Source organism: Homo sapiens, chromosome 12, assembly GCF_000001405.40.
Source record: "Homo sapiens chromosome 12, GRCh38.p14 Primary Assembly".
Classification (NCBI taxonomy): domain Eukaryota; kingdom Metazoa; phylum Chordata; class Mammalia; order Primates; family Hominidae; genus Homo; species Homo sapiens.
This window is the reverse complement of record NC_000012.12, coordinates 14,343,084-15,254,120: the sequence shown is the minus strand read 5'-3', so window position 1 is coordinate 15,254,120 and position 911,037 is coordinate 14,343,084. Positions and strand designations below refer to the sequence as shown.

The window sequence follows — 911,037 nt, the reverse complement described above, 5'->3', positions numbered from 1 at the left end:
GCCTACCAAATTCCATCCTTTTCTCACCCTGTTGCTAGGTTCTTTTTTTTCTCTCTGTCTTTTTCTGTCCACAAAGATCTTCTCCTTTTCCTCTCCACATCGTGGAAGCATATAATAATTTCTTTAATGAGTCTAGGCTTTTATAAGACACAAACGATTGGCTTCATACAGTTTCTACCATACATCAGTTCAATTACAAACTACCAGCTTGGGTGGAAGTGGAAGAAGATAAACAGCCACGGTTGCAAAGGAGAGAAAGAGAGAGTATTGCATGTCCAGTATGTTAAACGGTCCAGAAATCCTTGTGAGGACAGGAGAAACAAATGGGCTAACCCGTAGGTTAGTCTAGGCTCTCTCTGACAATAATATTTGACCTGAAGTTTGGGTATTTTTATGAATCTCCTAACAATAACATTTACCTTAACTTTAACTTGGGGAGAAGGAGAAAAGGAAGAATTCTGGGGAGATCACAAGCGAGCACAGAAGGAGTGGAAAGGTTGCAGAAAGTTGGTGTGTTCAGTTACTTGCTACTGAAATTCCAGGCAGCAGCTGCTGCTGCTATGGAAATGAGATTGGAAAACTTGCTTGGATCTCTTCTTTAGCAATGCCCTTTCAGGTGGTAAATAGTAAGGAGCAAGGAGGTTGTACAGAAAACGGAAAACATTGTAAAATTGGAGGACTAGGAGATAAAGAATGTTCCAGCTTCTCTAAATCTTGTGAAAAAAAAAATTGCGAGCTGTCTTTCTGTGTAGCTTTCCTCTTTGTCCTCACAGTTTTCTTCTTCCTTTTCTTCTTCTTTGTTCTCCTCCTCCTCTGAAACACAGACACATAGACACAGACACAGACATACAGACACACACACACACACACACACAATCTCTCTTTGCCATTATCTTTCCTGTTGCACTGTTAGCTTCCTCTAGTTTCCCTCATTTCTAGGATCTTTTAACTGCATTAGGTATTTGTAGTTTTTGTTGATACATAATAGATGTACATATTTTGGGGATACATGTGATAACTTCATACAGTAATATAATTTGTAAATATCAAATCAGGGTAATTGAGATATCCATCATTTTAAATATTCATCTTTTCTTTATGCTAGAACATTCAGATTATTCTCTTTTAGTTATTTTGAAATGTACAGTAGATTAATATTGACTATAATCATCCTACTGATCTATTGAACACTTGGTCTTATTTTTTCTATCAAACCATATAATTATACCCATTAATCAACATCTCCTCATGGACCCCCAAACTTCCTGGCCTCTGGTAACCACCATTTCATTCTCTATCTTCATGAGATCCATTTTTTAAGCTCCCACATACGAGTGAGAACATGTGATATTTGTCTTTCTATGTCTGGCTTATTTCACTTAACATAATGACCTCCAGTTTTATCCATGTTGCTGCAGTGTATTTGTCTGTTCCCATGCTGCTATGAAGAAATATCCAAGACTGGGTAATTTATAAAGAGAAGAGGTTTATTAAATTGACTCACAGTATGCATGGCTGGGAAGTCCTCAGGAAACTAACAATCATGGTCTTCACAGGGTGACAGGAGAGAGAATGCCAGGTGAAAGGGGAAGCCCCTTATAAAACCATCAGATCTCATGAGAACTCACTAACCATCATGAGAATAGCATAGGGAAAACCAATCTCATGATTCAATTATCTCCACCTGGTCCTGCCCTTGACATGTGGGAATTATTACAATTCAAGGTGAGATTGTGTTGGGGACTCAGAATGAAACCATATCAGACAAGATCTCATTTTTTGTGGTTGAATAACATTCCATTTTTTATAAATATCACATTTTCTTCATCCATTCATCCATTGATGGACACTTAATTTGATTCCATATCTTTGCTACTGCAAATAGTGCTGCAATAAATATAGGAGTACAGATATCTCTTTGATATACTGATTTCCTTTCTTTGGGGTGTATACCTAGGGGTTATTGTGGGATAACTGGCTCATTTGGTGGGATTGCTGGCTCATATGGTAGTTCTATTTTCAGCTTTTTGAGAAACTTTCATACTGTTCTCCATAATGACTGTACTAATGTATGTTCTCACCAACAGTGTACAAGGGTTCCTCTGACTCCCCATCCTTTCCAGCATCCATTATGCCCAGTCTTTTTGATACAAGCCATTTTAACTGAAATGAGGGAATATGATAGTTTTTATTTGTATTTCTCTGATGATTAATAATGTTGAGCATTTTTGAAATATACTTGTTGGCCATTAGTATGTCTTCTTTTGAGAAATGTTTGTTCAGATCTTTTGCCCATTTTAAAATCTGATTGTTTTTTGCTATTGAATTGTTTGAGCACATTATATATTCTTGTTATTAATCTCTTGTTAAATGGATGGTTTGCAAATATTTTATACCATTCTGTTGGTTATCTCTTCACTTTGTTGTTTTTTGGTTATTTGTTTTATATTGTTGTTTGTTTTTTTGCTGTGCAGAAGCTTTTTAGCTTGATGTAATCCCATTTGTCTACTTTTTGCTTTGGTTGCCTGTGCTTTTGAAGGCTTACACAAAATATCTTTGCCAAGAACAATATCCTGGAGAGTTTTCCTGATGTTTTCTTATAGTAGCGTCAGAGTTTTAGGTCTCAGATTTAAGTCTTTAACCTATTTTGACTTTTAGGTATGGTAAGAGATAGGGACCCAGTTTCATTCTTCTGCATATGGTTATCTAGTTTTCCCAGAACGATTTATTGAAAAGACTGCCTTTCCTCATTGTATGTTCTTGGCACCTTTGTTAAAGATGAGTTGGCTGTAAATGTGGGGATTTATATCTGGGTTCTCTATTTGGTTCCATTGGTCATGTGTCTGTTTCTATGCCATGTTGTTTTGGTTACTATAGATTTGCAGTAGATTTTGAAGTCAATTAGTCCTTGAGCTTTGTTCTTCTTGCTCAGGATAGGTTTGGCCATTTGAGGTCTTTTGTGGTTCGCTATAAGTTTTAGGATTTTTTTTTCTATTTATTTGAAGAATGTTACTGGTACTTTGATAGAGATTGCATTGAATCTGTAAATTGCTTTGGGTAGAATTGTCATTTTAACAATAACAGTTCTTCCAATCCATGAGCATGGAATATATTTCCATTTTTGTGTCCTCTTTAATTTCTTTTATCAGAGTTTTATAGTTTTTCTTGAATAGGTCTTTTACTCTGATTAGATTGATTCCTAGATATTTAATATTTTTGTACCTATTGGAACTAGGATGGCTTTCTTGATTTCTTTTTCAGCTTATGTGCCATTGGCATATATAAATGCTACTAATTTTTGTATGTTGATTTTGTATCCTGAAACTTTACTGAATTAATTTGTTTTTATAATTTTTTGGTGGAATCTTTAGGCTTTTCTAAGTATAAAATCTTGTTGTCTGTAAACAAGGCTAATTTGACTTCTTCCTTTTCAGTTTGGATGCCCTTTATTGCTTTGTCTTGCCTAACTGCTTTGGCCAGGACTTCCAGTGTTATACTGAATAAAAGTAGTAAAAGTGGGCATTTTTGTCTTGTTCCAACCCTTAAAGAAAACCTTCAATTTTTTCTCATTCAATAAAATGTGGGTTTGTCATATATGGCCTTTGTTATTTCGAGATGTGTTCCTTCTATATAGTTTGATGAGGATTTTTATCATAAAGAGATGTTAATTTGATCAATGCTTTATTAGAATTTATTGAAATGTTTATATGCTTTTTGTTCTGGTTATTTTAATGTGATGTATCACATTTATTGATTTGCATAAGTTGAACTATCCTTGCATCCCTGGGACAAATTCTACCTGGTCATAGTGAGTGACTTTTTTTTTTAGTATGTGTTGATTTTGATTTGTTAGAATTTTGTTGAGAATTTTGTATATATGTTCATCAGTGATACTGGCCTATAGGCTTCTTTTATCATTGTGTCCTTGTCTTGTTTTGGTATCAGTGTAATTCTGGTATGGTGCAGTGAGTTTGGATGTATTCCTTCCTCTTCCATTTTTTTTTTTTTTTTTGAAGAGTTTGAGAGGGATTGGCATCTTCTTTAAATGTTTAGTAGAATTCAGTAGTGAAGCCCTCAGGTCCTGGGCTATGTACTACAGCTTCCATCTTATTATTAATTATTGGTTTGTTAGGTTTCTTATTTCTTCATGGTTCAATCTTGGTAGGTTGTGTATATATAGGAATTTATCACTTTCTTCTAGGTTTTCCAATTTCTTCGCATATAGTTGTTTATAATAGCCTCTAATGTATAGTTAGTCTCTTCTTTGAATTCCTAAGTTGTCTATAGCTATGCTTCCTTTTTTGTTTCTAATGTTATTTATTTGGGTGTTCTCTCTTTTGTTGTTAGTCTAGCTAAACTTTTGTCAATTTCAATTATCTTCTCAAAAAACCTTGGCCAGATCTGGTGGCTCACGCCTATAATACCAGCACTTTGGGAGCCAAGGCAGGAGGATCACCTGAGGTCAGGAGTTTGAGACCAGTCTGGCCAACATGGTGAAACCACATCTCTACTAAAAAATACAAAAAATTAGCCAGGTGTGGTGGCAGGCACCTGTAATCCCAGCTACTCAGGAGGCTGAGGCAGGAGAATCACTTGAACCCAGGAGGCGGAGGTTGCAGTGAGCTGAGGTCATGCTGTTACACTTCAGCCTGGGCAAAAAGAGCAAAACTCCATCTCAAAACAAAAACAAAAACAAAAACCCAACATTTTATTTTGTTGATCTTCTTTATTGTTTTTTAATCCCAGTTTCATTTATTTCTGCTCCAATCCTTATTATTTGTTCCTTGCTATTAATTTTTGTTTTGGTTTGTTCCTGATTTTATACTTCCTTGAGGGTAGGTTATTTGATGCTTTTCTACTTTTTTGATATAGGTATTTATTGTGATAAACTTCTCTTAGTGTTGCTTTTTCCATTTCCCACATATTTTGCTATGTAATATTTCCATTATCATTTGTTTCAAGAAATGTTTCTGTTTCATTCTTTTTTTTTTAATTAACCTACTGGTCCTTCAGGAGCATGCTGTTTAATTTCTATGTGTTTGTGTGTTTTCTGAAACTCCTCATTATTGATTTCTAGTTTTATTTCACCGTGGTCAGAAAAAATACTTGATATGATTTCTATTTTTTTTAATTTGCTTTGAGTGTTCTGTAGCCTAAGATATGCTGTATTCTGGAGAATGTTCTAGGTGCTGAGAAAAAACATGTATTCTGAAGTAGTTGGGTGAAATGTTCTGTAAATGTTAGTTAGGCCTATTCAAACTCCTGTATGGTTTAACTCTGCTGTTTCTTTGTTGATTTTCTGTCTGGATGATCTGTCCATTGCTTAGAGTGGGGTGTTAAAGTCCCCTACTATTACTGTATTGCAGTCTATCTCTCCCTTTAAATCTATTAGTGTTTGCTTTATATACTTGGGAGTTCCAGTGTTGGATGCACAGATATTTTTATAATTGTTATATTCTCTTGCTGAATTGACCCCTGTATCATTATATGGTGACCATTTTATCTCTTTTTACAATTTTAGATTTGTAATCTATTTTATCTAAGTATAAGTATAGCTACTTTTCTTTTTTAGTTTCCAGTTTTATAAAATATCTTTTCCCACCTCTTCAATTTCAGTCTCTGTGTGCCTTATTAGTGAAGTGGGTTTCTTGAAAGCAGCATATAGTTGGGTCTTTTTTTTTTTTAATCCATTCACTCACTCTGTGCCATTTAATTTGAAAATCGAGACCATTTACATCTAGTGTTATTATTGATAAGTAAAGGGACTTACTACTGCCATTTTGTTGCCTGTTTTCTCATTGTTCTGGAACTCTTTCTTCCTTTCTTACTGTCTTCCTTTGAGATTAAGTGATTTTCTTTGGTAGTATATTTTAGTTTGTTGCTTTTTATATGTAGTATATATTGTAGGATTTTGCATTGTGGTTATTATGAGGCTTACAAAAAATATTAGAAATATAAGAAGTTACTTCAAAGAGATGACAACTTATCTTAGATCACAAAAAAAGATAATAGAAATAAGCAAACAAAGGAACAACTAAAAACACTTCTCTACACTTCAGCTCCATCTCCCCCACACTTTGATGTTTAGTTGCTCCAATTTACATATTTTCATATTGCCTGTCTCTTACAGCTTGCTGTAGCTATTTTTGTTTTAGATACATTTGTCTTTTAGGCTTCATATTAGAGCTATGAATGGACTGCACACCACAATTGTAGTATTTGAATATTCTGGGGTTGTCAGTGCACTTATGTTTACCAGTAAGTTTTAACCTTCAAATGTTTTCTTTTCTGCATGTTAGTGTATTTTTTTCTTTCAGATTAAATAACTTATTATAGTATTTCTTCTAAGACCAGTCTGATGGTGGTTAATTCTCTCAGATTTTGTCTGGCAAAGACTTTATCTCTCCTTCACATTTGAAAAATAGCTTTGCCGGGTACAATATTCTTGGATTGCAGGGTTTTTTTCTTTGAGCACTTTGGAAATGTCATCCTACTTCTTCCTGGCCTTTATGGTTTCTGTTGACAAGTCTGTTGCCAGATGAATTGGCATTCCTCTATGAGTTATTTTCTTCTTTTCTCTTGCTGCTTTTAAAATCTTCTCTTTGTCCTTGACCTACGAAAATTTGAATATTTTATGATTTGAGGTAGTCTTATTTGAGTCGAATCTGCTTGGTGTTCTCTGACCTCCCTGTACCTGAATATTTATATCTTTCTCAAATTTTAGGAAGCTTTCTGTTATTATTTCTTTGGATAATCTTTCTATCCATTGCTCTTGTTCAGCTCCCTCCTGAATACCAATAATCCTGAATTTTGGTCTTTTGAGGTAATTTTCCATATCTTGTAGATGATTATAGTTCCTTTTATTCTTTCTTTTCTTTTTTCTCCTCACAGTATATTTTCAAATAGCCTGTCTTTGAGCTTTTAGATTCTTTCCTCTGCTTGATGCAGTCTACTGTTGAAAACCTGTAATTAATTTTTCAGTTCAGTAAATGTATTTCTCAGTTTCAAGATTTGTTTTTTTAAATTACTTCAATGTCTTTGTTTAACTTCTCTGATAACTTTCTGAATTGCTTTTTGTTGCTATCTTGGGGATTGCTTCATTTCCCGAAGATGCTACTTCGAAATCTTGGTCAGGTAGCTCACAGTTCACCATCTCATTAAGGACAATCACTGGTTCCTTGCTTTGTCCTTTGGGGAGGTCATGGTTCCCTGTTTGCTCATTTCTCTTGTGTATGTATGTCTATGTTTTTGCACTGAAGGACTAGCCATTTATTCCAGTCTTCTCTCTCTGGCTTATTTTGTTTTTTTTTTTATTGGATATATTTGCTTAGAGGTTCTTTACCATTAGGTAACTGCCTCCTTTTAGGTTCTAGGTGGCACTTTATGTCTAGGTTTGCCTCAGCTCTAATAAATGATTTGAGGTCCCAAAGGGGATACCTCTTCAGTGTGTCAAGTCTGGGTAGCGATTTGTGCCCAGGGGATCCATAGAACTTACCTTCCACAGTGTAGTGGTGCTGAGCAGCTATTCTGATTTTGTCTCCTTTGGCTGAGTTACAGAGCAGTTTTCAGAGCTGGTAATGGTAGTCCTGCATCCTCCCTATGTCTCTGGCTCTTCTCAGGGATCTGTCTCCTTCAGGCACTCAAGATGCTTCCAAATGTGTTGGCAGGAACAGGTCTACTGCCAAAAAACCCAAGATGGTGGTAAGCTGGTCATTCACCTATATCTCAGCTATTCCAGTGGAGAAGCTGTGAGTTAGGAGGAAATTTTTGCATGGTTGGTGCCAGGCAGATTGTGGGGAAAGGCAGCATGGATATGGAAATTTCATCTGCTCAGAGGTTTTTTACATCTCTGTAGCCCCAGGAACTGTTTCATCCTCATATCTGAGTTCTGGGATATCACAAATGATAATCCTGGCACTATGCATTTGCTTTTGGTTTTTTGTAAGATGGGGGAGTGATGTCAGGTTGCTTCTATGCCACCATTTTGGAACAGGAAGTCAGTATTTATAGTTTTACTGTAATATATTTTAAAACACTTAAATTATTAAATAAAATACACTTTTTCTTAACTTGTAGAATTCCAGATACATTCTACATTTTCTATGGTTTTGTTTTAACAAAATATTTAACCAAGTGAAATATTTATAAGAACCCAATATTTCCCAATATTTCTTCATTTTGTTTTATTATCTCACAGATAGATAATATCTTTGGCATATTTACTCCACATGGAAGAGAAAAATAACCTTGAACTAACACTGACACAAAGCCAAATGTGATTGAGGGAAAGGCAATCCTTCAGTTGATCCTTAACAAAATGTTTTATTGTTGATAAATACTGAACCACAATAATCATATTGAGATAAACTCAACAGATATTAATTTATCTTATTTTTTAATTAGAGTTTCAAACAGACTGCATTCAGAAAAATGTGTAATATCATCATTACATAAACATTTTTTAATGTTCTTCTTAATACTTGCTTTTCCTAATGCAAATTGATACATTAATCTCCTTAAACTTTTTTTTTAAAGAAAGAGGTCTTACATAAACTGTGAAATATTTGACTCAAAAAAAGTGAGCATTAAATTTTCTTATAAATGCTAAGGAAATTTAGGCAAAAGTTAACAGGACATGAAAAGTTATTGAAGATCACGACCCCTTTTGGGTCACAAGACCATTTTCATTTAGGCACTATGATATTTGTTCATTTCATTTTAAACAGTATTTCAAGCAACATCAAAATTGAAGAAAACTGTAGTGGTTGGCAGTATGGTGACGAGGAAATTGGCTGGGTAGGTGGGGAAATGAATAGGTGCATATAGTTGCATGGGGTGGGAAAAAGAACATCAGTGGGAAGGCGGGTAAATTATCGGCTCAGAGAACTAAAGTTGTGGAGTTGGGCGTTTATGTATTTATTTTTTTACTTACTACTTTGTACAAGGAATCGTAGGCAGTTTACAGAAAATATATGAGTGCAGTAATACTTAAACTATTTGTGGTAAAGGCCAGCCTTTTCCCTTCCCTTCCCTCTCCTCTCCTCTCCTGTCCTCTCCCCTCCCCTCCCCTCCCCTCCCCTTCTCTCTCCTCCCCCCAGTCCCCTCTCCTCCCCTCCTCTTCCCTCCCCTACCCTCTCCTTCTTTGCTCCCCTCCTCTCTCCCCCTCTACCCCCTTTTCCTCCCTCCCTCTTCCTTTCCCTTTTCCCCTTCCTTTCCCCTTCTCTTCCCCTTCCCCTCCCCTCCCTTTCCCCTCCCCTCCCCTCTCTTTCCTCTCCCCTCGCCTTCCCTTCCTATTCTCCTCTCCTCTCCTTTCCTTTCTTTTTCCCTCCTTCTCTCCTTCTTTCCTTATCTTCCCTCTGCCCCTCTTCACCTTTTTCTCCTTACTTTCCAACTTCATCAAAGAATTCGACCTTTGACAAAACAGTAAGAATGGATTACTAGAAAATGAAATAAAAAGAAAACACTCAAACCAGTCAACTTCTTTTTCAGCAAGATGAGTTCACTGATCACATGCTTGGATGTCATGACAGTGCCAAATTGCTCTCAATTCTGTGTGCTTTCTCTGTTTATTCTGTCATGGGCTGTGCTTTTAGTAGTACTGTCCTATTTAAACATGGATTCAAATAAAAGAAAAAAAGGCAACCAAACAAAAAATCAGCCAGAGATCCTGGAAAGCCATGACTTAGACTAGAAAATAGTCCTGCTGAATTTGCTCCAGTGCTTGGTGCTTGGCTCTGTTCGCATTGACATAAACCCCAGTGCTTTATCTGTTGTGGTAGTCACTATTTTTTTGGTTTGTAAGTGATATAAATCTAACTAAACTGACAGAAGTTGAAATGTATTAGTTTACATAAATTCTAGGAAGGACAGAGTTAGAACAAATTTCAGAGATCCTCGGAAACCTGGAAATGTGGTTATTACATAATCTACGTTTTCTTTTCCACATCCTTTCTAAACAAGGCTTGGCATTTATTCAGGGAGAGGAAGCAGGTGCAAGAAGGCAGAGTTGGACAATTAGAACTCGATAAGATTAGGTCCTAGTCTGAATCCTACCAGCCTCTGTGTGATAGTGTAGAGGTGTTGTCAGTTTTGGAGGATGACTTGTAGGCCTGTTAGGGACATGATGTTGAACAAGAAGTGCAGATGCCATAAAACTACAGCATGAGGCTGCCATGGCAAGGACTCAGCCAGAGACATTTCTGAGTTTTACAAGTGACAGCTAATGTCCAGGAGGGTGTTGCCACCTATCCACTGCAGGTCATGGACAAGGAAGCTAGAACAACTGTTCCCAAGCAAACGAGGAGAAGGCTATGGTCTTGCAAAGAAATCACAAAGGATATCACTCTGTCACTCTGACCTCTTCTTCATCCCCAGATCTAGAAAGGTTAGAGCCAATAAGAAACAGAGCCCTTCTGTTCAGGGCCATGTGAACTACAAGAGTCACCTGGGCAGAGCAGATGCGGAAAAGATCTGAAATGGATACAGAGTTAAAGTGTTCAAATAAACTGGTCTGTCTCAGAAGCTGCATGAGACCAACTTGTGAGAAGTGACTGAAAACTTAGGAAATCAGGCTGAGATATTGCTCAGGAAGACATTCCCCAGTGGGAAACAATGGCTCAGCAACAATTAGAAAAAGAAAACCGCTTATGTTTGTACAAGTTGAAACACCTTAATAAAATGGTTGCTTAATTAATATTGTGTCTGCTATGTTGAAAGACTGAAAAAAGGCAACCATAGATGTGGAGAGACTAGTTAGAGGACTTTTTGCTGTGCGGTTTGGGTGAAAGGTGACTGTGACCTTGATGAGAGCTATGATAATGGTTATGGATAGATGTAGATGGATTTGTTATGTATTTTGCAGAGAAAATAAACAGGACCTGTTAAAATACTAGACACATATGGTGGGTAGAGGGAGTAATCACTCTCTGTTTACTGGTTGGGAGAGTGAGTGGGTGATAATGCCTTGTAAAGAGACGAGAAAGGCTGAAAGAAGGAGGAAGAATTGGATCAGCATTGAAAGGGGCTGGAATCAAGTTTTGGACTTGCTAAAGTAGAGATGCCTACAAAGCATCTAAATGTAGACATCAAGTGTTCGGTTACATATTTAATTTAGAGCTTAGAGGTTAAGTCTGGGTGTGATATAAAATGGCAACCATTATTTGGAAGGACTTGTACACAGTAGGTTGCAAACAGAAAGCAGGTTTATATTTTCTCCAACTGGTCCTTTTAATTCCTTTCTGTTGAGTTGCTCTTTCGCTCCCGATGAATGGCAAAATGGCATGGCTTTTAAGATAGTATCAGGCAACATAAAAATCCATTGTAGTTTCCAAACTATAAAAATTTCAGATCCTCATCCAATTTGAAACTTTTCCTCTCCCCCAAGCTGTTTTGTATTTGGACTCTTGAACCCCATAGTGGGACATGTCCTCACACTTTCAGTAGCTTATGATTGTTCTGAGCCTCTGCAGATTCCAAGGGGGTTGGGGGATAAAGGATAAATAACTGGTATGATTAAAACATGGGATTGGTGCCCTGTGGGTAGGGCAAAAATAAACAGCTGGTATACCCCTAGTCAATTCCCTGGTAGGAAACTTTCCTCAGCAGGACTATTTTCAAGGTAGCTCATGAAGTCCATATCTGGCACCTGGAAAACGTGTACTGTTGTCCTGAGTCTGTGAACTGGCAACACACCTCAACACAACCTTCTCTTAGAGTAAGTCTGGTACTAGTTCCAGTGTTCTTCCAAACGTGTGTGCTTTGGCCCCATGTGGTGGTTCATGTTTGCAATCCCAGCATTTTGGGAGGCCAAGGTGGAAGGATTGCTTGAATCCAGGAGTTTGTCACCAGCTCAGGCAACATAGCATGACCCTGTCTACACACAAAAAAATATTTTTGAAAGAAACTAGCTGGGTGGGGTGGCATGTGTCTGTGGTCCCAGCTACTCAGAAGGCTGAGGTGGAAAGATTGCTTGAGCCAAGGAGGTTGAGGCTTCAGTGAGCCAAGATTGCACCACTGCCCTCCAGCCTGAGCAACAGCGTGAGACCTCATCTCAAAACAAAAGTGTGTGCTAAACTCTAAATACTTCTCACAAACTCCAACTCACATGGTTGAAGATGAGAGGGGAGTACCTCTCCCCTCCTTCATAGCTGTGTGGAAAACTTGGGGGAAATGGATAGCACACTGACAATTCCCTTTAAAGAAATTATTTTGAAAGTGGCTGCTTCAACCTCCTTTGGATCTGCCACCTTCCTTCACAGATTCAGAAGGCAGGCAACAGACCAATGCTGGCAGTACCAGTTTTATAATCCCTTAGCATGACCACCCCATCTGGTTTAGTATCTTCTCTAGGACGTAAGATACTTGCCTCGTATTGTGTTGCTCTCAGCCTTTGTGGCCTCTGCTCAAGACAGGAAAGCTCACAGATATCATAATGTTATATAAACATAGGATTCATCTGGACAGAGATAGCATTCGAACTATAGGTCTGCCTAAGAACATTGAGGAAGAGAGAGAGAGAAGAAAAGGAATCTCATCTAGGGGATTCAAAGAACTCCGATATTTAGAGTTAAGGTACAGAAAGAATTTTACAATAAAGTTTAAGAGAGATGAGGGGAAAAATACATGGTTGGTATCACAGCATTTTGAAAGGTAAAAGGCAAAGCAATATCGTGATAGATTTTCTTCTACCAGAGAAGAAGTTTGTTTCTGTCACTGTTGATACTTGATAGATATAAGTCCATAAGTTAATGTCGGAATGGGCTGTAGCATTATGAGAAGATTGAAAGCATTGACGAACCAAAATATAAGCTGATTTTTTAAATACAAGTAAGTTGCTTTTAATTCATTAAATCAATAACAAAGTCTTACAAAAGAAAATTACATTTCAATCTTCAAGTTTTGTGGGTCAAGGAGGAGAAGTGAAATAAAAAAGCAAAAAGGAAAACAAAAACAAAAGCAGAAAACGATTAGGAGGGCGGCCAGTATTCATTTTCACTCTCAGATCTAAATGTTAGAACGTAATTGCTGACTCTTCTATTTGGTTTTAAAAGTTGACATTTGAGCTGAGACAACCGTTTCTAAGCTGAAGTAGAATTAAGCATATTGTATACTGACATTTTTCACTGTCCAAATAAGCTTAAAACAAATAATCTTAGAAATGTTTGTTTGGCATCAGTGAATATATAAATGAATTAAGGAATGTATGTAATATGTCCATACCTCAAACAACATGAAATATTTGAGAATGTATGAAAGGTCAAATTTATGTTTTTCCCCCTGCATTCCAAATAACAGCATCATGTTCTAGTTAAGAAATATAGTATAACTTAGTTTAATGTATTTTATGCCCTAAAATGCTTTCATTATAAATTTTGTTTTAACTTTGTAGTTGTTCAAATTATTTTAACTTCTAGTGGAGACAACTATTGTGTATATAGTTTTAAATGGAGATTTAACTATTAGGATTAAGGATTAATTTCTACATTTGTTTAGTTGCATTCTGTTCCTTTAAAAACAAGGGCTTCAACATAAGACAAAAGTGCTTGAGCAATACTTTGTGCATCATTGGAACAATTACTGTCTGTGAAGCCATTTTGGACCAAAAGATAATTTTTAGCATTTTCTAAACTCTAGGGAAAAAAAAGTTGAACTTTGGAACCCAGGAATTTCGACTAAGGCATCAACACTCTTCTCGTAAACAGTGGTAATTAGGGCTTTGCCAAGTAGGAATGGGGCTTTCTGCCACAAAGATATGCTTTTGTGATAATATAAAGTGGTAATTATTTCCATTCAAGGCTATTTTTAAGTTGTTTCCACCTGCTTGCATGTTTATGAAAATCATTTCTGGCCATGGTAAAGCTTGACCTAACTAGATAGCTGGCATAAACATCACTAATGATTTGCTCTGATAAACATGAAGAGAAAAATGTGATTTCCATTTTCTTTCAAATCCTTAATTGTAGGAATTCACATTTGAAATGTTATTATCCTTTGTTCTCAAATCACTCATTCGCCAATCATATATCTTGGTTTATTTCTGCAGATTTCCTACATGTGTGCTGCACTGGGACCAGTCACGCAGAAAGACTGGCTAGACTTTCAGTCTCGGGAGAATAGATCCAAGCATAAGTGGTAAATTTGAAGGTGGCTTGGTTAATGCTAAGTCAACCTGGATAGTTTAATTGCCAGGAAATAGGGAGGTAAAACCAAGTCGAAGAGTTGTCTATTGACAATGGGACCAGGATCAACGACCCCTGAGATTTCCAGGAGTCAATATAGTTTCACATCAACAGGAGTTAAGAATCGTATCCTTGGAGATTACGTGGCGCCAAAAGAGCGAAGGTGGGAAGTTCAGCGTTAAAGAGTCTCTCCAGCCTGGAGAATGAGCAGCAGTTCCTAAAGGATTATGCTATCTTCTGATCAACTTTTGACATTTGACTTAAAATTTTAAACTTGCATAAGTAATTGCATGCACACAATAAAATATTCAAAAGGTTCAAACAGGTGTATAATGAAAGGGAAGTCCTTCTCCAAGCCCTCAGTTATCTTCCTCAGAAGAAACCACTGTCCCAGCAGCTCTGAATCCCCCTTCCAGAGATATTCCCTGTGCCTGAGCACAGTGCCTGTGTATAATTACAACTGTTTAATATACAAATTGTATCTTACTGGTTTGCTCTTTCTTTTCTATTTAACAGTGTGTCTTTGAGTTCATTTTTTATCCCCATTCATTTTAATGGCTTCTGTTACCTTTTTATCTGGTGGTTGGGGCTGTCAGTTTAACTCTATTTCATCTAACTCATTTCACTTAAATAAGCTTTACCTTACATTTAAATTAGATCATATGTAGTTAGCATCTAAAAAATATCTGGCATGGATCAGGCTCTTCCACTTCTATTTGTGTGATATTGAGGAAGTTACTCAATTTTCCTAAGTCTCCTTTTTCTCATGTATATAATGGGGATACTATCTGCCTGACTGACATGGCCAATATGACTGCTATCTATCAAATGTGTGCTCTCTCTTTTACACTAGAGAGTTATATCTGGGAAGAAATAGTACAGCTGGAGGCTCTATTTGCTGGTGCCCATTATAGTGTTATCATGTGACTAAGTTTTGCCAATGGAAGATGAGAAGTAATGATATAGGTCAGTTCAAGCCAAGGCAATTAAAACCACAACTACACACTAAATCATATAATTGGGGTAAAGGGCAAATAAGACAACATAAGGAAAACATTTAGGGCATAGTAATGCTAAGTAAGTGGTATTTATTATTATGAGTATTATAACCCACATTTGGCACTCCATATGAATAACCTGTAGTTTTTCCTGTATCAACTTCAATAAGAACACAATACTTGGTCACATGCTTCAAGGTCAAATGCAAGTCACAATGTAGATTTTAATTGCAGAAATAAAAGAGCAAATTTACATTGCACACATCATAGCAAAGAACTTAGTAACAATCTCCATTAGACCTTTTTTCTCCCAGAGAGTAATTCTTCAGCTGCCAGCCTAGAGATGTTTTTCTTTCTTGATATTTTCCCCATAAATCTCTAAGTTATACTCTATTGTCCCAACAAATTCAGATTCCACTTAAAAAATAATCTCACTTGAAGAACTTCTGAGGTCAACTGGACCCGCCTTCCTTAAAAGGCAAATTGTCAATAACCCATTGTTATTCAACCTGATTTTTGATGGTCTCCATTCTTAGCTAATCATAATATCCAAATATCCAAATATTTACCCAACATTACTAGAGCCTATACCTAGAAGGGGATTTTTTTTTTCTAAGAGAAATATTCTCCCTCCTCACCCAATTTTCGTGGAATTTTAAATGAGTTTCTCATTTGACTCCTGGTTGCATTAAGGAAATGGACCATATTTGGAGATTCTCTCCCCTTTCTGACTAAAATAGCCCTAGAGAAGCCTTGAGTTGCCTCATTAAAGATAGCATCTGCCCACCAAGCTATTTTTTTTAGAGTAACTCTGGCCTTTGCTTGTGTTTGGTCCATTCTTTATCCTCTTCAAAAAAATATAGCTTATGGACATTGTCCCTGCATATGTTGAATTTGGTCTCAACAACGTACTCCTTCCTTCCCTGTCCTGGGAAATTCCTGTCTTTGTATTCTTGATGATGTTCACCTAAGTCTCTTCATTGAAATTCAGCCTCACAGTCTACCCATTTCACTAAACCTCTGGAAGACATGATTCCTACTCCTGTCCCCTGAACAGCACCAGCCCTCTTTACGTATACTTAATGAGTCTTAGTTCTTTCAAAGGAGTTATCATCCAACTAACATCCAGTGTGGCTAAGTCTACCAGTCTGTGGCACAATAAAGATACCACACTATACCTGTGACTAACCATGAGGCAAGTGTGGAAAACACCGAAATTGTTTTATAATATTCATCCCTTGTTTAATAACTGTCTTCATCAATATACTGTAAATTATGCATGGGATGAACCGTGTCTGAATCATTCCTTGAAGTATCCTCAGAATCTAGCACAGTACCTCAGGTATATCAGGGGCTCTGTAATGTTTATTAAAGGAATAAACAATATAGATAACCTATAAGTGAAAGATTAAATCGTCAAATATGTGTTTATCAAAACAAAATCCATACTACATTTAAAAAAATCTAACTCATACTTAATAATTACTACCTTTGTAAATTTAGACAAACTGCTCTTTGGTTCTCAGCGTCCTTTTCTCTAAAATGATGCAGTGAAAAGTAGAGTAAAAGAAATTAGAACATCACAAAAATGCTATCTCAATGTTAGAGATTGTTGTTTTCATTTTTATTGGCAATAGGAGGCTGACAGATTAATTATTACAGTCTAGGATATTAATCACTTCCACTCATGTCTACTGCATTATATGAGAAGTAATGTGTCTCAGAGACAACTTTATAGGAGCTCATTGCCTAGCTCATTGCCCCTGACTTGCTGGACACAGAGGAAAATCACATATTTCCATTCTTTGTCTTTAAAATGAGAAAAATGCATGTCTGCTTCCTGGTTAGATTACATATATCTAATCAAGTACTCCTAATTTAGTGTTTTTCAGTTCCTCCATCCTAAGATTTTCCTTGCCCAGTTTCCTCTGTGGTTAAAAGAAACTGTCAATTATTTTAGTCTCATTTTAATCTGTGTTTCATATTTTAAACCTGCTGTTTTATATTAAAATATAGAAACAAATAACTGTTAAAAATTTATGGAATTAATCTAATGCAGGGGTAAAAATTCTGTTCTTGTTGTTAACAAATTCTTACTATTAAACTCCTAAATGAACTATTCCTTGAACCAAAAGTAACATAAGTATGTTGTCACAAAATATTAAAAACAAAATCCTGTAAAGCAGCCAGTGATGGGTTTCCATCCACATAGGGTACCGAGGAAACTTCCATCATTTATTAAATACCTATAAAGTGAGGGTCACTTCACTATAAAGTGGAGGTTTAGATACATAATAGGCAATGTCTTCAAGGGAGTACCCAAATCTCAGACTCTTCTTATCCTATCAAGGTTGCTAGAGAGTTTTACGTCAGTAGAAAGCCTCCCTCACTGTAGCAATGGAATGGGCAATGGAAAACCTCCCTCAAAATCACAGTGGGGCTGGGTGTGGTGGCTCATGCCCATAATCCCAGCACTTTGAGAGCCCAAGGCAGGCAGATCACTTGGGGCCAGGAGTTTTACACCAATCTGGCCAATAGACTGATGAAACCCCATCTCTACTGAAAATACAAAAATTAGCTGGACATGGTGGCACGTGCCTGTAGTTCCAGCTACTCCAGAGGCTGAGGGAGGAGAATCGCTTGAACCTGGGAGGCAGAGATTGCAATGAGCCAAGATCCTGCCACTGCACTCCAGCCTGGCGACAGAGCAGGACTCCATCAAAAAAAAAAAAAAAATTACAGTAAACACTTTGTGGAAAGGAACACCCTGGTCTCTTAAGACTAAAGGTCATTCCTAGTGGAATGCTTTAAGGTAATGGAGGATGATGAAAGCTAAAACATCAAATGTGTTACTTGAAAGCTGGAGATCCAGGAGCACAGTTATGTGACAGCTGGAGACGGCAAGGTAGGCAGTGCTCTGGACAGGAGCCAGAAGCACCAGAGTCCTTGACTCCAACATAAGGGAGCTCAAACAAATCAGTAAGAAAAAACAAACAAACAAACAAAAACCAGTCCCACCAAAAAGTGGGCTCAGGACATGAATATACAATTCTCCAAAGAAGATATACAAATGGACAACAAACATATGAAAAAATGCTCAACATCACTAATGATCAGGAAAATGCAAATCAAAACCACAATGTAATGCCACCTTATTCCTACAAGAATGGCCATAATCAAAAAATAACAAAACAGCAGATGTTGGCATGAATGCAGTGATCAGGGATCACGTCTACACTGCTGGTGGGAATGTATACTAGTACAGCCACTGCGGAAAACAGTGTGGAGATTCCTTAAAGAACTAGAAAGAACTCCTTAAAGAGCTATTGTTTGATCCAGCAATCCCACTACTGGGTATCTACTCTTAGGAAAATAAGTCATTATACAAAAAAGATACTTGCACACTCATATTTATAACAGCACAATTCACAACTGAAAAATCTTGGAACCAACCCAAATGCTCATCAATTGAGTGGATAAAGCAACTGTGGTATGTATATACCATGGAATATTACTCAACCATAAAAAGGAATGAACTAAGAGCATTTGCAGTGATCTGGGTGAAATTGGAGACTATTATTCTAAGTGAAGTAACCCAGGAATGGAAAACCAAACACAGTATGTCCTCACTGATATGTGGAAGCTAAGCTGTTAGGACTCAAATGATACAATGGATTTTGGGGACTTGGAGGGAAGGGTGGGAGGGGGACAAGGGATAAAAGACTACAAATAGGGTGCAGTGTATATTTCTCAGGTGATAGATGCACCAAAATCTCACAAATCACAACTAAAGAACTTACTCATGTAACCAAATACCACCTGTACCTTAATAACTTTTGGAAAAAATAAGAAGTTGATAGCGGGAGGGTGAGTGGTCAGAATCCCATTGGGGCCTTTGAGTAGGTCTTATGAAAGGAAGGAGCCTAGTTGATGGAGCCTTGAAGAAGTGACCTAACTTCCTTGGGGACAGACCTCAACAGAACTTAGAATTCTGGTAACTAGGCACCCACATTCTAGGGATAGCCCCATATCCAGCCATTGGTGGGGATGCTCAAGACAGCAAGATGTTCTCCTGCTGTATCTCAGTTTGTCTATGTCCTTGTCTCAACAAAGGCCAAAGTGAGAATCTTTCCAGAGACTGCGGACATTGGCTGAACCCTCACCATCGACGCCTCTGGCCATTTGGCAGAAGGCACCCACAGGTAACACAGGGCAGCCCAGTGGCAGGCCCTTCCAGTCCAGGCCTCAGCTGTGATCCAATCAGGGCTGTCCCATATCCTTCCCCATCACCATGTGTTTTAGGGAAGCAAGAGATGAGGGGCCCTCCCTGGACAGGGGCAGGTTGTCAGGGGTTGGGAGCGAGGTGGGTCTGTCAGATTCATACTCTGGTCATGGCTGGCAGGATGGGAAAGGGAGTGTTGGGGACAAAGCTTTTCTTTTCACATGTTCATCCTGAGACCAATCTCTCATCTAGTTTCCTCTCTGACTGGAGATGCTCTGCAGATGCTCCTATGTGCCTGATCTTGGAAGGAAAGTTCTAATCTGGGTGACTGCCTGGGGAAACAGCAAGGCTGGCCATTGATGCCTCTTGGCCTGGCTTTTGGACACTCTCTTTTCAGAGTTCCATGCAGCATATTAAGCAGGAGTTGTTGGATGGATTCACCTTCTCCATCTCCTTCAAAGAAGGGCAGGTGTACCATGTCACCAACCATGACCAGTGGTGCTCTAGGGTGAGAGTAGGCACCGAGTGGTCCCCACAGACAGCCACCAGAGAAGACCAGGGTGGACCCAGGACATATAAATGAATATGGAAATTCCCTGGGCTCTCTCCTAGGGCTTTCCCAATTGAGTAACCCACTGTCTCCTCCCAGAGGAATCTGCCTGACATTATTCCCCAGTGGCAACTTGATTACATGCAAAATCCCTTTCACCACCTTGTAGGAAGATCAGAGAAAACACCATGAGTATCTCTGCTTGTTGCCACAGTTTTGTTTTAACTCCCCACCCTAGATATCTCATATAGCACACAGCTCCATGGCCCTGCTAGACGTCCTCCAAGACTCACAATCCAACATTTACTGGGGAGGTTTTTACACAAAAGTAGGGGGGTTACACAAAAAAGGAGGTGAAGCTACTCCATGCATTTGTCTGTAAAGGGTCATCCCACAGAATTCATCCCTCTAGCCCCATCAGGGAGGAGCCCCATCAGGAAGTGCCCTCACATGGCATCATACTATTCCTTAAGGGAAGCCATTTCCCATAGCGGGTCAGCCTCTCAATGCTGTTGGATCCTGTCATAATAAGATTCCATTTCCATGTAGCCATTCTGCAGGGAGCATCCTATGTGTGTCCTAATAGGCTGGGATAGTTTCCTAGGGCTGCCATAATATGGCACACAGACTGAAGAGCTTAACCACAGAAGTTTAGTTTCTCACAATTTTGTAGGATAGAAGTCCAACAACAAGCTGTCAGTCTGGGGTGGTTTCTCTGAGCCCTCTCTTCTTAGCTTGGAGATGGCTGTCTTCTGTCTCTGTATTCAGAGGGTCTACTTTTGAGCTTTTTTGTGTCCTAACCACCCCTCCTTATAAGACCTGCAGTCATATTAGATTAGGGTACACATCAACAAACTCACTTCACCTTAAAAAAAAGAACCTATATCACAGACACACAATTTAATAGAGGCAGAGTCTGGATTCCAACCTATGCTGTTCCTGATCTTATCCATGATGTTATTGCCCCAGTTAACATCTGGCAGGAATTAATGTATCAGACTGCTTCTGTCACCCAGCCAGAATCTAAGAGAATAAGACATCAGACAGGTTTATTTGATGGAGGTATAAAGTGAAGAAAGAAGGGAAAATGGAGATGTATCATATGGGTATGCTACACAGAAAGTGCAGATAATTGTCAAATAGATTATTCATTTAGCTCCTACCAGTTTTTGCTTCTACTTGTCTCCTGGTCTAAGATTTTGACGTTGATAAACCTGCCTCTCTTCCTTTCTGCCTTTCTGCCATTTGACAGCTCCCTGGGCTTTCATATCTGCATGTTTTCAACTTGGCTTGTCCTGTTGAGCCTGTGTAACCCAGTCCCTCCCAATGTTCTCTGGGTGGGGTGGCAGAGCAGCTAATATTAGGCAAATATTTCTATAACTCTTTGTAGTGTGCTGTAAGAGTAGATACATGTGAGAACTTCTTTTCAGGCATGCATTCTTCTTTTCCTCCATCAGCCAGGATCAACACACTTGAAAGACTCGAATTTGTGCTCTTCTGCTGTGCATTCATCAGTTTATGTGATGCACAACACATACATTTTAAATGTTCTTAAAATTTTAAAATATAATTTTGATAAGAGGTCTGCTTACTTGATTTGCAGAATCTTAACAAAATGGCTAGATGGGGTCTTTCAAGGCTACATCTTCTGAGGAGTTTCATTAACTTAAGACATTATGTTAAAAACAAAAATATAGAATCTAAGAATGGCTGCATTATGTTGTGGACTCAGGAATAATTATGTACATTTGCATGTGTTGCAGAGTAGTCTTTTGATATCATTGTCCTTTGCTATTCAATCCTGTTGAAGGATTAGTAAGAGCTCTAGAGGCAGCAGCTAAGGCAACCATCTCTCTGCTTACTGGTTTCCAGATCTATTTTCATACACAATCCAGATTCTACTGACGTTCTTCTATTAGTCCTAGGTTATTATTTCATTCTCAGCTGTAACATTCACTTGTTTTGTATCAGTATTGAAGAATCCTCAGTTCTTGTTTTAGTTAAAAGTTCACTTTAATTACAGATCTTTAAACTACTAACATAGAAAGGAAATTGCTTTCTTCCAGTGTTTTTGGGAAACACCTAGATATAGCTTTATATTTGTTTGTTTATTTTGCTCACCTCTGAAATTCTGAGCCATGGATATATTTAAAAAGTAAATTGTAAATTTTGGTTTTTGTGTTTCAATAAGCTCCAGTAACTCTATCTTTCAATATTATCATCCAGCTAAAGGTAAGGGGAAAGACATAAGGGCAAACGATATGCGTAATGGAGAAAAAGGCACTGATAACAAGGCAACTGAAAGGTGACTGCACTGGAATCCAGCTTTCATAAAAGTGAGCCCCTGTGCAGCCAGCCTTGCAGGGACACTAATATGCAAAGGACCAGCATGATTGACAGTAGCATGACTCTCATACTCAGTCCCAGAGTTTGACATAAATGGCAGCATCTTTTAATTGACTTCCATGCCTTTCTGTCATCATCCTTCATGAACAAGCTGGCTAAAATAATATTCACAGCCACCAGGGAAAAGCACATGAGGTATCATCTTGACAGTGTTCATTTAAGAGATGTAACTGTAAAATCCAACCATTTTACATTTCTGCATTGATGATCTTGCTGCTGATGGACCAATTTCCCTTGACAAGGTTTTCCAACCATCTCTAGAATACACGTATTCATTTTCCAGTTTATATACTTTTTATTACTTAAAATATGATATAATTTTTATTTTGCCAGCTAATACAATACATATATCTTCATTACAAGATAAGCTAAATAAAACAGATTAAAACATTACAGATAAGCCTAACACCCCCTTATCTACCCACACCAACCCCAGATACTTCTCCAAAGGGACTTTCATCTGTTAGCTTTCTATCCTTCATACATTTACTATGAAGTCATGTGTGTCTCTACATAGAAATTATGTAGACTTCTTTTTTTACAGGAATGGCATCAGATTTTATGTATTGCCCCTTGTTTTGTGTTGGAGATATTTTATGTCAGTATATACGGATTTACCTCATTAAAATGATGAATAATATTTCTAATATAAAAATGTACTTTTAGATGGTTAAAAAATTACATAAATGGTGTTTGGTACATAGTTCCTGAGTACCATGACAACACTGTTGAAATCAGTGAGGTACATCTGTATGTAGTGAAATGAAAAGATCTCTAAAGCACAGTGCATGAGAAAAAGAACAATTTGTACATTATGATTCAATATGTAAGAATTTTTAAAAATGCATGTTTATGGGTGTGTGTGTGTGTGTGTGAGTGAGTACACAGACAAAGGAGGAAGAATATATCCTAAACTGTTAAAGTGGTTTGTTTTGTTTGAGTGTTGGCTTTAGATTTTGGCATGTGTTTTCATCTTTATCAATGTCTTATTTGATGTATATTGGCAGCATTTTGGAAACACTTAGCTGGGGATAGCTAGCCTGATGAAATATTAAACCAGAAATTACTATGTATTTGTTTCATGCTCAATCATCCACAGATCATGCATATTTTATTGTATTTATTTTATTCAACAATAATGAAAATGAATCAAGCTCTATCTCCATGCCAGCTACTATGTAAATAAGTAAATAAGTAAAACTGTAATGTTTTTCACCTTCTACAGTTTTCCCTGAGTTAGCTGCTTATTGGCATCAGTTGGTGGCTGTTATTAAACATTAGGATTTCTGTATCAACTAGATTCATTAAATGATGATTTCATGTAAAAAGAGTTTCTATTTTCAACCCTATATAAGAGACAGAACAGAGGGAAAATTATCCTAGCTCATGTGGCTTCTTAACCTTTTGTAACCATAGATGATAAGTTGGAATTTGTGAGGTTCAAAAAATGTTCCAGTTTGGAATTGTTTTTATGTATCATTAAAAGCAAAGTTAGGAAGTACAAAACCATGTGGACTTTCTTATATAAGTAAATGTGGCTTTTCACATTGACCCTGTGGTAAGCTAAATTTTGCTTTTATTATGTTATTCCAGGTCCCACAAATTGTCAGAACTTTGCAAATGTGTTTCTAATTCCCTGACAGTTTATTAGGTAAAGATCATCCGATATCATCTGAGCAGCATTAACCTCCAGTGGAATATATTATTCTATTTGAATTTATTAATTTCTTCAAGATTCCAACTTACATAGCTGCAATACTTATATAACTAGGATAACTAAAGTGCATTTACTGTTAGCAGATAGTCTCTCTCTCTCTTTCTCTATTGCACAGTACTAACAAGGAGGCATAGGCAACTAATCTTAGAACTGTTCTACTGCCCACTTAAAAGTCAGTAAAAGTGATAGCAATAAGAATTCAAAAAGAAATCCAATTCTTTTAGGAGAATCTAATCTCCAATAGTCTGGAAAAATAGTTTAAACAGAGATGGACTAATAAGAACTAAATTTGGTTCAGAGTATGGTTCAAAGATCTGCTCAGATATGGGCAACTCACTGTCTTCTCCCTTTCCTAAACAAAGTGGGCTGTCATTCCAGCAATCCTGCCCACCATAGGGTATGGCCAGGTGAGTAGGAAGATTCAGAGTGAGGATCTGCAGAAGAGACACAGAATATTGACTACAGCTTACTTTTCTCTAAGCGTGCTCATTTCTAGTATTCCTGTTGTCATGCTCAGAACAACACCAAATGAACTGAGAATGGGAAAGAAGAACGGAGGCCATCAACCTTGGCCAAGACAAAGAAATATTACAAAGGGAGATGAACTTCGCTGTGTTATAAAAGTAGTGAAGCATTATGATTCAGAACACAGGCTTTGGGCTAACTTTCATGTATGGAATGACATGGAAGGAAGGTCAGTTGCAAATTGCCTTTTTCCTTTGGCTAGTGTTTGCATGGAACATCTTTTTCCTTTTTTTTTTTTCTTTTTTACTTTCAATCTATCTGTGCCTTTTTATTTAAGAAGTGATTTTTGTAAAAAGCATACAGTTGCATCAGTTTTAATCCAATCTGAAATATTCTGTCTTTTAACTGGAGTGTTCAGTACATGTACATTTAATGTAATTATTGAGATAGTTGGACGTAAGTCTATTATCTTCTTATTTGTTGACAAATTTTTCCATCTATTTGTTCCTTTATTTCTCTTTTCTTGCCTTCTTTTGTATTAATGGAATATTTATATTTTATTTTATCTTCTCTATTAGCTTTTTTGGTTATACTTTGGGATTCCTTTAGTGTTTTCCTAGAAATTGCAAGTGCATTGTTACATTATTGGTCTAAGTTAGTAATTTTGCCAAATCCCTCAATATGTAAGAAATTTATAACAGCATAACTTAATTTCTACCTCTTACTTTGTTTCCTACTGTCATATATTTTACTTCCAGAAATTATAAACCCACAAGACTTTTTTTTTTTTTTTTTTTTTTTTTTGAGACGGAGTTTCACTCTTGTTGCCCAAGCTGGAATGCAATGGCGTGATCTCGGCTCACTGCAACCTCCGCCTCCCGGGTTCAAGTGATTCTCCTGCCTCGGCCTCCGAAGTGGCTGGGATTACAGGCATGTGCCACTACGCCCAGCTAGTTTTGTATTTTTAGTAGAAACGGGTTTTCTCCATGTCGGTCAGGCTGGTCTCGAACTTCCAACCTCAGGTGATCTGCCCGCCTCGGCCTCCCAAAGTGCTGGGATTACAGGCATGAGCCACCACGCCTGGTAAAGACATTTTTATACTTGTGGTTTTCATTGGTTAATATTCATTTATTTTTACCCATTTATTTACCCTATCAGGAGTTGCTGCCACTACTAGAATTTTTTGGTTTTGCTTCCATCTGAAATCATTTTTTTCATTGTTCTGCTGACAATCAATAAACTATCTCAAATTTTGTCTGAGAATGACTTATTTCAACAAATACAGAATTCTAGCTCAGCACTTTGAAGACGCCTTTTCATTGTCCTAGGTTTTCCACAGTTTCTATTGAGAGGCTATAATCCATTTTTACTGTATTTTTTTCTTAAAAACTGTGTGTCTTTTTTGTTTTTTTTCTGTAGGTGTTTTTAGTATTTTCTCTGTATTTTGCTGATCAGTAAGTTGATGTATGCATGTAGGTTTAGCTTTCTTTTTATTTACCTTGCCTGGGGTTCATGAAACATCTTGAATTGAGGGATTACTACCTTTCATTAGATTTGCAAAATTTTCAGCTATTATTTCTTCAACTATTGCTTTTATCTCATCCTTTCATTCTTCTCTTTCTAGAACTCCAATTACATGTGTGTTATGACTTTTGATCATGTTCTACATTTTTCATTCTCTGTTTTGATCTTTCCATTGTTTATTTTTCCTCTGTGGTCCATTTTGGACATTTTCTAATGACAGATCGTTGGATTTACTATTCTGTCTTCCAATCTTTCAATCTACTGTTAAACCCTTCAAATGGGTTCTTAATTTTAAGTATTTATTTATAGTTCTAAAGTTTTTATTTGATCCTTTTCATAGTTTCTATTTCTCTGTGAAATATCCCCAAATGGATAAAAATATGATAAATACTTTATATTTTTATCTGTCTTTGTCCATTATTTCCTCTGTTGGTTTTAACATAATAATCCTAGCGATTTTGAAGTCTTCATCTAATTACTTCAATATATAGACATCTATCTTGTATTTTTATCTCTTGAGTATTGATAAATTTTATGTGCTTCTTGCCTATCTGGAAATGTTTATTGTCTATGTTATGAACTGAATGTTTGTGTGCCCTCAAAATGCATATGTTGAAGCCATATTCTTAGTGTGATTTTATTTGGAGATAGAACCTTTCCAAAAAAGAATTAAGGTTAAATGAGGTCATAAGGATGGATCAGATCCAATAAGACGAATGTCCTTATAAAGAGAAACACTGGAAAGCTCTCTTTGTCTCTCCACACACTCATACAGAGGAAGTCGTGTGAGCACATAAAGAGGGCCGCCTGCTGGCCAAAAGAAGAGGCTTCAGAATGAAACTTTCTTGGACTTCTTAACCTCCATAAATGTGAGAAATATATTTCTGTTGTTTAAGTTACCCATTCCGGGGTACTTTGTCATGGCAGCCTGAGCAGACTAATTCAGTAGGTTTGACATTGTAGATGATGGTTATACAGGCTCTGGATCCTGTTAACTTTTTCAAGAGTGTTGTATTTTGTTTTGGCAGGCTGTTAATTTGCTGGTGGATTAGATTGCTCCTGTAAAGGTCTCATTTTAGTCTCTGTTGTAGGGGGTTGTCTTTCAGATCCACCCTTAGTCCCAGGTTACAGCCCTTCTGCCTAAGGCATTAATGGTCCTCACTCCTACTTCACAAAGATTTCTGAACGCTGACTGGGCTGAAACTCGGATGTCTTCTCAGCACTCAGAGAACTCTGTAATTCACATCTTGGGATTCAGGAGCTTTCAGACTTTAGGCAGCTGTTCTTTTTTTTTTCAGTCCTTTTTTTTTTTATTACACTTTAAGTTTTAGGGTACATGTGCACATTGTGCAGGTTAGTTACATATGTATACATGTGCCATGCTGGTGCGCTGCACCCACTAACTCGTCATCTAGCATTAGGTATATCTCCCAATGCTATCCCTCCCCCCTCCCCCCACCCCACCACAGTCCCCAGAGTGTGATATTCCCCTTCCTGTGTCCATGTGATCTCATTGTTCAATTCCCACCTATGAGTGGGAATATGCGGTGTTTGGTTTTTCGTTCTTGCGATAGTTCACTGAGAATGATGATTTCCAATTCCATCCATGTCCCTACAAAGGACATGAACTCATCATTTTTTATGGCTGCATAGTATTCCATGGTGTATATGTGCCACATTTTCTTAATCCAGTCTATCATTGTCGGACATTTGGGTTGGTTCCAAGTCTTTGCTATTGTGAATAATGCCACAATGAACATACGTGTGCATGTGTCTTTATAGCAGCAAGATTTATAGTCCTTTGGGTATATACCCAGTAATGGGATGGCTGGGTCAAATGGTATTTCTAGTTCTAGATCCCTGAGGAATCGCCACACTGACTTCCACAATGGTTGAACTAGTTTACTGTCCAACCAACAGTGTAAAAGTGTTCCTATTTCTCCACATCCTCTCCAGCACCTGTTGTTTCCTGACTTTTTAATGATTGCCATTCTAAGTGGTGTGAGATGGTATCTCATTGTGGTTTTGTGTGAGATGTTATCTCATTGTGGTTTTGATTTGCATTTCTCTGATGGCCAGTGATGATGTTTACCAGATGTCTCAGAGACTCACCACGCAATGTGCAGCCCTGAAATTAGCCAAGATCCTAGGGACATTTCCATGCAAATATCTGAGCTTCTGTCTCCGTGGCTGCTGCCCTTTCTGATAGCCTTCTGAACCCAGTTGCTTTAGTAGCCCTGAACCCTAATCTCTCACTGATGTTTGGGCTTCACTTTCATGGATATGGGCCCTTAAAATGCCCCCAACAAGAAAATTTGTGTGCCTGTGAGGCTAAACTCCAGTACATCCCCTCTGTCAGATGTGCAGCCCTGCCTTGGTTGTTTGCCAATGCTTCCAAACAGCTATTTTGTATATTTTGGTTAGCCTTTATAGTTGTTCCCAGTAAACAGGAAAGTTCAATCTCAGCTAAAATCAGTCTTGCCTTTGCCTAATATTTAACTAAATAAATGGTAACAGCAATTAAATACTCATCCCAAAGTCAAAAGATAATCATTAGTAGCAACAAAATAAGGAAATGAGTATAATTTCTTGCCATGTAACTTCAAAATGAAATAAAGAAAATAAACGATCATGATATAGAAAGTCCTGGCTTTCCAGAAGCAGTACTGATGAGTGATCAAATCGTAAGTATTATTTCTCACCAGTTAAGAATGTCTGCAAATTTGGAGTGAAATGAACTGAGCAACTACACTTACCCTTTTCTGATGGGAGGAGAGGGCAGAGTGAGTAGTCATAGTAGAAATGGCTTGGGAGAGAGAGTAGAGGGCTCCAAGAATGAATGAAGAGTGCAATCTCAGGCTTAAGGGAATCTTTCTGAAACAGTATGTGATCCTGATGGCCTGCATTAAATCCTGAGACAGAGTCTTTAGTAAAACCTGAGAACAAAAGCAGAGCATGTAACCTCTCTCAGAGGCTGCACAGAGACTCAGAAGCCCTCACCTTCTCATCTCGGGATGGTAGACAGAATGCAATGCTCACCTTCAAACCATTGCTTTATAGAAAAAACAAACAGGCCTCAGACAAGGTAGGAATGAAGTCAAGCACAATTAACTGAATTTGTATCATAGCAAATATGAGTCTTGATCTAAAAAAGAAACCAATAATAAATATAAAAACACACTACACAGGAAAAAAAAGGAGGAGAAGGTCATTGTAAGCAAAAGTAGGCTAATAACAAATTTAAAAACAACAAGAAAAGGAAGAAACAGGTATTCTCAATTATACAATACAGCACCTGCAAGACCTTCTTGAAAACATTGCTTAATGAAGATATCAAGGGATGAATCAAAATAATCAATAATAGAAAAAACATGATAAAAGAATCAATGAAAGAAATTTATTCTATTTAAATATAGAACTAAGTTTAAACCACTTTGGGAATGAGAGTTATAAGTGGAAAGTGAATGTTACAAATCTTGACAATGAACAAACGAAACCTGTGTAAAAATATAGAAGGAGGGAAGAAAAAAAGAGACATAATAAAAGAGCTATTTTCTTCTTTTTAAATAGCAAACAGTCAGTTGATATTGACTAAAACAAATATATGTTTAAGCATAATGAATTCAGATCTGGTTTTATGTAATAATTCAAACTGTAAAGGAATCTTTAGGGTGAATATCTCATGAAGTAAGTGACTATCTCATGAAGTGAGTAAATATCTAAAGTTTGGTCAGCCTTTAATGTTCACTTTAATTTTGTTATCTTCTGCTTCATTAAGTGTACTTTTAAATTAAAAATAGCATCTACAGGATGATGACACTTAGCATATCTGTGCCATTTCACATACCTGTCCATCAGGATGTCTGTTTTCTACAATATCTGGAATGATGATGGTCCCCTTATGTTAACAATGGTTATTATTTCTGGATAGTGTGATTCTGGGGATGATTTTCTACATCTTTGTATTTTTCTACTGTTTGAATTATTTATAACAAACATGATTAACAGCTACACAGACATACACACACACAATTCCAGTTTCTAACATGCTTTGTGGTTATATCAACACTTCGTCTACTTGTTTTGTGTTAGAGGTTTTAGCTGAAGCCTAAGGCCAGGCTAAGAGACTTGAATGTGACAAGGACTTCCCCTTTCCCCAGGAGAATTCTTGCCCAGCAAACATATGTCATGGAACCGTAAGTACAAAGTGTCCTCTGCCCTTCTTACTGATCCATGAGGCAGGCAGCACAAGAGAGCGTGCCTCTTTTTGCTGCTTTAGAGACAAAGGAAGCAGCCCGCAGAATATAGGATACATACGGAAGATGTAACACAGTGGGAGTCAGGCTCCAAGATAGCTACTTCATCTATCTTAGAGCAGCACATCAAGAACTGCAGATGTGTATGCAAATGCCTCCCTAGTTGAGGGAGGAATGCTGTTGTTATATGGGCTAAGCAGGAAAATGGAGAGAATCAGGTTCCATAGGCAAGTTCCAAAAGAACTACTACAAATGGGACCTGGCTTGGGCCCTCTTCGAAAACTTACTATTATTATTTTTTTCTTGAGACAGAGTCTCTTTTTGTCACCTAGGCTGGAGTGCAATGGCACGATCTTGGCTTGTTACAACCACCGCCTCTGGGGTTCAAGTGATTCTCTTGCCTCAGCCTCTGGAGTAGCTGGGATTACAGGCTCCTTCCACAACGCCTGGCTAATTTTTATATTTTTAGTAGAGATGGGGTTTCACCACGTTGGCCAGGCTGGTCTCGAACTTCTGACCTCAGGTGATCCGCCCATCTCAGCCTCCCAAAGTGTTGGGATTACAGATGCGTGCCACCACGCCTGGCTAATTTTTTGTATTTTTAGTAGAGACGCTGTCTCTACCCATGTTGCCCAGGCTGGTCAATAACTCTTATTAAATAAGAGTGGCAAAGTGGGAATTCCAACTCAAGTCTCTGTAAATAGTATATTTACAGATATAGGGTCACAGATTTTTTTTTTTTTATTAAATCTTGCCCTGAGTATAAGATTTAATGGGGGAAACAAGGTAACATGTGAAACCTGAACACCTTAATGCCACACGATTCCATGTAATTGGAATTCTGTAAGATTCTATATAATGAATCTGGGTAATTATTATCCCATCCCAGACTTCAAAGATCTTCTGCATGCTAAGACACCAAAGTCTCTCTCTTTTCCAGGCCTCTTTCTTAAATGTCGCAGCCCCATACATTCAATTTCTTACTGGATGGTCTATCCTAAATCCAGTATGTAAAAAAGCTCAAACATATCCTATCACAACTTCTTCTTTATCTTAATTCATTCAATTCAGTAGGTATTCTTTAACTACCTACTATATGCCAGGCTGTAGGTATACACACTGTATGGATGATGCTGGGAATACAGAAGTCACACATGGTACATTCCTGGCTTCTGGGAGCTCACAGATTAATGGAGAGGACTAAGGGGCAGAAATGAGTACAACACAAACACAATGATAAGATCACAGGGTCCTGTGAGATACAGAGGGAGGCATCTAATCCAGATGTATGTGGTGTGGAGGGAGGGGTACATTAGTGATCAGGAAACTCATAAACCATACAATGTTTGAGCTTTCTCAAAGAACCAGCAGGGCAGCTCCTGCTCAGCTAGGCAACTCCTCTTTTTGCCATAGATCTAGCTGTTCCATTCAGCCATTCACTCGTGGCTGCAGTGACCTTCCAGGTCAGTCTGGACTCTGGAAATTGCCTCCATGGTTACCTCCCTTCCCATTGATGACATTCTACAGATCGTTCAGTTTGCCCTAGGCCCCTGTCTGTTCTATATAACACTGGTTTTCTGGAAGCCGTTTGGTATCTTGGTAAGAATACCCAGATTTATAAGGGAAAAACAATAACATAAGTGCCTCCTGCTTCTTTGCTCAGATGTTTCAGTTTTTGGGAGATCATTTAGCCTCTCTGAAGCTCACCTCCTCATCTGTGAAAGGCTAGTAATTATAATACTAGTTCTTACATGAAGAGAGGGTGTAAAAATCAAATCAGATGAGGGATATGAAAGCAGGTCCAGCACAGCTCGCATATTAATTGTCTTTGTTAGGGTCTGAGCATAATGGAGTATGACTCCAATGCAAATCCTATAAATGCTGATCCTGTAAGGAGGACGAGAAGCTTTTGGAACTTTCTCAAATATATGAATAGAATTTCAATTGAATTCCTTGTTTGTTTTTCCTAGCATCTCTCAGTTCCCAATCCAGTCTGGATTTCATTCCAGCCATTTACTAGCCTTGCGTTACCTTCTCCTTCAGTTTCCTCTTGGGTATCATGGAGATAATTAAAGATACTTCAAAGAGATATTGCGAGGATCATTTGAAATAAGGAATAGAAAACACCACGTAGTGATGCTTTCTTAGGCAAGGTTTTGACCGAGGAAAGCCGCCCTTCGGTGGGAGCCTGGAGGCTTGGAAATAACCAGTGAAAAAGGGAAGCCCGTCTTGGGTGCAGCACGTTAAAGACCCAAGCTCGCAAGCCTGGGAGGCAGCGCGGCGGGAGGAGCCTGCCCCTGCCCCCAGTAGGGGGCGCCGAAGCGCCGCACTGCAGCATCCTGGCCGCTGAGCGCAGCGGCCTTGGCCGGGCTCAGCTCGCGTCCTGCCGCAGTCCCTCCGCCGCTAGTCGGAGCGAGCGCGAGTGAGGAGACCCCCGCCGGGCCACTGGCACTTGCTTCTGCGGCGAGTCCCACCCACGACCGCAGCCCAGCAACTCGCAAACGCAACCTGAAGCCTGGGCTGCGCAGTGTGGGAGGGCTTCGCGATCTTGGGGGACCCATTCCGAACTTGCAGAGGACCGTAGCTCTCCTGGCCTGGAGAGTGTGAACAGGTGAGTGTCACGCACGTGTCCAGGCAGCTCTTTCGGGACGACTTCCTGCAGACCCATTCCGAGCCCTGAGCGCGCTCGGCCTCTGAGTCGGTCCTCTTGGTCACCGGGTTCTCCTCCCAGGGCGGCTTTGGGGTTCGCTGCGAGGGAGATGTGAACACCAGCAGCCTATCTTGACAGGGCTCTCCTAGCTGAGAGGGAAAATGCCCTTTTGACTTAAGGCTGCATTTTCTCCCTAGCCTGAAAGCAAGTGACTTGCAGTCCACAATGGATTTGTTTATTCTTGCAAGATACCTGTTGAGTTCAGAGCAACATTAAATAGCCAAGGGGCTTATACAATTATCCTGGTTTGCTGTGGGTACTGCGTAGTGATAAGAAGAGGAAGAATTCCTAGTAATGAGACCAGGAAAACTTGATTTCAGAACCAGAGAAGGGGAGGCCAAAAAAGAAGAGAATCTCATTTCCAGGCCTAGACTAGGGTCTTTGCTTCCCTAAATAGCTACACTTGATTTTGATGAGCGCATGCAAACAGAAGTTCCAAGCATGATTACCTTATAAAGACGCTTGCTTGCCCCACCCCCAAGAGGAAGTAGAAAGCATGAACCTTGATAAATATAGCCTTGAGAATGATTTATTAGGAATGAAAACTTTCTTTAAATAAGTAAGTAAATAAGGTTACAGTTATCTAAATATCATAGGTCTAACAGAGTGTAAGCTCTTCGAAGGGAACTACTTTTATTTGTATGTGCATAGCGTGAAAGTGTGGAATAAATCAATGAATGCATCACTAATAATACAGGATTTTAGCTAGCGTTTTTCCTTTTTCCTTTAATTTATGTTTAGGGAAAAAAAAACCTACACCTTCAAACTAAATAGGTATGATTTTACCTTTAGAGTGATAGCAGCTGAGATGTTTTTGTCCTAATAAGCACCATCCACATAAAAAGTGAATGGCAAATTTCAGCCCTACTCAGAATATTTCAGCAGAACATTAGGACAAATGGATTTTCTTAGATCCACGTATGGAAGCTCTCAGATTATGAATTATTTGGAACATCAGAAACTTGGCAACAGTTTACTTATTACAACAATTTACATATTTATTTTTGTTTTCTATCTTGTCAAATGTAACTTTTCACATTTTCATGTGAGAAATAAAATGTTGAAGAACTCCTGTCAGTTTTGTGTCTTCCTTTAAGTGATTTTTCTAAACATAAAATTAGGTTGACAATAACCAGCTGTATCTTTATTAGGTTATAAATGGAAAAAATAGCCCACACAATTTCTCTTTCTTATGTGAAATTCCTATGCCTCTGGGGCCATTTGGGAGTTACTAAAAAATGTGACTTGTCATTTTTTTAAAATCACATTTGATGGCTACTTTCATGAAACATTAATCAGACAGATAATTACTTGCATTTTATATCCATGTATATGAACAGTTTTGCATGAAACAAAATTATTGTTTATACTAGCTGCAGACACTTGCGTGTTCAATGTTTCAAAGAAATACTTGCCAGCACCTCTTCTCATTTATAATTTAAATAGTTAATATATCTCCACATATTATGTTTCTGTGATGAAGCCCTGAACCTTAAAAACATAGGGCCTTTTCTTAATGAATGCATCTAAAGTGACAAATAAGGAAATCTTTTTATCTTTAGCCAAAAATATGGGACTGGACAAATTGCAGATGTTTAAGCTTCTGGTTTTTGCTAATAATGATTACTTAGACACTTTGTCATTATTGAGGATGAAGTAAACAATAGCTAATGTTAATGTTGATTTTTCCTTCCTTCAGAGGAAGCTCTGGCACTTTGAAAATCAGCAAATACAAAACCTTATTAGGTACAGGATGATAGCTTAAATACCTAAGGAAGAAAACAATTACATGATAATGTCTTTGTAGAAATACTTTTTCAGGCGGATTTTCACTTTTTAATTTCTCTCTCAAGAAGCTCTTTGTAAAAATTTATAGATGGAAAAATCTGGCAGGAACATTTAACACATTTAGATAACATATTTGTGTTTAAAACATCTTTACTGCCTTGAAAATGGAATGAATTATGCAGACTGGTGTGATTAAGATTAACACGGGTAAAAGTGCTGTGCTGTATTTAGGTTTAAGCCATTGATTGCAAATGTTCGGAATGAGGGGGTCTGCAGTCCGTGTAAAAGATGTGAGGCTTAATGTGATTGGCTGTGCTACAGTATAACCATGGTGGGCAGATTAACGATAGTGAAAATCTCAGGGAATTTACACCGGGTCAGTTTGTCAGGTCATATCTCAAAGTGGAATGCAGTGGACACCATGCTTTTAGAGTGATTAAGATGTTGAGGAGGCAATGCACATGATGAAAAAGGGAGTGAAGGTCAAAAAAACATAAACGAGAGTGTACATTCCGGGAAGAACAAGTGGACAGGCTGGGCCTCATGTTCCTAGAAAAAAGAAGCCTAGGATGGAGCAAAGGGTCCTACTAGATGCTAGGATCCTTGAACGGTTCTGAGTGAAAGAAAAAGTTGACTTGTTTTGAGTTATTTCATAGAGAGAAATGAGGACAAATGAGTAGAAGCCGCAGGGAGACAGTTTAGAGCTCAATATTAGAAAGATAGTTCCTCCTAATTGGAGAAATGAAGCAGCTTTCAGAAGTAATGAGCCCACCTTTCATACCTGGAAGTGGTAAGTCAGGCATGGAATATGGAATGATTGTTATGTCCTAAGGAAAGATTCTTGCTAGAAGAATGGCTAGAAGATTTCTTCAGATGACCCCCACTCCAGCCCCCACCACCACCAAAGCTCTTTCCAAATTTACGTTTCCATGATCCTAAGAACCTAGATGTCACTCCTAAAGCACCAAACTAAATAAGATGTGCTTACTTTGTACATAATGTTATTTCCCAAGCTTTAAGACAGCACTATAAACAAATTTACTTGAAGTCATCATAGAAAAGGAATAACTTGGAGCATGGCATTTATCGTTTTTGTACCAGGGCATTGTGTCCAGCAAAATATAGAAATGTAATCTATGTATTATATATTGATTCCTAGAACATGTGTATCTGTATCTGTCACAGGAATTCATCATGTGATCAAGTGTGAATTGAGAAAAAATTTAACTTTGAGATGCAAAATTGAATTGTGTTGCATTGGAGTTGACTAATATGAATGTATGTTATTCAACCCAAAGAGACATGAAGAGGCCCAAAAGTGACTCTCTCCATTGCCCCACTGCATGTGTTTGTACACTGAATGCTTACAGATAGATGGTAAATGTGTGTATTCACTTTTACTTTCAGTTACTATCAAGAATCAATACCTTCATAAGAAAATTTCTTGAGGAAGTACTTTAGAAATGCTATTGTGTGTGATAATGCACGTTTTAGTACCAACCAGATCCAAATCCAAGTCCTGAATCTACCATTTATTAGTTAAATCATTTACAGTAAGTTACCATAGACTTCTCACAGGATAGTGGTAAAGATCAAACCAGAAAATGTTGAAAAAGTGAATGGTGGCTGGCATATAGTAGATGCTCAATAAATATTAATTCATTTTCCAGTCACTTATGAATTCCCAAATTTCTTTTGTTTAAGGATTGTGGACTCTTCCAAGATTCACAATGATATGGTGAATCCAAAGACTGGAACCAAAAAGATTTACTCAGTGCTTTAGTTTTAACAACAGTAAATTGTCTACCAACACCCATCATGGCTAAAAGTGCGGAGGTCAAACTGGCAATATTTGGGAGAGCAGGCGTGGGCAAGTCAGGTAAGATTTTCGTTGTGGTTGTTATAGTGTGTGTGTGTGGGTGAGTGTGTTTCTTTATTACTGTTTCTTGGGATTGGGCAGGTGAGTAGTTGGTATTCCTCCTATTTTCATTTCTTACTCTTTTAGATAAAGTCTCTTCATCTAGAACTTTTATTTTGCGTAATCGACTGTTACGTATCCTTTTGCTTATTTATGCTGAAGTAGCTTTGCTGATAACACACAAGATAAAGGATATATCAGAGGTCTTGGCATTCTGATTTTTAACAACCTCCAAAGAAATCAGATGATGGAAATTAAAAAATATATATTTGTTCTTTTCTCTATGTATGAGATCTTGAGGGACTGATTTTACATCTCATTCATTTTGATATTCTCAGCAAACAGTCCAGTGTCAAGCATGTGTTAGGTGCTTTAAAAATGCTTAAGTGAATCTAGCTTTATCAGAAACAGAATTGCATTATTGCCAAACACTCAAAAATCCTGAGAGGATTCCTGAAACTTTAGGAGTGCATGCTCTCAAGCAAGATAGCTATTGCGAATGCCTCTGCAGTGAATTTAAATTAGCAAGTTCTGGCTAACATCAGTAATTCAGAGACTTTGTTCACTATCTGAGAAATCGCTAGCAGACCTTTAAGATTAAGGGTGAAATGGTGGAAGTGAAAAATGTACCTGCTATCTAATTTGAAAAATACATCTTCGATCTTATAATTAAAGAATTCCAAAGTCAACGTTGCTGAAACATTAGGGCAGCATGACCTTTCAGGGTAACCTCTTGCCTTAGTCTCTTACTGGAGGAAGGAACCATAATTAACTGTACACAGAGCTTTTGGTTCTCAGGAAAGGACTCAAACAGATATCTGGTAGGTGCATGTTTGTAGAGGGAAACCTGTTTGGAAATAAACTGTATAATCCAATACATTAGGTAATCCACAAAATCTTAGACAAATACACATAATTGCTTTTTAATTCTGTGACCAACCTTTCTTTTCTAACCTGCTGTCTGGTTTAATTTCAGCAGTAATCTTCCCTCTTCTAAGTCTTTGTCTCTCGTTTTTCTTTTAATTTTCTCAAGAGTACTCTTTCCTGCTACCACCATTTTCTTCTGTTTGGTTTGCTCTTGCCTCTGGCAGAAACCACACAAGGAAAATAGATAGTTGGCAAGGCTAAGAAACTGCCAGCCTTCACAAGATTGAAGATAGTTAAACTCCTCCCTGTTAATCTCCTCAGTGTTTCCTAATGGCGTGAGAACCTAATTTCTGTAGCTGGTAGAAGGATCTGGAGAATGAGGAAATGATTCCTGTGAGTGGAGGATGGAGGGAAGGCAGTGTGGGAGAAGATGTGCACTGCCAGCAAGAGCTTGTCTAACTCCTTGTGAGTGCAGGGTCTAGGCTTGAGGCTGACCATTTATTCCTTCATTCCAGACTTCCAAAGGCAATAAGGGAAGGAGATTTTTTAAAACCTTGTATCATTTGTTAAAATAACCTACATGCGATTTAAGAAGTCAAACATAAAAATGAAAACTCAGCTGAGAGAACCACGTAGCTGTACGTGCGTCCATCCGTTTCCCATCTTCATGATCTCGGAGCAAGCTGGGTGTCTCCTCCTGTCAAGGCTCATGCATCAGCCTGAGCTGGGATGCCTGTTTTCGTTGCCTTTCCCCACATTGTTTCAATTATTCCTCTCATTCTCACCTGACCATTTTTCCTCACGCATGTCTTCGTCCACTGCTTCATCTTTTTCTTTTCTTCAAGCTTATTGAATATGGGTTCTTCCCTTACTGTCTTATCTTTTTTTAACTCTCCCATTCATTGCTTAAAACATAGCCATCTTCTGTTACAACCATGCTACTGAAACTGCTTTTGCTAAGGTCACTACCAAACAATGACCAACACATCTAATGATCATTTTCCAGTTCTGATCTTCTTAGACTTCTTTCTATCATCACACAGCTGCTTATTCTTTCCTGAAATTCCTTCCTTCCCAGGCTCCCATGACATCACACTCTTTGGCTTTGCTGCTCTCTCTCCGTAGCTCCTAACTAGCTGTTTTCATGGGTTTGCTCTTCGTCTGCGCACTTCTCAAAGTTGAAGCTTCCAGGGTTCTATATATCATCCTCTTGCGTCCTTACTCCATACACTGCCCCTAGAAGTGCTACTCACACCCAAAGCTGAAGATAACACCTGCACAGAGAGATCAAATTCTGCTGACCTGAATTTTATTTTATGTAAAATGCACAGGTTGAAATTGCTCACTAAGTTTCTTTCCAACTCTAACATTCAAATCTTCTTTGGACTGTTTTCTCTATTTGCCTTGAATACATTCCACCATTTGTGTTTGTTTTCATTTAGGTGAAAATGACAATGACAGACTACATATCTTTAACAATTGCCTTTTTGTCTGTCATCTATAAACAGACAGTGTTTTCCTATGTCAACATTAAATTATTTTTCTGAGACCTGTAACTGCACCTCACATTTTAAAAGTAGCACTCGTTTGATGCATGGGTGAAAATTGTGAAACCTTTTTCCATAGTTCAGTGAAAACGACCACAAACTACTTCATATCTACCAATTTTATTTTAAGACACTGGGTCTCCCTCTGTCGCTCAGGCTGGAGTGCAGTGGCATGATCATAGCTCACTGCAGCCACCAACTCCTGGGCTCAAGAGATCCTCCCACCTTGATCTCCCCAGTAACTAGGACTACGAGTGTGTCCTACCACACCTGGCTCATATGCAACAATTTTGAAAATAGACTGCAACAATATTGAATTTATGTTGATTCTGATTCTTTGTGAATATGGCTATTTGATGTCTCTGCCTCATCATTGTATCACACATTTATCTTTCTACTGCAGAGACTTTATCAGTCTTATAGGTAACTTTTGCTTGTTTAAGTCTGCAAGAAATTATACCTGCTGGAATGTAATTCGGTAGCTCCTCACTGAATTGTTTCAGAGGCTTAAGTCTTACCTGTCCCCTCTACTTTCCCCACACTTAATACCAGTAGGAATTGGGGGTAAATAAGACCATATTGCCCATTTGCTAACGAGGAGTCGTATAGCTTGGAGTTAAAGAGTGTGAGCTTTTGTTTGCCCTGTGAACTTGGCAACTTTGGCAAGTTACTTAACCAGTCGATTTCTTCAACTATGAAGAACATATAATAGCATCTCAGTTGTTACTAGGATTGAATGAGTTGTTACATGCAAGTGTTCCTGGCACATTGCAAATGCTCAAAATTAGCTTATATTATTATAATTTGTTAAGGTATGCTTTTTTAATTTGTAAGTTCCACAGTGAAAACATACAATTAAAGATATACTTGCATTCAAGTGAGTATTTTGGTTTTCACTAAGTCAGACAGCTTATAAGGTAAAAACTCCACACACGCGCACACACACACACACACACACACACACACACACACACACACATACTTTCTCTGTTTTTCTCTTTCTTGAACCTAAAATCTGGTTAATGTCAATTATAGCTTGACCACAGATGATCATAACAATACTTCGTATGGCTTATATTTAATCTTGTAAAAAGCCAGAAATATATTAGTGTCACCAATAAATTAACACTTTTAAATTTGAAAGTGCTTCTGGTATGTGGCAGATGGCTTCCTAAGCCCAGGTGATAGATAGGCCGTCTATATTTAAAACAGAATTTAACATTTACCAGAACTTTTTCATTGACAGTTTGACCACAGACATGTCAGCAAAGGCAAAAATTTAATAATGTGCTGATTACTAAGGAGCACTGATAAAACATGTGAGGGATGTGTGTATGTGCACGCACATGTGTGTAATATATAAGTGTTTACATGGTCTGCTGTATTGGGGGAATTCTTGTTCCTTCTAAGTTTATCTTGCAGTTCTGTCTTCAAGTGAGCTTGCTGGCATAGGGATAGTACAGTGAACTCTGTGGGGACGCTGCAAAGTGTAGGGTCATGATTTCCCAGCCCTTTCTATCTTTTCTTGCCCCAGCCGGGTAAACATTTACTTTCATTGGCTAAGGGTGAAGCACTAATAATGTGGCATGCAAGGCACAGATTTCCTTACTTGTGTGCATCAGCCTATATTTTGACAAGCTCCAAGTAATTAAAGTGATAAGACTTGCCAATAAGCCTAGAATGCACACATTTTTATTTAAATGCTTCTTGTAGTCGTATTATTCAGATTTGTAGTAAGTGTGGGAGGGGGCTGATAGAGAAACAACTGAAATTGTAAATTTAGCTTCACAGTTGACATTCTCATTTTAGAACTGAAATATTGTGTGCCACAGCTAACTATATTGCTTGAAAGGGCTAGTCTTAAAGTTAATTGAGTAATGCTATCCTGTAATTCAAAAGCCAATTGGTGCACTCATCCATGAAGGCTTAAGTTCATAGACTCAGATTGCCAAGCTATAAACTGGATGCCAAACACAAACAAGCTTGTGATATTTTTTTCCGTGGCACAAAGAGAAGTGATTTTTCATCCTATTTTTTGTTCTTTTTCTTGTCTGCTTTTTTCTCTGTCAATTATAAAGAAGTTTTTAAAAGCTTTTTTCATCTTATTTTTAAGTGGGACAGGGACTATTCTAATTTTAAATGTGACTTTTAAGATAACCGTCAAAACCTGCTTTAAAATATATGTATACTTCAGGCTGAGATATATTTATGAGATCTCACATATATATAATAAAAAAACAGAAACCTCAGTCGCATCTTGGGTAGGTCAGTTTTCTTATGCTATAGAACTACATTTTGTGTTTTAGAACTTCTTCTCTATTTAAGTAGCTATATACCAATTTTTCCCCTTCCTCAGACTAAGTGGCATAGTAGGATGCTTTCTGAATATTGTTTTCAAAGTACTTTTAATAGGAGAAAGAAAAATCTAGGGGGTTTGGGATGTGTAAGCATCTCATAATCATGTAAGTATTTTGCATGTTTTATAGTTATATAAAATATATGCAAAACTTACTATTAATCCCTAATATATCTATGTTTGCTTAAACATAAAAACAATCTGCCCTAAAACTCAGTGACTAAAATGGACTTTTCAGGAAGATATAAAAAGTTTATTCGTGGCCGGGCGCGGTGGCTCACGCCTGTAATCCCAGCACTTTGGGAGGCCGAGGCGGGTGGATCATGAGGTCAGGAGATCGAGACCATCCTGGCTAACAAGGTGAAACCCCGTCTCTACTAAAAATACAAAAAATTAGCCGGGCGCGGTGGCGGGCGCCTGTAGTCCCAGCTACTCGGGAGGCTGAGGCAGGAGAATGGCGTGAACCCGGGAAGCGGAGCTTGCAGTGAGCCGAGATTCCGCCACTGCAGTCCGCAGTCCGGCCTGGGCGACAGAGCGAGACTCCGTCTCAAAAAAAAAAAAAAAAAAAAAAAAAAAAGTTTATTCGTGGCTCTAATATCACATAGGTTTCAGGTCCACTTGAGGACCACAGATATAAGAAGTAGCCTCGGCTGTGCATACCACGTGAATGTGAGCACTGACAACAACCCTGTATCTCAGTTTCTACCTCCTTGAGGACCCAACTAGCCATTAAACTTTTGGAGCATTATTTTCTAAGATTCTATATATTTTTCACCATCACTCAAGGATTTTGTTTTATTTTTAGTTGACAGAGTAACTATAAATGTTTATAGAGTATAATTTGATGTTTTGATACATATATGCATTACGGAATGATCAAACCAGGTGAATTAGCATGTCCATCCCCTCAAGTGTCATTTCTTTGTAGTTAGAATATTTAAAATCCTCTCTGTTAGCAATTTTGAAGTGCACAATACATTATTGTGAACTATAGTCACCATTCTGTGCAATAGATCACCAGAACATCTTCCTCCTGTGTAACTGAAACTTTGTACCCTATGACCAATGCCTTGGTTTTGCCCACTGATACCCCTCCCAGTGACGTTAACCACTGTTCCACTCTCTGTGTCTATGAGTTTGACTTTTTTAGATTCCACATATCAGTGAGATCATATGGTATTTGTCTCTCTGTGCCAGACTTATTTCACTTAGCATCATTTCCTCTATGTTCATCCATGTGGTTAGAAATTATAGAATTTTCTGCCTTTTTAAGGCCGAATAGCATTCCATAGTGTGTGTGTGTGTGTGTGTGTGTGTGTGTGTGTGTGTGTGTGTATAAAATGACATTCTAAAATCCATTTATCCATTGATGGGCATTAAGTTGTTTTCATGTCTTGGCTATTGTGAAAAATTCTGCAGTGAACATGGGAGTGTGGACATAAGATTATATAATCTTTGTGGTAAATTTGCTAAAAACATTAATCAAGGTAAGAAGAGGGGCAGATTATGCTTCCCTCTGCCCATGTGGATGCAGAGCTTGCATGGCCCCTTAACACATGTGTGTATGTAAAGAAGCTTTTCCTAGTTGGTTTATGAAATTGAAGGACTACCAGAAATCCTATTGATTTCTTGTGTAGTTGGTGGTTAGAGGAATAATTGTTTTTTAAATAATTGGACCAAAGGGAGGGAGGTGGTTTTGAGACAAATTTGGGTGTAGTTAGAAAAAAGGAGCCTTTTTGTTGTCCTAAAATATAGTGCTCTGGTTACCTGTGGCTTTACAGGGTTTGTATCTTCCTTTACCTGCAAAGACAGAAAAGCAAAAGGAGGCAAACAGCCTAGATGAGTCCATTGTAATTTGTTTTTTCTACCCCAAGACCAATTAAACCATGTTTTCAAATTGCAGGTATATGCCTACGTATATGTATAAAAGGCAGACCTCTGTGCAATTTTTAAGTCATCACTGACCTTTCTTGTATGCCCAGGAAGAAAAAAGAGAAATGGTGCTTAAGAGGGCATAGGAAAATAAAAGTAAACAAAAATCTAGAAAAAAAAATGAAAGTGAATTGTTACTGGTAGGTGGCTAAGTACTTTGCAGGTTGACAATGATCATTTCTTAGTTAAGGCTTTTCTCTTAAGAAAAATATGATTGGGGGGGAAACAATACTGGAAAACAAAACAAAACAAAATTAAGAATTATTTCTCAAAGCCAAAAGGACATATCTCTGTTCTTGCTTTTTTATTGGAATATATTATTAAAATTCAATTGTCCTTTATTTTAAACTAATGGCTAATTTATTCATTGCAATGTTTCTGTAGTTAAATACCAGCTATCTATTAATTCCATTTTGATCTTGACTTGTTTTCTTGGCAACTTGAAAAGACTAACTTTAAGTGGAGGGAAGAACATTTTAAATCATCCTTGTAATTCCCCTTTTTATTCCTGGTATTTCTCCAACTTATGGGTTTGGGGAAATCAGCCAGATTTTCAAGGTGGTACTGGCCTTGAAGCCAAAATTCCAGTGCAAATGCATGTCTGTTGCTACAGCTGCTTTTGAAAATTGATGTGGTTTCAGAAAAACACATAATTTCTTCCATCCCATGAAAAATGAGTTGCTATATTGTAAAGGCAGGGCAGTCTGAAATAGATAATTTCAGCATGAATAAACAAATATGTAAAGCTTATCCATACATATGAGAGATACATGTGAGAGAGAGATCCTTAGCGAGATCACCCAGCTTGTTGGTGCTAGAGCCAAGTCTAGCATTCCAGTCTATGACTCAATGCAAGGCTTTTGCAACTTTGCTATCAAAGGTTTTCATTTTGTATCATTCAGTTATTTTCCACATCTTCTCAGATATTTTATATTAGAAAATGAAATGACCATTAGAATTTTATCATACAAACTTTGTAAAACCTGATGGATTTTGTTTTTATAAGAAATTCACAGTAACCAATAAATAACCAATGCATGGCAAAGCCCTCTGGGAGTACCAGGTGTGTTATCAACCAAAATAGCCAAAATTCTCAGCAACTTTTATATAAAAGAGCGTTCTCCTGTAATGCAGTATTCTATTTCTTATAGCCTCGGATCAAGTGTTAAAAAAAAAAACTGATGAATCATCTTTTGCTAAAGAATATGTTTCTCATTGTTATATAAATAGCCTACATTACACTGTGTCCTGTCCTTATGATCTAATAATGAAGACGCACACAATTGACTGTAGGATTAGAACCTTATTTTAATTTCATCCTTATCTCCTTTTATTCATCTGCCCAATGATGGATTCAATTGTTCTTTTTTCAATTTTTACAGAATGCAGGTAGGACAAAATGAAATTATGGCACTGAAGGTACTTTGAAAAATTACAAGTCTGATACAAATGTCGGCTTAATAGTAAGGTTCTGTTATTATTGATCTTCATCCATTTTTTCCCCTTATGTTCCTTAACATTTGTCTTTGGAGAAGCAGCATGGTGAATTCTCTGGCTGTCCGCTACTGAAGGCCAGATGAATACACTCAGTCCAGCAGTTGGCTGTTTGTGTTCCTCCATGGACTGCCTAGCAGGGAGGAATGTGACAGCATATCCGGAGGTTGTAGTTTCAATGCCTTAGGAATTTTTGGTTTCAAATATGTCACATGAAGAGACATTGAGTTGATTTTTTTTTTTTTAAGTATCAGTATGTAAAGTGGGCAGTCAAAAAGGAGAGGAGGGTTTAGGACAATAACTTAGACTTACGCCTTATCAGAGAAGGACACATGGTGTGTTTATATAATGTTTTAATAATCAAATCTTATCGTTATAAAAATTAAAGCTTTAAAACCTTCTAATATTTTTGCCAGATTTCTCAATTAACATGTATGTACATGTATGTATATATGTGTGTATTTATATATTTCCCTACAATCTTAAAATATATTTTTATTCATTCATTCAGTTGTTCATTCAACAAGTATCTGTTGAGCACCAATTTTGAGTTCTAGAAGAGCTGATCTGGTATCCCTGCATATCGTACAGGATCCATGTACCTTCCAAAAAGGCAAAGCAGTAGCTGTTTCTGTTCATTATACCTCTAGAGCCTCACACAATATTTGACACATACTAGGACTTAATAAATAAATGAAAAATTTGAATTAGACTATGTTGTCTAGTTTGCCACACGTGCTTTAAAATTATATCAAGGGTCATATATTTTAAATAGTCTCCTTATTATGACCAAAGTGGTTTCCTTGCCTGAACTTGACTGTCTCCAGTGACAGGAATGCAACATGACCGGAAGTAGATCATTCTTGCACATCCACCTTTGCACAACTGTATTAGTCAGGGTTCCCCAGGGAAATACAACCAATAGAATACACACACACACACATTCATTCATTCATTCAAAGCAATTGTCTCTTTTGATTGTGGCAGCTGGCAAGACTGAAATCTGTAAGGTTGGCAGGGTGGAAACTCAGGCAGGAGATAATGTTGCAATCTTAAGGCAGGATTTCTTCTGCTCTAGGAAACCTCAGTTTTTTCACTTAAGGCCGTCCAAGAATTGGATGAGGCCCATCCATATTATCAGGGGTAGTCTCCTTTACTACCACTAGTCTACTGATATTAACTACATCGACAAAACCCTTACATTAGTGTTTGATTGAATCAATGGATACTATAGCCCAGCCAGATTCACACATTAAATTATCCCAACAGTTCTTCCTGTTTGTTGCTTTTCCTTCTTTGGAACCAAAGGTTTTTCTGTAGCTTCTAGGCATTGACTTTAACTTTATCCCCTCAGTGTCACGTAGAGCATGATAAATCCCTCTCCTTATGACAGCCCTTCACAAAATTGAACATAGCCAGCATGCCTTGACTCATGCCTGAGTCTCTTCTTCTATAGTCTAGCTACAAAAAGTCTCTTGGTTTACCCCTGTGAGGTTTTCAAAGCATCATCCTCTCTCTTTCGCTCTACAATGCACTCCATGAAATGTGGACCTGGAATCAAAGAGACATTTCAGATGTGGTGTACCCAGAACAGATCAGAGCACAACTGTGATTTTGCTTCTAGATCCTTTGCTTCTGCTGAGGCATCCTGAGGTCACTGTTGGTTTCAGGATAAGAGACAACATAATGTTGGCTCATGGGGAGTTTATTGCAAATGGAGATGGTTGTTTTTGTTTGTTTGTTTGTTTGTTTGTTTTTAACGTATGCCATTGCTGAGCCAAACCTTCCCAAATCTGTACCTGAGCAATGTGTGTGTGTTTAACCCAGGTATAGATGTTCATTTTCATCCTCTTAAGCATTATTTTATTAGATTTAATCAATTCTCCTGGTGCATCGGGAGCCTTTTGGATCCAGCATGTCTCTTATCCCTCCCCACTTTCTATCATCTGGAAATGTTTGTTTTGGAACTAATGTTTTGGAACTAATGGACCCTTGTGGCACTTGAATCACAGAATTTTCCACTCAATGAGCTATTATTTAGTTCTCGAAACGATGAGAAATTCTAGTGAAATTATGTCACTTTTTGGGTAACTTACAACTGGTTAACAAAAGCATAGGTCTTTGGTTCTTGGTGCAGGCACGTTAACACTGTATCACATTACTTCTGTGGTCAGTAAATAACTTCTGTTTAGGAGATTTGCCATAACAAAGGTGAGCTGGGGAGAAGCTTCACAGTTACAATCTCCTGCTTAATATTGTATTTTATGTCTCTTGTTTCTCTCTCCCATGCTTTTCTTAGGAATCAAGACACATTGCTACAGAAAGTGCCTAACAGTGATCAACCATTATTGGCCCAAATATCTATCCTATGCAGAAACTCATTTCCCAGGCATTTATTCCAAGATATGAATGAATACTTTTGTACTAAAATGGCTGAATTTATGTGATTTAGCACTGCTGCTGCAAACCAGAGCTGAGTTTGGAAATGTGTTTTTTTATTGGGTTATAGCAGTTGATATCAAACTTTACCATGCCTCGGGATCACCAGCAGAGCTTGTTAAAATGTATGTTTCAGGACCCCACCTCCACAGGTTCTGACTCAGTAGGTCTGCACCGAAGCCAGAGAATTTGTATTTCTAACAAGTTCTTCAGTGATGCTGATGCTGCTAGTCTAGGACCCACATTCCGGGAATCACTGTGTTAAGTTTGCTGAGTACTCAATTTCCATTTGAGGTATGTGTTTTCAGCTTCAGAAAAGCATATAGCTTTTTGTGAGCTGCACATTCAGCGCATTGAGTGCCATGCCCTGTTGGGTGTACTGACACTATAGTAATAAAACAAGGAGCTCTCTGCCTTTATGGAGTTAACATTTTAGTGAGAAGAGACAAAGTGAGTAAAAAAATATTCTGTGGGCCAGAGCACATGTGAAGCCTTCCTGTGGTTCCTTAAAACTAGAACTTTTTCTTTACATCATAGAAGGGTGAATTTTGTTTAAAAAATAAAATGTAAGCCTCAACAATTGTGACAGGATGAACTTTGATTTTAAGATGATACTTTGTGCTATATGATAATAGTGGGAAGGGATTGAGCTAGATTGCATGGTAAGTGTTTGGGGATTAAATATATAGTCTATGACCCTGTTACAAATTTTCTGCTGATAGAATCTCAGTAGCTGTATAGGAGTTGAACCCATAACCTTGAGTTATTGACACCTCGCTCCATATAGTTAAGTCTTAGATAAAACCAAATTAAAGTCAGATCGTTTTTCTTTCCCCAGTATTTGGAAAAATGATATTAAATTGCTCTTTGACAGTGGTATTTATAAAACTTATGCAATGGTAGATAGAAAGAACAGCAGTGTTGAGAAAAGTTCCTAAGTTTCCACTGTTTTAGGTACAAAGATAACGTCTTTTCCTCAATGATGCATTTCCTGTTTTTTAAATCTTTTAAAAAGTTCTTTCTTGTTTTGTGCCATTGGACAGTAATTTAAGAGGTGAAGTCAAAAAGAAAAAGTACAAATAAAAAATTGTGACTTTGTCTGAAAAGTAATTGAGTTATTTTTGCACTAAGAACCCCATAAATTACAACTGAATCTAACAACTGAGCCAGCTTCCTAGTCATTTGGCAACACATGTTGAGTTTGACGGTTTAAAGGAAGACTCAGCCATACATGGTAGTATGAATAACAGTGATCTGTTCCAAAGTCTGGGACTTTCTTTTCCATTCAAATATTTCGTATCTTGAATCTACTTCTTAGCGGTTCTCCAAAAGAGGTAAAATCAGGAACACAGTACATGTGAATCTTCAGGTCCCAAAATTTAACCCACGATTTCTTAGGTCTCCCACTTATCGGTTTACAAATATTTGTGAAAATCCTACTGTGTTCCTAATTCTTCCACCCTTTCTTCAGTCCTCCCTCTATAAGCCCAATAAAATGCTAATATTTGTGGGAGAAGTCCAAAGAACTATGTAAATTTTTTCTTGTCCTCAGGGACCATAGTGTTTTCCTGAGCGTGTATAACTTACAATTCAAAATCAGCCAGTGATAGTATGTATTCAGCAGAATAAATGATTTTTACAACTTTTTATATTGAAATAATATTAGATAATTATACAGAGTTGCAAAAATAATAGAGAGTTCCTGTGTACCCTACACCTAATTCCCCTCAATGATGATATCTTACATGACCACAATGCATTAGCAAAACAAGGAAATTGATGTAGATACACAATTAAGCTACAGATCCTAGAATTATTGTTTTTTAACTCAATTCAGGCCCAAGGCCTGTTTGAAAATATAACTAGGGAAGGACAGAGAAGGAGAGACTTTAAGAAATGACAGAGCTCATTATGAGTTTTTAAAAAGTGAAATTTGGTAAGCTATTTATTATCAGAAATGTACATCTTGTGTTATGTGCAATTTAGCTATTTAAATTGTATATAACAAAGTTTTAGCCATTTTTTTCAGGCCATAAATGCTATAGGAGTCAATGGGAAGAACAGAAATCAGTGAGAAATATTTGGGGAGGCCTTTAGGGAGGCAGTAAGTTTGAAATACTGTAAATTCAGTGGGATTTTTATGGTAAGAAGTGGAAAAGCTTTTCCTCTTATTTATTGTATTTCAAAATTGTATTATCTTCATAGCAATTCACATGTTATTAATGTTGGAATTAGAAGGAGAAAAAGACCAGTGTCATGAAGCTTTTCCTCTATCTTTTTTCTAGGGGTTTTACACTTCCAAGTTTTACATTTAAGTCTTTAATCCATTTTAGTTGATTTTTGTGTATGGTATAAGATAGAGGTCCAGTTTCATTATTTTGCACACGAATACTGAATATTCAGTTTTCTCAACATCATTTGTTGCAGAGACTATCCTTTTTATAATGTGTATTCTTAGTGCCTTTGTTGAAGATCAGTTGACCATATGTGTGGGTTTATTTCTGGGCTCTCTATTCTGTTCTGTTGGTCTATGTGCCTGTTTTTATGCCAATATGATACTGTTTTGATTACTATAGCATTGTAATATAGTTTGAAATCAGGAAATGTGATGCCTCCAAGTTTGTTCTTACTTGAAATTGTGTTGGCTATTCTGGGTCTTTTATTGTTCCATATAAACTTTAGAATTACGTTTTCTATTTCTGTAAGAAATAGAAACTTGTATTTTGGTGGGAATAGCAGTGAATATGTAGGTTTCTTTGTGTAGGATGAACATTTTAACATTATAAGTCTTCCAATTCATTAACACAAAATGTCTTTCTATTTATTTGTAGATTCCTTAATGTCTTTCATCAATGTATTATAGTTCTCAATTTATAAGTCTTCAACTCCTTGGTTAAGTTTTTAAGTTTTCCCCAAGTTTTTTATTCTTTTTGATACTGTTGTAAATAGGATTGTTTCTTAATTTATTTTTGAATAATTTGTTTAGTATATGTGCAATCGTTTTTTGTTTGTTGATTTTGTAAATAGTATTCTACAGCTTTACTGAATTCATTTATTAGTTCTAAGAGTGTTTTTGGTGGAGTCTTTAGGGTTTGCTACTTATAAGATCATGTCATTTGCAGAGGTAATTTTACTTCTTTCTACTTATTTGGATGCCTTTTATTCCTTTTTCTTGATTAGTTACTCTGGTTAGGACTTCCAGTACTGTGTTGAATAGAAGTCATAAGCATGGTCATCATTGTCTTGTTCCTAATCTTAGAAAAATAGCTTTGATTTTCAACATTGAGTATAATGTTAGCTTTGGATTTGCCATATGGAGTATTACACTGAGGCACATTCCTTCTATACCTAGTTTGTTGAGTGTTTAATGATTTCATGAATTTGCCACCAGAAGCACAGATGACAAAGCAAAAATAGACAAGTGGGACTACATCAAACTCAAAAGCTTCTTCAGCAAAGAAAACAAACAAGCAGTGAAAAGGAAACCCAAAAATGGGGGAGAATATTTGCAAACCATATGTTTGATAAAGGGTTAATTTTAAAAATAGATAAGGCACTCCTACAGCTCAGCAAAAACAAAAACAAAAGTCTAAATCTAAAAATTTAAAACTGAGAATAGTGTTTAAATTGACATTTCTCCAAAGAAGACATAGATATGGCCAGCAGGTATTTGAAAAGGTGCTCAACATCACTAGTCATCAGGGCAATGCAAATCAAAACTGCAATGAGATATCACCTCATAACTGTTAAAATGGCTGTTATAAAAACAGCAACAGCAACAGCAAAAAGACAAGAAGTGTTGATGAGGATATGGAGAAATTAGAATCCTTGTATACTGTTGATGGGAATATAAAATGGTGCAACCACTATGGAAAACAGTATGGATGTTCTTCAGAAATTTAAAATTAGAACTACCATATGATCCAGCAATTCCACTCCTGGATATATGCCCAAAAGAAATGAAATCAGGGTCTCAAAGAGAAATCTATACTTCAGTGTGCATTGGAGCATTATTCAGAATAGCCAAGCTATGGGAATGATTCACATGTCCCTACTGACCTACAAATGAATAAAGAAAATGTGGAGTGGATATATGTAATGAAACATTATTCATCCTTAAAATGAATAAAATCCTACCATTTGCAACAACATGGATGGGCCTGGAAAACATTATGCTAAGTGAAATAAGTCAGCCACAGAAGGACAAATACTTCATGATTCCTCTTATATAAGGCAAATACAATAGTCAAACTTACAGAATTAGAAAATAGAATGGTGATTGGCAAGCATGGCAGTAAGGTGAAAGAGGGAGTTGTTATTCAATGTGCATAAAGTTACAGTTATTCTTGATGAGTAAGTTCTGGATATCTGCTTTACAACAAAGTGCCTTTAATTAACAATATGGTGTTGTGCGCTTAAAAATTTGTTAAGAGGTTAGATCTCATATCACGTGTTCTTAACATACACACAGACATATAAAATAGACACAAAAGGCAAAGGAACACAAGGAAACTTTTGAAGGTGATGGATACTTTTATTACCCTTAATTGTGGTGATGGTATCATGGATATATGTATATGTCCAAACACATCAAATTGTAAACATTAAATATATACAGTTTTTTCACCTATTAATTATATTCCAATGAAACTGTAAAAAAGAATGTTTAAAAGGACAACAAAGTAATGAAAGAACGGGATAGGAACTAAATGTTGATTAGGAAGGAAGAAGGGCTTTTGAGATCTTACTGATTCAGTCATAGGAAAGGTCCTTTTAATACCTTACAGAGCTTACTCATTAGCCCTCTTTCCCTTCGTTGGCAGGACCATGTGTTTGGAATAAGACAGACCACTTATTAACTGTGTGAGTGATCAGCTTATTTAACTTTGGTGAACCCTAGTCTCCTCTGCTGTAACATGCTGATGAAAACAGCCATCTTATATTAGGGCTTTTATGGACCAAAATCAAGTGAGATAGAACAATAATAATAGTAATTAACAATTACTAATAATTAATATTAGCTAATTACTAACACTAATTATTACTAATAATTAATATTAGCTAATTATTATGATTGTTAATTACTATTATTACTAATAATTATTACTATACTAACAATTACTAATAATTAATATTAGCTAATTATTATTATTGTTAATTACTAATAATTAATATTAGCTAATTATTATTATTAATTACTATTATTAGCTAATATTAATTAGGTAATGATATTAGCATATCATTTACCATAAGCCAGCCATTGCCATGGTACTTCACACAGATGAACTCATAAATTCATCAGAACTACTTTATGTATTCACCTTGTTCTTATATATGAGAAGATTGAGGTGCAAAGTAAGTAAATTGCCCAAGATCTTACAGGCAGTGATGGGATTTCAGCAGAGCTAGTATTCAGCTCAGGCAATTTGGCTCTGGTGTCTGAGTTGATTTACAGAACTAAAAATTTCTAACAAAATGCCAAGTACATTGTAGACACTCGACAAATATTTTCTTCCCTTCTCCCTCCCTTGTCCTCTCTTCCATGTTACTTAGAATACTCATTTAGATTAATCAGTATCCATGAAAAGTACTTAACCTGAGCCATTGCTAGAAAAAAAGTGAGGAACCAGAATGGAGGAAACTGTGATTAAACTACTAAAAGATCTTATGGCCTTACCTTATATTGTTAGTCAACTCAGTTTTAAAAATAATATTTTTGTTCCAAATTCTGCCTATGATTTCATGTTAAAACCTCTTATTTGGCTTTTAGGGCCCAGCAGTATGTGAAGGAAGTGTTAAGGGAGGAGGATGGAAATTGTAAAGGAAGATAGAAGAGCATAATATTTAATATGTAAAAAATGCGAAGCGTGTCAAATATCCTCAGTGGAAAGGGAGGATACATTAATAATTTGACCTGGCATAGCCCCAGAAGCAAAACTCAGAAGCCTTTTAAAAACACAAAAGTCCTAACATGTCAACATTAAGGAAAATATATAGTCAAGTTGGAATTTTTAAATGATGATATGTGTTCAAAATATTGGATTGAAGACATTTTCTTCATTATTCATCACAATAGGAGGGTGTTTTATTCTTCACTAAAATACAAGATGTTCTTGTGAATCAAATAACTGGAAGAATCAAGCCCCTACAAAGGGCAAAATGCCAGGAAGCTTCAAACATTTTATGAGGGCAGGTTGGGTAGAATTGGATCCCATCAGATAACTAGAGATCTTTTATCTGCCATGAATAATTCATGACTTCTAAGTCAATAAATATTGTTAAAAACGATGATGCTTTTCATAAATGCAAAAGACCACTGTCATTTATGGTTGCTATGTTTTCATTCTGTAACTGATTATTCAGAATTACATGATGATGGTGCTTTTTGGATGAATGATTGGCACACATAGCTTTGATGAAGAACTGGAAACTTTACCATACAGTTTTCTCAGGTCATTTTTTCAGGTTCATTAGAAAGGAAGTTTTGTTCACTACAAATTAAAAAATTCCTCAAGCCAAGCATCACTAAGAAAACACGAGCTCTTGTAAATGTGTTTTATTCAAAGTATGATGAAACAAGATTTTAAAAATTATCTTTAATTATGCAATGTAGCATTGCCATAGTTTTCAGTAAATAAACATTTCTTTCTTGGTCATCTACAGAGTATTCATTATAGTCTACCAAATGCCTTTGTCTACTCAGCCAAGTTTATTCTAAGTTTGTGCACTTCGTGTGGAGTTACAATATTGTTCCCAGTATTAATATGTTTTATTTCTAATGTGTATTAGTTTGAATGGCCCAAAAGTTACTGTAAAATAATTTTTTTACAATGAAGGAGTTTCATTTTATAGAGGAGCAAATGCAAACGTACTAAAAGAAAGGAATTGCCAAGAAATCTGAAATTTATTTTAATCTTAGAATGCTTTCTCTATGAAGGTGCATTGGTACAGGTAGAAATAAAACGAAACTTCTAAGGCACTAAAGACACTGCATTAACTGCTATATTAAATTGTATAATTTTCAAATCCCCGCTGTTATTTGATGAATGTGTGTATATGAGTGAGTGTGTGTGTGTGTCTGTATCTATATGTATGTTGGCTAAAACTACTATCCTAGAAAATCAGAACCTAAATCATCTATGGATTTTGATGTTTTTTAGATTTAAAAGATGGAAAACATTGAGATACCAAGGGGTTCAATATTTAGTCTTATGTTTAGCTTTTTCCTCCATATGTGGTAAATACCAGTCTAGAATATAGGAATGTAAGGAAAACAAGTGTCTACCTCCAACGTAGACTCAGAGTTGGACTAAGAATACGAAGATTGAAATGACATACAGTAGACATATGGGAACTTGCAGAAAACAAAAAACAAAAAATAAAAGCCACTCATGGCACTTTTGATAAAAGTGCCTCAGAATGCCATAATCAAATGGAAACATTTGATAAAATGTGTAAACCAATAGAAATGATAGCAACTAAATTATTTCAGAACATTTACATTGAAAAAGAGTACCTCACGTTGCCAATTTGAGCTTCACCCATGCCTGATTTATATAAGGTAGATGATGAGATATAGGATTTTTGAGCTGATGAGATTTTGGACTTTGAGTAGACACTATTATGGGTTGAGAATATTGAGGACCTTGAGATGAATATATTTTGCATGTGAAACAGATGTGAATCTTTAGGGACCAGAGAGAAGACTGTGATAGGCAGAATAATGACCTCCAGAGATGTTCATGCTCTAATCTGTAGCACCTATAAATATGTTTCTTTACATGGCAAGAGGGACTTTGCAGATGTGATTGAAGTAATGGACCTTTAGACAGGGAAGTGACCCTAGATTATTGGGTGAGCCCAACCTAGTCACATGATTCGCTAAAGGCGAAGAACCTTCCCAGGCTGAGGTCAGAGGCTGAAGTCGGGGGAGATGTGACAAAGGAAGAATGGTCGCAGAAATATAAGGTTACTGGCTTTGAGGATAGGGGAAAGGGATAATTAGCCATGAAATGTTAAGTGGCTTCTAGAAGGTGAAGGAGGCAGGAAAATGGAACCTGTTTCAGAGCCTCCAGAGAGACCTTCATGACCTGTGTCATACTTCTAATCTACAGAACTCTATGATAGTAAATTTGATTGTTGTAGGCCACTAAGTTTGTGATAACTTGGATTCTTATACATAAAAATTGAATGTGGCTCCCAGATGCTTTGATTTCATATGTATACTGAAATTAAACAAGAAGATATTGCTGAGTATCAACATATTCTATACAGAGTGAAGTTTCTGAGCCTATGCACACATATTCCCCCTTGCTCTGAGGTTCAAAATAGCATTTGGAAACTCAGGAATGGAGCCCCAATCAGATGGGAACACCAAATGGATGGAGCTGACCAACATCCTGAAGAGTCATAGCTGGTTAATTTCCAAATTTAAAGGATCACATTGAGTGATCACTTGGGTTAGGCATGGCCTGAATGGAGTTGAGTTCTGCACCCCTTTCGACCAAGAAAGGGGTGCATTGAGAGCGGTACACAAAACAGAGGAGCTCATAACAGTAAGTTGAACCATCTAGATTTATAAGTGAATGCCTCCTCACCAAGAGACAAGATAGGAAAATGGAGAGAAAAGGAAATAGAGCCAGAGGTTGAGAACTAAAAAGAACCAATGCATCAAGCGTAGAGTGGCCAGGCCAGGTGATGTCCTTATAGACAAATCAGTTTGTGATTCTCAGGCATCTTTGCTTTATATGAGTCCTGGATGACACAGTTATTCTGAGGGCAAGACCTACAGGAAGCAAAGCTGGTGACACAGGAGGAAAGAGCCAGTCTCCTTGGGCAAAAGGGACTCAGCAACCAAGACAGGCTGAGCTGAATGGTGCTCCTGGGTAATACAGGCCCAGCCCGTCCTTTTTCTCTGCACCGCCCACCACTGTGCACACACATACTGAAGACAGGTGGGCTATAGACCAGTTCTGCTTCCTTCCGTATAGTCAGGAATTTATAAAGTGCAAGGCTCACATTCCTAAAATGACTTAAATTAGGTTCTTATATTTTATTGTCTAGGTTTGAGGGCCCATAAAGGCAAATAATAAAAATGGCTTACTTTATACAATATCAGGCACTCTACCGACTATTTTATTTGATCTGTCGCCTTTAATAGCTTACCAACATGCAATGAATTAAGTTCTGTTATTTTAAGTCCCCTATTTTATTGATGAGGAAATTGAGGCTCACATAGGTTTAACAACTTTCCCAAAGCATGTATCTACTAAGTGGCAGAGCTGGTACCTGAACTCATATGTGCTCACTCCAAATGCCAGATCTTTTCAGTTTCTGGCCTTGCTCAGACTATTCCAGTCAAGAATAGCTCAGTCTTAGGAATCCAGTAATATCAGGCCTAGGACACAAACATCTCCCAATTGTTTCACATTGAATTGTTTATGATTTATGAGATTCTCATTGGTCTCCAAGAGAGACTGCATTTTATGATGCCTGCTAACTATAATAGTTTTATAATCCAATAGTCAGACTTCTTGGATTCAAATCTTGGCTTCTCTGCTTCCTGGTTGCACTACAATCTAAGTTACAGAAAACAGGCATTTTTGTGTGTTTGTCTGACATATTCTAGTTGCTCAGTAAATATTTGGAGAATAAAATACTGCTTCAGATTGTCATTGTAAGTATTAAGCAGAATAATTCATGAAAATGCTTTAGAACATTGCCTGACACGTAATAAATACTCAAAGTTAGCTCTCATTATACATGAAACTGAAGCCCAGGACCTGTGATTGAATAGACCTGTGGTCTCATGAGATACTAACAATTAGGAGGTTTGGTTATTTTATGATTAGAATTCTCACTTCTCTTCTCATTCTCACCTACGACTGTTTCGTTTCAGTGTCAGCAGTCAAGAAGGATTGCACAACATTTGTAAAAATATAAACTGCTATGAATGCTTAAGAATAGCCTTTCCTCTCTAGTACAGTATAATTATGTACAAAATACCTACCTCAATGAATTACTGACAGTAATTGTAGAATCACCACTTCTAAAGTTCTTTAGAAATGATTTCTCATCCCAGAGAGCGGCAGTATGTGTTTCATTTTTAGTGTAAACTAAATGCTCACCAATCGCTAAAAGCTTTTCTCTCATTCATGTGTTTGAGTTGACCCCAAGCATATTTTTGGTGCAAGGTCTACAGTCTTGGGAGCTGAGGACCTGATTGACCTTCATACCAGGGCTTAGACGTTGAACACGGTTGTTAATATGAAGCCCTAGCTTGAGGTTGCATCTGTTTGAGAAATACTTCCTCAGGGGAAAAGAATGATTAAGACAAGGTGTCAATTTCCAGCATGTTTATGCCAGCCTTGTAATAAGCTGACAGTGTTAATTATCTCAGTTCAGGAAGCTGAAGCCACAGTCATTTCTTCAGTCAGAAGAGATGGTAAAGTGAAATGATTTTTCTTTCCTTTTCCATAGAGCTGCATCCATACTGTTAAACAGGGATGGGCAATGTGCTCACTCCTACGTATCTATAGATATTACCTGACTGCTTTCTCATTTGACTTAACATGAATCCAGTTCAACAAATTGTTGACCAGGCAGAGCTTACCCATGGAAACTTGAAGAGGAATAGAAATGCCTTTCTCAGATTTTAAATGGCCTGAAAGAGGGAGAGAAGTCATTGAATCATACTCTTTAGGCAGTCAAAGTTCCCACACCTAGCTTTGGGGTATTGTTTTGGATGGGGCACATATGCAAACCATTGAGCATTATGCTGGACACCTATGTCCCTTCCACGTATGTTTGTCCATATGGCTTGAAAAACTTTCCCAAGACACACAAAAGCAGCTGGTGGAGTGGCTTTTCACCTTAAGTTATTCATGCATTTGATTTAAGTCATGAATTGGAGATATTAATAGGGAGCAGGATGAGAACCAAAGCTGTGAGCCTTCCAGGAAGGTGGGTGGCATATTAGCAATGTAATTATTATTAGTGATGCAACTTCTAGGTATCTGCATGTCTCAGTTTGGTGCCATATGGCAGCAGTTACTGATTTCCTCCCATCCTTTGACCGCAGTTCAATTTGAGACGAATAGATGCTGAATGGATTTGGGTAATTAACTAAACCAACAGAATACAACACACACATGCACACACACACACACACACACACACACACACACACACACACACACACACAGCCAAGCTTGCTGTGCCTTAAGAAGTTAAGTGGAAATTTTCCATGGGAAGTTATGGAACTGGAATACATAATCTTTTGTGGAATAGGGTGAAGGCCACCTACTTAGCAAGAGGAAAATGAGTGGGCAAGAAAGCAAAGATTAACAATGGCCTCTCTGTTGCTCCAACTCTTCGTTCCCTAATCAGGCACCCTTGGCATTCTGAGCAGTGCCACTTGTGTGAGAGGTGGAAAGGGGAGGCAGGATGGTCTTATAGGGTTTGTATGTCATTCCATTTGTGACAGCTTGGGCTCATCCCAGTCGTTTTGGACCTTACCCAAGGCAGTATTCCTGGAGGCATTTTGGAAATCTCCTCAACTCTGCCATCATATCTCGTGGGCTATCTAGAATCTTCCCATGTCAGCAGTTATTTATTCATTAGCCATGACTATAATGATGTTCAGAAGGGCTTTATTCAAGCCACTTTGCAAGCATTAATTTGACAAGCTCTCTAGCTTTCTGGGTAGTAGATTAAACCTTTCCACAAAGTGTTTGCTGGAAGGTAATGTATATAGACATTTAGAAAACAAAACAAATGGAAAAAAACTATCAATTTTTGATGGCTATAAAGGACTGAATCCTTGGCATCAGTTACCATGTGCCATCTGGCAGCCTGGAAATTGGTCTTATAGAGATAGTGGATATTGACGTGGTTGTGGAAATTGCACCTAGAGAACCCATTGCCCCGTGTAAGATTTCCTCTGTGAATTTCATTAAGTTCTCAGTGGTCAGACACATTCAGCCCAACATCCTGCAGCAACCAGAGGGTGAAAAATGGACACAGCAAGAGATCCTGCTGTTGTTAACCAATAAAGCAAAATAGAACTCCTTTCTTGGCATCTGAACGCTGAACATCATGTTAAGCATTCTTGGAAGAGATGGGCTCCAAGATTTTAAGCAACACCAAGGCTCTATATACAGTGTATGAATCTGAGATGATGGAATGGCAGGAAGAGTGTGGCATTCATAATAGAGATTTCATTGAACACCAAGCTTTTTTTTTTTAGGGAGATCGGGCTCCTTCTTCCTCTTCTTTGTTTTTTAAGTTAAAAACATTCAGTCTAATAAAACTGATTTTCAAAAGCACATGTTCTGAGGGGAGAGTGTATATATTTTGAGAACCGAGGAGTAGCAGACAATATGTGAGAGAATAGGAAAAGAGTGTTTCAAGAGGCCATTCAGTGACTTCTGAATGATCATTCACGATTATACTTAAATATGTCTTGCCTTTGCTCCCTAACAGCAAGGCCTGGAATGTGCTGTTGAAGGAAACCAGTGTTTGTTATTTAGAGCGCAGCCTGAACCCTGCAAAAGTTTTTCATGCAAACATAGATGTCCCCCAGCTGCGCACTCTCTCCTTTTCACCTGTCAGCATATGATTTAGCACAATCCCCTGAAGGTTCTCAAAACAGGGAAATAATCTTAAATTCTTGCACAGAGTTCATGAGTCATTGTTTTGATTGTTCTTGTAAAGGTACTTACTTTTTTTTCCTGCTGTCAATGTGAAATCTCACATTCAAATCCTTTTGGAGGGAGGGATGGGAAAGTAAGAATAAAAAGAAGCAAGCCTCTTTTCACCAATTTGCTCCTTTCTATAGGATTAATAATAACCTGAATCGTTTACCTACCACTGAAACTTAGGAAATAACACATCCAGGGGAAATGATAGCCAAAGCGTTCTAAGGCAGATTTCTCTCATTTGCAATTATACTTGTACTTTCTCTTACTTACAATATTTTTCCATCCAAACCAGACCCAGAGTGAAAATACCAGATGATCAGGAATATCTTCCAGCTCTAAGTACAGCACTCTTGTTCCTATATTATATGGTCATGTGTTCATTATTATATTGTGGACCCATAAAAGTTTCTAAAGCTGTCATCTTGAGTTTATCTTTCTTTGAGGGAACCAAAAGTGAGACAGAGAGCCCCAGTGTGGGCAGCATGGGATGAGTGTAGAGTTAAAGCCATCACAGTGTTCTCAGACACAGATATAAATTCTCCAATAGAAGGCAGATGGAGTTTTTGGAGAAGTGATTAGATTCAAGGTTGGGGCATGGGATGAAGATTGGTATGGAACATCTTGTGGTGTCTGAAAGTAAGGAAGTGCTGAAAAATGAAAGGGTGGAGGCATGTCTACCAACCTCAAATAAAAACAGTTCCCCATGGCAGGAGTTATACAGTTTAAGCAAAATAAATAACAGCGTAAAGCCAAAAATATTACTGAATATAACTCAAGGGATAAAATGGATATCCCTGAGGCCATACCGAAACAAATAACTGAATAAAGGCAGTAGAAACAGCAAGTCATCCTTAGAACACAATTCCAATTAACAAATTATAGAATGCATGAGTGGAATAGAACATTAGAATACCAGAGGAATAATCACTAAAAGCAGCCATCAATAGATTTAGTGGGTAGAAATTTAAGCAGAAACAGGATATTTGCATAATCCCATAGTTCTCCCCTTAAATAAATATTTATTCATTACAAAGAGAAAAGTGGTAACTTTATGGTGAAAAAAATCCGGCAGACACTATGTTAAGCAATACTAAAGGTTAGCATAGCTAGGAATGAGACATACTGACATGATTATATGATGCACTGAGAAGGGCACGTCACTTCTCTGGCATTCTTTCCAATAATGCTTATCCTCATTATGGGTTAACATCAGACATACCTGAAATCAAAGACACTCTGCAAAATGGCTGGCCAGTACTCTTTAAAAGTGTTAAGGTCACGAAAGACAAGGAAAGACTGAGGAACTGTCACAGATTACAGAAAGCCAAGGAAACATGACAAGTAAATACAGTGTGGGGTGTTGAATCATATACTGGAAAGAGAAAAAAACAGCATTATTGGAAAAAACTGGTGAAATCCAGTTGAATCAGTTGTTTAGTTAATAGTATTGCACCAATATTAATTTCTTAGTCTTGATAATTGCATTTTGGTTAAGTGAAGGAATACATAATTCTCTGTTCTGTGCTATTTTCATAACTTTTATATGTCTAAAATTATCTCAAAATAAAAAGGTATTGCATATGCAATATTTAGGGTTTTTTAAAATACATTTTAACCCTGTAAAAAAATAACTGTAAGGTGTTGTGTTAGGCTATTATTGTATTGATATAAATAGCTGAGACTGGGTAATTTATAAAGAGGTTTAATTGGCTGATGATTCTATAGGCTATACAAGAATCGTAGCAGCACCTGCTTCTGGGGAGACCTCAGGAAGCTTCCAATCATCGCAGAAGGCAGAAGGCAAGCAGGCATATCGCATAGCAGGAGCAGGAGCAAGAGAGACAGCGAAATGCCGCACACTTGTAAACAGTCAGCTTTCATGAGAAGTCACTTACTATCGCGAGGCCAGCACCAAGGAGATGGTGCTAAACCATTCATGAGAAATCTGCCCCATGATCCAAACACCTCCCACCAGGCTCCACCTCTAACACTGGGGATTACAATTCAACATGAGATTTGGGTGAGGACACAGATCCAAACTATATTAGGCATCCAGGACAATGACAAGATAGTGCTTACCATGATACTTGGCATTTGTTCATTCAACAGCAGCTCAGCAATCACTAGGTCAGGTCACCATTAGCCTTAGGGATTTGTGGCTAACAAGTCAGGCAGATCCTGATAAAGCAGTAAGTGCCAGGATAAGAGAAGTGCATGGATCTATGAGAACGTATAGAAGCAACACTGAATTCAGGCTTGCAGGCATCAGAGGTCACAGAGCTGAAGATGAGTAGGAATGGGCCAAGTTGGAATTGACTGAGGAGAGAGGGGATAAATGATAGGGATGTCTTTAGAGTGGAAGAAATAGCATAGCAGAAGTGGAGACAAGGGAAAACAAGGAACCTTTGTAAAATGAAGAAACAGTTAACTTGGCTGGATCATGGAGTTCAAGGGGAGGCTGGAGAGAGATGAAGCTGGAAAGTTAAGTAGAGTGCACATTGTGTTAAGAAGTTTGGGATTTAACCTAAATACGATGGCAGCTAGTAAAGAGCTTGAATCAAGAGTGATGTTATTAAATTTACAATTTGAAAAAAAATTCTCTGGCTTCCCTATGAGGAATAGATTATACTGGGAGGATGAGGCCCTGACACTATAGTGAGTGGCTTGGAGAGAAAGTGGACAGATTTCAGAGGTCTCAGAAAGGCATAATTAACAAAAGCTAATGCTTGATTGCATAGAGATGATAAGGGAGAGAAAGGATTTACTGTTTAGAATGTTCAATTCTACATCTAGAATTAGTAAATCATTTTAGTCTACACAGAAGTCCATGCTACCATGTATGGCAGCAGCCTGTGACTGAAATATGATTGTCTGAAGATCTATGATCCTTGTGTGGGTGTGACAGGCACCCCTAATGAGTCCTGTCCTCTCTCCTTGAGTGTGGGTAGAATCCGTAACTGTCTTCTAACCTATAGGAAATGGCAAGGGTGATAGGATGCCACTTACATAATTAAAAGTTACATTCCATAAGACTGTTAGCTGAGAGTGGCCCCAGCTGACAGCCAGCAAAACAGTGAAACCTTAATCTCACAACTTTGAGGAATTGAAGTCTACTGACAACCTGGGGAGGCTTGGAAGTAAATCTTTTCCAAGTCAAGCCTCTGAAGAGGCTGCAATCCCAACTGGGACCTTGAATGTCGCCTGGCAAGATGCTGAGCAAAGGACTTCTGACCACAGAAACTATGGGATGATAAAGGGTTCTGTTCAGACCCACTAAGCTCATGGCAATTTGTTATGCAGCAACAGAAAATGAATATACTTACTCCAGATACTGTGTTCTTCCTTCTTTTGTATTTCCCATCTTTGGCTCCGTCCATTATCAGGGTCTTAAACTGGGCTTTCTTCTTGTTTTTGCCTATCATTTATGTTTTCAGCTACTTAACCTGTATATTCTAAATGTTGAAAACTCTCTTTGGCTCTATCAGAACTGGGTTGACCTACAAATCAAGGAGCATCTTTGCCATCTTTGGGTCAACCTAGAACTATGTTGTGTACATAACCCATTACCAATGACATTTGCTTTGGGGTGTCTGAGCACCCCAAGACATTCCCACTATTTACCAAACTTGTCCGACCTGCGGCCTGTGCACAGCATATAGCCCAGGACAGCTTTGAATGCAGCCCAAAACAAATTCTTAAACTTTCTTAAAATGTTATGAGATTCTTTTGTGATTTTTTTAAAGTTTATCAGCTATCATTAATGTTAGTGTATTCTGTGTGTGGCCCAAGACAATTCTTCTTCCAATGTGGTGCAGGGAAGCCAAAAGATTGGACACCCCTGGAACCCTGAGGACCTGTTGTAGGCCCAAACTGGCTTCCCATGCTTTCTTATGTCCCTTACCACAGAAGCAACAGGCCTAAGCTGCTTTAAGCCTTTAAGCTATCCTCATCTACTTTAATTCTTACAGAATTGAACTCCCACACCTGTAATCTTATTTTTAAACTGGACTTCATATACTGTACCCTTCTCTCTTATCTTACTGTTACTGAGAAGTGTAACATTGTAAACTACTACCTAGAAATGGATAGAGAATTATGAAAATAGCATATTTGGGAATGTGTAGAGTTTAAGAAATCATGCAGGTTTCTTAACGTCAAGCTCCCTGGTTTGTAACCTTGCTGACATAAGTGATAACCAGGAGGCTGTGGCCTTCTGCCTTTTCCATGAATTTTTGAGAACAGATTCAGTGAGCCCTCCATTTCTTAGTCCTCATGTTTGGTTAAGGTAATGCAAAGTCCTTTCTCAGAAGACACTTCTTTCTAATCCTCTAGCTGTAGAACCATCTATTCAACAAATGTTTATTTACCACCTACTATATGTAAGTCACTGTTTAAGGCTATGGGAATATAGCAATGAACAAAAGAGCTTTAAAAACAAAATTTGCATTCTAAAGGGAAAGAGACATAATAAGAAAATTAATACTTCAATACACAGTGTGTCAGTAATAGCTATAATGGGGAAAACTGATGAGACTAAAAATAATATTAAGAGTTGCAATTTTTAACAGAATAACCAGAATATTTCAGCGAGAAGATTGCATTTAAGCAAAGATCTGAAAAGAGTGAGAGAGTGAATCATGTGGATATATGGACAAATGTATTTTAGGAAAAGGAAACAGCAAGTGAAAGGGCCTATTTCTGCAAAAAGAAGGCCAGTTTAGGTGGAGTAGAGTGGAATGGAAGAGAAGAAAGAGGTCAGAGAGATTCTTGGGGAGGTGAAACTATGTAGCTTCTTGCAGGTCACTATAAAGACTTTGACTATTACTGGAATAAGATGAAAAACCATTGGAATATTTTAAGCAAAGAAATGACATGTGACACATTTAACAGTCTATAATTTCTATGCTAAGAAAACAATATGATGTGTGTTTACAGGAGAGAGGTTGAAAACAAGGGTAGGAACCTAGAAACCAGTTAGGAGGCTACTGCAATAATCCAAGTAAGGCAGGGCAAACATAGAACATTACCATCACTACACAACATCGTAGTGGACTTATGGGGAGAAGAGACAATATGGGACACCTTGTGTTTTTTGGTGACTGATCAAGAAATCAAGAAATCTGATAAAAAGAACAAGTGATCTCTCATCATACTCTGAGAGTGCGTGGGCGTCTGAGGCATTCCCATAACTACTGCCCATAGAGAACAGAAAGCCATGGAAAGGACAGTTGATTTCATCCTTTCTCCAAGTAGCATATTTACTTATCTCTAAGGACTATAATTTCAGCTGAAAAACCCTTTTAAGGAAGAGCAAATAATCTCATACTATTGAGCACCTATTACATGCTAAATACAATTTTAATATGTTTTTGGTATAAGCACACATCATGTCCACCTGTTATGTGCTAGATACACTTAATTTTTTTAAAAAAGTTCATCTTTACATTAAATATGAAAAATATATTACATCTTTATTTCTGGAGTTCAGGGAAGATGAATGCCATGCCCAGGGCAGGAGTCAGAGTTGGAGCATGAAATAATCCACAAGATCATCACTTTTTGTTGATGTACTTGATGCTGCCTCCTCTTTGGGGATTTCTTCATGCATGACGATCCAAAGAGAATGTTAATAGATTAGAAAGCTTTGTGTGTTTGTGTAACTTTCTGAATATATCTGTAGAGACACTGTGACCTTCTCCAAGTAACAGTGGTTACCCAAGCTTGGGTCTCTGGACAGAGCGTTCTGTCTTGTCCTTTGTCAAAAACCTATTCTATTAGAGCATGCAAGATAAATATCTCTTCACCAAGGAGGCATTAAAGGCAACCATGTGAGAAAGAAACAAAACACTGCTGGAAATACATGAACATTGGACTGGTGAACAAGGAACAGGAGTTAAGGCCTTGGCTTTCTCACTAATTAGCCACGTGGCCTTGCAAACCTAGTAATTCATCTCTCTGGATATCTATTTCTCATCCTTAAGATACAAGTATTTCCTGTTGAAGGACCCATTCTAGCTCTGGAACTCTATAACCCAGTTTGGTGTTCTCTATAATTTACTCCACTGGGAAAAAATTCTCCATGTCCTCCTATGTTCAGTATTTATTTCCTGATAATAAAAGGGAGAACAATATGTAGTCTCATAAAATTATAATAAAGTCTGTAATTCATCTAGTATAACTCAAGAAAAAGTTCTCAGCCAGGCACGGTGGTTCACACCTGTAATCCCAGCACTTTGGGAGGCCGAGGCGGGTGGATCACTTGAGGTCAGGAGTTCAAGACCAGCCTGGCCAACATGGCAAAACCCTGTCTCTACTTAAAGTACAAAAAATAGCTGGGTGTGGTGGCGGGTGCCTGTAATTCCAGCTACTCGGGAGGCCGAGGCAGGAGAATTGCTTGAATAAGGCAGGAAAATGTTGCAGTGAGCCAAGATTGCGCCGTTGCCCTACAGCCTGGGTGACAACAGCAAAACTCCATCTCAAAAAAAAAAAAGGTTCTCAGAGCATTTATTTTTGCTATTAAGAATAGCTAAATGACTAAGAAAATGTAGTAAATATGTTTGGCCTTAATTCATGTTTGTAGCTGACATTGTCAAACTTAAGACCCATCAGTGTTATGGCTGGTCACCAAATAAAGTGTGAACAAGTAAGCAATTGTGCTAAGACCCCAGACTTAAGGAGTTTGCTGGCTTCTAGTCAAATCACATTTAGTTTGTATTAATATAGTTAGACTTTGGATGTGCTAAGTACTGCATTTACTCTTGGGCACATTTTAAGCTTTGCTTTCCAACAAGAGTAGTGTGTTTTACTAGTATTCAGCATTGTGCCTTACTCCTACTTGTTGCCTTGAGAGCTGGTTCTACCCCTCTGCTCTTGAAAGGTCAATTTTCAGAGTCTATTTCCTCCCACCATCTCCTCAAAGATTATCTTGGTCGTAACTTCCAGTTTAGCCTGAAATAGTGGAAAAGTTTTATCCATCGTTAAGATAGTTGAATAGTGAGTGTGATGAACTAGATAGTCTAATTATCTCTGTAGGAATCTTAATTGAAATCAAATTATCCCCATGTTAATTTTTTTCTAATAAGAAGAAAAAGAGGAAAACAAGCCAAGCACCCAAGTTCTCCTCCATTTTCTGCTTAATAGTGAAGTTAACAAGAAGCTTTTCCTGAGTATTATTCATTGACTGGGATCATATTGGCTGTCCCCAGGGCCATCGACTCTTCCCAGCTGCTCCATTAATCTCTGGGAAATCCCCAGTGCTGCAACTGTCACTGTATAATTAAATGCTTTGTTATTTTCTGCATGGTCCTGTACTTTGGCAGCTTATTTTCATTAAATAGCAAGGCCTGTTCTTTGTCATTTATCCCATATGGCTGTGAAGAAGTGGCCTCCAAATCTTTCTTTGTTTGATTCCTTCTTCTAAATTAATGTTTTCTCCTCCTCCTTTTTCACTTCCTCCTTCTCTTCTTCCACCTTCTCTTCTTCCTCCTCCTCTTCTCTTCCTCTCCTCCTTGCTCTTCTTCTTTTCTTCCTGGTCTCTTTGACTCAAAGCCAGACTATCTAAATAATATATCAGATTGATATAAACTATTTTTTATCTTCCTTTTAACCTCTTCTGAGTAGAGAAAATTTAAAACATTAGAATTAAATGTACATTTTTAATTTTTTAAATTTTTCCTGCAAAGGTTAATCTTTGACTGGAGCACATGGCCCAGCAAACATCCAGACAAAATGAATTGCTATAAATGCTGAACAGGAAAAAAATAAATAATTTCACTTCCTGATGTCATCATGCTACTGATTTATATATAATATAAAATATAATGTATTTTTAAATATAATTTGTATAGCTATTTGGGTATCCTCTGAAATAATGTATATAAGAGAAAGCTTATCTATTCCTCTAAGATTTGGTAAAACATGACTAAAACATTTTTCTAAGTCTTGTTTGTTCAACTTTTTAATGGTCATTGGTCATTGAAAAACAGTTTTCCAGGCTTTCTCAGTTCAATTTTTGATGTTATATTTTTCTAAAATATTGTCCATTTTTATATCTTAATATATGTTGGCATAATTTGCTTCATAGTATTCTCAAATATTTTTATAAATATCTACTCTATCTGTAGTCATTCCTCAAATTTTTAATTTTTTTCTTCTGTTCTTTTTTCTAATCAGTCTTATTAGTGTTTTATCAAATTTATGTTTTGTATTTTTTTTTCTTTTCAACTTTTGTTTTTGTTTAGGGGATACACGTGCAGGTTTGTTATATGGGTAAATTGCATGTCACTGAGGTTTGGTGTACAAATGGTCTCGTCACCCAGGTAGTGAGCATAGTTTTTGACCCTCACCCTCACCCTCCTCTTACCTTTCCCCCTCTAGTAGACCCTGGTGTCTAGGGCCATAACCTGATAATATGGGAAGGAGTTTAAAATAATTATTTTCCCCCAGAGAGCCCAACTTCAGAATTTTCCCTTAAAATACCGTACTGTTGCTAAAAAATGACGCAATTACTTTCATACAGGTTGGAGTGTTTCTTGACACTAACTGAGGTGTCTTCACCTAGCGGGAGGTAGGGGCATTCCAGGAGATCCAGGGGAGTGAGGGATTCTAAGAGCAGGTAGCCACTCTGCTCTGAATCACATTGCAAGCTCCCTAAAGAGCTTCTCTGTGAGTTTCTGAGTCCCCTGTCCATTGATTCTCAGTTTTGGGGTGTACATTACAATTATGTGAGAGCTTTAAAAATCTTGATGTCTAGGCCACGGTTAAGAATATTGTGAAAGAGGATTGATATGAGATTGATATCACAGGAGCAAAGGAACTAAATATTTCATGTTCTATATTCTAGTTGTTGAAACATGGCAGAATTTGGGTCCGATTTATGTGTATTCTGACAATTGTGGCAATTAATCTAAGATTAAATATTTCAGGGGAATGAGCATTATTTAATATAAACATAGCCATCAGAAAAAATAATTGGGGGTCTGCACCTGTCCCTGAGATCTTGCCTGCATAGGAATGAAGTGAATACTGGGGGAATCATATTGAGGCTATTTATGCAGTGCTTAGTCTGCGTTTGACAAATTACTGGAGCTGCTTTTTTGTCACTTTCCATTGGAATGTTTTATTAGGTTAAGGGAAAATAAAATTACAGGAAAATAGAATGTCCTTCTCTATGCCTGCCCCCATTCTTTCTTGTGGTGTTTCAAGTTATGCAATCTATGAGAGACCTCCTAAGTGCCTCAGTTCAGATTCTGAAAGGACTCCTGAAGGCTGACCTTCTTAAAATGTTAGAAATACAGGGAAAATCACATAATTTCCCACAAGCTGACTTGGCAATATTCATGTTTCACAACTCGTCTCTGACTGATTTTATGACACACCTTCTGTCATTATGATTTGCTGTCATCGGACGCTATTAAATTCATCACTTCAAACACACTGTGTTCCCAGGTTTACAGCCTGTAATAATGATCCGGATCTCAGTGCATTCCTGATAAATAAGACCCATCCTGATCATGTAGTGTAAGTGGGGGGAAAAGTTTACTGGATTTAGAAATTTCAGACATTCTGGTTTATCACATATTCTCTAGAAAATTTTTCACTCATCATATTTCTTTTTTTTTCTTTCTGTAAGAAGCAAGCCAGTTTAGAAAAGCAGAATACATCCACTTGAGCATAAAAAAGTCCTTCTTCCCTGCAAGACTGCTCTCATATACAAAGGAATATTTTTCCCTCTTGTTTAAACTAGGTTCGTTTGGAATTACTACCTGTCACTACTGTATTAATATATTATTCACATTATGAGAAATATAAAATGTAGACATTTTGGAAGAATGAGATTAACATAATAGAAATAGAAGTTTGAATATTTTCTTCTTCTATATCTTTGGAGACTAGTGGTGTAGACGAGGATATGGACATAAAGACATTAAGTGATTGATTTCTTCCCTTATCTGATTTGCGTTCACCATCACATTCTGACTCATGAGTGTCACTGGGTTTGATGTGTCCTGGAGAGTGACAGGGATGTAGAATGCATTTCCATAAATTCGCATCACACGTTTTACTTTTAGAAAGATTATCTGGCTTCCTGCAAAACTTTGATAGGCAAACAGAGATATTAAGTGTTTGTTTATAGGCTCCTCATTCTACTCTTTATGGAAGATGAAGAGATACATAGTTCTGATGAGACTGGGGACTACTCCCAGCTGGGTTCGTGACAGGTTAACCCTGAAACAAGTAAGTTTAGGGTAAATCTGGATGACCCTTTGCTTTCCACACTATTCATGGGTCTGTGTAAAAGCTGTGCTTTTTCTGGATTTGGGACAAACTACAATAAAATTATTTTTCTAAAATAATATATGGGGATCATTTATTTAAAGAAAATATCCTAATAGCTTTCTAATATCTCAGAATGACAGATAGTAAAATAACATGTTGTAAGCATAAAACTTTACATAACTTGAGGGAAAATATTCGTCCTGGGTTAAAAATTGTATACCTGAACTAGAAACTTCGATTGAATACTGTATTTCATGTCTCCATTGATTTTCTTTCACTAAAAATTGAGATAAATGCCTTTTTTATCTAAAAAAGAGATACTTTATTAATATATATTTCAGGAAGATTACAAAGTTTTGAATTTATATACAAAATTATTTTAATTTTGCATTTACTTTTTAAAATTGAAACTAAATTGATTACTCAATTTCAATATTCTGGAGCTTTCTTGATTACAGATTATTATATGTTTGCCCACGTATCTCAGAGATTTGTGTTGAAATTTAAATGATATCATGCATGGGAAGATATATTCTAAACCATTAAAGACAATATAATAATGAGTTATTATTACATTTCAAAGATTTATCATTAATTTAGATCTTACATCCCCATATTTTCTACTCCAACTTTTTATAATATTTGCATAGAAATCTCCCATTAATACTTTCTTTTCTGTTTTTGTTTTTGTTTTTCGGCCAGGGTCTCTCTCTGTTGCCCAGGCTGGAGTGCAGTGGTGCAATCATGGCTCACTGCAGCCTCAACCTCCTGGGCTTAAAGGATCCTCTCACTTTTAGCCTTTCAGGAGCTGGGACCAATCACAGGCACACACCACCATGCCCAGCTAATGTTTTAATTTTTTTTGTAGAAACAAGGTCTCCCTATTCTGCCCATGCTGGTTTCAAACTCCTGGCCTCAAGCGATCCACCTGCCTCAGCCTCCCCAAGTGCTGGGATTATAGTCTTAAGCCACCACACAAGGCTTAATACCTTCTTAGTTAGATAATGTCTGTTAAGTATTTTGAGATCATCAGGGAGTAAAAATTATTATTGTTAAGTCAGAATATAAAGATGAACAGTTTATATCACTTTACTTTGATGTCATTCTAGAATCAACATGAATATGTAGAAAGCATATGTTTTGCAATTTAACAATTGCTATTGCATCACAATTGGCTCATCTTTTTTAGAATTATAGAAATGTTTAATTGTTTTAGATGAGAAAAAATAAGATCTGTACTTTATAATGTGATATTATATCTTTGAGTCAATATTCGATTATTTTTAACCTTTGAAACTCTTCCTAGCTAACAGTTGCCCCTTGGTGCCATTATGGCTAAGACTTGGGAGGAGGTATTTGGTGAGGATGGAGAGTTCTTTTAGCAAGAATCCAGGAAACCTTTTAAAAGTTAATTATAGGGCCGGGCACGGTGGCTAACACCAGTAATCCCAACACTTTGGGAGGCTGAGACAGGCGGATCACCTAAGGCCGGGAGTTTGAGACCAGCCTGACCAACATGGAGAAATCCCGTCTCTACTAAAAACACAATATTAGCCAGGCATGGTGGCACATGCCTGTAATCCCAGCTACTGAAGAGGCTGAGGCAGGGGAATTGCTTGATCCTAAGAGACAGAGGCTGCAGTGAGCCAAGATCGCGCCATTGCACTCCAGCCTGGGCAACAACAGCGAAACTCCATCTCAAAAAAAAAAAAAAAAAAGTTAAAAGTTAATTAGTTTAGTGTTACTTTCTGCTTCTGAGATAGGATTGTCTGGTGAACAGTAATTTAATTCTTCAAAGTACAAGAGAGAGAAAATGACTGAATTTTCAAATGGCTCCTGCCAGTGGTCAGTGGTTGTAATGACATTCTCCCAGAGTTTGCTCTATGAATAGCGAAGCCCTGCAGCCACACCTTTGCAATGCCCTGCAGGTATTTTCCACTTGGTTCTATGTGTGACCTCACTTCTCACTTTCTTTTCTCCATTCTTTACTCTCTCCTCATCAATATAAACGTAACCACCCCAGCAGGCTTTAGTCGTTTGCCTTCTTCCTCTGTAAATGGAGAAAAGATTCACCCAGACATAATAGTATCTCACATTTATTGAACTCCTATGATGTCCAGGGATTATTCTAAACAATTTACATATAGTAATTAATTCTCATAACAATCCTATGAAATAACTAACATTATCCCCACTTACAGACGGAGAAATGGAGGAGAGGGAGGTTAAGCATGATATCCAAGGTTATGTAACTAGTAAGTGGCAGGGCCAGGATTTGAAACCTAGCAGCCCAGGCTGCCAACACCCTACACTGTCATCTTACAATATCTCATTTCTCACATTTTAAGTCTGCAAAGCCCAGCCATTAGCAATCTTGATGAATGGGGTATTTGTGAACACAAACAAAGAAAGAAATTTCATGCCAGTTTCTGAATTGATATGGAATTTCATAAAAGTGCTCTAGCTTAATATTTCACATATTGTTTGGATTATTAAGATTTTTCAAGATGAAGAAGACTAGCTTGCTGGCTGTTGGGTTTCTGGGTTAAATCCACATGACTCAGTCATTATCAGTCTCTCCAAGGGCCTCCACTATCCAGGGCTGGTTGAGGACTTTCTTTGGACTACTGCAATGTTATGTGCTGTGCTTACTAGAGTCTCAGCGGCAGAAGGTGAACCAAAAACAGAGTTTTAAAGCTATTGATGTCTGTGTTTGGTTTCTTAGTGGCTAAATGACATTTCCCCAGCGAGGGGAGGGGGTGGGAAACAATTGGAAAAATGAATGTCTGGATGCAATAGAATTGCTGCTATTAATCATTTGTACATGCTAGAAGAATTGAGTCTGAGAGCGTTTGAAGTATCTTTACAACTCATGGGGCTGCCTAACTAGAAGCCACCTGGCTGTGTGGTCTTACTCCCCAGTTTGGAGCAAGAGTATTGGAAAAATTCTGCTTCCTACTCACAAAGCTGGGAGATACAAACCCATGGAGTCAGAAGTGAGGCTTTTAGCCTGTGAGTGGGGCTGACAGATCCACTTCAGAGATCTCTTTATTGGTAGTGCATGGGACAAATGAGCATTCAGGATCACGTAGTTTCTAGCAGATAGAAGGGCTCTACCTCGTCCCTATTTACTTCAGCCAGTGCACTTCCATCTCAAAGTCTGTGCCTCCAGTTAGAGGGTGCTGTGGATGATATATTAGATTTGTCTCATGGGTGTGGGGTTTTGCTTTTGATCATTCTTGGCTACAGTCTCCAGAGCTACTGCTTGCTGGAAGCTTGGCTGTGGGGCCTGTACAGAGAGATAGGGCTTGTTTTCATGTCAGAGCCATTGCCAGTAGCTCAAGCCTTTCAACTCAGGACCCCAGCTCTCCCCACCTCTCCAAGATGAGAAGGAAACTGTCTACTGGTTTGTGGACAGTTCTGGGAGACTGAATGACCCAAGACAGGGACCCCCAGGCACATAGTGGATGTGGCTTGTCAGCTCACTTCAGCCTGGAAATAGGGCTACATTTTTATTTTTGATTTTATAATTCTGATCTTTGTTCACTACATATGTCAGCCCTTTGCAGTAAAATTCCAAGGCCTTGCTTATGGAGTCATATTCTTCTCTGTTTAAAAAGACACTATTATATTGTATTTCTTGGTTTTCCTTGTTTAAAAAAAGTTAAATTTCTAACTAGGAATGCTCTTGTTCCATCTTTTTTTCTTTCATTTTCCTCCATCAGGTTTCTCCCAAATAAGTTCATATGTGTGAATTTTATATCTCTTCTTCGTCTTTCTTCTGAAAACTTCTAAACTTGTTGTAATGCTTTTCATTACAACTTTGGCCTGGCCCCTGACCCAGATGATGTGGGACCCAGCTTGTGATGTCCTGTAACATGTGCTTCATGGAAAGTCCAGCTGTGATCTTTTGAAGCTCCCATTGTGCAGTGTGCAAGCTGTGATAATGAATGACTATAACTAGAGCTGCCCACACTATATCCCTCAGTGTCTCCTTTTTTTTTCTCTGTTGATTGGTAGTTTTCTCCATGAAAAACAGTGAATCACTCTGTTGTGGCTTTCAGGGATGGCAATTGGAATACAAAAACCCGTAGGCATTTTCTCACATCTCTTAATGTCTTTATATTTTTAGATGTTACATGGCAGTAAGCAAATGTTTCCTAACAATTTTTGGGGGAAAGATATAACCTAAACATGGAAGATAATACAATCAGGGGCATAAGCCAGATACTGTAGAAAGTTTTGGTGGAAATTCACAAAAATTATACATTTGATTGCAGCACTGTGGGGTGGGAGATTGCCTTCCAGCAGGTACAGATCTTTTATCCTGGGTTTGAACAGTGATTGATGGCAACAGCCTTAATGCACTTCTGCACTTCAATTTAGAAAGAGACAAGCAGTGCAGAGCCCTGGGTTTCAGACTTTCTCCAAACTGCATTGGCTTTTGATATCCTTTGGTTTTGAACTGCTTTTGAGATTGCAGAAAGTGACTCTGATAACATAAGGAAAGAAAAATGCATCTGTCTTCAGAAGGGATTGTATGAATTAAAAGACAATAGAGAGATTTAGTTTCATCCTCAGATAGCTGAGAAGTAGCCACTCTTATCAGCACCTCTGCTACACACATATACACACATTGCTACTACCCATTTCTCTTCCCTACCCCCAAAACATACATTCTCTCTTGCGCTTCTCCTTCCCTTCCCTTCTTTCTTTAATTTCTATATTTCTGATGCCTGAAATCTTTAACTGGGGCATGGGGAAACAACCTTGTTCTAGGCAGAACAGCTGGAGAAAGTAATAGGTTAGGATTTCAATACAAAGTATTGACAATTAAGAAACTTTTACTTTAAATGCTCACTTCCTACAACAGATAAAAGAGTTGATGTAATTTTTAACACAGTTGTAACTCCAGAAAATAAAATAATTTTATATTGACAGGGGTAATCTCTTCAGGAAAACATTTTTTCACATCTCTAACGAGATGGTCTTTTATTGAATCTCCACATACATTGAGGAACTTGGAGGTTGTTCCTGTACAATGAATGTCTTAGAGGTTCGTAGGAGTCAAACTCTCCTTTCAGTGCAGTCATTTAATTTATGATTTGGTCCTGCCAACAGGTTTTATTATCCGTATTTTACAGATGAGGAAATTGAGACTCAGTATATTTTAGTATATGTAAGTAACTCGCATAAGTTCTCACAGTTAGTAAAGAGATAAACCTGAAACTCAAATCTAGGCCACTCTGAACCCAAAGAATCTTCTCTCACCAAATAAAATAAGTCTACAAAATTAAGGAAGAAAACCAAATGGATATTGTCTTGGACTTCTCCCTAGATAGTGTACTGATTATTTCTGATACCTTTTGCATAGTGTAGATCAAGCTCATTTATTAGTGCCAAGGTTCCATATTCATATTTTTAACAGAGGCTCAAAGACATATATAATAATGAATATTGTAGAAAAACTCAATGCTGCCATTTTAAGTGGGGGTGAAGAGGTCGCATGTTTTATTTAGAAGGTTGAAATGAATAAGAAGAATATAGTTAGCCATTTTGTAGAGAGCTTAGAGCTACTCTTGAAGTTATTCCATTATAGAATCAAGTTGTTAATATACATTTAAAATGAGAGGATTGCAAAGTACGCCTCCATTATAGCACATGGCTTTCTACTTTCTTATTCCCCTTTAGCAATAAAACTCCAATCTGTTCCATCAGTCATCCAGGGAAGGGTTTCAATCTATTTGAGAAAGAAGCTAAAAAGTAGAGATCTAGGGATTATAAAATTTAAATATGTAAATATATGCATCCAGCTCCCCATTTCTGTGTGCTCTGTGCCTCTGGTTAACACCACAAATAGAAAAGTATAATATCCTTGTTATAAATGGCAACAATTATCTAATAAGTCATACAGCTAAAAAAAAAAAAAAAAAAAACAAACAGAGGGAGCCAGAGAGATATCAATTTTAGTTTTTCATGTTTTCTCTTGCTTCTTTGTTCCTCACATTCTTCTTAGACTCTGTCAAAACAATGTTTTGGTCTTTGCTCTAGATTTTTAGGTGGAGCCTAAATGTTTGTAAGATAGAAGTTTGATAACAAGTGTTCCTTTAAACTGACAGTTTAGTTGTCTTCAGTTTTAAAATATACTTTGATTATTTCTGCTGCTTTTCATGCTCAAATGTGGAGCCACTGAATTTATCAGAAAGAGATTTTGAGGTATTCTATTAAGCAATGGTATGAATTTCAGATGAACATCATAAATAAGAAGGCTAAATTATAGTGGGAGAATTGCTCTGTATGAATTGTAAATTTTTTTTTTCTTTGAGGCAGAGTCTCATTCTTTCACCCAGGCTGGCGTGCAATGGTGTGATCTTGGCTCACTGCAACCTCCACCTCCTGGGTTCGAGTGATTTTCCTGCCTCACCCTCCCATGTAGCTGGGATTACAGGCATGTACCACCACATCCGGTGAATTTTTGTATTTTTAGTAGAGACAGGGTTTTGCCATGTTGGCCAGGCTGGTCTCGAACTCTTGACCTCAGGTGATCTGACCTCCTCAGCCTCCCAGAGTGCTAGGATTACAGGTGTGAGCCACAGCGTCCAGCCATGAATTGTACAAGTTTTAAGAAACTAGAACTTATCATGCCAAAATATGGTCTTAAATTTATTTGAATGTTGACAAAGGATTATGCATACTGCATATCACTTAGATATAGATGAACTGAATGAGGACATCTTCAATAAAATCAATTATTTTCATGTCTTATGATAAGATTTTAATAAGATGCCAGAAAGGTTTAATGGCCAAATAAGTGTATTTTCCCTTTTTGTATTCTTGATATTTAAAATATTTAAAAAAGTGTATGTGTGTGGCTAGTTAATAGGAAAGAATGAGCTCTTTTACCAAATGATCAGATATCAGAAAGATATTTGAAAATAACGCATTTCACAATGGAAGAAGAAATCTTTTGTTAATCTACTTTAAATAAATTTTATAAAATAGTTTTAAAGAATAACAAAATAAAATAACAAGTAAATTTGTGTGCTTTGGTATTTTGCTAGCTTTTTTGGGTATTTTCAGATCTCACTGGACCCAAGTCCCCAAAGTCCAAAAGAGAAAAACCAACCTGTTCAGCATTTATCTTGCAATTTCTATTATCTCGTGTCTTGCTTCAAGTTGATTTGAATCTGGGTAGGTTTATATACTCAGTCAAGTGTGTTTGCTAATAAACAACAGCAATAAAAACATAATACCCTTAACAGGAGAAATGTGAAAGCCCTCGTATGTCCTGCAAAGATCTGATTACATAAAAAATAATATGTCTGGCTCTGGGTACCACATGTTAAAAAAAGCATAACTAAATTAAGGGGAATAAAAAGGAGAGTTACTTGGGAGATTCAGCCCTCTATATAACACGAGGAAATATGTGATATGAAGAAGGTGCTGAAAGAAACTAGGAAAATGTAGGCTTCTGTCACACTCTGTAAATTAATATTGAATTTTGAACTACAATATGCAATTGCCTAAATAAAACAGTTGAAAATAAAGATGAAGAATCATTTATAATGCACAAAAATCTTCAATTAAACTTTGTTTTCCTTTAAAAATAATACTAGTAGGAAACTTCTGGAATGGCAGTATGAGGACCTCTACCTCTATAATTTGCCCTGCCATAAAAGCCATGAAAACACTGGCACACTAAGCCATGAAAACACTAATAACGTTTTAGACTTCTAGAAATTAACAAAGTCTTGTAACAATCTGAAAACTGCTTATTCAGGAAAAACTGCTGAACCTCATTAAGAACTGCAGAGTTTGTGGTACTTTATCTCCTGTTATCACTCTTTCCCCATCTCTGCAGTAGCCTGGAAAATCAGCAGCCTCACAATCATAGTAGCTATGAAAAACAGCAGCCATGCAGCCACTGGCGGGGTAGATGGGGTTTGTAACTCCACAGAATGTTCTATCTGCAGAGCACTGTCACTGTTTGACCTATCTCACAGCCTCTGGAAAAGCCCACTCAAAAGGAGCAGTTGTTATTTGATCTGATTCACAACATATGTTAAAGGAAAAGCCCTATCCCCAGGGAATTTTTCAAAAACAATTAGTGGTAATTACTTAACATGAGAGATAAACAAGAGCCTGGCCAGAAACTTAAAACGTAGATAAGGGAAATGAGATGTCCCTGGGGCTTTTCAAGAGCTCTAAGATATTCCTGGGGATCTAGATGGCTGCACTTACATGCAAGGTTGTGTGTATGCCCAGTAAAGACCTGAGACGGCCCCAGTCTCTAGTCTTTGGCTGATCTTGAAGCCCTGTGCAAGCAGGAAATGAAGTCTAGGGTAGAGTTTGTAAACTGGCTGCCTGAACATGGAAAGCATGCCCCAACACACACACACACACACACACACACACACACACACACACACACACACACACACAGAGCCTGAGAGTAAAGGTTGAAAGATTTAATTTTTGGAGGCATTTAAGAAATCTCTGACCAAGCATTAGCTGATTAACAACGTAACTGAACAGAACCGTGGTTACACACTATGAAGAATATAGACTTTACAGGATTAGCTTAGGAAAGTTACAAAACAAAAAAAAAAACAACAAATACAACAAAATGATAGCAACCTTTCTCACACACACCCACACACCTTGGTTGGGAGGTGTTGATCTGATTTCCAGAGTTGCCACATTATATTATTTAAAATGTCCAATTTTCAACAAGAAATTATGAGACACATAAAAAAGCAAGAAAGAATTATCCATACACAGGAAAATAGGAGTCAATGGAAACTGGCCCTGAGGGATCCCAAATCTTAGAGTTATTAGACAAAGATTTTAAATCAGCTTTTATGAAGTGTTTAAAGAACTAATAGAAAACATGAAAATAAATCAAGGAAAGTATGACAACAATATCTCACCAAATAGAGAATATCAATAAAGAGATAAAATTATAAAAAACAAAATAGAAATTCTGGTATTGAAAAGTATTAAGCTAAAATGAAAAATGCACCAGAGAGGCCCAAGAGCAGATTTTAGCTGACAGAAGAAAAAAAATGGTGAACTTTAATGTAGATCAATTGATATTATCCATTGTGAGAAACAGAAAGGAAAAATAAACAGAGATTCAAAGATCTGTGGGACCATCAAGTATACAAATGTATATGTGTAATTGGAATGTGAGAATAGAGGAAAGAAAGAAGCAGAATGATTACTTGAAAAAATTATGGCCCAAAACTGCCTAAGTTTGATTTTAAATATATATATATACACACACACACACACACACACTCAACAAACTCCAAGTAGAATAAATTCAAGGAGATCCATACCTATACATTATTATAGTCAAATTTTCAACAGACAAAGGCAGAGAGAGAATCTTAAAAGCAACAAGGGAAAAATGATCTATCATGTGTAAAGAATCTTCATTAAGATTAATAATTAGCTTCTCATCAGAAACTACATAGGCCAGAAGGCAGTGGATAACATATCTATTTTTTTTCCTCAAATTACTTTTTACCGGGGCTGATGTATCTAAAGTGCTGAAAGAAAAAGACTGTAATAGAAGAATTTCACATCCAGCAAAACTACATGTCAAAAATGAAGGAAAAATTAAACACTACCAGACAAACAGAAACTGAGAGAATTTGTCTCTATCAAGACTGCCTTACAAAACGTATTAAAAGGAATCCTTCATACAGAATTGAAAGGATGAAAGGACAATAGGGAGTGCTTGACTCCACGGGAATAAATAAAGAGCATTAGTAAAGGTAACTGCATAAGTAAATATAAAAGGCAGAATAAAAGTATTTTTAAATAAAAGGTATCCATATTAGAAAGGAAAAAGTAAAACAACTATTTGCAGACAACATCATCATGTATATAGAAAATATTCAGGAATTCAATTAAAAATTATAAATGAGTTTATCAGGGTTTCAAGATGCAAGATATTTACAAAACTCTATTATATTTCTATATACTAACAATGCAAAATTAAAAATGAAATTAAGAAAACAATTTTATTAACAATAGAATAAAAAGAATAAAATACTTAAGTATAAATTTAACAAGTGTCATACTTGTACAATGAAAAGTATAAAATATTACTGAAAGAAATTTTAAAGGACTGAAATAAGGGAAAAGCCCATATTTATTTATGAATTGGAGGAATTAATATTGTTAAGATGACAAGATGGGAGTATTCTCCAAACTGATCTACAGATTCATTGCAATCCCTATAAAAATTTTTTTATCTGGAATTTTTGCTGAAATTCACAAGCCGATCTTAAAATTTATACGGAAATGCAATAGACCCAGAATAGGTAAACAATCTTGAAAAAGAGGAACAAACTTGGACACTCATATTTCCTGATTTCAAAACTCATTATAAAAGCTACATTAATCAAAACAGTGTGGTACTGGCACAAGGATAGGTATATAGATCAACAGAATAGAATTGACAGCCCAGAAATAAACCCATATATTTATGAAGAATTGATCCTTGGCAGAGGTACCAACACAGTTTTGTAGAGAAAGAATAGTACTTCCAACAAATGGTTCTGGGATAACTGAATGCAAAAGAATGAAGTTGGACCTGTACCTCACACTATCTGCAAAATTTAACTCAAAATGGATTATAGACCTAAAAATAAGAGCTACAATGATAAATTTTTAGAATAAAACCTAAGAGTGTTTGTGACTTTGGGTTAGGCAGTGATTTTTATAGATATAACACAAAAAGCATAAGTGACAAAAGAAAAAATTGATAAATTGAACTTTATGAAAACTGGAAACTTTTTATGCATTAAAGGACATTATCAAAGGAAGTAAAAGAAAAACTCACTGAATGGAAGAAAACACTTTCAAATCAAATATATGAGAAGGGATTTGTAGCCAGAATTTATAAAGAACCCTCATACTCATAATGAAAAGATGAATAACCAAATTAAAAATGGACAAGGGATTTGAATAGATATTTATCCACAGAAGATATACAATGAATAATAAGCACATAAAAAGATGTTCACATTGATTAGCCATTAGGGAAATGCAAATCAAAACCACAATGTGATCCACAATGTGATACCACCTGCACCCACTAGGATAGCTTTAATTAAAAATAGTAACAAACATTGGCAAGGATGTGGTAAACTGCGACTCTCAAATAATGTTGATAGGAATGTAAAATAGTGTAGCTATTTTGGAAAACCGTTTGGCAGCTCCTAAAAATGTAAAACATGGAGTTACCAGATGACCAAGCAATTCTGCTTCTAGATACATATCCAATAGAAAGAAAAAATATGCCTACATAAAATCTTGTGCATGGAAGTTCCTAGGAGAATTATTCATAATAGCCCAAAATAAAAACAACCCAAATGTCCATAAATGAATGTATGGATTAAAAAATAGCATATTCATATAATGGAATATTATTCAGTATAAAAAGAAATACTTACTCAAACATGCTATAACATGGATGAATCTTGAAAACATTATGCTAAGTGAAACAAACTAGTCATAAAAGACCACATATTGTATGATACCATTTTAATGAAATGTCCAGCATAAGAAAATCTATAGACACAGAAAGATTAAGTTACCTAGGGCTGGGGATGGATGGGCGTGGAGTGAGAATTGACTGCTAATGCATATGGGGTTTCTTTTTGTTGATGAAAATATTCTAAAATTAGACTGTGTTGATGGTTGTACAACTCTGCAAATTTACTAAAACCATTGAATTGTACACTTAAATGGCTGAGTTTTGTGATATGTTAATTATCTCTTTAATAAAGCTATTTTTAAAAAGCTGTATGTAGCTTTAAAGAATAAGTAAAAATGTTAGGTCTTAACACATGTTTAAATTATTTCAAAAAAGTCGGAGAACTACACATAAGCTTATTAACTATTAGTATGATTCTCGTTATTAATATATTTAACCAATAACCTCTATTATTTTAGGTAGCATGTAGTCAGAGTATGTCAATGTTCTTTTCCTTGGAAATACATCACTTATGAAATATTCTTTTGCATGAGCTCTGGGAAATGGAATGTTTTAATTTTATTGAAATTTCAAGACCTTTTCAGGTTAACTTAAAACCCACTTAAAAATAATTCATTAACAACATGAAAAATAAGAAGAGAAAATTGTTTTTTAGGTATGTCTCTCAGATATTTACTTTGACTCATGACTTCTAATCACAGTCATACTAAGCATGCTTTGATTGTGCTCCCGCCCCACTCAGAAACCTCTGGAGGCTCCTCTCCTCCCACCTCCTCAGCTGGCATTCAGGATATCCTACACTCTATCTCCAATCCACAGTCCAGCCTTATCTGCTGTTCTTTCATGAACCTTGTAAATCATCCAAATTATTTGGTCCCTGAACTCACCTTGTGTTAATTAAATCATTTATTCAATTAGTCATTCAGTTAAAATATTTGTTCAAAGTCTACTAATCGTACTGTAAATTCAAGGTTCTGATATGTGGGGAAAAATCAGAAGACCACAAGGCGGAGTAAAAATTCACGCTATTAATCAACTCATACTTGGCAGTAGGAAGGTCCAACACCAGCTCTGACCGCCAGCTTTGATTATAGCCTCCTAAGTGGGTGAATGCACACATCCCTCAGCACATGGGTGCATCCTGAAGGAAGACAGTGGCATCGCATTGCAGTGATCCTTCTAAGCCAGACAGAGACCTGAAAATTTTCATTCATGTTACTACAGTGATAAACACAATAAATGCACCAATTAAATTCTCCCTATTGGTAAATCAAAGAGAACAATAACCTCTGTAGATACCTGGGATTTTCTAAAGCTCCCTTGAATTGTCTGCAGAGTTTTATTTATGCACACAGTCATGTAGTAGAAGAGGAAGTATTAGTAGTTGGTTTTATATTAACTGTGATTTTTATTTCCTCTGGTTTTTAGGAAAGTGATTTAGACTTTTAAAAGTGGTTGTTTAGGGTGATTTTACCTTTTGGGAACTTAAGTTGGAAGGAGATACAGTATATGCAAGAGCTGTGGCATCTTCTGTGAAAACTGGAAATGCCATCTCTGCTCAGTGTGCCTTCACACTGCAGAACTCTGCAGGCTTCCTCGAGCTCGGCTGCCCTTTGCATGTTCTATAAAATATGTTCATTCAGAACCAAAGTCTGGATCCAAAAGGTAAACAGAGTCTATCCTCCAGACCAACATATTATACTCAGAGATTGGAAGCCACTGGCCTCTGCATGTTTGTAAAATGCAATTGCTAGCAGTAATCCTGAAGATCACAACTCCAGAAAATGTGCTTTTAAAAAAATAATTTTTCTTTTTTTTAAAAAAGCACTCTATTTTTAGGACAGTTTTAGGTTCAGGGCTAAACTGGGCAGAAAGTACAGAGTTCCTATATGCCCTCTGTCCTCCCACTCCCTTCCCCCTACACACACCCAGACTACCCCACCATCCGCCTCCTGTGCCAGAGTGGTAAATATCTTACAATTATTTATGAACCTACAGTGCACATCATTATCACCCAAGTCCATAGTTAACATTTGGGTTCGCTCTTCTAATATTTATTTTAAAATAACTCAAAGCATTTATTTTATTTAAATAAAATTGCACTTTTATTTTAAAATAGTCTTAAGTTTTATTCACTTTGGAGTTGAATTCATTTATGAGTGCCATTTCTATATCTGTATTTCTCACTTACTTTGAATCTGGCGGGTTTTATAACAATTAGAAATACAAAATACCTTGTAAGCTGGGTCTCATCATCTGGTCTTCCCAAACTCATGCATTGTTGATCCCTGATGTTACACACACACACACACACACACACACACACACACACACACACACACATTTTTAGCAGATGACGTGTGTCCTTCTTGTTTCATTGCTTGTGTGGTGTTTGGCTTCTGTTAATGTGTCCCCACATTGTGGTCTCCCTAAAGAGTGTGGTTTAATCATTAAGAGTCAAAGTTTAGTACTGGCCAAGAATTGGTATCACATGAATGCCTGGCTAGAAACTCATAAAAATAAATTTCTATACATATCTGAGAGGGAATCCTTTGTATTAGGGTTCTCTAGGGAAACAGAACCAATAAGATATATACATTCATGTAAATAGATTTATTATAAGGAACTGGCTCACATGATGGCAGAGGCTGTGTGGTTCCACAGATCTGCTGATCTGATTTTGCAGACCTGCTGTCTGCAAGCTGGAGGCCCAGGAAAGGTCCACAGATGGTGTAGATTCCAGTCTGTGTCTGAGGCCTGAGAACCAGAAGTGCCAAGAGGAGGAGGAGATCAATGTTCAGCTCAAGCAATCAGGCAGAGGGGACAAATTCTCCCTTCCTTCTTCTTGGCTTCTGGTCCGGGCCTCAAAGGATTGGATGATACCCAACTGCATTGGTCAGGGCAATCTTGACTCAGTCTATCAATTCAAATGCTAATCTCTCTGGAAACAGCCTCACAGACACACCCAAAATAATGTTTAGCTAAACATCTGGGCATCCTGTGATCCAGTTAAGTTAATGCATAAAATTAACCATCACACCCCTGTATAGTCAGAAGGAACACTACAGATCTGTTTTTATAGGTTGGCTCTTATAGAACTTACTATTTAAACTTCACCTCCTCGATCTTGTAGGTTTAAGTTTGCACTTATCATTCATTTCACTGGCAAACCAATGAGAACGTGTTTTATTTTCTTACCTTGGGATTCCCTTGATTTACAACCTTTCATCTCCAGAGTCATTAAAACAGAAAAACAAAACAAAACAACAACAACAAAAAAAAACCTTTAGTGTATCAGCAGACCATACCCTTGAGTTGCCTATGTACTTATTTCTTTAAATCTGGTTTTCCAGAAGAAAAGGTTCTGCTCCTCACTATGTACTTGAGAAGACAATAAGAATCTGCATCTTTGTTTCCTCATCTGCGAATTGAGAGAAATAATATTAACTGCACAGGGTTATAAAGGTTAAGAAACATCATGTGCTTGAAAATGATTTTATTACCTTTACAGTGGCAGAGAAATGTTAGGATTATCATGGCGAGTTGATATGGGGCTGTCATCATTTCTCATCAGTCTTCAAGTAGGAACCAGCAGCACACATTTGAGAAACTGCTTGCTGGGAGCAGGAATGAAACCTGCGGACACAGTCCAGGGCAAACTAACAATCCATCACAGAGAATACACTGTACCCACAACATGACACCAGGAAGAAGGAGATCTTGACTCTTTTAAGACTTATGAATTTCCAAAGTGCTCTCACTTGTGTTATCTCATTTTGATTTTGATCATCAAAACAACCCTCTGAAGTAGTCCAGGCACAGATTATTGGCCCCATTTCAAAACTGAAAAACCTCTGGGGAGTCAAAGGGTTTCCTCAAGGTCCTGGAACCAGTAAACGTTTGAGCTGGAATGGAAATTGAGTCTTTAGGCTCAGTGCAGAACTCTCTCGCTGTTGTGTTGCTCTCCTGCTAATAAGGCAGACCGCAACGAAGAAGCTAAATGATGCTTATATTTCACCTCTTATTTGTGGTGAGTGATTAAAGCTGCAGGGGACCACATCCAAATCATTAATACTGAACTTGAAAACAGCACATAAATCTCAAGAAATGCAATCTTCTTTGGAAAGTAGGGAATTGCACACATTTTTATGATGATGGAATGTACTATTAAAGCAGAGCCTTGGACATTTGAGTGTCCCAACAAAAAGGTGAAAAGCCTAATTGGTTAATTAGATGAGAGGCAATCATAAGCCAGACTTGTAGGCATAATGAAAGGAAAAACTGAGGTGTACAGTTGACATTACCTTCTCTCAGGGCCATAGTTCCCAATTGTTATTCAACTTTCAAAGGGCAATTTGTAACTGTGTCACCAACCTGAAAGCCTTTTGCCTCAATTTGAGCAAAAAACCAATTAAAACTGTTCACTTTTAATAGCCAGAGATGGGAAAAATGACTCATCCAAAAAAGTATGATTTTTTTGTCTTTATTAGAAATGTTAAACAGGGAAGTCTATGCAAAAAAAGGAATGCTTTATTTGGATGTAATTTATATAACTAGATTATCTATTTTTAAAGTTAACACCCACTACTACTATCTTTTTTAAAGTATCTCCATTCCAGCTTCCATCAAAAACAGCTCACAAAACTGCCTGTCTTTTTGGCATATTTAAAGGGTCAATTTAGATACCAGAATATATGATGGTTTCTCCCAAACATTGCTTCTCAACACATGGTCCTAAGAGCAGCAGCACCAGCACCGTCTTAGAAATGCAGTTACCCATGCCCCACCCTAGACCGACTGAATCAGAAACCCCGGGGCCGGGGTCCAGCAATCTGGGTGTTAACAAGCCCCTCCCCAGGTGATTCTGCTGATGCTGAACTTTGAGAACCACTTCTCCAGAAGAGGCAGGCATTGACTTAGAGCTGGGGTGGAGTCTTTCTGATGCAGAACCTAAATCCCCTTTAAATTCACTACAGAACAAAGAGGGAGGGCCAGTCTAGAGCCTGGACTCCTCTCAGGGCAACCCAGCAGATAGTCACATTCAACCCAGGCCAAGTCTAGTGTCTGGGACATTCTGGTTTGCTCAGGCCTCCAGGCAGGCTTAATTGGGAAGGCCAAGTCAGATTAACCCTCAGTAATTTTTATACATGCCCTATACTTGGTAAGAAAATGTACCCTCTGCACCAAGGCTTGCCTATGCATTGTCGGCTTAATAAGACCTGCCTTGCTTGTAAGACATTATATTTTCATTGATGTTTTGACCTTAGAACATGAGAAAGCACATGAACATATAGCAAAACTGAATCTTAGGGTCAGGAAAGTTCTTCCAGCATGGCACATGTATACATATGTAACTAACCTGCACAATGTGCACATGTACCCTAAAACTTAAAGTATAATAAAAAAAAAACAAAAAACAATAATGTGTCAGACATGATACAAGATGATTTAAATAAAAGACCTCTTTAAATATCGAAAAAAAAAAAAGTGATCTAGTCCATCCGTTTGTCAGGCAGTATAGTGGTTGACACAACATTCTGAATAACAACAACAATGAAAGCAACAACAATAAATACTTTCAAAGCACCATATCTTACCATAAAGTCATTTCATATATGCTGATGTGAATTTCACATAATGTTTGCATTAGGGAAGGTAAGTAGCTGCAGTGGCACCACCCCTACCACCACCACCACCACCAACACCACCACCAACACCACTACCACCACCACCACCACCATCACCACCATCACCACCATCCCCATCATCATCATCATCATCATCATCATCAATTATCATGAGACTGAAGCTCAGAGTGCCTTGGTGACTTGTCCAGAGTCCCAAAATTAAAAAGGAGACACTGAAATTCTTATTTTCCCATTCTTTTTGCATAACACCTACATAGGATTAAGGAATTTGATTCAATTGGATGAATTGTGTGAATATTATGTTCTAGTTCTAAAGAATCTTGCAAGCCCATGAGGTTGGCTATTTATTTTCAATACCTTTCAATCTAGAAGAAACCCTGGGCTTACTCTCTAGGCCTCCTTGCTACTCTGCCCTTGGCAGCCACATCCTGGCCAAGGCAGACAGCAGGGCTATCTCATGCTTTTAAGAAGTTGATAACAATAAAAATATCTTTGGAATTTCTTCTCAAATTAGAAATGAGGGTTCTCATGGAGTTAAGTCTTTTACCCTGTGCATATGGAAATGAGGGTTTTGAATTATCTCTAGTAGTGATAATGATTATACATAACCTGCACAACCTCTCCCAGTCTCTTATACTAGTGACCTAGGTGTACCTAGGAAATGGTCAGGGGAGCTTACAGTCATGGAGCCAATTGTGATCGAAGCACATCCATGCTCAGCCCATCTTCCATCTCTAAAAGGTTGACAGGGAGAGTTGGAGAGGATAAGATCCTAGGATTGGCAGGTTTCAAAATTAAGAGTGAGGCCGTTAGTTGATCTCAGAAAGTATTTAACTTTCAGGGAATTTAAAAATGTGCCATAATTGGAGTGTTATAGTTATTAATATGATTGTTTAACCTCTTTGGCTCTCCCTGGTACTTACTCCAGGGCATCATAACCCCATTTTAAAACTTCATTCTGCTAACCTACCAGGCTCATCTGGGGAGAGTTGTTAGTTAAGGCTACTCCAGTCCCTACATGCTGTAAATGAAGGTAAATTTCTCATGGTGAGTCTTACCACCACCCATACCACCTAAACAACTTGCCCAAGGGCAGGCAGTACATGAAATGAAGGAGCTGAGAATCCCACATCACCCATTTGTGAGTTCCCTTAGGGAAGCATAAAGTGTATATTTTCTGGAAGTACAATTTATTATGTTGTTTGAAAATGTTACTCTGAGCAACAGATGTTATTTTTGGAGCTTGAGCAACTTTATTTTAGTTAAAAAAAAAAGTCTTGGCAGAAGTTAAAAGATTGTTGGCTAGAAGAAGTGTTTGGTACATGAGTTCCAATCTAGTTTCCTTAGTTGTACGGAGACAGTTTACATGCAGAGGCAGAAATCCGTAATTTGCTGTCTTTGAGTGGTCGCCGCTCAAAGACATGCTGCTATGACTAATGCAGCCAGGGCTCAGCAGGAGTCCTTCCCTTAACCTTCAGCTTTAAAGTGCCACACGGACAAGGCAAATGACTGAGAATCTGATCGTGTCCTCAGAATCAATTTGGGTTTTGGTACATTTTGTTCCTACTCTTCATTTAGCTCTGAGTCTGCTCTGGAGGAGCTGTTTGAGACCTCAAAGAGAGAGCACAACCTTTAGTGCCAAGAGGATTATTGACAATTTGCTCTTACATTAAAATTTCCAGAGCGGCACCCTGGCTTAATGAAGAGAGTGCTCCACTGGAAAACTTCAATAATACCCTTTGGATTCTCTCCAGGTGCAAAAGGTCAATTTTCCAAAGGAAATTTTGTTTTAACTCTATCTTATTCTCATACACCTTTGACTATTTTGTGCTAGTTAACACCTTTTGTGGGTGGCAAATTTCTGAGGGAGAGATAAAGAAGGAAAATTCAATGTGACTGCTTAGTGGACCATGGGTAATCCAAGCCCAGCAAAGTAAACAGTGGTTCTGTTGGCCCCCTAAGACAAAGTCTATACAGCTCAGGGTATGGCAACTAATAGAAAATTCTGCTGTTGACTATATCAAGGCGGTCCAATGGGTGGGTGGAAACACAGAGCCTGGAGAAACTTGCTAGTGGTGATACAGGACGTCTAATAGGTGGCTGCACTGAAGCCCCAGATGATCAATCCTTTTCGGATCAATATTCTAGCCCAAAGTTGGGGGTGCAAGCCTTGTTCATGTCCCTTGGAAGTGGGAATTAATGAGCTTCACAGGCTGTCAAAGTCTCAAAAGAAGGGAGTAGGTTCAGAGAAGGCTCATGTGGTAAGCTGGACATTAGCTTTATGGATGTCCCAAATACTTAGATTGTTTAGGAGAAGTCTAAAGTTTGGTGAATAGGCAGTGAGTTTTGAGCTTACTTCAGAAGCTCTAGAAAGGAGGATGGATGAATCTAGGCCCCACAAATGGTAATGGAGCCCCTATGTAAAACTTGCTCCAGTCAGGACTGGCTCAGAGATCAGTGAGTCTTCTGGAGTCAGACCTTATTAACTGTGCCTTGTGCTAGTCAATTAACTGAGTAACCTCATCCATTCTTGCTCTTTCCCTGCTTTGCTCTGTTTTAAATAGAACTGCATTTCCTTGTCTCTCTTCTCCTCTTCATTTCTGGCACATTTGGCCAATGTGAGGTAGTAGCAGAAGACTGCAATATGGAAAGGAAAAACCACAATGTTTCTCTCTCTCTCCTCTCTCCACTCTCCTCTCTCTCTCCGCCCTACCCCTTCCTGTAGTATTTCCTGTGATGTTTCCATTCCTGTGGAGTAATTGGGTCCCATCTAGAGTTCTAATTACCTTAAGAAAGCTCCTCCTTCAATGATCGTCTTTCCCACTAGGCAGTCTTCACTGACTCCAGCTTCTCCTGGACAGCTCCAGATGCTGGGCTCTGGTTACCCATTTCCTCCTGTTGTTTCATCACCTCTAGTTGTGGTTACAGTTTTCTCCTGTTGCCTTCCATCTCCTAATGGCTTCTCAGGTTTTTCATCATTTTGGATAATAATTTCCCTTGATTAAATGCATCGGTTTGAAAGACGTAGAGTGGTTTCTGTTTTCCTGGCTAGACCCTATGATACACTCTCACTGAGCAGATCTGGATTCGCAGCAGAGACCATCTGACTATTAAATTACTTTCTTTCCTCTATTCCACATGTATGTCTTATCCGCTACTGGAAACACTTCCCCTATGTAACCCAATTCTTCACATTCATGTCGAATCTTAGTTCTTTTGGGTCATTGTTCCTTTGCTTTCAAATCTGTATATTCATTGGAAAATTAACAAGGGCAACGTTTGAAATATGATCCAGGAAAAATGACTCTGAGTCACAAAATGATGTTATCAATTTTAATCTTCATCTCTTCTTCTTCCCTGCTCCCTGAGTCATCCAATTTTTCTAGCATATTATTTATTTCTCTTTTTTCAATATCAGGCCACCTGGCAGGGATAACGTCTGCTTGGCTTTTGTGTAGTGCTTCTGGCATTGTTGACTCACTGCAAAAGAAAGTGCTATAGTCTCCACCTACATTTTGTGATGTTTCAACAAAAGGTTGAAACTAGGGATCCTCGTTAACACAACCGGGGGCTCAAGGGCAAATAATACTCATATTGCTTCAGCAAAGTTCATCAAAATTCTTAGCAAAAATCTAGGCTTAACCTGAACATCTCCATAAAACCTATTGCTAATAGGAAGAATGGAAACTCTTCATAATATAAACGTATGTTATAGGACTCTAAGGTCTAGAGCAATATTGTAAGGAGGTCTAGGTTCCATTTTTCACAGTGGCAGGAATTAGCTGTGTGATGATAGGCAAGTTTACCTTTCTGAGATAATTTTCACATTTGTGAAATAAGGGAATTGGACTAGGTCATCTTTAAGAGCCCAGAAAAATAAAGCTGAAACCACACCGTAAATTTATTTGGTTGTGTTTTTAAAAAATTCTTCATGTTATATTTTCCTTCCTTGAGAACAAAAGAGCTCTTCATGTATGTAGAAGAAAGGCTTCTCTGCTGCCTTTTCTCACTTCAATACTCCCACCCATTGTAGTACCATTTATGTTTTGACCAATGGATGTATAATGCTTATGTATAATGGGACATGTATGATAATTAGGGATCTTAATTATTCCTTCATCATAAAAACAATGCTATAGGACCTGTCTCTAAGAATGAGAGAAAACTCTAATGGGGTTCTTAATTATGGATTTTAAGCCTGTATAGTTAATATTTATATGCCCAAGCTCTCCCCAGTCCTCTTAGCTGGAGGATTTATCTGATACATTGGAATATTTGAACTCCTGATTTCTTTTTTTATTCTGATTGATGTAAGACATACTTTCTCCTGGAGGCAGTCCTTGGCCAGGGCTGTGCCTGGACCTTGTTTCACTCAGTGCATAACCAGAGTAGTCTGCCATTTCAGCAATGAGATTTAGGTCCTTCGGCCCTCAAACATTCCTCTTCCCATTGCTTTGCTCTTGTTCTGTGTAAGTATTCTGAAATTCATAAGAGATTCATTTTGATTAAGGCAGTAGTCTCATTTTTCAAGTCTTTCTTTAGACAGCACTTCCTCAGGGAAAATTTCCGTTCCTACCACTAGTCTAAGTTACAATGTATTTCTACAATGCTCTCGAATCTCCTTACCAGGTAAGGATACTGGGTTTAAATTTTGCCTCCACCTCTTAGTAACTTTATGAAAATTATTTAAGCTTCATAAGACTTAATTTTTAAACCTGTGAAATGGGAATAATAACAGAATATACTTTGTATGTTTTGGGAAGAGGATTTTTAATGCAAAATACTTAGAACAGTGCTTGGCACATGGTAAATGGTCAACAATATGTTTTATTATTATTATTATTATTGTTATTGGTAGTATTGATTCCTTAGTTATATATCTTTACCACCAGATAGTAAGCTGCATGAAGGCAGAGACTGTAGGTCTTGTGTATGGTTCAAGTCCAGGCTCCTAACATAGGTTCTGATTCAAAATAGGTGCTTGATAAATAATCAATCAAGTGAATGAGTGAGTCTCTAAAATCGTTTTCTAAAATGCATGTGCTTCCAGGAGAATTAATTGAGTGCACCAGCTACTCATGGTGAGTGAAGGGGATCTGGCTGGTTCCTGAACAGGCAAAATGTAAATGGGAAGAAGGAGGAAGGAAGGTCCAGAGTGTTTGGTGAACAGGTCTGTGCACTGTACAAGGGGCTTTCAGGAACTAGCTTATTATTCCTGAGACTGGAGAGGACCTAAGGAGAAGATAAACATTCTCCAAAGAATACACTTGTTGACTGATGTTTTCCTTGGGATGGTCCATATGTACAGATTATACTGTGTGACACAGTGGCCTACTTTATTACTTTATTTGTACTAGATAGAGCAAAACACTAAGTGATGCCCCTGTTTCTTTCTTTCTTTCTTTCTTTCTTTCTTTCTTTCTTTCTTTCTTTCTTTCTTTCTTTCTTTCTTTCTTTCTTTCTTTCTTTCTTTCTTTTTCTGAGATGGAGTCTCACTCTGTTGCCTAGGCTGCAGTGCAATGGCGTGATCTCAGCTCACTGCAGCCTCCGCCTCCTGGGTTCAAGCAATTCTCATGCCTCAACCTCCCGGGTAGCTGTGACTACAAGCATGTGCCGCCACACCTGAGTAATTTTTGTATTTTTAGTAGAGACGGGGTTTCACCATGTTGGCCAGGAAGATCTTGATCTCCTAACCTGATGATCTGCCTGCCTCGGCCTCCCGAAGTGCTGGGATTACAGGTGGGAGCCATTGCGCCCAGACGATGCCCCTGTTTCTAAGGAGTATTATTCCCTAAGGCTTTAATGCTTATTGAGCAAACCCTGATGTATTTTTCCAATTCAATTCTTACATCTCCGTCTCCACTATGCTGCCATCCAAGCTGTGGGGCTGCGTTAATTCTTGACTTCCAGCATTCTGTGTAATGCCTTCAAATGTCTTTGGACAAAGCATGATCATAATTAATATAATTATTTTTCATATGCAAAGTATTTTATTGTGGCAGTATCTCTTTTGATCACTAAAATTATCCTGTGGGATAAATAATTTAAATATTACTGTGATTTCTATTTTAGACATGAAGAAACTGAGATTGAAAGGTTAACAAATCTAAGGCTACACTCCAAATTCTGCATACCTTTTGCGGTGTGATTTCTTCTTGTTTCCTTTATAGATGGAGCCCTTAACAAAAGTTTTGAAAAGCCCTTAACAAAAGTTTTCTAAAAAGCCATGTTTCAGCGGCACCTGAGATGCTTTGCACCTGCTGCAATCCCTGTGTGCCTCATTTCAGCTTGTCAAGTGGTCGGTACCCGCGCATGGTTACTGTGCTGCCCAGCGAGGGTCACAGTGCTTTGTACTTAGAATTCGTGAAATATACACAATCTAACACTACTGTTTTCAGTACAATATCAAGACAAGGATTCAAAACAAAAAAAAATGACCAAAATGTGCACATATATATATGCACATATATAGAAGTGTACAAATAAAAACTGCTCAACTGTGGAGAACTGTACTTAGCCATTATAATGAAACAGATTTGCTGTTTTATACAAGTAGAAATTTGTTATAGATACTAAATATTCGTGTTCATTTTTCCCTCTATTTTCCAAAATGTATGATAATCTCTACTGCTTTCTTCCTTCTTATATCAACTATGGAATATCAAAATTTTCTTAATTGTCTTAGGCCAAGATGCATTAAATCTCACCCTTTTCCATTGTTTGGAAGATAAATTTGGTTGGGATTTTTTGTTGTTGTTTTGTTTCCATTAAGATTTTTTTGTTTGTTTGTTTGAGACGGAGTCCTGCTCTGTCGCCCAGGCTGGAGTGCAGTGGCACAATCTCGGCTCACTGCAAGCTACGCCTCCCGGGTTCACACCATTCTCCTGCCTCAGCCTCACAAGCAGCTGGCACTACAGGCGCCCGCCACCACGCCCAGCTAAGTTTTTGGTATTTTTAGTAGAGACGGGGTTTCACTGTGTTAGCCAGGATGGTCTCGATCTCCTGACCTCGTGATCTGCCTGCCTCGGCCTCCCAAAGTGCTGGGATTACAGGCGTGAGCCACCGTGCCCAGCCCTCCATTAAGATTTTTTAAATTGTATCAATAGATATAAATATGTCCAAATCAATAACTTTTATTTGAAAACTAAAAATCCTGAGAGGCCAAATACAATGTTTAAAATATATAGTTAAATCAATAATAATTCTCCCTTCTGTAAAAGTAAATAATTATCTTTATGTGAGAACGAAAAAGGTATTTCTGTACTAGTAAGGCAGCAAATTATGCAAAAGCATGAACTACTATTGTGGTTGTAGGCCACAAATGGTAGGGACCTATCAAGAGGACACAAGAACCAGCTTGAAAGGACTCTCCCTGGTGACTTCTGAGACAAAGTAATGTCAGTAATGGATTACAATCCATTGAACAAAAAAAGAATACATGGTTCCCTGTTGATATAAACAGTAAGTGTATAAAAAAATCAACAGGGAGAAAGACAAGTTCTTTCTTACAATAGAATATCAACCAATAAATGTAGAAGAAATGACAAGTTAGAAAACTATCATTCGGAAATTATCAAAATAATTGATTCAGGCAGGAGTCACCAGTGGAGGCTGAAACTAATGAGTGAAAGTGTGGTGAGGATCAGGATATTTACATAGTTTCAGAATATCTTCCACAAATTGCTCATTAATTGTCAGATAGAAAAATAATAACTTTACATTGGAAAATTCTAAAAAAATGCCACCTTAATAAAATAAAATAAAATAATGCCACCTTAATAAAATAAAGTTCATGTCACCAATGATGGGACATGAACCAACAACATATGCCTCCTGATATGAAGCACTAAGAAGGACACACATCGTTCTGTAGCATTTCTGCCCCAAAATACCTAATCCGAATCTAATTATGAGGAAGTATTAGACAACTGAGGGACATTTTAGTCTATCTCTCTTGAAAAACTGTGTACTCTTCAAAATTCCTTATACTCTGCAAAAATGTCAAAGATGAAATATCATTAAAAAATGCTGAGAGGCCAGGCACAATGGTTCACACTTGTAATCCCAGCACTTTGGGAGGCCGAGGTAGGTGGATCGCTTGAGCCCAGGAGTTTGATCCCAGCCTGGGCAACACAGTGAGACCCCATCTCTTAAAAAAATGCAAAAATTAGCCAGGTGTGGTGATGTGTGCCTGTAATCCTAGCTACTTGGGAAGCTGAAGTGGGAAGATCACATGAGCCCAGGAGGTCGAGGCTGCAGCGAGCCAAGATCATAACACTGTGTTCCAGCCTGGATGACAGAGCGAGATTCTATCTAAAAAAAAACAAAAAAACAAAAAAACTGAGGAACTGTTCCAATTTAAAAGAGTGTAAAGAGTTATAACAACTAAATGCTATGTTCAGTCCTAGATTAGATTCTGGACCAAGGAGAGGAAAGTAACTAGAAAGGGCATGATTGGGACAATTGAAGAAATTCAAATATAGACTGTGGATTAGATAATGTCATTGCATCATGTTAAATTTTCTGATATTGATAATTATACTTTTGTTATCCTACAAAATGTATTTATTATGAAGTATAGATATTGAAACACTTAAATGTAAGGAGGCAAAATGTTTCCAACTTATTCTCAGGTACAGAAAAATATGAATGTGTGTATATATATTTATTTATACATAAATATTTATGTATAGAGAGAAGGGAGAGTGAATGATAAAACAAATGGGAAAAATGTAAACAGTTTGTGGATCTGGATAAACAGAATATGAGAGTTATGTAATCTTTTCTCATAGCTTTTTTCTAAGTTTGAAAATATATACAAAAGAGTGACAAAAAAATGTTGAAAAGCAAAATTTTCTCATCAGTAAAGGCAGTCATTTACATTGTACTGTGATGAAAAAGAAAAGCCTGGCTTATTCAAATAAGCAGCCAAAGCTCTTATTTCCTAGTCATCAGTTATCTTTGCGTGCTTTGAAGTTGGAGTTCTCTTTCATGTTTGTATTGTTTTTATTTGTTTGTAAGTATAATGTGGGAACCAAAAAGAGTGAAAATGGGACACTCTGGTAAGTTATCTCTACCACTTTAGGGGACAGGAAGCAGCTGACAAGCTTTAGCACTACATTTTCATGGTTGTTTCCCAAGAATGGCCATAAATTACATCCTTCAAGTCAGTCCCAACTAGTGGGAATTCATATGAAAAATTACTTGCTGGTTCTCAAGCTTCTTGCACGTCCCTCTTGACATTTTGTCATAGGAAAACTGGGGGTGGATGGATTGTAAAATATTTCTCAACATTACAAAACATTTTAAAGCTGATACCAGACCTACACTCATATCTGCTGATTACAAATAATTCTAAGCTATTCTGGTATGCCCTGAGCATCTGTCTTATATGCAAAATAAGTGGCCTCTTCTGTTTTCCCCTGTCTTCTTGAACTGTCTGTCTCTTTTCAAAAACTGTGTATTCTTCAAAATTCCTGCAATGCCGAATGAAAAACGGAGGCCATCCACTACAGTGGAAAATGTAGAGCAACTCCAAGAAAAGAGGCTGGAAGAAAAGACAGGCTTAGAGATGTCTGACAGACTTGAAGATGGTTTCCATTTTCCCATTTTGCAAGAGGGGCAATGGATCCTCTAACAACAGAGCCTGAGTTAGTATGTTATCATGTATTACCTCGTTTAATCCCCTCAATATCTCTATGAGATAGGCACTATTTTTATCCCTATTTTGTAGCTCAGATACAGGCTTAGAGGTTTAGAGAAGTAAATAACTTGTCAAATGTGAGTAGTAGGGTTGAGATTTGCACGAAAATGCGCCTGACTTCAGGGTCTGACTTAAGCTTAAACTGCCTTGTTTTATTGATCATATTGATCACTCTATTTCTTTCTCCTGAGGACTCGCAAAGCAATGATAATACCATTCTGCTCTTGCATCATTTGTTGCACATTCTTGTTTAGAAAGAAAATACTAACAACTATTAGAGATTTTCTGAACCTAGTAATTTCATTAACAAGCATTCCCCAAGTCTACAGGGCAAATTTTTTGATACTCACAATGTTACTTCTTGTGAAAATTTTGAAGTGATTTCTGAATCATCAGAGAGATAGAGATTAAAGTGACACTGTTTTAAAAGTTGGTAATTATCATACAATTGCATGAAAGCTGATGTGGTATTTGTGGTAAACTTCCGTATTAGGATGGGTAAGCCTGTATGGCAGGGTTCTTAACCTGAACTCCAGATCCAGCAAAGGGTCCACAGGTAGATTTCAGGGGGTCTGTGAACTTGTATGGGAAAACATTTCATCTACATTTTCATGCACCCTTAAATGACATTTGGCACTGCCTTCCATGATGAATGTAGAAACAAATCACAGTGTTAGCAATACCTGTGACTTTGTCCCTAATAGAAATGATGGATATTTCCATTCGTATCAGTTGTTGCTGATATCTCAAAATGTTATTTTTCGTCATCATTAATGTGAAATCATAATTAATAAGCTCAAGACCAGATTATATTGAACATATTAATAAAGAATGTAATTACTATATCACCTATTTATTTTAAAAAATGTTTTTCTAACAGTATATCAATATTTATAAATATATATATATATTTTTTTATTATACTTTAAGTTTTAGGGTACATGTGCACTTTGTGCAGGTTAGTTACATATGTATACATGTGCCATATTTCATCATAGTTGATTTTATTTGTAATGACATATATTTTATATATATTTAAAAAGTATTATTATGAGAAATAGTTCAAAGGCTGTGCACAAATGGTTTACAGCACAAAAGGGGTGAAAGATCCAGCTCTATAATATAAACTTCATGGTAGCCCTAGTGGAGAATACCCTTGCTTAACAACTGGCTGTTTTCAGAGTCCCCTGGGGGCCCTGCAGTGACTCCAGGAGTAGAGAAAGGCTGTAAATGCTAGAACAAGATAATTGTCAGGTACTACCAAGAAGCCCTACCCAGCCTTCCCAATTAGAAGACAGGAGTCCCCCAATCCCAACCACTTTCAGGTCCTAGTTTCTGCCCAACCCCATTACCTGTTCTTCTTACTCAATTTTAATGAAAGCAGCTCTACTGGCAGCAACTTCATTGTGACCCCAGTGCTCTGGCAAGCTGGGCCTGTGTCAGCAGGCCACAGGGGTGGATGAGAGCCAAGACTTTTGTGATTGCCTCTACCCTCATTTTCCTGTGGAAACACAGCTCAGAAGGACTATGCTGGAGGGTTGATCAGCTTGGTTATGTATTTGCTTTGCGGAAACCTTAAGTTGTCCTTTTATGTGTCACTTTCTCTCATTTCATTTTTTTAATCCTTTATTTTCCAACAGGCAGGTTCTGGTCACACCTACCCAGGTGGCACCAGGTGTGTGCATGTTTTTCCAAAAGTTACAATGCAGCATAGACACTGGAAAATGAAGATGAAAAAACACAGTGGTGTTAGATTACTTCATATACTTCAACACCATGCCTGCTTTTTCCTTTTTTTAATTGCTTGTTTTATATTCTTTATTTAGTTTTTTCCAGTCTGAATATCTCTTAGCTGAGTTTCTTATCCCAATTAATCATTTTATACATACACTGGTTTCTTTTCCAAGTCTCTTTGTAAAGCAAGAATCAATATGAGGTGTCAGTGTCTAAAGCCTTCACACTTAGCAACTTAACATTTTAAAAAATGAAAATATATAATACTACAATTTCATTTAAATTAACTATTCTGAAGCTCCTCCATCAAATATTAGGAAAGACCCTTTTAAAGTTTAATACATTTTTAAAATTCTAGGTATGAAAATTCTGTTTACATAATAGTCTTTAAGTTGCTGTCTCACCTAAATAAGACACAGAGGCAGTGTTTATGAATATGATTGCCGAGTGAGATTGAGACAAATTTCAACCTACATTGATTGTCCTATTTGGCAGGAGACCAACGAGCTGCCACATAATGTACGCACCAGAAGACTGGCTATGTTCTTTGGCCATCAGCGGATGTCCATGGTTGCTGCCTATAATTGCAGTGTTTTTCCCATTCTGCAAATTTCTCATTAATCAGGTTACTTTAGCTATTTGGCCAAATTTTCCTCGAAGAAAATGAAATACAATCAATCCCTGATTCTTTTCTGATTATTAGAGACACTGCTCTCCTTCATAAGGAACAATAATCAAAGTAGAATTTATATTTGGCTTCATAATGCAATATGTGAGTTTTTCCAACAGATTTGCCCTCTTAATTGCTTTGGTCTGGCAAACTTTAAAAGGAACTTGCCTTACGTGGATGGCAGTATGAGGTTGTCCAGAACTGAACCGGGTGGTTGGCAATCTGAACAAAGCTTCTGTGCTTTATTGATTGCCAGGGAGACTCGGGGGCTAAATGGCAAGCCAAAAGACAAGGATTCAGAATATATAACTGTACTAGTTTGCTAGCACTGCCTCAACAAAGTACCACAAGCTGGGGGGCTTAAACAACAGAAATTTACTGCCTCATGCTTCTGGAGGCTAGAACTCCAAAATCAAGGCGTCAGAAGGATTGGTTCCTTCCAAAGTCTGTAAGGGAGGATCTGTTCCCTGCCTCTGTCCTAGCTTCTGGTAACCTCAGGCCGTCCTTGGCTTGCAGATGGTGTTCTCCTTATGTTTCCATATCATCTCTCTGTGTGTGTCTGTCTCTGTGTCCAAATTTCCCCATTTCATAAGAACATAGTCATATTTAATCACTTAGGGCTTACTCCAATGAAATCATCTTAGCTTGATCATCAACAAAGATCTTATTTTTAAATAAGGTCACATTCACAGATACTAAGATTAGGACTTCAGTGTCCTTTGAGGGGACACAATTCAACCCATAACACTATCTATCTTGAAAAATCACCAGAGAGGATAATTTATAGCCATTGGTAAAATTTATGCAAATCATACAATTTCCCTTCAGTCAATGCATTTATTCTGGGTGCCATATTTAGATGATAGGCTGCCAAAAGTAATGCACCGTGAATATTCTTTTTCTTTATATTATAAAAGCTATTCAATTACTCCTGGATTTTCCAGGAACTATGGTTCTCTAGTTCCTTATAAATCTCAATGGTATTTTTCTGAATCTTACTGCTTTCCTTTTATTTATAAATACTAGACTCTCCCACTTTAAGCAAATTTCTAAAGACTGGGGTAAAAGATCTCTTTTGTGAGCAAAGTGCATGTCTAGGGCCCTGTTATTTAAGAAATTTAAGATCATCAATTTCAAACATTCAAAGCCTATACTGCTGGTTCATATTTTTCACTATCCAGAACAGTAATCTTCACAATGGTTAGCTGTGTTCTCTAAAAGTCGCAGATAATTGTTATCACATTTAAAATCAAGCACCCATCACAACTCCCCAGTTCTTTCTTTTAGGAAAACCTAAAGAAACCTTGGATGACCTTAAGACTCTATGGAAAAGCTGGAAAAACACTGACCCAGAAAACAAATGTGTAACAAGTCACATTTTTTCCATTACTTAAGGGAAATTGTGGTGCGAATTTTTTTCTTAATCTCTCTGCTAAGTGTAAATATGTGACTCACCCGAACTACCTCATTCTTAGACCATAAATATTAGGAGTGATGACTTATAAGGGGCTCATGTTCATGTGTGGTAAGTAAATACTTGTCTGCACATATTAATTTAACAAGAAAATGGCATTTTCCTAAGTAGCATAACATCAGAAACAGTAGAGAATTTAATATAAGTAAAAAGCAGTGTTATATTTTAAGAAAATTACTATGATGAAAGAATTCATTTTTTTCAAAGAGTAATATAATAATATTAGGCTTTAATACCTAAGAACATGCATGCTAGATCTGGTTCCAATCCAAAAAAGTTCTATGAAACTTCAAATACCATGTGAAGGTTAACTTTTAAAAATACATTTCTTCAGAGCAAATTTCTATTCCTAGTCCATGCGAAACCACAGGGTGGTGCTCCAGCTGGACTGGTTTCCTCAATTCAAGTTATCCTTGTCCAGTTTCCTTCTTAGGGCACTGCTACATGAAAACCTGATGTGTTCTGTGTTCTTGCAGCAAACTCCTACTGTGTCCTATCTTGGCTCAGGCAGGACAAAATGAAGCTCTCCATCTCTAGGAGGTGGCTTGCTTCAGAGCCTTCTCTGTCCAAAACAAGAGTTTTTTCCATATTGTTTCTCTCTAGGCTTTTGAAATTAGAGGGGAAACACTATGGATAATAGCTTCAGAAAATATGAAAAGCTCACCTATTACAGCAGATGGGACTGAAGTATCAGTCCATATCTAAGGCAGGTGAATTGGTGCATTTGAAGCATTCCAAGTCAGTAGGACAGCCAGAAATATGAAATGAAAAGCACTAGTTTTCCTTAGCAATGAAATTTTGACTCCTATGACTTTGCTAATGCTGTGTTCTGCTTTCCTTTCTGCCTATTCTATTTGTACAACCTTCTGTGCCTTCCTCAGATGGCTTTCCAAAACATCTGTGGGCAATATTCCCTTCACTGAACAGCAATGGTACTTTAAGTGCAAAACAAAACAGCATTTACCTTTTGCAATTTATAGTTCCTGGGTTATTTCATGTGCCTTGTGGTTATCTCAGGAGCCCTTTATTAATCTCCGAACTGTAGGCAAGAAGGTGGTCTTGTTGTCATGGTAATAACTTCAGTACTTAGCACATGGAACGCAGCATTTATTGTAAAATACTTTTCCAATCAAATGGTTGCAGCAGTTTTAGAAGTCATAACAGTAAGGGTAGCATGCAGTTCATGAATTCCTTCATCAGGAGGAAAAGACTGACCTGATTTATAAAGGAAAAGGAAGCATAATAAAAGTGGAATTCTGTTAACCTAACCATATTAGTTCTCTTTGCTTAGAGTTAGGGGGTGTCCAATCTTTTCCAAGAAAACTTTGTATATTCTGGCAGTGCCCTCTGGTGGATGATTTACTATGATCCACTACCATTCAGTTCCTGGACATTACATTTCACCTGAAAGATTTCTACCTTTTGTTACCACTTAGCATTTTTCCCCCCATCTCAAGATGAATAGTGTTTTCTTTCAAAGTTTCTTGAATATCTACATCTACAATCTACAACAAATGCCACTGGATTGTGGTTTGTAAGGAATATCTAAGGTGAATTCCAGCAAAGTGAATATCAGTTTCTACCACTTATTACTTTCAAAGTCATTAAATTGCTAATATGGGTGCAATTTGGCTGTTGCGTGGAAACACTTGGCTTGGGTATGTTTATGTAAATGGTTCAAAGCTGTGGACTGTGTATCTGGCAAGCTGCTTCTAAGAAACAAAGGAGAAATAGGCATGTTTTCCATTTAAAAGACATGTGGTTCTTATTGACTTACCGAGATTGGTTTTTGTTTTTGCTTTGTTTTATTTTCAAAGTCAGTTTTCCACTCTAAGATTAAGTGTGTTCATTATAGAAAACGTAGAAAATACAGAGGAAAAAAATCACCCATAGTCACAACAAAACCAAGACTGATTTTGGATGTAGCCTACGGAGGTAGAATGCTCCCCTGGGGTAGATTTTAGAAACAGGCTGTAGTGGACCAAAGGGGAGCATGGCATTAAGTTTCCACAAGCTGTTTTCTGTATTTATAAAGTACAATAACAATATTGCATGTATTATGTACTTTCATTTTCTGTCTCAAATTAGGTATGGAGATTGCATAATAATAATAGCAGCCATTTATTTAGCACAGAATTTCAAAGCCTAACCCTAGAGTTGCCCTTTGCCTCCTGGTGAACAGCAGTTCAGCCCACACTCAATTCTTCCCTATAACCTCCCACATCTCTGCCAGGATTTATTCTTGTAATAGTAATAACTGTTGTTTAACAGGTCCTCATTACACAAGAGAATGCAGCGATTAATATGCAGCCTGTTTGAATTCCAATTCTGGCTTTTCCACCTAATAGCTGAGAGATCTTGGATGAGTAATTAAAGTCTCTGCTTCAGTCTCCTTCTTTGTAAAATAAAGGCCCTGCCACACAAGGTTTTTTGGAGAAAACTAAGTCCCTAGAACAGATCTGGGAACATAAATGTTAGTTATCATTGTTAACATATTACGATGATATATTAGACATGATACTAAGTTCCTTATTACGCCATTTACTCCTCATAACAATCCTATGAGTTAGATATTCTTTATCCCTGTTTCAGGTAATGAAAATGAAACAGAGAGCTCCAATGACTTGCCCAAATCACACGGCAAGTTACAATGTTGAGCCTAGATATGAGCCTACATTTGACGGTCTATAAAGTTTCAGCTCGCCATCTTGTTTTGGCTCTGATAGGTTAGCTATTATTTTGCTTGTTTGTTTAATTTGTATTGAAGTATAAAATATATTTAATATATAAAAATGCATATTACACAGTTTACACTGTGTAAATATTCCCAAATGAAAAACTCCTGAGATATCATCACTGCATCTTTACCAGATCCCATCCAAAGGTGACTACTAAGCTCCCTTCTAATATCATAGCTGTGGTCCAAAAGTGAGCAGTCTTGGCCTTGTACCTACTCTCCCTCCCCGTCCTTTCCCCCAGTAGCCTTCAGGGGGGTTCACAGACCAAAGTAGCATAGTAGGAGAACCACTGTCTATACCCTGCATATGCAAATGCATTCATCTCAGTGGGTTGTAACTCTCAGGAAGGAAGGATTCTAAGGCCATAGAGCGCAAAGGAAAGTATGACATGATCGATTAGTAATGTCTATCATAGTCACGAAACGAGGATGGTGGAGATCTGTAGGCTGGTCCTAGACACCATTTATGAACAGAAACAACTTTTCTTTAAAGTATTTTATTTTCTACCATTTCTAAATCCAGTATCCATGTGAATTGGCATGTTGGCATAATCATGCTGTTGGCTATTTAGTACAAATAGGCTAAATATTAACCTAAGAATCATCTATGTGCATGTAACTTTCTGCATTTGTCCAATAGATCTTTTGAGAGAAATTACTGGAAGTGGAATTCCTTTCATTAAAGTCTCCACCCTCTTCTATAGAAGTAGCACTTTTCCCCTCCAGTATGCAACACAGGTCACATTCTGCCATGAACTAGTATTGTTAATGAACATCTTTCTCCCCATCAGAACTGCAAAGCCCTTGAGTACTAATTCTGTCTTGTGCTTTCATGTATCATCCACCTCCCCTCCCACCAGTGCCTAGCACTGGTGTTTTCTTTGTTCATAGTAGATGTGGATACATTTTTTTGGCTTTAAATATAAAGATACATTTTACTATTAATATTTTAAAATATGTTAAGAATTAAGTATCAGAATTCAGTCTATATAAGGAAAGCCTGAGATGAAGTGATAAAAAATAGATGAAAAAGTCTTGATTTTTCAGAAAGAACAAATAAGCAAATAAACACAGCCCTGTTTTTCTCAGTCACTATTAGATATTGAACATTAAGAGTTAAAGGACTGCAGGCTGGGCGCGGTGGCTCACGCCTGTAATCCCAGCACTTTGGGAAACCGAGGCGGGCGGATTACGAGGTCAGGAGATTGAGACCATCCTTGCTAATACAGTGAAACCCCGTCTCTACTAAAGAATACAAAAAATTAGCCGGGCGTGGTGGCGGGCGCCTGTAGTCCCAGCTACTCGGGAGGCTGAGGCAGGAGAATGGCATGAACCCAGGAGGCGGAGGTTGCAGTGAGCCGAGACGGCGCCACTGCAGTCCAGCCTGGGTGACAGAGCTAGACTCTGTCTAAAAAAAAAAAAAAAAAAAAAAAAAAAAAAAAAAAAAAAACAGAGTTAAAGGACTGCAAATGAATTTAATGAAACTATTGCCCAAATGATTGATGTTCATGTACAGACCAAAATTTCAGTGCTAAATAGACATGTTAATAATGATGCTGGAATATACGAGTATTTAAAAATCTCCAAATTCCTGGGGAATTAGTAGTTGTAATAAAAGTGACTTCTTCTCATTCACTTCATGACTCCTTAATGTCTCTGCACTTGCTTGGTATCAGCGGCTTATTTAACAAGTCACTGCACATAACTTGTATTCCTTAATAATTAATACACTTAAAGTTTCCTATGCTTACATGGATAGAAATGTTTTCCCAGTGTCTTAAGTTTGATTCTTGCAACACTCATCTCTGTGTTCTTTCAGAAACAGGAGGCTCACTGTAGCTGACCAGCACTGGCATGGTCCTTCATTTGCTGTTTGTTTTTTAGGTCATTTCCCCCCCGCATTTCTACCTTCTTTATTCGCACCTTCTTTATTCACACCTTCTTGTTTTATTCCAATTAACATTCCCAATCTTCCTTTTGAAAATCCCAGAAGTCCCCATCATGGCCAGTCTGCCTAGCCTTCTGGGTGTCTTCTGACTTTATTACTTATAGTTCACTTGTAATTTGTTTTGTTTTGAATCCACCTACATACAGCCTTGTATTTTGGATGTTTTCTCTCTCTGGCTTTTTTCTCTCAGGTCACGTTATCTAAGAATATATTCCACTCACTCCCTGGGCTATAAGGATATAATTACACTGGTCAGAAAGACTCCCTGGCTTTGGTTTGCAGAATATGACCTTACATAAATATTATATATCAAAATGATTAAAATCTAGGTCTGCAAATGAACATCATTTCAAATTTGCAGTGTTTTCTTGCGTCTAACCACTCTGTAAGTGGAGATTCGAGATTTGGACACTCTTCCATGTTATTCTGGGAGAATCTGATATATGTTTTACATGTTTCATGTACATGGATTAATATTATCCATTAAGACTCACAGATGTGCTGTCCAATTCCTGAGACTTATTTTTGATTGTATAGAACTGGTAGGATTCCTTTGAATTTTAAATAAACATACATTTTCCCAAGTAGTAAACAACTCCATGGTCTCTCTCTTTTTGGTTCAACATCTAAATACATAAATTTCTTATAATCTACCTTTTAGTTTGCTCAGCTCTGATCCTTAATTGAACATTCTGGGTTAATATTGTGTTTGTTGTTGAATGTTCCTAAACAAGTTGTCACATTTTGAAACAAGTGTTCTAGATTAGTGGGCATAATTTCAGATACATGTTCTCTATGTATATGTATTTTAAAACAAAGTTTCAATTTCCTTGCTGCCCTCGGTATTCTTAAAAATAAATATACTTATGTAGAACTACAGTTAGAAAGTGATTCCAGTTTTTCTCTATCTTTATTCAGATTGTTTTGTACTGAATTAAGTAAAAATTTTTCCCCCAAATACCCATCTCATTTGGCTTGTAAAGACTGTTTTAGTGAAAGAATGTTACAAAATGTTTTTTTGCTGAAAGCAAATTTTACAACAGAAATGATGTTCATTTGCAAACCTGGATTTTAATCATTTAGATTTCTAATATTAATGTAAGGTCATATAATTCTGCAAACCAAGGCCAAGGAGTCTTTCTGGTCACCAGTATAATTATCAGTTTCATCCAATGTTTACTAGGGGTTGGTGAATTCATTTTGTTAAAATGAGATCTGGCATGAACCTTTACTCCAGGCTTAACTGAAATAAACATAGCCTTAAATTTTTTTTTTTTTTTTTGGCTTCACTGAATTAGATTTAGAAGCTGGACACAATCAAAAGCTTTAGAATGTCAAAGAGAAGGCGTTTTTGAAGGAGATGTAGGCTTTCCTTTTAAGAATATTTGAATAAAACCTAAATAAAAATGAAACCAAAGAGAGGGATTGTTAATGTAATATTTCCAAGTTGATGTGCTTAAGGCTAATCTGCATGCGTTTGTACTGCTCTCCAATCCAATGCAAAGGCCAAATCGCTGAAAGTAAACAGGACTTGGGAAGCTGCCTGCTCAGGAATTCAAAGACTAGCTTTCATTCTGCGCTTAACTCACAGTTGTCAGTTTAGATGGGTCCCATGCTCTGTGCCTGGGAGAGAGTGATTCACTTTACATGCTTTGGTTCTAATGCAAATGCAAAGAGTCATATTGCACCTTACACTATAGTACAGTAAATTGAATAGCCTGACCTTTCAAATTGACAGTCCCAGATTTGATTTCCAATAGGGCAGCATGACTAGCTGTGAGAGCATAGGTTAGCTACTCAAGCCATGTAAACCTCAGTTTCCTCATCTGTGAAAAGGGAATAAAATACCGACCTTATTTTGCAAGGACATTGTATGGAAAGAATGTATAGAGTGACTATGTAATTTATCATGCAAATCAGAAGTTTTGAGAGTGAAAAGGGCATTATTAAAAATTATGCTGGGATGATGTCTGTAAAATATGGCTATCCCAGACCAGCCAGGAATATAATATAAAATAACATAATACAGTATTACTATAAATTATTACATTAAATGTAAAATACATATCATGTTTACCATAAGATAAGGAGCCTGGCATATTGTAGCACTTGGTTTCAGTTCCTTCATTTTTTATTTTGAAACATTTAAAGTTTATTTATCACTTTTGTGTATTATGGCATTTGATAATCACAACAGTCTTGTAAGGCATTTCATTTTATCAAGTGTTAAGACTCAAAAAGCGTTACTACTTTTCTTGAGATTCTAAAGAGAATAACAGAGCTAGGAGAAATCTAGTTTTATCTTTCCAAGCATAGTGTTTTGCTTTTCCCTGTACCACACATTTCTCCCAAAGGGCTTGTAAACACATTATCTATGCAATTATGGGTTCATGTGTCTGGTGCAAATTTCTCAATCAACCACCGTAGGCATGGAAAGCAACTGTAACTGTACTTTTTCTTAAAATGAACTAATTTCTATCTTAATTTTTATTCTGTGTTCTGATATGAAAGTTGAAATAGTCCATTTTACGTGAATTCAGCCTAAAACTTCAGATTTTTGTTAGTGGGTTTACGGCCAATTCAGCCACCGTGGGGTTCTGCTGTTGCTTCTTTACTCCCTGGTGTGAAATCTAAGATACAAGGGCTTACGCCTAGCACTGGAAGTCTTCATCATTTGGTCAGGCACAGCTGCCCCTCTGTGCTGCCATCCACTGAGGCACCTGAGCACACCTGCTGTTGAAATCCCCTTGTCAGATTGCAGCACGTGCACAGGTCCCGTGACTGATGGCACACCTGCGACACTCTCAGAGCCAGGGAGCTAGCATCGGACACACCCCGGGCCCCATTTGCAGAGTGGCTCTGCCACCCTGTTTGAGATCCATCTGCCTGGCCATCCCATGAGTGGTCCTTATTGTTCCTCCTTAATCAAAGGGGATTTGGTGAGATCTCTCATGGCCCTGACAGGCTGTGAAGGAGAAGTTCCCCTTGTTCCAACTTCTTCACAGCTAACCAGGGATTGCTCTGTCTCTCTCTTCTTCTTTAATTCCAGGTCACTGGCTCAGCCTAAGAGGGAGGGGGTATAAGTCCACACCAAAATTTATCTCCCTTGCTTTTCTAACTGTCCTCTCTTCCTAGTCCAGAAAGAGTGTTTATCTCAGGCCTCTGAGAATGGGGTTGTTTGGGAACTGGGGGAGCAGAGGGTTCTTGTTAGACTCCAATTGTTAATGCCAAGACATTGGTCTGTTAAAACGTAGGAATGGCTATCTGTGATTTCTCTTTGCATCTGTGCTCTGGTTTACCTTCCCTGTGGGGAGTGGAGATCAAGGTCTAATAGAAAGAGAAGGAATGGAAAAAAGAAAAGAAAATTTTTCTGTTAAAAAAGACTTAAGTAAATGCTTCTCCACATTATTGCTCCCACTCATTTCACAACCTTCTGTCATTTTGTTCTAGTTCTGTTTCTCACAGCATTGTGCATGTAAACCATATTTGGTACACTACTAAATAGTAGCTGGATATATCATTAGATTTGTGTGATTCACAGTGTTATCTTCAGACCAAATGATGACTGATAAATGTTCATAATGGGCCTGTCTCCATGAATTGTATGTGATTCAGAACCATTTGATAATAGCTTGAAAGCCTAGATTGACTCTCTGCATTGCCACCCCTCCCTATTCTCTTAAGCCCACTCCATTCACGCTGTCATCCACACCACTCGGCCACCAATTTCACACTGCCAAATCCAGTTCCCAGTTCTCATCGTGTTTATTTGCAACATTTGAAACAAGTGATCAATCCCTTTTCCATGAAAAACCTTCTTTGCACAGTTTCCAGAATTCTAAACTTTCCTGGTTTTCCTCCTACTTCAACTTTCCAATTACCGTCCCTCATTTTTACCTCATCAGCCCAACTGTTTAAAGTGCCTCAGAGTTCAGGGTACTCCTATAGCTATGCTGCCTTCAAGTGACCTCATCCAATCTTGTGGCTTTAAATAGCATCTTTATACTGACAAATTTGCAAATTTGTATCTCTTTCCTGAATTTCTGCCCTCAACACCAGACTCTTGCACTCCATGGTCACTGAGCATCTCCATTGCATGTTTAAAAGATATTACCAAGTTATCTTGCACAAAACTGGCTTTCAATCCCTACCCTCCAACCTGCTTTTCCTGCAGTCTTTCTTTATCTCAGGAAATGGAACTTCATTCTTCCAATTTCTTGGCCCACAAACCTTGGAGTCATCCTTCACTCCTCTTTTCCTCTCATACTCCACACCCTTCTTCACCTCCTCACTCACCTCTTCTTCTTCCACTTGCCCTACTTTGTGCTCTCCATTCCAGCCACACTGGTGGCCTCCTGTTCCTTAAACAGGCCAAGTGCATGCCTGCCTCAGAACCTCTACACTTGCCCTTTCTTCTGCCTGGAACATTCTGTCCCCAGATACATGGATGGCTCACTTCGTCACCTGCTTTGGGTCTTTGCCTAGATGACATCTTGTTAGTGAAACCTTCTTTGGTCACCTTCCTTAAAATAAGATACCAATCAAATCCCTCCAACTCCTCTTTCTTCTCCCTGCTTTACTTTTCTTCATAGCACTTACCACCATATAACATACTATTTATTTATTTGGTTTTTGTTTTAGTATCTGTTTGCCTGTACTAAAATCTAAGGACCATGAAGCTTGAGGGAAGAGATTTCATCTGTTTACATCTCTAGGACCTACAGGAGCCTGCCACATTGTAGCTGCTCAATCAATATTGAACAAAATGAATGAACTCAGGGCCAGTAGTTACTCAACAACCAGCTCATTGCCATGCACATAGTAGGTATTAGTTAATATTTGTTTCATGAATGAATACAATGGCTTAAATCTATGAGCAGTTGTCTTGAACTCTAAAACTCACAGAAAATAATATGTATGTATTATTACATATGTGTGTTTATATAATATATACATTATATAAACACACATGTGTGTATATATTATATGTACATACACACATGTGTGTATGTATATATTTACATACACACGTGTGTGTGTATATTATATGTACATATATGAATGTGTATATGTATATTTTAATTTATATTATCCACAGTTTTTGTCTTTGTTCTGAGGTTTTCTAGGGAAAATCTCATTAATTACCGTCGAATTTTCTTTTAGTGTGCTTAAGCAAAAGCCTGGTACCTGTACAGGGTAGATGTGTTTGGTAATAGTTACTAACACTAACCTATTACATTAACCTACACAACCAGCCCCCATCCTCCAGCAGAGCTTCAGACAGCATGTACCAAAGATCACTAAGCCAAATCCTTTGGACTTGAAAGAAGGGTTCTGGAAAGTCACTTTTATTCTTTTTGTCTCCAAATGTACTCCTCCCTGTGGTGCGATTTGCTTTTCTACCTCACGCTGTGAAGAAATGGGTTTGGAACAGCTAGAAGAAAGCTGGCTAAGTTGTGTGCTTTTGCCAGTATATGTATCAAGACTTGTGCCAGTTATTTCAAAGTGAGAATATAACAGATGATGATAGTTTCAGAAAGTATGTATAAAGATATTTCAGGGGTTTTTTTTAGGTGGTTTAACTACCTAAAATATCTTATGAGGGAGACTGGTGTTACATTTTTATTTCTTCTCTCCTACCCCCCCTCTCTCTTCTCTTTCTTGAGACCCAAAGTATTATTATTATCCAGATAAATGCTAGAAAAATCAAAAGCAAAATAAAGAAGAGGCCAATTGATAAGTCGCCACCAAACAATCCAAAATTGATGCTTAAATTACAGTGCATGAGCCATATCAACCATGTAGCTATATTAGGATCATGTGTATAATAAATAAGCAAAACAATCTTTGATGAGCTTTTAAAATTAGTTTATTTCCAAACAGAGAGAACAAAATAAATGAGGTATAAAGTGAAATTTTCCTATAAAATACTCCAGTGTGCTACATGGAAACATTGACCTGTACCCATGTTTGTATAGCTGTTAGATTTTGGTTTTGTCTGACAATTTACTAAGAAATTTACTCTTAGAGTTGCTAGCAAGAGAATATTCCTGTGGCATTTGTGTTGAAATGAACATAAGATTGGCAAAGTGAATCTGAAGTGGAATCTTCTAATTTGAATAAGGTAATGACTCTTGGATTATTAAGGCTAAAAGATAAAATATGTAAATATTTGAGCCTGTGAAATAATTTTTAACACATTTATTAATGGAGAATAATCAATATTTTGTGATTAAATATATATGTATTAATCAGATATGTGTTCTTGCACATTCTTTAAAGTTAAGCGAATATGAGTAACTTGAAGAAGTTAGAAACAAACCAAATAAAACTAATAGTAAAATGTTAAATGCTTGTCAATTGAGTTCTACTTCTAGACCTACAGTGTCAATGATGGTAAGATAAATTCCTCTTTGTATCACACACTTTAAAATGCTGAAATATATATAACACATGGCTGAGCCAAAATAAATGTGAAAAAATATTGAAGACGCAAGAATAATAGCTGGATAAGGGAGCTCTAGAACATTACTGGAACAGTAAGCTGGAACAGACTTCTAATTTCAGCCTTGAAATGGAACGAGCTTGTAAGTCATCACTTCCATTCTTACAAAAAGAAAAAGCTAAATAAACTGAATAACAATCACTTTTCTTGGACCAGTCAGAATATTAAAGTTCCCAGGGAATCTATCATACTTTGAAACCTGGAAAGAGACAGACAAATACAGAAAATCATAGGCAAGATCAGTTCACCTGAACAGAAGCTGATGGGACTGTGAAATGTTCTCTAATATTAAAAATAGGCAACATTCAAGAACAGACGGGTAATATAAGCAGAAAGATAGAAACTTTAAAAAATCAAAATCAAAAGGATATTATGCTAGAAATAAGAAATAAACAAAACTAACAGAAAGGAAGAATGTGTTTCATGGCCTTATCAGTAGCTTGGACACAGCTGAGGAAGGAATCAGTGAGCTTTAAGGTATGCCAATAGGTAAAAACCCATCTCTACTAAAAATACAAAAAATTAGCTGGGCGTGGTGGCAGGCACCTGTAGTCCCAACTACTCAGGAGGCTGAGGCAGGAGAATAGCTTGAACTTGGGAGGTGGAGGTTGCAGTGAGCCGAGACTGCTCCACTGCACTGCAGCCTGGGTGACAGAGTGAGAATCCATCTCAAAATAGAAAAAAAAAAAAAAGACACATCAATAGGAACCTCCCAAAATAAAATGTGAAGGGAAAAAAGAATGAAAAATATAAAAATGAACACTCTCCACACTGGGTATCTAAGAACTGTAGGATAGTGTCAAAAGATGTACACATAGTTGGAATACCATAAAAAGAAAGAGAAAGAAGCAAAATAAATATTTGAAATAATAACTTAGAATATTCCAAAACTAATGGCAACTACCAAATCACACATCTAAAAGCTCAGAGAACACCAAGTAGAGTAAATACCAAAAAAGCTACACGTACACATAGGAAAATCATAGAAAACTCCAAAACAAAACAAAGACTAAAAACATATTGAAAGCAGCTGGCATGGGGGGAAGATCTTTCTTATAGAGAAGCAAGTATAAGAATTACATAGCAGACTCATCAGAACCCAAGCAAGAAGAGAGTGGAGCGAAATATTTTAAGTTCTGAAAGAAAAAAAAATTACCTAGAATTATGTATCCAGTGAAATTATCCTTTAAAAGTAAAGAAGAAATGAAGATTTTTCTCAGGCAAACAAAAATTGACAGAATTCATCGGTAGCAGAGCTGCCCTACAAGAAATGTTAAAAAATTATTCATGGAGAAAAAAACATTACATAGGCCAGAAACTCAGATTTACATAAAAAGGGAAAAAACAATAGAGAAAGAATAAATAACGTAAAATAAAATCTTTTGTTTCTTATTTTTTAAATGATTTAATTATAACTGTTATTCAAATGATAATAGTAATGATGTATTGGGTGATTATAGCATATGGATAAGGAATATGAATGACAGTAATGTAAGAGATGAGAGAGAAGAGTTGGGAGTATCTGTGAGGGCCCTCTTCCTGGTTTCCGGGTAGCTGTCTTTTTGCTAACCCCCAAATGGGAGAAAAAGAGTGAGAGAACTCTCAGGGGTGCCTTTTATAAGGGCATTAATCCCAGTCATGAGGGTTTCATCCTCATGATCTATTGTCTCCGAAAGGCTCCACCTCCTAATATTATCAACTTAGGGGTTAGGATTTTCATATATTAGTTTTGGAGAGACACAAACATTCAGTTCATAACACCTTTTAAAAAAGAAAGCAGACAGAAGTTCCATTAGAGAATTCTACCAAACATTTAAGAAAGATTGAGACAATTTTCTACAGAAATAAAAGCAGTGAACACTTTGTATAAGGCCAGCATTAGCCTAGAAGCAGAACCAGATGAACATAGTATACTTGAGGGGTGAAAAACTGGATTTTTCTCCTAGTAAGGTCATAAACAAGGCAAGGATATCCCCTCTTTCCACTTCTATACAACATTTCACCAGAAGACCTAACTAGTGTAATCAGACAGGAAAAGGAAATAAAGATACGCAGATTGGGAAGGAAGAAATGCAACTGTCTTTGTTCACAAATGATATGATTTTCTATGTAGAAAATCCCCCCAAATTTGCACAAAACCCCTGGAATTAATAAGTAATTATATCAAATAACAGTATACAAGTTTAATGTATAAAAGTTAATTGCTTTTCTATATACTAGCAATGAACAGATGGAATTTGACATTAAAAACACTGTACCATTTAAAACAGCACAAAGAAAATTAAATGCTTATGTATAAATCTAACAAAATATGTACCAGATCTATGCGAGAAGCATTATAAAACTCTGATCTAATAAAGAAGATCTAAATAAATGGAGAGATACTGCATGTTCACAGATTGGAAGACTCAATATTGTTAAGATGCCTGTTCTTCCCAACTTAACCTATAGATTCAATCCAATTCAAGTAAAATCCCAGCAACTGATTTTGTAGATATCAACAATCTGTTTCTAAAATTTATATGGAAAGGTAAAAAAACCTAGAGTAGCCAACACAATATTAAAGAGGAAGAATGAGTTCCATCACTAACACTACCAGACTTCAAGGCTTATTTATAAGGCTGTAGGACAGCATGGTATTCATGAACAAATAGACAGATAGTTCGATGAAACAGAATAAAGAGCTCAGAGGTAGACCTACACAAATAAAGTCAACTGATATTTTACCAAGGAGCAAAGGCAAGTAAATGTAGAAAGAATAGCTTTTTAAAAACAAATTTATGTTGTAAAAAGCAAGCGCCCACAGGCAAAAAAAAAAAAAAAAAAAAAAGTCTAGACACAGGTGAACAACTTTCACAAAAATTAATCAAAATGGATCATATACCTAAATGTAAAATGCAAAACTGTAAGGTTTCTAGATTATAGTATAGGAGAAAATCTAGGTAAGCTTCAGTTTCATGAAGACCTTTTAGAAGTGACAGCAAATGAAAGATCCATGAAAATAAAAAAAGGTTGATAATTGGACTTTATTAAAATTTAAAACTTCTGTTACGTTAAAGACACTGTGAATAGAATGAAAAGATGAGCCACAGAGTTAGAAAGTTATTCACAAAGCAAATAACACATATGTGCAAAAGGACTTACATCCCAAGTATACAAAGAAGTATTAAAACAACAATAAGAAAAAAATAAACTAATTTAAAAATGGGTAGAGTATGCCAAAGTCTCTACTGGAAAAAAGTAGACAATATGCAAAAGCTCATGGTTAATGTAAATAGAAATTCTAAGAAAGACCTCTAAAGAAATGCTAGATATTAAAATGTCTATAAAAGAAATGAAGAATGCCTTTAAATGCCTTTTTCCTCAGTCTCTTTGCTAATGAGTCTGGGCACAGCCAAAGGAAAAAAATCTCTGAGCTCAAGGATATGTCAATAGAAACTGGTAAAACTGAAAAGCAAAGAGAAAAGACACTGAAAAATATAGGACAGAATATCCAAGAACTGTGGTACAACTGTGGTACAAATGTATGTTATTTTCCATGCAACATACATGGAGAGGCAATACCAGAAGGAGAGGAAATAGGAAATAAGAGAAGTATTTGAAAAAATAATGGCTGAGAATTTCCCCCAATGTCAGACACCAGACCACACATTCAGGAAGCACAGAGAACACAAGCAGGATAAATGCGAAAGAATGACAGCCAGGTATATCATATTCAAACTTCTCCTCAGAAATTATGCAAGCAAGAAAAGAGTGAAATGAAATATCTGAAGCATTTTGACAAAAAGAAAATCCACCGACCTAGAATTCTATACCCTGAAAAATTACTCTTCAAAAGTGAAGGATAAATTAAGACTTTCTTGGGCAACAAAAATTGAAGGAATTTGCTGCCAATAAACCTGCCTTGAAAAAAAAATGATACGATACATTCTTCAGAGAAGGAGAATGATACATCTCAGAAACTGGATTGTACTTAAAGAAAGGAAGAGCATTACAGAAAAAGGTAATTTTAAAGGTAAAATTAAAACTTTAATTTTTCTTACTCTTAATTTATCTAACAAATAACAGTTTGTTCAATGTAGTAAAGGAAACAATGTATTTATAATTGCTCATGTATAAGTTGAATGAATGACAACGAAGATACAATGGACAGGAGGGAGGAATTAGGATTATTTTATTATTATAAGGTATTACTCTACCCATAAACTGGCGTAGTGTTATTTGCAAGTGGACTTGGATTAGTTGTAAATTCATATTTTTTTGCAAACTCCAGGGCAAGTACTAAACGAAGTAAAAAAAGAAGTAAAATCGATATAATAAAAAAGGAGAGAAAATAGAATCAAATAAAATGCGCAGGTAAAACCAAAAAAGGTAGAAAAAAGTAAAAGACAAAAAATAGAAACAAAGAAGAAAGGCAATGAATAGAAAACATAACAAATATGATAGATATTAATTTCATATATCAGTAATCATTTTAAATATCAATGATCTAAATACATCAATTAAAAGAGACTGTCAGATGCATCCAATATAAAATATATTTTAAATATAAAGACACATATAGATTAAAAGTAAAGGGATAGACAAATGTGATAATGTCAATAAAAAGAAAACTGGAATAGCTATATTAATATCAGACAGAACAAACTTCAGAGAAAGGAAAATTATAATGGATTAAAAGGAACATTACATGATGATAAAAGGGTTAATTATCCAAGAAGTCTTAGTAATATTTAATATATATGGGCCTAAAAAGAGAGGCCCATATATTAAAATGTGTGAGGTAAAACCTGATGGAACTTTAAGGAGAAATAGACGAATCCGCCATTATAGTTGGAGACTTCAACACCTTGCTATCAGAAATGGAGAGATCCAGCAGGTAGAAAATCAGTAAGGACATAGTTCAACTCAATAGCACCATAAATAAACTAGATATAACTGACATCTATAGGCTACTTCATCCAATGACAGCAAAATACACATTTTTTCTTCTTCAGCTTACACAGAACATTCATAAGATAGACCACGTTCTAGGTCATAAAAAACACCTCAAAAATTTAACAGAATACAAATCATAGAAAGCATGTTCTCAGACCACAATGGAATTAAGCTAGAAATCAACAACAGAAAGATTGTTGGAAAAATCCCAACATACTTGAAGACTCAACAACACACTTCTAAATAACATATGGGTGAAAGAAAAACTCTTGAGAAATTTAAAATAATTTGAACTAAATGAAAGTAAAAATACAACTTATCAAAATTTGTGTCATACAGCAAAAGCAGTGATTAAATAAAAATTTGTAGCATTGAATTCATGTATTAAAAGGGAATAAAGATCTAAAATCAATAAAATAAGCTTCCACCTATTTCTAGGAAACTAGAAATAGAAGAGTGAATTAAACACAAAATAAACAGAAGATAAGAAATAATAAAAACTAGAACAGAAATCAATGTAACTGAAAATAGAATATCTATAGAAAAATTAACAAAACTAAACATTAATTATTTGAAAAGATCAATAAAATTGACAAGCCTTTAGCCAGGCCAAGAAAAAGAAGATGCAAATTACTAACAGCAGAAATGACAGAGGGGATAGATATCACGACAGAGCCCATGGACATTGAAAGGATAATAAAGGAATACTATATGGGCAAATATTTCAGCCCACAAATTTTAGAACCTAGATGAAATAAACAAATTCCCTGAAAGACACAATCTACCAAACTCACACAAGAAGAAATAGACAACGAGAACAGGCATATACCTATTAAAGAAGTTAAATCAATAATCAATAACCTCCCAAAACAGAAAGTTCCATGCCCAGATGGGTTCACTAGTGAGTTCTATCATTTAAGCAAAAAATCTTAGAACTCTCTGTAATTTCTTCCAGAAAATAGAAGCAAAGGGAATACGTCCTAACTCATTCTATGAGGCCAGTATTATCCTAATACCAAAAGCAGGCAAAGGTATTACAGGGAAAGGAAACTATAGACCAATAAGGCACATGAACATAAATGCAAAAATCTTCAATAAAATATTCACAAATTGAATCCAACAATGTATAAAAAGGTGTATATGCCATGACCAAGTGGAATTTATTCCAAATATGCAAGACCGGTTGACATTCAAAAATTAACTAATTTATCAAATCAAGGCTGAAGAATGAAAAATCACATGATCATACCAGCTCACACAGAAAAAGCATTTGACAAAATCTTAACACCCTAATGGGTGATAAAAACTTTCAGCAAACTAGGGATAGAGGAGAACTTTCTCAACTTGATAAGGAACATTTTACAAGAAACTTATAGCTAACCTTACACTTAATGGTGAGAAAGCAAGTGCTTTCTCTCTAAGGTCAGTAACAAAGCAAGAATGACTCCTTTGACCAGTCCTTTTTGACATCATAATGCTTGTCTTAGCTTATGGAATAAGACAAAAAAGGAAAATACAAATTGGGAAGAAAAAAATATAACTGTCTTTGTTCACAAATTATGTGATCGTCTATGTAGAAAATTTTAAAGGAATAGACAAAAAACTCCCAGATCAGATAAGCAATTACGGAAAGATTACAGGATACAGGTCAATCACTTTCCTATATATCAACAATGAACAAGTGGAACAAATGTTGAAATTTAAAACATTCTACCATTTATGTTAGCACAAGATGAAATATTTAGCCACAAATCTAACAATATGTGCGAGACCTATGTGCAAGACCTCTATGGGGAAAACTACAAAATTCTGATAAGAGAAATTAGAGAAAAACTAAGTAAATGGTGAAATATTTCATGTTCATGTATAGAAAGAATCAGTATTGTCAAGATGTCAGTTCTTCCCAATTTGGTCTACAGATTCAATACAATTGAAATAAAAATTTCAGCAAATTGTATCGTGGATATCAACAAATTGATTCTAAAGTTTATATGGAGGCTGGGCATGGTGACTCATGCCTGTAATCCCAGCATTTTGGGCAGCTGAGGTGGGCAGATCACTTGAGATCAGGAGTTTCAAACCATCCTGGCCAACATGGTGAAACTCCATCTCTACCAAAATACAAAAATTAGGGCATGGTGGTGCATGCTTATAATCCCAGCTACTTGGGAGGCTGAGGCAGGAGGATTGCTTGAACCCAGGAGGTGGAGGTTGCAATGAGTCAAGATCACACCACTGCACTCCAGCCTGGGCAACAGAGCAAGACTCCATCTAAAAATATATATAATAAAAGAAAAATAAAAAGTTTATATGGAAAGGCAAAAGATCCAGAATAGATAACACAATATTAAGTGAGAAGGACATTCAGAGGACTGACTTCAAGTTTTATAAAGCTACAGTAATCAGAAGACTGTATAATATCGGTGAAAAAATAGATAAATAGACCAATGGAACAGAATAGAGAAATCAGAAATCGACCCACACAAATAATGTCAGCTTTGGTAAAGAAGCAAAGATAATAGAGTGGAGAAAATATAGTCTTTTTAACAAATGATGTTGGAACAACTGGGCATCCACATGCAAAAAGAAGAAAAGAAAAAGAAAAAAATGAACCTGGATATAGATATTATGCCAGTCACAAAAATTAACTCAAAATGAGACACAGAACTACATGTAAATGGTAAAACTATGAAACTCCTGGAAGGTAACATAGGAGAAAATCTGTGTGACCTTGGGTATGGTGGTGACTTTTTTATACAACACAAAGTAATGATGCATGAAAGAAATAATTTCTAAACAAATTATTAAAATTAAGAACTTCTCTGTGAAAAAAACACTGTCTAGAGAATCATAAGACAAGCCACAGACTGGGAGAAAATATTGGCCAAAGACATAATTGATAAAGGACTGTGATCTAAAATATGCAAAGAACTTCTAAAACTCAACAATGAAAAAAAGTCAACTAAAAAAATGGGTAAAACATCTGAAAAGACACCTCACCATAAAAGATATACAGATGTCAAATAAACATATGGAAAGATTCTCAACATCATGTATCATTTAGGAATTGCAAATGAAAACAACAGTGGGATACAACTACACATTATTAGAATGTGCAAAATCCAAAACACTGACAACACCAAATGCTGGTGAGGATGTGGAGCAAAAAAAAAAAAAAAAACCTCTCAGTCATTGCTGGTGGGGATCAAAAGTGGTGTAGCTACTTTGGAAGACAGTTTGGCAGTTTCTTACTAAAAGCTAAAGGTACTCTTGCTGTATGATTCAGGAATCAAATTCCTTGATGTTTACCCAAATAGTCTGAAAATGTATGTCCCTACAAAAACCTGCCCGTGGATATTTGTAGAACTTTTATTCATAATTGCCAAATCTTGGAAGCAACTAAGTTTTTCTTCAGTAAATGAATGGATAAACAAACTGTGGTACATCAGACGATGGAATGTTATTCAGCACTAAACAGAAAGGAGCTCTCAAGCCATGAAAAAACGTGCAGGAAACTTAAATGCATATTACTAAGTGAAAGAAGGCAATCTGAAAAGGCTTCACACTACATGATCCAACTATATGACATTCTGGAAAAGGCAGCACTATGGTGACAGTAAAACGATCAGAGATTGTTAAGATTTAGGGGGAAGAGAGGGATGAATAGGCAGAACACAGAGAACTTTTAGACAGTGAAACTGTTCTACATGATACTATAATAGTTACATGTACATATATATATATATATATATATATATATCTCCACAGGATATACAACCCCAAGAGTGAACCATAGTAAAAACTATGGACTTTGGTAATAATAATGTATCAATGTAGATTCATCATTGTTAAAAAAAAAAAAAAAGTTACCACACTAGTGTGGGATATGAATAATGGGGGAGGCTGTGTGTTGGGGGGCAGGGCGGGGGCAGGGAGGGCAGGGAGTATATGGAAACTCTGTGTGCTTTCTGATCAATTTTGCTATGAACTTAAAATTGCTGTAAAAAATCACGTCTCATTTATAAAATATGGGCCAAAGATCTAACAGACACCCCATCAAAGAAGATACACGGATAGCAAATAATCACATGAAAATATTCCCAATATCATGTGTAATTAGAGAATTACAAGTTAAAACAACAAGACACCAATACACCTATTAGAATGACTAAAATCCAAAGCCAAAAACCTGACAAAGCTATATTCTAATGCTGAGAAGGATGTAGAACAACAGGAGCTCTCACACGTTACTGATGGGAATGCAAAATGGTACAGCCAGTTTGGAAAACAGTTTGGCAGTTTCTTACAAAGCTAAACAAAGTCTTACCATAATCCAGCCATCACACATCTAAATCTTTACCCAACTGATTTGATGACTTATGTCTACACAGTTACCTGCATGCACATCTTTATTGCCAAAACATAATTGCCAAAAACTGGGAGCAACCATGATGTTCTTCATTTAGTTACTGGGTAAGCAAACTGTGGTATATCTATACAATAGAATATTCAGCAATAAAAGGAAATAAGTGATCAATCCAGGCAATGGCATGGATGAACCTTAAATGTGCATTGCAAAGTAAAAGAAGCTAATTTAAATAGGTCACATACTGTATATTTCCAATTATTATTGGACACATTTAGTAATGGTAGGAGTGAAAGGGAAACCTTTCAGTGCTACTTTCTTTCCCTTTGTAGTACTGGAAATGATTCCTAAATAAGCCTTTTGTTTCCAGTCTTACCTTCATCCTCCTAGTTCATCTTGGCAATGAAACAGCAGTGACCTTTATAAAACAAAAAGATGTTCATGTCATATTTTGGTTTATAACACTTTAATGGCTTCCCAGCATCCTAAACATAATTGGAAATTTCTTAGGCTGGCTTATAAGCTTTTCATAATGGGGGTGCTTTTCCAGCTCAAACACCCATAATTCCTTCCACTGACACCCTTATTTCACCAGGCCCTGGTTCTCCATATGTTTAAGGCTTCCTGTCTTCTTATGGGGTGTAAAGGTAGCCATAGGAGTGGTGTTTGGTCTGCAAATGGAGACACCCTACTGTTAGAGGTTTTCCCCCTGGACTAGAATCCGTGGGCACAGCCTATTTAGGAATTGCAAATGAACTGTATGTGTCCATATGGACAGGAAACCAGATCAGTCTAGAGAAAAGGACATGATGAAGAGAGTAACTTGTAAGATCCTAGGATCTGTATAAGGAGGTCATCCAGCGAGGTTTATGCCAGATGGCATAAACCTCTGCTTCTCTGGGATACTTAGTCACTCTGAGTCACTTTTATGTCCACAATAAAGTCCAAATGTTTTCGGTTGTCAATTTCTTATGTGCCCTAGTAACATAAGTGTAGGAAAAAAATTTAGGCATTAACATCATAAGTATTTCTTTCTCCAAGAAAAAGTAAAAATTGAAAATCTAAATTTTATATCCAAATCCCTTGGCAACTTAACAAAATGCTTAATACCTTACAAATAATTCTGTTTAAGCATGATGACTTGGAATGAAATATAAGTTATTAAATTAAAAACACTGACTTGGGAAATTTAGTAATTTATTTATTAACAATCACTTTTAAAATTAACATAAATAATATTTTTCAACTTATATAAAACTGGTTTGAAATCTTGGACACAAAACCCTTTTGATTTATTAACCTTCAAGACTGAAACAAAAAGATAAAGCCAAATTAGTTGATTACCATATTCCAAATTTATTTTCTCTTGTTTTTACTTTCAATTTAAATTCTTCAGCAAAATAGTGTCATTTAGTTATACAAGTTAATTTTCTATAGAAAATTAAGATTTTTCTTGATTTTGCATTATTTTTAAGCATTCCAATATCTCTACTGCTTTTCAAACATGTTAGGAATTAAAAGCAATGATTCTGCCATTTTTCCCCTCATCGTGTGTCAGCCTAAAACCAAATTACCAGGATCAGATTAACCTTTACCTTACCATTTCCAAGTTAAAAAAAAAAGTCAATTTTCCAGACTTGAGATGCACTGAAGCTAGACTCCCAGGCTAGATTTTCAAAAACAAAAGTGTTTCCCTAATAATTCTTGGAGATTACACCACTTAGCCTTAAAAAATGATTTGTACAGAGAACTGATGTGTTCTCAATGATATTTTTGTGAGAATGCAAGACTGGTCAAAATTTTCAGGCTTAAGCAAACACAGTAATTTAAAAGCAATCCCTAGACCCCCATCTGGAACTAATTTACTTCTCATTTTAACTTCTGGCATTACAAAGCATGCATTTTATATAGCATTCATTTTAAATTTCCATTAAATTGCTCAATTTTATTTTTTATAAAGCCAAATGGTTTTTTTTTTCAATGTCAATTTATTTTGACCTTCACAGGGAATAGAAAAAGAGGACAGGTGAAATAAGGGGTAAGAGAAAGGGTTCCTTCAGAAATAATCACTATATGAAGAGATATTTGTCCCCTGGCTTCATCTGTTAACTTTTTTAGTTTAGCTAAAACATCTGAGGAGTTTAGGTGGAGGAGAACATAAAAAGCAAGAGATGCCACCATGAGATGAATCTGAAAATAGAATTATAAGTTAAGTCCTCTTCTACTTAAACTATCTACCTGGACCATGTTAACCATGCCCACTGCATGCCACCACCCACCAGAAAGTGGCACTCTGGCAAGGATCACTCCCTACAGCTTCAGGCTTTGATGTCCACTGCTTATGGGGCAGTGCCTAGCACAGTACCTGGAGCATGATAAACATTCAATAATTGTGTATGTATGATAGATAGGCAGATGAATGGCAGGATAAAGGATGGATGAATGGATGGATGGCAATTCTCTACATTATGTTTTCATTAATGTCTTATGTTCAACATGTTCAAGTCCAACATCATTTTTAATTTGTTTTCCCATTATATTCCCCATTATATTCTCAAAGAATAATGCTACCCCCAGACTTTTATTTCATGTGGAGTCTTTGCACTAATCCCTCTCCCTCACTGTCCATTTATAATCAATGAATGGTCCCCAAGATGATCAGATCAAATTGAGCCATTCTCCTACCCAGAACCCCTGTATGCTCAAAAACTTCAGAGTAAAATCCAAGCTCCTTAGTGTGACATAGGAGCTACTTTATAGTCTGGGCTCTAAAGAACCTCACAACCTGACCCCCTACCAACATAGCTCCCCCTACATGCCACTCTACCCACCCTGAACCACATGTGATTCCTAACTGAACTAGCTCTCTTGTGTCTTGGCCCCTTCTCTCTGCTTGAAATGCTCTTCCTAAAATAGTGAGCTTCAATCTTCTAAGACTCAGCTTATGGCTTAGCTTTAATATAAAGTCATTTCTAATATCATGCCTAGGCATCCTCTCAGTCGTGCTTTCTTTGGTGCTTTGCACAGTGGTCAATAAATATTTATTGACTAAATGAATGTGTGTGAAAGTCACATGTGTGGAGAAAGAGAGATAGATTTGATAGGAGATCAAAATGGATAAGCATTTGAAAATTATTGCATTCAGTTATCAGCAAATATATCTGAAATCTAGTTTTTGTGTACACATCTTTGCTCTGAGCCCCCCTTTTTTAAAGATCTGACATTTCAAATCACATAATTTTCTGAGGGTTTTTTTTTTTTTGACATCTTATTTCCAATCCAGCTCATTTCCATTCCCTTCCAGAACAGCTCTTCAGTACAGAAATAGTTTTTCATCTCCTTTGACTAAGGGCTCCAATATTCCAAACTGGCATAATCTTGGTCTCAGCCATCACCAACAGCTGTGAAAGCGAAGCTTCAACTAGCTGTCATGGTCCCCATGTGGCTTTCTAGGCCGGGACTCACTCGGTCCTGGGATCTCATACTTCACATCTCCTTCTGAGGCACAATGACCCATATTTCTTGGAGGAGACCAGAACGGTCACAGAAAAGAGAGTAAGGACTGCTGTAAAAAAGAACATGAACTTGAGGGTTGGTGATAGAAGACCCAGGAACAAGGTATGAAGAACTAAAAGTGTTGGACCCAGGGGACGAGGAATTGGAAAATTCGATTTGGAGGCTTGATTTGACAGGAGGTTGCTCGAGGTGCAGGTGAGGGAGGGAAGAAGAAGGAGCTGAATTGCCTCTTATTTAGGGAGACCCACTGCGTTGTTGTCCCTAAGCTGGAAGACAAACCATTATAAGGCTGACACACCATACACATTACTCCTATTTTATCTGCTAGAGTTTTTCCAGAAAACACAAGCTTTGCTCCCTGTGAGGCACTTGAGTGAGTCCAGCTCACCTCAATCTGGCCTCCCTTTTACCCAGTCCTTGCAGTAAGAATTCTAGACATCATAACAGGACTTCAATTGGATACTATTCAAAATTACCCACATATCTTTATATTTTTCCTGGGACATGCAAAGGTGCAAACTTACAACACTTTATGAATAGAAACTGTATCTTATTTTCTTTGCTGACTTCCTCACTGCCTAAAAATGGTTCCTGGTATGCTAATTTTTATTGTTAATGACTGAGGAAACTCATAAGAAAACATTTGCTTTTAGCATACTGCTTCATCGCCTACATCTTCAGATACTTGTTTTCCTCATCTACAGCATTCTTAAAGACGTTTTCAAGAAAAAAACAAAAATCTTCTTTATCTAAAAGTTTTCTTCTTGCTTCACGAAATTCATGTTCTCTTTCTGTGTTGCCATGGTTTCTGGTCATGGATATTTTCTCCACTAAGGAAGAATAAATCTAATCACAAGCAAAATATTCCCTTCTCAAAGCATGCTTCTCCATAAGATGTACGCTCACGTTAAAAAAAATCAAACATGTAGAATTATATCGTATACATAGAAATATTAAAATACAGTGGAAAAGTATTGTATATTGGAAAAATTACGGGTTTTAAGGTAAACAGAGTTGGGTTCATATCAGTTTTATCACTTAACTGCTTTGTAAATTAGACAAGTTTATTCACTTTTCTGCTTTGGTTTCTTATCTGTATAGTGGGAACATTAATTTCTACTTTTAAGGGTTTTTATGAAAATTAAATTAGCTTAAAGTCAGTATTTAATATATACTTAAGCTTCCTTTTGATATTTAACCTTCAAGAAATCCCAGTAGTGTTTTTATTTAAGATACAGCTAAAACTTACCTAATGGCATTTTCTAAAAGCATATACACTTTAATCCAACAACTAATATAATTAATAAATGGATATTTAGTTCCACAAAATTAATTCATTCAGTAATAAACTATCTCCACAAATCTAGGGTAGAGTCTTCTCTATTTTTGTGAATAATGCTCATTTTTACTTCTCTGAAGTCTTTTGACCACTTAAGAGTTGGAGTTAAATTTAGGGCTGATAGTGGTGTGAGGTCAGGGGTAGCAATTCCTCTGGCCTAGGAGAGTAAGAGTGATGGGTCTTGCCTTTCTCAATCAGGTTTGCAATATAGATTGACCAGACTGGCATCCGACCAGAGAAGTAGTCAATATATTTTCAAGAAATGAAAGTTCCACTTTAAAGAACATGTCTTTCAAGTAACAAAAACATACTAGAGTACAGGCCCAAGCACAATAGCAATAGTGGAGCCACATAGCTTAAAGAAATTTTCATTGTTTTCTCATTCATTTCTCAAATACCTATTGGGCACATATGTGTCAAGTGCTATGCCAGCCATGGGACATAAAGATGAACAAGGCTTAATCTCTGACTTCAGATCATTCACCATTTCTAAGACATACAAGAATATAAATAAATGTTTACAAGGTAATTGTACACATTATATAACAGAGAAGACACAAAAGACAATTTCATGTCACAGATGAGTGATTAATGGCTTGGAAAGGCCAAGAAAGACTTTAAAGAGGAGGTGATGCTTCTTTAGATACCGCAGGTAGAAATGCTATCTGGGCCGGGCGCGGTGGCTCATGCCTGTAATCCCAGCACTTTGGGAGGCTGAAGCGGGCGGATCACAAGGTCAGGAGATCAAGACCGTCCTGGCTAACACGGTGAAACTCTGTCTCTACTAAAAATACAAAAAAATTAGCCGGGTGTGGCGGGTTGCGCCTGTAGTCCCAGCTACTGGGGAGGCTGAGGCAGGAGAATGGCATGAACCCGGGAGGCAGAGCTTGCAGTGAGCCGAGATTGCGCCACTCCAGCCTGGGCGACAGAGCGAGACTCTGTCTCAAAAAAAAAAAAAAAAGAAAGAAAAAGAAAAAGAAATGCTATCTGGATATGAGTTAGTACATTTTAAATATGTGTTTCTTTTCCCCTTTCTTTGACTTAGTTCCATTCTGGGTTACCAGCTTAAAATACTGACAAGCTATTAGTTTATTTGGGCTTTTAAGGGCGCTATGCTAAACTAACATCAGCTTGCAAGTATTTATGGAACACTCCAAATATGTAATGATCCCTGCACTATATTTAAAATAATAGCAATAAACCCTGTAAGAAATGTACAGTCAAGTAAATTAAGATGGTGAAGCAAAATGGTATCATGAGGATAATTACATTGTCTATGTATGTGTGTTAGCACATCACGTGTGTTAGAATTAAGGGAATAGTGTTGGTGCTCCACACCTAGGCAATAAAAGAGGATAATAAATGTTCAGAAGTTTATGTCTAAAATATCAGATTTTAATAGACATTTCAGGTTTCATTTTCACCAGGGTTTTTAGTCTTTTCTTTTGTAACAAAAGAAGGTTGAGACTAGACGATGCATTTTTTTCAAATGGAAGAATGTTTATATATGTAAAAATGTATGTGTGTAAATACATATATATATATATATATATATATGGTATATACAACATTCTCCATGGAATTTTTCAAATTAAGGGTTTAGACAATAGAGGAATACATTAGTAAGACTCTTAAGCTCCCTGGTAGCAAAGCCCTCATCTGTAAAAAGAGAATGTAGATCCTGAGGCTAGGAAAGAGTAGGCTCACATTTTAGGAAGAAATGTAAACAACTTGAGCTTCAGTTTCTTCACCAATATACATACATTGTATTCATATCCGTATCCATATATTCCACACTATAAGGAAGTGAAGAGTAAAGATACATGTGTAAATATTTACTGTAATGCCTAACTGAATAGAGCATACACTAAATGAAGATGAATAATTATAACACTACTGCATTACTTTTAAACTTTTTCCATTATAATTTTTAAAATATTATTTAAATTGAGGTCATGCTTAATGAAATGAGAAAACAGTTCCCATGTTGTATTAAATCCTCTCATTCTTCTCTTTTCCATTATTTTTTAAACACTTGCTTTATTTATTATGACATTTTAACTATAGATCATAAAAACCAAACTGAAAACAATTTAGTGTTGATTTTACAACCTTTCTGGGCTTGGTAATGTATGTCATTGCCTCCTGAATTTTGCTGGTCAAGGTAAGATCAAGTAGTTAAACTGTAAGTACTATAATGAAATGAAAATGGAGGAGAAATGAAGAGAGCTACTCTATCTCCTGGAGGCATCTCAACCTTGAAAAGCTTCATACTTAGGATACTACGTAAGTTTATTATAATTTATTCATGTAGTTTTTAAGCTTTAACATTTCTAACTTTTTTATTATAAATAAACATAGGAAAAATAATTCAGATAACAAGTGGTAAATATACATATCACAACCCATAACGGACTAAAGTTGTGCTAGTATTACCCACATTTACCTTCTCTTTATATAACATAGATTTTTGTTTTTCACAAAATATTTGAAACCGTTTGTGACAGAATTGTCCCAAAGTTGGCAAACTTTTGTAGAAGTCCCTTGAAAAGTATTTTAAAGTTACGTGATTATACAACTTATAGGTAACTATGTATTTTTTTGTGAAGGTACTGCAGGTTACAGAATGAAAATGATATAAATCACTTAATATACATCCATAGTAAGTTTTCATTATTATATGAATGTTGTACTGTTGTAGAGTATATATTAAATATCAAGGGTCTTTATAGGGTATGTTACTAGGATTATAGACAAAATTCAAAAGGCATTCATGATGTGAAGGTTATGAGTAATATTCCTTGAAGCACTTTTAATTGGAGCAGAAATTCTTTTCCTAACCAAAAAAAAATCTGTCCTGGCCATTTTAAACACTTTTAGTTACATTTTTCCAATGCAATCAACTCACCACAGTCCCATAAATACATAATACTTTTTCCAGCTGGAAAAAAAATTTCCAGCATTTTTCCATAATAAATACTTATTGTTGTATGCTACAAAGTTTTGGAGCGGATTTGTTATATAGCAATAGCTGTATGCCTGGGGACCTATAGAAAAGAACAATCACAACTGTGTAGGAGGTTACATATGCTTAAGTATCTTAGAAAAAAATTGCATTATATACATTGTTAATCAAGTTACTTCATGAATTCTATAAAGAAAAGTAATGACATATTTTTCAAGTATGATACTGAAAGGTAGCATTTGAAAGTTTTGCCTGAATCTCTCTTGAATATGACTCTTAAATAAGGAATAGCATGTGTGTTAGTTTACATTTACCTTGAAGAGTTCATTTCTTGCTGAAGCTGATTTATTGTACAGATCATACCTAATTAATTTTCATTTTAAAATATTATTCTGAAACTAAATCTGGCACTCCTGATGCCTGCTTCTTCTTGATAATGATGTCAGGAATTATTTTGAGTAACCAGCATAGATTGGTTAATTTTTAGAAATAACGTGACTATTTTAATGTAGTGGTTTTACCTTTTAGCTCTTACTTATGAATGGAATATCATGCCACTGAATGATTACATTAAGTGACTTTTAAAAATATTTTATTGGATTAAATGTTTCTTTACCAAATTTTCCATTTTGTTAGAAACCAATTTTCATTAATAATCATAAAATTCATACTACCAGTAATACTAAAACAGAACCACAGATGATGAAGAATTAGCCAAGTAGGTTGTAAATTAGGCAAAAGGAGGAAAACAGTCTTCCCTACATTAGCCATTGGACATGTTTGGCTTGTTTAATGGAAAGGCAGGGGTTGTTCAGGCAATGGGAAGAAAATAAAATATTTCAGAAGGCAGAGACTCAACAGTAACTACTAATCAAATATGTCAAACCTTAAAACTTCTGGAGCAACAAGGCCTTAAATCAATACCACCATTTTACTTCAAAAGACAAACTTTGCTCAAGATAGTTGGGATGGAGAGGGAAGGGAGTCAAAAGGAAATTAGGTCAATCTTTATAGTACCCATTTTCATTAATTATAGTTAAATTAGATTATTAATGTATTAATAATGTAATAAACTTAAAAATTAATAAGTTTTAATATTTATTATATAAATTTAATAAATTATACAACTGGGATAAAATTTTATTATTTAAATTTAATAAATTAACTATTTTGAATATATATTTATTATTTAAATTTAATACATTAAACAACTGTTTTGAATATATATATATTTATATAATAATATATATAACTTTTTTGAGTTTTTGAGCATTCATACACATATATATGCTCAAAAACTCTAGCACTCTAGAGTTCTTTTGCCTCTTCCACTCTACAGCTTCAGAAAGTATTGCTGCATAACTGCACAGGCACTAACCAAGGTTCTTAACTGACATCCAGGCATTTACAAATGATTCAATTATGTTCAGTATACTTGGTTTTGAAAGCTGATGGACTGTCTAATACATTTTTTAAATATTTTGAGAAATGATTCAAATTTAAATGGTTTTGGAATTGAAGAACTGTAAACTTCGCTCATGTAAAAAATTAAGCTCATTTTTTCATCATGGCAGATAATTAAGTTTTCTAGGTTGCAGCCTTTAGTGTTAAAACTACATAGTCTGGCCGGGCGCGGTGGCTCACGCCTGTAATTCCAGCACTTTGGGAGGCCGAGGTGGGCAGATCACGAGGTCAGGAGATTGAGACCACCCTGGCCAACATGGTGAAATCCCGTCTCTACTAAAAATACAAAAATTAGCTTGGTGTGGTGGCACGCGCCTGCAATCCCAGCTACTCGGGAGGCTGTGGCAGGAGAATTGCTTGAACCCGAAAGGTGGAGATTGCAGTGAGCCGAGATCATACCACTGCACTCCAGCCTGGGCAACAGAGGGAGAGTGTCAAAAAAACGAAAACAAAAAACAAAAAAAAAAACAACTACGTAGTCTAACAAAAGATGGAACTCTTTAAATCGTGCAAGCTGTTAGGTGTTTATTAATGTTGCTAATTGTACAAAAGAAAAAATATGTTTACTGCTTACTGCTTCCTGTATGTAAAAATAAAAGTTTCAGTCTCAAGAGAATGACAATGACAGACTCTGAAGACTGCAGATAAAACCACAAGTACAGTCACTGTGGGAAGTATTACAGGGTCAGTGGCCTTGCTACTTTAGGCACTGCAAATATTTTGGCTCGAATTCAGCCTCACACTCTGTAATTACAAAGAACATTGGTAGTTTCCATCTCCGGCCCCTGGTCAAGAAGCCACGTTGTGCTCTGTTTTGCGAAGTCCTCATGCAATTTACACTGCCATCTCCCATATAAAACTGTACAGGAGGAAGGTTATACCTCTGTTTTTCCTAAAAGTGAGACTAGGCAAAGACTGACAGTGACCTTCCACTAACTAGTTTTATTTCTTCAAGGAGTATCCTTTGGCTGCTACATTCAGGGCATTTCAGTAAAAATAAAAATACACATTATAATGGGTATTTTAAAACTGTAAAATATGATAGACAATGAATCTTTCATTAAGGTCAGTGGGATCCCTGGGAGGCCATCAGGGGTCTATGGAGGGCTCATGAGCCTGCTAAATTATATGCCAAATGTGTGTATGTATATTTTTTCAGGAAAAGGATCCAATGCTTTCATTCCATTTTTTAAGTGCCTGTGACATCCCGCTCCAATTTTTTTTTTTAATTTAAAACCACTGTTTTCAACTATACTACAAGTGTAAGAAAATGTTTGGCATATGTCTTATCAATTTATAAGGACAATAGAGTCCACATATTTCCATGCTTTTCTCCAGCCCATCTTCCAGTTAAATATTATCCAGATGGCCTAGGACTTAAATTCAGTTTGATACAATGGATAAGTTACAGACTTCCTGGATTCAGATCCTTAGCAGGCCACTAACTAACTAGATAAGCTTAATTAAATGAGTTAACCCCACAGTGCCTCAGTTTCCTCATCTGAAAAATGGGAATTAACATCGTACCTGCCTCATAAAGATGACGTGAGGATTGAGGAGATCATGCAAGCAAACTGCGTAGCATCGTTCCAGAACCTGACTCTGACTGTATTCTATCAGTGCTACTTTTGATGAGTTTTCACAGATCTCTAATAAAAATCCTTAATTTTGAATATCTACTTTTTTAAAATGCAAATGACCTGCTAGTGAGCTTTCATTACACTAAAAATTATCACATTTCAAACTTGCCTTTGCCAATCCTTATCAATATTCAAACTTCGGATACCTGTATTTTGACCTTTTATATCTAAATTCATCATTTTACTAAAAATTTTATATATAAGCATTTTCACATTATACTTTTGTTTGTTTTGTTTTTAACCTTGTGACTAAAGCAACAAATCTAATTGTTGACTAATGCACAATAAACCCATTCAAATATTACAATGGTTTTTTGGCCATAATATGAAATTGGAAAATTACTTGAATAAACATAAAAAAATTTATTTGTTTTATATATCAAGGAAATATAAAGCATTTATAGGGTTGTGTGGAGCATTTCGCTTTCCTTAAAAAGATAGGTGTGCTAAGCAAATTAACAAATTATTTTTTGAAATGTTGCTCTTTTCTTCCACAGCTCTTGTAGTGAGATTTCTGACCAAACGGTTCATCTGGGAATATGATCCCACCCTCGGTAGGTCAAATTTTGTTTCCTTCTCCTCTTCAATAAAAATTTATGGCCCCAAAGAAAGAATAATGTTTTCTGTTGCAACATTTTTAAGCTCCTTTTAGCTGATGTGGAAGTGCTTTTCAAATCATGCAAAGAAGCCCTCTATGAGGCTAGATGTGTGTTTCATGCTGTCTGTGCTTAGAACCCTGCAGGATTTTAATGCATAGATGAAGAAATTAGGTCAAGCCTCAGCCATGAGGAAAGGAAGTGGGTACAACACACTTCCCTCACATAAGAAAAATGCAGTATCATTCTAATGGGAGAGAGAGGATAAAACGGACATGGAAAATTTGGTGCGTAATAGAATGGTATCCTGAGAAGAGTAACAGAAAAATAAAACTACTGAATATGGATTTTAGGGAAAAATAAAATATGTTTCTCTCTTTTCTTCTCTCCAATACATCCGACTAAAGCCTGTTACAGAGAGAGAAGGAGAGAAGAAGCAGCAAAATATGATGTCTGTGGATCTTAAAAATAGTAATAATGTTGATGTATAAAATGTAGGCAAACACTCTTCCTGGTTTTTTTTTTAATTTCTTTGTTTTGTTTTATTTTTGTCACTCCAAGATTTTCAGTTTAAAAGGGATAAAGACTTCTTTCATTGTTTTTATTCATTCATTCTACAAATGTTTATCAAGCGCCTTCTGTGTGTCAAAGTGTTCTGGGTGCTAAAGATAAATCAGTATACAGAAAGAGAAGGCCTTGGCTTTTTTGAGTGCACAGTCTAGGAAAGAGAGAAGAGTCAATAAACAAGCAAATATATGTGAGATAGCGATAAGTTCTGTGAAGGAAAACAATAAGGAAGGGAATAGAGAATGATCTTATGGTTTACTTAGTATTTGACTAATAGTTCTGAAATTTATTTTAGTAAGAAGTACAAGGTGAAAACCCAACATTTTTGTCTAAATCGTTGACCAATTTTCCTCCTGTTATTTATTAAATACTCTCTACCTTTCTCCACTACTTCCAATGCAATCTTTTCATATGTTGAATTGTTTACACCAGGACACCATTCTAGATTTGCTTTTCACACCAAACAGAAGCAGCACACTTTTTCGTTAATTGTATGCTGTACAGAACATTTTGATACTTTGTAGAGAACATCTTTCCTCATTACTTTTTTACAGAATTATTTTGGCTACTCTGTTCAGTTGATTTTTCCAGATCAAGTTTAGAAACTCTGTAATAATATGACATGATTTTGATTAGAATTGTACTAGAACTATAAATTACTTTGAGAAGATCCACATCTTTATGTTATTCCACCTTTTAATCTAGGAGAATAGCATGTTTCTACATTTATTATTTATTCTTCTGTTTTTGCTTTTAAATAGGTCAGAGTTTTCACATCCAAATTTTTCAACATATTTTTAAATGTAGCCACACTAATTTTAAGATGATATATTTGGATCTAAAAATGCACCCGATTTTTTAAAAAAATTATTCTTTATTATTTTACCCACCAAAGTGAATACTTATTCTTCTCTTATATTTTTATTACTTACATAAGTTTTACATAGATTATCTGAGAATCTTAATGATTAATGGGAGTTTAATTTTAAAAATACAAATTTTTTATTGCTGTATCCATATATCTCAATGAAAGATGAAGCTTATAAAAAATGGTCTCATAAAATGAACTCTCCCTGAATGTGTTCCAGTACCTAATCTTATTATTCTTAATTAGTCTTAGTTTAACCATTTTCTCTTTTGTTTTATTCATCTGAAAAAAAAACTGCTATTAATAGTAATCTGCCTGCATCAGTTATGTATAGTGCGGGCTTCCTTCAGTAAGAATAATGAAACTTTATTGAGTGACCTTGTACAGTACTTCTCAAAGAGGATGGCAGCTGCTAAGCAACAAGCACTTTCATCAGACTTCAGGAGTAATGGATACATGACTCATTCCCAGGTGAGGGCTTCATTAATTCTCTCACACTGGAGGCTGGATTTGTGTGTCTATATGAGTGTGTGCAAGAGGTCACTTTTGTTCCAGCATAGAGGGGTTCTCCATCCATTTGATTCAAGGGAAATGAGCATTTCCTGAGTTTAACTTCATAATACCTTGGGGAAGACAGGATTCTTTGTTGAATACATGGCTACTGCATTAGTCCATTCTCACAATGCTATAAAGAAATACCTGAGACTGAGTAGTTTATAAAGAAAAGAGGTTTAATTGGCTCATGGTTCTGCAGGCTGTACAGGAAGCGTGGAAGCATTGGCTTCTGGGGAGGCCTCAAGGAGATTTTACTCACGGCAGAAGGGAAAGTGGGAGCAGGCATCTTACGTGGCATGACCATGACTGAGGGTGGGGGGGGGCATGCCAGACACTTTAAAACAACCAGATCCCACTAGAACTCACTATTGTGATGACAGCACCACGAAGGAAGGTGTTAAACCATGAGAAACCACCTCATGCTCCAATCCCCTCCCACCAGGCCTCACCTCTAACATTTGGGATGACAAATGAACATGAGATTTGGGTGGAGACACAGATCCAAACCATATCAGCTACTTTGACTAAAAGTTTCAAAACCACCACCAAAAGAGATAACTACATTAAAAAGCCAAGTAGCTTATATACAAGAAGCAGTCTTGAATTCTGAAGTCAGTGCTTTCCTGAGAAACATGGGGCAGTTTTTTTTTAAACCTGGAACAGAATTGTTACTCCACGAGAAGCTGAAGACTATGAACATCATTCTACATATTAACTCAATTAGAATATTTACTGCTTTGAAATAATTCAATGAAGAAAATGCTTGCTACTATAGTAGCAAGTGACTCCTAAACTTTTCGGTTTCAGACTCACTTTTTTAAATTTGATTTTTATGGAGAAAGCCTATCCTAATAATTCAATTAGGGATGCAGGCAAGGGAAGGAAATGGGGGAGGGGGAACTAAACCTACGCTCCACTTGCACTTCATAAAAGAAAGAAATTGCTTTAACATCCGAGTGTTTCGAAGGATACAATGTAAAAAAAATCAGTTCCTTACATTGAACAATTTTAGTTTTATTTTAATTTTCCTTATTATACTGTGGATCGGTGAAATCTTTGTGGGTGGCCAGCACACAGATGTCTATGAACCACATTTGAAAACCACCACTGAAGCTCATAAGATGTGCGAGTTGGACCATCTAACCATGAAAACCCCCTGATGGTGGTGGCAGCAATTATCTGATTGTAGAACAACAGGATCCATGTTCTGAATGGATCCCAACCAAGAATTGAATCCCTATCTCCAAGAGTCATATTACCCTCTAAGAATGCTGGTCACCACAGAGAATATAGATAGAGGCTTAGAATGTGTGTGCCTGTGACTGTGTGTGTGTGTGTGTGTGTGTGTGTGTGTGCGCGTGTGTGATGGAGGCATTTGGAGAGGAAGAGAGAGACTGTATTTCAGCCTCTATCACTACTGCGACTGTTACCTTGGAGGCACTGTGTTTGAATCTGCTTAGTTTTCTAAGCAGATGAGGATGGGAATGAGGAGACGTTAGACCCACTAGTTCTTTGGTTCTGTGATTGGTTCTTCTTGCCTGCCTTACAACTCCTGCTGCTTGGAATCGTTCATACGAAAATAGATACACCCAGAACAAATTATCTTAACCAGATTCTAAAGCAGAAGTGCTTAGCCAACTCATAGAATTATTTAATTATTTAATATTGGCACTGCAAGGAGCTTAGAGATTGTCATTTGACAAATAAGGAAACAGGTACCAAGAAGTAAATTTAATCAAAATTACATGTCCAGTTGTGGTTAGACTAGGAGTAGAACTCAACTCAGTACAATTTCCATTGTGGCATAAATCAACATAACTAACTGCTGCTGTTACTGTGCTGGCTAAGTGTCCATACTAAAGTGTTGAAATTCGCAAAAAAAAAAAAAGCTAAATCAGTAAAAAGATTAACCACATGCAATATCCCTTTGAGCACCAACTCCTCTTTGACTACATAAAATATGCTTCTAGTTATTAAACTACTAGTGAGTGCAGATTTTAAATTATACATCTCTCACAGTGAAATTGAAGTGTAACTTTTAATGCCTCATTCCATTTTGAAACTCATATTTTTCTTACAGTATACTATATTTTGGTTCACTTGGAACTATCTCCTAAATAATCATCCCCCCACCCTTCACCAAAAAAGGCTCAATTTATTATTTTTGTTTAGTATGAACGAAATCAAAAGCAAATCCACCAAACAAACACATACACATTTTCTTTTATGTATTAAGATGCATAGTGGAGTCTAATTTCAAAAACTACTTAGTACATTTTTTTAGAGTTAACTCTGGAAAAGTTAGCACGTAGATGCACAACACTTTACCTTTTCGGGCAATACTTCCATTGTTTTACACGTAGAGAAAATGGGCTTCTAATGAGAGAGAGAAGCTTAAAGAAAAAAAAATGCTTAAAATGGTATGAACCCAGTATTCACCTTAGACAAAATCACGCTACCACACGCTGCTATGTCTGGGGCAGACATTCTCTCATTTCCTGCATTTTATCCTTTTTGTTTCAGTTAACAAATAGCCAAAGAATCACACAACTTCATATAATTTTTATTATATTCCATTTCCCTCCTACTGTGGCATTCTGTAATTGAAATACATACCCTATTTATCATGGAAGCAACACAGAAAAATGTCCCTGTCTCTCAGACAACTTTTAGTGCAAAGAGATGGAATAGAGCCCAGAACTCTGTTTTCCAGTCTCTGGGGCTGATGCCAGTCTTTTCAAAAGGGAAGTCGGTACAAAGGACACTAAAGAACAGCAGAGGGAGAAGCCAAAGGGCATGGCTCCCCAGCATGCGTGATGCAGAATGGGCTGCTCTTCCTCACGCTGCAGCACTGAAGATGAAAAAAGAAAATCGTTGGGAGAACACTTGGAGACAAGTGGCTGCTGTAAATAGTATTTTAGAGCATTAAATCATACAAAACTATAATCTCCAATTTAACATAAAAGAGTAGGGGGATGGAATATTCTGAAATTGCGAATCACTGTGCATACACCATGTATAGATTACATATTCTAGGAGAATGACAATAACATAAAATACACTTATTAAAATATTGAACATAATCTAATTTTTAAATTTTACTTTTTGGAAAATACTTGAGCAATGTGCCGTGCTTATGGCAATGATCACTACACAGTACTGATGGAAGTAGAAGGCAAGGATATGGCTGGCGAAGCTGCATTCTACAGTTTGTATTTTGGACAGGAGATTATATTTACAGTAAAGTAACAGAAAACAGCGGTCAAAAAAGGACTGCAAAATAGTTGATGAAATGAAAGTCAGAAACATGAGGTAGATAGAAAAAATAATTACAAAACCACCGGCTTACAGGCTACCCCCATGACAACAGAAACTTCTGAGTTTATTGTGTTGGTTGGTTGGTTGGTTGGTTGGTTAATGATTTGGGTAGTTTGGGTACAAAGAATTGAGTTAATAATCATATTAATCATACCGCTCTGTTTCATGGTGTTATGCTATTATTAGTGTGTGGGAGGCCTTATATTATTCCTCTTTCTTTTCCCTTTCATCCCTTATTTTGACACCCACTGCCTTCCTCTTTCCTTTAAGTGCAGAGTCTAATGTGTTTGAAACTAAGCATGGTATTTACAAGCCTGAACTCCAAAGCTGGTCTTCCCTGACTCAAATCTCGCCTCTACCATTTATTATCTGTGTGACCTTGGGCAAGTTATTTAATCTTGTTACAGCTCAGTTTCCTCTTGTAAAATGGAGCTAATAGCAATATATACTTCATTGGATATTTGTGAGGATTAATGAGTTAACATAAGTGTTTAGAACAGTTGTTCAAATAGAAGCAGTATGCGCTAGCTATTATTATATATTTACTTAGGAAAAATAGTGTTCTGTGTATATATATTTTAAATTTAAATAACTTTTATATATTTATATATATACACTTCTAATCATTATAACCAAATCTGGTATTTTTAAGATCCATGCATTTTTCCATATTTACTTCTAGTCTTCTACACGGTATTCTTTACTATGCCACATTTAACTAATCTCCCCAATGATAAACACCTAAGTTGCCTCTAATATGAGCTACTGCTAACATCACTGGGGAAAACATACCTTTAAATTGGTGGTTCTCAAACTTTAGCATGCACCGTAATCACCTGGGGGACTTGTGAGAACACAGATTGCCCATAGGTCTGGGGTGGAGCCTGAGAATTTGCATTTCTAACAAGTTCCTAGGTGAGCCAGATGTTACTGGTTCAGGCACTACACTTTGAGACCCAGTGCTGTAAGAACCTGGACCAGGTTTTTTCTAGTGCATGTACCTGAGAGGGAGATTGCTGAATCATAAGGTACGCCCACACCGAACACTAGTGAATTGCTCTTCAAAATGATGTACCACAGTCTACACTCTCATTGTCGGTGTAGAGAAGCTGCCTGTAACCTAGTCAGGCATTATATTACCTAGCTTTATAACTTTATAATTTTTGCCAATCTTATGGTCATAAAATCATCTTATAAGCTTCTCTCTGGTAAGTAAGCAGGTAGAACATCATTTGATATATGTTTTTGCTAATTGGGCATCCTCCTATGTGAATTTCTTCTTTGTATACTTTGGCCGTATTTCTTTCCTGTTCACTTATCTTTTTAATTTCTAAAATTTCTTTCATACTTTAGATATTAATCAACTTTTTGCTTATCATGTTTCAAATATGTTCTCCAGTCTTTAGCCTATTTAATATTGCACAAAATTCTTAATTTTAATGTAGTCAACCCTTTTATTTTTTATCTCATTTTTTTTGGTCTGTGCATGAGCTTTTATATTTTCTTACTTTTAATTTTTTTAACTTCAGGTTTCACTCTTCAAATCTAGATGAGTTTAGATCTCTAATTCATCCAGATTTACTTTTAATATATGCCCTAGAAGCCCAACTTTATTTTGTGCATTTAGTGGCCAATTCTTTTCTTATTGGTTCTAATCCAAATGCTACTGATTGAACCATTCATTATTTCCCTAAGTGACTTGTGGTGCCACCTCAGTCATATACTAAGTTCCTATATAAATATGAGTCTATTGTTAAGGCCTTGGTAAATTTGTGCATTCTGATATTAGTACCACACTGTTTGGAGTAATGTTATATAGTATTATATAATTTTAAATAAGTTTCTTGAGCGTCTCAAAAAGTCCAGCTGGACATTTCATTTGAATTGCATTAAATTCTAGATTGATTTTGTGGAAAACTGACATGTTTTTAAAGATGTTGTTTCTCCATTTTCCTAGGATTTTCTTATGTATTCAAGTCTTCATTTTCTGTTACAAACTTCTAAAATTTTCTATTCTAGAAAATTTTTGTTTTTGTTTTTGGAGGGTTTTGAATGGTTTTGTTCATTTTTATTACTTCCTAAATATTATTTATTTTACTACTATTGGAAGTAGTTTCCTGTTTTCTCTTACCTTTCCTACATGGCTTTTGCTGATACAGAAGAATGCTAGTGATACTGTATTTTTCTGCAGAACTTATGAGTTTGAAATTATTGCTTATAAACTTCGTATTATTTTATTTTTATTTCAGCAGAATGTACAATTTCTTCTTTTAATGCCAAGTTTTAATTGCATTGTCTCTCTTAATTTAATGGCAGTATTGTCAGATCTTTATAGCTCTGCCCTCTTTTTATATCTTTTCAAACACCATGCTTTGGTTTTGTTTTCTTTTTCATGATGTTTTTTCTTTTATTTCTTTTCTTATATTATCTTGAATTTATTCTGTTTCTTCTCTTCTAATTTATTGAGTTGAATACCTAGTTCACTTTTTCTAGATTTTTAAGAGTTATAACATCTTCTGGAATCAGACAAGTACATTAGTTCACATAAACTTGCTTCTGGCCTTTTCCCCCATCTTCACCCTGATATACTGATAGAATCATCTAGAATTGTAATGCCAGGATTGATGTTGATGTAGTGTTATTGTTTTGATGGACGTCTTGAATTCAGTTTCACTGGCAAAAAGTCCTACATCAGTCTGAGTCATATCTTTTTGTAGGTGATGTGCTTTATTCTCTAAATCCCTTTAGACTTCTTCCTCATTGATATCCTTAAATTTTGTCATAATAGGTTTAGATATAGAGCTTTTTCCTCATGCGTCCTGCTAGTTCCTTTGATCTTAAATCTTTCATTGTTCCCTCACGTTGAGAAATTCTCAGTCATTACAACCTCAATAATTTCCACTCCTCTATGTATTTTATTCTCTCCTTTGAGGCTCATTTTATAAAGGATACTAAGATTTCTTGTTCTATTATCCATACCTTTTATTAAATTTTACTTTTACATGTTCCTTTGTTTTACTTACTTACACTTACTGACACTTCTGGGAGAGTTCCTCAACCTAACTCTCATCAGGTCAATCATTCATTCATTCGGTTCTTTATTTCTGTTGTTCTAGTTTTCATACAGAGAAGCACCAGTTGGCACTTATTTTTGACCCGTGGTTTCCATTTTATGTGAAGAGGGGCATACTCAGGGCCACCCAGTCTTCTTGCACCTGCTAACTTCTCCTTCCCCTCACATAGCTTGGTGACCACTCTGCTGTTGATCCACCAACCTCCAGCTGGTACTGAGCATCTGCCATTTTTCTGCTTTGAAGAGGCAGCATAAGCAAGAGGACTCCATATAGTTCCACCTCCCCTCCATGCTGCCCAGCCCTCCCCTACTTTGGATTACTGTTCCTCACCAACCAGCCAGTACTGGGGTCTGACCACCTTTTACTACCCCTAGAGTTTCTCGTAGTTTTACATCATTTGGCAAGAACCATTCACTTCCTGGTAATATCTCTTACATTTCCAGAGCTGAGGTTTGAAAGGAAATTAGTAGCTTCTGTTGGTATGTTATCTTGTTAGAAACAGCAGTTTCCAAAAACTCGATTTTTAGAAGGACCAAGGCAGAATGCATTTTGTGAAAATCACCTTCTCAATTTACATTGTTGAGGTCTCATTATAGAAGGAAAAGAGCACCAGGGAGCTGGCTTTTCAGAAAAATAAAATGGAATCTTCAGAGGAAAGGATAGGGCCAGGCACGGTGGCTGAGGCCTGTAATCTCAGCACTTTGGGAGGCCAAGGCAGGCGGATCACTTAAGGTCAGGAGTTCAAGTCCAGCCTGGCCAACATGGTGAAACCTTGTCTCCACTAAAAATACAAAAATTAGCTGGGTGTTGTGGAAGGCACCTGTAATCCCAGCTACTTGGGAGGCTGAGACAAGAGAATCACTTGAAACCCGGGTTTCAGTGAGCTGATATTGCACCACTGCACTCCAGCCTGTGCAACAGAGCTAGACCCTGTCAAAAAAAAAAAAAAAAAGGAAAGTATAGGGTAGCAAAGATGCAAAGAGATTCCCCCTATTCTACATTCTGAAAGTCGGTGACACCCATGTTAGAACTTGGTATGTCCAGGAGCTAAGAATGAAGATTCTACATTTTTGCACATCTCTCCTCTCTTTCCTAGACTACACAGTTCCTTATGCTGTAAAATCAGGAATACTTCTCCCATGCCCATTTTCAGTTTTAAGGATCAAATTAAATCTTGCATTTATTTATCTTTTTGTCTTTTTTATTTGCTCATTCCCTTAGAATCAACCTACCGACACCAAGCAACCATCGATGATGAAGTTGTTTCCATGGAGATACTAGACACTGCTGGTCAGGTGAATAAAGAGTTCAGCTAAAATATTTTTCTGGATCAAATAAAACTGAGAAATCTATGCTATGAACAAAAATAAGGCACTTTTCTTCAACTAACTTTTGCATGCCTAAAACCTTTTTCTCTAATTAACTAGCCATTTTATATATTAACATATTTGTAAATATCTGTATATTCATCCTTATATAAACTGCCCAGTGTTTCAAGGGGGTTTTGAAAATACTATAATATTCACATATCATCTAGGTTAGACTCTCTCACCTATATTTTGTGGCATAGCAAGATATTAATAAGTTTTCATGGTCAAATGTGTTTTGAAATGCTCAAATGAAGTTAAACAGGTGTCTTTACTGAAAGAATTCTCAGAGCCTCTAACAGGCTTGTGTGTGAGTCTTTAAGAAAGAGATTTAGTATATATTGTATTCTAAACTCACATGATGTCATATAAGTTTGTTTCAGAATACTTCATTTTAGATGTCTTTCTTGTAATATTTGGTATTAGGTCGGTCACTTCTGAGATTAAAAAGGGTTCATAGATAGGTTTAGTTTCCAGGTACAGAAATGACCACTGGCTGGGCACGGTGGCTCACACCTGTAATCCCAGCACTTTGGGAGGCCAAGGCTGGCAGATCACAAGGACAGGAGATCGAGACCATCCTGGCTAACATGGTGAAATCCCGTCTCTACTAAAAATACAAAAAATTAGCCAGGCATGGTGGTGGGCGCCTGTAGTCCCAGCTGCTGGGGAGGCTGAGGCAGGAGAACGGTGTGAACCCGGGAGGCGGAGCTTGCAGCGAGCCAAGATCGCGCCACTGCACTCCAGCCTGGGCGACAGAGTGAGACTCCGTCTCAGTAAAAAAAAAAAAAAAAAAAAAAAAAAAAAAGAAAAAAATGGCCACTGGAATGACAGAAAGCTAAAGTTTTCCATGGTACTTTATCAATTACCTGTGACCCCCAAAAAGACTTGAATCAAAGTGTTTAAACCCAGAAAGGTTCTTGAAATGAATTACCCACTTTTCCACTTTTCCATCTCATCACCACCTACTTATTCTCTGACCTTCACAGAGCACTGATTCCGAAGAGAGGCAGCAGGGAGGTGCATGCCTCCAGAAGTCATTTGAACCCGGGAAAGCAATGTTTTTTCAAATCATGCTTGCCACTTTGCTATGAAGGAGTGATAACCCACTTTGAGAATCCCTTCAATAGAGTTTCTGTCATTGGTACTACACGACATTTTGGGGGCTCTGAGATAGGAAAAGAAAAAAAAAGCCAAATCCTTTAGCATAGAGTTGGATTCTCTAAATAGTTTGTCACAGTTTTTCTGGAGTCTAATTGTCTATAATCTGAAGAAAGAGAAAATTAAAACAAACAACAAACCAAAAAAATAATAAATAAACCAAAATGCATCTTGCTAAATTTTGACTCTAATTCTGATACTTAAAAGGTGGAATAGGGGCTACTTGTCTGTTAGAAAATTGCTAAGTCCTTAATTGTGATGAAAAGTCTCAAAAGTGATGTGCTCAACTAAGATTATAATTTCTTTTTAGTTTTTATGATTACAGATTTAATGATATGGCAAGAAAAAAATTAAAAGCAGAAATTTAAAATCTATTAAATTAGAAAATATTCAGTTCCCTGAAATATGTTGAGATGGATAAGTCATGACTGTATTTAAAATTATTTAGAAAGTTTGTACAATTAGAGTACCACGACATTTTAATGACTTTGGATATAAAGAATAGTAATTAAGGCATTACTGTCAGCATTACCAGCATCCATATATTTTGATTATTTCCAGGTCTCTTGACGGCCATTTTTCTTTGCCAACAGGAAGATACCATTCAGAGGGAGGGGCACATGCGATGGGGGGAAGGCTTTGTGCTGGTCTACGACATTACTGACCGAGGAAGTTTTGAGGAAGTGCTGCCACTTAAGAACATCCTAGATGAGATCAAAAAGCCCAAGAATGTGACTCTCATCTTGGTTGGAAACAAAGCTGACTTGGACCACTCCAGGCAGGTTAGCACAGAAGAAGGAGAGAAGCTGGCCACAGAATTGGCTTGTGCTTTTTACGAGTGCTCTGCCTGCACTGGAGAAGGGAACATCACAGAGATATTCTATGAATTGTGTCGAGAGGTGCGTCGCCGGAGGATGGTGCAGGGCAAGACGAGGCGACGCAGCTCCACCACGCATGTCAAGCAAGCCATTAACAAGATGCTCACCAAAATCAGTAGTTAGGCAGCCCAGCTGAGGTGGACCAACTAATTGGAAACACTCTTCCCCTTCTGTTCCCCTTTCAAAAATAAAACAAAATATTGCATTCTTTGTTTGGATTCTGAGAAATGTCTGGGCTTCCCATTGTTTCTGGCCTCTAATAGGTTGGGAAGTTTTAGCGTGTTTTATGCAATTTCAGTGCTAACAATTTCTTCCTTTCCTGCTTGAATAAGATACACTCTAATGGCATTTGAACATGTAATCACCAGAGATTCTGAAATGACTGGTTTATGTTAAGCTATTTTTAGGCATCTTCACCTTGCTTTAAGTAGGTTGAAGTTTTTGCAAAGGCATTTAAAAATTCAATTTCTTGTCAGATACTACAAATAATTTTCTTAAAAGTCTAAGATAGCAGAAAATACAGTAAAAACACAGGAGAAGAAGCTGAGCTATTGGAACAGGAAATAGAAGGAACTCTAGTTTCTGTTTGAAGTGAGGATTTTCTGAATTATCTAATATCATCTAGGTTTTCTTTAAAATTTTATTTTGTTCTTCAGTTCAAGCATCTTCTCACTAATGTTTTTCACTATAACAGAGAATTCATTTCAATTTGAGTTGGTTCTCTCAATGATCTATTGATCATTACACCCTAACTCTCCTTCCTTGGCTCAAACAATATTTTCCCTATAACAAAGGCAATAGGACACAAAATTCACATCCTGCTGGGCCTTTTTTCATCAAGTCAGGGTGATATAAAAACATTGGAAGTCTTTTCACCAAACCCTGACTTTATTGAATGCTAGTAGAAGATGTAGAATTAGAGACATCTGATTTGTTTATCACCTTAGCAGAAAAACCACAGTCCAAAAGACAAGCAAATTAAGAATGGAGCTTAACCATGCCTCCATTGGGAAGTCTAGACTTTGAGCCAGGTACAGTAAGAAAAATTAGCCTCTGATTCATTAAGTTTGCCACATGACTTATTTTGATATTTTGGATACATTAACTCACTTAGGAGAATTCAGAAAAGAATGGGTGATTAAAGTTCATTACAGCTGAATAAATGTGTCTAAAACAGACTCTTGTATTCTGAAAGTACAGTCTACAACTGATAAAACCTTATGATTCTTTTCTCCCCCATTATGCCCCTATATATATCAAGATTTGGGTACTTTATTTTAGTAGAAAATATATATCTTTTACATATGTATGTATTTATAAATGCATAGATATATGTATAAAAATTTGTAAGCGTTAGCGGCATTAATTCACCAATGCATTTGGACAACTTGATGTAACTGACTTTATTTTATGTGACTATAATAAAAAGCATAATTTTCTCATTCTGTCATATTTGGGTAATCTTTCTTGTGATAACATGAAACATTTATAATTTGAAGGGAGACTCAAGGGGACAACTGAATTGCAAAATTGACAAATCAGTGAGCCTGATATAAAAAAATTAGCTCCTGTTGATTAAACTAGCTGCTTTTGGAGTCTTTAGGTGCTATTTTAGGTACTTTATGTATTATCAAATCTTCACAATCACTCTGTGCAAGACTAGTACTGTAAGCACAATTGTAGAGATAAATATATTGAGTCACAAGGGGGAAAATGTAGTAAAGCCAATTTTGCATAGCTATTTAGTGTGTAGAACCAGGATTTGAACCCAAAGAGTCAAAAAGTTGGATTCCAGACCTCGCATTTTTAACCATTATATACTTCTTATCCTTGAGCTGTAGTGGGGAAGATACTGAAGCAGATAATTCACTTTAACTATGTTTTTGTTCACTCACTACAAATCTTTATACATGTTGGACAAGTAACTTGATACAAATTAGTCTATTTGATGGTGTCTGATCTGAGCCTTAAAGTATACACGAGAGTTATCCAAGAAAGAAATATGGTAAAGATATTCTAGGCAAAGGAAATAGCATGGAATCAAAATATAGAGACATGAACAGTGATATTAAGTGTGGTCATGTAAAGGAGTTTAGACGGGCAGGAGGGAAGAAAGAAAGTCAAAAATTCCTATTCCTGCAAGCAACTACCTACTAAAGAATCAAATTGGTAAACTTAGCTATGATTCATTTTCAATAAAGTCTTTTTAGACAATGTAGGGGACATGGAAGCAGATAAAAATTATTTTTGAAATTTTGTTATCTTCTAGAATTAGTCACTTTGATTCTCTCATATCTATACTTGGAAATATAGTTCAACCAATTCCTATTAAAAGTAAGCTAATAAGGAAGCATAATGAAATACGTGGATGTCATTCTTGAGTCAAAAAACTAAGTTAAACACAGAGTCACCAACACCAGAAACTACCCTAGATATGTGAATACAAATCCAGACATTAAAAACCAAACAACCACTGGCATAAGTTTCAACCACTAATTACAGAAGAGCATGAGACTGTATAAATATAAATTGGTGATTTCTCTCATGCCCCAGGCTTCTCCTCAAATATAAGATTATAAATAAGTTAATACTATTAGTTGTTTAGAAGCTGAGCTTCATTTTTATGAATGCCGAGGAAGAAAGGTTCACTTTGTAAAAAGTAGAGACAGTGTTTTATTTTCTGTATTAAAAGCATAACATCACTTGGCCATTATGGAGTAACAGGGACCAGATTTACTCTTACATATTAAACAACCAGAAAAAACGTCAGATAAAATATGCAGAACAATGGTTTTCAGATATTGAACAACAAGCAATACAGTGCATTGATCCCTAAAAGGAGGGAAAGAAATGATGTAAACCCTATGAATGCTTCAGCTTACTGCCAAGTGACAGGTTCCAAGAAGCAATACAGTTAAAAATAAAAAGGAAAGAAAGAGAGAGAAAGAAATGAAAGAAAGAGAAAAAAAGAAGAAAGAAAGAGGAAGGAAAGAAGGAAGGAAGGAGAAAGAAAAAAAGAAAAAAGAAAGAAAAGAGAAAGAAGAAAGAAAGAAAAGAGAAAGAGAGAAAGGAAGGAAAGAGAAAAAGAAAGAAAAGAAAGAAAAACAAGAAAGAAAAAGAAAGAAAAGAAAGAAAGGAAAGCCTGGGCATGGTGGCTCATGCCTGTAATCCCAGCGCTTTGGGAGGACAAGGCAGGTGAATCACTTGAGCCCAAGAGTTCAAGACTAGCCTAGGCAACATGACAAAACCCCGTCTCTACTAGAAACACAAAAATTAGCTGGGCATGGTGGTGCATACCTGTAATCCCAGCTACTGCTGAGGCTGAGGCAGGAGAATCGCTTGAGCCCAGGAGGCTGAGATTGCAGTTAGCCCAGATCATGCCACTACACTCCAGCCTGGGTGACAGAGTGAGACTCTGTCAAACAAACAAACAACAACAACAACAACAAAACACCGCAGAACTTGGTTGTCTCATTGAGTTGAATAGACAAAAATCAGAACTGGGGGAGGTCAAGTTTATAAGAATCTGTGGGAAAGAATGTCTGAAAAAAGGAAACTTAACAGAGAGAAAATTCCGCAGATGTACAAAAGAGTTCCTTTCAGTGTTTGGCTTAGTATGGATCACATGGTAAGAGGATGCTACCCATGGATGAAGCAAGAAGTGCAGAAAAGCAGTAGGTCAAATTTTGGGGGGATCATAAATAAGGCTGAGAATAGTTTGTACTATTGAAAATACCATGTAATATAGAAGTAATAAACAGGATCTTAGACACTGTGTTTATACACAGGACATTAGGACATTGTGTGAATTGTGAGTCTAAATTAGCGCCAGACCAGGATGCTAAGTAACTGCTCTAACACAGCATAAAAGGCAGCCTGAAATTGATCGAATTGAGTCCAAGTAACTTGATTTTGGGCTGGAAAAAAATCCAACACACTATACAAAAACAGTAAAATCTTGTGCCCGATAAGATAAAAAGTACAGTGGCTGGCATCCAGTCAAAAATTACTATGCCAAAGAAGCAGGAAAATATAATCCATAAATAGAATAAAAATCAATCAATCAATAGAAACAGACAAAAACATGACAAATGCTAGCATTAGCAAACAAAAAAATTAATACGGCCATTATATGTATATGCTCCATATGTTCAAGAAGGTAGGGAAAGATACAAACATAGTGAGTGAAGACAGAAATAAAAGTTATAAACAAGACCCAAATGTAATCTCTAGAGATAGAAAATACAATATCTGAAATAATAATACACTGTGTAGCATTTACATCAGATTAGACTCTGAAAAATTGACCAGCTTGATGACATAGTGATAGAAATAATCCAAATGAAGAAAAGAGAGGAAAAAAGACTAAAGAGATAAAAATGAACACATCATCAGTGATTTCTGGGATAAAACCAAGCAGTCTAACACTTATGTATATAACTGGACTCCCAGAAGTAGTGAAGAGGATGGTGGGACCAAAAAAAAATGAACAAATAATAGCTGAAAAAATCCATATTATAAACTCTCAAATCCAAGAAACTCAAAAGAACCTAAGGAGTAAAAAACAAAAACAATATCATGATACATCAAAATCAAGTTGCTACAAAACTATGATAAAGAGAAAATATTAAAAGTAGCCAGTGGGGGCCGGGCACAATGGCTCATGCCTGTAATCCCAGCCCTTTGGGATGCCAATGTGGGAAGACTACCTGAGATCAGGAGTTTGAGACTAGCCTGACCAACATGGTGAAACCCTGTCTCTACTAAAAACACAAAAAAGTAGCCAGACATGATGGTGGGCATCTCTAATCCCAGCTACTCGGGAGGCTGAGGCAGGAGAATCACTTGGACCTGGGAGGCAGAGGCTGCAGGGAGCTAAGACCACACCACTGCACTCCAACCTGGGTGACAGAGTGAGACTCCATCTCAAAGAAAAAAAAGAAAAGAAAAAAAAAAAAGCAGACAATGGGGAAAATAGACACATTAAGTACAGCAAAACAAAGACAAGAATGACAGCCAACTTTACTTTCAAAACTAGGCAAGCCGGAAGTCATTGGAATGAAATATTTAAAATAGAAGGAAAAGAAATGTCAACTTACTATTCTATTCCAAGTGAAAAGATATTTCAATAATAAAGGTAAAATAATGATAAAAGATCTGGGAGAATTTATCACCAGCCAGTCTGTAATGCCAGAAAGGTTAAAGAAGGACATTTTTAGGGCAAAATATATAATAACATTAACACCAAGGAAGGGTGGGAATAGATTTTAAGTTTCTGAAACTATATGTAAAATATCATAATATTATTTTGAGATAGGCAGTGATAATAAGTTAAATGCATATGTTGTAAAGTTTAGGGCAGCCACTTAAAACTAAAACAAAGAGATGTATCTAAAAAGCCAATAGTGTATATAAAATGGAATCATAAGAAATACTCAATTATTCTAATAAAAAAATCAGGAAAAGATAAAGAAAAAAGAACAGATTGGATTAAAAGAAGAGAATTCAATTACATCTTTGAATTTACTAAATATGAGTTGTCTAAAAACTCTAATTAAAAATCATAGATTTTCTAATTGGATAAAGAGAGAACAACCTACATTCTGTCCACAAGAAATTCTTATTAAACAAAAAGATACAATACATTAAAAATACAACAGTCTGAAATATATACTAAACAAACACTACTTAAAGAAAGTCAGAGTAGCCATATTAATATTGGACAAGATAGATGTCAGAGCAAGGAAATTAACAGGAACCAAAAGAAACCTTTCCTAAAGATAAAGAGGTCAACTGAAAAAGACATAACACTTCTAAATGTATGCACCTATAACACAGCTTTAAAACACATAAAGAAAATGATAGAAATGAAATTGTAAATAAACAAATATATAATTATAATTGAATATTTCAAGTCTTCTCTCAGTAATTGATAGAACAAATAGATTTTAAGAAATAGTAAAGCTATAGAACACATAAACAAAACTATCAATCAAACTGATGTGATATTTACAGAACATTCCACTGAACAAAAACAGAGTACATTTTTTTCAGGTGTACACATTTATCAAGCCAGATCATGCTGGACAATAAGTTTAAATAAAGTTAAAATAATTTATATCTTAAAGAATGTTCTCTGACTTTAAAAGAATTAAAGTACCTGTAGTCAACAAAATGATAATTGGGAAATAACCAAATGTTGAGAAATTAAATAACGTATAAATAATTCATGAATCACAGAAGAAATCAATTGGGAACTCAGAAAATTTTTTGAACAAAATGAATGTAGAAACACCAAATATCAAAATTTGTGGGACCCAGCCAAAGCTGTGCTAGAATAAAATTAATTACACTAACATCTTATATTAGAGAAGAAAAAAAGTCCAGTACAAATCAACATATTATACTGATATCAGCATTACTCTAACACCAAAGCAAGAAAAGCCATATTATTTTTAAAAAACTGCAGGCTGATATTTCTCTTGAACATGAACACAAAAATCTTTATCAAAGTTTTAGCAGATGAATGCACACACACACACACACACACACACACACATTCACACACATATCATAACATATCATGACCAAGAGAGTTTATACCAGGAATTGCAAGATTAATTCAATATTCAAAAATTAATCAATGTAACTCACAATTCTAACAGATTAAAATATAACAAATATATAATAATCTCAATTGATTCATAAAAATAATTTGATGAATTCAATACCAATTCCTGATCTTAAAACTCAAAAAACAAAAAAATCTCTCAGCAAACTGAAAATAGAAGAGATCTCCCTGACTCCAAAAAAGTGTATCTTCAAAATTCCTACATCATACTTACAGATAAAAGACTAAAAACTTTCCCCCTAAGAAAGGGAACAAGGATATAAGCTCTCACCACTTCTATTCAACATTATTCAGAGGTTCTAGACAGCACAACAAATCAAGGGAATGGAGAAGTAAATTGTCTTATTTGCAGAAGACATGATCATCTATACAGATAATGCCTAAGGGATCTTTAAAGAAAAACTACTAGAACTAATAAATGAGTTTAGCAAAATTAGTTGTATAAAGGTAGTACCCCAAAATCAATTGCATTTCTACATACTAGCAGCATACAATTATAAAATTATTTTAAAAATCTATTTACAATAATACCCATATACATATACTATTTAGGAATAAATTTTACAAAATATGTACAAGATCTGTACCCTGGAAACTATGAAACATTGTCTAGAGAAATTAAAGTTCTAAATCCATGGAGAGACATATCATGCCCATGGTTAGGATGATTCAACATTGTTAAGATATCAGCTCTCCCCATTTTGATTTTTACATTCAATAAACCCCAAGTTAAAATCCCAGCAGGCTATTTTGTAAAAGTAACAAACTAATTCTAAAACAAATATTTAAATTCAAAGGATCTAGAATAGATAAAACAATTTTGAAAAGGATTAAAAAATTAGAGAGCTTATACTACCTGGTTTTCATACTTATTATAAAGCTACACTAGTCAAGATAGCCTGTTATTGGTATAAGGTTAGATATATAGGTCTATAGGACAGAATAGAAAGACAAAAAAAATAGAACTGTACTTAGATGGCCCATTGATTTTTGACAAATGTACCAGGGTAATTCCATGGGGAAAGGATATTCTTTTCAACAAATTATGCTGTAATAATTGAATAGCCATATGCAAAATAAACAAATAAATAAACCTCAACCCATACCTCAAACCATATACAAAAGTTAATTCTGAGTGGATCATTTACCTACATGTAACAACTAAACTAAAACACTTTCACAAGAAAATAGGGAAAAAATCCTTAGGACCTTGGCTTAGGTATAAATTTTTAACATCAAACACAAAGAACACATCTTAAAAGAAAAATTAAAAGTGTATTACTCTAAAGGACATTAAGAATATGCAGCATTAGGCCTGACTAGGAAAAACTACATGGAAAACATTTATCTTACGAAGGATCTATTTCTAGAATACATAAATAATTCTTAAAACCCAATAATAGGAAAATTAAACTGAGTTAAAAGTTTAAAAATGACAAGTTTAAAATTTGAGCAAAAGTTTTGAATATATAATTCACTAAAAATATATGCAAAAGATAAATAATTACATGAAAAGGTGCTCAATGTCATTAGCCATTAATGTAATGCTAATTAAAAACCACAATATATTATCAGTATGCAACGGTTATAATGTCTAAAATTCAAAAAGATGCAGTACACCTCTGTGACGATGTCTGCATCCTGGAACTCTCATACGTTGCCAGTATGAATATGAAACGGAACAACCATTTAGGAAAGCAGTTTGGCAGTTAATTCTAAAGTTAAGCATATAAACTTCACATACGATCCAGCAATTCTATTCCTAAATATCTTCCAAGAGAAATAAAAATCTATGTCCACATAAAGATGTGTCTGTTGACGTTTACAGCAGCTTTATTCATAATCACCAAAAACTAGCCACAACTCAGTTTTCCATCATGGGTGAATGAATTAACAAATTATGGTATATCTCCTTCAAGAAATACTACTAAACAATTTTTTTAAAAAAGATCAAACTACTGGATGAATCTCAATGCATTATGCTAAGTAAAAGAAGTCAAACGCAAGTTACTACGTAAGTATTATAAGATTTCGTTTGTACAAAACTCTGGAAAAGGCAAAACTACAGTAAAAGCAGATCTGTGTTTGCCAGAGGCTGCAGATAATGGGCAGGAATGGACTACAGAGGAATCCAAAGGTATGACTGTAGCGGTGGTTAAATGACCATATATATCTGTTAAGACTCACCGAAAAGTGGTTTACTTACTGTACATAAATCATTATCTCTGTAATGCAAATTAGAAAACAAAACATATCTTTCATTTGCACATTCAGCAAAGAAGGCAGGTCAAAGAGAAACTTTCTGAAACCATTTAAAACAAATGTTCCACATCTCAGCATGGGTTTATATTTAATATATTTTCCAGTTTTAATAAAGTATAAATATTTTATTTTAAAATAATAGTTTCATTTAAATTCTCCTTGCTTTTGCCCCGTTTCAGGCTCCCTGACCTGAAGTAGGTCCAATCAATAAACACCCACTGCCAGTCAATGTGTAATTTAATGCCTTGTGAATCCAATAAATGTATTTTTCCTTAAAAACTGCAGATGGATGTTTGAGGCTTTGTAAGTTTGGGCTGCTCGCATGTGTGTATGTCTACCTACTCTTATATATTCTATGAGAAAAAATAACTTGGTTTATTTTATGAAGGAGTATCTTTAAGAATAAAACCTTGGCCGGACGCAGTGGCTCACGCCTGTAATCCCAGGACTTTAGGAGGCCGAGGCAGGTAGATCACCTGAGGTCAGGAGTTTGAGACGGGACTGGCTGACATGGCGAAACCTCATCTCTACTAAAACTACAGAAAAATATGAGCCGGGCGTGGTGGCAGGCGCCTGTAATCCCAGTTACTTGGGAGGCTGAGGCAGGAGAATCGCTTGAACCTGGGAGACGGAGATTGCAGTGAGCTGAGATCGCACCACTGCACTCCAGCCTGGGCAACAAGAGCGCAACTCCATCTCAAAAAAAGAAAAGAATAAAACCTCATTGTTTGTAATCCAGGGAAATTCTTGATGAGGGCTTCTTGATTGTTGATGTTACTTTACAATTTATGAGATCCTGCAGATACCGTTATAAAAACTTTTGTTCTGTCTTTCTGTCCATCTTCTTGCTGTTTGAAGAAGCAAAGAGCTTATTGCAAAAAGCAAGATTGTGCATTGAAGCAATGCACAGGATATTGATTGCTTCTATTCCCTGAGGTTCTGAGTCAATCTATATACACACCAGTAGTGTCTAACTTACAATTTATGCTCCCAACATTTGCTTGTAAATTGGCTTTTTGGAATGCTGAATGCAATTTCCCTGGAAAACAAAGTTATAAATCATATTTGGGCTCCCCAGCGAGTCCACAGCAACCTATTTAACCCATAACACAGCACTTTTCCTGATAGGGAATGCACTAACCATAACATTTCAGAAAGGGCAGGTGTCTTTTTAGCATCCCCTCGCCTATACTTCTATATATCTCTCACACATTGCAGTACCTCTCCTTGAACTCTTGATTTTATACCTTCTTTGAAGAGTAGGGCAAGTTAGGAATTTTTTCAAGAGGGTTGTTGATAACACAAATACATCCAACTGATGATATTTCAAGTAGCTTAGAAAAGTGAAGGAAAACATTTTACATAGAATAGGGGAAAGATTCTTTAGAATAGAAGCATGTATACACAGAAGCAGTTACACCTAATTCCTAGAATGAGTTCTTACAAATTGCCTACAAACATACAACAGACAAAAGGGACTTAGTAATTATCTAATTTACCAGCATTTTTCAAAGTGACTTTCTTGATTCTACAGGCAGCTATTAGGTATCATTAATATATTTTTAAAAGGATTTTTTTTCCAACGAATTTGGAAAAAAAAAGTGGATTAACTCAAGGAAAGTAAGTTTCACTACAGTGTAACTTCTTTGAGCTTTCACTATGCTAATGAGTGTTGGGAATCAGAAGGAGGAGGTTAGTAGCACAGTGTTGCCTAAACTTGCTTGACTGTGGTGGTGTATCTCACAGGACTAGTGTTCTGTGAACTGTACTTTGAGAAATAATGCTTTCATCTTACCTTCAAAGAATCTCTTCTACATCATCAAGGCTTTTCTTGAACAACACCAGTAATGAAAAGTTCTCTGCTCTTTAGGAGAGGTCCTTTGCGGGATGTGCTGTCCCTTTAGAGTAGCACTGCCCAATAAAAATATCATGTAAGCCATAAGTAAGTTTAAATTTTCTATTTATTAGATTGTTTACCAGATTCTTATTAATTGCTTAAATTTAAATTATTTAAATGTAAAATGTTTACACACTGGGCACACATAGACATAAATATGGGAACCATAGACACTGAAGAATACAAGAATGGGGAGGGTGGGAGGGGGACAAGGTTTGAAAAGCTACCTGTTTGGTACTATGCTCACTACCTGGGTGATGGGTTCCATTGTACCTCAAATCTCAGCATCACACAACATACCTTTGTAACAAGCCTGCACATATGTATGCCCTAAATCTAAAAATAAAAGTTAAATAAAATAAAACGTTTACATTTAAAATAAGAAAGAAATGCATGGCATTCACTTTGATATGTTTTCTTGAATCCAGTATATCCAAGATAATATTGAGAGACAGGACTAGCTAGATTTCCGAGGCCAACTAAGAATCCCTAAGCCTAGCTGGGAAGGTGACTGCTTCCACCTTTAGACATAGGGCTTGCAACTTAGCTCACACCTGACCAATCAGATAGTAAGGAGAGCTCACTAAAATGCTAATTAGGCAAAAACAGGAGGTAAAGAAATAGCCAATCATCCTATCCATGAGCATGGAATGTTCTTCCATTTGTTTGTATCCTCTTTTATTTCATTGAGCAGTAGTTTGTAGTTCTCCTTGAAGAGGTCCTTCACATCCCTTGTAAGTTGGATTCCTAGGTATTTTTTTCTCTTTGAAGCAATTGTGAATGGAAATTCACTCATGATTTGGCTCTCTGTTTGTCTGTTATTGGTTTATAAGAATGCTTGTGATTTTTGTACATTGATTTTGTATCCTGAGACTTTGCTGAAGTTGCTTATCAGCTTAAGGAGATTTTGGGTTGAGACGATGGGGTTTTCTAAATATACAATCATATCATCTGCAGACAGGGACAATTTGACTTCCTCTTTTCCTAATTGAATACCCTTAATTTCTTTCCCCTGCCTGATTGCCCTGGCCAGAACTTCCAACACTGTGTTGAATAGGAGTGGTGAGAGAGGGCATCCCTGTCTTGTGCCAGTTTTCAAAGGGAATGCTTCCAGTTTTTGCCCATTCAGTATGATATTGGCTGTGGGTTTGTCATAAATAGCTCTACTGCCCAAGGTAATTTATAGATTCAATGCCATCTCCATCAAGCTACCAATGACTTTCTTCACAGAATTGGAAAAAAGTACTTTAAAGTTCGTATGGAACCAAAAAAGAGCCCGCATTGCCAAGTCAATCCTAAGCCAAAAGAACAAAGCTGGAGGCATCATGCTACCTGACTTCAAACTATACTGCAAGGCTACAGTAACCAAAACAGCATGGTACTGGTACCAAAACAGAGATATAGACCAATGGAAAAGAACAGAGCACTCAGAAATAATACCACACGTTTACATCTGTCTGATTTTTGACAAACCTGACAAAAACAAGAAATGAGGAAAGGATTCCCTATTTAACAAATGGTGCTGGGAAAACTGGCTAGCCATATGTAGAAAGCTGAAACTGGATCCCTTCCTTACACCTTATACAAAAATGAATTCAAGATGGATTAAAGACTTACATGTTAGACCTAAAACCATAAAAACCCTAGAAGAAAACCAAGGCAATGCCATTCAGGCCATAGGCATGGGCAAGGGCTTCATGTCTAAAACACCAAAAGCAATGGCAACAAAAGCCAAAATTGACAAATGGGATCTAATTAAACTAAAGAGCTCCTGCACAGCAAAAGAAACTACCATCAGAGTGAACGGGCAACCTATAGAATGGGAGAAAATTTTTGCAATCTACTCATCTGACAAAGGGCTAATATCCAGAATCTGCAAAGAACTCAAACAAATTTCCAAGGAAAAAACAAACCAACTCCATCAAAAAGTGGGCAAAGGATATGAACAGCCACTTCTCAAAAGAAGACGTTTATGCAGCCAAAAAACACATGAAAAAATGCTCATCATCACTGGCCATCAGAGAAATGCAAATCAAAACCGCAATGAGATACCATCTCACACCAGTTAGAATGGCTATCACTAAAAAGTCAAGAAACAACAGGTGCTGGAGAAGATGTGGAGAAATAGGAACACTTTTACACTGTTGGTGGGACTGTAAACTAGTTCAACCACTGTGGAAGACAGTGTGGTGATTCCTCAAGGATCTAGAACTAGAAATAGCGTTTGACCCAGCCATCCCATTACTGGGTATATACCCAAAGGATTATAAATCATGCTGCTATAAAGGCGCATGCACATGTATGTTTATTGTGGCACTATTCACGATAGCAAAGACTTGAAACCAACCCAAATGTCCATTAATGATAGAGTGGATAAAGAAAATGTGGCATATATACACCATGGAATACTCTGCAGCCATAAAAAAGATGAGTTCATGTCCTTTGTAGGGACATGGATGAAGCTAGAAACCATCATTCTCAGCAAACTATTGCAAGAACAAAAAACCAAACACCGCATGTTGTCACTCATAGGTGGGAATTGAACAACGAGAACGCTTGGACACAGAAAGGGGAACATCACACACCAGAGCCTGTCGTGGGCTGGGGGGAAGGGGGGAGGGAAGGCATTAGGAGATATACCTAATGTAAATGATGAGTTAATGGGTGTAGCACACCAACATGGCATATATATACATATGTAACAAAGCTGCCCGTTGTGCACATGTACCCTAGAACTTAAAGTATAAAAAAAAAAAAAAGAAATAGCCAATCATCTGTTGCCTGAGAGCACAGTAGGAGGGACAATGATCGGGATATAAACCCAGGCATTCGAGCAGGCAATGGCTACCCTCTTTGGGTCCCCTCCGTTTTTATAAGAGCTCTGTTTTCACTCTATTAAATCTTGCAACTGCACTCTTCTGGTCCGTGTTTGTTACAGCTCGAGCTGAGCTTTCACTAGCCGTCCACCACTGCTGTTTGCCACCGTCGCAGACCCGCCACTGACTTCCATCCCTCTGGATCCGGCAGGGTGTCTGCTGTGCTCCTGATCCAGTAAGGCGCCCATTGCTGCTCCCTATCCGGCTAAAGGCTTCCCATTGTTCCTGCAAGGCTAAGTGCCTGGGTCGTCCTAACCGAGCTGAACACTAGTCACTGGGTTCCATGGTTCTCTTCTGTGACCCACGGCTTCTGATAGAGCTATAACACTCACTGCATGGTCCAAGATTCCATTCCTTGGAATCTGTGAGGCCAAGAACCCCAGGTCAGAGAACGTGAGGCTTGCCACCATCTTGGAAGTGGCCCGCCACCATCTTGGGAGCTCTGGGAGCAAAGACCCCCTGGTAACAATATCACAGTAACATAATCAATATAAAAATTATTAATTCATGAGATATTTCACAATTTGTTATCAAACATTTGAAATCTAGTGTGCACTTCACACTTACAGCACTTCTCAGTTTAGACCAGCCATATTTCAAGTGCTCAATTGCCACATGTGGCTAGTGGCTGCTGTATTGGATGGTGCAGCTTCAGGATATGTTGCCATCTATTGAGTGTTAATGCTTTATTTTGAACAAAGCCAGTCACCAAAAATTTGAAATTGAAATCCTGGAATTTTAAAAGTAAAAGTATCCTCAAAGATCCTCTAATGCCATCTCTCAACTCTAGAGCAAAATAATGGAAGAGCAACAGGACTGGAATGCAGGTCTCTTGATAGCTAGATTACATTCTCTTCTCCCTTATATACCATAACATAGCAACCAATAATATTCTTAAAAGGAAACATTACAATTTGAATTTATAAAGAAATTTCTGGCTTCACCTTTAAAAAGATCACCACAGAATTATTCTTAAAAATTGCCGGCTGGGTGCCGTGGCTTATGCCTGTAATCCCAGGACTTTGGGAGGCCGAGGTGGGCAGATCACGAGGTCAGGAGATGGAGACCATCCTGGCTAACACGGTGAAACCCCATTTCTACTAAAAATACAAAACATTAGCCGGGAGTGGTGGCGGGCGCCTGTGGTCTCAGCTATTCCGGAGGCTGAGGCGGGAGAATGGCGGGCATGAACCGGGGAGGTGGAGCTTGCAGTGAGCCCAGATCGTGCCACTGCACTCCAGCCTGGGTGATAGAGCGAGACTTCATCGCAAAAAAAAAAAAAAAAAAAAAATTGCCTATCTTCAGAAAATGAGTGATTTCTTTTTAAAAAATTCAATTTGCAAACACATTTTCCAGACTATATCCACTGTGCAGTAATGCTACTTGCCAAGTTGAAAACAGAGCACATACAGTAGACTAAAGAGCAACTCGTTATTGCTACATTTTCGTTGTATGAAGTACTTAAGTCAGCAGCATAAACATATAATAAACTCAGATACCATAGCAAAGTTAGTAATGTACTAGCCCTTCTCCATTTCTCTCTAGAGAAGGGGTATCCAGCTTCAATTTATCTGCTCAGCTTTCACGTCTAAGCCAAATGATATTACTTACAACTTGAATTTTAAAATTCACTTTGCTAATTTTTTTTCCAGCCAACTGATTCTATGGGACCTTGGAAAAAAATAAAAATACAAAATAATTGAGGTGCTAAATAGGCAAATTGAGATTTAATTAGCTACACGACCTTTATCAAGCTATTTTTCTAAGGAAAATTGGGACATTTTACATTCACTTTGACTTTTTGAAAAAAAGTAGGTCTTGAGTTTGCTAGCTTAGCTCAATTACTCTAACTTTTAGTGATAATAAATATTATGTTCCAAGTTAACTAGTGTACCAAATGAAAGCTTTTATGGAAGAAAAGTCAGACAATCAAAGGACAGGTGAGAACAAGGCAGGGAAAGCTCCATCTATCCAGGTTGCTCACAATGACAAAAAACAAACAAGAGTATATTAGTTCATTTTCATGCTGGTAATAAAGACATACCTGAGACTGGGTAATTTATAAAGGAAGGAAGTTTAATGGACTCACAGTTCCAGATGGCTAGGGAGGCCTCACAATCATGGCAGAAGATGAAGGAAGGACAAAGAGATGTATTACATGGCAGCAGGCAAGAGGTCATGCGTCATGCGCAGGGGAACTTACCTTTATAAAACCATCAGATCCCATGAAACTTATTCATTATTGCAGGGGAAAAGCCGCCCCTGTGATTCAATTACCTCTTAATGGGTTTCTCCCACAACACATGAGGAATATTATCATTCAAGGTGAGATACGGGTGGGGACAGAGCCAAACCATATCAAAGAGATATGCTGCTTTGGTAATCTTCCTAGCTGAAATAAATTAACAGTGAATCAACATCCTGTATCTTGCTACCATGTTGGCTATAAACAATCCATTAAAATGTCAACTCAGAGTGGAGAAGAGAAATTATGCTGGACAAATGTATGATGCTGATAAACGATCTGATTGTGACCACAAAACATGAGCAAGTAAAACAGAGTGGAACTCTTCTCACCAACTGTAACTACTGGGCACCAGCCCACAAATCCTTACTGCTGCATCTGAGTTCTGCTTAGCCTAAAACTAGATTACACACTGGAATGCCAACCTGCCAGATGTTTTTTCTATGTTGCAAATCATGTTCTTGCTAAGGAGTCAAAGGTAAAACATGGGTGGAAATCTGAATCCATAAGTAATTGGCCCTTTCTGTTGGGATGATCTTGGTCAAGTCTGTTGGAAGCACACTAATAGGAAAGTATGATATCCCATCTCCAACCTGAGCTTGGCAGGGAATACAAGAATCCCCATGCTTTCCTGGCACAGCTTGGTGCTCTACTCCCTGTGGAAATGTTTTTCAAAATATAACTTTTCTGGGAAGTGTGTTAAGAATTTAAATCCTAGACCTACTTCAGACCCACTGATGTAGAATGTATGGCAGGGGAGCTCAGAAATCTGCATCGTAACAAGCTCCCTAGGTGATGATTTTATCTTCAAAGAATTTATTTTCCATCAAAGTGTGACAATTTCTGCAGTAGGGCCAAAGAGACAGGCAGAACGAGAAACTATATCAAATATATCAAATATCAAATATCTATTTTCTGAAGGATCTGTGAATTTCAAGGGGAAGGGAATGAGCTCTATATTGTTTCAGTTTTCTGCCACCATACAGAGGGCTATGCCAGATCTTCACATTACTGCACCAGAGCTAAGGTTCTTCAAGGTTCTTAGAGTTTTGAGAGCCTTGACAAAAGCACCTGGGTAATTTGTGTAGCTCCTGGAGACGGGGTGAAACCAAATTTAAAATGAAGCTTCTTGACACCAATTTTATAATAATGTCTGTTTCATTAAAATGGTACAAAGAACTCAGGCCGCCATCATTCACCTGAATACCAAAATCTCCCTAATTAACTTAATGTTTTGTATTCCAGAACAGAGATTCCCTTTAAGTAACCTTGACATCAATTTGTCCAGATTCCTTTTATAGAGAGTCTCATGTAAACCAGGCAAAACGCATCTAAGGCATGAGGGGAAGGAGGTAGATATATTAATTTCTGATGCCTTCAAGGCAGCACCCCAAGAAATCAGCTCCTCCGAGCAGCCCGTAGATAGCTAAACTGCCAAACAACCTCAGTGATGTCAGAACAAGAATAGAAATAGAAGCGAGAGAAAACAAAGAAGCACTCTAGAGCTTATGAGAAGGGCAATCATGCCCAGAAATCTTGGTAATTTGAGCTATGGTCTGAGGATGTCAGGGGAAGAGTGAAGATTGTTGAAACCAGTATTGGGGAAGACATGGGGAAATAATTGCAAAGGTTATCTGAAGCTTTTTCCATCTCAAGTGTCCAGATTGTTCTGCATAATTGGAGAGATCTTGGATCTAGGCATGGATGAGTGACTCAAAGTCATTAAACCTAGAAAGTGATGAACATTTGGAAAGAGGTTTAGATTCAATGCTTACTAGTATGCAATAATGCAAAAAAAAAAATTACAACCACTTTATGGAAGTTCAAGGGACACAGAAATCTAAAAATTTTCAGCAAGCAAGTAATAGTATACATACATTAATTGTATATCCATTGCATATAGGATATTGTATGTAAAATATTATACTAAAGCTTGCTTTAAAAATCAACAAGAATATCTTTACTCAGTTTTAAATTTGTTTGATTTTTACAAACTTAATAAATACATATATTTGATCATCCAGTCTTATTGTTGTTACATAACGTCCTGAACTCGTTCAGGGAAAGCTCTTCTATCAGGAGAATTTTCAGGTACTTGAGCATCCTTCATGAGTCAAGAGGGAGTATACTTTATTTTCTCCCTTCACTACAGAGTCTTCTAAATATGTACTGCCTCTTCTTTGACAAACTCTTTTCTGTGGCACACAAGAAAACACAACATGTATTAGTCAGTACATTTTCAGTCGTAGCTGGCAGAAACTATCCGATCTGGCTTAAATGACTGGGAAGATCAAAGATAACGGCTTCAGGCGTGAATAGATGCAGGGATTTTTAAAGCACATCAGGATTTTCTCTTCTTTCTCAGGCCACAAAATAGAAAACAAACAAAACAAAACAAAACAAAAAAAACAGCTACTGGTCAACCTGGGGATAAGAGTTTTTGATGATATTTTCTACTGAAAAAAAACCTTCACAGACCTTGACTGTCCTGATGTGGGTATTAAGCCCATCCTTAAATCATTCACTGTGGCCAGAAGGTTGGATACTCTAGTTACTCAAGACCATGCTTGCTGCTAACCCCTCTGGCTGGAGGAAAAGTTCAGTCCCACCTAGAATGTGCAGTGGTTTCCCTGCAAGAAAGAGCAGTTCTAGTTCCAGGAAAATGCCGATCTAGCACTATTTGTTTTCTTTTGTTTAAATCATTGAAACAAACCAAATGGAGCTCCATGTGTAACTCCTAGTGTGCTGGCAGATGTGTTTCCCTTTGCTGCTATTATCCGAAGGTAAAAAGGGGATCATTTCTGGCTGAAGAACACAGCCTAGCCTAGTATTTTCCTCTCATTGCTGCTATTACCAGCTGATAGTAAGGACTTTCAGCTATCCATTCTTTGTGAATAGATTGGGGCACACTGGTATTTCCTGACCTGGAAAGAGATATCCCTATTGTATTTTTAGGGTTTCATGTCATTCAATAGCCAAGCTCAGCTGCCTTTAAATCTCTCCAGAGATTCATCCCAGGGTTCTTATGAACTCTCCTTTCTAACCTAAAGAAACCGCCTCAAGGGCTCATTCCTGGGTTACTCCAGTTCATAGCTCCTCTTCCATTTCCATTATTTCACCTCTAGAGAAATAAGCTTCTTTTAAGATCCTCTGTATGAATTTTCTTTGTTATCATTGGGTCTTTCTTTTTGTTTTTTGTCATTGTTGTTGTTGTTTTGTTTTTTGTTTTTTTTAATCAAAGCCGACTGTGTTTAGCTATCTGAATATTCTCTATGAGGAAATGATGCACAGCAGCTTTCCCATCCCACTCACTCTTGTCTTAAAATCACTTTTTACTTATAATTCACAACTCTGCACAAGCAGACTAGCTGTAAATTTTCTCTTTCTCCCATTCTAAGACATCTTATATCTGTCCAATGCTATAGTCAGGGATTCACAGTGTCATTTATAATTTAAAACATGCAGAGGTCAGGACCAGCCGGGGCAAAATGGTCAAATCCCATCTTTACCAAAAAACACAATAAATTAGCCACGTGTGGTGGTGTGCACCAGTAGTCCCAGCTATCTGGGAGGCTGAGGTGGGAAGATGGCTTGAGCTCAGCAGGAAGTCAAGGCTGCAGTAATCTGTGATCTTGCTACTGCCCTCCAGCCTGGGTGACCACAGAGTAAGACCCTTTCTAAACAAAAACAAAGACAAAAAAAATCCAGGCCTTTTGTTTTTGCTTTTTCATAAATAGAAGACTCTATATTCACATGTTAACCTAGGACCTATGTGGAAAATCGTTTCTACAAAGTTTATTTTTTCACAACTATTTTCATAACCAGTGAAATAGCCTGCTTTTGACTGTGCTATTACCTGTGCCAAGAACACTATGCACTTCATATCTGTCCCTTTATAGCCTTAAGTTTTTCTACTCAAGAGTCCATTTCCAGAAAACTATTTTAAGGAAACAAAATAATGCAGCAAATTCTTAACATCAAAGGTATTAATTGCACTGTTACTTCTCATAACAACAATAACAAAAATCAACTAAACCAAAAAGGAAGCCATTTATGTATTCGATAATAAGGGATGTTAAAAATTATACATAAATTTTATAGAGACTTTGCAATATTATCGACAAAGTTTCTAAAAACATGGGGAAGTGTTTATGACATTTTTTAAAAAGACAAGTGAGATACAAATTACACAGCTAAATCTCAAGTAAAACTATAAGAGGACAAAAATTGAAAGAGAATAAAATGGCAGAGTAGTTATCTTTTAGCAGATTATGGAGGACTAATTTTGGTGTTTGCTCAATAATCTGCACATACATAATCTCTTAGGATAAGAAAAAATAAGCTATAGAATTAAAAATAAACTACCTAATCAGTGGCCTTTTCTTTTTTTTCTTCTTTGTACTCAGAGATTACTTAGTTTATAATGATCACTTTCTGACTTGCACGGTGATGATTTATGATTTTGCTGGTCTTATGCACCAGATCATCATTCACTGAATTGTAGGAGTCCTGCCTTGTTTTGATTTTGGTTTCTGCGGCCCTGAGTAGAGTCTTCTAAAACCCTGGTACTCATCTGCACTTTATTGTATTAATTTGAAAGTGTAAGAGTTATAGTTCCAATTTTTAGTTATTATAACTTCTACTTTCTCTATAATGAGCTTCTGAGGACATGGCTAGAGACTAAACAAACAAAAAAATCAAACCAGCATCTAACTCATAAATGTGAAACATCAGCTACCTGGTCGTAAGATCAGTCTCTGCATGAAAATTGCTACTGTTTCCAGAAAAGGATGAGCAAAAACGAAACGATACACCAGAGGTAGAATTATCATCTAATGACAAAGCCAAAATTTGAAATTTGAGAACCTGTAATCTGTAATCTTTGTCTAAGATGAAAATGTCACTTGTTATTGAACATCTCTGCATCTGCTTAGTCATGATTGAGGCTCGGTTTTGGTCCCTGATTCTAGCTGTGACTACACCTAGCCAAAACCACCAGCTTAAAAGTGTCTGGTTAGTAAAGCCAGTTATTTGTTTCCATGGCACCCAAAATAAACTAGTGGTTAAGACTTTTAAAATGTAAGGTTAGCAAATTGATCTGTGGTCTTGCCTTGCCTAAAATGTGACTTTAAATGTGACTCTGAGTAGTTGAATCTGGATACAAACAACTCAGATTGCAGGGTTCTACTTTAGTCAGAATGTTGAAATAAGTAGTTTATCTTACGTCTTCCTCCCTTTTTTTTATTCATATCCATCCTTTTTCCCCCTCCTGCTTTCTCTTTTCCTTCTCCTTTTCTCTCACTTATTTCTTTCTCTCTCCCATAATATCTGTTATTTTGTGGCCCTATCCTTTCAAAACATGCATACCTTTTTGTTAAATTTAGCTCAAAGCTGTCTCCTTATATATTCAAAGCTTGGCCTCGTGGTTTCTCTGTGCACGGTAACTGTAACCTAACTGGATATATAAACAGACTGTAATCTGTTCTTGTTCCAATCACTGAGTTTTGGCCAATCAAAGACAGCCAACTATTCAAATTGCGTTCAAATAAGGCAAACCCAGAGCTATAACCAATCTGGCTGTTTCCATATCTCACATACTTGTTTTCCATAGGTTGCTTCCCTTTTTCTCTCCATAAATGTTCTTCCACCACGTGGCTCTGCTGGAGTCTCTCTGCCTCTACTCTGGCCTGAGAGGCTGCCCAATGCAACAATCCTCCTCTGCTCAATTAAACTCTGTTATATTTAATTTGTCTAAGGTTTTTCTTTTAACACTCTGTGTAACCCTATTGAGGCTGTGATTCCCATGGTCCAATTAAAGAACTACAGAGCAAATAAATTGAAACATAACTAAAACCTAAGTTCAAGATAATCACCTGCTTATGGTATTTCTTTAACATCTCAAAGTAAACACGCAGTCCACAGCAATAACTTTTAGAATCCCCTTTCTTCTTTTTCCTATGATAAAATTTATGGAATCCATTGCTTTAGACTAGTGTCCTGCCTAGGCCCCCGCAGCCCAAAACAAATAAAAATGGGGTCAGTGCCTGCTAAATGCCACACCATCAAACTGTACTTTAAGCCAGTTTCTCCTGGAAACAGGAGATTCACAGAACTCTATCAGAAAGAGCACAGTCGATCTAAGTCAGCATCATTTAAGGAAGTCCTCTTTGCTTCAACACTTACAAGAAAGGGAACCTGTAGTGACTTGATGTTAACCAGTCACTTTTTTTTAATTTTTCTGTTTTCATGTCCCCACCTTACAAAAACCAGCCATTCTATCATGCCCAACTCATTCTATTTTATAAAATGACGTTTTGCTCTATTCCAGAATCACAAATAAAAGCCAATTCAATTTTTAAGTTTATTGTAATTTTGTCTTTTGACAACTCCTACTATAACTCCTGCAGCGCATTTCTGCTCAAATCCTCCAGGAAATATTTTCCCATTTTCTTCTCCCATTCATTCACTCACATCTCCAGATTCTGCACTATGTGAATTAAGTCCTTTGTATTGAGGTGACTATGTCACCTTACTTGGCAGAGGACTTTATAGATGTAATTAAGATGAGGACCTTGAAATGGAAAAATTATCCTGGATTGTTGAGATGGCTCACATGGGTCCTTAAAAGCAGAGAAACTTCCCTGACTAGAATCAGAGAAAGAGATGTGACAACAACAAAAGCAGGGTAACAAAAATGAAGACTCAACCCACTCTTGCTGACTTTGAAGAAGGAGGAAGGCAATCATAAGCCAAGAAATGGCTTTAAGAAAACGTATTCTCTCCCAGATCCTCGAGAAAAAAAAAAACACAGCCTCACCAACACCTTGATTTTAACCTAAAGGACAAATATAAAAGGGATAGAACTTTTTTCAGTGGATAGTAAAGAGGAAGGAACTGATGGAGAAAAGCTGATACCCACTTTGATGGGGAAGATAAGTTCCTACCTGGAAAGTGTTTACATTTTAAAATTTGCTCACCATTTTTGCTTCCTATAAGTGTCCTGGGTCTTCCCATAGGAAAGGAAAAACGCATTTACACTCATTTTTATAAATCTAAATTGCTCCCCTTTCCCATTTCCTTCATAGCAGCCATTTGGAAAGCTGAAGACAAAATATAATAATTAAAGTTAATAAATGTTGTGCTTCTTGTGTGCTAGACATTGTGAAATATGTATTTTAAGCATTATTTTATTTAATTCCCAAATCAAGCCTATACATTTGATATTACTATATTCAATAGATGAGGAAATAAAGGTCTAAATAAGGTAAAACTTTTCCAAGTTCAGTCAGCTAGAAAAATGGCAGACCAAAGGTTAAACCCTGGTATCTTTGCCTATAAAACTCTAATTCTGAAGTACTGTTTTATAGTCAATCAATATAACAGATGAAAGTATAATATGTGTTGGCTACCCTTTAATTCCCCATGCACTGAAAACGACTAGCCTCTACAAACAAATTGGAGGCAGTAACATTCCAAGGAAAAACATCAGGTACTTCCAAATTATATCATCAGTTTATCTTGGAACCAGCTCAATAAATAATGGCTTTCAGGAATCTTAGAATATAGCACTGACCAGGTGCAGTAGTTCATGCCTGTAATCCTAGCACTTTGGAAAGCCAAGGTAGGACGACTGCTTGAGCTGAGGAGTTCAAGACCAGCCTGGGCAACATAGTAAAACCTCATCTCTACAAAAAGAAATTTTTAATAAATTTTTAAAAGAATATAGCATTAAGCTCAGTATCACGCTAAGTATCCAATAGAGAAGAACTATGTCCAAATTTCAATTTTTTGTTTCTATAATGGTTGGTAAATGAGATATTTTGATTAATTAAATTATACAGTATCCTTTTTGTTATAGTTCCAAAGTAAGAACAGGGAATTGAACTCAAAGATAAGCAAGAGCTATCACTAAAGTACAAGAGGATCAGTGGGATGGGGGTCAAGTACAGAAGAAAAAAAAAAGAAAAGGTAAGAAATTTACCACAGTGTAAGGAGAATTGATAGAATTTCTGTTTATGGCTTTGATAATAAGTCTTCATTTCTCATATGGCTATAGAATAAAGATGAGAAACTTTATTCACTACAGAATTGTTATTCTCAAATAGAAAATAATGTTTTAACTTTCCAAAATAAACCTCTCAATGTGGGCAGTTACAGCAGTATCTCCCTGTTAGTGTCAAAGAATTGGCTCGGTGGAAGTAGGACTTCTAACACACACATGATGTTATAGGCTGATTATCTCCACCCAGAATTAATGTGTTAAAGCCCTAACGTTGAATACCAAGGAATGTGACCTTTAAAGAAATAATTAAGATAAAATAAGGTCATATGGATAGATCTTAATCCAATCTGACTGATATCTTTATGAAAAGAGTGGATCAGGACACGGACAACACAGAGTGCCAACCATTTGAAGACACAGTAAGAAGGCGGCCATCTGCAAGCCAAGGAAAGAGGCCTCTGAAAAAAATCAAACCTGCTGACACCTTGATCTTGTATTTCTAGCCTCCAGAACTATGAGAAAAAGAAAAAGTATATTGCTTGAGCCAAACAGTTTGTCGTACTTTGATATGGCAGCTCTAAAAAACTAATAAACATGCCCTTCCAGTAATAAGACCTCATCCCCACTTTCCAGTGATGGATTTAATTGGTCTGGGTGAGGTTTGCTTTCCAGGTTTTGTTTATGGTTTAATTTAGTTCAATTATGTTTGTGAAGAATACAGAGTTGTTCCTATATAAATGAACAATATTTTAACAGATGTAATTTTTTAATTTTACATTTTTTAATAATTTTACAATATTTTAAACAATGTCCAACAATTTTAAACAATTTTAAACAATGTCCAACAATTCAGAAATATTCACAAAATGCTCATCTAAAAAATATATAGAGTAATATTACCAATTGAGACAGTTGGAAACTCACTTTACTTAATTTCCATGCAAATATTCCTACTGAAAATGTTTATATACCTGAGTTATAGAAAAATCTGATGTTGAGGGAATGTGCTAGCTTAATACTTGAGAGTCCAGGTTGAATTCTGACTTTTCTCCCATCTGGATGAGCTTTAGTCTACTTAACTTTCTGGCTATTTCCTCTAGTGTTTTACCTTTTTCTTAGAGTTCAGACAAAAAGAGATTTAGTTATAGTTTTCTAAAATCATTGAACATCAATCTCAAGTTTTCCTCTCTTGAATTTCTCAACAAGGACAACTTGCTTCCTTTGCTGAGGAAATGAAAAGTTTCTAGTTTCCCTTCTTGCCTAAATTCTACATGTAGGAATCACTTGTTATAGGGACTATATTCTGAATGCTTCAGTAAAAATGATAATTTTCATAGCTTTTATGACAATTATATGTATGAAAAGTGCTACTTACTACTCTGGACTGGGTAAATGGGGAAAAGAACTACTACTATTCGTTTCATAGCCATTGTACTTTCAGTGTGTCTATCAGAGATTCTTTTTGAATCAAAGCTTAATTATATGATGAAGTAAATTACTGTTTTTGCCCCGATGTTTTAGAAACTGTATATGTACTAGTAATCGGAAAATGTTTACAGCTTACCTCTTTAATAAACATACAAAACAGTAGTTTTTTGAGTGTGGCTTACACTTGCTAATAAATAATGTGACCATGTTTATCATCCACACTAAAGCATGTGGTAACAAAAGAGAGCATTATTAGTAAGTTTCCTGAGTAAATAGGCATAAACCAGGACTGTCCCTGGACAAACGGCATCTATGGTTGATTGTCACCCCTGTAATACATAAACCACTTTCGACATAATATTAAGAAAAGGTGATTGTTGTCTAAAAGTATGTTATTGCTCTAAAAGTACCATGATTTTCATAAAATTTTACATCCTAGTGTTGCCTGTATCATTTTTCTTCTTTCTGCTAGAATCGAAACATCAGTCTAATACATGGTGCTGACAGGGATACAGAGCAGACAACTAAAAATTAGAGATGTTTGACAGTGGAATGTGACTCCCTGATGCCGCACGAGTCTCTTCTACAGAGCATGTGGTAGCTCACAGATAAAGGGTACCACTTGGAACGCAACTTGTTTCAATGTTCTATCAAACAAAAGATTAAACGAAAGGATGAGAAATATAATCATTGCTTTGTTTAGATGGTGTCAACCTATGTCAACCATTAAAAAATGAATAAGCATGAACAAGTAATGAACTGGCAAGTAAATGAACGATGACAATTACCAATGACACGTAAATGAACTGGCAATGCTTCACTATTAACTACATTGGGTACCTATCACCATATATAGAAGTTCAAAACTAATGTTAGGTTTTGCCTATTTCTTCAAATTATGTGACTATTCTAAATCCCTGTACATACAAGACCAACCCCTATGCATACGCAACTCCAAAAAGGCATTCTGGTTATGAATGGTTATGAAGAATCAAATCTTTTTTGGAAAAGGGAGAGAATAAAAGTATATTTATCCTATGTGGCTGATTTTAAAATATGGATATTGTTTGTAACAGAAAAAGATACTGAGTTTGAAATGCTTTTCCTTTAAGACTTTGTTCATTTGGAGTGGTTGTTCTATTGAAATTACTGTGCACCTACTCAAGAGCTAAAGTACCCCTGGGACATAGTCAAAGAAGGCAACTTCTCCATTCTCCTATCTCTGCAGACTTTACATGATATAGAAGGAGAAAAACTAGACCCCAGTCCAAATCGGGTACATTCAATATCTTTGTATTAGAGAAAGCATAAAAGAATGAACAAGGTCAATTTCTGGTTTTAGTTATAACCAATATTAATATGTTACTTTTCCAGGGTCTGGCTAATGACAGAATCTCATAACCAAAGCTTCTGGAGAACCACTAGAGCTGAGTTAATATTCTTCATAAAAGGCTAATGTACTTTCAATTCTGTAGTCAGAGTTTACATTCTAGAAAGAGCTTGCAGAATATAAAAGTTTCTGTTAACCTCTTTATAAGAAGCTGAAGTACGAAGGCATGATGTGGCTTTCCTAAGGTCATCCTGAGTGGGTGTCAGAGCTGAGGCTGTACAACACAGGTACCTTCCACCTTGTTATGCCACAGGGCAGTGAAGGAGATTTTTAAGCATTTCAAGAACAGTCTTCCTACAATGTTTTCCATGGAGAGAATTCTGTGTGTTTGAATAATGTCACCTTCATGAGTGGTTTGCAAAGTATGGTCTCCAAATCAGTAGCATCAGCTTCACCTGGGAACTTGTTAGAAATACAAAATCTTGAGACCCACCTCAGATCTACAGAATCAAAAACTCTGTGCGAAGCTCCCAAAATTGTTTGAGCAAATCTTCCAGCTTGTTTTGAAGCATATTAATGTATAAGAACTACTAACCTTGTAGTTTCCTTGAATCTATATAATTGCTAACACATTTGGAAGACTCCCCATCTTGGAAATCAAGGTAATCTGGTTGTTTATTGGCTGTAAACAGTGAGGAATTAGCTTAAATTCATTAACTTACTCATTTCATTCATTTAAATTGATCAACTATATAATTCATCCTGTAATTCACTGGTCTGTATTTTAGGGATAGGAAAGGAAGAAACAACAAAAAATGAATAAGGTATGATTCTGTCCTTGAGGAACTTAGGTATATCAAGAAAAATAAGAAATTACATTTGATGGTATTTTTTTCTCTTTTTTTTCTTTTTGAGATGGAGTCTTGCTCTGTTACCCAGGCTGGAATGCCATGGCTTGATCTTGGCTCACTGCAACCTCCAACTCCTGGGTTCAGGCAATTCTCCTGCCTCAGCCTCCCAAGCAGCTGGGATTACAGGCGCCCGCTACCATGCCCGGCTAATTTTTTTTTTTTTTTTTTTTTTGTATTTTTAGTAGAGACGAGGTGTCACCATGTCGGCCAGGCTGGTCTCAAACTCCTGACCTCAAGTGATCCACATGCCTCCGCCTCCCAAAGTGCTGGGATTACAGGCATGAGCCACCGCACCCAGCCTTTATGATATTTTTTAAATGGTGCATTGTAAATGTTACTATTATTTAGAAATCGACTGAGACATCAAGACCCAGATAGAAACTTCATAGCCTATGGAAGTCTACAGATGTTTCCAAAATTTCTATAAATTTTCTTGTTGTCACATCTGTCTCCAAATATCTGATCTCTCTGGTCCTCAATCAATTGGTCTAGCTGTGGAACGCAATCTTCTTCTAATTCTAAGGATCGAAGGAAAAAGAAAAAGAAAAAAACACTTGCCAAAATTATTCATGAATGTAGTCATTTTCACTGGAGAATTGAGAGTGTTGGAAAAGGGTTCTATACTAAAGAAGGTGAACAGATTCCAATCATGGAATGGATTTCCTGTACCTAAAATGCCCTTGTGATTTCCCTCTGACTTTACCCCTCTCAGAATCAATCCATCCAGTCTTCCATTCCCTGACTCCTCTCGTCACATCCTTCCATCCTTCTTTTGCAGAGTATTTAGGCCCTGTTTGTTGTTTAAAAAATTCACCTTTTATGGCTGCTGTAAAAAAGGGCACACTCAAAATCTAGTTGGTGACTAGCAGGACAATTATCCTTGGAATATTAATAGAGCCTTCAAACATATATGATGGTAAACATTTGCTCTGCAAAATGTTTATCAACTGTTTCCAAAGCACTGCAAAATCTACACAGACAAATAAGTTTCTGTCTTTGCCTTTATGGGGCTTAGGAACTAGTAAGGATTTGGGAAGAAGACAGGGATCCCCACAAATGTGGAGTAAATTACTGTCAATTTTCTACAAAGTAATCAGAAGTGCTCAATCCAGTGCTATTTCATTAATTCCACAGTTTCAAAAAAAAAGTAGGTATATGAGCCCTGAGAGAAAGTTTAGGGCTACAGTCAAGAAAATCAGTTGCTTAATGGTGATGGTTGAAGCCACAGGAGTCAATTAGAATGACTAAAAGAAAATACAGAAAGAATATGTGTTGAGGGCGGATATTTTCTAGATACCTACAGAGAACATAGAATCAAGATGACAATGAAGTATTGTCAACATCGTAATCTGTTTGGACTGCTATAACAAAAATAAACTTGGTGGCTTATAAACTACACAAAGATATTTCTCAGTGTTCTTGGGGCCAAAAAGCCCAAGGTTAAGGCTCAGGCGGATTCGGTGTCTGGTGAGGACCCACTTCCACATAGGCAGCAGGCTTCTCCTTATAAACTCACATGACAGACAGAATGAAAGTGTTCTCTGGGGTCTCATTTATAAGAACACTAATCTCATTTACGAGGCTCCACACATCCCAATACCATCATTTTAGGGGTTAGGATTTTGACATATGAATTTTGGGGGAACATAAGCATTCAGTTTATTGCAGTTAGTGATACAAAAACAGAGTAATATAAGAAGGATTTTAAGAAAAGCATGATTGTTACTAATGACAAATGCTGCACAGGTCAAGCAGGTAGAAAAGCAAGATAAATCTATTGTCTCAGATAAACTAAAAGTCATTGAACTTGTACAGAACATTCCACAAAGCAAAGACATCAAAAATCATATTGACATGGGACGATGGGTTGGAGATAAAAATTCAAAGGCAATAAATTTGGACTATTCTCCCTACCCCCAACTTTAACATTCTTGGAAGAGAAGGTAGTAATTTGATTGACTAGTAACTTAAAGACAATGGATTTCACATGAAAAGAATTAATTTGATTTAAAAAATTTGAAAGAATTTATATTATCTGAAGCCAAGAGGAATTATTTGGTGCTGAACTTATTCTCCTGTCATAAATAGTTAAGAGATAGACAAGACATAGAAATCACTTTTTCTAGGCCCTGAACAGTACCTAGAGCGTATCTATAATCCTTGAAAGAAGGAGAAGACAAGATGAGCCTTACATTATTCCTTGCTCTCACTGACGGCATCTTCCAAACCTCAGTGCAGGAAAATAAGAGTTCAAGAAAAGAATGATGGCCTTGTTGTCAAGAAGATATATCACTGTGTGGGGCTGCTAAAGCAGGTGGGATTTGAGGGAAAGTCCTGGAGATGAGAACAACAGAATAGGAATTCAAATCTCTGGGTTAAAAACTCCCTTCAGGGATAAGATCTAGTGTTCAGTAGCACAATAGGGTGACTGTAACAATAATCCATTGCATATCTTAAAATAACTAAAAGAGTGGAATTGGAATGTTTCTAACACAAAGAAATGCTAAATACTTGATGTGATGGATCCCCTAATTACCCTTTTTTTTTTTTTTTTTTGAGACGGAGTTTTGCTCTCCTTGCCAGGCTAGAGTGCAACGGTGCCATCTCGGCTCACCGCAACCTCTGCCCCCCCCGGGTTCAAGCGATTCTCCTGCCTCAGCCTCCCGAGTAGCTGGGACTACAGGCATGCACCATCATGCCAGGATAATTTTGTGTTTTTTTTTTTTTGTAGAGACGGGGTTTCTCCACATTGGTCAGGCTGGTCTCAAACTCCCGACTTCAGGTGATCTGCCTGCCTCAGCCTCCCAAAGTGCTGGGATTACAGTACCCTTATTTAATCATTACACATTGTATACAGGAATCAAAATATCACATGTATAACGATTAAGTGCCAATAATAATTAAATTTTTTTTAATTAAATTTACTTCAGGTCCTTGGCTGACCCCTAAGTCACATGTGATTAGCAGGAAAAGGTGATAAAAGAGATTAATTAATGAGAGCCAGAGATGAGTCACATGTAGAAGTTATTATGTAACATTAATTAACGTGATAAAAAATAGAGAAGCAGGTAGACAAATTAGATTTTAAAAAGGAATATTTAAATGTAGACAGAGTCTAAAAAGAAATTAAATAGATGTTCTAGAACTGCAACTTGAAATATATCTGAAATTAACTCATCGGATAAATTTAACAGTAGACTAGCACAGGAGACAGGATTAGTGAATGCAAATTTTGCTGTGAATCTGTCCAGTCTTGGACTTTTTTTGTTGGTAAATTTTTATTACCATTTCGATCTCACTGCTTGTTATTGGTCTATTCAGAGTATCTAATTCTTCCTGATTTAAGCTAGGAAGGATGTATCTTTCCAGGAATTTATCCATCTCCTCTAGGTTTTCTACTTTATGGACACAGAGGTGTTCACAGTAGATTTGAATGATCTTTTATATTTCTGTGGTGTCAGTTGTAATATCCCCCTTTTCATTTCTAATTGAGCTTCTTTGGATTTTCTCTCTTCTTGGTTAATCTTGCTAATGCTCTATCAATTTTATTTATCTTTTCAAAGAACCAGGTTTTTGTTTCATTTATCTTTTGTATTTTTTTGTTTCACTTTCATTTAATTCTGCTCTGTTCTTACTTCCTTTCTTCTCCTGGGTTTGGGTTTGGTTGGTTCTTGTTTCTCTAGTTCCTTGAGGTGTGACTTTAGATTGCCTGTTTGTGCTCTTTCAGACTTTCTGATGTAGGCGTTTAGGGCTATGCACTTTCCTCTTAGCACCGCCTTTGCTGTCTCCCAGAGGCTTTGATAGGTTGTGACACTATAGTAGTTCAGTTCAAAGAATTTTCTAATCTTCATCTTGATTTCATTTTTGACCCAATGTTCATTCAGGAGCAGGTTATTTAATTTCCATGTATTTGCATGGTTTTAAAGGTTCCTTTTGGAGTTGATTCCCAGTTTTATTCCACTGTTGTCTGAGAGAGTGGTTGATATAATTTCAATTTTCTTAAATTTATTGAGGCTCATTTTGTGGCCTATCATATGGTCTATCTTGGAGAAAGTTCCATGTGCTATTGAATAAAATGTATATTCTGCAGTTGTTGGGTAGAATGTTCTGTATATATCTGTTGAGTCCATTTGATCCAGGGTGTAGTTTAAATCCATTGTTTCTTTGCTGACTTTCTGTCTCAATGACCTATGTAGTGCTGCCAGTGGAGTATTAAAGTCCCCACTATTATTGTTTGCTTTCTAGCTGATTTCGTAGATCTGTTAGTCACTGTTTTATAAATATGGGACCTGTAATGTTAGATGCATATATATTTAGGATTTTGATATTTTCCTGTTGGATTATCCCTTTCATCATTATATAATGTCCCTCTTTGTCTTCTTTAACTGCTGTGGTTTTAAAGTTTCATTCGTCTGATATAAGAATAGCTACTCCTGCTCTCTTTTGGTTTCCATTTGCATGAAATGTCTTTTTCCACCCCTTTACTTCAAGTCTGTGTGAGTCCTTATGTGTTAAGTGTGTCTCTCGAAGGCAGAAGATAGTTGATTAGTGAATTCTTTTTTTTTTTCATTATACTTTAAGTTTTAGGGTACATGTGCACAACGTGCTGGTTAGTTACATACATATACATGTGCCATGTTTGTGTGCTGCACCCATTAACTCGTCATTTAACATTAGGTATATCTCCTAATGCTATCCCTCCCCCCTCCCCCCACCCCACAACAGGCCCCGGTGTGTGATGTTCCCCTTCCTGTGTCCATGTGTTCTCATTGTTCAATTCCCACCTATGAGTGAGAAGATGTGGTGTTTGGTTTTTGTCCTTGTGATAGTTTGCTGAGAATGATGGTTTCCAGCTTCATCCATGTCCCTATAAAGGACATGAACTCATCACTTTTTGTGGCTGCATAGTATTCCATGTTGTATATGTGCCACATTTTCTTAATCTAGTCTATCATTGTTGGACATTTGGGTTGGTTACAAGTCTTTGCTATTGTGAATAGTGCTGCAATAAACATACATGTGCATGTGTCTTTATAGCAGCATGTTTTATAATCCTTTGGGTATATATCCAGTAATGGGATGGCTGGGTCAAATGGTATTTCTAGTTCTAGATCCCAGAGGAATCACCACACTGACTTCCACAATGGTTGAACTAAAGATTAGTGAATTCTTATCCATTCTACAATTCTGTATCTTTGAAGTGGAGCATTTAGGCCATTTACATTTAACGTTATTATTGAGATGTGAGGTGCTATTTCATTCATCATGCTATTTGTTGCCTGTATACCTTGATTTTTTGTTTTTGTCTTTTTAATTGTATTTTTGTTTTATAGGTCCTGTATGATTTATGCTTTAAACAAGTTCTATTTTGATATGTTTCTAGGATCTGTTTCAAGACTTACAGTGCCTTTTAGCAGTTTTAGCAGTTTTGTAGCTTGGTAGTGGTGAATTCTCTCAGCATTTGTTTGTCTGAAAAAGACTGCATCTTTCCTTCATTTATGAAGCTTAGTTTCAGTAGGTACAAAATTCTTGGCTGGTAATTGTTTTGTTTGAGGAGGCTAAAGATAGGTCCCAAACCCCATCTAGCTTGTGGGATTTCTGCTGAGAAATCTGCTGTTAATTTGATACGTTTTCTTCTATAGGTTACCTGGTGTTTTTGCCTCATAGCTCTTAAGATCCTTTAGTTCATCTGAACTTTAGATAACCTGATGACAATGTGCCTAGGCAATGATCTTTTTGCTATGAATTTCCCAGGTGTTCTTTGAGCTTCTTATATTTGGATGTCTAGTACTCTAGCAAGGATGGGTAAGTTTTCCTCAATTATTCCCTCAGATATATTTTCCAAACTTTTAGATTTCTCTCCTTCCTCAGGAACACCAATTATTCTTTGGTTTGGTCGCTTAACATAATCCCAGACTTCTTGGAGGCTTTGTTAATATTTTCTCAGTCTTTTTTCTTTGTCTTTGTTGGATTGGGTTAATTTGAAAACCTTGTCTTTGAGCTCTGAAGTTTTTCTTCTGCTTGTTCAATTGTATTGCTGAGACTTTCCAGAGCATTTTGCATTTCTATAAGTGCTTCCATTTTTTCCTGAAGTTTTGACTGTTTTTATTTATGCTATTTTGTTGAATATTTCTCACTTCACTTCTTGTATAATTTTTTTAAATTTCCTAACATTGGGCTTCACCTTTCCCTTGTACCTCCCTTATTAGCTTAATAATTAACCTTCTGAATTCCTTTTGAGGTAAATCAGGGATTTCTATTTGGTTTGGATTCATTGCTGGTGCGCTAGTGTAATTTTGGGGGGTGTCAAAGAACCTTGTTTTGTCATATCACCAGAGTTGGTTTTCTGGTTCCTTCTCATTTGGGTAGGCTCTGTCAGAGGGAAGGTCTAGGGCTCAAGGCTGTTGTTGAGATTTTTTTGTCCCACAGGGTGTTTCCTTGATGTAGTACTCTCCTCCTTTTCCAAGGAAAGTGGCTTTCTCAGAGCCAGGCCTGTAGTGACTGTTATCTCTCTTCTGGATCTAGCCACCCAGCAAGTCTACCAGGTTCTGAGGTGGTTCTGGGGGTTTTCTGCACAGAGCCCTGTGATCTGAACTGTCTGTGGATCTCTCAGCCATGAATACCAGCACCTGCTCTGGTGGAGGTGGCAGGGAGATGAAATGGACTCTGTGAGGGTCCTTAGCTTTGGTTGATGAGTGCACTATTTTTGTGCTATTTGGCCTTGTGCTGGGAGGTGGCGCTTTCAAGAGAGCATCAGCTGTGGTAGTACTGAGAGTGGCTTTTATTATGTTGGCCAAGCTGGTCTCAAACTCCTAACCGTAAATGATCCGCCTGCCTCGCCCTCCCCCGCAAAGTGCTGGGATTACGGGCATCAGCCACCGTGACTGGCCAATAATTTTAAATCAAAATTTTACCCACAGTGTTATAATTCTCTTTTATCTTATCCTTAAACAGTAGAGGTTGAAACAGTATCTCCAGAAAACACAATCAGGAAGCTCAATCTTAAAACATAGTTGGACATAAATGGCATGCACATATGAGAAGAGAAGATAGTTCACTGTCTCATGCTACTAGTATGTAGTAGCAATAGTATGACTAATAGTCACAGGGTCTCTCTCAAGCACAGCAATCCCAATTATATATACAAATGCTCAGGCTGCTAAAGAAAGTAAACTGATCCAAACTTCTGAAGGTGACTGTTTATCAGATGTTTCTGTCTGAAGACACTTAAGTTACCTCTGTCATAACAGAGCTATATACGTAAACAAGGGGTATAAAAATTTTTGACATTTCCCACAATGTCCCCATTCTGATGTTCCATCTGAGCCAAAGTGTTATTTCTGGTATTTTTATTCATTTTGTTTACAGACTTCTTATTAGGCTAAGTTGACCACAATGCTGCGTAAGATACAAAGGTAAGTATGAAAAATTTCTGTCCTCAGAGTTCTGAGTCTACTGGGGAAGATGGATGAATTAAAACATTGTATTGACATTGGTGTAATATTGTGCTCTGAAAGAGATGGTGATAGATAAAGCACCTGATCCAGAAAGCAGGGTGACTGTGGGAGGGACTCAGAGCTTTGTGGCAGAGAATAAACTCTGGAACTGCATCTTCAAGGCTGAGCCAAATCTAGTGCAGTGTGAGAGTTTGCAGGATGAAAGGAGGGCAACTGATTCAAGAAGAATCATGCAAAAAAGAACAGAATGAGAAAAGCAGGCCAATTATCATACTGTACAGACTGGGAGTAAATAATAGGTATAGATAAGCAAAGCTGGTTTGGTGTTGAATTTTGTCATTGTTGAATATAAATAGATATTCACAAAATGATATAGATACATACACCTATGCTGGAAAACAAAACCATAAGTCCAACATAAGATGATTGCAACATAGTATGTTAAGATTAATAAAAACTAGGATGCTTTGGAAATTTGCTTTAATCTACCTTCTTTCAGAAACCTGTGATGGAGTTTTTGTTCTTAAATAATGTTAAATACTTCTTTCATCTGTTTATAAATAATAACATTTGTTTTGTGGTAGGCAGGTCTATGCAAACCTACTCCCAAAGTTCAAGGAAGCTGAGAGGCCAAAAAAGAGGCTAACATATCCAGTTTCTTAGAAAGAAATATTTAATAAGAACTTACAAACAGAAGCCACGTCTGTGTCTCCTGCCACACAAGACAAGATGGTGGATCCCCATCCAATTATCTCCCAGACCCAGGGCGTATATACCATAGGGAAAGTGTGATTCAGAAGGGAGAGTAGGACATCTGAATTACGATAACATCAAGGTCGTTTGACTTAAGGGTAGGATTTGTGGTAAGTAAATCTTCTTAAATGAGGAACAATAGATAAATGGAAATCTTAGAGGCTTCCTGAAACTAGTTAATCGTAAGTCAATACAGCAGATTAACATCCAAGATGGAGTTTTTTTGACCTCTACAACATTATAATTACACCTCTTCATTAAGTAAGAGGACTATGGGTCCTATTGACCATTATAAACCATGATACAAATATTGAAGATTATAAGTGTATGGAAAAGACTCAGCATGATCATCTCAACATTCACTAGAATTGTAACTCTTGGGAGCCTATGAAACATCAATTTCCCCTGTAGTTTTCCTGAATGGTAATATAGTTCCATTTGTGTTTGGCTAGTAACAGTAGAGTACACAACTATCACAGACTCATCCCATGGCCCAAACCATCCTATGTGCGGTTTGTATTTGGGTTACATATGTATGTCTATAGTTGATAGAAAGCTGTTTTATTCCTAAACATTGTGGAGAAGATAACATTTCTTTCTTGAAATAGTAAGAAACAGTACAACCTACAAGTTATTTTTATTCATGATGACTTAAATACGAGTCCCCACACATACCTATTTCAATCTCAACTTAGTCATTAGTCAAGTAAAAAAAGTTAACACGCCAGCACAGATAAATAACTCCAGGAGCACTGGAGTGAGAGGCATTTTATACTTTAAGATGATCAAGCACCTTTCTTTAGGGAGGAGAAATGCAGTTCTGCTCTGGGTAATTTTTTTCATCGAAGAGTGAGACATCACTGTTAGGGTTTAGGATGATGATTTATTTAGCTTGTTTCCTTTTTCTGTAAGTTTCACTGCCATATTCAGCAGTTTTATACAGAACGGGGCTCTGACTTTTATCACATTTATAATTAACTGCATCTAATATAAAAATGAAAATTCCGCTTTTGGGCTTGGTAAATGTTGCCTTTGTAGCTTGAAAAAAATTGTAAACAAAATTAGAAAAGTTACAAGATAGATTTCAAGTCTAAAATATTTAACTTACTCAAATGTTCTTAGAATTTCTAAAGTCAATTCTCATGAAAACCTTTGTACATTCAAATGATCACAGAGCCATGGCCAGAAGGAAATATATAGCTTTTTGGTGAAAACGAGAATATAATATTAAATACCAGAAAGAATCATAGATCATCTATTTCAACATCCTTGGATTATAAGTAAGGAAACTGAGGCCAGAAGGAATATATGACTTTCTTAAATGTCACAGTGGCTGAGACATAATGCAGGATGATTCTTTTATTATTATTATTTTACTTTAAGTTCTGAGGGTACATGTGCAGAAGACGCAGGTTTGTTACATAGGTATCCATGTGCCATGGTGGTTTGCTGCACCCATCAACCCGTCATCTACATTAGGTATTTCTCTTAATGCTATTCCTCCCCTAGCCCCCCACACCCCGATAGACCACAGTGTGTGATGTTCCCCTCCCTGTGTCTGTGTGTTCTCATTGTTCAACTCCTACTTATGAGTGAGAACCTGCGATGTTTCATTCTCCGTTCTTGTGTTAGTTTGCTGAGAATTATGGTTTCTGGCTTCATCCATGACCCTGCAAAGGACGTGAACTCATCCTTTTTTATGGCTGCATAGTATTCCATGGCATATATGTGCCACAATTTATTTATTCTGTCTATCATTGATGGGCATTTGGGTTGGTTCCAAGTCTTTGCTATTGTGAATAGTGCCGCAATAAACATACGTATGCATGTGTCTTTATAGCTGAATGATTTATAATTCTTTGGATATATACCCAGTAATGAGATTGCTGGGTCAAATGGTATTTCTGGTATTAGATCCTTGAGGAATTGCCACACTGTCTTCCACAATGATTGAACTAATTTACACTCCCACCAACAGTGTAAAAGTGTTCCTATTTCTCCACATCGTCTCCAGCACCTGTTGTTTCCTGACTTTTTAATGATCACCATCCTAAATGGCATGAGATGGTATCTCATTGTGGTTTTGATTTGAATTTCTCTAATGACCAGTAATGATGAGCTTTTTTTCATGTTTGTTGGCTGCATAAATGTCTTCTTTTGAGAAGTGTTTGTTCATATCCTTTGCCCACTTTTTGATGGGGTCGTTTGTTTTTTTCTTGTAAATTTAAGTTCTTTGTAGATTCTGGATATTAGCCCTTTGTCAGATGGGCAAAGTGCAAAAATTTTCTCCCATTCTGTAGGTTGCCTGTTCACTCTGATGGTAGTTTCTTTTACTGTGCAGAAGCTCTTTAGTTTAATTAGATCCCATTTGTCAATTTTGGCTTTTGTTGCGATTGCTTTTGGTGTTTTAGTCATGAAGTCTTTGCCCATGCCTATGTTCTGAATGGCATTGCCTAGGTTTTCTTCAAGGGTTTTTATGGCTTTAGGTCTTACATTTAAGTCTCTAATCCATCTTGAGTTAATTTTTGTATAAGGTGTAAGGAAAGGGTCCAGTTTCAGTTTTCTGCATATAGCTAGCCAGTTTTCCCAACACCATTTATTAAATAGGGAATCCTTTCCCCATTGCTTGTTTTTGTCAGGTTTGTCAAAGATCAGATGGTTGTAGATGTGTGGTGTTATTTCTGAGGCCTCTGTTCTGGTCCATTGGTCTATATATCTGTTTGGAACCAGTACCATGCTGTTTTGGTTATCATTCTATAACCTAATCTTTGAGCCAGTGTGCTCTGATATGTACATAGTAGAATAGCAGTAGATCACAAATATTGGTGATGAACTGTAAAGTTTAGCACTATATTGATTCATTCATCATTTCCTTCTCAATTCTTCAGAAAGATCCAAAGACACGCACAGGCATTTTGCAAAAGAGGAGATCAACATACACTGAAAGGAAAAGCCTTAACCTAAATAAAGGCAACCAATTCACTTCTTTTGATGCCAATCTCTCCTGAGTCAACTCTCTTCCACTTGTTCCCTCAGTATTTATAAGGGCTAGCATGCATTACAATATGTCTCATTTCAGTGAATTAATTTTATATCTTCCTCCAGAGGCTTGAAAGTTGCCAATGCCTTACCCAAGACTCCTTACAGGAAAGTTGAAGTAGAAAGAAATCAAAATAAAGTGAAAATTTTTACACACATCTCTTATTTCTAAAGCATATCTTGTAATATAACACTTTTAAGACATCAGAGTAAAAATAAACAGCTAATATGATCCCATCTCAAACTTAATTTAGGAAGTTTCCTTTTGGCAATGAGTAGAATGTTCCTGGTTATTGCCAGCTGACCTTATTGAATTCATTTCAAGAAATATACAAAATCCCATATGTAGGCAGTAGTAATATCAGTATCAGATACTTATCAGCATGCTATAATTTTCATAGAAAAGAAACTTAACTTCCCATTGTAGGAAGTCAATTATATTTTATGAATGATACCAATAAAACTTATATAACTCCACCCTGAGAGTTCATATAACAGGACTGAGTAGAATTAATCCAGAAAAATTAATCTTGATAGCCAAGGAAACACAAAAACCTGTCTTCTCAAATAGGAAAATGAGAACATGAATTCATAATTTTACTTAGCAATTCAAAATGAAAGGTCAGATCGTGTATCTGGACCAGGAAGTAGGAATGACTATTAGACAGTAATTTAATAAGTGAATGAATGGGAAACTAACCTTGTAGTCATGGTAACTGAGTTCTCTGTGACTCTACTGAAAACAGGCTTGCCTGAAAAAGTAAAAGCTCTCATTTTATTCATAATGACCTGGATTTCATATCAGAGAACATTGAGGCATAAACAAGCATTTGCTGTTAACATTTGCAATATTTGCTGTTAATAGAATGATACTTGGGATGTTTATGGCAATTGTGAATGTTTGACCAAATATTTGTTATATACTGCAGGTTTTTGTCTCCCTACAATTTATATGTTGAAACCTCAACCCCAATGGGATGGTATAAAGAGGTGAGCCTTCAGGAGTAATTAGGTTTAGATGAAATTATGAGGGTGGAGCTTCCATGATGGGATTAGTGTCCTTATAAAAAGAAAAGGAAACCAGAGATCCATTTTTCTGCCATGATAGGAGAAATCAAGAAGGCAGCTGTCTACAAGCCACAAAGCAGTTCCTCACCAGACAGCAGATCTCCCAGCATTGTAATATTGGATTTCCCAGCCTCTAGAACTGGGAGAAATAAATGTTTGAGCCATTGGTCCCCAACCTTTTTGGCACCAGGGACTGGTTTCATGAAAGACAATTTTTCCACAGACCAGGGGGTGAGGGATGGTTTTGGGATAATTCAAGCACATTACATTTATTGTGTACTTTATTTCTATCATTATTACATTGTAATATACAATGAGATAATTATACAACTCACCATAATGTAGAATCAGTGGGAGCCCTGAGCTTGTTTTCCTGCAACTAGACAGTCCCATCTGGGGGTGATGGGAGACAGTGACAGATCATCAGGCATTGGATTCTCATAAGTGTGCAACCTAGATCCCTTGCATGTGCAGTTCACAATAGGGTTTGTGCTCCTATGAAACTCTAATGCAGCCATTGATCTCACAGGAGGCAGAGTTCAGATGGTAATGCAAGTGATGGTGAACAGCCGTAAATACAGATGAAGCATCACTCACTTGCCTGCCACTCACCTCCTGCTCTGCGGCCCATTTCCTAATAGGCCATAAACCAGTACCGATCTGTGGCCCAGGGGTTGGGGACCCCAGGTTTAAGCCATACAGTCTATGGTATTTTTGTAATAGCAGCCTGAGCTGACTAAGACAATGTTTTATACTCTGGTTAGTTTTTCAAAGCAGTAGATAGGCATGTATTATGTAAAAAAAACTATAAAACATTTAAATAAGGATCTCAAGCTATGTTTCTTAATCCACTGATATTAGAAGAAAATTTGTATGAATATGTGTATAAATTAAAAGTTTCTGAGTATATTTAAAAAGACAAAAGATGAAAGATAAATTTGAACATTCAGATAGGCTACACAGAAATGGCACCAGACTTCCTACATTTGAATGGCATCTAAACATATACTACATTTTTAGGAAATTGAGCATGCTTATAATTTAAGAGTAGATATATGGACCCTCAGGGGGAAAAATGCATCATGTAATGACAGGGATATGTTTTGAGAAATGCAGCTTTGGGTGATTTTGTCATTGTATGAACAGCATAGGATGTCATTATGCAAATCCAGATGGTACAACCTACTACACACCTAGACTATATGGCATAGCTTATTGCTCCTAATCTACAAATCTGTATGGCATGTTACTGTACTGAATACTGTAGACAACTGTAACACAAGTCAGTAGGTGATAGGAACATTTCAGTTCCATTATAATCTTATGGGACCACAGTCATAAATTCTGTCAGTCATTGACCGAAAGATCATTACGTGGCACATGACTACATGTGTGTGTTCCTTACTGGCAGTAAAGGTGAAAATTAATAAATACCATAGCAATACATGCATTTCTAAGGCTGTGAGGTTAGTAGAGGTACATTAAATGCTACTACTGAGAACTAATTTACAATTCATGATAGGATTTATAACATAGATTTAAAGACTTTCATCTTCTCTTTTAAGCAAATTTCAGCAGAATGCCTGGTAGAACAAAGATTAAGTAAAAGACTAGCTATTTCTTGGGGTGGTGGGGAGATATGGGATTAAAAAGAGGTATAAAAAATCAGATATATTGCAAAATATGTAAACTCACGGAAACATTCCAGTCAAGAAGAAGAAATGTATGATGCAGAAGAGATAGTGAAGCTGTAAACTGAGAGTAAACAGTCTTTGCATCGAAGAAAATCCTGTATATTTCACAGATAATAAAACTGATGTTAAAAGGTTCTATAATTTCCTCATAGTAATTTACCTTAGTGTCCAAAATAGACATAGAATCTTTACCACACAATCTTTATTTGAATGTGTTTTCTATCATACTAATCAAAAAGGTCTTATATTTTCCATCCCTGGGACACTATGATATCATGATCCTACTTCTGGGGCAGGAAGACAAATAACTGTATCCTGAAGCATTCCTTACTCCACCAGGCCCTGGTCTAACTAAAATACTCAACTGATAGGACTACTGAAAGCAGAATTTCATTGAATGGGAATTATCTCCCATGTCTACTTCAACCTAAAAGCATTCATTAAACTGAAAACTACAAAGATATGCTTCTTTGGACAAGTTTACTCCACAAAAAAATTTTCAGGTATCTAAGTAAACTTGTGAATTTTTCTTCTCCAAAAGAAAAAGTATAATAATACCATGAAATGAAACCAATTAAAGTCATTTAAAAAATATAATCTTTCCATATCCAAAAAACTTTGGGAGAAGATTTATGAACCATTTAGAGTGTAAGGAGAAAAATTGTGCTAAGAAAGGAAGGCAAAAGCAATAGCACAGATAGTCAAATTTTTTATCAATCATAAATTTGGGAATCAGGTGACTATGAGACACATTTTCTCTTTACAAAGAACTTAGAGAGAAGCTACACAACCAACCAAGTAATTACAACAAACACGCTGTAGAGACAGCAGGACACCTGATGGGATAGGAGCTAAGCTTCACTGCCCATCAGAATCACTGGAAGCTTATTCAACAACAACAGCTACAACAACACACAGCTGGTCCCCAAACACACTTTTTGATTCATCAGGTCTTGGGTGAGGCCAGTAAATTTTTATTTCTAAAAGTTTTGCTGATGATGCCAGTTCTAGGGAAACAGGGAAACCCTCTTAGTAGCTTATGTTGATGTGGGAAAGATGAGTAGAAAGTATGTGTAAACACTTATTTTAAACTATTGATATCTAGTAGGGACAAAGTAGCTAAAAAATAATCAATAATTAAGACTTCTGTTTCTGCCCATGAGATTTCCACTCTTGCCTACAGTGAAGTAACTGGTATCCAACTAATGCTTTCGAGATTAAAAAAAAAAATTGTAACCTGGGACAAAATACATGAGGGGTTTATTATCAGATGATAAACAGCAGACAGTCTAGAACTGTGATCCCTCAGAGAGGAGAATACATGAGATTAGCCCAACAATGACCTATACTTTTTGCCTGGGAGCACTTTTCTGATTGGGACAAAGAAACAGGGGACCTCAAGAAAGCTGAGGGGCAAGCTACTGACAATGGCCCTACTGCCCCCAGTTATAAAGGCACTGTGCATTAAAAAATTCCCTGAGGGGAGGCTGCTCCACCCATAGCTGCCACCTGGAGCTGAAGTGCATTCTCCTCAGTCCCCTGCCTATGGTTGCTCCTACTGAAAGCAACTTTGGCCACCCCAGTATTAGGTCCACAGTACAGTTACTGATAACCCCACCCAAGCATTTTGTCTCTGACAACCCCTGCTTACTACAGCCAGTGCCTGCAAACAGCAATGGGGGTCCTGAGGACAGGCCTTCCCTGTCTAACTCTGCTCCCTCAGGGCCTGAGCATGTCATCTAGGAGTCTGGAGATCACCCAGCCCCATTCATCATCATTGTACCTGGGTACTCCTCCCAGGAACCTGATGTGAAGCCCAACCAACCTTCCACTACCACGACAGACAGCACCTACCTTCACTTGCCACCTGTGGACCAGGGACTTCCCTGCTGAGCCTCAGCAGCAACCACCAACATCAGTGCAGACCACTTGGGAGACAGGGATGTTCTGCCACTGCTATGGCCATCACCCCTGCCATGCCTAATGTCCAGAGGCTGGAGGACTTGCTCACCTGCCTGGCTCACCACTGCCACTACTGGCACCTGAGCAAGCTCCCTGAATGCCCGAGAATCAGCATGCAAGGACCTGCTAATCCAGTGTCAGCATACACCACTTCAGGTACAATTGGCCCATTACTGCTACCAATGGGGCACAAGGATTGGTCCACCTGACATCCCCATCCCCAGCAAAACCTCACCACAGCCTCCACTACAAATGCAACCTAAACCACTGAGAACATCACAGACACCATATATGCTGTTTAAAGCCAAAGAAATTGTACAGGAACTGCACTACTGCCTGCATGCAGAATCTAAGCCAAAGTGCCCTATCCAACCAACAACATAGATTCATCTTCAGGAAAATGTCCTCACCTATGAAAACAAAGTCAAAAAAATTAGAAGTGACTGTTACATCAGATGTGCAGATAGCAATGTAAAGGCAAAAAAAGACATGAAAAAGCAAGGAAATATGACATCTCTAAAGGAACACAATAATTCTCCAGCAACAGATACCAATAAAAAAGAAATTTATAAAATCCCAGAAGAATTCAAAATAATGATATTAAAGAAGCTCAGTGAGATATAAGACAACACAAACAAACAATAAAAAGAAATCAGAAAAACAATTCAGGATATGAATTTTAAAATTACAAAAAGATATCATTAAAAAGAATGGAATAGAAATTCTGGAACTAAAAACTTTATTTAATTACATACAAAATACATTCAAAAGCTTCAACAAGAAACCAGATCAAACAGAAAGAATTTCAGAACACAAAGACATGTCTTTTGAAATAACCCAGTCAGACAAAAATAAAGAAAAAAGAATCAAAAAGAATGAACAGATTCTATGTGATATATGGGACACCATAAAGAAACCAAATAGTCAAATGTTTGGTGTCCCAGAAGGAGAAGAGAAAACAAAGGGGATAGAAATGCTATTTAATAAAATAATGGCAAAATACTTCCTAAGTCTAGGAAGAGACTGACACATCAGACATAGGAAGCTCAGGAATTCCCCAAATAGATATAATTCAAAAACACCTTCTCTACAGCATATTAGAGTGAAACTGTCCAAAGTCAAAGACAAAGAGAACATTTCAAAATTAGCAAGAGAAAACTGTCCAGTCACTTATAAGGGAACCCTCATCAGAATAACAGCAGATTTCTCAGTAGAAACTTACAGGCCAGGAGAGAATTGCATAATATATTCAAGGTGCTGAAAGAAAAAGAAACTGCTGGCGAAGGATACTATACAGAGCAAAGTTATCATTCATAAATGAATGAGAAATAAACTCTTTCCTAGACAAGCAAAAGCTATAAAAACTCATCACCATTACAAATTCATACCACTGTGATTGCTCCTACAAGAAATGCTTAGGGGAGTCCTATACCTGGAATTGAAAGGACAATATCTCTTGTTATAAAATTGCATGAAAGTGTTAAACCCACTGGCAGAGCAAATGGGTTGAGAAATAAGAAAGAGTAAGGACTCAAATTTTACTGCTACAAAAAAACACCACATCACAATGATAAATAAGGGAGAAAGAAAAATGACCAGAAATCAATCGATAAAATGACAGGAATGAACCCTCACATAAAAATAATAACCTTGAATATAAAATGATTTAACTTTCTACTTAAAAGATATAAACTGGCTAAATAAAAGAAATATGACCCAACTATGTGCTGCCTATAAGAAATGCACCTCATCTGTAAAGATACATATAAACTGAAAGTAAATGGATGGAAAAAGATATTCCATGCAAACAAAAACCAAATGTGAGCAAAAGTAACTATACCTAATTAAAATAAACTTTAAGACGAAGACAGTCAAAAAGAGACAATGTTTATTCTATAATAATAAAGGGATCAATTCAGCAAGGGGATATAATAATTATAAAGACATATGCAACCAACATTGGAGAACTCTGATATATAACGCAAATATTAGACCTAAAGAGAGAAATAGACTCCAATACAACAATAGTTGGGGACCTCAACAATCCACTCTCGGCATTAGGCAGATAATCTAGACAGAAAATTTACAAACAAACATAGAGTTTAAACTGTACTTTAAATTAAATGGACCTAACAGACATTTACAGAATATTTCATTCAGCAGCTACAGAATACACATTTTTCTCATCAACACATGAAACATTCTCCAAAACTGACCATATGTTAGGAAACAAAACAAGTCTCAAAAAATTTTTAAAAATTGAAGTCATTTCAAATATCTTCTCTAACCACAATGTAATAAAAGTAGAAATCAATAAGAAAAGGAACTTTAGAAACTGTAAAAATACATGAAAATTAAACAACATGATCCCGAATTATCATTGAGTTAGGGTAGAAATTATAAAGGCATCAAAAAATGTCTAGAAACAAATGAAAATAGAAACACAACATACCAAAGCCTATAGGATACAGCAAAAAAACATGCTAAGAGGGAAGTCTATAGCAATAAACACCTACATCAAAATGTAGAAAGAGTTCAAATGAACAATCTAACAATTTACCTCAAGAAACTAGAAAGAAAAGAACAAACCAAACTCAAAATTAGTAGAAGAAAAAAAGGATCAGAACAAAACTAAATGAAATAGGGACTTAAAAAACAATAAAAAGGATCAACAAAATGAAAAGTTGATTTTTTGAAAAGATAAATACCACTGATAAACAACTAGCTAGGCTAACCAAAAAAAAAAGGAAAAAAAGACCCAAATAAAATCAGAAACAAAAAAGGAGACATACTCACTGATACCGAAGAAATATTATACAAATACTCATCAGAGGATATTATGAACAACTGTACACTAACAAACTGAGAAACTTATAGGAAATAGATAAATTCCTGGACACACACAACTTACCAACATTAAATCAGGAAGAAATAGAACACCTGAACAGACCAATAATCAGTAATTAGATGGATTCAGTAATAAAACATCTCCCAACAAAGAAATGTTCCAAATCAGATGACTTCGCTGCTGAATTCTATCAAACTTACAAAACACTAACACCAATTCTCCTCAAGCTGTCCCAAAAATTGAAGAGAATGTAATTTTTCCTGACTCATTCCATAAGGCCAGCATTATCCTAATACCAAAACCAAAGATGCGACAAAAAAAAGAAAACTACAGACCAATATCCCTGATGAATAAAGATACAAAAATCCTCAATAAAATACTAGCAAATTGAATCCAACAGCATATCAAAAAGATAACACACAGTTATCAAGTGGGATTTATCCTAAGGAGGTAAGGACAGTTCAACATATGCAAATTAGTAAACGTGATGTATCACTTCAGCAGAATGAATGACAATCATATGATCATCTCAATAAATGCAGAAAAAGCACTTGATAATAGTCAACATTCCTTTATGATACAAACTCTCAACAAATTAGACATAAACGGAACATACCTCAACATAATAAAGGCCATGTATGACAAACCCACAGTTAATATCATACTGAATGGGGGAAAGCCAAAAGTCTTTCCTCTGAGAATTGAAACAAGACCAGGATTCCCACTTTCACTACTCCTATTCAACATAGTACTGGAAGTCCTAGCTAGAGTAATCAGGCGAAAGAAATAAATAAAAGGCAGCTACATTTGAAAAGAGAAAATTATAGGTTCAGCACACCAACATGGCACATGTATACATATGTAACAAACCTGCACGTTGTGCACATGTACCCTAGAAGTTAAAGTATAATAAAATATATATATAAGTTTAAAAAATTAAAAAAATATAAAAAAGTGTCTCTCTTAGCAAGTGACATGATCTTATAGTCTCTCTTAGCAAATGACATGATCTTATATCTAGAAAAACCTAAAGACACCACTAAAATTCTCTAAGAACTTATAAATAATTTCAGTAATGTTACAGGATATAAAATCGGCATACAAAAATCTGTAGCATTTCTACACACAAATAATGAACTAGCTGAGAAATCAAGAAGACAATCACATTTACAATTGCTGCCAAAAAAAATCTAAAAATAAATTTGATCAGAGACATAAATGACCTCTACAAGGAAAATTACAAAACACTGATGAAAGAAATTGAAGAGGACAAAACCAAATGGGAACACATCCAATTCTCACTGATTAGAAGAATGAATGTTATTAAAATGATTGTGTTGCCCAAAGCAATCTACAGATTCAATGGAATCCTTATCAAAGTACCAAGGTCATTTTTGACAGAAATAGAAAACAGCAATTCTAAAATTTGTATGGAACCAAAAAAATTCCCAAATAGCCAAGGCGATCCTGAACAAAAATAATAAAGCCAAAGGCATCACACTACCTAAATTCAAAACATATTACAAGGCTATAGTAACCAGAACATGAGTATTGGTATAAAATCAGAATCATAAACTAATAGAATAGAGAACACAGAAATAATCCATGTATTTAAACGATTTTCAACAAAGGTGCCAAGAATATGCATTAGCAGAAAGAATACCCTCTTTAAAGAATGCTGCTTGGAAAACTGGACATCCATATGCAGAAGAATGAAACTGGATTCCTATCTCTCACTATATGCAAAGATCAATTCAAGATGGATTAAAGACTTAAAGGTAAGACCGACACTATAAAAATCCTAGAATAAAACATAGGGGAAGCACTTCAGGACATTGGCTAGGCAAAGATTTTTAACTAACTCCTCAAAAGCGCAGGCAACAAAAGCAAAAACAGACAAATGGGACTATGTTAAACTAAAAAGCTTCTGCACAGCAAAGGAAACAATCAACAGGGTGAAGAGACAACCTGTTGAATGGGAGATAATTATAAAGTTCATCCAACGAGGAACTAATAACAAGAATATGCAAGGAACTCAACAGAAAAACAACAACAACATCAACAACAACAACAAAGAGTCCCATTAAAAATGGGCAAAAAAACATGAATAGACATTTTTCAAAAGACAACATACAGTCCAGGCACGGTGGCTCACGCCTGTAATCCCAGCACCTTGGGAGGCCGAGGTGGGTGGATCGCGAGGTCAGGAGATCGAGACCATCCTGGACAACATGGTGAAACCCCGTCTCTACTAAAAATACAAAAATTAGCGGGGTGTGGTGGCACATGCCTGTAATCCCAGCTACTCGGGAGGCTGAGGCAGGAGAATCGCTTGAACCAGGGAGTCGGAGGTTGCAGTGACCTGAGATCGCACCACTGCACTCCAGCCTGGCGACAGAGTGAGACTCCATCTCAGAAAACAACAACAACAACATACAAATGGCCAACAGGTATATAAAAATATGCTAAACATCACTAATCACTAGGAAAACGCAAATCAAAACTACAATGAGATATCATTTTACTCCAGTTAGAATGGCTATCATTAAAAAGTCCAAAAACAATTCTGGTGAGGATGCAGAGAAAAGGGAACTTTTAATACACTGTTGGTAGGACTGTAAATTAGTATAGCCACCATGGAAAATAGTATGGCAATTTCTCAGAAAACAAAAATATCGAACCACCACATGGTCCAGCCATCCCACTGAGTATTTATCCATTGGAAAAGAAGTCAGTATATCAAAGGGATACCTGTAACCTAATTTTAATTACAGCACTATTCACAATACTAAAGATATAGAATAAACCTAAGTGTCCATCAATGAATCAGTTGATAAAGAAAATATGGAATATATATATAATAAAATAACACTTGGCCATAAAAAATAATAATAACATCATGTCACTTTCATCAACATTGGTGGAATTGGAGGTCATTATGTTAAGTAAAATAAACCAAGCACAGAAACATAAATAATGCAGATTGTCAAGGTGGGAGCTAAAATATCATGGAGGTAGAGAATAGAATAATAGAAACCAGAGGCTAGGAAGCATGTGTTTGTGGGGTTTATGAAGAGAGGTTGGTTAATGGGTACAAACATGCAGTAATACAGGAAGAATACATTCTAATATTCTATAGCAGAACAAGGCGACTATGTTAACAATGTATTGTATATTTCAAAATAGCTAGAAAAGAGGACTTAAAATGTTCTCAACACATAGAAATGATAAATACTTAACGGAATGAATACTCCAAATACACTGACTTGGTCATTACACATCCTATGCACGTAACAAAATAACACATGTACCCCATAAATATGTGTGACTATTATGTATCAATAAAAATTTTTAAGGAAGGCTTAACTACATGCAGTGTATAGGAAACACACATTAAATATAATGACCCTGAAAAATTGAATGTAAGTAGATGGAAAGCATGCACCATGAAAAGTGTCAGCAGAAGTCTAGAGTACCTACATTAATAGCAGTTGAAGTAAACTAAAAAAGAATATTACGCAAGACAAAGTTATTTCATAATGATAAAATGGTCAATTCATCTGAAATCATAACAGTTATAAATATGTGTGTGCATAACAGCAGATCTTCTAAATACATGAAGCAATAAATTGACAGAATTAAAGAATATCTACAAAAATAAAATACACAATTTTTTTTCCTGGGAACCAGTCCTCATTTTATTTTACAGCACATTCATATAAGTTCCAGCATTTCTAAGGTAACCAAGTCACATTCAGGTTAGCACTGCTAGTAACAAAATCATACAACTACCCTGGCTTCCAAAACAAGTTAGGGTGATGCACATTAATACTTCTTTCCCTTTAATACAGCATAAGACAGTACATCCCAAAATAAAATCTCTAAAATCACATGCCTTTTACAATCCAGTATAAAAGCACATTATTTATGTTAAAATTAGAAATACGGAACATGAGAATAAAAAGAGTTTGAAAGCTCTCTAAAATTTCCCTCAATGCCATCTTTCTCATCTAACTGCCAGTTGGCACATTCCGCTCCGATGCCATGGGAAGGGAGGGGCAGACAAAAATAGCCCGATGTCAATATCTCTTCCTCAGCAATTAATAAAACAATTGTACACAATCAAGTAGTAGGGAGAGAGAAAATTTAAACACCATAACCATCCTGACCTAGTTCATATTTATTGTTCACTGTGTGAAACAACTGAACTATATTATAATTATGTATAATTATATTATATTCTTTAAGTGCATTAAAGTATTTACCAATATGGACCACACATATCGTAGAATAAATTTAAGTAAATTTTAAAAGGAATTCTCATGGAGTGCATTCTCTGAACACAACAGAATTAAATTAGAATAAAAAACAAGATCTCTCAAAGTCCTTTGGGTTTAATTTGCTCATCTAGGAAGTAGAAGGAAGAAAATAAAAAGCTTAAATCAATAAAATAAAAAAGACAGATAATATAAAAATTAAAGCTAAAATTGTTTCTTTGGAAAGATCAATAAAATTAAAAACCCTCTACTAAATCTTATCAAGGTAGCTTTCTATTCATCAAGACATTATTAAGAAAACAAATTGAAAAGTTGCCAACTCAGAGAGCATATTCACAATAAACATATCTGACAAAAATGTATATCCAGGATATATGAAGAATGCCCATGACTCAAAAACAAAAAGAAAATCTTAAATAAATGTGGGGAAAATTTTGGACCCTTCACTAACAATAATACATGAATGGCATATAAGAACAGGAAAAAAAAGGTCAGCACATTAACCAAGAAATACAAATTAAACCAATGAAATCTACTGTATATCCAATACAATTGCTAAAATGAAGAAGACTAACAACAGTAAATATTAACTAGGATGTGGAACAAATAAAATACTTACATGTTATTGGTAGGAGTGTAAAATGGTACAACCACTTTAGAAAAAGCCTTGATAGTTTCATTATGTTCTCCATCAACTACCTTGTAATCTAGTAAGTCTCCAATAAAAATAAACATTTATATTCACAAAGAAACTTGTACACAAATGTTTATAGCAGTTTTATTTATGATAGCTAAAAAAATAAATAACCAAAATGCTCATCAACAGAACAGATGAACAAATTGTGGTATATTCATATAATAAATGTTATTCGGCAATAAAAAGGAATAAACAACTTATACACACAACAATGTGGATGTATCTCAGCCATTACGCCAGGTGAAATAACTGGGACATAAAAGAGTATCTTCTATATGATTTCATTTATAAGAAATTTTAGACCAGGCAAAACTAACATATGGCAGGAAAAAAAGTCAGAAAAGTGATTGCCTGGGGTAAAGTTTATGGGAAGGATCTCTAGGGGCATTGGGAAGATGGAAATATTTGATACCTTCGTTGGCGTCTTCATTGTACAGATAAATGTACTTCTCAACACTCAAATTGTACAATAATATCTGAACATTTCAATCTATGTAAATTTTACCTTAAAAACAACCGCAGAAACTGAAACCTCAAATATGATCAGTGTGATATAGCATAATAGAAAAAACCTAGTCCTATGATCTAGAACAGCTGAAAATGAGCCCAGACTCTACCCAATGACCTTAGAAAATGATTTCAGCTTCTCATAGCTTCAAATACCTGTTTTTAGAATAAGACACTAATATCTACACTTCATTCAGTTAATCTTTTTTTCTGTTGTTGTTGTTGAGACGGAGTTTCTCTCTTGTTGCCCAGGCTGGAGTGCAATGGCGCAATCTTGGCTCACTGCAACCTCCACCTCCCAGGTTCAAGCGATTCTCCTGCCTCAGCCTCCTAAGTAGCTTGGATTACAGGCATGTGCCACCACACCCAGGTAATTTTTGTATTTTTAGTAGAGACGTAGTTTCTCCATGTTGGTCAGGCTGGTCTTGAACTCCTGACCTCAGGTGATCCACCCCCTCAGCCTCCCAAAGTGCTGGGATTACAGGCATGAGCCACTGCACCCGGCCCATTCAGTTAATCTTTAACAACCTACTATATGCCAAGGGTTCAATAAATGACTCTGTTACTTCACAGGCTTATTACAAAGTTCATATGAGAATATTAAATTGGTTTATAAATTATAAGGCAGAATACAAATGGTATGATTTGTTACTGAGTCAAGTAACAGAAACAAACTCACAGGGAAAAAAAACCAAACATTTTATGCTTGGGGCTTCAAAATAGAGAGACAGCTTATATGACAGCATCTACTCCTGCTTTTATTACATGAAAGAATATGAGAGATCTTAGATGAGAGGAAATAATTTAAAAGGCAAATTACAAACAGCCTTTTAGTTTATGATCACAGAAAGGACTCTTATTTGTTCAATTAAACTGGTTGCCAAGGGAAATAGCAAACCTGAAAGCCTTTAATATCAAAAGCCTAAAGATCAAGAATTTAAATTCCTGCAGTAGAACAGCCAACCCAGAATGAATCAGAAGGAAACATGCCAAATAAAAACTGGAGATAAAACCAGAATTAGAAAAGATCCATCCGATTCTAACTGGATGAGATCAGTCCTCATCAAACCTGCTCATTTTAAATTTATATCTTATGTATTATACAACAAAGTATAACAATTTCTAAATAGAAATAATTGTTTTATTTTTAAAATTGTTTGAAAGTTAAAAATCCGTGGTTCAAATCTATAGCTCATAGAAGATAGTTCATTATGGTAGCATCGTAGCTACTTCCAATTAGCTCTGAAACTTAATTGGAATATCAACTTATATACTTAAACGCCAGTGACGAGCCCCACACCATTCTAAAAATGTTTTAATAAATTCCCCCAAACTTGGCTTATTGGAACCTAAATTAAATTTGTCAAATAGTTTCATCACTCAAATTAATTTAGTCAATTTTATTTTAATGAAGAATTTTCCTTTTGAATTCAAATTCTGACAAATACATTGAATAATTTTGATAGGACCTGAGGCAGTGGTAGAGACAGAATCTATTTCAGACTGGAAAGAGTGGATTTATTGAAGCACTGCTCCCTTCCCTGGCCTTCCCTTGCTTTCTTACAGTAAATATTTCTAAAGTAAATGCAAGTGATAAACCCCATGATTACAGCTAACTGATGCTTACGTCTTATTTCCAAAATAATGGCAGTGCCAGTCATGGGACATCCTGTGAATTTAGAAAATCAAAGCCACCTAAGATTCCAACAGAAATATTAGCCAACTTGTTAAATTAAGCACAAGATAAAGGATCAAAAAATGCCCCAAATAGATGGGACAACGCCTTCAATGAATGTCTTACAAGGCAAGGTGTTTTGGAGAATTCTATTTGGAGATTAAATACCTTTGTGTTGGCAATATAGCACAACGTAAAAAAAAGGTTACAAAATTAGTTTGAATCTGCAGTATGTGGTCAGGTAATTAAAAAGTGAGTATAGGCTTTTCTCCCAAACAAAAAAGGGCTGAAAACATCTTCATAGCATAAGAGGTTAGTTATATTCACAGACAGTCTTAAGGGATATTGATTTGCTTTATGGGCTAATTAAGACCCACTCACATTGTGTGGTATCAACTATTATTAGGCTACAAAAAAATCTGATCCATCAAGTACATGGATAAAAACAAGTAGGCAACGTATAGACTCATCATGATGGTGCTGTGATCTGAGAGACCAAAATAGATGCATGCCCCTTTATCAACTAAGAGGGACCCTAAGATTAAGGAAACAAAAGTTACCTGCAGATAAAGAGTTCAGGGCTCGACTGGCATGGCAACTTTTTAAACTCCTATGGCTACCAGAAAAACCACACTCTTGCTAAACTCTCTAACAATAGGAGCTATCAGGCAAATTGTCAGACACTTCCTAACTCTGATTATTAACCCAGATCACTACAACTCTTGATTGGACAAAGAATTGGCCCTACAGACATTATTTCCTGATGATGTTTTTAGACCTCAATCCAGTTTCAGCCAGCTTACAGAAACTGTGCACAAACTGTCTTTGTATATTATAGTTTATCTTTGACAAAAGGAGCCAAATTCCACCTTATTTTAATGCTATTAGGTTGGTGGAAAAGTAATTGCAGTTTTTGCCATTACTTTTACTGGCAAAAATTCTAATTACTTTTGCACCAACCATAAAACCCCGCCCCAAGGTGAACATGGAATGCATGTTACCTATATATTTATCCATTCCACATGCTCTCAGCTCCCCTCATAAATATGCATGGCTTTCCACCCTAAACTTGCTGAATATGTATGATTCTATTGTATAATGCAGACCCTGCGAGGCATAAAAATCAACCTACCCTTTTGTTCTTCAAAGAGAGAGCACCTTCGATACATGCAGGAGACAGTCTCTTCCCGGTTTGCAAACTGGTATTACCAATAAAGCTCTCCTTTCTACTATTTAGCCTTCCTGGCAGTCTTTTGGATGACATTGATATTAAGTGGATTAAAGAAAATTTAGAAATCTCTCATGTTAATATTAGCAACTACTATTTGTTGATGATCAACAACACATCCACCTTTCATGTGTTTTATTTTGTTACCTTCTTATACTAGCCCTCTAGGAATATTTTCAAATCTTCATTTAAAGAAAAGAAACTAGCATTCCAAGTTTAAATAACTTGCTCAAAGTCATATAACAAGTAATGAGGCAAGATCTGAATTGAGGTCAAACTTCAAGACCCATGATTTGCTATTTTCATGTTTTATCACATCCACAACTGAATTAAATTTTTAACCTATAGTGTTTATGGTCTACACTTGCTGTATTCCACAAACAATTCATAGCCCCAAAAGCAAAGCCAGCCCTAATGGATTCAGTCATCTATATAAGGTAGCATTTCCCAGTGTGGCTGAAGGATCATATGTAGCCAGGTGGCTAAAAAGCTATGATCTGCATATGGGTATAATGACTCAAAAAGTATATATTACTCGATCTTGCTAATCAGGCCAGCTTTAGTTTAAAGCTTTAAAAAAAAAAAATCCTAAGGTCCAAAAAAAGGAGTTAGTATTAAAGGTAAGACTACTGAATACATTGGAAACTAACAGTTATACAAAAATATAGATGGTTTCCAAAGGTAAAATTGAAACAAGAAAAGTTTTAGTCTGTTACCATTTTTATTATTGGCAATGAGAATAAGTGAAATCAGTGGAAATAAAATTTTCTGAATAATGATATTTGGGTGAGTCAGTGTCTCATAGCTAGATTTCAGATGGGGCCTCACAGGGTTTGCAGATATTTTGTTAATTTCCTTCTATACTTGTACTTATTGGCAACAACAAGGGATATAAACTAACAGAATCACTTTTGAAGAAATACATTTAAGACTAAACAGTGGGTAGTTACTCTGCTCTTGCTTTCCACTAAGTGAATATTGTTTACATGTCACATCACGACCATCGGGTATTAGACCATCTCTCAAAGTCAAATATCTCTATCCTTACTTAAATTAAAATAGCCTTTGGTTCTAGCTAATGCTTTTGATGGTCTTGATGGTTCTATTTTATAAGAGGTAACCATTACTTACCTGATAACATAGGGAGGCCTAGACGGAACCAATCTGCCTTCAAAGAATTTTAGAAGTAAGTAAAACAGAAACTCTTTCAGCAAGAGAATCATGTGGGTAAAGTTTAATTAAGGGCCCTATCTTTTTTCCCCATGTTTTCCTCTTACTCAACTGAGTATTCCAATATACTGGCTAGTTTCATACTTCCTAATCCTCCCTGGACAGAAAGTAATCTAACTTGCATTAGCCTACAAGACTTCATCATTTTCCCCAAAAATCCTTTAGTAAAAGAGACACAGGGTAAAGAAGGATATTCTTTGGATGGAAAAAGAAGGCTGTCAGGTTCCCTTTAAATCATACAACATTAAAACTCCACTGTGTAGCCCAACTCTGAACAAAAAGGGAATTTTGTACTGTAGTTCTAAACTCTGCAGCTTACGTTTGGATATTAGACATCTAATGACTTGGCTGACTTTTAAACATGTGGCTAACATATGACAAATTTGTTTAAACTTGTGTCCAAAAGGTTCTAATGTGGAAGACTAGAAATCCTTATTCATGTTTTCTTATTCTAGTCTCCCGAAGAAGAATTAGTGCCAATATGTCTGTGTTGAGGGGGGTAAAGGGGAGTGAAAGGGAGCTAAAGGGAGTAGAGAAAATTGTTTTCCTTCTCCCTTCTTAGCAACTGGGGAAGCAAGGTAGAACATTTCTTGCTGAAAAGTCTTTGAGATAGTTGAGTATACATTTACATGATAGCTGACGATAAGGGCACAGTTTATCCAGAGAAATGTGAAACTTCCACCAGTACATAGAGGGGTGAATATAACAGGGTGATTTTTTTTAAATGAGGAAATACGTAAAAGCCTGTCATGGTTCATTTGAAGCTTTGACCATTGTATTTAGCCTATGTAGTAGGAAATATTCAGTGACAGAAAAAATATTAGTAAACAAAAATATGTAATTATAACTACAATTATACAATGCTTTGAGTTCTTACTTTGTGCCTGGAACTTTTTAAAGGCATATATTAAATATTTAAATATCTCAGAACAATCCAAGAAAGTAGACATTTATTATCATTTCCATTTTACAGAAAAAAATTACCAATGCACTAAGAAACTAAATATGTTGGCCAAGTCAACAGCGCTAGAAACTGGGGAGCCAGGATTCAAACAGAGCAATTTGGCTCCAGAATTTATACCCTTAACCATAATGTCATATTGGTGCTTTGGTTTGGAAGAAAGGGCTGTACTGATCAAGCCTCTGCTACTATTACTTAGAGGGAGTAGAAAACAACGCCCATCCATAGAAATCTAAGGATTATTTTAAGTCCTTCTATCCATCCATCTTCACCGCATTATTAGATGTAGAAGGAGCTAGAAATCAAGATGCTATATATGACTTCCTACAAGAGAACTTAGCTTATCAGCAAAGGCGCAAGTGGTGCTGAGTGGAGAATGAGCTCTCTGACATCATGATGGCATCTACAACAGTAGGTTGGTGGTGAACAAGCAGTGAACCAGTGAACAGGTAATCCTCAACCTTCTGCCATTGCCAGGAAAGGGTGATCCCAGAGATCAGTACTACCTAGTTCTCTCAACATTCTATGACAAAAGTCAGAATAAGGCATATGTTCTAGAAGTACACTACAGAAGCTACTTCAAAAATGGCTTTTGTAACAGTGAAAAAGATTAATCAGAAGGGCAAGCAAAATTCTAAATGTACATTTTCTAAAAGGGATATGATACTGAACACAAACCTTTCCTTCCTGTTTGTGATCATACCTAACTTATTCTTGTGGCAATACCTTTGTTCATGTCATTCCCACATGACAATAATCTCACTAACCCTATTCTTCAAAGCTTTTCTTTCAAGCCATTACTTTTCCTTGAAGTCTTGTCTGACCACGTGTCTTGTGTTTGTAATTTACAGCATTGAATACCTATACTACTTATATGTTGTCTATATTTTATGTGCTATCTTGCAATCTAAACAGTAAACTCATATTGACCATATTTTTGTCTTCTTAAACACGGATATCATAAATGTATAAATAAGAGATATTCAGCATACTTGAATGATTTTCTATTTCTATAATTACTATGAAATCTTTAAAAGGTTGACACAAGATATAAAGATTGATTCTAAACTAACACTTAGGAACCCAAGTAATGATGTTTTTGCATCAAAGTAGGTAAGAAGAAGAATTTTACATACTGCAGATACACATTGGTACTCTTGCCAAAGTTCTCTCTCACCATGGTCCAGGTTCAAAGGTAATTAACAACATTCTGTGTGACAAGTTTTAAACTCACACATTTACTTTGTAAATCAGCAGAACAAGCAGACTACAGTACTTGTAACTAGCACAGCATGTTAGCCACTTATTTACTTATTCTCAAGCTATTGGAGAATAAAACTGGCCAACAGAGCTTCTGCAGAGACTCTCAAAGTCTCTAACTCAAAGGATTGGCATGCAGCCATCTTTACAGGTTTCCAGCATATGAAACCACAATCCTACCCAAGGCGCAGAGTCACGAACATTCAACTTGTTCCACATGCAGCTAAAATTTGTTAATTCTGCCAAGTTCCATGAGTTTTAACACCTGCAGTCAAATTAGGTTTGATTTGTGTTCTGCTGTAAAGTAAAAATATTTGGGTAGCCTGCAATACATTAAGCCTTGGAAACTTTAGGCTAATAGGCTAGAAGGGCTGTTGGCTGGATGATAAAAATAAATAATGGGGGTAAAGCAAAAGATAGGAGCATAGGAAGATTAGAGGGAAAACCTTAGTATGCAATACCTTAAGCCGATAATTCAGAATTAATTAATAACATTAACACTTAAACATAATGTGGAAACAATTGAGGCATAGAGGTGTCAGGTAAACTCAAGGTTGGACAGACTATAGAGGTGAGATTTGAACTGATGTGGTCTGGCTCCAAGTCCAATACTCTTTTAACTGCTAAGCAACCTATGCCACCTCTGACATTTGGGAAGTTACTGGTAATAATAAATTTGGAGTTGTACTTTGACTTACAACTAAAGATAGTGGAGTAAAGGCAAATTGACTCTACTCCTTTCTCTTAAAACAGTTGCAAATACAATGAATTTCAATAAATAAAGATATACCAGTGTTAAAATGTAAACTTGTAAAACTATTTACCAAATAAGTTTGAAATAAGATAATGGATTAATTCAAACAGCCCAGTATTCTAATCCGATTTTTCCACTTACCAGTGTGACCGTGGGGAAGTTATTTTACCATTAGCCTTGGATTTTTCCATAAGATGAAAATATAGCTGCTGTGAAGAGGATTAACACCAGAGATGTTACCCTTTACAGCCTTTGGAACAAAGTCTGTAAATTATTAATGATAGTTCTTTGCTTCTTCCCTGAGGAAACTAGGGTTGAAGGAATGGGGGAAAATAAGCCTTAATGAAAGTAGTGTCGTGTTACCTGGAAGCCGAATTTCTTGCTTGTTTCAGGAGAAGTGTACTCGCTGTTCAGCTTCTAATCATATTTAGGTCTCAACTCTGACTGCGTATTAGAAACTCCTAGGACCATTATAAAAACATCAACCCTGGGAGTGCAACTCAGACCAGTTAAATGAAATCTCTTGGGAGTAGAGCCAGATGGTATAATTTTTTAAGTGCCTCAGATGATTCCAATCCAGGATTGAGACCCACTTTGCCAGATGCTCATCAGCTTGGCCTACCAAAGTATCTACCAATGGGGTCATACGGTTGGCTGATGTAAGTGTGACAGTTCAAGTTACTTCATAGTCACCCGACACACTGGGAAGCTTTGCAAAAGGAAGAAATGGAAGAATCACCCTTCCAGAAGTAATAGAGAATAGGCACAAGGAGTTGATAGCTAATGAGACTCAGGTGTCAGGTTTATTCATCAAGTGCCAATCAAGTGCTTATTTTTGTCTTAAAGGGCAGCGTTCTTTGACAACACTGACTTTAACAACAGGATGGGCCATTTTTTCCCGCACCAACAAATTGAAGAAATTTTCAAAATTGGGCAAGGCTGATTTGATTTACTCACCCAATTGCAACTAAGAAGCTGTAATTGAGAGAGCTGACTTAGCTGGGCCTTCTGGGAAAAGCCTTTATTTTTCTCTTTCCTCATGGAGACTTAAAGAACAAGGTAAGGCAACTAAATTTCTGACTAGATGGTGCCATTTTTCTAGTCTTAAATCAAAGTAACCCTATTCACTAGCAAAAAGCCATGACTCAAAGAATGTTCAGACTGTACTCATGATCCCCTGAAGGAAGGAGTAAGTAAGGATGTGACATATGAGACTATTTCCCAGGTAGGATGGAAAACAAAAATACCCTTGTCTCTGGACCAAAACAGTAACGTAGGGTCATGCGGTCTCATCAATATTCCACAAATTTTTGTTCTGTCATAGTCCATAGACTTTACAGCCAAGCCTCTTGTCAACTGTAAGTATGAATGGAAGAATGAATTGTCCTTCAGGATGCCAGGCAACACTACCACCAGGGGCCCTGATACATCCTCCTGAAATTTGTGAAATGGCCCCTTTAATGGTTGACCTTCAAATGCTTTGGTGTGGATCAGAACATTCGTTAAGTCAGTGATGCTGTCTACATAAAAAGTCAACTTTATTTCACACTTCGACTTATGCCCAGTAACCTTATTCACCATAATTCATCTGAGATTATAAGAGATACCCAAACAACAACATAATATAGCAAATGGTACAATGCCCAGAAAATTAATAATATATACATCCTCCAAAGATGAAATTACCAGAAAGAATTAAATCCCTTGATAAAATATCCTTCTTGTGCATTAAAGAATGTATGTTCAAAATCAATTTTCTCTTTAGCCCAACTCAGTTAAAGGATATTACCTTAATCTGGGTTTCTTTAGCAGCTGTTTCATCTTGTGCTGTCTTCCACTGGCACCTCCGAAGTTGTTTCAGCTTTTAAAATTTGTGTATCTCTTTTCCAGTCAGATGAAATAGGATATGAGGTTATCACATCACTGGCCTCATAGGCATAAAACAAATCCTTGGTATCTATAGCAAAATTCCTAGGTAAAATTAATGATCCAGACCTCAAGACAACCCATACCTACAAAAGTATACCAAAGTCAAAGCTCAGTATTAGCTTGGAAAGAGGAGTAGACATAAAATATGAGAGATAAGTGGGGAAAATGCCTTGGCATCAGGGCAGCAGGAGGCCATTAAGTCTGTGAGCAGTAGTCTGAAACTCACAATCTGGGAGCTGAAATTCCTTTCCAACAGTGGTCACACTGAGAGTTAAATTGTCATCGTCACAAGTGTCCCCTATCCTTGGAGGAAAACACTTACCTCTATGCAATCCCCTTATCTCTTAAAGCATTTAAGGCATTGCAGTCTCCCTGAGCCATTTTTATTTTTATTTTTTTGCTCCTTGATTCCACATATTTACAAGGTCTTAGTTTCAACTTACCCTTTAAGCTCTGCATACTTGGCACCCTAGGCATAAATTTAGTAAAAATATTTCTCATGTCACTGGGAGGCTTCTTGTAAGTAGATTTCCTTTCATTTTTAGCATGCAACCTCTCCAAGCAACATATATTGCCTTTCTTTCTCTGCAGTCTTATCTATGTCTGTACCCTAGTAAGATCTCAAGGTCTTTTAGCACTACGGCACACACTGCTCCTAGGCCTCCTGTCTCCTAGGAGCAGTTTCCCCATCGACCCCAGATGCATGCCAGCTAGAGAACTACTCTCAGCCAATTCCTGAGAGGCATAGTGATGTTCAGTGCTCCTCCTCGCCTTCTGAATTTTCTAGATACATAGAAAACTATGCAAATAAAAAAAGATTATGAAGTCCAGGAGAAATGAAAAGTTATGCAAGAAAAAAAATGTAATCATAGTATACCAAGTGCCTAATAGTGATTTAGCCAAAATTTATTAAATAAATGTACCGGAATAAAGGGGAAGTTCATTGGAGTGGAGTATAATGTAAAAGGGTTAAATCTTCAGAATAGAAAGCCATTAGATATCCTAATTTGAAAAAAAAAAATTTAGTGGCCAATAAGCATACTGTTTGGATATATGGAAGTAAATACTAGAATAGTAGCTGAAAATGTTGAAAAATAATATTCCTTAAGCAGTAGGACTCAGAGGTGAGAAGGCGGGACATGTAACTTCTGTGTGTAGGGGCTGGGAGTTGGTGGGGGTGTGTTTAAAATGAGACTTTAGTGCTATCTAAATTTCTAAACCATATGCAGGTACTGAAATAAAAATTAAAAATTAGTGTACAATATTACACAAGCCAAACTAAGGCATCCATTTTTCTAATATTTTGTTTTTCCAAACTACATCACATCAGTTGCATAAACACATGATAAATGGAGCGCTGAGGGTTTAATGGCTAAGCACACACCCACATATATTTAACATAGCATATATTTTCATTCTAAACAAAATAAGAACAGTGGAATTATTTGGTTCCCCCTCTAATTTTTATTCTCTTTGATATGTAATTTCTCATCCTTAAGCAGAAGAAATGTATATACAACTTCCAATTTCCATTAAACAAAAAATAAATCACCTAGAAAATTGTCTCTCAACCTAAACACTTCATGGAATCTTTACTTGATTGGGCATCATAGCATGTTGAAGTTAAAAAGGAGTCAGGAAAAGAAATCAAGACAGGTAACTGAATACCCCAAGGAAGACGGGAAGACAACGTTTTTGGACTTGAGACAATAAAATGATAAAAAAAATGATGTCTTGGAGAGAGAGAGACAGAAGACCTATATTTGGAAGGAGTAGGTCTCATACACAAATCTACTTGGCAACCTGCTGATACTTATGAGAATTTTACACACACACACAAACTCTTCTTTAGTCTTCTGACTGTGTTATAGAATAAAGAAAGGAAGAAGGGAAAAGGAAAGAGGGAAAGAGAGGAAGGAAAGAAGGAAGGAGAAGGGAAGGGAAGGGAAGGGAAAGGAAGGGAAACAAAGGGAAAAGAAGGGAGGGAAGGAAGGAAAGAAGGAAGGAAGGAATCATTTCCATCTCTGGATGCAGGATATTATATCTACTTTAAGGGGAGCTTGCTTTGTTGAAAATGCCAGTGTAATTTGAGCCACTATCTATTTGCAGGTCAATTTTCTGCCCCATCAGTCCATGCAACTCCTATGATTACTGTTTAATGTGCAGAAGTCTTGCTCTTCGTTGAGTCCCTACATCTTTCCTTTAAAGTTTACTGATATTTCTATAGTATGTTGATGTACTCTGCAATTACAGTGTAGATTTTGAGATTTCCAAATGAGAAGAAAAATAATAAAGGGACTGGGAAAAAATAAGAAGGCTAAACTGATTCTAACTTTTTAATCTCAGTAGAAAGTCAAGAAGTACATTTATCATGTATTTCAATGTATAAGAAATTATTACAAGGGAAGAGCAATCATAAACTTTTTTGCCTCATTGAATAAATGCCAGAACCAATTGTAACTTGCCTCACTTACGAACTGAGTACATAACTACATGTTGATTTTATTTTTATTCTGAAATGGTCAAACAAGAACCAAACTTCATACTGGATTTGGCAACATTTTCTTCCTGTAGCTAATTATCTGGTCTGTTGAGGCCAGCTTTGGCCTGATTTCCACAGATTATTTTTGCCTGGAACATTGGCAGCCTGAGTTGCACTGCCTCTCATGCAGCTGGTCCCCTTCAACCTGCTCCTGGTTGCTGGGCTGTTTTTGTGATAGGTAGCCTGCATGGTCAGTGGTCACCTGCACAGGCAGCATCCTAGACCTGAGGTCAAGACTCTGTTTCTACTCTCCAGCTTCCCTGCCACCTTTATTCCTCCCCATGTTCTGGCCAGGTCATACTGTGTGATAACTATTTTAAAGAAAATTTCAAACATGAAAATATAGAGTATAACAAAAATAAAGAGTCCAAGCACCCCGGTTTGACATTTATCAACACTTTGCCATATTTGTTCCCCTCCCTCACATTAACCCCTTTTTTTACAAGTTTTTTTTTAAGTAATCCTAGATCCCATGAAATTTGATTTTTATCTACTTTAGAAAGAATCTCAAAATAATAAGAGTGTTAGTAACATAAATGACATTTTCCTAAAACATACTATTACCATACCTAACAAAAAATACCAATAATTTCTTAATATGTATTATATGATACCCTATTATCATAATTCCCTGGCTATTTTCTTTCTTTCTTTTTTTCTTTTTGAGACGGAGTCTTGCTCTGTCGCCCAGCTGGAGTGCTGTGGTGCGATTTTGGCTCACTGCAACCTCCGCTTCCCAGGTTCAAGAGATTCTCCTGCCTCAGCCTCCTGAGTAGCTGGGACTACTTCATTTTCATTGGAATCTTTGTCTTCATGGCTTGTGTCACTTACAAATGAATTGTATTTACATATTCAATATGTTTTAATTAGGTGCAGTCTTTTCGTGGGGGGAAGACGTTGGGGGGAGTTGCTAAAATGCTTTTCTATATTGGCAAGTGAGAACTTCTTCCAGTTGGTTTCTATATCCTTTTTATGCAAACCCATAAGAATTTGATAGCTTTCTTGTCTTCTGGCATAAGATAGACAGGTTTATTTTGTGTATTTTTTGCCCCAGAGCTGGAATCGGTCATTTCTCTAAAGAATCCAAAGCTCTTTTAGTGGGAAATATTTCTTAGAAACCACAATCTGGGCATTATGCCTGCTCCCTGCACTGGGGTTATCATTGCTTTTAGGCCTTTTTAACAACCAGAATTAAGAAATACATATTTTTAAAGAATAAAATATGAATTCCACTGATATTTCCCATTCAGATTTAGTATTTCTTAACCTCTTTGATTTTATAATTGTATCTTTTCTCTCTTATTCTAAATATCTAACAATATTAACATAATTCTGTGCTTTATTCCATGGTAAAAATGTAATACTTTTAAACTAGTAATAGTTTACTTTAAATTTTACTAACAATAAAATGGCTAAATGAAATTTAAGATTCTTTCGCAGTTTTTAGTCCTTAAGTTGCATATGGCTAGGGATTTACAGTCATTATTGTTCTAAGGTCATGTAGAGTAAATCTTTTATCTGTAAGGTTTTTCTAGCAGCCTACTATATAGTAATATTCACTGGTTACAGTTGGTTTTCAATTTTTAACATTCTCTCTTCTTTCACTTTTTTGTTCTATTTGGACCCTCAATGAATTGGATGATGCCTGCTCATATTAGTGAGGGTAGATTTTCTTTACTCAGTCTACTGATTCAAACGAATGATCTCTTCTAGAAATACCCAGAAAGAATGTTTTACCAGATACCTAGGTATCTCTTAACCCAGTCAAGTTGATACCTAAAATTAGCCATCACAAGCTTTTATTAAAAAGTCTGTCTTTTCATTTATGATTATGAGTTTTAAAATTTATTATATACAGAATTACTATATTTATGATTGATTTCTAATTTCTTTATTCCATTAGTTTGCATATTCATTCATTATATTACATCTTTTGATTGTAGTGAATTTATATTATGTTTTAACATATTATGGAACTAATTCCCCTCATTCTTTTCTACTATAATATTTTTCTGGTTACTCTTAATTTACTTTTCCATACAAACTTTAGAACCAATTTGTATGGCTCAAAAAAAAAAGTATCAGTATGGTTATTAGAACATTAAATATTTAAACTAGAAAGAGTTTAATATCTTTATGACATTACATCTCTGGTTTGTACTCAAGCTATATTACAAAGTCATATAATTAAAATAGTATGGTACTAGAACAGATCAGATAAACCGACCAGTAGAGCAAAAAGGGAATTCACAAGTGGACTTCTGTAGCCACGTGACTTAGTATATGATATTTTGGTAACTTCAATTTGGAAGAGAATGAAGTAATTATATAAATGCTGTCAGGATAATTGGTCATTATATGAAGAAAAAATAAGGTCAGATATCTATCTCTTACCATATATTAAAATAAATTTTAGATAAGTAAAAATGTAAATGTAAAATAATGAAGAAAAAGACACAAGATGATATCTCTGTGATTGTAATCAGGGAAAAAATCCTTTTTTAAAAATTGATGCATAGTAGATGTATCTGGTTTGGGGAGACGTGTGATAATGTAATACATTCATATATTTGTAAAGATTGAATTGGTATACCCAACACCTTAAAGATTTGTTTTTCTTTATAATAGTATCACTCAAATTCTTCTTCTCTAGCTAATTTGAAATATACAATAGATTATTGTAAACCATACTCACCCTAAAAAGGCAAGCCATGAGAAGAAATATGCACATTTGACTACATCAAAATTTAGTTGTTTTTCAATGAAAGACCCCCTAGACAAAACAAATAAATAGAAGACAGGCTGAGAAAAGTATTTGCAATTTTTATAACTGACAAGAGTTAATATTGCGAATACACAAAAAACTCCTAAAATGAGCAAGAAAAATACTGGAAACCTAATAGAAAATGTTAAATGCATGTATATATGTTTTAATCTAGCAATTTCACTCTTGAATATAGACACCAGGAAGTTCTATCAAAAGATTGAGTGTGCCATATGCTCACATAGTATAGCTTGTGGTAGCAAGGTAGAAATAACTCACATGATCATTGCTAGTGGAATGGCTACCTCACATGTAATATACACACAGAGTGGAACTACTGTTGTAAAAGTCAGAAGTTTTGAACTAGACTTTCTAACATTAATGGTCATCAAGAACAGAATGTTGCACACAAATTGTAAGAAAGAGAATGCAATTATAACTTTTATTTTTGGCATAAAATGTATATGTATATAAAACTGTCAAAATCACATCTTACATTTTTCAAAGCTCAGTACACATATGGAAAGTGGACTGGAATAACATACATTACAAATACTGGAGTGTGTGCCTATTAAAGAGATGGGGAAATGGAAATGGGCACAGGAGCTGGTGGAAAAATAATAATAAAATATCACCAAATAAACATGAAGTCTTAGAATGACCTGATTTAGCCACAATTTGAAGAGGATGATTAATTCTATTCTATTGTCCCAAAGGGAAGAAAAAAGTAGCATTCAGTGTGTGTTTAGAAAGAGAGGCTGTGGTGGTCAAGAAAAAAGCATAGAATAAAAACAATGACTCCATCATTTGCTGTGTAAGGATGAGCGTATCCTGACAGATTGACCCAAGTGTCCCATCTCCCTTGCAGATTGGGCTGGTATTCAGCAGTTATGTACCATTTTGGTAATTATAGACAGAATCCTGAACAATGGTGGCATCTGTTCATACAGATTGGGGCATGCACTTTCCCCTTGCAGAGGCATCTCCATTATGGAGACTGAAACATCAAATTGTCAGGATTTGATGATATTGAGCTTTTAGATCATACAGTGAATTCCTCTGTCCTGAGACCATGTCTCCCTTATAACATCATTACTGGTTTGCCTGCATGAAGATATATATTGATTAGAAGTAAAAAACAACTGTTGTAATGGACAGTTTTGTTTTTTAGTGTAAATTAACAACATTGATATTATGGTTAACCTTTTATAATACAATGTCTTGAACATACAAAGTTAAGAATGAGATCCTGGATCCTAATAAATTCATTAAAATTAGTTTGCTTTTTATGTAAACTAATTTTTAAAAATTAGAAGTTTCTTTTTATTTTTTATTGATGCATAATAATACATTCCTACCATTTGTATACTTGGGATATTCATGACCTTAAATATTTGGTTTTGTCTGTTTGTTTGTTTGTTTTTGAGACCGAGTCTCGCACTGTCGCCTGGCCTGGAGTGCAATGGGGCGATCTCAACTCACTGCCACCTCTACCTCCCAGGTTCACTTGATTCTTCTGCCCTAGCCTCCCAAGTAGCTGGGACTACAGGCGCACCCCACCACACCTGGCTAATTTTTTTGTATTTTTAGTAGAGATGGGGTTTCACTATGTTGGCCAGACTGGTCTCAAACTGCTGACCTCATGATGCTGGGATTACAGGCATGAGCCACCACAGCCGGCCCAATATTTGTCTTTTCTTTATGCTAAAACCATTCTGATTCTTTCATTCTAGCTATTGTGAAAGATTATTATTGTGAATAGAGTACTGTAAACTATAGTTCCCCTGCTGATCTATATAACATGAAGTCTTATTTTCTCTGTCAAACCATATATTTGTACCCATTAATCAATTTCTCTTTATGCCCTCTCCCCCTACATTAAGAAATATTTCCTACCGGATGCGGTGGTGGCTCATGCTTATAATCCCAGCACTTTGGGAGGCCGAGGCAGGCAGATCACCTGAGGTCGGGAGTTCGAGACCAGCCTGACCAACATGGAGAAACCCCATCTCTACTAAAATTAAAAAAATTTAGCCAGGCGTGGTGGCACATGCCTGTAATTACAGTTACTTGGGAGGCTGAGGCAGGAGAATCACTTGAACCTGGAAGGCAGATGTTGCAGTGAGCCGAGATTGCGCCATTGCACTCCAGCCTGGGCAACAAGAGCGAAACTCCATCTCAAAAAAAAAAAAAAAAAATTTCCTAGTCCAATTTCCATATTTATGAGAAGTACAAATTTGAATGATTAAAAATGGAAGTTTTCATTGCTGAGGAAACCTTCCAATAAAAAAAGAATTTTATTAACCCAACCATTGTCTGAAATGATTCTCAATTATTACAAGATAATAATCAAGTTGCCCTTTGCATAGATGCACAAAACAAACCATGACCTCTGCCTTTACCTCCCAGCATATCTCACTAAAAATAAGGAATGGTATTTGATCAACTGCCTTCATTCTTTTAGTGCCTTCTTAGAGTTGACATTTTAATTACAAATTCAACCATTTATATTTTAATCCTGCCCAAAATAATGTATGTGCTTCTTTTGCCATTTGAAATAAAAACTAAGTCTCCAAGCTGACATTTTCTTTCCCTTTCCCTAGAAAGAACATTCTTAACAGTGTCTGTGACTTGATCTCTCCAAGAGGAAGATGCACAGGAAGTCTAAATGCTTACCATCTGAAGAGTGGTGCTTGAACCCACAGCATCCCCATTGCCTGGAAGCTCCTTAGAAATGTGGAGTCTCCATCCCCACCCTAGGTCTGCTGAATTAGTCTTCATTTTAATAAGATCCTTGGGGGATTCACATGCACTATCTATCATGTATAAATTCTATCAGGTGTAAATAGCAGTTTAGTTACATACAGGAAATTGCTCTCCTCTAACATGACAGATGCAGATGTATCTTTGAAGCACCTAAAAATGTGCCCTTTTGAGGAAAATATTAGCTCTGTTCTACAGAAAATTGTGGCTAGAGATATGAAGTTATTTTTTCAAAATTACATTGTTCATAATTCCAGGACCACAGATAGAAGATAAACATCCTGCCTCAATATAGGATTCTTTCTACTGTGCCATAACTGGTCTTTCATTGTTGTGTTCTCTCTGGAGCAAATTAGGCTAACTGAAACACCAGTTACATTTTTTTCTATCAAGGCTATAGAATATACAGTTTACTAAACTCTAAATTTGAATACTGTCTAAATTCATGGAAAAATAAAACCCCATAACCCCAGCACCTTAACACAACTTCTATTTTTAATATGGTCAGTTCTAGTTTTTGGTCTTACATATCACATATATTTATGTAGAGACAAGTACTAAAACTTTAACTCCAACCCCTCAAAATATATTCTTCAAAAGATAGTGGTAGCGTGAAAAGTTCACTGGATTCACATTGGGACAGATGGACAACAATGCTAGGAAAAGAGAGAGTCTTTAGGCCCACAGAGTAAACATCCTGTCTGCAGCCAAAACTTAGATTGAGAGTTTATCTTTGATCACTGTGTTATCTACATCATATCCACATAGACATTCTCCTTCTTCAGTCTTGCACATCATTTCATTTTACTTTGGTTCTAAAGGTAATAAGAGAGGGTAATGTTTGCAATAACTTTGATTAGCCTTTCATCTCCAGACTTTACAAAACTATGTGATATTAACAAAACAGAAATTGGCTTACTTGAAGATTTCCTCTCCCCTCAAGCAATCGTCCTACATATTTTCCAGGGGAACATGGATTAGAAGAGTGGTTTTTAAACTGTTGGCAAGAAAAAATGAGTTGGGCTTGAGTCTCTTTACCAACTATTTTGCTTCTATCAAAACAACTCAGATCTATACATTTTATTATATGTTACCACATCTATGTTAAAATCTTAAAAATTTTTTTGGAATTTTAAACATTTTTATGATTGTTTTGGTAATGGAGATTTGATGTGGTATGTGTTAAGAAAGAGAAGGAATGGGGAGCTAAGATGGCTGACTAGATGCACCTCAGAAGAGCTTCTCCCACCAACAGACCAGACCAAGAAGATTGGCACACTCCAAACAGATCTTTGGAAGGAAGGAATTGAGAGTGGATAGAGGGAGGATACAGACCCTGGGCTGAAGGGAGAGGAAGCTGGAATCCTGCATAGAGCTGCTAAGCATGAAGACTCATTCCTGGGCCCCAGAGGCTTAAAGTTAAATAGGTGAGAAGTGGCCCAGTCTTACCATAGACTTCTGGAATTCTAGCTGCAGGAGACCCCACTACTGTCATGGACATTGGAGCTGAGAGGGAGAGCTCTTTGTATAGGTGGCAGGGACAGGACTCCAGCTTGTGCAGAGCTCAGAGGGTTTGGTGTGGGGACAGCTGTGGTGGAGTATGGCCAGGGAGGCCCATACCCAAAGGCTCACCACACTCCTCTAGATGACTCTAGCCTTTGCTGACTGTCAAACCTTGACAGAGCAGGGCACTCTTGCCCATTGGACAGGACCAGTCTGATATGAGCACCTCCCTCTCTGCACCCTCTTCTGGGGTCCCTGCCTGGTTGCATCTGCTTGCAGCCCAGTCTCAGATGCCCACTGGGGTGCTTCCTGGTGGCTGCTGCCATAGGTCTTTTACTACCAGACCTCACCTAACTGTTGGTAAGATCCAGCAGATGTGTACCAGCCAATGCCTACCCATGCACCCACAGCCTCCTCCCACTGCAGCCTGTCTGCAGGCTTCCCTGACACGCACCCACGGCCTCACCACCTGGCTGGCACTTGCATGTGTGAACATTTGTCACCACCCTGCCCTGATCAGTGCACATGTGTACGAGTGCAGAGCCCTCTGCCACCACCTGATGAAGTGCTTTGGCCGGTATCCTCCATTACAGTGTTATTGCCAACACTCTGGAAACACCTCAGCACCTCCAGTACTGTAGCAGGTGCTTAACCTTGAGGGGCCAGAAAGCAAAGCCGTGGGCCTGGTACTAGCCACCCAGGGTTATAGAATGCAGCCAGGGTGCTTAACTGAGCCCTTGCTCCCTGAATTCTTCCAGAAGCAAAGCCAGTCAAATGAACCTGAAACTGCCTTTGCAAAATTATAACTGAGGAAATTATGACAGCGAAAGAAATCAGACCCCACTGACTCTATCTTGTTTCTAACCCTTAAGCTGTCCTTGTTGATTCCCGGGCATAGGCCAAACTAACTTTGGGAAGGAATTCAGTTCATGGTTTGACTCTGAAACAAAATTGATAATAGCCCTTTCCCAAAAAGACTCCCTTCTTGCCTGGGGTCCAGTCTGCCTTTACAGGACTCACAAATTAGCTACAAGATTAAAAATTACAATTTAGGGGTCATGCAGCCTCTGGCTCCAAGAGTCTGAACCCCCAAGTTGCTCCTGGGGATAACATCGCTATTGTAAGACCTAAGATCAGTGCTTGAGATATTTTGCAGACCCTGCACTCGATGAATCAGCTGACATCACCCAGAGCAGTAATCTGGCCCAACCAGTTCTGCCATCACACCCACCCGGGAATAGAAGACATTAACAAAACCTAACTTCGACCCCCTGTGATTCCATCTCCAACCTGACCAATCAGCACTCCCCACTTCTCAAGTCCCTACCTGCCAAATTAGCTTTAAAAACTCTGATCCCCGAATGCTCAGGGAGACTGATTTGAGTAATAATAAGACTGGTGTCCCACACAGCTGACTCTGCATGAATCACTCTTTCACCATTGCAATTCCGCTGTCTTGATAAATGGGCTCTGTCTGGGCAGCAGGCAAGGTGAACGCACTGGGTGGTTACAAATTTGGCGTGTCAGCCGGGAAAGCTCTTGTGGCTACCTGCCTGTTGTTCGGTGGCCCCCGACTCCAGCGATGGATCCAGAAGCCAGCCCAAGTGGCTGCCTAGTTCTCTTGGACTGGGGGCTGGCTCTGGTACTCTCTCTACTGGCTGGGCACTGCTAACTCAATGCCCATGGATTTAATTGCAATGGAGAAATAATCGTGGGGAGACATCCCCTAACTATAGCCCTATCATAGAGTGTCTGCCTGTAGCCCTATTGTGGGGTATCTGTCTGTCTGTAGCCCCATTGCCAGGTGTCTGGATTGATGAGTATCCTAGCCACTGCCAACGCCTCCTTCCTTCTCCTGACCGGTTCTGTAGCCCTGTGGTGGGGTGTCTGTAGCTCCGTTGCGGGGTGTCTGTTTGTAGCTCCACCATGAGGTATCTGTGTCTGTAATCCCACTGTGGGTTGTCTGGCTCCTGGGCGGTCTCAGTTGGCTCTTTCTAACTAGTAGAAAGAGTCTTGGTTTCAGAGACTTCTCAATCAGGAACACTTCGAGGAGGTTTCTTAAGTGGAGAATAGGAGGATAGTTTGGAAGGGATACTCTTGGAGTTCTTGGTTAGGGATCATTTGATTTGGAAGGCCTTCTGTCTCATCTTTGTGTGTGTTTGCACATGTGGAGGGGTCTGAGAAGGAATTGCTGAAGTCCAGCAGGCCTAACTCAGAGAACCCTCCTTCCCTCCTTGTTTGTCTGGTTACATTCAGTGAGCCCTGAAGAAAGCTCAAAGGCCTATCTCGGGATGACTGCTCTTCGCCTTGCCCAGAGACCCCATTGTGAATTACCATTCCAAGGTTGTCTCTCCCCACCTTGAGTGGATCAAAGACAATGGGGACCAACGGGAAAAAGTTTGAGCTTTGCCAGGCTGATACTGCATGCTGAATGAGGTGACTAGTGTCTGTTTTGTTATGTGTATTTTGCTGGGATGGAAAATATTAATTCGGTTCCCCAGGCAGCCCATTGGGCAACATCTTGCAAATTAAGAATCTTGCCTGTGGTTCCATAAAACAAAAAAAGGGTGATTTTTCTCTCGTAAAGTGGCTTGAACCCCACAGCTGTGGCACAAGCGATCAGGGTCATCAGAAGCCACTCCGTTCTTCTGGAAGCTGCAGAGAAAAGAGAACTGGAAACCTGGTATGCCAGCAAAAAGGGTAAGAAATTCTTACCAGCTGAGTTTCTGGTCTTTCTCTCTCTTACTCCATCTGTGTGAAGAGTAAACGTCACTATTCATCTCTCTGCAAGGGTTTGATTAATAGAAAAAAGGATTTGTGATACTAGTCTCAGGCTGTAGCAAATCTGGTGTATTTTGTGCTAGGAATTTGTCTTTCTGTGTTCTGTAATGGAGAGAGGGGTGTCACAGGATAGAACATGGGTTTAGGACCCCTATAAGCCTGCGTTTCAAGCCAGCTTAGCAGGCTGGTCAGTTATAAACTTTGCTAGGAGTCTCTGAAATCAGTACTGTATGAAATTTCTCTGTCTTGTTTGTGTCCTTAAGAGCTTAAACTTGTGACCATGTGGGGATACTTTCTCTTGGTTTCCACCATCCAGAGGACAGGAATTTTCAGATTCATGTCATACTTAGCCCTAAAAAATATCTTGAGCAGTTAAAAGCCTTTTCAAGCTTGAAATTGGCTTCTCTAGGCTCCTTCTGGGAAAAGCAATAGAAACTGCTCAATGCTCTAACTCAGTAGCTAAGGCTTTGCCCTTTGACAATAGTGGCCTGGGTTCTATTCTTGGCTTCCAGAATAATTCCTTTCTGGTTTGTTATTTGCATAACTTTGCCATTTATTGAGGTTCCCCACCCCGCAATGGATAGCTTCTGATTTCCTCCTTTGAACTGTCCTTTCTCTGAACTACCTTGGGGAAATTCTAAATCTTGTAAAAAGAAACTGTTTACCATGTTTTTGAAGCACCTGGGACATTACCGTTGGTAAAGTTCAAAAGCCAGAAATATTTGCAGCGTGGCTAAATTTGGCTAATAAGAAATTTAAAAGGTTTTTTAAAGAGCACTATGGTTAAAAGTCAGCTTAATTAAAAGTGAATAAACAAGCTATGGATACATTTAAAAGACCTTTATGTTTTTCTCTTCTTGGATCTTGTTTTTCTAAAAACGGTTTTTTTCTTCTCAGTCGACTGAATTATTTTTCTCCATTTTTCATCTTGCCACTCTTAATGCACATATGAGAGGCCCTAAGATCACTTCTGGTAGCCTGGGATTTCTTGAGAAAAACAGAGGAGGCGTGACAGACCCAGTTTGGGAAAAAAAACAAAAAAACACAAAACAAACAAACAAACAAAACCATCTGTTTTATTCATGAAACCCCAGGAATTAAAAGTGGATAGATCCTTTTCAAAATCAAAGACTCTGTTCCGTTTTGCATTGTGTTATCTGATGGTTTGAGTTTTGGGGGTATCAGAAATTACTTGGCATCATGACAGCACTTTGGTGTGTAATAACTAGGTAGGAAATATACTTTAAGGGATGGCTAAAAGTATTTTTGGAGGGATACTTGACTCTTTGCACACTTGGATCAGAGAAGCATGCTCTTGGCCACCTGGAAGATATGGAAACATCCCCACCCCCACTGAGAGATGAGATTCCCATGGGGGATGGGCTGATTACAAAATGGACTGATTGGCTTTGGGTTACCTTGCAATAAAATGTGGGTTAGAATTGTGGCAGGCCAATTCTCCCTGACAATCATGCAAACAGGCCTGCATGACAGTCACACAGACAGGCCTGCATAGCACTCCAGTTACACAGACAGATTTCCACAGCACTGCCTTAACATTGAGCAAATGGTTAAACTGAGGGAAATCAGTGGCCAGACATCAGAGCTAGAAATGAAACATATGGTCAGCAGGAGCCTTGCATAGGCTTCTCCCTAACCTGGAGCAAACAAAATAGTAGAGACAGTCTTACATTCCTAGTTCCAGGACACATTTCAGGTCGACAGAATCTGAGACAAGTCAAGGTAACAGAGGCAGCTGTTTGAATAGATTCGTTGGAGAGTCTAAGGCAGCTCTCCCCACCAAGCCGTAAAGGAGATGAGGTAGAGATAATCACTCCGGTACCACAGTAGACAGGCCTTGAAGGTACTGGGGCCCTTTTAATCAGACTTAGCAAGCACTTTTTGCCTCTGACCTTGCAGTTGAAACAAAATTAGTTACCAATAGACTTAGGCAAATGCTATATTGCATGTAGACACATAACACCAACCTATATGAGCACTAAGAAAATTATAACACTTTGAGTTGGTCTGGTGGAATTATCTCCAGCCTTCTCCCTGTATCTGGTTACAGCAATAAATTCCCTTCTTTCTTAGTTTGTCTGCTTCTCGTTATTGGGTCTCAAGAAAATGCAGCCGGACCTGGCTTGGTTCCAGGAACAGAAGTGCTGCACTCTCTTCTCCCATAGTATTTCCCTCCTTTTGGGGATCCAGGATCCAATATAAAATGGCATCCTCAATTTTGGGGATCTGTCTTTGCCTTCAGCTCTGCATGCTTATTTGACCTCCCAAAAGGAACGCATGCTTTCCTGCCCCTGTTCCTCCAAGGGTTCTACCCTGAAGCCAGTAATGCAATTAAAAACCTGGCAAATCAAAAATCTTACAGGTGCTGAATTTTCTCTCTGTCTGTGTATTTATATATGTTATGTGTTGTATGTTTATATAAAAAGCTCTGATTAATTGGCTTAGAAAAATAAGTGCTTAAATCAAACATTTTGCCAGAAAAAATAGAAACTTTAATGCCTTTAGTTCACATGACATCAGTAATCTTTTAGAAATAAAGATAGCTTTAAAGATTATTGGTAAAATAAAATATCTTGAAAATGTAGATATTTGGTCTAAATTAAGGTCAGATATCAGATTTGCTAAATGCTTTAAGGTCAAACTGTTTTGTTGACTTTTGGATATTGCTCAATTTACCTGCTGAAAAAAGTCAGACCTTATCTTCATTTCTGTCTAATGTCCTAGGCTCCACCCCTAGTATATAATTAAAATTGCTTACTGTTCAGGTTTTTCACTAAAAATAGCAGTTGCTAAGAGCTAACAGTGTAACATGTAATTAAGACCACTGGAGAAACAGTTTTACATACAATGTGTGTAGGGAATGTGTTTTTGGTAAAAGATTATCAGAAGGCATGGGAATATGGCTTTCGTTAAAGGAAATGTAATTTTGTCTAGTTCAGAGGGTTTTAAAAATTGTCTTAATCTAAAAGAGTAATGGGACAAAACTGAAGGTTTAAGCAAAGTGAGAAGGGTTTGTAAAGGGTTGATCTTGTAAAGATTCTGTGGGTATAAAAAAGTTGTCTAAGATTTGAAATAAATTACTTAGCTTTTTTTCCATAGATTAAAATATTAAAATCATACTCATGTGGGGCCAAAATCTGGGCCCATGTGTCCGAACGACAGGGTTTTCTTAGAAAATTAATCTGCTGCTTGATGGAAAAATTGTAAAGGTTTCTAAAAAGTTTATAAAAGTCTTACCTTGTGGTCAAACTAATTAAAACTGGGTACATTTATAATTTTTTTTAAACCAGACTTAGCATGAAACATGCACTAATGCAAACATGAAATTTGGTTTTGTCTTTTGAAGATATTTTTATGTAATATTAAAAAATAATAGAAAGTTTTTGTTTGCCCCTTTGGGTAAATGGCAGGAAAAAAAGGGGGAGGAGAGAGAAGAGGCAAATTCGGTTAGCCTCATACTGTCTTTATTGGGTCTTGTTTGGAAAGCTAAGTGCTCTATCAGAGTAAAGGTTTTCTTTTTTTTTAATTTTAGAGTTATCATTTTGGCCAAATGAATGACTTATGGTGACCTGGGATTTTATTTTGTGATATCCAGTGTTTTAAACCTTTGATATTTGACAAACTTTCCAAAATCAAATTGTAAATTATGTCTCTTCCTAACCTAATATTTTAGACATTAGTTCCCCTAAAGTCCAAAAATGGTATTTGGCTTATTTGGCATAGAAGTTATACAGGAAGCATTGTCAAATATGAAATGGTGTTTGGCTTTCTTTGGGCTAGATGGTATATGTTGCAAAATTATTTAAAACTCATAATTCTAATATGACTTAGTATATGTTATCAAAAATAATTATAATTATTATGTTAAATGACTGTGTGCTATAGAGGTAACACATTTCTTTGTCAATTGTGTCTTTAACTGCAGCTACCCTAAGATGCTTTTGTCATCCACAGACAATTGTTGTATAATTTTGGTCCTCTTTAATAGATGGTTTTGTAATCAGCTATAAAATTAAACAGGTGCTCTTAAATGCAAGTGTCTGATTAATAACTCTGGAGATTGTGACATTAGAATAGAGGAAAAACTTTCAAATAGAAGAGTGAATGGTGTTTGGTTTCTTTGGGCTGTATTTGTATTAATATGTTATGAACATGTGTTCCAGAAATTATGGGAAACTTCTATAATTCTGATATGATTTAGTGTGCATTATTAATAATTATAATTGTTATGTAAAATTGTTGTATGCCACAGAAATAGCCAAAATTCCTAGTCAATTGCAGCTTTAATAGTGGCTATACACTTCTGTCATCCACAGACATTTTGTCTTGCTTTTGGTTCTTTTCAAAAGGCAGTTTATAATCAGATATAAGATTCTGAGTGCAGGTCTCAGATAACTTTAAAAATTGTGCTATTGGAATAGAGGGAAAAACGAAACTTCTAGGACTCTCATGGAAAGCTGATGTGTTAAACATTGCTAATCATTTTATCTTCAGAGTCAAGACAATTTATTTCTTTACAGCTATTTGCAACTTTTAACACATGAGTAAAATATACTCCTGTGAAAAAATTTTGGAGCACATTTGTTTCTCTCTACCTGATTTCTCCAGAATTTGGAAAACATTTGTAAGTATTCTCAATTTATGGCAGTATAGTTAATTGCATAAGGGCAGTAAAAATCTGTTTTCTTTTGACCAGGGCACAATTGGAAAAATTGGTTATTTTACCAAGGCTTTGACTGGAATGGCATGCTTCCTTTGAAGAATCAAAGTTGACTTATAGAGGCAATAAAAGCCCCTTGGAGACTCTGGCCCCATACCTTGTCTACACAGAGTCCCTATACAAGGTTCCTGACCTGTGGTAAGTAAATAATGTCACTTTCTAACAGGTTCAGGAGCTCCAAGTTATCTTGGGACCTTGAGAGGAGAGGAATTTACCCAACTTATAGGTATTTGAGGGGACGAACCCGTGGCTGGGCTCGACTTTTAAAAAGTCTTCTCTGAGATTCCTCATGGAACAAAGTTCCATCAAAGCCAATTTAAACAGCAAAAAAAAGAGCCTAAGTGAAAAATAAGTATTCTTGCTATACTTTATGCAAATAATCAGGCAAGTACAGTAAAACTAAAGTTTATTTTTGTAAACAAATCAGTTCTATCATGATTTGTTCTTTATACAAATGGGGTCTAAAGAGAGAAAAAATATGCTTCAAAAGAAAACCTATAATACACCTCTTCTTAGCCATCCTTAAGTTTTGTCTACAGTTTGGACTAAATCCTAAATTATTTGTGGGTTAAAAGTCCCCAAACGAATTCTCTCCAATCTTTGCTTTTAAAGTTCAGAATTGTACCCCTCATCCTAGGACTTATTATTTATCTTATAGTAGGTGATTCACTTAAATATTGTAGTAAATCTACAGATGAGAATACTAATACTTTTGCCATGCAAGCCTTGGAAGCACAGCCAGGCCTGCATGAGTACACTCAGACAGTTGCAAAGCAGTTCCACTCTTCCCACCTTGGAGTTCACTTCCATTCCCATTACGTCCCATGTCAGCAGGAAGAAGCGAGAGCGATCGATAGGCTTTTCTCATCTTTGTAGCCTACACTTTAAGATTAAGGTATAGATTAAGGTGTAGATTAAGATTAAGATTATAAAACCCAAAGGGATGGTTTGAAACTGTCTTTGCAAAATTATAACTGAGGAAATTATGACAGTGAAAGAAATCAAACCTAACCGACTCTATCTTGCTTCTAACACTTAAGCTGTCCTTGTTCATTTCTGGGCACAGGCTGAACTAACTTTGGGAAGGAATTTAGTTCATGGTTTGACTCTGAAACAAAATTGATAATAGCCCTTTCCCAAAAAGACTCCCTTCTTGCCTGGGGTCCAGTCTGCCTTTGCAGGGCTAACAAATTAGCTATAAGATCAGAAATTACAATTTAGGGGTAATGCAGCCTCTGGCTCCAAGAATCTGAACCTCCCCAAATTGCTCTGGGGGATAACGTCACTATTGTAAAACCTAAGATCAGTGCTTGAGATATTCTGCAGACCCTGCACTCAGTGGATCAGCTGACATCACCCAGAGCAGTAATATGGCCCAACCAGTTCTGCCATAGCACCCACCCAGGAACAGAAGACATTAAGAAAACATAACTTTGACCCCCTATGACTCCACCTTCAACCTGACCAGTCATCACTCCCCACTTCCCAAACCACTACCAACCAAATTATCTTTAAAAACTCTGATCCCCGAATGCTCTGGGAGACTGATTTAAGTAATAATAAAACTCCAGTCTCCCACACAGCCAGCTCTGTGTGAATTACTCTTTCACCATTGCAATTCCCTTGTCTTGATAAATGGGCTCTGTCTAGGCAGTAGGCAAAGTGAACCCACTGGGCAGTTACAAACCCACCTAATATCACGGTGAAATCCTCAAGGGCATCAAAGAGCATAAAAGCAAAAAACTCCAAAGGATAGGAACTTCAAAGATTAAAGAAATATCAACTCACACAGATGAGAAAGAACCAATGCAAGAATCTAATAACTCAAAAAGCCATAGTGTCTTCTTACCACCAAATGACCACACTAGTTTCCCACCAATGGTTCATAACCAGGTTGAAATGACTAAGTGACAGAAATGACAGACATAGAATTCAGAATCTGGATAAAAATGAAGATCATTGAAACTCAGGAGAATGTCATAACCCAATCCAAGGAATCTCAGGAATCCAATAAAACAATACAACAGCTGAACATTGAAATAGCCATTTTAAGAAAGAACCACACTGATAGATACAGCTGGAAAACTTACTAAAAGAATTTCATAATAATCAGAAGTATTAATAGCAGAATAGGCCAAGCTATGGAAAGAATTCCACAACTCGAATACGGGTTCTTTAAATCAACTTAGACAAAAATAAAAATGAATGAAACCTCTAAGAAATATGCGATTATATAAAGAGACCAAACCTATGACACATTGGCATTCCTGAAAGAAAAGGAGAGAGAACAAGCAACTTGGAAAACATATTACAGGATGTTGTTCACAAGAATTTTCCCAACCTCATTAGAGAGATGAACATTCAAATTCAGGAAATGCAGATAACCCCTGTGTGATATTATAAAAGATAACCATCTCCAAGACACAGTCATCAGATTTTCCAAGATCAATGTAAAAGAAAAAAAATATTAAAGGCAGCTAACAAGAAGGGGCAAATCACCTACAAGGGAACCTCATCAGATTAGCAGCAAAGCTTTCTGCAAAAAACCTATAAGCCAGAAGACAATGAGGTCCTCTATTCAGTATTCTTAAAGAAGAGAAATTCCAACCAAGAATTTCATATCCAGCCAAACTAAGCTTCATAAGCAAATAAGAAATAAGATCTTTTTCAGACAAGTAAATGCTAAGGGAAACTGTTACCACCAGACCTGCCTTACAAGAGATCATTAAGGGAGTGTTAAACATGGAAACAAAAGACCATTACCAGCTACCACAAAAACATATTTAAGTAAAAAGATCATTAACACTATAAAGCAACTACACAATCAAGTCTGCATAGCAACCAGCTAACAACATGATAATAGGATCAGAGCTACACATATCACTATAAACCATGAATGTCAATGGGCTAAATGCCCCTACTTAAAAGGCACAGAGTAGCAAGTTGGATAAAGGTGCAAGATCCAACTGTAAGCTGTCTTCAAGAGACCCATCTCACATTCAATGACACCAATATCCTTAAAGTAAAGGGATGAAGAAAAGAGTCTACCAAGTAAACAGAAAACAAAACAAAAACACGAGAGTTTCCGTTTCTAATTACAGACAAACTTTAAACCAGTAAAGATCAGAAAAGACAAAGAAAGGCATTATATAATGATATAGGGCTCAATTCAAAAAGAAAACCTATTATAGGGCTCAATTCAAAAAGAAAACCTAACTATCCTAAATATATATGCACCCAACACTGGAGCACCCTGATATATAAAACAAATTCTTAGAGACCTATGAAGAGACTTAGATAACCACACAGTAAAAGTGGGGCACTTCAACACCCCACTGACAGTAGTAGACAAAGGCAGAAAATTCACAAAGATATTTGGGAGCTAAACTCAACACTTGACCAAATGAACATAACAGACATTTAAAAAACACTCCATCTAGCAACAGAATATACATTCTTCCCATTCCCATCTGCACATGGCATATACACTAAAATCAACCACATGATCAGCCATAAAACCATTCTCAACAAATTCAAAAAAATCGAAATCATACCAACCACACTCTTGGACCATAGCACAATGAAAATGGAAATCAATACTAAGAAGATCACTCAAAACTATACAATTACGTGCAAATTAAACAACGTGTTTCTGAATGACTTTTGGGTAAACAATGAAATTAAGGCAGAAATCAAGAAATTCTTTGAAACTCATAAAAACAAAGACACAACATACCAGAATCTCTGGGACACAGCTAAAGCAACGTTAAAAGGAAAGTTTATAGCACCAAATGACCACATCAAAAAGTTATAAAGATCTCAAATTAACAACTTAACATCACCTAGAGGAACCAGAAAAACAAGAGCAAACCAACTCCAAAGCTAGCAGAAGAAAAGAAATAATCAAAATCAGTGCTGAACTGAATGAAACTGAGACATATAAAACCATACAAAAGATCAACAAAAGTTGGTTCCTTGAAACAGTACATAAGACTGATAGACTGCTAGACAGACTAATAAAGAAAAAGAGAAGATCCAAATAAACACAATCAGAAATGACAAAGGGAACATTACCAATGACCCCACAAAAATACAAAAAAAATACCCCTCAGAGACTATTATGAACACCTCTATGCACACAAACTAGAAAATCTAGATGAAATGAATAAATTCCTGGAAACATACAACCTCCCAAGATTGAAACAGGAAGAAATAGAAACCCTGAATAGATCAATAATGGGTTTCAAGATTGAATCAGTAATAAAAAGCCTACCAACCATAAAAATCACTGGACCAGATGAATTCACAGCTGAATTCTGCCATGCATATAAAGAAGAGCTGATACGAATCCTACTGAAACTATTACAAAAATTGAGGAGGAGGGACTTCTCCCCAATTCATTCTATGAGGCCAGCATCATTCCGATATCAGAACATGGCAGACACACACACACACAAAGAAAACTTTAGGCCAATATCCCTAATGAACACATATGCAAAAATCCTCAACAAAATACTAGCAAACCAAATCCAGCAGCACATCAAAAAGCTAATCTGCCATGATCAATTAAGCTTTAATCCTGAGATGAAAGGTTGGTTCAGTATACACAAATCAATAAATGTGATTCACCACATAAACAGAACTAAAAACAGAAACCATATGATCATCTCAATAGACACAGAAAAGGCTTTTGATAAAATTCAACATCCCTTCATGTTAAAAAAAAAAAAAACCTCAGCAAACTAGATACTGAAGGAACATAACTCAAAATAATAAGAGGCATGTGTAACAAACCCACAACCAACATCATACTGAATGGGCAAAAGCAGGAAGCATTCCCCTTGAAAACCGGAACAAGACAAGGATAACCTCTCTTACCACTCCTGTTCAACATAGTACTGCAAGTCCTAGCCAGAGCAATTGGGCAAGAAAAAGAAATTAAAGGCATCCACCTGGGAGGAGAGGAAGTCAAACTATCTCTGTTGCACACAATATAATTTTGTATCTAGAAAACCCCATAGTCTCAGCCCAAAGCTCATATGTCTCATAAACAACTTCAGCAAAGTTTCAGGATAAAAAATCAATGTACAAAAATCAATAGCATTTTTGTATACCCACATGCAAGCTGACAGCCAAATTAAGAATGCAATCCCCACAATAGCCACACAAAAAAATAACAAAACACCTAGGAATATAGCTAGCCAGGGAGGTGAATTCTACAATAAGAATTATGAAACACTGCTGAAAAAAATCACAGATGACACAAACAAATGGAAAAAACATGTCATGCCCGTGGACAGGAATAATCAATATTGTTAAAATGGCCATACTCCTCAACAATTTACAGATTCACTGTTATTTCTATCAAACTACCAGTGACGTTTTTTCACAGAATTAAAAAAAACTATTCTAAAATTCATTTGAAACCACAAAAGAGTCTGAATAGGCAAAGCAATCCTAAACAAAATGAACAAAGCCAGAGGCATCACATTACCCAACTTCGAACTATATTATGAGGCTACAGTAACCAAAACAGTATGGTACTAGTACAAAAACAAACACATAGACCAATGGAACAGAATAAAAAGCCCAGAAATAAAGTCACATACCTACAACCATCTGATCTTTGATAAACTTGACAAAAACGATCAATGGGGAGAGGACTCCCTATTCAATAAATGGTGCTGGGATAACTGGCTAGCCATATGCAGAAGATTAGAACTGGACCCCTTCCTTTCAACATATAGAAAAATCAACTCAAGATGGATTAAGACTTAAATGTAAAACCCCAAATTTTAAAAACCCTAGAAGAAAACCTGGAAAATATCATTCTGGAGATAGGCCCTAGTGAAGATTTCATGATAGGTGCCAAAAGAAATTGCAACTAAAACCAAAATTGACAAATTGGATCTAATTAAACTAAAGAGCTTCTGCACAGCAAAAGAAACTAGCAACAGAGTAAACAGAGAACCTACAGAATGGGAGAAAATATTCACAAACTGTGCATCTGACAAAGGTCTAATATCAGGAATCTACAAGGAACTTACACAAATTAACAAGCAAAAAACAAACAACTCCATTAAAAAATGATCATAGGACATCAAAGGATGCTTTTCAAAAGAAAACATACATGCAGTCAACAAACATATGAAAAAAGCTTAATATCACTGATTATTAGAGAATGCAAATCAAAACCACAATGAGATACCATCTCACATCAGTCAGAATGGCTATTATTAAAAAGTCAAAAAATAACAGGTGCTGGCAAGTTGTGGAGAAACAATTATACACTGCTGGTGGGAATATAAATTAGTTCAGCCACTGTGGAAAGCGGTTTGGAGATTTCTCAAATAACTTAGAACTACTATTCAACCCAGCAATCCCATTACTGGGTATATACCCAAAGGAATATAGTTTTACCATAAAAACACATTCACATATATGTTCATTGAAGCAATATTCACAATAGCAAAGACATGGAATCAACCTAAATGCTCATCAATGGTGGACTGAATAAAGAAAATATGTTACACATATGTCATGGAATACCATGCAGCCATGAAAAAGAACTAGATCATGTTCTTGGAAGCAACATGGATGCAGCTGCAGGCCATTATCCTAAGTGAATTAATGCAGGACCGGAAAACCAAATATCGCATGTTCTCACTTATAATTGGGAGCTAATTATTTAGTATACGTGGACACAAAGCAGGGAACAATAAACACCAGGGCCTGCAAAGTAGCAAACAATAAATGGCAGGGTGGAGGGTTGGAGGTGGGTGAGGAATGAAAAGCTATCCATCAGATAGTGGATTACCTGGCTGATGAAATAACCTGTTAATACCTGGGTGATGAAATAATCTGTACATCAAGCCCCCATGACTCTCAATTTACCCATGTAACAAACCTCCACATGTACCCCCTGAACCTAAACCTAAAATAAAAGAAAAATGAAAGAAAGAGTCAGAGAAGAGAAATGGAGGGATAATGGGTGACAAGGGGGAGTGGCAAATAGCCAACATTTCTACACATTGCTGTTCACGGTAGCCAAAGTTGGAGATGTCTATCACTACTTCCCCCAGGGTTAAATAAAACGTGCCAATATACTATTTTGCCCATAGATTTTTAAAATTCAAGTTGTTTATTTCTGACTGTGGAATAAAATAATTTATTCCTTCTTAAAATTTTTTAGTCATCAGAAAGCATGAGAACATTATGGTAAGACCCTTTCCAGTACCCCTAAAATCACTTTTACCTTTACACAATTAGGGCAGTCCACACCTGACAGGAAAAATGAAATCTGTTGGTCATAGCTTCCACATATCTGTAACCCATATCCTAGTCAAAAGCAGAATTCAATAAAATCTTAACAAATTTAACCAAATGTCATAATACATCATGGCCAAGTGGACTTTATTCCACATATGCAAATATGTTCAATATTCAAAAATCAACCAACATAATTTATCGAAACAACTGACTAAAGAAGAAAAATTACATAATCATATCAATTGACACAGAAAAGAGCATTAAACGACATTTAACTTCTATATATGATAAAAACTCTCAGTATACTAGAAATAAAGGGCAACTATTCCAACCTTATAAAGAGTATCTACAAATAATCTACAGCAAAAATCATGCTTAATGGTTAAAGGTTGAATCCTTTCCCTCTAAGATCAGAAACAAGGCAAGGATATCTATTTCCATCACTATTATTTAACATGGTACTATAAATTTTAGCCTTTGCAGTAACAAAGCATGAAAAAGAAACAAAAATAATACAAATTGGGAAATAAATGAATCTATGTCTATGTGCAAATGACATCATGTCTATATACAAAGTTCCAAGAAATCTCCAAAAAACCACCCCCACCAGAGCAGTTTAATAGGGTCACAGAATCTATGATAAATGATTAGTGCACAAAACTCAATGTATTTCTGTATATTGACAAAGAACAAGTGGAAACTAAAATATGTAATACTATTAACAATTTCTTAAAAGAAAATGAAATATTTTGGTATAAATGTAACAAAACATGTATGGGATCTGTAGTGAAAATTATAAAATATTGAGGAAAAAATCAAAGAAAACTTAAATACTTGGTGAGAACATACCATTTTCATGGACTGGAAAACTCCACATAATTAAGATATCAATTTCCCTAAATTTATCTATATGTTTATCATAATTTCCGTCAAAATATCAGCAAGTTTCATGTAGACAATTTAGAATATGACAAGCCTATTCTAAAATTTATATGAAAAGGGAAAGGCCCTAGACCTTTATTTTTCAAAATAATTTGAAAAATAAAAGTGGAGTGGGATAAATTACTCTTCTTGATATTCAGACTTACTATATAGCTGAGGTAATCAACAGAGTATGACACTGACAGAGAGATAGACACAAAGATTAATGGACTAGAATAGGGAATCCAGAAGTCGGCCCACACAAATATATCCAAATTAGTTCTTGACAAAGGAGAAAATGTTCAATGGAGGAAAAATTGCCTTTTCAATAAATGGTGCTGAAGAAACCGGGCATCCGTTGATGATAAAGAAAACCTGACCTATATCTCACACCTTATATAAAGTTAACTTATACAAAAACGAAGCATAAACTTGAATGTAAAATGTGAAATTTTAACATTTACTTGTTTATTTTTAGAAACAGGGTCTTGCTCTCTCACCCAGGTTGGAGTACAGTGGCTTGATCACAGCTCACTGTAACCTCAAACTCCTAGGCTCAAGCCATCCTTCTGCCTCAGCCTCTCGAGTAGCTAGGACTACAGGTATGTGCCACCACTCCCAGCTAAAATGTTTTGTAAAGGTAAGTTCTTGTTGTCTTGCCCAGGCTGGTCTTGAACTCCTGGCCTCAAGTGATTCTCCCACCTTAGTCTCCCAAAGCTGTAGGATACAGGCATGAGCCACTGCAGCTGGCTGAAATTTTAACATTTATAGAAAGAACGTAAGAGAAAGTACGTGGAACCTGGGACTAGTCAAGTTTCTTCTTAGACTCAACACCAAAAGTATAATTTGTAAGAGGAAAAACTGATAAATTAGCCCTCATCAAAATTAAGATCTTTGATCCTCCGAATATCCTGTAAAATGACAGAAGGGACAAGTTACAGACTCAGAGAAAATATTTGCAAGTCACATATCTGGCAAAGGCCTCTGAAAAACAGTTTGCAGTTAAATAAAAAACTAAACGTGATACTATCATATAGCCCAGCATTTGTACTCCTTGATATCTATCACAGAGAGATGAAAACTTATGTTCACACAGAAACCTGCACAGAAATGGTCATATTAGCTCTATTTGTAACAGCAAGAAGGGAGAAAAATCCCAGATGTCTTTTGATGTAACAAACTCTATTATACCATAGAATGTTTCTTAACCATGAAAATAAATGAACTACTGGTACATGCAACAACTTGAATTAATTTCCAGAGAATTATACTGATTTTAAAAATTCAATCTTAATAAGTTCATACTATGCAACATTCTTAAAATAACAAAATAACAGAGATATAGAACAGATCAATGGTTTTTTCAACTGTTGAAGAGGATAAAGGTAGGGGACAGTATGAGGGAAGGAGGTGTGGCTGTAAACAGGCAACACGAGAGGTCTCTGTGGTGATTAAAATGTACTATATATTGGTATATTGGTGTCAATATTGTACTATAGTTTTAGAAGATATTACCATTGGGAAAATTTGATTAAAGTGTATATAGGATCTCTCTTTATTATTGCATATGAATCTATAATAATCTCCAAATTAAAAAGTTAATTAAAAGTAAAAAATCAAATGGTATCTATGTTGCCATGTAATTTACGTAAACACAAAAACACAGAAATTAATACTACCCTATACCTCATGTTACCGAAAATTTTATATATACATACATAGTACACATATAGATAATACATGTATTATGTTATATATACATATCTATCATATATCTGTGTGGGTATATGAAGTGTGTATATATATGAATGTGTGTTTATACATACAGACAGAGATTTTATATATATTTATACACACATGCATATATACACATATTTACATATACATATCATGGTCTGGAAGCCAAAAGTCTTTGCATATGGGATGGGAATTGGTACGGGGAGAAGTGCCATTACCTGAAAATAAATATTTTCAACTTTCTGTCTCCAGCATCCTTAACCTGCACCTCTTGGATGAGCTACCTATAAAGCGTATTTTCAACACTGACTCTCAGAGTTCCCCTGTAGAATTAAGCTCTGGTTGGTCATGCACCCTTTATTAACTGACTTTCCTTTCTTTTCTCAGTTTCCCACTTCGCAACTGTTTCTTCCTGAAATCATCACCTCCCAATCAAACTTCTTGCACTGAAATCCTTATATGAGGGTCTATTTCTGAGAAACCCAAAATAGAGCATTTCTTCTATGAATCTAGGGGTTAAGTCTGGTAGGTTTGGAATAGTCTCTTCTCCTTCTGCTTGTTTCTGCACTTCATGTATCCTTATTAGACCTTGAGATTATGAGCTGTGAGGTCCCGTTCTGTTTCTCCATTTGCTTCGACCTAACAAGTAATGGGTAAAGTACCAGTCTAAGCATTCAGAGTTCTAGTCTAATTCCCCATGCCCATCCCCCTTATTAACTCCCTGAATTTAGCCCGAACAACCTTGTTGGGTCTGTTTTTTTCTTGGTTAAATGTGAATAACATAATCTGTCTTACCATCACTGCAGATTTGTTATGAGGATAAAATACAAAAGTGTTTGAGGAAGAATAAAACATGGTGAAATGTTAAGTCAGAACATTTTTATCTTTATTCAAAGGGAAAATTCACTGAAACTCCACTGCCCTGGTGTGACTGGCTGCAAAAAGGAAAGAGGCTCTGAGTCATCCATTTAACTTTCCCTTCAAGGTTTGTTCTGCAATCTAGCAGCGCCAAATGGCTTTTGTAAGCGGTGTTAGTCTGGTTGTGCTCTATCATGTTAGGAACATCAAGATATTGAATTCCCTGTTCACAAACCCTGCCCCAGCATCATCTTGGATTTAGTCTAAGCCGGCAAAGAAGCTTCAGTTCTGCAAAAAGCAGTCCCATGTTTATTCGATGGCTTTGTGTGAATCTCTAACAAAGCGATCTGAGGTTTAGATATTTCCTCCTTCTTACATTCACTGAGAGATATATATTATTTTCCCTCTCTTTAAATTCAAGGAGAAAATGTTACACAAGGCCAAGAATGCTTATCAGATATCTATTTTTCACGTAGCTTTCTCCTTGCTGTGATTTCATATAGAAATGATGAAGCAAAAGATCTGGCATTTAAATAACTATAACAAAGCTCTCCCTTTTTGGCTGAAATGGCATAAATTCCTTGAAATAAGGAAAAGCTTTAGGAGTAAAGAAATGACAGATGTTTGGTGTGTCAAGTAAGAAATTAGAACTGTAAAGCATCTTCCTACTCTTCCAAATTCTCTGTTTCGACATTTGCTAAGAGGCAGTAGTAAGGATACTCCCAAAGGCTTTTAGATGCTACTCTTTTTTTGCGTTGGTTTTTTTTTCTTCTTCTTTTTTTTTGAGACAAAGTCTTGTTCTGTTGCTTAGGCTGGAGTGCAGTGGTGCCATCATGGCTCACTGCAGCCTCAACCTCCCAGGCTCAAACTATCCTCCCGCCTCAGCCTCCCAAGTTGCTGGAATTAAAGGTGTATGCCACAACACCTGGATAATTACATTATACCCTTATTAAATGGCTCTGTGGTCTTCAACAAGAGACATAACCCTTGTGAGCCTTCATCTGGAAAATCGGAATCATACAGATGATACCTACCTCATGAGTAAAAATGCTTAGTTCCTGGCACATAGTAGGCTTTAAACAAATGCTGACTACTGTGATCATTATCATCATCATCATTATTATAATTAATATTGTTTTTTCAAAAGTAATGTTATGATCATTAGTGTTTTCTTCTTAGAAGATGTGCAGATATTAATTAATACTTTTCCTTTCTTTAAACAGCAGATGATTTCTTTGCTTCCAGTGGTATGGCAGTGCTGGTTCATTTAAGAATCTATCCCACTCCATAGAAAGATAAAATTTCCATAAATATCCTCTGAATCACCAATTATTTCCCTGTAATGCTTGACACTAACAATCAATACCAAGAAAAAATGTCTGTGTATGTTTCACTAACATCATTTTTATTTTCTTAGAATCTGTGTTTAGTACATAAGAGAAGATTCATAATAAAGCAGCCATATATGGTTAAGTACACTAATTTCTTGCCAGTTTTCAGGATTTGAAGTATACTCTTAAAATATATCATTAATAAAACTTACTTTTTAATAGGTTTAAGGGTCACAGAAAAATTGAGCCTAAAGTTTAGAGCATTCACATGACCTATCAGCCCTCCCACCCCTTAATTTCCCCTATTATCAACATCTTGCATTTGTATAGTACACTTGTTACAGTTGATGAGCCAGTATTCATAACTTATTATTAACTAAAGCTTACAGTTTGTATTAGGGTTCACTCTTTGTTTTGTACATTCTGTGGAATTTGACACATGTAAAATTACATGTATCCAGCATTAAAGCATCATACAAAATAGTTTCACTGCCCTAAAGTTCTCCTGTGTTCTACCTATTCATCTCTCTTCTCCTCCCTCTCTCTCCCAAAACCCTGGCAACCACTGATCATTTTACTGTCTCCAAAGTTTGGCCTTGTTCAGAATATCATATAAGTGGATTCACACAGTATGTAGCTTTTTTCTGATTAGCTTTTTCCACATAACAATATGCATTTAAGTTTCCCCATGTCTTTTCATAGCTTGATATCTTGTTTCTTTTTATCACTGAATAATATTCAACTATGTGAATGTACCATAGTTTATCTACACACCTTTATAAAGATATCTGAGTTGCTTCCAAGTTTTGCCAATTATGAGTGTATTAGGCCATTCTTGCATTGCTATAGAGAAATACCTGAGACTGGGTAATTTATAAAGAAAAGAGGATTTATTGGCTCACAGTTCCTTAGGCTTTACAGCAAGCATGGTGCCAGCATCTGTTTAGCTTCTAGTGAAGCCTCAGGGAACTTTCAATCATGTAGCAGGAGAGAGAGAGAGAGAGAGTAGAGGGGAAGGTCTCAAACACTTTTAAATGACCAGGTGCTGTGGGAACTCACTCACTATTATAAAGATACCACCAAGCCATAGGGAATCCGCCCCCATGACCCAAACACCTCCCACCGGCCACCACCATTAGCATTACAATTCAACAGAGATTTGGATAGGGACAAGCATCCAACTATAGTAATGAATAAAGCTGCTATAAACACTCATATGCAGGTTTTTGTGTGGACATAAGTTTACAACCCAATTGGGTAAATAGCTGTGAGTGTGATTGATGGATTACTCTTACATATGGTAAGAGTAAGGTTAGCTTTGGGAGAAACCGCCAAACTGTCTACCAAAGTGGCTGTGCTATTTTTCAGACCCGCCAACAATGAATGAGAGTGGCTATTACTTCACATCCTCATCCAGCATTTTATGTTTAGGATTTTAGCCATTCTAAAGTGATATGTAGTGGTATCTCATCGTTATTTTAATTTGCAATTACCTAATGAGCTATGATGTTGAGCATCTTTTTATATGCTTATTTCCCATCTGTACATCTTCTTTGGTGAGATGTCTGTCCAGACCATGTGTACTTTTAAAATCAACAAAATAATAAAACCATAGTCATGAACCACCTACAAAAAAAGACTATGCTCTGAAAAGTACATTCTCTTTTATAAAAGGGCTCACAGGACAGTTTGCAGGAAAATACTCCAATCAAAGGAAATAGTACAGAAACAAAAGCAAGCCTGTGTGTTCTCACACTAAGGAGTTGAATTTTGCTTAAGAATAGGATGCAAAGGTAATATAAGTAGGAGATGGTGCTTGAAAAGAGGGACAAGGGAAAATCCAAGACACTGAAAAAGTGTGAAGAGTTTATCTTACAGGTAACCAGGAGCCACTAAAGAATTTTGCACAAAGAAAACAATAGAATCATATTTGCGTGTTAAGACTATTCTGATAGCAATGTATCAGATGCATTAAGGGAAGGCAAAGCTAGTTGTACAGAAACTAATAAGGAGTCTATTGAAATAACTTAAATGAGGCCATCAAACGAGAACTCAAGAAGGGACAGAAAGGATGAAGGAGAGGCGGGGTCATTTTTAAGAAGTGTTAAGGAAATAAAATGAACAGGCCATGTTGACTCATTCTAGATGAGGATAGGGTAGAGGAAGAAATACAGAACAACTTCCAGTTTCTGACTTGGGCAATTAATTTAATGACAATGTCCTTTTCTAATATAGTGTGTTTAAAATAGAAGAACATCAGGAAAAGAGAATTAGTTGAGTCTTAAACATGTTGCATTTGGAACATTCAAACAAAGCTATCTAGTAATTTATAAGATATAGCATTCTGGGGCCCAGAAAAAGAAGTTTGAGCTAAAGATAAGATTTGGGGCCATTAGCTCATTGATAGGATTTACTATGTGTTGAGAAAAAGGGGACCTAAGATGAAACCCTGAAAAATACCAACCAGTATTTATGGATAAGGCAGAGTAAGCAGCTTAAGTAGGAAAATAAACATCAGGGAGAGTGATATGTAAGCCAATAAAGAAGAAAGTTTTAAGTGGAGGAAATAATCAGTGTGGCTCTGTAAAACACGCTTCTAGTGAATTTAGTAACTAGAAGGTTGCTGAAAGCCTCAGCAGGGGAATTTACAATAGACTGAGGTGTGAAATGCATTCATTGCTGAATCCCCACCTAGCATAATTATTGGCCCCTTCCTACATGTTCCGTAAATATCTATTGGATTATTGCATGATAAATCTTTTTCTAGGTCACGTCACAGAAAATGAGCAGAGGAAGTGCTGTTCTTTCTCCTCAATGTGATTCTTAGTGATTCTCATTCTCCGATCTGTGAGGTTGCGTGGAAGACTAACAGTCTACTAATTACAATCACACTCACTCAGCTATACCCTCTGTGTTCCATGATTCTACTCAGTTCGTCTTGCCAGGGTTTTTAAACAAAGTTCTTTTATTTAGCAAATAGTATACACTTTAAAATACTTTAAAAATTTTTAATTGTGTTGAAAATCACAAACATAAAATTTACCATCTTAACCATTTGTACGTGCACCGCTGATTGGCATTAAGTTTATTCCTATTATTGTACAATAGATATCCAGAACGTTTTCATCTTGCAAAACTCAAACTCTATACCCATTGAGCAGCAGCTCATTTGACCCTTCACCCAGCCCCTGGCAACCACCATTCTACTTTATGTTTCTATGAGTTTGATACCTCATTTAAGTGGGTTTATACAGTGTTTGTCTTTTTGTGACTAGCTTATTTCATTTAGCATAATGTCCTCAAGATTCATCCATGTTGTAGCCTATAAAATGAACCTACCTGTTTTTAAAACATGGTTTCAGTGTTTTTCTCAAAAAGTTCTAATAATCCAACAACACATATAAATCATATAATTTCCAGGTAAGTAGGAGTTGTGAGGGCTTACCCATCTATTTTGCAAGTTTCCTTAACATGGCAGAAATCATTCTTCTCATTAGAAATTATTTTGTGGTAAGGAACCCACTAACTTTGAGAGTGGATAGCCCATTTTGCAATAAGACCCATCATCAGATGCTACCACAGCTCTACTCTCTGAACTGTTCTGGGGATGCATTGATTGAGATCCTAGCATTTGACAGAAACAAAGCAAATATATAACGTCTGTTTAGAGCCCTTATTTTCCTCAAAATCTTCTGATGTTCTCCAGGTCACCTTTGTCTTTCTGGCAACTAGCTATTTTATTCCTTGTATCATTTAACCATGGTTACTTATTAATCATCCCCCATGAGATGCCTGAAGTAACAATGTTTTGCAAATAGGTTCAGCTCTCTGGTTTTAGGGAATGAAGAGAGGGAGAACTGTAAAAGGGGAGTGTTAGACTTCATCCCCAAAGGCCAGGAACAATGTCAAAAAACTCTGGTATCTCTGCAGTTGATAGTTCCCTCTCACTTGACTAGATTTTAAAATAATTAAGTTCTCAATTTCCAACTTAGTACAATTGCAATCTCCAACAGCATTTCAGAAATAGGAAACCTGAAGCATATCTCTGCACACTTTTATTTGTAGTTTAGTAAACAGAAAGTCTGCAAATGAGAAAGAATAATGCCTAACTTCTTAAATAAGCAGAAGATGGGAATAATCCAGTCATTGTGCTTATACCTGCACTTCTCAGTTCTGCCGCAAGTATTCCAGTAAAAACTGGGTTGATCTGAGCTGAAGTGTTTCTTCCTTTTGGCCAGGTGCAAAAGTCTGGAGTCTACTTCAGAGGACGAATGTGTTTAGTCATTTTTATAAGAGTTGAAAAAAATAAGCACTAAATCTTTCTTTCAAACTTGAACTGATCCTCAAAACAGTTTTAGGAATTTCCAAAGGATCTTTTTGCTTTAGTTTCCAAACTGGTATTTTCACTTGTTTCCATCTTGTTTGCTAGATAACCTGAGTCTTAAATTTAAAAGAAAAATGCTTTGAGGATGATTTTATCAGCTCTCCATATGGAATATGAGAAAAAAAATCCATAATTATTCTGTATCCAGTTTACCTAAAATATTTTTCTAAGTTTTTGGTAGGCAGGTATTCTCCTTTCCACCGTAGAACTCAAGCAGTACAGACTATACCATGGCCTATTGCTAAGATTTACTGAGATCTCCACTTTTGGAAACCCCACAAGTGTAAATTGAGATTAATAAAAATTCCTTGGTATGAAAAATGCTAACAGTTGAATTTCACTCTCCCATCTACTCAGATATTACTTTATACTCCTGGATACCCCTCATAACTGCTCCTGATGCCCAGGCATCCAGGGTTAGGTGAGGAAGCATGACCTGGGTTTTCAACAAACTGCATGAGGCCACTCTGGCCACGAGCAGACTCTCTATCCTCAGGCCCCCAGTAATTTTGAGTTACTTCCTCTCAGCCATCTGACTTATATGTGAGGCACAACTGCACAAAAATAGCAATTCTTGACGCTTTTATAAACACATCTACAGAGAATGTTCCCATTATTGCCTTAATATAGCAATCTGAGATAATCAGGTCTGGAAACATAGCCACGTTTTATAGGTAAGGAAACCAAGCATAAGTGATCTAAAAACTAACAGGAGAGTGAAATTGAAACCAGAACCTTGGTTTTCTGACTGCCCGTTATGGATTCCCCCTCTGGTTTTCTAGGAAAGCCCTATAGTGAAGGCCATATTGCTCTCAATATTTCTTCTTCTTTTCAGTTGCCTTTCTTTATGCCCCTCATCCCTGTCTGTCTTTTCCTCATCCAATCTCCTTGTGACTCTCTGAAAGTCCCTGCCCTGTGACAGTCAGTTCAGACCTACCCTTTCTAGCCATTTTCTGATGCTCTCTGAGCTGCAGATTTTCCTGAGCTTCAGACACCTCTCGTTCTCTCAATGCCTTGCTAGACTGCTGCAAGTTCAATTTATAAGGAGCTGATGGGAGATAATAGTTTACTGCAGTGGTTCTCAATCAGGGCAGTTTTTCTCCCTGGGGGACATTTGGCAGTGTCTGGAGACATTTTATGCTACTGGCACATATTGGGTGGAAGCCAGAGATGCTGGCTGCCATCCTGCAATGCACAGGACAGCCCCCCAAATACTAAGTAGAAATACTTCGTGCCTAATGTCGATAGTGCCTCCAATGTCAAGGTTGAGAAACCTTGGCTTAGAACAATAATCCATCCTACAATGTTTATTACCAGCATTTCCCGAAAGGAGTAACCAATGCCAAGACTTTCTATCATCATGGTGGTTGAAGAAGATAGTAGGTTTCAAACTGGCATGTACGAAAGTGTGGGGTGGGCCCATTAGTCAGGTCACAGAGACAATAGCCTACTTTGAGTGTGTTAACTGATCATTCTTGACACAGTAAAGTCACGTAAACTGCTTTGTGGCAATATAACTAAGACTTGCTGTGAGAGGAAGGCAGAAAAGAGAACGTGAGCACAGAGTTCTTCTCAGAATCACTGAAGGTTTGGTATGAGTATGCCCCACAATGGGACTCCTGCTTCGAGACGTGAGCTCGGAGCAAATGTGTCCCAAGCAATAACATAAGATCATTATGTGTGGAAAACAGACTTAAGAATAAAATACACTAAATATTTTTGATGTAGTATCCCATGGTGGGTAACACATGTCAGAGATGTGAGTGCAAATGTGAGACGCCTGATCTGCTCTATCTAGTTCAATTGGAGTCGTGGACCTTCTAATTCCATTCCTTCTGTCAAAAACATTTTTACATTCATTCTGGGATGTGTGTCATGTAAATTTTTAACCAGTAGAGCAAATTTTCATTTTATCTCAAGGACAAAGAACAATTTGCTCTCAGCTACAAACTTCCTTCCTTCCATCTGTAACATCATCAATTCTGTTCTTGGTTCCTCCTCTTCAATCATGTGGGACCCACTCAAAGAACAAAGAAGTCCTTTGACCCTTTGTCCTCCCAACCACTTCCATGTTCATGACATATATTTGTGATATTTTGAGTGAGTTATAATCACTTAATTCTAACATGTTTTTTGAAAGAACATTTTCCTTAGACTTCTTACTTTCCAACTCCAATTCTCTCAACCTAAAGAAATCCTTTCTGTCCCACTTAGCTGAATCCAAGCACCCCTCTTCATTTACTTTCTGGTCCCTTGTTTTTCACTGGACACTTTTCTACACTCCACTTGGGCACTTTCCAGCTGCTGAGGCACTATATTTTTATCTTTTCTCTCTTACTGCTTTTTTATGTTAACAAGAACATTACGTGTACTTACATCACTTCTTTTCCTTCCTTTTAGTACTGCAGGACCAGAACTATATGAAGTTCTGAGGACATAATAGCAGTTACAATCTTGTTCATCTACTGAGATAAATGGGCCTGAGCTCTCCTAGCATTTCTTCTTTCCATAATCAATTGTGATTTTTTCCATAATCAATTGTGGTAAAGCTCTCTCTTTCTGTCTCTCTGTCTCTCTGTCTCTCGCTCTCTCTCTCTCTCTCTCTCTGTGTGTGTGTGTGTGTGTGTGTGTGTGTGTGTGTGTCTGTGTGTGTCTGTGTTTATGACTATCAGAGGAAGAGAGACAGCTGGAAATTATTTTCAAGTATTTAAAGGTGATAGAAGTTCTTTTTCTTAGATAACATGCTATCCGGACCAGTAGTTATATATGAAACATATAACTAGTGTAGTATATAAAACATAAAACAATTTCCCCTTGGTCTTTCATTCAAAGTCCAAAACTTAAAGATCACGCTGAGAAAAGAGGGGTTCGGTGCTATATTAGCTGTAACTTAGTCTTGGGGTCTCTTCCAATGGTTGGCCTTGTTTTCCTTTGGCAAGGAAAAATTTATTGTTATGCTTGGAAAATATTTTGCTGTTAGCAGAAGAATAGTCGATATTTCAAAGAAAGATAAAGGGAGTAGAGAGAACTATGTGACAGGACATTTTTCTTGATTGTTTTCAAAATGGAAGGTTGAGGGAGGGGTATTCAAGAAAAATAAAGTACAATTTTGACCTCCACAAAGCAGAAGCTACATCTATTTTACCTTCCCACAGATCCCAGTAAAATATTCTAGACCTGGTGAGTGTGAAATAAGTATTGTGACCTGTTTTGTCCTGAAAGTCTAATTAACATAATCAAATAAGAACTTCATGTGAAAGTATGCAAGTTGCCTTTGTAATAAATTACTATTTAGAGATTAGATGAGTCTACCTAGTAGAAATGTACACAGTGGCTTTAAACCTTTCAGAGTACTGCCCCTAGTGAACATTTGTTAAAAAGACAGCATGGCCTGAGCACTCTAAAGCACAAGCCAATGTCAGGGCCAGAGCCTGTGGGCTAGGCTAGTGGTGATGGTGGTGTTCTTCATGTGTGGCCAAGAACAGGAGAGGCAAGAGATCTACCAAGGAGCCTATAACAGAAGACCAGAGACCTGAACTACAGAAACCAAAACTGGGTGTGGAATAACTATTTAGCAGAAGTTTCTCTGATGCTGTACTAGATTTTTGTGGACTTAGCCAGGCCCAGACCTAAGCTATGGCAAATTCCAATGATGACCCAGGTCCTCTAGTTTGGAAGCCAGGGACTAAGATAAGTGACTGAGAGGCACTGAGCAAGAAGCTGACCTAACATCTGGTGGTAAAAAACCAACCAACCAACCTGACGGTCAGATCCTACCCAGCTGGGTTGGATGGCTACTTAGAAATTTTCTACCTTCCACACATCATCTTATTCTTCTAAGTAGCAATTTCTCATTTCCTTTGAACTTTTATGATTATCCTGCCTACAAATCAAAATTGTTGTGGGAAAAGAGAGGGCCAGAGTGTGGGATCTGTGCCATGTGAGGGCAAAGCTAGGCCTGGTCCAGGAACTGGCAGGCTCAACACCACACTTTGCCACAGCTAGGATGAAGGTCTGCTGAATCACAGCTTACAGGGGATGAGGAGTCTGGGGGGTTTGCCACCTCAGTGAATACTGACATCTTGTTTCAGCATCCAAAGGTAGTCCACCATCCGCCACCTTGAATTCAGAGTATGGGATCAAATTTCTTCAAAAATATGTAAAGATAGAAATGTATTTTAGATGCCATCTCTTTTTGCAGCCCTCTTACTCTTTTTTTGCAGCTGTATTATTATCGTTATTAATGTAGATGTTTTTTGAATATCGACTGTGTCTTTCTTTAATCCTAAAAATAACCTTTGATGTAGATTTAATTACCCTGAAACTGCTGCTGAGAGAGCATGAGTAACAATCCTATGATTAGTAAACTAGTACATGGCAGCACTATTAGATGAGTCTACCTAGTAGACTCATTATTATTTAAGTATATATTGAACTTAGTTTTGTCTGACGCTATAGACCCAAGTCTTTTCCCGATGCTCAATTTGCTTTCTGTTCTTCTTTTTGGCAGTTTTTTTTTCAAGACATGCTTAATACTGTCTGCTCTTTAGGAAGATGATTAGTGAAGTTGATGAATTCACCTGACCAATGGTAATACTCCATCTTGTATCAAGTAAAATGGGCATCTGTCAGCATGGCTTTTTAGAGATAGAGTCAGACCTAAGGAAGTCACTGGACTTTTCCAATCAGCTATAAAGTAAGGCTAAAACTATGGCAAAATAGAAGATGTAGTAATTCTAGCCACATGGAACCATACAACTTCTCTTAAAATAAACCAACATTTGTTCAAATGATCAAGCTTTCCCTCCTGCCTTCTCTTATTAACACATTGTACTGGGCTGAAGAGTATCTCCCCAAATTCCTGTTCTCCAGGAACCTCTGAATGTGATCTTTTTTGGCAGCTGGGTCTTTGCAGAGGTAATTAGTTAAGATGAGGTTTTGCTGGATTAAAATGGGCCCTAAATCCAATGACTAGTGTTTTTATAAGAGAAGGGAGAGGGAGATGCAGACACAGAGACATACGGGAGTTAGAGGGGAGAAAGCCCTGTGATGACAGAGACAAAGATTGGAGTGATGCAGTTACAAGCTAAGAAATGCAAACAATTGCCAAGAGCCACTAGAAGCTGAAATAGGCAAGGAAGTATTCTTCCCCTAGAGCCATCAGAGGAGCACAGCCCTGCTGACACCTTGACTTTGGACTTCCACCTTCCTGGACTGTGAGAGAATAAATATATTTCTGTTGTCGAAACCACCCAGTTTTGGGTACTTCGTTATGGCATTTCTAGGAAACTAACACACCCATTATTCCTGGTGCATTTATGTAGTTATCTCCTCAAACACTCTAACAGACATATAATTTAAGAAAATAAGACAGAAAATAGTGAACTTTCAGTGGCTGCTAAAGGCATAGGAGAAGGCATTTCAAGCGGTTAGAGGACAAAAGTAGTAATCCAGGGACTGAGGGAAAAACAGACAAGGTGAAGAGAAAAGGTCACAAGTATTGAAGAGACCATCCACTTTTGTCTAAGGGCTCAGGTAATAAGCCTCGCTGATTTCCTAAAAAGCATTTGGAAAATTAACATACTTGGAGGAGTTTTTAAAAATTAGCTTAATATTTCTCTTAAATTACATGTTAGATATTTTATATAAATAAAACCAATTTTCATAATAAAAACTTTAATGAACTTTGATTCTGATATATTAATACAAAACATACACTTTAGATAAATGAATGAATTTTTAAAAATAAACTTCAAAAAGTGATATTCATATGAAAGCCTTCCTAAAGTCAACAATAAATGTACATTTATATCAGCTCCAGTCAGAAAATTATTTTAAAATGGTATTTGTACAAACAATTCTTTGCTTAAAGTTTCATAAAACTCTTAGTGAATACTTTCAAGGCTCTTTAAAAAAAACAAAGTTTGACTTGAAGTTGATTACTTTCTCAGAACAAGCAAGTAGGAGTCTTACATGAAGTGCTGAAATCACTCCTAGTCCCATTCATTATTAAGGAAAAAACAAAAAAATACTTCACAATTTAATAAACAGAGCCTTGTGCTGGGAGTCAGGAGACTTCAACTGAATTATAGCCGAGGCTGACTTTGATTTACTCTACGACTTTAAGTCAAATAGTTCGCCTCCCACTGTCTCGATTTTCAACTTATTTATAGCATGTAACATTTGCCAAGTTATATAATATTGCTCACCTCAATTTCTTCATCTATTAAATGAAAATAATGATGACATCGTCTTGCAGAGTTACTATGAGGGTTAGGTGAGTTAGTATAGCCAACGCATTGAGAGTAACGCCTGGTATAGAGTAGCTAGTATTGGTACTTGCAGTATTACATATCTTCTCTCACCTTCTAAATCTTGTGCCTCTTAAGGGCAGGGATCACATCTTATTTATCTTGGTATCTCTCAAAATACGTAGTAAAGTATCTTGTATACAGTAGCTGCTCAATAAATATTTACAGACCCAAATTTGCTCTTAAAGGACAAAGGCTGTATATTATCTAGTTGTTTGGGATAACGGTCATTACATTTTTTTAAAAAACCCAGTGATGTGGGAAAATAAGAGAAAAGATCTTTTGGGAAAATATCAGTGAGCAAACCATTCCCATGAGAAAGTTTCCATCGGGTTGGAAACAACTTTTAAAAATCTTCCATAGTAGAAGCAGAGACTTGGTCTCCCCGGGCACTAGTCTCTGCCTTCTTAGAACAGCCTGGAATATAACTACTGTTTAGAAGAGCTGAGCCTCTCCTGTGATCCCATTCTCTTCCTTCTTTTTTCGCCTTCCCAGCTCTATACCTCACCCCAACCTCTTTCCCATTCCACTGGAGCCCTCTTTGTCCCAGGAGAGCTAATAGTAAATTCTTTATTGCTGTAGCTTTATTGCCTTTAGCTCTGGAAACTGTGTGCTTCCAGGCTGTAATTACGTTCCATTTATAAATATTATCTCTAAGAGAATAGCTAATAGCTTTTTTGTAACGCTATCTGTAATTCTGTTGCTGCTAAATTAATGTGTCAGCCAGAATCTTGAAGTAAACAAAGTTTATAAATTGATTCCTGTAGAATGATGTAAGATCTTACTAAACCCTAATACTGCTCAGATGAGAACAGCTCAGTTAATCAGCTAATAAGCCAGCAGTGAAATTAAAAATATAATTGAACATTCAGAGCAGTCTCCAAGAACCATGACAAATTAAAAATAAAACCCAACATGCGAATATCAGTTGCTTTGTGAAAAAGTCAGGTTACCCAGCCTCCAGAGGTTCATGTAGTTAGGTTCAAGCTAGCTTTTCCCATAAAACAGTTCAGATAGAAACAGTCTTTAACCTGCACATCAAAGTTTCAGGAAATGAAATGAAGAACATAAAGCATAGTTAGCTCTTTGACTTCCACATAGAGTCAGTAGACAAAAATGTTTCTTGAAAAGAGGGGAATGTCCACTCTGATGTCTTAGTTGTAATGACAGTGTCATGATGAGGATAGGATGGTGGCTGGATTCTATCTTCATACAAAGGAGTTCTGACAAAATTATGTGGAATCGCCTTCCCAAAACGAACAAGCACAGTAGCAAATATTAGCAAATATCTGCATAGTTTAACTGAAGAGATTCACTTTTTCTCAAGAGGCAGGTAGTCTTAGGTAATGATAAACTGTACGAGCTCTGAGGACAGAACTTCTTGGGTTTATATTAAAAAAAAAACTATTTCATTTGGACAATTTGTGCCAGTTTTTTTATTTATAAAATGGATGGAAGTTATAAAGATTAAGCAAGTTAATACAATTAAAGTGACTAAAACAGGACGTAGGACATCATAAGAGATCAATAAATATTTGCTATTATTATGTTACTACACTTATTATTTAGAATTATTTTATTTAGAATAATTATTAGGATTGTTTAGTTTTGAATTCTTACATCATTTAGAATTATGAGTCAGCTCTCCTCTAATTTTTGCTACCTTCTTTTATTCTTTTTCCCTTTGGTCAGGGGTTAAAGGGTTCACAGACTTTTTCTTTTTATTTTTACTTCAACTTTAATTTTAAGTTCAGGGGTACCTGTGCAGGCTGTACAGGTTTGTTACATAGGTGAATGTGTGCCCTGGTGGTTTGCTGCATAGATCAACCCATCACCTAGGTTTTAAGCGCAGAATCCATTAGCTATTATTCCTGATGCTCTTCCTCCTCCCATGCCCCAACAGGCCCCAGTGTGTCTTGTTCCCCCTGATGCATCCATATGTTCTCATCATTCAGCTCCCACTTATAAGTGAGAACATGCAGTGGTTGGTTTTCTGTTCTTGCATGAGTTTCCTGAGGATAATGGCTTCCAAGTCCATCCATGTCCCTGCAAAAGACATGATTTCATTCCTTTTTACGGCTGCACAGTATTCTACGGTGTATATCCACACCATTTTCTTTATCCAGTCTATCACTGATAAGCATTTAGGCTGATTCCGTGTCTTTGCTATTGTGAATAGTGCTGTTCTTGCTACCTTTATATCTAGCTCAGGAATTGCCAAGCTGTGGTCACTGACACTATTGTCTTGAAGAGATATTCTGACAACCTTGTCTCTATGACCCCAGAAAGACAATTCCATTAGTCCTATGTGGGAAATATTTTTTTTTAACTGAGGACCAAGCAAACATAAAGATGATTAAAATCTGAAAAGACAGATAATGCATAACATTCTGAAGTGACTTGCTACTACTTCTGAAGAAACTGAGGTCCCTGGGGATTCTTTGTAGTCCCTGGGGCCCCTCTATTCCTGGAGGCACAAGGAACACAGGCAGTGTGCCCCCTCCTCTGAGCCGTGACTTCCCTTTTCATCTGTGGAGATTCCTATTTCTCAAGGCTGGCTTCAAAGTGGATTGCAGTTCTCCCCAGCCTTTTCCTCTTTATGCTATCTCCCCACACTAACTAACAATTTTTCATTCAACAATTTTACTATTAATCACTGTAGAAGAAAAGATTGGTGCTAAAGAATAAAACTGGGAAGTTACAGAGTTCCCAAAGTTGTAGTGGAAATGTGAGATTTTGAAGCCAAATGCTTTTCTCTGATGGAACAAAGACCCCAGCATCCTCCAGTTTCTCTCTGACAGTCTTAAAGGTAAAATTTAATAAATATCATATATTACTAAACCTCCTCCAAATCCATTTCTTTTTGAAGATCTCTCAAAATAGGGATAAGAGTATAATTAAGGTAGATTAATTAGGCACTCAAGTGAGTGCCTTGCATGTCAGAGGAATTCCAAACACATATAATCCCTCATTTTGAGCTATTAATGTCTCCCATGTTCTTCTACTTCTGTACATGAAAGCCACTTGATGAAGCCCATTTATTTGAGGACTCAATTCCTACCCTTAGTCAAGCAGGTCTCAAATTGTAGTGTACACAACAACCACCTGGAAGGCTTATGAAAACACAGAGTCCTAGTTCCTAGTGTCAGAGTTTCTGATTCAGTAGGTCTTGGATAGGGCTCAAGAATTTGCATTCTCACCCAGCTTCCAGGTGATTCTGATTCTGCTGGCAGCACACTAAAGAAAACCATTGACTTATGGTCCTTCTGTCCTGGTCCTCCCTTTTGGTCAAATGGTGACAGCCTTTCTGCAAAATGAACCCAGTATGAAACACATGTAAATAAAGAGAGAAGGAGGGACACACAAAGAGAGACCAAAACAAGGTTGTTTGGCTCTGGGATACATTAGGATCTGAAGCCGGCTCTATATTCCATCTTGCAAAGTTACAACTATACATTTTGCTAAGCTAGTGTGAGTTGGGTTTATGCCATTTGCAACAAAATAAGACAGCCAATAAAATCCCAGTAAAATGTAAAATTATAAAAGTATCCACTCAAGAGCATTTCTCTTTGCTCCTATACATCATCAGAGAAGTTATTTCTCTACCTCAGTTTATCACCTTAATCAACAACAAATATCCATTACCAACTTGACAACCACCATTTGCTTGTTTAGAGAGATTTGTTGGTAGTTGAAGCAGACAGAAATTCCTCCAGGTAGTTGTAGGCACAGAAGGCAAAGTTGAGCATATGTTTGGCAAGCCCAGAATCATGCATCCATTTCCTTAACAAATATTTGTTAAACACCAACGTGCTACTCACTGTGCCAAGTGCTGGAATGAAACAGTGAAAAGCCCCTGTCTAGTTGGAGTGACAGAAATAAGCACTTACAAAAGAGTTAGATCAGATATGTGAGGTCATCAAGATGGTACCACCGGCCCTGGAGTGAACAAACAGGGGACACCAGGGCACCAGGCATGTGCTCTGCAAGCCATCACTCTGAGACAAGTTTTGAGTGATGGTGAGAAAACAGTGGATGTGAGGGGCAGACAGATGTTAGTGTTTAGGGGACAGGCTTTGGGCCTTGAATAGACTTTGATTGGAGGCACGGCTCTACTACCCGTTAGTCTACTTAATTACATTGAACAGTTAACTCCCTAAGCTTCAATTTCTCTTATTTATAAATTAGACTCTTTATGTTAGCTATTTTAGGTAACACTGTGATAAGAATTGCACATTGTTCACAAACATATAAATATTCTATCCATGTTTGCCAAATAAAGTACCCCCAAATTACATAATTTTAGAAATACAGTAAAGAAAGCCCTGTCTTCCACTGGAAAGCTACATACAGAGGAAATGTGAAACCTAAAGTTTCAAAGACTGAAGTGACATGAAAATTAAATAAAGGAGGAACTTTTGAATGATCAATAGCTTCAGAGCTGAACCTCTAAAGGACTTCTTTAAGAATCAATACTGATACCATAACATTGATCCAAAAAGATAAGAAACGGCATCCTATCTTTTTATGAAAATGGAAAAGTCATATAAATTTAAAAGAAGCTGTGAGAACCGTGGGAGATTAGACACAGTAAAAGACACAAATCGTATTTGTCCCTCATTAATGTAAAGCAGGGGAATTGCCCTGCAGGTTTCCATGTGAGAATATGTTATGCTTTATGGTGGAAGGAGGGTAAAAAAGTCAAAACAACCAGACTTTACCCCTAGATTTAACTAAGGACTAGCTCGACCACATTCTAGTTGTGGGGCATTTAATTATGAGCTCAAGACTGGTGATCAGTGCTCTTATTATAATACCTACTCCACAAGTGTGTGAAGAATCAAGTGCCTAGCATCCTGTCTTGCGCCTCGGAGGCACTCAATAGACAGGAGTTTAAGTCATTGCTGAGAGGAAGATAAATGAACTTATGACTTCTCTGCAGGTCAAGCAACTCACTATACCGATGGCTTCAACCTTCCCACTGCATCATTTCTTCATGTTTTGCAGATCATGAGAAAATGCTGTCATTAGCCAAGTCAGATTGTCTTCTGAACCTTAGGTCAACAACTCTGCCACAGAAAGCCTGCTATGGGCATAATTGTGAAATTAAAGAGAATTTCTGCAATCTCAGATGGCACTTTCTGTCCTCCTTCTGGTCCCACCCCAGGTGTTCTTAATGAACAATCAGCTGTCGGAAAGCTGCCCTAATTCTGCCCCACAGGAAAGAACAACTTCTTAAAGTGTGGTTCTCAAACTCCATGTGTCAGCATCCCCTCAGACGCCACAGGGACAAGCGAGTGGGCTGTCGAGATTGGAACATCCTGAAAACTGCTCAAAATATTCCACATGAAAAAACAAAGAAGTATTTTACCTGTGCGGGGATAGGATTGCAGACCCACAGGAAGTTTTTCTCCACTCTATTATCACAGAAAGGGATGCTCTGAGAATTCATGAACGATTGGGGTTTCTGTTCTGCATTTTTAAAAAGAGGGAGTTTGAAAGTAAGAGAACATTAATCCGATGGAAATGTGTTAAAAATTGATAAGTAAGACTGGAGCATTTGTATTTTGTGTAAATCTCTATTTGTTTTATGTGTTTAAATACCCACCAACAGAAAAACATTTTTAAATTAAAAGAAACCCCACTATCATTTTAAATTAAATTAAAAGAAGTCCTGCAAGTTTGTGAATTGTTAAGAGCTTTGAAATATAGAATTTGCAGAAACACACATAGCTGTAGGATAAAGAACATGATCCATCAGAGTCCGGGTCAGGAAACTAGAAAGCATATTATAACAGATGGAATGTATTATAAATTAATTATAATCAGTTATAAGGAATTGGCTAAGCTAAATAGAGAAGGTAGAATAAAGGGAAGAAATTGCGGTTCCGTCCCAGGTGTTCCTAATGAGCAATCAGCTGTCTGAAAGCTGCCCTAATCAGAGAAGATGCCCGGCAGAGCCATTGTCAGACTCGGACCAGATCTCTGAGGAGAGGGCACTGCCTGGCTGCTATGGGTAACTTTGCAGAAAAAGTGTAGAAAGAAGGTGGAGACTAGAACCAGACCAATTGCTGCTGCCAAGAGAGGGCGGTTGTTGCTGGCGGATGCCGCTGCCAGGAACAGGGACTTCTCCTTCCCTCCCTCCCTTTCTAGCCTTCCAGCAAGCATCCAGTGCCTCCCTCTCAGAGAAGCCTCACAGGCAGCCAAAACTCTATTTCCTATCATCCCAGCCCCAGTGCCATAAAGCTGAGTAAGGAAAGGTGGGTTTGAAGTAGAGAGACAATAGCTTCATAAACCAGCACACTGTCTTCTTAGGAAACCCTTCAAGTAAACTGAAGTAGATTAAAAAAAAAAATCACAGCAGATGCTTCAGCTGGTAACTGCAGTTTGCAAACAAAGAACCGCACTGCTGTAACCCGAGTGGGGAAGCCTCTGCTTATGCCATAGTGATCTTTGCAACTATCCATGCACACAAATAATTTTCTCATGTATTTACTCACCCAGGAAGTATTTACTGAGTTCCTTCTATTTCTAGGCATTTCCTAGGAAGTGGAGTGGGTATAACAGTGAACAACACAGGCAAATTCCCTGTCCTTGTGGAGGTGATGTTGTAACAGGATAGGCAGACAACAAGCATGCTAAAAATAGCCGGTAGTGCTAAGTGTAAAAAGACTGAAGATATGTGGGAACAAAGGGGTATCCAATCCACTTCCTTTTCCTAATGCAACAAACACATAACATTTTAATAAAAACAACTGATTATGCTAGCTCACATGGGCTAATATTTTACATTAACTTTCTTTCATAAGCCATCATTTCATCTGTCGGTGGTTCATACTAAGCAGCCTGGCTCACATCATATCTCTTAAAACAATAAGACCCAGAACCCTAAGATTCACCACTTCTGGTGAGAGCCAAAGTACATATACATGAGCTCCAGCCCTGCACACTGAGGTGGATGAGCTTCAGGACATTCTCTTTAAGACTGTTCTTGTGTCCCAGACATAGCATGTAGGGGTCTGAAATAATCCTCAAAGAGCTTTAATGATGAACTTTGCAAGAGAAGATATTTGGGAGAAGTAGAAAACCAGAGGACATGTTTCAGAGACTGGTCCTTCTTTTCAAACTTCAGGGGAAAATCACCTACTTGTATCTTAGCGTATAGTTGGTTGCCTGAATGAAATAATTTCAAATGATGGTTATTCTAATTCTGTCATATTTTTTACTTTAGGCAAAATAAATATTACAAATGTCTTGACTCCAATTTGTTTTGCTTCTTCAAGGCACCATAACTACTGAAATATTGAGGATATAAATCAAACCTGTTGTGTACATATTTCTTGTGGTGACCTATGTTAGAAAAATAACTGAGGCTGTAGCATGCATTTACTAATCCTTCATTTAAATGCCATGCAGCAGCTGCAGATTATGTATACTGAAATGATGATCATGCTGTGGATAGAAGCTTTAATTATTTGGGGATGGGGATTTTTTAAAACCACACTTCTCAGTATGTTCCTTCTTATACCTAACATTAAAACATTTTTCACTCCTTTTCTGAAAATCTAATAATACTGGCCACTGTATGTAAATGACCTCTAAAGTGACGCATGCTTTCCCAAGTGTGGCACAATCTCTGGTTTCACATAGCTGGCTTCACTCAGTTCCATCACCTACTTGCCTTTGGAGGCATTTGAGTTTTGCAAACTCTGTACTTAGTGAATAGCTCAGAAGAGATATTAAATATGTTTAATAATCAATAAGGCATGGGCAATAAATAGGTGAGGTCCTAGAAGTCCGATGCAGTGTTAGGCATTAGCCCATTAACTTCTAATTGTGAGAAGAGGCTAAGTTGAAGGGATATGGGGGATGCCTAGGGGGATCATGACAGGAGTTATTAACCCGTCATTTAAATATCAATATCTGAACTACCTATATGGCCGTATCAACTGAATATCAGATCTAGGTGTGTATTCATTAGGTGAAGAAGTCGTGAAACTCCTTCGTGAGTTTAAAATATGAAAGATAATTTTGACATAAGGAAATATATTGAAAAAATCTGAGAGGTGAAGTGAAGAAAGAAGGGATGGTGCCTTCAGATACACAGAACTAGAGGTAGAGGAAAGAGTATGTGTGCGTGTGTGTGTGTGTGTGTGTGTGTGTGTGTGTACCAAAGCCTAAGGAAAGCCTGAAGAGATAACAAATAATATTGTTTCTGAAGGCCTGAGCTTTGAACTTTGAGCTGCTTAAGATGCTACATGTACAAAACAGCTGATTTCTCCTTTAAAATGGATAAGAAAAGCAATGATTCCCTCAACCTGGTTCATAGTCCTGAAGTAGTAATAGAAGAACTAGGACAACAGGTACCTCTATCAGATCCCTTATCCCACTTATCTGTCTCTTTCCACTGGACTAAGAGTTTCTTTCATCTTTGTTTCCCAAAACCTAAGACAGTGCCTGGCAGATAATGTGCCTTCTCTGGCTCCCTTCCAACCTCAGAATGATTCAGGCTTTCTTTGTGCCAGTTTATCTGGCTCAACTGGAAGGTCTTTAAGGGAATGGGCCATGTTTTCATTACTTAACATTGTGCATAGTGCCTGACTCAGAGTAAGGCTTAATATATTTGTTGAATAAATAAGCGAATGAATATCAATCAATGAACTACCTTGGCAAACACTTGTGAGAAAAATCTGTAAGACTAAGAATTTATTTGCTCAAAGTATGCTGCCAATTTATGAAATAATAGGGCAGACATTAGTGATTGGCTACCCAAAAGTCATTCCTGATCCCTTCATTCTTGTGGTCTTCTTGTACAGCACTTAATAAGTGCATATTACATTCCAGAGCAGATGGAGGTCCTCAGTTAGCCCTTGATTTATTGATTGGAAGGAGCAGAAACTGTCTCCAACTTCCTTTGTAAATTCCTACTCTAAAAAGTAGATGTACAATAATTTCCATTACATGAAACCAACATCATAAAGAACATGAAGGAAAGAGCATTTTGTGAGAATCGGAAAACCATATGAGCACTAATGAAATAGAACAATTTAACATCAAAAGAAAGCTGTCAAGTTGTTCAAGATGCTGGATTGGGTGCAGACATTTATGTCCTGTGCTTCCCAGAACACAATGCAATAGTTCAGAAACACACACATAAAGTCAAGAAAACAGCAGGGATGGGGGGAAGAGTAACCAGTAGAGGAGAGATTTCAATAAATCACTGCAAGACAGAAAACAGATGGGAGTACGGTGATGGACCACAGCAAAGAAGTTATAGCCTGGAATATTCCATGAGGGGGCTGAGTGGGGACTGGAATGCCATGATCTGCCAACTAGAATATTCTAGAGGGGCTCTGGGCTCAGGAGGGAGGAATTGGTCTGGAGCCTGGAAACAGGAGGATTTATTGAATATATAAACAGAGAAGAGGTATGCCAGTTAAATTCCTCTCTCTCCACCTCCCTCACTGCTTACAATTGTAAGCCATCTGGGGAATTAAGACTTCAAATGGGATGTTGGCCTACTCCAGAGTGAAGTCACCTCATTCTGACTTTTGGGGGAACCCCATCTGACAGCCACCTCCACATTTTCTCATTTTAAAGCTAAACTTGCCATTCCACAAACTCCCCCCTTGTAAACAAAGCTCCCTACCAGAATTTCCGCTTGGTGGAATAGCCTATCTGGACATCAGTACTGGACACCAGTATATCAGAGGAGATGCCTATACCAGATCCCCATCCTTCATTCTTAAATAGGAAGAGACAAACCCGAAGACGATTAGACATGTGAGAAAAACCAGCAGCATTAAGAAAAAAAGAAGATAAAAAGAAACAATGACTGGAGGAGAAAAAAAGAGAACTCAAGCACTGAGAAATATTTTACATTCATAAACTTTCTGGGTGCTAAGAAAATGGGGCAAGCAGAGAACTGTAAAGAGACTAAAAACAGGACACAAAAAAATCAATGGAATGATAGGAAAATACAGTCATAAAAATATCCCCAAATATGAGCAAAATGATAAGGAGAAATAGAACATGAGAGAAAACACAAGAGAACTAGAGAAACCATCACTTGACTTAGAATCTCAGACAGAAAAAAAAACAGAAAAAATTGGAGGAGAGGATATTATTAAAGAAACAGCAGGGGAAAAAAATCCCTAAACTGAGAAAAACAAAAGTTTTCACCAGAAAAGAGACCACTTATTGCTGAGTAGGATGAATTTAAAAAACTATAAATTTTAGAGCGCCAGTGATAAAAGATGATTATAAACAATTCCAGAAAGAAAAACACAAATACGATCCAGAAAAGAGCGTGTCTAGGATGACATTGCTATTCTACAAGCTTGGAAAAAAACAATCCAGAGTAGGCCAGTGAGACAGAGGCTCTAATAGGGATGTCTCCCCAAGAACAGTTGGGGGATTTGGTGCAATAGACCAAATAATTGTAAAAGTTGAAAAACTTGAAAATATGATAAAGGCATATTATTCTTTTGGTAAAAGATTTTTAAAAGAATCAAAAAAATCAGGAAGGAATAAAACAACAAATTTGACAAGACTTTATATAATTGATGAGGTGTAAGGAAAAATATTTCATTTGATCTTGGTATTGAAAAGATGTTCCACTGAGTAGCCCGAAAGTGCAGATATTGAATGAATAGAGAAGGGTCCTGCTTTATTTAAAAAAAAAAAAGAATGCATACATCATAACAATGTAACTGCTATTGATTAGTTTTGCTTTTATTATAGAATCTAACTATAGGAAAACCATGGGAGGTTTATGTATGGCTAGTGTACAGAATGTTAGTACCAATAACCTGGAGAAGGTGGAAGAAAAGTGATTGACAGAATGGGGAGTATAGAGGTTTAGAATGAGGAAAGTTAGAAAGAAGGGTTAGGGGTAAAGGCACTCATCCTAAATAAGCAAAGATTCAGGATAATGGAAGAAGAAAAATCAGCTAAAATTATAACCCATAGGAGATCTAAAAGTAAAAATAAATAAGTATCAAATTTAGGAAATGAGAATATATAGGGAAAGTAGCCAGGGAATAAGTTAATATCTCATCTTTTATATTAAGATATAAATATTGTTTAAATAAAGGCATAAGCCTATTATTTAAATTTATAGTGGTAACTATGAGAGGGTTAAAAATAGAAACAGAGTTGCCCTCAGGAGGTGGAGAGAATAGTAAAGGTATAATGGAGACTTTTGCTGTTTATAAGCTCTTCTTTAGTTTTATTAAGAAAGTATTTTTACACTGCCTTTGAAACACTAATTTTGTTATAAAATAATTACTAAGAACCATCCCTCATCCCATTTCTGAGTCTCATCCTATTCTCACTCCAAATCTTATGTCTGTCCAATCTATGTCTTACCCCTTCTTACTCCATTACTGAGCTCAAAAGGAAAGCATAGCTGATGTATCACAATGGCCCATCAAATTGACCAACTCATTTTATTTCATGGGTGACCAGTCATTTTATCCTCTCAGCCTCAAGTGTTTTTTTCTTTTATAAAATCAGGGCATATGGTGAATAATATAAAGTCTTTTCTAGTTTTAATATTTTTTAAGAATATACGTGCACCTCTTGGGGAGAATGTAAATTATCACAACCATGTGGAAAACAATATGGCGGTTTCACAAAAAGTTACAAAGAGAACACCATATGATTCAGCAATTCCACTTCTGGGTATATATCAAAGGATATGAAATCAGTATGTCAAAGAAGTATCTGCACTCCCATGCTCATTGCAGCATTATTCACAATAGCCAAGATATAGAATCAACCTAAGCAACCATCAATGGATGAATGGGTGAAGAAAATATGCTATATATACATAATGGAATACTATGCAGCCTTAAAAAAGAAGGAAATCCTATCATTTGCAACCACATGGATGAACTTAAAGGACATTATGTTAAGTGAAGTAAGCCAGGCACGGGAGGACAAATACTACATGATCTCACCTCACCTATACATGAAGTGCGAAAAAACTGAACGCATGAAAACAGAGAATAAAATGATGTTTTCTGAAAACCAGGGGATGGGAAGAATTGGGGAGATGTTGGTCAAAGGACACAAAATTTCAGGTGGACATGATAAATCAGTTTAAGAGATCTATGGTAAATCACGATGACTTCAATTAATAACAATATATTGTATGTTTGAAAATTGCTTTCAGAGTAGATTTTCAGTCTTCACCACAAAAAATAAGTATGTGAGGTAATGTATAATTAAGTTACTTGATTTGGCTGTTCCACAATGTACACATATATCAAAACATCACATTGTACACCAAAAATATGTACAATTTCTGCTTGTCAATTTAAAAAACAATGTGTACACTTACTTTTACCTGTTTTTGTCAGCACTAGAATATGAAGCTAAATATCCACAAGATGGCAGTCTAAGCCCAGTTCTAAGAAGAATCCATTTTGTTGTTTTTTTTTTTTTTTTAATTCTCCTAGTCTTGCTGGTAGAAATTATTACACAGCATAAAGAACTAAGAGAAATATTTTCAGGAAAATTTGAGTAAAGCCATAAGCAACACTCAAGAAACCAGGCTTACTTCCTCACCTCCAACCTTTAAGCAGTAGCTAAGCCTCTCCTATAGCATATGAATTGCCTTGCCACAAGTCACAGCAACCAAGATTTTTGCACACTTTCAAAATAACAGTCACAAAACCTTATTTCTGGGGTTTGGACCTCCATCCAAAGTATTGGTGAAAGCTATATCTTATGGACCCTCCCAGTTGGGGTGAGCAGGTTTTAAGTGACAAATCCACTCCAGCCTTCCCATCTCCCTAAGCCTTTGAATCCCTTCCTCTATGGTAAACCAAGGAAGAGCATCTCCAGCTCCCTCACAGTGGGCCACCTTTTTATCCGTGTTTCAACCAACCAACCAAACAGATTGTTAGCGCCTTTCCTAACTCCCCAAGCTGCAACATTAAATGCAGAATCTCTGCTTAGTGGGCCCAAGTCAATAAATTCAGCTAGATCCAACTTTATGTTCTTTCTACCATTATCCCACACCCATAATATCCATTCCACACGTGTTCCCTGGATTTCTGCTTGTGTAAATTAGAAAACTCAAGTCTTTCTTTTGGAGTGTAGCATACCTCCTCGTGGATCACACTTTCTATCTCACCTTTAGGGGTCTGCTGGGACTTGAGTCTGGTTATGCGGCTAGAAGCAAAGAGAGGAGGTGAAGGTGGGTCCTGAGGAGAATCAGCCTTGTCTTGCTTGGAAGCTCCCTCAGGGGAGGCCATTACTGTTTATTCAGACAATGAAGGGTTAATCCCCTCAGACACAGGTGGAAAGGCCAATATCACTGGGGGTGGGGCTTGAGATGGGGGTGCTACTGCCACTAGGGATGAGGGTTCATCAGAATTTAGGAGCCCGATGTCTCCAGCCTCATCAGGGTTCTCCCACACATCTCCATCCCAACTTAAAAAAAAAAACAAAAACAGTCTTTCCCAATCAATGTCCTCACTTTAATAGTCGACACCTGAGAGGCTGAGAGTTTGTGTTTATTGTACATCAGACCATTGCATGATGAAGGCTTGTTTGATTTTCAGCAATTTCAACAATTTCCTGTGTTTACAGGAGAGAAGGTTCTTCTTCGGGGCACACTTAGAAGCTCTTAGGCTGTTTATGAGCACCTAGAGCCAAGAATTCAAATCCATGGGCTCATCACTTTCTTCTCTCTTTTTTTGGTATAAATTTAAGGGGTACGAGTGTAGTTTTGTTATATGGATAAATTGCCAAATGGTGAAGTCTGGACTTTTAGAGTAACTGTCATCTGAATAATGTACATTGTACCCACTCAGTAATTTTTTCTCCCTCACCCCTCTTCCACTTTCCTCCCATTTTCTTTCATCACTTTGTCCAGTGGTGTTAGGAACAACCAACTAGCATTATTATATTCCTTGGTTTTTCACAAATGTTTGAAAGTATCAGTCACAGGGTTACCAAGTGTCTTGCTTCATGTATGTGGTGAATTAGGAGTATCAAATATATTTATTTTCTGTACAACAGTTCATGCCATGGACTATCTGTGCTCTCTGTACTGTTAGAAGCAGAGTCTTTAGCATTTTTATATCTAATCAGATTAGACAGCCCATTTCAAAAACCCTAAAACCAGTTAAGAAAATTTATCCTTAAAATTCTGTTTATCAAGAACCACTCCTGGTACCAAAATCTGTATTATTCAGGGTTCTCTAGAGAGACAGAACCAACAGGCTATACAAAAGGGGATATATATGGGGAGAACTGGCTTACACTATCACAGTGGTGAAGTTTCAGTTAGACTGACTTCGAGCTGGAGAGCCAGAGAAGCCAATGGCGTGACTCACAGCCAGTAGCATGGTCAGTCCATGTCCTAAGCATCAGATGCAGGAAAGCCCATAGTGCAGCAGTGAGGACTGAAACCACCCCCTACCCCAACCCCGGAGGCTGCTGGTGCAAGTCCTAGAGTCCAAAAGCTGAAGAAGAACCTAGAGTCTGATGTCCAAAGGCAGGAAAAGAAAAAGCATCCTGCTGTAGAAGGGAGAGAAGGAGATAATTTTTCTGCTCATTTTCATGAGCAGGGTCCCCAGATGACTGGATGGTGCCCACCCACACCGAGGGTGGGTCTTCCTCTTTCAGGCCACTGAATCACTCACCAATCTCCTGTGGAAGCACCCTCACAGACACACCCAGAAACAATGCATCACCAGCCATCTGGCATCTCTCAAGCCAGTCAAAGTGACATCTAAAATTAACCATCACAATGTCTTTAACTGACATCTCTTGTGTAAGTTTGGTGACTTTCAGAAAGAGAAATAGAATATATGAAAATTTCAGCTTAACTTACAAATGCTACATTTACAGATGTCCACATCAGCATAGTATTTTACCAATTTTGCCAAGTCAGTGTCCATGAAGACATGGTCAATGTGCAGGAGGGTGACTTTAGGCCAAGATAGGCATGCCGGGGCAGAGTCTTTTAAATCATCACTTATTAATTCAGTCAACATATATATTAATATATTGAGTGCTTGCTATCTGCCAGACTCCATGCCAGACACTGACTACACAGTCAAGAATGATATAACGAGGTCACTGTTTCTTGCTGTTTACATTCTTACGGCTGGGGGAACAGACACGATGGCTACAATTTGAAGGATGAGTTGGGGAACAGGTGTGAGAACAGGAAGATTATTTGGAGGCTGTGGTAATAGTTCACCCAAGAGATGATGGAAATGGAGAACAGTAGAAAGATTCGCCTAAATTACTACTCTTCCTGACTGCATTGCTCACAGCTACACACATACACACGCAACAACCTCTACCAGTGCTGTCGCATAGCTAATGGTTCCCTTCAATGTGATCTCATAACAAACTATATCTCCGTGCTAGGCTATCGTCATGCAGAAAGCAAGAAATTCATAATTATAACAATGGCAAAGAATATAGCAATCATAATATGATCATTGGACATTTACCATGAGCCAAGCATTACACACTTATTTCATGTAACTTTCAAAAGGCATTCTTATGAAATAGATGGTATTTCCTCAACATTATAGATGAGAAAGTGCATTTGGAGCATTTCAACTTATTCATCTCTGGAGTCCATTTGTTTCTTTTTACTTTTGTTGCCTGTGCTTTTAGTGTCCTATCCAAAAAGTTATTGCCAAGACCAATGTTAAGGAGAGTTTCCCCTGTGTTTTCTCCTAGTTTTATGGTTCAAGTCTTTAATCCATTTTGAGTTGATTTTTGTGTATGGTATAAGATAAGGATCCAATTTTATTATTTTTTATTTTTTGGTAAATATAGAGATGGGGGTCTCACTATGTTGCCCAAGCTCATTTATTCCTGGGCTCAAGTAATCCTCCTGCCTCGACCTCCCAAAGTGCTGGGATTACAGGCATGAGCCACCACACTTGGCTGAATTTCATTTTTTTACATGTGAATATCCAGTTTCTCCAACACCATTTATTGAAGAGACTATCCTTTCCCCATTGTGTATTCTTGGCAACTTTATTAAAGATTAGTTAACCATATATGTGTGGGTTTATTTTTGAGCTCTCAATTCTGTTTCATTGGTCCATGTGTCTGTTTTTATGCCAGTATCATACTGTTTTGATTGCTGCAGTTTTATAATATAATTTGAGACCAAGAAGTGTGATGCCTCAAGTTTGGTTCTTCTTTCTCAAGATTGCCTTGGCTACTCAGGGTCTTTGTGGTTCCATGCAAAATTTAAATTTTTTTTCTATTTCTGCTAAAAATGCCATTGGAATTTTGACAGTAACTGCATTGAGTCTGGAGATAACTTTGGGTAGTATGGAAATTTTAGCAATTGTAATTTTTCAAATCCACAGATACATAATATCTTTCCATTAATGTTTGTCTTCTTCAATTTCTTTCATCAATGTTTCAGTTACAGTTTTCAGTGTACAGATCTTCCATTTCCTTGATTAAATTTATTTCTAAGTATCTTATTTTTTGAACATTTTTATTTTAGGTTTGGGGGTACATGTGAAGGTTTGTTACGTAGATAAACACATGTCACAGGGGTTTGTTGTACATATTATTACATCACCCAGGTAATAAGCCCAGTACCCAATAGTGATCTTTTCTGCTCCTCTCCTTCCTCCCACCCTCCACCTTCAAGTAGACCCCAGTGTCTGCTGTTTCCTTCCTTGTGTTCATAAATTCTTATCATTTAGCTCCCATTTATAAGTGAGAACATGTGGTATTTGGTTTTCTGTTCCTGCCTTAGTTTGCTAAAGATAATGACCTCCAGGTCCATCCATGTTCTGGCACAAGACATGATCACATTTTTTATGGCTGCATAATATTCCATGGTGTATATGTACATTTTCTTTATTCAGTCTATCACTGATGGTAATTTAGGTTGCTTCCACGTTTTCACTATTGTGAACAGTGCTGCAATGAACATTCACATGCATGTGTCTTTATGGTAGAATGCTTTATCTTCTTCTGGGTATATACTCAGTAATGGAATTGCTGGGTTGAATGGTAGTTCTGCTTTTGGCTCTTTTGAGAAATTGTTGTACTGCTTTCCACAATGGTTGAACTCATTCACACTCCCACCAACAGTGTATGAGGGTTACCTTTTCTGTGCAACCTCATCAGCATATGTTACTTTTTCACTTTTTAATAATAGTCATTCTGACTGGTGTGAGATGATATCTTACTGTGGTTTTGATTTTCACTTCTCTAATGATCAGTGATATTGAGCTTTTTTCATATGCTTATTGGCCACTTGTATGTGTTCTTTTGAAAAGTGTCTGTTCATGTCCTTTGCCCACTTTTTAATGGGGTTGTTTGTTTTTCTGTTGTACATTTAAGTTCCTTATAGATGCTAGATATTAGACCTTTGTCAGATGCATAGTTTGCAAATATTTTCTCCCATTCTGTAGGTTGTCTGTTTACTCTGTTGATAGTTTCTTTTGCTGTACAGAAGCTCTAAAGTTTAATTAGATCCCATTTATCAATTTTTGCTTTCGTTGCAGTTACTTTTGGGGTCTTCATTATGAAATCTTTGCCCATTCCTATGTCCAGGATGGTATTGCCTAGGTTGCCTTCCAGGTGTTTCTAGTTTTGGGTTTTATATCTAAGTCTTTCGTCCATCTTGAGTTGATTTTTCTATATGGTATAAGGAAGGGGTCCTGCTTCAATCTTATGCATACGGCTAGCCAGTTATCCCAGCACCATTTATTAAATAGGGAGTCTTTTCCCCATTGCTTGTTTTTGTCAGCTTTGTCAAAGGTCAGATGGTCATAGATGTGTGTCCTTATTTTTAGGCTCACTATTCTGTTTCATTGGTCTATATGTCTGTTTTTGTACCAATACCATACTGTTTCGTCATTGTAGCCTTGTAGTATAGTTTGAAGTTGGGTAATGTGATTCCTCTAGCTTTGTTCTTTTTGCTTAGGATTGCCTTGACTATTCAGGCTCTTTTTTGGTCCTATATAAATTTTTAAATAATTTTTTCTAGTTCTGTGAAGAATGTTATTGGTAGTTTGATAGGAATAGCATTGAATCTGTAAATTGCTTTGGGCATTATAGCCATTTTAATGATATTGATTCTTCCTATCCATGAGCATGGGATGTTTTTCCATTTGTTTGTGTCTTCTCTGATTTTTTTGAGCAGTATTTTGTAATTCTCATTGTAGAGGTCTTTCAACTCCCTGGTTAGCTGTATTCCTAGGTATTTTATTTTTTGTGTGTGGCAATTTTGAATGGGGTTGCCTTTCTGATTTGGCTCTTAGTTTGGTTATTGCTGGTGTATGAGAATGCTAGTGGTTTTTGTACATTAATTTTATATACTGAAACTTTGCTGAAGTTGTTTATCAGCTGAAGGAGTGTTTGGGCCAAGACCGTGGGGTTTTCTAAATATAGACTCCTGTTGTCTGCAAACAGAGATAGTTTGACTTCCTCTTTTCCTATTTGGATGCACTTGATTTATTTCTCATGCCTGATTTCTCTGGCTAGGTCTTCCAATACTATGTAGCTGGCTGGAATTCCAGGCCAATGGGTCTTACCTTGTGAGGTGCCATGGACATGGGGCCTGTGGGCTGTTGCTGCTCAGCCCCCCTGGATTCAGCCTCTTTTCTAGGAGTATGTGAAGGAACTCAACCTTCCACTTTGCCAGAGCTGCAGCTACTTTTGCCAGAAAGCCCAAGTATCTAAGGCTCCAGGGTCTCCATACATGTACAAGCAGCTGCTCTGCCATGACTCCACGTAGCTCTGTCTGTCAGACTGAAGACTGAATGCCCTGGTGGAGTGGGTTCACAAGGAGATCACCTGACCTGAGGGTTGCAAAGATCTATGGGAGAAGTGTGGTTTTGTCACTCATTCACTCGCCACTTCCCTGGGCAGAGAAGGATCCCCAGGCTCCATGATGCTCCCAGGTGGGCCATTGTCCTGTCTTGCTTTTCTTCATTCTGTGTGGGTCAGTTTGTTTCCTTGATTAATTCCAATGCAAGTACCTGGATGTTTCCATTGAAGGTGTTGTATTTATTCATCCCTTCTTTTCCTCTCCATGAGAGCCGTGCACACTAGTTGCTTATAATCGGCCATCTATCATCTTATTCTTTTGATGCTATTATCAACAACTTTGTTTTCTTAATTTATTTTTCAGATAGTTGATTATTAATGTATAGAAGCATAACTGATTTTCATAGGTTGATTTTGTATCCTGCAACTTTACTGAATTTGTTGGTTAGTTCCAAGTCTTTAGGCTTTCCTATCTATATGAATATGTCATCTGCAAACAGAAACAGTTTTATTCTTCCCTTCCAATTTGGATGCATTTTACTTCTTTTTATTGCCTAATTGCTCTGGCTAGAACTTCCAATATTATTTTGTTTTAGTTTGAGTATATGTGTGCAGATTTGTTACACAGGTATATTGAGTAATGCTGAGATTTGGGATATGAATGATCCCATCATCCAGGTAGTGAGCATAGTACCCAATAGCTTTTCATCCATTTCCCTCCTCCTTCCCTCCCCGTTTAGTAGTCCCCGGTATCTATTGTTGCAATCTTTATGTCCATGTGTACCCAATGTTTAGCTCCTATTTATAAATAAGAACACATGGTATTTGGTTTTCTGTTCCTGTGTTAATTAGCTTAGGATAACGGCCTCCAACCTGCATCCATGTTGCTACAAAGGACGTAATTTTGTTCTTTTCTATGACTGTGTATTATTCTATGGAATATATGTGCCATGTGTTGTTTTTTTAATCCAATCCAGCATTGATTGGTACCTAGGTTGATTCCAAGTCTTTGCTATTATGAATAGTGCTGTGACGAACATGGAGGAGCATGTGTCTTTTTTGGTAGAATGTTTTGCTTTCTTTTGGGTATATACCCAGTAATGGAATTGCTGGGTCAAATGGTAGTTTGGTTTTAAGTTATTTGAGAAATCTCCAAACTGCTTTCCATAGAGGCTGAACGAATTTACTTGCCCACTAACAATGTATGAGCATTCCCTTTTTCCTGAAGCCTCACTAGCAACTGCTGTTCTTTGACTTTTTAATAATGGCCATTCTGACTGGTGCGAGATGGTGTTTCATTGTGGTTTTGGTTTGCATTTCTCTGATGATTAGTGACGTTGAGCAATTTTTCATGTTTGTTGGCCACTTGTATGTCTTTTTTCGAGAAGTGTCTGTTCATGTCTTTTCCCCACTTTTAAATGAGGTTATTTGTTTTTTGCTTATGTAATTGTTTCAGTTCCTTGCAGATTCTGGGTATTAGACCTTTTTTGGATGTAAAGTTTGCAAATACCTTCTTGCATTCTGTAGGTTGTCTCTTCATTCTGTTGATAGTTTCTTTTGCTGTGCAGGAACTTTTTAGTTTAATTAGGTCCCACTTATCAATTTTTGTTTTTGTTGCCATTGCTTTTAAGGGCTTAGTCATAAATCCTTTCCCATGGTCAGTATCCAGAATGATGTTCTCTAAATTGTCTTCTAAGATCCTTATGGTTTGAGATCTTACATTTAAATATTTAATCCGTTTTGAGTTAATTTTTGTATAGGTAAAGATAAGAATCCAGTTTCATTCTTCTGCATATGCAGCTATCCCAGCACCATTTATTGAATAGGGACTCCTTTCTCCATTGTTTATTTTTGTCAACTCTGTAAAAGATAAGATGGCTGTAGATGTGCAGCTTTATTTCTGCGTTCCCTATTCTGTTCCACCGGTCTATATGTCTGTTTTTGTACCATGCTGTTTTGGTTACTGTAGCCATATAGTATAGTTTTAAGTTGGGTAATGTGATGCCTCTGGCTTTGTTCTTTCTTGCTTAGGTTTGCTTTGGCTATTTGTACCACAGATATAAGACAAACCAATACTTCCTTTTATACAGATGACACTGATGGGGGAGAGATCTTATAATTCAAAGATTCGCTGTTTCATAGGAAAACAGACAAAGCACAAGAGCAGACAATTCACTGACAAGAACATAACAGTGACTTTTAAACTTATGAAACATTGTTCAGTTTCAGGCAAAATAAAAATTTAATAATATTATGTAAAGGTATGAGTGTTTGGAAAAGTATGCATGAGTTGTATATGTTGTGTTAATGATTACAAATTTTTCAGAGGCGAATGTAGCAATATCCTTCAAAGCCTGTCCATTCTACTCCTAGGAATTGGTCCTAGAGATAAACCTGCACAACTCTGGCATAAATATGGAGGCATTTGAGAAAATATGTAGAAGTCTAAAAATATCCAAAACGTCCATCAATATGACGCTGGATAAATGAATTAGACCTCAATTATACAAATGAAACATATGCTGCTACTTTAAAAAATGAGGTATATCAAAATGTACAGACATAGAGTTATCTTCAAGAAAAAATAAGTCAAAAATAGTATAGAATAGCGAATATAGTATGTTATTACTGTGCAAAAAAAGTGTATACATATAAGTGTGTCTATGCACAGAATGTCTCTGGCAGGATTCACAAAAAGCATAACAGGGATTGACTGAGAATGAGAGAGGGATGTAGGGCACTGGGTGGAAACGACTTATCTTGTACTGTGTTCACTTTTATACCCTTTTAATGTTCATCCTTTTTATGGATCACTTTTCCTTAGCCAAGCAATGCAACAGTTTAAATTGGTGAATGATTGGATGGGAAGAAATTCAGAACTAGCTATGTGGATTGAAAAGTCTAATAGAAATGGTTGTCTCCAAGTGTTGAAGTGCTTATTTGTTGCAGCAGGTGACAGTACTAACACACGATTCGACTTTATTACTGGACCCTGGAGAAATGTGAAAAAAAAAAAAAAAAAAGGCGGGGGATATTAAACAAGCACTCTGGAAATAATTGGAAACTGAGGCTCTGTGCTTTAGGTCTTCTGGTCTAAAGGGAACAACTGAAATATATTTAGATGTATTACTCGTTTTTTGGAATTTTTTGCTGAAAGGAAACTTGGCAATCATTATGTCTAAGATCCTGTTTTATTGTCAAATATTTGAGGCCAAAGAAGAAAAGTGAATTAATTAGCTGACTGTCTAGCAGGTACTTTGCAGCAGATCCAGGCAGAACCCAGGCCTCTCAATTGTTTTTGCCAAAAAAAAGATACTGTGACTGATGTTGCCAATCAACTTGATTGTTGCTTTTTTGAATTTCGGTTTTAATCAATCAGACTCTGCCCTCATATTGCAAAAAGCATCATGCTAGTTTATATATATATACACAATTTTGTGGCCTGTACAAGCCTTTCCCTGTAGCCTTTTATAAAACATAGTTCCTTTCCTATTTTCCCCTTTAAAATAATTCAGTGTCACACTTGCATGGTTCTCATTATATTAGTTTTATAGTGCTCAATCTTGTGTGATCTTTTTTTCTCTTGTGCTGAATATTGGTCTAATTGATTATTCTTCTGTGCGTGTGTTTTCCCTCCACTTCTTTAGTTGTTGAGAAACTCCTCCTCCTTTGTTTTATAAAATTGTTTTTGGCGATTTTTGCTTTCTCACAGCACAGGTCAACTGCACAGTGGCAATTGTTTGGACCACTGTGCCTATTCAGGTAGGGTGGAGACTCAAGAGGAACATTTTCTCCTTATGCACTGCTTTTTCTGTCTGGCTGTAGTGTGGCTGAGGTCTGTGGAGAACAGGAATCAGTGCCTAGCTCACTGGCACCATTAATCTCAACTTCTACCCAGTGCTGAAACAAACAGGGAAGAGGTGGAGGATTAGCCAGCTCCTGCCTCCACCTGCCTCTCACCCTCCCTGGCTTCCTCCTACTCCAGTTAGAGGAGGCAGCAGAGGCCAGGGAGTGACACAGGCTACGGAGGGAGGGTGGCTGTGTGAGGCAGTGGTCATAATTGTGGTACTTGTCCAGCCCTATATTCTTGGAATTGCTTCAGTCCAACCCTTGTCTCCTGAGCTCTCTGACATCTTCTGGGTTAGGTCTAGAGTAGTGAGGCACATCTATTTTATCAGCCAGCAAAACTATGTAACAGTCAGAACACATACACGTTAGCCTCTGTTCTCCCACTGACTACATGTGTTATTGGGGGCAAGAAGAATGGGTTAAGTTGGCCACTGGATCACTGGGTGGTAACAAGTTAAGAATTAGCTAATTCCTAATGTGTAAAATGTAGGCTTGGATTACATCAGAGTTTTTAAACTGGCACAAATGTAAGAATCACCTAGGGCCCTCATTTAATAACATAGATTTCAATATCTCTCCCTTGGAAATTCTTATTCAGAAAATCTGGAGTGAGGCCCAAATTTTATGTGCTTTTAAGAAGAGACTCTCAATGTTTCTTATTATCAGAAAACTGTCTGAAGATTTTTTTTAATTCCCCAAACTCTTAAACTTTATGATAAATTATTTCTGCTATTGTTCTCTTTTGCCTATTGGGTTCTTCCTATTCAACACTGCTCTTCCTCCACTCTAGCGTTTTGCATCAGAATCAGCTGTGTAGGCTATAGACATATGCATGCTATTTCCCAACTCCAACTAAAAATCACTGGCTGACAAATACTATCTGCTCTTCAATACTGTTGCTATGATGGATATATATTTTCTTAGCCCCTTCACATTCACTCTCCACTTGCTCTTTGCTGAAGAAGGTGAACTTTTTAAAAAATTTTAAGTTGCAGGATACATGTGCAGGATGTGCTGGTTTGTTACACAGGTAAACGTGTGCCATTGTGGTTTGCTGCACCCATCAACCTATCACTTAGGTATTAAGCCCCACATGCATTAGCTATTTATCCTGATGCTCTATCTTCCCACCGTCCCCCTTAGAAGCCCCAGTGTGAGTTGTTCCCCTCCCTGTGTCTATGTGTTACTGGAGAAGGTGAACTTTAATGACTGCATTAAAGAGATTCTTTGCCCTCTGATTTCCAGTTGGGTTTAGCCAATGGGAGGCATCAACAGGGAAGTAGAGAAGGGGAGAAGGATGACATTGGAAGGAGGAACAACCCCTTTACCTCCTGATTACTTACAGCATCACTGTATGTTAACTATGTCCCTCTGCCACATCCTACAGCCTTGTCAAGGGCCCCTCCTTTATTATTAGAGATGTTATTTCTGGATTGCTTCAGGCCCAGGTTTGGCAATGGCTCCTATGCTGTTGCTAGCCCGAAGTTACTGTACTGGCCTTTGTAGATTGCCACTAACTCTTCCCCAGCCTGTGTAAATAGTCCCTTTGTTAAACCTTTCCTCAATTACCCAGCTTGGGGTTGTCATCTCTTTGCTGCCAGGACTCAGATGAGGACAATGACTTACTTTATCTCTTTCATATGTGTTGTCTATACATTGAGAGGTTTCTTATTTAAAATAATAAAATGATAGGAATAGCAATAATAGGATTCTAGATACTGGAAGGGCTTTAAATTATGTCTACTCCAGCTTACCCCCAAATGCCAGACTGTGGCGTGAAAGATATTTGCTTCTTCCTCCTTCATGATTACTTTTTTTTCCTTTTTTTTTTTTTTTTTTTTTTTAGATGGGGTCTCGCTCTGTCACCAGGCTGGAGTGCAGTGGCACGATCTCAGCTCACTGCAAGCTCCACTTCCCTGGTTCAAGTGATTCTCCTGCCTCAGCCTCTTGTGTAGCTGGGACTACAGGCTCATGCCACCACACCCAGCTAATATTTTTTTTTTTTTGTATTTTTAGTAGAAACGGGGTTTCACCATGTTAGCCAGGCTGGTCTTGATCTCATGACCTTGTGATCTGCCCACCTCAGCCTCCCAAAGTGCTGGGATTAGAGGCGTGAGTCACCACACTCGGCCTTCCCCATTACTTTTTTAAAAGATCCGGTGTATTCAGGTTGTTACAGCTGTGGACCATTACAACTTTTCAAATATTTGCTGGCAATGAATGTTTTCTTCTCTCAGCTAAATGTTATCAGTTCGTTCAACAATTCCCCATGTAGCATAGTTTCTAGATACTTCTTTAGGTAGCCTTTGGATACATTCTTTTGAGTGCATTCTGTTTTGTCAATGTCATTGCTTCATTTTTAAAGAAATATTTGAAAAGTAAGCCAAATGTGAACCAGAGTCTCTCCCAGCTGGAGAAGAAGCAAATCCTCCCTAATTGGGATGAACTGAAGGCACTGGCTGTCAAATGGAGCAGCTGACTTGAAAGGCAAGGGTTAGCTTTGGCAGGAGAGAAAGCAGGTGCCTGGGTGGAGGCAGGAGTTCCTGCTGAAGGAGGAAACACACATTTCCACTGGGCGTCTTTGCATGTCATGGTTCCACTTTTGAATCTATACCTCAGCTTTTCTTTTGTACTTCTAATTTTCTGGCCAGAAGGTAACCTGATCATTCGTGCAAAATGGTTAACACAGGCCTTGTAGCAGCCACAAGTCTCAGTGCTGCACTCCTCTAAGACCACAAAGTCACAAAATTTATCACTACCATGAACCTTAGATTATCTGATTCAGGAAAACTTGAAGGTACAAAGGGTGAGATCTTTGCCCAAAATTATATTGCAATTTACTGGTAGAGACAGGATTAGAACCTGAATCTCTTACTTCTCTATCATCCTGTCTCTCTCTTCGGTTAATTTACTCCATTCTTTTACCACAGATTTCAAAACTGAAATGAAGAAATTCATACTGTTAGTTCCAAAGCATCCAAGTCACATAGAGGCAGCATTTGAGTTGCACAATTGCCTTGAAAGTATTGAGAAAAGATAAGTATGAGCACATTACATTGACACAACTTCAGGGGTGAGGCAAACCATCCATTTTATTTAGAGGGTCAACTGCCTATCCTTTGCATATGAGTCTAAACCTTACAGCATATAAATCTTTTCAATTGACAGTTTAAAGATTAGATTTACTACAGATGTACACAAAGCAGTCAATGTATGTAACTCCTGTGACTCTCATTTTAAGTCATTGGACAAAATAATTTCACTGAAGGGATGCCGTGGAAGGAAACCTTCCTCAACCAGAGTACCGAAAAGAAGGCTCACATTGTCAGAATTCTGAGTTTAAATCCCAGTTCCTCACCAACTTAGAACTATACAACTTAGAGCTGCATGAGACTTCTGGAATAACCTAGTTCAATAAAATTTAGACCCAGTGGCCGGGCGCAGTGGCTCACGCCTGTAATCCCAGCACTTAGGAAGGCCCAGGGGGGGTGGATCACGAGATCAAGAGATCGAGACCATCCTGGCCAACATGGTGAAACCCCATCTCTACTAAATATACAAAAAATTAGCCAGGCATGGTGGCAGGCGCCTGTAGTCCCAGTTACTCGGGAGGCTGAGGCAGGAGAATGGCATGAACCCGGGAGGCGGAGCTTGCAGTGAGCCGAGATCGTGCCACTGCACTCCAGCCTGGGCGACAGAGTGAGACTCCGTCGCAAAAAAAAAAAAAAAAAAATTTAGACCCGGAAATTATACAATTTACAAACTTACAGAATTCAAATCTTAATGCTATGCTGTTTTGTAAGCACTGCACTTATTTCCTGTATGACTGTGCCTTCTTTGTTTAATTGGTTCTCAGAACACAGCATCAGATATTTCTACGTAGCATTTAATACAACTTCACCAACATTCAAGGTAAATATCTCCTTTATTAAATATGAGGAGGTGGGGAGTGACATAAATGTTGTCTTAAAAGTCTACTATTAATCATAATGAATGCCTAGCAAAAATAGATTTAAAGGACTTACAGATAAACAAAATGTAGAGAAATATTGATGACTTCTAACTAGCTGGTAGGAAAAGGTGGTCAAGTTTGAAATGCATCCACTATTTTGAGCTGTACTGCAAGAGAGATTCTGACAGTAAGAGAACTCTTAGTAGTAACTGATAGGGAATGACCTTGAAAGTCAAAGAAACCACTTCCAATCAGCTGAATTTCAAGACTCCGGCAGATCAACAGGGCAAAAGCAACCAAAATTACAGCAGATGTCATTGAGAGTGGCAGAACCTCTGGCACTTCAGATAATCCCAAACTGAGCGAGCTCATGCAATTCCAGGTGGCTGAATGCCTCCCATGGACAAATCACTGTGATATCTGCAAGAGATGGAAGAAGAGCACGTAAGCCAACCTCACCCCAAGAGAGCTTCTTCACAGAAAGACACCCTTCAGGCAGAGACACTTCACTCCTCTCTCCTGCTCATTGTCCCCTGACTGGGAAGTTCCCTAGCGTGGCCCTGTGGCCCAGGAAGGATCAGACCAATTGCTTAATTGTTGCACCAGGCATCTCTGTTGGTTTCATTCTGCTTCCTCTTTGGGGAGGTGATCCACAGCTGTTGACTGGGGGGTTCCCTGTGGGGTACAGCCCACTGATTACACAGAGTCTCCCCAAACCACAACCACTAAGGAGGAGGCAGAAGTGGAATTCTAGTCAGGCCAAGGGTTAAAATGAAAAAGAGGAGCACTTTGAATCTCCCTGGTCTAGGTATCCATAGTCTTCCCTACCAATCTAGATCGGTTTCTTCTCTAATTGTTCTTCTATTCCTTTACATTTTGAATTGCCTATATCCAATCACATATTGAGAAACGATCACAAAGCATCTTTTAATCCAGCTTCTTGTTTTAGACAATAAGATGTTATTATCCCTGAGTTACAAAGAAGCTTGCTGACACACAGAAAGATGAAATAATTAGCAAAAACCACATAGTTGTAGAGCTGAGACTAGAGCCAGGTCAAAGACCTCAGACCTTCACTCCCTATAAACCTCTTTACATTATTCCAAATACACTGTCAGAGTCAAGCATATCTTCCAGATCCCAAAGCAAATTTGCTGGTCTTGTATGCACCTTGCCAAAATACGGAAGCAGTTGATCTAAAAGAATAGAAAATTTGCTTTATAACATGGCTGGAAAATTCATTCAAGATCCCAGGATTGGTATTTGCCTGCAGAAAGAGACACTGAGGATTGCCTGGGAAGGACACTGATTACTACAAGTGCTACTGTTTATCAAAGGTGTGTTGGATGAGTTGAAAATATGTCCACACAAAAGCCTGCACATAAATATTTAGGGGCATTTTATTCATTATTGGCAAAACTTGGAAGAAACCAAGGTATCTTTCAATAGGATAAAAAACTGTGTATATCCCTACAATGGAGTATCATTCCGTGATTTTAAAAAATGAGCTATCAAGCCACATAAAAACATGGAGAAACCTTAAATGAATATGGTTAAATGAAAGAAGCTAGTCCAGAAAAGCTGTATACTGTATGAGTCTAACTATATGACATTCTGGAAAAGGCAAAACTATAGAGACAGTAAGAACATTAGTGGATGTCTGGGGTTTAGAGAGAGAGAGAAGGATGACCGGGTGGAGCATAGGGCAGCGAAACTATTCTGTATGATACTATATGTACTGCAATATGTACTATAATGGTGGGTACATGGTATTTATCAAAACCCTTAGAACTTTACAACACAAGGGATAAAAACTCTAATTCAAGCTATGGAGTTTAATTAACATACTGCATCGACATTGGCTCATCAAATATAATCACACTAATACAAGATGTTAATAATAGAGGAAACTGTGTAAAAGGGGAGAGAGATGGTAGAGAGGACATATAGGAACTCTACTTTCTGCTGAACTTTTCTGTAAGTCTTAAACTCCTCTAAGAAATAAAGTCTATTAATTTAAAAAATATGCAGTGATTGCATTCATTGTATGATACATAAAAATCTGGTAACCAATTTTTAAAATTATATTGCAGGCATTCAGTATGTAAGATCCTCCTCTGGGTGCTAGAGGATGTGTAAAAAGAGGAAATTGGTAAGGAAGTGGTTTGCCAGGTAGAGTGGAGAGATCTCCAGACCTCACCCTTATTTCCAATAGTTCACTTGGTAGCCTCAGACAAAAGACTGCCAATTCCTGTATGTCTCAGATTTCTCCCTTGAAAAATGAAGTTTGGGGAGATGAATTATGAAAATCTTTCTACCATAAAAGTCTATAATTTATCATTGTATGCCCTCAAAGGTTGTTTGACAAAACAAGAAGGTTTATGAAATTTTGGGCCTACCCTGATTTCTTTTAGGGCTTTTGTATCTGGGCACACATGTACTTATTTCGAGGGTAAATTAAATCCCCACATTTCTATGTCTTCACAGATCTTCTGCCTTGGGTATTTCTCATAACTTTCAACTGCCCCTTGAGGCCTGAAGTATATAAAAAGGCAGAACTCCAAGTGCGAAGTTCTCACTTAAATCAGTGGATGGCTTACCTGTTCCTAGCCCCTCCATTCCTGGAATGTCATCTCCAAATCTATGGAAAAGAATAAAGGAGAAATTAGCTGAGATTAGAGCAAAAGAATTTTGGAGTCACTCACATGGAGAGTTTCTTGATTCAAGGGGGAAGAAGGAGAGGTTTAAGTGTTTGTATGTGAGAAACTCCTTTAGTTTGCCCTGAACTGGAGCAAAGAAAATGTCACTCAGGCAGGTTTTGGTGTATCCCACTGGAGAGATATTTCTCTCCTGTAGGAACTTAACCTAAAACAATTAAGAGTCAGAAAGAACCATCAGTGGGACAACTTAGTCAAGTTTCACTTTTTATAATAAAAATTGAAATGAGAAAGCAATACAAAAGGCATTAAAAATGATGAATTCATCCATTTGTTTACTTATTCAAAATCATTAACTAAGCATCTATTATATACCAGGCATTTTATTAAGCACAGAGAGTTAAGAAGAAAACAGACAAATTTTCTGAGTGGTCTTAGCCTCGGAGAATAGATACAAATAAATAAATATAAGATATAATGTAAGTTATGATAGCTGAATGTACAAAATGCAAACATGAAAGTAATGATAGTTTGTTAAAGAGAGTCAGGAGTAGCTTCAAAAAGAAATTAGCATATGATCTGTGTGTTGAAAAATCAATAGGATTTTGCCAAGGAGAGGAAGAGGAAAATAAAGAACTGAGGATACAAAATTGGAAGACATAAATATAAGCTATATTTTCTGGAAATGGTCAGTGGTTCAGTGTTACAGATTAACGTAGAGGTTGTCTCAGTAAAGAGGAGTGGTCATCAAAAGCCTGCAAGGCAAAGTCAAAGTTTATTGTAAAAAGCCTCTATTTGCCATGTTAAATTCGGCCACAGACCTGGAAGTTGAGAAGGAAAGAATTCCAGGGATAAAGACACAATTCATCAAAGATGGAGTTACAGAGGAAAAGAGAGGATGGAGTGGAAATTTTTGTAAGTCTGTTTAATATTGTGAGCACCAATTTCCCAAAACAAAAGCAGTCTTGTGGGAAAAAGAAAGTAATAGAAAGTTTTTCTTTTCATTTTGGTCTTACCCTTTCACACCTTTCTTTGGAGGTTTACTCTTGAATTGGCGAGTCTGCCTCTGCTTGAACTTGGGAGGGCCTTTGCGTGGGGTGGTAGGACCCTGGTTTGAAGCTGGAGCAGGCAGAGTAGTGTTGTCACTCATTTTAACTCCCCCCGGGCGGCTGATGTTTCCCTTTCAGCCTCCTTAGACAGTGAAAGATAAAAAAAAGAAGATCTTTCAAGTCATGGGGACCATTGGTTATTAGATCTTTATTTCAGGCTGGAGAAGAAAAGTACTTCAACAAGAAAGCTCAGTATTTTGTGTTGACACAAAAGGGGAGAAGTTATCATCTTTAAAAGGGATCTTTAAGAAAACAGAGTATAAATCAATGCAGGCACTTAATGGAATGGAATGGAAACTTACCTTCTGCTACATTACTTACACAATCTATCAGTTGTGTAAACGGACAATTGATAGATTTTAAAACTCAGAAATCTAGGTAGCTATGCTGTTCCCATGGATCTGCCACTGAAAACAATTTTTAAATAAATAAATTAAATTAAAGCTTCACATTAGGTATAACAAATTAAAATTTAAAAATAAATAAATAAAATAGATTTGCCACAAGCATTCTACGTGAATTTATTATGATGCTGTACTTCTCTGTGACTACCAGTTCTGTCAGTTACGAAGAGAGGAAAATGGACTCAGTGATATCTATAGTCTTTTACAGCATCTGCAATTTCTTTAAGCTTTACATATTCTTCCATCCAGCTGTAAAATAACCTGACTCTAAATGTTTATTGAGCATTTTTTATGGCCTCTGTTTTTTTATAGTCCTTCATGTCCTTATAGTTTAAGATAGGATTATTTTGTTTAATCCTCACATGAACCAGAAACTTCTCTCTTAGTTCTGGGAGATGACAGTGTAGTTGTCTGGACAGGAGGACCTCTGAAGCAGGAATACCAACACCCATGAATATATTCAACACATCTTAATACACACGCACATACAGAAGTTAATGAAGGATAATTAAGTAATACGTTTGTGCTTCAACTCTACGTCGAGACATAAGGTTCTTCAGCCCCCACTTTTCACAAATCTTCAATGCCTTCTTCTATCCACACCACGGACCTATCCAATATGGTGTTCTCAGACTTTAATTTGGCTACAGAAATGCACATTGCCATTCTTCAAATACAAATCAAAGAAAATTATTGAAAAAGATAAATTTAAGCAATTAATGTGTCATTTTGGATGACGTTATTTTCTTTCTTCCTTTCTTTCGTAAGAGTTAACAAAACTTGCTCTTGGAAGGAAGATCCTGAAAAGCCCCAGAGAACTCCAAATTGCTTTTGCCTCTTACCCTGAGACAGTCTCCTCTATAAAAACTAGTGTGTGGGGGCTTTGTCTCCATAAGATTCCTTATTTCACCCATTGCAGATTTATGCTAATATTCTTTTTTCTTTTTTTTTAAGAGAGACAAGTTCTTGCTCCATCAGCCAGGCTGTAGTGCAGTGGTGCAATTGCAATCATAGCTCACTACAGCCTCAAACTCCTGGGCTCAAGTGACCCTCCCGCCTCAGCCTCCCGAAGTGCTAGGTTTACAGGCATGACCCATCACACCAGCCTATGCTAATACTGTTAACTGCAAACCTCCCTGACAGTCTTTGGCTCGTGCTAACAATGACTCTCTTTACTGGCCACACTGCATATTCCTGAAACCTCATATTCTATAACTTCCAGTCCATACTGTTTTCTTATTTCCTTGACAATTGGGTTGCAATTATTATCCTCGCCTCCAAGATTTTTCTCTTATTTAAATTCTGATTATTACTAAATTATTACCCTTGCCAGTACCAGGGATGGTGAGATTGGCCAGGACCCTGGACCACCTGCTCATGCTGTGATTCCTTCCTTTATCCCCTACTGGACTAGCTTCATGAGGCTGTCCTTCCAGTCTCAGAACCTACAACAGTGCATGGTGTACAGTAATCATGCCATATATATTATATTTGTCAAATGAGTTAATAAATTAATTTAGAAATTGAACAGGCCAGGCACGGTGGCTCACGCCTGTAATCCCAGCACTTTGGGAGGCCGAGGCGGGCGGATCACGAGGTCAGGAGATCAAGACCATCCTGGCTAACACGGTGAAACCCCATCTCTACTAAAAATACAAAAGATTAGCCAGGTGTGGTGGCGGGCACCTGTAGTCCCAGCTACTTGGGAGGCTGAGGCAGGAGAATGGTGTGAACCCAGGAGGTGGAGTTTGCAGTGAGCTGAGATTGTGCCACTGCACTCCAGCCTGGGCGACAGGGCAAGACCCCGTCTCCAAAAAAAAAAAACAAAAAAAAAAAACAAAAGAAATTGAACAAATACTGTAAACCTTGGTCATGAGATCCTGACCCTTTGACTTCTCCATCAGAGCACAGAGAAGTCATTAGCTTTCAGGCTTTAGGAAATGCACTGCCAGTTCCTCTGCTCACTAAATTCAGTTCCCGTTCTGTGGGCCCTCTCTACCCCCGGTAGACAGGCAAACCTTGTGTCTGTCCCAAGTGTGGTTGGGACCCTGGGAATAGCTGGTGAGCAGCCAAGATCTGCGCTGTGCTCAGAGTGGACCACCAGTAACTGACACATCCCAGCCCTGCCAGAGTCACAGAGGGCAGCTAGAGAATTGCTCTCAGATCAAGGTTTTTGAACTGCCCAGGATTTTCAAGGTAGAAGAAATCAAAAAGTTTCTTTTCTCTCATCTAAAGAATCTATTAGGGTTAGAATTGCCAGATTAAGCCAAAAAAAAAAAAATTACAAGACACCCAGTTCAATTTGAATTACAAAGAAATAATTTTTTTTAGTAAAGTATATCTCAGCTGTTTCATGGTACATATTTATACTTTAAAAAGTCATTTTTTTTCTGGAATTCAAATTGAACTGGCATCCTTCATTTTTATCTGGCAGCCCTAATAAGATCCAATTGAGTTGGATCCAGAGTTCTATAATGTAAGGGCCTAAAGTGACCCTCATTTGTCAAATTGTCCTTTGATGGTAACACGGTAGAGAGTACACTCTTTAGAATCAAACTGATATAGTTTTAAGTTCCTACTCCACAGAACTGGCTACGTGACTTAGGATAAATTTCATAATCCTCTGTGGGTCTTATTCCATCTATAAAATGAATCAAACAAGACCTTCCTTTTAGAGTTATGGGGAAATTTTAGGAAGACAATATAAGTAGAGTGGTACAAAGTGTTCAAAAAGGGCAAATATATGCTAGACCTTCTGAGAGAAAAGAAAGCCATGCAAACAAATCTGTGGTTATGACACTTGTTCACCTGGACTCTGCACCTCCTTCCTCTGGGCCAACTGCTGAAGGGCCCTTGCCATACACCAGAGGGGCAATTATCATCTGCCCTCGCTGGGTAATTCTCTGCTTCCTTCAAACACCCCGACTGTTAACTTATTTCTGGTCTTAAAATTCTGTCTTAAGAAGCTTTCCTTGAATTCCTTTGACACCCCAACAGCAACCCCGAAGAATTTAAAAATCACACGTGACATCCATATTCCCCAATGATACATCCCCTTTTTTCTTGCAAGTTTCTTTTGCATTTTTACATAATTTTGAAGTTACACCTCTAGGCTTAGAAAGTGTTCATGTCTGAGTATGATGCATTATATGAAAGAAGCCTCCTCAGAAAGAGTTACATAACAGTTGCCAGGTTAATCCCTTGATCCTAATGGTGCTCAGGATTTGCACTAGGTAACCGGAACAGTCGACTAATCCCTATGCAGTTTCTGTCATAGATTTACCCTCCAATTCTCTCTGCAAAACCTTTAGGAAGGGTAGAACACCTCTGACCTTTTCCTGCATTGGAAGCCAGTCCTGTTGTCCATAAACATCACCAAAGGCTAACCTCATGCTGACCACACCTTTCTAGAAATTCTAAGGGCATCTGGAGCTGAGTAACCTTAAATGTATTATCAGACTTGATTTTAGCTGAAAGAAGTTTCATATTTTTTCCTCCAAAAGCATTAGGCAATTTATTCTTTTGTGAGCCAGAACATTTTCCTGTATTTAAAGCAATGTTAGCCCTTCCCCTTTTGAAGATTACAAACTGTTTTTCTGCAGAAATAAGTGGATGCAGCAAAGTAATATTTCAAGGCATACTTTTTTAGGGGACTGGGATTAGGGTCAACTTAACAAAGTTAAAGATTTGTATAAAGCAAAAAATCATCTTCTGTTTCTTTATACAGCAAAGCCCAGCTCTATATAGTGACAGAGGATGATCCTCTGAAAAGCAGTTTTAGGAGGTTCCTGAGACAGCTCTCTGATGCTGCTGTTATCACCTTACACTTCCAGTTCTCTTTTTCTCAGCAAAGCTATAGACAGGTAGACCAGTCCATTGTTGGTGGACAAAGAAAGAGGCAGGAAGGAGCTGGGAAGGGAAGTACTGCTGGGGTTGAGCCCATAAATATCACCCAGGGTCCTGCTGAGGCAGAGAAAATCAATAATTTGAAAAGCAAAGCAAGACCCAAACCAAAGCCATAAAAAAAAAATTACCAAAATTCCAGCCAGCACCCTGCTTCAGAATGGAACAAACACTTGACCTCAAAGGGAGAAGGCTCAGCCACCTGCCCTGCCCTGTGGTCATTCTCATGCTCTCAGCTCCCCTTCTCCTTTTCCTCACACTCACACCATCCTGGGCCAAGTTTGCAGGCACATCCTGGGAGTAAAGAACTGTTTTCTCTGTGGTTATTTAGTGCCACAGATTCCTCCTTCTTCAGAAAACTGTTTACTATGAAGCTGCAAACAGGGAGGTCACTATTGGGCTCCTTCTAAATGAATTCAGTAATCAAGTTTTGCAGTGACCTTGTAATAATCAAGTTTCACTTATTTGCTTGTCCCATGGCATAACAAGAAGGTCTGCATGTATCTCCTTCATGTTCTTTCCCATTTTCATCCCCAGCCACAGCCCAGGCCCACAGGTCCAACATGTTTTCTTCTGCAATTTTTCTTTTGGAACCTGATCAACCCCCCAAAGCCCTTCAATTATCCTGCTCAAATTCACCAGAAGTTCAGAAGTACTCACGGAGCTGAATGTTGTTCCTATCAGCTGCCCAGCTGCCTTCTTTGCAAAAGACAAAAGGATCTTTGCATCCTGACTTATCTCTCTGTAATACCCTCATGCTGCCTAATCTCACCGTCATAAGCTCAGAACAGCAACCCAGGTGCAAAGAAGTTAGGAGAACATGGGTTGATGCTGGGACAGGCTTAGGAGTTTTCCAATAATTAGAGGCCCTTTCAAAACTGACTTGGGTTCATTCCAGTCAATAAATAGGTATTGTATTCACAAAAACACAAAAAGTGTTGATATCCAAGGGTAAATTTCAGTTTGTGATTCAATATCTTCTGTCTTTTTTTTATTCTTACCTTTAGATTTCAATACCCCCATTTCTTCCCTTTCTCTGACAAACACACACCTATGTGCGCAATCACACACACACATATACACAGTGACATAATTCTTATGGGGCTCTAGATAACTGGAGAGAAGAGAGGGAGCCACAGTGCCTCCTGCTATACAGGGACATTGAACATGCGGGCAGTGACATTGGGAAACACACAGTATGTCTCCCTAACTGGTATTGTGCGAATTTCCTCAGAGAGATGGAACCTCAGAGTCAAAACTGATATCTGACACAGAAAGGGCCCAAATGACAGCTAGGAATTGTTAACTGAGGACACTTATTTGAGAATCGATTGCTGGATCTTCCGTACCTAAATGTTTCAGGGTGTAGGGTCTAGGGTACAATCCAATTTACTGAGACTCCTTGACTCAGTCTTCCTATTTTATTGATCCACTAGTATTAATTATTAATAGATTAATACTTTTTGTATTTTAAATAGATCTCAACCCATATGGTAGTTATCAGTAAGCTCTTTTGATAAATTTATCATAGAAAGATTAAGTGACCTATTCAAGACTGCAAATAAAATTAATAGTGGAGCCAGGAACAGGGCCCAAATCTGGAAGTACCTTGCATATTCAATTGTCTTTGTGCTGCACTACATCAAAGCAGACAGAGACCAAGATGTCTGTTTGCTGGTCACTTCCATGCCTTGCCAGTGAATTTCAATGTTCTTTCCCCAGTTGTTACCTATTAGAAAATTACACTCCATAACATTACAGAGAAAGAAGGTCAATTTATCCTTTCTAGACAGGGAGAGGTTCTTAACCTGCAGCCCTAAGCAGATTACATGAGCAACTAGACAGCTTGAGAGTCATTCATATGCTCTCCACTGGTCTTTACCAAAATTCCTCTGAGTTTTGAAAGCAATGATTACCTTGCAAAGCCAGGAAAGTGTTTGGTCTCTGGATGAGTCCCTCTGCTCCCTCCTCTGTATCTCCATTACCATTCACATCTTCCTTTACTATTACATACCAGGCACGTTAATGTTCAGATGCTTATCTGTCAAACTTTTACATATTCTCCATTTTCTTGATGAAAGAATACAAATTTTAAGGACAGTGGAAAGTGCCAAAAGCTGAGTGAATGTTCTAGAATGTTGTTACTCAAAGTGCAGCAGCAGCAACACCATCTGTGCACTTGTTAAAAATGCAGGATTTCAGCCCTGCTCCATACTTACCGAATCAGAATCTGCTTTTTAACAAGGTCCAAGGTGATGTGTTTGCATATTAATGTTTGAAAAGTACTGTTCTAGACCCATATGCAAGCTTGGGTTTACCACTTATCTGCTATATGTCACCTCTCTGAGTCTCAGTTTCCTCATATGTAAAATGAATGATTTAGAGTGTTGGGGTTCTCAATTTTTTTCCATCCCAGTACACTTGAGAAAGATAATCTTGCAATTCTCAGATTCTCAATTTTTGAATATGGGGGTGGTTGTGCCATAAGTCTTCTTCCTCCAAAGGAAATCCAGGAGAGAGAAGAGGGAGAGATTAGGAGTGTGGAGAAAGTCTAGGTGTATAGTTTGAAAAATTCTCCTAAAGCCACTCTAATATGGTTCTCAGGGGTTTAGAATTAGAAAATTCTTAAATTACTCTACAGTCTTAAAAATCTATGTTCCTTCTTGTTTTGGACCAAGTAAAGTAGACACATTTCCTCTCATGCCTCTTGCTAAGTACAGCTAAAAATCCTGGATACTATATATGACAGAAATATGGAATATTTCAAAATATTTGAGAGAAGAAAAACCAAAGACAGGCTTTAGATGCGAGGAACAATATGGCAGGAAGTTTCCTGAATTTTCTTTTTGTATATCCGGATGTTGATGCAGGAAAAGACAGTAACCCAAAAACACCAAGAGGAGTGAAAAAACAAAAAACCTCCCCAAAAGCCTGTTTTTTCTAGACAAGTGACCAAGAGAGTAGCAAACTAGCAAGAACAAAAACATTTAAACAAAAACCGCCCTACTCCAGTCAAATACCATGGAAAAAAAACATGACATGACTCAGCAAAGTCTGAGTGGAGAGCCAAGACTTTCATCTTGATTCAGCTACAACGGGGTGACCTTCTTTCTCCCACCCTAGCTGAGTAGCATCAGAGAAAGCCACATTGGGATCTTGGACTTTCACCTCCAACCAGTCATAACGAGGCCACCTTCTTCTCCCTACCAGAGCGGTATCAAAGAAGCCCAAGTGGGAAATTTCATCTCCATTCAGAAATAACACAGCATGTAAAAAAGCATGAAATAAAGATTTTAGAACTGAAAAATAGAATAACCAACATAAAAAACTTAATGGATAGGCTCAAAAACAGAATGGAGAATAAAGAAGAAAGAATCAGTGAACTTGAAGACAGAAAAATAGAAATTACCCAATCTGAACAAAAGACAGAAAATAAACCCACCCCCCCACAAAAAAAATGAATAGAACCTTACAGATCTGTGAGACTAAAGGACCTAATATTTATGTCATCAGCATCTCAGAAGGAAAGGAGAAAAGAGATGAAGCTTAAAAAGTACTTGAAGAAATAATGGCTAAAAATGTTCCAAATGTAGTGCAGGACGTAATTGTGTAACATCAAGAAGGTGGGAAAACCCAGTGGGATAAACTCAAAGAAATCTACACCAAAATACACCATGGCTAAACTTCAGAAAACTAAAGACAAAGAAAAAAAGTAGAAAGCAGTGAAAGAGAAGCAACACCTTATCTGTAAGAAAAATAACTCAACTGACAGCAGATTTCCCATTAGAAACCAGGGGGACTAGAAGGATATGGCACATTTTTCATGTCCTGAGAAAAAGAACTGTCAACCCTCACTTCTATGTCATGTGAATTTATCCTTCTTCGGAATAAGGGGAAATAATGACATCCTCAAACAAAGGAAGACTAAGAGAATCTATAATCAGAAGACCTACTCTAAAAAGATGGCTAAGGAAACTTTTTGAAACAAAAAATAAATGATAAAAGAAAGAATTTTAGTCTATCTGAAAAGAAAAATGGAAGATAAGAAACTCAACCACCTTCAGCAAGGCTTGGTGGAGAACGAAACATCGTTCAAGGCACTATGAGGTTCTAAGGGTCTGGTCATCATCTTGGATCAAGGATTCACCCACTGTTCCCTGTTTGAAGTGGCTGCTCTTCCTGTCTCTGCTACTCTGACTCCTACTGACTCTCAGGGGATTGGTGTAGGCTGGGCAAGCAACAATCAATACACATCACCTCTGTTGGATGGAGTAGTTTTACCAGATCCCTTCATAGTTCATTGCCTAGTCTAGTGATGGCTGATTTCTGGTCAGTTTGTCTCTCATCTTATCAACCAGGTAATCGGGCTATATGGCTATAAGCAAAATGACCAATCTCAAAGGAATTCCTCCAAAATAACTTTGGCGTATTGAACACTCTAAGCTTTCACAGAAACAAGAAATAAAGCTAATGGGAACCTCGCTATTGATACATTCAATAACATAAATAAATCACAGAAACATTTTGCTAAATGAAAAAATCCACAGTCAAAAGGCAGTGTACTGTTTGACTTCATTTTTGACATTCTGGCAAGGCAAAACTGTAGGATTGGAGAATAGATCACTGGGTGCTTGGGACCGTGATTGAGTGGAGAAGTTGACTCCAAAGAGAAAATCCAAGAAATTTTAGGAGCGGTGATGGAATTATTTGGAATCCTGATCATAGTGGTAGATATACAACTCGATGCATTTGTCAAAACCCATATGTCCATCACAAGGAGTAAGCTCTACTGTATGCAAATTTTATGACTAAATATAATAAAATTATTTTCTTAAATCTGTATTCCATAGCTCTATAACTTCTGGTTCTTGATCCCTTCTGACAGATGGAAAAGTGTTATTAATTATATATTGGAAAGTAGAGTGCAGGTACTAAGTAATTAGAAAGTAATTAAAAATTTAGCTGTCCTTTAGCTGCTTATGCAAGCGCTAATCTCTAATCTTTCTTTAGTGCTTCTTAAAATACCAGTGAGTGGGAAGACACATTAAAGTCACATTTCCTCCACATTTGGAATCTCCTAGACTGAACTTTCCACTCTGACTAATGCATAGTGGACTCCAGAGGGGAACACACTAAACGTGAAAAAGGAATGTACAAGCCTGGCCCCTCTTTCCCTAAATACCCTACGTTTGATTCTCCAGAACAACATTAATCTTGGAAAAAAACTTATGAATTAAAAACACAATATTCTTTTCCAGAAAACAGATAAGAGGAAACACTTCCCAACTCATTTCGTGAGGCCTATTTTATCCTGACACCAAAACCACACAAAGAAATTTAAAAAGGAAATTACAGACCAGTATCTCTCATAAATTTAGATGCAAAAATTCTTAACAAAATATTATCAAATTAAATACAGCAATGTATAAAAAGAATAATACACTACAGTCAAGTGGGATTTATTCCAGCTTGCAAGGCTTATTAAATATTCAAAAATTAATCAACATAATCCATTATATTAACAAGCTAAAAAAGAAAATCATATGATCACATCAATTGATGAAAATATGATTAACAAAATCCAAAACCCATTAATGATAAAAACTCTCAGCAAACTAGGAATAGAACTAGGAATTCTACTAGAATAGGATTCTCATAAAGAAGCTATGAAAACCTACACATCAGTGAAACAGAGTAGAAAACTCAGATATAGACCTACACAAATATGCCCAATTAATTTTTGACCAAAGAGACAAAAGCAATTCAATGGGAGAGGGATGGTCTGTTCAACAAGTGGTGCTGGAAAGCATGGACACTTTGTCTATGGGTATCCATAAACCAAGAGGAGAAGGAGAAAGAGAAGGAGGAGAAGGAAGAGGAGAGAAAGAATCTTAAACCTCACATATTATGCACCCCAAAAACCTCACACCTAGTACGGAAATTAACTCAAATGAATCACAGACTAAAATATAACATGTAAAACTATGAAACTTTAATTTAAAAATATGAGAGAAAATCTCCAGGCCCTTGGACTAAGTGAAAAGTTCTTACACTTGCCAGTGAAAACACAATCCATAACAGTAAAAATGGATAAATTTGACCTCATTAAAATTAAAAATATTTGCTCTGTGAGAAACTCTGATGGGGGAATTGAAAGACAAATTACAAATTGGAAGATGGTATTTGAAAATCCTATACCCAACAAGGGATTTGTACCTCAAAAATGTAAAGAACTCTCAAAACTTGAGATTAAAAAGGCAACCAATTCAATTAGAAAATGAACAAGAAATACGTGTAAACATTTCACTGACGAGGATATGTAGATTACAAGCACACAAAAATATATTCACCATAATCATCCATTAGGGAAATGCAAATTAAAACCACAATGAGAAATCACCACACACCTATGATAATGATTAAAAAAAAACATAGTGTAACACTAAATGATTGCACAGATATAGGAGAAGCTGGATCACTTGTGCATTGTGAGTGGGAGTGTAAAATGGAACAGCCACTGTGGAAAACCATTTGGCCAGTTTTCCTAAAAATAAACATGGATTTACCATGCAACCTAGCAATTGCACTTTTGGGTGTTCATCCAGTGAAGTGAAAACTTGTGTCCACAAGTGTTTATAGCAGCTTTATTCATACTAGCCCCAAACTGGAAACTATCCAAATTTCCTATAATGAGTGAATAGTTACACAAACTGTGGTACTTTTATACCATGAAAATACTGCTCAGCCGTAAAAGGAAATGAAGTTATTGATACCTACAACAACTGGTATGAACCTCAAGGAAATTATGCTAAAGGAAAAAAGCCAATTACAAATGTACGTATGATTCCGTTTACATAATATTCTTTTTAAAATTTTTTATTTTAAGTTCAGGGGTACGTGTGCAGGTTTGTTACATAGGTAGACGGGGGTTTGTTGTACACATTATTTCATCACCCAGGTATAAAGCCTAATATCCATGAGTAATTTTTCCTGATCTTCTCCCTCTTCCCACCCTCCATTCTCCAATAGGCCTCAGTGCGTGTTGTTTCCCTCTGTGCATCCATGTGTTCTCATCACTGAGCTCCCACTTATAAGTGAGAATATACAGTATTTGGTTTTCTGTTTCTGCATTAGTTTGCTAAGGATAAGGGCCTCCAGCTCCATCTATGTCCCTGCAAAGGACATGATCTCCTTTTTTAAGGCTTTTTTATGTTCTTTGTTATGGCTTCATAGTATTCCATGGTGTATATGTACCACATTTTGTTTATCTAGTCTATCATCCATTTATTTAATATTTTTAAAATTAAAAAATTTATAGAGAGGGTGAACAATTTAGTGGTCACCAGGTGTTAGGGATGGGTGTGAGGAGGTGGGTGTGGCTACAGAAGGGTAGAACAAGTAAGCCTCACAGAGATGGCAGAGTTCTGTAACTTCATTGTGGTGGTAGTTAGAAGAAGCTTCACATGCAATAAAATTGCATAGAATTACACACACACACACAGACACACACACACACACACACACACGAGTGCATATGTAACTGGAGAAATAGGAGCAGGCTCTGTGAATTGTATCAATGTCAGTTTCCTGGGTTGATATTATACATATTTATGCAAGATGGTGACATTGGCGGAGAGAGAGTGAACATTTCAATTTTCTGTAAACCTATAAGTATTTCAAAGTGTAAATTTAAATAAATTTGTTATTCAAAAATTCATAAGAAGGATGCATAGCAACTTCAACATAGTGGCAATCAGATAAATATTTCTTCAAAGCTGCAATATAGGTGACTTGACTCAGCAGGCAGAGCTGTTTCCCCTTTTCCTATACTCCCCTCTCAAGCCATTCCTCCTTTTCTTCCTTTGTAGGCATCTCTCACTTCATCTTTTCTAAATACTGAGGTTTCCTAGTATGTGGGCCTTTCTCATTAATTCTGCTGGTATTTATTGACAGTATACTATGTTTTCAGTCAGTGCTCTAGTCTCTGGGATACAGCAGTGAATAAGACAAGGTCCCTGACCTTATAGAGCTCACAGTCTTGTGGAGACGTGGATAACAAACAGAAAAAATAATACATGGGAAATATGTCAAGGGATGTTACATGCTAGAAATAAAGCAAAATGATGAAATAGAGGCACTATTTTAAATATAATGGTTAAAAAAGACCTCTCTGAGAAATTGACATATGAGCAGAGATCTGAATAAAGAAAGAAATGAATCAGGTATGATTATTTAAAGGAAGAACATTTCTGCAAAGAGAATGATCCCTAAAATGGGAACCTGTTTCTCATTAAAAGATTAGCAAGAGGGGCATGATCTGGAATGGAGGAAACAAGGGCTAAGCGTTACCAGATGAGTCTGGAGGATCTAGCAAGTGGCTAGATCATGAGTATGTTAGAATTATAGTGCTACATGACAAATTACCCCAAAATTTAGTAGCCCATAACAATAGATATTTCTTATCTCCCACAGTTTCTATGGGTCAATCAGGAGCGGCATAGCTGGGTGGTTCCTGCTCACATCTTCCATGAGGTTACAGTCATGCTGTCAGCCAGAGCTGTCATCATCTGGAGCTGAAACCTTCATTTCCAGGATGGTCCACTCAGACAGCTTTTGGTCCTCACCACATGGACCACTCCACAGGGGGCTTGAGTGTCCTTATGACATGGTGCCCTGCTTCCCACAGAATGAATGATCTAAGAGAAATCAAGAGAAAAGACACAATGTCTAACAACCTTGGAAGCGACATGCCATCATTTCTGCCATATTCTATTGGCCACACAGAACAATCTTGATACAATGTGATCAGGGTTGAATACCAGAATCACTGGAGGCTGTCTTGGAAGATGGCTACTACAATAAGCCAATTTGCAGATATAGGTGAAAATAGAATTCTATTTTATTTTAAGTGGATGAAAGATCCCTAGAGGTCTGAAAACGAAGGAAAGATGTGATTATGAGTATGCTTTTTAGTCTGTTATGAGAATAAAGGTTAAATCAGACTATTATGGAAATAGAAAACATATAAAGAGAATGCTATGAAAGTCCAGCAGAGGCACAATGATGGTAGGCTAGGGTGCTAAACAAGGAGGAGGTAAGAAGCTGTCAGCAGGTTATTCACCGAAAGTGGAGCTAACAGGATTGCCCCATGCTTGGCCAACTTCTCTTTCTCCATTCCTTCTGGGTGAATCCATCCACTTACATAGTTTAAACCAGTGTTTCTAAAACCTCAAAGTTTACCTGCAGAGCTTTTTAAAACATAGATTTCCAGGTCCAACCTCCGGGAGAGATTCTGATGTAGGAGGTTTGGCCTGAGACTTTGCATTTATTTCTAAGGAGTTCCTGGGTGATGGTAGTCTGCTGGTACACAGGCCACACTTTGGGTGTCCTGGTTTAAATTACTATCCATAGTCTGATGATATGTAAATTCAGGCTTATATATTTCACTATCTTTCAGAAATCATCTCCAACAAACGACACCATTTTTTTTCAAACTCAGGACTAGACACGTCCAAACGTATGTCCTTATTTCTCCTAATACATCTATTTCTTCTTTTGTATTCTCTATCTCACTTGGGGGTACCCCCAAGGACCCAATCATTCTAGCAAAAAAATCCAGAAGTCATTCCTGATTCCACAGTCCTCCTCATCCTCATCCTTCACATCCCACCAATTACCAGGGCATGCCAATTTCACCTAAATATTTCTCAAATCTGACCATTTCTGTCTATCTCATTATGAGTGTTCAAGCCTAAACAGTCTCCTAATAGATTTTATTCACATCAAATCCAACCACATCAGTTTGCCAGAGTAAACTAAGTGAAATGCAAAACAATCATGTCCATCCTTTACTTTCAACAGTTCCCCATCACTGATAGGATCTAGGCCGAGTTCGTTATTAACATGGCATAAGAGGTCCGTGGTGATCTGAACACTGTGCCTGCCCTGCTCTAGGTATATTTCTCATTCACATGTAACTTCCACTTTACATTCCAACAATCTTGAGCTGCTTGCTTATAATACCCTGCATATCCCACATCATTTTGGGAGGCCAGGGCCGTGTTGCTGCTCATGTTTCTCCTCTACCTCGAGTGCCTTCTCTTTCACTCCCAACCCTTCGCTCATCAACTACTCAAAACCTACTCTCCCTCTTAACTGAGCGCAGTGGTCACTTCCTCCAAAAAGCCTTCCTTGATGTCCTTACATGTACTCTCAAAACACACCATGTATTTTTTCTTTTCCTATGCTGACAAAAAAAAAATTAAATTTGTCTGCTTCTGTCTTCCCCATTACATCTTTTAGCTACTTGAGGTCTAGGACTGTGTCTTGTTTATTTCTGTACCTTTCCGTGGCTCCTTGCATATGACCAGGAATTAAGTATATTTTGATAATTGGAGTCCTTTTAGAACTTTCTAAAATTATGAATGCTCTCTCATCCCCCAATAAATACATTAATCTATAATACAAATCTGTAAAATATGTATTGATTTTACAGATTTTTCTGGGAAGGGGTGCTCCCATACCCTCCGATATACACTGGGCTCTGGAGGGAAAAAAAAAGCCAGGTTTGCCTAGTGAGGTGTTCCCTAATAACATGAGAAATGAGTGGTGGAATAGAGACCATGCATTTACCATTTTTCATTTTTAAATATTTCTTGTTACAATTAATGTATTCTGCCTGTGTTATTTTAATTGTCTCCTAGGTACAACATAAGTTCCACAGGGCAGCAGAGATGTCGCCTGCGGTCTATTGCTGCACAAGGGAACTAGAACAGTACTTGAAAGAAAAGAGGTGCTCGATAAATGTTATGGAATGAATAAATGTATCCCCTCTTGAGGGTGCAGAGCTATAGAATGTGTAAGTTACTGCCTTCTGTGTAAATTAGGGTTTGCTTTGTTTTTACAATAAAGTTATGTACATTGTTTCAAGGGCTGTATTCTGTCTATGCTATTTTAAAATTTATAGAATAAAGTGGTATTAGGCTTTTAGTATTTTTGCTCATTTTAATTATATACTATTTTCCTTTTCATATTTTTCTAGGCTAATCTCTTCTCACGTGAAATGACTCCCTTGATTATTCCGATTTCATTGACTCTAAGTAGAAGGCAAACCCTGTGGTATCAATTTACAAAGGGAAATGAAGAAGATGCAGTACATTTAGGTGAAAACAAAATAAACGTCAGTTTCTCCAAATTTGTGTGCTTAGTCAGATCTAAATATATTGATGTAGTGTAAATACTGAATATTGAAATATTAACCTAAATAAGCATTTATTATTGGTAACAGCTACGGGAATATACAGCATGAATGTGACTTGGCTGCTTAAAAACTGTTCCTCAGATGGTTTAAACATGGCCTCCGAGACTTGTTCCCATTTAAATTACTTCATAAACCATTTCCTCAAATATGGTACAAAGTCTATTTTGGCACTTGTTAAGTTGTCACAAATTCTGAGTTGGAAGACTATGAATTAATGAAGTTTTACTTCCTTTTGTAATTTCTTTCCTAGGTTTCATCAAAGACAGTACTTTCGCTTGCTTGTTTGTTTCATTTGAAGAAAAATCAGCCAAAACTATTAAAAACAATATTTGACTGTTTGTAGTGCAATACAAAGCTACGTCTTGAAATTATAACCAACAAAACTCCAAAAATCTGTTTAAGGACACATTTTTAAATTTAGGACCGTAGTATATGCAGTTAACAATCATCATTTCTTAGCACTCTACATTCACTGCCAGCAAACTTTCAACGTATCTGGTTGATAATGAAGCTGGCGGGGACCCAGTGGGAACAGAAGTGAGTGGTACAAAGTAAAGCCGATGTGAATTTATTGCTACTGGTTTCAGGCTCCTTACCTCCATAGGCTTATGCACTGCAATGACCTGATTATCAGAAATACCCTCACAATTATTCATAATACCCATAGCTATAGGCTCCACACTCTTGCGTGTACATTCATGCATCTCCACGTCACACGGGCTGTCATGCTCGCACATGTGCCATTAATTGACAAGAATGCTGCTCAAGTTGGCTGATCAAGAGATAGGCAGTGCAAAGGAACAGGATTTGAGACAGCCCAGGGTTTCCTCTTCAAGTAGGTCTAAAACATTTTTTTTTCTCATTGACTTCCTTCCTGTTCTAACTGCCAGTACTCAGAAGTCAGAGTTGAGAGACAGAGGCACCCCGGACAGAGACGTGAAGCACTGAATGTAAGTTCAAATACCTCGGGCTGGGGAGGCTTCAGGTGGGCACAGAGCAAAGTCGGAAACCTCTAGACGGGGCTACCGCCCTCGACAGTTTATTATTTTTTTAGAGGGGCAGTTCTTCTTTAAAACAAACTTTATGATAAGAAATTGCTAAGGAGGCTGCAGAGAAGGGGAAGTTAGAGGAGGGAAGGGTAGCAGTGACTCAGGGGAGGAGGCTTAAAAAAGGAGGGTACAGGGTGCGCTGCAGCCCAGGAAGTGCAATCCTGAATATTCTCAGAAGGGCTCTGAGAACACGCACCGGGAGTGCCTGGAGGGGTTTCCTGCAAAGTAGGAGCAGGCACCTGGCCAGGCTTGGAAGAAAAAGACTGTAGATCCAAAATGATACGGTCTGTGCTGGTGGATGGTGGGTTGTGCTGGGGTGGAGATATGTGGTTTCCTGTTTTTAAGCAGACAATGTAAAAAGACTGGTTGAAAGAGAAAAAAAAATGGTTCAAAGCTGTCAAATATTAAACTGTCTTCCACTAAATAATTTTCTGGTGATATAAGAGAAATGCATAATGAAATCCTCCCTTAGAGTGCAGGGGCTTTATCCCTCAAAGAGGAAGTATGGTATAGCACATTGTTATGTACTCATGAGTCATACAGTGATAGAATTTCTACCACTGACAAAGGCTGTGTATTAAATTCCTGCAGTCGGATGGGCAGATCTTTGCTGTTGTTGTCAAAAATAATAATAGGGCTGGGCGTGGTGGCTCACGCCTGCAATCCCAGCACTTTGGGAGGCCGAGGCGGGTAGATCACCTGAGGTCAGGAGTTCAAGACCGGCTTGACCAACATGGTGAAACCCCATCTCTACTGAAAATACAAAATTAGCTGGGTGTGGTGGTGCATCCCTGTAATCCCAGTTATTTGGGAGGCTGAGGCAGGAGAATCACTTGAACCCAGGAGGCAGGGGTTGCAGTGAGCCAAGATCACGCCATTGCACTCCAGCATGGGCAACAAGAGCGAAACTCTGGCTCAAAAAATAAAAATATTAATAATGATAATAGCCCTTTAGGTATGAGATAACTAACAGCAAACATGGAAAACACCAAATAACGTATTAAGAGACAGGTTTGAGAAAAATTCAAGGGGGCCCAGCTAGGACAGCTGATCAGTGGGCCTTCAAAATGTCAAGGTCTGAATTTCAGCCACCATTAGGAGAAGTGCTTTAGGTATGACCTGAAATACTTTCTTCCCTTTTAGAGGACTTCCCAGCCAGCATGTTTCATAAACATAATCTGTAATTAAACTCTAGACCTATGGTAACTTGAGGTGTGTGTCTGGCAAGCCCTGGGCAGTTCTTCATTCAGAGTGGGGAAAGGCAGACTGCTCTCACCCGGAGGGCTCATGGTCACCACTTCACATGGAGACCTAGAGCCCCTGGAGTCAGGGTTGGCCTGGCCATCTTCACTGCAGGGATGGTCAGGCACAGGAGATCAAGAGGACCATGGCACCTGTTGGTCCGGAGAGACAGGGGGCAGAGGTCCAGTCCCTAGCAGGCATCGTGAATCTTGCCATTGGCTTTGTGTTTTTTTAATTTGTAAGAATATATTCCCTCCCAAAGCAGATATAGCACAAGCTTAGTAACAAGAGCATCTTACTCTTTTGTGAGATGTGTGAAATTCTAAGAGACAGTTCTTTCTCCATCCATGCTTCACAGATGCAAAACCTGAGGACTAACTATGCTGTCACTGAACAGAAACTGGCAAGCATTTTTCAGGCCTCGACTGGAATTTGGTCCTTCCTTGCTTTGGAGAGCATGAGTTTGTCCCCTAGGGAAGTTAGCTCTGAGCAACATTAAGGTTCTGTTTTCAGTAGACACTCAGCACCACAAAGTCATTCTGAGGGAAAGATACGGGTCTGAGCTGATTTGGGAGAGCACAGTACATGACAAACATCAGCTAGCAGGAAAAGAGAAGCCCTGGGGAGTCGAAATTATGCAGATAGAAAAGGAGAACCAACATTCATTGAGTGCCTTCTATGTGTCAGGCCTGGTGATAAAAACTTTCAAATTTTGTTCCTGAGAAGAATGCAGAAGTGTTCAATAATTTGACTAAAATTACATACTGATACAAAAAGGATCAATAGCCACAATGCCTCTGAATTGCAATTCACAGGGCATGGTGGTGCGTGCCTGTGGTCCTACCTACTCAGGAGGCTCACGTGATCCTCCCGCCTCAACCTCCCGAGTAGCTGGGACTATAGGCGCGCATCACCACGCTGGCTAATTTTACCATTTTTAGTAGAGACGGGGTTTCTCCATGTTGCCAGGGCTGGTCTTGAATTCCTGGGCTCAAGCAATCCGCCTGCCTTGGCCTCCCAAAGTCCTGGGATTAAAGGCGTGAGCCACCATGCATGGCCTATTATTATTTTTTTGAGACAAGTCTCACTCTGTCACCCGAGCTGAAGTGCAGGGGCGTGAACGCAGCTCACTGCAGCCTCGACCTCCTGAGGCTCAGGTGATCTCCCACATTCTTTAGGAAGAATCACATGGAAGAAATTTTCTCCAATTCCATATTTTGAGAGTTCTTATTCCTGGTTTGTGTTATTGCTGCCCGGGATCCTGTATTCAAGGCTACACTGGCATACCCAGAGATGAGTCTCATGTTGCCCCTGAAACGTCAGCAACATTTATCTGTGCAATAAGCACATCCTGAATCATCCTGTGTTGTGTTACTCTCTGGTGTCCACAGCCAAAGAGTGAATTTTACCGCTGGTAAAAATTCACTTGGGCTTTCTTAAAGAGCCTAATAATCTTAGCACAAACGGTCATAAAAAAAATTCTCTCTCAATTCTGTCTAACTTTTCATGCTAATTTAAAACTTTTGTGAATATATTGAGATACTGAAGGCAATGGCTTCCTTAATGCACAGTTTTCTTTGAGAATTATTTAAAATAATATTTGTGAAGGTACTTGGTGGCATGACTTCACACGTTGGGCACTCAGCAAAGCTCACGGGATCTCTTTGAGTTCTCTCTCTTTGTGCATATGAATGTGGGTTAGAAAAACACACTAAAAAATGCACAGGCAAGAAATAATAAATTGTTTCTCTCACAAAGACAAATGGTAAGAAATTACGTTTCTAGTAATTTGTGCCCTTCTCTGGATTGATTACAATATTTATTGTCTCTTACAAAATAATCTTGTCTTTGGTTTTTCTCATCCAGTTTTGAAGTTTTCGTAGTCCTTCATGGGGCTGAGGTGGTAGAAAGCAGCACCGCAAAGTGGGGAGTATGGATTCCTCCATGTCACCAGGGACAGGGGCGGTGGGGAGAGGGTGGAATCCCGAACCAAGAAGGCTTCTGGTGTCCTGAGAGACAAATTTGCAATCCCGTAATACACCAAATTGCCAGGCAAGCAGCACAGCACATTCAAATCCTTGACTAGCTCTGAAATGTCAACAGTGTTTTAGAGATGGCCTGACTCTCCAGACCTGCACTAGACCCACAGCCCGATTTGGGGGAAGTCAGACATATCCTAGTCAGCAGGGAAAGTGGAGGTAGCAGGAGTTACAGAGAATGCTGATGCTCACATAGGAACTTCTCTGATAGAAATCCCCTACTTCTGGTATTTCCACTTTTCTCTCTCTCTTCCCTCTCTCTCTTTCTCCCTTCTCCCTCCTCTCTCTCTCCTCTTTCTCTCTCCCTCTTTCCCCTCTTCCTTCTCTCTCTCTCATCGCTATCTCTTCTACCTAATACATTAATATCCATGGCCTGTGTGTCTAGATGCATAATCCAGCACAATTTTGCAGATCCAGCTTTGGGCCGTGAGTTAAGTCTCTGTGGTATTTTGCTCCAGAGCCAGAGGGAATTCTCTTCATTAGCTGTGCCTGTGTTCACTGACATTTCTCATCATTCGCAGAGTGACCTCTGGCTTCAATGAAGACAGGGAGCAATAAATAAAACCTAAAATTAAATTGTTTACATGAAAGTTTTTAAAAGAAATATAATATAGTCTCATTTTAAGGTTGATTCAGTTTTTAAACAATCCTTTCAATTCCCCAGAACTTCTTATCTCTTTAATACTCCTCAAAGACAAAAATCTATTTTTAAGGAGGAAGGAGTGGGGACATAGCTCCCATCCAGGGGAAAGTATTTGGTGTGGAAACAGTTACCTAGCTTCAGTGAAGCTTTGCAACAAAGCAGACCACACTGGGGCAGGGAAGGAAGAAGAGGAAGGGAACAAATATTCACGGAACATCTATTCTTGACCAGTATAGTCCTATAATTTTTCATGTGTTTTCTCCAATCTTTCAACCCCGTAAAAAAGAATATCCCCATTTTAGTGGTGATAAAACTGAGGCTCAGTGAAATTAGCAACTTGATTGAGTCCTGTCATAATGCAGAGCCTGGTTTTGAATCCCTGGTCCATCTGACTCAATCTATGTTCTATGAGACATGAAAGTCACCTTTCTCTGAATTACCCAGGTAATTTGTTTAATCTAAACTCAGGAGTTCTACCTTTTCTTGTCCTCAGTTCATTTAGAGCTGCATTAATGAAACAGATGATGCTCTATCCTGACATGGGTGTAAATTTTTAAGTGTAATTCACTTTCAAAGTCTTGGAAATTTCACTGAATTTGCAAGCAAAAACATTGATGTGTGCTATGTCATATGCATGCTGTGAGTAACCATCCTAATTTAATTCGACATTTTAATTGAGCCTGAGAAGATTAAGTCCCCATCTCAGCACATCTAATGCTTGCCAGTGCTTTGCTGAGTAGCAAACATGAGGATGTGAGGCCTCCAATGTGAAAGTTAATCTGTATGCGCATCTGTGAAGCAGAAAATACAGAAAACTAGAGTAGCAAGCCTGTGTGAAAAAATGATATGTGCTTTGGGGCCTAATAAATGGGGTCCACATTAACCTGGTTAAACATATAACTGTTCATTCTCCATTTCATTTTTCCTGTGCAAAGGACCAAAGTCAAAAATAAGCAAAACTCAGCTCTGCCCTTTGTAGAATAGGGGATGAGCAGCTGAGGAAGGTGAGGAAAGCCCATCCAGAAGATTCTATGCTGATGGGCTGAGTCCTCCCCAATCTCCCTTTTACTTCCTCTTTTCTTTTCTCATTTCACAAGCTTCTTTAAATTAGGGAGCATTTGAGTCATTAAATTAAGAAGGGGCCTCAGAGATCCTCTCATGCCACGGCTTCTTTTTGCAGAGGATGAAACTGGGGCCCAGTGAGGTTAAGCAACTTGCAGGAGGTAACGCAGGAACCGAGTTGCGCTGAAACATCGTTATCTGACACTTCCCTGCTTTGTTAAAGCTGTCTCTGCAGAGCTTGCAAAGAAGCATTTACCTCTGCTTGTGCACCTCCAGGTAGATTCCCAAGATGACTAACAAACTCTAATTTTATTATAACTTCTTAAAGATGACTGAAGCAATAAAGCATAGTGCCTAAAAGTCAGACAACCTGGGCGCAGACATTAATTCTGCCTACCACGTGGTATGTCTTCTTAGGCAAGTTACTTAACGTGAACTTTAGTTTCCTGGTCTGGAAAAGAGAATGATGATGCCAACAAAGTTACTGTAAGAACTAAATGAGATAATCCTCTAGAAAGCACTTAGCACTACATGTGATAACTATTATAATTTGTATTAATAATATCAATATTATCAATAGGAAAATCAGTTGTCCTTTAGATGATGGGATTGGAAAACAGTCTGTAGAATTTTCATAAAATTCCTATTCTCATTTCAACACACATCCATAAAATAGGAGGATAAAAAGAGAAAATTGTTGTTTGTGGTTAAATATGCACACAGATAATTTGAGAAATCATTGTCAAACTGTATATGCCATTTATGGCTGGGGCTTCGGGAGAAACTGAGGTTACCCAGAAATAACGTTAAAAATGCAGTACAATGCTTAATAATATTGTATTGTACTTGAGTTTTGCTGAAGAGTAGATTTTAGGTGCTCTTGCCACACACAAAAAAAAGTGGGTGAGATGATGGATATGTTAATTTGCTTGACTATAGTAACCTTTTCACTATCTATGTATCCCAGACATATTTTACATCTTAAATATATACAATAAATACTTTTTAAGAAATTGATTCATAGGAGGTATTTATGTATTCCCGATATCAATCTCTTGTTAATACATGCATTGCGAATGTCTCATTTTTAGAATCCAGACCATTACTCTTTTCACTGTCTATAGGGTGATATTAGGAAAGGAATTTTAAATGCTTGTGTAATTGAAATATTTAATATTTTCTTCTATGTCTTAGTTTTTGCACTTGTAAAATGTAATTGTGCCTACCTCACAACATTGCGATGACTGAATGAAATAATGCATGCCAAGCACTTATCCCGTACTAACTGAGTTTTTGGCTCACAAGTGTTCAGTAACAATTTGCTATTACTATTATGGTACCCTTTATTATGCAAAGACCTGTTCAGTGAAAGAAAAATAATTTTATGTCTGGGAGAAAAATAAGTAAAATAAAATAAAATAAAATATGCAGCATCTGTTGGGGATTCACATACATTTTATTTTTTAATTTTTAAATTTCCTTTTAAAGATGAATTTTATTGCATATATTTAAGGTATACAACATAATGTTTAGGGACACACATCGATAGTAAAAATGTTAGTGAAGCAAATCAACATATCCATCATCTCACGTAGTTACCCTTTTTTTGTTTCTGTGCCAAGAGCAGCTAATGTCTACTCACTTAGCATGGGGATTCACATACATTTTAAATAACAAAACACAGACAGATATTCTCTCATATTCACAGGTGAAATAAGGTAACTGAATGGTAACTTAGCTGACCCATGACTGCAGGTCAGGAGAAATATGCGGAGGCCTTAGAAAAGTAATCATCTAAAGATGATGTGCTCTAATCCCTCATCCCCCAAGATGAGGAAACTCAGATCCGCAGTGGTTGCAACATTCAGTTAACAGGGGAAAAGCTAGTTAGTAGGAAAGCCAGAACCCAAACCCAGGCATGCATAACAAGGCCTAGTTCAATGAAGAGAGCATTATCCAAAATCAAACGGAATGACCACGGAATTCTCCTAAGGGTCTACTTCCTGCACCCATGTGCACCTGGGCTTCTCTGCCAGGCTTTGTGGTCATGCGCCCTCAGACACAGGTGTCACCTGATATCTTCTGCTTCAATATATTCAACACTTTGAGCAGGTGGACATGACTCTCAGCTTGAGACTAAGTTGTGTCAATGATCTGGTGGAGCTCCAGGAAAAAGCAAGCTTCTGCCCAGGCACCTGTAATCCCAGCACTTTGGGAGGCCAAGGCGGGTGGATCTCTTGAGCTCAGGTGTTCAAGACCAGCCTGGGCAAAATGGGGAAACCCTATCTCAACCATAACTACAAAAAATTAGCCAGGCAGGTGGCATGTGCCCGTAGTCCCAGCTACTCAGAAGGCTGAGGCAAGACAATTGCTTGAGTCCAGGAGGCAGAGGTTGTAGTGAGCCAAGATAGAGCCACTGTACTCCAGCCTGGGTGACAGAGTAAAACTATGCCTCAAAAAAAGAAGGAAAGAAGAAAGGAAGGAAGGAAGGAAGGAAAGAAGAAAGGAAGGAAGGAAGGAAGGAAAGAAGGGAGAGAGAGAGAGAAAGAAAGAAGGGAGAGAGAGAGACAAAGAAAGAAAGGGAGAAAGAGAGAAAGAGAGAGAAAGAGAAAGAGAGAGAGAGAGAGAGAGAGCAAGCAAAAGCAAAAAAGCAACCTTCCTCTGTAACACTCCACTCTCTGCTTCATGCTTCCATAGTTTTGAGGTTATGTTCCTAATCTGGAGATCTTGAACCCAAATAAGTCTATAAAGGACTTCAGGGGTCCACAAACCCCTGGATCATATGCACAATGTCATGGGTTTATCTGTTTTTTTTTTCCTTGAGATAATTACCATAATGTTTATCAGATTTTTAAAAAAGAGACCTGTAATCTCCAAAAAAAATAAGAAATCAACCAAACCAGGTGGGCCCTTTTGGTATAGTTAGATTGCCCAACTTCCAGCCTCTTCTCTACTCTGAAGAGTAATTTAAACATCAGTATGGCTGAAGTACAGTGTCTTGTAAACAGTGGGTGCTCACCAAATAATCATGACCCTAATTTTACTTTAAAAGGCTTTCTCTGAGAACTGCTCTTCCAGTCCTTTATTTGTTGTATTATTACTCTTTCTAATCAGCTTTCTAGAATGAGCTAGTTTGGGATCACCTGGTCTCATATCTCTTTTTCTTATGCTATAATTAAACCAAATGATTTTAATGTGGCCCTGAATTTCCCCCTTTTGACTGCAACAAAATTTTGTACAGAAATCCCACAGTATCCTCCACTCTTTAATGTCTAGGTAAATTTGTGTCTCTTTTTATGAAACAATTGTTATATCTGTTTGCAATGAATCGAGAAAATGTAGAACATAAGCCTCAGATTTACTGATGAGAAGATCAAGACCTATATGTTAGATAAATGGACATGCCAATGGTCATACTGTTAGAAGGTGGCAAATCTTGTCCTATACCTAATCCCTCTCTCGCTCTCTTTCTCTTTCTCTCTCTTTCTCTTTTCAACATTGAGATTTGAGCCTGCATAGTTGCAATTTCCTGGAGGTTATTGAAATCATCTTGAGCCAGTGACTGGATGTAATGTTACCATCTGATGGCCAGGTTTCATTCAATCAGGCGACTTGTTAGAACCAAGTGATACAGTTCAGAAAGGCCTGACCATGGGGGCTGGGATGTCTTCCTCTATGAACCGTTGTTCCGATGCTCGGTCAGCAGGTTTGTTATGTGGCCCCCATCCTCCGGGGATCACCAGGGTTCTGGGTATGCCCCTGTCTCATCTGATTAGTCTTATCTGGCTTGCTCTTCATTTGCCCCTTAATGAATGTCATTAAATTTCCCACAACCTACAACATCTACACGCTGCCTCCTTCATTTTTTTCCAACCAGTTCATTCACTTTCCCTGAGTGTTGTTTGGAATACGAATTGCATTAGTCACTATGTTTATTCTGCTGTGCTCTAGAGTCTCATCTTTGAGTGGTGCTGTTTCTTCTGCTAAAGCAAGAGTTGCCATAGGAACAGGCCTACATGTTTTCTTCCTGTACAGGAAGTGAACCTGGGCATTGCAATGCTGTTTTCAGAGTTGGTCAAGGCTAGCTCATAATGTTTGGCTGCTTATTTAGATGGAAGAGAATTGATGAGCCAAGGGATATTATTTCTTTGTTTCTCTTTTTTTTTTTTTTTTTGGTTCCATTAAAATTGCTCTCATTTGGCTTTACTTCCAAATTATTTTTCTTCCTCTTGCCAATAATAGTGACATTGAAACTCAAAACTAGAACTGATTTTGGCCAGAGATATCTTCACTCCTGGGAGACTTTATTAAGGTTTGCAGAACCACTCAGGATGTGATGTGACAGACATTTTCTTATAGTTGTGTCACTTAGGAGCAATGAAGGCTTTAACCACAGGCAGGGAAAAGAGTTACCCTCAAGATAGAATTAAGGAAATCAGAAAACAATCTCCTTGCCCAAATATCTCCCCGGCAGCCATCTCATGTGGCTGTCAGCCACAGGGCCTGAAATTCTTCCCAGAGGGACTTCTTCCTCTTGGTTAGTATACTGCCTCTCATCCAGCTGTGTGAACCTGGGCAATTCTCTTAACTCTGGATCTCAATATCCTCAATGATTACATGAACCCCAGTGGTTCATTTCAGCTCTGAAAAGCTGTGACTATACATCCTCTAAAAGGAATAATTTTTGAATCTACTATTCAGTCATTAACCCTTAACAGGTAAATAACTTGCCTAGATTTCTCCTCAATGTTTTAACACAAAACAAGTAAATGTAGATAATAAGAGATGAAGGAAGACTCCAGGGTATGCCCAGGTGGGGCCTTATAAGGTCAATGGAAACCTAGGAAGGGGAGAAGGGGAGAGACTGAAAGGGAAGTGGATCCAGAAAAGGGAAATGGATGGACAAATGCTAAGGGCAAATTTGTACTTACGATTTTGTCTGGAGGAATTTAAACTGTCCTTTGCTATTTTTGTGGCATTTAAAAAGAATAGAATATCTTTAGATATAAAACCTTATATATCAATCAAGGAAATTGTATAAAGTGCCAGAACTATGCAAGTGTTTTAGGGGGAATTCAAGAAAAACAGCAAACCTAGTACCCACCCTTGAGGGGTGATTAGCAGTGTTGGGTGTGAACCATGCAGGCACCTGAGGCAGGTATCATAAAGGTCAACGGTTCGTCATGAGTCATCTTTGAGGCATTGCTGGAGTTCAGGGACAGATTCCATTGATGGGGAGGAGCCAACCATTTCTCTGGCAAGTACTCCACCTCTCTCTTCTCTCTCCTGCCTCTCTCCACCATTATCACTCAGACTGTGCATGCTGCAAGCTTTGACGCTAGCCAGGCTGGCTGGATTTGGAGGACTGTGATAACTCCTACAGCTTTTTGACTGGGCTTTTGCTTCATTTGTTCAGGAGTCTTTGTGCCATGTTGCTTCACTCGTAGTACGTTATTCACATATGAGTGATTTCTTTCTTGTCAGTTTTGTTCAGTGAATAGAAGATACTACAATGGTACAGAGAAATTCAGGCAGGTCAGAGAAATTACTAGAATACATTAGATTATTATTTCATAGAATTTAATGAGATTGAATTAGGAAAACAATCAGGAAAGTGACTGATGATCAGAGAAGTCCATGAGGGTAAGGAGGCTGCTAACAGCAGCCCCACTAACATCTTTTATATTCATGACTTGTTGACTAACGGGCTGTCATTCTGTCTCCCAGAAATAGATCAGAATGACTGAAAAAGCCCCAGAGCCACATGTGGAGGAGGATGACGATGATGAGCTGGACAGCAAGCTCAATTATAAGCCTCCACCACAGAAGTCCCTGAAAGAGCTGCAGGAAATGGACAAAGATGATGAGAGTCTAATTAAGTACAAGAAAACGCTGCTGGGAGATGGTCCTGTGGTGACAGGTATGTGTGTACAGAGAACAGGGTGGGTGGAAGATCGCTGAGAGGGAAGAAGACATTTTGGCTGCTCAGGAGCAGCAGCAAAGGGAAGAGGACCAACTGCTTCCAGGAAAAAGTGAGCGAGGCACAATTTATATATGCTGATTAAAGTTATGAACTGTATAATTAAGTCTTCTTAAGAGATAAGATGCAAGTCAGCAGTGAGATAGGCACACATAACACACAGAGGGGATTTAGAAAGAATTCCAGGCTACCACTTAGAATTGTATTTCTCTCTCTCCATTTTCTCTCTTTCTCAGTCCTTACCTAACCGTTCATCTCTTCCACATACACCGCGGCAGAACAAGACATGGCCCAGAGATATAAATGGACAGTGCCCAATTAGCAGAGTACCTGACCCATAGCCATTCAGGAAATGTTGGATGTCAATAATTAGATGGACCTACAAGTGCCTAAAGCAGAAATAACTTTGCTGTAATTTACAAGGCCATCAAGACCAAGCATAGCAAACCTGCCACATCCATTTCTATTTCTACTCCAGATAGAAAGATCACTTTTATTTTCATACTCTCTGTCTCCCACTTGAAATGCACACACCCACTATACACATGTCTCTTCTTGGTACTTACATTCCCTTTCGATCCTGCAGATCCGAAAGCCCCCAATGTCGTTGTCACCCGGCTCACCCTGGTTTGTGAGAGTGCCCCGGGACCAATCACCATGGACCTTACTGGTATGTAGACACATCTGTACTGTTCAAAGGGGGCCTAAGATATCACAAAGAAAACTTGGTCTCTGTCTCCTGTTCCAACAGAAGAAAACTGGTGAATCAGAGAGATATATATGCTAGGACCAGTTAACAAATCATTGCTCTTAGAGTGCACAGTATTTACCATGTTTCATGAAAAGCCCAATCTTTATCTCTATTTAATTGAAGAGAGTGCAGGCATACACATTTGATATATTTACAGATTTTTGTCTCCACATGATAGTAAGAGAATTGTTATTTATGCAATAAAGACTGCTGATGGAAATATTAAGAAACAAATTGTGTGCTTCTGAAGTTATAAGGTTTATACAGTCTAAACATCAAAGTATTGATCTTCTATCCACTACAAAACTTACTGGAAGGTGAGAAGCAATCCGGAATTATACTAGAAATTCCACTGCTATAGATTGAATTGTTTTAGCTTGAAACTCTGATTCTTGTTAAATAAACAACGTCTCCTACTAAAGGCGTACAAATTAAGATGTTATTTTCTTTCACCTTATTGTAACTAAGGGTCAAGCCTTTCCCTGAGACTTAGGGCTTGAGGAGGAGAGAGACTGGGAAGGGGGTTATTGTGGAGGAAATGGGCATCAGAGGGGATATGAGAGGAGAAGCACGGAGCCAGGAGATTGGGGCCTTCAAAGGCAAGTTTTTAGTGGAAAAAAAAAATAGTTACCAAATGAAAAAATTGGACTCTTGTGAGACAGACAAAGCACAAGTCTAGAACAGTTGGCTTAGTTAGCAGCAGAGTAGTTCCCCTCTCACAGGACACAGCCAGTCTTTACCTTATATGGGCTTTTTTGTCAGAGGGAGGAAATCAGAGGCTGAGAAGGCACACTTCCTGTTCAACTGAAATCATTAGAGCAGGCACACACACACATTCAGCTACCCCGACATGCTGACATCTCTCCAGGAGAGAAACTCACGCTCTCTCACCAGAACTCAGAGTCTTCCTAATATTACCAGGTACAGCTGCCAGTTTGCAAGATAAGGTCTGAATTAGCGCTAAAGAAATCTGTTCTCTTCAGCAGGACCTGGTAGTATTGCAAGGAAAACTTGGTCTCTGTCCCCTTTCCCAGCAGAGGAAAACCAAATTGGGTTTTCTGTCACTAACAAGCTGCTATGCATGAAGAAAAGCATAGAGAGTGATTACCTCCTTAATCAGGGTACAGGAATTTGGGACAGATCCTGGTTTTATGGAACCTGAAGCTTTTATAACTTCAGTGATATTCCTTAAGAAAAATAGTATGAAATTGCAAATGAAAATACAAGAGTAAACACAAAGGTGAACATTTTCTTAAAGTGATAAAATGAATAAAAACAAGTAGAATTTTAAAAGCTAGAAAATGCCACAAACATCACCAAATCTATAAAAACAAATAGCTGACACTCCTAAATACTATTTTTCTTATATGTTTTATTTGAGGGGTAAGGGGCATATTCTTTAATAACCTCTTCATTTGACCAGTAATATAATTCTCAATGAGAGAATAAATGGACCAAAAAAAGATTTATCTTCACAACTCATTATTTGTAATGTCTTGTGTATTTTTAGCATTGTCATCAAACTTGGGGGCAGGGAAACTCTCATGTTTTTCATAACAGAGCTGTAAGATTTCAGGCATTAAGTGTGTGTGTGTGTGTGTGTGTGTGTGTGTGTGTGTGCAAGGACTAAACTCAAATACTCTGTGAATTGAGGGCCCTGTGAACCATGTTGCCCTCGTGGGCCCAACAAATTTTTCCGGGACTTAAAAGTCATTTATTAACTTGTGTATCTGCTTTTGAGGATAAACTCTCTCTAAATCTTCTTCTACAGGAGATCTGGAAGCCCTCAAAAAGGAAACCATTGTGTTAAAGGAAGGTTCTGAATATAGAGTCAAAATTCACTTCAAAGTAAGTATCCTGCCTTGTGTGTTTTTGTAAAGTTTAAATCTTTTCTTTAATCAGTGACTACATTTCTTGCATGATCATGTTGAGGTACTTTTTGTTTGTTTCTCCCCTAGTACCCCCAAGCTGGGTCTGGAATGTCCTCTTCCCAGCCCTGAGGGCTACCTGTTGAGACCCACGTTTGCCTCCTGTCTTTTCCTAGCCAGGACTTCTTAAACTCTTCATTATCTCTTAAGCCAATGGGATCCCTCTGTGAACTCCAAACACATCCTCGAGGCACACACTGCTTTGTGTTGTACCACCTGTGTCATTTCTTCTTCATAGAATATAAGCACCTCAATCTAGGGTGAAATTGTACATCTCTCCTTTCCAATATTTCACACAAAACTTTGTAAATAGCATATAGTTCATGAATATATATTGAAAAGTGGACAAACAAGTGAATCAACCAATAGGAAAAGAAAATGGGACAGGGCCTCAGCTCTAATTGCTCAAGGATTATATAAATCCAGGAAGTGTGATCTTTGCTAAAGAACTGGAAATTACAATTATAGTTGTGGAACAGGTAACCAGGAAAGAGGAAACTAAATAAGAAATAAACTGACATCTAATATATCCCAATGAGCCATATATCCCAATGAGCAGCCAAAATCACAAGAAAAATAACTTTGACTTTGAAAACAAATAAGTTAGAAATGCAGTGTTTGCACTTCGTGGTTTATGTTTGCTTTGGTGGCCTCTCATTCCCACTTAGCCTCAGTCTCCAGGGCCTGGGCTCCACCAAGGAAGACTCCATCTGCTCTCTCTATTTGCACACTGGGAACTTTTTTCCCCAAGGTACAGGATATGATTCAGGGTTTATGGATGACCTCCCTACCCCATACAAATATAACTGAAAATAATTTCATCCTGGAAATATTTGTTGATGCCTACTCTATAATGGACACTGAGCTAGGGTTCACTTACTTGTTTCCTGTCATATTATTTATTATTGGAGCACCTGAAGGTTTGGTAAGGCATTATATCAAAATATGCCTAGAATGGGTTGCACATCAGTTTCATTTTTAATCATTGATGCTATTGCATTAATTTGTCTATTTGGTAAACCAGGTTTCCTCAAATGAAATGTGACAGGTAAATTTTGACGTGACTAAGATGCAAAGGAAAGCTCTGGAACAGGGGCTTCTCCTCTGGATGGGGAGGTGGAGGAGGAATGTGGTATGTGGGTCTGTGTGGACAGGTTTACACATTAGGATGATGCAGGAGGAGGCCACAGAAAGGGGCTTTTGAGTACTCTCTAATTCAGAGGTTTGATGGCTCTCTGGGTAACCTACGTAAAGTTGAACCATCCTGTGGCTTGTCCCAGCATGGTGCTACAATTAGAAGAAATGCCAGATCAAAGTCAAAAATCCTTGAAAAACAACTTAAATCTTCACTGAAGTCTCTTGAAAAATGTCCAAGAAAGTTTGCATTTATAACACAAGTAACACATGTTAAGTCCTCTTTCACAATCTCTGTTAGTTGCACTCAATGTTCTTTTTCTCCTCCCAAACTTCTTAGCACTTTCTAAAAACCTGACCTACGATTGTTATTTTAGGTTCTTCCCAACTTTTTTTCTGCCTCCCAAGGAAATGTGGTATCTCTGACTTCCACAGCTCTCACTTTGATTCATAACACCAAGGCTTCTTCCCCCTGGAGTGGGAGACACAATAGGGATGGGGATGTGGGCAGAAGAAGAGGATTCTATGAATATTCATAGTTTTATTTCACCCACCCCAAATGTATTTATATTAAATGGACCCACTGAAGAGCGCTGGTGAGATGGTAGACTCTTTGTCTTGAAGTCCTTATTGCTACACCAATATAATTCTTCTTCTTAGGTCTTTCTCCCACTAGGTGAAAGGGATAAGCTTCGGGACATCTAGAAAGGTGCATTTATTTTCCCTATTCCTATGAGCTACATTTGAGACTCACAGTATTAGAAAGCCTGGGCTTTATCACAGTCTCTTTGATGATGCTAATTTTTTTTCTGACAGCTTTTCATAGGTTTATACTACAGATTTACCCTGTGACAGTCAAGAATCTAAGCTGGCAGAGTTCACTGCTCTGCCACCTCCCTGCCAACAAAACAAAAGATAGCACTGGTTGATTGGTTGAACTATTGTGTCCAACACAAAAGGACAGCCATAATTATTGTTGAAGAAAAATTATTTGAAGATGCTTTAATTCTTCACATTGGTGAACAGATAACCAAGCTCTTCGGCTAATGATGCAATGTCCACTTTAATTTGTTTGTATAGACATAACGACTGTGTAAAATTAACAGACAACCCAGGTCAGTCCCAGGTGAAATGAATCATGGAAAAACAAAGTTCTTGGGCTGTCCACATTTTCATTCTGCGTTACTGAATTTTCTTTGAAAGGCTTGGGAAAATAGCAAGATCTCAGACAACGTCTGAAAATGACAGACATCCAACATACTTGCCAGATACAAGTGAATTTCACCCATTATTTCAGTTATATTGCAGTCACAGCCATCTTCTAGACATGAATTTTCACTTTCCTCCTTGTTGTTTGTTTTTTATATGGTAAGTGGATCATCTCTGAGGTTGTGGTTTTTAGATATTTACATAATGTGCTCTATTGGTATCTTCATAACTTTTCCTAAGACAAGGATGGTCTCTTGGTCAGCAGTATTGGAGAGGGAAAGCTCAAGGCCATTCTTGGGACCATTGAGAAAGGAGAAATACAATGAAGAATATTGGGCCAATGTTTTAATGAACCACTCCTCTCTCCCAAAACGGTAAAAATCAAAATGTTCGATAATTAAACCAGTTTGGCAATGTTGCATTTTATGATTTCCCCTCTCTAATCTTTGCCTCACAGCCATGCTAAATAATTATAGAAACACCAATTCTGAACTAAATCTTTAGTTTTTTCATTGTCAGAGACGATTCAGCTAGGCAGGATCAGCATGAAAGATGAGAAAAAATGAAAGACCCTCTTAATCTGAACATCTTGGTTCCTTCCCACCTGCAGGTGAACAGGGATATTGTGTCAGGCCTGAAATACGTTCAGCACACCTACAGGACTGGGGTGAAAGGTAAGGGAACCCACATTTCCACACTGTCCCAAACTGCTTCTCATTGATACTTTAACTTCTGGTTATTAGCAACTTTTAGCTATAGACTCAGATGAGAATACAATAAAAGCTGTGGATGCCGGCTCTAGGAAAAGGCACAAATACACCTCTGATATAGACATTGACAAGGCCAATGCTCAGGGGACCTCGTTTAGACTGCATCAGCTGCTAACGTTCAGCAGTCAGCTTTTTGGATTCAATATTATCACTCGTAAAGGAGAAGAGTAACCAAGATAAGTTTAAAGGAAATAAAGTATATAAAAATACTCTACAAAGTAAACAACCAAAAAAGGCAGTTCACAGGTACAAAACCCAAGTGTCAGAGAAAACCAAGAAAGAAAAAACTTGCCCAGTGCCATGTGTATCTGGGGTGGGAGTAGGTGGGGGTGGCATTGGAGGGAAGGGGGAGGCAATGCTCAATTTCCTAACAAAGAAATAGAAAAAAAAATATTTTCTAGGATTGAAAAAGCCTGTCTAATTAAAATAACACAACAACATTACTTAATCTGCAATTCTTCTTGTCATGCCTTGGGACCCTGCCTTCAATTTTCTTTCATTAATATAGGCAGGGAGAAATGAGAGGCGGGAAGGTGATGGAGGCACTTTACAGTTCCTTTCTACCTAAGGGTCTGTCCCCTCCAGAGGCAAGAAACAACAAAGCATGTCTCAGTTTCCACCAAATTAATAAGCAAGATAGGGGAGAAATTGTCTGATAAATCTGGATGACATAGAGGACCAGTCAATTTCTCAAATCCCAGAGAAGACCATTGACCTGAAAGATATTGATTGGCCTTTCCGATACCTAGTCTCATGAAAAAAAAGTTTAATTTCCTATTTTCCTTTGGGCATAAAGCCCGTATCACCTCACTTAGACAAAAGGACAGTGACATGTCTGCAACTGTTTTTTCAAACTTATTAGCAACACTTAGCCAACTATATGCCACCTATCTGCCTATGTATACTTTTCAATGCCCAACTATTCTTAATATATATTCCAGTTAACCACCTATAAATAAACTTGATTGGCTATTTTCACCATTTGTCCTAGTTCTTCACTTTTTTTTTTACCAACTTACTGCTGTTGTTGTTCCATCCAGTTATTCTATCCATGAATTCTCATCACCATCTGTTACTTTATCTCCCCCAACTGATATGTTCATAGAATGACAGTTTGTAGATAGAAGATCCTTAAAGTCCATCATATACACAAAGAAATGGAGGCTCAAAAATGTTATATGACTTAGGCCATTGCAGGACTGAGATCAGAACTGAGGTCTCAATTTGTCTGAGTTTTTTAAAATGGTGTAATCTGCTATATCTCCATAAAAAAAACAACAACAACAACAAAAAAAAAAAAAACAGGCTTAATCCCCATTGATTTAGGCCACTGGTTCCCCAACTTTACCTCAGAATCAACTTTGTAGTTTTTTAAAAACACTGATCCCTGGGACCCACAGAAGGTTACTGAACCATAGCCTTTGGAAGTAGGACAAAGGAAACTATATTATTAAAAGGCACTCCAACTTAAAAAATGTTTTAAAGAATAATTTTTTTAAAAAGATGCCTCAGGGCCAGGTGCGGTGGCTCACACCTGTAATCCCAGTACTTTGGGAGGCCGAGGCGGGTGGATCACCTGAGGTTGGTAGTTCGAGACCAGCCTGACCAACATGGAGAAACCCCGTCTCTACTAAAAATACAAAATTAGCCAAGCATGGTGGCGCATGCCTGTAATCCCAGCTGCTCGGGAGGTTGAGGCAGGAGAATCACTGGAACCTGGGAGGTGGAGGTTGTGGTGAGCCGAGATTGTGCTTCCGCACTCCAGCCTGGACAACAAGAGCAAAACTCCATCTTAAAAAAAAAAAAAGATGCCTCAGGTAAATCTAATGTTTATTTAGGCTTGGAAACCATTGCTCTTGACTTTAATCACTGTAGGCTGTAGTCCAGATTCTCCAGTTTGCAGTGTATGTTTTTCCTCTATCAGGCTCTTACCCTAATGAACTCTTCTTTCTTCTTAGTGGATAAAGCAACATTTATGGTTGGCAGCTATGGACCTCGGCCTGAGGAGTATGAGTTCCTCACTCCAGTTGAGGAGGCTCCCAAGGGCATGCTGGCGCGAGGCACGTACCACAACAAGTCCTTCTTCACCGACGATGACAAGCAAGACCACCTCAGCTGGGAGTGGAACCTGTCGATTAAGAAGGAGTGGACAGAATGAATGCATCCACCCCTTTCCCCACCCTTGCCACCTGGAAGAATTCTCTCAGGCGTGTTCAGCACCCTGTCCCTCCTCCCTGTCCACAGCTGGGTCCCTCTTCAACACTGCCACATTTCCTTATTGATGCATCTTTTCCCACCCTGTCACTCAACGTGGTCCCTAGAACAAGAGGCTTAAAACCGGGCTTTCACCCAACCTGCTCCCTCTGATCCTCCATCAGGGCCAGATCTTCCACGTCTCCATCTCAGTACACAATCATTTAATATTTCCCTGTCTTACCCCTATTCAAGCAACTAGAGGCCAGAAAATGGGCAAATTATCACTAACAGGTCTTTGACTCAGGTTCCAGTAGTTCATTCTAATGCCTAGATTCTTTTGTGGTTGTTGCTGGCCCAATGAGTCCCTAGTCACATCCCCTGCCAGAGGGAGTTCTTCTTTTGTGAGAGACACTGTAAACGACACAAGAGAACAAGAATAAAACAATAACTGTGTGTGTTCTGGCTGAGACCTTCATTTCCCTGCTTTCTTGCTTTGAACAAATATGATAACTGGATGGTTCACATTCATGAGTTCCCTCAGAGGGGATGGGGATGAGGAAAACACACTGGAGGAGATATTTACATCTTTGGGAACAAATTGGTCCCCTATTACACTATAATAGGCAATGCACATTCAGAATACAGCCAGTGGGAAATCTACATTTTACTTATTTAGTTAGCTATTTTTAATTTCGACTTTTATATTAGGTATAGAGGGTACATGTGCAGGTTCGTTACATGGGTATATTGCATCCAGGTAGTGAGCCTAGTACTAAATAGATAGTTTTTCAAAAAATGCCCCACTCCCTCCCTTACCCCTCAGGTAGTCCACAGTGTCTACTGTTTCTATGTTCATGTCTATGTGTGTTCAGTGTTTAGCTCCCACTTATAACTGAGAACATATGGAAGTTGGTTTTCTGTTTCTGCATTGCTTTGCTTAGGATTATGGCCTCCAGCTTCATCCATATTGCTGCAAAGGACATGATTTTACTTTTTTATTATGACCATATAGTATATCATGGTATATATGCACCACATATTTTATCCAATCCACCATTAATGGGCAACTACATTAATTCCGTGTCTTTGCTATTGTGAATGGCACAACAATGAACATACATGTGCATGTCTGTTTGGTACAACAATCTACTTTCCTTTGGATATATACATAGTAATGGGGTTGCTGAATCAAATGGTAGCTCTGTTTCAAGTTTTTTGAGAAATCTTCAAACTGGTCACTCTCCATACGTTCGTAAAAATATTATGCCTTGGAATGCTAACGTTACTCCTAAAAATTGGAGTACTCTCCTTGGCCTTACTGTAGAGATAAAAGGTATAGATGTCCTCATTACTTAGAGTTGCTTTCCACAGTGGCTGAACTACGTAACTGCTTAAGCTACATCCCCATGAATAATGTATAAGCATTCCCTTTTCTCTGCAGTCTCACAGTGTCTGTTGTTTTTTGATTTTTTAATAATGGCCATTCTGACTAGTGTGAGATTGTATCTCATTTTGGCTTTGATTTGCATTTCTCTGATAATTAGTAACGTTGAGCATTTTTTGTAGGCTTATTGGCCTCTTGTGTGTCTTCTTTTCAGAAGTATCTGTTTATGCTCTTTGCCCATTTTCTATTGGGGTTATTTGTTTTTTGCTTCTTGATTTGTTTAAGTTTCTTATGGATTCTGAATATTAGACCTTTGTTGGATGCATAGTTTGCATATGCTTTCTCCCATTTTGTAGATTGTCTATCAATAGTTCCTTTTGCTCTGAAGAACCTCTTTAATTAGGTCCCACTTGTCAATTTTTGTTTTTGTTGCAATTGCTTTTGAGGACTTAGCCAAAAATTACTTGTCAAGATTAATGTCAAAAAGAGTATTTCCTAGGTTTTCTTCTAGGACTTTTATGGTTTGAGGTCTTAAATCTTTAATTCATCTTGAGTTAACTTTTTATATGGTGAAAGATGAGGGTGCAGTTTCATTCTTCTGCATATGGCTAGCCAGCTATCACAGCACCATTTATTGAGTAGGGAATCCTTTCCCCATTGATTGGTTTTGTTAACTTTGTCGAAGATCAGATGGTTGTAGGTATATGACTTTATTTCTGGGTTCTCTATTCTGTTCCATTGGTCTATGTGTTTGCTTTTGTACCAGTACCATGCTATTTTGGTTACTGTAGCCTTGTAGTATAGTTTGAAGTTGGGTAATGTGACGCCTCTGTTTTTGTTCTTTTTGATTAGGATTGCTTTAGCTAGTCAGACTCTTTTTTGGTTCCATATAAATTTTAGAATAGTTTCTTTTCTAATTCTGTGAAGAATGACGTTGGTAGTTAGATAGGAATAGCACTGAATCTGTTAATTTCTTTGGGCAGTATGGCCATTTTGAAGATACTGATTCTTCCTACCCATGAGCATGGAGTGTTTTTTCATTTGTGTCACCTCTGATTTCTTTCAAAAGTGTTTTGTATTTCTCCTTGTAGAGATATTTTACCTCCTTGGTTATCTGTATTCCTAGGCATTTCATTTTATTTGTAGCTATTGTAAATGAAATTGTGTTCTTGATTTTACTCTCAGCCTGGACATTATTGCTGTATAGAAATGCCACTAATTTTTGTACACTTATTTTTTTCCTGATACCTTACTGAAATCATTCATCAGTTCCAGTAGCCTTTTGGCAGAGTCTTCAGAGCTTTCTAGGCATACAATCATATTGTCAACAAGGAGAAATAGTTTGACTTTTTCTTTTCCTGTTTAGATGCCTTTTATGTCTTCCTCTTGCCTAATTGCCCTGGCTAGGGCTTCCTAATTTCTTTTGTAATATTTTCACATGAAAATTCTCCTAAGCTTAAAACTACATATCCCAATGCCTGTGGAAATCTCATCTTGGACTTCCTCAGACACTTGTGAGCAAAATCAAACTTCATCTCATTCTTCTGCTTAAGACTTTTCAGTGGTTCCCATCACCTACAGAATAAAATTGATGCTCCCGCGCTTAGTGTATCATATAAAGCCTGCTGTGAGCTGGTCCCAACATGCCTTTCTGTCCACATGTATCACTTCCTTCCTTTTCATCATTCTCAATTACTAGTAATTCTGTCACACATTATATTTGCATATCTGTGCTTTGGTTCTTTTTTTTTTTTTTTTTTTTTTTTGAGACGGAGTCTCGCTCTGTCGCCCAGGCTGGAGTGCAGTGGTGCTATTTCGGCTCACTGCAAGCTCTGCCTCCCGGGTTCAGGCCATCCTCCTGCCTCAGCCTCCCGAGTAGCTGGGACTACAGGCGCCCGCCACCACACCTGGCTAATTTTTTGTATTTTTAGTAGAGATGGGGTTTCACCATGTTAGCCAGGATGGTCTCAATCTCCTGACCTCGTGATCCACCTGCCTCAGCCTCCCAAAGTTCTGGGATTACAGGTATGAGCCACCACGCCCGGCCTGTGCTTTAGTTCTTTACATGAAACTCCCTTTCTACCTTGTGTTGCCTGGCAAAATCTTACTTACCCAGAACTCTGCTCCGGCATCCTCCGCAGGAAGAACACTTTCATTGAACCCTAGCATTGTCCCTAATACCCTTAATATGTATTGTCATAGCACCCTATGAATTTTTCTATATCACTTTCCATCTTATATTTAAATAATCTTTTTACTTGCCCATCTCTCCCACTGATAATCTAAGCTGGCAGAGGCTGGATCAGATCATAATTATCTTTCTATTCTTAGCGCTAGGATCAATGCCTGGCATAGCATATTTACATTTTTTATTTAAATAAACTGACCTGACTTTCTTCTGGTTGGATATGTTCTGAGTCCCTATTACTAACCTTGGTCTTTTATCTCAGAAGTTGAAGGCTCCCCTGGAGCCAGCTGCAAAGTTCCCAAAGCCCTAACAACCCCACAGCCAATCAGCTACAGAGTAGGCTGCCCTGAGTCGGCCTCCCCAACACAAAGTCCAGGGTTGGAGCAGGAGCAGGAGAGGGACAATGGAAGCTGCCCCGTCCAGGTTCATGTTCCTCTTATTTCTCCTCACGTGTGAGCTGGCTGCAGAAGTTGCTGCAGAAGTTGAGAAATCCTCAGGTAAAAGAAAAATGTAGTTGGGTGGCTATAGTGTGAAAGTGTTATTAGGAGAAGGAAAGGGAGCATGGTGGTTCTCTGGGTACTTTTCCTCCACACCTAGAAAGCTTTCCAGGAAATCCTGGATAAGTGCATTTTGCCTGGTAGAGAGTAGGGAAGTCTGGCAGTATCCTTCAGAGACAGACCATCAGTAGGGTCACCTTCCATATGTTAGTAAAAATATTATGCCTTGGAATGCCAACAGTACTCCTATAAATTGTGCTCTTCTTGCCCTTAGTATAGAGATAAAAGGTATAGATGCCCTCATTATTTAGAGCTGCTTCTTCTTGCCTCAGTACCCTGACATCTTCTGCTTCTCTCTCTAGATGGTCCTGGTGCTGCCCAGGAACCCACGTGGCTCACAGATGTCCCAGCTGCCATGGAATTCATTGCTGCCACTGAGGTGGCTGTCATAGGCTTCTTCCAGGTTAGTTCCCTACTTGCAATTCCCCCAAGAGCCAGAAATGTTCTACCTTAAGGGAACCACAGCAGCCACCTGCTGCTGGCAGATGGCACTGCATTAGAAGTGGGGGTAAAGGGAGACAGCCACCCAGTTTGATTTCATCTTGTCCATTGGGACCTCTTATTTTCAAGACATTCCCAGTCTCTAAATTATATCTTTCTCATACTTACTTCAAGAGTTCTGAGCCTGTGGGCTGCATCTCCTCATCTATGGATGCTTTGAAGCTCAAGTCAGTATCTGCAGAAAGAATGCCTTCATGGAACCCCACCATTGTCCTAAACACATTTGGTCTATACTCTCATAGCACCCTATGAATAGGCAGGGGCCAGAGTGAACCCAATTTATATCATCCAGCAACACTGTTTACAGGATGCCAAACATCCTGGACATTAGTCAGTGCACAGCCTTTTAAAGCCTTTCCCCCAAATATGGTAGACTCTCCTTCTTTCTCTTTGCCTTGTCTGAAATGTTGGAAAATGATGGCATTTTGTATATTCAAGGTGTTAACCTCCATCTTCCAGATTAGCTTCTTGACTAAGAAAGGCAGCCATAAATGAGACTGCCTCATTCCAGCATTTTCATCTTTCTCTGGTGGTAGCATCTGGAAATCCTCACAGCTGATCAAGCCCCTACTCTCTCATAGCAGACCTTCTTGTCTGTTTCCATTTCTCAGTTACAACTCCTGATTACCCTGTCAGTTCTGCGTACACAGTTGGAAATCACTGCAATGAGATGCAAGTCAGGGAGAAAGACAGGGACAACATTTTTCAGGAATGAGAAATCTGAGCTGTAGACAAAAACACCGTCAGAAAGATGGGGAAGGGGCAAGAGCATGGAATTGGAGGAGTGTGCAATAACTTAAACAGCCGCCAGATGCCATCATTTTATCCTCCAGCAATTCCATCTGAAGGAGCAGAATAAGAGAGGAGGCCTCAATTAATTATTGTTCATGGCCTCTAGAAGAGTAGATACCAGCTCCCTCTGCTTGACCCCAGATGCAAGACGGGTATGTTAGTTTCTTCTCATGCTGCCAATAAAGACATACCCAAAACTGGATAATTTATAAAGGAAAGAGTTTTAATTGAATCACAGTTCAGCATAGCTTGGAAGGCCTGAGGAAATTTACAATCATGGCAGAAGGAACCTCTTCACAGGATGGCAGGAGAGAGAATGAGCACAAGCAGGGGAATGCCAGACGCTTAAAAAACCATCAGATCTTGTGACTCATGCACTATCACGAGAACAGCATGGGGGAAACTGCCCCCATGATCCCATTACTGCCACCTGGTCCCACCCTTGACATGTGGGGATTATGGGGATTACATTTAAAGATGAGATTTTAGGTAAGGACACAGCCAAACCATATCAACTGGCCATCTTCTTTTCTCCTTGCACATCTCCTCCTTCAGCCTGGGGACTTGCAGGGTAGAACATGTTTGTTCCTGTTAATTTCCTGGAGCTGCTATGGATAAAGGTCCCGTGAGAGCAGGGAAAATGATGCCAGCGTCTATGGAAGGCCTGGAATCACTGTTCGCAAGTGGCTTCTCTGCTGCCTCCTGCAGGCCTGGGCTGCAGAGTTGAATGCGTGAACAGCATCTTCATGTGCAAAGCTCAGGTTTATCTACAGTGGCAAGAGAGGGACTGTCCTTCCATAACCTGCATAAACTTTTGTTAAAACTTCTAAGCTTTCATTTTAATTGTTTTATTTTTCTTCTTTTTTTCTTTTTTGGCCCTTTTGATGGCGTCTATTTCATATTTTTGCATTTTTTCCTTTCATCCACAAATGTAACCAAAGCCAAAACTCAAGAGGAAGAGCCGGTGGGAGGAAAAGCCAGTTTATTTGAAGATCCAGTAAACCAAGAAGACAGCGGACTAGCATCCTAAAGTACATCTTGGCCGGGCACAGTGACTCACACCTGTAATTCTAGCACTTTGGGAGCCTGAGGGAGGTGGATTGCCTGAGCTCAGGAGTTCAAGGCTGGCCTGGGCAACATGGCAAAACCACATCTCTACTAAAAATACAGAAAAAATTAGCCAAGTATGGTGGTGAACACCTGTAGTCCCAGCTACTCAGGAGGCTGTGGCACAAGTATCCGTGAGGCAGAGGTTGCAGTGACCCAAAATTTTGCCACTGCACTCTAGCCTGGGTGACAGAGCAAGACTCTGTGTCAAAATAAATAAACAAAGTACATCTTAAGCCACTACCAATTTTAGGTTCTTTGTATGTTAAGGGCAGGGTGAAGAGGAGGGAGTTGGGATCAAGTGATAACCGGCAACCACAGGCATCTGGGCCCCAGCAAGTGTCTCAGGAAGTTGGGAACTTCTTTGTCCTTGGTCAGGTCACAAGGCACCTATAAATCTGTAGCACTACATAGTTAGTTGTTTACATACTTTTCCTTTAATCCCAGAGTTAGTTTTAAAAACTATATAACTCCTATTTTTGCCTATTATCTCAGTGCTCTAAAATTATTCTAACCTACATGCAGGAATGAGTAAATAAATGCCCTTTAAACAAAAATAGAGTTGGTTATGTTAGTTTGTTTGCTATTTCACCGTTAAACAAATTGTTCCCAGAAGAGTTGCTTCTCATGTGTATCTACAACAGTGCAGCCAAACTAGGCAGGCCTTTATGATTTTGAGGCCTCTCTCAGCCCCTAGTAAACTTCAAGCTCTATGACAAGGCCTGACAGGAGTCTCAGGCTCAGCTACAATTTCGTGGTTACCTATTAACTTACAGAGCCTGGAAAATTCAAGAATGTCACTGCCAGTTAAACCTGAATTGTTAGGGGTAAATCATGTGTTACTGGGCAGTAAATCAAATCTATGATTTCTGGTAAACATCATATCATATTTCTTTTGCCTATCGTTTGTCTCTGCCCTTCGAAATAACCACTGTGGTATTATTTTTTCTCTTGTTTTTAGGATTTAGAAATACCAGCAGTGCCCATACTCCATAGCATGGTGCAAAAATTCCCAGGCGTGTCATTTGGGATCAGCACTGATTCTGAGGTTCTGACACACTACAACATCACTGGGAACACCATCTGCCTCTTTCGCCTGGTAAGTTGGGTGGGTAGCTTGAGCTTTCTCCCAGATTTTCACTGGGTTGTGGACTCATAAACTTGTGAGACTGGAAAGGACTCTATGTCTTTTACACTAATGATGGTACCAAATTCAGGGACATTGTTGACAAGGATGATGACTCAATTCAAGCTTCCCAAACAGGTACTGTAATGAAATGGAAAGAGGACAGGACTGAAAGCCAGGGAATGGAATTTGTGGTACTGCTTTGTCGCTCAACAGCCACATGACTTTGGGCAGTCACTTAACATTTTTTATCTCCAATTCTTTCCTTTATAAAATAAAAGAGTTAGACTGTATTATCTCTAAGGTCACTTTGAGCTCCAAAATTTTTATATTAAATATTTTGAGGAGTTCATTTATGTTCTTCAAACATTTATTAAATACTTCCTGTATGCCCTATGCAAGATACCGATAATAAAAACATATTAAATATATTCTCCAGTCTCATAGATCTTTAAGTATGGTAGGTATTGTATATATAATATGCAAGTATCTATAATAAAAAGAGAATCACTATGGGTAAAGTTTTATCACAGTTCAAAGGATAGAAACAGTGTGGGAATTCTGAAAAAAAAGAAAAGAAAAAGACAACAGAATTGAAACTTGAAGGATAGATAAGTTTAGACAAGCTAAAGAATTCATGGCCAACGGGAAAAAACTCAGGAAACAATAAACAGGCCAATCTCACTGGATCCCAGGGTACACATTGGGGAAAATGAATATAAGAGAAAGAAACTTGATTAAAATCGTATTGTGGGGAAAAAGTAGAATACCACTTTAATGAGTTTGTCCTGAATTTGGCTGTTACTGGAAAGCCCCTAAAGCCTTTACATCAGGGGAGTAACATGAACAGAAATGTGTTTTATTAGATTATTTTGACAGCAAGGTGGAGGATGGATTTTTAGGTTAAAAGGCAAGAGAAGAGGGAGCTTTTGTTAGGCTGACAAAATAGACCATGTGAGAAGTATTAAGAGTCTGTAGTAGAGAGGTAGCAACAGAAATTAAAGAAGAGGAAGATCCTGTGATCATTAGATATCACAGTTATGGAAAGCAGGCAAAGCTTAAAGCCAGGGTGTCTAAGAATAGTGAGGTCATGTGCAGAAATAGGGGTTTCTGATGCTTTCATTGGTCATTGAGTTCTACTTGTTGGTGGAATATCAAGAGTCCACTGAAAAAGAGTAAATTGATGGAAAAGAAAAAGTTTTCAGTATTTCGGGACTGAATGTCGTGCCCCTTCTAGTTTCCATCCTTTCTTTCCCTTTCTTTTCTCATTGAAACTTCTTTAAGTGTATTTTGTACTGTCTTTCTCTAAACTAGACACTACTATCTAGTTTATGCCCCCATCACACCATTAAAACTACATTTATCCAGGTCTGCATGGCTTCCATATTGCCAAACTCAATGAACCCTTTTTAGGTCTTATTTTACTCAACATTTCTGTCATGTATGATGTTAGTGATGACTTCTTTCTTTTTAATGTTCTCTCTTTCCTTGAATTCTAGGAAACTACTTCTCCTGATCCTCCTGCTGCTTTTATAATCTCTTTGAGACCTTCTCTTCCTGTATCTACAATGCTGCCTGACCCAACACTTTTTACAGTCTGGGTCATGGAACCCATGCTATGTGAAGGCAAAGACTGTTCTGTTCAGTGTATCCACAGAGCCTAGAACAGTGCCTGCTGTGCAGTAGGTGCTCACTAAGTATTTGTTTAGAATGAATATATGAAGAATCAATGAATGAATGAATGAATGAATGAATATGTTCTTCTTAAGAAGTACAATTCTTTTGCATATTCCACTATTATGTGCTTGCGGAACATTTAGAATATTTTATCCCTAGTCTGGACTTCTCTCATGATTCAAATGTTTGCTGGGTATATACCCTCATAAGCACTATACTCTTAAAATGTTCAAAACTGAATTTATTGTCTGCACCTGCTAATCATATTCCTCCATCTAAGATACTATTTTATTAAGTGGCTATGCTCATTTGGTCTTACATTTTTGCCAGTTGTATCTTCTATCTTGAATCTATATTCTCCTCCACTCCTTCTACCTCATTCTGTATTTAGGCTCTTAGCCTAAGCATAAGCAATTTCATTAGCTTCTGAACAGATCTCCTTTTACTACTTTATATACAGTTTCTAAAATGGTATCACAATGATGTATTTAAGATAGAAATTTGGCCATAGCACTCTTCTCTTTAAAACTCTTCAACATTTCTCATTTCTTAAAAATCAAAAATGAGATATTTAATGTTACAAATAGGCTTTGCTGGCCTGCCCCACTGCCTGCTTCTCTAGTCCTTTTTCCATCCAGCTTCCACCCTGGGCTTTATCCTCTCAGTAGCCAACTATACACATAATGATCATCCAATTCCATGATTTTGCCTAGACTATTCCTTCTGTCTAGAATGCCACCACCCGCCAAGGGTCCCCTTTCACCTAGCCTCACCCAGATGACTCCTTCTCATACTCCAGTGAATCAGTTCAGGAATGTTACCCTTCAGGAAATATCTCTGGAATCTCCAAATGGGCCTAAGCATTCCTCTATATGTAACTCCTTATCTCTATTTTCATATACCATTTTATAATTCATATCATATATTTACGTATCTGTCTCCTCTATTACCCTCTTAGGCCATGACCTATTCAAGGCTGGAAACGATGACTTATTCATCTTTGTATTCAAAGGGCTATAATACACCTCTGGCACCTTAAAGGCACTCGGAGGGTGCTTGGGGAACTAAACTCACCTCCAAAAGCATGTCTGAAGTTGTGTGAGCTCCCTTCAGCAACCCCTTTCCCACCTGCACAGTGGTTGCTGGTTTGCATTCTCACCAGTGTGAAATAAGATTAAATCAAATTCTTCTGTGAAAAGCTTTGATGAGGAATATATGGAAGGTTAGGCAAATGCCTTTCGTGTTGCCATTGAACCACTGGTAGAAATCCTTCAATACAAAAATTCTAATAAGCTACACTCCACACCTACTTCTTTCTCAGTTTTTCGTTTGTCGGTCTTATAAGGCCTGATTTAAAAGGCTTAGTACCACCAAGATACGCACATGGGGAAGAAAAACAAGTGCCGTTGCTTCCAACATCTCTACAGGTTTAACATCCTCTAACAGGAGCACTGGCGTTGCTTACAATTTATTCCTCATAAAGCTTCACTGATGACTTCTCAGTTTTTCAGTCTTCTTTAACATCTGTTTTTTGTTTACCGCTAGTGACGGACCTAGTCTAAATGAACTCTTGGGACCTCTGTGGGCAAGATTATTTATGTGCCATACCAGAAAACAAACAAAATGGTTCCTGCCCTACTTCACTGGCAGAGCTGGAAGAAGCTCAACTTTTGTCATGCCAGCTTTCAGATAAATATTTTTTTCACAGTTTACACTTTCAAAACTTTAGTACATATTTTAATAGGACCATTATTCAAGAGTTTGGAGCACTTTTTTTTTTTTTTTTTTGAAAAGGGAACATCAACCAAGACTATCCTATTTTACACTGGGAAACGTGAACCTATTGAAAATTTTCTGGATCCAGTTTGTTCGGTTTGCTTGTTTGTTTTCAGAGCCTAATCTATGATAGGCACTATTACAATATTTGACCATTTAATTCACACAAGAATCTGATGAAGTAATTTTTATTATTCCTGCATTTTTAATAAAGAAATTTCCATGAGAGAATGGTTTAGTTGCCCAAAATCTCACAACTGTGAAGTAACAGATGTCTGATTCGTACCCAGCATTGCTGTCTACAAATCATACCCTTTTTACTATATTATAGTGGCTTTCTTAAGCACTTGACCCTGAAGATAAACTTTGTTTTTACACTGAATTCTATCTAATGTCCCTCATTCTAAAGCCTACTTTTTTTCTTTCAACTATTTTCTCTTAATTTATTCCTCTAGCCTCCTAGCATTCCTTAATCAAACTGCAGAATTATTTATCAAGATTTAATCTAGACATTATATATTGTCTAAATTTACAAAATTTTCCATTTTAAGAACATATTTAGAAATAAGCTGAAATAATGATTAACTGAAAAAATAACAATAAATGGATATTACTCATGCTTGAAATGTTGGAGCAATAAAAGGCCAGCCAGTGCTGTATTTATGCAACATAATATTCTCCAAAAATAGTGCAGGCCAACTATATAAATGTAATCAGGAAGAATTTAGGTAAAATTCATGAAACCATAAGTTGCATATAACAGTCTTGCTGTGTGAGGGCACAGCCTGTCTTTTGTGAGTGTAACAGCATATAAACTCTCAAATTTTTCAACAGGACTCTTATTGTTGCCCTAGCAGAGATGTAACTCCCAGGTTAAATAAACTATGAGCCTGTCCTAAAATGGAATTTGAAATATTATTTGAATGTTTACCCTGCTTTGGATTTTTTCAGTCACTACTATTTAAAGAAACATAATTAACCTAACTTTGACCTAATGGGATAGTAATGAAAACACAGTGCAGTCATCCTTTATTCCTTTTACAGTTATTTATTGGGTAACTATTATAAGAAATTTACCTCACCAGACAAAGAGAATCAGAAGAAACTCGTGCATGAGAATAAACTGATAAGAAATGCAAGAAGATATGTCAGATTATAAAACATTTTTTATTTTATTCTATTTTATTTTATTTCATTTTACTTTAAGTTCCAGGATACATGTGCATAACATGAAGGTTTGTTATATCGTGTACGTGTGCCATGGTGGTTTGCTGCACCTATCTACCCGTCACCTAGGTTTTAAGCCCCGCATGCATTAGCTATTTGTCCTGATGCTCTCCCTCCCCCAGCCCCCTATCCCCCTACAGGCCCTGGTGTGTGATGTTCCCCTACCTGTGTCCATGATGAAACTTTTTTTTAAAGTATATATTTATTAAATATATGATAAGCTGAACAGCTTTAAAAAAACAAACCGAGGACGTGAGGACCTTTGTTTAACAAATGATTTCTCAGTGCCACCAAAGACATTTAATACTATAACTGTGGCATAAACTAAGACAATTTTAATACATTTTATAAAAATCTGGGTTGTTAGAAAATTCCATGGGAATTCAAATGAATATAGCTGAAATACTAATGAACAGAAAATGAGTGATTGGTATGATGTAGTGTCTACAACAACAAAAAAAATCTACTTCAGATACTCTTGAGGAAACTCAAAATTATGTTTTAAGGTAGCAATATTTCCAGTTTACTATTTCTGTTTTTCTTCTGCTGCCTCTTTTCTCTGAAATAAAAATATGATATTTTAAGTAAAATTCTTTCCATAAAACTGAAAAAAGACATTTTAAAAGGTTTTTCCAACTCTTGGTTCCTGGGTTGGATTTTCTTTCCAGTGCATTATGCAAATAATTCCCTTTACAGAGGGAGATTTCCTGTTCAAATGTTGCTTCCAGAAACCCTAAACATGAATGTTCCAGAGTTTATTAGTTTAAGAAATAATGAAAGATCGGGCATGTTTTCTTAAAAGAAGTACAACAAACTGGAGAGACTGCAGGAGAGTGGCTTTTATTAAAGCTCTTTTGCTTCTTAGAGAATGTTATCACCACTTAACATCCTCTGCCTCCAATTTAGTGCATTCTTTAAGTCCAGAAACACCCAGAGTAACTGGCTTTTCTTGTTCTCCCTGTTCTGGGAAGTATGAAGGACTGCCCGGAAAAGAGTACAGGGAGGGGGGGATTCTTGATCCATGCACAGCGATGTGAGCTGAGGTGCAGGCACCAGACCTAGGAATTCCTAGAAAAATAGTCAGGAAGCATTTAGACACATCAAATGTTAAACGAGTCCTGATTATGATGATAATGATGATGATTTTGGTGGTTGCAATAGCAAAGCCTTAAGTATGAAGGAGACTTGCCAGCTGGAAATACAGGTCGGTAGCAGCATTAAGTATCTAGAGGAGCTGCAAATATTATTTTTTTGTGTGCTCATTTTATTTCTTTACTCATTCGTCTTGATATGGGCAAGGGAAGGGGAAGGAGGTGGTAGGAGGGTGGGCAAGGATCTACCTAAGACCTTTTCTCTTGCTTTCATGTTTTGTTTTGTTTTTTCCCAAGCTTTCTACTCAAAACTTTGTGAATTTTTAAACAATTAAATATACACAAGGAGTTCATTTTTACCCTGTGGTTTTGATTTGTTTCAAAATTCTTTTTTAGAAATACAAACTTTTCTGTACCTCAACATTTATTTATTTCATAAATTTAAATTGTATAAAGCAGTCCCAAAATAAAGAGTGCTTAAATTGTCATCTGAATGAATGGCTGCAATTTTATGCCTCAGTGCATATAGCAGGCACTCGGCAAATAATTATGAAACAAATGGATTGGAAGAGAATGACTAGATCTATCCAGAATTAAAATTAACCATAAGGGGTGCATTGTGCATCTCCAGAGTTCTTATTGCTTTTAGTTACCCCAATGGGAGACCCTCTTGAAGAAAAGAGGTGAAATAGGAATCATCACCGGGATGACAATAAAGAGCAATCTTAGATTCTTGCTGTTTAGTGACTTTAATTTCCCTTTGCCTGAATTCCCTCCTACCTTAACTAACATGAGATTTGCTTCTGATCTTACTGGGTAGACTAGGAGAAAGTACCTTGGGGAAAAAAGGGTGGTTCTGATCCAAGGCAAGATCTGATTGGGCAGGACCTATACAGATAGCACATGGAGGGGAAAGGGTTAAGGAGATGTCCAAGAGCAGATGGCCTAAGGATCTCAAAAGTGATGCAAACTATTGTAGGAAATGGACAAAATTGTTCAGGAGCTGATACTAATAATTTTATCTATAGGCGTGGATCTATCTATGGATGGTGGAGGCACTATCTTTGTGTCTTTATGGGTATGAGTAGATTGGGGTGAGGAAATAGAAAACTGAGAACAATGATTGGAAGAATGAAGTCCTATCTTTCAATATATCTGAGTGTGGTGGAAAGCTTGTTCTGAAATACAAATCTGGGATAATGGATCATGTAGCTAGACAATCCTTTCCACCAAAGACTATTTTTAAAAGTTAAAATGTGTGTGCATGAATGTGTGTGTAAGTGTGTGTGTGTGTGTGTGTGTGTGTGTGTGTGCCTGAAGGCATTAGAGAGCCAGTAAAAGAGGGAAAATATCTAGGTCAAGATCTGGAAGAAGATGAAAACCAAAAAAGATGAACCCTGCATTGAGGACTGCTTTTTGTCTAGACGGCTTTGGTCAGTTCTAGAAGCAGCCAAGAAGCTAAGAAATAAATTTGCATTTTGAGATCCTCAGGAGTTGAAAATTAAATGTTGGAGTCCAGGCCTCACAAGGGGAAATAGGAGGTGAATCTAGTACAACACCTTTCACATCCCCTTTGAATCCTACAGAGCTGTACCTAAAAACAGGAATGAATCATAGTAGATAAGCCCTCTCAAGGGCTGCAGCACAGATGCAAATCATTTCAGCCCCTGAAATTGAATTAGAGTGATTTTAGATATATATATATATATACACACACACACACATGCACACACGCACACACACACAAATATACACACATACGCCTACACATATGCAAATATATATACATGTGGAATATGCATAATCCACTCTTAGCCATGCCATAGTACATCTAAAACTTAACAAAAGATAAAATGTTAAAAGAAGTCAGAGAAAAGAGAGACTATCATCAAAATACTCTCAAAGGGACAACCATAAGGTTCACAGCTGACTTCTCAATAGCAACAGTGGAATGCAGAATACAAAGCATTATATCTTTCAAATACTGAAAGAAAATCACTGCCAACGTTAGAATTCTACCCCCAGCAAAAACAGCCTTCAAAAATAAAAGGTGAATAAATATATATTAAACAGCCAAACGGGGAGAATTTGTCACTGAACACCTCCATCTCATACTAAGGAAAATAGTAAAAGGTCTTCTCTAAGCAGAGGAAAGAAAACCCACACAGAAGCTAAAAAATACAGGAATAAATAAAGAGAAGCTAAAATGCAAATATGTGCATAAATGTCAGTGTATATTGAAGATATAACAAAAATAATAATATCCTGTGAGATCTGGAACTAATCATGTGTAAGTCTTGAATTAGAGCCAGAAAATTGAATTTAAAAGAGGTAAACTGTATTTGAATATTCTAATGTTTGCATTGTCCAAGAAGAAGCTGAAATTGCCAATTAATATTAGGTTCTGAGAAGTGAAAAAAAATGCATGTTGTATAATGTATTCTGGCAATCCCTGAGAGAATAATTAAAGCCTATGTAACTTCTAAGCCAATAAAGGGAAAGAAGAAAATAATATAAAATACTCAGTCAATTCAAAAGTAGGACAGAAATAAAGAAAAATAGCATTTGGAATACATAGAACCAATGGAAAATGCATAATTAAATACACCAGTAATTTCATTTCGTGGAAATAATCCAATTAAAAGACAAAGATTATCAGGCTGGATTGAAAATTGCAACTATGTGCCTTCTACAAGTGACAAAAGTAAAACACAGGATGGAGCTATACCATGCAAACACTTCCAAAAGAAAGCTGATATGAATATATTAATACCAAACAAAGTAGACTTTTAGGCAACAAGGATTCCTAGAGAGAAAGAATAACAGTTCATAATGACAGTTTCAATTTGCCAGACAGATTTAATAATTCTAAATTTGCATTTATCAAATACATGTACTGATACTATATAAGCAGAAACTGACAAAATTGAATAAAAAGATGGCTAAAGCCACAACATAATAGAAAAATTTAACACCTTTTTTTTTTTTGGAGACAGAGTCTTGCTCTGTTGCCCAGGCTGGAGTGCAGTGGTGCAATCTTTGCTCACTGCAGCCTCTGCCTCCCAGGTTCAAGCGATTCTCCTGCCTCAGCCTCCTGAGTACCTGGGACAACAGGTGCATGCCACCATGCCCGGCTAATTTTTTGTATTTTCAGTAGAGATGGGCTTTCATCATGTTGGCCAGGATGGTCTCGATCTCCTGACCTTGTGGTCTACCCACCTCAGCCTCCCAAAGTGCTGGGATTACAGACGTGAGCCACTGCGCCAGGCCCCAACACTCTTTTAAATAAAATAAGCTGGTTTTAAAAAAAGAAAGATATAGAAAATTTCAACTATAAAATTCACCAAGTGACCTGATAAACATTTATAGAATACTGTATTCAAAAGCTGTAAAATATACTTAATTTTAAAGACACAAATAATACAAATAAAATATAAAAATAAAGCTAGAAATCAATAAGAATATAACCAGAAAATCTTACATTTTAAAATTAAGAAATACACTTCTAAATAACTAATAGTTTAGAGAAGAATTAAGAACAAAAAATTAGGAAACATTTTGAACTGAATGATAAAAATTCTACATATCAAATTTATGAGTGCATTTAGAGCCTTCTAAGGAGGAAATGTATAGATTTCTATGTATTTTTTGCTACTTACAAATTTAAAATTGGCCAGATAATAGGATTTTATATCTTGGAAACATAAAAACATGGAATGACCCTTAATTTATGATATAACTGAACCCCATCACTTACCCAAAGTTAGCCTTTGGGTCAGGGGGTTTCCTCACTATAGTTCCTTCCATGGTTTCCAGAAAGATGTTAGTGAAAAGGGGTCCTGATCCAGACCTCAAGAGAGGGTTATTGGATCTTGCGAAAGAAAGAATTCAGGGTGAGTCCACAGAGTAAAGTGAAAGCAAGTTTATTAAGAAAGTAAAGGAATGAAAGAATGGCTACACCACAGGCAGAACAGCCCCAAGGGCTGCTGGTTGTCCATTTTTTTGGTTATTTCTTGATTATATGCACTAAGCGGTGGATTATCCATGCCTCACCTTTTCAGACCATATAGGGTAACTTCCTGACATTGCCATGGCAGTTGTAAACTGTCATGGGGCTGGTGGGAAGGTAACAGGGACGACGACCAGAGGTCATGCTCCTCACCATCTTGATTTTGGTGGGTTTTGGCCAGCTTCTTCACTGCAACCTGTTTTATCAGCAAGGTCTTTATGACCTGTATCTTGTGCCAACCTGCTATTTCATCCTGTGACTTAGACTGCCTTAACCATCTTGGAATGCAGCCCAGTAGGTCTCAGCTCATTTTTCCTATCCCCTATTCAAGATGGAGTTGCTCTGGCTCAAACATCTCTGACAGCGATAGGCTCATTCTGGGGAGAAAAGGAGCACATAGGTCAAGTCAGGGGTTGCTTTCTACATTTTTTTAATTAAAAACTGGAAAACCACAATAAGATATCACCTCACCCCAATTAGAATGGCTATCATCAAAAAGACAAAAAATAACAAACGCTGGTGTGGATGTGGAGAAAGTATTTTTATACACTGTTAATGGGTATGTAAATTAGTATAGCCATTATGGAAAACAGTATGAACATTCCTCAAAAATTTAAAAATAGAACTACCATATGAACCAGCACTTTCACTATTGGATATACATCCAAAGGAAATGAAATCAATAGTATGTCGAGGAGATATCTGCACTCCCATGTTCATTGCAGCACTATTCACAATAACCAAGAAATGGAATCAACTTACGTGTCCATGAGCAGATGAATGGAGAAAGAAATTGCAGTACATATATACAATGGACACTATTCAGCCATAAAAAAGAGTGAAGTTCTGTCATGTGTAGGAGCACAGATAGACCCAGAGGACATTATGTTAAGTGAAATAAGCCTTGTACAGAAAGACAAATACCACATGATCTCATTCATACAAGCAATCTAAAAAATGGATCTATAGAAGTAGAGAGCACAATACTGGTTATGGAAAGCTGGGGAGCGGAGGGGGAAGTGGTGATGGAAGAGGGAAGAGGGAAGTGGGGACAGGGAGAAATTGGTTAATAAGTTCAAAGTTACAGTTAGATGAAAGGAATAAGTTTAGGTATTCTATTGCACAGTAGGGTGAGTATAGTCAACAATATTGTATTGTAATTTAATAATAGCTACAAGAAAGGATTTTTTAATGTTCTCATCACAAAGAATATTTGAAGCAACGGATATGCTAAATACTATGATTTGATTATTTACACAATGTATACATGTATTGAAACATCACACTATACCCCATAAATATGTACAAAACTGAATAGTAGGTTAAAAGTAAAATATAATAAAATAGGAAAAAGACTTCAAACACTAAGAAAAGTTTTCACCAATCAATTTGTCAATAACAATAATAGCAGTAAAACTAATGGCATGGCAGTATTATTTGCAATATAGTTGGTTCTGTTTTTCTGTTTCTCTGTTCACCAGAAAAAGAGAACCAACAGGAGATAGGTAATATAGATAGATAGATAGATAGATAGATAGATAGATAGATAGATAGATTGATTATAGATAGATAGATATTATATAGTAAAAATTACATTTTTACATTGTATTATTTTTATAACACAAATTATATATATAGTGGTAAATATTATATATATGAATATACATATTAAGAGATTTTTTTAATAAGATAATGGCTCATACAAATATGAAGGCTGAAAAGTCTCACCATCTACTGCCTGTGAGCTGGAGACCTAGATGAGCCAGCGTTTTAGTTTGAAGGCCTGAGGGCCGAAGCACCAATGGTGTAGATTCCAGTCTGAGTCTGAAGGCCTGAGAACCAGAAACACCCAGGACAGTAGAAGACCAATGCCCCAATTAATGCAAGCAATCAGAAAGAAGGAGACTTTAATATTCACTTTAGAGAAGAGTAATACAAAAATCAAGGATCTTAGCATTTTTTTTTTTTTTTTTTTGAGACAGAGTTCCACTCTGCCACCCAGGCCGGAGTGCAATGGCACGTTCTCGGCTCACTGCAACCTCCCCTCCACCTTCTGGGTTCAAGTGATTCTCCTGCCTTAGCCTCCAGAGTAGCTGGCATTACAGGCGTGCACCACCAGCTAATTTTTGTACTTTTAGTAGAGACAGGGTTTCACCATGTTGGCCGGCTAGTCTTGAACTCCTGACCTCAGGTGATCCGCTGGCCTCGGCCTCTCAAAGTGCTGGGATTACAGGCGTGAGCCACCGCACCTGGCCTACCTTAGCGTCCATTTTAAGAAGTAAGAAAAATGAGTTCCAAGTGGATTTTAGATCTATTGTGAAAGACAATGTTTCTAGGAGAAAATATAGGAGAATATCTTCATGACCTTGGTGTAGTCAAAGATTTCTTAAAACAAAACAAAAAAGTACACATTAGCGATAAAGATGATAACTTTAACTATGTTTAAATTACCTTCTTTCATGTGCAGTCACCATTAAAGGAGAAGCCCTAGTAAGAAAATATATATATTATAGAACCAACAAAGGACTCATATCCAGAATGTATAAAAACACGTTCAAATCAGAGAAAAAGATAGACAAAAGAAAAATAGGCAAGCAACATGAATAAACACTTCATAAAGAGGATAATTATCTTTAATTGTCCTCATATCCTTAAATTATTATTAAGTGGTTAATGAGAGAAATGCAATTAAAACCACTGAGACATAACCATATCCACCAAAATCAGTAAAATTAGAAAAACTGACAATAGCAAGTGTTGACAAGGATGTGGAGCAATGGGACCTGTCATACACAGTACTGGTATGTGTAAATTATCCACTTTGGAAGATAGCTTGGCATTTTCTACTAGTTAACTATATACATATCCTATAATCAAAAATCCCAATCTGAGGTATATGCTCAGTGGATACAGAGGCATATATGTACTAAAAGTCAAGAAGTGTTCATTATGGCATTGTCTTAATGACTAGAAACAACCAATGTTCATCAGTAGTAAAATGAATAAATAAATTGTGTTTATTCAGACAATTGAATATTATACAGCAAGGAAGATGAACAAACTACAGCTACATGCAATAACATAAATGACTTATAATCAAAATGTTAAGCCAAAGAAGTTTGTTTACATGTATTTAATGTGAAAAATGAGGTAAAACTAAACTATAGCATTAAAAGAAGCATCTTTAAGTTATAAAGGTATAAAGGAAAGGATGAAAATGGTCAACATAAAAGTCAGCATACCTTTGGCAAAAAAAAAAGGATGAATTATAAACTAGAAGGAAGCACCAGGACTTCAGGGGTTCTAGCAATATTCTATTTCTTGACTTGGGTGGTGGTTCTACAATAGTTTTCTCTGTGATAATTTGCTGAGCTTTACAGCAAATGTTTATACTGTGTTATATTTTTCTCTACATGTGTTTTATTTCACAGTAAAAGGGTACATAAATATAATACAAATCTGACCTTGCCAATGACCCCCCTTGCCCTCAGATAGAATTTAATCTACATGCCTTGGCTTCAGAACACTTCCAAATTTGCTCTTCCTTATCCCTCTAAGCTGATCTCTCTGCAACCCTCACATCACATCTGGTAGGGTCACAGTGAACTAACAGCAGCTTCCAGAACGCAACCTCTCACATCTCACAGTATTTTCATATGCTGTTCTCTATTTAAAGCTCCTTCCTCATCCTCATTTATCTGATCAAGTCTTAGCCACTTTTCAGGAGTAACTTCTTCCTTGAAGCTTTTCTGCTCTTCCATAGGTGACATGCGGGCCTGTGATTCTCCTGTGATGACACCTGCCACATCATGTGGGAAATTTCTCTTCACTTTTTTGGAGTCTACAGGACAGTTTGTCCCCCTAGGGCAGAGAAACTCTCTTACTTATCTTTTGGTCTTCAGAGCTTTAATCAGTGCCTGTCACATGGGGGTCTAAAGACGTTTATCAATACATGAAAAAAAGATGGAATAGTGACTTCATTCTTTTTTGTGTTATCCAGGTAGACAATGAACAACTGAATTTAGAGGACGAAGACATTGAAAGCATTGATGCCACCAAATTGAGCCGTTTCATTGAGATCAACAGCCTCCACATGGTGACAGAGTACAACCCTGTGGTAAACAATACTTCCTGTTCTTAGTCCCTTCAGACCCTGAGTCGGGGAAGGTACTGGTCTTCATAACAGAGGTCTCTTCCTCCCAGAGTTCCAATTCTTCGACCAATACAATACTGTATTGTTTATGTTACTATCCTTCCTACACCTTTTTAAGATTTAACTTGTTCCTGTTAGACAAAAAAACAGAGAAAAGTTAAATGAACTATCACACTGCTAGTAAGAAAGAGAACCAGAATGCACAGTTAAGGTGACTAACTCAAGGCCAGGTGCAGTGGCTCACAAATGTAATCCCAGCACTGTGGGAGGCCAAAGCATGAGGATCACTCGTGTCCAGGAGTTTGAGACCAGCCTGGGCAACATAGCGAGACCTTGTCTCTACCAAAAACTTTTAAAATTAGCCAGGTATGATGGTGTGTGCCTAAAATAAAATAAGAATAAATGAAAGACAAACAAAAAAATTTTAAATGAAGCTCACTGATCACATATTTGGATGTCACAGGAATGTAAAGTTTCTGTAATTGTTTCTAAACAACCATTTCATTTTCTGTATGTACCTCCTTGCAGACCAGTAACAAACAGTTCCTGGTCTGGCAGCAGCTGCAAACCATGCTTTGACTAGCAAGTGCCTACACCCTCACCATGCCTCAGCCTTCTCTCCTGGTGTGTCTTCCTCTGGTGTTGCATGCTGCATGCAATCTGAGTAAAGGTGGTGCTCCACCTGTCCTGATCACCAAATGGACTTCTAACACTTTCTATAGACTATAACAGTCTACAGAATTATCTTATGTGTCCCATCCTTTATTTTCCCTGACATAGATTACAGAACCTTACAGGGTATTAATTTCTAGTGATCTACATCAGCTCAAAATGCTGTACCTTCTATTCTCCAATACCAGTTCTTTACATGCATGGTATGATTTTTGAGAACTTACAGAGCCCTTTCATCCTCATTTTTTCATTCAATCCTCATATTGATTTTTTTTGAGGTAGAAGAGAGGAAATTATTGTGTCCATTTTATAGAGGAGAACATTCAAGATCCAACTGATAACATTATTCAAAGTCACATCATGAGTAAATAGAAAAGGCATAATTTAAGGGACAAAATGTAACTGATGCATTAGCACATTTTGCCAACTTCCATTTTACAGTAGAGTAAATGGGAGTTCAGAAAATTTAAGTAACTTCTTCAAAGCCCTATGGCTAGTAATTCAAGCTTCAGAGACAGCCTATGTAGTTGCCCTTGCTTTTTTATGACTGGTGCCTGTGACTGAATCCTGTGGTTGTCTATTGCCCTACACTGCCTTCAACAGGAAACACCCCTTTTCTTGTGGACTAAAATCTGGCCTACCTCTCACACCATCTTTATCTCTGTGGAGTTGGTGACTCTATTTCCACTTCTGCTAAGGCTCCAAACACATATGCCCCTGGGGTATTGGCAGTAATAATCAAAAAGGTGTTCTTCTGCATGTGGGGCCAGAAAAGATGATCTTATGGTCCCTGGGCTATGGCCTCCGTGTTGTGGCATTTTGCAAGCTAGCTAAGGCAGGGGCATGCACTAACCTTCCTGGTTTCTTATGCCTGATCTGTCTCTCATTTCGCAGAGCAATGACGTATCTTTTTTAAGTTCCATATTATTAGTGAAGGCAGATTATATCAAGAGAAAATTCAGTAAGAATTTCTTTAAAGAAGCAAGTTCAATCTGTATTGTTACTTTTTTTATTTCCTGAAAGTAATATTTTTCTCATTTGGAGAACTGCCCATTCTACTATAGCTGTTTCTCATCTGCTTCTGGTGCAAAGGTTTGCACCAGTAGCAACTGGGCAGAAAATCCCAGCCATGCACCTGACCTGCCACGCACTTTTAATGCACACACTCAGTACTTGGCGTCAAGGTGTCTGTTAGGATTAAATGAATCCATTCGGCTATGGTCAATCCCTTCTGCCAAGATAACTGTACCTTTTGACATCTTAGCTTTTATTTCTTTACTCTTCCCAGGAATTATCCTCCATCTCAGTGTTAGAATAGTGAATGAATGCTCTAAATTTAAGTAGCAGGATTTAGTAAAACAAGAGTAAATCATGTGTCATCCAATCTCCCAAATGAAAAATCTAAAACTTGATTTTAAACTCCACGGAGAAATCTTTAGGAAAGGACCTACTGGGCCCTCCTTGCCTACATATTGTAGGCAGCCAAAAGAGCTGGAGAATCTTTACAAACTTGTGTAAAAAATCAGGAAGAATTCTACCTAGCTGTGCCCTTCCCCATCCTCCTAAGACTCTGACCAAAGATTTGTTAACCCACCATGTTCTCTCTCTTCCTGTGTACACACTAGTTTTGTAGCAATGCTTTCTGAATTTAGGAGAGGTGAAAAGAGATGAGATTGGTTTGAAGTAGACTCGCAGCATTATTTCAGGACAGTGAAATGAAGGGAACCAGTGCCATGGATTCCCCTCTTTTTCTTCTCCTCTGTCTGACTGGTGGCTGTTCCACTCCTCTAAGTCATTGACAACTTCATGGAAAAATCACCATCTCTAATCAGCAAAACAAGGTCAATGCTTCTGGTCTCCTGAAGAGCTCACCTTCTGCTGACCTTTGGTACATTGGTTCAACCACATTTGAGATCGAGTTTGTTTATATGGGGTTTTGCTATCCACTGTGCATGAGGCAGTCCATCCTGATGATCAAGAGCATGGACTCTGGAGCTAGACCACCTGGTGTGAATCCCTGTCTGCCATTTATTTGACTCTTGGAGAATTAGTCTATCTATGCCTCAATTTCCTCATTTGAAAAACTGGGACCTTGAAGATTAAATTACTTATTCTTTGTTAAGAGTTGGAGACAGTGCCTTCCACGTAATGAACACTCAATAAGTACGAACTACTAATATGTACTCAAACAAAGACTACATTTTAAGTGTCTCTGACTAGTCTTGCAACAAGAGAGGGGGCTGAAATAAAGTGACTAATATGTTACATAGTGTATTAGTTGTCTATTGCTGCAAAACAGATTACTCCAAATCTTAGGAGTTTCAAATAAAAAACATTGATAATCTCATGCAGTTTCTGCAGGTCATCCAATTTGGGGTGGCTAGGGCTAGGTGCTTCTGGTTTGAGGTCTCTTGGGAGGTTGCAGTCATTGGTCAGGGCTGCAGTCATCTGAAGGCTCAACTGGAGCTGGGGATCTGCTTCCAAGATGGCTCCCTCACATGAATAGCAAGTCAATGCTGGCTGTTAGTAGAAGGACTTAGTTCCTGGCCATGCGTTTCTCCTCAGAGGACTGCTTGAGTGCCCTACACTGGGGCTGGTATTCCTCAGAGTGAGAGATAGAGAGAAGAGCAGAAACCATAATGTCTTTTAAGACTTCACCTTGGAAGTCACACTCCATCATTTCTGCAACATTGTCTTGGTTACTCAGTTCTGCCCCATTCAGGGTGGGAAGGAAGGATCTACACAGTTGCATGAAAACGAGATGGTAAGACTTAACTGAGAGCCATCTTGGAAGCTAGTTCCATTTGTGTTACCAGTGGCCAGCTCTCATTTAAGTTTCAATCTACCTATTCACTCCTTCCCAGGTACTAATGCATTCTTTCTCGCTTTCACTCTACTGTAACACATTTCGACTTGCCAGACTGTGATTGGGTTATTCAACAGCGTAATTCAGATTCATCTCCTCCTGATAATGAACAAGGCCTCCCCAGAGTATGAAGAGAACATGCACAGATACCAGAAGGCAGCCAAGCTCTTCCAGGGGAAGGTAAGGCAAGAATGGGAATATCCTATTGCATACACACCTCCAGGACACTAGGAAAAGGGAGATGGGGCTAGGAAGCAGAGATAAATAAGGAAAACAACTATGGTTAGGAGATAGCAAAGCAAGAAGTAGGACATAATAAATCACATTATTTGAAATTAGAGATGTTGTATTTTATCATATTAAAGGCATATGTAATTATATCTTCCTGTAGTGATTAAGTGTGGGTTTTTTCCTGCATTGATTAGTAGAGAGAAAATAGAGATCCAAAGAGACTGAAAGCAAAATCACCTCTAAGTCACCATTTGTTTAATCCTTCCCATAATTTCATAGAGATTTAGACCTCAGGGCTCATTTCTCATATAAAACACCTATCAAGTACCTGGTGCCTGCTCAATATACAATGAATATTTCTTTCTTTCCCTCCCCTCCTTTGTGGAGTTCTGCTTGATATTACTGAAATAGTAAAACTTCAACTACTTCAAGGCTACTGTGCCTAACTAGTGACTGTTCTAATGATGAGAACTGTCTGGTAATAAAATAAGCGCCTTTCTGATGGTTGGTTCTCTAACACTGAAAGTATTTAGTGTTACTGAAAGTAGACAATCATCTGATCAGAATATTATAAAGAAGATTTCTACTTTGGGTTGAAGGTTTGATTTAATAATATAAAATAATCTACATTTATCAAGCACTTACTATAGGCCAAAAGCTGAATAAAAATATTAATGCGTTACCTCATTTAATTTCCCCCACCAAAAGCCCATTTTGCCAATGAGAAAACTGAGTCTCGGAGAGGCTGAGTAATGTGCCCAAACTCACGTAACTAGAGAGTACCAGAGGCAGAATTTAAAACGTGCTCTCTGCTCCTAACCATTAGGCTATACTTCCTTTCTTAGGTAATCACTAAAGTAATTTCCAATTCTATGTTCTTAAAATTAAATCAATCTCGTCAAAGGGATAAAACATCAAAGCAACACAAAATAATAGGAAATTCATTTTTTTTAACTTTTAAGTTCAGGGGTACATGTGAAGGCTTATTACGTAGTTGAACTTGTGTTATGGGACTTCGTTGTACAGATGATTTCATCACCCACACATTAAGCCCAGCACCAAATTGTGATCTTTTCTGCTCCTCCCCCTCCTCCCACCCTCCACCCCCCAAGTAGACCACAGTGTCTGTTGTTCCCTTCTTTGTGTTCAGGAGTTCTCATCATTTAGCTCCCACTTAGAAGTGGGAACATGTGATATTTGGTTTTCTCTTCCTGTGTTAGTTTGCTAAGGATAATAGCCTCCAGCCCCATCCACGTTCCCACAAAAGACATGATTTTGTTCTTTGTTACAGCTGCAATAATTTATTTTAACTCAAGATTTCAATTTCATGGTGCAGACCATAAATTCAATCAGTGTGAGCTGCAACAATTACAAGGTATCTCTTTATCCCTGGACGTCACCTCAGATAGAACTTTTTCTTTCAAACTTCCCCAACTGCAGATTCTCTTTATTCTGGTGGACAGTGGTATGAAAGAAAATGGGAAGGTGATATCATTTTTCAAACTAAAGGAGTCTCAACTGCCAGCTTTGGCAATTTACCAGACTCTAGATGACGAGTGGGATACACTGCCCACAGCAGAAGTTTCCGTAGAGCATGTGCAAAACTTTTGTGATGGATTCCTAAGTGGAAAATTGTTGGTAAGTGTGAGACTGCAGGTAAAGCAAATTGTTTTCTTTCTATGTCCCTTTTATTTCCAGTTGAATAAGAATTCTTTGGGCTCAGAGAGGGAGGAGAGCAAAATGTTGGTTAATGGATACCAAGTGCAGATAGATAGGAGGAATGTCTAGTGTTCTGTAGCACTACAGGGTGGCTGTCATTAAGAACAATGTATTATATATTTTCAAATAGCTAGAAGAGTAGATTTTGAATGTTTCCAACACAAAGAAATGATAAATGTTTGAAGCAATGGATATGCTAATTGTCCTGATTTGATCATTACAAGCTGTATACATGTATAGAATATCACTCTGTACCCCATAAAAACGTAACTATTATGTGTCAATTAAAAACAAAGATAAAAGCAAAAAAATTAAAGTTAAAAAAATTATTTGGGCTCTACTAGATTTGATTAAAAGCAAAAGTCTATGAGGATATGGTGGCCGGAGTCAGGATGCTTGTTAGGATATATCGTGAGACTCAAACTAGAAAAGCATGTTTGGAAAGGCCTTGCATATTCAGAGGCTGAATTTTGGATTTCAGCATTTAGTGTAAAGCATTAATGGGCAACAAATCAAACTTCATATAACAGGGTTCATGAGATAAAAATTAAAGAAGGATTTAGGACTTCCAGGAGTAAACAGCTCAGTTTACTAATCTAAATATCATTGTTATAATGTTTTCCAGAAAGAAAATCGTGAATCAGAAGGAAAGACTCCAAAGGTGGAACTCTGACTTCTCCTTGGAACTACATATGGCCAAGTATCTACTTTATGCAAAGTAAAAAGGCACAACTCAAATCTCAGAGACACTAAACAACAGGATCACTAGGCCTGCCAACCACACACACACGCACGTGCACACACGCACGCACGCGTGCACACACACACGCACACACACACACACACACAGAGCTTCATTTCCTGTCTTAAAATCTCGTTTTCTCTTCTTCCTTCTTTTAAATTTCATATCCTCACTCCCTATCCAATTTCCTTCTTATCGTGCATTCATACTCTGTAAGCCCATCTGTAACACACCTAGATCAAGGCTTTAAGAGACTCACTGTGATGCCTCTATGAAAGAGAGGCATTCCTAGAGAAAGATTGTTCCAATTTGTCATTTAATATCAAGTTTGTATACTGCACATGACTTACACACAACATAGTTCCTGCTCTTTTAAGGTTACCTAAGGGTTGAAACTCTACCTTCTTTCATAAGCACATGTCCGTCTCTGACTCAGGATCAAAAACCAAAGGATGGTTTTAAACACCTTTGTGAAATTGTCTTTTTGCCAGAAGTTAAAGGCTGTCTCCAAGTCCCTGAACTCAGCAGAAATAGACCATGTGAAAACTCCATGCTTGGTTAGCATCTCCAACTCCCTATGTAAATCAACAACCTGCATAATAAATAAAAGGCAATCATGTTATAGGAGAAAGGCTGGCATCTCTTTGCAGGCCAAACCTTTTGTAAATACCCAGCTGCCCAACTAAGCAGCATGTTCCTCCCTCTGCAGTGCCCACTGTTTAGTGTCAGACCATAAGCCACTAACATGTTATTGTTCACTCTGTGGGTGGGATGGGTGGAAAATAGAGACCATCCTGCATGAGGATTGGAACAAATGTGGCAACTGAGCTAGGAAGCAAATTAGGTGAAAGGTTGGGGAGCAGATAGGAGAAGCAGGGCACTGGCAGTGGGACGGGCTGAGGCTGACTAAGCCTTGGATTATTGCAGGTAAGGTGTGTGATCCAGCTCCTGTGTGGTGAAAGGAGAGCTTGGCTGAGTGACTCTGGCCCATAGGCTGTTACTATCAACACACAGATGCTGCATTGTTCCCAGGAGGCCCTTGGCTCAGGAGGAAAGTGCCTAAGTGCTGAAGAGCTGAAAAACCACAGATGTACCTAAGGACTGGTCCAAGTGAGGAACAGGGAGTGAAAGGCTCAGTTGTTCTTTCTGTGGGGAAAACTCCACAGCCCCTGGGCGGGAGTCAGCTGCTGGCAACCACACTGTGAAAGCCCCAGTGTAAGGCGTGCCCTTCAGCAACGAGACCAAGGTATTCTGTGGAGGTCACACAGTCCAACCCAGGGCTGCAGAAAACCACCCAAACAGCTTCTCGCTTGAGGCTGAAAAATATTCCTAAGATAGGCACATCCCAGAAGGCTCCTTTGGATCCTGTAAACGAGAGCTCTTGACATTTACGGTCAGGAAATTCTTCCTGATATCCAGCTGAGGTCCTCTGGCCATGGAAGCTATTTCTTCTTGCCCACCCTTTGTGGAAATTCTTAACAGCTTCCAGATGCCCTCCTCAAACCATGCCTTTAACCACTTGCTGGCTGCACTGAAGCCCCTTTATCTAGCCATCTTTCCCCCATACTCACAATCTAACTCTCATCATTTGGTTTTTATCATTTGATTTACTTCATTGTTTTTCTCGCCTCATTCTTTCCCAACTTTTCCTCTTTCTTGCTTAAAATAGTTGGAACCCAAACTATAGTAGGACCCATGAGCTACATTTTGTTTGATATTGTGCTAATTTTTCAATTATTTTTCTTGAAGTGTTCCCCTCAAAAACAATAATCAAAATGGACCACATGGGTCTTAACATCTTTACAATGCATTTTTCTACTTGCTGACATTCAATAACAATTTTATTATATTATTTTATATACTTATTTGTATGTGTATAATATTGAAGTGAATCCTTCCTTCTCATCTTGTAGTTCTTCATAACTGCCAGTTACTTTTGCCGGTCTTCTTCATAGGCAGTCCTGTTCTTTGTAGCTCCGGGGGTCTCATAACCAAAGAATGGGACTTCAGAAAGAAGAAATTTGTAAAGATTCACCCATTTATTAAAGATCAGATCTTTAGAAGGGCACAGTGACTCATGCCTATAATCCCAGCACTTTGGGAGGCCAAGGCGGGCAGATCACAAGGTCAGGAGTTCAAGACCAGCCTGACCCACATGGCGAAACCCTGTCTCTCCTTAAAAAAAAAAAACAAGAAATACAAAAAAAAAAAAAAAAATTGGCCGGGCATGGTGGTGCAGGCTTGTAATCCCAGCTACTCAGCAGGCTGAGGCAGGAGAATCGATTAAACCTGGGAGGTGGAGGTTGCAGTGAGCCGAGATCCTGGATCCTGCCATTGCACTCCAGCCTGGGCAACAGAGAGAGACTCTGTCTCAAAAAAAAAAAAAAAAATCAGATCTTATAAACATCTGCAATTTTTTCTCTGTCTTGAGAATCTTTTGCCAGGTCTACATCCATTTCCCCAGGGCTATGTTATTGTTGAGATGTCTGGATACATCTCAGCTATTTTTCATTGTGGAATCATTCAATGGCCCTCACTGACAAGACTGCCATACTTTTTCTTTAGAGTACGAAGGAAGTGATAATATTATACAATATAAATTTGAAAAAGATGTTAACATATTTGGAAGACTATGATGGAAGGAGCGGGACTGAAGCAGGATTCAAAGGAATGACTGGAAAGTTTGGGTTTGAGTCTCACCTATTCTATGTATGTGCCTCTATGACACTGGAAAAATTACTTTTATCTTTGAACTTTAGTTTATTAAGGTTAATGTAATAATTATTAGGATTGCTTGAGATCCCAGGGTGATAATCCCTATTAAGTAAAGTTTGGCTATTACTTTTCTCTTAAGTTAATACTACATTGCCTTCTCTGGGAAATAATCATTTCTCTAATTGTTAGAACTTACGGGAAGGCAGAGACTTCATTCAGGCTGTTTCTTTGAGGCTGAAAAAGTATTTGAGATAACAGATTTTAAATGTAGCTTTTATTGTTTTCTAGGTATGGGGTGGCCAACAGATCAAAAAAGATAGCCATTTGAAAGATAGTTTATTACTCACAGTTCCCAAGAGGAGGCAGCATGCCATGCTGTGCAGGGCCACATAGGGAAGTATCAGGGTCAGTCAGAAGGCAGAAGGAGTAAAGGTGAAATGACAAGGGCCTTTATTATGGTCTCCATGGGAAGAAATGGGAAAGGGTTAGGAGGGTAAGGAGGCTTAGGATTGGCTGGTTTCGATAATTTCAGCAGGCTCTGGGGCATAGGAGCTTTCCCTTGTTGCCTGGAACCTGGCCCTGGGTGGAGTGGCTGGGTGGTAGCCCAGCATGTGAGAGCCCCATGAGAGTCCAGTAAGGAGATAGTTGGGGTATGGACTCTGGACTGGTTGGTTTGCATATAAAAGCTATACTAGCAGGTGAGTTTATTACTATCTCCAGGAATTGGCTATCTCTAGGAGGGAGGGGCAATCTCTCCAAGGTAAGCAAAGTCCCAGATGTCAAAGCATTAGAAATACATAGTAAAACAGCCCCAACGTCCACTTGTCAGGGGATTCCTGTCCTTCCTCGCCTATTGGGTCATGCCAGAAGGGAAGGCTGCATTCATCAGGCCCATCTTAATACACATATACCTTGAGCAGTCAGGGGTAGGATGAGGGCTATGTAGCGTATTGAGAGAGAGTAGTTTATTTATATACTCATTCACTCATTTAAATATTCATTAAACAACTATGAGTGTGGCAGGCAAAGCTGCCCTCTGAGAGAGAGAGAGCAATTGGTGATGATTGGATGATGAGCTATAGAACAGAGACTTTTCAGTTGTAGTGACAACAGGCAACATGGAAGCCACCAGAATGGTTCTGAGTCACGGACAGAAAGCAGCCAAACAGGGAAAGCAATACACAAAGAAAGAGGTATGTTGTGGAGGGGACTGGGCAGGAGGCTGGCCGTGGGCTGAGGGGGCCCCAGAGCTGGGGGAGGAGGAGCCACAAAGGAAACAGTCCACAACCATCATAAGCTAACTTTATTTCACAATTGAATTTGGAACCAGTCCTATTTATTTCACCTTTCTGAAAATATCTGGTTTTCTAAACAGAGAAAAGTAAGACTGGAAGTGGGATGGATCTGACTCATGGCTCCTAATTGCAGAAACCTTACATGGCGAGACCTAGAGAATTGGAAAAGGAGAAAGTTAAACACGAACACCTTTTGAGTGTTGAACTTTTGGAAAAAAGGTACTCTGGAAATCAAAGAAGCAAGTGAATTTTAAAATCATACCTCTGTAAATTTGAAGGTGATTCACCCTCCTTCGAATCACTTCTAAGATAGGTCTCTCTTTTCTTTCTGTTCTGGAACAAGAAGTCATTGTTTTTGTGGCCTTGACAATGAAATATCTGAGTCATACTAGGGGTGGAAGGATATGTGTGAGTAAAGGATGAGGGTGTTAAGCCACTTCTATAGTTTATGAAAAGTTGTGTGGAATCCAGGCTTTAATGTTTAATTATCCAAACAATTTCACTAAATCTTAATAGCAGGATTTAATTTCTACATTAGCCCACTGGTCTTAAAATGGTAATATGGTGTTAGCATACACTTAAGGAAGAAAAAATAGAGCACGTTTGACATAATTCAAGCTGTGGTGAAGTAACAATTTTAAAATTGTTAATTTTAAAATTAACATTGTATTACGGGTCATGTTTTCCAAGAAGACTCTGCAACTAAATTCCATTGCAAGGAGTTTATTGGGGAGCGTCTGGGGATCTGTGAAGAAATAAAGAAAGTAGGGTTCCACAGAAATATAAGTTAGGCTGCGATGCAGTCACAACAAAGGCTTAGATTATCCCATGTGGATATTTGGTGCTGAGGTTTCCTTGTAGAGTACCCCAAATTGGAGAATGAGACCCAGGCCTCTATACCCCAACATTGAACATCTGATGTTGCAAGCTGCACATAGGAAAGGTGCATGCTCGTGGGCAAGATGGCTCATTTGAGCAGAGGGAGATTTCTGGGCTGGTTGGTGGGTGGGATTCATCTAAGAGCTCTTAGCTGTCAACATACTCAGAGCTGGGAGAAGCTAATGACTTTGGGGTGATCTGTGCGGCTCACCACAGCATCCACTACACATGTCTAGAACTGTATCTCCTTTTATACCATCATAGTTATTGCACCAATGCTATGCAAAAGAATAAGGAAAGGATGGATTCATTTTATCAAATAAAAGATGTAGCACCCTCATTAAGTTTGTGCTGGGGGAGAACACGTCTATGTTGTCTTCACTAAAAGGTAATCCTGCCGGGGCAGTAGAAGTATTCACTTTACAATCACTCACTCATTCATTCCCTCACCAAGCATTTCTTGAGTGCCTACTAAGAGATAAAGATGTATCAGGAAATAGATCTGGCCAGGTGCAGTGGTTCACAACAGTAATCCTAACATTTTGGGAGGCTTAGGTGGAAGGATCACTTGAGGCCAAGAGTTCAAGACTAGCCTGAACAATATAGTGAGACCCTGTCTCTACAAAAAATAAAAAATAACCAGGGTGTCGTGGCATGCACCTGTAGTCCCAGCTACTCAGAAGGCTAAGGTGGGAGGGTTCCTTGAGCCCAGGAGGTCGAGGAAATAGATCAGACTCACGAAGCCTAATGTTGACTTCACATCTTCTCCTCTCCAGCCATCTAGTTCCCTAGTGTAAGATAAACATGAAGTTCACTGGGAACTTGAGGAATGGCCTGAATTTCTAATGTACTTAGTAGATAGTCAAATATTTTAATGATAATAATAATGATGATGATGTATACGCAATAAGAATAAGGCAAAGACTTGTATAGTAACTTGGGAGTGAGCAAAAAACGATGTTAGATTTAACTCCAAATTCTGACCTTAATGCTTATTTATGCCAGCTAAATTTCATGGAGGTGATCTTATCTGTTGTTAAATATCTCTTGTCTTTATGTCCAGAGTTGGTAGTACCTTACCTTCCTGTCTTCATTTCCTGCTCCTCACTCCTGCCACATCCTCCTTTTTGCTAATAATTGCCCACCCTGTGGTCCATCCTTTACTACTTTCCTACCAGTTCATGGCCTCTATCTCTACTTCTCCCTCCATCTCCATCTCTTCAAATAATGTTGCTCTAGGTCACTACATGGGACAAAAGTTCAGGCAGGTTGAGTGATAATATGAGGGCTGAGCACAAAGGGGAATGATCAGGGAAGGAAGTCTCTGAAAGGAGGTGGATACATATTGAACAGTACGTTGAAAGTTCTGGCCCTGTCCTGCAATCTCTACCTGGTACACCATGACCATCAGAATCTTATTGGTTCCAAAGGGCACTCTTTTGAGACCTACATACCCTTTACTCCACCACACTTTGGCAAACACGTCACAGAATGAAAATGGGGAAGAATGACTACTTGTGACCTAACTCCTCAGACCTGCAGCCTCTCTTGGATTGACTCATTCTCTTGACTCCATGCTGTTTTTTCCCATAACACCACTAATAATATACCAAGGCTGAGGAAGGGAAGAGGCTAAGTCAGCCAACAAGTGGTAATGTTAGGTGTTCATGGGAGGGCAGGGTGGTTTGTGGTAGGATATTTACATGATTGTGAAATACAAGAATGGTGGTGGGTGATAATGTGATGTTGACTTGTAAGGTGAGTGCTAATGGGTCAGAGAATCACTGCTCTGTTGAAGCCAGCTGATGTTTAGGAAAGAATGGTAGCCAATATAGTTAAGGCTGGAGATAATTATGCAAGCCAGACAAAGTGTTAAAATGGCAATTTACTAAAGGCTATCTACAGTTTGAGAACTGTCTTATGACCCTCTGGTTCCTCCATTTTCTCATTTTCCAATTTTCTAAGTTGCAAAATATTCAAGTTTCTCAAGGTTTCCTCAAGAAGATTCACCATTTCTGTCTGTGTGATTCTAATTACAACTTTGTATCTTAACATAGCCATTTCTGGAAAGCACAGGTCACAAAACACAATTTCTACATGCCTCTCAAAATGTCTGATTTTAAGTTCAATGTTATCAAATTCTAAGCAGAGATGGAAATTTTAGGAATGAACTTAAAAGGACTTCGTCACTTGATAACTAACGAATGAATGAGGAAAGCTGTGATAACCATCAATCAGGCTCTTAAAAGAAATGTATTTTGAAGAGGCCATTATTAGTTATGATTCTTAGTCATCAAAAACAGAATAGAACCCAAACCACAGCAAAGGCTATTTTGTTCATAGAACTAATATTAATTTCTCATCCTCCTCTACAAATTTCTACGTTTCTGTAAAAGACACACCCCTTAAATAAAGATACTAAAAAATCCTTTGAGATAGAAGGTTTTATTTTATTTTTACTATAGAGAGATTGAGCCTCTAAGATCTGAACAAAGTGGTCACAGTTGTATGAAAGGGAAGAAATCTCAAGGGAATGGAGAAATCTCCTAAGGATAAAGTCACTTTTCCAAGCAGCCATTGTCTTCACCAGTTATGGTGCTCAGCACTCAAAGGACTGTTAGTGTTTGGTTTAGTTGAAACATCTAGTCTTTTGCAGTCTGCCATTGGAAAATGACTGTACATTGGAAGAGTCAAGGAAGGAGTATCATTCATCATGAAGGGGCCTGTGAAAGAAGATGTCTCTTTGGGCATGAAGAGTTAAATTTTAAAACAATGAGTCTTAGAAATGAAATGACTGTTCTGGTTCCAAATGTTGTACATCTCCAAAATTAGCCCAACATGTTGAAGTAAATTAACTAGAAGCACTTTTTGTGAAAATGAACATAGTATTTAGTATTAATTTACTGTACAACTTCACTACATCTCAGTATTCATTTACTGTACAACTTTCCATTGTACATTTCGGGATTCATTTACTGTTACAACTTCTCTAATTCCTATTAATGGAGGGGATTGGGGGGAGATCATGGCCCACTGTAAAGAAAATTAGAGGAGGGATATTTGGGTTCTAATCCTGACCTCCCTGTGAAACTCAGTATGCCATTTTGGGAATATCACTGTATCTCGTTTTCTCCACAGGTGAAATAGAGTTCAAATTAATTTTCTTTTCTTTTTTTTTTTTTTTTTTTTTACAGTTTTTTTCGTGAGATAGGGTCTCACTCTGTCACCCAAGGTGGAGTGCAGTGGTATGATCATAGCTGTAACCTTGAACTCCTGGGCTCAAGCAATCCTCCTGCTTCAGCCTCCTGAGTAGCTGGGACAATAGGCACTTGCCATCACATCCAGCTCAAATTAACTTTCTGTCTCCTTATAAGTATACTGTAGGGATTAAGCGAGATGAGGAATGGAAAGCATTCTGAAATGTAAAAATACACATTGACTTTGGCCTGGACTCAGACATTCCTTAAACGTTGATTAAGTACACACCTACCTGCATCTAAATGCTGAAGCACTACTGAAGGCACCCTAAAATGGCTGAGAAGGAGAGGGAAGAAGCCAGATAATCTCCAAACACAGAGTCTACCAATTACTAAAGAGTTTACTGTGGGCCGGGCACCATGGCTCATGCCTGTAATCCCAGCACTCTAGGAGGCCGAGGCGGGGGGATCACAAGGTCAGGAGTTCGAGACCAGCCTGGCCAATATGGTGAAACCCTGTCTCTACTAAAAGTATAAAAATTAGCTGGGTGTGGTGGTGGGTGCCTGTAGTCCCAGCTACTTGGGAGACTGAGGCAGGAGAATCACTTGAACCCAGGAGGTGGAGTTTGCAGTGAGCCAAGATCGTGCCACTGCACTCTAGCCTGAGTGACAGAGCGAGACTCCTTTTCAAAAAAAAAAAAAAAAAAGAGTTGGCTGTGAATCTATGCTCAACTGTGTGCAAATTGAATTGTTGCCACATTTATGTTCCCAACCGACAGAAGCCAAAATTAAATCTCCCCATTTGTAGGTACTGTCTGGTAATTTAGTGATACATTGCTTTAATCTATGGCTGTGAATGCAGAGGCAAAAACATCTAACTTCTCTGAGACTCAGTTTTCTCCACACAGTTATGAAGAAAATGCCATAAGGGTCCTTCCTAGCTCTAATCTCTTGAGTTTTGAAAACTGAAGGAAAAGGAGGTCAGAATTGATAGACTAACTAGTTCATGTCCCAGGCACCAGGCCAGACATTTTGCCTCTCTATTGTCTCTTCATAATGAAAATAACTTCAGTTCAGTTAAGGCCAGTGCAGCCTTAATCTACTGCTGGTTTGTAAATCAATCACTCACCCCAACTCAAGAGCAGCCGATTCTATTTCTGTATGACTTTCTGTGCCAAAACTCAACCCCCAGTTTGTTTGGTTTTAATAAATGTATTCTGTTGTTACGGACATTGTGTAAAATGGAAAAAACAAGTCTAGACTGGTTTTAGTTCAGGAAGTTAGGGCAGGGTCCCTTTATTAAAAATAAACATCCTCCTGCTTGCTTCCTTTTCACTCTTTTCTCACAAATCTGTTCCCAAAAGCCCTTGGAATCCGGGACTCCAACATGCAATGATTGCCCCAGATCTCTGTACTACACCTGACCACTTTCTGAAATATTTGAAGCCGAGGATACAGGAAGTTCTTAAAGGTAACAATACAGGTTGTATGTGACACAAAATTAATGATCTGATAACTACCCTGATAGGATCTTTTGGCTTCCTATAACGAAAGTTGGCACAATTATCCTAGCGAATGAGACACATTTTTAGTCTGAATCTTGCATTCCTTGTTTTTTGGCACTCACTGCCTTTCTAATTAAAGATGGTGGCCTGTAACACTTCCTGTCCCGTCGAAACAGGAAAAGTTCCCTTGTCCCCCTCGCAGGGTGTGCGATGCAGATGTGGCTCGCTTCTTCATTGTCCCGCTGCTCAGACCTCTAGGGGAGCATGCAGATGGGCAGGTTGTTGGGCTCCGACCCCATGACAGTGTCTAGGGGTGAATGTTTACAGCTCCTGAAGCCCCAGTGGGTGTGTGTTACAGGGTGCTCTTTTAGTTTAGCCATCCGTAGTCGGCTTGCGTAAGCTCAGTTAGACCCTTTATCTTCTGCAAAGACGGAGGGCTTTCTGTACCCTGGGTTCTTGCCTTGATGTACCAGAAGAATCAGATCACACCGAGGCTTGGAGAATGAGTGCAAGGTTTTACTGAATGGGAGTAGCTCTCAGCAGATGGGGGAGCCAGAAGGGAGATGGTTTTCCCCTGAAGTCTGGCTGATCAGCAGCCTGGACTCTCCTCTAACTGTCCCTACCAAATTTGTGTCGTTCTGCTTCTGCCGGTCGGTGGCCTGCAGGTGTGCCAGTGTCAGTGTGTTCCTCTCGACGTCCAGCTCAGCTGCCTCTAGTCTGCCTGCTAGGGTCTTGGGAGTTTTTATAGGCACAAGATGGGGGCATGGCAGGCCAGGGTGGTCTTGGGAAATGCAACAGTTGGGCAGGAAATGCCTGTCCTCACCTAGGTCTGTGGGAGTGGAGCCCTAGGGAGGGACCACGCCCTCCTCTACCCAGCGCTTCCATATCAGCAATAGGGTATTTGATGCTGTAACTCAATCCAGGGTCGAGTTTGTTTTCAGTCCTTGTCTTTTCACCTTTGGGGTTTTCCTTTTTTTGGTGGGTCTGCCTCTTTCTTTTCTTCTCAGGGGATTTTGTGAAGTACCATTAAAATATAAAAGTTTCTGATTAGTGAAGGACACAAGTGGCCTGCAAGAAGAAATACATTAGTAAATATTTATTGTTCTCCAGCAAACACTTGGAAGAGCATAGTGTGGCAGTTAGGCGCAAAGGCTCTGGGGTAGAGAACCTGAGTATTTACCTACCGTGTGAACCTTCACAAGTCTCATTTCTCTGTGCTTCAGTTTCTGCAATGTGAAGTGCGAATAGTAACAGAACTAACCTTATAGCCTTATTGTGAAGATTTAAATAAGCAGCACAAGTTAAGCACTTGGAAGGTGACTTGGCACAGAGCAAGCCTCAGTTATTACAATTGAGGAATATCCCAAAGCACTCAGAAGTCACATACGTCTCAAGCTTTCTGTGTTTTTTCTTTGTTTCTGGTCTGTGCTAAGGCACTAGCTGTTCATTCCACCTAGAATACACTCCCCACCTTCCCTCGCTGGCAGCCTCTCATCAGTCATGAAATGGGTGTCTCTGGAAACTCCCTCATGCTCCTGGGCTCCCCTAACACATGGTGATACACCTGACTAATATAGAATTAATCACATCTTATTACCACCATTAATTTCTATGTTTGCTTATTTAAAAAAAAACATATAACACATATTGGGAACTCAATATATAGTTTAAATATCTCTGGGATACATCCAAACACTAGTTCCCAATAGCTTCTTTCTGCCACCCTGTTCATGTTGATCTGAAAATGTGTGAACACATGACAGTGACCAGCCAGAAAGCACAGAGCTGTCTGAGGCATGAAGAAGGTCTTTGAGCACAGAGCTGGGGGGACAGCAAGTGGGGACTTGAGCCTCAGGACCAGAACTGAGCAATTCAAGAGACTCCACAGAGTTTAACTTTTCAGTTTCCAAACTTAGTTTACTTACCTTCACGAATGAATTTGTCATAACCTATTGGTTTTCTCCCCTAAGAAAGTGTGTGTGTGTGTGTGTGTGTGTGTGTGTGTGTTTCCCTAGGAAGACCATATAAATTAGCCCCCTATGGGCAAATTAACTTTTTGGAATTTAGCTAGTTAACTAAAGAACCTTTGGGAAATTGTAAGCTTAGATTAGACCAAGGCATTTACTCATATAAGTAAACAATAAAAGAAAATTTTTTTTATAAATGGATGTTTTAATAACGAAAAAGAATATAATAATAAATAAGAAATGAATAAGGAATAGGGCCAAGAATTAAAAAGGGAAGACAGATAAAAACAAAAATAAAGAGAGAAACTAAAGCTTTCTTTCCTTGTGAAATGACAAGGCACAAAATGTGGTTTCAATATCTCCCTCTCTCTCTCTTTCCTCTCTTCTTACTGGCTCCTAGCCAGTCTGGCTCTGGGGATGATCGCAGAAACCCTAAGAGGTAAAGGACATAAACTGTGTAACCAACAATTTAGATTAATCAAATCAACAAATATTTAAGGCAGTGTGGAGTCATGAAGAGAGCTGAGATCTAAGTTCTGATTACAACTCCAGCATGTATTGGTTCTATCTCTGAGCAGGTTAGCCTTTCTAAGCCTAAAACGGAAGTAACACCCATACCTGGAAAGGTTTCTGTGAATACTAGAAATAGTATAGGTAACGTAATTAAGCATTTGATAAATAATAGATATTCTCATTTTATTAGCCTAACCAAGTATATAAAGCAATGCAAATAAAACATGGTTCCTAACTTCAAGCAGGTTCACAGGCAATAAATATGTGATGCATTACATTTAAAAATAGGACTAAAACACCTTAGGTAACTGTTTCCTGAAAATCCATTAGAAATTTTTCAAAAGTAAAAGAAGAGAAAGATTCTTTAGACTTTCTGGGGGAAAGGGGCAAAATGCTTAAGGCATGTAAAAGGTGGCAAAATTTGCCTCCTAAAACAAACATGCTATAATGATTTGGCATTTTGTTAGAAAATAGATTTTTACCCAAATATTTCTCAGGCTAATTAAATCCTCTATCAGTGGTCACATGTCCACAGAAAACAGAATTGAATTGGCAGGCAAAGACGGGAAAAGGCATTCCAAAAGAATGGAGTGGTGTAACACAAAGGGACCCAGGTGTCTGAAATGATCCTGAGCTTTTAATCACGTCCCCTACAGCTACCCAGCCCCACTGGAAGAAACTCCTGACACCCTTGTTTATTCGGAGCTACCTTTTGGACTTTTTCCATTTTCTTATAACCTTGCACTAGGCCTAGAGGCCTACTGCTGATCTCAACTCTCGACTTCCTGCCACATTTCCCATCTACAGTCTCACACTCTAAGATCCAACATATAATATCGTTTCCCTGGTTCTATTCCTTGGTCCCCTTCCTTGATAACAATTTTAACTTGCCTCTTACATTGTATCTGTTTCTAGTCCCTCCAGAGGACTCAGCCTGATCCTTTGAGACTATTAAGACTAGAGTTCATGTTGAATCCTTGATCCCTAAAGAGAGAATGGAAAAAGACATGGAAAATACAAGACATTTGTAAATTAATTTGCCCGAAGCAGAGTATTTGGGAAGTTGAGTGGTTAAAAACATTGGCAAAATTTTTTGCAAAATTACAGAGTTCTTTCCACATTGCCTCTCTCATAAAATACTTTGTGTTTGCCAAATTATATTAGCTGAGAAGGCCCATGGCCCACCAAAGGCTCAGTGACAGCCTGAAGCTGTGGATCTGAGGTTATGCCAGGTCACTGAACTGCCTTTGTAGCCAAAGTCAGCCTCCAGGGGGAGAAGGGCTTTCTGTTGTCTGCTTAAAGAGGAGTACAAAAGTATTTATGGCTACAGTCATGTTTCTGACAACAAACCCAATTATAAGCCAACATTAAGGAAGTGATTTAGCAACACTTTTAGTGTGACTTGGTCAAACAACAAATATGTATTGATCGCCTACTCTGTGCAAATCAACCCAATGGGCTTATGTGGTTTAAACTCTGTCTATATAACTCAGTTTTATTGATATTGTGCAACATATTGTTTGGTCTTATTACTGTTACTCATGAAAGAGTCAAAAAATAATAAGCAAAGGGAAATTATGGTCATTTGCTCCTAAAGGCTCATTTCTTTCATCTATCCCTGAGTACCAAATGGTTGGTTCTATGGTGGAAGATAGGTGGGACCCATTTAGGGAAAAGGGTATTGCCATTAATTTTGAAAAAATAAATCGCAGTGTTTTATTTGCATGGGATGATGACTCTCAAGTTTGCATTTCCAGCTAAGATTAAACACGGAACTCCTACTGCTTACTCTATCTTTCCATCTAGATATCACAAAAACATCTCAACTCTTTATACTGGCTTATATTTCTCCCTTCAAACTGTGAACTGCTCTAGATTAGCATCAATTGTGCAATCCAGAACAAAGGACCCATGCTTGACACCAGACCTTTACTCCTGCATTCGTTGGTTCACCACCACCTTCTAAAGAATTTCCATATCCCTCTTCTTCTTTCTTCCTCTTACACTTCATCTTGGTTTAAGTCATGATCACCTCTTACCTGAGCTGCTGCAGTGCCCGACCCCTAGCTGATTTCCCTGCATTAACTCTTACCAGTCTCTAATCTATTCTCCACAGTGCTTCCAGATTCATTTATAAAAAACACAATCTGTTTATGTCTCTCTTGTCCTTCTTAAAGTTCTTAATCATTTCCAATCACTTCAAGATCTTTTTAAAAAATCAGTTCTTTTGCATTTTTACATGGACCTGCCTAAATCCCCGGCCTCATCATGTGTCTTTCAATACTTCAAGCCTTGTTCCACCTTACAACTTACATAATTACTGTTCCTTCAGCCTGTAAGACTCTCTCTTTCTGGTATTACTTCCCCCTTTATCCATTTAACTCTCATTTATACTTCAAATTGCAGATCAAACATTCTTTTTAAGAATTTTTTTCTAACCCCCTAAACTAAGTCTGGATCCTCTGTCATGTACTTTCCTAACTGTCTATACTTTTCCTTCATTAACTTTATCAAATTTCATAATCGCACGTTTTTATGATGATCGCATTCCACAAAACTGTGTGTCCCACCAGGGTCGCAATCTACTCATCTTGTTCGTTAACACAGCACAACACACAGATGAACATCTACTGGGGGTGGGTAGGGTAAGCTAATCCAGACAAACATCCTAATGATAACAAGTGAACTGAAGATTATGTGGAATCAGTGCAGACCCTCAAAGTAATTCCTCTGATGCTTCTGTTTCCTTTTAGCATCTGCCACTACCTCACATAAAATTACTTACTTATTTTACTACTTTAGTGTTTGTCTCCTCTATGAAGCTGACCTCAGATTTTTGAAACAGCATTAGAAGAAACCAGAAAATCATAAAAAAGAATCTTCAAAGTATGAGGGAAACCAAGTTTCAAACTAAAATTGTATTTCTAAGTAAACTATCATTTCAGAGGAAAGACAAAATAAGTCTGTTTTTAGACAATTATTGTGATTGCTTACCACTCACAAACCCCGCTGATAGAAGCTTTACTTCAGAAAAATTGTACAACCATAGAAAAAATTGAATGCAAAGAGATTGTAAGCATGCATGTAAATCAATGCACACGATGACTGTATAAAGAATTAAGGATAATAGTGAGTAATTATGGCAGTGCTTTAATTGTCATTAAAACATTTAAACTTCCTTGCATTGCTCAAGAGGTATACAGAAGTATTGATTAATTTGTTATTGTGTTAAGAAAATATAGATGTTAATAATTCAAAGAAACTCTCTTAAAAAATTAGATAAGCTGGATGTGGTGACATTCACCTGTTATCGCAGATACTCAGGAGGCTAAGGTGGGAGGATCCCCTGAGGCCAGGAGTGCAAAGCTGCAGTGGGCTATGATCACATCATTGTACTCTAGCCTAGAAAACTGAGCAAGACCTTGTCTCCAAAACAAACAAAGAAACAAAAATTTAGATATTATATGTAAAATTTACAAATTAATAAAGGGATACAATTAAATAAAGAAGTGTCACATAAACCAATAGAAGAATGAAATTACTTTTTTAAAAAATAAGCATTAAAGGCTTAGCAAATAAAAGCACAAAATAATATCTTAGAAATAAACCTAAATATTATAATGAGAATAAATGTAAATTACCTTAATTTTAAAATTCTATTGATATGCATTAACAAGACAGCTAAATAAGATATAAGGATCTATAAAAATATAAATAAAAGAGTTAGAAAATAATGATAGCAACCAAATACTTAGCTAAAGAAAAGTGTTATAGTGAAATTTAGTTAATATAAGTTACTATAAACTTTAAGGTAGAAAGCACTGTTATAGACAAGAGATATTGAATGACAACTGAAGGAAAAATTAACTGGGAGTCCATAAAAATTCTCAACTTATATGTAGTACCTAAAACTATATCCTCAAAACATATAAAGCAAAATTGGAAAAATTGCAAGATTTGAAAAATCTATAATTAGAACTACATATTTTAATCATTAATGAACTAATCAAGCACACAAAAATAATTTAATAAAGCCAAGGAAGTTTTGAGTAATACAATTAATTAATAAGCTTGCTAAAATAAGCATTTATACAGCTTTGCATCCAATAATTAAAGAATAAACCTTTATGCAAATATGAAAACTTTATAAAAGTTGACCATTTATTAGGCCATAAAAAGCCTTGAAAAATACCAAAGAATAAATTTAATAATCATCACATTATCTAATATGCAATAATTCTAGGAATCAATATCAAAATATTTTAAAACCCATGCATTTAGCAAGTTGTAAACACTACTAAATAATTTGTAAGTCATAAAGGAAACAATATTTAATATATTTTTAAAATTTAAAGATTTCTCTTTTACATAAACTGTACCAGAGAATAGAAAAAAGAAGAAAGTCTTTGCAACTCATATTATAAGGCTAGCATAATTTTTTATCAAAATAGGACAAGAATAGTATAATAAATGTATTTCAAACCTTGCTGTATCTTAAATGTTTCTCTTAGAGACCACACATTAGACCTCCCCACCTAAATGGCGAGTTTGGCCCATTTACATTAATTAGAATTGCCACTATATTAGGACTACTTTCTGCAGTAAAATACTTTTTACATAATTGATTAAAGATTTTCCCATGTGCTTATAATCATTTGTTTACAAGACTTTTTATCCCTCTATCAAGTGTAATTTTTTTGAGGAAAGATATCAACTCTAACAGTATTTGGCATACAATAGTTTGTGTTTGTAGAATAAATGAGCAAATGAATGAAATATTATGATTATGCTGAGAAATTCCCATCATGGATATGTTAACTTGTTTTTATAAATTCAGTTTAGCAAATAATTATTAAGTGCTTACTATTTGCCAGGCAATGTAGCATGTGTTATATTGGAATACAACTACGAGTTGAACATAATCTTCACTCTTTAGATATCTATAATCTAATATAAACAATATATACACAAACACATAAATATGCACACAGAGAACTATTCTAAGTCAGGTAAAGTCCAAGGCATGAAAGCCCCTAGTGTCCCTCTGGACAAAATCAGTTGACACCTCTGAGCCTCCATTTTCCCATAAGAACTTTATAAAAATAAATTATATTATTTATATCAAGATAATATTTTAAACTATGTTTTATAATCACGTGCATGTGTGAATTTTTATTATGGATTTGCTCAGTTGTTTGCATACATTTTATTCCTGGTCCTCTTCAAAGATGCCTACATGAGTAATAGAAATTGCCTTCTTTTATGCATGTATTTTATTTTTTAAATATCCGTGCATGCTATAAGTAAAATGTTTTTCCTTAAAACATCATTTAGGCCCCAGATAGTTTAAATAATATGCTATGGCCTGTATAAATTTATTTAGAGACTCACTGAAGTGTTTTAATTTCTTTTCCTTTCTTGGTCTTTTCTTTCAGGACTCTTGAAACACCTTAGGGTTCTTTAACTGCCATGTGTTTGAGCAATTAATTCTAATCTTACACCATATGGAAACCATTCCTACTAGTCAGCCTTGCCAAACCTATTCATGGCAGCTTATGTTGTTGCTATCTTTTTGTGCAACAGAAAGACACGCTGGCAAGATGAGCAGTGAGTCAGATATTTTACTTATCTTTAAACCTACACAGCAAAAATCCTAGCCAGATAAACTGTGTCTGGCCCTAGAAAGGGTGAGTTCAGCCACAAAGCATAATTTAGAGATCAAATGTAGGCACTGAGAAATCCAAGCAAAATTGCCAGATTACCTAAGGTCAAAACTGACCTCCAGTTGTTCCAGGAACATTTTTATTTTTGCACCATTGTCCATTTGATTTATTTCTGGCAACAAAATGCTAACTGGTGAAACACTGCTGTTCTCGAGAGTCCATGGTATAGAGATGAGCCAGTATTTGTATCGGAGTTCGTACTCCTTCCCAAGAATCACTGGCTTTGAAACACATATCCCCAGAAATCCTCTTTCGCTGCTGACCCTGTGAGAAACATCATATGGCATCGTCATCTGAGGATCAGATGAAAGTACTGAAATGTATTCCAACAAATACAGCACAACTTCTCGGAAAAGGAAAGATGATACAAAATTGTCTTTCTTTCAGCTATTTGGTAAATGTTCTGCAAACATAAAAAATTTGCAGAGAGAAGTCTTGGGATAGCTATATTCTTTTTCACAAATTAACTTTTTGTTTATTACTTATAGATAATACATTCATACTTTTCTTTTTCAAACTAAAAATTGTGCTTTGTTTTAAGCAGTCTGGCGTAGATAAGAGGCTTGTTTTGATGGACCAGAAAAAAAGTGGAGAAAACAAAGAAATAAAACACTACTTAATAAATATTAGCTATTCCTATTACTGTAATGCAAAATGTATTAAATCAATTAATTCTATCCCTTGGCATTCTTTCAAATATTCTTGTTTTCTTTTCATTGAACTTCTAACATTCATAACTTGTTTGGTGCTCTACCCGGGGTCACCTTCTTTACACAATTTTATATGGCATGCACAAGTCCACTCCTGTTAATCAATATGTGAAAATACAGATGCAAAGAAAAACACATGTTTATATCCAAACACAGTAAGGGACTGTTTCTTACTTTACCCTTCCAGAGGAATTCTTGCTATTCAAGTAGTTTCACTAAGATTTTTCTTTAAAAAGAGTGAATTTTTACATGTATTTATGTCATAATTTAATTTTATAACATTATCTGGAAACTTCTCAGGAATATTGCTATTTCATAAAAAAGATAACCATTTAATTTAGTAGTTGGATTGCTGCATAAGGCAAGGGCAAAAAATAACAGTGAAATAGCATTTTTCTTTTATTTGACATACAGTGTAGTTATTTAGCATTTCAAATTACAGCAATTTCCTATCTTCACAAAAGGCAGAGATGTTTCTGTTAAGGTTCGTAGACCGCTGTAGTGGATTGTTAAGGGTAACTTCACTGAGCTTTTGTGGTGTTTAAACATTGCACTGGGTTTGCAGGATCAGCTCAGTTCCAGAAAAATAAATAAGCACTTACTGTGTTCCAGATGATGTGTAAGAAATAGAGAATACAAAGATGAAAAAGACACAATCCCTGATATCCCTTGTGGAGCTTAACGTTCTGTATTGAAATCCAGTAAGATCAATGAAAAAGTATCATGACTACTATGAGAAAACTGAGGCATCTAACTGGAAATGCAATTCAGCAAGAGAATTCTTTCTTCTTTCAGCAAGAAAGAAGTCTTTCTAGAGACGACAGTTTCCTAGATAATGAGTTGGAATCTTTTGGGTAAATGAGTACGGGGTGAGGAAGAAGAGGAGACAGGTGATTGTACCATGAATAGCTAGGAGGAGTGTGTGCACAAGATGGGGCACAGAAATGCCTGTAATTCAAAAAAGAAAGTATGTACCAGTAAAGAAATAAAAGTGCTAAGGGAGGCTGGGCATGGTGGCTCACGCCTGTAATCCCAGTACTTTGGGAGGCCAAGGCGGGCGGATCATCTGAGGTCAGGAGTTCGAGACCAGCCTGATCAAGATGGTGATCATCTCTACTAAAAATACAAAATTAGCTGGGCGTGGTGGCACATGTCTGTAATTCCAGCTACTCAGGAGGCTGAGGCAAGAGAATCACTTGAACCTGGGAGGTGGAGATTGCAATGAGCCAAGATTGCGCCATTGCACTCCAGCCTGGGAGACAGAGCAAAACTCCGTCTCAAAACAAACAAACAAACAAACAAACAAACCAAAAAACAGTGCTAAGGGAGTTTTTGAAGGGAGGAGAAATTACACCTGGTTGAGAAGCTTAAGTAAGACATCATGTAACAGGTGGTATTTGAGCTAAGCCTTAAAAGATACCCAACGGAAAGTTGGTATAGACAGAGACAGAGAGGCAGAAAAAGAGGATACTATAAAATGAGCAAATGTGTGATAGCAAACACTGAAGGGTGCGTCAGGAACAAGTTGCTCAGTTTGGCTTTAGAATTGGTTACATGAAGGGAAACAGTGAAAGAAATGAATGGGAAAGACAACTGGGAAGTAACAATTAATAAGCACCTACTACATCACAGACACCTGCTGGGTATTTTGCAAAGATTTCCTCATTAAATCTTTACAACAATTTACAAAAGAATTATCACTCACGTTACAGTGAAAAAATGACTTATTGAGGGTCACGTAATTAGTTAGACACTGTGATAATAATAATAATAGCTACTTTCATGGAATATTTACTATATGCCACCACTGGGCCAGCCAGGCCCTCACATGAATTATCTCATTTAATCCTCACTACAACTCTATAAGCTACTTTCCATTATTGCCCATATTTTATTAGATGACGAAAATGAGGATTTGAGAGACAGTAGGGATCATTCAGTGACAAATGGAGTGGGATTCACATGTTCTTTTCCACTCTCTCATTATGGCACCAGAGAATTTAGGATGCATGTGAATTTGAGAAGGATGTCAGCTTAATTCTGTAAGCAATGAGAAGCTGTTGTGTGTATTAATAAAAGATGACTAAGAGCCAGAGGCTAAGCTCAAAGAACTTGCTGTCTGGTAGAGGAGCAAGACAAACGAGCGTTCGTATCAGACTCTCATCCTTCCTAGTCCCTCACCCCAGCCCATATCCATTCCCCTGCCCTCCTATTGCTATCCCAAAACAGAGTAAGACCAAAAATTACATCTTGTTCCCTTCAGCTTATTGTCTCTTCCTTTTGATTCTATTCTTTTTCCCACTGGTTTATGGTTTACCAAAAGACAAAGAACCCCAGTGAAAACCCCTTTTATCCTCTCAACAAAATAAAAGTCTCTTTCAAAATTCCATAAAAGGCATGAAAAAAATTAGCATGGGATTATGAGAAAACAGGAAACACAGAGAGTGATAAATTAGAAGAATTGGAGTCAGAGCAAGGCCCCTGAGATTCAGACAAACTCTGGTTACAGGACCGCTTAAACAAACACCAGCAGGCGGGGTTGAAATAGATTTCCACAGTCAGCCCAGCCAACATTTCACTGCATTTTTTTCCATCAGGGAGAAATCAGATGTGGAAACAATCACTTATTTGACAGCCTGTTCTCTTCTTAGATTGATCAGCAAAGGCATTCCCTGTGATGTTCTCTCTCTCATGTTAACCTGGACATTTTTCCTCTGCGTCCTGTCTAAACTTCCTTTTCTGAATTTCATCCCATTTCCATGGTTTGTAATGACTAGGCGATGGGACAAAGAGGAGTTGCTCAGTTGCTGATCCCTTCCACGAGGAGGAGGGCTTTCTCTCACTGACCAAATCCTGGCTGAAAAGATTGACTTTCTTCTCCTAAGGATTTCAAAGTGTATCAGCATCCAACTCGAATGAATCAAGTTATTTGACTACAACTGGGAAACAACAGCAGACATGGCCTATTGGCAGGCAGTTATTTGAATGAAGCTTTTAAAAGGCATCTTGCTAGTGGTTTGTTGGCTGAGGGATGGACATCCAAACACCAATCAGCCCTAGAAACTCTTGCAAAATTGCATTAAGAACAAAGTGTTCCTTCAAACACTGAATTATATAATTTCTCTATCGTGTTTATTCATTTCAAGGATGAAATAATTTAGAAGCACAAAATTGTACAGGTCTATTCCAGCTCTTCTGTTTAAAAAGGCAAATGGCTTGCTCAACAGTAACGCAGCCATTGGGTGGCAGTGTCAGAACTACACTGAGCATCAGCCAGTTCCACAGTTCCCACTGGACAAGGCCTTGCTGAGTCAATCCCTTCCATGTTTTGCATTCTCTCCTCTGCTTTGGTTTTCAACAATCTATTCCCTCGTTATTGGGAAGAAGTGGAAGTAACACTAGACCAGTGGAGTTGAACCTATTTTTTGAAATAATATTGTGTGTGCATGTACTCCACAGCATTAAAAGTATGTAGGCCATTAAGCTAGGAGCTCGGCAGGTATTGCCTTATTTAATTCATCTAATGGTCCTCTGAGTTAGAGTCCTCTAACACTTAGTGAGCATCTAGTATGTTGCAGACACTTATAATCCCTACCTGTGTCACTGAGGCTCAGGAGCTTAAACAGCGTATCAAATGCCACACACAGAGTAAGCAGTAGAGGCCATGCACAGTGGCTCACATCTGTAATCCCAGCATTTTGGGAGGCCGAGGCAGGCAGATCACTTGAGGCCAGGAGTTTGAGACCAGCCTGGCCAACGTGGTGAAACCCCGTCTCTACTAAAAATAAAAAAAAATTAGCTGGGCATGGTGGCATGAGCCTGTAGTCCCAGCTACTCAGCAGGCTGAAGCAGGAGAATCACTTGAACCTGGGAGGTAGAGGTTGCAAGGAGCTGAGATTGTGCCACTGCACTCCAGCCTTGGCGACAGAGCAAGACTCGATCTCAAAATTTAAAAAAAAAAAAAGAAAAGGAAAAGCAGCAGAGCTAGAAGTCAAATCCAGGCTTTCTTATCCTAAAAACTACATCCTTTGGCCAGCTTCTACAGAGCCTGTCTTTAGAGTCCTATCAAGGTTTTGTAACGATTGTTTGTTAGAGTAGCTACCAAAAGTATGGAGAGAATATCTAGATGAAGTGCAGCTCGGGAATGCTCACTCCCCTCCACCATCTGCTTTTTTGTTGTTGTTATTGTTTTGAGAGAGCGACAGAACAGATGAAATGGGTACGGGCTGGAATATGGAAGGAACATGGTAGATTTGACTCATGCAACTACCAGATATTCTTCTAGTTAATTTATTACCTAAACTTAAAATCACCCTAAAAAAGATTTAAATTTCCATTTCAAGGAAGCACCCTTAGGTTAGACATGGGGTCCATTCAGATGCATACCTCTGACTGAAGGATTGCAAAGACAGCATATTTTCATTTCTCATGTCAACTTTAAAAGTTATCATCGACTAGTTTTAACTTCATTTGGTAACGAATGTTATGTTTACTTAACTTTTAAAAATTATTCTCTGTTGTTTAAAGCTTTACTTCTATCTTCCCTAAAACTACTTCTTTTAACTCATACCAGTGCTATCAAGTTCTTGGGTACTGTGATTTGGTGAATTAAGCTATCTTTCTCCCTACTCCCTTCATGTCTTCACAAGTGGTAAATATAATCCCACTCTGCTTCCATCTCACTCCTAGAGACATCATGTCATTGTTCTTGTATCCCCTCTCCTCACCAATCCTACCTTTAGGATCCTGTTTCTGCCAGTCACCAATAACCCCTGCAATTCTTGCAAGTTACTTGGCTCCATTTCTTGGGGTTGTAAATGTCTTGAATATAAAAAGGAGTGTTTTTACTTTGGTGATTTGGAATAATGAAAGGAGATTACGAGGATATCCCAAAGTGTGGGATGACAGCAGAATAGATATAAAAGGGTGCCTTCTTTTCCAGCTGAGACCATGGTACTGCAGGAGAAATTCCTCGGACTTTGTCTTGATTGCACCTCATCCAGAAAAGGCAGCCAGAGTCTAATGAGTAAATAGCCAGCCTTTAGTCAAGACATCTTCATCTTTAGTCAAGACAGGAGACATAGAACCTGCTCTCTATTTTGCTTTGAGTTGACAGAGCATTCTATAAATTAAGCTGAGATTTCCAGTTTTCTGGGGGTGGGGACGGGGGCGGTGGTCTAAGTAACTATAGAAATTGGCCTTGTGCACTGGGAGACGACATTCTTAATATGTCAGATACACCAAACCAGAGCAAGTGTCAGATGACAGCAAACATCGGCGTTCACAGACTGGATGAGACTTGGTGATTCCTGAAGGAAGCTGAAAGGTTTTGGAAAGTACCATATTTGAGTTGGAGCTTGTTTGGGCAGATGTTTAGTGTGCAGTGTACTGGAGAGAGAAACAGGGGACTTAGGATCCAATATTAAAACTATCCCTCTCTCCATTTTTATAAGTCATTTAACTCACTGGGCTTAAGTGTATGTAGACCTTTAATTTGTATTGCACTATTTTAAAGGATTTTGAGACAATTATCATTTTAAATGTGTATATCTTAATTTTGTGTAATTTTGTCTCTAGCTATGAAATTTGAAATTCAAGGAACCCTGTAAGACGCAATCACAAAATTATTTAAGCAGGTGTCAGAACCTGGAGGGATCTCACATGGTTGTATCATTATTAAAAACACACGATTTGACATCAAACAGTCCTGCGTTTTAATCCTGTCTTTGCCATTTAGTTGTTGTGTGATCTTGGATAAACTATTTTACCTCTTTGAGCTTCCATTTTCTTATATATGAGATGTGGGTCATTATACTTAGCTTATAGGATTATTAAGAGAAGTAAATAAAAAATAAAGAGTGACTATCAGAGCATCTAATATATAGCAAGCATTTGACATATGATAATAGCGCTTGGATAGATGTATAATTTTTATTTGATATTTGCTATCTTATTTAAAAATTGAAGCTTTTCTTAAGAAGGGTGGAGGAAATAATCGATAGGGGAGGAAAAGAAAAATCCCAGCCATTCCCAGCCAAAAGCTCTCCACCTCTCAGACTTCTCCACCTTTATTTTGTTTAATAATCAGGCACCTCCAACTTTCCCTGGAAGTTTCAGCCCATGAGTCCCCAGATGCTCCTCCCATGCCTGAGTTTGACAAACATTTATTCTTACTTAGTTCAACTAAGACAAATTAAGGAAAGGAAAGAAGGATTCTATCTGTGCCTAGGAAGTTATGTCAGTTAAAGAATCTGACACACAGAATCCTCTCAAGGGGCTTCCCTTAAAAGAAAAGAACTAAGAGCATGGCACTGTCCCACGACATTGGCTGGGCTTCTGTCTCCTAGTTCATTGTTCTTTGATGTCCTAGAGAGTGATTTCTGTTTTTGTCTTCAGGGCTGCTTCTTCCTAACTCTTCTTTCATTTGCGTTTTTCCTTTAATGGCAAGGGTAAGGACTTTAGTGCTGCCAGTTTAAAAAAAATTATAAAATCAAAATTCAGTAAATAAAGCTGAATTTCATGGAACAGCAAAAAAGAAAAAGAAATCTGACTGGAGCCAGGAAAATTCCTCAAAGAGACAAAATGCCTAGCCATCTGAAAAAGAGTTAGTTAAAGGATAAGCAAGGACAGAAAGAGAAGGAGGTAGAATTGATAGGGAAATATATTACACTTTCTACCTCTATGCCATTATTTTAGTCACAGAAATACCATGTGAAAGGGATAACTCTTTTGGTATATTCTCTGGCAAATATACTTTTCTGAGAAGCTTCTCCCCACAGTAATTCTCAGAAGCTCTGCCAATGTTCCTCTCCTGCATTCCCTCCCTAAATTCAGAATTATCTGAGCTGGTCACTAGCACCTTTCTTGATGCTTTGGAAACAGAGATGCTCCTGAGTGCCCATAAGAATGGTCAGCCCAGTGAGAAAGCTCATCACTTGGTCTCCTTTAAGGCCAGTTGGCTGCCTAACAATTTTTTAAATAAGAGGAGCCACTATTAAATTTTTGTTCAAAGAGCACACTTGATGCATGAGGACAGGGCCCATATCTGTATTTTTCTCTACTGTATTTCCAGCCTAGAGTTGACAAACAGTAGATGCTCAGTACATTTGTTGGCTAGATAGATAACTTGATGGATGGCTGGCTGGCTGGCTGGCTGGATGGATGGATGGATGGATGGGAGAATTATGAAATCATGAAGCTCCTTCTGGCCCTGACAGGCATGGTCATTCTTCTCTTTTCTGCCTGAGAGTAGGTGGAATAGGAGATCTGTATTACTCCATGGCTTCTCTTGCTTCAGTTCCTACGTTGCCAACCTCACATGAGGAGAATCCTACACATGTTTAAAAACTGGCAATCATATCACTGTCTCATATTTCTGTTATCACTTCTGGGAGTTTCTTCAAATATTCTCTCCTCTGAATAACACTTCTTTTTTGTTAAGGGAAAATGTCTATATAAGTGTCTTTCATAATTATCTAAAATCTAATTAGAATTTAGAGTTTCATGTGGTCTCGTCTTGACAAGATATCCCAATTAAGAAAATGCAAACTAGCTGGCAAAATTAATTTGTTCAAATTTCAATATTTTCTGAAAATTTTCAGACAGTATTCTGCAATCTCAAACAATGCTATTCCTAACCAAAGCAACTTTTATTTCTCTGTTCCCATGTCTCGCTTTTAATATGTCTCACCTTCTACAACTGCCTCCGTTTTTCTCTGTCACTCAGTCTCTACCTAAAACTCACCCAGCAAACCAAATTGGTAAGGCTCTTCTCATTTCCCCTTCTCCGTTTTTTTTTTTTTCCTACTTCCATTCTTTTCTTCTGTCTTCTCTCAGATGAGTCAATCTTGGTCCTTTCTAATGCAAAGCTCCCATCCCTGCTTCATGCGTTAGTCCAAGTCCTCATCATAAAAACATATGACTGGAGTTGGCATTCACAAAGTTGTCTTTGAAATGGGGAGTAAGGTGACAGAGGAGAAAAAGAAGAGCTCTGGATTCTCAGACATGTTAATAATTTTTACATATCATATATAAATGGGATTTTGCAGAGAAGAACCAGAAATAGATGGGAGAGCAATGGACAGGAAAGGCAGATGAGGGACCGAAGAGACACAGCTCCCAAAAGAAAGTTAGCCTTACAAAAACCAAGACGATAAAGAGAAATGCTTAAGTTTAGGGAATCCAGTGGAAGCAGTGATTTAAGGTGAACAAAAGGTGAACCTTAAGTTGAAATGAGAAGTGTAGGATTTTCAAGTTTAGTTTCTGGGAGTGTAAAAATAAAAAAACAATTGTGATGTCAGAGGTTGAAAGATTATAGTTGTCATTTGAACTTGGGGATAAAGGAGACATCTATGACTTGGCTGGAAAAGACAGAGCTAATGTACATTGCAAAGCACATATTTATAGCAGGAAAATGGGAAGATTTCTCTTTAATTCTGGAGATGGAGTGGGGATGGGGAGAGTAGACTACTCATTTTAAGGGTGAAACATTGGAATTCAACTTGTTTGATGTTATATTAATTGGTGGTTAATTACTAAGCTAAGTACGTATAAAACTTTTATCTATGGCTAGCTTGTCCCCCCAAAGTCATGCAATATAGTGAACTGGCTTTCGCACTTTAAATTATTCATTGATCATGTAATGATTCAGATGATTCATCTTCCAAGATGGACACTGAAACTAACACTCATAGTAGGTTGTGGTTTAAAGAGTGGAACAACCGCCAGTCTCATTAGTGGAAATTGTGATGGTTGAATTTATCAAGGATGAACATACACGGTCTTCTTTCTGAGATTTTCTTTAAGATTTTCGCACAGATAATCTATTTCTTAGGTTTTGGAGAGAAAACTTGAATTTTATTGATCCCTCAGAACTCAATCTTTCAGATTTCAAAGGAGCTATTTCTTTTAATGGGGACTCTGTTAATATTTATAAAAGCTCTTCACAGGATGGAGGGTGGGAGGGAAACTCCATCCCAACAAGACAAAAAGAATGAAGCATGAGGCTCCACCTAGTTCATCACTGCTCCTTGAAATACATCAGTATTGAAAGACACATCCACCCCACCCCCAACCCAGCCCTATTGCTGTTCCAGCTCAAGAGTCAGAGGTCCCGAAGCTGTAGCTCTTCTACAATCTGCTGCTCTGTGACTTCAAGTCTGTTGTCTGCAAAGAAAACTATTGGGTTCCCAAGCAAGAGAGGCACATCTGGTAGGACAGATTTTGTGATTGCAAAAGAAGGGGGAAAAAAAGAAAGAAAGAAAAGACCTCTCTATACAAGATAACCAGAGGCATCAAACTGAAATCCTCCTGTGGAAAATAAGCTAGTACTTCTGGGCCTGATGGTGTAGTGAAAACCTGTGCTTGAGGATACATTACAGTGAAAGAGCAAAGTGAATAGTAAGTAGCTATTACTTACCTCCTTAGGGAGGTGTGTTGTTTGTCTGTACATCCCCCACAGCACCTAGCACAGTACCTTGCATCTCACCTGCCACTCACTAAAAAGTCTATCAAGTTAGTTAATTATCGAGACAACGCCCTCAGAAATGAGAGAACAGTACCCTCTTATCCTTGCTGCACTTTCCAGCACTGATACGCTGCCTAAAAGAGGACTAGGGCACAGGTTTGAATTAATGTCACAAAACTGGATGGGCAAGTTACAACGGTGTTGATTAAGGAAACAGAACTCATGGTGCACCGGATATCTCCATCCTGATGAACCCTTGGAAAAATGCCAAAGATGCATATCCCCAGGCAAATGCCTGATTAGTCTGGGATTGATAGATTGGTCTAGGATTCAGCCCTACTGGGAAGATGTCTAAATTATAATCAGTGTAGAAAGCGAAGTTCTCCTAGAAGAAGAGGCAAAGGTTAAAAAGAAGAAAAGAAAAGAAAGTGAAGTCCTTTCTCCCCCAAAACCTCTCATCAATCAATCAGGGTAACAAACAGAACACTAGGGCTCTGTCTGTGGACCAAACCCAAAAGCCCTGCGGTCAGGGCCAGGAGGGTAGATCATGTGTTTGTGGCAACTTCCTCTGTGGGCTTTTGCCCAGGTCTGTCCCCAAGCATACGATGGCCAAAACTTCTGCACCAGAGCAGCATCCTGTGTAACACAGTCAGGTCCAGCAGTTAGGGAAAACTGCCCACTCAGAGTAGATAATATCTGGAAGGAATGACTGTTTGGGAAAAGTTCCAATGCTAGTTCAGTGCCAACCCTTCCCCACCTTCTCCAGCTCTCTCCCACTGGTTCCTCCCCTCTCAACTGCTCTGGTTCTTATAAAAACCTCACAGCCTTCCACTAACATCCCGTAGGAGCCTCTCTCCCTACTGCTGCTACACAAGACCCTGAGACTGACCTGCAGGACGAAACCATGAAGAGCCTGATCCTTCTTGCCATCCTGGCCGCCTTAGCGGTAGTAACTTTGTGTTATGGTGAGAAACTTTTCTCCCATTTCTCTGTGTTTACTTTTCTGCCTCTGACTTTGGCTTACTTCTATTTTTCCTCTCCCTCCTCCTCTTCTTCCCCCTTTCTCTGTTATAATCTTAAAGTACCATTACTTTCACATTTCCCAGTCTCCGCAGAAACTGATCTGTTCTATTAAGTCTTTTTTATATCCTAAATATCCAGAGTCTTATGCAACTTAACAGGCAAACCCGTTCAGTGGTAAGTCTCTGTATATCTAGAAACTCATATTTCAGAAAGAAGATACCAAATTCCCAGCCCCCTGCATCCTCATTTTTAAGGATATTTATTTAGACTTTGGTATCAATGGGTTAAGGGTATTGTTTAAACCACTTGCCTTTGAGAAAATCCATTTTTATGTGAAGTATTAAGTATAGCCCTTTCTAGGGACTGGACAATCTCATGAACTTACTATGTTTGTTCAGTTAATTAATTTTAAAATAAAGTTTTACATCAAAAGAATTTTAGAAAAGAATCATTTTCATAACTCCTGTTGTCAGAAAATAAATTTTGCCTGTTTTCTATATGTCATTAAATATACCTGCATTTGTTCAAAGCTTATAAAAGGAAATCTGAAGCAAAGTTATTTACTTATTTCAGTCTTTTGTTTCAATTACCTAGATATTTTCATTGTTTTAAAATTTAAATTACATTAACAACCATAAAGATTATGCTTCTCACTCTTGTATTCACAAATTTTCTGTATTAGAGGATTTGATTTCTTCACCTCCTTTTTAAGTTTTGAAGAAAATTCACTTGCTGGCAAATATTAATAGAAGCTTCTTATTCCAAAATTTATCTGCTGTGCTCAGGAGAGTGGCAGAAAGAAGAAAACTTCGGCTTTGATATCGTTTCAGTTCTCTCTCTGAACTGGCATCGTGCCCAGGGTGAGCTGTCAGCTGGAGCTAGTGGTTTCTGTGGCTGCCAATTTAACACAGGTTCTTAAGAGGCTTTCGGAACCCTCTTAGAAACCTGCCCTAGTAAGCCCAGCAGAGCAACTGCCCTGTAGTTCTCTTGCCTGGAGAAACCTGGCTGTCTTCTGGATCCTTCTTAATCCTCTTTGACCCTGTTCTCAAACAGGCTCTGAATAAATCAGAGAAGAAGGTTCTCTGGAGACTTCTGTACAGCACTTAAAGTGTCTTATTTTGCTTGTCTGAAGACGTCATAGCCCTTGGGAAATTTTAGCTGAAAATGGCCACTCCCTCCTTCAACATCAGAGAAACTAAAATATAGAGATATCCACAGCAAGGCCAGAGCTAGAGAAAAACCTCATAAATCCTAAATTCCTGAAATTTCTAATAACCACACTGCTAAATATATTCTTCATGTTTTTAGACTCTTTCCTCTTCTTCCATCCCTGTATTTAAACTATCACAGTGTCTAAATTGATAAATAATAACATAATGAATCATGGATAAATATTGATATAATGAATCTTTTTTTTTTAATTTCAGAATCACATGAAAGCATGGAATCTTATGAACTTAGTAAGTGAATATTTAACTTCTTTATTCAAATCCCTTGCATTAAAGAACCTCTTCTTATTTTTAAATAAACAAGATGGAAAGATATATAACAGGGAGGGAAAAGGGGGCCTCTTTTGGAAAACTAAAGTAAATTTTTAAATCTAATGACTATAAAAATTGCCAAAGGAGCAATTTTTTAAGTTTGAAGTAGTGCAATATGGGATTTAAGCTACAGGCGACATATTTAGAAGCCATAAAATCTCATTTGGAAATTTTAAATTGGCACCACGTCAACTGCACAGATGGAAAACGAGGAGTAATGACAAATGGTAAAGCACAGAGCTGGACGCCAAGTCAGCTGGGAGACCACAGGCGCCACGTTAAGCTGAGTGCTGTTTTGGTTTTTTTGTGTTTTTCTTTCTTGTTTTTTTTTTTGAGACAGTGTCTCACTCTGTCGCCCAGGCTAGAGTGCAGTGGTGTGATCTCGGCTCGCCGCAACCTCCACCTCCCAGGTTCAGGCAATTCTCATGCCTCAGCCTCCTGAGTAGCTGGGATTACAGGCCCATGACATCATGCCTGGCTAATTTTTGTATTTTTAGTAGAGATGGGGTTTCACCATGTTGTCCAGGCTGGTCTCGAACTCCTGGCCTCAAGTGATCCACCCACCACAGCCTCCCAAAGTGCCGGGATTACAGGCATGAGCCACCACACCCAGCCAGCTGATTGCTGTTGAATAGCTGGATTTATAAAGACTGAGCATAGGAGGAAATGGCACATCACTCTCATTTTTAATTTATTCATTATTTTTATAGTGTTTAAACTGTTCATGTATCGGCAATCTAGTTATGCTTCATAAATCCTCAGGACAGAGAATTTCTCCTCAAAAGGAATTTAAAATCTACCAAGTAGAAATACAGAAATTAAGAAAGGCAAAGTGATCGTCCAAACTCAAAACCAACAAAGCCTATATGACAAGTCTCTAAGACACATGGATTGATTACTGATTTCATTTGATCAGGAAGTTAATGAAATCTACTTTATACTCTCCTTTAATTTTTGCCAATCTCCGTTTATATGAGTTGCATAAGTTAAGGCACTTTCAAATATATTTGTGTCAAGGAATATTCACGGAAATATTTCCAGCTATGTGTCGCTAAAACTGCATTTATTTATTTTCTGTTCTAAGATCCCTTCATTAACAGGAGAAATGCAAATACCTTCATATCCCCTCAGCAGAGATGGAGAGCTAAAGTCCAAGAGAGGTCAGTAACAAAACTTCATGAGGAGTGGTCATTTTTCCCAGTGTAGATCACAGATCTGAATTGGAGTGGGAAACAGCTTTTTCATCATATACATTATTTCTAATTGTATCTTTAAAATCAAAAAACTTAAAAGCAATATTCAGAAAACAACTGAATTATTAGAAAATTATTTGGGGAAAGATCCGGAAAGGAGAAGGAAGGAGGAGAGAAAGGAGGACAGAAAGAAAACTTCTATTTTCATTAAAAAAAAAAAAAAAATCTCCTGTTCTGCCTTCCCTCCCTGGTTTTTTTTTTGGTTGGTTGGTTGGTTTTTCTGAGACAGAGTCTCACTCTGTTGCCCAGACTGGATTATAGTGGCACTATCTCGTGCCTCAGCCTCCCAAGTAGCTGGGATTACAGGCACGTGCTACCATGTCCAGCTATTTTTGCATTTTTTGTAGAGACGGGGTTTTGTCATGTTGGCCAGGCTAGTCTTGAACTCCTGACCTCAAGTGATCCACCCACCTCAGCCTCCCAAAGTGCTGGGATTACAGGCCTGAGCCACCGCACCCAGCCTCTCCCTGTTCTTTAAATATCTCTTAATATAGGGGGGCATGGAGAGAAAGTCTCTCCAATATTTTCTTCTTCTTTTCCATTTTTGTATTTTTCCACTTTATCCTTCTCAATTTTGGCCTCTTCTTCCACTTTCTAGGATCCGAGAACGCTCTAAGCCTGTCCACGAGCTCAATAGGGAAGCCTGTGATGACTACAGACTTTGCGAACGCTACGCCATGGTTTATGGATACAATGCTGCCTATAATCGCTACTTCAGGAAGCGCCGAGGGACCAAATGAGACTGAGGGAAGAAAAAAAATCTCTTTTTTTCTGGAGGCTGGCACCTGATTTTGTATCCCCCTGTAGCAGCATTACAGAAATACATAGGCTTATATACAATGCTTCTTTCCTGTATATTCTCTTGTCTGGCTGCACCCCTTTTTCCCGCCCCCAGATTGATAAGTAATGAAAGTGCACTGCAGTGAGGGTCAAAGGAGAGTCAACATATGTGATTGTTCCATAATAAACTTCTGGTGTGATACTTTCATCTTGTAAATCTGCTTTCTTTTGGGAAGATATTGAGATATTTAAATCATGGCCCACCTTACCCAAAATAGGAGATTCTGTTCATCTCATATCTAGTATTAATTAGAAAAATAACTACATAAAAAGAAGGAAGCTAAGAAGGCACTCACTCAGCCATAAATTCTCTAAACCCTCTCTACCTTGGAATCCGTGAATGGAATCTGGTATGTTTTTTGCAGGATTTTCCTATTGTAAATTGTGGCAAATACAGGGCTCCCTTCATTTGCTTTTCATCTCTTATGCATCAAAGTCAAAAACATTTCTGAATCAAGATAATCTAGAAGAGAAAAAAGGAGGAAAAGGAAAAGAGAAAGCAGAAGGGACAAATAAAAGCAATTGGCAAAAACTGTCAATAATAGTTTATACACTTAACTATATCAATAATCACATTATATGTAAATAGTCTAAACAATCCAATTATTTTTTACTTCTACTTATGTTATATTTTTACTTCTACATTTGTTAAAGGTTCCACGCTACATTTTTACTATTCTTGCTTTAAATAATTTTAATAATTTCTTTTAAAGTTTAGATAATAAGAAAATATCCCGGGCCAGGCACAGTGGCCACACCTGTAATCTCAGTAGCCATGACCATACCAATGCACTCCAGCCTGTGAAACAGAGTGAGACTCTGTCTCTACAGAAAAATAAAAAAGAAAAGAAAGAAAAGATCTCATATATTTACCCATGTAATTTTCATTTCCTGTTTTCTTCATTCTTCTTTCCATCTGGTGTCACTTCCTTTCTGCCTGACGACTTCCTTTAACGTTTTTTATAGTTCAGGTCTGCAGGATTCTTTAAGTTTTGTATGCTTGTTTTTATTCTTGAAAGATATTTTCACTGTATATTGAATCCCAAGTTGCCACGTTTCTTTTAATTATTTTAAGGTATTCCACTGAATTCTAGCTTGCACAATTTTTCGATATAAAATTTGTTGTAATTCTTACCTTTGTTCCACTGTGTATACTGCATCTTTTATCTCTGGCTGCTTCTAACATTTTTATCTTTATTAGTGCTTTTGACCAAATTGATTCAGACCTATCTTGATTTGATTTTTCTTATTTTTCTTGTTCTTGAGGCTTATTGACCTTCTTGGATTGCATAAAATTAGAAAAATTTTCAGCCATTATTTTTTCAGATACTTTGATCCCTCACTCCTCCTCTCCTTTAGAGGGTCCAATGACATGCACATTTGACCACTTGAAGTAATCCAACTCTCTGATGTTATTTTAATTTTTACAAATTGCTTTTCTCTGTGTGTTTTATTTTTGACACTTTCTATTAATGTGTCATCAGGTTCATTAACCTTTTCTTTGGCAATATCTAATCTACTATTAATTTCATCTAGTGTATTTTTCATGCCAGACATTGTGGTTTTAATCACCAGAAGTTTGATTTGGATGTTTTCATATCTTCCACGCCTCTACTTATCTTTTTAAATGTCTTTGATACATTTAAATTGTTCCAATAACTATTTTAACATAATGTCAGTTATGGGTTGGTTTGATTGGTTGATTATTCTACTTATGAACCACAATTTTCTACTTTTCTGCATTCTTGCTTAATTTTATTTGACGCCAGACATCATTTGATGCCAGACATTTATTTGATGCCAAAATGCAGAAAATTTTATTTTCTGCATTCTTGCTTAATTTTATTTGATGCCAGACTTTTTGTGTACTGGATATTCTTCTATTTCTGTATGTGTTCCTGAGCTCTGCTCTGGGATTCCGTTAAATGATGTGGATAAAATTGATCAGTATTTAATCTAAGGCTAATTATTTCCCCACACTGAGGCAAGACCTTTCTGAGCACTGCGCCCAATGTCCCATGACAATAATCGTAGCCCTGAGTTAACAGCAGCCACTGTTTCCTCTATTCCTCTTGGATGGTAATCTCCCCACACACATATGCCGATCAGTCCAGTGTGTGCACGAGAGTGCCCTCCACTGATATCCAGGGATCCCTCTCACTCTTTCCTTTGCAGTATTTTGCCATGTGAAATATAGTCGCTGTGTTTTTCCAGAACTCTCAACTCCACCTCAACTCAAAATGTCCACTGGACTCCATCTTGGTTCCCTCTCCCTAAGCTATGGCCTAGAAACTCCCTTAAGGCAATAGGCTGGAGAAGTCATAGGACTTACTCTGTTTTCCATCTCATAGCAATCGCCATCTTTAATTGCCTAATGTCCAGGGTCTTGAAAGACATTTTTTCACATGTATTGCCTGTTTCTTTAGTTGTTTCCGAAGGGAAGGTAAATCCCCCTTTCTTAGATGGAGCCTTAGTTCCTTAGACTCCATCTTAGCTAAAAGTCCATTAAAACAGGCAGGGCTATTTAAACGGTGATCCCAGCCTCAGAGTTCCCCAGTAAAATTGGCTCAGACATATACTGCAGTTACATCACAATTCAAATGCTCACTCTGGCTAGCCCTACTTGCCTCACCCCTCTCATGTGTTGTTCCCCAATAAACCACTCACACACAAATCTCTAAATCTTAGAGTCTGCTTCCTAGGGAACCAAATCTGTGACAATCATTCGGGTGGTAAACAGTGAATAGTCAACCAGCATTTTCTAGCTCCAGAATCCTCTCGCTCCAGCTTGTTTTATTCGTTACATAACACTAGTTTTATAGTTTTGGAGTTGTCAAGAGGTTCAGCAATAATCTATTTCAATCCCCTCATTTTTCAGTTGAAGAATTTGAGAGCTTAAAATCTAAGTGACTTAAGTGACTGTCCCAAGGGCAGGTAATTCTATTTTCTTGAGAAATTCAGTTATACTGACCTCATAAAATCTAATTCTTTAAGCCAGTTTCTTAAAGAGTTGTGTACAAATAGCCCATATATTTTTACCAGCCTCCCATTGTGTACAGTTACACTTTCCAAACTGATGAAGCTATTTTTAATGTAGTTTCTACCTCAGTCAAAATTTTATCTACCTACCGTCTCAGCTCTATAATTTCTTTTTTTGATATATCCTTGTTTTTCAGAACTAAGACACATAAAGTAACATATTACAGGTCTTATTCTCTTCCCCTTTGCTCATCTTGGTAAGGTGTTTCTGTAGATTAATTTAGCCTGAGAACCAAAGCGTGTTTCAACATAAGCAGATTACTCTGCCACCACCCATAAAAGCAATTTGCATCTTAGAAGAGTGTCTAAGAATAAGCACTTTGTAGATAGGCCTCCTAGTTTTTAATGCCAGCTCTGCCTCTGAGAATGTGTCAATCTTGGGCAAGTTAAGTAATCTCACTGGGCCTCAACTCCCTTATCTGCAAAATAAGATTATTCTAGTACCTATCTTAGAGTTGCTGTCAACATTAAACAAATTAATATATGTAAAGTGCACAAAACACTGCCTGGCATGTAGTAAGTGCTCAATAGCTGTTAGCTATTTCTATTGTATTGTATTATACTATTACTATGGTCTGGATATTAAAAATGGCAAGACAATGACTCTTTGGAGAGTCACACCTACACCTCAAGCATCTACAATTGCCTATGAAGAGCGGTCTGCAGGATTCATAGCCAAACACTATAAACAGCACTGGCTAGTTTGTACTCACTTCACTCTTCCTCTCCTCCACCAGGCCATGGCTACCTATGCTGAGCAGCATGCAGTTTCAAAAAAGTCTAGAAAATTAGTGATCTTCATTTTTGTACTCAACTGGGTTTGAAATTTTTGCAGCCAAAGTAATTCATACTAGAATGGAACTAAACTTACATTCTTATATAGTAGTACTAGTAGTAGTAGTAGTAGTAAAATATATGCAAGCACCATGTACCCTTATCCTTTGAATGGAGGGAATCTGTAAATAATCTGTTGTTATATGTACCTTAAGTTCTTGATGTCCTTAATTATCTATCATTAGTAGCCTTTCCATCAGTTCTTCAATTTTAATGCTTCCTTGTTATAATACAGAGCTCTAATGAGAGTGAATTCTATCCTAAACTCATGCTGATTTGGAACCCTGAAACTTTGCCTCTATTGCCTCTGCTTTGCCTATATTTGCCTCTATTTATGAACTAGGGTTCTATTTTATCCTAGTTGGCCCTCCTCTGGAACCCAGACATTGCTACCCGTCTGATTATTCCTAGATATACCTTCTGCCATGTCCCTTACACCAGTAAGTATCCCTGGCCATTAATGTCAGTTCAGAACAAAACACTTTAATCTACTCTGCTTCACTGGCAAGAATGAGACACCTTAATCCAGGATGTGTTACATACCCTAAACTACCAAGCATTGCATAGGGCTGTGTCCCCAGTAGGTAGACTATATGTGTCCGACAATAAGGTGTGGAAGCAGGAGTGGCCTTACTTGTCATCATTTGTAAGCCACATGAGGAATTTATACTTTAAATCCCTACAATTCCAATCTATAGGCCTGGAAATTGTGGTTTAGAAAGAGGAAATATTTTCACCATGGAACATAGGAAGAGTCTCATTTATGTTCTAAAGCTTCACAGTAACTTCAGGCCCTTCATGCCAGGCAGCAAATGAAGGAGTCATCTTCCTAACAGGGTAATTGCCATCAGGAGAAGGTAGGGCTTCCTAACAGGGGTAATTGACATCAGGAGAAGGTAATTTCATCAGGAGAAGGTAGAGCTTCTGTTACACAATCTAAGGAGGGAGAGTGAATCTGATACCACTGAAACATCTCTTGATATGTCTGTGCCCAATCATGATAGTAAATGGACAGATATATCAGCCATGGTCTAGAAGAGCATAGTGCAGAAGCTCCCAACTCTCAAGAAAGGAGCTCTAACTCCCTTACCAGTTAGACACCAAGACCACCAGTTACGCTATGAGTGAGCAAAATCTAGAATGGGTAGTTTTTAAGAGGGAAACAATGAGTATTAGCAGTGGCCTTGCAACCATCTGTACCAAGACAGGCTATAGTTAGTCCCACTAACCTTCATACGTGTTCTGGCTTGACCCTACAAGTGAATTAGACTTTAAATATGAGAATATACCAAAGGAGAAATTATAGAGCTGGGAAAGATGAGATAGTTATCACACTAAAACTGGGAAATACATTTGCATAAAACAACCACAGTATCCAGGAAAGTAGGATTAGAACCTCCTATTAGACCAATCAGAATCTTGAAGAAGCTGTTTCTGGAACAGTTTGTATGAAGCAAGCTCAAGCATGATGGGTAGGTGTAATGAATGATGTGGTGCATTGTCCAGATCCTTCAGGACTGAGGCATTCATTTTCTCAGTTGCCTGAGTCTCTTTCCTGAAACCGCTCTTAACTGAAGAAAGTCATCTTGCCCCAATTTTCATCTCTCTCCAGAAGCAGTCTGTATCCAAAAACTGGTCAATGCAGGGATATAAACACCTAGCCCTCTTCCCCTGACACTGACATTTTTCAGTCTTGTGGTTGCATCTTTCTTATCTACCCTTCCCTTGTCAGCTCCATGTTGAAAAGCCAAGATCTATCATGACTTAACTACTCAGTTTATGACTTTACACATTCTGAGTAATGGGAAAGCAGAAGTAGGATATACGAACCTCTCTTGGTGGTCTCTGAATTCATCCTAGGACTGAAATTGGCCCCAATATTTCTGAATTTAAAATGAAACCCCGGCCCATCCTCAAGAACGTTAAAACCAGGGACTACATTATGAGATTCATCTGTTAATTCCTTTAAAGAAATGAGCTGGGTGACCTGTTGGGAGATTTTTCCATCTCTAATTTTTCTGAATTCAGGCATTGAAAGCTAACCAACAATTAAGAAAGCCAGAAACATAAGTCATCTGGGGTTGTTCAAACAGGAGGTTAAGCTTTGAAAAATACTGTTCAAGAAATGTGCTCTTTGCTCATTTGGTTAATACAGTAGGCTTTCATGGTGTTTGCCTAGAAACCCTCTGACTCCTTTACTTTGGGTAGAGCAATACACGAAATTTGTCCCTACCCATTTCATCTAAGGATAATGACTACTTCTTGTGACCACAAACCTATAATAAATAAAGTAGGAAAATAATTTGTGTACATTGATGTTTTCTAAACATTTTGAGAGAGAATTTTCCTCCTTATGAGGAGTCTTGGAAAGGCCTAAAAGATAATAATTTTGTATTATAAAAGTATTCCAAGAAAATCATAAATGTTAGTACTTACTCCTAGGAGTGAATTAGACTTCAAACACAAGAATATACCAAAGAAGAAATTATAGAGCTGAAAAAGAGGAGATAACTTTTTCACTATCCTGGTTAATAAATTTCTATAGAACAGCCACAGGATCCAGAAAGATAGGTCTAGAACTACAAAGTTTACTAGAAGCATATGGGCAATCTGCACCCATCTCTTTGAAAACATAAAAGAGAATTGGAAAAAATATAACGCAAATTTAGTTCAATGTTCCCCAAACAAGTATTCCAGTAATAATACTCCAGTCCAGTGTGCTGCCAAAATTGTTCTATGCCCAGACAAGTTCTATTGTCTTTATATATCTCCTCGTAGATATATATATATATATATATATATATATATATATATATATATATATATATGTTTAATATACTAAATGTAATATATCAAATCTTCTGTGTGGTCCATAAGTAAAGGAATTTGTTTGAGTCTGTTTAGCACAGGGGTTTGCAAGATACTTTGACAATACAATGTTTTTATCAAGGGGCATTGACCAAAATCTTGCAGAACACTATTTAGAACCATTAATCAAGCCCAGCCTCCCACTATTTCTTTCTACAGCATTCCTAGCATTCCACCTACGTGTATGTAACATTTAACAAATATTTATCATATGCCTACTCTATGCCATATGATGTGGCCAATGTAGCAGATGGTCATTCAGTTTGTACTTGCAAACATGTGTTATGAAGCGCTCTAGGCCACATGATGCCCTAGTTTTTGTATATTGAATAAATTTAAACATTTTGGCCTTAATTCTTCTCTCTCAAACGAAACAGAATGAGTCTATTCTACTCACTCATTTCTCTGCTCTTCTTTTCAGTCTTCCACATTGGATATGTTGCTCAGATACCTTCACACTCCCATGCAACTTTTTCTGATTATATCCTAATTTATCAGTGTCTGTCTTGCAGGACCCAATGTGAAGCACAACACATTTTCTGATAGTCTCAGAGTGCAACTAATTATGACTGTTCATGATCCAAGTCTTGTTGCACCTATGAGGAATCTAAGACTGTATTTGCTTTTCTCATAGTTGCTTCTCACCAATGCCTTTGTTAAAATCTTCAGGTATTTTTAACATAAAGCACTAGCAAGTCACATCTTTCCCCATGCTGTACTTGTGAGCACATTTTATCATCTAAATGCAAAGTGTATTTTATCACTATCTAAATGTCATCTTGTTGAATTCAATAGTTGAGATAATTTCATCATTCATTTTATTAGCTATCTGTTGGAGATATGAATCTCCTGAAAATTTGATGGCAATGCCTTTGTGTATGCCTTTGAATAAAATATGTTAACCAATAGGGATTAGAAACAGATATATCAACAGCAAAGGCCAAAAGGGCCAGGTGAGGGAAGGCCTGGGAAGGCAGTGCCAGGGAGAAGTGCTCGGCACTAAAATTCACTTCAAAATTAATTGTATTCACTGCTGTTTCACAGGCGTCCTCATTAGTCTAGTCTGCTATATCAGAAATCCCAATGCAGATTTAGGAAGCCAGTAAATTTGTCACATGCACTATGTATGGTCAGTCAATTGGCCCTGCTAGCTCTGTTCCCTTATTCAAAATGCCTAACAAGTTGCCAGGTGATGCAAAATGATTAGCTAATATATTATCCAGTATAAAACCAGCTAACTGGACCAGAAGGACAGAAGGTAGAGGAAAGCTCATCAAAAGCTTACAGTGAATCAGATGCAGTGTCCTGTATGCAATGCTATTTATAGGACTTCCCAGGCCAGGCTTCCTCACTCTTCCCCACCCTAGAGCTTTGAGTCCATGTTAGGGAGGTTGTATCATGAGCTTTGGCATAGAGGGCCTGACATCAGGTCAGTCTGGTATAGAACTATGACAACCAAAAAAAAAAAAAAAAATCTTGTCTAATCATCCAGACTTTCTCATTCTAGAAAAAAAAAAGTTAGACAAATTAAATTTAGCAGAGTTTATTTGAGCAAAGAAACAGTTCATGAATCAGGCAGCATTCTGAAGCAGTAAAGGTTAAGAAAGCTCCATTCAGCAATATGAGCAGGCAGTATTTATAGACAGAAAAAGGAAGTGACGTGCAGAAATAGCCTGATTGGTGACAGCTCTGCATTTGCCTCATTTGGACATGTCTAAGCAGTTTACAGGCCCTGATTGGCTGAAAGCTCAGCTGCTATGATTGGCCAAAACTCAATCAGTCATGACAAGAATATACTCACTGCAAGTTACATTGCAGTGTATTTACATATTAAGTTACAGTTTGCTACATATGGTTACATATTAGGTTACAGTTTGCTACATATGGAGGCAGCTTTAGGCCAAATTTCATTTAATTTAACACTAGTGTCTCTTTTTCTATCTACTCCCTTCCCACCTACAGACCAAAACAAGCTGCCTTAGTCTTCCCAAGGAAATGTCTGCTTTGTAAAAATGGAATTTGGAGAGAACCATGTTGACCCAAAGAAACTGGCATCAAATAGTGACCCTAAAGCTAGCCCAACAAGCTCTGGAACAAGATTCTTTGGAGCATGGGCCTTCAAGTACCTTTCAAATCATATTATAAAGTAGCAACCTAGGCTACCAACTCGTAAAGACGTTCTTTGCTGGCTGAACAGCAATCCAGGTTTCTCAAGCTGTCAACCAAATGTAAGGGAAAAATAGACCCAGACTGACATGGTTTCTGAGAGATTCCTCAAATGAAAAGAAACGTGTAGTTTATCTGGACCCCTCAGAATTACCAGTTCCTGGAGAACCTGCATTTGTCCAGGACTGGATTGAAGGAGAAGCACACTAGGCCTAACCACTAGAATGTCAGTTGCAGACTTGGACCTAGAATAGAGATGAGGTGTGTGGGTGTACATGTGTGTTTGCAATGAGAGAAAGAGGAGACACAATCTCAGTGAAGTATAACCCTCCTCTGACCCAGCTCAGTAAACACCCAATTCTTCACACAGACTCTACTCATGATTCTGCTCTAGCAGCCCCAGGTGTATAGTGTTAACGTCTCATTTTTAAAAACGTATGTACTTCTAGTGCTGTCACATAGACACTTTATTTCCACTGGTTCTGACTGCATCTATGGGGAGTAGGAACAGTATTGTCTGCAGTCAAGAGGTGTGGGAACAAAGTCAGGTAAGTTAAAGTCACTAAAAGCAAAACAAGCACTGGAACTCAAATGTCAATATCTAAACACACTCTTTGCTACTAAAGGTAAAACGCTTGGAAAGTCTTTTTGCAAAGGGAAGACTAGGGACACAGAGCAATGTGTGCAAACTGATCAGACTTGAAACCATATAGAAAAGAGAAGACCCAACCCTAATGCTAGAAAACATGTTGAGAATGAAAACCTCCTTTGCAATCATCTTTCATTTTCTAATAAGACTTCCATGGAAATCACAAAGTCAAAAGTCACAGAAGTAACATGAAATCAGTCTAAAAAGCATTTTTGAGTGGTAGAGAGTCGGCCTCTTGTCTAGAACAAATTAGTTCCCTTGGATAAAATTAAATAATTCAATTTTAATTTTGCAAGAGGGAAAAATAAACCTGTGCTTCAAAAATATTTACAGGGTTTTTTTTTTTTCCTTTGCACTCAGTGACCTGGAAGATGAAAAGAAGGCCCTGAGCCAAACCAAAATCTGTCCATGGTTTTCCACAAGCTGGACTGGGTTTGTAAATGTTGCAGTGAGAAAACTTCAAAGTCATAATTTAGGTCTGTGCTGCCTGGTATACACATACCTTGCAATTTTAAACATTGCATGATTTATTTCCTTCATGTTAAAAACAGATATTACTTGTAGAGGCTAAAAAAGACCTTGATATGATAAAGTGAGTTTTTAGATATTCAAACTCTAGAATTGGCCCTACAAAGTCTACAATGTTTTTCTAGTATCCATATTCATAAGCCTCTAGGTTTCCAGGATCTTTCATGAGAGGCCACCCTGTAGCACAGTTAGTGTATCTACCAAAGATGCTTTCCTGGCTTTGCTAATGCTGGTACACACAAACCTGGGCTTTCAAAAAGAAATGACAAACTGCCTTCCTTACGGCTTCAACTGCAAAACGACCTGCAGAATAAGTTAGGATGGGTGGATGCACTAAAATGAAGGCTTCTCGATGTTCCCCATTTGATGGTGACACTCTGCTTTTTTTCCACAAGTCATCATTGGCTGATGTTCCACTAAACATGCACTCTTTGAGAAGGATGTATTAGAATGGTTACTCCTTCCTGAAAGGGCATGAAATGTAAATCACCTTCATCTCCACTTGTACTTCTCTAAACCTAATTGGGACTGATTTTCAGTATCTCTTTTCATGTCTTCTCTTTGTGCCCCAGTCACTGGAACCAAAGAGGGCCAAAATTGGAAGAGTAGACCCTTTCATTTGTTTAACATTTTCTCACACCATAATCTCATGTAACCCCACTTCTCCCTTTAGAAAGCTTAGGTGCATGTGTCTCTTAAGTTAGTATGGTCATATATATATCCTGCTCATTTCATGGCTCCATTTTACAGCCCAGAGATGGACTCTGGAGACCAGGGGCACTGTATCTAGAAGAGAATAAATACAAAAAGGAAAGGGGCTTAAAATTAAGCTCCATGACAAATGGTGAAAGAAATGAACTATTTGATCTGAAGCAGACAAGGCATGTGTGCCTCAAGGTACAAACCTACAGAGGTCTAACATGTGGAAAGGAAAAAGGTATACTACCCTAAGAGTAGAACTATGAACAAAGGATAAAAATTACAAGGAGAAAGATTTTGGTTCAACGAATGAAAAATCTAAGACAGAAGTTCCATTTGAAAATGTCTGCTGGAGTAAGCTTATCATCACAGGACACATTTAAACAAGGGGAAACGCCACTTGACAGGGACAAAGAAAAGGGAATTCCTGGAAAGGATGGTCAGGCCAAATGAAACTTCAAACCTTAAAATCCTATAATTGTTACCTATGCCTAAATGAGAGAAATACACAGATCCAATACTTCTGTTCATAAAAACAGTTGTTAGCCCCTTCCACTCAGGACAGGGAGAGGGTTAGACAGTAGGTTAAGATACAGAAACAGGCTGAAGGAATTTAGGCACTCCAGGAAAGACAGAATGGGCATGTGAGAGTAGGCAAATAAGATGATTATAACTGTGTTATTAGATAGGTGAGTAGTCACATAAAAAACTTTAAGTAAGGAGCAACTATCTAGCATTTTAAGCCTCCATCTTGACTCTTCCTTAATATGCACAGATAACATATATTTGAGGTAGGCATATTTAGGGCTTGGAATTTCTTTTTTGGACAACTGATTTAATTCTTTAGGTCTTATCGAAACCATAGCTGTGAATTAAATGTGGTCAGAAGCAGATAGGTAACTAAGAGTTTGACAATAAAGGAAAGAAAGGAGTTTCTATTATTTTCTAAGCGTCTCTGTGACTCATAATCTTAAGTGTAATTAAACTAATACAAGCATGTATTACACATTTTATTTTGCTATGGTTTGTGTGATGTACCGGAAATGAAGCTGATGGGGAGAGGGCAGAGATGGCCAATTAGAAGCAGCTGTGGTACCTGGCTCTCACAAAGAGGAAAGAAAGGAGCAAGTGAATACCACACCTCCAACTGAAATATCCAGGTACTCGCAGTGAGGCTGATCAGGAAAACAGCTTGACCCATGGAGAACATAGAAAAGCAGGGTGGGGCGATAGCCCACCTGAGAGCAACACAGAGCCAAGGGAACCCCCATCCCCAGCCACAGGAAGCAGTGAGTGACTGTGTGACCCCAAGAAACCAGACTTCTCCCACAGATCTTTGCAACTGTCAAATCAAGAGATTCCCTTGTGAGCCCACACCACAGGGCCTTGGGTCCGACACACAGAGCTGTGTAGAGTCTCAGCACAGCAGCTGCTCAGGCACACACAGAGACCCAGGAGCTTTACCTACTCTGGCTTTGGGATCCTCAGCAAGGCAGGAGACCTGTATATACCCCTAGGAAGGGAGCTGAATCCAGGGGGCCAGTGTCAGTCTGTGGGCCTCACTTCCACGGTACCTCACAAGATAAGATCTACTGGCTTGGATTCCAGCCAGCTACTAGCAACAGGGTGGAGCCTGCCTGAGATGGGTCAGAGACCCGGAGGACAGAGGCAGGCCACCATCTCTGCTGTTTGGTCAACTCAGCCATTCCAGCCTGTGAGCTTTGGAAAATCCAAATGGTCTGGACAAGGAAAGATTCCCCCCAACACAGCAGAGCTGCTTTGCCAGAATGTGCCCAGATTGCCTCTTTAAGCAGTATCCCAAAACATTCCTCCTCACTGGGCAGGACCTCCCATCTGGAACCTTCGGCCACTCCTGCCCATTTTCTATGGACAGAGTTCTGATCTCTCCCTGAGGGAGAGGTGTGGGCCACCGCCTTGGTTGTTTGGACAACTAAGCCACTCCAGCCTGCAGGGTGTGGAGAGTGCAAGTTGACCAGCACAGAGGCAGCTCCCCAGCATGGCAGAGCTCTTTTGTCAAGGTGTAGTCAGACTGTTTCTTCAAACAGGAACCCAATCCACTCCTCCTTGCAGGGCAGGTCCTCCCAGTCAGGGCCTCTGGCTACCCTGCTCTAAGGACAGAGGTCTGATTTCTCCCTGGGATGGGTGCCCAGGGGGAGGAGCAGGTCACCATCTTTGCTGTTTGGGTGACTCAGCCATTCCAGCCTGTGGGCTTTGGTGAGTCCAAGCTGACATGGCCGGGGATGGGTCCCCAGGACTCCATGACTGTCTTGTTAAGGTGTGGCCAGACTGCTTCTATAAAAGGGGGCAGGATCCATTCCTCCTTGCTGGGCAGGTCCTCCCAGCTGGGGCCCCAGGCCACCCCTGCCCATGTTCTATGACCAACAGAGTTCTAATTTCTCCCTGGAATGGGGGAGCCCACGAGATGGGGCAGGCCACCACCTTTGCTGTTTGGGCATCTCAGCTAGTCCACCCTGCAGACCTTGGATTGGGGGCTGAAGGGATCCTCAACATAGCACAGCTGCTCTACCAAAAAGCAGCCAGACTGATACTTTAAGCAGGTCCCTGATCTCGTTCCTAGTGACCCCAACCAGGGTCTCCAGCCACCTTGTACAGGCATGTTTAGGCCAGCAACAGGTCAGTAGCCCTCAGGGCAGAGCTCCCAGAGAGAGGGGCAGGCTGCCATCTTTGCTGTTTTGCAGCATTCACTGATGATACCTTCAGGTACTAGAAAAACCGAGGTGACTAGGGTCTGGATTGGACCCCCAGCCAAACACAGCAGCCCTACAGAAGAATGGCCAGGCTGTTAAAAGAAAAACAAACAAAGAAAAAACAACAATAACAACAACAAAAGAAAACACAAAAGAACCCATCCAAAGGTGAGCAACCTTAAAGATCAAAAGTAGATAAGCCCACAAAGATGAGAAAGTATCAATGCAAAAACAATGAAAACTCAAAAAACCAGAGTGCCCCCTTTCCTCCAAATGACCACAACACCTCTCCAGCAAGGGTTCAGAACTGGGCTGAGGCTGAGATGGCTGAAATGACAAAAGTAGTCTTCAGAATGTGGATGAAAACAAGCAAACAAACTTCGCTGAACTAAAGGAGCATGTTGTAACCCAATGCAAAGAAGCTAAGAAACATGATAAAACAATGCAGGAGTAGACAGCCAAAATAACCAGTATAGAGAGAAACATAATCGACCTTATAAAGCCAAAAAACACACTACAAGAACTTCACAATGCAATTCAAAGTATTAATAGCAGAATAGACCAAGCAGAGGAAAGAATCTCAGAGCTTGAAGACTGTCTTTCTGAAATTACAGACAGACAAGAATAGTGAAAAAGGAATGAACGAAACCTCCAATATGGGATTACGTAAAGAGACTAAATCTATGACAGATTTGGGTACCAAAAAGAGATGCAGAGGCTGGAATCAATTTGGAAAACATACTTCAGGGTATCATCCCAGAGAACTTCTGCAATCTAGCTACACAGGCCAACATTCAAATTCAGGAAATGCAGATAACCCTGGTAAGATACTTTACAAGATAATCCCCAAGACACATAATCATCAGATTCTCCAAGGTCAAAATGAAAGAAAAAAATGTTAAGGGCAGCCAGACAGAAAGGCTTGGTCACCTAACGAAAGGAAGCCCATCAGACTAACAGCAGACCTCTCAGTAGAAACCCTACAAGCCAGAAGAGATTAGGGGCCAATATTCCACATTCTTAAAGAAAAGAATTTCCAGATTCTGTTCCAAGATGGCCAAGTAGGAACAGCTCCAGTCTGCAACTCCCAGCGTGATTGATGCAGAAGATGGGTGATTTCTGCATTTCCAACTGAGGTACCTGGTTCATCTCATTGGGACTGGTTGGACAGTGGGTGCAGCCCATGGAGGGTGAGATGAAGCAGGGCCGGTTATCGCCTCACCCAGGAAGTGCAAGGGGTCAGGGGATTTCCCTTTCCTAGCCAAGGGAAGCCACAACAAATAGTATCTGGAAAAACGGGATACTCCTGCCCAAATACTGCGCTTTTCCAATGGTCTTAGCAAATGGCACACCAGGAGATTATATCCCATGCCTGGCTCAGAGGCTCCCACGCCCATGGAGCCTTGCTCACTGCTAGTGCAGCAATCTGAGATCGACCTGCAAGGCAGCAGCCTGGCAGGGGGAGGGGCATCCGCCATTGCTGAGGCTTGAGTAGGTAAACAAGGCGGCCAGGGGAAGCTGGAACTGGGTGGAGCCCTCTGCAGCTCAGCAAGGTAGACGCCACCTCTGGGGGCAGGGCATAGCTGAATAAAAGACAGCAGAAACTTCTGCAGACTTAAACATCCCTGTCTGACAGCTCTGAAGAGAGCAGTGGTTCTCTCAGCACAGTGTTTGAGCTTGGAGAATGGACAGACTGCCTCCTCAAGTGGGTCCCTGACCCTCGTGTAGCCTATCTGGGAGACACCTCCCAGTAGGGGCCGACTGACACCTAATACAGGCAGGTGCCCCTCTGGGACAAAGCTTCCAGAGGAAGGATCAGGCAGCAATATTTGCTGTTCTGCAATATTTGCTGTTCTGCAGCCTCCACTGGTGATACCCAGGCAAACACGGTCTGGAGTGGAACCCCAGCACACTCCGACAGACCTGCAGCTGAGGGGCCTAACTGTTAGAAGAAAAACTAACAAACAGAAAGGACTAGCATCAACATCAACAAAAAGGACATCCACACCAAAACCCCATCTGTAGGTCACCACCATCAAAGACCAAAGGTAGATAAAACCACAAAGATGGGGAGAAACCAGAGCAGAAAAGCTGAAAATTCTAAAAACTGGAGTGCCTCTTCTCCTCCAAAGGATCACAGCTCCTCACCAGCAATGGAACAAAGCAGGACGGAGAATGAATTTGACGAGCTGACAGAAGTAAGCTTCAGAAGGTTGGTAATAACAAACTTCTCCAAGCTAAAGGAGGATGTTTGAACCCATCACATGGAAGCTAAAAACCTTGAAAAAAGATTAGATGAATGGCTAGCTAGAATAAACAGTGCAGAGAAGACCTTAAATGACAAGATGGAGCTGAAAACCATGGCACGAGATCTACGTGACACATGCACAAGCTTCAATAGCTGATTCGATCAAGTGGAAGAAAGGGTATCAGTGATTGAAGATCAAATTAATGAAATAAAGTGAGAAGAGAAGTTTAGAGAAAAAGAGTAAAAAGAAACGAACAAAGCCTCCAAGAAATATGGGACAAAGTGAAAAGACCAAATCTATGTCTGACTGGTGTACCTGAAAGTGACGGGGAAAATGGAACCAAGTTGAAAAACACTCTTCAGGTTATTATCCAGAACTTCCCCAACCTAGCAAGGAAGGCCAACATTCAAATTCAGGAAATACAGAGAACACTACAAAGATACTCCTCAAGAAGAGCAACCCCAAGACACGTAATTGTCAGATTCACCGAGGTTGAAATGAAGGAAAAAATGTTAAGGGCAGCCAGAGAGAAAGGTCAGGTTACCCACAAAGGGAAGCCCATCAGACTAACAGCGGATATCTCGGCAGAAACTCTACAAGCCAGAAGAGAGGAGGGGCCAATATTCAACATTCTTAAAGAAAGAATTTTCAACCCAGAATTTCATATCCAGCCAAACTAAGCTTCATAAGTGAAGGAGAAATAAAATCCTTTACAGACAAGCAAATGCTGAGAGATTTTGTCACCACCAGGCCTGCCTTACAAGAGCCCCTGAAGGAGGCACTAAAAATGGAAAGGAACAACTGGTACCAGCCACTGCAAAAACATGCCAAATTGTAAAGACCATCAATGATAGGACAAAACTGCATCAACTAATGGGCAAAATAACCAGCTAACATCATAATGACAGGATCAAATTCACACATAACAATATTAACCTTATATGTAAATGGACTAAATGCCCCAATTAAAAGACAGAGACTGGCAAATTGGATAAAGAGTTAAGACCCATCAGTGTGCTGTATTCAGGAAATCCATCTCCTGTGCAGAGACACACATAGGCTCAAAATAAAGGGATGGAGGAAGATCTACCAAGCAAATGGAAAGCAAAAATAGCAGGGGTTGCAATCCTAGTCTCTGATAAAGCAGACTTTAAACCAACAAAGATCAAAAGAGACAAGGCCATTACATAATGGTAAAGGGATCAATTCAACAAGAAGAGCTAACTATCCTAAATGTATATGCACCCAATACAGGAGCAGCCAGATTCATAAAGCAAATCTTTAGAGACCTACAAAGAGACTTAGATTCCCACACAATAATAATGGGAGAGTTTAACACCCCACTGTCAATATTAGACAGATCTACGAGACAGAAGGTTAACAAAGATATCCAGGACTTGAACTCAGCTCTGCAACAAGCATACCTAGTAGACATCTACAGAACTTTCCACCCCAAATCAATAGAATATACATTCTTCTCAGCACCACATCGCACTTATTCCAAAATTGACCACACAGTTGGCAGTAAAGCCCTCTTCAGCAAATGTAAAAGAACAGAAATCACAACAAACTGTCTCTCAGACCACAGAGCAATCAAATTAGAACTCGGGATTAAGAAAATCACTCAAAACTGCATAACTACATGGAAACTGAACAACGTGCTCCTGAATGACTACTGGGGAAATAATGAAATGAAGGCAGAAATAAAGATGTTCATTGAAACCAATGAGAACAAAGACACAACATACCAGAATCTCTGGGATACAATGAAAGCAGTGTGTAGAGGGAAATTTATAGCACTAAATGCCCACAAGAGAAAGCAGGAAAGATCTAAAATCGACACCCTAACATCACAATTAAAAGAACTAGAGAAGCAAGAGCAAACACATTCAAAAGCTAGCAGAAGGCAAGAAATTACTAAGATCAGAGCAGAACTGAAGGAGACAGAGACACAAAAAACACTTCAAAAAAATCAATGAATCCAGGGGCTGGTTTTTTGAATAGATCAACAAAATGGACAGACCACTAGCAAGACTAATAAAGAAGAAAAGAGAGAAGAAACAAATAGACACAATAAAAAATGATAAAGGGGATATCACCACAAATCCCACAGAAATACAAACTACCATCAGAGAATACTATAAACACCTCTATACAAATAAACTAGAAAATCTAGAAGTAATGGATAAATTCCTGGACACATACACCCTCCCAAGACTAAACCAGGAAGAAAGTGAATCTCTGAATAGACCAATAACAGGTTCCAATAATTAATAGCCTACCAACCAAAAAAAGTCCAAGACCAGATGGATTCACAACTGAATTCTACCAGAGGTACAAAGAGGAGCTGGTACCATTCCTTCTGAAACTATTCCAATCAATAGAAAAAGAGAGAATCCTCCCTAACTCACTTTAAGAAGCCAGCATCATCCCAATACCAAAGCCTGGCAGAGACACAACAAAAAAGAGAATTTTAGACCAATATCCCTGATGAACATTGATGCGAAAGTCCTCAATAAAATACTGGCAAACCAAATCCAGCAGCACATCAAAAAGCTTATCCACCACGATCAAGTCAGCTTCATCCCTGGGATGCAAGGCTGGTTCAACATACGCAAATCAATAAACGTAATCCATCACATAAACAGAACCAACGACAAAAACCACATGATTATCTCAATAGATGCAGAAAAGGCCTTTGACAAAATTCAACAGCCTTTCATGTTAAAAACTCTCAATAAACTACGAATTGATGGAACGTCTCTCAAAACAATAAGAGCTATTTATGACAAACCCACAGCCAATAACATGCTGAATGGGAAAGAACTGGAAGCATTCCCTTTGAAAACTGGCACAAGACAGGGATGCCCTCTCTCACCATTCCTAATCAACACAGTGTTGGAAGTTCTGGCCAGGGCAATCAGGCAAGAGAAAGAAATAAAACGTATTCAATTAGGAAAAGAGGAAGTCAAATTGTCCCTGTTTGCAGATGACATGACTATATATTTAGAAAACCCCATCGTCTCAGCCCAAAATCTCCTTAAGCTGATAAGGAACTTCAGCAAAATCTTGGGATACAAAATCAATGTGCAAAAATCACAAGCATTCCTATACACCAATAACAGACAGAGAGCCAAATGATGAGCGAACTTCCATTCACAATTGCTTCAAAGAGAATAAAATACCTAGGAATCCAACTTACAAGGGATGTGAAGGACCTCTTCAAGGAGAACTACAAACCACTGCTCAACGAAATAAAAGATGACACAAACAAATGGAAGAACATGGATAGGAAGAATTAACATCATGAAAATGGCCATACTGCCCAAGGTAATTTATAGATTCAATGCTATCTGCATCAAGCTACCAATGACTTTCTTCATAGAATTGGAAAAAACTACTTTAAAGTTCATATGGGACCAAAAAAGAGCCTGTATTGCCAAGACAATCCTAAGCCAAAAGAACAAAGCTGAGGGCATCATGCTACCTGACTTCAAACTATACCGCAAGGCTACAGTAACCAAAACAGCATGGTACTTGTGTCAAAACAGATCTACAGACCAATGGAACAGAACAGAGGCCTCAGAAGTAATACCATACATCTACAACCATCTGATCTTTAACAAACCTGACAAAAACAAGAAATGGGGAAAGGATTCCCTATTTAATAAATGGTGCTGGGGAAACTGGCTAGCCATATGTAGAAAGCTGAAACTGGATCCCTTCCTTACACCTTATACAAAAATGAATTCAAGATGGATTAAAGACTTAAATGTTAGGCCTAAAACCATGAAAACCCTAGAAGAAAACCTAGGCAATACCATTCAGGACATAGGCATGGGCAAGGACTTCATGACTAAAACACCAAAAGCAATGGTAACAAAAGCCAAAATAGACAAATGGGATCTAATTAAACTAAAGAGCTTCTGCACAGCAAAAGAAACTACCATCAGAGTGAACAGGCAACCTACAGAATGGGAGAAAATTTTTGCAATCTACCCACCTGGCAAAGGGCTAATATCCAGACTCTACAAAGAATTTAAACAAATTTAGAACAAAAAAACAAGCAACCCCATCAAAAAGTGGGAAATGGATATGAATAGACACTTCTCAAAAAGAAGACATTTATGTAGCCAATAGACACATGAAAAAATGCTCATCATCACTGATCATCAGAGAAATGCCAGTCAAAACCACAATGAGATATAATCTCACACCACTTAGAATAGCAGTCATTAAAAAGTCAGGAAACAACAGACGCTGGAGAGGATGTGGAGAAATAGGAACACTTTTACACTGTTGGTGGGAGTTTAAACTAGTTCAACCATTGTGGAAGACAGTGTGGCAATTCCTCAAAGATCTAGAACTAGAAATACCATTTGGCCCAGTGATCCCATTACTGGGTATATACCCAAAGGATTATAAATCATGCTACTATAAAGACACATGCACACGTATGTTTATTGTGGCACTATTCACAATAGCAAAGACTTGGAACCAACCCAAATGTCCATCAATGATAGATTGGATTAAGAAAATGTGGTACATATACACCATGGAATACTATGCAGCCATAAAAAAGCATGAGTTTGGCTGGGCGTGGTGCCTCACGCCTATAATCCCAGCACTTTGGGAGGCCAAGGCAGGTGGATCACAAGGTCAGGAGATCGAGACCATCCTGGCTAACACGCTGAAACCCCATCTCTACTAAAAATACAAAAAATTCACTGGGCATGGTGGTGGGCGCCTGTGGTCCCAGCTACTCAGGAGGCTGAGGCAAGAGAATGGCATGAACCCAGGAGGCAGAGCTTTCAGTGAGCCGAGATCACACCACTGCACTCCAGCCTGGGTGACAGAGCAAGACGCTGTCTCAAAAAAAAAAAAAAAAAAAAGGATGAGTTCACGTCCTTTTCAGGGACATGGATGCATCATTCTGGAAACCATCATTCTGAACAAACTATCACAAGGACAGAAAACCAAACACTGCATGTTCTCACTCATAGGTGGGAATGGAAAAATGAGAACACTTGGACACAGGGCAAGGAATATCACACCCTGGGGCCTGTCATGGGGTGGGAGGCAGGAGGAGGGATAGCATTAGGAGAAATACCTAATGTAATTGATGAGTTAATGGGTGGTGCAGCAAACCAACATGGCACACGTACACCTACATAACAAACCTGCACATTGCGCACATGTACCCTAGAACTTAAAGTATAATTTTAAAAAAAAAAGAAAACAAAATAAAGAAAATAAATTTTTTCAAAAAAGAAAAGAATTTCCAACCCAGAATTTCATATCAGGTGAAACTAAGCTTCATAAGCAAAGGAGAAATAAGATCCTTTTCAGGCAAGCAAATGCTGAGGAAATCCATTACCACCAGACCTACTTTAAAAGAGCTCCTAAAGGAAGCACTAAATATGGAAAGCAAAAGCTGTTATCAGCCACTACAAAAACATTGAAATACACAGACCAGTGACAATATAAAGCAACCACATAAACAAGTTTGCAAAATAACCAGCTAGCATCATGTTATGTGTGGATCAAATCCACCCATGACAATACTAAATGTAAACAGGCTAAATCCCCAATTAAAAGACACAGAATGGCAAGCTGGATAAAAAAGCAGGACCCATTGGTATGCTGTCTTCAAGAGACCCATCTCACACACAAAGACACACATAGGCTCAAAATAAAGGGATAGAGAAAAATTTACCAAGAAAATGGAAAACAGAAAAAAACAAGGGTTGCAAACCTAGTTTCTGACAAAGCAGACTTTAAACAACCAAAGATCAGGGCTGAACACAGTGGCTCATGCCTGTAATCCCTGCACTTTGAGAGGCCATGGTAGGTGGATCACTTGAGGCCAGGAGGTCGAGACCAGCCTGGCCAACATGGTTAAACCCTGTTTCTACTAAAAATATAAAAATTAGCCAGGTGTGCTCATATGTGCTTGTAGTCCCAACTACTCAGAAGGCTGAGGCAGGAGAATCGCTAGAACCCAGGAGGCAGAGATTACAGTGAGCCAAGATCATGCCACTGCACTCCAGCCTGGGCAACAGAGCGAGACTCTGTCTCAAAACAAAACGAACATACAACAACCAAAAAAAAAAAAAAAAAAGATCAAAAAGACAACAAAGAAGGGCTTTATATAGTGGTAAAGGGTTCAATTCAACAAGAAGAGCTAACTTTCCTAAATATATATGCACTCAATACAGGAGTATGCAGATTTATAAAGCAAGTTCTTAGAGACCTTCAAAGAGACATAGACTCCCGCTCAATAATAATGGGAGACTTTAACACCCCACTGACAATATTAGACAGATCATCGAGACAGAAAATTATCACAGACATTCAGGACCAGAACTCAGCTCTGGATCAAGTGGACCTGATAGATATCTACAGAACTCGCCACCTAAAAACAACAGAATATACACTCTTCTCAGTGTCATAGGGCACTTACTCTGAAATTGATCACATAATCAGAAGTAAAACACTCCTCAGCAAATGCAAAATAACTGAAATAATAACAAACAGTCTCTTGAACCACAGTGCAATAAAATTAGAACTCAAAATTAAGAAATTCACTCGAAACCATACAACTATGTGGAAATTGAACAACCTGCTCCTGAATGACTTTTGGGTAAATAATGAAATTCAGGCAGAAATCAAGAAAGTTCTGTGAAATTAATGATAACAAAGATACAACATACCAGAACATCTTCGATGCAGCTAAAGCAGTGTTAAGAGGGAAACTTATAGCACTAAATGCCCACATCCAAAAGCTAGAAAGATATCGTTAACAAACTAACATCACAACTAAAGTAATTAGAGAACCAAGAGCAAACAAACACCAAAGCTAGCAGAAGACAAGAAATAAGAAATAACCAAGATCAGAGTGGAACTGAAGGAGAAAGAGACATGAAAAACCCTTCAAAAAAATAATGAATCCAAGAGGTAGTTTTTTGAAAAAATTAATAAAAGCAAAAGACTGTTTGCTAGACTAATGGAAGACAAAAATAGAGAAGATTCAAATAAACACAATTAGAAATTATGAGGGGGATACTACCACTGACCCCACAGAAATACAAACTATCAGAGAATATTATAAACACATCTATGCACATAAACTAGAAAATCTAGAAGAAATAGTAAATTCCTGGACACATACACCCTCCCAAGACTGAACCAGGAAGAAATTGAATCCCTGAATAGACCAATAATGAGTCCTGAAATTGAGGCAGTAATAAATAGCCTACCAATCAAAAAAAGCCCAGGACCAGAAAGATTCACAGCTGAATTTGACCAAAGGTACAAAGACGAGCTGATACTATTCCTATTGAAACTATTACAAAAACTTGAAAAAAAGGAACTCCCTCCTAACTCATTCTTTGAGGCCAGTATCATCCAAAACATGATACCAAAACATGGCAGAGATAAAAAAAAAAAAATACAGAACAATATCCTTGATGAACGTCAAATCCTCAACAAAATAATTGCAAACCAAATTCAGCAGAACATCAAAAAGCTTACCCAACACAATCAAGTAGGCTTTATCCCTGATATGCAAGGCTGGTTCAACATATGCAAATCAATAAATGTGATTCATCACATAAGCAGAACTAAAGACAAAAATCACATGATTATTGCAATAGATGAAAAAAAAAGGCCTTCAATAAAGTTCAACATGCCTTCATGTCAAAAACTCTCAATAAAGTAGGTATTGAAGGAACATACCTCAAAAAAATAAGAGCCATATATAACAAATCCACAGCCAATAATATACGGGAATGGGCAAAAGCCAGAAACATTCCCCTTGAAAACTGGCATAAGATAAGTTTGCCCTCTCTCACAACTCCTATTCAACATAGTATTGGAAGTTCTGGCCAGGGCAATCAGGCAAGAGAAAGAAATAACAGTATTTAAATAGCAAGAGAGGAAGTCAAACTATCTTTGTGTGTAGATGGCATGATTCTATATCTAGAAAACCCTATTATCTCAGCCCAAAAGCTTTTAAAGCTAATAAGCAACTTCAGCAAAGTCTCAGGATACAAAATCCATGTGCAAAAATTGACAGCATTTCTAGACATCAACAACAGGTATGCTGAGACCCAAATCACGAATGAACTCCCATTCACAATTGCCACAAAAAGAATAAAATACCTAGGAATACAGTGAAAAAGGGAAGTGAAGGACTTCTTCAAAGAGAACTACAAACCACTGCTCAGAGAAATCTGAGATGATACAAATGAAAACATATTCCATGCTCACAGACAGGAAGAATCAATAGTGTGAAAATGGCCATACTGCTCAAAGGCATTTATAGATTCAATACTATTCCCATTAAACTACCATTGACATTCTTCTCAGAATTAGAAAAAAACTATTTTAAAATTCATATGGAACCCCAAAAAAAGCCCGATAGCCAAGACAATCCTAAGCAAAAGAGAACAAAAAGAACAAACCTGGAAGCATCACACGACATGACTTCAAACTATACTACAGAGCTACAGTAACCAAAATAGCATGGTTCTGGTACAAGAACAGACACAGGGACCAATGGAACAGAATAGAGAACCCAGAAATAGGACCACACACCTACAATGATCTAATCTTTGACAAACCCGACAAAAGCAAGTAGTGGGGAAAGGATTCCCTATTTAATAAATGATGCTGGGAGAACTGGCTAGCTATAAGCAGAAAATTGAAACTGGACCCCTTCCTTACATCATATACAAAAATCAACTCAAGATGGATTAGACTTAAATGTAAAACCCAAAACTATAAAAACCCTAGAAGAAAACCTAGGTAATACCATTCAGGACATAGGCATGGGCAAAGATTTCATGATGAAGATGCAAAAAGCAATTGCAACAAAAACAAAAATTGACAAACTATCAACAGAGTAAACAGACAACCTACAGAATGGGGAAAAATTTTGCAATCTATCCATCTAACAAAGGTCTAATATCCAGGATCTATAAGGAACTTAAACTTACATTAAAAAGACAACCCCATAAAAAGTGGGAGAAGGACATGAACAGACACATCTCAAAGGAAGACATACATGCGGCCAACAAATATATGAAAAAACCTCAACATCACTGATCACTAGAGAAATGCAAATCAAAATCACAATGAGACATCATCTCACACCAGTCAGAATGGCTGTTATTGAAAAGTCAAAAAGCAACAGATGCTGGCAAGTTTGTGGAGAAAAATGAACACTCACTGTTGATGGGAGTGTAAATTAGTTCAACCAGGCTGGGCACAGTGGCTTACGCCTGTAATCCCAGCACTTTGGGAGGCCAAGGCGGGTGGATCACCTGAGATCAGGAGTTGGAGACCAGCCTGGCCAACATGGCGAAACTGCATCTCTACTAAAAATATGAAAATTAGCCGGGCATGGTGGTGACCAGCTGAGGCACAAGAATTACTTGAACCTGGGAGGTGAAGACTGCAGTGAGCCCAAATTGCACCACTGCACTCCAGCCTGAGTGACAAAGCAAGACTCTGTCTCAAAAAAAAGAAAAAAAAAAATTAGTTCAACCATTGTGGAACACAGTGTGGTGATTCCTTAAAGATCTAGAGGCAGAAACACCATTCCACCCAGCAATCCTCTTGCCAGGTATAGTTCCAAAGGAATATAAACCATTCTCCTATAAAGACCTTACATGCATATGTTCATTGCAGCACTATTCACAATAGCAAAAACATGGAATCAACCTAAATGCCCATCAATGATAGACTGGATAAAGAAAATGTGGTACATATACACCATGGAATACTATGCAGCCATAAAAAGGAATGAGATCGTGTCTTTTGGATGTCATGGATGGTGCTAGAGGCCTTTATCCTTAGCAAACTAATACAGGAACAGAAAACCAAACACTGCATGTTCTCACTTATAAGTGGGAGCCAAATAATGAGAACACATGGACACATGGAAGGAACAACACACAGTGAAGCCTGTCAAAGGGCAGGGATGGAAGAAGGGAGAGGATCAGGAAGAATAGCTAATGGATGCTGGACTTAATAGCTGGGTGTTAAGCCCAGGTATTAAGATGGGATGATCTGTGCCGCAGACCACCATGGCACATGTTTACCTATGTAACAATACTGCACAGGTACCCTGAACTTAAAATAAAAGTTGGAAATAAAAAAAAAGAAAGAAAGAAACTGGGCTTAAAGACACTAGAGAGTAGATGTGAGTCTTACACATAGTCCTAACACATACTAGTTATGTGTTTCTTAACAGTCACTTAGCTGGCCAGGCGCAGCTCACGCCTGTAATCCCAGGACTTGGGAGGCCAAGGCAGGAGGATTGCTTGAGCCCAGGAGTTTGAGACCAGTCTGGGCAACATGGTGAAACCCCATCTCTACAAAAAATACAAAAATTAGCTGGACATGGTGGCACACGCCTGTAGTCCCAGCTACTCAGGAGGCTGAGATGGAGGGATTGCTTGAGACTGGGAGGAGGGTGCAGTGAGCTATGATCATGCCATTGCTCTCCATCCTGGGTAACAGAGAGAGACCCTGCCTCAAAACAAAAACAAAAACAAAACAAGGTCACTTAGCCTATTTGCCCTCAATTTCCTTACCTGGAAAATAGGGCAAATAGTGTCTATTCTAACTACCTTTTAGGTTACTATGAAGATTAAATTGAATAATGATGAGAATTTTTAAACTGCTAAGTGTATATTTAGTATATGAAAGAAGAAAATATGTATAAAAAGAGTTCTGGAGCTAGGTTAGATATTTTTATCTACACTACTACATACTTCTTGGTATAGAACTTATAAAAATATACACATCAACCACTTGTTAGCAGAACATAAATCATTTCCTTTTTTGTTGTTTTAACTTCTAACACCAGTCTTTAAAATAGAAGTTTCTTACATGTAATACACAGAAATGTGAAAAATGTATTAATTTCTGTATCTCCATATTTTCTAAAAATCCAACACTTTTAAACTAAATGTGAGAATGGGAAACTCTTCATTATACAAAGAAGTAATTGAAGGTAAAATACTAAAATAAGTTTGTTTTTCTAGTGTCTCTCATTTCCCTTTTCTTTGCTCTTCCTTTCACCACCATCCATTACTTGCAGGTATAAAGTAACCTTGTGCCAGCCCCTTTGATTTATACCCCAGTAAAAAAATCTCCTTTGGGAGTAATCTGCAATCAGTCATGTGTACCCTGATACATGAAAGTCCATGTATGACTTTTTCCGTAGATAATTGCCATGTAAGATTCCTCTCTAGCTATACCCTGAAAGCCTAGCCCCTGTTTGGTTTAGGGGACGTCAGGCATGAGTGAGCAAGTAGAGAAGATCATGTGCTTAGCTGCCCAGCTCTTCTGCCCCTACTGGCTCTGGAAACTTGCAATTCAAATTATTGACAGAATTATAGTAAACTGTTCCGCTGGGCCAATATGTAAACGATGCTGTTTTCCTGGCCATTAGTCACAAAATTTCAATGTTTGTGTAACTGCGGTCAAGATCCAGAAGGAGCAGCTTGACCAAAATTTTCCTTTCTCAATACTACAGTACAGTTCTGCTTTTGTACACAAACTCACATGAATGTAGAACCGTGTGGCTATATTAAGTTGGCCAGAAAACTATGTTTTCCTTGACAGCAATTAAAGTTTTACCCAAAGATCTCCCAGTCTGAAACAACATCTAAAGGCATATTTTTTTAATTAAGGAAAAAAAGAGATATAAATGATGCAATAAAACCCCACACCAAGTCCAGAAAACTTACATTATATTTCAGCTAAAATATCATTCTAACTGTTCTCTACATTTGGACAATAACATGCTGTCTTTCAAGTAACATTTTTATAATTAAATATGTTAAACATCCATTGAATTTACAAACCATCAACTTGAGAAATGTACAAAAAATTTTATAGGTATTTTCTTCTATTAAAAAAATAATTCTTAATAATATCCATGCTTGCTTAAAAAAGGAAAAATGAACAATAAAAACTGGTAAGCAGCCCAGTGCAGGGCTCATGCCCATAAGCACAGCACTTTGGGAGGCTGAGGCAACACAGCAAGACCAGATCTTTACAAGATAATAGAAAAATTAGCTGGGCGTGGTGCGTGCCTGTTGTTCCAGCTACTTTGGCAGCTGAGGAGGGAAGATGGCTTGAGAATTCAAGGCTGCAGTTAGCTACAATCACACTGCTACACTAGAGCTTGGCAACAGAGACCGTGTCTCTAAAAATAAATAAACAAACAAAAAAATCCAAAACACAAGCAGTTGCAACTAAAAAGAATTACATAATTTAAATCTTTTTTTTAAAAAAGGACCTTTATTTAAATTTGAAAAAAAATCCTAAAGGCCTCTCATCTGATACTTAAATCTCTTTCCCATCTACCCACTCCCCAAAGTCTTTGCTAGGCAGCCACTCAACTATTAAATTCAACTGAAAACATGGATATATGAAAAGTGAGGTACATTTGTCAAGAAACTGTTGTGCATTTAGATGATTGTGACTGATTTGATTGACTAATTGGCCTATAAGGCCAAGAACACTGAATGTATCAATTTGGGTCTAGCCAACTTCCTTCTAAAGAATAATAATCATAATATTAAAAACAACAATAATAATTGCCATTTAGTGAGCACTCTCTAGGTAGTAATAGACACTGTCCTAAACACTTTACAAACTTTAATCATTCAGTTCTAATGACCATTTGAGACGGATAATGTTATCTCCATTTTCCAAAGTGTAAGCTAGACTTAGAGATGTTAAATAATATGCTCAAAGTCGTTGGACTAGAAAAAGTAGAATCAGGATTGAAGCCTAAATCTGCCCATCTCCTAAACAACTGCATCCTTTGATCATGCAGGGACTTGAAAAAGATAATTTTATTGAGGATCAAGACTATAGGGCTGACCGAGAGGTGCTAAAACCATGTCTGGAATTCATCTAGACTGGAGCAGAGAATCATAAACCCTGCACATGAGGGTCTATAACTTGAGCTGTCAAATTCAGAAAAGTAAACTTAATCAGAAAAGAGCCACTAGGTCCTGCAGTTTATGTGAACAAGAACCAAACATAGAAAAGTTGGCCAGCTAGAAAAGAAACAAGCCAGTACCACCACTTCCAGAAAATAAATTTCAGAGCATGTGGGCTCATCAACCAGGTCAGGGTAGTGAGGACAAAAGGGACAAACAGCTTCCCACTCACCTCATCCCAACAAAGGATATGGAAAACAAGAGACAACAGAGACAGGGTAAGAAGGCTGAAAGTTATTTTAGTTGCTTTAATCCTCAGTTCATCAGCACTTAGAGTATTGATTATACTATTAAAAAAAAGGGTAGTTGGGGAATTGAATGAGATAAAACATGTACAATATTTAGCACAATATCTGATGTAAATATTAATAGCAGTAAATATTAGCTGCGGTTAGTATTGTTCTGGAGAATCACCTACAGCTAACTATAGTGTAGTTTCATGCAAATCATCATTGACTGGAGTCAGAAGACCTGGTCTGGGCCCAATGCAGTGGCTCACCCCTGTAATCCCAGTAGTTTGGGAGGCTGAGGTGGGAGGATCACTTGAGCCCAGGAGCTCAAGACCAGGCTGGACAGCAGAGTGAGACTCCATCTCTACAAAAAATTTAAAAATCAGCTGGGAATAGTGGCATGTGCCTGTAGTCCTAGCTACTTGGGAGGCTGAGGTGAGGGAATTACTTGAGGCCCAGTCGAGGCTGCAGTGAGCTGTGATCACATCTCTGCACTCCAGCCTGGGTGACAAAGCAAGACCCTATCTCAAAAAGAAGAAGGAGGAGGAGGAGGGGGAGGGGGAGGGGTTGTGGGACTGGGAGGGGGAGTGGGAGTGGGAGAAGGAGAAGGAGAAGGGGAGACCTGGTGTGAATCTTTTGTTTGTTTTGTGTTACCTGGAGAATTAAGCAAACATGATGATTATCATGAAGAAATTTAAGTTAATAGATATTATAGACCAGTTTCTAATGAAGTAGACTCCAAGAAGTTAAAAAAAAAAAAAATGGCCACAACTATGGATACCGATTCTTAAAATGTCAACTGCTTTAGGAAAATTAGGATATGTTAAGTCTAGATTTTAGGAAAGCATTTGACAAACTTTCATACTGACTTTAACCCATCAATCATAGTCATTTTAAAGTCCCTGTCTAATGTCTCCAGTATGGTTCTGTGGATTGCTTTATCTCTTGACAATGGATTGTTTGTCTCATTTTTGTGTGAGTGTAATTTTTTTTTTTTTTTTTTGAGATAGGGTCTTACTCTGTCACTCAGGTTGAAGTGCAGTGGTGTGATCATAGCTCACTGAAGCCTTGACTTCTTGAGCTCAACGGATCCTCCTGCCTTGGCCTCTCAAGTAGCTGGGACCACAGGTGTATGCCACCAAGCCTGGCTAATTTTTAATTTTATTGCAAAGATGGAGTCTTACTATGTTATCCAAGCTGATCTCAAATTCCTGACCTAAAGCCATCCTCCTGTCTTGGCCTCCCAAAGTGCTGGGATTACAGGCATGAGCTATAACTCCCAGCCCATAATTCGTTATTGAATGTTGCATGCTGTGCATAGAAAAACAATAAAGACTGAGGTAAGTGGTATCTATACCCTGAAACAGACACATATCTTCTTCTTTCAGGCAATTAGTATGGGAGTTGAGTCAAGCTAGTCAGTAGTTGAGCTGGGTTTGGGTTTTGTTTGGCTCTAGTTGCCTTCAGTGCACCACAACTTCAAATTCCTCCAGCTGTGGGTTGCTTTTACCTTGTGTCTATTGTGGAGTCTGAGACACCTGAGGGCTTTTCTCTGTTTCTGTTCTGTGTTCAGCTTGCAGCAGGCCCAGCATGCCCCTCCACAGACATGCACCTCCCTCTGCAGTAGTCTAGTGTTTCTTGCTTGTTACTTGCTGCCAGGCTTGTTGTAAGGCAGGGCAAGGGGTTTCCCTGGTATAGCCTCAAACTAAGGAAGGACTCTTGTGCCTGGGCCATGGCCTGGGGCTTTCTCAGTACTCCTCCCCTTCCTCCATCTTCCCTTCTCATCCCTGCAGCAAATTCTGCCTTGTGTCTAAGAAAGGTCTTGCATGGAGAGTTTCTACTCTGCCCTGGTGATGGCTGACCTCTGTGCTTTGTTTGATTGCAGGTTCCTGAACCAGACAAGTGCCCTTCACCCTCCCCCCAGGGCACATGGCTTTTGCTTCAAATAACAGCAGAGACAGAACAGCGAAGGCTTTGTACCTGCTTTCATCTCAGAGAAGGAATCTCTCAGGTCTCCTGTCCTGTCTCCAGTCTTTCTTGTGAATTCCCCATGGAGGCTTATGGAAAAGGATTTGAGAATGAGTGTCTATTCTTCTTGAGTCTAGATCTCTAGAAGATTCTGAACTGTCGCACTAGCCTACACTGGACCTTTAAGAATTTGTTAAAATTTTGGCTGCTTATTTTTTACCCACTCTTAAGACAGCTGCCCCTTTCTCCTCTACTCCCACAAAGATGTAGCAATTCATGTGCCCCATCTCTCCTCAGAGGGCCTGTTGCCCTCTGAAATTCAGTTAACCTGGTTGTCTTGTGACCTCGGCTTTTTCATAGATTCAAGAAAATTTGTGATTTTATAAGTTATATAGCTTTTCCTCTCATTTTTAGGCTAGGGGTGACATGCTTTAAAGGTTTCTATATCCTAAGTGGAATGATTCGGATACGGCTGGCAAACTCAAATGCCTACAAAGTCCAGGCGGAGAATATACATGATCAAACGAGTCTAAGGGTGAAAGGTGTGAATTATGAGTACATGAAGAATGCTTGACTACCTGAGGGCATACAAATATTTTTTAAATTATGCATGCTAAACCAAAAATGTCTTTAGAATTCAACTGACAAGTTGAATTTCCTAATTAAGATATTAGCAGAATTATGTGTTCAAACCTGGTTAAGCAGAACTGGTTGATCGATAACTAAAAAGAGCTTTAAAATGCATCATTTTCAATCTAAAAGGAAATTCTTATTGTCACGGCCAGCAGTCGCTACTGAGTCCTGTGCTAATTTTAATATTTTAAGGTTTGGAATGAAGATATGAAAAGAAGAGTATTCTGGTTTTCTTTCATGAAACTAAACCAAGAGTTATTGCTAATATACTTCATATTAAGATTCATGAAGTGCTTGACAGGTTAAAATAAAGAGACTTAATATGCATAAATGTAAGGTTCTAAAATTGGGCTTGATAAATCTACTTCAACTTTACAGGTGCATAGAATTGGTGAGAGTTGACTTACTAATAGAAGTTCATATGGTAATGACTTATGATTTCTATCACGTGCAAATTCAGTGAGTCAAAGTATGACATAATTGCCCCCAAAAAAGCTGCTTTGCCTTAGGTTATAATAACATCAGTGGAAGCAAAGTGTTCAGAACAAAGGAAGCCTTTAGTCCCACAGATTAGACACATGTGGAGTGTCTCGTTGCTGTATTTTACAAGGGTCATGGGCTTACTGGAATTCAGAAAGAGAAAGATGGCCAGGATGATAGTCTGGAAACTGTGCTCTCTGAGGAAAAGTTGAGTCAGAATGTTGAGTCTGGAAAGGGAAAACTTGGAAGAACAGAATAGCATCTTCAAACATTAGAAAAGAGCAGTGAGAGAGACTTGGCCCCCGCAGACCAGAAACATTCTAAATAATAGTGAATGAATTTGGATTCAATGAAACTGATGTAGTAAGTGTTATTTGATATGTTATTACCTTTGGGGTAAGGTGGACTGAAACATTTTCCCCTCCAGTCAGTAAAAACAAAAAAGTAGTGATTAGAGAAGTGTGATTTATGTTTGTACCATTCATTATTAGTCAATGCAAGAAGATTGTAACATGTCTCGTAGCAAGGGAGGAGCAAAATCTCTGTTAGCAGGAAGCCAGCGTTATGAATTTTATAAGAATATGATCAATTTTATGTTTATGAATGTAATATTAATTTCTCAAGTAGATGAGAGTTTTTTAAAGAAAATCAATCATTAAACTGGTAGAATGGATTTAACTCCAGATACTCATGGAAGCTAAGAGGAGAACAGCTATAGTACAAATTTAGAACCCACCGTATCCATAAAAAGGTAGCTCACTCTTCCCACCTCCCCAGGAACAGTAACAGACAGTGAAGCCAGGCTATGTTTTCCTTCACAAAGAAGCTACAGCTGAGTGGAGGAGAAAAGCCATCAATTTCTAGTAATGAATAGAAGCTACAAATTGTTCAAGATACAGTCAGACAGAAGATGCTAAAAGTTAACTTTATTTCTAGGGAGTAGCTTGTGATCCAGGGAAAATAGGGAGTGGGGCAAGAGCTATTATGTTTGGCAGGATAATAAGTTAGAAAACCTTCAAAAGGCAGACTTCTGAGCCACACGAAGCATTTACTCACCATGATCTATCCAGAGAAAAGCAAGGTCCATCTTCCCTGAATTGTGCCCCTCTGTCCAGTATAGTAGAGACACATGGAAATGAAAGAAGGGGTTTGACTACAGGGTGCAGATAAAAAACCTGGTAAAAAGGCCTTCAGTTTGTTGTCTCTTAGTGAACAAAATAGAAATGTATAAACAAAGGATTATTTAATATAAAGCCATTATAACCAAAGAGAAGTAGCTTAACTTCAAATTAAGCCTGGGCGCTAACTTAAGTGTAGAAGTAAATTTACAACCACTAATCCATGGAACACAGAGAATTGCTGCTGCCAGTGGTGGGAAACCTTGGTCTGCTTAGCAAGCTCAACGTACATGAGAAACAACCAAGGATTCCACCAAAATGAATGCCAAAGTGGGGGAGATGCTGAAAATAGAGGAACACAATGCAATAGAAAACTCCAGATTTTGAAGCAATACTTGCCCCCCCAAAAAAAAGATATATTGTCACACATACATGTGCACACACACACACACAAATTTTTTTGTGCTGCTCTTCCTTGCTTAATCTCTCGTTTCTGCCATCCTGTTTCCCATAGATGCGCCCACTCATTCCACCTCTAAAAGCTCAGTCCTGCCCTGTGTGCAGACGGCCTCACGTGCAGCCTCACAAGCCCTCATGCCTCAGTGGGAGCCGGGCCTGGTGCCTGGGCATTGGATGCTGGGTCCTCTCAGTCACTGCTCTTTTCATCGAGGAACGTGATCCCAGACTTATCTGGGATCACAGCTCCTCCCTAGATATGTAAGTAACTTCCAGTTCTCTTAGTCCTGACGATGCCTCGAAAATTTTAGAGCTTCTACTCTCCACTAAAAATTGATGATTTGGAAATTAAGAACCCATTTCTAATCCCCATTCTCTAGTGAATTAATGTGACTAGTACTCTCTTTTTTTAAATTCCCTTTGGGAAATGGAGCTTTTTTTCAGAATCTCCTCCTGACTGCTAGGCCCCGTTACCATGAGCTGACTTTCAAAATTGAACAGATCTAAGTTCCTAGAGAGCTGGGACCATATCTGGTTGGTTATGGCTGAATCCCCAGAGCATCATGCACAGCTCATGTTCAGCAAATATATCATTTTCAAATGTGTGAAAGGATGGCTACTCCCTTACCCTGTATTCCCAATCACTCTGCTCTACCCAAGGGTTGAGACGGTCCCTGAGTTATGTCAGATCTTCTGCTGCCCATTGTGTCCCCAGGATTTGGATAGACTCAGGCATAGTCCTTGGGCAAATGTCTTTTCTGTGAGCCTGGGCCTCAGAACCTCCTATGCACCACTAGGAATTCTGCTCTATCTCTCCCAGAATAAATGGCCTTCTTGGGGATGGTACCCAAGCTACTGAAATTTGGAAGCATTTATTCATTCACTCATTCATTCAACAAACACTTACAGAATGTTAGCCGTTGTGAGAGCACATGCAGCAGAAGTTGCTCTGTCAACAATGTTGAGGAAATTCACAGAGGAGTGTTGGGGATGACGATAAGGAAAACAAAGCTCTTTCCTGACACTAAGATCCTATGCTTTTAAAGAAAAAGGTGAGAAAAAGAAAGGGTAAATAACATAATCTGATGATCAACATATAACCAAGCAACCAGATACTATAATAAAGCAATTGCTTTAATAACTATTATTGCAAAAGGTATTGAAACAATAGATGCAAATGTCTCCTGAGAATGGTAAAACTTCTCCCTGTGATTTCCCTGCCAGAACTGCATAATCTGAATCTAATTACCAGGAAATAATGTGCAAGCCCCAGTTGACAGACATTCCACAAAATAACTGGCCAATGCTTCTCAAACCTGCCAAGGTCAAAAGGCACAATAAACACTGAGGAAGTATTGCAGCTTAAAGAGACTACAGAGACTTGACAACTAAGTGCAAATTGTGATCCTGGGACGAGACATAAAGGACATTATAGGAACAGTTAATAAATTTGACTATGAACTATGGATTAGATAACGATATTATATAAATGATATTTGTAATTAACTGTGGTTATATAAGAGAATGTCCCTGTTTTATGAAATAAATGCTGAGGTATTTAAGGGTAAAAGAGCATGATATTTGCAATTTATTCTCAAGTTGTTTAAAAAAAGAGAGAATGATAGAGCAATTGGGGTAAAATATTAACAACTGATTAATTTGGAGAGTGTATCGAAATTCCTTCTACTCTTGCACCTTTTGTGTAAGCATGAAATGTTATCTAAATAAAAAGTTATAAAAATGTGAAATAACTGAGGGAGCTTTGCTCACTTCTGTAAGAGTGTTAAGAGTTAAGAAGGAACTGATAAGTTAAAACGTAGATAACTCAAACCCATTCTGCCTACCAAATTATGGGGTCACTATCAAACAACTTTCCTGTGACTAACAAGTACTTCTGGCAATAAAACACTCCTATTAAATTTAGACACAGATCTGAAGGAGTTCAACAAGATCCAAACAGGAACTACTAAAGGTCATTGCCAAACCTCAAGGACGGTAACAGAAGATAAGTTTCCTCCCTGGGAAAGGCCCTCTAGTGAGTACTGCAACCCATTCTCTGAAAGAAGGTTTAGAATAGTCTAGAATATCTAGAATTTATTCCAGAAAATAGATCTGGAAAATTAGCGAAACCTCTTCTTAAACAGCTGCTTAAAAAAAAAAATAAAGTTAACTTTCACTGTGTTGGACACCCTATGAGTTGTTGGTCTTTCATTTCATTGTCAACAGAACCCTGCAAGACTGGTGTTACCATGTCTACTTTTACATATGAAGAAAATGCAACTGAGAATTAGTGTAATTTGTTCCAACTCACAAAGGTAGGAAGTGATGGAAGTAAAATTCCAACACAAGGTCTGTGCTACTTCAAAACTTATATCCCAACCCATCAAGACAGCACAAATAGGCTGCATTTTGAAGAACTGGGTATCATTAAATGATAACTGAATGCACCCCAAACTCTAAATTAACTAATATTAAATTATTACATGAGAATCTTAATAAGATAGCCCTTAAGGCAAAAGATGACTTTTTATTGACTCCAAACAATCAGAAAACTTAACTTTTCATTTTAATTCAAATATGTTCACATATACACCAGAACTTGAGCTTTTCCCTACCCCAGTTGTTTTCACTGATGGTTCTCTCTCTCTGTCTCTCTCTTTCTCTCTCTCTCCCCACCTTCTCTCTCTCTCCCTACCTTCTCTCTCTCCCCTCCCCTCCCCACTCTCTCGCTCCCCTTCTCTTTTGCTCTCCCCCTCACTCTCTCTCCCTCTCTCCCTCTATCTTTCTCCCTCTCTCTCTCTCTTTCTATCCCCCTTCCTGCTCCCTGCCCCATTCCCTTTTCTGTTCTCCCTCTTTTAGACTGAGTGGTATAAAATGTTACAAAGTTTTCTGCTGCCCTCCAGTGGTCTTATCCTGGAAGTGGCAGTCACGATAGGAAAAATAGCAAAACCTTTATAGAAGATAATAATAAAATGACACACTCTTTTAGAGTGTTTTAAGATCGTGGGCTTCAGGAGACAGAAAAGCACCTGTGATTACTAAAAAGTTATTAAACTTCACAGGGCCTCAACAACCACATTTATAAAGGAAAGGTTAAAATATCTCTTCATGGTCGTCCCATGGGTTGAGATAACATGCAAAAAGGTCTTGAAGTACAGTACTTGCTCAATAAAAGAAAAGTTTCACCTTATTTAAGCCTGACAACTTTCTATAAGGTTAAGGAAACTGAGGCTAAGCACAAATTACTTATTTTTTAAAGTTACCTCAGCCAGCATTGTGGGTAGAACTCAAACTATAATTCAAATTTTCATATTCTAAGTCTAGTTCTCTTCATGACATCTCAATATTCCAAAGTAACAGTTGCTAATAAGGAACCTTAAGAATTGTTAAAGTCTTAAAGGGATATTTTCACACACTGCTAGTGGTTGCCATTAAATCTGAAAAATATGCATTCCATGGATCAGTAGTCACATCTCTAGAACTGCATCTTAAAAATTGTGAGAAACACACAAAAATTTATGTAGTTGAAAACAAGCTAAATATAAGATATTTATTAAATAAACTTTGGTGCAAATAATAATAATTGGTTTTATTTGTTGGAAAATTTCTAGGTGCCAGATGCTATTCTAAGGAGTATGAATGTATCAACACTAAAATGAAGTTGGTACTATTATTATCTCCATTCAACACATGAGGAAACAGAGAGACAGAGAGGTTAAGTAGCTTGTCCAAGATCACACATTTAGGAAGAAGGAGCACCAGGAATTGAACTGAGATGTCTTATTCAAGAGTCCATGTTCTAGTCACTTATCAATCTTCTTCTGAGACTGTCCATGGATCCACCCATGCTGTCCCATTGTGTGGCAGCACCTATGTAATGGAATATAGTGAACCTTTGTTTAAAAAATGTTTCAATAGGTATTAAATTATATAGGGACATGCTTACATTAAAATATTAAGGGGAATAAACAGTATGCAAAACTGCATACTATATTATTTCAGTTCTAGAAACCTGTGTGTGTGTATGTCTAAGGGTGTATAAATCAAAATCCAGACCTAATTAGTGGCTGTCTCCAAGTGACGGGTTATGTGTCATTTTTTTCTCCTTTGTGCTTTCTAAATATTCTGAATATTTGTTAATGAGACAGAACTGCTGTGATCATCAGAAAATTTAGATTAAAAAAATTCAGGGTGCCAAAAAATTCTAGAATACTTAAGAACAGCACTTAGTTTACCTTAAAAGTTAAAAATTGAATCCAGAAGTAAATATTTGCAAGAAAAACAATTATCAAGGATTGCTAACTTTTAGTTTCTTAAATAATGAATCCAGAAGTATAAATACAAAATATTTGCAAGAAAATATAATTATATCAAGGGTTGGGAGGAGAAGAAGGATGTTTAGACTAGAAAGGGTAGTACCTACCTAAAAGAGAGTGCTTAATAGAACTGTGCTGGATTAAGTTTGCACAGTGGACCCTATTTTAACTTATGTCAGCTCTACATAAGCAGTCTCCTGACAGTCGTCATTAGGATTCACTGGAGACTGGAACTGTGCGGACAGAGGGCCTGTCTTCAGAAGAGAAAATGGGGGAAGAGCTTTGAACCCAGAGGTACAATCTCTGGATTGGAGAGTTTCAAAGGTGCCAGGGAAAAGCAGTACAAAGAGCCTTCTTTTTGACAATAACTCTAAAACACACTTTGCTCTGTGAACGCCCGTCCTGGGCAGGGCCTATCAGCAGGGCCAGATGAGCCTATAGACACCCAGGGTGGCGCGTTCCCAGCCGCCCTGCGCATGCCAATCTTATCAGTTTTGATGGAAGCCTGGGGCTCCAGATAATGCTACTTGGCCCCAAACGCTGGACAGAGCATGCTTTTTCCTGTTTGGCTGGGAAAGGGAAGGCTGAACTGCTGAGTCTGACACTTAACAGGACTTCGGCATTCCCCTGAATACAGACTAGATCAGAGATTTTATTTTTTTAATTGAAAAGTAACTTGGGTTCTCTTTAGAAACCCTTATTTGGTGTGCGCATCTGGCTATTTCACAGAGATTTCAGTTTTGCAAAGAAGTCGGAGTTGATTTCTTCCCTCAGACAAGCTATTGGTTGTTGGTGGGCAACAGAAGTTGCTCAGCATAGACAGGGGAAAAAACGGTTACGGATGAGACTGAAAGAAAACCTCAAAGGAGAACTCTGAGAATTCATCTCAGGATGAAGCTGCAAGGGCAAAGGAGAAGTACTTGTGACACAAGCAAATGGGTCCATTGATCAACAGATGCAAGAAGATTCTTCTCCCAACTACTGTACCTCCTGCAACGATGAGAATCTGGCTCCTTGGAGGCCTGCTGCCATTCCTGCTGCTCCTCTCTGGCCTGCAGAGACCCACAGAGGGTTCTGAGGTAGGGGGACAATTGAGGGGGTGATCTCTTTATGATCAGTGCTCCAACAGAGCATTCACCCGGCCACAGCCTTTAAATGGCCGAAAACTTAGGCATTCAGAATCTAGTTTCATTCAGACATTTTAACAAATCATGTTAGTAAAGAGTGTTGAAAACAGTTATGAAAAATTGTAGAATCCTTCACTGTTAGTACACTTGACATTATGGATGCTAGTGGCATAAAGTTATTTTCCTGATCCACTGTAAAAATTAAGTAAAATATTGCTTCCATAGTACAAACAATGCAAAATAAACCAAGTCTATTTGGCTTTAAACTCTAGCATACAGATTGACTTAAGTTTTAAGTGAATATTTTAATAAAGATCTGTGTAACAAAAAACAACCTAATGTTAAGAGATGACAGAGTACATATTTGAGATCTAGTAACATATTAACAAAGTTTCAGAGTTCATCATGACAGTTGACAGAACATTGTATTATTGGTTTGGTTTGGCTCGGCTTGGCTTAAATAGATACCGTAGACCTATTTTAATACCTGATGTGAAGAGTTATTGGTTAAAATCATTTAATCAGTCTTAAAAATGTGTTCTAGTTCACAAACAACTAGCTGACGTCTCATCATAAATAACATAGTAAAAATACCAAATGGGATGTTCTTTAAGTTCCAGTTCCAACATCCTTAACATTGACTGGATGGAATGTGATCCTTTAACATGTCCCTCAATGAGTACTGTTTATTACGAAAACATCATTTCTTTGCCAAGAAAGGAATGTTTTAGAATTTATATAATTTATATATGGCTCTAAATGATAGTCTGATGATATTTTGTGGACTTCTATTCAAATCTGTCATTTCAGTTTAGCATGCACTAGACGTGAATAAACAACATTCTGTTGGCTACCCATTAGAAAGGAATGTCCTTTTCCAGGAGGGGAGGGACTTTCCTAGGCACATTCCTGACCACTGTCCAACCCTTGACTCACTCTGCTGTCCCTGAGGGGGACAAATGTACTTGACTGGTAACATGGGAAAAAACAACTGGGTGTGCTGAGTTTGGCTCTGCTCTTCATCCTCCTGGGAGTTAGCCTGATGGCAAAGGGCATCAGTTCTCTGTTTCCCCATGACAAGAATCTTACCTGGGCAGGCCCCAGTTCAGTACTGCCTGCAAACGAGTCGGTCCCATTCTGGAATTTGCTCTTAACAAGCCACTTGCTATCAGACCTAACAATGTGACTGCTGTAGCGTGCCCTTTTTCAGTAAGAAAACAGATATTTTGGCTTTCATATTTTGCTATTTTTATTATCAATGTTTTCAGAACCCAGGTAGACAAGAAGGTTGTTACTTATGAGAGCCCCCTTAGTACTATTCATAGCTTAAGGATAAAGTTCAAGGATTTAATTTGGTTTTGGGCATTCATAAAAGTGATATTTTTGAAAACACCAGTGAGAGACTAGAAAGAGGGGGGAAAGTAGAGGAAACAGAAAGTGTAATTAAACTACAAGATTTTGAATTTTTTCTTCAAAGTACTTACTATGCAAACATGCTGTGATTTTAGTGATATTAAAAGAGTTACTTCCTCTCTGGGGAGATGAGTTTTTCAAGCTTTCAGTAATTTATTTATCAAACCAAATTCAATCTCTAGCACAGGTCATTGATGCAGTAAGGATTGGAACAGTGTAATGATTTTCAGTGTAACTTACTTCAGTAAATATTGGTTTCCAGGAGAAGACTTACCCTTATAGAGTACAGCAAATCTGCAACCACATTCACCATCTGATTTGAAAAATTAAACTCAAGATTTTTCTTTTTTTACAGGTTGCAATTAAAATCGACTTCGACTTCGCACCAGGTTCTTTTGATGATCAGTACCAAGGCTGTAGCAAACAGGTTATGGAGAAACTAACTCAAGGGGATTATTTCACAAAAGACATAGAAGCCCAGAAGAATTATTTTAGGATGTGGCAAAAAGCCCACTTAGCCTGGCTTAACCAAGGAAAAGTTCTACCCCAGAACATGACTACCACACACGCTGTGGCTATTTTGTTTTATACATTGAACAGCAATGTTCATTCTGACTTTACTAGAGCCATGGCCTCTGTTGCCAGGACTCCACAGCAGTATGAACGTTCATTCCACTTCAAATATTTACACTACTACCTCACCTCAGCAATCCAGCTGCTGAGGAAAGACAGCATCATGGAGAATGGCACTCTGTGCTATGAGGTGCATTATAGGACGAAGGATGTCCACTTTAATGCCTACACAGGGGCCACCATTCGATTTGGCCAATTCCTCTCCACATCCCTCCTGAAAGAAGAGGCACAGGAGTTTGGGAACCAGACACTATTTACCATATTCACCTGCCTGGGTGCACCTGTACAGTACTTCTCCCTCAAGAAGGAAGTCTTGATCCCTCCCTATGAGCTGTTTAAAGTTATAAATATGAGCTACCACCCAAGAGGAGACTGGTTGCAGTTGAGGTCAACTGGGAACCTGAGCACATATAACTGTCAGCTGCTAAAAGGTATTCTTTATCTAAATTGAGGCCACTCAGGATCACAGACCACTGCTCTTTTATAAAAGTTATTTTTTCTCAGTGGGTTTTTGGGGAAAGATCAAAAACATGAAAACTAGCCTTCGGTAATGATGGAACTGATAGATTAGAGAAAATCCACTTTATTTATTGACTTCTCTTTTCTTCCTACTCCATTACCTCCAGGACAATAAGTTCTGCAGTGAAATTATTATGTAAAAAATTGCAGACAGACAGAGTAAAGCTTGACTGGAAGGTGGAGCATAAAGATAGCACTTTTACCTTCTCCCTCAAACTCATTGCTTTTCTCATTGTCATTACATGGATAAGGAGTTCTAAAAGTAAAGCAAGAGGCAAGATATTTATTCATTAATTTTCTGTTCATTAATCATCTTCTATTGTGATGGGGGCCCTGGAAATACAGAATGAATAAAGCAAAATTATAACCTAGGAGGATTTTTAGTCTAACGAGAAATGGAAATATGAACAAATGTATACACTCAAAAGTACTAAGTGATATACCAAATATTTAAGCAAACAGCTGTGGCTGCTCAGTGCAGGGAGCTACTCATTCTCTCCAGGAAAAGTGAGGAAGGCTTCATAATAGCCATATGGAACTTGTCGTGAGAATGGGGGTTTTCAATGAAAGAAAAGTCATTTTAAGCAAAGAATACCTTGCTGTGGTTTGAATGTGTCTTCCAATAAGTTCCTGTGTTGGAAGCTTAATCTCCAATGCAACAGTGGTATGAAATGGGCTCTAATAAGAGTTGATTGGACCTTTCCTAATAAGAGATGATTGGATAAATGGATTAATGTTGTTGTCATGTGAGCAGGTTAGTTATTGTGAGAGTGTGTCATTGTAAAGAGAATCTGATCACTGGAGCCTCTCTCTGTCTTGTGTACCAACTTCTCTTCCACCATGCTATGGTATAGCATAAAGGCCCTCACCAGATGCTGGAGCCATGCTCTTGGACTTCCCATCCTCCAGAATTGTGAGAAATAAATTTATTTTCTTTACAGATTACGCAGTCTGTGATACTCTGTTATTGCAACAGAAAACAGACTAAGACACAGCATATGTTAATCACAAGGATTTCAAACAGCCTGGTGTCTTCAGGGACTCTGAAATTCTGGATGGCTGGTGTGTAGGATGTGTAGGATATGGGAAAAGAATAGGAGTAGGAAGGGAGGAGGGGATTTATCCAGGTAGGAGAATTCTGATGGGGCTTCATTATAAAAGGTCTTGTATTTCATGCTAAGGACCTTTTAATTTTATGCTGTAGGTAATAAGAAGTAATTAGAAGTTTTTAAGGAGTAGAAATCAATTTGGTCAACATCTTAGAAAGGGCTCTGATGACACTGTGAAAAATGAACTGAAGCAGGAAAATTTAGAGATATCAAAATACAAAAAAAAGTTAAACTTTTTTTAAGAAAAACATGGCTGATTGAATTTTATGTTGCCACCTAGCCATTTCATGGAGGGGTAGTTGTGTAGCAAATCCTGTGCCCTTTTTGATTCAGAAAAAAAAAAAAAAAGACTGTTCATATGTAAATTTATTCACACTCACAGTCAGCTGGAACCCAGTTGCAGGGTCTACCTTCAATATATCCCCAAATTTGTCTTCGCTTTATCATTATTGCTATGATTTATAATTCAGGCTCTCAGCATTTCTCAACATTTCAGGGCAGTAGTGTTGCAAAAGTGTTCAAACTGGCATCCACACTGAGGTCTAGAATCTGCTCACTCTGTCCTAGCCATAAATACAGACCAGGGAGAGGAGACCTATCAATACTTTCATCTCCTCACATGTCACCTTGGAAACATGGCAGCAAAACGAGTGAAATGAGTATCTGCCCCACAGACACAGGAGATTAGTGTTTGTAGAGGATGAAAAACTATAGTAGAATATGAAGAAAACAGTGAGATTTTGATAATAAATGAAAACATTCATAGCCAGGTTCCAGGATTCTTTGGAACTACACCTGACTAGGATATGATTACTTCATTCTCATCATGAATTTGGAACATATAATTCTTCACTAGGATAGTAAGCACAGTAAAATATATTCAATGAAAAATTACAGAAGATTTATATTAAGCATTGAGTGGGAAACTGAGGGAAAGGAGTATATAATATAAACCATTACTCACATTCTGCCACTCTATAAACCTCAAAGAAAAATATTTCAGGACACCCCCACCCAAATTAATGATCTTTGCTTTCCTATGGCGAAACTACCCAAATGCAACTTTAACTTAGTTTTGAGTTAAGGTTTAGCTGGGGTAGCCACATAGATCACTAAATTCTGACAGTTCGGTTGGTCTTAATGAAATATTTGGAATCACCAATCACACTTAAGGGAATCAATAATCTTGTGTCGCTCTATAAGCTCCCTGGGGGCAGGAACTCGACTAGTATTTGAGGAACTAGTATTTGAGAACTAGGCAGGCAGGCAGTTTGAGCCCAGACCCACTCTGTTTGAATTTATATCCCACTGTACCACTTAATAGCTATGTGTTCTTGGTCAAGTTGCTTAAACTCTTTTTTCATCTACCTAATAATTATCGTAACAGAACCTCAGAAGACTTTTGTGAAAATGAAATAAAATGTAAAATTATTGGCCAAGTGCGGTGGCTCACACCCGTAATCCCAGCATTTTGGGAGGCCGAGGTGGGTGGATCAATTGAGGCCAGGAGTTTGAGACCAGCCTGGCCAACATGGTGAAACCTCGTCTCTACAAAAAGATACAAAAAGTAGCCAGGTATCATGGCACATACATGCAGTCCCAGCTACTGAGGAGGCTGAGGTAGGAGAATCGCTTGAATCCAGGAGGCGGAGGTTTCAGTAAGCTGAAATCATGCCACTGCACTCCAGCCTGGGCGATAGAGTGAGACTCCATCTTAAAAGAAAAATAAATAAATAAAATTATTTATATATTCTATAGCATATAATAATGGTAAATTAGTGTTAGCTATTACTAACTTCAGTCCTCTGGCACATAGAAGTGCCCAGCCTATTTTGTTGAATGAGTGAATGAATGATGGTGAATATACCTCTAAGCAATCTGAGCCTTAGACTACATGACCATCTAACACAATTAATTAAAAACAGTTCCAATATTTGAAGAAGGGAAGATATTCTAGAAGCTTCAACCCCTAGTCAAAAGTAAGCTGTTGTCACAATGTAAATGATCAACATGGTCACTTGCAATGTGAGTTACCGTAACTAAATTTTTCCCAGAAATTTATCAATTAGAAGCTTGTGTGGCCATGCAGAAAAGCTTGTAAACGGCAGAATAAAAATACCACTGGTCATGATGTGAATCATCCCGTTGTTTGGGGGATCCACAGTCTACACTGTGAGTCACTTAGTAGCCCTCTCAGTGATCAGATCTGCTGTCTCGGTATTGCAGTGTTTGTTTTCAAGTGACCCTCATTTTATTTCATAATGGCCCCAAAGTGCAAGAATAGTGATCTTGGTGATTCAGATATGCCCAAGAGAAAGTGCCTCCTTTGAATGAAAAGTTTAAAGTTCTCAACTTAATATTTTCTTTATAAATTGAAGTGAAGAGGGAAGAGATAGGTCAGAGGCATCATATAATCAGCCAAGAGCTGGAATTGGAGCATTTTCTCACCCTCCACAGCTACGAAACTATCTGGGAAGGTAAAAGAAGGAGAGGAATAAGCTCACATTGCAGGGATGCCTTTCTTCCTTTGATCCCAGACTCTGACTAAGGGTTGCAGAGAAGGCTGGTCCATCCTCTGGTTCTACCTGACCTACCTAAGCCTCATCTGCCATTGGCTAGTTAGCATCACAGTCATTTAGTTGAGGGCAAAAAATTGCAGTAATGCCCCCTTACCTATGGTTTTGCTTTCTCTGGTTTCAGTTACCCGCAGAATATATTAAATGGACAATTCCAGAGATAAAGAATTCCTAAGTTTTAAATGGTATGCCATTCTGAGTGGTGTGATGAAATCTTGTGCCTTCCCTCTTGGGATGTGAATCATCCACAGTCTACACTGTGAGTCACTTAGTAGCCCTCTCGGTTATCAGATCTGCTGTCTCGGTACTGCAGTGTTTGTTTTCAAGTGACCCTCATTTTATTTCATAATGGCCCCAAAGTGAAAGAATAGTGATCTTGGAGATTCAGATATGCCCAAGAGAAAGCGCCTCCTTTGAATGAAAAGTTTAAAGTTCTCAACTTAATAGAAAGAAAGAAAAAATTGTATGCTGAGGTTGCTAAGATCTACTGTAAAAATGAATCTTCTACCTGTGGAATTGTGAAGAAGGAAAAAGAAATTCATGCTAGTTTTGCTGCCACACTTCAAACTTTATCATTGATGATATATATATATATGTATATACATACATACACATATGAAAATAACATAGGGTTCACTACTACCTGTAGTTTCAGGAATCCACTGAATGTCTTGGAATGTATCCACTAAGGATAAAGGGACACTACTGAATACAGTCTTGGACAGGACACAATATCTATCTCTTATGATTTAAAAAATGTTTGATTGCCAGCCAGGTGCAGTGGCTCACACCTATAATCTCAGCACTTTGGGAGGTCGAGGCAGGTGGATCACAAGGTCAGGAGATCGAGACCAGCCTGACCAACATGGTGAAAGCCGTCTCTACTAAAAATACAAAAATTAGCCAGGAGTGGTGGCACGAGCCTGTAATCCCAGCTACTCAGGAGGCTGAGGCAGTAGAATCACTTGAACCCAGGAGGCAGAGGTGGCAGTGAGCCAAGATCGCGCCACTGCACTCCAGCCTGGGCAACAGAATGAGACTCCGTCAAAAAAAAAAAAAAAGTTTGATTGCCTTCAGAATGTTTTCAGTTATTCGCTACAGTGTTGTTTGTTTGTTTCTTTGTTTCTTTGTTTTTCTCTCAATCAGTAAGCGAAGGAACATCAGAAAGGTCCTTAAAGTGATTTATTTTAACTGATAAGTAGTACTTACCCCAACATTCTGGAGCAGTATTGGACTGAGCCATACATGAACAATAAGAGGAAGGAGGTAGTGTGTCTTTCTTATCTGGGATCCTTAACAGGGAGGAAGTAAGATCAGTGGACTCTCCCCAGACCCAACTTTCTAGATAGCTACCATTTCCCACTTCACTGCTCCACTAACCCCAGCCTAGGGAATTCACAGATGGTGTTCTGGAACACTGATATCTAACTCCTCACGAAACTGTAATCTTCTCTGGACACTATTTCTCATTCTTTCAGCTTCGTTTTGTTTCATGAGCAGGAGCCACAAGCTATTCTGTGTCCCCAGAAGTCCCTATAAGCCAAGTGAATTATGTTTTCTCTCCTGTTCCCTCTCAATCTGACAGACGTGATACTGGAAAGACCACTTGAAGACCTTTAAAATTACCCAGCAGCATACTGTAATTCTCCCAAAGAAGAGACAGTATATTTAAGAGCATAGCTTCTCCAGTCCTTCAATTTATGCTAAAATCAGTCCTGTTAGCATGTAACTCAAGTTTAAAGAGTTTCCAGGAATCTGTTGCTTTTAGAGAGACAAGAGATCAAATTAATAGAATTATACTATTTAAGGAAGTAAATTTGCAAAAGGAAAAATTGTCATTCTAAACTAACAGCTTTCCTCTCTAATTATTCCATCACCCCTCACATGACCTGTACTGGTTGCCATAGAAACAGGTGTCTTCATGCCCATTGGAAGACTCAAAATATGTTAACAGAATGTTAGTTATTTGCCCTTAAATCTTGCTTCTTTCAGCAAAATAACCTATGCCAAAAATCTGTAGACACACAAATACATGCTCTGTTCTATATCATTGGATTCACAAAGAACAGGGATTTATTTGTTAAAATGTTTCACATAATCAAAATTCTTAACATGTTTCTAGAGAAATATAGGCAATTGTTTGTAGTCAGCCTGGTTTTACATGTAAACTTCACTTTTTAAAAACCTGTACGATTCTAGTGGGGAGAAAATGAATGAATGCATGTAAAATCTCTTAGAATAGTATCTGACAAATGTTAAGTACTCAAAACTTTTAAGATACTATTATCATTATTATTATTTATTTTATTAGCTTTCTATTTTGCCTGTTTTCTTTTACTCTGGGCTTCAATTATCTAAAATTAGTTTACCCTATTTGTGGCATCACAATGACCTTGAAGTAGAGTGTCTGTCTCAGATAAATGGATGAAAGAATGAGTCATTGAATAAATCTGGGAGACCACACGGCATGGTGGAAAGTGAATAAACTTTGGAGCCAGAAAGATTTGGGTATATGTTAGTAGCTAGGTGACCTTGTGCAAATGACTTAACCTCTGAGCCTGTTTCTTCATTTATAAAATGGAAGTGATACTCATCTTGTGGGAATGTTGTGATAGCATTGGTGTCTCTGCCTCCTTTCAAACACAACTGAGAAACTCTGGGAAAGTACTTTGCACATGGAAGTGGGATAATGGTTTAATGGCACAAGCATGTGCTTCAGTGAAATTGATAGTAAGAAGAGAAACAAAGGAAGAGGCAGAAGGAATAACGCTTTTCATTTTCGGGTGCTAAGTTTTTGCTAGGTAATATTCTACAATATTAACACTCTTGCTCCTTGCATTTTGACAGAAAGAGGCTATAGATAGCATTTGCCTCAAACACTAGACTTGGTATACTGCACGTCAGCTTTACCTTTTTCTGTTTAAGGACTATTTACTTCTGAACAGTCTGATAAAATTCAGATTCAGACTTCATGAAATAAAAGTTATAATCATTATGTATTTCTTCCAGACTTTATACCCTAAGGCAGAGATGACCAAAATCAGGTTATAATACACTGATAAAATGATATTTGTTTGGCAGTTTAGTTTACAAAACGCTTGGACACCCATTATCTGTTTAGTTTTCACAATCACCCTGTAAGTCAGGTTATTGACTCCGCTGTACTGATGTGAATGCTGAGATTCAGAGAGCTTAAGGGATTTGCGTAAAATTATTCATAGTTTACAAATGACAAAAATAGGATCCTTCCCCATGTTTTCTAATAAGAATTCCAGGACAATATTCTCCATAGACTGGTTTCAGGGGATTCATCCATTCTTCAACAAATATAGCTGAGAAACTACCGTTAGTTTTAAGCTTCTTGACTATGACTGTTTACATTATAAATCAGTTCACACACACATAAATATGCAAATACACACATATTCATAAAATACAACAGTTACCCTTTTCATAGGCAGTGTTAATGCTAGTGTTTCTATTCTAACTTATTTTATTACATTATTAAACAATGATGGCTATGACCTCCTAAGCTGATGTCACAACCCATCAATTGATCACATTCTCCAATTTTAAAAATCCTGTAAAAAGGTAAAGAGAAAATTAAAAACTTTGAAGAGATAGTTGAATAGAAAACTAAAGACAACTACAAAAGTAAAAAAAATGTGAGGTATCCTCAAATAAAACTTTAGTTTGTAATTAATGCACAGCTGTCTTTCATTTATTTTCCTAAATATATGGTCCATGTAACAACAATAATAATAATAATGCCAGGTAGAAATGATAATGGCCATAAAAGAGGTAGAGAAAAAGTATCAACAGAGTTAGTTACTTTAACCTGACATAATAAAATCAAAAGGAAGCTATTTTTAACATCCTAATTATTATAAAGAGGACTTATGAATTTTTTTGAAGAATGACTATGATTGCAAGACAGTAGTGTCTATGTGTTTGTCTCTTATTTGGGTATCATCATAATAGCAGCTATTATTCATTCATTCAACAAATCAGTATTTATTGGTCACTTGTTATTTGCTAGGCACTATCCTAGGTGCAGGGAAGGAAATAGGTGAAAATCCCTGCCCTTGGGGATTTACATTCTATTGATGTGAGGCAGAAATAAACAAAATAAATAAGTAAATTATGTCGTAGTTAGTAGGTGGTACATACTAAGATGAAAAATAAAGCAGAGTAAGGAGACAGTGAACACTATGGGAAGGAGTGGCAATATTAAACTGGGTGATCAGGGGAAACTTCACTGAGAGGGTGACATTTGAGCCAAGGTTGAAAGGAGATGAGAGAGCCAGTCCCATGTATATCTGAGGAAAGAGCATTCCAGGAAGAAAGCACAGCAAGTGCAAATGTCTCAAGTAAGAAGCAACAGCAAGGATGCCAGTGTACGGGAATGAGAGAAAAATAATAGAAAGCGAAGACAGAAGATGATGTAGATTCGATCACATAGGACCTTGAAGGCAGTTGTAAGGACTTTGGCTTTTCCTCTTAGATAGGATACCACTGAGAGGTTTTGGGCAGAAAACATAGAAGATTGTGTCAAAACTGACCTAGCAGCCCAGTAGAGGATAAACTGTAATGAGGTAAGCAGAGAAACCAAGTAGGGGGCTATTTCAATCATTCAGTTGAGAGATGAAGGTGGTAGAGTGGAGGCAGTAAGGTTTGACCAGATTCAGAGCCAAAAGGAGGTCCTGACACACTGGAAGTGAAAAGTGAGGGAAAAAGAAGAGTGAAGAATGACTCCAAGGTTTGGCTAGAGTAACTGAAAGGATGGAGGTGGCACTCACTGAGATGGAGAAGCCTGGGGATGGAGTAGATTTAAGAGCAGGAGTTTGGTATTTGACATGTTATATCTGAGCTGTGCAATAGTAACCCAAGCAGAGATGTTGAGTGGACAGTTGATGCACAAGTGTAGAATTCCGAGTGACCCAGGATGGAAAGATAAATTTGAGGTCAGTGGGTTATGGGTGGTATTTAAAGCCAAGAGACTGGATGAGCTCCCCACAAAGGTGTATAAATAAAGGAGAGAAAATGTCCAAGGATCAAACCTCAGGACACTCCCATTTTAAAAGGTCAAGTACAAAGAAGATGGAGAGGCCAGGTGTGATGGCTCACACCTATAATCCCAGCACTCTGGGAGGCCGAGGTAGGTGGACTGCTTGAGCTCAGGAGTTCGAGACCAGCCTGGGCAATGTGGTAAAACCCCGTCTCTACCAAAAATACAAAAAAAAAATAGCCAGGCATGGTGGTGTGCACCTGTAGACCCAGCTACTTGGGAGGCTGAGGTGGAAGAATCACTTGAGCTGATGTTGCAGTGAGCAGAGATCACACTGCTGTACTCTAGCCTGGGTGACAGAGCAAGACCCATCTCAAAAAAAAAAAAAAAAATGGAGAAGGAATGGCCAGTGAGGGAGGAGAAAATTGATAGAGTTGGTGTCCTAAGAGCAAAATGAAGAGTAAGTATCAAGGAGGATGGAGTGATTCACTACCATAAATATGGTTGATAGGTCAAATACAGTGAGGACTGAGAATTGACATTACATTCCAGGAAGCTCAACATATAATCTCTTAAATCAGACTCTCTAGGTTAAATACTGGCTCTGTCACTTACTGTGTGGCCTAACAGAGACCCTTAAGCTCTCTAAATACTGGGAAAGGGTGGGACTGGAAATCCTTGTGATCTTTAGCCTCAGTGAAGAGGAAAAAAAAACAAAAATCGTTTGAGAACCATTCTAATGATTGACCTGCTAAAGTGGTATTAAGGCTTCCTAAGTCTCTGTAGGGATTCATATAATTTGATTTTAACACAAACTTTGACAAAAGTTTAGAAAGACATATGCTCTTAATTTTCCTTGCCAACTCTTATTGGTGAAAATTGAGGTCTTGAAAATTACTGTATCTACTCCAGCTTGGTGACAGAGTGAGAACTCCAACTCAAAAAAATAAGACAGAAATTACTGTATATATATATATATATATATATATATATATATATATATATATATATATACATACATACAGTACACACATACACACACAGAGTAATTTCTGTCTTTTCTGTCTTGGAATTTCTACTTGTATACACACACACACACACACACACACACACACACACACACACACTCCTATATAGAAATTCCAAAAAACTAAAAAATGTATATATTGTGTGAAAATAGTAGAAATGTATTTCTCCCTCATCTGGTTATCCTATCAAACAATATGAGCAAATATTGAGGCAATTAGAGTTGAATCTCTTCCTCCCAGAAACATCTTTTCTACCTTAAACAATAGTGAAAACTGGCTGCAAAGAGATTCCAGTCTTTATTTAGACTATTTTTTACAGGGTTTCCATCTCCCATCTCATTTCAGTCCCCACCCCATTATATGGCCAATTATTAGTTATATCTGACAATATTTTTTTTTATTTTCCAGTTTTGCTTCCACACCTAACTGGCTGCTAACCTGTCCCACATTTCCTGTGAAAGGTGTATATGTGTAGTTAGAACACACACACACACACACACACACACACACACACACTCCAAACAGGATTGTGTGAATATTTCTTGCTCACCTTGTAATGAAAAATTCTATGGATGGACATGTAATACACAGACAAACAGGTTAGTGGTTAAGAATGCAGAATTGAGACAAACTGGCCAAGTTTGAATGGTGCCTATACTATTTACAAGATGTGTGACACTGGCAAGTTTTTTCTCATCTCTGTGTCACAATCTCATCAAGTAAAAACCAAGGATATTGAGAATAAAAATCTCATAGGTTTGTTGTGAGGCTTAAGTTAATATATAGCAAGGGCTCGAAATAGATCCTAGCACAAAATCAGCATTCAGTCTGTGTTAACTTTCATAATGGTGATGAAGATGATGATAATTAAGATGGGGATAATGCTAACAGTGATTATGCTGCTGGTGATGATAAAGATGGAAAATTAGATCTCTACCACCAGCTGGCTGGGTTACCTGGGAGTACATCTTTTAACCTCTTGGTGTCTGTTTCATCATCTGCAAAATAAGCAAGTTATGTTAGAAAAATCTAAAATAATGTGTTTTAAGTAGCTAACTTCAAATGTTTTTATTAGGAATTTTCTAAGTTAAGTAAGTGGATCAATGGATAGATGAGGTAGTTTTAAAAAAAACTCTGCTACCTAAAATATTTCCTTTGTTTTGTTTTTTACAGCTTCCAGCAAGAAATGCATCCCTGATCCTATAGCTATTGCATCTCTCTCCTTTTTGACCAGTGTCATCATCTTTTCCAAAAGCAGAGTATAAAGAAATCTTGTGGCTCCTTTTATTTAAAAAAAATATTTAAATAAAATCTTTTTTATTGGCCTTTTGGCTAGAAATGGACATTTATTTTCCAGGAAGGATGATCCCATCATACTTCTGCTGAAACCAGTGCATGGCCTCCTCTTTGCTAATTCTCTTATGCCTTTCCTTGTACCCCTTTGCCTTATTTCAATCTGGGCACCCTAAGTACTCTTGGGGAAATCACTCTGCCCAGCTAGCAACTGATGCAGAGCTGGCTCAGCCCACTGACTGTGATTGGCCTGTAACTCAGGCCTTAGCCAATCAGTATATTTCTTCTTCATGGACACAAAGATTCATGCTGGAATAGAAAATGATCCAATCAGAGCCTGTGAGATACAATCAGGGTACTTTTGTGGAATTGCAATTGGAAATAGAATGGGAGCTTCTTTTCTGAATGGATATTAATGAAAGCAGGGTAGGAGCTTATAGCTGCCAGCAAAGATCCCGCCACCAGGAGAGGAGACCCCATCTCCTTGAGAAAGGATCTAACACAACAAAGGAAGAGCTGATAAGTGAAAAGAAACTGAGACCTGATGAGAATGTATAAGCCTCTGGATCCAACTTTGCCTAAAGCTGAATACTACAAGATTTTTCATTACATAAATCAATAATTTATGTTTTTGCTTGCATAATTTGAATTAGATTTTCTATGTCAAGCATCAAGCAGTTGAAGTTCCAACGAATACAAGCACTCTTCCTTATTTTTTTTAATTTAGTTATTCTAAATAGGAACAAATCAAAGAAGATTAAATTAGAAAGCAAAGGACAAATTCTTCACCAAACAGAAAAGCTTTGAACCCCAGAGATTAACCAAGGTGTGAATTTTCTTCAGAGATTTTTTATGAGCATTCAAGATTAAGCTAGTATGGCCTCAGATGAGAAGACACATGGAAACTTGAGAAATAAAAGGGAAAGTTAATGAAAGATGTTAGTGAAATTTCATTCACCAGCAGTAATGGGTGTTCATGCATGTTCCTAAGACATTACAAAAGTTAAAATTTAAACTCATATGTTAATTCATAGAGAACTTGATGGCAAATTTAAGTCTTCATAGCAAATTTAAATATTAGGAAAACATGAGGGTATGTGTGAAGGTTAACAGAGAGTATGAGAGAAAAAAACACTGATTACAAACAAATATCAGCAATATAGCGAGGTCTCATTACATGTAAACTAGTACATGCAAAGAAGTATAAATTGTTGAATTGTATAGCTGGAAATGTCCTCTAACGCTTCCCTCAGGTAGTAATTTAGGTAGCGACATAAGGGATTATTTAACCCGATCACGATCACTGAAGACCCTGGTATCAGGCTAAATGGAGTAAAGATGAGGGCTAGCTCTATAATTTTGGATTTTGAAAGTCCATGCTCCTTATCCCTTTTAAGATTTGGATAAGAAACAGCAAAACTGAAAATCGGTCCATCTATTTACTCTCCATAGGACTTCCTGAATGGCCTGTGTCATGATCAAAGAAATGGAATGGGGAATAAGCTACATAAAATTACCTGGCAGGGAGTTCAGGCATCTCTGTACTATCATTCTTTAAATTGGGATTTGAAACTAACAGGGCCAAATCACCTCTGTCACCTAGTTGCAGTAGCCTCTACAGTCAATAAAGGAAAGAATTTCTGCCAGGCATGGTGGCTCACCCCTGTAATCCCAGCACTTTGGGAGGCCGAGGAGGACGGATCACGAGGTCAGGAGTTCAAGACCAGCCTGGCCAGCATGGTGAAACCCCGTCTCTACTACAAATACAAAAATTAGCCAGGCATGGTGGCACGCACCTGTAATCCCAGCTACTTGGGAGGCTGAGGCAGGAAAATTGCCTAAACCCAGGAGGCGGAGGTAGTGCAGTGAGCCAAGTTCACACCACTGCACTCCAGCCTGGGCAACAGAGTGAGACTCGATCTCAAAAAAAGAAAAAAAGAAAGAATTTCTACAAACAGACAATTTATGTGACTTGCATAGGATAGGGTCTTTGGCAGTTTGGTGGCTACCTAGTAGAGAGTCCTGGGGACATGGCTCTGGGAGCAAGCTTTTCCAGTGAGCATCGATGAGTCAGTAATGACATGCTATGTTGGTAAAAGCCACCCAACATCTTAAGTACATTTTTCCTGTGCCATATAAATGCATGTATTGAGCCATACTGTGTACAAAGCACTTTGGGGATTAAAAGTTAAGAACACTAGGCCAGATCTCTCATGAGTTTACAATCTCTTAGGAGAAATTAAGAACATAAAGCAAGCCACAAGTGAAATGCCAAAAAAAAAAAAGGCAAAAATCAAGTTTTCTGTTCATAACAATTCAAAAGAAAGATTTCTTCCAACTGAGGCAAGAAGAGACACCCGGAAGGCTTTAAGTAAGAGGCTGCATTTGAACCAGCCGTTAGGGCTCTAGGCTGGGAGAAGGGGTGAGCAGAAGGAGAAAAAAACAAGAAAGAGTATGTGCCAAGTGCGTAGTGCCCAAAACAAGGCCAAATATTAAATGCTTGGAGCTGAGAGAAAAATGTGATTCCTCTGGCCTATGGTTAGATAAAGCTTTCTATCAGAGATGATGTTTTACTTAGAGGAAAGCAGAAAATAGAAGCGAATACGGAATGATCGATGTATGTACAGCATAAGGTCAGGGAGCAGATAGGTCTGGCAGAGAGTGAGGGGTAATGTGGGCTGGAGAGGAAATTGGAAGCCACTCAGTGAAGCTAAAAAGTCAGCCAAAAGCATTTGATTTCCATGAGAAGTCATAATTTTCTGAGTAAGACAATTCTCCTAAAGCGTTGACTCTCTAGGCACAAGCAGCAATAGCATCCTTTAAGAACTCATTAGAAATGTGAATTTTAGGGCCTGATCCCAGACTACAGACTACAGAAATTGAACAGTCTGTTTTAATAAGTCCTCTAGATGATTCTGCTATACACCAACATTTGAGAACACTGTGACTTACACAATTATGATCCTTAAGGGAATAGCCAAGTTTCTAAAAAAGATAACTTAGTTCTAACTCCTGCTGCTGTTTTACAGATCAAATCTCTGGAGACAGAAACTATTCTCTTAAAATTATGTAGATTCATGAGTTTGGTTAAGGATAAATGTACATAGCTCACATCCCCTCAGTCTCTCCCTATAGTCCAAAGTTGTTGAGCAAGGAATCTGTAGAGTATTGATTTAAATTGATTAAGTTACATGTTTATGAAACTCTAAGAGACTAGTTTTAGAAATTTCACTGTAATTTCTGCTGGGATAAATTTGTTAGCCTGGGATATCTTCCAAAGATAAGGCGGATGCTCAAATATGTGTAAATTCATGCAACTGTTAACAGAGACTGTGCTGTAAGGAGTACTTATGTCCTATAGTAATTTTATTAAACAAATACATGTATGTCTCCTTTTGATGTGTACAGAAATATACTGTTTAATCTGAAGAAGCTGATTGAAACAGGAAAAATTTAAAAAGTAAAAACACTCAACCCATGTAATACTTTATTTTTATAACAAGGTGTTCTCTTTAATACGCCTATTAGATTATCCTGAAGTTCTCTATTTACTCTTACTTTAAAAAAAATCCAATGAAAGAAAATTTCAGTAAAGTTTGTTTTGCTAGAAGAATCAGGATTCTTGTACTGAGTTGTCTAATAATATGAATCAAATTGATTTACACTGAATGAACTAGCTCTTGATTTGGTAAAATTCAACAAGCATTTATTAGGTGCTTTCAGAAATACCAAGATGCAGCAAACACTGGCAACTAATAAAAAAAATTACAAGTATAATAGTATTTCATTTTTTTTAATAGTAAATGATCATGTGTTGTGTTGTGTGGCAGTTCACTTTTTCCTCCCTACTGATGATTCATTCAAACAGCTAGGCCATCCCATGCTCACAGCCTAGAGGAGGAATGAGACCAGGCATAGTATAGAAACACACCCCACTTTGTTCTTCAAAAACTGAAGGATATTAGAGAAAATGAGAGGAACCCAAAACCAAAGTATTTGAGAGAAACATTAAATGTGAGTAATAGGTTTGAGAAAAAAATACAGCTTTTCCTCAGTATTTCCAGAAGCCAGGAGGCAGCAGCAGACATGATGTCATTAGAGTGGTCAGACTGGTGGTACCCAGTGGTGGGAAAATGTGAAACACTGTAAGTGATCACCAGCCTAACAACAGCCACCAGCACTGGAAGACCACTCATCTTTATTGAAGTGGGCACTTCCCATCTCTAACACCCTGGTTGTCATTCCCATTGGCATCTGGCAAGGACTTCCTGTGAACTGCCACCAGCTATTCTTCCAGTCACCTCACAGAAAGACTATGCACCAAGACTTTTCTTGGTCCTTGTCTCATTCATTTCCATATGAATCCCCCTAGCTGTTGCATCCAACATTCTGAAACATAATCCTAAAACTAAAAGGAGATTGAAACCCTAGACACATATAGGTCCAGAAAAAGTAGCAAAGTGAGAGTCCTGTCTCCCTTCTCCTCTCTCTCACCCTCTGTGTGTGTGTGTGTGTGTGTGTGTGTATGTGTATGGTAGCAAATGAATCAATTTAACATCCTCTTCAAAATAATAGAGTTCTTAATAGAAACCTATTACAAATAAGCAAGGTTTCAGCTTTGCTGTGGAGAGAAAATGAGAGTTAATGTATTGAAACTCATCGTTTTTTCCAGAACCTCCAAGCTCTGGTAATGGTCAAAATCCACTTGACCCTCCCTACCAAACATTTTGAAATTATATGAGGATGGAGAAGGGACTCCTTATTTTAAATGACAATGGGAATTACAATGATGGCTTTGGCTTGGAGTTATTATTGCTTTTCCTATTCTCAACAGAGTTCTATCAGGTATCATGTGAAATAGTTAACTTCAACACCAATCTTAGGAGTACATACTCATTTACAATGCATGAGAACCAAAGACTTATGGTAGACAAAGAGACTGCCCTATCTCATTTCTTTAAATAAAGCACATCTCAGATATCCTACTTCTGCAAGTGTTTTCCTTGTGAAAGTCTTTTCTTTGTGAAAGGCTAGAGTACTTCCATTTTTCCACCTCTAGTATTTTCTAATCATAAGACCTCAGGAGACAAGTGAGAATGAACTATCTGTTCTGGTCTTACTCACATAAGCAAGAAAAGTCTATTATTGCTCATTCACTGTTCTCACTTACTTATGAATCATATTTAAAATATTTAGTGATGGCTTCTGATCGTCAAGGTACTGAAGTATATAGAAATTGGTATATGAGTGACAAAAATGGAGTTTATTTTGTTTCCCAGGCCTAGATTTTCTATCTAATGATAATATTTACAGTTTACCTGGATTTCTCACTGGAAATAGAATAGTTAAGAGTGGGAACTACTTTAGGGTTGTTTTAATTATGCTTTAAGATGAAACACAATATTTAGAAACATCCTCAAATGTAATACCACTTTGTTTTTTTCAACAATATATTCTTCTTAGTGACTGACATTTCAAACAGGCTTTCTTAATTATTTCTTTTTATTTTAATAAAGCAAAACTACAGGTAAATGTTTTGCCAGATGACTTTTGTGTACTTATGTTCTAACATAGCACATGTTTGGCACCAAAAGATCTTAGAAACTACTATGAAAAACCATAAGATTTTAAGTAGTTTTCTGACAGAAATGAACATTTCTGTTGCATCCCTACTTGTCACTGGCTTTCTTAAACACAGAAATATTCATTTCCATAGTCTTTATCGCTTTTTGGAGGATCTCTAAGATTGGTCCCATAGCCTTGACAATTTGTTCCAACAAATCTGCTGCTGACTTTGTGGGATTTTTGGAATCCTCAGTTTTTAGTACATCCTGCAGTTTTTTCAAGGTGTCTATCATAGTGGTTTTGGAAGAACCTGGAGGACTTCTGGTTCTCTCAGATGTGGTGACATCTGATTGCTCTTTGGTGTCTTCTGTATAGAAGTCACTTAATTGAAGATTCATGATGGGGAATTTCATCAAGTGTGAAAGAGAAGATTCCAGACTCCCAAGGATGTTACTGCTGTTTAGCACAGAGATGATGACTGGCGTATGGGCACTTTTGAATACTTCTTTAGCTGACTGATGCAACTCCTCTACATTGGTACTCTTCTGAACCACAGAGCACATGGCCATTGCAACCTTGGAACATAAAGACTCCTTTTGAATTTTGTCATGTCTTGCATCCACTACAGATTGCATCTCCTTAAAAATTTTGAGCATTTGCTCAAAAAAATCCTTAATGTAACTATTGTTTTTCACAGCCATCAAAAGGATTTGAGTATTCATACTGCGGCTAAACAATTCAGTCAGTGTGTTTATGACAGAAGCAAGATCTTGTACATGAAAGAAGAACATTTTGGCAGCTTGAATCAGTCTCTCTTTATCCTTTTCTGACTCTGAAGACATTTCTCCAACAAATAAGTTCCAACACTGCAAAGCAAAGCAGTAATCCAAATGAAAAATAAAAGTCGATTTGGCAACCATAAAGAAACTGAAAGTATAGTCTAAATATGAAGATAACTCCCCCTGCCAAGGGCAGGAAAGCTATACATACGTTGAAACAAAAATGGTACTATGCTTCAATAAAAATAATAACAAAAATAATTAAAACAGGGTAGAATAGGGTTGTATCGCCAAATTTATACCACATATCAAATACTGGGTGCTGGATCCCGAATATATGGATAGATTGATATACTGAATTACACTACACTCAAGGATACTACCCTTAACTATTCAATGTAGTGAAAAATACTGGATAAAGCATTACAAATTACATAGAGGGGCTCTGGTTCCAGTTAAGGTAGACTAAGCACACTCCATCTGATCTTTCCTACTGATTACAACTAAAAATCCTGGACTGAATATATAAAATCACTATCAGATAATTCTGAAAGGTGGATGACAGAAGGCCAAGGAAGTAGGGAGTACAGCATTTAAAGGACAATAAAGCAATGAAGCTCTGACTTTTTGTTTGAGGGTGTGTTTTTCTGTGTTTGTTGTTGTTGTTGTTGTTGTTGTTGTCGTTTGTCTTCTCCTGCTTCCTATATATCCCATCTTGGGCTCTAGGGCAGCCTGGAATTAGAACTGTGAACAAGCCCAAACAGGGAAAGCTCCAAAATAAACCCACTCTACACAGCAAATCAGGTGCAGGGGCTCTGCCGGGCAGATCCCTTTTGATCTAGTTGCCAACAACAAAATGGTAGCCCCCCCACCCCACCCTCTGTCTGCCCCCAACTAGTCGTGACCAGAGGCAGCTCCAAACACTTTTGACTTCGAGCGTTAACAAGTAACAGCAGTGCCACCCACCCCCATCCCCTACTCCCCACCCCACCCCCACACACACCTCACAAGTACAGCAGAGGTCAGCCAGTCCTTTGCCCCTGCCCCTGTCAACTGGCAGTGAAAACGCTGTCCTTATGGGGTGGACCCCTTTTCACTCTTCCCACTCTACCCTAGGCAGAAGCAACTGTGGTGCAGGGATGGTGGTAGTGACCTTGCAGGCTTCTTTCTCTCACTGCTTTGCCCCCAGGTGAGAACCAGTTGCAATGGGAAGAGCTGAAATTGTTTTCTAGCCAGAACACCAGGAAAGGGGACCCCCGGGAATCAAACAGCAGGTGGCAGACCACAGAAAGAAGCAAAAATTATAACCAAAAAATAGCACTGTTGGGATTTTCAATGCATGTAGACTTAATGTATATGACAATTACATCATAAAGGAGAGAGGGTAAGGAGACTTACGTAGCTGAAAGACTTCTTGATTTTACTTGAAGTGATAAAATATTAATTCTAAGTAGATTGTGTGAAATGTGGAAGTATATTATAATCTCTAGAGTAACCATTAAAAACAGAGCAGGAAACAATGGGGCCATGGAAGCAGAAATGGAGGTGATGTGGCCCCAACTTAAGGGATGGTCATGGCCACCAGAGCTGGAAGAGGCAAAGAATAGACTCTCCCTCAGAGCCCCCAGAGGGAGAGAGGTCCTGCTTGACTTCAGCCTTCCAGCCTTGAGAACTCTGAGAGGGTACATTTCTGTTGTTTAAAATCACTAAGTGTGAGGTAATTTGTGACAGCAGCCCTAGGATACTAATTCAGATTTTCGTCAATAGGCAAATTAAAATGAAATTTCAAAATTATTTAAGTAACTACTTATATTACTCAAAAGATGGCTTGAAAAGGAAAACAGAGAAATTTGAAAAACAGAACAGAAAAACAGAAAACTAAGATTAAATGTTACACTTAATTTAAGCATATCAATAATTACATTAAATATGCATTTCTAGAAGTAATAACTAAGTTTCACAAGGTTGAAAAATACAAGATCAAATGTACAAAATCAATTGTATTTCTATATACTAGCAACAAAATAAAAATCAGAAATTAAAATTAAAACAATGACCTTTACAATATCATTAAAAATATGAAATATTTATAGATAAATCTGACGAGAGATCAAATATCTCTACACTTACAACTGTAAAATACTGCTGAGAAAAATTAGGGAAGACCTAAATAAATAGAAAGATATATATTGTTAATGGGCCAAAACACTCAATATTGCTAAGATGTCAGTACTCCTCAAACTAATTTATAAATACAACACAATTCCAATTAAAAATTCCAGCAGTTTTTTTCATATATGTAAAAGACAATAAATCTTCTCTTAATAGAATTAAAATAGAAGTCAACAAAGAAGATACATGAAAAATTACAAAATATTGTAAATTAAACAACACACCCTTAAATAATCTGTGGCTCAAAAAAGAAGTCACAAAAATATAGAAATTATTTTGAACTGAATGAAAATGAAAATATATCAAAATCTGTGGGATGAAACCAAAGCAGTGTTTAGAGAGAAATCTGTAGATTAAGTGTTTATATTAGAAAGGAAGATATAAAATGAATAATTTTAACTTCTATCTTAAGAAGTTAGAAAAGAAAGAGCAAACATTCAAAGTAAGCAAAAGGAAAAAATAATAAAGAGTAGAAATCAGTGAAATTGAAAACAGAAAAAATAGATAAAATCCAACAAAACTACAAAGTGTTTAAAGAAAAACCAATAAACTTTAAGCCAGATTGACCAGAGAAAAAAGGAGAGAGAACACAAATTACCAATGTAAATAATGAGATGTCACTATGACCCTACAGATATAAAAAGGATAACGAGAGAACACTATAAACAACTCTGAGTGCATAAATTCAACAGTCTAAATATAATAGGCCTATTCCCTTAAAAGACATAAGCTATGGAAACTCTTCCAAGTAGAAACAAAAAACTTAAATAAACCTATATTTCTTAAAGAAATTGCGCCTGTAGTTAAACACCTTCTAGAAGAGAAAATCAAGGCACAGATGGTTTCACTTGTGAATTCAAACAAACATTTAAAAAAGAATAACAATTCTATACAATATCCTCCAGAAAACAGAAGGGAGAATACCTCTCAACTCATTTTATAAGGCTACCATTGCAGAAAAATAAGAAAACTCTAGACCAATATTCCTTAAGAACAATTTAAGGTGTATCCCAAAAATGTAAGGTTAGTTCAACATTAAAAAATCAAACTAAACAAGAAAAACCATATGATCATATCAGTAGATGCAGAAAAGGCATTTTTAAATATTCAATATCCATTAATAATAAAAATTCTTAGCAAACTAGGAATATAAGAAAACTTCCTTAATCATAGAGGGCTCTTACAAAGAACCACAGCTAACATAATAAAAGACTAGTTGCTACCCCCCAGGATTGGGAATTAGTCAGGTATGTTCACGTTCACTAGTTCTATTTAATATCATACTGGAAATCCTAGAAAGTGATGTGGGACAAGAAAAAGAAAATATTCAAATTGAGAAGGAAGAGATAAAACTACCTCTCTAGACAACATGATGTCTACATACAAAATCCCAAGGAATCTACACAAAAGTTCTTAGAGCTATTAGTAATTTTAGCAGATGCAAGGTCAGCATTCAAATATCGATTGTTTTCTATTCACTAGGAATGAACAATAGGGAACCAATCATTTGTATAAGTATCATTTATAATACTCTCTCAATAAAATACTTAAATATAAATCTAAGAATATATGTGCATAATCTGTGCACTAAGATTTTAAAAAAATAAAATTCTGAAGTAAAAAAAATCAAAGAAAATGTAAATAAATGGAGAGATAAACTCTGTCCATGAACTGAAAGACTCTATATAGCAAAGATGTCAACTCAAACTCTGTCCATGGATTGGAAGACTTATGTAGTTAAGATGTCAATTTTTCCCAAATTACTCCACAGAATTAATGCAATCACAATAAAAATGCCACCAAGATTCTTTATAGATACAGAACAGTGAATTCTAGAATATATATGTAAATGTAAAGGAACAAGAATAAACAAAGATTTTTCTAAAGGAACAGAGTTAGAGGACTCACACAATCTAATATTAAGATATACCACAGTAATTGAGACAGTGTAGTATTGGTGATATGTAGACCAACCTAACAGAACAGGAAGTCTAGAAAAAGACCCACAAATGTGGTCAATTGATTGTTTTTGTTGTTGTTGTTTTGAGACAGAGTCTTGCTCTGTCACCAGGCTGGCGTGCAGTGACGCAATCTCAGCTCACTGCAACCTCCGCCCCCAACCAGATTCAAGCCATTCCCCTGCCTCAGCCTCCCAAGTAGCTGGGAGTACAGGCACACACCACCATGTCCAGCTAAATTTTTTGTATTTTAGTAGAGAAGAGGTTTCACCAAGTTGGCCAGGATGGTCTCCATCTCCTGACCTCATGATCTGCCTGCCTCAGCCTCCCAAAGTGCTGGGATTACAGGCATAAGCCACTGTGCCTGGCCGGTCAACTGATTTTTAACAAAGATGCAAAGGCAATTTAACATAGAAAGTTTAGGTGTTTTCACCCTAGAAGAAAACCTAGGCAATACCATTCAGGACATAGGCATGGGCAAAGACTTCATGACAAAAATGCCAAAAGCAATTGCAACAAAAGCCAAAATTGACAAATGGAATCTAATTAAACTAAAGAGCTTCTGCGCAGCAACAGAAATTATCATCAGAGTGAACAGGCAACTTACAGAATGAAAGAAATTTTTTGCAATCTACCTACATGATAAAGGTCTAATATCTAGAATTTACAAGGAACTTAAACAAATTTACAACCCTATCAAAAAATGGGCAAAGGATATGAACAGACAGTTCTCAAAAGAAGATCTTTACACGACCAACAAATGTATAAAAAAGAAAGCTCAACAACACAGATCATCAGAGAAATGCAAATCAAAACCACAGTGAGATACCATCTCATGCCAGTCAGAATGGAGATTATTAAAAAGTCAGGAAACAACAGATGCTTGCAAGGGTGTGGAGAAATAGGAATGCTTTTACCCTGTTAGTGGGAATGTAAATTAGTTCAATCATTGTGGAAGATAGTATGGCAATTCCTCAAGGATATAGAACCAGAAATACTATTTGACCCATCAATCCCATTATTGGGTATATACCCAAAGGATTATAAATCATGCTACTATGAAGACACATGCACATGTATGTTTATTGCAGCACTATTTACAACAGCAAAGACATGGAACCAACCCAAATGCCCATCAATGATAGACTGCATAAAGAAAATGTGTTACATATACACCATGGAATACCATGCAGCCATAAAAAGGAATGAGATCATGTCCTTTGCAGGGACATGGATGAAGCCAGAAGCCATCATCCTCAGCAAACTAACACAGGAACAGAAAACCAAACACCACGTGTTCTCACTCATAAGTGGGAGTTGAACAATAAGAACACATGAACACAGAGAAGGGAACAACACACACCAGGGCCAGTTGAGGAGTGGGGGGCGAGGGGAGGGAACTTAAAGGATGGGTCAATAGGTGCAGCAAACCACCATGGCACATGTATACCTGTGTAACAAACCTGCACATTCTGCACATGTATCCTCCCTTTTGTTTTGGAAGAAATAAATAAAAACAAAAAACAAAGAAAGAACAACAACAAAAAAAGAAAGTTTAGGGTTTTTCAATGAATGGTGCTGGAAAAGCCTGATACCCATATGCAAAAACATAAACCTTGATTTTATGTCATACCATACACATACATAAATTAACTCAAAATGGGACATGAAAAATATAAAACCATAAAACAGAAGAAAATACAGAAGAAAATCTTGTAACTTTTGGTTAGCTGATTAGTCCTTTGATATGTATGACACCAAAAGCATATCCATTAAAGAAAAAACGATAAATTGGCCGGGCATGGTGGCTCATATATTCTTAGATTTATATTTAAGTATTTTATTTTAGTGTAATCCCAACACTTTGGGAGACTGAGGTAGGCAGATCACTTAAGGCCAGGAGTTGGAGACCAGCCTGCCCAACATGGCAAAACCCCGTCTCTACTAAAAAATACAAAAATTAGCTGGGTGTGGCACACGCCTGTAATCCCAGCTACTCGGGAGGCTGAGGGAGGAGAATTGCTTGAACCTGGGAGGCGGAGGATGCAGTGAGCCAAGATGGCACCACTGCACTCCAGCCTGGGTGACAGAGTGAGACTCTGTCTCAAAAAAAAAAAAAAAAGAGAAAATATAAAGACCTGATCAGCAATTTCAAATGCTGCAAGTATGATAAACACTGTAAATTATTTCTTATGTTTAGTCATTACAATGTCATTGACAATGCTAGAAAAGCAATTTTGCAAGAGGCAGGAATATGTACAGAAGCTAGATTATAAATACTGGAAAATTAATGGAGAAAATGAAGTAGAGGCAATGCATGTACACTACCAAACTGGGAAGTCTAACTGTGAAGAAGAAAGATAAAGGAGGCTATTGGGTCAAAAAGGTGATTATTTTTAGGTTTGCTTGATTTTTTTTTAAGTGCAGCATTCATAAGTGCTGGCAAATTGTTGAAACAATCGTAATTGAATCGGGCAGTTTATTCAGGGTCATGTAATATATGGTTTTTGAGCAGAGATTTTAGGAAAAGAAGGGGATGAGCTTTAGGATAAAAGGGAAAATAAAGCATTCTAAATAAAAGACGATCAAGTGAGAGCTACATGCAGATAAGTTTGGAGATATTATTGCTTTCACTCTCATTTCCCACCACTGTCAATCCAGCAGTGAAACTTGTCAAATCAGCCTTCCTGATTCCCTAAAACCACCCTGACTCCAAGATCTACACTAAGAAAATGTGCCTCCTTCCTAAGGTTCAGTTCTGACTATTGACTTGACGTTAATACTGGCTTTAGTAGTCAAGAAAGATTTAAGAAGTTCAAGTTTTCAACCTGAGAAACTGATTGCAGAAAAAAGAAGTTCAAGTTGATTAGGGGGCTCAGTATGAAGTCAATATTGCTTCTAGTTTTTCTCTGATAATTATTTTGCATTGTTACTGTTTATCCTTAATTTTGGCAACTCCACTTAGGCTGCTATGTGGTAGGAGAGAAAGGAGTGGATGAGTAGGCAATAAATGTTAAGAAGGGTAGAAATAGGAGAGAAACAAACACCTTAGGAACAAGTGGGTTAAATGGTACTCTTCAACAATAGCCTCTTCGGAAACAAAATGCAACTGTTTTAAGACAGGGTAAAAGACAGACATATTTTGTCCACATACTGTAGGCAATGGGGTTGGTAACTTATGCTTTATTGTCCATACCTACTAATCAAGTTTACATAATGTACCCTTCCTGAAATCCAAATCTCCAAATATTACACCATAATTAAAAGGATTTTTTAATGGTTCATTATTATCTACAGAATGAAATACAATTTCCTAGCATGACATCTAAGGCTATCTACAAACTATTTTCAATTTTCCATGACTTACCTTCCCTTAACTGCTCCCACTTACACCCTGTATCACCAGCAGGTTGGTTTTTGTTCCCTGAAAATGTTCTACAATTTTTGGTTCAGCTCCTTTGCTCTCAGTGTTCCCTCTATCTGTATTATTTCCTCTATACCACCATCCTCCCCAAACATCTATTAAAATCCTACTTAACATCCATACCTAGTTCAGATACACTGGCCACACATCCGTACGTGGTGGGGCCCTGGATACATCAAGGGCAAGATGATCCACTGGGACAAAAGTAGAAAAGTGACCCCACTTAGCCCTTCTTTAGAATCACAGGGCAGCATCTTTAGATTTTAAAGTTTCCTGTCTGCCTGTCTGGCATTTTGATTCTGTATCCTGTACCCACCCATTCTCCTCTCCCCTCCACCAGGAGATACTGTTGTTAATATATGAATAGCTACCGTTTCATAAGATTTTGCCACATATCAGCCACTATGCCAATTACTTTATAAACACTATCCCATTTAATCCATAAATTATTAACTAATACTCATATTACACCAATGGGAAAACTCAGGCTAAGTGACTTTCTTAGGATTACATGACTAGTAAGTGGTACTTGGAGTACACAAAACCAGGACTGTCTGAGTGTAAAGCCTGCTGTCTTTCACTAAGTTACACTGGGGCTGAGTGATTTCCCTGCCACTCAGGTGTCTTTGCTGTGGAGGAATTAACGGGTCTGAAGACTGAAGCTGGGAAGAAGCAGCAGGGAAGACTGATCTGAGCTTTCAGGGAAAAGAGTGAAGTTGGACTTTAAGGTTTTTATATTGTCAAGACAATTTACAAACACAGGAAGAGAAAGAATGACAAAGAGGAGAACTCCTAGCTGGAAAGAAGAGAAAAAAAAATTGGATGCAAGTAACTGCATTTATATATCTTGAGAATTTAAATAATCAGCAACAGTTAGAGGTGCAAATGCAACAGAAGCTAAAAGAAACTTAGTATCTGGAATAGTTGACAAGATAAAACCCCAAAATCTGAGAGCTGCAATCAAAGAGCCATCTTCTCTACTAAATTGAATTAGCTCAGTTATATAGCGCTTCTCAACAATAAAAAGTCCATTAAAGAACAGAAATTTAAAAATAAGTTTTACACACTATTAGTCTTCCAGTTTATATAACTTAATACTGTATACTAAGTTTTTATTAATAGGAAATGAAGGAATTCTGAGGGCCAAGCCATGTAGAAATAGCCTATAAACCAGACAGGCAGAGGGACCCAGCAGAGACTAGCAAAGTCTGTAAGTCATCACATTCCATCAGAAATATCCAGATGAAACCAGATGAAAAAGCACTTTAACAATACTCCTAAACAACTGCTAGGACCACGGAACTCAGAAACACAGCAAGGTAAGCAACGTGGATATTTCTATTAGTATTGATATAATACTCTGTTTCTCAGTAGTAGGAGGAATTTGAATTAGCCCGTCAGTCTTGAATCCTAACCATAAATAAAATAAAGTAAAAAAACAGCTTTGTTATAAGAGGATCCCATGACATGTTCCTTGTGATTTGGAAGGAACCTTTCCTGGTGCCTTCTCTGAAGACAGCAGAGAAGGAAGAAAATTAACAATTTCTAGGACTGATTAAGTCAGAGTGGAAGAGAAGCAGTAAAGACATCAATTCTAAGAAGGATTAAGGATGAAATGATACCTGTGTGAATGTGTGAAGTTTACATGGATAGTAACATTTCCTTCTATGTCATTAATATTAATATAGGCACTCAGTACCTATCTATGAAAGAATGAATGTGGAATCTAATACTGGTTAATGTATAGTACTTATACTCCTTCATAAATTATGTTGTATCTAAATATCTCTGAGCATTTGCTGTGTGTCTCCAAACAGGCTGTTATCGTCTTGAGGGCAAGGAACATTGTCGTTTTCAAATGCCTCAAGGGACACAGTAGAGGCTTCACCAGTGAGCACTTGATAAATGCTGATGAATGACTTTAATATTCTTCTTTCTGGTCAGAAACATTTTTTAAATGAATTTATATCAGAAAGTATATCATCACATCATGATCAATTTTTGTTTTAATTAAAGGCCACAGATTTTTATTTGAATTAAAGGAGACTCAGAACTAGTTAGAAGCTGTTATTTTCTTCTGAAAAGCTCCTGATTTTACCTATACCCTATTTCCACACTCCCAGATAAGGAAACTGTGCATGATGGCAAAACCCTGTTTGGACAGTGAAGAAAAGTGACAGCAAGAAGAAATGTAAAACCTCAGAGAGCACTAACGACTAAACATCAGAGGTTTAGACAGGGTCACGTTTTTCTTTTTCTTTCTTTTTTATTTGTTATAAGAAAAGTTCAAACATACACAGAAGTAGAGACAATAATATAATAAACTCCCATGTACCCATAACTCAGCTTTAAAAATTATCAAAACAAGGCCAATCTTTTTTCCTCTATAACCCTACCCCACTATTCTTTCCAGATTATTTGTGAACAAATCTCTGAGACCATTTCATTTCATCTTAAATGTTTTCAGTATGTATTTCCAAATAGGCAAGAACTTCTCTTTTTGAAATTTAACCTTACTCTTCCCAAATCAACAATATTTAAACAGGACCATCTTTGACTGGGAAATATACCAGCACTATGCTCAGTATCTGGGTGACAGGATCATTCACAGTAAACCTCAGCAACACACAGTATAGTCAGGGAACAAACCTGTGTATGTACCTCCTGAATCTAAAATAAAAATTGTAAAAATTTTATAGCAGGATACCCAGTATCCTGCTATAAAAATTTATTTGGGGTAGCACAGTAAAAGCTTTTGGAATGCAATTTACGATACATATCAAAAGTAATAAAAATTTAATTCCCATTACTTATGCCACTAATTATGTAATTCTTCTAGGTACTTATGCTGAGGAAATAATCCAGATAATGGAGGAAAAAAAATCTGTGGGTATCAAAATGCTCATTAGAATATTAGTGATAGTGAAACAATTTTAGATTTATTGAACCAGGGTAAAGACAGGGAATAGTATACGTAACCAATAAAATTTTTTTTTTTTTTGAGACGGAGTCTCCCTCTGTCACCCAGGCCGGCGTGCAGTGGCACAATCTCGGCTCACTGCAAGCTCTGCCTCCCAGGCTCATGCCATTCTCCTGCCTCAGCCTCCCAAGTAGCTGGGACTACAGGCGCCCGCCACCGCGCCCGGCTAATTTTTTGTATTTTTAGTAGAGACGGGGTTTCACCGTGTTAGCCAGGATGGTTTCGATCTCCTGACCTCGTGATCCGCCCGCCTCGGCCTCCCAAAGTGCTCGGATTACAGGCGTGAGCCACCACGCCCGGCCAAATATTTTTAAAGCTATAAATAGGGGAAAGTGTTAAGTGAATAAAAGATGAATTTTATTTATACTATTATGATAACTTTGTGAAGATACTTATGCATATAAACAAATTTTGAAAAAGAATAACAAAAATCAAAAGTGAAATGGTAGGTTTATGGGTGTTTTTCCTCCTCTATTTAAAAAAGTGTATATGTTACTGGTAATAAGTATATATTTAAAAATCGTTTTACCAAACCGTTCACTTTTAATTTCTCCATAATGTACCATCTATCAAAGTATAAATCATATATTGCATTCTCCATGAAGCTTTCTCTAATCACCTTGATATTAATTTCTAAGTTCAACAGCACTTGACAGTCAACGCACTACTGTTATTCACGAAAGTACCCTGAAGAGTTGTATTTGAACATATGATGATCAGTACATTTTCATTTTGTAAGGTAGTTCCTTTTCTGAAAAACTAAAACAACTGTATGATGTCATTAAATAAAACTTAACTTTTAGACACAATTATCAGCATATTTCTACCATATCTTAGATGCCCTTTAATCTTAAATGTTGACTTCTCAATTCAAAAAAATTAACAAGGTTAGGTGCAGTAAGCATCCATCTCAAGCTAACCTTTGTCTCCATTTTCATTTCTTAAGGTGTGCTGACCAATGACATCAGCACTTTCAGATGTTTTTTGTCATTTTTTAATAAAATAACAAGTCAAAAATTTCCAAACTTTGTTTTAGCAACAGAACTCTCTCATCAAATAAAATTTTACCTACCCAGAGCCCAAATGTGTAGAGCAAGAGAAAGCACAGCTGCTCCAGTCCAGCAAAGGCCCAGGTGAAAAATGGGAGACCCAGAGACCAAGAGCTCCACCTGCTGTCTAGCAATTCCCAATGGGCTGCTCCAGGGCACTACAGAACCCATTTCATGGATAACTACAAGAAAATATTCAAATAATAGCACAAACTCTGTACAAAAGTGGATGGTAATTCCCCAAGTGGAACTTTTCACCAACAGGAAGCACCATCATGTGACAATTCAAATTATGTAAAAGTTCAAACTTACCATACAATAGGTGTAGTTAATTAGAGCTGGATTAAATATACCACTTGCTGTTGGTGCTACAATCTTTGAAAGTGACAGGTCATCAATGAAAATGGAATAAGATGGAGAAAGTATATGGCTCAGAACTCCTCTCGGGCACAATATTATGGGTTGTTTGTAAAATATCACTTGAAGCTTGCCTGAGTAACAACTACGATCTTTAAGAAGGGTGACTCCAAATAATTGCAGGGCTTTTGTTTTGCTGAGTGGAGTAATCACTTTGGGAGTCAGAACTAAATTGTTAAGGGCAATAGCGAAAATACTGCACACTGCCAACTATGGTTCTCCATGTGGTGCCCAGCCTCTCCTCAACTGTCAAGCACATATCTAAGAATACTTGAAAGGTTACAAATTGTTAACCTTACTAGATGACTAAATGTCTCCACATGGCCACAGTGCCAATATATTATATATTAAAGTGTGGGTTGTTTAAAACAAATTTGCACAAGTCAAATACCAAGTGTACCTTTAATTTTGTACGACATATTACTTTCAACTTGATATTACAGTTATAAATCTGTCTTAACTTCCTAACTAGATTAGAAATTCCAAAAAAGCAAGGACCATGTCTTTTTCATCTTTGTATGCTTTGCAGAGTGGTGCTGGCATATGACCTTACACGTGGTAAGTACTAACCTATTAGATGAATTGTTAATGAATCAATAATTGCCTTCTTCGCTAAGCTCTTCAAACTTCACCTGTCCAAAACACAATTCAATGGTTTCACTTTCAATCCCCACCTCTCCTCTTCCTAATTCCCCAGTGCTTCTTATCTCATTTGGGGTGTAGAAATAACCTTGAGCTGTATTCAGAACTGGAGCTCAGACATACCTAAGCAGGTATGGTGGCAGGCCTGCTGAAGATATGTTAGCACAAGAAAACCCTCCCCACTCCCCACCCAAGGAAAAAAGCTAGGAAGGTAAGTCTGACTCAGAATAAAAGTCCTTTTTCATTATAAGGGAAACATAATTCTTAGCACATCATAACATTTCTTTAGCCAAACTCGTTATTGGAACGAAGTCATGAACTGATGTCTAGATCCCACGAAAAAGAGTCTAAGCGCAAGTGCAAGAGCAAGACTACTTAAAAGGAGGAAAAACATTACTTTAGTAGTTGAAAACGTACAATGTCTTACACTTTGATTTCTAGTAAGACTGAACTTTTCCCACCATTTTATTAGATACTATTTTTTGTACTCTGTTCAGGGTGGTTTGCTCATTTATATATTAGATTGTCACTGCTTTTTGAAAATAATAACAATACTTTTTTTGCATTCTCTCCAGCTTGTTTTCAGTTCTTTTTACATTGGCCATCTTTGTTAGTCAAATTTTTGCATGTGCTTTTTTTTTATTGGTTTTAGGCTTATAAAGTCCCACTCCATACCGATATTTGAAAATTATCCATTTTCTTCTAGCTATTATTTAATTTTCTACATATATTACACTAACAATTTTGTTATTAATTTTTAACTCCAAAGTCTAGCCCATGACTCAAGACCATTTATGGAGTAATAATTTCGATTATTATTGATTTGAGATTCTACAATTTATTATTATTAAACAGATAGAAGGGTCTGCTTTGGGGACTAATTTGTTCCATTAATTCACTGACTCTTGTACCTGTACCATACTGTTTACTATTTTGTTTTTATGGTGTTTTAATACTGGGGGGAGAAGAGTTCTATTTTATTTTCTGAAAAAAAATAAGGCTCACCTGTTCAGTCTTTCAGATACATTTTACGATTAATTCGTGAAGTTGTGCTAAAACAATGAGTTAATTGAAAAGGAGCCGACCACTTGGAAGCATTCTGCCTCCCATCCAGGAGGAAGGTTCATTTCTCCATTTGTTTATCTTGAGGTAGACAGAACCACCCACCTTTTCTGGAAACTATGCCTTCATATAATGGCATATGATAGCTGCTAGAGATATTTTGAACTTTTTCAGGATAAGAAAACTCCTCTCACCTAACTGTCTGAAAAGGAATATAGCTAATTTTCTCCTGTCAGTCAGAAACTAGAGTTTTCACTTCATAATAAGATCTGAAAACCGGGAGTCAAAAAAGACAAACGTTTAATGGAAAATTACTAGAAGAAAAAAGAAAATTCAAAGTCCAAATCTGTGCTTAGCAAATTACAGTTTCCAACCCATTGTAAGTTTAGAGAATATTTACTGGATCATCAACAAGCAATTTCTTTAAAGGGAATTGGATTAGGAAATTTTCTAAGTATTGTTTTGTGGAAATGTGTGTCTGTTACATGTGTGCATGCCTGTATATATGTGTATGTGTGCTGGATTTGAATCAAGGATAAAAATTAATTTCTGACCATGGTAGTTTATTTTACCAGGAGGTTCCAGTGCATTTTTCTAAATCTAACAACATACATGGTTATTTATGTTCCTAAACCATTTCAGAAAAATTTTCTCTTTTCCGTTGCCAACTTATATCCATACGATTTGGAGGATAGGTTATTTTCAGGTTTACTTTCTTGAAAGAAAAAAATCTTCATTCCTACATTCCATACTTCTGAGGTTCCCCTTAAGCAGAATAAGAACCGTAGTGCTAGAAGACATACGGTCCAAATTAATTACGATATTATTTACTCAAAAAGAGGCTGTGCCAGATTCCACATGGATATGGATAAAGAACTCCATTTTTTCTCTCTTTTCTCTCAAGAGTGTAATTTAAAAAAAAAAAGTACCAGCCACATAGGAAGGCTACTCAAAGTATGCATATTGAGTAGCATCGTGCTCTTACTGGCTCAAATTTAGATTTTTCACCCAAATAAACACAGAAGAGCATGACTGTTAGGTACTGTAGGCCAAAAGGACAAACACTGAAGTCTCTTGTCAAGTTTATTTTATTCATTCTATGATGTACTCTCAGTACTTTTTTTTTTTTTGAGACAAAGTCTCGCTCTGTTGCCCAGGCTGGAGTGCAGTGGCACCATCTTGGCTCACTGCAACCTCCACCTCCGTGTTCAAGTGATTCTCCTGCCTCAGTCTCCAGAGTAGCTGGGATTACAGGCATGCACCACCACACCCAACTAATTTTTGTATTTTTAGTAGAGATGGGGTTTCGCTGTGTTGGCCAGGCTGGTCTTGAACTCCTGGCCTCAAGTTATTCACCTGCCTGGGCCTCCCAAAGTGCTGGGATTACAGGCCTGAGCCACCATGCCCGGCCCCTTATTCTTTAATACTTTTGTAAAATGGCATTTTTTTTCTGACGTTCACTCTAGTTTATCTAAATAATGCCCAAGTGCGATACTATTTAGACTATTCTAAATAATTTAATTTATAAGCTTTGCAAATGGAGAATAATCACATGATTATCTGATTAACACTGTGCCCTGTATAGTGCCTACCTTCTCCCCACATGAAATTTTAATCCAAAGAGTCTTGAATATATACTCTTATCACAAGAAAAAATTTGTTAAAGATTCTAGCATGATATACATGTTGCCTTTGGATATCCTTTAGGTTTAGAAAACAAATAACTTGCCTGTAGAGATATATAAAGTGACTTGAATATTTTAAGTTAAAATAACCAAGTATTGAAATACAAAAAACAGCCCTGTAAATTTAGAGATGTTAATATTTATCTGGCCCTGACTAGAGTTTAACTCCAAATGCTAGAGAAATCAGTCTGGTAGGTGTGGTCAATGTGGTGACTAGGGGTTCGGGAAACTAAGGAGCACTAGTAATCAAGAGCTAAGCATTTCAAATTGGGGTCTGTTTCAAATAAAAGTTATTAAATATTACCTAGAAATAATCACGCTTATTAATAAACAGATGCTTGACAAACGATGAATATTTCTCACCACCACAAAATCTAATAACTTAATTTATCCATCAAAGGGTTGTATTCTGTTGCCTACACTTTCCATACACTGACTCCAAATTTCATAAAAATAACTGTTTTAAAGAACCTGCTGAGGGCGGGCACAGTGGCTCACGCCTGTAATCCTAGCACTTTGGGAGGCCAAGGCAGGTGGATTACCTGAGGTCAGGAGTTGGAGACCAGCCTGGGCAACATGATGAAACCCTGTCTCTACTAAAATACAAAAATCTAGCTGGGCATGGCAGTGTATGCCTGTAATCCCAGCTACTCGGGAGGCTGAGGCAGGAGAATTGCTAGAGCCTGGGAGGCAGAGGTTGCAGTGAGCTGAGATCGCACCACTGCACTCCAGCCTGGGTGACACAGCGATACTCCCTCTTTTAAAAAAACTTGTTGAGTGTTCTGAGGAATTATCCTTAGACAGCATCTTGCTTCTTTGCTATGCATGAAGAAAAAGATTTCCTAGTCCCTTCTACACAGTTAGCAGACATTTTTTAAGACTTTCAGTAAAAATTTACCATTTTATTTTTCAGCGATCATATTGGAAATATGGCCCAAAGTGACTTCCTTTACCCAGAGAACCCAAAAAGGCGGGAAGAAGTAAATCGTCTTCACCAGCAGCTTCTTGATTGCTTATCTGACAGCTTCGATGTCACCAATAAGCTGACTGAGGTTCTAAATATGCACTTGGGGTGCAGGCTGGCCTCCATTGAGATGAAAAGAGATGGGACCATCAAAGAAAACTGTGACCTCATCATCCAAGCCATTATGAAAATCCAAAAGGAATTGCAGAAGGTTGATGAAGCACTAAAAGATAAGCTAGAGCCAACCCTCTATAGAAAACTTCAGGATATTAAGGAAAAGGAAACAGACAAAATTGCAATAGTGCAAAAGGTTATTTCGGTCATCCTGGGAGAAGCTACATCTGCAGCCAGTGCAGTCGCTGTTAAACTTGTGGGCTCAAATGTCACAACTGGCATAATTAACAAGTTGGTCACTGTGTTAGCTCAAATTGGTGCTTCTCTCCTTGGTAGTATTGGAGTTGCTGTTCTTGGCCTTGGCATAGATATGATTGTCCGTGCCATCCTGGGAGCAGTGGAAAAAACACAGCTTCAAGCAGCCATCAAAAGTTATGAGAAGCATCTGGTGGAGTTCAAATCAGCCTCAGAAAAATATAATCATGCCATTACTGAGGTCATCAATACAGTGAAACACCAAATGAAATGAACAGCCGTTTTATTTGCCACTGAAGTGTTTTTCTGCTTCCTTTTCAGTAACAGTGTTTGCTTCTTTGATTAGGTTCATTTTCTATAGGCTTCCAATATGGACTTAAATAAGATAAACAATTTGGAGAGGGAAACTGGAGATGCCAAGACTAGATGACTAGATGAGTTTTGAGTCAACAATGCCTGGATCAGCTGATGCTAGACCCTGTGAGGTAAAAAAATTTTCTCCCTGGATGTTTTCACACCCTGCTCTACCAGATCAACATTGGGGTAAATGCTATCGTAGAGTAGCAAGTATAGGGGTTACTTTTCTCTTTTCTAATTTCAGTAAAATTCTTAAATTTCACATTGAATGCAGAGACTTTCATTTCTACCACCAGCTTCAAACATCATTTAGTTATAAGGGGACATACTCAGTAACTTCTGCCTAGACACAAACTCTAGGCCTTCGAATGAGACAGAAATACTACCATATTTTTGACCATCAGAGTAAATCTGGTTTTCTGTAAACTAGAAGAGACTGAAAAATGGTTTGTAACAATGTGCTTCAATTAGGACAGGAAGCTGATCTGTAAACGTCTACTGATTACACAATGTAAACCGGATGGATTTGAAAATGGTAAAAATCAAAACTAAAAACATCAAGGTCCTGTTTCAGTCACTGCAATCAACCCTGACCAACTGTGATAATTAAATATCGCTCAAGTGAATGTTCAAACACTGAAACATTTAGAAGACAAGAAAGCAAAACACAGCTACACATATTGCATTTAGGATGCAGAATAGAAGGTCACTACTCAAAGCATTTGTCATTTAAAAGAAAGTCATAATTTATTATAAGCTTTCAGAAAAAAGAATATAATTTCATTTTCAACACTAGCAAAAAGGAGGCAGCTGCCTTTGCTACATGACGCATTAGGTGGGCCATTTCACTAATTACCTGATTTTAGAAAACGCCAAAGGCTATGGAAGCCTATTAATGGTTCCGCTGAATCTCTGCAGATGTGTTTGTTTTCTAAATCCTTTGCCAACCAATAATTCCCATGAGGACTCTTTTAGTCTATACTGACAAAATTATTAATATGCTGTTGATGCCAGACTGTGTTTGTTATAGTTGATTCTCCCATCCAAGTACAAGAAATGTATTGAAATAAAAACTGCTCAGCATATCTTAAAAATAGTAGCTACATATAAAATTTTAGCTACATGAAAGACTTTAATATTTCCAACATACACTGTTTTCTCTTTCTCTTCTTGCATTGTTTTTCAAAACGAGTTGCAAAACTATGATCACTAATGTGTTAGGAAAGAAAAAAAACTAGTTGCAAAACATTACAACTTAGCTCACCTTCGCAGTTCAAGATTATTTTCTTTTTTATGTACTACCTGGTTTATCAGCTTTAACCTACAATATCTCGTCATTGCTTTCTGACACTCAAATTCAGTCTAAAATCAAATCAAGAATTTCCTAACACAAAGGTAAGTTTAGGTATAGGACCGATCTTATACCTTCAAGGGCAGTTTAAAGATTCTGCTAAAAATTAGTATGTATCTCCATCAATATTTTGAAATATTTATAACTGGTGGTAAGAATAGCCTTCCTACATGGGATAGTCAGGTTAAGATTAGAAATAACCAAGCGTATCCTCTAAGATAGTTTTTTAAATGTTTAAACTTACCTTTAAGGGAAATAAGTGGGGGCTGACTCACGGAAAGAGGGGATAGAAGGTAGGGAAAGGGCGAAGGCTAGAGTTAAGTGAAGAATCCCGTACGTAGAGTGACATCATAGAGGACTTTTGGCTGGTGAAAAGACCAGTCGGGAATATAGCCAATATATATCAACCTTGCCACTCATATAACTTAAAACCGACTGCATATGTATCCCCGTATTTCTTCTTCAAAACACTACTAACAAATAATAAATCACCGCCCATATAAGCAATCTGCGACTCTAATACGGGTGCTAATTTATTTGTTCAGGTGGTCTACAAACGTTCTGTTCTGCCTGTCTATTAAATTTCCACACGTACTAGGCGCTCACATGGGATAACCTGATGCTTACAAAGCGGATTAAACTCAGTGGCAAATGTTATCTGGGTATTCGTTTACACACGGAGACACCCCTAAAGGATCGCACCTGCTTGGGTCATAAGAAACAGAAAAATGCAAAAACTAAGGTAATTCCAAAAGACAGAAAACGCAGAACGCTTCTTTATCTGCAGAATGTACCGTTCTCGGACGGCTCAACGTACCAGGCTCCCAGCAACTAAGTCAAGATGCCTCCAACTCGAGAGACAGGACCGTCAGCCACTCAGTTAGCAGCTATCTTCTTCTAATTCCTATTGTACTAGATGAGCGCAATGAGGCGGGCTCTTAGCCGACAACCAACCAATTGAGTATTGTATGGAACCGGAAGAGACTCTGGTCCTGGAATTCTTGGGTATTCTCTATGGTTCCAGGGTCAAGCGGCGCTAAGAGAAGGCGGGACAGAGGAATGGGAAATGACGTGAGGAGTGCGGAGGGGCGCGAGGTTTCAAGATGGCGGTAGCTGAGGGGTTGACCGAGAGACCCAGTTGAAGGCCTTTACGAAGTGAAAGAGGCCGGGAGTCGCCCCCTACCCGCTTCTCGTAGTCCTGGGAGCACAGCAGAAGTGTGAGTGTATTGAATTGATTTACTACTCTTCCTCACCTCTTTCGTCCCTTCCACGTCCCGCGCAGCGGCTTGGGGGACACCCAGCCCCTTTGCCCCGCTCCTCCTCTCCCTGGTTGAGGTCTCCCTGTTGCGGACTGGGCTATTCCTGGGCCTGGGGTGGCGCGGCGACCAGTGGTTGCGCGGTTGGCATCGCCCGGGTCGGTTGGGGCCGCTTCTTACGCACGTTGATTAGTAGCCTTAGGTTTGACGTCTTGTACCTCGAGTCATGGTCGGTCAGCCGTCGCTATGGTTTCGTCAGTTGCTGGTGTTGCCTCCTTTGGTGAACCTGGACCCTATCCCATTGAAGCTTCTTTGGCTGTTTAGAGTTATCCAACGCTTATTTGGCTTGATTTTCCAGTCGCCTCCGCTTGTAGACAAAAAACTAATCTGCAGACTTAAGCTCCAGTGTCTTCCGTAAAATTCTCTGTAATTCGTATCCGTTGTGTTTCATTTGTGGGGGAGGAGATTCAGAACATGAGCCTGAGGAAACTTGAGAAAGGAAAGCACAAAAAACGCAGGCAATCAAAGATGGGAGAGCTTGTATATGTACTGATTTTGCTTGTTTTCCTCCTTCCCTACCTCCTACTCCCTGCTGCTCTCCCACCCCCCTAACCCCCCCATCCCCAGTTTTTCTTAGAAGGAAACCACTTGACAGGGTGTATGGTAGCTAGGCCAGGAATATGGATCCATTATAAAGATTTTAGTTAAGTAGTGAGTCAAACATCACAGGATATTTTATTTGTAATCTCATTGTATCATCAGAGCTTTGTTATAAAGTAATTGATGTCCCCATTTTTTAGATGAGGAAGCTAAAAATCAGAGCCTTTGATACCGCTGTCTTGAAGTAATTGCCACCAGAACAGCTGTGAAACATCTGGCTTTCTGAAACATCTGGCTTTCGGGGCAGTTGGACACTTGGTGAAAGAGACATTAACTGTAATAAACTGGGCTGACAAAATCTTCCCTTTCTTACCTTTAAAAAGTGTCTACTTGCAAAAGGAAGCAAATTTGTCCGCCTTTATTACTGGAAAGACTGCGCTTCAAAAAATTAAGCCCCATTATTTTGGAATAAGAGGAAGAAGTCATGTAATAGGGTACTGTGTTAATAAAAGTTTTAGCTTACAAAATATTTTTTCCTCAAACAAAAATAAGTATTCCCTTTAATTACCTTAAGAAATATATATTGGGAGTCAGGTCTTAGTAAGAAAAATATGTGTCTTAATATTTAAGTTTTGGGGAGCTCTCAGTATAGCACTAATTTCAAATATTTGCATTTTTAGTTGTGTTTTGAACTCTTGAGAGTCAAGCATTATATCTGAACTAGAACTGAATCTGAATTAAATATGCTTAAATTAATGAGTTTTTAGTGTCTTAGAAGTATTGAGAATGTACAGCATACATGCCAAGAAAAACCATGGAGAGAGGCAAAGGTGAGGTATGTGTTTTGAGCCTAGATCCATTACCCCCATTCCCTTCTTATTCTTCTTTTACAATTACATGTTAATAAAGGGAGGTTATAGAAGAAGGACTAATGAATTCTGATGTTCATGGTTTGTGCCATATCGTTAAAGCATTTTCTAGTTGTTTTTATCAGTTGACAAAGTCAGTGCTGTGATCCATAAGAAAAAAGCTAAACTGATGACTTGAGGATATTCAAAGTGGTCTTCACACTCATCACATTTCTGAAGAATGATAGAGATCTAAATTTTCATGGTCAAGAAAGGTGATGCCATCTTTCTTGGACATTAAAGTCAAAACTAAGGAAAGAACAGTCTCACAGAATTTCTAATTAAAGGAATTTTTTTTCAGAGATTGGTAGGGACTAGAAAAAGGAAGAAATACATTTAGGAGATATAAGCTATTTCTTTGTCTTCACCTTCACAGGTTTTTCTTTTTTTAATGAACAAGTAAACCATACAAATTGTCAACATGGGACGGAGATCTACATCATCCACCAAGAGTGGAAAATTTATGAACCCCACAGACCAAGCCCGTAAGTGTCCATTAGTGTGGAATGATGAAGTAGGAGAGTGTTAAAAATTGCAAATATTAGGGAATTTCTTTCTCTGTGGCTTAATTACAAGACCAGCAGTGATAGGAGGAATAAATTATATATTCAGGGTTTGTATGGGCACATTAAGACTTTAAATATGCAAAGAAATTAGTACCCGTATTTTATTTTTCAAATTTGATTGACTTGCAAAGTAGAATTGGCTGAAATCTTTCTTTTTATATTGGAAATTTTGAGCAAATTAGTTTTGCGAGCCCTTGTTTCGCGTTTTATGTTATGTTTTTCCTTCAGATTCATAGTTGTTTTTTATGAAACATTAAACAAAAATGTCTTGACATTTTTGGTTGTCATAATTAGAGGGATGCTCTTGGCATGTAGTGGAGAGAATCCAAAGATGCTGCTCTTTTACAGTGCATACTGTAACTTTCCACAATAAAGAATTACCTGTATTAAATTGGAGGAAATGCTAATGTTCAAGATTCAAAGATTTTATTATATCTCCCTCTCTCCTTTTAAAGGAAAGGAAGCCCGGAAGAGAGAATTAAAGAAGGTATGATTTTAGAGGCATCTTATAAAACTTTAAGTATTGTTTGGTACATCTTGTGATTTGGGATTAGTGGGTTTCAGAATAACATTTCTAATATTTTCTAGAAAAGGTACTTTATGCTTTTTATAAAAACTGTAAGATATACTAAGCCAAACTTTATTTAGGAACTGAAGTAACTTTGCAGAGAAGCTCACTACAGGTTATAATGCCATTGTTTGATTACTTTTCCCAGTGAGTTAAAAAATACTTTTGAAAATAATTCTTTTTTTTACTCATTAAAACATAACTGTTTTAAAGTCTACTGATGAGGATGGAAATAAACATGATGCTAGATAGCTTTATCCATTTTCCTGATTAGCTGTCTATTACATATATTACATTAGCTTAAATATATATATGTAGGTTTATAATATTTATAGATATATTAGATTTATATATCCATTTTCCCAATTAGCATTCTCCTCTTAGCTGTTGAATTTGTGGCAAAGTACTTCAAAAGAATTAGAAAGGATTTGCCTTATAGTATTGTGCTTTATAGTATTATAGTATAATACATTGAAGCAACACAGATTTTAAATAATGTTCGATTGTGTTTTCATGTTTAGCATTAACTCCTGCAAAATTTTTAAATATTCTTTATATAATTTTAGAATTTAGCTTCAACCTTTGCTTTGGACTTCAACTAGCAGAGGTTTTACAACAGGGGGCAGGAACAATCACCCAAGGTCTTCAAGAACATAAGGGGTTAAAAAAAAGAAATTTAAAGTGTATGTGTGTTTAAGTAACTGCTAAAGATCTCAGAGTTCAAAGAAATACTTTACTAAGAAAGCACATCTTAAAAATAGCATTTCTTTATCTTTTTGACAAGTGTAAACATTTTTAAGGCAAAAAATTACATAGCTGTTTCTGGTGGTTGAAACAAGTGATCAGAAGCCAAGGAGTTATTCTGTTTAGATTCTTAAAGCAAGTTGAAGTAAAACTCCTGAGTGCCTGACTTCTTGACATCTGCCCTTTTATTTTTCTAAGAACAAAAAACAGCGCATGATGGTTCGAGCTGCAGTTTTAAAGATGAAGGATCCAAAACAGATAATCCGAGACATGGAGAAATTGGATGAAATGGGTAAGAATTTACAAACAGGCAGCTATAACAGTCTGACACGTACAGAGGCAGGCAGGTAACGAGTGAAGCAGCATAGGCGTAAGTAAAACAGAACAGCATGATGGCATTTGATGCTTGGATTTAATGTTAGTTTCAGGGAGACAAAATGGAGTGCTAGAGGGCTGTTGCAAACTGGAGACCCCAGATACCAGAATAAGAGGGAAGCGATTATTTGGCTTTCAGTTAATTGTTATTGTGAGATAACAGAAGCACAGTTTGGCCAGCTTGCTTTTTGGGAGAAGACTTAATCTGATTTATGAAATAACCTTGGGTTTTTTGTTTGTCGTCTTTTATTTAATGTTGGCAACTACCATGTAAATCTAAGTATTAGGCCCCTGTGAATATAAGGCAATTTCCAATTTTTCCAATCAGAAGATCCAAAAAGATACTTATCCATTTAGTAAGGATATAGAAAAAAATCATCAAATACCTAAAAACCAAATAATAAAATACTATACCAGGATTCTCTGCCTTTTTCACATTTTATAGAATAGTTTTATTCACTCTTCATATGCATTTTAAGTATCGCTGCTTTGTTATAACTGGAATCACATGAAATAGCTGCATGTTATCTTTTTTTGCATCTAAGTTTGAAAATCATTGATGTTGCCACTGGAAATTTTATCCTAACCCACAAATATCCATTCTGTTTAATATTAGAACATGTAGAATATTTTGTTTTTTTAATAGAAATTTTCAAACATGCAAGAAAATAAAATAGTCTAGTTAACTTCCATGTGCTTTTCACCTGTCAAGTTTCTGCCACTTTGTCTTCTACCCTTTGCCACTTTTGTAAAATAGCATTTTAAAGTGATCGTTACAAGTTCCATGTTTTGCCCAAAAACAGAGTAGTAAGTAAAAGAGATGGAATGAAACTCCTCAATGATACATTAAATGGGGTACAAAAAAAAAATTCAGTCATGGCATTAGGCTATTACAAGGTTTCTGAAATAATGTGGGAGAATCTGTGCAGCTAGCCTGGCTAAGAGTTCTGGGTCAGGCTTCAGGATCCCAGATATTTCCCAGTTCAGTTGTAACTGATTCCACTTCCTGCCTCTGGTCTAAATATCAGCAGGGATAATTACTTTCCTTGGGGAATCAGGGAATCCTTCTTTAAATGACCCCAAATGTTATGTGTTGTTTTAAAAGGAGATAATAGGAATAACTGAGGTTTCTTGAGTAGTTGTCTTGCTATACACCTACGCACCAGTTTTTTTCCACCAGTTTTCTAATCGTCACAATTTTTTAGGGTAGGTGCACTGTCCCTATTATACAGGTAAGAAAACTCAGGCATGGAGAGATTACATAGCTTTCCTCAAGGTCACACTGCTATGTAGTGGCAAAGCTGAGATTAAAACTCAGGCATTCAGCGCTTTTACTAATCACACTAGGATTAGTATGGTGTAAGAATACGCCCTCTGGATTTGAATAAATTGCCAAGATTAATAATAGTTAATAGGATTTAAGGAAGAAGATAAATTTGTTATTCTTTTAAGAAAAAGGAAAGGGGTGAAGAGAATACTATTCATCAGGGGTCTAGTTACAATTTATAAAACTCAATACAGACTAGTTAAGGCAGAAAAAAGCATGCATTGGCTGTCTTAATTAAGAAGTCTTAACATAAAAAAAAGATGAGAAATCCCTGAGAGAAACTAGCCTCAAAATCCAGTCTCATCATCAGTACTGTCCATCTGTCTAGTCTGATGTCTGTTAGCCTCATTCAGCTTACTACTAATGAACTCCTTGGGATAGAAGGTGGAATATATGTGTGTAATTAGTGATGATTGAGAGACAAGGCCACAGGCAGCTCTAGGTTTGTTTTCTCTCTACATAACACATTCAGAAAGAAAATCTGAGAGCTTATCTCTCTCACATCTACATTTAAAATCTCAGGGAATGTTCTGGTCCCAGTTTGGATCATGTGCTAATTGATCTCTGAGTCATTCACTGAAAAGGAAGATGGGGGGATATGATTGACCAGGCAGGCCTGGAGGTCTTATTCTTGGGATAGAGGACCTGCAGTTAAGCCCCATATTGACACATGATTAGTTAGGGAGAGAAAGGATTGTATAGTAGCTAGGCCAGGAATACGGATCTGTTATAAAGATTATAGTTAAGTGGTGAGTCAAACACCACTGGATATTTTATTTGTAATCCCATTGTATCATCATAGCTTTATTACAAAGTGATTAACGTCTCCATTTTTTAGATGAGGAAGCAAAAAATCAGAGAATTCAAGTAAAATGCTTAAGATCTCAAAATTTGACAGGACTAACGTAGTAGGTAAACACAAATCTGACAGAATCTTCACGAGGTTTTCAGCACAGAGCAGTGAAAATTGATTTTTATTACAATGAAGATGAAAGTCAATTAGGTGGCATTTCTGAGAAAGGTAAAATTAGTGGCCATCTAAAAAGGGTGGGGATTTTAATAAATATTGTAGTTCTTCGAATAAAATTGAAAAGAGTATGTCTGGTGTCTAGATCTCTTAAAAATTTTTTAGCATATATGGAGGTTTTTATCATGTAACCTATTGATACCTAATTGAAGTGGCCTCTTATATTTAATTCCATAATCTACTTTTTCTCTTAGAGTTTAACCCAGTGCAACAGCCACAATTAAATGAGAAAGTACTGAAAGACAAGCGTAAAAAGCTGCGTGAAACCTTTGAACGTATTCTACGACTCTATGAAAAAGAGAATCCAGATATTTACAAAGAATTGAGAAAGCTAGAAGTAGAATATGAACAGAAGAGGGCTCAACTTAGCCAATATTTTGATGCTGTCAAGGTAATCAAGGTTTTTTTTTTGAGAGATAAACTAAAATATTATACAGATTGAGTATCCCTTATGCAAAGTGCTTGGGACCAGAAGTGTTTTGGATTTAGGGTTGTTGGGTTTTTTTTATATTTTGTTTTGTTTTTGTGTATATTTGCATATATTTTGGGGATGGAACCCTAGTCTAAGCATGAAATTTATGTTTCATATACACATAGCCTGAAGATAATTTTATAAATTTTGTGCATGAAACAAAACTACGACCCATCACATTAGGTCAGGTGTGGATTTTTCCACCATGGCATCATATGGGAGTCAAAAAGTTTAGGATTTTGGAGCATTTTAGATATTCAGATTAGGGATGCTCAGCCTATACTTAGATTTAAAAAGTTAATGGGAGAATGTCATGTTGAACCTCTTCCTTATAGCAGTTTCTTCTAAAACTAAACATATACCTACTGTGTGAACCTGCAAATCTAATCCTCTTTATTTAAACAGAAGAAATTAATTCAAAAACTTGGATCAGCCTAAGTGTTCACTAATAGGATAATGGATAATTAAACTGTAGCATATTTATACAATAGAATACTATTCAGCAATAAAAGGAATAATCTAATACTCAAAACAGCATGGAATAAAAAAAGAAAAATTGTGAGTAAATCTCAAAAACATGCTAAGTTTATCTCATTGTTATGATTTCATTTTTATGAAATTCTAGAATAGTCACAGATAATCTGTGCAGGAAAAAAAAATGTAGCCGTGGTTGCCTTGGGGGATGATATTAGAGATGGATTGGGAAGGAGTATGAGGTATATGCATTTGTCAAAACTTACTGAATTTGTAAATTTCGTAAATTTTACCTCAAAATAAAGATGGGAAAAAATCAAATGCTATAATTTCTGTAAAGGAGGTAATATGTCTCCCATTTTACAGATGAAGGCACAGGTTACCTTGCTTAGTCAAACTAAGCTAATACACAACAGAAATTCAACATAGGCAAGCTAATGAGCCCAACCTCCACCACTGGATATATACTATTTGTTAGTTGACATATATTATTTTTCTTTTTTTTGTTTATTTTTTGTTTTTGAGACCGAGTCTCACTCTGTTGCCCAAGCTGGAGTGCAGTGGCACCATCTTGGCTCACTGCAACCTCTGCCTCCCAGGTTCAAGCAATTCTCCTCCCTCAGCCTCCTGAGTAGCTGGGACTACAGGCACACGCCACCACAACTGGCTAATTTTTGTAGTTTTATTAGAGATGGAGTTTCACCATATTGGCCAGGCTGGTCTCAAACTCCTGAGCTTGTGATCGACCTGCGTCAGCCTCCCAAAATGCTCGGATTACAGGTGTGAGCTACCACGCCCAGCCTGACATGTATTTTTCTATCACATGTTAAATAGGGTAGTTCTGGTGCTAGATACTTGTAACAGTTGGCTTTCTCTAGACAACAGCTGTTTCGAATCATCCAAAAAGAATTACCTGATAAGAGGAGAAAAAAAACAGCTGGGTTCTGACGTTTTTAGAAGTAAAGATTTCTTTCAGTTCTTTGACAATGTGGAAGTATTGACGTAAGGTTATTTTTCTGGGGGTTTTTGGTGATATTTATGTTAGTTGGAAAGCATGTCCAAGTTACGAAACAGCTGACTTGTCATTTTTAGTGTTTAGTTAGTAGATGACTTTTTTATCATACTACTGAATGGTTCTCTGTTTCAGAATGCTCAGCATGTGGAAGTGGAGAGTATTCCTTTGCCAGATATGCCACATGCTCCTTCCAACATTTTGATCCAGGACATTCCACTTCCTGGTGCCCAGCCACCCTCTATCCTAAAGAAAACCTCAGCCTATGGGTAAGGAAGCAGTGTCACAATCAGAGAGCATTTAGTAAAGGCACAAGTTGACTGTCCAGTGCCAAAATTAATGCAGAGGGAAATAAAAGACAATATGGATGTAAACAGTGTGACATTTGATTAAATGTAAAATAAGAAATCCCTTGAAAATTGTTTAGAAGAGAAAATAAATATCTCATTACTGTTAAGTGATTACTGTGGGGGTTTTTTTGTTTTTGTTTTTTTTTTTAACAGACCTCCAACTCGGGCAGTTTCTATCCTTCCTCTTCTTGGACATGGTGTTCCACGTTTGCCCCCTGGCAGAAAACCTCCTGGCCCTCCCCCTGGTCCACCTCCTCCTCAAGTCGTGCAGATGTATGGCCGTAAAGTGGGTTTTGCCCTAGATCTTCCCCCTCGTAGGCGAGATGAAGACATGTTATATAGTCCTGAACTTGGTGAGAAGTGACTGTTCTTTTGCTTTTATAACTATCATTTTTTATGTTGGCCCTGTTTAACATATTGTTCACCACCCTCAGAACTTAGAAAGTAAATGAGAGGGTATCATGTACATAACTAATATACATACAGTTGGATAAATCATAGGATCTTCTCAAGTAAAAGCATCATACATAAGTATAGAAATGTTTATCGTGTTTTAAATTAGGCTTTTCCTGGAGATGTCACTCTTGCTGCTAATCCTTTAAGACTTGTATATCTGGTTCCCTTTTAGCTTTATTGTCATCAGACTAGAGCGTCATTGTATACATTCACTGACTGTGTATGTGTATACAAACATGATTGTTGCTAAAGGAGGAAATGGGTTTTCAAATTAGAACTCTTTTTAAAAAAATCTTAAATTACCAAAAAGAAGTGTTTAAAATTATTGGCAGAGGAAAATTTTGTTAGACTGTATGAGTAGCTATATATACAAGAATTTTTTTTTTTTTTTTTTGGTAAGAATTAAGTTGTTACAGTCTGAGTTGAATAGCATAATTTTCTGTATTTCTGGGTACCATGTAGTGGAGGGTCCAATCATACTACTTCTCCATGTTCCCTTCCCACTTTTCAGCCCAGCGAGGTCATGATGATGATGTTTCTAGCACCAGTGAAGATGATGGCTATCCTGAGGACATGGATCAAGATAAGCATGATGACAGTACTGATGACAGTGACACCGACAAATCAGATGGAGAAAGTGACGGGGATGAATTTGTGCACCGTGATAATGGTGAGAGAGACAACAATGAAGAAAAGAAGTCAGGTATGTGCAGATGAAGGATTCATGGTATTGATCAATAAAGAGAAAACAAGCTGAAGGTCCTAATTTATTAATGAATCTGTGAGAGTACTCTGAAATCTTTGGAAGTCGGGATCATAGCTGTGTTCATCTTATATATTAAAATTTTGAAAGTTTTTGACACAGTAAGTACTCAGTGGATGTTTATGAGGAAAAGCATTAAACTGTATGTAATAAAAATGTCTATGTAATAAAGTTCACTTTGGGGTAAAAGGTATAACTATTCAACAGCATAAACGTATTATGGGTATGTTACAGGAAAGAAAGGAGAGTAGCCATATTAAGAAAAACATTGATGTTGTATTTTATAAATCTGTTTAAATATCTACCTTTGAAGCCCTTTTATGGTATCTTACATGAACCAGGATCATAATTATAACCCAGGTACACTCATGAGTGGAATCATGAAACATATTATATCTATAATGTGTGTGTTTGATTATTAAAAAATTCAAATAGGACATTTGTCAAGAAAATTTTAAGCATCATAATGGGTACTGACAGTGGAAAATGCACACCAATTCTGTCAAACCTCAGCAATTTTGGAGCTTCTTTTGGGATTGTTTATGTGGCCTACAACAGAATATATAATACTATGTAATATTAATATTGATAATGACAAATTTTTCTCCTGCTGTGTCTTAAGAATCATGGTTGCAAGAACAAAAAAGCTGGTTAAAAATGATAGAGCTGGTAATGAAAGATAATTATAGAGGACTATTAGGTAGGAACTAGGACTGGAAAGTAGAAAGCCATTAGAGCCATGGCAGCTCCATTTTTTTCTGGGTCTGTGTGGTCTCTTGCCTTCTTTTCCTTTTATTCTGCCTACAGATTTTTTTTCTTTTTTTCCTTTTTTTTTTTTTGAGACAATCTCACTCTTGTCGCCCAGGTTGGAGTGCAATGGCACAATCTCAGCTCACTGCAACCTCCATCTCCTAGGTTCAAGCGATTCTCCTGCCTCAGTCTCCCAAGTAGCTGGGATTACAGGCACCCGCCACCACACCCAGCTAATTTTTGTATTTTTAGTAGAGACAGGGTTTCACCGTGTTGGCCAGGCTGGTTTCGAACTCCTGACCACAGGTGATCTGCCCCCCTCGGCCTCCCAAAGTGCTGGGAATACAGGCATGAGCCACCAACCCAGCCAGATTTTTCTTATATATTCTCATCAACACACATGTTCTGAAAATGGCCGTCCCAACTCTGAGTTGATACTCACTCAGCTAATATTTATTGAGTTTTTACTATATACGGCATTTTTTCTAGGCACTAAGGATACAGGGTAAACAAAACTAAAGTTCTGTTCACATGGAACTATTCTCCTAAAATGTTTACCAACTAAAAATACTCCTATCCAGTGTCTAATGGATAGCCTTTGTCAGTTAAGTTCTTTTTATTCTTAGCTTGCTAATAGGTTTTTTTTAATCATAAATATTTTTTAGGTATCTGTTGGGATGTAACTTTTTTTGTTTTTTTTAAGTTCTTTAGTGAATTAGATTGCTGGCTTTTAGAACACTTGGATTCAACTTGCTTGTATTTTTTTTCCTTTTTGTAAATTTTAATTTTGATAGTTTTTGGAGAACAGGTTGTGTTTGGTTACATGGATGAGTTCTTTAATGGTGATTTCTGAGATTTTGATGCATCCCTCACCCAAGTAGTGTATATACTGTACCCAGTTTGTAGTCTCCTTTCCTTCACTCCCCTCCCACCCTTCCCCACTGAGTCCCCAAAGTCCATTGTATCATTCTTAGGCTTTTGCATCCTCATATCTTAGCTCCCACTTATAAGTGAGAGCATACAATATTTGATTTTTCATTCCTGAATTACTTCACTTAATTGCCTCCAACTTCATCCAAGTTGCTGTAAAGGCCATTATTTTGTTCCATTTTATGGCTGAGTAGTATTCCATGGTGGATATATACCACATTTTCTTTAACCACTGGTTGGTTGATGACATTTAAATTAGTTTCATATTTTTGCAATAGCAAATTGTGCTGCTATAAACATGTGTAACTTGCTTATATTTTATGTTGGCCAGTAGATGAATTTTGGTATCATGGTTAGGCTAGTTTCATGAGTTGGGTAACATTTCATCTTTTCCTATGCTCTTTATCAGATTTCTGTAACTTAATGTTTGGCTGAATTTCCTCCTAATATTATTTGTAGCCTTTAAGGAGTAGATCTTCAACTACCATTTAAGTTTTGTATATTCTGGGCTTATCACTTCTTTGGCCAACTTTAGTAATTTATCTTTTCTTGAAAATTGTTTTTATCTGGGTGTTCGTATCATTAGTATAGCTATCTCATCCTGCACCTCTGCCAAGTAGTGGGTAGCAATCATATCTAGTACTTTATAGTGCTACGTAGTAAACATTTACTGAATTTTGTTGATGCCAATCTACTCCACTCCCTCCTTTGTCCCCTTAGGTCTGAGTGTACGGTTTGCAGATATGCCTGGAAAATCAAGGAAGAAAAAGAAGAACATGAAGGAACTGACTCCTCTTCAAGCCATGATGCTTCGTATGGCAGGTGAGGCAGGGAAAAAATAGTGAATCACCTTTTGGTGTATCCTCACGCTAATTACTTTACATACGTTTTTCCATTTAGTATCTCAGCAACCTTCAAGTAAGTAATAAGTCCTTGTTTTACAAAAATAAGGTTTGGAACCATTATATAGGCTGCCTAAAGTTACACAGCAAGTAAATGGTGGGGCTGGCATTTAAATATTGGTCTGTCTGGTTTTAAAGCCTGAGTTCATTCCACTATGCTGCATTAACATAGATAAGTAGAATGTTATTTCTTTCACATCTAAGTATTTTATTGAAGAAGACTATTTGGTTTTTAATTTTGAGAACACATTTATTAACCATGTGTATTCAGTCATTGCTGTTCTCCAAACTGTAAGAAAATGAATCAACTCCATTTACTGGGTTTAAAATTTCTTTCAGGTCAAGAAATCCCTGAGGAGGGACGGGAAGTAGAGGAATTTTCAGAGGACGATGATGAAGATGATTCTGATGACTCTGAAGCAGAAAAGCAATCACAAAAGCAGCATAAAGAGGAATCCCATTCTGATGGCACATCCACTGCTTCTTCACAGCAGCAGGCTCCGCCGCAGTCTGTTCCTCCTTCTCAGATACAAGCACCTCCCATGCCAGGACCACCACCTCTTGGACCACCACCTGCTCCACCATTACGGCCTCCTGGGCCACCTACAGGCCTTCCTCCTGGTCCACCTCCAGGTAAACACTTACATAATGTGAATAAAGTTTAAATGAGGTTAGAATGAAGTCATTCCAAAAAATACTATGTGTTGTTAGTGTTCATGTTTTCTTGTTTCCTCCTAATTGGATTCTCTTAAGATGTGAAGGATTCTCAAAGGACAAGTAAAGGTTGTTCATTCCCAAACCATTGTTTGCAACTCATAGTTCTACTGACAGCCACCTGTTTTTCTCCAGAGCACTCTTGTTTTCACAGTTTTTCTTATTACAGCAGACAGAAACTTGAACATGTAATGGAGGTTTTCTTTAGTATTGCTTTTTAGTATGATAGGTTGACCTAGCTCTAAATTGGCAGCAGGTGGGAGTAAGACACAGTTAATAATGTCTTGTGTTCTTAGGTTAGGAATGTTGAATGTCAGTGTAATCTCCATAGTTTTTTAGTTGTAGTTCTTTTTTAGAGGCAAAGGTGATTAGTCTGTTTATTAAGTGTTCAGTTTGAAAGTATAAAAAGATTATTTATGAAATGAAGCAACAGAGAACTTTTCAGCTATTTGTGATTTTAGTCCTTCATCCTATTGTCAGCCTACTAAGTTTTCTTCAGTTGAGCTAATCATTTTCCGATTGGTGCAAAGCAAAGTTACCTATTTTATGTCATTCTTAGTGGTCTTTGTCTATATATTCATGAGTTTCAAGGGGTCCTTAAAGCATTGTGTTTTATATTCCATTTTCAGCTTATACTGGAACCATTTAAGAATTCTTATCACCTTTGTATATTTCCAACATTGCGGAGCTGTGATTGAATATGCTTTTTGTCAGTGTTGGGAAATAAAGTGAAAAGATCCACAACAAATCCAGTACCATTTTTCTGGTGCTCAGATATATTTTTTTTTTTAAGACGGAGTCTTGTTCTGTCACCCAGGCTGGAGTGCAATGGCGCAATCTCAGCTCACTACAAGCTCCGCCTCCCGGGTTCACACCATTCTCCTGCCTCAGCCTCCCAAGTAGCGGGGATTACAGGTGTCTGCCACCATGCCCGGCTAATTTTTATGTATTTTTAGTAGAGATGGGGTTTCACCATCTTGGCCAGGATGGTCTTGAACTCCTGACCTTGTGATCCACCCACTTCAGCCTCCCAAAGTGCTGGGATTACAGGCATGAGCCACCATGCCCGGCTGTACTCAGATATTTATTGAATGAATTCTGTTTCCATGTATGTTTCATTAACTTCTTGAAGTTAATCTGATTTCAGGTTAAAGTCAAACCATATTTGAGTTACTTTTAAGCCATAATTATTACTTAGTGTACATTTGTGTGACATTAATTTATCATTTTTCTCTTTTCAGGAGCTCCTCCATTCCTGAGACCACCTGGAATGCCAGGACTCCGAGGGCCCTTACCCCGACTTTTACCTCCAGGACCACCACCAGGCCGACCCCCTGGCCCTCCCCCAGGTCCACCTCCAGGTCTGCCTCCTGGTCCCCCTCCTCGTGGACCCCCACCAAGGCTACCTCCCCCTGCACCTCCAGGTGATGCTTTCAATTTCTATAATAAAAACTTAGCCTGCTGTTTATTTAATTTGCTCTAAGACATATGGTCACATTTCAGTATTCTGAAATCTGAGGTCATCTTACAGTCAGTGGTGGTTTTTAAGTTGCCGTTGACCTGGCTTGAAGTACAGTTCTTCCAGTGGGTATTTGCACTTGGTTCACTTGAGGAACTTGTAGCCAGAGAACATGGGATTAAATTCTCTATTTGATAATTTTTTGGTTTTAGTTGTAGTTACGAAGCCGTTTCATGCATCTGCATGAGTACCAACTTAAAGTTTAAAATTAGAGTGTTTTTTTCCCTTACCTCTACCTAATGTCAAGGTTAGACATGCAGATTTTCTTGTGGGCTTGTTTTATGTGGTAGGTATATTTCTAGTTTACAACACTGAAATGTCCCAGTTTCATGTGAATATCTGCTTTTCAGTGCCCCAGCTGGGGCTTTTTTTCCTCTCTCTCTCTCAGTGGTACACAGAATAATTATGAGTTTGTAATCAATAGGATCTTAGATTTGATAAAATGTACTTAATATTTCATTTAAAAGTGGTATTTGAAGAACTGAAATCTGCAGTTCTTGGTATATGAATATTGTGTATGTCTGAACTGTCCATAGGACATGAGTTCTTTTCCAGTAATGATGACAGATTGTGATTAGTTGCATTCTCTTACTCCATGTGCATTGTTTTTTTCTTTGAGACGGAGTTTCATTCTTCTTGCCCAGGCTGGAGTGCAATGGCGCGATCTGAGCTCACTGCAACCTCCGCCTCCTGGGTTCAAGCAATTCTCCTGCCTCAGCCTCCCAAGTAGCTGGGATTACAGGCGTGCACCACCACGCCCAGCTAATTTTGTATTTTTAGTAGAGACAGGGTTTCATCATGTTGGTCATCAGGCTGGTCTCGAGCTCCTGACCTCAAATGATCCACCCGCCTCAGCCTCCCAAAGTGCTGGGATTACAAGTGTGAGCCACCATGCTCGGCCTCCGTATGCATTTGATGACCAGGGTTAAAATTTTATTTCCTGCCCATTGACCTTTTTGTGCAGGGGAAATGGTATGGAATATAATGCATGGGGATCAGTCTCCTGACCTTGTCCTTACTAATACCTGCACTATGCAGCTGGAATAGAACCTTGGGATGTGAGATTTGAGATAGTAATTTGAAACCAGTTGATGTCCCTTTATATTTTAAAGTAGGATGTTATTTAGAGAAGAAGAGAACATAATACTGTAAGTACAGGAATATAGGCTGAAGGTAAATACTGTTTTATAATAAAATATTCCTGAGTTTCAAATAGCAACCAATATGAATTCAGCTTATTTTCTGTAAGTTGTTATCCATTTATTTAAAAATTGGCAACCAATATTTAAATGTCCTTAATAGTAGTTAAATTTTATTAGTTCTTACAGTATTCATCTTGCCTATTTTATTCATTTAGGTATTCCTCCACCTCGTCCTGGCATGATGCGCCCACCTTTGGTGCCTCCCCTTGGACCTGCCCCCCCTGGGCTGTTCCCACCAGCTCCCTTGCCAAACCCTGGGGTTTTAAGTGCCCCACCCAACTTGATTCAGCGACCCAAGGCGGATGATACAAGTGCAGCCACCATTGAGAAGAAAGCCACAGCAACCATCAGTGCCAAGCCACAGATCACTAATCCCAAGGCAGAGATTACTCGATTTGTGCCCACTGCACTGAGAGTACGTCGGGAGAATAAAGGGGCTACTGCTGCTCCCCAAAGAAAGTCAGAGGATGATTCTGCTGTGCCTCTTGCCAAAGCAGCACCCAAATCTGGTCCTTCTGTTCCTGTCTCAGTACAAACTAAGGATGATGTCTATGAGGCTTTCATGAAAGAGATGGAAGGGCTACTGTGACAGCTTTTGATGCCAGAAAAGGCTTCTGTTCACAACAGTGGCCCATGGAGAAAGAGGCTCTTATTAAACTTAGATGAAAGAGCTGCTTCCATTGTCAGGGTATTTTCTAATTTCAGTTCAAGGAATATCCTAAAATTTAGCCTTGTTCAGAATTTACTGCACATAAAAAAGGGTATTTCATCCAGAATAGATCAGTTATTGAAGCAGTGCTGCTAACATCCATTCCCTTTCATACCACCATTTTCACCCTGTTTCTTCCCCTCCTCCAGTTCTTTGGAAATTTGTGATCGGGGGATCTTAGTTGCTTATTTGTTTTGACTCTTGTGTGCTGTGGGCACTGGAGTAGAGATTTCTGGAGAAAAAAAAACAGTTTATTTCATCTTGCCTTTTGTGTTTGAGTTATTTTTAATATTTTCCTGTAAATATTTTGTAATATTTTACTTGTAATGAAATGGATCACAATGTCATTTCCTAATACAAGGCAGGATATGTGGGAAGAATATGTACAATTATTTGATTAAAATTATTTCCCACTGACCTAAACTTTCAGTGATTTGTGGGAAAAATAAATAAATGTTCTACACCAAGATACTCTGTGTTACTGATAATATGTAAACATAATACCTATTTTATGGACAGAAAAAGTTAAATATTTAAAACTTGGGTCTTTAAGGAACTGCCTTTCTGGTACAGAATGAGAATCTTACTGAAAACATGGTAAAAACTACATTTTAAATTTTAAGGGATAAAAAGGAGTAATTATTTCCCTTTTTTAAGATTGTCATACTGGCTTTAGAGAAACTGAGAGGTGTTAAGAATAGTATGGTTTGGCTTTTATTATTTAAAAGATGTCTTACCTTCAGTGGTTACTTATTCCAGAGCTTCTTGAACTGATACGAGTTGAATGGCAAAAGTCATTTTAAACCATTTTTAAGCTATAAAAGAATCAGAAGAGGTTAGCTTTTTTTCCTTTCTGAATTGGTGGGTTTGGTGTGCTTTTATATTAAAATATGAATGAATAAGAGTGCTTAACATTAATTTGCATTTATACCATTTTCTTTACAAAGTGCTTTAATGTAAACTCATCTACCAATTTAGACTAACTCTTAGTAAGTTTAATGTTAATTTAATGACTAACTCATCTACCAATTAACCCTATAGATAACTTTTCTGGGTATTTTCCCCATTTTACATTAGAGAGTATTGAAACTTAAAAAGGACTCGTGATTTATCCAGTGATCCAAAGTGTGTATTTCATAAACACATACACACAGTGCGTGCATTGTTTAGGCATACGTTACTTTCCACAGTATCTCAAATGCCTTTTACATGAATCCCATACTATCAAAAATTGGTGATAACCTAAAATGTAGTGCAATAATACAATAAGGCATTTATTTTCTTAGAGTTGAGTTGATGGATTTTTAGATTTTTATTCAAGATCTTTTGTTTGTTTGGCTTTGCTTGGAAGATACTGATTTATTCTTTCATATTAAAGCAAATCCTGCCAAAGCACTAAATAGACCGTTTTGGGTTGGTTTTTTAGTGTAATATTAATACGGGTCCACAGGTGAATTGAGTCTGTTCAGATGTAAGGATTGAACCTTATGTTATCAATCCTTGACACCATCCTTGATAACTTACGGATATCAAGGATCAAACCATATGGTATCAATATTGTTAGTTATTCAGCATAAACAGAATTATTTCCCAATACTTGATCTGAAATATTTTTAATGGTCTTACTTGAAACTTATATTCTTTCTGGGAGTGATGTTTTTATCATTTTTCCATGGAGACAGGTTCTAACTCTGTTGCCCAGGCTGCAGTGCAGTGATGTGATCATAGCTCACTGCAGCCTGAAACTCCTGGGTTCAAGTGATCTCTGGCCTCAGCCTCCCAAGTAGTTGGAACTTCAGATACGTGCCACCACAACCAGCTAATTTATTTTTTAGAGATGAGGTCTCGCTATGTTGCCCAGTCTGGTCTCCTAGCCTCAAGTGATCTTCCCATCTCAGCCTTCAGTTGGAGATTTCTGATTTATGTTAATATAAGAAAGCTGTTGATAGTTTATCATAAAGGCATTTCCTTATATTGCTAGTATAATTTTCTGAAAATTAGTGGTGTGACAATACATCAGCTGCATCCACAGGAAAGGGGAATTAATTAGCAGTTCTGATTCTGGGTACACTTGTTATGATCATAATTTACATAATATTTTCATGAAAATGGTCAGCTCACAGCTATGAAATGTAAATGATAGAAATCTTTAATCATGTATATGGATAGACTTGTTACTATTTCCTTATCAAAGTGTCACTTTAGGGACAGCAGTTGCCCCTTTAAATTAAGGATCACCACAATAATACTCTGCCATGTCATGGAATCAGCATGAAGCCCTGGATGCTATCCAAGATTCTGTTTCAGTTCTCATTTTGTATATTCTTGTTTGTGCTCTTGATTAAAATATCTCCTTATATATAGCTGGGAAGGGTTATTTATAAGTATTTTTTAAATCATTTTTATTGCATTCAAGTAATTCTTCAGGCCCAGAAGATGGGACAATCGCTACCCATATAGAACTGAACGGTTTTATCCCTAACTCAAACTACAGTGGATCTAACGTCTGAAAATGTTCCTCAGCCAGTTTGGAAGACTCGCCTTATTTAAGGACTACTGGGGCTCAAAGCTGTCAACAAGCAGAACTACACATAATTTCTTCATATACAGATCCTAGATCCAGGAAGGTATTAATGAGTTGCTGGAAAACATATTTTTACATTCTTAGAAATAAGAGCTTTTGGCAAAAGTCAGAACCAGAACTTCTGTGAAGCCAAAAGAACTGTCTCCCAGCTTTTTTCTCTAGGAAGGCCTTGTAGTTTATGAAGGAAAGAGGACAGAAGGCAGGTGGCTATGTTCTGGGTGAATGGAGGGATTTTAATTGGTAGACTTTTGCTGAGGGGCAATAGCCAATAGGGAGAGGGTGGAGAATGATGGTGTAATTGATGGAATGACGTACTTGAGGATCTGGGGACATCAGAGTCAGAGTTTATGAAGTTTACTTATTCTATAGACAGTTACTGTCCAACAACTGAGCTAGGTGCTGGGAATACAGTGGTGAGCTAAATCAAGTAAGGTCCCTACCCTCATGGACCTTAGGGAAATTCAGGGAATAAACTTCATTGTCTTTATCTGTCTCAAATCTTGAGTACAATACTTACTAATGCTACATTTTTAAAGAATCGTTAACTTTATGAGCAATTTGGGGGAAAAATCAGCTATATATGCCATGTGCCAGTGAAGACATATTCATTTTACGTTTATAATTTTACATGTTAACTTTTTAAAAGTTTTTTTTAAAAATTGAATATTTTCTCTGTAAGTTTAGAAATATTAAATATACACTGTGGGTCTACTGGTGCTGCAACCAAATAGAGAAAGTATGTATTTCAAATAAATCAGAAGTCTGCAAAGAAGTTTGAAGACCATGGGTCCCCAAACACATTTTTCCTTGACATGTTATTCCAGTCACAGAGTATTTCCCTTCCAGGCATATTAAGCTTAAAAATAAGCTGTGTTTTTAAAATTGTAAAATACCACGATAAATCCATTTTTAGTAAGAATTACACCACTTCTGCAGGAGATAAATACATGCAGAATTAACACTTTAAAAATGCTGTAAGAAATGTAAAAAATATTTTAATGGCTTTTGTAACAGTATTTTGTGAAGAAAGAATACCACAGAGTTTCTAGCCATAGAATCTCTAGAAAAATATACAGTCCAAGGAAGAACAGAATTAACTACACTGTTCATTATTACTGTCTATACCCAGCAATCTTAATCCCAATAAAATGGGGAGTGAGACAAAAAAGGAAGATGGCAGCCAAAGTTTAGGCAGGAAGAGGGGGAAACATATCTCTGAAATCCTGTCTGATTTTATAAAACACACCACCCACAAATGAAAAAGCCATATTATTTTTATGAAGGCTGAACTTCTTTGTAAAAGTGAAAAAGGGCTTCAGCAACTTATTGCAAAGAAAACCATACCTTCAAAGAATGTTTGATGCCTTTCTTGATTGAAAAGGGAAGTAAAACCCAGGCCAAGTACAAATCCAACATCTCCCCCTAAGACTGTTCTTACTGCATAATAACCCAGACCAAAGGAGGAGGTATTTTTAAATTTACACTTGTACCCTCAAAGTTCATTTACAAAATACATGTTCATGGGGAAAAAAAAAAAAACTTGTATTTGAAGAAATAATTTTAAGACAGATTGTTTTAAAACTGAAGGGTTAACCTTAAAAAGTATCTGTTTGAAATAACTGATGTTGTTCTGCTAGTTTTTTTATGGGAAAAAAACTAGCAGAACAACATCAGTTATTTCAATAGATGCTTTGTGGTTTGGGGAGCCTTGTATTCTTCATTTTTGTTTCCACACATAGACTGGAACAGGGATCAGCAAACTTTCTCTAAAGGGCCAGATGGTGAGTATTTTGGGCTTTGTGAGCTATACAGTTTCTGTCACTACTCTGGTTTCCTAACATGAAACCTGTACTGAAGGCAGGTAGCCTACCTTACTTGGTGTCCAAATGGAAATAACGCCCTTTCTTCCTGCAAGGTTTCTCTACAGGGCCCTCTACTGAGAAAACTTCTCAGAGCCGAATTTGAAGTTTTAATTTGGAGCTCAGAACCAATAAATTCATAACTGGCACACATGAATCCAAAGAAAACTCAGTGGTCTTTACTTCTACTATCACAACGTTTTAAAACAATTCTTAGCATAGGTTCCTTTGGCAAAAACAAATGGAATATTTCTCAAGCACCTTTTGGCAGGGGCTACTAGCTAGTACTGTTAGCTTATGTGTGCTAGCTAATATAACTGTGTGTGTCACTTTTCTTGAAAAATCTCAAAGGAACTTTAATTAACTGGCAAGCTCCACAACAGAAGTATGTTAAATAGAACAAAGCTAAGAACTAGGAAGTAAGCAAAAATGCTCCAAGAAACTGGCAGAGACAATGGTACTCACCAAAATATTTCATCTTCTCTTCTATATTTCCTGGGCTTCTTTGCAGTTAGATTAAGCCTGAGCTAGTTCTAGTGGATGGGCTGAAGCAAAAAAGAGGTTGTGAGTTCTCTGGGCCCTTGTACCCTGCTGGAAGAGACAAGAGAGAGTTTTGTATGGCTGGTGAGTGGTATAAAGAATGGCAGAAGAACAGGCTGGAATCTGTAAAGCTATAAATTTTATAGACTTCATTTAAGGACTACTCTTATGACAGTTTTGCAACACAGAGGTTTCATCTGGACTGTTTGCTCTTGCTAGAACACTCTGTATATCAAGGGTTTTGTGAGGAGATAACCTTAATCATGTTGTAAAACGTCCAGTGACACTCTTTCCCCAGCAATGGATGCATGCTCATATTATATTTGGACAACTAAGAGGTCTGCCCTCCTAACGCCCTCTTTATACTTTTCTACCCTGCTGTATGCCTCCAGAAGGCTAAACTGTAGATAGGGCATCAATGGGCTTTCTTTTGTCTTCCATTTGGGCTGGGCAATGGGAAACAGGATATTGGAAGAAGGGAGGAAAGTGAGGTCATGGTATTTACCTAATATATACGTTTAAATAAATATAAGTAATATGCATATACAGATATAAAAAATTTAAAGCATGATTTATTATGAGGAACACCTGGAATACCATGTTCAAGAAACAAGGACATTCTTACCCTATGTGAAGACATGGACAAAAAGATACATTCAAGATAGAAAGTTACTTGATAAACATGAAAATGAGGATTTTGTTAGCGGATATGGATGCTTAAAATATGTAAATGTGTAACTAAACTACTCGAAGACAGTAGCTCCCTCTTTTGCATGATGCTTGGACACTGCCAACATTTGCCTTGAGATGTATTTGTCTACTTCCACCGCTGAGCAACCACTCTTCTGGGTGTCACATTATTTTTTAAGCTAATGAGCAAGGGAAAAGCAGCCCATGACCTGGACTATCAGCTAGACTGTGCTGTTGCTAGGAGTTGGCCTGACACAGCTACACTGTGGTGATCTGTTGAACATAAACAATTCACAGAACACTAACACAAGACAAGGCTGTGAAAAATCAAATTAAAAAAAGACCATTCTGTAATCATGTCTGAACAGAAACAAAAACATGAACATTGTCCAAACAACAAAAATGAACAAAAACCCACTATCCTGACTAATATGCATTAGCATATTTACCAATGACAGCTTTAGTTTCACTTCATTCTGCACATTACAGCATTCCTTGCACCCTACTTCCTGACAGGATGCAATTCTGAGCAAAGCCCCCAAATCAACTAACACAAACCCAAATCCTGTAATACACCCTAACAGCCTCTTACTGAGACACCCCACATTTCCCCATGGAATGTGTTCCCCCTTGCTGCAAAGAGAAATAAATCCAACTTGTTCAACTACGAGTATGTTCCTGATGGTCTTGGGCTGGAGGACACAGACAAAAATACAGGTTTGGCCAAAGCTCTCATTGCTTGCACCAGGACTCTCAACGCAGTGCACACATCTGAGACCTCTTGTGACTTAATGTTTATGAGGTGCCACTTGCTCATGGCTGGGAAGTAAGTTCACATTGAACTGAGTTCCTATATTCTGTTGAAGCACTTCAGTGTTGACTTTATGTGTTTCCCTAGGAAGACGGTCTCTTGGAATTTTTTAAATTATCTAATCAGATTTATATTCTTTCATCAAACCATTTTTAGTCTTCTATTCCTTGCTTCTACTGCTTGCTTAATATTTAGTGTTGTCCACAGGGAAAGTTATAAACATAGTTCTGATAAATCTGTTTGCAAGTGACCTCCAAGTGCTAATGAGTTCAGAAGGTCTCCAGACCAGACATCTTAGGATAAATTTTGCCTGGGGTTACCATTTCCAAACCTGATTAAGATGTCTTCCTCAGTCTTGTCTATGTGCGCCTGAGAACTGGACTATTTTGTTTTGTCTGCCTAGACTAATAGCTGGCCCATGGCCAAACTCTGGGGGTTAGAGGTTACACATCTTTACATACCACTGCATTTCTCCTAGTCTTCACAATTTAAAACTGCACTTCTTTCAGGCCAAACACATGCTTTCTTCATGATGTCTCACTACAAGGCTAATCTGTACACTTCCATCTCTAAAACGCACCATTTCATCAGGGATATTTAGGAATTGTAGTGGTCACTTGGGCTTTTGACATGAAAAAGACAGTTCATTTGAGAAGTACTTTAAAACAGAAAGCAAATAAACTCCCATGAGCAGATGGCTTGTTTGTCTAAAAGAAAGATAATTTTGTTGAATATAGGGTTCATCTCTCCTTTGATTCCATACTTTGGGGTTAAGCAAAGCTGGCTTTTTTATTTCATGGCTTGATAAAATTATCAAGGATCTATGAGCGTGGTAACTCATGCTTATAATCCCAACACTTTAGGAGGCGGAGGCGGAAAGATCAGTTAAGCCCAGGAGTTAGAGACCAGCCTGGGCAACAAGGTGAAACCCCATCTCTACAAAAATTATTAATAAAAAAATTAGCCAGGTGTGATGGCACACACCTGTAGTCCCAACTACTCAGGAGGCTGAGGTAGGAGGATGGCTTGAGCCTAGAGGTGGAGGCTGCAGTGAGCTGTGATCACAACACTGCACTCCAGCCTGGGCAACAGGGAGAGATCCTGTCTCAAAAAAAAAAAAAAAAAAAAAAAAAAAAAAATCATGGTTCCAAGTTACTGCCCAAAAAAGCCATCATTCTCTTTCAAGTATGTATATGTTGAAATCCAATTTTCAACACGTAAGCTTTCCTTCCTCCACTTACGGAGAAAACAAAATAAAGCTTTACAGTGATAATTTCATATCTACCTGAAACCAGTTTCATTATTTCTTCCTCTGCTTCTTCTTTGTTCCTCTTACTCTCCATTTCTCTCTTGGAAAGCTAAACATTTATTGATTTTTTAGAAAATTGGCTTGTCAGAGTCCAATTTCTCATGTTGTAATCATTCTAAAATGCCTACATTGGCTTTATGAATAAGTTACCGCTGTTTTTAAAACTTCTTTAAAATTTATATGTAAAAAATTATATTCAACTAAAAAGAATGATGATAAAGGATATCTTTAAGGGTTCTTTGCCAATATTTTTCTAGGTTTTTTTTTTAGAAAAATGTTTTTGCTGTCACCATGTATACCTTGAATTTCCATATGTGCAGTTTAAAAATGTAAAGGGTAAAAATGCATTTCGATTCCAATTCCATTAGTAACATGAGCCAGCTTGTCACCATTTCATATGTGTGGAAAAAAGTAATAACTTTTAAAGACCAGTTTCTAGTTATATGGCAAAGTATAAGCAAGCAGGGGGTATGAAGAAGCACAGCGATCCAAATTGTGGAAAAATCTCTACTGACACTTTCTCTCCTGGTGCCCTTCCGGCTGCATCCTCTCCTCTCTTTAGTGATGCTTCTTCCTCTGCCAATTGATTAAATCTCACAGATCCTCAAATTCTGTTGTGGCAATTTTTGATATCGGTCTATACTCTATACATGTATATGTTCTTTCTGGATGATTTGATCTACTCTGGCTATTTTTAGTTATGACTCCCAAATAATTATCTCCAATCCAGATTTTTTCCCCTAGATTCAGACCCAAATCCAGTTGCAGGAGTTACCTTTTGACCCCCATGTCTTCGTGCATGCTGCCTCTCAGCCCAGCTTACACCTCCCACCAGCCAGTGTGCCCACGCAGCTGAGTGACACAGGTACCCATATTCCCTGTTCCTGTTAACACCCTGAGCATCTCCTTTTCTCTACATGTACCCTGTTATTATCTTCCTTTTGAGTGTGTGTCCTATGAGAGTTTCTTGGCAGCTGGTTACCAATCACAGGTGTAACACATAATATTGTTCAATAAATTATTGAACAAACAGGGTCCATTTTTAATGTGTGTGGGTGGACTTAACAAGCCATAAATTCTAAACTAGGTTGTCTTCAGGGGCAAAACCAAAAAACAAAACACACACACAAAAAACAACGAAAATGCAAATTCAGATTCACAAGCTTTAATCATTACTTTTTCTGTTATACATTGAATTGTGGATGTCCTTTAATTAGTAAAACAGCCACTAAAATTGTTTTTATGGTTTGCTATCACAAAAGTCGAAGGATTGCTAGAATGCTGTTTACCTGTTTCAACAGCTCCCATCAACTACCGCTACTCACTTTACATAGAAATAAAAACAGCTACTATTCATTGAGCCTATTTCTATATGGGAATCTTAGTGTCCTCACACACATTAATTCACTCAATTCTCCCCAAACTCTATGAGGTAAACTATTATGCCCATTTTAGAGATGAAACTGAGGTTTAAAGAGATTAAGTTTCCAAAAATCAGATAACTAATAAGGAGTAGAGTGAATCTGAATTTAAGTCTCATTGCAGAGAGCTAAAGTTCTTACACAGCATGGTATGCGACCTTTCAACCACTGGAAGGGGCATTGTGAAGTTTGCATATAGTATGCCAGTCATCACCAATTATGGGGCCTGACTAAGCCTTTTGATTCCAGGCAGGCACAACTAAACAGACCAGTCCTCGGGGACACAAAGACAAGACTGGCCCTGCAGGAAAAACAAAGATCAAACAAATCCTGGCCAAGCCACAGCCACACTGAACGGCTTGCTTATCTCTGCAGGAAAGAGTGTGTGTGTGTGTGTTTGTGTGTAAATAAAACTATGGATTATAACTCTATTAAAAACTGGAATTCAGTTCCCATCAGATTTTGTCTTAGGCCTTTTTCCATATGGTCTTATGCTTAAAGAAATACTGGCCTTTTAAATTCATAATCACACATCAGCAAGAACTACTGTTTGTTCATCATGGATCATGGGCTGAGCTGATTTTGTAGGAGTATGCATTTTAAACAGCCCGTAAACTATTCGGGTTAAAAAAAAAACTCTCAAAAACAAAAATGGTGAGGGGCTGACTGAACGTTGAGGCAGGCAGAGTATGTGAGGGGATGCTAAGAATCCTTTGGGTAGTGGTGGGAGAGGCGGGTGGCGACAGGGCAGTTACAATGCCTCGTATCTTGTCTATGTTGCTCATCATGTAACAAGAGCTGGACAGATTCCTGTGAATCTTCCCAGGGGAAGGCAAAGGTGCTTTTTCTTATGAATGTCTTGATGTCCCTTGTCCTTATTTCTTCATCATTTTGGTAACAATCCCTCAGATGCCTCATCCCTTTAAGAAATTTAGACTCAAATGTCAAAACCATATATGCATTTTGTTCCACTGACCCCAAGTGGTAACTGTGAGTAGTAGTTCTAACAATGAGGCATTTTTTAAAAAGTCCTATTAATGTTTACCTATAATTTAACCTATAAGGATAAACCCATACCCCCATTGAACATGGTACTTTTTTCCATTTATTGTCTAATATGTGGCACACAGTAAATGAACAATCTCAATCCTTAAAACAGGTGTTATGACTTTTACATATGACAAAACCACAGAGTAAATAGCAGAACATCTCGAACCTGCCCAATAATTTGCCTCCTAACAGAGGTGTGTACGGCCTGACCTTTGTACACCTCAAAAATGGCAACATGGGAGAAGTAATTCCATCATTCATCCACACACAGCAGAGAGGTACAAGTACTAACAGAAGCTGATCTCTCATATTAACGTATGTATTTGTTCCTTGTCCCGTCTTCAGGAACCAATAAAAATAAAGTGAGCTCCGAGAGAGTGGAAATCTGGTTGGCCTCATTCACAGCTCTACTCCTATCACTTTGTACAGAGCCTGGCATAGACAGCTGTTCAATAAATACTGGGGACAAAATAAAGTCCATGTGGGAAAATGGGCCAGCCGCTACCAAGGATGAAGACATACAATATATACATATATTTTTGGGGAAGACTTCAATTCCGACTCACAGGAAAGATGAATCCAAAGATGTGAAATCTGTACTGGGATCTTTTTTGTGGGGTCTGTGAGCCAGGATGAAATTTGCTGAGGATGAAATAAATAGGAGTGTCAATTAAGGGCAGAAGATGATTACTAGTGTTAACTTTTCAATGTGGATTCCTGGTCTGAAATGTGTTTCCCCCTGCACTTACATATTTGGTCCTATCTTTCCTTACATGTTTATTAAAGCAATATTGTGCCATTAGGCAATGCAACTCCCAAAGACATTACTGGAATGAGGTCATTGCTTCAGGCTAGTGGGAGAATATAAGAGAGTTCAAACAGGTTATTTGTTGGGTAAGAACCCCTAAAAGCAAGAGGTTTTTGTTTTGTTTGAAAGCAAAGTCAAACCGATTCTCAAAGTGAATATGATATGATGAAGACAGGATCATTATGAAGCTAGAAACTTGACAACATCACTTTAAAAGCTCAAGCATATGTAACCCACGACTAAAGGCGCTGCAATGTTATGCAATATGACTGTCAGGGGAACGAATTTCCAACCTCATGACTCACTTATTGAACGTTTCCTTCATTAAAAAAAAAATATGAACATAAAAGTGCTATATAAAGATATCTGATATCCAAAGCATGAAAGCACAGCAGCTACTAGGCTAGGAAGAATCTCAAGTTGACATCGTGCCATCAGAGCCACCCTTCCAAGACGGAAAGTTACTCCACTTTTTGAAAAATATGGCCGCAGACACTTCCTGCCCCGAGCTCAGCTCGATCCGACGGTATCTTCCCAGAACTTGGTCCTGAGTGCTCACAAACTGGCAGGAGAGCGAAGGCTCTGTGAAAGGGAAGTAAAAATAATTCCGAAGGAGGCCTCACCGCACCGACTCTGCCTCCCCTTTGCCCTACTGACAGCGAGGTGGCTTCCACCCTGCCCACCTCCAGGCCACCCTCCCCTGACGCCTCGAGGGTGACCTGCGGACTAAAGCCGTCCAGAGTGGCTCAAGCCCACCCACCAGTGCCTGCTCCAGGGGTTTCCCGGTCGCCCCCCTCCCCTGGGGCCATCCGACATGTCCCCGCGACTACACAGCTCTCTCGACCAAACGATTTTCACCAACTTTATTGGCTCCCGCCGGGACCCTCGCCGCCCACCTCCCCGCTAGATGTCACCGGCCCTCCATGACATCCAGCACATTCAAAAGCATTGCGGGACGACCATGAAAAGGGCCTTTGCTGGGGGAGCCAGCTCCCTGAGGGCGGCGTCAGGGTCATTTGCTCTTCGTCTTCTGACTCTCCGTCTTCTTGGGCAGCAGCACGGCCTGGATGTTGGGCAGGACGCCGCCCTGAGCGATGGTCACTTTGCCCAGCAGCTTGTTTAACTCCTCGTCGTTGCGGATGGCGAGCTGCAGGTGGCGGGGAATTATCCTGGTCTTCTTGTTGTCACGCGCGGCGTTGCCAGCCAGCTCCAGGATCTCCGCCGTAAGGTACTCCAACACCGCCGCCAGGTACACCGGCGCCCCGGCGCCCACTCGCTCCGCGTAGTTCCCTTTGCGCAGCAGTCTGTGCACTCGGCCCACCGGGAACTGCAGGCCCGCGCGGGAGGAGCGGGATTTGGCCTTTGCTCGCACTTTGCCGCCCTGTTTCCCGCGACCGGACATGATCACCTCTCGCCTACAACTCCAGAGACGGAGACAAACCGCTCTCGGCGTCCGGTACCGGAATGCAACGTACCGCACCCGAACTGCCTCTACAAACTCTTTACGGCCGCGCGGCAGCCCCTTTCCATTGGCTCTGGTGACCAATGACAGGCAGGCTCCGCTCCCAACTAGCGCTCTGGAAGAGAGACCGCCTCCTCCAGCTCTCTCCAATCAATAGAGCAATCTCCGAATCCTCATTTACATAGCCGCTCACATAAATAACGAGGCCAGCCGGCTCAGTCTTTGGGGACCCAGATGAATTTAGCGGTTACGGGTTTTCCACGACCACGCTCGCTTCCAAGCACATAAACTCGTAGGAAATAAGAAAACATGGTTGGAAACAGAAAACAATCCAGAAGAAGAGCTACAGGGGTTGTCCGTAGACGTTGCTATGCTAAGTGGATGTTCTCATATAATACACCGTACTACTCAGGTAGGTTTCTGTCTCCGCAGCCCGTGCTGCTTAGGCGAAACAACAGCCTGTCCGCGGAATTCTGCCTGCCCAGGACAGGGTCCGTGGACTGTTTCTTATACAAGCGCCTTGCCTCCAGCTAGCTACCCAACAGTGTAGAGACCACCCTGGTCTCCCCGCAGGGTCCTGCGGCTCACAGCCAGCCAATCGTTCACTTTTGAGTCTGAAGCTAGAGTGATGACCAGACGTGAATGCTTCCTGTGCTGACGGGAGGAACAAGCTCGCCTAGCCAAAATATCTTTTGTCTTTGAGGCTATGGGCCTGCAAAGAGCCACTAGGTTTTATTGGAGAGGCCAAAGTCTTGGCCTTGGCTTGCTCCCCGCAAGCCAGGGCGCCACAGATCAGCGGATCGGGTCCTCTGCGAAGACGTGGAGGTCCCCCGGGTCTCTTTGTAAATGAGTCCAGAGACTAAAGTCAGAATGGCAGCTTATTCTTATATACCTGAATTGTGGACCCATGCTTTTTGAAACAAAAAGAGTGTTTCAAGTGTTTTGTTTTAATTAAAAATTACTTTCTCCTAATTCATCGAGGTCATTTCATTTTTACCTGAACATTTTCAGTAACACAGTTAACACCGATACGTGATGTAATGTTGAACGCTTGCTTTTTAAAATAAACATTTTATGTGGATTCATTTACATTTAAAGTAAAGCAAATTTACCTTCTCACTATCCGAATAAAGATTTGACTTCATTGAAATAACATTTTCAAATATTTATGTATATGTCATTACTGCCTAGAACAATGATGAACCCATACTGGGGACTCAATAAATGTCTTCAGAGCTATTGTCATGGTTTAGGCGGTCTTTCCGGAGCCAGTCTGCCTCAGCCTAAATCCTGGCTTTACCACTGAGCAGTGACCTTTGATAAGTTATTTGACTCCTCTACCTGTATCAAAGTGTTTTGAAAATTAAATACGTTAGTAAGCATCCAATAACTCTTAGATATACCAAATAAATGGGCATACAAATCTCTGATGCAGTTTTTAACGAGATGTTCCTGGAATGAGTTCTGTAAACTAGCTTAAATTTTTGCCTGTATCTTGGGGAATTTTCAAGAGTTTTTAAAAGTATTACTATTTTAGACACGATTTTTTTTCTTTTATTCCAATAAGCAAGAGATTTCTAATTTGAAAATGTTCTAGTCTTGATTTCTTAGAAAGCTTAACTATAAGTAAGTCAACCGATTTTACCATTACAATAATTTTTTTTTTTTTTTTTTGAGACGGAGTCTCGCTCTGTCGCCCAGGCTGGAGTGCAGTGGCGCGATCTCGGCTCACTGCAAGCTCCGTCTCCCGGGTTCACGCCATTCTCCTGCCTCAGCCTCCCGAGTAGCTGGGACTACAGGCGCCCGCCACCACGCCCGGCTAATTTTTATGTATTTTTAGTAGAGATGGGGTTTCACCATGTTAGTCAGGATGGTCTCGATCTCCTGACCTCGTAATCCGCCCTCCTCGGCCTCCCAGAGCGCTGGGATTACAGGCGTGAGCCACCGCGCCCGGCCCCATTACAATAATTCTTATCTCTTCAAGATCTGATAGACTTTTCCTCTTCCCTCTGAGTCAAATATTAAAATCATGAGTGAAGTTCGACCATTCAGGACTTTTTCCAGCCATTCAAGACAGTGTTCCAACTCTTTTATCTTTAACAAAAAGTAAAAGAAAAATAAATACCTTTTGGGTTATGAAGATGGGCATGGATTGAAACAAATGTAAACTATAGGCATTTATAAATATAACAAAATTTTACCATAAAGTCTTCCTGCTGTAAAGGCTTATCTTCAAGACCAGGGACAAAGAAGCCCCACTTACTAAAATTCATTGCTCAGAATCCTAATTAACTACCTGGGAAAGACTTATGACTCATCCTCTAAATAACAGCTGCTTTTTAACACAGTAAAACCTTTAGAGAAGACAGGGTCCTGACACCTTTGAAGAGCGGTGACACCTTACAGAAACTTTCGTTTTTGTTCAGGGATTCTCTTGAGAAAGGAAGGGATTCAGAACCTCCTGAGGGGATTTGCAGTAGAAATCATTATTCCAAGTCATGATTGTGGCATCCATTGTTTTACAAGAACTTTGAATTTTTAAGTGGAAAATGTGAGATGAGAACCTGAGATTTGAATGACATAAGACATTGACAATATTTCAACTAAATAACCACAGGAAGTTACTTGGTTGAAAAGCACACAGGCTCTTGCAGGGCAGGAAAACCTGCAAATTGCGCAGAAGCAGCTGAAAGGGGAATGGCGGGGGTCGGGGGGAGGTGGGGGTGGAGTGTAGGTGGGGGACGGGAAGCTGCACTTTCTTTTTTCAATTGAAAGAATTTTAATTATCTGCAGGGCCGTAAAAGAGAAAAAAGTCCTCTCCCCCTACTATGTCTTCAGAAGACCCACGTGTGAAAAATTTTAAATTTTAAGTAATTGCTTTGAAATCTCGGATGTAAAGCTTTTCAGGTTTTTATAGAGTTTCATAGTAAGTCAGGAATTCCGTTTGAAAAAACAGAAGGAGGGAGGGACAGAACAAGGAACGTGCATAGGATCTGGCCTACTTTTATTTAAGCGCTGAGAAAAGGCAATATAAATTCTTTTAGCTCATACTGTTTTAACTTTAAAACGTATCACCATGAACCTTTCTCCAAACATCAGAAAAAATTTTCCCAAAAGAGCAAACAACAAAAAAATCAGGCTGGTTTCGCTGACTGCTTCCTGGACTTAACAACTATAGCATGTCTCCAGAGGTGGGGCCTAGAGCTCCGCCCACTTTTTTGATGTTTTCAAACAGGTCCGCATCGAGAGACTATAAGCCCTGGTCTGCGACTGGCAATCACAGTGGGCAGCCCGATTTTCTGCTGAGTAGGCGCTGTGATTTCAGAATGTCTGGGCGAGGTAAAGGTGGCAAGGGGCTGGGTAAGGGAGGCGCCAAGCGCCACCGGAAGGTGCTGCGGGACAATATCCAAGGCATTACAAAGCCGGCGATTCGCCGTCTCGCCCGACGTGGGGGCGTCAAGCGCATTTCTGGTCTCATCTACGAGGAGACCCGGGGAGTCCTCAAAGTCTTCCTGGAGAACGTGATCCGTGACGCGGTGACTTACACGGAGCACGCCAAGCGCAAGACCGTCACGGCCATGGATGTGGTGTACGCGCTGAAACGCCAGGGTCGCACCCTTTATGGTTTCGGCGGTTGAGCTGTCCCCACAGCTTCTCTACAGACTCCAAAAGGCCCTTTTCAGGGCCCCCAAACTGTCACAGAAAGAGCTGTTAACACTTCCTAGATAACGGGTAAATATCAACCCTTTGATGTCGCCTTCCGGATACCGGAAATGGGATATTCGCGGCCCGAGCATCTGCTCGGGATTAGACTTGGCGGGCACGGGGAGAACTAGACCTCAAGGAGGGGGTTCCGCCTGTGCTTAGGTACGACCCTGGAGGTGCCGCGCAACGCAGTAGTGACCTCCCAAAATCCAGACACCGGATTTTGTTTAGAAGAGTGCTTGTACAAAGCCCTAGTGTTAGAACTGGTCATGGTCTTCTAAGCGGCCGAGTCGTTGGCCCATAAGCACGTATCGGATGGCTTCCATGTAAATCAGGGCTTAGGTGACTTCCTGCTGGCCTTCAGGGGTGAGCGTCACGCGTCAAGGGCGGTTCGTGCGTGTGCAGGGCTTGCTAAGTCGCAGGAAATGGGAGGTCGCAGCACGCCGCTACCTGCAAGCCCGAAAGCTGAATGCAGCTCTAGTGTGGCGCGTAGTCTTACTGGGTACTATTTTACTTAATCGCTGACGTTGAGTGAGAGGTGACCAAGCTCAGATGCTGAGATTAAGGCGGCCGGGCGAAACTCGCGACACCCTGCGATTCCCTCTTAGCCAGCTGCGTAAAGTTGCCTACGCCAAGCGGGTAGCGTCCTGCTCGGCCACCTGGCGGCGGGCGTGGAGTTGGCAGGCAGGCAGTGGGGGTCACGCCGGCATGAAAGGCCAGATCACCTGCAGGTCGCCAAGTTGCCGGGAATCCCCCGCTCCGAGCAGTGTCATGCCCATCACAAATAACCCTATCGCAGCCGGGAGGTAAGCCCTGGCTTCCGAGTAAAGGCCCTGTTCAGAGCAGCCTGGGGGTCTAGAAGGGAAACGGGTGGCGGGTTAGGTTCTAATAAGTTCAGTGAGAATGTAAGAGAGACAGCTGTGGGATTACCAAGCGCGTGGTCCTACCCGGTACTCCCGGGGTGTAGTGAGGGTCTTGGAGAAAGGTGGGGCTGGTGCTACCAGTTAAGCGCACTTTCCAGTAGGCGAGGGTAGGGGGCGGAAGACCTGGTGATCAGCCTGCGTCCAGGCCGTAGGGGTCGCCCCGGCCTCCGGTAAAGCTCCGTATAACAGCCTCGCTCTACTCCTGGCTCTGTCCTTCCTAACTTCTCATTAGGCTTGGCACCCCAGGATGCGGTGTGATCCATGCCGCGTTAACTAATCTGCCCCTTCTCTACCTTTTCTTTTTTCCTTTCTTTTCGAGACCAAGTCTAGCTCTGCCACCGAGGCTGGAGTGCAGTGGCACGATCTCGCCTCCGCCTCCCGGGTTCAAGCGATTCACCTGCCTCAGCTTCCGGAGTAGCTGGGATTACAGGCCTGCGCCACCACGCCTGGCTAATTTTTGTATTTTTTTTTTTTTTGGTAGATACGGGGTTTCACCATGTTGGCCAGGCTGGTCTTGAACTCCTGGCCTCAAGTGATTCACCCGCCTCCGCCTCCCAAAGTGCTGGCATTTCAGGCGTGAGCCACCACGCTTGGTCTTGCTCTAGCTATTCTAAACATGAAGAAGTCATATAGCTTCCTTGGTGCGGTGGGCTGAAGTCACTCTAAGGGAGTTTCCCAGCCCCAGGGGTTAAAGAACTGGAGTCAAGATTGGAACCCAGCTGGCGAAGGATTCCGCACCGCTAGATCTTGACATTTGCCTCTTCTTCTGCCAGGAAGGCTCCCCTGTTCCTTTTTGCTGACGTGTCATTTCTAAGTACTTTCTCCTACTCCATAAAGACTTCAAGTGAGTACACAATACTGGTGTTAGTTTAATTTCTAAGACAGTGAGACACTCGGAGAAGTTCAATTTTCTTTAATGCAAGTGAAAAATTGAGTTACTTAAAAGAAATAGAGTCTGGCATACTTTCGTGCCCTCGATATTTGTTGCATGACCAAATGAGTGATTTTGGGTTTCACATAAATTAAGGATGAAAGTTAGGGCCCCGATGGAGGATAGAAATACTGTAGATATTTGTATGACAATTAAAACTCTTCCTTAAGTATTTAACTTATATGGAATTGTTTAAATATTTCATGGTTTTGGGGTTTTTTTTTATTTTTGTAGTGGTCTCAATTCTTTGATTAGAATAGAACTTATATTTTCCCTTGTAGCATAGTTATTTTTTTGTTTGTGTTTTGTTCTTTATAAAATATAACCTAATTATCTAAACCCAAGAAATATTTATTTTTGTCTGTGACTCTGAGTCCTATGGTATAGTAAGTACCCAGTCCTGACAGTAATCATATCTTCCAAACCAAAACTGGGTCACACGGTTCAATAACTGAACAGAATATCTCAAACTGAAAACGATCAAGATTTTCTGAAGTTTACTATTAATAGTAAAATTGCTTACTAAAAATGTTAAAGAACTTGATTTAAAACTCTGTAATGCCTCACTTAAAATGTGAATGAGGGGGGCGGGGTGGGGGTGGCTATAATGCCAGCACTTTGGGAAGGCTGAGGCAGTAGGATTGCTGGAGGCCAGGAGTTTGAGACCAGCATGGCCAACATAGTGAGACCCCATCTCTACATAAAATAAGAATTATAAAATGTAAAGTGAATGGAATGCATTGAAATTTGATCCTGTAGCAAAGTCATCCCTTTTGAATTTTGAACATTTGTTTAATGCCTCTTTTCCAAGCATATTTTGAATATTCAGAGATAAATGAGCAAGTTACTGCCATCAAGAAACTCCTATTTTTCTAGGAGAGAAAGGGGAAAGACGTGTAGTTGTACACATATGGTTTGCTCTAATAGAGTGGTATAAATCAAATGCTATTGGTATACAAAAGGACAAATTTTGTCAGCCAAGTGTATGGGTATCTTCAAAGAGCACAGGTGCCATCTGTTCTGAGCTAATGACCCATTGAAGAAGGCCACACCAAATTTGGGGGAAAAGCAGCATAAACAAATGCCAGAGTATTTTCCAGGCAGGTTGTATTTGGAGAATCTCCTAATGTTGTATATTTAATTTGTCCTTTGTCCAAGAATAATGCAATGAACTAGGCAACTAGTTGAATAAAAATTGAAACCAAGTTCAAACAAGCCTATTGAAAAATGGGCAAAAGACTGGAAAAACATGGCCAATAAGCGTAAGAAGAGATGTTCAGCTTGATCAGTCATCAAGAAACTACAAATCAAGACCACACTGAGGCTGGGTGTGGTGGCTCATGCCTGTAATCCCAGCACTTTGGGAGGCTGAAGTGGGCAAATCACTTGGACAGGAGTTCAAGACCAGCCTGGGCAACATGGTGAAACCCTGTCTCTACTAAAAATACAAAAAGTTAGCTGGGCATGGTGGTACACACCTGTAATCCCTGTTACTCGGGGGCTGAGGCACAAGAATCACTTGAACTCTGGAGAGAGAGGTTGCAGTGAGCCGACATCAGCCACTGCACTCAAGACTCTCGATCTCTCTCTCTCAAAAAAAAAAAAAAAAGACCACAATGAAATACAACTTTGGACTCAGTAGACTGACAAAAATTAACAAATGTTACACAGAATCTCTTATATTGCTGGTAGGAGTATAAATTGTTTCAATTATTTTTGAAACTAAGGGTTTGCATTATCTTGTGAAGTTTAAGATAGATTCACATATATGCTCAAGCAGCAATTCCACCTCTGGGTATTTACCTAAAGGAAATGATAGCATGAATGCCCCAGGAGACATGGTCATTAAAGTTCTTAGTAGAACTGCTCACAATAGCAACAACAAACCAAATGCCCATTGACGAGAGTGGATGAATAAATTACAGTGAAATATTTTGCAGTCAAAATTAACAGATAAATCCAATATGACTTAACAGTGGTTTACAGCGAATGTTTTGTTTCTCTGCTGACACATCAATACTTGTGTCTTCATATGTTTAGCATTTTTATTCTGAACTTATATGTGGTTGAAGGTCATCTGTGGGAGTCAGAAACTAAATTGAGCATGCTGCCTCCAGAGAGAATTAGCATTTGCTTGTTTTTTTCGGGTAACATACTGCTATGGACTGGGGCCACTTTAGCCCTGTTTGAGTATCCTAGGCTATTAGTAGAGTCAACTTTTACTTCTTACAGCTTATTCCCAAGGCTTATTCTCCAGTGTAACCCTAGATTTATTTTTTATTATTTTTATCTTTTTTAAGATTCAAGGGATACACATGCAGGTTTGTTACATGAGTATTGCATAATGCTGAGGTTCAGGCTTCTGATGACCCCATCACCCAAGTAGCAAACATAGTACCCGATAGGTAGTTTTTTAGTTTTTCAACCCTTGCCCCACTCCCTCCCTTCCCATGAATCCCCAGTGTTAGAAATGCTTGTTCCCCAGTGCCGTAAAGAAATAGCACTTGAACATAAATTTAATTTCTTCAGCAAGGCCATTTTTACTTTCTGCAGAAAGGGTACACTCACTAGCAGTTTTGTCACCAGAGTACACAGAACAAAGGAGACAGGGTCATTTATAACCTGATGCGTCCACACTACTGCTGTGTCTGATTTCCACTGGCTGGAACGGGACCTCACATTCTGTATTTGTCCTGATTGGCTAGCAACTTAGAACCTTTTAAAAGAGGCAAAGGCAGAGGAGAACAAAGGAAGGAGGAAGTAACTTGTGGAATGCTGAGAAAGGTAAAAACACCTTCAAATAAGGAAGAGGAACAGGCTATGACCTAATGCTTGCTTGGACCAGTATAAGCATGCCAGGGCAAATATTTAGGCTAAATTGTGGGAGATAACATAAAGTACATTGATTTCTTTATTACAGATAGCAGATATTTAAGAATGTTGGCACAGGTCTTTGAATAAATTTTGCTTCTAAGGAAAGTTACTGTTTATTCCTAATTAGATGGGGAAGAAAGTCTTTGAAGAGGAACGTCTACTTTTTTTTTTTACACCAGTGTCTATTGTTCCTATCTTTGTGTCCATGTGTACACAATGTTGAGTTCCAACTTACAAGTGAGGACATGCAGTATTTGTTTTTCTATTTCTGCATTAATTTGATTAGGCTAATGGCCTCCAGCTACATCCATGTTGCTGCAAAGGACAGGATTTCATTCTTTTTAATGGCTGTATAGTATTCCGTGGTGTATATGTACCACATTTTCTTTATCTAGTCCACCATTGATGGGTACCTGGGTTGATTCCATGCCTTTGCTATTGTGAATGGTGTTGTGGTAAACATGAGTGCAGGTGTCTTTTTGGTAGAACGATTTATTTTCCTCTGAGTATATACCCAGTATGGGATTGCTGGGTAAATAATAATTCCATTTTTAGCTCTTTGAGAAATCTCCAAACAGCTTTCCACATAGGCTGAACTAATTTGCATTCCCACCAACAGTGTGTAATTGTTCCCATTTCTCAACCCTGGAAGGGTTATTCAGATAGTGTTTGCCAGACTGCTGGAAGTGTATTTCACTAACTATAGTTTGATTCATATGTCTTCCGTGACTTATCTGTAAATTCCTTGAAAGAAGGAACTTCTGACCTAAAATTTTGAATAAAACATTAAAGTTTTAGGGAAATTTGGCTGGGTGCAGTAGCTCATGCCTGTAATCTCAGCACTTTGGGAGGCCAAGGTGGGAGGATTGCTTGAGCCCAGAAGTTCAAGAACAGCATGGGCAACATAGTGAGACCGCCATCTCAAAAATAACAAATAAAATAAAGTTTTGGGGAAAATTCTTATATATTTAGATACTATGGTAACGTTTTAATAAAATAAACTGAGTTGCTTTTCATGTATTTCTGTTTTCTAAAAATTATGTGCTATATTAATTACCTGTTCCTGCCCTGGAGATGATGTTTGGTTATATTTTCAGGTTCTTTCACTATTTTTATTTTTGTCTGTTTGGACTTACAACTTTTATCTATGTTAAATCTGGTATTTATACTTCCCTTTAAAGCCATATATTTTATCAAAAAATTATTAGAGAAAATTTATACTCACATGGTATTTTCTAATATTAAAAACTCCTTAAAAAAACTCATGTCTGTCACCTTGCTCATTTCCTTTTTTTATTTTTTGAGACAGAGTTTCCCTATTGTCACCCAGGATGGAGTACAGTGGCACGATCTCGGCTCACTGCAACCTCCACCTCCCGGGTTCAAGCTATTCTCCTGCCTCAGCCTCCTGAGTAGCTGGGCTGGCAGGCGCCCACCACCATGCCCGGCTAATTTTTGTACTTTTAGTAGAGACGAGGTTTCGCCATGTTGGCCAGGCTGGTCTCAAACTCCTGACCTCTGGTGATCCGCCCACCTGTTGAGTGCTGGGATACAGGCATGAGCCACCACGCCCGGCCCACCTTGCTCATTTCTAATTTTGTTTTATCTTCTGATTATATTTTTTCAGAAATTTGTCTGTTAGTTTCTTCAAGAAATTATCAATTTATCCTTTTAGAAATGTTTAATAATTTCTATTGTTATTTCTTATATTCTAACCTTTTTTAATTTTTATGTTTTTGTTTTTGTTTTTTTGCATTTCTTCTTTTCTCCTCAGTTCATTTTCGATTCTTTGTTTTTAAAATAACACCATTGGCCTGGCGTGGTGGCGCCACCTGAAATCCCAGCATTTTGAGAGTTTGAGATGGGTGGATCACTTGAGCCCAGGAGTTCGAGACTAGCTTGGGCAACATGGTGAAACCCTGTCTCTACCAAAAAAATACAAAAACTAGCAGGACATGGTGGCATGTGCCTGTAGTCCCAGCTACTTGGGAGGCTGAGGTAGGATAATGACTTGAGCCCGGGAGGTCAAGGCTGCAGTGAGCCACTGCACTCTAGCCTGGGTGACAAGGCAAGACCCTGTCTCAAAAATTAAATTAATTAAATAACACCATAATTTATGGGTGTGTATTTATTTATAGCTTTAGCCACATATAAACTCTTAAAATGTTATAGTGTATTTTATTACTTCTAAGTAACCTATGATTTTATTTTTACTTCATCTTAACTCACTTATTGAAGAGGTTAATATTTTAGGTAGTTGAAATGTTTTCCTGTTTTAATTGTCAGTATTAATTTCTAGTTATAAATTTGGACTAAAGAATGTGACCTGAGCAATTTCTTCATTTTGGATATTACTGAAGTTTTATTTGTGACCAATATTTGAAACCATTTCATGGTTCCTGAACAAGAAAGCATGGTATGTGCTTCAAAATACAACATTCAACTTATAGCTGTATTCAGTGTTGTTAATTGTATTTTGAAAGTAAAAACTAACCATTGGTTTTTGTCTACCTGATATATATGTGCCTGATAGTATCTTGTTGTCCCCTGCTATGTTTTTGTTTCTGTCAATGTATCATATTTTAAATCATAGTTATTTTATAAAATGTGATTGTGAGTTATTATTTAAACCATGCCTTCTTTAGAGGTTGGACCTTTTATCAGTGTGAATAACTCTTTTTGTCCCTTGGATATCAATTAAATTGAATTCTAATTTTTTTTTTTAACCTTACCTCAGGTGCTGTTTGGCTCCTGCAGCCAAATACACTGATGATTTAATTAAAATGTTTATCTCCCCCAAATTTTAAGAACTTTATTTGGGTTATTTGGAATAATGTATAAAATATCTATATAGATTATTATATAATTCAGGGGGAAGCAAATTATCAGAACAATTTCATGTTATACAAATAACATCAGAAAAATATCTTAAATTATATGGCATATTCTATTGATTCATCCACAAATTTATAAGTCCTTACCACCTTTCATTATATTGGTACTAGGCATTATAGTAGTGCTAGGCACTATAGTAATGCTGGGGTATAAACAAGAATAAAACAAAATAAGTTCCTTATTTCAGGTAACTTACAGTATAGGTCAGTGGTTCTTAGCTTGCTTTTTAATTATGAATTCCTTTGAAAGTCTAGTAAAATAATCCAACACCATTATTCCCCATTGCACATACCCCCAGATGTTTTAGACATATTTTCAATTGCTCCATGGACCTTAAGAAAACTTGGTTGGTGTGCAGTTTGGTGTATTATGGGTAAGACTGGACCTGGTGTTAGAAAATCTGCATTTGAGGCTTTGTTCTGACAGTGTCTAGTGTAAACATGGGCAGACCACTTAAACCTCTCTTTAGTCTTCTCTGTAGAATGATGATAATACCATCTAATTAGCAGGATTGTTGTTTTATTCAGTGAGACAGCATATGTAAATAACTTAGTAAAATAAAAAGCAACGTGTTTATAATGGTCTAAGTTATCTTCGTGCTTTATTTATGATTAGTGAAAAGACTAAATTCAAATCTCTTTTATGTGTCATAACTTTTATGCAACGAATACAGATATAGTTCTTCCACTTCCTTGTATCAAGATTTACTAGTGAAACTGACATTTTTTCCTTTGGTATAGTCAGATTGAGTATTAAGTTTATCTTTCATGTCTATCATTATTCTAAGTTAGCTGAACATTGACTAGTATATTCTATTTTTCAAGGTCTGTGAATAGTTAGAGCCACATTACAAAGTCAGTACAAGATGTAACTTACTCATGCAACCAAAGGTCAAACCAGGACTATTAAGGGTATCACTGGAGTTACAGTGACTTGACACAGTTGTGGCAAATGGAAAACCAAGAGTTTGCAATCTGGTTTGGAGGTCCTTGGTAAAATTTCCAAGTGTGACAGATGTGTCCTTGACATTTCTCTCTTTCTGTACCTATTCTCTTCCATCCTTCAAGCACCCAACACTTTCACACTTTGTATTGGTCTGTTCTCATGCTGTTAATAAAGACATACCCAAGTTTGGGTAATTTATAAAGAAAAGATGTTTAATTGACTCACAGCTCCACATAGCTGGGGAGACCTCACATCATGGTGGAAGGTGAAGAAGGAGCAAAGTCACATCTTATATGGCAGCAGGCAAAGAGAGCTTGTGCAGGGGAGCTCCCATTTTTAAAACCATCAAATCTCATGAGACTTATTCACTGCCACAAGAACAGTATGGGGGAAACCACCCCCATGATTAAATTATCTCCCCCTGGCCTCAACCTTAACGTGGGGATTATTACAATTCAAGGTGAGATTTGGGTGGGGACACAGCCAAACCATATCATTCCACCCTGGCCCCTTCCAAATCTCATGCCCTCACATTTCAAAGCCAATCATGCCTTCCCAACAGTCACCCAAAGTCTTAACTGATTTCAGCATTAACTCAAAAGTCCACAGTCCAAAGTCTCATCTGAGACAAGGCAATTTCCTTCCACCTATGAGCCTGTAAAATCCAAAGCAAGTTAGTTACTTCCTAGATACAATGAGGGTACAGGCAATGGGTAAATATACCCATTCCATGGGATAAATTGTCCAAAACAAAAGGGCTACAGGCCTCATGCAAATCCAAAACCCAGCGGGTGGTCAAATCTTAAAACTCCAAAATGATCTCCTTTGACCACATCTCACATCCAGGTCATGTTGATGCAAAGGTGGGTTCCCATGGTCTTGGGCAACTCTGCCCCTGTGGTTTTGCAGGGCACAGCCCCCTTCATGGCTGCCTTCCCATCTAGCGTTTTTGAGTGTCTGCAGCTTTTTCAGGTATGTGGTGCAAGCTGTTGGTGGATCTACCATTCTGGGGTCTGGAGGATGGTGACCCTCTTCTTACAGGTCCACTAGGCAGTGCCCCAGTGGGGACTCTGTGTCAGGGCTCCCACCACACATTTCCCTTCTATCCTGCCCTAGCAGAGGTTCTCCATGAGGGCTGTGCTGCTGCAGCATGCCTTTCCCTGGACATCCAGGCATTTCCACACATCCTCTGAAAACTAGGCAGAGGTTCCCAAACCTCAATTCTGTGCACCCGTAGGCCCAACACCACATGTAAGCCTCCAAGACTTGGGGCTTGCACCCTCTGAAGCAATGGCCTGAGCTGTATGTTGGCTCCTTTTAGCCATGGCTGGGATGCAGGGCACTAAGCCCTGAGAAAGGACAAAGCAACAAGGCTCAGGGTCCAGCCCACGAAACCACTTTTTCCTCCTAGGTCTCCAGGCCTGTGATGGGAGAGGCTGCCTGAAGACCTCTGACATGCCCTGGAAACATTTTCCCCATTGTCTTGGTGATTAACATTTGGCTCCTCATTGCTTATGAAAATTTCTGCAGCTGGCTTGAATTTCTTCTTAGAAAATAGGTTTTTCTTTTCCATCACATTGTCAGGCTGCAAATTTTCTACTTTTATGCTCTGCTTCCTTTCGAAACATAAGTTCCAGTTACAAACCATATCTTTGTGAATACATAAAACTGAATGCTTTTAACAGGATTCAAATAATCTCTTGAATGCTTTGCTGCTTAGAAATTTCTTCACTAGAAACCCTAAATCATCTCTCAAGTTCAGAGTTCCACAGATCTCTAGGGCAGGGGCAAAGTGCCACTGCTTGTTATGCTAAAGCATAACAAGAGTCACCTTTGCTCCAGTTCCCAACAAGTTCCTCATCTCCATCTGAGACCACCTCAGCCTGGACTTTATTGTCCATATCACTATCAGCATTTTGGCCAAAGCTATTCAACAAGTCTCTAGGAGGTTGCAAACTTTTCTACACCTTTCTGTCTTTTTCTGAGCCCTCCAAACTGTTCCAACCTCTGCCTGTTACCTAATTCCAAAGTTGCTTCCACATTTTCGGGTATCTTTATGCAGCACCCCACTCCCAGTACCAATTTATTGTATTAGTCCATTCTGACGCTGCTAATAAAGACATACTCAACACTGGGTAATTTGCAAAGGAAAGAGGTTTAACTGACTCATTGTTCCACATGGCTGTGGGGGGGGGTGGGGCTTACAATTATGACAGAAGGTGAAGGAGGAGCAGTCACGTCTTAATGGCAGCAGGCAAAGAGAGTTTGTGCAGGGAAACTCCCATTTATACAGCCATTAGATCTCGTGAAACTTATTTGCTACCATGAGAACAGTATGGGGGAAACCGCCCCCGTGATTCAATTATCTCCACCTGGCCCTGCCCTTGATACATGGGGATTATTACAATTCAAGGTGAGATTTGGGTGGGGACACAGAAAAACCATATCACACTTCCTTCTGACAACTCAAAGCCTCTCATTACATACTTTATTTTAAATGTAGATTATGTGTTTTTCCTATAATTCCTTTGCAACATTTATAAGCTGATGTTTTAATTACCCATAGGTAGTTTTTGTTTGTTTTTTTGAGGCGGAGTCTCACTCTGTCACCCAGGCTGGAGTGCAGTGGCACGATCTCGGCTCTCTGCAACCTCCACCTTCCAGGTTCAAACAGTTCTCTGCTTCAGCCTCCTGAGTAGCTGGGACTACAGGCACCCACCACCATGCCCCACTAATTTTTGTATTTTTAGTAGAGTCAGGGTTTCACCATCTTGGCCATGCTGGTCTTGAACTCCTGACCTCATGATCCACTCACCTTGGGCTCCCAAAGTGCTGGGATTACAGGCTTGAACCACCACACCCAGCCCGCCCAATAAGTAGTTTCTTAATAATTGGCATTGAATTAATCATGATTATGATCATTGTCTGATAATAAATTTATTCATTATGAAATCTAAAATCCTATGTACATATTTTTGTAATTATAAAATAATTTACCACTAAATTCCTCCCTATAAACTCAATCAAATCATAATATCCCAAAATACAAACAGCACTCTTACAATCTTAAAAGTTATAATAGTGTGCTATGGTTTTAATATTTGTCTCTTCCAAAACTCCTGTTGAAATTTAATAACTCCATAACTGTAAGAAATAAGTTCCTAGACCAGGCACAGAAGCTCATGCCTGTAATCCCAGCAGTTTGGGACGCCTAGACAGACGGATCACCTGAGGTCAGGAGTTTGAGACAAGCCTGGCCAACATGGTGAAACCCCATCTCTACTAAAAATATAAAAATTAGCTGGGCATGGTGGCAGGTGCCTGTCATCCTAACTACTCGGGAGGCTGAGGCAGGAGAATCGCTTGAATCCGGGAGGTGGAGGTTGCAGTGAGCCGAGATTGCGCCATTGCACCCCAGCCTGGGTGACAGAGTGAGAGTGAGACTTTGTCTCATAAAAAAAAAAAAAAAAAAAAAAAAATCTTTTCTTTATAAATCACCCAGTTTCAGTTATTCTGTTATAATCAACAGAGAACAGACCAAGACATAATGCATATCAATAAGTTTTCCACAATATTTATTGTGCTGTCTTACATTTTTAAATGGGATTTGTGCAATTTGATGAAAAGCAAATTGTCTTAGAGATAAATTATATATTAATCTTGTAATTTGAAAAACCATTGAATTAGCTGCTCTAGATATATGAAAAGGAAATACTTAATATTTTTCAATTAAATATCTACATTTTTGTGTTGTCTTTATTCATTGTCATCATCATCAGCTCTGAACTCTTGTTTACCCTTTGAAGAATAAGATGAAGAAACTGGGGAAGGTGCTTCCTGTGTTCAGCCTTTTTATAAAACAATTTCGTTACAATTGTATTTCTAAGCAACTTAAGTGGTTTTGTATTTTTCATTTAATCTGGTGGTCTTTATCTTTTAATAAGAGAATTCAGTTCGTTCACATTTAAAAACTGTAAATATGATTTTTCCTTCCTTCTTGTGTTTTTCTATTGTTTCTTTTGCTTTTATTTATTTTTTGAGACAGGGTCTCACTCTGTCGTCCAGGCTTGAATGCAGTGGCACCATCATGGCTCATTGCAGCCTCGACTTTCTGGGTTCAGGTGATCCTCTCACCTCAGTGTCCTGAGTGGCTGGGACTACAAGCACGTCCCACCATGCTGGCTAATTTTTTGTATATTTTTGTAGAGACAGGGTTTCGCCATGTTGCCCAGGCTGGTCTGGAACTCCTGGGCTCAAGCAATCTGCCCACCTCGGTCTCCCAAAGTGCTGATATTACAGGCATGAGCCACCACACCTCACCTTATTGTTAAGGTTTTTTCAAGATACTATTTGTAATGAAAACTGCTAGTGATCCCTTCATTGTCCATTCTCTCCTTTGTTCTCAGTATCAGAACCTAAGTTCCACTGAGAGTGGTAAAGCACTCAGTGGGAAATGTGGGTTTTCCAGTCCAACTGCAAACTCCTTGCAGAGGGTGACACAGACGAGAGAAGCTTTGTGCTTCAGTCTTCCTCCTTTTTCCTGCTTGGAATATGGAAGTAATAATGGCCATATAGCATTCATAAGATGACACTGAAGATGGAAACTGAATATTAATGATATCGGAACAAAAAAGATAAAAGGAAACTGGACATTGATGAAATCATGAGGCCACTGCATCAGTCTTAGGTAGTTCTACCTTCAGATATATTGTACATGAGGGAAGAGTAAACTTTTATGTTTAAGCCCCTGTTATTTCAGCTCTCTGTTACTAATTTCCCCGAAGTGATACCAAAATGGTAGAATATGTATTCCTCTTTTTTTCTTGGTTAATTTAGAAGTAATACTGTATTTTTCTATTTCATTGGTTGTTACATTCTCTTTCGCGGCATGCATAGTCAAACTACATTTCTTTGGTCTTTTATGAAATACCAGTTATTGTACATCCAGCCACATCACTACTTCTCCCACCTCAGAAAGTAGAGACTTCCAGAATATTTACTTCCCCACCTTCCATCTTTACTCTCAAGTTGACATCTTTTCATCACTTCCGTTTCCTTTCTCTGTATCCCCTGTATCAACTTCAAAGATTTAGGGAGATTAGCACTTCAATTCTAGACTGTTATTATGATTTCTCTTGCCGAGTACCTCTATTATTTCAAGCATCTTTATTTAGCATTTACATTACGAATTCCCAGTCACTATATCATTATCTACTCAGACTTAATTATATATACAACAGATGAATCATTGCTCACTATTTGTTCTCTTCATCTTCTCTGATTTTGAAGTCTGTGTTCTGATTTATTTTTCGATTGAATAGTCCTTTTAAAAGAGTTTTCCTTAGATGAGTTATGTGGGTAATAGAAGCCGTGGGAGTGCACGGCAACTTATTAAAGCTTATGTACATGACATGTGAGGTTGGGGCATGGAAAAATACCGAGGCACTGTGTGTATGTTCTTTGTGCATGAGAATGAAACTCCTTGACCTTGAAAACAGGACAGGGAGTGGAGTCCGTGGTGTGATAAGGAATACTGAAAACACCCTGCTGAGCATGCAGTTTGAGCGCTTTTACAAGGCCACAGGTGTCTCACGACCCCACCTCAAAAAAGCCATCTAGTGGATGTTTGTGGTTTAACAAGCCCTTTCAATAAATCCTTGGCGGACGGACGCTGGGGCGGACTCTCTCAGAAGAGCTGCCCCACGGCCCCACTCAGCTGGAATTGTCTGAGAAGTTGGCGTTCACTGCAAGCTATAAGCTCTGCAGAAGCTAAGAAATTTTGCACGCTATGACTATCTTTTCTTCATGCTATCTATTAAATGCTATCTTAATGATATTTCAGTCTCTTTTTTTTTTTCTCAGAAGTCTAGTGTTCCATGGTACTGTAGATTCTGAGGTCAGCTAAGAGTCCCATGCTAAGAGAATATTTGAAATGTGCTTAGCACAAGGAAATGGTAAATGCTTGAGGTGATGCATATTCTAATTTCCCTGAGTTTATCATTACACATTGTTTCTTTTTATTTTTGGTTTTATCACGATGTTATTTGTGACAAACACTGCTTGTGACGCCCTCCATTCTCTCTTTTGTTCTCAATATCAAAATCTAAACACGCATATACCAAAACATCATATGTACCCCCTAAATATGTACAATTATTATGTATCAGTAAATATTTAAACATAAGGGAAGAGTATGATAACAAATAAAGAAGACCCCCCACGATAGTTCTTTGGCCTTTATCTTATTGATTCCACGTCTCTGGAGAACCCTAATGCAACCTTCTAACACTTCATCATGTTTATACACGTTTTATTATGTATTAAGAGCACAGTAGTTTGCATTTTTCATTTCCTTTGAACCTATATACAAAGGTACGTGGCTAAGGAAAAGATATTATATCTCTAGATAACCTTAATCTATGTACAAATGTTTTTCCCCATTGTCTTTTTCCCATTATCCTCCAAATATATTCATATCCCATCGTCTTTTATTTTTTTATTATTATTATTTTTTTTTGAGACAGAGTCTCAACTGTCACCTGGGCTGGAGTGCAGGGGCACGTTCTTGGCTCACTGCAACCTCCGCCTCCTGGGTTCAAGTGATTCTTCTGCCTCAGTCTTCCGAGTAGCTGGGACTTCAGGCACCCGCCACCACGCTAATTTTTTGTATTTTTAGTAGAGACGGGGTTTCATCATGTTGGCCATGCTGGTCTTGAACTCCTGACCTCGTGATCTGCCCGCCTCGGCCTCCCGAAGTGCTGGGATTACAGGTGTGAGCCATCACGCCTGGTCCCCATCTTCTTTTCCCTCAATCTGACCTCCCCAAAACTTACCCTTGTTTCTCACTAGTGCTCCTTACTGCCAGATGCTCTGAAGCGCAGTCTCTATTCATTGCCTCCGCTTCCAGTCACACTCACTACTCAAACAAATTTAAAAATCTTCCACACTTATAACATACTGAAATTACTCTAAGGTTATCAATGACCTAATTTTAAAAACCCAATTTTGTAGCTATTTTCTCATTACAAAAGCAGTGGTTATTTAATGGGGGAAATGGCAAAATATATAGAAAAAGCACACACAAAAAAACAAATTTTAAAAGCCTCCTAAATACAGCACTCAGAGGTCATCACTGATGAGCATATAATATATGCTAATAATGTGTTAGCATATATTATATGCAAATATATTCACATGGAACGGCATATTTGTTTATATTTGGGAGAATTTTCAAACATATTTATAAGCAATGGATAATCAGAATAATAGTATACATATTATTTAAAATTTTTCTTTTTAACTTAGCATCTCAAGAATATTTCCATGTCAAAAAATACGTTTCCACAATGTAACTTTTATTAAACATCATATAAATACACCATGACTTATTTAACCAATTTCCTATTGTTTGACATTTTGTTTGTCTCCTTTTGAGAGCTATTATGAATTATGCAAATGTTATTGTATATAAATCAATGTGAACCTCTGTGATCATTTACTTAGATATATATCCACAGGTAGAATATCTACATCAAGGGAAACGCATGGCTTTTGAAATATGGGCCTAACTTGCCCTTTTGAAGTTCTGCAATTAATGTATTGAAATCCCCATTTCTTCACACTTTCATCAATCCTGAATATCACAGTTTTAAAGCTACCATTTTTATCTGAAAAATGATATTTTGCCTTTTCATCTGAAAAAATGAAAAATAATATGGCTCAATAGTTATTTGTTGAATGAATGATTATAAAAAAGATTGATCACTCATTCATATAATATACATAAGTCATTTAGATTTTCTTTTTTAAGAATTGTCAAGCCAGGCATGGTGGCTCATTCCTATAATCCCAGCATTTTGGGAGGCCAAGGCGGGCAGATCGCTTGAGGTCAGGAGTTGGAGACCAGACTGGTCAATATGGTGAAACCCCGTCCTTACCAAAAATATAAAAAATTAGCCAGGTGTGGTGGCACATGCCTATAATCCCAGCTACTCAGGAGGCTGAGGCAGGAGAATCGCTTGAACCTGGGAGGTGGAGGTTGCAGTCAGCCGAGATTGTGCCACTGCACTCCAGCCTGGGTGACACAGCGAGACTCCATCTCAAAAAAAAAAAAAAAGAAAAAAAAGAATTGTCAGTTTCTGTTCTTTACCATCTTATTTTCAATACAAATGTTAGTCTTTGAAAATTTGCTTTAAAGAATCATTTTATATATTATGACTATAAACTGGCATGTCATATTTTTCAGATATATTTTCCCAATTTCTCCTGACATTTCATTTTAGTTTTTGAACTATCAGAAACTTGAAAATACTTATTAAATGACTTGAAGTTTTCCTAGTAAATAAAAGGAGCATTTAAAAAATTACATAGGTTTTAACTAAAAAGTTATAAAATCTGAAACATGATATTGGGTTATGTGAACATAGTAAAGCAAATATTGGTTAACGTTTTGAACTTATACTTCAGTAATAATATTTACTCCTCCAAATAGCAGGGTATGTGCCTTTGATTGGTGTGGGGGTAAGTAAGGTTTTTGAACATTTAATCTTTAGAAACAAAGGGAAAGGTAGAACATTTTCGGGGGGTCACAACAAAGTCTCACTTTTTCATTTGGCCATGTAATCTTGAAGAAAGATAGAGTATACATGACCGAGAGGCAGAGAATGGAATGTTTTTCTATTTGCCTCTCCGTCGCATGCTGCACAGGTAGCAATTTTTTCTAAACACCATGTTTGGATTCTCTTAGCTCTGTTTGTAAGCACTGTTCTTTGCTCTGTTTGCTTGCTCACCCCTTAAAATTGCCAGTGCTTATTTGTAAGGGATTTCATTCATCTTCTCTACATCCGATTTTATCTGGTTTAACTGGGCAATAAAATTCACAAATGCACCTTCTTTTTTCAAACGTTTTTTGCTTTGTTTTGTTTTTTGTTTTTTTGTTTTTTTTTGAGACAGGGTCTCGCTCTGTCGCCCAGGCTGGAGTGCAGTGGCACGATCTCCACTCACCGCAACCTCTGCCTCCCGGGTTCAATCAATTTTCATGTCTCAACCTCCTGAGTAGCTGGGACTACAGGCGAGCGCCACCACACTCGGCTTATTTTTGTGTTTTTTGTAGAGACAGGGTTTCACCATGTTGGCCAGGCTGGTCTCAAACTCCTGACCTCAGGTGATCCACCCACCTCAGCCTCCCAAAGTGCTGGGATTACAGGTGTGAGCCACTACGCCCGGCTGAGACCAACTTTTTTTTGTTTTTTTTTTTGAGACTGAGTCTCGCTGTCTCCCAGGCTGGAGTGCAGCGGCGCCATCTCGGCTCACTGCAAGCTCCGCCCCCCGGGGTTCATGCCATTCTCCTGCCTCAGCCTCCTGAGTAGCTGGAACTACAGGCACCTGCCACCACGGCCGGCTAATTTTTTTTTTTTTTTTTTTGTAGAGACAGGGTTTCACCATGTTCGCCAGGATGGTCTCAATCTCCTGACCTCGTGATCCTCCTGCCTCGGCCTCCCAAAGTGCTGGGATTACAGGCTTAAGCCACCGCGCCCGGCCAGCTTTTTTTTTTTTTTAACTCCCATATGTCCTTATGAAATGCACCTTCTTTCTAAATTAATTATCTTTTTCCTCCAAACTGTTCCTTATAACTATAAATAATGTTATCTATTACAAATATTGATAGAGATTTATAGATGCTGAACAAACAAATCCCAAACTTTCAGAGGCTTAATGCAATACAAATTAATTTCTCACTAAAATAACAGTTCAGTGAAGGTGGGTATTTGTAGTCAGAAAATAGTGTTCCTTCTGGATTTGATTCAAGTGTGCCTAGTTGTTTTAATCAAGTGAAGTTATAAGAATATGATGAGTGTTCTCTAACACTGATCTTCTATCTTCTACCTGGAACCACAGGTATGCCACCACACCCAGCTATTTACAGGAAATCTTAAAAGATGTCACACATGCTGAAGTCAGTGGAGGTGTGGTGTGTGGCCATTCAATGGTGTTCAGGTGACTACACTAATGCCATAAAAGCTTTACACAGTCTGGGATAAGGGTGCTCAATACATCATAGTTTTGTTCTTTATAGAAGATATATTCTCAGGAAACAAAATCAACACTTGCTTACAATTAGAGGCTTACAGAAAAAAAGTAAACCAGCAGGCATGATAAGAGTTCTATGACTGCTCTCCAATTTATTAAATTTGTATTCCTCTAGGGAATTCAACCCTACCATTCCCAACACATCCAAGTATTTATTCTAAGTACAAATCTCCCGTGCTGCCTTAGAGGATTCGGAAAAGAAGATGGGGCAATAGTTTCTTCAATGCATTCTTGTTTACCATAATCATATGTATTATATATGACAAGCATTTTCTTATACCCTAGTGAAACAAATAATAGGACTCAGGGTCTGTGCAATTACATATAGTAAAAACAAGTATTTGCAAAACTGTTTTATAAGTGTAACACTAGAAATAAGGAAAAGAATACTGGTATAAAAAACCAGGAAGAGTACTTTTTTAAGAGGAGTCAGGAAATTTATACCAGAATTTATGCACTACACCTCTGACCTAGTCTCTAATAGAGGGAAGGGAGAAATGGTGCCAGGGGCATAGGAAATGACTATACCACTGTTAAGGAATTTAGATTTTCATCTGAACGAATGTGAAGTTATTTAAGAATAATCACAGGAGTTGTATAAACCAAATTTCTGTTTTAGAAAGACTGAGCGCAGTGGCTCATGCCTGTAATCTGAGCATTTGGGGGAGGCGAAGACGGGCAGATCACTTGAGGTCGGGAGTTCAAGACCAGCCTGGCCAACATGGTGAAACCCCATGTCCACTAAAAAAAATACAAAAATTAGCTGGGTGTGGTGGCGCACACCTGTAATCCCAGCTACTCAGGAGGCTGAGGCAGGAGAATTGCTTGAACCCGGAAGGCAGAAGTTGCAGTGAGCCGGGATCGTGGCACTGCACTTCCGCCTGGGCGACAGAGCAACACTCCATCTCAAAAAAAAAAAAAAAAAGGAAAACAGCTAGGAATGGCAGTATGCATCTATAGTCCCAGCTACTCAGGAGACTGAGGACGGAGGGTCACTTGAGCCCCGGAGTCCAAGTCTAGCCTGAACAACAAAGTGAGATCCCATTTCAAGAATAAGGAAAACAGAAAAATGAATTAATTTATAGAAAGAATGAAAGAAAAATAAAAGAGATCAGTAAAATAAAAACCTTAAGAAAACAAACAAAAAAAAAAAAAAAATAGGAGAACCAAAGCCAAAAGCAGACTTTTTGTAAACAATAATAAATTAGAAAAATGTCTAAGAGTAATTTTATTTTATTTTATATATTTATTTATTTATTTTTGAGATGGAGTCTCACGCTGTTGCCCAGGCTGCAATGCAATGGCGCCATCTCAGCTCACTGCAACCTCTGCCTCCCAGGTTCAAATTATCCTCGTGCCTCAGCCACCCATGCAGCTGGGATTACAGGTATGTGCCACCACACATGGCTAATTGGTTTTCTTTCTTTTTTTTTTTTTGTATTTTTAGTAGAGACAGAGTTTCACATGTTGGCCAGGCTGGTCTCAAACTCCTGACCTCAAGTGATCTGCTCACCCTGGCCTTCTAAAATGCTGGGATTACAGGCGTGACCACAGTGCCCAGCCTGCTAAGAATAATTTTAAACAGCACACATAAAGAAAGAATATAAAAACAATTTAAGAAAACGCTATGAGTAACTACAAGCTAAGTTTTTTACAATCAATAGCTAATTGCATTTACCAGTATTTTTCCTGACATCTGATTCACAGTTGTTTCTTGCATCCTGTTCCCTCTCCTGGACTCACTTGACATCTTTCTGAACCAGGGCCCTTTAGTATTTCTTTTAGCAAGAATGTGTGGGTTGCAAACTTTATCTTTGTATGTTTGAAAATGTCTATATTTGGTCTTTATTTTTTAATGTTAGTTTAGCTATTTATGAAATTCTAGATTGAGGGAAATTTTCTCTTAGCACTTTGGAACTATTTAATTATGGCAACTGTTATCGTAGCATGAAAAAGTAGCATGCTTTCCATCAGACTCTCAGTCTTTGAGGTGTTTTGCCTCTAGTACACTTAAAGATATGTGGGTTTGGCCAGGCGCGGTGGCTCACGCTTGTAATCCAGCACTTTGGGAGGCCGAGGCTGGTGGATCACGAGGTCAGGAGTGCAAAACCAGCCTGGCCAACATGGTGAAACTCCATCTCTACTAAAAATACAAAAAAATTAGCCAGGCATGGTGGCAGGTGCCTGTAATCCCAGCTACTTGGGAGGTGAGGCAGAGAATTGCTTGAACCCGGGAGGCAGGTTGCAGTGAGCCGAGATCACACCACTGCACTCCAGCCTGGGCAACAGAGTGAGACTCTATCTCAAAAAAAAAAAAAAAAAAAGATATGTGGGTTTCGATTTGGGAAAATTCGCGGCCACTTTCTTTTTAAATATTGCTTGTTTTTAATTTTCTTCATTTTTTACTTCTGGAACTCATAAAATACTAACATAACAAAATAATTATTAATAGTATAAACAGTATGCATAAGTATACTTATAGTTAATATTTTCTGAGTGCTTACTCTTTTTAAAGGGTGATTCACAAAAATTCTATGAAACAGGTGCTGTGTTTCCACCTGTTTTACGGATGAGAAAGCTAAGAACATTGGCTGATAAGTAAAAATAGCTAGCATCATACTGTCAGTAAACAATGGATTCAAGATTTAAATTATTATAATGTAGCTCCAGGGTCCGCACTATTAACCCCTTACCAAAGTACCTGGGTCAATCGCTCATGACCCAGCCACTTGGTTTTGCATCTTCTCTCTCTATGGCATTCTGGGTCGGGGCTCCATATACTCTTTAATTTTACTGTGTCTCTGATTACTTAAAGATTGTGTCCACATGACTGACTGGACTTCTCAGCTCCGTTCCAGGCTTAAATTGATAGCTTATATTTAATGCTCTTTGGGCTCTTGTGCACCTAGCAAAGGTTGGCATGGCCCTGGTCCTGGTATGGAGGCTGCCAGTCTTCTCTCTTCCCACTCTGAGCAGCAGCTTGATACAGGCCACACTTCCCAGCAGGGATTATACTTTGTTTTAAGCCATTGCTTCGGAGGTGTGAGGGCCCCCATTTAAGTTCCGTTCCTAGTTTCTCCCCAGATGGTGGGCATTAATGGATCATGTCACCTGCCCACCCACCACACCGCACCCTAAAATTTGAGTTTCTGGATCTTCAGTCTGTTTCTAGCAGGAAGGCTCATTCTCTCCTCACTCATTATTTATCCTAAAATGAGTTTATTCAAATTAATGTATTAATTTACCACCTAACTAAAGATGATGCTCGAATTTATGTTTCTTACCTAAACCTCTTTTGAAAGCATCAGACCCGTGTTTTCAATTACCAACATTTTCTGGCTATTTGGTTTTTAGCTCTTTGTAAATTGTTGTTTATCTTTACGTTTATTTTTTATTTTTTGTTAGGAGTCTTGGAGATTAGTGGGAATATGTGAACTCAACACACTCTCACAAGAAATTCTCCATTTAATCTTAGTGCTTCTTTCTTTTTTTTTTTTTTTTTTTGAGACGAGTCTCACTGTGTCACCCAGGCTGGAGTGCAGTGGCGCAGTCTCAGCTCACTGCAAGCTCCACCTCCCGGGTTCACACCATTCTGCCTCAGCCTCCCGAGTAGCTGAGACTGCCACCATGCCTGGCTAACTTTTTGTATTTTTAGTAGAGATGGGGTTTCACCGTGTTAGCCAGGATGGTCTCGATCTCCTGACCTCATGATCCACCTGCCTCGGCCTCCCAAAGTGCTAGGATTACAGGCGTGAGCCACCGCACCTGGCCTCTTTTTATAATTTAATCTTGATTTTTTTAATCAAAATAAAACATGTATTTAGTCTTAAAAATCCAATTGTTTTACAAAGTGTATAACGAATGACAAAAATGCTGCACCTATCCCTACACCCAGTTTCTGCTCTCCAGATATCAACCAGCTTTTTCTTCTGGTAATTATCACTATATTTCTAAATAACATGTAACAACTGCTACATCTAAACTTTTTAGTTTTGGGTTTCATCTATAAACTTCCTACCACGAAGGAGGAAAAATTATCTCTCTTACATATCCCTCCCTTCTACCTACTCATGAACTTTTCCAACCCCCATCCGTCAAGTCTATTTCAGTTTTTGGTTAAATCAGTATTCAAGTATTTATATTATTATAACTACATGAATATTATTCATAACTGAGCCATATATTTTATGATTAAATTTCTTGTAAAAATTTTTGTTTTCCCTGGAGTTAAAAATTATCGATCATGGTTGATCCTTTAATTCCCCCTACAGAAGTGAAAAATGTTTAATTTTTTTCTGAAGCCTTCTGATTCAGTCTGTATGGGTTGGTCTCTAGGTCTTTCAGAACTTGCATGTCTGAAAGAATTTTTATTCTCCTCTTACAATTGACTGATACTTTGAGTATAAAACATCATTTTTCCTTTGAATTTGAAAACATTTTTCTATTGTCTGCTAGTGTGTTAGTCCATATGCATCACTATAAAGCAATACTTGAGACTGCGTAATTTATAAAGAAAAGACGTTTCATTGCCTCATGGTTTCGCAGACTGTACAGGAAGCATAGTGTTGGTATCTGCTTCTGGTGAGGCCCTCAAGAAGCTTTCAATCATGGCAGAAGGCAAAGGGAAGCAAGCACATCACAGGGGGAGAGAGAGAGCAAGAGAGACAGGGGAAGTGCCACACCCTTTTAAACAACCAGATCTTACCTGAATTGATTACTGCAGGGACAGCACCAAACTATTCATGAGGGATCCACCCACACGACCCAAACATCTCCCACCAGGCCCCACCTCCAACATTGGGGATTACAGTTCAACATGAGATTTAGAGGGGATAAAGGTCTAAACCATATCAGCTAGTTTCCATCAAGCTATTGAGAAATTTAAAGACATTCTGATTTCTAATCCCATGTATTTGACTTTTTACGTCTAAAAGCTTTTAGAATTGTATCTTTCTAGCTGCGCTTTGAAATGCTTCATTGTTTGGTGTAGGTCTTCATTTGTTGTGCAGGGTACTTAGTAGGCCTGTTATTTCTTATTATTTATTTGATAATTTTCTCTGTTTCCTTTCTTCCCTCTTAATAGAAATCTATTATTTATTATTATATTTTATTCATTCTCTGCATTTTTTGCTGTACTATTGGAAGTTTCTTAAGCTTTATCTTTCATCCTAATGGAATTTTTTAATGGCTTTTTATTTTTTTGTGAGATGTTGTTTTGCTCTTTGAATATTGCTTTTTAAATAAACACATAGTTTTTCTTGTTTCAGGGTTGCAATATTATCTCATATCTTTGGGGCTGCTTAGATTTCTTTTTTCAATGCTTCATTGTTGCGGAAAGTCAGGGACCCTGAACGGAGGGACCGGCTGAAGCCATGGCAGAAGAACGTGGATTGTGAAGATTTCATGGACATTTATTAGTTCCCCAAATTAATACTTTTATAATTTCTTACGCCTGTCTTTACTGCAATCTCTAAACATAAATTGTGAAGATTTCATGGACACTTATCACTTCCCCAATCAATACCCTTGTGATTTCCTATGCCTGTCTTTACTTTAATCTCTTAATCCTGTCATCTCGTAAACTGAGGAGGATGTATGTCGCCTCAGGACCCTGTGATGATTGCATTAACTGCACAAATTTTAGAGCATGTGTGTTTGAACAATATGAAATCTGGGCACCTTGAAAAAAGAACAGGATAACAGCAATGTTCAGGGAACAAGAGAGATAACCTTAAACTCTGACTACTGGTGAGCCGGGAGGAACACAGCCATATTTCTCTTCTTTCAAAAGCAAATGGGAGAAATATCATCGCTGAATTCTTTTTCTCAGCAAGGAACATCCCTGAGAAAGAGAATGCACCCCTGAGGGTCGGCCTCTAAAATGGCCCCCTTGGGTGTGGCCGTCTTCTATGGTCAAAACTGTAGGGATGAAATAAGCCCCAGTCTCCCATAGCGCTCCCAGGCTTATTAGGATGAGGAAATTCCCACCTAATAAATTTTGGTCAGACTGGTTGCTCTCAAACCCTATCTCCTGATAAGATGATATCAATGACAATGGTACCCGAAACTTCATTAGCAATTTTAATTTCGCCCCAGTCCTGTGGTCCTGTGATCTCGCCCTGCCTCCATTTGCCTTGTGAGATTCTATTACCTTGTGAAGCACATGATCTCTGTGACCCACACCCTATTCGTACACTCCCTCCCCTTTTGAAAATCACTAATAAAAACTTGCTGGTTTCATGGCTCGGGGGGCATCACGGAACCTACCGATATGTGATGTCTCCCCCAGACACCCAGCTTTAAAATTTCTCTCTTTTGTACTCTGTCCCTTTATTTCTCAACCTGGCTGACGCTTGGGGAAAACAGAAAAGAACCTACGTGACTACAGGGGGCAGGTTCCCCGATACTTCATTATTCTTCTTACACTTTTAATTTTTTGGAGTACTTTTTCTGTATATTTTCTGTATATTTTATATATAGTTTTTTTCTGTGTATTTTATAATGGAGGCTTCCCTCTAATGCCAGATAATATTTAAGCTTCCCATTCATATTTAATAGTGCGGCACTGGAAAGCTGATTGCAAGCTTTGTACTTAAGTTCTACCTGTTGACCAATGACTTTCTCTGTAGGGTAACAGGTAGGGACTTATTTTTAAGTGAATCATTAGCTGCCAGTATCCTTAGGTTTTTTTTTTTTTTTTTTTGCTATGTCAGTTTTCCATGAGAATCCTCTGCCTGTACAATAATAAGTCTACATGTAAACAAACCCAAAGTTGTGGACTGGAGCTTGGGGTCTCATTTTTCAGTGTGTAGGTTTCTAGTCCCTACCCCTTTCAGTTCAGCCTCCTCACCTTTCTGCTGTCCTGAGTGTGAAGGATAGCAGATGTCTATCCTTCACATTGAATCCTCTGATTCAGTGTCTCCAGAGAATAAACCTCCCATCTCTGTTGAGGTAAGGGTGGGCCGCACAGGCTCTAACTGATTCTCAAACCAACTTTAAACCAGACCTTCTGTTTTCAGCCCTATCTGCACAACTACCTTCAGAGGCATCTTGCATTTTTAATTTCTGACACTTTTGGAGTTCCTCAATGCAAGTGGAAGTTGCTTTTTTTGGCTCTCCCCTGAACTTGTAGAGTACATAGTTTTCATCTTTATTCAGTCTTCTAAGTGAATTTTCTCATGTCCATATTCTCTCTAATTTTTCCCAATTTTCTTGCCATCTCTGGTCAGCTGTTATCTTCTCTTTTTTTTCTTTTACAGTTTGTATTTTTTTAATCTATGCATTATCATTTTAGAGAAATAAGGAGAAGCAAAGATAAGCATATACATTTAATCCACTGCACTTAACTAGGAGTTTGTATTTAATAATCCACTTTAATCAGATGTCTACCTAACATTTTATTGAATCTTTTCTGCCTCCTTGCTTTTCAGGTTTTTTTTTTTTCTATTCTTGTATCTACCATGTAGGCTTGCCTATTATCTTCATTTAGCATCCTCAGGCAAAGCTATTTTTTATCATTGCCCTTCCATTGCACTGTGTACAATGCTGCTCTTGCTGCCTTGAGTACATATTGATGTAGTACAAATATGTGGATGGATGGCTGTCTTCTGTTTCTCTGGGTGGGGAATTTTTCTACACCCAGGGTCCAACATGGGGCCCGCTACTGACTCATGTTCCTTAAACTTTATTGAATGAAAAAAAAATGCCTCAGAAAATTTAATGGGAAACTCAATGCAAAGACCTGAATGTCCATGGGCCAGTCAAGCTATATTCAGTATCAGGATTTAGAAGCTTCAGAGATCATCTATTTAAACTACTTTGTTTTACAAATGAGAAAACTAAAGCCTAAATGAGGAAAATAAAACTTATTATATGGTATATAGCAGGGACTTTAATTCACATTTTCTAAGATCCTCACCCACAGATATTTCTTCCACAATCTATTTCTTTAAGCAATGACATTTTGATAACCAGAAGTCAGCATATTAATGGCTCTATTGTAAACAATACATTTTGTTTTTGTTACTGAATCTAATTACGTTTGTGAAACATGATACAGATAGCTGTGTACAAAACAAACTGAGGTTAGGAAACTTCAGCAAACCAGATAAAAGGCTGATGTTGGAAACCATGTGAAATGATAAAGATCTGAACTAAGATGGCATATGGAGAAAAATATTGATGGGATATATCAAAAAGCAGAAGAGAGAGATGCATTAAATAATAGGCAGGATAAGGAGGATGTTTGTACCATTTTCAACAATAGGGTGAGTGACACAACAGGAGAACCGTCATCTCAGACAACCACTGCCATTTTAAGTTCCAGCTCCCTTTCTAGCCTCATGCATTTCAAGGAAATCACTTCCCTTCTAATAAGGAGCAGCCAGAAAGAGCAGACAGTAAAACAAAGATAAGACAGCTCCGGCACAGGAGGAAGTGGGGGGAAAGTCTCTGCCAAACTTCACCCTCATACAATGGGCCCCGGTAAAACAGTGGGCCTTAAAAAGCTCATTCCTTTCCCTTCAGGTGCACTAAGAGGCAAGCTAAAAGCAGACTTGGGGGGTATGCCTGCAGCTGCAGGAAGATGTATGGGAACAGTCATGAAACTCTCCCTCCCAGATAAGCACAATAAAGACACAGAAGCAGTCCAAGCCTCTGATAAACTCTCCCACCCTGAATCCTTAAAAACTCTTACTTAGTCTGTAAGAGAGCAGGCTCTGACCTAACTCAGCCAGAAGCCCCTCTCAGGTTTGTTTTCTCTAAAATAAACCTGTCCTTGGCTGTCGAGCCACCTTTCATGTTTCTTTCCTCTTTAATTCTTACAGAGAGGATTTTATATAATATTATTGCAAAATAATTGGCCTTTTTTCCATGGAACCACATATACTGATTCAGAATTCATTCTCTAACAAAAATAAATCAGTGGATAATAATGAAAGTTCAGCACTACACTTAGTTAAAATGTTTCTCTAGAAGAAATAGCCTTTTTGAAAAGTATAAGCCCTGATTCCTCAGTGTGGATTCTTTGCGATATCTCATTTTAACCTCTTAACTAGTAATCTGGTTTCAAATAAGATGTGCTACAGTCCCTACCTTGGGCTCATAAGACCACAGACTTTTCCATAAAAAGAGATGAAAGGGAGATATGTGGCCATCACCACTTACAGGTGTACAAAATGTTTAACTCTCTGCAAAGGTCAGTCTTCAGTAAAACGTTACCAGGTGGTGCACTTGTAGAAGTTCCTGATTCCTCTGCTTCCAGATTTGGGCAGGGACTTTAATTCACGTTTTCTAAGATACCCACAGATCTTTCTTCCACACTGTATTTCTTTATTTTAAGCAATGACATTTCAATAAGCAGAATTCAGCAAATTCATGGCCATATTGTAAACAATACATTTTGTTTTTGTTATTGAATCTAATTACATTTGTGAAAAGTGATACAGATATCTGTGTACAAAACAAACTGGGGTTAGGAGACTTTAGCAAACCAGACAAATGGCTGCTAGGCTCATAAAACGTTAGACTTTTCCATATCAAGGGATGAAAAGGAGATATGAGGCCATCACCACTTCCAGGTGTACAAAATGTTTAACTCTCTGCAAAGGTCAGTCTTTGGTAAAATGTTACCAGGTAATGAAAATTTTGGTGAGTATATCTCTTATATTCCCTTTTCTTCCACATATTCGAGGGCATGCTGAGAAATTCATCCTTTCTTGGTTTTCATTTTGTATCTTTTCTATTTTTCCTCCTACCTCCCAGGTTATTCCTCTTCAGTCTCTTCTACAAGATCCTTGTCCTCTGCCCTACTTTAATTTTATTTATTTTGTTTTGTTTTGTTTTGAGACAGAGTCTCTCTCTGTCGCCCAGGCTGGAGTTCAGTGGCATGATACTGACTCACTGCAACATCCACCTCTCTGGCTCAAGCAATTCTCCTGCCTCAGCCTGCCAAGTAGCTGGGACTACAAGGACCTACTACCATACCTGGCTAATTTTTTTGTATTTTTAATAGAGATGGGGTTTCACCATGTTTGCAAGGCTGGTCTTGAACTCCTAACCCCAGGTGATCTGCCCGCCTTGGCCTCCCAAAGTTCTAGGATTACAGGCTTGCCTTCCTTTTAGATGCCAGGGTGTCCTGATTGTCTTTCTCAGTGAGCTGTCTCTTTATTATATTGTGTCTCAACACATTCCCTGGGTAATCTCACACCTTTCCATGGCTCCACCTACTACTACCTCTTACCTATGGACTCCAAGTCTCTGTTGAGAATTCAGACCAATCTCCTTAGCTCCAAACCTGGATTTTCTACCAAATATTATCTCCTCTAAAATTTCCACGGTCACCTACTCCTCAACATGTTTAAAATTGAATAATTTTCTCACAGATTTAATTTTCCTTTTTTGTGGCCTGGGAGTTTTCCTATTCTTGTCCCGCCCTCTGTTGCCCTCTGTTGTCCACCCTGACATCTAGTCTCCATTTGAACGTTCTAAAAATCCATTCCTTCTTTTTCTGATCACTTTTTAGTTTAGTTCCTCACTGATTTACAGTTCTATTTTTATTTTAAATTTTTTTAGATTTGGAGTCTCATTCTGTCACCCAAGCTGGAATGCAATGGCATGATCATAGCTCACTGCAGCCTTGAACTCCTGGGCTCAAGCGATCACCCTGCCCTGGCCTCCAAAAGTGTGATTACAGGCATGAGCGACCATGCCCGGCACTGATTTCCAGGTTTAGTCATTAACCACAGATGTGGGGCTAACTATGTACCCAGCACTGTGCTAAGTACATTATCTGCTTTACTTAGTTTGATCCTCATGACATTCCTATGAAATAAACGTATTGCCCTCATTTATACTGAAGATGTTAATAAACTTGACAAAAGACATAATGCTAATAAATAAAGGAGCCTCAGTTTGAAATCAGCTTTCTTTCTTTCTTTAGTTAGTTAGTTCCTCTTCGTAACAGGAGAAAACTGGGTTTTCAAAAGAATCAACTGTTAAATTAGACAATTGTCTTTTTAAAATAGTTCATGTTTTGTGTGGAGCCAGCCATGAACTAATCTAGAACAGAGCTGCTCAATAAAAATGTAGTGCTGTTATGTGAGCCACACGTGTAATTTAAAACTTTCTAGTACCCATTTTAAAAAAGAAAAAAGAAATTGGTAAAATTAATTTTTCAAATATATTTTACTTGACTCAATATGTCCAAAATATCATTTCAACAGCAAACCAAAAAAAAAAAAAAATTGTTGAGGTCAATTGTTGGCTCACGCCTGTAATCCCAGCACTTTGGGAGCCCAAGGCGGGAGGATCACTTGAGGTCAGGAGTTCAAGACCAGCCTGGCCAACATGATAAAACCCCATCTCTGCTAAAAACACAAAAATTAGCCGAGTGTGGTGGCACATGCCTGTAATTCCAGCTACTCGGGAGGCTGAGGCACAAGAATTGCTTGAACCCCAGAGGCGGAGGTTGCAGTGAGCCAAGACTGCACTACTGCACTCCAGCCTGGGTGACAGAGTGAGATTGTCACAAAAACAAAAACAAAAATTTGAGGCATTATACATTCTTTTATTGCACTAAGCTTTTGAAATCTAGTGTGTATTTTACACATACATCTCAATCAGGAGACTTTTCAATTTACTGGATTTCATAAAGTTTACAGTTGAAAATGTTTCACATATCCAAGTTATTTCAAACATACTTTAGAATGTTTCAATAGTTGAATCAAGTACAAAAAAAATTTTTTTTCTTTACTATGGACATTTATATTGACAAAACTTGTTTATCATTTTAAAGAATTGATCTAACTTTGAAGTAAAAACATATAAGATTCAAAACTAGTTCCATCCAGGTTAAGTAAATTCACTAACTGTTGTGTTAAATTGGTATTATTAACATTGATTTCAAAGAAGTATTGCATAAATTGAAAATCAACTCGAAATTTACCAATATCAAAACAGGATTCTTCAAATTTTTCTTGCAGCTTTTATGGCCAATTTGCATAATGCTGTGATTGATTCCCAAGCTTTTTTTGATAAAAGCTTCTTTATATTTGTTTCGCAAGGTGTCAGAGCCCCGGCAATGGAAGGTGGTAGGCTCGGAGGTAGAAAGAAGAATTTACCCACAGCAGTATAGGTTTGAAAGGGAAAGTTTTATTAGATAGAAAGAACACTGCAGCAGAGTGCAGTGGGGCACTTCAGCAAGAGAGGACTGAGCACACCACGATGTATTTTTCCTTAGGGGCATTTATGGACCTTGAAGAGGGAGCTTAAGGGTAATTTGGGCCATATTACCCACCTAGGCCATAATAAATAATTACATTTGTAGACATTTTGGTGCCTTGATGTCAGCAAGGGTTGCACAACGAGTTTCGACATGTGTGCATTCCAGAGATGTATAGAAATTTTTGTTACTTATAAATTTTTGGGAAAGAAGTCAGGTACTCAATGCCAGCTTTAGATAATAGGGACATGTAATTACTTCTAAATTCCTCAGAGAAGGAGTTTTGCCTCTGGATGGTCTGCTTAATGGCCACCACCAGGTGGTCTTTGCTCTCCTCATTTTCCCCTAATAAATATCTTGGTCAAATCTTTGACCCTTTGTATACCCTCATGCTCCTGTCTACCTGCTGCCTATTAGGGTCTCCAGAAAGGGAAAACAGCACGGTGAAGGGGAGCATCAAATCTGTCTGGCTACTTCTGCATGAAGGAAATGAAGGGTCATGAAAAACTTGTCCATGGGCCAGGGTGGAAGGAATGGTGGGGGACCAGATTCCATCAAGAGGCCCCATGTAAATGGAAGTTGCTGTTGCAGGCTGGTATTGGGCTTGCAAGGTCATCTATAGGTGAAATCATTATAATCTAGAAGATATAAACTTAATGAGAGTGGTAAAAAGGCAGGGACCAAATAGTAAAAGAAGAATGATGAGGAATAAAGGTCCAAGGAATGGGAGAAGCCAAGTGATTTTTGGAAACCAACCAGTAAAGGTTTTGGCCCAGTTTTGATTACTTTGAGAAAGTATATGCTAGCTCACTTTGGCTATCACTTATTTTTGCATTTCATGTCCAATATAATCTCACGGGAAAACATCCACCCAGTCCAGTCTCCGTGATCCTTTGATGTCTTCTGACAGAGCAAGTGATGGCTCTCTAGTGAGTGACTTTGATAAAAGCCTGTCTAGTCAAACCCCAGAAGAAACTGAACATTGGTGGATGATGGATTTGGGTTCCAAATGGACTATGAATGTTGTGTCAGTCACCAACTGAAGAGAATGTATTCATGGACAAATAAAGACACTTGCGATTTTAATTGGGTACTCACTTGCTCAGAGTGGCAAGACAAATTCCAGGTAAGGGTTGAAATTTTAAGTGTTAAAAATATCAAGTTAACAACTCATTAAGCTTTCATATCATTTTATGCCCATTCAGCAGTAGTTCTTATTTCCACTTATAGTTTGAAGAATTAACTGCAGACAGCGTTCTTAACATTTGTATAATCTAGCTATATGGAAATACACTATTCTCAAGTGAATATTTAATATATTCATCAAGTTGGTCTTTCAGCTTGCTAAAATGAAACTCATTTCTTGCAGGTAAAATGGGCATTTAATAACATTTACCAGTAATTTGCTTACAACAATTAATTCAGTCAAAATCACCCAAGCAGTTGATACATATTATTATATACTACATCTTTTTCTAGAATTAAAAAATTAATGTGTAGTGCCAGCCCTAGATGTAAGTTACATATATCAACTCTATCCAATTTTGTCAGCCATAAAACTTACCTTTTTCACATACTTCTAACTCTAACAATGTGAGAAATGTAGATCATTGCAATTATACCCACAAGGCAGATGGCTACATGCAGAATGGATAGCAGAATCTAGCTACTTACGCTAGCCACATGGTAGACGTTTTTTCCTTTGTTTTTGCAAAATTGCAATATAAGTTGCATATCGTTAGAGTGAAAGATGTAAAGAACCCATAGAAGCAGTGATGAAGGACATTTATATTTTCAACTTACAAAAGACCTTAAAATTGCCTATGTGGAGCAGAACTGAGGAGGGCAAACATCGTAAAAATTTTGTTCTATTTGATTTGGCACATATACTCACAGTACTTTGTTAACTTCTTAAAAATATCTATTTGGAAAAACAGTTTATAAATATGAGAATAATGTAATGATTACCCAGAAGCCTACAAAATTTCCTTTTTATTGTTATCTGTAAACTGTTTGCAAGGTATTTTAATTTCCTGTTGGTCATTAATTATTGCTACAACTGCATAGTTAATGTAGTTAATATTTCAATATTATCTCTAATGTTGTCTCACAGGAAACATATAACTCAGTCTATCACCTTCAATCAATCCAGATCACTTGAGAAAGCCATTGTATTAGAAAAAATTACATATATTCAAAAACCAATGAGAGGCAGATCCCTGGTATATGGTGGATTTGGGCTTTTCAGAAAAATTTGCTTCAGTCACCAACCAAAGAAATTGTTGCCACGAATAAACAAATGAAGCTATAATTCTAGTTGGAGATTTATTTGAAAATGGTACCACATTAAATCCCAGGTACGAATCCAAGTTTTGAGTTCTAGAAGGATCATGGCATGCTTATCCTTTTTGTTTTCACCAACCCTGAGAGGTAGTCTACATTCCAAGATTAGAACATAATGAAGTTAGAAGGGCTGCATTCTATGAGGCAGGGAGAATTAGACATGGAATTACAGAGCTTTTCATTGCAATTTCCATGACTGTTATTTATGTGAACTTACACAAATCTAAGGATCACTCTGAGCCACAGTTTCTTTATCCTATTCTGAAATCTCTTTAAAGGACTTGAGTCCAAGCTCTCTCCCACACTGCAAGACCCCACTGCAATGGCTCCTATAGCTGCTGCCATGGCCTCCTCCAATCAAGTCAGCCTTACTATCTTAAAAAAAGTAAATAAGGGCAGCTAAACGCCATGGCAAATGTATACCTATGTAACAAACCTGCACGTTCTGCACATGTATCCCAGAACTTAAAGTAAAATTTAAAAAAAAGAAAAAATAAATAAATAATAACATCTCTTTAAAAATAACTGTCTTTCCATTTTTGTGCCATCACCAATTTAGTTACTGGGACTACACCAGCAGACACAATAGGTAAAAATCCCTGCTGTCATGGACATAACATTCAACTGGGAATAAACAGAAAAAAATCAGATATGTGTGTGTGTGTGTGTGTGTGTGTGTGTGCGCGTGCGTGCGCGCGCGCACGCGCATGTGCCAAATAGCTCTAAATACAGTACAGTCAGACAGGGTGGGGGAAGGGGTTGCAATTTTTTTTTTTTTTTGAGACAGAGTTTCACTCTTGTTGCCCAGCCTGGAGTGCAATGGCGCAATCTCGGCTCACTGCAACCTCTGCCCTCTGGGTTCAAGTAATTATCCTGCCGCAGCCTTCCGCGTAGCTGGGATTACAGGCATGCGCCACCATGCCCGGCTAACTTTGTATTTTTAGTAGAGACAGGGTTTCACCATGTTGGTCAGGCTGGTCTGGAACTCCTGACCTCAGGTGATCCACCTGTCTCAGCCTCCCAAAGTACTGGGATTACAGGTGTGAGCCACCGCACCTGGCAGGGGTTGCAATTTTTAATAGAGCGGTCAGAGAAGACTTTACTAAAGCAACATTGAGTAAAGCCTGAAGGAGGTGAGAAAATGAGCAATGAAGTATATGAGAGAGGAGTATTCAAGGTAGGAGAGTGGCAAGTGCAAAAGCTATGAAATGGGACCATTCTGTACTACTTAGTTCAGGCTGCCATCACAGAGCACCATCAACTGGGTGGCTTAAACAACATAAATTTATTTCTCATAGTTCTGAAAGCTTGGAAGTCCAAGATCAAGGTGCTGGCATGGTAGGTTTTATTCTGAGGCCTGGTCTCTTGGCTTATAGGTGGCTGTCATCTCATTGTGCTCACATAACCTTCTTAGTGCATGCATGAGCAGGAGAAAAAGAGAAAGCAAGCTCTCCGGTGTCTCCTCTTACAAAGGCCCTAATCCCATTATGAAAGTCCCACCCTTATGATCTCATCTAACCCTAATTACCTCCCAAAGGCCTCATCTTCACATATCATCACATTGGAGAAAGGGGCTTCAACATATTAATTTAGGGAGACACAAACATTCAGTTCATAACACGTCTAGTGTGTTGAAGAAATATCCAGAAGGCCAGTGAAGCTAAAGCAGACTTGGTGAAGGAAACAATGGTAGGACATGAGATCAGAGGGTCTGTTAGCTTGAAATATTGGGAACTACTGGAAAAGCATTACCCTTATTGTAAATGAGATGGGAGCCACTGAAGGGTTTTGAACTAAGAGGTAATATAATCTGAATTATGATTTAAAAGGGGCATTTTATCTGTTGTAAGGAGCATAACCTATAGGGTGCAAGAATGCAAGAGATGATGGTCATTTGAACCAGAGTGGTAGCAATAGCAATGGTGAGAAGCAGTTGGATTCTGGATGTATTTTGAAGGTAAAGCCAACCTATTGGAAATTAGAGAGGGATTAGATGTACAGTATAAAAGAGAAAGAAGAGTTAACTGTAGCTTGAGAAACTAGAGTTGTGAAGGGATGTACTTGTCATTATTGATGTGGGGAAGACTAGGGGAGGAGCAGGATTAAGAAGGGGGCAGAGAAAAACAGGAGTGTGGTTTTGGACATGTTAAACTGAAAATTTGTATTAGACATCCAGGTGGAAATGTCAGGTAGGCAGTTGTACATAAAATTCTTGAGGTTAGGGGAAAGGTCAAAGCTGGAAATATATATATATATATATCAGTGTCACCAGCATATAGATCGTATTTGAGGCTTTGAGCTCTACGAGATCATCAAGGAAGTGAGCATACCTAAAAAATAGAAGACGGCTAGGTATGAGCTGACAGGTGAAAGAAAAAAAAAGAAAAATAAATAAAAATAAATAAATAGATGATCCCTGAGCCACCTCAACATCTAGAGACCATAAATGTAAAGAAAACATTTATAAGAAAAAAATGTTTCAACTGTGAACTGAGTATCAGTATGGGTGTTAATACACGTCATTGGCCACATTAACAAGAGTAATTTTCAAGAAGTGGAGGGTCTGAAAGATTGGTCAGTGTGAGTTTAAAGAGAATGTGAGTTGAGAAAAGGAAGGCAATAAATATAGGCAGTGATTTAAAGAGTCCATAAAGAGAGGCATCTGGAGAGTATTTTGTTTATTTTGCTTAAAATAGGAAGCCATGGCAGCATGTCCGTATGCTGGTGGAATCATCAAGTAGAGAGAGAAGAATTGATGCTGCATTAGAGAGAGGGAGCAATTGCAGGAACAATGTGTTGAGTGGGAGAGATGGGATGCCATCCAGATGCAGATGGAGGCGTTGATCTTAAACAAGCAGGGATGGATCCATCACTGAAGCAAGAGGAAAGGAGAAGACAGAAGTATAGATGCACAAAGTAAGTAACTGGAATGTCTCAATAAAATGATTCTTGGACTGGGTGTAAAATCGTCTGAAAATTTTGCTAACAACACAGATGCTTAGGCTCACTTTAAACTTACTAACAAGAATTCATGGGGATAGAGAGAACATGTCCCAAAGAGGGAAGGCCCAGGGGAAAGAGAAAAATCTCAGTGTGACTGAAGCAGAGAATTTGAGAATAGTGATCAGAGATGCGTTAAAGCAGGTAAGATTTTTATAACTTGGATATGGGGGAAGAAAGAAAGTCTCTGGGTTGGCTAACACAGATGGCAGAGCTATATATCCAAGAAAAAAATTGCTGAAGAAATAGCAGAATAAGGGATGAAAGTTGTTAAATTATGGACATGTTGAGCTTAGGCATCTGTGTGACCTCCATGAGCTGCTCATTTAGTTTTTTTAACATTGTTTTTGTACTTGGAGGATTACAATTTTCATTATTGGGTGAACTAGTCTAATAACAAATGGGCTAAATATTCTTTATTAGAATTTACTATCTACCCCCTGACTGACACACACACACACACACACACACACACACACACACACACACACGACAGTCATTTAACAGATCTACTGATTCTCAGCCAATCTACTGACTGGCTGACCTAACTGACTCATTTCTTCTGACAAATTTTGTCTATAGACATCATCATTCTCTTTTCTACACATTTCTAGGGAATATTTTCTAAGGTACGTCATAAGCCACCTTTTCCATTTGTCATTCATTACACATTAAGCTTAATTTCTTCTTCAGCATATTTTGTTTAGCATATTTAGATATTAAACTTTTACACAATTCAAGATGGTAACATTATGAGACATTAAGGATTCTAAAAAACTTAAGTGCCTGTACCATAAGCAAATGAATATGATTAAAAGAATATGCTGGGGCTGGGTGTAATCCCAGCACTTTGGGAGGCCAAGGAGGGAGGATCACTTGAGGTCAGGAGTTTGAGACTAGCCTGGCCAACATGTGAAACCCCATCTCTACTGAAAATACAAAACTCGCTGGGTGTGGTGGTGCATGCCTGCAGTCCCAGCTACTCGGGAGGCTGAAGCAGGAGAATTGCTTGAAACCTGGAGGTGGAGTTTGCAGCGAGCAGAGGTCATGCTACTGCACTGCAGCCTGGGCAACAGAACAAGACTCCATCTGAAAAAAGAAAAAAAAAAAAGAATATTCTGGGACCCTAGAATAAATATATTAACCATGGTATAAACTTCTTTCTTCCTATGTATGCATCTACTGGTAGTGTGAGAGCAGAGCGTTTAATTGAATTATTATGGGAATATAGAAAATCAAGATAAAATATAATAAGTAACATGGTTTATATTGATTCTACTGAGTATCACATGCCTAATGAATCCTCTTTGATATGATTTGCAATGTCTTTCAAAATTATTTAAATAACTTCACACAAGATACTGTGCTGTGAAATCAAAGCTTCCATTACTTACATTAATTTGATACTGGAAACACAGAATCTTAGGTACCTAAGTCTGAAGTTGTCATATTTTTCTTTTTACCTTCTAGTTGTCACACTATTATTACAAAATTCACTTTGTATGTCAAAATAAATTTTGTGTTTTATATATAAAGAAGACTAAATAATATATTGACAAAATAAGAGTCTTGCTTGCATTATTTACAATTTAAGTACTCGTCCATTATTGTAGATAAGTCATACAGGTAAATATTCTTTGCCCACTTTCCTTGTTACCTCCTTTCTTCTCTTTAACCCTCATATCCATAGATGAGCTTTGCACTTAGCCAGTAATGCCACTCACAGCTAACCTCCTTTCCTCCATCCTCTCAAAACTGGAGAAGAGCTCTTGCAATCTCTGTTCTTTAACTGTTTATTTATCAGTTAATTGAATGCCATAGAAAAATTTCTTGGCCTCCCCACCTAAGCTATCTGCAAGCTAAGGATCTAGAAATGAAGTCATGGTGTAAAGGAAGAAAATTATAGCAAAATTCAATGGTAGACTTCCACTTCCACAAAAATAGAGTTGATGTACTTTTTCCTATTCTTCATGCTAAGTACACCAGAAACCTTGGATATTATATATAAAACAAACATAAGAAGACTCTGAGAGGTGGAGAGAAAAACACAGACAAATGAGGAGACTTAGAATGCAGTGAATAACATAGTCGTGAGTTTCCTAGGTCTTCCTCTGGCCTCATATATCCCAGATGTGGAACTGAAGAAAGTGGCAGTCTGGAAACACTACAGGTGCAGACAAAACAATTCCCAACAAAAGCCTGCTGTCTCTATCCAGAGGACTAGGAAAGGGCAGCTTAGTAAGAAAACTTTTAGATAAGAACTGCTGTATTCCAGCCAAATATCACGGAAAAAAATTAGCTCTACCACCACCACCAGCAGCAAAAGCTGAGTGGAATCCCAGATTTACATCCTTGCCAGGCTGTCAGAAGGTCCTCCAAAGGCCCCCACCCCGGGATGGTATCAGAGAGGGCCAAGTGGAGAGTCAGAAATTTTATCTTCACTGGGTGATAAGCACCTGCTCCCCCCGCCACAACACACACACACTCACCCAGGTTGTTAGTGGAGACTAGATGGGAACCTGAACTTTTACTCCCACATGACAGTAACTAGGCACCCCTACCACTACCCGCTGGGGTCGTGACAACAGAGTCCTACTAGAGAATCAGGACTTCCCCAACCACCCAGTCAGTAATATTAAAGCCGTGAAAACATACTCTCACCACAGCATCAGGGGAAGCCACCCAGGGTGCAGGTACTCCAATTCCTCCCAGCTAAGGAGTTATCAGTGAAGACCTCATGGGCAGCTAGAATTTCCACTCTTACACAGCAGGAATGAGGAGCATCTACACTGGATGCCAGCAGAGGCTGAGTGGGAGACCTAGATTTCTTCTACCTGGCAGCAATGAGACAGTGCTCCTCCCTTTCTCTGCCAGAGTGATGTTCAAGGACAAAAGAGAAGGTTAAAATAAAATCTACAGTCTCATTGCATAATACTCAAATGTCCAGATTTCAATAGAAAATCACAGTATTTCAAGGAACATACAGAACTCAAACTGAATGAAAAAGACAATCAATAGATGCCAACATTGAGGTATGGAGATGTTAGAATGATCTTTTTCAAGCAGCTGTCAAAAAAATATTTCAATGAGAAATTATAAACACATTTGAAACAAAAAATTAAAAGTCTCAGCAAAATAATAGAAGATACAAAAAGCTATACAGGGGATTTTAAGGGCAGCGAAATTATTCTGTATGATACTACAATGGTAGATACATATCATTACACATTTTTCAAAACCCATGGAATGTACATCAAGAATGAGCCCTAATGTAAACTATAGACATTTGTTGATAAAGATGTGTCGATGTAGATTCATCAATCGTAACAAATGTATGACTCTGGTGTGGAATGTTGATAGTAGGAGAGGCTGTGCATGTGTGGGAGCAAGAGATGTATGGGAATTCTCTGTATTTTCTGCTTAATTTTGCTGTGAACCCCAAACAACTCTAAAAAATAACATATATTTAAAAATAGAAAACTTATAACTAGAAAATCATTTTATTAAAAATTTTAAAAACTGTGTATAGGTATAATGCAAAATGTAGAAGACAAAAGAAAAAAACAGTAAACTTAAAAATAGAATAAAAATTACTCAATCTGAACAATAGAAAAAAATAGACCACAAAAAGTAAATAGAGCCTCAGGGACTCATGAGAATGTAACAGAACATCCAACATTTTTGTCATTTGAATCCTGAAAGGAGAAAGAGAGCTGAATATGTACTCAAAGAAATAATACCTGAAACTTTGCAAATTTGCCAAAATACATAAACCAACAGAATCAATAAGCTAAATGAACTCCAAAGAGGAAAACCCCACAAAAATTTACATCAAGACACATCAGAGTCAAACTTCTGAAGACTAAAGAGAAAGGAAAAGTCTTCAAAGCAATGAGAGGTAAACACCTTATATAGAGGAGAAAACAATTCCAAGAAGAGTGTATTTCTCATCAGAGACCATGAAAGCCAGAAAAATATGGCACAACAATTTTCTAGTGCTGAAGGAAAATAACTGACATCCCAGAATTTTATATACAGCAAAAATATCCTTTATGAATCAAGGTGAAATTGAGATATTCTCAAATCATAGAAAACGAATATAATTTTTCCCAGCAAACCCCTTTAAGATAATGGCTCAAGGACATTCTCTAACCAGAAAGGCGGGGGTGGAAAAGAGAAGCCCTGAAACATTACCAAGGAAGAAAGAATATGGTAAGCAAAAACGTAAGTAATTACAATGCACTTTTCTTTTCCTCTTGAGTTTCCATACTTCTATTTGATGGTTAAAACAAAAATTACAACACTATCTGATGTGGTTCTAAATTTTCACAGAGACAATTACTGGGAATGATAGTAAGAGGAAAACAAATAATTTTTTGAAAAGACAATTATAAATTGGGGAGGATAAAGGAATATAAACGGAAGTAACATTTCTGTACTTTGCTTGAATTGGTAAAATGATGACTCCAGTAGACCATAATAAGTTATGTATATATAACACCTACAGCAATAATTTTAAAAGCTATTACATAGGGATACACTACAAATACAGTAGATAAACCAAAACAGAATTCTACAAAACTTTCAAGTAACCCACAGGAAGGCAAAACATAAAAATAAAAAATAAAACACAAAAATGAAAAACAGAACAAACAGAAAACAAAATAAAACAAGAAGGCAAACTTAAGACTTAACATATTATTGATTACATTAAATGTAAATGGGCCAAATAAAATAATTAAAAGAAATCTTGGCAGAGTCGACTTAAAAACATGACCCAAATATATGATGTCTATAAGAAATTCATTTCAAATATAAAGATATAGGCAGGTAGAAAGTAAATGGATGCAAAAATTTACATCATGCAAACATTAATCAAAGACAAATGCTGCATGATCTCACTTATATGTGGAATCTAAAAAAGTCAAACTCATAAAAACAGAGAGCAGAATAGTGACTGATGGGAGATGCCCATCAAAGGGTATGAAATTTCAGTTAGACAGGAGGATTTACGTTCTGGAGATCTATTGTACAGCATGGTGACTATAAAATTTATAATATAATGTATACTTGAAAACTTCTAAGAGAGTAGATCTTAAATTATTCTCATCATAAAAAAAGATAAGCATATGAAATCATGGATATGTTAATTAGCTTGATTTAATTATTGCACAATGTATACATGCAGTAAAACATTATGTTTCATGCCATAAATATATACTATCAACCCATAAATGTATACTAACTATTAAGGTTTAATTTGTTATTATAGGCTTTTGTCAATTAAACCTTAATAAAGCTGAAAATATAAAATAAATTTTAAAAACTCTATCACATGATTTTCCAACCATTCTCCCTTCCAATTCTAATTTCCAGTGCCTTGATATGGGTTTACATAAATCCCTGTTCTTCCTTTAAAACATACTGTGGGCCAGGCATGGTGGCTCATGCCTGTAATGCCAGGACTCTGGGAGGCCAAGGTGGGCGGATCACGAGGTCAGGAGTTAAAGACCAGCCTGACCAACATGGTTAACCCGCCTCTACTAAAAATACAAAAATTAGCCAGGCGCAGTGGCTTGCACCTATAATTCCAGCTACTCAGGAGGCTGAGGCAGGAGAATCCTTGAACCTGGGAGGCGGAGGTTGCAGTGAGCCGAGATCACGCCATTGCACTCCAGCCTGGGCAACAGAGCAAGATGCCGTCTCAAAAAAAAAAAAAACACATATTGTGTATATTTATTTCTCTATTTAAGTAAATTACTATAATTTAATTTAAAGTGTCTGTCTTGGCTGGGCATGGTGGCTCACACCTGTAATCCCAGCACTTTGGGAGGCCGAGGTGGGTGGATCACGAGGCCAGCTGTTCAAGACCAGCCTGGCCAACATAGTGAAACCCCATCTCTACTAAAAATACAAAAAATTAGCTGGGCATGGTGGCAGTTGCCTGTAATCCCAGCTACTCAGGAGGCTGAGGCAGGAGAATCGCTTTAACCCTGGAGGCAGAGATTGCAGTGAGCCGAGATCACACCACTACACTCCAGCCTGGGCGACAGAACAAGACTCTGTCTCAAAAATAATAATAATAATAATAATAATAATAATAAAATAAAGTATCTGCCTTTTCCAGTAAAAACTCTACATCTAGTAAAAGTATTATTTGCCAATCACTAACATAGCAACCTAAACCCTACAGGCTTTTAACATACACTGTATTTGATAATTAATGAACAATCTTACTGGTTGATATAAGTGTATCTGTGTTCTTTCTCACATGCGTATTTATTGTAAATGCTTGAGAATAAGTAAGGCAACCAAATGTAAAATTATTTCAGCACAGTTTTGGAAACCATACAATAGCGAGCCATCAAGAATAGCATTCCTTAATACCACACACCATACATCCCCTTGACATATTTCCCACTTGTGTCATATGCTAAAGAATGAAAATGATAGAAGAGCATAATCTGGCTTAGAAATGATAGATTCTAGGATATTTGAAGGTATTAGTTTATATCTTCACACAAATATTCCAAGTTAATTAAATGTATTATATTAGTTTCTGTCCTCACATGAAAATTTCAATAAAGAGCCACCATGTTTCACTTAAAAAAAGAAGCATCAGTGACTGTATTAATATCAGACAAAGTGGACTTCAGAACATAAAAAAAAACCCCAGAGACAAAGAGGGACACTATGTAATGATAAAGGTCAATCAACCAAGGAGACATATCTATCCTAAATGTGTATGTACCAAATAGCAGAGTTGAAAAATATGTGCAGCAAAGACAAATAGAAATAAAATAAAAAATTGACAAATCCGCAGTTGTAATTGGAAATGTCAATACCTCTCCTTCAATAATTGATAGAACTAGACAGAAAATCGGCAAGGTGATAGATGAATTCAACACCATCAACCAACAGGATTTTATCAACGTTTATAGAACACTCCATCCAACAACAGCAGAAAACATATTCTTTGCAAGTGCTCAAGGAATATGTAATAAGATAGATCATATCCCAGGCCATAAAACAAACCTAAAAATGTTTTTTTTTTAATTTAAATCATACAGAATGTGTTCTCTAACCACTGAGGAATTAAACTAACAATCAATAACAGAAAGATAACAGGAAAACCTCCAAACACTTGGAGACCAAACAACACATTTTATATTGTTCTCTTTCAAAGAAAAAGTTTCAAGGGCAATAAAAATGCATTTAATTGAATGAACACACAACATGCCAAATTTGTAGGCTAAAACCAAAGCATTGCTAAAAAGGAACTTTATACCACTAAATTACATACATTAGAAAAGAGGAATCTCAAAGTATTAATCTAAGCTGTCTTCTCAGAAACACAGAAAAGAAACAGCAAAGTAAACCCAAAGCTAGCAGATGGAAGAAAATAATAAGGATGGGCTGGGAGCAGTGGCCCACACCTGTAATCTCAGTTGTTTGGGGGGCCAAGGTGGGAAGATCACTTGAGACCAGAAGATCAAGACCCGTCCAGGTAACATAGCAAGACCCTACCTCTACAAAAAAGTACAAAAAATTAGCTGGGAAGGGTGGTGCATGCCTGTAGTCCCAGCTACTTGGGAGGCTGAGGTGGGAGGACTGCTTGAGCCTAAGGGTTCAAGGTTGCAATGAGCCATGATTCTACCACTGTACTCCAGCCTGGGCAACAGAGCAAGACCCTGTCTCAAAAAATAACAATAAATAAATAAAATGTATAATTTTTAAAAAAGAAAATAATAAGGATAAGAGCAGAAATAAATGAAAACAGGCAATACAGAAAAATCAATGTGAAAATCATTCTTTGAAAAGGTCAATAAAATTGACAAACCTCTTGAAAAGTTGTTTTAAAAAAGAGAAAAGACACAAATTACCAACATCAAGAATAAAATAGGAGATAGTGCTTCAGACCCTACACACATTAAAAGCATAATAAGGAAACCAATCCATACACATAAATTTGGCAACTTAGATAAAATAGATGAATTTTTATTTTATTCTATTTTATCAAAGATAGAATTATCTTAGATATCAAAATTATCTTAGATAAAATAGAACACAAACTACCAGAACTCACCAAAATGAAATATATGCTGATAGACTGATAAGTATTAAGAAAATTGACTTCGAATTTTTTAAAACTCTCCAAGAAGAAATCTCTTCAGGCTTAGATGGTTTCATTCAAGAATTCTACCAAACATTAAAGAAGAATTAATGCCAACTCTACACAATCTCTTCCAGAAAACAGAAAGGGAGAAAATTTTTTCTCAATTAATTTTATAAATCTAGAATTATCTTGATATCCATACAAGACAAAAACAGCACAAGAAAGAGAGAAATAAAAAAGAAAGAATGAGGAAAAGATATTAACTACAGACCAATATTTCATGAACACAGATAAAAAATCTTTAATAAAATACTAGCAAGTAGAATTTAGCAATATATAAAAAGAATGATAAACAACTACCAAGTGGGGTTTATTTCAGGATACAAGGATGGTTCAATATTGAAAAATCAATTAATATCATTTATCACATCAACAGAAAATTACACAATATTATCAACTGATGCAGAAAAAGCATTTGTTAATATTCACAATTCATTAATGATAAAAATTCTCATAAAATGAGAAAGATGGGGGAAATTTTTTAACTTGACAAATATCATCTACAAAGAAACTACAGCAAACATGATATTTAATGGTGAAAGACTGAATCTTGTGGACCCCAAGATTGAAAATAATGTCTGCTCTCACCAGTTGACTATGTTAGTCAACATAGTCCTGGACATTACAGCCACTGAATAAGGGAAGAAGAAAAATGAAAGGCATATATCTCAGTGAAAACGATATTAAACTGTCCTTACTTACAGATTACATGATCGTTTGTGTAGAAAATTTTAAAGCATCTATGAAAAGGGTCTTGGAACTAATAAGGGAGTTCAGCATGGTCACTGACCCAAGATCAACATATAAAAATTAATTCTATTTCTGTATACCAGCAATAAATATATGAACATCAAAATTTAAAATACAATATCATTTATAATCACTCAAAAAATGAAATACTTAGGTATACATCTAAGAAAATATGTATATTATTTTAATGCTAAAAATTACAAAACAGTGATAAATAAAATCTAGAGACTGTCAGGCCTCTGAGCCCAAGCTAAGCCATCATATCACCTGTGACCTGCACATATACATCCAGATGACCTGAAGCAACTGAAGAACCACAAAAGAAGTGAAAATAGTCAGTTCCTGCCTTAACTGATGACACACCACCACTGTGATTTGTTCCTGCCCCACTCTAACTGATCAATGGACCTTGTGACATTCCTTCTCCTGGACAATGAATCTCAGGAGCTCCCCAGTGAGCACCTTGTGACCCCCACCCCTGCCCGCAAGAGAAAAACCCCCATTAACTGTAATTTTCCACTACCTACCCAAATCCTATAAAACTGCCCCACCCCTACCTCCCTTTGCTGACTCCTTTTTCACTCAGTCCACCTGCACCCAGGAGATTAAAAAGCTTTATTGCTCACACAAAGCCTGTTTGGTGGTCTCTTCACATGGACACACGTAACAGAAACAAATCAGCAAAATGGTGTAATAGGAAGTCACCCACTCATATCCTCTCAAAATTTGTCTGCATTCATCCACAGACAAGTCTCTGTGGTAGGAAGGTAGGAAGGTAGGAAGGTAGGAAGGTAGGAAGCTATGAATCCCTGGTGGAGCCCAAGAGCCAGAAAGACTGTTTTGAGAGTGCAGACCAACAGCCAGGTGGCAGACCTGCTGATCATGCCCCTGGGATTTAAATCTAGAAACAGCCTTGTTTCCCAAAAGGCTTAGGTACAGTCCTGTTTATCCTTGAACCAAAACAATTTGCCAAGGGGTCCAGGAGGAATCATGCACATTAGTACCTTGGCAGAAAGGCTCGTCTGCCCACTGACAACGGTCTTGGAAGTGAATTTGAAAGTTACCTTGTAACTGGGCTCCAGTCCTCCTCATCTGGGATCCCAGCTTATTACTGTTTGTGCAAGAACTCAAGAGAAAGACTCACCAATATCTCACAGTCTAGGGATTACACATGTCAGTCATGTAAGCCTACATGATGGGCACATCAGCCTCCATCCCAAAGCAGATCCTGAGGGGGCCCAATCAACTCCAGCTCCTCAGTCTGGGAACTGTCCCATTTGTGCAGGAAATGACTGTGGGATGTGCACCCACCTGACCTACTGGGGTGAACTCACTGGCCTTGATCTCACAGTGAATTCTGAGGGGAACTAGTCTCAACTTCAGCATCTCCTGAGAACTGCTGGGAGGCTTGCATATCTGGGCCACCAGCCCCCATCCCACAGCAGGTACAGAGGCGGCCCAGGCTCAGCTCCATCTTCTCCTGCTGCAGTTGGGGAACTGGCCTGGAAGCCTCGCCTGTCTGGGCCTATGGGACAGGCTTCCAGACTTGGGTCCCTGGCCAATATTCTCACTCAACTTGGGTACATGCCTTGGATCTTCACCAGGTCCATCTCTGCCAGAGTGCATGCCAACTATGGAACTTTTGTGAAACTGACAACAAATATGGGCTTAGGGCACCCTCTAGTGTCGGAACAGCTGCACTGGTCAGAGTCTTTCATAACAGTCGGCTTGGATAACTGAACAGGCCCACTGAAGAAGCATGGGAACATTTAAAGCCAGACTGTGAAGATTAAAATAAATACCTAATTTTTCGATGTGCAGACATCGAAGTGCAGCCACAATCACCAAGTACAATCGGAATTATGACCTCACTAAACAGGCAAAATAAGGGGCTAGTGACAAATCCCAAAGAGAAGATGTGTGACCTATTAGACAAGGAATTCAAAATAGCAGTGTAAGAAAAAAAATTGCATGGAACCACAAAAGACCCTGAATAGCCAAAGCAATCTTGAGCAAAGAAAAAGAAAGCTGGAGGCATCACAGTAGCTGACTTCAAAATATACTGCAAAACTATTGTAACCAAAACAGCATGGCACTGGAATAAAAAAAAAGAATCACAATGACCAGTGGAATAGAATAGAGAACATAGAAATAAATGCACATATTTACAGCCAACTAATTTTCAATAAAAGTGCCAAGAACACACAATGGGAAAAGGACAGTCTAATAAATGGTGCTTGAAAAACTGGATATATATGCAGAAGAATGAAACTAGATCCTTATCTCACCAACTGCAAAATCAGCTCAAAATAGATTAAAGACTTAAACGTAGCCAGGTGGTGGTGCACATCCATAGACCCAGTTACTCAGGAGGCTGAGGCAGGAGGATCACTTGAGCCCAAGAGTTCAAGGCCAGCCTGGGCAACACAGTGGACATAGTGAGTTCCTATCTCTTAAAAAAAAAAGACTTAAACAAAAGATCCAAAACTACAAGAATAAAATATAGGGTAAATGGGCTGGGTGCAGTGACTCATGCCTGTAATCCCAGCACTCTGGGAGGTCAAGGTGGGTGGATCACTTGAGGTCAGGAGTTTGAGACCAGCCTGGCCAACATGGTGAAACCCCACCTCTACTAAAAATACAAACATTAGTCAGGTGTGATGGTATGTGCTTGTAATCCCAGCTACTTGGGAGGCTGAGGCATGAGAATCACTTGAACCCAGGAGGCGGAGGTTGCAGTGAGCCAAGATCATGTCACTGCACTCCAGCATGGCAGACTCTGTCTCAAAACATCTATCTATCTATCTGTCTGTCTGTCTGTCTATCTATCTATCTATCTATCTATCTATCTATCTATCTCTGGGAAATGGTTCATGGCATTTGTCTGGAGCAAGAATTTTTTTGATAAGACCTCAAAAACACAGGCAACAAAAGCAAAAATAGGTGAATGCAATTACATCAAACTAAAAAGCTTCTGCACAGCAAAGGAAATAGACCAAAGAGAAAGCCTATAGAGTGGGAGAAAATACCTGCAAACTATGCATCTGACAAGGGGTTAATATCTGGATTATACAAAGAACTCAAACAGCCCTACAGCAACCCAAAAAATCCAAAACCCAACTTAAAAATGGGCAAGAAGCCTGAGTAGACATTTCTCCAAAGAAGACATACAGATGACCAAAGGGATATGGAAAATGCTCAGCATCACTAATCAGGGAAATGCAAATCAAAACCACAATGAGATATATTACCTCATCTCAGTTAAAATGGCTTTCATCAAAGAGATAAAAAAATAACAAATGCTGATGCTGATGAGGATGTGGAAAAAGGGGAACTTTAATACACTGTTGGTGGGAATGTAAATTAGTACCAGACATTAGGGAAAACAGTATGGAGGTTTTCTCAAAAAATTAAAAACAGAGCTACCATATGATCTAACAATACTACTACTGGGTATATATCAAAAAATTTAAAAATAGAATTAATATGTCAAGGAAGGGCTGGGCGCGGTGGCTCACACCTGTAATCCCAGCACTTTGGGAGGCCGAGGCGGGCGGATCACGAGGTCAGGAGATCGAGACCATCCTGGCTAAAACGGTGAAACCCTGTCTCTACTAAAAATACAAAAAATTAGCCGGGCGTAGTGGCGGGCGCCTGTAGTCCCAGCTACTTGGGAGGCTGAGGCAGGAGAATGGCGTGAACCCGGGAGGCGGAGCTTGCAGTGAGCCGAGATCCCGCCACTGCACTCCAGCCTGGGCGACAGAGCGAGACTCCGTCTCAAAAAAAAAAAAAAAAAAAAAAAAAAAATATATATATATATGTCAAGGAGATACCTGCACCCCATGTTTATTGCAGCACTATTCACAGTAGTCAAGATATGGAATCAACCATCAACCTAAGTGTACATCAACAGATAAATAGATTTTTTTTTTGAGATGAAATCTTGCTCTGTAGCCCAGGCTAGAGTGCAGTGGCGCAATCTTGGCTTACTGCAGTCTCCACCTCCTGGGTTCTAGCAATTCTTCTGTCTCAGCCTCCCAATTAGCTGGGACTACAGGCACCTATCACCATGCCTGGCTATTTTTTTTTTTTTTTTTTTTGTATTTTTAGTAGAGACAGGGTTTCACCATGTTGGCCAGACTGGTTTTGAACTTCTAACCTCAAGTGATCTGCCTGCCTTGGCCTCCCAAAGTGCTGGGATTACAGGTGTGAGCCACCACACCTAGCCTGATATATAGTTTTTTTAAAATGTGATATATATAGATATATATATGTATACACACATACACAATGGTATATTATTCAACCATAAAAAACAATGAAATCCTATCATTTGTGGCAACATAATGAACCTAGAGGACATTATGTTAAGTTAAATAAACCAGGTACAGTAAAACAAATTCTCACTCATATGTGGAATATAAAAGAGATGGAGTAGAGAGTAGAATAGTGGTTACCAGAGGCTGGATAGTGTAGAGGATAGGAAAGAATGGGGAGAAGTTGATCGATGGGTAAAAAGGTACAGTTAGACAGGAGGAATAAGTTCTGGTGTTCTATTGCATAGTAGGGTAAAAATAGTTAACAATAATGTATTGTACATTTCAAAATTGCTAGAAGAGAGAATTTTGAATGTTTTAACAACAATAAATGATAAATGTTTGAGGTGATATATATACTAATTACTAGATTTAATCATTTTAAATGTATACACATATCAAAGCATCACATGTACCCCATAACTATGCATAGTTACTATTTGTCAATTTAAAAAATTTTAAAGATCTAAATAAATGGAGAGACATACCATGTTCATGAATTGGGAGATGCACTATAGTAATGATGTCAATCGTCCCCAAATTGTATAGGTTTAATGTAATGTCAGTCAAAATGCCAGTAATATTTTAAAAGGCATAGGCAATATTATTCTAGAATTAATGTGGAATGCCAAAGGACCTAGATTAGCTAAAGCAGTTCTGAAATATTGCATATTTCTCACTTATAAGTGGGAGCTAAACATTGAGTACATACGGACATAAAGATGGGAATAAGAGACACTGAGTACTACTAGAGGGGGAGGATTGGAGGGGAAAGGGCTGGAAAACTGCCTATTGGGTACTATACTCATTACCTGCATGACAAGAGAGGTCATTTATACACCCAACCTCAGTGACATGCAATTTACCCATGTAACAAACCTGCTCATGTATGCCCTGAACCTGAAATAAAAGTTGAGAATAAATATAGAGAACAAAGCAAGAAAGCATACCTCTCTGTCTAATAGAAGTTTCAAAAGGAAAGAATAGAGAGTATGAGAATGAGGCAATATTTGAAGAGCTAGTAGTTGACAATATTCAGAAATGGTGAAAGAAACCAATCCTCATAGTCAAAATTATCAGTGAATCACAAGTAGAATAAATAAAAATAAATATCCACCTAGAAACTCTGTGGTAGAACTGCAGAACCCAAAAGACAAAAAGAAGTCTTTAAAAGCAGCTACAGAAAAAAGATAAAGTAATTATATAAGACAGATAACTTCTTAACAGGAATGATGGATGCCAGAGGACAGCAGTATATATCTTCAAAGTGCAGTCTCACCCTGAAGTTGTATAGCTATTGAGAATTCTTTAAACTTATAACAATTTTTTATTTTATTTTTAATTATTTTCTTTTACCCAACCAAACAAGCAGCATTGAGAAAAGATTCTTGATCTAACTGTTAAGATAAATGTAATAGGAACACCACTGAAATATCATTTCTCACCTATTAAATAACTAAAAGTCAAAAATTTTAACAGCAGATTCTGCATCAGAGGCTATGAAGTAGGCTGGGCACAGTGGTTCACACCTGTAATCCCAGCACTTTGGGAGGCTAAAGTGGAAGGATTGTTTGAGCCCAGGAGTTGAAGACCAGCCTGGGCAACATAGCAAGACCTCGTCTCTACAAATAATAATAATTTAAAAAATGGCTGGGTGTGGTGGCACATGCCCGTGGTCCCAGCTACTTGGGAAGCTGAGATGGAAGAATTGCTTGAGCTCAGGCAATTGAGGTTGTATGAGCAATGACTATACCACTGCACTCCACTCCAGACCCTGTCTCAAAAAAAAAAAAAAAAAAAAAGGCTGTGAAGAGCCAGGTATTGTCATACATTACAGATTGGAATGTCACTAGATATAAAAGGAGGTAAAACATGAGTATATATTCCTCTATGCATTAAAAAAAACTATAATGTTTAAAGTAAAAGTAATAAAAATTACCTACATCAGGTGAGTGGAACAGAGGAGAATGATTCAAATAAGATTATACAGATAATTTTTATATTCAATTGTTTTCTTATTATTTGTAAAAGTTGTATTATATTCTGAACACATTAGTCCTTTGACAATTAGGCATACTGCAATTATTTCTTAGTTGTATTTTCATTCACTTTATAGTGCATTTGGTGAATTTTTTTAGTTCTTAATTCTAATGTAAGAAGAAAAACTTAGCATTTCCTCTATGATTTGTACTGTTTTGTGTTTGTTTAAAAAATCATATCCTCCTTACACATTCAAGAACAGATGATTCCAACCTTATATAAACTCTTCTAATTAACAGAAAAAGAAATAATACTCATCAACTAATTGTATGAGGTTAGTACAACTTTGACACCAAAACCTGACAAAGGCAGTTCTTTCTCATATGAGAAAGGCAAATTGTGGACCAATATTACTCAAGATACAGATGCAAAAATCCAAATAAAATAATAGCAAGCCAAACCTAGCAATATATAAATAAGAAAATAAATATATTTTGACCAAGTTGCATTTGTTTCATGAATGCAACTATTCCATGAATAGTTCAACATGACAAAATAGGCTGATATAATTTTCTTATTAAAAAATAAAAAGTTGACGGGGTTCTGTGGCTCACGCCCATAATCCCAGCACTGTGGAAGGCCAAGAGCGGGAGGATCGCTTGAGGCCAGGAGTTCAAGACCAGCCTGGCCAACATGGCAAAACCCCGTTTCTACTAAAAATACAAAAATAATCTGGACATGGTGATGCACACCTGTAGTCCCAGCTACTCAGGAGGCTGAGGCACAAGAATTACTTGAACCTGGGAGGCAGAGGTTGCAGTGAGCCGAGATCATGCCACTGCACTCCAGCCTGAGCAACAGAGCAAGACTCTTTCTCAAAAAAAAAAGTTGAAAAAACATTTTGATAATCTCAATAGATGCAGAAAAATCAATATAAAGTTTAAATAATAAAGTTTTTATGATTAAAAACTTTAAAAACTAGGGATAGAAAAAAAATCTTTCTATCCTGATAAAAGAATCTAAAACTATAAAATAAAATAAAAGCTAAATGCCTACAGTAAATATCTTACTTGGTAGTGAAATGTTAAAAGCATTACCTTTAAAATCAGAAACATAACAAGATATAAACTGTTAGGTAAAACAGTAGATAAGACAAGAGGGAAAATAAGAATATAAAAACTGTCTTACCTCCCCACCTAGGCAAGCTAAGATGCAGAATCTCGCCGCTCCTATTTGAAACAGTATCATAAAGAGAGAAGAAAGGGAAAAGAATATTTAGCAGATGATATGTTTGCATATATAGAAAACTTCTTTTATCTAGAAATTACTAGAATGTAATGAAAGAGTTTAGCAAGGTTATCAGATACAAGATCAATATTTTGAAATTTAAGTTTCTACCCAGGAATTATTTTAAAAATATACAACATACGCTTTATAGTCAAACAAACATATATATACTAGTTATGAATACTTCTAATAAATAATATATAAAACAGTTGGGAAGATAATTATAAAACTTCATTTAGATACATTAAGAAAGACGTAAATAAAGGGGCAGACATACCATGTTCCTAAATAATAAGATTCAATATACTAAAGATGTCAGTTATCCCCAAATTGATCATGCCCATAGTTTTTAACCTTTACACTATCCTCTAAAGACACTAATGGAAGAAATCTTTTTTTTTACATATAAGGAGGATTATATTGCTGTACCTTAAAATATTTTGCACTCCACCTAAGTGTAATAATAGGAAGGAAAAATAAAAGAATACAAGTTCCATATTGCTATATAGAGAATATTAAAGTCTGAATAACATTTAAAAAATGGAAAATAATCAGCAGAAGGTCATAGTCATCAGGAGATTAATATTGAAAACTACAGTAAACAACTTTGTAATGCTTTATATTATTCAAATTACTGTCATATTCACCTTTTCTTTTTCATTCTTCAATGTCCTTTTAAAATCTGTTTATTCAATAAGTATTTATTGAATTTTGACTATACTGTTCTAAAAGACAGGGATACAGAAATGAACAAGATAGTTCAATTCCTTGAATTCAAAAAGTAAACTAATATCAAATGATAAATTTTTTTCTAAAAAATAAAGCAGGATAATGTAACAGGGAATGACTACGGGTAAGGGGTGCTCTTTAAACTGGGTGATCACAGAAAGTGTCTTTGCAAGGTGCCATTTGAGCTGAGCTGTGATAACAATAAGGACACCAGGGGGCAGAGCTTTCTGGGAACAGCTGATGTAAATGTCCTTTAGTGGGTGGAACTTGGAGAGCCAAGCAGAGAGTGATAGGAGATGAGACCTGCAATGTGAGCAAGATAGTTATCATGCAGAGGAGTGGTTCTCAAAGTGTGGTTCATATTCACCTTGGGTGAGGGTTCCCAAGACACTTAAAGGGATCAATGAGATCAGTATCATAAGAACACTAAAATGTTACTTGCCTTTCCTCTATATTGACATTCATGTTAATAGTGTAAAAGGAAAATATCTTGGGCCCCCAAAATCACTAAGGAAAACTCAAGCTGGAAACTGTTTAGGGCAAACCTGCCTCCCATTCTATTCAGTCACTCCTCTGCTCATTGAGATAGATGCATATCTGATTTGCCTTCTTTGGAAAGGCTAATCCGAACCTCAAAAGAATGCAACCATTTGTGTCTCACCTATCTGTGACCTGGAAGCTCCCTTCCCACTTTGAGTCTTCCTGCCTTTGCTTCAAGTTGTCCCACCTTTCCAGACCAAACCAATGTACTTCTTACATACATTGATTGATGTCTCATGTCTCCCTAAAATATACAAAACCAAGCTGTGCTCTGACCACCTTGGGGACATGTGGTCAGAACTTCCTGAGGCTGTGTCATGGGTACATCCTCAACCTTGGCAACATAAACTTTTTAAATTGAGACCTGTCTCAGATGTCTGGGTTCACATACAAAAGCAATAATGGTAAAACCACTGTAGCCTTGAGAGTAGGTGCCAGTTGGGCTTCCTGGGTCTAGTAGGGGCTCAGAAAGCTGTGAAACGTTTCACTCATTTCCTGCATCAGGACTTCCTTCAGTCCTGGATAAATAATATTGAAGATATATGCTTAAAATATGCCTAACACCAGGATTTGTGCATGTGTTTTCTTCCCCCAAGAAAGCTATAAACAGCGAAAATTGTGCTGTAAGTTTCCCTGTCTTCTCTCCTTTCCCTCTCCCCCAAAACTAAAGTAAAAGAAATGTTAACTGCCCGTTTTTCTGTGACCAGCAGACCTTATCTAGTAATACTCCCAATTCCAATTCCTTGTAAACATACTTTGTAAAGTCCTGTAATATCCTGTCTCCTTTGCCATGCCGCTGCAAGGTCATAAAGTAGATAAAACCTAAGTTGCAATTCCAGTTTTCCTCAAAATCTAAGACATGTCACAAAATAATTTACTGCCTTTGTTTCTCGCTCTGGTAGCATCTTCCCGCTGCACGTTATTTCCCGCCTGAAAGAGTTTAAAAGGCAATCACCCAAAATCAACAGTGGCTACCCCTTCAGGACCTCTTCCACGCTGCAGAAGCTTTATACTTTCTTTTTTCTTTCTTTTTTTTTTTTTTTTTTTTTGAGACGGCGTCTCGCTCTGTTGCCCAGGATGGAGTGCAGTTGCGTGATCTCGGCTCACTGCAAGCCCCGCCTCCCGGGTTCTTGCCATTCTCCTGCCTCAGCCTCCCAAGTAGCTGGGACTACAGGCGCCCGCCACCACGCCCGGCTAATTTTTTGTATTTTTAGTAGAGAGGGGGTTTCACCGTGTTAGCCAGGATAGTCTATCGATCTCCTGACCTCGTGATCCGCCCGCCTCGGCCTCCCAAAGTCCTGGGGATTACAGGCGTGAGCCACTGTGCCTGGCCAGAAGCTTTGTACTTTCACTCTGCTCAATAAAGCCTACCGCTTTTTCTCTCTCTCTCGGTCTGTGTCTCTATCACTGGCCGCAGTTAGCCGCCACCCCAATTCTTTGGCGTGGCTAGGCAAGAACCTTAGGCATTACAACCTCAGCACAAATCAAAGCAGTGACACCAAACTCCACTAGTGGTCATTATATTCTTCATCCACTACAACTTATTTGTATGATTGCTTGAGTCATAAGCTGAAATAGACACTGTTTTATGGAAATGATTTTTACTTGAAACGCAAATTATGGTTACTCAGACTTGGGTGTTTGACACATAATCTGAGTGGTAAGTTCCCACTAGGTGCTCAATGAATGGCAGATGTTAATTCACAGCATTTGAGCTTTCTCCCACTTTCATTTCAGTGGCCTTTTTATGATTCCCTAAATTCTTATTAACAGGAGTTATTAAGAAATTATTTTTAGGCAGCCAGAAAGGGTAAAAGTTCTTGGTGAAATTTTCTTTTAATAAAAAGCAGCCCCAAATAATTTCTTCCCTAACAGAAAGCACCCTGAAAAGTCAGGCATAGATATGCAAACTAGGAGATTTTATATGTAAATGCCGGCAGCTGTACCTGGAAGCCAGGTACATTCAATATGGCACCTCCCGCCCTCTTTTCCTGGCACACCATGTGTGCCAGTGCTTTGGCAGCCTCTAGGTAAAACCACATGTACGGGTATCATGGCAACCAGCCAGGTAGAAGCCACATTTGCATAATAAAAGTCTAGGGTGGGAGGGCCAGTCTTTTCGGGCTATGTAAATGGCACACCTGGTCAAATCAATCCCCTGGGCCCTATTAAAATCAATCACCGCCTCCTCAAGCCTCTGTACAAAATCGATTTCATTCTGCCACAAACCAGAGACCCTCTGTTTGGCAAGCTGCTTTCTCAGCATGAAGAAGCCTTTTCTCTCTCTCTACCTTTTTGGCTATTAAACTTTCCTCTCCTAAACCCACTCCTGATGTGTGTCTGTGTTGTGAATTCTTTCTCGACCGTGACAAAGAACCAGGGTATATTCCTCAGACAACGGAGCCATTTCATTATCTTAGAGCCCAATCATTTCTATTTTAAGTATCGATTTTTGTATGTTGTCTGCCTCACATGCAGACATTTATTAAGCAAACACAAGCAGAGGAGACACAGTCAGATGAAGTCAAACCCTCCGTTCTCTGGGAGGGTCTCAATAGTTTCATACTTTCCTGCGTCGAACTTTCCTGAAGGTCCATTTTAGATCCTCAGCCCTCTCCCCCTTCTCAGCAATCTTCTTCACCATGCTGTTTACATGTTTTGATTTGGGAATTATTTTTTCTTTGTCTGAGCATACCATTTCCAGGAACACTTCAACTTGAAGAGAGGGAATTTGAAATCTGCATCTCAACTACTGTCATCACTTCTTCCGTTTTTAGAATTAGGTTCGAAAACTTTGAGCTGTAAAACTATTATGTTATTGCTAACCATCCTTCTTTTAAGAGCAAATGCCCAACTATTTTTTTGTCTCCAATTTTTCTGTGGGGGTCATGTAAAAAGTCCACATGCCTTCTGCATGGCAGTTACACAGCAAGAAGACACAAGAAAATTGACACCAGAAACTTCATGATCCGACTTCCTCCATGTTCTCATGCTAAAAACCAAACCTCCTGTATCAGTTATCATTCTTGCTAACTTCATGTTTATGTTACAACCTGCTCTTGCAAATTTCTGAATTTTTTCCAAGAATTCTCACTAGCTTCCACATTCACATTTTCTATATAATTGTATTTTTTCCCCACAAATTTACAGCTTTGTATTTTGTTGACTCTTAGCTTCTGCTTCTCTTGCAAATGCCTTAATTTAAATACTGTCCCCTTTTATTTCACAAGGATGTTGTGAGCGCCAGCTGTAAATGGCCTTGGCCTCCATTTATTTTCCATCCTTACTCATCAGGATAGAGTGCTATCACTGTCTTGGTCTCTGAGAATTTTAAAAGCCTACATGATGTTTGAGAGCTAGGGGAAAAAGTATTGGGTCCAAAGTACACAAATATAACTGTCACTGGTGGAGGGTGTCCAGGTTCTTGGCATCTTGAACAAAGAATTGGACAAAATGCACAAACAAAGCAAGGAAGGAATGAAGGAATTTATAGAAAATGAAAGTACACTCCACAGTGTGGGAGCGGGCCTGAGCATAGGGGCTCAAAGACCTTGTTACAGAGTTTTTGTGAGTTTAAATACCCTCTACTTGGGGTACGCCCTATGTAAATGAAGAGGATGAAGTAAAGTTACAAAGTCATTTACTCAGTGTATGCCCTATGGAGAGGATATTTCTTGTCATAGCTGTAGTGTGAATCGGCCTTATGTTCCCTGCCTCCAGACCCTATTTTCTTGCCATATAACTACAAAATCAAAACTAATTTATTATTCCAACAGCAAAACTGTACAACTCCTTTCTATTTTTAACAGAAAAATAATGTGTGTGGAATGTGACTGCATTTAATACATTTGATTTAATGAGTCTTTGGGCAACTGGTTTTGCAATCTTGAAGGATTAAGAAGTCTTTTCTCCTCGTTGATCTTATCACTTTAAATCTGATTCTTTCCATCAGACATTTGTTCATCCTTTGAATAATTTTGCCAAGTTTGAAGCATTAGAGAAATTATTTTTTCCTAATCTCATGCATAACATGAAAAGGAGTATGTACCATTTTATATTTCTTAAATTCTGTTTTTGTTTCAGATATGTTCTGCTGGTTTGCTGTAAACATATTTCAGACAACAAATAGATATATCTAAATACATATAGCTCAAACTTCTGTTCCTGTGATAGATTCTAAAGATTTGTTTTAGAAATAATTTTTAAATCACTTCTAGCCTGTCATTTCTTGAATATCACTAGAATTTCTTCCCACTACCATTCTTTTCTAATATAATAAAATTGGCATATATTTTAAAATTCCAATTAAATTAGTTTCAATTAAATGTTTAATGTTAGGTAAGAAATATCTATAATGCACAAAAGCCTCAAAAAGAAAGGAGTAATCTATTCTGCCGTGTACAGAAAGGCATCGAAGAATAACAATAATTAACATTTGTTGAGCACCTACTCAGCTAGGTGCCAGGAACTTTATGATACCATTTTCTGATGTAATGAACCCAAATTTCCCCACACTGGGATCTGCAAAGTTTATAGCAAGAGTAGTAACTTATTTTCACTTGTTGTTGACCCTGTATTTCTAGAAGTTGCTGGGCATGTTTTGAACATTGTCCAATCTGCCTACGTATGCTGGGTACTGCCATGGACCCGCTGAGCATGAGCATTCATCAGGTGGTGCTCAGGCCTGATGAACAGGGCCCAGGCCAGGAACAACAGCCTCCCCTTTATGTGATGGAGCCTGGTAGAGGGGCCCTAAGCAATGATATCTCTGTCTTAATATTCAGTCAGTGCCCTATTGGGTTGTTCTTCCAGTTTTTTTTTTCCAGGCCTTTTTCTCCCTTAAACTAAGGTATGAATTTATGGGCTGAACTGCAGACAGATTTGAGTAATACGACAGCTAATCTGTACACGTCAATGCTTGCCTGTTTTTCTTAGAATGGATTACTTACTCTTGAACCACAGGTACTTGGATTTTGTTTGAGCAGATCCCATCAATCGCCTTGCACACTTACCCATGTCCAAAATCCAGCAAGGGTCACAGCTTAGGCCTAAGCCGGAAAATTGGTTAGGATAGAAAGTAAATTTATTTTAGAAATGAGAAAACTGAGGATCGGCAAATATAGGTAACCTGCCCAAAGTTCATATGCTTAGCAAAGAGCCAAAACAAGGTTCAAATCCAGCTCCAAGTTGTGTGTGTGTGTGTAAAACTGTCTCCTAGAATTCAAAGAAGCTCCTCTTTGTCTCAAGATATGCCATTCTGTTATTTAAATGCTTTCCCTACCTTTTTAACCACAAGGTAAGGATACGTCAATAAACAAAACTCACCATTTCTCTGTTTACACTTCAGAGAAATAATCACAGTCTTTCTTTCTTTTCTAAGCTATCATTTTAACCTACATAAGGAAGTAATCTTTCAGCTGCCTTAAAGGGCAAAAACAAGAGTGTTAGCTGACTTTTCTATGAATAATACAGAGTTTCTTTATAACTGTTGAAATATCAGCCCAACTAACCACGCTTTGGCATCCTAGGGAGTGAACTGTGTCTGTTCCTTATGTTGTGTTTGATTTAGGAGAAAACAGGAAGTGTTTCCAGCACACAGACAAGTTTATTATAGCTGAGACATATTGCTACTGTCTCCAAACACACTTTCCTTAGTATGTAAACACAACCACCTGGACAGAAGAGCCAATCCAAGAGGCAGAAGAAAATTTAACAGATTTTTCATCTATCCTTGACAAGTGTAACAATCACCTGCTCCAACCTTTCTGGAGCACAGAGAACACGGTATTTAAAAGGTTTGGAAAGGAGGGAGAGGAAGACACTGCTCAAGCATTGAATAGAGTTGGAATGGGGGAGGGGAGAATCCAGGACACTGGTACACCAAGGAAAAGAAACAAGCCTGTCAGTTTGAAGCATCCCAGACACTAGCACTAGGTTTAGATGCGAAACACTAGGAATGATTTTGTGTCATTGGGTTCACTCCACGTTGTTGTCTAGCTAAGACTACTTTGAATCTCTTTTCATACTTGTAGAAGATCCAATAACCCTCCCCAGCTGATATAGTTTGTGTCAGGCCTCTGAGCCCAAGCCAAGCCATCGCATCCCCTGTGACTTGCATGTATACCCCCAGATGGCCTGAAGTAACTGAAGAATCACAAAAGAAGTGAATATGCCTTGCCCCACCTTAACTGATGACATTCCACCACAAAAGAAGTGTAAATGGCCGGTCCTTGCCTTAACTGATGACATTACCTTGTGAAAGTCCTTTTCCTGGCTCATCCTGGCTCAAAAAGCACCCCCACTGAGCACCTTGCGACCCCCACTCCTGCCCACTGAGCACCTTGTGACCCCCACTCCTACCCGCCAGAGAACAAACCCCCTTTGACTGTAATTTTCCTTTACCTACCCAAATCCTATAAAACGGCCCCACCCTTATCTCCCTTTGCTGACTCTCTTTTCGGACTCAGCCTACCTGCACCCAGGTGAAATAAACAGCTTTATTGCTCACACAAAGCCTGTTTGGTGGTCTCTTCACACGGACGCGCATGAAATTTGGTGCCATGACTCGGATCGGGGGACCTCCCTTGGGAGATCAATCCCCTGTCCTCCTGCTCTTTGCTCTGTGAGAAACATCCGCCTACGACCTCAGGTCCTCAGACCGACCAGCCCAAGAAACATCTCACCAATTTCAAATCCGGTAAGCGGCCTCTTTTTACTCTCTTCTCCAACCTCCCTCACTATCCCTCAACCTCTTTCTCCTTTCAATCTTGGCGCCACACTTCAATCTCTCCCTTCTCTTAATTTCAATTCCTTTCATTTTCTGGTAGAGACAAAAGAGACATGTTTTATCCATGAACCCAAAACTCTGGCGCCGGTCACGGACTGGGAAGGCAGCCTTCCCTTGGTGTTTAATCATTGCAGGGACGGCCTCTCTGATCATTCAGCCACATTTCAAGGGTGTCAGACCATGCAGGGATGCCTGCCTTGGTCCTTCACCCTTAGCGGCAAGTCCCGCTTTTCTGGGGAAGGAGCAAGTACCTCAACCTCTTCTCTCCTTGTATCTACCCCTTCTCTGCTTTCCTGGGGCAGGGGCAAGTACCCCTCAACCCCTTCTTCACCCTTAGCGGCAAGTCCCGCTTTCCTAGGGGGCAAGAACCCCCCAATCACTTATTTCCGCACCCCAACCTCTTATCTCTGCGCTCCAATCCCTTATTTCCACACCCTGACCTCTTATCTCTGTGCCCCAATCCCTTATTTCCGTGTCCCAACCCCCTCTCTGCTTTTCTGGAGGGCAAGAACCCCACTCCCCTCCTCCGTGTCTCTATGCTCTCTTTTCTCAGGGTTTGCCTCCTTCACTATGGGCAACCTTCCACCTTCCATTCCTCCTTCTTCTCCCTTAGCCTGTGTTCTCAAAAGCTTAAAACCTCTTCAACTCACACCTGACCTAAAACCTAAATGCCTTATTTTCTTCTGCAATGCCGCTTGACCCCAATACAAACTCGACAGTAGTTCCAAATAGCCAGAAAATGGCACTTTGAATTTTTCCATCCTGCAAAATCTAAATAATTCTTGTCGTAAAATAGGCTAACGGTCTGAGGTGCCTGACGTCCAGGCATTCTTTTACACATCAGTCCCTTCCTAGTCTCTGTGACCAGTGCAACTCGTCCCAAATCTTCCTTCTTTCCCTCCCGCCTGTCCCCTCAGTACCAACCCCAAGCGTCGCTGAGTCTTTCTAAACTTCCTTTTCTACAGACCCATCTGACCTCTCCCTTCCTCCCCAGGCTGCTCCTTGCCAGGCTGAGCTAGGTCCCAATTCTTCCTCAGCCTCTGCTCCTCCACCCTATAATCCTTTTATCACCTCCCCTCCTCACACCCGGTCCGGCTTACAGTTTCGTTCCGTGACTAGCCCTCCCCCTCCTGCCCAGCAATTTACTCTGAAAAAGGTGGCTGGAGCTAAAGACATAGTCAAGGTTAATGCTCCTTTTTCTTTATCCCAAATCAGAAGTGTTTAGGCTCTTTTTCATCAAATATAAAAATCCAGCCCAGTTCATGACTCGTTCGGCAGCAACCCTGAGACACTTTACAGCCCTAGACCCTAAAAGGTCAAAAGGCCGTCTTATTCTCAATATACATTTTATTACCCAATCTGCTCCCGACATTAAATAAAACTCCAAAAATTAAATTCCAGCCCTCAAACCCCACAACAGGATTTAATTAACTTCGCCTTCAAGGTGTACCATAATAGAAAAAAGTTGCAATTCCTTGCCTCCACTGTGAGACAAACCCCAGCCACATCTCCAGCACACAAGAACTCCAAACGCCTGAAACGCAGCCAGGCGTTCCTCCAGAACCTCCTCCCACAGGAGCTTGCTACATGTGCCGGAAATCTGGCCACTGGGCCAAGGAATGCCCGCAGCCTGGGATTCCTCCTAAGCCGCGTCCCATCTGTGTGGGACCCCACTGAAAATCGGACTGTTCAACTCACCTGGCAGCCACTCCCAGAGCCCCTGGAACTCCGGCCCAAGGCTCTCTGACTGACTCCTTCCCAGATCTTCTCGGCTTAGCGGCTGAAGACTGACACTGCCCGATCGCCTCGGAAGCCGCCTAGACCATCACGGACACCGAGCTTCGGGTAACTCTCACAGTGGAAGGTAAGCCCGTCCCCTTCTTAATCAATACGGAGGCTACTCACTCCACATTACCTTCTTTTCAAGGGCCTGTTTCCCTTGCCTCCATAACTGTTGTGGGTATTGACGGCCAGGCTTCTAAACCTCTTAAAACTCCCCAACTCTGGTGCCAACTTAGACAATACTCTTTTAAGCACTCCTTTTTAGTTATCCCCACCTGCCCAGTTCCCTTATTAGACTGAGACACGTTAACTAAATTATCTGCTTCCCTGACTATTCCTGGACTACAGCTATATCTCATTGCCGCCCTTCTTCCCAATCCAAAGCCTCCTTTGCGTCCTCCTCTTGTATTCCCCCACCTTAACCCACAAGTATAAGATACCTCTACTCCCTCCTTGGCGACCGATCATGCACCCCTTACCATCTCATTAAAACCTAATCACCCTTACCCCACTCAACGCCAATATCCCATCCCGCAGCACTCTTTAAAAAGATTAAAGCCTGTTATTACTCGCCTGCTACAGCACGGCCTTTTAAAGCCTATAAACTCTCCTTACAATTCCCCCATTTTACCTGTCCTAAAACCAGACAAGCCTTGCAAGTTAGTTCAGGATCTGCGCCTTAGCAACCAAATTGTTTTGCCTATACACCCCGTGGTGCCAAACCCATATACTCTCCTATCCTCAATACCTGCCTCCACAACCCATTATTCTGTTCTGGATCTCAAACATGCTTTCTTTACTATTCCTTTGCACCCTTAATCCCAGCCTCTCTTCGCTTTCACTTGGACTGACCCTGACACCCATCAAGCTCAGCAAATTACCTGGGCTGTCCTGCCGCAAAGCTTCACAGACAGCCCCCATTACTTCAATCAAGCCCAAATTTCTTCCTCATCTGTTACCTATCTCGGCATAATTCTCAAAAACACACGTGCTCTCCCTGCCAATCGTGTCCGACTGATCTCTCAAACCCAAGCACCTTCTACAAAACAACTCCTTTCCTTCCTAGGCATGGTTAGCGCAGTCAGAATTTTTACACAAGAGCCAGGACCACACCCTGTAGCCTTTCTGTCCAAACAACTTGACCTTACTGTTTTAGCCTAGCCCTCATGTCTGCGTGCAGTGGCTGCCGCTGCTTTAATACTTTTAGAGGCCCTCAAAATAAGTAGAGGCCTTTCCTACAGGGTCGGAGAAGGCCACCGCAGTCATTTCTTCTGTTCTGTCAGACATAATTCCTCAGTTTAGCCTTCCCACCTCAATACAGTCTGATAACAGACGAGCCTTTATTAGTCATATCAGCCAAGCAGTTTTTCAGGTTCTTAGTATTCAGTGAAACCTTTATATCCCTTACGGTCCTCCGTCTTCAAGAAAAGTAGAATGGACTAAAGGTCTTTTAAAAACACACCTCACCAAGCTCAGCCACCAATTTAAAAAGGACTGGACAATACTTTTTACCACTTTCCCTTCTCAGAATTCTGGCCTGTCCTCAGAATGCTACAAGGTACAGCCCATTTAAGGTCCTGTATAGACGCTCCTTTTTATTAGGCCCCAGTCTCATTCCAGACACCAGACCAACTTAGACTGTGCCTCAAAAAAAAAAAAAAAAAACTTGTCATCCCTACTATTTTCTGTCTAGTCATACTCCTATTCACCCTTCTCAACTACTCATACATGCCCTGCTCTTGTTTACACTGCCAGTTTACACTGTTTTTCCAAGCCATCACAGCTGATATCTCCTGGTGCTATCCCCAAACTGCCACTCTTAACTCTTGAAGTAAATAAATAATCTTTGCTGGCAGGACTATGCCAAATCTCCTTAAGCACTCTCTAATCAGACGTCGAGTCGTCCCAATTCGTAGACCTTTTATACCTGTTTTTCTCCTTCTGTTATTCCATTTAGTTTTTCAATTCATACAAAACCATATCCAGGCCATCACCAATCATTCTATACGACAAATGTTTCTTCTAACATCCCCACAATATCACCCCTTACCACAAGACCTCCCTTCAGCTTAATCTCTCCCACTCTAGGTTCCCACGCCGCCCCTAAGCCCGCTTGAAGCAGCCCTGAGAAACATCGCCCACTCTCTCTCCATAGCACCCCCCAAAAAATTTTCACCGCCCCAACACTTCAACACTATTTTGTTTTATTTTTCTTATTAATATAAGAAGGCAGGAATGTCAGGCCTCTGAGCCCAAGCCAAGCCATCGCATCCCCTGTGACTTGCACGTATACGCCCAGATGGCCTGAAGTAACTGAAGCATCACAAAAGAAGTGAATATGCCTTGCCCCACCTTAACTGATGACATTCCACCACAAAAGAAGTGTAAATGGCCGGTCCTTGCCTTAACTGATGACATTACCTTGTGAAAGTCCTTTTCCTGGCTCATCCTGGCTCAAAAAGCACCCCCACTGAGCACCTTGCGACCCCCACTCCTGCCCACTGAGCACCTTGCGACCCCCACTCCTACCCGCCAGAGAACAAACCCCCTTTGACTGTAATTTTCCTTTACCTACCCAAATCCTATAAAACGGCCCCACCCTTATCTCCCTTCGCTGACTCTCTTTTCGGACTCAGCCTACCTGCACCCAGGTGAAATAAACAGCTTTATTGCTCACACAAAGCCTGTTTGGTGGTCTCTTCACACGGACATGCATGAAAATTTGAATGGTTGTCCCCTCCAAATATCACGTTGAAATGTGACCCCTCATGTTGGACGTGGGCCTAGTGAGAGGTGTTTGGGCCCTGGGGGAAGATCCTTCATGAATGGTCTCCCTATGGTAATGGGTGAGTTCTTGCTCTGTTAGTTCATGGAGGATCTGCTTGTTTAAAGGAGCCTGGCACCTCATCCTCTCTCTCTTGCTCCCTATCTTGCCATGTGACACACCTGCTTCCCCTTCACCTTCTGCCATGAGTAAAAGCTTCCTGAGGCCTCCCCAGAAGCTGAGCAGATGCTGATGCCATGCTCGTACAGCCTGCAGAACTATGAACCAAATGAACCTCTTTTCCTTATAAATTACCCAGTCTCAGGTATTCCTTTATACCTGCAATGCAAAATGGACTAATACACGAATGTTTGATCAAGTCCCTGAAGTCCTGAGTTACCCTGATCACCTTTCTGACTTTAAACTCCTGCTTCTGTGAATCATCTTGACATCCTGTTCCTGTTCTTATCCCATCAGTCTAGACATGGATCTGATCACCTTTCCATTGTTCCCACATATTAGGCAAGCTGCATATGGCACAGACTTGAAGGTTTGGGAAAAGTTAACTATATTGTCATGTTTTATCAGTTTTAAATTCCCACTAGAATACAATGATCATGAAGGCAGAAATTTGTTTGTCTGTGCTATAACTTTCATGCTGAGAACAATTAGAAGGCTCTCAATAAATACCTGCTGTATGAATGAAGTAGGCATTATTCCTCATGGAAAATAAAAGCAACTTCATATGTATTTTAGACATCCTTGGTTTTTGCTTTTTTGTTTTTTGTTGTTGTTATTTGAGATGGAGTCTCCCTCTGTCGCCCAGGCTGGAGTGCGGTGGCCCTATCTCGGCTCACTGTAAGCTCCACCTCATGTGTTCACGCCATTCTCCTGCCTCAGCCTCCCGAATAGCTGGGACTACAGGCGCCCGCCATCACGCCCGGCTAATTTTTTGTATTTTTAGTAGAGACAGGGTTTCACCGTGTTAGCCAGGATGGTCTGGATCTCCTGACCTCGTGATCCACGCGTCTCCGCCTCCCAAAGTGCTGGGATTACAGGCGTGAGCCACCACACCCGGCTGACATCCTTGTTATTAAAAGTCTTCAACCCACTTCCCATTATGTCTTTTTCACTGGCCATTTATTTCTTTGTAGCTCTTCACCTCTTGCCATTTTGTTGTTTTATCTCTTCCTTTTCCTCCATCTTTCCCCTTAACCTCCTTCTTCTTGGATTGCTCATATTTATTTATGCCTAACTCAGAAAGTTTGCATATCTAAATCCATTTAGTCTCAAACTCCTTCCCTCAAGTGAACCTCCTGCCTTGGCCTTTGAAAGTGCTGGTATTATAGGCATGAGCCACCGTGCCTATCCAAATCCATGTGAGACCTCTGCAAAATCATATATCCTTTTTGCTGCCTGACTTATCTGACATTATTTTACCCTATGTGAAGAGGACCAGTAAGTATTCCTTTCACAGGAAAAAAAAAATCAGTTAAAACAGGAATCATTAAAAATTATAAATTTATTCCTGAAAAGTTTTGTCTCAAAACATATTCATGTGCATTTATTCATCTATTGAAGTCAGGCCAAGGAATTTTCTTTGAGCACGGATGCCCTGATTGGATCTCTGAATCAGCTTTTGTAAGTAAACCACACCCATAGTGCATCATCTATTTCAGTATTTGATGTTTTTTGTTGTTGTTTTTGTTTTTGTTTTTAAGACGGAGTTTCGCTCTTGTTGCCCATGCTGGAGTGCAATGGTGCGATCTCGGCTCACTGCAACCTCTGCCTCCTGGGTTCAAGCGATTCTCCTGCCTCAGCCTCCCGAGTAGCTGGAATTACAGACAACCGCCACCACGTCCAGCTAATTTTTTGTATATTTTTTAGTAGAGATGGGGTTTCACCATGTTGGCCAGCTGGTCTCGAACTCCTAACCTCAGGTGATCCACCCGCCTCGGCCGCCCAAATGCTGGGATTACAGGTGTGAGCCACCACCCCTGGCCTCAGTGTTTGATGTTTTAAAACAATTGACAAGCACTCTAAGGACAGAATCTTTTTAGATTTTATATAGTATTCTCCAGCGTTTTACACAGTCTTGCCACGGTAATTTTCTTAGTAATTTGACTTTGTTTAAGATTTCCAACAATTTACGTATGCATTTTATTAGATCACCATTTAATTACATTCATTAAGGACATGATGAAATAATAAATAAAATTGTCAAATTTGGGTGCAAACAGAAGGGAGCTTTAGTAAGCATACGACTTAACTGGACTAAGCAAAAGTGCACATGTCCACTGACTGCAAGCATACAGTGCCTATTTCTGTTAAACTGGTGAAGTCTATTAAATCATCTGTTAAGAAATACTTTACTGCAGTCATTGTGCTTTAATACATTTCGATCAGAATTTCCACCACTGTGTTTAGCACAGAACTTTCATGTTCTAGTTCAATTAGTTCCTTGGTAAAATTCCTTTTGAAAAATCATCTTTGTTTCTCCAGTGAGATAAGGAGACAAGGGAAGACTAGGATTGCAATAGACTGAGGAGATGCATGTGTTCGCACAGGCCAAAGGGAGGGAAGGGCACTGTAGTGGAAAGGCTACAAAAGAGACCCAAACTGTTGCTAGAAACTAAAGAGTGGCAAACACAGGTGACTTGCTTAGCTGCCCCTTCCCATGTGGAGTAATTTCTTTTCCTTTTTTTTTTTTTTTTAGACCAGAGTCTTGCTCTGTCGCCCAGGCTGGAGTGCAGTGGCATGATCTTTGCTCACTGCAACCTCTGCCTCTTGGGTTCATGCGATTCTCATGCCTTAGCCTCCCAAGTAGCTGGGATCACAGGCACATGCCACCATGCCTAGATAATTTTTGTACTTTTAGTAGAGATGGAGTTTCACCATGTTGGCCAGGCTGGTCTCAAACTCCTGACCTCAAGTGATCTGCCTGCCTCGGCCTCTCAAAGTGCTAGGATTACAGGTGTGAACCACCGCGCCCAGCCTCTTTCTTTTCCCTTATCTTTAAAGGATCTTGTTCTGTATTGAAGAGTGTCTTAATCTGTTTGGGTTGCTATAACAAAATACCATAAACTGGGTGACTTATAAACTTCAGAAAGTGTTTTATGTTTTAAAGTTAAAATCGTAAAAAATAAGTGTGTTAACTAGTACTACAACTCTTCCCCAGAAGCAGCTGTATTTGCAGTTACCTCACCAAACGAAAGATACAAACTGTTGGTAAGTTCAACCAATCCAAATGGAGGTAACCCATTAAAAAAAAAATCTATAAAATTTAGACTGCAGCCACTCATCAGTTCACTTTAGTGGCCTTTCAGGGACCTTCTGTTTCTCAGCTGATAACACTTTGGCCCTGGGAGCTGCATCCCGCATCACAGGGCCTACATGGAGGAAGTCCAAGATCAAGGCACTGGCAGATTCAGTGTCTGGTGAGGGCCTGCTTTCCAGCTCAGAGACAGCTGCCTTTTTTATGTGTCCTCAAATGGTAGGGGGAGGAGAGGTCTCTCTGGGGCCTGTTTTATAAGACCTCTGGGGCTCTTATAAAAGAGGCCCCAGATTTTATAATCTCATTCATGAGGGCTCTCCTCTTATGACTTAATCACTTCCCAAAGGCCCTACCTTCTAATAGCATCACTTTGGGGGTTAGGATTTCAACACATGGATTTGAGGGAGACCTAAACATTCAGACCATAGCCAAGAATATGTCTCCTAAAGCTGCCAACTCAAATGTTCTATTATTTGGTTTTGACTCTTGAAACTCTCCCAGCAGAACCTGCCTACATTTAATTATGATCTGCATGTTTATAGTTTTATGACACAAAGAAGACACACTATTTGTCTTAAGGGATTCAGGAAGGACTGCTATTTTGATCCTTCACATTTGGAATTATGATCCTGGTTACATGCTATAATCAGAGGATTCCCAGAACTGCACCTACCTACTGTCTTTATAGCTGAATCAAAGCACCTGGCAGTTTTATCTATCTCATCAACTCCCTCCACATGGCTTTCTTTTATACTTGTAATTTCTGGACCACATTTTTTAAAAATAAAAACAGTGTATTCTATTCCTTCTCCTGCCCCAGGAAGTGGAAAGAGCAACAAATTAATAGTTAGAAAACCGTGTTTGAGTTCAAACTTGGCCACCAATGTGCCACACAGAAAATCGTTACCTGTAGCAAAGGCTGAGCATCCTTGTGATGGCCATGTGCCTGTCTTCAGCCTGGTACTGACATCCATTACAAATCCCCATGCAGCACCCAGTCCTGTCAATCACCCACAACAACCTATCCTGCCCCATAAAATAATCACAGCACTTTTCTTCTGTATCAAAGCTGAATCCTGTGAAGGTCCCGTCCTCTCTCTGGGAGACCCGGGATTGAACCCATCCTGTTCCACATCAACCATCTCCAAAACAACAGCCCTTGGCATCGTGTCTCCTCCAGTATTCTTTCACCCTCATACTGTTTTCTCTCCCCCTGATCTTTCTTCCTTCCCATTCTTTATCTCAAACATTTAACAGTGCCTTCTGAAATACCCATGCTATGGTCAACAAATGCCTCAATATTCTTTATCTCTTGATTAACTCTTCCCTACACCTCTTGGCTACATTGGGAGCAGAAAAGGATGATGTTTCGGGGATAGAGGACATAGGAGTGCGAAGGTCCTAGGTTCTAACTTGGATATATGAGTGTTCATTTTCTTATTCTTTTAATGTGTACATATTCATTACATATAGCCTTTACATGCATTATCTGCTTCCTCATTTTAAAATATTTTATAAAAACACAATCTCTGTTCTTTTGAGGCACATATCATTTAACCATAACGCTCAGTCCCTTTTCATCAGTCACTGTCAATTATTGGTCCTGATTGTTCTCCCTCATCTATTGCTGCATTGATAGATCGTCTTCTCCAGCAAGCACCTACTATCAATCTGGTTGATTTCAATACTCAACACGTGACCTGTCCAACAAACTAGATTCTGAGTTCCTTGAGCTCCTTGGTTCAAAGTCATTTTCTTCTTCCCTCTCTCAGCCTCCCTGAACTGTTCAAATCAGTAATGTAGAAAATCTACCCTCTAACTCCAACACTACCTTCCAAGTGTTTGCTTCAGTAATCCGCTTTTTACCTGGGCTGGACTGTGAGACCAGCTAAGCTGAGTTAAGGGAACTTGTGTTATATCAAGCAATCCCTGTCCTGCCCTAGGAGGCAGAATCCCACAATCCTCACTCATACAGTCAGTTCCAGCCGAGGCCTGAGGAGTCCATCCTCCTGCAATGGGAGATGCAGCTCCCAGTGCCAAGGTGATATCAGCTGAGAAACAGAAGGTCCCTGAAAGGCCACTCAAGTGACCTCATGAGTGGCTGCAGTCTAAATGTTAAAGAATTTTTTTTTTTTTTTTTGCTGGGTTACTTCTATTTGGATTGGTTGAACTTATCAACAATTGATATATTTTGTTTGGTGAGGTAACTGCAAATGCAGCTGCTTCCAGGGAAGAGTTATAGTACTAGTTAACACACTTATTTTTCACAATTTTAACTTCAAAACATAAATTTTGCCATAAGTGGTCAAGTCAGTGTTGTAAACAATGGCGTTATCTGATCAATCACACGTCTCTGATTTTAATTCCCAACTCCCATTTAAGTTCAGATTCTCTTCTCAAAATTCCATGGGGACTGTTTTCACAACTGCACAGACACCTTAAGATCCCTATGTCCCAAGACAGAGGTCATTATCTTCTCCCTCAAACCTGCTCCCCTTCCAGAATTCTAGAGCTCAGTAACCAGCTGAGCATATCAGGGTCATCTTTGATTCCTCCTTCTTCCTAATGTCCCAAATCCAGTCAAATACCAAGTCCCATCCATTTTACCTTTTTTTGTAATTTAATTTATTTATTTAGAGACAGGTTCTTGCCTGGTCATCTAGGCTGGGGTGCAGTGGCATGATCACAGCTCATTGCAGCCTTGAACTCCTGGCCTCAAGCAATCCTCCTCCTGCTTTAGCCTCCTGAGTAGCTGGGTATACAGGCATGGGCCACCATACCTGGCTAATTTTTAAAAAATTTTTCTTTATAGAGACGGGGCCTCTCCATGTTGCCCAGGTTGGCCTTGAAATCCTGATCTCAAATGATTCTCCTGCCTTGGCCTCCCAAAGTGCTAGGATGACAGGCATGAGCCACCATACCCAGCTAATTTTTTTTTTTTTTTTAGTACAGATGGGATCTCACTATATTGCCCAGGCTGGTCCCACATTTTACCTTTTAGATATTTTTTTAACACATCTCCAATGCCACCATCCTTATCCAGGCATTCTTTAGCTCTCACTTGTCTATAGCAACAGCCTCCCCATCAGTTCCCTGTTCCTATGCCTGCCTCTCTCCAGGACAGTTCTTCCATGGAAGTCTAAGCAGTCTGTTCAAAATTCATGTCCCTTTCTTGACTCTTAGGATATAGTCCCAAATCCCTATTGGCTTACAGGAAAGTCCATGCCCTCTCCCACCTACTCTTCTGGCATCCTCTACTGCCTCTTGACCCCCTAGTTCTCTCCACTCCAACCAGGCTGTAGCTCTTCAGTTTCTCAAACATGCTATGCCCCTTCTCACATCTGGTTCTTTGCACAAGCTGTCCCCCTGCCTGGTATGCCCTCCTTCCCTTTCATTCAGCTAATGCATTTATCCTCTTGTCTTAGCTAGTGGACACTGTCTCAGGGATGCTTCCTTGACTTTCTAGAAAAGGTTATGTTAATTTGCAATATGCTCTCATAGCACTCTGAATTTTTTTCATTGCTGAATTTAGTTATTCATATATTTGTTTATCCCATAAAAATATACAACTACTACATACCCTTAAAAATTAAAATTAATGCCAGGCGCGGTGGCTCACACCTGTAATCCCAGCACTTTGAGAGGCTGAGGTGGGCGGATCACAAGGTCAGGAGATCGAGACCATCCAGGCTAACATGGTGAAACCCCATCTCTACTAAAAATACAAAAACAAAATTAGCCAGGCGTGGTGGCGGGCGCCTGTAGTCCCAGCTACTTGGGAGGCTAAGGCAGGAGAATGGCGTGAACCCAGGAGGTGGAGCTTGCAGTGAGCCGAGATTGCGCCACTGCACTCCAGCCTGGGCGACAGAGCAAGACTCCATCTCAAAAAAAAAATTAAATAAAAATTAAAAAAATATTAAAATTAAAAAATAAAAATAGAAAATAAACATAATTATTTAATGTTTGCCTTCTCCCATTAGAATGCATGTTCCATGAGGACATTAATGTATCTATGTTGTTCATGGCTATATCTTCAGTGCCTTGCCAATGCTCAACACATAGTCAAATCTTAATAAGTAGTTGCTGCTTAACCTACAGAATGGGAGAAAACTTTTGCAATCTATCCATCTGGCAAAGGGCTAATATTCAGAATCTACAAAGAACTTAATCAAATTTACAAGAAGAAAACAAATAACCCCATCAAGAAGTGGGCAAAGGATATGAACAGACAATTCTCAAAAGAAGACATTTACGCAGCCAAGAAACATGAAAAAAAGCTCATCATCACTGGTCATTAGAGAAACGCAAATCAAAATCACAATGAGATACCATCTCATGCCAGTTAGAATGGCAATCATTAAAAAAGTCAGGAAACAACAGATGCTGGAGAGGATGTGGAGAAATAGAAACGCTTCTACCCTGTTGGTGGGAGTGTAAATTAGTCCAACTATTGTGAAAGACAGTGTGGCAATTCCTCAAGGATCTAAAACCAGAAATACCATTTGACCCAGCAATCCTATCACTGGGTATATACCCAAAGGATTATAAATCACTCTACTATAAAGACACATGCACACATATGTTTATTGCAGCACTGTTCACAATAGTAAAGACTTGGAACCAACCCAAATGCCCATCAATAATAGACTGGATAAAGAAAATGTGGCACATATACACCATAGAATACTATGCAGCCATAAAAAGGATGAGTGCATGTCCTTTGCAGGGACATGGATGAAGCTGGAAACCATCATTCTCAGCAAACTAACACAAGAACAGAAAACCAAATACCGCATGTTCTCACTTGTAAGTGGGAGTTGAACAATGAGAACACATGGACACAGGGAGGGGAAAATCATACACCAGGGCCTGTTGGGGGGTGGGGGGCTAGGGGAGGGATAGCATTAGGAGAAATGCCTAACGTAGATGGCGGGTTGATGGGTGCAGCAAACCACCATGGCATGTGCATACCTACGTAACAAACCTGCACGTTCTGCACATGTATCCCAGAACTTAAAGTATATATATATATACACTTTATATATATATATATATATATATATATATATACACTTTATATATATATATATATATATATATATATACACTTTATATATATATATATATATATATATATACACTTTATATATATATATATATATACTTTATATATATATATAAAGTTAAGGATTTCGTTTCAATGTGCAGCTAAAACTTAAGCACTAATAGTCAATTGTAGCTGTGTTTTCCTAAAGCCCTTTGACCTTTATTTTCCACTTCACAAAGTTTGTTACATATATGATGTATTGCCCTCTTTCTCTTTTCCCTCTTCCCAGTGATGCATCACAAATTATTGCATTTTTATTGGGTGAGGCCCAGCTAATCTCTCTGTTTATAGCTCTGACCTTTCTGGGTGCAAACACAAAGTGAACTTTGGTTTATCTCCTGCCATAACGTAGCTGCTAATTACTGGCAAGCAGGCTGTGTTCCACGGCCCATGTGACCAGTTGGGCATGACCAGAGAGAAGCGTGGGGAAGAGTGGGCTGAGGGACTCCACTAGAGGCTGTCCATCTGGATTCCCTGCCTCCCTAGGAGCCCAACAGAGCAAAGCAAGTGGGCACAAGGAGTATGGTTCTAACGTGATTGGGGTCATGAAGACGTTGCTGTTGGACTTGGCTTTGTGGTCACTGCTCTTCCAGCCCGGGTGGCTGTCCTTTAGTTCCCAGGTGAGTCAGAACTGCCACAATGGCAGCTATGAAATCAGCGTCCTGATGATGGGCAACTCAGCCTTTGCAGAGCCCCTGAAAAACTTGGAAGATGCGGTGAATGAGGGGCTGGAAATAGTGAGAGGACGTCTGCAAAATGCTGGTAAGAAAATGTTAATAGAATCTTCCTCCACTCTGTTACTACCTCTGGGGACAAAATGTTGCTAAGCAAAGACCTTGTGTTCTTTGATCACACAACTTTCTCTAAGGACTGTCCCTAAACCCCTTTCTATTTCATGACAGTAGCTCCTTAGAGAGAAGAATTTGAACCCTATTATGCTGTGCTCACTCACACTTCACCTTGCTCTGGGACTAGCCCTGACTCAGGAAATGTAAAGTGTTCACGGCAGTGAAACGTCCCAGTTAAAACTGGGTTTAGGCCAGATGTGGTGGCTCACGTCTGTAATCTCAGCAATTTAGGAGGCCAAGGAAGGAGGGACACTGAGCCCGGGAGTTCAAGACCAGCCTGGGCAACATAGCAAGACTCCATCTCTTCAAAAAGAAAATAAATAAAAATAAACTCAGTTTATTGCCCGGTTCCAGGAAGGCATTATGTTTCCTTCTGTACTCAGAGGTAAGATTTGGTCTAGACCTAAGATTTCACAGGGATACTAATCAAGAAGATGAATTAAGACAGTCAATTTCACATAGACACCAAATCTTTCTCTGGGCCTTTTATCCAGAGAAAGACATTTGTCTCTGGCCTGTTCACTCTTTTTTTTTTTTTTTTTTTTGAGATGGAGTCTCACTCTGTCACCCAGGCTGGAGTGCAGTGGCACGATCTCGGCTCACTGCAAGCTCTGCCTCCCAGGTTCACGCCATTCTCCTGCCTCAGCCCCCCGAGTAGCTGGGACTACAGGTGCCCACCACCATGCCTGGCTAATTTTTTGTATTTTTAGTAGAGAGGGGGTGGTCTGTTCACTCTTTACATTTCCTGTGGCTGTGATTACTAGACATAGTTAATATAAAACATTTGCAATCAAATTCATTGTTGCAGTTCTTCATTGTACCTTTTAGTTATAAAAATAAATTTTATAACATTACATGAAATGTGTAAAATAAAGGGGGAAAAAAAGCAGCCATGATTCCCAGCCACCTGGATGTTTCCAGTCTGTTTTCATGTGCTTCTTAGCTTCCTGTTTTTAAGAACGTGGTTGGTGATCACTATGGCATAGAAACAGTTTTGGATCCTTCTGGTTCACTTCACATTATTGCACAAGTGACTTTCCTAGAGCGTCATGGCCTTTCTAGTCATCATGTGAATTGATATATAATATCCGCCAGATATTATAATATCCAGTATGTATTATATCCACTGGATATAAATTACCTAATTTGGGGGATATATATGATAAGATATATATAAAATAATTCTCTGATGTAGGATATTTCATTTGTTTTAAATTTCTCATTACTATTTTCATAATACTTCAATGAACATTTTCATTTTCTGCATTCCCTGAGATTAGATTACCAGAAATAGACTTATTGAGTCAATGAGTATTTAATGCATCTTAATGGTTATTTGTGGTTTTAAGGATGGTATGTCTTAATTTTCTCTATTTAAAATTCTGTGGAAGTAGGGCAGCTGTTCAGATATGAATAATAAGTTACTTCTGTGCACACACAACATCTCTCCAATTCTGAAACTAGATTCACACATAAGTGAACGGATTTGATCTAGAGCCATAATGGAACAAGGAGGTTATTTAGTGAAGTCCCCTTATTTACCGAGGCAGTGTGGTACAATGGAAAGAACACTTGATTTGTCCTTTGAGGACCTGGACTGGGATCCCTGCCCCAAAGTTTTCTCTCTCTGTGATCCTGGGTTAGTCTCCCTGAGCCTTGGTTTCTTCAGTTACTAAGTACCTATCATGGGGTAGCTAAGTTCTAGGTACTTCAATTACATCACCTCTTTAATCACCACAGCTCTGTGAGGTTAGCATGGTTGACACTGGTTTCACAGCAGGGGTTTAACAACTTTGCTAAGGTCATATAGGTTGTCTGTTTGCGGGTCACTCTTTGGAATCCATTGTAATATCTTTACCCAGTGTGAACTAAGTTTCTAATTAAAACAAGGCAGTGGAACATTATGGTTAGAAGCAGATATTTGGAACCTGACAGATCTTGATTTATTTTCCAGCCAGACCATTCACAACAGGTATGACCTTAAGCAGCTAGTTAAATTTTCGGAACCTCAGTTCCCACACCTATAAATTAGAATAAGTGGTAGTTACCCGATATGAATAGCATGTGGATTCAATCAGAAAACTCATATAAAGTACCTCCTTCACTGACTGAAACATAGTAAGAACTCAATAAATGGTAGTTGTTGCTGTTGTTGTTATTGACATTAATGTAGTTGTTCTTATTGTTTCTGTGCTGTTGCTACTGCTAGAACACATTACCAAGCACCTAAAATAATTAAATAGTATGTTAGTTAGAGCCTTGGTCCCTGATGCATACAATCTGAATTTGAATTCCTGCTCCATTATTTACAGTTGAGTGACATTAGGTGAGTTATTTATCATCTCCGAGTTTCACTCAAGTCATTTGTAAAATAGTTATTAGTGGGCAGGTTGTTAAATGGATCATTTAAGTGGAGAGCTCTATGGAGATGAAGGAATAAGCTGTGATGCCCAGACTTTTACATTTGTTAGTGCATTTTGTTGGATGAATATGCATGCATAGTAAACACAAAAGGTACAGGTTTTTGGGGAAGAGATAGCTCATGTTCTAAACATGTTGAGCATCATTATTTGGGAAAAATTATAAGACAATATATCTCAGGGTTACATTGAGGAAAAGTAAAAGTTCAAGCGTTATATGTGATGTTCAAAGGGAAATGATCAATATTTTTTTTAGGAATCAGGAAAGCTTTGAGGGTCTTGAAGAACATTCAGGATCTAGTGGGAAAGAACATGAAAAAAAGAGATTCCTTCGACTTCATGACATCACCTCCCTGAGGCTGTATGGTTCCAAGGCTAATCACATGACCCATACCCTGTGTGTGCTCCCTTGTGCTGAGCTGGTCCCACTCCTAGACCCTAGCACCAAGGTTTTAGCTTCATGTTGGTCCACGTTGGTCCAACCCCATCCTTAAACCCTTAGATAGGAAGAGAGAGTTCTGAGCTCGCCCCATATTGTTCAGCTTTCCATCCATCCTCCCAGGAATGAGATATCATTGTGGGGTAGAGAGTGCCGGTAGGAAAGGATGAAAAGTAGCATGGGGGAAATGGCTTATTTTAAAAGTAAACCTTTGATTTGAAGTTATGTCATTGTCTGAAAAATGTTTAGTATTTTCTAGAAAAATCACTTGAGTTCTGGAGTGATAAAAGGGAAGACATTACCCCCACCAAATTAAAAATAAGAGAAAGCAGTACACATAAAAGTAAAATATTGAGAGGCAGCATATTATACTATGCTCCATAGAAGCCATTCTCAAATATTTTGGTATTAGGACCTCTTTATTTATTTATTTATTCGGGACAGAGTATCGTTCTTGTTGCCCAGGCTGGAGTGCAATGGCATGATCTCAGTTCACCACAACCTCCGCCTCCCAGGTTCAAGCGATTCTCCTGCCTCAGCCTCCCAAGTAGCTGGGATTACAGGTATGCATCACCACATCCAGCTAATGTTTTGTATTTTTAGTAGAGACGGGGTTTCTTCATGTTGGTCAGGCTGATCTCGAACTCCTGACCTCAGGTGATCTGCCCGCCTCGGCCTCCCAAAGTGCTGGGATTATAGGCGTGAGCCACCGCACCTGGCCTAGGACCTCTTTAAACTCTTTAAAATTAATGAGGGTGCTGAAGAGTTATGTTTATGTGGCTACATATATCAGTATTGATTGTATTGAAAACTAAACTGAGAAACATTTTAAACATTTTTTATAAATTCATCAAAAAAAATAAATATCTGTTAGCATAAATAATATTTTTATTAAAGAAAACCTATATTTCTCAAGCCAAAAAAGAAAAAAAACAAAGCGAGTGAGAAGACTGGTTTACACTTTTGCAAATGTCTTTAATGTCAAGCTTAATGGAAGATAGCTATATTCTCATATTGGCTTCTACATTCAATCTGTTGCAAGAATATATGTGATATAGCCTCTGGAGAACTTATCATATGCTCATGAGAGAAGGAGAGTAGAAAAAAATAAGGAATGTCTTAGTATAATTATAAAAATGACTTTGACCTCATGGATCCCCTGAAAGGGACTAAAGGGTACCTCAGTGGCTCATACTTTGAGAACTGCTGTTCTACAGCATATCAAAGTTCTAGAATTAGACTTCCCTAGGTTCAAATCCCTGCGCTACTACTTGCAAGCTGTGTAGCCTTAAACAAGTTAATCTACCTCTCCAGACCTCCATTTTCTCATGTTTAAATGAGGATGACAAAATATTACCTTGAAGGATTCAGAGAGGATTAAGTGAAATAATACCTGTAAAAAATCACAGCCCAAAGCTAGGCATATAGTGAAAGAGATCAACTGGCTCTATTCTATTAACAAGTGGATGAGGAACTGGGGCCCAGTAGGGAAGTCACTTGTCTGAGGTCACACTCAACAGATGTTGGTTCCCTTTTTCCCAGGCACTGTGCCAGGGTTTCTACTTGAGTTTAGCTGTATCAGTCATGGGCTGCCAGGAGCACTGGATTTTTAAGTGTCATTTTCACTGTCCCTCATGGTGGTAGGACAGAACAAAGCCCTCATAGAGGCAGGAGGTCAAGAGAGAGGAGCTGCAAGTGTGGCCATCTTCATGTGACTGTGTGCTACCCTCCACGTCACTTTCTGACTCCTCTTGCAGTGTTCCAAGACCCTCTCTAACCCTATTTTCTACAGTTCCTCACATGCCCTCTCTCATTCCCCCAGGTCCACTGTAGCCTCATTCATTCTGTTCTCCTGGTTTCAAATTCTCTATATCCTTTCTATTGTCATGAAAATTAAATAAAAGGCATATGGGGCTTAGTACTGAAGCTGACTCGCGGTTACACTCAATTAAGTGTGAACTGCTATTAAACCCATCACTCCCCACTTCTCTTCCATTAGATATCTCTGACTGGTCTAATTACATTGAAGTCTCCTATTTGGCTAGTCCTACCAAAGTACTGACATCTCTCAATCAGCTATCTTACTGAATAAAGTATCAGTGTTTTCGAACTTAAAAAAGCAAAGTTGGTAGACATCTCTCAAGTGGCTGTAGAAGTGCAAAGACTCCTCCATTCTTTGAAAGAACAAGTCTCTACCTTTAAAAACATTCTTATTTGTTCAGAAGAACAACTTCTATTATAGACATGCTTTGCTCTTTTAAAGGTGCTATTAAAAATTATCCCATTTTACAAACTTGGTTTTAACCTCATTTTACATGCGAGAAACTAAGTGAGAGAAATTAAAATGGCTTGTACAAGAACACATAAGAAATCACTCATAATGCCGGACTGTGGACTGAGGTTTCCAGACTCCCTCTAGACTTGGCAAACTTAAGAACATCCCTGCAGCTGGGCACAGTGGCTCACGCCTGTAATCCCAGCACTTTGGGAGGCCGAGGCGGGCGGATCATGAGGTCAGGAGATCGAGACCATCCTGGCTAACACGATGAAACCCTGTCTCTACTAAAACTACAAAAAATTAGCCGGGTGTGGTGGTGGGCACCTGTAGTCCCAGCTACTCAGGAGGCTGAGGCAGGAGAATGGCATGAACATGGGAGGTGGAGCTTGCAGTAAGCAGAGATCGCGCCACTGCACTCCAGCCAGAGCAACAGTGCAGACTCTGTCTCAAAGAAGAAAAAGAAAAAGAAAAAAAAAGAACATCCCTGCTTAGGAATCAGACATTTGTCCTGATTATTTTTTACTGGAAGGAACCAAAATTTAATAGATTGTGGTCAAATGGTTCTGCTATTCCCTTCTAAAACGTGGTGCCTAGCAGTCCCCAGGGATATCGCCAGCAAGACCCTTGCTTTCATCTAAATATGGGAGTTCTCCATTATACAAAGACCTCAAGCCAGGATGAACATAATTCACTTTGGCTTTGGGAGTAGCCCATAGAGGAAATGCCTAACACCAGGAGTGGTGTTCTGGTCAGTAAGGCCAGCCATCCTTGTGACCAAACAGATATTTTGAAGAGAAACTTGTTTTCAATTCTTGTATTGCTTTCTAAGAGGAGAAATGTGTGAGTCAGAGTGAAATCCAAACAAAACTCTCATCTAATTTAGGACACTAATGAACACATTTTTGTTTTCTTTATCCTTGATTAGAAACATTTTAAAGTAAGAGGATGTATTTTAAAGACAAAGGGGTTTTCTGGCAATTTTGTAATGTTACACAATCTCCTTCCCTGTCTACTAAGAAAGAAAACAGAATTCTGCAGCACCTTCTTTAGGAAAAATAGATGATAATTAACTGTTAACCATTTTCATTTCATGTGAGAAGTGTGGGTACAGCTGCAGGGAACTTCCTGAGGGTATGCAGGTATTTTTCTCATAGACTATTTACTCAGTATCTTGAATGCTCCAGGAGAGACAGGGTCTAAAAATTGTAATACAGCAAGATTCATTGAGAACAAACAATCATACCCATTGATAAATTTTGGATTTAACATTTTGGTGCATCACTAAGCTGGTAAAAGGCCATTCCCTCATGCGTGAGTTTTCATTTGAGATATCAAAAATGTACAATTGGTTTGGGATGAGATAATCACGGCTTCCATTTCAGATCCCACTATTTACTGCATATGGGACTCTGGTAAGACAAACTCAATAAAGCTTTTGTCTCAGGCTTTGATTTCTAGAAAACTGACCAAGACACCCCTTTTGAGCAAGAATGATAAATCTGAGCCACAGATGTGACAGCTTTTTATCAATAAGAATGATTGCATTAATAACTATTTCTGATGGGTGTATTTCAACTGCTTAGTGTCCTCTCTATCTAGAAGTGTGACAGGCATCTCACACCTGACATGTCCACCTCCATCACCACACACACCACATTAGCAAACCTGCTCCACCCACACTCTTTCTCATCTTGGTCAATAGGAGTTCCCTTCACCCACTTGCTCAGGCCAAAAATATTGGCGTTATTCTGAGTCCTCTTTTCTCATACTTCATATTGCATTTATCAATTTCCTACCTTCAAAATACATCCTAAATGCAACCATTTTTCTCTACTTTTGCTCCAACTACTGTAGTCCAATCTAACCTAGGTTATGAATCGTGTCTTCACTAGTCTCCCTGCATTTGTTTCTGTTCCCCACAATCTATTCTCTGCATCAGGATCCAGAGATATCCTTTAAAAATAATAGTCAGACAATATCATTTCTCTGCTCAAAGTCCTCCAAAACATCTTATCCTGGAATAAATTGAAAGCACTTACTAACGTCCACATGGTCATGCACGGTGTGGCCTCACTCTGACCTCACATCTCACCCATACTACCTCTCACTTACTCTGTCAGGACTACGCTGGCCTCCCTGTTCTTTCTGAAATGCCAAGAAGGGTCCTGCCTGGGATTTTTGCCCTTGCTGTTCCCTCTGACCAGAGAAACCATGTGTCGCATGGCTAAGTCTTCACGCAGGTCCCAGCTCCCCCTAGGGCTTCCATGACCACCCTATCAGAAATGCATTATTCTGTGTAACACACAAAGAAAATGTAAGCCTATTGAAAGGGGGAACTTTTGTTCAATGCTGTATCATGAGCGCAAAGAAGAGCGCCTGGCACATAGCAGGAACTTAATAACTGTTTGTTGACTGGATAGATAAAGATCAGAGACCAAGGAAGACTGCAGCCTCCTGCAAGTTGGCAACAAATAGCACCTGGGGACCATGAAAGAACAGGTTATCATAATGTTTATGTCTTTGCTTCCCAACACTCTCCAGTCCATACAGGAGACCTGCTGCATCTAGGGTTGTGAAAAGATGAAGAGGTCAGTGAACACAATGAAAATGTTCTAAAACTGGACCATGTGGATGGTTGCACAACTATATATATATTTACTAAAAGTCATTGAATCGTAAACTCAACATGGATGATTTTTATGATAGATAAATTATACCTCAATAAAACTGTTGAGAGAGAGAGAGAGAAACAGAGATGAAAAGATACAGAGAGACAGAGACACACAGAGGAAAAAAGTGACCAGGAGTAAAACAAGGGCTCAGGATGTAAATATTCCTAGGCCTGAAAATGGATATCCATTTTTTCCCAGAATCAATCTCATGGCTGATATAAATTACTGAAAAATAACACTAGTGTTCTATTTTCCCTCATCTCTGGGCGACAGGCCTAAATGTGACTGTGAACGCTACTTTCATGTATTCGGATGGTCTGATTCATAACTCAGGCGACTGCCGGAGTAGCACCTGTGAAGGCCTCGACCTACTCAGGAAAATTTCAGTAAGTATTTGCTTTTGTGGATGCAGCTCATGGCCTCTGGGCACAGGATAATCCCAGTGTGAAATGTAGGCACATGACCATGAAGCAGCTCTCCCATCATCTCTAGCCACATAGCTGAATGAGTGGCCGAGTACCAGGCAGGAGACTCTGGCTTTACCCCTACAGATTACCTAAATGACAGGGGCCCTCCATGAATCCAGAAAAGTGAGGAAAGCCTTGGCTATGTACTGTGTGTACACTTTCATTTGTAAGGAGAGGAATTCTTTTGCTTTAAATTGTTTTAAAAATTTTGTTTTGTTTTGTTTCTTGGGTGTTTGTTTGTTTGTTTTTTGAGACAGGGTCTCCCTCTGTTGCCCAGGCTGGAGTGCAGTGGCATAATCATGGCTCACTGCAGGTTGAGCTCCTGGGCTCAGGTGATTGTCCCATCTCAGCCTCCCAAGTAGCTGGGACTACAGGCATGTGCTACCATGCTCAGCAAATTTCTTATATTATTTGTAGAGACAGGGTTTCACCACGTTGCTCAGGCTGGTCTCAAACTCCTGAGCTTAAGTGATCTGCCCCCATTGGCCTCCCAAAGTGCTGGAATTACAGGCATGAGCCACTGCGCCCAGCCAGTTTTTAAGTTTCTTTATTTAAATGTTAGTATAAACTGGTTTGCCTTTGTATCCCTCAAGAAATACCTGAGAAATCATGTTTAAAAACATATTTCAAGGCCCCACACCAGAAATCTCTGTTTCAAGTCATCACCATATATCAGGTCATAGTTAATTGCTTAAGCGTTGAATCTGCCACCTAACTTAAAGTAGTAACTTCAATGTCAAAGGATGAAAATGGGAAGAGGGAGATTCTTGCCTAGTTCCTCCTCCTAATCCCCAAACCCCAATCCCAACCAGAGCTTTAAGGAAATAAAGAGGGTTAAAAGCTCTCTAGAGACAAGCAGATGTGCAATGCACCCCCTTAATACAGAAACTAAAGAAAAGGCTGTCTTAGCAGCAGAGCACTGGGAGTAGAGCCACGGCTCTAAACTTTAATCAATAACATCACACCAACCAGGCAGGCCACACTCCCATCAGGAACAATGGCTACCACAGCAGTGATTCTCAATCTTGGGAAGGTAAGGTGTGCACAAGCATAGTTCAATAAACTCCACATCACAATTTCAGAAATATATGCTGCTTTTCTCTGCCTCTACAGAGAGAGGTATAACCTGGTTCTCCAAAACCAGGGATGAGATGGTCCCAACCAGATTCCCCTTAAGAAATAGGAGAAAATAAGATCAATAATCACCCAATCAATTGCATAGCATTTTACTCACTTCAGCCCTGTTTTATAGTTCTCTCTACAACTGAAACTTGCCCTCTCCCTTCAAAGCACCTCCAAATCTCATCTCACCACTATCTGGCCTACAGACACTACTAATGCTACAGCCTCCCAGTCCCTCTTCTGCCTCTTCCCATCCTGCATTGAGAAGGAAGCCAGGTTCACCTCCAGTCAGCTCACCTTTGTAAAATACCTTTCCTCCCTGTAGTGTGTTTTCCCTCTCGAACCTCTCCATGCCTCAGTTGATCCTTGTCCAGACCAAGGCACCCTATGTTGCTCTGAGTTTGAGCATTTTGGGAGGCCCAACTTTCTAAACCTCTGGGAGCCTTCCCCTTGCTACTTCTTTCCTGTCCACTGAGTATTTTTCTTAGTTCTAGGAATTCATTGTTGTTTTCTCTCCTACAGAATGCACAACGGATGGGCTGTGTCCTCATAGGGCCCTCATGTACATACTCCACCTTCCAGATGTAGTAAGTAATACTACTGTGAACTGAAGTCAGGACATGATATTGCAACTTAAAGGACTCATCAAACAACAGTCTAGTCAAGCCAACACAATCAGAGGTGTTGAGGTCTAGTATTTTGCCATCTCCCCATAACTGTCATTCTCTTATCCAGGTAACTTCCCTTGCTCAGCATGGAGTGAATGTCTGTAGCCATTCAGGTTGAGTCATTAACATCTGACCTTGAGAGAAAACATGGTATGGGTAAAAAGTCAGAGTTTTGAGAGAAAGCAGGAAAGACAGTGAAATTGGATAATTTGAGGCGTTTAATAAATAAAATATTCACAAAAGTATGGGTAGAGGGTTGGGAAACACAAAAGAAAGTGCAACACCCCAGGGTACTAGTAGGGTTCTGTTCTATCCTGTAGGTCTGGTAAAAGTGGGGAAAATAACAATATATTTAGTTCATGTTATTTGAGAATTATATAAATGACATGTTAAAGTCCTTTGTACAGTGCCCTTACTATCTTAGAACAAAGCTCTCAGTATATTCTAGAATGAATATATTTTTCTGGCTCTGGGAAAATCACCCTCATCTCTTCCATTCATTTTACACAATGTAATTATCACCAAAAAATACTTTGTTCTGCTAATTACACCTTCCCTAATCAAAATCCTGCTCAAGTTCCTTTTTTGTACCTGTTCAATCTGACCCTGAATCAAGAATCACGCTTCATCGACACAGAGAAAACTGTGCAGAATATCACTTGCAATGGATTTTGGAGAGTAAACATTAGACCTCTGAAAATTCTGTTGCAAAGTTTGCTTTTGTCACCTCACACCCACCATTACAAACAGCCTCAGATGCTCAGGTTCACTGAGCACTTTTTCAGCTTCTCTTCCATACCAAAATGCGGACAGATCCAGAATCTTACTCTTCCTTGTATTTGTTCCCAACTGTCATCTAACCTGATCACTTACTAATATTGCTACAGAGTATGCTCAAAAGGAAAGGAGGATTGGAAAAATTGATTCACCATTTATGAAGACCTTCTACGTGCAAAGCATTTTAGCTGTGGCAGAGTAGAGAGAATTAAGTAAAACACAGCCCCTGTCCACCCAAATAGAGAAGGTGACAAGGACTCTCCTGACCAATACAAGGCACAGTGAGATCAATGCCATCAGGGAAATGGAAACAGGAAACTGCAGAGGGCAGGGATCAGTGGCACCAGCCTGTAATGCCAGGGCTTTGGGAGGCCGAAGCAGGAGGATCCCTTGAGCCCAGGAGTTTGAGACTAGCCTAGGCAACATAGTGAGACTCTGCTCTCCAGAAAGTTTAAAAATAAAAAAATTAGCCAGGTGTAGTCATGCACGCCTGTAGTCCCAGCAATGTGGGAGGCCAAGATGGGAGGATCACTTGAACCGAGGAGGTCAAGGCTCCAGTGATCCAGGATCACACCACTGCACTCCAGCCTGAGTGTCAGAGTGAGATACTATTAAAAAGAGAGAAAGAGAGAAAGAAAAGGAAGGAAAGGAAAGGAAAGGAAAGGAAAGGAAAGGAAGGAAGGAAGGAAGGAAGGAAGGAAGGAAGGAAGGAAGGAAGGAAGGAAGGAAGGAAGGAAGGGAAAGAAAGAAAGAGAGAGAGGAGAAAAAGAGGAAGGGAGAGAGAAGAGAAAAGAAAAGAGAAGCTATAGAGTGCACAGAAGGGAAGGGTCACCTCTGCTTGAGGGGACTAAGCTTCAATGGAGGAAAAAACTCTTATGAAGGAGATGCGATTGTTTGCATGTTGAAGAATGGGTAAAATTTTAATGAGTAGAGAGATGAGGAGATGAGCTTTCTAGCCAGGCAGAGGGAGAGAAGTACATGTAAAAGCAAACAAGCAGGGAAATGAAGAACTCTGTATTAACCAGAGTTCAGGAAATGTATAGGGGAATAATAGAGATAAGACTAGGAAAATTAAGTAGGACCATATTTGGAAGTTCATGGGAGGAAAGTCCAGGTGAAGGAAGTTGCATTTAATGAGACTCACATCAGAAATCACTAAGGTTTTAAGCTTGGGAATGCCATGAGAAGCAGCCAACTTTCAGAAGAATGATTGACCACAGTGTATAGGAAAGACACAGGCAGACTGATGACAGGAAAGTCAGCAGAGAAGGAGGGCCTGGATTAGGAAGAAGGAAGTGGACATAGAAAGGGAGGATAACTGCAAAGATATTTGAAGGTAGAATCAATCAATGGTATGATGCTGGGGTGAGAGATGGAAAGTAGTCAAAGAAGCCTTTGCAATCTCAAAACACTAAAATAAATGAAAAAATCTCAAAACACTAAAATAAATGAAAAACAGTTTGGAGGAACAGAAATGAAAGAGAATTCTGACTGTGAACATTGTAGTTTGAGATGCAAGCAGGAAGCCCACTAAAACCTTTTGATGGAGCACTGAAGATGTAAGGGGATGCTGTTTTCCTTCCTTCGTTAAATACATACTAAGCATCTACATACAAGCCTAGATGACTGGAGATACCGAGGTGAACAAGCTGGGGAGAAGGCAATGCATGGCAAAGTGTAGATGGCATCTTTTTGGCTTTACAACAACTATGGTGGCTGTGGTGGTCCATCCTTTTTCTTAGCCCGACTTCCCCTGTATCCCAGCCCAGATATCATGATGACTCACTTTAGAATAAATCGAAGTAACCAAGCCACATATTCACAAAATTGCTTAGAGTGTGCTTAGAACATAGCATGTGCTCAATAAATGTTTTTAAATTTAGCTGTATGAGAAAGACACCTATATACATGAGAAACCTGCTTTAATGATCCGATTTCATTCTTACCATTTATACATACATGCTGAAACAGGTTAAAGAGGGATCTTATTTGTGCTACTTAAGTTAATACTGATAATGGCTTTTTTCCTCAACCTCTTGACATAGCCTTGACACAGAATTGAGCTACCCCATGATCTCAGCTGGAAGTTTTGGATTGTCATGTGACTATAAAGAAACCTTAACCAGGCTGATGTCTCCAGCTAGAAAGTTGATGTACTTCTTGGTTAACTTTTGGAAAACCAACGATCTGCCCTTCAAAACTTATTCCTGGAGCACTTCGTATGTTTACAAGAATGGTACAGAAACTGAGGACTGTTTCTGGTAAGCAGGATCATTAATATTTCACTAGCACTTGCCATGGAGAGAAGCCATAGGATCATGCAGGCCACCTAGTTATTACCAGATGCACCTTCCACTGGTAACAGCATTGGGTATAGACATCAGTTCATTTTCTCACACATAAATAAAAGCAAAGGGGACCAAGTAAATATAGAGTTGTAAAAATAATCAGTATAGTTTGCATCTGCAACACTCTTTACTGTTTTGAAAGTACGTTCACATCAGTTTTATTGATTTCCTGCAGTACGTTATCTGAAGAAAATAAAACAAGTAATAGGATCCCTATTTTATAGACAAGGAAAATGAAAGCCAGGAGTTAATGTTTTCACATTCCTGTGTAAGAAACAATACCAGAGAACATGTATCTTGCCTATACCTACAATTAGTTAGAAAAAATGATCTCACACTTCTTCAGAGAAACAAGAGGTAGGGGAGAAACAGGAATAATGGGTATTGTATTAATAATAGTTTGTTTTCATACTGCTATAAAGAACTGCTCGAGACTGGGTAACTTATAAAGGAAAGAGGTTTAATTGACTCACAGTTTCGCATAGCTGGGGAGGCCCCAGGAAACTTACAATCATGGCAGAAGGCGAAGGACAAGCAAGGCACTTTCTTCAAAAGGTGGCAGGAAGGAAAAGTGCTAAGCAAAAAGGGAAGAGCCCCTTATAAAACCATCAGATCTCATGAGAACTTACTCACTATCATGAGAACAGCATGGGGGAAACCACCCCCATGGTTCAATTACCTCCACCTGGTCTCTCCCTTGACACGTGGGGATTATTGGGATTATGGGGATAACAATTCAAGATGATATTTGGGTGGGGACACAAAGCCTAACCATATCAGGTATCATTACTAAAATAAAATGGAAAGATTCATTCAACTCCAACAAAGGTGGTAGAAGAAATCTTCTGGCTGGGTTGCTGCCTGTACTTCCAGGATGCTGCTTAATTCTGCATTCTTTCTCCATCTAAGTAAGCAAAAGACTAAGATGGGATACCACCAGGGATGCACGTCTAGAGACCCACAGGAATCAACCCACAGTATCTAATGTGAGGTTTAAACAGAAGCAGAAAATTATTCCTATCAACTCTGCATTTTTGTACTGTAGATTCAAGGGTTTCAACTTATCTATAATGGGACTAGTTTATAGAGCAGAGCAGAACCCTCTTCCTGCAAGCAGCCAGAAACCATCACAAATGACTCACCAAATGTCAGATATCATGACAACTCACTTTAAATCAAAGTAACCAAGCCACATATTCACAAAATTGCTTAGAGTGTGTTTAGAACATACACTGTGATTATGGGGATAACAATTTACATGTACACATGAAGATCCCTAAAAGTTCCCCCATCCTTTCACGAATTTAGATCTTACAATCTAAACTAGTGGTATCATGGTGTGTGCTGTCTATTGTGTTAATAGCAGAAATGAATTTTAGATGAACAAATCCCAGGATAGATCTGCAAATAAGAAGTGAAAGGCATGAAAGGCCATGAGGGAAGTAAGCTGTTTTAGTTTCTCTTTTTCCTATTCCAGGTACCTTAATGCTCTGGAGGCTAGCGTTTCCTATTTCTCCCACGAACTCGGCTTTAAGGTGGTGTTAAGACAAGATAAGGAGTTTCAGGATATCTTAATGGACCACAACAGGAAAAGCAATGGTAAGAAGACATGAAGATAATTGTTTTTTGCTAACTTCTTCTTTATGACTACCACCTCCTTATAAGTCATTTCAACAAATCCTCCACTGCAGAGCTATCATCCTTACTCATACATATTTTGTATATTTTGGGAGATCTATAATTGCATGCAACTTCATTATATTGTTCCTTTCATTGACTAAAAACCTTATCCTCTGAGAGAAAATACCTAAGTATTATTGAGTAATTATATTAACATAATAACGATAATGCTAAAATCCGGCTTTTATAAACCCAAATGATATTATGACCCACCCTCAGCAGACTGTTTTTTTAAATTCACCTCAATCCAACATATTATTGGATTTGTGACCAATCTTCACACATTCTGAGCCCCAGTCCTCCTGGTGACCAAGAGGATGAATTTATTGATTACATAGCTTCATGCAAAATTACAACGTAAGCAAAGATTATCTCACTTTCCTATTCCTTCTGTATCTCACCTGCCCAGTGATCTACCAGCTAGAGACCAAGTAGGAAAGCCTAATTGGATATAAAATTATCCTCAGATAAATGACCACACATTGGGTACAGCGTACACTGCCTAGGAGATGGGTGCACCAAAATTTTAGAAATCACCACTAAAGAACTTATTCATGTAACCAAACACCACCTGTTCCCGCAAAAATCTATTCAAATAAAAAGAAGTCATCCTCACTAAGATATTAGGGGATTTGTTGCACTTTCCACAGAATTCTCTTGACAAACAAGAATGTATCAGGGGCAAAGGAATCCATTGTGAGAATTTTCTACAAGGAAAGATACTTGCTTGGTGGATTTCCTGATATTCAAATCATCATTTATTGCCATTATCAAGCATTTGTTATATTAATGGCCTACCAGTTGCAAAAACATTAACCAAGATATGGTGGGAAAGAAATATATAAGTATTTATGTCCCTAAAGAGTTTACAATTCAACAGGGCAGCATAATGGCACAGCATCTAAAAAGATCTAATGAAGTCTCCCCCAACTCCTCTCACTCATAAAACTGCATTCAGGATAGCTAGCAGAAATTAGTGGTAGACTTCAGACTGGACTCTGGCATTGGAGTTACTAAGATGAAGTTTTGAGTTAAGAGGCTACAGATAAAGCCCAAGTTGCTTAGGGAGACTTTATAAATTCTTCTCAGTTCTCACTTTTATAATATCTTTTTCAACCACTTTTACAAATGGTGAGGTATACTTCACTTATCTATGACAATATATTCTGTAATTACTCCAGCCTGGCATAATGGAATAAGCACTGAACTTGACTGTCAGAGCTGTCTTTGTCATCTACTAGTTCTTTGACCCTTTGACATCTTGGCTTCAGCCTCCTTAAATCTATAAAATTAAAAGAATGATGGACGAGATGATTTTTTTAAAAAAGATCCCATTCAGCTCTATTCTGACTCTATAATTGTAAATGAAAAAAAAAAAGGAAGGAGGAATTTAAGGAATTGGAGTTTATCTTTAAAAAATTTAACATTAACATACTGGATTCAAATTCAGGCAACTGGTTCCCTGCCTGTTTGTCTGTAGACTGTCATATATTTCTCTCCTTGTCTTACCTTCTCCTCCAGTGATTATTATGTGTGGTGGTCCAGAGTTCCTCTACAAGCTGAAGGGTGACCGAGCAGTGGCTGAAGACATTGTCATTATTCTAGTGGATCTTTTCAAGTAGGTATAACATTTGGAAAAACCCTCCTCCTTTCAAAAAGGAAGTATTCCAAGGATTTCCAGAAGGCACATTCTCTTTTCTCTTGCTTTGTACAACCCCTTATGGGGTTAAGTATGATGATAATATTTGAACTCTGTCACACTGTCATTCTTATTTAGCTAATTGTGGCTTTAGCAGAGATGCATTCCTTTGACACCTTCACCATTTGTAAATATAAAAGGTTTATTATAGCCCCATTGAACCCACATGTCCATTTATGACTGAGGCCTGCTCAGTCAACATAGAATCCTGGCTGGCTATGGTCACTCACACCTGTAATCCCAGCACTTTGGGAGACCCAGGCAAGAGGATTGCTTGAGTCCAGGAGTTTCAGACTAGCCTGGGCAACACAGTGAGACCCCATCTCTATTAAAAGAAAAAAAGAAAGAAAGGAAAAACATACGATCCTGATCTCTAGCCTGATTTTAAAGTCTTTGTCCAGAAAATGATAAATCAACTAAAGACTCAATAATACTGTTCCTGGTAATGTCAGCCCCATTTTTCTCCTTCAGTTGCTAATGGCCTTTGGTCCTAGATTACTTTTCCTTCAACCACCTCTGATAAGCTTGAAGTTTCACTTGTATGAGTCTGATATACACAATTATTCCTCACCCTCTGTGGCGTAGTCACTAGGTGGTGATCTTTTCCTCCACATTTCTCTGAGCCAAAGAGAAAAAATGCTGGAGCGTAGAGAGCACCTTTGTTCACATCCCATCTTTTTTTTAATCGCTAATTATCTGAAATGGTTGGAGACCCCACTGACAAGCTGTGCCAAAGTAATATTTGAGTCAAGTTAGGCTTGAAGAAGGTGTCACTGCCATGCCCATGCCCCTTGCCCCCAGAAGCCAGATCACGTGACTTCACTTATCTGACTGGGCCATTAATCATTACCTGTCTGTATTCAGACAAGAGGCTGCTCCTGTCTAGATCTTTCCCATATTTGCCTGATCATTTCACCCACACTAACGATACTTCTCACAGCATGAATGGAAATGAAGTATAGGAACTGCAGGCCTGTTTGATGGCTACACGTTCATGAAGGTAATTTAATTAACCAACTAGACTCTAAACTACAGAAGTACAGGAAAGAGGGCAGAGTTACTGATATTTCACTCCAAGAACCTCATTGATTTCAATAGCTGCTTTACCCCTGGAAGGAGTCCTTACTGTAGCCAGGTTGGTATAATTTTACTTTCAGAAATCCTCAATAAACCACCAAAGTGCTGGCATTCCTTTGTCACTATTCCCAAAGGACACCTGGCTATGTTTTGGAAAGCTAATGAGACTAAATTAGACATAATGTGTTCACATTCTAATTCTGACACTTCTGGTTGTTTTGACTCTTGGATTTTTTTAGCATTTTAAGATTAAATCTTCCCATTTGTAAAATGAGAATTAAAATGTCCTCTTCATAAGGGTACTTCTAGGATTAATGTGATAATAGGAGTAAAATATCCAATACAGTTCTCAGCACATAGTAGATGTGTTCAAATATTAAATATGCTGGGCACAGCAGTGCATGCCTGTTGTCCCAGCTGCTTGGGAAGCTGAGGCGGGAGGATAGCTTGAATCTAGGAGTTCAAGACCAGCCTAGGTAATGTAGCAAGACCTTGTCTCCTAAAAAAAGTTTTTAAATAAAAACATTAAATAATGGTCAGCCTAATTGCAGCAGTTCAAACATACCAGATTCTTTTCAAATCTCCAAATAATAGGAAGCTTAGAAACCACAGCATTTGAGGCTGGGTGTGGTGGCTCACACCTGTAATCCCAGCACTTTGGGAGGCCAAGACAGGCGGATCACCTGAGGTCAGGAGTTCAAGACCTGCCTGGCCAACATGCTGAAAACCCGTCTCTACTAAAAATACAAAAAAAAAAAAAAATAGCTGGGCGTGGTGGTGGGCGCCTGTAATCCCAGCTACTCAGGAGGCTGAGGCAGGAGAATTGCTTGAACCTGGGAGGCGGAGGTTGCAGTGAGCCGAGATCATGCCATTGTACTCCAGCCTGGGAAATGAGAGTGAAACTCTGTCTAAAAATAAAATAAAACAAAATAAAAATAAAAGTAAAAATAAAAATAAACCATAGCATTTGCAGAGCAATCTTAGACAGTACTGAGAGTCTACAATGTGCCAGGCATTGTCTAGGAGTTGAGGATACAAGAATCAATAAGCTAATGTTCCATATATCAAGAAGCTTACCATGTTAGAGAAGACGTTTAGTCTTTTTATGCTTATGTTTCACCATCTAAAACATAAGTTTAGTGATAAAATTTCTCTCTACCATGTCTCAATATCTCTAAATTGTTAAAAGCACTTAAAGAAAGTTTCTACCTATAAACCAAGCCTTAAAAGCAAGCATGAGCTCACATGTCCATAGCCCCCCCAAATCTCAAAGAAATCAAGAAATATCTGTATTCTGATTTTCTTTTCCTTTTGTGTATGTTAACCACAATTGCTTAAATTCTCTTATTTAACCTAACAAGCACAGAAGAAAACAATTCTATCTGGGGAAAGTAGAAAGTTTTGCAGATTAATGAAAAAAAATGTTTTAAACTATTTTCAATGATGATGGTATAGTTTGTGTGAACTATAGAAGATGCATCTCTATTTTTCCTAATTTTCATGAGGAACCTGTGCTTTTTATTACAGTGACCAGTACTTTGAGGACAATGTCACAGCCCCTGACTATATGAAAAATGTCCTTGTTCTGACGCTGTCTCCTGGGAATTCCCTTCTAAATAGCTCTTTCTCCAGGAATCTATCACCAGTAAGCTATTATTTTATGTTATAGTATAAATTATATATTATTATTTTATTTGTCAAGGGTAAGATAATTTTTCTCCATTTAGGACCCAAATTCTAAAATGAGCAATTATTTTTACTTGCTCTAATTCATTCAACAAATGTTAACTGAAACCAACTACATGTACAGCATTTTGAAACAGCAGGATCCCTATCAAAGCTCTTAACTATAGGTCACTCTGCTAGACTATAGAACAGTACAACAGTGGACACATCCACCACATTGGCATGAAAGTAACAATATGGAAAGACAGGAAGAAGCCCTGCTATTGAGGGTCAATCTTACACTTAAAATAGGTAGAAATTAAATAATGTAAAATAAAGCAAGGGTTACTGGAAAGTTCCCTATGTCCTAAAGCAAAATTTTCCTGTCACTGATATTAAAATCCTACCTTTAGAAATGTATATTCCTAGGTTAAGACATTGTCTTCCATTATAATTAAGTTGACCATTGTCCAAATTTGCCCAGGAGAGTTTTGGTGTATTCCTGTTATTCCATTATGCCATCTGGTTTAGCATTTGTGCAGGAAAAAGAGCCTCCATTTGGACACTAAATCATGGCCACCTTATTATAATGCAGGGCTCCTGATTCTAATAGTATATTGGGCTTTGTCAGTCCCTGTACTTTCATATGATTAAATCTATTAGATGCATTCTTCCCACAGAGACAAACCATTGAGAGCAGGCTGGGATGGGAGGAGGAGGAAGAGGCAATGCTGATGACCTTAAACAACTTTGGGATGGCAAGTCAAGGGCCAGGCCCAAAAAGCTGCAAAGAAAGATGGATACCTCTGGGGTGTCACAGTTTTTCCCAGCTAGAAGTTCTAAGTCCTCTCATTTACGACCGTGCCAAAATTAGGGACTGCATCCTCTTTTGGAGCTGGGTCTTAACTGGATTCTTTTTACCTCATGAAATGTTTTCAGCAAAAGAAACTGAAACCAATGAAAGTTTTATTTTTCCAGCAAATATAATTCTGAGTGTAATATCTGGATATTACTTGACCATCTTCATGGTTCTAGCAAAAATACGATTCTTTGCAAATGGGCAGTCCAACATGCCGGAGGTAATAGAACCCACTTGGTCTCAGTTCAGCAAGGGCTTTTAATTCATCACTCAGCCCTGTGAAGGTCACCATTCTCCAGCTGCTGAGGCACAGCAGTTCTGACCCTCTCCATTATTTTTCCCAGGACAGGCATTTGGGGCATGAAGTAATATCCAATCAGAACTCTATTCAAAGCAATTTCAGTGGCATCATCCAATCAAAACTGCTCATGTTCCACTCAGAATACTTAAACGCAGGGATTGTTTTTGGTTTTTGATTTTTGGGTTTCTCTTTTGCACTTTAATAAAAACAATCAACTAGAAACTAACATTATTTCTATATAAAATCTTATAAGAATTATGAAAATGCTTCATGTTGCCTTTCCTGGTTGCATTTGTATGTTTTTCATCATGGGAATGAAGTATAACTGCTTATAGTTGCTTCCCTCATTTTATTGATTCCAAGAGAAGACAGAATTGTGACATGGGATCATAAAGAACACTGACCCAAGGAAGAGTTTTTTTTCTTTCTTTCTTTCTTTTTTTCTTTTTTTTTTTTTTTTTTTTTTGAGATGGAGTTTCACTCTGTCACCCAGGCTGGAGTGCAGTGGAATCTTGGCTCACTGCAACCTCCACCTCCTGGGTTCAAGTGATTCTCCTGCCTCAGCCTCCTGAGTAGCTGGAATTACAGGCATGTGCCACCACAGCAGGCTAATTTTTTTGTATTTTTATAGAGATGGGGTTTCTGCATGTTGGACAGGCTGGTCTCAAACTCCTGAACTCAGGTGCTCCGCCCTCCTCAGCCTCCCAAAATGCTGGGTTTACAGACATGATCCACCTCACCCGGCCTCCAAGGAAGAGTTTTCTAAAAGTCTCCTTTAATAACATCCCTTCAATTCCCCTGATATCCCTTTAACTTTCCAGTAACCCTGCTGATCCCAACAACCTTTTGTTCTAGGCTCAAGACAAGATTCTTTTTTGAAGGACCCGTTTTAATATTTTCCTTTTTTATTTAGACAAAACGAGACTTTGCTCTTGCCTATTTGAATGGAATCCTGCTCTTTGGACATATGCTGAAGATATTTCTTGAAAATGGAGAAAATATTACCACCCCCAAATTTGCTCATGCTTTCAGGAATCTCACTTTTGAAGGTACTGGTCTACTAAGAGCAAATAACCCCAAGGTGAAGAAATGTAGGCTTTCTGAGTGGATTTGGGGCAACAAAGAAGGTTTAGCAATAGATGATTCCACAGCTAAATCCCTTTGAACTCAACTGGATGCAAACATCATTACATAAACTTTGAGGGTGCTGTTATTGATAACTGAACTCCGGTTTATGTTTCAGTCTTTTAGAATCTTTGGATGTCACAGAAAAGGGCAGGTAGCGCAGGTTCTGTACTTATGAACAAGCTCATCATAAGGCATTTTGAGCAGTAATGTCCTGACTGTGCTTGGAGACTAACAAGAGGATAAACATTTGCAGTTTGATTTGGGTCCTTCCATATCTCCTTTTCTATCCTTCAAGGATCTGGGACCCTGTGTTAAAACCTTTAGCTATCAAAACTCCACAAAATAATACCCTCCAAAACAACACAAACCTCCTGAGCTGCATGGATCAATGTTGCCCTTTCCTACAAGCCCCTAGTGAAACTCCCATCTTTCGTTTCCCAGATCTCATCCTGAGACTATGAAGAAATTTTCCTCTAAATGTAATGTATACTAAGTCAAAGATAAATGACAGTGGCCTTTTCTAACTTGCCTCAGAGTCTTACTCTATGAAACCTTTGTTTTACTGCAGTGTAAGTGACTTTCTCTGTAGGCTTCGGAGGGCAGCAGGTGCCCAGCATTAGGACTGAGGGCTGCACCAGGGGCTATGGTGTATGACAATGGCAGGAAGAGATCACTTCTGCTTCACTGAAGATGCAGGGAGGGAGACACAGTAATTTGTTGGTCATCCCATGTGTCCCAAGTTCTACCAGGCACTTTATATGCACTCTTAATTTCCTCACTTCCATGACCACGGTTGAGCATTTTAATGGATTAGCACAGGCTTAACATTTGGCTTAACATTTAACTAGGAAACAAACAAATGTTTGTTCCCGCCACCTACCAGCCGTACGACCCTTAATATCTCTGACTAAATAAATTATTTCTCACCAATATAACGGAGATAATAATAGTTTCTATATCATGATATTTCAGGAAGAATAATATGATAATGCATATAAATCACTTAGCACAGAGCCTGGTATATTGTAAACAGGAAATAAATGTTCATTGTTATGTCGAAACATGTGAAGTTACTAATTTGATCACTTTTTTTTACCTAAATAGTTTTATCTTATATTGCTATTTAATAGATGACAAAACTGAAACTCAGAAAACTTAAGTAATTTTATTCAATGTCTTCAGCAAATGAGTGACAGTGAAAAAATTTTGATCTTCCTACAATCTATGTTAAGATTGTGCAGTGACCCTATACACTATGCTAGGAGTTCAGGAAATATTCTTAGCAAAAATGTGTCACTAATAATCGAGGGACTTATTGACTCATTACATTTAGTGCCACCCTAAATGCAATGAAAAGGTTTTTTGCTTTTTCTAAATAAATACATCTCCCATAAAAATGCCCTCCAGAGATCTCTGGGCTAAGAAGCCAATCCAGGTGCCATCTGATTAGACTATTAATGTCAACAATGTTTTCAGTAAATTTGAAACAGAGCTATTTGAACCCATTTTACACTCTCTGTCATGATCCAACTTATCTGTCAGGCAAAAATCAAGAATGGCCTCTAACATACTCTGATCTTGCCCTAGGGTATGACGGTCCAGTGACCTTGGATGACTGGGGGGATGTTGACAGTACCATGGTGCTTCTGTATACCTCTGTGGACACCAAGAAAGTATGTCTCACTGCTTATCAGAAAATTCAGGGTGCTGTGACTGGGTGAGGAGGGGTAACTTGGAAGAGGAGCACTAGCAAAAGAATTAGAGAAATTATGTTTAGGATCTGAAGACAGTTCATTTCAACTTCACAATTACGCCCCACTTAGGGTAGTATTCCTTAAGCATTTTGACCCATAAAACTTCTTACTCAGAATATCCACTGTATTTACTATTAATATATCTATACCTCTATATCAATATCCATATAGATAGGTATAGATATTTTAAATATCCACCCAGAATAAATTACATAATATAACAAAAAGACTATTGATGGGATACCAATGAGAGGATCACAAGTCTTTCCTAAGAATTGTTTACTCATTTTCACAACTAAAGATTTCAATGAAATATTCCCTGTTATCTCCATTTGAACTCTCAGGAAAATCATTAAATGTGTAAACCTGAGCCCCACATAAACAGCCCTGTAATGCTATGCTTTTATTCATATTATATTCACTTTTTTTTCCTCACCCAATAGTAGGTTCTTTAAAGAAAATAAGTGGTCTACTCACCTCTCCATCTTTTCAGTGCATAGCTTCTTATCTGGCACACCATTGACGGCTGGTCAGCATTTAATCACAAACAAACAAAAACAAAACAAAAAAAACACCTGTCTTCATGTCATCCAATGTTGTATCCATCCAAACTATAAAAGCCACTGTTCCAGCCAACCAAGTGGTCAGTAAAAAGGTTTATATAGGAGGTCAGGTCCTGACATAACATAAAATTTATTCATTTTTTTTTCATTTTCCAATGTGAGTGTTATGACAGTCTAAGTCATATACTAAATGTGTACATCAACCCAGCTTTGTAAAAGATATCTGCAATGGAAAATGTGAAAAGCTAGAGAAAAGATGTCCACGTTGAGAAAGCTAAACCAGAAATTTGCTAGCAGCATTCCATAAATGTAATTCGTAGTTTCTAGATACTATATTGAACCTTCAATATAATGTTATGTTTCGCATACATTCCGTAAGAATACCTTAACATAAGATCCCATCAATACTTCAGTTACTAATAGCGATTACAAAGGTACATGCATTCCTCTCTGAGTTATTTGCATCTGGGATGATGCCCATGATCTTCACAGAGAGAGGCAGAAACGTGTGAGATCTAATGTCAGTCTCATAACTATACTTCAAAATGGAAAATGTTGCTCTGTGCATTTATTCTCTCTATAAGCAAATTCGGGTGAATTTTTCAATAATGTAGTACCATCGGTTGTGCTATATAACATGTATATTTGGGAAAATCAGAGATCTTCTCAAAATGTAAGGTTAAAGGGATGATAATCTATATCCAGGATAGGTCTCAACAGAGATTCAATATGCCACATCCTAACATAAAGGAAAAAGAAAGAAAGAGTAAAGTTATGAAAATGTAACATTGGGCAGGGTGCAGTGGCTCACCCCTGTATTCCCAGCACTTTTGGAGGCCGAGGCAGGCGGATCACTTGAGGTCAAGAGTTTGAGACCAGCCTGGCCAACGCGGTAAAACCCTGTCTCTACTAAAAATACAAAAATTAGCCGGGCATGGTGGTGCATGCCTGTAATTCCAGCTACTTGGGAGGCTGAGACAGGAGAGTCATTTGAACCTGGGAGGCAGAGGTTGCAGAAAGAAAATATAACTTTGCTGTCCAGAACATTTTGAGGGTACACTGGTAAATTTAAAAGGATGGTCACTGATATAGTTTGGCTGTGTCCCCACCGAAATCTCAACTTGAATTGTATCTCCCAGAATTCCCACGTGTTGTGGGAGGGACCAGGGGAGGTAATTGAATCACGGGGGCTGGTCTTTCCCATGCTAGTCTCGTGATAGTGAATAAGTATCACGAGATCTTACGGGTTTATCAGGGGTTTCCACTTTTGCTTCTTTCTCATTCTCTCTTGCTGCCACCATGTAAGAAGTGCCTTTCACCCTCCACCATGATTATGAGACCTCCCCAGTCATGTGGAACTGTAAGTCAAATTAAACCTCCTTTTCTTCCCCAAAAAAAAGAGAAAAAAAAAATTTTTTTCAGAGGTTTCATGGACTCCCCAGCGAGGCTGGGGAGGCCTCGCAATCATGGTGGAAGGTGAAAGGCACATCTTACATGGTAGCAGGCAAGAGAGAATGAGAGCCAAGTGAAAGGGGAAACCTCTTATAAAACCATCAGATCTCGTGAGACTTATTCACTACCACGAGAATAGCAGGGGAAAGACCGGTCCCATGATTCAATTACCTCTCCTGGGTCCCTCCTACAACACGTGGGAAGTCTGGGAGATACAATTCAAGTTGAGATTTTGGTGGGGACACAGCCAAACCATATCAGTCATCTTTCAGATCTCCCTTACAAAATTGACTCAATATATGCAGCAGTAATTTAAGGATATATTAATATTTCCATTGGCAAATGACTTGAAAATGAAATCTTTTATTTTAGAAACTAATTAATGTCATGTACAAGAAAAGCATATTAGAGCCAAGGAATAGAAGAGATTAGAAAATTAAGTAATGGATAGAAGTTAAGAAATGTAGTTATTTCAGGGCCCCTTGATATGTATCAAAATGACATAATGGATTTTAGCTCTGCTGCATTTTCTTGAGAGCTTTTTTCAAAAGCAACTTAATATTGTGGAAAACACTAGTCTTTCATTTATCATGTGACTTGGAGCTAGCCATTTAATATTTCTTAGCCTCTAGTTTAACATTTGAAAAATGAAATACTTGAACTGATTCACTAAAGGCCCACAGAATCTGTGCTGGACAGACAGGAGTTAATGGTGTAGTGTATGAGCATAAAGAAATAGGAAACTAATCGGTCCATCTGAAGTTATATCTGTGTTCATGCTGGGAATCAATAAATGATCCTAACTAGCTGGTTAACAGTTGCCTTTTTTCACTGAGAATTGTTATGGAAATCAAGCGTCATTGTGTAGAATCATTAATCTCACCATAATTTGTTCTATAATGTTTTACTGTTCATCCTTTTTCTTTTTTGTGCCCTGACACAGTACAAGGTTCTTTTGACCTATGATACCCACGTAAATAAGACCTATCCTGTGGATATGAGCCCCACATTCACTTGGAAGAACTCTAAACTTCCTAATGATATTACAGGCCGGGGTAAGATATCCCTAATGAATTTTCTCTCCCTGACACTGTTTTCCTGGTAAGAAAAGTAAAGTCTATTGTTTATGTAATTAGCCTGTGCTTTTTGCTGTGTTTTGTCTGCTGTCCCAGTTTGATTTCCTGCTGTCCAGTTTGTAAATGTGGTCCTTACTTCCCTGCACAATGAATGATATTATAGTTCTGATTCAACAGTGATTTCTGGCCAGGCATGGTGGCTTATGCCTGTAATCCCAGCACTTTGGGAGGCCAAGGCAGGAAGACTGCTTAAGCCTAAAAGTTTCAGACCAGCCTGGGCAACATGGTGAAACTCTGTCTCTACCAAAAATACTAAAAAAAAAAAAAAATTACCCAGGCATAGTGGCACACAGCCGTGTTCCCAGCTACTTGGGAGGCTGAGGTAGGAGGACCAGTTGAGCCCAGGAAGTTGAGGCTGCAATGAGCTATCTTTGTTCTACTGCACTCCAGCTGGGCAACAGAGTGAGATCCTGTCTCAAAAAAAAAAAAAGAAAAAGAAAAAAAAGGAAAGAAAGAAAACATTCTTATTCTAATTTAGCTATACCTATCTTTAAAATATGTCCTACCATTTGACATAAATTATTCCACAGAAAACCGGGTTTGACAACTGGCAAAAATGAGCACAGAGACATATATTCTTACTCCATTTACATTTTACTGCAATAAGCTAAAAGGTTGTGTATTTCAGCAAGAAATACTTGACATATCAGGCTGAGGGGTGACCAGTGATCCTGGCCTTTACAGTCTCCCCTGTTCCCATACTGGACACATATTTGGGTTGCAATGATAGTTACCCACCTACTTAAGATTAGGTCCTATCATGTCATGAATAGCCCTAACATGACTTGGCCAGCTTTCACCCGTGCAAGCTGCACACTCACCATCAGCAGCAGGCAGGGCCACTCAGGATCTCCTGGGCAACGAGGCCTCAGGACAATCTGTCCATGACTGGCTTGGCCAGGGCTTGCCATAATGAGTGGTAATTCCATGTGACTAGGAAAAATCTTTAAGAAAAAGTCTTAAATCTGGACAGATATTTAGCCCAAAGATTTAAAAAAAAAAAAAAAAGTAGAAATACCATCAATAAAATTATTTAGAGCCAAGCGTGGTGGCTCATGCCTGTAATCCCAGCACTTTGGGAGACTGAGGTGGGAGGATTGCTTGAGGCCAGAAGTTCAAGATAGCCTGGGCAACACAGTGAGATCCCATCTCTACAAACATTTATAAATTAAGGCTGGGAGTGGTGGCTCACGCCTGTAATCCCAGCACTTTGGGAGGCTGAAGTGGGTGGATAACGAGGTCAGCAGTTCGAGACCAGCCTGACCAACATGGTGAAACTCCGTTTCTACTAAAAATACAAAAATTAGCTGGGCATGATGGTGCGTGCCTATAATCCTAGCTACTCAGGAGGCTGAGGCAGGAGAATCGCTTGAACCCAGGAGGCAGAGGTTGTTGTAAGCCAAGATCACGCCACTGCACTCCAGCCTGGGGAACAGAGCAAGACTCCGTCTCAAAAATATATATATATAAATTAGTGGACATAGAGGTGCATACCTGTGGTCCCAGCTACTCAGGAGGCTGAGGTGGGAGGATCACTTGAGCCCAGTAAGTTGGGGCTGCAGTGAGCCATGATTGTGCCACTGCACTCCAGCCTGGATGACAGAGCAAGACCCTGCCTCAAAAAAAAAAAAAAAAAAAAAAGAAAATTATTATATATTCACAAATGGAGCATCAGGCAACCAATTAAAAATAATTATTTATGAAGAATGTTAAATGACATGGGAAAACTTATGATGTAAAGTAATAGAAAAGTACAGCTTCTTATTTAATGAGATTCTAACTTTGTAAAACAATGCATAGAAATAAGACTGGAAAGAAATATGTTAAACTGTTAAGAGTGGTGTCCTCTGACTGATGGGATCCTGCAAGATTTTTTTTGCTTTATTCTATTTTTCTGAATTTTCCAAAATTTCCACAATGACTCTGTATTAGTTTCTTATTTTCAAAAAGTATTAAAAATTATAAGCTACAAATATTTTTATACCAGCCCCGCTCTACAGCCAGAAACTCTGAAAATTTGATCTGATATAAAGGGAACATTTCTGGTTTGAAGGGCTTGCTTGTGTCAGAGCTATACCTGCGTTTCTAGTTTTCTTTCACTCCATGAGTCAAATTAAGTCCAAAATGATTCCTGTACTTTTATCCAACAGGTATTAGCAGCTGATTAACGAAATGAGGGAGGGGGGAATGAAGATGGCATTCTTCTAGACAATAAGCAATCCTGAGCTGACTTCAGATTTATTGCTATGATTGCTTTTTAAAGTCGAGTTTTATTTAATAAGCTTTTAAAACTTTCTGGAACCATCTTCAAGCTTTCTAGTTTTAAACCAAACTTGACTTCTGAAATATATCTCTTTTCTCATGGGCTTCTGCAACTCTCAACTTCTTTTGTAACTTTTTGAGTTCAAATTATTTTTTCTTTCTTCTTAATTATAACTGTCAGTGACAAAGTTAGGTTTGTGTTTTTAATGTATTTCCTTCAAGTTTTTTGGTATTTTGGTTATTCAATAGGTCTGTGATTTCTAAAGTGCTGAACTTCTCAAAAAGTACTTTTTGAGAGAGTTCTCTTTACTTAAAGAGAACTGACTTCCTCAATGGTTGAACTAGTTTACAGTCCCACCAACAGTGTAAAAGTGTTCCTAAAGTGAACATTAAATATTCATACTATATCCTACAGGGACGTTATATTATCCTGAGCAACTTTACTTCAGCCTCAGTTAACTAACAACCTCAGTTAGCCAGAGCTTTTCAATACTTAACTGTTACTTACTACATTTAGCTCTAAACTTTACCAATGAAGCAATAATATAGGAGTTAAAAAGAAATTATTTAGGCAGGTAGCGAGGGTACAGGAGTCCTCAGTAAGGCTTTTTCTTTTCTTTTCTTACTCTTTTTTTTTTTTTTTGGAGACATTGTCTGGCTGTATCACCCAGGCTGGAGTACAGTGGTGCAATCTTGGCTCACTGCAACCTCTGCCTCCCGGATTCAAGCGATTCTCCTGCCTCAGCCTCCCGAGTAGCTGGAATTACAGGTGTTTGCCGCCACGCCCGGCTAATTTTTGTATTTTTAGTAGAGACGGGGTTTCGCCATGTTGGGCTGGCTGGTCTGGAACTCCTGACCTCACGTGATCCGCCTGCCTCGGCCTCCCAAAGTTCTGAGATTACAGGCATGAGCCACGGCGCCCAGCCAGGCATTTTCTTTTAATTGAAAACAGTCTCCAAACCATTTCTTTTCTAGCAAAAAGCAGCCTGAAAAGCTGAACTGCAAGCATAAATAAGCAAGCTGGAAGCTTGCGTAGATGAATGCCCGCAGCTGTACTAAAAGCCAGGTCCACCCAATATAGCGATTTCCCCTCCCTTTTCTTTGTAGCCATGTGTGGGGGTGTCATTGTGCCGGCCGGGTAAAGCCACATGTGTGGGTGTCATGGCGCCAGCCAGGTAGAGGCCGCATTTGCATAATAAAAGATTAGGGTGAGAGGGCCAGTTTCTTCAGGGCTATGTAAATGGCACACTGGTCAAACCAATCCCCTGGGCCCTATATAAATCAGACACCGCCTCCTGAAGCCTCCCTATATAACCTACTGCTTCCCACCACAAGCATGGTTTTTTCCCTTCAGAGCCCTCCTACCTCTCTACCGGTGAGCTGTTCTCTTCTTTCCTGCCTATTAAACTTTCCGCTACTTGACCCGCTCCGTGTTTGCGTCTGTGTCCTTAATCTTCTCGTCACGCGATGACGAACCTTGGGTATGTCCCCAGACAATGAAGCCGCTTCAGCAACTCAACCTTTGAAATAGTATAGAAATACGATATGCATGACTGGAACTTGCATCTGTGTGTACACAGCTACTAAGTAACAAAACATTTCACCAAGAGATTACACCATCCCTGTTCTTTCATTTATTTAACAAAGATATTTATTTAATGCCAGACAATGTTCTGAGCACCTGGGAAATAGCAATGGACAATGCAGATTTGGTGCCCGTCCTCATCCAAGTCCTCAGCATCTGCTTCCTGTATCACAAAAATGACGTCAAACTGACTTCCTGCATTAGTCCTGCCCACTTCCATCCAACCCATCCTGCTATCAGAAAGAAAGCACAAGTCCAATCATGTCACTGCACTGTTGCTAACATGTCAATTGGCAACTCTGCTTTACCTACAGAATACAGTCCAAGTTACTTAATACAGCACAAAGTGCCCGTAATCTCCCTACTTATCTTTTACTCACCTATCCCTTCCCCATGCTCTCAGCTTCCTCCCTACTTCCTTAAAGCGTCATGCAAATTTATGCCGCTGTGTCCTTATTTATGCTACTCCCTCGGAATAGAATTTATCACTTCTCCATAGAGGTGGGAAACATCTACTCATCCTCAAGATTTAACCGGAATCTCAACTTTCCTTAGCTTTTTTTTTTTTTTTTTTTCCTGAGACGGAGCCTCGCAGTGTTGCCCGGCCTGGAGTGCAGTGGCCCAATCTCGGCTCACTGCAACTTCCGCCTCCCAGGTTCAAGAGATTCTCCTGCCTCAGCCTTCCAAGTAGCTGGAACTGATTACAGGCACCTGCCACCGCGGCCGGCTAATTTTTATGTTTTTAGTGGAGACGGGGTTTCACCATGTTGGCCAGGCTGGTCTCGAACTCCTGACCTCGTGATCCACCCGCCTTGGCTTCCCAAAGTGCTGGGATTACAGGTGTGAGACACCGCGCCCCCTCAGGGCTTATTCTTATTCATATTTCCTTGCCCCAACACAGTGCCTTGGAATGAATAAATGAATGAATGAATGAATGAATGAATGACAACATGAGATAACTGAATATATTTCTACTCTGGACTCCAGCACTCATCTATACTCTGTTAATTTCAGTCAATTTATTTCTCTTTTCTAAGTGTGAGTTTCTTCCCCTGTTAAATCAAGAAGTTTATCAGGTTCCTTCCAACCGTAATATCATATGACCTTGAGGTTATAAACTCTCATTCATTGTGAGATGAGTTAAATAGAATGTGATAACTACAGCAGCCACCAGAAGGCAGCAGAAGCTTAACCTTGGAATTTAGAACTTGATACTGCGTTTATCTAAAAGGCAAAACTGAAAAGCATGTTTAATTAAAAATGACTACATTTAAATAGTATATTTAAATACTATATATAAATATTATAATTATATCTAATACAGTGAGATGTTCATACTGTAGGAGGCAGAGAATTGAGGTGGGCTGAGGAGTCCCCATATTCCCTCCAGTTTATACTCTAGTCTAGGGGATGTGCAATTTTGATAGACCAGTGAGTGGGATTATCTACACTGTTGAAAATGTATTTCTTGTACTCACTTTCGTTTTCTGGGGTTTAGGGCGTGAGAATGGTGGGAGTGGCAATAGTGGTGATAGTGATGGAAGTGGTGATTGTAGTAACAAACAGAATTCACCAGTTAAATGTGCCCATAATGCAAGTTCAACTCCAAAGTATGAATTTATTTCTGCCCCGATGAGAGTAGAAATCCAAAGTTCACATTTTCACCATTGAAAATTTCCCATGAACACAAAACAAGGTAATAGAGGCAAAGTCACATGTCTGCAAAGCATAAACCCTTCAAATTCAGCCCTTATACAAAGGAGCTGTAGTGTTTACCCCAAGCTAAACCATCTACTTCAGAAGGACATAATATGATTAAACAAAAACAGTTTTAAAATACATATGACATGAGACCCCTAATGGCACAGGAGTCTTTCTATATGAATTTATTTATGTATTTTAATGTCCAAGCACCTTCTCCTTGCCTCTTCTCAGGCAATAAGATGACCAGGGCCAGGTTTTTCTTCTATTATTTTTTATTAGCCATTTTTATTGATACTTTACCAGGTCTTGTGCTGGGTGCCAAAGGTGTAAGGATGAACAGGAATGAATAAGTAGGACATGGACTGTGCCCCCAGGAGTTTAGATTATGGTGTCATGATAGAGAATACAGTGTGAAGGTTTAGGATTCTGCTTTCATAAAGAAGTCCTAAAACCTCATTTTCGGGGCACCTACATCAATTATATTTTAGCACAGAAAAATTCACACATGGCTGGGCACAGTGGCTCACGCCTGTAATCCCAGCACTTTGGGAGACCAAGGTGGGCTGATCACCTGAGGTCAGGAGTTCGAGACCAGCCTGGCCAACGTGATGAAACCCCACCTCTACTAAAAATACAAAAAATTAGCTGGACATGGTGGCGTGCGCCTGTAATCCCAGATACTTGGGAGGCTGAGGCAGGAGAATCTTTGAACCTGGAGGGTGGAGGTTGCGGTGAGCCGAGATCGTGCCATTGCATGCCAGCCTGGGCAAAAAGAGCAAAACTCTGTCTCAGAAAAATAAAAAGAAAAATTCACACACATGATTTTAAAATCCAGTAGCAGATGTGTTCATAATGGAAAGTGAATGCACCTGATCCCACCTCTGTGCATCTCTGCTCTCTCAGTCACTTCTGCTTTTACTGTTTTGCATATCTAAATAATATGCTTCTATTTCTTGATTTATAAGCTTTAGCAGTTATCTATTAATTTTTTGTATTGATACATGAAGATTTAGCTCATCTTCGCTAGCCCTCTTTCTCACTTCTTCCCATATAGTTATATCTTTTTTGTCGGTACAATTATTGAACACCTTTTTCATTTTAATTAATATGCATGAGCTTCTAGTGTTGTCCTATCAATTGTATATAAAATATCTTGCCTCCCACTTTGTAAGATGAAGATGTTAGTGCCACAATTCTTTCTTCTACCTCCTTCCCATCTCCAAAATTCTCCTATATTTTTCTTTGCCAGGGTTGATAATATTTATTTGGTAACCAAAATAAAGACCTCTGTTCTTTACCTATAACTTGATTCTATAAGTTGAAAACAAGGAAACATTTTCATTATGTGAATATTATTTATATAAAGCTAAATTGTATACCGTGATAACATCTTTCTTTTTTTTTTTTTTTTTTTGAGACGGAGTCTCATTGTGTCGCCCAGGCTGGAGAGCAGTGGTGCAATCTTGGCTCACTACAACCTCCACCTCCCGGGTTCAAGCGATTCTCCTGCTTCAGCCTCCCGAATAGCTGGGATTACAGGCACCCACCACCACGGCCAGATAATTTTTTGTATTTTTAGTAGAGATGGGGTTTTGCCATGTTGGCTAGGCTGGTCTTGATCTCCTGACCTCAGGTGATCGGCCCCTCAGCCCCCCCAAAGTGCTGGGATTACAGGTATGAGCCACCGCACCCGGCCAACATCTTTCTATATAGCCCCAATGTCTCCCTTTTGTACCACAAAGGAAAATTGATTTTCTCTCCTTTTTTAATACCTAATTCTCAAAGTCAGGGCACATTTTACTTTGTTTCATTTTTGGATTATGCCTTCCTTGAACATTTTTTCCTTAGAATTCCTGATTGGATTTCTCTTTTCTTTCCTTGCTGTATAAAGAAACATGTCTTCTTCACCATACTCCTATCACTTCCCAGCTTCTTACACATTCTGTCTATTGCTTGGAATCTATTCCATTTTTTCTTCTTGAACCTACTGACTTCCTAATAGGGAATTCATTGCGGCATATATGAACCACGACTTTCCCGTGCAGTCTTCTTGTTGCTGTCCTTCTCTGTGTAGGAGTATTCCTTTGTATACTCAGACACTGCTTCAGTGCTTCCTTGGGTTGGATCCACATTTTCCTGGATTCCACTTACTCTTCTGAGAGTCTTTCCACTTACTCCATCTATACAACTCCACCCACCCACTAGTGTTCTAGTAAATAAAATCCCATTCTTCATTGACTTCCCTCACTAACCCAGGAGAGCTTGGAAAGAACCAGCATGCAACACTGTCACTTAATATTCTATACTGACTTACTTTTCTTCCGGCATGTGCTCTGTATTTAAAAACAAGTTGTCTTAGTTGGGTATGGTGGCTCATGCCTGTAATCCCAGCACTTTGGGAGACTGAGGTTGGCGGATCGCTTGAGGCCGGGAGTTCATGGCCAGCAACATGGCGAAACCCCATTTCTACAAAAAATACAAAAATTATCCGGGCATGGTGGCGCACACCTGTAATCCCAGCTTCTCGGGAGGCTAAAGCAGGAGAATCACTTGAACCAGGGAGGCAGAGGTTGCAGTGAGCCAAGACTGCGCCACTGCACTCCAGCCTGGATGACAGAGTGAAACTCTGTCTCAAAAAGAAAAAAAAATACATGTCTCATCCTCTATGAACCCTTCTTAGGTATATTGGTTTCAAGGACACCAGGTAGACTTCTACCACCAACTTTTTTGTACGTGCTCTAAACTATTTTATGTTTGTGTAACATTTGGTGATTCTTATTAGAAAGAATAGAGATGTATATGCTGTCAGAATAGCCAAAATTAAGCCACTTTCCCTGGGTACAATGCCAGACAAGGCTGTCAGAGAGTAGGGACACAGGACTTATATTACCAGAGAGAAATTAATAAAAAATAAATTTTTTTAAAGGGTTCTCTTTTCCCTTCCCCAAATTACATTGTACAGCTAGAATCTTGGAAATGCTTTTGCTCTCTTGTCTAAGGTCCTTCCTAACGCATTTTCCGCCACAGGCCCTCAGATCCTGATGATTGCAGTCTTCACCCTCACTGGAGCTGTGGTGCTGCTCCTGCTCGTCGCTCTCCTGATGCTCAGGTACAGCCGCCTCTATCATGCCTGTGTTCGGTATCCAGAGAGGCAGGAAGGGAAAGTGGGAGAGGTCTGTTGTCTGTTGATGATGATGAATATTCACAAAGAAGCCTGCAGACTGACCTAAGATAATGAAGACATTCTGCATCAAAGACTAACTGAAGGGCAGAATATTATTGAGTGAATAGATTAGGGCTTTGAAGCCAAAGATGCCTGAACTCAAATCCCAGTTCTTTGAGTTACTAGTTCTGTGGTCTTAAGCGTGTTACTTAGCAACTTAAACAGGTAACTTAGCTTCAGTTTCTTCATCTGAGCTGTTGTAAGGATTAGAAATGGAACATGTATACAAACTACCATATAATAAGCATATATAGATAAAATAGTTATTTTTATTATGCTGTTATATTGTGGGAGACATCAAACTCATTAAATTACATATTTAGACTGGGAGAGGTTTTAGAAACAATTTATTCCAAATCTCCTATTTTAGCCTGAGGAAAGAGAACCCAGAAAGTCAAATGGCTTCTCTAGAGTCTTATCACCAGGTAGTGGGTGGGGCCAGAACTAGAACTCAAGCCTTCTCACCATCAGTTCCATGATTTTTCTGCTCAACTTGGGTCTGCCAAATGCCTAGCCAGAGACATTGTGTGTACTAAGAAATATTTATTGAATACATAAATGAGTGAGTAAATACCACACTACATCCTAATCTGCATATGTTAAATGCCAAACTTATAATACTGTATTATATTACCAGGTTCACTTGCACTTCCTAGCTAAACAAGACAACAGTTTTATCTGTGTATTACACACTTTGGTCTGTGTGTCATTATACTTTCTCATGTGAATGTCCAGCCTGCCATATACTGGTTGATGTTTTCTCCAGAAAAGGAAGTAGACTATTTTCTTCAATCTGACAACACCGCTTGGCTCCTGTAACTGTGTTGCTCAGAAATACAGGTGATGGTCTACAATGTGTGGTGACCATTTAGTGAAGAGTGAGAAGAAACCAAAATTTTCCCCCAAAAGCAAATCTAAATGGGAATCACTTTAAGATAGGGTAAATCACAAGATCAAAGATAATAACAGGTGTTTCTCATTGTCTCTAAACATGGCAGGCAGAGATGGGGCTTCCTAATGACCAGTGCAATGCTATGCCCATGAGGGGGCCTGGCAGACAGGTGGTACACATGCAGTTTGCCATTACAACAGCCTATGCAAGAAAACTAGCAAACCATTTAAGAAATCCCCTAATTCAGTATGAATGACAGTTGGCTCTGCTGGGTCCCAAGAGTCTCCTGGGGTACAGAGCTGAGAACCCAAGAGCCTTTAAGGTCTTGATATTCATCCTACTTGCCTCCAGGTCTTAGGGTCAGTAATATGCTATTTTACATGCATTTACTTGAAGAATACTCAGACTTAGATGGAAGCATACAAAGAGAATAATCATTTCTGCTTAGGGGACATTAAGGAAGGCATGGCCTTGAGAAGGTGAGAATGAGTTTGTCAAATAACCAAAAAGCAAAGGCAAACAGGGACAAAACAGGTCAATAGAAAAGAATATCAGTTCCAGAATCAGATACAAGCAAGAACTTATAATATGACAAAGATGACAGTATGTGACAGCTAAGAAATAATGTTGGTGGCCGAACACAGTGGCTCACACCTGTAATCCCAGCACTTTGGAAGGCCGAGGTGGCTGAATCATGAGGTCAGGAGTTCAAGACCAGCCTGGCCAACATGGTGAAACTCCATCTCTACTAAAAATACAAAAAATTAGCTGGGCATGGTGGCAGGTGCCTGTAATCCCAGCTACTCAGGAGGCTGAGGCAGGAAGATCTTGAACCCGGGAGGCGGAGGTTGCAGTGAGCAGAGATCGCACCACTGCACTCCAGCCTGGGCAACAGAGCAAGACTCCGTCTCAAAAAAAAAAAAAGAAAGAAATGATGTTGGTAAGGTAGGCTTTCCACATGTAAAAAACAAAATTAAAACAGGTAACTTAGCTTCAATTTCTTCATCTGAGCTGTTGTAGGGATTAGAAATGGAACATGCACACAAACTACCATATACTAAGCATTATATAAATGAAAATAGTTATTTTTATTATTATATTGTATTATGTTGTATTTTATTATTATTATATATCTAAAATAATACACAAAGACATAGTTTACTCTGTGGAGTTTTAAATGTTAATGCATAGTTTATGTGGAGTTTTAAATGTTTTAAATGTTTGATTATGTGAAAATCAAGCTTCAAAACTTAGAATAAATTAATAAAAATGACTTTTTAAAATTATTTTTATTTTTTTGAGACCGAGTCTCACTCTGTCACTCAGGCTGGAGTGCAGTGGCGCCATCTTGGCTCACTGCAACCTCCACCTCCTGGGTTCAAGCAATTCTCGTGCCTTGGCCTCACTAGTAGGTACAATTACAGGCGTGTACCACCACACCTGGCTAACTTTTGTATTTTTAGTAGAGATAGGGTTTCGCCACGTTGGCCAGCCTGGTCTCAACTCCTGACCTCTAGTGATCCACCCACCTTGGCCTCCCAATGTACTGGGATTATAGGTGTGAGCCACTGTGCCTGTCCAATAAAAATGACTTTATGATCTCAGTTTAGGAAAGTAGTTCTCAGTCAAGATAAAAAAGGAAAAGTCAAAGAAAAAATACATAAATATGACGATAATAAAATCAAAACTTTCTGTAAAACAAAGTTAAAGGAAGTCATAAACTAGGAAAAGGTATTTGAAAACTAAAGGGACAAAGGATTTATTTCTCAAAATATATTAAGAACTTATGTAAGTTAACAAGGATAAGAAAAATATACACACTAGGAAAAAATGAGCAAAATTATAAATACATAATTCTATATAATTCTGAGTCTATATACTCTATTAAATAGCTAGAAAATATTTGAAAGGATAATATCACTTGTAATCAAGAAAATGCAAAGTAATGCAATAATGAAACACTGTTTCACCTTCATCATAAAGGTTAAAAAAAAGTTTATCAATACCAAATGTTGACAAGAATATAGAAAATGGGAATTCTCAAGATAAGAAGGTAAATTAATTGATAACTACTGCTTTGGGAAGCAATTTGGTGATATCTGCAAAGTCGAAAGTGTACATCGTCTATAGCCCAAGAATTCTGCTTCATCTATACCAGCAGTCCCCGACCTTTTGACACCAGGGACTGGTTTCATGGAAAACAATTTTTGGGGGTGGGGAGAGTTTTGAGATGAAACTGTTCCACCTCAGATCATCAGGCATTAGTTAGATTCTCATAAGGATAAGGAGTGCACAACCTGGATCCCTCACATGTGCAGTTCTCAATAGGGTTCGCGGTCCTGTGAGAATCTAACGCCACCACTGATGTGACAGGAGGTGGAGCTCAGGTGGTAATACTGACCTCTCACCTCCTGCTGTGCAGCTTGGTTCCTAACAGGCTACGGACCAGTACCAGTCCATGGCCCAGGGGTTGGGGGCCTAATCCCCAACCTACACTATCTGGGGACCGATACTATCTGAAGGAAACTATACATTTTTAACATTTTGTAGTTGAGATAGGTGTTGTTACATTTTCTCTGTACTTTTCCATTTTCTTTAAACATATTTTTTGAAAAGGCACAGATGGGTAAGAGGAACTGGCTTATTTAGGGATCTGGTGTATTCTCTCTGGATTAAAAATTAACATTTTTGCCTCTCAATGTCACCAACTTTACATTTTTTTCCTGTATTTTTTCCTCACTCCTTCTATGTCATCAGTTTAAATCCTTTAGTATTGTGAAGGACTGCCTTAGTGAAAAACCTAGGAAAGTGAAGTGAAAAGAAAAGAAAGACTAGGAAACAGGGGTCCCCAAACCCCAGTCCATGGCCTGTTAGGAACCAACCGCACAGCAGGAGGTGAGCAGCGGGTGAGCGAGCGGTACCGCCTGAGCTCCCCCTGCTGTCGGATCAGTCAGGGCATTAGATTGTCATAGGAGCGTGAACCCTACTGTGAACTGCGCATGCAGGGGATCTATGTTGCACACTCCTTATGAGAATCTAATGCCTGATCTGAGGTGGAACAGTTTCATCCTGAAACCACTCCCTGCCACCTCCATGGAAACATTGTCTTCCAGGAAACCAGTCCGTGGTGTCAAAAACGTTGAGGGCCACCGCTATAAAAGCCCATCAGAAATCCTTGCAGGTCCACTGGCAGTAAGCGCTTTTCAGTTTGGAGGACATGGTGTTCTGTCATTGGGCTACCTTCCCTCACACATATCTACCTGAGCATACCAGGGTTCTAAACTTCACCCAGTCTTCAGAAGCTGAATGACATGGATATTAATAAAAACCTATTGACCAGTTTTATTCCTTTCACAGAAAATATAGAAAAGATTATGAACTTCGTCAGAAAAAATGGTCCCACATTCCTCCTGAAAATATCTTTCCTCTGGAGACCAATGAGACCAATCATGTTAGCCTCAAGGTAAAGCCTACCTTACCTGTTGAAGAATGGGTTCAATTTGGCAGGTATTTGACAAGACTTAAGTAGCATTGCAGGATATGTGCCAAGTAGGGATAGTTGTTCTAGAAAGCAAGACTTAGATGCTTTCTAATTTTCAGCTCTCTCCCTTCCCCTTGATTCTCCATTCTCCTACATGTCAACTAGTTAATCCAATGAGCACTTCCCTGGAGGCTGAGATATGGTGTGTTCTCGTTCTTTGCATCTTATCCAGAATAGAAATACACATATTGGGAATTTGCCATGGAAGGGATGTAGGAATGGGCAGAGCATTTGAGTTCCCCTAAACCTTGGATGCTAATCTATCCATACTAAGGGCCTATGACTTGTCTTACTCATTCCTGAAGAAAGAGGCCTCTGCTTATATTTGCTCACATTTACCTTCAACCAGGAAATAGCAGCAGCCAATAATAACTTACTCCATTTACCACAGTCAATGCAGGACCTATGCTGTCTCATCTATTCCTCACAGGAACCCAAAATTAAGCTTTATTATCATAATTTTGCTGATGAGGAAACTGAAGGACAAAAGATTAAGAAACAGTGCAGGGACACATACAACTAATGAGTAAGATAACTATAAGTAATAATAGCTAACACTTACTGAGCACTTATAATGCACCACATGCATTAACCCATTTCATCTTCTCCTGAGCACTGTGAAGTAGCAGGGTGGAAATTCCAGGAACACAGCTACAATTTAAACCCAGTCTGTCTAACTGTAAAGCCAGAGATTGTAACACCTTCCATACACCATATAATTATCCTAGTTTTTATACCAAAGCGTATTAAGAGAATATGGAGACCCAAGACCTCCACAGATGGGAATTCGTGGACTCCTTCAGAGTAGGGCCAAACTGATAGTGTAGTGTGATTTGAGATGCTTCCTTGCTTAAAATCAGCAGGAATAAAATTGCATTTGGCTTAAGTTTGTCTCTGGAACCTCTCTACCAGCTCTTGACCCTCCTCCCCAAGTCCTGTGTGCTGCCCTCTAATGGCTCCAATCCCCTCATGTCTATCCAAAGACCAGGTCTTCCCTTCTTTCAGAAATATGACATGCTCCAATGTGACCCTCCTGGTGCATTCTGAACCTCAACAGAAAAATTCTATTCACAAAGACCAATCTGTCTCAGCTAAGTGTCAGGATGAAATCAATTTAACAGTAATTCACAGTCAGGTGTAAATGACCTTAAGGCTACTGAATTTCCAAAGAGAGAATTTGTTGACCTAAATGACAAACTGGAAGTACCTAGTGTTAAAAGAAAAACACTGGACAGACAAAATAGAATTTATTTGAGCAAAAAGTGATTCATGAATTGTGAAGCACTCAAAACCAAAAGAGGTTCAGAAAGCTCCACTCTGCAGCATGGGCAGTGAGCTTTCATAGGTTGTACAAGGAAGTAAAGTACACAAATAACTTGATTGGTTACAGCTAGGCATTTGCTTTATTTGGGCATGGTCTGTTCAGTTAGCTTCCTGTGATTGGCTGAAACCCAGCCATTTGTTACAAAAATAGACTCCTAAATTAGTTTTCAGTTTGTCTGTATACTAAGTTAGGTTGCAGTTTATAGGAACTCATAATACAAAGACAGCCTCATGCCAATGGTCTCCTGCTTATTTAATATAACACTAGGAAGAGGAGAGGGGACTTTCAGAAGGAGCGTGTGCACCTCTGTCTCTCATCTTCTCCCAGATGGGCTCCCACACGCTCCACCTCTGCACAAGTCCAGCCTTGGTGTCATTCCTCAAGCACCTCCCCACTGCCTCAAAACCCCATATTTCATATTTTCTCTTTTGGAGTAAGCCCAAAACATGTGTCACCGTATGTTTTCTTAAAATATAAATATTCCTAGAAGTATAATTCATCCATTTCTTGTCAGTTTCTTTACAAAATTTTTATGAGTACAGATTAGTTCATCGGAATGAATGAGTCACCTGACCAAGGAAATAGGTCTTTGGGACAGTAAACTCAAAGGAGGGAAGTTCAAAATTATTTTGATCATGTGATCATTGTTACTCTGAGTTTTAGACAGGCTGGGAAGCAGGTGGATCAGAAATTGGCTGTACAGAGAGCTCATCAGGTGCTAAGAGTCAGGTAGACATGGAGAAAACCCAAGGTCACCCGAAGTCAGCAAGGGTGGAAAATACCTACAACCAGACAGGTAGTGGTTCAAGTTTGGATACTCACTGAATGCAGAAATAAGGAAGCAAGACTAAGAGATGAGATAATAGAGAGTCAAACATCCCACTGCTAGAACAGGAAGGGTCAGAATATCAGACCAAAGATTCCAGACAAAAGAAATCAGGCAAGTCAAAGGGATAGAGTAACACAGAAAAAAATAATCAAGATGATCATTCATTTGAGGGTAAAAAGAGAAGTATTTTAGCTAGCAAGAGAATTTCACAAACCTTGTCTCATTTAACCCCCAGCTATTTCTATGAGTTGGAATTGTGCAGTAAGGAACTGAGGTCCAAATAGTTTAAATGATGTCATCAAGGTCTGAAATAATAAAAAGAGCATTAGGCAAGAAGACAAGCCTAGGTTCTGCCATTCTCTTTTTATGTGACATTTAATGTTATTTAACCCTTCTATACTTAATTTGTTAAATGAGAAGAAAATGAAATGATGATAACTGACATTTGTTAGTCTGCAATGTGCCAGGCATCATGCTTGGACCTTCAGAGAGTCATTTCACTCGCATTTCAAAATGGCCTTGTAAGGTACATTTTAACAAAGATAATAACACATCTCAGGTTTTTATGAGAATCACATCAAAAGATGCAATTGTTCCCAACCTTTTCTCTGTCTTTGGACCAGAAGTCATTAACTGGAAGGCCAAGAGCCATATGTGGCCTGCAGTTGTGAGTGCCTATGTGTGTGCGTGTGTTTTGTTCAATATTTGACATTTTAAAAATTAATTGCCAACATACAAATGTCACGAGATAGCATATAAGAATTCTTATTACCAGCTCCTTTTGATAAATAAGATGATTTAGCAACTTCGGGCTGAACCCAGAGCTGACAGTACTGCTTCCCTTAGACACCTGGCCCAGTTTTATCATTTGCATTGCTACTTGGGCCTTTAGGCATGAGTGTGCAACTCAAATGTACAGCATCCTTCCCCAAGAGCATCTATCTGTAGCTACAGGCAATAATTCCCACAAAAACAGGGTTGGGGTGAAGGGAGCAAAGGAAATCCCTGGTTGAAGTAGGGCCACAAGAGGAAGGGAGGAAACCCATAGCTAAGCATGAGCGCAGTAGATACCTGGAAACACGTTGCTGGAGTCCAATTAGTGAGAGGGAGCAAGTCAATTACAACAGTTTTTCTGGAAGCCTGCTTGCCCAGCATGTTATTGAGGAAACAGATGCAGCCCACCTGGAAGAGCCTCTCAGCCTTTGACAGGCAGTGAGTAGGATGAGATATGGAGCTTCTGGAATAATTAGCCTTTTCTTGTGCCAGATCGATGATGACAAAAGACGAGATACAATCCAGAGACTACGACAGTGCAAATACGACAAAAAGGTGACCTCTCCCACTTCTCTGAACTCTCCACTGGGGTATGCTCTGGGCCTTTTGACCCCTCATTGCCCTGGCCCCTGATGTCAGTATCACAATGGTGGGAGTCCCCAGTCTGTTCCTAGGGGCTATTCTTAGAGCTTCACAGGGATGGGCAGGGCCCTGCTTCAAGGGTTACAAAACTCACAATCCTGGGGAAAATGGAAGACAAATAGAATGTTGGGGAAGGGTGGAGTGTAGGAAGAAAAATTAAATATCAAAGATATTCAGAGTAGTCCAGGGCAACCCTAGTATTATATTTTGGCTCATTGCTGAGAAATACAACGATCTCATATGAGAGCTTTGCATCTTATTTCCATCCTTCTTTCTTCCCTCCCTCCCTTCTGCCTGCCTTCCTTCCATTTAGTCATTCTTAAAGAAACATTCGAGACTGAACTTACCATATGCCAGGTACTAGGCACCAGGGATATAAACATCAGTCAAGGCTGGGCACAATGGCTCATGTCTGTAATCCCAGGACTTTGGGAGGCTGAGGCGGGTGGATCATTTGAGGCCAGAAGTTTGAGACCAGGCCGGCCAACATGGCAAAACCCCGTTTCTCCTAAAAATACAAAAATTAGCCGGGCATGGTGGTGCATGCCTGTAGTCCCAGCTACTGGGGAGGCTGAGGCAGGAGAATTGCTTGAACCCAGGAGGCAGAGATTGAAGTGAGCTGAGATTGCACCACTGCACTCCAGCCTGGGCAACAGAGCAAGGCTCTGTCTTTAAAAAATAAATAAATAAATAAATAAATATAAAAAATCAATCAAATACTGTCACTGCTCTCAAAAGTTTATAGTCTAGTGAGACACACAAACAAACTGTTATAATATGCATGTAAAGAGTTACACCACAACACTGTCTCCTAAATTTCATTGATTTTTGCAGCGAGTGATTCTCAAAGATCTCAAGCACAATGATGGTAATTTCACTGAAAAACAGAAGATAGAATTGAACAAGGTATGTAGCCCTTACTTCAAACCCTTGAGAAATAACTTCACTTCATTTCCTCTAATCACTGAGGTTGCTGGTGGAGTAAGAGGCTGACAGAAAAGCCCTCAGGCCAAGAAATGGTGACTATATTTCTTGTTGAAAATTCTACCAAGAGATATTGGAAAGTGAGGTTGACGGTGTAAAAAATTCTGGAAATCTACTAGTCTTTCCTGGAAAGTGGACCTGATATTATTTGAAAGTAAAGTTTATATTCAAGGCCTCTTACTGACAAAGGAAAGTTTGTTGAATGAGATTGATATAATGTGTGATAAGCAATGGGTACTGACATTCAATTTGTTAAGACAACACATCTTCTCAAAGATCTGAAACAAAACACATTTTATTGGCATATTAATTTTTACTTTGGCACCCCATTCTGCCTAATTTGCTTTGTAAACAAACACGTTCTTCTAGTTGCTTCAGATTGACTATTACAACCTGACCAAGTTCTACGGCACAGTGAAACTTGATACCATGATCTTCGGGGTGATAGAATACTGTGAGAGAGGATCCCTCCGGGTAAGAAACCATGGTCATTTCCAATTTTCTAATCATATAAAAATATTCAGCAGGCCTTTTAAAATATTTACCGAGTAAAATAATATTAGAGAAAATCAGGGAAAGTTGGTGGGGTCACATGCTTTCCAAACTAGATCCCCGAGATTTTTTCAGTCTTATTATGTTTTTATAAACAAGCAAAAAAAATTTCAGGAAAAAGATAATAGATTTGGGGAGGGGAGTAAACAGAGAATGGAAGTGGAAAAATGAGTGATTACCTCCAAATACATTTTATTTTCCATGAATACTTGCTTTTGTATTAAAAGAGAAATGGATAATCATTATGATAGCGCCAAATAAGCATTAGAAGACTTGGTCATCATTCTTGGTTCTGCTGCTGTCCAAATTATTACTCCACTCTTGGACTGAGGATCATCTGGGAGTTGCCAGATGAGGTCAGGTATTTGGACTGAGCAAGTCCAAAGCAAACAGAGGAACTAAGAAAAAAAGCAAGAATATTAGCTTTCATACTATGCGGTATAAACTCAAATCTACCCTCCAAGAAAAAAACATAGCCCTATATGTTACTATCTCTTTTAAAAGTTATTTCATGCTTGTTATTCTAACATCTGAGGGCTCTTTCTTTGGATTAATCCCTATGAAATTCAACAGTGGTACAAGGAAAAAGTGACACATTAAGCCATTAACTATATTTAACACTTTGAGAATTCATTTGCTGTATTGCAGAAGGGAAAGCAAGCCCGTGAGGGACTAATGTAATGGAATGTGGTAGAGAAATCTTGAGCAGGGGGCTGGCCAGGAGAATTAAGATCACAGAGGAAAATGGTGCTAAGGTAAAAGTTCTTAAAAAATAATAAACAAGGCTGGGCACGGTGGCTCACGCCTGTAATGCCAGCACTTTAGGAGGCCGAGGCAGGCGGATCATGAGGTCAGGAGATCGAGACCATCTTGGCCAACACGGTGAAACCCCATCTCTACTAAAATTACAAAAATTAGCTGGGCATGGTGGTGCATGCCTGTAATTCCAGCTACTTGGGAGGCTGAGGCAGGAGAATCCTTTGAACCAGGGAGTCAGAGGTTGCAGTGAGCCGAGATCACGCCACTGCACTCCAACCTGGCAACAGAGCGAGACTCCGTCTCAAAAATAAATAAATGAATAATAATAATAATAAACAATTGAAGTATCTAATGCAAACTTTAGAAGAATAACTATAACATAAGGAAAGGAAACTATTAAATATCAATCATTTTAAATCAAATAAAATAGGATAGAATTTTAAAATGCACTTGCTACTTAAAAAACAAAATTATTAAAGCATACAAGCCTTTCACTTCTAGTTATTATTTTTAAAACAAACATGCAAATACACGAAATTGGGAATAAAAAAGCAGTGAAAAGATGTTTTAATTGTGAAAGAATACTTCATGACTATTAAATTGTAATCTTTAAAAAGGGAAAGTTTCAGAAGCAATATAATCATGAAATCTGTTTCAAAAAAATAAATATTTAATTAGGCCAATTCTGAATCAGTTTCAGGGAATAATAAGCCATGTGAAACCCTTTGACTAGGCTCTATTAATTGGTATTCTAAAATTTCTGTCTCATTGAAATTAAATGAGGTCTAGACCTCATGTGAAAAACGTTTCTAATTTTGAAAGACCTGAAATAGTTATTATTATTCCTAGAAATTTGTATTTATTTTATCAGTATCAATTAAAATGATCACTTTAATCATCCATTAAAATGCTCATGTGGTTTTTCTCCTATGACCTTTTGATTTGGTACATTATAATAATATTGTTCCATTCATAGAATTAACCATATCCAATTATTTGTGTTATGCTTTTTGTGTATACAACTGGCTTAGCATTTCTAGTATTTTAGTACGTTTCTTCATCTATATTCACAACTATAGATTTTAGTTTCAATCCTATGCTGACTTTGTTCAATGTTAAATGAATTTGGAGTATGTTCATGTTTTTGTTTAAGTTTAAAATAGTTTTTATATAGATAATGAGAACTACTGTTACTAAACTTCAACGTTAGAAGAATTAAGCTGAATCTGGTATTCTTTCTATGGGAATTATAATTTCTTCTATTGTTACTAATGTAATATTATGATATAGTAAGAAATATATTTTGTCTTCATTCTTGGCTCCTAAAACACCTGTTTTTACTGGGTGGTGGGGGTGAGAAAAGCTCTTTTGTTATTTATAGTAACCCCCTTTCAAACATACCTGAGTCATGCTACTTAAGATATGATAGCCATGGAAGACTTCTCTGGCAAGATGACATTAGAGTAAGACCCACATGAAATGAAGCTGTGAAACCATAGCTCAGGGAAGAGGAAACCAGGTTTAGTATTTGCAACCTGTTCTCAACAAGGAAAACAGCAATTAAAGGGTGATATGTCAGAGAAGTCTCAGACCTCATTTCAGAAATATTCCTAGGCTCCCCCATAATAACAACTCTTGTAGAGTTAAAAATAAAACAATACTTCCTTAACATTGCAAAGACTGTCTATCATAAAATAACAACTGACTTCATCTGTATTAATGCAAAGACTCCCTAGTCCCACCCCTGTACTACTATTAGTTAACTTCTGAAAGTTCTAACCAAAGCACTAATGCGTGAAACAGAAATAAGATATACAGTTATTGGAAGGTATCAACATAAATAACAAATAGAGAGTGGCTCTCTGAAAGAAAGATATTTATTCGGAAAAGAACATTGTAATGGGAATACATATGCCATCGTAAATTATGTGCACATTCAGAGAGATAAAGGAAGACAAAGGATTTTAAGGGGAAAAAAAACAAAGAGGATTACATAATTGTTGTGTTACAAAGATCAGTAGCAAGGATGATGCCAGTCAGAGGTTGGACAGGCAGTTGTTGGGCAGATGTCCTTGTATAAGTACTTTTTGTGTGTGAGGTTGTGATGGCCTTTGTGGAAGGTTGAGGTTTCTGTAGAGTCTTTTCTGATAGTTTTTGTAATGAAGGAAGGATACAAGCATGACAACCCTCTTTTTCATGGCCTTTTCTGGCTGTATGTGTCAGGATTTTTTCAACATTTGTGACTCCATTCTGATTTTGACAACTTTCACAAAAGGAATAGATTTTTTTTTTTTTTTAATTTAAAGATGAGGCTAGGTGCGGTGGCTCATGCCTGTAATCCCATCACTTTGGGAGGCAGAGGCGGGTGGGACACGAGGTCAGGAGTTCGAGACCAGCCTGGCCAACATAGTGAAACCCCGTCTCTAATAAAAATACAAAAAATTAGCCGGGCATGATGGCGGGCACCTGTAATCCCAGCTACTTGGGAGGCTGAGGTGGGAGAATTGCTTGAACCCGGGAGGTGGAGGTTGCAATGAGCTGAGATCCCGCCATTGCACTTCAGCCCGGGCAACAATGCGAGTCTTCATCTCAAAATAAATAAATAAATAAATAAATAAATAAGTAAAAAGATGATATGATTGTTTTCCTAGAAAATGCAAAAGCCTCAAATACTAAAAATTATAAGAAATTTGTATGATGACTAGAAACAAAATAAGTGTATAGAAAATAATTTACATATATAATGTATATATCATATATATTAGCCAAATTGGTCAGAAAATACAACTCAAAAAATCCTCCTTAATATTTTTAACAAAAATATTTATTTGAAAATACTCAACGTGAAATGCAAAGAATCAGTTAAGAACACTGAAAGTTTTCTAAGACATTAAATAAATCTTAACAGAACTTAGTCAAGTTCTTAGATAGGAATCAATGATGTGCTGGAACTGGCTGGTACTAGCTCAGAGCTGATTGTTAAGTTATTCAAGAATTTGCCAGCCAGTCAGTGTTAAACTTTTGGAAGCTGAAATCATTCAGGGTGGAAATATTTCACATCGTACTCAGCAAGCATATTATAAATCAGGGCTGTTGCTAACAGAGAGCCGATTTACCGACACCCTATACCGACAAATTCACATTGAAAATGTATAAATTCTTCTGAAAACCACAAACTTGCAATCAAAGGCAAAGACTTTGCTTAATTAACAGAGATCATCAGGAAAAACATATACATACACACATATATATATGAGCAATAATAACTAAAACAGTTTTGAAAAAGAGAATGAAGAGGCCACTTGTCAGAAAGTTATTATAATCAAGGCGGTGTAGTGACAGCTCATGAACAAGCAGATGATTTATGGAAGAAAAACACATGGGCTAAGAATACCATTAAGTATATGACAAATATGACTAAAGAAGGGTAATTTTAAAAATGGTGCTCAGATAATAGGACCTTTTCATTCTCTCTTCCACAAAAGGTTCTTTTCCCATGCTGTTCCCTCTTCCCAAAACTCTTGCCTCCCTTCATTTGATCTCAGCTCAACAGCCATTTCCTGAAGGAAGCCATCTTTAATCTTCATAACAAACCCCAGATTTTAGGGGTCAAATCCCCAGATTGTAGGCAATTTTTCTTCGTACTTATCACAGTTATAATCTTATGTTTATTTGTCTGATTATTTTATGAGTGTCAGTTTCCTTCACCAGACTGTGCACCCTATAACAGGTCCCTTATAATCCCAGCACTAACACAGTCCCTGCTCTAGAGATAAGACTCAATAATTTTAAAGAATAAATATGCAGGTCACCTATTAAAATTGCTCAGAAAAAAACATATAAATCTGCATATACATTATGATCCCACTTTTATAATATTTATTACATATACTTTCCATATCTACATTAAAGAAGACTAAAAGAAAATACCAGAATGAGAATAAATTAGATGGTGCAATTAGCAATAATTTTATATTCTTCTTTTTTATATTGTGCAATTTTTTCACATTTTTTATAGTAAACTTGTATTCCTTTTATCATCAAAACAGAATAATATGCTTTTTACAATTTGGCAGATGAGAACAGGGTAGGATGGGTGAATGGTGCGCTAAAGGGAGAGAAGGCATAGAAAAGAATTAGTCTGTCTGCCCATAACTCCCCTCTGTCAACTTGGCCTGGTACCCACAGCCCAACCAGCCTTATCTGAAATGATTAAGGACTTTAGACCCCTCCTTGGAAATTCTTAGTACAGTGCCTGAGTTAAAACTAAAAATCAAACTGGGCTTTTTCCTAAAATAAGAAACTATTGTTATCAGTTAGAGTCCTGTTTAGAGTTCTACCGTGAAGAACAGTTATGTATTAGCTTAATTAAAATCCTGCAACTTGGTAGAACCATCATCATATTAAAATAGTGACTTGAAAATTCCAGATATAGGCGGGGCGCGGTGGCTTGTGCCTGTAATCCCAGCACTTTGGGAGGCTGAGGCGGGCAGATTGCTTGAGGCCAGGAGTTCGAGATCAGCCTGGCCAACGTAGCGAAACCCCGTCTCTAGTAAAAATACAAAAGTTAGCTGGGCATAGTGGCATGCGCCTGTAATCCCAGCTACTCAGCAGGCTGAGGCAGGAGAATGGCTGGAACCCCGGAGGCACAGGTTGCAATGAGCTGAGATTGTGCCACTGCATGCCAGCCTGGGCAACAGAGCAAGATTCTGTCTCAAAAACAAAACAAAACAAAAAAAAACAAAGAAAATTCCAGGTCATACAATTCACAAAAAAATCCAAGATCTCTCTTATTGACAGAGGACTTAGTAAACTCAAAAAAAAAAGAGCAATTAAGCTAATTTATATAACTGATTATGTGAGTAAAAACACAAGCCTAATGAAGGAATTTTCTTATAGCAATTGCCTGTTTTAAAACATGGGTCCAATTTAGATGAGACAGAACATGCAGGGCAGTCACTTGTTAAGCAGTCTCCCCGCCTGCTGCTTATTCCTCTACACCTGTCTGATGGAAGAACTGAAATTTGGGATGCTATGGGTACCTCCTGCTCATATCCAGGTGGCAAAAACCACCCAATGCTTCTTATGCAGAAAAGGAAAAAACACAGGTTCATGAAATCCCAGACAATGGAATTCCAATTTGTTCCTGATCCTAAGGTTTCATAATTTGAAGATCATTATTTGTTTCATAATAGTCTCTCCACAATATCCTTTCTTGCAACAACTTTTCTTCTTCTTCTTTTTTCCTATTCAGGAAGTTTTAAATGACACAATTTCCTACCCTGATGGCACATTCATGGATTGGGAGTTTAAGATCTCTGTCTTGTATGACATTGCTAAGGTAAGAGAAACACACACACAGAAAATATGAAAATTAAATATAAGAAAACAGATCTAACAAGTTATTCAACCTTCTGTGCATTGGTTTCTTCATCTGTAAAATGATAATAATAGCTATGTCATAGGGTTGTAGGATTTTAGGTTATGAGGATTTTGTGAAATAATGCACGTGCTTATAACAAGACCAGGTACAAGTACATGTTCAATATATATCTATCAGTTATTATTATTTTATTATATTCTTTGTAGTCTGGGTGTGAGGCATGCAGTTTCACAGATTTTCCAGAAATCAAAATCATATAAAACTACAAGAAAGACAACTGGGCTGGGCGCAGTGGCTCAAGCCTGTAATCCCAGCACTTTCGGAGGCTGAGGCAGGAGAATTGCTTGAACCCACGAGATGGAGGTTGCTGTGAGCCGAGATTGAGCCATTGCACTCCAGCCTGGGTGACAGAGTGAGACTCCATTAAAAAAAAAAAAAAAAAAAAAGACAACTGAATCCTCAACTTTACAAGAGAAAATCTTAAGTACAGGAAACCATCTTGCAGGAATCAATAATAAATGTGGACATGCATATTTTGAGACGTGATAGGAAAACAGAGTGGACACCAGTAACCAGGGCCTCATTCAAGAATGAAGACAAGTTGGTTGTGAGAGGGAGCTGTTTGATACAGTCTTAACTCACCTGAAAGTTATATGGGTTCAGAATCAGTTTGAAAAATGTGTTATGAAAATCGATTTGCCACACACGTCACTCCTGTGATCCAGGCTGAAAATCAGCTTCAGCTGAGACACCCTCTAACCACAAGAGAGAAGCACATCAGCCAAAAACAGGCTTCCTCTTTTTTTATTTTTTTATTTTTTGAGACGGAGTCTCACTGTGTCACCCAGGCTGGAGTACAGTGGCGCGATCTCAGCTCACTGCAACCTCGGCCTTCCAAATTCAAGCGATTATCCTGCCTCAGCTTCCTGAGTAGCTCGGCCTCCCAAAGTGCTGGGATTACAGGCATGAGCCATCACGGGGGCCAGGCTTCCCCTTTTGAAACAGAATGAATGAAACATTGCTTCAAAATAGGATGAAACCACTTCCACTTTAGGAAATAATCTAGCCTGGCACCCTGCCCCTTTGGAAAAGCAAGGCACTATTATTCATATTTTTATTTTAAATTCATGTAAAACAGGACCAGAGACCTACCCAGGGTCACAGACCAAATAAGTGGTAAGCAGAAACACTTAAAAAAAATCAACCCTTTGCCTCATATTATACACAACTACTTAAGCAGATATTTTAGACAATTCCCTTTTACTCTGTCATTTAAACAGACTTTGAAACTAGATATAAAGTGTAGGCAAATATTAGGGCTTCAGTAATATTGTTAAGGTAAAAATAGTGGGACTAAAATTAAAATCTGATGGTGTGACCATCTGCTGAAATGGTTTCCAAATGTCACTTTTTTCTTTAAAATAATCAAGCAGCTGAAGTGTGTCACATTTCTGTTTTTCTATCATCTAAAAAATTACAGGGAATGTCATATCTGCACTCCAGTAAGACAGAAGTCCATGGTCGTCTGAAATCTACCAACTGCGTAGTGGACAGTAGAATGGTGGTGAAGATCACTGATTTTGGCTGCAATTCCATTTTACCTCCAAAAAAGGGTCTGTAATGAATGAAATGTTCACTAGTTTCCTAACTGATTTTTTTTTCAAACCCATGTAGCGTGGTCAGGAAATTGTAATACTGATCAGAAGATAAGCACTTAAAGCCACAAGAGACAACAGCTGGCTCATTCTCCAGAACTTCACACTTGTCAGTCAACGAGTATTTCCTGAGTTAAACAAATGTCCTCTGTGGATTTCCTTCATCCATGCGTCCCTTGCTACACTGAGAAATCATGAATAACTTAATGGCTTGTGGGAGCAGAACTAGCTGAAAAAAATATAGAAGGTTAGAGCAGGAAGAGACCTTAGACATCGTCTAATTTAAGCTTTTTCCTTTATAGAGGACAGCACTGAGACTCAGATTTGTCCAAGAAGGTAGAGTACAAACCAGAAGACCCATTTCCCATTCAAGACATCATTCATTTATGTGTGGTAATAAGAAATGTTAAGGAAAAAACTCTAACCAGTAAAATATATTCTTACCTCTTTCAGGATTGTGGTGAGAGTCAAAAAAGATAACATAAAGAAAACGGATTTGTAAAGTATAAAGGGCTTTTCGTGTTGAACATTTACCCTTTCTTGACTATGACTCACAGTTAAACAGACTCAGATATCTAGAACTCATGTTGCCTTAAAATACTACCTAGATCCAAACACCAAATTATATTTCTAATTCAACTTTGCAATCCTTTCGTTTTTCCTTAATAAAAGGAAAATTGCGATTCTGTCCCTACATCCACAGCCATTTCAAGCATAATATGATATTGAACTCAATCTAATAATTTCTTATTGAAGACCTGTGCCAAGCCTGGTTCATGACATAGTAGTACAAATCGTCATCAGATAACCTAGCATGACACAAATCAGATAAATTACAGGTCAAATCCTATCATCTTAAACAGCACTCGCTTATACCTACCTACCTATGGCATCAGTTACCTAAAATTTTAGCATAAGTAGATTTACTTACCTTTTCTACAACCCCTAACCTTTATGATCAACTATGCATGAATCACAATTCACAAAAATTCACAAGACACAAATTCAAAAAGGTGATGTACATTTGGACAGAGAACCAAATAAGGAAAGTGTGCATCATCATAAACATATTATTGCACCTAACAACATGAAACTATACATGTTTCATTGAAACTGGTGAAGGTAAGTCTTAAAAAGTTTATAAGGAGCTAGGTGATCCTGAAAAACTTACGAAGCATGTTGAAGAAAAATTAATTGCATGCCCGTTATTACTAAATAAGGTGTGTAATAAGGATTCAAAACTCGAGTATCTATAGGAGCTAAATACAGCATTGCACTCATGTGAAGTGAGTGAACTAGATGTAAGCACTAGGGAGTGGCAGGGACAGGAGTAAACTGTGAGTAAATTACATGCGATACTTTTTTAAGAATACTGTGGGAACCAGCAAAAACACCACTGTGGACCCTAGCTGAGTTGCAGGCTGCCAGTATGTTATGCCTTGAAAATATCAGCCATAGTCTCTTTGTCTTAATGTACTGTCTTTATCTTCTTTTGGTAAATTTATATTTAAATATGCATATACACATTAACTAATAAATTATAATAATTTAAATAAAATAAATTTAGTACACATAAAATTTGTATTTTTTTTTTTGAGATGGAGTCTCGCTCTGTCACCCAGGCTGGAGTGCAGTGGTGTGATCTCGTCTCACTGCAACCTCCACCTCCCAGGTTCAAGCAATTCTCCTGCCTCAGCCTCCTGAGAAGCTGGGACTACAGGCACCCACCACCACGCCTGGCTAATTTTTGTATTTTTAGTAGAGACAGGGTTTCACCATATTGGCCAGGCTGGTCTCAATCTCCTGACCTTGTGATCCACCTGCCTTGGCCTCCCAAAGTACTGGGATTACCAGCGTAAGCCACTACGCCTGGCCAAAATTTGTATTTTGAAGGCTTTCATAGGTTCATTCCATATGTCCCATAAACTACTAAATTCCTCAGCCTCTCATATTCTACTGTATTCATTCAACATATATTTACTGAGCATTTACCACAATCAGACCCCATTCCAGGTAAACTTTGAGAGTTTTCAAGACTATGATCCTAGCAGTTTTAAATAACATATTGCCATATGACCTCACCCAAATCCTAACATTTCATAGTTAGTCTAAAAGGTGTGTGTTCTACCTTTGATCACCAGGATTAGCAAAAATTTTTCAAAAATTTGGAATCATATCAATTCAAGGCCACTTATAAGCTATCACCCATATTTAGAGTGGATGGTGTAGGGAATTAGAGAGCAAAAGCAGGTTGGAGGCCTATGAACCACTCACCCCCCTCAACTTTGTAATCTCAATGTCTACATTTACAGACCTGTGGACAGCTCCAGAGCACCTCCGCCAAGCCAACATCTCTCAGAAAGGAGATGTGTACAGCTATGGGATCATCGCACAGGAGATCATCCTGCGGAAAGAAACCTTCTACACTTTGAGCTGTCGGGACCGGAATGGTACATCTAAACCCATTCATGTGTCCCCTCTGGGAGTGAGCCAACCTGCTTTCTAGGCTTACTGAGACCCTAATCTGTCTGTAACCACATCACAATTCCTTCAAATGCAAAATTAATGATTTCCCATCTGCATTATGCATTTTATAAGAATATAAGGAAGATTCAATATTAGGGTGCACTGAAAAGCATAAGACAACATACACTGCCAGGTGTTATTATTGTCAGTATCATTGTTAACAATCTTCGTTTACAATTGTCCTCTTTCCTTTTGATTCCAATAAGAGAATGTACCTGCTTAACATCTAAACTAGATCACTCTAACAGGATGACATACATATTTTAGTTCTTACTAAGGGTAGATGTATAGTTTTTGGCCACACGTCCTCTCAAGGGAAAATGCTTCATTCCATTCATTCAATCCTCACTTACTGAGCATTTATTACGTGCTAACCGTTAACTGTTTGGTGGGGAGTAGGGTGACTAAGGGACGTGGAGAGGGTGGGTCAAAGTATGGACAGAAGAAGCCTACTGAAGGCAGTGGTGCCTGAGCTGAGTTTTACAGCGACAGTAGCATTTTTTCTTTTTTTCTTTTCTTTTCTTTCTTTTTTTTTTTTTTTTTGAGACAGTGTCTTGCTCTGTCACCCCCAGGCTGGAGTAAGTACAGTGGTGTGATCTTGGCTCATTGCAACCTCTGCCTCCCGGGCTGAAGCAATCCTCATGGCTCAGCCTTCCAAGTAGCTGGGACGACAGGTGCACACCACCACACCTGGCTAATTTTTGTACTTTATGTAGAGACGGGGTTTCACCATGTTGCCCAGACTGAGCTCCTGAGCTCGAGTGATCCCCCAACCTCAGCCTCCCGAAGTGCTGGGATTACAGCTTTGAGGCACTGTGCCCCACCTGGTAGCCTATCCTTAAGGTAACCTTCTGGTTATAAGTGGGATGAGACCCTTTCACTGGGTGCCTCATTGAATCAACACCTGTCTACTGAGTGCTGGTCTAGGCTCTGCAGCACTCTCACTGAGCTAAGAGCCATCCAGGGGAGTGAATCAACTGGATTTCTGTTGAAATTCCTTCCATTTCTTCATGCTGTATTCTTCTTTGTAATTTATATTTTTCTCACCCAACCAGAGAAGATTTTCAGAGTGGAAAATTCCAATGGAATGAAACCCTTCCGCCCAGATTTATTCTTGGAAACAGCAGAGGAAAAAGAGCTAGAAGTGAGTATATCTTCCCGTATTCATTTCCTTGGCCTGCTATAAAATTACCATAAATGTAATGGATTAAAACAACAAAAATTTATTCACTTACGGTTCTGGAGACTAGAAGTCTGAAATCAAGTGTTCAGCAAGGCCACACTTCCTCCAGAAGAGCTAAGGGGCTAATCCATTCCTTACTTCTTCCAGAAGCTTCTGATGGCTGTTGACATTTCTTATCTTATGGCCACACAATTCAATCTCTGCCTCTTGATCACAGTTTCTCTTCTGTCTATTCTCCCTCTGTCACCTTTCTATTAGGACATATGTGATTGCATTTGGGTCCACCCAGAAAATACAGAATAATCACCTCATCTCAAGAATTGTAACTTAATTATATCTGCAAAGGCTCTTTTTCCAAATAAGGTAGCATTCATAGGTTCCAGGTATTAGGACGCAGCATGTCTTTGGGAGCCAGCCTCAGCCTACCGCATTCTCCGTGCCTTTCCACCACTCCCCAACTCAGGAATGAGCTGGCTTCTAAAGCACACATCTCATTCTCTATTTTTTTTTTTTTTTTTTTTTTGAGACGGAGTCTTGCTCTGTCACTCTGTCACTAGAGTGCAGTGGCAGGATCTTGGCTCACTGCAACTCCGGCCTCCCGTCTTCAAGCAATTCTCCTGCCTCGGCCTCCTGAGTAGCTGGGACTACAGGCGCCTGCCACCACACCCAGCTAATTTTTGTATTTTTAGTAGAGATGGGGTTTCACCATGTTGGCCAGGCTGGTCTCGATCTCCTGACCTCAAGCGATCCCACCTGCCTTGGCCTCCCAAAGCGCTGGGATTACATAATAGGTGTAAGCCACCGCGCCTGGCCTCATTCTCTATTTTTAAATTGATATTTGTACATATTTGTGGGGTATATGTGATATTTTGTCATATGCGCAGAATGTGTAATGATCAAGTCATGTATTTAGGGGATCCATCACCTTAAGTAGTTATCATTTCTATGTGTTGGGAACATTTCAAGTCCTCTCTTCTAGCTGCTTTGAAATGTACAATACATTGTTGTTAACTGTAGTCACCCTACTCTGCTATCAAACATTATAACTTATTCCTTCTAACTGTATGTTTGTACCCATTAACCTACCTCTCTTCATTCATCCCCTGCCCTACCTACACCCTTCCCAGTCTCTGGCTATCATTATTCTCTCCACCTCCATGAGATCAACTTTTTCAGCCCCTGCATGAGTGAGAACATGTGATATTTGTCTTTCTGTGCCTTTCACTTTACATAGTGACCTCCAGTTCCATATGTGTTGCTGCAAATGACATGATTTCATTATTTTTATGGCTAAATGGTATTCTATTGTGTACACATCCTGCATTTTATTTTTCCATTCATCCACTGATGGACATTTAAGTTGATTCTGTATCTTTGCTATTGTGAATAGTGTTGCAATAAATGTAAGTGTGCAGGCATCCTTTGATACACTGATTTCTCTTCCTTTGGATAAATACTCAGCAGGGGGATTGGTGGATCATATGGTAGTTCTATTTTTAGTGTCTTGAGAAATCTCTATCCTATTTTCCATAGTGGCTATACTAATTTACATTCCCATCAACAGTGTGTAAGGGTTCCCTTTTCTCTGCATCCTTGCCAGCATCTGTTATTATTTGGCTTTTTAGTAATAGCCATTCTAACTGGGGTAAGATGATAGCTCATTGTGGTTTTGACTTGCATTTCCCTGATGATTAGTTATGTTGAGCATTTTTTCATATTCCTGTTAGCCATTTATAAATCTTCTTTTGAGAAATGTTTATTCATGAGTTTTGCCCACTTTTTAATGGAATTTTTTTAATTGCTGAGTTGTTTGAGCTCCTTGTATATTCTGGAATATCATCCTTGTCAGATTAATAGTTTGCAAATACTTTCTCCCATTCAACAGGTTGTCTCTTCACTCTGTTGTTTCCCTTGCTGTGCAGAAGCCTTTTAGTCTAATATAGTCCCATTTGTCTATTTTTGGTTTGGTTGCCTGTGCTTTTGAGGTCTTAGCCATAAAATCTTTGCCTAAACCAATGTCCTAAAGTCTTTTCTCTATGTTTTCTTCTAATAGTTTCATAGTTTCAGGTCCTCTGTTTAAGTCTTAAATCTATCTTGAGTTGATTTTTGTATATGGGAAGAGATGGGGTGTCCTTTCCCCATTGTATGTTCTTGGAGCCGTTGTTGAAAATCAGTTGTCTGTAAGTGTGTGGATTTATTTCTGGGTTCTCTATTCTGTTCCATTTGTTTATGTGTCTGTTCCTGTGCCAGTAACAGGTTGTTTTGGTTACTGCAACTTTATAGAACATTTTGAAATCAGGTAATGTTATGCCTCCAGCTTTGTTCTTTTTGCTTGGGATTGCTTTGGCTATTTGGGCTCTTTTTTGGTTTCGTATGGATTTTAGGATTGTTTTTTCCATTTCTGTGGGAAAATGACAGTGGTATTTTGATAGGATTACATTGAATCTATAGATTGCTTTGGGCAGTATAATCATTTTAGTGATATTAACTCTTCCAATCCATGAGCATGGGATATCATTCCATTTGTTTTTGTCCTCTTCATTTTCATCAGTGTTTGTAGTTTTCCTTATAGAGGTCTTTTACCTTCTTTGTTAAATATATTCCTAGGTGGTTTTTTTTTTTTTTTGGTAGCTATTGTAAATGGGATTGTCTTCTTGATTTCTTTCCTGCTGAGTTTATTATTGGTGGTATATAAAAACACTACCGATTTTTGTATGTTAATTTTTTTTTGAGACAGAGTCTCACTGTGTTGCCCAGGCTGGAGTGCAGTGGAGTGATCTCGGCTCACTGCAACCTCCGCCTCCCAGGTTCAAGCAATTCTCCTGCCTCAGCCTCCCAAGTAGCAGGGATTACAGGCAGCTGCCACCAAGCCCAGCTAATTTTTTTTTTATATTTTAGTAGAGACGGGGTTTCACCATGTTGCCCAGGCTTGTCTCGAACTCCTGAGCTCAGGCAATCCACCGTCCTTGGCCTCCCAAAGTGCTAGGATTACAGGTGTGAGTCACCGCACCCAGCCTGTATGTTAATTTTATATCCTTCAACTGTACTGAATTTATCATATCTAAGAGCTTTTTGGTGAAGCTTTAGGTTTTCTAGACGTAAGATCATATCATCTGCAAAGAGGGACAATTTGACTCCCTGTTTTCCAATTTGGATGCCTTTTATTTTTCTTGCCTAATTGCTCTGGCTAGTACTTTCAGTACTATGTTGAATAGGAGAGGTGAAATTGGGCATCCTTGTCTAGTTCCAGTTCTTAGAGGGAAAGCTTTCAGCTTTTCCTCATTCTGTGTGATATTGGCAGGTTTGTAGTATATGGCTTTTATTATTTTGTGGGTGTGTGATATATGGCTGGCCTTTATTATGTTGAGATATATTCCTTCTATGGCTAGTTTTTTGAGAGTTTTTATCAAGAAGAGATGTTGAATATTATCAAATGCTTTTTCTGCATCGATTGAGATGATCATATGGCTTTTGTTCTTCATTCTGTTGACGTAATGTATCATGTTTATTGATTTGCATATGTTAAATCATCCTTGCTTCCTGGGGATAAATCCCACTTGATCATGGCGTATTATCTTTTTGATGTACTGTTAGATTCAGTTTGCTAGTATTTTTTTTCTTGGAGGATTTTTGCATCTATGTTCCTCAGGGATATTGACCCATAGTTTTCCTTTTTTGTTGTATCCTTGTCTGGTTTTGGTATGAGGGTACTGCTGGCCTTGTAGAATGAAGGAGAATTCCCTATTCAATTTTTTTGAATAGTTTGAAGAGAATTAGTGTTAGTTCTTCTTTGGAAGTTTGGCATAATTCAGCAGTAAAGTCATCCAGTTCTGGACTTTTCTTTGTTGGGAGACTAGTGATTCAGTCTCATTACTCATTGTTGGTCTGTTCATGTATTCTATGGTATTCTATTTTTTTCTGATTCAATCTATGTAGATTGCATTTATCCAGGAATTTCTCCACTTCCTCTATATTTTTCAGTTTGCTGGTATATAGTTGTTCATAATAGTCTCTGATAATCTTTCACATTTTTGTGCAATTGGTTTTTATGTCTTTTTCTAATTTCTGATTTTGTTTATTTGGATCTTCTCTCATTTTTTTCTTGGTTAGTCTAGCTAATGGTTTATTGACTTTGTTTACCTTTTCATAAAAACAACTTTTTATTTCAATGATCCTTTGTATTATTTTTTCAACCTCTATTTTGTCTAGTTCTACTCTGACCTTTATTATTTCTTTCCCTCTACGAACTTTGGGTTTGGTTTATTCTTGCTTTTCTAATTCCTTGAGGTGCCTTGTTAGATTTGAATTTTTTCTGATTTTTTGATGCAGGCATTTATTCCTATAAACTACTCTCTTAGCAGTACTTTCGCTGTATCCCATAAGTTGTGGTATGCTGTGTTTAAATTTTCATTTGTTTTAATTTTTTATAATTTCTCCTAATTTCTTTATCGACTCAATGGTTATTCAGAAGCATGTTGTTTAGTTTTTATGTATTTGTGTAGTTTCCAAAGTTCCTCCTGGTATTGAGTTCTACTTTTATTCCATTGTGGCCTGAGAAGATATTTGATATAATTCTGGTTCTTTATAAATATGTTGAGACTGGTTTTGTGTCGTAACATATGGTCTATCCTGGAGAATGTTCCATGTGCTGATCACAGGAATGTTTATTCTTTAGCTATTGAATGAAATGTTCTGTAAATGTTAGGTTCACTTGTTCTAACGTGCAGTTTAAATCCAATGTTTCTTGGTTAATTTTCTGTCTTTATGATCTGTTTAATGCTGAGAGTGGAGTGTTGAAGTCCCCAACTATTATTAGATTGGAATCTACTTCTTCCTTTAGATCTAATAGTATTTGCTTTAAATGTCTGTATGCTTCAATGTTGGGTGTGTATATGTTTAGAATTGTTATATCCTCTTGCTGAATTGAGTCCTTTATCATTATATAATGACCTATGACCTTTGTCTCTTTTTACAGTTTTTTACTTAAAGTCTGTTTTACCTAATATAAGTATAGCTACTCTTGCTTGCTTTTGGTTTTCATTTGCATGGAATATCTTTCCATCCCTTTACTTTCAGTCTACATATTTCTTTACAGATAAGATGAGTTTCTTGTAGGCAGCCTACAGTTGGGTCATTTTTAAAAATCCATTGAACCAGTCTATATCTTTTAAGTGAAAAATTTTGATCCATTTACATTCAAAGTTATTATTATGTAAGGGCTTATTCCTTTCATTTGATTAATTGATTTCTGGTTGTTTATACATCCTTTGTTCCTTTCTTTCCCTTGTTTTTCATTATGGTTTGTGGTTTTCTGCAGTGGTAACCTTTGAGACCCTTCTCTTCCCTCTTTGTGTGATTGCTTTACTAGTGGGTTTCATACTTTCATGTGTTTTCATGGTGGTAGATGACATCCTTTCACTTCCAGGCGTAGGACGCCCTGAAGCATTTCTTGTAGGGGAGGTCTAGGGGTGATGAATTTCCCTAGCATTCACTTGCCTGGGACAGCCTTTATTTCTTCTTCATTTATGAAAGATAAGTTTGCTGGATATAGTATCCTTAACTGGAATTTGGTTTTTCTTTCAGCACTTTGACTACCTCATCCCTTTTCTCCTGGCCTGTAATGTTTCTGCTGAGAAATTCACTGTTAATCTGATGGGGGTTTCCTTATAAGTAACCAGATGCTTTTTTCTTGCTATTTTTAGAATTTTCTCTTTAACTTTTGACAATTTGACTATAATGTGCCACGGAGAAGATCTTTTTTAATTATATGTATTTGGGGATCTCTGAGTTTCCTGTATCTGAATGTCTAAATCTCTTGCTATTATTTTGTTAAATGGGTTTTGTATTCCTTTTGTTTTCTCTTCGCCTTTTGGGACACCAAAAATTTTAAGTATTTAGCCACTTTATGGTGTCTATATCATGTAGGCTTTGCTCATTCATTTTTGTTCTTTTTTCTTTATTTTTGTCTTATTGGATTATTTCAAAAGACCTGTCTTCAAGTTCTGAAATTCTTCTGCTTGATCTAGCATATTGTTGAAGCTTTCCAATATATCTTGTGTTTTATTGAATGACTTCTTCAGTTCCAGAGTTTGTTTTATTCTTTTTTATGGTATCTATTTCTTTGGTAAATTTCTCATTCATATCCTGAATTTTTTTTATTTCTTTGTATTATTTTTCTGTATTCTCCCATATCTCACTGAGCTCCTTTAATATTATTTTTAATTATTTTTCCAGAATTTTATTAATTTCCTTTTCATTGGAAATTGTTGCTGCAGAACTACTGTGTTTCTTTGGAGGTATCATATTTCCTTGCTTTTTCATGCTTCTTGTGTCTTTATGTTGATATCTGTGCATCTGGTGTAACAATTACTTCTTCCAAATTTTAACATTTGCTTTCATAGGGGAGGACTTTTTTCCTGAAGATGTATCTATAGTATTGGTTGGGTGAGGCACTTTGGCTTTGATTCTGGGTGCATGCAGTAGTGTAGTCTCTACATAATTTACTCATCTGTGAGTGGGTCTGTTATTTCCCTAATGGGTTAGGATGTCATTGTTAGTGGAGGCAGTAGTGACGTTTTGTTGAAGACTGGAATGCCAGGTGGGCTGGTCCTCAGGGCCCCTTGGAGGCACTGGTGCCAGCATAAGCTGTCCTTGGGCCCCAGGACAGCTTATCTGGTACCAGCGTTAGTGGGTCTAGGCAGATCAATTCTTTGGCCTCCAAGTAACTTCCTCAGGTGCCAGCAGTAGCAGCAGTGGCCTAGGCTGGTGGGTGGATTCCCGGGTTCCTGGGCAGCAGGCATGGCATGAGTAGTGGAAGTAGCCATGATAGGACAAGCTTCTGGTTCCCAAGCAGTCTGCACTGGTGTTGGTAGTGGCTGTGACAGGCTGGGCAGGCCAGTCTGCAGGTCCACAAGTGGTATATGCTGGTGGGTACCAGCTGTGGTGGTAGCAGCAGGTTATGTGGCCCCCAGAAGATGTACTCAGGTGCCAACAGTGGTGGACTGGGCTAGGAGATCTCTAGGGCCCCTACACGGTAGGCTGAAGCACTGGGAGGGTGCAAGTGAGCCAGGTGGACCTGTCCTGAGACCTGTCTTCAGTCCCCACCCTGTGGTGTGTACAGGCACTGGCTTCAGTAGGCAGGGGTCATTCTCAATTTTTATAAGCTCAATGAACAAGGTGTCCATGCGGTATACTTACTAGACTTATAAATACCATCTAATGATTTAAAAGGAAATATGCCAACATCTAAAAAGAATAGAGAAATGTACTTCCACTCATTTTATCCTTCCTCTGAAGGAAATGGAGCAAAAGCTCTTTACATTTGCTTTTGTAATTGTCCCTCAAAAAGGCCTTGAAGCCCTGTGAAAAATTTCTAATTATTTTTCCTTTTAGCATTTTACCTGAGCCTTAATAATCCAAGAAGATAGTGAGTAAAGTATTTTAAGATATTTATGATCTTTACCTAAAACCATAAAAACCCTAGAAGAAAACCTAGGCATTACCATTCAGGACATAGGCATGGGCAAGGACTTCATGTCTAAAACACCAAAAGCAACGGCAACAAAAGCCAAAATTGACAAATGGGATCTAATTAAACTAAAGAGCTTCTGCACAGCAAAAGAAACTACCATCAGAGTGAACAGGCAACCTACAAAATGGGAGAAAATTTTCGCAACCTACTCATCTGAGAAAGGGCTAATATCCAGAATCTACAATGACCTCAAACAAATTTACAAGAAAAAAACAACCCTGTCAAAAAGTGGGTGAAGGACATAAACAGACACTTCTCAAAAGAAGACATTTATGCAGCCAAAAAACACATGAAAAAATGCTCACCATCACTGGCCATCAGAGAAATGCAAATCAAAACCACAATGAGATACCATCTCACACCAGTTAGAATGGCAATCATTAAAAAGTCAGGAAACAACAGGTGCTGGAGAGGATGTGAAGAAATAGGAACACTTTTACACTGTTGGTGGGACTGTAAACTAGTTCAACCATTGTGGAAGTCAGTGTGGCAATTCCTCAGGGATCTAGAACTAGAAATACCATTTGACCCAGCCATCCCATTACTGGGTATATACCCAAAGGACTATAAATCATGCTGCTATAAAGACACATGCACACGTATGTTTATTGCGGCACTATTCACAATAGCAAAGACTTGGAACCAACCCAAATGTCCAACAATGATAGACTGGATTAAGAAAATGTGGCACATATACACCATGGAATACTATGCAGCCATAAAAAATGATGAGCTCGTGTCCTTTGTAGGGACATGGATGAAATTGGAAATCATCATTCTCAGTAAACTATTGCAAGGACAAAAAACCAAACACCGCATGTTCTCATTCATAGGTGGAATTGAACAATGAGAACACATGGACACAGGAAGGGGAACATCACACTCTGGGGACTGTTATGGGGTAGGGGGAGGGGGGAGGGATAGCATTAGGAGATATACCTAATGCTAAATGACGAGTTAATTGGTGCAGCACACCAGCATGGCACATGTATACATATGTAACTAACCTGCACATTGTGCACATGTACCCTAAAACTTAAAGTATAATAAAAATAAAAAAAATTTTAAAAAAGACATTTATAATCTTTAAACAAAAACATCTTTTGTTCCTTGTGGGATAAAAATAGAAACATTTTCCTTCCATTTACAAAGACACTGCCAGATGAGTTTTATGGCCAGACTCTGCAGGGCATGAGTGGGTCATTTTTACCTCTCCCCTTCCCTTTCTTTTTCAATAGTAATAGTATGTTGAAATACAGCTTTCCGAAGTACAGCTGCTCCTAGCCCTGCCTTCTCCTCATTCCTTTCTTTCGTCCTGCTTTTCCGAATTCCAGGATTCCTCCACACAATCAGCATATCCTTTCTCAAGCCCTTTTTTTCTAATCTGAGTATATCCAAATATTAAAACCTTATTCACTAAAACAGCATCATCTTTAATTCATTTGTGTAGTTGGACAGTTCTGGAATTAGAAATGAGGAATAAAATTTCATGTCAAGTAACTGATTCCAACAGAATACAGAGTCGAAACTAGATCACTCAGCAATGCCCCAGAAACACCCAGTAGAGTCGTCTCTCCATCCATAGGGAATTGGTCCCAGGAACCCCTGTGGATACCAAAATCCACAGCGGCTCAAGGATCTGATATAAAATGGCATATCATGTGCATATAACCTGCATACATTATCCTATGTACTTTAAATTATCTCTAGATTGCTTATAATCCCTAACATGATGTAAATACTATGTAAATATTTGTGGTACTGTATTGTTTAGGGAATAATGACAAGAAAAAAAAGGTCGGTACATGTTCAACACAGACAAAACCATCCTGTTTTTTCCAAACATTTTCCATTCCCATTTGGTTGAATCCACGAATGCAGAACCCATGGAGACAGAGGGCTGACAGTATTTCACTCTGTGGCACAGGATCGGCCCAGTTTGCTGTTTCTGCCTATTCTGCTCTAAGGTAGTCAGCAGATGACTTACCAAGGCAGGAGCATCATCTAGTGGTGAATATTGGCACCACAGGCTATACCGCGGCTCTAGTTCCTTCCCAGGGAATTGTTCAGACAAAGTACAGGGACAGGGATTGCATCTAGTATCACTTATGATCTTGTTTTTAGCCGGAGTGAAAAACAAAGTTTATTTAAAACAAATGGTTTTCACCACACATTTTGATTTAAAAAAAAAAAAGCTGCAAACAGGTGGTAGCAGATGAGCAGTTGGGCTTCCTCCTGTCTCCCTACCTCTTCCTCCATACCTCCCTTTTTTCCATGTCACTTCTCTACTGCAGCTGTGCATTATAATCACCAAAGAGCTTAAAAATCTACCACTGCCCTTTGCCCATACAATATTTGCGACATACTTATACTAAGGAATTACTTATTGTTTATCTGAAATCCAAGTTTAACTTGATGTCCTTTATTTTTCTTGCTAAATCTGGGAACCCTACTAAGACCACTTCAAAATATATTAAATCAGAATGACTTAGGGTGGTGCCTGGGCATAAGAAATTGTGCAGATGCTCCCCAGGTGATACTATTGTTTGCTATAAGTTAGAACCATGGACAGTACGGCTTTTATTCCATTTGGAGCCATTTGCCTCATATTCACTGAGCCTTTGTTCCCCCACCAAACTGAGGGTTGGGCTGATATTTCTCGTGGCCCAATAACAAGATGCAGATGAACTGAGGAGGAAGAGAGTTTTTATTTCTGTAACCAGTTACAGGGAGAAGGCCTGAAAATTACATTTTTTTTCAGAGCTTATATACCTTCGAAGCTATATGTCTACATGTAAGTATGCATTCATTTAAAGACATACGTGATTAACTTCTTTTAATCTACAACTAAGGTCTGAGTCCTGAAGACCTTCTCCTGGAGCCTCAGTAAGTTTACTTAATCGAAGTGAGTCCAGGTGCTGGAGTGATTACCCTTATCTTGTCTCCTGCTAAATTACAGAGGTTTAGGGAGTTCCTTCAGACCCCCAATAAACTTCTTTGTGGAGGCCTGGGGAGTTTCTTCAGACCCCCAATAAAAGTTGTTTAATCCTAAATGGGTCCGGTTAAGAAGAATTCCTTCGTTATTTTGTCATGTTTTAAGGCCCAGGAAAGGCCTAGGCAAAACTCTTGGTGGGCTTTTGTTACATTCCAGCCTTTGTATAAGGGCACTGGCTTTTAATATTTAACTTAACCACTCAGTCAGTACTAAAACGGTTGTTATGGAGGCCTGCCACACCTTCACTATTTTTTTCTCTCTCCAACGTAAAACTTGCAAGCTCTTGTAAATTCACTTAGTCTCCCGTATCAACCCGGCCTCATCTAAATTGGTATCACATATTTCATTAATTTCACCCAAGGGAATAACTGGATAAGATAATGCAGGTGGTCATGCCTGAGACAGAAACCAGAGAGCTGGGGATCTCTTGTCCGCACTGAGTTGAAGATATTTTTAAACTATTCCTTGCCTTAATCACTCCCATCAATGAGAATAAGAATTCTCTCTTGATTTAGTTTACTATCCCCTTAGCTAATTTGCCCGTTTTTTTTTCTTCCAGGTGTACCTACTTGTAAAAAACTGTTGGGAGGAAGATCCAGAAAAGAGACCAGATTTCAAAAAAATTGAGACTACACTTGCCAAGATATTTGGGTATTGCTGAAATGTTTACTTTTATTCACTAATTGCAGGGTTTTAAAAAAATTATAGTTGACATTCAGTGGCACCTTAGAATGAGAATGTCTATTCCAGTGAAAAATCCCAGGTGGCAACCAACAACTGCCTCATAACATTAAAATGATATGGAGACTATTAGACCGTTTTCCCAGGGAAATAATCACTTGAAAAGTTACATACTCAAGGTCAAAACTTTTCTGATTAAAAAACAAACTTTAGCTGATTATAAATTTGTCTGTTAAAAATAGAGCTTCTGGGTCCTTCTGTGGGTAATTAGGATTTAGAAGTGTAGCGTGAGTCCTGAGAATCTGTAAAGCTCCTAGACAATTATTAACATCAGCATGTTCTTAGGATCTTAAAGTCTTAAAATCTCCAGCTTTGGCCCTAGGTACTTAAGACATGTCATGAATCAGAGCATAATTCAAGTTGGGGGAGAAAAGTACACAATTATCTGGTTGAGATTAATTTCTAGATACCCCATGTTTTCAGTTAATACACTGCAGAATGAGAAAAATAACACTGAATTAAGAGTTAGGAAATCCAATTTCTAGACTAAGATCTGATAAGAGTTTGCTGTGGGGCATTGGGCAAAACACTTACCCTCACTGGGTATCAATTTTCTTGTTAGAAAAATTGGATTGAACAAGATGATTCTTATGATTTTTTCCAGGTCTTTCTGTAGTTCTCATTAGGTCAAAAGACTCAGATACTTAATGAGACTAAAAGTCTAGAGCTGGAGGAGATGAGGTGGAGTGAAGTTAATGAACGTGTGGTCATTAATTAGTAGAACTAAGCTGTCAGTTGTGGGAATGGAGCAGGAAATAATAATTAATTCTAGCCCTTTTTTTTTCTCCTCGCTGTCCTGTCCGGATGAGACTTTATATGTGACTGATAAAATGTATGCTCATGAAGAAACTGGGTCCTTGATACTCAGCCTTTAATGTGTGTGATGGTTCTCAAACTTGGCTGCAGCTTGGAATCACCTGAGGAACTTTAAAAATACTGATACTGGGGTTTTACCCTAGAGAGGCTGATGTAATTGGTCTGGGGTACATACAGGTGTCAGGATTTTTAATAGCTCCCAGGTGATTAAAATATGCAGTCAAAGGTGAGCAACTGTTTTAATTGAATCAATTCATCCTAGAGTAAGATTATCCAACTTCATCTCTTACACCTGCTCCCACATCCATTCTACCCAACTAGACTCTGTACTGGCAGTTTCAAGTAAAAATTCCCTGGGGAACTTGTTAAACAATTCTGTTTCTTCATTCCAAGCCTAGCAATTTTCAGTCACATAGGTCTCGGGTAGGGCACAAAAATGTACTGGATTTTTAACAAACATCTCTCCCCATCCCAGGGGATGATGATGCAGGCCATCTTCTCCTGAGACCAGAAGTGATTGTTATTCTTGTAATAGTAAAATGACTGTGATTTATTCAGCACCTTCAATTGTGCCTTAGATGTTATGAACATTATCTCTGATCCTCACAATGCTAGGAGAACTCAATGTGTCTCCTCCCTGACCTCTGCACCAAGGCTTGTCATACCTCCCAGTGTCACACAAAGCTGTCATCTCACTAAGTCTCCTTGATCTGACAAAATAATCCAGAGTTAGGACCCTGGCTCTCTGTAATGAGGAGATAATTTAAGGCTCAGCTTGGCTTTTCTCAGTCCTTCTCCTTTCATTTATCACTTTCTTGACCAGCTTTTAAAAGATTTTCCTTCATTGCAAATTGTTTCTTTTGTATTTTAGAAAATACAAATAAGAAAGCAAGAAAGTAAAACGTCACCTGTTTCCCAATAGGTGACCACCAGTCTTCAAAAAATAAAATTGAGATTATAATTTTTGCTATTTTATAAACTGACTTTTTCGCTTAATAATACAGAGGGAGTGTCTTTCTGAGTATTCAACTATACTAATTTGTATTTTATGATACAAATTAGAATGTTAATGTTCCATTGTCCCATCATATTTTAACCACACTTTTGTTATACATTTAGATTATTTTCAAATGTTTGCTGTTGTAAAGAATACTGTGACTTTTTCTGTTGTTAACTCTAAACACATTCATGATTGTTTCCTTAGGATAATTCTCAGAAGTAGAGTTATAAGCTGATTGGTATATGCATTCTTAAAGCTTGTGACATATTTTTACCAAATTGCTCTTCAGGAAGGTTTTGTACTATATGTATTTCCTCCTTCTCCTACGTTGATTACCATCATTTTAACATTTGTTTTCCCTTTTTTAATCTTATTCTTGTCCTGAGGTTAAGTTGGGCTTTTTGTTTGTTTGTTTGTTTAAGACAGAGTCTCACTCTGTCACCCAGGCTGGAGTGCAGTGGCATGATCTCGACTCACTGCAACCTCCACCTCCCAGTCAAGCAATTCTCCTGCCTCGGCCTCTGGAGTAGTGCCACCATGCCCGGCTAATTTCTGTATTTCTAGTAGAGAAAGGGTTTCACCATGTTGGTCAGGCTGGTCTCAAACTCCTGACCTCAAGTGATCCTCCCGCCTCGGACTCCCAAAGTTCTGGGATTACAGGCATGAGCCACTGTGCCCGGATGAGGTTGAGTTTTTTTGTTATGTTTGTTGGCTTTTATTTTTCTTTGTTTAATTATCTGTTCATCATATTTGTCCATTGTTTTATTGGATGTTCATGTTTTCTTAATAATATATAAGAGCTCTTTATCTATTACTACCTACAGACTTTTTCATGACCAAAAAAATGAAAGCTATATGGATACCTTGATCCGACGTCTACAGCTATATTCTCGAAACCTGGAACATCTGGTAGAGGAAAGGACACAGCTGTACAAGGCAGAGAGGGACAGGGCTGACAGACTTAACTTTATGTTGCTTCCAAGGTAAGGCAAGCCTTGCTGATGTGGAGGCTGAAATCCCTCTAGCATTGCTTTTCATTGTATCTATATAGGATTTGTTTCCTTTTATATATTCTTCAGTAGATTATTGGTTTTAAAATGCACGTACTGCCAGGCACGGAGGCTCACGCCTGTAATCCTAGCACTTTGAGAGGCTGAGGCAGGTGGATCATGAGGTCAGGAGATCAAGACCATCCTGGCTAACATGGTGAAACCCCACCTCTACTAAAAATAATAATAAAAAAAATTAGCCAGGTGTGGTGGCGCGCACCTTTAGTCCCAGCTACTCGGGAGGCTGAGGCAGGAGAATGGAGTGAACCCAAGATGCGGAGGTTGCAGTGAGCCAAGATCGCGCCACTGCACTCCAGCCTGGGTGACAGAGCAAGACTCCGTCTCAAAAAAAAAAAAAAAAAATGCATGTACTTTGCTAAGCCTTGTTCCAGTTTGTACTCTACTAAGTAATGTTCTGAAGGTCACCCAGTGAATGGCAGAGCTGGGATTCTACCCAAGAAGCCCGAGCTGGAGCCCCTGATCTCCTTTAGTAACTCTGACCTCAAAATCTCAAACCTCTGAAAGTCAAATCACCTGCAAGAAAACTAGGAGGCGGATCACAGCTTGGGGGAAAGGAGTTGGAACACATTTGGCAAGTGGTGTCTTGCAACCTTGTGATAGAAGGGCAGAACCCATGAGCCCTCAGAGTGCCTGGGAACAGTAGGGAACCCTTCATATTCACTTCAAGGATGATAATTTCTATCACAGCTCCATAAATATTAGGTACATAATGCATAACTCCTTGCCTGATCTTTAATGCTGAGTTGTGACAAAAACAATATCCTGGTTATCTGGCTGCCTTCCCAGGGTTTCATTGGCGGTGGTTTTAACCATTAATGTCACTCAAGTGGTTTGAATCAGCTGGCTCACCATTTCAGCTTTTTTCCTAGCCTTAGTTCAATATGCCACTTGGACTACTAGTTGGTAGATGTTTTTATTGGATTTCCAAAGGTTATATCACACAAGTCTCTTGAAGAGCTACAATACACCATGGCTTCAGCACAACTCACTTTGGTTATTTATGTAAAAATTTTATGCGCAAGATAAAACTAAAACATGCATGAGCAATAACTAGAAGAATCAAAAAGAAATATGTGTAGCAAAGGGCAAATAAACTTAAGATTGCATGTAGGAACCAGATATCACTTAGACATTTATTTGAATAGTACCCCTTGGGGTAAATACATTAAAATAGAAGTTTCTTCTTTTTTATTTTTATTTTATTTAATTAATTAATTTATTTATTTTTGAGATGGAGTTTCACTCTTGTTGCCCAGGCTGGAGTGCAACGACATGAGCTCAGCTCACTGCAACCTCTGCCTCCTGGGTTCAAGCAATTCTCCTGCCTCAGCCTCCCAAGTAGCTGGGATTACAGGCGCCTGCCACCACACCCAGCTAATTTTTGCATTTTTAGTAGAGAGGGGGTTTCACCATGTTGGCCAGACTGGTCTCGAACTCCTGACCTCAGGTGATTCACCCACCTCGGCCTCCCAAAGTGCTGGGATTACAGGTGTGAGCCACTGTGCCTGGCCAGAAGTTTTTTCTTCTGGGAAGACTTTCTAAGAGATCTACTCTGTATACTAATTTTATCTATGTCAGCAACAACCTGTTATCAAAGCTCATCATGTTAACTCCCAGCCCTTCCTTCGTTTATTTACAACATGAGTTTCTCTCTCTGGATAACACACTATTTTCCAAGTGTAATAGTCCATTCTCACCCTATTATAAAGAACTACCCGAGACTAGGTAATTTATGAGGAAAGGAGGTTTAAATAACTCACAGTTCCACAGGGTGTTCAAGAAGCATGGCTGGGGAGGCCTCAGGAAATGTACAACCATGGTGGAAGAGTGAAGGGGAAGCAAGCACCTTCTTCGCATGGCAGGAAGAGAGAGAGAGAGCAAAGGGGGAGGTGCCACACACGTTCAAACAACTAGATCTCATGAGAACTCACTAACACAGGAACAGCAATGGGGAAATCTGCACCCATGATCCCATCACCTCCCACCAGGTCCCTCCCTTAACATTGGGGATTACAATTCAGCATGAGATTTGGGTGGGGACACGGAGCCAAACCATATCACCAAACTCATGTGACTTTTCAGATATAAGCAGTACAATGAATTGCAAATATGGCAGAATATCCAATTTTGTCATTGCATCTATGCAGCCTCCAAAATACTATGCACTTTATACAGGGCATGTCAAGAACAACCACTCCAGTCGTGTACCTAGGAATCCAAGCCACACCAAAGGAATGTTTTTCAAAGGTTCCAAGTTTTGTCATTGCACCAATTAAAAAGGTTTCTCCGGATACTCTGGAGGTTCTCCAAATGAGTGTTAGAAATCTTTGTGGTTGATTGGTTGTTTTCTTTCCGGGAGAGCCCACCTCCTTTGTTGCAGTCAGCATACCTCCAAATCTTCCCCATCTTCCTGAATATCCAAGGCCTGGGTTGTGCAGGGAGTGTAATGCAAAAAAAGACTGATGGGTGGGACTGAAGGCTTCCTGAATTCTAGCCCTGGCTCTGTCCCTAATCGGCTGTGGGAACTTAGGGAAGTCATACTTTTTTAGACCTCAACTTTCTCATCTGTAAAAATAAAGATTTCTTTTCAATGACTTCCGTGGAACCTCCCAGCTTCCAGTTTCTGATTCTAGTGGTTCCATACTGAGGGCCACTACAAAGTGATGCCAAGGACAGACAGGGACCATCCCACTTCATGTCAGCCCTCACTTCCTTTTCTCAATGAAGAGGTAACTTGGCACACCAAGTATGGAGTCCCTTCTTCTGGTTCTCTTCCTTCAATCTTGAATCTGATATGCTGCTCCTCATTCAGCAAAGATATTCTAAAAGTTGCTTTAATTTGACTTCTACAGTTTTAGCATGATTTAATTTATTTACATGATTGATTCTGCTTTACAAAGGACCCAAATCTGGTTCAAAATATCAAATGAACTCTGGTTCAGAATATATCAAAATTTATATTTAAATGCATCATTATTTCATAGTAATATTAAGCAATGCCATATTACATATGCCAGGAAAGTAAAACTATCAACTTTGTTGAGAAATTCAGATCTGATACCTGTGGTGATTTAAGTAATACCACACTCTCCTCAGCTTCTGCATGTAGAGCCACATCTGTAAGAGGTTGATTATCAATAGAGAAGCAAAAAGTGGACAAGTATGTATATGTATGAGAGTTTTGAGGATATTAAAGTTATCTATTTATGTGTATTAGGATTAATAATCAAACACTAAGTTAATGTTGAACCTGCTTGTATTCATCTGTGTTCACAACATGCATTATATGTGTATTTGTGTAATATGTTCATGTATATGATATACACAACCTCTGTTTCCGATTCACTCAATTCACTGGAAGTCTCAAATTCTAGAATTCTTGGTAGACAATCACTACTACCTGAAAGATTTATGTGAAACAAGAAGAAATTTGCTGAAGTTGAAGGCATTTTTTTTCCCTTCGTTCATCTAGGCTAGTGGTAAAGTCTCTGAAGGAGAAAGGCTTTGTGGAGCCGGAACTATATGAGGAAGTTACAATCTACTTCAGTGACATTGTAGGTTTCACTACTATCTGCAAATACAGCACCCCCATGGAAGTGGTGGACATGCTTAATGACATCTATAAGAGTTTTGACCACATTGTTGATCATCATGATGTCTACAAGGTAACCACATCACCTAACAGGCTGAAACCATTAATTGTACAACTCAAGGTCATCAGAGCCTGAATTGGTTGTTTCTGTTACTACTCTTGACCGCTCTAGTTTCACATTTAGTGAATTGGTGGTTGAATCTGAGCTAAAAGTGAAGAGAAGTAGAAGGATTAGAGGAGTGAGAAGTCAAAATTACCATTCAACTTTAAGAAGCAGCAAAAAAGATACAACAGGAAGTTCAGCAGGAATTAATTTGAAGTATTAAATTTAGACAAAATGGCATACTCTTAAATCACCTCCAAAAAATGGGCAGTGTTTAGGCTGACTGCAAATGAAGCAGAGAAGACACTGGGGTTATAATAAATAGAAAATCATACTACAAGAATGTATACAATTACATATTACAAAGTACAATATTCTGTTAAATAGTATGTTGACATTTGCTAAAGGATTAATTTTCAGGAAACTAAGGGTGTTCCTCAAATTACATAAAACCATTCAGATTATTTATTTGAACATTTCTAGAACTGTCACCACATCTGGACAATTTATATAATTATGAAGTACTTTTAAATGGCTAAATTCCTTTATAGCTATTTTATCACCCATTAACTGGACTATAAAAACCCTGAAGAAATCAGCATAGAACTGATCCAACTGGCCCCAGAAAAAGTGTAAAGGGCTATGCTCATACTGTGTTCCCAAATCACTTTTTGTGTTTGACATGTGATTAACTGCTTCTGTTTACTTTCTATACTTTTCAAAGGGGCAGAGGCACTCATGAGAAACTGTTTCCACAGGTGGAAACCATCGGTGATGCGTACATGGTGGCTAGTGGTTTGCCTAAGAGAAATGGCAATCGGCATGCAATAGACATTGCCAAGATGGCCTTGGAAATCCTCAGCTTCATGGGGACCTTTGAGCTGGAGCATCTTCCTGGCCTCCCAATATGGATTCGCATTGGAGTTCACTCTGGTATGGAGTTGAGCATCTTAGCAAATTGGGAACCATATGTACTGCTGTGCACCAACTAAATCAGAAAGGATAAAAGGTCTTCAAGTGTGATCGACCTCACATAATTTTTACTCTTAATTCTTTTTGCCAAATGTGAGGTCCCACTATGCATCCTGAGATATTTAGACCCAGTTCCTAGAGAACTCTAAGAACAAGACCTTTGAGGGCACCACTGACTGCTGACATGATAAACACCAAACATGTACGAAAACAAGAAGCTTTGGACTCCTATTTAAATCACCATACCTATGATTTCATTTATTTCCTCCCCATTCCCTTTCTCCCCACCCCCAACTTCAATATATTTTCCCACTAAAATATTATAGTATCTTAAGTGGATTAGATTATCTACAAGGGGAAATAAAGAACAGATGGTGAAATTTCTATAATATTTATACCCCCTCCCTTCCCTGCCACTGCAGTTATACAGAAAGTACATGAGTCACTTTCAAAGACCATGAAAGTTACATAGCCTTGTTAAAAGAAAAGCTTATGCATATTAAATTTAACACAGTTTGATTGAGCAAAGAATAATTTTCAAATCAGATGGCCCTTAAAACCAGAAGAGGTTCAGAGAGCTTCAATGGGCAAGGTGGGCGGGCAATGTTTATAGACAGAAAACAGAAGTGAGGGACAGAAACAACTTGATTGGTCAAACCTCTGTGTTCCCCTGATTTGGTCAAAGTCCCATCAGTTGACAGCCTGTGACTGGCTGAAGCTCAGCTACTGCGATTGGCTGAGACTCAGCTATCTATAACGTAAGTATACCCTAGTTAGGCTTTTAGTTTGTTTATGTACCAAGCTAGGTTGCAGTTTGTTTTGTAGGGACCCCTAAGAGGCAGCCTCAGGCCAAACTTAGTTTAATTCAACAGCCTTGAACATCAAGGTTTGAGATGAGTTACAGGTGTTATAGAAAAAACACCTGTAAGAGAGGAACTCAGAAGTCATCTAGATGAATCTTTAGCCAGGCATTGCTTAAAACTCAGCTTTGCAGTTTTTGAGTTAATCTTTAACTTCTGAAACTGTTAACACCTTGCACTCAGTCATTCTATGCAAATACATGACTGAATAACCCTTATTTCCTACCTAATATGCCACAGCGCATAGTCTAGCCTGGGCTTTTGTTCTGCTTGTTGGAACCTCCTTGTGCCACAGGCTTCCCCATCCAGCTGCATTCGCCTGGTCCATGAAATGCTTACGGAAAGTTATGCCTTTGTCTTGTCTTCTGTCTTCCATTGTCATGGCACCAATCCCAGAAATGCCACCTTAAAATAAAAATAAAACAAACTTGAGCCATTGAAGCTTCAAATCTACAGTGCCCTCCAGCAGTGTGAAATTCAGGGTTGTGTGGTTTGGCACAGTAAGCAAGCAGTGGGGCTCATCTTCATCCTTCCTGAGAGCCTTCTATTTAAAATCACCTTTGTGATCTGGATCTCTGAATGCCTTCCTATTTGCTACAAATGTCGTTTTCTTTGCGAGAGCAAAATACTTTATGATCGCATGCATTGAATAATGATGCTTCATTGGATTCATCCATTTAAACCAAAAGTCCCAGCTCACATTTCACATCCTCAGCTACTTCTCCATGACAGGAAGTATTCAGGATTGTGACCATACAGAGAGGCTTACCTGTCTTCACTCTACTCTGCAATTTCTATTGCCTCCACTTCCTGCTTTCTGTCCTTCATTTCAGGTCCCTGTGCTGCTGGAGTTGTGGGAATCAAGATGCCTCGTTATTGTCTATTTGGAGATACGGTCAACACAGCCTCTAGGATGGAATCCACTGGCCTCCGTAAGAAGGGAGACTGTTTTTCTCAGAGGACAAAGATGCTGTTTTCCAGCAGAGGGCAACTGTGAGATAAAATGCACAATAAGGAGATACAAAGTGCCAGTGAGATGTAGAATAATTCTTCACATTAGCTGAACACAAACCCGTGTCAATCCACCTTTTGCTACATTTGCTTTCATTGTTGTTTACTGATAATTATTTTATTCTTCCACTTTTGCTCAGTTTTAGACTATTTCTATATTTTTGGCTCATATACAATGAATCTGGGGATATTCTACTTAGAATAGTCCTGGCATTTACCATAGATTCATGAAAGTTAAAAAAAAATCAGTAGGCAAGGTAAGAACTACACACTCTGGTTCACATTCCTGTTTCCCTCTTATTTGGTTTTGCTTTTTTGTTGTTGTTTTTTAGAGACAGGCTCTCGTTCTGTCACCCAGGCTGGAGTGCAGTGACACGATCATAGCTCCCTGTAAACTTGAACTCCTGGGCTCAAGTGATCCTCCCACCTCATCCTCCCAAGTACCTGGGACTACAGGAACATACCAGCACATCCAGATAATTTTTAAATTTTTAATAGAGACTGGGTCTCACTATGTTGCCCAGGCTGGTCTCAAACTCCTGACCTCAAGGAGTCCTTCCACCTTGGCCTCCCAAAGCATATTCGTTTTTTCTGGAAATTGATTTTTGTTTATTTGTTTGAGATGGGGTCTCACTCTGTCGCCTAGGCTTTGGCACAGTGGCACAATCACAGCTCACTGCATCCTTGAACTCCTCAGCTCTAGTGATCCTCCCACCTCAGCCTCCTAAGTAGCTGGGACTACAGGCATGCCACCATGCACAGCTAATTTTTTAATTTTTTCTGTAGAGGTGTGGTCTCTCTATGTTGTCTAGGCTGGTCACAGATTCCTGGGCTCAAGCAAGTCTCCTGCCTTGGTCCCCCAAAGCCCCAAAGTGTTGGAATTACAGGCAAGAGCCATCATACCCAACCAAGAATTGATTTTAGTAAAGAAAAATCTAAGCATTTGTTATATACGAAGGAATATATTGCATTTGCTTGGCAAGGTAGAGGCACAATGTGCTGCATGAAGTAGATGCTCAATAAATATTGATGACAGTGGTAGCAGTAGAAATATATAGAAGAGAGAAAATAAGCACTGGGAGACATGGCTGGGGCTTACGAAACCACAGGAGGCAGGATGGTATTTTGGTAGTGTACTGACAATGTGATACTAGTTTGTCCTGGCAAATCATGCTGGCAAGGAAAAGGATAAGGTTGGGGTCAGACAGACTTGGGTTACAATTGAAATTATGTTAATCATTCTCAGTATAAGTTGAGTAGAAAGCTACCTGATCCTTCTAGCCCTCAGAAAGATAAAGATACAAATTGAAAATGGAATACCAACCGTGCCAAGAGGGTTTCTGAAATAATTTGGGATGATGTCATGTTAAGCGTTTAGCAATCATGGTACATGGTAGGTATACAATTTGGGATTGTCATTATTCTTACTGTGTAATTGTTTGTGGTATTGCTATTAGGCCCCTATATTGGGAAAGGTGATACACATCAATGGACTTGTGAATGGGCGTGCCCTCACCACTTCTTTTGTCAAAGGATAACAATGTTCCAGAAGAAGGAAATTTGAGAAAATCAAGACCCCTCAACTCTCCCGAATCTTCACCTTGCCCACAAGGCTTTAGCTATTTATTGGAACTTTTCCACAGGGACCCAAAACCAAACTCCAACACCCAAGCTTGGCACTACAAGCCAAATCTAAAACTAGGTCCCGCAGGCTACTACTCTGAGCTGGAATGAGAATCTATGGAGAAAAACCTAGGGATCCCCATCACATCACGCAGGGCCCTGAAAACTGATGCCAGGCCTTCTTTCTTCCCACGTGAGATTATATTTCTTGTGTGAGGGCATTCTTGCATTGCTATAAAGAAAAACCTGAGACTGGGTTATTTATAAGAAAAGAGGTTTAATTGGCTCATGGTTCTGCAGGCTGTAAGGGAAGAATAGCACCTGCATCTGCTTCTGGGGAGGCCTCAGGAAGCTTTCACTCATGGCAGAAGACAAAGCAGGAGCAGGCACTTCATACAGCAAAAGCAGGAGTAAGAAAGAGAGTGGCAGGGGCAGGTGCCACACCTTTTTAAATGACCAGATCTTGTGACAACTCAGTATCGCAAAGACAGCACCAAGCCATGAGGGATCCACCCCTGTGACCCAGACACCTGGTCGGGGGCCAGGACTCCAGCACTGGGGATTAAAATTCAACATGAGATTTGGGTGGGGACAAATATCCAAACTATACCATTTCTTATCTCTCTGATGTTATTTTTAAGTGTTCTTTCATTAAAATAGCCACAATTGTTTCTTCTTGATTTAGGATTCTTGTCTCAGGTGTTGTTGATATCCTGAATCAACGGGAAACAAATAGGCTGTGTACTAGCTGGGATTTTTATTTGTCAATTTGCATTTCCAGCTTTGAGAATTCACGTGAGTGGCTCCACCATAGCCATCCTGAAGAGAACTGAGTGCCAGTTCCTTTATGAAGTGAGAGGAGAAACATACTTAAAGGTAAGGAGTCCACAGAGACAATGCATAGGAAAAGCTCTCAGACACGCTTGGGCCACCTCCTTTGAGACTTGGCCAGGAAAGTTGAGCATGCTAATCCTCTTCTGTACTCATCACGATGAGCACCCTCCATCCTCTGCAAGAGAAATGACCACCAAAAAATGTGAACTCAAAACTTGCCTTTACTCCAAAGAGCCCTTTTGAGATTTTGAACTCTGCCAGCATTTCCTCTGCCATATCCAGGTTTTGTATCCAGTTCCTCCTCCAAACACAAGAGCTACATACAGTCTGGTCCAGGACTTATTTAATTTGAATCAAAACCCTTGTCCCCCCACTTACTTCCCTACTCTTACTACACACTGCTGCTATGATCTGAGGTCACCTCTCTTGCCAGTTGCTTTACTATTCGGAAGCTCTAGAATCACAAGGAGTGAATGACAAGGTGTGGCCCCATTCTCCTCCTCTTCCTCATCTGGAAGCTTGTTAAAATGCAGATGTGTGGACACTCTACCAGGCCTACTATGCAAGATTCTCTGTGGGCGTAGATCAGAAATCTATATTTTTAACAAGATAATGTGTTTGTGACCACACTAATATTTGAGAATCGCTATTCCAGATTCTTCATGCAGTTCCTCACATTTAAAACAGCTGCCCTCCATAGCCATCAGTTGTCTCCAAATGCTTCTCAGGCTGCTTTTCCAAAGTTATTGGAATCTTTTCACAACTGGCAAAGCCAGCTATTAACTGTAAGTTACCTGTCTCCGGTAGCCATAATGCTTCTGGCCTTTACATTTGGATTGCACCTTGGAAAAGTCTCCTTTTACGTAAAAGTGTCCTAACATCACACTTGCTTTTTGAGTCCTCCATAAGTACATTTTTTACAAAGAACACTTACCCCAAAATAGAACCAGTTTATGGATTGCTATGGTCCAAACACAGCCAGTGAACCACTACTTTTTTAAATGAGTTTAACAATATATATCAATTATATATATATATATATCAATCACTCATTTTTAAATTATTGATATATATTATAGATATATATTATTAAACTCATTTTTTAAAAATAGTGGTTCACTGGCTGTGTTTGGGCCATATGTATTTTGTATCTCTTTTTCAAATACCAGCTTTAGCAAAAACAGGGTTTCCAGTATTCCAGTAAATTTCCATACATTCCGTAGCCTCCAGATGGGCCCCAGAAATGCCACTTAATGAGTTCTTAATTGTGATGTACATGTGTTTGTAATAAGATAGGGAAACTGTAGCAAAAGTTTTGTAGCAAAACTTTATTGCAAAAAGGGCTAGAAGGAAATATGGACAATGACAACCAGTTGGATTTGTTGACGTAGCAGAATTGTAGATGAATTTTCTTCCTTTTTAAGTTAGAGTTCTTGTGATGTTGCTAGAGTGATATTTTAAAATGTCTTTTGGGGAAAAAAAAGAAAACTCTACTTTGAGAAAAGGATGTCTGCTGAATGAGAAACTTATTTTTAAAAAGGCACTTGGAAATAAAAATCTGTCTAGAGATAATGCAAATCATAACAGGAATGTGTGATGTGCTTAAATATTGGCACTGATGAGAAATGCGGAAGTGAAACATGTCACAGAAACAGATCATTATGGAAACAGTGGTCTACAACTGAACTGACTCCTTGGACTCCGTGGTACGTAACTCTTTTGTCTTACCAGGGAAGAGGAAATGAGACTACCTACTGGCTGACTGGGATGAAGGACCAGAAATTCAACCTGCCAACCCCTCCTACTGTGTAAGCTTCTGGGTGTGGCAGGGACAGGGAGGAAATTAGAGATCTTGGCTTTGTTAGTTACAGCCAATTTAAATTGGCAAATGCCTTACAAGTGGCATATATTGCATAAGAAGTAAGGGACTATACATGAGAAGGTTTAGAAACCTCCCTTCCTAGACTGCAAGAAGGGGATTATCCTGAAACCCTGCATTTTCCTGAGACCTCAATGAAACAGAAAAGTATTTAGCCTTGGCTTCCCTGTCTGGAACACAGACTTGCTTCCCTGAATCAGATGTGGGGGCTCAGTATAAAACTACCTTTTTTTTTTTCCACTGTGGATCCTTTATCCCAAGAGGGAGCTTCCACCTGGAAAAGAGGAAGAATGAACAGACTATTTAGAACTTGAGGAGATTTTGTTATTTCATTTATTTCATTTTATTTACTGGCTCTGTATTCATGATATTTTTAACTGTCAAAATTATGTTTTAAATGCCTTATCTGCATTAAAGTATACTTAACTTATAGTTTATGCAGAAAATATACTATATATTAGACAAGAATGAGTTAAAAGTTTCCTGAGTCTGGGTATGAGCTTCTACCTATTCTGTCCACTTTCTTAGACTGTACCAGTCATCATCTTGTTCTTGCTGAAAAACTGACTATATTGCCCTGCAATAAAGCATGGCAAAGCTAGCGTTGTGTTCCAGGCTTGCTCGGGAGAACAGAAGACACTTTAGAGTTCACTTCATGCATGTCTTGTTCTGACAAGAGTGGAGCATACTGGGGGCAAAGAGGCTCTCTGCATTCCACTCCTGTCTTCATCTTTCTGTTGAGTTGCCTGATGAAAACAGGACCTGCCCCAACCCCAAGACTGCGGTTCTGGGTCTTAACATGAAGTCTGTGTTCTCCCTGAGATGAGGAAGACAAAGTTTCAGGGTTAACTGACAGGTTTCACTTCTCCTAAAGGTGACTCAAGCTGTCACCCAGTTGCCTGTCAATACATGTTACTGCAGCCATATGGCCATTTCCTTGGCTTTTGCTATGGTTGAGAAACTCTGTCTTGCAGAGGCCTAGATGTCAGACCCAGAGAGATGGCAACCTTCTAGAAAAGCCAAAACAACCCAAATCTTCCCTGGGGCATGAGAAACCTGGCTCCTTACTTGGAGTGTTCCAGGTCCATTCTAAACTCGTGGTCCCCTCCACCATTCTAAGCCTTCCCCAAACAAGACTCACACTGTTAAGTATGTGTGGGACCAATGAGTTTTCAGGGTTGTGTGGCAGGGGCCTAGCATCCTCCCAGCTTCTTTTCCCCTTCCTGCAGTGGCATATGTAAACCTAGATCCTCCCAACCATGCCTCCAAATTCCAGCAGCATATTGTTTCACTTTGAAATTGAAGCCTAATTTCCTAGCAGAGATAACAGTTTTTTAAGCTCATCAAAGGCAGGGATCATTTTGTATTCTTTGGATTTCCTGTGTCTAGCACAGAATAGGCATTCAAAGAGTAACTGACTAACTGAACTGATTATTCTGGAGCTAAGGAATATTCTGTATGAATTGCTGAGAAGTTCTATTTTCTCTTCCCACTCTGTTTCCAGGGAGAATCAACAGCGTTTGCAAGCAGAATTTTCAGACATGATTGCCAACTCTTTACAGAAAAGACAGGCAGCAGGGATAAGAAGCCAAAAACCCAGACGGGTAGCCAGCTATAAAAAAGGCACTCTGGAATACTTGCAGCTGAATACCACAGACAAGGAGAGCACCTATTTTTAAACCTAAATGAGGTATAAGGACTCACACAAATTAAAATACAGCTGCACTGAGGCAGCGACCTCAAGTGTCCTGAAAGCTTACATTTTCCTGAGACCTCAATGAAGCAGAAATGTACTTAGGCTTGGCTGCCCTGTCTGGAACATGGACTTTCTTGCATGAATCAGATGTGTGTTCTCAGTGAAATAACTACCTTCCACTCTGGAACCTTATTCCAGCAGTTGTTCCAGGGAGCTTCTACCTGGAAAAGAAAAGAAATGAATAGACTATCTAGAACTTGAGAAGATTTTATTCTTATTTCATTTATTTTTTGTTTGTTTATTTTTATCGTTTTTGTTTACTGGCTTTCCTTCTGTATTCATAAGATTTTTTAAATTGTCATAATTATATTTTAAATACCCATCTTCATTAAAGTATATTTAACTCATAATTTTTGCAGAAAATATGCTATATATTAGGCAAGAATAAAAGCTAAAGGTTTCCCAAAACTGTGTATGCGTTTCTACCTATTTTGCCCATTTTCCTGGAATACATCAGTCACATCATCTTGTGCTTACTGAAAAACTGACTACATTCACTCACACTGAAGTACGGCAAAGCTAGCATTGTTGCTCAAGGGTGAGAACCTTGAAGGTTAGTATCACTTGCTACACATGAGGGAATTTTTGACCTTTATACAGAGGTGTTGCTTCAGCTTGTCCAATTAACAATGTGGATGGCAGTGATCCAAGTATGGGACCCAGGCAAAAGTCAAGTTCCTGTACTGCACTTTTCTAACTACAAAGTAATCCATGTCTCCAGGCTCCTGATCTTTCATCAGTAAATTATGAATTATAATACTCACTTCATTTTAGACTGCGCCACCCCTTCCCCCAAGCTGGCATAACACCACTCACAGATAATTTCCTTAGACCCACAGTTTACAAGGTAAAAGGAGGGAATTGGAGATGGAAGTTTGATCTCCCCACCAGTCTGAGAATCTTCACAAGAAGCTCACTCTGGTCCTGTCTCATGAACCATTGCAAGTACCAGGTGGGCTGAAACACCAGGGGTGAACTGGGGACAAAAAGCGGAGGTGCTGATTGCTGAAACTGACATGCAGATCTTGCAGCTGCTCTGTACTCCAATCAGCAGAGATGCCATACTGAGAAAACTGGATGATGCAACAGTCCTACTCTAGGCAAAACCCACAGGAAAGCCTGAATCCCTGGTTAGATTTCCCACAAAGCCCAGGTGCTAATGTGGAACCTTCCTCTTACTTGGAAACAACTAAAAGGTTTTTTCCTTTTAAACAACCTTTGAATTCTAGCACTCTCCTAAGGCTTCCCCAGACCAGGAAGCAATAGCAGACCAGTGACTAAGTTACAACATTAAGCACTAAAAGTCTAACACCACCAAGAATACCTGTAAAAGCTGGAAGAAGTGACCATCTCCTCGAATGTGCGGGCATCAATGTAAAGACACAAGGATTGTGAAAACTCAGGGAAATATGATACCATCAAAAGAAACCAACAAAGCTCCAGTAATAGACCCAAAATAATTGAAGGCCCGTAACATGTCTGACAGAATTCAGAAAAATCTTAAAGAGTTCAGGGAAGCACAAAAGAGTATAGATTAAAAAAATTAAATGAAATTTGAAAAACAATCCAGGAACAAAATGAGAAAATTGACAAAGAAAAAAATATAAAAACACACATAAAAGTAGAAATCTTAGACATAAAGGATAAAATAGCTAAACTGGAAAAGCTCATTATAAAGCTTCAACAACATATTTAATCAGAGGAAAGAATGGGCTTGAAGACAGGACATATGAAATTACCCATCCGAAAAGAAAAAAAGAATTAAAAAGAATTATAGGATACCATCAAGCAAACTAACCTTCATATAATAAGAATTCCTAAAGAAGATGAGAGAGAAAAGAGCCATATTTTAAAAATTATAGCTGAAAGATTTTCAAATCTGAAGAAAGATGATAGCACTCAGGTACAGGAAACTCAGAGGTCACCAATCAAATTCAAAGAGGAATTCCCCAAATCATATCATAATCAAATTATCAAAAATCAAAGATAAAGAAGGAATATTCAAACCAGGAAGAGAAAAAAAAAGCACATTCAATAGAGCCCCAATATAGCTTGCAGTAAATCTCTTAGCAGAAACTTTGCAGACTAGGAGACAGTGAGATATATATTCAAAGTATTGAGAAAAAGATACTGTCAGCTAAGAATACTGTATGCAACAAAGCTATCTTTCAAACATGAAGGACAGATAAAGACTTTCCTAGACCAAAAAAAGAAAAAAAAAACAAACCCTGAGGGAATTAATCAACATCAGGCTTGTCATACAAGAAATCCTAAAGGGGGTCCAGCAGTCTAAAAGAGAAGGATGTTAACATGTAACAAGAAAACATCTGAAGGTATAAAACTCACTGGTAAAAGTAAGAATAGAAATTCAGAATACTCTAGTACTGTAATTATGATATATAAACCAATTATATCTTAATTATGGAGACTAAAACTTATTAAAGATGATAATAACTACAACAATTGGTTGAGAGGCAATATAAAGAGATGTAAACTAAAACATCAAAAAGTCAAAACGTGGAGGGGGAATGATGTTAAAGTATAGTGTGTTTTGTTGCTTTGCTTTTCTTTGCAATCAAAGCTAAGTTCTTTTCCATTTAAAATAACCTATTATAACTATAAAATGTTTTATGTAAGCCTCATAGTAACCACAAAGAAAGAAATCTATAATAGAGACACTGACAATAAACAGCACAGAATTAAAACATACTACTAGAGAAAATTACTTAACCACAGAGGAAGACAGTATGAGAGGAAGAAAATAAAAAATTTACCAGAAAAATGCAAAAAACACTTACAAGAATGGCAACAGAAAACATGTTCCTATCAATAATAACCTTTAATGTAAATGGACTATATTCTCCAATTAAAAGACATAGAGTAGGGCAGGTATGGTGGCTCATGCCTGTAATCCCAGTACTTTGGGAGGCTGAGGTGATTGGATCACTTGAGGCCAGGAGTTCGAGACCAGCCTGGCCAACATGGTGAAACTCCATCTCTACTAAAAATACAAAAATTAGCCAGCATGGTGGCACACACCTGTAATCCCAGCTATTCGGGTGGCTGAAGCAAAAGAATCACTTGAACCCAGGAGGTGGAGGTTGCAGTGAGCTGAGATTGTACCACTGCACTCCAGCCTGGGCAACAGAGTGTGACTCTGTCTCAAAAAAAAAAAAAAAAAAAAAGATATAGAGTAGCCGAATGAATTTTTGTTTAAAGAAAAACAGGACCTAACTACATGCTCTCTATAAGAAACTGCACCTCTGAAGATACATGCAGACTGAAATCAAAGGAATGGGAAAAGATATTCCATGCAAATGGAAACCAAAAAGATCAGGAGTAGCTGTACTTATATCATATAAAATAGACTGAGGTCAAGAATAGTATACAAAAAATAAATAAAGCTATTATATAAATATAATATTATTTATATAATAAATTATATAAATTTCAATTATATAATTTAATAAATGTATAATTTAATAAATTATATAATTATATAATACAATATAATAAATTATATAAAGGAGTCAATGCAACAGGGAATACAGTAATTGTAATACATATGAACCCAATACTAAGGTAAAATGTAAAGCAAATATTAATAGACCTGAGGGGAGAGATTGTTTAGAATATAAAAGTAGTAGGGGACTTTAGCACCCCACTTTTAGCAATAGACATATCATCCAGACAGAAAATTAATAAACATGGAGGTTAAACTGTACTCTAGACTGAATGTACCTAACAGACTTTTACAGAACATTCCACCTAACAACTACAAAATGCACATTTTTCTCAACAGTGCATGGAGCATTTGTCAGGACAGATAATATATGCAGGCACAAAACAAGTCTTAATAAATTTAAAGTCAAAATTATATTAAGTATCTTTTCTGACTGCAATGGAATAAAACTAGAAATCAGTAACAGGAGAATTTGACATAGTGGGCATGGGCATGTGAAAAAAAAGAAGAAAAAAAAAACAGGAGAAACTTTGGAAACTCTACAAATACACAGAAATTAAACAACATGCTCCTGAATTACTATTAGGTCAAGGAAGAAATTAAGAGGGAAATTAACATTTTTCTTAAGACAAGTGAAAATGGAAATACACCATACACAAATCTATGAAACACAGCAAAAGCAGTTCTAAGAGGGAAGTTTATAGCAATAAATGCCCACATTGAAAAAGTAGAAAGATCTCAAGCAAGATGACTTTCACCTCAAGAACTAGAAAAATAAGAACAAACTTAACCCAAAATTAGTAGAAAAAAGAAATAATAGAATGGAATTAAATGAAATAGAGATTTTTAAAACAATACAAAAGATCAACAAAGCAAAAAAAATTTTTTAAAAATATAAACAAAACAACATGCCTTTAGCTAGACTTACTAAGAAAAAGAGAAGACTCAAATAAATAAAATCAAAGATGATAAAGGAAACATGACAACTGATACCACAGAAATACAAAGAATCATAAGAGACTAGGAACAACTAAATAACAATAGATTAGAAGATCTAGAAGAAATGTATACATTTCTGAACACATACAACCTATCAAAATTGAATCATAAGAAATAGAAAACCCAAACAGAACAATAACAAGTAACAAGATTGATGTAGTAATAAAAACTCTCCCATCAAAGAAAAGTCCAGGACCCAATGGCTTTACCACTTAATTCTACCAACATATGAAGAAAAACTAATACCAGTTCTTCTCAAACTATTTCAGAAAGTTAAGGAGAAGGGAATACTTCCAAACTCATTGTCCAAGGCCAATATTATTCTGATTCCAAAACCAGAGAAGGACTTCAAACCAACACCACTGATGAACATACATGCAAAAACCCTCAACAAAATATTAGCAAATAAAATTCAACAGTATATTGAAAAGATCATTCACCATAATCAAGTGGAATTCATCTCAGGGATGCAAGGATGGTTCAACATACACAAATTAATAAAGATGATAAACCACAGTAACAAAATCAAGGATAAATACAATAAAATCATTTTCATTGATGCTAAAAAAGCTTTTAATAAAATTCAGCTTGCCTTCATGATAAAAATTCTCAACAAATTGGACATAGAAGAAACATACTTCAACACAATAAAGGCCACAATGATAAAAACCCACAGTTAACATCATACTGAACAAAGAAAAGTTGAAAACTTTTTCTCCAAGATTTGAAGCAAGATAAGGATACCCACATTTACCTCATAATTTCAACATAGTATTGAAAGTTCTAGCCACAGCAGTTATGCAAAAAGTTCTAGCCAGAGCAGTTATGCAAGAGAAAGAAATAAATGGCATCCAAACTGGAAAGAAGGAAGTCAAATTGTCCCTGTTGGTAGACAACATAAACATATCTATAGAAAAACCTAAAAGACTCCACCAAAAACTGTTAGAACTAATAAATAAATTCAGAAAAGTTGCAGGATACAAAACCAACATACAAAAATCAATAACATATCTGTATTTCAGTAGCAAACTAACTGGAAAAAAATCAAGAGAGCAATTCTGCTTACAATAGCTTCAAGAAAAAAAAATACCTAGGAATAAACTTAACAAAGGAGTTAAATGATCTCTACAATAAAACCTATAAAACATTGATTAAAGAAATTGAAGAGGACATAAATAAATGGAAAATATTCCGTGTTCATGGATTCAAATAATTAATATTATAAAAATGTTTATATTACCCAAAACAATGTACAGATTTAATGCAATTCCCATCAAAATACTAATGGCCTTCTTCACAGAAATAGAAAAAAAATTAAATTCATATGGAAATCCAAAAGACCCCAGAAAGCCAAAGCAATTTGGAACAGAAAGAACAAAGCTGGAGGCATTTCACTACCTGATTTCAAAATGTACTATAAAGTTGCAGTAACCAAAACTACAGGGTACTGGTATAAAAACAGACACATAGACAGATAGAATAGAATAGAGAACACAGAAATAAATATATGTCTTTACATTCAACTGCTTTTCAACAAAAACATCATGAACATGTACTGGAGAAAAGACAGTCTCTTCAATAAGTGAGGGTAGGAAAACTATATATCCACATGCAAAAGAATGAAACTAGACCCCATGTCTCACCATAAACAAAAATCAACTCTAAGTTGGTTAAAGACTTAAACATAAAACCCAAAACTATGAAAGTACTAGAAGAAAACATAGGGAAAACACTTCAAGACATTGGCTTAGGCAAAAGTTTTATGGCTAAGACCTCAAAAGCATAGCCAAAAAAAACCAAAATAGACAAATGGAACTATATTTAACTAAAAACTTCTGCAAAGTAAAGGAAACAATCAACAGAGTGAAGAGACAACCTGTTGAGTGCAATAAAATATTTTCAAACTATTCATCCAACAAATGACTAATATCCAGAATGTATAAGTAACCCAAACAACTCAACAGGCAACACACACACACACACACACACACACAATCCAAAGTAAAATTTCAAAATTAAGCAAAATACCTGAATAGATACTTCTCAAAATAAGACATACAAAACGCCAAGAGATATATGAAAAAATAAATGTTCAACAGGGAAATGCAAATCAAAACCATGGTAAGATATCACTTCACCCCCACTTATGCCCGTAAAGCTATTCAAATTTTTAAAAATTAAAATTCAAAAAAGATATCACCTCGCCCCAGTTAGAATGGCTATTATCAAAAAGACAAAAAATCACAAATGCTGGCAAGGATGTGAAGAATGGAATGCTTGTGCACTGTTGGTGGGAATGAAAATTAATAAATCCATTATGAAAAACAGTATGAAGGTTTCTCAAAAAATTAAAAATAGATAATAAAAACTACACATAACTAATTAAAAAAATCAATGTACTTTAACATAGGAGTAAAAAATTATGCAAACTAACCAAAGGGAAAAAGAAGTGAATGAAACAAAACAGAGCTACTAAGAGCTGTGGGAGAATATCAAAAGGTCTCACATGTATGTGATTGGAATCCCAGCAGACAAAATAATTCAGAAGAAATATTTGAAAAAATAATGGCTAAATAAAGTTACAGTAACCAAAACCACATTATACTGGCATAAAAACAGATACATAGACCAATAGAATAGAATAGAGAACACAGAAATAAATTCATGCCTTTATATCCAACTGATTTTCAACAAAAGCACCACAAACATACATTGGAGAAGAGAGTCTCTTCAATAAATAAGGGTAGGAAAACTATAGATCCACATGCTGAGAATGAAAGAGTTTACCAAATGTAATGACAGCCACCAAATCACAAGTTTAAGAATCTCAGAGAAATCCATTTAGGATAAATTCCCAAACCCACATCTGGGCATGTTATATTTAAACTGCTGAAAACCAAAAATAAAGAAAAAATTGTGAAGATAGCCAAACGGGGAAAAAAGACATTGCACAACAGAAGGACAAATATTAAGAATTACTGCAGACTCATATTCTGAAACTATGCAAGCTAAAAGACAATGGAATGACATCTTTGAAATGCTGAGAGAAAAAAAAAGAATTTTATACCCAGCAAAAAAAAATACACATATTTCAAAATAAAAAATAAAGATGTTCATGCCCCTAAGATGAACGTGAGGGTTTATTGTCAGCAGACGAATTCTATAGTAAATTTTAAATAAGGTTCTTCAGGCAGAAGACATTCAACACCATATACAGACTAGGATCCACACAAAGAAATGAATGGTACTGGAAATATAATATATACTGGTAAAATTTTTTTATTTTTAAATGTTCTAAAACTAGTCATGTGTTTACCTTCTTGTTTTTGATTTCCTATTGAATTGCACAGATTTAGAAAATTGTAGCTTTATTTTAGTTTCCTTTATGACATTTCACCAAAGGAGACATATAAATGCAAACATATATCTACATATATAAATGTTCAACATCATTAGTCATTAGTAAAGTGTAATTAACACAACAAAAAGATAATACCACATACTTATTAAAATGGCTACAACTAGAAGTCTGACAATATGAAGTGCTGATGTGGATGCAGAGCAAATGGAACTCTCATACATTGTTAACAGGTATTTAAAACAGTAAAGAAACTTTGGAAAATACTTTAGCCCTTTAAAATATGAATTAAATAGACACAATAGGATATAACAACACCACTCCAACATAATTATGCAAATAAAATGAAAACTATGTTCATATGAATATGTTTCTGAATGTTTATATTAGTATTATTGATAAATTTTAAAAAACATATTTTTCAACAAGTATATGAATAAAGTAACTATGGAGTACTCATACAATCACATGCCACTGAGCAATAAAAAATAAACTATTGTTCATAAAATATCATGAGTGCAATGGATCAATAAAAAAGTTAAGAAAAAAATTTTTAAAAAATTTTGAAACAAATAAAACTGGATATTCAACATACCAAAACCAATGGGATACAGCAAAACCAGTTCTAAGAGGATATTTTATAGCAATAAACATCTACATCAAAAAATAGCAAAAGATTTCCAATAAACAACCTAATGATGCACCTTAGAGAATTATAAAATCAATAGCAAACTAAGCCCAAAACTAGTAGAAGGAAAAAAATAAAGATTAGAGAAGAAATAAATGAAATTAAGACTAAAAACACAGTATCAACAAAATGAAAAGTTGGTTTTTTGAAAACATAAACAAAATTGTCAAATGCTTAGCTAAACTAATAAGGAAAAAAGATTCAAATAAAAAAATTCAAAGATGAAAAAGGAGACATTACAACTGATACCACCAAAAATTCAAAGGACATTAGATACTATTATCAGCAACTGTATGCCAGTAAGTTGGAAAATCTAGAAGAAATGGAAAATTCCTAGACTGATACAACCAACCAAGATGGAATCATGAAGAAACAGAAAACCTGAACAGACTAATAATGAGAATGAGATAGAAATAATAAAAGGCTTCCCATTAAAGAAAAGCCCAAGACCTGATGGCTTTACTGCTAAATTAAACCAAAAATTTAAAGAAAAATTAATATCAATTCTGCTTAAACTTTTGAAAATAATTGATGAGAAGGAATTCTCCCTAACCCATTCTGTGAGGCCAGCATTACCTTGATTCCAAAACAAAGACACCACAACCACCACCACCACCACAACAACAAAAACCTGTAGGCCAATATCACTAAGAAATGTAAATACAATAAACCTCAACAAAATACTGGCAAAATACTGGATTCAACAACACATTAAAAAGATGATTCATCATGATCAAGTGGGAATCATCCCAAGGATGCAAGGATGGTTCAGTATATGCACATTAACAAATGTAATACACCACATTAACAGAATCAAAGACAAAAACCATAAGATTATTTCAATAGATCCAGAAAAAGCATTTGATAAAATTCACCATCCTTTCATGATAAAAACTCTCAACAAATTAGACAGGGAAGGAGCATACCTTAACACAATAAAGGCCATATATTACAAATTCACAGCTAGCATCATACTCAATGGGGGAAACTGGAAAGCTTTTCCTCTAAGATCTAGAACAAGACATGATGCCTACTTTTATTTAATATTGGACGTCCCAGCCAAGCAAATAGGCAAGAGAAAGAAAAGAAAGCATCCAAATTGAAAATAAGAAAATCAAATTGTCCCTGCTTCCAAGTGACATAATCTTATATATACAAAACCCTACAGACACCACCAAAATTCTGTTAGAACTAATAAACAAATTTAATACAGTTGCAGAATACAAAATAAACATACCAAAATCTGTAGTGTTTCTATATGTCAATAGTAAACAACCTAAAAAAAATCAAGGAAGTAATCTACAGATTTTCTGCAATCCCTATCAAAATACCAATGATATTCTTCATAGAAATAGAAAAAACAATCTTGAAATGTATACAGAACCACAGAAGACCCCACATAGCCAAAGCAATCTTGAACAGAAAGAACAAAGCCGGAGGCATCACACTACCTGACTTCAAAATATGCTACAAAGCTGTAATAATCAAAACAGTATGATATTAACATAAAAATAGACACATAGACCAATGGAACAGAATAAAGAATACAGAAAGAAATTCATGCACTTACATCTAACTAATTTTTGGCAAAGACACCAAGAACACACACTGGGGAAAAAAGATATTTTCAATAAATGGTGCTGAGACTGAATCCCTATCTCTTAATGTATATAAAAATTAACTCAAAATGAATTAACTTAAATGTAAAAACAGAAACTAAAAAACTTCTAGAAGAAAACATAGGAAAAATGACTCAGGACATTCATCTGGACAAGGATTTTTTGGAAAAGGTCTCAAAAGCACAAACAAACAAAAACAAAGATGGACAAATAAGAGTCCATCAAACTAAAAAGCTTCTGCATAACAAAGGAAACTAATCAATGAAGTGAAGTGATAACCCAGAGAAAGGAAAAGATATTTGCAAATTACCAATCCAACATGGGATTAAGAACCAGAATATATAAGAAATGCAAACAATTTAATAACAAAAAATTAATAATTTAATTTTAAAATAGGCAAAAAGACCTCAGTAGACATTTCTTGAAAAACATAAAACAGAAATGGCCCATGGGTATATAAAAAAGTTCAATATCATTAATCATCAGATAAATGCAAAGCAAAATTACAATGAGATATCATCTCACCCCAGTTGAAATGGCTTTTATTCAAAAGACAGGCAATAACAAATGTTAATGAGGATGTAGAGAAAGAGGAACACTTGTACACTGTTGGTGAGAATGCAAATTAGTACAGACACTATAAAGAACATTATGATGATTTCTCTAAAAACTAAAAATAGGACTACCATATGACTCAGCAATCCCACTGCTGGGTATATATCCAAGAGAAAGAAGATCAGGATATTGAAGGGATATCTGCATTCCCATGTTTATTGCAGCACTCTTCACAATAACCAAAACATGGAATTAACTTACGTGATTACCAATGGATGACTAGCTAAAGAAAACGTGCTGTATATATATAATGAAATGTCATTCAACCATAAAAAGGATGAAATACTGTCATTTGCTGTAAGATGAATGGAACTGGATGACATTATGGGTAAGTGAAATAAGCCAGGTGCAGAAAGACAAATATTGTGTATTCTTACTCATGTGTGGGAGTTAAAATAAAAATCGATTTCATGGAGGTAGTAAATATAACGGTGTTTACCAAAGGCTGGAAAGGGTAGTGGAAAAGGGGGGGGTGAAGAGGGATTGGTTAATGTATAAAAATATAGTTAGATAGAAGGAATAAGATTTAGTGTTTGGCAGCACAATAGAGTGCCTATGGCTAACAATAGTTTATTGTATATTTCAGAGCTAGAAGAGAAGATTTGGGATGTTCCCAACACAAAGAAATGATAAATGTTTGAGGTAATGGGTATCCCAATTACCCATATGTGATTATTACACATTGTGTGCAAATATCTAAATGTCATATGTAATACATAAACATGTACAACTATTATGTATCCATAGAAAATAATAAAAAACAAAATTAAATGTTAAAAAGCCAATATAGATGATTCCTTAAATACAATTCCCTAAGAGAAACCAGACCCCAAAGACTATATATTGCATGATTTCATTTAAATGACTTTTTGGGAAAGGAAAAATTCTAGAAATGGAAACTAGGTCAGTGATTTCTAGGAATTGTCAGCTGGAAGAATTTGATTACAAATTCTAGGAATTGTGAGCTGGAAGAAGTCCAGGTTCCATGGCTCATGCCTGTAATCCCAGCACTTTGGGAGGCTGAGGCAGGCAGATTGCTTGAGCTCAGGAGTTCAAGACCAGCCTGGGCAACATGGTGACACCCCGTCTCTACCAAAAATACAGAAAAAAATAGCCGAGTGTGGTGGTGTGTGCCCATGTTCCCAGCTACTTGGGAGGCTGAGGTGGGAGGATCATTTGATCCTGGAGAGCAGAGATTGCAGCAAGCCCAGATTGTGCCACTGCAACACAGTCTGGGTGACAGAAAGAGAACCTGTCTCAAAAAAAAAAAAAAAAAAAAAAGAAGAAGAAGAAGAAGAGAAGAAGAATAAGAAAAAAGATAGAACAAATGAATTTTGGAGGTAATGTAATTGTCTCATATGGTACTGTGATGGTAAACACATGACCATGCATCTCTCAAAATTTCAGAACTGTATACCACAAAGGAAGACTTTCACTGCAAGCAATTCTTTATAAAGCAATCAGATGTGGATGGAACCCAATATGGAATGTAGAATGTGAAAAATAAATCTAACTTTATTATACAGAATGGCATACCCTCATTGAAGAGGGTGGTAAAGAAAGGAGCTGACATAAGATACTTTGGAAAACAGCATTTTTAGTGGATTCTGTAAGGCTAAAAAAAGCACTGTACAAAACATTGTAGTCTAATTGATAAATTTGTTTTTCAGAAGAGGGTAAGTTAGAATTGAAACCACTTTAAATGTAGACTAGGTCAATTAGATAAATATATTTTAGATATGAGCAACAGGTTTCTCACTGTCAGAGAAAAAATTTATAAATAAACAAAAAAGGAATGCCAGAATTAACCTTGAAGAGCTGGATTGGATCAGTAGTAACACTATGAATCTTGTGGATTTTTAATAGATAGCTAGAGAAATAAATGTATATGTGAGTATATACTAACTCACTGAGAAGATCTAGAATTAGTGATACCCCCAACAGCAATGAACACAACTAGTGTCCAGATTGCGGTTTCTAAATACCTTTTTTTTTTTTTTTTTTTTTTTTTTTAATATATAGGGTCTTGCTCTGTCATCCAGGCTGTGGAGTGCAGTATTGCAATCATGGCTCACTGCAGCCACAACTTCCCAGGCTCAAGCAATCCTTCTACCTCAGCCTCCTGAGTAGCTAGCATGTAGACCATGCCCAGTTTTGTTGTTGTTGTTATTTACTTTTTGTAGAGATGGGGGCCTCACTATTTTGCCCAGGCTGGTCTCAAATTCCTGGCCTCAAACAATCCTCCTGCCTCAGCCTTCCAAAGTGCTGGGATTATAGGCATGAGCCACAACACCCAGCCCCTAGCTATTATTCTTAAAAAGAACCAGGACTCCTTAGGCAAGTGATTGATTTCAAGGCTGTGACAGGAAAAATACAAAATAAGACTGGATCATCTCACATTGCCAGAAAGTAATGAGGTGCAAAAAAACCACCAAAAAACAAAAAATGGAGGCTTGTCAAAATGTCATGGAAGTCAATTTTAAAAAGCTCCGAATGACTAAAGCTGAAACAAAAATAATGAAATAAAGTATTGAATTATAACCTAAAGAATAAAGTAAATATCTGTGACTCCACACAGATATAAATAAATGATTAACCATAAATAACTGATAGAGAAGAGACAACTCCACCTTACAGAAAAATCATATTAATAAGTAGAAAAATGAAGAAAATTTAAAAATAAATATTAGAACACTACTGTAATCATTGCTACTGGCAAGGTCCACTAATTAATGCTAATATTTGTGAGTAAAAGTTTAAGAAGAAAGAGGATATTTGCATAATTTCAAAGTGCCTTCCTTCAAATATTTATTGTTACATAGAAAACATAGTAATTTAAAGTGGAGAAGCCTTCAGATACCACAATAACCAGATAATTAAGGTTAATTTCACAAGGAATGACATATTAACATCATGTTATGCACTGGGAGGGTTCTAATACCTCTGTAATATTCTTCCTTAAAATGAATAACCTCGGGAGAAAGAAAGATGGCTGACTAGACATAGCCAGGGGGAACAGCTGCTACTGAGAGACCGAGACAACTGGTACACTCCTAACAGATCTTCAGAGGGAAAGCACTGAGAGTGGATGGAGGGAAGATACAGAAGCTGGACTGAAGCAGGAAGAACCTGGGAATCCTGCATGGGGCTACCATGAACTGGGATTTGTTTCTGGCCCCCAGTGACTCCAGGGGAATGGGTGAGTTGAACTGTCAAGGAGCAAGGGTTCTGAACCAGGCTGAGATGGCTGAAATGACAGAAATAGAATTCAGAATATGGGACATTTGTGGTGGCTCATGCCTGTAATCCCAGCACTCTGGGAGTCTGAGGTGGGTGGATCACCTGAGGCCAGGAGTTTGAGACTAGCCTGGCCAACATGGTGAAACCCCATCTCTACTAAAAATACAAAAATTAGCTGGGCATGGTGGTACATGCCTGTCATCCCAGCTGCTCAAGAGGCTGAGGTGGGAGGATCACTTGAACCTGGGAGGCAGAAGTTGCAGTGAGCCAAGATCGTGCCACTGCACTCCAGCCTGAGCAACAGAGTGAGATTCTGCCTCAAAAAAAAAAAAAAAAAAAAAGAAGAAAAAAAATCAGAAAGTGGAAAGGAATAAAGATCATGGAGATGCAGGAGTACGTTGAAACCCAATCCAAGGAAGCTAAGAATCGCAATAAAATGATGCAGGAACTGAGAGATAAAATAGCCAGTATAGGAAAGACCATAACTGACCTCATAGAGCTGAAAAACACACTACAAGAATTTAATAATGTAATCACAAGTATTAATAGCAGAATAGACCAAGCAGAGGAAAGAATCTCAGAGCTTGAAGACTGGCTTTCTGATATAAGACAGTAACACAAGAATAGAGAAAAAAGAATGAAAAGGAATGAACCAAACCTCTGAGAAATATGCGATAATGCAAAGATACCAAATCTATGATTCACTGATGCCCCTGAAAGAGATTAGGAGAGTGTAAGCAATTTGGAAAACGTATTTCAGGATATCATCCATGAGAATTTCCCCAACCTAGCTAGAAAGGCTGACATTCAAATTCAGGAAATGCAGAGAACCCCAATAAGATACTTTACAAGAAGATCATCCCCAAGAAACATAATCATCAGATGCTCCAAAGTTGAAATAAAAAGCAAAATGTTAAAGGCAGCTAGAAATATCAGGTCACCTACAAAGGGAAGCCCATCTGACAGATAATGGACCTCTCAGAAGAAACTCTATAAGCCAGAAGAGTTTGGGGACCAATATTCAACACTCTTAAAGAAAAAAAATCCAACCAGGATTTCATATCTGGCCAAACTAAGCTTCAAAAGCAAAGGAGAAATAAGATCCTTTTTAGACAAGCAAATGCTGAGAGAATTCATTACCACTAGACCTGCCTTACAAGAGCTCCTGAAGGAAGCACTAAATATGAAAAGATTGTTACCAGCCACTACGAAAACACAATGAAGTACACAGACCAGTGACACTATAAAGCAATCACATAAACAAGTCTGCATAATAACTGGCTAACATCATGATGACAGGATCAAATCCACACATATCAATACTAACTTTGAACATAAATGGACTAAATGCTCCCAATCGAAAGTCACAGAGTGGCAATCTGGATAAAGAACCAAGAACCATTGGTATGCGGCTTTCAAGAGACCCATTTCACATGCAATGACACCCTTAGGCTCAAAATAAAGGAATATAGAAATATCTACCAAGCAAATGAAAAACAGAAAAAAGCAGAGGTTACAATCCTAATTTCAGACAAAACAGACTTTAAATCAATAAAGATCAAAAAAGACAATGACAGGCATTAAATAATGGGAAAACATTCAATTCAACAAGAAGACCTACTTATCCTAAATATATATGCACTCAACACAGGAGAACCCAGATTCATAAAGCAAGTTCTTAGTGATCTTCAAAGAGACATAGACTCCCACACAATAATATTGGGAGACTCTAACATCCACTGACAGTATTAGACAGATCACCTAGGCAGAAAATTAACAAAGACATCTAGGACCTGAACTCAGCACTGGACCTGAGAGACACCTACAGAACTCTCCACCCAAAAGCAACAGAATATGCATTCTTCACATTGCCACATGATACTTACTCTAAAATTGATCACATTATTGAACATAAAATACTCCTCTGCAAATGTAAAAGAATTGAAATCATAACAACCACTCTTTGAGACCACAGCAAAATCATATTAGAAATCGAGGCTAAGAAATCTGCTCAAAACCATACAATTACCTGGAAATTGAACAACCTGCTTCTGAATGACTTTTGGGTAAATAATGAAACTGAGGCAGAAATTAAGAAGTTCTTTGAAACTAATGAGAACAAAGATACAACATACCAGAATCTCTGGAACACAGCTAAGGGAGTGTTAAGAGAGAAATTTCCAACACTAAATGCCCACATCAAAAAGTTAGAAATATCTTAACTTAACAACCTAGCATCATAACTAAAAGAACTAAAGAATCAAGAGAAAACCAACCCCAAAGCTAGCAGAAGACAAGAAATAACTAAACTCAGAGCTGAACTGAAGGAGATTGAGACATGAAAAAACACTCAAAAGATCAGCAAATCCAAGAAGTGGTTTTCTGGAAAAATTAATGAACTAGATAGACCACTAGCTAGAGTAATAAAGAATAAAAGAGAGAAGATCCAAATAAACACAATTAGAAATGACTAAGGGGATATTGCCACTGACTCTACAGAAATACAAATAACTATCAAATAACATTATAAACACTTCTATGCACATAAACAAGAAAATATAAAAGAAATGAACAAATTCCTGGACACATACACCCTCCCAAGACTGAGCCAGAAGAAATTGAATCCCTGAATAGGCCAATAATATGCTCCAAAATGGAATCAGTAATAAATAGCTTACCAAAAAAAAAAAAAAAAAAAAACAGCCCAGGACCAGACAGATTCAAGCCAAATTCTACCAAATGTACAAAGGAGAGTTGGTACTATTTCTACTGAAACTATTCCAAAAAAACTGAGGAGGAGGGACTCCTCCCTAACTCATTCTATGAGGCCAGCCTCATCCTGATGCCAAAACCTGGCAAAGACACAACAAAAAAAAAGGAAACTTCAGGCCAATCCCTTGATGAACATTGATGCAAAAATCCTCTAACAAAATACTGGCAAACCAAATTCAGCAGCACATCAAAAAGCTCATCAACCATAATCAAGTAGGCTTCATCCCTGAGATGCAAGTTTGGATCAACATACACAAATCAATAAATGTGATTCATCACATGACCAGAACTAAAGATTGATTACCTCAATAGATGCAGAAAAGGCTTTCAATAAAATCAAACATCACTTCATGTTAAAAACTCTCAATAAACTATGTATTGAAGGAACATGCCTCAAAATAATAAGGGCCATCTATGACAAACCCACAGCCAGCATCATACTGAATAGACAAAAGCTGGAAGCATTCCTTTTGAAAACTGGCACAAGACAAGGATGCCCTCTCTCATCACTCCTATTTAACATCATATTGGAAGTCCTGGCCAGAGCAATCAGGCAAGAGAAAGAAATAAAGCACGTCCAAATAGGACAAAAGGAAGTCAAACTATCACTGTTTGTAGACAATATGATCCTATATCTTAAGAAATCCCATAATCTCAGCTTAAAACTCCTTAAACTTACAAAAAACTTCAGCAAATTCTCAGGATACAAATGTACAAAATCACTAGCATTCTTATATGCCAAAAACAGTCAAGCTGACAGCCAAATCAGAAATGCAATCCTATGCACAATTGCCACAAAAAGAATACAATACCTAGGAATACAGCTAACCAGGCAGGTGAAAGAGCTCCGCAAGGAGTACTACAAAACACCGCCCAAAGTAACCAGAGATGGCCGGGCGTGGTGACTCACGCCTGTAATTCCAGCACTTTAGGAGACCAAGGCAGTTGAATTACCTGAGGTCAGGAGTTTGAGACCAACCTGGTCAACATGGCAAAACCCCATCTCTACTAAAAATACAAAAATTAGCCGGGCATGGTGGCACATGCCTGTAATCCCAGCTACTTGGGAGGCTGAGGCAAGAAAATTGCTTGAACCTGGGAGGCGGAGGTAGCAGTGAGCCAAGATCTCATGACTGCGCTCTAGCCTGGGTGACAGAGTGAAACTGTGGAAAAAAAAAAGAAGGAAGGAAGGAAGACAAAAAAGAAACCAGAGATGACACAAACAAATGGGAAAACATTCCATGCTCATGGGCAGGAGGAATCAATATTGTTAAAGTAGTCATACTGCCCAAAGCAATGTAGAGATTCAGTGCTATTCCTATTAAATTACCAATGACATTCTTCACAGAACTAGAAAAAACTATTTTAAAAATCGTATGGAACCAAAAAGGAGCCCAAATAGCCAAGGCAATCCTAAGCATAAAGAAAAAAGCTGGAAGCATCACACTACCTGATTTCAAATTATACTATAGGGCTACAGTAACCAAAACAGCATGGTACCGGTACAGAAACAATCACATGGACCAATGGAACAGAATAGAGAGCCCAGAAATAATGCCACATACCTACATACATGTCTGTAGGTGATGTCACATCTGATCTTTGACAAAGCTAACAAAGACAAGCAATGGGAAAGGACTCTCTATTCAATAAATTGTGCTGGGATAACTGGCTAGTCATACACAGAAGATTGAAATTGAACTCCTTCCTTATACCATATACAAAAATTAACTCAAGATGGGTTAAAGACTTAATTAATTAATTACTTTATTATTTATTTATTTATTTTGAGATGGAGTCTCCCTCTGTCGCCCAGGCTGGAGTGCAGTGGCATGATCTCGGCTCACTGCAACCTCTGCATCCTGGGTTCAAACGATTCTCCTACTTCAGCCTCCCGAGTAGCTGGGATTACAGGCATACACCACCATGCCCAGCTAATTCGTCTATTTTTTTTAGTAGAGACGGGATTTTTCCATGTTGGCCAGGCTGGTCTCCAACTCCTGGCCTCAGATGATCAGCCCACCTCAGCTTCCCAAAGTGCTGGAATTACAGGCGTGATCCACCGCGCCCAGCCTTAAAGACTTAATTTAAATGTACGACCCAAAACTATAACAACCCTGGAAGACGACCTAGGCAATACCATTCTGGACATAGGAACAGGCATAGATTTCATGATGAAGACGTCAAAAGCAATTGCAACAAAAGCAAAAATTGACAAATGAGATCTAATTAAAGGCTTCTGCACAGCAAAAGAAACTATCAACAGAGTAAGCAGACAGCCTACAGAATGGGAGAAAATATTTGTAAACTATGCATCTGACAAAGATCTAATATCCAGCACCTATAAGGAACTAAAACAAATGTATAGGAAAAAACAAAAAGTAGTCAAAGAGCAAGAACAGACAGTTTTCAAAAGAAGACATATATGCAGCCAACAAGCATATGAAAAAAAGCTTAATATCGCCGATCATTAGAGAAGTGCAAATCAAAACCATAGTGAGATACCATCTCATTCAAGTCAGAATGGCTATTAAAAAGTCAAAATAGCCCAGCATGGTGGCTCACGCCTGTAATCCCAACACTTTGGGAAGCTAAGGTGAGCGGATCACCTGAGGTCAGGAGTTTGAGACCAGCCTGGCCAACATGGCAAAAATCCCGTCTCTACCAAATACACAAATTAGCTGGGCATAGTGGCAAGTACCTGTAATCCCGGCTACTTGGGAGGCTGAGGCAGGAGAATCGCTTGAGCCTGAGAAGCGGAGGTTGCAGTGAGCTGAGATCACGTTGCTGCACTTCAGCCTGGGCAAGAGAGCAAGACTCCGTCTAACTAAACAACAACAACAACAAAAAAAAAAACAGATGCTGGCAAGGTTGTAGAGAAAAGGGAACGTTTATATACTGTTGGTGGGAGTATAAATTAGCTCAACCATTGTGGAAAACAGTGTGGTAATTCCTCAAAGGGCTAAAAACAGATCTATCATTCAGCTCAGCAATTCCATCACTGGGTATATACCCAAAGGAATATAAATCATTCTAACCATAAAGACACACACATGTGTACGTTCATTTGCACAGGAACAGAAAACCAAATACCACATTTTCTCACTTATAAGTGTGAGAGCTAAATAATGAGAACAAATGGACACATAGAGGGGAACAATACACGCTGGGGCCTATCAGAATGTGGAGGCTGGGAGGAGGATCAGGAACAATAACTATTGGGTAGTAGGCTTAATACCTGGGTGACAAAATAATCTGTATGACAAACTCCTATGACACATGTTAGCCTATATAACAAACCTGCACATGTACTCCTGAACTTAAAATAAAAGTTAAACAAAATGAATAACCTTAATGTAATCGTGAGAAAACATCAGGCCAACTCAAATTGAAGAACATTCTATTAAATACTTAGCCAGTTCTAAAACAATAGAGGAAATAGTGGGACCCTAAGAGGAATTGCTTTTATAAGGTTCTTAGGTCAAAGGACTAAGAAATGAAATAAATTTGAAGTTACAGAGACAACCATTGGAGGAACTGATAACATTGATAATGGAAGAGGCTAGAGAATAAGACTGAGAGGGTTGCAAGTGAGCTGACTCTTCATCTATCATAGTAGGAAATCAGTCATATAATGTCTCAGTTAGTAAAACAATAAACAACTGTAAAGGCATATTGTTGCAATTTATGGTAACAATCTTCAGAAGATGCAAAGGCGGGAAAAGTAAAAAGGGTCAACTCCAGAGACATGGGACTAGTGGAAGAGGAATGTCAGCTAGGTGACTTGCTTTTTATTATAATATTAATGATATTTTTATTTTTTAACCATCTACATTTATTACTTAGATTATTTGTAAGAAATAAATATTTTGTCATAAAAATTGAGGGTGATTATATTTTTTAAAGATTCAGAATTGTCTTTAAAATGTATTTTTTCTCATGTGTACAAAATGGCACTCAATTATAGAAGGAAAAATTAACCCATACAATTTTTTTCAGGAACCTAACTATTTGCACAAAATGAAGTATTCCTGTCCTTCTGAGAGTATATTTTGAATGATCATCTAGTCTGTTTTTATGACTAAAAAAGAGCAACAACAAAAATGATGTAGGAAATTGCTCCTTTTATGCCTGAGTCCCATGATTTTATTCAGCCAGCACATGGCAGGCCAGCTGTTGAATGATATATTCCAAAACGGTCTTGTTCTAATGGTGGTGATAAGCATTATAAAAATATAATAATATCCATTTTAGAATTCTCCTGGAGGAAGGCTTTGTATTTGCAGCAACAGCACATTGTTTCATGTTTGCTAAAAATGCCATCATCAATTTTCCATGCTTTTATGGAACATAAAACTTTATGTATGTGTACACACATGCAAAGACACCATACAGTGCAATCCCAGCTAAAATACATCATATCTTGCACCTTTAAATAACTGCAATTTGGCACTGTGTAGATTACTCCTAGGTCAAATCATTTTATGTATTAACCCAACCCCAGGGTAGATAGATTACATGGCAAAGAAAGCAGTGACATTGTCCTGGCTCAAATGTGTCCTAATATTTGGACAGATTTATGATTTACTACTCTTGTTTGTTGCAAAAAAAAAAAGAGTTATCATTTTCAGTTCTACATTTCTTTGGAAATAAGACCTGCCTTGTCGTTTATACAAGTACAGGTGTTTTGTAAGAGTGTACATTGCACAGGAGCCTTCTGCGGCTTCTACAGAGATTGTACCTTGCCCAGTCGCTCACTCAGCTCAAGAACAAAAGCAGTGGCCAGGCGCAGAGGCTCATGCCTGTAATCCAGCACTTTGAGAGGCCAAGGCAGGCGGATCATGAGGTCAGGAGATCTAGACCATCCTGGCTAACAGTGAAACCCCATCTCTACTAAAAATACAAAAAATTACCAGGCATGGTGGCACACGCCTGTAGCCCCAGCTACTCGGGAGGCTGAGGCAGGAGAATCGCTTGAACCCAGGAGGCAGAGGTTGCAGTGAGTCAAGATCATGCCACTGCACTCCAGCCTCGGCTACAGAGCCAGAGTCTGTCTCAAAAAAAAAAAAAAAAAAAAGCAGTAGAGAGCCAGTGCTTCTCAGTCTGTGATGAAGGATGAAGGGGTATTTTGCTTTTTTCCATTTCACCTCTGTCTCAGAATAATACTTTTAAAACCACAAAAATTACATGCTTGCATGTTGTGACAATATCCAACTGCCATAAAAGTTTCCAGACGCTTACCCTCGCAAAGCCAGGAGAATCCAGAAACAATAACTAGTCACGACAGAGAACTATTTCAGAAAAACACCACAGCAGGCACTGCTTGGCACCTATACCATGAGAGACTGTATGCTGGAAACTGCACCACAGCTGCCCCGGAAGAACTAGTCGCCTCTGCCACCTGCCTGCCGAAAATACTATCTCCCCAAATGTGGTGGCCTCTTCACATTACTCCAAGATTTCCACTTCTTTGCAGCTAGGACTCTGTACATGATCTAGCTTCTGCTTGGCACAGTCCTAGCTGCAAAGAAGTCTGAGAAATGGTGTTAAACTTTCAAGGAGCCAAACTAGAAAGTGATTAAAAGGGAACCAATTTTCAGTATCTGCTTCAAGTTCTCTTGTATTGATAGAAATCCTTAGGTGCTCAGATCCTCTGTGTAAACTATCCCTCACCTAACCCCTGCCAAAAGGGTGAAAGAGCCCTGTGCATAGCTGTAAATATGCTCCCCTGGTCACAGCTGATTGGAATAAGGTAAACCACTAACCCCTGCAGGGCCAATTCCATTTTCTAGGAAATGCTGCAGGAAGTCACAAGTCAATCAGAGTTGAGTGATGAAGATGGCAGGTCATGTAGAGAGAGCCATGGCTGGAACTAAAATATTTTTTTTTTTTTTGAGATAGAGTCTCACTCTGTCACCCAGGCTGGAGTGCAGTGGCACAATCTCGGCTCACTGCAACCTCTACCTCCCAGGTTCAAGCAATCCTCCTGCCTCAGCCTCCCAAGTAGATGGGATTACAGGCACCCACCACCAGGCCCGTCTAATTTTTGCATTTTTCGTAGAGACGGGTTTTCACCATATTGGTCAGGCTGGTCTCGAGCTCCTGACCTCCGGTGATCCACCTGCCTCGGCCTCCCAAAGTGGAATTGAAATATTTCTACCAAGTGCAGATGGAAGAGGAAGAAACCAATCAGTGAGTAGGCCAAGAAGCATAAAGCAAATACCCTAAGCAAACAAGGAGGAGAGACTACACCACCTCTGAGAGTCAGAGTTTATCCTCACTTCCTAAATGCCAAAGAGTTGGCCTGGGCTTCCTGCTCTGGAGATTCAAGGGCAACCCTGGTACTTTCCTTTAGCAGAACTCCTCCAACCAGAAATTAACTGGTTTTGATGGCAGTGGCTGCTGCCATCACGCTGGCTGCGGCAAGGAGGCACGGGGCTGGGGCTGCACACTACATGGAGCCAGGGGGAGCCCCGCCCCTTCAGAGTTAAGTTGGGAGCTCCCCGAGTGCGGCAGCAGCTGCCCGAATGCAAGCTGCAAACCCAGGCCTCCCGCTCCACGGAGCAGGCAGAAGCCCTGCTCTCCTGGGTGGGGCTGCAACCGCCCAAACTGCTGCTGTGGATCTGAGCCTCCCTGGGTTCTTGGGGGGCCCAGGAGCAGGCAGAATCTCTGGCCATAGACTCAACGGCTGCAGACCTGGGCCTACCAGGCTCCACAGAACAGGCAGGCAGGAGCCTGAGACAAGCAGAAGCCCCACGCCTTCCGAGTTGCACCCTTCAGAGTTAGCGCAGGACCCAAGAGTCTTTGCAGCCTGCACCCCTGGGACCCCGGTAAGGGCCCCCCCCACCCTGTCTCTGCAGGCTTGGCGGTGTCTGCTCTCCCTGCCTGGCCTCTCTCCACTCCCTGTGCCCACTGTGATCTGGGAGCAGGGTTGAGGCTGAGCCCTGGGGCCAAGAATGGCAGAAGGAAACAGATAGATTCCCGGGTGGAAGGGGGCAGATCCCCAGTGAGGCTCCACCTTCAGGCCAGGGAGGAAGACATGTAGTCCTAACAAAAGGACTTGAAGGCCTGTGGGCTGCCAGTCCTGCTGACGGGAGTGGGGACTCATGGTGCTTCTTCTGGCTGCCCATGGCTGCCCATGGACCAATCAGCCTGCACTTCATCCCCTCTGAGGTCCATAAAAGCCCCGGGCTCAGTCAGAACAGGGCAGAGGATGGAGAGGACTCAGAGAGGGAGAAACAATGGGGTGGGATGACCCTCTGTAGACAGGAGCAACCCTCTTCAGGGCCTCCTTTCTGCTGAGAGCAGCAGACATTGGGAAGACCAGTAGCAGAAAGGAGCAGCCCTCTCCAGGGCCTCTGTTCTGCTGAGAGCTGAACACTCCACAGACAACCTACCTACAGAGAGGAGCTACCCACTGCGGCTCTCCTCTGAGCTGTTTTAACACTTAGTAAAGATCATCTTTGTCTTATTCACCCTTCACTTGTCTGTTACCTCATTCTTATTGGATGCAGGACAAGAACTCGGGCAAAGGCACCACCTGCCACAGAGGTTTCCAGCCAGAAAATTGACACCCCAGAGATCCTGTAACAGTTGCTGTGTTTGAAGTGTTCACTATTGTTGCTTTTTTTTTTCTACTTTAGCAAAGACGTGTCAGAATTATGATCATGGTCAGAAAGATAGCATCACTAACATACAAAAGTATGTGCTTAAGGAGGGTTGAATATTGTGGCTCATACCTTTAATCCCAACACTTTGGGAGGCTGAGGTGGAAGGATCCCTTGAGGCCAGGAGTTTGAGACCTGTTTGGGCAACATAGCCAGACCTAACTTCTAGTAGAAATTAAAAAAAAATTTTTTTTTAAGTAAGCAGGGCAAGGTAGCTCATGCCTGTAATCCCAACACTTTGGAAGGCCAAGGCAGGCAAATCACTTGAGCTCAGGAGTTGGAGACCAGCCTGGGCAACTTGTTGAAACCCTGCCTCTACAAAAAGTACACGAATTAACCAGACATGGTGGCATGCTTGTGGTCCCAGCTACTCTGGAGGCTGAGGTGGGAAAATCGCTGGAGCCTGGGAGGTTGAGGGTGCAGTGAGCTATGATCACACCACTGCACTCCAACCTGGGTGACAGAGGGAAACCTTGTCTAAAAAAATAATAATGTGGTAAAAAGGAATTTGAGAAAAATAAGAAGAAGAAGGGACAAGTGAGAGGTATGGAGAGGAATCAAGGATGGAAAATTAACCTGTTTCCAGGTTAATAACTGGTGAAAGAACCCTATCCTAATAGCTTGTTAACTGATGGGATGTAGTCTGCAGGTGACCAGGGCCTGTAGAAAGAGTGGAGGACTTCTGCGACAGGGCATAATGCCAGTGCCCAGGGCAGTGCCTGGACTGCTCACACCAAGAGGTTCCCGCTGGAGGTTCTACTCCGTTGTTGGCTGCTTGCTTGATTCCATGCCTAAAGAGTACAGAGGGGATTGTTGGGAACCTGCTGCTATCATAAAGCAATTGGAGGGCCTGGTGGCACACGCTGGTAGTCCCAGGTACTTAGGAGGCTGAGGCACGAGAATTGCTTGAACCAGGGAGGTGGAGGTTGCAGTGAGCCAAGATCATGCCCCTGTACTCCAGCCTGGGCGACAGAGAGATACTCTGTCTTAAAAAAATGAAAATAAAGCACTTGGAGAAGAACTAGAGTACCCATACTCTGGAAATGGAGCTGGGCACACTGGAACAGGCCAAGCTAGGCAGGAAGGAGGGGCACACCCCTCTTACACCTCAGTGCCTTCTCCTTTTGGCTTGAGCTTGTTCATATCTGTTCCCATGCCTTCCTTCCTCCTAACTACATATGATCTGTCTTTTGGACTCAGCTTGAATTCCACCTCCTCTAAGAGCCCCTTCAGACTAGAACATATGTCTTCTTCCCCTAACTTCCTGGGGTATTTATTGGTATTAACTATCACTGGGCACTTATCTGTGGAAGCTCTGTTTTGTTTTTGTTTTGTTTTGTTTTTTTGAGACGGAGTCTCATTCTGTCACCCAGGCTGGAGTGCAGTGGTGCAGTCTTGGCTCACTGCAACCTCCGCCTCCCAGGTTCATCCAATTCTTGTGTCTCAGTCTCTGAGTAGCTGGGATTACAGGCACACACCACCATGCCCAGCTAATTTTTGTATACTTTGTAGAGATGGGGTTTCATCATGTTGCCCAGGCTGGTCTTGAATTCCTGAGCTCAAGCGATCCACCTGCCTCGGCCTCCCAAAGTGCTGGGATTACAGGTGTGAGCCACCATACCCGGCCAGTGGAAGCTTTGTTCTCATGTGTGCATGACATATGCCACCAACTACTCTGTGAGTGCCCATTTAAGAAGGAAGCGATGTAGTCCTAAACAAAAATACAAAACTAAACCTAAACAGAAAGTCCATCTCATAGCATTTTATATACATTATGCATATATGAAATTATACATATGTATATATAAAATGTATGTGTGTATATATGAATATATAATGAATATATATGAACATATATATGAATATACATGAATATATAATGAATATATATGAATATATATATGAATATATGAATATATATGAATATATATGTATATATGAATATATATGAATATATATGAACATATATATGAATATATATGAACATATATATGAATATATATGAACATATATATGAATATATATGAATATATATGAACATATATATGAATATATATGAATATATATGAACATATATATGAATATATATGAACATATATATGAATATATATGAATATATGAATATATATGAACATATATGAACATATATGAACATATATGAATATATATGAATATATATGAACATATATATGAATATATGAATATATATGAATATATATATGGACATACATATGAGAATATATATATGGACATACATATGAGAATATATATATGGACATACATATGAGAATATATATATGGACATACATATGAGAATATATATATGGACATACATATGAGAATATATATATGGACATACATATGAGAATATATATATGGACATACATATGAGAATATATATATGGACATACATATGAGAATATATATATGGACATACATATGAGAATATATATATGGACATACATATGAGAATATATATATGGACATACATATGAGAATATATATATGGACATATATATGAGAATATATATATGGACATATAAATGAGAATATATATATGAATATATGAGAATATATATATGAATATATGAGAATATATATATGAATATAGATGAATATATATGAATATATGTATGAATATATATATGAATATATGTATGAATATATGTATGAATATGTATGAATATATATGAATATATATAAAGATTTATATATATATATGTACATGAAGGATTGGTTCCAGAACCCCTCATAAACCAAAATTCATAAATTCTCAAGTCCCTTATATAAAATGGGGTAGTATTTGCATATAGCCTATACACATACTACACATATTCACAAATACTTTAAATCATCTCTACATTATTTGCAATACATAATGCAATCTAAATGCTATGTAAATAGTTGTTATACTGTATTGCTTATATTATTTTTTATTGTTCTGTTTGTTAATATTTTCATTTGTCAATTGGTTAAATCTGAGGATGCAAAACCTGCAGATATGGAGGGCCAATTATATAAACAGTCATGCATATAACATTTTGGTCAATGATGAACCACATATGTGATTATTAGATTATAATGGAGCTGAAAAATTCCTGTTGCTCAATGACTTTGCAGCCATCATAAGGTAACGTGCAATGCATTACTCATGTGTTTGTGGTGATGCTAGTGTAAAGAAACATACTGCACTGCCAGTTATGTGAAAGTATAAGCACATACAATTATGTACAGTTATGTTATGTATTAATACTTGATAATAATAATAAGTGACTTTGTGACTGGTTTATGTATTTACTATAGTTTTATTGCTATTTTAGAGTTTACTCCTACTTATAAAAGAAAGTACTACAAAACAGCATGCTGGCCGGGCACGGTGGCTCACGCCTGTAATCCCAGCACTTTGGGAGGCGGAGGTGGCCGGCTCACCTGAGATCAGGAGTTCAAGACCAGCCTGACCAACATGGTGAAACTCTGTCTCTACTAAAAATACAAAAATTAGTTGGGCATGGTGGTGGATGCCTGTAATCCCAGCTATTCGGTAGGCTGAGGCAGGAGAATCACTGGAACCCGGGAGGCAGAGGTTACAGTAAGCTGAGATCGCGCCATTGCACTCCAGCCTAGGCAACAGAGCAAGACTCCGTCTCAAATGAATAAATGAATAAATAAATAATTAATTAATAAAATAGATAAAACAGCATGCCATGTTATGCAGGCAGCAGCCTCATAGGTCTCATGTTTACCACATCTCTTGATTGCATTATTTTCTCTTGTGCTTGATGTAACATGCTGTGTTCATCATGGCTCATAATCATTAAAAATTCACAGCTAATGCTGCCAATAAGAGGCCACATTAAGTGATTGACCAATTAAAGGTAACTGGGGATTACCAAAGTGGAAAATCAGTGATTGGTACTGTTCGCCAGTCAGGCATGTCCCATTTCACTATAGCTACAATCTTGATGAACAAGAACAAAGTCACAGAAACTGTTGAAGGATCTGCTTTATTGAAAGCAATGAGACTAACAAAAATTCTAGGAGGGCCTATATCAGATATGGAGAAATTTCTAATGACCTGGACTGAAGACCAGACACAGAAGTATATCCCTCTCAGCAACTATAGTCAAAGCAAATCTCTTCAGGACAATCGGTCAAAGCAAAAGGTTTGCAATGTTGAAAGAAAATATTAGACAGTTAGGATGTTGAGTTTACTGCTAGCTCTGGGTGGTTTAAACAATTCGGCCGGGCGCAGTGCCTCACACCTGTAATCCCAGCACTTTAGGAGGCCGAGACGGGCAGATCACCTGAGGTGAGGAGTTCGAGACCAGCCTGGCCAACTTGGAGAAACCCCGTCTCTACTAAAAGTACAAAATTAGCCAGGCGTGATGGCACATGCCTATAATCCCAGCTGCTCAGGAGGCTGAGGCAGGAGAATTACTTGAACCTGGGAGGCAGGGGTTGTGGTGAGCCAAGATTGCACCATTGCCCTCCAGCCTGGGCGACAAGAGCAAAACTCCATCTCAAAAAAATAATAATAATAAATTCAACAAGTATTACACATTGCATCGTGGTGAAAGTGAGTGGTGAGCCTGTGACTGCTGATGTGAAGGCAGCTGAATAATTTTTGAAAACTCTAGATAAGCTGATTATGAAGGAAGATTACTTGCCTGAGCAAATCTTCAATATGGATAACACCTCCCTATTCTGGAAATGGATGCCTGAGAGGACTTTCCTCTATGTGGAGGCCAAGTCAATGGTATTTCTGGGCTTTTGAGGACAGGATAACAGTCTTGCTTGGGGTCAGTGTTTCAGGGTACAATAGAAGCTCTTTGTGATCTGGCACAGTGAGAACCCTAGGGTTTTCAAGCATATCAATAAGCACACCCCGGCAGTGTGCTGCAGGACTAACAAGAAATTATGGGCCGGATGAAGTGGCTCATGCCTGTAATCCCAGCGCTTTGGGCCGCTGGGATCACCTGAGGTCAGGAGTTTGAGACCAGCCTGGCTAACATGGTGAAACCCTGTCTCTACTAAAAATACAAAAATTAGATGGGTGTGGTGGCATGCGCCTATTATCCCAGCTACTTGTGGAGGCTGAGGCAGGAGACTCGCTTGAACCTTGGGGGCGGAGGTTGTAGTGAGCCAAGATCATGTCACTTTACTCCAGCCTGGGCAAAAGAGCAAAACTCCATCTCAAAAAAAAAAAAAAAAAAAAAAAAAGGAATTATGGATAATATGGATGACCCAGCTCCTTTTCCAAGATGCCCTCCTGAATCCCTATATAAGTGAAATGGAGTACTGTTTAGAGAATAGCATACCTCTCAAATTTTTACCTATTGTTGTTAACACTCCCACACATCCTCCTTTTATTGGTGATACTTATCCCAATATCAAAGTGGTGTTTCTCTCTCCAAACACCACTTATGTGATCCAACCAATGGATCAGAGTTATAGCAGCTCTTCAGGCCTACTGCCTGAGAAGGACCTTTGCCCTGGCTATTGCTGCAAAGGAGGAAGACTTGGAAAAGACATTGATACAATTCTGGAAAGAGTACAGGATCTGCAACTGCATCAAGAACCCTCCTTGAGCTTTGGGCGATGTCACCAAATGTTGTGTGAATGGCATCTGGAAGAAGACACTCAAGATCTTTGTCCATGACTTCAAAGGATTTGCCAAGGATGAGAACACTGAAACATTAAGACTGTGGTTGAGATGGCAAACAATTCTTTAATATGGGTGTGGATGAGGATGACATTGAGAAGCTCCTAGAGGTGGTTCCCCAGGAATTGACTAATGAGGAGTTGTTGAAACTAGAACAGGAATGTATAGCTAAAGAAGAGCCAAGAGAAAAAGAAACTGCAGGAAAAGAAAAAGAAAAACCCTCTCCCTGAGAAAATTCACAATGAAAGCTTTAAAGGAAGCTTTTGCAGACCTCATCAAACTCCTTAAAAAGTTTGAAAACAGACCCGGCCAGGCACGGTGGCTCATGCCTGTAATCCCAGCACTTTGGGAGGCTGAGGCAGGGGGATCACCTGAGGTCAGGAGTTCTAGACCAGCCTGGCCAACATGGTGAAACCCCGTCTCTACTAAAAATACAAAAATTAGCTAGGCATGGTGGCAGGCGCCTGTAATCCCAGGTACTCGGGGTGGCCGAAGCAGGAGAATCGCTTGAACCCGGAAGGCGGAAGTTGCAATGCGCCGAGATTGCGCCATCACGCTCCAGCTTAGGGAACAAGAGTGAGACTTTGTCTAAGAAGGAAAACAAAAAAAAAGTTTGAAAACAGACCCAAACACCAAAAGGTTTTCATGACCAGGGAAAAAGGTTCATGTTGTATTATCTTTTTACACGCAAATCTACGACGATGGAAAAAACAAACAAACAAAAAGCAATCCATCTTGGTCATGTTTCTGAAGAGTGGCATCATGGAGGAAGACCTCAGGCAGGTGCTTCAGTAGGCATTCCCAAACAAGGCATTGTTATCACAGGAGATGACAGCTCCATGCCTGTTATTGCCCCTAAATACCTTACAGTAGGACAACATATGGATGTGGAAGAGAGTGACACAGATAATCCTGACACTGTGTAGGCCTCAAATTTTAAAAATAGGAAAAAGCTTATAGAATAAGGATATAAAAAAGAAAATACTTTTGTATGGCTGTACAATGTATTTGTGTTTTAAGCTAAGTGTTATTACAAAAGAGTAAAAAGTAAAAAAAATAAGTTTATAAAAGGAAAAAAGTTATAGTAAGCTAAGGTTAATATATTCTTGAAGGAGGAAAGTTTTTATTTATTTATTTATTTATTTTTATTTTTGAGACGGAGTCTTGCTCTTTTGCCCAGGCTGGAGTGCAGTGGCATGATCTCAACTCACTGTAACCTCTGCCTCCTGGGTTCAAGCGATTCTCCTGCCTCAACCTCCCTAGTTGCAGGGATTACAGGCATCCGCCACCGTGCCCAACTAATGTTTTGTAGAGACGGAGTTTCATCATGTTGGCCAGGCTGGTCTTGAATTACTGGCCTCAAGTGATCCACCTGCCTGGGCTTCCGAAAGTGCTAGGATTACAGGAGTGAGCCACCGCACCCAGCCAAAGAAGAAAAGTTTTTAAAAATGTTTAGTGTAGCCTACGTGTACAGTCTTTATAAACTCCACAGTAGCATATAGTAATGTCTTAGGCCTTTGCATTTACTCGCCACTCACTCACTGACTCACCCAGAGCAACTTCCAGTCCTGCTTCCTCTACTCATGGGAAGTGCCCTATACAGGTGTAACATTTTTTATCTTTTATACCATGTTTTTACTGTACCTTTTCTATGTTTAAATATGGTTAGATACACAAATTTTTACCATTGTGTTACAATTACCTATGGAATTTAGTACAGTGACATGCTGCATAGGTTTGTAGCCTAAGAGCGATAGGCTATACCATGCAGCCTAGGTGCATAGTAGGCTATACCATTCAGCTTTGTGTAAATCATCTCTATGGTGTTCACACAATGGTGAAATCACCTAAGGACACATTTCTTGGAACATATCTTCATTGTTAAGCCATCCATCACTGTATGTAGGAGGTAATCAATAATTCAGGTTAATGATTTTGTTGCTGATGCCGACAATGACTTTGCTTATGCTGCAGAATCTCTTCCACATTCTTCTCTTACGCTTTGGGATTCATCTCAACCATCACCTCCTCTTGCAGGACTTCTGTGGCATCTCACGTCCCATCTGTGCTGAGTGCTCATTCTCTGTGCCCCTCAAAGCAACCGGCTACTTTCCTTCTAGGCCTCTTCAAACCTGACTCTCTTAAAGGCAGAAGCTATAATTTATTTATCTCCATATCCACAAAGCTTAGCATACTGCCTGGAATATAGTAGGCACTTCACACATCCTTATTGGAATAAAACTATGATTAAATTAATTTAATTTTTAACTATCTTTTGGCTTAAGGTAAATTAGACCTCAGATTTGTCAGGAGCTCAGCTGAGCTGAAAGAGAGCTGAACTGCCAGATATCAGCATAGCAGATTAAAACAACAAGCCAAAAATGAAAGAAGAAAGCCTCTAGTTACCGTGATGGTATAAGCAAGACTTTAAAGCCAGGGAAAATGCCAACTCCCCTGGAAAGTTTTAGAGTGAAATAATTCAATGTTTTTCTTTACTTAAGGATCCCGGCTGGGCGTGGTGGCTCACGCCTATAATCCCAGCACTATGGGAGCCTAAGGCAGGTGGATCACTTGAGATCAGGAGTTTGAGACCAGCCTGGCCAACATGGTAAAACACGTCTTTACTAAAAATACAAAAATTAGGCCAGGCACTGTGGCTCATGCTTGTAATCCCAGCGCTTTGAGAGGCCGAGGCGGGTGGATCACTTGAGGTGAGGTGTTCAAGACCAGCCTGGACAACAAGGTGAAACCCCCTTTCTACTAAAAATACAAAATTAGCCAGGTGTGGTGGTGCCCGCCTGTAATCCCAGCTACTCAGGAGGCTGAGGCAGGAGAATTGCTTCAACCCGGAAGGAGGATGTTGTAGCAAGCCAAGATCACTCCACTGTGCTCCAGCCTGGGCAACAGACAGAGGGAAACTGTCTCAAAAAATATATATATATATAGCTAGGCATGGTGGTGTTTGCCTGTAATCCCAGCTATTCAGAGGCTGTGGCACAAGAATCTCTTGAACCCGGGAGGCGGAGGTTGTAGCGAGCCCAGATCATGCCACTACACTCCAGCCTGGGTGACAGAGCAAGACTGTCCTAAAAAAAAAAAAAAAAAAAAAGGCTGGCCGTAGTGGCTCATGCCTATAATCCCAGCACTTTGGAAGGCCGAGGTGGGTGGATCACTTGAGGTCAGGAGTTTGAGACCAGCCTGGCCAACATGGTGAGCCCCTGTCTCTACTAAAAATACAAAAATTAGCCAGCCATGATGGCAGACACCTGTAGTCCCAGCTACTCAGGAGGTTGAGGCAGGAGAATTGCTTGAACCCAGGAGGCGGAGGTTGCAGTGAGCAGAGATCGCACCACTGCACTCCAGATTGGGTGACTGAGCCAAAAAAAAAAAAGGATTTGTTCAATCAGGAAATCAGGACACCTTCAGACATTTTGCTTACATAAGATGAAATTTCCTGTGGCTATTTTAAATTTAAAATTTTTAAATGAGAAAACTACTATATTTTTATCATATAATTTTGGAAAATTGGATCCAGGCACAGTTGTGCATAACTGTAGTCCCAGCTACTGGGGAGGCTGAAGCAGGAAGATTACTTGAGCCCAAGAGTTCGAGACCAGCCTGGGCAACAAATACTGACATGTAGTGAAACAAAATCACCCAAAAATCCCAGTACAGAGACATCCATTATAATCTGCTCTCATTATTATTCCCTTTGCTCTAGTAAAACAAATTTGATATGATACAATTGGCAATTCATTCCCACCCCCCCACCTCCAGCCACCATTTTCATTTCATTAAACTTGCAAAAATGTGTCCTTCATATTTAACTATTTTAATTTTGAGACTCTGCTCATAGCATTGTGGTGGAGTTTTGCTGTATGTACACATTTTATCTTAATGGTGTCAATGCAATTTGGCCTTCCCTGCAGTGTTTTTGTTTTTGTTTTTGTTTTTTTAGAGATGAGATCTTGCTCTGTTGCCCAGGCTGGAATGCAGCTGTGCGGTCATACCTCACTGTAGCCTCGAACTCCTGGGCCTAGTATCTGGAACTTCAGGTGCGCACCCCCGTGCCCTGCCAACCACAGTTTTACTTGGTGGAAATTATGCTGACATGAAAAGTAAGTTTCTCTTCCCTGTTCTGTGGCCCGTGCTATGATCTGGCATCAGAACAATGCTCTGATGGCCCCACGCCTCGCAAATTCCTTCTTGAAATCTCCCTCTTTTGCCTCCGCCTGAAGTCCCTTTCTCTTTATTTATTTATTTTAATAATTATTCTTATTTGAGATGGGGTCTCACTCTGTCATCCAGGCTGGAGTGCAGTGGCGCGATCTTGGCTCACTGCAGCCTCTGCCTCCCAGGTTCAAGCAATTCTCCCACCTCAGCCTCCCGAGTAGCTGGGAATACAGGTGTCTGCCATCACACCCGGCTAATGTTTGCATTTTTAGTAGAGACAGAGTTGTTGGCCAGGCTGGTCTCGAGCTCCTGACCACAGATGATCTACCCACCTTGGCCTCCCAAAGTACTGGGATTACAGGCATGAGCCACAGCGCCCAGCCATCCTTTTCTCTTTAAAGAGCTCAAACTGAGTTAAAAAGGCAAGCAAATTATAGGGGAGACATCATGTATTTCTTGCCATCCCTTCCTCCTTCTCTTCACCCATTCTGCCTTCCACCAAGTGCCTTCATACAAGTCTACTTCCCCAGTTTCTTTTCTCAGCACAAATCAACTCCGGCAGATGGATACATGCATTCATCGGACATATCCAAACATGAATCCTAGTTTAGCTTAGCCAAGATCCTACAATTTGCAAGCACGTGGGAGCATTCCCTGCAAGATGAACAATAAGAGGATGGGCTTCCTGGCTGTTTCATATATCGCCCCTTAGTCATTTGTTTTTCACAGCTAATTTTTAAAAACATGACACATTGGCCAGGCGTGGTGGCTCACACCTGTAATCCCAGCACTTTGGGAGGCCGAGGTGGGTGGATCACGAGATCAGGAGTTTGAGACCAGCCTGGCCAACATGGTGAAACCCCATCTCTACTAAAAATACAAAAAAATACTATATATATATATATATATACCTGGCATGGTGGCTCGTGCCTATAATCCCAGCTACTCAGGGGGCCGAGGCAGGAGAATTGCTTGAACCCAGGACGTGGAGGTTGCAGTGAGCCAGGATCGCACCACTGCAACAGAGCAAGACTCTGTCTCAGGAAAAAAAAAAAAAAAAAGACCCATTATTCAATGGGAGTTGTCAGGATGTCAGCAATGTACAAAATCATTGCTTAATTTGTTTGACAATGGAAATGGCCATTATGGTTTTTATGTAACTTTGCTTCTGTTACATAATTCTTGCTGACACGGTGTTTCAACCAAGGTACTTGGTAGCAAGTGTTGTACAGAAAAGGATCTGTAAGTGGTTTATGTGGTCATCAACCACAGCAAAGATTTCATCTGAGCTGTGCTATGAAGAATGTAGCTTGAGAAACACAAAATGTATCACTGGGCAAAAAGGAAGCAGAAGAAAAATACAGTTCTGCTAATGAGAGCTCTGAGGGGCAAGCTGCCCCCAAGGTTGCAGGATCCACCTTAGAATACCCAACAAATTTGATTCCTGAATTTACTAAACTGCATGAGATTCCTCTTCAAAATTTTACATTATGACTTCTCTATTCTTCGGGTCTTAATTTTGACTTGTCAATCAATTGAAGTATATCAAAGTAATCCTTTCTTTTCTTTTTTTTTCTTGAGACGGAGTCTTGCTCTGTCGCCCACGCACCCAGGTGTGTGCCATCATGCCTGGCTAATTTTTAAATTAGTCAGGCGTGATGGCACACACTTGTAATCCCAGCGAGCTGACAGGCTGAGATGGGAGGATCACCTGGGAGGTCGAGGCTGTGGTGAGCCGTGACTGTGCCATTGCACTCCATCCTGGGTAAGAATTTAAAGACAGTGACAGCAGAGCATTAAATCAAATGTGGGCCCCTTTAAAGCTGGGGCCCTGTTTGACTATGCATGTCATGTACCCTTGAGTCAGCCCAGTCAGATTTTATCCTCATGATTTGTGCCTCTTCCATCACATCATATCAGGAGAAACACTTAGATCTCTTTTTCACCTCAGAAAAGTTTTCTTGATAGTGTTTTCATCCGTGATTCTATTCTAATTAGTTTGATTGCATGGTCAGAAACATCTCAGTTTTTGCTTGAATTCTGCAGTCTTTTGTGTCTCTTACCTTTATCTTCCTTTTCATTTTAATCTTTTTATCTTTCCTCCTTCTTCTTGGAGAGCTTTATCAATTTGTCCTTGAAATTGAGTTAGCAATTTCAATTTTTTAACACTGTCAGTTTCTCCATTTTACTATTGTCTCCAATGGAAACGTTAATTTCCACTATTAAATTTTCAATTTTCTATCAACACTTTCTTATTCTACTCATCTTCCCTTTTCATCTCATGCATTTTCCTTATATCCTGTTTTTCTTTACAGATGTTTTGCTCTTGCAGGCCATGTTTGTTCATACTCTGTGGAAGATGTCAAAACATTTTCTAAAATATTATTTCATTTCCTTAAATTGGTAGTTTTAGAAATCTACCAAGATTACAAATCCAAGATTTCAAGACATGCCCCCTTTTTCTCATTCTGCGATATCTTTCAACGATTCCATGTCATGTTCATTCTTGTTTCTGATCATTCATCTTAAAATTAAAAGAGTTGGTAGACAGTGTGTTTCTCAACAGAGAGAGTATTCAAATGTCTTTTGGCACTGCTCCTCAGAACTCCTCAGAGGACAGTTGTAGAGAAGATTGATATGCACAGTTTCTAACTCAATTTCCTGTATCCAGGAGGTGTCTGTCCAGGCTGAAATGTGATCTTTTCCTAGAAACAAATTCTGGAGTTTTGAGCCTGGGTTTTATTTATTTATTTAGAGACAGGGTCTGGTTCTGTTGCCCAGGCTGGAGTGCAATGGCACACTCATAGCTCACTGCAGCCTAAAACTCCTGAGCTCAAGGGATCCTCTCACCTCACCTCAGCCTTTTGAGTAGATGGAACTAGGTCATGTGTCACCTCACCTAGCCAATCTTTTTTTTTTTTTTTTTTTTTGTGTGTGTGTGTGTGTGTGCGTAGAGATGGATCTTGCTATGTTGCCCAGTCTCATCTTGAACTCCTGGCCTCAAGTGATCCTTCTGCCTGAGCCTCCCAAAGTACTGGCATTACAGGCATGAACCACTAAGCCCAGCCAACCCTGGGTTATATTTAAATGTTAATTTCTAGCCACTTTTCAAGAATTGACTGCCTACAATTGTTCTTCTTACTGTCTTCATTAATCAGTAGCAGCCAGACTCATCAAATATTTATCAGGCACTTTTCATTTAGTCATTGTTATGCCAGTACCATTAAGGCTTAAATCCTTTCCTACAACCTGAAAGAAGAGCTGTGGATATTTAATATAGGAGTGTTTCACATCTACAGTCAAGGCTCAATACCACTAAGAAAGGATTATGTCTAGTTAACTGTTTGTATTTGGCATTTGTACTTTTTTTCTGTAGAATGAAGAGAAGATACTAAGATCGTAAACCTGGGAGAAGAAATGTAAATAGAGGAAGTTGGTGGCAGCTACTCAAGAATGCAGCCACACAATTTAGGAAAGAGCTAGAGGAAAAGGTTTAGGGAAATAATGAAAAAGGAACAATTAAGTAAAAATTGCATCCCTCAAGCAATGCAGAAAATGCTCTTGGCCCTAAAAGTATTCAGAAGTGCCTTTTTCAGCCTCTTTGAAGGTAAGGATGGGAAAGAAAAGCCTACCAGTAGGATAAAAAGTTCATAACTTTGTTGTCTCTAGAAAAATAATAGTAACAATAAACTGCTTAATCAGTATTCAGCTTGTACAGCAATTTCTTTCTTAACCTCTACCTCTCCTGCTGTAGTCAATCCATTCCTGATTCAAATCTCACCCCTAAAACCATGGTCCTAAAGCCAAGACATGCTATAACAGCCTTATAATCACTGACCAATGGCAGCCCCTCCTGTTGTACCCAATTTACAAGACACTCACAGGCCAGCAGCATGTATAAAGGACAGGCAAGTGCATAGATGAGAGGACAGACAGACAGGACAGACGGTTATAAGTGGTCAAGACAAGCTCCATAGGCATTGAGCCCAAACCTGGGATTTATGAAAAATGTTCGTTTTTTCTTTGATTCTGCAGCAACGTAGACTCAGTATTCTGATACTGATGGACCAAATGGTAAGCTTATTTTTCCATATACATATAAATATACATTTTTTTTTAATAGAGACAGGGTCTCACTACAGGGCCCAGGCTGGTCTCGAACTCCTGAGCAAAAATCATCCTCCCACCTTGGCCTCCCAAAGTTCTGGGATTACAGGCATGAGCCATGCTGCCTGGCCCTAAATCCCAAAGAGTAAATTTAACCACCAACACAACCTACACGCAATAATGGAGGAAAAAATAGAAAAGAAAAATCAATTACATAAGTAAATGTTCATAATTGTAGTTAGATGGTAGTCTAAAATATTATTCTACATATTTTTCTTTTCTTTTCTTTTCTTTTTTTTTTAAGATGGAGTCTCACTCTGTCACCCAGGCTAGAGTGCAGTGATGCAATCTCGGCTCACTGCAACCCCCGCCTCCTGGGTTCAAGCAATTCTCCTACCTCAGCCTCCCAAGTAGCTGGGACTACAGGTGCTCACCACCACGCCCGGCTAATTTTTGTATTTTTAGTAGAGACAGGGTTTCATCATATTGGCCAGGCTGGTCTCAATCTCCTGACTGAGTGATCCACCCACCTTGGTCTCCCAAAGTGCTGAGATTATAGGCGTGAGCCACCACACCCGGTTTACTCTACATATTTTTCTTTTGAGAAATTCTTATTTAACCTAGTAAATCTTTCACAGCTATATTTATTCCAAAAGGCAAAGGCTTATTGCTTAAGGGAGGAAAAAACAAAAATATCAGAAGACCAAAGGGTAAACTCTGTGGCTTTCTGAGACCTTGTGTGTACAGAGACAATAGTCTTCAAAGCCATGAAAACATAAGATCTATGAATCTGAAAGAGAAAAATGTTTTGAAATATCAAAACTTGGAAAATGGAAAAACAGACTGAAACAGAAGAGCATATGATATACTAAAGAACAATAAATTAGAATAACAATATATGTTAATGTTGAATTCGTTCCTGCCCACAGAAGTAAAAAGTTTGAAGAGCTGATGAGATAAATACATAATGGGTCGATGTGAAGGGTCTAGGACTGTCCTCCTCGTTAGCGGGGGAGTCATCTGTTTGATGGGTGAGGCAGAGTGTGGAAATGTTTGCTAATAGAAACTCAAAGTAGGTCTCTAATTACCAGAGCAGACATGTTTAAACTTTCCAGAACATACCCATAAAATTGCAAGCCTTGAATAGGACCCATATAATCCCACATGGCACCTGAGTTGTAAAGTAGCAATAACTGAGGGAGATGTTTGGGGAGATGAACCCAATGGCTGGCTCATTAATTGATGCACACTAGATCAGACTAGCTTTCAGGCCCTATTGCCACTCCCGCAGGGCTCAGAGGGGTTTGAGAATGAGCCAAACGACCCAAGAGTATCCAAGTCAGGATGAAGAGGTTGCCAAGTGTGTCAGAAACAGCTGGCTGCCTACCAGAAATGCGCGCTCTTACTTCCATACCGAGCAATGACATCCCAGGTAGAGGCTGCATTTCCCAGTCTTGTTAGCATAAAGATAGGGCAATATGTCTAGCTCTGCCAATGGAAGGTAAGCAGAAGTTATTAAGAAGCAGGGGTGCAGCCAAGCATGATGGCTCATGCCTGTAATCCCAGCACTTTGAGAGGCCGAGGTGGGTGGATCACCTGAGGTCAGGAGTTCTAGACCAGCCTGGCCAACATGAGAAAACCTGATCTCTACTAAAAACAAAAATTAGCCAGGCATCGTGGTGCATACCTGTAGTCCCAGCTACCCAGCTACTAGGGAGGCTGAGGCAGGAGAATCGCTTGAACCCGGGAATCGGAGATTGCAGTGAGCCGAGATAGGACCACTGCATTCCAGCCTGGGCGACAGAGTGAGACTCCATCTCAAAATATATATATATATATAAATAAAAACAAAAAAAGAAGAAGCAGGGGTGAGGGGTGCTTTTCTCTTCCCATCGCCAGAAGACAAGACTCCATAGCATTATGGTTCCCGCACACAGTTTGGCAACCACAGTGAATGCACAGAGTGTACCTGAGAATATAGTAAATACTCATGGGAAACAGTAGTAGCACAATACACTATAATCAATCAACGGAGCTCTCTGGGATACTTTAAATGTTTGAGGGACATGTAGCACCATCTGTAGGATACTGAGCAAATGACTACTATTGCATTGTGTGGCTCTAACTACTTAGTAAAAAGAACTGTTAGGTATTTCTTTTGGTCTGCAGCCCTAAAAATATATTACTGACACTCTACGGGCACTATAAACCAAGAAAGCATGGGAACTTCTGCCTTAGAGAATGACAGAGCCACAAGATGAAAGATAGGTGGGTTCTTAAATTTCTACATGGAGGAAAGCCACTTACTGATTAAGAACTCCCACACTGGACTGGCATACAAGACACCAATAAACTTTTGTTGCATTAATCCAATGAACTTTTGGAGTTTATCTGTCATCATAGCTAGCATTACATTAACTAATACACAGAGTATCTGGAAATCTAAATCCGAGGTCAAGGTAAAGCTGCAGATACCAACAGCAGATGCCTATGCACTACAATTCCTGCAGACCGAATGAGAAAAAAAGCTATATCTTAGTGGAGGCCACTAAGCCAAGAGTATGACTCACAGAGTAAATGTCCCTTATTTAGTACCAAGTCAATACATAAGCCCCCGAAGCTAAGGTCATCCTTAAGGAAAAATGGTAAGGACATAAAGAAGGCAAAGGACACTAAGGATTTGGTCCAAATGAAATTGCGCAACCTTAAATCTGGTATTTAAAAATTTTTACTGGTTGGACTCACACCTGTAATCCCAGCATTTTTGAAGGCCAAGGTGGGAGGATCACTTGAGCCCAGGAATTTGAGACCAGCCTGAGCAACATAGTGAGATCCTGTCTTACAAAAAATTAAAAAAAAAAAAAAATTACCATCAGTGGATGTGTTTGAATGCTAAGTTAATTACACTTTTTTGGAAAAGAAACAAATTTACATTTTGGATATTTCATTCTGGAACTGTAACTGTAAAATTTTCAATCCACCACATACATGTTACAGCAAGGAAAGAAATATAGAGGCCAATAGAGACCACTATCTTTGTTTCTGCAACTGGTCACCTGGCTATAGATAATTATATGTGACTTCTCTTCTCCACCTTTTTTCCATGTTCCCCTTGCTTTGGGCCAGCAACTCAGCTGCTGGGATTCTTTGCCCATTGGGATGAGGAGTCTGAGTCCCCAGTGGTGCTTCCCAGGTGAGATTATGCTCCCAGTCCTTTCATTTTGTTTTGGTTTTGGTTTTTTGAGATGGAATCTCTCTCTGTCATCCAGGCTGGAGTGCAGTGGTGCGATCTCAGCTCACTGCAACCTCTGCCTCCTGGGTTCAACTGATTCTCCTGCATCAGCCTCTCAAGTAGCTGGGATTACAGTCATGAGCCACTATGCCCAGCTAATTTTTGGTATTTTTAGTAGAGACGAGGTTTCACCATGTTGGCCAGGCTAGTCTCGAATTCCTGATCTCAAGTGATCCACCCAACTCGGCCTCCTGAAGTGCTGGGATTACAGGAGTGAGCCACCGCATCCAATGCTCCTACTCCTTTTGATAGTAAGGCAAAATTACCAATACTACAATCCTATTCTTAACCATTCAAACATATTTTTATGTTTTAAGAGGAGCTCAAAAAAGACCAATTGCAATTCAGTAATGCACTTTCAAATTCCAATTCAATAATACTTCCTTATTGTGTCTCCTGGTAGAAACACCTCCACCCTTGGCTCACCAAAAGTTGGCATTCCTGCACCAAAAGTTGGTACAGGAAGAGAATAATGGACGCTGAGTAGCCCCAAACCACACAAGTCCATTATAGAAGTGATGAGAACATTTCGCAGCTGGCATCTTTGGTTCTCCTCATTGCAGCTTTAGTATGTGAATCCAAAAAATCTGAGACAGGTCTCAGTCAATTTAGAAAGTTTATTTTGCCAAAGTTAAGGACACACCAGGGCCACAGCCTCAGGAGGTCCTGACAACATGTGCCTAACGTGGTCGGGGTACAGCTTACTTTTATACATTTTAGGGAGATATGAGACATCAGTCAATACGTGTAAGATGTACATTGGTTCAGTATGGTAAGGCGAGACAACTCAAAGTGGGGTATTCCATGTTAGAAGTAGAAAAGAGACAAAATGTTACATTCTTTTGAATCCTTGATCAGCCTTCCACAGAATACACAACTTAGTCTGGCCCAGGGAGTCTGCATTTTTACATAAACAATACTGCAGAGGAAGCAATCAGATGTGCATTTGTCTCAGGTGAGCCTCAGAGGGATGACTTTTAAGTTCTGTCTTCCCTTTGTCCACAGGGAATTTCCTTGTGGGCAAACTGTGAGGGAGGTATGTAGCTTCTTATCTTTGTAGCTATCTTATTTCAGAATAAAATGAGAGGCAGGTTTGCCTGACATAGTTTCCAGCTTGACTTTTCCCTTGGCTTAGTGATTTTGGGGTCCCAAGATTTATTTTCCTAACTATGTGTGAGTTTTGCAGCTCATTTTCCTCCCAGATATGTAAAACTGGCATAATTTAAAGAAAGCAAGATTTATCATCTAATTCAGTGATTCTCAACTAGGGGGCAATTTTGCCCCCCTACGGGAGCATTTGACAATGTCTGGAGACATTTTCAATGGGGGTGCCACTAGCATCCAGTAGGTAAAGGCCAAGGGGTGTCCAGGACAACCCCCCCACAACAAAGAGTTGTCTGCTCCAAAATTTCAATAGTGCTGATGTGGAGAAGTCCTGATCCAATTAATTTGTTTATATGTATAATTTGCTCCCCACTACTGGAATGCAAGCTCTGCAAGGGCAGGGACTTTGTTTTGTCTACTGCTCTGTGCTTGGAACATGGGAGTCAACGAATATTTGATGACAAATAATAGATGAATGAATGCCTCAAGGTTCACATTAGGCATTTATATGCATCTTACTTCATCAGAACACTTGGCTCCTTGGATCAGAAGGGTTAGTAAGGTGAAGGAGGGTGGTATAGGGCAATATGACTCAAATATTTGGGGTGGCACCACTTCCTTGAACATCCTAATGTGGTTCTCTTCCCATCATAACACAACCAAAATTTTCATTTTTGGTTCATTTTAATTTTCTAACTTGAAGGAAAATGTGCAACTTTTACAATGTCCTCGATGTCTTCATTTTAATTTTTCTTCATTTAAATTTTCTAACGAAGGAAAATGTGCAACTTTTACAATGTCCTCGATGTCTTCGTTTTAATTTTTCTTCATTTTAATTTTCTAACTTGAAGGAAAATGTGCAACTTTTACAATGTCCTCGATGTCTTCATTCATTAAATGCCATTAAACATAATTGTGACTTTAATTTTAATTAAATAAAAATGAGTTGGAGTCTCCCTGTGTGGCACAGGCTTGTCTTGAACTTTTGGGCTCCGGTGATCCTCCCACCTTGGCCTCCCAAAGTGTTGGGATTACAGGCATGAGCCATGGTGCCTGGACCACAAAATTGTGACTTGTGTTTCACAATTTGCACAGAGATTTGATGAACTTTTAGGTTCTTTATCTTTTCTAACAATTACATTTTCCCCGTTATGAAAGGTACTGCTTATTCTCTCTTCTCATCTCTCCTTGACACCTAGGTTAAGCTTAGAAGAAAGGCCAAGAGGAAGAGTGGGGTGCTGAGGTTCCCATCTGAGAGGTGGCTTGTTCCCTCCTTCCCCCTCTCCCACTGCACCTTAAACATAGCTCTAACACAGTAGAATGGCAAGTTCTGTGTACTTGTTTATCTATATGGCTTAGTTCTTTTTTAAAAAAATTATTATTGTTATTATTATTATTTTTTTTTGAGACGAATCTCGCTCTGTCGCCCAGGCTGGAGTAGAGTGGCGCGATCTCGGCTCACTGCAAGCTCCGCCTCCCGGGTTTACGCCATTCTCCTGCGTCAGCCTCCCAAGTAGCTGGACTACAGGCGCCCGCCACCGTGTCCGACTAATTTTTTGTATTTTTAGTAGAGACGGGGTTTCACCGTGTTAGCCAGGATGGCCTCGATATCCTGACCTCGTGATCTGCCCGCCTCGGCCTCCCAAAGTGCTGGGATTACAGGCGTGAGCCACGGCGCCCGGCTGGCTTAGTTCTTTTTGTCTGTGGTGAGGCATGCTCTTAGCTGTCTTTATATCACTGGTATCTGGAGTATAAGATGGGCCCAGCCAATGCTGAGTGAATGAATGAAATGCCTTTTGCCTACTTCACAATGTCACCTAGGGCACCCGGTGCCAACTTCACAATATCACCCAAGGCATAACTTTTGACTACTTCACAATGTCACTTTTAACTGACCCCACACAGAAATGGGGACTCCACAGAAACGTAGGAGTGTGTCTAGTGTCAGCCCCGTCTGAATCACTCTCCTGTGGTGGCTCCAGCCAACGAAGAGGAAGCAAAAAGGATAAAAAATCTGAGCTACAGCGCATGGATTTAGGTTAAACAGCCTGGGAATGAGGGGTACGCTAATCGCTGAGGAAAACGCACCTGTGGAGGCCTCTCCAGAAACAGCAGAGGATCCGAGCTGCGTGTAGGCAGGGCGCGCATGTCACCCTGGCCCGGGCGCCTGGTCCGCTGCTGGAGATAAATGGTCGACCCCGGAGGGAGAGGCTAGTAGGGGTGTTGATGTGAACTGATTCGCCCAAGCCTTGGGCCGCAAAACTGCGAAAGAAAGCGGCAGGCAGCCTCTGCATTTCCCAGAAGTGCAGCTGGGGAACTTTCCCAGACCGGCCCAGGGGTTGCTAGAGGGTCAGACGTAAAGGATCCGCCTTTCCTAGGCGGGGTGGGCCCCAGGCCACCACGTGAAGCGTCCTCGCCCCTCAGAGCCCGGAGCAGGCCGGGCTCAAGAAAGAGGAAAGTTGAGGACGCCCCACCTCGGAGAGGCGGCGCCCCTGAGTAGGCCAGGAGCCTCTCTTGCAACTTCTGCCACCGCGGGCCACCGCGGCCGCCTGATCCCGCAGAGGAAGGTCGCGGCCGTGGAGCGATGACCCGCGGCGGTCCGGGCGGGCGCCCGGGGCTGCCACAGCCGCCACCGCTTCTGCTGCTGCTGCTGCTGCTGCCGCTGTTGTTAGTCACCGCGGAGCCGCCGAAACCTGCAGGTGAGCAGAGCGCGCCCTGGGCGGGGGGCGCCCGGGGAGGCTCCTAGGAGCCTGTTAGCGCCCGTGCCCCGCGTCCGGCCGAGTTGACGTCCAGCGGGCGTCTGGTTCCTGGGTGAACTCAGAGAAACGCGCCTCCGGCCGGCGGTCTCGCTCCAGCCCTGCGGCTGCGCAGCGAGGGCACTTGAGAAGGGCATGGCGAGTGCGTCTGCCAACTTTACAAGTTTTGGCCCGAATTCTTGGCCAACAAATCGGTTCGCTCCTGCGCCGATTCTTGGCCCACAGAGCCTGGGCTGGTCTTAAAAACTCCAGCCAATGGGCATCTAAATATATTTATCCAGATTGTAGGGAGGTATGGTTCCGGCTTGCCATTTGTTTTGTGTTTTAAAAATTTACATTGACTTTGGCTTAAAATCACGATTGCACGATTGTCAGTTTGATACGTGCCTGGCAGTGGGCTTAAGGGCCTTTTGGTTTTGTTGTTGTTGTTGAGACAGAGTCGCTCTCTGTGGGCGACGCTGGAGTGCAATGGTGTGATCTCGGCTCACTGCAACTTCCGCCTCCCGGGTTCAAGCGATTCTCCTCCCTCAGCTTCCCAAGTAGCTGGGATTACAGGCGTCAGCCACCATGCCCAGCTAATTTGTGCATTATTAGTAGAGACGAGGTTTCACCATGTTGGACAGGCTGGTCTCGAACGCCTGACTCGGGCGATCCGCCTGCCTCGGCCTCCCAAAGTGCTGGGATTACAGGCATGAGCCACCGCGCCCGGCAGTTTTTTTTTTTTTTTTTTAATATATAATCCTAAATAGGATTATATTCCCCATTCTGCAGATGAGAAAAGTGAGATTGATCAGAAGTAATTCGCATAAAGATAACACAGCAAATAAGACAGAGTTAGGGGATGCCAGAGGGCATTTTCTTAACTACTTCCCTCTTGGAAAAACAGGTTTTATCTCTACAGGTATTCATGCAAATCTACATCCTTTGCCAAAATTAAATTAAATTAAATTAAAAAGCCTTGGATTTATGATTTCCGTTCCTAAGGAGGTGAAGATTATGAACTGTAACTAAGGGACTTGAAAGAATTCTAAAGTAATAATAAGAGAATTAATTTTGTCTTATTTCATAATCCCCTTTTCTGTGCTGACCTTGTACAAGAGTAGGGTGGGGCTTGGGGGAGGATGCCCCTTCCTAAATATGTGTACTGATTCTTATTACACTACCTTCCATCATCAAGAGCCTTCGTTTTTGAGACTTGCTTAGTTATCACTCTTCAATCTTAAATCTTTCCAGTCTGTGGGATCAGATGTACCCACAGGCTCCTGACTCGTGATTTTCTGTGTTCTTTGCCTAAACTATGGAGGTGGCCTTGGTGTCTACTTCTAGTCTAGGGAGACAGCTCATTCAGAGGTACCTGGGGGAGGCTGGGGAGGGTCCCAAAAGTGGAGGTAGCTTTTGTGTTTGGAATGCTGGCTAAAATCTTTATTCCTTTTCTGTTTTTTTGGACGAGTGAGATTAAGTGTTTTTGTAGGTGGAGGGGGCAGCCTGAGGAGTGAGACAGGCGTTGTTTTTCTGAAGATGGAGCACTATTTATTCAAGAAGGTACCACCTTGTAAGAAACTGCATCTTAAACAGTTCCTCCAACAGGAAGCTGACTCCATGCTTGGAGGTTCTGGAGCCAAGGCAGAAAGTAAGGACATTTCTGAGATGAAGTGATCCTGACAGCACCATGCCCAGCAATCTGGAAAGGATTCTTACTTACCTAGGTGTTAAGGACATCTGGTGATGCCACACTATTTCAGCAGATGAGATCTCTGTTTCCTTTGTCCTACCCACATTAATCTGTTTTCCCTTGAGGCTTTTTGGGTCTTTGTCTTTACCCTTCTACTAGCCTGCGAACAACCAAAGAGTAAAGAACTGGGACTTGCTACCTCTCACTTGTCATGTGTTCTCTGAAGTACCCAGCTCAGTACCCTGAACTTAGTAGGAATTCAGTAAACACTAAAGGGATTGCATGTCCATCCCCTTGGAATGGATTTTATATCCACTCATATGCATCTATCTATCCAAAAACAACTTCTTCAATTTTTAATTTTACTTTTTTTTTTTTTTACTATTATTTCCTATTATTTTTATTTTCCCCCCAGGCTGGGTACAGTGGCGTGATCTCGGCTCACTGCAACCTCCACCTCTTTGGTTCAAGCAATTCTCCTGACTCAGCCTCCCGAGTAGCTGGGATTACAGGCACACACCACCACGCCCAGCTAATTTTTATATTTTTTGTAGAGATGGGATTTCAACAGGTTGGACAGACTAGTCTCGAACTCCTGGCCTCAGGTGATCTGCCCGCCTCAGCCTCCCAAAGTGCAGGGATTACAGGTGTGAGCTACCATGCCCGGACACTTTTAGTTAATTCTTGCATATTCTTCAATTTGTAAAGGTTACTCTATAGTTTTATTATTCCAGAAGTTGACAAATAATTGCACAGTCATTCTAGCCAAATCTTTCAAGCTATGATTTCAGACATATGGTGTTGCGTTTATCTTTCCAGACCAAAAGCCCCATAATTGATTTTAGAAGGTCCTTATATAATTTTTTCTAAGTGGTATGTATAGAGAAGTCAGGTGGTCACTAGAGAAATAAATCATACCTTTATCTGGTTCTGAAAAAGTTTAACATCTTGGAAGTCATTCAGTCTCCATAAGGTGATTTGGCAGACCTATGATTGGAGTCAGTTTCAGTTGATCCTTTAACTCTGCAGACATTCTTTTAGGGTTGGCTGCTGAGAGACTCATAATATGGTATGTATATTGGTAAAACTGGTTCAGAATCTGGCCCTCGGCCTTGCAGGGCTAGACTCCAGAAATTCAGTCTTTCTACTGCTCCATATCTGATCACAGCTAAGAAAGCTGATTCACCCTGATATACACCCAAGTCTATTCATCAGACTTAGCATAATTTTTAGTTAGAAATATAACTGTCAGGCAGACTGGATATTTGTGAGGTCTGCTCTAGGCACTTTCTCACTGTAATCAAACCACATGGGGGTAGATAACATCACAGATTGTCAGGCTGGAGGCCTGATTTGTCTGTCTCCTGGTAGGCATCATACACTTGAGTCAGCCGAGAGAGTGCCCCTCCACTGCATGGTGCTTGCCTAGCATTGCTGGTCCCTGATTTTGGGACACTGCCTTTTCCACATTGCCATGGCTTACCAGTGTCCACTTGAGAATAACAGTTAATACCTTTATCTGGTTGTCAAAAAGTTTAATATCCTGGAACATTCAGTCTCCATAAGCTGATTTGGCAGACCTATGACTGGGGTCAATTTCAGTTGCTCCTTTAACTCTGCAGACATTCTTATTTATTCATTTATTTGGAGATAGGGCCTTGCTCTGTCACCCAGGCTGGAGTACAATGGTACGATCATAGCTCATTGCAGCCTCAGAGTAGATGGGACTACAGGTGCACACCACCACACTTGGCTAATTAAAAAAAAAAATTATTTGTAGAGATAGAGTCTCACTATGTTACCCAGATTGATCTCAAACTCTTGCTCGCAAGTGATCCTCCCACAGGTTCATTTCCCAAAGCCCTGGGGTTCAGGCGACCGCCACTGCACCTGGTCTCTGAGGACATTCTTATTTCCAAATTCATTCGACATAAGGCCTCACAGTTGCTCAGTATGTTCATTCTTTACACGGAAGTCCTTCATTCTTGGAAGTATAGTATTAGAGAGGTAACACAGAATTCCAGCAAGAGGAAATCCTTTGGAACCCTAATGCCTGTGTTTGAAGCCTGACTCCAACACTTGCCATGTGACCTTTAGTCAGTTATTTTCTCTATATGTACTTTGGTTTCCTCAACTGGAAGATGGGTATTATAAGTGTCTCTATCTCATGGGGCTGTTGTGAGAAACACTGTGCCTGACATGCAGTAAGTGCTGTATAATTGAGTGGCCACTGAAGTTGTTTTTCTCTAAAAAGTTATCATGTCTTGATAAGGCAGGCAGGATTGAAGATGATAATCCATGTGCTTTGAAGTAATTTTTTTTTTGTTGTTTTTTTGAGACAGAGTCTTGCTCTGTTGCCCAAGCTGGAGTGCAAAGGCGCGATCTTGGCTCCGTGCAACCTCCGCCTCCCAGGTTCAAGTGATTCTCATGCCTCAGCCTCCCGAGTAACTGGGATACAGGCATGCACCACCATGCCTGGTTGATTTTTGTATTTTTTGTAGAGATGAGGTTCACCATTTTGCCCAGGTTGGTCTCAAACTCCTGGCCTCAAGTGCATCGCCTGCCCTGGCCTCCCGAAGTGCTGAGATTACAGGTGTGAGCCATCGTGCCCAGTCCCAACTTGAACATTTTCTTGTGCTCTCCCTTTATCAACTTGTTTGCATAATGTACACAAGATAAATTCCAGAACAAAGTCTGAAGGAAGTGCCCACTTATCTTCATTATTAAACTTTGTTTCCTGGTCCTTCTGAAAACATAAATTTGGTAGCAAAGATAAAAATCTTTAGAAGAATATTTAAAAGGATCCTCCTTCAGTGTTTACATTGAAGTAAAACAATTTTTTTAAAAAAAATTCATGGTGGCTTATTTTTATAATATATATGCTAAGAAACATATGAACTTTGTCTTGAGTGTTGACATGCAGAAAAGAAATTTTTGTTTTCATACTTCTTTAGACATGAATTTTACATTGTCACTTGTTATCCTTTGCTTTTGTTAGATTTCACATTATAAGGCATTAACTATGGAGACAGCAAAATAAAAGAGGTAGTGGTACCCTTCATGGAATAAAACCAAAGGGATTTATTTTCTTCAGCATTTTAAGTAATTTTTATGCATTTAGGTTTTGCCTTTCAAAAAAATGGAATGGAGTCTAGTTTATACAACTTATATGTTACAATCTTTCGAACATCCAGCTTGAAAATGTGACTAGAAAATGTGTTAATAATGTTATTACGGAGCTTCTTTTTACTACTGCAAAACAGGAATTAATGTGGTAAAAAATGAAATAGAGGTAGTGAAATTATGGGGAAATTTTAGCTTAAGACTTGAAACACTGTCTACACAGATAACATAATCATGTTCAGTTACAGTCTTTTTTTTTTTTTTTTTTTTGAGAGGGAGTCTCACTCTGTCACTCAGGCTGGACCGCAGTGCTGCAATCTCAACTCACTGTGACCTCCACCTCCTGGGTTCCAGCGATCCTCCTACCTCAGCCTCCCAGGTAGCTGGGATTACAAGCATGTGCCACCGCACCTGGCTAATTTTTGTATTTTTAAGTAGAGACGGGAGTTTCACCATATTGGGCAGGTGGGTCTCAAACTCCTGACCTCAGGTGATCAGACTGCCTTGGCCTCCAAAGTGCTGGGATTACAGGCATGAGCTACCACACCTGGCCATGATACAGTCTTCCTAGAGAAAACTGTGGAAGTCTCTTGATTGAGAGAGATGAAAACAGAATGAGCACTTCAACGAAAGAGACAGGCTGGCTCTGAAATTTGTCCATCTGCCTTGCATATGCAGTAATAATTTCAGCATAAGGGAGTGTCAAGTTATTCACACCGGTGTTATTCTCTTTCAGGTCATTTGCAAACCTAGGACACCAAAGTTCTAATTCATAATTAGAAATCGAGAATGACTGTACTATCAAGTTTATATAACTTGATAAAGTCTGTCACCAGGTGTGACCTTCCCAGCCAGTGTGAAAGTTTGGGATCCAGGCCAGGTGCAGTGGCTCACGCCTGTAATCCCAAGACTTTGGGAGGTCAAGGCAGGCAGATCACCTTAGGTTGAGAGTTCGAGACCAGCCTGACCAACATGGACAAACCCCGTCTCTGCTAAAAATACAAAATTAGCCAGGTGTGGCGTGGCGCACGCTTGTGATCCCAGCTACTCAGGAGGCTGAGGCAGGAGAATTGCTTGAACCCGGGATGCGGAGGTTGCGGTGAGCCGAGACCGTGCCATTGCATTCCAGCCTTGGCAACAAGAGCGAAACTCTGTCTCAAAACAAAAGAAAGTTGGGGATCCAGGTGGCCACGTAATCCATAAAGCATTGTGCTAGGCCCAAGGGAGTGGATACAATGAAATGTGAGACTCCACCTCTCATCTGCAAGGAGCTTGTAATCAAATTTTTAGGACCAAGCAGACACAAATGCATAATTAATGAGTAATCTAGATGAGGACTGACCTAACAGCATGGAACCAGAATGGGGCAAAGTTGACTTTCAGCTGATAGGGCTTTTGGCAAGAACTCTGATTTCAGCTGCCAGTGACAAATCGGTATGTTTCAACGGGATGAAGGAAAGGGATCATTCCAGATCTAAGCAAATCTCCGGCATTTTTCTGCATTTGTGGATTGTTGTTTTGAAGCTAGTTTTTAAAGCTGTATCCCTTTCTACTTATCTAGTGTGTCCTGCACTTCCTGACCCTGAGGCCCACCTCACATCCTCTCACTTGCCTTTTATTTCCACTTCCTGCAGGTGATCTGAGGTGCCTCATCTCAACCTCACTGTAGAAATCTCTTAATTTCCACCTCAGGGCGTCTCTGAAATCACAGCCACTTAGTCCTGGAGCACATGCAGACATGGAGTGAGGGAGTTAACCCTTCCTAGGGCAACGTTTGACCTTTGTAGTATGGGAGCAGGTAGCTGGGTCCTCCATCCCTGGGATGAAGATTTCCGAGGCTAGTCCCAGTGGGATCAACCCCTGTGTCCACAGTGGAAACCAGCTCAGAATGCACCCTTCAATCGGTGTTCCTCCCTTTCACTCTCCCAGCCCACCACTCCTGTTCTCTGGAAGTACTTGCCAAAATAATCCTCCTTCCAGCAGGCATCTTAGTCTCTGATATCTGGAGAGAGCCAAGGCTTAAACACCTACTTGCAATTTTGTTTACTGGAGATTGTTTAATTTACAAATCAGTTATTTCGTTAGTGACTCCGATGAAGAGTCAAAACAAATCCAAAAACCAGGTATCAATTTACTGAGAGACCTTTCAAAGAAGGCAAGTGCAATGCCAAGGTACACAGAGGTATACTGAGAGACTAGCCGAGCAGACATAAAAGAGAAAAGCAATTCAAGGACCAAAACCAGTGAATTTTTAGCTAAACCCAATATGAATAGATTGTTTTCATTTTAATTTTTTTCTATTTTCTCCAACATCTTTTGCTTGATCTCTTTCTCATTTCTTTCTCTTTTTTTCCCCTCTGACTTCTGAATATATTAAGTAAACATTGCATTGCTTGGGGTTGAAAACTACCTGCTCTTTCATAAATGAGGTGCTAGAAAAATTATTATAGAATCCAAATATGGGAGAGAATAGTTTAAGCTACTTATGAGTATTTTATACATTTTTTTTCCTAAGACAGGGTAGGAATTTTTTCAACTGAAAACAATGAACTCATAGAAAATATTAATTGGGCTGGGCGCAGTGGCTCATGCCTGTAATCCCAGCACTTTGGGAGGCCAAGGCAGGCAAATCACCTGAGGTCAAGAGTTCGAGACCAGCCTGATCAACATGGAGAAACCCTGTCTGTACTAAAAATACAAAATTAGCCAGGCGTGGCGGCGCATGCCTGTAATCCCAGCAACTTGGGAGGCTGAGGCAGGAGAATCGCTTGAACCCGGGAGGCGGAGGCTGTGGTGAGCCAAGATCGCACCATTGCACTCCAGCCTGGGCAATAAGAGCGAAAACTCTGTCTCAAAAAAAAAAAAAATTAAATAAATAAAATATTAATCAGAGTATACAAGTAAATATTAATAAAATAAATTTAATTTTGGTGTTTGGGCTTTTACAGAGAGAAATATAAAAATGATGGCACATTTTCCATCTTTATTTATAGAAAAAAATACTTTTTATAAATAAGATTCCCATTCATTCAACAGATATTTAATCAAGTGCATTGATTTTGAGGATATTGCTGTTAAAATGTTTGAATTCTGACTTTTCCTTTTCACAACTCTAAAGAAAATACCAACAAATAGCTCTTGCTCTTGGGGCTGGGTAGACTTAATCCAAGATTCCGAGCCATTTAGTAAGTTTCTCACCCAGGCTTGAAAACATAATTACTTGAGTTATTTCATACTAACTTCTGTGAATGAGTGCTCTGATGAGCTTCCTTTTCTGGGAGGCTCAGGTAGGAGGATTGCTTGAACCCAGGAATTCCACTCTGTAGTGAGCTGTGATTGTGCCACTGCACTCCAGCCTGAGCAACAGAGCGAGACCCCAGCTCAAAAATAAATAATAAATAAATAAATAAATGGCTTTCTTTTCATTTAGAGAACACACACAAACTAGATTCATCAAAGAAACATTATTTTGTCAGGTTTATAGAGTGTTAAGCAGAAACAGTCCGCGCTTTCACAGAGCTTGTATAAAACTAGGTTTGCATTAGAATTATGTACTATTTTTCTACCTTTTCACTATTACATTTTTCATACCAGCCACCTCCCATCATGAAGATGTTTTTAAAAAATGGAAAAGTATAATGGCTTAAACTATTACAGGATTTAAGAAAATCAGAAAATAGCATGAATACTGGGAAAACCAGGAAGAGTTGAAACTTAGAGAAAACATTGAGGAATGGAGGACCTCGGTTGGAGTGGAGTGAAAACTCTGATTTTGGCTTTATTCTCAAAGCACATGCTAAGCTGTTGGCAGGACATTTTTCTCACCAAAATCTCTTGGGGATTGAGTAAAGGTTTTTTCATTCATGGAGGTACACGAGTGTCAAAAAAGCACATATTTGCAGAAGTTTCTTTTTGTGGTCAGGAAATTAGGTAGGACCAGCAACAGTGAAAACATAGCTCTTGGTTTAGTACTCAGGTTGCCTTGAGCAAGCCCCAAATTACAGCAAAAAGGAGTTGATTGGAAAGGGAAGGGGAAGGCAGGCCTGGGGTGCTTACGATGAGAAATGCCAAGGTTTTGGAGAAGAAGAAAAAGCTAAAATCATGCTTTGTGGGTAGAAAGAAAAGAGAAGAGACACACCTTCCTTTTTTCTTTTATGGTTCCTGTTTATGACTCTGCTTTTTATTCCAGCAGCCACACTTCCTCATTTCCCTACAACGCTCCCTGGAGTCGAGGGTGGAAGGGAATGTGTGAGAAAAGCTGGGGATATATGGTCAAAAATGGATTTGGAAAACACATTTATTGCCTTTGGGTGGAGAAGGGAAGTTTCTGTGGGTGCTGCCTACAATTGTCAAATTGTGGCCAAATGGCTCCATTAACAATCAGACAATTATTTGTCACCCGCAGTTTATTGGCAAATTATTTGACACCTCCCTATTTCTTAATGCCATTACTTCCGATTAACGATTGTGAAGGCCTGCCATGATGGTCATTGTACTCAGAAGTCAATTGACTTAGGCCTACTCAGATCATTCCTTAAGCGTTTAATCAGGATTAGTTTCTAAGCCTGACTAAGCCCCAGCCTATCACCGAGCCCCGGGAGCACGGTGCCATGATGCTCTAGTATTAAGACTCTACTTTTAGTGCATATTTGATAGACAGTCTTTTTTTTTTTTTTTTTTGGCTACGTAGTATTTCATTGTGTATATGTACCACAATTTCTTTATCCAGTTTACCACTGATGGGCATTTAGGTTGATTCTGTGTCTTTGCTATTGTGAATAATGCTGCAATGAACATACGTATGCAAGTGTCTTTATGATAGAACAATTTATATTCCTTTGGGTATATGCCCAGTAATGGGATTACTGGGTTGAATGGTATTTCTGTTTTTAACTTTTATTTTAAGTTCAGGGATACATGTGCGGGTTTACTGTATAGGTAAATGTGTGTCACAGGAGTCATTGTATGAATTATTTCATCACCCAGGTATTAAGCTTAGTACCCATTAGTTATTTTTCCTGATTCTCTCCTTCTTCCCTCCACCCTGAAGTAGGTCCCAGTGTCTGTTGTTCCCTTCTATGTGTCCATTAGAAACATAATGGACTAAAGGATGTGTCTCATCGTTTAGCTCCTACTTATAAGTGAGAGCATGCAGTATTTGGTTTTCTGTTCCTACGTTAGTTTGCTCAGGATAATGGCCTCCAGCTCCATCCATGTTCCTGCAAAGCACATTATTTTATCCTTTTTTATGGCTGCATAGTATTTCATGCTGTATATGTACCACAATTTCTTTATCCAGTCTACCACTGATGGGCCTTTAGGTTAATTCCATGTCTTTGCTATTGTGAGTAGTGCTGCAATGAACATATGTGTGCATGTGTCTTTATGACAGAACAATTTATATTCCTTTGAGTATATGCCCAGTAATGGGATTACTGGGTTGAATGGTATTTCTGTTTTTAGGTCTTTGAGGAATCACCACAATGGTTGAACTGATTTACACTGTCACCGACAGTGTATAAGCATTCCTTTTTCTCTGAAACTTCACCAGCACCTGTTATTTTTTTGACATTTTAAATAATAGCCATTTTGACTCATGTGGAGTGGTATTTCATTGTGGTTTTGATTTGCATTTTGCTAATTATCAGTGATGTTGAGCTTTTTTTCACATGCTTGTTGGCCACATGTATGTATTATTTTGAAAAGCGTGACAGACAGTCTTTTTTTTTTTTTTTTTTTTGAGAGGGAATTCCGCTCTTGTTTGTTGCCCAGGCTGAAGTGCAAATAGCACGATCTCGGCTCACTGCAACCTCCGCCTCCCAGGTTCAAGCGATTCTCCTGCCCTAGCCTCCCAAGTAGTTGGAATTACAGGCTTACGTCACCATGCCCAGCTAATTTTGTATTTTTAGTAGAGACGGAGTTGCTCCATGTTGGTCAGCCTGGTCTCAAACTCCTGACCTCAGGTGATCCTCCTGCCTCGGCCTCCCAAAATGCTGGAATTACAGCGGTGAACCACTGCACCTGGCTGATAGACAATCTTAACATCAAAAAGTAAAATGTTGGCCAGGCACGGTGGCTCATGCCTGTAATCCAAGCACTTTGGGAGGCCGAGGCAGGCGGATCACCTGAGGTTGGGAGTTCGAGACCAGCCTGACCAACCTGGAGAAACAATGTCTCTACTAAAAATACAAAATTAGCCGGATGTGATGGTGCATGCCTGTAGTCTCAGCTACTCGGGAGGCTGAGGCAGGAGAATCGTTTGAAACTGGGAGGTGGAGTTTGCGGTGAGCTGAGATCTTGCCATTGCACTCCACCCTGGATGACAGAGGGAAACTCCATCTCAAAAAAAAAAGGTAAAATGTTGGTCCAGTTTGGAACGTTTGCCAACAAATAACCCTGTGTAAATATTTAATCTGAAAACTTTCTAGCCTCTTAATCACTAAAAACTCAATATGTCTAAAACTAAACTCCTGATCCCTCCCAGACATATTGTCCATGTGCTTCCTTTCTTGGTAAATGATACAACATCCATCCACTGAGTCTCAGCCTAAAACCTGATAGTCATTCTGGCGTCCTCCCACCTCTCTGATGACTGACCTGAATGTATAGATTCTTCAACCAGAGCACATGTGTAATGGCTTCTCAGACAGAGAAAAGAACACGTCATATTTTACCATTTCCTTTCTCCATGTCTTATTTCCTTGTTTCTTTCTCTTTCTTCCTAAGTCTTCCTTCCTTTCACAAATATTTATTGAGTACCCATTATGGGCCAGGCACTGCAAGTGCTGAGGACACAGTCTCTGGCCTCAGGGAGCTTCTAGTCTAGGAGCAGGGGCAAGCATGTAAGTTACAGTACAGTGTGACAAGGCATAAAGATGGTGTGCTTACAAGCATTGAGTTTGTAGAGGAAGTCATTCCCTGCAACAGAGGTGCTGCTTCCTGGGTCCTAAATAGCAATTTTGAGATTGCTAGGTGGCTAACCAGAGGGAAAACATCAGGCAGAAAAAATAGCATCTGCAAAGTCAAAGGTGTTGACCTAGTTACTGGCAGGTTGGAGAGCTGTATGTGATGGTCTCTGGATCATCGAATGTGCGTGTGGGTGATGAGGAAGCTGGATAGGTAGATGGAAACCAGGTCACGAAGGCCAAGTGGGAAGCAAAACTTTTTGTTTTGTTTTGTTTTTTTGTTTTTGAGACAGAGTTTCGCACTTTTTTGCCCAGGCTGGAGTGCAATGGCACAATCTAGGTTCACAGCAACCTCTGCCTCCCGGGTTCAAGCAATTCTCCTGCCTCAGCCTCCCGTGTAGCTGGGATTACAGGCGCACACCACCATGCCTGGCTCATTTTGTACTTTTAGTAGAGACGAGGTTTCTCCATGTTGGCCAGGCTGGTCGCGAACCCCTGACCTCAGGTGATCCGTCCTCCTTGGTCTCCCAAAGTGCTGGGATTACAGGTGTGAGCCACTGCTCCCAGCAGCAGAACTTTTAAGAAATAGAAACTATTGAACATTCTTAGCCGGCAAGCTAACAAAATCAGTTCACATTTTAGAAGTGCTACTCTGGTAGAGAACGAAGAATGGATTAAAGGTCAGAGAAACCTTGAAAAAGTCCTCTTCTATACTTAAACGGCTAGTTGTGTTACCTAAAGTAGCATAAAAATATAGGGATAAAGAGGTAGAGATTGGTGGGAGAGATATTTAGAAGGCTTTGATTAAACATAAGTTATGAGACAGAGAAAGGAAGCCAGGATGGATTCAAATTTCAGGCTGGGAGATCACTGAGAGAGAAAACACCACGATGGAGGATATTTCGAATCTCTAGTGCGATGGAATCATCCAGATTGTGTTATTAAGTGTGCTGTGGGGTATTGAAGATAAAGAGGAACCTGTGGGGAGAATGAGGAAAAAGGCAGGCACAGGAGGAGACTGGGGAGGGTGTAGTGTCCCAAAGGCCGTGGAAGGAAAAAGTTTTAAGAGTAAGTGGTCATGAGTCCAATGCATTCAGAAGTTCATATGACATTAGGACTCAAGGATTTTGTTAGTGACCCAGGCAGAAGACGCATTGGTATCCTGGAGGTGGAGAGCAGACTGCAGCCGGCTGGAGCAAGGGACAGGAGGAGGAAGTGCAGGGTGTGAGTGCATTCCTCTTTCCAGAAGGCGAGGCCTGGAACTGTGCCAGTCATGTTCACAGCTCTGTCACCAGCACTCAAAACAGTCCCTGATTCAGTGTGGACACTTTAAACTTTGTAATGATTTCATGAAGGGAGTGAGAGATTCTAGCAATAGCTCTGTTGGGTCACAGGATCCAGATGGCTTCTGTAGTTGGTTTATTTTTAGCTATGAGACAATGGAGCATGTTAACTATGCCAAAGGGGGAGAAGCTACTGCCGAGAGAGGGAGCTTTAGGGCACAGAAGCGAGAGGATACAAGATAGAACAGAGTTCCTAAAGGTGGTAGAGTGAGATCCAGAGCATGGGTCAAAGAATGGAGGTGAACCAGAATGGAGAGATGGGCGTGATGAGTGCAGGGATTGTGTAGGGACGGACCCACAAAATTATCAACACCATACGGAGTCACAGGTGATAGCTTCTAGTTTTTCTGCAAAGAATCTAATGTCATATGACATTAGATGAATTAAGCAGGAGACAAGGGATAAGGAGCCTGAGAAAGGTGATGTTTTGTTCCACCTGTTAAGGGGAATGGAAGAAGTTGCTGACTAGGGACAAGAGCCCTATTCTTGTCTGAATTAAGAAGTAGGCGTTGGAAGTGAGGGCAATCTGGCTGCGACATCTGTCACCCCATTGACCACCAGGGTTGATTTGGCTGATCTGGCTGGCTAGGCGGGTGTCCCCTTCCTCCCTCACTGCTCCATGTGCGTCCCTCCTGAAGCTGAGCGCTCAGTCAAAGAGGACGATCATCCCTGATAGAGGAGGATCGGTCTTCAGTCAAGGGTATACAACTAGCTGAGCCATCCTGCGAGAACCTCCAAACAAGCTCTCAATAAGTAGGCGTAAGGTCCAGCTCCAGCCCTGCCCAGATTCCCACCCTCTAAGGATGAAACACTCAGGCTCACCTCTATGATGCTGTAGCTACACCCCCACCTTTGACCTTGCTCTTTGTGTTTTGGGCTTATCCCCCTTGATTGGGATTCCAGTTTTTCCCCACTTGGAATTAAGGGCAAACTGTAACGGCAGATTTCCCAATTCTAATAGAATGGAAATCTTTAAAAGCAAACGTCTTGAAATTGTTGGATACATAGGAAAAAAATGCATCACAACTCATTTGAATGGCGTTTTTGTCATTATTCCCTTTTCTTCTAGGAGTCTACTATGCAACTGCATACTGGATGCCTGCTGAAAAGACAGTACAAGTCAAAAATGTAATGGACAAGAATGGGGACGCCTATGGCTTTTACAATAACTCTGTGAAAACCACAGGCTGGGGCATCCTGGAGATCAGAGCTGGCTATGGCTCTCAAACCCTGAGCAATGAGATCATCATGTTTGTGGCTGGCTTTTTGGAGGGTTACCTCACTGCCCCGTAAGTATCCCAGTCATGGTAGAGCCACTGCCAGGCAACCCCTGTCCTTCCCATGTTCCACAGTGACTCTCATCTTCCTGGCATTGCACATTAGAACTGAAGAGTAGCTGGAGTTCACATGTGTGATAGAGACATTATCAGAATTGCATTTTTGCGGGGGTGAGGCATGGGACACAGTCTCGCTTTGTTGCCAGGCTGGAGTGCAGTGGCGATCATAGCTCACCACAGCCTTGATCTCCTGGGCTCAAGCAATCCTTCCACCTCAGCCTCCTGAGTAGTTGGGACCACAAGCATGAGCCACTGTGCCCAGCTCAGAATTGCATTTGCTCCCATAATCAGTACCTGCCTAAAAGGAACAAAACCTCCAAGTGTGGCACTCTTTAATTCTCATGGCACTTACTTCTTAAAAATCTTCCCATCCCATGAAACCATTTTGTTTTATTTTATATATTTTTGCAAAGACAGGGTCTCCCCATGTTGCCCAGGCTGGTCCTAAACTCCTGACCTCAAGCCATCCTCCCATCTTTGCCTCCCAACGTGTTGGAATTACAGGTGTGAGCCACCATACCCAGCCATGAAATGATTTTAAAGACAGCAAAGTCATTTCATCCTACTAGTCACTTGTTGTCTGGTAGAAAGCAAATGAGAGGTGGGGTCACTCCTTGAGAACAACAGAGCAGGGAAGAGTAATTAAAAATAAACGGTTGGTGCATTTATTTCCAGCCATCTTGAAACAATAGCTCCATGTGGGCAGAGATTTTTAAATTGAAAGTATAATGAGTCTAAAATAAATGTTTCTTCTAGTTCTACCATTACTTGATTCTAGTGTCCTTGCCTTGCCTTATAAAAGTAACAAGGACGTAATTAATAATAATGCAATCAGGATACATGCCTTTTAGAGAAGAGGTCTTTAAGGAAAATAAAGTTGCAATTTATTTAATCGACTCTCATCCCTCCTTTGATATAAAAAGTATCTTGATGACTTTGCTTGCCTCTTTTATTCTCTGTGACCTAGATTGTTGAGTGCAGTTTAACCAAACTTTACTTGGGCTGTTACTGCCTTAGTCATAGTAAGTGAAATGTCAGTCTTAATCTATTTTGAGTACTGGAGATTGTATCAGATGTTGAATGACTAGTTATTGAGCTCTGATTGCTCTTTTTTAATACAAACTACAAATTTTTGTTTTTATTTTTATACCCAATTTTTTTACCCTACCATACAAATCTCCTTAACGGTGTACTATTCATAGATTTATAAAACTTCATAAACTGAATTAGATTTTTTAAACATGTTTAAAACCATATTATACAGGTAAAAATCTGAACTTCTCCAAATCTTTATCCACTTCTGTTCGCACTGAATTCTGATTGTGTTATTTAAATTGAGTCGTGAGTTTGAAGAAACAATTTGAACCAAAGTTGTGTGAATATAAATAGGTTAGATTAACTCATGAGTGACATATACAGTGGGTTATTAATGGAAACTGTGATTTGCAGAAAGCAGCTCTAATCTCTGAGAATGTTCTAAGAATGCACGTTTCCCTTGGATATTTCTGTTGGTGTTATTGTTAGAGCTCACAGAGATTTAGTGGGCTTTGACAAAGGTGGCACCTCTGATATTCTTATGTCTCAGAAAAAAATAAGCTTTAACATCTCATAGCAGCCACTTTTGAAGGTGGCTTTATCATTTTGCCTTCATTTTTTAGATAAAGCATTGACCTATTCTTGAGTAACTTTATCCACTAGCCAAAAAAAATCTATAGAAAAAGCCATTCTAATAATAACTTTTTAAAAATACTTCTGTATTAGAGTAAAAATTGTTTGTTTGTTTTGAGTTAGAGTCTCTCTGTTGCCCAGGCTGGAGTGCAGTGGCGCAATCTCGGCTCACTGCAACCTCTGCCTCTCGGATTCAAGCAATTCTTGAGCTTCAGCCTCCCTAGTAGCTGGGACTACAGGTACGCGCCACCATACCCAGCTAATTTTTGTATTTTTAGTAGGGATGGGGTTTCACCACATTGGCCAGGCTGGTCTCGAACTCCTGACCTCGTGATCCTCCCACCTTGTCCTCCCAAAGTGCTGGGATTACAGGCATGAACCACCACGCCAGGCCTGTATTAAAGCAGAAATTTTATTTATTTATTTATTTATTTTAAGACAGGGTCTTGCTCTGTTACCAGGCTGGAGTGCAGTGGCACAATCATGGCTCACTGCAGCCTTGACCTCCTGAGCTCAAGAGATCTTCCCACCTTAGCCTCCACAGTAGTTGAGCCTACAGGTGTGAGCCACCACATTCAAATAATTTTTTTTTTTTTTTGAGACGGAGTTTCACTCTTGCTGCCCAGGCTAGAGTGCGATGGCGTGATCTCGGTTCACTGCAACCTCCGCCTCCCGGGTTCAGGAGATTTTTCTGCCTCAGCCTCCCAAGTAGATGGGATTACAGGCATGAGCCACCACGCCTGGCTAATTTTGTATTTTTAGTAGAGACGGGGTTTCCCCATGTTGGTCAGGCTGGTCTCGAACTCCTGACCTCAGATGATCCACCTGCCTTGGCCTCCCAAGTGCTGGGGTTACAGGCGTGAGCCACCGCACCCAGCCTAATTTTTTATTTTTAGTAGAGATGAGGTCTCACTATGTTTCCCAGGCTGGTAATTTTGTTTCTTAAAAAAAGACACTCGCTATACTATTCAGGAACTGTTTTCTTGTTTAATTTGCCTTTTTGCCATGTCCTTTCAAAAAAAAGTTGACACGTATAAGTCAGCCTTTGAAAATTTTAAAAACAAACAAACAAACAAACAAAAAGACTTCTTGCAAATTGTGATGCAGGCTTTGAGCATCTGAGTCTGCCTTCCCTTCAGACCAGTAGCAGCAGCCCAAGGGCAAATGATCAGGAGTGGGGCAGAGATAGCTCTAGAATCTCTAAAACTATGTCCTTAAGGAAAAGCTGGTTCACTCTTGCTAGCAACTCTACTGCGGAGAACAACCTCAAAAGAGCTTGTTAGCCATAAGTACAGAGTACAAGAGAGAAAAGCACTCCAGTGGCCAGAATAGTCAAAGAAGGCTTTGTGGAAGAAGTGAGTTGTAGGCTTGGTGCTTGATAGAAGAGAACTACTGCGTTTGGCTGGGAAGAGGGATAAAGTCATTCTGAGCAGAATGTAATGGAACAGAGTACTGAAAAAAGGCACTGAGTCTGAAATGAGTAAGTTGCATTTACAAGGAGTGAGGAGTGGCTGGGCACGGTGTCTCACGCCTGTAAACCCAACACTTTGGGAGGCCGAGGTGGGAGGATCACCTGAGGTCGGGAGTTCGAGAACAGCCTGGCCAACATGGCGAAAACCCGTCTCTACTAAAAATACAAAAATTAGACTGGCATGGTGGTATGCATCTGTAATCCCAGCTACTTGGGAGGCTGAGGAAGGAGAATCACTCCAACCAGGAGGCGGAGGTTGCAGTGAATTGAGATTGCGCCATTGCACTCCAGCCTGGGCAACAAGAGTGAAACTCCATCTCAAAAAAAAACCAAAAACAAGGACCGAGGAGTGGAAGCTCCAGTTGAACAATCGAAGGACGGTGGGTTTCAAAAGGCAAATGGGGGCCATGTGTGGAAGGCCTTGGATGGAAGTGCTCCCAACAGTCCTTCTCTACTTGGAGCACAGAGTGCCCGAGGTTTCTTAAATATAAAAGATGACCTCTCTGTCATCTCTGTCTAGTGTGTGACTGTGGTCATTTTCCCACCTTCTCAAAGAGGGGCTTCCCATATATGTGGTACCAAGAGCCTGAGAGGACCTCTGCTTTGCAGTCTTTGATGCAGCTCAAAGGCCATCTCAAATGCTGTCTTCTTGATGAACCTTTTTAAGATTTCATTCCCACTGGATTAGAGCTCCATCTCTCTCCTCTACCACCTGTTAGTGCCTTGACGGCCACCGTATTTTGTTAATTTTTATAGACCCCAGATGTCTGGCATAGTGCTTTGCTCCCAGCCGTTACTTAATTACATGCTAATCAGGTTTAATGGAATTCTATTGTTCCAGTTCTATTAGAAACAAATTCTAAGTATGAGGTATATTTCCATGTAATGGAGTGTGATGGTAGCAGCCTTGACCAAACTGAAGATTCTTCCTCTGATTTTTCACTCTATAGGACAGTTCCCTAAGAGTTACAGATTCAGCCTTTGATGTCTCATGAATGATATAAAGACTGTTAAATAATCATGGATCGATTTTTAATAAAATGAGACATGAAACCTATCTGGAAAGCATGGTGATAAGGGTATGGGGACCTGGTCTGCTCTAGTTTTTAATAAAGCAGCTGATCTCTTATGTTGTTCACGCGGCTGCTGAAACTCCCTCCTCTGGTATTACACAGTTTGAATGAGTCAACTCAGCACAACAAACACTTGTTTTGCTACTTTGTGCGTGGCACTGAGGATAGGAAGAAACGTAGGGAGTTGGTTCCTGACTACATTCTTCAAAGGCAACTCCTTTTACTTACATTAATATGTTGAGACAACATTGCTAAAACAGTGATGAAAAGAGGTTCTACTAAGGTCACGGCACAATTAGAGAAAGTAGTCAGTGGTGGGACCTCCTTTGTGCTTGGTGTTACCTCTTTTGCTCCATTTGGTGTTAGAAACTGAATATGCTTCTAGGTCCAGACTGTGGGCAAAGCAAACTCAGACACAGCCTCACCCTCAAAAATTTCTTCTTCTTCTTCTTTTTTTTTTTTTTTTTTTTTTTTTGGAGATGGAGTCTCCCTGTGTTACCCAGGCTGGAATGCAGTGGCACAATCTCGGCTTACTGCAACCTCTGCCTCCCAGGTTCAAGCGATTCTCTAGGCTCAGCCTCCTGAGTAGCTGGGATTACAGGCATGCACCACCACTCCCAGCTAATTTTTGTATTTTTAGTAGAGACAGGGTTTCACCATGCTGGCCAGGCTGGTCTCGAACTCCTGACCTCAGGCGATCCGTCTGCCTCAGCCTCCCAAAATGCTGGGATTACAGGCGTGAGCCACCGTGCCTGGCCCACCCTCAAAAATTTCTAATGATGTATCAAATTGTAATTATTTGTAACTTAAAATTGACCATAAAATACCAATGACGATGATAATCATCACTTATATACCATTTACAATGTGTCAGACTGTTCAAAGCATTTGACATATGTTGAGTTATTTAATCCACAGTACCATGAGGTATGTATCATTATAATCTTCATATTATTTATATGAAAACTTGGGAAGTTAGGTAACTAGCTGAAAGTCACGACGCTTGTGAGTAGGAGCCAGGATTGGAAAGGAGGCTATCTAGCCCCAGAGTTTGCATGCACATGCCCCGCTACCACAGACAAATGGATTCATCACTGTGGGAAATACTAAAGGAGCCCAATATGGTCTCTGACTCAGGGAATCCAAACAGGAGAGCGTAGGAGGTAGTACATGACAGGTGCTAAATGATGTGTTATTGCCATCATGCAAAAAGATTCTGGGAAAGATGGGTGTGCACATGTCTTTTTGATTCTCAACATGTAGAAGAGGTGTTGAAGAGGTAAATGTGAGCAAAATCTCAGCCAAATTAGCAGGAAACTTACTGACTTTACACACTGCAGGAGCTGAAACAAAACCTAACTCATCCATGAGGTTGACGCTAGTGTTGCCTCTGATGAGAATTCAGAAGCATGGAAAAGTTGGGAATCCTGCTTTTAGTAAGATATAGCTTAGAAGTAGTGGAGTCAAGCTTTAAACTCAGAGCTCAAAGCCTGGATTCTTTAATGTTACACTACATTGCTCTGCCACACAGAAGTGTAGGGTCCCAGGACGAGGGATGAGGGAAGGGCCTCAACCTGAAGAAACTGCAAGAAGATTGTATTCCTTGGAGCCCCTGTGTGTGGCAGGACTGGCTGAGGCCCCCACTTCTCATCTCAAGGTGGAGGTTTCTCTCCCCTTGTACTGAATGTCAGAATCAAAAAAGCTAGTCTACACACACACACACACACACACACACACACACACACACACACAAAGCCAGGTGCAGTGGCTCACACCTGTAATCCCAGCACTTTGGGAGGCCAAGGCAGGCGGATCACCTGAGGTCGGGAGTTCAAAACCAGCCTGACCAACATGGTGAAACCCTATGTCTACTAAAAATACAAAATTAGCCAGGTGTGGTGGCACACGCCTGTAATCCTAGCTACTTGGGAGGCTAAGGCGGTAGAATTGCTTGAACCTCGGTGGCAAAAGTTGCAGTGAGCTGAGATCACACCACTGCACTCCAGCCTGGGTGACAGAGCTAGACTCCATCTGAAAAAAAAGAAAAAAGAAAAAAAAGAAACCAGAAGAAAAATTTTAATAATTCTGGCCCAGTTACCTTCCTGTATTTCTATCTGTCTTGTATATGGTTATATAGTAGACATCCTCAGCAATGACACTCAAGTCAGGATTAATGTTCCTCTGTTTAAGGATTTTCCCATCTAGGCAATATTGACATTTTGGGTTGGATTGTTCTTTGCTGTGGTAAGCTGTTCTGTACCTTGTGGGATCTTTAGCAGCATCTGTGGCCTCTACCCACTAGCTAGCAGTTGCACCTTCTCCCTCACTCAGTGTGACAACCAAAAATGTCTCTAGAAATGCTCCTTACAGGGAGAAATCATGCCAGTTGAGAACTACTGCCTTATCTTGAAATAGACTGAAAAATGTGGGGGATCTGGAACTCTGGGTGGAGCTAGGCAGGGTGCAGTGATGGAAGACTTTGGATAAAAAGTATGAATTTTTTGTTTCTTTACCTGAGTGAGCATTGTAAGTGAAGAGCCCACAAGTTATTGGTTTCCAATAAATAAAACTATTTTCATATAACTGTTTTTTGTTTTTCATTTTTTTTTTTTTTTGAGACAGAATCTTGCTCTGTTGCTCAGGCTGGAGTGCGGTGTCATGATCTCTGCTCACTACAACCTCAGCCTCCTGGGTTCAAGCAATTCTTGTGCCTCAACCACCCAAGTGCTGGGGTTACAGGCATGTGCCACCATGCCTGGCTTTTTGTATTTTTAGTAGAGACAGGGTTTTGCCATGTTGCCAAGGCTGGTCTTGAACTCCTGATCTCAAGCAATCCACCAACCTCGGCTTCCCAAACTGCTGGAATTACGGGTGTGAGCCACCGTGCTGGCCTTCATGTAACTCATTTTAAGAGCATGAGGCCAGGACAGAGGATCCCTTTCTTGTCACCCACACACTTGTCTAGCTTTATTGCTGTTCTTGCTCTTGTATTAAGAGGTGGTAGAAAGTAACCGAATGGATCAAAGCAGAGGTATGTGACAGCATAAACTATATGTAAATAATAGTTAAATGTGATGATTCAATTTAATATATATACACAGGTAATTTGAAAAAAAAATCTCATGAGGTAAAGTTTATTAAATTCCAGGACCATAAAATAAAAAATTTCAAAGGATCATAATGTCGTGTACTTCACCAGCAATAAAACTATTCTCAGTTTATTAGTTTCAGTTCTGGAAACAACTAGATAAAGAATATCTGAAGTTTCAAAGTGTAGGAGCCAAATTCCCATTCTTGGAATCCAGAATGGCCTCCAATTCTGAACTCCCTACATCAGTGAAAAGCATCAGATAAAAACCAGAACGAGGACTGTAGGTAAATATTCAGTCCAGAGGGTGCAGGGACTTCCTCTTTGCTCTAAACTTAGAGCAAATTATAGGGAAAATATGTAGAAAGAAAACCTCATAGTAACACACCTGGGCTCCAGAACAAGATTAAATGTCTCTTCTACCAGAAATTGAACAGAAAACAAAGTGATAAAATATGGATCTGCTGGCCCTTGGCCTGAAGCCAGCAGAGGCAGCCACCTGCTGATGGGTGAGGGCCTCAAGGCTCTGAGTGAGCTGAGTCAAGGCTGGGAGCCAGATGCTTTTAACTGCTTGTAGAAAGGAGGCCACAAAATAGTGTTGGTGATGTAAGTCCTAGCCTACAGATTTATAAGAAACGGTAAGCTTGGGGGTGTGGGGTGGGGAGGCAGTGGCAACCAAAAGCCAAAGCATTCACAGCTGGTTTAGTTATTTACAAATATCACTGCAATATTCCATAGGATGGAAGTCCCAAAAAGGCACTGTAAGACCTGGTTCCTAGGACTCAGATGGAGGCATTTGGACAGAGAAAGAGGGAGGGAGAGAGGGAGAGAGACAGAGAGGGGGGAAAGAAAAATGCCTACACACCAAAGTTCCAAAATCCACAAAGAAATTGAAAGACAGTCAACAAAATCAACAATATGAATATACTCCAGATTAATTTTTAGAATGGTTTAACAAAGACTTTAAATTTGCATAGGGTGCTTTAAGTTATAAATGAAAGAAAACTTGGAGAATTTATTAAACAAGGAATAAGAAGTAAGAAGATGATTTTTTAAAGAACTTGTTAAAATATAAAAGAAAATTATAGAAGTTAATTTTTAAAAATCTCAATACATAGACAAACCCTAGACTAGATACAATCAGAGAAAAAATTCTGAATCAGATATTAGTATTGAGGGATTTATACCATAAACAGCCCAAAGAGATAAAGGGGTAAAAATTATGAAAAAACTGTTATTAGACATAGCAATTAGATTGAGAAACTCTGATATAGACCTATTAGGAGTTTCAGAAAAAGAGACTAGAGGCAACTGCAGATAAGCAATAATTGACAAGGTAATTGCTGAGAATTTATCAAAATGGAAAAAACGGGCCCAGTGCAGTGGCTCACTCCTATAATCCCAGTACTTTGGGAGGCTGAGGTGGGTGGATCACCTGAGGTCAGGAGTTCAAGATCAGCCTGGCCAATATGGCAAAACCCCATCTCTACTAAAAATACAAAAATTAGCCAGGCATGGTGGCAAACGCCAGTAGTCCCAGCTACTCGGGAGGCTGAGGCAGGAGAATTCCTTGAACTTGGGAGGCGGCGGTTGCAGTGAACCAAGATCGCACCGCAGCCCTCCAGCCTGGGTGACAGAGCAAGACTCCGTTTCAAAAAAACACAAGTCCTTAGTTGGAAGACACAGCCTTTTAAATTGCTATAATGCAGCAGATGAGACTGCAGACAATTGAAGATAAAGGGAACAATCTTAAAAGCTATTAGAAAGGAAAGACATTAACTACAAAGGAATTTCAGCAGGAAGCATATTGCTGATCATCAGCAATAGTGTCAGAAGATACCAAGATATTATCTTAAAAGTATTGAGGAGAAATATCTTACTAGAATGTTATAACCATTTAAATTATCCAAGAGTAGGGGCAAAATAAGAATATGTTCAGATACATAAATTAAAAGTTTACCACCCAAAGACGTCTATTAAACTGTTAGAGGATATACTTTAGCAAGTATAATAGTAGGGAAGGTGTGGTATATAAGGAACAATCGTTAATACAAGAAACAAAAAATTAATACAATTTAATTGTAAAGGTTAAAAAGAAAATAATTTTTATTTTTTTTCCTGAGATGGAGTCTTGCTCTGTTGCCCAGGCTGGAATGCAATGGCATGATCTTGGCTCACTGCAACCTCCACCTCCCAGGTTTAAGCGATTCTCCTGCCTCAGCCTCCCAAGTAGCTGGGATTACAGGTGCACGCCTCCAGGGCCAGCTAATTTTTTTGTGTGTGTATTTTTAGTAGAGACGGGGTTTCACCATGTTGGCCAGGCTGTTCTCAAACTCCTGACCTCGTGATCTGCCCACCTCAGCCTCCCAAAATGCTGGGATTACAAGTGTGAACCATCGTGCTCGGCCTAAGAAAATAATTTTTAAATCAAAATTTTTAATTAAAAAGGTAAAACTAAATCTTTGAACAATAACATGATGGAGGATGTCAATGGGTAGTTAAAATTTGCTAAAATATGCTTTATGTTTGGAGGAAGAGAGAAATATAAAACTCATTTAGACTTTATAAGAAAATATTAGTTATATCTTTTTAATATTAAGAATAAAAATACATTCTATAGGTTTTAAATCAGCAAAACTGAAAAGAAAATAACAAAAGTATTATCTAAACAAAGAAAACATGAAAGAGGGGACAAATAAAGGGATAGTAAATGGAAAACAGAAAAGATTATAGAGATAAATCCAAGAATGTTAAAATCCCAGTAATATAAGTGGATTATTTTAATCAATTAAAAATATTAACTGTACACCATATGAGACATTTTTAATTTTTTTAAGTTTTAAAATAAAGAATCGCTGCAAGCTCTGCCTCCCAGGTTCATGCCATTCTCCTGCCTCAGCCTCCCGAGTAGCTGGGACTACAGGCGCCCGCCACCACGCCTGGCTAATTTTTTCCATTTTTAGTACAGACGGGGTTTCACCGTGTTAGCCAGGATGGTCTCGATCTCCTGACCTTGTGATCCGCCTGCCTCAGCCTCCCAAAGTGCTGGGATTACAGGCATGAGCCACCGTGCCCAGCCAGTATGATCTTTTTTATAGTGTGTTGCGAACATGATAAATAATTCTATACATTATTTATGGTTAAATGTATATGTAGTAATTGCATAAAAACATGCATGGGAATAATCAGATTCAAGACTGAAGTTATTACCTCTTGGGAGAAGGGAAAACAATTAGCATCAGGAAGTGCACACAGAGGCTTCGACTCAAATTTTTTGTTTGATTTTTAAAATATATGTGGCAAATATGGCAAAATATAATAACTTAATAAAGTTGAGCGGTGAATACTTGGGGTGTTTTCAATATTCTATCCTTTTCTATATGTTGTAAATATTTCCCAATTTGAAACTGTGCATTTATTAAGGAAAAAAAAGATAGTAGGCAGAGTTTGTAATAAGGGACATCCTAGTTAGCCAAATGATTGAATAATTTACTGTGATGGAGAAATCCAAGAAGAAAAATATAAATGTAATAATTTTCATGTATCATTTCAGACACATGAATGACCACTACACAAACCTCTACCCACAGCTGATCACGAAACCTTCCATCATGGATAAAGTGCAGGATTTTATGGAGTACGTATAATAGCTTTTCTCTTTTCATTGTTTTAAATGTTGGAGGCACTGAATCTGTAATTTCAAGCAGCAATTTTTTGCCAATTTCTTTTTAATCTCTTTAGCAGGACTCTAGAGTTATTCTTGTAGTAGGGTATAGCACTTTTTGCTAATGGCATGAAAAGTGGTTGCAGACAACATGCTCTCTAATTTCAGCTCTTTCAAAGGTTGAGTTGAATATCGCATACTCAATTGCTAACACGGTTAGAGGAACATCACCAGTGTAAAGTACCAGTGTTAAGTCCCTGGGTCTGTTCCTCATGGAGGCCCTTCTCCTTTTTTCAGGGATCCCCTCTCCTCGCTCTTTAAGATGTTTCCTTTTCATGAGCCTGCTTACTAATCCTAGCTGAGGTCTTCAATAATATCTAAAGTTATAACTCTTAACACCCTCTGAGAATATTTCCATTTTAATAAAGTTTTCTAAGACTAAAGTTTTAAATGTGTTTACATTTGTGGGATGACAGGAGATTAATTTGGGGACAGAAAGGCTCTTGGGTTGGCCCTCCAAACTGCACTCTAAGCAACCTCTTCATGAAATGCTTAAAGTCCTATAGAGCTTCAGTTAAAAACCACTGGGCTAGATCCCATGAAGCAATGACATTATTCTAAGATTGAGCTAGTGATAGCCTGGACAAGTCAGAAATAGTTTTCAGTACGCAAAGTTATATCAAATCATCCCATAAAAGTTCAGAGAACTGGAAGAAGAGTGAAAGGACCATTAAAAAATGACATTTTTGCTACCATGCTAGGACAGAGGCATTGAAGCGGTTACTAATAACAACTGAAACGGAATGAATCATAAGCTATGCAAATGATCTGAGAGAAATACAAACAGATATAAACCACCTTGTCCTTAGATTTTTGTCCCGTTGTTTAACTTTACTACTTCTACAACTAAAAGTAAGGTGAATCAACCTACCTTTATTGACTTTGTGAAACATTGTGGTTTTACACAAAATGCATTTGGATAGTCTCTCCTTGACATGTTTAGGTCTTGTATCACAGTTAGGTCACTATCACACTTATGCTTTTGTTCTAGATACAGCACAGAAGAAGCTGTGAAAGAAGAATCATAACCCTAGGGAGAAATTAAAAATCAGTTAGAATTTGCCCTGAAGTCCTTTGAGTGACTGGAGTGTTACAAGATCTAGAATTTAAATCACATTAGCATAAGTGTCTGAGTATATAATCTCTCAATGCCTGCTTTGATTTAGCTTTGAATGAGCAACTATTGAGACTGTGGTGCAAATCTAATTTCTCTTCCAGGAAGCAAGATAAGTGGACCCGGAAAAATATCAAAGAATACAAGACTGATTCATTTTGGAGACATACAGGCTATGTGATGGCACAAATAGATGGCCTCTATGTAGGAGCAAAGAAGAGGGCTATATTAGAAGGGACAAAGGTAGGACTTTAAACAAGCTTCTCAGAATTTATAGAGTATGGTAAGAATATTGAATGTTATCTTTAAAATAACATTCCAATTTAGAAGCAGGTCAAAGTAGAACTACAGTATAAATTCCTTACGGAAAAGAACTGTCATAGCTCTCATATTGCAGCACCTAACTTACAAAATTACAAGCCCAAAACACAAATAAGCCAACTTGTTTCTGTGTATTTTCAATCTTCCATAATACTGGGCTCAGGATTAGGTTAAAAAGCATAGTATGAATGTACTGGGTTTTTAGCTAATCTGATAAAACTAGTGTTTTAGACTGCATGCTCATTAAGACAAGATGTTTAAGTATACAAGTTCTATGTTTCCCACACTCCACAACATTCACATAAACACATATCCACACAAACACATATACATTCTAATTCTGGGGGAAAGCTTTACTGAATCACTAAGGCTTCCAATGTACCATTTGATGTACTTCCAAAATTATGGATATTTTATTTCCCGTGATAATATATGTCTAAATGAAAAATGTATATTATATAACTGTCTTTTGGTCTATTTTGCCAGTATATATGTATATAATCTGTATATTATATAACATGTTACATTTATTATGTTTTGTCTATTTTGCCAGTATATATATATATATATATATAAATAATATTTATATTATATAACTCTCTTTTTGCCTATTTTGACCAGTGTGTGTGTGTATATATATATATATATATATATATATATATATATATATATGTGCATAGCTTTTCTTTGAACTTTTTGTCTATTTTGTCCAGTATTTGTATATATATGTATATGTATACATATATACACACATATATACATGTACATGTCTGTGTATATATGTGTGTATATATATGTGTATATACACATATATATTGATAAATGTCAAAACAATAATACCCAGTGAAAGGAATGAGTTACAGAAAAATGCATACAGTAAGACTCTAACTTTTTTTTTTTTAGTCAGAGTCTTGCTTTTTCACCCAGGCTGGAGTGCAGTGGCATGATCTTGGCTCACTGCAACCTCTGCCTCCTGGGTTCAGGTGATTCTCCTGCCTCATCCTCCCGAGTAGCTGGGACTACAAACTTGAGCCACCACACCCAACTAATTTTTGTATTTTTAGTAGAGATGAGGTTTTACCATGTTGGCCAGGCTAGTCTCGAACTCCTGACCTCAAAAGATCCATCCGCCTCAACCTCCCAAAGTGCTGGGATTACAGGTATGAGCCATTGCACCCAGCCCACACAATATGACTGTATTTGTGCAAATTCAAAAAAGGTAGATTTTAAAAAATATATCTTAAAAATATATATAGATGATAAATATATTATATATAGATGATAAATAATAGAGAGGCAGGTAATGAGCTATACAAAATTTAGCATAGTGGTGACCGCTGGCGGGAAAGGAGAGAGATGAGATTGGAGACTTCCAAGGCACTGCTAATGTTCCATTTCGTAAACTGTGAGTTGACTACATCAGTGTTTATTTATTTTTCCTTAAATGGTATGTATACATCTTTATTCTTTCAGATGTATAATATCATCTGTCCTCACTCTTCTAAGCAGTGTTCCAATGTATGGATGTATTATACAGTATAACAAAAGAAATGCAAATATCAATTACAATGGGATACTGTTTTGCACCTATGAGATTGGAAATAAACTAAATGTTTAATATGTTGTTGAGGATGGAAGAGTTTTATTTATTTATTTATTTATTTAGAGACAGAGCCTCGCGATATCACCCAGGCTGGAGGGCAGTGGTTGATCTCAGCTGCAACCTCCGCCTCCTGGACTCAAGCAATTCTCGTGCCTCAGCCTCTTGAGTAGCTGGGATTACAAGCATGCGCCACCATGCCCGGCTAATTTTTGTATTTTTAATAGAGATGGGGTTTCACCGTGTTAGCCAGGCTGGTCTCGAACTCCTGACCTCAGGTGATTCACTGGACTCGGCCTCCCAAAATGCCGGGATTACAGGCATAAGCCACTGTGCCCGGCCAGAAGAGTATAATTTAAACAATTCGTATGAGGACAATTTGGCAATATCTATTAAAATCTAAATCACTTCTAGGAATTTATCCTACACATAGACTCAAACACAAGCAAAATGAAGCGTCCAAGATTAATTATTGTGGCATTGTTTACAATATCAAAAGACTAGAAACCACTTGAAAATTCATCAAAAAAGAGTAGTTAAAAATATTATAATACATCCGTACGTTGGAATGCTGCTTAGGAGAGTGAAGACAGGCTGGGTGCAGTGGCTGACACCTGCAATCCCAGCACTTTGGGAGGCCAAGGTGGGTGGATCACCTGAGGTCAGGAGTTCTAGACCAGCCTAGCCAACATGGTGAAACCCCATCTCTACAAAAAACTACAAAAATTAGCTGGACATGGGGCGGGCACCTGTAATCCCAGCTATTTGGGAAGCCAAGGCAGGAGATTTGCTTGAACTCAGGATGCGGAGGTTGCAGTGAGCTGAGATCGCGCCATTGCACTCCAGCCTGGGCAACTAGAGTGAAACTCTGTCTCAAAAATAAATAAATAAATAAATAATAATTAAAAAAAGAAGAGTGAGGACAATTTTTACATCCAATATAAAAATATCCCCAAAACATTAAATGAAAGATACTAAGACAAAAAAAATCAAGGTGAACAACAGCACATATGACACACTACCATGTATGTTTTTAAAAATTTTATTTACAAGACATTTTTAAAACTCTGGATCCAAGATCACAGTGCCAGTAGGGAAAAATAAAAAAATCAAAAAACTCTGGCAGTATATGCAAAAAAACTAGTAAAAATGATTAACTAGAAATGGTAGTACCTGAGAAAATGGAGAACAGGTAAAGGAGGAGACTTTCTGATATAAACTTTGTTATAATTTTTTTTAAATCTTGACTAATAAATGAATAATTTATTCAAACAAACAAAACAGAGATGATATTTATATAAATAAAAATTGGATTGAATTTTTGCTTTGGTTTTAGTTTTTTGGTTAAAATGTCATTTGTGTTTGTCTTCCCACCACCTCTACCCCAAAACCAATTTGCTGATGCCTAACCCGGACCTGCTCCAGCAGATTGAATCTTCCTGGAGCCGTGCTCTCCAGTTTGCACAAAGTTCATGTTCAAGTACAATCTGATAATTGCTTCAAAGTCAATGCTGGCTGGTCAGTTAGTCTTATAGTAAACACACAATCAAAACCAAAAGCATCTTAGTTGAATGTTTTTGCTGTATAGCAGTGGTTCTTGTCTAAGAGTGGTTTTCTCTCCAGAGGACACTTGGCAAAGTCTTGGAGATATTTTTGGTTGCCACAACTGTGAAGTTGCTGCTGGTACCTAGTGGGTAGAGGCCAGGGATGACGCTAAACATCTCACAACGCACAACAACTGAAAAGAAAGTATCGGCCAGCTCAAAATGTCAATAGTGCCAAGGTTGAGAAGCACTGCTGTAGAGTGCAAACAGAAAGCTCTGTTTTACTCTCCAAGGAGCCACTCCCAAATTCTGGGGCTATCAAAACATGCCAAAACAGCTCTTTTAAACTATAAAGCCATAACAATTATTTTATAAGCTACAATAAAAATCTAGCGTACCTGTTAAATTAGAGACTCTTCGAAAATAAATAACTTTTTTTTTTTTTTTTTTTTTGAGATGCGGTCTCGCTCTGTTGCCCAGGCTGGAGTGCTGTGGTGCGATCTTGGCTCACTGCAACCTCCGCCTCCTGGGTTCAAGCGATTCTCCTGCCTCAGCCTCCTGAGTAGCTGGGACTACAGGCGCCCGCCACCACGCCCAACTAATTTTTGTATTTTCAGTAGAGACAGGGTTTTGCTGTGTTGGCCAGGCTGGTCTCAAACCCCTCACCTCGGGAGATCCACCCGCGTTGGCCTCCCAAAGTGCTGGGATTACAGGCGTGAGCCACCATGCACAGCCTGCAAGGGAATAATTTAATGGGTCCCTAACAAGAGGAAAACAGGAAATGATGTCTGTCACAAAACGATGTTAAGTGCAGTCTTTGTCCTTTCCTAGCCAATGACCCTGTTCCAGATTCAGTTCCTGAATAGTGTTGGAGATCTATTGGATCTGATTCCCTCACTCTCTCCCACAAAAAACGGCAGCCTAAAGGTTTTTAAGAGATGGGACATGGGACATTGCTCCGCTCTTATCAAGGTAAGACATAGCAGCTCCTTTTGCCTTGTTCTGGTTCATACAGACTTTTTCTATATAGCGCCCAAGTATAGCAACATCTCATCACCCCTGGCTATAACTGTATATCAGCTCATGAGTTCTTCAATGGTAGAAGTTAAGAACTGGAAGTAACTTTGATGGAGAGAATTGTAAGTACACGATGTTACATCTGTTCTTCCACCATTCCTCCCATGCTGTATGCACCTGCCACTCCCACCTTCTAGAATCTTCCATTTTGTTTTGTTTTGTTTTTGAGCCGGAGTCTCACTTTGTTGCCCAGGCTGGAGTGCAGTGGTGTGAGCTTGCCTCACTGCAACCTCTGCCTCCCAGGTTCAAGCGATTCTCCTGCCTCAGCTTCCCGAGTAGCTGGGACTACATGGGTGTGCCACCATGCCTGGTTAATTTTTCTTGTATTTTTGGTTTAGACAGGGTTTCACCATTTTGGCCAGGCTTGTCTCAAACTCCTGACCTCAAGTGATCCGCCTGCCTTGGCCTCCCAAAGTGCTAGGATTTCGAGCGTAAGCCACCATGCCCAGCTGGAGTCTTCCATTTTGAATGTTAGAAGGAAGAGTCTGTTTGGGGCCACATTAAAGGTTAATCTTGACTCCTTGGCCATATTTTCCAATAATCAGTATAGCAATAAACACTTACCTGAAATGGCACAATCCCTGTATGCCTCTTACACTTAAGACAATTGCAGTCAGTTAGCTATGTACATCTGTGTAATCCACTATGATTCTGGCTGTAGGTTCTTCCTGGATTTGAGAACATCCTTTTTGCTCACTCAAGCTGGTACACGTATGCAGCCATGCTCAGGATATATAAACACTGGGACTTCAACGTCATAGATAAAGATACCAGCAGTAGTCGCCTCTCTTTCAGCAGTTACCCAGGTAAATGAATTTAAAGGAACATCTGAGCACTTTGAGTACTATTCCTGGATAAAACCTTAGTGATTCAGTGTTAACTGCAATGGGAGAAGAAATGTTTAATGGTTAGTATATATTAACAAACAATCTGATTTTCAGAGGGCTTTTGAAGAAATATAGCTCAAATACTTTTATTTAATAGAATGACATAAACAAGGTTACTAGAATTGCCAAATAGAAGACACTTTGTAAATGTAAATGGCTACATCTAAATTTATTTCAACAAATGCCAACTGAGTATGTATCAAGTACAAGACTCTTTGCTAGGCTCTGCGGCAGAAGCAATGAAGACATGGCTGATCCTGCACTCAGGTACCACCTTGAGGGCGTGTAGTGTTTCTTTTATTTACTGCACTATCCACAGCACTTAACCTCAGTGTGTGGCATTGAGTACTTAATAAATTGCCAAATGAATGGATGAATGAATGTGTAAGTTTATAAACCTTACACTATACTCAAGAGGACAATATAAAGTGTAATATGAATAAGAGTAATAATATTACTGGATACTGTATGTGCTACAAAAGAAGTGTAACCAGTGTTGTCCATTCCAAGGAGGTGAGACTCACATCTGATTGTTGGGGAAAGAGAGGACAACCTTTGAGATAGACCATGAACATGGCTATCTCAAAGTGGCTAGAATTTGAAAGGATGGCTAGAATTTGAAAAAGTAGAGATGGACGGGAGGACAGTCCCAGTAGAGGAGAGGCTGCAAATTCCTGGGCCTAAATGCAATAGGCAGGTGAGGTAAATGAATAAAGCAGGACTGGTTTAAGAAAACAGTGGAGGCCAGGTGCTCACGCCTATAATCCCAACACTTTGGGAGGCCAAGGTGGGCGGATCACGAGGTCAGGAGATTGAGACCATCCTGGCTAACACAGTGAACCCTGTCTCTACTAAAAATACAAAAAATTAGCCAGGCGTGGTGGCGGGCGCCTGTAGTCGCAGCTACTCTGGAGGCTGAGGCGAGAGAATGGCGTGAACCCGGGAGGCGGAGCTTGCAGTGAGCGGAGATCACTCCACTGCACTCCAGCCTGGGCGACAGAGCGAGACTCCGTCTCAAAAAAAAAAAAAAAAAAGAAAAGAAAAGAGAAAGTGGAAACAATGGTAGCAAACATATGACCCACAGAAAGGAGGCAAGGATGAGCTCTCACTGTCTGTTCTCCATCCAAGAATTTCCAGACCCTCCAACTTAAGATAAAACTATGTATTTAAAACAACAAAACTCACTCTGTGAATCCAACAAAGCATGTGTGTTAGCATGTGTTAGCCCCAACCTCCTCAGGAAACATTATGAGCAAAGTCAAGGGGAAAACACCAAACATCTAAGGGTTCAACTGGATACACTGTAACCAGTTTGACCTTTAATTACGCATCCGTAACTTATGGGGTGGTTATACCAACCACCTGTCATATCTATCTACCTTTGTCGGAGTATTTTGCTCTTCCTATCAGAAATTCCTTTTTATTTTTAAAGTCAGGGTCTCACCCTATCGCCCCAGGCTGGAGTGTAGCGGTACAATGTTAGCCCACTGCAGCTTTGACCTTCAGGGCTCAAATGATCCTCTTGCCTCAGCCTCCCAAGTAGTTGACACTACAGGCACACATCACCATGCCTGACTAATTTTTTAAAAAATGTTTTATGGAGATGGGATCTTGCTACATTCCCCAGGCTGGTCTTAAGCTCCTGGGTTCAAGTGGTCCTCCAGCCTCAGCCTCCCAAAGTGCTGGGATTAAGGTGTGAGCAATCATGTCCGGCCCCTATCAGGAATTCTGACCAAGGGCATAACCCAGTATTTCTCTGTCCTTGTGACCTGATCCTTTCTTTGAAACCAATTTGATTTCATCTTTGTCTTAGTTTGCTTAGTTGTTTTAGCATTGAGGGGGACTGGGGACTCCTCTCTCTGAGTTAGACTGTGCTTTGATTCTTTCACATTCTATTACACTGACATTTAAGGACAGCAAGAGACAGAGCAGTCCAGTATTCTTCCTCTTCCTCATCTTTGTGATAAAATGCAATATTCAGATGTTATGTGCACTGCTTTGAAATCTCTGTGGAATACAATGCTCTCCAGTAGTGTTAACAGTCCTGGATCCCAGAGGTAGTGATGGAGAAGGTCATGGAAGATTTTCTTATGAAACGTATAATCCTGTTAACATTTGCATATGTATCCTTCCAGATGAGATACACAAGTAGATTTCATAGATAATATGTAGAGCTTTTTGGAGCAATTGAATCTCCAAGAGAGCAACAGACAGTTTTATATATACCCCAAAACATTTTTACAGGAGCCAATGGAACAGTGGGATTCATATTTTCTCTAACTGGGCAGCTTTGTTCTCAGCACCAAACAGGAAAACATGTGCAGTCTCATTTATGTTACAACTTATTTTATTAAGGGACCAGCCACATTGGATTCATCCAGTAGACATGACATAGAACTATGCTTTACGATGAAGCTCATGCCATCTTAGCTGCTGAGTCCAGAACAAAGCTGGATGGCTTCCTTGTTTTTCTTTGATGGAGTTGTTTAACAGGCTTGGTCTTTTTTAGTCTTTTCTAAAATACAAAGTGGAGATTGAGGAAATTATTTCACCTAAAGAGGCTAACATGCAATACCCAGGGAAGGTCAAAAGTATACCAAAGTATACCAGGTGCTGATAACCTCAGTACCACCCTTAGGTCTGGGCACAGGAACCCCACCCTCCCAGCTTGGAATTACCTTCATGAAAATTACCTAAATCCCCCTCCAGCATCCTGAGACTGGCCAGGCTGGCAGTATCTTGACCTGTGTCTCTGTGCATCTAGTTTAGAAAGCTCCTTTCCAGAAAATTTCAAAATCCCCTTCTAGTGCCCAAGACTGACCAAGGTGGCAGAGCCATCCAGGTCAGCTTCTCTGAGTCCAGAAAGCAACGCATGTGGACTCCCTATCTGGGGGCTCTTCTCCTCCATTCCTGCCCACGCATGGGTTCAACAAGATGCCCTAAGGAGCTCTGGGACTCAAGCCTATGGCCTGGTCCTGGTAAGCAGATTCCTCTAGTTGGCCCTCACAGTATATATTTTTTGCAAGATGGTGCATAACTGAGCTGTCAGAACGGTGGTCACACGATGACCTGGGGTGACTCTCATGTCAGAGCATATGTTCAGGGCTCTATGCTACTGAAAACCACCTCTTACCCTCGGGTTTCAGCATGCAGCAGGGGAGGACGGTAAAGCGAACTTCGACCTATGAGCTCCACATCTGGCCCCTGTCGTGGCCTCCTCACCCCTGCAGCTCTGTACCATGTGTCGGTCAGTCCTTGGGGCGGGCTAGGCCTGGCCCCTCTGAGGCCTTTTGAGAACCTTGCTCCACAACACAAACGGGCCTTTGCAGCAAATCTTTTGCTGCAGTTGGTGATGTGACTTCCTACTGTCTTGGGTCAGTCTTAAGCCAGATGGATTTTTCTGGTGTGATTGGGACAGCTCTTCCAGCTCGACTTATAGGCTTCTCACCTATCCTACCCACTGGTGCCCGTGGGTGAGGAGTGAAGGTGGGGGAGGGTTCAGCATGAAAAGAGATTTGACTCATGAAGACTTGACTTAAATTGTGAAGCCTTAAATTATGAAAACTTTACTTAAATTTTCCTGGGGCTTTTAGCCTGTTCTTTTATCTTTTTATGTACCTACTTTCAAATACATGCACTTAACATTTAAACAGGCTAAGCAGGCTCATGCCTGTAATCCCAGCAATTTAGGAGGCCAGGGTGGGCGGATTATCTTGAGCTCAGGAGTTTGAGACCTGGGCAACATGGCAAGAGCCCGTCTCTGCAAAAATACAAAAAAATCAGCCGAGTGTTGGTAGCTCATGCCTGTAATCCCAGCTATTTGGGAGGCTGAGGCTGAAGAACAGCTTGAGCCCTGGAAGCAGAGGTTGCAGGGAGCCGAGATAGCACCACTGCACTTCAGCTTGGGGGACAGAGTGAGGCCTCGTCTCAAGAACAACAACAAAGAGATTACATTCTAGGGAGGCAGCAATTAGCCTGAAGAGTCCAACAGAAAACATGTCGATCTATGTTTACACTGTAAAATTCCCAGTGTAGCTTTAGTAACCATAAAACAAATTATCATTCACAATTTTTTTAACACTCTGGGTAAGGCTTGCATTTGTGGTCATCATTAACAAAGCATAATAAGGATTTTTGAGTCATTAGAAGCCAGGATTCACAGGTAGAGTGGTAGATGTCGCAAAGTCATTAAGAAAATGGTGTTAGGGAACTGCAGAGGCAAGGAGATCTGTGTTGTTTCAAAACAAACAGGTTCCAAAAAGTCATGGTTTTGTAATAACAGTATTGCTACCTTTTTCTCATAACAAAAAATAGGAAATTAGCCAAGAACAATGCATTTAATAATAAAGAATACAAAGAGATGGTACCTGGATACTGTAACAAATCTTCACGTGCACTGATTGGACAATAGACAAAACAGATTGCCTTTCTCTGCCCATCATCCTAAATCTTCAATGATAAATCATCATATCTCACATGTACTGATGAATTTTTAAATATATGTTTTTAATCAAATTGTTTATATAGGCAGGGGCCCTGTTAAAAAAGACAAACAAACAACAACAAAACAACAACAACAACAAAAAACACTTGCCTGAGGCACTGGATACCCAAAGGAAAGTGGCTTTGAATGGCCTTGTTCTAGGAGTTTCTGTCCCTAACAAGAAGGGTTTTGAATACATGGTCTGTTTGCCTAGTAACAGCTAAGGCTGAGTAAGGAATGGAGAAGCCTTGCACTAGCCCTCCCCACACATTTACTTATTTTGGCAATGCAAATTAATAATCAAGGAGGTAAGACAAAGAGATAAATCACTAGAAAATGACGGCACTGAAATGGCAGCCAATACAATTGTGTGAAGACCTCAGCACAAAGATCTGATAGTTTTAACCAATCCAGAGAAAATTTACTTGTCAACAACATTGAGTCTTCCAATCTACTAATATAATCTATTTGTTTATTTCAGTCTTTAATTTGAGTCATATCATGTAGTTTTCAGTATTTAGGTCTTACATACCTTTAAGTAAGTTAAATCCTAAGTAATGTTTGATGCTACTGTAATCAAAATGTTTTTTATTCTTTTTTCAGTTGTTTGTTGCTCATATGTATTTATTGGTTACCCATTGCCACATAACAAATTGCTCCAAACATTAGTGGCTAAAAACAATAATGATTTAGTTACTCATGGTTTCTGTGGATCAGGAATTTAGATAGGGCACAGTGGGGATAATTTGTCTCTACTGTGACTGGGGCCTCAGCTGGAAGACTCAATGACTGAGGGGCTAAAATCTCTGATAGCTTAACTGAGACTGGAACATGCACTTCCAAAACGACTTACTAACATAGCTGACAGGGTGGTGCTGGCAACTGGTTCCTCTTCACTTGGGCCTCTCCTCAGAACTGCTTGAATGTCCTTCATGGCAAGACCCCTGGCTCCAGACGAAGCCATCCAAAAGAACAAGGCAGAAATAGTAATGCCTATTGTGACCTCACCTCAGACGTCACACACGCTCACTTCCACCAGGTTCTATTAATTAGAAGCAAGGTGTTATGACCAGCCCACATTCAAGGAAAGGCGATTAGAATCCACCTTTTAAAGAGAAGGGTGCCAAAGAATTTGTGGAAATTTGAAAACTACCACAATGTATTACGATTTTTTTGTACATTATTATCCTGAGATCTTTCTAATAGCTTTTTTGTAGATTCCTTGGGATTTTCTATATATACAATCATGACATCTCTAAATAAAGACAGTTTGACTTCTTCCATCCCTTGTATGTCTTTGATTGTTTTTTTGTATGATTGTGCTGGAGAAGACCTCCAGAATAATGGAGACCATAAGTGGTGAGCATGCAAATCCTTGCCCAATTCCTGACCTAGGGTGAAAAGTATTGTCTTTCACCATTAAGTATGATGTTAACTGCAGATTTTTTGTAGATGCCCTTTATAATGTTAAGGAAGGTCCCTGCTCTTCCTACTTTCTTTAATATTTTTATCAATAAATGAGTGTTGCATTTTTCTGAATTCTTTCTCAGCAATTGTTGAAAAGATCATATGAATTTTTTCCTTTATTAATATGATAAGTTACATTGATTGATTTTCAGATGTTAAACCACTTGAAATTCCTGGGTTAATCCTCAGTCATGATGTGTTATTCTCTGTATTTATTTTTAGTTCAGTTTACTAACGTGTTAATGATTTTTTTCATTTACATTCATGAGACATATTTGTTTGTAGTCTGCTTTTCTTATGATGGTTTTTGTTTTAGGATAAGCTTATCCTCATATCCTAAATGTGGAATTATTTCTTTCTCCTAAGTGTTTTAAGAGCATGTATATGATTAGTGTTATTTTATTCTATTTATTTATTTATTTATTTATTTTTAAAGACAGGGTCTCACTCTGTCCCCCAGGCTGGAGTACAGTGGTGTGAACATAGCTCACTGCAGCCTCAAACACCTAGGCTCAAGTGATCCTCCTGCCTTGGTTTCCCAAAATGCTGAGATTACAGGTGTGAGCCACTGTGCCCAGCCCATTTTCTTCTTTAAGTGTTTAATAGAATTCACGCGTGAAGCTAGATATGAAGGTTTTTATTTGTTGAAAAGTTATTAATTGTAAATTTAATTTCTTTCACTGCTACAGAACTATTTCAGTTTTCTAACTCTTCTTGAGTTAGTTTTAAAAATGTATCTTTCAAGGAATTTATCCCTTCTTTCTAAGTTATTGTTTTTATTGATATGAAGCTATTTATAATGTTTTTCTTAACCTCTTAATGTCTGTAGGATCTGTAAAGTCCCCATTATCATTCATGATATTGTCCATTTTTCTTCTTTATTAAGATAAAATTTCCATTTTTATATTTATTTTCTTTCTTCTACTTACTTTGCATTTAATTTGTAATTTTTTCTAGCTTCTTAATGTAGAAGACTAGATAACTGATTTTGATCTTTCTATCATAAGCAAATAAAATGATAAATTTTCCAATAAGCACTACTTTTGGTGCATCTGACAAATTTTGGTATATTTTGTGTTCATTTTTATTCCATTTAGAATATTTTCTAATTTATCACGATTTATTTAATCCATAGCTTATTTGGAAGTGTATTGTTTAATTTCCAAAAATTTACAGATTTTTCAGATCTTTGTCACTGTTTTCCAATTTAATTGCATTTTCTAATTTATTCTGAGATCAGAGAGCATATTCTGTATGATTTCAAATTTTTTTAACTTTATTGAGACCTGTGTTATGGCTCAGCATGAGTCTATCTCAATGAATGTTTCATATGCAGTAGAAAATAATGTAAATTCTAGTACTTCTGAGTGTAGTGTTCTGTAAATGTCAGTCAGTGCAAGTTAATTGATAGTGTAATTCAAGTCATCTATACTCTTAACTGATTTTCTATTTGTTAATCATTTACTACAAAAGAAATATTTATACCTCCACTATAATTATTAATTTGTCTGTTTCTCATTTTCTTATCTTTTTTCTCTAATCCCATGGCAGATTATATTTCTCATTTCATTTCTGGTAGTTTTGCTTTATGCATTTTGATACTCTATCATTTAGCACATACATTCATAAGTATGGTATATTCCTACTATATTGACCCTTTTATCATTATGAAACGTCTTTTTTTTTTGTCTCTAGTACAACTCCTTGCCTTAATGTCTACATTGTCTTATATTAATATAACCACTCCAGCTTTCTTATGCTTACTGTTTTCATCTTGTACTTTTCCTGTCTGTTTACTTTCTTTTTTTTTTGTCATTTCATACCAGCAATTTTATTTACACAGAAATAACATACAGGTATCTGTTATAAATGTCAGAGATCATCTCTACATTTCAGATCTTGATTCAGTTTAAGGGCCAATAAAGGAAGGTTCTTTTCTTTCCATTAAGTTTCTTGCCTTTGTTTTTTGTTGTACAAAGTGTGTAGTACTAGCAACTGCATTACCATAGCATGTCTTTAATTTTCAATTTGAAATCTTATGTGCTGGAGGAAAGTGCATCGTAAGTTTTTGTTTTTGTTTTTTTTCACCTTACAAATTCAAAAGACTAGAATAACGGTAGTCATCTGGAAAAAGTAAATCATGGATAGATATAATTTTGAAGCTGATGCTTAATGATGGCAGTGATTTTTAAGTGTGGTAACAAACGTTTTGGGAGCATGTATCCTCTGTCAAGATGGTACTAGTAACAGATTCAAAGTAGCACAATATCATATCAGACTGATGTGGGTTTTTTTATGTTTGAGATCAGTTGGTGACCCTGTTGTTCTTTAGTAAATTGGTGCCATAAGCTAAAGTTAGCATATTCATATTTTCCCTGCCAAAAGTCCTTCACAAATAACTGGTCATAAACTGAAAAAAAATTAATATCTGCAATATAAATGTGTTGTCTATTAGAGATGGGGCTAGATGTCTTAAGGATTTCTAAGTATATCTTAAAATTTATACGGTAGTAGTTCATACCAAGAATCATCTGGGGAATTTTAACAAAATATATATATGTTCTAAACCTCATCACTTCCCCATAAATGCAGCTTAAGTCTGTAAGTCTGAAGGCGTATGTGTATGTTGGGTGTTTTTCTTTTTTCTTTTATTTTGAGATGGAGTTTCGCTCTTGTTGCCAAGGCTGGAGTGCAATGGTGCAATCTTAGCTCACTGCAACTTCCACCTCCCGGGTTCAAGTGATTCTCCTGCCTCATCCTCCCGAGTAGCTGGGATTACAGGCATGCGCCACCACGCCCGGCCAATTTTGTATTTTTAGTAGAGATGGGGTTTCTTCATGTTGGTCAAGCTGGTCTCCAACTCGTGACCTCAGGTGATCTGCCTGCCTCGGCCTCCCAAAGTGCTGGGATTACAGACGTGACCCACCATGCCCGGCCTTGGATGTTTTTCTTTCAGCTCCTCCAGTACTTTCATATTATTCTAATATATTTTGTTGGTATGAAGCTATGAAGCAAAAGTCGCTATTACCAATGCATACATACAGTATACTGGTTTTAAGTTCCACCTCAGAGTGAATCTTAGAGCCTAGTGTAAGTGCTCCACTTTAGAGATGTACCTTAATTACTACTGTATTTGCAAATTAAGGGAAATTTAGGTCATCATTTGATTTTCTAAAACCTAAAAGGAACTGGCCATCATTACCAAGTCTTTCTAGATAATCAAGGGTAGATGGCTGTTTTTAATGTAGCAATTAATGTAGGCATTCCTGCTTTCGGGTTTAAGTATGAATCAAAGCATATTTTAATTTGTTAGCACAAACGGAATGTCTGTTTACTTTCAAACTATTTGTGGTTTTGTGTTTGTTGTATGTCTTTTGTAGACAGATAATTAGTACATTTTGCTTTCTTTTCAATCAAGTTTGACAGTCTCTTACTTTTGATGGAAGTGTTTGGGTCATTTACATTTACTGTAAATATTTATATATTTAGATTTAAGTCTGCCATTTCACTATTTAGTTCATTTCATCTCTATTTTGTTTCTCTGTTCCTCCTTTCCTGTCTTTTTTTGTGTTAAACATTTTAACAAAGGTTTTATAACAAAATATTCTATATTTTAATAAGTTGGCTTTCTAGCTATATTTATTTGCATTTTTAAAATTGTTGTCCCTGGGGCTTGTGATATGCATCTTTAACTCATCACAATTTGCATAAAGTTAATAAGCAATTATGTCTGCTAAAAAATATATAGGAACTTAAAATGGTAATTATCCCATTTAGTGCCTTCCATCCTTTGTGCTATTGTTGTCATATATATGCTCCATCTATATATGTTATAAATACACCAATATGGTGTTATGATTTTTTACTTAAAAACTTACTGTCTTTTAAAAAATTAAAACAAGTGTGTGTGTGCGTGTGTGTGTGTGTGTGTGTGTGTGTGTGTGTTGAGAAGTAAGCTGTTAAGTATATTATTTTCCTCTCTAATTTTTTTCTGCATTTAGATTTTTGGTGACTTCAGCTTTGTCGTGGGCTAGCTCTGGTCTTCTTTGTGATTATTGTATTTTAAGTTTGTTGTGCTGGTAGGAACTGCAAATTAATGTTTTTCATTAAATGTAAGGGTTTTTCACCAGTTATAGCTTCACATATTTTTTCCATCCTCTTTTCTCTCTCTTCTCCCTCTGGGACTCCAGTCATTTATCCATCAGATGCTAAACATTTTTGCACAAGTCTTTGGGGCTTTGTAAATTTTATTTAGTTTTCTTTTTCTCTCTGTTCTTCAGATTGGATGATTCCCATTAATCTTCTATCTTCAGGTTTTCTTTGTTTTATTTTTTGTTTATTTTATTTTATTTATTTATTTATTTTGAGATGAAGTTTCACTATTGTTGCCCAGGATGGAGTTCAGTGATGCGATCTCAGTTCACTGCAACCTCCACCTCCCAGGTTCAAGCGATTCTCCTGCCTCAGCCTCCCAAGTAGCTGGGATTATAGGCATGCACCACTACACTGGGCTAATCTTGTATTTTTAGTAGAGATGAAGTTTCACCATGTTGGCCAGGCTGGTTTCCAACTCCTGACCTCAGGTGATCCACCCGCCTTGGCCTCCCAAAGTGCTGGGATTACAGGCGTGAGCCACCATGCCCAGCCACAATCTTCAGGTTTTCTAATTCCTTCTTCTGCCATCTCAAATTTACTGTTGAAGTATACAGTGAGTTTTTCATTTCATTTACTGTACTTTTCAGATCTAGAATTTCAATTTTGTTCTTTCTTTAATTTCTAATTTTATGTTGAGATTCCCTCTCTGGTAACTCTTAAAACCATATTTTCCTGTTTTGTCTTTGTCCGCTAAACCCAATATCAAGACCTACTTGGAAACAGTTTCCAGTGACTTAAGTGTGGGGTCGTACCTTCCTTTTTCTTTTGAGGTGACAAATATAGCAAATACCATGACTTGATCATTACACAATGTATATACATATTTAGTATATTCTTCACCGCAAACATTTATCAGTTCCTTATGGCAAGAACGTTCAAAATCCTCTTTTATAGTTATTTTGAAATATGTAACACAATATTGTTAACTGTAGTGCCTGGTAATTTTTGGTTGAAATGTGGACTTGAAAAATAGCACACCATAGTGTCTCTGAAATGTGTATTTTTGAGAATTATGTTTTATTTTATTTTTAAATGACATATAATTGTACATATTTATAGGGGACAGTGTGATGTTTTGATGCATGTATACATTGTGTAGTGAACAAATCATGGTATTTAGAATATTCATCACTTCAAACATTTATCACTTTCTAATGGTAAGGACATTCAAAAATCTCTCTTCTAGTTATTTAAAATATATAATATAGTATTGTTAACTATAGTAAGCCTACTGTGCAATAGAATACCGCAACTTTCTCCTTCTATCTAACTGTAATTTTGTACCTGTTGATTAAGCCCTTTCCACCTTGCCTACCCTCCCCAGCTGCTGGTAAGCATTGTTCTTCTCTATACTTGTATGAGATCGGCTTTTATAGATTCCACATCTGAGTGAGATTGTGGAGTATTTGTCTTTCTGTGCCTGGCTTATTTCATTTAACATAATGCCCTCAGGGCTCATCCACATTGCTACACATGACATAATTTGATCCTTTTTATGGCTGAATAGTATTCCATTATATGTATATGTATCATATTTTCTTTATCCATTCATCTGTTGATAGCCATTTAGGTTGATTCCATATCTTGACTATTGTGAATAGTGCTGCAATAAGCATGAGAGTGTGGATATCTCTTTAACATACTTATTTCATTTCCTTTGGATAAATACCCAGCAAGGGGTCTAGTTTCATTCCTCTCCATGTAGATACCCAGTTTTCCAAGCACCATTTATCAAAGAGAATTTTTTCCAATGTGTGTTCTTAGTGTCTTTGTCAAAAATCAATTAGCTGTAAGTGTGTGAATTTATTTCTGTATTTTTTATTCTGTCTTATTAGTATATATGTCTATTTTTATGCCAGTACTATGCTGTTTTGGTTATTATAACTTTGTAGTATATTTTGAAGCCAGGTAGTGTGATGTTTCCAGCTTTGTTCTTTTTGCTCAAGATTGCTTTGACTATTTGGGGTCTTTTGAGGTTCCATACACATTTAAAGATTTTTTTCTCTTTCTATGAAGAATGTCATTGGTATTTTGATAGAGATTGCACTGAATCTGTCAATTGCTTTGATTAGTATGGACATTTTTTTAAAAATTCCTCAAATCCGTAAACATGGAATATCTTTCCATTTGTATCCTCTTCATTTCTTATGTCAATATTTTATAGGTTTCATCATAGAGATCTTTCACCCGCTTAGTTAAGTGTTTGTTTTTGTAGCTGTAGTAAATGGAATTGCCTTCTTATTTTTTTCTGATTGTCTGCTATTGTCATATAGAAATGCTATAGATTTTTGTATATTGATTTTATATCCTGCAACTGTACTCAATTTACTTATTAGTTCTAACAGTATTTTGGTGAAGTTTTCAGGGTTTTCCCTGTATAAGATTATGTCATTTGGAAGCAGGGACAGTTTGATTTCTGCCTTTTCAATTTGGATGCTCTTTTTGTCTTTCTCTTGCCTGATTGCTTTGGCTAGAACCTCCAGTATTATGTTAAATAAAAGTGGTGCATTTGTGTCTTGTTCCAGATCTTAGAGGAAAAGCTTTCAACTTTTCCCCATTCAGTATGATGCTAGCTGTGAATTTGTCATATATGGGCTTTATTGTGTTGAGTTACATTTCTTGTATATCTGTTTTGTTGAGAGTGTTTATCATGAGGGGATGTTGAATTTTATTAAATATCTTTTCTAGATCAATAGATTCAACATCCCTTCATGGGTTTGTCCTTGATTCTGTTAATATGATGTATTATGTTTATTGATTTGCATATATTGAACCATCCTTGCATCCCTGGAATGAATCCCATTTATTATGGTGAGTGATTTTTCTTAATGTGCTGTTGAATTCAGTTTTTAAATATTTTTTTGAGGAGTTTTGTATCTAGGTTTATTAGGGATATTGGCCAATAGATTTATTTATTTGTTGTGTCCTTATCAGGTTTTGGAATCGGGGTGATGCTGGTCTCATAGAAAGATGTTGGAAGTATTCCCTCCTCTTCATGTCTTTTGAATAGTTTTCAAAGGATTTGTATTAGTTTTTCTTTAATGTTTGGTAGAACTCATCAGTGAGGCCATTGGGTCTTCGGCTTTTCTTTTCTGGAAGACTTTTTATTACTAATTCAATCTCATTACTTGTTATTGGTCTGTTCAAATTTTCTATTTCTTCATGATTCAATTTTCGTTAAGTTTTATGTGCCCAGGAATTTATCCATTTCTTCTAAGTTTTCATATTTGTTGGCATAGAGTTCTCTATATCTCTCTCAAAACTTAAGAAGTTTCTGCTATTATTTTGTGAAGCTTTCTGTGCCCTTCTCCATCTCTTCTCCCTCTCAAGTTTCTATAGTGTGAAAATGTGTTCACTTAATGGTGTCTCATAGGTCTTGTAGGCTTTCTTCACTCTTCAAGCAAAGAGCTGTCTTCAGTTCAGAAATTCTTTATTCTGCTTGGTGTAGTCTGCTGTTGGAACTTTCCATTATATTTTTTATTTCATTCATTAAAGTCTTCAGCTCCAAGAGTTTTTTTTTAATGATATCTCTGTTGAATTCTTTATTCATATCATGATTTGCTTTTCTGATTTTATTGAATTGCCTATCTATATTATCTTGAATCTCATTGATTTTCCTTAAGATCATATTTTTAAATTTTTTATGCAATTAGTAAATTGCCATTTCTTTAAGGTCAGTTATGGGAGAGTTATTGTGTTTTTTTGGTGGTATCATGTTTTCTTGCTTTTTCATATTTCTTGTGTCCCTGCACTGATGTCTGGGCATCTGATAGAATGGATGCCTCTTCCAGTTGTATAGAGTTGTTATCATAGGAAAAGATTTTTGCCTGCAGATGTGTCCTAAGGTGTCGGTTGTGGAGGATGCATTGGCTGTGGTTCCAGGTGGATGCAGTAGTGTAGTCACCATGCAGTTTTTTCAGCTGTAGTCAATGTTAGCAATTTCTATGGATGCCTCAGTGGCATCCTAGCCTGGAGGAGTTTGTATGGCAGCTCTGTCAAATCATATGCATGGCTTTTCTGCTTGTGGCAAGGGTGCCAGTTTGTTTCATGCGCCACGGGTGCACAAGGCCTACTCCAATAGGATTAGACACAGTCTGTCCTCTGGGGGCAGGAGTGCCAGGCTGTTACACACACCGCAAGTGCATAGGGACTGCTCCTTCAGGGTAAGGTGTGGCCTTCCTGCTGGGTAGGATCATCTGTTCCTTGGGCGTCAGGACACCACATGGGCTCAGGCACCAAGGTTATGGCTGTTTCACTGGGCCTATGCTCTGAGTAATTGAGGTTGAGGTGCTGTGCCACAGGGATGGGGAAGATGGAGTGCATCGTAGGCAGCTTATTCCTGGTGGATAGGAAACAGTAGCTGCTCAACTGGTGAGTGGTGTGCTACTGTTTACAAGCACAGTGTACTTGCAGCAGAGCCTCAGGATGGGGAGAAACAAACAGTGGTTACTGGCCCTCCAGAGCACAGTGTACTATAGTAGTGGCACCGGTCTCAAGATAGTGCTGTACATCAGCAGCTTAGATCACAGAGGAGAAGGAGGCACAATGTGGGCTCATTCTTTGGAGTAATACAGCCATGTGAATGCCAGGCAGCTCCCTAGAATGGGTTCATGACTTGTGAAAACTGCAGAATTCTCAAGCAGCAAAGACTGTAGGTGTTTGCATCTTTAATGGAGATTGCTGGGAGTTCTCCTGCTCACGTTTTCTCCGTAGGGAGACTGCCTCCTGGTTTCATACCGACCTTGACTGGGAAGACGAAGTGGCAAAGGCAGAATGTTTCATTCTCTTTTTTATGCAGCCATCCCAAGTCTCCATGCTCCACTGGGTCTCTGCCCCTCCCTTATTGTACTCCTTCGGAACACTTTAGTGTTCTCCTTTGGATACTCTAGTCAAAATGTAGTTGTTTATTCATCATTTTGGTTCCTTTTTTTTTGTAGGGAAATGAATGTTAGGCACCTCTAGTCAGACATCTTGCTGAAGTCACTTGTTTTACTTTTTTTGTTGTTGTTTTTAACAGGCAATTACCTTGCTTGCACTCAAACTTCAACATATGTCACCTGCACAGTGTGCAGCAACCAATGTCCTTCCTCAACACTGCTGCTTCAACCTGGTCTTCTGGAGGTTGCTCCTGCATCTGTGTAATTTAGCAGTCAGTGAAAGATGTTGGCAGCTCAAATTCATATTATAGAGCTAACTCTCTTTGTGATTTCCTTGATCCTAAGGTTTCCCCTATATTCCCATTTGCTTTTCCAGCTCTTACCTTTGTCCTCTGAGAGCCTGAGGAATTTGAGCTGCATATGAGTTGGGAACCCTGGCAGTGTAAGTTGCAGCAAACTCACCTATCTCAGTTCTAGAACATTTCTGTCTTACAAGGGAAAACCCTTCTCATTTCTTTCTGTTTTTACCCTGGGCTCCCTGGCATTTCCCACATTCATGCACAGTTAGTGGTCAGTCAGGGAACAGGACACAGTTCATATTCAGATTTTGGATCTCTGCTCTTCTTGTGGTTCTCTTGCTCCCAAAATTTTCCTCTTAAATTCTCAGCTGTTCTGCAATACTAGACTTTGATCTCACCATCTCAAGCCAGAATGGCTCTAGTTTTCCATAACTAGAGTTGGGTATGGGCTATATATTAGTTTGCTAAGGCTGCCATGACAAAGACTGGGTGGCTTAAACAACAGAAATTAATTATTCTCACAGTTCTAGAAGCTGAGAGTCCAAGATCAAGATATTGACAGGTTTGGTTTATCTCTTTGGCCTACAGATGGCCACCCTCTCACTGTGTCCTCACATGGCCTTTTCTCTGTGTGGGCTATACCTGGCATCACTTCCTCCTTTTTTTTTTTTTTTTTTTAAGATGATGTCTCACTCTGTCATCCAGGCTGGAGTGCAGTGGTGCGATCTCAGCTCACCACAACCTCTGCCTCCCAGGTTCATGTGATTCTCCTGCCTCAGCCTCCCAAGTAGCTGGGACTACAGGTGCATGCCACCACACCCGGCTAATTTTTTGTATTTTTAGTGGAGACAGGGTTTCGCCCTGTTAGCCAGGTGGTCTCGATCTCCTTACCTCATGATCCACCTGCCTCGGCCTCCCAAAGTGCTGGGATTACAGGCATGAGCCACCACGCCCGGCTCACTTCCTCTTCTTATAAGGACACCGGTCATGTTGAATTAGAGTTTGCCCATATGACCTCAGTTGACCTTAATTACCTTTTTAATGCTCTGTATCCAAATATAGTCATATTTTCAGGTACTAGGGGTTAAGACTTCAACATATGAATTTTGAGGAAACAGAATTCAGTCCATATCACGGGTTTAGGAATACACACAGGCAAGGAAGCCTCATACTCCATCTTAACCAATGCTGTACTAATGTTCTGTTTCTCTCTGCCTTTGGTCATTCCTAGTATCTTCAGATCATTGCTTTAAATAATTTTATACAGTTTTATAATTATTATTTGTGGGAAAATCACTCAATTTTATCATGCTGCTATTATTGGAATACTCACCCTTGATACGAGCATTTTTTTTTTGGCTGGGTAATACATAATACCCTAGTGCTTTTCATATTAACAAAGAGTAGCACAAGAGCTCCTTTTAGAAGGTTTTACTAACCTTCAGGCCAAGTAAGTTATCTCTCCTTTGAGCTTCCTAGGTACCCTGTGCATAATTTCTTCAAAGCCCATATTCTGTATTCATGTCTGTGTCCCAGGATGAGCACAGAGCCTTGCATATTATAATCATTGAATAAATATTTATGGAAGGAAGGAGAAAAGAAGGAAGGAAGAAAGAAGGATTAGAGGGAAAACAGTAAGGAGATAGATTATGTCCACTTTGATGTGGACATGGTAGGAACTGTAGGAAAGAAAGACGGGCAATAAAACAAGGAGGAGGTGGGGGCTGCCTAAGAGATCACAGTTCTTATTGTAACTTGCTTTCTATTCATCCTGCCCTCCCTTTCATACCCTAGATTTGAGAACAGGAGTCTAAGATGTTCAGGAATTGTAAGCAAGGGACTTCAGATGCAAAACCTATGTGTTCAGCACAGGACTTGTTACTTGAAGCAAATCCTTTGTGATAAATAACATGAATGGGACCTGACTAGTTTTATGGGAATTAGGCAGAATTTAAGTTTTAAATAAATTACTATAAGCTTGTTTGTGTTCAACTAGTTATTAAATAGAAAGGAAAACAAAAAACCTGAATATGTGTTTAGCCCCTACCATGTACCTGGCTCTGTCCCTGACACTGTGCACATTTTGTTTTTGTCTGTTTTGGGGGTTTTGTTTTCTGAGACAGAATCTCACTCTGTTACCCAGGATGGAGTGCAGTGGTGTGATCTCAGCTCACTGCAACCTCCGCCTCCCAGGTTCAAGTGATTCTCGTGCCTCAGCCTTCCAAGTAGCTGGGATTACAGGTGTGTGTGACCACGCCCGGCTAATTTTTGTATTTTTAGTAGAGACGCGGTTTCACCATGTTGGCCAGGCTGGTCTCGAACTCCTGGCCTCAAGTGATCCGCCTGCCTCAGCCTCCCAAAGTGCTGGAATTACAGGCGTGAGCCACTGTGCCAGGCCAACATTTTGTTTTTATTATGTCATTTAATGTTCATAAAAACCTAACAAGAAGGGTATTTTTAAAATCAGTTGTCTACCATTAACTTCTAGTATTGTATTTTCTTAACAAGCATACAAAACATCAAACTTCTCTTTAGACAAAGTGCAGTTCTTTGACATCCTTTACACAAAACAGTCTGAGCCTGTGGCATGTTAATGCAGTCGAGAGGCAAAGCATACTGACTTTTACAAATTCTGCCTTCCATAAAAAGCCTCAAGGAGGGTATTTTGTCTGCATTTTTAAAATAAACAGTTCAGAGAAGTTAAATAGTCAAACAGGTCAAGGTCACACAATTCAGTGGTTGAGGACTGGGTGCAAAGGCAATATATCTAACTATAAATATCCATTTCTTTTTTTTTTTAGAAATGATGCAGTTTGGATTTAAATTAAATGGCTAAAACTGAAAGAGCCGGCTGGGTGTGGTGGCTCACACCTGTAATCCCAGCACTTTAAGAGGCCAAGGCAGGAGGAGCGCTTGAGCCCAGAAGTTTGAGACCAGGCTGTGCAACATAGCAAGACCCCCGTCTCTACAAAAAATTAAAAAATTTAGCCAGGTGTGGTGGTGCATGCCTGTAGCCCCAGCTACTCAGGAGGCCTGGTGGGAGGATCCTTTGATCCTGGGGGTTTGAAGCTGCCTTGAGCCTTGATCACGCCACGGCACTCCAGCCTGGGCGACAGAGCATGGCCTGTCTCAAAACACAAACACAAACAAAAAACTAAAAGAGCAGTGAACTCAAAGGATTTCCTGCCATGCCAGGTGGGTGGAGCTTCTATGTGGGAATAAAAGATGGAACCTATTTAAAGGACTTTTTTTTTGTTTGAGATGGCGTCTCACTCTGTCGCCCATGCTGGAGTGGAATGGCGTGATCTCAGCTCACTGCAACCTCTGCCTCCCAGGTTCAAGCGATTCTTGTGTCTCAGCCTCCCAAGTAGCTGGGACCACAGGCGTATGCCACCATGCCCTGCTAATTTTTGTATTTTTAGTAGAGACAGGGTTTCTCCATGCTGGCCAGGCTAATCTCGAACTCCTGAACTCAGGTGATCCGCCCTCCTCTGCCTGCCAAAGTACTGGGATTACAGGCATAAGCCACCTTGCCTGGCCTCAAAGGACTTTTAATTGAGGATCCCAGTAATGATGATCCCCATAAGGCTGAGGCTTCAAGCTTAATGATCTATAAGTGAGGCTTTCTGGGATGCATTTAGTGTGTTTCCCCAAGCGTGTGTGTGTTCCTACTTCTCATTATATACAGGTATGCTATCACCTCCCCCATACATGTATACATACCTCTTAAACTTAGATGTTCCCCAATTTTTCCTATGGAGCTTGCTAAAAATGCAGTGTCATCCATAGAAATTCATATTTCATTGATCTGGGCTGGGACATTTGTAACAAGCACCCTAGACCATCCTAGCATACTGAATCCATAGTCCATCCTGTTTGTGAGACTATGGCAGCCCTTGTGGTCTAAGCAGCAAAATCTTTGCTTAGCCTTTTTTGTTGTTGTTGTTTGTTTGTTTTTGTTTTTGTTTGAGATGGAGTGTCGCTCTGTCACCGAGGCTAGAGTGCAATGGCGCGATCTCGGCTCACTGCAGCCTCCGCCTCCTGGGTTCAAGCGAATCCCCTACCTCAGCCTCCTGAGTAACTGGGATTACAGGCGCGCGCCACCGTGCCCAGCTAATTTTTGTATTTTTAGTAGAGACGGGGTTTCACCATGTTGGTCAGGCTGGTCTCAAACTCCTGACCTTGTGATCCACCTGCCTCAGCCTCCCAAAGTGCTGGGATTACAGGCGTGAGCCACCGTGCCCGGCCTTGTTTTTTTTTGAGATGGAGTCTCGCTCTGTTGCCCAGGCTGGAGTGCAGTGGCCAATTCAACCTCTGCCTCCTGGGTTCAGGCAATTCTTGTGCCTCAGCCTCCCAAGTAGCTGGGACTACACCACGCCCGGCTAATTTTTTTTTTTTTGTATTTTTAGTAGAGATGGGGTTTCACCATGTTGGTCAGGCTGGTCTCAAACTCCTGACCTCAAATGATTCACCACCCACCTCGGTCTCCCAAAGTGCTGGGATTACAGGCATGAGCCAGCTTGGCCTTTTTAAATATTAAGTGCATGTACTTGAAAGTAGGTACACATGAAGATAAAAGAATAGGCTCCAGGAAAATTTAAGTCAAGTCTTCATAATCTATAAAATTGCCTATTTAATAAATATATGTTGTAAACATTTTTAATGTTCTGTAATTACTGTTATTAATGTCATGTTACCTCTTTGATCTAGGTACTTTGGTCATAAAGCTGAAGTATATAAAAACAATCTATATTTAGTACAGACCAAAATTCATGTCCTTTGCTTTTAAAAGGTAGAACCAAGAAAAAAAAAGCAATAGCAGAATACGGGCACGTATTCTAAAGAATTATAAATGGATTTTGCAGCACTTAATTTCTGTTTTTTTTTTAAGTACCTTTCTTTGATTCTTTGTCTCCTCATTGGTACCATCCCAGAACACTGATGTCTTCTGCCAGATCAGACCTGTCTTGATCATCTTCCCCACCTAAATCAGGATGTGTCCTCCCTTCTACCTTTCCAGAAATCCCACCTTAGTTTTCATACTTTTCTTGATTAACTGGTCATAAGATGATTTCCCTCAACTCCACCCTGTCTCAACATGCAACTCCCCATGAGTCAATCTTCATAATTGTTTCTAATGTGTTTGTTCCATGGTGTGTGTTGAGTAACTGTTGTTGCCATTTGCATGACTACATAGTGGTTACTGTTTATTTCTGCAGTTTGGTGTTTTTTTTAAGTCTTGAAATAGGATTTATTAACCGGAAGTGTTTCTTTTTATTTCTTAATTAAATTCAGTGAGAAGCTTATCATGAAATGTTATTCTTAGGCTGGCATTCATAAAACACTGGAGTGTTTCATTTTCTCCTGATCTCAATCTGCCTTCCAAAGCTGCTAATGACAGATGAGAGCAAGATTATAATTTTAGTTAGGGTGTGGTGGCTCATACCTGTAATCCCAGCACTTTGGGAGGCCAAGGCTGGAGGATCCCTTGAACTCTAAAGCTCGACACCAGCCTGGGCAACACAGGGAGACCCTGTCTCAAAAAAAAAAAAAATTTAAAAAGATTATAATTGTATGTAGTCAAAGAAATGTGTTTCTTTTCAAAGGCAATGTGTCAGAACTTTGTCCCATCTCTGGGCCTTTTCTTTATTATCTTAAACTCTAAACTATAGAATTAGCCTCCTCAACTATAGTTTTTGCAGGCCAGTTCACTCTCCTTGCTCTAGAACTCTGGATAGCCTATATATTTCCATCATCCTGTCTCTTTCATAAAGAATCTTGCCTTTAAATGAAAGACTACTCCTTAAACATTAGTACTTGTAATATTCAATCACCTACACATATTAAAGAACGCCTGCCCTCTTGTGTCCAGGGAGACTGCTACAGCAAGTATTGAATTAGCAAACTTGTCATTCCGGAAATACAGCATTCTACCCTACAGGGATTATCTACCAGGGAGCTTTCTCAAGGCTGCCAAGTATGGTTGTACAGTTTGAAAAATGATCCCAGCCCAAGACACGAATGCAATCCATTTTACACTCTGTCAAGCCATATATCCTTGCCCAGGTCATGTCTTTCTAGAGAGGTGACCCATTAAAATTTCATTCAAGAGTACTGTTAAACCTTGTACCACTTGGAATGTGCAACTTTCTCTAATTTACACAAAGCTCTCTATAGCTTAATGGCAGCCGTGTAGAGGCTCATTAAGAGTTAGTTGGGGCCGGGCACGGTGGCTCACGCCTGTAATCCCAGCACTTTGGGAGGCCGAGGCGGGCAGATCATGAGGTCAGGAGATCGAGACCATCCTGGCTAACATGGCGAAACCCCGTCTCTACTAAAAATGCAAAAAATTAGCAGGGCGTGGTGGCGGGCGCCTGTAGTCCCAGCTACTTGGGAGGCTGAGGCAGGAGAATGGCGTGAACCCAGGAGGTGGAATTTGCAGTGTGCCAAGATCACGCCACTGCACTCCAGCCTGGGCGACAGAGCGAGACTCCGTCTCAAAAAAAAAAAAAAAAACTAAGAGTTAGTTGGACAGTCCTCTCATCGTGTAACTTTCCTACTCAAGAAATTTCAAGAAATTAAAATCAGATTGTTAGAGCTGAATAGCTGAATGACATTAGTCCCAGGTTATCAGAAGAAGGAAATAAGGAAGAGAGAGGCAAAATAAGAACTGTCAAATTCATTAGAGGCAAGCAGGAAACTAAAATGCAGGTCTTCTGACTCCCAGTCCATGCTCTTACCTCCGGTTTCAGGTGACCCGTTTCTTTGACCCCACCTTACTTATTCCATACTAGGCTAGAATAGATGTGTAATAGCATGCATAGGGCTGGTGGGGTGATTTGAGGCAGTATGTGGACAAACATTTTTTGCACATTAGTAGAAATGTATTTGTTTTAATGTATTTCTTTGGGAAAAAACAAAAACATTAAGTCCATAGTTTCTGAGACATTATGATATATGACAAGGGTAAGTTAAGTTTGAAAAGTGAGTTAATTTGAAGAAAGATATTAAGTAGTGCATATGTTAATAGCTTGATTTAGCCATTGACAATGTATACATATATCAGAATATCATTTTGTATGCCAAAATATATACAATGTTTCCTTGTCAGATATCAAAATATCCTTTCTTTTGTATAACATAAATATATATAATTTTTACTTGTCAGTTAAAAAATAACAAAAATATTAACTAAATGATAGTTCAGATAGTACTCAGATATGGCAAAAATGATAAAAGTGGTAAAAAATCATGGTAGAAATTTGAGACCATCTCAGTCCATTCTGACTACTATGACAAAACACCTCAGACTAGGTAATTTATAAGCTATAGAAATGTTATTGCTCACAGTTCTGGAGGCTGGGAAGCCCAAGATGAAGGGACTGGAAGACTCAGTGTCTAATGAGGGTCTGTTTCTCGTAGACAGTGCCTTCTCTCTGTGACCTCACATAGTGGAAGGGGCTAGCTAGCTCCCTCGGGACTGTTTTGTAAGGGCCTTAAAACCCTTCAGCAGGATGCACCGAAGGAACTTACCACTCTGGCCCCTTCTAACCCTACCACTGAGGTCCTTTTCTGTTTAACACTGACAGTTGTTCCATTACTGTTACTGATGACAGTATATCCTCTCTTTTTATTACAGCTGTGCCTGATATTCTATCCTTTCCATACTCATCCCAGTATAAACCACAAAATAGGTCTTCAGAAAAGACTGTGGCTTCACTGATTTTCCTGTGTTGCCTCCAACATTTATAAAAAAGCATTGACCAAGAGTGTCAATGCCCTAGTTTCAAAACCATCTTTACTTTTCTAAATGTAGATGTTTTTCCATTTATAAAAATTATGTAGACTTAGCCGGGTGTGGTGGCCCACACCTGTAATCCCAGCACTTTAGAGGCTAAGGTGGGTGAATCACTTGAGGTCAGGAGTTTGAGACCAGCCTGGCCAACACGGTGAAACCCGGTCTCTACTAAAAATACAAAAATTAGCCAGGTGTGGTGGTGCACACCTGTAACCCCAGCTACTCAGGAGGCTGAGGCACAAGAATTGCTTGAACCCAGGAGGCAAGGTTGCAGTGAGCTGAGATCATGCCACCACACTGCAGCCTGGGTGACAGAGTCAGACTGTGTGTCAAAAAAAAAAAAAAAGTAGACTTATACAAAATTTGAAAAATACAGGAAAGTAGAAAAGAAGAAAAAAAGGCATTTATATTCTTACTAATGAACCCTGCTAATCCCCTCCCTAATTAAAAATTCTCCTGCAAAATCCTAGCAAGTCGGGATCTACATCTGTTTATCATTCTGGAAGCTTGCAATGTTCTGGATTTAACATATTTTTGTTATTTCAAATCACAAAATAAATTTTCAATGGAGAATCCAGGGGTGGAGTTCTTTTGGCACCTCTATAAGGGGCAGTTGGGTGACTACCACAGAGGTGAGCCAAAGCTGGGGGAGGCTACTGCAGATCAAGGATAGTAATAACTGATACACTTTGCAAAATGCATTGTGTATGTAAAGCTCTTTGTCAATAATGATGGTTCACTGTTCCATGTATACATATGCTGATGTGTATATTTGTCTTTCCTGTAGGGTTTTTGGAGTCTCTGGATGATTTTTACATTCTTAGCAGTGGATTGATATTGCTGCAGACCACAAACAGTGTGTTTAATAAAACCCTGCTAAAGCAGGTAATACCCGAGACTCTCCTGTCCTGGCAAAGAGTCCGTGTGGCCAATATGATGGCAGATAGTGGCAAGAGGTGGGCAGACATCTTTTCAAAATACAACTCTGGTAAGTGACCCTGCAGAATAACTGTTAGGCACAGACATATATTTTGATTTAGGCTTGTTAACCAGTAAAGTCATACCCATGCCCCGTCTTCATGTTTCCTGATATTTCAGGCACCTATAACAATCAATACATGGTTCTGGACCTGAAGAAAGTAAAGCTGAACCACAGTCTTGACAAAGGCACTCTGTACATTGTGGAGCAAATTCCTACATATGTAGAATATTCTGAACAAACTGATGTTCTACGGAAAGGTACTTTCTTCATGTCGTAAGTCTTAAAACCTGATGAGTATGTGTGTGTTCATATATGGTAGGGGAATGCACATTGTGTGAATGTGTGGTGGGGGAGGGTATGGTGGGGAAGACAGGATGGGGATGCTATATTACACCAGAATGACCAGGTTTAGCACAACATGTAAACCTACATCTCAAACTCTTATAGGACAATGTGCAGATTGGGACGCAAATCAGGCATTCATGACTCTATGATTTCTCATAGTTCTAATGTTACCTTTTCTCCTGTGTTCCTGGTTAAAGCTTTAAGTTCAATTCAGCAAATATTTTTGGAGTGCCACTGTGGCCCAGGGACTAGAAAAGCAAGGATACAGAATCCCTGACCTGGAAGGACTCAGGAGTCTAGTAGGGAAGCAAAGCACTCAAAGCAGCTGCAGGAACTCAGGATGGGAAGAGCTGTCATCAGGTCTCATGTCCCTAGGCCAGTGGTGAACCTAAACAGAACGTGGCTGTTAGTGGGTGGAGTCAGAGAAGGCACTTCTGGTGGGCAAGAAGGAGTCCAGACATTTGAAGCCAGGAGGCTCACTGCCTTGATTCAAATCTCAGTTCCTTAAAATCTCAGGCAAATTAGTGAATCTCTCCAAGCCTCATTTTCCTCATCTATAAAACTGAATCGTGATATAGGTCCACAACCACGTATTTGTAATTTTAAAATTCCAAAATTGTAAAACCACAAATTATTATTTTGTTTCTCTTGTTTTGCTTTGATTTGGTAGCCTAGCTCACTTGGTAGCAAGAAAATGACCTGATCTGAACTCACTTGGCAGCAAAAACTACCAGAAAGAAACTTTTAGTGGTTTTTAATTTTAATTTTTATTTTTCTTCAGATGGAGTGTCGCTCTGTCACCCAGGCTGGAGTACGGTGGTGCGATCTCGGCTCCCTGCAACCTCTGCCTTTCGGGTTCAAGCGATTCTCCTGTCTCAGCCTCCTGAGTAGCTGGGACTACAGGCACGTGCCACCACACCTGGCTAATTTTTTGTGTGTTTTTAGTAGAGACGGGGTTTCACCAGTTGGCCAGGTTGAACTCCTGACCTCAGGTGATCTGTCTGCGTCGGCCTTCCAAATTGTGGTGCCCAGCCTGTTTTTTTAAATTGTCTTTATTTCCTCTTAGAGACACCATGTATACATTAGGCTACAGAAATATCAACATCTTTGATTATGAGGTGTTTCCCAAAGAGACTGTAATGTCATATAATCCATGCACTCCATGGTTGTTCTAAAGTCTGAAAAACCCTAAATTCTGAGACTCATCTGGCTCCCAAGAATTTCTGGATGTGGGAGTGTGGAACTCTACAATTTCACAGGATGGTCATGAAAATTAATTAAGATAAATAGATAGATTTATTGAGAGAAAATGTTAGCTTTAAAAATCCTACTGGACAGTTCAGACTTTATGTTTTAGAAATTGGGAGTTCCTGACAAGGGAGAATAGACTGGGTGGGAAGAAAAGAGACTAGTTAGGAGACTATTGCAATAGATCAACTGGCAGATGAATAGGGACAGAACGGAGATAAAGTGTGGACCCTAGGGATCAGGACCTGGTCCTCAGTTTTCCAGGTCCCCAAATTGACTTTGTAATGATGCCTAGAGTGAGCCTTGTCAGTGGAGAATGGGTCACACCAACTAAATGCACTAAGACTTATGCATAAAACAAAAGGTGGGAGTTTCATTGCCAAGCAGTTCATATGCTACCAAGCAGTGGACCTACCTTCTTCTTTGCTTGTTAGGAAAATCCATCCAAGAAGTCAAATCATTAGGTGGTTACTGTTTAGCATAGAGCAATTCAAAACAGAGAACCCAGCTCCTAAGAGCCTGAAAATAATAGCATGCCTCAAGAGAGAGAGATGCTTGCTAAAGTAGTCTTTTCTTCTTTGGACAGTTGCTGATAACAGAATGGTAGACTTGGTTCTCTGCAGTCCCATTCCTAGACCCCTTGAAACTCCCTAAGACTAAAAAGAGTTGATGATGATCTGTCTGTATTTTTTTTTCTTTGCCAGAGGAGAGAAGAACAGAGAGTTAAATTCAGAGTACCTACTGCATTCTAGACACTCTTCTGGGCCTTTTACTTATGTTCTCTTGTTTGATGTTTGTAACATACTACCCCATAAGTGTTATTGTTGCCATTTTACTGTGAGTAAAGAAAAGCTCAGAAAGAAACATGTTTTGCCCAAACAAATACATGATATCATATAGCCATTAAAAAGGCGGGGGCGTCGGGGTCGGGGGTGGGCACATCTCCTAACGTATTTAAGCAACTGTGGTATGGTGATAGAAGCCCTGGATGTTTTAGTTAGAAGGCCTGTATTCTGTCAAGTTTTGTGAGCCAAGGAAGACAATTGACCTCTCTGAAACTCTGTTTCTTCTGTTTAAAAAAGGGATGGTAATACTTATACATCATCAGGTTTTTGTGAGATTAAACAAGCTGCTCTATTTTCTTTATTTATTTTGAGACAGGGTCTCGCTTTGTCACCCAGGCTAGATTGCAGCTGCGTGATCTCGGCTCACTACAACCTTTGCCTCTCGGGTTCAAGCGGTTCTCGGGCCTCAGCCTCCCGAGTAGCTGGGACCACAGGTGTGCACCCCAATGCCTGGCTATTTTTTTATATTTTTAGTGGAGGCAGGGTCTTGCCATATTGCCCAGCCTGGTCTTGAACTTCAGAGCTCAAGCAATCCACCTGCCTCAGCCTCCCAAAGTGCTGGGATTACAGGCACAAGCCACTGCACCAGGCCAAGTTGCTCTGTTTTAAATCACGAAGCTTCATGAAATGTGAAGTATAAAGTAGACATTTTCGTTATTCATTTGAGCTGTTTTCACAAAGAGAAATATAATAATCTAATGTTTACCAAGTATTAGATACTATTGTAAGCACTCCATCTGAATGCATTTCATGCTCATGCTTATGAAGATGCTTAATGCTGAATAGTTAATGAAGATGAAGAAACTGAGGCACAAAGGGGATAAGCAATTTGTTCAAGGTCACATACCTAATAATGGCAGAACCAGGCTTCAAATCCAGGCAATCTAATTCCTGAGCCTATATAACCTAGATATGTTTTAGCAACAAATCTGTTTTTCTTCTTTAATTTCAATGTCATCCATATCTCAGTTCTTCTGATGCTGGCTCTGTCTCAGAATTAGCAAGGCTGAATGTCTTATCATTTTCTTTTTGTCTCAGTAACCTCACCCCTAAAGAGGAGGTCCTGTACAACAATACAAAGGAGAAAGGCAGAAAAGGGCCAGGAGAGAATGTGGAGGTGGGAGAGAACCCTGCATGGTGGAGACATTCCTTGACTGTTCTGTAGGCAGTAACCCAGGCCAGTGTCATCCAGGATGTTTCTGAAATTCTGCTTTTACAAGAGAGAGCTGTGTCACATATTTGGTGCTCAGTGACTAGTAGGCTATGTGGCCTTCACACACTATGAAGCTTTGAATGAAGCTGAGCCTTTATAAATGTTTAGAGTCAAAGGAATTAAAAGCCTAATGTAACCTAAAAGATCATCCCCAATCCCCTTACATTATGGACTTCTCCTCTCCCTCCCCATTGACGTCTTTCAAAAAAAAAGAAACAGAAACAAAACAAATGAAGTTGCCTGCCTAAGACCTGATTCTTAAGCCCTGAGCCTAGAATTCAGGCTTTCTATTCCCAGTGCTATGTTCTTCCACTACTTCATGATTACCATTTGACATCTTCCTTTATAGGGCCACACTGTGAACAACCATTTCTTGGCATTTCAGTAACTAAATCCACTTAGATGAGCTCCCCAGACCACCTTGCATTATACTTTATTTTGCTCTATAGAGAATATGGTTGTTTTTTGGCTTAGAGATTAAGAATTTTGGGTGAAAACCAGAGAATTCTGATGCTCTTCTTCCCCTAATGAAATAACCTAGAGCTGTGCTGATTTAGGAAATTTAAAAGGCTGTTTGGCTGCCAGGGTTCACATGCAAAGCTTTATTTTCTGTACATTATTTTGTAATTAAATGCCTGTGCCCATTTTCAAAATAAATGAACATGGATAACATTTCTTTTGCTCTCTCTCCTTTTCTGTCTCCTTCCCTGTCAATCCCTCCCTTACTTCCCTTCCATTCCAAATCAGGATATTGGCCCTCCTACAATGTTCCTTTCCATGAAAAAATCTACAACTGGAGTGGCTATCCACTGTTAGTTCAGAAGCTGGGCTTGGACTACTCTTATGATTTAGCTCCACGAGCCAAAATTTTCCGGCGTGACCAAGGGAAAGTGACTGATACGGCATCCATGAAATATATCATGCGATACAACAGTACGTAGCATATTTCTCAAGAATCATTCTTCAAAACTCCTTTTCTTCCCTATGGATACAGAATCCATGTAAGTTTATCATCTCTGTACTAGAAGGAATTATAAGAAGTTATTTAAGTATTTAACTAATATTGTACATTTTATACTCAATAAATAGAGCTTTGGCCTCCTTTATAAAATGAAAGAGAAGAGTCTATACATTTTTTAATTGAAAAAAAAAAAATCATCTGTAAAACACAGAAGAAATAACTCATAGAGGGTCCTTTAAAATTTTTCTCCAAACACAAGTTTCCTTCCAAGGATAACAGCAGCTAATAAAACAAAACATTGTTCATAAATACCTCATTTTTTTTGTATGAACAGCATCAAAGTCAAATTTGTATTTATTTTGTTGGAAACAGCTGATGGACGTTTATCTGGTTCTCTTTCCCATCCATTTTTCACTGTGTAAGGTTCTTGAGGGCAGGCTGGGCCTGGGGCCAAGGACTTACTCCTTCCTCACAAGCCAAGGGAGATGTCTCTATCTGGAAGCAGACTGGGCTGAGGAGGCCTGTGGGAGTACACTCTCTGATTATCTAGGCTTTAACAGGCCTCAAAACCTTACTGTGGAGAAGTGTGTCTCCAAATAGCCAATAATCACTCTCTTCCCCATTTCTGTTTCCTAGATTATAAGAAGGATCCTTACAGTAGAGGTGACCCCTGTAATACCATCTGCTGCCGTGAGGACCTGAACTCACCTAACCCAAGTCCTGGAGGTTGTTATGACACAAAGGTAACATGCTATTGGCTTTTGAATTTAATTCCCACCAGCACACAGGCCTCTCCAAAGGCAAAGTTGCACAGGTTTTTATGGCAGGAAGCGATGTCGCTAACCATAAACTCAACCCAGGAATCAGCTTTTTCAGAGATTCTGGTGGTAGGTCCTATTATCTAACTTCAAGTCCCTGCTCTGCCATTTAGTAGTAAATCACATAATTCCGTCATGTTTCTGTTTCCTCATCTGTAAAATGGATATAACAGTACTTACCTCATATGTTGTTCTGAAGAATAAGGCTTTAATCTCTGTAAAATGTTTACAACAGCACTTAGTGAGTTATTTGTAAATGTATACAACCATAATGATGTTATTGTTGTCTTATGTTTTACCAGACTGGCCCAAAGTCCAAAGAACATATTATTCAAGCAGTGCGATTCCATGTTAAACATGAGTCAAATTTAGCTGAAGGAGCAAGTTTGGACAAGATGCCTAAAGCACAGCAGTTTTTCACAATGTTAGAATTGATAAGTGCTGTAATGTATCTGAAAATATAAGTAATAAGTAGGTTTGCAGTGGTGTGCTAAAGCCAGCTTATAGACATGCAGGAACCAATTGTTAGTTGACGTGTTGATGGCTTCAAACCAGTCAGTGAAAGTATTTACATTATGGAAATCAGGAACTTTTTTCCTCACAAAGAAAGATTGTTGTTAAAAATTTACCTGCTCACCACTGGATTTGGGACGTCTGAGGGTATGAGGCATTTGGTTGGTGGAATCATGCTACTACATCCTTTTGCACTCTTGGCTTGGGTGTGTGTCTTTTCATTTCATCAGCTGTCCTAAATTCTGGAAGAAACCTGTCAGGGTAAAGTGTGTATTCTGTCTTTGGCTCAAAAAATTATAGGAATGCTGACCCCAGTTGCACATGATTCTCTATCAGCCTAATACCTAAACAGGAAATGCTTTAAAGTATCCTAAGTTCCAGCTCAACCTTCTTTTTAGCTATGTGATGAAGGCAAAGCTTTAGCCGTAATGACTCTCAATGTTAACATTAAAAAAAAAAAAAAAAAAGGTAGACGTAGAGAAGCTGGCACAGATGAAACCCCAATGAATGTTTTTGTATTCCTTTTTTAAAATGGCATTTGCAAACATTCAGTCAATGTGTGAAGTTTGTATCTATCACAGAATACACAAAGAAAATCACCTCTGCTGCCTTGCCTGGGAGAACTCAAGCCAAGCTTCCCTCTACCAAATCTCACTTCTGGAGACAGAGGCCTGCAATTGTTCTTATCAGAAAGTTTCTGTTGAAGGATATTCTTTAAAAATGTAATTTATCTCTTTAGAGTCATTTTGAATATGGGGAAAAGAAGAAGAGATTCTCTTTCCCCTCTAAGATTAAGACCCACTGCTAGCCAGTTGTTAGGTGTTTTTGAGAACCACGGCCCTCAATTTTTGACAGTGAGCTCTATCTACTTTCAGACTCTTGTTACCACCCTGATTAATAACAACTTTTTCTAAGAACTTCATCTATTCTAGGCATTACTTTGAGCATTGCTTGCATTAATCCTCATGCCAACTCTATGAAGTAGGGTTATCAGCCCATTTTACAAAGGAGAACACTGATTCATAGAGGGGTTAAGTGATTTTTAAATAAGCTTTGGAGCTAGAATTCTGAATATGAGTAATCTGACTTCATATCTCACTTTTGGCTACATTGTTCATTTCACACACTTCTAGTCAACTGACATTTAAGCCAAATGTATACAGAAGACTGTATCATATAAAGACAATGTGAAAAATGGCAAGAAAATTTTGTTTTAAAGAAGGCGGCCTGGCGCGGTGGCTCATGCCTGTAATCCCAGCACTTTGGGAGGCTGAGGCGGGCGGATCACCTGAGATCAGGAGTTCGAGACCAGTTTGGCCAACAAGGCAAAACCCCATCTCTACTAAAAATATAAAAATTACCTGGGTGTGGTGGCCCATCCACGTAATCCTAGCTACTTGGGAGGCTGAGGCAGGAGAATTGCTTGAACCTGGGAGGCAGAGGTTGCAATGAGCTGAGATTGTGCCACTGTACTCCAGTCTGGGCAACAAGAGCGAAACTCCGACTCAAAAAAAAAGCTAATATTGTGACTTTGGTAGTGGGAGAGTGGGGAAGGCCATGGATTTAATTTTTTGCTGAACGATGATTTTCTAAAATGTCCTCCTCCTCCCTCTTTCCAGGTGGCAGATATCTACCTAGCATCTCAGTACACATCCTATGCCATAAGTGGTCCCACAGTACAAGGTGGCCTCCCTGTTTTTCGCTGGGACCGTTTCAACAAAACTCTACATCAGGGCATGCCAGAGGTCTACAACTTTGATTTTATTACCATGAAACCAATTTTGAAACTTGATATAAAATGAAGGAGGGAGATGACGGACTAGAAGACTGTAAATAAGATACCAAAGGCACTATTTTAGCTATGTTTTTCCCATCAGAATTATGCAATAAAATATATTAATTTGTCACTTTCATTTCCCACTGACTTTGTTGTTTTTACAGTAAGCACTCACTATAAGGTAGAGCACTGTAGAAGAAATGTTACATATATATATAAATAACACTAAGCTTCGGCATACATGCTAATACACAAGAGGGTATGGAAGAAACAGCTCCTTCATTCACCAGAATTCATGTTCTCCTTTCACGCCTGCTCACACAGACCACATCTCCCAGTGTCCCTCAGATAGTTGTGCCACATGACAATTCTAGCCATTGGAACCTGAGACGAGTGCCACTTCCAGGCCTCGCCCATAAGAATCTGTACTCCTCCTATGCTCTTTCCCCTTTCCCTGGATGAATATGCCTAATGACAAAACCCTAGGGGATGCTGGAGCTTCGTTTTCAAAGGAACCTCTAGTAGTAGTTGGTGATTGTAGTTAGTGATTTTTCTGGTCATTAACAGGCATAAGTTGAGTCTTTTTGTGATGTAGGTTAGGCATACAATACAGTAAAGCTTACTGTTGCCTCCTATAAGCTAAAAGCACCTATACAATCTGGCAGCAACCCTGCATAGCAACTTTCTTTCGAAACTGGAGAGTTACATGTGATCTGAGTGCCATGGAATTGCCAAGTAGATTAAATAAGCCATACCATACAGTATGTAATGGGTGATTCTAAACAAGGTGGAAGATTCTTAAAAAAGAAAGAAAGAAAAAAAGCCACAAGGGTGAATAACCAGAATTAATCAGAGTACTCAGAATGTTAAAAACCCAGTAGTTTTATTTCAAAGTATAAATTTCAGGCTTGCTGGACAAAACCCCACTACAGGTAACACTTATACAGACACCACTCTACTATACATTTAAAAAAGAAAAACACACACACGCACGCACACACACACACAAACCTTCAAAACCCTAATAAAAATAGGGCCACTTGCTGGAGCCCAGTTTGTATTAGACATTAGGAAGGTCTTACTTACATTGTCTTATTATTTACACTTTCAATTGCAATAAAGAAAAATTAGGATGCAAGTTTCTTACAAAGGATTTTTATATTTAATTTTAAAATGGCTGATAAAATACTAAAGCCAGAATCCCCAAAAGGTGTTTGATTGCCCAGTTACCTTATTTACAAAACAAAACAAAACAAAAACAGACAAAAACAAAGACCTCAAAAAAATAATAAAGACGGCATTTAAATATGGGTACTTAGCTGACTCTACAAATAAAAAACAAAGAAAAGTTTATTTTAACATGGTAAATTATTTGAAAATGAGAAAACAAAACATGTGTTTGCATTATCCTATTCCTCCCCATTGGCTGGCTCAAGGGGATGAATGAGTTTCAGGAATTAGACAAGTCTGCCACACTAACAAACGCTTCATGAGAATTGCTGATTTTTGTGTGTCCCAAAAGTTAAAAATAATAATAATTAAAAAAATAGGGCATTTGCCCAGTAAAAATAGTAAGGAAGGTAGAATCACACATCGGTTTTAGAGTTATTTGATATTGCAAATACTGGGACTTGACTTTTCTGGAAATTAGAATAAAACAGGCCAACCACAGGTCAGTGATAAAACAACAAAATCTTAGGATGTTGAGGATACTGAATTGGCCCAAGAAATAAAGTCAAGGAGAACATTTGGAAGGAAGGTCTTTGCAGTACCTTACTGTGCTAAAATCACAGAGTAAAAAAGTGAGAGATGAGGATACCACAGGCATTACTTTGTTGACCTTGTACAGTACTGGAAAGTTCATGAAACAAGATAAATGAATACCATGCAGTATTAACCCTAACCATGTTGCATAAATGGTAATTTGGAGAATATTTAAAGCAAAAGAGCAAACAACAAAAACTAAGTTAACACTTACCCAGTGCAGTAAGGGAATTGTAAGATACAGCCTGCTTAAGGAGGTCTGCAGACAGATGCACCTAAGATTTCAGCTGTTTTAGGTCACTTTTCTCAAAATATTTATTATCTGGCAATGGGGATGGGAGTGGGGAACACCTCTCTGTGAGGCAAATGGTATCTCAACAAATACCGACTTTTCAAGGAAGAAAGCTCTCCACTTCTCTCATAAACTTATATACTACCTTAAACAGTATGCAGTATTCGGCATATTTTTTAAAAATGAGTCCAGAGAAATAGAAGGATATAGTTACCTCATAAAGTTAACTGTTAGCAACAGACGTCTTCGTATGTGATTTATAAATTTCTTGGCAAGAACAAGATTTTTAGAAGAGGCTTACTCACACTTAAGACAGAGTGAAAATTACTCTCACAGAATGCAAAGTATAGAATAATAAACATCACCATTACCTTTAAATGCCATACAAACATCCTACATTGCAGGTTGCAGTATCAGGTTTCCAGAATTTCCAATAAGGCAATACCTACACAAATATTGCCAGGCTAAAAATGTAGCAAACTTGCATTCCCAAACTGGGAGAATCTAGCTTATTTGTAATACTTTGTGAAAAGATACTATGAAACTAAAAAGGTAACCGTGGAGTGGAAACTGCTACTAGAAAGTCTGTTATCAGTAGCTACTTCTACTTAAGTCCTCCATTCTCTCCCAGAAGAAACAAACCAAACAAAAAGCATCTATCAATATTAAAACCTGCCTCAATAAAAGCCTAGTGTTCTAACTTAGCACCTCTAGTAAATCTAATATAGCTGCTGCCCCTACGTGCCATGGTAGGCTAATTTGAGGACACCATCTTATAATAAATATACTTCTCCCCTAAATAATTGCGATTTCTCCCTGTACCTTCCTTCCAACTGGAATAAAACATTTTAAGTAGTTATTTTACTTTAGTAAATATTTTTAGAATTCCTATTTGAGAATTTGTTTTCCTTTGACAGAAAACATAATATAGGCTAGGCTAATGAATTTTTTTTTTATTCTACTGGGCTTTCTTCATCTGATTATATAATGCTATGAAAGCTTTTTTTAAAAAAGATTAGTAAATATAAATAAAAATGTTCATCAAGAGAACCTTTTGTAGGTTAGGTAAGAAAATTGTTACCACGTGACCATAAAAACACCCAATAAAGAACAATTTGAACATGGGCCTTCAGTTTTGTAGACAGGAATAATCTTGAACACATATCAACATTGCAACCACTGCAGGTCAAAACATATACATGCAGATATAGACAGGTGTTCATATACATCTAGAAGATCATCAACTCCTCCTTTCTGAAATTTTCATTGCCATAACACTGGCAACTTCTTTACCATCATCATTAGTCCTAGAATGAGTAATATCTACATAATTGGTTGGCAAATTTGATTTATAGCATACTCCTTTGTGGTCTCATTTTCTGAGAGTGAAAGGTGGTTTGGAGAATTAATTTTTTGGCAATCTATAGGCTTTCTTCATCATGAATCAAATCTCACACCTCAGTATACTGACCAGTCAAAAGTCTCTAAAGAGTTTTCTTTACAACTAGAATACTTCCTATTATAAGCCATCAAAGTTGCAAACAAAACAACATTAGTAAAAGAGCTCCCTCCTGTAATTCTAGGAAAAATGAATCACTATTTTGAGAAGGTACAAATATGAATTCAAATATTGTAAAGGAAGAGGACTTCGAAGTTATTTCACAAACTCCATAAATTCCTTTCAAAATATTCTCAACCACATTCTCCTCCTAAAACTTAACTCAGCCCTCCAGTCCTAAATTATCTACACCCAAAACACCTACCTGACACCAGTACAGCTGGCCCTCATATTAAAAATCCATGACCTAAGCTGAATTTTAATAACTTTGAAGAGGAACAGAGAGATACACAGGAGGTTATATCTAATTGTTACATAAAATGACCTCAAAGGATATACTTTAAATTCTTTTTTTTTTGAGGCAGAGTTTCGCTCTTGTCTCCCAGGATGGAGTGCAATGGCGCAATCTCAGCTCACTGCAACCTCCGCCTCCCGGGTTCAAGCGATTCTCCAGCCTTGCCTCCTGAGTAGCTGGGATTACAGGCATGCACCAACATGCCCAGCTAATTCTGGGATATACTTTAAATTCTATCCAAAGCTAACAATGGGTACATCAGACTCAACTTGGCACCATCAAAACAAAGTTAAAAGGTTAAAATGGGAAGGACGATAAAGAGAATAAAGAGGAAATGAAGCTTTCCCCTTGATATTTTAGCTCATTCTATATTGTAATCTTACTATTTGCTTCCTTTGAAAGAATACTAAGGAGTTAGTGTTGGGTGATAGCTTTGGGTGATAAACTGAACTAGAATGGTTTTCATAATCTCTAACACAGTGTGCAACACGGATACTAAAATGTGTGAAAAACTGTCTTCCACAATATGGTTTTCTCTTGGTCCACTTTACACAAAGTTAAATAGTGACCAAAAATAAAAGCATCTATAGTTTTAGAAGAAAATAGCACGTCAAATTTTTGGAGTTAAATGTGATTGTCGCCACCATGCCCGGCTAAGATGAGACTATGCATGCACCTGTGTGTGTGTGTACATACACATCCATGTACATACACACACCTTGGTTTAAAAATCACTTGAGTAGGCTGGATACAGTGGCTCACAACTGTAATCGCAGCACTCTGGGAGGCCGAGGCGGGTGGATCACCTGAGGTCAGGAGTTCAAGACCAGCCTGGCCAACATGGTGAAACCCCATCTCTACTAAAAATACAAAAATTAGCCGGGCATGGTGACAGGTGCCTGTAATCCCAGCTACTCTGGGGCTGAGACAGAAGAATTGCTTGAACCCAGGAGGCAGAGGTTGCAGTGAGCCAAGATTGTGCCACCGCACTCTAGCCTGGGCAACAAGAGCAAAACTCCATCTTAAAAAAAAAAAATTACTTGAGGAGTTGTGCTATATTTGGTAGAGATGAAGGAGAAATCAAGGGTAAAAGGCTGCAAGGGAAGACTAAGCAACAACGGACATATGGCCATATTTATTTATTTATTTTTGGCCATGTTTATCTTTGTAGTTAATCTTTAAGGCACAAAATAAATGTAAAAGCCAGATTAGGAAAGGGAGGGGGCCATTGCAGATCTTTTTTCACCTAATTAACAACTCAGGAGACCAGACAAAAGAAACAACAAATAGATCCTTTCCTGTGTTCGAATTAACCTATTTTAAACTATTTAGCCATTTTGTTTTTTATTTATTTCTTTGGGTTTTGTTTTGATTCTGTTTGACCCACTTAACTAAAATGATACTATAGATCCTTCAAAAGCAGAATCATGCCAGTTACACATCTCAAATCCTTTGATCTACTTACTTCGTACTTTAAGAGGTAAATTTGAGAATGAAAATGGGAGACTCCAATGCAATAACACCTACATAAGGAAAAACACACATAAACACCCACACATATTCCCCAGCCTCAAAACTAAAGCAAGGTACACATTTACATTTCCAAACCCCAAAGCCTAAACTGTCCAGGAAAAGATTCTAGCTTTGTGGGCTGAGTTTATTTTGCTTCTGGTTATAAACAAATGTAGTGTATACACACATCTGTCCAAGAAATCTTGCACAAGGTGGATTTTACATGGGGTATCATGCACAAGATTAAAAACAAGACCAAAAGGTGGAAATTTTAAAAGAGGAAAATATAAAGGCTCCAAGGTTTAACTGCTCTGGGTAGAAGAGATCACATCTGTTGACTGAGGATCACAGAAAGGCCCAAAACGTCCATAAATATCCTTGGCTCGTACTGCAAAGTAGTATTTGCTACCAGATACAAACTGGGTGAGAGTACATGCCATGGGCAAGGGAAGTGCCTTGACTTCCCCAATCTTTTTCCATTGTGAGGGCACAGTGGCACTGGGTTCCTCATGGTAAGCATAGAGATGGTAGCTATCAACAGTGGCACAGCTTCGATCCACCTCCAGGACACTCCATGACAGTACTATGCCATTTTGACTCTGAACGCGTGCTAACTTCAAGTGTGGCTTCTGAGGCAGAGATGTGCTGGCAGCTTCTGGGGGCAGACGCTGTGGTTGTGGAGCTTCTGGTAAGGGTGCTGGGTGCACGGGGCGTGGGGGCTCCTGAAGAAACAGGTCACACTGATTAATGATGATTGCAAAAAGAACTATTTTAGAATGTTAGAATTAAAACACCTTAGAGAACATACGTAGAAGTATCATTTTATATCAAGAATTCTAGGAAATACCAAATACCATATCAAATTTGGCAAGTTCTATTTGGGGTTTTGTAATGAATCATGCTACAAACAATGATGCTGAGGTTATTCCTACTATACTTCCTAGACCTAAAATATTTTGAGTTTTTCTTAGGAAATAAAAAGCCCCTGCTGACGGAACATCATTTTGAGGAACACGGAAGTAATGATCTATTTCTAACAAAATAATTTATGATTGAATTATCTATGTTACAGATTATCATTTCAGTATGATGTAACATTTTTAAATATCATGTATGGCAACCAAGATCATATAAAATTGGAGAATACAAATATACTTTCATTTTTAAGTTATTTATAAATAAGCACATTAACACTAAATGTGTACTATATTCTTGGCCAATTTACAAGAAAAAGGTGATATTTAAACTCAACTGTGAAGGAGGATCCAGAGATGCAGAAATAATCATGTACCTTTCAGCCAAAAATAAAGCATGAGCAAAGGCATGTGGACAGTAAAGTGAGGGGACGTATGGACAAGAACAAGTATTAACTTTTTCTTGGACATAGGGTACATGAAGAAAAATCTGGAAAGGTAGGTTAAGGCCAGATGATGAAAAAACATGACTCTAACTTTAGGAAGTCCTATTGACTTTTCTAACACTGGAACATCATCATCATTATAATGATATTTCATACCAGTCAAACACTGACAAAATTGTGTCACAGGATAATGTGACATTGTTTTGGAGGCTAAATCTAAGGAGAAATCTTTGGTTATCTCTGTTACCTCTTAACTAATGAATTCCCAATATCATTGGATTCTTTAGAACAATTAATTGATGACAATGTAGCAGTTAGATGTGGCATAGTTTAGAACGAAAGAATAAAATTAACACATGGAGAAATGAAAAATGTCCTTTTTAATTTAACTATGAATTAGAAATGGTCTATATTTCACTTCATATACCCCAACTGTGGACCTGTTTTTGTACACTGTACACCACAAGCAAACTCAATGATTCTAAATGATCATCATCCCTAGGAACTATGTGTTCATAATGGTAAGATCAATTTTTAGAAATAAACTTCTGAAAAAGCAGGAAGACCTAACACTTCCCTTGGATATAACCATTTTAAAGAAAAATGCCAAATACAATAATATTTTATACCTCTACAGTTGAGAATTTTGCAAAACCAAGCATCAACACTTACAGTATGCACTTGTGGTGGTCGGTGATGCACTGTGAGCTGAGGTCCTGTTGATCCCAGGGTTAGTCCATTGTTTACAACATATGTGGTTGTTTGAGGCACTCGAACTGTAACACCTACAAACAAACAAAAAAATTACAGGATAAAATGATAATTCTATTGTAAATTTGGTGGAAAACTGATTAAATATTTGAAGGCAGTGAAGCAATGTTTTCAAGATTCGAAAGGAAAGATATTTCTAACCTAGAGGTCCTGTTCGTATTCAGCCAAGCTATCAATCAGCCTGTGGATAAAAAAACTTTCTTACATGCAAGCACTAAAAAAAAATTCTAACTACCACAAACCCTTTCTCAAATAGTCAATGGAGAATATGTGCCACCAGTACGTGAGAAAATAAAGAGAAAAACACGAGACACAAGCAACAGGAGGTCCAGCACAGGGAGAAATAAATGGATCGTTACCAGGAGAACTATGAACAAAAATCCTAGAACACTGGTTGTGTACCACATGTAAAAGGTAAATGGCCATAATGGAGCAGTGTGACTCAAAAGACAGACAAACTGGGAGTATCTTCATAAAAATCTCTGCAGTCTCATCTTTTCAACCAGGACAGAAAGCCAGAATAAGTCATCCTTGCCATGTATTAATGAGGTTCCTCTCATTTTCTCCATGCCCAGCTCCTTGGTTGAGGATACTCACTTCACCCCACAGAAAACTGCTGTGACATACACCAGGGAAACAAAAAGAGAAAATTTAGAGCCACCTACTGCCCTAACTATATTCCTGCCATTTATTCAGTACCTGGCCCATGCTGTAGTTCGGCCTGGTTCCTGGACTATAGTGAGCCAAGTTTCCCAGAACTCATTTCTAACCTTGTTGATTAATTTTCCCAGACAACGCTCTTGTAAACTTGAGAGAGTTGAAGCCAAGCTATGATCCAGGGACTCCAATCAGTTTATTTTCTAAATGATAGCATTACTGTGTTTCTTTAAATAGCTATATTTTCCCTTGCTGTCACATTTTGCAAAACTACAACATATGTGTGATGGTTAATACTGAGTGTCAACTTGATTAGATTGAAGGACACAAAGTATTAACCCTGGGTGGGCCTGTGAGGATGTTGCCAAAAGAGATTAACATTTGAGTCAGTGGACTGGGGAAGGCAGATCCACCCTTCATCTGGTGGGCACAATCTAATCAGCTGCCAGAAAATATAAAGCAGGCAGAAAAACGTGAAAAGGAGAGACAGGCTTAGCCTTAGCCTCCCAGCCTACATCTTTTTCCTGTGCTGGATGCTTCCTGCCCTGGAACATTGGCCTCCAAGTTCTTCAGTTTTGGGACTCAGACTGGCTTCCTTGCTCCTCAGCTTGCAGACAGCCTACTGTGGGATCTTTTTTTTTTTTTTTTTTTTTTTGAGACAGAGTCTGGCTCTGTTGCCCAGGCTGGAGTGCAGTGGCATGATCTCGGCTCACTGCAACCTCCGCCTCCTGGGCTCAAGAGATTCTCCTGCCTCAGCCTCCCAAGTAGGTGAGATTACAGGCTTGTGCCACCACACCCAGCCAATTTTTGTATTTTTGGTAGGGATGAGGTTTCACGATGTTGGCCAGGCTCATCTCGAACTCCTGACCTCAAGTGATCTGCCTGCCTTGGCCTCCCATACTGCTGGGATTACAGGCGTGAGCTACCATGCCCAGTCTATTGTGGGAACTTCTGATTATGTAAATTAATACTTAATAAACTCCCCTTTATATATATAAACATTCACTATATATAAAGTATTTTACATATATTTAATATTTATATATAATTAAGATATACTGTATATATATAGTAGGATATAAAGTATATATACAATTAGTTTATATGTAGTATATATTTTATGTATATACCCTATTAGTTTAATACATATATAATATATAAAATATATATATCCTATTAGTTTATATATAGTATATATTATATGAATACTATATATAGGAAACATATGTGTATATATACATATACACACACACATATATATATATATATATATATATATATATATATATATATATATATATATTCTATTAGCTCTGTCCCCCTAGAGAACCCTAATTCAGATTTTGGTACCAGGAATGGGGTCCAGAGGAACAGAATATTAAGGATGGAGTTCTTTCATTGGTTTTGGGGTTTCTGGAGTTGGCTGCTTAATGTGATTAGACCCAAAAATGTTAAAAACTCTAATTCTAATAGTATAGAGAACACTGATAGTCCCTGGTGTGAACTGTTTAGAGGGTTATGCAAAATAAATGCATTTGACACTCCTGATTCACTGCTTGTGGGAAGCAAGGAGTTTAGTGACTCTATACATAATACCTTGGACCATATGTGGAGAACCAAGGAACATAATGAAGCTGGTCAGTTGCTCCTAAGTGCAGTGGAAAAAGTGATGAAAGAAAATGATGAACTCAAGGATTCTGTCTCTCAGCCTCAGAAGAAGATACTGAGGCTCAAAACTGCTAAGATTGCCCTGAATGAGAGTCTTATCTCCTGTAGAGAGAGCGCTGAAGTTGTGGAAAAACAGACACAAGCTCTTATCATGCGAGTGTCTGACCTGCAATGAAAGATACATGCACAGCCTTGCCAGGTGTCTACTGTTAAAGGGAGGGCACTGACTGGAAAAGAATGGGACCCTGAAACTTGGAATGGGGGTGTGTAGAAGCACCCTGATGAAGCTGGGGACACTGAGTTTGTAAATTCTGATGAAGCTTTTTTGCCAGAAAGAACAGCTTCCCCATCCCCAGTAGTGGCAACATCCACTCCCTGACCCATGCTGCCATCAGCCTTTCCAACTTTGTCTGAAGAAATAAAGCCTGTGATATGTGAGGCAAGAGTGATGGCTTCCCCTGAGGCAGTTGCCATGCAAGACAATGTTGATTCTTCTCAGGAGCCACTCCAAACACCTCTCTTTGCTTCTAGATGTATAACTACACTAAAGTACTGGTGGGCCCCTAGAGGTGAGGTTGAAGGTGTGACCTATAAGGAGGTATGCTACACTCAGAGAACTGTTTTGAGTTCTTTAATTCAAATATACAGAAATCTGAAGAACAGGCATGGGGATGGATATTAAGGGTATGAGATTATGGTGGAAGGAACAAAGTTGGATCAGGCTGAATTTCTTGATTTGGGCCCACTAAGTAGGGACTCTGCATTTAATGTTGCAGCTCAGGGAGTTAAAAAAGGTTCTAGTAGGTTATTTGCTTGGTTAGTTGAAATAAGGATTAAAAGATGGCACACTGTGAGAGAGCTGGAAATGATTTATCTCCCTTGGTTAATGTAGAGGAAGGGATCCAAAGACTAAGGAGATTGGGATGGTAGAGTGAATCAGTCACTTTAGAGCTAGTCATCCCAGCTGCGAGGGTCCAGAAGATATACCCTTGACCAATGCCTTGCGAAACAGATTTGTGAGGGCAGCACCTGAATCTCTGAAGAGCCCTCTAATTGCTCGACTCTATATGTCAGATCTAACAGCGGGAACTGCAGTCACTCAACTACAAAATTTAAATACAATGGAAATAACTGGATCCTAAGTTGGCAGGGGCCAAGTGGTGGCACTCAACTGTCAAAGGCAATGTGGGCATAGCTACCATAATGGACAGCAGAGGCAAAGTGGCAATCAGAAGAGTCTGACTTGTATAGATCTCTGGCATTGGCTAATTAATCACAATATTCCTAAAGATGAAACTGATAGGAAGCCTACTGCATTCCTACTTATACAACCAGAAAGCTTCTAGGTCAAATGGACAAAAGACTAAATTGAATAATAAAAACAGAATGATGACCCCTCAATCAATTTCCAGACTTGAGCCAGTTTACAGACCAAGAACCCCTTGAATGAAGGGGAGGCCTCGTCCCCTTGAGGAAAGACCCCACTACATTCCTGACAATTTATGCAGTGAATCTTTCTCCCATCCTTCCCCAAGGAGATCTCTGGCCTTTTACCAGGGTAACTGTGCATTGCGGAAAAGGAAACGATCAGACATTTCAGGGACTACTGGACACTGGTTCTGAGCTTACACTGATCCCAGGAGACCCAAAGCATCATTGTGGTCCTCCAGTTAAAGTACAGGCTTATGGAGGTCAGATAATTAATGGAATTTTGTCTCAGGTCTGACTTACAGTGGATCCAGTGGATTCCTGGATTCATCCTGTGGTCATTTCCCCAGTGCCAAAATGCATAATTGGCATCGACATACTTAGCAGCTGGCAGAACCACCACATTGGCTCCTTGACTGGTAAGGTGAGGGCTACTATGGTGGGAAAGGTCAAATGGAAGCCATTAGAGCTGCCTCTAAAAAGTAGTAAATCAAAAACTATATCCCATACCTGGAGGTACTGAGATTAGTGCCACCATCAAGGACGTGAAAGATGCAGGGGCGGTGCTTGCCACCACATCCCCATTCAATTCTCCCATGTGGCCTATGCAGAAGACAGATGGATCATGGAGAATGGCAGTGGATTACTGTAAGCTTAATCAAGTGGTGACTCTAACTGCAGCTGCTGTACCAGATGTGGTTTCACTCCTTGAGAAAATTAACACATCTCCTAGTACCTGGTGTGCAGCCATTGACTTGACAAATCCTTTTTCTCCATTTCTGTCCATAAGGCCCACCAGAAGCAATTTGCCTTCAGTGGGCAAAGACAGCAACATACCTTTACTGTCTTACCTCAGGGGTGTATCAACTCTCCAGCTTTGTGTCATAATCTTATTCAGAGAGACCTTGATCACTTTTTGCTCCTGCAAGATACCACACTGCTCCATTACGTTGATGACATTATTCTGATTGATCAAGTGAGCAAGAAGTAGCAAAAACACTGGACTTATTGGTGAGAGATTTGTGTGCCAGAGGATGGGAAATAAATCTGACCAAATTCAGGGATCTTCTACCTCAGTAAAATTTCTAGGGGTCCAGTGATGTGGGGCCTGTCAACACATTCCTGTTAAGGTGAAAGACTAGTTGCTGCCTTTGGCCCTTTCTATAACCAAGAAATAAGCACAACGTCTAGTGGACCTATTTGGATGTTGGAGGCAACACATTCCTCATGTGGGTGTGTTACTCCAGCCCATTTATCAAGTGACCTGAAAGGCTGCCAGTTTTGAGTGTGGTCCAGAACAGGAGAAGGCTCTGCAGCAGGTCCGTGCTACTGGGCAAGCTGTTCTGCCACTTGGACCATAGGACCCAGCAGATTCAATGGTGCTTGAGGTGTGAGGGGCAGAGAGGGATGCTGTCAGAGCCTTTGGCAGGACCCCATAGGTGAATCACGGTGGAGGCCTCCAGGACTTTGGAGCAAAGCCCTGTCATCTTTTGCAGGTAACTACTCTCCTTTTGAGAGACAGCTCTTGGCCTGTTAAAGGGGCTTTGGTGGAAACTGAACATTTGACTATGGGTCATCAAGTCACCTGAGATGACCATCATGAACTGGGTGCTTTCTGACCCACTTAGCCATAAAGTGGGTCATGCACAGCAGCATTCCATAATCAAATGGAAGTGGTATATATGTGATTGGGTTCGAGCAGGTGCGGACGGCAGAAGTAATTTACATGAGGAGTGGCTCAAATGCCCGTGTCTCCCCTCTGACACCCTGCCTTGTCTTCCCCAGCCTGCACCAATGGCCTCATGGGGAGTCCCTGTGATCACTTGACAGTGGAAGATTAAGACTAGGTCCTGGTTCACAGATGGTTCTGCACCATATGCAGGCACCACCGGCAAGTACACAGCTGCAGCACTACAGTCCCTTTCTAGGACATCCCTGAAGAACAGCAGTGAAGGAACATCTTCTCAGTGGGCAGAACTTGGAGCAGTGCATCAGGCTGTGTGCTTTGCTTAGAAAGAGAAATGGCTAGATGTGTGATTATATAGATTCATGAGCTGTAGCCAATGGTTTGGTTGGATGGTCAGGGACTTGGAAGAAGCATCATTACAAAATTGGTGACAAAGAAATTTGGGGAAGAGCTCTGGGCATGGACCTCTTTAAGTGGTCAAAAACTGTGAAGGCATTTGTATCCCCTGTGAATGCTCACCAATGGGTAACCTCAGCAGAGGAGGATATTAATAATCAAGTCCATAGGATGACCCGTTCTGTGGACACCATTCGGCCTCTATCCGCAGCCACCCGTGTCATCGCCCAATGGGCTCATGAACATAGTAGCCATGGTGGCAGTAATGGAGGTGATGCCTGGGCTCAGCAACATGGACTTCCACTTACCAAGGCTGACGTGACTATGGCTAATGCCGAGTACCCAATTTGCCAGCAGAAGAGACCAACACTGAGCCCTCGCTCGGGCATGCCATTCCTCGGGGTGATCAGCTAGCTACCTGGTGGCAGGTTAATTATATTGGACCTCTTCCATCATGGAAAGGGAAGAGGTTTCTCCTCCCTGGAATAGACATATACTCAAGATATGGGTTTGCCTATGCTGCACACAATGCTTCTGCCAAGACTACTATCCATGGACTCACAGAATGCCATGGTATTCCACACAACATTGACTCTAACCAAGGCACTCACTGTACGGCTGAGTAAGTGCAGCAGTGGGCTCATGCTCATGGAATTCACTGGTCTTACCATGTTCCCCATTGTCCTGAAGCAGCTGGATTTACAGAACGGTGGAATGGCCTTTTGAAGTCACAATTACAATGCCAACTAGGTGACAATACTTTGCAAGTCTGGGGCAAAATTCTCCAGAAGGCCATGTATGCTCTGAATCAGCGTCCAATATATGGTGCTGTTTCTCCCATAGCCAGGATTCATGGGTCCACGAATCAGAGGGTGGAAGTGGAAGTGGTACCACTCACCTTCACCCCTAGGGATCCACTTGCAAAATTTTTGCTTCCTGTTCCTGCGACATTACGTTCTGCTGGCCTAGAGGTCTTAGTTCCAGAGGGAGGAACGCTCACACCAGGAGACAAAATGATTCCATTAAACTGGAACTTAAGATTGCCACCTGGATACTTTGGGATCCTCCTACCTTTAAGTCAACAGGCTAACAAGGGAGTTAGTGTTGGCTGTGGTGACTGTCCCGGACTGCCAAGAAGAAATCAGTCTACTGTTCCACAATGGAGGTAAGGAAGAGTATACATGGAATACAGGAGATCCATTAAGGCGTCTGTTAGTATTACCATGCCCTGTGATTGAGGTCAACAGGAAACTATAACAGCCCAATCTAGGCAGCACTAAAAATGGCCCAGACCCCTCAGGAATGAAGGATGGGGTCACTCCACCAGGAGTAAAACCACTACCAGATGAGGTGCTTGCTGAAGGCAAAGAGAATACAGAATGGGTAGTAGAAAAAGGTAGTCATCAATACCAGCTACTACCATGTGACCAGTTGCAGAAATGGGGACTGTAATTGTCATGAGTATTTCCTCCTTCTTTTGCTAAAAACATGTTTGTGCATGTATGCACTTGTACAAACAAAATGTCTTTATTTCCTTTTCCTTCATCATGTGACATAAGATTTATTGACTTCCTATCAACATTTAAGTATTGTTAACTTTATGTAATAGTATTTGGCTTGGGGATTGGTGCGCTTCTGGTTGTACAAAGGATAATTGTATTATGTTAGGCATAAGTATGGCCTTATTACCCTCTTTATTTGAAGGCTGCGTATGATATTAGGAGATGTATATGGGTTCAGGTTGACAAGCGGTAGACTTGTGATGGTTAATACTAAATGTCACTTGATTGGATTGAAGGACACAAAGTATTAATCCTGCGTGTGTCTGTGAGGGTGTTGCCAAAAGAGATTAACATTTGAGTCAGTGGGCTGGGGAAGGCAGATCCACCCTTCATCTGCTGGGCACAATCTAATCAGCTGCCAACAAATATAAAGCAGGCAGAAAAACGTGAAAAGGAGAGACAGGCTTAGCCTTAGCCTCCCAGCCTACATCTTTTTCCTGTGCTGGATGCTTCCTACCCTGAAACATCGGCCTCCAAGTTCCTCTGTTTTTGGGTGTCAGACTAGCTTTCCTTGCTCCTAAGCTTGCAGATAGACTATTGTGGGATCTTGTGATCGTGTTAATATTTCATAAACTACTCTTTATACTATAGATATATATAAAAATATACTATATCTACAAATTTATAGGATACGTGTGTGTGTGCATGTGTGTGTGTCCATCTTATTAGTTCTGTCCCTTTAGAGAACCCTAATTCAGATTTTGGTACCAGGATTGGGGGTCTAGAAGAACCGAATATTAAGGATGGAGTTCTTTCATTGATTTTGGGGTTTCTGGAGTTGGCTGCTTAATATGATTAGACCCACAAATGCTAAGGACTCTACTTCTAGTAGTATAAAGAACACTGATAGTACCTGGCATGAACTGTTTAGAGAGTTATGCAAAATAAATGCATTTGACACTCCTGAATCACCACTTGTGAGAAGCAAGGAGTTTAGGGACTCTATACACGATACCTTGGACCATATGTGGAGAACCAAGGAACATAATGAAACTGGTCGGTTCCTCCTAAGTTCAGTGGACAAAGTGATAAAAGAAAATGATGAACTCAGGGATTCTGTCTCCTGGCTTCTGAAGCAAATACTGAGCCTGAAATCTGCTAAGACTGCCTTGAGTGAGAGACAGTTATCTCCTATAGAGAAAGAGCTGAAATTGTAGAAAAACAGACACAAGCTCTTATCATACAATTGGCTAACCTACAACAAAAGAGGCATGTACCAGACTCACCAGGTGTCTACAGTTAAAGTGAGGGTATTGATTGGAACAGCTTCCCTACACCCAGTGAGGGCAACGTACCCTCCCTGATCCATGCTGCCATCAGTCTTTCCAACTTTGTCTGAGGAAATAAAGCCTGTGATATGTGAGGCAACAGTGATGGCCTCCTCTGAGGCAGTTGCCAGGTAAGACAATGTTGACTCTTCTCAGGAGCCCCTCCAAACACCTCTCTTTGCTTCTAGATGTATAACTACACTAAAGTACTGGTGGGCCCCTAGAGGTGAGGTTGAAGGTGTGACCTATAAGGAGGTATGCTACACTCAGAGAACTGTTTTGAGTTCTCTAATTTACATAAACAGAAACCTAGAGAACAGGCATGGGGATGGATATTAAGGGTATAAGATTATGATGGAAGGAACAAAGTTGGATCAGGCTGAATTTCTTGATTTGGGCCCACTAAGTAGGGACTCTGCATTTAATGTTGCAGCTCAGGGAGTTAAAAAAAAAGGTTCTAATAGATTATTTGCTTGGTTAGTTGAAATAAGGATTAAAAGATGGCACACTGTGAGTGAGCTGGAAATGATTTATCTCCCTTGGTTAATGTAGAGGAAGGGATCCAAAGACTAAGGAGATTGGGATGGTAGAGTGAATCAGTCACTTTAGAGCTAGTCATCCCAGCTGGGAGGGTCCAGAAGATATACCCTTGACCAATGCCTTGCGAAACAGATTTGTGAGGGCAGCACTTGTATCTTTGAAGAGCCCTCTAATTGCTCGTCTCTGTATGTCAGATCTAACGGTGGGAACCTTAGTCACTGAACTACAAAATTTAAATACAATGGAAATAACTGGATCCTAAGTTGGCAGGGGCCAAGTGGTGGCACTCAACTGTCAAAGGCAAGGTGGGCGTAGCTACCGTAATGGACAGCAGAGGCAAAGTGGCAGTTAGAAGAGTCCGACTTGTATAGAGCTCTAGCATTGGATAATTAATCACAGTGTTCCTAGAGATGAAACTGATAGGAAGCCTACTGCATTCCTACTTAATTTATATAACCAAAAAACTTCTAGGTCAATGGAACAAAAGACTAAATTGAATAATAAAAAGAGAATTATAACCCCTCAATCAATCTCTAGACTTGAGCCAGTTTACAGACCAAGAACCCCTTGAATGAAGGGGAGGCCTCGTCCCCTTGAGGAAAGACCCCACTACATTCCTGACAATTTACGCAGTGAATCTTTCTCCCATCCTTCCCCAAGGAGATCTCTGGCCTTTTACCAGGGTAACTGTGCACTGGGGAAAGGGAAATGACCAGACATTTCAGGGACTACTGGACACTGGTTCTGAGCTTACATTGATCCCAGGAGACCCAAAGCATCATTGTGGTCCTCCAGTTAAAGCAGGGGCTTATGGAGGTCAGATAATTAATGGAATTTTATCTCAGGTCTGACTTACAGTGGGTCCAGTGGATTACTGGATTCATCCTGTGGTCATTTCCCCAGTGCCAAAATGCATAATTGGCACTGACATACTTAGCAGCTGGCAGAACCACCACATTGGCTCCTTGACTGGTAGGGTGAGGGCTACTATGGTGGGAAAGGTCAAATGGAAGCCATTAGAGCTGCCTCTAAAAAATAGTAAATCAAAAACTATATCCCATACCTGGAGGTACTGAGGAGATTAGTGCCACCATCAAGGACGTGAAAGATGCAGGGGCGGTGCTTGCCACCACATCCCCATTCAATTCTCCCATGTGGCCTATGCAGAAGACAGATGGATCATGGAGAATGGCAGTGGATTACTGTAAGCTTAATCAAGTGGTGACTCTAATTGCAGCTGCTGTACCAGATGTGGTTTCATTCCTTGAGAAAATTAACACATCTCCTAGTACCTGGTGTGCAGCCATTGACTTGGCAAATCCTTTTTCTCCATTTCTGTCCATAAGGCCCACCAGAAGCAATTTGCCTTCAGTGGGCAAAGACAGCAATATACCTTTACTGTCTTACCTCAGGGGTGTATCAACTCTCCAGCTTTGTGTCATAATCTTATTCAGAGAGACCTTGATCGGTTTTTGCTCCTGGAAGATATCACACTGGTCCATTACACTGATGACACTATTCTGATTGGATCAAGTGAGCAAGAAGTAGCAAAAACACTGAACTTACTGATGAGACATTTGTGTGCCATAGGATGGGAAATAAATCCTACTAAATGCAGGGACCTTCTACCTCAGTAAAATTTCTAGGGTCCAGTGGTGTGGGGCCTTCTAAGGTGAAAGACTAGTTGCTGCATCTGGCCCTTCCTACAACCAAGAAAGAGGCACAACATCTAGTGGGCCGATTTAGATTTTGGAGACAACACATTCCTCATGTGGGTGTGTTACTCCAGCCCATTTATCGAGTGACCTGAAAGGCTGCCAGTTTTGAGTGCGGTCCAGAACAGGAGAAGGCTCTGCAACAGGTCCATGCTACTGAGCAAGCTGTTCTGCCACTTGGACCATAGGACCCAGCAGATTCAATGGTGCTTGAGGTGTGAGGGGCAGAGAGGGATGCTGTGAGAGCCTTTGGCAGGACCCCACAGATGAATCACAGTGGAGGCCTCCAGGATTTTGGAGCAAGGCCCTGCCATCTTTTGCAGGTAACTACTCTCCTTTTGAGAGACAGCTCTTGGCCTGTTAACTGGGCTTTGGTGGAAACTGAACATTTGACTATGGGTCATCAAGTCACCATGTGACCTGAGATGACTATCATGAACTGGGTGCTTTCTGACCCATTTAGCCATAAAGCGGGTCATGCACAGCAGCATTCCATCATCAAATGGAAGCAGTATATACGTGATTGGGCTCAAGCAGGTTCCGAAGGCACAAGTAATTTACATGAGGAAGTGGCTCAAATGCCCATATCTCCACTCCTGTCACGCTGCGTTCTCTTCCCCAGCCTGTACTGATGGCCTCACAGGGGTCCCTATGATCACTTGACAGCGGAACAGATGACTAGGGCCTGGTTCACAGATGGTTCTGCACCATATGCAGGCACCACTGTAAAGTGCACAGCTGCAGCACTACAGCCCCTTTCTAGGACATCCCTGAAGGACATCGGTGAAGGGAAATATTCCCAGTTGGCAGAACTTCAAGCAGCACACCTAGTTGTGCACTTTGCTTGGAAGGGTAGATGGCCAGATGCATGATTATATATATTTATGGGTTGTAACAAAAACTATGAAGATATTTGTATCCCTTGTGAGTGCTCACCAACGGGTGACCTCAGCAGAGGAGGATATTAATAATCCAGTGGATAGGATGACCTGTTCTGTGGACACCACTCAGCCTCTTTCCCCAGCCACCCCTGTCATCACCCAAAGGGCCCATGAACAAGGTAGCCATGGTGGCAGTGATGGAGGTGATGCCTGGGCTCAGCAACATGGACTTCCACTTACCAAGGCTGACCTGACTATGGCCATTGCTGAGTGCCCAATTTGCCAGCAGCAGAGACCAACACTGAGCCCTCGATACAGCACGCCATTCCTCGGGGTGATCAGCTAGCTACCGGGTGGCAGGTTGATTATACTGGACCTCTTCCATCATGGAAAGGGAAGAGGTTTGTCCTCCCTGGAATAGACACTTACTCCAGATATGGGTTTGCCTATGCTGCACACAATGCTTCTGCCAAGACTATTATCCATGGACTCACAGAATGCCTTATCCACCGTCATGGCATTCCACACAGCACTGCCTCTGACCAAAGCACTCATTTTATGGCTAAAGGAGTGCAGCAGTGGGCTCGTTCTCATGGAATCCACTGGTCTTACCATGTTCCCCTTTGTCCTGAAGCATTCAAAAGGAATGGCCTTTTGAAGTCACAATTACAACCCCAACCAGGTGACAGTATTTTGCAGGGCTGGGGCAAAGTTCTCCAGAAGGCCGTGTATGCTCTGAATCAGCATCCATTATATATGGTGCTGTTTCTCCCATAGCCAGGATTCATGGGTCCAGGAATCAGGGGGTGGAAGTGGAAGTAGCACCACTCACCTTCACCCCTAGGGATCCACTAGCAAAATTTTTGCTTCCTGTTCCTGCGACATTACTTTCTGCTGGCCTAGAGGTCTTAGTTCCAGAGGGAGGAACGCTCCCACCAGGAGACAAAATGATTCCATTAAACTGGAACTTAAGATTGCCACCTGGACACTTTGGGCTCCTCTTACCTTTAAGTCAACAGGCTAGCGAAGGAGTTAGTGTTGGTTGTGGTGACTGTCCCGGACTACCAAGAAGAAGTTAGTCTACTGCTCCACAACGGAGGTAAGGAAGAGTATGCATGGAATACAGGAGATCCATTAGGGTGTCTCTTAGTATTACCATGCCCTGTGATTAAGGCCAATAGGAAACTATAATAGCTCAATTTAGGCAGCAATAAAAATACTCAAGAATGAAGGTTTGGGTCATTCCACCAGGAATAAACCACGACCAGCTGAGGTGCTTGCTGAAGGCAAAGAGAACACAGAATGGGTAGTAGAAGAAGGTAGTCATCAATACCAGCCAGGACCATGTGACCAGTTGCCAACTCAGAGACTGTAATTGTCATGAGTATTTCCTCCTTCTTTTGCTAAAAACATGTTTGTGCATGTATACACTTGTACAAGAAAATATCTTTATTTCCTTTTCCTTCATCACGTAACATAAGATTTATTGACTTCCTACCAACATTTAAGTATTGTTAACTTTATGTAATAGTATTTGGCTTGGGGATTGGTGTGTTTCCGGTTGTACAAAGGATAGTTGTATTATGTTAGGTTTAATTATGGCCTTATTACTCTCTTTATTTGAAGAATATGTATGATCTGAGGAGATGTGTATGGATTCAAGTTGACAAGGGGTGGACTTGTGATGGTTAACACTGAATGTCAACTTGATTGAAGGATACAAAATAGTGATCCTGGGTGTGTCTGTTAGGGTGTTGCCAAAAGAGATTAACATTTGAGTCAGTGGGCTGGGGAAGGCAGATCCACCTTTAATCTGGTGTGCACAATCTAATCAGCTATCAATGAATACAAAGCAGGCAGAAAATGGGCTGGAGAAGGCAGATCCACCTTTAATCTGGTGGGCACAATCTAATCAGCTGTCAATGAATACAAAGCAGGCAGAAAAACATGAAATGGAGAGACTGGCTAGCCTTCCAGCCTACATCTTTCTCCTGTGCTGGATGCTTCCTGCCCTTCGACACTGGACTCCAAATTCTTCAGTTTGGGGATTCAGTCTGGCTTTCCTTGCTCAGCTTGCAGACAGCCTATTGAGGGACCTTGTGATCATGTAAGTTAATACTTAGTAAACTCCCCTTTATATATCTATTTATCCTGTTAGTTCTGTCCTCTAGAGAACCCTAGTATGTTTAAATGATATCAATTTTGGTGGCAAAATCATAAAGAAAAGCAGAATGACTAATAGAAAAGTAGGAACAGTGGTTACCTTTGATGGAAAGGAAAAGGGATGTAGTCAAGACAGGAATACAAGACCACTTACAGGATACTGAAAAATTTCTACTTCTTAACCTGATGAAGAGTTCATACGTAGTTCATTTTATTATTTTTCTTTACTTTAAAGTTTAAATATACCTTTTATATAAGCTTGTGTTTATGTGATATATTCTACTACTGCTTATATACATGTGGTTAATATATAATTTTAAAATGTCATCTACATATGTAACATGCATGTAACATATGTATGTAACTAATATATGATATATACAAGAAACTACAAGCTTTCTTTAACATTTTCCCTTCTTTTCTCAGCCACTTTCCATATCTTTAAGACTCTCATTGAAGGCTATCCTTTACCATGATTTCCATCATCTGGGGTAAATCACAATTGACCATTCCCACTCTAACTAGGTAAGGTGTTTCTTAATAGAGTAGAGAATATACCAATATCAAATTGTGTACTATACTAATACAGGCCATAAATAAAGTTAAATTAAAGACAACACTCAGAGCACAAATCAACTAGTATACATCAACAATTTTCTCTGTTTAACTCTCCTAAGGGAAGAAAAATAATAATAGATTAGTTTTGGTTATACTGCCATTTCTTTTTTGAAAACTATTTTTTAATTGACAAAAATTATATATATTTATGGTATACAACATGTTTGAAATATGCATACACTGCAGAATGGCTAAATCTAGCTGACATATGCATGATCTCACATACTTACCTTTTTTGTGTGTGGTGACAATACTTAAAATCTGCTCTATCAGCTATTTTCAAGAATATACTACATTGATTTTAACTATACTATAGTTTCTATGTTGTAGTACAGATCTCTTGAACTTATAACAATACTTTTAATATGACATTATAAGAAATTTTTGCAAAATTTAACATTATTATATGCCATTCCAACTAAATGCTGAAGAGAACTACATGTATCTTGGGGCCATATACAAGAAAAATCTCTTACTATTTTGGGGATTGACCTGCCGAACAGCAGGAGCCTGCATAACAGTTCCTCGCAAGGGAGCCTGAGCTGGTGGTGCAGGAAGAGTTGTATAAACCACCTGGTGGTTTGCAGGAGCTCTTGGTACAGGGAGTCTTGTGGTCACCTGAGTTACTGGACGATGTGTTACATTCACGGTAGTTGGAGCTAATGCAAGGCAGAAAAAGATATTAAGAATACAGTAAATTCTACGTTAAGCAAACAGTATTAAATGGCAGTTATCTTTGCATAAAATCTAATTAACTAATAAAGACAGAAACAGAAATAACAGTCTCCTTTTATGATCTTCTAAGATAAAAATGATAGGGCCAATAAACATTAATAATATTAAAATCCAAGCTTCAGAGGAAAAGAACATCTCCACCACATCCAATTCCCTTCCCACTCTGGTTTGACCAGATAATAAGCAATGTGAAGATTTTTTAAAAAGGTGCAGAATTAAGAGTATGATGCCACAGGAGTGACTTAAAAGAGAAAAACCTCCTAATTTTAATTGTTCTTAGCAAAGTAGAATCATAAGCCCTCTCGGCCTTCTACCAAGGGGGTGTAAATCCAAAAGAGTATTTTTGTATTCCCAAAGATCAAGAAACTGACCAGCTATTGTTAATTCACATTTATTTTTCAAGTGAGCCAACCTATCTCTTTGACCATTATAATTCACATTTTGTTTAGCTGAACCAATCTATCTTTTTTTAAAACAGTAAATAAAATCCATTAAACAACAGACTTCTCCCTTCTCTACTCTGGTATTCCTCCTATTGTATGTTCCAGAAAGCATTAATACTTTGAGTAATGTTAATAAATATTTATCAAAAAATGAGTCATAAACATTCACTGACAGCATGTATCTATAATAATGATTTTTAGTGACACTTTCTTGTTAACAACTCTCTGAATTAGAATCATATCTTACAAATGACCACATAGTAACTATATAATAAAAAGTAACAAATCAATCTACTTTCTTATGGAAAAAATGGGTCCTATAAAAAAATAAAGTTGGAGGAAAATACTGGCTATAACAAAGATAAAACGGTTTCTTTACTAAAGACTCTTCAGTCTTTACAGATACTAACTTTCGATGTGAGTCTTCAGAAACGGGAAGAAAGAAGAAAGTATTAACAAGAAAGAACATTTATTTTTTCATCTCTTTACTCCCCATTCCATAATCTACACTGCCCATGGGTTTGAATAATGACATTTCCTTCCAAAATATCTAATTTTGATGACTGTCATTATAACTTTGTATAAATGTAAAGAAAGACAGATAATACAGCTCCCAAGGTTGAACTTACTTATAACTGCCTATTTAGATAGAACAATGGTATTGAAATATGAGAACCAATATAAAATCTACACACCAGAAATAAAGTCACATAGGCACATTCTTTTGCCTGGAAATGCCAACAAGGTAAAATTTATTTTAACTGATAGGAAAGTCTGCATAAGCATCTAAGATTCTGAAATTCAACAAATCTAAACAGTCCCTACCAAAACAACCACACATTTGCTGCATCAACAATAATTTCATAACTCAAAGGTTAATTAACAAATAGTTTGCTAAATCACTATGGAAAACATCCTGATTCCTACAAGATATCTGGTGTTTTAAGTATAAATTTCACTGGATAAAACCCCACTTAAATTCAATGTTTTCCTTAATGAGAAGAGTACTTATATAAGTACTGTGCAGATAAATCTTCAAGCAATGGACTGCTGCTATACAGAAGACAAACCATGTTGATTGGTTTCTGAACAGTTTAGGAGATACAGGCTAAATCTTGAAAATTTTGAATTTACAGCTTCTTGAAAGGTAGCAAGCATATGATTCCTGGTGGTAGTGTTAGACTAGTTAAAGCTATTTCAAGATAAGACACATTTAAAAATTGTTGTTTGATCAGTCAGTTATAACTTCTTGGTTACACTCAGAATAAGTCATATCCATCCCTTCCAGAGAAACTACAGTCATTTCTGCCATTTACAGAACATTTGCTGTGGCAGATGACAAATCTGCTAATTTTTAAATTTTTTGTAGAGACGGGGTTTCACTGTGTTGCCCAGGCTGGTCTCAAGAATATAACTCAGAATAGTATTATTTTCCACATGCATTAGTAATCACCAGAGTTTTATAGATATTAGGTGAACATTATTTTGCGCAGCCAAGTAACTTTGAGAAACACTTTATATCTTAAATCATTCTTGGAGATTTACATTATAAATTAGCATAGTAAAGGCTCAGAGAAGTCTGCATCAAGAAAAAAATCAATTTAGCTTTAAACTCAGCATTTCCCAAGCATATTTAACCATGGAACTTTGTATTCATGAAACACCTGTTAACACTGCAGAATAACTAGGAATATGGTTTACAGTTTCTAAATATTATAACTCAGAATATTATTATTTTGGATGTGAATGCTTTTTAAAATTACCTCCACTTTTATTTATATAATGTTAAGTAAATAAATATATACTTTTCTTTAAAATCATTCTTTACCAGTGCCGCTGCTTAAGACAGTCAGAAAAACTAAGTTATACTGCCTTCAAAAGGACATGCACTGTAGTCCTCAAATTAACAAGATGAATATTAATTTTCTGTCTTATCTTTCCACTTAACTCCATAGTCATAGTTCTCTACAGGCAAAACCAAAGCTTCTACTCAATGATTCAACAAATTTACCTGTAGGTAGTAAGTGTATGGTGGTCTGAGATGGTCCACTTGTTGGCACCCCAGATGGTTGAAGAGGCGGTGCTGGTTGTATGGGTTGCAATGGTCGTGACACAGGCTGAGAAGAACTCATGGTTGATACAGGAGTGTGATTTAGTTTTTTGGGGTCTGTTAGTTAAAAGTGAAATATTATGACTGACAAGAAAAAAATCAGGAAATACAAGTCTTTCCTCTATGGACAAATTTTACTTTTGCTTGCCACTTGTGTGTCACATTTACCTCTAAGAGAATAATTTATTTCCATTTTACTTACGTGTATTTTTGCTGATTTGAAAACTGAGTTAAGAGCATATGTAATTTGCTGGTGGTTCTATCACAGATTCAAATTCACGTTTACAGAAATTCAGAAATAATCTTACTTGTAAATCAGTACAATATGTCAACTAGAATAACTCATTACTTGCATAAATATATAATCTACCTACCTATAGGAAGAACACTCTTCTAGACAAATATCTATAAACTGATGAGTTTTCACTGTGATCTTGAATTTCAATTACTACAATTATTTAGGTTCTTTGATAACAGATAGTTGCTTATCATCACTATATAGTCTTTAAAATAGTCAAAGAATGACTAATCTCAAAAAAGGTCTTCAATAGCCTATGAAATAAATATTTGCATCTCAGAAAAAACTCTTAAAAACAGGAAACCACTATGAAGATTGTGACCCAAAAGTCCTTCTATCCAAAATAATCCCCATCAATTTCTGTCCTATAGAATTCCACACTAAATGTAAATAAAACCCAAGGCTTTAACAATGGATACTTTAATGCCATTGGAAAACAGTGTGCTTTAGGAATGTGAGAATTTGAGACAGACCCAAAGGTGGGGCAACAAAAAGACCCCATGAGGCATGGATGCTAGGGAAATGGTGAGAGCACTGAAAACAAACTTTTAGGACTTTACTTTTTAATCCAGAATTAAGCCTACCTGTGTCCTCTCAAAAACCTGTATTTATTTTTTTCTTTAGGGATCCATTATAATAGTCATGGCTGTCTATTAAAAATTAGTGAAAGCAATAGAGATAAGTGAAAGCAATAGAGATAATTTGAAACTTTTAAAGAATAATCATACTGGCTTGAGTTCAACCCGGATGAAGGATGGCATACATTTCTCAATTCAGTTTTAAATAACAAAACCGACTTTACTGTCATATAATCAGTTGTACAGCTATTTAACTTTTGTTTTCCAAAGCTCAACTAGACTGATTCCCCAAAATATTATTTTTAAAATATTTGGGTGTTTTAGAAAAAAGTAATGTCTTTAAGATAATAAGAAGTAACTCAGCACATGATATTATATTTTCCATGTGCAATAATCACCAGTTTTATAGATATGTAGCTGAACGTTATTTTGCACAGCCAAGTAAGTTTGAGAAATACTTTATATCTTAAATCATTCTTGGAGATTTACATTATAAATTAGCATAGTAAAGGCTCAGAGAAGTCTGCATTAAGAAAAAAATCAATTTAACTTTAAACTCAGCATTTTCCAAACATACTTAACCATGGAACTTTATATTCATGAAACACCTATTAACACTGCAGAATAACTAGGAATATGGTTTACAGTTTCTAAATATTATAACTCAGAACATTATTATTTTGGATGTGAACGTTTTTAGAAATTACTTCTATTTTTATTTATATAATGCTAGATAAAAGAAATTAATTCAAATGACCAAAATTAAATGAATACATATATATACAGTATCTGCACTGAAACATAAACAGAGAGAGAAAAAGAACATTTAATGTAGAGACAGAAGAGCTGGATTTTACTCCCAAGACCCTTACTGAGTCTGAATTGTTTTCTCTAAGGCTAACAAGTTTCCTCAAGTCTAAAATGAGTATTACAGGATTTTTTTGCAAGGATCAAGTGAAATAACAGATACAAAAACAGAGGTACTCCAAAAATTACAATATTCTCTTAATTGCTGTTTTCCTCTACACATTGTTCATACTCATTTAAGATTTGATTCTATCCTTTTTTTTTTTTTTTTTTTTTTTTGAGACAGGGCCTCATTCTGTCACCCAGGATGGAATGCAGTGGCATAAACACAGCTCACGGCAGCCTCAACCTCCCAGGCTCAAGCTATCCTCCTGCCTCAGCCTCCCATGCAGCTGGGACCACAGACACATGCCATCACACCCAGCTAATTTTTAAATTTTTTATAGAGACGGGGTTTCACCGCATTGCCCGGGCTGGTCTCAAACTCCTGACCTCTTGCCTCGATCCTCCTGCCTTGGCCTCCCAAAGCACTGGGATTACAGGTGTGAGACACTGCACCTGGCCAAATTTTAAAATTCTAATCTAAAAAACTTCCATTCCAAAAAGAACACAAATAAACCAAGCATAATGCCATAAACATCTGTCTTTGTAGAATACTGTACCGTATTAAGACAAAAAAAATGGTATCAAAACGTTGCTTAGTACAATTACTATTGAAGTACCTTGTGAAGCTCCACTCTCTTCATCATCCATTGTGAGATCAATGACACCACTTGAATCACTGCCAGTGGCTTTTCCACACTGAAAAACAAAACTTCTACATTTTACAAAGAAAACTCTGGCAGATATACGTGTTAAAAAATGAGATGATAAGTGAGGTAAAATGAGACTAATGAGTAACCTGGTTCAATCTGGACCCTTAAATGGCTGTACCTGAATAAAGAGAGTTTGTCAGACAAATGTCCCAGGATACTCATGTGTTAAACATCTACTATATGAAATATAATTTTCAAAAGAAATTCAAGACGTTTTCTTAAAAAAACTAAGCTATCTGTTGCATAGAGCAAATAAGATTAAACAGAAACACTATTCATTTTGTGACATTTAAAATGTTGATCAATACTACTCTAAATTATCAATATTAATCTACCACAACACCAAAGGCAATCATTAAAGCTAGAATTGGGTTATAGAAAATAATCTAAATTTTTGCCCTAAAAAAATGGTATGGTATACTATGAAATCATATGGTATGCTATGCTATTAACTGCACATCCAAGCTGACCAGTAACCCATCATCCAAAATCATGAGAAATATTAGGATTATAAGAAAAACCTTTAAAACCACATGACAGCAACCAAAAAGGAAGGTAAGACGACATAAACCTAAAGAGCCAGGACTCTGAAGTCAGTGTGTCTTACAGTTCTAACTTATTAGCTACCTGATTCAGATGGGTAATTATCTCAATTTCCAATATTTGAATATTGAGGCTATTGTGAGGATTAATCCAAATGTGTATATAAGGTGCTTAACACCATATATGATACATGGCAATTGCTTAATAACTGATAATCACAATTTACTTTGATATATTATACTGAGATCAATTCCAAATGATAAAGGTTTTCATCTGCGATACTCAAGTTGAGAAATTAAAGAAAATAATGCCTTGACTTTATAATATCCAGGCCCAATCCCAAGACAATAATGCAATTCTCATTCTTATAAATCTTTCTACAATAATGATTTCACAGAAAATGGGTTATTTACAAACACCAAAAATCTATAAAATCCCAAACTAAAAGATCCCAAAAATCATCAACAAATGTAAAATAATCTTTCACTACAACATATTATCATTAAGGTCCAGCTTTGAAAAGTGGAACTAACTTAGGACGAAAAAATAAGTCAATACAAACTGACTCTAAGCAGAGCCAGATATTACATCCAGCAGATAAAGACTCGAAAGTAGCTATTAAAAATATGTTTAAAGCCAGGAGCAGTGGCTCGCGCCTGTAATCCCAGTACTTTGGTTGGCTGAGGCAGGCAAATCACAAGGTCAGGAGTTTGAGACCAGCCTGGCCAATATAGTGAAACCCCATCTCTACTAAAAATACAAAAATTAGCCAGGCATGGTGGTGGGTGTCTATAGTCCCAGCTACTCGGGAGGCTGAGGCAGGAGAATCGCTTGAACCTGGGAGGCGGACGTTGCAGTGAGCTGAGATTGCGCGACTGCACTCCAGCCTAGGTGGCAGAGCAAGACTCCATCTCAAAAAAAAAAAAAAATTCAAAGAATTAAATATAATAATAACGAATGCACAAACAGGAAATTTCAAAAGAGAAAAAGAAACTGAAAAAAAAAGAAATAATAAAGCTGAAAAAATAATTACTAAAATAAAAATTAGCTTAATGTAGGCATAAAAGCAGATTGGAGGGGGCAGGAAAAACTCAAATGAAATTGATGCTAGATCAATAGAAATTTTCTAGTCCATAGGACACAAAGAAAAACAGAAGAAAATATGAAAAACGCCTGAAACTTGTGCAATAAGAAACAGTTCAGCAAAACCCTAAATGAGAAGAAACAAAGATCTAAAGAAAAAATTGAATAATAACCAAAAACTTCCCAAATTTGGTGGAAAACATTAGTTTACAAATCCAAGAGGTTCAACGAACCTCAAGCAGAAGAAACACTAAGAAATCATAACTATACACATCATAGTTCAAATACTGAAAACCAATAATGAAAAATTTTGAAAATAAACAGAACAAATTATACGTTATACAGGAGCAAAGAGTAACTGCTGACTATTGGTCAGAAACTATGGAAGCAAGAAGACACTGGAACAACATATTCAAAGTGCCGATAATTTAAAAAAAAAAAAACCTTTAAGAATTCTATATCCAATGATGCTCTCCTTGAAAAAAGGAGACAAAAGATACAAAAGTACATTTTTTAGATACTAAAAAACCAAGAGAATGTATCACTAGCAGATCTACACTGTAAAGATGAGCTTAAGGACATTCTTCAGTTTGAAAGGAAATACCAACTTGGATCATAGGAAGAAGAGGACCAGAAAAGGTAAACATAAGGATAAATATTAAAGACTATATCTATTTTCTGTTCTTAATTTCTTTAAAATTCTATAAGGCAAAAATTAAAAACAATATATTTAGAGATCTACAACATGAAGATTAAAAACAATGTAATATATGTGCAAACAAGACCACAATATATGTGAAAACATGAACGTCATATTTAAGGAAAGCAACTTCATTAAGGAGGTAAATGTACACATAAAATTGCAAGGTTCCTATAATTAAGATTAGATACATACTGTAAACTCTAGAACAACCCCTAAAACACACACACACACACACACACACACACACACACACACAGAGAGAGAGAGAGAGCGCGCTAAAAAGCTAACAGAGGAATTAAGACAGAATGCTTTAAAAAAAACTGATACAAAATAAAGCAGGAAAGAAGGTACACAGAAACCAACAAAAAAAGAAAACAGATGAAATGAATAGAAAACAAATAGCAAAATAGCAGACCTAAACACAATCCTATCAATACTTATATTAACTATAAATGGTCTAAAAACTCCGACCAAAATGTAGAGATTATCAGATGGGATAACACAGCAACAAATCAAGAAATATGATTTTTTTTCTCTTGCGGATTCACTTTAAATATAAAGACACAGATTGAAAGTAAAAAGCTGAAAAAAGTAACATGCAAACAGTAAACATAAAAATGCTGCTGTAGAACCATGAGCCAATTAAACCTCGTCTTTGTAAATCACTGAGTCTCAGGTATTTCATTTTAGCAATGTGAGAAGAGATTAATATAGTGTGTGTGTGTGCATACATTCATATACATATATGGATGACTGAAGATGAACAGAGATTTGAACTAGAGGTTTAAATATGCCAGACATAAGAATATATGCAGTAACTGAATCCCAGGAGTGAATGAGATCTCCCAAGAAGAGATGTAGAGGAAAATCAAAAGCATGTGAATGGCATGGAAACCAAGAGAAACTAATGTTTCAAAAAGGAAGGAGACTGAGTGGTGCTGAATGTTATTAAGAAGTCAAGGTGAAGAAAAATGGGAAAGATCTGGACCAGGGTGGTTTCAGGAAAGAAAGGGCAACAAAAGTTACTGGTGGGGTGCAGGTGGGAAAATAGGTATGCGTATATACCTACATCCCTACACACATTCAAGCTGGGCAATAGCAACTACAAGGTCAAACAGTTGACAGAATATTCACTTGGTGCTGATAAATGATTGCTAATTAGTATAATTTTTATTTTCTAAATAACAAAGAAATGTGTGACTAATTTATAAATGAAAATCATGCTTTTTCATGCTTTTCATAACCACATTTTTTTCATAAAAACGCAACTTGATGGCAACTTTTGTCTCATCATTTACTATTAGCATTTATTCAATAGATAAGGATGCTTACTTAGCATAAAACACTACTAATTAGGGGCAGGGTAATAAGTCAGATATGTAGCCAGATTTCAAGGCATTAGAGGGCAGTTAAGATGTCCTTAAAATACTACACTATAAGGCTATACGATATATGTGGCACTAATATACACTTTGGCTTTAAAAAATAAATATGGATAGATACTTTTATTCTAAAGGCTTTTAATACAATATACATGGAATATTGGTTTTAAACATTCAATTGTTAGATCTGCATTCCTCCAAGAGCATCATTGCCTTTTTCCAATGATCATTTCTTAAACTCTATACACACAGGTAACTTAGAAAAGTAGCAAGATAATGAATACAGGGTCCTACCTCCTTATATGGTTTGGCTATGTCTCCACCCAAATGTCATCTTGAATTGTAGTTCTGATAATTTCCATGTGTGGTGGGAGGGACTGGGTGGGAGGTAACTGAATCATGGGGGCAGTTTCCCCCATGCTATTCTCATAGTAAGTTCTCACAAGATCTGATGGTTTTGTAAGGGGCTTCCCGCTTTGCTCTGCTCTCATTCTTTCCTCCCTGCCCTTATGTGAAGAAGGACATGTTTGCTTCCCCTTGTGCCATGACTATAAGTTTCCTGAGGCCTCCCAAGCCCTGTGGAACTGTGACTCAATTAAACTTTTTTCTTTAAGAGTTAAAAAAAAATGCTGCTGTAACTATGTTAATGTCAGAGAGACAAAGAGGGAAACTTTATAATGATAAAAGTATGGCAAGATTACAAATTATACATAAAAAACACCATGTAATACAGTGTCAAAACCTATGAAGCAAAACTGACAAAATTAAAGGAAGAAATCGATTCACAATCATACCACTCTTAGTAATAGATAAAACCACTACAGCAAAAGGCAATAATCAGTAAACATACAAATAATCCAAATTACACTACTAACCATGCTATATTGACATTTATAAAACATTACACCCAATAGCAGCATAATCTTTTCAAGTGTAATGGTACATTCACTAAGATATATACCATAGATGGGGCTTTATAACACATATTTAATTTGTGTAAAAGTAACAAAGTCATACAGAGGATATTTTCTAAATCCAATAGCATTAAATGAAAAATCAATAATAAAAAATTTGCAAAATCCCCAAATATTACGAAATTAAACAAATTACTAACTAAACAACCCAGGACCCAAAAGGAAATGACAAGGAACTACATGAAATAAAAATGCAACACATGAAAATTTATGGAATGCAGGCAAAGCAGTGCTCAGAGGAATATGTGTATCATTAAATGCTTATATAGATCAAGAAGATCTACAAGCAATGACCTAATGATAAATTATGATTTTTATTGATCATAAACTGACAGATACAATTTATTATCATATACTACAAGTAGTTTCCTGAATAGACTTTCTTTTTTGACAAATAAAATTGGTAATTATTTCCATAATTATTAACTACATTTATAAGATAGTCATGATAGCTAGCACTACTCCAATTAGACTCTGTGCTAAATGCTTTACATGCATTAACACATTTACTCTTCCCAATATTTCTATGTGGTAAGTACTAGCTCTAGCTCTACTTTATAAGTGAAAAATCTAAGGTGTTCAATAACTTGCCAAAGCACCCACTATTAAGTGACAGGCTCCAGGCTGTCTGACTGTAGACCTTATTATTTCTATGCCACCAGGTGGAAATGAACAAACAGAGACATGTATACATATACATGTATCTTTACATCTTTTCCTGACAAAACATTGTCTGAGAAATCTAATCAGAAACACGTTTATGTTTTTACAAACTGAAACCTTCAGTTTGAAATCATTAAAAAATTATATCAAATAGTTTTTAACAGTAGAAATTTTATTAAAAACTTAGCTAATCATGTGTCGTTTTCCAAAACGACCAGTCTCAATAAGCAAACACTAAGAAAATTTCAAGAGAGCAAACATATTGGCTTTGTAGCTTTTTTGTAATGAAACAAGAATATACTTGAAAGGCACACTTCAGCAAATGTGAAGAAAGAGTTCACGCAGAAGAGCTGGTTGTTCATTCCTTGCACATCTCTCCAAGGGAACTTGGACCCATAATTGAGACTTGGTTAGTTATCAAGAACGTTGCCCTTGGAAGTCATGTTAACAATTAATTCTCTTATATACACTCTGAACAGTGAATGAAGATTGATGATGTACACTTGGGTTTCATTGTTGGGATCCTGAGTTTCCAATGCCATGGCCACTTATATAGAAAAATGTCACTATGTGACCAGACCTCCAAAAAACCTCAGACCCTGAGACTCAGTCAGGCTTCTCTGGGAAGACTCTTGGCACATGTCTCTAAGGTTAATAAGCCAGAGAAAAAACAAATTCTGTGCGATCCCAGACAGACGACTTGGAAGTCTTTGCCTGATCTCTCTGAACTTCAACTCTGCAAATTTTTTTCCCTGTTGCTCTTGCTCTATACCTTTTGCTGTGACAAATCATAATGGTGAGTATAACCTACTACTGGGTCTTATGAAATCCTTCTAGCAAATCAGCAAACTTAAAGGTGAATCTTGAGTCCTTCAAAACAACAATTACAGATAGCAACACTATTTTATAGCTTATGTTGATAATTTGAATAAATTTGTTTTTCACTATATAAAACAATTCATTATATAAAATGATATATAGTAATAAAATATACAATAATAAATTATATGCAATATGTTAATAAATACTTATTTGGGGATATCAGATAAATCTTCATTTAACAACTACAGAAAGAGTATTTTACATATTTCATCATTTGCTAATTAACTACAGCTCACAAGCATTTCCACACTAGATGTCCAAGTTTTTTTTTTTTTTTTTTTTTGAGACAGTCTCATTCTGTCACCCAGGCTGGAATGCAGTGGCATTATCTTGGCTTGGCAACCTGCAACCTCCTCTTCCCAGGTTCAAGTGATCCTCCTGCCTCAGCCTCCCAAGTAGCTGGGATTACAAGCGTGCACCACCACGACCAGCTAATTTTTGTATTTTTAGTAGAGACATGTTGGCCAGCCTGGTCTCGAACTCCTGACCTCAAGTGATCTGCCCGTCTTGGCCTCCCAAAGTGCTGGGATTATAGGTGTAAGCCACTGCACCTGGCCTGAGACATCCAGATTTCTTCTGATCTAAATAACCTTAAAGTGTTAACAAGTACAACTAAGTAGGCTTGGGACAGAAAAATGAAGTTAGCCAATTGTACTTAAAATGTGACAATTCAAAGAATCACAGGCTACCTGTTTCACACTAGTTTCTATCTGCTAGCAAGGTGCACATTAGGGTAAAAAGATAACAACTTCTTAGTCAATAGTGTAACATTAATAAAGGTATTCATCACAATAACAAAAATGATATTTGTTTCAAAAAATTCTGGCTGACAAGCATAACTTCATAACTGAAAGCACATATATACTTCCATTATGGTTTCTTATTACACAATAAAACTCCTGTAATTATATTTATTATTCATATACATAATTGACACTGATTCAAAACTGAAACTTTGTTATTTTTGATAAGGCATTGCTTCAGCAGGCTAGCTGCTCAAACTGCTTGTACGCATTTTTTATACTCAGATATTAAATTCCTCTTCCTTGAAGCCAAATAAAATATCTATTGAGAGCTTAATATTAATTTGTACTATTGCTTTGCTTTCTGATGAAGTCAATTCCTGTTTCAAGTGTCTTTTTTTTTTTTTTTAAGTTTCTTCTTTTTTATAGAGACGGAGTCTCACTTTGCTGCCCAGGTTGGTTTCGACCTCCTGGGCTCAAGTGATCCTCCTGTCTTCACCTCCCAAAGTGCCGGGATTATAGACGTGAGCCACTACACCCCACCTCAAGTGTCTTATATTATATCCATTTTAATTTCACTTATGTATTTATGATGTTACATATATTATATTTCTTTTTTTTTTTTTTTTTGAGATGGGATGGAGTTTCGCTCTTTCACCCAGGCTGGAGTAAAGTGGTATGATCTCAGCTCACTGCAACCTCCGCCCTCCTGGGTTCCAGCAATTCTCCTGCCTCAGCCTCCCAAGTAGCTGGGATTACAGGTGCCCGTCACCACACCAGGCAAATTTTTGTCTTTTTAGTAGAGTTGCGGTTTCCCCATGTTGGCCAGGCTGGTCTTGAACTCCTGACCTCAGGTGATCTGCCCGCCTCGGCCTCCCAAAGTGCTAGGATTATAGGTGTGAGACACCATGCCCAGCCACATATACTATATTTCAGCAAAATATTCTATACAATAGAGTTTAATACAACTTTTTGCAATGATGAAAACAGTCTGTATCTGTGTGGTCCAATATGCTAGCCACTAGCCATTTGTAGCTACTGAACCTTGAAATGGGGTTTTGACTGAAGAACTAAATTTTTAATTTAATTTAAATAGCTACATGTGACTAGTGGCTATCATATTAGATAGCACAGCTCTAGAAGAACCACCATTTACAAAAGGACAAAAGACAGCCATCATAATGTCCATTTTCCTTTCCTTGAAAATATTACTTGTTAAAAAAAAAAAAACTCACTGAGGGAAGTAGAGATGTTCATAAATCCTTTGTTTAAAGTTTAACTAGACTTCCTATAAATGTCACTTAAGTATCACTGAATATATCAACATTTTCTATACATCTTCCAGAAAGTATCTCAATCTTATAATTTTAATTGAAAACATAGTTATAACCCACAAGACATGCTCAGAAACAATCACAACTCTGATCTCTAATACTGCACACAAAGACTGCTAACATTTCTAAGAAGTTAAGATATTTTTAATAGCTTTTATTTGATCTATAAACTATGGTGTACATCTAGGTTGGTCAAAATCCATCGTTTTTAAAGAAAATAGTCATATTTAAAGATCAAATGATGCCCTTGTTTTAAAATTCTTGTCATTTTTTCATGCCTGACATGCTCGAGATTTTTGTTCTGCTGGGAATATATGAGCTCCTTGAAATGATTCAAAGGAAGTGAAGAAAATAAAATAAAACTATCAACAATCTAATCACTATAAATTCACTACACCTAAAGCCATAAAGAACAAGGAAGAACACTGTTAATACAGGAAAGAAGTAGTTATTCTATTACCGGGTGGTTAAGATTTAATATGAAAAAGTACAAAGACTGGCAAAGTGCTAGTAAACAAGCAGACAGACAAAAAATTCTTCCTCAAAAGGTATTTCTGATTACCTTTGGGGAAATTAAAAAGGTGGTAGGGGTAGAGTGTGGTACAAGTGAAGGTAAACCAATGAGACACTCTTAAAAAAGATGTACCTGGAAGAAATTACATGTGTTTTCTTTTTGCAGACAATCTTTACAGTATGTAAAGGCAAATGACTGGATTGTCAATTGTATTAATCAAATCAGTCAGTTAATAGAATAAACTAATTATTACCTCTAAGAGAACTGTTATGCAAAAACAAAACAAGACAAAACACAAAAACCTCAATTCTTGTCAAACATTACAGAGAAGCTGTGAGACAATGTTTGGATAGTTATAAAAAACACACATAGAACAATTTTCATTCAATCAAAGAATGATGAAAATTCATTTTCCTGTGGACCATAATTAGGATTTTACTTTGAAGAAGAAGGAAAAATCTTACCTGTGATGTGCTATCAGCTGCTTTCTTACTGACAGAAGCATCTATTGTTTTGTTTGTCTGGTTTTCTGAAAAGTAAAAAAAGCCATTTTTAAAAACATCTACAAAATGTAAAAAGTTAAGTTGCTTTATATGAAACAATTCATGTAGTTTTCTCCAACTACTTTTCCGTCAACATGTCACATACATAAATAAAAACTCAAATTCACAGACCACTGCTATAGTATCTTTCAGATACCATACAGATTACTATACAGATCACAATACAGATTAAAAAAAACTTTCCACTGGCCCAGCAATTTTAACTCTAAGCAGTATCTCATGGAAATAATTTAAGATACACATAACTTAAATGTTCTAACATGAGGAAATAGTTAAACAAAATATAATTCCTCCACACTATGTTCTTTTGGAGAAAAAAATTTAGTATGTCAAAAATGTTCCCAATAAATTCAGTAGAAACAGTTGCAGTAAATCCAAGAAAATACACATGTGTATTTCTCAGTAGTTCAATCATCGGTGATTTTTCTTTCTTTGTTCATTTTTCAACTAACTTGTAATGAGTTCGCAGTTAAAAAATGTTACTTTCAGAACAGCACAGAAAATAAACAAAGTATATTTTGTCCCAATTTCTAATGGGAGGAAAAGAGAGAATGTATTAAATTTTATCAAAGGTTTTTTGCACCTATTGAGATTATTTAGGGTTTCCTGTTTGGTAACATGGAGTTTTTAAATGTTGAAACAGCCCATCCTTTCTTTCTGGAGATAAAACCCTCTTGGTCAAACTATGGCATTCCTTTCATTTGCAAATCTTCAGAATGCATACAGAGTAAACAATTTATGTTTAAAAAAATACAGGAAGTTAAACTACCTATGTATTCCCATATGTATATATATAAGTCTGTATGTCTAAAAAATCAAGTTGGGTTAATATTCACCTGTTAAAAGAGAAGTATTCCAGGGTACAGAAGTAAAAAGAATGCCCTTTGATTTCTCCTACCTTATCTGAATTACCTTCTTTTTGTAAGAAGAATATTAATATATTATCTATTTATTTAAAAATATATTCAAATTACCTCATTTATTACAAATGAGCATCTGTTTTGGACTATGAAGTTCCTGAAAGACTAACAAAACTAATTTTAGGCTACTGATGTTACACAGTGGAGTATTAAGATACACTAGGTGATATTACCAAAATATCAGTGATTACTACCAAAGGTTTTTATATACAATGTTAAAATACATTCATTTGCATTTGAAACACTTCCATCTTCAAATCAAAATAAAAGATAACTTTACATAAAAAGTAGATGAGGAAGTTTCACTTTTATATTTTTATTTTTTAATTCTTTATTTTATTTATTATTTTTTTTCTTTTTGAGACAGAGTCTTGCTGTCACCCAGGCGAGAGTGCAGTGGCACAATCTTGGCTCACTGCAACCTCCATCTCCCAGGTTCGAGATTCTCACGTCTCAGCCTCCTGAGTAGCTGGGACTACCAGTGTGTGCCACCATGCCTGGCTAATTTTTGTTTACTTAGTAAAGACCTGCTTTCATCATGCTGGCCAGGCTGGTCTCAATCTTCTGGCCTCAAGTGATCCACCTGCTTCAGCCTCCCAAAGTGCTGGGATTATAGGCATGAGCCAACATACCTGGCCTCATTTTTATTTTTTGTCATAACATTTTCATATAAGAAAATTCCTAAAGATGCAAGAAAGATTTAGACTGCTTAATAAAATGTTACACACACATTTCTTTGTTACCCAGCATGATTCTCTCTTAGACCTAATTGCCTCAGAGCTATGTTAATTATTCACAAAACTGTAATGATATTCCTTATTCTAGATTCTCAACTAACATTCCTTGCCCGTTATTACAGATTTTTTCCCTTGATTCTTAATGTAACATCTTATAGTTCCATTGCATTGCTTTTCCTTTCTTCTACAAGATCTACCTTGGATGACTTCTGGATATAAATATTATAACTCCATCTATCAAGCAACAAAACTGGTCAGGATGTAAAATAAGAAATTATAGCTTAAAATCCTTCTATCATATGGAATACGTCTCCATAAAAATACAAATAAAAGTAAATAAAATTAAAAAGCACTTTACAGGAGTTAAACTGGCAGTTATCTCTTAGTAGCTCTGGATAATTGTATGAACAGAAAAAAGGCAAACACTTCGCTCATTTAATTATGTCCTTGAAGAAATGGTTGAAGAAATAATTGCTGTGTTTAAACTCTCGTTTGTTTGTTTTTCTTTCTGAGACAGGGACCTCCTCTGTTGCCCAGGCTGGAGTGCAGTGGCACGACCATGGCTCACTGCAGCCTTGACCTCCTGGGTTCAAGCAATCCTCCTGCTTCGGCCTCCTGCTTCGGCCTCCTGGGTAGCTGGGACTGCAGGCATGTATCACCATGCCAAGCTAATTTTTTATTTTTTGTACAGATGGGGGTCTCACTATATTGCAAGGCTGGTGGCGAGCTCCTGAGCTCAAGCCATCCTCCTGCCTCAGCCTCCCAAAGTGCTGGTATTACAGGCATAAGCCACCATGCCTAGCCAACTCTAGTTTTATATAGTCTTAGAACAAGATGTTTAATGAAATCTGAGAGAGTACATTGTATATGGATTGTATATAACTTTCCCCCAAATCTGTTCTTTTTTTAATATCTAGTTTAGTAAATGGAACAGCATTTAACAATGTCTTAGAAAGCTGAGTCATCTTTGAGTTCTCCATCTCTTCCACACATCTGAACTTTTATTAATTACCAAGTACTGCCAATGCTACCTCTTAAATAACTTTTAAATCTTTTTCATACCACCATCTCTCATCTTGTACAGTACAAGAGCCTCCAGCCTCTTAATTGGTCTTCCTAACACTATTCCTACCCCTTCCAAACCATTCTCCATACTGTAACCAGGGTTCATGGATGTCACATTACCCCCTACAAAAACCCTTTAACCGTATTTCCCCCATTCTTCTGTTCATTACTTCATATCTTTCCAGATTTCCCATGTTCTCTTTTGTCCTCTCACAAAAACCTGCAAATTCTAACACTCATCACATTTATAATTAATTAGTTATTTAATTACCACATTCCCTATTTGATTGTAAGCTTGGTGAGATCATAGTGACTATTTTATACATTTCTGTGTATCTAAAGAACCTAAGATAATACAGACATTCATTACTTTGTGAATGAATGAAATTAGCTATAGTTTGAGCTTTAAATTTCCAAGCCCTTAGGACATTTACCTCACTATAAACAGAAAATAGTGATTTAAAATCCATAAGGATATACTTAGCTACAATAAAATACATACAAATGCATGAACATATAGCATATGTTCTTTTAAGTAAACATAATACCCACATAAGTATAGAGCTTAGAAAATTTTAATTATATAACCTAATTAATTAATCACAAACTACTAAATGTAGTAGAGATGTACCAAAGTTTGGTTTCAGTTTAGGTTTTGGGAATCCTAAAAAGCCAAATGCCTACTTTAACGTCATTTATGGCACTGCTGAAATTATACCTGATCAAATAACATATTATAAGTAATAATTTATTAATAAAGTCAGAAATGAAGAATAAGCAAATTCATAAAATCTCATTTTAGTTAGCATTATGAAAAAAATACAAAGCTTGTCATTCACATTTATTCATTATCAAATGTAGGTAAGCATTCTAAATGGAACTTGAAATGAAGATCTTGATATAATTACATATTAAAAATATATAAATGTACATGTTAAAATATACAATTTTATGTTTAGAAATAATTGTGCATTATCTCAGAATGCTATACCAATTAATGATTGTGAAAACTTACTTTTATATAAAAAAGTTAAGAATAGTCAAATGAAACAGACTGACATGAATTACTAATAGTGTACATCAACCAGATAATTTGGGGAATATATCCTTTCTATAAAAATTGTAAGAGAACAGAATAATGAAATTATAATTCTGACACTTTTAGAAGTGTTTGGAGTACAAGCATGACATTAAACAAAATACTCTTAAAATATTTCAAGCCATGGTTTTTCAGGAAAAGTTCTCTATTTAAGAATATATCTCATCTCATGACCATGAATTTAAAACAATGTCAACCTTGCCTCAAAATTTCATAAGGAGGAAAACCCAAAATCACATAAAACAATGTCCATCACTAAATGATCTGACATTAAAAAATACTAAGAACTAAAAGAAAAAGAAGTTACAGAAAAATAAACTATCACCCAAAAATCTTGTATGTCCACTGACCTCAGTTAAAAGTAAGCATCTCTTTTAGTGTTGTAAACATGAAAGAATATCCAAAAAATAATGTGGTAGCAGATAACACTAACAAACATTTGCCCTGTACTATGCAAACATTTAAATTGTAAATACTATAAATAATAATTACACTTTCATATAAAACATTAGTTTATTCTTATAAATATGATAATGATGAGTGATATCCAGCTTCAATCCAACATTAATTTTGATCTGCCATTCATTTACTTTCTTAACAACTCTGTGAAATACCGTCATTGTTTTATATGAGAAAACACTTAGGGAGTAACTACACTAGTAATGGCTATATGACAAATAAAAACTAAGGCTTGTACATCTCACTTATAAAAGTAATTTTGTACTTTAGAATTTGTTTCCTATATTACATGGTCACTTACAACATCAATAAGAAAAATACTGTAGCAATTTTACTAGACACATGATGCCTACCCTTGCATGACTTTCCAAAAGTAGTGCACATAAATGTGAAGTCAGAAATGAAGAATAAGCAAGTTCAAGAATGCATACAAAACAAACTCTTTCTAGGAACTAGGAAGACACAGAGTTTGGCAGATTTTAAACAGGTATAATCAAGTGCTCCTTTTTGCAATATTTCTAAGTAAAATACAAACAATCATATAATATGTCATATGGGAAAACACGGAAAAGATAAAACAAGAAGGACTCAAACATTTTATAGCAAATGTGAAAGAAAAACTTATTTTTAAGTTGTTCAAATTTGGAAGCTATGAGTGAGTGCACAAAGGATTTTCCAAATGGGTAAGGAACATAAACGTGTCTTTTTTTCTTAAAAGCATATATTATGTAAATTTGATACTTTAAAATGTTTTAAACGATATTGCTGGCAAATGTATCATAAAAGTAACTCATAATGCTTGCCACAAAGCCATAAATTAAAAATTCACCAAACTTAGGAAAATTACTAAAAGATAAAACACAGATACTAACTTCTAATTCAAAATAAAACCCCTCTCAAGCCCCATTTTAGCAACATCATTTCTCTCAGGTATCTAAAAAATTACTAAAAATAATCAAGAAAATTCTATTTATTTTGTACTTCCAATAACGCTAGCCACTTAGAAAAAAAAAGTTCAATCATTACAAGGCTATTAAGATGCTTGCATTTCTAGTATTAAACCTACATGGTGACTTACCAATTCTTGGGGTGGTATTGCTGTTCTGTTCTGCAGCAGACGAAGTACTAAATGCAGAAATTGGAATTTTCATCTGTATAGGACCTCGATTAGTTGATGGACTATAGAGTCCTGATGGGCCCACTGTGGGTAAAGAAGTCCTTGTGGCTTGTACAATAGAGTGTGCTGTTGGAACAGCCTGCACAGCAAGTGTTGTTCCCAATGGTGCAGCACTGGCAGTAGGGTTCCTTTGAATACTAGGACTGGGCACAGAAGGAACGTTGTTTGGTTTAGTGGGATTTGGCAAGGATGGCAAGGATACTGGATTTTTGGTAAGACCACTCACTGTAGGTGGGCTTTGCACAGAAATGAATTCAACATTGCCAGATGGTTGATTAGTCACCAAAGTCCCTGGATGGCTCTGTAGAAGCTGAGGCTGGGAGGATACTGCAACAGGTACATGCAAAATCACTGGCAAAGGCTGTAAAGAGATTGTAGGCTGGGGATTTCCACTAGGCACCTGAGTAGTAGCAACTACAGTAGCTGTATTGGGTGCAGGAAGAACTGACGTTGCTGTGAGGGAACCCGAAGTCACTGGAGTCTGCAATTTAGGTTGACTACTGACAACTGCTGGAGGAGTGACAAGATTGGTTGAAGATACTATAGAAAGAAAACAGAAGCCTCAGTTTAAATGGTTATATTAATTTATCAACTAAGAAAATATGACAGACACAAATTAAATACATTGCGTAATACATTGCAAAGACTGTAAAGTCTTTTATCATGAAATTTTTTTCCAGATTTAAATTCCAAAATTTAATTTAGAATTAAATTCATAGAAGCATTTTGCATGTAGTTTTAGTAAATTACAAAAACAGCACATGATCGATGATTAATATGCAAGACTACTGAGGATCAAAACGGTCTCTGAAAATTACTATAATCACTTTAGAGTACCTAACTAGTAAACAAATAAAAAATACTAAAAAGTTAAGTAAAAATATATATTTTTGAAACTACATTAAAAACATTATAAATGCCTTACAACACAAGTAATATATAAACTCAAATAGTAAATCTAAAAAGAGTCATGACCATTAATGAATAACAGGTAGGCTTACTCATCGTATTTTATTATTTGAACCATGTCTGTATCTTTGGATCAAGTTTGATTGAATTCCTTGGGAGAGGAACTATTGAGGGGAGATTCCCTCTACTGACACCCTACTGACATTGTATGATATGGAAAACAGCACTGAGCGAAGATGACAGATGAATTAAGAAGAAATGAGGTAGCATATACAGAAGAACAGAGAAAATACAAATGCTGGTCACTAGTTTTATAATAATTTTCAACTACTTGTGTTTATTCTCATTGCAACAGGTTTAAAATACATGACCAAACTTCTTTCTCATTGATTTATAGTCTTTCCAAAAATAACAGGTTCACTAGAGCAGCAGTTTCTCAAAGTGTGGTCCAGCGGGGTGCCTGGGGTTTTCTGAGACCCTTTCAGGGAGTTTGCAATGTCAAAACTATTTTCATAACAATGAGACATTATTTGACTGTTTAAATAAGCAGACATTAGCACCAATGGAGCAAAAGCAATGCTAAGTAAAACTTCTGATGCTTTAGTACAAAAATCAAGGTAGTATAATGGGACCAAACATCGCTGCATTCTTCATCACATGCTTACAGTAAAAAACAAAGTCAGTTTTACTTAAGAATCCCCATGATACAGCGGTAAAAACTATTAACTTTATTATATCTCAACCTTTGAATAGGGGTTCTTTTCTTAATATTCCATGTGAAGAAATAGGCAGTACATATAAGACAACTACTGCGTGCCAAAGTAGGATAGTTAAGGAAAAATGCTTGTGCAATTGAGCTGTAAACTCAACTAGCAGTCTTTCCCATGAAACACTATTTTTACTTGAATGAATGACCTACAGACACACTGATAATTCACGTTTGGGTATTTTGAAGATCTTTTCTTAAAAATAAACTAGGTAAGCCAGTCACTTCAAAGAAAAAAGCCCAACTGTATTTATCAGCAATAATAACATTTGGGTTTTAAAGCAAAACTAAGAACATTAGAAAAAACTTGTATCTGTCATTGAAAGCATGACAGCTCCCTAAATCCTTAAAATACTTCTCTGAGTAGAACTGATAGTAAAATCAGTAAATGTAATTTTTAAAAATAATATTTATTAATAAAATGTGTCATTTGGAAGATTTGCATAACTTGGTGAATAGTTTTCAAATGATCAATGAATAATATTAGTAAAACTCCATCCAAGTGCAAGATAGAGGAATGGATTTTTTTTTTTTTCTAAGACAAGGTTTGCCTCTAGCGCCCAGGATCGAGTACACTGGCGCAATCTTGGCTCACAGCAGCCTACACCTCCCGGGCTCAGGCCATCTTTCCACTTCAGCCTCCTGAGTAGCTGGGACCACAGTTGTGCACCACCATGTCTGGCTACTTTTTGTATTTTTTGTAGAGAGAGAGTTTCACTATGTTGCCCCGGCAGGCCCGGAACTCCTGAGTTCAAGCAATCCACCTGCCTCGGGCCTCCCAAAGTGCTGGGATTACAGTCGTAAGCCACCACGCTTGTCCAATAAATGGATTTTAATGGAGGAGTTAGAAAAGTTCTTTGGTGTGGTTTCAGATTACACTTCACAACCAACCTTAAAGAAACTACTACTGGATAGTATTAAAGAAGAATATCCACAATTATCTGTAAGGGCTAGCCCTTTTCCATCTATATATTTGTAAAAGACTGGATTTCTTTCATATGCTTCAGCCAAATCAACATTTTAAAACAGACTAAAAACAGATATAGATATGAGTATACATACCTTTAAGCTATCTTTAGCTGTCTTAATGTCTCAAAGTATTAAAGAGATATGTAAAAAATGTAAGAGAATAATGCTCTTTGTGCTGCTATTTTTAAGCTTGGAAAATACACAGTTTCATTTTAAAAAGCTTTTTGTGTTAGACATTATGAGTTTACTATTACTTTATCTATTTTTATATTTATTATTTATTATTTTTTTTTTTGAGAGGAAGTCCCACTCTGTTGCCCAGGCTGGGGTGCAGTGGCGTGATCTCGGCTCACCGCAAACTCCACTTCCCGGGTTCAAGCTCAATTCTCCTGCCTCAGCCTCCTGAGTAGCTGGGATTACAGGCACCAGCCATCATGCCTGGATAATTTTTGTATTTTGGTAGAGATGGGGTTTCACCATGTTGGACAGGCTGGTCTCAAACTCCTAACCTCAAGTGATCCGCCTGCCTCAGCCTCTCAAAGTCCTGGGATTACAGGCATGAGCGACCAAGCCCAGCCTACTATTATTTTAAATGAATAAACATTTTAAAAACATTTTTAAATTTCTGTTTAATTTCTACTTCATTTCGACTGATAATAAATATCAATGGATGTAACCCACATAAACAAAAGTTCTGGGGTTCTTAATAATTTTTTAAGATTGTAAAGGGATCTAGAGACCAGAAAGTTTGTGAACTACTACAATAGAGATTTGAATATCTATACTGTATTTTCACATATACTTATCTATGACCCTAAATTTTTTTGTTTTAAGAGACCAACTGGATTCCATTATGTTGCCCAAGCTGACTTGAACTCCTGGGTTTGGGTAATCCTCCTCAGCCTCCTAAGTAGCTGAGACTATAAGCATGTGCCACCATACCCAGTTTGATCCTGAATTTTTAACAAAATTTTTGTACTTAGACCAATGTGCCCAATTTCTTAATCCATTTCAACCTCAAAAGAATGTAAGAAAAGAGAACCAAAGCCTTTAATTCCTAAGAAAATGTATTTTGGTATTTAAAAAAAAAGTTACCTGTATTCACAGGAGTTTGAAAGGATGGTGGTGCACTCTCGCTTACATTTCTTTTGGACTCCAGCATCTGTCTCACTGTGCCTGCATTTCTATGAAATACATATACACACCAATAGTCAATAGATATGCCACTCAGGGAATACCAACTGATATCTAGAATAAGCAGTGGCCCACAGGGGAAAAAGGGTGGCTAGACTTGGGTTTCACAATCCTAAACTGCAAGCAAAAACAGTGAGGCATAGCTGGCACAAAGACTTCTAAATGCTGGGGTCTGTGGCATTAACTCTTAACTCTTAACTCTTGTATTCTAATGTCTGTTATCAGTACTTAACCTGAATACCAAAAGTAGGTCCTAATATATACAGACATTAGTCTTTCTCACCCTTAACAGAAGCATTTCTCAATTACTTGAAAGAATACTATTTAAGACAAGTGGTTAAAGAAATATATAGTGACCAAAGAATGCCTTATAATAAGTTAGCAAAAGTATTATTCACAGATGAACAATATAATGAAGCAGAAAAAGAAAATATACTAACCAAGTACACCAAACACTTATTTCTACATAAATACCATGATTACACTGCAAGATTCTTTGACCAAATAAAGAAAGTAGAACTTTGTTCTGTTTTTAAAAACTAGACAGACTATGAATTCTCACCTGTAAGACATGTTATTATTGCTGTTGACATCATTTACAGTTTTTCCTGGTGATACTGGTGGGTTGGGTGGATGCTGGGGGAGAAAAAAAAATCAAGGTAAAAATAAAACTCAACACACAGGGAATCTTTAAAAAAAAATTAGACCTGTAGATGCCTGTCAATATATTATCTGTCACTGTTCTAATATAATGGGAAACATTGCCAGCTGAGACAATAATTTGAATCTTGGCATTATCACTTGTTCATTGTATCTTAAGCAAATCATTTACTTTGCTGAAGACAACTGCTTATCATTTGAGAGATTAATATAATAATTCCTGCATCTCAGTGTTCTTATGAAGAATAAATTAAAAACACCAGAATGGCTCACATGCTGTAAGAGTTTAAAAAACATTAACAATATAAATCTAAAGAATAACCAGACTCACTCATTTAACAAATAGCTAGTGAATGCCTACTATGTAGCAGGCATCATATTAGCACCACCAATTCAACAAATAAGTGGTATCCAATGTCACAAATCAAAATTATTTTTAAGTTGTTTTTTAAAAAAATACTACCTACCACTATGTGACTTAAATTATTTAATAAAATGTCACAAATCTAAGCTTCAGTAACAACTTATTTCAGCCTTTCCCCCCAAAACCAGGGAATACAGAAATGGAATTATAACGCCTACATATTAACTATCATTATTTAGGCCTCCATCATTAATAACACTATCATCATTTATCTCTTAAAACGAGGCTGGGCACAGTGGCTCACACCCGTAATACTAGCACGTTGGGAGGCTGAGACAGGCAAGGATTGCTTGAGCTCAGGAGTTACAGACCAGCCTGGGCAACGTAGCAAAACCCCATCTCTAAAAAAAAAATACAAAAATTAGCCAGGCGTGGTAATACACGCCTGTGGTCCCACCTTCTTGGGAGGCTGAGGTGGGAGGATAGCTTGAGCCGAGGAGGCAGAGGTTGCAGTGAGCTGAGATTGTGTCACTGCACTCCAGCCTGGGTGACAGAGCCAGAACATGCCTCAAAAACAAACAAACAAAAAATGGAAGAATAAAATATCTCTACTCAAGACTAAGTCAAGTGTAAGAATAACATATTAAACCAAAGGTAGTAAATGCTTAGAATTACATTGAGCAGATGCCATTAATCACTCTTCTTAACAACAAATACATCTTGCTACTTTTTATATGACACAACAATAATTTCAACCTTCTAGTATGACATTGCATTAGATACGTGTAGAGGGAAAAACAATAGAATTAAGACAATCTGCTATAAAGGTGCTTAAAATCTGGCTGTCAAGATAAACAAATGTAAAACAAGAGAAAAGCACATTAAAATAACTGTGTAAGGCGAATGCAAAAAGCTTAAAAAAGAAAAGCTTTTAGGGAAAGGAATGCATCTTTAAGCACATTGTTGAGTAATTTTTTTTTTTTTTTTTTTGAGATAGAGTCTCACTGTCGCCCAGGCTGGAGTGCACCATCCTGCGGCACCATCTTGGCTCACTCTAGCCTCCGCCTCCCAGGCTCAAGCGATTCTCCTGCCTCAGCCTCTGAGTAGCTGGGATTACAGGTGCCTGCCACCAGGCCCGGCTAATTTTTGTATTTTTAGTAGACGTGGGGTTTTGCCATGTTGACCAGGCTGGTCTCGAACTCCTGAACTCAAGTGATCTGCCCGCCTCAGCCTCCCAAAGTGCTGGGATTACAGGCATGAGCTACTGTGCCTGGCCATCATTGAGTAATTATTACACTCAAAATGGTTAAGATAAAAGAATATTTCAGGAGAAAAACAAGAAGAATAAAAGCATAGAGAATAAATAAATGGTTTAGAACACAGGAGTCATTTGATGGAGGATTTTTGAAAACTGTGGTATGATCAGCAACATGTCAGAACAGGAAGTCCCCTCTGCTTCCCATATGGAGATGACTTAACAAGATAAGCATCATATTGCCTGCATGAGATTTCCACAAATTAGTTGAGAGGGTATGCCATCCCAGGTGAGCACAAGGCCAAAAAGAGGCACACTGGAACAGTTAGGAAAATACATTGCATTTACTCACTATACCCCATCAACCTCCCAACACAGCTTCTACATCAGAAAGGAAAGAGAAAGTTGGAGCTTGAATCCAACTGTTTAAGAAAGATGCCCAACGCATTAGATTTTGTCTTACCCAACATGGAGGACTAATCTGGAGCAAGAACTGTGACTATGGCACTTCGGATGCCTGTGAGCCTCAGAGACCAAAGGCAGGACCCTCAACTTGATAGAGCACCAGAGAAATTGCAGTAACACAGACAGACAGCAGGGGAAGCACTAATACAACAGCTTGCCAAAGTACCAGAGGCTGCTATAGCAAAGACAGGTACCAGAGGGAGCTTCAGAGTAGAGAGGCAAACCTCTTCAGATGGAAGAGTACAAGCAAAAGCCCAGAGAAGACACATAGCCAAAAAAAGGTGTTAGAGGCCCACAGACTCTCTAACAAGGCTGACTGGTGAAGCCCTTCCTGTGTACAAGAGTCCACAAAGACTGGGAGATGTGGCTGTTTTTTCAAATGCTAAAATTTCAACAAGCATACAAATAAACAGAGAAACATGGTCCAATCAAATAAATAAAATAAATCTCCAAAAACCAACCCTAAAGTAACAGAGAGCTATGAATTATCTGCCAATGAATTCAAAATAACTATCATTAAGACACTCTGGCCAGGCCTGGTGGCTCGTGCCTGTAATCCCAGCACTTTGGGAGGCCGAGGCGGGCAGATCACCTGAGGTCAGGAGTTCAAGAGCAGCCTAGCCAAAATGGTGAAAGCTTGTATCTACTAAACATACAAAAATTAGCCGAGCGTGATGGTGGGCACCTGTAACCCCAGCCACTCAGGAGGCTGAGGCTGGAGAATCGCTTGAACCCAGGAGGCGGAGGTTGCAGTGAGTGGAGATTGCGCCGTTACACTCCAGCCTGGGCGACAGGAGCGAAACTCCTTCTCAAAAAAAAAAAAGATACTCAATTAGGTGAAAGTGAAAGAGACGACAGAAAACAGCAAAATCAGGAAAAGGGTGCATGAACAAAATGAAAATATCAACAAAGAGAAACTGTAAAAACGTATCATAATACAAATTAAAAAGCTGAAGAATACACTGAAATGAAAATTCACTGTAGAGAATCAAGAGCAGACCGGATCAAACCGAAAAATAAGTCCACAAGTTTGAAGACAGGTCATTTGAAATTATCAAGCCAGAGGAGCAAAAAGAGAATGAAAAAAAGCTAAGAAAGTCTAAAGGACTTTTGGGACACCAACAGGCAGACCAATATACACATAAGGGAAGTAAAGGAAGACAGAGAGAAAGATAAATAATTGCTGAAAATGTCTGAAACTGGAAGAAGAAAATGGAGATGCAAATTCAAGAAGCTCAAAGACCTCCAACTATTGTTAACCCAAAAACATCTACACTGAGATACATTATAACCAAGCTGTCTGAATCACAGTAAATAATCTTGAAAGCAGTAAGAGAAAAGCAACTCATAACAACACACAAGGGAACTCCCATAAGATAACACGCAGATATCTCAGCAGAAATCTTGTAGGCCTGAAGGAGTGAGATAATATATTATCAAAGGGCTGAATCAAAGACCTGCCAATCAAGAATACTATACCTGGCAATAATATGCTTCAAAAATGAAGGTGAAATTAAAATTTTTCCCAGATTAGTAAAAGCTGAAGGAGTTTCATCACTATACCTGTCCTAAAAGAAGTGCTGAAGAAAGCCCTTCACGTGGAAACTAAAGAGTGTATGCATCATGGAAGCATACAAAAATATAAACTTCTCTAAGAAAATGTTGATAAGGAGAAAAATACAGAATCCTGTATTCTTGTTATATTGGTGCATAAACCACTTTTAATTCTGGTATAGAACTTAAAAGCTTAAAAAAACTAAAAATATGTTAACAGATACACAACATAAAAAGATGTGATATACGACAACAGTAACATCAAGTCATAGTGAGGCAGATATAGACTAGCGCTCTTATATGATTAAAGTTATTTGCAGTTTAACATAGACAGTTGTAACTTTAGGATGTTTTATGTAATCCCCACGGTAACCACAGAGGAAACATCTAAAGAAAATACACAAAACGAACTGTAAAAGGAATGAAAGCACACTACTATACCAAAAGAAAAACAAAAAGCAATGAAACACAAAGGAATCAAGAAACAAAAAAAAGCTACAAGTCATAGAGAAAAAAACAAAATGACAACAATAAGTCCCTTCCAATGAGCAGTTTATTTAAATGCAAATGGATAAAATTCTCCAATCAAACGACAGGTTGACTTAATGTTTTTTAAAATAAGATCCAACTATATGGTGCCTACAAGAGGCTCACTTTGGATCCAAAATACAACACAGAATGAAAGTGAAAGGATGGAAAAATATTACCATGCAAATGGTAACAAGAAGAGAGTAAGGATGGGCCATACTTATGTATGACAAAATAGACTTTAGGTCAAAAACTGTCAAAACAGACAATGAAGGACATAATGATAAAAGGGTACTTTCACCAGCTGTAACACACACACACACACCCCTACATCAGAGCTCCAAATATATGAAACAAACATTGAAAGAATGGAAGGGAGAAACAGACAGTAACACAATGATAGTAGGAAACTTCAATACCCCACTTTCAATAATGGATAGAACCATCAGACAGAATATCAACACAGAAACAGAGAACTTTAACAACACTATATGCTAATTGGACCTAACAGACACATAGGATAAGCTTGGATCAAACAACAGCAGAATACACATTCTTCTCAAGAGCACATAGAAAATTCTCATGGATAGGTCGCATGTCACAACCCAGGTCTTAACAAATTTAGAAAGAATGAAATCATACCAAGTATCTTTTCTGACAATAATGGAATGAAACTTGACGTCAACAGCAGAAGAAAAGTAGGAAAAGTCACAAATATGTGAAAATTAAACATGCTGTTTAAAAAAAAAAACCAACAAGTCAAAGAAGAAGGTAAATTACAAGATATCTTCAGACAAATGAAAATGAAAACAAAATATAATAAATTGTATGCAGTGAAAACAGTGGTAAGAAGGAAGTTTATAGTGGTAAAACACAAACACAAAGATCTCAAATCAACAATCTAGCTTTACAACTCAAAGAACTAGAGGGGAAAAACTAAACCCAAAATTAGCAAGAGGAAAGAAATAATGAAAATTAGGGTGGAAGTAAACAAAAATAGAGAATAGAAAAACAAAAACAAAACTTAAAAGTTGGTTTAAAAAAAATCAGCAAAATTGATAAATCCTTAACTAGGCTAACTAACAAAACAGATGACTTTAAAGATGAAAAGAAATGAAAGAAAGAGAAGACATTAGAACTGATGCTACATAAATGGGAAGGATTACAAGAGACTACAATGAACAATTACACACCTGCAAACTTGATTACCTAGAAGAAATAAATTCCTAAAAACACACAACCCACCAAGACTGAATTATTAAAAGTAAATAAATAAATAAATCTATAATTATTAAGGAGACTTAATCAGTAATAGAAATCTCCTAACAAAAAAAGCCTAAGGCCAGGTGCGGTGGCTCACTTGAGGTCAGGAGTTCAAGACCACCCTGGCCAAATGACGAAAGCCCGTCTCTACTACAAATACAAAAATTAGCCAGACGTGGTGGTGCAGGCCTATTATTCCAGCTACTCAGGAGGTTGAGGCACACAAATCACTTGAACCAAGATCACATCACTGCACTCCAGCCTGGATGACAGAGTGAGACTCTGTTGCAAAAATAATAATCATTAATAAATAATAAATTTTAAAAATAAAATTAACAAACAAAAACCTAAGACCAGATGGCTTCACTGGAGGATACTACCAAACAATTGGTAGTATTCCAAGAGGAGTACTTCCAAGTAGGAGTACTTTCAAATTCCATTTATTAGGCAATCATTACCTTGATACCAAAGTCAAACAAAGATACTAAAACTACAGACAAATATCCCTGATGAATACTGATATAAAAATCCTCAAGAAAATATTAGCAAACCAAATTCAACAGCATGTAAAAAGATTATACACCATGACCAAGTTGGTTTATCTGAGGAATGCAAGGATAGGTCAAGATATAAAAATCAATGTAACATATTAACAGAACAAAGGACAAAACCCACATGATCATCTTAATTGATGCAGCAAAAGAACTTGACAAAATTCAACACCCTTTCATGGAAAAAAATAAATAAAACACTCATCAAACCAGAAATGGAAATTATCTCAATTTAACAAAGGCCATACATGAAAACTCCATGGTTAACATCATACTCAATGGTGAAAAACCGAAAGCTTTCCTTCTAAGATCAGGAATTAAGCAAGCATGCCTACTCTTGCCACTTCTGTTCAATATAGTATGAGAAATTCTAAACCAAACAATTATGCAAGAAAAAGAAATAAATGACATCCAAATCAGAAAAAGAAGTATAAATATCTTTGTTCACAGATGATATGATCTCATATGTAAAAACCCTAAAGACAACTGTTCAAACATATGTAAACTCAGCAATGTTGCAGGATACAAAATCAACCTGCAAAAATCAGTTGCATATCTATAAACTATAAAAAATATAAAAAAGAAATGAACAATATAATTTATAATAGCATCGAAAAGAATAAAATACTTAGGAATACACTTAAAGGGAGAAAACAATTACACAATAAAAACTACAAAACAATGTTGGAAAAAGTTTAAAGACACAAATAAGTGAAAAGACATCCTGTGTTTATGGATTGGGAAGTCTTATTATTGTTAAAATATCTGTATTACCCAAAGCAACCTGCAGATTCAATGCAATCCCTATCAATATTGCAATAGTGGGTTTGTTTTTTTTTTCCAGAAAAAAATCCTAAAATTCATATGGAATCTCAAAGGATCTTGAATTGCAAAAATAGTTTTGAAAAGAACAAAGTTGGAGGTTTTCAAACTTCCTGATTTGAAAACATATTACATATTAGGCTAAGTTAGCCAAGGGGGCGGGGGGTGGGGGAACCACACAAAATATATTACAAAGCTACAATAATCGAAAAAAGTGAGGTGCTGGCACAAAAATAGACAGTGACCAAAGGAAATGAATAGAGAGCTTAGAAATAAACTCACATATACGGTCAAATGATCTTCAACAAAACTGCCTAAACCACACAACGGGATAAGGACAGCCTCTTTAATAAATGGTGCTGGGAAAACTGGATATATACACGCAAAAGAAAGAAGATGGACTCTGACAAAATATATAAAAATTAACTCAAAATTGACTAAAGATTTAAATATAAGACCTAAAACCATAAAATTCCTACAAGAAAACATACGGAAAAAGTTTCATGACATTGGATTTGGCAATGATTCTTTTGTATATGACACTAATAGCACAGGTAAGAAAAGCAAAAATAGACAAACAGAACTGCATCAAACTTAATAACTTCTGTATATGAAAGGAAACAATCGAGAGAAAAGGAAACAAAGGATGCAAAAAAGTTGCAAATAATTTATATAAGAGTCAATATTCAGCATATATAAGGAATGCCTACAACTTAGTAACAACAACAAAAATAAGGAACTTGATTTAAAAATAGGCAATGAACCCGAAGAGACTTTTCTCCAAAGGAGATACATAAATGGCCAACAAGCATATGAAAAGATGCTCAACATCACTAGTCATTAGAGAAATGCAAATCAAAACTACAATGAGGTATCACATACATCCATGAGGATGGTCACTATCAAAAGAACAGAAAATAACACGTTAGCGAGGTTATGGGAAATCTGGAACTCTTGAGCACTACTGGTATAAATGTGAAATGGTGCAGCCTCTATGAAGAACAGAATGGGGGCTCCTCAAATATCTAAAAGTATTACCATACAACCTAGTAATTCCTCTTCTGGGTATATATGCAAAAGAATTAAAAACAGGATCTCAAAGAGATAGCTGCACTCCCATGTACATTGCAGCATTATTCAAAATAGCCCAAAGATAATAATGGACCAAGTGTCCATCAACAGATGTAACAATAATAAAAATAAAACCAGAAAAGGGTAGCATGAGGGAGTCCACTTATGGTGATGTAACAATTTTATATCTTGACTGTGATGGGGGCTACATAAATCTATACATGTGATCAAAGTGCATGGAATCATAAACACAGACAGACATAAATGCACAATGAATTTTTAAATACACATGTAAAAACTGGTAGAAACTGTTAAGTCTGTAAACTACTTTGTAAACAAAATTGTCAATTTCTTCACTTTGATACTGTACTACAGCGATAAGATTTCACCACTCAGGGGAAGCTAGGGGAAGAGTTCATAGGGCTCTATGTACTATTGCTGCAAAAACAGGAAAGAATATATGAACATGTATCAATACAGAAAACCTCTAGGAAAAATGATTACTATTTATTGATATTGGCAATTTACTATGTGCCAGACAATGGAACTATCAAGATGAAGAAATGGACCTTGTTCAAATAAAAAAATTAAAAACAAAAAAAATTCAGGAGGAAAAGAAAATAAATCCAACTAAAAACTATAATGCAATATACAAAGTACTATATTAAAATATGAATAATAAAGGAAATAACAGAAGAGTGGCAAAATGATAAACAAAGGAAAAATGAAGGAAACACCAACAAGCAAAAGCCAGACTATGGAAGTCAATTTATGCTATGTTTGGACTTAATTGTATACTTTAAAAAATATTCAAACTGTTTAAGTCAATAAAGTGACTTAATCTAATCTCTGTATATTACAATTAAAGCATAAAAGAGGACTGACTACATGGGGAAGAAAGGAAGGGGAGAACAGGAATACTACAGGCAGTAGAATACTAAAATACTTTGGGGAAAATAGTAAGAGACCATACTGGGAATCTGACAAGAATGCAAAATGAAAGAAACAAGGTAAGACAAATCCCTGAAGCCTAATTTTAAAGATGGACAGAAAATACAGCTTCAAGAATTGCATAACCTAAGGGGCCAGTCACAATGGCTCATGTCTGTAATTCCAGCACTTTGGGAGGCCAAGGTAGATGGACTCCTGATGTTGGGAGTTCGAGACCAGCCTGGCCAACATGGTGAAACCCCGTCTCTACTAGAAATACAAAAATCAGTCAGGCATGGTGGTGGGCACCTGTAATCCCAGCTACTTGGGAGGCTGAGGCAGGAGAATCACTTGAACCCATGAGGCAGAGGTTGCAGTGAACCAAGATGGTGCCACTGCACTCCAGCCTGGGCGACAGAGAGACTCCATCTCAAAAAAAAAAAAAAAAAAAAGAATTGCATAACCTAAAATAGAATATAAATGTTGATATATGAGAATAGTAAATGAGGATTTGAAAGGGGTTCATTAGTTCTAGGGCTGAAGATCCAGAAATTACATAGAGGAGTACACAGTATGAAAGCAAATTTCAGATTTGTAATACAGTTTCCTCCTAATTCAGCATTTCCTAAGATTACCACTTAGTGCTAAATATTAATTATGCAAGAATAGAAAAATTTTACTTCATGTCTTTTCTTAAGATCTTCTTTGGCTGCTTCAAAGCGTTTGGTTAACCTGGCTATCTTGGCCTGAAAAAAAAAAAAAAGACAAAAATGAATGGAAATCAAATAGTATTACAGCATTAAAAAAAAAAACCATGAATATATAAAAAGAAACCTATAGAAAACAGGATCCTCAGAAGATAGCTGAGTAAAGAAAATAAATTAAGTTGATTATAAACTATATACTTGGAAAATACAGTTATGACTAAAACTAAGTGACCCCTAAATTCAGTACTCAGATGTAAACACTCTTAATTAGGTTAGCCTATTTCTTCCTCGAACTTTTGAGTGTTGCTCACTTACCAGTACATTCCTGAATATGTAAGCCTGTGTTTTGTTATTTTTTTAACACAGTTGTAATCACACTTGATTTTCTCATTGAGAATTATAAAGTGGAAATATCTGTAAGTCATAAAAGATCCCTTGCCAATACTACATATGGATGGATGTATAGGCTTTACTGTGACACTTTCAACAGAAGTGTAAATGAATGCTCATATATTACTTTTTCACAAATTAAATTACATATTCTGTTAGTCTTTAACAATCTGATAAAAACATTACCTTGGCTAGGCATGGTGGCTCACACCTGTAATTCCAGCACTTTAGGAGGCCGAGGCAGGTGGATCACCTAAGGCCAAGAGTTCGAGACCAGCCTGGCCAAAATGGTGAAACCCCATCTCTACTAAAAATACAAAAATTAGCCAGGCGTGGTGGCACGTGCCTGTAATCCCAGTTACTCAGGAGGCTGAAGCAGGAGTATCGCTTGAACCCGGGAGGCAGAGGTTGCAGTGAGCCAAGATCGCGCCACTGCACTCCAGCCTGGGCAACAGAGTTAGACTCTGTCTCAAAAAAAAAACAAAAAACAAACAAAAAACCCATTACCTTGTTTGTGTCAACATGGTCAGTGAGATTATTAATCATTTGTTGTACTTATACAAACTCCCTGATCACATATTTTGCCCAAATACATATTGAAAGGAAATCTGAGGGAAAAAAAAGCAGAACAAAAAGAAAAATAAAAATTATCATTTCACCACATGAATATTTGGTAGTATCTCCTTTCAGTCTTTTACTAAGCATAGACGTAATATTCAACTGTTTCTGTTGCTGTTGCTGCTGAAGCCATTTTAAATTAAACATATTTTCAAGAAAATTAAACTTCTGAGTGTATTCATGAGGCCCTACCTAAGGAAGAGCTCTGCCAGAGAATTTATTTTATCCAATAAGGGCATACATTTCATAAAAATGAGAAAATGTTATGATTTACTTTTAAAGTTTCTTGCAGAAAGCAGTCACTTCTAGAGGAGAACCCAAATCTTAAAATGTGCTTAAGTCCAATATTATGGCCTAGGCAATCAGTTACCTATGACTCTCAAAGGTAAAGATTTTCCCTAAGGACTTAGTTATTTATGCATGTTATTAAGGCTCAAGATCATAAAGCATAATTTCATATCCTTAACATGGATTTACCTTTCTGATGACTAAAATATCTCAAATAACTTTCTAAAAAGGTAAATGGGAAAGCCAGGTGCAGTGGCTCATGCCTGTAATCCCAACACTCTGGAAGGCCAAGGTGGGCGGATGGGTGACAAAGCGAGACTCTCTCTCAAAAAAAAAAGAAAGAAAGAAAAAGAAAAGAAAGGTATATGGGAAAGGGAAGGTATTTTCTGTACCCCAGCTCATGCGAGAATGTCATTTTTTCTTTAGTCAAATCATATAGGTGGGCCAGGCGCAGTGGCTCACACCTGTAATCCCAATACTTTGGGAGGCTGAGACAGGTGGATCACAAGGTCTGGAGTTCAAGACCAGCCTGGTCAACATGGTGAAACCCCATCTCTACTAAAAATACAAAAATTAGCCAGGCGTGGTGGCGCGCGCCTGTAGTCCCAGCTCTTCGGGAGGCTGAGGCAGGAGAATTGCTTGAATCAGGAGGCAGAGGCTGCAGTGAGCCGAGATCGCACCACTGCACTCCAGCCTGGATGACAGAGCAAGACTCTGTCTCAAAAAAAAAAAAAAAAAAACTAGGTGGTTACACTAAAAATTGCATAGTATGCATAATATTATTATTCTATTTTTACTTAAGCCCCCCCAAAATCATCTTGTATATGTCACATGTATAGAAAAAGATCTATACATTCCAAGGTTAAAAGTAGTCACCGCTGGAAGCTATGATTGGCAGAAAGTGGGAAAGAAAATGAACTAAGGACCTCATTTTCACATCACATACATTTGTGGTATTCAAACTCTTTTTTAAAAGAATTATCATTTTAAAAATGAATCCAGTAGCAGAAAAACAAACTCAAAATGTGGACACTGATTTATAGTTTTCTGATATTTAATATTATAAAACAGAGAAATCAAAGAGCAGCCTTTTTGTTTTTACATAGGAAGCTGTACAATTCTTTTTTAATTATAATTCAAAATATCTGCCATACTGTGTCTAAGAATGGCTATTTTGGTAGATATTCTGAGACATTTTAAAAAAATGAATAAACAAGTCATTTTTGTAACTCCAGAAAAGTGATATTCTATTACATTGGGTTTTATTTGGGAAACTAGACAAACCAAGAATTTCACTGCATATGTACCCAGGAAACCTCTTAGGAAATAACTCTGTCTACAAAAAAAAAGAGGTTTCCTTAACATCAAGGTTGGCCTATAACAAATATTACTGCTCATAAAAGCAAGTAAATAAACAGACCCACAGTTTCTATTATTTAAAACTGTCTCTGTATTAGGCTGTCATAAATTTACTTCATTGATAGGGAACAGGAGCCGAGGCTGAAAGGAAAAAGTAAAATAGACATTTTTAGTTAAATCTACTTAAAATGGCATTTTCTAAGTCATAACCAACGGAATGTTATATTCCAGAGTGTGTTGACAGCTTTTCCATTTCTGTAAGAAATCTAGTTGAAATTCCGAGTATTATGAATTTGAACTATACTGTGATTTGAGAGGAATCAAGTCTTCCTATTTAAGAGCATAGTACTAATCACTGTTGACTCCTGTTTTCTGGTTCTGTCCTTTTTCTTCATAATGGTCTTAAAATTTTATTTTTTGGTTTATTCTTAAGTGCTTACTCATTTTTAAATAACTACCATATGTGAAATCTTTTTCTCATTATATTTTCTAATTGGTTATTGTTGATATAAGGAAAACTATTAGAATATATTGTCCTTATATGAGGTAGTTGCTATATTTCCTTCTTCATTCAACAGTTTGCCAACTTAATTCTATTGGGTTCCCACTTACCAATTGTTACTCATTTCTTTTTCCTGTCTCACTGTATTGCCCAAGACTGACACCAAAGCTCTAAATAGCAACATCTATTAATAGGCATTTTCTCATTCTCAACTTTGGTAGAAATATTTCCAATAATCCATTATTAAATATGATATTTACAACAGGTTTCTGAAAACCCTTTAAGAGATTCAAGGTATTTACCTCCTGTTTTTTCCATGAATGACCAGTGAATTTTAACAAATCCTGATTTGGCATGTACTGAGATGATCACACTATTTTTCACCTTTCCTACATTAGCAGAGTAACGTATAATTGTTAATACTGAACCAAGTTTGCATTCTTAAGAGAAATCTATGCTGGGGAATAAAACTAAACTATGTTTTTTTCTCTTCTTGTGCTAGAGGTTTCACAGATGGGCTTACTTCATCTAATGGAAGTCTCATCTTTCTCCATACCCTGGAACAGTTTACATCAGACAAGAATTACCTGTTCCTCAATGATTTGTCAGAATTATCTGGCAAAGCTTTCTGGGTTCCATGACTTCTTCAGAAATAGATCTTTGACTATAGTTTTGATACAGTTCCTCAAAACCTAGCTTTCCTGCTTCCTTTTTTGAGACAGAGTCTTGCTCTGTTGCCCAGGCTGGAATGCAAGGGCACAATCTTGGCTAACTGCAACCTCCGCCTCCTGGGTTCAAGCGATTCTCCTGCCTCAGCCTCACTAGTAGCTGGGATTACAGGGATGTGCCATCAAGCCCAGCTAATTTTTGTATTTTTAGTAGAGACGAGGTTTCACTATGTTGGCCAGGCTGGTCTCGAACTCCTGACCTCAAGTGATCCACCTGTCTCAGCCTCCCAAAGTGCTCGGATTACAAGCATGAGCCATCACACCTGGCCTCCTGCTTCCTTTTTGTATACAACAGATTTCATTGGTACAAGGTTGTTAACATAAAAACGTTCTTAAAGAATCCCTTCTGGATCTTGTCTCCTTTTCTAATCCTTGTGCAGTTTATTTGTATTTATTTTATTTCTAGGTCAAAGATTTATCAGACCAATAGAACAATTTGTCTCAGATGTATTCAACTGAACAAATTGTCCCTGGATAATTATACTAAAACATATTAAGCCAAAAGTCAAAATATCATATTAGCTAACAGGAAATTGTTCTGAAATACGCAGTAAGAACGAATTCAAAGTTTTATTTCCAAACCAACTGCACCACATAAATTTAGCCAAAATGAGCACAACTGATCTCAACAAACTCCTCTCATGATCTTGCACTATGCTTTATATTTGTTGTAACAGGACTCGATTGGCTAAGTGTTACTATACCCAGAGTGAAGGGCAGAATCAGGCTGAACTATGTACACATTGCAAAACAGGCAGCAAAATGTGGGTAGAACGGTTGCCAACAATTGCCACATGGGTAGTATCTACACCAAAAAAACATATTTCCCTCTCTAGAGCACAATCATAATGATATTTGATTTTGTATGCTACTGAAAATAAGTAGATATTAATTGAAACCTAACTGTTATAAAGTTAAGATGTTAAGTGTAATCCCCAGGGTAACCACTAAGGAAAAAACTAAAAATATATATAGGAAGAGAAACAAGAAGGAATCAAAATGATATACCAGGAAAAAATCAATTGCAAAACAAGGCAGTAATGGAGAAAGTAGAAACAAAAAAGGTATCAGATATAGAAGAAAAGTAAAATTGCAGAAGTTTTTCCTTATTAGTAACTACTTTAAATGTAAATAAACTCCTTGATTAAAAGGTAGAGATTGGTGGAACTGATAATAAATCATGACCAAACTATATACCATCTGTAAGACTTCATCAAAATTTAAAAGTTTTGTGCATCAAAAGGCATTATCAAGAAGTTGTAGACAAATTACAGAACGGGAGAAAATATTTGCAATCATGTATCTAATAAGAGTTTGGTATCCTGGGCCGGGTGCGGTGAGTTTGGTATCCTGGGCAGGGCGCGGTGGCTCACGCCTGTAATCCCAGCACTTTGGGAGGCCGAGGTGGGCAGATCATGAGGTCAGGAAATGGAGACCATCCTGGCTAACATGGTGAAACCCCATCTCTACTAAAAATACAAAAAATTGGCCGGGCGTGGTGGCAGACGCCTGTAGTCCCAGCTGCTCGGGAGGCTGAGGCAGGAGAATGGCGTGAACCCGGGAGGCAGAGCTTGCAGTGAGCCAAGATCACACCATTGCACTCCAGCCTGGGAATTGGCAGGAGACTCCGTCTCAAAAAAAAAAAAAAAAAAAAGACTTTGGTATCCAGAATATATAAATAATTCTTACAACTCAACAACAAAAAAGCAAAAAATCCAAATTAAAAATGGGCAAAGGACTTTAATAGACATTTCTATAAACAAGCACATATGATTGATCAACAAGTACATGAAAAGTTGATCAACATCATTTATCATTAGGGAAATGCAAATCAAAACCCTAATGAGATACCACTTCATACCATTCAGATGCTATAATAATAAAAAAAGAAAGTAAAAATAACAAGTATTGGTGAGGATGTGGAGAAATGGAACCCTCATACATTGCTGGTGGGAACAGAAAATGGTATAGCCACTGTGGACAACAGCTGGGTGATTCTTCAGTAAGTTAAACAAAGAATTACCATATGGCCCACAATTCCACACCTAGGTATATTCCTAAAAGATTTGAAAACAAGTATTCAAACAAACACTTGTATACAAGTTCAAAGCAGCATCATTCACAATAGCTGAAAGTAGGAACAACCCAAATGCCATTCAATGGATGAACGTATAAGCAAAATGTGGCATATACCGCCATATAATGGAATATTATTTAGCCCTAAGAAGGAATGAAGTACTGATACATGCTACAAACACAGATTAAGCTGGAAAACACGCTAAGTGAAAGAGGCATGTGAAATATGCAAAACAGGTAAATCGATAGAGACAGCAGATTAGTGGTTGCCAAGGGCTAGTGTAAGAGGAAAAGAAGAGCAAATGCTTAATGGGCAAAACGTTTCTTTTTGAGTTGACAAAAATGTTTTGAAACTAGATAGAGATTGTGGTTGTATAAAATTGTGAATGTACTAAATAACAATGAATTGTACACTTTAAAACAGTTTGGTATCTGAATTTTATTTCCATAAAAAAACAAAATACTGGAACAAGACACAAAGAGATGGAATTAAATTGGGCACATGATCATGGGTGAGTGAACAGGGGAAACAATACGAAGTCAAAAGCCTGGTATCAAAATACAATAAACATTAATAGTACCCTGTAGGACAGTGAAGCAACTGGTGGATATTAGAAAAAGTGGATTGAAAATTAAGAGATTAAAATTTAAAAATTTTAAAAATGAATACTGGTTTTACCGGTACACAATTGAGGAACTTGGACTATAAAGAGACTGAAGTAATCAGTATTTTAGAAAAATTAGTACAATGCTTTGGAAGGACCAGAAAGAACTTAAAAACTAGTACCAGAGTGCTCATATAAAAGGTGTTACTATAATCAAGGAATTGGGTAATGATGGCCTAATGAAAAGTGAAAAGAATTGAGATTTATTTTTTCTAGGAAATAATCAAGTTGTAACTTGGCAACTCACTGTGTATATGAAATGATTGAGAGGGATCGGTTTCCAAGAATTCAAGAGCTGCCAATAAGAGGAACAACGGGAAGATTTTCCTTCAAGAGTTTTCCAAGAATTCAGAAATTGTCAGTAACAGGAACATTTGCAGAGAAGATGATTGGCTTGGTGTTAGAAAGATTCAAATTCTGAGACTACAAGCAACATTTAAGTACAAATTTAAATGTTAAGAAATCTGGATTGCACCTTATGTGTGAGATGATAGGTGTCGAAAACTGTTTTAGGATGGATGGATGGATGGATGGATGGATGGATGGATGGATGGATGGATTTATTTTGGAGACAGAGTCTCACTCTGTTGCCCAGGCTGGAATGCAGTAGCCCGATCTCAGCTCACTGCAACCTCCACCTCCCAGGTTCAAGCAATTCTCATGCCTCAACCTCCAAAGTAGCTGGGACTACAGGCATGCACTACCACACTCGGCTAATTTTTTTGTATTTTTAGTAGAGACAGGGTTTCACCATATTGGCCAGGCTGGTCTCTAACTGCTAGACTCAAGAGATTCACCTTCCTCAGCCTCCTAAAGTGCTGAGCTCACAGGCGTGAGCCACTATGCCCAGCCAAAAACTTAGGTTTTAAAAACACAATTTCATAGTTGCACCCGTGGGTGTGATGAGAAACAATGAATAAAATTATTCTTTCAAATCTTCAGGCATTTTCAAATTTAATTCAAAAGTCTGAACAGTACTAGTAAAATGAAGTTTAATAATTAGATAGGTCAGTCTGGGAGACACACTTAAATTCTAATCCTATTTAGCTAAAATTTTATTCGTAACGGAAAAAGTGATTTGACTTCCATGGGCCACTTTTCCTTCATTTGCAAAATAAGGCCCTATACATGGTTTACCACTCAGCATCTTTGGGATATGCTCATATATAAAATAACCCAATAGGAACCATACACTTACTTATGACAGAATGAATGTACTGATTCAAATACCAGCTTCTTAGCTTTGGAATAAAGTAGATTACTACAGCACACTACTGTGTGCTCATTTCAGCTGACCAGAAGCTCTGGTATTGTATGTTAAGATATAGTTGTACTTAATAAAAAATGACAAGTAGAAATTAATAAATACGTGTTATTAAACTAACATCTTTAAAACATAAGGTCCACGAAAGGAGGTAGATTAACATAAAAAGAATCCCTAACAAATATTATTTAGTACTTATTATAGCATGCTAAATGACAGCCTTCCTTTAGTGACTGGAAAAAAAAATATGAAGCACTAAGTTAGATCCAGGAATTTCTGAGTCTCCGTTATGGTTTGAACTGTGTCCCCTAAAAGTTCACATATTGAAGTCTAAACTTCCAGTATTTCAGACTGTGACCTTATTTGTAAAGAAGGTCATTGCAGAGGTAATTAGTTAAGATGAAGTCATGTTGGAGTATAGTGGGCCCCTACTCCAATGACTGGTGTCCTTGTAAAAAGGGGAAATTTACAGACACACATACAAGGACAACACCATGTAAAGATAAAGCCAGAGATCAGGGTGATGTTTCTACAATGCCAAAGAACTGTCCGCAAACCAACAGAAGCTACAGTAAAGGCATAGAACAGATTCTTCCTCACAGCACAGCCCTCAAAAAGAATCTACACTGCTGACACCTTGATCTTCAACTTCTAGCCTCCAGAACTGTGAGACAGAATATTTCTACTGTTTAAACCACTCAGTTTATTGCACTTTCTTTACAGCAGCCCTGGCAAACTAAACAAACTCCTTTTCCTTCTTACATTTAGAATTTAAATGTATTTTATAGTTAATCTCAAATATATATCTCAGAAAATAAGTTATAAAAACAATGACACATGGAGTATACAACTCAAGTCAATGTACAAACCTGTAGTTCAGTGAGAACTGTTTTATGCCTCTTGTTACATTCAATCTTTTCCACTCGTGTTTTCAATTCTGCCAAAGTCTTATCAAATACAGCACACTGCAGCGCACACAATTTTTCTTCCAGCAACCACTGTATAACCTAAAGAAACAAATATTCCTTCATTATGCCAAGAAGGCATTCCAGCAAGCAATAAACAGTAAATATTCTTTTTTTTTGAGACAGAGTCTCGCTCTGTCGCCCAGGCTGGAGTGCAGTGGCAGGATCTCGGCTCACTGCAAGCTCCGCCTCCCGGGTTCACGCCATTCTCCTGCCTCAGCCTCCCAAGTAGCTGGGACTACAGGCGCCCGCCACTACGCCCGGCTAATTTTTTGTATTTTTAGTAGAGACGGGGTTTCACCGTTTTAGCCGGGATGGTCTCGATCTCCTGACCTCGTGATCCGCCCGCCTCGGCCTCCCAAAGTGCTGGGATTACAGGCGTGAGCCACCGCGCCCGGCCAGTAAATATTCTTAAGTACCAAGAAGACAGTAATGACAAACTAACTTAATGAATAAAACATGCTAGAATCTGTAACACAATACTATCTGCTAAAATCCTCTACTTTTATATATATAAAATCTACTTCAAGAGGGTAATACATACTAAAAATAGAAAATTTCCAGAGAGTAAACTTTTAAAAAGTTCCATATTCTCATTATGGGTCCACAACAAAGACATTGGCACATACCCATGAACCATACTTGAGTAACACTGTTCTAAAGAAGTAAACTCTCAGGAAACCTCAGTTTTCAAAATTCTTTCACATAGCTACCTTCATAATTCTAACAGCTCTGTAAGAAAGACTGAATAAGCATTATTATCTCCATATGTCAAATAAAAAGAAACTAGGGGAAAAAAACAACACTGAGAGTTTCTACAGCCTCACTATTCTTTTTTCTACAAAGTGCAAATATGTATGCTATATTTTAATGAAAGAATTTTGTCCTAAAACATTGATTGTAAAATGTCATCCTTAAATATATAAGACCTTGAAAAACTAGTTATCATCGAAGTTTAATATTCCTCTCTAAGAAAAGCTTTGTAAAAACATTTGTGAACACATGTTGAAAAACATAAAATACTGAATATTTTCATTATTTCTATCTCTAGTCAAACAGATGTAAGGGGAATTTCAAACTCCGTATTCTAAATACTCCTTTCTCTAGTCCTTTTAACACCCTGTCTCTACCACTTTTATACTAACCCTCAAGTACACAATAAAGAGTTTAGAATGTAGACTTATAACCATGAAACCAGCTTTATAAAGATTAAAATGCTAATATTTAAAACTCTAACATTTCCTTTTCACAATAAGATAAAGTTCAATGTGAGAAGGAAAAAGAAAAGCTGAAAAACAACATTCAGTTTTGTTACCAAAGCAAATAAATAAAAATGTTACCTTCTCTCCCTTGTTTTGATAATCATAACCTTTTTTAAAAAAAAAAAAAGATGTAGCCAAAAAGAAGTCAGAAAGAATTTTAAAATTAAATTATCAAGGATAGTAATAGACTTATTTATTTATTTATTTATTATTTTTTTGAGATGGAGTCTTGCTCTGTCACCCAGGCTGGAGTGAAGTGGCATGATCTCGGCTCACTGCCACCTCCACCTCCCGGGTTCAAGTGATTCTCCTGCCTCAGCCTCCCAGGTAGCTGGGATTACAGGCACCCACCACAACATCCAGCTAATTTTTGTATTTTTAGTAGAGTCAGAGTTTCACCATGTTGGTCAGGCTGGTCTTGAACTCCTGACTTCAGGTGATCCATCCACCTCAGCCTCCCAAAGGATTGGGATTACAGGGGTGATCCACCACATCTGGCCAGTAATAGACTTTAAAAGCTCAACCACTTTCTTCAAGTTCTTTCTTTCTATGATAAACCACATTATGTCAATAAAATACAGAATAATGTCAGAAACCTAGAAGAAGATAGTGGTGCTATTTATTCAATATGGTTTATAACTTATAATTGACACAATACCTTTTGAAGTTTCTGGTTAATGTCTCCTTTGGCTGTAATCTTTACTTGAAATTCTGCCTCATATTCTTCTTCCATATATCGACGACGTTTAGACTGTACATTGTCCATGTCTTCTGATTTAGAACGTTTTCGTCTAGAAAATTCATCTGAGAAGGAAAACCACAATGATCACACTCAGGTGTTTTTCTTATAGCTCTTAATGCATATTATCCATCCTTAGCAAAATATTATTTCTATCATAATAGCCTTCTCAACCAACTATTTTGTAAACTGTTTTGGAGATCTTAGAAGGTATATAGCTTTTAGCTTTAAACTTCAAATGACTTTCAATATACTAAATAAGAACTCCCTAATGGTCAAGCAATGCACACTGTGAACACAGAATTTCCTTGAAATCTTCATACTAAGAACTGCCTCACAATTGTGTCATGAAGAAGGTAGATGAAATCATCTCATATTCATTCCTGTAACTAAATGTCACAGTGCACATGAATCCTCTGACAAAATATAGTATTCATTCTCATGTCAGATTTTTAACTATGCACAGCTTTAATTATTTATTCTTTTTCCTCCGTAAGTATAGGAAAAAATTCTTAATCATCAGCCTTACAAAACTAGCACAGTAATAGTTATTCTTAACATATCCTAATGAATTTCAAATAAAAATAAAATTAATGTCATTAAAAGTACATTTATAAAGAATATAGACTAGAAGACTTCACTTAGAAAATCTGTTTCACGTGCTGTTAATATTCATGAGATCATAAGCAAATTTGTATCTGGCTTCTTCAATATCTAAAAAAATTAAAACACTAATATCTTCACACTTTTTAAACGCAAATGCTCTTATGTGACCATGCCTATCCCTCTGTATGTGTCTGTATCTATATGCCTACTTGTAAATCCACTCTATTCTACAATTTCTCTTACAATCTTAACTTACCCATGGTCATATATGGATAGCAGCATGACAGGAAAGTTACTGAACCCAGCTTTCCTGACTTCTAGTCCAATGATCTTTCCATAAACCTAAGGACACTCAGTCCATCATTTCCTTCCCTTCCCATAAAGCTAAAGAACCTTATCTTTCCTTCCCTTTTCCTTCCTTCCTTCCTTCCCTCTTCCTTCCTTCCTGTCTCCCTCCCTCCCTCCTTCTCTCTCTCTCTCTCAAGGTGTCACTCTGTCACCCAGGCTGGAGTACAGTGGCTCAATCATTGCTCACTGGAACCTCAAATTCTTGGACTCAAGCAATACTACCACTGCAGCCTCCAAAGTAGCTGGGACTACAGGTGTGTGCCACCATGCCTGGCTAATTCAAATATTTTTTCTGTAGAGACAGGTTCTTGCTATGTCACCCAGGCTGGTCTTGCATTACTGGCCTCAAGCAATCCTTCCATCTTGGCCTCCCAAAGTGCTGGCATTACAGGGGTGAGCCACTACATCTGGCCCCATGAAGATGAAGAACCTTAAGTGAACTAAAATACATCCTTCCATTCACTTACGTTAGCCCATACAAAATTCTTGTAGTTTCATTCTCTAAACATAAATCTAAAACAATTTATCTCAAAACACTCAGTAACTTAGTAAATTTTAAGCTAAATCTTTCTGTGGAACAATAAAAAGTATAAATAAACAAAATAAAATATTGAAGTGTATGAAACATACTTTCAGAAATCCTTCAGTTAGCCATCAACAAAATGGTATAGTTGTGAAATTGCAAAATTTTACAATTATTTCATGGGCAAAAAAGAATATTACACGGTTGTAAATATAGAAACAGTGAATTATTATTTTTCAATCCAGTTCAAGTTTGTTTATACATGCATACTTTTCTCAGAAGGTCTTTCATCATCTTCATGTATTACTTGCTCTTCTTCCTCAGGTTTGTTGTCCTTTTCATTACTTTCTACTTCTGCTGTTAACAAATATAGAAAAGAAAATCTTACTTCTACTAGAATTCATAACAGCTCACTAATTTACATTTTTAGTCACTATCCAGTTACAAAACCAACCTTTTATGAAATCAGAGTCCCAAAATGTAAAATTTGGGGAGGGGAAAAGGGGAGCAGGAACTGATCGAATGAATGACCACGTCCACATTCAACTGTTCTGCAATTCAGAACAAACTCAACACAGGATTTAATCTTAATATAGATTTTAAGTAATTTAAAAAAATTACTTAATAATTTTCTGTCACCAGTAACATTAATAAAATGTGAAAACAACTGCTGTAGAGCATTTTGATTCCTTTACATTCAATAATTAAAACTAAAATAGTGCCTGTGACAATTATCAAAAAAATTCCAAACTACTGGAAAATTCAAAACAGGTTGAATCCTTAAGTTACTTTAATGCTTATGGTATAGAGAGTTCATAAATAAGGAATGGAAAGGCTATCCCAAATATAATAAAAACTTTAAATATATACCTACTTTGATAACAGTGCCAACAACTGAGCTAGGTGCTTAATATAGTTATCACATGGCCACAATATAATCTCACACTGTAAACTGTATTTTTTGTCATCATATAGATGAGGAAAACATTCAGAAGGGTTAATTTTCTTTTCTTTTTTTTTTTTGAGACTGAGTTTCGCTCTTGTCGCCCAGGCTGGAGTGCAGTGGGGCGATCTCGTCTCACTGCAACCTCCGCCTCCCGGGTTCAAGTGATTCTCCTGCCTTAGCCTCCTGAGTAGCTGGGATTACAGGCACCCGCCACTACATCCGGCTAATTTGTTTGTTTGTTTTTGAGATAGAGTCTCACTCTGTCGCCAGGCTAGTGTACAGTAGCGCAATCTCGGCTCACTGCAACCTCCACTTCCCAGGTTCAAGCAATTCTCCTGCCTCAGCCTCCCAGGTAGCTGGGACTACAGGCACCTGCCACCAGGCCCAGCTAATTTTTGTATTTTTAGTAGAGACAGGGTTTCACCATGTTGGCCAGGATGATCTTCATCTCTTGACCTCGTGATCCACCCCCCTCAGCCTCCCAAAGTGCTGAGATTACAGGCATAAGCCACTGCACTGGGCCTAAATTTTTTTTATTTTTAGTAGAGACAGGATTTCACCATGTTGGGCAGACTGGTCTCAAACTCCTGACCTCAGGTGATCCTCCCACCTCAGCTTCCCAAAGTGCTGGGATTACAGGCGTGAGCCACCTCGACTGGCCCAGAAGGGTTAATTTGCATGAGTCATATAAAATGTAACAACTGAAGAGTGCTGCCAAAAGATATTGCTAAAAATGTCTATACAATTATATTAAATAAAATCCAAGAGGTACCAAAACGTTCTTTTGGTCAATCAATCAATGTCTCTTCAACTAACCTACTCATTAAATGAGGAATAAGGGAGCTACAAAAAAAAATTCATTAAGATGTTTGACTTCTATTTTCCCCCTTACGTCATTGCAACTTGCTTCTCAGTGGCTTCAATAAAGCATGCTATGTTTCATCACGTTCTGCAACTAATATTAAATAAACAATCATAAAGTATATTATGCTATATAAAGATTCTGATAAGACATTTCTTCTCCAATCATCAGGATTTTAATCACAACAGCCCTAATAGCAAAAGTCAAGGTTAAAAAAATTTAAAAGATATTTTAGGTGAAAATAGGCAAGGACAAGGATCATTGATGAATACCTATTAAGGCGCTAGAAGTATTTTTTTCACTGTAAGATAAACAATAAGCTAACACAGTACACAGAATTACTAAAACTATTTTTGAACTTTAAAATAAATTATTTGAAAATTAACTCTCCATTTACTACCCTTTGCTCATTTTAAGTGTTTTAAGACCTCATCTCTCAACCTCAGTTTCAGTGAAATAAAAATTTGTTTGCTTTCTTGTAAACAGATCACAAACTCATTAAAATACATTTTTCTTTCTATATTTTTCCATATCTTTCTGATTTTAATACTCATTGTTAGTAACTCCTGAGCTTCCTAGTCCCCAGAGTTTCCAGAGAGACAGAGTAACTGGGATGCTTGAGATGAAAGGTTTACATAGTCTTTATTTAGCAAATCCTCACATCGCACAAAGCACAAAATTAGCCATGGCTCCAATTAGAGTGACTCCAAGCCAGAGCATCCAGAACACAGCAGAATAAACTGGCCTGCTATGGTTTGCCTCTTTTATACGCATGTTAGTTTCCTCTCCATATGTCAAGCTCAGCTTGAGATTTCTTCATTTTATTCAAAAACCTCCTCCTATCACCCAACTCCCAGTTTCCAGATATGCTTAGAAGATATTACTGGATCCCCAACACTTAAAACACTCAGAATTCACAGAATTAAAATAGAGTTGCTAGAGTTTTTTGTAACGGAAAGAACTTGGGATTTAAAAAATGGTATTAACAAATTCTACAGAGACGGGTAGGGCCTTATATTTCTTTAATTTTATTTTGTCCACAAAGCCTGAAGAAAAACTAAGAATGGGTCTCCTTCAACCCAGAGTAATAATCAAAGGCCCTTGGTACACAGACAACTTTAGACATAATTTCAGGTAGTTCCTGGGACTCCTGAAACTCATCCAAATAGTAGGTTAACAATGTCTTTTTTACTGCCGGGTGTGGTGGCTCACACCTATAATCCCAGCACTTTGGGAGGCCGAGGCGGGCGGATCACAAGGTCAGGAGATCGAGACCATCCTGGCTAACATGGTGAAACCCTGTCTCTACTAAAAATATAAAAAATTAGCTGTATGTAGTGGTACATGCCTGTAGTCCCAGCTACTCGGGAGGCTGAGACAGGAGAGTCGCTTGAACCCGGGAGGCGGAGCTTGCAGTGAGCCGATATCGCACCACTGCACTCCAGCCTGGGTGACAGAGCGAGACGCCATCTCAAAAAAAAAAAAAAGAATGTTTTTTTTAGAATCTGTCCTTACTTACAGATAAGTTTCTGTTATAATTCCTTTGATTTTCTTGAGGATAAGGCTATAGCCTTATCACAATTTGGCAAGTTTTCATAGTTCCATATTCTTTCCTTTCAAGCAGACTAGACAGTAAGCTCATTAAGGGCAGATACCAGATCTCATAATTTTGGTAATCCCAAACACTTTGAGAAATAGCTGAGACAAATTACATGTTTAATACTATCAGATGACTACTATCTTTAATAAGGTTCCATTAAGTAAAGGTAGAAAACTGTGTTTTTAAAGGATTACAAAATAGAATTTACATTAGGGGACTTAGTTTCCCATTTCAGAATTATACTTTATAGAACTTTATTCTAAGGAAAAATGGAGGACAAAAACCATTGCCTTAGATAAGAGATTGGCAAATCTTTTTTGTAAGCGGCCAAAAAATAGATATTTTCAATCTTGTGGGCCACATGACCTCTGTCTGACACAACCTCTTAATTCTGTCCTTGTTGCAGGAATCAGCAATAAGTGCTATGTGACATGTAAACAAATAAGTGCAATAAGTGCTATGTGACATGTAAACAAATTACCATAGCTATGTTTATGTAAATAAAACTTTATTTACAAAAACAGGGCTCACAGGCCAGTCTACCCCATTCACTGATTTAGATTACTGGCTCCATGAAAATATTTGTAACAAAACAAGAAATTCCTACAGACAAATTAAAGACAATATCCATTAGAAAAATGGGCAAAGGAGATGAACAGGCAATTCACAGATAAGGAACTATAAAAGGCCAATAAACATATAAAGATTCTCAACCTAACAAGATCTATCAGAAAAATAAGGCATGACTGGTAATGTGACTTTTCCAGACATTTTGTATTAGTTTTATTTAACCAATACAGAATGGCAAATAATATCTCCTATGTGAATTTTTGTGCTCTCTTTAAAAGCAAAACCTAGCGGGGAAAGTCCCATTGTATTATCTCCAATTCTTCCCCTCCCATTCTCTCTGAAACCCAAATCAGGTTTTCCACTCCACCATTCACCAAAACTGCCCCTTGGTAAAAGTCACCAATGATCTCCAGATTGTTAAATACTTCTCTTCCATCTTATGAGCACACACAGCAGCATTTGATATAGTAAACGGTTACCTTATTCCCTCCTCAAAACAGTGTTTTTACTTGGCTTCTGAAACACCAAAATCTCTGAAACACCAAAATCTCTCCATTTTCTTCCTACCTCAGGGGCTGCTCTTTCTCAGCTCCTTTGTTGGTTCTTCCTTATCTCCCCAACCCTAAACACTGAAATGCCAAAAGCACAATTCTTGGATCTTTTCTCCATGTATACTTACTCTGAGGTGATTTCATCTTGTCACCTAATAGCTACATGCTACCTACTATATTTTTCTAATACAAGTCAAGTCTCTGATCTGAAATCCAGACTTACACATCTAACTTGGACAACAGTACTCATTTGAAAAATGATCTTCCTCCTATACACCTCCTTCCAAAATCTACTTCATCTTTGGTCTTCCTCAACTCTGAAAAGAAAAATCTGCAACTTGCACACTAGTGAATAGAACTAAGAAGCTCCACAAAGAGAAGCCAAGTACATAAGTAACAGCTAAATATAAATGGATTGAGATGATAAAGAATTTTAACTGAACACAATAAACAGTGACAACAAATTAACAGTAAATTGACTAAATCATGCCAATTCTATCAATACTAACCTACAGCAAAAATAGAAGGAAGTCTCAAATTCTAGTCTAATGTAATTATCCTCATTAGCATCAGTTTATGTTTATTTTATTTACCTTAAAGATCCAATGAACAAGGGGAGGAAAATATCAACCACAGATTTTTATTTTAATCTGAAATAAAATCTGCAAGGAAACTATGTCAGTGTTTAATGCAAAAAAAATCTAGTTCACTCTAAAACAGATTTTTCTCTTCAAAAATCTTATGTTTAAGAAAAAAAAGCACGTGGAGGAGGCCTATCCCTATTTTTCCACAAGAAATAGAATGAGAAAGGCCAAAAAAGAAGGGAAGATGGAGAATGCAGTAACCCAACAGCTAAGGGGAGTCTCAAGAGGGAAGAACTGTTATTAAGAGGTCATCCAAGTATGGAAGAATAGATAAGACAAAGAAAAGATGTCCCCGGATTTAATAACATGATCATCAATGTCATTTCACTGAGAAAAATTAGGAGGGCGGCAGCTACCAAGGCAGAAATCAAAATCCAATTAAGTGGAAGGCCTAACAGAAGAAGAAATGGTCCTAGCTTTGTTAATATAACTTGAAGAATGGCACTAAAAGAAAGGAAAGAGATGAAATAGTAGTTAGAGGAAAGTATATGGTATGGCGATGAAGCTCCTCTAGTGTTTGAACTTTCCCAGAGAGATAAATCTTTATTTTGCTATCCTCTTTAAACAGATTATCATTTTAATAATTAGTGAGTATTAGTTATAACATAATACTATGTCACAATTCAGTAATGTCTCTAGACCTATTAAGGTATATATGCAACACTTTTTTAGTTCTTTCTTCTACTTTTGTAAAATTAAAATAGCTTTTCTATTTGCTTTATCTTTCATTATTTCTTGTTGCTGCTGATACACATCACAATTGCTTTATTTAAAACATATTTGCTCAACAAGTGCCTGAAATGACAGAAGGTTATGCTATTTTCCTTTTACTACACTCATAGATGTTAGTAGCTAGAAGGAAGAGCCAGTACTGAAGCCAACTTTAGTACTTCAGCTAATAATTCTGTGTTCTGAGTATATTAAAAATTAGTCAAGAATAAAGGCATTTATTTAAGTAACATTTCAACAGGAGTACAGCAACATAAATGACATGCAACAGATTCTGTCGCCATATAAAGAGAACAGAGTACAGTTTAAGAACCAATTAAGAAACTATTCTTAAACTCAAAATACACAAAATTACCTTCAGAGGAAGGGGAAAAGATACAAAATAAAAGTTTAGTTATGAGCCAAGAAATTAAATCTATCACTAAATTTACCCTGCTAATAGCATACCATCAGATTAAAGGCAAGTAACCAAAAATATTCCCAACTTTGAATTTTCAAAGTATGCAACATGGATGGCTTAATATTCATCTCTCAGCACTTAACTGCCTTGTGTGGGATGCCCTCCAATATCAAGATTCTGACATAAAGGTACTCATTAAATCATAAGCTGCAATTTGCTTTTTTAACTTTCTTATACAGACTTTTTTTTTTTAAAGGACTTATAAGGCTTTTTTATGGACTTGGCCTAGTGCCACACTCTGTATAGACACTTATAGGAAATGGATGAAATTCATTCTCAACACTGTCACCTATTACCTTTCCAAAATGTAAATTTCATTCTCCTCTCTGCTTGAAGTTCTTTATTGGCATTCCAGCGCCATCATAAAGCTTTAGCATTATAACCAAGGTCCTCCATGATATGCTTCTCTTACATTATTGATTATTCATTCACTTTACAAATATTTACTGGGCACTTACTGTGTGCCAGGCACCGTTTTGGCCTGATGATGGTGACTCGCAGCAGGAGTAATAACAGTTGTGAATTGGACTCTAGATCTATTATGATAGTAGTACCAACAGAATTTCCTGATGGACTAATTATGGGGTGTGAAAGAAAAAATAAAAATGGTTCCAAAGTTTCTGGCCTCAGCAAGTAGGATGGAGCTGCCATTAAAAGGAATTAGACTTGGCCAGACGCGGTGGCTCACGCTTGTAATCCCAGCACTTTGGGAGGCTGAGGCAGGAGGATCACGAGGTCAGGAGTTTGAGACCAGCCTGACCAACATGATGAAACCCCGACTCTACTAAAAATACAAAAATTAGCCAGGCGTGGTGTCGCGCACCTATAATCCCAGCTACGCAGGAGGCGGAGTGGGGAGGAGAATCACTTGAACCCGGGAGGCGGAGGTTGCAGTGAGCCAAGATCGTGCCACTGCACTCCAGCCGGGGCAACAGAGCGAGACTCCATCTCGGAAAAAAAAAAAAAGAATTAGACTCATTAAAACCCTATGTTACAGCAGAGCCAATATAGCAAGACCCTGTCTCTACAAAAAAATTAAAATTTTGCCAAGTGTGGTGGCACATGTCTGTATTCCCAGGTACTCTGGGGGCTTAGGTGGGAGGATCACCTAAGCCAGTAAAGTGGAAGCTGCAGTGAGCTATGATTGTGCCACTGTACTCCAGCCTGGGCAACAGAGCAAGACTCTGTCTCACAAAACAAAAACAAGCAAACAAAAAAAACCTCTGTTATACAGATATTAAAAGGGGCAAGACATCCCTAATACATCTGGTGCTCTAATAAAGTTACCTTAATCTGCACTCCCAGAATGCCAATTTAACATTATCACTGTACTCACAGTCTTGTATTTAATGGCCTATGATTTAATTCTTGTGTGTATCCTGAGGGCAAATACTATCTTCAAATCTCTAGAACCAAGAAGGGCCTGGCCTGTCTCTTTATATAGGTTTAGTTGAATGCTCTTTGAAAATAAAAAGCCATCCTTTTTTTTTTTTTTTTTTTTTTTTTTTGAGGCAGGGTCTTACTTTGTCACCCAGGCTGGAGTAGTGGCGCGATCTCGGCTCACTGCAGCCTCGACCACCCAGGTTCAAGTGATCCCCCTACCTCAGGCCCTCAAGTACCCTGGACTACAGACAAGTGCCACCACGCCTGGCTAATTTTTGTACTTTTGTAGAGACGGGGTCTCACCATGTTGCCCAGGCTGGTCTCGAACTCCTGAGCTCAAGCAATCTGCCTGCCTCAGCCTCCCAAAGTCCTAGGATTATAGGTGTGAGCCACCTTACCTGGCCAAAAAAAAAAAAAAAGCCATTTTTTAATAAGAAAAAAATCTCTACCTCCAAAAGCTGGTATGATATATTGGGGAAAAAAGTTGTCTCTGTCTCTTAGACCTGCCTCCATTTTTTTTTCTTTGAAGAAATTAGATGGTGTTTTATGCTAGCAAGGTCACTTCTCTCAGAGATGTCTAAATCTAAAAGAATGTGATATAATGGGAAAAGAAAGGTATTCATGCTTTTCTCAGTCTTCCACAGGCTTAGAAAGTTTCATAGAGGAATAATGTTTTTCAGTTTGACCATAAAAGAAGGTAGAATTTTTCTCATTCTTTTTCTCTAGGAATAATAAATAAAATAAAAGAGATGGGAGAGATAGGTACTGAACAAATCATAAAGTTAATGTACCTTTTACATAAGGAGTTTGAAATCAACCTAAAAGTAACAGAGATCTAAGACATAGACGGACAATATCAAATAAGAGAATTGGGTTACAGGGAGCTCATTCAGAAAATGAGGAAGAGAATAGGTTGGGTAGAATCAAAAGGGCTGAGGGAGCAAATGGGTAAAGTCTTTATCAAATGGATAATCAAGCTTTAAGGTTTCTGGCTTACAACAATGGTGCTGTCATTCCTGGACAAAGAATATTAAAGAACAGGATTTCATTGGGAATATTAATTGAAAATATAATTTGTTACACTTGAAGCAAATAGATTAAACTATTAGGCTTTTAGTTCTAAGTTATTTGTTCGCTAAGTGATAGCAAGAAAGAACTGCTACAACTCTAGTCAATTATGTACTAACTTAAACTGTTATCTCAGTGTTATGGTGCTCTACTTCATCTCTATTTCCAGACTATAAGGGCATATTTTCTACTTATTTTATCTCCCTTCTTAGTATTTAGTACAATGCTACTCACAGAGTACACACACTAATTCTGAATTCTATGAAGTTAAGACATCTTTCTATAGAGTCATCACCATTCTCAACTTTCTCTGCAGCTAAAATAAATTTAAAACATTATGATAATGTTTTATTAAACAGTTCATCAAAGTCAATAAAAAATCTTTAACATTTAAGTTATATGCTAACCTGGAGAGCACGTTTCATTTTGCGATATAACTTCAGACTCATCTTTTTCACCCGAAATATCCTCTTCATCAGAGAGGACCAGAAAGGCTTCTTTTGGCAAACTCTCACTACTTTCTTGTTTAGATGGTGAACCAAAAGAACTTTCCATTTTCTCTTCCAAATCTGGATTTGTCTCATCGATTGGAAGGAGAGATGTTTTAGAAAAGCAAGTAAGTTCATCCTCAGAAGGTGCAAGCTTTTCCAAAATAGGAATGATTTCATCTGTCTCCATAGAGTCTGTATTTTCTAAGATATTCTCACTTTTGTTATCTTCAATAACATTTTCATTAATCGTTTCTACAAGATCTGCAGAAGTTTCATCTTCATTCTTTTCACCTTGGTCAATTTCCATACTGCTAGATATAGCATCTTCTCCAAGAGCAAGCTCTGTGATAATATCTTCCTCTACCTTCTTTTCATTTTCAGGAGGTCGATCTGAACAAATAGTTGTATCATCTGTTTCTAGAGTTTCTTCATTAGCATCAATATTATTATCAGCTTTATTTTTCTCATCCAATGAGTCTTTACTCTGAATTTGCTCTAATTTTTCATCAGCTCCATTTTTTTCAAGAAAATCATCATCTTTATTGCTACTTGGTTCTATATTGTCAATTTCAGGAACTGGTTCACAAACTGGTACAGACTTTGGTTCAAAGGTACGATCAAAGGTTGATTCAGAAGTCAGCTCATCAGAGGCCAGTTCACCAGTGGCCAGATCATCAGAGGCCAGTTCACTAGAGGATAGATCACCAGAGGCCAGATCATCAGAGGCTGGATCAGTGGAAGCTGGTGCTCCAGAAGCCAGATCAACAGAAGTTATTTCACTAGAGGCTATATCATCAGCGGCACAATCACCAGAAATGGGTTCAACAGGGACCGGTTCACCTGGGATGGGATCACTAGAGGTGGGATCACCAGAGGAGAGATCATCAGCAGTGGCATCACCAGAGGTGGCATCACCAGGGGACACATCACCAGAAGGGGCATCACCAGAGGTTGCATCACCAGAGGCAGCATCACTAGAGGAGGGCTCGCTAGAGGTGGGATCACCAGAGGTGGAATCACCAGAGGCCAGTACTCCGGAGGCTGGATCTCCGGCATCCAGATCACCAGGGGCTGGATCACCAGAAACTGGTTCAGCAGGCAGTTTAGAGACTGGTTCTGGAGTTATATTATGGGGAGACAAAGGTTCACAATTTAAATCATCATCCTGCTTGTTTTTTACATTAACACTTAGGATACAGGGTGTTTCCTTCCATTCTGCTTTACTTCCTTCAGGATCAAAACAAATCTCTTCAATGCCATTCACCTCTTCCTTGTCTTTAATGTAATCCATGTTTTCCAAAGGTGAGGTTGGGTCCAAATCTCCATTTTCATGGTTGCCATTTAACAGCTTGACATCAGTTTTCAACAGTTCTTCTTTGACCTTGTACACTGCTTCAAGTTGCTGACGATCACTCACTCTCATCGTTTTTCGAGCCTTAAAGACTTTTTTCTGAGGTTCTTCTAAACTGTCCATTCTGAATCTTTAAGAAAAAAGAGAAAGAGAGTTTAATAACTGAAACAGAAGCCACCTAATTGTAGACTTAATACAAATTGATCTTAGAAGAGATGCAAGCAGCACATTTCATGTAATGTTTAAGACATAGAAAACCTACTGCTTGTTGTATACTAATTATCATATTTACTGCATCTGTGTAATACAAAATCAAAAATGGCCATAGTCTACTAGAAAATCAACTAGAAAGTATTAGGGGGAAAAGGGACAAGTTTTTTTTTCCAATATGGAATTCACAGAGTATGGAGATGTTTAAGCAAAAAAAAGGTAGATAAAGTAAAAAAAAAAAAAAAAAAAAAAAAGTACCTGAAGAAAATGAGAAAGAAAAATAAAAGTGTAAGAACAACAGTAGGGAAATAACAGGTATAGAGATAAAGGAAAAAGGAGGAAGAATTAAGAAACATGTAAGGAAAGATTACATTTGCAACCAAGCATACTTAGATTGGCAGAACTATAAACATATTAACAAAAGATTACCATCAAGAAAGAAAATTCACAACAATGGGAGAAAATATTTGCAAATCATATGCCTGATAAGACTTTTATCTCGAATCTAGAATTTCATATCTAGAATACAGAATATATATTTATATAGAATACAGACTTTTATATCTAGAATATCTAAGAACTGCTATAATTCAATAATAAATCACCCAATTTAAAAATGGTCAAAGGACTTGAACAGACATTTCCAGAAAGAGACCCCTAAGCCAAAAGTCCATAAGCAATAAACATCATGAGACATCAGGGAAACGCAAGTCAAAACCACAATGAAATAACACTGCACACACGACAGGACGGCTACAATCAACGAGAATAATGAGTGTTGGCAAGGATGTGAAAAAACTGGAACTTTCATACAATGATAGTGGGATTGCAAATAGGTGCAGCTGCTTTGGAAAACAGGCAGTTCCACAATATGTGAAGTACAGAGTTGTCATATGACCCAGTGATTCCATTCCATTCATTTCCCAAGAGAAATGAAAACATATGTCCACACAAAAACTTGTACACAAATGCTCTATAGAGGCACTACTCATAATGGCCCAAAACTGGAAACAACCTAAATGTTCCATAACTGATGAATGGATAAATAAAATGTGCCATACCCCTACAACAGAATATCATTCAACCACAAAGGGGAATGAAGTACTGAACATGCTACTACATGCATAAACCTTAAAAATATGCTGAGTGAGAGAAGCCAGTCACAAAAGGCCACATACTGAATGATTCAATTTATATGAAATGTCCAGAGTAGGCAAATCTAGAGACAGAAAGTAAATCAGTGACTACCTAGGGTTGGAAGATTCTGGAGAAAATGAGGAGTAGCTGCTAAAGGGTACAGGATTTCTTTACAGGGTTATGAAAATGTTCTAACATTGATTATGGTGATGATTATACAGCTCTGTGAATATACTAAAAATAACTGAATTGTACTTTAAGTGGGTGAATAGTAGATATGTGGTTTTATCTCAGTAATGCCACTACAAAAAAATTTCAAAATAAATACAAAGGTTGTGTGTGTGTGTGTGTGTGTGTGTGTGTGTGTGTGTGTGTGTGTATTCTCTTTTTTTGGTAAGTTGTGCTACAGTTTTATCAATTCTATTCACTTATTAAAGTATGAACCTTTACTTGGCTGATATTTCTTGGTTTTATATCTGCTTTCTTGTTTTAATTATTTACTCTAATATTTATTATCTCTTTTCACTTACTTTTTCTTGGAAAGAGCTTAACATGTCATCCTTTTCCTTGAGATTCAAGCTTAAGTGTTATTTTCAATCTTTCTTCTTTTGTAATGTGTGCATATAAAGCTATAAATTTCCCTCTAAGAGCTGCTTTAGTTGCATCTCACATTTTAATGTGTCATTTACATTATTCTGTTAAAATATTTTCTAATTTCCATCATGATTTCTTCTTTCATCTATGACTTATTTAGAAGTAGGTTTCTTAAAAAGGTAATGAATTCTGACCAAGTGAAGCTCGCTTAGAAAAATACAAGGCTGATTTCACATTCAAAAATCAAGCAGTGTTGACCATGAACAAGCCATGATGCATTCTGACTTTATTTCATGCCCAGCAGAGTGTACAATTACGAGTTTTGCCTAAACTGAATGTCTGGTACCAGGATGTTACTGACTGAATTGTGCAGCATCCCACACCCCACATCCCCAGAAAGATATTAGTCTTAAGCCCCAGTACCTCAGAATGTGACCTTATTCGGATAGGGCCTTTACAGTGGTAATCAAGGTAATATAAGGGTACTAAAGTGAGCCCTAATCCAATACAATTGGTGTCCTTATAAAAAGGGGAAAATCTGGACACAGACAGACATGCACACTGGGAGAATGCCATGTGACAATTGAAGTTATGGTACCACAAGCCAAGCAACTACCAGAAGCTAGGAGAGAGGCCTGGAACAGATCCTTCCCTCAGCACCCTCAGAGGGAGAATGGCAATGACAACACCGTGATTTCAAATGTGTTGCCTCCAGAACTCTGAGACGATAAACTTCTGTTAAGCAAAAAAGAAAACCACAAAACAAATCAAGCTATTTAATTCACCACATAAACAGAACAGAGGGACAAAATCAACAAAGGATTACCTCAACAAATACAGAATATTCATTTGACAAAATTCAAGACTGATGCATAATTACAACTTGCCAGAAACTAAGAATACAAGGAAACTTACTCAAATCTGATAAAGGTTATCTACCAAGAAAACTAGAGATATCATGTCTGATATTGAAATAGGATCAGAAGAAAACAAGGATGTTTCCTGTAACCATTTCCTTGTTAACATCTGGCCAGTGCAATAAAGGCAAACAAAAGAGCACAAGGATGTGGTTCTGAAGAAAAACAATGTCATCAATCAATAGTAGAATAAAACAAAATTGCTTTAAGGACTAAGATGTACAGGAGGCAGGAATACTGTTTTCACATTGGATAGTCACTTACCATTACCATCACCAGTAGGAATGATATGGTAGAATACATTTGCTTTGGCCTGAGAAAGAAAGAAAAGCAGCCCCTGATGCCTGGAAACTTAACTGATACTCACAGTTAGGGCTCAATGTTGTTAATGGATCTGATGCTTACAGTTAAGCCATGCTGTTCTCTGGTTGGACATAAAACCAACTCAGAGAACATTCAAGTCAGACAAGGTCACTGTGCAACCCACAAAATTCCAAACATCCCCCCTCACTAAATGAGTGATGGCTATTTCTTTATTTTTTTTTTCTTTTTGAGACGGAGTCTCGCTCTGTCGCCCAGGCTGGAGTGCAGTGGCGTGATCTCGGCTCACCGCAAGCTCCACCTCCTGGGTGCATGCCATTCTCCTACCTCAGCCTTCCGAGTAGCTGGGACCACAGGCGCCCGCCACCACGCCCGGCTAATTTTTTGTATTTTTAGTAGAGATGAGGTTTTACCGTGTTAGCCAGGATGGTCTTGATCTTCTGACCTCGTGATCCACCTGCCTCGGCCTCCCAAAGTGCTGGGATTACAGGTGTGAGCCACCACACCAGGCCAACTTCTTTATCAATTACAGCTTTATCTTGTAATAGTCTGTCCTCCCTATATAGATAAAATTTATTGAGATACCCAAGAATAGAAGTGCCCCCACTTTCTGATGTCACCCAATCCACGATAAGGATCTACTTCCTTAATCTCTCCCCAAAATAACCCAACCTATACTATACTCAAATCCTATACTAGGTTTTTTCTAACATCCTCTTACTGATTGATGTGCCTTACAGTTTCCCCATAGTGAACATTATTTCCTCCCTGCAGCAAATAGTAAACCTAACTTTTTCAATTACAAAGGTGTTCCTGCTGGTCTTTGGCTGAAGCGCATAAAATAATAAGCCTAGCCTACTTGCTGGAAGCCAATTCAGCTTGAGATTCTAGCACTTTGTCAGAGAATTTCTAGACTGTGATACATTCTGTATTCATTCTCTCACTTTAAGCCAATTACTTAGAACATATTTCTTATTCTAGCCATTTTATTTAAATTATATAACTAAATCAACTATTTAGAAAAATTACTCTTCATTTAAACAGAAACCTTAATACAAAATGTATATATAATAATACAAAACCTTAATACAAAATTATACAAAATTTGTATAATATAATACAAAACATTATGTTAAGGGTTTTTAATTACAGACTAAAATTTCACACCTTCAAGGTTTTTCCCTTCCCATCATTACAAAGTTTTGCTAACTGCAAAATTTTCTGCAAAAGATACAGATACAATGCATTGTATTTTGCTGTCACTTTTCCTTACTAATTCCAAAACTACAAAATAATTAAGTTTATAATATAAGTAGTATAGTTACCCTTTAAGTATTTCAAAATACTGAAAGGCCATTCTTTTGAACTTTAGCCTCATAATATCCGCATTTCTCAGATATTAGATGGACAGCTGGTAGTTATTACCAATTGCATTAAAAGTATTCCTTTTAAAAAATTCATAACTTTTAATAACCCAATTAAGAACATGAACTCTTACATTAAAAGTAAGCATTCCTTTAAAAAAATTCATCACTTTTAATAACCCAATTAAGAACATGAACTCTGTAGACTGTAGACAGATTCACAGATTTGAATTCCAACTCTCCCAGGAAACCTACTGTGTGAGACTGGGCAAATTACCTAACATCAATTTCTTAGTTTTGGTTACCTTAAAAAGGGACTAATACCAACACCTGTCACAAAGGTTGCCATGAGAACTAAATGAGATTCTATACATTAAGCACTTGGAATGTAGTAAGAACTCAATAAATGGTATAACCATCACCATCTATATATTCAGGATAACGTTTTTAGGAATAAACTAAATATTCAGGATAATGTTTTTAGGAATAAACTAAAGAGTCTAAGACAAATTCCTCTTTGGTATTTTTTATATAAATTAGAAAATCCAACATGTAAACCTCACAGTTAATATTAAATTGCCACCACCAAATAATATTTAATAAAAATATATAATTCAAGAAAAGTTGATTTTATCAATAAAATTGTCATTAACTTCAGTAATAATAAAGCACTCTAAAAAGAATTATAGAATAACTACCATCCATACCCACAAGGGAGCACACTACAGCCATTTACCAGATCTTATGGGTTCTAAATATAATAAAAAACAGACAAAGCAATAAGGAAGTAACACGAACAATTAGTTCAAACTAGTTCAGCCATATCTGTACAAACCAATCAGCAGTCTGCTTTTAGAAATGTATTTTGCATTAGCGAAGCATATTTGAGAAAGATACACATTAGAGAAGGGTGTGTTACCTGCAAACAAGTTTCCATGGCTGTAATACCAGTGCAAAACACTTCCAAGGATCATTTTAGTACTGTCGCCTAGAACTAAGATGCCATTCATAAAACTATTCTATAAAATAAATGTTAGTATTTTAGGTGGCAACTCAAATCAGAAAGCTTTCACATGACTGTAATTCATTTTCACAGAAAAAAGCATTGGTATTTTACGGCAGAAGATGTCTGCCATGTCTAAAAGTAACTGCAAAACATGATGAACTAGTTTCTCCTGAAAGTATTTTTTTCATGAGGATGAGAGTCAAAATAATGTTTTTTAAGTCTCTGTATATTCAAGAACTCTGGGAAAATAATATCACTAATAAAACCTTTTTCTATAGAAATTTATATTTAAATAACCAGAGAAGGGTATGTTACCTGCAAATAAGTCTCTCTGGCTTGGAAATTTTTTTTTCAAATTTTTGGTAAATTATTTTTAAAATATTTTTAAGGAAAGCCCAACGAGCTTCTTCTTTAAATGAAAACATTACTCTCTTCTCTGCTTCATCCCCCTCCACCCACTTCTTTCTAGCAAGAGATCATAGCAATGAAACAACAAAGGGAAGCTGTTATGTCTTAGCCTACAATCTGCCTGCTCAAAAAGCTCAAGAATTTAAATGGCTGTTCAAGAGCTGCTCACAAACTCAGCCAATCAGCAGCCAGCATTCTGATTCCTGCCCAGCAACAGGAGACAGACAATAAGGTCAGAAAAACATAGTTAAACAAAAACTGTATCTGCAATACTTAAGTGTGGTTCTTTGTTTGAAATAAGTAATCTAGAACACAGTTTACATAAAACCCTAAATCCACGTAACACGCATTAAATATACCACACACATAAATGGATAAGATTTACATCTTTTATGCTATTTGCTTTAATAAATATCCATGAACATTTCAAGAAATATACATTAATATAAATTAATTTCCTACCTGAGGAATAAGTCAAACATGGACAATATACGTAAGAACATATTTTTCTATACAATGCAAAATTCAAATGTAAATTTCTTTTTAAAAATTCCATAGACCATACATATAAAATATATAAATCTAGCAAAACCTTAAATCCAGACAAGTAAAAAAAAAATCTTCATACCCATCTACCACTATTGTTACAGATTTCCGATTCCAAAAATTAATAGTATTCTGGACCCAAAGGATTACTAGGGATAGTATTATGAAGTGTTGTGCTGTCTACTGCACTGAACTGACTTAGTTTAATTCATCTAATGAAATCTAAATGTCTGATTCTGGACAACCTATATTAAGTGGTATAAGTACAATTACTACATCCTTTTCTCCTTAACTGCCTTTCGCAGCAAGTTACAAAAGGTTATATGAGATATCCTTTCAAAGCTTTATTATAAAACAAATGTGTGGATTACAAAGTAAATATTCATGAAAATTAAAGACATTTTTATTATATTACACCATTCTATAGTTCTTTAAATATAGGATTATAAAATAAAAATGGAAAATTTGTTATCAGAATTTTTTTCTCAAATTCACTACTTATTAGGTGTTCTTAATAACCAAGTTTTAAAAATAAACCTCATTTCCCCCCTTCCTTACAGATGAACCTTGTAATTTTTCAAACATACCCAAGAGGGAGCTTGCTGCAGCCATACTCTTAGTTTATATAATCTCCCCACAGGAAAAATATATCAACAGCTGCTTCAATGTTTCAGTCCTGTGAGAGAACTGAAATTCACTGTCTGATTGGCTCAAAGCCGAAATAGTCTAAAACCAATCAGACATCAGTGTCACAAACCTTGCCCAGCAACAAGGGAAGAAGATGAGGGCAAGAGCTCTATTAAAAATGCAAAGGATGTGAAAATCAAGGTGAACAATGAAATGGAAACATTAGGAATATAACTCTAGATGCTCTGTTTGAAAAACAGGTCATGGTAGGGTTTCTTTGATTAAATAAACTAGGGTCTGTACTGCTTTCCAAGAACAGACTTAACTAAGTACCACGATTGTTGGGTCAAAAAGCATATACAACACATAGACAAAACAAATGCTGTATTAATTCAAAGTAATGAATATCTGATGAAGTATACTTCAAAATAAAACTAAAGCAAAAGCTTAGAAAACATCAAGCAAAACCTTTTAAGTGGACATGGCATTTCTATCTTTGACAAAGGCATTCCAATTATATTCATGCTGTTGCCTGAGAGTACAACATTTTTCTGAATAAAAATTTCATTCATTTTTCTACTGAAAATAATTTTAATTTGAGTTTATTTTCATTAAATGGCTGAATTAAATATTAAATAATCACTTTATGCTGATAATTTCTAACCTCTTTAGAAATGCAACTCTGCTATTAGATTCTTTAAGAATCCCATTCTCAGTTGAAAACTGTATGATTTTATTTTACACTTCTAAATTTTGCTTGAGAATTTGCAATACTCTAAAAATAAAATCATAAAGAATAGTGGGTTGCACAAAAGATGCTAATAATCTGCTTTACTGCTTACTGCCCATTAAATAGACTACTGAATCTGTTCACTCACTTTGATACTTATCTGCTCAAATTTAGTATAAAGATTTTGAAATTTTTATTTTAAATACCATGTCCATCAGTATTTGTGGGAGACTGGTCCCAGGACTCCCTACAGATAACAAAATCTGACAATGTTCAAGTCCCTTATATAAAGTAGTGTAGTATTTGCATATAACCTATGCACATATTGCTGTATACTTTAAATTATCTTTAAATTACCTATAATACCCAGTATAACATAAAGGCTATGTAAACAGATGTTACACTGTTGCATTGTCAGCTACGGTTCTCTTAACTGGTATAAAATAACTGTCACTAGCTATCCTGCCATCTTAAAAAAAAAAAAAAACAGTAAGTGGTGAAATCTGTTTATCAAATACTCATAAACTCAGTTGAGTAAGTTATCAAGTGATCATAATATTTGACACTTTCACAAATTAACCCCTCTGCCTGTCACCGACCAAAATGTGGAATGCAATATCCCCAAACTAAATTGTAAAAAATAACCAACCACAAAGGAAACTGGGAGTTTGCTTTACCAACAATTCCCTAGACAAGGTTACCAACAATTCCCCAGACAAGGCAGGAGTAAATCATGTCCTTAAAAGTTTGGTTACATCAAAGCCAGAACTGTCACTACAATCTAACTTCTTGTTGCATTCAGTGCTATGTTTTCAGAAATTTTGGAATGGTCCACATGATAAAAACATAAGATACCTTAAAATTACTTCTCCAAGTCAATTTTTGGGATCATTGTGTTACATGGGCAAAATAAAATTAAATGACCTGATCCAACAAATGCCATTTTAGAATACATAGAGCAAATTACACCCCCTTAGAAAATTGGCCAATTTTCCATCAAGGCCCTACTCACTAGCTTGCCAAACTCTACTATCCCTATGCAGATAAGGAGTGAAGTTACAGAAGGTCTTGTATTTATCTCCACAGGCATTTAAGAAATCATTTGTCCAGAGCTGGGCGCAGTGGCACATACTTGTAATCTCAGCTACTTGGGAGGCTGAGGCAGTGGACTGCTTGAGCCTAAAGGGTAGAGACCAACCTGGGCAGCACAGCAAGACCAGGTCTCATTAAAAAAATAAATAAATAACCAGCAGTAGAAATCATTTGTCCAAACGTACTTTTCACATTTTGCTTGGGTGAAGTAAAACACCCAGAATGAGGTATGAGGAGCTGAAAGATGTAAATCCTTCAAATGCCTGGAAATAACTCTTACTTTTCTTATTAACCCAACCTAAAGAGAAAAGCTGGACAGCTAACTTTCTGTGTCAGTCACCTTTTACTAGATGATAATGCAGCAACAACAATAAAATTTCACTGGCTAATAACTGTATACTTTTTCATTATTCTAGGACACCAGGCTGAAGGAACAGCACCCCCTCACCCCATCTAGGCCTTGTGGCAGAGGTAAAAGACCAATATGACAGAGATATACAGTATACAATAGCTTTTAGCTAGGGTGTCCAAACTTTTGGCTTCTCTAGGCCACAATGAAAGAACTGTCTTGGGTCACACATAAAATACGTTAACGATAGCAGATGAGCTGAAAAACAAAATTTCATAATGTTTTAAGAAAGTTTACAAATTTGTGTTTGGCTACATTCAAAACAGCCCTGGGCTCTATGCAGCCTGTGGGCCCTCGGCAGGACAAGCTTATTTTAAAGCTTTTGCTTAGACATGGTGTACATTACTTTCATTCACATTCCATTGGCTAAAACCAAATTAAGTCACTAAGGGCATGGGAAGTAAAAAACCTCCCAAGGGGAAACACCTCATGTCACATGGCAAAAGGTAGGGACATATAATCCTCTTGCTGTAAAGAAGTATAATTATAAAATATCATGCAAACTATCACACTTTAAAATACACATATTCTAAAAAGCTTGGCATAACAAAAAGACTTCTGAACTAACAAAACTAGGTTCTATTCCATGTTCTAACATTAGTATACAACCACCATAGAATAAATCAATTTAACTCTCTGGAGTTCAGTTTCCTCAACTGTAAAACTGAAGAAGTTAGGGCAGATGCTTGCTAAGTTCCATTCTAGCTCAAGTTTTAGCTATACTGACACATATAATTTTTTATTATGAAATAAAAATAAAGTGCCCTGTACAACACAACAGCTTACTCCTTCTTCTCCATTCTTGACTCCTAAATGCAAAGATAAGCATAATCTTGAATTTGATGTTTATTATTCCCAACCATGCCTTATAAATTCTGCCTTTTATTAACACCTTGAAAAAAAACCCTTTTATTACACACCTTGAAAGGAGAAAAAGAAACTGATGCTTATCGAGGAATAATATATGTGAGTCACTATAACAAAACATATCCTTTTCTCATTAGTTTATGTGATAATTTATATTAATTTCAACTTTACATATGATGTGAATTAATAAATCAATAATTATATTACTATCAATAATTACACAAATAGTAATTTTAACTTGGTAAGGTAAAGCAGACACCCAATTCAGTACCAAGTTGTTTTCTTCAGCACAGGAACCCTTCTTATGCATTTCATCATTTAAGTTTTGGTACCATTTTAATAGAATGTTCAGCAATTGTCTTCTTTATCTCTTTGAAAATGGAGATGCCATTTAAGATCACTGGTAATACCTATCTACTCAGTAAATGAGACCTGAGAGTAGACTCCCTCCCCAATTTCACCAGCCTGCTGACTGCTTCATGTATTAGCTACAAGAGTATTACCAGCAGCTTTCTAAGTATTAAATTATCTCATCCTTAATTTAACATAGCAATTAAGAGCAGAATTCACTCAACCAACTAAGAATAGAAGAGGATTTCCTCAACCTGATAAAGGGCACCAAGGAAAAACCCACAGCTATCATACTTAATGGTCAAAGACTGAAATCTTTCACCCTAAGATCAGAACAAAAGATATCTGCCCTCACCATTTCTAGTCAGCATTGAACTAGAAGTTCTAGCCAGGAGAATTAGGCAAGAAAATGAAATAAAAGTCAAACAACTTTTTGTTTGTTTTTTGAGACATGGTCCCTCTCTGTCACCCAGGCTGCAGTGCACTGGCACAATCTCAGATCACTGTAGCCTCCGCCTCCTGGGTTCAAGTGATTCTCATGCCTCAGCCTCCTGAGTAGCTAGAATTACAGGTGTGAACCACCAAGCCTGGCTAATTTTTGTATTTTTAGTAGAGACGGGGTTTCACCATGTTGGCCAGGCTGGTCTCAAACTGCCAAGCTCAGGTGATCCACCTGCCTCGGCCACCCAAAGTGCTGGGATTACAGGCATGAGCCACCACACCCAGCCACAAGTCATACAACTTAAAAAAAAAAGAAAGAACTATTTTTATTTACAGATAACAAAATCTTGTATATAGAAAATAGTAAGAAATCAACTAAAAATTTATTAGAATAAGAGTTTAACAAAGTTCACTATAATAAGATTAACATATAAAAATCTATTGCATTTCTATACCCTTGAAACAAATGATCCAAAAATAAAACAATCTCATTTAGAGTAATATCAAAAATTAATTTTGCCAAAGAAGTACAAAACTTAATATTCTGAAAACTATAAAATACTATTGAATAAATTAAAGACATAAATAAATAAAAGACGTTCCATACTCATGAATCAAAAGACTCAAATCCTTAAGATGTCAACACTCTTCAAATTAAGCTACAGGTTCAAAACAATCTCTATCAAAATCCTAGCTATTTTCTTTGCAGACACTGGTAAGCTGATCCTAAAATTAATATGAAAATGCAAGGGTCCCAGAACAACCAAAACAATCTTGAAGAAGAAAAATAAACTTGGAGAACTCATACTTTGCATTTTTAAAAGTTATTACAAAGCTACAATAACCTAGACAGTGTGATACTACCAGTAAAATGACAGGTATATCCTTAGGATATATTTTGGAACAGAAATAAACCCTCACTTTTACAGTAAATTGTCTTAGACAAGGGTTACAAGACCATTCAATGGGGAAAGAATAGTATTTTGAACAAAGAGTGTTGGAAAAACTGGATAGCCACATGCAAAAGAATGAAGTTGGAGTCCTATTTCTTGCCTTATACAAAAATTAATTCCTATAAATGAAAGACCTAAATTTAAGAGCTAAAACTAAAATCTTAGAAGGAAACAAAGACATAAAATCTTCATAAATTTGGAACAGGCAATGGTTTCTTAGATATGACCCAAAGAGAAGAAGCAATAAAAGAAGAAGGAAAAAAAAAAAGTTTAACTGAACTTCATCAAAATTAAAACTGTTCGTGCTGCAAAGGAAACCACTAAGAAAGTGAAAAGACAATTCACACAATGGACGAAAATACTTGCAAACCATATACCCAATACGAGACTTGTATCTTGAATATATAAAAACTGTTACAATTCAATAATAAAACACCAAATAACTCCATTTTAAAATGAGCAAAGGACTTAACAGGCATTTCCACAAAAAGGCTTTTTTTTTTCTTTTTCTGTTTTTTTTAAAATTATTATTATACTTTAAGTTCTGGGGTACATGTGCAGAATGTGCAGTTTTGTTACATAGGTATACAAGTGCCATGGTGGTTTGCTGCACCCGTCAACCCGTCACCTACATTAGGTTTTTCTCCTAATGCTATGGCTTTTATAAGCCAATAGTTCATAGGCAGTAAACATCATTAGTCATCAGCAAAATGCAAGTCAAAACCACAATGAGATAACATCTCACACACACCAGGACAGCTATAATCAACAAGAATAATGAGTATTGGCAATGATATGGATAAATTGGAACCTTCAAACAATGCTGGTGGGATTGCAAAAAGGTGCAGCTGCTTTGGAAAACAGGCAGTTCCACAATATGTGAAACACAGAGTTGCCATATGATCCAGCAATTCCATTCCTAGGTATATACCCAAGAGAAATGAAAACATATGTCCACACAAAAACTTGTACACAAATGCTTTATAGAAGCACTACGCATAATGGCCCAAAACTGGAAACAACCTAAATGCCCTGTGACTAATGAATGGATAAATAAAATGTGGTATATCCATACAATAGAGTATCATTCAGCCATAAACGGAATGAAGTACTGTACATGCTACTACATGCATTAACTTTGAAAACATGCTGAGTGAAAGAAGCCAGTCACGAAAGGCCACATAGTGAATGATTCCATTTACGGTATTCCCCCTTATCCATAGAAGATACATTCCCAAACACCCACTGAATGCCTGAAACTGGATAGTACTGAACCTTATATATACTATGTTTTTTCCTATACATACATACATACATACATTTAACTTATAAATTAGGAACAGTAAGAGATTGACAATAACTAATAATAAAATAGAACAATTATAACAATATACTGTTCGTTTCACAGAAGTATAAGATAGTTCTTACTATAGATCTTAGAAACCTCAGCATATGATTCTTTCTTTCCTTTATTAAGTCAAAAATTTTAATCTTTTCACTTAAAGGAAGCACTTTACAGCTTCTCTTTGGCATATCCAAATTGCCAGCATCACTACTCTTGCACGTTGAAGCTGTTACTAAATAAAATAAGGGTGACTTTAAGACAAACATTGTGATACCAGCACAGATCTAATAACCCAGACATCTCCTAAATGACTAATGGGTGGGTAGCGTCTACAGTGTAGATATGCTGGACATACTGGACAAAGGGATGGTTCATATCCTACGTAGGACAGAAGAGAATGGCATGAGATTTCATCACACTACTTAGAACAGTGCCAAATTTAAAACTTATGAATTATTTATTTCTGAAATTTTTCCACTTAATATTACCCACGGTTGACTACAGACAGCTAAAACCACAGAAAACGAAAACTGTGGAGAAGGGGGGACTAATGTATATGAAATGTCCAGAATAGGCAAATCTATATCTATACAGACAGAAAGTGGCTTACCAATTGCCTAGGGTTGGAGGCCTGGGAGGAAATAACGGTTGGCTGCTAAAGGGTACAGGATTTCTTTATAGGGTAATATAAATGTTCAAACATTGATTGTGGTGATTATGCGACTGTGAATATGCTGAAAACCACTGAATTATACACTCAAACAGATGAATTGTATGACATGTGAACTGTATCTCAATAAACTAGATATTTTAAAAAAAATAGCAGAACTTCAGTTGAGTGTTTTTCATTTATTTTTAACCTAAACCCCTTTACTGGGTCACACTTCCAACATGGACAGAACAACTATACCAAGAGAACCGAGTGTTGGTTTATACTTTAGAGCGTTCACATTTTTAGGCCAACAAGTGTATCTGTGATTATATTGGTGGTGAAAGGCAGTATGTGTAAAATAGCAGCAGCCTTGTTCTCTTATGTCCTCATCTTGGATGAGCTCATTACTCTTTTTCCCTGTCCCAAATGGTACATAATTCTACAGTATGCTCATCTTGCAGGATTGCAGTAATGGGCATAAAATACTCACGCAAGATATTTAAAAACAAAAAACAAAAGACAAAGCAGTACTAAGCATGACACAGGTGACCCCTCCAGGAGCAAATATTAATAAAGTCTTCCGCATATGGAAAATTCAATTAACTATCTTTTACCAGAAAGACTAGAAAGTCTTAAGTGAAACAGAAACATTCTCTTTTATTATAAAATGGTACTATAACCAAAAGGCCTTATATGTAATTAATGATGATAAATGTTTTTAAATGAGGTATACTTCTTGAACTTTCTGATGTTACATATGGCTTTGTCACATTTTATCAATATTGTTTTTATTCACATGGCATGTTCTGCCACCATTCTCTGTATTTGCCAATGCTCTGAAGGTATCCTTTTAGAAATTTTTATTATAAATGGACTCTAATACTACATTTATGTATTGTTTAATGGAACACTTTGACATTTTTATCGAGTATCTAGTATAAAATTATTACTTCTTTCAAATTTTAATCTCTGTCAAATCTCAGGGAAAATTAATACATTTTAAGTGTCCAAAGCTTTGATATTAGAAAACATCTTAAATATGCTGATATCATGATGATGTGCTTCTGAGGTCATTTCACAAAAGAAGAAGAATATGAAGTATTCTAGTATAATATTAGTGAACTACGTAGTGTTGAGCACATAGAATACAATTAAGTATTGGCTAAAAGAATGATGCGCTATGTACACGTAACTGACATCTAAAATAATTCCTACATGAAAAAAACTATTCTTTTAGAAAGCAAAGACAATAATCTAGAACATTTTAACAGACTTGTAAACTAGCATGCTGGCATGTTTACATACAAAAAGTAATAAAATATACCCATTTATAAGTTGCCTAATAGAGGCAAAACAGAGCAGCATTAAAATTAATCAAATACACAAGAGAGTCATTTTTCAGCCTTTTATAAAGCTTGCTTAGTTTGATTTCCCATTTCAAAAATAAAATGCCCCTTTAAAAGAAATCTACCTTTGCTTCTTACTACATATTGATGAAAACCCTCTTTAAAATAAAAAACATACCCCAAAGGGAGCCCCCTGCAGCCATCTTATCAGTTCTTTCACAGCAACAGAAACTGAAATACAATTTACATAGTCACTGTGGTTGGCTAATAAAAGCAGCATCATGTAACCAATCAGGAAGATAGAAATTAGACAGCCATAAGAGAAGAAATTTTAAATCTGCCTGGCAACAGCCTAAAAATAGAAACAATATGCTAGCAGGAATCTTAGAATAGATGCGAATATAAAAGCAAAACTTCCAGCAAAAACACTCTATTTTCTTGGAAAAAAATATGTGCCTTGCATTTCATCACCTAAAATATTAACTTGACACCTTTACTTATTAGGTGCCAATTAAAGAAATGAATGTTAAGCTAAATAAATGGGCCACTTTCAAGAAACATGCCACTGTCCATATATATTTGTGTGTGTGTGTGTGTGTGTGTGTGCACATCAATATCTATATATTTAAGTGTTTTTCTATTTACAGGAGAATCATAAAACACTTGAATCACAGTCCTAATACATTAAAGTTTCTCTAAAATCTCAAATTCTAAACAGTACTACATTTTTCCTAGCACTTTTTTTCTGCAAGTTTATGAGTCAATCAGATTTGTTGGTTAAAAAACTGCTTAATATGTATTAAAAATACAAAGCTTAAATAACTTACCAAAGCAGACTTCAAAATAAGGTAGGAAGTATGCCTTATACTTTTTTTAACACAAACTTCTTTCCACAAAAAGTAGTGTCTTATACACAGTAGGCATTCAATAATTATTTTCTCAATTAAGTTAAAATAATTTCTATCAGTTAGAAAAACAAATTATCTTAAGATTGTGTCAAGTAAAAGTTAACCATGCACATAAATAATCTGTACAACACCGCTATTTTTGATTTTTCAACTTTGCCTAAAGTGGAGTAATGTTAAAGTTGACAATACTTGAAATTTCTTACTCCTTTACCCAGATAACAGAATGCATTTCATCATTCTACCTTTCCAGCCTAATAATGCTTAATAGGCATGTCTCTTTGTATAGTACAAATTTATTATGGAGTGGATTTTAATTCCTAAAGATGTCAAACAATGTATAGTCTAATATAACATCATGAAGAGGATTACAGATCAGTAGGAAATAACCAAACCAAACCAAACCAAAAAATAAATAGATAAATAAATAAGAAAGAGAAAACAAAAAGAAAAAAAAAACCTTTTAATTTCAAGAATTTAAATTACAGTTGCTGAAATGAATGGCTGGTTTGACAGCCAAGTCATGTTAAAACCAATGCTATTTATTAATGTACTTGTTCTATGCATTTCTTATATGAAACCATCCAGTAGTGTGTTTTGATGAAATGACAAATTAATTTTAAAATGTTTCTTTGGTCACTACTTGTTATCCAAAATGCAAAATGAATTCATATATTTGACACTACGAAAGCCTAAACACTTAATATAAAAATTATATGTAGAGGACTTATTTTAATCATGAACTAAAGATTAGAAACAATGCCTTTAAAACATATAGGAACACAGAACCATTTTAAGTAACAAAAGCTCCATTGGAGGAAGGGTAAAAATTATACGAGTAATCCACCAACTGAGGCTCTTTTTAACCAAATATTTAACAGTGGTTAGATTTTTAAATGAAATTTAACCAAGCTTTTAAAAACACTGTCCGGGCATGGTGGCTCACGCCTGTAATCCTAGCACTTTGGGAGGCTGAGGTGGGTGGATCACAATGTCAGGAGTTCAAGACCAGCCTGGGAAAGATGGTAAAACCCTGTCTCTACTAAAAATACAAAAAGTCAGCCAGGCGTGGTGGCAGTGAGCTGAGATCATGCCATTGCACTACAGCCTGGGCAAAAGAGCGAGACTCCATCTCAAAAAAAAAAAAAAAAACCCATAAATACTGTTATTTTAAACACTGGTCTACATGAAAAGTAGCTTAGCTTATTTTACTTTTTTTTTTTTTAAATGTTACATTCATATGCAACAGATATCCAAAATTTAACCACAATTATATTTATATCTAAAATATCTTAAAATAGTTCTTAACTTATACTGTTATCCTCATTGCAAGGAAAGCAATATTAATAAACCTATGAGTCACAACTAGTGAAAAGAGTATATCACAAACATATCAGATTTTGTTAATAAAGCACTACAGGCCAGGCGCGGTGGCTCTCGCCAGTAATCCCAGCACTTTGGGAGGCTAAGGCAGGTGGATCACATGAGGCTGGGAGTTCGACACCAGCCTGGCCAACATGGCGAAACCCCAACTCTACTAAAAATACAGCAATCAGCCAGGCGTGGTGGCAGACATCTGTAGCCCCAGCTACTCAGAAGGCTGAGGCAGGAGAATCACTTGAACCCAGGAGGCTGAGGTTGCAGTGAGCTGACATCACGCCACTGCACTCCACCTGGGCAATAAAGCGAGACTCCATCTCAAAAAATAAAAAAACAAAGCAATACAAGTGAGAACATTTAATAATCCCATATATCAAATATCACTTTAAACATGTCTTGGAATTTCACATTTTCTTTATTAAATTAGTTTTAATGCTTTTAAAATAATTTTTGCTCATACTGGCCAGTTTTGTTTCAAGAAAAGCAAGAAGACATGATGCTTGCAAAACATTATTCAAAGCAGTTACACATCACATACCAATCAAAATTTGAGGGAAACTGAATAACCAAGGCACCTTAGAACAATTAGTATAGCAACTAAAATGCCTTAGAATAGTTTAGAGAGTTCCAGGAACTTCACCCTGGATCTCTATCTTATTCCTCTTCTCTTCCAACTGCCCTACTAAAAACCCACAGGAGTTTAAAGTGGCAGCTGAGATGTCTGGGTGCAGTGGCTCACGCCTATAATCCCAACACTTTGGGAGGCTGAGGTGGGAAGACTGCTTGAGGCACCAGAAGTTCAAGATGAGCCTGGACAACATAGTGAGACCCTGTCTCAACAAAAAAAATTTAAAAATTTGCAGGGTGTGGTGGTGCACACCTGTGGTCCCAGCTACTCCGGAGGCTGAGGTGGGAGGATCACTTGAGCCTGAGAGGTCAAGGTCATAGTGAGCCATGATTGTGCCACTGCACTTCAGCCTGGGCCACAGAGTGAGATCCTGTCACAAAAAAAAAAAAAAAAAAAAAAAAAAAAAGATGAAAGAAAAAAGACCCTAAATCCTCTTCCATATTATGGAGGAAATTCAAATTCCTCTTTGTACCAACTATTTATCTTCTATAGCAGAGCAAGATTGCTGGTTATCCCTCTTTGTAGATCTAATTAAAATTATTTTTTATCACAAATTTTCCAGCCAATTCTATTTATAATTCTACATCTTCCTTCAGTTAAACCTTTCAAAGAAACTTACACTTTTGATAGCAAGATCTCTACTACTGGGCATACAACAAAGAATGAACCAGCACCTCCACTGGCAGCAAAAGAAAAAATTACATTTCCACTCTAAATTTTTCCTAGCAACAATGCCTAAGAATACAATCTACTTGTTTCTGGCAAATGTCTGCAATCGACTTAGTTTCATAGGATGGGCTGTTAAAAGCGATTAAAAAAAGTTTAATATATTTTAAGAAAGCACAGAGTTCTTTACCCAAAACCAAGAATTGCCACTTAGTTTCATCTTTTGGAACCTGAAAAAAAATCTGTAGAGTTCTGACCAAAAATTCTATACTTTGGAAACTCTCTTAACCTCCTAATCATCATATCAAATAAGCCAGTGGTCTCCATCCATTCTACAAATTTATTGACTGATACCCATGGTCTTCTGCTCTCAACTAAACCTGTTCATGTAAGTTGTGTTTGTTACTAAGTTGTACATTTTTTAATAAATTACAGAATTTAAATTTTGTGTAAACTGATGAAATATGAGTGCAAAAAAAAAGAGAGTTGTGAAATATGTAACAGTAAGAGAGACCAATGCAAAAAAACCAAATATACATACACACACCAGGGTATGACAGATCTTAGGCAAATCATTTAACATCGTTAGGTCTAAAGCTTTCCATGTGAAATATAAGGAAATTAAATCAGAAGACCTTAAAGAACCTTTCAGGTTTTTTGCTGATAACATTTTAATAAAGTGTACTTAAAAATGTACTGTTTAAGCAATAATAAAGATAGGTTGATTTACTCATGTATTCAATATTCATCAAATGCCTGTGGTCATGATTATAGGACAATTTTTAAGCCACTCTAAAGAAATGATGTGATGAAAAGTACAAGAACATAATCTAATAAAGTGTTCCTGTATGTAGATTTTAATGTAAATGTGGAAGATAAATACAGCAGTAATACAATATATGGATATTTTTCTACATGTATGACCATGAAAATTAGAAGTTCTGTTCTCTAGTTTCCATGAACTGCCTTGTCTCCATTATAGACTGTTTAGCACTGGAAAAAAAAAAAAAAGCTTACAAATGTGTAATTACAAAGATGCCCATATTGTCTTCCTGATAGGGTTAGTATTACCAATGTTTATGAGCCAGATTTCTGAAAACTGACTCTGCATTTAAAAAAAAAAATCACTCAAATTCAAGTGAGACGGGGGAAAAAAGAGTATGCCTTTCTTTCCAATCTCAATTTCAATTGCACTTCTGCTCATAACCCTATTTATAATTCAGTTATAGCCACAAGACTTCACAAGTAGTTGCTAAGCAACAGCAGCATGCTGAGTTCAGGGCTATTGGAAATCTGGCTCTCTGCCACATGAAAATATTTAACTGAGCCTAGAGCCTCCAGAATTAAAAAAAATAAAAAGGAGGAGGTGGAGAGAGAGAAGCAGGGGAGAAAAATTCCAAGGAAATTCAGTGATAAATGCAGTAAGCCACCAAGTACATATAACTAAGCTCTTTTGGAGGGTTCACAAATGCAGATCTAGCACCTTATTTTGGCATTTCCAAATACCATATTTCTCTTCTAAATTTTTAATCATCTTTTCTACTGTTGACATAAAGAGTCTGAAGCCATTTGACTGGTAAACAGAAAAAAATTCGATCAGCCACCTCACTGTTAACAGCACAACAATCAATTCAATAAATATACTGTGCAAAGAACAGTGCTTAGAGAGACTAGAAGAGCAGTTTGTGGAGCCTGACTGTGACTATGTTAGATCATTAAGGCCAGGAGGCAAGAAACTATACATTTTCTTCTAATTCCTTTATCCTCATATTCCTGGTTAACTACTAAAAGATGAGATTAACATCTCTATCCTAAACTGCACTGTTTTTCCATTTTAAACACCTCTAATAATTTTTAAAGCATATTAGGAAATTTATTGACAATATAAAAGGGGTAAACAAAAATTAACTCATTTCTTAACAGAAATTGAAAAGACACTAAATGTTTCAACACTCATTCACTGATAAAAATTAAAATTAAGCACTGATAAAAATAAAAATTAAGAACATAAAAATCATTCCTTTAGCTGATAAAGATCACTTCAAACTAACAAGAAATTCCATAATAATATACCACAGATATTTCTCTTAAACACAAAAAAACACCATAGTAATAAAACACCACAGACATTTCTCTTAAACACAAAACAAAGGGTATGCATACTATATCCAATACGTTGTGAAAATCCTGAGCAAAGCAGTAAAAGCTCAAACAGGAGTCAGAACATACAATAAAGAAAACATTCAGGCCAGGAGCTGTGGCTCATGACTGTAATCCTAGTACTTTGGAAGGGTGAGGTGGGTGGATCACCTAAGCTCAGAAGTTCAAGACCAGCCTGGACAACATGGAGAAACTCCGTCTCTACTAAAAATACAAAACATTAGCCAGGCATGATAGAATCCCAGCTACTCAGGAAGCGAGGCAGGAGAATCGCTTGAACCCAGGAGGCAGAGGTTGTAGTGAGCCAACACCGCACCACTTCACTTCAGCCAGGGTGACAGAGGGAGACTTTGTCTCAAAAAAAAAAAAAAAAAATCAGAATGGCAAGAAAAATGTATCTAGAAACACTTACATGACATATTAGAACTGTCTTATGAAATATTAGAGCTAAGACTCAATGTAAAAAAAAAATCAATTCTTCCTGGATAAAATTTATTAGAAGTATTGTCAGGGAGGTGACTAAAGAAAAAAAAGGGGAATTTTTAAAAGTAACTATAGCCAGGCATGGTGGCTTATGCCTATAATCCCAACACTTTGGAAAGCTGGGACAAGAGGATTGCTTGAGCCCAGGAATTCAAGACCAGTCTGGGCAACACAGCGAGACCCCATCTCAACAACAAATTTAAAAATTAGCCAGGTATAGTGACATGTGTCTCTGGCCCCAGCTCCCTGGGAGGCTGTGGTGGGAGAATCACTTGAGCCCCAGAAGTTAAGGCTGCAGTGAACTATAATCATGCCACTGCACTCCAGTCCGGGCTACAGAACGAGACCCTATCTCAAAAAAAAAAAAAAAAAAGAAAGAAGAAAAGAAAAGAAAAAGAGAGAGAGAAAGACAGACAGAAAGAAAGAAAAAAAAAAGAAAATTCCACCTAGATATTTTGTAGCATGACTAGCTTTTAAAACTTACTCTGAGGCCAGGCGCGGTGGCTCACGCCTGTAATCCCAGCACTTTTGGAGGCCGAGGCAAGCGCATCACGAGGTCAGGAGTTAGAGACCAGCCTGGACAACAAGGTAAAACCCCGTCTCTACTAAAAATACAAAAATTAGCCAGGCATGGTGGTGGATGCCTGTAACCCCAGCTACTCGGGAGGCTGAGGCAGGAGAACTGCTTGAACCCAGGAGGTGGAGACTGCAGTGAGCCCAGCGCCATCGCACTCCAGCCTGAGCGACACAGCGAGATTCCATATCAAAAAAAAAAAAAAAAAAAAAGCTTAATCTCTAAGTGAAACAATGCTAAAAACAGGGAAAAAATTGAAAACCAAAAGTAATGAAAAATGTTTGCCCTCTCAGATGTGACAGCATATAACAAAGCATTATTATCTTAAGTACAAAAAAAAAAAGAGTACAACAGAATAATCATCCAAAAGACAGACACAAACAATAAAAAAGGTAACTATGACAGAGAAGCATCACAAACAAGAAAGAAAGGCCAGGCACGATGGCTCACGCCACTAATCCCAGCAGTTTGGGAGGCCAAGGCAGGCGGATCACCTGAGCTCAGGAGTTTAAGACCTGCCTGGCCAACATGGTGAAATCCCATCTCTATTAAAATTACAAAAATTAGCCGGGCGTGGTGGCAGACACCTGTAATCCCAGCTACTCAGGAAGCTGAGGCAGGAGAATCACTTGAACCCCAGGAGGCGGAGGTTGCAGTGAGCCGAGATCACACGACTATATTCCAACCTGGGTGACAAGAGCAAGACTCTGTCTCAAACAAAAACAAAACAAAACGTAACAAATAAGGAAGAAATGGATTTTGAAATAAATAGTGGAAAATCTATCAAAATAGCAGTTAAGCATAATAGCAAAGACACTAGACATAAAATAATATAAATATTCAAAGGCACAGAAAGTACTACAAGTAACCACAAGTTAGGAGAAATACTTGAAAAAATGGCATAGTGATATAGGATTAGTATTCAGAATAAAAAAGAAAATCTATTAGTGAATGAAAAGGACAAACAGTTGGAAAAAAAATACAGAAACGTGAGCAGGCAATTCATAAAACAACATATACAAGAAAAGGCATTCAACCTAATCATCAAAAAAAGACAAAACAGAAAGAGAAAATACATTTTTAAACATCAGATTGGCAACTACTTGTGGTTAGCATTAATATACAGAAATGAGTGGTCTTATGTACCATGAGCAGAAGAGTTAACTGTCACATCCATTTTTAAGGACAAACAAGCAGGAATTGTGCATCATTTTGACACAGCAAAGGACCTTTAAGGTATCTATCTAACAATGTATCAACATGTTTTACAAAGGAATATATCAGGATGCCTAGTGCTGCACTGTCATAGAAAATACAAAAACAAAAGCCCTTAATATCCCAGGAATTAAAAAAAAAATCTCTGAGAAATATTATCAAGCACACCAAAAAAGCAGAACTCTTGCAATTAATAGTGCAAATACCAGGACCAGACATACCTTTTTAAATATTAATCCTATTAATTTCCTGGTTATCTATCTAAAATATATATCTTCTCCTTACCTCAGTAAAATCATCTATGAAACTGAAATAACAAAGTCTGTCTTCATGGAAATGTTATGGGAATTAAATGACATAATAAATAGAAAGTACTTAGATACTGTAAGCAGTCAATAAATGTTTCCTGTTTTATGCCATTATATTTTAAAACACACAAAAATCTAAACATGTATACAGGCATGCAAGTGATATTTTAAAGACTAAAAGGATAAATGTCAAACTAGTTAAAAGTACCTCACTTACACAGAGACAAGGCGATACAAATACAGACTTTCAATTTAGACCTGATACGCCAGTGTGAATCATCACATGAAAATTCACTCATGTAATTGGTATTTGAACAGTTAAGTTCATCAGACATTCTCTCTTCCATGCTAGTGCTAAACCAGGGCAGCAGTCACATTTGTGAATGCAGCTAGGGTAGTAACTTATATAGACACTATGTCCCCGGAGAGACATGGAGGCTACCATCCCAAAGACAAATTATCAGCATATCCCATGTGTAGCAAGTACCACTTCCCCACCACTCACAATCACCTGAACCATCAGCATCCAGCCAAAGTAAAACAGGAAATCTCAAATACAAAAATGAATACATTCAAGAATTCAAACAAAAGGTCAGGTGCCAAATCCCACAAAAAACACTAGCTAATTAGTAGGAGAATAAACAGAAGACATTTTAAAATAGTATATTAAAAAATCCTCTAAGTGTATGAGAAGATATTACACTCACAAGAACAAACAAACACATAAGAAATATACCCAGAAGCAACAACTTTCAATTAAGTCAAGTTTCTAAAAAAAAAGAAACAAGAAAAAAAGGAGGGAAAAAATAAGAAAATTAAAAAAAATCAGCAAAGCTGAAAAAATATACAAGTTTTCCAATAATAAAGGTCTATTGAATCCCAAAACAAACTAAATTAAAATAAGCAAAATAAAATTTTTTGACACCTAGGCATACTGCAATAAGATTTCAGAAAATCATTATAGGGAAATATTAATAACTTAGAATATCATTTAACTACAGAAGAGAAAGAATTAAACTGGCATCAGACTTGTCATCAGCAATACTGAAAGCTAAAAAAAAAACAATATCCTCAAAATTCATGGGAAAAGTTATTTTCACTGTGGAATTCTACAGCTAGCAAAGCTAGCAGTCAGCAAGAGTGAGGAAATAAATATATTACTTCTGAGCAAAGACAGAGAATGCAGACCTTTGCTAAAATGATTATATATAAATATAAGTACAAGACCAGACAGCAGAAGAACCTATGAAGAAATTCAGATAAGGAAATTAGCAAAGCTCCAAAAAACAAGTAAAACTCTTGAGCAGGCTGAAATAACTGAGGATCAATCATCTTTAAAATAAATATGTTATTTATCCAGATAATTGCAATGTGTAAGTTAACTAACAGGTTGCAGAATATGGGGCAAAAATAAAGAAAATTATCAATCAGGGAAAAACCTGATGGGTTTCAAGCGTGTAAAACAACAAAAATATCATTAGCTATGCACTATAAACGAGACATACCTTAGAGTAACAGCATAGAAAGGTTGAAACAGAAGGATAGAAAATGATACGCTAGGCAAATAGTACCACAAAAAAGGGTAGGTATACATATAAAACCTATATATGACATATAAAAAAGAATTCAAGTTGAAAATCAAGTAATAGAACAAAAAAAAGAGATATGTCCTATTGATAAAACAAGTTTAAATAATTCAGGAAAAAACTAATAAATTCACAATCAGAAATAAATCTATGGATGAAGAACACAAAAGTAATAAGCAATGAACAACCCATTAGCATGTCAGAATAACAAAAATAAATAGAACTGTATACCCAATAAACCCAAAATATAATTTTTTTCACAAATACAGCCAATGTACATCAATATTGACCATGTGTATGGCGACAAGAAAATCTTAACAAACTCAAAGACAAAAAAAAAAAACCACAAGGCTATATTCTGTAGTCATAATGTAATAAATATACCAACAAGATGACAGAAAAATTATCTCCTTATAAATAAAAAAAAAAACTTTTAGATGTAGGAGGAAATCAGTGATAAAATACCAACGAAGTATTAAAAGAATACAACCTAGGGAAATCAGCTAAAATGATATTCAGATTAAAACTGATAGCCTTAAATGCATATATTAACAAAAAACACAAACTCAAAAACATTAATAAAGGCAAAAAGGTATAATCCCAAAGCATGGAATTACAATAAAAGCAGAAAATTATGAAAGAAAACAAATGAGCAAGCAATTAAGGAACCAAAAGCCAGTTCTTTAAAAACACTATTAAAACAGAAAAAAACCTTGCAAGGAAGACAGACACAAAGCATAGTAAATATAACGAACAACATGAGAAATTATTAAGAAAACATAATAACGTAACAATTGTTTCAAATATTAAAGTATGTTAAAGTTTATCAATGAATATTAGGGAAAGACTGAGGTATTTTAACTTAATGCAAACTCAAAAAATCATCTCAAGGTGGCTGCCAAAAATGCTAATGCAAAGTTAAACTGTAGAACAAATAGCCAAGGAGAAGGGGAAAATTTTTAGAGTAATTATGTTTGGTTCTGAGCATCACAGATAAAGAAGGACTTATTAATAACTGTGGGATGACCATGCTAAAGAATGCTCTGGAACAGTAAGTTGTATGAGGAAATGTCAGGAAAAAATAAAAGATATTGATATTTAGCCTAGAAAACATAAGAAAATTTTAATGAGCTTTCTTTAAATAGTACATATTTGTCATGTAAAAGAGATACAAGAGAAAGAGAGCTACAGACAGACAGAAAGTGGGGGGCTATGAGAAGCAAAAATAAAAGTAATGAAAGGCAACTTCATCTCAAAATCAACAAATGTTAATTTGTTTGGATGCCCAATAAAAGAAGAAACTGATTTATGAAAATAGAGACTCTCCCTTCTGTCATTAGAAATAGTGAAGTATAAACTAGATAATTATCTGTCAGGAATATCAAACAGTAGGTTCCTGTGCAAAGTGCAATATTAGAAACTACCTGACCACTTAGGTTCATTTCATTTTGAAGATTTTGAGATTCTACATTGCTTGCTAAATACATTTTCTTTCTTAAAAGGAACACAAACACTTTTTAGGAACTCAAAGATTTTTATACTCCAAATTTTGGATCATTCACACTCAACTTCAATAGCCTCAAAGACTATATACCTTTATCCTCATTGTTTTTTTGGTGTTTTGTTTTTTTGTTTGTTTTTGGTTTTCTTTTTTAGAGACGGAGTTTCGCTCTTGTTGCCCAAGCTGGAGTGCAATGGTGCGATCTTGGCTTACTGCAACCTCCGCCTCCCGGATTCAAGCAATTCTCCTGCCTCAGCCTCCCAAGTAGCTGGAATGACAGGCGTGCGCCACCACATCTGGCTAATTTTTTGTATTTTTAGTAGAAACGGGGTTTCACCATGTTAGTCAGGCTGGTCTCGAACTCCTGACCTCAGGTGATTCACCTGCCTCGGCCTCCCAAAGTGCTGGGATTACAGGCGTGAGCCACCACGCCTGTAATCATACTCATGACTTTTATCTTTGTTTTGATTGTCTATGTACAAAATATACCTCTGTCCTACTATCCCTCATCTTTCTTTGCTATGACCTCCAACTCTAACAGCATTCAATAAATTCCTGTTTTTGTCTATCAACTCTTTTTCTCTTTGTCTATATGTAAAAACTAGCCCATCTCAACTATCTTCCCAGCCCAGCATTCCCCTAACCAATATAATAGCACAAGAGAAGTTTGAAAAACTTTTTCCTACTGTTTCAGATGTGTATGTCTTCCACACCAAGAAGCATGACCTTCTCCTCATCCAACCTCAAACACATCAATCAAAATTGATTTCTTTCTACTATCATCATTTTGTCAATCATAGGGAAATTGTTTACTGAGATGAAACATACACAAAAAAGTTACGTTTCTATACTTTAATAAAATATATGCTTTTTTTTTTTAAATCCAAGCAACACTGTCAAAAGGCAACAAGTAAGGAACAGTTCCTGCCCCTGAAACATGAGTATGGCTTCTATCACAGCTGGCCCCCAGTTTTAAAGTATACAACTATGTAGCAATAAGTGACCAAACTTTCAGAAACTAGAGAACTGGAAGTCCCACCTAAAAGTAACACTTTGGTTACAGAAAGAGCCTGCTGCTTGACTTCTAAAGAGGGAGGGAAAGAGCAGAGAGCTGCCTGACGTAATTCCTTTCTTTGATACACTACTCTAAGCTACCTCACTACCACTCTTCACTTTACTCTGCTATTCAACTCTTCACCCACCCTCCAAAAATTATTACAATCAGTAATATATTTCTGGCCATACTGATACGAATGAACACATACATTGGCATTTCTTTATAAACATACACCTTCCTATCTTTACAGCAATGGTAGTAGATTATTTTTATTGCAATGGAATTTTATATTTTTGTATACAATATTTCATGCATAGAAAAAAATAATAACAAATGACTGTGTTCCTTTAACCCAGGTTAAGAAATATGAAATTTAGTGGAATTCCTAATTAATACATTCATTTTAGACTTTTAAAAATCACTTTATTAAAATAATAATAAATTTAAATATAGAGAAATGGAAAGAATAAGGGTGGAAGTAGAAAATTGACCAAGTTATATGTATAAATATACATTATCTAATGTATGTCAATGAGCCATATTTGAAAACATAAGCACTCTGATTTGTAAAGGTGAATTCAAAGTGGTAAATTTAAACTAAAACTTTATACTTAAGTGAGGTTACAAAATGTCATCTCTCTGCGTGTACCAGTTGGTGTCACTACAAGTGAGAATATAGTAACAGACTATAATGAAAAGAGATCTAAAACTGATTTCTATGTAATATGAACATATTGTATGCATGAGTAATATTCATATATGAAGTCCACTGTTAGTTCATTTCAATTCAAATGTGAAGGAATTTTGAGAAGATGAAAATTACATTTTAAAAAATACCAAATCCAAATGTGGCATTCAAAATCTCCTGAATATTAACATTAAACGATCTACCAATCCTGTTTTCATTAGAACTAAAAACAAACAAATTTTTAAAAACTTCCAATGGTGAGAGAAAAACATAAAGCCTGGGGGGTAGGTGTCACAGAAAAAGGACCTGAATCTCTTACCTGTGGGCAGCTTGACACTGTGAAAAGGACTTCCTCTTCTGTAAACCACTGCTACTTAGTTCATTTGTATAAACATTAAAAGCTAATGCAGACTTCTAGGTCAGCCTTCTCGAGTCTAAATTTCTTGTTTGATTCATATTCATTAAAAAAAAAACAAGAATACAGTAGGTTGGCTACATATTAAAATTCCTTTCAAATAGTGGTTCACATCTGTTGGGTAGTTTGTGCAGCATACATCCCATTTACCACAAAAGCCAAAAAACGTCAGACAATATGTCAATGAAGCTCACAGAACACACAGAGTATATCTTCAAAATGACTATTTCAAAGTGAAAATGCCTAGAATCAGAATTCTTTGTACTGCTTTCTATGCTGCCAACTATTAGGTCTGCAGCAACTGTGTGCAGTTAAGTACCTCCCACATATTACCCAATAGTATCAATAGGTATAAACCTATAAAAGAACTAAAAGCTTAAAAGGCTTATAGCTTCTCACTATTTCACATATTCACTGTCAATTGTGGTCTCACTACTGCTATTCTAATGTATCAACTCTGTTCTTTCAGTCCAAAAGGCTGAATTCTTATACATTCCAAACAGAAAATCCATGACACATTTTATTTGCTACCCTAGCACAGCCAGACTGCAGTTACAGCTAGCTGGCGCCAGTAAGGACAATTTACATAAAGCAGTCCTCATTTCATGACCAAACTAAAGGAGAGTACTGCTGAGTAAACCCTCCCCATTCGTTCCCCAACATGTACTGACTGGTTCTAGAATATATCTAGTTATCTACATATATTTGATATACATATTTGAATAGAATTCAAATCCAGGTAATAAAAGAAAACCAATTTATAATTCTTATATAACTGAAATTCCACCCCCCACCACAAGAAAAATATTTTTAACTCTCAGAGATATTCAAAAGCCTTAGCTTACTTATGGCACAGACCACGTAAATTCAATGGTTGCTGTTTGGCAATCATTAAAAATACAAATTATAATTCACATTACCTAATGTTATCCTCATTCTACTCTACAACTACCTTTCAAATTTTAACTAATCAATTAAATAGTAAACATTATTAAGTAGATGTGCTCTTAGAAGTATATTGTTTAACATTTCACCAAATAATAAGAATTGTGTACCTTCAGGTATCACTATTATGATGGTTAAATAATTCAACACATTTACCACTAGTTAATATTACCAAAGCATGTGCTGAGTATAAAAACCTAGGCACATTAAATTACGAATGTCTTCCCAAGAAAATATTCTGTCTGTGCCACATTCTTTTCAAACCTGTATCATTCATGTATTGTTTTTACTGGCCAGATCTGACAAGGCAAGAGTTGAGTCATTATCTGCAAGGCCCTTTTCTTTATTTTTACTTATTTTTTAGTTAATTTATTATCTACTAATACATAATTCTACTCCACTACCATTTTCATTAAGGCTAGAGATATATTAAATTTCATTTTAAAGTAACAATCCAGAAACTAGTTTAGTCCCGCATCTGAAATAACAAAATGAAAAGAAGTACTTAAAATGCTTACTAGGGGTTATCCAAAATATTTTCCATATTTTTAAATCTTATTTTCAGCTATCTTCAACATACTTCTTAAGTTACCCCTATCACATAAAAAAGATAATGGGGCTATAAATGAGGGGACGCATAAAGTTATCATTTATCAATAGCAAATGGTAGACTTATATAGACAATCAAAAATATTATCTAGGTTATCAATGATAAATTTCCTCAAACAACTATATTCTCTTCTCAGGATCTATGACCCACCAGCAGCAGATGAAGTGATAGGGACAAATATAATGATACAATTTCATGCATAAATTAACTCTTGGTTGGAGGAAAGATCTTATATCAAAAGAGCTTTCTAAGTACCATATACTGATCATAAAATATGAGTTGAGAAAAAATGTTAGAAATAATCTAAGCATTGAGAACAGAATCTAGAAGTTAAAAATTAAAAAAAGAAATCACTTATTATATACCTTACAGTTTTAATTTTGTTCTCTTCCTACCTGTATCATGCATCCAACCATGAATAAAAGTACTTGAAAATCAAAAGACCTAAAATAACTTAGTCCAACATAAAATATAGTGTAAATAACATGGATGTAAGTATTTCTAAGCCAAATAAGCTAATTACTTGACAGTGAATTATTCATCAAAAGAAGCTGAAAATCTCCACAACATGCTTACTAATAGTACTAACAATGGCAACTGTTGATCTAGCTCACTGCTAAAATGAATACAGTAAAGACTGGTGTTTTATTTTCAACCCACTGTAGATCAATGCTATTGTAAAATATGGTGGCAATGAATTACCTGAAAAATGAAATTAAAAATAAGGCATATAAAATATGAGTTTTAATTGTTTTGACTCAACTGACATAAAATTACATTATCAGATTGATGTAAAAATTTCTATAAACTCTCAATTTCAGTTCTTATCTCACAGAGGACCAGAAGCGAACAGTTCTCAGACTGATCACAGGCCACATTTTGTGTAGTGCTCATCTAGCTCTTAGATACCTATTCTACCCTACCCCACAGCATTCACAATCCTTAAGTATTTGCAACCTTCTCTCATATTTATTGTCTGTGTCTTCCCACTCCCTCCACAAGTGTAAACTCCCTGAGAGAGAGCAAGGATCTTATATGCCAAGCATCAAACAGTACCTGGCAAATAATAGGTGCATAATAAATAACTGTTACATTTGTTGAGTAACTGATCAATTCACAGTCTGTTTTAGTTTTCACTCTACCATGCTGCCTTTGCACAAGTAAGAATTCTTATTTTGTCCCCTTTAGACTCTTCAAAGTCTTCACTTGGAGATTCTAAAGACCCTGCTCTGTGACATTTTTACTGTAAATCAGCCAGGCCCCTAAATACGCCCTCTCCCTAAAGATCCTTTTCTAAACTACCCAGTAGACCAGATTTCTCCCAACTCCATTCTTCCTGAAATGATGATTTTTAAAAGAAAAAAAAGAAAAAAAAAAGATCTGTGCTAAAGGGAGTCTTGTGAAACAAATGCAACCAATATTTAATTTGTGCTACACTTCACTTGACTTTATATTTGTTATCCTCATTTAAACCCCAATATTAGTTCTTTATGATAAACATTATTCCCATTTTAAAAACAAGAAAAACTGAGGTTCTGAAAATAAGTAACTTGCCTCATTCCATAAAAATACCTAAGACTTGGCCAGGCATGGTGGCTCACACCTGTAATCCCAGCACTTTTGGAGGCCGAGGCAGGCAGATCACTTGAGGTCAGGAGTTCGAGACCAACCTGGCCAACATGGTGAAACCCCGTGTCTACTAAAAATACAAAATTAGCCAGGCATGGTGGCGCACGCCTATAATCCCAGCTACTCAGGAGGCTGAGGCAGGAAGACCGCTTGAACCTGGGAGGCGGAGGTTGAAGTGAGCTGAGATAGCACCATTGCACTCCAGCTTGGGCAACAAGAGCAAAACTCTGTCTCAAAACAAACAAACAAACAAACAAAATACCTAAGACTTACTGAACACATAATCATAAATAGGTACTGTACTTTGAGCACTATATATCCATTTTTCATATAACCTATAACTAATGAGAGGAAGAACATGGATTCACCCTGACTCTGTTTGACTCAAAGTTGGTGTTCTTCCAACGACCCATCTCATTTAATGATCAGGGATAACACAAAGAGGTTAAATATTTATCCAAAACTACACAATTACTTAATAACAGTACGAGAGCAGAAGTAATCTTTTCCTAACTTCTATACTAATGTTTTCCACTATGTATGCCATGGTACAGGTATTTCTATATCCAACAAAGGGATACACGAGTCAGATAGTTCTACTGGCAGTTGGCTAGCTGTATCTGCCTTACTTCAGAAGGAAAGACAAGATTCCCTCAGGCAGATGCAGAAGCAACTCCTCAGACCTCTCTCCAGTGTTAAGGTCCCTCTTTCACTAAACTGATGAAGATTTGCTAAATCAATTTGTGCTGTTTTCACAATTTCCATATTCACATATTAATGACTAATAACAGACTGTTACATATCACCAACAGAGAACTCTTTGTGAGAGTTCTAACCTGAGCAATTAAAAAACAATCACTTATTTGAATAGACATTAGGCTTTCTCTCAAATCACTTTCTCTTTTCAAAGTGTGAAGAGCAGTAAAGCAGGGGAGTCACTGTTTCCTGTGCAAGTTAATCACTTTTTCAATTTTCTCTAAAGTTGAACTCTAACTAGAAAACCATTTTCCAAAAAGGCATAACATTCTTTTAGCACTTCCTTAGAGTTACCAATGTCGTGGTATTATTTGAATGTTAACAAGCTGGCTTTCACTCTGGGAAATGTGGAATTCAAATTTAAGTCAGATCAAGATTATAAATTATCATGTTTCATGCATCATCAAGGTAGTCTTCACATAGACACTGTAAATGTTAAATTAATAAATGTAAATAGATGTAAGTTTTCAACAAAAATAAAGTTTGTAATGGCCTAACGGCCATTATCTAATCTAGTGTACGGTTAAGAAAACATTCTATTAGGAAATTTACTCATTATTTTCAGTGATAAACTTCTTAGCTCAACTAATTTGAGCAAAAATCTTTTATAAAATGTTATTTCATTTATCTGTTCAGTAAACTGCATAGCTTGAATACACTTTAACTTTTTCTTATTCAGTATCACCATTAAGAACATCAAGTTGATAGTGATGTCCTTTAACACAGCGGTAACATTTAAAGAAAACAGAACTGATTATCACATAAAAGATCTCAAGGTACTTAGATGTTTCTAATTAGTATTTCTTTAATCTCTTCACTTTCAATCGTTACTTGTTGTTATGCCATTGGATCTCCTTCATTTGGCTCCCATGGCACTCTATATAAAATTAGGACAAAGTGAAAGGTTACAAAAGGTGCCATATCTTCTAAAGAGTAAACTGACTTTATATATTCTAAGTCTCTCCTACCAAGTAAAGTAGGCTAAATTTTACTTATGTTTACTTTCTTTTGGGTTAGAAGTTATATTTTAGATATTTAAGGCTGCCAATAAACTATCAAATACGTAGGATAGGTCTTTAAAAGGAACTGTCTTCCAAGGCCACGCAGGTAACGTGATTCAGTGAAGAGGACCAGAGGTGGGCAAGAGAAGGCCCTATCTGAAGGAGACAGCATCTATACTCAATTGTAGATTGCTATCCTCAAGCAAAAATGTTGTTTGCTTTTCAAGAGGCAAGACATCTAGATTTTTAGGTAAAATCTGACAACTTTAAATGTTAACAATTAGAGAAATGGGGCTGGGGGCGGTGGCTCACGCCTGTAATCCCAGCACTTTGGGAGGCCGAGGCGGGCGGATCACCTAAGGTCAGGAGTTCAAGACCAGCCTCAACATGGAGAAACCCAGTCTCTACTAAAAATACAAAATTAGCCGGGCGTGGTGGTGCATGCCTGTAAACCCAGCTACTCGGGAGGCTGAGGCAGGAGAATTGCTTGAACCTGGGAGGCAGAGGTTGCGGTGAGCCGAGATCGCGCCATTGCACTCCAGCCTAGGCAACAAGAGCGAAACTCCGTCTCAAAAACAAAAAAAACAAAAAACAAACAATTAGAGAAATGGGCTGGTGACTAAAGAATAAAAGTAAGTTTGCTGGCTGCCAGTTTATAGCTCTGAAAATGAATTTTTTTCAAAGAGAATTTACTGTTTTTATGATTCTTATTTGTACTGAAACACAGGAAACTCTAGGCCGTGAATTCAAGTCATGTTTTTAGATAAGTTATTTTCTCACAGTGTATTTGAAGAACTCAGCCAGACTATACCCAAAACACTTCTCCTACTCCTCTAAATTCTGTAATGTCAACATTCTATATTGGCTTTACTTAATAAATACATCTGCCATATCCATACACAACAAAGGATGGCTAATTTATGCTAACAGAGTAGGACCCAGTACTACAAAAACGAATATATAACATTACTAAGTGGATATGATGTTACTTAGCACTTCTTGCTTCTGAGCATGAGTTATATAAGAAATTTCCCATAGTTTTTAAATACACACTGATCCAATCACACTTGAAAAGGTATATGACACTCGAGAGGCAAATAAACTGAAATGCATTTGGATATTACTGAGAAAATTAGTATGCAAGATTTTTGCAGAGTATTTCAAGATACTATTCTGAAACATTATGTAAATTGATTCTGAGCATATGCTTACCAAATAGATAGGAAATTTCCCCCATTTTATAGACGAAGAAACGAAAATCAAAAAATGGAATGAACACAGGGCACGATGCCTCATGCCTGTAATCCCAGCATGTCAGGAAGCTGAGGTGGTCAGATCACTTGAGGCCAGGAGTTCGAGACCAGCTTGGCCAACATGATAAAACCCCGTCTCTACTAAAAACACAAAAATTAGCTTGGTGGCACATGCCTGTAATACCAGCTACTCAGGAGGCTGAGGCACAAGAATTGTTTGAACCCAGGAAGTGGAGGTTGTAGTGAGCTCAGATTGCCACTGCACTCCAGCCTGAGAAACAGAGTGAGACTCTGTCTCCAGTAAAGAAAGAAAGAAGGCTGGGCGCAGTGGCTCATGCCTATAATCCCAACACTTTGGGAGGCCTAGGCAGGCGGATCACTTTAGGTCAGGAGTTCAAGACCAGCCTAGCCAACATAATGAAACCCCATCTCTACTAAAACTACAAAAATTAGCCGGGCGTGGTGATGGGCGCCTGTAATGTCAGCTACTCGGGAGGCTGAGGCAGGAGAATCACTTGAACCTGGGAGGCGGAGGTTGCAGTGAGCTGAGATTTCACCACTACACTCCAGCCTCAGCGACAGAGTGAGACTCCGTCTTGAAAAAAAAAAAATTAGCAGGGCACAGTGGCTCACGCCTGTAATCCCAGCAATTTGGGAGGCCAAGGCGGGCAGATCACCTGAGGTCAGGAGTTCGAGACCAGCCTAACCAACAGGAAGAAACTTCACCTCTACTAAAAATATAAAAATTAGCCAGGCATGGTGGCACATGCCTGTAATCCCAGCTACTCGGGAGGCTGAGACAGGAGAATGGCTTGAACCCAGGAGGCAGGCTGAGACAGGAGAATGGCTTGAACCCAGGAGGCAGAGGGTGCAGTGAGCCGAGGAAGCATCATCGCACTCCAGCCTGTGCCATAAGAGTGAAACTCCGTCTCAAAAAAAAAAAAAAAAGAAAGAATGAAAGGAAAGAAAGAAAATGGAATAAGCTCGTCAATGTCAGAAAAAGGTAGCAAAAACAGTATTCAAATTCAGGTTTGGACCCTTGGCCAGTGCCACCACCCTAACATTTCTCTTAGAGGCTTATGCAGATGAAATTGTTCATGAAAAAGGGTAAACAAAAGGGGAGAATTTTTAAAAGTGACAAAATAACATCATAAAACTTCAATTATTCAGCTCCCAGATTTATTATGCCCTCAATTACCCAGCATAATAGCTAACTGGAACTTGGAACAGAAAATTTGAGAACTATCACCAATCCCAAAAGCAATCATCTCATTAAGGGGTAATTTATGCTTACAGTTGCAAAAATGCAACACAGCAGGGAAAGAATTAGCAATAATATCCTGAGTAACCATAGGGCATTAGTATTTCCTCATGTACAGGTAATAATCTTGTAGAGGGTAGCGGCAAATATTACAGTTAGCAATAGAAGGCAAAAAGACTGGGTTATTAAAATTTCCCTAAGATCCCACTCAAGACCAGCATAAACTGCTCAATAATTTCAACATGGACAGTTTTTCGACATTATATAAAATGTTTTGAAATACACATATTTTTAAACACTAGAGTCTCCTCCCCTCCCACTCTCGCCACCAAGAAAATGAGCTGTTATTACTATTAAAAGGCATGAAAATAAGAGTGATCAAGGTCACAGCACATTCACTTTTCTATGTCATACTCACTCCAAGGATAACCTTACTGAAAGGAATGATGAATAGAATCCCTCAAACACATTGAAATGTTTTTCTTTTTCTTTTTTAGGTACAGTTCATATGACTGAATGATTTACATAAATTAGTGTTCAAATTATGAGAATCTACTATGTCATATAAGACAGTCCTAAAGATTTTACAATGTAGTGACTAAAGTGAAACAAAAATGCTAAAGCTGTTGATGAAACTGAGATAAATACTGATCCCAGAATATATTTTAAGCCACTAAATAAATGGACACTGATTTAATTAGGAAAAACAATTATTTTGTTTAAAAAAAATGTAAATAACAAATATAAACACAAGGCTGAGACAAGTCAACAATTTTAAACTGTTAAGTCATGTACATATAGATCTTATATTCCATCTTCATGAACATCAAAAATCAACATAACGAAGACACATTCTAGAATAATTTTCAAACTGAATTCCACAGTGCCTTAAGAGGCCAAGGTTCTACAAATAAGTGAACTAGATCTGGATCTAATACAAGATTATAATTGTCATGTACGATCTCGTTTCCAAGTTTTGTTTATCTTAATAGCATAATTATTGTCATTTTATTAAATACACATGACATGTGAATAAGTTTACAATATAAAATAAGTACATAACAATAAAATATCACGTGTCCTTTTGTTTCTTAAGCCTTGCAGAATTAAGCAGAAACCATAAGTATCCCTTTTATATATTGGAATCCTCCCTAAGAGTTTAACATGCAAAAAGTTTCTGTTTTTAGAAAGCTGCTCTACTCAGAAAGTTTAGAACTTACTGTTCTATGTCATATAAGTCAGGGATATATTCTTAATACTCTACGGACAAAACCAGGAGTATATTATACCAGCTAAAAAATATTTTAACAGGTACTGCAATTTAAGTATTGCTGCTTAAAGTATGCCTTTTCTGCTATCTGAAATACTACGTGAATAAGAATTTCATTCTCCCATCTTTCTGGGTAACCACAGACTTACAGTATCTCAATAAACATTTCTACTCCAGAACGATGTTAAGAAAGCTTTTTAAACTTTTTGAAATTAAATTTACAAAATCATTGAGCTATATTTCTTTTAAATATACTACAGGTTTGAATTAAGACTAAAATGAAAATATAACTTAATTAACTGAGTACTTCAGCTCTGATGGTATTTGAATACATTAGATATATTTTTTAAAAAGAGGTATCCATGACTAGATGTGAATTTATTTCTAAATTCAAAATCTGAATCTGAATGCCAACTTAAGCAAAAAGTAATTTGAACAAAGAAGCAAAGCAGCATTAAAAATGTCAAAGAGTTGGATACTGGGAGGAGGCAGCATGATGAGAAAGAACTGCAACCCATAATGCCAAAAAAAAAGATTTTGGACAGTATTAAAAATTTTTTTTCATGATTTATATAATTACCCTTCTTTCCAAAAAGCTTCCACACAATACCTCACAAAACCGTAGAAAAATTGTAGTCTTTGTGCAAAACAAGGCTTACTTATGGATCCTTTAAAAAAAAAATCTATTCAGATAATATATTGTTTTAATTTCTACAAATAAATACCAAACACACTAAAATAGCCTACACAAAAGGAATATTACATTAATTAGGGCCAGAAATGCACTACTATGGTGATCAAATGTTCTGGCAATGACAGAACATAAAATGGTGAGAAATTACAGGAATTTAACCTTTGACCCCACCATGCTATGTACTGTTTCCATAATAAAGGCTTAAAGGTTCTACCAAACATTTCAACTTTTTAAAAACCAAGCTCTAAGTTCACCCCTCTAAGTAAACTCAGTTAAATTCCTTTTTAAAAAAGAAAAAAATGAGAATGTTTAAGATAAAAGAGTAATTGGTTCTTACCTCTGGTCCTGATGCATGTGACAAGTCTCCTCACTGACATACTTGCTGCCTAAGCAGCTACAAAGACTAGGTTAGCAGCCATTTTGAGACAGCTGCACAGTCTCAGTTGCACAAAAGTGTAATTAAGATGGCTGCAATGTGCACTCAAGAACTCACACAGTGAAAACTCAGCTATGTAACAAACAAAGCCCCTCCCACTTTGTCAGCCTGCAGGAAACTGAACATAGACAACAGCTAATGCATATACTGCAACAAACAATGCAGCTACACAGGACACAGAAAAAGAAAACAGAAGGCAGCAAGCCAGTTTTGTAACATAATGCCTGTGAATCCCGTCTTGCAATACAGACTTTGGGCACATCCAGATCCCAAACAACTTGAAATCCATGCCACATATTAGCAGTTACAGAGATGGAGCCAAATCACACAGAGCAAACATCAGGGAATTCGCTTGAAAGAAAGCCTCCATTTCAGTCCAGAAAAAAAAAAAAAAAGTTAAACCTTGCTCAAGGCCTTTTTTTTTTTTTTACCTTTTATAGTTTTATCATGAAAAGAATTTCAATTTTATAATTTCTAGAAAATTGTTTAAATCCTGAAAATGACTTGATTGATTAAGTTAATTTCAATTTATAGAAGGCTAAAGATTTTCTCCACAGAATCTAAAAGCCCCAAAGTGCTCAAATCTAGCAGAACAGTTAAAGCCTACAATTAAATTTTTGAACCTTGATAACAGAATCTCTAGAAGATGGCAAAAAGCTTATTGAGTAATTTACCATAGATATAAAAATAATTTCTTCTCTTCAGTAGTACAGATGGTCACAAACATTAACATCCCCAGGTGAGTGTTTAGTCCCAGGGCAAATTACATTTCATGCCCTGACAAAGACCTCCCAACTTTTTGATGTGAGTGAAAAGCAAATAAAAACAAAGAATTATAGGCACCCTGATGGAAAGAAGGGAATTTTAAAAAAGAGTAAAACTCAGTCTAATAGATATATTAGCAAGACAAATTTGAAAGAGCTCCAACAAATGTGGGTTGGCAGAAACATATCAATCAAAGAGAAGGGAAGGACAAAAGCACAGAGAGAACCTGTTCACATCAGCAATAGAATCCACATTTTCTTTCTCTCTTCCTCAGTCTACCTTCCTAAAATCTAGCTAACCTGTGTATCTTGTTCTATCTATCACTAAATATAGGTATTTACTAAAAAGTTTTAAGGGTATAGGGGAGTAATAGGGATATAGCTAAAAGGAGATTGGCCCTATGACTTGACAATGGTTCAAGCTGAGCAATGGGCACACAGAATTTATTATCTCATTCTATTTCAGTATATATTTGAAATTTTCCATAATAAAAGTTTTTTAAATTACTTATCTTTAAAAGGTCCTTATGTATTTTCCATGAGGCAAAATGAATAATGTATGTAACAACTTCAGTATATCAGAAAAAAAAAGTTAAACTTGATCCAAGCCATATTAATTCTTTAAAAATACAACTGTGATTCTCAAGCAAAGACTATTCATTAAAAGCAAGATTTAGGCCAAGCACAGTGCTTCACACCTATAATCCCAACACTCTGGGAGGCCAAGGCGGAAGGCTCTCTTGAAGCCAGGAGTTTGAGACCTGCGTGGCCAACAAAGCGAGATCTCTGTCTGTCTCTACAAAAAAAATTTTTAAAACATTAGCAGGTGTGGTAATATGAACCTGTAGTTCCAGCTACTCAAGAGGCTGATGCAGGAAGATCACTTGAGCCCAGAAGTTCAAGGCTACAGTGAACTTGAACCACTGCACTCCATCCAGCCTAGTCAACAGAGCCAGATCCTGTCTCAAAAAAAATTATAATTAAAAACAAAAGCAAGATTTGGTAAATTGAGAAAGGCTGGAACAGAATTGATATTACTGTAGCACTGGAATCTATGTTTAATTGGGGGGTGGGGAAAGATGGTACACATAGCCAAAATATTCAGAGCTGCCTAATGAACACTTTCTTACATTCTGGAAGCAAAGTGTTTTTAGGAAGTCTGATCCACAAAGATTTAAATTATGGAACACACTGTCAAATGGATGATATCTTCTTCAAGCCTCCCTTCTCTTGCCAAATACTTTTCCAATGTAAATCCTGACTACTTTTTTCTTAGTCTAAACATAGTCTACCAAGAGAAAGCTGCTGGCTACTAATAATACAGGTTGGACATCCCTAATCCGAAAATCCAGAATTCTCCAATAAGATTAAATAATTTCACAAAACTGATACAAGCAGAAATACAACCCAGACAACACTTAGTACCAGCTGACAGAGCTTTATCCATCCCTTCACACATTGGTTCTGTTTCTGTGTCTGATGAAACAGTTTAGAAAAGGAAAATAATTAGGCTGTTATTCAGATAAATAGTGTCAAGGCCAACACCTTTATCCCAAAGAAACTATCCTATTATAGTTTACTTGATATATCCTCTACATGATTCAACCTATATTACCCTATCACTGATAATTCTTTGCTTACTCTCTCCTTAATACGCACATCCCCAAACCAGGTATCATTACTCTCTCAATATCTTTTATGCATATCATCATTATACTTACCACCATTTCATTACTTGTATCTTTATGCAAATAATCTTTATATAAGGATATAAATCGCATCTTGATTCATTTTCCATTCTCTTCCATAGTATAGAACACAGTTATTTGCTCAATAAATAGTGAGCTGAAATTCTCAGTGTTTTTGTTTCTACCACAAAAATCTCAAAAGAACCTTCATTTTTAGGATCTCAACTCCTACTTTCTAGGAAGAAGTCAACTAATATGTCAACTAAGATTTTAGTCTTGGCCTAAAAACATCTGCAGTTCAGAATCCAAGATGGAAAAAATAACTTTTGTAGGGCACTTTTCAGGCACTACATGGGAACTACTATGTGCTTATTATGATAGATGACTCTGAGAAAATCTACAGGAAACAAAAGTGATTTAAGTTTTATTAATATTACTAAAAAAGCAGGATTCACCTTGACTGTATAATGTCACAGGTTTTAAGAAATTTGTTTTATATTGGGTCATTTGTAATGAGACCAATCGTTTATTTACAGAAGCATAAACACTTGCAACCAATTTCTAATGTTCAGTAAACAATTCCATGACTATCCAATGTTTAATCTTTTCCTAATTAAAAATCAGCACTTTTCACAAGTCTTTTTGTTTTTTCGTTTATTTGTTTGTAGACAGGCTACAGTGCAGTGGTGCAATCATGGCTCAGCTTACTGCAGCCTCAACTTTCTGGGCTCACGAGACTCTCTCACTTCAGCCTCTGGAGTAACTGGGACCACAGGTGTACACCACCACAACTGGCTAATTTTTAAAATTTTCTGTAGAGATAATGTCTCACTATGTTGCCCAGGCTGCATTCAATTTTTTTTTTATTTCACTCTTGCAATGACCATGTAAAATAAGAGCGCTACAATCTCAAATTTTTATGACCAGAGAATGTAATCATTTGCCAGGAGTCACACAATTAGTAAAGAAAGAAAAAAAAAAACTAGAATTAATTCTAGTCAACCATTACATTTTATATATATTATACTATTTGAAAACTCTGCATATGCAAATTATTGAAAACTATAGAATCTAAAGAAAAATTTTCACTGTATTTGGTTGAGAGTAAATATATGTTTTATTTATTTAATTAAGATGCTCTAATTGTAAGTTATTATTAACATTACACATATTTAAATCTAAAAGGCATGTTAGAATGGTATTAAGATGATGAACCAAAAACACCTAATCCCACTAAAACTACATAAATCCTAAAAAAACAGAGAGAAATAAGAGGTAACAGCTACTAAGATTTGGGAAGCTGAAAAATAAGCAGGACCAGCCGGACACGATGGCTCAAGCCTGTAATCCCTACACTCTGGGAGGCCAAAGTGGGCAGACCACTCAAGGCCATGAGTTCCAGACCAGCCTGACCAACATGGCAAAACCCAGTCTCTACTAAAAATACATAAATCAGCCAGGCATGGTGGCGCACCTGTAGTCCCAGCTACTCAGGGAGGCTCAGGCACAAGAATCACTTGAACCTGGGAGGTGGAGGCTGCAGTGATCCTAGATCGAGCTACTACACTCCAGCCTAGGCGACCGAATGAGACTCTGTCTCAAAAAAAATAAATAAGCACGACCAGTTGTAACTAATGTAGCAATCCCTAACATACAATATTCCAAGCTGCAGTGGTGACAAGTTAAGAACCAATCTGATTTACCTGGCAGAAATCTGAAAATCATAGAAAGTAAAAGAACCAAGCACCTTTGAAAACCAGAGTGAAGGGAGCAGAGAGAACGATAAAATGGCCAAAATAGTGACAGCTGTTTAAGAAGCAGAAAGATACCTTAGAAGCCTTTACCAAACACATTTAACAGTGACTATCTGCTCCTCCCAACCCTAACAAAAGTCTGAAGACAACATCTGCAGTTAAAAATGAGAGTACCTGGCCGGGCACGGTGGCTCATGCCTGTAATCCCAGCACTTTGGGAGGCCAAGGGAGGTGGATCACCTGAAGTCAGGAGTTCGAGACCAGCTTGGCCAACATGGCAAAACCCCGTCTCTACTAAAAATACAAAAATTAGCTGGGCGTGGTGGCACACACCTGTCATCCCAGGTACTCGGGAGGCTGAGACAGGAGAATCCCTTGGCCTGGGAGGCAGAGGTTGCAGTGAGCCAAGATTGTGCCAGTGCACTCTGGCCTGAGCAAGAGTAAGATTCTGTCTTAAAAAAAATAAAATAAAAACAAAACCTGAAAGTACTATATCAAAAAGAGAAGGACTAAGTCCTGACTGCAGAGATCCCTAGTCCCCTTCATGAATCTCCCAGAGTGCTGGCAATCAGAGCCTATTTCTCTATTGATAAAAATGGAAGACTATTCCCTGAGGGTGTCTGACCAGCACAAGACATAAGACCTAAGGTCTCTGGAGAACTCTCCCAAAATGGCTGACCCAGATCAGCCTAAAGGGAAGTTTCAAACTGTCGAATTTAGATAAGGCAATCAACTTTTGAATCTTCCACATCACATTATGCAGTTACCTAAGGAAGGCAATTGAGAAAAGTTTCCAACATGACAGAGACCAAAAGAAAACAAAAACAAAAAAAATACATGAAGCAATAGACTATGCAGGAATAAGAAAACTTCAAAAAAATGAATATATGCAGACAAAATGTTACATTCTTGAGTCAAGAATAGAATGCTATAGAAAAGGAATGAAAATTAAGAACATGATAGAAAAAAATGAAAAACTCAATAGGACTGGATGATAAAGTTGAAGAAACCAACCTTAGCAAAAAGACAAAATTACAAATCAGAAGAAAAGATACAATTGGAGTATCCATCCAAATATTCAAATTGGAATCACACACACACACACAAATACATCACCAATGAAATCATTTAAGAAAACTTTCCAGAGTTGAAGGGCAAGAATTTCCAGACCAAAGAGCCCAAAGCATGCCAGCAGACCATAATAAACAGATCCACACAAGGGCAGGTTCCATTGAAATTCCATAAGACTAAAGACTAATAACCAATTCTACAAGCTTCCACTGAGAGGAGAAATCTGAAATCAGAATGGCTTCAGATTTCTCAGTGGTGATAATAGTAGGAAGAAGATAATGGAGCAGTGTCTTTAAAATTCTGAAGGAAAAGAATTTCAACCTAGAGTTCTATACCCAGCCAAACTATCAATCAAGCATGAAAACATAGAATGACCTTTTTCAAACATGCATTGTCTTTAAAACCTGTATCTCCCATGCACCCTTTCTCAAAAAGCTACTAGAGAATGTGTAGCTTTCTACAGGCAGGGAGAATTCTAAGAATTCTCCTGCCAAGGACAGAATAAATCAATAAAAAGACATAGCATTTGGAAAACAAGGGTCCTAGAAGACAGGTGAAGGAAATCTTCACTGATGGTTGTATTAGTTCATTCTTGCATTGCTATAAAGAAATATTTGAAAATGGGTAATTTATTAAGAAGTTTAATTGGCTCACAATTCTGCTGGCTGTACAGGAAGTACAGTGTATCTGCTCGGGTTCTTGGGGTGGGGGCTCAGGAAATTTACAAACATGATGGAAGGCAAAGGGGGAGCATGCACATCACATGGCAGAGGCAAGAACAAGAGAAAGGTGAGAGGTGCTACACACTATTTAAATGACCAGATCTCACAAGAACTCACTCACTATTGTGGAGGACAGTACCAAGGGGGATGGTGCTAAACAATTCATGAAAAATCCAGCCCATGACCCAATTATCTCCCACGAGGCCCCACCTCCAACATAGAGGATTATGATTTAACATTAGATTTGGGTGGGGATACAAATCCAAACTATATCAATGGTGTACAAAATTCTAAGGATGACAGTTGTGTACGAGATATAGTGAGCAACTAAGCCACACAGGAGCAATGACACTCAAGAACTAAATGTGAGTCAAGATTTTTGCTGCCACCATACCTGAGGAATTGTGTCTTATAAATTAAGTCTTTTAAATAAATATCAAAGATTATTAGTAACTGTACCAAATCGTCTTAACTATTGCTATTTACATGGAAGAGACTCATGGATGCAGGCATCCTGGTATAAAGTTGACATCATGAGTCAACAACTGTCATAACTGTATCAAGGGAATGGGTCATGATTTTCATGATTATGTTGTACAAACCAGTCAATTCTGTGTAAGTAGGCTGCTTAACACAAGATCAAAAAAAGAAGAATTACCTAAGACTAAATGAATGATTTAATTGTGGTTAACATTTTATTTTAAATGGTCATAAGAGAACAATACTTTCATCTCAATCTATCTCTAACCCCCAACTTAAGGTATACTTTATAGAAATAGTAATATCTTTCCCCCTCAGAGATCAGGGAGAAAAATATCCTGTGAAAGGTTTTAATATAGGTTATAAGCTAAAGAAGCCACCAAAAACATTTTATGAATGATTCTGTAGAAAAATACTGAATATAGGGCCGGGCATGGTGACTCACGCCTGTAATCCCAGCACTTTGGGAGGCCGAGGCAGGCAGATCACCTGAGGTCGGGAGTTGGAGACCAGCCTGGCCAACATGGCAAAACTCCATCTCTACTTAAAATACAAAAATTAGCTGGGCGTGGTGGCATGTGCCTGTAATACCAGCCACTCGGAAGGCTGATGCAGGAGAATCGCTTGAACCCTGAAGGCAGAGGTTGCAGTGAGCCAAGATCATGCCACCGCACTCCAGCCTGGGCGACAGAGCAAGATTCCATTTCAAAAAAAAAAAAAAAGAAAAAGAAAAATACTGAATATATTGTTCAGTCTTGTCCAGAAACTGCTTAGACCAATGATTAAATACTGTATAAAGTATCATAACTCAATCTTTTTACTTTTTATGACTCAGTTTACACAGTTTCCATAAGAATCTGTTCTCCTGCCTACCAGGATAAAATTGGGTAAGTCAGACCAGGCACGGTGGCTTATGCCTGTAATCCCAGCACTTTGGGAGGCTGAGGCAGGTGGATCACCTGAGGTGATCCTCTTGAGGTCAGGAGCTCGAGACCAGCCTGACCAACATGGTGAAACCCTGTCTCTACTAAAAATAGAAAAATAAGCTTGGTGTGGTGGTGGGTGCCTGTAATCCCAGCTACTCAGGAGGCTGAGGCAGGAGAATCACTTGAACTCAGAAGGCAGAGACTGGAGTGAGCCGAGATCACGCCATTGCACTCCAACGTGGGTGACAGAGCGAGACTCTGTCAAAAAAAAAAAGAAAGAAAGAAAGGCCGGGCGCGGTGGCTCACGAGGTCAGGAGATCGAGACCATCCTGGCTAACACAGTGAAACCCCGTCTCTACTAAAAATACAAACAATTAGCCGGGCATGGTGGCTGGTGCCTGTAGTCCCAGCTACTCGGGAGGCTGAGGCAGGAGAATGGCGTGAACCTGGGAGGCGGAGCTTGCAATGAGCAGAGATCTTGCCACTGCATTCCAGCCTGGGCGACACAGCAAGACAACGTCTCAAAAAAAAAAAAAAAATTGGATAAATCAAATTTGTAACCGTAACCACACTGGAAATGTGAAATTTAAAAATGAATTTCGGGCTGGGCTCAGTGGCTCACATCTATAACCACAGCACTTTGGGAGGCCGAAGCAGGCAGATCACTTGAGCTCAGGAGTTCGAGACTAGCCTGGCCAACATGGTGAAACCCCGTCTCTACTAAAAATACACAAATTAGCAGGGCGTGGTGGTGCATTTCTGTAATCCCAGCTACTCGGAAGGCTGAAGCACAAGAATTGCCTGAGTCTGGGAGGTAGAGGTTGCAGTGAGCCAAGATCATGCCACTGCATTCCAGCCTGGGCAACACAGCAAGACAGTGTCTCAAAAAACAAACAAACAAATAAATAAACACAAATTTCCTTTAATTAGGTATGACAGGGAACAAAAATTGCATCTTTTTTCTTTTTTTTGAGATGGAGTTTTGTTCTGTCACCCACGCTGGAGTGTAGTGGCGCAATCTTGGCTCACTGCAACCTCTGCCTTCCGGATTCAAACGATTCTCCTGCCTCAGCCTCCCAAGGATTGCATCTTAAATATAGAAATCATGCCTACTAAATCTTCACAAGAAATCAATTTAGTATCTCTTCCACAGCTTATAGATTCCAAGCTTTGAAGAGAATAAAGAATAGTATTTCCCAAAAAACCAGGAATACTGACAAATGTGGGAATCTCAGAGAACCCCAAGATACCCTACAATTATAGGTACTGCAGATGAAAGCTCATTAAGTCAGATGATGCGGTTTCTGGTAGTGGAGACAAGCTAATAAATAAATAAGTCAATTATAGCAGTTCACAAAACATCCATACAGAGGTTAACTCTTACCTTCCTATCAAATGGACATAGTTTTGTTAAGCACACAATAGGGATGTATTTCTGTATTTTAAATCAACACCTCATTAGACCTATGTGAATCAAATGGCTAAAGAAAACATGAAAATATACCAAATCGGAAAATCATTTAACAAACTTTATGGCCAAATCTGTGCCTTAAGAGGCTGGAGCTTGATTTCAAGGAAGGGCTATGGATGAAAAATGATACTTTGTCTCAATTTTGAGTAAGCATGTCCAGCAGATGTTTTTAAAGGAGGGCAAGGAGGAATCCTATGTGGAATTAGTGCCCAAAATAAATGCCTTCATCCCTAACTTTGCCAATGATGAATGCTGCCAAACCTTGCAGATATGACAATCAATGTGAGAAAATGGCTGCTTTTTCACCAGGAAGATGTTTACTGTAAATTTAGTGAATTTAGTAATCGTGTGGCGTTTTTTCCTTTAAATACCCGTTTGTTTTTTAATGAGTCAGTCCTAAAACTGGTCTCCATCACAAACCTTTACAAGTAAACTACTTTCTTAAATGCTTATTTACCTTACTAATGAGTGGTAATATGAAACCGACCTTTCCAAGTTACTTTTTAAATGCATTTACATTCTAGCTCCAGAAATCAAGAATATTATTTTCATAAATCTCCCTGTACTGCAGGGCTCCCTGCACATAGTTGCTTCTTAATAAATATTCATGACTGACTAATTGATTCACCAATTGATTAAAGCTAGAGATATGTGTGAGGCACAGATGCTAAGCATTTTATATATCTAATCATATTTAACCCTCACAACACTACCATGTAGGTGGTAACACCACATTTTAAAGATAAAGAACACTGAGAGGAGACACTAATTGCCCAGGTCCCAATACAAAACTACTGTTCTTTCCACTTCACTGTATAACTAACTGATTTTAGGAAAATTTTTTGTTTTTTCTTTTGTTCTTCTTTTCTTTCTTCATTTTTTTATTTATTTTTATCTTTCAATGTTTAAATCATTTAAAGTAAGTTTGGTGGGGGAAGAGGATTATACAAACCTAAAATACAAAATAATTATATCATTCCATCTTTTCCTCAAACCCTTATTAATTTACATACGTAGGTTCTTCACAGTCATATTTTAGAAACTTTTTATTAACAAGCAACTGGTTCTTAATGGATGACATTGAAAACTGTTTTTCCTAAAAGCAACTATTTATTATTTTTCATATGTAAAGTGCCTGTCAAATCTTCCCATGACAATTCATCATGTGGGTATTTGCCATCTGAGTAAATTACATGTTTGATTAAAAAAAAAAAGTTCTGACATCTGTGGATAATGAGTTAAATAAAAGAAAATAATTAGAATATCTTATTCCCTTTTTTTTTTCACCTCCACCTAAAACGAAGGAATTCTATTCTTTCAATAAGCAAGTATTTATTGAATATTAAGGGAGGCATGGTGGAAAGCAAGGCATGGTGGAAAGCAATCTTACACTTTTAATAGTGGTCTTATCATACCTTATTAGAAAGGATTTGTCTTAAAAAATTGTCAGATATATCAATAAGATATGATTCCTAACCCCAGGAAACTTATAAAGTACTACACAAAAAACAAATAACTATAAATATAAAAGTGGAAAGGAATAAATGCCTTTAAAAAATATATGAAGTAAAGCAAAGAAAAATTAGAGAATTTCCAGTTGAGAGCAACAACATGCTTTAATAGGCATACTATGTGGGTGCCATGGCAACTATGACTTTTATTCACAAAAACCAAGGATTTGTATCACAGAGCTATTAAGAGTTCTCCTAACACACTACCTTCCTTTCTGGCTCTAAGATTTTGAACATACTATTTATTCTCTTTACTAGTATTATCTGTCTAATTCATTCCTTAAAATACAACTCCCATAAAATCTCCTTGATCTCCTTCCAACACTCTCACCACTTTCTGTACCCTACAAAAATATATATTGTTTTACTTGTCATATTCTGTAGAAAGCTACTTTTAACTACTTACTTATTAATCAGGTAAGTTTTGCCTATATGCAGAGAATTTACAACCACAATCTTTTTACCTGTGTATATTACAAGGCCCTTGGAAGTCACATTTTCGGCCAGGCACAGTGGCTCACACCTGTAATCCCAACATTTTGGGAGGCCAAGAGGGGAGGATTGCTTGAGCCCAGGAGTTCAAGACCAGCCTGGGCAACAAGGCAAGACCCCCATCTCCACAAAAAAAAAAAAAAAAAAAAATTACAAAATTAGCTGGGTTTGGTGGCATGTGCCTGTAGTCCAAGCTACCTAGGAGGCTGAGTCAGGAGGATCCCTTGAGCCCAGGAGGTCAAGGTTACAGTGAGCCATGATCACACCACTGCACTCCAGCTGGAGTGACAGAGTGAGACCCTAGTCTCAATTAAAAAAAAAAAAAGTCATATTTTCCATCATGGAAAATGTATATTTTATACATACAGTTATAAACAGAGAAAAAAAAATCTGGATAAAATAATGCAAACATAAACTATTCAAACAATTGTCACTCGATTCATCTACAGTCCTTTTGAATTAAGCAAGTTAACCTGTAAAGTTCAAAAATACTACACTGAGTTTTAAAAATTTGAAATTCTAATTCTTGCAAAACTAATCATAATGTTTTCAACGGCAAGCAGAGAGGGGAAGAATTCTATCAAATATAAATATTTATAATAACTGGGACCCCAACCACAAATCATGAACACAAAACCCCCAAAATACCATTTCAATGGAAAATATACAGTTATACTATAACTGAACCTAAATCTTAAAAGAGAAATAGTTTTCAGTACCAAATTATGAAGTACTTTGAGACCACTTCTCCCAATTCCTTATATAGCAGAAAATGCTATTCATTAATATCCATTTCTCTTTTATAAAATTCTCTAGTTTTAGCTAAGCATATGATTATCCAGCTAGATATATTTCCCAGACTTCCTTTCCCAGCTAAATATGTCCCAATGACTAAATGATCACACATAAACCATGAGTCAAAGTGCTATGTGCCACTTCCATATCATGCTCTCAAAAGAAAGAATATGCACTCCCATTGTTCTTTCTTCCTTGCCTCTAGCTAGTAAAACTAGAGAGTAATCATGTTTCACCTAGTGATGGAAGCCATATGTTAAGGCAAAACCACTTACAAACTCTAAACAGTCTTACTTTGTATGGTTACATGAGAAAAAAACATGTGTCATCTTTAAACAACAGGAATGGAGTCTCCTATACTGTGGCAGCTTAGTTTTTACTCTAATGGAATTCACTTCTGACATTTACCACCTAAAAGGAAATAAAAGAGTTCAAAAGCAGTCTCTCTTTTCCCTTACATGCTTTTTCCTATGACATTCTATCTAATAAGAGTAACAGGGCAGATATACATCTAAGGCTCCAAAGCCTTAGCTGGGAATAAGCTGCAGCAGTCAAGTCATCCTTTATTGTTCCATCAAACTCTTTCTCCTGGTCCTCAAAACAGCAGATTCCCTTTCCATCTTTTTAGCTTTATCCTTCTACAAAATGGTAGGCATTATCACTGAGAATTACTGAACCAAAGAAAGTTCCTTTTACAGCTTTGACAGTTCTGAGGACAACTATTCTAACATACAAATCAAATTTCTTATTAGAATGTTAAATTATTAGAATGCCAAGAGTGATGGACACATAATTTCTAGGTATCAAACCAGATAATACTTCCCCAAAGTAGCATAGGGCTATACAAACAACAAAGAAAGGGAGAACGGATCATATATAGTAAGACATTATGGCATTACTACCTCACATCACCATCATACAAAGGGGTCCTCTCTCCCAAATACAGCTAGTTACTACCAGTTATTGGATATAAAAGAACACAAAATGTTTCTTATAATATTCTGAGCAATGGAAAACTGCAGACATGAATAAGTGCATATTTCTGATGGCAAAGTTAATAAGTCATCTTCATTTCCCAGATTCTCATATTCATATAGGTCCAACTATAAAGACTCTCAGGAAGGTATAACTGTTCCCTTAGGCCTATGGTATTTTTTTTTTTTTTTTGAAAAGTGGCTGAGGTACCTGAGTCATCCTCTTAAAGATTCTAAACTCCAAATGATCGAAATTTAAAATTGAAACATTCACACCATATAAACAAGCACTAGTAGCCCTGATCTACTTATTCTTAACTGAAAGTGCTCCCCAGCACTCACTCTCTGTCTCCAATACAAAATGGTTTCCACCATGCAAGCTGAATCATCTATAAAAAGTTTAATTTTCTTTGTTTTCAACAAATTAAAATGCCTGGAGGAGCCCCTGATTTACTCTGTGGATGGCAGGACAATCTGAGAAAGAACATGGCAAAGTAATGTTTAAATACTCTTGGCCTCTCTAATAAAATATAAGGTCAAACAAGCAAGAAGTTTAAAAGAGAGTTCCACTAAAGGATAGGCAATTTCTAAGTACTCTAGGAAAGTGACAAGGACTATGGTCTCTGAAGCTAATTAATGACATTAAGGTAATCTGTTTAAATAATGTTAAAACATCACCTAATTTTTCAATCAATAATATGCCCCACAACTGTTAGAAACTCAAAAGGCAGGAACTTTATTCTCAAGCTTCTTTATACATGTGACTCCCTTGAAAAACAAGGTATGCAGCCAATGCATAAATTTTCCATAGGCCTCAAAACCTAAAAGAAAAAATTATAATAGAAATCCTTCTAAACTAAATCACACGCTCATTTCCCTTCTGAAATAGGTTAAATATAACAATATTCTCTGATTCAGAATCATTAATAAAATCATCAATTAATAATGAACATTCTATAACTACTGATTCAGCTCTGGGAATACTGATTCCCAAACTAAATAGCCTCATAACTAAGTTTATAAATTATTGCTTCTAACAGTAGAAATATAACCCTCCTTTACTATCATGATGCTGGACATCATTTCTTTTCCCTACCAAAATGCATTTCTCAAGTAGCACTTCTAATTTTTTACTCCTCATCTGTTATAGTCTAGAAACCAAGTATAATAATAAACCAGAACTAGAAAAAGTTCTCAACTTTCACAAAAAAGTAAAATATCTAAGCTGTTATAAGCAGTGTTGCTTGAAAAAGACCCAAAGGCAGGGATTTTTCATTAAAAAAGATAAACTGCTTAAGAAAGGCCAATAATATCTTAATATTTTATATCCATTTTCTAGATTTATTTTCATAAAGCCAATAATATTTTATCATTTGAGTTCTATATTTCCGTGATTTCTTCTTTTCATTCCTCCACTAATTTACAAGTTTAGTTCAATAAAAATGTTATTTTGGCAATAAACTGACTCCTGAATCAATTATTTAAAAGATATAAAGTAGAATTACAGCTGAAATACATCCTTATTAATCAAGATAATCTTTTTCAATGCAATCAGCATAAAAAAGAGATTTAATGGAAAATAAATTTATTCTAATAATTAGGGAAACATCCTTATCAGAAAATATAATAATTTAATGATACCAAGGAAACTAAAATAAAAATTTTTTATCTTTATTATGAGATTAAGCCTCACCCTGGCCAGAAAAGGAGTAAGGTACCTTTTCAAATTCCTCCATCAAAAAAAAAAAAAATTGTCTGTGTTTAACAAAAAAGGATTTTGATTTCGAATATTGTACAATACTTTATTTTGCGACTTATTTTTCCCACGTCTAACTTCATACTGATACTACTTTTATGTCATCATGTCCTAAACCAGATTGAAAACAGAAATATAACCTTATATTGTCTCCTAATTCATCCCTACTAAAATTATAGCTGCACCAAGAAAACATCCTCCTGAAAAGTCACAGATACCACAAATTCTCCCAGAGTTCCTAGGAAATAGTGCTTTTTGGTAGTCTACAGGAAGTGTGTAATACCGATGAATTAAAAAAAATAGTATAAGGTTATAAATTCACCCAATGTAAATTTAATGGAATTGTAACCAAAACCATTAGCTGGCTTTTTTTTCTTAATTAACCAAATGAACCTAAAGTTGATCTGCAAAAACAGTCAAAATCAGCTATGAAAATTGTAAAATAGAATTGTGAGTGGGTATTGGATTTTATATAGGATATAGCACTACAAACACATATTTAAATTGTGTACCGTCCTACAGCAAATAAAACAATGCAATAATGCTCTAAGAATAAGGCCCAGATACAGTCATTGTCAACCTCTGTTTAAACTTTATATCATATATTCTTTTGAGAAGCTAATGAAAGCTATCACTTTTTCCCCAGAAAAATGCACATAGGAGGCCAGGCGCAGTGGCTCACACTTGTACTCCCAGCACTTTGGTAGGCCGAGGCAGACGGATCACCTGAGGTAGGAAGTTCGAGCCAGCCTGACCAATATGGAGAAACCTCGTCTCTACTAAAAATACAAAATTAGCCGGGCATAGTGGCACATTCCTGTAATCCCAGCTACTCAGGAGGCTGAGGCAGGAGAATCATTTGAACCTGGGAGGCGGAGGTTGCGGTGAGCTGAGATCGTGCCATTGCACTCCAGCCTGGGCAACAAGGGCGAAACTCCATCTCAAAAAAAAAAAAAAATGAACATATGCAGACTTACATAAAATTGTGTATATCAAGGGATCGGTGGAACCCCTAGAGGACAATGGACCCCAGGTTAAATATACCTAGTATATGAATCAGAATTGTTTGCTACCAAAGCAATAAGAAATGGATCAAGTCTATGGAAACTAGATATCTGGAAAAAAATGGAAACTAGCAACTTATCTTAACACACAATATGTCAAAACACAGATATGTCCACATAGATGTAAAAGTATTTTTTAAGTTTATTAAAACTTCCAGAAAAAGTTCTAGTAAAAAATTAACAAAACACATGAACAAGGCTGTGCACGGTGGTTCACACCTGTAATTCTAGCACTGTGGGGGCCAAGGCAGGCAGATCACCTCAGGTCAGGAGTTCAAGACGAGCCTGGCCAACACGGGGAAACCCCGTCTCTACTAAAAGCAGGGCATGGTGGTGCACGCCTGTAATCCGCTACTTGGGAGGCTCAGGTAGCAGAATCGCTGGAACCCAAGAAGAGGTTACAGTGAGCCAAAATCACACCACTGCACTCCAGCCTGTGAGACAGAGCTAGACTCCACCTCAAAAAACAATAATAATAAAATAAAATACAATATAAACATACAATTCACCTTACAACAGGTAATATTTTCTGGGCAGACAAGTGCTGTAGAAATCATAAAGGAAAAAGGAAAGGCAGTACAGGCTGGACATGGTGGCTCATGCTTGTAATCTCAGCACTTTGGGAGGCTGAAGTGGGAAACTCTCTTGACCCCTGGAGTTCAAGACCAGCCTGGGCAACATAATGAGGCTTTGTTTATTAAAAAAAAAAAAAAAAGAAAAAATTAGCGGGGTGTGATATCCTTCACCAGTAGTCTCAGTTACTCCAGTGGTGGGAGAATTGCTTGAGCCTGGGAGGTCGAGGCTGCAGTGGGCAGAGATCACTGCCACTGCACTTTAGCATGCGCAGCAGAGCAAGATCCTATCTCAAAAAAAAAAAGGGGGGCAGTACATTTTACTACATAAAAATGCAAAACTTCTTAACATATACAATCATAAACCACTTAAAAGGTAATTTTAAAATTACTGTGACAAATATTAAAAGCTAAGGACCCCAAAGCCGTAAGTAGCTGTTACCAACAAATAAGAAAAACAGTAACACTCATCATAGAAAAATACACAAAAAGTCAAACAGCTAATTCACAGAAAATGAAAAAAATGCATATATAAAACAATAACAAATTCAACTTCACTAGTTATCAAAAAAAGTTAATGAGCTACTATTTTTCACCCATCTAATTGATGGTGGTATTGAATATGATAAAAAATGCTTTTCAAAAAAAAGTTTTTATCAATTTTGCAAATTACTTTAAAAGTCCTTTGAAAGTAATTTCAAAGAAATATTCTGAGGTATAGTACAAGAACGTTCACTGTAGCATTATTTTTAATAGAGAAATGAGCAAAAAGCAAAACAGGAAACAAAAAATGAAAGGTTTAATAAATCACAGTAAATTCTTCTTAGAGATAACAATAATATGTAACCATTTTAAAATGTGTTTAAAAAGAACATTTGATCATGTGGGATATTATAATAAAGTATCATGCAACCATTTAAAGACATATTTTAGAAGAATAATGAAATGGGAAAATACTCATAACATTAAAAGAGTAGAAATGAAATTATGGTACCAATGAAAAACTAATTAATAAACATTTATAGATTGCTCAATCATGGAAAAGTGAAGTCACAAATCACCAATACCTTTAGAGTGGTTATTTCTAAGCATTGTTAATTAATTTTCAATATTTTCCAAATGTTCTATAATGAATAAGTTTAAAAATATTTAAATACATTTATCACATATGCAAAACCTAATTTAAAGAAAAAATAGTTCTAATTGTTTAATAACTCAAACCTGTCTTTTCTAAACTACATATAAATTTTTAAATTTACAAAACTACAAAGATTTTAAATAACTTCAGTAACTTGGTATTCATTCCTGGAGTAACCTAGTCTTAATATTTATATATGTTGGATATGTGTCAAAATTTTGTGGCATCATAACCACCAAACTAAAATTTTAAAATATACTTGTTATTGACAAAGTACTAATAAACAAATAGTTGGTGTTCAGGCAATTAATTAATCTTATTAAGTTTACATGATTATATCTGCCTTGTAAGAAACATGACAGCAAAATCGTCCCATCAATAAATATGTTCTTCATATTCAAGAGCATTTTCAAATACCTCTTACTACCTTCAATATTAACCTAAAAAGCAATCATCTGTATATTCAAATGAAAACATACGCTTATATACACCAAACTATTTCATTTTTCTGGAAATGTAAAGTGTACCATGCCCTAAGATCAAAGATCAAAGTTCTTTTGTTAACCGAAATATTTATGTGTATGTTCAACTCGAAAATGCCTGAAATAGCATGTGGTAGAAAGGGGCTGCTAGGTAACCACTCCAGAAACATAAAAGGGAGAAAATTACACAACTGCTCTCTAAATATACTTCTGTGTAGAAGACCTCAGAGATCCAAGAATTACATCAGGTCAAATATTCTCTTGAGAAAAAAAGAAGAATCTTTCCTACCTCCATTCTATCTCATATGTGACGTCATTTAAAAATCCACCAACCAAAAGTATTACTTTCAATTACATCTAGGTAATATTTACTAATGGTATTTGTTTTAGGCAATAAAAATTTCCCTAAATTAACCGAGATTATAAAGCAAGAGGCACGTCTTCATTTGACAGTAGACTGATTCAAACTTAAAGAGTTATAACCAACCAAGAAACCAGTTGTTGTATATATGAACCACAAATGAAGTCTATGGAAAACATTTGCAAGTTTCTTTGCTTAGTAAGAAAGAATTTGCACAACGGGAGAATCATATCAAATCTTATATAACTTCCCCCAATTGTGTTACATAAGATTTAACTATAGTTGACACTACCATTTTAAACTAATCAGTAGCATATTTATAATTACCTTCCCTAAAAAACTATTAATAAAACCAGGAGCACACTTACAATTAAAAAATCAAACACAACTGTATCTTACACACATGCATACAGTACAGTGTTTAAAAGAAAAAAACAGATTTTTTTTATTAATGGTCCACTTTCTTCAAAGAGGCCTCAGGGTAATGGATGTTCTTTCTAGAATTCTTCATCAGAAAAATTTACCAAATAAATGTTATAGCTTACATATCATAGCAAACAAAAATGCTAAGAAAATGAGTTGATTAATTTCAAAAGTAACAATAATCTAGCTGAAGCAGTAATGAACAAGTCACCTAAGAAACTTAAAACATGTAAAATTCAAATGCCCAGAAACATACAAACTGATTAAAATTAAAACTTTATTTACTTAGGATCAAACATTTAAAACCAAAATAATCCTCAGATTGAGATTTCATTTTCGATTATACTGTAATTTCTTCCACTATTCCCGTTCCCCCAATATTCCCAAAACTAAAATTGTTTCTGTTTTGTAAACATTCCACACATCCATAACAGAACAGGTAAAAATAGGGTTAAAAATGTATTTGCAAATATGCAGTTCAAATAAATGCACTTCCCGTGAGAACACCACTAGGTGCTGATCTTTACCACCGTAAATATAAACCTGAATCCAGTAATACTTTAAAACTGAAATTATAATCAAGAACCACAAATGAAAATCATTTTTACAGAAAATTAAGTCCACAATTTTTCAAAAAATCGAAAAAACAGAGAAGAGCTTGAGGTCGGCCCAGGAGTACAACATTAGAGTAATGTTTTTCTTGAAAATTGTGAGAATTTAAGGTTAACACAAAGAAACCCCTCAAGAACGAGGAAAATTAAATCTAGAACCCAAATGGCGTCCAACAAGAACATTAGATCTTGAAAATGAATATTGCGCTTGCGCAGCCACCGCCCCGCCAGCTGCACAACTGCAGCTAGAGCCCGACCCCGCAAGATCACGTGCTCCCATGCAGCGCCGCCCGCAGCTCCGCAACCGCGCAGGCGCAGACACAACTCCCGCAGCCGCCATAATGCGGTCTTGACTCTTCAGAAATACAATAGTAATTTAAGAAAATGTGGTTTTAACAGCCCCTGGGATTCACATATACCTTTTGGGGCGGAAGCTGAGGGAGGGGGAACCAAGTTCCTTCCTACAGAGCCGTCCCGCGCAGCCGTCCCCGACGTTGCCGCCTCAGCTTTTCGCGCGCTTCAGTCGCCGCGCCGCCGCTGCCACCGCCGCCGCCTCCGCAGATTCAAAAACAAACCCGCTTCTCCCTTGCACGCGCCGGGGCCGTTATGCAAATTAATATGGGCGGGGCTCCGGGGGGTCGTGCTATGTACCCCGCCCACTGTGCTATCAGCCAATAAGCTCAAGGACTAGCCATTCCCCATGCAAATTCTGGTTTTTTATTTGAATGAGGGACATTGGCCCCGCCTCCTGCGTGGAAAAGAGAAGGAAGCCCGAGGTGGTGGCGCTGCGTCTCTCAGTTGCAGTGTGAGGTGTGTTTTTTGAGTGGATCTTCCTCAATCAATAAGTAGCACTTTGTGAGCGCCCTCTATGAGGCTTAGAAAAGAAAGAAGGAAGGAGGTAGGTGAGAGTTTAAAGAGCAGAGGGAAAGATTTTCATAAAAGCCAGGAGTATGTTGATTTATTCATCATTTATGTTTTAAATTCACAGAATGTACTTTGAATTGTATTAATAATGAAGGAATGAAAAAAACATACTTTCTTTCAGTTGCTTGGTAACAGAGCAAGCACTTTTTATCATACTCTCTCACCAGAAGTTGTATTCATCCCATTTATTCAATTTCATGCTGGGAGTCGGCCTTTAATGAATTCCACAGGAGGTAGTGGACAAGTCACTGCCTTACTGGTTAAGAGATCTGGGTTCAAGTTCAACTACTGCAGCTTCCTTGCCGGTTCCTCGGAATAAGTGTGTTACTCAGTTTTCTCACCTGTATAATGGCAATCATGACTATAGTTGAACTAGGTTGGAAGCACTAAATGATAGAATAAATGTACATATGTTTTGGCCAGGTGCCGTGGCTCAGGCCTGTAATCCCAGCACTTTGGAAGTCTGAGGGGGGGTGGATCACCTGAGGTCAGGAGATCAAGACCAGCCTGGCCAACATAGTGAAACCCCGTCTCTACTAAAATTACAAAAATTAGCTAGGCATGGTGGTGCGTGCCTGTAATCCCAACTACTCAGGAGGCTGAGGCAGGAGAGTTGCTTGAACTGGGACCTGGGAGGCCGAGATTGCAGTGAGCGAAGATCTCACCACTGCACTCCAGCCTGGGCTACAGAGCAAGACCCCTTATCAAAAAAAAAAAAAAAAAAAAAGAATAAAAGTACATATGTTTTGCAAGGCAAGAATAGCCTGAAAATAATATTAGATGGTACCGTGTGGTTATTGTTTTTTTATGTAACTTCTCATTATATGAATGTATTGGTTCAGTATTTATTTAGCAATCACTGTGTTGTAGATCTGTTAGGTGCCTGTCCTCAAGAAATCTGTACTCTAGTGAAGAAGACAGAAAACTGAACAAGAAATTTTTGTAACTAATAAGAAATTAGAATAGGGTTGTTAATACTTATTTTTATAACTGGAACCATTCAATTTACTTAAAATATAAGGTGGCCTTTAGAAATATCACCTAGGGCCGGGTGCAGTGGCTCACGCCTGTAATCCCAGCACTTTGGGAGGCCGAGGCGGGCAGACCATGAGGTCAGGAGATCGAGACCATCCTGGGTAACATGGTGAAACCCCGCCTCTACTAAAAATACAAAAAAAAAAAAATTAGCTAGTCGTGGTGGCACGCGCCTGTAGTCCTAGCTACTCGGGAGGCTGAAGCAGGAGAATCACTTGAACCCGGGAGGCAGAGGTTGCAGTGAGCCAAGATCACGCCACTGCACTCCAGCCTGGGCAACAGAGTGAGACTCCATCTCGAAGAAAAAAAAAAGAAATATCACCTAATCCAGACCTAGAGAATTAGAAAAGCCTTCCTAGAAGAGGTCATCTCTATCATGATAAATGATTTAATTAATTTTTTGCCTAAAAGTTGGACCTCATTGGGACAGCAATGAGGAATCATTTAAAAGGTTTTAAGTCGGGATATAACACAATTAAATTTGCATTGTTTAATCGCTAAATGTTGTAACATCATTAGCACAGTCCTTAGCATATACTCAATAAATTATAGATGCTCAATTATAATTTATTTATTATAATTTTCATAGTACATCAGTGCTCAATTATAAGTAGATGCTCAGAAAATTAGAAATATTGATATTAAATGTTACACTCCATAATAATAAGAGAAATTGGATTGGAATACTAGAGCCCATTATGTTTCTCTTTTTATGTCTTCTGTAAGCATATAAAAAAGAATCATTTTTATAATAGTCTATTCTTTTTTTTTTTTTTGAGACAGAGTCTTGCTCTGTTGCCCAGGCTACAATGCAGTGGCGTGATCTCAGCTCACTGCAACCACCACATCCCGGGTTCAAGCAATTCTCCTGCCTCAGCCTCCTGAGTAGCTGAAATTACAGGCGTCCACCACCGCGCCCAGCTAATTTTTGTGTTTTTAGTAGAGACAGGATTTCACCATCTTGGCCAGGCTGGTCTCAAACTCCTGACCTCATGATCCACCCGCCTCGGCCTCCCAAAGTGCTGGGATTAAAGGCGTGAGCCACCACATCTGGCCTTCTTTCTTTTTTTTTTTTTTTTTTTAAGACAGTCTTGCCCTGTTGCCCAGGCTGGAGTGCAGTAGCACGATCTCAGCTCACTGCAACCTCTGCCTCCCAGGTTCAGCGATTTTCCTGCCTCAGCTTCCTGAGTAGCTGGGACTACAGGCACACTCTACCACGGCCGGCTAATTTTTTGTATTTTCAGTAGAGATGGGGTTTTGCTATATTGGCCAGGCTGGTCTCGAACTCCTGGCCTCAGGTAATCTGCCCACGTCAGCCTCCCAAAGTGCTGGGATTACAGGCATGAGCCACCATGCTTGGCCTATGATAGTCTATTCTTGATTATCCATGCTAATAGCAAATGGAAAAATAATTCAGCATAACCACAGATTTATCAGTTTTCTTAGATATGCTCATATTCTAGACTTGCCTCCTGAAGACTCCAACTAGACAATTTTATTGGATTCGAATCTCCTCAGATATCCTCAACCACAGTTACAGTCTCTTCAGCCATGCAAACCCGCTGGTTGACCTAATCAACTATTCATTGATTTGTTCAATGAATACAATATTTATAATGTCTCACAAACTATTCTGGGCACTGGGGATGCCCAAAGGAAATGACACTGTTTCTCATGGGGAAAGAGTTGTAAATACAGATAAACATTATGAGATCATTAATATTTTGGTGGTATGTCTTAAGCATAAAAAAATTCTAAAATGAGAGAACCTAAATCTTCCTCATACTATATGGGAAAACTTCACAGAGGAAGTGATACTTGACCTGACTTATGATGTAGAACTTTGTACCTAGGCTGTCAGACTAGGTACAAAAGAAAGTATTCAAGTTAGAAAATAACAGAAAATACAAAAACAATGAAGAATGAAAAAAGCTGAACTTAAGACTTCTAGGTAGGACCACATTTAAAATATTTATCAATCCCTATATCACTGACCAATCAGAATGGAAGCAGGCTTGAAGACTTCCCTCCCCCCACCCTATTTTGTCAGGTGTTAATTCTTTAGTTGTAGGATCTTGAAGAGGTCCAGAGGCTCTTCAGCTGGGGACTGAGCCTGACTTGGTGGTATGAAGGGTGTGGTAGGATGGGGCAGCTACTTACCAGTTAGTACAAAAGGATTTTCATATTTTATCTACCATTATGTTTTTATTGGTATATTTAGGCTAAAATGATACAGGCTAAATATAATTTTCCTAGGAAAAAGTGCTAGAGTAAAGTAGGATCATAGAACCTGTCTCACAAAAAAAGAAAAAAAAAAAAGACCTAAACTAAAATAATAAATATAAACCAATACATTTCAGTTGTAGCAACTGAACAAAGAAAACAGAACTTTTTAAAAACAGCATAGGCCGGGCGCGGTGGCTCACACCTGTAATCCCAGCACTTTGGGAGGCCGAGGTAGGTGAACCACCTGAGGTCAGGAGTTCGAGACCAGCCTGACCAACATGTTGAAACCCCATATCTACTAAAAATATAAAATTAGTCCCACGCCTGTAATCCCAGCTACTTGGGAGGTTGAGGCAGGAGATTTGCTTGAACCCAGGAGGCAGAGGTTGCAGTGAGCTGTGATCATGCCATTGCACTCCAGTCTGGGCAACAAGGGCAAAACTCCATATCAAAGAAAAAAAAAGAAAAACAGCATAAACTCCGAAAAGCCATTGAAATGGAAAACTGAAGTTTCTGAGTACAAAATAATAAAACAGGAAGCTTAATCTAGTGCTTTCAGGTTCTGAAGGCTTACTACCTGAATTGAAACCTTGGCTCTACTTCTTACTTGTTTAGTGTCCTGAAATTCTCTACGCAAATGTTTCCCAGTCTATAAAATGGGGATGATAAAAATAGCCCTCCCGAGCAAGCACAGCTCATGCCTGTAATCCCAGCACTTTGGGAGGCAGAGGCAGGTGAATCACTTGAGCCTAGAAATTCCAGACCAGCCTGGACAACATGGCAAAACCAGTCTCTACAAAAAATACAAAAATTAGGCTGGGTGCAGTGGCTCATGCCTGTGATCCCAGAACTTTGGGAGGCCAAGGTGGGCGGATCACTTGAGGTCAGGCGTTCAAGACCAGCCTGGCCAACATGGTGAAACACCGTCTCTACTAAAAATACAAAAGTTAGCCAGGTGTGGTGGTGCATGCCTGTTATCCCAGCTACTCGGGAGGCTGAGGCAGGAGAATCGCTTGAACCTAGGAGGCAGAGGTTTCAGTGAGCCAAGATGGTGCCACTGCACTCAAGTCTGAGCAACAGAGTGAGACTCGGAATCAAAAATTAATTAATTAATTAATTAATATAAAAATTAGCCCAGTGTGGTGGTGCATGCCCGTGGTCTCAGCTACTTGAGAGGCTGAGGTGGGAGGATCGCTTGAGTCTGGGACGTGGAGGTTGCAGTGAGGGGAGACTGGGCCACTGCACTCCAACCTGGGTAATGGAGTGAGATAGTCTCCAAAATAAAAATAAAAAAAATATGGCTAGGCGCAGTGGCTCACGCCTGTAATCCCAGCACTGTGGGAGGCTGAGGCCAGCAAATCATAAGGTCAGGAGTTCAAGACCAGCCTGGCCAACATGGTGAAACCCCCGTCTCTACAAAAAATACAAAAAAAATAGCTGGGCGTAGTGGCAGGCGCCTGTAATCCCAGCTACTCGGGAGGCTGAGGCAGGAGAATCACTTGAACCTGGGAGGTGGAGGTTGCAGTGAGCCGAGATCGCACCACTGCACTCCAGCCCGGGTAACAAAGTGAGAGACTTCGTCTCAAAAAAAAAAAAATTATATATATCCCTGATCTCTTAAGGTTATTATGAAGACTAAATTCTGGTAAAATACTTGGAGTAATACTGGATATATAGTGATGGCCCAATAAATATTATCTAAGAGTAGTAGTAATAGTAGTACTTGTAGGAGTAGTACTAATACATAGTTCAGCTTGAACAGTTTCTATCAGTACTCCCCACCCTCCCATTAAGAGAGAAGATGAATCAACAACAACCTGATCATTTTTATTATTGTCCTCAAACTTGCAGAGAAGTTGAATGAGGTGTTAAATAGGCAAATTTGGAAAAACTTAAGAAACAACTCTTGAGAATAGGAAAATGACCTCCATGATCCTCACCTTCTGGTGATCACAGTCTCTATAATCCTCTTCTCTTGAGCGAGGGCAGAACCTGTAACTTGCTTTTAGCCAAGAATTTTGCAGATGTAATAAAGAACCAAATAAACTGATTTGGGGTTAACCAAAAGAGATATTATCTTGGGTGGACCTGACTTAATCTGGTAAAAGCCCTTTGAAAAGAAGCTGGATCCTCCCTGAGGAGAGAACTTTTCCTTGCTTGCTTGATGAAGAAAGCAGCCATGTTGAATAAGCCTATATGGAAGGTTACCACAAGTGGCCTGTAGGTTCTTTGGGTAACCTCTAGGACCTGAGAGCAGGCTCCAGACAACCAGGAGCAAAAAAAAAAAAAAAAAAAAAAAAAAGCCCGGTCCCTCAGTCATATAGTCCTGAGGAAATAAAAGCTACCAACAAACTGAATGAATTTAGATTTTTCTCCAACCAAGCCCCCAGATGAAAATACAACCCAGGTAACACCTTGATTGCAGCCTCTGAGACCCTGAGCAGAAGATACACCTATGGCCCAAACTCCTGACCCACAAAAGCTGTGAGATTATAAATGTGTATTGTTTTGTTACTAAGTTTGTAGTAATGTATTACCCAGCAATAAAAAACTAATACAGGAAGTAATTAGAGAAGGGAAAGGGCATCATTACCATCTTCCAACATAGATAGGCTACCTAAATAGGTGAAATGGTTCTTATTAGAAGATATTGAACTAGGACTCACTGAAAAGTATAGAACTGGTATTGCAGTTTTAGCTAGGTAAGAGGGACCTCTGTCCTGGTCCCCACAAAAGATATTTTTAAATGAGCAGCTGTCTAAGATGGCCAGGGAGTGAGAAAGAAAGGAGTTTCCACAATGCAAAGCTCTTCGGGGCAGAGCCGGGATGCCAGGTGAGACTCTGGGCCTTCTTCTTTTTTTTTTTTTTTTTTTTTGAGATGGAGTCTCACTCTGTCACCCAGGTTGGAGTGCAGTGACGCCATCTCGGCTCACTGCAAGCTCCACCTCCTGGGTTCACACCATTCTCCTGCCTCAGCCTCCTGGGTAGCTGGCACTACAGGTGCCCGCCACCATGCCCAGCTAATTTTTTGTATTTTTAGTAGAGATTGGGTTTCACCACGTTAGCCAGGATGGTCTCGATCTCCTGACCTCGTGATCCACCCATCTCAGCCTCCCAAAGTGCTGGGATTACAGGCATGAGCCATCGCACCTGGCCCTTTTTTGTTTTTTTTTTAGGAAGTGGGTTTTGACCATGTTGCCCAGGCTGGTCTCGAACTCCTGAGCTCAAGTGATCCTCTTGCCTCAGCCTCCCAAAGTGCTGGGATTATAGGCGTGAGCCACCATGCCTGAGACTCTGGACTTGTGAGTTAGTTTTGTAACAAGTTAAGACTTTGAGGCTATTGGGATGGAATGGATGTATTTTGCATGCGAGGACATAAATTTGGGGAGCCAGGAACAGAATGTTATAGTTTGAATATGTCCCCCAAATTTCATATTCAGTGTTGGAAATTTAATCCCCAATGCAACAATGTTGACAGGTGAGACCTTCAAGAGGGGATCAGGTCATGAAATCTCTGCCCTTATAAATGAATTAATGCTGTTATCTTGGGAGTAGTTTGGCTCTTTTAATAGTAGGCTCCTGATGGCCAGACACGGTGGCTCACGCCTGTAATCCCAGCACTTTGGGAGGCTGAGGTGGGTGGATCACGAGGTCAGGAGTTCAAGAACAGCCTGGCCAAGATGGTGAAACCCTGTGTCTACTAAAAATACAAAAATTAGCCAGGTGTGGGGGTGCATACCTGTAATCCCAGCTACGCAGGAGGCTGAGGCAGAAGAATCACTTGAACCCAGGAGGCGGAGGTTGCAGTGAGCTGAGATTGCATCACTGCACTCCAACCTGGGCGACAGAGTAAGACTCTGTCTAAGAAAAAAAAAAAGTTGGAGCTCTCTCTCTCTCAATATGCACATGTGCATATGATCTCTTGCCCTTCCACCTTCCACCATGGAATGACGCAGCAAGAAGGCCCTTGCCAAATGTAGGCCCCTCAACCTTAGACTTCCCGGCCTCCAGATCTGTAAGAAATAAATCTGTTCTTTATAAATTACTGCCTCCCAGGTATCCTGTTATAGCAGCACAAAATGGACTGAGGCACAGGGATTTCAATTGACTTGTATGGTTGAAGATTTGAGGGAATTACCATTTCTCATGTTCTTGCTTTGATTAGTGATTAATTTTCCATTAAATAAAAATTGTATAATATCCTTTTCACAGATTTTATGTGGTTAATGCTTGAGAGAAGTCTACTCACTTTTATTCTTTACAGTTTTTGTTTTTGTGTTGTTTTTGTTTTTTTGAGACAGAGTCTTGCTCTGCCACCCAGGCTGGAGTACAGTGGCGCAATCTCAACTCACTGCAACCTCTGCCTCAAGAGTTCAAGTGACTCTTATGCCTCAGCCTCTTGAGTAGCTGTTATTACAGATATGCACCACCATGCCTAATTTTTTTTTTTTTTTTTTTTTTTTTGTATTTTTTAGGTATGAGACACCACACCTAGCCCTGAAGCTGCTCTTGGTTGGGGGTCATCCCACACCTAAGAAAGAAAGATGATGGCTCTAAAGAAGATGAAAAAGTCATTGGTGTCAATCAACTCTAGGCTCCAACTCATTATGAAAGGCAGAAAGTAGGCTGGGCACCGTGGCTCACGCCTGTAATCCCAGCACTTTGGGAGGCCGAGGCAGGTGGATCATGAGGTCAAGAGATCGAAACCATCCTGGCCAATGTGGTGAAACACCATCTCCACTAAAAATACAAAAATAAGCTGGGCGGGGTGGTGCGCAACTGTAGTCTCAGCTACTTGGGAGGCTGAGGCAGGAGAATGGCTTGAACCCGGGAGGTGGAGATTGTAGTGAGTCGAGATCGCGCCACTGCACTCCAGCCTGGCAACAGAGCGAGACTCCATGTCAAAAACAAAAACAAAAACAAAGAAAGTGTAAAGTATGTGCTGGGGTACAAGCAAACTCCAAAGGTGATCAGACAAGGCAAAGTGAAATTGATTATGCTCACCAACAACTGCCCCACTTTGAGGAAATCCAAAATAGGATACTGTGCCATGTTGGCCAAAAGTGGTGTTCATTACTACAGTGGCAATAATATTGAATTGGACACAATGTGCAGAAAATACTGCAGAGTATGTGCACACTGATCCAGGTGATTCTGATATCATTAGAGGCATGCCAAACAGATTGGTGAAAAGTAAATGATGCAAAATGTTTCTTTTACGAAACTTGCGAAGGCTGGGTGCAGTGGCTCAACCCTGTAATCCCAGCACTTTGGGAGGTCGAAGCGGGCGGATCACCGGAGGTTGGGAGTTCGAGACCAGCCTGCCCAACATGGAGAAACCCCATCTGTGCTAAAATACAAAATTTGTCGGGTGTGGTGGCGCATGCCTGTAATCCCAGCTACTCCGGAGGCTGAGGCAGGAGAATCGCTTGAACCCGGGAGGCAGAAATTGCAGTGAGCCAAGATTGCGCCATTGCACTCCAGCCTGGGCAACAAGAGCGAAACTCCATCTCAAATTAAAGAAAGAAAGAAAGAGAGAAAAAAAAAGAAAGGAGGGAAGGAAGGGAGGGAGGGAGGAAGGAAGGAAAGAAAGAAAAAGAAAGAAAAGAAGAGAGAGAGAAAGGAGGGAGGGAGGGAAGAGAAGAAAAGGAAGGAAAGGAAAGAAAAACTTGTGAGAGCAAAGTCCAGAGTTTCATCTGACTCATCTATGAGTGAGACTCAAGGCACAATTCATTCTGTGGCAAATTCCTTTCCAGCTGTGAGCCTGTGAAATTAACAAGTAACATGCTTCTAAAATACAATGGTGGGACAGGCGTAAGATAGACATTCCCCTTCAAAAAGGGAGAAATAGCCATAAAGAAAGGGGTAACAGCTCCCAGGTAAGTCCAAAATCTAACAGGGAAAACAACATTAAGTCTTAAAGCTGGAGAATAATCTTTGCCTCCATGCTCCATATCCTGGGCACACTTGAGGGCATGGGGCTGGGCCTCCAGGGATGTAGGCAGCCCTACCCCTATGGCTTTGCTGGGCTTAGTCCAACCATCAATTCTTACAGGTTGGAGACTCCTGCCTGCAACTTTCCTAGGCTGGGAAAGATGGGAGCTGCATGCTGGTGGCTCTACAGTTCTGTGACTTTGAGGGCTGTCCCACTCCCGTGCCACAAAGTATTACTCTAGTGGGGGCTGTTACAATTACTCTGCCCAAGATAAGTAATTGCCTGGGCCCCTACAACAGGCTTTCTACAACATTCTTTGAAGTCTAGGTGGAGGCCATTATGGCCCCATAGCTCTTGCATTCTGTATTCCTGCAGAATTAGCACTCCATGGATACTACCAAAGTTTATGGCTTGTACCTTTTGGAGCAGTGGTTTCAGCCAGCTAACCTCACTTGACTCACAGCGGGGATAGGTGAGGAGCACTGCATTAGAGTTCAAGAAACAAAGTCTCAAGGTAGCACAGGGCAATGAATGCTGAGGTCCCTCAGGTGTCTCACTGGAAACCTTGCATTCAAGGTTTTTTGTTTTTTGTTTTTGTTTTTTTTTATTGATCATTCTTGGGTGTTTCTCGCAGAGGGGGATTTGGCAGGGTCATAGGACAATAGTGGAGGGAAGGTCAGCAGATAAACAAGTGAACAAAGGTCTCTGGTTTTCCTAGGCAGAGGACCCTGGGGCCTTCCGCAGTGTTTGTGTCCCTGGGTACTTGAGATTAGGGAGTGGTGATGACTCTTAACGAGCATGTTGCCTTCAAGCATCTGTTTAACAAAGCACATCTTGCACCGCCCTTAATCCATTTAACCCTGAGTGGACACAGCACATGTTTCAGAGAGCACCGGGTTGGGGGTAAGGTCATAGATCAACAGCATCCCAAGGCAGAAGAATTTTTCTTAGTACAGAACAAAATGGGGTCTCCTGTGTCTACTTCTTTCTACACAGACATAGCAACAATCTGATTTCTCTATCTTTTCCCCACATTTCCCCCTTTTCTATTTGACAAAACTGCCATCGTCATCATGGCCCGTTCTCAATGAGCTCTTGGGTACACCTCCCAGACGGGGTGGCGGCCAGGCAGAGGGGCTCCTCACTTCCCAGAAGGGGCGGCCGGGCAGAGGCGCCCCCCCACCTCCCGGATGGGGCGGCAGCCAGGCGGAGGCGCCCCCCACCTCCCTCCCTGACGGGGTGGCTGGCCGGGCAGGGGTTGCCCCCCCCACCTCCCGGACGGGGTGGCTGCCAGGCGGAGGGGCTCCTCACTTGTCAGACGGGGCGGCTGCCGGGCAGAGGGGCTCCTCACTTCTCAGACGGGGTGGCCGGGCAGAGATGCTCCTCACCTCCCAGACGGGGTCGCGGCCGGGCAGAGGCGCTCCTCACATCCCAGATGGGGTGGCGGGGCAGAGGCGCTCCCCACATCTCAGACGATGGGCGGCCGGGCAGAGACGCTCCTCACTTCCTAGACGGGATGGCGGCCGGGAAGAGGCGCTCCTCACTTCCCAGACTGGGCAGCCGGGCAGAGGGGCTCCTCACATCCCAGACGATGGGCGGCCAGGCAGAGACGCTCCTCACTTCCCAGATGGGGTGGCGGCCAGGCAGAGGCTGCAATCTCGGCACTTTGGGAGGCCAAGGCAGGCGGCTGGGAGGTGGAGGTTGTAGTGAGCCAAGATCACGCCGCTGCACTCCAGCCTGGGCAACATTGAGCACTGAGTGAACAAGACTCCATCTGCAATCCCGGCACCTCGGGAGGCTGAGGCTGGCAGATTACTCCCGGTTAGGAGCTAGAGACCTGCCTGGCCAACACAGCGAAACCCCGTCTCCACCAAAAAAATACGAAAACCAGTCAGGCGTGGCGGCGCGTGCCTGCAATTGCAGGCACTCGGCAGGTTGAGGCAGGAGAATCAGGCAGGGAGGTTGCAGTGAGCAGAGATGGCGGCAGTACAGTCCAGCTTCGGCTCGGCATCAGAGGGAGACCGTGGAAAGAGAGGCAGAGGGAGACCGTGGGGAGAGGGAGAGGGAGAGGGGGAGGGAGGGAGGGGGAGAGGGAGAGGGAGAGGGAGAGGTGCATTCAAGGTTTTATCTTCCCTCAAAGATCTCTGAAATGCCTTTGGGGTCATTTTTCCAGTGTCTTGATGAATAGAATCTGGCTTTCTTCTATCCATATTAATCTCTTTACCAAATAATTGCTTGGCCATGCTCTTAGTCTTGTCTCCTAAACATGCTTCTTTGTTCTATACATGGACAGGTTGAGTTTTCCAAATCTTTTCATTATGATTTTCTTTTAATTATACATTTTGTCTTCAAATCGTTCCTCTCTTCGCTCATTTTATTTAAAGTGGCCAAAATAAGCCATGTAGCACCTTAAATACCTTGCTACTTAGATACTTCTTTTGCCAGATACCCTAGTTCACTGCTCTTAAGTTCTGCTTTCCACAAAGTCCTAGGACATGGACATAATTCCACCAAGATTTTTACAACTGTGTAACAAGAGACATTATTTGGCTGTGTCCTCACCCAAATCTCATCTTGTATTGTAGTTCTGATGATCCCTGTGTGTCATGGGAGGGACCGGTGGGAGGTAATTGAATCATGGGGTTGGTTACCCTCATGATAGTGAGTTCTCATGAGATCTGATGGTTTTATAAGGGGCTTTTCCACGTCTTTACTCATACTTCTCCTTGTTGCTGCCATGTGAAGAAGGACGTGTTTGCTTACTGTTCCACTGTGATTGTATTATGCTGGTGCAAAGATAATTGGGGTTTTTGCCATTAAAAGTCATGTTTCCTGTGGCCTCCCCAGGCATGTGGAACTGTAAGTCAACTAAACCTCTTTCTTTTATAAATTACCCAGTCTCGAGCAGTTCTTTATAGCAGTGTGAAAATGGACTAATACAGTAAATTGCTACTGCAGAGAGTGGGATGCTGCTGTAAAGATACCTGAAAATGTGGAAGTAACTTTGGAAATGAGTAACAGGCAGAAGTTGGAACAGTTTGGAGGGCTCAGAGGAAGACAAGAAGATGTGGGAAAGTTTGGAACTAACTAGAGACTTGTTCAATGGCTTTGACGATAGTGATATGGACAATGAAGTCCAGGCTGAGGTGGTCTCAGATGGAGACAAGTAACTTGTTGGGAGCTAGAATAAAGGTGATTCTTGATATGCTTTAGCAGAAGGACTGGTGGCATTTTGCCCCTGCCCTAGAGATATGTGGAACTTTGAGCTTGAGAGAGGTGATTTAGGGTATCTAGTGGGAGAAATTTCTAAGTGGCAAAGTATTCAAGAGGAAGCAGAATGGCTGGGCACAGTGGTTCATGTCTGTAATCCCAGCACTTTGGGAGGCCAAGGCGGGTGGATCACCTGAGGTCAGGAGTTTGAGACCAGCCTGGCCAACATGGTGAAACCCCGTTTTGAACCTCTATTAAAAATACAAAAATTTGCAGGGCATGTTGGTGTGCACCTGTAATCCCAGCTACTTGGGAGGCTGAGGCAGGAGAATTGCTTGAACCTGGGAGGCAGAGGTTGCAGTGAACCAAGATCGCACTATGCACTCCAGCCTGGGCAAGAGTGAAACTCCATCTCAAAAAACAAATAAAAAGGAGTAAGCAGCACACAAAAGTTTGGAATATTTGTAGCCTAAAGATGAGATAGAAAAGAAAACCTCATTTTCTGGGGAGAAATTCAAGCCAGCTGCAGAAATTTGCATAAGTAATGAGAAGCTGAATGTTAATCACTATGACAATGGGGAAAATGTCTCCAGGGCATGTCAGAGACTTTTGAGGCAGCCCCTCCCATCACAGGCCTGGAGGCATAGGAGGGAAAAGTGGTTTCATGGTCCAGGCCCAGGACTACACTGCTCTATGTAACCTCAGGACATGGTTTCGAGAGCCCCAGCTGCTTCAGCTCCAGCTGTGGCTAAAAGGGGCCAAGGTACAGCCCAGGCCATTGCTTCAGAGGGTGCAAGCCCCAAGCCTTGGTGGCTTATATGTGGTGTTGGGCCTGCAGGTGCACAGAAGTCAAGAATTGAGGTTTGGGCAGGTGAATCACCTGAGATAGGGAGTTTGAGACCAGCCTGGCCGACATGATGAAACCCTGTCTCTCCTGATTATACAAAAATTAGCCGGGCATGGTGGCACCACCTGTAATCACAGCCACTTGGGAGGCTGAGGCAAGATAATCACTTGAACCAGGAGGCGGAGGTTGCAGTGAGCTGAGATCGCGCCATTGCACTCCAGCCTGAGCAACAAGAGCTAAACTTCATCTCAAAAAAAAGAATTAAGGTTTGGGAACCTCCGCCTAGATTTCAGAGGATGTGTGGAAATGCCTGGATGTCCAGGCAGAAGTCTGCAGCAGGGGTGGAGCCCTCATGGAGACCCTCTGCTAGGGCAATGCAGAAGGGAAATGTGGGGTTGGAGCCACCACACACAGTCCCCACTGGGGCACTGCCTAGTGGAGCTGTGAGAAGAGGGTCACCATCCTCCAGACCCCAGAATGGTAGATCTATTGACAGCTTTCACTGTGTGCCTGGAAAGGCCACAGAAACTCAATGCCAGTTATGAAAGCAGCTGGGAGGGGGGCTATACCCTGCAAAGCCACAGGGACAGAGCTTCCTAAGGTCATTTGGGAGCCCACCTCTTGCATCAGCATGACCTGGATGTGAGATATGGAGTCAAAGGAGATCATTTTGGAACTTTAAGGTTTAATGACTGCCCTATTGGATTTTGGACTTGCATGGGACTGTAGCCCCTTTGTTTTGGCCAATTTCTTCCCTTTGGAACAGGTATATTTACCCAATGCCTGTACCCCCATTGTATCTAGGAAGTAAATTTAAAGATTCATAGGTGGAAGGGGTTTGCCTTGTCTCAGATTAGGCTTTGGACTTGGACTTTTGAGTTGATGGAATGAGTTAAGAATTTGTATTTGGGGGACTGTTGGAAGGGCATGATTGCATTTTGAAATGTGAGGACATGAGATTTGGGAGGGGCCAGGGGAAGAATGATATGGTTTGACTGTGTCCCCACCCAAATCTCATCTTGAATTGTGGTTTCCATAATCCCCACATGTTGTTGGAGGGACCTGGTGGGAGGTAATTGAATCATGGAGGAGGTTACCCTCATGCTGTTCTGATGATAGTGAGTTCTCACAAGATCTGATGGTTTTATTGAAAAAAACTTCCGCCTCCCTTTGCTCCTACTTCTTGCTGCCATCATGTGAAGTAGGACATGTTTGCTTCCCCTTCCACCATGATTGTAAGTTTCCTGAGACTTCCCCAGCCATGTGGAACAGTGAGTCAATTAAACCTCTTTCCTTTATAAATTACCCATTCTTGGACAGTTCTTATAGCAGCATGAGAACAGACTAATACAAAAAGGATGACATTTACTCCAGGTTCCAGTACCTTCTTCCTCAGTTCCATCTAAGATATTGTCAGAATGGCATTTACCATCCATATTTTTACCAGTATTCTGATCACAACCACCTAACTAATCCCTATGATTTAGAATCTCTCAAAAGCTCAGCTTCTTCTGAGCCCTCACTAGAATTGCCTTTAAAACTCCATTCATGGAAATCTAAGCTCTTTCTAACCTGCTTCTCCAAATTCTTACAGCCTCTACCCATTACTCAGTTTGAAAGTCACTTGCTTATTTTGGGGTATTTATTATAACAACAATCCTACTTCTAATACCAATTTTCTCATTTAGTCCATTTTGGGATGCAATAACAGGATGCCTGAGACTAAGGAATTTATAAAGAACAGAGATTTATTTCTCACAGTTTTGAAGGTGGGGATGTCTAAGATCAAGGGGTCCTCATCTGTTGAGGGCATTCTGGCTACATCATCCAATGCTAGATGGCAGAGGGCAAGAGCGCACATGCAGACATTGAGAGAGTGAGAGAGAGAGATCAAACTTATCCTTTTATCAGGAACTCATTCCCTCAATAACCAACCCACTCCTGATATAATAGCATCACACTTCATGAGGGCAGAACTCTCATGACCTAATTACCTCTTAAAGCACCCACGTCTCAACATTGTTGAATTGGAAATTAAGTTTCCAACACATGAAGTTTGGGACACATATTAAAACCCCAGCACACTGCAATCTTATATTCTTTATTAAATGAAGAATCAATTATTTATTGCAAAACATCATCTGCACACAATAAAGTACACAGGCAATTATTAGGACAGTGCCACATATTATGTTGTTTTAAAGCAAGACAAAATGAAAATTTTGAAAGAATGTAAGAAATACTACATGGATCTAAATATTGTTTTTAGAAATTGTGGAAATCTCAATATGAGAATGATTAATGAAAGTAAGGTATTTTATAATATTTTCAGAGAGAATAACTTAAAATATGGACCACATTATAGTGTGAACACAGTATGTAAATATCTTCATTCTTTTTTTTAAACTAAATATACCTTAACAATGTTTTTGACAACTCTAAGTGTTACAACACAATTAAGTTAATCAAAATGGAAAGTTGTGGGAAAAATGAACTACCTAAGAACTATAATTATCTATAGAAAAGTTGCCTAATTTTGCTATAATTTCACTAGAACTAAAATTATGTAAAAATCTTGATTTTTAGCAACATTTTGTGATATTGCAGAGATGAAGACAAAAATGCTTAATGGAATAAATATACAATATTTTATGACATGTTTCTTTTTATATCTTGCAAACAATGCTGGCTCGTCAACATGTGTGGAATACCTAAACTTCTGCAATGATAAATTCAGTCACCTTCCACATTTTGCTGCCAGTCAATATGAATGGAAGTCCTTATCCTTATTGGTGAGCACAGGACTCTACATTCATTGCAGTTCTTTTTGTTTTTTTTTGTTTTTTTTTTTTTGTTAGACAGAATCTCTCTCTGTCACCCTGGCTGGAGTGCAATGGCATGATCTTGGCTCATTGCAACCTCCGCCTCCTGGGTTCAAGCAATTCTCCTGCCTCAGCCTCCCAAGTAGCTGGGATTACATTACAGGCATGAGCCACCAAGCCCAGCTAATTTTGTATTTTTAGTAGAGATGGGGTTTCTCCATGTTGGTCAGGCTGGTCTCAAACTCCAGACCTCAGGGGATCCACCCGCCTCATCCTCCCAAAATGCTGGGATTACAGGCGTGAGCCACTGCACCTGGCCCTCATTATAGTTCTTGTCAACATTTTAAATAGTAGTATAGGTGTAGTAATAGGTAATATGCTGCTCAAGTATGGATAGACAGGATAGAATAAAGTGGATACATTTGAAGGAAGTATATTTCTTTCATATTGTAACCATGGGGAAAAAAAGATAAAAATTCTACCTAAAATAGAAGCTATTTACAATGGCATGAAAAAGAATACAGTACTTACAGGTTTAACCAAGGAGGCCGAAGACTTGTACAATGAAAACTGCAAAACATTGCTGAAATTAAATAAGACAATTAAGACATGAATAAATAAAAAGTCACTTCATGTACATGGCTTTCCTAATTGCTCATTAGGAAAATGCAAATGGAAACCACAATAACATACCACTTCACACCTATTAAGAGAGCTGTCATTTAAAAAAGGAAAAGGTAAAATAAGTATTGGCAAGGAAGTGAAAAAAAATGGACAGCAGCTTGGCAGTTAACAAAAAGTTAAACACAGAATTACCATATGATCCAGTAATTCCACTCCTAGGTGTGTGTATATATATATGTATTAAAAAATGAATTCAGAGGTTTAAAGACTTACTTTGTACATAGTGTTTGTAGCACATTATTCACAATAGCCAAAAGGTGGAAACAACCCAAGTGTCCATCAACAGATGAATGAATACATATGGTATGTACATATAATGGAATATTACTCACCCATAAAAAGGAATGAAATTCTTCTACATGCTACAACATGAATGACCCTTGGAAACATTGTGCTGAGTGAAATAGGCCAGACAAAAAAGGACAAATGGTGAATTACTCCACTCTGATAAGGTACCTAGATTAAGAAATTCATGGGGATGGAAAATAGAATAGAGTTTACCAGGGCCTGGGGGAAGTGGGGAATGGAGAATATTGTTTAATGGGTACAGAGTTTCTGTTTGAGATGATGAAAATATTTTGGAAATGGATAGTAGTGGTGATTGCAAAAAATGGTAGATATACTTAATGCCACCGAGTTGTACATTTAAAAATGCTTAAAATTGGCCAGGTGCAGTGGCTCATGCCTGTAATCCCAGCACTTTGGGAAGCCGAGGTGGGCAGATTGCCTAAGGTCAGGAGTTCGAGACCAGCCTGGCTAACATGGTGAAACCCCTTCTCTACTAAAAAATACAAAAATTAGCCGGGCATGGTGATGCATGCCTGTAGTCCCAGCTACTTGGGAAGCTGAGGCAGGAGAATCACTTAAACCTGGGAAGTGGAGGTTGCAGTGAGCCAACATCACGCCACTGCACTCCAGCCTGGGTGACACAGCAAGACTCTGTCTCCCAGAAAAACATAAAAAATAAATAAAATGGTTAAGCTTATAAATTTGATGTATGCTTTACCACAATAATAAAAAAACACAGAGAGCAAGAGCAAGATCTGGGATATTATAAATATCCTCAGTAAAATAAAACAATTAAAGACAGAGTTTTAAAAAAAGGAAATTATTATTATGATTTTTTTTTTTTTGAGACGGAATCTTGCTCTGTCACCAGGCTGGAGCGCAGTGGCATGATCTCGGCTGACTACAACCTCCTCCTCCCTGGTTCAAGCGATTCTCTTGCCTCAGCCTTCTGAGTAGCTGGGACTACAGGTGTGTGCCACCATGCCCAGCTAATTTTTGTATTTTTAGTAGAGACGGTGTTTCACCATGTTGGCCAGGATGGTCTCGATCTCTTGACCTCGTGATCCACCCACCGTGGCCTCCCAAAGTGCTGGGATTACAGGCATGAGCCACCACGCCCAGCCTATTATTTATTTATTTACTTATTTATTTTTTGAGACAGAGTTTCGCTCTTGTTGCCCAGGCTGGAGTGCAATGGCGCGATCTCGGCTCACCGCAGCCTCTGCCTCCCTGGTTCGAGCAATTCTCCTGCCTCAGCCTCCCAAGTAGCTGAGATTACAGGTATGTGCCACCACACCCGGCTAATTTTGTATTTTTAGTAGAGACGAGGTTTCTCCATGTTGGTCAGGCTGGTCTCAAACTCCCGACCTCTGGTGATCCACTCGCCTCAGCCTCCCAAAGTGCTAAGATTACAGGCAAGAGCCACTGCACCTGGCCAGAAATTATTTTTTAAAAGGAGAGAATCAGTCTACAAGGTCTAACTAATAGTTGAAAAGAAAGGGAAAATATCTAACTGTGTTAGGGTTCTCCAGAGGGACAGAACCAACAGGATATATGTACATATGAAAGGGAGTTTATTAAGGAGAATTCACATGATCACAGGGTGAAATCCCATGATAGGCTGTCTGCAAGCTGAGGAGCAAGGAAGCCAATAGTGGCTCAGTCTGAGTCCCAGAGTTTCTAAAGTAGGGAAGCCAACATTGCAGGCTTCAGTCTGTGGCTAGAGGCCCAAGAGTCCCTGGCAAACCACTGGTGTAAGTCCAAGAGTCCAAAGGCTGAAGACGATGTTCAAGGTCAGGAAGCATCCAGCATGGAAGAAAGATAAAAGCTGAATACTCAGCAAGCCAGCTTCTTCCAACTTCTTCTGCCAACTTATTCTAGCCATGCTGGCAGCTGCTTGGATGGTGCCCACCCACATTGAGGGTGGGTCTTCCTCTCCCAGTCCACTGACTCAAATGTTAATCTGCTTTGGGCAACACCCTCAAAGACACACCCAGAAACAATACTTCACATCCTTCAATCCAATCAAGTTGACACTTATATTAACTTTCACACTAACAGACGGAAGGAAGTCTCAAAATTCAAAGGGTCCACTAATAGTACAAACTATGAGACGTGCACCTAGGCACATCACCTTGAAATTTCAAGATCTTGAGAATAGAGGAAGATTCTAAAAGCTTGTGGTAAAGTGGAAGTAAGGGGATAACAGGCCACATATACACAGGATCCAAAACAAAAATGATACTGGATTTCTCAATTATAATACTGGAAGCTAGAAGAAATTTTGAAGCATTTTGAAGCATTACCCTCAAAACTCAATAAAAATGCTGCTCAACATTATGTAACTAACTAAACTATTGATTAAACATGAAGTTAGAGGGTCCAGGCACGATGGCTCACTCTTGTAATCCCAGTACTTTGGGAAGCCAACGCAGGGGGATTGCTTCAGCCTAGGGGTTTGAGGCTACAGTGAGCTAAGATTGCACCGCTCCACTCCAACCTGGGCAACAGAGCAAGACTCTGTCTCTAAATATATATACAAACATAAAGCTAGAATACAGACATTTTCAGATCTGCTAAATCTTAAAAATTTACCTCTCATATACAATTTTGCAGAAATCTTAATCAAGGATACCATCTACAAAAAGTGACAACATAAACCAAAAAGAAGAAAATGAGTTTCAGAAAAGAGATCCCAATACAATTGAGAGATGAAGAAAATTCTAAGAATAAATACAAAGGAGGCCGGGCATGGTGGCTCACGCCTGTAATCCCAGCACTTTGGGAGGCTGAGGCGGGCGGATCACGAGGTCAGGAGATCGAGACCATCCTGGCTAACACAGTGAAACCCCGTCTCTACTAAAAACACAGAAAATTAGCCGGGCATGGTGGCGGGCGCCTGTAGTCCTAGCTACTCGGGAGGCTGAGGCAGGAGAATGGCATGAACTCGGGATGCGGAGCCCGCAGTGAGCCAAGATAGCGCCACTGCACTCCAGCCTGGGTGACAGAGTGAGACTCCGTCCCAAAAAATAAAAATAAAAAAATAAAAAAATAAATACAAAGGAAAAGAACAAATCCTGATCAGAGAGCAACACAAGGTGCTCGAGAGGCATCTCCAGAGGGAAATAATGGAAATACTAGGTTATCTGATATATTGGGCCATGTGAAAAGCCATTTTTAGAGGATGTTTAAGGATTTAAGAAGGAAATTCTCTTGAAAAGAACAACAAACTAATGAAAAATAAACCAATTACCTGTAGGAAAATTAAAGTTACTGAAGAAAGAAAATATAATCATAGGGCACTATTTGAGTTAGCAGCAAATAATATTTTCCTGGCCCTAATAGCATGAACAGTATTTGGCTCAAGAGCAAATAATATTTACCTGGTTTTAATAATGTAAATACTGAATGTTGACTTCATAATGATTTATGAGAGAGATCTATTTGGAGAATAAAGAGAAGGATAGTTTGGAAGAATGGGCAGAGGGAAAAGGGCATAAGTGAGATGAATTCTATTCTACCATATCAGTAAGCTACTATAATAAGTAAATGGTGAATATAGAGATAGTGATATATGCATGTCATTTAGAAGTACCAATAGCCATATACAGAAAATTGAAACTGGTCCCCTTCCTTACACCATATACAAAAATTAACCAAGATGGATTAAAGACTTAAGTGTAGAACCTAAGTCTAAAACTGTAAAAACTGTAAAAACCCTGGTAGACAACCTAGGAAATACCATTCAGGACAAAGGCACGGACAAAGATTTCATGACAAAGACACCAAAAGCAATTGCAACAAAAGCAAAAATTGACAAGTGGAATCTAATTAAACTAAAGAGCCTCTGCACAGCAAAAGAAACTATCAACAGAGTAAACAGACAACCTACAGAATGGGAGAAAAATTTTGCAAACTATGCATCTGACAAAGTATAATATCCAGCATTTATACAGAACTTAAACAAATTTACAAGAGAAAACAACTCCATTAAAAAGTGGGCAAAGGACATGAACAGACACTTCTCAAAAGAAGACATACATGCAGCCAACAAGAAAACAATCTCAACATCACTAATCATTAGAGAAATGCAAATCAAAACCACAATGAGATACCATTTCACACCAGTCAGAATGTCCATTATTAAAAAGTCAAAAAATAATAGATGCTGGTGAGGTTGTAGAGAAAAAGGAATGCTTATACACTATTGATAGGAGTGTAAATTAGTTCAACCATTGTGGAAGACAGCGTAGCAATTCCTCAAAGACCTAGAGACAGAAATACCACTTGACCCAGCAATTCCATTACTGGGTATACACCCAAAGGAATAGAAGTCATTCTATTATAAAGACACATGCATGTATATTTAATTGCAGCACAATTCACAATAGCAAAGACATGGAACCCACCCAAATGTCCATCAATGATAGACTGAATAAAGAAAATGTGGTACATATACACCATGGAATACTATGCAGCCATAAAAAAGAATGAGATCATTTCCTTCACAGGGACATGGATGGAGCTGGAGGCCATTATCTTTAGCAAACTAATGCAGAAACAGAAAACCAAATACCACATGTTCTCACTTATAAGTGTGAGCTGAATGATAAGAACACGTGGACACATGGAGGGGAACAACACACACTGGGGCCTATCAGCGGGTGAAGAGTGGGAGGAGGGAGAGGACCAGGAAAAATAACTAAAATGGGTACAAGGCTTAATACCAGGGTGATGAAATAATCTGTGCAATAACCCCCCATGACACACATTTACCTGTGGAACGACCTGCACATCTGCACATGTACCCCTGAACTTAAAATACAAATTAAAAAAAAAATGTAGCCAAGTAACAGAATTGTATTAAATAATGTATGTAGCAGACATCCCCTTTGTTGGAGGAATTTCTTAGATTGTTTATAATTCTTTTCTTTTACAAATGTTAAGCAGTGTTCCTGCTTAACTGCTGTGTATTGAGCTGAAGAATATGAAATAATTGATTAGAGTATAAAATACCTGGAGTAAAATTGTAGAGTCCAAATAGTCACAGCACTAAATGGCCTCAATAAAAGATCTGTGTCAAAATGGCATGAAAGCATTCTGCATAATTTGCATATCACAGCTCTCATCCAATGTGTTTTGAAAACACAACTTTTGGAAAATTAAATTAACTCCCAATATCAATATTTTTA

General features: G+C 38.3%; 16 protein-coding genes, 9 long non-coding RNA genes and 2 pseudogenes across 60 annotated transcripts, besides 47 other annotated features; 15 read left to right on the top strand and 12 right to left on the bottom strand.

Annotated features, from left to right (window-relative positions):
- Positions 1–32,142: 32,142 nt before the first annotated feature.
- LOC124902886 (uncharacterized) lies at positions 32,143–33,453 on the bottom strand. The gene has a single exon (XM_047429948.1). It carries the CDS (start codon positions 32,874–32,876, stop codon positions 32,559–32,561), a length of 318 nt encoding a protein of 105 aa, XP_047285904.1. The 5' UTR covers positions 32,877–33,453; the 3' UTR covers positions 32,143–32,558.
- On the top strand, positions 32,704–146,338 carry RERG (RAS like estrogen regulated growth inhibitor). Of its 4 annotated transcripts, XM_047429798.1 has the most exons (6): positions 32,704–32,926; positions 36,518–36,692; positions 133,002–133,058; positions 134,843–135,006; positions 142,704–142,777; positions 144,572–144,658. In XM_047429798.1, exons 2-5 carry the CDS (start codon positions 36,632–36,634, stop codon positions 142,761–142,763), a joined length of 342 nt encoding a protein of 113 aa, XP_047285754.1. In that variant the 5' UTR covers positions 32,704–32,926; positions 36,518–36,631; the 3' UTR covers positions 142,764–142,777; positions 144,572–144,658. The 4 variants fall into 4 exon arrangements, with proteins under 4 accessions (XP_047285754.1, NP_116307.1, NP_001177655.1 ...); NM_032918.3 differs by lacking the exon at positions 134,843–135,006 and having other exon boundaries at positions 144,604–146,338; XM_047429797.1 differs by lacking the exons at positions 32,704–32,926; positions 134,843–135,006 and adding an exon at positions 110,413–110,592 and having other exon boundaries at positions 36,521–36,692; positions 144,604–146,338.
- Positions 74,075–74,246: a silencer, noted in NCBI's record as "fragment chr12:15332809-15332980 (GRCh37/hg19 assembly coordinates)". NCBI's record gives its function as "represses an EF-1alpha promoter that drives an FKBP-Casp9 reporter gene in an ReSE screen in K562 erythroleukemia cells {active_cell/tissue: K562}" and the evidence as "EXISTENCE:reporter gene assay evidence [ECO:0000049][PMID:32094911]".
- LOC124902887 (uncharacterized) lies at positions 75,834–91,546 on the bottom strand. Of its 2 annotated transcripts, XR_007063223.1 has the most exons (3): positions 90,292–91,546; positions 85,361–85,493; positions 75,834–85,278 (listed from the first exon to the last, which is right to left on the bottom strand). It is a non-coding gene; the product is annotated as an uncharacterized LOC124902887 (long non-coding RNA). The 2 variants fall into 2 exon arrangements; XR_007063222.1 differs by having other exon boundaries at positions 75,834–85,493.
- RERG-AS1 (RERG antisense RNA 1) lies at positions 98,838–102,198 on the bottom strand. The gene is made up of 3 exons (NR_046559.1): positions 102,051–102,198; positions 99,781–99,881; positions 98,838–98,925 (listed from the first exon to the last, which is right to left on the bottom strand). It is a non-coding gene; the product is annotated as an RERG antisense RNA 1 (long non-coding RNA).
- RERG-IT1 (RERG intronic transcript 1) lies at positions 139,500–141,758 on the top strand. Its single transcript, NR_046560.1, has 2 exons — positions 139,500–139,616; positions 141,652–141,758. It is a non-coding gene; the product is annotated as an RERG intronic transcript 1 (long non-coding RNA).
- Positions 215,288–215,788: an enhancer, noted in NCBI's record as "H3K4me1 hESC enhancer chr12:15191267-15191767 (GRCh37/hg19 assembly coordinates)". NCBI's record gives its function as "activates a minimal SCP1, AML or CMV promoter by ChIP-STARR-seq in primed H9 embryonic stem cells {active_cell/tissue: H9 hESC(primed)}" and the evidence as "EXISTENCE:reporter gene assay evidence [ECO:0000049][PMID:30033119]".
- On the bottom strand, positions 247,438–252,288 carry LINC01489 (long intergenic non-protein coding RNA 1489). The gene is made up of 4 exons (NR_120466.1): positions 252,215–252,288; positions 251,086–251,186; positions 248,915–249,021; positions 247,438–247,760 (listed from the first exon to the last, which is right to left on the bottom strand). It is a non-coding gene; the product is annotated as a long intergenic non-protein coding RNA 1489 (long non-coding RNA).
- Positions 262,765–262,944: a silencer, noted in NCBI's record as "silent region_4277". NCBI's record gives its function as "represses an Ori minimal core promoter by ATAC-STARR-seq in GM12878 lymphoblastoid cells {active_cell/tissue: GM12878}" and the evidence as "EXISTENCE:reporter gene assay evidence [ECO:0000049][PMID:35858748]".
- PDE6H (phosphodiesterase 6H) lies at positions 272,256–281,079 on the bottom strand. Its single transcript, NM_006205.3, has 4 exons — positions 281,035–281,079; positions 275,975–276,149; positions 274,902–274,942; positions 272,256–272,721 (listed from the first exon to the last, which is right to left on the bottom strand). The coding sequence occupies exons 2-4, from the start codon at positions 276,106–276,108 to the stop codon at positions 272,645–272,647; spliced, it is 252 nt and encodes an 83-aa protein (NP_006196.1). The 5' UTR covers positions 276,109–276,149; positions 281,035–281,079; the 3' UTR covers positions 272,256–272,644.
- Positions 272,734–272,833: an enhancer, noted in NCBI's record as "active region_6065". NCBI's record gives its function as "activates an Ori minimal core promoter by ATAC-STARR-seq in GM12878 lymphoblastoid cells {active_cell/tissue: GM12878}" and the evidence as "EXISTENCE:reporter gene assay evidence [ECO:0000049][PMID:35858748]".
- On the top strand, positions 292,520–312,106 carry ARHGDIB (Rho GDP dissociation inhibitor beta). 6 transcript variants are annotated; one of them, NM_001321420.2, is made up of 7 exons: positions 292,520–292,584; positions 297,788–297,945; positions 303,397–303,589; positions 304,236–304,319; positions 306,172–306,248; positions 309,282–309,345; positions 311,400–312,090. In NM_001321420.2, the coding sequence occupies exons 3-7, from the start codon at positions 303,409–303,411 to the stop codon at positions 311,597–311,599; spliced, it is 606 nt and encodes a 201-aa protein (NP_001308349.1). In that variant the 5' UTR covers positions 292,520–292,584; positions 297,788–297,945; positions 303,397–303,408; the 3' UTR covers positions 311,600–312,090. The 6 variants fall into 6 exon arrangements, 5 of the variants coding, with proteins under 5 accessions (NP_001308349.1, NP_001166.3, NP_001308350.1 ...); NM_001175.7 differs by lacking the exon at positions 297,788–297,945; NM_001321421.2 differs by lacking the exons at positions 292,520–292,584; positions 297,788–297,945 and adding an exon at positions 292,841–292,967.
- Positions 292,698–292,817: an enhancer, noted in NCBI's record as "active region_6064". NCBI's record gives its function as "activates an Ori minimal core promoter by ATAC-STARR-seq in GM12878 lymphoblastoid cells {active_cell/tissue: GM12878}" and the evidence as "EXISTENCE:reporter gene assay evidence [ECO:0000049][PMID:35858748]".
- Positions 294,068–294,177: an enhancer, noted in NCBI's record as "active region_6063". NCBI's record gives its function as "activates an Ori minimal core promoter by ATAC-STARR-seq in GM12878 lymphoblastoid cells {active_cell/tissue: GM12878}" and the evidence as "EXISTENCE:reporter gene assay evidence [ECO:0000049][PMID:35858748]".
- Positions 297,786–297,955: an enhancer, noted in NCBI's record as "active region_6062". NCBI's record gives its function as "activates an Ori minimal core promoter by ATAC-STARR-seq in GM12878 lymphoblastoid cells {active_cell/tissue: GM12878}" and the evidence as "EXISTENCE:reporter gene assay evidence [ECO:0000049][PMID:35858748]".
- Positions 301,175–301,344: an enhancer, noted in NCBI's record as "active region_6061". NCBI's record gives its function as "activates an Ori minimal core promoter by ATAC-STARR-seq in GM12878 lymphoblastoid cells {active_cell/tissue: GM12878}" and the evidence as "EXISTENCE:reporter gene assay evidence [ECO:0000049][PMID:35858748]".
- Positions 302,475–303,674: an enhancer, noted in NCBI's record as "BRD4-independent group 4 enhancer chr12:15103381-15104580 (GRCh37/hg19 assembly coordinates)". NCBI's record gives its function as "activates an origin of replication core promoter dependent on BRD2, P300/CBP, MED14 and CDK7 cofactors, and independent of BRD4, by STARR-seq in HCT116 cells {active_cell/tissue: HCT116}" and the evidence as "EXISTENCE:reporter gene assay evidence [ECO:0000049][PMID:35650434]".
- Positions 304,844–305,053: an enhancer, noted in NCBI's record as "active region_6060". NCBI's record gives its function as "activates an Ori minimal core promoter by ATAC-STARR-seq in GM12878 lymphoblastoid cells {active_cell/tissue: GM12878}" and the evidence as "EXISTENCE:reporter gene assay evidence [ECO:0000049][PMID:35858748]".
- Positions 312,107–315,583: 3,477 nt separating the features above from the next.
- ERP27 (endoplasmic reticulum protein 27) lies at positions 315,584–340,082 on the top strand. Of its 2 annotated transcripts, NM_152321.4 has the most exons (7): positions 315,584–315,706; positions 316,069–316,169; positions 319,128–319,265; positions 333,073–333,189; positions 336,818–336,943; positions 338,435–338,632; positions 339,339–340,082. In NM_152321.4, exons 1-7 carry the CDS (start codon positions 315,613–315,615, stop codon positions 339,384–339,386), a joined length of 822 nt encoding a protein of 273 aa, NP_689534.1. In that variant the 5' UTR covers positions 315,584–315,612; the 3' UTR covers positions 339,387–340,082. The 2 variants fall into 2 exon arrangements, with proteins under 2 accessions (NP_689534.1, NP_001287713.1); NM_001300784.2 differs by lacking the exons at positions 315,584–315,706; positions 316,069–316,169; positions 319,128–319,265 and adding an exon at positions 324,989–325,176.
- Positions 316,069–316,128: an enhancer, noted in NCBI's record as "active region_6059". NCBI's record gives its function as "activates an Ori minimal core promoter by ATAC-STARR-seq in GM12878 lymphoblastoid cells {active_cell/tissue: GM12878}" and the evidence as "EXISTENCE:reporter gene assay evidence [ECO:0000049][PMID:35858748]".
- Positions 340,083–343,455: 3,373 nt separating the features above from the next.
- Positions 343,456–344,014, bottom strand: LOC124902885 (uncharacterized). Its single transcript, XR_007063221.1, has 2 exons — positions 343,728–344,014; positions 343,456–343,617 (listed from the first exon to the last, which is right to left on the bottom strand). It is a non-coding gene; the product is annotated as an uncharacterized LOC124902885 (long non-coding RNA).
- On the top strand, positions 368,267–373,257 carry MGP (matrix Gla protein). Of its 2 annotated transcripts, NM_001190839.3 has the most exons (5): positions 368,267–368,390; positions 369,234–369,308; positions 369,876–369,908; positions 371,074–371,149; positions 371,841–373,257. In NM_001190839.3, the coding sequence occupies exons 1-5, from the start codon at positions 368,330–368,332 to the stop codon at positions 371,980–371,982; spliced, it is 387 nt and encodes a 128-aa protein (NP_001177768.1). In that variant the 5' UTR covers positions 368,267–368,329; the 3' UTR covers positions 371,983–373,257. The 2 variants fall into 2 exon arrangements, with proteins under 2 accessions (NP_001177768.1, NP_000891.2); NM_000900.5 differs by lacking the exon at positions 369,234–369,308.
- Positions 372,180–373,379: an enhancer, noted in NCBI's record as "CDK7 strongly-dependent group 2 enhancer chr12:15033676-15034875 (GRCh37/hg19 assembly coordinates)". NCBI's record gives its function as "activates an origin of replication core promoter dependent on BRD2, BRD4, P300/CBP, MED14 and CDK7 cofactors, with strong dependence on CDK7, by STARR-seq in HCT116 cells {active_cell/tissue: HCT116}" and the evidence as "EXISTENCE:reporter gene assay evidence [ECO:0000049][PMID:35650434]".
- Positions 402,677–402,726: an enhancer, noted in NCBI's record as "active region_6058". NCBI's record gives its function as "activates an Ori minimal core promoter by ATAC-STARR-seq in GM12878 lymphoblastoid cells {active_cell/tissue: GM12878}" and the evidence as "EXISTENCE:reporter gene assay evidence [ECO:0000049][PMID:35858748]".
- ART4 (ADP-ribosyltransferase 4 (inactive) (Dombrock blood group)) lies at positions 410,595–428,552 on the top strand. 2 transcript variants are annotated; one of them, NM_021071.4, is made up of 3 exons: positions 410,595–411,151; positions 412,968–413,676; positions 424,659–428,552. In NM_021071.4, the coding sequence occupies exons 1-3, from the start codon at positions 411,008–411,010 to the stop codon at positions 424,748–424,750; spliced, it is 945 nt and encodes a 314-aa protein (NP_066549.2). In that variant the 5' UTR covers positions 410,595–411,007; the 3' UTR covers positions 424,751–428,552. The 2 variants fall into 2 exon arrangements, with proteins under 2 accessions (NP_066549.2, NP_001341575.1); NM_001354646.2 differs by lacking the exon at positions 424,659–428,552 and having other exon boundaries at positions 412,968–414,136.
- On the bottom strand, positions 429,706–450,451 carry C12orf60 (chromosome 12 open reading frame 60). Of its 6 annotated transcripts, XM_011520569.3 has the most exons (3): positions 449,797–449,845; positions 443,693–443,754; positions 429,706–431,209 (listed from the first exon to the last, which is right to left on the bottom strand). In XM_011520569.3, exon 3 carries the CDS (start codon positions 431,183–431,185, stop codon positions 430,448–430,450), a length of 738 nt encoding a protein of 245 aa, XP_011518871.1. In that variant the 5' UTR covers positions 431,186–431,209; positions 443,693–443,754; positions 449,797–449,845; the 3' UTR covers positions 429,706–430,447. The 6 variants fall into 6 exon arrangements, with proteins under 6 accessions (XP_011518871.1, XP_016874363.1, XP_016874362.1 ...); XM_017018874.2 differs by lacking the exons at positions 443,693–443,754; positions 449,797–449,845 and adding an exon at positions 450,255–450,451; XM_017018873.2 differs by lacking the exons at positions 443,693–443,754; positions 449,797–449,845 and adding an exon at positions 450,347–450,451.
- On the top strand, positions 439,939–449,471 carry SMCO3 (single-pass membrane protein with coiled-coil domains 3). 2 transcript variants are annotated; one of them, XM_017019312.2, is made up of 3 exons: positions 439,939–439,995; positions 443,595–443,680; positions 447,425–449,471. In XM_017019312.2, exon 3 carries the CDS (start codon positions 447,441–447,443, stop codon positions 448,116–448,118), a length of 678 nt encoding a protein of 225 aa, XP_016874801.1. In that variant the 5' UTR covers positions 439,939–439,995; positions 443,595–443,680; positions 447,425–447,440; the 3' UTR covers positions 448,119–449,471. The 2 variants fall into 2 exon arrangements, with proteins under 2 accessions (XP_016874801.1, NP_001013720.2); NM_001013698.2 differs by lacking the exon at positions 443,595–443,680.
- Positions 450,108–450,347: an enhancer, noted in NCBI's record as "active region_6057". NCBI's record gives its function as "activates an Ori minimal core promoter by ATAC-STARR-seq in GM12878 lymphoblastoid cells {active_cell/tissue: GM12878}" and the evidence as "EXISTENCE:reporter gene assay evidence [ECO:0000049][PMID:35858748]".
- Positions 450,452–450,642: 191 nt separating the features above from the next.
- WBP11 (WW domain binding protein 11) lies at positions 450,643–469,539 on the top strand. Its single transcript, NM_016312.3, has 12 exons — positions 450,643–450,769; positions 452,693–452,801; positions 453,338–453,369; positions 454,393–454,486; positions 457,118–457,314; positions 459,017–459,150; positions 459,385–459,584; positions 460,199–460,390; positions 462,851–462,952; positions 463,372–463,665; positions 464,988–465,170; positions 466,623–469,539. The coding sequence occupies exons 2-12, from the start codon at positions 452,738–452,740 to the stop codon at positions 467,054–467,056; spliced, it is 1,926 nt and encodes a 641-aa protein (NP_057396.1). The 5' UTR covers positions 450,643–450,769; positions 452,693–452,737; the 3' UTR covers positions 467,057–469,539.
- Positions 471,114–471,193: a silencer, noted in NCBI's record as "silent region_4276". NCBI's record gives its function as "represses an Ori minimal core promoter by ATAC-STARR-seq in GM12878 lymphoblastoid cells {active_cell/tissue: GM12878}" and the evidence as "EXISTENCE:reporter gene assay evidence [ECO:0000049][PMID:35858748]".
- Positions 476,119–479,716, bottom strand: H2AJ (H2A.J histone). Of its 2 annotated transcripts, NR_027716.3 has the most exons (2): positions 479,145–479,716; positions 476,119–478,830 (listed from the first exon to the last, which is right to left on the bottom strand). NR_027716.3 is itself a non-coding variant. In NM_177925.5 (1 exon), the coding sequence occupies exon 1, from the start codon at positions 479,648–479,650 to the stop codon at positions 479,261–479,263; it is 390 nt and encodes a 129-aa protein (NP_808760.1). In that variant the 5' UTR covers positions 479,651–479,716; the 3' UTR covers positions 479,097–479,260. The 2 variants fall into 2 exon arrangements, 1 of the variants encoding a protein (NP_808760.1); NM_177925.5 differs by lacking the exon at positions 476,119–478,830 and having other exon boundaries at positions 479,097–479,716.
- Positions 478,462–479,378: an enhancer, noted in NCBI's record as "H3K27ac hESC enhancer chr12:14927677-14928593 (GRCh37/hg19 assembly coordinates)". NCBI's record gives its function as "activates a minimal SCP1, AML or CMV promoter by ChIP-STARR-seq in naive H9 embryonic stem cells {active_cell/tissue: H9 hESC(naive)}" and the evidence as "EXISTENCE:reporter gene assay evidence [ECO:0000049][PMID:30033119]".
- Positions 478,462–479,425: a biological region, named in NCBI's record as "H3K27ac hESC enhancer GRCh37_chr12:14927677-14928593".
- Positions 478,606–478,755: an enhancer, noted in NCBI's record as "active region_6056". NCBI's record gives its function as "activates an Ori minimal core promoter by ATAC-STARR-seq in GM12878 lymphoblastoid cells {active_cell/tissue: GM12878}" and the evidence as "EXISTENCE:reporter gene assay evidence [ECO:0000049][PMID:35858748]".
- Positions 479,266–479,425: an enhancer, noted in NCBI's record as "active region_6055". NCBI's record gives its function as "activates an Ori minimal core promoter by ATAC-STARR-seq in GM12878 lymphoblastoid cells {active_cell/tissue: GM12878}" and the evidence as "EXISTENCE:reporter gene assay evidence [ECO:0000049][PMID:35858748]".
- Positions 479,379–480,296: an enhancer, noted in NCBI's record as "H3K27ac hESC enhancer chr12:14926759-14927676 (GRCh37/hg19 assembly coordinates)". NCBI's record gives its function as "activates a minimal SCP1, AML or CMV promoter by ChIP-STARR-seq in naive H9 embryonic stem cells {active_cell/tissue: H9 hESC(naive)}" and the evidence as "EXISTENCE:reporter gene assay evidence [ECO:0000049][PMID:30033119]".
- Positions 479,436–479,765: an enhancer, noted in NCBI's record as "active region_6054". NCBI's record gives its function as "activates an Ori minimal core promoter by ATAC-STARR-seq in GM12878 lymphoblastoid cells {active_cell/tissue: GM12878}" and the evidence as "EXISTENCE:reporter gene assay evidence [ECO:0000049][PMID:35858748]".
- Positions 479,956–480,165: an enhancer, noted in NCBI's record as "active region_6053". NCBI's record gives its function as "activates an Ori minimal core promoter by ATAC-STARR-seq in GM12878 lymphoblastoid cells {active_cell/tissue: GM12878}" and the evidence as "EXISTENCE:reporter gene assay evidence [ECO:0000049][PMID:35858748]".
- Positions 482,990–483,401, top strand: H4C16 (H4 histone 16). The gene has a single exon (NM_175054.2). It carries the CDS (start codon positions 483,037–483,039, stop codon positions 483,346–483,348), a length of 312 nt encoding a protein of 103 aa, NP_778224.1. The 5' UTR covers positions 482,990–483,036; the 3' UTR covers positions 483,349–483,401.
- Positions 483,172–483,768: an enhancer, noted in NCBI's record as "NANOG-H3K27ac-H3K4me1 hESC enhancer chr12:14923287-14923883 (GRCh37/hg19 assembly coordinates)". NCBI's record gives its function as "activates a minimal SCP1, AML or CMV promoter by ChIP-STARR-seq in primed H9 embryonic stem cells {active_cell/tissue: H9 hESC(primed)}" and the evidence as "EXISTENCE:reporter gene assay evidence [ECO:0000049][PMID:30033119]".
- Positions 483,178–483,507: an enhancer, noted in NCBI's record as "active region_6052". NCBI's record gives its function as "activates an Ori minimal core promoter by ATAC-STARR-seq in GM12878 lymphoblastoid cells {active_cell/tissue: GM12878}" and the evidence as "EXISTENCE:reporter gene assay evidence [ECO:0000049][PMID:35858748]".
- LOC105369669 (uncharacterized) lies at positions 483,464–519,601 on the top strand. Its single transcript, XM_047429947.1, has 3 exons — positions 483,464–484,221; positions 485,112–485,182; positions 519,332–519,601. The coding sequence occupies exons 1-3, from the start codon at positions 483,968–483,970 to the stop codon at positions 519,400–519,402; spliced, it is 396 nt and encodes a 131-aa protein (XP_047285903.1). The 5' UTR covers positions 483,464–483,967; the 3' UTR covers positions 519,403–519,601.
- Positions 483,769–484,364: an enhancer, noted in NCBI's record as "NANOG-H3K27ac-H3K4me1 hESC enhancer chr12:14922691-14923286 (GRCh37/hg19 assembly coordinates)". NCBI's record gives its function as "activates a minimal SCP1, AML or CMV promoter by ChIP-STARR-seq in primed H9 embryonic stem cells {active_cell/tissue: H9 hESC(primed)}" and the evidence as "EXISTENCE:reporter gene assay evidence [ECO:0000049][PMID:30033119]".
- GUCY2C-AS1 (GUCY2C antisense RNA 1) lies at positions 517,902–588,485 on the bottom strand. The gene is made up of 6 exons (NR_186173.1): positions 588,424–588,485; positions 588,108–588,262; positions 585,975–586,092; positions 581,807–581,855; positions 536,046–536,086; positions 517,902–520,724 (listed from the first exon to the last, which is right to left on the bottom strand). It is a non-coding gene; the product is annotated as a GUCY2C antisense RNA 1 (long non-coding RNA).
- Positions 525,269–525,449: a silencer, noted in NCBI's record as "fragment chr12:14881606-14881786 (GRCh37/hg19 assembly coordinates)". NCBI's record gives its function as "represses an EF-1alpha promoter that drives an FKBP-Casp9 reporter gene in an ReSE screen in K562 erythroleukemia cells {active_cell/tissue: K562}" and the evidence as "EXISTENCE:reporter gene assay evidence [ECO:0000049][PMID:32094911]".
- Positions 529,971–530,160: an enhancer, noted in NCBI's record as "active region_6051". NCBI's record gives its function as "activates an Ori minimal core promoter by ATAC-STARR-seq in GM12878 lymphoblastoid cells {active_cell/tissue: GM12878}" and the evidence as "EXISTENCE:reporter gene assay evidence [ECO:0000049][PMID:35858748]".
- Positions 539,312–539,606: a silencer, noted in NCBI's record as "tiled region #453; HepG2 Repressive non-DNase unmatched - State 22:ReprW". NCBI's record gives its function as "represses a minimal TATA promoter and a strong SV40 promoter by Sharpr-MPRA in HepG2 cells {active_cell/tissue: HepG2}" and the evidence as "EXISTENCE:reporter gene assay evidence [ECO:0000049][PMID:27701403]".
- Positions 543,263–543,795: an enhancer, noted in NCBI's record as "OCT4-NANOG-H3K27ac hESC enhancer chr12:14863260-14863792 (GRCh37/hg19 assembly coordinates)". NCBI's record gives its function as "activates a minimal SCP1, AML or CMV promoter by ChIP-STARR-seq in naive and primed H9 embryonic stem cells {active_cell/tissue: H9 hESC(naive and primed)}" and the evidence as "EXISTENCE:reporter gene assay evidence [ECO:0000049][PMID:30033119]".
- Positions 543,796–544,327: an enhancer, noted in NCBI's record as "OCT4-NANOG-H3K27ac hESC enhancer chr12:14862728-14863259 (GRCh37/hg19 assembly coordinates)". NCBI's record gives its function as "activates a minimal SCP1, AML or CMV promoter by ChIP-STARR-seq in naive and primed H9 embryonic stem cells {active_cell/tissue: H9 hESC(naive and primed)}" and the evidence as "EXISTENCE:reporter gene assay evidence [ECO:0000049][PMID:30033119]".
- Positions 548,055–548,586: an enhancer, noted in NCBI's record as "OCT4-NANOG-H3K27ac hESC enhancer chr12:14858469-14859000 (GRCh37/hg19 assembly coordinates)". NCBI's record gives its function as "activates a minimal SCP1, AML or CMV promoter by ChIP-STARR-seq in naive and primed H9 embryonic stem cells {active_cell/tissue: H9 hESC(naive and primed)}" and the evidence as "EXISTENCE:reporter gene assay evidence [ECO:0000049][PMID:30033119]".
- Positions 548,587–549,119: an enhancer, noted in NCBI's record as "OCT4-NANOG-H3K27ac hESC enhancer chr12:14857936-14858468 (GRCh37/hg19 assembly coordinates)". NCBI's record gives its function as "activates a minimal SCP1, AML or CMV promoter by ChIP-STARR-seq in naive H9 embryonic stem cells {active_cell/tissue: H9 hESC(naive)}" and the evidence as "EXISTENCE:reporter gene assay evidence [ECO:0000049][PMID:30033119]".
- Positions 551,909–552,109: a silencer, noted in NCBI's record as "peak1579 fragment used in MPRA reporter construct". NCBI's record gives its function as "represses an SCP1 promoter by STARR-seq MPRAs in K562 erythroleukemia cells {active_cell/tissue: K562}" and the evidence as "EXISTENCE:reporter gene assay evidence [ECO:0000049][PMID:32103011]".
- Positions 557,522–641,489, top strand: GUCY2C (guanylate cyclase 2C). Of its 2 annotated transcripts, none has more exons than XM_011520631.3 (27): positions 557,522–557,747; positions 566,058–566,170; positions 567,896–567,960; positions 570,864–571,079; positions 572,644–572,765; positions 574,368–574,464; positions 577,150–577,267; positions 579,361–579,496; positions 581,163–581,248; positions 584,288–584,399; positions 593,059–593,140; positions 597,504–597,609; positions 601,107–601,169; positions 602,091–602,162; positions 602,610–602,714; positions 608,806–608,892; positions 610,415–610,547; positions 612,902–613,039; positions 614,171–614,259; positions 625,384–625,475; positions 628,206–628,364; positions 631,924–632,116; positions 632,905–633,079; positions 634,812–634,910; positions 637,394–637,488; positions 639,178–639,254; positions 640,830–641,489. In XM_011520631.3, the coding sequence occupies exons 2-27, from the start codon at positions 566,087–566,089 to the stop codon at positions 641,002–641,004; spliced, it is 2,976 nt and encodes a 991-aa protein (XP_011518933.1). In that variant the 5' UTR covers positions 557,522–557,747; positions 566,058–566,086; the 3' UTR covers positions 641,005–641,489. The 2 variants fall into 2 exon arrangements, with proteins under 2 accessions (XP_011518933.1, NP_004954.2); NM_004963.4 differs by having other exon boundaries at positions 557,522–557,889.
- Positions 609,722–609,801: an enhancer, noted in NCBI's record as "active region_6050". NCBI's record gives its function as "activates an Ori minimal core promoter by ATAC-STARR-seq in GM12878 lymphoblastoid cells {active_cell/tissue: GM12878}" and the evidence as "EXISTENCE:reporter gene assay evidence [ECO:0000049][PMID:35858748]".
- On the bottom strand, positions 634,366–686,389 carry PLBD1-AS1 (PLBD1 antisense RNA 1). The gene is made up of 6 exons (NR_120465.1): positions 686,315–686,389; positions 685,929–686,102; positions 641,195–641,242; positions 639,551–639,599; positions 634,748–634,969; positions 634,366–634,383 (listed from the first exon to the last, which is right to left on the bottom strand). It is a non-coding gene; the product is annotated as a PLBD1 antisense RNA 1 (long non-coding RNA).
- Positions 639,221–639,270: a silencer, noted in NCBI's record as "silent region_4275". NCBI's record gives its function as "represses an Ori minimal core promoter by ATAC-STARR-seq in GM12878 lymphoblastoid cells {active_cell/tissue: GM12878}" and the evidence as "EXISTENCE:reporter gene assay evidence [ECO:0000049][PMID:35858748]".
- Positions 639,803–640,052: an enhancer, noted in NCBI's record as "active region_6049". NCBI's record gives its function as "activates an Ori minimal core promoter by ATAC-STARR-seq in GM12878 lymphoblastoid cells {active_cell/tissue: GM12878}" and the evidence as "EXISTENCE:reporter gene assay evidence [ECO:0000049][PMID:35858748]".
- Positions 640,073–640,172: an enhancer, noted in NCBI's record as "active region_6048". NCBI's record gives its function as "activates an Ori minimal core promoter by ATAC-STARR-seq in GM12878 lymphoblastoid cells {active_cell/tissue: GM12878}" and the evidence as "EXISTENCE:reporter gene assay evidence [ECO:0000049][PMID:35858748]".
- Positions 640,183–640,232: an enhancer, noted in NCBI's record as "active region_6047". NCBI's record gives its function as "activates an Ori minimal core promoter by ATAC-STARR-seq in GM12878 lymphoblastoid cells {active_cell/tissue: GM12878}" and the evidence as "EXISTENCE:reporter gene assay evidence [ECO:0000049][PMID:35858748]".
- PLBD1 (phospholipase B domain containing 1) lies at positions 686,238–750,460 on the top strand. Its single transcript, NM_024829.6, has 11 exons — positions 686,238–686,539; positions 700,709–700,928; positions 711,830–711,913; positions 713,219–713,357; positions 717,411–717,551; positions 718,318–718,462; positions 742,410–742,610; positions 742,721–742,861; positions 747,003–747,188; positions 747,853–747,959; positions 750,167–750,460. The coding sequence occupies exons 1-11, from the start codon at positions 686,425–686,427 to the stop codon at positions 750,347–750,349; spliced, it is 1,662 nt and encodes a 553-aa protein (NP_079105.4). The 5' UTR covers positions 686,238–686,424; the 3' UTR covers positions 750,350–750,460.
- Positions 686,291–686,972: an enhancer, noted in NCBI's record as "H3K27ac-H3K4me1 hESC enhancer chr12:14720083-14720764 (GRCh37/hg19 assembly coordinates)". NCBI's record gives its function as "activates a minimal SCP1, AML or CMV promoter by ChIP-STARR-seq in primed H9 embryonic stem cells {active_cell/tissue: H9 hESC(primed)}" and the evidence as "EXISTENCE:reporter gene assay evidence [ECO:0000049][PMID:30033119]".
- Positions 686,368–686,477: a silencer, noted in NCBI's record as "silent region_4274". NCBI's record gives its function as "represses an Ori minimal core promoter by ATAC-STARR-seq in GM12878 lymphoblastoid cells {active_cell/tissue: GM12878}" and the evidence as "EXISTENCE:reporter gene assay evidence [ECO:0000049][PMID:35858748]".
- Positions 687,217–687,393: a silencer, noted in NCBI's record as "fragment chr12:14719662-14719838 (GRCh37/hg19 assembly coordinates)". NCBI's record gives its function as "represses an EF-1alpha promoter that drives an FKBP-Casp9 reporter gene in an ReSE screen in K562 erythroleukemia cells {active_cell/tissue: K562}" and the evidence as "EXISTENCE:reporter gene assay evidence [ECO:0000049][PMID:32094911]".
- RN7SKP134 (RN7SK pseudogene 134) lies at positions 700,151–700,430 on the top strand (annotated as a pseudogene).
- Positions 710,546–723,982, bottom strand: PLBD1-AS2 (PLBD1 antisense RNA 2). 2 transcript variants are annotated; one of them, NR_187784.1, is made up of 5 exons: positions 723,880–723,982; positions 722,911–723,079; positions 718,221–718,536; positions 712,872–713,030; positions 710,546–710,683 (listed from the first exon to the last, which is right to left on the bottom strand). It is a non-coding gene; the product is annotated as a PLBD1 antisense RNA 2 (long non-coding RNA). The 2 variants fall into 2 exon arrangements; NR_187785.1 differs by lacking the exons at positions 710,546–710,683; positions 712,872–713,030; positions 718,221–718,536 and adding an exon at positions 720,873–721,058.
- Positions 747,440–748,639: an enhancer, noted in NCBI's record as "MED14-independent group 3 enhancer chr12:14658416-14659615 (GRCh37/hg19 assembly coordinates)". NCBI's record gives its function as "activates an origin of replication core promoter dependent on BRD2, BRD4, P300/CBP and CDK7 cofactors, and independent of MED14, by STARR-seq in HCT116 cells {active_cell/tissue: HCT116}" and the evidence as "EXISTENCE:reporter gene assay evidence [ECO:0000049][PMID:35650434]".
- Positions 750,461–751,190: 730 nt separating the features above from the next.
- ATF7IP (activating transcription factor 7 interacting protein) lies at positions 751,191–888,439 on the bottom strand. 15 transcript variants are annotated; one of them, NM_018179.5, is made up of 15 exons: positions 888,294–888,439; positions 828,648–830,212; positions 819,698–819,784; positions 817,870–818,015; positions 815,854–815,991; positions 807,068–807,133; positions 797,487–797,560; positions 796,826–796,914; positions 792,988–793,626; positions 787,531–787,595; positions 778,153–778,231; positions 775,649–775,804; positions 772,936–773,118; positions 757,778–757,890; positions 751,191–756,467 (listed from the first exon to the last, which is right to left on the bottom strand). In NM_018179.5, exons 2-15 carry the CDS (start codon positions 830,203–830,205, stop codon positions 756,048–756,050), a joined length of 3,813 nt encoding a protein of 1,270 aa, NP_060649.3. In that variant the 5' UTR covers positions 830,206–830,212; positions 888,294–888,439; the 3' UTR covers positions 751,191–756,047. The 15 variants fall into 15 exon arrangements, 14 of the variants coding, with proteins under 14 accessions (NP_060649.3, NP_001273443.1, NP_851997.1 ...); NM_001286514.2 differs by having other exon boundaries at positions 819,698–819,781; NM_181352.2 differs by lacking the exon at positions 888,294–888,439 and adding an exon at positions 868,721–868,840.
- Positions 861,232–861,526: a silencer, noted in NCBI's record as "tiled region #5402; HepG2 Repressive non-DNase unmatched - State 23:Low". NCBI's record gives its function as "represses a minimal TATA promoter and a strong SV40 promoter by Sharpr-MPRA in HepG2 cells {active_cell/tissue: HepG2}" and the evidence as "EXISTENCE:reporter gene assay evidence [ECO:0000049][PMID:27701403]".
- Positions 886,724–886,863: an enhancer, noted in NCBI's record as "active region_6046". NCBI's record gives its function as "activates an Ori minimal core promoter by ATAC-STARR-seq in GM12878 lymphoblastoid cells {active_cell/tissue: GM12878}" and the evidence as "EXISTENCE:reporter gene assay evidence [ECO:0000049][PMID:35858748]".
- On the top strand, positions 886,931–897,279 carry LOC124902884 (uncharacterized). The gene is made up of 2 exons (XR_007063220.1): positions 886,931–888,772; positions 896,535–897,279. It is a non-coding gene; the product is annotated as an uncharacterized LOC124902884 (long non-coding RNA).
- Positions 888,041–888,858: an enhancer, noted in NCBI's record as "H3K27ac hESC enhancer chr12:14518197-14519014 (GRCh37/hg19 assembly coordinates)". NCBI's record gives its function as "activates a minimal SCP1, AML or CMV promoter by ChIP-STARR-seq in naive H9 embryonic stem cells {active_cell/tissue: H9 hESC(naive)}" and the evidence as "EXISTENCE:reporter gene assay evidence [ECO:0000049][PMID:30033119]".
- Positions 888,220–888,279: an enhancer, noted in NCBI's record as "active region_6045". NCBI's record gives its function as "activates an Ori minimal core promoter by ATAC-STARR-seq in GM12878 lymphoblastoid cells {active_cell/tissue: GM12878}" and the evidence as "EXISTENCE:reporter gene assay evidence [ECO:0000049][PMID:35858748]".
- Positions 888,750–888,809: an enhancer, noted in NCBI's record as "active region_6044". NCBI's record gives its function as "activates an Ori minimal core promoter by ATAC-STARR-seq in GM12878 lymphoblastoid cells {active_cell/tissue: GM12878}" and the evidence as "EXISTENCE:reporter gene assay evidence [ECO:0000049][PMID:35858748]".
- Positions 896,984–897,256, top strand: RPL30P11 (ribosomal protein L30 pseudogene 11; annotated as a pseudogene).

Excerpts from the sequence above, each read along its gene's own strand:
- PDE6H (NM_006205.3), bottom strand. The coding sequence starts at position 276,108 with ATGAGTGACAACACTACTCTGCCTGCTCCAGCTTCAAACCAGGGTCCT. Across the intron at positions 274,943-275,974 it reads CCAAAGAAAGGTGTGAAAGG|ATTTGGAGATGACATTCCAG; the intron begins GTAAGACCAAAA and ends TCTTTTCCATAG. Across the intron at positions 272,722-274,901 it reads AATGGAGGGGCTAGGAACAG|ATATCACAGTGATTTGTCCA; the intron begins GTAAGCCATCCA and ends CATCTCTTGCAG.
- GUCY2C (NM_004963.4), top strand. The coding sequence starts at position 557,673 with ATGAAGACGTTGCTGTTGGACTTGGCTTTGTGGTCACTGCTCTTCCAG. Across the intron at positions 610,548-612,901 it reads CATTTTACCTCCAAAAAAGG|ACCTGTGGACAGCTCCAGAG; the intron begins GTCTGTAATGAA and ends CTACATTTACAG. Across the intron at positions 639,255-640,829 it reads CTGCCAACCCCTCCTACTGT|GGAGAATCAACAGCGTTTGC; the intron begins GTAAGCTTCTGG and ends CTCTGTTTCCAG.
- RERG (NM_032918.3), top strand. The coding sequence starts at position 36,632 with ATGGCTAAAAGTGCGGAGGTCAAACTGGCAATATTTGGGAGAGCAGGC. Across the intron at positions 133,059-142,703 it reads GGAATATGATCCCACCCTCG|AATCAACCTACCGACACCAA; the intron begins GTAGGTCAAATT and ends TCATTCCCTTAG. Across the intron at positions 142,778-144,603 it reads TACTAGACACTGCTGGTCAG|GAAGATACCATTCAGAGGGA; the intron begins GTGAATAAAGAG and ends CTTTGCCAACAG.
- WBP11 (NM_016312.3), top strand. The coding sequence starts at position 452,738 with ATGGGACGGAGATCTACATCATCCACCAAGAGTGGAAAATTTATGAAC. Across the intron at positions 460,391-462,850 it reads CAATGAAGAAAAGAAGTCAG|GTCTGAGTGTACGGTTTGCA; the intron begins GTATGTGCAGAT and ends TTGTCCCCTTAG. Across the intron at positions 463,666-464,987 it reads TCCTCCTGGTCCACCTCCAG|GAGCTCCTCCATTCCTGAGA; the intron begins GTAAACACTTAC and ends TTCTCTTTTCAG.
- H2AJ (NM_177925.5), bottom strand. The coding sequence starts at position 479,650 with ATGTCCGGTCGCGGGAAACAGGGCGGCAAAGTGCGAGCAAAGGCCAAA.
- MGP (NM_001190839.3), top strand. The coding sequence starts at position 368,330 with ATGAAGAGCCTGATCCTTCTTGCCATCCTGGCCGCCTTAGCGGTAGTA. Across the intron at positions 368,391-369,233 it reads GGTAGTAACTTTGTGTTATG|GAGAGTGGCAGAAAGAAGAA; the intron begins GTGAGAAACTTT and ends TGCTGTGCTCAG. Across the intron at positions 369,309-369,875 it reads GAACTGGCATCGTGCCCAGG|AATCACATGAAAGCATGGAA; the intron begins GTGAGCTGTCAG and ends TTTTAATTTCAG.
- ATF7IP (NM_181352.2), bottom strand. Across the intron at positions 818,016-819,697 it reads TGAAAGACCTTCTGAGAAAA|ATGAATTTTCTAGACGAAAA; the intron begins GTATGCATGTAT and ends TTTCCTTCTCAG. Across the intron at positions 778,232-787,530 it reads CAGCTGATAGCACATCACAG|TGTGGAAAAGCCACTGGCAG; the intron begins GTAAGATTTTTC and ends TTTGTTTTTCAG.
- ART4 (NM_021071.4), top strand. The coding sequence starts at position 411,008 with ATGGGTCCATTGATCAACAGATGCAAGAAGATTCTTCTCCCAACTACT. Across the intron at positions 411,152-412,967 it reads GACCCACAGAGGGTTCTGAG|GTTGCAATTAAAATCGACTT; the intron begins GTAGGGGGACAA and ends CTTTTTTTACAG. Across the intron at positions 413,677-424,658 it reads TAACTGTCAGCTGCTAAAAG|CTTCCAGCAAGAAATGCATC; the intron begins GTATTCTTTATC and ends TGTTTTTTACAG.
- ERP27 (NM_152321.4), top strand. The coding sequence starts at position 315,613 with ATGGAAGCTGCCCCGTCCAGGTTCATGTTCCTCTTATTTCTCCTCACG. Across the intron at positions 333,190-336,817 it reads TGACAGAGTACAACCCTGTG|ACTGTGATTGGGTTATTCAA; the intron begins GTAAACAATACT and ends TCGACTTGCCAG. Across the intron at positions 338,633-339,338 it reads TCCTAAGTGGAAAATTGTTG|AAAGAAAATCGTGAATCAGA; the intron begins GTAAGTGTGAGA and ends AATGTTTTCCAG.
- SMCO3 (NM_001013698.2), top strand. The coding sequence starts at position 447,441 with ATGGCCCAAAGTGACTTCCTTTACCCAGAGAACCCAAAAAGGCGGGAA.
- H4C16 (NM_175054.2), top strand. The coding sequence starts at position 483,037 with ATGTCTGGGCGAGGTAAAGGTGGCAAGGGGCTGGGTAAGGGAGGCGCC.
- C12orf60 (XM_017018874.2), bottom strand. The coding sequence starts at position 431,185 with ATGTCTTCAGAGTCAGAAAAGGATAAAGAGAGACTGATTCAAGCTGCC.
- LOC124902886 (XM_047429948.1), bottom strand. The coding sequence starts at position 32,876 with ATGGGTCCCCCAAGATCGCGAAGCCCTCCCACACTGCGCAGCCCAGGC.
- LOC105369669 (XM_047429947.1), top strand. The coding sequence starts at position 483,968 with ATGCTGAGATTAAGGCGGCCGGGCGAAACTCGCGACACCCTGCGATTC. Across the intron at positions 484,222-485,111 it reads AACCCTATCGCAGCCGGGAG|GAAGGCTCCCCTGTTCCTTT; the intron begins GTAAGCCCTGGC and ends TTCTTCTGCCAG. Across the intron at positions 485,183-519,331 it reads CTACTCCATAAAGACTTCAA|GAAGCCATGGCAGCATGTCC; the intron begins GTGAGTACACAA and ends TGCTTAAAATAG.
- PLBD1 (NM_024829.6), top strand. The coding sequence starts at position 686,425 with ATGACCCGCGGCGGTCCGGGCGGGCGCCCGGGGCTGCCACAGCCGCCA. Across the intron at positions 718,463-742,409 it reads CTCTTTCAGCAGTTACCCAG|GGTTTTTGGAGTCTCTGGAT; the intron begins GTAAATGAATTT and ends TCTTTCCTGTAG. Across the intron at positions 742,611-742,720 it reads CTTTTCAAAATACAACTCTG|GCACCTATAACAATCAATAC; the intron begins GTAAGTGACCCT and ends CTGATATTTCAG.
- ARHGDIB (NM_001321422.1), top strand. The coding sequence starts at position 303,409 with ATGACTGAAAAAGCCCCAGAGCCACATGTGGAGGAGGATGACGATGAT. Across the intron at positions 303,590-304,235 it reads AGATGGTCCTGTGGTGACAG|ATCCGAAAGCCCCCAATGTC; the intron begins GTATGTGTGTAC and ends TCGATCCTGCAG. Across the intron at positions 304,320-306,171 it reads AATCACCATGGACCTTACTG|GAGATCTGGAAGCCCTCAAA; the intron begins GTATGTAGACAC and ends CTTCTTCTACAG.